The sequence below is a fragment of the Phyllobates terribilis genome, unplaced genomic scaffold (genome assembly GCF_046119375.1).
Source record: "Phyllobates terribilis strain yellow unplaced genomic scaffold, ASM4611937v1 Scaffold_1__5_contigs__length_1240528914, whole genome shotgun sequence".
In the NCBI taxonomy this organism is placed as follows: Eukaryota; Metazoa; Chordata; class Amphibia; order Anura; family Dendrobatidae; genus Phyllobates; species Phyllobates terribilis.
Window position 1 is genome coordinate 425826844 of NW_027362761.1, and position 1153433 is coordinate 426980276.

The 1153433-nt window shown below is 45.8% G+C and overlaps 2 protein-coding genes across 3 annotated transcripts; one reads left to right on the top strand and one right to left on the bottom strand.

The window, feature by feature from the left end:
- Positions 1 to 83397: 83397 nt before the first annotated feature.
- On the bottom strand, positions 83398 to 119136 carry SLC25A46 (solute carrier family 25 member 46). The gene is made up of 8 exons (XM_073677453.1): positions 118737 to 119136; positions 108508 to 108550; positions 106933 to 106990; positions 94849 to 94926; positions 92173 to 92273; positions 88548 to 88604; positions 88393 to 88450; positions 83398 to 87388 (listed from the first exon to the last, which is right to left on the bottom strand). The coding sequence occupies exons 1-8, from the start codon at positions 118999 to 119001 to the stop codon at positions 86804 to 86806; spliced, it is 1245 nt and encodes a 414-aa protein (XP_073533554.1). The 5' UTR covers positions 119002 to 119136; the 3' UTR covers positions 83398 to 86803.
- A 95-nt stretch (positions 119137 to 119231) lies between these two features.
- Positions 119232 to 618438, top strand: TMEM232 (transmembrane protein 232). 2 transcript variants are annotated; one of them, XM_073677464.1, is made up of 14 exons: positions 119232 to 119352; positions 182175 to 182308; positions 186084 to 186195; positions 247123 to 247228; positions 250347 to 250504; positions 252849 to 252948; positions 253158 to 253285; positions 265812 to 265984; positions 280537 to 280660; positions 285995 to 286205; positions 312231 to 312406; positions 372849 to 373093; positions 591101 to 591194; positions 617180 to 618438. In XM_073677464.1, the coding sequence occupies exons 2-14, from the start codon at positions 182187 to 182189 to the stop codon at positions 617336 to 617338; spliced, it is 1908 nt and encodes a 635-aa protein (XP_073533565.1). In that variant the 5' UTR covers positions 119232 to 119352; positions 182175 to 182186; the 3' UTR covers positions 617339 to 618438. The 2 variants fall into 2 exon arrangements, with proteins under 2 accessions (XP_073533565.1, XP_073533575.1); XM_073677474.1 differs by having other exon boundaries at positions 119281 to 119352; positions 182180 to 182308.
- Positions 618439 to 1153433: the final 534995 nt, after the last annotated feature.

The following is a 1153433-nucleotide window of genomic DNA, read 5'->3' on the forward strand; positions in this document are numbered from 1 at the left end:
TACACAATGCATTTGAAAAACGCATGGCAAATCCGCAAGTAAAAACGCTTAAAAAAAACGCTTAAAAAACGCGTGTAAAATCCACATGCATTTTTCTGGCAAGGACATGCAGAAATGCTGCGGAAAATTTCTGCTTCAATTCTGCATCATGGGCACATAGCCTTACACTTGGCCCTACTTGCAACACATCAAGTTTAAGAACGAATTAGTCACTTGCAGGCTAGTATATGATTCCTAAATGGGTACCATTGCCACTCAATATTCAATGTCCCAATGATAAGACTGGTGTCTCTTTATATGGTAGAAGGGTCTGGTCTTTGGGCTCCTCTCAAGCACCGGATGCAGCTAGGTGTTTCATAATGGACGTAAAATACAAATGTGGTTCATGTTACAAAGTAGCTTATTTAGTTTCTGATTAACAATGCGTAGTAACCCTTGAAACGCTTATTTTACAGCCACTTGTCTGTCCTTGAAGACAAACCTTTGCATAAATTCAGAAGGTATGTGTTTCCTGTGTGGTTATTGCACTTTGGCTATCATCACCTTATCACTCCCTCAGAATGCAGGAGATATGACTTCAATCCAAGCTTTCACTTGAAGTGTGCCAGCTGTAACCTTGCATAACATCAGCAATAAAGTGTAGTGAGTAGTTACACTTCGGTGAAGTAATACTATGAAGCAATTCATTATAATACCAATCCTGAAATAGAAAAAGAAAATAGTTTTAATGACAGATATCCTGTCATTTACATTGCATTGCTTAATGTTCATAAACTAGAATTAGAAACCTTGTTTATGTTATCTCAGGTTTTTTTTATTCTTCTACTTACTGTATCTACAGCTACATGTTTTCAATTGTAAACTATTAAGCGAGTCATCAGTTTCAGGCATCTCCCATAGGGTATAATAGTCAGTGCTATGGCTTACACAGCCAGCTCCCTACCAAATGATTGCGAAATTCAAAAATGTAAATGTCTGTCATCACAATTTTTCTGTATATTGTATTTAATATTAAGTGTGCAATAGAAGATGGCGTCATGCATACAGAATTCACAGTGGTGCAAGAGAATCTGCTGTGGAGATGAACACTGCAATAATTTGGTACTATGTCCCTTTGGAGCTCCAGGTGTGAACAGTGGCTAGTGCCCAGGACTTTACATACCAAAGATAATGAAGGCACCAATATAATAAGGTACTGTCACAAGATTGCTCCAGCCACAGCGATCATGTGCCTAACTCACAGAGATCAAGGCTGGTGTCAGCAGAGAATTTTTGGATGTACATTGTGCCCTTTACAACTTCTCACACAGTATGCTACTAAATTCTCCCCATGCGGATCCTCCACTGCCTCAATGGGGGAATAACCCTTGTCTACCTGGACTCAAATCAATCTTTGGGTTATACTTTTTGAAGTTGAGTAATAGCTTTTTTTTCCCACAAACTATTTTCAAATACAAGAACAGTTAAAATAAATCCCAGATCACCCCCTCTAAAAGTTCAGCTGTCAGCCAACCTTCTGGTGTAATTGCACTTTCAGGTAACTTTTAAGATTTAGCAGTGAAGTTGGCCAATTTATCGTCAACATGTGACTTCCATTCTAAATTTTTTGCAGTTTACCTCACTTTATATTCTAGTAACTACAAGTCTTAGCAGTTTCTCTTGTGCCATTTGTCTTTCTCCATTTATCTCCTCCCTTCAAATTTCCATAGACTTCTATAGGCAGGAGTAATTTGTTCAGCTGTCAGCCAACCTTCTGGTATAATTGCACTTTCTTAAGATTTAGCAGTGAAGTTGGCCAATTTATCATCAACATGTGACTTCCATTCTAAATTTTTTGCAGTTTACCCCACTTTATATTCTAGTAACTACAAGTCTTAGCAGTTTCTCTTGCGTCATTTGTCTTTCTCCATTTATCTCCTCCCTTCAAATTTCCATAGACTTCTATAGGCAGGAGTAATTTGTTCAGCTGTCAGCCAACCTTCTGGTGTAATTGCACTTTCTTAAGATTTAGCAGTGAAGTTGGCCAATTTATCGTCAACATGTGACTTCAATTCTAATTTTTTTGCAGTTTACCCCACTTTATATTCTAGTAACTACAAGTCTTAGCAGTTTCTCTTGCGTCATTTGTCTTTCTCCATTTATCTCCTCCCTTCAAATTTCCATAGACTTCTATAGGCAGGAGTAATTTGATCCCTCACTGAAGACAGACCTATAAACAGAGTTTTTTTGTAGCTTTCGTGTATGACTTCTCAGTTCAAGAGAAAAACAACTGATAAATGGGGGATAAGGTTAAGTGCCCACAAAGCAGAAATGCTCCGGATTTTTTCTGCATCTTCCTGGCAGGAAAAACGCATGCGGATTTTACATGCATTTTTCCTGCCAGGTAGAAGCGTTTGTCAAGCGTTTTTGCATGCATTTCTGCATGCGGGTTATCAAGCGCTTTCCAAGCGATTTTAGCATCACTTGGAAAGTGCTTGACAACTTGGTCACACTATATAAATCCATGCAACCGGCATGGATTTATATAGTGTGACCAAGTATTGGTGCTGCAAATGCAGCATCAATGGTAAACAAAAGAATAAAATGGTGAAAAATAAAAATAAAACATTATACTCACCTTCCGATGGCCCCCGGTCTCCTGCTCCGGTGTCTTCGACGGCTTGCGGTGGTGTAAAAGGATCTTCGATGACGTCATTTAGTCATGTGACAGGTCGCTTGACCTGTCACATGACTAAATGATGTAATGGCAGGTCCTTTTACACCACCGCGAGCCGCCGAAGACACCGAACGCACCGTACAGGAGACCGGGGGCCATCAGAAAGTTAGTATTATGTTTTTTTTAAATTTTATTTCTTTTTTAACTACAGGTACTATGGTACCCGGGTCTGGATGAGAGTCTCCTCTTCTCCAGACCCGGGTACCATCGGCGCATTGAATCGCTTAATATCCGCATGTGCACATGTACTCAGTCGGATATTATGTGATTCAATGCTAGTCAATAGTGGCAATTACACCGCATTTCCGCAAAATTAATGGACGTGCTACGGATTTTTCCGCAATGATAATCCGCAGCGGAAATTTCCGCAGCATGTGTACAGCACATGCGGATTATCATTGGGGACCATAGGGCACGTATTACCAACCGTTTTTTAAGCGCTTTCACTGAGGAAATTCCGCGGCGAAAGCGCTTGAAAAACGCATAGTGGGCACGCAGCCTTAGACATTTTTTTTATAATGCAAACTTTCTTATCTTCATATTTACTGTGGATTTATGGGAAATAAATAAACGTGTAATTTTAAGGGTAATAATGTTGTGCTTCATGAAAATGTAAATTAGTTGTTTGAAAAATTGTGATGTATCAATAAGCCTTTAGAAAGTCAAATTAAACCAATTACAATGCTGAATCCCGTAACGTTTAGGGTTTTTTTTTTCAGAGAATGTGACATCATAAGCTATTTTTATATTATTACAGTTTGTTTGGATTTTTATTACTAAAGGTCAGTAAAGTCATTTTTCCTGACGTAGCAATAGGCTTATGTCACTCTACAATGCTAAATCATTCACTACTGAAGCATTTAACAAATTATCCCGTTTTGGCTTTAAGCTTAAACTGATGGCTAGCAATTCCCACACATAGATTTACACTCCTCGTTTCGCTCCATTTCAGGTGTAATCATAAAAAGTGCAGATCATCAGCTATAAAATTTATTGAGCAGAACAAAGGTTAGGTTTCTAGAAATGAGAGCCACTGATATAGCAAAGTGCTGATTCAGCTATATATTTTTAATCTTCTTCTAGGGTATGTGTGAATAGGTCATTTCCTCCATGGATCTACCTCATGAAAAATTCACAGCAAAATCTGCAGGATAAAATAATGCTTCAGATTTAATTGCAGATATGGTGCATATTTCACCCTATGCATTGCATTGGGTGTAATCAACAAAAACTTGCAGCATAAAGTTGACCTGCTGCAGATTTTACATACATATTTTATGCTCCGTATATTCTCTACAGCGTGTGCAAGATCTGATTTCCTAAAATCTTATACAAACCGCTGTTCACGTAATACTCTGTAGATTGTGCAGAATATCTGCATAGAAGATCTGCTGCATATAAACCCCAGATGTACATACTACTACAGCTCTAAAGGTAACAGGTAGAAATGACTTGCGAGACATAGATCAGAGGGTAAAGGATTTGATGACATTCTTCACATTTTACCACGTGCTTGTGTTACACCTCATGGTAAATGCTGTAACAAAATTCTTAAAATAGCAATTCATAGTAGGCTGCCTTGTGAGTCAGTGATGGAAAACACCCACAGGCATTGTCCTCTCGGCAGAAATACCTCATGATGATGTAAGTTATTTCTACAGGAATACTGATTTGAGTGGGAGATGGATTGCGGCATTATCTGCTTTTGTCCTGTATTCTAAAGTAGAAGCACCACATGTTTGCACTTATCAGACGTCCTACCTCTCTGCAGACTCCATGTTTAAGGCCACGTGCACATGTTGAGCATTTGCTGAATTTTTTACATCAGTATTTGTAAGTAGGGTCGGACTGGGGTGTCTGGGGCCCACAGGGAGAACTGACTCTAGGGGCCCACCTACAGCCATATGCAAATATCTGTTATCCGCTATCCCTGTTATAGTGGAGCATTGACTGGCAGCTCCTGCACATCTACTGTGCGACACTAACTGGGATGTACAATTACGGTAGTTTGCATTAAAGGGGTTCTTTGGTTAAAACAAGTTATCACCGATCCATGGGCTCTACAGGATAGGTGATAACTTAATGATCGTTTGGGTCCGAACATTGGAAAACGCACCTATCGGAAGAATGGGGAAGATTTATCCCTGACAGGACACTTATCCCCATTTTAAAATGCAGCGACAGCTGGGACGTCTGACCGCAGCTCCATTCATTCTCTTGGGGGCTTCCAAAAAAGAGCAGCGCTCACAGTCACTGAGGGAATGAATGGATCAGTGGTCGCATCTCACATGCCGCTCCAGTCTAATGGGGAGAAAAGCTCCACATTCTGCCAATTGTGTCCCAGCAGTCAGACCCCTACCAATCAATATTATCACTGATCCTGTGGAGAGGTGATTACTTGTTTTCACCGGAGAACCCCTGTAAGTGCATCTCTGCTGCTCTGGTCCAAGTATTTAATCTCTAAAGCCACGGCCCCACTATCAGTATTTGGTCAGTATCCGGTCAGTATTTTTTTTCAGGAGTGGGAGCCAAAACCAGGTTAGGAACAATCAGAGAAAAGGTAGAATAGAAACAAGTCACCAATCCTGCATTTATCACCCACTACTTGTTTTGGCAGCAACTCCTGAGAAAAAATACTAACCAAATACTAATGGTGGGGCTGTGGCCTAATGGAAAAAAATCTTTTCCTAATTAATATCAGCAAGAACAAAATGACCGCCATACACAACACAGTTAACTATATCAACACCAATAATACCACATACAAAAGGGACAAATATCGCCACACCATGACTAGATCACATATTACCACCACATGGTGACTAAATAATACCACATACAAGGAACAAATACGGCCACACCATGACCAGACCACATATTACCACCCCAAAGTGACCAAATACTACATTACTGATCATGAATACAAACCACAATACTAACAACACTGTTATTACCACCAGCGACATTATACACAGGAGCTCTGTATATAGTGTCAGTGTACAGGTAACACAGTGATCACCAGTGACATTATAAACAGCAGCTCTGTATATAGTGTACAGGTAATACAGTGGTCACCAGTGACATTATACACAGAAGCTCTGTATATAGTATATACAGTACAGACCAAAAGTTTGGACACACCTTCTCATTTAAAGATTTTTCTGTATTTTCATGACTTTGAAAATTGTACATTCACACTGAAGGCATCAAAACTATGAATTAACACATGTGGAATTATATACTTAACTAAAAAGTGTGAAACAACTGAAAATATATCTTATATCCTAGGTTCTTTAAAGTAGCCACCTTTTGCTTTGATGACTGCTGTAGTGCCGGCGTCCCTGCCCTCTGCTAGGCAGGGACGCTGTTCCCCTCACCGCTCTGCTCCGTGCCCGGCGTCCCTCTCCCGCTCTGCTGGCAGCGCGCGCTCCTTCCTCCCTCTTAAAGGGGCCGCGCGCGCCGTCCTAAGGAGTCCCCGGCCAATGGCCGGAGGACTTTAAGATATATAAGGCACCTCCTCCAAAATGGAGGTGCCCGAGCAATGTTGTTGCACCGTTCTACTCTGCTTCAGCCCTCAGGTCCCGTTGCCAGTTACCTGCCAGTTACCTGCCAGATTCCTGCCAGCTTGCTGTCCTAATCCTGCCTGATTTCCTGTTACCTGCCTGCCTGCCTGAGGTCCGACGGTCTGCCTTACAACTCCGGTCAGTCTGTCTAAGGACCAACTTGCCCGCTCACCTGGGAGCGCACATCAGCTACCTGCCTGCTTGCCTGAGGTCCGACGGTCTGCCTTACAACTCCGGTCAGTCTGTCTATGGACCAGCTTGCCCGCTCACCTGGGAGCGCTTCTCCGCTACCTGCCTGCTTGCCTGCCCGGAGGCTCCGCTGTCACGTGCTGTGACCACCAGCTATTCCAGACTCTTGCCCGCTCACCTGGGAGCGCTTCTCCGCTACCTGCCTGCTTGCCTGCCCGGAGGCTCCGCTGTCACGTGCTGTGACCACCAGCTATTCCAGACTCTTGCCCGCTCACCTGGGAGCGCTTCTCCGCTACCTGCCTGCTTGCCTGCCCGGGGGCTCCGCTGTCACGTGCTGGGACCACCAGCTATTCCAGAGACTCTTGCCCGCTCACCTGGGAGCGCTTCTCCGCTACCTGCCTGCTTGCCTACCTGGAGGCTCCGCCGTCACGTGCTGTGACCACCTGCTATTCCAGAGACTCTCGCTTGCTCACCTGGGAGCACACATCCTCCATCTGCCTTGCTAGCCTACCTGGAGGTTCAGCCATCACAGGTCGTACCTACCCTTTACCTAGAGACTGCCCCGGTCACTTGCCGTGACCTCCAGCCCGTTCTTCCAGAGACTGCCCTGATCACTTTCCGTGACCTCCTGCCCGTACACCCAGAGACTGTCCCGGTCACCTGCTGTGACTGCCTGCCTGGTCGCCACCCGCTCCCTTACAAGGACCGCTCCCTTGTATAGTAACCCAGAGGTTCCGCCTCCCAGACCCGTTACAACTGCTTTGCACACTCTTGGCATTCTCTTGATGAGCTTCAAAAGAAATGGTCTTCCAACAATCTTGAAGGAGTTCCCAGAGATGCTTAGCACTTGTTGGCCCTTTTGCCTTCACTCTGTAGTCCACCTCACCCCAAACCATCTCGATTGGGTTCAGGTCTGGTGACTGTGGAGGCCAGGTCATCTGGCGTAGCACCCCATCACTCTCCTCTTTGGTCAAATAGCCCTTACACAGCCTGGAGGTGTGTTTGGGGTCATTGTCCTGTTGAAAAATAAATGATGGTCCAACTAAACGCAAACCGGATGGAATAGCATGCCGTTGCAAGATGCTGTGGTAGCCATGCTGGTTCAGTATGCCTTCAATTTTGAATAAATCCCCAACCGTGTCACCAGCAAAGCACCATCACATCTCCTCCTCCATGCTTCATGGTGGGAACCAGGCATGTAGAGTCCATCCGTTCACCTTCTCTGCGTCGCACAAAGACACTGTGGTTGGAACCAAAGATCTCAAATTTGGACTCATCAGACCAAAGCACAGATTTCCACTGCTCTAATGTCCATTCCTTGTGTTCTTTAGCCCAAACAAGTCTCTTCTGCTTGTTGCCTGTCCTTAGTAGTGGTTTCCTAGCAGCTATTTTATCATGAAGGCCTGCTGCACAAAGTCTCCTCTTAACAGTTATTGTAGAGATGAGTCTGCTGCTAGAACTGTGTGTGGCATTGACCTGGTCTCTAATCTGAGCTGCTATTAACCTGCGATTTCTGAGGCTGGTGACTCGGATAAACTTATCCTCAGAAGTAGAGGTGACTCTTAGTTTTCCTTTCCTGGGGCGGTCCCCATGCGAGCCAGTTTCTTTGTAGTGCTTGATGGTTTTTGCAACAGTACTTGGGGACACATTCAAAGTTTGCCCAATTTTTCACACTGACTGACCTTCATTTCTTAAAGTAATGATGGCCACTCGTTTTTCTTTACTTAGCTGCTTTTTTCTTGCCATAATACAAATTCTAACAGTCTATTCAGTAGGACTATCAGTTGTGTATCCACCTGACTTCTGCACAACACAACTAATGATCCCAACCCCATTTAGAAGGCAAGAAATCCCACTTATTAAACCTGACAGGGCACACCTGTGAAGTGAAAACCATTTCCGGTGGCTATCTCTTGAAGTTCATCAAGAGAATGCCAAGAGTGTGCAAAGCAGTCATCAAAGCAAAAGGTGGCTACTTTGAAGAACCTAGAATATAAGACATATTTTCAGTTGTTTCACACTTTTTTGTTAAGTATATAATTCCACATGTGTTAATTCATAGTTTTGATGCCTTCAGTGTGAATGTACAATTTTCCTAGACATGAAAATGCAGAAAAATCTTTAAATGAGAAGGTGTGTCCAAACTTTTGGTCTGTACCGTACGTAATACAGTGATCACCAGTGACATACACAGGAGCTCTGCATATACTATATACACACGTGGTCAGAATTGTTGGTACCCCTCGTTTAATGAAAGAAAAACCCACAATGGTCACAGAAATAACTTGAATCTGACAAAAGTAATAATAAATTAAAAATCTATGAAAATGAAGAAATGAAAGTCAACCATTGTTTTTCTGCTTCCACAGAATTTAAAAAAAAATTAAACTCATGAAATAGGCCTGGAAAGAAATTATGGTACCCCTGAAAATAATGTGACAAAAGGGACATATTAAATCAAGTTGTGTCCACTAATTAGCATCACAGGTGTCTACAATCTTGTAATCAGTCAGTGGGCCTGTATATAGGGCTACAGATACTCACTGTGAGGTTTGGTGACATGGTGTGTACCACACTCAACATGGACCAGAGGAAGCAAAGGAAAGAGTTGTCTCAGGAGATTAGAAAGAAAATTATAGAAAAGCATGTTAAAGGTAAAGGCTATAAGACCATCTCCAAGCAGCTTTATGTTCCTTTGACTACAGTGTCACATATTATTCATAAACTTAAGATCCATGGGACTGTAGCCAACCTCCCTGGACGTGGCCACAAGAGGAAAATTGATGACAAATCAAAGAGACGGATAATATGAATGGTAACAGAAGAGTCCAGGAAAACTTCTAAAGAGATTAAAGGTGAACTTCAAGCTCAAGGAACATCAGTGTCAGATTGTACTATCCATCATTGTTTGATCCAAAGTGGACTTCATGGGAGACGACCAAGGAGAACACCATTGTTGAAAAAAAAAAAATAATAAAAAAACCAGACTGGAATTTGCCAAACTACATGTTGACAAGCCACAAAGCTTCTGGGAGAATGTACTATGGACAGATGAGACAAAAATGGAAGTTTTTGGCAAGGCACATCAGCTCTATGTTAACAGACGGAAAAATGAAGCATATCAAGAAAAGAACACTGTCCCTACTGTGAAACATGGGGGAGGCTGTTATGTTCTGGGGCTGCTCTGCTGCATCTGGCACAAGGTGTCTTGAATCTGTGCAGGGTACAATGAAATCTCAAGACTATCAAGGGATTCTAGTGAGAAATGTGCAGGCCAGAGTCAGAAAGCTTGGTTTCAGTCGCAGGTCATGGGTCTTGCAACAGGATAATGACCCAAGAATGGCTAAGAGGAAAACATTGGACTATTCTGAAGTGGCCTTCTATGAGCCCTGACCTAAATCCTATTGAGCATCTTTGGAAAGAGCTGAAACATGACGTCTGGAAAAGGCAACCTTCAAACACGAGACAACTGGAGCAGTTTGCTCATGAGGAGTGGGCCAAAATACCTGTTGAGAGGTGCAGAAGTCTCATTGACAGTTACAGGAATCGTTTGATTGCAGTGATTGCCTCAAAAGGTTGTTCAACAAAATATTAAGTAAAGAAGAACCATCATTTCTGTCCAGGCCTATTTCATGAGGTTAATTTTTTTTAAAATTCTGTGTTTTTCTTTCATGAAACAAGGGGTACCAACAATTTTGACCACGTGTGTAGTGTAAGTGTACATGTAATACACTGACTCACTAGTGACGTCTCTAGGTGAAGTCCTTCATCTTCGCTTTTCTTCTTCATCAGGTACAGACGGCCATCACTTCTTCCAACCAGGAATCGTCTCTGCAGAATCGTCTCTGCAGAAAATAACACACAGTTACCAATAACTGATCTCTTCTAGAGAATATTCCCACTCCCCCCCCCGACTTCTACACTATACCAGTTGAAGAAAAAAAGCAACATAGTGCCATCCTGCACAGTAACACGACTCCTCTTTTGTCCCATCCCATGGAAAACAGTTTCCTAAAAAGTAAATTATATTACAGAAGTAATAATATAATAATAATAATTGGAATCTAAAGTAGTAATGTTCCCCACTGGCCACCATAAACTAATAAAGTATGTTCCTCAATCTGGCCCCCAAACAGTAATTAAGTCCCTTGTCCAGCCAGGCACCTCCATATGTCCCTTCTGGCCCCAATATGTCCAGGGTGGCCTCTCCATATATTTATCCTAGCCCACATGTATCGAGCCTGCCCTCCCCCTCATATATCCATCCTAGCCCCCATGTGGCCAGCCTGCCCCTCCCCACATATCCATCCTTGCCTCCATGTTTCCGGCCTGCACCACCCATATATCCATCCTGGACTCCATGTATCCATCCTGACACCCCCCTGCATATATCCCTTCTGGCCCCCATTTGTCCAGTGTGACCCCTCCATATATTTATCCTAGCACACATGTATCGAGCCTGCCCCCTCCCATATACCCATCCTAGCCCCCCATGTGGCCAGCCTGCCCCCCCACATATCCATCCTTGCCTCCATGTGTCCAGCCTCCCCCCCATATATCCATCCTGCCCTTCCCCCCTGCATATATCCATCCTGACACCCCCCCATATATCCATCCTGCCCCCCATATATCCATCCTGGACTCCATGTGTCCAGCCTGCCCCACCCATATATCCATCCTGGCCTCCATGTGTCCAGCCTGCTCCCCCTACATATCCATCCTGGCCTCCATGTGTCCAGTCTGCCCCCCCATATATCCATCCTGGCCTCCATGTGTCCAGCCTGCTTCCCCTACATATCCATCCTGGCCTCCATGTGTCCAGCCTGCCTCCTCATATATGCATCCTGCCCTTACCCCCTGCATATATCCATCCTGACACCCCCCATATATCCAGTGTGCCCCTCCATATATTTATGTTAGCCCACATGTATCGAGCCTGCCCCTCCACATATCCATCCTAGCCCCCCATGTGTCCATCCTGCCTCCCCCCCATATATCCATCCTGGCCTCCATGTGTTCAGCCTGCCCCCCCATATATCCATCCTGGCCTCCATGTGTTCAGCCTGCCCCCCCCATATATCCATCCTGGCCTCCATGTGTTCAGCCTGCACCCCCATAGATCCATCCTGGCCTCCATGTGTCCTGCCTGCCCCTCCCATATATCCATCCTGGCCTCCATGAGTCCAGCCTGCCCCCCCATATATCCATCCTGGCCTCCATGAGTCCAGCCTGCCCCCCCATATATCCATCCTGGCCTCCATGAGTCCAGCTGCCCCACCCATATATCCATCCTGGCCTCCATGTGTCCAGCCTGCCCCCCCATATATCCGTCCTGGCCTCCATGTGTCCAGCATGCCCCCCCATATATCCATCCTGACCTCCATGTGTCCAGCCTGCCCCCTCCATATATCCATCCTGGCCTCCACGTGTCCAGCCTGCCCCCCCATATATCCATCCTGGCCTCCATGTATCCAGCCTGCCCCCCCATATATCCATCCTGGCCTCCATGTGTCCAGCCTGCCCCCCCATATATCCATCCTGTCCTCCATATGTCCAGCCTGCCCCCCATATATCCATCCTGGCCTCCATGAGTCCAGCCTGCCCCCCCCATATAACCATCCTGGCCTCCATGTGTACAGCCTGCCCCCCATATACCCATCCTGCCCACCCCCCTTTGCCTGGGTCCAGCCAGGGTCCCCCCTTGTGTGTCCAGCCAGGGCCCCCCCTTGTGTGTCCAGCCAGGGCTCCCCCTTGTGTGTCCATCTGGGCCCCCCCCTTGTGTGTCCATCCGGGCCCCCCCTAGTGTGTCCAGCCAGGGTTCCCCCTTGCATGCCCAGCCAGGGCCCCCCTTGTGTATCCAGCCAGGGCTCCCCCCTTGTGTGTCCAGCTTGGCCCCCCCTCGTGTGTCCAGCCAGGGTTCCCCCTCGTATGTCCTGCCGGGGTTCCCCCTCCTGTGTCCAGCTGGGCCCCCCCTTGTGTGTCCAGCCAGGGTTCCCCCCTTGTGTGTCCAGACAGGACCCCCATTTTGTGACCAGCTGGGCCCCCCTTGTGTGTCCATCCAGGGTTCCCCCCCTGTGCGTCCACCCAGGACCCCCCCTTTTGTGTCCAGTCGGCTAACCCCTTGTGTGTCCAGCCAGGGGCCCAGACCATTACACACACACACACACACACACACACACAAAACACACACACACACCTCTTACCTTCCTGCGCTCCCGTGCAGTGTCCTCCTTCTCCTGAGTTGCGCGCCTCCTTCACAGCAGGCGCATGACGCTTCAGCTGCTTCACTGGGACGTGCGCCACGGTGGTTCAGGTAATGAACGCTGCGTGCGCGCGTCCCTGCATGCACTGTGCCTGCGCTTTTAAAGGGCCCGTGCCCCTTAAAACCGCAGGATTTATTTTTTTGCTCTCTTCTCCCCCCTCTCCTCTGCAGCAGGGGTGGGGCCCACTGGGAAAATTCCCGGTATCCCGCCAGCCCAGACCGACCCTGTTTGTAAGCCAAAAACAGGAGTGGAACAGTCAGAGGGAAAGTATAAGGCTATGTGCCCACGATGCAGAAATGCGGCGGATTTTTCCTGAGCGTTTCTGCATCTCCCTGGCAGAAAAAAACGCATGCTCATTTTACATGCGTTTTTTCTGCCAGCGTTTGTCAAGCTCTTTTAGCATCATTTGGAAAAGTGCTTGAAAGTTGGTCACACAATATAAATCCATGCAACAGGCATGGATTTATATTGTGTGACCAACATAATGTTAAAAAAAAAGAATTAGAACGTAAAACATAAAAAATAACCTTATACTCACCTTCTGATGGCTCCCGCTCTGCTCCTGGCATCACTGCTGGCTCCGTGTGGGTACCGGTAATGTAAAAGGACCTTGCATGGCATCAGCGATCATGTGACAGGTCACGCGACCACCAACGTCAGCGATCGCGTGACCTGTCACATGACCGCTGATGTCATACAAGGTCCTTTTACATTACCGGTACCCACCACGGAGCCAGCAGCGACGCCGGGAGCAGAGCGGGGGCCATCAGAAGGTGAGTATAAGGTTATTTTTTATTTTAATTCTTTTTTTACTTACAGGTACTATGGTACCCGGGTCTGGAGGAGAGTCTCCTCTTCTCCAGACCCGGGAACCATCCGCGCATTAATCGCATAAGATCCGCATGACTACATGTAGATGGCAGACCTATTACAAGTGATTTTAATGCATTTTCACAGCGTTTTCACAGTGAAAATACGCCGCAAAAACACATTAAAATCACTTTGTGTGCACATAGCCTAAGGCCACGGCCCCACTATCAGTATTTGGTCAGTAATTGGTCAGTATTTTTTTTCAGGAGTGGGAAACAAAACCAGGAGGGGGTGATAAATGCAGAATTGGTGACTTATTTCTATTATAAGGTAAATAAACAAAAAAGCAGCCTCACCGCGTCTTATTTATATGACTCAGTCCGTCTTACAATGTTCTGGGTCTCCAACCAGTAGCCGTGACTTACGGCTTCACATAAGAAAATAATTTTGGTGAGTCCCAAAAATAATTAAAATCCTCAATTTATTACAAAATAATTAAAAGATCATACAGGTTGGGAATACATCTCAACGCGTTTCTGTCAAAATGACGTTATTCACTGAGATACAGATTCCTTATGATACATGGTATAAAAACAAATGGCAACCAACCTTTGATCAATAAACACATATGTTGACAATCAATCACATTTGAGAATAATTAGCATAATCACAAGGCTAAATCACAAGGAAAACCAGAAGGAGAAAAAAAAACACATAGAAAAACAAAAAACAAACAAAAAAAAACAGCATTCAAATCCCTAAGATTTAACATAGGTAAAGAGTATCATTCCTATGGTTCATGCTGTTGGGGTATTTTGTATCAAGTTTAATGATCCAAAATAATTTTCTTAGGAGGAATTTTTTCCTCCTATCCCCTCCTCTAATAGGAATATCCACTTTTTCTAGCTCATAGAATGAAAAATTGTTTAATTAAATAAATATAATAAACAATTCTAGATGTAAATAAACTAGCCAGATTATTGGCAGTAAAAAAGCATTTTTACAATGATCTCAATGTCCCTGGGGAATTGTATAAACAGGAGGATAATTGTGAAACCTTTGCACAATTGATGTTTGATGAACAATGTGTGCAGCTTTCTTTGGAGGATTTAAAAGGTGAATCAGGTGAAGTCGATCTAATAAATGTTGATACAAAGGATTTTCGTATTTTGAATCCATCTTTCTATCCAAAGGATTCTAAGGTTGAATGCATTTCAACTTTTCAGTCTTTAATAGAAAGAGATTTGATAGAACTTTCTCAAAAAAATTAAACAGAGTGTATCAAATAAAAAAAAATAATCTAACTATAGATGAGAAAAAAGCAATCACCAGCTTATCCAAAAGAGATGACCAAGTGATTAAAGGCCCCGTCACACTTAGCGACGCTACAGCGATCCCGACAACGATACGACCTGTCAGGGATCGTTGCTGCGTCGCTATGTGATCGCTGGTGAGCTGTCAAACAGGCAGGCTCACCAACGATCAGGGGAGCAGTGACATCGTGGAAAGAATCTTTCCACGATGTCCTGCTCCTGGTTACCAGTCTGCTGAAGCAGGAGCAGGCTGGTAACCATGATAAACAGCGGGTTACTAGGGGCACACGCGCACTTAGTAACCCGCTGTTTATCATGGTTACCACTCTGCTACGGTGAGCGGGAGGTTACAGCTCACTTTAGCAGGCTCGTAACCATGATAAACATCGGGTTACTAGGTGCGCATGTGCCCCTAGTAACCCGATGTTTATCATGGTTACCAGCCTGATCGCTGGTCCCGCTGGTCACACACAGCGATGTGTGCTGACCAGCGGGAGGGCAAAGACCAAAAAATGGTCCAGGATATTTTGCAGCGATCAGCGACCTCACAGCAGGGGCCTGATTGCTGCAAAGTGTCACACATAGCGACATCGCTGGTGAGGTCGCTGTTGCGTTACCAAAACCGTGACACAGCAGCGATCTCGCTAGCGATCTCGCTATGTGAGACGGGAGCTTAAGAAATCCGACAAAGCAGGCTGCATTGTTCTTATGGATAAGAAACTCTGTGAAAAATGTGTTTATGATATCCTGGATGATAATGAGACATATAAAAGGATACAATTTAATCCTAGGGATTAAATCTCAGGGATTTGAATGCAGGGTTTTTGTTTGTTTTTTTCTGTTTTTTTGTATTTTTTTTCTCTCCTTCTGGTTTTCCTTGTGATTTATCCTTGTGATTATGCTAATTATTCTCAAATGTGATTGATTGTCAACATATGTGTTTATTGATCAACGGTTGGTTACTATTTGTTTTTATACCATTACAAATACTGATTTAAACTACTGACCAAACACTCAACGTGTGCACATGGCCTAAGAGTTTTTGACAACCATGATATGGAAATTAGTTGTTTTTTTTTTACATATATTAGTGTAATGTTTCCTTTTGATAATTGAAGAGAAAGCTGGAAAGCAATTTAAGCGCACAATAGGGTTTTAAATGATAGACACTTGGAATATATAAAAGCGATTCAACGCTCATCTTGTAAAGTTGCAGATTGCAACAATATAAAAGCATATACCGGCCGCTGCAAAACCACATATCAAGCTGACCGAAGATCATGTGAATTCAAAGTGGTTTTCTTTTGTGCCGCTGAAAAGTCCACGTGAAGAGATATATTTGAAATATGAAAGTTCCAATGAAGGATTTTTATTAAAGGTTATAAATCAACGCGTTTCGAAGTTTATCCAACTTCTTCATCAGGACAGGACAAACTCTTTTGGTTATATCCTGTCCTGATGAAGAAATTGGATAAACCATTTTGCTGGAGACATGTTTTTTTTTTTTTGAAAGACCACAATATTAACTGCGCAGGCGCAGTATTTAAAATAGGAGGCCGGTCACTAGAGGTTCAGAGACCTGTCATTTAAGCCCAGAATGATGACAATGAGGCCAGAGCGCCAAAGAAAAGACCCACCCACAGGCCCGTCCTGGAGCACGAGCATCTCATTAACTCAAAACTGGGCACACAGATAAAATACCAACCACAATATGGATTTCTTCAACCCAGGTATAATTCTAATCAGTGTAACAGCACCAACCTGTAGTTTATTTCGCAAAATCCTGATGACAGGTTCCCTTTAAACTATAATCACTTCTATTTTTTAAACCATTCATACTTTTCAACATTTTATCCCCGCCTTCTTAAAACCTTTGTACAGTACTGTATATATCTCAGTTCTATGTTATATGTTATGTTTTTAGTACCATATTACAACTCTTATGAACAAACAGCATATATTTGCTGTAAATTTCTCAGACAACAAAGCAGATTTGCTCTACCCTATGTGTTGCAGAAAATTTGAAACAGATTTTCATTCCATAGATTTCATGTTGGACTTGAATTCTCAGTCTACTTCCTTAGAAAATTTCTCACACTGTCTGTGCCACTTAGCCTAAAGAAACCACTCCTATTTTCTAGAACTACACCTAGATTGTGGAGTTATTTGAAACTAATTATTGAAAAATGTATGCGTGAGAAAATGTTCTCTGATCAGTAATGCAAAGTCTATTTTCTCCTTCTAAGGCCACGTGCCCACGTTGAGTTTTTTACATCAGTATTTCTAAGCCAAAACCAGGAGTGAAACAATCAGTGAAAAGGTATAATAGAAACATGTGCACCCACGTGCATGTGTATTTTTCACCCACTCCTGGTTTTGGCTTACATATACTGAGGTAAAACTCACCAAATAAATACTCAACATGTGCACGTGGCCTTAGGAACACAAGTTGCACAGGTTTTTTTTTCTTATAAATTTTGCGTAGCAACAATAGCTTAATGTATACAATTTTTATGTCTAACCCATGTATTTTTATCTGAAAACATTGTGTATTGGGATATTGTGTCCATTTTGAAAATTTTTTTTTTGGTATGCCATGGTATAATGGGCAAATCTATTGCAGAATTTTCTGCAACTGAGAAGTACTGTATTTTTTGGACTACAAGACGCACTGCAGCCTACATTGTGCCCGTTGCTTAAGAAAATGAATATTCACTGCTCCCCACGCCCATGAGCGTGGAGAGCAGTGAATATTCATTTTCCTTAATAGCGCACATGCTGTACCCGCAGCGCGGCTCCTGCAGCGGCTCGGCTGTCATGTGTGCCCGCTATTAAAGATCATGAATATTAACTATAACCCACTCCCATTGGCGTGGGGTGTAGTGAATATTCATGCTCTTTAATAGTGGGCACACGAGACTGCCGGCCGCTGCAGGAGCCACGCTGTGGGTACAGTGTGCGCGCTATTAAGGAGCATGAATGGTCACTGCTCCCCACATCCATAGTCCCGGAGTGGGGAGCAGTGACTATTTTGGCAGCTCATCTCACAGTGTGAGTGCGCATGGCAGTGACACCATGCGCGGCTCACACAGTGAGACAATGTCGGCAGCAGAGCAGGACGCAGCGCTAGAGAGGAGGTGAGTATAACTGCTTGTTTTTTTGTGCTCAGCGTGATGGGGATCAATGGGTGCCATGCATACCAGGATGGAGGGGTGCCAAGCATACCAGGAAAGGGATGAGGGGTGCCATGCAAACCAGGAAGAGGGATGAGGTGTGCCATGCATACCAGGAAGAGGGATGAAGGGTGCCATGCATACCAGGAAGAGGGATGAGGGGGCTATACATACCAGGAAGAGGGATGAAGGGTGCTATGCTTACTAGGAAGAGAGATGAGGGGGGTCATACATACCAGAAATAGGGATGAAGGGTGCCATGCATACTAGGATGAGAGATAAGGGGTGCCATACATACAAGGAAGAGGTATAAAGGGTGCCATGCATACCAGGATGAGGGATAAGGGTGCCATGCATACCAGGATGAGGGATGAGGGGTGCCATGCATACCAGGATGAGGGATGAGGGGTGCCATACATACCAGGAAAAGGGATGAAGGGTGCCATACATACCAGGATGAGGGATGAAGGGTGCCATACATACCAGGAAGAGGGATGAGGGGGACCATGCATACCAGGTCAGGATGAGGGATGAAGGGTACCATGCATACCAGGAAGAGGGATGAGGGGTGCCATGCATACCAGGATGAGGGATGAGGGGTGCCATGAATACGAAGATGAGGGGGCCATGCATACCAGGATCAGGGATGAGGGGTGGCATGCATACCAGGATGAGGGGTGCCATGCATACCAGGATGAGGGGTGCCTTGCATACCAGGATGGGGATCAGGTGGTGCCATGCATACCAGGATGAGGGATTGGGGTGCCATGCATACCAGGATGAGGGATTGGGGTGCCATGCATACCAGGATGGGGGATTCTGGTGCCATGCATACCAGGATGGGGGATTGGGGTGCCATGCATACCAGGATGGGGGATTAGGGTGCCATGCATACCAGGATGGGGATGAGGAGTGCCATTCATATCAGGATGGGGATGAGGGCCACGTATAACAGGAAGGAGGGGGCCATATATACCAGGATGGTGGATATTAACAGAATTGGGGGACATTACCACTATAACAGTGTCAGCAACAGACCCCCTCCCCCTTAACAGTGCATCATGACCACATTTTTTGCTTAAATGTTTTTTTTTCCATTATCCACCTCTGAAACCTAGGTGCGTTTTATGGTCTGGTGCGTCTTATAGTCCGAAAAATTGTTTTAGTCAGGTGAATGGGGTTTGTTTTGACAGCAAGCCCATTATTTTTTTTAATTACTTTCAGCTGAATGGATGAATTCAGCAGAAAAAAGAAAGTACATATATTTGGTATCGCTATGTCCAGAACGACCCGACCTATAAAACTGTCCCACTAGTTAACCCCTTCAGTGAACACCGTAAAAAAAGGCAAAAAACTATGCTTTTTCATCATACAGCCGAACAAAAAGTGGAATAAAACGCAATAAAAAAGATGAATGTAAATAAAAATGATATATCTGAAAATGTCATCTTGTCCCACAAAAAATAAAGCCACCAAACCGCTCCATCAGTGGAAAAATAAAAAGCTAGAGCTCTCAGAATACAGTGATGCAAAAACAATTATTTTTTCTATAAAATAGTTTTTATTGTGTGAAAGAGCCAAAACATAAAAAAATTATATAAATGTGGCATCGTTGTAATCATACTGACCCGAAAAATTAAACTGCCTTATCAATTTCACCACATGCGGAACGGCAATAAAAAAAAAATTAAAAAAAAACTCCAAAAATACAATTCCTGAATTGCTGGTTTTTGTTCATTCTGCCTCCCAAAAATCAGAAAAGAAAGCAATCAAAAATGTTGTGACCAAAAATGGTACCAATAAAAACGTCAACTCGTCTCACAAAAAACAAGCCCTCACATGACTCTGCCAGCAGAAATATGGAAAAATTATGGCTCTCAAATATGGCTATGCAAAAACTTTTTTTGCAAAACAAAAGCGTCTTTTAGTGTGTGGCAGCAGCCAAACATAAAAAAACTATATAAATATGGTATCACTTTAATCGCACCGACTCGAAAGAATAACGTTGTCTAATCGCTTATACCGCACAAGGAATGGCGTAAAAACTATTTCTTCACCTGCTGTTGATTTGTTCATTCTGCCTCCCAAAGATCGCAGTATGGCTCAGCTCACATTTATCCTGCGCTCTACGCTGAGAACTTTCACCGGGCTTTCCATGTAAATCTCTGAAATACGTGATTCAGACGGAACCCCCAGTGGAAGATTCCCTGTAATGAGGCAGATGGAGGCACTGTGGACTCTGCTTGGCCTATGATCCAGTGGTGTCTATCTTTTTAAGCGTGCATAAAAGCGCAGTTGGCCACAGTTTTGTGCACTTTTGAAAAGAAGGAAAGCGCTAAACAGAGGGCCAGACAAAGTCCATAGTAACTCTACTGACTTATTATAGTTATTGGATTCATTGGGGGTTTCACGTGAATCACGTCACTTGGAGATTTAGATGGAAACCCCAATAATTGCTCAGTGTAGAGCACAGGATAAACATGGTCCAAAATATTCTGTAAAATGTTCCCATTAAAAACTTCAACTTAATCCACAAAAAAGCAAGCCCCCACTCAGGTTTGTCATCTGTCAATAGAAATTTAGGGGTTTCCAGGTTACTGGTAGCACAAAGGCTCTGGAAAAATGCTATGGCTCTTCGCCACCCCACCCCCCTTAAAAAAAAAATCCAGCGAATTCTGCACTCCCAAATCCAAATGCCCCCTCCATTCTGAGCCCCGGTGTGCCTAAACCACATTTAGCATCCACATTTTTGGCATTTCTGTAGCGATGATAGCCCACTTAATTTACAAGATCCATGTCTCCTGAAGCATGAGCTGGGCACAAGGTATGGGCACTACAATGTATACAAAGACTCTGGAAAAGCAAAATGGCTCCTCGCCCCGTAAAAGAAATTCAACAAATTATGCGCTCCCAAATCCAAATGCCCCCCTCCCTTCTGAGCCCCACAGTGTGTCTAAATCACATTTAGCGTCCACATGATTGGCATTTCTGTAGCGATAAGAGCCCACCGAATTTACGGGTGCATGTCTCCAGAAGCACAAACTGGGCACTACAATGTACTGGGCACAACAATATACAGGCACTAGAATGTACGGGCACTATAAGGTTATGTGCACACAGTGCATTTTTTGGTGCGTTTTTCCCGAGCGGAATTGCACCAAAAACGTATTGCATACCTTATCCCATGACTTCCTATGACATTTTGCAAGTTCTGTGTACATGATCAGGAATTTTCCTGACATGATTTCATGTGCGTAAAAAAACGCAGCATGTCCATTCTTTGTGCGTTTTTGCCTGCTTTTTTGCCTATAAAATGCATTGGAAAAAAAGCATGGCAAAAACGCACAAAAAATGCATCAAAAGCACATGAAAACACTGCCAAGAGGTGCAGAAACACTGCAGAAATTTCTGCAAGCAATTCCTGAGCATGCGCACATAGCCTATTAGCAGATTTGCATTTTCACTCACCAACATTCACTACTGTTTGCTTCTGGAAAAACACCCATGGAGTCAAATCATCACTACACCTGTAGATAAATTCCCAAAGGGGTATGATTTCCAAAAAGATGTCACTTGAGGGTGTATTCAGCTCTTCTAGCACTTAGGGGCTCTGTATATGGAGTCTGCAAACTATTCTAAGAAAATATATGCTCCTGGAGGCAAATAGCACTCCGTCCCTCCCGAGTCTCGCCATGTGACTAAGCAGTACAATACAGCCATATATTGGCTATTGTCATGTTCAAAAGAAATTGTGTGACAAATTTTGGTGCCATTCTTACTCGTTTTCCCCCTGTGGAAATGTAAATCTGGGGCTAAAACACATTTCTGGGGGGTAAAAATATAATTTTTTTTCACTGCCCAATGTTATAAAATTCTGTGACACACCCGTAGTGTCAATATAATCACTACACCCTTAGGGCTCTTTCACAGGTCAGTGTGTCCGGTACGTGTGGTGACAGGTTCCACACATACTGGAGAAACTGACACATGCAGACCCATTCAAATCTATGGGTCTGCGACATGTCAGTGTGATCCCATGGACCGTGTGTCCGTATGCTCCATGGGTAGACATGTCTGTTTTTTATACGCTGCAAGGTCCGCGAAATGTCCCACAGTGAACACACACGGATGTCATCAGTGTGACACGTACCAGTGCCTGGGAATCAGTGTACAGTTAGTGCTGTTCCCAAGCACCAGGTGCTGAACGCTGCTTTCATCATTGTTCCTTGCTCGCGCTGTGATCAGCATGAGCAAGGGACAATGTTTAGAGAAGTAGTCAGCTCCTGGAGTGTCCACATGTAAAAATAAGAATACAATAGTAAAATCCTTATACTCACCTGTCCGAAGATGTCCCCCGCTGTAATTCTCTGACTGCTGACGCCGAGGAGCCGGGGAGAATGAGCTGCTCCAGCTGCTAATAAGCTTCTTGTGGTTTTGAGCACCTTGAGGGGTGCATTTTTTAGAATGGTGTCACTTTTGGGTATTTTCTGTCATATATATACGCCCGTCAAAGTCACTTCAAACGTGATGTGGTCCCTAAAAAAAATGGTTTTGTAAATTTTGTTGGAAAAATGAGAAATTAGTGATCAACAGTTAACCCTTCTAACTTCCTAACAAAAAAAAAATGTTTCAAAAATTGTGGTATTGTAAAGTAAACATATGATAAATGTTATTTATTAACTATTTTGTGTGACATAGCTTTCTGGTTTAAAATCATAAAAATTAAAAGTTTGAAAATTGTGAAAATGTCAAAATTTCTCGAAATTTCTGATATTTTTCACAAATAAACGCAAGTCATATCGAACAAATTTTTACCACTATCATGAAGTACAATATGTCACGAAAAAACTTTCTCAGAATCACTGAGATACTTTGAAGTGTTTCAGAGTTATTACCTGATAAAGTGTCACTGGTCACAATTGACAAAATTGGCTTGGTCAGAAAGATGATAACAAGCTGGGGGGTGAAGGCGTTAATATAATTAGAAAGTAATGTGTCATTTCCATTATACTTCACAAATACTTGGTACTTAGTGGTGGTATAATCACATAAATACATGTAAGACTGTTGGTGTAAAGTGAAAAAATTTAGAAAAGTTCACAGGATTTAAATACTTTTTCAAGGCACTGTAATATTTGATGCTTCAATGACATAGGGAGATCCCAGAAAGGCACTGGAGGATGGAAGGCAGGTCTTCAGAAAATGTACTCTCCAGATGTGCATTATTTGCAGAAAATTTGCAGAAAACTTTAGCATATTCAATTTTATACCCTAGTTGAAACCACTCTGAAGGAACCTGAGCAATTAAGCAATATAATCAGAAGGGGAATCTTGCTGTAAACACCTTGACTTATACATTTTCCACATTGTGGAATAGAGTTTGATTGTAGAAGATCTTCTAGCTGCTGTCAGAGTGGATATTACGTCCTCAGACAAGCGTTGCTTTCTGAAGTTCTCCTATTCAGCCTCCAGGCTCTTAGATGCAATTTGCTTAGGTCTGAGTGCTCAAACCTACATTGAGACAATAGATAGCAGTGAGAAGGGAGTTTCCAAAATCTGCTATCCAAACGTTCTAATGCAAGAGGAAATTATGCCCCTAGTGGGGCCAGAACAGGAAAAGCGCTAGGGCTTTTGCTTTTTTAAGTTTGCTTTTGTTCAGTACTCTCACAATTAATGGAACCAGAGAAAATACACAAAGCAACATGCCTTTCAATAAAATATAAAGACTATACAGTCATAACATCTATATCTTGGTATCCCATCTTCTGAATAATGAGAAGAAATATCTTAATTTAAGTCCCATTTGTTTGAATGAATAGAATTCTGTATGCCCTGAGATTCAGAGAGCCCTGAATTTGAACAGGTGTTAGATTCAGAAGACTTTTCTCTGACCACTTGAATATCTGTTGGCATTCTTTGACAATGGACAGACTTTTGGTACCACTCTGGTTATTAATCGTTAATAGAGCAATGTGGGTAGGTTGTCTGACCGGATTAGAACTTTCCACTGGGAAAGACTTAGTTGAAGTTGCAAAAGGGATAGTTTGATGGTTCTTAATTCCCTCAAGTTGAAAGAAAGTACTTTCTCTATTTGGGACCACTTGGCCTGGATCCAGTTTTTGTTAAGGTATGGGCATCCCAGCACGAACTTGAGGCATCCAATGTGAGGACCAGAGGATGATGATGGAGAAGAGATTTACCTTTCATCAGATGACCTAGAGAAAGCCACCACCTCAGGTGTTGCTTCATGGAGAACAGAATGTTGACAGATGAATTCAAAGCATTGGGGTTCTTGTACCAATGTGTTAGAAGCTAGGACAAAAGTGAGCCACTTTGAGAGGTTAAAGTGGCATAATTTTTCTTTAGCAGTGGGCCCACTTTTCTATCCATGAGCTCTCTGAGGAGTGATGCTTCCTCAGAAGGAAATATTACCTTGTTAAAAAGTCTGGCTACTGCTATATTGACTTCGGTTGGCTATGCCCACTTAAGCAATTCTTTTTCTTTAGAATCCACTTTGTATAATGTTTCAAATCTCAGCTGTAGATCAACTTTCTATTCTATTTTTCCCCAGTTCTTTCAGATAGTTTTAAAAGATTAGATGATTTGGGAACGCATTACCTTTTTCTATCAGAAAATAATAAAAAAAAAAGATGTTCTTTCATAGTTTTCTTATGTGTTTTTTTCTTACATATTACAATGCTTTGGCCATTCGTTCGATCAACGGCCAACTCAGTTGACTCTCCCAGATACGAGCGCTCGCTTGACTAAGTGCTCCTGTGTTCGGCCAGCGGCTTATTTTGGGGAGAACAATTCAGTTGGCAGTTCAAAATCAGACATGTACAATTGACATTTCCCCCAACAATCATTTGCCCGGCACCCTCGCACACATTACGCTGTTGGCCAAACCCATTGATACTGGCAGATTCTGAAGAAACTAGTCTATTATAAGGGCCTATAAGGAGCGAGGAAAATGTATCACTATGAAGCAAATATAAATCTTCAGTGTTGAAATCATTTGAGTCATCTGAAGATACATCTCTTGCTGAGCTGTCATATGAGCTGGAGGAGGATAGACACTTTCTTATATATTTTTTTTTCATGTCTTGAATAGTTTCTCAAAATTGACATTTGAACCAATTTAAGAAGGAGTTTACTTCAGGCTAGAGGGAAGGATTAGCCTCAGGAGGAAAGCAGGTAGTACAAATGTCTTCCTCATGATCACCTGGAAGAGGCTGACGGTAGCACAAAATCCCTGTGCCTGGACTTTCTTTCATTTTTTTGCAAGTTTAAATAAGTAAAAAGAAATACATGTATTTAGCATAACTGCTATGACAGAAGAGAAAGACCAGATACCCAGGTAAATACCCCTAAAATTTTTTTGCACTGCAAGCTTCAGTATGTGCCCACAGTGCAAAATGCTCTAATAGCAGAAAGCACACCAAAAAGGCAGGAGGTGACATCAAACTCAGCTGCTGTCACATGAGTAGCATGCACATGCACTCTTAGCAGCATAACCAAGTCACCACTGGTATAGAGTCCATTATACCATTGCAGAGAGGAGGAGCCACACCCTTTGTACTCGTAAATCACCTGGCACTCGTAAATCATCTGCTGCAATAAGCTCTGCTCAGCTCGGGTAATAGAGCGTGCAGAATGTACATTATTGAAAAGTGTAATACAAGTTTGAGTAGACTTACAGTTAAAAACAGATACATAATACCACCATATCTGAAGAGTCCATAAAAGAACAGTGGCAGCAGGACACATAAAGCAGGCTGAAGGACAGTGGTCGCCATTTTAGACAATCAGGCTGAAATAACTGTTAGCATACATGCCATAGCCTACCTGAGGGGTACCCAACCACTTGTAATGAACCAGGTGTAGTGAGGGACACAAGAGCCTCTGTTAACACTGACAGTGACACAAGTTCTGTGAACACACATCCTTTATCCCGAGAAGAAGAAAAAGAAAAAATGTTTGTTCTGTGGATTTCTGATTGCCTTATACAGTCATGGTCGAAAGTGTTTGCAGCCTTGAAATTGTTCCATAAAATGAAGTATTTCTCCCAGAAAATTATTGCAATTAGACATATTTTGTTATACACGTTTATTTCCTTTGCGTGTATTGGAATAACACAAAAAAACAGAGGAAAAGAAGGCAAATTTGACATCATTTCACACAAGACCCCAAAAATGGGCTGGACAAAAATGTTGCCACCCTCAACTGAATATTTGATTGCACACCCTTTGGAATAAATAACTGCAATCAATCACTTCCTATAACCATCAACAAGCTTCTTACACCTCTCAGCAGGAATTTTGGACCACTCTGCTTTTACAAACTGCTCCAGGTCTCTCATATTTGAAGGGTGCCTTCTTCCAGCAACAATTTTAAGATCTCTCTACAGGTTTTCCATTGAATTTAGATCCTGACTCATTGCTGCCACTCCAGAATTCTCCAGCGCTTTGTTGCCATCCATTTCTGGGTGGTTCTTGAAGTATGTTTTGGGTCATTGTCCTGCTGGAAGACCCATGAACTAGGATGCAAACCTAGCTTTCTGACACTGGGCACTACATTGTGACCCAAAATCCTTTGTTAATCTTCAGATTTCATTATGCCTTGAACACCGTCAAGGCATGCAATGCCACAGGCAGCAAAACAACCCCAAAACATCTTTGAACCTCCACCATATTTGGTACTGTAGGTGCTGTGTTTTTTTCTTTGTAGGCCTCATTCCATTTTCAGTAAACAGTAGAATGATGTGCTTTACCAAAAAGCTATATCTTGGTCTCATCTGTCCACAAGATGCATTCCCAGAAGGATTTTGGCTTACTCACGTAAATTTTGGCAAACTGCAGTCTAGATTTTTATGGCTTTGTGTCAGCAGTGGGGTCCTCCTAGTTATCTTGCCATAGCATTTCATTTCATTCAAATGTTGACGGATAGTATATTCGTGCTGACACTGATGCACCCTGAGCCTGCAGGACAACTTGAATTTCTTTGAAACTTGATTGGGGTTGCTTATCCACCATCCAGACTATCCTGCGTTGCAACCTTTCATCAATTTTTCTCTGCCTTCCGGAGATTAGCTAAAGAACATAAAGGTTTTTGGAGATGGACTTGTAACCTTGAGATTGTTGATATTATTCAACAATTTTGGTTCTCAAGTCCTCAGACAGTTCTCTTCTCTTTCTGTTTTCCATGTTTAGTGTGGCACAAAGACACACAATGCAAAGAGTAAGTCAACTTCTCCCCTTTTTATCTGGTTTCCGGTATGATTTTCATATTGCCCACACATGTTACTTGCCACAGGTGAGTTTGAACGAGCATCACATGCTTGAAACTAAGTTTTTTTACACACAATTTTGGAAAGGTGCCAACAATTTTGTTCTGCCCACTTTTGGGCTTTGTGTGAAATTATGTCCAATTTCCATTTTTATCTGTTGTTGTGTTGTTCCAATACACAAAAAGGAAATAAACATGTGCATAACAAAACATGTGTAATTGCAATATTTTTCTGGGAGAAATATTTCATTTTCTGGAACAATTTAAATGGTGCCAACACTTTTGGCCATGACTGTATGTGCACGTTATTGGTTTGTATTTTGCTAAATTACGCTTATTTGTTTAAATGCTTAATAATCTTGTTTTCTATCAAGTAAGGGATCAAGCAATTTTACCCAATGTGTGCTACTCCATGGGACTTACAGGAAAGAGACAATTTTGATCCCATGGTTACCACCCTCCAAACTGATTAAAAATGTTCTTTATGGTAAATAGTACATTACTATCAAGTTTTAGATAGGAGAAGAATTTTGTCTAGTTACTGATCCTTACAACCAGGATGAAAGGATTGTCCACTTTATCTTTAATCTCAATTTAGGTTTGGTGATCTAAGTGGCTTGGGAGTGAAGTGGAAGTTAAAAAACGGGAGTGGTAGCAATTAAATGTGACTCTGTTAACTGGTGGCATAGTGGTGTGCTGCAATTAACAGAGGTCCTTTTTGTTTATACCATTTCACAAAGTTTTGTCCAGTTTGTGGTATAACTACTGACACAATTTAAAACCTATGTTTTTCCTTTGTGTTGTGTATTTATTTAAGTGAAGGAATTCATTGTTCTCAGGTGCTTAAATTAAACCAAAGGTTTCTGTTTAAGCTTGCTCAATCTGACCTTGGTGATCTAAGTGGTTTGGGAACAAAGTGGCGTTAAAAACGGGAATTGAAAGAAGATCGGTGACTGTAAGTATCTAATATTCCCTAGTTTTTATTATTCTTTACAGTTTTTTGCTTGGATAATGGATTGAAGGTTTTCTTCAGTGGACAGGCTGTCATATGTATGCACAACTGGAGCAGAAATTCCATGGTGAATAACACTGTGGCAGATGTGAGCTCTGTGGCAGATGCAAGCTCATATTAGAGATCTGGAAGCGCAAAATGTAACACTGGACAATTGTCAATCTTGAGAGAAGCATTCTTTTCACTGAACAAGCAATTAATGGGGTAGTCATGGAGGGTGGAGAAGAGGGTTAGGATGAGCAGGTAAGTAGCTAGGTTAATGTAGTAAGAGAGAGTGGAAGGAGGTCTAAGAAAAGGAAGGTCACTAGTGTTTCTGTACTTCTAAGAAAAATGACCAAATTGGATGATGATATAAGGCTGTCAATTTAAAAAATAGCCACCCTAGTGGAAACCGCTCTTCCAAACAATCAGAAGAACAGCCCAGCAAGTATCCAGGATAATGGCAACGTAGGTAGAGTAAGACAGTTGGTGGTTGAAGCAGATTCTGTAATCAGGAAGACAGATGGAATCATTTGTTACGTTTTGCTGTCTCCCTGGAGCCAGGGCTCGGCATGTGGTGAAACGGGTTAATAATGTACTGTGGGGAGCTGCTGATGGACCAGCTGTCATCCACATGGAAACAAAGGACAAAATAAGTGGTAGGTGGAGGATTCCTAATAATACAAGCTGAAGGGAAAAACCTCCAATGTTGTAATCCCAGGAATACTGACTGTCATACGCAACACAAGAGAGACAGCAGAAACTTAGGGAGTTAATGCATGGCATAAGTCTTGGTCCAAAGCAGAAGGATTTGGCTTCCCAAAGAACTGGGATTTTTCATTGTAGTGAAATCTGTATTATCCAAATAAATTGCACCTTCATGGAAGAGCGTCTGCTGTGCTGGGGGAGAGAATTGTAGCAGGGAGTGCAGAGTATTTAAACTAGGAAGAATGGGGAGGACAAGGCAGAAAATTACAGGACAGGTGGATTATAGAGGGGAAACATTTTATTGGGTGGTGGAGAAGTGGACTGTGAGGGGATGTTTAGGGCTAAAAATAGGGAAATCCCTGTGTTGCAAACAAACAATGAAGACAAATATGCCCATAAATATTCAGGAATTAGGAAATTAAGTGAAAGGGAAGAAATTAATAGAAACCTAAGGTCCTGTATCAAAATGGAGCATTCCAGAATGTACCACATCTTTATGGAACTAAAGACACTAATGAAGAAACATGCACAATTGGGCATCTACATTTTTTGTTATCCAAATGCAAAAGGTGAATCTAATTCCCAAATGATTGCAAATCCAAATTCTACATACCTACAATACTCATTATGCACAAAACTTTTGTCACAGGACGTCTGAGAGACTAAGGAACCACCTTTTGCACGTTTTCTACAGCATCAAGAGTAAAATGCAAAGGGAATTTGAAACACAGAGGAACAAACTTACAGAAAGCACAAAACAAAAATTACAACAATACTACTACAAACTACGGACCTTACTGATTGATAACAAGGAAAAGAAACGACATAGATTGCGCCTCAATTCAGGACTTGATACAAACCGTTACAAAACAAAGCCAATACCTGACAACTAGGTCAACTACTCCATTCCAGACACAAAAGCATCTAACTGTGTCATCAATCTTTCAGCTTATAAACCCAACACAGTGGAACTTTCTATGCTTTATAGAAGACTCTCATTTTGTCCTACATTGAAAATTAATTCAGGAGACTGCGCCTGAGGAATATTTCAGTGACACAGAAGATTCCAAACCCACCTAGACTGAAGGAAGAGGGATCTTGACAACCAAGAAGAGGTCAGACTGGACACCTCCACCTGGATGCAACCCTTATTTGGATAAATATATAGACTCTGTCAGACATTTGGTAAAATGCACTATCCTAGACACAAACAGGAGACAACCATCCAACATCAGTGCCTATTAGAGAAGGGCCATGCAATCTTTGAAAACCAACAAATAAATAATCATTAAACCTGCAGACAAATGTGGTGCAATAGTTACGATGAACACATCAGACTACATGAAGGAAGCACACAGACAACTGATGGACACACGCTACTACACAAAATTGGAGTCTGCCCCTGCACAGGACTATTACAAGGAACTGAACTAGTTGATTTCTTGTCTGCCTGACGAATCCATGGGATGTGATGACCTGATACCAGACAGTCCAAGAATTGGGACATTCTATATCCTTGCCAAAATCCACAAATTTGGAAATCCAGGAAGACCAATCACTTCATGTTTGGGTCCCCTTACTGAGCAAATTTCTGGATGGGTAGAGGGGGTTCTTAAATCCCTGGTAGAGGATACACACGGCTACATTGAGGACACAACTGACCTATTGAATAAACTAGCAGCAATAGGTCCTCTACCAGAAGGAGCCATCCTGGCCACCATGGATGTGGAATCTTTATACTCTAAAGGGTGGATTAAATGTCAGCAAAGTCTTCATGTCAGCAAATTCTTAAATGTCAGCAAAGTCTTCACCAGAATGGATTAAATGTCAGCAAAGTCTTCATGGAATATTCAGAAATTGATGCTGATTCCGTGGTGACACTTACAAAATCCAGCCTCACCCACAATTACTTTGAATTTCATAACAACAAATATTTACAGGAGAGTGGTACAGCAATGGGAAGTAAAATGGCTCCACAGTATGCAAATCTTTTCATGGCCAAGCTTGAAAATGACTTTCTTTCCTCATGTCCCATCATGTCTCTGGCCTATTACCATTATATTGATGATATTTTAATCATCTGGATGGAGTCTGAGCAACAGCTGAAGATGTTCCATGAACACTTTAATCAGTTTCATCTCACCATCAATTTATCACCCAATTGGACCTGTACTGAAATTAACTTTTTGAACACCATCATCAGGATACAGAACAATAAAATAGAGACGTCCTGGTACCAGAAGCCAATTGACTGTCCAACATACCTTAGATGGGACAGTTTTCATCCAAAACACTTAAAACACTCTATTGTCTACAGTGAAGCCATCAGATACAATTGAATATGTTCCAACCCTACAGATAGAGACAAACACCTTGGTGGCCTCTGAAAGACTTTTTTGAATCAGGGCTACCATCCAAGAACAATTGTGAACCAGAATGCAAGAGCCACCAGAATATCAAGGAATCATCTTCTACATTACAAAACTAAAGAAGAAAGCAACCTCTAGTAGTCACCTACAATCCAAATCTGGAGGTGTTAAGGGGTACTGCATGGAAACTGCAACCTTTATTACAAAAAGATGCCCAATTAAAATCCATATTTCCAGACTTCCCACTTGTAGGGACCAATAAACTTAGGTCCCAGCTTCCAAGAAGGAACTTTCAATCTTATATTCTTGGTAGACAACCACACAAAGTCATTCACATTCAGGTCCGGAACTGGCAAGCGTTTTCTGTCAGCCATACGTTTATACCTGTCACCCATGGTCTTTAAATTACTCAGAACACCCTGCCATACCGAGGAGAGCAACGAAGCAAACTAATCCTCCTCAGGAACTCCAGAAGCTCCACCCCCACTGAAGGTACCAAATTGTGGATGATAACCACATGCACCGAAGAACGGTGACCTGCCAGTGGATTCTTGACGATGATTATTGATGGAAAATTCTGCCAGCAGTAAGTAGGATGCCCAATCCTCCTCATTTTCAGAGACGAAACACCTGAGGTATGTCTCCAAGTTTTGATTGACTCGCTCGGTTTGACCATTCGACTGAGGGTGGAAGCCAGAGGAAAAGGACAGCTGCACCCCCAGTCGAGATCAGAATGCCTTTCAGAACTTGGAAACAAACTGGGTCCCCTGATCAGACACCACATCGGAGGGAACCCAGTGAAGCTTCACAATCTCATTTATAAACACCTGAGCAAGAGTCTTAGCATTGGGAAGTGCAGGTAAAGTGACGAAGTGAACCATTTTACTGAACCTATCTACTACTACCAAAACCACCGCTTTGTCTGCAGAAACCGGTAGGTCAGTAACAAACTCCATGGAAAAGTGTGTCCATGGCCTGGTAGGGATAGGTAGCGGAAGAAGAGTACCAGACGGATGGGTGTGCGAAACCTTTGAACGCGCGCAAATACTACAAGCAGCTATGTGTTCAATTACATCCCGATGCAACCCCAGTCACCAAAAACGACAAGAGAGGAGGTCCGCGGTTGCCTTACTACCTAGATGCCCAGCAAGCACAGAGTTATGATGTTCCTTGATTACTTTACGGTGTAGATCAGGTGGTACAAATAATTTTCCTGAAGGGCAGGTGGCAGGGGCTTCCCCCTGAGCCTCCAGCACCTCACCCTCCAGTTCAGGAAAAAGAGACAAAATAACTACCCCTTTCTGTAATATCGGGGCAGGGTTCTCATGGTCACCACCACCAGGGAAGCTCTGGGACAAAGCATCAGCCTTGACGTTTTTGACCCCTGGATGAAAAGTGACAACAAAATTGTACCTAGTAAAAAACAGGGACCATCTGGCTTGTCTAGGGTTGAGACGTTAAGCTGACTGGAGATATGACAGGTTCTTATGGTCAGTAATAACAGTAATAGGATGGACAGCCCCCTCCAACCAGTGTCGCCATTCCTCGAAAGCCAATTTGATCGCCAAAAGTTACCCACGTCATAATTTCTCTCAGCTGAAAACAATTTTTTAGAAAAGAAGGCGCATGGACGCCATTTACCAGAGGACGAATCCTGAGACAACACAGCCCCAACCCCAACATCCGAAGCATCGACCTCCACAATAAAGGGTTGAGAAACATCAGGTTGACTGAGTATAGGTGCAGTGGTAAAATGATTCTTTAAGGAAGAAAAAGCCTGGATCGAAGCATCCGACCATTTGGAAAAATCAGACCCCTTCTTAGTCATGTCAGTAAGGTGTTTCACTACAACAGAGTGATTTTGGATGAATTTCCTGTAAAAATTTGTAAAACCCAGAAAACGTTGTAGGGCCTTGAGGTTCTCGGGACGTTCCCAGTCAAGGACTGCACGGATCTTCCCTGGATCCATCCAAAAACCTGAAGATGACAACAAGTACCCCAAAAACTGCACCTCCTGAACAGCGAAAATACATTTCTCTAGTTTGGCATAGTTTGTTATCCCTTAGTATCTGGAGCACCTGCTTAACATGCCCACGATGGGTCTCAAAATCAGGTGAAGAAACCAAAATATCGTCCAGATAGATCACCACACACCTCCCCACCAAATTATGAAAAATATCATTTATGAAATGCTTGAATACTGCAGGTGCATTTGTCAAGCCAAAAGGCATAACCAGACTCTTGAAATAACCTTCCGGGATATTGAACGCTGTCTTCCATTCATCCCTTTCTCTGATTCTAACCAGATTGTAGGCTCCCCTTAAATCCAACTTGGAGAAAACCTTAGCTCCCATAACCTGGCTGAACAAATCAGGAATCAGAGGAAGAGGGTATGGATCACATATGGTAATTTGATTTAATTCCCGGAAATCTAAACAGGGACGTAGACCGCCATCTTTTTTCTTCACAAACAAGAACCCTGCCGCCACGGGCGAAGATGAGGGTCTGATATGTCCCTTCTCCAGACTATTCGCTATGAAATTCTTCATGGCTTGTCTCTCAGGGCCACAAAGATTATACAGTCTGAACTTGGGTAGTTTAGCTCCGGGGGTCAGGTTAATAGGACAGTCATAAGCACGATGAGGAGGCAAATCCTGACACCCCTTCTCAGAAAAAACGTCCTCAAAACCAGACAGAAAAGCAGGCAGAAACTCCATAGAGACAGCAGCAATGGAAACATTCAGACAGTTCTCATGGCAGTGATCTCCTCATTCAATAATCTCCCCGGTTTGCCAATCCACCAATGGATTATGTTTAACAAGCCAGGGGATACCTAAAACAATCGGAGTAGGGAGATTCTCCAAAACATAGCAAGGAATGATTTCACAATGAACTGACCCAACCTCAGTTTCACATTATGTACAATCTGAGTAAATGCTTTCTGTGCAAGTGGCGCCGAGTCAATGGCAAAGATGGAAATAGGATCAGCTAAAGCACAGCAAGCAAGACCATGAGTTTTCATAAACTCAGCATCAGCCATGCTGACCCCGGCTCCACTGTCAACAAACACAGAAATTTTTTCGATTTTATTCTCTAGCACCACCTCTGCAGTCAGGACAAAGTGAGAACTGCAGTTTGGCCACAAATGCACCCCTTGTTTATCTAACTCCAGTCTACCGAGAGTTAATCGAGTCTCTTTTTGTTTAGGAATTGAAGGACAGGTCCCAACAAAGTGTCCCTTTTTCCCCACAAAAAAAACATACGCCTTTTTTCTTGTGAATCTCCGGGGAGATGTATGATGTAGAGACACCCCCTAACTGCATAGGTTCCTCCACTTCCCTCAGTACTGGTTCATCCCCAGACCGCTCCCTTGGCAAAGGTACACAACCTTGACAAGAAGGCCCCGGAGAAGGAGGCTGCACCCATCTATCCCGAAGGCGCCTATCCAGAAGTATGGCCAAAGACATGGCAGCCTCCAAGGACTGAGGGGTATTATACACAGCCAAGGCATCTTTAAACCTTTCCGTCAGCCCCTCACAAAATTGACTTTTAAGGGCTGAGTCATTCCATTTGGAATCCGTTGCCCATCTACGGAATTCCGAACTGTATGTTTCCACTGACCGAATCCCCTGCTGAAGGCGACGTAGCTTAGACTCAGCCAAGGCGACTCGGTCAGGGTCATCATAGATGAGGGCAAGAGCTCCAAAAATCCCCTCCACAGATTGGAGACAAACCGAATCCTGCGGTAACGAAAACGCCCATGACTGAGGATTGCCCTGCAGTAGAGAGATCACAATACCATCCCGTTGCTCCTCATTACCGGAGGAGTAGGGACGAAGTTTGAAGTACAATTTGGATGCCTCCTTAAACACAAAAAACTTGTCCCTACCTCCTGAAAAACGGTCCAGGAGGGCAACCTTGGGTTCAGGCTGGACAGGTCTACCTGCAGAGACCCCCCCATTGGCAGCCTGTAACCGCTGCTGAACCTCACAGCGGAGGTCATTCATCTCCATACACAGACACCGGAACTGCTCTGCAAGCTCTGCAACTGATCCCATACTAAAGGGAGTAAGGAAAAAAAAGGTGCACGCTCAAAAACACACAAAGAAAAAAAAATGTCACTCTTGTGTCATTTTTTTTTTTTTTAAAGACGTGCTCGGCCGGTTATAATGTCACGCCAGGTGTGAATGCAATACAGGGGGGAAAGGTAAAGGGAGCCCAGACACTAGGGAAAGGGGAAGTGGTGACCTCCTAAACTGGACTAGCGTCACCCTGTCTTCCCCTACTGTCCCTATACAGCCTCCGCAGCTGTTGGTAATCACGTGCCTCGCCCTACTATTCCTGGCGTAGGCTACAACTGGGGGTGAAAGGAGATAAGCACTAGTCAACCTCCGCTAGCACTCTAAAGACAAAAGGGGATGACAACACAGGGGAATTACAATTTAGCTTTAGAAGAAAATCCAACAGGGCACATGGCCTCAAGACGCCAAAGAGGATGTGATGCTACTTGAGCCAAGCTCCAAGAAGGAATGAGTATAACCTGCAATGCCCACATAGAGATACCAGGTATACATACACCCAGTCCAGAGGGAGGTAGTCACTAGGTCCTAAAGACAACCTCCTACATAGGAAGCTGTCTGCAATGCCAAACGTGGAGATCTCCTACAGGCCACTGCAGGGCGACTGTATGTCACCTCAGACACAACTGTGACACAACCACAGACAAAAGAGAGAGGATCATTATCCTCTTCCTCCTTGTCCTTCTCCATTTGTTCCTCGGCTCCTGTGCCTTCACTAACAGTTTGTCTGGTACCATGTCCCCCCCTCGTTCGCTGTAATCCACTCTCTCATGGCAATCGCCTATGCGATGAAAGTCCGTAACTTAGAGATATTGTTATCCCTTCTGCATCCTCCTCTGCATTCTCCTCTTCCTCTGACACCACCACCTCCTCCCGCAGACTATTCAAAGTGTGTTCCAGCATGTGGATGAGCGGAATAGTAATGCTGATGACGGCATCGTCAGCGCTAACCATCTTAGTAGCCATTTGGAAACTGTGCGGAAAGGCGCAGAGGTCCTTCATCTGTGCCCACTCCACGAGTGTGATTTGCACGACATCCATACTGCATGGCCCAGGCTATGCAAAATGACATGCTGCACCAGGGCTCTTCGCTGCTGCCACAGTCGCTGCATGTGCAGGGTGGAACTTCACCATGTCGGCACATCGTATATCAACCGGGTAACTGGTAGGACGAAAGACCTCTGTAGCAATGCAAGTCGATGACCCACAGGGTGCGAACAGCGGAAGTGAGTACACAATGAACGTGGTTTCTGCAGCAGCGCATCCAGGCTAGTGGCAGAGAAATTGCTGTACCACTAGTTTGAGGACGTGAGCCATGCAAGGCATATGTGTGAGGTTGCCCCGGCATAGGGCCGCCACCAGATTCACACCGTTATCGCACATGGCCTTCTCTGGCTCCAGGTTCAGTGGAGACAGCCATTGCTTTGCTCAAACTCGACTTGGATAGCTATCCACAACTCTTGAGCTGGGTGACTGAGATCTCCAAGAAATATTAATTTTAAGCCTGATTGCGGTGAGCCCTGGCTGCTCAGTACGAAGGTGGTGGGGATTCGCTCTGCACTGTTGGAAGGGGGGGTTGAGGGAGCAGGTGGAGGCTCTAGAGGAGGTGGAAGAGGCAGAAGCAGTGGAGGAAGTGTTAGATACAGAGGTTTGTCTTGCAAGCCTTGGGGATTCCAACACTTGTGGAGCAGCCCCTGCCCCATCTGCCCCCACAGCCACCAGAGTCCAGAGTCACCCAGTGCCCAGTCATCGAGATGTAATGCCCCTGGCCATGACTGCTCATCCAAGTGTCAGTGGTGAAATGCACGCTGTCAGACATAGATTTTTTCAAGTAACGGGTGATGTCTGTGACATGCTAGTATAGCGCAGGCACAGCTTTCTTAGGCGGAAAGGCAGCATTTACGCGGCCACCAGATTGTAGATGGTGGAGTTCAAGCTCTTAGCTCTTACATGTGTTGGAGGAAACAATCTTTTACGTGACCACAACTGCGGGACTGAGGACTGGCTGCTGTGCTAAGAGAGGGTGGAGTAGGGAGAACATGAAAAACTGCTGGACTGTAAGTGAGGTGCAAGCGGAGATGTTATGTTTGATTGAGAAATATGTGGTGTACTCAGTGAAACAAAAACAGCAGGCATGTCCACTTTCAGAACAGCTGACGGGCTCTCACTCACCCCGACTGTAGCGGGTAAATAAGTGGAGGTTCTGCGGCCGGAAACCTGTGTGAGAACACTTGCCACTGTGACGGAGGAGGAAGAAGCAGCAGATGTGGCTGATAGGGTGGCCGGTAGTTGGCGAGGCCCACTTGTCCACATTTTAGCACAGTGAGATTCCTCATTGTCATCCTCTGTTCTCCCACTCCCCGCCCCAAGAGCAGGGCCAGACTGCGTCAAAAAAGCAGACCTGCCACACAAACCCCACCAGCCCACATACTATAAGGGTATGTGCACACGGTCGGTATTGGCAGCTCTTTGAACGCGGCATACTTTATGCTGCGTCCAAAGCGCTGCACGCAGGTGAATCCGCATGTGTTCGTTGAATCCTATACATTGCACTGATATTTCTCTTGTGGAGACTATCGTTTCCGCAAGAGAAATTGACATGCTGTGGTCTGGAAAGATGCGCCACATATCCGTGTCCGTAGGTGAGCCGCAGGTGCACGGAGATGCATAGTGGACATGGGATTTCTACAAATCCCATCCACTATGCTATAACATCTGGCGCTGTGTGCAATCCGCAGCAATTACTGATCGTGTGCACATACCCTAACACTCATTACCCCCGATCAGCGAATTTTGCTTTACTTTGTCGTGCCCCTCACTCTCCTAAAATGAGTTATTTGAAGAGCCGCATGTGAATGGCGTCACAGTGCGTATGAACGGCCACAGCTCCATTTACATGGTGCTCTACAGAGTTCCGATTCTCAGGATCATGGGGGTCCCAACAGTAGGTTCTCCAGCGATTGGACAGTTATCCCCTATACAGAGGAGAGGGGATTACTTGGGATAATCAATTTAAACATGTTTTCCAATATTTATTTTTATTTGGCCATAGTAATATTGAAAATACTAAACCAATGTTGACGCCTCTCCGACGACAGGACTGGAGAAGTGGTACTGTGCAGTGTATATATACAGGACAGAAGGAGTGGTACTGTGCAGTGAACACATACAGGACAGGAGGAGTCATACTGTGCAGTGTATATATACAGGACAGGAGGAGTGGTACTGTGCAGTGTATATATACAGGACAGAAGTGGTACTGTGCAGTGTATATATACAGGACAGGAGAAGTGGTACTGTGCAGTGTATATATACAGGACAGAAGAAGTGGTACTGTGCAGTGCATATATACAGGACAGGAGAAGTGGTACTGTGCAGTGAATATATAGGACCGAAGTGGTACTGTGCAGTGCATATATACAGGACAGGAGAAGTGGCACTGTGCAGTGCATATATACAGGACAGGAGAAGTGGTACTGTGCAGTGTACATATACAGGACAGGAGGATTGTTACTGTGCAGTGTGTATATACAGTACAGGAGAAGTGGTACTGTACAGTGTATATACACAGGACAGGAGAAGTGGTACTGTGCAGTGTATATACACAGGACAGGAGAAGTGGTGCTGTGCAGTGTATACAGTACAGACCAAAAGTTTGGACACACCTTCTCATTTAAAGATTTTTCTGCATTTTCATGACTTTGAAAATTGTACATTCACACTGAAGGCATCAAAACTATGAATTAACATATGTGGAATTATATACTTAACAAAAAAGTGTGAAACAACGGAAAATATGTCTTATATTCTAGGTTCTTCAAAGTAGCCACCTTTTGCTTTGATGACTGCTTTGCACACTCTTGGCTTTCTCTTGATGAGCTTCAAGAGGTAGTCACCGGAAATGGTCTTCCAACAATCTTGAAGGAGTTCCCAGAGATGCTTAGCACTTGTTGGCCCTTTTGCCTTCACGCTGCGGTCCAGCTCACCCCAAACCATCTCGATTGGGTTCAGGTCTGGTGACTGTGGAGGTCAGGTCATCTGGCATAGCACCCCATCACTCTCCTTCTTGGTCAAATAGCCCTTACACAGCCTGGAGGTGTGTTTCGGGTCATTGTCCTGTTGAAAAATAAATGATGGTCCAACTAAACGCAAACCGGATGGAATAGCATGCCGCTGCAAGATGCTGTGGTAGCCATGTTGGTTCAATACGCCTTCAATTTTGAATAAATCCCCAACAGTGTCACCAGCAAAGCACCCCCTCACCATCACACCTCCTCCTCCATGCTTCACGGTGGGAACCAGGCATGTAGAGTCCATCCGTTCACCTTTTCTGCATCGCACAAAGACACGGTGGTTGGAACCAAAGATCTCAAATTTGGACTCATCAGACCAAAGCACAGATTTCCACTGGTCTAATGTCCATTCCTTGTGTTCTTTAGCCCAAACAAGTCTCTTCTGCTTGTTGCCTGTCCTTAGCAGTGGTTTCCTAGCTGCTATTTTACCATGAAGGCTTGCTGCACAAAGTCTCCTCTTAACAGTTGTTGAAGAGATGTGTCTGCTGCTAGAACTCTGTGTGGCATTGACCTGGTCTCTAATCTGAGCTGCTGTTAACCAGCGATTTCCGAGGCTGGTGACTCGGATAAACTTATCCTCAGAAGCAGAGGTGACTCTTGGTCTTCCTTTCCTGGGGCGGTCCTCATGTGAGACAGTTTCTTTGTAGCGCTTGATGGTTTTTGCAACTGCACTTGGGGACACTTTCAAAGTTTCCCAATTTTTCGGACTGACTGACCTTCATTTCATAAAGTAATGATGGCCACTCGTTTTTCTTTACTTAGCTGCTTTTTTCTTGCCATAATACAAATTCTAACAGTCTATTCAGTAGGACTATCAGCTGTGTATCCACCAGACTTCTGCACAACACAACTGATGGTCCCAACCCCATTTATAAGGCAAGAAATCCCACTTATTAAACCAGACAGGTTCTCATGAAGAGAATTCCAAGAGTGTGCAAAGCAGTCATCAAAGCAAAAGGTGGCTACTTTGAAGAACCTAGAATATAAGACATATTTTCAGCTGTTTCACACTTTTTTGTTAAGTATATAATTCCACATGTGTTAATTCATAGTTTTGATGCCTTCAGTGTGAATGTACACAGGACAGGAGAAGTGGTACTGTGCAGTGTATATACACAGGACAGGAGAAGTGGTGCTGTGCAGTGTATACAGTACAGACCAAAAGTTTGGACACACCTTCTCATTTAAAGATTTTTCTGCATTTTCATGACTTTGAAAATTGTACATTCACACTGAAGGCATCAAAACTATGAATTAACATATGTGGAATTATATACTTAACAAAAAAGTGTGAAACAACGGAAAATATGTCTTATATTCTAGGTTCTTCAAAGTAGCCACCTTTTGCTTTGATGACTGCTTTGCACACTCTTGGCTTTCTCTTGATGAGCTTCAAGAGGTAGTCACCGGAAATGGTCTTCCAACAATCTTGAAGGAGTTCCCAGAGATGCTTAGCACTTGTTGGCCCTTTTGCCTTCACGCTGCGGTCCAGCTCACCCCAAACCATCTCGATTGGGTTCAGGTCTGGTGACTGTGGAGGTCAGGTCATCTGGCATAGCACCCCATCACTCTCCTTCTTGGTCAAATAGCCCTTACACAGCCTGGAGGTGTGTTTCGGGTCATTGTCCTGTTGAAAAATAAATGATGGTCCAACTAAACGCAAACCGGATGGAATAGCATGCCGCTGCAAGATGCTGTGGTAGCCATGTTGGTTCAATACGCCTTCAATTTTGAATAAATCCCCAACAGTGTCACCAGCAAAGCACCCCCTCACCATCACACCTCCTCCTCCATGCTTCACGGTGGGAACCAGGCATGTAGAGTCCATCCGTTCACCTTTTCTGCATCGCACAAAGACACGGTGGTTGGAACCAAAGATCTCAAATTTGGACTCATCAGACCAAAGCACAGATTTCCACTGGTCTAATGTCCATTCCTTGTGTTCTTTAGCCCAAACAAGTCTCTTCTGCTTGTTGCCTGTCCTTAGCAGTGGTTTCCTAGCTGCTATTTTACCATGAAGGCTTGCTGCACAAAGTCTCCTCTTAACAGTTGTTGAAGAGATGTGTCTGCTGCTAGAACTCTGTGTGGCATTGACCTGGTCTCTAATCTGAGCTGCTGTTAACCAGCGATTTCCGAGGCTGGTGACTCGGATAAACTTATCCTCAGAAGCAGAGGTGACTCTTGGTCTTCCTTTCCTGGGGCGGTCCTCATGTGAGACAGTTTCTTTGTAGCGCTTGATGGTTTTTGCAACTGCACTTGGGGACACTTTCAAAGTTTCCCAATTTTTCGGACTGACTGACCTTCATTTCATAAAGTAATGATGGCCACTCGTTTTTCTTTACTTAGCTGCTTTTTTCTTGCCATAATACAAATTCTAACAGTCTATTCAGTAGGACTATCAGCTGTGTATCCACCAGACTTCTGCACAACACAACTGATGGTCCCAACCCCATTTATAAGGCAAGAAATCCCACTTATTAAACCAGACAGGTTCTCATGAAGAGAATTCCAAGAGTGTGCAAAGCAGTCATCAAAGCAAAAGGTGGCTACTTTGAAGAACCTAGAATATAAGACATATTTTCAGCTGTTTCACACTTTTTTGTTAAGTATATAATTCCACATGTGTTAATTCATAGTTTTGATGCCTTCAGTGTGAATGTACAATTTTCATAGTCATGAAAATACAGAAAAATATTTAAATGAGAAGGTGTGTCCAAACTTTTGGTCTGTACTGTATATATAGGACAGGAGAAGTGGTACTGTCGGCAGTGTATATATACAGGAGAGGAGAAGTGGTACTGTGCAGTGTGTGTATATACAGATACTTAGATTTGCACGGTCTCAGACCAGCACCTTGTCACTTCTGGAACCCTTGCAACATGCATAACATAGCCCAGCTCTGCTTCATGAACACTGTCATTTTGTAATCACATTAGTATTTTCCCAGTGAATACTGGAGGAATGATACCTGTATGAATGACTATTCTTACAATGACAAACTCTTCAGAGCAAACTCTGTAGTTAGAGGTGACACGCCCCCTGGGCCGTGGGGTACTCTATAGCCGAGCCGGTCAATGCTGGGGGATGTCACGGTGGCAGTGACCCGGTCCATGACCCAGGGCGGTCAATTAAAGGGGAAAGTAAAAGGAGAATAAAGTTTTTAGAGATAATGTTCGTGACGCCACCTGTGGTATGCGGCTATATGGGGCCACCGCTGCGGTGCAGATGGTGACCCAGCAGAGTTGGTTCAGCTCTCCACAAGCAGAGCTTAGCTCCAGGGTAGCGTATGATGATTTTATGAGGTAGATGTTGCTGGTGCTGTGTAGTGCAGGGCTGGTGATGGCGCAGCAATAATTCCAGGACACAGTGGGGAGCAGTCTTCAAGGTTTACTCACAGTTGTTCAAGACTCCAGGTTATCAGGACCAGTGTGTAACCTCCCACGTCGTCCTGTGTTCACCAGGGAAGGGGTTCAGAAACCCTCAAGTCTCTCAGGAGTACTTAAACGGGACCCCGTTCTATGTTCCTTTCACGGTTGTCTTCCCTGCGCTGGCTCTCGCCCTCCTGTCCTGCGCTTCACAATCAGTGTCCCAAGCCGGTAGCCTCGGTTCTTGTCGGGCGACGTGTAGTCCCCTGGACCCTATGCGGCCACCTTTTCGGCGATATAATCATGGTGGTTGGCTACTGCACCTTGCAAATACAGCAGCCTCCGGTTATCTAGCTGAGCCTGATTATTCTCCACTAGTTTAGGGGCTGGTCCCCTCTGCGGCCTGATCCCTCCACGTCCATGTAGATTCGGGCGCACGGGTGGCTTGCTGCACTCACCGTGCCCCTGGGATCCCCTCTGATTCTGGAGCCTTCCCTCTGCTCCCGTCCTCACTCTCCTGGACCTCTCTTACCAGGCCCGCTCTCCTCTCTCTCCTGAGTGGAGCTCCTCCTGAGCTCCCGCTCCCAACTGTCTCTCCTCTGAACTCAATCTCCACTGAACAGCACTCTCTCTAGATGGTTCCCCCTCTTATACCCTTCCTGACGGTGCTCCCCGGAACTGCTTCCTCCACCCATATCCACTACATGGTTCCACCCTCCAGCTAGGGACCAGGGACTGTGCTGTCCCTTAGGAGCAATCTCGCCCTTCCCCACTGGGGTGGAGTGTGTTGAAAGCGGGTGTGTGGATCCCGGGTAGTACTCCCTCCTTACCTAAGAGTGGGGTACCACACCTCTGGGTGAGATGCAGTACTTCTGTGGCGACTGAACCCACAGGGGCGCCACATACCCCCCCTCCTCCATTAAACACAGCGCGTCCGCGGGCTGGAACAGAGTAGAACAAATTTTTAAGACATACAAAATTTTAGATGGATCACATTTAAGAATAACCATAACTCTTTTTCTTCCCTTTATGGGAGGCACTTTCCTTGAACGTTACATGTTATTATATAAAACTTCTTTTTAAATAACATTTTCCTTCACATATATAAAACATTTTTCATATAAAACACATTTTCAGCAAGCTACAGTGAGATCTGTAACCGAGTGTCCATCTCATTGGAGAAGGTACAAAGTGGGGGGACCCGTCCACAACAAACCCCCAACGTAGGCCCTGGGCGTGGCTGCAGGGCATAACTGATCCAGTCGTTGGACCACGTCTTCGGCTACGCCAAACGGGTTTTTGTTATGTGGTCTTGATAAAACCAACAAGAAGCACTTTAAGAAGTGCTAACTATTTACAATGGAAAGTTTTTTGGCTGTTCAACGTCCACAACCTAAGTGTCCTTGTACCTTTACTGGGTACACTAAACAAATGGACAAACTTTTTAAACACTCACACAATAATTACTGCAATACACCTCCGGGTAACTATATACAGTTCTTTTTAAACTTTTTAAATGAACAGTTAAGTCTTAAAAATGGTGTCCCCTCCGGGGAAGTGTTTCAACACTGTATGGCCCCGCCGGGTCACCAGCTTCAGACGGCAGAGGCATGTCCTCCTCTTCCATCACTCTGTGCACGTGGAGGGCGTACTATCCACGCTCTCCCTTTTGCCAGGTATAGGTAACCCTATCGCCAGGGTATAGATCCCGTCCAGGATGTCCTTGTTGTAGGTGGTATTCCACGTCACGCCGGTTGACGAAGAGATCCGTGGCCATTTGCAGCTTCCTGATGAAGCCCCATCCAGCTTCCAGGTCAAATTTGACCACGATCCCCACTGTGAGTGGACTGAGTGTGGCAGGCTTGGTTTTGCGGGCCCGGGTCTTAGCCTGCATATTGTGGGCCTCCATCGCCTCCCAGCACAACCGCCGTTCCCCCACCGCTCCGCCTCTAGCTTGAGGAGTTCCCGCCGGCAATGCTCCTCCTTGCGTGGGGCCTCTGTTTGGGTCTCCCTGGGGAATCCCATCAGGTCACACACTGGGTTGTCCCACCTATACTCCTCTCCTTCCTCTTTGTGGGCAACCGGGGGTGCGGGAGCGGGCAGCAAAGGGAGACTCTGGTCCTCAGTTTTCGCGGACCAATCCCATTCGGTGCGTCCGTACACCCATTCGGTGAGGGGACAGGTGGTTCCTCTAGGGGGCCCAGGAGTGTGTCAGTGCTGTCGGTGCCCGGGGCAGGGGTGCTGTTATTACCTGCTCCTGCGGCCGCTCCGGTACTGCTCGTCGCCTCCAGGTAAAGGATAGGCTCCGCCGGGGCTGGGATGCTGACGGTGGAATGCAGCGTGAACTGCTGCAGGGTCATCAGCTTCTCCAGCAGCTCGTCCTTCCATAGCGTGACGGTGGCCTGCTGGGCCTCTTCCATCCGCCGGCCCAGCCCCTGTACCTCGGTGCAGAGGAAACCAGTATCCTCCAAGGACAGCTTGGTGAGGACCCCCTCCAGGTTGAGGGAAGATTCAGTTGGCTGCAGGCCACGGGTGGGAGTCTGGTGCTTGTCTCCATCCATGTTGCCTGCCGGGTGCGTTCTGTCTCCACTGCCTGTGGCCCCTCCCTGTCTGTAAGGTTTTTCTTCTCCTCTCCCCTTTCTGGTACGGTTCCATGGCAGCTTGCTGTTGGCCACACCAGGAGGCGGCTTCCCCAGACTGATGGACAAGTCTAGGTATATGGCCACAGGTGCATGGGGTGGGCTCCGCTTTTGGCACCATTCTGGAACCCGGCCCATGATGGGAGGTTTCTTGTTGTCCTTAATCACACACATAATGGCGCCCGTTCTTCTGAGGCGGGCGCCGCTTTCAGTATTACACACAGTCTATACGCGCACGGGACCTGTGATAACGGGTCAGTTCATCCTGTTCGTGACGCCAAGTATAACGCGCCCCCTGGGCCGTGGGGTACTCAGTAGCCGGGCCGGTCGATGCTGGGGGATGTCACGATGGCAGTGACCCAGTCCGTGGCCCAGGGCGGTCAATTAAAGGGGAAAGTAAAAGGAGAATAAAGTTTTTAGCGATAATGTTCGTGACGCCACCTGTGGTATGCGGCTATATGGGGCCGCTGCTGCGGTGCAGATCCTCTGGAGCTGATGATGACGCAGCAGAGTTGGTTCGGCTCTCCACAGGCAGAGCTTAGCTCCAGGGCAGCGTATGATGATTTTATGAGGCAGATGTTGCTGGTGCTGTGTAGTGCAGGGCTGGTGATGGCGAAGCAATAATTCTAGGACACAGTGGGGTGCAGTCTTCAAGGTTTACTCACAGTTGTTCAAGACTCCAGGTTACCAGGGCCAGTGTGTAACCTCCCACGTCATCCTGTGTTCACCAGGGAAGGGGTTCAGCAACTCTCAAGTCTCTCAGGAGTACTTAAAACGGGACCCCGTTATATGTTACTTTCACGGTCGTCTTCCCTGCGCTGGCTCTCGCCCTCCTGCCCTGCGCCTCACAATCAGTGTCCCAAGCCGGTAGCCTCGGTTCTTGTCGGGCGACGTGCAGTCCCCTGGACCCTATGCGGCCACCTTTTCGGCGATATAATCGTGATGGTTGGCTACTGCACCTTGCAAATACAACAGCCTCCAGTTATCTAGCTGAGCCTGATTATTCTCCACTAGTTTAGGGGCCGGTCCCCTCTGCGGCCTGATCCCTCCACGTCAGTGTAGATTCGGGCGCACAGGTGGCTTCCTGCACTCACCGTGCCCCTGGTTTCTCCTCTGATTCTGGAGCCTTCCCTCTGCTTCCGTCCTCTCTCTCCTGGGCCTCTCTTACCAGGCCCGCTCTCCTCTCTCTTCTGAGCGGAGCTCCTCCTGAGCTACCGCTCCCAACTGTCTCTCCTCTGAAATCACTCTCCACTGAACAGCACTCTCTCTGGATGGTTCCCCCTCTTATACCCTTCCTGATGGTGCTCCCCGGAACTTCTTCCTCCACCCACACGCACTAAATGGTTCCACCCTCCAGCTAGGGACCAGGGACTGTTCCCTCCCTTAGGAGCAATTTCGCCCTTCCCCACTGGTGTGGAGGGTGTTGGATGTGGGTGTGTGGATCCCGGGTAGTACTCCCTCCTTACCTGAGAGTGGGGTACCACACCTCTGGGTGAGATGCAGTACCTCTGTGGCGACTGAACCCGCAGGGGCGCCACAGAGGCATTAGAAGCTATTAATTAGTGCACAATATACAAGACCAGCTTTTCAAAGTCAAATCTGTGTCTGAATTGCCCATCATAAACTCATAGAGCCCTGAGTTGTCCAGTCATTTGTCTATTTACCTACCATAAAGATAAGTAGATAAGCAGATAACCTCAGACTCCATATGGAATGCATGACTCACTGATACACAATGGTACACTGACAACAGTAGCCAGGCAGCCCATTTTATGACATAATAGACCAGCCCACCGGGCATCTGCCTGATAAGGCAGATTAGCAGTCCGGACCTGCCAGAGAGTCACCCTCTTCCTCTTCCTGCCCTGACAGCACAGTACAGTCCACGTGCAGTCCACAATCACCTACACCCCCAGGGGTTAATGTCTGGTGACGAGGGTCTGGATTCTGCTCGGACCCTACTGAGAAAAATTTTGGGCATCAGTGCAGATGCTTTCCTCCTCTTGTGTCTGTGAATCTTTGGAGCAGACCACTGATGCCCATGGAATAGAATGTGTAAACAGCTCTGCAGACTCGCTCATCTGTGGTTAACCACAGTCAGTTGGGAGGTTGGAGAGTTGTGATGCGGGGGAAAACAAGGGTTATTGTGGTGCCACCTTTGAGGATTGTACTGTGTGTGATGTTAAGGTGGAGGAAGAGGAGGAGAGGCCATTTGATGCAGCGCTTGCAGTCCACTTGAGCACATGCTCTTTCTGGCCCACATCTACACACGTGGTCAAAATTGTTGAGTGTGGTACACACCATGTCACCAAACAGCACAGTGAGTATCTGTAGCCCTATATACAGGCCCACTGACTGATTACAAGATTGTAGACACCTGTGATGCTAATTAGTGGACACAACTTGATTTAACATGTCCCATTTGTCACATTATTTTCAGGGGTACCATCATTTCTGTCCAGGCCTATTTCATGAGTTTCATTTTTTTTTTATTCTGTGGAAGCAGGGTTGAAAAGCAATGACTGACTTTCATTTGTTCATTTTCATAGATTTTTAATTTATTATTATTTTTGTCAGATTCAAGTTATTTCTGTGACCATTGTGGGTTTTTCTTTTATTAAACGAGGGGTGCCAACAATTTTGACCACGTGTGTACAAGGCGTACCACTGTGCGGTTGCCGTTGAAAGGGAGCCCTTCCAATAGCCCGTCCAGTAACAGAAGTTGTCAGTTGTCTTTGGATAGAACGAAACCATGTTTGTTCAGCAGAGATTTCAGTAACATTACCACCTACCCCACGTACACCTTTAACACCAAGCCTATTCCACCACGACCTCGCTTTTTCCCACTCATGATGGATTTGCCCTTCCCCTCTTTTAACCAGCTGTTTCACAACTCTAGGCCCAGACCTGTCAGTCACCTGTCACTAATTTATCAATCAGTATTTATTTGCTGGGATAGTGTGTCTGGACCACACTATTACCAGAAAAGATTTAGATGCTGAAATGTGGTCTGGTGTTTGGACCACACTATTAGCAGAAAGGTTTTAGATTCTGAAATGTGGACTCCTGTTTGTAGCGTCGGCATCCCTGCCTCCTGCTAGGCAGGGACGCTGTTCCCCTCACCTCTCCGCTCCGTGCCCGGCATCTTCCTCCCGCTCTGCTGGCAGCGCGTGCTGCTTCCCGGCCACTGTGCTTAGGGCGCGCGCGCTTCCCCTCTCTTAAAGGGGCCGCGCGCGCCGTCCTAAGGGGTCCCCAGCCAATGGCCGGAGGACCTCACCATATATAAGGCACCTCCTCCAAAATGGAGGTGCCCGTGCAATGTTGTTGCATAGCCTATCACTCTGCTTCAGCCCTCAGGTACCGTTACCAGATACCTGCCAGTTACCTGCCAGATTCCTGCTTGATACCTGCCTGATACTTGTCTATCTACTTGCATTCCTGCGGTCCGACAGTCTGCCTACCAGCCCTGCCAGTCTGTCTATGGATCTGATTGCCCGCTCACCTGGGAGCGCTCATCTGCTACCTGCCTGCTAGCCTACCTGGAGGCTCTGCCGTCACGTGCTGTGACCACCTGCCTGTCCAGAGACTCTTACCCGCTCACCTGGGAGCGTCCATCTGCTACCTGCCTGCTAGCCTACCTGGAGGCTCTGCCGTCACGTGCTGTGACCACCTGCCTGTCCAAAGACTCTTACCCGCTCACCTGGGAGCGTCCGCCTGCTACCTGCCTGCTAGCCTACCTGGAGGCTTAGCCGTCACTTGCCGTGACCACCCGCCTGTCAAGAGACTGTCCCCGTCACTTGCCGAGACCTCCTGCCCTTCTACCCAGAGACTGTCCCCGTCACTTGCCGTGACCTCCTGCCCTTCTACCCAGAGACTGTCCCCGTCACTTGCCGTGACCTCCTGCCCTTCTACCCAGAGACTGTCCCCGTCACTTGCCGTGACCTCCTGCCCTTCTACCCAGAGACTGTCCCCGTCACTTGCCGTGACTACCTGCCCGCCTACCCTGGGAGCCACCCGCTTCCTTACAAGGACAGCCCCTTTGTATCGTTGCTCAGAGGTTCCACCTCCCAGACCAGTTACAGTTTGATCGGGCCATGGAACACGGTGGCACCCAAGCTCCCTCGCTCTCGGACTTATGTCATGAACTTTCCCGTCAGAGGTCCCAACAGGAGTCCATCCTGAGTCACCTGCGTAGTGTTAACTCCCGCCTGGACACATTGTCTACCTCTTCGGGAGCTGCCTCCACACACACACTTACTACCCCGGCACCGCCGCAGCCCATCAACACCATGGCATCTCTTCCTGGTCCCTGCCTCTCCGCTCCTCCTCGTTTTGGCGGAGATCCCAGCCAGGCACGGGGCTTCATTAACCAGTGCACTCTGCACTTCGAACTGTTGGCACACCCGTTTTCCACCGACCGAGCCAAAGTAGCCTTCATCATGTCCAATCTCACGGGAGAGGCACTGGCTTGGCTAAATCCTCTATGGGAGAGATGAGACCCCCTGGTGTCCAACCTGCCAGCCTTTCTCACGGCTTTCCGGAAAGTCTTCGACGAACCAGGACGGAAGACCTCATCCGCATCATCTCTGCTACGCCTCCGTCAAGGAAATCTCACCGTGGGCCAATATGCCATACGGTTCCGTACCCTTGCTTCGGAGCTGGCCTGGGATAACGACGCCCTGGTGTCTGTCTTTTGGGAGGGTCTGTCCGGCCGTATTAAAGATGAACTCGCTGGTCGGGACATTCCCAACACTCTCGACGACTTAATAACTCTTGCCACCAGGATTGACATCCGGTTCCAGGAGCGCGCCAAAGAGGTCACCCGTGAGAGGAGGTTTCCACGTCTAGCCCCTACCTTCCAGAAACTCGTCACTTCTCCCGTTACTCCCCAGGCGCACTCACCCGAGCCTATGCAGGTCGACCAGACCAAGATGGTCAAGACCCGTCAAGAGTTAAGCCGAGCCGAGGGGAGCTGCTTCTACTGTGGCAGTAAGGAGCATCGGATCCGTTCCTGCCCGGAGAGGTCGGGAAACGCCTGTGTCTAGGATCGCTCAGAGAGGTCGTCCTAGATAAGAGTTATCCCTCTCCATCTCTGTTGCTGTCGGTCTCTATCATCTGCGGGGAGAACCGTTATTTTGAACTAGCCCAACTTGACTCTGGAGCTGCCGGAAATCTCATTTCTCAGTCCCTGGTAGAGAAATACCGCATTCCCACCAAACCCCTAGCTGTACCCTTATCTGTCGCTGCCATAGATGGGGGCCTCTTACCACATTCCATCCAACTCATCACCGAATCCATAACCCTGCAGGTGGGAATGCTGCACTCTGAGAGCATCTTCTTTCATGTTCTGCCTGGACTCTCTCACGCCCTCTTGCTAGGCCCACCTTGGCTCCAGAAACATGCACCTGTGCTTGATTGGCAGACCGGAGAAGTCCTTCGCTGGGGCCAGGACTGCCATAAGACTTGTTTAGTTCCCGTCCATCCTGTCCGTCCTTCTCCTACCCCAGCCAATCTACCTGGTCTTCCGGTTCCCTATTGGTCTTATGCGGACGTCTTTAATAAAAAGGAGGCAGAGACATTACCCCCTCATAGACCATACGACTGCCCAATCGACCTGATGCCCAGCGCTACTCCTCCCCGTGGGCGTATTTACCCTTTGTCCGCTGCTGAGACCCGGTCCATGTCTGAATATATTGAGGAGAATCTGGCCCGGGGATTTATCCGGAAATCGACCTCCCCGGCGGGAGCAGGCTTCTTCTTCGTCAAAAAGAAGGACTGCTCACTCCGTCCCTGTATAGACTATAGAGGCCTTAACCAGATCACGGTGAAGAATAAATACCCCCTTCCGCTCATCCCTGAATTATTTGACCGTCTGAGGGGGGCTAGAATCTTCACCAAGCTGGACCTCCGTGGGGCGTATAACCTGGTCCGTATCCGTCAGAGGTATGAATGGAAGACGGCATTCAACACCCGGGACGGCCACTATGAATATCTTGTAATGCCCTTCGGTCTCTGTAACGCTCCCGCCGTCTTTCAAGAGTTGGTCAATGACATCTTCCGGGACCTTCTCTACTCCTGTGTAGTGGTGTACCTGGACGACATCTTGGTCTTCTCTCTGGATCTTCTCACTCACCGGAGGGATGTTCATCAGGTCCTGCTCAGGCTCAGGCAGAACCACCTCTACGCTAAATATGAGAAGTGCCTCTTTGAGCAGACCTCGCTTCCGTTTTTGGGCTACATAATCTCTCAGACCGGCCTACGAATGGATCCTGAGAAACTGTCTGCCATCCAGAAGTGGCCCCGACCAGAGGGGTTGAAGGCTATTCAGTGGTTCCTGGGCTTCGCCAACTACTACCGCCTCTTCATACCGCACTTCTCTTCCCGGACTGCCCCAATCTCTGCGCTCACCTGTAAGGGCACTAATCCCAGAGAATGGCCGCCCGAAGCAGAGGAAGCCTTTCTTTCCTTAAAACAGGCTCTCTCTTCCGCCCCGGTGCTGCATCGTCCGGACGGCAACAAACAATTCTTCCTGGAAGTGGACGCCTCCTCCTCTGGAGCCGGAGCGGTACTTACCCAAAAGTCGTCTTCCGGAAGAATGGTAACTTGCGGCTTCTTCTCCAAACTCTTCTCTCCTTCTGAGCGCAATTATTCTATAGGAGACCGAGAGTTATTGGCCATTAAGCTGGCACTGGAGGAGTATCGTTACCTGCTCGAGGGGGCTCTTCACCCGGTAATTATTTACACGGACCACAAGAACTTGGCTTACCTCCAGAGCGCCCAGAGACTTAACCCGCGCCAAGCCCGGTGGTCCTTGTTTTTTGCCCGCTTTGATTTCGTTCTTCATTTTCGCCCGGCAGACAAAAACATCAAAGCTGACGCCTTGTCCCGATCCTTCCTGGTGTCTGATCTAGAGGAGGAGCCTAAGCACATCATTGATCCCGCCAGAGTAATGCAGGTGGCCCCCGTGAATCTAAATAGTCTCCCTCCCGGTAAGACGTTCGTAACAGTACCTGATCGGAAGAAGGTCCTACACTGAGGTCACTCGTCTAAGCTAGCTGGCCACGCCGGTCAGAAAAAGACCCTCCAGCTTATTGCCCGGCATTACTGGTGGCCTACCCTGCACAAGGACGTAATAGACTTTGTTTCAGCCTGTGTGTCCTGCGCCCGCAACAAGGTTCCGAGACACCTGCCAGCCGGTCGCCTCCTTCCTCTTCCAGTACCTGCTGCCCCGTGGCAGCATATAGCTATGGACTTTATAACGGACTTCCCTGTCTCTGCCGGTTGTACGGTCATTTGGGTGGTCGCTGACCGCTTTTCCAAGATGGCTCACTTCATTCCCCTGCCGGGTCTCCCGTCTGCACCCGAGCTGGCTAAAGACTTTATCCGCCACATCTTCCGTCTCCATGGTCTGCCCCTCCACATCGTGTCGGATCGTGGGGTTCAGTTCACCTCACGCTTCTGGAGAGCCACATGTAAGCTGCTTAACGTCACCCTGGACTTCTCCTCCGCTTACCACCCACAGTCCAATGGTCAAGTGGAGCGGATCAATCAAATCCTGACCAGTTACCTCCGGCACTTCGTTAATGCCCACCATTCGGACTGGGTGGATCTCCTACCATGGGCCGAGTTCTCTTACAATAATCACGAGAGCGAATCTTCCTCCAAATCCCCGTTTTTTGTAGTCTTCGGTCAGCATCCTCGGATCCCATTTCCTGTCTCCACCTCTGTGGACAATCGGCTGCGGAATCTCTCGTTAGCGAATTCTCCTCCATTTGGGAGAGTACCCGATCCGCACTCCTTCAGTCGTCCGAGCGGATGAAAAAACATGCTGACAAAAAACGCCTGGATCCTCCACAATTCCGTCCTGGAGATAAAGTCTGGCTCTCGTCCAAGTATGTCCGGCTCAAGATTCCTTCCTACAAGTTAGGGCCTCGGTTCATCGGCCCACTGGAAGTTATCAAACAAATCAATCCTGTAGCCTATAAATTGAAACTCCCGGCCAACTTGCGGATCCCTAACTCCTTCCATGTATCTCTCCTCAAACCCGTGGTACTTAACTCTTTTTCCAAGTCTACAGGTACGCCTCCGGCTCCGGTTTCCGCTGAAAACGAGTTTGAGGTAGAGAACATTCTGGCCACCAAAAGGGTAAGAGGAAAGACCTTTTTTCTAGTAGATTGGAAGGGGTTTGGTCCTGAGGAGAGAACGTGGGAGCCCCGGGAGAACATCCATGCCCCTCTCATCCTTGATAAATTTCTGTCTGGCCTAAAAAAGGGGGGCCTAAAGGGGGGGTACTGTAGCGTCGGCGTCCCTGCCTCCTGCTAGGCAGGGACGCTGTTCCCCTCACCTCTCCGCTCCGTGCCCGGCATCTTCCTCCCGCTCTGCTGGCAGCGCGCGCTGCTTCCCGGCCACTGTGCTTAGGGCGCACGCGCGCTTCCCCTCTCTTAAAGGGGCCGCGCGCGCCATCCTAAGGGGTCCCCGGCCAATGGCCGGAGGACCTCACCATATATAAGGCACCTCCTCCAAAATGGAGGTGCCCGAGCAATGCTGTTGCATAGCCTATCACTCTGCTTCAGCCCTCAGGTCCCGTTACCTGTCAGATTCCTGCTTGATACCTGCCTGATACTTGTCTATCTACTTGCATTCCTGCGGTCCGACAGTCTGCCTACCAGCCCTGCCAGTCTGTCTATGGATCTGATTGCCCGCTCACCTGGGAGCGCTCATCTGCTACCTGCCTGCTAGCCTACCTGGAGGCTCTGCCGTCACGTGCTGTGACCACCTGCCTGTCCAGAGACTCTTACCCGCTCACCTGGGAGCGTCCATCTGCTACCTGCCTGCTAGCCTACCTGGAGGCTCTGCTGTCACGTGCTGTGACCACCTGCCTGTCCAGAGACTCTTGCCCGCTCACCTTGGAGCGTCCACCTGCTACTTGCCTGCTAGTCTACCTGGAGGCTTAGCCATCACTTGCTGTGACCACCTGCCTGTCCAGAGACTCTTGCCCGCTCACCTGGGAGAGTCTACCTGCTACCCGCCTGCTAGCCTATCTGGAGGCTTAGCCGTCACTTGCCGTGACCACCCGCCTGTCAAGAGACTGTCCCCGTCACTTGCCGTGACCTCCTGCCCTTCTACCCAGAGACTGTCCCCGTCACTTGCCGTGACCTCCTGCCCTTCTACCCAGAGACTGTCCCCGTCACTTGCCGTGACCTCCTGCCCTTCTACCCAGAGACTGTCCCCGTCACTTGCCGTGACCTCCTGCCCTTCTACCCATAGACTCTCCCCGTCACTTGCCGTGACTACCTGCCCGCCTACCCTGGGAGCCACCCGCTTCCTTACAAGGACTGCCCCTTTGTATCGTTGCTCAGAGGTTCCACCTCCCAGACCCGTTACACTGTTACACAAGGTGAGGGAAAGACTAAGTGCACAACGACGGGAAGAGGGGTAGGAAGCCCAAACCCTAGGGAAAGGGGGATTGGAGATCCCTAGGCAGATCTGACAGTCACCCTGACTCCCCTAACATCCCTAAATAGGCTCTGCACCTATCACCAAGCAGGAAACCTAATTCCTGACTGCCCCTAGCGATAGGCCCTAGGTAGGGAGGGGACTGGATGAGCACTAGTCAGTCCTCACTGCAACTAAAGACAAACAGGTAAACAGACAAGGGAAACACTTAGCTTGAGAAGACACCAGAGAGATCATGCCAACTATCCTCCAAGTGAACTCCAAGAAGACACAAGCCGACTACAAGGACTTCAAGCCTGAACAGAGGAAAATAGAGCTATTACCGGCGACTCTCTGGAGAGACTGAAGGTATTTAAACATCCAGCAAGGGTGTGTCAATTAGCAGCAGAAGGTGGAGGTCACTGCTAGGTCCTAGAGGGAGAAAGATAACACTACACTACAGAGATGAAAAGGTCAAGAAGGTGCTTGCAGAGCCAAGCGCAATGGCCTTCTACAGCTGGATCCAGAACGACTGTCTGTCACACCTGACACACCCGTGACAACTCCTGGAACACACTATTAGCAGAAAGAATTTAGATTCTGAAATATGGACTCCTGGCTGGAACACACAATTAGAACAAACAATTTAGATGCTGGAAGGTCGATTTGACATAGGATCCTATCTATCTGAACTAGCTGACTAGAGATGAGCGTTGTTCTACTCGAACTGTTCGCCAATCTCAAATTCGAGCTGTTTTGGGCGGTGTTCGAGCCGTTCGGCGAACACGAACAATTTGAGAAAAATTCGGCAGTTCGAGGTTATGTTCGATAACTGTTCGTGCACCAAAATCATAACTGGATTTTTTCTCAGTAATGATGAAAATTAATGTTAATACGCAGTTTGAGTGTACAGCGGGGTGGGGGGAGGGGCAGGGGATGGATCTCTGCAGGAACAATGAAGATCTCCATTTTTTTTTCTCTTTCCCGCATTTGCAGTGGGGAGGTGCAATCTGTCAGCCTATCAGCAGCGCACACACGGAGCGAAGTGCTTTTTTTCACACAAGCAAGGGCATGTGTCATTGGCAGTGTATGTCACATGTCCTTGCCCTATAAGACCAAGCCATTTTCCCCGTCGCCACCATATTCTCACTGCTGCAGCTGCGTGTTAGACGGCACCGCTGTTGCTGTGTGCGCTATACCTTGTTAATTTCAAGCCAATTTTCGCACAAATGTACAGATAGCTTGGGAGTAGGGAATAGTTGTGATTGCAGTCCTTTTAAGGACTAGGTTACAGCATTTCCTACGACTTTTATCAGGCAGGTCTGTGCTCTTAAATAGATAGATTGTGGGAGTAAAGACTAATTGTAATTGGAGTCCTTTTCAGGACTAGGTTACATCAGTTCCTATCAGTTTTTGCCAGGCAGGTCTGTGCCAGTGCTGTGCAAGTTTTTTTCACAGCATTTGGCTGAATCTAGCAAAGCTAATCCTTTTTGGCCTATTGCAGAGTGTGTTAGTCAGTGGAGTAGCCTATCTGTGTTGCAAGATATACCACCTGTGTATAGAATACCAATTTTTTTACTGCACCCAGTGAAGTAAAATCTTTTGGGCATAGCATCATTCTATTAGTCCATCTATACTGACCTCCATCAGGTTGCAAATTGAATATAATTTTTTTCTGCATCTAGCTCTGAAAAAATATTGGGCTTCTAGCTGTGTGTGGGACTTGTTCTATTAATCCATCTATACAGACCTCCATCAGGTTGCAAACTGAATATATTTTTTTCTGCATCTACATCTGAAAAAATATTGGGCTTCTAGCTGTGTGTGGGACTTGTTCTATTAATCCATCTATACAGACCTCCATCAGATTGCAAACTGAATATATTTTTTTCTGCATCTACCTCTGAAAAAATATTGGGCTTCTAGCTGTGTGTGGGACTTGTTCTATTAATCCATCTATACAGACCTCCATCAGGTTGCAAACTGAATATATTTTTTTCTGCATCTACCTCTGAAAAAATATTGGGCTTCTAGCTGTGTGTGGGACTTGTTGTATTAGTCCATCTATACTGACCTCCATCAGGTTGCAAACTGAATATATTTTTTTCTGCATATACCTCTGAAAAAATATTGGGCTTCTAGCTGTGTGTGGGACTTGTTGTATTAGTCCATCTATACTGACCTCCATCAGGTTGCAAACTGAATATATTTTTTTCTGCATCTACCTCTGAAAAAATATTGGGCTTCTAGCTGTGTGTGGGACTTGTTCTATTAATCCATCTATACAGACCTCCATCAGGTTGCAAACTGAATATATTTTTTTCTGCATCTACCTCTGAAAAAATATTGGGCTTCTAGCTGTGTGTGGGACTTGTTCTATTAATCCATCTATACAGACCTACATCAGGTTGCAAACTGAATATATTTTTTCTGCATCTACCTCTGAAAAAATATTGGGCTTCTAGCTGTGTGTGGGACTTGTTGTATTAGTCCATCTATACTGACCTCCATCAGGTTGCAAACTGAATATATTTTTTTCTGCATCTACCTCTGAAAAAATATTGGGCTTCTAGCTGTGTGTCGGACTTGTTGTATTAGTCCATCTATACTGACCTCCATCAGGTTGCAAACTGAATATATTTTTTTCTGCATCTACCTCTGAAAAAATATTGGGCTTCTAGCTGTGTGTGGGACTTGTTCTATTAATCTATCTATACAGACCTCCATCAGGTTGCAAACTGAATATATTTTTTTCTGCATCTACCTCTGAAAAAATATTGGGCTTCTAGCTGTGTGTGGGACTTGTTGTATTAGTCCATCTATACTGACCTCCATCAGGTTGCAAACTGAATATATTTTTTTCTGCATCTACCTCTGAAAAAATATTGGGCTTCTAGCTGTGTGTGGGACTTGTTCTATTAATCCATCTATACAGACCTCCATCAGGTTGCAAATTGAATATAATTTTTTTCTGCATCTAACCCAGCCTAATACCAGTTTTGGCCTAATACCACAGTTTGGCCACTCAGCTCTGCTCAGTTCCCATCCATTGTTTTTTTGTGCAAACAACTCCAGAGTTGTGAATTAGTTAACCACCAAAATGAGTGGAAAAAGGCCTGCTGCTGGTGGAAAGGGGAATAGGCGTGTTGGGAAGGGGAAAAAAGGTTGTGTCCGTGGGGTAGGTGTTAAAGCAACAGTAACATCTGCAGAAGAAAGACCATCTTCCAGCCAAACTAAAATGTCTACTTCTTTTAGCGGACAATGTAATAAGATCCCTTTCTTACGGCCACGCCAATCGCTACAAATTCCAGATGAGGCACAAAAACAGCAGGTGCTTCAACGGATATCAAGTGCTCCTTTAAGTGGGCTCTCCTCCACATCAACTTCAACATCACAAATACTCCAGTCCTCAAAGGTGTCACCCCAATCGCACTTGCTTCCTCACAGCTCCCAAATCTCCAGCTGCCCGTCTGAGTATGAGGTAGAACAGATGGATGAGTCTGCAGAGCTGTTTACTCATACTATAGCCTGGGAATCAGAGGTCGACTCCAGCGCTTCTGTGAATCCAGACGAGGAAATGATCTGCACTGATGCCCAGAATCTTTATGAGTCGGATCCAGGACCAGACGCAGAAGGTTCTGACCATAATGTAGACCCTCATTCCCAAATTGTAACTCCTGTTGGTGGAGACAATGAGGAAGACGATGATAAGACTCAAATACCTGATTGGAGCGACAACTTTAGTTTTTTGTCAGGGCAGGAACAGGTTGGCTCTGAGGACGACGGGTGTGATAACGCACAGGGTGATGATGATGAGGTTGGAGATCCCACTTACTGTCAACCCACAGTCAGCCAAGAGATGAGGTCAGCAGAGGAGGTGGAGGAAGATGCTAGTGACGACGAGGTCAGGTTGCGCCTTCCTGGACAGAGACGTAGTACTGGAAGCACGTCAATAACTGCATCCTCAAACACAACTCTGCCTCTCACCACAAGTCGTGGTGGCTCTTCAGGTCGCATGGGTGCTAAGCCTTGCATAGCCTGGGCATTTTTTCAGATCGATAAAGATGACCCAACTCGTGTTATCTGTAACATTTGTCAGCAAAAGCTAAGTAGAGGCCAAAAAATACATAGTTTGAGTACTTCATGCATGAACCGGCACATGGACATGAAGCATAAGTTGCAGTGGGAAGCTCAGTGTGCTACAATGCGGCCTAGCCGGCCGGGCCAACCACCGTCTGCCATATCTTGTGCATCCGCGGCCTCTTCATCCTCTGTGACTGGGGGGACAGCAGTCACACCTGTTTTGGGGCGCAGACCTGCCACCTCTTTACCCGCAACAGCCAGCGTGATTGGCAGGTCATCATTTTCTTTGGAGGTGGTAACACCAGCTGGTGTTGAGCGCTGTCCGACATCGATAGCACCACCTTTGGATCAAGGCAACCTAACATGTCCGCCTGCATCTTCCTCACAGACCGGCAGTTTGCCGGGGACACCCTTATCAACCCCGTCTAAGCACAATAGCCAGCCCTCGGTCCCTCAGATGTGGACAAGTAAAAGACCATTTCCTCCTAGCCATGAGAAAGCTAAGAGGTTGAATTTCACCATCTGCAAGTTCTTGGCTACAGAAATGCTGCCTTTCCGCCTGGTGGACACAGAGGATTTTCGAGACCTTATGTCCGTCGCAGTGCCCCAGTACCAGATGCCCAGTCGGCACTACTTCTCAAAGAAAGGTGTGCCTGCGCTCCACCAGCATGTCGCACACAACATCACCGCTTCTTTGAGAAACTCTGTGTGTGACAGGGTGCATTTCACCACAGACACTTGGACGAGTAGGCATGGACAGGGGCGTTACATGTCGCTGACTGGGCACTGGGTAACTATGGTGACAGCAGGACAAGGGGCTGCTGTCCAAGTCTTGCCGTCCCCACGAGTTGAGCGTCAATCCTCTTTATCTCAAAGTTCCTCCACTGCTTCTGCCTCCTCAACCTCCTCTCGGTCCTCCACCTGCACCCAAAGCCTGTCTGGTCATGCCACAAGCTTTCTAACTGCACAGAAGGGATCCTGCACACCTCCTTACTATGCTGGCAGTAGGGCTCAACGTCATCAGGCGGTTTTTACATTGAAATGTCTGGGAAATGTGAGTGACACAGCTGAGGAGTTGTGGTCAGCTCTGGAGAACCAATTTCATGAATGGTTGTCTCCACTGGACCTGAAACCAGGGAAGGCCGTGTGCGACAATGCTGCAAACCTGGGTGCGGCCCTTCGCCGGGGCAATGTCACACACGTGCCTTGTATGGCTCACGTGTTGAACCTGGTTGTCCAGCAATTTTTAGCCCACTATCCCAGACTAGATGGCCTTCTGCAGAGGGCACGGTCGCTGTGTGCTCACTTCCGCCATTCGCATCCCGCAGCTCAGCGACTTACATCTCTACAGAAGTCGTTGGGCCTGCCACTTCACCGGCTAAAATGCGATGTGCCTACCCGGTGGAATTCAACTCTGCACATGTTGCAGCGATTGTGGCAGCACCGACAAGCCCTGGTGCAATACGTTCTGACGTATAGCCTGGGCCAACGAGATTCAGAGGTGGGGAAAATCACGCTGGAGGAGTGGTCTCAGATCAGGGACCTATGCACCCTTCTGCACAGTTTTGAAATGGCGACGAAGATGTTTAGTGCTGACGATGCCATTATCAGCATGACTATTCCGGTGATTTACATGCTGGAGCACATGTTAAACAGAATTCGGAGTCAGGTGGTGGCACAAGAGGAGGTGGAGGAAGTAGAGGAGGAGGAGTTGTATGCGGAAGGGCTAACATCTGCAAGGTCCAGACGGTCAGCAGCACCAAGGCGGCAGGCATGTGAGGGTGGGGGAGATGGTTTTACCAGGGCGCATGGTAGCAGCCAAACTAGTGAGGAAGGTGCAGGAGCCCAGGAAGAAGTGGAGGACGAACTGATGGAAGACTCATCAGATGAGGGAGACCTTGATCACATTTCTGTTGTGCGAGGTTGGGGGGAGAGGACAGAGGAAGGAAGCATGATTGTTACCTCGCCACCAACACAACAGGGACTTGGTGCTCCTGGATGCGTAACACACATGAGTGCCTTCTTGCTGCACTACCTGCAACATGACCCTCGAATTGTGAGAATTAGAAATAATCCTAACTACTGGGTTGCCACACTGTTAGATCCCCGGTACAAAAGTAAATTTGCAGAAATTATTCCTGCCATAGAAAGGGATGCACGCATGCAGGAGTATCAGCAGAGACTGTTGCAGAATCTTACATGTGCTTTTCCACAAAATACCAGTGGTGCACGTAGTGAATCTCACAGTTCCAACTTGCCAACCGTGGGACCGTCAAGTGTTCAGCACTCAAACCGTAACAGAACCACAGTATCTGCTGGTAACATCAATTTTGCGGAATCATTTCACCACTTTTTTAGCCCATCCTTTGCAAGGCCACAGGAGACAAGAAGTCTGACACATAGTCAACGCCTAGAGACGATGGTACAGGAGTATCTCCAAGTAAACATTGAAGCCACGACTGTGTCACTGGACCCTTGCTCTTTTTGGGCTTCCAATCTGGATAAATGGCCGGAGCTAGCCACTTACGCCTTGGAGATCTTGTCATGCCCCGCAGCCAGCGTTCTGTCTGAACGTGTGTTCAGCGCTGCTGGTGGTGTACTGACAGATAAGCGCACGCGGCTCTCCACTGATAATGTAGACAGACTCACGTTCATAAAGATGAACAAATCATGGATCCGAAATGACTTTTCTACCCCTGTGTCATCCTGGGGAGAGTAAAAGCTTGATGATTGGTTAAAATCACCCTACCAACCGTTTTAAGCTTTCAAATTACTAATCATGTTTATCTGTATCTTGGCTGGAAAATAATTTGGGCTTGGTAGCAGTTTGCAGCACTGATCCTATTAGGCCATCTATACTAAAGCTTCACCAGATTTAAAATTAATAATAATTTTTAGCTGCATCTAGCCCGGAAAATAATTTTGGGGCTCCGAGATGCGCAAGACACATAAGTGCCTTCTTGCTGCACTACCTGCAGCATGACCCTCATATTGTCAGAATTCGAAGTAATCATGACTACTGGGTTGCCACACTCTTAGATCCCCCAAACTTTTCGATCAACCTTTTCATTTTAATAAAGACCAAAAAAATGGTCATTTTTGAAATTATAAGCATTAGCAGGTTGTTAGAAACTGAAATCAAACAGTTTTCAACTCAAAACTTTATTCTAGGTGATGTTACATTTTCACATAGGACCCCTTGTTCGAAAGGAGCTTCTGAACTCTCTCGTCCATTGAATTTGTCAGGTTTTGGATGGTTTCTGCTTCAATTGTTTTGCATGAGGACAGAATACCCTCCCAGAGCTGTTGCTTAGATGTGAACTGCCTCCCGCCATCATAGACACTCCTTTTAATGATGCTCCAAAGGTTCTGAATGGGGTACAGGTCAGGGGAGCATGGGGGTCACACCATAAGTTTGTCCCCTTTTATGCCCATATCAGCCAGAGATGCAGATGTTTTATGTGCAGCATGAGATGGTGCATTATCATGCAGAAAAATGATCTTGCTGTGAAATACACGGTTCTTCTTCTTGAACCATGGCAGGAAGTGCTGTTTGAGAAAATCCACATACATTATGGAGTTCATCTTTAGCGCCTTCAGGGATCCTAAAGGGGCCGACAATCTCTCTCCCCATGATTCCAGCCCAAAACATTACTCCACCTCCTCCTTGTTGGCGCTGTAGCCGTGTTTGCGTGGGGTGTCCATCAACCAGCCATCCTCCACTCCATCCATCTGGACCATCGAGCGCTGCACGTCACTCATCCGTGAACAAAACAGTTTTGAAATCAGTCTTCATGTAATGTTTGGCCCACTGGAGCCGTTTCTGCTTGTGTGAACTGGATAGAGGAGGTCGACAGGATGGCGTATGCACAGCTGCAAACCTCTGAAGGACCCTGCATCTTGTTGTTCGGGGGACGTTGGAGGCACAAGCAGCTTCAAAAACTTGTCTGCTGCTATGACAAGGCTTTTTTGCCGCTGCTCTTTCAACCTGACGTAATTGCCTGTAGGAAAGAGTCCTCAATTTGCCCTTATCAGCACGCACACATGTGTACTGTGAATCAGCTACATACTTCTTGATTGCCAAGACACTTCATCCTGATCATCGCACAATGTTGATTGTAGTCATGCCTTGACCTAAACACTCCACAATTTGTTGCTTCTCAGCAGCCGACACATCCTTTTTCTTTCCCATTTTGGCAGAAAATGTAGGCTGCTTAATAATGTGAGACAGCCTTCTTAAGTAGTCTTGCCTTTCATTGGACACACCTGCCAAACTAATTAGCACAGGTGTCTGCAATTGCTTACAGTGATATAAAGAGCCCTGACACACATCACCATCAATGAGTTTAACTGACAAACAAACAAATTCTTCCCTTATCACTCCTAAACACTTTTTGCATAATAATTTGGAACGCAGTGTACATGTGCTTTTCCACAAAACACCAGTGGTTCACGTAGTGAATCTTACAGTTCTAACTTGCCAACCGTGGTCTGTATGGAATTGTTCAATAAAGGGCCCAAAATTAAGATAACATAGATGGGAGAGGTCTCTATGAATAGGAATTCCTAAGTATTTGATACCCTGTGAGGGCCAGGCAAAGGGAAAGTTGGACTGGATGGAATCCTATATGGATTTGGGGAGGGAGACATCGAGGGCCTCAGACTTCGCTGCATTGATTTTAAAATTTGACCATGTAACAAAGTGATCTATTTCAGCCATAACAGCATGGATGGATATATGTGATTGAGTGATATATACTAGGACATCATCAGCAAATAGAGAGCACTTGTACTCGGTGCCTCCCACCTCAATCCACCTAATATTGGGGTAATGGCGAATTGATGAGAGCAGGTGCTCCGTCACTAGGATGTATAAGAGAGGGGACAGAGGACATCCCCGCCTTGTCCCATTGGTGATTGTGAAAGGTGATGAAAATGTTCTGATGCACCCCCTGGGCCTTGGGACACCCGGAGCCGGACCCTTTTTGGTGGATGCTGGTGGTTGTAGTCTTCGTGGCGGCGACCCGGTTCCGTGGCTCAGGGTGGTCAAACCAGTGGCGGAACTATTTATGTGGTTTTGATGTTTAAATGTCCGACTACGCCACCCGTGGATTGCGGTCAGAGTGAACCGCCGCTGCAGGGCAGACCGCTGAGGCTGGTGTTGTGGGTGCAGCAGAGCGTAGCATAACTCCCCACGGGAGGAGTATAGCCTCAGGGCAGTGTATGCGGAGGATGGGGGTGATGGTGCAGGGCAGCAGCAGTAACGACACGGAGTCAGTGATGCAGTCCAGGGCCTTTACTCACAGTTCTTATTATCCAGACCACGTCTGCAGGTAACGGCTGCCCACGTCGTACTGTGCTCACCAGGTGAGGGGCTCAGACAACTCCCAGATAACTTTGGAGCGCTTCACAGGACCCCCTTTGTGTGTCCTTTGTCTGGCCTTTCTTACCAACCCTTCTGTCCGGCTGCCTCGGGCCTCCTTTTGGTAAACTTGGCGCCAGTTTCCCTGACCCTATGTGGTGCCTTCCTAGCGGGTGTAGCGAGGGGCTGCGCCACATAAAATGTCACAGCCTCCGGTTTCTAGCTGAGGGTCGTTTCCTGCCTCCACTAGTTTCGGGGACCGGTCTCCCCCTTTGGCCTGACCCCTCCACGCAGGTGGATTCGGGCGTGCAGTGGCGACTCGCCTGTCCGCACCCCTGGGATCCCTTTATTCCTCGTTCCTGGAGCCTTCTCCGCTCCTCTTCCTTCCTTCTCCCTCTTCCAGGCCTGGGCCTCTGTTACTAGGCCCGCCTCCGGAGCAGAGCTCATGCAGAGCCCCTGCTCCCTGCCACTTCTGCTCAGACTTCTCTGCACTGAACTAAGATGGTGCTCACCTTTTATACTCCCTTCTCAATGAACCCAGGAACTGCTTCCTCCCTGCTCCTGCACTACAGGGTTCCCCTTTCTCAGTGTTCCCTCCCCCCACTCCAGCCAGGGACAGGGACTGTCGTGCCCATCTCAGAGGCATATTGGTCGCCCTGCCCCACGGCAATGTGGTGTAATGCATGCAGGTGTCAGGTCCTGATCCACACTCCATCCTTACCTGAGAGTGAGATATCACACCTCTGGGTGAGGTGCAATACCTCTGTAGCAACCGAGCCCTCAGGGTGCTACAGTTCCATTTATCTTCAGCCTAGGTGACGTATTGTGATACAGGGCCGTGATTTTGGCTATAAAAGGGTCCCCTAGACCCCCACCCCAAGCTTTTTAAGAGAATCATATATGGCGTGCCAGGAGACTCTATGGAATGCTTTCTCAGCATCCAACGAGAGTATCTAATTACAAATTTTTAACTGCATCTAGCCCAGGAAATACTTTGTGCCTAGTAGCAGTGTCTGCTAGTCAGCGGATTATCCCGGCTGTTATGCAAGCTACACCACCTGTAGTTTAGACACTTAATTTTTTCAAAGGAAATGCTTCGGGACCATGGGATACTCAGTGAAGAGCATCAGGAGGCACCCCAAGGCATAGGGGCTGGGACTGGCAGTAGGATGCCTTGCGGTGGACAGCCGAGCTCGATCCTTATAAAAGCTTTTTAACTGCAGCAGCTTTAGTGGACGCTACTGGAGCTGGAATTACGCGGCTGCTGGCATGAGACTTGCCCTCCAATAGATCCTTGTAAATGGTTTAAAAGTGTATTCATTCAAATTAGAGAGACAATTTAAATTAAAAAGCTTAGAGCTGCCTCCACCACAGGGGGGCTCGCTCGACCCACCAGCGGACAGGCACCAGTATTGGGAGAGGGGGGCTGGTCATCAGGGTTCACCGCGGCTCTGGCACAAACCCGGCGACACGGAGGTGGCACGGGCAGGAGCGGACTGGCCGTGTCGGCTTCTCACTTTTTGGATTTTAGAAGGGCATGACATGCCTATATCTGTGTCTCCCCCTCCTTTTACTCCTCCACCTCTTTTATTTTCGCATGACTATATGTACTTGTCACTTTTCCATGTGTTAGTTATGTCTTCTGAGCAGTTTGTCAGCTTTTGGACACCTTTGAAGGTGTTTTCTATGTGTTTCTATGTGTTTTTGTTTGCCTGCCATTGGTTTTAACGGTGTTCGAAGGTGTTCGACGAACAGTTCAGCGAACACACGGGTGTTCGACAAACCGAACCGAACTCGAACACTACGGGGGTGGCTCAACACTATAGCTGACAATAAACTGCCTAGCTAACTGTCTGGCTACTTGCTGCAGCAGGAGCAGCCTCTCTGTGCTGTTACACTAACAAAATGGTGCCAAAAGAACATGTCCACTTTTTAGATGGAGAGGGACAAGTGACTTCGGCCGCCAATGACACAAGCCCTTGTGTCTGGACATTGTGGATGGTTTCTGCGCCCTGATTTGCTGCCGGAATCACCACACATTAAGTTAATAAAAAAAAATAAATAATAAGTCTTCCCCTCCTCTGTCCTCTCCCCACTCCATCCTCTCATCAAACATGTCACCCCCTCACATCATATAGCACCACTATCCTAGCCAAAGTCCTAACAAAAGCATTAGTGGAAACTCGATCATTTACCGAACTTTGGCCGATTTGTGCCGATTTTGAGGAAAATGCTCAGGAATCCGAATACGAATTCGAACGTGCAATGTTCATGCTGATTTTGAGATTGGCGAACATTTTCCAAAGAAGTTTGCTCATCTATAGATGTGAATTCTCATATCTCAATGTATTGTTTCAATCTGTGTTTTTAAGATACAGATCAGTTAGTCGTTTTGTTACTTTAAATATATACCCGTGTGTCCAAAAATTGTAGACTATCACATTTTGTGGTAAATTGTAGTTAAGGAAATATTCCATTAAAACAATCAAGGAATACCCCAAATTCATGTGTGAGAAGAGGCTGGATGAGTGTACCATAATCTTCCTCAAACTGGGCCATAAATATGTCTGCACATGTAGGGACCACATTAGACCCAATTGCAGTTCCCCTACATTGTATACAGAATTTCTCTTTAAATAGAAAGCAATTACAGCTCAGTATGAATTTTAAAGATTATAAAATGAATTGTTCCTGGTCAATATCCAAATGAGAGTATTGCAAAGTTCTACTCACTACCTCCAAGCCTCTCATGGTCAATACTGGTAGAAAGATTACAAATGTCAAAGGACGCCAACAATTGCCACTCCAAAAAGTCTAAACTCCTGAAGCTTAAGGTCAAAATAAGTGCTATCCCTGACATAAGATCATGTTTTAATAGCATTATAATGTCAATATCTTGTCTAAAAAAATATTACCTGGGATGAATCCCGGAAACAATTTGACATCTAGGGGGATTTCTTAGATATTTATGTATCTTGGGCAAAATATACAGTTTCTGTAGTTGTCCACTTACTGTACTTGTTCATTCAATCTTGACCATTTCTGGATACTAACTACGTTTTTTAATTGGTCCACGTATACCTAAATTTTTTTGCCGTTTTCATTGACTTCTATCTGCAAAAACGCGATATTCAGGAGCGTAATGTCCATTGAGTATTTATTGGAGATTTGTTTAAACGTTATACAGAAATTCTTATAGTTCGGAAAAAATGTAGGTCTTAAAGGGAACCTGTCACGTCCTAGTTACTATATACACTACCCCCATTGCTTTGTTAGTGATGCAGTGTGCATCACTAACAAGCTATTTTCATTAAAATTGGTGGTAGTATAATGATTTTATAACATTATATATACTTTGTCCTACCTGCTGTATTCAGTCATAGGGGTGTGATCCTGCTATTCAGTCATGGGCAGCACTGCATTCACTCACTGCTGGTGCCGCCCATGTATTTGAATACTGCTCCCGGCAAGGTTGTGTCTAGATCGGTCGGAGTTGATTTCTTGAGGCCCTCACTCCAGCAACTACAATCTAGTCTCCTCAGTAGTGAAGCGTCTAGATCAGAGTTGATTTTTTTGTTCTCCTCACTTTAGCCACTCCGATCTAGACGCTTCACTGCTGAGGAGACTAGATTGGAGATGCTGGAGTGAGGGTCTCAGTAACCCCCTCCGATGTAGACAGTTCAGCACTGACACCACTAGATCGGAGCTGATTCCAGGATCCTCATACTCACTGCTGTCTAGTTGCCTCTACCGGCTTTTTAAAGATTTTCTTATGCTTTTTTTATGCAATTGCTCATGTTTTTAATGGAGCAAACATCACAAGTCAAAAATGATTTTTTTAGATTGTTATATAATTTATGTATTTTTATACTGTTATATATTTTATGGATTTGGGCAAAATTCTTTTTTTTCCTGATTAATGAAACTTACATTTTTATTGTCGCTTTATGTAACATAAAAAATTCCCCTGATCGCTGATTGTTCAGTTTTGCCAGAATGTGACTCTTCCCATTTGTCCACAGTCCTGTCCGCAGCACCGACATTGTGAAGAGTGGGCGGAGCTCTGCGGGCAGAGGCGTAAAAGAGCGCCCCCGACAGTCACCATAATGTACAACACAGAAGTGACAAATTATTACAGGAATGTCTAAGGTCACTGGAGAACACTGCTGGTAATATATACATATATACAGGCATGTCCAGGGTCACTGGAGAACACTGCTGTTATCATTTCTGCCACTTTTGTGCTGTACATTCTGATGCTTCTGTCGTCTGCGCACCGTCACTGGCTGAGACTTGTGGACTTACAGGAAAATTTGAATTCTATCAAAACTGAACAATCAGAGCTATGTGTAATTTTTAATATTACAGAAAGAGATAATAAAAAAACTCACTTTATTAATTAAAAAATTTTTTTCACAAAGTGTCCGAGCTTTCTCCCTCTCACCCTTCATTAAAGGGGATATCCGTTCCACTCGTTCAGCTGCCTCTGCTGACGTTGCATCGACAGAGCGGAGGCTTCTTTTCCGCTCCATTGTGTTGACAGGGCGAGACTGACAACGTCATTCTGACTGACAGCTGGATTCCCACTGTTATTCCCATTTTCCCACTGACCTCATATCAATTCATCTTTTGGTTTACATAAAAAAGTCTTGACAGATGTGGCCCCATCTAAAATACGTGCAATGTCCTCATAAGAAGAGGTAAATGTACAGTGGGGAAAATAAGCATTTGGTACACTGCCGATTTTGCACGTTTTCTCACCTACAAAGAATGGAGAGGTCTGTAATTTTTATCGTAGGTACAGTTCAACTGTGAGAGACAGAATCTAAAAATAAAAAAAACAGAAAATCACATTGTATGATTTTTAAATAATTAAATAGCATTTTATTGCATGAAATAAATATTTGATCACCTACCAACCAGCAAGAATTCCGTCTCTCACAGACCTGTTAGTTTTTCTTTAAGAAGCCCTCCTACTCTGCACTTTCTGCCTGTATTAATTACACCTGTTTGAACTCATTACCAGTATATAAGACACCTGTCCACACACTCAACCAATCAATCACACTCTAATCTCTCCAAAGACTAAAGCGCTGTCTAAGGACAACAGGGACAAAATTGTAGACTTGCACAAGGCTGGGATGGGGTACAGGACAATAGGCAAGCAGCTTGGTGAGAAGGCAACAACTGTTGGCACAGTTATTAGAAAATTGAAAAAGCACAAGATGACTGTCAATCTTCCTCGGTCTGGGGCTCCATGCAAGGTCTCGCCTCATGGGGTAAGGATGATTCTGAGAAAAGTCAGGAATCAGCACAGAACTACATGGGAGGATCTGGTCAATGACCTGTAGAAATCTACGACAACTATCTCAAACACACTACGCCATCATGAATTAAAATCCTGCAGGGCATTCAAGGTCCCCCTACTCATGCCAGCACATGTCCAGGCCCTTTTGAAGTTCGCCAATGACCATCTGGATGATCCAGAGGAGGCATGGGAGAAGATTATTTGGTCAGATGAAACCAAAATAGAACTTTTTGGTATCAACTCCACTCACTGTATTTGGAGAAAGAAGAAGGATGAGTACAACCCTAAGAACACAGTCCCAAATGTGAAGCATGGTGGGGGAAACATCATAGTTTGGGGGTGGTTTTCTGGAAAGGGAACAGGACGACTACACCGCATTGAAGGGAGGATGGATGGGGTCATGTATTGCGGGATTTTGGCCAACAACTTCCTTGCCTCAGCAAGAGCACTGAAGATGGGTCGTGGCTGGGTCTTCCAGCATGACAATGACACAAAAGACACAGCCAGGGCAACTAAGGAGTGGCTCTGTAAGAAGCATTTCAAGGTCCTGGAGTGGCCTAGCCAGTCTCCAGACCTGAACCCAATAGCAAATCTTTGAAGGGAGCTTAAACTCAATGTTGCCCAGAGACAGCATCGAAACCTGAAAGATGTGGAGAAGATCTGTATGGAGGAGTGGGCCAAAATCCCTGCTACAGTGTGTATGCAAGCTTGGTCAAGAACTACATGAAACGTCTGACCTCTGCAATTGCAAACAAAGGTTTCTTTACCAAATATTAAGTTATTAAGTTCTGTTTTTCTATTGTATCAAATACTTATTCATGCAATAAAATGCTAATTAATTATGTAAAAATCATACAATGTGATTTTCTGGATTTTTTTCTTAAGATTCTGTCTCTCACAGTTGAAATGTACCTACGATAAAAATTATAGACCTCTCCATTCTTTGTAGGTGGGAAAACTTGCAAAATCAGCAGTGTATCAAATATTTATTTTCTCCACTGTATGCGATAGACTCATTTGTGATATACTTATTGCAGGTTCCATGTCGTCTATGGGTACACATCTTCAGGTCATGAATGGAGTAAGACAAAAAAGCAGCACCGCATAATCCCATCCACATGACAGAAGCCAGGCAAAGATCCAAAATGGTGAGTGCACGCAATGTCAAGTTAAAAGAGTGATGAGCAAAAGGGTAACAATGTTTTGAACTTTTGACTTTCAGGCTCTATATCTCACCATCCACCAGTGCTTCAAACGCGAGACTGCCATCATTTAATAGACAATCATTTTCGCTATCTCATACATAAATTTGACTTTCAACTATTTAGCATATGATTAGTAATGCAGATTGTTGTCATGTCACTGCATTGTTACTGTTGTGCTCCTGGTGGTGGTGGAAATTCTTTTCTACCTGTATACTACAAATTACAACCTGTTTTCACATTCCCTATAGCTATGTGTTATTAGGTTGATTCCCAAGCGAAAAGTCATTGATTCAAATCAAATAAGATTTCCCAAGAAAAGAGAAACAGTATCATCCAGCTCATCGATAGCGGTCTCTCGGCCAAGAATATTGCCAAACTGCATCATGTGAGTGCCAAGACAGTTAGAAGAATATGAAATGAAGTCCTTCCATCTATTCAAAAGCCAAGAGGTGAATGTCCAGGCAAAATATCGGCTGATCACAAGGTCTATCAGTTCTGGCGTGACAAAGTCGGCTGTGGAGGTGGCTCGTTTGCTTCGCAATAGTGAGGTCACAAATGTCCATGCAAGCACTGTGTGAAGCACTTTACACAAGTCTGTGGCCCAAAAAAAGGGGAAGAAGTCTCCACTTCAATATCAAAAGAAGCGTTGGCTCAAGTTTGCAAAAAGGTATGATAAATGGACAGTAGAAGATTGGAAAGGGGTGATTTGAAGCGATGAAGCAAAAGTCAAAAGACTAGACTCTGATAGGTGCAAGTGGGTCTGAAAGAAACAGGGGAAAAAGGGGCTAACGGATCGAGAAATTGAAGGAACTGTCAAGTTCAGTGGAGGAAGCCTGAAGATATGGGGTTGTTTCACAACCAAAGGCGTTGGATACTTGACCAGGATCGATAGTGGTCTCAATGCTGAGCTATATGTTTGTATCCTACAAGACGAGTTACTTCATACACTCGAGTACTATGGGTATGAAAAGGTTGACAGTGTTCCAGCAGGACAACGACCCGAAGCATACGTCGAGATTAGCGAAGAATTGGTTCAATGACAATGAAGTAGAGGTGCTGGATTAGCCCCCACAGTTCCCAGACCTCAACCCAATTGAACACTTGTGGGTAGAGTTGAAGAAAAAGCTGTATACATACCCAAGTGAATCAACCAGTATGCACCAACTTTGGGAATGTGCAGAAGACAAGTGGGATCAGATTTTGCTCGAGACATGCTTAAATCTGATCGGAAGTATGCCCAGAAGGATTCAGGCAGTTTTGAAAACCAAAGATGGATTTATATAATACCAACAAAATGATAAAAATAAAAAAATAGATTTTTAGGAGCAAAATAGTGACATGACAAGAATGTGCATAACTAATCATATGCTAAATAGTTGCAAGTCAAATTTATGTATGAGATACCCAAGATGAAGGTCTATAAAATGATGGTAGTCTCACATTCTAAGCAGTAGTGGATGGTGAGATATGGAGCCTGAAAGTCAAAAGTTCAAAACATTGTTACCCTTTTGCTCTTCACTGTAATTGATAGATAATTTGACACTATGTGGTACTATGTACAGTTAGGTCCAGAATAATTTGAACAGTGATCAAATCTTTGTGATATGCCACTATTTTATATTTAAAATGAAACAACTAAGATGCAATTGAAGTGTAAATTTTTAGTTTTAATTAAAGAGGTTGAAAAAAATATCCTGTGAAACTTTTGGAATTGCCACCATTTTCTACAAAGCCTCGTCATTTCAGGGGCTCAAAGTAATTCTACAAAATAACTTTACCATAAATAAAATGTTCATTTTTAATACTTTGTAGAGGATCATTTGCAGGCAATGACTGCCTGAAGTCTGGAAGCCATGGAAATCACCAAACGCTGGGTTTCCTCCTTTGTGATGCTTTGCCGGCTTTTACTGCAACTGTTTCAGTTGTTGCTCGCTTGTGGGTCTTTCTGCCTTTTCTGTTAAGCATGTGAAATACTGCTCGATGGGGTTGAGATCTGGTGACTCGCCCATTGTAGAATATTCCACTTCTTTGCCCTAAAAATCTCCTTGGTTGCTTTCACAGTATATTTTGGGTCATTATCCATCTGGTCTGTGAAGCGCCATCCAATCACCCTTGCTGCATTTGGTTGAATCTGAGCAGAAAGTATCGCCCTGTACACTTCAGAATTCATCCAGCTGCTTCTGTCTTCAGTCACATCATCAATAAACACTAGTGACACAGTACCACTGGAAGCCATGTATGACCATGTCATCACACTGCCTCCACCATGTTTTACACAGTATGTGGTATGCTTTGATTCATGAGCTGTTCCAAGCTTTCTCCATAGTTTCATCTGTCCAAAGAATGCGTTTCCAGAACTGGTCTGGCTTCTTTAGATGTTTTTGACAAAGTTTAATCTGGCCTTTCTATTTTTAAGGCTGATTAATGTTTGTTTGCACCTAGTGCTGAACCCTCTGTATTTGCTCTCATGAAGTATTCTCTTTATGGTGGACTTAGATGCTCAAAAATCTGTTGTGAATTCATTTTTCTTCATCATGGAAAGGATTCTGCGATCATCCACCACTGTTATCTTCCATGGACATCAAGGCCTTTTTGAGTGTAAAGCTCACCAGCGCGCTCTTTTTTTTTGCAGAATGTACCAAACTGTTGATTTGTCCATTCCTAACATTTCTACTATCTCTCTGGTGGATTTATTTTTTTTTCAGCCTAATGATAGTTTATTCTTCTACCATTGAGAGCTTCTTTGACCGCATGTTGTGGGTTCACATCAACAGCATCCAAATGCAAATGTCACATGTAGAATCAACTGCAGACCTTTTTACCTACTTAATTGATGAATTAATTAGGGAATAGGCCATGCAGCCCATTAAAGGGCTTTTGAGAAAATTGTAAAATTACTTTTGGTCCCTTTAAAAAGAGACACCTACATATTCAAGAGTTGTAATTAATAAACCTGTATTCCAATTAGGATGTGAATACTCTCAAATTAAAGCTGAGAGTCTGCACTTTAAGCCCATATTGATTATATAACTACCTTGAATATTTTTTGGTAAGCAGCTAAAATACCAAAACTTCTCACTGTCCAAAAATGTATGGACCTAATTGTATGCATGTTATTTCAGTGTGTATAGCAGTTTCAGAAAAACTCATTTAGAGTTGAAATGCTGCTGTTTTTTTGCGAAGAAAAAAAAAGGATTTACCGACCAACTGGAGTGCTGCGATGTACGCTTTTTCTATACATGAGTTTGGGGCTTATGGTTCTGAGCGGACATTGCGTGCACTCAGCATTTTGGATCTTTAACTGCTTGGCTTCTGTTTATATGGGATTACGTAGTGCTGCTTCTTTAAATTTGTTTACAGCATACAGATATAGTTATTGTTACAAATGGTGCAAAATCAGAGAAGCTGCATTAAAGGTGTGAGTTTGCCTGTAATGTTAACTTAAGCCCATGGTTGGCAAAGTAAGTGAACATAGGGAAAACCTTGCTGTAATAAATATTCCGGACAGCTTTTGGCAGAGGGATCATCACCTCAACAGGCAGTATCTCAGTCAATGTAGGGTCCAAGAGCTATGAACTCTGTCTTATTTTGAAGCCAAGAGTGCAATTAAATTAGTACTAAGAGTATAATTGTAGTCCTGATCTTGGCTGAGATATCAGCCACGAAGTCCATTCCGGGATAGAGAGTTCTGCACTTGTGCCTGCAGCTTTCTTTCACCATTATACTTACAAGGCTGTTATCTCAGCCAATCTCGTGACTCTCTGGGACTCATGACTTCAAAACAGGACCAAAGTCACAGCTCTAGACCCAATACCGATGCCGAGGTTTAAACTTTGTGCCAGTGATATTATCTTGCATGTGTGGCCTCTATCTATAAAATGTTCTTGCTAGTGTTTTGACACTACTGTGATACTGCCCCTCTAGCCCGGTCAAACAGAGACTCAAAAACTAAGGCCACATTCACCTTCACATTTTTTTTTGTCTTTTCACAGGAAAAACAAATCAAAACCAGATGAAGGTTTCTATAGTTTTTACTAGCAATACTCCATGAAAAATACATAGCTTATGGATGCAACTTGGATGGCATCTGTGTGCAGTTTTTTTTCAGAGGACCCATTCACTTGAATGGGGTGAGTTTGGTCTGCTAATCAGACCAAAGAAGGACATCTACCCTTTATGTGGACCATAAGCCACCCCCCCAGGATGAATAATCTTATAGATTATAAAGCATCTGTAATCGATTATTAAAAAACACTAACAGCACACTGTGAAGGAAATATATAATTGTAAGGGAAACTATAATATCAGTAAAATAACTAGTTAAGGCTGCATCCTACTGATTGTATACAGGGCCGCCATCAGGGCATTACTGCCCTTCCTGCGGGGCCCGGTGAGCAGCAGTACAGAGGGGGCCCCCCTCTTGTGCTTCTGCTCACTGGGCCCCACGAGGGAACAAAGTGCTGAGCACCGGGTCGCCGCCTTCGGCAGCGCACACCTCGGCTCTAAGTGCTTTACCAGCGCTCTGCAGCCACGCAGCTCCCTCATACTTCTCTGGACTTCTGGTCAGGTGACAGCGCGTATGTGCCGTCACCTGACTAGAAGTCAGGAAAAGTATGAAGGAGCTGGAGCTGCACGGCTGCGGAGCTCCAGGAAAGCATTTAGCGCCGTTGCCAGGCCAGGACACCACAAGCTGAGCTGCGCCTGCAGGTGATCGTAAGTGAGGTAAGTATGATCAAACTTTTTTTTTTTCCTTTTTTTCTTTCTAAAATTAATTAAATGGGTGAGGGAGGGAGACTGCAAGTGAATGAATGAGGGGAGTAGGCTGCAAATGATGGAGTGAGGGAAGGAGACTGCAAATGATGGAGTGAAGGGAGGCTGTAAATTATGGAGTGAGGGGGGCTGTAAGTGATGGAGTGAGGGCAGGGGGCTGAAAATTATGGAGTGGGGGGCTGCAAATGATGGGGGAAGGGAGATGCAAATGATGGAGTGAGGGGGGACAAGGAACTGGAAATGATGGAGTGAGGGGGGGAATGAGGGACTGCAAATGATGGAGTAAGGGGGAGCATCAAATGATGGAGTGAGGGGGCTGAAAATGATGGAGTAGGGGGGAATGAGGAACTGCAAATGATGGCGTGAGGGGGAGGGTGACTGCAAATGATGAAGTGAGAGGGGGAGGGTAACTGCAAATGATGAAGTGAGAGGGGGAGGGTAACTGCAAATGATGAAGTACAGAATGTGGGCATTGAGGTTGCAGGAGTGTGACTGATTGAATTGGCAGAAAGAGTATGGATGCTAACTAATTTATATATTAGGTGGGGAAACTGGCTATTTATAGTTAGTGGGGGCACAGTGGTGGATTACAATTTATATTTGGAATGGTGGGTTGCATAATAACTAATGATATTATAATTGTGGGTGCACGTCTGTATTCAGCTGAGTAGAAGGGGAAATAGTGGGGAATGTGCTCTAGATAACGGTGTTATTTTATGCAGAGAAGAGTCCTGGCTGGAAGACTTGATGGCGGTTTGCACTGGATGAAAAAGAAAAGCGAAGATGAAGGACTTCTACTAGAGTCACTGGTGAGTCAGTGTTACCTGTAGACTTACACTATATATAGAGCTCCCGTGTATACAACCCCTGGCAAAAATTATGGAATCACCGGGCTCGGAGGATGTTCATTCAGTTATTTAATGTTGAAAAAAGCAGATCACAGACATGGCACAAAACTAAAGTAATTTCAAATGGCAACTTTATGGCTTTAAGAAACACAAAGAAATCAAGATAAAAAATGTGGTACTCAGTAAGGGTAATTTTTTTCAGACCAAGCAGAGGGAAAAAATTATGGAATCAAATGGAATCATGAAAAACAAACACACAAAAGAACACTCCAATACATCACTAGTATTTTGTTGCACCACCTCTGGCTTTAATAACAGCTTGCAGTCTCTGAGGCATGGACTTAATGAGTGACAAACAGTACTCTTCATCAATCTGGCTCCAACTTTCTCTGATTGCTGTTGCCAGATCAGCTTTGCAGGTTAGAGCCTGGTCATGGACTATTTTCTTCAACTTCCACCAAAGATTTTCAATTGGATTGAGATTCGGACTGTTTGCAGGCCATGACATTGACCTTATGTGTCTTCTTTCAAGGAATGTTTTCACAGTTTTTGCTCTATGGCAGGATGCATTATCATCTTGAAAAATGATGTCATCATCCCCAAACATCCTTTCAATTGATGGGATAAGAAAACTGTCCAAAATATCAATGTAAACTTGGGTATTTATTAAAGATGTAATGACAGCCATCTCCCCAGTGCCTTTACCTGACATGCAACCCCATATCATCAATGACTGTAGAAATTTGCATGTTCTCTTCATACAGTCATCTTTATAAATCTCATTGGAATGGCACCAAACAAAAGTTCCAGCATCATCACCTTGCCCAATGCAGATTCGCAATTCATCACTGAATATGACTTTCATCCAGTCATCCACAGTCCACGATTGCGTTTCCTTAGCCCATTGTAACCTTGTTTTTTTTCGTTTAGGTGTTAATAATGGCTTTTGTTTAGCTTTTCTGTATGTACATCCCATTTCCTTTAGGCGGTTTCTTACAGTTCGGTCACAGACATTGACTCCAGTTTCCTCCCATTCGTTCCTCATTAGTTTTGTTGTGCATTTCCAGTTTTGGAGACATATTGCTTTAAGTTTCCGGTCTTGATGCTTTGATGTCATCCTTGGTCTACCAGTATGTTTGCCTTTAACAACCTTCCCATGTTGTTTGTATTTGGTCCAGATTTTAGACACAGCTGACTGTTAACAACCAACATCTTTTGCAACATTGCGTGATGATTTACCTTCTTTTAAGAGTTTGATAATCCTCTCCTTTGTTTCAATTGACATCTCTCGATTTGGAGCCATGATTCAGGTCAGTGCACTTGGTGCAACAGCTCTCCTTGGTGTGATCACTCCTTTTTAGATGATGCAGACTAACGAGCAGATCTAATTTGATGCAGGTGTTAGTTTTGGAAATGAAAATTTACAGGGTGATTCCATAATTTTTTCCTCAGAATTGAGTGATTCCATAATTTTTTCCCTCTGCTTGGTCTGAAAAAATTACCCTTACAGAGTACCACATTTTTTATCTTGATTTCTTTTAGCGTTTTTTAAAGCCCTAAAGTTGCCATTTAAAATGACTTTAGTTTTGTGCCATGTCTGTGATCTGCTTTTTTTCAACAATATTAAACAACTGAATGAACATCTTCCAAGCCCAGTGATTCCATAATTTTTGCCAGGGGTTGCAATGTCACTGGTGATCCCTGTATTACCTGTAAACTGACACTATAGACTATATACTATGTACAGAGCTCCTGTGTATAATATCACTGGCGTTCACGGTATTACCTGTACACTATACACAGAGCTCCTGTGTATAATATCACTAGTGTTCACGGTATTACCTGTACACTATACACAGAGCTCCTGTGTATAATATCACTAGTGTTCACGGTATTACCTGTACACTATACACAGAGCTCCTGTGTATAATATCACTAGTGTTCACGGTATTACCTGTACACTATACACAGAGCTCCTGTGTATAATATCACTAGTGTTCACGGTATTACCTGTACACTATACACAGAGCTCCTGTGTATAATATCACTAGTGTTCACGGTATTACCTGTACACTATACACAGAGCTCCTGTGTATAATATCACTAGTGTTCACGGTATTACCTGTACACTATACACAGAGCTCCTGTGTATAATATCACTAGTGTTCACGGTATTACCTGTACACTTTACACAGAGCTCCTGTGTATAATATCACTAGTGTTCACGGTATTACCTGTACACTATACACAGAGCTCCTGTGCATATCACTAGTGTTCACGGTATTACCTGTACACTATACACAGAGCTCCTGTGCATAATATCACTTGTGTTCACGGTATTACCTGTACACTATACACAGAGCTCCTGTGCATAATATCACTAGTGTTCATGGTATTACCTGTAGTGTTGAGCCACCCCCATAGTGTTCGGGTTTGGTTCGTCGAACACAGGTATATTCGCCGAACTCTTCATCTAATGATTCGTCGAACACCGTTAAAACCAATGGCAGGTAAACAAAAATACATAGAAAACACATAGAAAGCACCTTCAAAAGGTGTCCAAAAGCTGAGAAACTGCTCAGAAGACACAACTAACACATGGAAAAGTGACAAGTACATATAGTCATTCGAAAAGAAAAGAGGTGGGAGGAGTAAAAGGAGGAGGAGACACAGATATAGGCATGTGATGCCCTTCTAAAATCAAGAAAGGCTGCAGTAAAAATCTAAAATCAGCCTACCAACACCCAGACGTCGTGACAAGAAAATTAAAAAAAATAAATATCTTTAGGTAGAGTGGCGGTTCCATTCAGAACACTTTCCTTACAAGACATAGTGGTATCCCCGTTGGGAGTCGTGCCAAAAACGTAACCCAATACATTCTGACTAATCCACCATTTGTCATATCCAAGGGACAGGTCAGTAAACGACAACATAGACGTGGAACCAAGTACAGTAGTATATACTGTATATCCTTTGACAAGGCAATCAGGCGGCTCAAGAAGTTGGGAAGGGGCACACTAATGGGCAAAACAAACATTGAGTGGGTGTTCCGGTTACTTACTACCTGTGCCTCCGAATAGTGTCCGCCTATTGGGCTGCTTCTGGGAAGGAGCATAGATCCTGCTCACTATTTGAGGCGTTTAGTTGCTTCCTCGAATGGGTCGTCATGGACGTTTCTAAGGGGGCACATATCAATTACCTTGACGACTTCTTATGCCTGGGCCCAAAAGATTCACCACAATGTGAATACATGTGGTAGTCCACCTGTGAGAAGGAGAGAGCTGGAGGGACAGCGGACACCACAGAGCCGAGGGGTTAGATGGAGAACGAAAGAAGGAAAGAGGGCGAGGGAGGTAAGGGAGTACGGTGGAAGGCCGACCTGAGCTCCCCCACGTCCCTGCTGGACGGGGAACAGCCCTGGGAAGAAAAGCCGCTTGCGCATTCCTTTGAGGTTACGGGCGCGAGCGGGCAGAGGGACTACGCTGGAGTACGAAGCAGACACGGCCAGGCCGTTCCTGCCCGTGCGACCTCTGCGTCGCCGGGTTTGTGCCAGAGCCGCGGTGGACTCTGACGGCCAGCCCCCCTCTCCAAATACTGGTGCCTGTCCGCTGGTGGGTCGAAATGAGTATTGAATGAGTACACTTTAAATCCTTTTACAAGGATCTATTGGAGGGCAAGTCTGGTGCCAGCAGCCGTGGTAATTCCAGATCCAGTAGCGTCCACTAAAGCTGCTACAGTTAAAAAGCTTTTATAAGGATCGAGCTTGGCGGTCCGCCACAAGGCATGCTACCACCAGTCCCAGCCCCCTTGCCTTGGGGCGCCTCCCCGATGCTCTTCACTGAGTGTCCCGGGGGCCCGAAGCGTTTCCTTTGGAAAAATTAAGTGTCCAAACCACAGGTGGTGTAGCTTGCTTAACAGCTGGGCTACTCCACTGACTAGCAGACACTGCTACTAGGCCCAAAGTATTGGCTGGGCTAGATGCAGTTAAAAATTATTATTAGATACACATGCGGTGTAGCTTGCTTCACAGCTGGGCTATTACGCTGACTAGCAGACACTGAAGCTTTGGAGCAGACCTCTGATTCCCAGGCTATAGTATGAGTAAACATCTCTTCAGACTCAACCATCTGTGTTACCCCAAGGCATAGTCATGTAAAACACAGCAAGGGGACTCCAAAAACAGTCTCCATTTTTTCCAAAAATTGTGGCACAGACACCACTTAAGTGGCATCAATTGCCCCAGAGTTGCTTAAAATGGTTGGTAAGGTGATTTTCCAAAATCCTCAAGCTTTTAATCTCCCCAGGATGACACAGGGGTAGAAAAGTCCTTGCGGATCCATGATTTGTTCATCTTTATGAACGCGAGTCTGTCTACATTGTCAGTGGACAGCCGCGTGCGCTTATCTGTCAACACACCACCAGCAGCGCTGAACACATGTTCAGAGAGAACGCTGGCTGCGGGGCACGACAAGATCTCCAAGGCGTGAGTGGTGAGCTCAGGCCATTTTTCCAGATTGGAAGCCCAAAATGAGCAAGGGTCCAGTGACACAGTCATGGCTTCGATGTTCACTTGGAGATACTCCTGTACCATCCTCTCTAGGCATTGACTATGTGTCAGACTTCTTGTCTCCTGTGGCCTTGCAAAGGATGGTCTGAAAAATTGGTGAAACAATTCCACAAAATTGCTGTTACCAGCAGATACGGTGTTATTGTTACGGTTTGAGTGATGAAGACTCGACAGTCCCACGGTTGGCAAGTTAGAACTGTGAGATTCACTACATGCACCACTGGTGTTTTGTGGAAAAGCACATGTAAGATTTTGTAACAGCCTCTGCTGATACTCCTGCATGCGTGAATCCCTTTCTATGGCAGGAATTATTTCAGCAAATTTACTTTTGTACCGGGGATCTAAGAGTGTGGCAACCCAGTAGTCGGGATTACTTCGAATTCTGACAATCCGAGGGTCATGTTGCAGGTAGTGCAGCAAGAAGGCACTCATGTGTCTTGCGCATCCAGGAGGACTAAGTCCTTGTTGTGTTGGTGGCGAGGTAAGAATCATGCTTCCTTCCTCTGCCCTCTCCCCCCAACCTCGCACAACAGAAATGTGATCAAGGTCTCCCTCATCTGATGAGTCTTCCATGCCCATCGCCAGTTCGTCCTCCACTTCTTCCTCGGCTCCTGCACCTTCCTCAACAGTTTGGCTGCTACCATGCGCCCTGGTTAATCCCTCTCCCCCACCCTCCCATGCCTGCCGCCTTGGTGCTGCCGACCGTCTGGACCTTGGAGACGTTATCCCTTCCGCACACGACTCCTTCTGTACTTCCTCCCCCTCCTCTTGTCCCACCACCTGACTCCGAATTCTGTTTAAAGTGTGCTCCAGCATGTAAATCACCGGAATAGTTATGCCGATAATGGCATCGTCAGCACTAAACATCTTCATTGCCATTTCAAAACTGTGCAGAAGGGTGCATAGGTCCCTGATCTGAGACCACTCCTGCAGCGTGATTTGCTCCACCTCTGGATCTCGCTACTATTGTTACTGTGCTTATATAGGGTATAGCATCTGCTCGTCCCTCACATTTGAGGCACATTGATTTTATTGTTGTAATTTTTAAAATTCTACTAAAATGATATTTGTCGATAACTATTGAAGTGTCCCTGTTGTGATCACCCACCATGGCTCTGGATATAGGGGTATCATTCTTTTAATACAATTTTTTATAGGCTCGTGTGAACCTACCCTTACAGCGAACACTCCCTAAAAACAAATCCCTGTTCCTGCACGTGCACACTGACATTGGAGGAGCAGAGCGGAACGCTAACAGACAGATGCACGTTCAGTGAGAGTGCGGATACATTTTGATCTCTGGTTCTTCTCTGAAACAGCTGGTACGCTACACTTCTGGGTATAGTGAGCAGAGGCCACAAAGTGGTCAAACATGAAATCAGGGCACGCCCGAACCCACATTGAGTGCAAGCCTACCCTGATACCATGACCGCACCACTAGGAGCCTCAACTGTTACTGTGCACACGCAAGAACAGGGATTTGAGTTTAGGGAGCACTCACTGTGAGACAGCCAGTGTTATCAATGAAGATCAGAGACTTTGCTGGATATGCAAATCCAATGTTTAAGAGTGCACCACCGAGCCATTGTCCAAACCAAGGGTTCACCGAAAAGCCCTCAATTGCATATGGAATAAAAGTGAATTTATATGTAACTACAACACTAACATGGATATTACTTGCATGATTTTTATAGTGGCTAAGACCCTTATATAAACATATATGTAGCTGAATTTGAATCTTGGGGGAATCAGATTCCATTTAAAGTCCAGTTGCAGGCATATCAATCGGATACAGAGGTCTTCAGAAGGCTCCTGGCTGCCATGACAGCCCATCAGCAAAGATCCTTAACCATTTTTCCAAGCACGTACTGGTTGGCATACAGAAGTCAAAAAGGATAGAAGAAAAGATAAGATGACGGATAATTTGTGTTTCTCACACTGGTGGTGGTCAGGTTAAACCTTTCAGTCAGAATTGAAAAATGGATTCCTGCACCAGATAATGACCGACATATGTGGTTTCCAAAAGTCCGGCACCATACAAAAGGAGGTACAGGTAATGTTGGGTGAGAGAGTGAATGAATGAATGAATAATCTATTTTAAATTAAATTCATAAATGTCCTATTTGCCATCTCACACTAAACATTTGTATGTTACTTACCATGTCTAACTGTGAAGCTTTCCATTTAGCCATTTGCTTGGAATCTGCTATGAAAATCTAGCAGGGTTTGAGATCTATACATTTTCAGAATATGCCTTACTTGCAGCAGCCAAAGTAATCTCAATAACAGGACATATTATTTATTTTCTTGTCACAGTCCTGAGATGACATTTCTCTACAAAAACAATTATACACGGGGGATGTAGCAGAGTTAAGTGCTTTGACAGTTACAAAAGTACCTTACCGGACGTGGCACTGCCAGATTTATTCCTTCTGCTGAGATTTGTTACATGTCGTCTAAAATGCTGTTATTGGCTCTATTGCATCAGACCTTAAAAAGAAACCCATCACCAGGATTTACCATATAAAGTAGGGCCAGCACCTGTACGCCCTCATATACAGCATTCTAGAATGCTGAATACAAGTGCCCAATGTGCACGGCGTAACACAAAAAAGACCTTTGACTATACTCGCCTATGGGGCGGTCCGGTCCTAATCCGGCGCTTCCTCTCTTCTTTCGATCAGTCCTCCTTCTTGCTTCGTGTGGATAAGGCATCCTACATCATCCACAGTGTCCTCCATCACTCTCCTGCGCAGACGTACTTCTCTCGGTCCTGACGAAGGTAGATCAAAGTACTGTAGTGCGCATGCGCGGGGCAAGGACAAAGAGCACTGGCGCAGGCGCACTACAATTCTGGCAGAGCAGAAACATGTACGCCAGCGCATCAGTGTGATGGAGGACACTGTGTGGATGACAAAGCAAGTAGCACACGAAGCAAGAAGGAGGACGGTGATTGCAAGAAGGGAGGAGATGACATATCTAAATCAGCAACACCAATCAGACCGGACCAGACCGTGCGTAGGGGAGTATAACAATAGCTGTTTTTTGTGTTATGCAGAGCGCATTGGGACATACATACAGCATTCTATAATGCTGTGTATGAGGGCGTTCAGGTGCTGGCCCTACTTTATATGGGAAAAACCTGGTGACAGGTCCCTTTAAACAGCTACTTTATTACAAACAGATTGGCAAAGATTTTTAACTTACTTCCAAATTTTTGCAAGGATGAACGAAAGCAACAAGGAATCCATAGCATCACGCTACATAAAATTGTGCCATTTGCATGACCATTCTAGAAGTTTTACTATGGGTGAAAGTCACAAATGACCATCTTTCCAACCAGGTTAGCTGTGATGACCGCAAGATCAGTGGTGATCTTTTTTTTTTTGGACAAAGAAACATTAAAAAGAATCAGTCTGCAGGTTTTTGCCATTTAGTCTGAAAGCAGCATAATATAGGGCAATAGACCCTTAATCCAGAGATCTGTCAATTACTGGGCTGTATGCTGTAGTTTTAATACAATCAGTGTTTTAACTGTCTGACTAGGTCTCATGTGCAGGTCGGTCAGGCTAATCTTTGTAACCTCATCCCCACTAGTGATTAGCAGCTTGCTGACAATGTACATAGGAAGCTGTTCAACAATACATAGCTGAGCATTCTGACCACTTCATCTAAAGCCAGGAAAACAGGGATTCTATTCAAACTATATCAAGCAGTTCAATAAGTGATGCATCCCTGCAATCAGGGTCTGTTTTCCTACATTATGCTGCTCTCCCATTACATAGCAAAAACCTGCTAACAGATTCCCTTTAAGAGTCAATTCACATAAGCACATGCTATGAAGCCCTGGGCTAAATCACCCACAGGAACTGTCATTTCCATTTCCCAACTCAGAACTGGAGGTAAGTGATAGGGTCAAGATAGTGCATAGTATTGCTTGGTAAATACGATAAATTCAATGTGCATTAACGTTGGACACCATTTTACACCTTATATATAAAATGTACGTATCAATCTGGGGGTAACCTTGTAAATACATTGCACTGCTTTGTCTTGTATGGATCTAGAGTAACATCCTATAGTAATTATACCAACCTACAATTTTCAGTTGCCAAAACATACACAACTCCTGATGAAGGCTGCGAAACGTATGTCAAGATGTTCCCATGGTTATCTTTCCTACCGTTGAATCATATCCAGGCCAGGCATTAAATCGTGATTTATACTATTTGGGCGGTGATGTTCTATTGTAGGATAGGGACTAATTTGCAGCTATATTGAGTTTCTTGACAAATGTACATTCCCAGCTATAAAGAAACTTTTTGCTAGATAGAAGAATCTTGTTGATCCTGTGTAGGTTTGCGCGCCCTATGTCTCTTTTCTGATTTTTCCATTTGTGTTATTACTCTCCTATGTAATAAAGATTGGTGATATTTTACTTAACTGCTTGTGTATATTTTTGGGATCTGGATGTTGTCGGTTGGCAATATTAAATTTTTTTTGCGTTAGGTTACTTTACTGCTTTGGAATAATTGTAGGCCAATAAAGAGCACACCATTCACAGTTCTGCTGGTTGATGTTGGGAACTGTAAGCTAGCTTGTGGTCAGATACTTCCATTAAGGCCACGGCCCCACTATCAGTATTCGGTCAGTATTTTTTCTCAGGAGTGGGAGACAAAACCAGATGAGGAACAATCAGAGAAAAGGTATAATAGAAACAAGTCACCAATTCAGTATTTATCACCCACTCCTGGTTTTAGCTCCCACTCCTGAGAAAAAATACTGACCAAATACTGATAGTGGGGCCGTGGCCTAAATGGTCGCACAGGATTAGAAAAACACAACAGTTTTTGAAAAAGAAATGTTCTCTAAAAAGCAGCACCACGCACATCCATTCATCTTCCCAAAAGAAATTACGGTAAACGTGCATTTTTTAAACCTCGCTCATCCATTCTAACAGTTGACATCTGTTCACAATAGCATTAGAGGCTGAGGTTAACGTTCCATTTGTTGGCACAAATGGAGCAGCATGCATCACTATTTTTGTAGGTAAAATGATGGACAAAGACCAACATGGCAAAGAGCCGTGGTCTTCATTATGAACATAGCTTTAGCTACGCACCTATAATTCAGTAGGAGTTACTATTTCATGCATCACCACTCACAGTCTGGTAGACTGATGAAACTTTGCTGAATGCCAAAATCACCATACCAAGCCATAGATTAAGCAATATTAGGAGATGTAGCCTGCAGAAACGTGAAAGTGGTTCTTGGCTATTATGTGGGTGGAACTTGTAAATAAAAGTTACTCAACTTTCTATGTAGGTTATGTAAATTATTGAGCAAGTGCTTTAGTTGGAATTGCTACTCAATGCCTTGTAATGACACCTGACATTTAATTTCTGAAAAGCAAAAGTATCAGTAATTTCAGGCACAAAGTCAACCTGTAAGTTAATCTGCCGTACACTTAAGGTACTGATAGAAGATCAGCATTGTACACAACATCAAAGACTTCGAACAACAATATATTCATGTTCTCCAAGAGGAAAATTCAATGTTCAGTTTATAAAATCATGATCACATACTGGTAAATCTGGCACAAAGCCTTCTTCTGTACCCTACTGGCGTAAATAACTAGGGTGTAACTTGAAATGAAACATAATGATGTGCCAAAATGGGCGAGTCATGCTCATTGTGCTGGATTTTGCAAAAGTGATGAATAAATAATTTTAGTAATTTGAAGAACAGTAGCATGAAGAGTGTATTGTACCATCACAGCGCCAAAGCCTTTGTAGAAGCCGAGCAAACCTTCCTCTCGCTTTATAGTGTTAATGCAGTCTCTCATTCCCTCATACTGAGTGTTAATAGGCAACACTTCATAGCCAAGGTCTGTATTATCTATTATTGTGCGTGTTCCTTGAATGTGAAGGCGGTGCATGACTGTCTCAAGAGGAAACAGTGCGACGTCGGCACATAGGCTTGCTGCAAAATTAGCAATAAGTTCTGGGAAATAATCTTCCAAAATGTTTTGGGCAGTACTGACTCCTTCGCATGGAATTTGGGCAGGATTCCTCTTCTTCTTTATAAAGAATAAAATAAATTTCTGAACTATAGAGCTGATCATATAATGCAGCACACCATGGAGCACAGTAGGAAATGTCAGAACGAGGAGAGGCAACAAACGTTTGCTGTGAGGCACTCCGAGTCCCATAACTCTTCCAATTCCCTCCTTTAGACAATCCAAGATTCCAGGATTGTCTCGGATGATCTCACTCTGTAAAACATTTAGAACAAAAGCTGCTTTAGTGCCCCTTGTGTTTGCTCATATAAACAATCTTCTATAGAATGTCCCTGGTTAAAACCAAATGATGAAGATACACAAGATTACTGTCAGACGAAGGTTAGGTCAGCAGACTGCGCTCCCTCTCCCGACTCCTCCATACATGAGTGCGTGTTCAATGGAAAGAGGAGAAAGCCGATGCCAAGAACCTTTGGTAGAGGTTTAGCTCCTTGGAAAACAATACGTTCAACTATTAAAACTCCTATGGCCCCCACCCTTCTCTCCTTCAACATCATCTGTCAAAATGAGACTGGTCCACCTGATCCAATCTGAATTGTAACTTCTCTAGCAAAATTCCAATCAATAACACGTCCACTATTAGTTTCCTTTGATGATATATTTTGAATATTTTTGCTGAAACAAGTATGCCCAAAGGTAACCTATTTCAACGGAATTTGGCAATCCAACAGTAGCCGAGATTGGCAGATTGATTTGCAGGACTCTGGTCCATTGGCCAGGTCTGTAGTCCCTGGCCAATGGACAGGAGCTCTGCGAATCTCTTACTTTAGAGCAGTGCTTCCCAAACTCCAGTCCTCACGGACCCCACAGGTCGTGTTTTCAGGATTTCCATAGTATTGCACAGGTGAGAGAATTCCTGATGCCTTGATGATACTTCCATCACCTGTGCAATACTAAGGAAATCCTGAAAACATGACCTGTGGAGTCCGTGAGGACTGGAGTTTGGGAAACACAGCTTTAGAGGATCCCCGGCTTTTGAATGGCCGGGTTAGCGCGATGTCATCAAGAGCCGAGCTGGTAATCCCAGAAGGTAAGAGATTTGCAAGTCTTCTGTCCAGCGGCTAAGGACTACTTAGTCCCATGAATTGATCCATCCATCTCTAAACAGTAGAAGAAGACACAAGGTGTTCTAAGGCTTTATTTTTTTTTTATTAGAGAGCAATTTGAAATGTAGATCTTTTGCTATGTAGCGTGCTTACCTGTACAGTTTCAATCAGGTTTGCTGAATAGAAGGGAGTTGCAATTACATAGACTAAACTGCAAAATATAAGCATTGGGTATGTTAATAAAATAGATGCAAAAAACCAAAACAAAACAAAATGCAGAACTGCTCAGGAAATCTAGAAAGACTTACCCTTTAAGGAGAATATGTCCTCCTATTTGTCTGGGACTCCATTTATGAGTAAGTTCCCTGAAATAGAATAAAGTAAAATAATTTTCTGAGAAATTTTAGTGTATATCCATTGACAAAAAATATGAATCAAGAAAAAAAAAACGTGATTTTGCCTTCAATTCCAAAAATACCAAGTATCCCACCTTTGCACTATAGCACAGCATTTCATTGTAATGTTCTAGGGAGTCAGCAATAAGCAATGTCTTTGTACACCTTACCACACAAAAGACTTATGGATAACATTTACAAAACTATTAAATTGTCTGTTCAATCAGAAAAATACATTCATTTATGAATTATTTTATTAGGCTTTTTAATGTAAACATTTATTTTTTTTTGCTGGTGTATTTTGTTAGGTCATTGAACGCATATAAATAAAAAAACCCATATATATATATGTATATAAAAAAAATAATTTGAGTTGTCACTAATCAATGGGATACAGTAGACTGACATTACTTGTTTCCATTTATTTCTGGAGACTATAATGCAGGGGTGCACAGCCGGTGAGACAGAGGCCACATGTGGCCCAAGATGCCATTATTTGTGGCCCTCAACCATATGGACAGAAACATGCTTTACTGATAGGTTAACTATACGTGGGCAGCCACACAGAAGATTAGTGGCAGCAGCTGAGGTGTAGGGACTGGCAAGTACTAATGGTGTCCTGTGTAGACATCTCTGGATGCCTCATACACCAGGAGAAAGGGGGTCTCTCGACCCATCTGGCTCCAGAAAGTAGTATGTGAATTAGGTGGCCTCAGTGTCTGCAGCTCGCTCCACTGTAGTTTATGGGAGTTCTGAAACATTAGGCAGTAATAAAAAAAACAAAACATGATCTATTGTAGAGAGGCATGTGCATGCATGATTGCTTCCTTTTTAGGACCTATTCACATAGTTTTTTTTTTTTTACAAAGATTTAGAAGTGGATTTACTGAATATCCACTTAAAATGCTTCCCATTAGTTTTCCTGCAAAATACTCAAAATAACGTAAACGTTTTTGATGGGGATTTTAGTAGCAGAATCTATTTCTAAATCCTCATCAAAAAACTGTGTAAACGTACCATTAGAGCGCTGATTTTTGGAGGTAAGAGTCCTGTAAGTAGAATTTGTATCAGGCATTTAAGGTACATACCATATTTTTCGGACTATAAGATGCACCGCAAATTTTGGGGTGGAAAATAGGAAAAAAATAATTTTTTATAAGATGGGGGTCCATCTTATAGTCTGAACAGGTAAGGTATCTTACCTGGGGGGGCTGTGGAGTGGGGGTCAGAGGAGGCAGGGTCCTTCAGGAAGCCGGTGAAAGTGGAGGAATGCTATGGACCCTGGATGTGAGAAGGCGGTGCTCCAGCAGCCGGGAGTTGCGGTTGTGGTGGAGCGGGATTGCAGGGCCCTCCGTTCCCTCCCTCAGGAACCCAGTGGCGGCAGCAGAAGAGGCGAGGTGCTGCGGGGCCAGTGTCTGGCTGTCGCCGGTGAGGCAGAGCGTAGAGTGCAGCTTTCAGGTAGCCGCAGCTATCTTCTTGAAGTCATGATCTACAGGCCACAGAGTTCACAGTCTACACATGCAACGGCTCGGGAGGCCATTTTCCAGTAGATCACGGCTTCAGGAAGATGGCTGCAGCCACGGGAAAGCAGCGCTCGCCGCTTACGTTCGGACCATAAGATGCACCCCCCATTTTCCTACGAAATATGGGGGAAAAAAGTGTGTTTTATGGTCCGAAAAATACGGTACTTTTGAAATGTCACAAAAGGTAATACCCTTTTAATTTTCAGTGCGGCCCCTGTATTGGTTCAGTATGACAATTTGGTCTTTGGACCAAAAAATGTTGTGCTATAAAGCCTCCTTCACACAAGCCAAACCACAAAAAAGGAACAAATCTTGTCATCAGTTTTTATCTCTATAGGTCCCACTCCTGGATTAGCGTATTAGAAATATAGATGCAAAATACTGACTAAAATCTACAAGTCTAAATAAGACTTGACTTTCATGCAGGCTCACAAGCAGAGCATGCATCTTTCCCAACAGATAACAGCTGTTGTATACAGCCATCATCTGCATCTAATAGCTGCGCGTGGAGAGGAGGTCCACTGACTTATGGATGGGAGGCTGGCATTGGGGGCCATCATAATGAGTGAGGGGCTGGCTGTGGGAGCCATCATATAAAGTGGGGGCTGGGATTTGGGGGGCATCATACTGTGGCCATCATACTGAGTAGGGCGTAGGCTGTAGAGGTTATCATACTGAAGGGCAATGATACTGTGTAGGGGACTGTGTGGACCATGATACTGTGTGGGGGGTTATGGAAGCATCATACTGAGATGGCCATCATACGGTGTGTATGTGGGAGGGTTGTGGTGACAATGATACTGTATGGGGGCATCATACTGAGTAATGGCTGTGGGGGCATCATGCTGAAAGGCGTGGGGGGTAGTATAGTGTGTGTGTGCGTGCGCGGAGGGGGGGGCAGGCGTTAAACTTTATAATGGACATGAAAGTGATTTCATGGGTGAGAACACTAATGGGCTTCAATACGGGCATAATTACTGAGCGAGTGGGTCCCAATCATCAATTCTCTCTACGGCCCTGAGCGGGCGATCGAATAACTACAATAAACATGACCCACACCCACTAGGTAAAGGGCATACAACTAGTACTAAATGAAAAGAACCATAGCTCTGGGACCATATTGAGGATTTAAAAGAAAAGAAAGAAAAAAAAATCAGGAATAAAATAGGAGCGAAAAGCAGCCACTTTTAACCTGGTGCCATGTCCACTTTAAATTCATCTTCAGCCCACTCATCACTTGTAGCAAACTTTAAAGTGTTAAACCTTTAGTGTTTTAGACAAGTGTGCTGTTCATTAGACTTTCCATCAAAACCAGGCTCTGGAATGTACAAGGAGAAAAGATCTAGTGGGAAGCTCAGTACTTGGGTAAAATCCATGTCACCGTCAATGTTGCCGTGTTGGATTTTACTTAAAGGCTCACATTCCACCAATAGACTTGTATGCACGGGCGCCGTCCGATATACGCTGCCAATTGCAGCATACAGAGATTTCTGTCATATCGACTCGGTATGAGAAAATAAATGCTAGGCGGCACTGCTCCATAGTATAACATTGTGTTTCGTCCACATATTTTTCATAGGTATGCACACGACTGTGGAAACAGTCAGGATGGATGCCAATGCATCTGTCCACCACAGGGACTCTTTGGAAAGAAATGTATATCGCATGATCTATGTTTTTGCAGTAATTCTGCTGTGCTTTCCTGTATAGTTAAGCAGTGTGCAGGTGCATAGAACACATCTTTGGCCTTTGCCTGGTGAATGGAGTCCCTCTGCAATGTTACGCTATATTTCAGGAAAAAAGCCCAATGCATACTGTAGGCTGTATACTGTAGGCCAGGGGCACAGAATCCGTGTGCTCCTAACCTTACCGGACTGCGCTGAATGGATTGTGTGTGGACAGCAGCTGCCATATTATGACCCCGTACACATTTACACTGCAATATTCACTATCAGGTAGCAATAGTGTTATGAGCGATAACCAGCCAAAACTGACAAAAGCTGTATAACCATTACCTAGGCAGTGGTGTGCACTCACTGATGATTCCTTCTGCTCCAAGGGTTATACCCTGAACAATAAAGGTGCTTCCCATTCCTTTCCAAAGTGCTCTAGGACCCTGCAAATCAACCAGAGGACATGGTAGGAGAGAACAGAGGTAATTATACTAACAAGACAAAAACAATATAGACGCTGCAGGAGCAAGAGAGATACTGTAAGAAAAAAATCAGACAGAATAGTACCAGAGGTCATCCATACATGTATTAATGGGGGGAACATTTAGGAAATGGGACCACACAAATCTGTGCAGTTTTTATGATCTGGGCCATGGATATACAACTGATGGTATTACACAAAAGAAGTCCTGAACATTGCCTTCTGGCCTTGGGCTAAGGCTAGGTAGAGCAATGTATAACGAGCGTCTCCGAGAAGCCCAAGGTCTAAAGAGCGATGGTTCTCTATATGGACGGCATGTGCTCTGGTAACCGATCACAGCATCTCCAGGCACCATCACTAGTCACACGGCGTGGCTATGAGCATCATATCATTCTCAACGGATTATACACAAATCAGCATATTTGTTGACTAATAGGTCAAAGGGCAAGGTCATCAGAAAATTACCTATTGTTTAAATCAAGTTCAAGTTACTTGTATTTTTTTTCATAGCACGATCTTTATTAAAAAAAAAATAAAAAAATTCATGATCTTAAATTTTCACAGTGGCCTCTGGGACTTTCTTACATTCATACTTCCGGTCTTTTCAGGAAGAATTTTCAGCAGACTCCTTATCAGCATAGGCAAGATTACAATAACATGCAACACCTCTATGCAAAGCTGATGGCACAGGATCCACCAATCACAATAGGTAATGGCACAACTGAGCCTGCTCCCCCCCCTCATTAGAAGCTTCAATAGAAAAAAATAGGGAGGGCCCAAGTGAGTCTATTGCAGCTAATGTACATGAGCATTTCAACAAACAGCAACAGTCTACAGAAGCCTCAGTGGCCAATTTTGAAAAAAAAAAGTACATTTTTAATAAAGATATTGCAATAAACATTCCTCCCAAAACATCACCACATCGTGAATTAAATCAGTTTTATTGCTACTACTGTGCACGAGGATGACCCGTGGATGTAAAACTATTTCTAGTGAATATACGCCTCCAGTAGTGACCGTGTGCTTCCATTGTTCATCAAGAGCAAATGATACAGAATATTCACGCACCTCCACGGTTTATGCAATCTTGCTGCTGCATTCAGGTTACTTTTATGAAGTCACCGGCTCGCAGTTATGAAAAACGGCTTAATGCGCTTCAGGTCTTTAGTGTACTTATTGGCATCTTAGGGTGCTTTCAACACAACCAGGACACATTCGTTCCGCTGACACAATTATAGTCTATGGCTCCGACGGGCGCATATGCCCAAATCCAGTTTTGCAGGGGGTTTGGATGTAAGCCCTGGCAGGAGCCACTGAACAGGTGCCCAAATGCAGTGTGAACGCACCCAGAGTGACAAATGTGGCGCAAATGATGCCAGCACACCTTTATGCATGGTAGTACACTTCCAAATTTTCAATAAATGGCAGAGATCAATGTCAACTTTTGCAAAACTTGCAACTTTTTATGCATCTTAATTGGTACAGTTTCAATAATAAACAAAAGCGAAAGATCAATGGGAATGTATAAATGTGCGCAACATGTCTAGAATATGCGAGGTTTATGCAACAATGCAATCAGAAATAACATACTTCATGCCAAACGTTACCCCTTTTCTCGTCATTTTTCAAATGGAATAAAACATTGATAAATTTGGCATGACGGGGTTTTCCGACCTTAGCCTACAATCTGCAGACACCCTATGTGACTGAAGACTTGGGACTTCTCACATAGCGTACAGATTCTCCGATGCTGGTGGTCATGTGACTGAAAGTGTGCGATTTACATACTTCGGCCACATACTGACTAGACAGCGTCCGGCCTCGCTCAATACACTTGCATTGAGTGTTGTCGCGTCCATGTAGTCGGTATGTGACCGCATGTATACAAATCATATACTTGCAGCCATGCGCCCGCCGACAGAGAATCCTCACAGCGGGCAGTGTGCGCGATGTGAGGAATCACTAGTCTGCAATCACACAGTGACTGCAGACTTGTAGCCTGAGGTGGGAAAACCCTCTTAAGCATTTGTAACAATGAAATTCTGCAATTGGTGCAAACACAATGATAGACGTCTCCCACTGTATCAGTGAGTGTATGAAGTAATCTACGCCACATTTATCAGAACTGTCAAACAATGAAAGCCAAGCGCTGGCTGCCATCTCAACTTCCTGCTAGACGATCCTTGTTGCACATAGCAACCAATTAGAGCTCAGATTTCATTTCATAATCTGCTTTGGAAAAATTAAAGCCGAGCTCTGATTGGTTGCTATGTGGCCACTATGAAATGCAGGACTCCGAAGAGTAAATGTGAGAAGAATGGCTTCACAACGTAAAGCCAAAAGTGCAAGGCAGCATTATAGGACTTGTGCTGGGCTAGAGATGGGTCTCAGCAAAGAGCTCCATTAACAAGCAGAATTTAGAATACAGCTCAGCAGGCTGACTACAAGGATGGACAATTTTACATGGTTTTTAATAAAAAAAATTAAAAAGAAAATTGAAAATTAAAAATAGAATTGACAGAAGCTTTCACACGTACCTGTGTCTTGGTAAAATTATACATAATATTCACAATGCTAAATGGAGACAAGTGGTAATTCCTTGCATGGTAGTTAACCTGAAAAGAAACATACAAATCAGAAGTCATCATATATTATTATAAAACCAAATTATTGCAGAAATTTAAAGGGATACTCCCTATGCCATAGGAAGTCCTGCCAATATTCTGATCAGTGGATAAGTGCAGGTCGGACCTCAAACTCCCCCCAATCCTGAGAAAGACGGGCCTGATCTTCATGTTAGGTCACAAGCTAGTCTCAAAGCAGAAACAGAAAAACTGCATCCTTACAGGGTTTATTTTTCATTAAAGTGACCCTCCATCCTGGCACTGAAAGGGACTATACATTTTTCAAGTATACTCACCCTACCTGGTCTTCTCCACTGAGACATACAGTGTCCAAGATGGCGGCCATTGGGAGCAATGGCAAGTTTAAACCAGTCCTCCAGAGCACTGGAATGGCAGGAGAGGCTTGGTGCAAGCTCAACACTGTGCTCAGACACTGCAGCGCTCATCTTGGATACAGCAGGACCAAAACGTCAGTTCTAGTGGAGACAAATGGAGAGCACCCAGTAGGGTGACCATAAATGACAAATGTGTAGTCACTTCTCAGTGCCAGGATGGAGGGCTGCTTTAATTGTTGTTCATTTTTACCAAATGTGGAAAAAAGAGAAATATAACAAGTTAAAAAGTACATAAATTACAAACACCCCAGTGCACTTTCCTCCCAAAGCATCTTATTGGTGAAATAAAAAAAGTTAGAACAAAAGCTAGAACCAAAAAGTACTTAAAGAGCATCTATCAGTAGTATCAACCCTCCTAACCCGTATATATGGGCATGCAGGTTAAAAAGAAAGTTGAACAAAAAGATACCTTGATATTGGTGATCCGATGTTTTACTCCAGAGAAATCTATATTTTTCTTAATATGTAAATGAGCTGGCAAGATCTATGGGTCAGACATAGATCTCCCAGAGAATCTGCCTCTTTTAAATGGAAGGGGGTATTAACAGTATGAGACATGTAATGATTGACAGTTGTAATGATATTTAGAAGAGTTGATCTTTGTCTCATTACAAACACTTTTACAGCTGCAGTTGTCCTCTTTAGTGCTGTCAGCGCTGCGGTAACTAACACTTCTTCAGCTTCTCACAGATAGCCAAGTGGGGGGGGGGGGGGGGGCAATACAACAGAACTTTGTCTTCTTACAAACACATCTGTATCTGTCCTTTCAGTACCCCCCACACTGGCTGTGTAAGATAAAAGCTAAATACGTGTTAGTTGTAGTCAGGCACTGCTCTGCAGCTGAGCTGACCGCTCTATGAGAGGACAGCGGAAGCTGCAGTGGAATGAGAAAGCTCAGCTCTGCTGTACTAGGTTATAATCACACACAGGTCTGCAGTGAGATCAGGAAAGCAGACTGTCAGTCATAACATGTCTGACACTGGTAACGCCTCCTTTCATTTAAAATAAGCTCTAGAGTTAAACTCAGAGAGATCTGTGTCCGACCCAGAGATCATAGCAGCTCATTTACATACTAAGAAAAGTGTGGATTTCTCGGGAATACTACGTCAGATCGCAGATATTAAAGGGGTATTCCCATCTCCAAGATCCTATCCCAATATGTAGTAGGTGTAATAATAATAATATTAGCAAATACCTCCAATTAGAAATGTACTATAGTATTTTTGATTCACTATGCCACTTACCTTATGTGCAGGCATCACAGGACCTTAGGTATCCATGGTTATGACCACTAGCAGCTAGCGAACTGTGACTTTATAAGTGGACGTAACCATGGATACCTAAGGTCCTGCAATGCCTGCACATGAGGAAAGTGGCATAGCAAATCAAAAATACTATACTACATTTCTAATTGGAGGCATTTGCTAATATTATTATTACACCTACTACATAATGGGATGGGATCATGGAGATGGGAATACCCCTTTAAGGTATCATTTTATTCAACTTTCTTTGATCTGCATGCCCTTGTAGACGGCTTCGAAGGTTTGCTCCTATAGACAGATTCCCTTTAAATTTTCCCTAGATTTATGAAATAGAGTATTTTCTCAATAAGCAGAAATCCAGCTTCAGTGGCCACAATACGACTGGTTGTATCAAATCTGATCTCGAATTGGAACAATAAAGACAATAAGTGAACTTTTTTCCCATTAGCCAAATAATCTATGACTGTGCCAAAACACATGCAGTGACACATGCAGTGACACATGCAGTGACACATGCGACCAGATTTAAACAAAGCGGGCAACTAGCGATGTTTCAGAGAACATATAATATGCGAGTATAGTATACAGAATGAAGGATGATCAAGCAAATTGTTCTTGAAGACAAGTTTTTCTTCAATCAAGAAAGTAATGGCGCAGATTAAAAAGCAGATTTCTTCAGCGAGACACTCAAATATTTTAGACTAAATAGAGCACGCACTACAGCATTCTTTTCAGCAAAGGCATTAGTAATACTCCACAAATATAGTCAAAATAGCTCATATGACTGAACTATAGATACCAAAATTCAGATTGATAAATCAACTTCACTTTACAATTTGTTAAAGGGGAATCTGTCAGCAGGATGTCACATCTCAAACTATTTATATGTGCATGTAGCTCTTTCAAAGACAAGTTCAGCAATACCATTCCATGGCCAGTCCATTCCTCCGTTACTGAGAAATCTGCGTTTGAATTGATATACAAATGAAGCCAACAGCTGAAGCCTCTGTCACTCCGGCTCTATTACACACCAAGCGCAGCCTTTTCCTACTTGACTGACGGCTCCTTTGCCTGAGGTCACACAGCATCTTGGCTGTCAGTCAAGTAGGAGGCGTCGCTGGGTGGGGAATAGAGCTGATGTGACAGAGGTTTCAGATCTACCATAGCCTTTAGCATATCAATTCAAACGCTGATTTATCAGTAATGGAGGAAGAGACTTGCCATGTAAAGATATTGCTGGCCTTGTCTTTGAAAGAGCTACAAACACACTATAGCTAGTTTAGGGGGATTGAATCTTGCTAAGGCTGTGTGCCCACGATGCGTTTAAGCGTTTCCGCAGCGGCAATTCCGAGGCAGAAACGCATAAAAAACGCATGGTAGTAGGCCTGCCATGTTCCCCAATGATAATCCGGGTGTGCTGTGCACATGCTGCGGAAATTTCCGCTGCGGATTATCATTGCGGAAAAAAATGCAGCACTACCAATTATTTTGCGGAAGCGCTGCGTTTTCGACGCCATTGACTTGCATTGGAACGCATGGAATCCGCATCACTGTATATGTACATGCGGAATCCAAGCGTTTCAATGTGCGGATGGTACCCGGGTGTGGAGGAGAGGAGACTCTCCTCCAGACCCGGGTACCATAGAACCTGTAAAAAAAAAAGAATAAAATAAAAAGTAAATATGATATTTACCTTCTGATGGCCCCCGGTCTCCTTGTCTTCGCTTGCCGGCAGATCGCGGTGGACTGAAGGACCTGCGCTGACGTCATTTAGTCATGTGACGGCAGGTCCTTCAGTGTACCGCGAGCTGCCGGCAAGCCAGGACGGATCGAATCAAGACTCCGGGGGCCATCAGAAGGTAAGTATAGATTTATTTTTTACCATTATTTCGGTCACACTATATAAATCCATGCCGTTTGCATGGATTTATATAGTGTGACCAAGTTGACAAGCACTTTCCAAGTGATGCTAAAATCGCCTGGAAAGCGCTTGTCAATCCACATGCGGAAATGCATGTGAAGAACGCTCCACATCCGCTTGTCCCTGGCAGGAAAAACGCATGTACATTCCGCATGTACAATCCGCATGTACAATCCGCATGCGTTTTTTTCTGCCAGGGAGATGCAGAAACGCTCAGGAAAAAATCTGGAGCATTTCTGCATCATGGGCACATAGCCTAACAGATTCCCTTTAAACAAACATTTACAGAGTACTTGTCACAAGGACTGTTTTTTTTTTTTTTTTAAATCCGCAATACAGTTCCAGAGAAATGGGCCTTTTCATTTGGTGCCAATTTTTTTATAGTCTTTACCATGGGAACGGTGCTCACAGGGTAATAATTCAGAGCATTCTAAAGGCATGCTCCCAAAAATTCTATGAACCATTGGTAAAGACCAGAAAAATTAGCCCTACTTGAAAAGGCCCATATCTCTGAAACTGTTGACATGAAACAAATGAATACTCAGGGGTACAGTGGGAATAAAATAAAATCTGGTCCCCTTAAACCTGGTAACAGGTCCTCTTTAAATATAATGAGTCATTGTAATATGAAGAACGTTAAATTTCCATTGGTAATTATTATCCCTCAGTCTGATGACCTTTAGAGTTAGTTGCCAAGTAAGCAAAAGTCTATTGTGTTTTTTACCTTATTCTATATTACTTATGTATCCAATGACTACATTTTCCCTATTGGTCTTCTTCAGAAAACCTGCCTCCAAACCAAAAAAAGTATTAAATGAATGGGGGGGTTGGTAATCCTCCTTTGTGAATTGGACTGAGATCCAGACAATAAGGAGTATGACCAGAGCATTGCGTAGGAGACAGGAATTGTAAATCCCAGCTTCAGATGAGCCATTGGCAAGGATAGGCCAGTCTAGGCATGAACCTCCTATATAGAGTGAAACCAAAAATATTCAACATAAAAGCGGTGCCAATAATGTCACAAGTTCTGAATACATGGCAAAGTATGCTCTGCCACACCGTGCAATAGGATCGAAAAATTGTTGAAATTATGCAACTTCTCATGTTTATATTGCCCACGCCATCTCGGAATTAATCATCTGTGTTTGCTGTATTGATTGATGGGCAAGCCCAGTGCATTTTTTCTTGTAAATTCACATTACTTCCGAATGATATGAATATTCTAGATATTTGATACTATTACAGAGGCACTTCATATCCAACCATCGCAAAAATATTTTTTACATGTAGCAACAGCCAGTAAAGTCATAAGTTCTAGGGAACGCTCAGGCCACGTAGATACCGGACAACAAGGTAAATAAAGGAACATAACATTCATAACCACTTACAAGGGATGGTCTGTTTTAATATAATGTAATATTCCAAAAGGTCCGTAAAATCAACATTACTTATTCTCTGCCACTTTATAGAGACGCCTCTGCACTGCTCAGTGCAGGTCTTTTCTGTCAGGTGGACAGCAGCGATGCCACCATGACAGTACATGTCCACTGCAGCCAATCACCTGGTTCAATAGTCCCATGCAGTCTACCTAAGCATCACCACCAAGCAAGTGATTATCAGCATCGGTCCTGTGCTGTAGGTGTGACATCACCTCTGCAGCTGTATTAGCAGCGGTGAAGCGGCAGGCGCGCTCCTTATTTTTAAGGGCGGCAATCCTTTGGGTTGCTTGAGCTGTCACCTTCAGAACGCCAGAACTTAGTCTTCCATCAATGTACAGTGGTGTGATAAAGTGTTTGCCCCCTCCGTGATTTCTTATTCTTTTGCATGTTTCTCACATTTAAATATTTCAGATCACAAAACAAATTTAAATATCAGACAAAGATAACACAAGTAAATACAAAATGCAGTTTTTAAATAAAGGTCTTTATTATTAAGGGAAAAAGAAATCCAAACCTACAGGGCCCTGTGTGAAAAAGTGATTGCCCCCTAAACCTAATAACTGGTTGGGCCACCCTTACAAGCAACAACTGTAATCAAGCATTTGAAATAACTGGCAATGAGTCTTTTACAACGCTCTGGAGGAAGTTGGGCCCAGTCATCTTTGCAAAATTATTGTAATTCATCCACATTGCAGGGTTTCAGAGTATGAACTGCCTTTTTATGGTCATGCCACAGCATCTCAAATCGGATTAAGGTCAGGACTTTGACTAGGCCACTCCAAAGTCTTGATTTTGTTTTTCTTAAGCCATTCAGAGGTGGACTTGCTGGTGTGTTTTGGATCATTGTCCTGCTGCATAACCCTCAGCGCTTCAGCTTGAGGTCATGAACAGATGGCCGGACATTCTAGATGTAATGGGACATACACCATCCAAAATGTTAAACTTTTGTCTCGTCAGTCCACAGAGTATTCTCCCAAAAGTCTTGGCGGTCATCGAGATGTTTTCTGGCAAAATTAAGACGAGCCTTTAATGTTTTTTTTTTTTGCTCAGCAGTGGTTTTCATCTTGGAACTGCCGCTTTTGCCCAGTCTCTTTCTTATGGTGGAGTCATGAACACGGACCTTAACCCCTTTACCACCGAGGGGGGTTTGCACGTTAATGACCAGGACAATTTTTACAATTCTGACCACTGTCACTTTATGAGACAATAACTCTGGAAAGCTTCAACGGATCCCACTAATTCGGAGACCGTTTTCTCGTGACATATTGTACTTCATGATAGTGGTAAAATTTCTTTGATACGAGTTTCACACCACTGTAGATATACGAGTGCTTGCTTTTGCAGTACAACAATCTTAAGCAAACCCAATTTTGAATACATATGTATTAATTCATTTTTGGGGAGTTGATGAAAAACCAATTTAGTTTTAGATTTTTTTACTTTTCTTTCTTCACCAATGGTTTAAGTAAAGTGATAACTTTATTATACAATCTGTTATTATTGTGTTTTGTTTTAACACTTCTGCAATAAAATAAAAAAGGTGTTTTTTTTATTTTTTTTATTTATTTTCACCCTTTTTACTTTTCAGCAATTTTTTTTCATTCCAATAAGATTTTACAATGATCTGCTCACATCTGGTTTGTCCAATGCTGTGGTATCTCAGTATCTCTAACTATTATTGCCTGTAAGCAATTAATTGGCTAGCAATCTGTTAGGATGTGCCTAAGGCCTCATTCAGACGTCAGTTTATATCACGCATGCAATTCATGTCTGTGATTTTCACAGCCCTTTAGACTTGTATGGATGAGTTTCACCCGTGCACTTGATGAAAAAAAATGTTACCAAAAAAATTGGAAAGGTCTCCGTGATTTATTTGCAGATACATGGTAAGCAAAAAACCAAGAACATTTAAACAACTCCATAGAGTATAATACATGTACTATGTTCTATCCGTGAAAACTATGAATAGAAGATGTACCATATTTTTCGAGCTATAAGACGCACCTAGGTTTTAGGAGGAACATAGAAAAAAAATTGAAGGGGGGGGGGGGGGGTAATTCTGCTGCTGACACTGTTATAAGGGTAATGTCCCACAATTCTATATGAATATCCCCCATCCTGGTATGCATGCCCCCCCCCCAGCATCCCCCATCGTGGCATGCATGGGCCCCCCCAGCATCCCCCATCCTGGTACGCATGGGCCCCCACAGTATCCCCCATCCTGGTACGCATGGGCCCCCCTGCATACCCCATCCTGGTACGCATGGGCCCCCCCTGCATACCCCATCCTGGTACGCATGGGCCCCCCCTGCATACCCCATCCTGGTACGCATGGGCCCCCCCTGCATACCCCATCCTGGTACGCATGGGCTCCATCCATATCCTGGTAACCATGGCCCTCCATCACACTACACACAAAAAAAAAATTATACTCCCCTTCCCTTTGCTCCAGTGCTGCGCCCTGTTCTGCTGCCAGCAGCTGATCTCAATGTGTAAGCTGCGCATGACGTCACTGCCATGTGCCCTCACACGGGACTATGGGGGTGAGGAGCAGGGAATATTCATTTTCCTCCAAAATTTTGGAGGAAAAAAGTGTGTCTTATAGTCTGAAAAATATGGTAAGTGAAAAATGAAGTTGTTAATAAAGGCCTAAGGCTGGGATTACATGGGCATATTTTACGGTCCAGACACGGACTACAATGCATGGACTGACTGTGGGTCAGGCACATATGAGGTTATAAAGTTTGCGTTAGAAGACCGGTGGTCATCTTGAGCATGACTGTCTGTATAGGAACTGGGTAGAGGGATCTGCAGCACCACATGGTAAAACATGCCACCAAACGCATATGGTGGGTCACAGTTTTCAGCCTTCTGTCACAAAGTCTATGCAGCCAAAAGTTTGAGGAAGAAGGCAAAAGGTTAAAGCTGAGCTACTTCTACACTGCCAAGTAGCTTCAGGGATTAACCAGAATTGTGCCACCTCTGACTTCAGATCTTGCATCAATCTCAGCATTTTTCCTGTGCCATTACAAATTATACCACCGCATCATGACAGCTGACTCATCGACCAGTCTGGGCATTAATGTTTTTTAAAACTTTTTTTTTTTTTGTTAATGTGTACAGTAGTGCCAAAAATATCACCGGTTCTGACTGCTGTACATTGCCAAGTATGCTCTGCTACAGATAGTCAGCTATAAAGCAGATAAAATATTGCAACACAAAACCTTTGCTGTTAGTTTGTAGATTTTTCATACCCTATTTTACGCATTATTAATCAAGAAATTTCCTTAAGGTTCTTGTAGAAACACGCACAGCATCTACAGTGAATAATTACAGCTACGTAGCAGGAATTCCTTAAAGCCAAATATTGGCAGCTATTCACTACATGACATATGATGCCGGACTATCACAAGCAAAAGCATTACAGGGGATCCCCCTTCCACCTTTTTTTCTTACTCTAAAGGCTTGGTCTGCGCGAAATCAAGGGAATTAGCATTACTTCACTCCTTTTACATTGCCCTACGTTTTTTAACATGTCTGTAGTGTGATGCTGCAACTACAGCATGCAGACCGCTGCAACCAATCACTGGATTCAGTGGTCTCATGCAGTGTGCATGACCGAGCTGAGGGATTTGCTGCAGCGTTCACACGATGTACTCGTGATGTCAGCACTGTGCGGCAGACACAGTGGGTAAGGAATGCTGATTTTTTTATTTTTACAGAGACCAAGCCATTAGAGTGAAAAAGATTTAAAGGGGTATTCCCATCTCCGAGATCCTATTCCAATACGTAGTAGGTGTAATAATAATATTAGCAAATACCTAGACTTAGAAATGTAGTATAGTTCTTCTGATTCGCTATGTCGCTTACCCCATGTGCAGGGCATTGCAGTAGCTTATCCATGATTACGACGACTCATATAGTGACAGTTAGTTTGTTAGTGGTCGTAACCATGGATACCCAAGCTACTGCAATGCCCTGCACATAGCGAATCAGAAGAACTATACTACATTTCTAAGTGGAGGTATTTACTAATATTATTAAACCTACTATACTGCATATTGGGATATAAGTTGGAAATCTCCTTTAATGGTTTTGCTTACCTTATAATGTCGATATGAAACCGTCTAATATCAAACATCACGTAGTGATTAGCGGCCAAAAATGGATTGCTGGAATTCCAGCAATGTACCATACTTATAACTTTAGACCTCTTCACTTTAGCCCCCGAGGATCTTTCTGGAAGTATCTAGAAATATGTCAAGTACTAATTCTTACAATAAGGTGGAAAATTATTAAACTCACAGCAAACATTTGCACAATGTTGGAGTCATTTTGCTCAGAGGTGATGCTGATGTACACGGCACAAGTCCGCTGAGCCCAGTGTTTCGCTGCGGCTTTCTTGCATCACTACTGCAGCCATGACAAAAACCGAGAGGCAGCGCTGGAGCGGAAGGGGATAGGCAACTCTGATTTTAACTATTTTTGTACAGATTAATCCTTGAGAGTAAAAAAAAAAAATAAAGCTAGAAAAGTTCTTTACACTTAAAAGAAAATCTGTCAAGTCCAGAAATGCTATTTACCTGCAGATATAGTTAAAACACAAAATTTGAGCTTGCTATAAGTTGGTATACATGCAGCACATAAATGCATGTTTCACAATGGCCATAAATCAGAAAAACCTACAAGAAGCAAAATGATCAAAAACCCTGCTGTAAATAAATAAAAAGCAAGTGCATTTAAATAAAATAGGGTTCTTAGTAACACTGTTTTTGATCATAAATAGTAGATAAGCCATCCCACCGCGACAATTTGAACCCATTAGGGATAGTCCTACACTGTCTAATATTAAAAACCTTACCATGTGTCAAAGTCGACCTCTGTGTGATTAAGGCCAGACAAAAGGATAGGGTCCCGAACTGCACTTGCTTTTTATTTTTTGTTCATTTTGATTCTTGTAGGTTTTTCTGACTCATGGCCATTGTGAAACATGCATTCATGTGCTGCATGTATACCAACTTAAACCAAGCTCAAATTTTGTGTTTTTTCTTTGGATTTTTGCTAACCTGGGTGTGGCCTCCCTTCCTAGAGCCGGATAATACATTTAAAAAGCTTCCCTTGGCTGGTGTTTACAGTTCTGGACCCGATCCTTTGTCTGCCCTTATTCACACAGAGGTCAACTTTGACACATGGTAAGGTTTTTAATATTAGACAGTGTAGGACTATCCCAAACGGGTTCACCTTGTCACGGTGGGACAAGGTGACAAAAACAGTGTTACTAAGAACCTTATTTTATTTAAATGCACTTATTTTATTTATTTACAGCAGGGTTTTTGTTCATTTTGCTTCTTGTAGGTTTTTCTGTTTTTTTCTGGAGATATAGTTGTAATATCCACTGTACCTGCAGATTACAAGTCTACACACCCCTGTTAAAATAACAGGTTTTGGTCACGAAAAAAATCATGCCAAGAAGAATCATTTCAAAACTTGTTCCACCTTTAATGTCACCTATAATCCATACAAATCCATTGAGAAATAAAATTAAATATTTTTGGGTGTAAAAAGAGAAAAATAAAGACCCAAAATAACATAGTTGCGTAAAAATGAACACCCTTAAAATCAATTGTTGAAGTTCCCTTTGAATTTATGAAAAATTCAGTCTTTTTGGGTAGGAATTTATCAGCATATCACACATCTAGAATTGGCAATCTTTGCCCATTGTTCCTTGCAGTAGCGCTCCAACTCTGTCAGATTGCGAGGACATCTACTGTGTACAGAGCCCTCTTCAGGTAACCCCACAGATTTTAAATTGGATTTAGGTGTGGGCTTTCACTGGGCCATTCAAAAAACCCTAATGTTTAGGCAAGAAATTCTTCTGTTGATTTGGAGGTATGCTTAGGGTTGTTGTCATGCTGAAAGGTGAAACTACTCTTCATCTTCATCTTTTTTAGCAGAGTCTTGAAGGCTTTGATGCAAAATTAACTGATATTTGTAACTGTTCATAATTCCCTCCAACTTTACTAAAGCCCCAGGTCCAGCTGCCAAACCACAGCCCCCATGCTTCACTGTGGGTATGGTGTTTTTTTTAGTGATGCACAGTGTTGGCTTTATTCCAAATATACTTTTTTTTTTTGATTAAGGTAAAAATGTTCAAACTTGGCCTCATCAGATCATACCACTTTTTGCCACATGCTTTTGGCAGACTTTATTTAGGTATTGACAAAACATAGCAGGACTTTATCCGAAGATTGTTGTCACATGCAGTATACAACTAGTACTTGCCAGTAAATCCTGTAGCTCCTTTAATCTTGCTCTAGATTTCTTGGCAGCACAGGACCAATTTTCTTCTAGTCTTTTCATCAATTTTTGAGGGGCTTCCAGTTCTAGGTATTGTCACTGTTGTGCCAAATTTAATCCACTTCTTGATAACAGTCTTCACAGTGTTGCATGGTACATCTATTGCCTTGGAAATTTTGTCATACCCTTCTCCTGACTGACTGATTTCAACAATGAGATCCCTTTGCTGTGTTGCAAGATGTTTACGGACCATGGATTTGCTATAAAATGCAACTAAGAAAAGGTCAGGAAAATCCTACTAGAACTGCTAAACTTTATATGAGGTTAGTCAGAATCATGTTAAATGATGGCAGCTGTGTACTGACTACTACTTAACATGAGTTTAGTGATTGGATTATTCTGAACACAACCACATTAATTTATAAGAGGACATTCACAGTTATGCAACCACAATTATTTTAGCTTTACTTTTATTTCCCCCTTAACATGATTTAATTTTGTTTCTCAATGGATTTGTCCAGATTACGGGTGACAGAGGAGGAAAAAGTTCTAAAATTATTCTTCTTGGTATGGTTTCTTTAAATGAGAAATAACTGGCGATTTAACAGGGGTGTGTAGACTTTTCAGAAATAAGCTGTAACTCTAATCATGCTAATTAGTGAAAAATAAATAACAATTACCTGACATTGCCGGCGCAGGACAATACAGGGGTGAGCCAATACATTTTCTGTAAAGAGACTTGAACAAAGAACAATATATGATTATTTAATAAGCTGACCAAACTATTAGGTATATAGCACAAAAAATGTTCATAACTAAACACAGCCTTAAAGGCAAAAGGAGGTGAAGAGTAAAAATAAAGGGCTATCCCATTAATATTACATTACTAATTATTACATTATTAATATATTACTGAGATAATGACTTTTGTGTCTTCATTGGCTGTAAGCCATAATCATCAACATTAACAGAAATAAACACTTGAAATAGATCACTCTGTTTGTAATGACTCTATATAATATGTGAGTTTCACTTTTTGTATTGAAGAACTGAAATAAATTAACTTTTTGATGATATTCTAATTTAGTGAGATGCACCTGTATGTCCTTACAAAGTCTAATATTATCCAATCAGTGCTGACATGATCAGGCAGTATAGGGTTAAACCGCATTGACAAGAATGGCAAAACCCAGTTGTCAATTAATTCAAACATACTCAGGAAAAATAATCAAGAGAACAAAACAGAGTTATAAGAATAGAAGAATTAGAATTATAGTACTATAGGGAATAGGAGTATGTACTAAAGTCTAAATGTCAGGAAAGGCGACATTCTATTAAAAGGTTGGGATCAAAGGGAGCCTGCAGATATAGGATTAATCTACAGGTTAATAGTGTTATGAACATGCCCATCCACAGTACTGAAAGTGCAGCATCTGGGAGGAAATTAACTATTTCTCTTGGGAGCCGCCGGCTTTCAGTCATGTAGGAGTACCGGCACGTCTTCAGTCCTTACTCACCATACTGTGTGCGGTAGCAGTCAGCCATGTCTCAGATCTTTGACTGACAGCCGTCTCTGCAGTGATGCACTGCAAAGTTGGCTATCAGTCAGTGCCGGGTCGTTGATTACAGCCGCCCACTGTGTACTAAGCGGTGACAGAAGCCGCATTAACATGCCTGCATTACCGAAAGCTGGCGGCTCTCAGGAGACAAAGTTCATTGTCTCCCAGGTGCTGCACTTTCAGTACAGTGGGTAGGCACCTTCATAACACTATTAACCTGCAGATTAACAGCGTTAATGGACATGAGAGGTTCCCTTTTAGTACAAATACATTTACATCTATCTATATTTATACCATGCGCACATTAGGGTCATTCCAGTCTACAAAAGTCATCACTATCCAAATAGGTTATAGTTGTTTTAATTAGCGTGCAACCCTCTACTTTAATCCACACTGATCACACATTAAGGCCCTGAAGTCACTAGAGTCGGAGTCAAATGGCAAGACAGGTTGGGACTTGCCCAGTCATTCAAACTCCCACAACTAATGATTGGAGTGGCAAGGCACATGTCCGAGGGGGCCGCACCATCTGACTCCTCTGAGCTGCGGTCTTGTGAGCAAGGGGGAATGTGAGACACACGTTTTCCATTCTGGAGCAGCAGGGCCCACAATAATCTATCATTCGTCACCTGGAGTACACAGGAATAGCCCTTTAAAACTATTACACATTACATGAAAGGTCCCAAACGGGTATACCTTGCAAGTCCAATGCCAAATCCAGCAAACCGGCTGAGCTGTTCTGAAAGAAGAACAAGAACATGAGAAATACAGCGACAACTGGATCATTGATAAAAGTTTCCTTTTTAACTACAGAACAAGCCATCTGCAAAAATAGAAGTGTATAATCTTAATCATAGCGGGGTTATAGCACGTGGCATTCAGGTGTTAGGACGCCACCGATGTCCATAAGGACCGTTCTCTGGGTATTCATTTTTAATAGTTGATGTATGCTTAGATGTCATTTCAGGTATAGCAAGTTATCACCTAGTCACAAGATCAATAAGGACTACAAGACCAGTGGGGGTCTGATAGCAGAAGCCCCCTCTGATCACCAGAACGCATGGGTGCGGCCACTCCATTTAACCTTCCTGAGACTGCTGGAGATAGATGAGTACTGCAGTCCTGTCAATAGACAATCACTTGTTATCACCAGAATACCCCATTTAAAGGGAAAGTGTGAGGTTCCCTACCTGCCCTAAACCAGCACCATAACGTTATCAAAACTGCAATAAGTATATATAATCTTATAGTGGTGGTTTGGGGCAGTTCGTGATAACGGGCTTACTAACAACAGTGGTAGTTACAGAAACCCTACAATATAAAAGATTTCAAAATGTGACTATTGCCACAATAAAAAAAAAATCTGATTTCAGCACACAGTCAAATAACATTGTGATTGATGAGTGCAGGTGGTCACAAATCCTACACGGTGTTTTTACAGCAGTCAGGCACACTGATATCATATTATTGAGAAAGGACTGACAGCAGTCTAAAACCTTTCTTACCTAGCCACATTCAACTCTGAGATGGACGCGAGCCACAACCAGCCAACCCCACTCTCCAGAATAGTGACAATCAGGATACATTACCGGTGTGATGACTGTCAAAGTTTCACCATAAAACACACACAGACTGAATGCCCCCCTCCCTGGCAGTGTACCTACATCCAAGGGTTCCCATTTTACCCCTTTTTGGTATACCTGTACCAGGCACTGTTCCATCCAGCTTCAAGCACCCTCAGATTAACAGTATCTTCCCATTTCTACCCTGCCAGCATGTGCACATCCATATTTGCCCTTCTGTACAGGGCTGCTTTTAAAAGTCACCATCTGGAGACCTTCTCTTCATGGTTGCTAGACCTGGTGCTAATGCACCAAGCTGGCAGTCACGAGTTTCACATCGTGGTCCATAGGTCAGGACCCCTGGTCTATAACATGAGGAGTGATTAGTCCTGGTTGATGATTTAGTACATGCTTGCCATATCATTCACCTTCAGCAGTCATACCACTTCATGAAATTTGATAGTTACCTGCAATGTTCCGGCACAATAAGAAAACAGAAAAAGTGGTAGGTTAGAAACAAAGTGCCAGCGCCATTTCTTCTCAATAGTAAAGTATGGAAAAATCCGCTCTGCCAATCTTGTCCATTAAAATTAGGAATGAGCAATACAAAGTAATATTTCCCAACATTTTGGGGCTGCTTAAAGCTATGTTCACATTGGAGTTTTTTTTCCCCAGAAGATCTTCTCCAAAATGCTCCTCAAAAACACTTGAAAAACTCTCCCAATTCATTTCTTTAGGAAATCTGCATTTCTGTTCATATGTGATTTTTGAGCTTTAGTTTTCCTGAAGATGTTATGAAAAACTGGTGGAAAAAAGTGCAGATCACTTATTTGTAGCAGATTCTGATGGAAATTTCTCCAAACTAAAGGTTGCAAAGAAACGATTCAGGTTTGGAAACCCTGAAGCAGTTAAAAGAAGAGACAGGATCCTTCTTCGGGTGGCTTCTGCTTCTCTAAAGACGCTTTTACAATGCGTCTTTTTCCCGTGGTCACTTTTAAAAGTAGAAGACACTTCAGGATTCGCTCCATTTCTCTGGAGTTTTGTAAGCCTGAAGTGTCTTTTTTAGCATTCTTTTGGTCATTTCCTGAGCATTTTTTCGAGCCAGCTTTTTTATTGTGTATGTTGAGTTTTTGGGGTGTCTGTATTGTAGTTTCCCAGACTTTTTTTTTTTTTAAATTTCCATTAAACAATGAAGAAGACATTAGCAATTTTTTTAAAGCAAAAATGCCAACAAAAAAAACTCAAAAAGATGCTCGGGCTTCTTTTTAGCTTTCCCACTGACGTTTGTTGTAAAGAATTGACTGTCTTCCTAGTGGGAAAAAGCCAGTGGAATACACGTTAGATCTTTTAAACACTTGGCTTCTTATGAAAACCTCAAAAGCCAGAACATATACTGTAAACAGCTAATTGCTTTTACATACAAATGGTAGATCCATTCTTTTGAGTGTATTTGGAGAAACTTTTTCGCTCCAAAAAAGCCAACGCAGGAAAAAGACTCAGTGTGAACATATCCTACTACTTGACTCTCACAAGCAGTTTGTATAAAAAAAATGCATGTGTGTATTCATACTAAGGGTATTATTTTTGTGGATTTTTTGGATAAAAAATCCAAAGTTAAAAAAGCAATTCTAAAAACTTTAGTTGCATTCTGTTCATGGTTTTTGCTTATGGGACACTCTGCTTCAATCGATGCAGAAATCAAAGGTAGAAAAAAAAACAGCACCGTGTGCTCTGAACTTATTTTCTTACTGGTATGTTTTTTCCATGTGATTTTTTCTTTGTAGAAAAAGCAGCAACATGTCAATTCTTGAAGCACTATAAATGTAACTACTGAGTAGAGATAAGTGAACTGATTCGCAGGTCTATGGTCTAGTGGCCACGACAATATTCCATGGCCGTGGGGCAGGAGACCTGCAAGCCACCTTCTGCTTGGCAGCATCTCCGGTTCCTCGTCCGATTAGTAGACATCATGAGTGCGCCACGTGGCAATCATGACCTTGCAGTGAGCTTACAAGTCAGAAGTGTCACTGAGGATTCAAGCATGCAGGAGACTGATTGCAGGTTTCTCCCCTCATCAAGAAGCCATAAACTAGTGATGTGGCCAATGGACCACAAAAAAAAAAAAAAAAAAAATCCAAAAAGCGATACAAATAATTTATTAATCTATCATTACTGGAGAACCCCTTTAAAGGGGTTGTCCACTACTCAGACAAGCCCTTCTCAATCACTAGTTTCCCCATGTAAAATAGTAACAGTTTACACTCGCTTCCAATGCCGGCGCCATTCCAGCAATGTCGGTGCCTGCTGTCCAGGGGCTCGCGTTACAGTGTTACATAATGAGAGCCCTGCAGTCAGAGACTCTTTTCTTCTCACTTTCTTTGGTTGGAACGGACATCCAGAAGAAAAGTGCAACAGTACGTTCACTTCAGAGGAGATTGACCCCCAGAAGAAGCGCCAAGGAGAACAGGTGCCGACATCACTGGAGGACCAGAGAGACGTATAGATGCTATTATTTTATGTGGGGGGATATGATGATTGAGAAGGGGTTGTCCAAGTAGTAGACATTCATTTCTTGGAGCCATCAGCTCAGCCTCTTGGCACCTGGGTTATTGACCAAGCCTTTCATTGTTGCCCTACGCTTCCTCCATAAGTAGCCCCTGAGTGATGATTGTTGGTCAGACATCCTTACATAACAGTCATACCATTTTACTGTGAGTCAACTGTCCAGCTCATTTCCATAGAAAACTATAGTTTACTGCTACACAGATCTACAATTATGCAAATACCCTCATTTATTTCTACGTACTACATAAAATAATGAATCAGTCAGCAGCCTCTGATGCAAAGTGAATGCAAAAAAATGCTAAATTCAAGGAAAACCTGTACATGTTATTTCCACCGGTGATTCTCAGGCTGTGTTCCCACCTACATTGGGAGCTCAGACAAAGATTCTGCGTGGACAAAAGAGAGCAGCATATGCCGTTATTTTGTCTGGTGAAATGACAAAATTCATAATGCTCAATTGGGTCCATCGTCGCTGATGTCAGGGAGACAGTACTTCTGTTACTTCCGTTGTTCTGTTTCTATGATGGTGCAGAACAATGGAAATAACCAATGCAGATATGAAATAAAAGCCTTAAACGCCCACTGGTCGTTGGCACCACGTGTCTCCACTGGATGCCATAAAACAGAAGATAGGGGAACAACCTGCAGGTGTGAGTCCCAGTTCTGGTGACAAAACCATGCGAGGTCCACATGAGTTAATAGTGCTTCTCCATAGACGCCAGCACTTTACCTTTACTTTTTGGGAATGAGCTATAGCCCAAATCCCATTTTGGAGGAACCCTTGTTTAGCGCCCACTACTTTACCTATCCAGAGGCATTTACAACATGTCCGCATATTATGGCTGCAAGGTTTTACTGGAGAATACATGAAAGGCCCGTTCAATACCTATAAAAAAAAAAGTTTATTACATCCGACGCTCTCACTTATAAAAAAACACTATGGACTTCTCTCCACTCACCTGACCTTTGCCTACAGCAACACAATGTCTTATCAATAGTAGTATGATTACCTACTGAACCCTCTACAGTGTAGAAATTAACAGCAGAGGTTACAAAAACTAAAGATAAGGAATCATGTGAATCTTTGAAGAAAACTCTCCCTTTGAAGTCACACAAGTAGTTTATTAGACAGGAATGGAGATTTCTTCAAACACCATTCAGGTGAAGGGGACAAATGCAGAAATCTGTAATCATCTATGTATACTGTTGGCCTCAAAGAGGACCTGTCACCATGTCGGAGGTGGACAGTTTTTGCGTTTTTTTTTCCTTCTCGCTTCTCCCACAAGTGGTTTTTTTTTTTTTCATTTATTTATTTTTTTAATCCACCATATAGTTCCAGAGATATGGCCTTTTTATTTAGGGCTATTTTTATGGTCTTTACGAGGGTGCATGTCTTCAGGCTGCTCTGCATAATTACTGTGAGACACATCCCTTTGAAAGACCTAAAAAATAAAAATAAAAAAAAGGAGAAGCCTATATCTCTGGAATCATATACAAAATAGAAAAAAAAATTTGCAGCATGGGCTAGTCTAGTCTCCGATCTACAGACCAGACTCGTGCATGAAACAGCAGGTATCGTCTACACAACTATACACAACTATAGTCTGCAGGAGTCACTCCTTTGTGAAGTTCAGTGGCCTTCTGAACTTAAGGGAATCTGTCAGCAGGATTACGCCTCCTACGTCATCAAATGATCATGTAGGTCATAGGAAGCTGAATAAAAAGTTATCTTGACATCTGTGGTCCAATGTCTTATTCCAGAGAAACCCATGTTTTTCTTAATATGTAAATGAGCTGTTAAGATCTATGGGCCGGACATATATCTCCCAGAGAATATACTTATTTTAGATGAAAAGAGGGGAGATACTACCAGTGTGAGACAAGTAGATCAGATTGTCAGTAATTACGTCTCACACTGGTAACTCCCCATTCATTCATTTCTAAAAATCTCTGAAGTCAAGTTCTTAGGGAGATCTTTGTCCGGCCTAGAGATCTTAACAGCTCATTTGCATATTTGAAAAACATGGCTTTCTCTGGAATAAGACATTGGTTGGCAGATATCAAGGTATAGTTTCATTCAGCTTCCTATGACCTACATGCCCATATAGACGGCTTAGGAGGGTTGATCCTACTGTGCATCCCTTCATGCCACCAACACAGCTCTAACCTGTCAATCCAGGGCCTCCATAAGGCCTCTAAATGTGTCATGCTGCTATCACCTATTTCAAACATAGGAGATGGCTTCAACATCAGTGGGGTATCCAACCACTAGGACCCCCACTGATCTAAGAATTATTACCTGTACTTTGAATAGGAAATAAAGGGGTATTCTAGTAAGAGGTTCAAGGGAACCTGACAGCAAATACATTGTGCCCAATCCGTGGGCAGCATGTATCAGACATTGGCTGTTTGACTGTAGCCACGTATGTTCGACACTGAAAAGCAGCGGCGTTTCAGAAAAAAAAAAAAATTAAATCCACGAGGCAACGAGCCACATGGGAGACTAGTCATACAGGTGGGGCCCCAGCAGCTCCTCACCCACTACCAACGACTGTCAGATCTCTCCCTGCGGTTTATAAGGAGAGATCCGAGAGTGACTAAAGGTATTCAAAGGCGTTTCCCCACATTCAGTCCTCAGGGGCATACCGCTCCCTGCTGCCAGGCTTCTTGATTGGTGTGGAGTTAGAAGGGCAACGTGCTACTAAACAATATTTCAGGATTGTGGCCTGGCTGAGAAACCAGACCGAACTGCGCACTCTCTGAATCTGCAAACAGAGGCAGCTGTGAGGAAGAAAAGCAGGGACACAAACTCACCAGATCGAGCAAACTATATAATACACAAAAGCCTCTTGCCTAGGACAACAGTCGCCTCTGAAGTAGCGGTGACAGCAACAAGCCGTACACTACAGAATTCAAAGTCCGTCTGTTTTTTACAATTTAGAGGATTTTCAATAAAAGAGGCAGCCGAGTCACTTGTTTTTATAAACTATTTGCAATGTTATCCCTTGAATAAGAGGATACGACCTCTTTAAAGAACCTGTCAGCTGATAAGACCGCCCACAGATTGTATCGGGCACAGGCTGTACGACACCAGCCAGATACGTTTGACTCTGAAGCACTGCGGCTGGACACTAGTTGGACAGGCAGGTCCCCAGCGGCTTTTCTCCGCCCGCTGCCCTGGATTGACCAGCCTCTGCCTATGTGTGCGGTTACTATGCTTTCTTTCTCAAATGCTGCAGTGTTTGAGCGTCAAACACATCTGGCTGAGTTCATACGGATCATCGTGGACAGAACAACGGAGATCAGCTGTCAGGGTCACCTCAAGCAATATGTTGCGGTGTGAACCTTTGTCTTAAAGCCAACAATAATGATCACAGCGCGAGCAGGGGACAATGATGAGGACAGCGTTCAGCACACGGCGCTGAGGAACAACGCTAACTGTACCGCTGATTCCCATGCGCCGGTACGTCCCACATTGATAACACTCGGATGTCATCAGTGTGCACGTGTGTGGGAAGTTTTGCGGCCCATGCTGTGGGTATAGAACAGACATGTCAACATGTGGAGCACACGGACACACGGTCCATGGAAACACTGACATGTGCGCAGACCCATAGATTTGAACGGGTCTATGTGTGTCAGTGTCTCCGGTACATGTGGAAACGGACACCACACATACTGGAGATACTGACGTGTGAAAGAGCCCTAATGTGGGGTAAATCTGACAGACACTGACGGGTACAGTTGTCTGAAAGTGTGTGGGAGCCCCGGACAATTGATTATTAGGGGGAAACTTGATCGAGTGTGTCTGATCCCGGACTGCCTATCATATTGTCTCCCAGAGAGATGTCACCAGACAGTTCTGAAGACTGCTCCTTCATAGAGAACACAGGAGAGGCGGCTGAGCTATCGCTCGGCTGACAGTCGTCTAATGCGTATGGCGGCCTAAGGAAGGACATGTTCACACGATCAGTATTTGGTCAGTATTTTACCTCAGTATTTGTAAGCCAAAACCAGGAGTGGGTGATAAATCCAGAAGTGGTGACGTGTTTCTATTAGACTTTTCCTCTGATTGTTCCACTCCTGATTTTGTCTTACAAATACTGATGTAAAAAATACTGACCAAATACTGAACGTGGCCTAACAGTTACAGCACATTTCATGGTTCATGGCATTGGACAGAACAGGCTAGCTCAACGTCACACGTGTATCATGGGCTTCAGGGGCCCAAAACCCTGTTCCAAGTACCCACAAGATTTGCTATTTTGAAGATGCTCTGATCCAAAAGTCTAATTATCACAACTTAGCCCTTGTCAAAGTCCCTCCAAGGACAAGTTCCCACCGTGACTTCTTGGTGCATTTTTGATGTTCCAGATTGAAGTTTGCATCTAGCTAATTCAAGGTTACTAGAGTTTTTTACTTTTACTGGGGTTGTCGTCTCTTTTTGGCATTTCAGGTCTTAAATAAAGTAGCTTCTTGTTACCTAGCCTTGATAAAACTTTATTGATAAACTTGTGTGTGGATGACATGCATTTTTATTGCAATTCCACTGTGAACACACAAAAAAACCCCAGATGTGTCGAGCATAAAGAAGAAAGGCGGCGGCACTCATCGATCCACTAAAAATATTTCAGTCCTTTATTCCATATTTCGGGACGTGGACAAGGTGTGCAGGACAGGGGGGAGAAGGAACAAACAGGACGACGGCCGTTTCACCCTCTACGGGTCCAGGCGCTTGTTCAGCGCGAAACAGCCGTCGTCCTGTTTGTTCCCTCTCCCCCTGTCCTGCACACCTTGTCCACGTCCCGAAATATAGAATAAAGCACTGAAATATTTTTAGTGGATCAATGAGTGCCACCTTCTTTCTGCTCGATAATGAATGACTTTTAGCAGAGAACCCAAGTGTTCCTGAGGGTGCTTTCACATTGCGTTGTGTCCCCGTCAGGGCATAAGTCCTAAATTCCCTGTAAAATGAGGTCTGGAAGTATGCTGCGACCGAAAAAAGTGCACGGCAGAGCTCACGTTCGCTCTGCCGTCACCATTTCAATCTATGGCCCCCGTCGCAGCATACGTCCAGACCCTGTTTTGCGGGGAATTTAGGACTTATGCCCCGACGGGGACACAGAACGCAATATCAAAGTCACACTGCAGGTCAGTTTTCACAGGGCGAGTGTGAGATTCCCATCAATCCCATACACACTGCTGGCTCCGCTCACAAGGTGGAGAAAATGTCTACTGTGGCATTCGTTACACATACACAATGAATCTAAAGACCGGGTGAGCAGGTTACTTGTGGATTACATTGCGAATTTTACCCTATTCCACTTATCAGACACTAAAGAGGGTGAAAAAATCGCAATGAAAATGCACATAAGGCCTCGCTCACACCGCCGCATGCATTGGACAAGTGCAATCAGATTTTTTTTATCGGATAGAATGCGGACCAATGTTACTCAGTGGGGCAGAGCTGATGGATCATGCTGCGATTTCAATCTGAAATTGGATGCCACTCACCCTTTCAAGTCTATGGGTCCGAGGAAAACATCCGACCGCACTCGGATGACATCTGAGTGCTGTCCGACTTCCATGGACTAACAGAATGGAAAAGTTTTGTCCTTCATCTTCTCCTCACCTGTGATACGGTTCTATCATCCAAGGGGATCAGATCACACTATGCCGACACTCGGATCAGAGTCTCAGTTGAGCGTCATTAGCATAACCGACCCAATTCTCTCGGATGAGGAAGTCTACGGCCGTCTGACTGCAGCCGGACATCCCTCCATGTTTTCATTTTTGTGCTGATTTTTTTTAAGCAGGTGACTGGGGTTTTGAAAGACCAGTTTACTTGTACTGTAAATTGCTGCAGAATCCGCACCATAAATCCAGTGTGAACATGGCCTAATATGATGCATTTTTGGTGCACAAGACTATGCAGCAGAAAAAAAAACACCAAATGTCCATGGTAGGAACAGAGCCCTCCTGCTGCTGCCCAGATCTCTGCTTGGACATTTGGGCTATATTCTCCTCTCTCGTTGGTGCTCGCATGTAACGACTGGAAGCTGGGTGACAATGGGATGTATCGGGGCCACCAATGACCAGGAGACAGGGCCAGACATGGAAGAGAGGGGGGGCAGGTGGCACTGCACACATCCTGGCACACAGGGAAGAGAGGGGGGGCAGGTGGCACTGCACACATCCTGGCACACAGGGAAGAGAGGGGGGGCAGGTGGCACTGCACACATCCTGGCACACAGGGAAGAGAGGGGGGGCAGGTGGCACTGCACACATCCTGGCACACAGGGAAGAGAGGGGGGGCAGGTGGCACTGCACACAGGGAAGAGAGGGGGGGCAGGTGGCACTGCACACATCCTGGCACACAGGGAAGAGAGGGGGGGCAGGTGGCACTGCGCACATCCTGGCACACAGGGAAGAGAGGGGGGGCAGGTGGCACTGCACACATCCTGGCACACAGGGAAGAGAGGGGGGGCAGGTGGCACTGCACACATCCTGGCACACAGGGAAGAGAGGGGGGGCAGGTGGCACTGCACACATCCTGGCACACAGGGAAGAGAGGGGGGGCAGGTGGCACTGCACACATCCTGGCACACAGGGAAGAGAGGGGGGGCAGGTGGCACTGCACACATCCTGGCACACAGGGGCGCAGGTGGCACTGCACACATCCTGGCAGCAGTCACATGGCAGCACTGGGCGGGTGGAGCCCCGGCCACAGACGGTACACTGCAGAGATCCCCCTCCCCGGTGATGGAGCAGCGCCCCCGGCCGGCACACAGCGCTCACCCCCGCCGCCGCTCTCCTCCCCCAGGCCGGGGGGCGCCTGGTTCCCATCGCCTCCATACTGCGGGGTCTTCTCTCCCCAGTGCAGGTTACGGCTGCCCGGGATGTCGGGCGGGGTGGTCACCCAGTGTTGTGACAGGTCCCCGGAAGAGTTGAATGACCTTGTCGGGAAGCTGTGCTGGTACGGAGGGGGCGCCTCCTCTCCACGGGCCCAGGCAGAGCCCCTATATCCCAGGCCATCGAAACCCTCGGGCCGACGGGGCTGCATGATACCTCTGATATTACAAATGCGACCCGGGTCACAGGACGGAATGACGTCACGCAGACAGGTGCCCAGCCTCCCCTGAACTGTGCAGGAAGAGGGCGGCCCGAGGACGCGATGACGTCATGAGGGAGCGAGGCATGCCGGGACTTGTAGTAAACTCCTCCGCCAATAGTCTCTGCGGATGACTAGCGCTTACAGAAAAGTAGGCGAGTGCCACCCACACGTGGGGGTGTGTACGGGACGCTAGCCGGTGATTGGGTGAGCCGTAAAGGGGCGGGGGTTGTTAGACAGAGGCTGTACATGCGTCCATAGCAACGAGGGAAAGCGGCGTGAGAGGCGGCTGCTCAGCGCGGAGTGAGTATCTGAGTTACATCATCGTTCTGTAGGCTAGTGATGCAATGTCTGTCCTCAGCCGGTATCCAGTGTACACCGGCATCCTGCGTAGGTGCCAGCACAGCGCGCTGCCGGCCGCACAGGGCTTTCCTCTGAACTGAAGGCACCTATGAGGTCACACGTCGTCCGTGAGCCGGTAGTATCTGTACTATTGAGTGCAGTGCTGATGTCACCCTGTGACTTCTGCAATTAGCTGCTTAGGCTGTGTGCCCACGTAGCGTTTTTCAAGCGTATATGCTGCGGAATTTCCGCAGCGTAAACGCTTGAAAAACACATGTATATCCGCACCCCATGGTCCCCAATGGCATTCCGCAATGTCAATGCCCATGCTGTGGATTTTTCCGCAGCGTATATGCTGCGGTCAAAAATCCGCAGCATGTTCATTAATTTTGCGGAAGCGCAGCGGAATCAATGTGCGGATGGTACCCAAGTCTGGATGGGAGGAGACTCTCATCCAGACCTGGGTACCAAAGAACCTGTAAAAAAAAGAATAAAATAAAGTTTATACTTATCTTCTGATGTTTTCCCTCCGTCGCGCTGTTGTCTGAAGGACCTGCCACGTCACTGAGTCATGTGACCCACCACATGACTCAATGACGTCACCGCAGGTCCTGCACACAACAGCGTGAGCCGCTCAAGACTCCGGACGGGGCAGAGAATGCATCGGAAGGTGAGTATAAAGTTTATTTTTTTATTTTTTACCATTCTGAAGTTGTCAAGCACTTTTCCAAGTGATGCTTGGAGAAGTGCTTGATAACCCGCATGCGGAAATGCATGCAAAGATGCCTCACAAACGCTTCTACCTGGCGGGAAAACCGCATGTAATATCCGCATGCGATTTTCCCGCCAGGGAGAAGCGTAAAAAATATGCTTCAGGTCCGCAACGTGGGCACATAGCCTTTCTGCAGGTCATCCCCACCCCCTACTCTGTGCTTGAAGGCCAGGGCCCCCTCACAGCACAGCCCCCCTCACCGCATGGCCGGGGGCAGACTCCAGCCTCTGTATGTCATACACCTGCTGAGACTTGTAGTGCACATACAGCGGCCCCTCTCATGCAGGATGCACTCATTTCCTAGCTTTCATTAATGATCTCTAATAACATTTATTTATTTTACTCACTTATACAGCGCCATTAATTCCACAGCGCTTTCCAGACATTATCGGCACTGTCCCCATTGGGGCTCACAATCTACATTTCCTATCAGTATGTCTCAGAATCCTAGAGTTGGAGGGGACCTCCAGGGTCATCATGTCCACCCCTCTGCTCAATGCAGGATTCACTAGATCATCTCAGACAGATGTCTGTCCAGCCTCTGTTTGAAGACTTCCATTGAAGGAGAACTCACCACCTCTCGTGGAAGTCTGTTCCACTCATTGATCACACTCACTGTCAAAAGGTTTTTTCTAATATCTAATCTGTGTCTCCTCCCTTTCAGTTTCAGCCCATTGCTTCTCGTGTTTCCATGTGCAAATGAGAATAAAGCTGATCCCTCTACACTGTGACATCCCTTTAGATATTTGTAGACAGCTATTAACTCTCCTCTCAGTCTACTGTTTTGCAAGCTAAACATTCCCTGATCCTGTAACCGTTCCTCATAGGACATGGTTTGCAGACCAGTCACCATTCTGGTCGCTCTTCTCTGAACTTGCTCCAGTTTCTCTATGTCTTTTTTAAAATGTGGTGCCCAAAACTGGACACAGTATTCCAGATGAGGTCTGACCAAAGAGGAGTAGAGGGGGATAATTACCATGATCTTCCTCTATGCTTCTCTTAATACATCCCAGAACCGGACACAGTATTCCAGATGAGGTCTGACCACATTCCACATCTTGAAATATTTCGTTACAGTAGTTTACAATTTGTTATCTATCGAAATGTAAAACCTCGCACTTATTATCAACGTATTATCTCAATTCCATTTCCAAAAGATGGTAGTTGGAGTTCCCTTGACCAATTGTGCCTTGCCAGAGGCATAGCTAGTGGTTCGGCTCAGGTGGTGAAGCATCTGAGCCTAACCAAGTAACCCTGATTACAACTATGGTGGCACCCCCTATTTGTGCGTATAGGGGAACCGCAGCAGATGACTGCACTGTCACTGAAAATGAATCTCCAAAGACGAGCACTGATATTACCACCATATGATGATCACATATAGTGGGAGATATCAGTCCTGCAGAACTTATAGGAGATTACAGTAGTTATAGATAGTAACTTACAGCTGCTGTTCTTTTTTCATGGAGTCATTCACATTTTCCATCTGGCCCAGACGGACATGACAACTTCTTCCATCTACGACTCATCTGCAGAGATTACAACAAAGACACATTTGACTTCTCACATTTCCAGCACTGTCCCCATCTATTCCCAACCTGCACAACCTCCCCATCCTACTGTCACGCCAATACAGAGCCCCTGCTGCATATATGTCCCCATTACTGCACCTGCTGTTTGGCACAATAACAGCTCTCCTCTTAGTGCACCACATAATACTGCCACCACTGTGCCCCTTACAAAGTATAATGCTTATTTTATGCCCTCTAGATGGTAAAATTACCCCCTAATAAATCTTAATGCACTGTGCAAGTGCCCTAGAAAATAGTGCCCACATTTTCCCCCTAGAAAGTAATAATGCCCATTGTATGCACCTTTGATGATCACAATACCCTGAGTGCACCTAAAACAATAATGCTTCTTAAGAGCCCACTTACTATTTATTAATGTTCCATAAATCCCCCCACGTACAATAATAATATCCTGTGAATCCCCCCCATGTACAGTATTAATGTCCACCAAGACTCACCATGTACAGCTCCCCTATGCAAAGTGTAATGCCCCCACAGTTTTCCTATACACAGTTTGATGCCCTCACAGCTCCCTTATACACAGTGTGATGCACCCCTATACGCAGAGTGATTCCTCCACAGCTCCCCTATGTAAAGTATAATGCCTCCACAGTTCTCCTATACACAGTATAATGCCACTCAGCTCCCTTATACACAGTGCGATGCACCCCTATACACAGTGTGATGTCCCCACAGCTATTATACTGTATGCTTAGTATACTATGCCTACAGCTCCCCTATACACAGTGTGATGCCCCCACATCTCCCCTGTTATGCCGCACAGCTCATGTATGCAAAGTATAATGCCCTCACAGCTCTCTTATACACAGTATTATGGGCCTACAGCTCTCCTATACACAGTATCCACAGATCCCCTATGCAAACTATAATGCCACCAAAGCTCCCTTATACACAGTATCATGGGCCCACAACTCCTCTATACAAAGTGTGATTCCCCCACAGTTCTTCTACACACAGTATGATGGACCATAGCTCCCTTATACACAGTATGATGGACCCACAACTCCTCTATACACAGAGTGATGGGCCGATACCTTCCCCATAAACAGTATGATGGGTCCACATCTCCTCTATATACAGTACGATGGGCCTCCACACTGCATGATGGCCCCCACACTGCATAATGGCCCCCACAGTAGTTCTCACACTGGATGATGGCCCTCACAGTAGTCATAAACTGTATAATGGCCCCTACACTGTATAATGCCCCCGCAGTTCCCCTACAAGTATTAAAATAAGAAAAAATATATACTCATCTAACCATGAGTCCTGGTGAGTCCGCTGACAGACAGCGGCAAGGTGTAAGCATAGCAACGTATTGCGCATGGGCATGCACAGGAAGTCAGAGTCCTGATTCGCTAGCATCATCATGTTGCTCTCTCCCCACCCAGGATTCACAATGTGCATCACTCTGCCGTTCTGTAGGACGCAGGCCTAAAGTGACCTGTAGCCTACATAACACAGAGCGGTGGTGCAGGGAGAATATGCCTATATGCTCTACCACAGAGCTTAAAGAAGTTGTCCACTACTTGGACAACTCCTTGTCATACTCCACGCTTGGCTCCGATAAAATAAAAAAGCTTATATTCATCTCCCGTGCTAACTCCGTTCCCGTGGTGTCAGCACTCGCTCTCCCCTGCTGGTGTTGTGGCACGTGACGCCGGCGCCCAATCAGCGCTAGAGTCACTATCTTCGCCTCCTGTCAAATTGAGCATGAAGAGGAAGTGAGAGATCAGCTGCAGCCCGGACTTCCTCTTCAAGTTTGATTTGTCTGAAGGTGGGGACAGTGATGCCAGTGCTGATTGGGCACCGGGCTTACGTGTCATAACCGCACAAGGGCCCGGGACCACGAATGCCGACACCGCGGGATCGGCGGCGGCACAGGAGGGGAGTATAAGCTTTTTTATTTTATAGGGGCCAAACATTTCAATCAAGAAGGGGTTGTCCAAGTACTGGACAACCCCTTTAACTGTATTGTATCTGTGCACACCGATTCGGTGAAGTGGATGGCCGCTCCTTGTGGGCCGATATGAAGCCATCATCATGTCACCATTGCAGCCAATCAGTAACTTCAGTAGGCATGCTCTAAACGGAGAGCTGAACACAACACACGTTCCTGGCTTTTCCATTTATTTCTATGTGACCTCCAAAAATGAATTGCAAACTTCTTCTTTACTGTTAATAGCTGCGGCCGCACGGTTTTGCTGAAACCTTGCGACCATTAACGATAAATCAGCAAATTGCAATTAATTTTTAATAATGCGGAGGAGAGACAGTTCAGGAGCCAGTTGCTTCACTTTTAGGAGCCAGTTGCTTCACAGCCGCACCTTGCCCAGACACACACCAACCACTTTGTGGTACCCCAGCCTTGTAGTAAGGCCACAGCCCCACTATCATTATTTCATCAGTATTCGGTCAGTATTTTTTCCAGGAGTGGGAGCCAAAACCAGGAGTGGGTAATAAATGCAGAATTGGTGACTTGTTTCTATTATACCTTTTCTCTGATTGTTCCTCACCTGGTTTTGGCTCCCACTCCTGAGAAAAAATACTGACCGGACACTGACCAAATACTGATAGTGGGACCGTGGCCTTATTGTGATCCTCTCTAACTGATGGGAATCAGCTACAACATAAAACAGTTCCAGTCCATAAACCTTAACGACTAAGAAAAATGCCTGAAAAGTCATAAAATGTTATTTCCATATGTAATAGGTTTACTACAACGAGAGATGCAGTGAAAGTGACATTAGCACTGCAATAAAAAATGACTCTCCGTGATGTCACCCAGGCGCAGCGCTGACAGCGGCAGATGAGTCAGCAGTGCGGCCTGACTGGCATTTAGTTTAGGATGACCCCTCTTATTCACTGTCTTCATTTTCACAAGAAATCAAATAGCACTTTTCTGATGCAATGAGTTTACTTTTTACCTTTTTTATAATTCTAATAATTGGTGGGTGTCGAAGAAGTCACACCCGCAACAAATCTAGTATTTATTACCTATCCAGCGAATAAATACTTTTGACCAGAGTATCTCTTTAATGAAAATCAAACATTCTAAAAAAAATCGCGTTATGATATTTTAAAGTTCATCATAAGTGTAAATTCAGTGAAAATCAAATCGGTAGATTTTTTTTTCTATCTGCAACTTGCAATCTAAAATGTACCACAAGATGGCAGCAAAATACAGTTGCTAAGAAAACTAGGAGAAAGGCGTCTGCTCAAACCAGTCATACACTGAGTGCACAGTTGTTAGACAATTTGTATTATTGATGATTAATTTTATTATTGAACAACTACAGCGCTGTCAGATAACCCAAAAGTTTAATAACCCTGAAACCTGAATATTTAAGAAAGTAAAAGTCAGCTTTTGTCTTTCTTTGGAGCATATCTATGTGTGCAGAATTATTGGGCAACTATTAGTGTGCAGAATTATTATACAGTTAAATGAAAAACATAAATGTTCCTGTCTTAATTATTTATTTTCATCTGTTAAAGTGAGAATAATAACCAAAGAACTCAAAATGCACAAAATACATTTCTGATATTTAAATCTCTTACTATATAAAGAGCTTAATGTTGAGGTGAGTCCAAGATAAACATCAGCTGATGTTGGAGCGATGACTCTGTTGTAGATGACGACGATGAAAGGGAACATTTTCCTATTGAATTTTTAAATAGTTTATCCCCATCAGGCATGCCAAGTCATTGCCTTAGACTTAAGGTGGTCAGCATTATTATGTTGTTGAGAAACTTGAATACAAAACGAGGTCTCTGCAATGGTACACGATTAGTTGTAACATCATTGAATAGAAATGTTCTTGAGGCAGAGATTTTAACAGGATCAGCTGAAGGTGATAAGGCATACAGAGAGATTTCCACGCGATATACCCTGGGCAATTCACTTTTTGAATTGGTAAAACGTCTCTGTAATCTTCTAAATTTTATTTTGTTTTCCGTAATGCCATTTACTAATTTATTAATTATGACAACTTTGTTGTTTATCGTGTAAAAAGTCTGAAGGTAAATAGACATGGGTAATTTGAGTTAGTTTTTATTATCTAGAGCACTCTTTTCTAGCTTCTGAAACTTATTTGTTTTGGATCTCGGGCTGCTAGTATATATACCGTATTTTTTGGACTATAAGACGCACTTTTTTCCTCCAAAATTTTGGAGGAAAGTGGGGGGTGCATCTTATAGTCCGAACTGTGCCCCCTACTATATACCTGTGGTGGGGGTGTGGGGGGAGCGTCAGCAGTGGATGAGCGGGGCACAGGAGGCAGCAGCCGCCTGCTGCAGCCTATGCTCTGCCCGCTACTAAAGAAAATGAATATTCACTGCTCCCCACGCCCATGGGCGTGGAGAGCAATTAATATTCATTTTCCTTATAAGCACACACATTGTGGCCGCAGCGCGGCTCCTGATGCGGCCGGCGGTCTGTTTGCCCGCTATTAAAGACCATGAATATTCACTACAATCCACTCCCATGGGTTGTAGTGAATATTCATGGTCTTTAATAGCGGGCACACAGACCGCCGGCCGCAGCAGGAGCCGTGCTTCGGCTACAATGTGCGCGCTATTAAGGAGAGTGAATTGTCACTGCTCCCCACGCACACAGTCTCAGCGTGGGGAGCAGTGACTATTCCGGCACAACATTTCACACTGTGAGGGCACATGGCAGTAACGCGCTGCTCACACAGTGAGAGTGTCGGCAGCAGAGGGGGACGCAGCGCTGGAGGAGAGAGGAGGGGAGTATAATTGTTTATTTTTATGTGTGCAGCGTGATGAGAATCAGTGGGTGCCATGCATGCCAGGATGGGGATCAGGGGTGCCATGCATACCAGCATGAGGATCATGGGTGCCATGCATACCAGGATGAGGGATAAGGGGTGCCATGCATACCAGGATGAGGGAGGGCATGCATACCAGGATGAGGGAGGGCATGCATACCAGGATGAGGGGTGCCTAGCATACCAGAATGGGGATCAAGGGGTGCCATGCATACCAGGAAGGATGAGGGGGGGCATACATACAAGGATGAGGGGTTCCATGCATACCAGGATGGGGATCATGGGGTGCCATGCATACCATGATGGGGATCAAGGGGTGTCATGCATACCAGGATGGGGGATTGGGGTGCCATGCATACCAGGATGGGAGATTGGATGCCATGCATATCAGGATGGGGATGAGGGGTGCCATGCATATCAGGATGGGGATGGAGGGGTGCCATGCATATCGGGATGGGGATCAAGAGGTGCCATGCATTACCAGGATGAGGGGGGCATGCATACCAGGATGAGGGGTGCCATGCATACCAAAATGGGGATCAAGGGGTGCCATGCATACCAGGATGGGGATCAAGGGGTGCCATGCATACTAGGATGGGGATCAAGGGGTGCCTTGCATACCAGGATGGGGATCAAGGGGTGCCATGCATACCAGGATGGGGATGAGGGGGTGCCATGCATACCAGGATGGGGATCAAGGGGTGCCATGCATACCAAAATGGGGATCATGGTGTGCCTTGCTTACCAAAATGGGGATCAAGGGGTGCCATGCATACCAGGATGGGGATCAAGGGGTGCCATGCATATCAGGATGGGAATGGGGGCCACATATACCAGGATGGGGGATATTAATAGAATTGGGGGACATTACCCCTACAACAGTGTCAGCAGCAGACCCCCTCCCCCTTATCAGGGCATCATGACCACATTTTTTGCGTACATTTTTTTTCTATTTTCGTGCTCTAAAACTTATGGTCCGGTGCCTCTTATAGTCCGACAAATACGGTATATATCAGTGACCAATATAGCACCCCTTTTTTTCAATAACAGTAATAACGCTTTCATCCATGGAGTCTGTCAGTTTCTTCATCTATTGACTATCAACTCTTTGAGTAGCACCAACCACATCCCTCCCAGACAGTTTTCACAGTAGGAGTGCACATGTCACAGAAGTTTGCTACATATAGAAAAACTGACCAGCACCTCCTAGCTAGTGTGTACAGGTGCCAGCAAAGACAACGGTTATAAGAAAAATATTTAGCTGCACTCTAGAATGGTACATTTAGAGAATTAGAAATACATTACTGCCATGAAAAATAGATAAGTGCTACATAATGTAGCTGATCAGTTTTTCTGTTTGTAGTAAACTCCTGTGACATGTGCACTCCTACTCCCATCAGCCATAGGTGGTTTTAATTAGCTGGTTTCTTCCTGCTCCATAAATTGTAGGCTTTTTAGTCCAAGAGAGGTGTCTTATCAGGACAGGGACCCAACAACAAGGTACGCTTTGACGTTGGCTGTTGGGCTCTTACACATTGGCCAATTTATGTACTAAGTGCCTTCTTTCTACTGTAAATTTTTCTAGAGCAATATTGCGGTTCCATTTTTCCAAAATTCCACATGTACATAATGTAGCACTAATTTAGTTTCCATGGCAGTAATGCAGCTCAAATTCTCTAAATTTACCATTCTAGCAACCTACAGTGCAGCTATATATTTTACTATTTGCAACAAAACTTTTGATGGTTCTGTGATCGCTCCTCAATATCTTAACAATTTCTGCTGTAAGGCTTCTGAAATTTTTGACTTTTCAGAGTCGGTTAAATCTCTTTTTTTGGCTCTTTTTGCTTGAGGAAAACAAGCTGCCTAATAATTTTGCACACATTGATAAAAGGTGTTGATATCCTCAGACCTCTTTACGAAAATACACATCACCCAATCTGCTTCATCCAATATGCATTCAAGTTTATATAGTTTGGAGTAGGAAAATACATAAAAATGGTGATATGATCAAAATATTCACTTGCCCAATAATTTTCACACAGTGCACGTTGTGGCAAGCCAGTTAATATAAATGGGTGTCCGGGCAGTAATTATTAACGACTTATCCTTAGGTCATATTGATAGGTCACCATGCATCACCACTGATCACCTGAAAACTGATGCGGCTGCCTCCGGATCTGCTCTGTGTAGGCTCATTCATAGTGTAGTAGCCACTGCTGCAGAATAGCTCCTGTGCTGAAGAATAGGAGTTCTGCAGTGATTGCTACACAATGAATGGAGCTTTGCTGAGCAGCTCTGTTTACTATGTTTATATGTGGAGGCCGCGGATCTGTTTTCTTGTGATCCGCGGTGGTGGTGCGAGGTGTGAAGACCATGCCAGGGATAGGTCATCAGTAATTTCTGCCTGGACAATGCCCATTCATTTATTTTGCAACTTTAAGGCTGGGGCTCTATGGAGATTTTTGGCGCTATCCAAGTCACAATGCCAAAAATCATTCTCTGCCGTGGCTACATTGAATGATGTCTACAGCTATCAAGATACAGTGACCACGACCAACAAGGCAGAGCCAGTGGGAATTTTTCCTTACTTCTCATGGTCGCAGTAAATTGTGAGTCGTAATACAACTCCATTTACTTGCATTGCGCTGGAGCAGCGACTTCTAGAGACCTTTCCACACACAACCTGTGCCGCGGACAAAGTCACCATGAAGCCCCTGCCAAAGGCAAACACATTCTGGTTTTGGAGCAATTATTCTACTATATAACAACCCCCCCAAAATCATAAAGTAGCACATAGTTTTATATAGTTTTTTAATGAAGAAAGCTTCAGAAAGGAGGTCTTTGTAAGAAAAAAATTTGGAATATTGTAGTGGGATCCTACCTGAACTGTGCTTATATTCAGGATAATATTTGTAGTCAGTAGTTAGAAATTGCGTCATCTCAACACAATCACATGTACTATAGCGGAATTTACTAACACTGGCATTTTATAATAAGCCTGTCTTTACCTAAAGGGCTATAAAGTACAATTCACCAATTTATTGGGCAGCACATGCACTTACATTTGGTGCATCTATTGGTTGTCAGCGCTCCAAAAAACCCCAATCTATGCCGGTTATGAACACACAGACATTTACACCATAATTACAATCATAATTCAAGTTCTGATTAATCTGTCATTGTGTTTAGGCTTCGCCCCCTCTGCATTCACTTATCACTTTGCCAATTAGTGGGGGAACATGTAGTTACCTGCCAGCTTAAATCCCTCTATATGACCTTAACCCTTTCAGTTTCCTTTTTTGCATCTTCATTTTTTTCTCACCCTCTTCCAAGAGCCATAACTTTTATTTTTTTTATTTTTCTGTTCGTGAAGGGGTTAACAGATTTGCTTTAATATTGTCAATGCTCCTCACTTTATTAATAAATTAATAATCCATTCACTTACAGTCAGGATGTATTTTCTGTTTGTTAAATGCTTTGTGAATGTGTCTCTAAGGTCACATTCTCACTTTCAGTATTTGTAAAATACTGACCAAATACTGAACATGTGAACGCGGCCTAAATAAAATTATTTCTTTTGTGTCTATTTTGCCCCAAGAGACAAAAATCTTCATTAGGGTTGAGTTTTGTTTCGCAGTAGACATAATGTTATAATTTGGTGCCATCTAGTGGCCATTATGTAACACAGCAGTCATAATGCACTCAAGGGGAGGCACATGTTTAAAAAGATCTGTGGGCAGCATGTATCAGGCCCTGGCTTTACAATCTCAGCAAGGTATGTTTTACTCTGAAATACTGCGGCAGTTCAGAATGAAGTAGGTGTTTCGATATCTAAGTCTACCATAAAGAGAAGACTTAATGAAAGCAAATACAGAGGGTTCTCAACAAGGTGAAAACCATTAATCAGCCTTAAAAACAGAAAGGCCACAGTAGATTTTGCCAAAAAACATCTAAAGAAGCCAGTCCAGTTCTGGAAAAGCATTCATTGGACAGATACAACTAAGATTAAACCTGTACCAGAATGAGGGGAAGAAGAAAGTATGGAGAAGGCTTGGAGCAGCTCATGATCCAAAGCACACCACATCCTCTGTAAAACATGGTGGAGGCAGTGTGATGGCATGGGCATGCATGGCTTCCAATGGCACTGGGTCACTAGTGTTTTTGGATGATGTGACTGAAGACAGAAGCAGCCGGATGAAATGTACAGGGCGATACTTTCTGCTCAGATTCAACCAAATGCAGAAAGGTTTATTGGATTCACAGTACAGATGGACAATGACCCAAAACATACTGCGAAAGCAAAGAAGTGGAATATTCTGCAATGGGCGAGTCAGTCACCAGATCTCAACCCCATCGAGCAGCATCTCACATGCTTAAAACAAAACTTAAGGCAGAAAGACTCCCAAACAAGCAACAACTGAAGTCAATATAACTACATTCACAGGACATTTATATAGTACATTGGTTAGGAGCATGTTGTCAAGTAAAAAACACATGGTCCTTCTATCAAAGTGAGAGAAATGGAACAAAAATGAAAAGCGGATTGCAAATAATATAGAACCTATAGCCCAAAGAGGTCCTATGAGTTTATGGAAGTATGCAATACTGTTAGCCAAAAAAGGAAGCTCCCATTTAACAAAGAAATAATGAAGATATAATAAAAATATAATATTTTATTGAGCATATATTTAAAAGAACAACAATTTAAAACTACGTAAAAAAGGTTAATCCACTGCAAATAAACAAGTAACAGGTAAAAAGAGTTACGCTTCTAATCTATGCCAGATGTGAAAACACATGTAAATCCATGTGGAGAAATATTTATTAAACACAGACTATATGATTACTTTATACATATACCCTACCGTCCAAAAATTTGGGGTCACCCAGACAATGTTGTGTTTTCCATGAAAACTCATACTTTTATTTATCAAATGAGTTGCAAAATGATTAGAAAATATAGTCCCGACATTGACAAGGTTAGAAATAATGATTTTTATTATAAAGAATAATTTTCTCCTTCAAACTTTGCTTTCGTCAAAGAATGTTACTTTGCAGCAATTCCAGCATTGCAGACCTTTGGCATTCTAGCTGTTAATTTGCTGAGGTAATCTTGAGAAATTTCCCCCCATGCTTCCTGAAGCCTCTCCCACAAGTTGGATTGGCTTGATGGGCACTTTTTGCCTACCATACGGTCAAGCTGCTCCCACAACAGCTCAATGGGGTTGAGATCTGGTGACTGCGCTGGCCACTCCATTACAGATAGAATACCAGCTGCCTGCTTCTTCCCCAAATAGTTCATGCATAATTTGGAGGTTTGCTTTGGGTCATGGTCCTGTTGTAGGATGAAATTGGCTCCAATCAAGCGCTGTCCACAGGGTATGGCATGGCGTTGCAAAATGGAGTGATAGCCTTCCTTATTCTAAATCCCATTTACCTTGTACAAATCTCCCACTTTACCAGCACCAAAGCCACCCCAGACCATCACATTACCTCCACCATGCTTGACAGATGGTGTCAGGCACTCTTCCAGCATCTTTTCAGTTGTTCTGCGTCTCACAAATGTTTTTCTGTGTGATCCAAAAATCTCAAACTTTGAATTGTCTGTCCATAAAACTTTTTTCCAATCTTCCTCTGTCCAATGTCTGTGTTCTTTTGCCCATATTAATCTTTTCCTTTTATTAGCCAGTCTCAGATATGGCTTTTTCTTTGCCACATTGCCCTGAAGGCCAGCATCCCGGAGTCGCCTCTTCACTGTAGACGTTGACACTGGCGTTTTGCGTGTACTATTTACTATGTACTATTGCCAGTTGAGGAGCTGTGAGGAGTCGATTTCTCAAACTAGAGACTCTAATGTACTTGTCTTGTTGCTCAGTTGTGCAGCGGGGCCTCCCACTTCTCTTTCTACTCTGGTTATAGCCTGTTTGTGCTCTCCTCTGAAGGGAGTAGTACACACCGTTGTAGGAAATGTTCAATTTCTTGGCAAGTTCTCGCATGGAATAGCCTTCATTTCTAAGAACAAGAATAGACTGTCGAGTTTCACATGAAAGTTCTCCTTTTCTGGCCATTTTGAGAGTTTTATAGAACAAACAAATGTAATGCTCCAGATTCTCAACTGGCTCAAAGGAAGGTCAATTTTATAGCTTCTCAAATCAGCCAAACTGTTTTCAGCTGGGCTAACATACTTGTGCAAGGGTTTTCTAGGGTTTTCTAAACATCCATTAGCCTTCTTACACAGTTAGCAAACACAATTTACCATTAAAACACTGGAGTGGTGGTTGTTGGAAATGGGCCTCTATACACCTATGTAGATATTGCTGTAAAAACAATGTTTGCAGCTAGAATAGTCATTTACCACATTAACAATGTATAGAGTGTATTTCTGATTCATTTAATGTTAGCTTCATTGAAAAAAATGTGCTTTTCTTTCAAAAATAATGAAATTTCTAAATGACCCCACACTTTTGAACGGTAGTGTAAATATAATATAAAGTGCATAGTTCATGTATGAAAAAATCAAGTAGAGTCACAAGTCTGTGAATACCATCAAATCATTAAATAATAACTCCCCCTAGTGGGACCAGATGGAATAACAATTATGATGGTTCAGAATCAACCAGAGTAAGTTGCTGCAACTATGCTGTGCAAATTTGAATTTCTGTATAAGTTGTGCTCTATCAAGGTAAACAAATATATGACGGTACAAAATAAACTCGGATATTTATATAAAGTAAATCCTAAAGAGCCATCATCTGAACATATCCGGCACAGTACACAATTTTTCAACTTCAAAACACATCAGATCAATGAGGCATAATGTGATTACCAGTACTTGTTCCCCCTAACCAGCGTTTTGCGCTGTCGCTTATTCAGAGCTGATCTAAGGGGAAATAATTGAAAGGAATGTGAATACATACAGTGAGGGAAATAATTATTTGATTCTTTGCTGTTTTTGTAAGTTTGCCCACTGACAAAGACATGAACAGTCTATAATTTCAAGGGTAGGTTAATTTTAACATTGAGAGATAGAATATCCAGAAAAAAAATCAAGAAAATCACATTGTATAAATTAGATAATTTTTTTTTGCATTTTGCAGTGAAAAATAAGTATTTGATCCCGTACAAACCATTATGAGTTCTGGCTCCTACAGACCAGTTAGACGCTCCTAATCAACTCGTTACCTGCATTAAAGACAGCTGTCTTACGTAGTCACCTGTATAAAAGACTCCTGTCCACAGACTCAATTAATCAGTCAGACTTTAACCTCTGCAACATGGGCAAGACCAAAGAGCTTTCTAAGGATGTCAGGGACAAGATCATAGACCTGCACAAAGATGGAATGGGCTACAAAACCATAAGCAAGAAGCTGGGTGAGAAGGAGACAACTGTTGGTGCAATAGTAAGAAAATGGAAGAAATACAAAATGACTGTCAATCGACATCGATCTGGGGCACTATGCGAAATCTCACCTCGTGAGGTATCCTTGATCATGAGGAAGGTGAGAGAGCAGCCTAAAACTACACGGGGGGAACTTGTTAATGATGTCAAGGCAGCTGGGACCACAGTCACCAAGAAAACCATTGGTAACACATTACGCCTTAAAGGTTTAAAATCCTGCCGTGCCCGCAAGGTCCCCCTGCTCAAGAAGACACATGTGCAGGCCTGTCTGAAGTTTTCCAATGAACACCTGGATGATTCTGTGAGTTATTGGGAGAAGGTGCTGTGGACAGATGAGACAAAAATTGAGCTCTTTGGCATTAACTCAACTCGCTGTGTTTGGAGGAAGAGAAATGCTGCCTATGACCCAAAGAACACCGTCCCCACTGTCAAGCATGGAGGTATAAACATTGTTTTGGGGGTGTTCTGCTAAGGGCACATGACTACTTCACCGCATCAATGGGAGAATGGATGGAGCCATGTACCCTAAAATCCTGAGTGACAACCTCCTTCCCTCCGCCAGGACATTAAAAATGGGTCGTGGCTGGGTCTTCCAGCAAGACAGTGACCCAAAACATACTGCCAAGGCAACAAAGGAGTGGCTCATGAAGAAGCACATTAAGGTCATGGAGTGGCCTAGCCAGTCTCCAGACCTTAATCCCATAGAAAACTTATGGAGGGAGTTGAAGCTCCGAGTTGCCAAGCGACAGCCTCAAAATCTTAATGACTTAGAATGCCAAGAGGAGTGGACCAGAATTCCTCCTGACATGTGCACAAACCTCATCATCAACTACAAAAAACGTCTGACTGCTGTGCTTGCCAACAAGGGTTTTGCCACAAAGTATTAAGTGTTGTTTGCCAGGGGACTACTTACAGTACAGACCAAAAGTTTGGACACACCTTATTTAAAGATTTTTCTGTATTTTCATGACTACGAAAATTGTACATTCACACTGAAGGCATCAAAACTATGAATTAACACATGTGGAATTATATACTTAACAAAAAAGTGTAAAACAACTGAAAATATGTCATTTTCTAGGTTCTTCAAAGTAGCCACCTTTTGCTTTGATGACTGCTTTGCACACTCTTGGCATTCTCTTGATGAGCTTCAAGAGGTAGTCACCGGAAATGGTCTTCCAACAATCTTGAAGGAGTTGCCAGAGATGCTTAGCACTTGTTGGCCCTTTTGCCTTCACTCTGTGGTCCAGCTCACCCCAAACCATCTCGATTGGGTTCAGGTCTGGTGACTGTGGAGGCCAGGTCATCTGGCGTAGCACCCCATCACTCTCCTTCTTGGTCAAATAGCCCTTACATAGCCTGGAGGTGTGTTTGGGGTCATTGTCCTGTTGAAAAATAAATGATGGTCCAACTAAACGCAAACTGGATGGAATAGCATGCCGCTGCAAGATGCTGTGGTAGCCATGCTCGTTCAGTATGCCTTCAATTTTGAAAAAATTACCAACAGTGTCACCAGCAAAGCACCCCCACACCATCACACCTCCTCCTCCATGCTTCACGGTGGGAACCAGGCATGTAGAGTCCATTCGTTCACCTTTTCTGCGTCGCACAAAGACACGGTGGTTGGAATCAAAGATCTCAAATTTGGACTCATCAGACCAAAGCACAGATTTCCACTGGTGTAATGTCCATTCCTTGTGTTCTTTAGCCCAAACAAGTCTCTTCTGCTTGTTGCCTGTCCTTAGCAGTGGTTTCCTAGCAGCTATTTTACCATGAAGGCCTGCTGCACAAAGTCTCCTCTTAACAGTTGTTGAAGAGATGTGTCTGCTGCTAGAACTCTGTGTGGCATTGACCTGGTCTCTAATCTGAGCTGCTGTTAACCTGCGATCTCTGAGGCTGGTGACTCGGATAAACTTCTCCTCAGAAGCAGAGGTGACTCTTGGTCTTCCTTTCCTGGGGCGGTCCTCATGTGAGCCAGTTTTGTTTGTAGTGCTTGATGGTTTTTGCAACTGCACTTGGGGACACATTCAAAGTTTGCCCAATTTTTCGCACTGACTGACCTTCATTTCTTAAAGTAATGATGGCCACTCGTTTTTCTTTACTTAGAATTTGTATTATGGCAAGAAAAAAGCAGCTAACAGTCTATTCAGTAGGACTATCAGTTGTGTATCCACTTGACTTCTGCACAACACAACTGATGGTCCCAACCCCATTTATAAGGCAAGAAATCCCACTTATTTAAACCTGACAGGGCACACCTGTGAAGTGAAAACCATTTCCGCTGACTACCTCTTGAAGCACATCAAGAGAATGCCAAGAGTGTGCAAAGCAGTCATCAACGCAAAAGGTTGCTACTTTGAAGAACCTAGAATATAAGACATATTTTCAGTTGTTTCACACTTTTTTGTTAAGTATATAATTCCACATGTGTTAATTCATAGTTTTGATGCCTTCAGTGTGAATGTACAATTTTCATAGTCATGAAAATACAGAAAAATCTTTAAATGAGAAGGTGTGTCCAAACTTTTGGTCTGTACTGTATTTCTCACTGCAAAATGCAAAAAAAATTATCTAATTTATACAATGTGATTTTCTTGATTTTTTGGGATAAAATTAACCTACCCTTAAAATTATAGACTGTTCATTAGTGTTGAGCAAGTATGTTCTATTAACCCTTTCGCCGAGTATGCTCGGGCCGAGCTCCGAGTATTTACAGCTGTTCAGTGATATGGTTGAATCGCTGTTTGACAGTTTTATTACTTGTGAGGAATGTCTATTTCTTACGCATTCCTCACATGTAATAAAGCTGTCAAACAGTTGCAAATCATGCACACGGGAGCGATTCAAACATATCACCGAGCAGCTGTAAATACTCGGAGCTCGGCCCGTGCATATTCGGACAGAACATACTCGCTCAACCCTACTGTTCATGTCTTTGTCAGTGGGCAAACTTACAAAAACAGCAAGGGATCAAATAATTATTTCCCTCACTGTATGTGACTACAGAGTATGGGGGACTCACTGGCAAGGAATAAAACTTAACTTTTAGTAAAATCTCCAAATAAAATAGTATAGAAATAGTGCACTAGATATTCAGATCCTGGTGGTTAATCAGGAAATTACTAAAAAACAGAACACCCAACGTACAGGTGCATCTCAGTAAATTAGAATATCATCAAAAAGTTAATTTATATCAGTTCTTCAATACAAAAAGTGAAACTCATATTATATAGAGTCATTACAAACAGAGTGATCTATTTCAAGTGTTCATTTCTGTTAGTGTTGATGATTATGGCTTACAGCCAATGAAGACATAAAAGTCATTATCTCAGTAAATTAGAATAATTAACAAAAAACACTTGCAAAGGCTTCCTAGGCATTCAAAAAGGTCCCTTAGTCTGTTTCAGTAGGCTCCACAATCATGGGGAAGACTACTGACTTGATAGATGTCCAGAAGGCAGTCATTGACACACTCCACAACTTCCCAGAGTTCCAGTTTTCATTTGAAAACCAAGGTCCCAGAGTCTGGAAGAAGAGTGGAGAGGCACACTATTCAAGCTGCTTGATGTCTAGTGTGAAGTTTCCACAATCAGTAATGGTTTGGGGAGCCATGTCATCTGCTGGTGTAGGTCCACTGTGTTTTATCAAGACCAAAGTCAGGGCTGCCATCTACCAGGAAATTTTAGAGCACTTCATGCTTCCCTCTGCCAACTGTCACGCCAGGTGTGAGAAGGAATTAGTGCTACACAAAGGGAAGAGGAAAAGGGAGCCCAGACTCTAGAGAAAGGGGGAAGTGGAGACCTTCTAGTCTGGTGTAGTGTCACCCTGTCTCAACTACTGTCCCTATATTGGCTCCTCGCCAATCGACGCACGCGTGCCTCGCCCTGACTTTCCCTGGCGTATGGCTAAGTCTAGGGAAGGAAGGAGATGAGCACTAGTTGATCTCACTAAACTTTATAGACAACAAGGGAAGAAAAACATTGCTTAGCTTTAGACGAACTCCAGACAAATGCGCACTCAGCCTCAAGCTCCAGAGAGGACGAAGTACTGCTCTTGCTAAGCCTTCACAAGTAGTAAAGAATATAGCTGACACCTACCTTTCAGACACACCAGGTATTTATACACCCAAGCCAGAGAGCTAATTAGCCAGGGGGAGGTAGCCGCTAGGTCCTAGAGACAGCCTCTCATCTAAGAAGATGTCTGTAATGCCAAACGTAGAGATCTCCAGCAACCAACTGCAGGGCGATTGTCACAGTTGATACACCTGTGACAGTACCCCCCCTCTACAAGTGGCCCCGGAAACTCAGGACCGGGTTTCTCCGGAAAAGAAGTGTGAAATGAGCGACCCAATCTGGGAGAGTTCACCTCTGACTCTGAAACCCACATCCTCTCCTCTGGACCTTAGCCTTTCCAGTGCACCAAGTATTGTAGAGAACAACGTTGGAGACGAGAATCTGCAATCCTCGAAATCTGGAACTCCAGATTACCATCAACCATTACTGGGAGTGGTGGTAGAGGTGAGGGCTCAAGAGGTTCCACATACTTTATGAGTAGGGACCTGTGAAACACATTGTGGACCTTAAGGGCCTGAGGAAGTTCAAGATGAAATGCTGCTGGGTTAATGATGGCGGTTATTTTATAGTGATCAATAAACCTAGGTCCCAGCTTCCAAGAAGGAACTTTTAATCTTATATTGCTGGTAGACAACCACACAAAGTCATTCACATTCAGGTCCGGACATGGCAAGCGTTTTCTGTCAGCCATATGTTTATACCTGTCTCGCATGATCTTTAAATTACTCAGAACACCCTGCCATACTGAGAAGAGCGACGAAGCAAACCGTTCCTCCTCAGGAACTCCTGAAGCTCCTCCCCCACTAAAGGTACCAAACTGTGGGTGATAACCGTAAGCACTGAAGAACGGTGACCTGCCAGTGGATTCTTGCCGATGATTATTAATGGCAAATTCTGCCAGCTGTAAGTAGGATGCCCAATCCACCTGATTTTCGGAGATGAAACACCTGAGGTAGGTACCCAAGTTATGATTGACACGCTCTGTCTGACCATTCGACTGAGGGCGGAAGGCAAAGGAAATGGACAGCTGCACCCCCAGTCAAGAACAGAATGCTTTCCAGAATTTGGAAACAAACTAGGTCCCCCGATCTGACACCACATCGGATGGAACCCCGTGAAGCTTCACAATCTCATTTATGAACACCTGAGAAAGTGTCTTGGCATTTGGAAGTGCAGGCAATGCGACGAAGTGAACCATTTTACTGAACTTATCTACTACCACCAAAACCACCATTTTGCCTGCAGAAACTGGTAGGTCAGTAATAAAATCCATGGACAAGTGTGTCCATGGCCTTCTAGGGATAGGTGGCGGAAGAAGAGTACCAGATGGACGGGTATGCGAAACCTCAGAACGCGCGCAAATACTAAAAGCAGCTACGTGTTCAATCACATTCCGATGCAACCCTGGCCATCAAAAACAACGAGAGTGGAGGTCCGCGGTTGCCTTACCACCTGGATGCCCAGCAAGCACAGAGTTATGATGTTCCTTAATTACTTTGCGGCGCAGATCAGATGGTACTGTACAAATAACTTCCCTGAAGGGCAGGAGGCAAGGGCGTCCCCCTGTGCCTTCAACACCTCACCCTCCAGTTCAGAATAAAGTGCCGAAATGACTACCCCTTTCTGTAATATCGGGGCAGGGTTCTCATGTTCACCACCACCAGGGAAGCATCAGCCTTGACATTTTTAACTCCTGGACGTAAAGTGACAACAAAATTGAGCCTAGTAAAAAACAGGGACCATCTGGCTTGCCTAGGTTGAGACGTTTAGCTGACTGGAGATATGACAGGTTCTTATGGTCAGTAATAACACTAATAGGATGGACTGCCCCCTCCAACCAATGTCGCCATTCCTTGAACGTCAATTTGATCGCCAAAAGTTCCCAATTAACCACGTCATAATTTCTCTCAGCCGAAGACAATTTTTAAGAAAAGAAGGCGCATGGATGCCATTTACCACGGAACGATCCCTGAGACAACACAGCCCCAACCCCGACATCTGACGCATCAACCTCCACAATAAAGGGTTGAGAAACATCAGGTTAACTGAGTATCGGTGCAGTGGAAAAATGATTATTTAAAGAAGGAAAAGCCTGGAGGGAAGCATCCGACCATTTGGCAAAATTAGACCCCTCCTTAGTCATGTCAGTAAGGGGTTTCACAATAACAGAGTAATTTTGGATGAATTTCAGGTAAAAAATAGTAAAGCCCAGAAAAAATTGTAGAGCCTTCAGGTTCTCGGGACATTCCCAGTCAAGGACTGCACAGATCTTCTCCTGATCCATCCGAAAACCCGAAGATGACAAGTAGCCCAAAAACTGCACCTCCCAAACAACAAAAAAATTTTTTTTCTAGTTTGGCATAAAGTTTGTTATCCCTTAATATCTGGAGCACCTGCTTAACATGCCCCCAATGAGTCTCAAAATCAGGTGAGTAAACCAAAATATCATCCAGATAGACCACCACAAACCTCCCCACCAAATGATGGAAAATATTTATGAAATGCTGGAATACCGCAGATGCATTCGTCAAACCAAAAGGCATAACCAGACTCTCGAAATGTCCTTCCGGGGTATTGAACGCTGTTTTGCATTTGTCCCCTGCTCTGATTCTAACCAGGTTGTAGGCTCCCCTTAAATCCAACTTGGAGAATACCTTAGCTCCCACTACCTGGCTGAACAAATCAGGAATCAGAGGAAGAGGGTATGGATCACGGATGGTAATTTGATTTAATTCCCAGAAATCTAAACAGGGATGTAGACTGCCATCTTTTTTCTTCACAAAGAAGGACCCTGCCACCACGGGCGAAGATGAGGGTCTGATATGTCCCTTCCCCAGACTTTCCACAATAAAATCCTTCATCAGCGATTCATCCACAATCAGTGATGGTTTGAGGAGCCATGTCATCTGCTGGTGTAGGTCTACTGTGTTTTATCAAGAGCAAAGTCAGCGCAGCCATCTACCAGGAAATTTTAGAGCACTTCATGCTTCCCTCTGCCGACAAGCTTTTTGGAGATGGAAATTTCATTCTCCAGCAGGACTTGGCACCTGTCCACGCTTCCAAAAATACCAATACCTGGTTTAGAAACAACAGTATCACTATGCTTGATTGGCCAGCAAACTCGCCTGACCTTAACCTCATAGAGAATCTATGGGGTGTTGTCAAGAGGAAGATGAGAGACACCAGACCCAACATTGCAGATGAGCTGAAGGCTGCTATCAAAGCAACCTGGGCTTCCATAACACCTCAGCAGTGCCACAGGCTGATCATCTCCATGCCATGTCGCATTGATGCAGTAATTGATGCAAAAGTAGCCCCGACCAAGTATTGAGTGCATTTACTGAACATACATTTCAGCAGGCCAACATTTCGGATTTCAAAAACATTTTTCAAGCTGATGTTATAAAGTATTCTAATTTACTGAGATAATGACTTTTTAGTTTTTATTGGCTGTAAGCCATAATCATCAACATTAACAGAAATAAACACTTGAAATAGATCACTTTTTTTGTAATGACTCATATATTATATAGAGTTTCACTTTTTGTAGAGAAGAACTGAAATAAATTAACTTTTTGATAATATTTGTTACAGATCCGGGTGGTGGAACCTCTGTGCTGTGGAGCAAGGAGGGACCAGAGGGGCGTAACTAGGTATCAACTCGGACTGACCAAGGTCACACGGCGGCTCAATCGACTCCGTGAATCAGGGAAGGACCGAGCAGAGGGACCAGGTGCTACTCTGGGCCTGTGCTTGTATGAGAGCAGGTGACTCCCACGGGTAACTGGCAGGAGCCTCCGGGTAGGCACGGCAGGTAACTGGTACATTCTCCGGGTAGGCAGGCAAGCCAGGCCCATAGACAGACTGTCGGGTATGGATCGTAGGCAGACCGTCGGGCTGGAGAGTACACTTGGCTGGCGGAGACAGGTAGTCAGACTGGCAGACTGGACTGGTAGTCAGGCTGGCGGACTGGACTGGTAGTCGGGCTGGCGGACTGGACTGGTAGTCGGGCTGGCGGACTGGACTGGTAGTCGGGCTGGCGGACTGGACTGGTAGTCGGGCTGGCGGACTGGACTGGTAGTCGGGCTGGTGGACTGGACTGGTAGTCAGACAAGCAGTGGGACCTGTGGGCTGAAGCAGAGTTTAGGACACAAAGCTAGAACCTTGCACGGGCACCTCCATTTTGGAGGAGGTGCCTTTTATATGAGAGGTCCTCCCGCCATTGGCCGGGGACTCCTTAGGACTGCGCCGCTGCCCCTTTAAGAGGGAGGGAGCGCGCGTGCGTGCCCTAAGCACAGTGCCCGGGAAGCTGCGCGCGCCGGCAGTTGCAGCAGCAGGAGAGCCGGAAGACATCTGGCCGGGAGCACGGCGGTAAGAGGGACGGCGTCTTTGCCTGTCAGGGCAGAGACGCCGATACTACATTACCCCCCTCCTTTACACCCCCTCTTTTTTAGGCCGGAAAGAAATTTTTTAAGGAGAAGCGGGGCGTGGATGTTCTCCCTGGGTTCCCAAGTTCTCTCCTCTCGACCAAACCCCTTCCAATCCACCAGAAAAAAGGTTTTTTCTCTTACCCTCTTGGTGGCCAGAATGTTCTCTACCTCATAGACGTCCTCAGTGGAGACCAGAGCTGGGGGGGGGGTTACCTGGATTGTCGGAAAAATAATTAAGCACAACTGGTTTGAGGAGAGATACGTGGAAGGAGTTGGGAATCCGTAAGGTGGCCGGGAGTTTTAACTTGTAGGCTACTGGGTTGATTTGCTTGAGGACTTCAAATGGACCGATGAACCGCGGACCCAACTTATAGGAGGGTATTTTGAGACGAACATGTTTGGAGGAGAGCCAGACCTTGTCTCCCGGACGGAGTTGAGGTGGGTCCAGGCGTCTCTTATCAGCATGTTTCTTCATCCGCTCGGAGGATTGAAGAAGTGTGGACCTAGTGTCCTCCCAAATGGTGGAAAAATCGCTGACCAGAGACTCCGCGGCAGGGTTGTCCACTGAAGCAGAGACGGGAAACAGAATCCGGGGATGTTGACCGTAGACCACAAAGAACGGGACTTGGAAGAAGATTCGCTCTCATGGTTGTTATAGGAGAACTAGGCCCATGGTAGGAGCTCTACCCAATCGGTATGGTGAGCGTTGACGAAGTGCCAGAGGAAGCTGGTAAGGATCTGGTTAATACGTTCCACTTGGCCATTGGACTGCGGATGGTAAGCAGAGGAGAAATCCAGGGTGACATCCAGCAGCTTACACGTAGCTCTCCAGAAGCGCAAAGTAAACTGGACCCCGCGATCAGACACAATGTGGAGGGGTAGGCCGTGGAGACGAAAGATGTGATGGATGAAGTCCTTAGCCAGCACAGATGCTGACGGGAGACCAGGCAGAGGGATGAAGTGGGCCATTTTAGAAAAGCTGTCAGCGACCACCCAAATTACAGTACAACCGGCAGAAGCAGGGAGATCAGTAATAAAGTCCATAGCAATGTGTTGCCACGGGGCAGCAGGTACGGGAAGAGACAGGAGATGGCTGGCTGGAAGATGTCTGGGAACCTTGTTGCGGGCACAGGACGAACAGACCGTGACGAAGTTTACCACATCCTTGCACAGGGTAGGCCACCAGTAATGCCGGCTAATGAGCAGGAAGGTCTTCTTCTGGCCAGCATGGCCGGCTCGTTTGGATGAATGACCCCAGTGAAGAACCTTCTTACGATCCGGAAACCGCTACAAACGTCTTACCGGGTGGGAGACGAGACAGGTCCAAGGGGGCCACAATCATCACTTTGGAGGGATCGATGATATGCATAGGCTCCCCTCTTGATCGGAAGACAGGAAGGATCGGGACAAGGCGTCGGCTTTAACGTTCTTGTCCGCAGGGCGGTAATGTAGGGTAAAGTTGAAGCGGGCGAAGAACAATGACCACCGGGCCTGACGCGGATTGAGTCTTTGGGCATTCTGTAGATATGCCAGGTTTTTGTGGTCAGTGTAGATGACCACCAGGTGCAGAGCCCCCTCAAGCAGGTAGCGCCACTCCTCCAGCGCCAATTTGATGGCTAGCAGTTCTCGGTCTCCTATGGAGTAGTTGCTCTCAGATGAGGAGAAGAGCTTGGAGAAGAAGCCGCAGGTTACCATTCTCCCGGACGGAGATTTCTGGGTGAGCACCGCTCCGTCTCCGGAAGAGGAAGCATCAGCCTCCAGAAAGAACTGTTTGTTGCAATCCGGACGGTGCAGAACTGGGGAAGAAGAGAAGGCTTGTTTTAAGGAAAGGAAGGCCTCCTCTGCTTCGGACGGCCATTCCTTAGGATTTGCTCCCTTACGGGTGAGCGCAGAGATGGGAGCAGTCCGGGAAGAGAAATGTGGGATGAAGAGATGGTAATAGTTGGCGAAGCCCAGGAATCGCTGAATCGCCTTCAACCCTTCCGGACGGGGCCACTTTAAGACAGCAGAGACCGTCTCGGGGTCCATCCGTAGACCAGTCTTAGAGATAATATAGCCCAGGAACGGAAGAGAGGTCTGCTCGAAGAGGCATTTTTCAAATTTAGCGTATATGTGATTCTGCCTGAGCCTAAGCAGGACCTGACGAACAACCTTCGGTGTGTGGGAAGATCCGGAGAGAAGACCAAGATGTCGTCCAGGTACACCACCACGCAAGAATATAAGAGGTCACGGAAGATGTCGTTAACTAATTCTTGGAAGACGGCTGGAGCATTACAGAGGCCGAAGGGCATCACACGGTATTCATAGTGGCCGTCCCGGGTATTGAATGCCGTCTTCCACTCGTCTCCTTGGCGGATCCGGACCCAGTTATACGCCCCACGAAGATCGAGCTTGGTGAAGATCTTCGCGCCTTTAAGGCAGTCGAACAGCTAAGAGATGAGCGGCAGGGGGTACTTGTTTTTGATAGTAATCTGGTTGAGTCCTCTATAATCGATACAGGGGCGTAGTGAACAGTCTTTCTTTTTTACCAAGAAGAATCTGGCTCCAGCCGGGGAGGTAGATTTCTGGATGAATCCCCTAGCCAGATTTTCTTCGATGTACTCCGACATGGCCCGGGTTTCGGCCAACGACAACGGGTAAATACGCCCACGGGGTGGAGTGGCACCGGGTACCTGGTCGATAGGGCAATCATATGGCCTATGAGGTGGCAGTGTCTCTGCTTCCTTCTTGTCGAAGACATCTGCATAGAACCAGTAAGGTGCCGGTAGACCAGGTAAATTAGCCGGAGTAGACGGAGTTCGAGCTGGGCGAACCAGTACCAGACAGGTCTCATGGCAATCGTGCCCCCAACGGAGCACCTCACCGGATTGCCAATTCAGAATGGGTTCATGTCTCTGTAGCCAGGGTAGGCCTAGATAAAGAGAGTGAGAGAGTCTGGAAAGCACATGGATGGAGATCCTCTCTGAGTGCAGCATTCCCACCTGAAGGGTTACGGGCTCAGTGACGAACAAGATGGTCACTGGAAGGAGTCTTCCATCCACCGAAGCGACTACCAATGGTTCAGCCAGAGGTTTGGTAGGAATCAGATACTTCTCTACAAGGGACTGGGAAATGAGATTCCCAGCGGCTCCGGAATCCAGATGGGCGGTTTCAAAGAAGCGGTTCTCTCCACAGGAAATAGAGACGGATAAAGTCAAGAGCGGAGAGGATTTACTCTTGCCTAGGATGACCTCTCCGAGCGGTCCTAGACACTGGAGTTTCCCGGCCTCATCAGACAGGAACGGATCAGGTGCTCCTTACTACCACAGTAGAAACAGCTCCCCTCGGCTCGGCGTGTTTCTTGGCGAGATTTGACCATCTTGGTCTGGTCGATCTGCATAGGTTTGGGCGAGCGTGCCCGGGGAGTTGCTGGTTAGGAGGCAGGTTTCTGGAAAACAGGAGCAAGACGAGGAAATCTTCTCTCCCGGGTAATCTCCTTAGCACGTTCTAGGAAACGGATGTCAATCCGGGTAGCTAGTGACACCAGGTCATTCAGGGTGGTAGAAATATCCCGGCCGGCTAGCTCGTCCTTAATCCGACCGGAAAGACCCTCCCAGAAGGTGGACACCAGGGCCTCGTTGTCCCAGGCAAGCTCAGAAGTGAGGGTACGGAACTGTATAGCATACTGGCCCACGGTGAGACTCCCTTGGCGGAGACGGAGCAATGAGGAGGCAGTAGAAATTCTTCGTCCGGGCTCATCGAAGACCCTCCGGAAGGCAGTGAGGAAAGCCGGAAGATAATACACCAGGGAATCCCCTATCTCCCATAGAGGGTTCAACCATGCCAATGCTTCCCCGGTGAGGTGAAACATGATGAACGCCACTTTGGCCCGGTCGGAGGGAAACTGATGTGCCAGAAGTTCATAAGACGGGGTCACCCCCAAAACGAGGAGGCGCAGAAAGGCAGGGTCCTAGGCTGGATGTCATGGTATTGGTAGGCAGCGGCGCTGCCGGAGCGGGTGTCGCTCGGCTCGAGGCGGGCACAGGTGGGACAGACAGCATGTCCAGGCGAGAGTTGACAGACAGGTCAGGATGGTTTCCTGTTGGGATCTCTGACGAGAAACCTCCTGGTACAGGTCAGCAAGCGAAGGAGCCTGGGGGCCACCGGGTTCCATGGCCCGTGCAAACTGTTACGGATCCGGGGGGTGGAACCTCTGTGCTGTGGAGCAAGGAGGGACCAGAAGGGCGTAACTAGGTATCAACTCGGACTGACCAAGGTCGCACGGCGGCTCAATCGACTCCGTGAACCAGGGAAGGACTGAGCAGAGGGACCAGGTGCTACTCTGGGCCTGTCCTTGAATGAGAGCTGGTGACTCCCACGGGTAACTGGCAGGAGCCTCCGGGTAGGCTGGCTGATAGGCACGGCAGGTAACTGGTACGTTCTCCGGGTAGGCAGGCAAGCCAGGCCCATAGACAGACTGGCGGGTTTGGATCATAGGCAGACCGTCAGGCTGGAGAGTACACTTGGCTGGCGGAGACAGGTAGTCAGACTGGCAGACTTGACTGGTAGTCAGGCAGGCGGATTGGACTGGTAGTCGGGCTGGCGGACTGGACTGGTAGCCGGGCTGGCGGACTGGACTGGTAGTCGGGCTGGCGGACTGGACTGGCAGTCGGGCTGGCGGACTGGACTGGTAGTCAGACTAGCAGCGAGACCTGAGGGCTGAAGCAGAGTTTAGGACACAAAGCTAGAACCTTGCACGGGCACCTCCATTTTGGAGGAGGTGCCTTTTATATGAGAGGTCCTCCCGCCATTGGCCGGGGACTCCTTAGGACTGCGCCGCTGCCCCTTTAAGAGGGAGGGAGCGCGCGTGCGTGCCCTAAGCACAGTGCCCGGGAAGCTGCGCGCGCCGGCAGTTGCAGCAGCAGGAGAGCCCGAAGACTTCGGGCCGGGAGCGCGGCGGTAAGAGGGACGGCGTCTCTGCCTGTCGATACTACAATATTCTAATTTAGTGAGATGCACCTGTATACCCCATGTCTCTGAATATAAAGTTAGGCGTAACCAGCACTCCACATACACCAAGGTCCACTAGTGTGATCTCTAATCATTCGAACCACTTTAGTGATAACTCGGAAGTGCAATAATCACTCCCATCCAACTCAAAAGCATTAATGGACAGATTCTCAAAAATTGCTAATATGACAACAGTACAGACCAAAAGTTTGGACACAACTCATTTAAAGATTTTTCTGTATTTTCATAACTTTGAAAATTGTACATTCACACTGAAGGCATCAAAACTATGAATTAACACATGTGGAATTATATACTTAACAAAAAAGTGTGAAACAACTGAAAATATGTCTTATATTCTAGGTTCTTCAAAGTAGCCAGCTTTTGCTTTGATGACTGCTTTGCACACTCTTGGCACTCTCTTGATGAGCTTCAAGAGGTAGTCACCGGAAATGGTCTTCCAACAATCTTGAAGGAGTTCCCAGAGATGCTTAGCACTTGTTGGCCCTTTTGCCTTCACTCTGCGGTCCAGCTCACCCCAAACCTCTCGATTGGGTTCAGGTCTGGTGACTGTGGAGGCCAGGTCATAGCACCCCATCACTCTCGTTCTTGGTCAAATAGCCCTTACACAGCCTGGAGGTGTGTTTGAGGTCATTGTCCTGTTGAAAAATAAATGATGGTCCAACTAAACGCAAACCGGATGGAATAGCATGCTGCTGCAAGATGCTGTGATAGCCATGCTGGTTCAGTATGCCTTCAATTTTGAATAAATCCCCAACAGAGTCACCAGCAAAGCACCCCCACACCATCACACCTCCTCCTCCATGCTTCACGGTGGGAACCAGGCATGTAGAGTCCATCCGTTCACCTTTTCTGCGTCGCACAAAGACATGGTGGTTGGAACCAAAGATCTCAAATTTGGACTCATCAGACCAAAGCACAGATTTACACTGGTCTAATGTCCATTCCTTGTGTTCTTTACACCAAACAAGTCTCTTCTGCTTGTTGCCTGTCCTTAGCAGTGGTTTCCTAGCAGCTATTTTACCATGAAGGCCTGCTGCACAAAGTCTCTTCTTAACAGTTGTTGTAGAGATGTGTCTGCTGCTAGAACTCTGTGTGGCATTGACCTGATCTCTAATCTGAGCTGCTGTTAACCTGCGATTTCTGAGGCTGGTGACTCGGATAAACTTATCCTCAGAAGCAGAAGTGACTCTTGGTCTTCCTTTCCTGGGGCCGTCTTCATGTGAGCCAGTTTCTTTGTAGCGCTTGATGGTTTTTGCAACTGCACTTGGGGACACATTCAAAGTTTGCCCAATTTTTCGGACTGGCTGACCTTCATTTCTTAAAGTAATTATGGCCACTCGTTTTTCTTTACTTAGCTGCTTTTCTCTTGCCATAATACAAATTCTAACAGTCTATTCAGTAGGACTATCAGCTGTGTATCCACCTGACTTCTGCACAACACAACTGATGGTCCCAACCCCATTTATAAGGCAAGAAATCCCACTTATTTAAACCTGACAGGGCACACCTGTGAAGTGAAAACCATTTCCGGTGACTACCTCTTGAAGCTCATCAAGAGAATGCCAAGAGTGTGCAAAGCAGTCATCAAAGCAAAAGGTGGCTACTTTGAAGAACCTAGAATATAAGACATATTTTCAGTTGTTTCACACTTTTTTGTTAAGTATATAATTCCACATGTGTTAATTCATAGTTTTGATGCCTTCAGTGTGAATGTACAATTTTCATAGTCATGAAAATACAGAAAAATCTTTAAATGAGATTGTGACAATGGCCGTAACCTGGTGGCGGCTCTGAGGCGAGGCGAGAGCACACACGTACCATGCCTGGCTCATGTGCTTAACCTCGTGGTTCAGCGGTTTCTTAAATCGTACCCCGAGTTGCCAGATCTGCTCGTCAAAGTACGCCGTCTATCAGCTCATTTTCGCAAGTCGGCTACAGCTTCTGCCGCCCTTGCTGTGTTGCAGCAGCGTTTGCAGCTTCCATCACACTGACTGGTGTGTGATGTCCCCACACATTGGAACTCTACCCTCCACATGTTGCAAAGGATTTGTGAGCAGAAGAGAGCAGTTGTGGAGTACCAGCTGCAACAAGGCCGTTGATATTCAGGTCAGACTCCACACATAAGACCTCAGGAGTGGACCTGGATGTCTGACATATGTACCATCTTGACAAACTTATAGGAGTCCACCAAGATGCTGAGTGGCAATGACTCCATCATTAGCGTCAGCATTCCACTTGTCTGTCTTTTTCAACACTCTCTGCAGAGAATTAAAGAGGAGGCATTGCAGCCAGAATATGATGAGATGGATCAAGAAGCTGTAGCGGTCGATTACACACAGCCCAGCCTCATCTCATCCCAATGTGCATTGGGGGACAATGAGGGAGAGGAGGAGGAGGAAGAACAGGAGCTGGCATCATGCGCTGTAGACGGTAGTACCTGTACAACTGTCATACCGTCGGTTCAGCGTGGGTGGCCTGAGGACAGGGGGGAGGAGGAGGAGGAGAGCATGGTCAGTCGTCCGTTACTAGTTGGTGACACTTTTAGACCCCCGTTACAAGGAGAACTTTCACTCTCTTATTCCTGAGGTGGAGAGGTCTACAAAAATGGGGCAGTACCAGAAGGCCCTTGCTGCAGAACTGTTAAAAAAATTCCCATCTGAACGCGCTAGCGGCAGAGGTCACAGTTCGTTGCCCAACCAAGGCGTACATGCGAAAGAGACGCAACTCCAATCCAGCAGAGGCAGGGGAACACTGTCAACGTTCTTGGACAGTTTTCTGAGACCCGCCTAGCTTACAGGCCCTGAGGCACGGGGTACTCTCACAAGGAGTGGAAAGTTTCAAAAGATGGTGAGGGAGTACCTTGCCGACCGTACCAGCGTCCTCCGTGATTCCTCTGTGCCTTTTTAATTTTTGTGTATTCAAGCTGGACACTTGGAATGAACTTGCTCTGTACCCCTTGGAGGTCCTGTTATCGGAGCATGTTTTTAGTGCCGCTGGGGGAATTATAACTGATAAGCGCACTCGCCTGTCAACTGACAATGCTGACAAGCTGACCCTTATCAAAATGAACAAGGGCTGGATTGGGCCAGACTTCTCATCACCACCAAATGACAGCTGAGTAACATAATGTCAAATCCACTGTGTTATTTCGGGAGGTGTATTCACATGCACCGCTTCACACCCAGACATGGGTATACGCTTCCTCATTTCGGCTGTTTTGTGCTCTTCTCCTTATCCTCAGCCTCCACCACCACTTTACCACCAGGGTGACCATGGTCCGTGTTGCCATTATTGCAAGTTCCTCCGTCCTTATTTTTGGCAGCTTTTGCTTGGAAGGCCTAAGCAAAGACTATGGGAGACCCACTCCCCAATAATGGGAATAATGTTTGTAATATGCTGTACTGTATGGCTCTTGTAAGGGTCATTAAAACCATCTTGTTAAGCTACTGTGACCTCCACGTCTCTTCCAAGGGGCATTAAAACCGTCTTGTTAAGCTACTGCAACCTCCACGTCTCTTCCAAGGGGCATTAAAACCATCTTGTTAAGCTACTGTGACCTCCACCACTTTTCCAAGCGGCATTAAAACCGACTTGTTAAGCTACTGTGACCTCCACGTCTCTTCCAAGGGGCATTAAAACCGTCTTGTTAAGCTACTGCAACTTCCACGTCTCTTCCAAGGGGCATTAAAACAGTCTTGTTAAGCTACTGTGACCTCCACGTCTCTTCCAAGGGGCATTAAAACTGTCTTGTTAAGCTACTGCGACCTCAACGTCTCTTCCAAGGGGCATTAAAACCGTCTTGTTAAGCTACTGTGACCTCCACCACTTTTCCAAGGGGCATTAAAACCGTCATGTTAAGCTGCTGCGACCTCCACGTCTCTTCTGAGGGGCATTAAAACCGTCTTGTTAAGCTACTGTCACCTCCACCACTTTTCCAAGGGGCATTAAAACCGTCTTGTTAGGCTAGTGCGACCTCCACCACTTTTCCAAGGGGCATTAAAACCGTCTTGTTAAGCTACTGCGACCTCCATGTCTCTTCCAAGGGGCATTAAAACCGTCTTGTTAAGCTACTGCGACCTCCACTTCTCTTCCAAGGGGCATTAAAACTGTCTTGTTAAGCTACTGTGACCTCCACGTCTCTTCCGAGGGGCATTAAAACCGTCTTGTTAAGCTACTGCGACCTCCACGTCTCTTCCGAGGGGCATTAAAACCGTCTTGTTAAGCTACTGAGACCTCCACGTCTCTTCCGAGGGGCATTAAAAGCATCTTGTTAAACCACTCCGAACTCCACAGCTCTTCCAAGGGGCATTGAAATGTTGTTTTTAATTAATTCTAACCTCCACGACTCTTCGAACGGGCATTGCATTTCCTCCTAATTTTTGGCAGCTTTTGCTTGGAAGGCATAAGCAAAGACTATGGGAGACCCACCCCCCAATAATGGGAATAATGTTTGTAATATGCTGTACTGCATGGCTCTTGTAAGGGGCATTGCAAGTTGCTCCGTCCTAATTTTTGGCAGCTTTTGCTTGGAAGGCATAAGCAAAGACTATGGGAGACCCACTCCCCAATAATGGGAATAATGTTTGTAATATGCTGTACTGCATGGCTCTTGTAAGGGGCATTGCAAGTTCCTCCTTCCTAATTTTTGGCAGCTTTTGCTTGGAAGGCATAAGCAAAGACTATGGGAGACCCGCTCCCCAATAATGGGAATAATGTTTGTAATATGCTGTACTGCATGGCTCTTGTAAGGGGCATTGCAAGTTCTTCCGTCCTCATTTTTGGCAGCTTTTGCTTGGAAGGCATAAGCAATGACTATGGGAGACCCACTCCCCAATAATGGGAATAATGTTTTTAAGATGCTGTACTGTATGGCTCTTGTAAGGGGCATTAAAACCGTCTTGTTAAGCTACTGTCACCTCCACCACTTTTCCAAGGGGCATTAAAACCGTCTTGTTAAGCTACTGTGACCTCCACCACTTTTCCAAGAGGCATTAAAACCGTCTTGTTAAGCTAATGCCACCTCCACTTCTCTTCCGAGGGGCATTAAAACCGTCTTGTTAAGCTACTGTGACCTCCAACACTTTTCCAAAGGGCATTAAAACCGTCTTATTAAGCTACTGCGACCTCCACCACTTTTCCAAGGGGCATTAAAACCATCTTGTTAAGCTACTGTGACCACCACTTTTCCAAGGGGCACTAAAACCGTCTTGTTAAGCTACTGTGAACTCCACGTCTCTTCCAAGGGGCATTAAATCCATCTAGTTAAGCTACTGTGACCTCCACGTCTCTTCCAAGGGGCATTAAAACCGTCTTGTTAAGCTACTGTGACCTCCACCACTTTTCCAAGGGGCATTAAAACCGTCTTGTTAAGCTACTGCGACCTCCACCACTTTTCCAAGGGGCATTAAAACCGTCTTGTTAAGCTACTGTGACCTCCACGTCTCTTCCAAGGGGCATTAAAACCGTCTTGTTAAGATACTGTGACCTCCACCACTTTTCCAAGGGGCATTAAAACCGTCTTGTTAAGCTACTGTGACCTCCACGTCTCTTCAAAGGGGCATTAAAACCGTCTTGTTAAACCGCTCTGAACTCCACAGCTCTTCCAAGGGGCATTGAAATGTTGTTTTTAATTACCTCTAACCTCCACGACTCTTCCAACGGGCACTGCATTTCCTCCTAACTTTAGTCATCTTTTGCTTTTCAATGCAAAGGCGAAAACTAAGGGAAACCCCCTCCCCAATAATGGGTAGAAGGTTTTTAGTACGCTGTAATCCACGTCTGTTTCAAGGGGCATTGCAGCTCCTCATAATTTTTGGAAAGCCTTCCATTCACTGCTTAGGCCAACAGTTTACAGTAAACCCAGTTGCTATAAATGGAAAAAACGGTTTAGTTAAGACCCTCTGACCTATATGTCACTTCCAAGGGGCATTGGAGTACCTCGAAATTTTTGGTAGGCATTGCACTCACTGTATGCCCTATAACTGTGTAGCCGAACCTCTCCTTTTGGTATAGAAACATATCCTACAAGACATGTGTGGTTGACTGGCCTGATATTGATGTGAATGGTCCCTGTTCCTCCTGCTCTTTCTCCTTTGACACTACCTCATCCATCATTTATCACCTGAAGCTTTGTTTTAACGGGAGTCATAGAACTGGGATAGTAGCAGAAAAACATCCAGCAATCCTCGGAGGAGGTAGGATATGCGCCAAAACACTGACCACCTCAGGCCTAGCCGCTACTACATACATGCACTTGCATTCCAAGAAAACAAAGCCGATGCTAACTTCTATCATCATCATCATGCTCCTCACCTTGGCACTCGAAAACTCCCCTGATGGAGAAGCCAGGGCCCACCGGAAGAGTCTGTTTCTCTGGTGGGCTCATCCAATGCTGCCCTAAAGCAGGCCAGGCTAAAAAAAGTGTGGGGGAAGTTCCCAGGAGAAATAGGGGTGGCTGGGAACTGTTTATGGACACCCGGCCGCCCCCTGGCGGCTGGGGACTGAGCGTGGACATCCGGCCGCCGGGCGGCTGGGGACTGAGTATGGATACCTCGCTGCCGAAGCAGCCATGAGGTAGTGGCCAGCTTCGGCCTCCTCCAAACTAAAAGGCCCCATTTCAATTGCAAGCTAGCAATATGGTATTGCAGCCTGCGGGTGGGTGGGTGGTTGGCTGCATATTTGCGCTTGCATTGCAAGGAATAGGGGAGGTACAATTGAACACTGCCCTGGGACAAGGACTTGCACGGGGATAGTTGCAAGTCTGCAATGACAGGTGCAGGGTAGGAGGCATCTTCGCATGTGCCATGAACAGGGGGTTGGCATGCACACACTACAGCGGAATAGGCTATCCTTCCCACTAAATGCACTGGGCAGGGCACAGGTAATGTTTTGGTATGCGCTCTTATGTATAAGGCGCACCGGGACAAATAGGGGCGGCTGGGGACCGAGTATGGACACCCGGCCGCCCCCTGGCCACTGGGGACCAAGTGTGGACACCCGGCCGCCAGGGGGCTGGGGACTGAGCATGGATACCAGGTCGCCATCGCAGCCATGACATGGTGGCCGGCGTCTGCCTCCACAAGCCTAAAAGGCCTCATTTCAAGTGCAAGCAAGCTAGCAGTATGGCATTGCAGCCTGGGGGTGGGTGGGTGGCAGGCTGCACACTTACGCTTGCATTCCAAGAAAACAAAGCAGATGCTAACTTCTATCATCATCATCATGCTCCTCACCTTGGCACTCTCAACTCCCCTGATGGAGAAGCCAGGGCCCACCGGAGGAGTCTGGTTCTCTGGTGGGCTCGTCCAATGCTGCTCTAAAACAGGCCAGGCTAAGAAAAGTGTGGGGGAAGGTCACAGGAGAAAGAGGGGCAGCTGGGGACCGTTTATGTACACCTTGCCGCCCCCAGACGGCTGGGGACCGAGCGTGGACACCCAGCCACGGGCCGGCTGGGGACCGAGTGTGGACACCCGGCCACCCCCTGGTGGCTGGGGACCAAGCGTGGACACCGGGCCGCCGGTCGGCTGTGGACTGAGCATGGATACCTCGCTGCCGAAGCAGCCATGAGGTAGTGGCCAGCTTCGGCCTCCTCCAAACTTAAAGGCCCCATTCCAAGTGCAAGCTAGCAGTATGGTATTGCAGCCTGCGGGTGGGTGGATGGTTGGCTGCATATTTGCGCTTGCATTGCAAGGAATGGGGGTGGTACAATTAAACACTGCCCTGGGACAAGGGCTTGCACGGGGATAGTTGCAAGTCCGCATCTTCTGATGAGGCAAGGATCACTTCTGATGGGCACACTTTTAGGCAGTGACCTGGGAGTCAGAGATGCTTCCAGGAATCTTCCCAATGCTGTTCCCATGTCTTTACAGCACTGTATGCATGTGTCAGCACATGGCCAGATAAAGTTGTAAAATGTTAAAATGACATTTCCCGGTGAATGCATTTGTCACAGTTGAAAGCAATACAAAAGTGCAAAAACGCATAAAAAATGCTACTTGTGAACATAGCCCAAGGCGTAGAGGAGTATTTTTGTTTTTGGTTATTTATTTTACCTTATACACAAGTCTTTACCCTGGAAAGGAAATTCCTTAACATATTTCACAGGAAAACCGTTTCAGTTTCGTTTTTGAACATTTTATTGTGAGCCCGTAAAAGTGGCTTAATACCTCTGACCACATTGTTGACAGCAGTGACCTGGGGGTCAGAAATGCTTCCTGGGGCGATCCCCATGCTCTCCCCATGTCATTTGAGCACTGTCACTATAGTTTTGGGCACTTTTTAGGCTTTCTACAGAAATGCTTGGGTCTCACATAGACTAACATTGGGCTCATTGCTCGGGTCGAGCACCCGAGTATCACGGTGAGCTCGGCCCGAGCTTCGAGCACCCGAGCATTTTAGTGCTCGCTCAACACTAGTAGTAACATATATAATTGTAATGCTTGTTTTTTGAGCAAAAAAGCATTTTTGCTTGTCATTATAAACTTAAAGGAAACCTGTCCGCAGATTTTGCTATTTTATCTGAGAGCAGCATTATGTAGGGGCAGAGAGCTTGATTTCAGGGATGTGTCACTTTCTCAGCAGCTTGCTATAGTTTCAATACAATCAGTTTTCATCAGCTGGAGATTATCACTGCAGGGCTAGTGATTGCATGCCAGGCAGTAATTCAACTGAATGCTGACAATGCACAGTATACACATGAAGCTGCGGATCAGTGATGTGGGTGTGGTTATATGCAGCTCCATATTCACAGCACTGCTACATCTTCAGCAGGGAAAACAAGGATTGTATCAAAACTGCACCAAGCAGCCCAGTAAGTGATACATCACTAGAATCAGGGTCACTAGTACTACCCCAATATAATGATGCTCTTGGATTACATAGCAAAAAAACTGCTGACAGATTCCCTTTAACAGGCAGTCTACTAGTCTCAGCCTTTGACACAGCCCAATAGGCATATAACCAAGGCGGGTAACTGGGCCTTTTTTAGACCATGTGTGCACCTCATCACGTTGCAGCCCTTGAGGGGTGATAAAGGGAGACCCTTTATCTGAGTTAATTTAGCAATGCCATACTGCTGAGTCTTTCATGTGAAAGCTGAATTACAGCAATGCTTACAGTGCTCAACAGCCCAGGTGGCACAGAAAATATGACAGGGGACCACTCCATAGATAAATTCAATGTGTGGTCCTCAAGTGATTAAATTGAATATTCTATATTATTATTTATTATTATTATAGCACCATTTATTTCATGGCACTTTACATGAGAGAAGGGGTATACATACAAGAACAATTACAATAATCTTGAGCACAATGTGACGGCGACTGGTACAGGAGGAGCGAGGACCCTGCCCGCGAGGGCTCACAATCTACAAGGGAAGGGTGAGGATATAGTAGGTGAAGGTAGAGCTGGTCGTGCAGCATTATTTGTGGAGTGGTGGTTACTGCAGGTTGTAGGCTTGTCGGAAGAGGTGGGTCTTCAGGCTCTTTTTGAAGGTTTCCACGGTCGATGAGAGTCTGATGTGTTGGGGTAGAGAGTTCCAGAGTAGGGGGGAGGCACGGGAGAAATCTTGTATGTGATTATGGGAGGAGGAGATAAGAGGGGAGTAGAGAAGGAGACCTTGTGAGGATCGGAGGATGCGTGCGGATATGTAGCGGGAGACTAGGTCAGAGATATATGGAGGAGACAGGTTGTGAATGGCTTTGTATGTCATGGTTAGGGTTTTGAACTGGAGTCTCTGGGCAATGGGGAGCCAGTGAAGAGATTGACAGAGAGGAGAGGCCGGGGAATAGCGGGGGGACAGGTGGATTAGTCGGGCAGCAGAGTTTAGGATGGATTGGAGGGGTGCAAGAGTGTTGGAAGGGAGGCCACAGAGCAGTAGATTGCAGTAGTCAAGGCGGGAGATGATGAGGGCGTGCACTAATGTTTTTGCATATTCATGGTTGAGGAATGTATATTGAATCAATTCTATATTGACAAGCTCCTGTATGGATCACCAATGAGTCTTTCATCATCACTGAGAGGCACACTGGAACACAAACTAATACGAAGCATAGAAACTGCCACTAGCACCAGTCTGACATTGTGATTTTCTGATTCTTGCTGCTGACTGTCAGCCTGGTGTCATGCCAGTGTGCATTGATCTTCAACCACTAGATGGCAGTCACTGACCTCGAACACTGCAGATAGTAATAACCTGAGTAGGAGAAATGTGTGTGAGGGAAGTAAAGACATATTGTTTCATTTGTTATCTCTTTGTCAGCACTTGTGCCCTGAAATAAAGCTTTATATTTATGTTATTAATATAACCTATGGGAGCTTTGTCACCATGTGCTTAGACAGTGTAATAAATAACACTATGCCTGTACATTTTACTGTACTGTGTGCATATTATTACAGCACACCATCGTCAGTGGTTTTGCATGGGAATTCAGCAGGGACACAAGTAATAACAGATTATTGACTTCTGTAATAAAGGTATTGTCGGAGCCTGAGAAGTAAATGATCCTTTAGAAGTCGACAGTATATTCCCATGGGCAATTTATTAGAAAATTAACCATGGGAAACATTTTAATCAGGAGACCCAGCCTATATTAATAGATAATTACAGTGATCATTTTTATTTAGAGGTTGCACTTTATACCACATTTATATCGACTTTCAGTTAGGCTATGTTTTCCATTAGAATGAATAGAAACCCTAAGGGAAAGTTTCTATAGCAATTTCCAGTGGTAAATGTGGGCTGTAACGTTGGTTTTCTTCCTTAGTATCAGAGTGGCTTTTCCATGAATTCCTTTCCAAGTTGGCATTAAAGATTCAGAGATGTATTTAAGAGAGTGGCTTATAACATATTGAAGAATATTTGGGTAGGTTCATATTACATTTTTGCCTTCCATTTAACATATACGTAAGGTAAAGCTCCCAATGTGTTTATTAAATGGAGGTTTATAATGCAAATTGCCTCTTTAGAGAGGAAGAGGACTTGAACTCCAGGGCCACCTATTGGAAGTAGCGATCCTAAAAGTCAGCATCAACATGTCTACTTTCCCTGGCATGTCACTCTCCATAAGGAGAGAGGTCACTCTTTAGAACCCAGTCCAAGGCCTCTCATACAGCCAAATCAGATCTTATGCTTTACACTGAGGAGGGGTAACACCCTGAAACATGTGTCTGCAAATTGAGATTCTGGTTTGGCTTTTATCCTAAGTTATGTAGTCATGTAGCAAGGCATGTTAAAGGGTCTATAGTGAATTTTAGGATTGCTACTTCCAGTAGGTGGCGCTAGAGTTCAAGTCCTCTTCTTCTCTGAAGAGGCAAATTGCATATTACATTTCCCAGAAGAGCATTGCATGGCCTATAAGCCTCCTTACACTGGCATATCAGGCTTGTCAGTCTTCAGAAGGAAGTGTGGAATGGAAGTTGTAACAGATGCTTATCATTATTTATAGGCTTATATAGCATCTGTTTAACAGATACATATTTTGAGCTTTTCACTGGCTTTTAATGACTTATTTGGTACATAGATACCATTATAGCCTATGGATGAATGCTATTGTTACACATCCATCCCAGACATCCACCACCCATAGGCTATAATAGCATTCCTTTATGTGATACATCATAAAAAAACTCATGACATGTGCTTAACATATGCCTAAAGAGATGAACTGGAATATAAGTTGGTGTGCATGCAGCATGTATCCACATGTTCACACTGGCCACTAAACAGACAAAACCCAAGATAAAAACAAAATAAGCAAATATCCTGCAGTAAATAAATAATTAGTAATTGTGCATGAAAATAATATAGGGTGCTTAGTTTGCATAACTTTCATTAAAAAAACCCGTAAAAGCCACCCCACCACGTCACGGTGACCCTGTTAAGGACGGTCCTAACCTCTAGTATTAAAACCTTACCATATGTCAAGTGACGTAATGTGAATAAGGGCTGAGATTATGTTAAATAAGCACCCTATATTATTTTCATGCACTATTGCTATTTATTTATTTAGTGCAGGGTGTTCGCTTATTTTATATGTTTAACACATGTCTGTAAAGAATGACGTACTGTGACATCAGTTGCCTATAGGGTACTGTGTTAAAAAAAGTATACTCTGTGTTATATATTTTTTTTCTACTGAACTTTTTTGGGGGGTATACTGACAATACAAAATATATGGAGGCCTAAAGAGCATTCTTTATGGCCCCATCTGCTTAATAGAGCCCCATCGGCATGTTTAGGTGAGAGATCTGTACAGACCCAAGGAAATAAGAGAAGATGACATTAGGAATCACTTACTTATGCAAAGTGAACAGCAAATACCATAGCTTTCAGAATGGCAGGCCATAGTTGTTGCATTGTGAAGGAACAGCAGCTCTTGATTCCAATCGGCTTCTCTAATAAAGAAAGTTATGTGCCATTAGAACAGAATTATTCAGTAGTTTTCTTTTAACAATTGAGAAACATTCCCGTCGTCTTTTACAAACTTTAAGCAAAGATTGTTTTGGAAAAAAAAAGTGTAATTGTTATTTAACTGTCTCCAGTTCAAAAGTGGCCAGTTTTTGCTTTTATTCCCACTACTTTCTTGAAAATGTCGATATATACAGTATATATTTTTTTTCAAATTGACAATACAGGCCTTTTTATTTAGTGATACTTTTACAGTCTTTACCAATGGGGTGTTGCTCACAGGGTAATAATGTAGAGCAGAACCGGACTGAGACCAAATAGCAGCCCTGGCACACAAACCCCACTAGCCCACATTCTATAACACCCATTAGCCCCGATCAGTGAATTTTTACGTTGTTATATCCTCCACCACTCTCTTAAAGGAGTTATTTGAAGAACCACATGTCAATGACGCAGCAGTGCATATGATCGACTACAGCTCTTCAAAGCTACCTTTCTCGTGGTTGTGGGGTCCCAGCTGTCAGATCATCAGAGAACGAAAAGTCATCTCCTATCCAGAAGATAGGTGATACTTTCCAAACTTGGGCTAACCCATTTATTCAGGCTTTTCAAGATTTATTTTTATTTGCCCATAGGAATGTAGGAAATAATAAACCAATAATGACCTTCCCGAAGAGCAATTTTGCCTATCCGACAACAGGAAAGAAGTGGTACTGTGCAGTATGTATATACTGAATTATACAGATACTGAGAGTTACACCCAGTACACAGGACAGGAGAAGTGGTTCTGTGCAATGTATATATACAGAATAATACAGATACTGAGAATTACATCCAGTATACAGGGCAGGAGAAGTGGTGCTGTGCAGTGTATATATACAGAATAATACATGTACTGAGAATTACACCCAGTACACAGGACAGGAAAAGTGGTACCGTGCATTGTATATATACAGAACAATACATGTACTGAGAATTCCACCCAGTATACAGGACAGGAACAGTAGTACTGTGCATTCTATATATAGAGAATACAAATACTGAGAATTACGCCCAATATACAGGACAGGAGAAGAGGTACTGTGCAGCACATATACAGAATAATGCAGCTACTGAGAATTACACCCAGTATACAGGGCAGGAGAAGTGGTATTGTGCAGTGTATATATACAGAATAATAAAGATACTGAGAATTACACCTAGTCTACAGGACAGGAGAAGTGGTATTGTGCAATGTATATATACAGAATAATAAAGATACTGAGAATTACACCCAGTATACAGGACAGGAGAAGAGGTACTGTGCAGCATATATACAGAATAATAGATACTGAGAATTACATCCAGTATACAGGGCAGGAGAAGTGGTGCTGTGCAGTGTATATATACAGAATAATACATGTACTGAGAATTACACCCAGTACACAGGACAGGAAAAGTGGTACCGTGCATTGTATATATACAGAACAATACATGTACTGAGAATTCCACCCAGTATACAGGACAGGAACAGTAGTACTGTGCATTCTATATATAGAGAATACAAATACTGAGAATTACGCCCAATATACAGGACAGGAGAAGAGGTACTGTGCAGCACATATACAGAATAATGCAGCTACTGAGAATTACACCCAGTATACAGGGCAGGAGAAGTGGTATTGTGCAGTGTATATATACAGAATAATAAAGATACTGAGAATTACACCTAGTCTACAGGACAGGAGAAGTGGTATTGTGCAATGTATATATACAGAATAATAAAGATACTGAGAATTACACCCAGTATACAGGACAGGAGAAGAGGTACTGTGCAGCATATATACAGAATAATAGATACTGAGAATTACACCCAGTATACAGGGCAGGAGAAAAGGTACTGTGCAGCACATATACAGAATAACGCAGCTACTGAGAATTACACCCAGTATACAGGACAGGAGAAGTGGTATTGTGCAATTTATATATACAGAATAATAAAGATACTGAGAATTACACCCAGTATACAGGACAGGAGATGTGGTACTGTGCAGTGTGTGTATATAGAATAATACAGGTAGTGAGGATTACACCCAGTATACAGGAGAAGTGGTACTGTGTAGTGTATTGTGGTAGATCAGCTCACTCGGCAACACACGGAGGTAAAACAGAAATGCTGTCTCTTTAAATCTCTTATTGGTTTATTTAATAAACTAATGTAAAGTTCATAAAAGTAAACATGGCCATTCAGGCAAAAATGGCAAAAAATAAGAAAATGTACAGTACAGTCCTTACATCTGCCGGGGTCCGGCCACTCGGTTAGCAGACAAAAAAATACATGGTCCAGGTTAGCACAAACACATGCTCCTCTCTCTGGAGCTAGCTTCTCCATATACGCTGAACACCTCCTGAGTCAAAAGACTGGGGTGGAGATATGGTGAATGACCTCCCACCTGCACTATGGTTATTCACAGAAACCAAGCCATTTAAAAATGGCTAATTAATCCTCTCAGCAAATACCATGCTGACAAAAACTTCCAGGTTTCACATCACTGAAGCTAATAGCCTCAGTGAAACATATCTCCCCTCCAGCACTTTACCAGTGACTTTGTCACAGTATAATCAGAATAATATGGGTACTGAGGATTACACCTAGTATACTGGAAAGGAGAAGTGGTACTGTGCTGCATATATACAGAATAATATAGATACTGAGAATTACACACAGTACACAGGGCAGAAGTGGAACTGTGCAGTGTATATATACAGAATAATACAGATACTGAGAATTGCACCCAGTATACAGAACATGAGAAGTGGTACTGTGCAGTGTGTGGGTATATATACTGAGGATTACATCCAGTATATGGGACAGGAGAAGTGGTACTGGTTAGTCAGTGCCGGACTGGAGCGCATAGCACCCACAGGAGGAATTGATTCCACGGGGCCCACTCTACTGCTACTCTACATAGACATTTTACCTGTTCCTACACCAGCCTCATGCACATGTACGTGAGATACAATACAGTGGGTAAAACCTCTTAGGCCATGTTGAGTATTTGGTGAGTTTTTTTTACCTCAGTATTTGTAAGCCAAAACCAGGAGTGGAACAATCAGAGGAAAAGCATAATAGAAACACGTCACCACTTCTGTATTTTTCACCCACACCTGGTTTTGGCTTACAAATACTGATGTAAAAAACTCACCGAATACTCAATGTGTGCACATGGATTTAATATGGCACATTTTTCAGCTTACATGCACCACCACAAGAAATTGAATACAATCAGTGACTATAACCTATAACCTACATATAACCTATATAGCCCAGTCCCCCCTCCTTCACATATATTCTATATAGCCTAGTCCCCTCCCCCACATATAGCCTTTATAGCCTAGTCCCTCCTCCCCCACATATAGCCTTTATAGCCTAGTCCTCCCCTCTCCCGCATATAGCCTATACAGTATATATCCCTCTCCCCTACATATAACCTATATAGCCCAGTTCCCTCTCCCCCCACATATAGCCTATATAGCCTATTCCCTCTCCCCCACATATAGCCTAGTACCTCCTCCCCCACATATCGCCTATGAAGCCTATCCCCCTCTCCCCAACATATATCATACATAGCCCAGTCCCCCCTCCCCCACATATAGCCTTTACATCCTAGTCCCCCTCCCCACATATAGCCTATTCTGCCTAGTCCTGCCTCCCCCAAATATAGCCTAGTTCCCTCCTTCACATATAGCATACATAGCCAAGTCCTCACTCTCCCAAAATTGATGCATATACAGTGCTGTGCAAATTAATTGGGACAAAGCATTTTTTAAGTAATATTGTAAGTTGGCTACCAGTCAGTGATTCAAACCAGTTTTAACTGCTTTGAACAGGTGTGAGTGTACAACCTTGAGTAACAAAATGTGGTTTGACTGGTTTTAGTCAGAAAATAACAGCTAGCTGCCCCCTCAGCTTCAGTTGAGAGCTTGTTTCTGTGAGGAGTGGTTTAGTGTACTTTTTCTCTCAGTGTGATTCGTGCCTGTAAAAATGGATGTTACTCCACGGAAGAAATCTAGAATTATTACTCTTAATGAACATACAAATCTGACTGTAAGATATTGTTTCCACCGTTGGTATTGGAAAATCTACCGTTTCAAGAATAATTCGCAGACACAATGAAACTGGATCGTTTTCTCCAAAACGAAAAGGGAAATGTGGAAGAAAAAGGAAAACGACACCAAGAACTGATAAAACACTTATCAGAAATAGTAAAATTAATGTAAGAAAAACAAGTAAAGACCTCTAAAGAGACTTGTTCACTGCAGGTATTGATATTAGCGATTCGACTGTACGGCGCAGGCTTCTGGAAGTTGGTCGGAGGGCAACAAAGCCAGTAAAAAAACAACTTCTGACATCTCCAATGAAGGCAAAACGACTTGCATGGGCAAAAAATATAAATCTTGGACAACTAACCAGTGGAAAAAGGTAACTTTCAGTGATGAAACCCATCTTTTTGTTCAAGGGTACAGAGAAAGTGTTGTTAGAAGAAGCAAAAATGAACCATTGCGAGCTGATCATATTCAACAAACTGTAAAACACCCTCAAAAACAGATGTTTTGGGGCTTTTTTACAGCTGATGGTACAGGGAGCTTATTTTCTGTTGATGGTATGATGAATTCATCCAAATACATAGTCGTTTTAAAACGTTTTATTGTGCCATTCATGCGTAAACTTGAAGGGACATTCCAACAAGATTTGGCTCCATGCCACAATTCCAAGTGTGTGAAGAAATTCCTGGAAGAAAATAAAGTAAGCGTGCTGGACTGGCCTGGCAATTCTCCAGACTTAAATCCTATAGAAAATTTGTAAAGCATTGTGAAGAGAAGTCTTGGCAAAATAGACTGTACAACCAAAGAACGCATGATAAACAGTGCCATACAAGTGTGGTTCCATGATGAAGAATTGAAGAATTTATGCAAAAACTTGGTAGAATCAATGCCAAAACTCATTGAAAATCTCATATCTGCTAAAGGAGGACATATTTCTTACTAAAATTAGTGTGTAACAGTGCATTATAACATTTTATTATTAAATATTAAAAAATATGTGTTTTTTTGCTTTGTCCCAATTAATTTGCACAGCACTGTAGATCCACTTTTCTATTACACATATGTTTCACATAAAGTAGTATTTAAGAATGAAAACTGCTTCTCCTACCAGTCTTCTGAGCTCCATGAAGGAGTCTTGTCAATGATAACATTAGCAGGGAGGAGAGGAGGTCTGGGCAGCTGCTGTAATCACCCAGCACCAATCACATCACAGCCTCACCAAACTTCTACTTTGAGGTGCAGAGAGCACTTACACTGTGCAGACTGCCCCAGCATGTGGCTACTAGGAGGCATAATGATTTCCAGAACCTTTGTGTTTGCAGTATCGTGGAAGCACCCTACATTTCCGTTAACAGATGATGGACCTGAGTAGGAACTTGCTTTTTTTTGTGAATTGATTTGAAGCTTTTGTTGGGAACATTTTACATAACATTTTGGATCACATTTATCCAGCGCTCTCTGCTGAGCACTTACTTTGGGGTTTCCATCTAAATGTCCGAGTGATGTGATTCAGTTGAACCCTCGAGGGATCCGTTCAGTATAATAAGGCAGCAGAGTTACTCTGGACTCTGTCTGGCCTCTGTTCAGCGTTGTTTTTCTTTTCAGAGGTGCACAAAACTGAGGCCAACCGCACTTTTATGCACGCTGTAGGGTTTTGTACTCACTCCGCGGCATCATAGGCAGGCACAGGATACTGTTTTTTTAAAAAAACGTCCAAGGCAGGTTTATTATACCTTCATAAACCGCACTTTTAGAAGTAAAAGACAGCCTTGTCCAGCACAGTGTAGTCCATACAATATGGCGGGTTTGCCCGCTCCCGGTCAGTGTCCTTTAGCACAAACACTCTGGAGGTCTCCACACCTCCAGCCACAGACATTGAATGAGACACTCGGTCTCCATTTTATACACACACCCTGGAAAGAGGATATGTGAGCAGCCACTTATGTCTCTTATGACTACTCGTAAAAACCGGCCCTGATACGCCCTATTAACCCTCTCAGCACTATGTGTGCTGGAGCATGCTTTTCCCGGTTTTGCATCATTGAAGCTACCAACCTCAGCTATACATATCTCCCCTCAAGGACATGTCTGACGGCCATCTTACATACCCCCCCTCTGCCAAAAGCTGGGGGGCTTGGCACCTTCTACTAACATACAGTGGACCCTCAACAATGCGTCAGCATTGCCATGCAGTTTCTCAGGCCTATGCTCTACATGGATGTTAAAGTCCTGGAGGGCTAGGAACCACCTGATCACTCGGGCATTGTTCCCCTTCTTCTTGCTCATCCACCTTAGTGGGGCATGGTCTGATACCAGCCTGAATTTTCTGCCTAAGATGTAGTATTTTAGAGTGTCCAACGCCCACCTGATGGCCAAACATTCCTTCTCCATTATGGAGTAATTCTTCTCACATAATGTCCGCTTCCGGCTTAAATGCATTATGGGGTGCTCTTCCCCCGTTCACCTCTTGTGATAGGACAGCCCCCAGTCTGACATCTGACGGGTCTGTCTGGACCACAAACTTCTTTGAGAAATCCGGTGCCACCAGCACTGGCTGTTTACACAGAGCCTGCTTTAGCTCCCGGAAAGCCGTCTCAGCTTCTGGAGACCACTTAGCCACACCCGATTTTGTCCCTTTAAGGAGGTCTGTCAAAGGGGCGGCTATCATGCAAAGTTAGGGATGAACCGGCGGTAGTAGCCCACGATGCCCAGGAAGGCTCTGACCTGTTTTTTTGAGAGAGGTTGTGGCCAACCCTGGATCGCTTCAATTTTATTTATTTGGGACTTTATCACGCATCTGCCTACGACGTAGCCCAAATATCTGGCTTCCTCCATGGCCATGGCACATTTCTTCGGGTTGATGGAAAACCCCGCCTTCTGTAGAGCATTGAATATCGCCTGGACTTTGCTCTGATGGCTTCCCCAATCCTGGCTGTAGATCACGATATCATCCAGGTAGGTCGCTGCTTACTTCTTGTGGGGAGCTAGGATCCGGTCCATGGCTCTTTGGAAGGTAGCTGAAGCTCCTTGCAACCCAAACAGCATCATGGTGTATTGGAAACACCCATCCGGCGTTGCAAAGGCCATCTTCTCCTTGTCCTCTTGGGACATAGGAATTTGTCAATACCCTTTTGTAAGGTCAAGGGTGGTAATGTACCTGGCCGGCCCTAGCCTTTCAATTAGTTCATCTACCCTGGGCATTGGGTACGCATCAAACTTAGAGACCTCATTTCCTATAGTCATTGCAGAACCGCCATTCCCCATCTGGTTTAGGCACCAAGACTATGGGACTGGACCAGCCACTCTTGGACTCTTCAATGACACCTAGACTCAGCATGTGCTTCACCTCCTTCGAGATTACCTCTCGGCGAGCTTCAGGAATCCTATATGGCTTTAGGTTCACTCGGAGGCTCCGTAAGCACCTCATGTTATACGATCTGAGTACACCCTGGTAGACCCAAGAGCAGGTCCTTGTTCCGTTGCATCAACTCTTGGCCTTGTTGCTTCTGGGCACGTGACAGCGATTCTGCCACCTTGGCATCTCCCACATCGGTTTCCGACTTCGGCACCAAACACGGAGCTTCCACGGGCTCCCTATCTCGCCATGGCTTTATTAGCTTGACGTGGTACACCTGGTAGGGCTTTCTTCTCCCAGGTTGATGGACCCTATAGTTGACATTGCAAACCTTTTCAACCACTTCATAGGGGCCCTGCCACTTGGCCAGGAATTTGCTCTCCACTGTAGGTACCAGCACCAGTACTCGATCCCCAGGGTTGATGTGTCTCACCCTCGCCGACCTGTTGTACACCCTCGACTGCGCCTCTTGTGCTTTGAGGAGGTGTTCTTTCACAATGGGCATCACATCTGCAATCCTCTCTTGCATCTGGGCCACACGTTCGATTACACTCCTGTAGGGTGTAGATTCCACCTCCCAGGTCTCCTTTGCCACATCCAGGAGTCCACGAAGGTGTTGGCCATACAACAGCTCGAAAGAGGAGAATCCAGTAGAGGACTGTGGGACTTCTCGAATGGAAAATAGAAAGTATGGCAGTAGACAGTCCCAGTCCCGGCCGTCTTTCTCTACGACCTTCTTCAACATGGCCTTCAAGGTTTTATTAAACCTCTCCACTAAGCCATCTGTCTGTGGGTGGTAGACTGAGGTCCTGAGTTGTGTGATCTGCAGGATCTTGCACAACTCCCTCATTACCTTTGACATAAACTGAATCCCTTGGTCCGTTAGGATCTCTTTAGGCAACGCCATCCTGTAAAAGATATGGACCAGCTCCTGGGCTATACATGTGGAGGAGGAGTTTGGTAGTGCTATGGCCTCCAGATACCATGTAGCATAGTCCTGTACCAGCAGGATGTACTGATAATGTCCTCTGGCAGACTTGACTAGGGATCCCACTAGATCCATGGCGATGCGATCGAACAGGACCTCAATGATAGGCAGAGGCACTAAAGGGCTACGAAAGTGAGTCACCGGGGAGGTCAGTTGACAGGTGGGACAGGACCTACAATAATTCACTATCTGTCGGTGACACCCGGGCCAGTAGAACCTCTGAAGGATCCTTTCTTGGGTTTTTTCTACCCCCAGATGGCCCTGGCACTATAACCACCCCTCTGAGATTGGTGACCCGATATAACAGCTCCTCATTTATGGCAAAGTGTGGATATTGGGTGTCAGCCCCCGGCTCTTGAGCAACACCATTAAGAACAGTAATATTATCAAATGCCCCTTATAGGGTTAAGTCCCTGAGCTAGGCAGTTCAAAAGTTTCCTCCGGACACCTCCAGTTCAGGGATGTTGGCCTTCGGGCATGCTGCCTCATCCTCATCCCCAACCAGCACATAAAAAGGAAACATGTCGGCGACAGCCTGCAATGAGGTTTCTTCAGGAGCAACCTGGTTGTTGTCCAGACATCCTAGCTTCCTCCCTTTCTCTCACAAATCCCAAAACAAGACAATGTCTCGCCCTATTATAACAGGGTGCAACAGGTCCTTGACTACGCCCACCTCATGGGACTCGGCGCCACAGTTTGTGTCTATGACCACTTGGGCCACAGGGTAGTCATTAGCGCCCCCATGGATACAACGGACGCCAACCTTTTTCCCCGAAACTAGCCGATGAGGAATTGTGGCCCTCACTAGGGTTACCAAACTCCTTGAGTCTAACAGAGCAGTCACTTGCACTCCATTCACTGACACGAGGCATGCCTGCTGTCCCTTGCCTGGTTGAGGGACAATACTGCAGGCAGGATATGCAAAATATGAGCAACGCCGTACTGTGCTGCAGTCCAGTGGCTCAGTTGTCATGGGGCAACAGGCGGCTGTGTTACCTGGGGTATGGCATCTTCTACATACTATATTATGGGGCGGGACCTTTGGCAGCAACTCAGATCCCTCATGGGCTCTAGGACGGCCCCAAAATGTGGCTCTAGCTCCCCTCTTTTGGGTGTCCGCTTCCTTTTGGGAACCCCAGTATGGAGACGCTACTACCCCTTGTTTCCCCAAGGAACGCTCAACCTCCTGGTACCTTTCCACCAACCCCACCAAGTCATCAGCATTATGAGGATCTCCCTGGGCAACCCAGGATTGCACCGACCTCGGACGGGAGTGTGTGAACCTGTCCATGACAACTTTCTCAACCATTTGTGCTGAGGAGGAAGATTCAGGTTGCAACAACTTTTGGACCAGGTGTAGGAGGTCGAACATTTGGGACCGGGGAGGTTTGTCATTGCAATAGGCCCAGTGGTGCACCCGTTGCGCCCTGAAAGTCAAAGTCACTCCTAAGCGTGCCAAAATCTCGATTTTCAATTTGGCGTACTCCTTTGTGTCCTGCAAGGCCAAGTCATAATACGCCTTCTGTGGCTACCCTGTTAAATATAGCGCAAGCACCTCCACCCACTGCTCCGGAGGCAATTTCTCCCATTCCGCCACCCTTTCAAATACAGTCAGGAATGCCTCGACATTATCACCCAGGGTCATCTTTTGTAACACTCTCCTTACCGTCTTCCTGACGTGTGAGTCATCACTTGGACTTGTCGGAGCCGTTTCTGTGCCACGGACCGCCTCTGCAAGTAGCTCGATCTGCTGCTGCTGTTGATGATGCTGATCCTGTTTCTGCTGTTTCTGGAGCTGGATCTGCTGCATCAGCAGCTTAGTGGTCTCTTATTGCGCTGTAATAATTGCTGGTGCTGCTGGTGTTGTGCTTGCTGCACCAAATGTTTCAGCAGGTCCTCTATTTTGTTTGGCGTCACTTGCTGGCTTGTGGCAGACTTCACCCAGGACATACAGTCCCACTTGTAGCAGTCACACTGCCCTTTGGGATTTGTGCCCGTGCTTCTAGCACCAATTGTAGGGTTTTGTACTCACTCAGCCGCGTCAGAGGTAGGCACAGGATACTGTTTCTTTAAAAGATGTCCAAGGCAGGTTTATTATACCTTCATAAACAGCACTTTTAGAAGTGAACAAAAGACAGCACAGTGTAACAAAACAGAAAATAAACAGTCCATACAATATGTCAGGTTCGCCCGCTCACAGTTAGTGTCCTTTAGCACAAACACTCTGCAAGTCTCCACGCCTCCAGCCACAGACACTGAATGAGACACTCGGTCTCCATTTTATACACACGCCCTTTGGTGGCGATATGTGAGCAGCTCGTCCCCCCCCCCCGTCTCTTATGACTGCTCGTAAAATCCGGCCCTGATACGCCCTATTAACCCTCTCAGCACTATATGTGCTGGAGCATGCTTTTCCCGGTTTTACATCACTGAAGCTGCCAACCTCAGCTATACATATCTCCCCTCAAGGACATGTGCGGCGGCCATCTTACAACGCTTAAAATAAAGGAACACAGCTGGATTATAGGACAGACGACGTCGACAGTGCTTCTATTTGCCTCATTATAAGGAATCTTCCGCCAGGGGTTCCATCTGAATCAAGTATTTCAGAGATTTACATGGAAATCCTGGTGTAAGAGTTCAATGCAGAGTACAGGATAAATCTGAGCCAAGCTGTCACGGGTGTGTCAGAAGTGACAGACAGTCACCCTGCAGTTGGTTGCAGGAGATCTCTTTGTTTGGCACTACAGACACCTTCTTGAATCTGTCTCTCTAGGACCAAGCGGCTACCTTCCTCTGGCTAATTAACACCCTGCTCTGGGTGTATAAATACCTGCTGTATGTCATAAGAAGGTGCCGGCGATATTCACATGATCCCTTGTGAAGGCTTGAGCAAGAACAGCACTTCTTCCTCTCTGGTGCTAGAGGACATGTGCGCATTTGTCTGGAGTCGTCTAAAGCTAAGCGATTTTCCCTTGTTTGTCCCCCCTTGTTGTCTGTAGCGGTCAGTGGGGATCAACTAGCGCTCATCCCCTCCCTTCCCTAGCTAGGGCCAAACGCCAGGGAAAGACAGGGCGAGGTACGCGTGTGGCTATTGGTGAAGAACCAATATAGGGACGTTAGTGGAGACGGGGTGATATTAGATCTACCTACGAGGTCTCCACTCTCCCCTTTCCTTAGAGTCCGAGCTCCCTTTCCCTCTTCCCTTTGTGTTGCACTAAGTCCTTCCTACACCTTGCGTGTCACCAGCCTTATTGCGATCTTTGGGTGGCAGAATGAACAAATCAGCAGCAGGTGAAGAATTGGTTTTATGTCTTTTTCATGCCGTTCCTCGTGCGGTATAAGTGATTAGATGACTTTAGTCTCCGGGTTGGTTTGATTACAGTGATACCAGATTTATTTCAGTTTTTTTATGCTTGGCTGCTATCACACACTAAAAATCACTTTTTTTCAAAGAAATGTTTTTGCATCGCCATGTTTTGAGAGCTATAATTTTTCTATATTTCTTCTGGAATAGATAAACTACCAATGTGTATTGAACCATTCCAATCCTGAAATTGAGCAATTCAACCTGGTGGTACCGGGTGCTCGCAAAAATACACTGCTCAAAAAAATAAAGGGAACGCCCAAATAACACATCCTAGATCTGAATGAATGAAATATTCTCAATGAATACTTTGTTCTGTACAAAGTTGAATGTGCTGACCACAAAATCACACAAAAATCATCAATGGAAATCAAATTTATTAACCAATGGAGGCCTGGATTTGGACTCACCCCCAAAATTAAAGTGGAAAAACTCACTTTAGGCTGATCCAACTTTGATGTTATGTCCTTAAAACAAGTCAAAATGAGGCTCAGTATTGTGGGCGGCCTCCATGTGCCTGTATGACCTCCCTACAATGCCTGGACATGCTCCTGATGAGGTTGCGGATGGTCTCCTGTGGGATCTCCTCCCAGACCTGGACTAAAGCATCCGCCAACTCCTGGACATTCTGTTGTGCAACATGACGTTGGTGGATGGAGCGAGGTATGATGTCCCAGATGTGCTCAATCGGATTCAGGTGTGGGGAACGGGCGGGCCAGTCCATAGCTTCAATGCCTTCATCTTGCGGGAACTGCTGACACACTCCAGCCACATGAGATCTGGCATTGTCCTGCATTAGGAGGAACACAGGGCCAACCGCACCAGCATATGGTCTCACAAGGGGTCTGAGGATCTCATCTCGGTACCTAATGGCAGTCAGGCTACCTCTGGCGAGCACATGAAGGGCTGTGTGGCCCTCCAAAGTAATGCCACTCCATACCATTACTGACCCAATCCCAAACCGGTCATGCTGAAGGATGTTGCTCTCCATGGCATCTCCAGACTCTGTCACGTTTGTCACATGTGCTCAGTGTGAACCTGCTTTCATCTGTGAAGAGCACAGGGCGCCATTGGTGACTTTTCCAATCCTGGTGTTCTGTGGCAAATGGCAAGCGTCCTGCATGGTGTTGGGCTGTGAGCACAACCCCCATCTATAGACGTCGGGCCCTCATACCACCCTCATGGAGTCGGTTTCTAACCGTTTATGCACACACATGCACATTTGTGGCCTGCTGGAGGTCATTTTGCAAGGCTCTGGCAGTGTTCCTCCTGTTCCTCCTTGCACAAAGGTGGAGATAGCGGTCCTACTGCTGGGTTGTTGCCCTCCTACGGCTCCCTCCACGTCTCCTGATGTACTGACCTGTCTCCTGGTAGCGCCTTCAGCCTCTGGACACTATGCTGACAGACACAGCAAACCTTCTTGCCACAGCTCGCATTGATGTGCCATCCTGGATGAGCTGCACTACCTGAGCAACTTCTGTGGGTTAAACAAACCTATTAATATGACACATAGTCAAATATAATAAGATTATTCATGTTATTGAATAAAGTAAATAAAGTAATGGTGCAGTAAAATACCTGCCAGTCCCACAGAGTCCACAAGGATCCGACGCGCGTTTCTCAGATGGCTTTAAACGCTCGTTGGATCCTTGTGGACTCTGTGGGAATGGCAGGTATTTTACTGCACCATTACTTTATCATGATGACACTTAGATCCATATGATACATCGAGTTACATATGTGGGCTCAGAGTTACCATTGAAATCCTCTTTTTTTTAACTGCGGGGCTCTACATACCTAATCATGTGCTTCACTGTATTCACATAGGCAGTGTATAATAATTTTTTACTTTATTGTCTGCTAGTGTATTTATACCCATTTGGGTCAATATTTATTGCAGTATGCACTTTATCTTATGTACTCTTACATTGAATTTGAGCAATATATGACTGGTGAGCCCTATGGTATATTTTGTAATTTGAGATCAGTGTCTTTTTGTGATTTTATACCTGCTGACCCCCGGATATCCGTTATACCTGGGCATTTTCCTTCCTTAATGTATAATTTCTTTGGTGTTTTTATCTTTCTTCAATAAAATGAATAATCTTATTATATTTGACTATGTGTCATATTCATAGGTTTGTTTAGTTTTGGTGGACACAGAGTTATCCATTACTCTCAATTGTTGGATTGAACTTCTGTGAGTTGTAGAGTCCCTCTCATGCTACCACAAGAGTGAAAGTACAACCAACATTCAAAAGTGACCAAAACATCAGCCAGATAGCATTGGAACTGAGATGTGGTCTGTGGTCCCCACCTGCAGAACCTCTCCTTTATTGAGTGGGTCTTGATAATTGCCAATAATTTCCATCTATTGTCTATTCCATTTGCACAACAGCATGTGAAATTGATTGTCAATCAGTGTTGCTTCCTAAGTGAACAGTTTGATCTCACAGAAGTTTGATTTACTTGGAGTTATATTCTGTTATATAAGTGTTCCCTTTATTTTTTTGAGCAGTGTAGATACATGAATTGAATGAAATAGAGAAAATAGTGGCACTCACCAGACCTTTTAAAATCCAAAGTCTTTATTTAACAACACATTAAAATCGTCTGCAGGGAGGGAGAGAGCATGTCTGGAGGACTCTTTCTCTATTTCATTCTTTTCTATATTTCTGCTGACATACATGAGAGGGCTTTTTTTTTTTTTTGCGGGATGAGTTGATGTTTTTATTGGTACCATTTTTGAGCACATCTCATTAGATCGCTCTCCACTCTGATGTTTAGGAGGCAGAATCAGGCTCACCATCGGGCACCCCAGCACGCTATGGGACCCGTGAGTGGAGGAGAGCGGTGCCAGCGCCCGCCCCCCCTGCCTGCTCAGGGCCCCGGCACAAAACTTACCCCTCCTCGTGCCTCCGCAGCAGCTCTGGTGTCTTCCGTGGCTGCTGCACTGTGACGTCTCAGGTCAGAGACCGTGATGACGTCTTTCCACCGCACCCTCTCCTGAGCAGTTACAGAGGAGAGCGGGAAGATGCTGGCGACGCTGAGGAGTCCGGAACACGCAGCGGCTGCAGGTGAGGAGAAGTGAGGTGAGTATTTGATTTTTTTTTTTTTTTATGTATGGAGGCATGGGGCATTATATGGGGGGTGACATCCTGCATGGGGCATTATATTTGGGGGGGTGACATCCTTCATAGGGCATTATATGGGGGGGTGACATCCTGCATGGGACATTATGTAGGGGGGGTGACATCCTGCATGGGGCATTATATGGGGGGGTGACATCCTGCATGGGACATTATGTGGGGGGTGTGACATCCTGCATCGGGAATTATATGGGGGGTGACATCCTGCATGGGGCATTATATGGGGGGGTGACATCTTGCATGGGGCATTATATAGGGGGGTGACATCTTGCATGGGGCATTATAGGGGGGGACATTCTGCATGGGGCATTATATGGGGGGCTGACATCCTGCATGAGGCATTATATGGGGGGTGACATCCTGCATTGGGCATTATATAGGGGGGTGACATCCTGCATGGGGCATTATATGGGAAGGTGACATCCTGCATGGGGCATTATATGGTGGGGGATATTCTGCATGGGGCATTATGTGGGGGGGACATCCTGCATGGAGCATTATGTGGGGGGGGGGGGGCCTGCATGGGGCATTATGTGGGGGGGGAACAGCCTGCATGGGGCATTATGTGGGGTGAACAGCCTGCATGGGGCATTATGTGGGGGCACAGCATGAATGGAGCATTATATGGGGCCAGTATTCTGTATGGAGCATTATATGGGAACCAGTATCCTGTATGGAGCGTTATATGGGGGCCATTATCCTGTATGAAGTGTTATATGGGGGCCAGTATCCTGTATGGAGCATTATATGGGGGCCAGTATCCTGCATGGAGCATTTTATGGGGGCCAGTATTCTGTATGGAGCGTTATATGGGAACCAGTATTCTGTATGGAGCGTTATATGGGGGCCAGCATTCTGTATGGAGCATTTTATGGGGTCCTTTTATTCTGTATGGAGCAATATATGGGGTCCATTATTCTGTATGGAGCAATATATGGGGCCCATAATACTGTATGGAGGACTATACTGTCCAGTCTGCACTGTGCACTGCGAGGATTCGCCGGTTTCTGAGCTTATTGTAAATTTCTCCCCGTATGTCATCTCTAGGAACCATGGTTCCTAGCGATGACATACAAAAAGAAATCGGGGAAAGAACCTCAGTGTTGCGCATGCCGGAGATCCCTGGAGTGGATGTCACAGTGACTCGCCTGCGCACCAGATCCCGGCAGTACCAAAAAAAAAACAATTCTGGGGTTTTGATTTTTTTCCCCGTTACGCCGTTTACCGATCGGAATAATTATTTTTATTTTTTGATAGGGCGATTCTAAACTCAGCGATACCAAATATATGAATTTTTTTAATTGCTTTATTTTGAATGGGACAAAAGAGGGGTGATTTGAACTTTTATATTTTTTAAATTCCATGGGAGACTAGAAGCTGTGATCTTATGATCGCTTGTGTTACACATAGTAGGTCTGCAGCCCTGCTATGTGTAACAAAAATGCTAATCTGTTATAAGTGCCGACCACCGGGCGGCACTAATAGCAGTGTGGCAATGACAACCACAGTGATCTACTTCGGACCCCAGGTTGTCATGCTAACCCATTGGCGCCCTGCGATCATGTGACAGGGGCGCCGATCTGCGAAGCAAAGATGCATCTGGTTTGAGCCAGTTAAATGCCTCTGTCAGAGTTTGACAGCAGCATTTAACTAGTTAACAGCCACGAGTGGATCACGATTCCACCCTCGGCTGTTTGGGGCACATGACAGCTGATCAGATCAGCTGTCATGTGTCGGAAAAGGGGTGGGCTCATCACCGGAGCCCGTCCCAAAGAGGGGGAGGCGACCTATGATGTGTATACACGTCATTGGTCGTTAAGAGGTTAAACCTGTAAAAAAAATAAAATGTTTCGAATAAGAAACTGCTGTATAAGAAACCAACTTTATCCCCGTTCTCCCACCCTCATTTCATTAATTTTATTTATTATTTTTTCTACTTTTTTAATATCTATTTATCCATACAATCTCCTGTGGCTTCTCTTCTTCTTGAGGCGCATCACAGAAAAGGCAACAGAAGTTCCCTTGGATTTGCAATGCCATTCTGTATTACTGGCAGATGATCTTCAGGGACATACAGTATGCATCGCCAATGGGGGAACACTAAATATTATCTTGAGGGCAATCTGGCTATGGGCCCCCTCGGAGACTCAGGCACCAAGCGGTACACCAGATTACCCTCATTATAATCTGCCTATACATACACATATACTGTACATACACACTAAATATTCACACACTGCACCTATATGCCTTCACCTTTTCTCCCAGAGTATTTTTTAGGGTATTTTGCTTTTTATAACACATGTGGTACAGGGATCAGACATCCAAGCATTTACTATGACTACTGGATACATTATGCGCTTTCTAACAGGTATACGCCCCTGATGGCTTCTTTTCTAGAGCACTGTTCATGCGCCACTCTTCCGGGGTCCATAACCGCTATATTATCCTGGGGTCCACGCTGTGTAAGAGCAGAGCAGCTTTTGAGATACCATGATAATTACCTTTTAACCGACTGTAGCTTTAGACAAAGCATCACTTTAACCCTTAAAACACTGCTGTGGTTCTTCGGCCACATAATAGCGTTTTTCGTTCAGCAGTCTGTTCCAAATGGATAATTTAATGTTTGACTCAGTAGTATTGTGATTTGTACAGTCACTGTCTCCATCAGGGCCGGACTGGGACTAAGGCCACGGCCCCACTATCAGTATTTGGACAGTATTCTGCATTTATCACCCACTCCTGGTTTTGTCTCCCACTCCTGAGCAAAAATACTGACCGAATACTAACTAAATACTGATAGTGGGGCTGTGGCCTTGGGACACAGACCCCACCAGCTCACATACTATAACACCCATCAACCTCTATCAGTGAATTTTGCTTTTACGTTTTCATGTCCCATGTAGAGCAGGGATGGGGAACCTCCAGACCGTGGGCCGCGTGCTATCGTTTCTGTACCTCCCTGGTCAGATTCCCAAACACCGCAGTGCTTGGGCCGGCAGCCGCGTATGCACTGATGGATTTCGTCCTAATGCTGGCCAGTGCTATACTTTGTGGGGGGATATGACTCGTGATTCGCCCCTGTCCCACAGATGAAGAGAGCAGCGACAGCCCCAGCCTCCCCAGTAATGTCTATGCTCCCCAGTAATGTCTATGCTCCACAGTAATGTCTATGTCCCTAGCCTCCCCAGTAATTTCTATGCCCCACAGCCCTCCCCAGTGATGTCTATACCCCAGCCCTCCCCAGTAATGTCTATACCCCAGCCCTTCCCAGTGATGTTTATACTCGAGCCCTTCCCAGTGAAGTCTATGCACCCCAGCCCTTACCAGTGATGTCTATGCCCCCGAGCACCTCCCAGTGATGTCTATGCCCTTCAGCCCTCCCCAGTGATATCTATACCCCCAGTCCACCCCAATGATGTTTATGTCCTGAGCCCTCCCCCGTCATGTATTTGACCCCAGTGTCTCCTGTGATGTATATACTGCAGTCCCAGTGTCTCCTGTGATGTATATGCCCCCAGCGTCTCCTATGTGATGTATATACAGCAGTCCCATCATCTCCTATGTAATGTTTGCTTTAGAATACTTATCATCACAAAGAGTTGACTGCTCTCCAGACCAACGCAAACATAGAAAAGCAGTTGTGAGAAGCAACGTGCTCAATGTCACCTAACATCAGTGCGGCACCAAAGAGAAGCAGCTCCGGCCATCACATTAGGAGTGAGTTACTTAATTGTTTGACCAAATATAGCAGTGTAATTTTCAAATTGATAATTTTGTGCAGCTCCTGAATGATGGTAGAAAGTTCCAAATAGCACTTGGCAGAAACAAAGGTTTCCCACCCCTGATGTAGAGTAGAAAAAAGTACTCTTTTTCATTCTAAAAAAAAAACCTTTGCTTTGAAACTTGGCAAACACATATTATCTTTGAAGTGGATGAATCCTAGACCCCCCCTCCTCTTCTCTCTATACACTGCCCCTATTGGACAGACAATCAGCAGATTTGATTCCACTATAATCTCTATGCTGATGATACCCAATTATACCCCACTTCTCCTGACATCACCCCCACCTTAATATAAAATACCAGGGGTTGTCTGTCTGCTGTAGATCATAGATTGTAAGCGTGAGAGCAGGGCCCTCACTCCTCTTGGTATCTGTTGAATTATGTGTTTTTTCTGTCCACTAATGATTAGATTATTAGAGCCAACAAGATATCCAGTCAACTACTTCAATGTAGGGAAAAATAAGAAATCAATCGATACTAAGAAAAACTGCTAGAAAACGTCATCATGTCCTACACAAGGATGACCGGCTAAAAACAGAATTCAAGTGCACCTAATGTCCTACTAGGGGTCTCTATGTTAGAAAAACAGGACAGGAAAGCAGGGATGAGGTCTCATTGCCACATGATTACAGACAAAAAGACCCATCTACTTGTGGCTAAATATTTATGTGGTCCAGAAATACTCACATATATGCTGACATATCCCCTTGGAGCACAAGCCAGGAATTAGCATACTGGACGTCAAAAGGAAAAAAGGGCATATCTCCAGAATGAAGGACAAAATGAAAACCAAAAAGAGCTACAGATTCAGGGGAGCATGGATATTTTGGCAAAGGGTAACAAACTCATTTTTTTGAATATGTGCTATATCCTCTTTAATGATTTACTCTCCACACTCATTTGCTCATTCTGTTTGTTTTTTAAATGTCCATTTATTACATATACGAAACCAGAAGTTTACATACACTATATAAAAAGACACATATGCATGTTTTTCTCAATATCTGACATGAAATCTTTCCCGTTTTAGGTCAATTAGGATTACTATAATTTTTAATATTTGCCAAATGCCATGCCAACTTCTGGTTTCAACTGTATATATGTGTGTGTGTGTGTGTGTGTGTGTGTGTGTGTGTATATATATATATATATATATATATATATATATATATATATATGTATATATATGTATATATACAGTGGTGGCCAAAAGTATTGGCACCCCTGCAATTCTGTCAGATAATACTCAGTTTCTTCCTGAAAATGATTGCAATCACAAATTCTTTGGTATTATTATCTTCATTTAATTTGTCTTCAATGAAAAAAACACAAAAAGAATTGTCCTAAATCCAAATTGGATATAATTCCACACCAAACCTAAAAAAGGGGGTGGACAAAAGTATTGGCACCCTTTGAAAAATCATGTGATGCTTCTCTAATTCGTGTAATTAACAGCACCTGTAACTCACCTGTGGCACCTAACAGGTGTTGGCAATAACTAAATCACACTTGCAGCCAGTTAACATGGATTAAAGTTGACTCAACCTCTGTCCTGTGTCCTTGTGTGTACCACATTGAGCATGGAGAAAAGAAAGAAGACCAAAGAACTGTCTGAGGACTTGAGAAACCAAATTGTGAGGAAGCATGAGCAATCTCAAGGCTACAAGTCCATCTCCAAAGACCTGAATGTTCCTGTGTCTTCCGTGCGCAGTGTCATCAAGAAGTTTAAAGCCCATGGCACTGTGGCTAACCTCCCTAGACGTGGACGGAGAAGAAAAATTGAAGAGAGATTTCAACGCAAGATTGTGCGGATGGTGGATAAAGAACCTCGACTAACATCCAAACAAGTTCAAGCTGCCCTGCAGTCCGAGGGTACAACAGTGTCAACCCGTACTATCCGTCGGTGTCTGAATGAAAAGGGACTGTATGGTAGGATACCCAGGAAGACCCCACTTCTTACCCCGAGACATAAAAAAGCCAGGCTGGAGTTTGCCAAAACTTACATGAGAAAGCCTAAAACGTTTTGGAAGAATTTTCTCGGGTCAGATGAGACAAAAGTAGAGCTTTTTGGGAAAAAGCATCAACATAGAATATACAGGAAAAAAAAAGAGGCATTCAAAGAAAAGAACACGGTCCTACAGTCAAACATGGCAGAGGTTCCCTGATGTTTTGGGGTTGCTTTGCTGCCTCTGGCACTGGACTGCTTGACCGTGTGCATGGCATTATGAAGTCTGAAGACTACCAACAAATTTTCCCTCAGAGGTCAGACCCTCAGAGGTCATGGGTCTTCCAGCAGGACAATGACCCAAAACACACTTCCAAAAGCACTATAAAATGGTTTGAGAGAAAGCACTGGAGACTTCTAAGGTGGCCAGCAATGAGTCCAGACCTGAATCTCATAGAACACCTGTGGAGAGATCTCAAAATGGCAGTTTGGAGAAGGCACCCTTCAAATATCAGGGACTGGAGCAGTTTGCCAAAGAAGAATGGTCTACAATTCCAGCAGAGCATTGTAAGAAACTCATTGATGGTTACCAGAAGCAGTTATTTTGGCTAAAGGTTGTGCAACCAAGTATTAGGCTGAGGGTGCCAATACTTTTGTCCGGCCCTTTTTTTGGAGTTTTGTGTGAAATGATCAATGATTTGATTTTTGCTTCATTCTCTTTTGTGTTTTTTTTCTTGCAAGCAAATTAAATGAAGAGAATAATACCAAAAAATTTGTGATCGCAATCATTTTCAGGAAGAAACTGAGTATTATCTGACAGAATTGCAGGGGTGCCAATACTTTTGGCCAGCACTGTATATAGTTATATTCAAAATTGTGTCTACTAGAAACGCTATGACTAGCAGTAATTTCCTGCTACGTGATATGTTTCACTAAAATAATTAAGGGACATAAACGTACATAGCCCCCTGTGACAATTGTTTGTATTCTTGTATATATGTACTTTGTTCTATTATTTATTGTTATTTTTTGTACAATTCACACAGTTCTGATGAAGGTCCAACTGTAGGACTGAAAACATTTCACAATTTATGATTGCCTGAATAAACGTCTCTTCTGTTTTACTGCAACCTTCTTTGAGTGCCGAGTTCTTTTCTACATTGCTCACGGGTTGGAAACTCTACTTGAGCACTGCAACTCAAACGTGGAGTGCCGTATATCTACTATTATTAAAATTCTGACTTTGCTGGGACAATAAGTCAAACTGGAGATTTTGATGTTTGAGAGCAGTATAACATCATAGTTGAGGTATAATAACATTTATTTAGGTCACTTTCACACTGCATCATATTGGTCAGTATTTTTTTATTAGTATTTCTTAGCCAAGTTCAGGGAAAAAAACAAAAAGATACAAAAAGTTAAACGATAATTTGTTTTCAGCCTTAAATTTTTTTCTTACTAAAATCAAGGTAAACAATTTTAAATGTTAATCAGTTCTTTCTTCCATCTGAATAATTTTTATTCCTACACAATGACACATCATGTATAATAATAATAGCATGTGTATCCTATTTATAATCATTTATATCATAAAAACCTATAACTGATGATCACATTATTTTCTGTTACTAGTATAGTAGAAGAATGCCAATCGTCAAGATACCTGTCATTCAGAAGTTTGGGATTATCTCAACAAAATATCACAATGAACTACAGAAAAAGTTATTGGAGAAAACAGAAGAACATGTGAAAAACAAATGTAAAAGGTACAATTTTGGTTATAGTTAAATATGATATGAAATTCATTCTCTTTCTATTGTAACATCTTGTCTTACAGCAAATTCAAGGAAAAAAGATATAGGGCGGGAATTTTTTTCCGCTAGTCAAATTTGGACAAAAGTTTGATGACTTTTGGCATTTTTACGCCAGTCATGGCTAGCTTCACCAAAGCATGTGGAGCTGGGGCAGGATGGGTCATGGCGAAAGGTGGTGACGTAAATTTCTGGTGGATTCATTAAGTGGCGAGCATATCCTCTTCCTCTGATTCCTGATTTGTTCAGCCAGGTTGTGGGAGCTAAGTTATTCTCCAAATTGGATTTTAGTGGAGCCTACAATCTGGTTAGAATCAGAGAAGGGGACGAATGGGGGACAGCCTTCAATACCCCAGAAGGACATTTCGAGAGTCTGGTTTTGCCTTTTAGTTTGACCAATGCACCTGCGTTATTCCAGCATTTCATAAATGATATTTTCCATCATGTGGTGGGGAGGTTTGTGGTGGTCTATCTGGACGATATTTTGGTTTACTCACCTGATTTTGAGACTCATTGGGGTGCATGTTAAGCAGGTGCTCCAGATATCAAAGGATGACAAACTTTATGCCAAACTAGAAAAATGTGTTTTCGCTGTTCAGGAGGTGCAGTTTTTGGGGTACTTGTTGTCATCTTCAGGTTTTCGGATGGATCCGGAGAAGATTCGTGCAGTTCTTCACACAATGACACATCATTCACATCTGTGACTGAATTAGGCAAACCTTACTCCAGCTGTCCTGTTCAGTAAGACAGATATTCAAAACACCAGGTTTACTAATTTGGACCCATAGTTTATGTAAGTTGAAATATACAAAGCCAAAAAACAAACAATATACAATGTATCAAAAAAGATTTCTGGTATCAAAACAGAACAGAAAATCATACCTACTTTTTTCCAAAAGTAGCAGCTCTATTATCTACAAGGTTATGTATGGTAGTTCAGCTGCATTCATTTCCAAAGAGCTGAGTTTTATCACCACACATAACCTGTGGATAAGTGGGGTGTTTTTTTTAGCGAAAAAAACAGACATGTTTTTACAATCCTGGATAATCTTTTTAACATAATGCAGAAAAACAAAACTGAATTTACTTATCCTTCATGACACCAGGTCAAAAGTGTCCAGTTTTCGCTCTCATTTTATTCCCGCTGCTCCCCTGAGTTTCTGATTTTTTTTTCAAAGGGATGTGGCTCACAGGTCTCTATGGGGGGTAGAATGTTTTTGAAAGTCTCTGCATTATTACCCTGTGAGCAATACTGTGCCTTTTGTAATGACCATAAAAAATAGCACTGAAAAAAAACAAAAAAAACCAAAACAGAATATTCAGTGGAGCTATGGGAATAAAATTGGAGCAAACACTGGACACTTTTGACCTGGAGACAGGTCCTCATTAAGTATCTATAAACACCAAACTTATGGCAAAATCCCTATTTTTATGAGTTTCAAGATCATCCATATTTCTATTTATTTTACTCACTTATATAGCACCATCATATTCCACAGCGCTTTACAGACATTATGGGCACTGTCCCCATTGGGGCTCATACTCTAGATTCCCTATCAGTATGTCTTTGTAGTGTGGAAGGAAACCGGAGAACCCGGAGGAAGCCCACACAAACACGGGGAGAAAATACAAACTCCTTGCAGATGTTGTCCTTGGTGGGATTTGAACCCAAAGCCCCAACGTTGCAAGGCTTCAGTGCTAACCACTGAGCCACTGTGCTGCCCATATCCTCTTGGATGCATATCATGATCAAGACAGTAGGAATTCTTTTGTCTTTATTTTTGAAGGGAATATGTCAGCAGATTTTTTCTATGTAATCTGAAGACAGCATGCTGTAGTAGTTAAAGGGAATCTGTCACCCCCTGGGACATTTTTACCTATTAATATGGGCATATAGGTAATAGAATGGTTAAACTAGTCCTACCTGTATGCCCATATCTGAGGTCTTGATGTGCAGAAATCGTCTTTCATTCTGCTATGCTAATGATTTCTTCCAGACTCCAGGGCGTGAGGTGCCTGGAAAAACCTCTGCTTACTTCAGTAGAAGTGACTCGCGGTCGCCTGCGCAGAAGAACGATGAAGCCACTGCCCATAGAAGGGAGGAATAGGTAAGTATAATTGCAGGGTGCCGGCGCAGGATTCCGAGGCCAGAAATGTACATCACAGGGCTGTGTGACACTGATGGGAGGGGGTGCTATTCAGATAGAGACAGGAGGCAGAGATTTTTCCAGGCACCTCACGCCCTGGAGTCTGGAAGAAATCATTAGCATAACAGAATGAAAGACGATTTCTGCACATCAAGACCTCAGATATGGGCATACAGGTAGGACTAGTTTAACCATTCTATTACCTGTATGCCAATATTATTAGGTAAAAATGTCCCAGGGGGTGACCGATTCCCTTTAACCACTAGAGTATACTGTCTTCAGATTACATGGAAAAAATCTGCTGACAGATTCCCTTTAAAGCACAGATTACAGTGATGCCTCTCTTATCAAGCTCTGTGCTTTTCTTTACTTGCAATGATTGTTTTAGCATCAGGAGCTTATCATTGCTATGACACAGCAGTGTGAGCCTCCTGTTCCATATCCACCCCCTATTAGCAGCTCACTGTCTATAGACCTTGTATATACAGACCTTGTGTGGGTGGAGGCAGCTTTCTCAGCTCTGCTGCACTGCTAAACCTAAAAACTTTGATTGTACCAGAATGATTGCACCCAGTAAACTAAGTGATACATTGTTGGATTCAGGGTCATTTTGCCTACCTCATTCTCCTCCCAGATGAAGTAGCAAAAACCTGCTGACAGATTCCCTTTAATTGAATAGATGACCCCTTAGAAAGGCACAAAATGTACTTACAACACACATTTACTAATAGTGGTATAGTAGACATATCAAAATTATACTACAATATTTATAGAGATATTTACATTTTATGTTATAATGGGGCAGACATTGTGAAAATGTGACAAAGAGAGGAAGTGCAGCCATATTGGTTGTCAGTTGGTTCTTATTTTCATTATAAAATGCCACTTTGCTATTGATTGAACCGTTTACCGTCAGTGTCTGAGAAGCCTTCAACTAGTATGGATAAGCTTGCTCTTTACCCATTTTAGGGTAGAAAAAAAATGTCAGTAGATAAAACATTATGATTTATATGGCCATATCACTCTTTGCCGGCGGCTTCTCCCAACCCGAGCATGACGGCTCCATGTATTTCTATGCAACTGTCGTGCTCAGGTCGAGAGAGCCGCCGGCCAGTCCGTGCACTGTGTTCTGATCCACGTCCGATTTATACGGCCATCTGACTCTTCCTTATCACTCTCGTATTTCTGTTGATTTATTCTGTTCCCTGAAATGTTCTTATAAGTAGCTTCAGTGCAGATCACCATTGCAGATGGAGGCTTGGGGCAGTATAAAATATTAATAGTTCAGGATGGCTTGTTCTATTACTGCAGCTCTAAGGAAAAAAAAGACATATCTATTAATAAAATACATAAAAGCTAAATGTACATTCAGTTGCAATAAGCCTTTGTTCTGTAAAGAGCACATTATTATAGCAGTGTATGTAATAATCTGATATAAAAATAACACTCACTCTCCTTTGTCTTAGAACTTTCTCAGCATCTCATATTGTTCTTTAACTACTTTTGATGATTCAATAGAGGATTATGTTGCTTGTCAGTAAATGACATTTGAAATCATCACATTCCTTGTGATCTTTATATAGAAAGCCCTTGGAAGTCACAGAGGAATTCATCAAACAGTTTAATGCTGCAGAAGAACTTGTGGATCAAGAGCGCATGCTTGACACCGCTAGGAAAATCCTTCATCGATGCAAGGTAAAGGGGGGTATGAAACTTCTCAACATTAAATTTGAAAATAAATTACCATCTTTTTTGAACTTTTGAACGAGGAGGCACACTTTTCAACAAATAAAAATCTTGTTAAAAAGTACCTGCATCTAAGGCCTCATTCAGACATAGCTGTAGTTTTTTTTTGTTGTTTTTTTGTTTTTTTTGCCCATGAGAAAAACTGTAAAAAGAAAAAAGACCAGCTCACCCTTTCAAGGAACAATCGGTATGGAAGCTCGCAATCGACGCCACTGCTTAGCAGCCAGTAAATGCTGGGGAAGAAAGAAGGATCCAGCTTCCGAGCCAGGTATGTGTAAAACGGATTCCTTTTATTAGCAAAAAGTTTAAATATGTGACAAAAAGAAAAAACAGTGCACACCAACATTCTAAGGTGTGAGGGTAGGACTTGGAGGTCTCATCACCCTGGTTGTTGGTGTGCAGTTATTTTTTCTTTTTGCCACATATTTTAACTTTTTGCTAATAAGGGAATTGGTTTTACACATACCTGGATCAGAAGCTGGATCCTTCTTTCTTCTCCTGCATGTTAAAAACTGACAGATTTTCATAAGTTCTTAGGATCAGATTTTCATGTGTTTGACCTTTAGTGCTTTATAATTTTTTTTCAAATGCAAAAGAAGACTGTTCAGACACCAGCCCGCGGAAAGCTATATAAAGAAAATGAATAGCCAAAAAAAAGGGAAGCAACAACCCTGTTTGTACAAAGTGCATAAAAGTAAGCCAAACAAAATTAGCAAAAACCCTGAGGTAAGTAAACAAATAGTAAGGCTGTGTGCCCACGATGTGGATTTAATGTGTTTCCGCGACGTCATTTCCGCTGCGAAAATGTATTAAAAACGCTTGTTAAATTGTCTGGTATGTTTCCCAATGATAATCCGCATGTGCTGTGCACATGATTCGGAAATTTCCGCTGCGGATTATCATTGCGGTAAAATCCGCAGCACAACCATTTCTTGTGCGTAATTGCAGCAAAATCGCCGCCATTAACTTGCATTGAACCGCATAACATCCGCATGTATACATGTATGCATGCAGATGTTATGCGGTTCAATGCGCGTATGGTACCCAGGTCTGGAGATAAGGAGACTCTCCTCCAGACCCGGGTACCATTAGTAAAAAACTAATTAAAAAATAAAAAAAAAAACATTATGCTTACCTCTCCGGCGGCCCCGGTCTCTTCTCCGGTAGTGTCCTCTGTCCTTGGCGTCCTGCGGTGTTCAGAAAGGACATGCGGTGATGTCATTTAGTCATGTGATGGTCACGCGACTGCTGACGTCAGCGGTCGTGTGACCTGTTAGGACGCCGAGGACAGAGGACGCCACCGGAGAGGAGAACGGAGGCCGCCGGAGAGGTGTCTATAATGTTTTTTTTTTTTTTTTACGTTTTAATTCTCTTTTTTAATATTGATGCTGCATTTAAAGCAGCATAAGTTGGTCACACAATATAAATCCATGCCAGTTGCATGGATTTATATTGTGTGACCAACTTGTCAAGCACTTTTCCAAGTGATGCTCAAAATCGCTTGGAAAGCGGTTGAAAATCCGCATCAATTCAGCATCGTGGGCACATACCCTAATAGTACATGTAAGGGTATGTGCACACGATGCAGAAATGCTCAGGATTTTTTCCTGAGCGTTTCTGCATCTCTCTGGCAGGAAAAAACGCATGCGGATTGTACATGCGGTTTCCTGCCAGGGACATGCGGAAATGAAGCGGTCTTCACTTTCATTTCCGCATGCGGGTTGACAAGCGCTTCCCAAGCGATTTTAGCATCACTTGGAAAGTGCTTGTCAACTTACACTATATAAATCCATGCAACCGGCATGGATTTATATAGTGTGTGATGTCAAAAAATAAAAAATAAATCTATACGTTACCCTCTGATGGCCCCCGGTGTCCGGCTTCATCGGTCCCGGCTGCCGGCAGTGAAGACTGTAGGACCTTCCGACGTCAGCGTCACGTGACCCGTCACACGACTCTGACGTCAGCGAAGGTCCTTCATTCAACCGCGAAGTGCGCGGGAAGCCGGCAGGACGCAGCGCGGGCCGTCAGAAGGTGAGAATATATATATTTTTTATTTTATTCTTTTGTTTTTAATGGTACCTGGGTCTGGATGAGAGTCCTCTCATCCACACCCGGGTACCATCCGCACATTAGACCGCATGAAAAGCGCATCAACATATACAGTGATGCGGATTCCATGCGGTCTAATGCAAGTCAATGGCGGCAAAAGAGCAGCGTTTCCGCAAAATTAATTGACATGCTGCGGATTTTTGACCGCAGCGTTTACGCTGTGGAAAAATCCGCATCATGGGCACAGCACATGCGGATTTCCATTGGGGAACATTGCTGCCCTTCTACCATGCGTTTTTCATGCGTTTCCGCGGCGTTTACGCAACTGCAAAAACGCCGCGGAAACGCATGAAAAACGCATCGTGTGAACTCAGCCTTAATAGCATAGGGTACTTAGTGAACATTGTTTTAATAAAAAAAAAACTTAAACGCCATCCCACCACGACAAGGTGTACTGTTGGTAAACTGGAAAACAAATTCAAGTGTGGTGAAATTGCAATTCCACAATTCTTCTTTTGGTTTTCTTTATACGGCATTTATTGTGCAGTAAAAATGACCAGATCAGTATTATTACGGTGATATCAAATCTGTATAGTATATCTTTTATTTAAGTGGTAAAAAAAAATTTAAATTCGTAAAAAAGAAAATTTGCTTATGTTGCCATTTTCTGAGACTGATAATATTTTCATTTTTACATCAATTGTGCTGTGTGAGGACTTGTTTTTTAACATGCAAGCTGATGTTTTTATTGATACCATTTTGTGGTATATACATTGGGTATGGAAAGTATTCAGACCCCTTTAAATTGTTCACTCTTTGTTTCATTGCAGCCATTTGGTAAATTCTAAAAAGTTATTTTTTTTCTCATTAATGTACACTCTGCACCCCATCTTGACTGAAAAAAAACAGAAATGTAGAATTTTTTGCAAATTTATTAAAAAAGAAAAACTGAAATATCACATCATAAGTAGTGTTGAGCGATACCTTCCGATATCGGGAAATATCGGATCGGATTGGATCGGACCGATACCGGAAAAGTATCGGATATCGCCGATTCCGATACCGGAAACCAATGCAAGTCAATGGGACATAAATATCGGAATTAAAATAAACCCTTTCTTTCCTTGTAGGTTATTTCTACATGAAGGAAAACAACTAAGAATAATGTAGAATGTATTGGGGGAGGTGGGGGAGACAATAAAGGCATAGAGGTTTAGCCCAGTCAAATGGAATAGCAGGAATTAATATTTTTTTATTATGTTCTGAGTTACGGAAATATTAACTATGTTAAGTATTTTTATATTTTGTCAGATATTTATGTTTCACTACTTCCATGCTCTTCACCTTCTTTTTTACTTCTCCCACACTTTCTCCTTCATCATCCTCAGCATCTTTTTCATCCACTTCTTCTTCACCTTCTTCTTCTTCACCTTCTTCGTATTATTCTTTTTTTTACATTCTTCATATTCTACTTCTTCATCTTCTTCATATTCTTCTTCTTCATCATATTCTTATTTGTGACAGGCATTCCTGTAGTTGTTATCTATAAAAGTTTGGACATTACACCTTTCGTTCTGCCCGTCACAAAAGATTTACAACAGGATTTGTCCGCGTTCAGTTTGGCCTGCAGCAGCAGGTCTTTTCCAGGGGCACCACGAGGAGGAACGGACTCACCCCCATACACTGCTTAGTCATCTTCTGCTTATAATTTAGATATTATCTTTTGCTCTGATTTTTAGTCTTATGCTTAATGTTCTTCCGCTTTTTGTTCTGCAGCTTCTTGTATTTCTGCTTCTTGGTTTTCTGTCTCTTGTTTTTCTGTATCTTGGTGCTTGTCTTCTCTTCTTTGTCTTCTTGGTCAACTTCTTCAGGGTCATCTTCTTGGTCTTCTTCGGGGTGGTCTTCAGGGTCGTCGTCTTCGGGGGTCCTCGTCTTCGGGGTCCTCGTCTTCTTCGGGTTGGTCTTCTGGGTCCTCGTCTTCGGGGTCCTCGTCTTCTTCGGGGTGGTCTTCAGGGTCCTCGTCTTCTTCGGGGTGGTCTTCAGGGTCCTCGTCTTCTTCGGGGTGGTCTTCAGGGTCCTCGTCTTCAGGGTCATTGTCTTCGGGGTCCTCGTCTTCTTAGGGTTGGTCTTCAGGGTCCTCGTCTTCAGGGTCCTCGTCAGGGAGATCCAGAGTGATTACCAAGAACCATTTCAAAAAGCTTGAACTTGGAAATGTAGCAGAAGGTACAAGAAAGCTGAGGAACTACCGAGGACCAGCTGACGGTACTGGAACCCGGATGGATAGCAGAAAGTACAAGAGCCAATGGAACTACCGAGGACCAGCTGATGTTACTGGAACTCGGTTACTAAGCAGGAGGTACCTGTGCCAGAAAGCACTACCAAGGACCAGCAGACGTTGGTGGAACTTGGATACCGAGAAGGAGGCACCTAATCCAAAGGCACTGCCGAGAACCAGCTGACGGTACTGGAACCCGGATGGGTAGCAGAAGGTACAAGAGCCAATGGAACTACCGAGGACCAGCTGATGTTACTGGAACCCGGATGGGTAGCAGAAGGTACAAGAGCCAATGGAACTACCGAGGACCAGCTGATGTTACTGGAACTCGGTTACTAAGCAGGAGGTACCTGTGCCAGAAAGCACTACCAAGGACCAGCAGACGTTGGTGGAACTTGGATACCGAGAAGGAGGCACCTAATCCAAAGGCACTGCCGAGAACCAGCTGACGGTACTGGAACCCGGATGGGTAGCAGAAGGTACCCATGTAAAAAAAAAGTTCAAGGCCGCGAGCCGGCCGCAGTTACCAAAACCCACAGTCCTACAGAGGGTGCTTGTCCTATTGGCACTATGGAACCAGCCTTCATTGCCAGATCCCGCAGCCCACATAGGAGTCACCTAAACTGCAGGCACCATAGAGTCGGCTAACCCGACCGCAACACGACAGGACAACGCATTGGAGGCAAAGTGACGTTGACACTACCCGGAAACAGCTGGCGTGCTGGAACCAGGCTGGGCAGGAGGGAGTACCCGTGCCAAAGACACTGCCGAGAACCAGCTGACGGTACTGGAACCCGGATGGGTAGCAGAAGATACAAGAGCAAATGGAACTACCGAGGACCAGCTGACGGTACTGGAACCCGGATGGGTAGCAGAAGGTACAAGAGCCAATGGAACTACCGAGGACCAGCTGATGTTACTGGAACTCGGTTACTAAGCAGGAGGTACCTGTGCCAGAAAGCACTACCAAGGACCAGCAGACGTTGGTGGAACTTGGATACCGAGAAGGAGGCACCTAATCCAAAGGCACTGCCGAGAACCAGCTGACGGTACTGGAACCCGGATGGGTAGCAGAAGGTACCCATGTAAAAAAAAAGTTCAAGGCCGCGAGCCGGCCGCAGTTACCAAAACCCACAGTCCTACAGAGGGTGCTTGTCCTATTGGCACTATGGAACCAGCCTTCATTGCCAGATCCCGCAGCCCACATAGGAGTCACCTAAACTGCAGGCACCATAGAGTCGGCTAACCCGACCGCAACACGACAGGACAACGCATTGGAGGCAAAGTGACGTTGACACTACCCGGAAACAGCTGGCTTGCTGGAACCAGGCTGGGCAGGAGGGAGTACCCGTGCCAAAGACACTGCCGAGAACCAGCTGACGGTACTGGAACCCGGATGGGTAGCAGAAGATACAAGAGCAAATGGAACTACCGAGGACCAGCTGACGGTACTGGAACCCGGATGGGTAGCAGAAGGTACAAGAGCCAATGGAACTACCGAGGACCAGCTGATGTTACTGGAACTCGGTTACTAAGCAGGAGGTACCTGTGCCAGAAAGCACTACCAAGGACCAGCAGACGTTGGTGGAACTTGGATACCGAGAAGGAGGCACCTAATCCAAAGGCACTGCCGAGAACCAGCTGACGGTACTGGAACCCGGATGGGTAGCAGAAGGTACCCATGTAAAAAAAAAGTTCAAGGCCGCGAGCCGGCCGCAGTTACCAAAACCCACAGTCCTACAGAGGGTGCTTGTCCTATTGGCACTATGGAACCAGCCTTCATTGCCAGATCCCGCAGCCCACATAGGAGTCACCTAAACTGCAGGCACCATAGAGTCGGCTAACCCGACCGCAACACGACAGGACAACGCATTGGAGGCAAAGTGACGTTGACACTACCCGGAAACAGCTGGCGTGCTGGAACCAGGCTGGGCAGGAGGGAGTACCCGTGCCAAAGACACTGCCGAGAACCAGCTGACGGTACTGGAACCCGGATGGGTAGCAGAAGATACAAGAGCAAATGGAACTACCGAGGACCAGCTGACGGTACTGGAACCCGGATGGGTAGCAGAAGGTACAAGAGCCAATGGAACTACCGAGGACCAGCTGATGTTACTGGAACTCGGTTACTAAGCAGGAGGTACCTGTGCCAGAAAGCACTACCAAGGACCAGCAGACGTTGGTGGAACTTGGATACCGAGAAGGAGGCACCTAATCCAAAGGCACTGCCGAGAACCAGCTGACGGTACTGGAACCCGGATGGGTAGCAGAAGATACAAGAGCAAATGGAACTACCGAGGACCAGCTGACGGTACTGGAACCCGGATGGGTAGCAGAAGGTACAAGAGCCAATGGAACTACCGAGGACCAGCTGATGTTACTGGAACTCGGTTACTAAGCAGGAGGTACCTGTGCCAGAAAGCACTACCAAGGACCAGCAGACGTTGGTGGAACTTGGATACCGAGAAGGAGGCACCTAATCCAAAGGCACTGCCGAGAACCAGCTGACGGTACTGGAACCCGGATGGGTAGCAGAAGATACAAGAGCAAATGGAACTACCGAGGACCAGCTGACGGTACTGGAACCCGGATGGGTAGCAGAAGGTACAAGAGCCAATGGAACTACCGAGGACCAGCTGATGTTACTGGAACTCGGTTACTAAGCAGGAGGTACCTGTGCCAGAAAGCACTACCAAGGACCAGCAGACGTTGGTGGAACTTGGATACCGAGAAGGAGGCACCTAATCCAAAGGCACTGCCGAGAACCAGCTGACGGTACTGGAACCCGGATGGGTAGCAGAAGATACAAGAGCAAATGGAACTACCGAGGACCAGCTGACGGTACTGGAACCCGGATGGGTAGCAGAAGATACAAGAGCAAATGGAACTACCGAGGACCAGCTGACGGTACTGGAACCCGGATGGGTAGCAGAAGGTACAAGAGCCAATGGAACTACCGAGGACCAGCTGATGTTACTGGAACTCGGTTACTAAGCAGGAGGTACCTGTGCCAGAAAGCACTACCAAGGACCAGCAGACGTTGGTGGAACTTGGATACCGAGAAGGAGGCACCTAATCCAAAGGCACTGCCGAGAACCAGCTGACGGTACTGGAACCCGGATGGGTAGCAGAAGGTACCCATGTAAAAAAAAAGTTCAAGGCCGCGAGCCGGCCGCAGTTACCAAAACCCACAGTCCTACAGAGGGTGCTTGTCCTATTGGCACTATGGAACCAGCCTTCATTGCCAGATCCCGCAGCCCACATAGGAGTCACCTAAACTGCAGGCACCATAGAGTCGGCTAACCCGACCGCAACACGACAGGACAACGCATTGGAGGCAAAGTGACGTTGACACTACCCGGAAACAGCTGGCGTGCTGGAACCAGGCTGGGCAGGAGGGAGTACCCGTGCCAAAGACACTGCCGAGAACCAGCTGACGGTACTGGAACCCGGATGGGTAGCAGAAGGTACAAGAGCCAATGGAACTGCCGAGAACCAGCTGGCGGTGCTGGAGCCCAGGGTAAATACTAAAAACAGAAGAGCCAGAGGTGTATTTGGAGGAGGTTTTAAATCCGTACTACAGTGGATGTGGACAAAGCAGGAGAATTTGCCGGACACACAGCTGGGGATCAGCTGACGTTACTGAATCCCAATAACACTGGAGCAAGCGTTGACTGTGCAGACGGCACTTCTGAGCAGCAACTAGCGGTATTGGAGCCCAGGGTAAATACTAAAAACGGAGGAGCCAGAGGTGTAATTGGAGCAAGTTTTAAATAAGTAGCACAGTGAATATGGACAGAGCAGGAGAAATTGCCGTGAACACAGCAGGGGAACAGCTGACGTTACCGAACCCCAATAACACCGCAGCAAGTGTTGACTGTGCAGACGGCACTTCCGAGCGCCAACTGGCGGTGCTGGAGCCCAGGGATAAGAATGAAAACAGAGGAGCCAGAGGTGTAATTCGAGCAACTTTAAAATGTGTAGTACAGTGGATGTGGACAAAGCAGGAGAAATTGCCGTCCGCACAGCAGGAGAACAGCTGACGTTACTGAACCCCAATAACACGGCAGCAAGTGTTGACTGTGCAGACAGCACTTCCGAGCGCCAACTGGCGGTGTTGGAGCCCAGGGTAAATACTAAAAACGGAGGAGCCAGAGGTGTAATTGGAGCAAGTTTTAAATAAGTAGCACAGTGAATATGGACAGAGCAGGAGAAATTGCCGTGAACACAGCAGGGGAACAGCTGACGTTACTGAACCCCAATAACATGGTAGCAAGTGTTGACTGTGCAGACAGCACTTCCGAGCGCCAACTGGCGGTGCTGGAGCCCAGGGATAAGAATGAAAACAGAGGAGCCAGAGGTGTAATTCGAGCAACTTTAAAATGTGTAGTACAGTGGATGTGGACAAAGCAGGAGAAATTGCCGTCCGCACAGCAGGAGAACAGCTGACGTTACTGAACCCCAATAACACGGCAGCAAGTGTTGACTGTGCAGACAGCACTTCCGAGCGCCAACTGGCGGTGTTGGAGCCCAGGGTAAATACTAAAAACGGAGGAGCCAGAGGTGTAATTGGAGCAAGTTTTAAATAAGTAGCACAGTGAATATGGACAGAGCAGGAGAAATTGCCGTGAACACAGCAGGGGAACAGCTGACGTTACCGAACCCCAATAACACCGCAGCAAGTGTTGACTGTGCAGACGGCACTTCCGAGCGCCAACTGGCGGTGCTGGAGCCCAGGGATAAGAATGAAAACAGAGGAGCCAGAGGTGTAATTCGAGCAACTTTAAAATGTGTAGTACAGTGGATGTGGACAAAGCAGGAGAAATTGCCGTCCGCACAGCAGGAGAACAGCTGACGTTACTGAACCCCAATAACACGGCAGCAAGTGTTGACTGTGCAGACAGCACTTCCGAGCGCCAACTGGCGGTGTTGGAGCCCAGGGTAAATACTAAAAACGGAGGAGCCAGAGGTGTAATTGGAGCAAGTTTTAAATAAGTAGCACAGTGAATATGGACAGAGCAGGAGAAATTGCCGTGAACACAGCAGGGGAACAGCTGACGTTACCGAACCCCAATAACACCGCAGCAAGTGTTGACTGTGCAGACGGCACTTCCGAGCGCCAACTGGCGGTGCTGGAGCCCAGGGATAAGAATGAAAACAGAGGAGCCAGAGGTGTAATTGGAGCAACTTTAAAATCTGTAGTAGTGAGAATGTGGACAGAGCAGGAGAAATTGCCGTCCGCACAGCAGGGGAACAGCTGACGTTACTGAACCCCAATAACATGGTAGCAAGTGTTGACTGTGCAGACAGCACTTCCGAGCGCCAACTGGCGGTGCTGGAGCCCAGGGATAAGAATGAAAACAGAGGAGCCAGAGGTGTAATTGGAGCAACTTTAAAATCTGTAGTAGTGAGAATGTGGACAGAGCAGGAGAAATTGCCGTCCGCACAGCAGGGGAACAGCTGACGTTACTGAACCCCAATAACATGGTAGCAAGTGTTGACTGTGCAGACAGCACTTCCGAGCGCCAACTGGCGGTGCTGGAGCCCAGGGATAAGAATGAAAACAGAGGAGCCAGAGGTGTAATTGGAGCAACTTTAAAATCTGTAGTAGTGAGAATGTGGACAGAGCAGGAGAAATTGCCGTCCGCACAGCAGGGGAACAGCTGACGTTACTGAACCCCAATAACACGGCAGCAAGTGTTGACTGTGCAGACAGCACTTCCGAGCGCCAACTGGCGGTGTTGGAGCCCAGGGTAAATACTAAAAACGGAGGAGCCAGAGGTGTAATTGGAGCAAGTTTTAAATAAGTAGCACAGTGAATATGGACAGAGCAGGAGAAATTGCCGTGAACACAGCAGGGGAACAGCTGACGTTACTGAACCCCAATAACATGGTAGCAAGTGTTGACTGTGCAGACGGCACTTCCGAGCGCCAACTGGCGGTGCTGGAGCCCAGGGATAAGAATGAAAACAGAGGAGCCAGAGGTGTAATTCGAGCAACTTTAAAATGTGTAGTACAGTGGATGTGGACAAAGCAGGAGAAATTGCCGTCCGCACAGCAGGAGAACAGCTGACGTTACTGAACCCCAATAACACGGCAGCAAGTGTTGACTGTGCAGACGGCACTTCCGAGCGCCAACTGGCGGTGCTGGAGCCCAGGGATAAGAATGAAAACAGAGGAGCCAGAGGTGTAATTCGAGCAACTTTAAAATGTGTAGTACAGTGGATTTGGACAAAGCAGGAGAAATTGCCGTCCGCACAGCAGGAGAACAGCTGACGTTACTGAACCCCAATAACACGGCAGCAAGTGTTGACTGTGCAGACGGCACTTCCGTGCGCCAACTGGCGGTGTTGGAGCTCAGGGATAATACTGAAAACAGAGGAGCCAGAGGTGTAATTGGAGCAACTTTAAAATCTGTAGTAGTGAGAATGTGGACAGAGCAGGAGAAATTGCCGTCCGCACAGCAGGGGAACAGCTGACGTTACTGAACCCCAATAACATGGTAGCAAGTGTTGACTGTGCAGACAGCACTTCCGAGCGCCAACTGGCGGTGCTGGAGCCCAGGGATAAGAATGAAAACAGAGGAGCCAGAGGAGTAATTGGAGCAACTTTAAAATGTGTAGTACAGTGGATGTGGACAAATCAGGAGAAATTGCCGTCCGCACAGCAGGAGAACAGCTGACGTTACTGAACCCCAATAACACGGCAGCAAGTGTTGACTGTGCAGACGGCACTTCCGAGCGCCAACTGGCGGTGTTGGAGCTCAGGGATTACAGTTCAGGTGGTAGAAACATGAACAGAACAGGAGACCTGGATACTGTTGCCAACCAATTATTTATTCTGGAAGAGGACTGGCAAATTCATGAGAGATCCAGGCCTTGTTCATTTTGAGAAAAGTAAGCCGGTCAACGTTATCGGAGGATAGTCGCATGCGACGGTCTGTTAGTACACCACCTGCGGCACTAAAGACGCGTTCCGATAATACACTAGCAGCAGGGCAAGCTAGCACCTCCAGTGCATACTGACTAAGCTCTGGCCATGTATCCAGCTTACAGACCCAAAACTTGAAGGGAGAAGAGCCGTCTGGGAGTACACTAAGAGGGCAAGACATGTAGTCTGTCACCATCTGACGGAAACGTTGCCTCCTGCTGACTGGAGCTGTCTGTGATGGTGTAGACATTTGTGGCGGCGGGGACACAAAACTTTGCCACATTTCGGCCATACTGGTCTTGCCTTGTGCTGAGGCGCTGCTTCTGCTCCCTCTTTGTGCAGAGCTTCCTCCACTGCCTCGACGCACTGAGCTGCTTTGTAAAGCACTAGCAGCACTGCTCTCGGTTGGAATGGAGAACATGATGGAATGCACCAGTGCGTCTTGGTACTCCCGCATTTTACGCTCCCGGTTCAATGGTGTTATGAGGCTTTGTAAGTTGTCCCGGTAGCGAGGATCTAGGAGGGTGGACACCCAATAATCAGCCGTGTTGAGAATGTGGGCGATGCGGCGGTCGTTTCTGAGGCACTGCAGCATGAAATCAACCATGTGCTGCAGACTGCCAACTGGCCAAGAAACGCTGTCCCCTGCTTGAGGCGTGATCTCTGCCTGCTCTGCATCACCCCACCCTCGCTCTAGATACTGACTACTAGAGCATTGTGTACCTCCCTCCTCTGGACAGATGTCTTCCTCATCCATTGACTCCTCCTCATCCTCCTCACAAAGTGTCCCCTGCCTAGGCCTTTGTGAGGAACCACGTTGCGCAGACTGTAGAGAAGCAGATGGCATTTGTGACTCCTCATCCTCCACCTCTTCCAAAACCTCGTCCCTTAGTGCTTGCAGTGTTTTTTCAAGCAGGCAGATAAGGGGGATAGTCATGCTGACTAGTGCATCATCTGCACTCGCCATCCGCGTGGAATAATCGAAGGCACGCAAAACGTGGCAAATGTCCTTCATAGAGGCCCACTCAGTGGTGGTGAAGTGTGAACGGCGCGCACTGCGACTTGTTTGCGCCTGCTGCAGCTGGTACTCCATTACTGCTGCCTGCTGCTCACACAACCTCTCCAACATATGTAACGTTGAATTCCACCTGGTGGGTAGGTCACATATGATGCGATGTTCCGGAAGACATAATCGGCGCTGCAGAGCTGCAATGCGTGATCTTGCATTGCTGGAACGCCGCAAGTGAGCGCACTCTATGCGGACCTTGTGAAGCAGTGCATCAAGATCCGGATAGTCCCTCAAAAAACTCTGCACGACCAAGTTGAGCACATGTGCCAGACATGGGATGTGAGTGAGGTTGCCTAGGCCCAGAGCTGCCACCAGATTTCGGCCATTGTCACACACTACCATGCCTGGCTGGAGATTTGCTGGCACAAACCACACGTCACTCTGCTGCTTGATGGCATTCCAGAGCTCCTGCGCTGTGTGGCTTCGATTCCCCAAAGAAATTAATTTTAATACGGCCTGTTGACGTTTGGCCACGGCTGTGCTCATATCGGTCATCATAACAGGTAACCGTTCATGGGTCGATGTGGAGGTAGACCGTGACGGCTCCTGCAGCGCTGATTCAGAGGAACTGGAGTATGAGGAGGAGTCAATGTGTACAGACTGGATTCCTGCAATCCTTGGAGTTGGCAGAACACGTACAGCGCCACTCTCAAGATCTGTACCCGGCTCCACAACATTTACCCAATGGGCAGTGAGGGAAAGGTATCGTCCCTGTCCATGCTTACTGGTCCACGCATCAGTGGTCAGGTGGACCTTGCTACTGACGGCGTTTTGTAGCGCATGTTTAATTTTTCCCTCCACATGATGTTGCAGGGCAGGGACGGCTTGCCTGCTGAAATAAAAGCGGCTGGGCACGTTGTATTGTGGGACTGCCAATGCCATAAAGTTACGGAATGTGTCAGTCTCCACCAGCCTGAATGATAGCATTTCAAGGGCCAGTAGTTTAGCAATGCCAGCATTCAGAGCCTGTGCTCGGGGGTGGTTTGCCGAGTATGGGCGCCTTTTCTCCCATGCCTGTGCTAACGATGGCTGTAGACTGGCCTGGGAGTGTGAGGATGACTGGGAAAGTGGTGCTGTGGGTGGAATTACACTGTGTCTCTGTACAACAGTGCCAGAGATTCTTCCATGGCGATCCTGTGAGGAAGCCGAACCAGCTGTGTGTGAGCTGGAGGAAGAGGCTACAACACGAGCTGAAGAGGTGGTAGGTGGCGCTGTAGGTTGGCCTAGGTCTTCAGTGTGTTTGTGTAACTCCACCACGTGCTTGGTCCGCACATGTTTCCACATATTTGTGGTATTGAGGTTGCTGACACTTTTCCCTCTTTTCACCTTCTGATTACACAGCTTGCATTTGACAAAGCAAATGTCATCTGCAACTGTGTCAAAAAAGGACCAGGCACTGCAAGTCTTGGGAGCGCCCGCTTTGGATTTTGGAAGAGCCATGCTCCTAATGGGTGCCGAAGTGGAGGCTACAGGCAACCAAGTCTGCCCCCTCCCTCTCCCTCCTTTTTGGGCCGTTCGGGGAATCTCTTCCTCAGAGCTGCTCCCACCACCTTCCTGTCCCTCACGCCATGATGGGTCAAGGACCTCATCATCTACACCACCCTCTTCAAACAACTGCTTCTCCTGGGTAGTCTCGACAGCACAGTACGCACCAGAAAGTGGCACCTGAGTCTCATCATCAGATGCGTACTGAGGTGTGCTGCTGACCATAGGCACTGGCCCACCCGCCTCTTCAGATTCAGAGAGACAAAACGGTTGCGCATCACTGCATACTACCTCTTCTTCAAATTCTCGAATTCTGCTTGGCTGGCCCCCTCTTTCCAAGCCAAGAGATTCAGAGAACAGAAGTAGAGATGGCTCCTGTCCAGGGCTCTCTGACTGCCTGGGCAATTTGGCAGGTGGTGAAGAGACAGATGGGTGCTCTTCAGTGCTCAGGACCTGAGAGGATCTGGAACTAATTGAAGTCGATGCGTTAGCTGCCATCAATCCGACAACGGCTTCAATTTGGTCCTCGCGCAGCAGTGGGGTACGGCTAGCTCCTACAAAGCTGCGCATAAAGGACTGTTCCCTGGTAAAACTGGGGGATGCTGAGTCACTGGTGCCCGCAGCAGGCACAGAATCCCCACGTCCTCTCCCTGCAGGCACAGAATCCTCACGTCCTCTCCCTGCAGAAACTCCACGCCCACGCCCACGACCACGACCACATGCCTTACTCCCTGCCTTCTTCATCTTGGTAGACTGATAAAGATAGGCAGAAAAGTACTAAGGGCTTAGTGTGCTTATTCCTGAACAGCTGCTAACAGGTATAAGAAACACTAATTTTATAAAGTGTGGACTAGACTTTAATATGAGCTAATGTGGCCTACACAACTGTAAAGTGGAGTGTTTGGTGAACTTTATTTAGGTTTTTTTTGTCACAAAAAGACACTGGATGTGCCTAAAGATGTAATAACGATAGTATCACAAACTTTTTGTAGCTATTACAATGTAGGAAGGTAACCTACAATGCAATAGATGAGGCTGCAAAAAATAGGCTAATACTAATCTGGCTGGGGCTGCAGGGCCCAATGTTGCAGAAAGGCTCCTCTATCTACTCCTATATAGTGTGTTTGGAATCAATTTAGCTGAATATGGATGGAACCACCACACTAATAGGAGATATCAGGAAAAATTATGAATTGGCAATAAAGGACAATGTATGAGGCAGTGACACACACTGAGTGCACTACAACCAGACGGGGTTGAAGCACACACTACAGGGTGAGCTGCACTCACACACCAGACCTTGCAGACAGCGGTGAACAGTACAGATGCAGAGCACTGTGCACTAGTGCTGCAAGACGGAAAAAAAATTCTCTATCTACTCCTATATAGTGTGTTTGGAACCAATTTAGCTGAATACAGATGGAACCACCACACTAATAGGAGATATCAGGAAAAATTATGAATTGGCAATAAAGGACAATGTATGAGGCAGTGACACACACTGAGTGCACTACAACCAGACGGGGTTGAAGCACACACTACAGGGTGAGCTGCACTCACACACCAGACCTTGCAGACAGCGGTGAACAGTACAGATGCAGAGCACTGTGCACTAGTGCTGCAAGACGGAAAAAAATTTCTCTATCTACTCCTATATAGTGTGTTTGGAACCAATTTAGCTGAATACAGATGGAACCACCACACTAATAGGAGATATCAGGAAAAATTATGAATTGGCAATAAAGGACAATGTATGAGGCAGTGACACACACTGAGTGCACTACAACCAGACGGGGTTGAAGCACACACTACAGGGTGAGCTGCACTCACACACCAGACCTTGCAGACAGCGGTGAACAGTACAGATGCAGAGCACTGTGCACTAGTGCTGCAAGACGGAAAAAAATTTCTCTATCTACTCCTATATAGTGTGTTTGGAACCAATTTAGCTGAATACAGATGGAACCACCACACTAATAGGAGATATCAGGAAAAATTATGAATTGGCAAAAAAGGACAATGTATGAGGCAGTGACACACACTGAGTGCACTACAACCAGACTTGGCTGAAGCACACACTACAGGGTGAGCTGCACTCACACACACAGACCTTGCAGATAGCGGTGAACAGCACAGGGAACTGTGCACTAGCACTGCAAGGCACAGTGATTTAGAAAGTAGCTTGGGTAAAGCAGTATAGAGCAAATAGGTAGCTAAAACTGTCCCTCAGAACAACAGCGTCCTATCCCTAACTGAATTCACAGCAGAGTGAGCTCAAAATGGCGGCGGTGGCTTTTATAGTGCATCATGACATCATTTCAGCAGCCAATCACAGCCATGCCATTAGTTAAGATGCCTACATGCCTAACAGGATGTGCCCACACTTCTTAGGATCCTCATTGGCTGAATAAAATGAAAATGTCTCATTGCATTATGGGAACTTCCGATTCCGGTATACGATATTGCAATAGTATCGGAATTAAGTATCGGAATTCCGATACCGCGAATATCGGCCGATACCCGATATTTCAGTATCGGAATGCTCAACACTAATCATAAGTATTCAGACCCTTTGCTCAGTATTGAGGAGAAGCACCATTTTGAGCTAGTACAGCCATGAGTCTTCTTGGGAATGATGCAACAAGTTTTTCACACCTGGATTTGGGGATCCTCTGCCATTCTTCCTTGCAGATCCTCTCCAGTTCTGTCAGGTTGGATGGTGAACGTTGGTAGACAGCCATTTTCAGGTCTCTCCAGAGATGCTCAATTGGGTTTAGGTCAGGGCTCTGACTGGGCCAGTCAAGAATGGTCAGAGTTGTTCTGAAGCCACTCCTTTGTTATTTTAGCTGTGTGCTTAGGGTCATTATCTTGTTGGGCGGTGAACCATCTGCCAAGTCTGAGGTCCAGAGCACTCTGAAAGAGGTTTTCATCCAGGATATCTTTGTACTTGGCTGCATTCATGTTTCCTTCAATTGCAACCAGTCGTCATGTCCCTGCAGCTGAAAAACACCCCCATAGCATGATGCTTCTATCACCATGTTTCACTGTTGGGACTGTATTGGGCAGGTGATGAGCAGTGCCTGGTTTTCTCCACACATACCGCTTAGAATTATCACCAAAAAGTTCTATCTTCGTCTCATCAGACCAGAGAATCTTATTTCTCATAGTCTGGGAGTCCTTCATGTGTTTTTGAGCAAACTCTATGCGGGCTTTCATATGTCTTGCACTGAGGAGAGGCTTCCGTCAGGCCACTCTGCCATATAGGCCCGACTGGTTGAGGGCTGCAGTGATAGTTGACTTTGTGGAACTTTCTCCCATCTCCCTACTGCATCTCTGGAGCTCAGCCACAGTGATCTTGGGGTTCTTCTTTACCTCTCTCACCCAAGCTCTTCTCCCACGATTGCTCAGTTTGGCTGGACGGCCAGGTCTAGGAAGACTTCTGGTGGTCCCAAATAGTGTTGAGCCACCCCCGTAGTGTTCGAGTTCGGTTCGGTTCGTCGAACACCCGTATGTTCGCCGAACTGTTCATCGAACACCTTCGAACACCGTTAAAACCAATGGCAGGCAAACAAAAACACATAGAAACACATAGAAAACACCTTCAAAGGTGTCCAAAAGCTGACAAACTGCTCAGAAGACACAACTAACACATGGAAAAGTGACAAGTACATATAGTCATGCGAAAAGAACAGAGGTGGAGGAGTAAAAGGAGGGGGGACACAGATATAGGCATATCATGCCCTTCTAAAACCAAAAAAGTGCGAAGCCGACACGGCCAGTCCGTTCCTGCCTGTGCGACCTCCGTGTCGCCGGGTTTGTGTCAGAGCCGCGGTGGACCCTGACGGCCAGCCCCCCTCTCCCAATACTGGTGCCTGTCCGCTGGTGGGTCGAGCACCCCCGCGGTGGGGGGGGAGTAACATCTGCAGAAGAAAGACCATCTTCCAGCCAAACTAAGATGTCTACTTCTTTTCGTGGACAATGTGATACGATCCCTTTCTTACGGACACGCCCATCGCTACAAATTCCAGATGAGGCACAAAAACAGCAGGTGCTTCAACGGATATCAAGTGCTCCTTCAAGTGGGCTCTCCTCCACCTCAACTTCAACATCACAAATACTCCAGTCCTCAGAGGTGTCACCCCAATCGCACTTGCTTCCTCACAGCTCCCAAGTCTCCAGCTGCCCGTCTGAGTATGGGGTAACACAGATGGTTGAGTCTGCACAGCTGTTTTCTCATACTATAGCCTGGGAAACGGAGGTCTGCTCAAGAGCTTCTGTTAATCCAGACGAGGAAATGATCTGCACTGATGCCCAGAATCTTTATAAGTCGGATCCAGTACCAGATGAAGAAAGTTCTGAGCATAATGTAGACCCTCGTTCCCAAACTGTAACTCCTGTTGGTGGAGACAATGATGAAGACGATGATGAGACTCAAATACCTGATTGGAGCGACAACTTGACTTTTCGGTCAGGGCAGGAAGAGGTTGGCTCTGAGGACGACGGGTGTGAGAACACACAGGATGATGATGACGAGGTTGGAGATCCCACTTACTGTCAACCCACAGTCAGCCAGTCGATGAGGTCAGCAGAGGAGGTGGAGGAGGATGTGACTAGCCCAGGGGATGGGGATGACTCGGTACCCGGGCCTTTTCCTGGCCTTGGGGATGTCGCGGTCGTCGGCTCCCTGGCCCGTACTCTGGAGTCACTCTTTAAAAGGGTGGATAATTGTTAATTTTATAAGAGTTCGTGACGCCACCTGTGGTATCTGGTGAGAAGCACCAGCGCTGCAGCAGTCCACTGAGGCCAGTGATAAGGTAGCTCGATGGTATAGCTCCCCACAGGTGGAGCTAGGTCTCAGGGCAGCGTATGCAGGGGGAATGCAGGACAGGCGAGACCCAGCTGGGTCAGAGCAAGAACGGGAACGGACACGGTAGTCACTTCAGTACCTTTTACTGGTGGAAATTCAGGCACATCCCGGAGCACTGTAGGGTGAAGGGTGCATATCAGGATCCTCCCCAATGAGCTGGTGTAGGGCCTCCTGTTTCTTGCCTCTGTGTAGTAAGTTTCTGACCTGCCTGGAGCTAGGCCTAACTTTGTCTCTGTCCTGCGCTGGCTGACCTTGTGGTAGGGACTTCTCTTGGAGTTCACGCTCCCAGTATGCTGGGCCTAAGCGTCTCCTGGCTCAGTTACGTATTAGCACCTTAGCGATCCTGGGACTTGTAGTTCTCCAGGGATTCCGGTTATGCCTTACTGGGTCATAGAGATCCCGGTAAGCTCGGATCCGGTGTCCAGTAATTGATTCGGGGTGAGCTGGTTAAGCTCCTCTGCCCCCTATGTACCAACTCTCCACTCGCCTTCGGCCTACTCGGGCCCTCACTAGGCTATACACACTAACGGCAACTTGCTGCGCTTCACCGATCTTATGGCGCCGGCACACCTTAAGCTCTAACTGGGCTCCCTGAATCTAGCTAACAGGAGCCTCGTGCTCCACTGCTGAACTATTAACTGAGGTCTCTAGACTAAACTGAGCTCCACTGCAGACTGACCTCTCTTAGGCTTCTCTACTGCAGGAACTCTTCAGAGGAACTGAACTGCCTAGCTCCACCTTCCCTATTTATATTCCTAACGGGCTCCCTCTGCTGGTCTGAGGTGGAAGGTGGAGATGTGTGAATGTTTATGGGGGCCTCTTGTGGAGGATTCCATCAATGCACTCTTCTAGGATCTGTGATACCAAGCGCAGCGAGGCGTCACAGATGCTATTGACGATGAGGTTAGGTTGCGCCTTCCTGGACAGAGACGGAGTACTGGAAGCACGTCAACAACTGCATCCTCAACCACAACTCTGCCTCTGACCACAAGTCGTAGTGGCTCTTCAGGTTGCATGGGCTCTAAGCCTTGCATAGCCTGTGCATTTTTTCAGATCGATAAGGATGACCCAACTCGTGTTATCTGTAATATTTGTCACCAAAAGCTAAGTAGAGGCCAAAAAATCCATAGTTTGAGTACTTCATGCATGTACCGTCACATGGATATAAAGCATAAGTTGCAGTGGGAAGCTCACTGTGCTACAATGCGGCCTAGCGGGCCGGGCCAACCACCGTCTGCCCCATCTTGTGCATCCGCAGCCTCTTCATCCTCTGTGACTGGGGGGACAGGAGTCACACATGTTTTTGGACGCAGACCTGCCACCTCTTTACCCGCAACAGCCAGTGTGATTGGCAGGTCGTCAGTTCATTGGGAAGTGGAAACACCTGCTGGTGTTGAGTGCTCTCCGACATCGAGAGCACCACCTTTGGATCAAGGCAACCTAACATGTCCCCCTGCATCTTCCTCACAGACCGACAGTTTGCCGGGGACACCCTACTCATCCCCGTCTAAGCACAACAGCCAGCCCTCGGTCCCTCAGATGTGGAAAAGTAAAAGACCATTTCCTCCTATCCATGACAAAGCTAAGAGGTTGAATTTCACCATCTGCAAGCTGTTGGCTACAGAAATGCTGCCTTTCCGCCTGGAGGACACAGAGGATTTTCAAGACCTTATGTCCGTCACAGTGCCCCAGTACCAGATGCCCAGTCGGCACTACTTCTCAAAGAAAGGTGTGCCTGCACTCCACCAGCATGTCGCACACAACATCACCGCTTCTTTGAGAAACTGTGTGTGACAGGGTGCATTTCACCACAGACACTTGGACGAGTAGGCATGGACAGGGGCGTTACATGTCGCTGACTGGGCACTGGGTAACTATGGTGACAGCAGGACAAGGGGCTGCTGTCCAAGTCTTACCGTCCCCACGAGTTGTGCGTCAATCCTCTTTATCTCGAAGTTCCTCCACTGCTTCTGCCTCCTCAACCTCCTCTCGGTCCTCCACCTGCACCCAAAGCCTGTCTGGTAATGCCACCTGCTTTCTAACTGCGCAGAAGGAATCCTGCACACCTCCTTACTATGCTGGAAGCAGGGCTCAACGGCATCCGTGTTTACTTTGAAATGTCTGGGAAATGTGAGTCACACAGCTGAGGAATTGTAGTCCGCTCTGGAGACCCAGTTTCATGAATGGTTGTCTCCACTGGACCTGCAACCAGGGAAGGCCGTGTGCGACAATGCTGCAAACCTGGGTGCGGCCCTTCGCTGGGGCAATGTCACACACGTGCCTTGTATGGCTCACGTGTTGAACCTGGTTGTCCAGCAATTTTTAGCCCACTATCCCGGACTAGATGGCCTTCTGCAGAGGGCACGGTCGCTGTGTGCTCACTTCCGCCGTTCGCATCCCGCAGCTCAACGACTTACATCTCTACAGAAGTCGTTGGGCCTGCCAGTTCACTGGCTGAAATGCGATGTGCCGACACGGTGGAATTCAACTCTGCACATGTTGCAGCGACTGTGGCAGCACCGACAAGCCCTGGTGCAATACGTTCTGACGTATAGCCTGGGCCAATGAGATCCAGAGGTGGGGCAAATCACGCTGGAGGAGTGGTCTCAGATCAGGGACCTATGAAGTTGACGCGCCCCCTGGGCCGTGGAGTACCCGGACCCGGTCTGGTAGACGCTGGGGGTTGTAGTCACTGTGGCGGTGACTCGGTCCGTGACCCAGGGCGGACAATCCAAGGGTAATTTGTATATATGGGTTTTATAATGTCCGACTACGCCAAAGGGGCCGCCGCTGTGGAACAGTCCTCTGAAGCTGGTGGTTTTGCACCAATGGTATTATTACTCCCCACAGGAAGAGTGTAGCTTCAGGGCAGTGTGGGTGGATGATGGTGGTTGTAGTGCAGGGAGTCAGTAATGAACACAGAGTCCGTGTGATGCAGTCCCAAGATCTTTACTCACAGTTGTTGCAGTCCAGATTACAGGTACCAGAGAAATCTCCCCCGTCGTGCTGTGCGTACTCAGTGAGGGGCTCAGTCCACCCCCAGATATCTCCGGAGTACTTAGCAGGACCCCCTTCTGTGTGTCCTTTCTCTGGCCTTCTCCCTGCACCTCACACCCAGTGACACTTCTATCCGGTATCCTCGGGCCTTGGCGGGCGACGTGTGTTCCGTCCCCTGGGTCCTATGTGGCTACCTTCTTAGTGAGACTGGTGTGGACTTTGGCCTGCAGTACATGAAATGCTGCTGCCTCCGGTTTCTAGTTGAGCCTTGCTGTTTCTCCGCTAGTTGAGGGACCGGTTCCCCTTATCTGGCCTGACCCCTCTACCTCCTGGTAGCAGCGGGAGTACGGGTGGACTTCTGCACGGCCCGTACCCCTAGGGTCCCTTTGGTTCCTGTAGCCTTCCTGCTCCCACTCCTCTCTTCTCTCCTTCAGTCCTGGGCCTCCCAGGCTAGGCCCGCCTCCGGAGCAGAACTCATGCAGAGCCTCTGCTCCTGTCACTTTTCCTCCTCTGACTGGCTTGCTCTTTCTAAGATGGCTAACTATTTATACTCTCCCTGTCATGTGCTCCCCTATGCTGCTCCCCTAAGCACCCACTACATAGGACCCTCCCGCCAGCTAGGGACCTGGGACTGTGCTCTCCCTTAGGAGCAATCTCGCCCTACCCCCACTGTGTTGGATGCAGGTATTAGGGTCCCGAGCCATACGCCTTCCTTACCTGAGGGTGAGATACCACACCTCTGGGTGAGATGCAGTAACTCTGTGGCGACTGAACCCTCAGGGGCGTCACACACCATTCTGTACAGTTTTGAAATGGCGACGAAGATGTTTAGGGCTGACGACGATGCCATTATCAGCATGACTATTCCGGTGATTTACATGCTGGAGCACACAATAAACAGAATTCAGAGTCAGGTGGTGGGACAAGAGGAGGTGGAGGAAGTAGAGGAGGAGTCGTATGCGGAAGGGATAACATCTCCAAGGTCCAGACGGTCGGCAGCACCAAGGCGGCAGGCATGGGAGGGTGGGGGAGAGGGATTAACCAGGGCGCATGGGAGGGTGGGGGAGAGGGATTAACCAGGGCGCATGGTAGCAGCCAAACTGTTGAGGAAGGTGCAGGAGCCGAGGAAAAAGTGGAGGACGAACTGGCGATGGGCATGGAAGACTCATCAGATGAGGGAGACCTTGATCACATTTCTGTTGTGCGAGGTTGGGGGGAGAGGGCAGAGGAAGGAAGCATGATTCTTACCTCGCTACCAACACAACAAGGACTTGGTCCTCCTGGATGCGCAAGACACATGAGTGCCTTCTTGCTGCACTACCTGCAACATGACCCTCGGATTGTCAGAATTCGAAGTAATCCCGACTACTGGGTTGCCACACTCTTAGATCCCCGGTACAAAAGTAAATTTGCCGAAATAATTCCTGCCATAAAAAGGGATTCACGCATGCAGGAGTATCAGCAGAGGCTGTTGCAGAATTTTACATGTGCTTTTCCACAAAACACCAGTGGTGCACGTAGTGAATCTCACAGTTCTAACTTGCCAACCGTGGGACTGTCGAGTCTTCATCACTCAAACCGTAACAGTAACACAGTATCTGCTGGTAACAGCAATTTTGTGGAATTGTTTCACCACTTTTTTAGACCATCCTTTGCAAGGCCACAGGAGACTAGAAGTCTGACATAGTCAACGCCTAGAGAGGATGGTACAGGAGTTTCTTCAAGTGAACATCGAAGCCATGACTGTGTCACTGGACCCTTGCTCATTTTGGGATTCCAATCTGGAAAAATGGCCGGAGCTTACCAGTCACACCTTGGAGATCTTGTCATGCCCTGCAGCCAGCGTTCTCTCTGAACGTGTGTTCAGCGCTGCTGGTGGTGTGCTGACAGATAAGCGCACGCGGCTGTCCACTGAGAATGTAGACAGACTCACGGTCATAAAGATGAACAAATCATGGATTCGCAAGGACTTTTCCACCCCTGTGTCATCCTGGGGAGACTAAAAGCTTGAGGATTTGGTAAAATCACCTCACCAACCGTTTTAAGCAACTGTGGGGCAATTGATGCCACTTAACCCTAGAACGCATGACCATAAAAATCTGCACTTTCACATACCTGGGGCCTTTTAGGCCCGTGTGCAAATAACATGGAATAACTCAAACTCAAATGGCAAACAACTATATACATGAAGAATACCTAGAGTTTCAAAATTCTAACTAAAGTAATCTTGCAGAAAATAGAAAACAATTAACAGGGCGGGACTGCGAGGCCCCAGGTATGCGTTCTAGGGTTAAGTGGTGTCTGTGCCACAATTTTGGGAAAAAATGGAAACTCTTTTTGGAGTCCCCTTGCTGTGTCTTACGTGACGTTGGCATCGTCAATTCCAGGTGGGTTGGGTCGCCCCCCCCCCCCCCTTTTAACTGTAAGAAACTACATACACTATGGCTTGGGGTAACACAGATGATTGAGTCTGAAGAGCTGTTTACTCAGAGGTCTGCTCCAAATCTTCAGTGTCTGCTAGTCAGCGTAGAATTTTTAACTGCATCTAGCCTAGGCAATACTTTGGGCGTAGTAGCCCAGCTGCGAAGCAAGCTGCACCGCCTGTGTATCTAATAAGAATTTTTAAATGCATCTAGCCTAGGCAGACTGTGGGGACCCCCAACCAAACCCAGACGCTCAGCCCCCCTACCGCCCCCCTTTCCTTGACAATACAATAATGTAACTCTTACAACTGGATGGGTGAGGATTGGTCACAGCTTTATTAACTCTTTATACTCATTCCATTAGAAAGGCATTTTATTTCTAAAATAATTCAGCTTGTTGTAGCATGCCCTGGGTCTCCACTCTGGCAAGTTGGCCAACAAGTGTAACTCTCCAACATGTCCTTTCTATTTCCAGGCCGCGGAGGATTCTGCGTACTCGTATGCAGGACTGTGACCCCCACCCATCACTCTTAACGCTTGTTCCACTCCGTCCTGGAGTCCTGACAGGAATATGTCCAGTCCAATATCCATTAAGTGAACACCGTCGGGCTGTATGAGGCCTGCTTTATCTCCTTCCAGTTGTCGGTGTCGTATCACTACACCGCCTCTGTCTCTTCTAAATTTTGCCATCCGAATATTTATTACCCGCCTTGTCCGTTCGATGGCCGTGATGTCTCGCGCACCTTGCCATAACGCTATCGGCACAATCTCTGACCATACTATAGCTAGTTTTGTGAAAAATTCTTTGAAGCGCTCAGTGTCTAGTTTCATTATTGCCATTAGTTATGCTCTCTTGTGATGACCTAAGTTGTTTCCCCCGGCCTGTATAACTAAGATGACCAGACCTCTTGCCTCTCTCCCTACCTTGATTACATCCATTAGTACCTGTGGCCATAGCAGGCCTCTAATACCTCTCCAGTTGAAATATGTGTTATGAAACTCTAATATCCTCCCGCCTGGGTGGACTTTCGCCCTTTTTTCTGCCCAATATATATACGAGTGGCCTATCACCCACACTGTTGGCTTAGCGTCACCTGTAAAAGAAACAAACCACGTTAGGATAACAAGTCCGGTCTTATGTATCTCGCCAAACACGTGGATCGCCATCTCCCTATCCTCTGAACTTCCGTTTCTGACAGTCCTGCTCTTGCTGCTTCCGTGGCCGCGCCTATGCGGAATGAGTGTGTCCCGTAATCTTTGGGGTGGTTCCCGGCCGATGTTATGCATTTATTAAATATAGCTTGGAACTGGTATCTTGACAATGGCGTTCCATCAATGTGTGATAGGAAGAAATTACTTTGTGATCTGATGGTTAGATATGTTTTTACTGTTGTTACCCGACTCAGTGTACCGTTTGTGGGTTGTAGAAGTACCCAAGTGCCCCTGCCCGCTGGAACCGTTTTCGATTGGCGTATGCGTAGCCGTATTGCATTATTGGCTATGACTACGTCCTGGTGTACTAAGCCTCCACTTGTGGTAATTTTGGATTGAGGGACTAATTCGCTTATGCATAGCACCCCGAAGAAGGCGATCACAAATGCAGTAGACAGTAGTGTTGCTTCAAATTGTGAGTGTCATGTTAATGGTGTTAGGGATATGATGTGATAAATCAGTTTTAGTGACACGGGACGGGACGTCTACACTCCTGACTTGGCTGACCCCTTTTCCACCCTTTTATGGATTGTCTGATGATGAATCTTTGTCACATCTCCCCAATTCAGTAGTTGGAAGTGAAATGCTACTCCGGCCAGACACCGCTGCGCTGACGCCCCTGATATGCCCCTCATCATTAGCTGGTGGAGAAATTCTGTGGTGACTTGTGATCTGGCTTGTTCACATTGGTCAACCCGTCTGCCTGCTACTAGTCGTGTCCACTCTTCCCATGCCTTACCGTATGCTTGCCACGTTGATGGGGCAACTGACGCTCTGATTAATGGCATCAACTATTCGCCACTAGATCCCATAGGGAGGGTGGGCAACTGTTGCCCGATGGGTGGGCGTTGAGGAAGAGCTCTGTGAAAATCTGCCAATTGAATTGTTATAAAGCGTTAGCAGCAGCTTTAGACCCCTCAGCATAGTGGCTAGCGCGGACCCATACATTGTGTTTTAGGCACAGGAATGCTAACCGGCGTAGTAGGCCTAGCACTGGGAGAGACGATGATGCCATCTTATTAATGCAATGCTCTAGGCTGGTATTTTTTGTTATGAAGCGTATATTTTTGTTAGCCAGGCGCGCGCCCCATATTTCTATTGCTACCACTATTGGGAAGAAAAATTATTTTCAGGGCTAGATGCAGCTAAAAATTATTATTAATTTCAAAGCTGGTGGAGCTTGGTATAGATGGCCTAATACATTGAGCACCACACACTGCTACAAGCCCAAATATTTTTTCAGAGCTTGATGCAGATAAAAATTATTTTTAATTTGCAACCTGGTGGAGGTTAGTATAGATGGACTAATAGACCAAGTCCCACACACTGCTAGAAGCCTAAATATTTTTTCACAGCTAGATGCAGAAAAAAATTATATTGAATTTGCAACCTGATGGAGGTCAGTATAGATGGACTAATAGAACAAGTCCCACACACTGCTAGAAGCTGAAATATTTTTTCAGAGCTAGATGCAGAAAAAAATTATATTGAATTTGCAACCTGATGGAGGTCAATATAGATGGACTAATAGAACAAGTCCCACACACTGCTAGAAGCCTAAATATATTTTCAGAGCTAGATCCAGAAAAAAATTATATTGAATTTGCAACCTGATGGAGGTCAGTATAGATGGACTAATAGAACAAGTCCCACACACTGCTAGAAGCCTAAATATTTTTTCAGAGCTAGATGCAGAAAAAAATGATATTGAATTTGCAACCTGATGGAGGTCAGTATAGATGGACTAATAGAACAAGTCCCACACACTGCTAGAAGCCTAAATATTTTTTCAGAGCTAGATGCAGAAAAAAATGATATTGAATTTGCAACCTGATGGTGGACAGTATAGATGGACTAATAGAACAAGTCCCACACACTGCTAGAAGCCTAAATATTTTTACAGAGCTAGATGCAGATAAAAATTATTTTTAATTTGCATCCTGGTGGAGGTTAGTATAGATGGACTAATAGACCAAGTCCCACACACTGCTAGAAGCCTAAATATTTTTTTAGAGCTAGATGCAGAAAAAAATTATATTGAATTTGCAACCTGATGGAGGTCAGTATAGATGGACTAATAGAACAAGTCCCACACTCCTAGAAGCTGAAATATTTTTTCAGAGCTAGATGCAGAAAAATATTATATTGAATTTGCAACCTGGTGGAGGTTAGTATAGATGGACTAATAGAATGATGCTATGCCCAAAAGGTTTTACTTCACTAGGTGCAGTAAAAAAATTTGTATTCTATACACAGGTGGTGTAGCTTGCAACACAGATAGGCTACTCCACTGACTAACACACTCTGCAATAGGCCAAAAAGGATTTGCTTTGCTAGATTTAGCCAAATGCTGTGAAAAAACTTGCACAGCACTGGCACAGTCCTGCCTGGCAAAAAGTGATAGAAACCGATGTAACCTAGCCCTGAAAAGGACTGCAATTACAATTAGTCTTTTCTCCCAACCTATCTATTTAAGAGCACAGACCTGCCTTATAAAAGTCGTATGAAATGATGTAACCTAGTCCTTAAAAGGACTGCAATCACAACTCTTCCCTACTCCCAAGCTATCTGTAGATTTGTGCGAAAATTGGCTTGAAATTAACAAAGTATAGCGCACACAGCAACAGCGGTGCCATCTAACACGCAGCTGCAGCAGTGAGAAAATGGTGGCGACGGGGAAAATGGCTGGGTCTTATAGGGCAAGGACATGTGACATACACTGCCAATGACACATGCCCTTGCTTGTGTGAAAAAAAGCAGTTTGATCCGCGTGTGCGCTGCTGATAGGCTGACAGATTGCACCTCCCCACTGTAAATGCGGGAAAGAGAAAAAAAAATGGAGATCTTCATTATTCCTGCAGAGATCCATCCCCTGCCCCTCCCCCCGCCCCGCTGTACACTCAAACTGCGTATTAACATTAATTTTCAGCATTACTGAGAAAAATCCAGTTATGATTTTGGTGCACGAACAGTTATCGAACATAACCTCGAACAGCCAAATTTTTTTAAAATCGTTCGTGTTCGCCGAACAGCTCGAACACCGCCCAAAACAGCTCGAATTTGAGATTGGCGAACAGTTCGAGTCGAACACCGCTCATCTCTAGTCCCAAACTTCTTCCATTTAAGGATTATGGAGGCCACTGTGCTCTTAGGAACCTTGAGTAATGCAGAAATTCTTTTGTAACCTTGGCCAGATCTGTGCCTTGTCACAATTCTGTCTCTGAGCTCCTTGGGCAGTTCCTTTGAGCTCATGATTCTCATCTGGTCTGACATGCACTGTGAGCTGTGAGGTCTTATATAGACAGGTGTGTGCCTTTCCAAATCAAGTCCTATCAGTTTAATTAAACACAGCTGGACTCCAATGAAGTAGTAGAACCATCTCAAGGAGGATCACAAGGAAATGGACAGCATGTGACTTAAATATGAGTGTCTGAGCAAAAGGTCTGAATACTTATGACCATGTGATATTTCAGTTTTTCTTTTTTAATAAATTTGCAACAATTTCTACATTTCTGTTTTTTTTTCAGTCAAGATGGGGTGCAGAGTGTTCTTTAATGAGAAAAAAAATGAACCTTTTAGAATTGACCAAATGGCTGCCAGGAAACAAAGAGTGAAAAATTTAAAGGGGTCTGAATACTTTCCGTACCCACTGTACAATGTCTTGATCACTTCTTACTTTTTTCTTTTTTCAAAATAAAAAAAACAACAATTCTGGTGTTTCAAATTTTTTTCTCTATATTATTGGGTTAAATCATTGTATATGTTGAGAGATCAGACTTTTAGAGACTCATCAGTACTACATATGTTTGTTTTTAACATTTCTATTATATTTCATTTTTGGGGAAAAGTGGGTCATTCACATTTTTTTTCTATATTTTCATATTTTTCTTTGCATTATATTTTAGTCCTCTTAGGGGACTTGAACCGAAGATTGTACGATCGCATGTACTGTATACTGCTATATTATTATATTGCAGTGTATAGTAAAAATCATGTTCCCCTAAAAATGCTAGCCTTCATGGGTGTATTGTAATGACAGGCACGAGGGTCTTCAGCAGACCACCAGCTGCCATAATAACACCTGCTGCTTCGCGGGGGCTAAGGGGCTAGTGGAATGGACACTGGTATTTAAAGTAAACCTGTCAGCAAGATTTTGTAATGTAAAGTAAAGACATGGCTGTAATGGTGCTGTAATACAGATTAGATTGATACCTTTGGTGAAGAAACAGAGAAGGCTGGTTATTCAAAGCCCAGAGACAGCAGAGGGGCCAGGAATCACAGACAGGGAGGAGAAGACCCAGTGTACAGTCCTGCCCCTGTGCACCAAAATCTAATTAGGAGAAAACTTCAAATGGTGATTACAGAAGAACCACAAAAGTGGATTTCTTCACCAAAGGTATCAATTTAATCTGTATTACAGTCTCATTACAGCCATTTCTTTACTTTACATTAAAAAATTGTGCTGACATGTTCTTTTTAAGAGCTGAACAGCACCATCAGAAGACAAAGTAAAGCTCCAACCGCTACTGTTGCATATTCTTAGCTGAATAACACAGCCAGTGTCTGTCGGCAATGATGCCGGCTGAATTTATTAGTTAGCAGCAAATAAATGGACTCAAAATATGACATAAATGTATGTCATATGTCGGCAAGGGGTTAAAGGGAATCTATCAACAAATTTTTGTTATGCAATCTAACAGCAGCATGATGTAGGGACATATACACTGATTCCATTTAAGGTGATTGAATTGCAACAATTTATAAGAAATGCTCCTGTTTTTTTTTATGAAGAATGATACTTTCCCTTTAAGGTTTTTTTTCATTTAAAAAATGTAGTTGAATGTTGAACCTGTCATTATGATTTTGCATGCTAAATTAAAGGCATGGCCATAATGGTGTTGTTATACAGGTTAAAAAGATACCTTTAGTGAAGAAATCTGCATCTTGGTTGTTCATTAATTTTCATTTGAAGTGTGGCTGTTATAAGTTTTCAGTGCAGTGAGGCGAGACTGTGGGTAAGGCCTTCGGCTCCTGCCCCAGCCCCTCCGCCTGCCTCTAAACTTTAAATGCGGATTAAAGAACAACCAGGATGCGGATTTCTTTACTAAAGATAGTCATTGAATATGCATAACAGCGCCATTATGGCTGTGTCTTTACTTTAACATGCAAAATCGTAATGACGGGTTCTCTTTAAATTAGTAAGGTATTAGTAAGGTATGCAACTTGTTAATAATACATCTTAAATATTCCTGATCTCCAGCTATAAACTCTGATCCTTTTCTGGTGTGTATCTGATACAGCACAGTGTTTCCTGTGTCAGCATGGGACTAGTGCTGTATTTAAAAGGATCTGTCTGTATTTAAAAGGAGCTTAGTCGGAGCTCCTCTCTGTCAAAGCCGATGAATAGACATAGAAGGGCACTGGCTAAGCTGTTAAAATAAACAGCCAGACCCCTAACCCCTTAACGACACGGATGTGCCTTTTAACGGCAGCTATTAAAGGGCCTGATTTCTCAGTGACGCTTTTTCACGGGAAATAATTGAATAGCGTCCCCCAGCTGACACCCTATGGCATTGGCCGTGACTGGTTTTGGAACTGATCGGAGCCGATTAATCCCTTAAATACCGATTTCAGTTGCGACATCAGTATCGAAATGATTAAAGGGGGTTAAGAGGCCCTCTTAGACAGGATCAACCTACCCCCGCAATTGTAATCATGGTTGCCAATCATTGCCATGGTACCCTGAGGTCATCTGATGACCCCAGGGTATGTTGGCCTGTTAGATCCTGCTATAAGCAGGGTCTAACAGGCAGAGTCAGCGAGACACTGACGGTCCATTGCACTGCAGTACTTGTGCACTGTCGTATATGAGACCTAACGATCAAAGTAAAAAATATTTATGTCCTGGAAGATGGGGTACTCGGAGCAGGGTCCTGTATGGTAGATGGGGTGCAGCCGTGGCCCAGACCCGCTCCGTTCCCAGGGCCGTCACATTAAAAAGGATGTAATGGGCTATCAGGGTTGAGTGGTTGCTATCGACTACGCCACCTGTGGTACCTGGTGAAGGCCACCAGCACTGCTGCAGTCCTCTGAGGCGGGATGTTGTGGCAGCCGACGTTGTTACTACTCCCCACAGGCGGAGCAGGGCCTCAGGGCAGAGAGGCAGGATGGAGGGGGTAGTAGTCTAGGAGGTCTGGTGCTGCGTAGTGCGGTGTAGTGCAGAAAAAGAGTCCGGAGGCCATAGGGGTTAATTTCCAGGGTTTTTACTCACGGTGAAGAGTACAGCTGCAAGGCTTCTCCCTGCTCCTCTCGGAGTTCTGCGGTCACCAGGGACGAGGGTCCATCAACCTCCGAGTAAGTTGAGTGTTCAATCAGGACCCCGCACCAGAGTGTTCCTAGACTTCAGACCGGGTCCTTTCCTGTCTGTGTGTGTAGATAGGCCGGGTCTCCCTCTGAACTTCACTCAGAAAAAGGGTACGGGTGGCAGCTCCGCTTCTTCTGTTACCCGGTGGGATCCTCAGGGCCTACCGGGTGTAGCGCCGGCGTCCCTGCCTCCTGCTAGGCAGGGACGCTGTTCCCATCACCTCTCCGCTCCGTGCCCGGTGTCCTCCTCCCGCTCTGCTGGCAGCGCGCGCTTCTTCCCGGCCACTGTGCTTAGGGCGCGCGCGCGCGCTCCCCCTCTCTTAAAGGGGCTGCGCGCGCCGTCCTAAGGAGTCCCCGGCCAATGGCCGGAGGACCTCACCATATATAAGGCACCTCCTCCAAAATGGAGGTGCCCGAGCAATGTTGTTGCAAAGCCTTCACTCTGCTTCAGCCCTCAGGTCCCGTTACCAGTTACCTGCCAGTCACCTGCCAGATTCCTGCTTGTTACCTGCCAGTCACCTGCCAGATTCCTGCTTGTTACCTGCCAGTCACCTGCCAGATTCCTGCTGGATACCTGCCTGATATCCGCTTACCTGCTTGCAAGCCTGCGGTCCGACGGTCTGCCTTCCGACACCTGTCAGTCTGTCTATGGACCAGCCTGCCCGCTCACCTGGGAGCGCTCACCTGCTACCTGCCTGCTTGCCTACCTGGAGGCTCTGCCGTCACTTGCCGTGACCACCTGCCTGTCCAGAGACTCTTGCCCGCTCACCTGGGAGCGCACACCTGCTACCTGCCTGCTAGCCTACCTGGAGGCTCTGCCGTCACTTGCCGTGACCACCTGCCCGTCCAGAGACTCCTGCCCGCTCACCTGGGAGCGTCCACCTGCTACCTGCCTGCTAGCCTACCTGGAGGCTCTGCCGTCACCTGCCGTGACCACCTGCCTGTCCAGAGACTCTTGCCCGCTCACCTGGGAGCGCACACCTGCTACCTGCCTGCTAGCCTACCTGGAGGCTCTGCCGTCACTTTCCGTGACCACCTGCCCATCTAGAGACTCTTGCCCGCTCTCCTGGGAGCGTCCACCTGCTACCTGTCTGCTAGTCTACCGAGAGACTGTCCCTGTCACTTGCCGTAACTACCTGCCCTTCTACCCAGAGACTGTCCCTGTCACTTGCCGTGATTTCCTGCCCCTCTACCCAGAGACTGTCCCTGTCACTTGCCGTGACTACCTGCCCGTCTTCCCTGGGAGCCACCCGCTTCCTTACAAGGACCGCCCCCTTGTATAGTTGCTCAGAGGTTCCGCCTCCCAGACCCGTTACAGTTTGCTCGGGCCCAGGCAGAACCACCTCTACGCTAAATATGAGGAGTGCCTCTTTGAGCAGACCTCGCTTCCATTTTTGGGCTACATAATTTCTCAGACCGGCCTACGAATGGATCCTGAGAAACTGTCTGCCATCGAGAAGTGGCCTCGACCAGAGGGGTTGAAGGCTATTCAGCGGTTCCTGGGCTTCGCCAACTACTACCGTCTTTTCATACCGCACTTCTCTTCCCGGACTGCCCCAATCTCTGCGCTCACCCGTAAGGGCACTAATCCCAGAGAATGGCCGCCTGAAGCAGAGGAAGCCTTTCTTTCCTTAAAACAGGCTTTCTCTTCCACCCCGGTGCTGCATCGCCCGGACGGCAACAAGCAATTCTTCCTGGAAGTTGACGCCTCCTCCTCTGGAGCCGGAGCGGTACTTACCCAAAAATCGTCTTCCGGGAGAATGGTAACTTGCGGCTTCTTCTCCAAACTCTTCTCCTCTTCCGAGCGCAACTATTCTATAGGAGACCGAGAGTTATTGGCCATTAAGCTGGCATTGGAGGAGTGGCGTTACCTGCTCGAGGGGGCTCTTCACCCGGTAGTAATTTACACGGACCACAAGAACTTGGCTTACCTCCAGAGCGCCCAGAGACTTAACCCGCGCCAAGCCCGGTGGTCCTTGTTTTTTGCTCGCTTTGATTTTGTTCTTCATTTTCGCCCGGCTGACAAAAACATTAAAGCTGACGCCTTGTCCCGATCCTTCCTGGTGTCTGATCTTGAGGAGGAACCTAAACACATCATCGATCCCGCCAGAGTAATGCAGGTGGCCCCCATGAGTCTAAATAGTCTCCCTCCCGGTAAGACGTTCGTAACGGTACCTGATCGGGAGAAGATCCTACACTGGGGTCACTCGTCTAAGCTTGCTGGCCACGCCGGTCAGAAAAAGACCCTCCAGCTTATCACCCGGCACTACTGGTGGCCTACCCTGCACAAGGACGTAATAGACTTTGTTTCTGCCTGTGTGTCCTGCGCCCGCAACAAGGTTCCGAGACACCTGCCAGCCGGTCGCCTCCTTCCTCTTCCAGTACCTGCTGCCCCCTGGCAGCACATAGCAATGGACTTCATAACAGATTTCCCTGTCTCTGCCGGTTGTACGGTCATTTGGGTGGTCGCTGACCGCTTTTCCAAAATGGCTCATTTTATTCCCCTGCCAGGCCTCCCTTCTGCACCCGAGCTGGCTAAAGACTTTATCCGCCACATCTTCCGTCTCCATGGCCTGCCCCTCCACATCGTGTCGGATCGTGGGGTTCAGTTCACCTCACGCTTCTGGAGAGCCACATGTAAGCTGCTAGACGTCACCCTGGACTTCTCCTCCGCATACCACCCACAGTCCAATGGTCAAGTGGAGCGGATCAATCAGATCCTGACCAGTTACCTCCGGCACTTCATTAATGCCCACCATTCAGACTGGGTGGATCTCCTGCCTTGGGCCGAATTCTCTTACAATAATCACGAGAGCGAATCTTCCTCCAAATCCCCGTTTTTTGTAGTCTTCGGTCAGCATCCTCGGATCCCATTTCCCGTCTCCACCTCGGTGGACAATCCGGCTGCGGAATCTCTCGATAGCAAATTTTCCTCCATTTGGGAGAGTACCCGATCCGCACTCCTTCAGTCGTCCGAGCGGATGAAAAAACACGCTGACAAAAAACGCCTGGATCCTCCACTATTCCGTCCTGGAGATAAAGTCTGGCTCTCGTCCAAGTATGTCCGGCTCAAGATTCCTTCCTACAAGTTAGGGCCTCGGTTCATCGGCCCACTGGAAGTTATCAAACAAATCAACCCAGTGGCCTATAAATTGAAACTCCCGGCCAACTTGCGGATCCCTAACTCCTTCCATGTATCTCTCCTCAAACCCGTGGTACTTAACTCTTTTTCCAAGTCTACAGGTACGCCTCCTGCTCCGGTTTCCGCTGAAAACGAGTTTGAGGTAGAGAACATTCTGGCCACCAAAAGGGTAAGAGGAAAAACCTTTTTTCTGGTAGATTGGAAGGGGTTTGGTCCTGAGGAGAGAACTTGGGAGCCCCGGGAGAACATCCATGCCCCTCTCATCCTTGATAAATTTCTGTCTGGCCTAAAAAAGGGAGGGCCTAAAGGGGGGGGTACTGTAGCGTCGGCGTCCCTGCCTCCTGCTAGGCAGGGACGCTGTTCCCCTCACCTCTCCGCTCCGTGCCCGGCGTCCTCCTCCCGCTCTGCTGGCAGCGCACGCTGCTTTCCGGCCACTGTGCTTAGGGCGCGCGCGCGCTCCCCCTCTCTTAAAGGGGCCGCGCGCGCCGTCCTAATGAGTCCCCGGCCAATGGCCGGAGGACCTCACCATATATAAGGCACCTCCTCCAAAATGGAGGTGCCCGAGCAATGTTGTTGCAAAGCCTTCACTCTGCTTCAGCCCTCAGGTCCCGTTACCAGTTACCTGCCAGTCACCTGCCAGATTCCTGCTTGTTACCTGCCAGTCACCTGCCAGATTCCTGCTTGTTACCTGCCAGTCACCTGCCAGATTCCTGCTGGATACCTGCCTGATATCCGCTTACCTGCTTGCAAGCCTGCGGTCCGACGGTCTGCCTTCCGACACCTGTCAGTCTGTCTATGGACCAGCCTGCCCGCTCACCTGGGAGCGCTCACCTGCTACCTGCCTGCTTGCCTACCTGGAGGCTCTGCCGTCACTTGCCGTGACCACCTGCCTGTCCAGAGACTCTTGCCCGCTCACCTGGGAGCGCTCACCTGCTACCTGCCTGCTAGCCTACCTGGAGGCTCTGCCATCACCTGCCGTGACCACCTGCCTGTCCAGAGACTCTTGCCCGCTCACCTGGGAGCGCACACCTGCTACCTGCCTGCTAGCCTACCTGGAGGCTCTGCCGTCACTTGCCGTGACCACCTGCCCGTCCAGAGACTCCTGCCCGCTCACCTGGGAGCGTCCACCTGCTACCTGCCTGCTAGCCTACCTGGAGGCTCTGCCGTCACCTGCCGTGACCACCTGCCTGTCCAGAGACTCTTGCCCGCTCACCTGGGAGCGCACACCTGCTACCTGCCTGCTAGCCTACATGGAGGCTCTGCCGTCACTTGCCGTGACCACCTGCCCGTCTAGAGACTCTTGCCCGCTCTCCTGGGAGCGTCCACCTGCTACCTGTCTGCTAGTCTACCCAGAGACTGTCCCTGTCACTTGCCGTGACTACCTGCCCTTCTACCCAGAGACTGTCCCTGTCACTTGCCGTGATTTCCTGCCCTTCTACCCAGAGACTGTCCCTGTCACTTGCCGTGACTACCTGCCCGTCTTCCCTGGGAGCCACCCGCTTCCTTACAAGGACCGCCCCCTTGTATAGTTGCTCAGAGGTTCCGCCTCCCAGACCCGTTACACCGGGCTTCCCTGACCAGGACGTAGAATAGGAAGGTCAGGTGTCGGGGGCCGGTACCCCTCTTGCAGCCGGAATCCCTCTGAATAGATCAGGTAGGTGAGGACAGGTGGCGTATACCGCTCCGTCTGCATCCTCCCCGGGATTTATTTGCGGTGGAGCTACACTCCCAAGCTCCGGGCCTTCTTGGTCATGGTCCTTGACTGGGCTGAGACATACATCGTCTGCAGCCTGCCCCTCGACCCAAGGCCGGGGCACGAGGGCCGTGACTCCATCCTCTGCAGGTCCACACAGGACCCACGCTCAGGGAGGTAGGTCACAATAAAGAACAGTCAAAGAACCATCAAAAGAACAGAACCATGAGCCAAGATGGCTGTGTATTAAATATGACATTTTAAGTGTCACTAAAATGTGAGTCCTCCACCCTCACCCACTATTTGGTTCCCCTATTTCTTGGTTCCCCAATCTCCCAACTTCCAGTAGGGGCAGCACCTAGTGCCTTCTAGCCCCCCTCTGGTGGGAGAAGTGTGGTGTTGGATGTGGAGGTAGGGTTCTGACCATCACACTGTTCTTACCTCAGAGGAGGAACACTACACCCCATTAGAGAAGTGCAGCATCCCTGTGGCGGTCGAACCCTCGGGGGCGCCACAGTCCCACAATGGGACTAAGTAAATAAAGTTCAAAAAAAGTTAAATAAAATGTGTAAAAAAACAACAAAAAAAAACAGCATTCGTGCTAAAACAAAAATAAACAAAAAGAGTACACATAATTGGTATCGTCGTGTCCAGGATGTAACATCCCTGGCGGCGTGCTGGCATGGGTTACCACCTCCCACCATGCAAGACTGCCATCTTACCTATCAGTCCAGGCTGCACACTTTGCTCCAGTACCTGCTGTGTGCATGTCTCTTGTCTGATTTCTTAGGGCAGCGGTGCGGTTACTGCCTGATTCTTATAATTACTGTGTGCGCACTCCTAATGCATCCCCAGCCTATTGTTGTGAGTCACTGGATACTTAAAACCCCTCCACCCAGTAGGAGGGGGCTGAGCTACACTTTCTTTCAGTGTGTTCTCTGCAACTGAGTTGCCAGGTCCTGTTCTGCATCTTGTCTGTTTCCACCACCCTGGGGGCTGAGTACCCAGGCCTGTTACCTGTATCTGTGACTTCTAGCCTGTTCCGCCACCCTGGGGGCTGTATACCCAGGCCCGTTGCCTGTATCTGTGACTTCTAGTCTGTTTCCGCCACCCTGGGGGCTGTATACCCTGGCCCGTTGCCTGTATCTGTGACTTCTAGTCTGTTCCGCCACCCTGGGGGCTGTATACCCAGGCCCGTTGCCTGTATCTGTGACTTCTAGTCTGTTTCCGCCAGCCTGGGGGCTGAGTTCCCAGGCTCGTTCCTGTATCTTGTTCCAGGTTCAGTTCCTGTCTGTACAGTGTCCTAGCCCGTTACTTGTTTGTCTCTATGTTCGTATCATTCCTTTTTCTGCAGTGTCTGAACCTGCACCTAACTCCAACTCGTTGTCTCTGTACTTCTGTTTGTGAGTTTAGTGTCCACTCGCTACTTCATTGTAAGTACCTTGTGTGTATCTGATCTGCTTGTCTACCGCACCTGCGGGTTTCACTCTGCTCTGCTTGTCTACCGCACCAGCGAGTTTTGCTCTGCTCTGCTTGTCTACTACACCTGCGGGTTTTGCTCTGCTCTGCTGTCTACCGCAACTGCGGGTTTTGCTCTGCTCTGCTTGTCTACCGCACCTGCGGGTTTTGCTCTACTCTGCTTGTCTACCACACCTGTGGGTTTTGCTCTGCTCTGCTTGTCTACCGCACCTGTGGGTTTTGCTCTGCTCTGCTTGTCTACTGCACCTGTGGGTTTTGCTCTGCTCTGCTTGTCTACCGAACCTGCGGGTTTTGCGCAGTTCTGCTTGTCTACCGCACCTGCTTGTTTTGCTCTGCTCTGCTTGTCTACCGCACCTGCTGGTTTTGCTCTGCTTTGCTTGTCTACCGCACCTGCGGGTTTTGCTCTGCTCTGCTTGTCTACCACACTTGCGGGTTTTGCTCTGCCCTGCTCATCTACCGCACCTGTGGGTTTTGCTCTGTTCAGCTTGTCTGCCTCACTTGCGGCTCTGTTCCTGTATCCCAGTCTGTACTGGTCCCTATCCTGCCTGCGTTCTTACCTGCCAGTACTCACCTGTCTGTATACCAGCCGTGCCTGCTAGTATCCACCAGTCTGCATATCAGCCGTGCCTGCCAGTACCCACCTGTCTGCATATCCGCCGTGCCTGCCAGTACCCACCTGTCAGTATGCCAGCCTAACCTGACTTGTCCGGCATTCCCCGGTGTAGGTCAACAGCTGTGACCAGGGTCTGACCTGGAGTAGCACCTGGTCCCTCTGCTCGGTTCCTCCCTGGTTCATGGAGGCAATTGAGCTGCCGTGCTACCTTGGTCGGAACGAGTTGATACTTAGTCATGCCCCTCCAGGCACTCCTCGGTTCATGGTCTAGTGGGATCACTAACCATGCTCACGCCAGTCAGTCCTGGCGTGTGCGTAACACAGGACAACCCAAAGTATAAAATTGTCACCTTACTTATTCTGTTCAGTAAACACCATAAAAAAATAATGAAAAGCACGCCAAAAATTTAGCTTTTTCATCATACTCACGCAAAAAATTGAAAAAAAAGTCATATGTGAAAAATGGTATAAATGATAATGTCAAACCCTGTAGCAAAAAGCAAGCCCTAATATGGCTCATTCGGCAAAAACTTTAAAAAGTTACTGCTTTCAGAATATGGTGATGCAAAAAACAAATACATTTTGGTAAAATATCGTTTTTAGTGTGAAAAAGTAGCAAAGCATAAAAGAATGATATAAATCTGGAATCGTTGCAATCGTACTGACCCGAAGAAAAAATCGGTCTTATCAATTTTACTGGACGGTAATCCGCGCAAACAAAATATACAAACAATAATTGAATTGCTGTTTCTTGTTCGTTCTGCATCTGAAAAATCTAAATAAAAAGCGATCCCTAGATGGTACCACAAAAATCTCCAACTTGTCGCGCAAAACATAACCCCTTAAATAACACTGTTTGCCAAAAAATAAGAAAGTTACAGCTCTCAGAATATGGTGATGAAATAACTATTTTTATATACAGGCATTTTTACTGTGTGATAGCAGCAAAACATAAAAATCTGTAATCGCACCAACCCGAAGAATAAAGCTGTCATTTCACTGATACCACACTGTGAACCACCCAAAAATAACAAAAATAACTACTCTTGTTCTGCTGTCTATTTGTTCATTCTATCTCCTAAAAATCAGAATAAGGCTCGGTTCACATTTATCCTGTTCTCTCCTCTCCGTCCTTACTTCGGAGATTCCGTTTAAATCACAAAAAATGTGATTCAGACAAAACCCCTGACTGAATCACTCACTTATGATTCACATGGAGTCACTTTGGACTTTGTCTGGTCTCTCTTCTAGTGGTGTCCCATCATTTTAGGCGTCCTTTTTTAGTGCACAGTTCCCTGCACGCGTAAAAAGATGGATAGCACCAGAACAGACGTCAGAGTCCAAAGTGTGTCCATGTGCCTTATTATAGTGAGTGGGTCCATTGGGGGATTCGTCTGAATCGCATAAAATTGTTGTGGGATTTACACAGAAACCCTAGCTTAAGAACATAGGAATGAGAGCCCAACCTTATACTGAAGGCAACCAAAAGATGTTATGTACTCCAAAATGTTGCCAATAAAAACTGTAACTTATCCTCAAACAAAACCCGACCCCACTCAGGTCTGTCATCTGTCACTGGAAATAAAGAGGGTTCCCAGGTTACTGTTAGAATAAAGACTCCGGAAAAGCGACTTGGCTCCCTCAGATAAAACCAAGTGAAATCTGTGCTCCCAAATCCAAATGACCCCATCTTTCTGAGCCCCACTGTGCCTAAACTGCAGTAAGGGCCACATGTTTGGCATTATTGTAGCCGGAAGATCCCAATTAACAATTTACGGGGTGCATATCGCCATAAGCACAAGCTGGGAACATTGTATGTGGGTGCTGCTATATATATTGGATCTCTGCTGTATGGGGGCACAATGTATGGGGGTGCTACTATATATGAGGCTCTATACTACATGGGGGTACAATGTATGGACACTAAACTGGCATAGTTGCAATTCTCCAGAATAAAGCACGACGTGGATGTTATAAAATGTTCACTGCAGCTGTAGATGAATTAATTGAAAGGTGTAATTTCTACATTGGGGTCCTTTTTGGGGTTTCTCTGCTGTTCTGGCACTTTAGGGACTCTGCAAGTGTTGCCCACAAACTATACTAGGAAAATCTGTGTTGTAAAAGCCAAATAACGCTCCTTCCTTCTCAGCCATGATGTGTGGCCTAACAATAATTTCTGAGGACATCATCGCATTTGGGAGAAATTGTGCAATAAATTGTGTGGTCCAGTTTAACCTATTAATCCTTGTGTTACATGATAAATTTGCAGAAAATAAAAAAAATAGATTTTTACCACTAAACTGTTAAATTTTTTACTTCCCAATGTTATAAAATTCTGTGATGCACCGTGGGTTCAAAATACTCACTACACCCATAGATGAAATTCCAGAGCAGTGAAGTTTCCAATATGGGTCACCTGGGGGGTTTTCTGCTTATCTGTCACCTCAGAGGCTCGGCTAATGGAGCCCACAATCTATTCAAATGGAATCTGCCTTCTAAAAGCCAAGTAGCACTCCTTCCCATCCGATCCCTGCCGTGTGCTCAAACAGTAGTGTACAACCACATATGGGATACTGCCACATTTGGTAAAAATTGCATAATAATTATAGGGTTCATTTTCTCCTATTACCCCTCTTGTAAGTTATAAATTTGGTGCTAAAACAGATTTTAGTGGAGAAAATGTATTTTTTTGTTTTTACATGTGAATATTATAAAGTTTTGGGTATCATCTATAGGTTAAAAATACCCAGTACACCCCTAGATGAATTCCTTGAGGGGTCCAGTTTTCAAAATGGGGTCACTTGTGGGAGTTACTGCTGTTTTGGCATGTCAGGGGCCCTGCAAATGTGACATGGCATTCCCAATCAATTCCAGATAAATTTATGCTCCAAAAATAAAATGGCGCTCGTTCCTTAGCGAGGTCTGCCATGTGCCCAAATAGCAGTTTTTGACCACATATGGGGCATCATCGGGCTCAGAAAACATTGTGTAATAAATTATGAGGTCCATTTTATTCTATTTATCCTATTAGCCATTGTGAAAATTAAAAATGTGGGGCTAAAACGGCTAAAATAACATTTTAGCTGAAAAAACTTTTGGTTTTCACATCCACATTTTAAAAAGGTCTATGAAGCAACATGCTCACAGCCCTAGATGAATTCCTTGATGGGTCTAGTTTCCAAAATGGGGTCACTTGTGGGGGGTTTCTGCTGTTTTGGTACATCAGAGGCTCTGCAAATGAGACATGGTGTCAGCAATCTATTCCAGGCAAATTTACACTCTAAATACCAAATATTGCTTCTTCCCTTCCAAGACCTGCCATGTGTTCAAACAGAACTTTTTGACCACACATTGAGTATAGCTGGACTCGTGGGTAACAAACTGTGGGGTCCACTTTTTCATGTTACCTCTTGCAAAAGTGAAAAATTTGGGGCTAAAGCAACATTTTCATGAAAAAAATGACATTTTCAATATGATGACCTAATATTATCAAATTGTGTGTAGTACCTGTGAGTTCACAATGCTTGCTACATCCCTGAATAAAATCCTTGAGGGGTGTAGTTTCCAAAATGGGGTAACTTGTGAGGCGTTTCTGCTGTTTAGGCACCTTTGATGCCCTGCAAAAGCAACAATGGGCCCACAATTTATTTCAACCAAATTTGTGTTCCAAAATTCAAATGGTGCTCTTTCCCTTCCGAGCCCTTCCGTTTTTTCCAAACAGAGGTTTCTGACCACATGTGGGGTGTCAGCACGTTCAGAAGAAACTGGGTAACAAATTGTGAAGTCCATTTTTTCGTGCTATTCTTTGTAAAGAAGAAAAAGTTGAGGCTAAAGTAACATTTTAGAGGAAAAATTACAGTTTATTTTGTTTTAATTCCACTTTGCATTAATTCCTTTGTAGCACCTGAAGGGATAAAAAAAAATTCCTGGCAGCAGTTTTGAAGTATTTGAGGAGTGCGGTTATTAAAATGGTATCACTTTTGGGAAGTTTCCAATATATAAGCCCCTCAGAGTCCATTTAAATCTGAATAGGTCCCTAAAGATACAGGTTTGAGAAATTGCTGCTAAACTTTTAACCCTTCTAACATCCTAACAAAATAAAATTACTTATGAAAAATGATTCAGATGCAAAGTAAGCATACGGTAAATGTTATTTATTAATTGTGTACAGTCACTAACTGGTTTACTGGTATAAAAATTGCGAATTTTTCAGAATTCTCACCAAAATTCTGATATTTTTGCAAATAAATGCATAATATATCAACCTAAATTTACCACTAACATAGAGTACAATGTGTCATGAAAAAAACAGTCGAAGAATCACTGAGATGCGCTGAAGCATTCCAGAGTTATTAGCACATGAATTGACACTGGTCAGATTAAAAAATTTGGCTAGGTCAGGAAGGTCAAAATTGCCTCTGATTACATGCTAAGGTAGAAAATCTTGTCCTGTGTTGGATACAAACCAGAAGAAGACATATCGACAACCCGGGAGTAAAACTTGTAGCTGAAGATCGGGCACCTTTCAGACATGATGTACAGTATATTAGTTGTATTATTAATTTAAGCACATTTAAACATTTTTTTTACTTGACCATCCCCTTTAACTATAGTGCTAGATCTGTATATTTGAAAACTCATCTAAAGCAAAAATGTATTTATTGTTTTGCCAAACTATATCATGGTGAAATATATTTTACTTGGTCCTAATAAAAGAAAAACCTACAAGAAGAAAAATGAACCTAAACCCAGCTGTAAATAAGTAAAAAGCAAGAGTCCTTCACCCTTATTCACACACTGAAGTCAACTTTGACACATGGTTTTTAATATTAGACAGTGTTGGACTGGCCCGAATGGGTTTGTAGCATCAGCGTCTCTGCCTCCTGCCCGGCAGAGACGCCGTCCCCCTTACCGCCGTGGTCCTGCTCCGGGGTCTTCTGGCCTCCCTGCAGCTGCTGCTGGTGCACGCAGCTTCCATGGCTCTGTGCTTAGGGCGCACGCGCGCTCCCTTCCTCTTAAGGGAGCCGCGCGAGCCGTCCTAAAAAGTCCCTGGCCAATGGCCGGAGGACTTCCCCTATAAAAGGCACCTCCTCCAATATGGAGGTGCCCGTGCAAGGTTGTAGCTTTGTGTGTTAAACTCTGCTTCAGCCCTCAGGTCCTGCTGCTAGCCTGACTACAAGTCCTGCCTGCCCGCCAGCCTGACTACCAGTCCTGTCCGCCAGCTTGACTACCAGTCCTGTCCGCCAGCTTGTCTACTCTGCAGCCCGCCAGTCTGCCTACGGTCCAGTCCGCCAGTCTGTCTATGGTCTCAACCCGCCTGCTTGCCTGGAAGCATCTGCCTGTTACCTGCCGTGCCTACTAGCCAGTCTACCTGGAGGCTCCTGCTTGTTACCTGCCGTGCCTACCAGCCAGCCTACCTGGAGGCTCCTGCTTGTTACCTGCCGTGCCTACCTGTCAGCCTACCTGGAGGCTCCTGCTTGTTACCTGCCGTGCCTGCCTGTCCGTCTGCCCGGATCACCCGTCAGCCTGCCTGCCGCGCTCATCTGCTGTACCGGTCAGTCCCTGCTTTCTGACCCGTGGGAGTCACCTGCTCTCATACAAGGTCGGTCCCCAGAGTAGCACCTGGTCCCTCTGCTCGGTCCTTCCCTGGTCACGGAGTCGATTGAGCCGCCGTACGACCTTGGTCGGTCCGAGTTGATACCTAGTTACGCCCCTCTGGTCCCTCCTTGCACCGCAGCACAGAGGATCCGTAACAGTTTGCACGGGCCATGGAACCCGGTGGTCCCCCAGGCCCCTTCGCTAGCTGACCTGTACCAGGAGGTTTCTCGTCAGAGATCCCAGCAGGAAACCATCCTGACCTACCTGCGGTCTGTCAACTCTCGCCTGGACACGCTGTCTGTTCCACCTGTGTCCGCCTGTAGTCGAGCGACACAACCGCTTTGGCAGCGCCGCTGCCTACCAATACCACGGCATCCAGCCTAGGACCCCGGCTTTCTACGCCTCCTCGTTTTGGAGGTGACCCCGTCCTATGTCGAGGCTTTCTGAATCAGTGCACGCTGCACTTTGAACTTCTGGCACATCAGTTTCCCTCCGACCGGGCCAAGGTGGCATTCATCATGTCTCACCTCTCTGGAGAAGCATTGGCATGGCTAAACCCCTTATGGGAGATAGGGGATCCCCTGGTGTTCGATCTTCCAGCTTTCCTTACTACTTTCCGGAGGGTCTTTGACGAGCCCGGACGAAGGATTTCCACTGCCTCCTCATTGCTCCGTCTCCGCCAAGGGAGTCTCACCGTGGGCCAGTATGCCATACAGTTCCGTACCCTCGCTTCAGAGCTTGCTTGGGGCAACGAGGCCCTGGTGTCCACCTTCTGGGAGGGTCTTTCCGGTCGGATTAAGGACGAGTTAGCCGGCCGGGACATTCCTACCACCCTGGATGACCTGGTGTCACTAGCTACCCGGATTGACATCCGTTTCCTAGAACGTGCTTAGGAGTCTACCCGGGAGAGATGATTTCCTTGTCTCACTCCTGTTTTCCAGAAACCTGCTTCCCAACCTGCTACTCCCCAGGCACGCTCGCCCGAACCTATGCAGATCGACCAGACCAAGATGGTCAAATCTCGCCAAGAGACACGCCGAGCCGAGGGGAGCTGTTTCTACTGTGGTAGTAAGGAGCACCTGATTCGTTCCTACCCGGTGAAGCCGGGAAACTCCAGTGTCTAGGACCACTCGGAGAGGTCGTCCAAAAGTAAAACCTCTCCGTTCTTGACTTTATCCATCTCTATTTCCTGTGGAGAGAACCGCATCTTTGAAACCGCACATCTGGATTCCGGAGCCGCTGGGAATCTCATATCCCAATCCCTTGTAGAGAAGTATCAGATTCCTACCAAGCCTCTGGTTGAACTATTGGCAGTCGCTTCCATGGATGGAAGACTCCTTCCGGTGACCATCTTGCTCGTCACAGAGCCCGTAACCCTGCAGGTGGGAATGCTGCACTCAGAGAGGATTTCCTTCCATGTGCTTTCCGGACTCTCTCACTCCCTTTTGCTAGGTCTACCCTGGCTACAGAAACATGAACCCGTTCTGAATTGGCAATCCGGTGAGGTGTTCCGTTGGGGGCAGGATTGCCATGAGACCTGCCTGGTTCCGGTTCACCCTGCTCGACCTCCATCTACTCCGACTAATTTACCCAGTCTACCGGCACCCTACTGGTCCTATGCAGATGTCTTCAACAAGAAGGAGGCAGAGACTCTGCCACCTCATAGGCCATATGATTGCCCTATCGACCTGATACCCGGTGCTCCACCACGTGGGCGTATTTACCCGTTGTGGTTTGCCGAAACCCGGGCCATGTCGGAGTACATCGAAGAAAATCTGGCTAGGGGATTCATCCGGAAATCTTCCTCCCCGGCTGGAGCCGGATTCTTCTTCATTAAAAAGAAAGACGGTTCACTACGTCCATGTCTCGATTATAGAGGACTCAACCAAATCACCGTCAAAAATAAATACTCCCTGCCGCTCATCTCTAAGCTGTTCGACCGCCTTAAAGGCGCGAAGATCTTCACCAAGCTCGATCTTCGGGGAGCGTATAACTTGGTCCGGATCCGCCAAGGAGACGAGTGGAAGACGGCATTCAATACCCGGGACGGTCACTATGAATACCGTGTGATGCCCTTTGGTCTCTATAATGCTCCCTCCGTCTTCCAAGAATTAGTTAATGACATCTTCCGTGACCTCTTATATTCTTGCGTGGTGGTGTACCTGGATGACATCTTGGTCTTCTCTCTGGATCTTCCCTCACACCGGAGGGATGTTCGTCAGGTCCTGCTTAGGCTCAGGCAGAATCACCTATATGCAAAATTTGAGAAATGCCTCTTCGAGCAGTCCTCTCTTCCGTTCCTGGGCTTTATTATCTCTAAGACAGGTCTACGGATGGACCCCGAGAAGGTCTCTGCCGTATTAAAGTGGCCCCGTCCGGAGGGGTTGAAGGCGATTCAGCGATTCCTGGGCTTCGCCAACTATTACTGTCTCTTCATCCCACATTTCTCTTCCCGGACTGCTCCCATCTCTGCGCTCACCCGAAAGGGAGCTAATCCTAAGGAATGGCCGTCCGAAGCGGAGGAGGCCTTCCTCTCCTTAAAACAAGCCTTCTCTTCTGCCCCTGTGCTGCACCGTCCAGATAACAACAAACAGTTCTTTCTGGAGGTTGATGCTTCTTCTTCCGGAGCAGGAGCGGTGCTCACCCAGAAATCTCTATCCGGCTTCTTCTCCAAGTTCTTCTCCTCGTCTGAGTGCAACTACTTCATAGGAGACCGAGAACTGCTAGCCATCAAATTGGCGCTGGAGGAGTGGCGTTACCTGCTCGAGGGGACTCTGCACCCGTTGGTCATCTATACTGACCATAAAAACCTGGCATATCTACAGAATGCCCAAAGACTCAATCCGCATCAGGTCCGGTGGTCTTTGTTTTTCGCCCGCTTCAACTTTACCCTACATTACCGCCCGGCGGACAAGAACGTTAAAGCAGACGCCTTGTCCCGATCCTTCCTGTCTTCCGATCAAGAGGAGGAGCTTATGCATATCATCGATCCATCCAAAGTGATGAATGTGGCCCCCTGGGATCTGTCTCGTCTCCCACGCGGTAAGATTTTTTTAGCGGTTCCGGAACGTAAGAAGGTTCTTCACTGGGGTCATTCATCCAAACTAGCCGGCCATGCTGGCCAGAAGAAGACCTTCCAGCTCATTACCCGGCATTACTGGTGGCTTACCCTGCTCCAGGATGTGGTAGACTTCGTCACGGCCTGTTCGTCCTGTGCCCGCAACAAGGTTCCCAGACATCTTCCTGCCGGCCATCTCCTGCCTCTTCCCGTACCTGCTGCCCCGTGGCAACACATTGCTATGGACTTTATTACGGATCTCCCTGTTTCTGCCGGTTGTACGATCATTTGGGTGGTCGCTGACCACTTTTCTAAAATGGCCCACTTCATCCCTCTGCCTGGTCTCCCGTCTGCATCTGTGCTGGCTAAGGACTTCATCCATCACATCTTTCGTCTCCACGGCCTACCCCTCCACATTATGTCTGATCGAGGGGTCCAGTTCACTTCGTGCTTCTGGAGAGCTACTTGTAAGCTGCTGGATGTCACCCTGGATTTCTCCTCTGCTTACTATCCGCAGTCCAAAGGTCAAGTGGAACTTATCAACCAGATCCTTACCAGCTACCTCCGGCACTTCGTCAACGCTCACCATACCAATTGGGTGGAGCTCCTACCATGGACCGAGTTCTCCTACAACAACCATGAGAGCGAATCTTCTTCCAAGTCCCCGTTCTTTGTGGTCTACGGTCAACATCCCCGGATTCCGTTTCCCGTTTCCGCTTCAGTGGACAACCTGGCCGAGGAGTCTCTGGTCAGCGAATTTTCCACTATTTGGGAGGACACTAGATCCGCACTTCTTAAATCCTCCGAGCGGATGAAGAAACATGCTGATAAGAGACGTCTGGATCCACCTCAATTCCGTCCGGGAGACAAGGTTTGGCTCTCCTCCAAACATGTTCGTCTCAAAATACCCTCCTATAAGTTGGGTCCACCGTTCATCGGCCCATTTGAAGTCCTCAAGCAAATCAACCCAGTAGCCTACAAGTTAAAACTCCCGGCTACCTTACAGATGTGCTTAATTATTTTTCTGTCAATCCAGGTACCCCCCCAGCTCTTGTCTCCGCTGAGGACGTCTTTGAGGTAGAGAACATTCTGGCCACCAAGAGGGTAAGAGGAAACACCTTTTTTCTGGTGGATTGGAAGGGGTTTGGCCCAGAGGAGAGAACTTGGGAACCCAGGGAGAACATCCACGCCCCTCTTCTCCTTAAAAAATTTCTTGCTAGCCTGAAAAAGAGGGGGCATAAATGGGGGGTACTGTAGCATCGGCGTCTTTGCCTCCTGCCCGACAGAGACGCCGTCCCCCTTACTGCCGCGGTCCTACTCCGGCGTCTTCTGGCCTCCCTGCAGCTGCTGCTGGTGCACGCAGCTTCCTCGGCTCTGTGCTTAGGGCGCACGCACGCTCCCTTCCTCTTAAAGGGGCCACGTGCGCCATCCTAAAAAGTCCCCGGCCAATGGCCGGAGGACTTCCCCTATAACAGGCACCTCCTCCAATATGGAGGTGCCCGTGCAATGTTGTAGCTTTGTGTGTTAAACTCTGCTTCAGCCCTCAGGTCCCGCTGCTAGCCTGACTACAAGTCCTGCCTGCCCGCCAGCCTGACTACCAGTCCTGTCCGCTAGCTTGACTACCAGTCCTGTCCGCCAGCCTGACTACCTGTCCTGTCTGCCAGCCTGACTACCAGTCCTGTCCGCCAGCCTGACTACCAGTCCTGTCCGCCAGCCTGACTACCAGTCCAGTCCGCCAGCCTGACTACCAGTCCAGTCCGCCAGCCTGACTACCAGTCCTGTCCGCCAGCTTGTCTACTCTCCGGCCCGACAGTCTGCCTACGGTCCAGTCCGCCAGTCTGTCTATGGGCTCAACCCGCCTGCTTGCCTGGAAGCATCTGCCTGTTACCTGCCGTGCCTACTAGCCAGTCTACCTGGAGGCTCCTACTTGTTACCTACCGTGCCTACCAGCCCGCCTACCTGGAGGCTCCTGCTTGTTACCTGCCGTGCCTACCTGTCAGCCTACCTGGAGGCTCCTGCTTGTTACCTGCCGTGCCTGCCTGTCCGTCTGCCCGGATCACCCGTCAGCCTGCCTGCCGTGCTCATCTGCTGTACCGGTCAGTCCCTGCCTTTTGACCCGTGAGAGTCACCTGCTCTCATACAAGGTCGGTCCCCAGAGTAGCACCTGGTCCTTCTGCTCGGTCCTTCCCTGGTCACGGAGTCGATTGAGCCGCCGTACGACCTTGGTCGGTCCTAGTTGATACCTAGTTACGCCCCTCTGGTCCCTCCTTGCACCGCAGCACAGAGGTTCCACCACCCAGATCCGTAACAGGGTTCACCTTGTCGATGGTGGGATGGCTTATATACTATTTTTGATCAAAAACAGTGTTACTAAGAACCCTATTTTATTTAAATGCACTTGCTTTTTATTTATTTACAGCAGGGTTTATGTTCATTCTGCTTCTTGTAGGTTTTTCTGATTCATGGCCATTGTGAAACATGCATTTATGTGCTGCATGTATACCAACTTATACCAAGGTCAAATTTTGTGTTTTTTCTTTGTATTTTTTGCATTCTGTGCAAACCTGGGTGTGGCCTCCCTTCCTAGAGCTGAATAATACATTTAAAGTTTCCCTAGGCTGGTGTTCACAATTTGGAACTCAGTTCTTTGTCTGCCCTTATTAACACATTGAGGTCAACTTTGACACATGGTAAGGTTTTTAATATTAGCCAGTGTAGGACGGTCCTGAACTGCATGTATACCATATTAAACCAAGCTCAAATTTTGTGTTTTTTCTTGGACCTAATATAGTAGTAATCCTGGGATGCCAATTATTTCCATGTAGAAGTGGTACTCGCATTTGAGTTCTTTCTAAGGTTGTACAACCATAATGCAATATGATAATTTCTAGGCCATTTAGGAAACACAGATTGCATAAGTACTACAGTTGTGGGTTTAAAATCCACATCATAAAGAAAATAACTAGTGATTTATTCTAATAAGCAATTTTAATATAGTGGGAGTACAATAGAAGCACATGCGGAATAGATGCCGGGATAAGGCGTTAATAACAGAAATGCAGAAATGGACATAAAGGAGAAGATTTAGAACCAGGTTACTGACGTGAAGTATAGTGCAGGATAATTGTGTCCGCTAATGGCTGTTTAGCACCTACTAAGAATAAGACCTTATGCAACATTTGCCACAAATGGCTTAATGCCTGCGCTCATTGTTATAGTAATAATATTCCAGCTGGAAAGATAAAGGCATGTTTGTTCAGGTTTTATTTTAGTGTGTTCAGCATTAGTAGACTCATGATATTTAGTCTGAATCCTGATTGTGTCCTCTGTCTGCTGAGAAATCTGACTTCTTAATGTGTCAAGCCACATTAACTCCTCGATGTATCAAATGATATGAACACAATCTAGTTATGCTAATTGAACTACTTGACGCTATATGCATGTCCTTTTGGAAAGAGTTGACGTTAGCCAAAGCCAATGGAGTGAATTCTTTCTTAAAGGGAACTTGTCACCAGAAAAAACTTTATTAACTTGCGGATTTGGGGTTAATCTAGTGTTATTAACCTGCCTGGCGCTCGCAAGTCTCTGAAGAGACTTACAAATCACCAAAGTTAATCTACAATTCCAAATTTAGCTATAAAACAGATAAATTTAAAGGGAACCTGTAAGATAATAGCGGTATTAATCTGCCCGGCACCCGCATATAGCCGAATGCTGTGGCAAGAAAATGACAGCATTCCGGATTCAGTCATGGGGACTGTGCCGGCGTGGGCTCAGTTACTGATCTGAATATACAGAAAGCTGCCGCTGTGATCACGCCACCGGCCCAGACTGACAGCCGGCACTAATGCAGTGTCAGTCAGGATCGGGGGTGCGGTTACAGCTATAAAATTATGTCTGAGCCCACGCCGACACCGCCCCTTGACTGAAACCAGAGTGCTGCCAGGCGGGAATAAAGTTCATTTTCTCCCCACAGCATTCTGCTACGCACTGATGCCGGGCAGGTTAATACCACTATTTTCCTGGTGACAGGTTCCCTTTAAATTGATCTGTTTTACAGCTACATTTGCAATTGTAGATTAACTTTGGTAATTGGTAAATCTCTTCAGAGACTTGGACATTCATTGCCTTCATGTCCACTCCGTTCTAATGAGACTGCAACAAAATCACCTCTAGGCCAAGTTGGGGAAATGTCTATTTGAGCGACAAGAATTGCCATTCCTCGGATACATCATCTCTTCTGGTGGTCTTCGTATTGACCCAGAGAAAATGTCCTCCACAGTCAGTCGGTCTCATGGCTCTCCAAAGATTCCTTGGCTTTGCTAATTAATACTAGCAATTCATTAAGTGATTACTCTGCTGACAGCTCTAATTTGGAAGGGCGCTAATTCCAGAAATGGGTTGAAACTGCTGTTAGAGCATTTCAAGAACTCAAGTCTTATTTCTCTACTGCTCCTGTTCTTCACCATCCTGATCTGAACAGCCGTTCTTCCTTGAGGTGGATGCCTTCGCTATTGGTGTAGGAGCAGTTCTCTCTCACAATTCCTCTAGAGGAAGAAATCATCCCTGCGGATTCTTGTCGAAGAAATTTTCTCCAGCAGAGCAGAATTATTCCATTGGTGACCGTCAGCGCTTAGCCTTTAAAATGGGCCTTAAGGAATGATGACATCTTCTTGAAGGAGCTATGTTCCCAGTGACTATTTATACTGACCACAAAATCCTGAAGTATCTTCAGTATGCTCACAGGCTGAATCCTCACCAAGCTCGATAGTCGCTCTTTTTCTCACTCTTTGATATCATTCTCACCTATCTCCCAGATGAGAAAATCCACAGGTTCTTTGATCTTTCTAAGTCCATTGATCTGTCTGATGCTGCAGGTGATCTGTCTTCACATGTGATTGAACTGGAGCTTATTGTTGCTGCCAACTCTCCTTCCTCCAGTTCACCACCTAAGGGATGCTCTCTGGTGTCGAAGACACTCCGCCGGAAGGTCTTTTCCTGGGCTCATTCATCTCTACTCTCCGGTCATATGGAAGTTAAATATACCACTGAACATCTCTCCCACTTCTATTGGTAACCCACGTGGACACAAGACATCAAAGAGTTCATAGCATCTGCCCTCAGTGTGCGCAATTCAAACCCTCTCGTCAAGCACCTCTCGGTCCTCTTCAGCCTCTTCCAATTCCACAAGAGCCTTGTGCTGAGATCTCTATGGACTTTGTTACTGATCTTCCTGAAGCGCAGGGGTCCACTACTATCTGGATTGTTGTGGATCGATTCTTCAAAATGTCTCCTTTTGCGCCCCTACCAGGTTTTTCATCTGCTCCACAGTTGTCTGAAACATTTTTCAAAGAAACGTTCCAGTTCCATGGCCTTTCAGTTCATATAGTCTCTGACCGTGGTGTACAATTTTCTTGTTATGGAGGCCACTCTTCAAGAACTTAAAAATTTACCTGGATTTCTCTTCAGCATATCACCTCCAAAGTAATGTATAGACCGAATGAATCCGTCCATGGAGCAGTATTGCAGTTTTTATGAATATTCTCCAATTCTCACCAAGAAAAACTGGCCAGTTCTGCTTCCTTGGGCTGAGTTCGCACATAACAATTCTGTTTCAGGAACTTTTGGGAGATCACCATTTGTTACAGCCGAAAACATCATCTCCCTCTGCCTGTTCCAGCTAAAAGCCTATTTCTACCAGGACATCCATGTCATCTGGAATGAGGTATAAACTAATTTTATTGCAGTTACAGCAAGAGCTAAGGAGAGTGCTGACAGACACCATGGACCTGTTCCCAATATCATTTCCGGAGATAAAGGTACAGCGTTCCACAAAAAACATCCAATTTAGGACTCGTTGCAAAAAACTGGCACCCAAGTTCATTGGTCCTCAATAGGTTCTCTCCTATGGTCAAGAGTGTCTCTGCTCCTGCTTCTGATTCCGACTCGGAGTATGAGGTCAACTAGATTTTGGACTGCAAGGAAGTTTGTGGTAATTTCCTCTACTTGATTGACTGGAAGGGATACGGTCCTGAGGAGAGATGGGTGATAAAATAGGACTTAAATGCTCCAATGTTACTTAGAAAATTTCATGCCAAGCATCTGCTTTCTTCCATTACAGATTCATCTGGGAGGGGCCATAAGGGGGGTACTGTTAAGCACCTGTCCTGGATCCATACTTTGCTTCCCTCTCCCTGGTCCGCTAAACTCTGTTGTGCTCCACATCAGGCTTTGCAGATCGCCCGGCGTGATCCCATGTGATTATCTGCCCAGGCCTAGATAAGGCTCACCAAAACACACACCTGTGTCTTGGTATTAAGACTTCATTGTTCCTAAGACTTTTAGTTAGTCTGTGCACAGCTATCTGTCTGCTTGCAGCTTCCAGTGTCTCAGTTACCTGTCTGCCTGTGACTTCCAGTGCCTCAGCTACCTATCTGTCTCTGGCTTCCAGTATCTCAGCTACCTGTCTGTCTGCAGCTTCCAGTTCTTCTGCCATCTGTCTGCAGACTCCAGTACCTCTGCTATCTGTGTCCTGCGTGCCTCACCCATCTGCTGCATTGATGCCCATGGCCTGTATGACCTCCCGGACCTTGGGCTTGAAGGATCCACCTCACCAGGTGATCCTAACATTACAGTTACAGTTATATGAAAAAGTTTGGACACCCCTATTAATCTTAAGCTTATTGTTTTATAAAAATTGGTGTTTTTGCAACAGCTATTTCAGTTTGATATATGTAATAACTGTTTGACACAGTAATGTTTCTGCCTTGAAATGAGGTTTATTGTACTAACAGAAAATGTGCAATCTGCATTCAAACTAAATTTTACAGGTGCATAAGTATGGGCACCTCACCAGAAAAGTGACATTAATATTTAGTAGATCCTCCTTTTGCAAAAATAACTGCCTCTAGTCGCTTCCTGTAGCTTTTAATGAGTTCCTGGATCCTGGATGAAGGTATTTTTGACCATTCTTCTTTACAAAACAATTCCAGTTCAGTTAAGTTTGATGGTCGCAGAGCATGGACAGCCCTCTTCAAATGATCCCACAGATGTTCAATGATATTCAGGTCTGGGGACTGGGATGGCCATTCCAGAACATTGTAATTGTTCCTCTGCATGAATGCCTGAGTAAATTTGGAGCGGTGTTTTGGATCATTGTCTTGCTGAAAGATCCATCCCCTGCGTAACTTCAACTTTATCACTGATTCTTGAACATTATTGTCAAGAATCTGCAGATACTGAGTGGAATCCATGCGTCCCTCTACTTTAACAAGATTCCCGGTGCCGGCATTGGCCACACAGCCCCAAAGCATGATGGAACCTCCACCAAATTTTACTGTGGGTAGCAAGTGTTTTTCTTGGAATGCTGTGTTTTTTTGCCGCCATGCATAACGTCTTTTTGTATGACCAAACAACTCAATCTTGGTTTCATCAGTCCACAGGACCTTCTTCCAAAAAGAAATTGGCTTCTCCAAATGTGCTTTTGCATACCTCAGCCGACTCTGTTTGTGGCGTGCTTGCAGAACCGGCTTCTTTTGCATCACTCTCCCATACAGCTTCTCCTTGTGCAAAGTGCGTTGTATAGTTGACCGATGCACAGTGACACCATCTGCAGCAAGTTGATGCTGCAGCTTTCTGGAGGTGGTCTGAGGATTGTCCTTGACTGATCTCACCATTCTTCTTCTCTGCCTTTCTGATGTTTTTCTTGGCCTGCCACTTCTGGCCTTAACAAGAACTGTCCCTGTGTTCTTCCATTTCCTTACTATGTTCCTCACAGTGGAAACTGACAGGTTAAATCTCTGAGACAGCTTTTTGTATCCTTCCCCTGAACAACTATGTTGAATAATCTTTGTTTTCAGATCATTTGACAGTTGTTTTGAGGAGCCCATGATGCCACTCTTCAGAGGAGATTCAAACAGGAAAACAACTTGCAAGTGGCCACTTTAAGTAGCTTTTCTCATGATTGCATACACCTGGCTATGAAGTTCAAAGCTCAATGAGGTTACAAAATCAAAAAAGTGCTTTAGTAAGTCAGTAAAAAGTAGGTAGGAGTAATGATAAGGGTGCCCATACTTATGCACCTGTCAAATTTTGTTTGAATGCAGATTGCACATTTTCTGTTAGTACAATAAACCTCATTTCAAGGCAGAAACATTACTGTGTCCAACAGTTATTACATATATCAAACTGAAATAGCTGTTGCAAAAACACCAATTTTTATAAAACATTAAGCTTAAGATTAATAGGGGTGCCCAAACTTTTTCATATAACTGTATATAATAAGGATATTATTATATGTTAATATATATCAAAAGGTTGGTCCGAAACCTAAAATGTATTTTTAAAATATCTATCTTTACACTCTAACCAGTTTTGTAATTTGCTTTATTACACAATACTCTACACTTTACCTGATCTAGTTAATCCATAAATGTGTTTTTTTTACTGTACTTCCTGTGACATTTTGTTTGAAAGAAGTCTCAAACGTGACGTCACAGGAGGCTGGGCCTGCACTCGCTTTCCGTAATGTCCATGCTGACGCACGTGCATCGAAATGTGCATCGGGATCTGCTCCATGTGTGAGGTCTGTATGGATATACTAATTGCTCTGCATTCATCTGTTAGAGTTTAATAATATATTGATTGCACCTTATACACACTCTCTATGTTTCTGTTGGCTATTTATTATTCACTAATGGCACTTTATACAATTGTTATCATGTCAGCACAAATTTATTTATAACAATCATGAGAGATATCAGGAAAAGAATCTTGCACTTTATAATTATATTCATTGCCTGTTGAAGCCTGCATCAATATTATACAACATGCTTTGCATTAATATATTCGGATGAATGATTTGTATGATTAAATGTAATACTGTACCTCCCACTTATTGATATTTTAACTCAGTGTGTGATATCCCCCTTTTCTCTTAATTGTCTGTATATATTTATTTAATAAAGAATAATATTCATTTTGAATAGCTTTGGTGTTATACCTTTTTGTAGGATATGAGATTTGTTTTGGGTACATAACCACTCTATATACGTATGTCATTTTATATGTTGTTTTGCTAATAATATGAGACTAGTTAAAAGGGTTGTCCGGTCTAAATCGATAAGTCTGCAGTCACTCTGTCTAGTGGGTGTGACCTTGCTCCATACACTTGTATTGAGCGAGGCTGCGCCCATCCAGTGACAGGGATGTCAAGTGGGTGGGGCCAACTAGAAGACACTGCCTCGCCCCATACAATTGTATGGAAGCGAGGCCGCACCCACTGGCCGGGAGTTTGTATAACTCATACATACCCTCCTGTCCTGGGTCAGAAACTGGCAAATCCCCACAGTGCTCAATGCGTGTGCTGGGGGGACTTATAAGTCTGCAGTCACACAGAGTGACTGCAGAATTATCGATTTGGACCGGACAACACCTTTAAAATTAAACAAAATATAGAACTGAAAAAAATGTGAAGTCTCCTATATCAGTTGTGACAGGGGATGACTTCTCTATTAAAATAAAAATCTGCCAGACCCTTTGACACACAGCTTCATGTGTGAAATGCAAACTGAAAGAGGTCCTGCCTGGGCTCTGGTTAAAAACCTTGAAGCTTGTATTGGGGCAGCTTTTACACCTGAAGTATGTAAGAACATTGCATAATTTACTAATTTTTAACCCCTTTAAAGCCCATGACGTATTAATACGCATCTGCGCCCTGGGACTTAAGAGCCTGACCCATATTAGTACGTCATATCTTTAATGCGGCACCGCAACCGAAGTCGCGGTGATCGCATTAAATTTCCAGCTCCATCTTACCTCTGGGTAGATGGCGCCGTCATCCCGGGGGGTGTCGCCGCCCCCCCACACCAGCAATCGCTGTGATTGGCTGTTCAAATCTGAACAGCCAATCACAGCATTTCTCACTGTTTCCGGCAATGTGATTGCCAGAAACAGTGATCTGCTGCCTAGGATCGGTGCTCCTAAGAGCACCAATCCTAGGCTGTTGCTAGGACACCCCAGCCCTAGCCCCAGACTGCTATGATCGGTGCGATCGCCGATCACATCGATCGCACCGATCGTAGCGCAACCGAGCGGTGACAGGGCGGTCATGGGGCGGTGACCGGCTTATGACCTGCCTGTCACCGCCCCATGACTCCCTGTAATGTGATCCAAGCCCCCAGACTGCTGTGATTGGAGCGATCGATGATGACATCGATTGCTCCAATCAGAGTACCTGAATACAGGTGACTGGGCGGTCACAGGGAGGTGTCTAATTCGTGCAATCAATGTCACCAATCAGATGGCTGGGGCACAGCATGCACCACAGGGGATCACAGGGAGGTGACACCTCCCTGTGACCGCCCGGTCACCTGTATTCAGGTACTCTGATTGGACCAATCGATGTCATCAATGATTGCTCCAATCAGATTACCTGACCGGGAGGTGACTGGGTGGTGACCTCCACCTGTCACCACCCTATCATCACCCTGTGACTGCCCTGCAGACCCTCACACTTGGTGAGGATTTCTACAGAGCGGTCACATCTGATGTGTCTGTGCTGGGCCTTGTAGTGCCACAGAATATTCTGTGACACCACAAGACCATCTACTCACCTGCTCCAGTCGCTGCTGCTGCTCCTGGATCTTCTGCTCCAGCGTCCTGGGTATCCTGCTCCTGACCTGCTGTGGTTCCTGCTCCAGAGCCTGCTGCTGATCCTGCAGAGAAGACTTTGGTAAGTCTGTTCTCCCCTCATCCACCCCAATCCCTCCTCCCCCCTCTTTTTACCCCCCCCCTTACCACCATTTTTTTTCTGCGTCCTGCAGTGGTCTCCAACTCCTGTCCCGGTCTCCAGCTCCGCTCCCGGTCACCAGCGCCGGGCTCCTGCTCCGGGCTCCCAGTCACCAGTGCCGGGCTCTCGCTCCGGGCTCCCGGTCACCAGCGTCGGGCTCCCGGTCACTAGCGTCGGGCTCCCGGTCACCAGCGTCGGGCTCCCGGTCACCAGCGCCAGGCTCCCGGTCACCAGCGCTGGGTTCCTGTTCCGGGCTCCCGGTCACCAGCACCAGGCTCCCGGTCACCAGCGCCATACATGGTGATGGCAGCACCCTCAGCACTGTACGAGGTTCCACTACACAGGTCGCCAAACCAGACTGTGTAGTGGGGTACAACAAGTACATGGGGGGAGTTGATCTCTCTGATCAAGTCCTCCAGCCGTACAGTGCTTTGAGAAAGGCCAAGGTATGGTATAAGAAGCTGGCAGTGCACATTGTACAGATGGCAATGCACAACGCTTTCCTTCTGTCACAATGTGCAGGCCAGACTTCTACGTCCTATCTTCACTTCCAGGAGACAGTTATCAAAGCCCTGATATTTGGCAGCGGTGACGGAGCAGGCCCCAGTACTTCTGGAACTGAAGGACCTCGAATTGTACCAGGCCAGCATTTCCCAGGGGAGATCCCTCACAGCGGAAAAAAGGGAAAGTCACAAAAGAGGTGCCGAGTGTGTTATAAAAGGGGAATACGCAAGTACACCATTTATCAATGTGACACCTGCCCTGACAAACCTGGCCTGTGTATGAAAGACTGCTTCAAAAGGTACTATACTTCCATGGACTATTAAATTAATTTCTGACGTATGACAACCTGACGAACACTACACAGCTGACGTAGTGTTCGTCAGGTTGTCATACGTCAGTTGTGTAGTGTTCGTCAGGTTGTCCTACACAACTGACGTATGACACTACATTATAAGATTCAAAAATCAGCTACCACTTCCAAAAAGGGGGCACTTGTTGGGCATTTCCACTGTTTAGGCACATCAGGGGCTCTGAGAATGTGACATGACGCCCGCAGACCATTCCATCAAAGTCTGCATTCCAAAGCGTCACTCCTTCCCTTCCGAGCCCTGACATGCGCCCAAACAGTAGTTTTCTCCAACACATGGGGTATCTGCATACTCAGGAGAAATTGCACAACAACTTATGGGGTGCAATTTCTCCTGGTACCCTTGTGAAAATATTTTTTTTTGCATTTTTGTGGAAAAAATGTTTTTTTTTTATTTTCACAAGTCAACATTATAATTTTCTGTGAAGCACCTGGGGGTTCAATGGGCTCACCACACATCTAGATAAATTCATTGGGGGTCTAGTTTCCAAAAAGGGGGCACTTGTTGGGCATTTCCACTGTTTAGGCACATCAGGGGTTCTGAGAACGTGACATGACGCCCGCAGACCATTCCATCAAAGTCTGCATTCCAAAGCGTCACTCCTTCCCTTCCGAGCCCTGACATGCGCCCAAACAGTAGTTTTCTCCAACACATGGGGTATCTGCATACTCAGGAGAAATTGCACAACAACTTATGGGGTGCAATTTCTCCTGGTACCCTTGTGAAAATATTTTTTTTTTGCATTTTTGTGGAAAAAATGTTTTTTTTTTATTTTCACAAGTCAACATTATAATTTTCTGTGAAGCACCTGGGGGTTCAATGGGCTCACCACACATCTAGATAAATTCATTGGGGGTCTAGTTTCCAAAAAGGGGGCACTTGTTGGGCATTTCCACTGTTTAGGCACATCAGGGGTTCTGAGAACGTGACATGACGCCCGCAGACCATTCCATCAAAGTCTGCATTCAAAAGCGTCACTCCTTCCCTTCCGAGCCCTGACATGCGCCCAAACAGTAGTTTTCTCCAACACATGGTGTATCTGTGTACTTAGGAGAAATTGCACAACAACTTTTGGTGTCCAATTTCTCCTAGTACCCTCGTGAAAATAAAAATATTGCGGCTAAAAGATCGTTTTTGTGGAAAAAAAAATGTTTGTTTTTTTTCACGGCTCTACGTCATAAACCTTTGCAAAACACTTGGGGTTCAAAGTGCTCACCACACATTTAAATAAGTTCCCTGAGGGGTCTAGTTTCCAAAATGGGGTCACTTGTGGGGGGTTTCCACTGTTTAGGCACATCAGGGGCTCTCCAAATGCGACATGGGGTCCGCTGTCAATTCCAGCGAGTTTTGCATTGAAAACGTCAAATAACACCATTAATTTTACCATTCAATGTACTGGAGAATTGTAAAAAAAATTTGAAGTGTGGTGAAATTGCATAAAAAACACAATTCCACAGTTTTTTATTGGGTTTTATTTTTACACCGTTCATTGTGCAGTAAAAAATGATCTGCTAATATGATTCTCCACATATACACAATACTATCGGATTCCAGTATATAGTAAAAATTATTGACAGTGTGCAATGTATACACAGTTACGATTCCACAGTATTTGCTGTGCAAGTGGGTGATCATATGACCATATCTATTGATAGCAAGAATAGTTGGCATGTGACTGCCAGTATGTAAGTCAAGTGACTGCCCACTCACGCAGCGAATACAATGGAATTGTGACAGTGTGCTCAGTGTAAATTGCATACACACAATCACATGAAAGCCCACTCGCACAGCGAATATGTCCACATTGCACAATGTCATGATTTAGCAGAGTGATTTTTTTTTTCAGCCCAGAAATCCGCATCCGCTTTAAGCCAATAAAGAATCTTGTCAGTAAAAAATATAATAATATTGAAATATATTACTTCTAAATAATTATAATTCCTCTGCTATCATTTTCAGAGACGAAGTGGATTTAATTTAAAAGGCTCTGGTCATTGTGGAAACCTTCAGCATTCATGGACTGAATTAATTTTAATGGTTCAATGTACTGGAAAAATTGAAGAAGGTAAACAATTGTTTCATCCTAAATTATATATTAACTATTATGATGGCTATGATGTTCATTATTAGTACTCCATAACTAATTTCCTTAAAAAGTACCTCTCTTATCCATGGAGCTGTGCCTGGTAGTTCATTGAATGGGGCTCAGCTTTCATAGCTGATAGTTCACATAGAAGCATGGCACCCTCCATTTTATTTGCTGCTGAATTGGGACCAGACAGCAAGAAATAATAGCTGATGGGAGCACAGAGCTTTCAGCATTGAAACTCCCATACATATTAGACTGACATCATCCAAACCCAACGGATTAAAGTGTGTAGGGTGTGCAGTTTTTAAATTAAGGTCTTTATTATTAAGGGAAAAAGAAATCCAAACTACAGGGCCCTGTGTGGAAAAAGTGATTTCCCCCTAAACTTAATAACTGATTGGGCCACCCTTAGCAGCAATAACTGCAATCAAGCGTTTGCGATAACTGCCAATGAGTCTTTTACAATGCTTTGGAGGAATTTTGGCTCACTCATCTTTGCAAAATTGTTGTAATTCAGCCAAATTGGACGGTTCTGAGTGTGAACCACCTTTTTAGGTCATGCTACTGCATCTCAATCGGATTAAGGTCAGGACTTTCACTAAGCCAGTCCAAAGTCTTAATTTTGTCTTTCTTAAGCCATTCAGAGCTTGGACTTGCTGGTGTGTTTTGTATCATTGTCCTGCTGCATAACCCAAGTGCACTTCAGCTTGAGGTCACGAACAGGGATGGACGTACATTCTCCTTCAGGATTTTTTGGTAGATAGCAGAATTCATGGTTCCATTTACCACAGCAAGTCTTCCAGATCCTGAAGCAGCAAAACAGCCCCAGACTATCACCCTACCACAACATATTTTACTGTTAGTATGATGTTCCTTTTCTGAAATGCTGTGTTACTTCTATGCCAGATGTAATGGGACATACACCTTCCAAAAAGTTCAACTTTTGTTTCGTCAGTCCACTGAGTATTCTCCTAAAAGTCTTTGTGATCATTAAGATGTTTTCTGACAAAAATGAGACGAGCCTTTGTGTTCTTTTTGCTCAGCAGTGGTTTTCGTCTTGGAACTCTGCCATGCATGACATTTTTGCCCAGTCTCTTTCTTATAGTAGAGTCATGAACACTGACCTTAACTGAGGCAAGTGAGGCCTGCAGTTGTTTGGATGTTGTTGTGGGGTCTTTTGTGACATCTTGGATGAATTGTCGCTGTGCTCTTGGGGTAATTTTGGTTGACCGGCCACTCCTGGGAAGGTTCAAGACTGTTCGATATTTTTGCCAATTGTAGATAATAGCTCTCACTGTGGTTCACTGGAGTCCCAAAGTTTTAGAAATGGCTTTATGACCTTTTCCAGACTGACAGATCTCAATTACTTTGTTTGTCATTTGTTCCTGAATTTCTTTGGATTGCAGCTTTTGAGGATATTTTGGTCTATTTCACTTTGTCAGGCAGGTCCTATTTAAGTGATTTCTTGATTGAGAACAGGTGTGGCAGTAATCAGGCCTGTGTGTGGCTAGGGAAATTGAACTCAGCTTCCCAAATATGTGATAAACCACAGTTAATTTACGTTTTAAGTAGGGGGGGGGTGGAATCACTTTTTAACACAGGGCCCTGTAGGTTCTGGTTTATTTTTCCCTTAATAATAAAAACCTTCATTTAAAAACTGCATTTTGTGTTTACTTGTGTTATCTTTATCTAATATTTAAATTTGTTTTGTGATCTGAAATATTTAAGTGTGACAAACGTGCAAAAGAATAAGAAATCAGGAAGGGGGCAGACACTTTTTCACATCACTGTAGTTTCTATAGGGCCCCTAACAGTGTTACTTGCAAAGCACATGCAGTCATAGGACAGAACAGAAGGAAGTCTGTAAGGTGAGCCTTAAACAAATCACTGCAGAGCACTGAGTGATGTCAGAGGGGGGCATAGCTTTGGCCACTTCTGCTAAACAGGCCATTAACAAGCAGCAGTAGTTGCTATTGTATGTGGTACTAGAAGCACATAGCACAATGAAAACTTGCATTCTATGGATTAGAGTATGCTACAATAAAGTAAATAAAGGTTCTGGCTAGACATCTGTGGAGAATCGACTTTGAGTGGAATTTCCTAAAATTCGCAGGTCACTAAGCTTCACCCACCTGATAGCTGAATATCACAGTCATCTTCTTCCAGGAAAGATGCAGACTCGGTTTGTTAGCCCACATCAAAGTCAGGGAGCCGCAATAGGATTTACCTGTATGCCCTATTGTAGCAAGGGGTTAATGTTCAGCGGATGTGAAGCGTACTACCATCACGGTACACAAACATCAAACAGCTCCCAAAATATGGATAATTTTATGAAAGACTTGTTAACAAACCATTTTTCTTCTTTTTGAAAACAGCTGACCTGTTCCTACTTGCTAAAAAAATATAATAATTTTTGTGTGGCTTGATAAAAACCCTTTGTCATTGTTTAATCTAACCAGTTGTGAATCGCAAAAAGGAATCTTTTTTTTTGCTCGTAGTTGAAAAGCCATTAGTTCTTCATGTTCAAACATACACTTCTATTGTGTCCATAAATATAGGGATAATTTTTGGACAGATTGTCAAAAAGCTATCACTTCTTCATTTAACAAAAAAACAGTTTTGCGCTCCCCATTTACACCGCCTTTGTATAATCACCATGAGAGCAGGCATACCGCCCCCCCCATAGCTATAGATTTTGGACTGTTTATACAATTTAGATGGCCTACAAAGTCTGAAACTGCATTGTGTTTTTAAATATGCCGCTGGTTACACCAGTTACTATTCGTCTTCCCCTAGACAGACAGTTTGTGGTCACTTAGATATTAACAAGGCTGTATGCATTACAAGTCTCAAAATGGGTTCACTACACATCTAGGAGACCTTAAAGTATTATACATGTATTTTCTGGGCAGTTAAAGACTTCTCATTTTGCGACTCAGATTTGGGGGAAAATTTAAATTTCAAATGATATCCTAATTTTTAGTCCTGGCATGTTTTATGATCTAAATAAGTGAAATCTGTTAATGAGGAAAATGTGCTCTGAGATGTACTATAACTCACAATAACCAGCATAAACCATTTTATCTTCTTTCAGAGGCCTTGGATATACTGATTCTGTCAATTGATCAAGCTGAATTGAATCCTGAACATATCTCTGTGCTGTTTTTTATTGCTGAGTCCGTTCTTTATAGAATCTGTTGTGACGTAGCTCAGAAACCATACCTACTTACTAGTGAAGTCAAGCTTGTAAAGGTGGAGTATAGCTTTATTTTATTGTACGTTGGGGTACCCACATTGAACTGTAGCATTTTGGACCTGTGAAGTGGTTCATATTCAGTCCAAAAATTATTAAAAAGAGAGAATTGCTCTGATAGCAGTAACATACCAAGTGATCAAATAAATCGACATATCCGACAACTACAGCTAGTAGATTTTTTGTTCATAATGTTGCATAAAAGTCTATGTTCATATTGCTTGTAGATTTTGTGTTCGGCACATATTTCAGGAAATCTTCTGGCATATGTGACGAATATAAAACCCCAAAAATTTGAGGCAGAGCACATGTTGGTGTAAGTGCAGTGCATAGGTGTGAATTCACACTGTGGCCATTTAACAAGCTGAACCTAAGACAAAAACAAAATGAGCAAATACCCTGTAGTAAGTAAATAAATAGTAATATTACATGTAAATAACATATGATACATAGTTAACATTGTTTCGATAAAAAAAATGTAAATGCCATCCCACCACGACAAGGTGTACTGAATCGGGACGGAACTGAACTTTTGTAGTCCAACTCACTTTGTGTCAGCAGATGTAAAAATAGAGACGGGCAGAGTAGGACCTGGGTCCCCACTTTTCAGACACTTGCTTGTGGAAAACTATATAAGCAAAATGTACAGCCCCCCAAAATCGGGAGTGATGCTTCAATTTGTACAAAGCACAAAAAGCGAAACTAAACCTCAAAAAATTGAGCCAGAGCACATGTTGGTGCAAGTGCAATGCATAGATGTGCACTTACACTGTGGCCATTTAACAAGCAAAACCTAAGATAAAAATGAGCAAATACTCTGCAATAAGTAAACAAATAGTAATAGTACATGTAGATAATATATGGTAGTTAGTTAAAGAAGCACTCCTCCTCCCATCAAAGTTTTGATCCTCTTAATATATTGCAATCATCATATTATATAGCACTATGTACTTACAATTGCTCATTTTGCCTTTCTACCCAGTTAATTCTTCTCATTTCCATTAGGTCAATGACATCACGTGATTAAAAACTGACTAGGTGAATCCTTCTAAGCTCTATGTAGAAACAGGAGGTCAATTTTGTCTGCACAAGTCATGGATCACTGCAAAAGTCTATGGCAAGGGGGAGGAGGTAGCCGCTGGGTCAGGAGTTGAAGAGGGGGATGATAAATGCAGGAACAAGAAGCTTCCCGTTTCTATTTACAGCAGAGAAAAGAGAATAATTAACTGGGTAGAAAGGCAAAATTAGCAATTGTAAGTTCGCAATGCTATATAATATGATGATTTCAATATATAAAAAGGATAAAAACTTTGTTGTGCTTATTTAAGTTATGTGACACTACCTGGTATAAATTTATTTGCAGGATGCCTCACTACTCAGTTGAAACAAATTTTTATGTAACATATTCCTTGAATTTATACCAAAAGGACAATGTTTTGGCACACGTCAGATAAATAGCGCTGCCCATATACTTTTTGAATTTGTGCCAGAAGCACTCCTTGCATGTTTGCGGAATGTAGAGTAAAAATACTTTCTAATCGTAGTCTTACAGTATCATTTCACCTTTTAGCCTTTTAGAAAATTCTTATCACCAAGTGCACAAGTAGTTTGCAATTTATTGATGTAGCAAATTCTTTACTCTTGTACAGTGCATGTTTAGATCCCTCTGAAGAAGGAGAAAAGTCAAAGAAATCTTCACTTCTTAAATAATAAATCTATCAAACAAATACTAACTGTATAACTTTTTTTGATGACTGTCACTAACATAATTTTTTGCCATTGGCAGTTACCTTACTTTCGACAGTAAGAAAAGCTTAGCGTGAAGCAATAGCCTTCACACGTACTTTGGTGCTACCCTGAAGGACCCCATTTTGATTTAAGACGGACCCAGCACAACAGTGCAGCCACTGTTATATATAAAAGCAATAACATAGATGTGAACAGATAATGACACTGCAATTTCACTCCGAATATTACAATTAGTCCACACCTGAAATTGTGAACCATGGAACTGTAAATTCACACTCTTCTCCCCAAAGCATATCCTGCTTTTATACTGATGTTTGTAACCATTTGGAATAAATAACAGGTTGAAATATAAAATATTATTTTTGCTCAAATCAACTGTAATTGTTTCATAATAACAGTGATTGCCCCCATTGGTTGGTTCATAGTTGAAATGTTCTTGTTTTCCATATTGAACTGTAATTCGCACTAGTTGCTATAATAGAGGACTAAAATTAAGACACATACAAAATTGAACCCAATATTGCCCTAATTAATACTAAGCCTGTCACACTATTTATACAGATAAGAAATAAATCTTTGTAATTACTTCAACAGCTTGGATTTTTGACATTTCTAAGACTTTACACCTTTTATCTCCTTGGGCATCTACAACATTTTGAGGAAGAAAAAAGCAGACTTTCTACTTACATAAAAGGTTAGTTTTCAAATATTTTTAGAATGATACATTTGTATTTCATTGTGTAGATGTACATGTAAACTGTATGGCAGCTGGAGCAGGTCCTCCATGTAATTTATAGACCAATGTAGTCCAATAGTGGTTGAATGTTTTGCAGCCTCCAGATCTATACCTGCTTCTCGTCTGTACTGTTTTTTAAAACACTTTCTGATTTTATTCCAATGCAGCCTTGCCGGCATGTGAAACACCTTATCAGCCATATCCAAATGTTCTTTCATCTATACATATAATGTTGAAAGTTGGAGAAATCATATGTGATGTGGACTCTCCCCAAGAAACAAATAACTTATTACAGGTGAGTGTTTTTTTTTTTTTATTAAGAAAATGTTTCACGTACTAGAATGTCTACTTGGGTTGACCTGGAGAGTGGAGAGATGGTTTCACTAAGCCACAGATCAATGTAAACACACAGACTGAAGGTAATAGCACAGCGGGTTAGGGTTGCCAGATGACATATGGAACAAACTGTATCTATCTGTCTCCAGGTACGTCATCTTACCCCATCTGCAAACCCCACGCTGCATATCTGACCATCTTTTGCAAACTGTATCTATCTGTCTCCCGGTACGTCATCTGACCCCATCTGCAAACCCCACGCTGCATATCTGACCGTCTTTTCCAAACTGTATCTATCTGTCTCCCGGTACGTCATCTGACCCCATCTGCAAACCCCACGCTGCATATCTGACTGTCTTTTCCAAACTATATCTATCTGTCTCCCGGTACGTCACCTGACCCCTTCTGCAAACCCCATGCTGCATATCTACCTGCTCATCCTCTACCCTCCCTTATTCTCCCTTCTTTTGAAGTCCACTCTGTCCCCATCTACTCTCCCTCCAACCTCCAAGTGGCTATCATATACCAATCGGTCACTGCCTTTATTGACCATTTCTCCACCTGGCTTCTTTACTTTCTCTCTGCTGACATTCCCGCAATCATCATGGGCGATTTCAACATCCCCACTGACACTCGCCAGTCAACAACATCCAAACTCCTGTCGCTTACTTCATCCTTTGGACTTACTCAGTTGTCCTCCTCAGCCACCCACACAGACGGACACACACTAGACCTCATCTTCATCCGACTCTGCTCCCTATCTAACCTCACAACCTCCCCCCTATCTGACCACCATCTACTCACTTTCTCATCCCTGTCCTCCTCACCTGTCACCCATGTCCAGCAACTAGCACACCCCTGCTGACACCTTGCACATCTAGACACCCACACTGTCTCTGACTCTGTTCTACCACTGACATCCATATCTTCACTCTACGACATAGACAGCACCACTGCTTTCTACAATGCCACTCTCACATCAGCTATTGACTCAGTCGTCCCTCTTATGCATGGCAGAGCACGACGAGTCAATAGGCAACCCTGGCACAACAACCTCAACAACTAAACAGCTTCGACAAGCGTCCAGGGTTGCAGAAACATCTTATGAGCATGTACAAAGCTCACTGTGAAGATAGCGGGGGGAGGGTCAGCAGTGACCTCATCGATTGTGATTGGTGGATCTTAAAGGGAGCCTGTCATGTCTTTTCTACTATCTGCACTGCCCCATTGCGTTGTTAGTGATGCAATGTGCATCACTAACAAGTTTTTTCATTAAAATTGGTGGTAATATAATGGTTCTATAATATTTTATATACTTATATCCTACCTGCTCGTTTTAGTCATAGGGGCGTGATCCTCATATTCATTCAGTGCTGGCGCCGCCCACGTATTTGAATTTTACTCCCGGTGAGTGCTGATATTAGTGGGGCGCATGCGCAGTTTTACACGGCCAGTCTCAGGCCCACTTGCTTGCGCAGTGAAGCTGTGTAGTTTCCAGCTTCACTGCGCATGCACTGTGACGAGTGGCTCTGGCCGCACCCAGTGAAGCTGGAAACGTCACTGCACATTCACCGGGAGCAGCTCGTCACAGCACATGCGCAGTGAAGCTGGGAACTACACAGCCTCATTGCACACACTCAGGGACCTGAGACTGGCCGTGTAAAACTGTGCATGCGCCCCACTAATATCAGCGCACGCCGGGAGCAAAATTCAAATACATGGGCGGCGCCAGCACTGACTGAATGTGGTGCCGCCCATTACTGAATACGAGGATCACACCCCTATGACTGAAAACGAGCAGGTAGGATATAAGTACATAAAATGTTATAAATTCATTATAACACCACCAATTTTAATGAAAAAAACTTGTTAGTGATGCACATTGCAGCACTAACAACGCTATGGGGCAGTGTAGATAGTAGATAGGATGTGACAGGTTCCCTTTAAGTTATCAGCTGTGTACAGAGGTGTTACCTGACCTGGAATCCTGTAAAAACTTATTGAAAGTACAGAATGTATGAGTCTAAAATAGCTGTAGTAGGCATGGTAAACATTTTAAGATTTCTAATTTTAGTTTTAAACACAGAATATGATTGAATATGAAAAAAAGAATAAAAACATTAAAAAAAATACATGTAAGGCAGAAATCTAATTTAAATTTAGGTCATTTTGTAAAGATACATTCCCCTTAGGTAATGTACAACTGTTTAGTATGTCTGTGTAGATATGTAGACAGTTTCATAGATTCACTAACTTAGTCTAGGCCAGGGATGTCAAACTCAAACACACAGGGGGCCAAAATGAAAAACTTACGGGCCAACCAGTAAAAGGTATAATGGATCCCACACAGTCCTCCATACATAATAATGGGCCCCACATAGTCTTCCAAACAGTGTAATGGCCCCACATTGTCCTCCATACAGATAATGACCCCACATGGCTTTCCATACAGTATAATGGCCCCACATAGTGCTCCATACAGTATAATGGGACCACATAGTGTTCCATACAGTATAATGGGCTACACATAGTTCTCCATACAGTATAATGGGCCCCACATAGTGCTCAATACAGTATAATGGGCCCCACATAGTGCTCCATACACTATAATGGCCCCACATAGTGCTCCATACAGAATAATGGCCCCACATAGTGCTCCATACAGTATAATGGCCCCACATCATGCTCGATACAGTATAATGGCCCCACATAGTGCTCCATACAGTATAATGGCCCCACATAGTCCTCCATACAGTATAATGGGCCCACATAGTGCTCCATACAGTATAATGGCCCCACATAGTGCTCCATACAGTATAATGGCCCCACATAGTGCTCTATACAGTATAATGGCCCCACATAGTGCTCTATACAGTATAATGGCCCCACATAGTCCTCCATACAGTATAATGGCCCCACATAGTCTAAAAAAGTTTACACCTAAATTTTGGGGCAAAATCAGAAGACAGGAACAGCATCGTTAGAAAATATGGACCAGGCTTTATATCAATAGCTTATGGCGTAAAGAAAATTTATCAGTGCATTAATCAACACAAACTGTGCACATTATCAAATAGATCTTTTAGACCTGATGAAACATGTCGACCTATTTTGAAGATCTGTCGGACCTGCAGAGTAGAAACTCATCAAATGCTCATTTTAATATCAGCAGGAAAACTTTCAAACAGGATAATACATACTGTTATGCACACGCCCGGACTGACTGGCGTGTGCGGGTGTTGTGGTTCCACTGGACCATGGACCGGAGAGTGCCTGGAGGGGCGTGACTAAGTATCTGGCCGATCCGACCAAGGTGGCACGACGGCATACGACGCCAGTGCACCAGGGAGAAACCGGGCAGAGGGACCAGGTGCTACTCCAGGTCAAACTCCGGACACGGGGGTTGACCCACACTGGGATTACTGGAACAGGCAGGTTAGGCTGGCACAGACTGGTGGATGTAAGCAAACACGGCAGGTATGCAGATGGGTGGATACAGGCGAGTATGCAGGCAGGGAGGTACTGGCCGAAAGGACGGGCTGGAGCACAGAAAGGTTAAGACCCAGTACAGACTGGGTCACAGAACCGCAGATGCGGTAGACAACCACAGCAGAGAGGGAACGCCCGAAGCGGTGGGCAAGAACAGAGCAGGACGGGGCTGCAGGAGCAGCGGGCACAAGCAGGGCAGGACAGGACTGCCGGAGCAGCGGGCAGAAGCAGGGCAGGACAGGACTGCCGGAGCAGCGGGCAGAAGCAGGACAGGACTGCCGGAGCAGCGGGCAGAAGCAGGGCAGGACAGGACTGCCGGAGCAGCGGGCAGAAGCAGGGCAGGACAGGACTGCCGGAGCAGCGGGCAGAAGCAGGGCAGTACAGGACTGCCGGAGCAGCGGGCAGAAGCAGGGCAGGACAGGACTGCCGGAGCAGCGGGCAGAAGCAGGGCAGGACAGGACTGCCGGAGCAGCGGGCAGAAGCAAGGCAGGACAGGACTGCCGGAGCAGTGAGCAAAAGGGTCAGAGCGGAGCAAGGCTGCCGGAGCAGTGAGCAAAAGGGTCAGAGCGGAGCAAGGCTGCGGAGCAGTGAGCAAGGAGTCAGAGCAGGCTAGAACCGCCGGAGCGGTGAGCAAAGGAGTCAGAGCAGGCTAGAACCGCCGGAGCGGTGAGCAAAGGAGTCAGAGCAGGCTAGAACCGCCGGAGCGGTGAGCAAAGGAGTCAGAGCAGGCTAGAACCGCCGGAGCGGTGAGCAAAGGAGTCAGAGCAGGCTAGAACCGCCGGAGCAGTGAGCAAAGGAGTCAGAGCAGGCTAGAACCGCCGGAGCGGTAAGCAAAGGAGTCAGAGCAGGCTAGAACCGCCGGAGCGGTGGGCAAAGGAGTCAGAGCAGGCTAGAACCGCCGGAGCGGTGAGCAAAGGAGTCAGAGCAGGCTAGAACCGCCGGAGCAGTGAGCAAAGGAGTCAGAGCAGGCAAGGCTGAGTAGGGGGGACAGGGCTCTGTTCACACGGAACAGACAGGAAGGGAAAGGCAGAGCCAGACACCCACAGGGTACTTGCAGAGAAGTAGCGAGTGGACCACAAACTCACAAACGGGAGTACAGAGACAACAAGCAGGAGTTAGGTACGAGTTCAGACTCTGCAGAAAAAGGAAGGGAACGGACATAGAGGCAAAACAGGTAAAGGATAGGAGAGAGTTCAGACTGGAACTGAGTGTACGGAGGAGACCGACACTGCAGCGGAATACAGGAGCGGGTCTGGGAATACGGCCCCCAGAGAGGCAGGACGAACAGGCAAGGAGCGTGTTCAGACAGGACAGACAAGATACAGGAGCGGGTCTAGGTAATCGGCCCCTAGAAGGCGGGAGGAACAGGCTAGGAGCGTGTTCAGACAGGTCAGACAAGATACAGGAACGGGTCTAGGTAATCGGCCCCTAGAAGGCAGGAGGAACAGGCTAGGAGCGTGTTCAGACAGGCCTGGAAATACAGCCTCCAGGATCGGCAGACAAGAGAACACAGAACGGGACCTGGCACCTTCAGAGTGCAAGCACACACTGAATGAAACACTATGCTCAGGCAGAAATAGATGGGAGCAGCTGAGCTATATACCAGGTGACAGACAGCAATAGGCTGAGGACGCACAAGGGGTGTGACCCACAGCAGGTACAAAAAGCAGGAAGTGATCGGGCGCCGCCCTTAAGCAGCAGAAACAGACACAAACAGACAGCATGGAGGGAAGCCAGAGAGACATTCTGGACTGGAGATCAAGTGCGCGCTCTTGCACAGTGGGAGATGGACCACCATGCAAGGACGCCGCCAGGTATGTTACAGTACCCCCCCCCTTACGCCCCCTCTTCTTCAGGCCTGCCAGAATCTTCCGCAGGGAATTTGAGGACCAGTCGTTCACTTCAAGGAGATCACTTCCACTGTCCACAGGAAAAACTGATCTCATCTGGTTAGCTAGGATGCTACCTCCTATCCAGCCATCCTCAGCAACAGACAAAACGGGTGGAGTACCAGGAACAGCACACAAGGAAGTCTCTCTCCACATATTTTCAGGTGGCACCCCAGAGGGTACAGGAGACAACTGGAAGTCCTTCACCGGGTTGGAGGGGGACAGAGACTTGGGGGTAATCTCTGCTTCGAGGTACATCTTGTCAAGCTCACAGGAAGAAATAGACGGGTTATCAGGTACATAATGAGGAAAAGTCACTGTCTCTTTGTTATCTGGTGGTACCCCGGAGGATTCAGGAAACAACTGGAGGTCCTCCGCCGGGTCAGAAGAGTGCAGAGGCTCAGAGAAAACATCTGCTTCAGAGTACACTAGGTCGGACTCACTGGACGAAGCAGGCGAGGTATCGGGTACCGAGTATAGGAAAGTCTCTGTCCATTCACCACCAGGTGGCACCCCGAAGGGTTCTGGAGACAACTGGCGGTCCTCCGCCTGGTCAGAAGGGTGTAGAGACTCACGGGTAACCTCTGCTTCAGAGTACACTAGGTTGGACTCACTGGACGAAGCGAGCGAGGTATCAGGTACAGAGTAAAGGAGAGTCTCTGTCCTTTCGCTACCAGGTAGCACCCCGAAGGGTTCAGGAGACAACTGGAGGTCCTCCGCCTGGTCGGAGGGGTGTAGAGACTCGGGGGTAACTACCACTTTGGGGTACCGATTGTCAGGCTCACAGGACGAAGCGGACAAAGTATCGAGTACCGAGTGTAGAGAAGTCTCTCTCCATTTGTCATCGAGTGGTATCCCGGAGGATTCAGGAGGCAACAGGGGGTCCTCCGCCAGGTAGTAGAGGTGCACAGACTCAGAGGTAACCACAGCTTTGGAGCATCCTTGGACATGCACACCAGTTAAAGTGGGTGAAGCATCTGATGCCGGGTGCAGGAAGTTCTCCTGTGTGGAGTCTGGATGGGCAGAAGTCTCTTCGGGCAGGAGAACCGGAGCACTACCCACGCACATTACCCGTTGGGGCTTCTCCGGGATACAGGGAGATGAAGCTTCAGTAGGGACTTCAAGGTTGGGGTCAGGAGGTCTCAGGGAGGACAGACCCTGGCGTGACGGCTTGCCTCTACGTCTAGCACGTCTGGACTGCCTCTTGAGGTTGGGAGATGTATTCCGGAAAGCGTAGTCACCCTGTGAAGATTCTGGGTGGACAGTAGTCTCATTGGGTTGGAGGACTATTGCGCTACCCACACACATTATCCATCGGGGCTGCTCCGGGATATTGGGAGGTGAAGCTTCAGCAGGAGCCTCCGGGTTAGGATCATCGAAGACCATTAGAAAGGCCACCAGGAAGGCCATTAGGTCCAGGAGGATCGGATCCTGTGTTTCATATAGGGGGTTGATCCATTCCAAGGCATCACCCGCCAGGTAAGACATAATGAATGCCACCTTAACCCGATCGGTGGGAAAACATAGAGGGTAGAACTTGAAGTGTAGCATGCATTGCTCCACAAATGCACGACTTTGTCTTGGATCCCCATAGTAACGTGGCGGATCCGCAGGAACGAGAGCAGATAGATCCATCTGGACGGGTGCGTAATTCGCCTGGAACTCAGCTGAGAAAAAAAAATAAATTTTATTTATTTATTTTTAATGCATGTATTCGCTGGAAAACTTCTCAGAGAGCGAAGGCCGTGGGGCTCAACGGGAACCATGGCCTGAGCATGCTGTTATGCACACGCCCGGACTGACTGGCGTGTGCGGGTGTTGTGGTTCCACTGGACCATGGACCGGAGAGTGCCTGGAGGGGCGTGACTAAGTATCTGGCCGATCCGACCAAGGTGGCACGACGGCATACGACGCCAGTGCACCAGGGAGAAACCAGGCAGAGGGACCAGGTGCTACTCCAGGTCAAACTCCGGACACGGGGGTTGACCCACACTGGGATTACTGGAACAGGCAGGTTAGGCTGGCACAGACTGGTGGATGTAAGCAAACACGGCAGGTATGCAGATGGGTGGATACAGGCGAGTATGCAGGCAGGGAGGTACTGGCCGAAAGGACGGGCTGGAGCACAGAAAGGTTAAGACCCAGTACAGACTGGGTCACAGAACCGCAGATGCGGTAGACAACCACAGCAGAGAGGGAACGCCCGAAGCGGTGGGCAAGAACAGAGCAGGACGGGGCTGCAGGAGCAGCGGGCACAAGCAGGGCAGGACAGGACTGCCGGAGCAGCGGGCAGAAGCAGGGCAGGACAGAACTGCCGGAGCAGCGGGCAGAAGCAGGGCAGGACAGGACTGCCGGAGCAGCGGGCAGAAGCAGGGCAGGACAGGACTGCCGGAGCAGCGGGCAGAAGCAGGGCAGGACAGGACTGCCGGAGCAGCGGGCAGAAGCAGGGCAGGACAGGACTGCCGGAGCAGCGGGCAGAAGCAGGGCAGGACAGGACTGCCGGAGCAGCGGGCAGAAGCAGGGCAGGACAGGACTGCCGGAGCAGCGGGCAGAAGCAAGGCAGGACAGGACTGCCGGAGCAGTGAGCAAAAGGGTCAGAGCGGAGCAAGGCTGCCGGAGCAGTGAGCAAAAGGGTCAGAGCGGAGCAAGGCTGCGGAGCAGTGAGCAAGGAGTCAGAGCAGGCTAGAACCGCCGGAGCGGTGAGCAACGGAGTCAGAGCAGGCTAGAACCGCCGGAGCGGTGAGCAAAGGAGTCAGAGCAGGCTAGAACCGCCGGAGCGGTGAGCAAAGGAGTCAGAGCAGGCTAGAACCGCCGGAGCGGTGAGCAAAGGAGTCAGAGCAGGCTAGAACCGCCGGAGCGGTGAGCAAAGGAGTCAGAGCAGGCTAGAACCGCCGGAGCGGTGAGCAAAGGAGTCAGAGCAGGCTAGAACCGCCGGAGCGGTAAGCAAAGGAGTCAGAGCAGGCTAGAACCGCCGGAGCGGTGGGCAAAGGAGTCAGAGCAGGCTAGAACCGCCGGAGCGGTGAGCAAAGGAGTCAGAGCAGGCTAGAACCGCCGGAGCAGTGAGCAAAGGAGTCAGAGCAGGCAAGGCTGAGTAGGGGGGACAGGGCTCTGTTCACACGGAACAGACAGGAAGGGAAAGGCAGAGCCAGACACCCACAGGGTACTTGCAGAGAAGTAGCGAGTGGACCACAAACTCACAAACGGGAGTACAGAGACAACAAGCAGGAGTTAGGTACGAGTTCAGACTCTGCAGAAAAAGGAAGGGAACGGACATAGAGGCAAAACAGGTAAAGGATAGGAGAGAGTTCAGACTGGAACTGAGTGTACGGAGGAGACCGACACTGCAGCGGAATACAGGAGCGGGTCTGGGAATACGGCCCCCAGAGAGGCAGGACGAACAGGCAAGGAGCGTGTTCAGACAGGACAGACAAGATACAGGAGCGGGTCTAGGTAATCGGCCCCTAGAAGGCGGGAGGAACAGACTAGGAGCGTGTTCAGACAGGTCAGACAAGATACAGGAACGGGTCTAGGTAATCGGCCCCTAGAAGGCAGGAGGAACAGGCTAGGAGCGTGTTCAGACAGGCCTGGAAATACAGCCTCCAGGATAGGCAGACAAGAGAACACAGAACGGGACCTGGCACCTTCAGAGTGCAAGCACACACTGAATGAAACACTATGCTCAGGCAGGAATAGATGGGAGCAGCTGAGCTATATACCAGGTGACAGACAGCAATAGGCTGAGGACGCACAAGGGGTGTGACCCACAGCGGGTACAAAAAGCAGGAAGTGATCGGGCGCCGCCCTTAAGCAGCAGAAACAGACACAAACAGACAGCATGGAGGGAAGCCAGAGAGACATTCTGGACTGGAGATCAAGTGCGCGCTCTTGCACAGTGGGAGATGGACCACCATGCAAGGACGCCGCCAGGTATGTTACACATACATACCTTCTGACATGGAATTCCAAAGTAAACATTACTGCCTCATCAGGTCTAAGAAATCTATTTAATAATTTAAGCAGCTTTAAAAAAAATCTGTTAACAGATGTTATATTGAGGATTCATTTGTTAATGTAATTTTAATTGTTGCCTAGATTGCCCCAGAAGCAATCATGGCACAATACCAGTGTGGCATCACTGGAACATTACCTAAGGTCTGCTGGCATAAGCAGAAGTGTTGTGTAGCAAAATGCTGTTGTGGTTTTATAGTAAAGACCCAAGTGAGAAATAATAAACTGCTTAATAAACTGTGAAATTGTAAATGGAGAAAGCTTAGAAGCAGCAGTGAAGTTAATGCCGGTGCAAAGCCCAACTATTAAAGTATTAATATTATTTACTAGACAGAAGGACCACAAGGGACATTACTTTCTCTTATGGAAAAAAAGTTTATGGCTACATATATAAAGTACATACATATATTGCCTAAAGGGGACTTTAACCTCTTTTGAAAATTGTTCAGAAGGGAAGAATCATTAAAAATAAAAAACTCCAAGCTCCAACATGCTGTCCATACAGTCACCTAACCACTGGGACCACTGTTCAGGTGACTGATGAATAGGACGTCGTCCCCCTGGAAGTGATGAAGGCTGAAATCATACATTTGATGAATTTCTTGAGCCAAACCAGTCTGCTCCTAACTTTAGCTTAAAAAACTGCATAAAAATCTCCTGTTTTTATTCTAAGAGGGTTTGTCTGTATGATAGTAAATAAAGGTATATTAGATCACATTAGTCAAAATGTAGAACTTACTGTTGCTGATTTCAGCTTTCAGCAGAATCGTCAGTACTTAAACATTGTGGGGAAATGGACATGCAGGAAAAATAATCGAACTTACTCAACAAACAATACAGTTTAGAGAGGAACTGCACACATATCAACAAGCTGTAACACTTAAGGGGCTTACCCGGAACCAAATATTTTTTTTACAATGATCCAAAAAACTAATAGGCAGATAGTTCTATCCGGTGCTGGTACAGAGCGATCACTGACCGCTCTTGCTGGCGATTCAGCAGCTCCACATCAACAGAAGCAGCTCCTTGTCTTCCCGGCTGCTCTGTCAATGGGGCGTGACTGCTGATGTCATGTTGATTGACAGCCAGCTACCCGCTGCTTTATTGTGAGATGCCGTCTGTCAATCAGCATGACACCAGCAGTCACACCCCATCAACAAAGTAAAGCGGAAGGGAAATCGCTGCTTTATCGACGAGACATCAGCAGAATCCGCAGAATCGCTTGCAGGAGCGGTTTGTCACCACTCTGTGTTGGCAGAGATCGGCGCCAACCAGAACAGGCAGATAGTTACTAACTACCTGCCTGTTAGTTCATAGGCCTATAGTAAAAAAATAATATAGTCCTTGATCACTCCTATAACACAGCACCATCTGCAATCTGATGAACTCTGTCCCTGCAGCATAGCCCTGTAGATGTTGTGTATTCCAACACTTACTGATGTATATTTTAAAGAATGAAAGCCATGATGTATTTCCTGTTGCTTATATAACACCAACATATTCCACAGCACTGTACAGAGATTGTCATCACTCATCAACCCGTGAAAGACAATCTAATTTCCGAGTCCCATTGCTGCGAGACAACAATGCCACTGAACCCCCAAGTAACAATATATATAATAATGCTTGATCATAGGGGAAGATACGAAAGCATCGGATAGATTTCTCTGTCACTTTCACAATGATTCTCGGCTCATATAAATGTGCCATTATGTATTTCTCACTTATAACATTGCTCAGACTCTGCTGTAATGGGGAAATAATTCTCTTTCCATTGAACCTGATTTTCAGGAAAAGTTATCAATATCCAACGTAGCATTTACCATGGACTTGGAGATTGGGAAAACATGTAAAGATGTTCTTAAAGGCATTGGAAACAAATTATCACCTATCCACAGGATAGATGACAACTTGTTGATCAATGGGTGTTCGACAGCTGGGACTTGCATCAATTGGCAGAACAGGGAACTTATTTTGTAAAATGGATAAAAATTCCCCGGTGCCAATAATCGGTGAAGATCCCAGAGGTGGGTCCCCTATAGATCAGCAAGTTATCACCTATCCACAGGCGAGATAGCCGTCAGACGAACTATTGTACGGCTGACCGCTATCTAATGTGTTTGAGGGCCTTTAGATTCAATTTATGCTTGGAAGCATTGTTACAAGATAAAGTAATATTTCACGGCATAAAGAGCGAGGTTTATCTATACCTATGCACTATAAATTTGAGTTACTGCTAATTACGTACTCCTCCTTGGATAAAAATTCTCCTCAAAATTATTTAAATAAAACATATGGTAGTGGTTGTGTGTGGTATTGCAGCTTAGTCCTATCCACTTGCAGCCTCAATGTCAGGCACTTCCACTACAAAATGTACAGAACTGTCCCTGGTAAACCACGAAGGACACACAACACTTGCCAAGGAGCTGCAGCCTTTTCGATCAGCTCATTGGTCAGGGTGCCGAAGGTCAGACCTAAGAATAGGCCATAAATATCAAACTCCTGGGAAACTTCTTTAAAGGGGTTGTCTAGTAATTTTAACATTGATGGCCTATCCTTAGGATAGGTTATCAGTGTCTGATCAGTGGGGGTGTGACACCCGGCACCCCCACCAATCAGCTGTTCCTGGTGTCGTCGGTTGCCAGAACTGCTCAGTTATAGAGCTGCACAGTGCAGATCTGTCTACTGTATAATGTTCCTGGCCAGGTACTGCAATCTGCCCCCTATTAGAATCAATAAGAGGTGGATGTGCAGTATCCATCCGCATCCATTATTCCTTAGACGGAGCTGTGCAGCTTCACCACTAAGCAGTTTTGGCGAATATCGGGAACAGCTGATCGGCGGGTGTGCCGTGTGTCGCACCCCCACCAATCAGACACTGATAACCTATTCAAAAAAACTATGATCACGTGAATAAACAGGTTATAATTTTTGTTGCTTTCTTTAACAAACTATTGTACAATGTCCTTCAACATGAAATATCTGCTTTCTGTGGAAATACATAAAAGGCCGAGCTTCACTCTGTGATAAGACATAATATACAGCAGCGTCGTGTTTACTTGGCAGCGTTATTCAGGTATTTCTACTCATGTCTTACAGGAACAACCAAATCTCAAAAACAAATTGAGTTTAGATTCAAGAACAGCTGAAACAGACACATTTCTTTGGCACGCGCTTCGGATTTGGCAGCACACTCAAAATAATAGTACAAATTTACATGATGTTAGCAAGCATCTTTTCCTCGTAAAGGAACATCTACATCAAGAAAACGGGTTTGTATCAAACAGACTTTATTTCATTGCCTGCAGAACATTACTGAAAATTTACATAGTAATTTCATTTGGCATTTTCAAAAAATATCTCCTTTATATTGTGAACCTTTCTTCGCTTCCCCATAAAGTTAGTTTTTTTATCATAATTTTTGCAGTTTAACTCTTTCAAAGGGTTGCTTTTCAATTGGGTGATTTCCTTTGGGACATTTATGGCAGATGAATAAGATATTCCATAGATGTCTGACAGATGTGGGACCCTGTGCTGTCAGCCTTGTTTATCTCACTTAGCAATTTTCAGAGCTTCCATAGAAATTAATGAAGAGACCACTGTATGCATGGCCACCTCTCTATTCCAGTGCATGATAGATACACTTCCTCAGCACTGAATTCAGGTTTTTAACTGCACCATTGCCAAAATTAAGTCCTAGCCATACAGTATGTACTAACATTTGTGAAACAGTGGGTTGTTCTAATGATGTCACTGAACTTGAGCATGGCCCTGTAATGGGATGTTATGTTGCTACCAGCTGTGATCCCCTGCTGTAATGTCTGTATTGTCTTTTGCTTCCTCCCCTTCCCAGGAGCTGGGGTATGATCAGACTGTGTTGTGTACACGATCAGACACAGCCATTGATTAAAGTGAATTTTTGTTCGTGGGAAAACCCCTTTAAAATCAGCACAACAACTGTGCAATGAGCTTCATTATATGGGTTTTCCTGGGTGAGCAGTGATTGCAAGCCTTACATCACCAAGTGCAATGCTAAAAGATGGATGATGTGGTGTAAAGCTCGCCACCAGTGTGCTCTGGAGCTTTGGAAATGCGTTCTATGGAGTGATTAGTTATTCTTTTTATTTGGCAATCTGATAAACGAGTCTGAGTTTGGTGAATACCAGGAGAATGTTACCTGCACTGCATTGGGCCCACAGGGTGTAGTTGTTATCTTAGGAGTTGACATAAGCCCCTTAGTTCCACTGAAGGGAAATGGTAATGCTTCAAGACTTTATTGAAAATCATATGCGTCCAACTTTATGGCAACAGTTAGAGAAAAACCCTGTTTGGCATGACCATGCCCCAGTTAACAAAATAAGGTCCAAATGTAGTATCGGCGTCTCTGCCCCCTGACAGGTAGAGACGCCGTCCCTCTTACCGCCGCGCTCCCCGCTCGGCATCCCCCGGCGCTCCTGCTGCTGCACAGCTTCCCGCGCACTGTGCTTAGGGCGCACGCACTCCCTCCCTCTTAAAGGGGCCGCGCGCGCCGTCCTAAGGAGTCCCCGGCCAATGGCCGGAGGACCTCCCATATAAAAGGCACCTCCTCCAAAATGGAGGTGCCCGTGCAAGGTTGTAGCTTTGTGTCCTAAATTCTGCTTCAGCCCTCAGGTCCCGCTGCTAGTCTGACTACCAGTCCAGTCCGCCAGCCTGACTACCAGTCCAGTCCGCCAGCCTGACTACCAGTCCAGTCCGCCAGCCTGACTACCAGTCCAGTCTGCCAGCCTGACTACCAGTCCAGTCCGCCAGCCTGACTACCAGTCCTGTCCGCCAGCTTGTCTACTCTCCAGCCCGACAGTCTGTCTACAGTCCAGTCCGCCAGTCTGTCTATGGGCTCTGCCTGCCTGCTTACCTGGAAGCAACTGCCTGTTACCTGCCGTGCCAACCAGCCAGCCTACCTGGAGTCTCCTGCTTGTTACCTGCCGTGTCTGCCAGTCCATCTACCCGGAGACTCCTGCCAGTTACCCGTGGTGTCTGCCAGTCCGTCTACTCGGATCACCCGTCAGCCTGCCTACCGTGCTCATCTGCTGTACCGGTCAGTCCCTACCTTCTGACCCATGGGAGTCACCTGCTCTCATACAAGGTCTGGCCCAGAGTAGCACCTGGTCCCTCTGCTTGGTCCTTCCCTGGTCACGGAGTCGATTGAGCCACCGTACGACCTTGGTCAGTCCGAGTTGATACCTAGTTACGCCCCTCTGGTCCCTCCTTGCACCGCAGCACAAAGGTTCCACCACCCGGATCCGTAACAGTTTGCACGGGCCATGGAACCTGGTGGCCCCCAGGCCCCTTCGCTTGCTGACCTGTACCAGGAGGTTTCTCGTCAGAGATCCCAACAGGAAACCATCCTGACCTACCTGTGGTCTGTCAACTCTCGTCTGGACACGCTGTCTGTCCCACCTGTGTCCGCCTCGAGCCGAGCGACACCCGCTCCGGCGGCGCCGCTGCCTACCAGTACCATGTTATCCAGCCTAGGACCCCGGCTTTCTGCGCCTCCTCGTTTTGGAGGTGACCCCGTCTTATGTCGGGGTTTTATGAACCAGTGCACGCTGCACTTTGAACTTCTGGCACATCAGTTTCCCTCCAACCGGGCCAAGGTGGCGTTCATCATGTCTCACCTCACCGGGGAAGCATTGGCATGACTAAACCCTCTATGGGAGAGAGGGGATTCCCTGGTGTCCGATCTTTCAGCTTTCCTCACTGTCTTCCGGAGGGTCTTCGATGAACCCGGATGAAGCGAAGGATTTCTACTGCCTCCTCATTGCTCCGTCTCCGCCAAGGGAGTCTCACCGTGGGCCAGTATGCCATACAGTTCCGTACCCTCGCTTCTGAGCTTGCCTGGGGCAACGAGGCCCTGGTGTCCACTTTCTGGGAGGGTCTTTCCGGTCGGATTAAGGATGAGTTAGCCGGCCGGGACATTCCTACCACCCTGGATGACCTGTTGTCTCTAGCTTCCCGGATTGACATCCGTTTCCTAGAACATGCTAAGGAGACTACTCGGGAGAGAAGATTTTCTCATCTTGCTCCTGTTTTCCAGAGACCTGCTTCCCAACCAGCAACTCCCCGGGCACCCTCGCCCGAACCTATGCAGATCGACCAAACCAAGATGGTCAAGTCTCGCCAAAAAACACGCCGAACCGAGGGGAGCTGTTTCTACTGTGGTAGTAAGGAGCACCTTATCCGTTCCTGCCCGGTGAAGCCGGGAAACTCTAGTGTCTAGGACCACTCGGAGAGGTCGTCCTAGGGAAGAGTAAATCCTCTCCGTCCTTGACTTTATCCATCTCTATCTCCTGTGGAGAGAACCGCTTCTTCAAAACCGCACATCTGAATTCTGGAGCCGCTGGGAATCTCATTTCCCAGTCCCTTGTAGAGAAGTACCAGATTCCTACCTAACCTCTGGCTGAACTATTGGCAGTCGCTTCCATGGATGGAAGACTCCTTCCGGTGACCATCTTGCTCGTCACAGAGCCTGTAGCCCTGCAGGTGGGAATGCTGCACTCAGAGAAGATCTCCTTCCATGTGCTTTCCGGACTCTCTCACTCCCTTTTGCTAGGGCTACCCTGGCTACAGAGACATGAACCCTTTCTGAATTGGCAATCCGATGAGGTGCTCCATTGCGGGCAGGATTGCCATGTGATCTCCCTGGTTCCGGTTCGCCCGGTTCGACCTCCATTTACTCTGGCTAATTTACCTGGTCTACCGGCACCTTACTGGTCCTATGCAGATGTCTTCGACAAGAAGCAGGCAGAGACACTGCCACCTCATAGGCCATATGATTGCCCTATCGACCTGGTACCCGGTGCCACTCCACCCCGTGGGCGTATTTACCCGTTGTCGTTGGCCGAAACCTGGTCCATGTCGGAGTACATCGAAGAAAATATGGCTAGGGGATTCATCCGGAGATCTACCTCCCCGGCTGGAGCCGGATTCTTCTTCGTAAAAAAGAAAGATGGTTCACTACGTCCATGTATCGATTATAGAGGACTCAATCAAATTACTATCAAAAACAAATACCCCATGCCGCTCATCTCTGAGCTGTTCGACCACCTTTAAGGCACGAAGATCTTCACCAAGCTCGATCTTCGTGGGGCGTATAACTTGGTCCGGATCCGCCAATGAGACGAGTGGAAGACGGCATTCAATACCCGGGACGGTCACTATGAATTCCGTGTGATGCCCTTATGTCTCTGTAATGCTCCCGCCATATTCCAAGAATTAGTTAACGACATCTTCCGTGACCTCTTAAATTCTTGCGTGGGGGTGTACCTGGACGACATCTTGGTCTTCTCTTCGGATCTTCCCACACACCGGAGGGATGTTCGTCAGGTCCTGCTTAGGCTCAGGCTGAATCACCTATATGCAAAATTTGAGAAATGCCTTTTTGAACAGACCTCTCTTCCGTTCCTGGGCTATATTATCTCTAAGGCTGATCTACGGATGGACCCCGAGAAGGTCTCTGCTGTCCTAAAGTGGCCCCGTACGGAGGGTTTGAAGGCGATTCAGTGATTCCTGGGCTTCGCCAACTATTACCATCTCTTCATCCCACATTTTTCTTCCCGGACTGCTCCCATCTCTGCGCTCACCCTAAAGGGAGCTAATCCTAAGGAATGGCCGTCCAAAGCGGAGGAGGAGTTCCTCTCCTTAAAACAAGCCTTCTCTTCTGCCCCAGTGCTGCACTGTCCGGATAGCAACAAACAGTTCTTTCTGGAGGTTGATGCTTTCTCTTCCGGAGCCGGAATGGTGCTCACCCAGAAATCTCCATCCGTGAGAATGGTAACCTGCAGCTTCTTCTCCAAGCTCTTCTCCTCGTGTGAGCGCAACTACTCCATAGGAGACCGAGGACTGCTAGCCATCAAATTGGCGCTGGAGGAGTAGCGTTACCTGCTCGAGGGGCTCTGCACCTGGTGGTCATCTATACTGACCACAAAAATCTGGCATATCTACAGAATGCCCAAAGACTCAATCCGCATCAGGCCCGGTGGTCTTTGTTCTTCTCCCGCTTCAACTTTACCCTACATTACCGCCCGGCGGACAAGAACGTTAAAGCCGATGCCTTGTCCCGATCCTTCCTCAAGAGGAGGAGCTTATGCATATCATCGATCCCTCCAAAGTGATGAATGTGGCCCCCTTAGACCTGTCTCGTTTCCCACCCGGTAAGACGTTTGTAGCGGTTCCGGATCGTAAGAAGGTTCTTCACTGGAGTAATTCATCCAAACTAGCTGGCCATGCTGGCCAGAAGAAGACCTTCCTGCTCATTACCCAGCATTACTGGTGGCCTCCCCTGTGCAAGGATGTGGTAGACTTCGTCACGGCTTGTTCGTCCTGTGCCCGCAACAAGGTTCCCAGACATCTTCCAGCCCGCCGTCTCCTGCCTCTTCCCGTACCTGCTGCCCCATGGCAACACATTGCTATGGACTTTATTACTGATCTACCTGTTTCTGCCGGTTGTACGGTCATTTGGGTGGTCACTGACTGCTTTTCTAAAATGGCTCACTTCATCCCTCTGCCTGGTCTCCCGTCTGCATCTGTGCTGGCTAAAGACTTCATCCATCACATCTTTCGTCTCCACGGCCTACCCCTCCACATTGTGTCTGATCGAGGGGTCTAGTTCACTTCGCACTTCTGGAGAGCTACATGTAAGCTGCTAGACATCACCCTGGATTTCTCCTCTGCTTACCATCCGCAGTCCAATGGCCAAGTGGAACATATCAACCAGATCCTTACCAGCTTCCTCCGGCACTTCGTCAACGCTCACCATACTGATTGGGTGGAGCTCCTACCATGGGCCGAGTTCTCTATAACAACCATGAGAGCGAATTTTCTTCCAAGTCCCCGTTCTTTGTTGTCTACGGTCAACATCCCCGGGTTCCGTTTCCCGTTTCCGCTTCAGTGGACAACCCTGCCGCGGAGTCTCTGGTCAGCGAATTTTCCACCATTTGGGAGGACACTAGGTCTGCACTTCTTCAATCCTCCGAGCGGATGAAGAAACATGCTGATAAGAGACATCTGGATCCGCCTCAGTTCCGTCCGGGAGACAAGGTTTGGCTCTCCTCCAAACATGTTCATCTCAAAATACCCTCCTATAAGTTGGGTCCACTGTTCATCGGTCCATTTGAGGTCCTCAAGCAAATTAACCCAGTAGCCTACAAGTTAAATCTCCTGCCTACCTTACGGAATCCCAACTCCTTCCACATATCTCTCCTCAAACCAGTTGTGCTTAATTCTTTTTCCGACAATCCAGGTACCTCCCCTGCTCCGGTCTCCGCTGAGGACGTCTATGAGGTAGAGAACATTCTGGCCACCAAGAGGGTAAGAGGAAAACCCTTTTTCTGGTGGATTGGAAGGGGTTTGGCCCAGAGGAGAGGACTTGGAAACCCAGGGAGAACATCCGCGCCCCGCTTCTCCTTAAAAAATTTCTTTCAGGCCTAAAAAAGAGGGGGCGTAAAAGGGGGAGGTACTGTAGTATCGGCATCTCTGCCCCCTGACAGGCAGAGACGCCGTCCCTCTTACTGCCGCGCTCCCCGCTCGGCGTCCCCCGGTACTCCTGCTGCTGCTGCCCGCGCACAGCTTCCTGGGCACTGTGCTTAGGGCACGCGTGCGCTCCCTCCCTCTTAAAGGGGCCGCGCGCGCCGTCCTAAGGAGTCCCCGGCCAATGGCCGGAGGACCTCCCATATAAAAGGCACCTCCTCCAAAATGGAGGTGCCCGCGCAAGGTTGTAGCTTTGTGTCCTAAACTCTGCTTCAGCCCTCAGGTCCCGCTGCTAGTCTGACTACCAGTCCAGTCCGCCAGCCTGACTACCAGTCCAGTCCGCCAGCCTGACTACCAGTCCAGTCCGCCAGCCTGACTACCAGTCCAGTCCGCCAGCCTGACTACCAGTCCAGTCTGTCAGCCTGACTACCAGTCCAGTCCGCCAGCCTGACTACCAGTCCGCCAGCCTGACTACCAGTCCTGTCTGCCAGCTTGTCTACTCTCCAGCCCGATAGTCTGTCTACAGTCCAGTCCGCCAGTCTGTCTATGGGCTCTGCCCGCCTGCTTACCTGGAAGCACCTGCCTGTTACCTGCCGTGCCTACCAGCCAGCCTACCTGGAGGCTCCTGCTTGTTACCTGCCGTGTCTGCCAGTCCGTCTACCCGGAGGCTCCTGCCAGTTACCCGTGGTGTCTGCCAGTCCGTCTACCCGGATCACCCGTCAGCCTGCCTACCGTGCTCATCTGCTGTACCGGTCTGTCCCTGCCTTCTGACCCATGGGAGTCACCTTCTCTCATACAAGGTCTGGCCCAGAGTAGCACCTGGTCCCTCTGCTTGGTCCTTCCCTGGTCACGGAGTCGATTGAGCCGCCGTACGACCTTGGTCAGTCCGAGTTGATACCTAGTTACGCCCCTCTGGTCCCTCCTTACACCGCAGCACAGAGGTTCTACCACCCGGATCTGTAACACCAAAAAGGCATAGTTTGGGTAGTTTAGTGTGGTAGAACTTTACTGCCTATCACAGAGCCCTGACTTGAACCTCATCAAACTAGATGAACTAGAATGGAGATTGTGAGCCAGGGCCTTTCGTCCTACACCAGTATATAACTTCTGATATGCCACAGATTCACTGCTAAATCTTTTAGAGAGCCTTCCAAGAAGAGTGGAAGCTTTTGTAGCTGAAGAGGCAGAGGGAGGGTTAACGCCGCATTAAGGCCTATGGATTTAGAAAGGTATGTCTTAAAAATTCCTTTGGCCTAATGTGTAGGTGTGCCAAAACTTTTGTCCATATAGTCCATATACTAGCTGATGTTGCTAGGGTAAGCCCTGTCTGGCAAATTAGTCCACTATAGTGGCCTCTGCAGGTCTACCAGAGCAGGAGTTTCATGTACAAAGCAGCTCTTGGTTCAGGCTCAGAGAGGGGTTATCGAGCCAAATTCCTTTAAAAAACATTAACTCGATTTATCAAAGCTTTCACATTGGTATTCTGGCATAAAAAACTTTGAAAGGTTGCACAGTTTTGGAGCAACTCGAGGCAGGACAGGGGCACGTTGGCTGTCAAATTCATGACGAGCCAAAAATCCTACACCAGCAGAGATTGGAATAAGTTTTCTGGTGAGGCGCAGTCACTTAATGAATCAAGAGCATCTGACTCCAGCATGCCGGTCTTAATGAATCGGGCCCCATGAGTTAAATGCCGTGTCATCTACAATAGTAAAAAGATAATTTCCACTTGCTGGAACCACAGGAAGACATGTAACATGGAGAGATGAGTTCCAGCAAACTAATATCTGCAAAGCTGCAATTATTGCAAATGGATAATTCTTTGATGAATGAAAAGTTTGAATAAAGGAATATACAGTTGTGCTCAAAAGTTTACATACCCCGGCAGAATTTTTCCTTTCTTGGCCTTTTTTCAGAGAATATGAATGATAACAAGAAACTTTTTCTCCCCTCATGGTTATTGGTTGAGTGAAGCCATTTATTGTCAAACTACTGTATTTTCTCTTTTTAAATCTTAATGACTACCAAAAACATCCAAATGACCCTGATTAAAAGTTCACATACCCCAGTTCTTAATACTGTGTATTGCCCCCTCTAACATCAATGACTGCTTGAAGTCTTTTGTGGTAGTTGTGGATGAGGTTCTTTATTTTCTCAGATGGTAAAGCTGCCCATTCTTCTTGGCAAAAAGCCTCCTGTTCCTGTAAATTCCTGGGCTGTCTAGCATGAACTACGCGCTTGAGATCTCCCCAGAGTGGCTCAATGATACTGAGGTCAGGAGACTGAGATGACCACTCCAGAACCTTCACTTTGTTCTGCTGTAGCCAATGACAGGTCGACTTAGCCTTGTGTTTTGGATCGTTGTCATGTTGGAACATCCAATTACGTCCCATACGCAGCTTCCAGGCTGATGAGTGCAAATTTGCCTCCAGTATTTGCTGATAAAGTGTTGCATTCATCTTTCCTTCAACTGTTACCAGGTTTCTTGTGCCTTTGTAGCTCACACATCCCCAAAACATCAGCGATCCACCTCTGTGCTTTACTGTAGGAATGGTGTTCCTTTCATCATAGGCTTTGTTGACCTCTCTCCAAATGTATCATTTATGGTTGTGGCCAAAAAGTTACATTTTGGTCTCATCACTCCAAATAACCTTGTTCCAGAAGTTTTGAGGCTTGACTCTGTGCTGTTTAGGGTATTGTAGGCGAGATACTTTGTGGCATTTGCGCAGTAATCCCTTTCTTCTGGTGGCTTGACCATGCAGCCCATTTTTCTTCAAGTGCTTCCTTATTGTACATCTTGAAATTGCCACACCGCTAGTTTTTAGAGAGTCCTGAATTTCAGCTGATGTTATTTGTGCGTTTTTATTTGCATCCCGAACAATTTTCCTGGCAGTTGTGGCCGAAATTTTTGTTGGTCTTCCTGACCGTGGTTTGGTTTTTACAGAGCCCCTGATTTTCCATTTGTTTATCACAGTTTGAACGCTGCTGACTGGCATTATCAATTCCTTGGATATTTTTTTGTATCCCATTCCTGTGTTATACAGTTCAACTACCTTTTCCTGTAGATTCGTTGACAATTCTTTTGCTTTCCCCATGACTCACAATCCAGAAACGTCAGAGACTGGATGAAAGATGCAAGAGTCTGTCTGGATCCCAGAAACTCACTCAGCTTTTACGCACACACACTTATTACAAGCAAACAGGTCACAGATGAGGATGTTACCTTTAGGAGCCATTCAAACCCATTTGTGTCAAATTCTGTGCATGTTATCAGGCCAAAATCACCAGGGTATGCGAACTTTTGATCAGGATCATTTGGATGTTTTTGGTTGTCATTAAGATTTAAAAAGAGAAAACACAGTAGTTTGACAATAAATGGTTTCACCCAACCAATAACCATGAGTGGAGAAAAAGTTTCTTGTTATCATTCATATTCTCTGAAATAAGGCCAAGAAAGGAAAAATTCTGCCGGGGTATGTAAATTTTTGAGAACAACTGTAATACATTTCATAAATTCTGACATTGATTTTACTTATTGCACTGTGAATAATCTCAAAATTTTTGTGTCTCAAAACTCTTGAAATGATACTTTTCTTAAGACCTGTACGTAGGTTGCTATCTTGACAAGTAAGTATAAGACAGTAAGCTTTGCACCGTGACTAAAATTGTATAATCATTTAACCTGATTTTCTGCTATGAACAAATCTTTTCCAGCCGGCTGCCTTGATTATGTATATCAAACGTGATTAAGCCTACCATAACAGCTATATTTCTTCAGCTTCTTTTGTTTCCATTTCTATTTGTTATTCTTTAACCATAATATTAACTTTTTAAATGGCACATGTAGAAATCTGACCATTCCTTCTCAAGAACTCTCATTTATTAGAAAACAGAGCTACATGATATGCATTTATGACAACGCTACATAATACATTAAGATATGCCAACAAAGCCAATCTATGTCCAGCACACAGTGACTCACCTTCCTTATGTAATTTCATTTACCTGTTATTAATTTGTCTAAATTGTCCATTGTGTGAATCGATTAATTATCCCCAGTTAACGATAATTGTAAATTAAGTGGAAAATTTAATGCGAGCACATTCTGTACTTGTACAAAGATAGGTCTGCAATGTGCAACAGCAATTGTAAGAATTTAATTGACTATGTTTTAATTAGGGTTTTATGATATTTTTACACTTTGCTCCATAGACGTCAGAAAAGCCTTGTTAAAGTTATCAGATTTCACAAGGCAAACTGCATTCATTATTAAAAAGATCTCAAAGACCTGAAGAAGACCTTGAATATCCATGTGAAAATGGCTTGTTGAAGTGTCAAAGAGCTCACGAGTCCAAATGTCTTCAAACTTCGCCTATCTAGTCTTGACTGACAGCTGCAGCTTGTCCTATGCCGTGTGAGAGTTCAGCAGCAGCAGTGGCCGGATGTAAACAATGTACAGAGTGGAATAGCACAGCTCCATCATACTGTTTAGTGGTCACTCTTGGGTACTGCAGATTATGATTATTTGCATTCATTTGAATAGCAGCTGATCTGCAATTCTTTGACAGCGGCCACTAAACAGCGTGACGGAGGTGTGGTGTTCAGCACGGCCACACTGTTTACATCTGGCTGGTGCTAGAGCTGCTAGCAGCAGATCAGTGGGGGTGCTGGGTTTTGGCCCCTCACCTATCTGATTTTGAGAACCTATCTCCAAGATACGTGATCAATATCAATGTAGTAGAAACATCTTTAGTGTAAGTACACCAGCCTCATCAGACCTATAGAATAATGTATGCAGTTTGACATTCTGAATTTGCAACAAATTAACACAAAAATATGTAAAACCCACGTATATGTATGAATGCGATGTTACTAAAAAGAACTGATCAATTTTCAGAGAGTGGTTGTCTCTTTTTAAAGAAAAAGAGGTGTAATCTTATGCACAATTAGGCATATCTACATCTCAGGTAAAAAAAAAAAAAAAAAGCATTGAATATTTATTCATTGCACTGATGCACTAGGTGCTAAAATGCCACAAACAATACTCATAGCTGCCCAATCAGTGCTGCCAGTGTCAGTGTACAGGGACACACCCAGTGGTGTAACCTGAGGCTTATGGGCCCCCAATTATTTCAAGTCTTTAATAACACAGGAAATAGAAGAAAAGATGGTCCAGAACTTAAGATTTTATGGTACCAAAGCCTTTCCTGCATTAGTAGCTGATTTGTACTTTGGCAAATGTATATCCCCCCAACATCCTAAGAGACACAAACAAGATGAAATGTGAAAAGCACAACTTAGCTTAAGATCTCATGCACATGAATGTATTATGGATCCCCAGTGTTATTATAATCTGATTCTATGTAACTCCATGTAGTGCAGTAAAATAAAAGCCTGAAAAATAACAGAAAAGTTGAATTTGTGTATAGTTTTCCTGTGTATACAAGTCTGTGGCTTTCATACAAGTGCCAATAGAGAATCATTTTTTCTGCTAAAATTAAGAGAATCTGTCACCAGGTTTCATAATACAAACAATGACAACATACATTATTAAATGAATTACTTGGAGTTGATGAAGCTGGTATGCTTATTTTAAAAATTCATGTCAGAATGATTGGTATACTCCTTCTTCAAAGTTTACACTCAAGCTCTGCTGACCTACTCTGATTATCAGCTCCTCAGGGTCCTTCCTACTGCTGAGATCTCACACTGCTCAGTACAAGCTGCAGCTGGCAGGGTGGGCAGATGAAGTTTGTTAAATACACTTGGACTCATGATTTCTCTCACTCTTTAGGTAAGGTTGTGAAATTTTCGTTTGATATCAGGATTATAAAGCCATTCTGACAGTAATTTTCAAAGTAAGAACACCAACCTCATTAAGTTTAGTAGACCCATGCATGCAGATTGTTGTGAAATTTGGTGACTTCTATTTTAAAGCTTCATCAATGGGTGAGACAGCTTGAAAAAGCGTGGAAACATTAAGAAAAAAATAATAGTCTCCACCTTAATGATGCAGTTTGAGCATCGTATGGCAGGATATGGCTCTGCATTTTTTATGTGGTCGCTTGCTTAAGATCTAATATCATTACAGAATTGAAATCTGTATACCTTACATTGGAAATTTGTAGACAGTTGATTTCTAACACACGTCTTTTTCAGGAGGATTCCGCCTGAAAAACCTATTAGAAAATGTTGAAAAGAATGAACATAAGCAATTTTATGTAAAAACAACTTGCTGTACATATGTTCAGGATTTTTAACATCTTTTAACCTCTTCACGTTTTTAAAAACGCCAAATGTTTGAAAGAAGTGACATGACCATTCTTCCGGCGTTACCCTCTTGGAAGAACCTCTGTATTTTACAATACAAATCACTGAGAAATCTCAAAAGACGTCTTCTGGAGCGTTTTACCATACTTTTTGCTTAAAAAAATTGCTAATAGTCTCTCGATTATTCAATGTAGTGAAAAAAATGACCAGAAAATGAGAGTAAAAAAGGAATCTGTCTTTTCCTCAACCCTCAATCTACTAAACTGCTTGTGCATGCCCTCATCATCAACCGCCTCGACTACTGCAACATCCTCCTCTGTGGCCTACCTGCTAACTTTCTCGCACCCCTCCAGTTCATCCTTAACTCTGCTTCGCGACTAGTTCATCTCTCGCCTTGCTACTCCTCTGCTACCCCCCTTTGCAAATCCCTTTACTGGCTCCCAATTGCCCAGCGTATCCAGTTCAAATTACTAACACTGACCTACAAAGCCATCCATAACCTTTCTCCTCCATACTGCTCTGAACTAATCTCCCGATACATTCCCTTACATAATCTCCGGTCCTCCCAAGACCTCCTTCTCTCCTCCACATTTATTCGTTCCTCACCCAGTCGCCTCCAAGATTTCTCCCGAATATCCCCCATTCTTTGGAATTCTGTGCCTCAACACGTCCGATTATTCACCACACTTGGATCCTTCAGACGAAACCTGAAAACCCATCTCTTCAAACAAGCCTACAGCCTGCCATGACCTTGCTTGCTGCCACCTCAACAACACCAGAGCTACTGCAACCCTCAACCTACTGTCTCCTTCCCCATTCCTGTAGAATGTAAGCCCGCAAGGGCCGGGTCCTCCTCCCTCCGTACCGTTCTATCATTGTCAGTTTGTTTACTGTAAGTGATATCTGTATTTGGTATGTTACCCCTTCTTATGTACAGCACCATGGAATCAATGACGCTATATAAATAAATAATAATAATAACTTAAAAAAAAAAAACATGGGAAAACCCTCCAAAAAGAGCAGAAGGCCAAAACACTCAGAAAACGACCGAAAAAAGGTCACAAAGGACGCTTCGGGAAAAAAAAACTCCAGAGTTTCTTGAAGCATATTCTGCTTAAAGCGGTTGTCCACTATTCGGACAACCTCTTCTGAATCTCCATGTTTTCCCCTGGAAAAATAATACACACCTATACTGACCTCTGGTGCCAGTGCCATTCCAGCGGTGTCAGCATTGTCTTTCTCAGGGATTGCGTGACATTATGTCACGCAATTCCTGCAGCCAATCAGCAGTCACTTCACTTTCCCCTCCTTCTGACAAATCAAGACATCTGGAGGAAGTGAGAGGGCAGCAACAGCTCTCAATTCCTCGGGATGTTAATTACATCCATAGAAAAGGAGAGTGAGGCCAGCACTGATTGGCTGCATGGATTGCGTGACCTAAGAATGTCAAGTGATCCCCGGGAGAGCCAGTGCCGACACCGTTGGAATGGCATTAGCACCGGAGATATAAGTATAGGTGTTATTATTTCACTAAAAGGATTCAGAAGATGTCCGAATAGTGGACAACCCCTTTAAAGACTCGACTGGTTCACCTAAGTTTAAAAGATGTCATGTGCGCTAAGCCTAAATGATCTATCCTTAGTTTCCTTATTTTTGTACTGTAAGCTTCATAATTCATCAAGTTTGTAAGTAAAGGAAAATTAAGTTTGACAATCTTTTAGGAAATAAACACAAAGGGGTTTAGCGCTTAATGTGCCATCTGTGTTTTGTAGCAGGAATGAATTCTGAATAATTGAAAAAACTTTATATTGAAAAATGAAAATTGTGATTAATTAAACTAATTGAACAAGTGAGATGTCTCATCTTTCAGACATATTTCCTGTTCTTAAACTTACTGTGGTATAGATTTAGGATGTCTCTAAAGCTTCTCCAATTTAAAATCATCAGAACATGAGGTGACATTTTCTATTCTGAATGAGATAATACTTTTTTATTTACTACTTTAATCTTTTGATTTTATTTTCACAATTGTCTTATTGCTTTCGCACAGGTTGGATTTACTTCTTGCCTTATTCATCTTGGGAGACGCTGCAAAAAAAAATATTTTCTGTTTAAGAGCATTTGTAGAAATTGGTTCTGACTTTATATCTACTATTTCACAATTTCAAGGACAGGTAAATATAAATAGCTGCAGTCAGGATAAAAGTCAGTAGGTATCTATTGTTCTGGCTTGAGATATGCCTTTATGAAAGCAGGGATGAGAAAAGCCTCTGTGCGGCTAATTGCTCAGTAGTCGCTAAGGTCCAGCAGTGTTTGTGAGGCAAGAGAGAAAGGGTCTGATTTATCATTGTATTTTTTCAATTTTTCAGCGTTAATAACTTAATCATTGACTTTTTGATTTGCCACAAATTCATCAAAGAATTTGAGCATTGTCAGACTGGCCCAGCACAGCATCGGAGAATCCTCCAGTGGGCCCTCCCCTTGCTCCTGTATGTTTGGAGTAGAGACACTTTGGCTTAAGTCTGAAGCATCATCTAAGGTTGTGTACTGGCATCTATATTGAGTTCTGCAGCACTTCCTTAATAAAACTCCCTTTGCCACCTTAACACCTTCCTTCCTTCCTTCCCCCTCACACACAAACCTCTGTCTTTTTTGCTGTAAGGCCTGTAAGGCGGCGGTGTTCACACCGTGCAGTAACTGAGGCAGTGACCCAAGCAAGTCCAACATAAGCAGCTTTTATTCAGCGGACTCATGGGTAAACAGAAAAGTCATCAGGTTCGCAGCCGGGTTAACACAAGTCCATAACAACGGTTGCCGGGGCCGCTCAGAGCCTGACGGGTGCAGAGCCTTCCCAGGCGTGGGTTCAGCTACTCACAGGCCCGCCGAGCTTTCCTGCTATGCTCCTAGCAGGTCCCAACTCTGAACAGCACTAGTCCTTAATGCAGGGTTTTTAAAGGACCTGTGGCAAGAGCCACTAGAAAACCCGGGTTGGAGGGAGGAGGCCGCCCCACTGCCTTCCTGTAGCTTCCTCCAAGAAATGAAGGCCCTGCCGGGTTTTACTTAATCTGCCTTAGCCAGATAGCCTGACCAGCTCAATGCTCACCTTCATTCCTGCATTGCAGCCGCAGCTCTGTCTGTCACTGTAATGCACTCCAACAGGTTTAATATGTCTCTGTACACATTCTGGGGGATATATAACGTCCCTCGTATACGATCCCGGTCACTGCCTCACAGGCCAGAGAGAGGGAAATACCTTTTTACCTCCACACAGCAACTCCGCTGTAAAGTAAGGTTTTCTGTGTTTATATTTATTGTGGTGACGAGAAAAAAGCCCACAGCCATGAACGCCCACAGGAAAGTTGCCCACACAGAAAATTGACCATATGCACAAAATAACAACAATTATCACCTTCCCTCGACCTGTAATATGTTATATTGCTCCGGAGCCTGTGTACAGTGTGACCTTGCCCGTACCGATATAACATTATCACCTTCCCCCCGACCTGTAATAAGTCTACACTGGATTTGATGGTCTTCATTGGATCAGCATGGCATCCATGTCTTTAATAAAATGGTGAAAGGGGAGTGCTTCCAGAAATCTTTTTTTAATAAAGTATTTTTATTTTTAACACTTTATTACAGTATTAGCATTGTATCTGACAATTTTCCACTGCTATTACTGGGACTTGGTATCAGCCACTGTCGTGTTTTGTCACCCAAGAGCTGTTCCCCCTACTTTTTATTATTTTTACAATGTTCCTAAGAGCTAACAGGCAGGTAGTTGAAAAAACTACCTGCCTGTTGTGCCCAGTGCCGATCTCTGCCAGATGTCATGTCGACGGAGCAGCTCTTTCTCTTCCACTCTGCTCTGGCATTGGGCCTGACTGCTGACATCATGCTGATCGCCTAACCTAACTGCAGTAAGTTGGTTGTCTTTCAGCATGACACTAGAAGTCACATCCCATCAACAGAGCAGAGTGGAAGAGGAAGAGCTGCTCTGTTGACTTCTCAGTGACCATTTTCAGATAGAACAGGCAGGTAGTTAACAAATACCTGCCTGTTAATTTTTAGGCTCATAGTAAAAATAAAAATCTTGGATAACCTCTTTAACTACAGAAACACAGGGGTATTGAGAAGAGCCTGGAAACCCTCAGAATTGAACCATTCAATGTGACAGGTCACCTCTTTGGTGACTGCTGGCTGGTGTTTTTAGGGTTTGAAGGGATCAATATCCATGATCCTTCCCATCCCATAGTGTCAGTTTGCCATTGTCATTTTTACCTGTTTTAATTATGTAGAATAAGAGTATCCACTATACTAGGTCATTTATTTCTGTTTCTTTTGAATAGAAGCAGGTCATTTTTGCCTTCTTGAGTCTTTGGTTACATTTTCAAGCTAACACAGGATAATATGTGGAACAACCTAATTTATTTATTTACTAATTTTTTTATGTGGGTCTGCACATCTTCATAACCAGTCAACGCAAAGCCAACACCAGCAAACTGATACTCTTGGAATGGGAAGATCCTTAAATACTGGTTACTTCCTAATCTAAAAAAATAGCTTGCAGCCATGCCCGGCACAAACTATCACATTGGATAGTCTGTTTTGGGGGGCAACCAACTCCTTCACAATTTTCCTGGTGCATTAGGCCGTGTGTTAATATTGAGGGGTGGTGTCAATGTTTGAAGGAACACAACAACGCTGGCTGACACTAAGCTGCATAGAAAATAATTTAAAGCTGTCTGTCAGATGCTTCCATTACTAATGCCATAATAAAGTGTTTAAAAAATACTTTATTAAAAAACAAACAAAACCACTTACCTACACCATTCCCCTTCGATCATTTTATTAACCATTTAGATCCCATAATGGTCCAACGTAGTCCATCAAATCCAATGTATTCCAATGTAGTCCATATAGTGATATACAAAAAAATGAAAGAAATCTCTGATATTTAGTCTCACATGCTTTATCTTAATGTATACAGCGCTGTCCTCCTTTTTTTGCACAGTTTAAGCTTCCTTATTTGTATAGTAAATGGATGGTGGGCTGCAAGAATAATGTTCTTTGGTGGGCCCTGTGTTCTACAATCCAACAATGGATTTGAGCATGTTTTCAAGTTGTCTTTTGTTGTTTAGTTAATTTTCTGATTTTTACATCAGTGTAGCTTTCCCTGGTGTTTTAGACTGATCCATCAAGTGCAATTTTTTAAAAAGCCACAACATTTTTGCTCAAATGAAACTCCAGTCCCAACCTTGAGTGATGTTTTGCAAAACACACAACTTTTTACACACACAACTAAAGAGATGCAAAAAACTGTTATATACAAAAATAGATCATTTTTCAATTTATGCAAAATTCATGAACCACGTGACACATTTTGAAGAATTTAGTGCATAAATGGCAACCAATATCACAAGACAAAAAAGAAATGTCACAAAAAAATGTAAATGATGAGTAGGTGGAAAAGAGTTCAATGCAAATAGTATTTGCTCTGCTCCAAATGATATCAGTGTGTTCTATGGTTACAAGTACATTTAGGATATCTTCACACAGAAACTATTTCATGAAACTGTCTTGTTTTGGGGAGTTTTTCATTTCCAAAATGGCTTTGAAGAGGTGTTGAACAGTTTTGGAAGAGTTTTGCCTGAAATATTTGCAACCTTTTTCACTGGACAATGCCTACTTTGGAGAGGTTTCCATTAGGATCTACTTAAACTACATGACATGCACTTTCTTTTTTCTTACCAAGTTTTCTTCAAAATTTCTTCAGAAAAAAAAACATAAAAAAACTCCTCATGTGAATAGCAAAGTCAAAGAATTGAATTGGAAGAGTTTTCCAGGCGTTTTTTAAGAGGATTTTGAAGAGGATCCTGTCCAAAAGCTCCTAAAAAAACCCTCAGTGTGAACATAGCCATAGTCACGCTGGTAAATCGCACACCCTATCAGCACCGTGGTACTTACTGCGGTCACCGCTCTGCTTCTCTTCATGTCAGGATGTCTCCCTGAGTTTGTTTCTTGCAGCACTCCCCAGCACTGTTGCAGATTTTACTCATGAATTGTCAATGAAGGATCAGTCCAGGAAGAGAAATGAGCAAATTTCTCAGATATGATATAATGCAAAGTTGCTTATTTTCATGTATATTACTGATTTCTGAAATAAAAATTATAACAATAGCCAAAACTGCCTCTGGACTGCCCATAGACTTTAAATGTGTGGAAAATCCACTCCTATCTTTGCACTGACATTCTAAAATGTCAATGCAGTCTAATTAGCTTTCAGGATCATAAAGCTGTGGGAGGGAGGCTGTTGGCACACACAGCCAGACTTTCCACAGAGAAAATAAAGATGGTTTATTACCATGTTTATTTACTTTCTTGATCTCCATACACAGCAAAGAACTAGCGCTTGTTTAGCAAGCACTGATGCTGCTTTCTCCTTGGACCCAGAGAACATGTAATCACTTGTTGTAGGGAGGTTAACATGGGCTGGTAAGTCATAGAAAACCTAGACAGCTCTGCAGCTTCAAGGCTGATATTCCATTGTAGCAGGGGCTAATACACCAGCCCTGTTTACAAGGGAAATCGTCTAAAAAAAAGTTATAGATATGTTAAAATGCCCAGCCCACCACTAACCCCCCCCCCCACACACACACACACACACATACTATAAAGGTCTTCTAAAACCTTATGAAGGGTCTAATATATAAAATAAATAAAAAAGTAAATAAAAATAAAATAGAAAAAAGGATAAATGTAATGAAAAAAACAAAAAAAGAGACAGTGCTAGTGTATATCGCTGTTTAAAGCCCCGCGCTCGTTAAAAATATGTTTAATATATAAAAATAATTTTTACAGAAAGGGGAACACAATTTAAAATGTTTTAGCAGTACTTTGTGGTTGTAAAAGAAAAGCTGAAACAAAAATGTGAAACATATTTCCTATTTTTCTTCACATGTTCCCCTTTTATCAGCAAAAAAAAAAGGGAATATAAAAACTTCATAAAAATGAAACCCCATGTGACGAGAAAAAGAGGTAAAAATTATGTGAATGAATAAAAATTATGTTTAGGAAGAGGGAGGGGTAAATGGCCCGATCATGAACTGGTTAAGTAACATTTCTGTTGGTGAAATATGTGACCTAAACTCTTTCTTCTTAAAATATTGTTGCATGGTACAAAAGATTTCCACATGGCTTAGTCTTGTATAATGTACAGTCGCATGTAAAACTTTGAGCACCCGTGGTCAAATTTACATCATTGAAAACTTTAGGCCTTTTAGAGGTCATTTAATCTTCAACTTGCTTAACTGTTCACAATAACAGTAATTTTGACCAGGGGTGCCCAAACTTTTACATGACACTGTATTGATGACATAATCCTTACTGTAGCTATTTGCAACTCCTAAGAAATGCTTTTTTTTTTATATAAAATTCATATATTTTTTTAAGTGAAACCAGTATTGTAATGTCTCACAGATGTGTCGTTATTTGCTCTCTCTTTCCAGCCCTCAACACTAAGTACATCTTCATGGCCTCTGGAAATTGTTTATGTTTATACTGTAGTGCTAGCGGATATTTGCTTGCACGGAACCACATCTGAGATACAAAAACATGCATTTATTGGATTTCAGAGTGAAAACACATGGAATGTGGAAATCACAGAAGCCTGTTTAAATGGTTTATTGCATTTTAATCCTCCAAATAAACCAGATTCCAGTAAGTAAATTTAAGTAATCTAGATCCAATTAGTAAGGACCTTTTCGAACAAAGGGCCGATATATCAAGAGTGGTGATGTGCTGGAGCATTGTCAGACGTTCACTTCTGTATGCACCACGCCACAAATCCTACTCCAGTCCCTCTTGGAGTAAGATTGGTGGGGTAGTGAATGCCACCACTCATCATACCGCCATCCAAACCCAGCTCCTGCTGCTTTGTTGAAGATGGGCTTGAGAACACCAAAAGTTGTATAATGTTAGCGCAGCCTAGAGTTGAACCAAAATTATACAACTTTTCAAAGCTTTTTACCCCGGAATACAGGAGTAAAAGCTTTGATGAATCAAGCTCAAAGTCTTCACAAACGTTTTTTCTACTGTAACGTATGTGGTAGTGGAACCACTGTGCCATGGACCAAGGAGAGCCTGAAGGGGCGTGACTAGGTGAACACTTAACTCTTCACTAGAGCCCCTGATTGTGTGGTTAGACTTGGCTCCAGATGGACTCCAGGTGCTACTCCAGGACTGACCTCTGACACATGGCAGCTGACCCCCAAAGGGGCAGGAATGGGTGTCTGGTACAGTAAGGCATGGCAGGTATACAAGAACAGCAGGTACTGGCAGGCATGGCTCATATACAGGGAGACAAGGCAGGTGCAGCTGGGTTCAGCTGGTATACAGTATGGCGCAGCAGGTGCTGGCAGGCATGGCTAGGATACAGGCAGGTGCTGTATGTCATCACAACAGTAGAGTGTATTAGGAGGCCACAATCCATGGACTGTGAGACAAGAAGTAATATAAAAGGAGGGCATCAAATAGGAAAATGGCTAAAATTATATTTCACAGCATGATATATTTGTTATATAAATCACGTTTGTAATTGAACTTAAGATTTAAGACTGCCTTCCTCATTAAACCATGGTTTCTCGTCAATATCCCCGATTTATAAAGAATGGCAGTTTTAACACTAGTCTTGAAGAGAGGGCATGGTGGAGCCAGACACTCCTGATTTATTAAGTGCTGCACATCTCTTAATGAATCATTGGCGTCTGACAAGTGGCGTGCCCCTCATTACGAATCTTGCTCCTTGCTCACTCACTGAGTAGAGTAAGACTTCTGGCATAAGGAACGTTATAGCGCGTCATTAATTAGATGAACTGTGGGGTCCCATCCCACCTAATTTCTTCCTATTTTGGGTGAAGCTGGGAGAAACTAGCATGAAAATGCCAAGAGTTGCAAAAGTTTTGTGCATTTCCATGTTGTGCAAGAATTATGTAACTTTCAAAACCGTTTACGGCAGAATTAAGGTGAAATTTTTGATGAATCGGGCACCATAGTTTCTTATTTGGTTTTCATAAAATTTTAACATTTTTTCCAGGCCTAAGCATTGTTTCCATTTATCTACTCTCAATTTAGTGGCTATTCTGTCTTGATCTCAAGATCTGAATAATCTAACATAATCTGGGTACTAGGTTTAAGCTATGTTCACACATTGTTTTTGCTGCGTTTTTTTCCTGCACCGAAAACCTGTTTTCTTGGCAGTAAAAAAGCTCCAGCCAAAACACAGGTTTTACTGCATTTTTTTGTTGCTTTTCTTGCTGCGTTTTTCAGGATCCCAAAATTCAGCTTTGCTTCCACAATGCAAGCATAAACAATGCAAGGTGTTATGCCACCAATGCAAGATGTATGTGAAACCATAAAACATTTTTGGAAAAAAGAGAAATTTTATCAAATTATTTTAGAGAAAAGGTTTTTTTTTGCCTGAAAAAATAGTGACTATTCTGAAGAAAAAAGCTGGATTCATATATGAAGTGCAGCTGTTAATTAAAATTACAAGAGTTCATGAACAAATACCCAATTGCAAACATATAAACCATGGGGGAAGTAGAATTGGTAGGGCATTGTTTACTTAGCACATTAGTAGGGTATTGAGCAGGTCAGGCATTGTTTACTTTAACTCATATCACTAATTTAATAATACTGTGTTTGGAGTCAGGAGGAACAAAAAGATTGCTTTAGAAAGAGATTGCTCACGTGAGACATTATTGTTTATACTTGGAAAAAAATCACAAAAACAAATGAGTTCCACATCTTCCTGTAACTGCTTTCTTTTCACCAAAAAATGCAGCAAAAAATGATGATGCCATTTTTGCTGCAATTTTGCACTTATTGTTTTCTATGGGTGAAAAAAACCCTACAAAATTGCTGAAAGAATTGACATGTTACAGTTTTCAAAAACACAGCGGTTTTCCAATTCAGTCAGGAAAAAAAAAATCAAGCGTGTGCATGAGATGTCTGAAATCTCATAGCTTTTGCTGGTACTGTAAAAAGCAGTTTTAATTTGCATAAAAAACACAGCAAAAACTCAACATGTAGCTGTTTAGTGCAAAGCTGTAGAGAAGGCATAAAGATCTCAACAGTCATCCAACTAGGCTGACGCAAGCGTCATCTTTTTGCCAAACTCATTTTCAGTAGTAAAAAAAAAAATCCGTCTTTGAACTGAAATGTGGAGGCACAAAGTTAAAGGGAATCTGTCACAACGTTTTTGCTGTACTGGTTGCTGCATTTTATATTAAAAACTCTTTTATCTGCTGCAGATCTACCAGTTCTCTGAATGCTGAGCTCTGAATCTTGGAAAACAGAAAACAGGAAGGCTACGGAGTAGTGCACACCACTAATTGGCAGCTTTCTGCCAATGTACAGTGTACACAGAAAGCTGCATCAGTGATGGGGGTGGGGTTATACAGAGCTCATGAACATGGAGGAGTATATGGCAGCAGGGTTACTAGTCCTCTAGTGATCATCAAAACTGCACCAAGCAGATCAGTAAGTGGTACATTGCTGGAATCAGGTTCTCTGTCTCTCCATTATGCTGCTCTCAGATTAAGTGGCAAAAACCTGGTGACAGATTCCCTTTAAATTGTGGAGACATCGCCATTAAGCCTATGTTAATTGTTGGTGGTGCTTGTCTAGGTCTTTGAGTAGCAAGAGGATTTTACTTTTGTAACCATGCCTCTGTTCATACCATGGCATCCATTCCATGTTTCCTGCCCCTTGAATATTCATTTGGAAACCACGAGAAACCTACTGGGAGTTTTTGGGAGACTTGAGCGTGTCCCTGGAAGATTTGCTATCTGTTCCGGTAGACCATGAGGTTTTCCCTTTTTCTATAAGCCTCCCAGACATTTTGGAATAGTTTATAGTGACGCTTTAAGCTATTTCCATTTTACAACAAGATACAAAACTTTAATAGAACCGGAACTATTTGCATGAACAAATAATGATCATAGAGTTAAAGCAATTAAATAGAACAAATAAGAAGGATATTGGAACAATAAATCCTACATTTTTCTTACAATATTACAATGAAATTTATTGTTCTATTAGGAGATGAATAGAATATATTAAATTCTATACATCATTTCACACTACTAATATATACAATTTAACTCTTTTGTTGTGTTATATAGGGAATGTTATTGTTGAAATGTTAAAATGGCAGGAGAATAAAAACAAAAATCTAGAATATATTATACTAGAAGTTTACACCAGCAGAACCTCAAGAGGATAAAAATGGGAAAATAGGAAATAAACTTGCGATATCAAACGGCTAAATATGTGTTAGTACACTTACAATAAATTAATACATGAATTCCATTATTGCTACAAATGTTAAAAACATAAGGTCATTGGTTAACATTTTTTGATTAAACAGTGCAAAAGCCATCCAACCACATCAAGTGTTACCTTTTATATGGATGGTTGCTATCACTTGGTACTCACCTCTCTGTGCTAAGTCAGGCCTCATCTGAACTGGAGAAGTGGAAGGAAACCAGGCATAACTCACGATTAAAACCTTGTTTGGGAAAGATGGGTGATAAGGGTGGTCATTATTTGACTTTGCCTGTTAGGCTAAGTGCCCACAATGCGGATTTTTCCTGAGATTTCTGCATCTCCCTGGCAGAAAAAACGCATGCGGATTGTACATGCGTTTTTACTGCCAGGGACAAGCGTTTGTGAAGTGTTTTTAACATGCGATTTCGCATGCGGGTTGTCAAGCGCTTTTCCAAGCGATTTTAGCATCACTTGGAAAAGTGCTTGACAACTTGGTCACACTATGTAAATCCATGGCCCCCGATCTCCACTACTGTGCGTCTGGTGTCTTTAGCGGCTCACGGTGCTCTAAAAAGGTCGCGTGACCTGTCACATGACTAAATTACGTCATGGGAGGTCCTTTTACACCACCGCGAGCAGCTGAAGAGCCAGCAGCGCCGCCAGGAGCAGACAGGGGCCATCAGAAGGCAAGTACAGTACAGACCTAAAGTTTGGACACACCTTCTCATTTAAAGATTTTTCTGTATTTTCATGACTATGAAAATTGTACATTCACACTGAAGGCATCAAACCTATGAATTAACACATGTGGAATTATATACTTAACAAAAAAGTGTGAAACAACTGAAAATATGTTTTATATTCTAGGTTCTTCAAAGTAGCCACCTTTTGCTTTGATGACTGCTTTGCACACTCTTGGCATTCTCTTGATGAGCTTCAAGAGGTAGTCACTGGAAATGGTCTTCCAACAATCTTGAAGGAGTTCCCAGAGATGCTTAGCACTTGTTGGCCCTTTTGTCTTCACTCTGCGGTCCAGCTCACCCCAAACCATCTCGATTGGGTTCAGGTCTGGTGACTGTGGAGGCCAGGTCATCTGGCGTAGCACTCCATCACTCTCTTTCTTGGTCAAATAGCCCTTACACAGCCTGGAGGTGTGTTTGGGGTCATTGTCCTGTTGAAAAATAAATGATGGTCCAAGTAAACGCAAATCGGATGGAATAGCATTCCGCTGCAAGATGCTGTGATAGCCATGCTGGTTCAGTATGCCTTCAATTTTGAATAAATCCCAACAGTGTCACCAGCAAAGCACCCCCACACCATCACACCTCCTCCTCCATGCTTCACGGTGGGAACCAGGCATGTAGAGTCCATCCGTTCACCTTTTCTGCGTCGCACAAAGACACGGTGGTTGGAACCAAAGATCTAAAATTTGGACTCATCAGACCAAAGCACAGATTTCCACTGGTCTAATGTCCATTCCTTGTGTTCTTTAGCCCAAACAAGTCTCTTCTGCTTGTTGCCTGTCCTTAGCAGTGGTTTCCTAGCAGCTATTTTACCATGAAGGCCTGCTGCACAAAGTCTCCTCTTAACAGTTGTTGTAGAGATGTGTCTGTGTGATGCCTCATGCTCAAAAAAGCCCTTTTAGTTTACCCTGGGTGATGGGGGACTCGGAGTTGGTTCCTGTGATGGAGAGATGGGGTGCAGCCGTGGCCCGGACCCGACCCGTGCTCAGGGCCATCACATTAAAAGAGATGGTGTGGGCTCATCCGGGTTGAGTGGCTGATTTAACGACTACGTCACCTGTGGCACCTAGTGAAGGCCACCAGCGCCGCTGCAGTCCGCTGAGGCATGGTGGTACGGTGGCCATAGTTATTATTACTGCCCACAGGCGGAGCAAGGCCTCAGGGCAGAGGGACAGGATGGAGGGGGTAGTAGTTGAGGAGAACAGATGCCGCGTCTTGCAGTGTGGCGCGGAAATAACAGTCCGGAGGCCATAGGGGTGAACTTCCAAGGCTTTACTCACTTTAAAGATGGAAGAAGGAAGGCGACTCCCTGCTTCCTGCGGAGTCCTGCGGTCACCAGGGACGGGGGTCCGACAACCTCCGAGTAAGTCCAGCATTCAGTCGGGACCCTACACCAGAGTGTTCCTGATCTACAGACCGAATCCTTTCCTGTCCGTGTGTGTGCCAAATAGGCCGGGTCTCCCTCTGAGCTCCTCTCAGAACAAGGGCACGGGTGGCAGCTCCGCTCCGTCCGATACCCGGTGGGATCCTCTGGGCCTACCGGACTTTCCCGTCCAGGACATAGAGTAGCAAGGTCGGGTGTCGGGGGCCGGTACCCCTCTTGCAGCCGGAGTCCCTCTGAATATATCATCATGGCGAGGACAGGTGGCGTACACCGCTCCGTCTGCATCCTGCCTGGGATCCATTTGCTTGTGGATCCACACTCTTAAGCTCCGGGCCTTCTTGATCCTGGTCCTTGGCCGGGTTGAGACATTCTTTGTCTGCAACCTACCGCTCGCCCCAAGGCCAGGGAACAAGGGCTGTGTCCCTTGCCGGTGCAGGCCCACATAGGATCTGCGCTCCGGGAGGGAGGTCACATTACACACAGTATTTGACAGCACAGAGAACAGCCGACAGGCTAGCAAAGGCTAGACAAAGGACCAAGACCAAAGATAGTTTTTTATTAAATATGAAATTTAAAGTGTAACTAACTTGTAAGTCCTCCACCCTCACCCACTAACTGGTTCCCCTAACTCTTGGTTCCCCAGTTTCCCTGTAACCAGGGGAGCAGCACCTAGTGCATACTAGCTCCCTCTGGTGGAGAAATGTGGTGTTGGATGCAAATGTTGGGTCACGACTATCACACTGTTCTTACCTCAGAGTAGGAACACTACACTCCATTAGAGAAGTGCAGCATCCCTGTGGCGGTCGAACCCTCAGGGGCGCCACATCTGCTGCTGGAACTCTGTGTGGCATTGACCTGGTCTCTAATCTGAGCTGCTGTTAACCTGCGATTTCTGAGGCTGGTGACTCGGATAAACTTATCCTCAGAAGCAAAGGTGACTCTTGGTCTTCCTTTCCTGGGGCGGTCCTCATGTGAGCCCCTTTCTTTGTAGCGCTTGGTGTTTTTGCAACTGCACTTGGGGACACTTTCAAACTTTTTTGGACTGACTGACCTTCATTTCTTAAAGTAATGATGGCCACTCATTTTTCTTTACTTAGCTGCTTTTTTCTTGCCGTGATACAAATTCTAACAGTCTATTCAGTAGGACTATCAGCTGTGTATGCACCTGACTTCTGCACAACACAACTGATGGTCCCAACCCCATTTATAAGGCAAGAAATCCCACTTATTAAACCTGACAGGCCACACCTGTGAAGTGAAAACCATTTCCGGTGACTACCTCTTGAAGCTTATCAGGAAAATGTGCAATGCAGTCATCAAAGCAAAAGGTGGCTACTTTGAAGAACCTAGAATATAAGACATATTTTCAGTTGTTTCACACTTTTTTGTTAAGTATATAATTCCACATGTGTTAATTCATAGTTTTGATGCCTTCAGTGTGAATGTACAATTTTCAAAGTCATGAAAATACAGAAAAATCTTTAAATGAGAAGGTGTGTCCAAACTTTTGGTCTGTACTGTATGTTTTTTTTTAATTTTAATTATTTTTTAACTACAGGTACTATGGTACCCGGGTGTGGAGGAGAGTCTCCTGTTCTCCAGGCCCGGGTACAATCCGCGCATTGAATCGCATAATATCCGCATGTGTACGTGTAGTCATGCGGATGTTATGCTGTCCAATGCAAGTCAATGGCGGTGATTTCGCCGCGATTCCGCAAAATTAATGGTTGTGATGCGAATTTTTCCGCAATGATAATCCGCAGCGGAAATTTTCGCAGCATGTGGACAGCACATGCGGGTTATCATTGGAAAACATGTCAAACAACCTTAGCAAGCGTTTTTAATGCATTTTCGCGTGGAAATGGCGCCACGGAAACGCATTAAATTTGCATCATGGGCACGCAGCCTTAGCGCGTTTTTTTTCCTGGGAAATTCGATTCGCAGAGAAGTTATTCTCCACAAATGTACAGCGGCGTGTAAAAGACAGAATACCCATAGTCAAAATGACAGTTATTGTGAACAGTTAAGTAAGTTGAAGATGACATGATCTCTAAAAGGCCTAAAGGTAAAGATGACACATTTCCTTTGTATTTTAGACAAAAAAAATATATATATACCGTATTTTTCGGACCATAAGACACACTTTTTTTCCCCCCAAATTTAGGAGGAAAATGGGGGGTGCGTGTTATGGTCCGAACCTTATCACATACTTGCGACGGTGGGTGCGGCGGCGAGACAGAGCGGCTGTGCGGCGGCGAGGCAGAGTGGATGTGCAGCGCTGCAGCGGTGAGGCAGAGCAGCGGTGGGTGCACAGTGATCTACAGGAAAATGGCCGCTCGGGCGGTCATTTTTCTGTGGATCCCAGCTTCATGAAGATGGCCGCGGCTACCAAAAAGCCGCACCGCAGCACCCACCACCGCTCTGCCGCACCGCTGCACAGCCGCAGCCACCGGACAGCAGTTCACGCCACTCACAGGCCCAGGACCCGGCCCCATCCAGACCACAGGCCCCAGCCAGGCTCCAGCCCCAGCACAGGCCCCAGCCCCAGCACAGGCCCCAGTACAGGCCCAGGCCCCAGCACAGGCCCAGGCCCCACCACAGGCCCCAGAACAGGCCCCACCACAGGCCCAGGCCCCAGGACCCAGCCCAGGCACCACCACAGGCCCCACCACAGGCCCAGGCCCCACCACAGGCCCAAGCTCCATGCCCCACCACAGGCCCCAGGCCCCACCACAGGCCTAGGCCCCACTTCCGCTGGCTTCCTGAAGGACCCTGCCTCCTGTGACCCTCGCTCCAACACCTCCCAGGTAAAATACCTATTCAGACTATAAGACGGACCCCCATCTTATAAAAAATATTTTTTTTCCTATTTTCCACCCCAAAATTTGGCGTGCGTCTTATGGTCCGGTGAGTCTTATAGTCCGAAAAATACGGTATATATTTTTTTCATCTTTAACATTTTAAAAAATTTAAAAAAAGGAAAATGGGCTGATGCAAGAATTTGGGCACCATGCATGGTTAGCACCTAGTAGAATCCCCTTTTGAAAGTATCACAGCTTGTAAATACTTTTGTAGCTAGACAAGAGTCTTTCAATTATTGTTTGAGGGATTTTCATCCATTCTTCCTTGGAATATTCTTCCAGTTCTGTGAGATTCCAGAGTCGTCTTGCATGCACTGCTATTTTGAGGTCTAGCCACAGATTTTCAATGATGTTTATATCAGGGGACTGCGAGGGCCATTGTAAAACCTGCCTTTTGAGGTAGTCTATTGTGGATTTTGATGTGTGTTTAGGATCATTATCCATTTGTAGAAGTCATCCTCTTTTCAATTTCAGCTTTTTTACATATGGTGTGTGCATCAAGAATTTGTTGAAATTTCATTGAATCCATTCTTCCTTCTACATGTGAAATGTTCCCCGTGCCATTGCCTGCAACACAACCCCAAAGCATGATTAATTTATCCCCATTCTTAATGTTTGGCAAGATGTTCTTTTCCTGAAATTCTGTGCCCTTTTTTCTTATGGTGAGGACGCAGGAGAGGTTTTCTTCTGATGACTCTTCCATGAAGGCCATATTTGTGCTGGTGTCTGTGAACAGTAGAACAATTTTCCACAACTCCATAGTCTGCTAAATCTTTGTGAAGGTCTTTTACAGTCAAGCTGGGGGTTCTGATTTGCCTTTCTAGCAATCCTGCGAGCAGCTCCCACTGAAACTTAGCTTGGTCTTCCAGACCTTATCTTGACCTCCACTGTTCCTGTTAACTGACATTTCTTAATTACATTTCGAACTGAGGAAAAGGCAACACTTTGCTATCTTCTTATAGCCTTCTCCTACTTTGTGGCCCTCCATCATTTTCAGACCTCAGATGCACGGGAGCTGACTCCTGAGGGACAGGAAGCTGGAACGGCCAAGAAGGGAAAGTTCAGCTGGTATAGGCAGGCACTACACGAACCTAGGAGCGGCAGGTTCTGGCAGACACGGCTGGTGAAAGCACGCACGGCTGGTATGTAGGTGGGCACAGGCAAGTGCAGCTGGTATACAGGTGGGCACAGGCAGGTGTAGGCGATAACGGCTGTGTGACGATATAGCCTAAAATCTTAATAAGCCAGACGTTTTTGTGTATTTGTGTCTGGTCAATAAGAACAGACCAGTATTTGTATAACCCTGAATGCTGAATTCTATTCCTTCAAGGAGAGTCAGAAAGACTTTACAAAGAGAATGAGAGACATCCTTCAGGACAGCAGATGAAGTGCATGGCATTACCCAAAGAGACACAGATTTGAATTCTATTTGATTCTAGCCTAAGGGTACAGCCCTGACTGGAAAGATACGGATCTGATCCATTAACCATCAGAGAGACCATGGATACATTTCGGAGAGACCAGGTTGGGACGAGGAAGTAGCCTGGCCCCATGAATATGTTGTTTGGGGTTGCCAGGAGGGACCCAACGATCTCCTGGAAATCATGGAGACATTCGGAGAAGCCAGATTTTGACCCACCGGTCATCTGGCCCCATGAAAACTCTCGGAGAGGCCAGGGTGGGACCCTCGTGTCTCCTGGCCTTGTACCTCGATGGACTGCTAGCTTCCAAAGCTTACAGCTACATCCTTTCTGTGGAGGCCCGCCAGAAGCGGGGGGGCCACTGGTTGAGATAGTCAGCCCTGGAAGTCTCCAAAGTTGCTGCTGTTCTATCCCAGGCACGTGGAGAAGGAAGGGTGAGACTGTGTAATGTTGTACCATCTTAGGTATTTGCTGGGACTTTTCTGTTTGTTTATTGCCCTCTTTGTGGTTCAATAAAGTATTGCCACACTGTTTTACTCTCACCCTGTGTTGTTTGAGTAGTGTTACACCCACGGAAGACCCCGGATCTTCACAGGCTGGTGTACAGGTGGGCACAGACAGGTGCAGGTGGGTACGGCTGGAATACAGGTGGGCACTGGCAGGTGCAGCTTGTATAGAAGTGGGCACAGGCAAGTGCAGTTGGTTACGGCTGTAATACAGGTGGGAACGGGCAGGTGCAGTCAGATATGGCTGTTATACAGTTGGCACAGCTGATGCAGGCAGGTACGCTGGTAGGCAAAAGCAAGTGCACGGGGATTTGCGAACATTGCGCAGACCCTTGGTAGCAGCAGCAGGAGGAGGAGCGGGATGGAGGCCGCGGAGTGTAAGTCAGCGTCTCTGCGGGGGGTGTGGGGAACATGTAGAGATGCCACCGCTACATATATACATACATATATATATATATTTTGGGGCTGGAAAAGGGAGGTCATTAAATTTTTTTATCAAAACTGTATTCCAGTATATGGTAAAAATCACAGTCCCCTATAATGCTCCCCAAAGCCTGGGTTTCAACGTAGCATTGTAATGGCAGGTATGATGGTCTTCAGCAGGCCACTAGCTGCCATGACAAGCCATCGGCGCAGCCAATGGCCACACACTGCTAATGCTAATTGACAGTGAAATTTAAGAGTTAAGAGCTTAATAGCATTGGGCAGATGATGCCTGAAAATCACAGCCATCGTTTGCCAAGAATAGTTTGGGCTTAGTTTCTGAGCCTGCTCCATACACCCTTCACCGACTTTTGTGTGTCTTCTCCACTAAAAGGTCCCTGACGCTATCTAGTAGATTGCCACCAAGTATAGTTATTAGTTATTTCTCTTGGTAAACTTGGAAATCCCATAAAGGTTTGTAGTAGCTGTAGTTATTCATGCTTTAAATATAAAACAAAACAATAAAAGATAAAACTAACAACAAGCTGCTTAATTATATTAGGTCGTATGTGGAATATTCAAAACAATGCACCGTTTGTAAATTATGCTGCACAAAATCAACTTGAAAGTAGAACAGAAAACTCCCTTCAAAACGCATTTTCCGTGGCAACCAGCTGATAAACCCTTGTCCCTCTCCCAAGAACAGCTGATTTCTCAAGGAGAAGAAATTTTCACTGCATACTGGGAAATACAGGGGCGGACATATCATTGGTGCAACCTGTGTAACTGTACTGGGGCCATAAAGATAAGGGGGCCCATTTCCACCTCCAGAAAAGGTGAAATTGTGCATTATGATGAGCTATTGGACTGCAAATGGTCTATATACTGTTCTTGCACAGGGGCCCTTTTCTGTCTGTGTGGGAAAAAGCAGTATTAACATGGCATCGATATATTTGATCTGTTCTTGCACAACTGAAGTCACTACTGTAGAATGGCCATCACTTTTAGTGCTTCAGTTCTTTGAGGAGATCACTTAGTGAAATAGAAAATTTTCTTGAGAAGGCCAATGCAACACACAACTCTGCCTTCGCCTAGGGCTTGTGTGATGCACAATAGGGTTCCCACTTGGGTATCACTGGTTTAGACAATTGAACTTAGCTGCAGTCACTTTTAGCTGTTCTCTAAAAAAAAAAACGCGTGAAAAATCAGTCACCAGCAAAAAATTAACATACAATAAACAGTAAGTAAACATTACCCATTGGAGTACTGGGCAATATATACCATCAGTTTCTGTTTTCTGCAGGCCTGAAGTATTATTTTTCTAATTTATTTGTTCAGCTTCTTGATATATAAAAATCTACCCAAGTAAATTTCATTTGTATGAATATTTCAGGCATTAATGTTGGAACAGTATTAGACTTAGCATCACACGTCCCATAGTATAGTATAAAATGTATATTTTATTTTTGATATATAAATAATACAGGAGGTATGTTATTGAAATATTCTGACATATATGAGAAAATATTCAGCTTTCATAGCCCCCAGCATCCTGAACATGCACAATATGCTGCTCTATGATATTGGATTGAAACTGGCAAACTATAATTGTGCAAGGCAATAGATGCTGAGAAAATATTTGTTTTTAGATTCAATTTTATATGATACAATTCAAACTGTATTAGTCTTCGCTAGTGATGAGCAAGCATGCTTGCTACTGCTCGGTGCTCGCCTGAGCATCTCACTACTCTAGATGCTCAGCACTCGCCGAGTATTTCCGGGTTGCTCGGGCGGGAACTTGGGTCCCCTCCCTGCATGTTTGGCGCTCTTTAGAGAGTCAATGAACATGCAGGGATTGCCTTCCATGCACTGTAATGCCGTAGCCATGTTGGTTGTGGGCATTACAGTGATTGGCTGGCCGCACAGCGTCATCAGGTCTATATCAGACCTGGCACCGCCATGCTCGTCAGTCACTCCGGATCAGACAGTGTAGGGAGAGCTGCTGCTGTGTCAGGGAGAGATTTTATTGTGTATTAGGTAGTGTAGGGAGAAAAAACGTACATTACACATATCCATCTTAACAAACAGTCCTTCAGTGGTTTCTCAAATACTACCCGGAGCTGCCGGATCTGCTTGTTCAAGTACGCCGCCTGTGTGCCCATTTTAGAAAGTCAGCTACAGCTTCCACCACCCTTGCAGTGTTTCAGCAGCGTTTGCAGCTTCCGGCTCACAGACTGGTGTGTGATGTCCCCACGCGTTGGAACTCTACACTGCAGATGTTGGGAAGGATTTGTGAGCAGAAGAGGGCAGTTGTTGAGTATCAGCATCAACAAGGCCGTCGGTATTCAGTTCAGACTCCACACCTAAGACCTTAGGAGTGGACATGGATGTCAGACATATGTACCATCCTCCAAAACTTTGAGGACTCCACCAAGATGGTGAGCGGTGATGACGCCATAATTAGCGTCACCATCCCGCTTCTCTGTCTTCTGAAACACTCTCTGCTCATGATCAAAGAGGATGCATTGCAGGTGGAGCACGATGAGATGGAGCAAGAAACCATACAGGGTGATTACACACAGCCAAGCCTCATCTCATCCCAACGTGGATTGGGTGACAGTGAGGAAGAGGAGGAGGAGGAGGAAGGACAGGAGTTAGTTTCATGCACTATAGACGGTACGACCTGCACAGCTGTCATACTGTCTGTTCAGCATGGATGGCCAGAGGAAAGCGAGGAGGAGGAGGAGAGCATGGTCAGTCATCCTCTTGGTGAGGACTCTGAAGTCTTGCCTGTTAATAGTCTGGCACGCATGGCTGAGTTTATGTTACGCTGCCTTTCCCATGACCCTCGCGTTCTCAAAATTTTGGGTGACAGTCATTACTGGTTGGTGACACTTCTAGACCCATGCTACAAGGAGAACTTTATATCTCTTATTCCTGAGGCGGACAGGTCTACAAAAATGGGGCAGTACCAGAAGGCCCTTGTTGCGGAACTATTAAAAAAATTCCCATCTGAAAACGCTGGCGGCAGAGGGCACACTTCATTGGACAACCAAGGAGTACAGGCGAGAGAGACACAACTTTAATCCAGCAGAGGCAGGGGAACACTGTCAAAGCTCTGGGAGAGTTTTCTCAGACCCTCCCATCGCACAGGCCCTGAGGCGCCGGGTACTCTCACAAGGAGTGCAAAGTTTGGGAAGATGCTAAGGGAGTACCTTGCCGACCGTACCAACGTCCTCCGTGATTCCTCTGTGCCTTATAATTATTGTGTTTCCAAGCTGGATACGTGAAATGAACTGGCTCTCTATGCCTTGGAGGTCCTGGCCTACCCTGCCGCCAGTGTTTTATCAGAGCGGGTTTTTAGTGCCGCTAGTGGAATTATAACTGATAAGCGCATCCGCCTGTCAACTGAAAATGCTGACAGGCTGACTCTTATAAAAATGAACAAGGGCTGGATTGGGCCAGACTTCTCAACCCCACCGAATGATAGCAGCGTAACATAAACTCAAATCCAGTGTCTTTTCTTGGGAGGTGTATTCCCATGCACCTTTGCACACCCACACATGGGTATACGCTTCCTGATTTTGTCTATTTGCTCTTGTCCTCCTCCTTCTCCTCATCCTCCACCACCATATCACTAGGGTGACCGTGGTCCGTGATGCAACACCCACATAATTTTTTTAAAGGGTGTCTGATGCCCGTGAAAATTTTTTTTTATACAGTATGTTCATGTATACCCCCCAGGGGTAAATGTTTGTCAGCCCATACACTTAGTGCATGGGCATTACAAGTATAGGAGGCCCGCTCCTTTCTAATAGGAACATTTTTTTATGAGGCCCTCCTCCGTGTCTCTTCCAAGGGGCATTGAAGTGCCTCCAAATTTTTGGCAGCCCTTGCATTCACTGCATAGGCCAACACTATGGGCGACTCTCTCCTTTCTAATGGGAATTTGTCGTTACTGTGGCCCTGCTCGGTGTGTCTTTAAATTCTTAGTGGGCTTTTTCCTAAAATTAGTCAGCCGTTGGACTCACTGCATACCCTATAACTGTATAGCAGACTCTCTCCTTTCTAATGGTAACATGTCATACTTGTTACTGTGGCCCTGCTCTATGTGTCTTTAAATTCTTAGTGGGGTTTTTCCTAAAATTGGTCAGCCGTTGGACTCACTGCATACCCTATAACTTCATAGCAGACTCTCTCCTTTCTAATGGGAACATGTCATACTTGTTACTGTGGCCCTGCTCTATGTGTCTTTAAATTCTTAGTGGGGTTTTTCCTAAAATTGGTCAGCCGTTGGACTCACTGCATACCCTATAACTGTGAAAAACAAATGGACCGAACACCATAGTACATAATAATAGTCAATAGAAAAGGGTACTCCTTAATCAAATATAGAGCCTAGAAAAATTGGAGTGGGACACCCAACATATCAAAAAACAGCAAGATTGTTGTATGATTTAAAAAGGTCACTTTTATTAGGTAGAAACATTAAAAAAATGTATGTATATATAAAGATAGTGAACAAGGTCATACAGGGTAGGAAATACATGAACAGCAATGGCGGCAATAAATGTGTGGGTCCCCCGAGGACAAGGTACAAAAAAATCCCATCAATGGATTCATAAATCATGGAGCAATTAGGATCCCCCGAATGGTCTGCCAGTGGCTGTTGTACGTCGATATGAATCTTAATGGAGGATCTTTGTCATGTACTCTACCAACATTGGTCAGGAGGAGATCGCGCGGAGTCCCCTTAGCACGTCTGTAACCTCTCTTAATACTACGTGCACTGTAGCCCCGTTCCTGAAATCTTTGACGCAGGTCACGAGACTGAGCTTCAAACGCCATATCGGTAGAGCAAATGCGTTTAGCTCTGAGATACTCGTTTGCCCTCATCCGTCATGGCTGCAGCTGAGCCGCGCATGCGCAGTGCCGTCCTCTCCTTTGCGGCGCCCCGTCGGGCTTCCGTACGTGGGAATTGTGGGTAGTGACATTAGCGTTGCGCGTCACTGTCCGCGTTCCCCCCGGAAACTGGCCGGACGTGACGCGGTGCGGGGGGACGCTGTCACTCCGCATGCGCTGCACTCATCAGCGATGCATCCAGGAGGGTATTTAACTGGTGCCCACCCCATCCACAACCACAGCCCCCTGAGGAAGCCACGCGAAACGCGCGTTGGGGCTACAGCACGGCTACGTGGTTACCCCAGTCCCCATGGGTGAGTTACCTACTTTGAACTGCTTCTCGACTCTGGCCATTTCCTCTCTTATTCTGAGCAGTGGCCATTCTTTTCTTCATCTCTAGATTCTAAGCTTGCAGAAATGCCTTACATTGGTATATACTGTGGATATATTATCCTAATTGCTCCATGATTTATGAATCCATTGATGGGATTTTTTTGTACCTTGTCCTCGGGGGACCCACACATTTATTGCCGCCATTGCTGTTCATGTATTTCCTACCCTGTATGACCTTGTTCACTATCTTTATATATACATACATTTTTTTAATGTTTCTACCTAATAAAAGTGACCTTTTTAAATCATACAACAATCTTGTTGTTTTTTGATATGTTGGGTGTCCCACTCCAATTTTTCTAGGCTCTATACCCTATAACTGTATAGCAGACCCTTTCCTTTCTTATGGGAACATGTCGTACTTGTTACTGTGGCCCTGCTCTATGTGTCTTTAAATTCTTAGTGGGGTTTTCCTAAAATTGGTCAGCCGTTGGACTCACTGCATACCCTATAACTGTATAGCAAACCCTCTTCTTTCTAATGGGAACATGTCGTACCTTGTTACTGTGGCCCTGCTCTATGTGTCTTTAAATTTTTAGTGGGGTTTATCCTAAAATTGGTCAGCCGTTGGACTCACTGCATACCCTATAACTGTATAGCAGACTCTCTCCTTTCTAATTTGAACATGTCGTACCTTGTTACTGTGGCCCTGCTCTATGTGTCTTTAAATTCTTAGTGGGGTTTTTCCTAAAATTGGTCAGCCGTTGGATTTACTGCATACCCTATAACTGTATAGCAGACCCTCTCCTTTCTAATGGGAACATGTCGTACTTGTTACTGTGGCCCTGCTCTGTGTGTCTTTAAATTCTTAGTGGGTTTTTTCCTAAAATTGGTCAGCCGTTGGACTCACTGCATACCCTATAACTGTATAGCAGACCCTCTCCTTTCTTATGGGAACATGTCGTACCTTGTTACTGTGGCCCTGCTCTGTGTGTCTTTAAATTCTTAGTGGGGTTTTTCCCGAATTATGGCCGCCCTTGCAGTCACAGCATGAGCATTACCACTATAGGAGACCCACTCCTTTATAATGGGAACATTTTTTTTACTGAGACCCTCCTCTATGTCTCTTCAAAGGGGTATTGGGTTGCGTCCAAATTTTTGGCAGCCCTTGCAGTCACTGGATACGCAGTAACAGTATAGGAGACCCACTTGTTAATAATGGGAACAACAAAGCATAGCCGGCTGATGGCTCTCTAACAATAGCTACGGCCGACTGATGGCCTTTTAAGAATTGTAAGGGCCGTCTGATGTCCCTATAATAATAGGCTTTATGACTTTCAGAGTCCCTCCATCATAAATAAAAAAGGACGTGCCTGATGATGTGTCACACACCACATTGCCAGATAAGGTTGTAAAATGTTAAAATGACATTTCCCGGTGAATGCATTTGTCTTAAAAAATAACGGAAAAAAAAACAAAACAATAGGATCTTCCTTTAGTATAAAAAACAGTGTCACCAATTTAACCTCAATGTAATCACATTGTTCAGCTCATGCACCTCCTCCTCCATCTCCAAAATTATCACATCAGTCACAAGCTGACAGCACTGTAGCACTGCCTTGGCCAAGCGTCAACTGGCTGTGTTGAAGATAACATGCTTAATGCTTAATTGACAAACAGCCCAGCGCTGCAGAGTTGTTGAAAGCTGTAACACAGCAGCCTGATCTGTGGCTCTCACCGCTGAACATACAGCAAGGCATGGTCGTGTGTGACAATGGGCGGAACCTGGTGACGGAGAAATGACAGCCGGGGTAGATACAGTTTCCCTCTATGCCAGTCCTTTCACTGAGCTAAAGAATATGGCTGTGGAGAAATACAACTCCCACTGAGAAGCTGTTTCAGATTGAAAAACATTGTGCCCACCAGAGGATTTGATTCTGTGGGCTAACCTTTCTCACCCGCTCAAGAGCCCCATAGCAGCTGCAAAGTTAGCGCTATCATGAACTCTCCTGAGGTAGAAGTCTAGGCACACCAGAGGTTTCTCTGGTGGGACCGTCCAACCCTGCTGAGTAGCAGTCCTGGCTAAGAAAAGTGTGTGGGAAGGTTCCCGGACACTCTATGGCTGCTTTTTTACTGAGGAGGAAACACACGCAAACACGGGGAGAACATACAAAGTCCTTGCAGATGTTGTCCTTGCTGGGATTTGAACCCAGGATCCCAGCGCTGCAAGGCTTCAGCGCTAACCACTGATCCAATGTGCTGCCGTTCGCCCTCTAATATCTAACAGGCTGTAGAAATTTGCACCTACTGCCACTCTATCTTCAGCACCTTTGTGAGAAAATGTATTTGGGCAGCCACTCAGTCTACCAAATAAAATTCCTGAGAAGGAAATTGGGGATGACTTCGCTACTGGTACTGGAGGCAGTGCTAATACCATGGCATCGTACCATAGCTTGCTGGAAATATTCCAGGCTGGTAGGAAGCAAGCAAATTCCCACAGAAAAGTACCAGCAGTAATGTTCAGGCCACATTTCAAGTGCAAGCAGCTTTAGAGGACTTCCTGGGAGAAATGACACGCAGGGTAGATACGGTTTCCCTCTATGCCAGTCCTTTCACCGAGCTAAATACAACTCTTAGCAAAAAAAGTTGTGGACTGGCTAAAAAAAGTGTGGGGGAAGGTTCCCGGACACTCTATGGCTGCTTATGCATGTTATTTCTCAAAACGCATTACAGATCAGGCCATTGTCCAACTCTGTATTCAAGAAATTAAATGCACAAAGAAAGATGTGTGTGTGTGTGTGTGTGTGTGTGTGTCAAAGCACCACCGACAAGTGCGAGTTGATGTTGGATGGGCTGCCATTGCTTCTGCAATAAGCTCAATTACAGGACTTCATGGGGGAAATGACACGCAGGGTACATACGGTTTCCCTCATTGCCAGTCCTTTCACCGAGGTAAATACAGCTCTTAGCAAAAAAAGTTGTGGACTGGCTCCGTACCGTCCCTGGCCACATTCACCTGCCCACGTGTTTGTGGTTAGGCGGTCCTTCCTAGTAAGTGCACTGGGGAAGACACGGGTAATGTGGGACCCGTGCTTGTGGAAGGCGGAGGCGATACCGGGAAATATAGTGGCGGCTGGGGACCGAGTATGGACACCCGGCCGCCGCCGGCATGAGGTTGTGAAAAGCTTCCGCCTTCACGAGCTTAAAAGGCCATATTTCAAGTGAAAAGAGCTGCCCAGAAATCTGACAGTTTAGTGTTGCGGCCTGTGGGTGGGTGGGTGGGTGGCTGGCTGCATACTTGCACTTGCATTCCAAGTAACAGAAAACTAAGCAGATGGTGGCCTCTATCATCATCATGGCCTCACCTCATCACTATAAACTCTCCTGAAGGAGAAGCCAGGGCCCGCCGGAGGAGTCTCCGGTTCTCTGATGGGCCCGTCCAACCCTGCCGAAAAGCAGCCCTGGCTACGAAAAGTGTGGGGGAAGGTTCCCGGACACTCTATGGCTGCTTTTTTAATGTGGATCGGCCATGCTTATGCATGTTATTTCTCAAAACGCATTACAGATCAGGCCATTGTCCAACTCTGTATTCAAGAAATTAAATGCACAAAGAAAAATGTGTGTGTGTGTGTCAAAGCACCACCGACAAGTGCGAGTTGATGTTGGATGAGCTGCCTTTGCTTTTGAAACAAGCTCAATTACAGGATTTCCTGAGAAATGACACGCAGGGTAGATACAGTTTCCCTCTATGCCAGTCCTTTCACCGAGCTAAATACAACTCTTTGCAAAAAAAGTTGTGGACTGCCTCTGTACCGTCCCTGGCCACATTCACCTGTCCACGTGTTTGTGGTTAGGTGGTCCTTCCCAGTAAGTGCACTGGGGAGGGCACGGGTAATGTGGTACCTGTGCTTGTGGAAGGCAGAGGCGATACCGGGAAATATAGTGGCGGCTGGGGACCGAGTATGGACACTTGGCCTCCGCCGGCATGAGGTTGTGAAAAGCTTCCGCCTCCACGAGCCTTAAAGGCCACATTTCAAGTTCAAGCAGCTGTTAAAAATTTGGCAGTATAGTATTGCAGCCAGTGGGTGGGTGGGTGGCTGCCTGCATACTTGCGCTTGCATTCCAAGGAATGGGGTAGGGACAACTGAACACTGCAATGGGACAAGGACGTGGACGGTGATTGTTGCAAGTCTGCAACGACAAGTGCATGGCGGGAGGCATCTTCGCATGCACCAAGGATCACTTATGATGGGCACACTTTTAGGCAGTGACCTGGGCAGGGGTGGATTAAGAGTAGCCATGGCCCCGGGCATTTTAGAAGGTGTGCTTCCTCCCCGCTGACAGAAATAGCGGTGAGCGTATTGCAGAGCGCACATTATTCCCTTATGTACAGAACTATATGTAACATAGCGCCATACATAATAGGGCAGGGGTGGGAGATTAATTTTCAGACGGGGCCACATGAGAGACCGTGACTGTTGTGGAGGCCGAACAATAGGCTGAAATTAATTCTGCTCAATATTAACATATTATAATTATTTTTAATACTATTTGTATCACTTAATATTGAGCAAAATTAATATGCTGACATACACTTTATACAGTACGAGCCCCCACATAGCCCCCTCAATCAACAACCAAAGCAATCAACCTATGGGGCCTTCATACATTTAAACCATAAAAAAAACAAAAAAAAACCCTAAAAAAATTCTCTTTATTTTAAAAACTCAATTCATAAAGACATTAGTGATGAGCGAACGTGCTCAGATAACTTGTTATCCCTGCACGCTCGGGTGTTATCCGAGTACCTTGTAGTGCTCGGATAATATATTCGAGTCCCTGCGGCTGCACATTTTGCTTTTGTCTGTTAGACAACCACAACACTTAATAAACAGGCAATCCCTGCATGTGTTGCATCTGTCTAACAGCAGATGCAACACTATTTAAATATAGACCCTATATGGCCTGAACAGTTGTGCACTTAGCTTAATGGCGTCTTTTTCCGACGCTTTTTCCCCTCCTTTGGTCATTCAGGGATTTGTCAGGGAATTCCTTCAATCCGGACAAGAAAAGGAGACTACAAGCCGAACTGCAATGAGAATAACAGCTCACAGGTCCAGGCAATATGCCCCCACAAAGTCTCTACATACAATATGAGCCCCCACACAGCCCCCCTTATACAGTAGGAGCCCACACACAGCCCCCTACATACAGTATGAGCCCCCCCATAGCCCTGTACATACAGTAGGAGTCCACACAAAGCCCCCTTCATACAGTATGAGCCCCTACATAGCTACCTAGATACGGTAAGAACTCTCACACAGCCCCATAGACACAGTATGAGCTCCCACATAACTCCCTCTATACAGTATAAATCCACACATAGCCCCCTATATACAATATGACACCACACTGTCCCCCAATATACAATATGAACCTCCACGTAGCCTCCTATATACAGTATTAGCTCCCACATACAGTATGAGTCCACACACAGCACCCAATATACAGTATGAGCCCTCACATAGCCCCCAATATACAGTATGAGCCCCTACATAACTACGGTAAGAACCCTCACACTGCCCCATAGATACAGTATGAGCGCCTACATAACTCCCTTTATACAGTATGAATCCACACAAAGTCCGCTACATACAATGACACCACACAGTCCCCCAATATACAGTATGAGCCCCCAACATAGCCCCTCTACATACAGTGTGAGTCCCCTACATACAACATGAGCCCCCACACAGCCATATGCATACAGTATGAGTCCTCACATAGCTCCCAATATATAGTATGAGCCCCCACATAGCTCCTTGCAGCCCCCAAACCCACAGGATAACATTAATCTGTAGCCCCCAAGATAATATACTATGCAGCAATTAGCATCCCCCATGGTCACATACCCTGCAGCCCCCCATGGTCACATGCTCTGCAGCTCCCCCATGGTCACATACCCTGCAGGCCCCCCATGGTCACATACCCTGTGGCCCCCCCATGATCACTTACCCTTCTGCCCCCAATGGTCACATATTCTGTGCCCCCCCTTGGTCACATGCCCTGCGACCCCCCCATGGTCACATACCCTGCAACCCCCCCACATGGTCACATACCCTGTGGCCCCCATGGTCACATGCCCTGTGCTTCCCCCATGATCATATACGTTGCTGCCCCCCCATGGTCACTTACCCTGTGGCCCACAGGGTGACATGCCCAAGTCACTCTCTCACAGAACAAGATGGAGCTATTTGCTTCTTAACATCACCAGGAGTCGCCAGCAGAAGGGAACAGGAAGCAAGGCAGCAGAATACGAGCAGAGAGGCGGAGCCAGTACTGAGCACCACAGGGAGCTGCAGTTCAGGAGCTGACAACCGGGAATCCCAGGGGCTCTGCACGTGAGTACAGCAGACGTGGGCACGCAGAGCGCACTGCGGCAAGCGCACATAACATTATAATGAGGGCAATCTGGCCATGGGCCCCCTGGAGCTTTGCGCCCCGGGCGGTAGCCCAGATTGCCCTCATTATAATCCGCCTATGGACCTCGGAGTCAGAGATGCTTCCAGAGGCCTTCCTCATGCTGTTCCCATGTCTTTTCCGCACTGTATGCATGTGTCTGATGATGTGTCACACAGCACATGGCCAGATAAGGTTGTAAAATGTTAAAATTACATTTCCTGGTAAATGCATTTGTCTCGGTTGAAAGCAATTCCAAAGTGCAAAAACGCATCAAAAAAGTTGTGGGGGAGTATTTTTGTTTTTGGTAATTTATTTTGCCTTATATACAAGTCATTACCCTGGAAAGGATGTTCCTTAACATATTTCACAGGAAAATCCATTTTGGTTTCGTTTTTGTATGTTTTATTGTGAGTCCGTAAAAGTGGTGTAATACTCTGACCAAGTTGCTGACAGTAGTGATCTGGGAGTCAGAGATGCTTCCAGGGGTTTTCCCCATGCTGTTCCCATGTCATTTGAGCACTATTTCCATCGATTTGGGCAATTTTTAGGCCCTCTGCAGACCGCCGGGGGGAGCCGCCTGAAAAATGCTCGAGTTTCCCATAGACTTACATTGGGCTCGTTGCTCGGGTTGAGCACCCGAATATTCCAATTTGCTCGACCCGAGCAACGAGCTGTAAGGGGCCCAATAAGTGACAAAAAAAAGCATTTAGAGAACTAAACCAAGTAGGTAGTGATGAGGCATTAAATAAACACAGAAAATTAAATAAATTCTGTAAAAAACAAATCAAGGCAGCAAAGATTGAGACAGAGAGACTCATTGCCAGAGAAAGTAAAAATAATCCCAAAATATTCTTTAACTACATAAATAGTAAAAAACTAAAAAATGATAGTGTTGGCCCCCTTAAAAATAGTCTGGGTGAAATGGTGGATGAGGATGAGGAAAAAGCCAATATGTTAAATGATTTTTTTTTAACAGTATTTACACAAGAAAATCACATGACAGAAAACATGATTAGTGATGACAAAAATTCCCCATTAAATGTCACTTGCTTAACCCAGCAGGAAGTACGGCGGCGTCTAAAAATCACTAAAGTTGACAAATCCCCGGGCCCGGATGGGATACACCCGCGAGTACTGCAGGAATTAAGTAACGTCATAGATAGACCATTATTATTAGTCTTTAAAGATTCCATAATAACAGGGTCAGTACCACAAGACTGGCGTATAGCAAGTGTGGTGTCAATATTCAAAAAGGGGACAAAAACTGAACTTGGAAATTATAGGCCAGTAAGCTTAACCTCTACTGTGGGTAAAATCCTGGAGGGTTTCCTAAGAGATGCTATAATAGAGTATCTGAAGAAGAATAACCTCATGACCCAATATCAACATGGGTTTACGAGGGACCGTTCCTGTCAAACTAATCTGATCAGTTTTTATGAGGAGGCAAGTTCCAGACTGGACCAAGGAAATGCAGTGGATATTGTGTATATAGACTTTTCTAAAGCTTTTGATACGGTTCCACACTAAAGGTTGATACATAAAATGAGAACAATGGGGATAGGGGAAAATGTATGTATGTGGATTAAGAACTGGCTCAGTGATAGGAAACAAAGGGTGGTTATTAATGGAAAACATTCAGACTGGGTCTCAGTTAACAGTGGGGTACCACAGGGGTCAGTATTGGGCCCCCTTCTTTTTAACATATTTATTAATGACCTTGTAGGGGGCATACAGAGTAATATTTCAATATTTGCAGATGACACTAAACTCTGCAGGGTAATCAATACAGAGGAGGACAATTTTATATTACAGGAGGATCTATGTAAACTAGAAGCGTGGGCTAATAAATGGCAAATGAGCTTTAATGGGGATAAATGTAAGGTAATGCACTTGGGTAGAGTAAATAAAATGTATAATTATATGCTTAATTGTAAAACACTGGGCAAAACTGTCACTGAAAAAGACCTGGGTGTATTGGTGGACGACAAGTTTACGTTTGGTGGCCAGTGTCAGGCAGCTGCTGCAAAGGCAAATAAAATAATGGGATGCATTAAAAGAGGCATAGATGCTCATGAGGAGAACATAATTTTACCTCTATACAAGTGACTAGTGCGACCACACTTAGAATACTGTGTACAGTTCTGGTCTCCGGTGTATAAGAAAGACATAGCTGAACTAGAGCGGGTGCAGAGAAGAGCGACCAAGGTTATTAGAGGACTGGGGGGTCTGCAATACCAAGACAGGTTATTACACTTGGGGTTATTTGGAAAAACGAAGGCTTAGAGGTGATCATATTACTATGTACAAGTATATGAGGGGACAGTACAAAGACCTTTCTACTGATCTTTTTACTCTGAGGCCTGAGACGGGGACAAGGGGGCATCTTCTACGTCTGGAGGAAAGAAGATTTAATAATAATCACAGACGGGGATTCTTTACTGTAAGAGCAGTGAGACTATGGAACTCTCTGCCGCATGATGTTGTAATGAGTGATTCACTACTAAAATTTAAGAAGGGCATGGATGCCTTTCTTGAAAAGCATAATGTTACAGGTTATAAATACTAGATTCCTTGATAGGGCATTGATCCAGGGAACTAGTCTGATTGTCGTCTGGAGTCGGGAAGGAATTTTTTTCCCCAATGTTGAGCTTAGTGTTTGCCACATGTTTTTTTTTTGCCTTCCTCTGGATCAACATGTTAGGCTATGGGTTGAACAAGATGGACTTAGTTTTTAAGGTTGAAGGAAGACTATGTTACTATGTTACATTGTATAGAACTGTGATGCTCCTGCTTTGTACAATGTATACATCATCAGGCCATCTCAGGAGCAGTAATCATCTGATCATCTGTTATCTGAGCATTATGGTCACTTGTACTCCTAGCCAATGCAATATTATCTCATAGGTATGACTAGGAGTTAAGGTGCCATTTGAGGGCAGAGCTTCTTTGTTAAAGGGTTACTTCCATTGTGTGAATTACTAGTATATTGCTAGGATCTGCTATTATCGTAGAGTGACTGCCATCATGTTGGCAACTACTATATGGATACACAACCCACGTTACAATACGCAATGTTAGGGGGCATATATGTATATCATTGTAGTACAAGTTGACCATCAACTATGTACATAGATTTTAGTGAGAAATGGTTGACAACTTGTTAGAGGAAACAGTAAATTTTCTTGCATAACTCCACCTTCTAGTCTGTCCCTGTAAATAATGCAGGCACAGACAGTACTGCCTCCTTGTATCTTCCTGTATGGGAGTCATGCTGCAACCTCTGATCCATTCACACTGCACTAAACAGTGAATCAGATAATTTCCTTTTGGTGTACTTAAATTTTGAGTTGATTGTGCCAATGTGTTTTTTTTGGACAGAAACATTCAAGTGGATTATCCATTACTGCACAGTTTACAACCTGGTTATAATATGTCATGAGCTCCAGTGGGATGACTGTAGAGGCGGTCTAAGAAATGCAATATGTAAAGCACTGGACACATGGAAAAATGTGCAAAGTGACACTCGAGTCCTAGACGCTGAGAAAGTAGCAGAGGTTTGTATAGAACAGAAAGGCACCAATTAAATGAGACAGACTTTATGAACTGTAGATGATGTGGAAAATGTGAACATTGCCTTTAAATGTCTGCACTAAAATAATGTAGTCTATAGGGAACTGAAATGAAAAGTGGAGCTTAAAAAACAAACTGTCACTAGGCCAAGAGTGCAATTTTTGCTGTTATTTTATTCCCACTGCCCCCTTGAGTTTTCTGTTTTTTTTTTAAATCTGCCATATGGTTCAAGAGATATTGGTGTTTTTATTTGGTCTTATTTTTCTGGTCTTTACCAAGGGGGCGTGGCTCACAAGATTCTCTGGGGGCGTATCTTTAGGCTCCTCTGCATTCTTACCCTGTGACCAATGCCCCCTTGGTAGAGACCATAAAAAGCAGCACTAAAAAAAAACAAAACATATCTCTGAAATCATATATCGAATTTAAAAAGAAACCAACCAAACAAAAAAGACAGCATACTTTGCAGAGCAGCGGGAATAAAATAAGAGCAATAACTGGCCAATTTTGACTTGAAGCCAGGTCCTCTTGAAATTTGTCATTGCTGTGTAAAAATAAGTGCATGAAGCTAAGAGAAATTGTGGCTATCTATTATCCAGGAACCTGTACACAGGTCTACCCCTATTTGCATGTCACCTCTTTACCATTGGGCTTTGCTGTGTCATAGCTTCTCCCACACGTTTCTATAATCCTTTTTTTCCATAGAGACACAGTTGTGCTCAAAAGTTTACATACCCCGGCAGAATTTTTGCTTTCTTGGCCTTGTTTCAGAGAATATGAATGATAACAAAAAAAACTTTTTCTCCACTCATGTTTATAGGTTGGGTGAAGCCATTTATTGTCAAACTACTGTGTTTTCTCTTTTTAAGTCTTAATGACAACCAAAAATATGCAAATGACCATGATCAAAAGTTCACATACCCTGGTGATTTTGGCCTGATAACTAGTATTGAGCGAATTTGTTTGGCGAATGTTCGAAAGTTTCAAATTCGGCACGAATATGGCACATTTAGATTTGTGATTGCAAAGGCGAGCAAATTTTCTTAAAATCGGAAAAGTTTGATGAATATGCGCGGGACCGCGAATACAGGACAACCACGGCGTTTTGAACAGTTTTATTAGCATAGTGCAAGTGTATGATGAGCGGTGACATGTGCCAGGTGAGTGTGGGGGCTGTGGAGAGCATAGAACAGGTCAGATCAGCGGCGCACTGTTTTTTTTTTCCTGTGGGCGGTAACTTTAACTGAGGAAAGCGCGGGCAGCCAATCATAGTGCAGGAAGCATCTACACTGTCCTGACATAAGGACTTCTGTAATTGGCTGCAGAAGTCACATGTCCTCTCAATATAAAAAGCAGCCATGTTCCCTCAGCGCCATTATATCCATGTGACTGCTGGAGACAGACGCAGCTCAGTGTTCTCCTGTGTAATGAGAGATATTAGCTAGATAGATGGACGCTTGTGTGGTAGTCAGATAGTGTAGATAATTCCTGGCCTGTGTACCTCTGCTACCGCTGGTGCAGCACATTTTTGGTGTTCTTGTGCAAATACTGAGATTCTGACAGAAACAGAGGGCCCATGCCATACAATAGTGCTGTGCACCGCTGGTATAGAGCTCCATGTCTCAGTATACCTTGAATCTTTTTTTACACTTGCTAATGTGATCAAGTAAGCCCAGTGCACCATTTCATTTAGTGGGGTTGAAATTGTGCTCTGCACAGTCTGCAGAGATTCTTATTGCAGAGCACAAAATCTGTTTTTTTTCTGTTGCTATTGTGATATTGAAAGCTGAGTGCACTAAAGTTTTTTTTAGTGTCAGATACTATTTTAGTGGAGTTGAATTTCAGGTGGTTTCAGAGTAAAAAAATAAATTTTTTTCTCTTGCTACGCCCGGTCCAAAAAATATTTTTTTCATGTGCCAAAAGTCATACAGTGCTATAAGCCAGCTACTACGTCAGTGGCGGTCAAATTCAGCTTGTACAGACAGTCAAACTTATATATATTTTTGGTTGTCGCGCAGAGTCCACGAAAGGTTTTTTACTCTGGCAAAGTTGATCCAGTCTGCTAAAAGGCAGATCCTATTTTAGTGGCGTTGAACTTGTCCTGATTTCACAGTAAAAAAAACCCTTCTCTTTCTAGGCCCAGTCCAAAAAATATTTTTTCTTGTGCCAAAAGTCATAAGCTGGCTACTACGTCCGTGGCGGTCAAAGTCAGCTGGACGCAGAGCTTATGCAGAGTAACCCAAAAATATTTTTTGCTCTGATACAGCTGGCAAGATCTGAGTTTGAAATATTTTGGAGCATATATTCTATGTCATACTGGCCTCATCCACATTAAAAAAAAATGTATTCTGTTCCTAAAGTAATACAGCAGGGGACATCTCAGTTTGAAATTGTTTGGAGAATATCTCGTAGGTTTTATCGGCCTCCTGCACACTAACAAATTTCTTTTGTCTGTTAGTAACGTTGTACGGCAGGCCATATCTTACCTTGACATTTAGTGTCGCTGAAATTCAGGTGTGTGCTGAGCTATTGCATAGGAAAAAAAACATATTTTTCTTTAGTTAATTGCGTGCTCCAACACTGTATCTAACCAACATGAGTGGGAAAAAGAGAGGGCGTGGTGGAAGGGGGAATAGGCTTGGTGTTCAAGGTGTACGTGGGGTACGTGGTAATGTTAGTGAAAGCACTAGTGAACAAACACAAACAGGTCCTATCCAAAGACAACTGACAACTTATGTTAGTGGATGGCCTACTGCAGTCCCTTCCTTTGGCAGCCGCACAGCGATACGCCTTGCTGATAATGCCCAGAAAGAGCAGGTGCTCCAGTGGATGGCCTCTCCTCTTTTTCCTCCATCTCAATATCACACGCAGTTCAGTCCACAGAGGTGGCACCCCAATTACCCATGCTCCCCCCCACGTCACAACTGGCCAATTGCCCAACTGACTGTAGCGAACCACAGATGGGCGAGTCTGCAGAACTCTTCACTTATTCTACACCATGGGCCTCAGAAATGTACTCCAAACCGTCACAGTCAAGGGAAGGAAAGCATCTGCACCGATGCCCAAAATTTTTTTTAGCTTGGATTTGGGGCAGGATGAAGTAAGGTCCGAGCAGGTTCCTGACCCTCGTCACCAGACGTTAACTGCAGGGGAGAGAGGTGATCCCTATGAGACTCAGATACATGAGGCTCATGCGGACTGTTCTGTGCTGTCAGGGCAACAAGAGGAGAGGGGTCACTCTGAGGTCGAGGAATGGGATAACACATTGGATCATGACGAGGTTGAAGATCCTACTTGGTGTGAACCCAGAGTCATGCAGACGAGTAGCTCATCTGAGGAGGTGGAGGAGGAAGACGAGGTTACATCTCGCCCTACAGCGCAGACACGGAGTGATGCAAGCACGTGGAGCACTGCATCCTTAGCCACAACTGTGGCTGTGGCCAGCAGCGGTCACGGGTCTGCAGCTCGCAGGAGCAGCGAGGGTTGCCTAGCATGGGCCTTTTTTTAACTGCAAAGGATGAGCCAACTCACATTATCTGCAAACTTTGCGATAAAAAACTCAGTAGAAAGAAAAACTGCAATAATTTGACTACTACATGCATGAACATTCACATGCTCAAACAACATTCTTTACGATGGGAATCTTACCGCGCTGAAATGCAGACCAGAGTACCTCAACAACCATCAGCTGCCCCATCAAACACATCCGCTGCTTCTTCCTCCTCCTCTGTTACCGTGCCAAGTATTGTCATGCAGGTTTCCCATCACAGAAACTCCTGTTCTTTACCCACTCCAGTCAGGCTGAGTGACAGCCCGTTGGCTGTAACGGAAGCGGACATGCCTGCTGTGTTTGTTTCACCAAGCACACTGCATGTTTCTCAATCCACCTTAACATCTGCACCTCACTCACGCTCCACCAGTTTTTCCGGTTCACCATACTCGGCCCTCTCTCAGCACCTTAGCCAGCCTTCGATCCCGCAGTTGTGGTCACGTAAAAGATTGTTTCATCCTACACATGACAAAGCTAAGAGGTTGAACTCCACCATCGTCAATCTGTTTGGACTGCCTCTTGAGGTTGGGAAGAGAAGTATTCTGTGGAGCATTGCCATCCTGTGTGGATTCTGTGTGGGCAGCTGTCTCTTCAGGATGGAGAGCTGGTGGGCTACCTACACGCATCACCCATCGGGACAGCTCCAGGATATTGGGAAGGGAAGCTTTAGCAGAAGCCTCAGGGTTAGGGTCATTGAAGACCATTAGAAAGGCCACCAGGAAGGCCTGCAGGTCAGAGACGATAGGATCCCATGCTTCCCATAGGGGAGTGATTGAATTCAAGGCATCACCCGCTAAGTAGGACATCATAAATGCTACTTTAACCCGATCAGTCGGAAAATAGTGAGCATAGAATTTGAATTGCAGCATGCATTGCTCCACAAATGCACGGCTTTGTTTTGGATCCCCATAGTACCGTGGTGGATGCGCAGGAACGAGTGCTGATAGTTCCATTTGGACTGATGTGTAAATCTCCTGGACTTCAGCTTGAGAAAATTTTTTTCCTTGGTGCACGTGACGCGCCCCCTGGGCCGTGGGGGTACCCGGAGCCGGGCCTGTAAATGCTGGGGGTTGTAGTCACCGTGGCGGTGGCCCTGTCCGTACCCAGGGCGGTCAAACCAGGGTAGTCTATGGGTGTCTGTTATAAATAGTCCGACTACGCCACCTGTGGGATGCGGTTATTGGGAACCGCCGCTGCGGAGCAGTTCACTGAAGCTGATGGTGTGTGCAGTTGGTGGAATTTATTGGGATATGATTGTAGAGGTCCACCAGGTCTGGCAACTTTTCTGGCCACAGACTGCGTTCCTCCAGGGGCAATGTCTTCAGTAGGTCTATCACCACCTGGTTCATCTTTTCACACATCCCATTGGTCTGGGGATGATAAGGCGTTGTACGGATCTTCTTGCAGCCGTACAGGTTGCAGAATTCCTGGAATACTTCTGCCTCGAAGGCCGGACCTTGGTCAGTTAACACACGTTCTGGGTAACCATGTGGGTGGCAGAAGTGCTGTTGGAATGCTCTGGCTGCTGTCTGAGCCGTCTGGTCCTTTACTGGCACTACTACCAGGAACCGGGAGTAGTGGTCTACGATGGTGAAAGCGTAGACATAGCCTGACCTGCTCGGGGATAGCTTCACATGGTCCAGGGCTACCAGTTCGAGTGGCTGCTTGGTGATGATGGGCTGCAGGGGAGCCCTCTGGCTGTCACGGTCTTTTCTTCTCAGGTTGCATGGTCAGCATTCTCGACACCAACTCTCGACTGCTTTCCTCATGCCAACCCAATAGAACCGTTCACGTAGCAGGACTTCCAGCTTCTTCCATCCAAAATGTCCCGCTCCATCGTGGTACACTTCCAGGACCATAGACGCATCTCACCTCGGGACTACCACCTGCCAGACCAGCTCATGCGTCCGGGAGTTGACAGTTCTTCGATACAGCTTCCCTTCATAGATGAACAGCTTGCTCTTTTCTTTCCACACCTGTTTGGTCTCTTCTGGAGCATCTGAATCAGGGTATGAGTCAGCTTGTGTCAGCAACTCTTTGACTAGGCGAACAGCCGGGTCACTGTCTTGTGTTTCTGCCCATCCATGGTGGGGCAATGGATTGAACGTGGCTTCTCTGTTGGCAGAGCACCTGTTCTTCACACAATTGGAGCACTGCTTTATCCCATGGCGGTTGAACGCCTGGATTTCTATCTCTTCCAGCTCCTCTGGGTCTTCTCCCCCATCTGGCAAGTTAGGCATTCTGGACAGCGCATCTACGTTTGCGTTCTTGTGCCCAGCCTGGTACTTGATGGTGAATTCGTAATTAGACAGTCGGGCCATCCATCTTTGTTCCAGGGCACCAAGTTTTGCAGTGTCCAGGTGTGTCAGCGGGTTATTATCCGTGTACACAGTGAATTTGGATGAGGCGAGATAATGTTTGAAGCACTCAGTCACAGCCCAGACGATGGCAAGGAACTCCAACTTGAAGGAGCTGTAGTTCTCTGGGTTTCTTTCTGTGGGCCGGAGCTTCCTGCTGGCGTAGGCTATCACCCTTTCTCTGCCTTGCTGGATCTGGGACAGCACCGCTCCTAGTCCCATGTTGCTCTCGTCCGTGTGAAGGATGAAGGGCTGTCCATAATCAGGGTAGGCCAGGACCTCGTCTCCTGTGAGAGCCATCTTCAGCCTGGTGAAGGACTCATTTTCCAGCTTGTCCCATTTGAAAGGTGGTTTCTGGTTCTTGGCCTTTCTGGACTGGCCTATCAGCGGGTCCTGCATGGGTGCCGCCATCTTGGTGAAGCCTGGTATAAACCTTCAGTAGTAGCCTACCAACCCAAGGACCTGCCGCACTTCTTTGATGGTGGAAGGTCTCGGCCAGTCCTTGATTACGGTGATCTTGTCGTGGTCTGGTGCTACACCGTCAGTGCTTACCACATGTCCTAAGTACTGTACTTTGGGCTTCAGCAGGTGGAACTTTGATGGTTTCACCTTCAGGCCAAAGCCAGCCAGGGCTTCAAACACTTCCGCCAGGTGCTTCAGATGATCCTCATATGTCTTGGAGTATACTATGACGTCATCCAGGTACAGGAGGACTGTCTCGAAATTCTTATGTCCTAGACAGCACTCCATCAACCGCTGGAAAGTTCCTGGGGCGTTGCAGAGCCGAATGGCATGCAGTTGAACTCGCTGAGGCCCATCGGGGTGGTGAATGCGGTCTTTCCCTTATCCGCCAGCTAGTGACTCCTCTATCCTGGGTAGCGGGTATGCATCTTTATGAGTTATGCGGTTAATTTGCCTGTAGTCTACACACATTCTCATTGCGCCATCCTTTTTCTTTACAAAAACCAATGGAGCTGCCCAAGGGCTACAACTGTCTCTTATTACCCCAGCCTCCTTCATCTCTCGTAACATCCCTTTGGCATTTTGGTAGTGTGCTGGTGGTACAGGCCGCTACCTTTCTTTAATGGGTGGATGGTCTCCCGTGGGGATATGGTGTTGAACCCCCTTTACCAGCCCAAAGTCGAGTGGGTGTTTACTGAAGACCCTTTCATACTCCTGGACCACCCGGTATACTCCATGTTTTTGATGTGGAGGGGTGGAGTCAGTGCCCACATGCAGCTTCAGGCACCACTCCTCCATCTGTCCCTTGGAGCCATTATCCTCCACCTGTTTGGATGAAGGCAAGGGTTCCACTGTCTTTATAGAATTTTGATTGACAGTGAATAGCTTGGCTAGGGTGGCATACCGGGGCAAATGGACTTTTTTTCCCCAATGTTAAGGATGTGGACTGGCACTCTCCCATGGCGGACATCAACCACCCCCCTGGCTGTCAAAATGGTGAGCCTACTGTCAGAGTAGACGGGCTCTACCTGGGCCTGGTAATCTCTACCCCTCAGACCGATGGCTGCCCGGCACCATATCAGCATTTCACTTCTTGGGGGCATGGCAATAGGGAATGGGTCACTCATCCTAACACTGCCAATCTCACCACTAGACAGTTCTACCTGTTGTCTTTTCATCAGGGCTCTGATCTCTCTTTGTAGAACCCGCTGCTGGCTGGAACTGGCGGTCTCCGCAACCTGCTGTAACAAGACAATTATTTCTGCAAGACAATTTTCAATGACATTAGTGCCTAAGGTTATCATAGGATGACTTTCTCGGCGATCAATGTCGACAATAATCAGTCCTTGTGCTGGCAGTTCGACTTTGCCAACCTTTATGGTCACTTCTTTGAACCCCACCTGAGGTACGGGTTGACCATTGCTGGCATAAATGCTCAAATGTTCATCTGGACGGCGGGTGATATCAGAGTCAGTCCAGTACCATTTGAAAAGAACGTAGGGGATGGTGGTCACCTGGGATCCAGTGTCCAGCAACACACTCATTGGAAAGCCGTCCAGCACGACAGGTAGGACCGGTCGTCCTCCCACATATTTATCTTGCCAGCTTGATGGGCCTGGTGGTCTTATGCCTGTGGGTTGGCCCTCTGCCCCAGGTTTCGCTCGTTTAAATGACAGTACCTTGCATAATGTCCTGGCTGGTTGCCGCGGCGGCAGATGGGTTGTCCGTCCTGGTCGCAGCGGTCGCTGTTCCTCCCTCTGGATGGTGGAATCCTCTTCTGTCGGCGCCACGGGACATCCTCCGGACTGGAAGCCAGCTGGATCTTTTCTTTGGGAGACACCTGCAAGGACTGCACAGTTTTGGTTAGTGCAGCTACACTTTTAGTTAGCTCTTGGACCTGATGGTGCAGGTCTGTTGACGGGGCACTGTCCAGAGTCTGTGCATCCGCTCCTACAGGCTCCGGAGAAAAGGGTGCCACCTCCTGGTGGTAGGTGATAGCTGGGCGGCGGTGAGCTGTAGCGCCACCTGGTGCTGGTTCTCATAGCACCCGGATGGCCCTGTCCTTAAACTGAGCAAAGTCCAAGTCAGGATTTTGCAGAGCCATTATGCGCAGCTGGGTTCGGTGGGCACTGGACAGTAAACCCTCAATAAATTGCTCAGTTAACAGTCTGTTTTCATCACGCACACTGTCAGGGTCTACCTGTTTGATGGCCCTCAGCGCCTCCTGCAGGTTTAAAGCATAGTCCCGTACACTGTCCTGTGCCCGTTGTTTGCATCCATAAAACTTCATCTTTATCTCTGCTGTAGTACGGGTGTCAAAAGTGTCCTTTAGGCGGGCCAGTATCTCTTTTACAGTCCCTTTTTCCCTGGTTGACCAGGGCTTTACTTCTCTCTGGTCTGCACCAATCAACTGGCCTATAAGGATGCTCACTTTCTGCTCCTCGGACAGGGGGTATACTTTAAATAAACTGCTTAGTCTTTCCTTGAAGTCACTCAGGGTGTGCGATTCTCCTGAGTACTGGAGCAACCACGCCACCCCCGGTATATATGGCATGGTGAATGGCATTATCGCGGCAGCGGCCGCGCCGGTGGTTGAAGTTCCCTCCATATCAGGCGTCTTCCTCCCCCCTAGTGAACCGTGGCCTACCTTCCTTCTTTTTCCTTGCATAGGCCGCAGTTTCGCAGGCGATGGTCTCCGTCGAGGACCTGGCGTCGCACGCGTCTGACGTCAGTGTTCGCTGTGGCTCCTTCCAGGACCTGGCGCTGCGTCAGTGCGTGGTACAGGGCTTTGGACTTCGTGCGTTTTCAGCGATCACGCCCCTTTTCTTCCCTCGCGGCGACCCGAAAATGGTGGACAATGGCGGGAAAAACGGCAGCAGATGGCGGGAAATCTTCACTACGGTATGCGACACAGTCTGTGAAGGCGCGCAGTACCCGGAGGTAGCGGGCACGCAATCCTGCCGACTACGCCAAAATTGACGCTCCCCCCTGTAGATGTTGTAGTCACCGTGGCGGTGACCCGGTCCATGACCCAGGTGGTCAATCCAAGGGTAGTATATGTATAGTCCGACTACGCCACCTGTGGGATGCGGTTATTGGGAACCGCCGCTGCGGAGCAGTCCACTGAAGCTGATGGTGTGTGCAGCAAGGTGATGTGACTCCCCACAGGAAGAGTGGAGCTTCAGGGCAGCGTGTATGGATGATGGTGGTGATAGTGCCGGGATCAGTAATGGTAACACGGAGTCTTTGCAGTGCAGTCCTAGGGTCTCTACTGGTGGCAATTATATAGGCCCCAACGGGAGTACTTGCTAGGGATGAGGGCCTGGTCAGTCTGGGAGCAATCCTAGAATCCCCCTGGCCAGGTGGAGTTGTAGGCCTGCCGTTCTGACTTTACTCTTTGGCTATCCCGTTTATAGTCGTGTTGTAGCCCACGTCCCAGAGTGTGACGTGCTGTGCTCACCCATATGTCTGGCGACTCGGATCCCGTGTATTCCTCGCTCCTCTGTGGCGGTACTGGTCCTTTCGTGTGGCTGATCCTCCGGGCTTCTGTTGGGCCAGGAGACCTGCAATCCCCTGCCCTGCGGTATCTGCTGCTGGGCCTGAAGGGTCCCACAGCCTCGGACTCCGGTGTCCGGTCCTCTGTGTATACTATCCAGGACGAGCTAACTCCAGCTCCAGTCCCTGGCTCCTTGCTCCTTCGTGTCCTATCTGACTCCTGACACTCACTGAACTCACTAACCCCGCCTCCAGACCCAGTTATAAAGGGCAGGATCCTCCCCTTTCTGGTCTGGAGCACGAGGTGTTGCATGTAATGTGTTCCTGGCCAGGAAACTCCTGTTTTGCTCCCAGAGATGGTATTACTACCACTGTGGCAACCAGACCCTCTGGGGTGCCACACACGTTTTCGCCAGATAAGGATTCAAATGTCTCAGAGAGCGAAGGGCCATGGGGCTCAACGGGGACCATGGCCTGAGCAAACTGTTACGCACACGCCCGGACTGACTGGTGTGAGCTTGGTTAGTGATCCCTTGAACCGAGGAATGCCTGGAAGGGGCTTAACTAAGTATCAACTCGGTCCGACCAAGGTCGCACAGCGGTTCAGTCGACTCCGTAAACCAGGGAGGAACCGAGCAGAGGGACCAGGTGCTACTCCAGGTCAGACCCCGGTCACAGCTGTTCACCCACACTGGGGAATGCAGGAACGGGCAGGCACGGCTGGTATGCAGACAGGCGGGTACTGGCAGGCACAGCTTGTATGCAGACAGGCGGGTATTGGCAGGGACAGCTAGTATGCAGAAAGGCAGAAACTGGCAGATAGGAATGCAGGCTGGATAGGGACCAGTACAGACAGGTATACAGGAACACAGCCGCAGGTGTGGTGGACAAGCAAAGCAGAGCGAAACTGCAGGTGCGGTGGACAAGCAGAGCAGAGCGAAACCGCAGGTGCAGTGGACAAGCAGAGCAGAGTGAAACCGCAGGTGCGGTGGACAAGCAGAGCGAAACCGCAGGTGCGGTGGACAAGCAGAGCAGAGCGAAACCGCAGGTGCGGTGAACAAGCAGAGCAGAGCGAAACTGCAGGTGCGGTGGACAAGCAGGGCTGAGCGAAACCGCAGGTGCGGTGGACAAGCAGAGCAGAGCGAAACCGCAGGTGCGGTGGACAAGCAGAGCAGAGCGAAACCGCAGATGCGGTAGACAAGCAGAGCAGAGTGAAACCGCAGGTGCGGTGGACAAGCAGAGCAGAGCGAAACCGTTGGTGTGGTGGACAAGCAGAGCAGAGCGAAACTGCAGTTGTGGTGTACAAGCAGAGCAGAGCGAAACTGCAGGTGCGATGAACAAGCAGAGCAGAGCAAACCCGCAGGTGCGGTGAACAAGCAGAGCAGAGCGAAACCCGCAGGTGCGGTAGACAAATAGAGCAGAGAAAAACCCGCAGGTGCGGTAGACAAACAGAGCAGAGCAAAACCCGCAGATGCGGTAGACAAGCAGGGCAGAGCAAAACCGCAGGTGCGGTAGACAAACAGAGCAGATGCACACAACGTACTTACAATGAAGTAGCGAGTGGACACAAAACTCACAAACAGAAGTACAGAGACAACGAGTTGGAGTTAGGTGCAGTTTCAGACACTGCAGGAAAAGGGAAGGTTCGGACATAGAGACAAAACTGGTAACAGGCTAGGACACAGTTCAGACAGGAACAGAACCAGGAACAAGATACAGGAACGAGCCTGGGAACTCAGCCCCCAGGGTGGCGGAAACAGACTAGAAGTCACAGATACAGGTAACAGGCCTGGGTATACAGCCCCCAGGGTGGCGGAGCAGACTAGAAGTCACAGATACAGATAACAGGCCTGGGTATGCAGCCCCCAGGGTGGCGGAGCAGACTAGAAGTCACAGATACAGGTAACAGGCCTGTGTATACAGCCCCCAGGGTGGCGGAGCAGACTAGAAGTCACAGATACAGGTAACAGGCCTGGGTATACAGCCCCCAAGGTGGCGGAAACAGACAACATACAGGACAGGACCTGGCAACTCAGTTGCCCAGAACACACAGAAAGAAAGTGTTGCTCAGGCACCTCCTACTGGGTGGAGGGGGTTTAAGTATCCAGTGACTCACGACAATAGACTGAGGACGCATTAGGAGTGTACACACAGTAGCTATAAGAATCAGGCAGTAACCGTGCCGCCACCCTAAGCAATCAGACAAGAGACATGCAAACAGTAGGTACTGGAGCAAAGTGTGCAGCCTGGACTGATAGGTAAGATGGCGGTCTTGCATGGTGGGAGGTGGAAAGACATGCCAGCACGCCGCCAGGGATGTTACAGTTAGCGCTGACGATGCCCTTATTAGCATCACTATTCCGGTCATATACATGCTGGAGCAAAGTTTGAATAACCTGCGGCAGGAGGTGGTGGCCCCAGAAGAAGAGCAGGATGCGGAAGGGATACCAATGTTTCAAATTTCCAGACTGTCGTCACTCATGCGAATGCCAAGTGACGGTGGATTACAGTGATCGAGGGGGTTTGGTGATACCAGGCAAACTGTTAGTGAAGGTGCAAGAGCCGAGGAACTAATGGAGGAAGAGGTGATGGGCGAGCAGCTGTCAGAGGATGAAGAGGATAATCATCCCCTGAAGTTTGAACGTGGTTGGCAGGAGGGGACAGAGAAAACAAGCATCAGTGTTATGCAGCCCACAATATAGCCTGGCTTTGGACCTCTTGGAAGAGCCTGACATCTGCAACATGATCCCCATATAGCTAGGATTCGAAATAATGCTGACTACTGGGTTGCCTCTCTGTTAGATCCACGTTATAAGTAGAGATGAGCGTTGTTCTACTCGAACTGTTCGCCAATCTCAAATTCGAGCTGTTTTGGGCGATGTTCGAGCCGTTCGGCGAACACGAACAATTTGAGAAAATTTCGGCTGTTCGAGGTTATGTTCGATAACTGTTCGTGCACCAAAATCATAACTGGATTTTTTCTCAGTAATGATGAAAATTAATGTTAATACGCAGTTTGAGTGTACAGCGGGGTGGGGGGAGGGGGAGGGGATGGATCTCTGCAGGAACAATGAAGATCTCCATTTTTTTTCTCTTTCCCGCATTTGCAGTGGGGAGGTGCAATCTGTCAGCCTATCAGCAGCGCACACACGGAGCGAAGTGCTTTTTTTCACACAAACAAGGGCATGTGTCATTGGCAGTGTATGTCACATGTCCTTGCCCTATAAGACCAAGCCATTTTCCCCGTCGCCACCATTTTCTCACTGCTGCAGCTGCGTGTTAGACGGCACCGCTGTTGCTGTGTGCGCTATACCTTGTTAATTTCAAGCCAATTTTCGCACAAATCTACAGATAGCTTGGGAGTAGGGAATAGTTGTGATTGCAGTCCTTTTAAGGACTAGGTTACAGCATTTCCTACGACTTTTATCAGGCAGGTCTGTGCTCTTAAATAGATAGATTGTGGGAGTAAAGACTAATTGTAATTGGAGTCCTTTTCAGGACTAGGTTACATCAGTTCCTATCAGTTTTTGCCAGGCAGGTCTGTGCCAGTGCTGTGCAAGTTTTTTTCACAGCATTTGGCTGAATCTAGCAAAGCTAATCCTTTTTGGCCTATTGCAGAGTGTGTTAGTCAGTGGAGTAGCCTATCTGTGTTGCAAGATATACCACCTGTGTACAGAATACCAATTTTTTTACTGCACCTAGTGAAGTAAAATCTTTTGGGCATAGCATCATTCTATTAGTCCATCTATACTGACCTCCATCAGGTTGCAAATTGAATATAATTTTTTTCTGCATCTAGCTCTGAAAAAATATTGGGCTTCTAGCTGTGTGTGGGACTTGTTCTATTAATCCATCTATACAGACCTCCATCAGGTTGCAAACTGAATATATTTTTTTTCTGCATCTACCTCTGAAAAAATATTGGGCTTCTAGCTGTGCGTGGGACTTGCTCTATTAATCCATCTATACAGACCTCCATCAGGTTGCAAACTGAATATATTTTTTTCTGCATCTACCTCTGAAAAAATATTGGGCTTCTAGCTGTGTGTGGGACTTGTTCTATTAATCCATCTATACAGACCTCCATCAGGTTGCAAACTGAATATATTTTTTTCTGCATCTACCTCTGAAAAAATATTGGGCTTCTAGCTGTGTGTGGGACTTGTTCTATTAATCCATCTATACAGACCTCCATCAGGTTGCAAACTGAATGTAATTTTTTTCTGCATCTACCTCTGAAAAAATATTTGGGCTTCTAGCTGTGTGTGGGACTTGTTCTATTAGTCCATCTATATTGACCTCCATAAGGTTGCAAACTGAATATAATTTTTTTCTGCATCTACCTCTGAAAAAATATTTGGCCTTATAGCAGTGTGTGGGACTTGTTCTATTAGTCCATCTATACTGACCTCCATCAGGTTGCAAACTGAATATAATTTTTTTCTGCATCTACCTCTGAAAAAATATTTGGGCTTCTAGCTGTGTGTGGGACTTGTTCTACTAGTCCATCTATACTGACCTCCATCAGGTTGCAAATTGAATATAATATTTTTCTGCATCTAGCTCTGAAAAAATGTTTGGCCTTCTAGCAGTGTGTGGGACTTGTTCTATTAGTCCATCTATACTGACCTCCATCAGGTTGCAAACTGAATATATTTTTTTCTGCATCTACCTCTGAAAAAATATTGGGCTTCTAGCTGTGTGTGGGACTTGTTCTATTAATCCATCTATACAGACCTCCATCAGGTTGCAAACTGAATATATTTTTTTCTGCATCTACCTCTGAAAAAATATTGGGCTTCTAGCTGTGTGTGGGACTTGTTCTATTAATCCATCTATACAGACCTCCATCAGGTTGCAAACTGAATATAATTTTTTTCTGCATCTACCTCTGAAAAAATATTTGGGCTTCTAGCTGTGTGTGGGACTTGTTCTATTAGTCCATCTATACTGACCTCCATAAGGTTGCAAACTGAATATAATTTTTTTCTGCATCTAGCACTGAAAAAATATTTGGCCTTCTAGCAGTGTGTGGGACTTGTTCTATTAGTCCATCTATACTGACCTCCATCAGGTTGCAAACTGAATATAATTTTTTTCTGCATCTAACTCTGAAAAAATATTTGGCCTTCTAGCAGTGTGTGGGTCTCATTGTATTAGGCCATCTATACCAAGCTCCACCAGCTTTTCAATTAATAATAATTTTTCGCTGCATCTAGCCCTGAAAATAATTTTTCTTCCCAATAGTGGTAGCAATAGAAATATGGGGCGCGCTCCTGGCTTACAAAAATATACGCTTCATAACAAAAAACACCAGCTTAGCGCACTGCATTAATAAGATGGCATCATCGTCTCTCCCAGTGCTAGGCCTACTACCCAGGCTAGCATTCCTGTGCCTAAAACACAATGTATGGGTCCGCGCTAGCCACTATGCTGAGGGGTCTAAAGCTGCTGCTAACGCTTTATAACAATTCAATTGGCAGATTTTCACAGAGCTCTTCCACAATGCCCACCCATCGGGACAACAGTTGCCCACCTTCCCTATGGGATCTAGTGGCGAATAGTTGATGCCATTAATCAGAGCGTCAGTTGCCCCGTCGACGTGGCAAGCATACGGTAAGGCATGGGAAGAGTGGACACGACTAGTAGCAGGCAGACGGGTTGACCAATGTGAACAAGCCAGATCACAAGTCACCATAGAATTTCTCCACCAGCTAATGATGAGGGGCATATCAGGGGCGTCAGCGCAGCGGTGTCTGACCGGAGTAGCATTTCACTTCCAACTACTGAATTGGGGAGATGTGACAAAGATTCATCATCAGACAATCCATAAAAGGGTGGAAAAGGGGTCAGCCAAGTCAGGAGTGTAGACGTCCCGTCCCGTGTCACTAAAACTGATTTCTCACATCATATCCCTAACACCATTAACATGACACTCACAATTTGAAGCAACACTACTGTCTACTGCATTTGTGATCGCCTTCTTCGGGGCGCTATGCATAAGCGAATTAGTCCCTCAATCCAAAATTAGCACCAGTGGAGGCTTATTACACCAGGACGTAGTCATAGGCAATAATGCAATATGTCTGCGCATACACAAATCGAAAATGGTTCCAGCAGGCAGGGGCACTTGGGTACTTCTACAACCCACAAACGGTACACTGAGTCGGGTAACAATAGTAAAACCATATCTAACCATCAGATCACAAAGTAATTTGTTCCTATCACACATTGATGGGACGCCATTATCAAGATACCAGTTCCAAGCTATATTTAATAAATGCATAACATCGGCAGGGAACCACCCCAAAGATTACGGGACACACTCATTCCGCATAGGCGCGGCCACAGAAGCAGCAAGAGCAGGACTGTCAGAAACGGAAGTTCAGAGGATAGAGAGATGGTGATCCACGTGTTTGGCAAGATACATAAGACCGGACTTGTTATCCTAACGTGGTTTGTTTCTTTTACAGGTGACGCTAAGCCAACAGTGTGGGTGATAGGCCACTCGTATATATATTGGGCAGATTAAAGGGCGAAAGTCCGCCCAGGCGGGAGGAAATTAGAGTTTCATAACACATATTTCAACTGGAGAGGTATTAGAGGCCTGCTATGGCCACAGGTACTAATGGAGGTAATCAAGGTAGGGAGAGAGGCAAGATGTCTGGTCATCTTAGTTATACAGGCCGGGGGAAACAACCTAGGTCATCACAAGAGCGCATAACTAATGGCAATAATGAAACTAGACACTGAGCGCTTCAGAGAATTTTTCACAAAACTAGCTATAGTATGGTCAGAGATTGTGCCGATAGCGGTATGGCAAGGTGCGCGAGACATCACGGCCATCGAACGGACAAGGCGGGTAATAAATATTCGGATGGCAAAATTTAGAAGAGACAGAGGCGGTGTAGTGGTACGACACCGACAACTGGAAGGAGATAAAGCAGGCCTCATACGGCCCGACGGTGTTCACTTAATGGATATTGGACTGGACATATTCCTGTCAGGACTCCAGGACAGAGTGGAACAAGCGTTAAGAGTGATGGGTGGGGGTCAGAGTCCTGCATACGAGTACGCAGGATCCTCCGTGGCCTGGAAATAGAAAGGACATGTTGGAGAGTTACACTTGTTGGCCAAGTTGCCGGAGTGGAGACCCAGGGCATGCTGCAACAAGCTGAATTATTTTAGAAATAAAATGTCTTTCTAATGGAATGAGTATAAAGAGTTAATAAAGCTGTGACCGATCCTCACCCATCCAGTTGTAAGAGTTACATTATTGTATTGTCAAGGAAAGGGGGGCGGTAGGGGGGCTGAGCGTCTGGGTTTGGTTGGGGGTCCCCACAGTCTGCCTAGGCTAGATGCATTTAAAAATTCTTATTAGATACACAGGCGGTGCAGCTTGCTTCGCAGCTGGGCTACTACGCCCAAAGTATTGCCTAGGCTAGATGCAGTTAAAAATTCTACGCTGACTAGCAGACACTGAAGATTTGGAGCAGACCTCTGAGTAAACAGCTCTTCAGACTCAACCATCTGTGTTACCCCAAGCCATAGTGTATGTAGTTTCTTACAGTTAAAAGGGGGGGGGAGCGACCCAACCCCCCTGGAATTGACGATGCCAACGTCACGTAAGACACAGCAAGGGGACTCCAAAAAGAGTTTCCATTTTTTCCCAAAATTGTGGCACAGACACCACTTAACCCTAGAACGCACACCTGGGGCCTCGCAGTCCCGCCCTGTTAATTGTTTTCTATTTTCTGCAAGATTACTTTAGTTAGAATTTTGAAACTCTAGGTATTCTTCATGTATATAGTTGTTTGTCATTTGAGTTTGAGTTATTCAATGTTATTTGCACACGGGCCTAAAAGGCCCCAGGTATATGAAAGTGTAGATTTTTATGGTCATGCGTTCTAGGGTTAAGTGGCATCAATTGCCCCACAGTTGCTTAAAACGGTTGGTGAGGTGATATTACCAAATCCTCAAGCTTTTAGCCTCCCAAGGATAACACAGGATTAGAAAAGTCCTTGCGAATCCATGATTTGTTCATCTTTATGAACGTGAGTCTGTCTACATTCTCAGTGGACAGCCGCGTGCGCTTATCTGTCAGCACACCATCAGCAGCGCTGAACACACGTTCAGAGAGAACACTGGCTGCAGGGCATGACAAGATCTCCAAGGCGTGAGTGGCGAGCTCCGGCCATTTTTCCAGATTGGAATACCAAAATGAGCAAGGGTCCAGTGACACAGTCATGGCTTCAATGTTCACTTGGAGATACTCCTGCACCATCCTCTCTAGGCATTGACTATGTGTCAGACTTCTTGTCTCCTGTGGCCTTGCAAAGGATGGTCTAAAAAAGTGGTGAAACGATTTCACAAAATTGCTGTTACCATTAGATACTGTGTTACTGTTACGGTTTGAGTGATGAAGACTCGACAGTCCCGCGGTTGGCAAGTTAGAACTGTGAGATTCACTTCATGCACCACTGGTGTTTTGTGGAAAAGCACATGTAAGATTCTGCAACAGCGTCTGCTGATACTCCTGCATGCGTGAATCCCTTTTTATGGCAGGAATTATTTCGGCAAATTTACTTTTGTACCGGGGATCTAAGAGTGTGGCAACCCAGTAGTCGGGATTACTTCGAATTCTGACAATCCGAGGGTCATGTTGCAGGTAGTGCAGCAAGAAGGCACTCATGTGTCTTGCGCATCCAGGAGGACCAAGTCCTTGTTGTGTTGGTAGCGAGGTAAGAATCATGCTTCTTTCCTCTGCCCTCTCCCCCCAACCTCGCACAACAGAAATGTGATCAAGGTCTCCCTCATCTGATGAGTCTTCCATGCCCATCGCCAGTTCATCCTCCACTTCTTCCTCGGCTCCTGCACCTTCCTCAACAGTTTGGCTGCTACCATGCGCCCTGTTTAATCCCTCTCCCCCACCCTCCCATGCCTGCCTCCTTGGTGCTGCCAACCGTCTGGACCTTGGAGATGTTATCCCTTCCGCATACGACTCCTCCTCTACTTCCTCCACCTCCTCTTGTCCGACCACCTGACTCTGAATTCTGTTTAATGTGTGCTCCAGCATGTAAATCACCGGAATAGTTATGCTGATAATGGCATCGTCGTCAGCACTAAACATCTTCGTCGCCATTTCAAAACTGTGCAGAAAGGTGTGTGGCGCCCCTGAGGGTGCAGTCACCACAGAGTTACTGCATCTCACCCAGAGGTGTGGTATCTCACCCTCAGGTAAGGAAGGTGTATGGCTCGGGACCCTAACACCTGCATCCAACACATACCCGCAGTGGGGTTAGGGCGAGATTGCTCCTAAGGGAGAGCACAGTCCCAGGTCCCTAGCTGGTGGGAGGATCCTATGTAGTGGGTGCTTAGGGGAGCAGCTTAGGGGAGCACATGACAGGGAGAGTATAAATAGGAAGCCATCTTAGAAAGAGCAAGCCAGTCAGAGGAGGAAAAGTGACAGGAGCAGAGGCTCGGCATGAGCTCTGCTCCGGAGGCGGGCCTAGCCTGGGAGGCCCAGGACTGAAGGAGAGAAGAGAGGAGTGGGAGCAGGAAGGCTCCAGGAACCGAAGGGACCCTAGGGCTACGGGCCGTGCAGAAGGCCACCTGTACTCCCGCTGCTACCAGGAGGTAGAGGGGTCAGACCAGATAAGGGGAACCGGTCCCTCAACTAGAGGAGAAACAGCAAGGCTCAACTAGAAACCGGAGGCTGCAGCATTTCACGTACTGCAGGCAAAAGTCCACACCAGTCTCACTAAGAAGGTAGCCACATAGGACCCAGGGGACGGAACACAAGTCGCCCGCCAAGGCCCGAGGATACCGGATAGAAGTGTCACTGGGTGTGAGGTGCAGGGAGAAGGCCAGAGAAAGGACACACAGAAGGGGGTCCTGCTAAGTACTCCGGAGCTATCTGGGGGTGGACTGAGCCCCTCACTGAGTACGCACAGCACGACGGGTGAGATAGCTCTGGTACCTGTAATCTGGACTGCAACAACTGTGAGTAAAGATCTTGGGACTGCATCACACGGACTCTGTGTTCATTACTGACTCCCTGCACTACAACCACCATCATCCACCCACACTGCCCTGAAGCTACACTCTTCCTGTGGGGAGTAATAATACCATTGCAGCAAAACCACCAGCTTCAGAGGACTGTTCCGCAGCGGCGGCCCCTTTGGCCGCACTCCACAGGTGGCGTAGTCGGACATTATAAAATCCATATATACAAATTACCGTTGGATTGACCGCCCTGGGTCATGGACCGGGTCACCACCACAGTGACTACAACCCCCAGCGTCTACCGGCCCGGCTCCGGGTACCCCACGGCCCAGGGGGCGCGTCAACTTCATAGGTCCCTGATCTGAGACCACTCCTGCTGTGTGATTTGCCCCACCTCTGGATCTCGTTGCCCCAGGCTATACGTCAGAAACTATTGCACCAGGGCTTGTCGGTGCTGCCACAGTCGCTGCAACATGTGCAGAGTTGAATTCCACCGTGTCGGCACATCGCATTTCAGCCGGTGAACTGGCAGGCCCAACGACTTCTGTAGAGATGTAAGTCGTTGAGCTGCGGGATGCGAACGGCGGAAGTGAGCACACAGTGACCGTGCCCTCTGCAGAAGGCCATCTAGTCCGGGATAGTGGGCTAAAAATTTATGGACAACTAGGTTCAACACGTGAGCCATACAAGGCACGTGTGTAACATTGCCCCGGCGAAGGGCCGCACCCAGGTTTGCAGCATTGTTGCACACGGCCTTCCCTGGTTGCAGGTCCAGTGGAGACAACCATTCATGAAACTGGGTCTCCAGAGCTGACCACAAGTCCTCAGCTGTGTGACTCACATTTCCCAGACATTTCAAAGTAAACACTGATGCCGTTGAGCCCTGCTGCCGGCATAGGAGGTGCGCATTTAGAAAGCAGGTGGCATTACCAGACAGGCTTTGGGTGCAGGTGGAGGACCGAGAGGAGGTTGAGGAGGCAGAAGCAGTGGAGGAACTTCTAGATAAAGAGGATTGACGTACAACTCGCGGGGACGGCAAGACTTGGACAGCAGCCCCTTGTCCTGCTGTCACCATAGTTACCCAGTGCCCTGTCAGCGACATGTAACGCCCCTGTCCATGCCTACTCGTCCAAGTGTCTGTGGTGAAATGCACCCTGTCACACACAGAGTTTCTCAAAGAAGTGGTGATGTTGTGTGCGACATGCTGGTGGAGCGCAGGCACACCTTTCTTTGAGAAGTAGTGCCGACTGGGCATCTGGTACTGGGGCACTGCGACGGACATAAGGTCTCAAAAATCCACTGTATCCTCCAGGCGGAAAGGCAGCATTTCTGTAGCCAACAGCTTGCAGATGGTGAAATTCAACCTCTTAGCTTTCTCATGGCTAGGAGGAAATGGTCTTTTACTTGTCCACATCTGAGGGACCGAGGGCTGGCTGTTGTGCTTTGACGGGGTTGAGTAGGATGTCCCTGGCAAACTGCCGGTCTGTGAGGAAGATGCAGGCGGACATGTTAGGTTGCCTTGATCCAAAGGTGGTGCTCTCGATGTCAGAGAGCTCTCAACACCAGCAGGTGTTTCCACTTCCCAATGAACTGACGACCTGCCAATCACACTGGCTGTTGCAGGTAAAGAGGTGGCAGGTCTGCGTCCAAAAACATGTGTGACTGCTGTCCCCCCAGTCACAGAGGATGAAGAGGCCGCGGATGCACAAGATGGGGCAGACGGTGGTTGGCCCAGCCTGCTAGGCCGCATTGTAGCACAGTGAGCTTCCCACTGCAACTTATGCTTCATATCCATGTGACGGTACATGCATGAAGTACTCAAACTATGGATTTTTTGGCCTCTACTTAGCTTTTGGTGACAAATATTACAGATAACACGAGTTGGGTCATCCTTATCGATCTGAATAAATGCCCAGGCTATGCAAGGCTTAGAGCCCATGCGACCTGAAGAGCCACTACGACTTGTGGTCAGAGGCGGTGTTGTGGTTGAGGATGCAGTTGTTGACGTGCTTCCAGTACTCCGTCTCTGTCCAGGAAGGCGCAACCTAACCTCGTCGTCAATAGCATCTGTGACGCCCCGCTGCGCTTGGTATCACAGATCCTAGAAGAGTGTATTGATGGAATCCTCCACAAGAGGCCCCCATAAACATTCACACATCTCCACCTTCCACCTCAGACCAGCAGAGGGAGCCCGTTAGGGATATAAATAGGGAAGGTGGAGCTAGGCAGTTCAGTTCCTCTGAAGAGTTCCTGCAGTAGAGAAGCCTAAGAGAGGTCAGTCTGCAGTGGAGCTCAGTCTAGTCTAGAGAACTCAGTTAATAGTTCAGCAGTGGAGCACGAGGCTCCTGCTAGCTAGATTCAGGGAGCCCAGATAGAGCTTAAGGTGTGCCGGCGTCATAAGATCGGTGAAGCGCGGCAAGCTGCCGTTAGTGTGTATAGCCTATTGAGGGCCCGAGTAGGCCGATGGCGAGTGGCGAGTTAGTACATAAGGGGCAGAGGAGCTTAACCAGCTCACCCCGAAGCATTTACCGGACACCGGATCCGAGCTTACCGGGATCTCTATGACCCAGTAAGGCATAACCGGAATCCCTGGAGAACTACAAGTCCCAGGATCGCTAAGGTGCTGATACGTAACAGAGCCAGGAGATGCTTAGGCCCCGCATACTGGGAGCGTGAACTTCAAGAGAAGGCCCTACCACAAGGTCAGCCAGCGCAGGACAGAGACAAAGTTAGGCCTAGCTCCAGGCAGGTCAGAAACTTACTGCGCAGAGGCAAGAAACAGGAGGCCCTACACCCGCTCATTGGGGAGGATCCTGATATGCACCCTTCACCCTACAGTGCTCCAGGATGTGCCTGAATTTCCTCCAGTAAAAGGTACTGAAGTGACTACCGTGTCCATTTCCGTTCTTGCTCTGACCCAGCTGGGTCTCGCCTGTCCTGCATTCCCCCTGCATACGCTGCCCTAAGACCTAGCTCCACCTGTGGGGAGCTATACCATCGAGCTGCCTTATCACGGGCCTCAGTGGACTGCTGCAGCGCTGGTGCTTCTCACCAGATACCACAGGTGGTGTCACAAACTCTTATAAAATTAACAATTATCCACCCTTTTAAAGAGTGACCCCAGGGTACGGGCCAGGGAGCCGACCACCGCGACATCCCAAAGGCCAGGCAAAGGCCCGGGTGACCTCATCGACTGGCTGACTGTGGGTTGGCAGTAAGTGGGATCTCCAACCTTGTCATCATCACCCTGTGTGTTATCACACCCGTCGTCCTCAAAGCCAACCTCTTCCTGCCCTGACCGAAAAGTCAAGTTGTCGCTCCAATCAGGTATTTGAGTCTCATCATCGTCTTCATCATTGTCTCCACCAACAGGAGTTACAGTTTGGGAACGAGGGTCTACATTATGCTCAGAACCTTCTTCATCTGGTCCTGGATCCGACTTATAAAGATTCTGGGCATCAGTGCAGATCATTTCCTCGTCTGGATTAACAGAAGCTCTGGAGCAGACCTCCGTTTCCCAGGCTATAGTATGAGTAAACAGCTGTGCAGACTCAACCATCTGTGTTACCCCATACTCAGACGGGCAGCTGGAGACTTGGGAGCTGTGAGGAAGCAAGTGCGATTGGGGTGACACCTCTGAGGACTGGAGTATTTGTGATGTTGAAGTTGAGGTGGAGGAGAGCCCACTTGAAGGAGCACTTGATATCCGCTGAAGCACCTGCTGTTTTTGTGCCTCATCTGGAATTTGCAGCGATGGGCGTGTCCGTAACAAAGGGATCGTATCACATTGTCCACGAAAAGAAGTCGACATGTTAGTTTGGCTGGAAGATGGTCTTTCTTCTGCAGATGTTACTCCCCCCCCACTGCGGGGGGCTCGACCCACCAGCGGACAGGCACCAGTATTAGGAGAGGGGGGCTGGCCGTCAGGGTCCACCGCGGCTCTGACACAAACCCGGCGACACGGAGGTGGCACGGGCAGGAACGGACTGGCCGTGTCGGCTTCTCACTTTTTGGATTTTAGAAGGGCATGACATGCCTATATCTGTGTCTCCCCCTCCTTTTACTCCTCCACCTCTTTTATTTTCGCATGACTATATGTACTTGTCACTTTTCCATGTGTTAGTTATGTCTTCTGAGCAGTTTGTCAGCTTTTGGACACCTTTGAAGGTGTTTTCTATGTGTTTCTATGTGTTTTTGTTTGCCTGCCATTGGTTTTAACGGTGTTCGAAGGTGTTCGACGAACACTTCGGCGAACACACGGGTGTTCGACGAACCGAACCGAACTCGAACACTACGGGGGTGGCTCAACACTAGTTATAAGAGTCAATTTTGCCGGATGCTTACTGCCCTGGAAAGGGACCCGCTTATGTTGGAGTATCGAAACAAGCTTTTAAGCAACCTTAATAGAGGTTTTCCCCAAGATAACAGTGAGACACACAGTGTGCATCGCAGCTGTAGTCTTTCAACCTCCGGCACGTCAGTTCGTGAATGCCAAAACATTGGCAGCAGAGCAAGAGGCAGAAGCAATTTCTGGGACTCCTTTCACACATTTTTTGCACCAGCTCGTGCACCAGCACAACAGAGTACAAGTCTGACAGGTGGTGAATGACTGGAGAGGATGGTGGAGGAGTATCTAGAGCTTAATATGAATACCATCAGGGAGGGTTTGGACCCTTTTACATTTTGGTCTTCAAAAATGGATGAATGGCCTGAGCTCGCCTCTCACGCCTTGGAGGTTTTATCATGCCCAGCAGCCAGCGTTCTCTCTGAACGTGTCTTCAGCGCTGCTGGCAGTGTCTTGGCGGATAAGCGCACCCGGCTGTCCCCTGAAAGTGTAGACCACATAACTTTCATCAAGATGAACAAGTCATGGATCTCCAAGGACTTTTGCACCCCAATTGCAGACTGTACAGAGTAGGCGATGTTGTCATTTTGAGTGTGCTGCATTGATCTCTTGAAATTGCAGTCTGTGATATGGCTTCTGTGCCTGCTCTTGCTGCGGCTGCAGATTTTAGGCCCTAATTTTGGGAAATGTGGAGAATTCTGATTGTGTCAACATCCATTGGGTTGGCTGTAAGTGGGACAGGTTTGGGTCTGCGTTAAACTACTTGTAGTCTGATGACATTGATGCCACTTTGGTGGTGTTAGGCCCTCATTTATGGCAATGTGAATATTCCTGCTTAGGTCTCCAACTCCTGGGTTGGCTGTACTGGAAGAGGTGTGGGTCTTATTTGCACTATTTCTACTGTAGTGAAATTGATTAGACATTGCTAGTGTCTGCCACTAATTTTTTGAAAGGTAGAGAATCATGATTGGGTCTCCATCTATTGGGTTGGCTGTAGAGGAACTGGTTTTGGCCTCCTTTGCAATACTTATACTTTAGTGAAATTGATTCCACTTCGGTGGTGTTAGGCCCTCATTTAGGGCAATGTGAACACTCCTGGTTAAGTCTCTATATCTTGGGTTGTCTGTACTGGAAGAGATGTGGGTCTCATTTACACTATTTCTACTGTAGTGAAATTGATTACACTTTGCTGGCGTCTGCCGCTAATTTTTGGAAATGTGGGGAATCCTGAATGGGTCTCCATCCTTTGGGTTGAATGTAGTGGAAGAGGTTTTGGTCTCCATGCATTTCTATAGTTATACTGTAGTGAAATTGAGCATTTGGTGCAGATATTGCTCACACCAAACGGGTACGCAAACGTGATAAACTCTAAATTGATTTTCAATAAACAACCATCAGCCGCCCCATCAAACACTTCTGCTGCTTCTTCCTCCTCCTCTGTTACCGTGACAAGTTGTGTCACGCAGGTGTCCAACAGAACCAGCTAAATACCCGCTGCAGTTAGGCTGAGTGACAGCCCTTCAGCTGTAAGTGAAGCGGACATGCCTGCTGTGTTTGTTTCTCTGAGCACACCACACGTTTCTCAATCCACTGTAACATCTCCGCCTGCACCTCACTCACGGTCTATCGATTTGCCCGTTTCACCATACTCTGCCCACTCTCAGCACTTCAGCTAGCCCTCAATCCTGCTGTTGTGGTCACATAAAAGATTGTTTCATCCTACACATGACAAAGCTAATAGGTTGAACTCCACCATCTCCAATCTGTTGGCCACGGAAATGGTGGTCTTCCGATTGAGTCTGCATCTCCTGGGTTGGCTGTAGTGGGACAGGTATGGGTCTGCGTTAAACTACTTGTAGTCTGATGACATTGATGCCACCTTAGTGGTGTTAGGCCCTCATTTAGGGCAATGTGAACACTCCTGGTTTGGTCTCCATCTCCTGGGTTGACTGTACTGAAAGAGGTGTGGGTCTTATTTACACTATTTCTACTGTAGTGAAATTGATTAGACATTGCTAGTGTCTGCCACTAATTTTTTTAAATGTGGTTAATCCTGATTGGGTTTCCCATCTATTGGGTTGGCTGTAGTGGAACCTTCCTGTTCTGCAGTAAGTTGTGTAAGGTTGCGTACCTGTCCTTGCTGCACTCCTGATACAGACTCTGCCTGCTGCACTCCTGATACAGACTCTGCCTGCTGCATTCTGATACAGACTCTGCCTGCTGCACTCCTGTTACAGGCTCTGCCTGCTGCACTCTGATACAGACTCTGCCTGCTGCACCATCTAGTTTGTCCTACTGGGTCCCGCTGCTGCGCGTTCATTGGTCTGTCCTGGAGTGGCACCTGGCGTTCATCAGTAGCCAAGTCTAACCTCACCATCAGAGGCTCTAGTGAACAGTCTGGTGCCCGCTTAGTTACGTCCCTCCAGGCTCTCCGGGGTCCGTGGCACAGTGGTTCCACAAACCACATCCGTGACAGTGCGCCCTCGCAGGCAGGGTCCTCTCTCCTGTTGTACCAGTCGGTGACCCCTATTGACATGTAAAGCGCAACTGAATAAATGTCACTGTCACAGTAATAATAATTATAGTACTTGTACTCTGGGTCAATTGATGGCACTTCCCTGGTGTCTACACCTAATTTGATGTGTTTTGGCAGCTTTTGATCCAGTTTCTAGGTGTTGCCTATGCATTTTTTTGGTCCCCCCCATTGACTCCTATGGGATTCGGAAATGTTCGATGAACATTCGGCAAACAAATTCGGCGAATATCAATTTGTTCGGCGAACTTTTCCGAACTGAACATTGAAATGTTCGCTTATACCTACTGATAACATGCACAGAAATTGACACAAATGGGTTTGAATGGCTACTAAAGATAACATCCTCACCTGTGACTTGTTAGCTTTTATGCAGACACACTGATTACAAGCAGAGTGAGTTTCTGGGATCCAGACAGACTCTTGCATCTTTCATCCAGCCACTGATGTTTCTGGATTGTGAGTCATGGGGAAAGCAAAAAGAATTGTCATTGGATCTACAGGAAAAGGTAGTTGAACTGTATAACACAGGAAAGGGATACAAAAAAATATCCAAGGAATTGATAATGCTAGTCAGCAGTGTTCAAACTGTGATTAACAAATGGAAAATCAACTGCCAGGAAAATTGTTCGGGATGCAAAGAAAAACCCACAAATAACATCAGCTGAAATTCAGGGCTCTCTGAAAACTAGCGGTGTGGCTGTTTCAAGATGCGCATTAAGGAGGCACTTGAAGAAAAATGGTCTGCATGGTCGAGTCACCAAAAGCCATTACTGCTCAAATGCCACAAAGTATCTCACCTACAATACGCCAAACTGCGCAGAGACAAGCCTCAAAACTTCTGGAAAAGGTAATTTGGAGTGATGAGACCAAAATTTTACTTTTTGGCCACAACCATAAACGTTACATTTGGAGAGAGGTCAACAAGGCCTATGAATGATGAAAGGAACACCATTCCTACAGTAAAGCACGGAGGTGGATCGCTGACGTTTTGGGTATGTGTGAGCTACAAAGGCACAGGTAAAAGTTGAAGGAAAGATGAATGCAGCACTTTATCAGCAAATACTGGAGGCAAATTTGCACTCATCAGCCTGGAAGCTGCGCATGGGCAGTACTTGAACGTTCCAACATGACAACGATCCAAAACACAAGGCCAAATTGACCTGTCATTGGCTACAGCAGAACAAAGTGAAGGTTGTGGAGTGGCCATCTCAGTCTCCTGACATCAATATCATTGAGCCACTTTGGAGAAACCTTAAGCGCGCAGTTCACGCTAGACAGCCTAGGAATTTACAGGAACTGGAGGCTTTTTGCCAAGAAGAATGGGCTGCTTTACCATCTGATAAATTAAAGAACCTCATCCACAACTACCACAAAAGACTTCAAGCTGTCATTGATGTTAGATGGGGGCAATACACGGTATTAAGAAATGGGGTAAGTGAACTTTTGATGAGGGTCATTTGGATGCTTTTGGTTGTCATTAAGATTTAAAAAGAGAAAACATAGTAGTTTGACAATAAATGGCTTCACCCAACCAATAACCATGAGTGGAGAAATTTTTTTTTTGTTATTATTAATATTCTCTGAAATAAGGCCAAGAAAGGAAAAATTCTGCCAGGGGATGTAAACTTTTGAGCACAACTGTATATTGAGGTTGATAATCGCTTCATTCACTGTTCATGGGGGCAGTAAACACATACTTCTGCTCCCATAGATGTGTACAGTGAATGGAGCAGTAGTCACACGTGCGCTACTGTTCAGAAAGATCACGGAACCTTTGGTCTAGAGCTAATACACCTTGGGCCAAAATTAAAAACTTGGACAAAGTTGCGGGCCAACCTTGATATTTATTTAAAAAAATGTGTACAATTGAGAAAGCTTTTCCTTATCATCTCATATGGAAACAAACTTGAAGGGGTTGTCCCACAAACAAAGTACATTTTAATCAATAAATCTTAAGAGACAGACCATACGACCAGAGCATTTGGTATTTCTTCGTGGGCAGGGGTGCACAAAGAAATCATAGCATCCCATAGCAGAAGTTCTAATTGGACCCCGCCCCCCTCCAAAAAAAACCCTTAATATTTGATGGGGTCACAGAAGAGCAAATTTCACTACTTTGCAGCCCTTACAAAGTAATTTTCTCCTATTGAATCCCCTATATTGCCCTTTCATTGCCCCCATAAAGTATGATGGCAACAAAAGTGTCCCCAAACACCGTATGATACCCCCTCAGTGAATTCCTCCACAGTATACTCCATAGGCAAGATATGATTAGAGATGAGCGGTGTTCGACTAGAACTGTTCGCCAATCTCAAATTCGAGCTATTTTGGGCGGTGTTCGAGTTGTTCGACGAACCCGAACGATTTGCAAAAAATTCGGCTGTCCGAGGTTATGTTCGATAACTGTTCGTGCACCAAAAGCGTGTCCTGCATGTCTGGCGCTATTTAGAGCACCAATCATGCAGGGATTGTCTGCCACTCACTGTAATGCCACAGCCATGGTGGTTGTGGCATTACAGTGATTGCCCAAATCGATGGGAACAGTGCCAACAGTGAAACATGAAAAGCCGGCAATTCAGCAGCGGCATACACCTGTACCCGACAATTTAGAACCGAAAGAATAGAGCTTCACACATAGATTAGATAGATATAAACATGTCAGCCACATATATATGAAGTACAGTGACAGTGTTGCTTACTGTACTTGTCATTTAGCGTAAAGGATTTATCAAAAAAAATAATAGTGTTTTCATGCACCGTCTCTTTAAAAAAGCCGGCCGGCAATTCAGCAGCGGTACCCGACAATTTAGAATAGAAAGAATAGAGAATCACACATAGATTAGATAGATAGAAACATGTCAGTCACATATATATGAAGTACAGTGACAGTGCTGCTTACTGTACTTGTCATTTAGCGTAAAGGATTTATCAAAAAAAATAATAGTGTTTTCATGCACCGTCTCTTTAAAAAAGCCGGCCGGCAATTAAGCAGCGGTACCCGACAATTTATAACAGACAGAATAGAGCTCCACACATAGATTAGATAGATAGAAACATGTCAGTCACATATATATGAAGTACAGTGATAGTGTTGGTTACTGTACTTGTCATTTAGTATTAAAATAAAGGATTTATTATTAAAAAAATTGGCGTGGGGTTCCCCTTAATTTTAGGCTCTAGCGGAGGTTAAGCAGACGGCTGGGGCAGATGTTTGAAGCCTGGGAAGGGGGTAATACCCACGGAGCTTCCCAGGCTACTAATATCAGCCCCCAGCTGAATACATAGCCTTTACTAGCTATTAAAATGGGGGACCCCCCAAAAAAAATGACGTGGGGTCCCCCCTAATTTAATAGCTAGCAAAGGCTAGGCAGACAGCTGGGGGCTGATATTAATAGCCCAGGAAGGGAGCCATGAATATTGGCCCCCTCCCAGGCTAGAAACACCAGCCGTCAGCCGCCCCAGAAATGGCGCATTCATAGGATGCGCCAATTCTGGCACTTAGCCTCGCTCTTCCACGCTGCCCTGGTGCGGTGGCAGGGGGTAATAGGGTTGGGGTTGATGTCAGCTTATAATGCCAGCTGACATCAAGCCCAGGTTAGTAATGGAGAGGCGTCTATAAGACACCCCCATTACTAACCCCATAGTCAAAGTTAAAAAAAACACAAACACCCAGAATAAAGTCCTTTAATTGAAATAAAGACACAATCCTTTATTGTTCTAAATTAAACCATACTTACCGTCACGCCCATTCCAGCTGAAGCCAACGATCTCCTGAAATAAAAGAAAAATAATAAAGCAACCTTATCCTTACCTTTCCATGGTTCCCACGACAGCTTCAGCTCTGCTACATCGAGATGACAGGCTGGACCGCAGCAGAACGCTGCCATCCAGCCTCTCATCCCGCAGACACTGAGAAGCGCAGGCTTGCTTGCGCTGCTCAGCGTCTCTCTGTGACGACATCCAGATGAGCCGAGTTCATGTCCAATGAACTCGGCTCACCTCATGCACGTCACTGACAGCGTGGGAAAATTCTCACGCTGAAGTGCTGAGTGCAGGAGAATTCTCCCACGCTGTCAGTGACGTGCATAAGGTGAGCTCATGTCCAATGAACTCAGCTCACCTCCTGCACGTCACTGACAGCGTGGGAGAATTCTCCTGCACTCAGCGCTTCAGCGTGAGAATTTTCCCACGCTGTCAGTGACGTGCATGAGGTGAGCCGAGTTCATTGGACATGAACTCGGCTCCTCTGGATGTCGTCACAGAGAGACGCTGAGCAGCGCAAGCAAGCCTGCGCTTCTCAGTGTCTGCGGGATGACAGGCTGGATGGCAGCGTTCTGCTGCGGTCCAGCCTGTCATCTCGATGTAGCAGAGCTGAAGCTGTCGTGGGAACCATGGAAAGGTAAGGATGAGGTTGCTTTATTATTTTTCTTTTATTGCAGGAGATCGTTGGCTTCAGCTGGAATGGGCGTGATGGTAAGTATGGTTTAATTTAGAACAATAAAGGATTGTGTCTTTATTTCAATTAAAGGACTTTATTCTGGGTGTTTGTGTTTTTTTTAACTTTGACTATGGGGTTAGTAATGGGGGTGTCTTATAGACGCCTCTCCATTACTAACCTGGGCTTGATGTCAGCTGGCATTATAAGCTGACATCAACCCCAACCCTATTACCCCCTGCCACCGCACCAGGGCAGCGTGGAAGAGCGAGGCTAAGTGCCAGAATTGGCGCATCCTATGAATGCGCCATTTCTGGGGCGGCTGACGGCTGGTGTTTCTAGCCTGGGAGGGGGCCAATATTCATGGCTCCCTTCCTGGGCTATTAATATCAGCCCCCAGCTGTCTGCCTAGCCTTTGCTAGCTATTAAATTAGGGGGGACCCCACGTCATTTTTTTTGGGGGGTCCCCCATTTTAATAGCTAGTAAAGGCTATGTATTCAGCTGGGGGCTGATATTAGTAGCCTGGGAAGCTCCGTGGGTATTACCCCCTTCCCAGGCTTCAAACATCTGCCCCAGCCGTCTGCTTAACCTCCGCTAGAGCCTAAAATTAAGGGGAACCCCACGCCAATTTTTTTAATAATAAATCCTTTATTTTAATACTAAATGACAAGTACAGTAACCAACACTATCACTGTACTTCATATATATGTGACTGACATGTTTCTATCTATCTAATCTATGTGTGATGCTCTATCTTTCTGTTCTAAATTGTCGGGTACCGCTGCTGAATTGCCGGCCGGCTTTTTTAAAGAGACAGTGCATGAAAACACTATTATTTTTTTAAATAAATCCTTTACACTAAATGACAAGTACAGTAAGCAACACTATCACTGTACTTATTATATATGTGACTGACATGTTTCTATCTATCTAATCTATGTGTGAAGCTCTATTCTTTCTGTTCTAAATTGTCGGGTACAGATGCTGAATTGCCGGCCGGCTTTTTTAAAGAGACGGTGCATGAAAACACTAATATTTTTTTTAATAAATCCTTTACACTAAATGACAAGTGCAGTAACCAACACTGTCACTGTGCTTCTTATATGTGTGACTGACATGTTTCTATCTATCTAATCTATGTGTGATGCTCTATTCCTTCTTGTCTAAATTGTCGGGTACCGGTGTATGCCGCTGCTGAATTTGCCGGCCGGCTTTTTTAAAGAGAGTGTCTTCTGAGCAGTTTGTCAGCTTTTGGACACCTTTGCAGGTGTTTTCTATGTGTTTCTATGTGTTTTTGTTTGCCTGCCATTGGTTTTAACGGTGTTCGACGGTGTTCTAAGGTGTTCGACGAACAGTTCGACGAACAGTTCCTCGAACATCCCGGTGTTCGACGAACCGAACCCGAACACTACGGGGGTGGCTCAACACTAGATATGATGACCCTACTGTACCCCCTTAAATCCCCTGGCATAGTATGGCGACCCCAACACAGTATGATGCCCTAACTGTGATCCCCATATAGCCCTCCACACATTATAATGGGCCCCACATAGTCCTCCATTCAATATAATGGGCCCCACGTAGTCCTTCATTCAGAATAATAGCCCCACGTAGTCCTCCATATGGTGTCATAGGCCAAATATAATCACCCTGTAGGCCAAAATTGGCCCGTGGGACAGAGTTTGACATGTATGGCCTGGATTGGTGGAGGACTCAGGTGGGACTCCCACTGATATTACGTTGATCTCATTCTGAGGATAGGTAATAAATGTTATTCATGGGAAATCCACTAGAAGTCTTAGGCCAAGGTCATAAGACCGTAGATTCTCTCACCCGAGAGAATCAAGTTGATTATGCTAATGACACTCTGAATTTGATCGAGTATCAGAGTATTGTGATCTGATGCCCTCGGATGAGAGAATCGTAGCACACTGTGAGGAGCAGATGGAGAACAAAATTTCTCCTTCTTTTCCATTGTGAGTCTACGGAAATTGGACTGCACTCAGATGTTATCTGAGTGAAGTCCAATGGCTTCCACACACCCATAGACTTGAATGGGGGACTAACACCCGATTTCAGAGTGAAATCGCAGAATGCTGCAATTTTTTACTGACAGATTCAGTCAGTGGAAAAATCATATGTCTGACTCACATGTCATTCTATAATGAGAGGCGGTGTGCCCCCCCATGTCTAGAAGTGGTGTGATCCTGATGAATGACAGCTTAGACCAGCAGAATGGCTGGGCTGCTGTCCAATACTGAATGTAAAGGCAGGTTTTCCTCTGCATCATCGGAGGAGCACAGGAATACTGAAGCTGCAGTGCTTGCAAGCTCTATAACAAAGAGCTTGTACATGATATGATCATTGCCTTGCATTTGAAAGATTGAAACCAAGGCAACAAGCAGTAAACAATACAATAGAAATTCCCACGGTTCTTGAGAATGGGGAGGACTTTTAATCAGAGGTAAATTGTACAGTAGCTTATTTTTTTCAAATGCTTTGGAATTTTACCAATTTAAGAAGCTGAGACAACCCCTTTAATGTCAAACCGACACTTTATGTGATTATTACATTTATACAATGCATTGTGCTGCACATACAATAGATGTGACAAAATAGTGCAGAATTGCACAATATTACAGTCTAATCCTATCACGCTTGCCTGAAAATGATATTAATTCTTCTGACAGATAAAAATAAATAGGAAAAAAGTATGACATTTCTCTGAGTCATAAAAGTTTATGGAAAATAGTATATGATAGCGAAAATGATGCACAATAATCTGAACTAGACTTCTTTGTTTAATCAATTAAACAGCATATGTTGGCAAAACTCTGTACTTCCACCGAATATTACCACTCTCTGCCATCTGCTGCTGTATCTAAATAATTTATATGTAGCATTAATCAGATTGTATTTTTAGACACCACAGATGCTATGAATGTAACTTTGTTAATTTAGAAAAATACTTGGCTTCTGGGAGACATTAACAAAATATTGAATTACTTAGCCTTTTATGTTGCATAAATTTTCTCATTTTCATGTATAAATAGTTCAGATTGACAAGACGATCCAAATTAATAACTGGGTACATTAGTACCGGCTGACAATTAAGGTATTAGAAACAATGAATTAATTTGACAATTTTTTTATATTATATTATAATGAAAAATGCATCTATTCTCATACGAAGTTGTGACTGCTGTATTAACACTTTTCTAGAGTCTTGTAGCAAAGGAAAAAAAAAGAAAAAACTATGGTAATGCTACATTCACAAGCAGTAGTTTTGCAGTGTTTTTTTTTCTGTGGTCAAAACTTGATCTCTTGGCAGGAAATTTGCTACATTCAAAATGCAGGCTTTGCTGTGTTTTTGCTGCTTTCTTTGGCGCTTTTTTATGCTGCATTTCTATTTTGCATATTACTAGTGATGAGCGAGCACTAAAATGCTCGGGTGCTCGTTGCTCGGGATCGAGCACATTGGAATACTCGGGTGCTCGACCCGAGCAACGAGCCCAATGTAAGTCTATGGGAAACTCGAGCATTTTTCCCGCGACTCCCCCCGGCGGTCTGCAGAGGGCCTAAAAATTGCCCAAATCGATGGGAACAGTGTTCAAATGACATGGGAACAGCATGGGAAGACCCCTGGAAGAATTTCTGACTCCCAAGTCACTGCTGTCAACAATGTTGTCAGAGCTATTACGCCACTTTTACGGACAAAAAAACATACAAAAACAAAACCAAAATGGATTTTCCTTCTGGGAAATATGTTAAGAAACATCCTTTCCAGGGTAATTACTTGTATATAAGGCAAAATAAATAACCAAAAACAAAAATACTCATCTTGGGCTATGTTCACATGTAGCGTTTTTGATGCATTTTTGCACTTTTGCATTGCTTTCAACCAAGACAAATGCATTCACCAGGAAATGTCATTTTAACATTTCACAACCTCATCAGGCCATGTGGTGTGTGACACATCATCAGACACATACTGTTTCATTTATGATGGAGGGACTCTGAAAGTCACAAAGCCTATTTTTATAGGGCCATCAGGCGGCCCTTGGTATTCTTAAAGGGCCAGCAGTTGGCCCTCGCTATTGTTAGAGAGCCATTAGCTGGCTATGCTTTGTTATTCCCATTATTAACGAGAGGGTGTCCTATACTATTATTACATATGCAGTGACTGCAAGGGCTGCCAAAAATTTGGAGGAGCTCCAATGCCCCTTGCAAGAGACGTAGAGGTCAGAGAGCCTCCTAAAAACAATGTTCCCATTATTAGGAAGTGGGTCTCCCATAGTGTTTGCCTATGCAATGAATGCAAAAGCTGCCAAAAATTTGGAGGCACTCCAGTGCCCCTTAGAAGAGACGTAGGAGGCCTCATGAAAAAATGTTCCTATTATTAGGAGTGGGTCTCCCATAGTGTTTGCCTAGGAAGTGAATGCAAAAGCTGCCAAAAATTTGGAGGCACTCCTATGCCTCTTGCAAGAGACGTAGAGGTCAGAAAGCCTCCTAAAAACAATGTTCCCATTATTAGGAAGTGGGTCTCCCATAGTATTTGCCTATGCAGTGAATGCAAAAGCCGCCAAAAATTTGGAGGCACTCCAATGCCCCTTGGAAGACACGTAGAGGAGGCGATATGGTAGATGTGGTGGTGAATGATATGGTGATGGAGGATGAGGAGAAGGAGGGCAAGAGCAAATAGACAAAATCAGGAAGCGTATATGACGCGCCCCTGGGCATGCTGTGTCGTGCGGCATCGCGCGCACGGGGGCTTACCCGGAGCCGGATCAGATGGGGGTAGTAGTCTCGTGGCGGTGACCCGGTCCGTGCCCAGGGAGTCAAACTGGACGGCAGTATATTTAACAGTAGATGTTGTACGACTACGCCACCCGTTGAATGCAGCGAAGGAGCTGCCGCTGCAGGGCAGACCGCTGAGGCCGGTGGTAGGATTGTGCAGCGTGATAGTATCACCCCCAACGGGAGGGGTATGGCCTCAGGGCAGCCGACGTGGATGATGGGGGTAGCAGGAATCACTCAGAGACGATGCGGTGTAGTTCAGGGTCTTTACTGGTGATAAAGATAGACCCTCCCGGAGTACTGGCTAGCGATCGGGGCCTGGTCAGTCCTTGAGCAGATGGGATCTCCCCTGGCCAGACGGAGTTGTAGGCCTCCCAAACTAATCGTACTCTTCTGGCTACCTTGCTAGAGGCGGGTATAAGTAGCCCACGTCCCTGAGTGTACCGTGTGGTGCTCACCCGTATGGCCGGTGACTCGGGGCCTTCTAGTGGCGTCCGCTCCACGACGGCGGTGCTGGTCCCACGCGTGTGACCGTGCCTTCGGGTTTCTTGGCCAGAGGACCTGAAATCCCCTGCCGGGCGGTTTCTGCTGCTGGGTAAAGATTAGTCCCCACAGCCTCGGACTCCGGGTCCGGTGATAGCTTCTCAGTCAGGGCGAGCTCTGCAGCTGCCAGCCCCTGACTCCTTATAGCACTGCTCCCACAGAGCTCCTGATGTTCTTTTCCTATATCTGCTTCTCTTCTCTACTTCTTCTCTACTCACTAACCCTGCCTCAGCCCTAGGTTTATATAGGGGAAGTTCTTCCCCTCCCAGGACTGGGCAGGAGGTGTGGCATGCATAGGATCCCTGACCAAGAGACCTCCCACCTGCTCTCAGACATAACATTGCTGTTACTGTGGAAACCAGACCCCTGGGGTGCCACATTCCCCCCTAGTGAAATTTAGTACTCCGGGACTAAACATATTTTTAGAAAAACATAACAAGGTATAAACAATAATAATACAATAAGAAAAACACATAAAGATGGTTACGGCGTGTCCGCAACCGTGTGCAATTTTGAAGAAAAGCAAGGTGTCCATTTCACCACAACAGGGAGACGTAACCAGGTAGGGGTCTGTCCTGCCCCTTGTCCTTAACAGTCTTTAGTCCATTCCTAGGTTACGCTCCAACCAATTGTACAAGGATTCCCGGTAAACCCACCAAGGACTCCTAAAAATAACTAGAAACACATAATTATTTACAAGTAACAGACAGGTGACCTCAATAAAACAATTTAAACACTTCAAATCCTCCAACGTGCGGGTAACTGGCCTCTAGTGGCCCTAGTGGACCTACGGAGCTGACTGTCTGGCCCTGAACTACAGGGTGTAGGAGCTGTCAAGGGTAAACTGGGCAGCTGTTTACGGGCTCTTTGGCTCACTAGGGGTACGGCAGGCTCACTATGAGCAGAGGGTTGATCCTCCTGTTCTGCTTGTGTGGAGTCTGCTGCCTCCTGGACCGGCTGCTCTTCCAGCTCTACCTGTTGCTCCGTAGGCACTTGGGATGCTGGTTGGAGGAACGTGAGGACGGGTACCACAACTGCACCATTGACTTGAGTCCAGGACCGAGGGAAGTCTCCGAGCACAGTACTAACCATATCTTCCCTTTCCTCTACGGGTCGAGGGTCTTCTTGCTCTCCTTCTGGGTTCCGTAGCTGTTCGGGACACTTCTTCAGGTGATCCCGGGATACAATGGCTGTGGTTTCCCCTCCGTCTTTACTGATGGTACAAACCTTCGGGTTGTCGTGGCTTGAGGGCAGTACGGTGTACGGGTCCTTCTCCCACTGGTCGTCCAACTTGTGGAGCCGTCTCTTCCTCTTCAAGACCTGCTCTCCGGGTACCAGGGGAACAGCGGGAGCATACTGGTTGTAAGTTTTCTCTTGTCTTTCCCTAGCGAGACAGAGACTTCGCTCCACGCTCTCCTGTACTTTCCGGTACTGCTGCTGCCTCTCTGTGTCCCAGTCTGCTTCCGGTGAAGTGTCCTCGGGTGTCAGGACTCCCATCTCCAGGTCAACAGGTAGCTTACCAGGCCTTGCCCTCATTAGGTAAGCCGGGGTACAGTTGGTGGAACCTACAGGGATGTAGTTGTATAGGTCCACCAGGTCGGTCAGCTTCTCAGGCCACAGACAGCGTTCTTCCAGGGGCAACGTTTTCAGAAGATCCATTACCACCTGGTTCATTTTCTCACAAAGTCCATTAGTTTGCGGATGATAGGGTGTCGTCCTTATCTTCCGGCAGCCATACAGATTGCAGAATTCCTGGAAGACCTCCGCTTCAAAGGCAGGTCCCTGATCCGTCAGCACTTGGTCCGGGTACCCGTGTGGACGGCAGAAATGCTGCTGGAAGGCTCTAGCTGCCGTTTGAGCTGTTAAGTCCTTAACGGGGACGACAACCAAGAACCGGGAGTAATGATCCACAATGGTTAACGCGTAGACGTAGCCACTTCTGCTTGGGGTCAGTTTTACATGATCCAAGGCTACCAGTTCCAACGGCTGCTTGGTGACGATGGACTGAAGGGGGGTCTTCTGGCTGGCACGGTCCTTCCTTCTTAGGTTGCACGGGCTACAGTCTCTGCACCACCTCTCGATGGTTCCCCTCATGCCTACCCAGTGGAACCGCCCGCGCAGCAGGAACTCCAACTTCTTCCATCCGAAGTGTCCAGCCCCGTCGTGGTATGCCTCCATCACCATGGCTGCATCTCTTCGTGGCACCACTACTTGCCAGATTAGTTCATGCGTCCGGGAGTTAACCATTCTGCGGCACAACTTCCCCTTGTAAAGGAACAGTCGACTCTTCTCAGCCCACAGTTGTTTGGCTTCCTCCGGGGCGTCTGGGTCAAGGCGAGCCTCTGGCCGAGTCAGCATCTCCTTCACCAGTCGGACGGCAGGGTCACTGTCTTGCGTTTCCTCCCAGTTGTAGTGAGGCAAGGGGTTAAACGTAGCGGCTTGCTTACTCCTTACCCGATGGGAATACTGGATAGTCCCATGACGGTGGAACGCGGGGAGTTCGACTTCTTCCAGCCCCTCTGAATCTTCTCCTACGTCCGGTAGGTTTGGCATCCTGGACAGGGCGTCCGCGTTGGTATTGGAGCGTCCTGCCCGGTATTTTATTGTGAACTCGTAGTTGGACAGACGGGCCATCCATCTCTGCTCTAAGGCACCGAGTCTTGCCGTGTCCAGGTGTGTCAACGGGTTGTTATCCGTGTACACGGTGAACCGGGAAGAAGCGAGGTAGTGCTTAAAGCGTTCGGTGACTGCCCACACCACTGCCAGGAACTCTAGCTTAAATGAGCTGTAATTCTCAGGGTTTCTTTCGGTGGGTCGCAGTTTTCGACTGGCGTAAGCGATTACTCGTTCTTTCCCCTGCTGGATCTGGGACAGTACGGCTCCTAGCCCGATGTTACTTGCGTCGGTGTAGAGGATAAAGGGCTGGCTGTAATCAGGGTACGCCAGGATTTCATCCCCCGTGAGGGCCATCTTCAGCTGGCGGAAGGACTCTTCTTCTAACTTCTCCCATTTGAAGGGCGGCTTCTGGTTCTTGGCCTTCCGGGACTGGCCTATCAGGAGGTCCTGCATAGGAGCTGCCTTTTTGGTGAAACCGGGGATGAATCTGCGGTAATAGCCTACCAACCCGAGGAACTGCCGCACTTCCTTTACACTGGAGGGACTTGGCCATTCCTTAATTGCGGTGATCTTATCAGGGTCGGGAGCCACTCCGTCAGCGCTCACCATGTGTCCCAGGTACTGCACCTTTGGTTTTAGGAGGTGACACTTGGAGGGTTTTACCTTTAGGCCGTAGTTTGCCAGAGCTTCGAACACTTCTGCCAAGTGTTTCAGGTGGTCCTCATAAGTCTTGGAATATACGATGACATCGTCCAGGTACAACAGGACCGTCTCGAAGTTTTTGTGGCCCAGACAGCACTCCATTAATCGTTGAAAGGTTCCTGGTGCGTTACAGAGTCCGAACGGCATGCAGGTAAACTCGCTAAGTCCCATCGGGGTGGTGAATGCGGTCTTCTCCCGGTCCGCCTCTGCTACAGGAACCTGCCAGTACCCACTAGTGAGATCCAAGGTAGAGAAGAAGTTAGCAGATCTTAAAGCAGCCAAAGACTCCTCTATCCTTGGTAAGGGGTACGCATCCTTGTGTGTGATACGGTTGATTTTCCGGTAATCTACACACATCCTCATGGTGTTGTCTTTCTTTTTGACTAAGACTAGTGGAGCTGCCCAGGGGCTACAGCTATCCCTGATCACCCCAGCCTCCTTCATGTACCTAAGCATCCCCTTGACGTGTTGGTAGTGTGCAGGGGGTACGGGTCGATACCTCTCTTTTATGGGAAGATGGTCTCCCATGGGGATGCGGTGTTCTACCCCCTTGACTCGCCCGAAGTCTAACGGGTGTTTACTAAACACTCTCTCGTACTCTTGAACCACCCGATAGACTCCCTGTCTCTGGTGTGAGGGAGTGGAGTCAGTACCCAAATGTAGTTGCTGACACCAGTCCTCCATTGTTTCCTTAGAGCCGTTACCTTCCTCCGGGGAAGATGGAGGCAAGGGTTCTACGGACTGTATGGAATTTTGATTGATGGTATACAATTTGGCTAGCGTGGCATACCGGGGCAGGTGCACTTCCCTCTTCCCGATATTTATTATGCGAACGGGCACCCTCCCATGGCGTACATTGACCACCCCCCGTGCTGTCAAAATGGTGGGCCTACTGTCTGAGTAAACTGGTTCTACCATTGCCTGGTAATCTCTACCTCTCAGACCAATAGCTGCCCGGCACCAAATCATCATTTCACTTTTTGGGGGCATGGCAATAGGGAAAGGGTCACACATTCTTACGCTACCAATCTCACCACCGGAGAGTTCTATCTGTTGCCGTCGCATCAGTGCCCGGATCTCTTTCTGGAGCACTCGCTGCTGGCCGGAGCTGGCGTTCTTGGCAACCTGCTGTAAAAGGAAAATCACCTCTGCAAGACAATTTTCAATTACATTAGTTCCTAGAGTTATCTTTGGGTGACTCTCGTGCTTGTCAATGTCTACAATGATCAGTCCCTGTGCCGCCAGTTCAACTCTACCGATTTTAATGGTCACCTCTTTAAATCCAATCTGTGGCACGGGCTGACCATTGCTGGCGATGATACTCAAATCGTCGTCAGGGTAGCGGGTGATATCCGAGTCATTCCAGTACTGCTTGAAGAGCACGTACGGGATAGTGGTAACCTGTGACCCGGTGTCCAGTAGGGCACTCGCAGGGATGCCATCCAGTACCACAGGCAAGACTGGACGTCCTCCCACATATCTGTCGCGCCAGTTCGATGGGCCTGATGATCTTTTTCCTGGGGTTTGGCCCTCTACCCCAGGTTGTGCCAGTTTAAAGGACAGTACCTTGCCATATGTCCGGGTTGATTGCAGCGGCGGCAGACGGGTTGTCCGTCCTCGTTGTATCGGTCGCTGGGTCTTCCTCTGGCCGGTGGGGTCCTCCTTGGTCGACGCCACGGGATGTCCTCCGGTCCGGATGCCAGCTGGATCTTCCCTGGAGTGGAAACCTGTAAAGACTGCACAGTTCGGGTTAGCGCAGCAACGCTTTTAGCTAGCTCTTGGACCTGATGGTGCAGGTCTGGAGCCGGGTCATTGTTCAAAGCCTGCGCATCAGCTCCCACAGGCCCTGCCGACAAGGGCGCCGCCTCCTGGTGGTAAGTGGTAGTGGGGCGTCTGTGGGTCACAACGCCACCTGGTGCCGGTTCTCGGAGCACCCGGATGGCTCTGTCCTTGAACTGTGCAAATCCCAGATGAGGGTCCTGTAAGGCCATTGCCCGCAACTGGGTTCGGTGGGCATTGCAATATAGTCCCTCTATAAATTGTTCAGTCAACAGCCTGTCCTCGTTTCCCACGCCGTCAGGGTCGGTCTGCTTAATGGCTCTCAGGGCCTCTTGTAGGTTCAGGGCATAGTCCCTTATACTCTCGTGTGCTCGCTGCTTGCACCCGTAGAATCTAAGCTTGATCTCGGCTGAGGTGCGGGTATCAAAGGTGTCCCTCAGCCGGGTTAGTATCCCTGCAACAGTCCTCCCCCCAGGTGGCCAGGACTTTACCTCCCTTTGGGCTGCCCTGGTTAATTGGGCCACCAGGATGCTCACTTTTTGCTCTTCTGTGAGGGGATACACCTGGAAGAGGCTATCCAGCTTTTCTCTAAAGTCATGCAGGGTATGTGACTCCCCTGAGTACTGGGGTAGCCAGGCCGCTCCCGGGATATAGGGCATGGTGAAAGGCATGACTGCAGCAGCGGTGGCGCTGGCGGGGGTTGAGGCAGTGAAGCTCTCCTCCGTATCCGACATCTTCCTCCCCCCTAGTGGACCATGGCCTACCTTGCGATGATCCTCTTCCGTAGGCCGCGGCTCCGCAGTGGATCGTCAGGGTTGAGGACCTTCCGTCGAGCTCCTGTGACGTCGGCGTCTGCTGGGCTCCTTCCAGGACCTTACGCAACGTCCGGACGTGAGGCGGGGCTTCAGTTCTCGCGCGCTTTCGGAGTCCACGCCCCTCTTCTTCCCGCGCGGCGTCCTCAAGATGGCGTCCAACGGCGGGAAAACTCCACGGATGGCGGGAAGAAGGCAGAAGATGGCGCCGGATGGCGGGAAAACTTCGCGGATGGCGTGAAGAAGGTAGAAGATGGTGCCGGATGGCGGGAAACCTCCACGGATGGCGGGAATCTTCACCACAGGTAAGTTTGAACAGTCTTTTTCAGGCACGCAGTACCCGGTCGTTGCGGGCACGAAATCCTGCCGACTACGCCAAAAGTTGACGCGCCCCTGGGCCTGCTGTGTCGTGCGGCATCGCGCGCACGGGGGCTTACCCGGAGCCGGATCAGATGGGGGTAGTAGTCTCGTGGCGGTGACCCGGTCCGTGCCCAGGGAGTCAAACTGGACGGCAGTATATTTAACAGTAGATGTTGTACGACTACGCCACCCGTTGAATGCAGCGAAGTAGCTGCCGCTGCAGGGCAGACCGCTGAGGCCAGTGGTAGGATTGTGCAGCGTGATAGTATCACCCCCAACGGGAGGGGTATGGCCTCAGGGCAGCCGACGTGGATGATGGGGGTAGCAGGAATCACTCAGAGACGATGCGGTGTAGTTCAGGGTCTTTACTGGTGATAAAGATAGACCCTCCCGGAGTACTGGCTAGCGATCGGGGCCTGGTCAGTCCTTGAGCAGATGGGATCTCCCCTGGCCAGACGGAGTTGTAGGCCTCCCAAACTAATCGTACTCTTCTGGCTACCTTGCTAGAGGCGGGTATAAGTAGCCCACGTCCCTGAGTGTACCGTGTGGTGCTCACCCGTATGGCCGGTGACTCGGGGCCTTCTAGTGGCTTCCGCTCCACGACGGCGGTGCTGGTCCCACGCGTGTGACCGTGCCTTCGGGTTTCTTCGCCAGAGGACCTGAAATCCCCTGCCGGGCGGTTTCTGCTGCTGGGTAAAGATTAGTCCTCACAGCCTCGGACTCCGGGTCCGGTGATAGCTTCTCAGTCAGGGCGAGCTCTGCAGCTGCCAGCCCCTGACTCCTTATAGCACTGCTCCCACAGAGCTCCCGATGTTCTTTTCCTATATCTGCTTCTCTTCTCTACTTCTTCTCTACTCACTAACCCTGCCTCAGCCCTAGGTTTATATAGGGGAAGTTCTTCCCCTCCCAGGACTGGGCAGGAGGTGTGGCATGCATAGGATCCCTGACCAAGAGACCTCCCACCTGCTCTCAGACATAACATTGCTGTTACTGTGGAAACCAGACCCCTGGGGTTCCACATATACCCATGTGTAGGTGTGAAGAGGTGCATGGGAATAGACCTCCCAAAAAAGACACTGGATTTGAGTTTATGTTACGCTGCTATCATTCGGTGGTCTTGAGAAGTCTGGCCCAATCCAGCCCTTGTTCATTTTTATAAGAAACAGCATGTCAGCATTTTCAGTTGACAGGTAGATGCACTTATCAGTTATAATTTCACCAGCGGTACTAAAAACCCGCTCAGACAAAACACTAGCGACAGGGCAGGCCAGGACCTCCAAGGCGTTGAGAGACAGTTCATGCCATGTGTCCAGCTTGGATACCCAATTATTATAAGGCACAGAGGAATCACGGAGGACGTTGGTACGGCCGGCAAGGTACTCCCTCAGCATCTTCCCAAACTTTGCACTCCTTGTGAGAGTACCCCGTGCCTCAGGGCCTGTAAGATGGGAGGGTCTGAGAAAACTGTCCCAGAACTTTGACAGTGTTCCCCTGCCTCTGCTGGATTGGAGTTGTGTCTCTCTCGCCTGTACTCCTTAGTTGTCCATCGAACTCTGACCTCTGTCGCCAGCATTTTCAGATGGGAATTTTTTTTAATAATTCTGCAACAAGGACCTTCAAGTACTGCCCCATTTTAGTAGACCTGTCCGCCTCAGGAATAAGAGATAGAAAGTTCTCCTTGTAGCGTGGGTCTAGACGTGTCACCAACCAGTAATGACTGTCACCCAAAATTTGGAGAACGTGAGGGTCACGGTTAAAGGCAGCATAACATAAACTCAGCCATGCATGCCAGACTGCTAACAAACAGGACATCCGTGTCCTCACCAAGAGGATGACTGACCATGCTCTCCTCCTCCTCCTCTCTGTCTTCAGGCCATCCACGCTGAACAGACGGTATGACAATTGTGCAGGTAGTACCGTCTATAGCGCATAAAACTAGCTCCTCCTCCTCTTTCTCATTGTCACCCAATACACGTTGGGATGAGATAAGGCTGGACTGTGTATAATCACCCTGTATGGTTCCTTGCTCCATCTCATCATGCTCCGCCTGCAATGCATCCTCTCTGATTGTGAGCAGAGAGCGTTTCAGAAGACAGAGAAGCGGGATGGTGATGGTAATCATGGCATCATCGCCGCTCACCATCTTGGTGGAGTCGTCAAAGTTTTGGAGGATGGTACATATGTTTGACATCCATGTCCACTCCTGAGGTCTTATGTGTGGAGTCTGAACTGAATATCGACCGCCTTGTTGATTCTGATAGTCAGCAACTGCTCTCTTCTGCTCACAAATCCTTCCCAACATCTGCAGTGTGGAGTTCCAATGCGTGGGGACATCAGTCGGTGAGCCGGAAGCTGCAAACGCTGCTGAAACATGGCAAGGGCGGCGGAACCTGTAGCTGCCTCTCTAAAATGGGTACACAGGCGGCGTACTTTGACATGCAGATCCGGCAGCTCCAGGTAGGTTTTGAGAAACCGCTGAACCACGAGGTTAAGCACATGGACCAGGCATGGTACGTGTGTGAGCTCGCCTCGACTCAAAGCCGCCACCAGGTTCCAGCCATTGTTACACACAACCATGCCTGGCTGTAGGTTCAGCGGTGTGAGCCACAGATCTGCCTGCTCTTTCAGAGCTATCCATAACTCTTCAGCGTTGTGTGGTTTATCACCTAAGCATATTGTAACATCCCTGGCGGCGTGCTGGCATTTCTTACCACCTCCCACCATGCAAGACTGCCATCTTACCTATCAGTCCAGACTGCACACTTTGCTCCAGTACCTGCTGTGTGCATGTCTCTTGTCTGATTGCTTAGGGCGGCGGCGCGGTTACTGCCTGATTCTTATAGTTTCTGTGTGCGCATTCCTAATGCGTACCCAGCATATTGTTGTGAGTCACTGGATACTTAAACCCCCTCCACCCAGTAGGAGGTGCCTGAGCAACACTTTCTTTCAGTGTGTTCTGTGCTACTGAGTTGCCAGGTCCTGTCCTGTATCTAGTCTGTTCCGCCACCCTGGGGGCTGTATACCCAGGCCCGTTATCTTTATCTGTGACTTCTAGTCTGTTTCCGCCACCCTGGGGGCTGAGTTCCCAGGCTCGTTCCTGTATCTTGTTCAGTTCCTATCTGAACTGTGTCCTAGCCCGTTACCTGTTTGTCTCTATGTCCGTACCTGCCCTTTTCCTGCAGTGTCTGAACCTGCACCTAACTCCAACTCGTTGTCTCTGTACTTCTGTTTGTGAGTTTTGTGTCCACTCGCTACTTCATTGTAAGTACCTTGTGTGTATCTGCTTCTGCTTGTCCCGTTTCCCTGCGTCCGTATCTACCTCCTGTGTTCTAACTATCGTCCTGTGTTTTCCAGTCTGTTCCATGTGAACAGAGCCCTTTCCTGTCTGCTCTGTTCTGCTCTGCTTGCCCACCGCACCTGCGGTTTCGCTCTGCTCTGCTTGCCCACTGCACCTGCGGTTTCGCTCTGCTTGTCCATCGCACCTGCGGTTTCGCTCTGCTCTGCTTATCCACCGCACCTGCGGTTTCGCTCTGCTCTGCTTGTCCACCGTACCAGCGGTTTTGCTCTGCTCTGCTTGTCCACTGCACCTGCGGTTTCGTTTTGCTCTGCTGTGCTAGTCCACCACACCCGCGGCTCTGTTCCTGTATCCCTGGTTCCTATCCAACCTGCGTTCCTACCTGCCAGTATCTGCCAGTCTGCATACCAGCCTTGCCTGCCACTACCCGCCTGTCTGCATACCAGCCGTGCTTGCCTGTACCCGCCTGTCTGCATTCCAGCCGTGCCTGCCAGTACCCGCCTGTCGGCATACCAGCTGTGCCTGCTCGTTCCTGCATTCCTCGGTGCGGTGTGGGTCAACAGCTGTGACCGGGGTCTGACCTGGAGTAGCACCTGGTCCCTCTGCTCGGTTCCTCCCTGGTTCACAGAGTCGACTGAGCCGCCGTGCGACCTTGGTCGGACCGGGTTGATACTTAGTCACGCCCCTCTAGGCACTCCTAGGTTCATGGTCCAGTGGGATCACTAACCACGCTCGCGCCCATCAGTCCAGGCGTGTGCGTAACACATATTAGCTTCAGCACAGCCTGTTGCCTCTTGGCCGAGGCAGTGCTGCAGTGCTTCCAGCTTGTGACTGATGTGGTTATTTCGGAGATGGATGCTGAAGAGGAGGAGGAGGTGCAGGAGCTGTAGAATGTGGGGGCAACCCTGATTGACCCAGGGCCCGCAATCTTCAGCGTCAGAAGGACGTGTTCCGTCCCAAGGTCCGACTGGGTCCTGGCTTCCACTATGTTAACCCAGTGTGCCGTCAGAGAGATGTACTGTCCCTGCCCACAAGCACTTGTCCACGTGTCCATGGTTAGGTGGACTTTCCCAGTAACTGCGTTGTTGAAGGCACGGCTAATGTTGTAGGACACGTGCTCGTGTAATGCGGGGACGGCACACCGGGAGAAATAGTGGCGGCTGGGGACCGAGTACCCAGGGACGGTCGCCGCCATTAGGTTGCGGAAAGCTTCCGTCTTTACGTGCCTAAATGGCAACATTTCTAGCGCAAGCAGTCGCAAAATGTGTGAATTTAGTTGTGCGGCCTGTGTGGGGCGTTGGCTGCGTATTTGCGCTTGCGTTCCAAGGACTGGGGTTGGGACAACTGAACGCTGCACTGGGACAAGGACGTGAACGTGCTTGATGATGGTGCTGGGTGAGAGTGTGCAACGACAGGTGCACGGCTGGAGGCATCTTCGCATGTGACATGGACAGAGGATTGGTTTGCACGCACAACAGTGAAAGGAGCAGTGGTGTCACCCGCGGACACTTGTTCCTGGACCCCGGGATTCGGCCCACTTAGTTGGGTGCTTTGCTGCCATATGCCTGATCATGCTGGTGTTGATCAGGCTGCTAGTTTTGCTACCCCTGCTGATGCTGGCCTGGCAGGTGGTGCAAATGTCTTTTTTTGGGGTTATCGGCAGAGTCTTTAAAAAACAACCAGACTCGGGAAGACCTAACAGTTGTACTGGCAACTTCCGTCGGGTTGATGTTACGGGGAACGGTTGCCCGCCTTCTGTCTGCGGCTACCACACTGCTTCTTCCTGCCTGTTGTGGTGTTACGCCTCCCTCCCTCTGTGTACTGTTGTCCTCGCTCTGTATGTCCTCCTGCTAGGTTGAGTCAGTTACTGTTTCATCCACCACCTCGTCTTCCACTTCTGCACCCTGGTCCTCCTGACTTTCTGGCAATTGTGTTTCATCATCGTCCACCTCTTGTGACACTTTCCCACCATCGCCTTCGTGTGACCGTGGCTGCTCAAATATTTGGGCATCGCTACATGCGATCTCCCCTTGCTCCGCTTCAAGTAGACCATGCGAGAGGCCCGAATCTATAAATGGAAACGTGAACAGCTCTTCGGAGTGTCCAAGTGTAGGATCACTTGTCTCTGGGCACTCGGCATGGTGGGAGGAAGGAGGATCAGGGTGAGGAATATGCGGTCCAGACTCACGGCTACTGAGACTTGACCATGTGGAAGACAGGGTGGTGGTGGTGGCTAGGTGACTGGAAGCATTATCTGCTATCCAACCAATAACCTTTTCACATTGCTCTGTGTTCTGTAGTCGTGTTCTATGGTCCCCTATTAATTGAGGCAGGAAGGTCAAGCGAGAAGATGTGGGTGTTTGTTGTGGCACGATTTCAGCTAGCCCACGGCCTCGTCCTCTGCATGCACCATCATCACCATCACGTCCACTTCCCCATCCCTTGCCATGTGCCATGCCCATTTTAAATGGAGAACAATATTTTCCATGTTCAGTACAAATGGCTGGAATTTGAACCGCAGTGATATGTGATGCGTGTGACGGAAAACCACAGTTTTAAATAGCTGGCCTGTAGGTAACTATTTTTAACAGCGACCTCGTGTCAATAACTTCACTGACACACTGCAACAAAATTTCAATGGAGGCCAGAAATGGCATAATTTTCAGTCATTTATATGTGATCCGTGTGAAGGACAAACCACGGTTTTAAATAGCTGGCCTGTAGTTAGGTATTTTTTAACAGCGAACTGGTGTCAATAACTTCGCTAACACACTGCAACAAAATTTCAATGGAGGCCAAAAATGGCAGAATTTTCAGTGCACTTACAGTGGGGGAAAAAAGTATTTAGTCAGCCACCAATTGTGCAAGTTCTGCCACTTAAAAAGATGATAGAGGCCTGTAATTGACATCATAGGTAGACCTCAACTATGAGAGACAAAATGAGAAAACAAATCCTGAAAAACACATTGTCTGATTTGGAAAGAAATTTTTGTTCAAATTTTGGTGGAAATTAAGTATTTGGTCAATTACAAAAGTTCATCTCAATACTTTATTATATATCCTTTGTTGGCAATGACAGAGGTCAAACTTTTTCTGTAAGTCTTCACAAGGTTGGCACACACTGTTGCTGGTATGTTGGCCCATTCCTCCATGCAGATCTCCTCTTGAGCAGTGATGTTTTGGGGCTGTCGCTGGACAGCACGGACTTTCAACTCCCTCCAAAGATTTTCTATAGGGTTTCGATATGGAGACTGGCTAGGCCACTCCAGGACCTTGAAATGCTTCTTACGAAGCCACTCTTTTGTTGCCCGTGTGGTGTGCTTGGGATCATTGTCATGCTGAAAGACCCAGCCAAGTTTCATCTTCAATGCCCTTGCTGATGGAAGGGGGTTTGCACTCAAAATCTCACTATACATGGTCCCATTCATTCTTTCATGTACACGGAGTAGTCGTCCTGGCCCCTTGACAGAGAAACAGCCCCAAAGTATGATGTTGCCACCCTCATGCTTCACAGTAGGTATGGTGTTCTTTGGATGCAACTCAGCATTCTTTCTCCTACAAACACGAACATTTCTACTTTGGTTTCATCTGACCATATAACATTCTCCCAATACTCTTCTGGATCATCCAAATGCTCTCTAGCAAACTTCAGTCGGGCCCGGACATGTAATTGCTTAAGCAAAGGGGCAACGTCTGGCACTGCAGGATCTGAGTCCCTGGCGGCATAGTGTGTTACTGATTTTAGCCTGTGTAATGTTGATCCCAGATCTCTTCAGGTCATTCACTAGGTCCCCCCATGTGGTTCTGGGGTTTTTGCTCACCGTTCTTGAGATCATTTTGACCCCACGAGGTGAGATCTTGTGTGGAGCCCCAGATCGAGGGAGATTATCAGTGGTCTTGTATGTCTTCCATTTTCTAATTATTGCTCCCACAGTTGATTTTTTCACACCAAGCTGCTTGCCTATTGCAGATTCAGTCTTCCCAACCTGGTGCAGGGCTACAATTTTGTTTCTGGTGTCCTTTGACAGCTCTTTGGTCTTCACCATAGCGGAGTTTGGAGTGTGACTGTTTGAGGTTGCGGACAGGTGTCTTTTATACTGATCATAAGTTCAATCAGGTGCCAGTACTACAGGAAATGAGTGGAGGACAGAGGAGCCTCTTAAAGAAGAAGTTACTGGTCTGTAAGAGCCAGAAATCTTGCTTGTTTCTAATTGACCAAATCCTTATTTTCCACCATATTTGAAAAAAAATTCTTTCCAAAGCAGACAATGTGGTTTTCAGGATTTGTTTTCTCATTTTGTCTCTCATAGTTGAGGTCTACCTATGATGTCAATTACTGGCCTCTCTCATCTTTTTAAGTGGCAGAACTTGCACAATTGGTGGCTGACTAAATACTTTTTTTCCCTACTGTATATGTGATCCGTGTGACGGACAAACCACAGTTTTAAATAGCTCGCCTGTAGGTAACTATTTTTAACAGCAAACTGGTGTCAATAACTTCACTGACACACTGAAACAAAATTTTAATGGAGGCCAGAAATGGCAGAATTTTGAGTACACTTATATGTGATCCGTGTGATGGACAAACCACAGTTTTAAAGAGATGGATTTTTAGCGCTGTAATATGGAAAGGATCTGGCTGTATTCTGCAGTGCCAACACGCAAATGGAGCAGAAAAATGGTATTCTCTGGATTGCTCTTTAAACTAATAATCAGGATTAAGATCCAAAAAAAAATATTCCTGACCCCTGATACCTGGGGCTATTTCTAGCAATATCTGTAAAAGCACCAGCAGCAGACAGAACTGGAATGGACCGTCTTGCTATATGCACTGCAGTCTGCCACATACACTGCCTGCCTGCCTAGCACTGACATCTATGCAGCTGGATTAGTCCTCAGAAGGACTGTTAGTTGAAATGGATATGTGTATAATATATGGTGGTATACCTACACTAACTAAGAAACAAGAAAATCTTTCCCTAGCTCAGCAGCAGCTGCCTGATTCTGGAGTAGACTTTGACGAGCATGGCGGTTCCAGGTCTGATATAGACCTGATGAGGCTGTGCGGCCAGCCAATCACAACCAACATGACTGTGGCATTACAGTGTGTGGCCGACAATCCCTGCAGGTTCATTGGCTCTCTAAAGAGCGCCAAACATACAGGTAGGGGACCCGAGCTCCTGCCGACCAACCCCGGAAATACTCGGCGAGCGCCGAGCATGTCGAGCAGTGAGATGCTTGGGCGAGTACCGAGCAGTAGCGAGCATGCTAGCTCATCACTACATATTACATATGTGATTTGTCTATTGTACATGATTAATAAAATTACCTTTTTTACCAAAAATGCTGCAAAAAACGCTTTTATTGCAACGCTGCAAAAATTGTGTGTATGAATATAGCCTAAGGCTGCGTGCACACGATGCATTTTTCATGCGTTTATGCTGCGGAATTTCCGCAGCGGAAACGCTTCAAAAACGCATGGTAATCCACACCCCATGGTCCCCAATGGCATTCCGCAATGACAATGCACATGCTGCGGATTTTTCCGCAGCGTTTCTGCAGCGCAAATAAATTCCCAGCATGTTCATTAATTTTGCGGAAGCGCCGCCATTGACTTGCATTGAGACGCATAATATCCGTGTCTGTACATTTGTACAAGCGGATTTTATGCGTCTCTATGTGCGGATGGTACCTAGTTCTGGAGGAGAGGAGACTCTCATCCAGACCTGGGTACCATTGTACCTGTGAAAAAAGAATAAAATAAAAAATAAAGTTATATTCACCTGTCCGGCGGCTTCTCTCTGCTTGCCGGCAGCGCTTCTCCTTCCATGACCTGAAATGACGTCGCGGTCCTTCCATGACCTGAGATGACGACCGCAGACTGTCTCGCGATGTGCCGGCAACCCGGAAGAAGCCAGGACGAGCGCTGCAGCACACGCGGCGGCATCGGGGGTGAGTATAGCTTTATTTTTTTTGTTTTTACGGTCACACTGTATAAATCCATGCCGTTTGCATGGATTTATATAGTGTGACCTAGTTGTCAAGCACTTTCCAAGTGATGCTATCGCCTGGAAAGTGCTTGTCAGTCCGCATGCGGAAACACATGCGTTAACGCATGTGGATACGCATGTGAATCCGCATGTATTCTGCAGGAAAAACGCATGCACAATCTGCATGCGTTTTTTCTGCCAGGGAGATGCAGAAATGCTGCAGAAATTTTCTGCTTCATTTCTGCATCGTGGGCACATAGCCTTACAATAAAAAAGTAATTTTCCAATTATAGCTCGTCCATCAGTCATTTTAAGGATGAAAGGTGTTGGGCTAAGTGATAAAACTGGAATTAGTGCAAGAAATAGAAAGAGAAATAATACTGCTGTGTGTGTCCATACAAACTTATAATAAATTATTTTCTACAGTACAAGCAGGGTCAGAATATCTGAAAGGATAAAGAGTGAATTGATCAGGAACCTCCAATTTCCTTAAAGGGAAACCTGACTGGTCCGCCATGCCCCTCAAACCACCAGCATTTGTATTTTCCTGTGTAAATTCCCTGCCTAAAAGTCCCTTTATTATGTTTGACACATAAACAGATCTTTAGCAAAAGTATTTCTAAAGTCCACTTATAATATTCAAATACATTTTTTGACTAGTCGATGGGACTTTTGTTTCCCCAGAGTAGTTGTCCCACTCAGGATTTTATCACACCCCTGTGGGCACGATAACATGGTTTCCAGGAGCCGGCGTCAGCGCCAGTTCTATGGAAAACTTGCACATGTGCACGACTTTCTTCTTGCAAATTTTGCAGAAAGCTGGCGATGATGCCGGCTCTTGCAAATCATCTTAGTACCCCACAGGAGTGTGATAAAATGCTGAGTGGGATGACTAGTCTGAGGAAACAAATGCCCCATCAAGTAGTCAAAATATAAATTTGCATATGATTAACAGACTTTAGAAATATTTTTTTTAAAGATCTGTTTATGTATCAAACATAATTAAACGCCGATAGGCAAAGAATTTATACAGGAAGATACAAATGCTGGTGGTTTGGGGGGACTGGGGGGCCTATCAGGTTTTCTTTAATTGCTCAGTTACTCAATACATCAAGACTTAAAGGGCATCTGTCTGTAGGATCCACCCTCCTAATCTGTCTACATGGATATGTAGGTCACAGGAAGATACATTTAATGATACCTTGATATCTGTGATCCGATGTCTTATTCTAGAGTAATTCACATTTTTATTAATATGTAAATGAGCTGTTAAGATCTATGGACCAGACATAGATCTTCCTGAGAATCTGCCTCCAGAGCTTATTTTAAATGAAAGAGGTGTTACCAGTGTGAGACATGTAATGACTGACAGTCTGCTCTTGTGATCTAAATGTCTCACATTGGTAAAAGTGGCTGTTCATGTTTTTTGCCATAGGCCCTAGGTACAAGGGTAAAACCTAAGATAAAAAAACAATGAGCATATACCCTGCAGTAAGTAAATAAATAGTAATAGTACATGTAAATAACACAGGGTACTTAGTTGACACTCTTTTGATTAAAAAAAGCGTAAAAACCATCCCACCGTGACAAGGTGAACCCAATCGTGATGATCTAATCTCTAATATTAAACCTCACAATGTGTCAATATAGATGAAGACAGAGCAGGACCTTGTATTTTGTATAAACAGGGGCATTGCTTCCTCCCTCCAGTTTTTGGGCTGGGCATCTGGTCTATATAACTTTTCATGTCCAGGTGTCTGAACAGTTAGGTCCGGGTCCTGCTCTGTCCCCATCTACATTGAGGTCTGCTAACTCATGGTGAGGTTTAATATTAGAGATAGGAACATCCCGATTGAGTACAACCTGTCGCTATGGGATGGCTCTTACACTTTCTTTTGATGAAAACAGTGTCAACTAAGTACCTAAGTGATTTACTACTACTCCTTATTTATTTACTTACTGCAGAGTATTTGCTTATTTTGTTTTTATCTTTTGTCTATTAGGTGCCCACAGTGTGAACCTATACCTACATGTTGCACTTCTGCCAACATAAATTCTGGCATATGTCTTAGGTGGAGGGGTGCCTGGCGGACACTTCCTGCTTCCCTTACCATTTGGTAAGCAAATTATGTTAAAGGGAAGGTACCATAAAAAAAGTCAACAATTGAAAAAATGTAAAGTATTAATGTTTAACTTTTTTTAAAAAATTACCATTTTTTTAATGAAGTAAAATATGAAAAATAATTTAAAAAGGTTTGGTGTTTCCACTTTTAAACACTAGGAGAGCAGCTGCTGAAATTTGCCATGAAAACCTAGTGTAAAACTAGGTCACACACAAGTGTTGCTCAGAAACCCCCCAAATGAAAATGGCAGCCCCCAGTGGCTAAAGTAAAAATTAATAAATAAAAAAATATTAAAGTTGTACATTTAATTTTGTATTAAAAATAATTGATGTTATAATCAATAACTATTAATACAAAATAAGATATTGTGGCTCCTTCCCTTTAAAATACAATATACCAGTCTGAAGATATTGGTAAACAGATGCCATGACTGCATATAAGTCCTCATGTTGACATCCATGTGTCACGTATGTGTTTTATTCATATTTTTCACAGATAGAACATGAACCCATTTTTGTCTATGGGGCTGTTCACGTGTCCTTTTTTCTTAGCTCAAACTTGTTAATATAAGTCTATGGGTCCTTGAAAAAATTGGAGAGCACTCGAATGTCATCCTAGTTGCATCTAAATGCTGTCCTCTTTTCATGTTTGTGTGGCAGGAGATGCTTGAGGAACACTGATGGAAAGACCTGACATCCTCTTTTCATGTTTGTGTGGCAGGAGATGCTTGAGGAACACTGATGGAAAGACCTGACACACTGACCAAACACTGATGAAAATCTGACCCAAAACAGGGAAAATTGATCCTTTTTTTGCATATGAAAAAAATCACTAATGTCTGAATGACTCCTCTTTACTGAGAAAATGATACCCACCAAAATTATGTCCAGTGGCCTTCACTGATGGTCCAGCACTAAGTACTGTTTGAATCAGGCATTAGGGAATCTGCTAACACCTGGAGAGCATTCATGACGGTCACAAGATTTTGTATTTATTTAAAAGGTTTGTTAATTAACGCTAACATTGTTTACTTTTATTAAATGGGTTGTCTTGGCAAAATAAATGTTTTTAACAAAATGATCAGCTTGATTTAAAAAAACAAGAGATGGGCAGGTCGATCCGCAGAGAATTGACTTGGAGTCAAATTTCCCCATTCACAGGCCCTCGAGAATTCAGTCAGTTTGTGTTTCAGTTTGTGAGGATTAAAATAAATGCCGGGTGCCATTTCTAACACTGCTGAAGAATCACAGAGATGGCTAATGACGTCTGGCACAGCCGAACAGGCATCCCCCATAATGCCTTGTAGCTATCACATCATATGGTCTATCAGCCAATCAGGGAGGCTATTGCAGCCAGTATAAAAAATGAGTGCTGGCCAATTCGACCATTTTATGCTTTTACAGCCAAATCAAAGGAGGTCAGAGCAAACAACTCATTCCACATAGGAAAAGAAAAAGGTCTATATTGGATTGTGTTGTACTAGTGCACTGGTGCTGAAACACATTGTGGTAGTCAGTCTGTGAATAATAATCTGAAGATTCAAGTGAGAGGTGCTGAACCTGCAGAGTCAGTGTAACTGTGAATTAATTGGTCTGTGATATACCGCAATAATAGCATGGCACCTTAATAAGAGCATTTTTTTAACTTTCACATTATACATCTACTTTCAGGCCAACTAGAGGCATTGAAGTAGTGAGATTCGCTGAAAATGTATTCATTGCAAATCAATTTTTTGGGAAAAATCTGAAAAAATAGGAAGGAAAACCAGCTCACCGTATCATAGAGTCCAGTGTGCAGGGAACAACGGTCTGACAAGTGTGAAAATCATGAAAAAAACAGAGATTCCAGCTTCTAGTAAGAAGATAAAATTTACAAATTTATTCAAACATTACATTTTTTAAAAAAATAATGAACGAGAACAGGGAAAAACATGGGGACGCGTTTCAAACGCAAACCAGCATTCTTCGGCCAACATGCCAGGGAGTTAGAAATGCATCACCATGTGTTTGTTTGCCTGTTCCCCGCTCATTATTTTGTAATATTTTTAATGTTTGAATAAATTTGGAAATTTTATCATCTTACCAGAAGTTGGAATTTTCATTGTTTTTTTTTCAAAAATCAGCAAAGCCTGAGAATTAGAATTTCAAAAGATTTGATCATCTCTACAACGGTCTCCAACGTTTTGCCACTGCTCAGTGCCTCTTCAATCTCTAATTTCTACTACAGTAATGACATCCCATCACAGAGACATATGACTGTGATATGCAGGCTTTATTAGTAAATGACTATAGAATCTTCCTATGCATTCGTTGTTCAGAGTTGAAAACGAAAACTTTTCATTTTGCCTATTCAACTTGAAAATGTACCTGTGGATACATACTGTATGTGTCGTATAGAGAATAGCTTGCTCTTATTAATAATACATTCCCATTCATATATTGATTGCTAATACCAATTCTAAGTAACTCCTTTACTCTCTCTGTCCCTCACACTCTCACTCTCTATCTATCTATAAATATATACAGTACAGACCAAAAGTTTGGACACACCTTCTCATTTAAAGATTTTTCTGTATTTTCATGACTATGAAAATTGTACATTCACACTGAAGGCATCAAAACTATGAATTAACACATGTGGAATTATATACTTAACAAAAAAGTGTGAAACAACTGAAAATATGTCTTATATTCTAGGTTCTTCAAAGTAGCCACCTTTTGCTTTGATGACTGCTTTGCACACTCTTGGCATTCTCTTGATGAGCTTCAAGAGGTAGTCACCAGAAATGGTTTTCACTTCACAGGTGTGCCCTGTCAGGTTTAATAAGTGGGATTTCTTACCTTATAAATACCTTATAAATGGGGTTGGGGCCATCAGTTGTGTTGTGCAGAAGTTGGTGGATACACAGCTGATAGTCCTACGGAATAGACTGTTAGTTGCTTTTTTCTTGCCATAATACAAATTCTAAGTAAAGAAAAACGAGTGGCCATCATTACTTTAAGAAATGAAGGTCAGTCAGTGCAAAAAATTGGAAAAACTTTGAAAGTGTCCCCAAGTGCAGTTGCAAAAGCCATCAAGCGCTACAAAGAAACTGGCTCACATGAGAACCGCCCCAGGAAAGGAAGACCAAGAGTCACCTCTGCTTCTGAGGATAAGTTTATCCGAGTCACCAGCCTCAGAAATTGCAGGTTAACAGCAGCTCAGATTAGAGACCAGGTCAATGCCACACAGAGTTCTAGCAGCAGACACATCTCTACAACAACTGTTAAGAGGACACTTTGTGCAGCAGGCCTTCATGGTAAAATAGCTGCTAGGAAACCACTGCAAAGGACAGGCAACAAGCAGAAGAGACTTGTTTGGGCTAAAGAACAAAAGGAATGGACATTAGACCAGTGGAAATCTGTGCTTTGGTCTGAGGAGTCCAAATTTGAGATCTTTGGTTCCAACCACCGTGTCTTTGTGCGACCATGAAAAGGGGAACGGATGGACTCTACTTGCCTGGTTCCCACCGTGAAGCATGGAGGAGGAGGTGTGATGGTGTGGGGGTGCTTTGCTGGTGACACTGTTGGGGATTTATTCAAAATTGAAGGCATACTGAACCAGCATGGCTACCACAGCATCTTGCAGCGGCATGCTATTCCATCCGGTTTGCATTTAGTTGGACCATCATTTATTTTTCAACAGGACAATGACTCCAAACACACCTCCAGGCTGTGTAATGGCTATTTGAATAAGAAGGAGAGTGATGGGGTGCTATGCCAGATGACCTGGCCTCCACAGTCACCAGACCTGAACCCAATCGAGATGGTTTGGGGTGAGCTGGACCGCAGAGTGAAGGCAAAAGGGCCAACAAGTGCTAAGCATCTCTGGGAACTCCTTCAAGATTGTTGGAAGACCATTTCCGGTGACTACCTCTTGAAGCTCATCAAGAGAATGCCAAGAGTGTGCAAAGCAATCATCCAAGCAAAAGGAGGCTACTTTGAAGAACCTAGAATATAAGACATATTTTCAGTCGTTTCACACTTTTTTGTTAAGTATATAGTTCCACATGTGTTAATTCATAGTTTTGATGCCTTCAGCGTGAATGTACAATTTTCATAGTCATGAAAATACAGAAAAATCTTTAAATGAGAAGGTGTGTCCAAACTTTTGGTCTGTACTGTATATATATATATATATATATATATATATATATATATATATATCAGTGCCAGATGTTTTGGAAAATTGCAACTTAAATATGTTTTTCACCCCAATAAAAATATAAAAACCCCACAAGCCCACACAACATTTTTTATTTTCCCATTGGCAAGGCCAAAGTTACAGCTTTGAAGAAGGAGAGGGAAAAATGAAAGAGCAGAGATAACAAAAAAATAGCATTGCATGATTGCATACTTAAGGGGTTAAAAGGTTGGCCATGGCAGGTAGAGGCCATTGTGTTTCACTCAGTGCTGCTGACTTATTATACGGTTATTTTACATATACCTGTATCTGGCCTCAGATTTCTATTATTACATTCCCACTGTAAAGCAACAGTAACTACAGAAAACAATGACAGGTAGAAATCCTCCTCCTTTTATTTACCCAAGATCTGCCTCACCTCACTGCAGTGACTCTGCCTGAGCCTCATATACTGCAGCTGCCAACACCATCACCCACCACTATCTAATCTCCTGACTGCTGAAATAAACTGTGACGTGAATGTGAATGAACAGCTCAGGGACTCACCCTCCTGTTTATAGCCAAGCCATTAGGATCTGCGATCATGTGTGCAGTCACTGCACTAAGCAGCCAATCACAATAAATAGATATGTTCAATTGTGCTCATGTGGGAGGAGCCCAGTCACAAAGCATTATGTGCTTGTAAACACGGCTCTGAGTCTCCTCCTCGACTCCTCCCAGTCCACAGTCAGGCTGGAAGAAGCTAAGCTGAAAAGCAATTAAAGCAGGGAAAAAAAAATCTGGCTCTGTTGCTCAGCTCCCAGTGTTGAGCCGGCTCCCGTCGTTCACATCAAAGAGCCGACTCTTTGTCTCGGATCGTTCGCGAACGACACATCACTAGCTGTAAGATGCTGTGGTAGCCATGCTGGTTCAGTATGCCTTCAATTTTGAATAAATCCCCAACAGTGTAACCAGCAAAGCACCCCCACACCATCATACCTCCTCCTCCATGCTTCACGGTGGGAACCAGGCATGTAGAGTCCATCCGTTCACCTTTTCTGCGTCGCACAAAGACACGGTGGTTGGAACCAAAGATCTCAAATTTGGACTCATCAGACCAAAGCACAGATTTCCACTGGTCTAATGTCCATTCCTTGTGTTCTTCAGCCCAAACAATTCTCTTCTGCTTGTTGCCTGTCCTTAGCAGTGCTTTCCTAGAAGCTATTTTACCATGAAGGCCAGCTGCACAAAGTCTCCTCTTAACAGTTGTTGAAGAGATGTGTCTACTTCTAGAACTCTGTGTGGCATTGACCTGGTCTCTAATCTGAGCTGCTGTTAACCTGCGATTTCAGAGGCTGGTGACTCGGATAAACTTATCCTCAGAAGCAGAGGTGACTCTTGGTCTTCCTTTCCTGGGGCGGTCCTCATGTGAGCCAGTTTCTTTGTAGCGCTTGATGGTTTTTGCAACTGCACTTGGGGACACTTTCAAAGTTTTCCCAATTTTTCGGACTGACTGACCTTCATTTCTTAAAGTAATGATGGCCACTCGTTTTTCTTTACTTAGCTGCTTTTTTCTTGCCATAATACAAATTCTAACAGTCTATTCAGTAGGACTATCAGCTGTGTATCCACCTGACTTCTGCACAATCCAACTGATGGTCCCAACCCCATTTATAAGGCAAGAAATCCCACTTATTAAACCTGACAGGGCACACCTGTGAAGTGAAAACCATTTCCGGTGACTACCTCTTGAAGCTCATCAAGAGAATGCCAAGAGTGTGCAAAGCAGTCATCAAAGCAAAAGGTGGCTACTTTGAAGAACCTAGAATATAAGACATATTTTCAGTTGTTTCACACTTTTTTGTTAAGTATATAATTCCGCATGTGTTAATTCATAGTTTTGATGCCTTCAGTGTGAATGTACAGTTTTCATAGTTATGAAAATACAGAAAAATCTTTAAATGAGAAAGTGTGTCCAAACTTTTGGTCTGTACTGTATATACACACATACTATAAATGGCTAAGGCTGCTTTTTATGTTTTTCTTGATTTTCTCTTTTCAAAAGGCGGAAGTGAATGGTCCAACGAACCCCTTTATTAGTACAAATGCTAAGACTGCAGCCCCTGAGAGCCTGGCCATTTTTCAGCATGTGGGATACAGATTTGCAAGTGCACTTTCCCAGCAGTTCGTACCACCTGCGGTCCCCTACATCCCTACACCAAGAAAACCCTTTCAGAGACAGGTGCCTAGAAAAGTTCCTGATACAAGAGAACACAGCGTGAAGAAGAAAACATCACGGCTCTCTTTAAGGTACAGCATTCATTTCATTTTTTTCTTTGGAAAATACTTTAGTACAATATGTGTAAATGGGATAAATGGGTCCTTAAATATGTTTCCTATAATAGAACAGTGGTGTTCTCATTACGCGTGTAAGTCCTTGACTCACGATATGCCTTCTCACAGTACAGTAAATGTTTCTTATACAGTAGGCATGCATTTTACACTAATGAGCTTCAAACAAAATACTGTTTACTGTTTTCAGATTTACTGTATATCTACATTCAAGAAATGGAAGGATGCACAGTACTATCAAGTTATTCAGTACTTATGTGTGTTCATATGTTTATAATACAAGCCTTTTACTTAAAAAAATGTTATCTGTAGGCTTACAACACTCTTTTAAGGTTTTATTCTGGTTTTCACTCTGTATTACCTGCAGGTTTGTGAGGTAGAGGGGGACATCTGGTTGAAGAGAGAACAGAAAAGCTTGCATCAATTTCCAATAGCTCTCAATAATTGCTCCTTTCTATATCCCTGAAGTTATCAAAGTTTTACAGAAGGTGCTGGGGTGAGCTCCATGGACCACATGTAAAAATATAGAGCCCATCCATTTTACATAAGGAGCAGGCCCAGGTGGTAATGTAAAACTATATACATTTTTCCATTTGGGGTCCTGCAAGGATGAAACAAAGGTAATGGAGAACCACTCCGACTAGACACATCATCTTGATAACTTGTCACAGCAGAATGTCCCACTTAAAAGAATTAAAAGAACTTAACATTGGACAAGCTAAGGGTGTACAGAAAATTATGGGACCCCATAGATAAGTCCTAGTTTGGACCCTAAACATCACTCTAAAAAAAACACTGTTTTGCAAAGTAGCAAGGGTCATGGTACATATGTGCAGTCTCAGAAGGACATACCTTCCAAGTTTTATAGACAGAGAGAAGGACATGTATTGCAGTATGTATACAGTAATTGTGCACCTACTAAAGCCACGTAGTTTTTTCACCCATTAACCTACCCCTATCATGGTCCTTATAGGGTATGATGCCTCTCATATAGAAAATGACACCCTCACAGTAATTTGCTCTCACAGTACCACTCACAAGCACAGTATAATGATCTCTATTGACCCCAGTAAAATATGAAGTCCCAGAACAGTATGATATCTTTACAGTATCCCCACACAGTATGATGTTCCCATAGCGGGCCCTCCCACAGTATGATGTCACCAGTCACCAACCATAAACTATGATTCCTACTTGCCCCCCTCTCACCAATGTGATGGCTTCCACTGTCCCCCACAGACAGTCTGATGGCCCAACAATCCCCCTATATCAGTATGTTTGCCTCACATTCCCTCTTTATACAGTATGATGACCCGAGAGTCGCAATAATGTAGTATGATGGCCCCATAGTCCCCCTTAATACAGTACAATAGCCCCACAGCTTCCCTATATATTGTATGATGGACACATATATCTCCTATACAGATTATGATGGCTCCATAGCGCTATGTACATGTTATGAGGCTCCCACAGATTCCAGAACAACTGGCTAGCAAAGTAATTATAAAAAACATCTACTCACCCAGCCACATTCCCCCAATGCGCTGCTCCATTCTGTACATCATGTGGTCCGAGTCTCCGCACAGCAAGTACTAACTAGTGACTTCATCATGCTGCTACCTGTAGCCTCAGATGCACAGGTTGATTGGCCAAGGAGGGTGCTGTTGGCTCTCTACCATAGTATTCAACTGTATCTGCATCCACAATTATGTTAAATACTTTGATGCTTATGCTCAAGTGCACCTGGCCTCTGTAATGGAGTATATCAATGTAGAGATCATATTATTGGCTGGGTGTAATGTCCCCTAAACAGAACAGGTTCTCAATTATACCTGACATCTAGCACTGTCAATGCATTTGGTGTTACAGATAAGTAAACAGTCCCTTTAGAACATCTTCTCTTGAGTCGTATATAAATATGTTGCTGCGTCAATCTGTAGAAATATGACTGTAATTTTCTTGCTGTACAGGACAATGGCCAGTAGTGAAGAGTAATACCGCTGGTACATAAAAGACAGCAGGCAGGCATAGGGAGCATGTATAACAGTGAAAGTATCCAATTAATAACCAAACTTTATGCTGACACTGTTATAGTGAAGTAATGCGGCTGTCACTAACATGTACAGTATCAGCATTCAGCATCTCATAATTCATGTCAATAGTTTTCTGAACGTGCGTTACACATCATAAAGATCATTTAATTGTGATATGCCAGAAGTCTTCATCTCTGGGATTCCAGGTTATGAAACCACTGTAATTACTAAAGTGAAAAAGTAGAAGTGCACTTCTCTGAGACTGAAGACTTGCTATTGAGTCTAGCATACACTTTCACACTCTGTCAGTTAGTGGTTGTGGTTGACTGTATTATTCTTTCTTCATTGGAAATCGCTTACTAATATTCTTAAGCTGTCATGTCCGAAAAGCTAAGAGAAGAGATCATTGACTTCTACTAACAAGGAAAATGATCCAAAAAAAACCACAAAGGCATTGAATGTTCCTAGAGATACAGTTGACAGCAGGGTTTGTAAGTTAAAAATTAATGACACACTGGCTATACTGCCTGGACATGGCAGAAAGGGGAAACTGTCACCAGCTGCCAACAGATTTCTGTTGAGGCTGGTGGTCAAAAACCCTTGACTGATTGCAAATGACCTGTATCAGGATTTGGCGGAAGAAGGCACTGAGGTTTCAGTTTGCACTGTGGTGTTTTCAATGATCCAAAGTCCTCCAAAGCTTGGTTTCAGAAGAAGTCCTGGAGATTCTTAAGTGGCCATCACAGTTGATGAGCCCTATAGATAATCTTTGGTGGGATTTGAAGAAGTTAGTTGTAGCACGCAAATCAAAGAATAGTAGTGACCTGGTGGCCATTGTCCATGAGGAGTGGGCTAAGATTCTTCCTGAACACTGCCAGGAACTGTTTGGCTATGCATCACATTTACAGCAGTTCATAACAGCCAAAGGAGCTCAACTAAATATTAGAGATGTCAAAGTTTATTGAATATATACAATGCAAATTGACTAGCTAAAAAACTAATAGTTTCATATAAGACCTCCTGACTAAACTGCAGGTGGCGGTGAAACGCGCATCGAGGTGTTCCACTTCCCAATATTGTCTACTACTATGGCTAAAGGTAATTATAAGCACTAGTATTTGATCCTAGGTGGCTTTAATTTGGATTTGCAATTCCTTATTAGTACCATGCACAACCACTCTGTGACTGTAATTTATATATTATACTGAACTCCCTATCGTAGTTTTTTCCATGCATTAGTCATTGCACTAATATGTGAGACTTTAATATATTATTGCATATTTATTTCTTATTGTCTCTTATGGATAGGTTGGTTTAATGTCATATTTATAGGTTTATGTGATCTGATGGTAATTACCAATGCTGGGAGACTATGTATATTTTAAGGGCATTGAGCAAGTTTGCTTCTCTATTGAGTCTGTGCCATGTTTTATGACTTTGTGGAAATCCATCTATTACTCTTTCTGTCTTGTATGAAACTATTAATTTTAGCTATTTATATTGTATATATTCAATAAACTTTGACATTTTTTTTTACTATTTTGATCAGTTGTACTCTCTCTATATCGATGTAGGTAGGAATATACTCTCAGGAGGGGATCTATAATTACCTTTTTTCTTGTTGTTTGTAAGTATTAGAGATGCTTGTTATGAAGGGGTTGAATAATTCTGAGACTGCTGTGTTAACCCCTTCACAAGATATGCCGTACTATTATGTCATATGTCGGGTCCCTGTCTTTGATGAAAGGATAAACTACAAATTGTCCTACTAAAAACAACCCTCATACAGCTATGTCAATGGAAAAATAAAAATAAAAGATTATGGCTCTTGGAAGAGGGGGAAGAAAAAAGGAAAGCGCAAGATCAATAAATTGCCAGGTTGGCAAAGCATTAAAAGTTGCATTTTGTGTTGCATTTAAGAAACCACTTATTATATTGTGTTGAGCTATTTAAATTGTTCGTTATTGCAGACAGCAGAAAGTTTATACATTTTTCTAATAAACCTTGTTTGCAATGGGGGTGGAATAATTTTGGCTGCAATTGTAGGTTTTAGACGTAGTATTACAACACTTGCTGCTACGTGTCTTTAGCACACTATTTTTTTTTCCTTCTGTGTCTGCTTTCTACGAAAATCGGCAATCTTGATGTATCAAATTGGTGATATCAACCTTGGAATAAATGTCAAGTTTACATGATGAACCTCAGCATTGCAGGACATCATTTACTGCGAACTTTGAAATGACCATTTAGTCTAGTATATGAAACTCTGAACCTCTTTAAAGGGAACCTGTCAGCAGGTTTTGTACCACAAACCAAACACATCTATGTTAAATTGCTGTAATCCAGATTAAATCCATACCTTCTTAGCTTTACAAAGTAATCCACTAGTCAATTTTTATGCTAATGAGCCATAAGTGCAGGGGGCTTGGCCCTGCACCTACAACTCTCTTTCCCCTTTTCAATTCTCCCCACACTCTGCCATCTTTTTCTCCCTGATTGACTGGTCACTCTTACCTGATAGACCTTTTTCCCCTCCAGAAGTGGGGCATGCTATGAATCTGTTCATGCGCCGCTCCCTCTGAGAATACATCCCGCATGGGGAGTGACGACGCTCATAGAACCAATGATGGAAGCAGGCAGAGAAATTTGGAAACAGGATGGAGAGCTGTAAGTATACAACCAAGCCCCCTGAACTTGCAGCTCATTGGCATGAAAAGTTGAATAGAGGATTACTTTAAAAACGTAAAGATGGATTACACAGAAATAAAGGATTCTGGATTATAGTGACCTGACAAAGATGTGTTTGGTTTGTGACAGTAAAACCTGCTGCCAGTTTCTTTTAAAGTTTATATATTACGTGGAGGATTTTAACTTTTTTTAACAAAAGTCTAAAAAATTATAAACTAAATGTTTCTAGACATTTTTAAAAAATTAAATAAATGGCTATTTAGACATAAATTAGCATTTAAGTAATTACAATCTCTACAAATAATATATTGCAGCCAGTGTACAAAGGGTATCTCATTCCCTTTTTATTACATTCATCTTTCACTTTCTACACTTCATTAGAGAAAGTAAAATGAAAGTTCATTTTCCAATCATGAATTATTTAGACCATTTTAAATATCATTGCGCCTTGAAGTTGATAGCCTCTTTATATTATGTGATAGGGGTCTACTTGGCAAAAGAGAAACTTTCTATTGTAGAACAAAAAAAGTATACATTACTTTCTGAGCTGTCCGGCAAAGATTAGATTGGTAGAATATGTTTTTTATTCCTTTTTTACTTAATTCACATCTGTGTTTAGGAAACTGTATTTAGTCTTGTAAATTTTTAATAACTGATGCTGTATAAAAATTGATTGCACACAGACTACATAACGAAGACTAATGAGAGAAAAATCATCCGTGCCTGAGTTTCATTCAAGATTTTTTTATACGCTTGTGTGAACTTAGCCTTAGAGTGAAATGTAAGGCTCCACTACACTATTTATTTAATGATATTTGTAGTGGTAAATATTGAAAAAGGTTTACAGCGAAGATACTAAACAGCAGTCAAAAAGTTATATGTACCACCAAAATAGTGTGACAAGCAGAAGTAGTGCTATTGCTTCAAAAGCATTCAGCAACTAGAAGAGTTAACACAATCACAGGAGACAGGAAGGGGTTTACTTCAGAAGCATCCAGCAATTAGAGGGGTCAATGTGGCGCCCTGCTGCGCATTGGTGCCACAGATCCCAGAGGGGTGCATGGACAGATTCCTCCACAAGAGGCCCTCGTAACATTCACACACCTCCACCTTCCACCTCAGACCAGCAGAGGGAGCCCGGATAGGGATATAAAAGGGGAAGGTGGAGCTAGGCAGTGCAGTCTAGTCTGAAGTCTGAAGCCTGGAGCCACAGTCTAGAGTCAGTCTGCTGCAGCCAGAGAGGTTGTCAGGTCAGTACAGACTCAGCGAGCTCAGTTAGTGAGACTAAGGCATTCCGACGCCGTAAGAGCGGTGAAGAGTAGCGAGGCCTACTGCCCATGTGAAGCCTAGCGAGGGCCCCGAGCGTTGCCGAAGGCAAGTGGAGTAAGCCAGCTACATAGGGGGCAGAGGAGCTTAGCCAGCTCACCCCTAAGCCATTTACCGGACACCGGGTCCGCGTCTGCAGGGATCTCTACGCCCAGCAGAAACAACCGGAACCCCTGGCGAACTATATGTCCCAGGAACACCAAAAGCTGACTGTTATACCAGGGTCAGGAGTCACAGAGACTCAAGAGACCGGGGAGTGTGATCTCCAACAGAAGGCCCTACCACCAGGTCAGCAGGTGCAAGACAGAGACCAAGTTAGGCCTAGCTCCAGGCAGGTCATAAACTTATCAGGAAAAGGTAAGAAACAGGAGGCCCCACACCCGCTCACTGGGGAGAGTCCTGATATGCACCCTTCACCCTACAGTGCCCTGGATCGTGCCTGAAACACCACCAGTAAAGGTACTGAAGTGAACTCCGGTGTGTGTGCCTATTCTTCTACCCTTCCTCTGACCCGGCTGGGTCCCCTCTGTCCTGCATCCCTTCTCCTTCGCTGCCCTGAGGCCCCGCTCCACCTGTGGGGAGCCACACCAACTAAGCTGCCTGAACACCGGCCTCAGAGGACTGTCACAGCGCTGGTGATCCTCACCAGACTCCACGGGTGGCGTCACAAACTTTCCCCTTTCCCATACACCTTTCCCCCAATTCCTTGCTTTTAAGAGTGACCCCAGGGTACGGGCCCGGGAGCCGGCCACCGCGACATCCCCCAAAACTAACAGCAAGGCCCGGGCGCCGAGTCGTCCCCATCCCCGGGGCGCATCATTAACACAGTCACAAGAGACAGGGAGTGGTTAGCAGAGCCCTAGGGGAATTGTGGGGAAGTTGTTTAGGAGCAGCCTGAAAGGATCAGTCCTGTGTTATCTGTACCTCACAGAAATCCAGGCAAGTGAACTGTAGTGAACAAGATTCAAGTAGAGGATGAAGCTGGGCTAAGGTCAGAGACCCTGCACTGCTAGTTGAGGAATCCCATCATTTGACAGGAAGATAAGAGCTTGGAAGGAATTGTCTCCCAGGAATCATCTACTTCACCAAAACCCTCCCCACCTCCATCTCACTGCAGGATAAGAGTGCTGCGTAATTTTGTGCCTCTGTGAAGAGAAAGCCTGTTGTTGTTTATAGAAAGCCTGTTGCTTCAAAGAACTGATGTTTTGTGCTGGCCGCACATCTGCATTAACTACTATTGTTGAACTGTTCCTAAGGACTCTGTCTGTGCCAGAAAGTCAATACATCTTATGACTGAGAAAACTACAATAGTCACCCCGAGTAACAGTTCCCCCAGGATTCCAAGAATTTATGGAACCTGTATAGTTCCTATCTAAATGTAGCAGCATACTTGTAACAACGGTACCAATAAAATCCTTGAAAAAAATCATTTTATGGTTTTCCAAGAGTTTTTAGGGAGTCTACTTTCATTAGAACCAGTACAGACTTGACTAGTGGTAGCCTACTTATGGATGACTTATTGAATGCAAATTCTAACAAACTTGGCAAGATCGTCTATTTTTTATTATAAGGACCCTTATAAGAAAGTCATTTCTGTTCTATGTATTCAGTTCTCTGTGAGTTATTAAAAAGCAGTGTGTCCTGCTGTGCAATGGCATCTTTATTTTAAAAAGAAAAATAAGATGATTTTAAGAAACTGGAACAGAAACTCTAATTATGACAATGAGAAAGGAATCCAATTTGCACCAAAGAGTGAAGGCTCCACTGTGCAAATAAGACTTCAGAGCTGCTTATTTTAACTAATTTGCAGAGTATTATTGCTCCAGGGGTTACCTTCCTGGGGCAGCTGTTCATGAAGATAAACCTTGATACTTAATATTATTTTGAGATCTTTTTTAAATTGAACTCAAATAATATAAATAGAACGAAAAGAGTTAGCACAAAATTCTTATATAAGAAACATCACTACTTTTCATGAATTTGAGAGGTGGGCACAGCCACACCCCATCCCGCCATAGCTCCTTTCTAACTCGATTTTGGTGGAGCTGATTGAAACTGGCATAAAAGCTCTGCATTGCACAACACTTTTGCAACTATTCAAAGTATTTAATGCCAGCTTTCTGGCATAAACACTTTGATCTATCAGCCCCATTGTATTGAGTCTAAGAGAATATACAATATCTCATCAAAGTGAGTACACCCCTCACATTTTTGTAAATATTCTTTTCATGGGATAACACTGAAGATATGGCACTTTGATACAATGTAAAGTAGTCAATGTACAGCTTGTACAACAGGGTAAATTTGGTGTGCCCTCAAAATAACTCAACACACAGCCATTAATGTCTAAACTGCTGACAACAAAAGTGAGTACACCCCTAAATGAAAGCGGCCAAATTGTGCCGAAAGTGTCAATATTTTGTTTGGCCACCAATATTTTCAAGCACTGCCTTAACTCTCTTTGGCATGGAGTTCACTAGAGCTTCACAAGTTGCCACTGGAATCCTTGTCCACTCCTCTGACATCAGCTGTTCGATGTTAGAGACATTGGGCTCTTCCACCTTCCATTTGAGGATGCTTCACAGATGCTCAATAGGGTTTAGGTCTTGAGACATTTCTTTAGCAAGGCAGCGGTCATCTTGGAGGTGTGTTTGGGGTCATCATAATGTTGAAATACTGCCCTGTGGCCCATTTTTCAAAGGAAAGGGATCATGCTCTGCTTCAGTATGTCACAGTACAGGTTAGCATTCATGGTTCACTCAATGAACTGTAGCTCCCCACAGCTGGCAGCACTCATGCAGCCCCAAACCATGACACTACCACCACCATACTTGACCGTAGTCAAGATACACTTTTCTTTGTACTCCTCACCTGGTTTGCCGCCACACATTCTTGATATCCTCTGAACCAAATAAGTTTATCTTGGTTTCATCAGAGCACAGGACATGGTTCCAATAATCCATGCCCTTTGTCTGCAGCAAACTGTTTACAGGCTTTCTTGTTCATCTTCTTTAGTACAGGCTTCCTTCTGGGATAAGTGCCATGCAGAACAATTTGATGCCGTGTGCGGTGGTGTATGGTCTGACCACTGACTGGCTGACCCACCACCCCTTTAACCTCTGCAGCAATGCTGGCAGCACTCATATGGATATTTTGAAAAGAAAACCTCTAGATATGATGCTGAGCACATGTACTCAGCTTCTTTGGTCGACCATGGCGAGGCCAGTTCTGAGTGGTACCTGTCTTGTTAAACCATTGTATGGTCTTGCCCATCGTGCTGCAGCTCAGTTTCAGGGTGTTGGCGATCTTCTTATAGCATTGGCCATCTTTATGTACAGCACCAATTTTTATTTTCTGATCCTCAGAGAATTCTTTACCATGTGGTGCCATGTTGAACTTCCCGTGACCAGTATGAGAGAGTGTGAGAGCAATAACACTAAATTTAACATACCTGCTCCCCATTCACACCTGAGACCTTGTAACACTGAATCACATGACACTGGGGTAGGGGAAATGGCTAATTGGGTTATTATTATCACAATTCGGCCATTTTCAGTTAGGGGTGTACTCACTTTTGTTGCCAGCGGTTTAGACATTAATAGCTGTGCATTCAGTTATTTACAGGGCACACCCAATTTACACTGTTATTCAACCTATACACTGTCTACTTTACATTGTATCAAAGTGTCATATCTTCAGTATTGTCCCATGAAAAGATATAATAAGATATTTACAAAAATGTGAGGGTGTACTCACTTTTGTGAGATACTGTATACGCTTCAAATTTCATATTTCTTGCTTGTTTATAAAAAAAAAGTTTATATGTTTTATGGTTATTTATTATTTAAAAAAAACTAAAACCAATGTCTTATGTATGACAAGTGCACTATTTTTGTTAGCACATGGCTGATCAGTTATTAGGACTTCTGTCAGCAATGTTACTTAACCCTTTTGAGAACTTGTCCTTCAGATTCCTGTATGCCCATGGTCTATTTTTGGGGAGAAGAACAAATTGGGTTTTAATGTGATACCAAGATAGAATCAGTATTTTTTTTTATTTTAGAAGGTTTTTGAAGGAAAAATGGAAAAAAAAGTGCAAATTTTCTTCTAATTTTTTTTTTTAATTTAATGCAATTAAACTACACATTTTTGGCATAAAATAATCACAGCACTCTTATATGTAGAGCAATACCAAATATGTGTACTTTGCCCCACCTTCGTCATTGCAGATGAACCTGGGAAGAAAAGTCATAACTTTTGCTAGCTCCTCCTGTCTTCAGGTGGCATGTGGAATTTGTAAATGAGCATACTAAAGATGAGCAGATCGTTTGAAATTCAAATTCGCTAGCTTAACTAAATTTCTCCAAAAACTTCGATTTGCAGCAAATTTAGTTAATACTACCATACCTCTAATTGCCCAGAAAATGGGTGTACTGCATAAAACTCAAAGGGCTATATTGAATATACATTCAAACCTAAAAAAGACACCACAGAAATCACACAGATTATCTGTACCTTTGATAATCAAAATCAACAGATGCTGTCTTTACTGAGGAAGCATTGGGACATACTTCGGACAGACCCCAACCTGAGGAACTTAATTTCTGACAGACCCCCCAATAACCTTTAGAAAAGGTAGCTCCCTGGGAGATCGTCCAATGACCAGCTTATACCAACCCATGGCACAAACAAGAACTTGGCTGGACAGGAAACTCCTAGGAGTCTACAGATGTGGCCATTGCAAATTCTGCAAGTGGATACATACAGCAAAAACTGTGAGTAGTGCCACCACTATGAAGAACTACACCATTAGAGTGTATCTATGTAAACACATGTGCCTGTCCATTCAACTATATTGTCAAAACCAAAAGAGAGCTCCAAAGATGTATAGGGGAACACCTGAGGGATGTAAGGAACAGCAGAGATACCCCCTAGGTAGGCATATTTCATGATCTCAATAGCATGTAATTTAAGGTAATCAAAGTTTTTATACCAAACCCTAGTTGAGGGGATTGGAATGGTGTCCTCTTACAAAAAGAGAGCCAATGGATCTTTCTTTATGAATCAATCCAACCCAAATGCTTAAACGAACAGCTTACATTTGGATGTTTCATTTAGCTATTTTTGTCTCTGTGGCCTCCGCTACCTCCCTTCACGTACCTTCCCACCTTCCTCTCCTCCTCACCCCCCCTCCTCAACCTTCATATCCCTTCCCCATCCTGTTTCTCTTCCTATCCCCACCATACCATTGACCGTTCCCATACTTGTTGTTAAATACGGTCATCAATATAGGTTATTTCCTGCTTTAATATTAACCCATTAGAGGAGTCTGTTTTCTTTTATTGAAGAAATATTGATTTATTATTGTGATATTACATCTCATGTACACACCTTTCATATCCTAGTCCCATACTCTCATTGTATGTGTCGCATCCTATATATCACTATTTTTATGGTAGGGATTATCCTTCTACAGTCATTAGGATCTAATAATATTTCATCATACACTTCAGATAATATTTTTTATTATACATCTTTCATCCTATTTTTACTATAGGATGATATAAATGTCGAATTTATAGATTCCTACTTAAACCGAATACATTGTCAAAAGAAAATGCATTGCCTGATGATTTGACAACTAATTTCTGTTATGCCCAACGGTGACACACGTGAATTTGTGGACCCACTATGCCACAAGGCTGGGCCTGCCTAAGAAGGGGCGTACCTACCTGGTGTTCACTGGAGCTCCTCATGGTGGAGACAGACTGGGCTGCAGGTAGCAGCCAGGTGCCACTCCTAGGCAGATCCCTGTACTGCAGCTGCTGACCCAAGGGGTCAGGTTCGCTGACAAAGAATCGGTCTCCGTTCAGACTAAAAGGTTCAGCATCACTGCAGAACAGTTACTGACATGGAGACTCAGATGGGTAAATCGGAGACTTGTTGTAGCAGTCCGGATACACGGAATCCTCGGATAGGTTCCCGTTCAGACTCACAGGTCTCATATACTGATTATGGGGATGGCCACACACGGACCCGGGAACAATGTTCAGGCAGTAGCTGCACTTGGACCAGGAACTTCTGATTCAGCACTGGGCGCACCAGAACCAAGGGACAACATTCAGGCACTGGCCGCAGTGGGACCGGGGGACAAGGTTCAGGCTCCGGCCGCACAAGGACCGGGGGAGCGCGTTCAGGTCCTGGCCGCACCGGGACCAGGGGTTTGGGTTCAGGAGTCTGGCCACGCAAGGACCAGGGGAACTAACCACTCACTAGTAGGGGAAACTACACACTAATGAATGTTGTTACTTCGGCGAGGGAGAGAGAGTTTTTTGTACAGGATGACTCCCAGCAATTGGCTGGGAACCATCTTGCAGTTGGACACCATTATACTAAATGCCTCTCAGCAACAGGCTGAGGGCATTTACTATATGCGAGCTGACCCCTTAAGAGCAGGGGAGCGTGCGTGCACTAGACGCATTGCCGGTAGCTGCAGGAAGGAAGCAGGGTGGTGAGCAAGCTGGCATCCCTGCATGGAGGGTGAAGGGGACACCATGCAAGGGCACCGACCATAGAGCTACAATTTTCCTATTCAAGACCTGGGTTTTACTGTATACTTACAATGCTAATCTCATATTAAAATAGGTGAAACGCATTTGCGTTCCTCTATGAAACAGGAAATGTCATGGCCGCACTTTTATCTAGCAATTTTTCACATATCATCCAGCAGGACACTATGAATTCATTGGTGGAACGAACGCACATTGCGTTCCAACCACACAGGAGCCAGAAGATATGTGGAACCGGATGTGACATAGAGGGCATATAGAACGCAATATGCGTTCCAACTTCTTACACACCAGAAGAGGGTGATGTGCTTCCGGTGGGATTATTGAAATAACCAGTGGTGTCATTATTTTTTTGCCGTCACTACCCTTGGACCAGCAGGGTGAACGATTGTGCAAGTACTTGAATCTCGTCCCCTGAGGATCCCTTATATCCTAAAAAGGGGGAAACGCATCGGGACTACTACCCCAGATCTGGATGGACTGAGACCACTTGGAGGGGGAATTATCGATCCCCATATCACCCCAGCGGCTATGTGTGAAGCAGGAAGTAAAGCTAAGTAATTGCATTGTCTTAGCTATATTAAGAGTTTTCTCCTCTACAACCCCTGGCAAAAATTATGGAATCACCGGGCTCGGAGGATGTTCATTCAGTTGTTTATTGTTGTTGAAAAAAAGCAGACATGGCACAAAACTAAAGTCATTTCAAATGGCAACTTTATGGCTTTAAGAAACACTAAAATAAATCAAGATAAAAATGTGGTACGCAGTAAGGGCAATTTTTTTCAGACCAAGCTGAGGGAAAAAATAATGGAATCACTCAATTCTGAGGAAAAAATTATGGAATCATGAAAAACAAACACACAAAAGAACACTCCAATACATCACTAGTATTTTGTTGTAGCACCTCTGGCTTTAATAACAGCTTGCAGTCTCTGAGGCATGGACTTAATGAGTGACAAACAGTACTCTTCATCAATCTGGCTCCAACATTCTCTGATTGCTGTTTCCAGATCAGCTTTGCTGGTTGGAGCCTTGTCATGGAACATTTTCTTCAACTTCCACCAAAGATTTTCAATTGGATTGAGATCCGGACTATTTGCAGGCCATGACATTGACCTTATGTGTCTTCTTTCAAGGAATGTTTTCACAGTTTTTGCTCTATGGCAGGATGCATTATCATCTTGAAAAATGATGACATCGTCCCCAAACATCCTTTCAATTGATGGGATAAAAAAACTGTCCAAAATATCAATGTAAACTTGGGAATTTATTGAATATGTAATGACAGCCATCTCCCCAGTGCCTTTACCTGACATGCAGCCCCATATCATCAATGACTGTGGAAATTTGCATGTTCTCTTCATGCAATCATCTTTCTAAATCTCATTGGAACGGCACCAAACAAAAGTTCCAGCTTCATCACCTTGCCCAATGCAGATTCGCGATTCATCACTGAATATGACTTTCATCCAGTCATCCACAGTCCACGATTGCTTTTCCTTAGCCCATTGTAACCTTGCTTTTTTCTGTTTAGGTGTTAATGATGGCTTTGGTTTAGCTTTTATGTATGTAAATCCCATTTCCTTTAGGCGGTTTCTTACAGTTCGGTCACAGACATTGACTCCAGTTTCCTCCCATTTGTTCCTCATTTGTTTTGTTGTGCATTTCCTGTTTTGGAGACATATTGCTTTAAGTTTCCGGTCTTGACGCTTTGATGTCTTCCTTGGTCTACCAGTATGTTTGCCTTTAACAACCTTTCCATGTTGTTTTTTTTTATTTGGTCCAGATTTTAGACACAGCTGACTGTGAACAACCAACATCTTTTGCAATATTGCGTGATGATTTACCTTCTTTTAAGAGTTTGATAATCCTCTCCTTTATTTCAATTGACATCTCTCGTGTTGGAGCCATGATTCATGTCAGTCCACTTGGTGCAACAGCTCTCTAAGGTGTGATCACTCCTTTTTAGGTGCAGACTAACAAGCAGATTTAATTTGATGCAGGTGTTAGTTTTGGAAATGAAAATTTACAGGGTGATTCCATAATTTTTTCCTCAGAATTGAGTGATTCCATAATTTTTTCCCTCTGCTTGGTCTGAAAAAACTTACCCTTACGGAGTACCACATTTTTTATCTTGATTTCTTTTAGTGTTTCTTAAAGCCATAAAGTTGCCATTTGAAATGACTTTAGTTTTGTGCCATGTCTGTGATCTGCTTTTTTTTCAACAACATTAAACAACTGAATGAACATCCTCCGAGCCTGATGATTCCATAATTTTTGCCAGGGGTTGTAAAATGAAAAGTCTGCAGTCACTCTGTGTGACTGCAGACTTTTGAATCCCCCCAGCACACACACTGTGCATTCTGAGAATTCGCCAGTTTCTGAGCCAGGAACAGTGGTGAAGTATGCGATATGCATACACCTGGGCAGAAGCTGTCTAGTGGGTTCAGTTTCACTCCATACAAGTGTATGAAGTGAGGGCGTGGACATCTAGTGGGCACAGCTGTCCAGTGGGCATGGCCATCTAGTGGATATGGCCTTGCTCAATACAATTGTATGGAGCGAGGTCACGTCCACTGGATGGCTTCTGCCTGGGAGTATGCATATCACATATATCACAACCGTTCCCGGCTCAGAAGCCATTTAATCCTCACAGTGCACAGTGTGTGCGCTGGGTGGATTCAAAGGTCTGCAGTCAAACACAGTGACGGCAGACTTTTCATTTTAGACTTGACAACCCCTTTAATATTATATGACCCTTCCTACTGATTAAGTCTTATTTATGAAGTCTTATTATTTAAGGGATACTATTGGGATTGTCTTGAGGTTGTGCCACTGGTGAGCAGGGGTGCCATTAAGTCATCTTTCCACCATCTCACTTAACCCCCCCCCATCTGACCTTTCCATCATAGTCAATGGCTGCCTACTCTCCCCAGTCCCGCAAGCTCACTGTCTTGGAGTAACCCTGGACTCTAATCTCTGCTTCAAACCTTTCCACTTCCTGCCAACTCCAACTGAAAAATATCTCCCAGATCCGCCCATTCCTCAATCACGAATCTGCAAAAACACTAGTGCACCCTCTCATCATCTCCAGCCTCGACTACTGCAACCTCCTGCTCTGTGGCCTCCCCTCTAACACTCTCGCACCCTCCAATCTATCATAAACTCTGCTGCTCGACTAATTCTCCTGTCCCCCTGCTATTCCCCGGCCTCTCGTCTCTGTCAATCCCCTCACTGGCTCCCCATTACCCAGAGACTCCAGTTCAAAACCTTAACCATGACATACAAAGCCATCCACAACCTGTCTCCTCCATACATCTGTGACCTAGTCTCCCAGTACTTGCCTGCACGCAACCTCTGATCCTCACAAGATCTCTTTCTCTACTCCTCTTTTATCTCCTCTTCCCACAATCGCATACAAGATTTCTCCTATGCATCCCCCCTACTTTTTAACTCTACCCCAACACATCAGACTCTAGCCTACCATGAAAACCTTCAAAAGGAACCTGAAGACCCACCTCTTCCAACAAGCCTACAAGCTGCAGTAACCCTCACTCCACCACACCGCTGCGCAACCAGCTCTACCTTCATCTACTGTATCCTCACCCATCCCTTTTAGGTTGTTAGCCCTCGCGGGCAGGGTCCTCTCTCCTCCTGTACCAGTCGCTGCCGTGTATTGTTCAAGATTATTGTAATTGTATTTGTTTTCGCTATGTATACCCCTTCACATGCAAAGTGCAATGGAATAAATGGCGTTATAGTAGTAAATAATAATAATTAGGGAGCCAACCTACACAGAGAGGCAGGGGAAAGGTTCCCAAACAGTGCTTTATTAGGGATATTTTATAACCAGTCCCTTTTATATTTTCTGGCTGATTGATTCTCATTGGTGCCCTCTCTACTAATTATAGTTGGGATGTCCCACTTTCCTGTATTCGTATTATGCACTTTATTGGTATCTTTATGATCCCACAAGAATTGCCTGTTATTTATTTCCTATTTTATTTTACTTATTTCTATATGGAGTATGTTTTGTTGTATACTAATAAAGATTTTATACTTTTTAGAGGGGTATTTTCTGTCATCTAATTCGCCACAAATTGAGTCAGGAATCACAATACTGCCAAACCTCTAATTGTCCGGAAAATAGGTGTATAATACTTGGAGGGCTCCTAGGACTGCAGTGAACACCTGTTGAGCTCTTTAATGCAAAAACAGCTGTCCAAGTGACCACAACTTATTTGCAAAGAGAAAATAGTTTGTAACTGGTTGTAGCTAAAATTAATATTTGGATGATGTGTATGGATCTAATATTGGACTATTACAACTAGGAAATGTGCAAAAAAATAGATATGCACAGTGTAAGGCAGCGGCATTCATTTCCATGCAGTAATGAGCCAGTGACCCAAGAAAGTTCAACTTAAATGTCTTTATTTGCCAACTATTCAAAATGAATCCAAACATTATCATTCAGTTCACAGCCAGAACATCCGTATCAATCTGTTGCCATTGGCGACTGCACCACCATATATCTCATGAGTGCGATAATAGCTTTGCTCTAGTCTCTGGCTGTGGTCTGTGTTCAGCCTCGCACAGACAGGCATATACAGAGCCTCATGCTCTGCTGCTTGCAAACCAATACTGACACACCCATTCCTTACCGGAAAGTTTAAAAGGGAATCATGGACATGGGCCATTTTCAAGACCCGGACTGGAGAGAGAGATCCGCCCCGGTACCTTTCTACAGATCTCTCCAAAAATAAAAGTCCATGTCTGGTTTTCCTTAATCTGACTTGGTCAAATAGTTTGACCAAGTCCACACTTACTTTTATTTTGTGTTGTAACCATAGCTGTGGCTGTGATTACAACGCCCTCCAGTGGGTTCAGTATGATTCTATGTACATCCTGAGGGACATGTAACGACCATCGTATATGATTTTCTTCACTGCCTCACAACAGCAAATCATTTTTACATAGAAATGAATATGTTCATTATTTTTATTATTTTTGATAGGTTTTTCAGGCAGTTTCTATGGTGGACCCCACCTGAAAAAGACATTGTGTGCAGATGCCCAGGGGCGGACATACCATTGGTTGCAACCTGTGCAGCCGCAAGAGGCCCGAAAATTGAGGGGGACCATTTCCATCACCAAAACAAATGGAATTGTGCATTATGATGAGCTATTGGACTGCAAAGAGACCATTGATTGTTCTTGCATAGTGACCCTTTGGTCTTTTTCTATCCCTGTGTGTAATGAACTGTGAACTCTGACCTCCTATCCCTAGACTGTAAAATCCTACACTGGTGCTGCTTGCCTGGCCATCATCTTTTATAGTGGCTGTGCTAAACCATGTGATCTGATACCTGCAAGTCATTATGGGTAAGCCATGGCTGTTCCTGATGTCATTAGCCATTCTATAGCTGCTGCAATGTTCAGCAGTGTGTGAAGTGACATTAGTCTTTTTTTTTTAAAGTTAATCCGCGACAAATTGATCAGATCATCTCTAGTGCACACAACACCCGTGTGCAGAAAATTTTATTGTAGGCATAAAAACAGATATGCCTGGCAGAGGGTGTTGAAAACTAGTGAGAGGTAATAATAATTATACACATTTCAAATTTTCATGTAAAATGAATGCATGTCACAGAAAATAGTGATGTTGTGAATTAATTGGGGGGAAAGGTGGTGGGGGTGTTTTTTATATTTGATAGTTTTTTTCATTATTTTTATTTGCCTTTGTTTTTTATTTACTAATTAATTTTTAACTTTAACGTGGATTGTCTTCTTTATTCATTTATGTCTTTTGGGAACAACTGGAGGTAACATGTCTGTGGAATACTGGCAGTAATCTGTATGCATATCTGACTGAGATACTAGTGATGCAATGCTTTGTGGATTTTGCTTCTTATGGGGCCAGACACTGTAGAACGTACAGACTTGAAAACCAGGGGAGGAGTCCTGAGGAGATAATTTGCATATTCCCACTGCATTTTGGGGTAAGTGAAGAGTCTCTGCGAGCTCAAAGAACACTGGATTTTGTCTGTTGGAGCTGAAAAGAGGACATCGGTAAACCAGGGGAGGAGTCCTGAGGAGATAATTTGCATATTCCCTACCGGCGCGCGCATTTTGAAGCTTTTTTTTTAAGCTTTTTTCGCTGTTTTCAGAACATTAACAGTAAGAACATGGAAGAGTCCAGGAGCCATTTGGTGAGCTGCATATCCTGCTACATGTTCACAGACTTGCCAGTGGAAAAGCCAAACTTCACATGCCAGAAATGCAAGCTTGTGTCCCTGTTGGAGGAAAAGTTGCGAAATCTAGAAGAGAGGTTAACTACCTTGAAAATCATTAAGGAAGGTGAAGAGTTCTTAGACAGAGCAGAATTATCTCTTCATGATTCAGAAAGAGAAGAAATTCGAACTGCACCTGACGAAACAGAGGAATGGAAGCATGTGACCCACAGAAGCAGGAGGATCGAGAGGCAGTCAGCACCCATACTGCTCAGGAACCAGTACCAGGCTCTCACGCAGGAGAACCATGAAGAAATACAGCAAAATAAGACTTTGCCAGCAATGAATAACCTTGTAAGCCCTCAGAATCCTCCTGGATGGAGAAAGAAGAATGTTGTGAAGAAAAAACGGAGAGTGGTGGTCATGGGGGATTCCCTGTTAAGAGGAACAGAGGCCGCTATCTGAAGACCAGACATAACCTCAAGAGAAATGTGCTGTCTTCCAGGAGCAAAAATTAAAGATGTGTCTGACAGGATATCAAGAATTTTCAGACGTACAGATCACTACCCATTCCTGCTAATACATGTGGGGACAAATGACACCGCAAGAAAGGACCTGGAAACCATCTGCAGTGACTTTGAAGACTTAGGCAAGAAAGTGAAAGAATTGGGAGCGCAGGTGGTCTTCTCATCCATCCTCCCAGTGGATGGCCATGGAACAATGAGGTGGAATAAGATTCTACAGGTGAACAACTGGCTACGTCGATGGTGCCGTCAACAAGGATTTGGATTTCTGGATCACGGAATGAATTACCTATACGATGGACTACTTGCTAGAGATGGGGTGCACCTTACGAAGACTGGAAAACATGTATTTGGAAGTCGCCTTGCTACACTCATCAGAAGAGCTTTAAACTAGAACAATGTGGGAAGGGAAGCAAAAGGCCAGAAAAAGCCATACAGCTGACAAATACTATTGAGATCTCTGCTACTGGAAGTGGAAAAGAAGAACAAAGACAAAACAATTTAAATAATAAAAATATGGGAGGAAGAGAAACCAATCACAAACTAAAATGTTTTTATACAAATGCACAAAGCATGGGCAACAAACAAGGAGAATTGGAACTACTAATGCAGGAAAAGGAATATGATGTCATTGGAATCACTGAAACTTGGTGGGACGATATACATGATTGGAATAAAAGGCTAAAAGGATACAACTTATTTGCAAGAAACAGACTTGATAAACGAGGAGGAGGTGTTGCATTGTATGTTAGAAAAGCGTATATCTGCACAGACATTGAAGCTTCAGAGACTGGGAGTTCTGTGGAAACTGTTTGGGTAAGAATACAAGGAGAGAACAACGGAAAGGACACCATTGTAGGCATTTACTACAGGCCACCTGGGCAAGCTGAAGATATGGATGAACTCTTTATGTATCAAATGACCAAGTTCTCCAAAAAATATGACGTAGTGGTCATGGGAGATTTCAACTATACAGACATTTGTTGGGAATCTCTCTCAAGTAAAACTAACAGGTCAAGCAAATTCTTATCCTCTCTTGCTGACATCTTTATCTTCCAAAAGGTAGGGGAGAAAACAAGGGGATCTGCTACTTTGGATCTAATCCTTATAAACAGGGAGGAAATGGTTGAGGAGGTAAAGGTGGCTGGGACCCTAGGAGGCAGCGATCATGCTATTATAGAATTTTGGATAACTAGAGGAGGAAGACATGTGAAGACTCAAACTTCAAGGTTAGATTTTAGAAAGGCAGATTTTAAGAGACTCAGAAAGAGAATAGGAGGGATCCAATGGCTGGATGTCCTTAAGGACAAAAATGTCCAGGAAGGATGGGAAATTTTTAAAAATGAGATTCTCAAAGCACAATCGTTAACAATCCCGAAAAGTAGGAAGAATGGGAAGCATTTAAGGAAACCAGGATGGATGAACACAGAACTTAAACACATGCTAAAAAGAAAGAAAGAAATGTTTATTAAATGGAAAGAGGGAGGCATATCTAAAGAAGATTATAATGCAGACTGCAGATCCTGCAGGGCACGTATCAGGTTAGCTAAAGCTGACAATGAATTAAGGCTTGCAAGAGATGTCAAAAGCAATAAAAAAGGATTTTGGGGGTATGTCAAAAGTAAAAGAAAAGTCAAAGATGCTATAGGATTTTTACAGGATGAAAATGGAGAAATGGTAAGAGAGGATGTTGAGAAGGCCGAACTTTTTAATTCCTATTTTGCATCTGTTTTCTCTCAGAAAGAAAATGTAACATCAACTGATCTTCACTGTCCTTTTAAAGGAATAGAGGAATCCAAGTTATCTGTAAACAGAAAGATTGTGAGGGAATATTTAGCTAACATAAATGAGTTCAAGTCTCCAGGTCCAGATGAATTACACCCCAGAGTACTGAAGGAGATCGTAGAAGAAATTTTAGAACCACTCTCCATAATCTTTGAAAATTCTTGGAGAACAGGAGAAGTCCCAGAAGACTGGAGAAGAGCAAATGTTGTTCCTATCTTCAAAAAGAGGAAGAAGGTGGACCCAGGGAACTATAGGCCGGTGAGTCTGACTTCTATACCAGGAAAGATCTTTGAACAAATTATTAAACAACATGTATGTAAGTACATGGATAAGAATGAAGTGATTAACCAGAGTCAGCATGGGTTTGTAACTAACAAGTCATGTCAGACTAACTTAATTTCCTTCTATGACAGAATCACTGACTGGGTGGATCAGGGAAATGCTGTAGATATAGTATATCTTGACTTCAGCAAAGCATTTGACAAAGTATCTCACACCATCCTTATTGAAAAAATGACCAAGTATGCAATGGACCAGGCAACTGTTAGGTGGATTCATAACTGGCTTAGTGATCGGACTCAAAGGGTGGTTGTAAATGGCTTCACATCCAGCTGGATGAATGTCTCAAGTGGGGTACCACAGGGCTCCGTCCTGGGACCTGTATTGTTCAACATCTTTATCAATGATTTAGATGAAGGAATTGAGGGTAAACTGATTAAATTTGCTGATGACACAAAGCTAGGAGGGATAGCTAATACTAGAGAAGAGAGAGAGAGGATTCAAAAAGACCTAAATAAACTGGAGCAGTGGGCAGCAACCAACAGAATGGTTTTTAACAGGGAAAAATGCAAAGTACTACATCTGGGCAATAAAAATGAAAAAAGCATATACAGAATGGGAGGAATAGAGCTAAGCAACAGTACATGTGAAAAAGACTTAGGTATATTAATAGATCATAGACTGAACATGAGTCAACAGTGTGATGCCGCAGCAAAAAAAGCAAATACAATTCTGGGATGTATTAACAGAAGCATACAGTCTAGATCACGTGAAGTCATTATCGGTCTTTACTCCTCTTTGGTCAGACCTCATCTGGAATACTGTGTACAGTTTTGGGCACCACATTTTAAAAAAGACATAGACAAACTCGAGCAAGTTCAGAGAAGAGCGACCAGAATGGTGACTGGTCTGCAAACAATGTCCTATGAGGAACGGTTGCAGGATTTGGGAATGTTTAGCTTGCAAAAAAGAAGACTGAGAGGAGACTTAATAGCTGTCTACAAATATGTCAAGGGCTGTCACATTGTAGAAGGATCATCTTTATTCTCATTTGCACAAGGAAAGACTAGAAGCAATGGGATGAAACTAAATGGGAGGAGACACAGATTAGATATTAGAAAAAACTTTTTGACAGTTAGGGTGATTAATGAGTGGAACAGGCTGCCACGAGAGGTGGTGAGTTCCCCTTCAATGGACGTCTTCAAACAGAGGCTGGACAGACATCTGTCTGAGATGATCTAGTGAATCCTGCTTTGAGCAGGGGGTTGGACCAGATGACCCAGGAGGTCCCTTCCAACTCTACCATTCTATGATTCTATGACTTTTTTTTTTCTTTAGAAGGAAAGCAGTTTGAGCCTTAGCATTGAAAAAAACCTTTATTTTCTCAAACTTGTGTTTCTCATACAAAAGTTTTACAGTAAAATGTGAATCATTGCGGTGTCATCCGGATGTGTCACTTGGTTATTGTTTTCAAGAGCAACAATTTTTCTGAGCTGTTCAGTTCCTTTTTAAGTGCATTTACTAACTCTTATTTATCGTGACATTGTGCTCTGCTTGGAAGTGATTCAATGCTCTTACTTTTACTTCAGTATTTTTTTTTTCACTTTTCTTTAAGAAGCATAATTTTCTTAAATGAGGCATTAGTTTAGCTTTTACTTTTAAACTTTGACAAGGGAATTTACGTTGAACAACTTTGCATATCCTGTTGTTTCAACATTTTAATGGAAATATAATGGTCGATGAGTATAATACTTCCTTCTCTTTTCGGTGTTACAGATTAATGATCCTATTTAGAAGAAATACGTAGTGTTAGTGAGTATTACAAGGAATAATGCAAAAATGAATAGTGTATTTCTGTACTCCCAACTATGCTATGAAAATAATATTTCAATTGCATTAGTCTTTAACCCATTATTGGTACGTCATATGCGGCTCCCTGATTTTGATGCAGGCTTGCAAGCCAAGCCTGCATCTTTGCTGGCAGATGATGGTGGTGATATTCAACCATCATCTGCCTCTACCAGCTCCACCCATGAATCAGGGCTGCAGTGTCTCTGGAAAAGAAGCAGACCCATTCGTAGACCAACTCTTAGGGTGCGTGCCCACGGTCGCTGCTTGTTTATGCGGCATCAAACCTGCAGTATCCTGATGTTACAGCATAGTGGACGAGATTTCTAGAAATCCCATGGCCACTATGCATCTCTGTACATCTGCGGATCACCCATGGAAAATGACATGCAACATTTCTTTCAGCATGTTAATTTCTCTTGCGGGTCCGCTAGTGGACTTTCCCCATAGATTAACATCTGTGAGGAAAGTCCGCATGTGAAAAAAAAAAAAAAATCACACCGCTTGGTTCCTGACTGTGGGAACATACTCCTAAAAGTTTACTTCCCCCACTATGATAAAAAAAATCAGCTTTTAAAGGGAACCTGTCAGTAGAAAATGTTTTTAATCTGCAGATATGGTGTTAATCTGCAGATTAATAGCGTTATTAACCTGCCCAGTGCCTGCATGCAGCCAAACGTTGTCGGGAGAAATTGAACTTTGTACCCCTGCAGCGTTCGGCTTCCAGTCATAGAAGCGGCTCCAGAGTAGGCTCAGTCACTTGTTACGGGTGTGTCAGATGTGGCAGACAGTCGCCCTGCAGTTGGTTGCAGAAGATCTCTTTGGCATTACAGACACCTTCCTAAATCTGTCTCACGCTAGGAACCAGCGGCTACCTCTCTCCTGGTCTAATTGACACCCAGGTCTGGGTGTATAAATAGTTTCACTTTGCAGCAGGAAGGGGCCGGTGATACTCACATGTTCCCATGTGAATGCTTAGAGGTCTCAGACTGCTAACTTCCTCTGTGGTGCTAGGAGGACGTTTGGAGTTATCTTTCTGAAGTCGGCTAAAGCTAAGTTACTTTTCCCCGTGTTTGTCTCCCTTGTTGTCTTTAGTTGTTAGTGAGGATAGACTAGTGATCACCCCCCCTTCCCTATCCAGGGCTAAGCGCTAGGGAAATACAGAGTCTAGGTTCCTGTGCGGCGATTGGTGAGGAACCAATATAGAGACTGTCACGGGAGACAGGTTGATGTCAGATCAGCCTAGGAGGTCTCCCCTCCCCCTTTTCCCTAGAGTCTGGACTCCCTTCCCCCTTCGCTTGCGTTGCGCTTAGTCTTTTCTACACCTTGCATGACACCACCCTGAGTATGCAGTGACTGACACTGGCTCTGCATTAGGGTTAATAGGGTTTTTTCTAGCATTTTTTTCTGGTGTCAGGTTCCCTTTAAATAAGCTTGCTGACATCAGTGAAAAACCTACAGTAGTGTTTAAAATAATAGCAGTCCAATATGACTAAACAGATTAATCACTGTTTTTGGTATAAATTATATTACCACATGTCAAGCAATTTACCAAGGTGGTGCAGTAGATTCTAAGAAAACCAACAGACTCAGCATTCATGATCTGCATGTTTTTGAGTCTGTGTATTTGAATAATTAATTGAAAAGGGGGTGTGTTCAACATAATAGCCGTGTGGAGTTCAATTATTTAGGTCAATCATTCTGTGAAGAAACAGGTGTAAATCAGGTGGCCCTTATTTAAGGGTGAAACCAGAACATGTTGTGCATGTATTTCTCCTTGAAAGTCTGAGAAATATGGGTCGTTCAAGACATTGTTCAGAAAAACGCGTACTTTGTATAAAAGTTGATTGGAGAGGGTAAAGCTTACAAAGAAGTGCAGACAATGATTGGCTGTTCAGCTAAAATGATCTCCAATGCTTTAAAATGGAAAGCAAAACCAGAAAGACATGGAAGAAAATGGAAGACTACCATTCTAATGGATCGAAGAATAGCCAGAATGGCAAAGGCTCAGCCAATGATCAGCTCCAGGATGATCAAAGACCGTCTCAGCTACCTGTGAGTACTGTGACAGTTAGAAGATGACTGTGTGAAGCTAATCTCTTAGCACGAAGTCCCGCAAAGTCCCACTGTTAAAAAAAAGACATGTACTGACGCAGGTACAACTTGCCAAAGAACACATCAACTGGCCAAAAGAGAAATAGAGAAATATTTTGTGGACTGATGAAAGTAAAATTGTTCTTTTAGTATCCAATGGCCGCAGACAATTCGTCAGACGACTCCCAAACATGGGCATGTTTCTCTTACTTTGGTGCCAGACCTACATACTGAATACCAGGGATCATGGACCAGTTTGCATATATTAAAATACTTGAAGAGGTCATGTTGCCTTACACTGAAGAGGATTTGCCCTTGAAATGGGTGTTTTAATAAGACAACGACGCTAAACACCAGTAAACGAGCAAAATCTTGGTTCCAGTCCAACAAAATTGAGGTTATGGAGTGGCCAGCCCAATACCAGGACCTTAATCCGATAGAGCACTTGTGCGATGACATAAAAAATGTCGTTTATGAGCAAAGCCAACAAATGCCAAAAAATTGTGGGATGTAGTCAAAGCATCCTGGGCTGGAATAACAGTTGACAGGTGCCAGAATTTGGTTGACTCTATGCAACATAGATGTGAAGCAGCTCTAAAAAACTGTGGGTGTACAACTAAATATTAGGTTAGTGATTCACAGGAATGCTAAATCCTCAAAAAAAAGAGTACATAATGTGAGTTTGTAAAGACAGATTTAGACACTACTATTTTTTAGAACAGCCCAATGCTAATTTTTTGTTATTTTCTGTAAAGTAGTTAAAATTATATACATTTCTCTTCATGTTTTCAATTAGAAAACAGTGTGCAATGTTCCCAATGCATGGAAATAAAATCTAGTATAAAGATTTTGTGCTTAACTCATGTTTTTGAACACACTGCTATTATTTTGAACACTACTGTATAACAGTGCTCATATCTACCATATGCCACATATCATACTGTGATTCCTGTGGCAAAGGGTCCTTAGGCACCAGGGTATGGGTGTGATTACTTGCTCTGTACTATGTTTTTTTTATAAACCTACTAAACATTTTAGCAGTTTAACAGCATGCATTCATGCATGCATGCTCTAGGAGTTCAGCCTACAATGTACTTTAAAAAAATACAACAAAATCCAGTGATTAAAGTGAGATTGTCAGCTGTTTTGACCCATAAAAACCTAATATAGGAGATGTATGACCAATGTAAATATGCTTGGAGTATTGTTACAGCATTTAATTGAGATCCTGCTAAAACAATCAGAGAGTGGTGAATAGATGCTTGGGAGCATTTAGCAGAGAGAGCCTTGGGCAGGAGCCACCTCCTGGGCAATTTGTAATAGTGGCGCCAGGAACATTACTCCATTCACCTCACCTCCGTTCACCTCACTGACATCACCGCGAGCATGAGAAAGTTCTCACGCTCACGGTGCCATCAGGAAGGTCAACTGAGTTCAGAGCCAATAAACTCCGTTTACCTCAATGACATCAGCTTGAGCACCATGGGACAGTTCTCAGAGAACTCGTGCTGACATCATTGAGGTGAACAGAGTTCATTGGCTCTGAACTCTGCTGACCTTTCTGACGTCACCGTGAGGAACTTTCTAACGCTCGCGGTGATGTCAGTGAGCTGAACGGGGTTCATTGTGTATTCATGGCAGACATGGGCTTCAATGGTTTGGGCGTTATGGTAAGTATAAGGCTTTTTGGTGAATGTAGATTCAATAAAGGAGTCTGTGTCATTATTTCAAATAAAATACTTTATTCTGGGTGTGCGTATTTTATTTAACAATTTGACTATGGGTTTAGAGATGGAAGCGTCTTATAGCCCCCTCTCCATTACTAACCCCTGGGCTTGATGTCAGCTTGTAATACAAGTGTGGCGCCCCTGAGGGTTCGACCGCCACAGGAATGCTGCACTTCTTTAATGGAGTGTGGTGTTCCTCCTCTGAGGTAAGCCAGTGTGATGGTAGTGACCTAGCCTTTTGCATCCAACACCACATTTCCACCAGAGGGAGCTATTTTTCACTAGGTGCGGCTCCCCTGGTTACAGGGAGACTGGGAAACACAAAGTGGTAGGAACCAGTTAGTGGGTGTGGGTGGAGGAACAGTTAGTTAGTACACTTCAAATTTCATATTGAATAGTATGCCATCTTTGATCTTGGTTGGTTCGTTCGTTCTTTGGCGGTTCTTGGGCTGTCAAGCGGTCTAAACTACTGGGTGTAATGTGACTTCCCTCCGGGAGCGCAGATCCTGTGTGGGCCTGCACCGGCAAGGGACACAGCCCTCGTACCCCGACCTTTGGGACGAGAGGAAGGTTGCAGACAAGGAATGTCTCAACTCGGCCAAGGACCAGGATCAAGAAGGCCCCGGGAGCTTTAGAGTGTGGGGAGGATGCAGACGGAGCGGAGCACGCCACCTGTCCTCGCCTACCTGATCTATTCAGAGGGATTCCGACTGCAAGAGGGGTACCAGCCCCCGACACCCGACCTTGTACTCTACGTCCAGGACGGGAAAGCCCGGTTAGGCCCTGAGGATCCCGCATGGCTTCGGATGGAGAGGAATTGCCACCTGAGCCCTACACCTGAGAGGAGCTCAGAGGGAGACCCGGCCTATTTACACACGCACAGACGGGAAAGGGTAAAGTCTGTAGTGCAGGAACACTCTGGTGTAGGGATGCTACCTCACACTGGACTTCCTTGGAGGTAGTCGGACCCCCGTCCCTGGTGGCCGCAGGACTCCGCGAGGAGCAGGGAGAAGCCTTGCGCTGCTTGAGAGAACTGTGAGTAAAGCCTTGGAAGTTCATCCCTATGGCCTCCAGACTGCTCATTACGCGCCATACCACGCGACGCGTTGCCCGTACTCCCCGCACTACTAACCCCCCTCCATCCTGCTTTGCCTGCCCTGAGGCCACGCTCCGCCTGTGGGGAGCAGCGAGAACTTTAGCCGCCATGACACCGGGCCTCAGCGGACTGCTAGTGGCGCTGGTGGCCCTTCACCAGACACCACAGGTAGCGTAGTCGACAATTACCACTCAACCCGGAAAGCCCTAACATCATTTTTAATGTGACGGCCCTCCAAAGAAATGCCACCCCACAACATTACTGACCCACTGCCAAACCGGTCATGCTGAAGGATGTTGCAGGCAGCAGATCGCTCTCCATGGCATCTCCAGACTCTGTCACGTCTGTCACATGTGCTCAGTGTGAACCTGCTTTCATCTGTGAAGAGCACAGGGCGCCAGTGGCAACTTTGCCAATCCTGGTGTTCTGTGGCAAATGCCAAGAGTCCTGCACAGTGTTGGGCTGTGAGCACAACCCCCATCTGTGGACGTCGGGCCCTCATACGACCCTCATGGAGTCGGTTTCTAACCGTTTGTGCAGACACATGCACATTTGTGGCCTGCTGGAGATCATTTTGCAGGGCTCTGGCAGTGCTTCTCCTGTTCCTCCTTGCACAAAGGAGGAAGTAATGGTCCTGCTGCTGGGTTGTTGCCCTCCTATGGCTCCCTCCACATTTCCTGGTATCTGCTCCATGCTCTGGACACTGTGCTGACAGACACAGCTACCCTTCTTGCCACAGCTCGCACTGATGTGCCATCATGGATGAACTGCACTACCTGAGCAACTTCTGTGGGTTGTACTGTAGACACCGACTCATGCTACTGTACCTCTAGGGGTGAGAGCAATGGCAAAATGAAAAAGTGACTAAAACAACAGCCAAAAAGGATGAGAACAGAGAAATGGTCTGTGGTCACCACCCGCAGAACCACTCCTTTATAGGGGGTATCTTGCTAATTGCCTATCATTTCTACCAGTTGTCTGTTCCATTTGCACAACAGCAGGAGAAATTGATTCACAATCAGTGTTGCTTCATAACTGGACAGGTAAATTTCACAGAAGTGTTATTGACTTGGAGTTACACTGAGTTGTTTAAGTTTTCCCTTTATTTTTTTGAGCAGTATATATATATATATATATATATATATATATTGTATGTGATGAAGAATATTTCCTTGGAAAACTGTGTGCAAATGACAGAGAATTTCTCTATATAAAAGCCTATGTTAAAATTGCATTGCAATCGGAGTGTCTCGCATGGCCGTCCGATTTTTTAATCGCACACATTGACTTACATTGGCAAGTCTCGTCCGAGACACGAGGACAATCGCAGCATGCTATGATTTTTTTCTCAGTCCAATTTCAGCTGAGAAAAAAAACGGAGATGAGCAGAGACTCACAGATTAACATTGGTCAGAGTTTTTACTTGTACTTTTTTCATGCAGATGAGTATGAGCCCTTAAAGAAATAAACTTAAAACAGAAATAGCATAGAACCACCAAATAGAGAGTGGATGGAATACCTATTGGGAATTAAATAGAACCTGTCACAATGTTAAATGTGGCCAGATTTTGCTCTTATTTGACTCACTTTGCTCGCCTGAGTATTACATTTTTACAGGGAAAGAACCTTATCTTTATTTGAAGAAAAAGAGTGCTTTGTATGCACCTAGAGGGTTCCTAGACAGTAAGGGCTAATCTCAATATTGCAAGCTTTCTTAACCCCTACACCTCCCAAGCCTGTTTTCACCTTCATGACCAGGCCAAATTTTACAATTCTGACTACTGTCACTTTATGAAGTAATAACTCTGGAACGCTTCAACGGGTCCCACTGATTCCGAGATTGTTTTTTCATGGCATATTGTATTTCATGGTAGTGGTAAAAATTTCTTCAATATGACTTGCGTTTATTTGTGAAAAAAATTGGAAATTTGGCAACATTTTTTAAAATTTCGCAATTTTCAAACAGTCTCAGCGCAGTGTTCAGTTGTCAATACCTCAGTCCTTGGAATGCAAGTGCAAGTACGCAGCCACCCACAGGCCACAATACTAAACTGCCACATTTATAGACTGCTTGCACTGGAAATATTGTCTATTAGGCTTGTGGGGACAGAAGCTTTCAGCAACCTCATGGCGGCGAATGTCTCTCGGTACTCAGTCCCCAGCCGCCACTATTTCACTCGGTGTGCTGTCCCTTACCATACACAAGCACGTATCCCTGAACATTACCGGAGCCCTCACCAACGCAGTTACTGGGAAGGTCCACCTAACCACAGACATGTGGACAAGTGCTTGTGGCCAAGAACAGTACATTTCACTAACGGCACACTGGGTAAATTTTGTGGAAGCCCAAACCCAGTTGGACACTAGGACGGAACATGTCCTACCAACTCTGAGGATTGCGGGCCATGGGTCAATCAGGGTTGCCTCCACATTCTACAGCAGCTCCTTCACCTCCTGCTCCTCCTCTTCAGCCTCCATCTCTGAAACGACCACATCAGTCACAAGCTAGAAGCACTGCAGCACTGCCTCGGCCAAGCGGCAACAGGCTGTGCTGAAGCTAATCTGCTTAGATGACAAACCACACACTGCAGAATTGTTGAAAGCTGTAACATAGCAGGCAGATATGTGGCTCTCACTGCTGAACCTACAACCAGGCATGGTCGTGTGTGACAATGGCCAGAACCTGGTGGCGGCTCTGAAGCTTGGCAACTTCGCACACTGACTATGCCTGACCCATGTGCTCAATTTATTGGTTCAGCAGTTTCTCAAAACTTACCCTGATCAGCCTGAGTACATTGCGTGTGTGCCCATTTCCAAAAGTCAGCTACAGCTTCGCTGCCCTGGCAGTACTTCAGCAGCTGTCACGGGTGTGTCAGAAGTGACAGACAGTCATCCTGCAGTTCATTGCAGGAGATGTCTTTGGCATTACAAACAACTTCTTAGAAGCTATCTCTCTAGGACCAGTGGCTACCTTCCTCTTTCTAATTAACACCCTGGTCTGGGTATATAAATACCTGCTGTTTGCTAGAGGGAGGTGCCAGTGATACTCACATGACCCCTTGTGAAGGCTTGGAGCTAGTGCAGTACTTCTTCCTCTCTGGTGCTAAGAGGACATGTGTTCTCTTTGAAGTCGACTGGAGCTGGGCTGTCTTCCCTTGTTTGTTCCCCCTTGTTGTCTTTGTTTGTCAGTGGGGATGGACTGGCACTCATCCCCTACCTTCCCTGGCCGGGGCCAGGCGCCAGGCAGAGACGGGGCCGGGTTCCTGTGCTGCGATTGGTGCGGAGCCGGTGTGGGGACGTTAGGGGAGATGGGGTGGTGTGGGTCGGCCTGGGAGGTCTCCACTACCCCCTTTCACTGTAGTCTGAGCCCCCTTTTCCCCCTTCCCTTTGTGTTGCACTTGGTCTTTCCTACACCTTGCGTGACATTATCGCCGGCCGTGCATATTTTGAAAAAGAAAAAAAAACCTGACACTTTGGTTTTGTTTTTTTGTGTTTTTTGGACCTGGATTTTTTTCTTTTCTTCCTACGCAGTCTGTCTCTCTAGGTGAATGACCTCCGCTGTGAGGTTCAGTAACAATATCAGCGACTACAGGTCGCTAATGTGGGGGTCTCTGCAGGTAAGCCTGTCCAGCCTGAACCCAAGTTTGTCCTCCCGGACAGGTTTTCAGGAGGTAGGGACAAGTTTTTTGTATTCAAGGAAGCATGCAAACTGTATTTTAAACATCGTCCTTACTTCTCCGGAAATGAGCAACGGGTTGGAATTGTGATCTTTCTACTGCAGGGAGATCCTCAGTCGTGGGCGTTTTCTTTACCATAGGATTTGGTTTGTCTCCAGTCTGTGGAGGGGTTTTTCGGTGCTCTGGCCCTCATCTATGATGACCCTGACCGAGTCCCCTTTTCTGAGTCTAGCCTACATCGCCTTCAGCAGGGGAATCAGTCAGTGAAGACGTACAGTTCTGAATTCCCTAGATGGGCAACGGATTCTAAATGGAATGGCTCAGCCCTTAGAAGCCAATTTTGTGAGGGTCTTACTGAAAGGTTGGAAGATGCCTTGGCAGTATATGAAACCCCTCAGTCCTTGGAGGCTGCCATGTCTTGACAGATGCCTTTGAGATAGACGTGTGAGACCACTTTTTCCGGGGCCTCCTTCTCAGGGTTATGTACCTCTGCCGGGGGAGCGGTATGGCGGTGAACTAGTTCGGTGGGAGGTGGAGGAACCCATGCAGTTAGGGGGGCCTTTACATCATACATTTCCACGGAGATTCACCAGAAAAAAAGGTGTATGTTTTTTGGGGGGGGGAAAGGGACATTTTGTTGGGACCTGTCCTTCAATTCATAAACAAAAGGAGACTCGATTAACTCTTGGTAGTCTGGAGTTGGATAAGCAAGGGGTGCATTTGTTGCCAACCTGCTTTTCCCAGTTTGTCCTGACAGCAGAGGTGGTGCTACAGAGAAAAACCGAGAAAATTTCTGTGTTGTTGACAGTGGAGTCGGAGTCAGCATGGTTGATGCTGAGTTTGTGAAAACTCATGGACTTGCTTGCTGTACTTTCCCTAAACCTATTTCCATCTTCGCCATTGACATTGCGCCACTTGCACAGAAAGCATTTACTTAGATTGTACATAATGTAAAACTGAGGATGGGGTTGGATCATTGTGAAATAATCTCTTGCTATGTCTTGGACAGTCTTCCCACCCCAATCGTTTTGGCTCTCCCCTGGCTGGTGAAACATAGTCCGTTGGTGGATTGGCAAGCCATGGAGATCATTGAATGGGGAGAGTACTGCCATGAGAACTGTTTAGATATTTTCCTTGCTACTGTCTCTACGGAAATATTACCTGCTTTTATGTCTGGTTTTGAGGACGTTTTTTATGAGAGGGGGTGTCAGGAATTTCCTCCTCTTCGTACATATGACTGTCTTATTAACCTGACCCCCAGAGCTAAACTACCAAAGTCCAGACTGTATAATCTTTCTGGCCCTGAGAGACAAGCCATGAAGGATTTCATTGAGGAAAGTCTGGAGAAGGGACACATTAGGCCCTCATCTTCGCATGTGGTGGCAGGGTTCTTTTTTGTGAAGAAAAAAGATGTCGGTCTACGTCCCTGCTTAGATTTTCAGGACTTAAGTCAAATTGCCATCTGAGATCCATACCCTCTTCCTCTGATTCCTTATTTGTTCAGGCAGGTTGTAGGAGCTAAGGTATTCTCCAAGTTGGATTTAAGGGGAGCCTACAATCTGGCTAGAATCAGAGAAGGGGACAAATGGAAAACAGCATTCAATACCCCTGATGGGCATTTTGAGAGTCTGGTTATGCCTTTCGGTTTGACCAATGCACCTGCAGTATTCCAGCATTTCATAAATTATATTTTTCATCATTTGGTGGGGAGTTTTATGGTGGTCTATCTGGAAGATAATTTTGGTTTACTCACCTGATTTTTAGACACATCGGTGGCATGTTAAACAGGTGCTCCAGATAATAAGGGATAACAAACTCTATGCCAAACTGGAAAAATGTGTTTTCGCCGTTGAGGAGGTGCAGTTTTTGGGGTATATTTTGTCATCGTCAGATTTTCAAATGGATCCGAAGAAGATCCTTGCAGTCCTTAATTGGGACCACCCCAAGAACCTGAAGTCTCTACAACGTTTTCTGGGCTTTACTAATTTTTACCGGAAATTCATCCAAAATGACTCAGTAATTGTGAAACCCTTTACTGACATGACTAAGAAGGGGTCTGATTTTTCCAAATGGTCGGAGGCCTCCCTCCAGGCTTTTTCTTCCTTAAAGAATTAATTTGCCACTGCACCTATACTCAGTCTACCCGATGTTTCCCAGCCCTTTATTGTGGAAGTTGATGCGTTGAATGTGGGGGTTGGGGCTGTGTTGTCTCAGGGTCTGTCCCCTGGTAAATGGCATCCATGCACCTTCTTTTCTAAAAAATTGTCTTCGGGTGAGAGAAATTATGACATGGGTAATAGGGAACTCTTGGCGATCAAATTGTCATTCGAAGAATGGCAACATTGGTTGAAGGGGGCTGTCCATCCTATTACTGTTATTACTGACCATAAGTCAGTAATAATGAACCTGTCATATCTCCAGTCAGCTACATGTCTCAACCCTAGGCAAGCCAGATGGTCCCTGTTTTTTGCTAGGTTCAATTTTGTTGTCACTTTTCGTCCAGGGGTCAAAAATGTCAAGGCTGATGCTTTGTCCCGGAGCTTCCCTAGTAGTCATTTCAGCATTATATCCTGAACTGAAGGGTGAGGTGTTGGAGGCTCAGGGGGACTCCCCTGCCTTCTTCCCTCCAGGAAGTTTATTTGTACCATTCAATCTGTGCCGTAAGGTTATTAAAGAACATCATACCTCTGTGCTTACTGGTCATCCAGATGGTAAGGCAACCGTGGACCTCCTTTCTCGTCGTTTTTGGTGTCTGGGGTTGCATTGGGATGTGATTGAACACGTAGCTGCTTGTAGTATTTGCACGTGTTCTAAGGTTTTGCATAGCCGTCCGTCTGGTACTCTTCTTCTGCTACCTATCCCTACTAGGCCATGGACACACTTGTCCATGGATTTTATTACTGACCTAACGATTTCTGCAGGCAAAACGGTGATTTTGGTCATTGTAGATAGATTCAGTAAAATGGTTCACTTTGTCGCTGTACCTGCACTTCCAAATGCCAAGACACTTGCTCAGGTGTTCATAAATGAGATTGTGAAGCTTCACGGGGTTCCCTCCGATGTGGTGTCAGATTGGGGGACCCAATTTGTTTCCAAGTTCTGGAAGGCATTCTGTTCTCAACTGGGGGTGCAGCTGTCCTTTTACTCTGCCTTCCACCCTCAGTCAAATGGACAGATCGAGCGTGTCAATCAGGATTTTGGAGACATACCTCAGGTGTTTCGTCTCTGAAAATCAGGAGGATTGGGCATCCTACTTACCGCTGGCAGAATTTGCCATTAATATTCATCGATAAGAATCCACTGGCAGGTCACCGTTCTTCGGTGCATACGGTTTCCAGCCACAGCTCGATATCTTTAGGTGGGAGGAGCTTCGGGAGTTCCTGAGGAGGAACGGTTTGCTTCGTCGCTCTCCTCAGTATGGCTGGGTGTTCTGAGTAATTTAAAGATCATGGGAGACAGGTATAAACGTACGGCTGACAGAAAATGCTTGCCAGGTCCGGACCTGAATGTGAATGACTTTGTGTGGTTTTCTACCAAGAATATAAGATTGAAAGTTCCTTCTTGGAACCTGGGATCTAGGTTTACTACCAAGAATATAAGATTGAAAGTTTCTTCTTGGAAGCAGGGACCTAGGTTTATTGGTCCCTATAAAATAACCGCCTTCATTAACCCAGCAGCCTTCCGCCTTGAACTTACTCAGGCCCTTAAGGTTCACAACGTGTTCCACAGGTCCTTACTCAAGAAGTATGTGGAACCTCTTGCGCCCTCACCTCTACCACTGCCCCCAGTAATGGTTGATGGTAATCTGGAGTTCCAGATTTCGAGGATTGTAGATTCTCGTCTCCAACGTCGTTTTTTACAATACTTGGTGCACTGGAAGGGTTATGGTTCAGAGGTGAGGATGTGGGTTTCAGTCTCAGAGGTGAATGCTCCCAGGTTGTTTTGTTCATTCCACACCTCTTGTCCTTAGAAACGCAGTCCTGAATGTCCGGAGGCCACTCCTACGGGGGGGTACGGTCAGGGTGTGTCAGAAGTGACAGACAGTCGCCCTGCAGTTGGTTGCAGGAGATCTCTTCGTTTGACATTACAGACACCTTCTTAGAAGCTGTCTCTCTAGGACTCAGCGGCTACCTTCCTCTTGCTAATTAACACCCTGGCCTTGGTGTATAAATACCTGCTGTTTGCTAGAGGGAGGTGCCAGTGATACTCACATGACCCCTTGTGAAGGCTTGGAGCTAGTGCAGTACTTTTTCCTCTCTGGTGCTAAGAGGACATGTGTTCGTCTCTCTGAAGTCAACTGGAGCTGGGCTGTCTTCCCTTGCTTGTTCCCTCTTGTTGTCTTTGGTTGTGAGAGGGGATTGACTGGCGCTCATCCCCTCCCTTCCCTGGCCGGGGCAAGACGGGGTGGGGTTCTTGTGCTGCGATTGGTGCGAAGCCGGTATTGGGACATTAGGGGAGACGGGGTGGTGTGGGTCAGCCTGGGAGGTCTCCACTAACCTCTTTCCCTGGAGTCTGTGTCCACTTTTCCCCCTTCCCTTTGTGTTGCACTTGGTCTTTCCGAAACCTTGCGTGACAGCAGTGTTTACAGCTTCCAGCTCACCGACTGGTGTGCGATGTCACCACACGTTGGAACTCAACGTTACATATGTTGGAAAGGATTTGTGAGCAGCAGAGGGCAGTTGTTGAGTACCAGCTTCAACACGCCCGTTGGTATTCCAGGCAGCCTCCGCACATAAGAACTGATGAGTGGGCAAGGATGTCTGACATTTCTCCAAAACTTTGAGGACTCGACCAAGTTGGTGAGCGGTGATGATGACATAATTAGCATCACCATCCCACTTCTCTGCCTACTGAAATGATCGCTGCTCACAATTAAACTGGAGGCTTTGCAGGCGGAACACGATGAGACGGAGCAAGGAACTATACAGGGTGATGCAACACAGCCCAGCCTCATCTCATCTCAATGCGGATTGGGTGATAATGAGGAGAAGGAGGAACAGGAGCTGTTTTTCTTGCGCTACAGACGGTACTACCCACACCGTCAGTTCAGTGTGGATGGCCTGAAGAGGGGAAAGAGGGAAGACAAGGAGGAGGACCAGGAGGAAGATGAGGACGAGAATATGGACAATCGTCCTCTTGGTGGGGACAGGGAAGTCTTGGCTTCTGGCAGTCTGGCTGAGTTTATGTTCCGCTGCCTTTTCCTGTGACCATCGCATTGTATGCATTTTGGACAACAGTAATTACTGGTTGGTCACTCTTCTAGGCCCATGCTACAAAGAGAACTTTCTATCTCTCCTTCCCATGGTGGAAAGGTCTAATAAAATGTTGCAGTACGAGAAGGCCCTTTTGAAGAATTATAAAAAAATTCCCATCTGACAACCCTGGCATCAGAGATTACAGTTTCTTGGATAACCAAGGAGTACAGGCGAGGGAGACACGAGTGGGTTTTTAGTGCCGCGGGGGGGGGGGGATTTTAACTGATAGGAGCATCCGCCTGTCAACTGAAAATGCTGACAGGTTGACTCTTTTCAAAATGAACAAGGGCTGGATTGGGCCAGACTTCTCAACACCACTGCATGATAGCAGCGGAACATAAACTCAAATCCATTTTTTTTTGAGGGGTCTATTCTCATGCACTCCTTCACACCCAGACATGAGTATATGCTTCAGGATTTTGTCTATTTTATGTCATCCTCCTCCTTCTCCTCATCTTCCACCACCATATTACCAGGGTGCAACACCCACATAATTTTTTAAGGGTGTTTATGATGCCCTTAGGAGCTATTTTTAGAGGCCTACCTCTAACATTCTATAAAATATATATGTATAACCCCAGGGGTAAATGTTTTTAGCCCATGCACTCAGTGTATGGGCATTACCAGTCTAGGAAACCCATTACTTAATAATGGGAAAAAAAATTTTGACTGAGGCCCTCCACTATGTCTTTTCATAGGGGTATTGGAGTGCGTCCTAATTTTTGGCAGCCCTTGCACTTACTGCATACGCAATAACAGTATAGGAGACCCACTCCTTAATAATTTTTAATACAATTTTTCTGAGGCCCTTCACTACGTCTCTTCAAAGTGGAATGAACATAAACCCTACTGTAAATAAATAAAAAGCAAAAGTGCATTTAAATAAAATAGGGTTCTTAGTAACACTATTTTTAATCAAAAATAGCATTAAAGCTATCCCACCATGGCAAGGTGAACACATTTGGGATAGTCATACTCTGTCTAATATTAAAAACCTTATCATGTGTCAAAGTTGACCTCAGTGTGTGAATAAGGGCAGACAAAGAACTCGGTCCCGAAATGTGGACACCAGCTAAGGGAAGCTTTTTAATATTAGATAGAGTAGGACTATCCCGAATGGGTTCACCTTGCCATGGTGGGATAGTTTTCATGCTGTATTTGATCAAAAACAGTGTTACTAAGAACCCTATTTTATTTAAATGCACTTTTGCTTTGTTGTTTATGTTCATTTTGCTTCTTGTAGTTTTTTTCTGATTTATGGCCATTGAGAACATGCATTTATGTGCTGCATGTACAGTACAGACCAAAAGTTTGGACACACCTTCTCATTTAAAGATTTTTCTGTATTTTCATCACTTTGAAAATTGTACATTCACACTGAAGGCATCAAAACTATGAATTAACACATGTGGAATTATATACTTAAAAAAAGTGTAAACCAACTGAAAATATGTCTTATATTCTAGGTTCTTCAAAGTAGCCACCTTTTGCTTTGATGACGGCTTTGCACACTCTTGGCATTCTCTTGATGTGCTTCAAGAGGTAGTCACCCTAAATGGTTTTCACTTCACAGGTGTGCCCTGTCAGGTTTATTAAGTGGGATTTCTTGCCTTATAAATGGGGTTGGGACCATCAGTTGTGTTGTGCAGAAGTCAGGTGGATACACAACTGATAGTCCTACTGAATAGACTGTTAGAATTTGCATTATGGCAAGAAAAAAGCAACTAAGTAAAGAAAAATGAGTGGCCATTATTACTTTAAGAAATGAAGGTCAGTCAGTCAAAAAAATTGGGCAAACTTTGAAAGTGTCCCCAAGTGCAGTTGCAAAAACCATCAAGCGCTACAAAGAAACTGGCTCACATGAGGACCGCCCCAGGAAAGGAAGACCAAGAGTCACCTCTGCTTCTGAGGATAAGTTTATCTGAGTCACCAGCCTCACAATTCGCAGGTTAACAGCAGCTCGGATTAGAGACCAGGTCAATGCCACACAGAGTTCTAGCAGCAGACACATCTCTACAACAACTGTTAAGAGGAGACTTTGTGCAGCAGGCCTTCATGGTAAAATAGCTGCTAGGAAACCACTGCTAAGGACAGGCAACAAGCAGAAGAGACTTGTTTGGACTAAACAACACAAGGAATGGACATAAGACCAGTGGAAATCTGTGCTTTGGTCTGATGAGTCCAAATTTGAGATCTTTGGTTACAAACACTGTGTCTTTGTGCGACCCAGAAAAGGTGAACGGATGGACTCTACATGCCTGGTTCCCACCGTGAAGCATGGAGGAGGAGGTGTGATGGTGTGGGAGAGCTTTGCTGGTGACACTGTTGGGGATTTATTCAAAATTGAAGGCATACTGAACCAGCATGGCTACCACAGCATCTTGCAGCGGCATGCTATTCCATCCGGTTTGTGTTTAGTTGGACCATCATTTATTTTTCAACAGAACAATGACCCCAAACACACCTCCAGGCTGTGTAAGGGCTATTTGACCAAGAAGGAGAGTGATGGGGTGCTACGCCAGATGACCTGGCCTCCCCAGTCACCAGACCTGAACCCAATCGAGATGGTTTGGGGTGAGCTGGACCGCAGAGTGAAGTCAAAAGGGCCAACAAGTACTAAGCATCTCTGGGAACTCCTTCAAGATTGTTGGAAGACCATTTCCGGTGACTACCTCTTGAAGCTCATCAAGAGAATGCCAAGAGTGTGCAAAGCAGTCATCAAAGCAAAAGGTGGCTACTTTGAAGAACCTAGAATATTAGACATATTTTCAGTTGTTTCACACTTTTTTGTTAAGTATATAATTCCACATGTGTTAATTCATAGTTTTGATGCTTTCAGTGTGAATGTACAATTTTCAAAGTGATGAAAATACAGAAAAATCTTTAAATGAGGTGTATCCAAACTTTTGGTCTGTACTATATACCAACTTAAACCAAGCTCAAAATTTGTGTCTTGTCTCTTCAAAATGGTATTGGAGTGTTTCCTAATTTTTGGCAGCCCTTGAACTTACTGCATATGCAATAACAGTTTGGAGACCACTCCTTAATAATGGAAAGACCAATTCAAATCGATTTTTTTTTTCTACATGGATAGCGTATTACACGCATCCAGATAGGGATTATTGCCTTATACTCCTGGCTGCTACAACCAAACAAATAAAATCTATTCTATTCCCTATTGATACCGCTGTTGGCTGCATTTAGAATAGGGCCAGGTGCTAGGTGGTAACATCTGCTGGAAATGAGTGTTCATTCTGATCACATACATCTCTTCCACAATCCATAACTTGATTGCTTTTTTCAAAAAATCATTGACAGATTCATGTTTTTTAATAAAGTCAGCGCTCAGAAATTCATCAAAGCAGGCAGGGTTGCTTGCATCCCTCCATAGTTTTGTGCTGCCACTTACCCCCCCCAAAAAATTTTTTGGAGCCGGTTAACCCCTTAAGGACCTTGGGATTTTCCGTTTTTGCGTTTTCGTTTTTTGCTCCCCTTCTTCCCAGAGCCATAGCCTTTTTATTTTTTGGTCAATATGGCCATATGAGGGCTTATTTTTTGTGGGATGAGTTGTACTTTTAAACGCCATCACTGGTTTTACCATATCGTGTACTGCAAAACGGGAAAAAAATTCGAAGTGCGGTGAAATTGCAAAAAAAATGCAATTCCTCAGTTTTTTTTTTTTTTTTTACCACGTTCGCTGAATGCTAAAACTGACCTGCCATTATTATTCTCCAGGTCATTACGAGTTCATAGACCCCAAACATGTATAGGTTATTTTTTATTTAAGTGGTGAAAAAAATCCAAAGTTTGCTAAAAAAAAAAAAAAAATGGCGGCATTTTCCGAGACCCATAGCATCTCCATTTTTCGTGATCTGGGGCCGGTTCAGGGCTTATTTTTTGCATGCCGAGCTGACATTTTCATTGATACCATTTTGGGATAAATCCGATGTTTTGATCGCCCGTTATTGCATTTTATTGCAATGTTGCGATGACCAATAAAACGTAATTCTGGCATTTAGAATTTTTTTCTTGTTACGCCGTTTACTGATCAGATTAATTATTTTTTTATATTGATAGACAAGGGCGATTCTGAACGTGGTGATACCAAATATGTGTATGTGGGAATTTTTTTTTATTATTTTATTTTGAATGGGGCGAAAAGGGGGTGATTTCAACTTTTATATATTTTTTATATTTTTTAAACCATTTTTTTTACACTTTCTGCATGCTTCAATAGTCTCCATAGGATACTAGAAGCTGCAGTCTTCTGATTGCTTCTACTGCATACAGGCGACGAGCAGATTGCCTGTATGCAGGAGAAATGCTCCTGTGCTATGAGCACCGACCACTAGGTGGCTCTCATAGCTAGCGAGACATGACAACCACAGGGGTCTGCTGCAGACCTCGGGTTGCCATGCTCACCATCAGTGAACCAAAATCACATGACGGGGTCACTGATGGGCAGGGCTAAGACCGCGCTTCTGGTGTGGCGCTGTTAAATGCCACTAGCAGAGATTGACAGCGGCGTTTAACTGGTTAACAGCCGCGGGTGGATCGAGATTCCACCCGCGGCTGTTGCAGGCACATGTCAGCTGTAAGAATCAGCTGACATATGCCCGGTTCAGTGCGGTCTCAACGCCGGAGCCCTCACTGAACCGGGGGTGATGGCCTGAGGCGTACTAATACCCCCAAGGCTTCAAAGGGGTTAAATTCTAAAAAATGTTTTATTCTACAATATTATCTCTCGTATCTGAAATTCGTGTACGGGTGAGCTATCGCAGTGTGGATAGCATATTACATGGCTCCAGACAGGGATTATTGCGTTATACTGCGTGCTGCTGCAAAAAATCTATTCTATTCCCTATTGATACAGCTATTAGGTGCTTTTATATTAGGGACAAGTGCTAGGTATCATCAGCTGGAAATGAGTGTTCATTCTGGTCGCGTACATCTCTGGCACTGTCAATAACTTGATTGCTTTTTTCCAAAAATCACTGACAGATTCATGTTTTTTAATGCAATCTGCACTCAAAAATTCATCAAAGCAGGCAGGGTTGCTGCGTTCCTCCACAGTTTAGTGCTACAACGTACCAAAAAAAAACCTTTCAGAGCCGGTTAAAATCTATTTTTTATTCTACAATATTACCTCTCTTATCTGAAATTTGTGTACGGGTGAGCTCTTGCACTATGGATAGCGTATTACACGGATCCAGCCAGGGATTATTTCCTTATACTGCGTGCTGCTGCTGCAAAAAAAAACTATTCTATTCATTGATACCACTGTTAGCTGCATTTACAATACCAACAGGTGATAACATCTGCTGGAAATGAGTGTTGATTCTGATCACATACCTCTCTTCCACAGTTCATAAATAGATTGATTCTTTTCATACACTCATTGACTGATTCATAATTTTTACGGTGATCTGTACTCAGAAATTAATCAAAGTTGACAGAAATTTAGCATAGTTGACAGAAATTCACCGCAGTTGGCAGAAATTTTCCAAATTTGACAGAAATTAATCAAAGTTAACAAATTGTACTAATTTAATGTGTCCATTCGCAGTTTCTCTGTAGCTTTGGTATGTAAGAGGTAGTGGTGGGAGACTTGATGCTACTGGAGCTAGAATTACCACTTCAGAACTCTCCAGTGCTTTGTTTCCATCCATTTCTGGGTGCTTCTTGATGTATATTTGGGGTCATTGTCCTGCTGGAAGACCAATGACCTAGGATGCAAACCCAGTTTTCTGACACTGAGCACTACATTACAAACCAAAATCCTTTGGGAATCTTCACATTTCATGATTCTTTGCACACAGTCAAGACACCCTGTGCCAGAGGCAGCAAAATAGCCCATAAATATCTTTGAACCTCCACCATGTTTGACTGTAATTACTGTTTTCTTTTATTTGCAGGCCTCATTCCACTTCTGACCCCAAGACGCCTGCTGGCCCTCTACAAAAAGTGGAGGCTGCCTGCTGGCACTCTATAAATTGTGAGGGCTGCCTGTTGGACATCCAGTAAATTGTGAGGGCTGCCTGCTGGACATCCAAATTTCAAACTTTACAGAATATATATGAAAATGAAAATTTGACCACCTCAGATGGATATGTTATATTGCAGTAGCAATATACGGCTATTCAAAGCATAGCTGGCTGATGGCCCTCTAACAATAGTGAGGGCCGACTGCTGGCCCTCTAACAATAGTAAGGGCTGCCTGATGGCCCTCTAAAAATAGGCTTTTTAACTTTCAGAGTTCCTCCTTCATAAATGAAACAGGATGTGTCAGATCATGTCTCACACACCACATGGCCAGATAAGGTGGTAAAATGTTAAGGAGGCTTATATTTCTATAGGCCTCCACAAATGGTGTCATAAGTAATTACAACTTCCTCTAGATCTTGAAAATTAGAGCCAATCAGCAAATTTAAGTATCATATTTGTTTTCAGCACCATAAAATTAGTTACGTTTAACTGTTTTCATCTCTGAATGAATTTGGCTGTAGAACAGTGAATCAGGGGTTTACCTATAGTAGGAGCAGAGACAACACTCGCACTGGTGTCAGGAGGGGACAAAGGACATAAAGCACATGATAAGGTGAAAAGTGGTATTACAGATTTTGCATTAGGAACCAGAAACTATACTTTATTTTATGTTTAATGAATCATTATACATGATCCTATGCTACATATATCACAATACTTGCATGAAAAAAGAGAATCCAACAAATTATGTCACTCTATTACATTAATTATGGACAAAATATTTGCAAAGTAAGTAATGATAAGACAGACTACGGCTTCACCATGACAAATTGTGATATTTCTGGCCCTTTAAGATACGGGACTTTGGAAAGTCTACTTCTTATTTTATTTCAGTAACTCTTTACCTGTTAGTTTCTTTTACACATAAACATTTCACAGCAATTTCAAAAATTTTCTTTACATTTTCTAGAATGCACTTTAATTTTAATCAGACTACTTTCTACTTTGAAAAGATGTCTGTAAAATAATTTGGAATCCAATAGAAACCATCAATAAAATATACAATCCCATCAACTCCATTAGGCGGCCTGCCAAAAGTATTTTGTCACTCTGCTGTCACCTTTACCAGCAATTGATTACACTCTAAACAAAGTGGGTGATTTCATTCCTTTTTAAGGAAAGTGAGTCCTGCCTTCTGTATGTCTTTGCTTTGCCATTGATAGAATTAACAAACAAAAGGGGAAAACTATTGATTAATAATTAATTATAGCACACATTGTTACAACTGTTAAGATACATATTTTTTTCCTTAGGGCTCGTTCAGACGAGCGCATTTTCTGGACATGTGTTGTCTAAGTAGATATTGAACAGCACACTGACCAATACAATACCAATACAAAACATTAGGGATTGTAATTAGTGATGATCGAGCATGCTCGTTGCTCGAGATTCACAAGCATGCTCGGGTGAGTACCTATTATCTTCAGCGTGCTCGGGGGTTAAGTTTTCGTCCCTCCGTGAACATGATTTGCGACTGTTTGACAGCTTTAATACATGTGAGGAATGCCTGTTTTTCCAGCATTCCTCACATGTATTAAAGCTGTCAAACAGTGGCAAATCATGCTCACGGAGCGACAAAAACTTAACCCCCGAGCACGCTGAAGATAATAGGTGCTCGCCAGAGCATGCTCGTAAATCTCGAGCAACGAGCATGCTCGATCATCACTAATTGTAATACATTAGGGATTTTCAGGTTTTCACAGAGTGTCCATGTGAAAAAAGTCACAGAGTGCACTATTCTTTTCCATATCTCAGATGAGATGCTTCCATTCAGGTCTAAATAAAATTTGGAATCGCATATGGATCATCCTTCTAGCATCTGATTTTTGTACATTGCCTTTATTAACCTAGTAAACTGGTCATGTGCATTTTGAAATGTTGATGAATAAATATGGATGGAATGCGGATGTCACACGGATGTAAAATACGGACACAAGTTTACTGCATGAAAATCAGATGTTTATTCATATGCAAGTCTGACCCCGGCATTAAGGTTACAATATTATTTAAGACATTATAATTGCTGAAATTTTAAGAAGTTATCTGATTAGAGAAGACAATTTCAAATCTCCTATTATAAAATTCTGAGTAAATAGACAAGGCTTTACAGTTAAGGTCTTTCATCTATTTCTCATAGCAATGAAAGGCTACAAACAGTTTCTTTTGCTTTGGAGAACCCAGCACAACCTCCCTGCCATTCCTGGATATAGTGATCAACAAGGGTTTGAATGGGGAACTAATTACATCTACCTTTCGAAAACCCACAGCTACTAATTCCTTACTTAAGTGGGATAGCAGTAACCCAATGCATCTAAAAAGAGGTATCCCCAAGGGAATATACCATTCATGCTAACAGATTGTCCTCTTCTACGGCCAATAACCCTGTACATATTTATTATTTTATATCTGCTGCCCTTATCAAGGTTTAGCATTTCTTGCATTGCGTCTTATTTATATCTATGTACAGCCCGCTGTATTAAAGCTCAGCCTCATTGGTTCCTTTCATTCTCCCCCCACAACCTCGCCTCCTCCTATGTGTTCTCCCTGGTTACTTAGCAACAAAAGAAGGCCGAAATCGATACTCCGGTTAATGCGGAAACTAGATAATTCGATGTGTCCTAGACACCATGATGCCACTGTCTCTTGAAGTGTTTGTAATGAACAATTAACATATCCATTAATAGGAGGTTACACTATAGAGGAACAGTAATGTGGTCCATAAGTTAACACTGACACTGCTTGCATTCTAATTTCGAGTCCTGACAGTAGTGCCCTCCTTCCAGGATGGCTTCTGGACATCTCAAGAGCTGGTTTCCCTGGATGCCTCTGATGAAAGAATCTTGCAAGCCTTGGTGCATGAATGTTGCACTCCAGCTCTCTTCCTTTCCGTAACCCTTTCATTGCACTACTGTAGCTATTGTAATCTCCCTCTAAATCTTCTATAGTCCAGAATTTTATCAACAAATTGGGAAAGAAAAAAGGAGGAAAGCATGTGAATAAAAAGTAACTTTTATTAATTATAATTAAAAATATCTACAGTGCTGGCCAAAAGTATTGGCACCCCTGCAGTTCTGTCAGATAATGCTCAGTTTCTTCCTGAAAATGATTGCAATCACAAATTCTTTAGTATTATTCTCTTCATTTAATTTGTCTTCAATGAGAAAAGCACAAAAAGAATTGTCCTAAAGCCAAATTGGATATAATTCCACACCAAACCTAAAAAAGGGGGTGGACAAAAGTATTGGCACCCTTTGAAAAATCATGTGATGCTTCTCTAATTCGTGTAATTAACAGCACCTGTAACTTACCTGTGGCACCTAACAGGTGTTGGCAATAACTAAATCACACTTGCAGCCAGTTAATATGGATTAAAGTTGACTCAACCTCTGTCCTGTGTCCTTGTGTGTACCACATTGAGCATGGAGAAAAGAAAGAAGACCAAAGAACTGTCTGAGGACTTGAGAAACCAAATTGTGAGGAAGCATAAGCAATCTCAAGGCTACAAGTCCATCTCCAAAGACCTGAATGTTCCTGTGTCTTCCATGCGCAGTGTCATCAAGAAGTTTAAAGCCCATGGCACTGTGGCTAACCTCCTTAGATGTGGACGGAAAAGAAAAACTGACGAGAGATTTCAACGCAAGATTGTGCGGATGGTGGATAAAGAACCTCGACTAACATCCAAACAAGTTCAAGCTGCCCTGCAGTCCAAGGGTACAACAGTGTCAACCCGTACTATCCGTCGGCGTCTGAATGAAAAGGGACTGTATGGTAGGATACCCAGGAAGACCCCACTTCTTACCCCGAGACATAAAAAAGCCAGGCTGGAGTTTGCCAAAACTTACCTGAGAAAGCCTAAAACGTTTTGGAAGAATGTTCTCTGGTCAGATGAGACTAAAGTAGAGCTTTTTGGGAAAAAGCATCAACATAGACTGTACAGGAAAAAAAAGAGGCATTCAAAGAAAAGAACACGGTCCCTACAGTCAAACATGGCTGAAGTTCCCTGATGTTTTGGGGTTGCTTTGCTGCCTCTGGCACTGGACTGCTTGACCGTGTGCATGGCATTATGAAGTCTGAAGACTACCAACAAATTTTGCAGCATAATGTAGGGCCCAGTGTGAGAAAGCTGGGTCTCCCTCAGAGGTCATGGGTCTTCCAGCAGGACAATGACCCAAAACACACTTCCAAAAGCACTATAAAATGGTTTGAGAGAAAGCACTGGAGACTTCTAAGGTGGCCAGCAATGAGTCCAGACCTGAATCCCATAGAACACCTGTGGAGAGATCTCAAAATGGCAGCTTGGAGAAGGCACCCTTCAAATATCAGGGACCTGGAGCAGTTTGCCAAAGAAGAATGGTCTACAATTCCAGCAGAGCATTGTAAGAAACTCATTGATGGTTACCGGAAGCGGTTGTTCACAGTTATTTTGCCTAAAGGTTGTGCAACCAAGTATTAGGCTGAGGGTGCCAATACTTTTGTCCGGCCCTTTTTTGGAGTTTTGTGTGAAATGATCAATGATTTGATTTTTGTTTCATTCTCTTTTGTGTTTTTTCCTTGCAAGCAAATTAAATGAAGATAATAATACCAAAGAATTTGTGATTGCAATCATTTTCAGGAAGAAACTGAGTATTATCTGACAGAATTGCAGGGGTGCCAATACTTTTGGCCAGCACTGTAATTGTACATGCATCCAAGTGAGGAAGTATATTGAGTCACGGCTTCTTCTATTGTATAGCTGTGACCCACTAGATCCTGATAGATAATGGACTGCACAAAATTAAATGGATCCCTAACCAGTGTCCCTATAAATTATGGTTGGGTTCTATTGTAGAGGATCACAATTTAATGCCCATCCTATATTGGATATTGTTATATCAATTTTTTGCACTGAAATAGGTCATAAGGCCCTTAGAAAAAGCTGTTACCCCCCAGTGAGTTCTTCCTGGAAAGGGATTTTCATTGAATGGTTTGAGCAAGGATACATGAAATACCGGATGGATTTCCAGACTGTTAGGGAGATTTAAACGGGAGGCAACTTGGTTAATTTGTGCGGAAATTTGAAAAGATCCTACAAAGTTTTGACCCCAATTTAGCAGATGGTACATGCGTTTTCAGATTTTCAGCGGACAGCCAAATCTTGTCACCATCCTGAAGACGCTTTACGCTGTTTATCTGCTGCTTCATTATAATCTTCTTGGGCCTTTTGTAACATCTCTATTAGTTCTCTCTAGGATTTCTGCATCTTTGTGAGCCTGTCAGCAACAGCCAGAATAGAGATATTAAATGGAAGATTAGGAATAAATACTGGATGCAAGTCATAGTTAGCATAAAATGGACTCTGGGATGTCGAACTGTGCTTGGAGCTGTTATAGGCAAATTCCGCTGTTGGTAAATAGTCCACCCAATCATTGTGAAGGTAGGAAATAAAACAGCGGAGGTATTGTTCGAGAGTCTGGTTAGTCTTTTCAGTTTGGCCATTGAGTTGATGATAGGAGGCGGTAGACAGATTAACAGTGACTCCTAAAGCTGTACTGAAACTTTTCCAAAATCTTGATGTAAACTGAACACCTATCAGAAACGACATTGTCAGGAATTCCATGCAGACTAAATATCTCTTTGAACATTAATTCTGTGGTTTTGTAACAGTAGGAATCCCTTTGGTTGGAATGAAATGGGCCATTTTTGTGAGTTGGTCCACCACGACAAAGATCACAGTCATCTATTTAGAAGGAGGTAGGCCCATGATAAAATCCATTGAGATTGATCCCCAGGGCCTGGATGGAACTGGATTAGGTTGAAGGACTCAAAAGGAGAAGATCTTGGTGCTTTGTTTCGTGCACATGTTAAACAGGAGGAAACATATTTTCTCACATCATTCCTACAATTAGGCCACCAAAATGAAAGAAGCAGAAGTTCTTGAGTTTTCATACCTCCAGGATGTCCTGCAAGTTTAGAATCGTGGACCAGTTTGAGGACTTCAAGTTAAGCAGATTCAGGGACATATACGCCATGCTTCTGCATCCAAAACCCCTCCTTAGCCCCATCACTCCCCAGCCGGTTTTCACCTTCCTGACCAGGCCAATTCTTTCAATTCTGACGAGTGTCAATTTATGAGGTAATAACTCTAGTGGTAAATTTTGGTCAATATGATTTGCGTTTATGAAAATATCAAATATTTGAAATTTATTTTGAAATTTTCAAACTTTTAACTTTTATGCCCTTAAACCAGATAGTTATATCACACAAAATAGTTAATAAATAACATTTACCACAAGTCTACTTCACATTAGCATTGGTAAGGATTACGCACTAAAATACTCGAGTGCTCCGTACTTGAATCGAGCAGGTTGGACGCTCGGATGGGCTTGACTCGAGTCCCGAGTATAGCGGAAGTCAATAGGAAACTCAAGCATTTTTCCAGAAGACTCTAACAGGAGGGCTGGGGAGGCAGTAAAATGGATGGAAACGGTGCTCAAATAGAATGGGAACAGCATGGGGAAGATACCTGGACTAGGGACGTACATAGAAATCATGGAGCCCCATAGGCAAAGTTCCAATCGCCCGCCCCACCCCCAAAAAAAATATATATATAAGTTTGCAGCCTTTAGAAAGTAATTTTCCTCCTACTGAAGTCCTAGATTCCTCTTTCATTGCCCCCATAAAGTATGATGCCAACAAAGACAATTAGTCTCCACAGGCACAGTGTAATGACCCTACTGTACCCCACCTCAACTCCCAAGGCAAAGTATGGTGACCCCAACACAGTATGATCCCCCAACTGTGACCCCCCACACAGCTCTCCATGCAGTATAATGGGCCTACATTCAGTATAATGGTCACACATCTCTCCACACTGTATAATGGCCCGCACTAGCCTTCCATGCAATATAATGGCCCCCACACAGTACAATGGACCCCACACAAACCTTCACACTGTATAATTGCTTGCATACAGTTTAATGGCTCCCACATAGCTCTCCAAATATTATAATGGCCCCCACATATCCCTCCAAATATTATAATGGCTCCCCCCTTAGCCCTTCATATAGTATAATGTACCCCCCATAATCCTCCATATAGTATAATGCACTCCCCATAGTCCTCCATATAGTATTATGCACTCCTATAGTCCTCCATAGAATATAATGCACACCCCATGGCCGTCCATAGAATATAATGCACTACTCATGGCTGTCTATAGAATATAATTCACTCCACATGGTCCTTCATAGAATATAATGCACTCCCCATGGTCCCCCATAGAATATAATACACTCCCAATGGTCCTCCATAGAATATAATGCACTTCCAATGGCCCTCCAGAGAATATAATGCATTTCCTATGGTCCGCCATAGAATATAATGCACTCCCCATGGTCCTCCATAGAATATAATGCACTCCCCAACGTCCTCCATATAATATAATGCATTCCCCATGATCCTCCATATAATATAATGCTCTCCCCATGGTCCTCCATATAATATAATGCACTCCTCATGGTCCTCCATATAAAATAATGCACTCTCATAGTCTTCCATAGAATATAATGGACTCCCCTTGATCCTACATAGAATATAATGCACTCCCCATGGTCCTCCATAGACTATAATGCAGGAAGAAGGACTCCAATACACCCTGTATTTGACATAAAGGAGGGCCTCATACACTGTGTCTGTCATGCAAGGTGTGGGAAAGACTTACTGCAACACAAAGGGAAGAGGGAAACGGAGACCAGACACTAGGGAAAGGGGTGAATGGAGACCTCCTAGTCTGGTCTAGTGTCACCCTGTCTCAACTACTGTCCCTATGTCGGATTGGATCGGACCGATACCCAAAAAGTATCGGATATCGCCGATTCCGATACCGGAAACCAATGTAAGTCAATGGGACAGAAATATCGGAATGAAAATAAACCCTTTCTTTCCTTGTAGGTTAATTCTACATGAAGGAAAACAACTAAGAATAATGTAGAATGTATTGGGGGAGGTGGGGGAGACAATAAAGGCATAGAGGTTTAGCCCAATCAAATGGAATAGCAGGGATTAATATTTTTTTAAGACGTTCGGAGTTACAGAAATATTGACTATGTTAAGTATTTTTATATTTTGCCAGATATTTATGTTTCACTACTTCCATGCTCTTCACCTTCTTTTTTACTTCTCCCACTCTTTCCCCTTCATCATCCTCAGCATCAGCATCTTTTTCATCAACTTCTTCTTCACCTTCTTCATCTTCTTCTTCTTCACCTTCTTCGCATTATTCTTTTTTTTACATTCTTCATATTCTTCTTATTCAACTATTATTCTTCTTCATATTCTACTTCATCTTCTTCATATTCTTCTTCTTCATCATATTCTTATTTGTGACAGGCATTCCTGTAGTTGTTATCTATAAAAGTTTGAACATTACACCTTTTGTTCTGCCCGTCACAAAAGATATACAACAGGATTTGTCCGCGTTCAGTTTGGCCTGCAGCAGCAGGTCTTTTCCAGGGGCACCACGAGGAGGAACGGACTCACCCCCATACACTGCTTAGTCATCTTCTGCTTATAATTTAGATATTATCTTTTGCTCTGATTTTTAGTCTTATGCTTAATGTTCTTCCGCTTTTTGTTCTGCAGCTTCTTGTACTTCTGCTTCTTGGTTTTCTGTCTCTTGTTCTTTTCTATCTTGGTGGTTGTCTTCTTCTTCTTTGTCCTCTTGGTCAACTTCTTCAGGGTCATCTTCTTGGTCTTCTTCGGGGTGGTCTTCAGGGTCGTCGTCTTCGGGGTCCTCGTCTTCTTCGGGGTGGTCTTCAGGGTCCGCGTGTTCAGGGTCGTCGTCTTCGGGGTCCTCGTCTTCTTCGGGGTCGTCTTCAGGGTCCTTGTCTTCAGGGTCCTCGTCTTCGGGGTCCTCGTCTTCTTCGGGTTGGTCTTCAGGGTCCTCGTCATCAGGGTCCTCGTCTTCGGGGTCCTCGTCTTCTTCGGGGTGGTCTTCAGGGTCCTCGTCTTCAGGGTCCTCGTCAGGGAGATCCAGAGTGATTACCAAGAAACATTTCAAAAAGCTTGAACTTGGAAATGTAGCAGAAGGTACAAGAAGGCTGAAGAACTGCCGAGAACCAGCTGATGGTACTGGAACCCGGATGGGTAGCAGAAGGTACAAAAGCCAATGGAACTACCGAGGACCAGCTGACGGTACTGGAACGCGGTTACTAAGCAGGAGGTACCTGTGCCAGAAAGCACTACCAAGGACCAGCAGACGTTGGTGGAACTTGGATACCGAGAAGGAGGCACCTAAGCCAAAGGCACTGCCGAGAACCAGCTGACGGTACTGGAACCCGGATGGGTAGCAGAAGGTACCCATGTAAAAAAAAAGTTGCAAGGCCGCGAGCCGGCCACAGTTACCAAAACCCACAGTCCTACAGGGGGTGCTTGTCCTATTGGCACTATGGAACCAGCCTTCATTTCCAGATCCCGCAGCCCACATAGGAGTCACCTAAACTGCAGGCACCATAGAGTCGGCTAACCCGACCGCAACACGACAGGACAACGCATTGGAGGCAAAGTGACGTTGACACTACCCGGAAACAGCTGGCGTGCTGGAACCAGGCTGTGCAGGAGGGAGTACCTGTGCCAAAGACACTGCCGAGAACCAGCTGACGGTACTGGAACCCGGATGGGTAGCAGAAGGTACAAGAGCAAATGGAACTACCGAGAACCAGCTGACGGTACTGGAACCCGGATGGGTAGCAGAAGGTACAAGAGCCAATGGAACTACCGAAGAGCAGCTGACGGTACTGGAACTCAATTACTAAGCAGGAGGTACCTGTGCCAGAAAGCACTACCAAGGACCAGCAGACGTTGGTGGAACTTGGATACCGAGAAGGAGGCACCTAAGCCAAAGGCACTCCCGAGAACCAGCTGACGGTACTGGAACCCGGATGGGTAGTAGAAGGTACAAGAGCAAATGGAACTTCCGAGGACCAGCTGACGGTACTGGAACCCGGATGGGTAGCAGAAGGTACAAGAGCCAATGGAACTACCGAAGAGCAGCTGACGGTACTGGAACTCGGTTACTAAGCAGGAGGTACCTGTGCCAGAAAGCACTACCAAGGACCAGCAGACGTTGGTGGAACTTGGATACCGAGAAGGAGGCACCTAAGCCAAAGGCACTGCCGAGAACCAGCTGACGGTACTGGAACCCGGATGGCTAGCAGAAGGTACCCATGTAAAAAAAAGTTGCAAGGCCGTGAGCCGGCCGCAGTTACCAAAACCCACAGTCCTACAGGGGGTGCTTGTCCTATTGGCACTATGGAACCAGCCTTCATTGCCTGATCCCGCAGCCCACATAGGAGTCACCTAAACTGCAGGCACCATAGAGTCGGCTAACCCGACCGCAACACGACAGGACAACGCATTGGAGGCAAAGTGACGTTGACACTACCCGGAAACAGCTGGCGTGCTGGAACCAGGCTGGGCAGGAGGGAGTACCCGTGCCAAAGACACTGCCGAGAACCAGCTGACGGTACTGGAACCCGGATGGGTAGCAGAAGGTACAAGAGCAAATGGAACTACCGAGGAAAAGCTGACGGTACTGGATCCCGGATGGGTAGCAGAAGGTACAAGAGCCAATGGAACTATCGAAGACCAGCTGACGGTACTGGAACTCGGTTACTAAGCAGGAGGTACCTGTGCCAGAAAGCACTACCAAGGACCAGCAGACATTGGTGGAACTTGGATACCGAGAAGGAGGCACCTAAGCCAAAGGAACTGCCGAGAACCAGCTGACGGTACTGGAACCCGGATGGGTAGCAGAAGGTACCCATGTAAAAAAAAAGTTGCAAGGCCGCGAGCTGGCTGCAGTTACCAAAACCCACAGTCCTACAGGGGGTGCTTGTCCTATTGGCACTATGGAACCAGCCTTCATTGCCAGATCCCGCAGCCCACATAGGAGTCACCTAAACTGCAGGCACCATAGAGTCGGCTAACCCGACCGCAACATGACAGGACAACGCATTGGAGGCAAAGTGACGTTGACACTACCCGGAAACAGCTGACGTGCTGGAACCAGGCTGGGCAGGAGGGAGTACCCGTGCCAAAGACACTGCTGGGAAACAGCTGGCGGTGCTGGAACCCAGGGTAAATACTAAAAACAGAGTGGAGCCAGAGGCGTAATTGGAGCAACTTTAAAATCTGTAGTAGTGTGAATGTGGACAGAGCAGGAGAATTTGCCGGACACACAGCTGGGGATCAGCTGACGTTACTGAACCCCAATAACACTGGAGCAAGCGTTGACTGTGCAGACGGCACTTCTGAGCAGCAACTAGCGGTATTGGAGCCCAGGGTAAATACTAAAAACAGAGGAGCCAGAGGTGTTATTGGTGCAAGTTTTAAATTAGTAGTACAGTGAATGTGGACAAAGCTGGAGAATTTGCCAGACACACAGCTTTGGATCAGCTGACGTTACTGAACCCCAATAACACTGGAGCAAGCGTTGACTGTGCAGGCGGCACTTCTGAGCAGCAACTAGCGGTATTGGAGCCCAGGGTAAATACTAAAAACAGAGGAGCCAGAGGTGTAATTGGAGGAAGTTTTAAATCAGTAGTACAGTGGATGTGGACAGAGCAGGAGAATTTGCTGGACACACAGCTGGGGATCTGCTGACGTTACTGAACCCCAATAACACTGGAGCAAGCGTTGACTGTGCAGACGGCACTTCTGAGCAGCAACTGGCGGTATTGGAGCCCAGGGTAAATACTAAAAACAGAGGAGCCAGAGGTGTAATTGGAGCAACTTTAAAATCTGTAGTAATGTGAATGAGGACAGAGCAGGAGAAATTGCCGTCCGCACAGCAGGGGAACAGCTGACGTTACTGAACCCCAATAACACTGGAGCAAGCGTTGACTGTGCAGACGGCACTTCCGAGCACCAACTGGCAGTGTTGGAGGTCAGGGATAATACTGAAAACAGAGGAGCCAGAGGTGTAATTGGAACAACTTTAAAATATGTGGTAGTGTGAATGAGGACAGAGCAGGAGAAATTGCCATCCGCACAGCAGGGGAACAGCTGACGTTACTGAACCCCAATAACACGGCAGCAAGTGTTGACTGTGCAGACAGCACTTCTGAGCGCCATCTGGCGGTGTTGGAGCTCAGGGATAATACTGAAAACAGATGAGCCAGAGGTGTATTTGGAGCAACTTTAAAATCTGTAGTAGTGTGAATGAGGACAGAGCAGGAGAAATTGCCGTCCGCACAGCAGGGGAACAGCTGACGTTACTGAACCCCAATAACACGGCAGCAAGTGTTGACTGTGCAGACAGCACTTCTGAGCGCCAACTGGCGGTGTTGGAGCTCAGGGATAATACTGAAAACAGAGGAGCCAGAGGTGTAATTGGAGCAACTTTAAAATCTGTAGTAGTGAGAATGTGGACCGAGCAGGAGAAATTGCCGTCCGCACAGCAGGGGAACAGCTGACGTTACTGAACCCCAATAACACTGGAGCAAGTGTTGACTGTGCAGACAGCACTTCCGAGTGCCAACAGGCGGTGTTGGAGCTCAGGGATAATACTGAAAACAGAGGAGCCAGAGGTGTAATTTGAGCAACTTTAAAATCTGTAGTAGTGTGAATGAGGACAGAGCAGGAGAAATTGCCGTCCGCACAGCAGGTGAACAGCTGACGTTACTGATCCCCAATAACACGGCAGCAAGTGTTGACTGTGCAGACAGCACTTCCGAGCGCCAACTGGCGGTGTTGAAGCTCAGGGATAATACTAAAAACAGAGGAGCCAGAGGTGTAATTGGAGCAACTTTAAAATCTGTAGTAGTGAGAATGTGGACAGAGCAGGAGAAATTGCCGTCCGCACAGCAGGGGAACAGCTGACGTTATTGAACCACAATAACACTGGAGCAAGTGTTGACTGTGCAGACAGCACTTCCGAGCGCCAACAGGCGGTGTTGGAGCTCAGGGATAATACTGAAAACAGAGGAGCCAGAGGTGTAATTTGAGCAACTTTAAAATCTGTAGTAGGGTGAATGTGGACAGAGCAGGAGAATTTGCCGTCCGCACAGCAGGGGAACAGCTGACGTTACTGAACCCCAATAACACGGCAGCAAGTGTTGACTGTGCAAACGGCACTTCCGAGCACCAACTGGCGGTGTTGGAGCTCAGGGATAATACTGAAAACAGAGGAGCCAGAGGTGTAATTGGAGCAACTTTAAAATCTGTAGTAGTGTGAATGAGGAAAGAGCAGGAGAAATTGCCGTCCGCACAGCAGAGGAACAGCTGACGTTACTGAACCCCAATAACACGGCAGCAAGTGCTGACTGTGCAGACAGCACTTCCGAGCGCCAACTGGCGGTGTTGGAGCTCAGGGGTAATACTAAAAACAGAGGAGCCAGAAGTGTAATTGGAGCAACTTTAAAATCTGTAGTAGTGAGAATGTGGACCGAGCAGGAGAAATTGCCGTCCGCACAGCAGGGGAACAGCTGATGTTACTGAACCCCAATAACACGGCAGCAAGTGTTGACTGTGCAGACAGCACTTCCGAGCGCCAACTGGCGGTGTTGGAGCTCAGGGATAATACTGAAAACAGAGGAGCCAGAGGTGTATTTGGAGCAACTTTAAAATCTGTAGTAGTGTGAATGCGGACAGAGCAGGAGAAATTGCCGTCCGCACAGCAGGGGAACAGCTGATGTTACTGAACCCCAATAACACGGCAGCAAGTGTTGACTGTGCAGACAGCACTTCCGAGCGCCAACTGGCGGTGTTGGAGCTCAGGGATTACAGTTCAGGTGGTAGAAACATGAACACAACAGGAGACCTGGATACTGTTGCCAACCAATTATTTATTCTGGAAGAGGACTGGCAAATTCATGAGAGATCCAGGCCTTGTTCATTTTGAGAAAAGTAAGCCGGTCAACATTATCGGGGGATAGTCGCATGCGACGGTCTGTTAGTACACCACCTGTGGCACTAAAGACGCGTTCCGATAATACACTAGCAGCAGGGCAAGCTAGCACCTCCAATGCATACTGACTAAGCTCTGGCCATATATCCAGCTTACAAACCCAAAACTTGAAGGGAGAAGAGCCGTCTGGGAGTACACTGAGAGGGCAAGACATGTAGTCTGTCACCATCTGACGGAAACGTTGCCTCCTGCTGACTGGAGCCGTCTGTGATGGTGTAGACATTTGTGGCGGCGGGGACACAAAACTTTGCCACATTTCGTCCATACTGGTCTTGCCTTGTGCTGAGGCGCTGCTTCTGCTCCCTCTTTGTGCAGAGCTTCCTCCACCGCCTCGAAGCACTGAGCTGCTTTGTAAAGCACTAGCAGCACTGCTCTCAGTTGGAATGGAGAACATGATGGAATTCACCAGTGCGTATTGGTACTCCCGCATTTTACGCTCCCGGTTCAATGGTGTTATGTGGCTTTGTAAGTTGTCCCGGTAGCGAGGATCTAGGAGGGTGGACACCCAATAATCAGCCGTGTTGAGAATGTGGGCGATGCGGCGGTCGTTTCTCAGGCACTGCAGCATGAAATCAACCATGTGCTGCAAACTGCCAACTGGCCAAGAAACGCTGTCCCCTGCTTGAGGCATGATCTCTGCCTGCTCTGCATCACCCCACCCTCGCTCTAGATACTGACTACTAGAGCATTGTGTACCTCCCTCCTCTGGACAGCTGTCTTCCTCATACATTGACTCCTCCTCATCCTCCTCACAAAGTGTCCCCTGCCTAGGCCTTTGTGAGGAACCACGTTGCGCAGACTGTAGAGAAGCAGATGGCATTTGTGACTCCTCATCCTCCACCTCTTCCAAAACCTCGTCCCTTTGTGCTTGCAGTCTTTTTTCAAGCAGGCAGATAAGGGGGATAGTCATGCTGACTAGTGCATCATCTGCACTCGCCATCCGCGTGGAATAATCGAAGGCACGCAAAACGTGGCAAATGTCCTTCATAGAGGCCCACTCAGTGGTGGTGAAGTGTGAACGGCGCGCACTACGACTTGTTTGCGCCTGCTGCAGCTGGTACTCCATTAGTGCTGCCTGCTGCTCACACAACCTCTCCAACATATGTAACGTTGAATTCCACCTGGTGGGTAGGTCACATATGATGCGATGTTCCGGAAGATGTAATCGGCGCTGGAACGCCGCAAGTGAGCGCACTCTATGCGGACCTTGTGAAGCAGTGCATCAAGATCCGGATAGTCCCTCAAAAAACTCTGCACGACCAAGTTGAGCACATGTGCCAGACATGGGATGTGAGTGAGGTTGCCTAGGCCCAGAGCTGCCACCAGATTTCGGCCATTGTCACACACTACCATGCCTGGCTGGAGATTCACTGGCACAAACCACACGTCGCTCTGCTGCTTGATGGCATTCCAGAGCTCCTGCGCTGTGTGGCTTCGATTCCCCAAAGAAATTAATTTTTAATACGGCCTGTTGACGTTTGGCCACGGCTGTGCTCATATCGGACAACATAACAGGTAACCGTTCACGGGTCCATGTGGAGGTAGACCGTGACGGCTCCTGCAGCGCTGATTCAGAGGAACTGGAGTATGAGGAGGAGTCAATGTGTACAGACTGGATTCCTGCAATCCTTGGAGTTGGCAGAACACGTACAGCGCCTCTCTCAAGATCTGTACCCGGCTCCACAACATTTACCCAATGGGCAGTGAGGGAAAGGTATCGTCCCTGTCCATGCTTACTGGTCCACGCATCGGTGGTCAGGTGGACCTTGCTACTGATGGCGTTTTGTAGCGCATGTTTAATTTTTCCCTCCACATGCTGTTGCAGGGCAGGGACGGCTTGCCTGCTGAAATAAAAGCGGCTGGGCACGTTGTATTGTGGGACTGCCAATGCCATAAAGTTACGGAAGGTGTCAGTCTCCACCAGCCTGAATGATAGCATTTCAAGGGCCAGTAGTTTTGCAATGCCAGCATTCAGAGCCTGTGCTCGGGGGTGGTTTGCCGAGTATGGGCGCCTTTTCTCCCATGCCTGTGCTAACGATGGCTGTAGACTGGCCTGGGAGTGTGAGGATGACAGGGAAAGTGGTGCTGTGGGTGGAATTACACTGTGTCTCTGTACAACAGTGCCAGAGATTCTTCCATGGCGATCCTGTGAGGAAGCCGAACCAGCTGTGTGTGAGCTGGAGGAAGAGGCTACAACTCGAGCTGAAGAGGTGGTAGGTGGTGCTGTAGGTTGGCCTAGGTCTTCAGTGTGTTTTTGTAACTCCACCACGTGCTTGGTCCTGCTTGGTCCGCACATGTTTCCACATATTTGTGGTATTGAGGTTGCTGACACTTTTCCCTCTTTTCATCTTCTGATTACACTGCTTGCATTTGACAAAGCAAATGTCATCTGCAACTGTGTCAAAAAAGGACCAGGCACTGCAAGTCTTGGGAGTGCCCGCTTTGGATTTTGGAAGAGCCATGCTCCTAATGGGTGCCGAAGTGGAGGCTACAGGCAACCATGTCTGCCCCCTCCCTCTCCCTCCTTTTTGGGCCGTTCGGGCAATCTCTTCCTCAGAGCTGCTCCCACCACCTTCCTGTCCCTCACGCCATGATGGGTCAAGGACCTCATCATCTACACCACCCTCTTCGAACAACTGCTTCTCCTGGGTAGTCTCGATAGCACAGTACGCACCAGAAAGTGGCACCTGAGTCTCATCATCAGATGCGTACTGAGGTGTGCTGCTGACCATAGGCACTGGCCCACCCGCCTCTTCAGATTCAGAGAGACAAAATGGTTGCGCATCACTGCATACTACCTCTTCTTCAAATTCTCGAATTCTGCTTGGCAGGCCCCCTCTTTCCAAGCCAAGAGATTCAGAGAACAGAAGTAGAGATGGCTCCTGTCCAGGGCTCTCTGACTGCCTGGGCAATTTGGCAGGTGGTGAAGAGACAGATGGGTGCTCTTCAGTGCTCAGGACCTGAGAGGATCTGGAACTAATTGAAGTCGATGCGTTAGCTGCCATCCATCCGACAACGGCTTCAATTTGGTCCTCCCGCAGCCGTGGGGTACGGCTAGCTCCTACAAAGCTGCGCATAAAGGACTGTTTCCTGGTAAAACTGGGGGATGCTGAGTCACTGGTGCCCGCAGCAGGCACAGAACCCCCACGTCCTCTCCCTGCAGGCACAGAATCCTCACGTCCTCTCCCTGCAGAAACTCCACGCCCACGACCACGACCACATGCCTTACTCCCTGCCTTCTTCATCTTGGTAGACTGATAAAGATAGGCAGAAAAGTACTAAGGGCTTAGTGTGCTTATTCCTGAACAGCTGCTAACAGGTATAAGAAACACTAATTTTATAAAGTGTGGACTAGACTTTAATATGAGCTAATGTGGCCTACACAACTTTAAAGTGGAGTGTTTGGTGAACTTTATTTAGGTTTTTTTTGTCACAAAAAGACACTGGATGTGCCCAAAGATGTAATACCGATAGTATCACAAACTTTTTGTAGCTATTACAATGTAGGAATGTAACCTACAATGCAATAGATGAGGCTACAAAAAATAGGCTAATACTAATCTGGCTGGGGCTGCAGGGCACAATGCTGCAGAAAGGCTCCTCTAACTACTCCTATATAGTGTGTTTGGAACCAATTTAGCTGAATACGGATGGAACCATCACACTAATAGGAGAAATCAGGAAAAATTATGAACTGGCAAAAAAGGACAATGTATGAGGCAGTGACACACACTGAGTGCACTACAACCAGACATGGCTGAAGCACACACTACAGGGTGAGCTGCACTCACACACACAGACCTTGCAGACAGCGGTGAACAGTGCAGATGCAGAGCACTGTGCACTAGTGCTGGAAGACCAAAAAAAATTCTCTATCTACTCCTATATAGTGTGTTTGGAACCAATTTAGCTGAATACGGATGGATCCACCACACTAATAGGAGATAGCAGGAAAAATTATGAATTGGCAAAAAAGGACAATGTATGAGGCAGTGACACACACTGAGTGCACTACAACCAGACGTGGCTGAAGCACACACTACAGGGTGAGCTGCACTCACACACACAGACCTTGCAGACCGCGGTGAACAGCACAGAGAACTGAGCACTAGCGCTGCAAGGCACAGCGATTTATAAAGTAGCTTGGGTAAAGCAGAATAGACAAAATAGGTAGCTAAAACTGTCCCTCAGAAAAATAGCGTCCTATCCCTAACTGAATTCACAGCAGAGTGAGCTGAAAATGGCGGCGGCGGCTTTTATAGTGCATAATGACATCATTTCAGCAGCCAATCACAGCCATGCCATTAGTTAAGATGCCTACATGCCTAACAGGATGTGCCCACACTTCTTAGGATCCTCATTGGCTGAATAAAATGAAACTGGCTCATTGCATTATGGGAACTTCCGATTCCGGTATACGATATTGCAAAAGTATCGGAATTAAGTATCGGAATTCCGATACCGCGAATATCGGCCGATACCCGATATTTGAGTATCGGAATGCTCAACACTACTCTTCACCAATCGCCGCTCGCATGCCTCGCCCTGACTTTCCCTGGTGTATGGCTAAGGCTAGGGAAGGAAGGAGATGAGCACTAGTCGATCTACACTAAACTCTATAGACAAGAATTGTAGACAAACAGGAGGGAATTGCTTAGCTTTAGACGACTCCAAACAAATGTGCACACGGCCTCAAGCTCCAGAGAGGACGAAGTACTGCTCTTGCTAAAGCCTCACAAGTAGTAATGAATAGACCAGGGAGCTAATTAGCCAGAGGGAGGTAGCCGCTGGGTCCTAGAGACAGCCAGCCTCTAAGAAGATGTTTGTAATGCCCAACGTAGAGATCTCCTGCAACCAACTGCATGGCGACTGTCTGTCACCTCTGACACAGCCGTGACAGTGTCTCATCATCATTTTCCTCTTGAGACATTAATTGCCATAACTTACCGTCATCTTCTTCTGACCATGGCTTCTCAAATATTTTGGCACCACTACACACAATCTCTTCATGTCCCTCTTGAAACATGCAGGGCAAGAGGCCAGAATCAATAAATGTAAATGTAAATAGCTCTTTGGAGAGTCTAAGTGTGGGATCACTTGTCTCCTGGGACTTGCCATGGTGGGAGGAAGGAGGATAAAGGTGAGGATTATATGGTCCAGACTTTTGGCTAGTGAGACTGGACCATGTGGAAGACAGGGTGGTGAGCATGATTGTTGTGCTGCCATAGCAGGCACAGTTTCACCTGGCCCACAGAACTATCAGCAGCACGTCCACTTCCCGGTCCCTTACCACACGCCTTGCGCATTTTAAATTAGGTGTATATTATATGTCTGCAAACTTTCCGGTATTAATAGGGTGAAGAAAATATGTAGCCCTGAAAAGGACTTTTGTTTTTTAGGTTGCAGCAGCAGTATACCTGTAGAAGGACTGTAAGGCAATAAACCCTGCCTATATGCCTCTAATCCAAAATTATCCCTCCTACACCAGTTATCCCTACACTGAATTCAGGTATCAGCAGTTTTACTAGAGAAAAGACAGTATGTAGCCCTGAAAAGGACTTTTATTTTAAGGGTGTAACAAGTACTGCAATAGCAATTAAACACTGCCTATATGCCTGCTCTAATCTTAGCTCTCCCTCCTAGATCATATCATCTCTCCCTGAACAGCTTCCAGAGGAGAGTGTGCCGAGCATCGCGTCACTGGGTCTTAGTGTACATTCCCACAATCTGTGTTTGTTCAGGCTTTCATGCTGCTGAATTTCTGTATGAATCCTGTATCTCAGCTCACTTGTGTTTTTCCTTGCATTTTTGCATGCGTTTTTGTCGCATGCATTTTCGTCTCTCTTTGGTATGATGTGCAAAGATATAGATAGATATGCGATAGATATGGGGTAGGTAGGTAGATCGATCGATATTGGCTAGATAGATAGAAAAATATTTATGGATATATAATTAGTGCCACGCGTGTGTAATTTACTGTACATGGATTAACCTAATAAATAAAAAAATAAAAAACAACATGGGGTTCACCCTATTTTTTGATAACCATCCAAGGTGAAGCAGACAGTGGTGGGCTTACATTATCAGGCTGTGAAGATTAGTGTTGAGCCACCCCCGTAGTGTTCGAGTTCGGTTCGGTTCGTCGAACACCCGTGTGTTCGCCGAACTGTTCGTCGAACTGTTCGTCGAACACCTTCGAACACCGTTAAAACCAATGGCAGGCAAACAAAAACACATAGAAACACATAGAAAACACCTTCAAAGGTGTCCAAAAGCTGACAAACTGCTCAGAAGACATAACTAACACATGGAAAAGTGACAAGTACATATAGTCATGTGAAAATAAAAGAGGTGGAGGAGTAAAAGGAGGGGGAGACACAGATATAGGCATGTCATGCCCTTCTAAAATCCAAAAAGTGAGAAGCCGACACGGCCAGTCCGCTCCTGCCCGTGCCACCTCCGTGTCGCCGGGTTTGTGCCAGAGCCGCGGTGAACCCTGACGGCCAGCCCCCCTCTCCCAATACTGGTGCCTGTCCGCTGGTGGGTCGAGCGAGCCCCCCTGTGGTGGAGGCAGCTCTAAGCTTTTTAATTTAAATTGTCTCTCTAATTTGAATGAATACACTTTAAATCCATTTACAAGGATCTATTGGAGGGCAAGTCTCATGCCAGCAGCCGCGGTAATTCCAGCTCCAGTAGCGTCCACTAAAGCTGCTGCAGTTAAAAAGCTGTTATAAGGATCGAGCTCGGCTGTCCACCGCAAGGCATCCTACTGCCAGTCCCAGCCCCTATGCCTTGGGGTGCCTCCTGATGCTCTTCACTAAGTATCCCATGGTCCCGAAGCATTTCCTTTGAAAAAATTAAGTGTCTAAACTACAGGTGGTGCAGCTTGCTTAACAGCCGGGATAATCCGCTCACTAGCAGACACTGCTACTAGGCACAAAGTATTTCCTGGGCTAGATGCAGTTAAAAATTTGTAATTAGATACTCTCGTTGGATGCTGAGAAAGCATTCCATAGAGTCTCCTGGCACGCCATATATGATTCTCTTAAAAAGCTTGGGGTAGGGGTCTAGGGGACCCTTTTATAGCCAAAATCACGGCCCTGTATCGCAATACGTCACCTAGGCTGAAGATAAATGGAACTGTAGCACCCTGAGGGCTCGGTTGCTACAGACGTATTGCACCTCACCCAGAGGTGTGATATCTCACTCTCAGGTAAGGATGGAGTGTGGATCAGGACCCGACACCTGCATGCATTACACCACATTGCCGTGGGGCAGGGCGACCAATATGCCCCTGAGATGGGCACGACAGTCCCTGTCCCTGGCTGGATTGGGGGGAGGGAACACTGAGGAAGGGGAACCCTGTAGTGCAGGAGCAGGGAGGAAGCAGTTCCTGGGTGCATTGAGAAGGGAGTATAAAAGGTGGGCACCATCTTAGTTCAGTGCAGAGAAGTCTGAGCAGAAGTGGCAGGGAGCAGGGGCTCTGCATGAGCTCTGCTCCGGAGGCGGGCCTAGTAACAGAGGCCCAGGCCTGGAAGAGGGAGAAGGAAGGAAGAGGAGCGGAGAAGGCTCCAGGAACGAGGAATGAAGGGATCCCAGGGGTGCGGACGGGCGAGTCGCCACCGCACGCCCGAATCCACCTGCGTGGAGGGGTCAGGCCAAAGGGGGAGACCGGTCCCCGAACTAGTGGAGGCAGGAAACGACCCTCAGCTAGAAACCGGAGGCTCTGACATTTTATGTGGCGCAGCCCCTCGCTACACCCGCTAGGAAGGCACCACATAGGGTCAGGGAAACTGGCGCCAAGTTTACCAAGAGGAGGCCCGAGGCAGCCGGACAGAAGTGTTGGTAAGAAAGGCCAGACAAAGGACACACAAAGGGTGGTCCTGTGAAGTGCTCCAAAGTTATCTGGGAGTTGTCTGAGCCCCTCACCTGGTGAGCACAGTACGACGTGGGCAGCCGTTACCTGCAGACGTGGTCTGGATAATAAGAACTGTGAGTAAAGGCCCTGAACTGCATCACTGACTCCGTGTCGTTACTGCTGCTGCCCTGCACCATCACCCCCATCCTCCGCATACACTGCCCTGAGGCTATACTCCTCCCGTGGGGAGTTATGCTACGCTCTGCTGCACCCACAACACCAGCCTCAGTGGTCTGCCCTGTAGCGGCGGTTCACTCTGACCGCAATCCACGGGTGGCGTAGTCGGACATTTAAACATGAAAACCACATAAATAGTTCCGCCACTGGTTTGACCGCCCTGAGCCACGGAACTGGGTCGCCGCCACGAAGACTACAACCACCAGCATCCACCAAAAAGGGTCCGGCTCCGGGTGTCCCAAGGCCCAGGGGGTGCGTCAGAACATTTTCATCACCTTTCACAATCACCAATGGGACAAGGCAGTGATGTCCTCTGTCCCCTCTCTTATACATCCTAGTGACGGAGCACCTGCTCTCATCAATTCGCCATAACCCCAATATTAGGTGGATTGAGGTGGGAGGCACCGAGTACAAGTGCTCTCTATTTGCTGATGATGTCCTAGTATATATCACTCAATCACATATATCCATCCATGCTGTTATGGCTGAAATAGATCACTTTGTTACATGGTAAAATTTTAAAATCAATGCAGCGAAGTCTGAGGCCCTCGATGTCTCCCTCCCCAAATCCATATAGGATTCCATCCAGTCCAACTTTCCCTTTGCCTGGCCCTCACAGGGTATCAAATACTTAGGAATTCCTATTCATAGAGACCTCTCCCATCTATGTTATCTTAATTTTGGGCCCTTTATTGAACAACTCCATACAAACCACGGTTGGCAAGTTAGAACTGTAAGATTCACTACGTGAACCACTGGTGTTTTGTGGAAAAGCACATGTACACTGCGTTCCAAATTATTATACAAAAAGTGTTTAGGAGTGATAAGGGAAGAATTTGTTTGTTTGTCAGTTAAACTCATTGATGGTGATGTGTGTCAGGGCTCTTTATATCACTGTAAGCAATTGCAGACACCTGTGCTAATTAGTTTGGCAGGTGTGTCCAATGAAAGGCAAGACTACTTAAGAAGGCTCTCTCACATTATTAAGCAGCCTACATTTTCTGCCAAAATGGGAAAGAAAAAGGATGTGTCGGCTGCTGAGAAGCAACAAATTGTGGAGTGTTTAGGTCAAGGCATGACTACAATCAACATTGTGCGATGATCAGGATGAAGTGTCTTGGCAATCAAGAAGTATGTAGCTGATTCACAGTACACACGTGTGCGTGCTGATAAGGGCAAATTGAGGACTCTTTCCTACAGGCAATTACGTCAGGTTGAAAGAGCAGCGGCAAAAAAGCCTTGTCATAGCAGCAGACAAGTTTTTGAAGCTGCTTGTGCCTCCAACGTCCCCCGAACAACAAGATGCAGGGTCCTTCAGAGGTTTGCAGCTGTGCATGCGCCATCCTGTCGACCTCCTCTATCCACTTCACACAAGCAGAAACGGCTCCAGTGGGCCAAACATTACATGAAGACTGATTTCAAAACTGTTTTGTTCACGGATGAGTGCCGTGCAGCGCTCGATGGTCCAGATGGATGGAGTGGAGGATGGCTGGTTGATGGACACCCCACGCAAACACGGCTACAGCGCCAACAAGGAGGAGGTGGAGTAATGTTTTGGGCTGGAATCATGGGGAGAGAGATTGTCGGCCCCTTTAGGATCCCTGAAGGCGCTAAAGATGAACCTCATAATGTATGTGGATTTTCTCAAACAGCACTTCCTGCCATGGTTCAAGAAGAAGAACCGTGTATTTCACAGCAAGATCATTTTTCTGCATGATAATGCACCATCTCATGCTGCACATAAAACATCTGCATCTCTGGCTGATATGGGCATAAAAGGGGACAAACTTATGGTGTGACCCCCATGCTCCCCTGACCTCTACCCCATTCAGAACCTTTGGAGTATCATTAAAAGGAGTGTCTATGATGGCGGGAGGCAGTTCACATCTAAGCAACAGCTCTGGGAGGGTATTCTGTCCTCATGCAAAACAATTGAAGCAGAAACCATCCAAAACCTGACAAATTCAATGGACGAGAGAGTTCAGAAGCTCCTTTCGAACAAGGGGTCCTATGTGAAAATGTAACATCACCTAGAATAAAGTTTTGAGTTGAAAACTGTTTGATTTCAGTTTCTAACAACCTGCTAATGCTTATAATTTCAAAAATGACCATTTTTTTGGTCTTTATTAAAATGAAAAGGTTGATCGAAAAGTTTGGGGGATCTAAGAGTGTGGCAACCCAGTAGTCATGATTACTTCGAATTCTGACAATATGAGGGTCATGCTGCAGGTAGTGCAGCAAGAAGGCACTTATGTGCCTTGCGCATCTCGGAGCCCCAAAATTATTTTCCGGGCTAGATGCAGCTAAAAATTATTTTTAATTTTAAATCTGGTGAAGCTTTAGTATAGATGGCCTAATAGGATCAGTGCTGCACACTGCTACAAAGCCCAAATTATTTTCCAGTCAAGATACAGATAAACATGATTAGTAATTTGAAAGCTTAAAACGGTTGGTAGGGTGATTTTAACCAATCATCAAGCTTTTACTCTCCCCAGGATGACACAGGGGTAGAAAAGTCATTTCGGATCCATGATTTGTTCATCTTTATGAACGTGAGTCTGTCTACATTATCAGTGGAGAGCCGCGTGCGCTTATCTGTCAGCACACCACCAGCAGCGCTGAACACAGCAGACAGAACGCTGGCTGCGGGGCATGACAAGATCTCCAAGGCGTAAGTGGCTAGCTCCGGCCATTTATCCAGATTGGAAGCCCAAAAAGAGCAAGGGTCCAGTGACACAGTCGTGGCTTCAATGTTTACTTGGAGATACTCCTGTACCATCGTCTCTAGGCGTTGACTATGTGTCAGACTTCTTGTCTCCTGTGGCCTTGCAAAGGATGGGCTAAAAAAGTGGTGAAATGATTCCGCAAAATTGATGTTACCAGCAGATACTGTGGTTCTGTTACGGTTTGAGTGCTGAACACTTGACGGTCCCACGGTTGGCAAGTTGGAACTGTGAGATTCACTACGTGCACCACTGGTATTTTGTGGAAAAGCACATGTAAGATTCTGCAACAGTCTCTGCTGATACTCCTGCATGCGTGCATCCCTTTCTATGGCAGGAATAATTTCTGCAAATTTACTTTTGTACCGGGGATCTAACAGTGTGGCAACCCAGTAGTCAGGATTATTTCTAATTCTCACAATTCGAGGGTCATGTTGCAGGTAGTGCAGCAAGAAGGCACTCATGTGTGTTGCGCATCCAGGAGCACCAAGTCCCTGTTGTGTTGGTGGCGAGGTAACAATCATGCTTCCTTCCTCTGTCCTCTCCCCCCAACCTCGCACAACAGAAATGTGATCAAGGTCTCCCTCATCTGATGAGTCTTCCATCAGTTCGTCCTCCACTTCTTCCTGGGCTCCTGCACCTTCCTCACTAGTTTGGCTGCTACCATGCGCCCTGGTAAAACCATCTCCCCCACCCTCACATGCCTGCCGCCTTGGTGCTGCCGACCGTCTGGACCTTGCAGATGTTAGCCCTTCCGCATAGAACTCCTCCTCCTCTACTTCCTCCACCTCCTCTTGTGCCACCACCTGACTCCGAATTCTGTTTAACATGTGCTCCAGCATGTAAATCACCGGAATAGTCATGCTGATAATGGCATCGTCAGCACTAAACATCTTCGTCGCCATTTCAAAACTGTGCAGAAGGGTGCATAGGTCCCTGATCTGAGACCACTCCTCCAGCGTGATTTGCCCCACCTCTGAATCTCGTTGGCCCAGGCTATACGTCAGAACGTATTGCACCAGGGCTTGTCGGTGCTGCCACAGTCGCTGCAACATGTGCAGAGTTGAATTCCACCGGGTAGGCACATCGCATTTTAGCCGGTGAAGTGGCAGGCCCAACGACTTCTGTAGAGATGTAAGTCGCTGAGCTGCGGGATGCGAACGGCGGAAGTGAGCACACAGCGACCGTGCCCTCTGCAGAAGGCCATCTAGTCTGGGATAGTGGGCTAAAAATTGCTGGACAACCAGGTTCAACACGTGAGCCATACAAGGCACGTGTGTGACATTGCCCCGGCGAAGGGCCGCACCCAGGTTTGCAGCATTGTCGCACACGGCCTTCCCTGGTTTCAGATCCAGTGGAGACAACCATTCATGAAATTGGTTCTCCAGAGCTGACCACAACTCCTCAGCTGTGTGACTCACATTTCCCAGACATTTCAATGTAAAAACCGCCTGATGACGTTGAGCCCTACTGCCAGCATAGTAAGGAGGTGTGCAGGATCCCTTCTGCGCAGTTAGAAAGCTTGTGGCATGACCAGACAGGCTTTGGGTGCAGGTGGAAGACCGAGAGGAGGTTGAGGAGGCAGAAGCAGTGGAGGAACTTTGACATAAAGAGGATTGACGCACAACTCGTGGGGACGGCAAGACTTGGACAGCAGCCCCTTGTCCTGCTGTCACCATAGTTACCCAGTGCCCAGTCAGCGACATGTAACGCCCCTGTCCATGCCTACTCGTCCAAGTGTCTGTGGTGAAATGCACCCTGTCACACACAGAGTTTCTCAAAGAAGCGGTGATGTTGTGTGCGACATGCTGGTTGAGCGCAGGCACACCTTTCTTTGAGAAGTAGTGCCGACTGGGCATCTGGTACTGGGGCACTGCGACGGACATAAGGTCTCGAAAATCCTCTGTGTCCACCAGGCGGAAAGGCAGCATTTCTGTAGCCAAGAGCTTGCAGATGGTGAAATTCAACCTCTTAGCTTTCTCATGGCTAGGAGGAAATGGTCTTTTACTTGTCCACATCTGAGGGACCGAGGGCTGGCTATTGTGCTTAGACGGGGTTGATAAGGGTGTCCCCGGCAAACTGCCGGTCTGTGAGGAAGATGCAGGCGGACATGTTAGGTTGCCTTGATCCAAAGGTGGTGCTATCGATGTCGGACAGCGCTCAACACCAGCTGGTGTTACCACCTCCAAAGAAAATGATGACCTGCCAATCACGCTGGCTGTTGCGGGTAAAGAGGTGGCAGGTCTGCGCCCCAAAACAGGTGTGACTGCTGTCCCCCCAGTCACAGAGGATGAAGAGGCCGCGGATGCACAAGATATGGCAGACGGTGATTGGCCCGGCCGGCTAGGCCGCATTGTAGCACACTGAGCTTCCCACTGCAACTTATGCTTCATGTCCATGTGCCGGTTCATGCATGAAGTACTCAAACTATGTATTTTTTGGCCTCTACTTAGCTTTTGCTGACAAATGTTACAGATAACACGAGTTGGGTCATCTTTATCGATCTGAAAAAATGCCCAGGCTATGCAAGGCTTAGCACCCATGCGACCTGAAGAGCCACCACGACTTGTGGTGAGAGGCAGAGTTGTGTTTGAGGATGCAGTTGTTGACGTGCTTCCAGTACTACGTCTCTGTCCAGGAAGGCGCAACCTGACCTCGTCGTCACTAGCATCTTCCTCCACCTCCTCTGCTGACCTCATCTCTTGGCTGACTGTGGGTTGACAGTAAGTGGGATCTCCGACCTCATCATCATCACCCTGTGCGTTATCACACCCGTCGTCCTCAGAGCCAACCTGTTCCTGCCCTGACAAAAAACTAAAGTTGTCGCTCCAATCAGGTATTTGAGTCTTATCATCGTCTTCCTCATTGTCTCCACCAACAGGAGTTACAGTATGGGAATGAGGGTCTACATTATGGTCAGAACCTTCTGCGTCTGGTCCTGGATCCGACTCATAAAGATTCTGGGCATCAGTGCAGATCATTTCCTCGTCTGGATTCACAGAAGCGCTGGAGTCGACCTCTGATTCCCAGGCTATAGTATGAGTAAACAGCTCTGCAGACTCAACCATCTGTTCTACCTCATACTCAGACGGGCAGCTGGAGATTTGGGAGCTGTGAGGAAGCAAGTGCGATTTGGGTGACACCTTTGAGGACTGGAGTATTTGTGATGTTGAAGTTGATGTGGAGGAGAGCCCACTTAAAGGAGCACTTGATATCCGTTGAAGCACCTGCTGTTTTTGTGCCTCATCTGGAATTTGTAGCGATTGGCGTGGCCGTAAGAAAGGGATCTTATCACATTGTCCGCTAAAAGAAGTAGACATTTTAGTTTGGCTGGAAGATGGTCTTTCTTCTGCAGATGTTACTGTTGCTTTAACACCTACCCCACGGACACAACCTTTTTTCCCCTTCCCAACACGCCTATTCCCCTTTCCACCAGCAGCAGGCCTTTTTCCACTCATTTTGGTGGTTAACTAATTCACAACTCTGGAGTTGTTTGCACAAAAAAACAATGGATGGTAACCGAGCAGAGCTGAGTGGCCAAACTGTGGTATTAGGCCAAAACTATTGGCTGGGTTAGATGCAGAAAAAAATTATTTTGAATTTGCAACCTGATGGAGGTCAGTATAGATGGACTAATACAAATAGTCCCACACACTGCTAGAAGCCCAAATATTTTTTCAGAGGTACTGTAGATGCAGATAAAAATTATTTTTAATTTGCAACCTGATGGAGGTCAGTATAGATGGACTAATAGACCAAGTCCCACACACTGCTAGAAGCCCAAATATTTTTTCAGAGCTAGATGCAGAAAAAAATTATTTTTAATTTGCAACCTGATGGAGGTCAGTATAGATGGACTAATAGACCAAGTCCCACACACCGCTAGAAGCCCAACTATTTTTTCAGAGCTAGATGCAGAAAAAAATTATATTCAATTTGCAACCTGCTGGAGGTCAGTATAGAAGGACTAATAGAACAAGTCCCACACACTGCTAGAAGCCCAAATATTTTTTCAGAGCTAAATGAAGAAAAAAATTATTTTTAATTTGCAACCTGATGGAGGTCAGTATAGATGGACTAATAGACCAAGTCCCACACACCGCTAGAAGCCCAAATATTTTTTCAGAGCTAGATGCAGAAAAAAATTATTTTTTATTTGCAACCTGATGGAGGTCAGTATAGATGGACTAATAGACCAAGTCCCACACACTGCTAGAAGCCCAAATATTTTTTCAGAGCTAGATGCAGAAAAAAATTATTTTTAATTTGCAACCTGATGGAGGTCAGTATAGATGGACTAATAGACCAAGTCCCACACACCGCTAGAAGCCCAACTATTTTTTCAGAGCTAGATGCAGAAAAAAATTATATTCAATTTGCAACCTACTGGAGGTCAGTATAGAAGGACTAATAGAACAAGTCCCACACACTGCTAGAAGCCCAAATATTTTTTCAGAGCTAAATGAAGAAAAAAATTATTTTTAATTTGCAACCTGATGGAGGTCAGTATAGATGGACTAATAGACCAAGTCCCACACACTGCTAGAAGCCCAAATATTTTTTCAGAGCTAGATGCAGAAAAAAAATTATTTTTAATTTGCAACCTGATGGAGGTCAGTATAGATGGACTAATAGACCAAGTCCCACACACTGCTAGAAGCCCAAATATTTTTTCAGAGCTAGATGCAGAAAAAAATTATTTTTAATTTGCAACCTGATGGAGAGGAGTATAGATGGACTAATAGACCAAGTCCCACACACTGCTAGAAGCCCAAATATTTTTTCAGAGCTAGATGCAGAAAAAAATTATTTTTAATTTGCAACCTGATGGAGGTCCGTATAGATGGACTAATAGACCAAGTCCCACACACCGCTAGAAGCCCAACTATTTTTTCAGAGCTAGATGCAGAAAAAAATTATATTCAATTTGCAACCTGCTGGAGGTCAGTATAGAAGGACTAATAGAACAAGTCCCACACACTGCTAGAAGCCCAAATATTTTTTCAGAGCTAAATGAAGAAAAAAATTATTTTTAATTTGCAACCTGATGGAGGTCAGTATAGATGGACTAATAGACCAAGTCCCACACACTGCTAGAAGCCCAAATATTTTTTCAGAGCTAGATGCAGAAAAAAATTATATTCAGTTTGCAACCTGATGGAGGTCAGTATAGATGGACTAATAGAATGATGCTATGCCCAAAAGATTTTACTTCACTAGGTGCAGTAAAAAAATTGGTATTCTATACACAGGTGTTATATCTTGCAACACAGATAGGCTACTCCACTGACTAACACACTCTGCAATAGGCCAAAAAGGATTAGCTTTGCTAGATTCAGCCAAATGCTGTGAAAAAAACTTGCACAGACCTGCCTGGCAAAAACTGATAGGAACTCATGTAACCTAGTCCTGAAAAGGACTCCAATTACAATTAGTCTTTACTCCCACAACCTATCTATTTAAGAGCACAGACCTCCCTGATAAAAGTCGTAGGAAATGCTGTAACCTAGTCCTTAAAAGGACTGCAATCACAACTATTCCCTACTCCCAAGCTATCTGTATATTTGTGCGAAAATTGGCTTGAAATTAACAAGGTATAGCGCACACAGCAACAGCGGTGCTGTCTAACACGCAGCTGCAGCAGTGAGAAAATGGTGGCGACGGGGAAAATGGCTTGGTCTTATAGGGCAAGGACATGTGACATACACTGCCAATGACACATGCCCTTGCTTGTGTGAAAAAAAGCACTTCGCTCTGTGTGTGCGCTGCTGATAGGCTGACAGATTGCACCTCCCCACTGCAAATGCGGGAAAGAGAAAAAAAAATGGAGATCTTCATTGTTCCTGCTGAGATCCATCCCCTGCCCCTCCCCCCACCCCGCTGTACACTCAAACTGCGTATTAACATTAATTTTCATCATTACTGAGAAAAAATCCAGTTATGATTTTGGTGCACGAACAGTTATCGAACATAACCTCGAACAGCCGAATTTTTCTCAAATTGTTCGTGTTCGCCGAACGGCTCGAACACCGCCCAAAACAGCTCGAATTTGAGATTGGCGAACAGTTCGAGTAGAACAACGCTCATCTCTAGTGAAGATCCATGGTTATTTTGGCCCTTCCCAGCCTAAAAATACAATCCGCAGCCAACCCATCATATTTAATGTGCCAGTTATGGTGCTTTGCCTGGCTCTTCCCGATTGCCCTGGAACGGTGGCAGTTGGGGTAATGGTAGTTGGGGTTGATGACAGCTGTCATTTGTCAAAAATCACAGCTGACATTAACCCCTGGGGTTAGTAATAGAGAGGTGTCTATCCGACACCCCCATTGGTAACCTGGTAATAAAAAATAAAAACACACACAGAAAAAAAAAACTTTATTTAATGAATAAAGATTCCTCCACACTATCCCTTGTTCACCAATTTATTAAAAAAAGGTAAAAAAAAATCCCATGCAGGTCCGCAGTAATCCGCCGAATCCTAAGTAGTCCAAAAAAGAATACCTGAAAGACATAAAAAGGCAGAAATAAAGACATTAGACACTTCTTCATTCACCAATTCATTACCCAAAATTTTGCCAGACAGGTCTGATGTAGCTCATGTTCCTTGAATATGTTTCCGGCATCTGTGAATAGTAAGTTACCGCTATTCACATACGCTGGGTAGTGACATCAACGTGGCCGGGTTTCGCTTTACCTTTCCCCACAAAAATATTGCTTTAACCCCAAATTTTGCATTTTCAAAAGGGAAATAGGAGAAAATGAACCATAAAATTTGTTGAACAGTTTCTCCTGCGTACACTGGTACCCTATATGTAGTTTAAAACTTCTGTTTGGGCACACTGCTGGTTTTGGAAGGAGCACCATTCAACTTTTGGAGTACAAAATTGGCCATGTCGTGTTTGCAAGGCCCCTGATGGGCCTAAACAGGGGAATCCCCCAGCAGGTGACCTACTTTGGAAACTGCAATCCTCAAGGAACTTATCTAGAGGTGTAGTAAGCACTTAGAATTCACAGGTGCTTAACAGAATTTTATAACATTGAGCCGTAAAAATGAAAAAATACATTTTTCCCGCAAAAATTTCCAGCAAATATCCAGGAGAGAGCATTAGATTTGCCGTTTCATGAGCCAGGCTGATAGGAAATTGGGAAAATCTGGGGAAAAACAAGGCTGATCGTGCTTGGTTTGCAGAAATCTCTTGGCTGTACAGATGAATTCTACATTTTTATGGTCAATAAGAACAGTCACCGGATGATTGGCACATTCAATAGATGTCTCCATTTGGAGACCTTTACTTTAATAGCTAAAAGTTCTTTATTTCCAATGTCATAGTTCTTTTCCTCATATGACATGGTATGAGAAAGGAATGCACATGGATGAAGCTGCATCTTGTCTCCAACTCACTAAGACAAAATGACATGGTATGGGAAAGGAATGCATATGGATGAAGCTGCATCTTGTCTCCAACTCACTAAGACAAAATGGCTCCCACTGCAGAGTCTGAAGCGTCAACTTCAACAAGAAACGGCAGTGCGGGATTTGGACGAATTAGTAATGGTGCAGAAGTAAAAAAGAGTCTTTCGTTTGTCATAAGACACTTGTGCATCAGGAGACCAGAAAAGCGCTTTGGTTTTCTTTGTGAGCGAAGTGATTGGTAAGATGATCTTCAAAAAAATTTTATGAATGTTTTTGTAGAAATTGGCAAAGCCTATAAAGCACTGGACATCTTTTAAATTTTTTGGAGAATGCCATTCAACCACAGTTTTGATTTTTCTAGAATCCATGCGTAGACCTTCTGGAGAGATGATATGCCCAAGAAATTGAATCCTGGTTTGTTCAAACTCACATTTTTCGAGTTTAATATAGACATGATTCTTACATGGCAGAGGATTTGTATTTTTTGGCTTCCAATTATGACCTGTATAGGAATGACAAAATGAGAAGACGTTGAAAGTATTTTGTCTTTATCCTGCATTACAGATGAGATGGTGTGCATCACAGGATCTGCTGAATTAGAAAGGTCAAGATTGCTTGCAGTCTTAGCACTTGTGAAGGCTATAGTCCTTTTATTAGGACAGTTAATAGCAAAATTGTTCAGAGCCCTCAAAATAGAGGAATATATTTTCTGTACGTCACCTCTCCTTTGCTACTGCAGGGAAAGGTTTTTGGATGACATCAATTTGCATAGGTTAAGGCACACTTTCCATCATTTGTTGGATGTCCGTTGTGATAGATTAAAGGAGTAGACAGGGTTACTTACAAATACTCACAGTCTTTCCTTTCTTCATTCTGTAACTTTCTCATCAATTCGGATGCACAATAAAGTCCTCCAAATTATCAGGTGTCTCAACCCTGGCTAGCTCGTCCTTTACTAGTTATGTTAATCCTCATCAAAATTTACTTCTCTGGGCAGCTAAATTCCATGTGGTGTTAGCCACTCACCTACAGAATTCTGATGTATATTCAGCGACAGAGCGCTGTCCTTGATGTAAGTTATGCAAAACTTGATCCATACAGTTAGGCCCATATATATTTGGACAGAGACAATATTTTTCTAAATTTGGTTCTAGACATTACCACAGTGAATTTTAAACAAAACAATTCAGATACAGTTGAAGTTCAGACTTTCAGCTTTCATTTGAGGGTATCCACATTAAAATTGGATGAAAGGTTTAGGAGTTTCAGCTCCTTAACATGTGCCACCCTGTTTTTAAAGGGACCAAAAGTAATTGGACAATTGACTCCAAGGCTATTTCATGGACAGGTGTGTGCAATCCCTTCGTTATGTCATTCTCAATTAAGCAGATAAAAGGCATGGAGTTGATTTGAGGTGTGGTGCTTGCATTTGGAAGGTTTTGCTGTGAAGTAAACATGCGGTCAAAGGAGCTCTCCATGCAGGTGAAACAAGCCATCCTTAAGCTGCAAAAACAGAAAAAGCCCATCCGAGAAATTGCTACAATATTAGGAGGGGCAAAATCTACAGTTTGGTACATCCTGAGAAAGAATGAAAGCACTGGTGAACTCATCAATGCAAAAAGACCTGGGCGCCCACGGAAGACAACAGTGGCACTGGGTCACTAGTGTTTATTGATGATGTGACACAGGACAGAAGCAGCCAAATGAATTCTGATGTATTCAGAGCCATACTGTGTGCTCAGATCCAGCCAAATGCAGCCAAACTGATTGGTCGTCGTTTCATACTACAGATGGACAATGACCCAAAACATAAAGCCAAAGCAACCCAGGAGTTTATTAAAGCAAAGAAGTGGAATATTCTTGAATGGCCAAGTCAGTCACCTGATCTCAACCCAATTGAGCATGCATTTCACTTGTTAGAGACTAAACTTCAGACAGAAAGGCCCACAAACAAACAGCAACTGAAAACCACCGCAGTGAAGGCCTGGCAGAGCATCAAAAAGGAGGAAACACAGCGTCTGGTGATGTCCATGAGTTCAAGACTTCAGGCAGTCATTGCCAGCAAAGGGTTTTCAACCAATTACTAGAAATGAACATTTTATTTACAATTATTTAATCTGTCCAATTACTTTTGGTCCCTTTAAAAACAGGTTGGCACATGTTAAGGAGCTGAAACTCCTAAACCCTTCATCCAATTTTAATGTGGATACCCTCAAATGAAAGCTGAAAGTCTGAACTTCAACTGCATCTGAATTGTTTTGTTTAAAATTCATTGTGGTAATGTCTAGAACCAAAATTAGAAAAATGTTGTCTCTGTCCAAATATATATGGACCTAACTGTAGCTGTGATGAAGGAATCAAAGTCATTGAGGAGATTACAGTTCTTTATCACATAAGGCAAGTCCCATGTAAGAGCCTCATCAATCAGGAGATTAATGATGAAGAGTACCTTTTTCCTTTCACTGGTAAATGGAGCAGGTTGCATTTGGAAGTAGATACATCATTGGTTAAGGAATCCTCTGTAATGGTGACGATCCCCACTGTTAGGCCTCAGTCTGTTGCTGGATTCAAAATGGGTCCAGAACCTTCTGTGGTCTCCCATTTTGGTCCAGCCAGGGCTGATGCTGCACAGCATCATCATCAGCCCCAACGCCTAGCTGGTCCACGAGATGTACAGATTGTCTCCTGGGTATTTGTGCCTAGCAATGTTAAGCATAGGTTGCGGAGGGAGACAGGGCTTTTGGAGTCTAAGTCCAGGATTCGCCGCACTGAGCATGCCCGTGACCTGGCGGATCATGATTGGTGGTTTGGCACCCACCTGATCCGGTGACCTGGCACCGCCTGATTGGTCCACGGGTGGCGTCACCAATGGCGCGTCGGTGAGCAGGGCTTAGTCTTTAAAAGGCCCGCCCACAAACATGGCGGCGCGCTCTGATCATTGAGCAAGTGTTGCTGTGTGTGGACGACTGTGATCCACGTAGTTTCTGCAGGCAGGATTAGTGAAAGTAAGCAGGCTAGTGAAAGTAGGCAGGTAGCTCCGTCTAGCAGTCTGGCTCTGCCAAAGGGGTCGCCTAACACCCCGAGCAGCCTGCAGACGTCCTGTCCACGGTTTCGCCTGCCAGCCACGTGGAGTAGTACCCGTCAGTCCGGTAGCACGCCGGCTGGAGGCACGTGTACCCGTCAGCGTAGTCTCACACGCATCCTAGCGCCGCCACTGTAGTCCCTGTGCTGTAACAGGACTACAGATAGTTTTTTCTCCGCCTATCTCTCGTGCTGCTACCGGAGATAGAGCGAACCGCTATACCCGTTCCTGTGTGCAGTAACATGGAGGGGTTTATCATTTAAGTTGGTTGCTTTACTTTCTACCCGGAAAGTGTTTGGCAGCAGTCCTCCAGGCTGCATCGCGGACCCTGGGGTCGGTTGCATTCCATTATAATAAAGTTGTCTGCAACCGCCCTCCTAACACCCACTGAACTTTGTGGGCCGCGGCATGCTTGCGTTTGGCTCTGAGCCTGAGTTGCACAAATACAGAAGTTGCCTTTGAAACTCGATTATTTATTTTTGTTGATCCAGTACCAGGGTTTGCAAATTTTCTTGGTAGGGGCACCAAAATCTTGAAATTTAGAAACTTGTTGCCTCAAGACAGTTTCAATGGACTCCATTTTGCGCAAGATTATTCTGTTATGATCCAGTCTGGAATGGAGGCTTTACTATTGCAACCACTAAGGGGAGAAGAGGCTGGTAACTTTTTCAAAGGAATCCAGAGGTCAGTACACAGGAATGGCAGTAAGATATTGAGGATTAGCAGGTTGCGTAGTCAGTAGGGAGGCCAGAGGTCAGTACACAGAAGTGGTAGTACGGTATTGAAGAATTAGCAGGTCATGTAGTCAGTTGGGAAGCCAGAGGTCGGTGCACAGGATGACAGCAGTATGCTATGGAGCAGCAGCAGGTGAGAAAGCTAGACTAAAGGCTGGAAGCTCAATGATCTCGCAGGGAAAGAGGTGCAAGGCCAGGTTTATATAGACTGTTCAATCAGGAATTTACAGAATGAAGCCAATCAAGAACAACACAGGTACTGGTATCTGGATTAGCAAGAAACTGTCCAGAGAGCTGAACGGCTCAAGTGGAAGAGCTTCAACCTTGTGCACAGGAGTCGCTGGGATCAAGTCCTGACAAAGACACTTTTGATCATCTTATTATCAGGGGACCCATTCAACAAAATGACATTTTTTTTAAACAGACAACCATTTCAAGGGAAACCTGTCAGAAGGTTTTTACTTTCAAATTTCCAGTAGTATCTGTGTGTTCTCATTATTTACTCTCCACGGATGTCTTTCTTGGCCCAGAAGATACCTTAATATGATATAAAACTAACTTTAATGTCTGTGCATGCCATATGCTAATGAGCTCTTTGGAGTCAAGAAGGCAGAGACTGATCTGAGAGGAGTCAAGATTTCCACACCCTAATCCAACCTAATCTTGTTTGATTGAAGTCCCTAAAGACATGGTACAGCATCAGAAGCCCAGTTAAAATTTTATACATGCACAGTGATTTTGTATGTAATTGTCTAATCTTCATTGTGCAAAAATCCTCATCGCACACATGTAAAATTTTGGACAGGCTCGTGATTTTGTTCCCTGTCCTCCGGGACATATATCAAGTTGGATCAAGGACATCTTGACTCCTCCCACAATAGTCTCCAAGCGCTCTGTCTTTAATAAGCTAATTAGTTTACAGCATGTACAAGCTTTAAAGTTAGGTTTTATTTTTAATAATAGCATCTACTTTGGCAAATAAGGACACCACTGATGAGTTCAGGAACAGAACAGTCAGATACTGGTGGTGGTTTAGAGAGCAAAAACACTCTTATATACTCCTTTAAATTGGTCATCCCTTGCCTATATGTGTTCTGATTGTAAAAATTATTACTACAAATAGAGAAGATGGATGTACAGTAATATCTCAGCTTGATGGCATATAAGATTTTATAATTGCATAAATGGAGCAGAACAATGCAGTCCATAAAAATAAGCTTAGTCATTTTGATTATTACCTTTATAGAAAGGCTATCACAATTTACAATGTTCAGCGGTCCTCACGTGTGACCAACAGGAGACTTAGTAAAAATTTAAATCAATCATTATATAGACTGAAGTGATTTATAAGAATTAATCTGACATTTTACTGATATACTGTGTAATTTAAGGACAAAATAAGATGTAATTCATTATGTAAGTTGTAATGAAAATTGTAATGCATTTGTTATATAATTATCATAGGAGATATAAATGTAGGTCAAATAAATAAGTGATCTGTCCTCATTTATTATTGGTTTAATTAGCTTGCATATTGCTGGACTATTGTCCTGTTAATTTCCTGCCTCTACTCTCCAAATGTCTTTTGGGATAACATGAATGGACCTCCATTGATCAGACATTGAGGACTTATCATATCAATATAACATTAATGACTGTACTGAATAAAGTTCTTTAAAGTTCTTTAAAGTTAAATAAGCTGTCTTATGAAGATTTTTTTTTAAATGCATCTGTGTATATGTGAATGTAGTGCAGTGAGTGTGTCACCTACCGCCGCCTTCTCCAGGATGCAGCGCCGTTCTTCTCCTCTTCTGAGTGACGTCACCGCTCTTCAGACTCTTCGGGTCACACTGCGCTCTGCATGACCCAGAAGTGGCTTTTACCATGTAAGTATATTTAGCATCAGAAAGAGCCTCCATAGATTTACATTGTAAAAGAGACTTCCAGCTCATGCATAGGACATAGAGTGAGCAAGATAATCTGAAGAGAGGTGATGTCACTGAGAAGAGGAGCAGAATGGCACTGGATACTAGACGATTCGGCGGTAGGTGAGTATATTAACACGTAAGCACTATATTACATATTACATGCACATATGCATGTATTTAGCAGAAAAATATCTTTGTGGGAGTACTTCTTTCAGAAGAGACCTGAGTTTCCATTTTGAACTATTGAATAATAACGTAGAACTCTAATTGAAAAGAGTGATGTTGTATTGTACATAAGCAACTTCTTCCTCCTAATTTAATACAACCCTACGAAAGGTCTTTTCCCACCATCAGAAGTATTAACTTATCTCTCAGATATGCAATTGTGGCGCCCCTGAGGGTTCAGTCGCCATAGGGGTACTGCACCTCAGCTTGAGGTGTGGTATCTCCTCTTCCAGGTAAGGATGGAGCACTTCTCGGGACCCTACTTCACCACTCAACACTACACCACTCCTGTCCTGTAGGGGGGCCTAAATGCACCAGGGTGTTGCCCCGGCCCAGGATATAGGAGATGGGGGGAGCCAAAGATAGGGGGAACCATGTAGTGGGTGAGGGTGGAGGACACACTTTTAGGGTACACTTACTAATTCATATTTAATCTACAGCCATCTTAGATTCAAGGTCTTTGATTGTGATCTTCATCAGTGATCGTGGTCTCCGTCTCTGATTGTGGTCACCCACCAGAGTTCCGTGATAGGCCTCATCCAACTGAAGATACACGATCCTCGTCCTCTGGCCTTGAGGCGATGAGCGGGTCAGAGTTAACCACTGCCTCTACCCGGTCAAGGTCCCTACCTAAGAAGGCCTGGAGGGGAGCAGAGGAGACAAGCTCCACAGGCAAAAGGATCCCAGGGGGATACAGATGGAGCGGCATACGCCACCTGTATTTCTTTTTCTGGCCTAGTCAGAGGGACTCCTGCTGCAAGAGGGGTGACCAGCCCCCGACATCTGACTCTGTTACTTCACGTCTCAGTCAGAAAAGCCCGGAGGCTTAGTGGATTCCAGGAGAGATACGGACGGAGCGGCATACGCCACCTGTAACTCTCTACCTGTGTTTATCCAGTGGGACCCGGCCTTACACCTAGGTCTAACCACACATACAGTCAGGATAAGACTTAGTGGGAGAACTCACCAAGGAGAGGAACACACACCAGAGGGGTCCCGACAGGTGCTCCTGATCTACCTGGAAAGTGCTGGACCCCCTTCCCGGTGGCCGCAGTACGCCGCGAGGAGCAGAGGGAAGCTTTGCGGCTAAAGTTCATCTGAATGTGAGTAAAAACCCTGGATGACTTCACACCCCGCTTCAGCCTGTTATTTCCTGCGTGGCACTGCACCCACCATTCCTCATCACACTGCCCTGAGGCCTACTCCACCTGCGGGGAGCTGTCCCATCTAAGCTGCCTTTAAACACCTGCCTCAGTGGACTGAAGCAGCGCTGGTGTCTATCACCGGAAACCGTAGGTGGCGTAGTCGGAAAATACCACTCAACCCTGAAAGCCCATTAAATCTTTTATGTGACCGCCCTGGGCACGGACCGGGTCCGGGCCACGACTGCAACCCCGAGACACCCATACTCACCCGGCTCCGAGTAACCCCATTTCTCAGGGAAGGCCTCACAACTTGGCATAGTCGGCAGGATAGCGTGCCCGCAGCAACGGAAAAGAAAATCCCCATTGCCGCTGGGTACTGTGTGCCTTTCCACTAAAAGACTGTTGTTTTACACTTATCGTGGCGCCGCCCAAGAAGAACGGACGCCATTATGTGCCAAAACAACAGCGACCAAAGTCCTCCCATCGTGGGCCTGGCTCCCTAAAGACGCCAAAAAGTGCAGACCGCCCCCTCCGGCAGAGACAGTCCGCGTAGTGGTGTCCGTCAAAACGGATGGGACGTCCCTGGGAGTGCCCGTCAGCCAGCCGCCCTAAAAGAAGGAGGAGAAAAAGAACACACCTTGCAGCCAAGATGGATGCAGCAAAAGAGAAGTCCTCTGAGGCCTCCGACGCTGTTCCACGAGCTGCCACCTTCCTCGGCATGAAGGGTATACACTTGACCCCGGAGGAGGCCAAGTTTCTCCGAGGAGAAACCGAGGACCTGACCCGGAGGGTTGAAGAGGCCCAGCGATTGGTCGCTGCAGAGTGGAGAGAGGCGGTGCTGCAGAGGATTCAGTCCCGCCACCAGAGCTCGTCATGTCGGTCCATGGAGGCAGCAGCCCAGGCGGAGGAAGCCCCGGAGGCCGTGCGCAACCCAGGAGCGGATAAGGCGGAAACCCTTATCCCGGGCGCGGGACGCACTGTACCGCTCCTAAGTATCCTGCCGCCACCCCTGTCCCCGGGTGCCATCATATGGGAGCAGCTATCGGCTCTGGAGGCTGAGGCCCAAGCCACCGCCATCACCGGAGACCTGTTATGCCTCCCGGCTCCTGGCCCAGAAAGTCCCGCTTTTCATGGGGAATCCACCTGCCCCAACCCGGACTGGTCCGCATCAGTAGGGAGTCTGCAGCAGCTTCCGCTTTTGCCGCTCCCTGCACCTCCAGTCACCTGCCCGCCGGCAGACGAATATGTCTGGGACAACCAGGGGGGCGACCTGATGGGCTTCCCCCAGGAGACCCGGGCTGAAGCGCGGAGGAGGGAGGAGACGTGTCGTGAGCAACTCCTCCAATTTGACAAGGAGCGACGCCAGAAGGTCCGCTGCGAGCGCCTGGAGGTGCGTACCAAGGCCGCAAAGTCGCGGGCCCGCCAGTCAGAGGCCACCCGTCCAAGCCCCTGGGAAGAGGGCCTAATTGTGCGATTCCACCAGGAGGCCGGATGGGGCTTCATTTGCAGCCCACAATTCCATCAAGATGTCTTTGTGAACTGGCGGGACGTAAAGCCGTGGCTGGAGCAAGGCCACCCTGACCGTAACCTCTACCCGGACGACTTGGTGTCCTACACCCGCCACCACGGGGAGCGTGAGTGGTACGCCCTGGACGTCCACAGGGTGTTCAAAGGGGATGCCCCCACTCATCTGCCCACAGAGGACCGGTCAGGCTCAGTTGGCAAAAATGAGCCTTTTCCCCGGTGGGGATACCGCTTTTGAGCAGGCCCGGGAGATGCATCTCCCTGTTGTGTGAACAGTTGAGTGAACTGTTTTTGGTTTTCTTTTATACACCCGGATTTAAGTTGGAAGAGACATTTGTCCCTGCGGACACTAGCAGTGGACAGACTCCCAATTGTATATAGTTTTGCATCTATTTAGGTGCTCCTTATTGGTTTTATGCAAAAACCGCTTCTACTTCTACCTCAGACCTCAGAAGCAAAACCTGTCTGGAGTGGCTCTAATGGAGGTCCAACTCGGGATCTCCATGCCCTGCAGCCAGCCCAGGACCTACGTTGAGGGTTTGGTACAGGTCCCTCATGCTGCTGAACAGACACTTTTCTACAATGTTTTCTACTGATCTGACTACATGCATAATGTCTCTTTACTGTTTTTCTACATTAATATTATATTTATATATATATACCATGCAACGTTAAAGTGTCCTTACCTCCCATAAAGGGAAGATTGTTAATGTTATACAAAAATTTGAAATGTCTGTACCACTTTTTACTCTTTTACAGCCCACGGACATGCTGTGTTTCACCAGGGGGGAATGTGGCGCCCCTGAGGGTTCAGTCGCCATAGGGGTACTGCACCTCAGCTTGAGGTGTGGTATCTCCTCTTCCAGGTAAGGATGGAGCACTTCTCGGGACCCTACTTCACCACCCAACACTACACCACTCCTGTCCTGTAGGGGGCCTAAATGCACCAGGGTGCTGCCCCGGCCCAGGATATAGGAGATGGGGGGAACCAAAGATAGGGGGAACCATGTAGTGGGTACACTTACTAATTCATATTTAATCTACAGCCATCTTAGGTTCAAGGTCTTTGATTGTGATCTTCATCAGTGATCGTGGTCTCCGTCTCTGATTGTGGTCACCCACCAGAGTTCCGTGATAGGCCTCATCCGACTGAAGATACACGATCCTCGTCCTCTGGCCTTGAGGTGAGGAGTGGGTCAGAGTTAACCACTGCCTCTACCCGGTCAAGGTCCCTACCTAAGAACGCCTGGAGGGGAGCAGAGGAGACAAGCTTCATAGGCAAAAGGATCCCAGGGGGATACGGATGGAGCGGCATACGCCACCTGTATTTCTTACTCTGGCCTAGTCAGAGGGACTCCTGCTGCAAGAGGGGTGACCGGCCCCCGACATCTGACTCTGTTACTTCGCGTCTCAGTCAGAAAAGCCCGGAGGCTTAGTGGATCCCAGGAGGGATACGGACGGAGCAGCATACGCCACCGGTAACTCTCTACCTGCGTTTATCCAGTGGGACCCGGCCTTACACCTAATTCTAACCACACATACAGTCAGGATAAGACTTAGTGGGAGAACTCACCAAGGAAAGGAACACACACCAGAGGGGTCCCGACAGGTGCTCCTGATCTACCTGGAAAGTGCTGGACCACCTTCCCGGTGGCCGCTGTACGCCGCAAGGAGCAGAGGGAAGCTTTGCAGCTAAAGTTCTTCTGAATGTGAGTAAAAACCCTGGATGACTTCACACCCCGCTTCAGCCTGTTATTTCCTGCGCGGCACTGCACCCACCATTCCTCATCACACTGCCCTGATGCCTGCTCCGCCTGCGGGGAGCTGTCCCATCTAAGCTGCCTTTAAACACCGGCCTCAGTGGACTGAAGCAGCGCTGGTGTCTATCACCGGAAACCGTAGGTGGCGTAGTCGGAAAATACCACTCAACCCTGAAAGCCCATTAAATCTTTTATGTGACCACCCTGGGCACGGACCGGGTCCGGGTCATGACTGCAACCCGAGACACCCACGCTGACCCGGCTCCGAGTAACCCCATTTCTCAGGTAAGGCCTCACACAATCACTTACTGCCAGTATCTTCAGAATGTAGAAGTTACAGTCCTACTTAAAGGGGTATTTTCAAATTTGGAAGTTATCACCTATTCATGGGTTAGGGAATAACTTCCTGATCGGTGGGTATCTGACTGATGGGACTCCCACCGATCCCGAGAATGTGCACTGCAACCCCATTCATTGTTATGGGAGTGCCAAAGACCAGCCAAGTGCAGCACTCACCTATCGCTGTGGGTCCCATTAAATATGAATCGAGCAGGAATGCAAATAATCGACCAGCGCTCCATTCCCCTAGTTCTCTGGATTGTTGGTGGTTCCAGTATTCAGACCCGCACCAATTGGGACATTATCCACTATCCTATAGATGGATTGTAGATAGCTTTCAAACTTTAGAATCCCAATTTCAGGTGTTTGAAGGTAAATGTAGCTAGTTAACACCTATCCAAAGAATAGGTGATAAGTTGTTGGTCGCTGGGGGTCTCATTGTTGAGACTCCAACCATTTCCTTGGGCAGGGGCTCAGGAGATATTTCAAGAGAAAACATACATTGTGTTCAGGCATTTCAAGTAAAATTCATGCTTTATTTATTATTTCATAAGACAAGGTTCCAAGACAATAAAAACAGTAAAATAGCTAGGACAATGTGTTCCCTGCAAATTGGAGTCCCCCCATTGGACTTCCCTGACTTTGCGTTATAACTATAAGGAACATATCAGCAAGATTGTTTCTTGTACATTCACACTGAAGGCATCAAAACTATGAATTAACACATGTGGAATTATATACTTAACAAAAAAGTGTGAAACAACTGAAAATATGTCTTATATTCTAGGTTCTTCAAAGTAGCCACCTTTTGCTTTGATGACTGCTTTGCACACTCTTGGCATTCTCTTGATGAGCTTCAAGAGGTAGTCACCGGAAATGGTTTTCACTTCACAGGTGTGCCCTGTCAGGTTTAATAAGTGGGATTTCTTGCCTTATAAATGGGGTTGGGACCATCAGTTGTGTTGTGCAGAAGTCAGGTGGATACACAGCTGATAGTCCTACTGAATAGACTGTTAGAATTTGTATTATGACAAGAAAAAAGCAGCTAAATATTGTTAAGTATATTATTCCACATGTGTTAATTCATAGTTTTGATGCCTTCAGTGTGAATGTACAATTTTCAAAGTCATGAAAATACAGAAAAATCTTTAAATGAGAAGGTGTGTCCAAACTTTTGGTCTGTACTGTATATTTCAACACCCGAGATATTCCACACAGATTTAATTAAATTGGCCAAGTAATGTGAAGTAATCTTCTACTCCTTATTCGAGAGCCTTTTGATAAACGACATTCTTAGTTCTTCCTTCAGGTGCAAACACGAACAGATTTTTGGCTGTTCCAACTCTTGAAAAGGCCACATAAAGCTGACCATGAGAAAAGCATGGAGATTGTAAATCGATTCCAACTACTTTCAAGGACTGTCCCTGAGCCTTGTTGATGGACATAGCAAATGTCAGTCGAACAGGAAACTGGAGGCGTTTAAAATCAAAAGGCAAATCAGATGGAATGAGAGGAATTGTTGGAATGAAAACATCTTCTCCTGTGGCACATCCTGTCAAAATGGTTGCCTCAATTACTTGTGGAAACAGGTTCTTAATCAAGAGTCTTGTTCCATTACACAGCTTTGGTGGATCAAAATTTCTCAATAGCAGAATAGGTGCTCCAGGTTTTAGAAAGAGGTTGTGAGGAGGAAGTCCTTGTGGCTCCAAGGAATTGAGGAACTCAGTAGGATAAAATAATGCTTGAGCAGGGTCTATTACTGTATCCACTGACTTGTAGGTTGTGCACACACCTGGAAGGAGATTTGAAGATTGATCTTGTTGACACTGTCATTTTTGGGAGCTAGAATAGCCCTTTCACACAGCCAGCCAGAATTTTTGAAGTGGAGTTGAATGTTTGGTAAAACCTTTGCTTTCAACTCCTCAATGGAAGTCACAATGCAACAAAAGTTGCTTGGGAAGGTGATCTGTCCAGTGGTTGAGTTTACTGGTTCCTTGCCATCTCCAATAGTCAACAGCTGGCTTGAAAACAGTCCAGCAGAAACATCGCCTGTCATGTAGACCCTCATGTTTGTGTTCAGTGACATTTTCTTTACTTTTCTCCAAAGGTACGATGCTTTGAGACAGGCATTCAGTTTTGTCTGCAGGGGTTGATCTTGGAATAACAGGTAATGTTTGGCAGAAGTCACCTGCCAAAACAACAACTACTCCTCCCATGATATATTTGTTTCTACGCAGGTCTTGCAGCAGTCTGTCCACTGCTTCCAGAGCCCTTTTGTGTGACATGGTGCATTAATCCCAAATGATGGCACTGCATTTTTGAAGCAATTTGGCCAGTCCTGATCCCTTGGCAATATTACCCACGGGGCTGTCACTATGAGACAGGTTAAGTGGTAGTTTGAATGTCGAATGTGCTGTCCTGCCACCTTTTAAAAGCATAGCTGCAATTCCAGAAGATGCCACTGCAAGTGCAATTTTTTTTTGTTGTCGAAATTTTGCCAGGAGCAAGTTGATTACAGATGTCTTAACTGTTCCACCTGGAGCATCAAGGAAGACAATCCCACCTTTGTTGGTTTCACTGAAACTTAAAATGTAGTTAGGCGTCCCTTTCATCTGGTACCAATATTGGCTCGTTCTATGACACAAATGCTGTCAGTTCATCAATATTGTAGTTTGTTTCTAGGAAAATCTCCCTACACATTTGGATGCCTTCAGGATTTCTTATTGAAGCAGGCAAACCAAGCAACTGTAAGGCTTTTCCTGACATTGCTATGCACTGATCTGAAGGAGCATTAAAGTTTCATTGAACATTTCCTCATTGAAGTTGATGAGTTGCTGAGGATTTTCCCTTCTAATCTGCATGAGGATGTCCTCACTGAGATCAGTTTTGTACTTTGTCCAAATCTCAAGAGGATTTGAAATGCTACAGGTTGTTAGAATAATAGCAAAGAGGTGTCTTAGTCGCTTTGGGGTTTGTGTCGCTGCTGCTTCACTGAGGGTCATGTCCCAGTGTCCATTATTTTCCAAAAGTCCTTTTCTTTGGCAAGCTTCCCTGAATGTTTCACACACATGGCCTCCGACAGTCTTCAGGTCAGAAAATGATGTAGGGCCTTTGACAACATGAAGTAACATGTGCAGGTAGAAGCACTCTGCATTTGACGGATGAACAGTGTAGACGCGACCAAGAATATCAGTTGCTTTCACCCCTGGATAGCCTTCAATATCAAGCCCTCGTTTCCTCCGTTCCAGTGTTTTTCTGGAGGTATTCCAAGTGTAGTACTTTGGTAAATCACAGTAGAGAATTGTTTTTGCAAAAGGGTATTGATGACACAGCTCAAAAAATTCCAAGAGGGTGGTCTTAAGTGGTGTTAGGAGCTGCTGCTGCAAGTTTGCTGGGTTAAAGTAAATTCTCTGTCCATTTTCCAAGTGCACACTCAGATGCACAACTGGTGGGTAGCGCTCATGAATGGAGAATCCTAGTATTCTCCAAACAGCTTCATTGCTGCTTATGTACCTGCCCATCTGGAATGCCTCCACTTCATCAATAATAGGTCCATTTTTCTGGAGTTCAAAAACTGCTTGATCACTTCCTTTGTGGACATATTTGCAGATATACTTGATTGATTTCACAGAGTGGCAAGATTCGACATTTATGAGGGCCTGGAAGATTTTTGAGAGCAAAGGGTTGTAAGGTACCCACCTGTTGTCAATTTCTATCTCTTGGAGTGATGATCCAACACGCATTCTGAGATTTGCTATGAAACCACCATCCCCTGGCTTTCTTCTTCGGTAGACTGGATATCCATCTTGTCCTGTTTGGGTTTCTTGGACCAGGGATCGTGGGTAATGCTTTGAACACCTGCCATCAATCATACAGGGAGAATTTTTGTTCAGACTCCCACACGGAGCATGGATCCTTTTTTTTGTGATGGTGTCAAACAGCAATAGGTCAATCTGAGGGTCTGGCAATTCGGCACTGATGATATTGTCAATTTCGGTAGGCTGTATTTTTTGCTTCAGCCAAATCAAGATGTGGGCGTGAGGAAGGCCTCTTTTATGCCATTCAACTGAATACATCCAGCACTGCGTCTCACCATAAATATGTGATTTTGTGATGAGATTAGTCATTTTTGAAATGTTTCTGTTTGAAAACCCGAGCAATAAGGTAATGGCGATTCACTGTTTTTTGGCCCGGCAACAGGTGGCCTCCAATTTCCTCCCAGGCAGGATTGCAAGTAAAGGTGATGAAGAGATCTGGACGGCCATACTTTCTCACATAAGTCATTGCATCCTGTGTGTATTCATGCATGTGTCGTGGGCTTCCAGTGACAGTTGATGGAAGAATAACCATTTTCCCCAACTCTTTTGGATCAGCATCATTTCCTCTGCCCTGAGCTTCTTTTGATTCTGCATTTTCTATAAAGAAGAGTTGAAGAAATCGAGGTTCTTCTCCTTGTAATGGAAGCAGTGAGCCAATTGAGTGGTAAACCTGTCCTTGAACTTTAAATGTCGGCATAAATCCTGTTGCAAACATTTCTTTTGTTGCACCAAATGATGTCATTTGGAAGCAGGAGTTGTACTTCCTAATGTTGTCCAAGAAATTCTTTGATATTGTACTGGTACCTGTCATCAGAGACTTTAGGGGATCTAGCGGTGACAGGAGAGGTGGAAGTTTTATCTTGCCATTTGCACAGCATAAACCTGGCGGTTCATCTTTCCATTTCAGGGCACTGTAGTACATGCAGACCATATTCATTTTTCCTATCTGAACTTTAGGATTATCCTGATAGTTTATGTCTGACTGGTAACAAAAGGCAGCATGTTTCAAATCTCCAACCTTTTCCTGTGCCCTGGTGGAAGATATAGCAATTCTCTTAGTGGCAAGTCGGCCTTCTGTCTGCTGAGGTGACTCATTGGCCCTTGAGGAAGCAGCTCTTCTTCTCTTATCTGCAAGCCTCGCTTCCCTCTCCTCAGAAAGTTCATTGGCCCTTGAGGAAGCAGCTCTTATTTTCATGTCTGCAAGCCTCGCTTCCCTCTCCTCAGAAAGTTCATTGGATCTTGAGGAAGCAGCTCTTGTTTTCATGTCTGCAAGCCTCGCTTCCCTCTCCTCAGAAAGTTCATTGGCCCTTGAGGAAGCAGCTCTTGTTTTCATGTCTGCAAGCCTTGCTTCCCTCTCCTCAGAAAGTTCATTGGCTCTTGAAGAAGCAGCTCTTGTTTTCATGTCTGCAAGCCTCGCTTACCTATCCTCAGAAAGTTCATTGGCTCTTGAGGAAGCAGCTCTTGTTTTCATTTCATGTCTGCAAGCCTCGCTTCCCTCTCCTCAGAAAGTTCATTGGCCCTTGAGGAAGCAGCTCTTGTTCTCTTGTCTGCAAGCCTCGCTTCCCTCTGCTCAGAAAGTTCATTGGCTCTTGAGGAAGCAGCTGCTGTTCTCATGTGTGTCAGCCTTGTTTCTCGGTCTTCACATTTTTCATTGGCCCGTAATGCAGCTTTTCTTTTCGCTGACATTCGTGCTATGAAATTCCTTTTCTTATGAGGCATTATTGTGGTAAAAATAGTCTGTAACTGGCAGTTTCTAAATCCTCTCACATAGAAGTAATGTGACTGACGTCAGCCTTTCCACCAACACACCCTAACTGACATCTTATTACCTTACACAAGCTTTGTTATACTGAGAATGTCCTATGTTGCCTATGTTAACCAATCACAGCTCAGATTAATTAACTGTAGCAAAATAGAAGCTGAGCTGTGATTGGTTGCTATTGGCAGCCTGATAAATCTTTGTGAGATGAGTTTTGTGTGTGCTGAGGGTGGTATATGTGTTCAAGCACGTGGTAGTGTGTGGCACATTTTGTTTGTGTGTTCATATCCCCGTGTGTGGTGAGTATGAGTATCCCATGTCGGGGCCCCACCTTAGCAACTGTACGGTATATACTCTTTGGCGCCATCGCTCTCATTCTTTAATTCTCCCTTGTTCACATGTGGCAGCTGTCAATTTGCCTCCAACACTTTTCCTTTCACTTTTCCCCATTATGTAGATTACAGTACAGTTACAGACTTACAGCTGGTGTTCTTTCTGATGGTGTCACTCACTTTTCTATCTTTTCCATCTGGCCGAGACCGACATGACGACTTCTCCAGCCACAACTCGTCTGCAGAGATTACAGCAAAGACACATTTGACTTCTCACATTTCCAGCACCATCCTCATGTATTCCCAACCTGCACAAACTCCTCATCCTACTAATACCCCAATACTAGGTCACTGCTGCTGTGTCTCTATTACTGCACCTGCTGTGTGGTACAAAAACAATGATCCTCTTGGTTCCTCACATAATAATGCCACAACTGTTCCATTTACAAAGTAAAATGCCTTCTTTGTTCCCTCTAGATGGTAAAATAGACCTCTAGAATAAATTAATTCCCTATGCAAGTTCCCTAGAAAACAGTGGCAACATTTTGCCCCCTTGAAAGTAATAATGTTCCCAGTGTGCCACTTTGACAGTCACAATACCCTTAGTGCCCCTTGTGGTAAAGCAGCTTGCTCGGCTGTATGCGGAGGTAGACAAGGCACACTGTCTCTTTAAATTTTGGGTTGATTTATTAAATATCATAAATCGACCTGAAGTCCATATAGTAAACACGGCCCAGTCGGCATAACGGCAAAACAAAATGCAAAGATGCAGCACAGTCCGTATATCGGCCAGGGTATGACCACTCATATGGTTCAGCACAACGCATGCAAGCTCCTCTCTGGAACAGGTTTCTCCAGACACTGAACACACCTGAGTGTAAAGGCTGGCTATTTAAAGCCCAGACTACTCCCTGGATTGGAGATATAGTGGATGGCATCCCACCCTGCACTTCGCAATCAGCTAAAAAACATGCCCTTGTAAACCTGGGCCGTTAACCCTCTCTACACCTACTGAGCAGGAAAAACTTCCATGTTTCACATCACTGAGGCTAACATATCTCCCTTCCGACACACTGCCAGTAGCCCCCGCACTATTATGGCCTCATTAGTAGTAGCTCCCACATTATTATGGCCCCCTTAGTAGCCCCCATACACAATGACACAATCTTAAAATAAAAAAATAAACATCATCATACTCACCTAAACTTGACGAGTCCAGCAGACAGCGGCAGGGCAGGTCCCAGGCAGTCCAACGAGGTGAGGTCATTGCGTCACTCTGCCCTGGACTTACCCTTCTGTAGGCTTCAGGCCTATTGCGACTTGTGGCCTACAGAATGGAGAGCAGCAGTGCAAAGAGAACATTTCTCCCTGCTCTGTCTCAAAGTTTAACTGTATCAGCACACGGTGCAGGCCGATACAGTTAATGGTAGCGGTAGCTCAGGGTGGGCCCCTCCAGGTCAGGGGCCCGAGGCAACCACCTCCTCTGCCCCTTGGTAGCTACACTGCTGATCTACACTGATACATTGTAACACATTGGAGCTGTTTGCCTGTAAAATTAGGTTGCATCTGGAAGTATAGAGTTTGAAAATGGCTTGGAAGTAGAACACAAATCTATTAGAAAATTGCATCATTTGATGATAAAAATAGAAAATATAAGGTGGGTTGATTAAAAGTAATGTGTTTTGTAACCAGTAACATATGAGAGCAGATGTTAAACCATGATGCATCAGTGGGTGGTCAGAAATCTGCAGATATATCGCTTGAAGGACATGGTTGGAGAACATCTCAAGGACCATGGTATGTTCAGGTCACCAGTGAGTATTGACTATGACATATTATCTGTGTTTATTATTATCCTAGTCCTTCAAATGCAGATGGAAGTAGCGGCTAGGTGAAATTGTATACTGTCTGCATTTTAAAGGATTCAATTAAGAAAAAAGCTTTTAAAGCTCATTACAGAGACCACAAATGCCTTGGTGACAGTTCCATGACTTATGCAATTAGCCTCTTCAGAGAGGAAGAGGACATGAACTCCAGTGCAACCTATTGGAGTAGCAATCCTAAAAGTCAATATTGACCTCTGCTACATGACTTAGGATAAGGAGCCAAACCAAACATTCCATTTGTAGACATGGGTTTCAGGGTGTTTGCTCCTCATCAGTGCACAATGCTCCTCTGGGAATTTAAAGATGCAAATAGCCTCTTCTGAGAAGAAGATGACTTGAAATTTAGTGCCATCTAGTGGCTTGTTAAAGGTTCAATATCGACCATTTAACAAGCCTTGCCACATAACGTAGGATAAGACTGGGGATTTTGCCAGACTAGTCTCATCTCTGGCTATGATCCCCCTCCAGATCGTCAAAATATATTTTTTTCTGAAATGCTGAGGTATAATCTACCTCAGAGCCAGACTTAGATTCATGCTGACCATCATTGTGACAGGTTCCCTTTAAGGACCTTTGCCCTCTGTGACATGATATTGAAGATATACTTCTTTAGCCAGAAGGATGCCATTACCTTTAAATTAAAAACACCTCTCTTTCTTCTGAACTGGTAATTTCTAAGCAATAAGTTGTAGACCAAAATGCAACCTGCATCAGCCTTGTGTAATCTAGTCTAAATAAATCTCCATAATTTCTAGTTATTTTAACACTTAATAAAACCTAATAAAATTTGCATCAGTCCTAATACTGTGCTGGCCGCAATGTATTCTGGGTTCGGGACACATATGCTGTAATGACAGCCAAGCACAGTGGTTAGAGCAGCTTCACTTTTCAGCTTGCTGTACATTTACATCTCAGCAGATGGCAGCCTGAATCTATTCGCAGTGTCATCGAGAAGCTTTCAAAAAATCCTAAAATTCTGCAAATGTCATACTGTGATAGTGAATTAATCATGTTGTTTATGAAAGTAATTAGTTTAGTGTTGTTTGTTAATTGGGATGGATTAGCATTTACATTGCAAAGATGCTCACATAGTTTTCATTAATGTTGTATTTTTATTTCTAATTCACAATTTTAATTAGAAGAGTTACTGTATATTTCAGGGAATTTGACAGACTTCCCTTGTGCTCTATAACAGGGCCTGATTTATGTGATTTAAATCCTAATGAGGATTTTTTTTTTTAATAGAGATATGATGTTCAACACAGATTAATAATTTATCAGGACAATTTTCTATTCCCCAATATTGTGTGGAATTAAACATATTTATGCTGGATGTTCACTTGATGTTTAAGAGATCCGTATATGCTAATGTAAGCCAGTTTGGAATAGGAAAAGTCAATATAAGTATCTATGCCTTTGAATTTTAAAGGGGAATTGTAGTTATTCTTTAGAAAGTCCCTTCGTGCATTAGTTCACATAAATTTCCCCATTTCTTAAAGATATTGCTTGCATGTCTCTACTTACATATAAAGTGCTCACCTAGTGATGGCAACATGCACTTAACAATTTACCAAAAGTATTTATGCACTGTTTCCAATCCCATTTCCAATCCCATTATAAAAAAAATAAAATAGTAAACAAATTATCTCTCTCTTAAAATGAAAAAAACATATACACGTGGTCAAAATTGTTGGTACCCCTCATTTAATGAAAGAAAAACCCACAATGGTCACAGAAATAACTTGAATCTGACAAAAATAATAATAAATTAAAAATCTATGAAAATGAACAAATGAAAGTCAGACATTGCTTTTCTGCTTCCACAGAGTTTTAAAAAAAATTAAACTCATGAAATAGGCCTGGACAGAAATGATGGTACTCTTAACTTAATATTTTGTTGAACAACCTTTTGAGACAAATAATCACACTGCCTAAGTCACTTCAAACTACAGAGATCGGGAGAAACCAAAAATGTCCAACACGTTTTAGAAAAAAGCATTTTCCTTTGTCAGGGATGTCACAGGTAGTACATGGTATGAGGAGCAAATTCCATATATGACCACCCTTTAAAATCGTCAGACACCTTTGATACAACTGGTGGACCTATCATCTTCTCTTTTCCAGACTGTGCCAGATGTACCAGTCAGTCTAGCAGGATACCCTTGAGAACTATTAGCTTGTATCCATATATATTTTCTTGGAATATCACTGGAGCAGTGATATAGAGGGATGGATTACCTGATATATTGTGTAGAGCGTGGGGTACACACGGAGTCATTGTAGACCTTTATACTATTCATAATGTATAGAAGATGTGCAGAGTGTGTCAGACAATCAGGTGGGGGTTGCGGGAGCGAAAATACAAATTTGTTGGACTACTTCTCTAAGAAGAACCTCTTCCCCAAAGCTTCCTTTTGTGAAACAATTGAAATCTTGGGGTCCATTGGGTATTGGATTATAAAACCGCATTCTATACCAAGGAAAATAAGAATATTAACTAACAATTATAATGAGAACATAGTCCAAATGTTATACAATTATTTTACTTATTGTTTAGCCATACATCAAATAATATCTTGTCACCTTCTAGGTAGAGATTAACAGATCTTTTGAAATTCAAATTCAACGACTTCGATGAATTTCCCCCTAAATTAGATTTTTGGAGAATAAATTTGAGCATATCTCAATACTATAAAGGTTGTAATTACTTAGAAAATGCACACGGGGGAGAGGAAAGAGAGAGAGAGATTACCCTGCTAACCATAAGAGCTTATACTCTACAGGAGAGAGACTTACCAAGTGACATTGGAAATCAAGAACAACTCTGCCATACATGCAAACTGTAATGGAGTAGGTACTGACCACCACTGTGCAAGGCATGATAATCCGCTAGATGTCATAGCTGCAGGGCATTATAGGTGTCGACGCAAAATGACGTTAGCCAGCACTCTGATGCTTCAGCCGTGTGGGAAATGGTTGAGGGCATGTTTTTTTTTTTTGCAAACTGCAAATCAAATCTAAAAGATAATAATCATTTTTATTTCTATCGCGCCAACATATTCCGCAGCACTATACATGTTCAAATTTGTGTAAAACAACAAATTTCAAGAAATTTTACTTGAACTCTTGCTCCGCTCATCTCTGCGTCTAGGTTTCCCTGAATATTGCATATTTGTTGCACTGAATGTTTTTGATGTTTAAATAAAATATGATTATGTGGGCAGCACGGTGGCTCAGTGGTTAGCACTGCAGCCTTACAACGCTGGGGTCCTGGGTTCAAATCCCACCAAGGACAACATCTTCAAGGAGTTTGTATGTTCTCTCCGTGTTTGTGTGGGTTTCCTCCCACACTCCAAAGACATACTGAATGGGAAAGTAGATTGTGAGCCCCAATGGGGACAGTGATTATTATATCTGTAAAGCACTGTGGAATTAATGGCACTATATAAGAGAGTATAATAAATAAATATATACAAATGTAAGTGGGATTACTCCCAAAAGCTATGTCAAATATTACTGTTTTTTAGCTAACGCAGAACTCTACGCACATTGTGCTAATGAGTAAAACTGTTATATTTATGTTATTAAATATAATTAGCTTATTACTGACAGCCTGATACCCAAATGTAAGTTTTCATGGTGCTCCGTCACCAAAGGTCCAGGGCTCAACATGCAATAACAAGTAATGCTTCATGGTACTGCAATGTACTGAAACAGTGGCCAAAATGACCACATCCCTGACACTAGTCGTTGCTCTACAGTATTTGGCTAGAGCTGCACCACTCTGACATGAACATTATACCATCATCTGTATAAAATGCTGAAAGCTCTCTGCTGCTTTTCAGATAATTTCTACGTTCTGGTCCAAATGTATAAAGAAGCAGCTGAAAAGGTGTAACAGACTCATAGTATCAGCCTTTGAGCAGCCCAGGCCTCAGGCTATACATAACCCCAGCATAAACTTTGTAAATTCAGTTTAAGAGTTTTCGCATGTATTGCAAATCCAATTGTACAATTCTCTTAGTCACTTAGTTTGTATATTACAAAGAGTTAGCATTTCATATAGTGACAAATTCTAACATACATTTATATTTATACAGAAGCCCTGTAATTATCTTACACGTCCAATACACCAGATGTTGTCTTGGAAACCTAGCAAAAAATCTATTTTTTTCCCCTTTATCTTTCACTATATAACTTTTTAGATCAGCTTTTAAAAATTGCATGACAGAATTTTGATTCTAGTTATTGTTTTTAAAGTGTCTGCTACTTATAATTAGTTTAAAAATGGGTCCTGACATTAAAACCTCAAACTTTCTGCTGCTCCTCCATACTGATGCCAATGTCCCCCCTTCTTCCTCTTAAAGTAAAGACTTTGGGTAATCCTAATAGTCAATCAGTGGCCACTGATTGGCTGCAGCGGTCACATTGTGTGTGAGCTAGAAGAAACAATCTCTTAGCTTTTTTTTCTAGCTTGGATGGAACAGCTACAAGCTCTTCTGTCTACAAGCTCAGAGAGGTAGCTTGTAGTTAGAGTAGTTTATTACAGTGAGTAAAGTTATAGGTGTTGTCTGGCCTTAGGCTACAAGTCTGCAGTCATCATATGTGACTGCAGACTTGTAAATCTTCACATCATGCAAACTGCGCACTGTGAGGATTCTCCAGCACTGGGAGCGGCAGGCACGTAACCGCAAGTATGTGATTTGCATACATGCAGTCACTTATCGACTAGACGGGTGCAGCCTCACTCAATGCCAGTGTATTGCATGAGGCCAGACGCATCTAGTCAAAATGTGGCCAGAAGAATGCAAATGGAATATGCAAATGGATACTTGAGGACACATGACAACTCATTCCCGGCATCGGAGAATCCTCAAAGCACACAGTGTGCGCAATGTAAGGATTCACTAGTCTGCAGTCACACAGAATGATAGCAGACTTGCAGCCTAAGGCCAGAAAACCCCTTTGCATTTGCGATTTATACAACTTGCCTTGATTGAAAATATGAATTAGCGGTACCTCACATATTAAGACTTTGTCTTCAATGGGGGCACTTGATTCACCCTCTGTTGCTGTACATATTGCAAACCCCTAGGGCCACTCTGGTCTATAAGGAGCCATTTCACATGACAACTTGCTTTCAGTATAGAGGTTACTATATCTCTTGTTAATCTACACTTGCAAATGCCATTCTGTATGTGAGATCTCCAGAACTGGACAAGGTACATATAGGTAATAATAACTTTATGCCTTGCAGATTGTAATTGGCAAAGTGCCATTCATTCCATATTGTCAAGTTAGATTTCTAAATTGTGTATTCATTATTTTGCACTTTATTAAATTAAATTCAGAATCATAACAGTTTATCATTGCTGATTAAATCTACTCCTCTAAATTACCTGAAGTATCAAGGTAATATGTGAAAACGTCTGCCCTTCTAAGGGAGCTAACGAGACCACATCTTAGTAATGGAAACATATAGTTGGGGAAAGTGAAATTAAAGTTTAAATGATGCCGCTATTTGCTGATGCACATTTAGCTTGCAACTATTCAATGTGTCTACATGTGAACTTGCCTGACAAGGAGACCCAGATTCTTTCATTTGTACTTGGTTCATTTAAGTAAAAAGGTTTTTCCTGTTCTTATCAGTTGTTAACACAATAAAACCATCAGCTGCTCCTAATGGAAAATGGCTTCAAACAATCGCTATTCCTTACTGAGCTTCTGTGCCCCCTTTATCTCAATATCCCCCATGAATTCAAGATTGTGTGGCCCATCTCCAAACAAATCTTTCTCCATCTCTCTAAAAAACTAATTAACAAATTAGGAGTTTTTGTACTAAATAAAATGCACAATTAACCTTAAGCAAAATGTCTTAGCTTAATGTGCTGGGAATACAAATTAAATTATGAAAATAAGTCAATTTCTGCAGTATTTTTATTTTATAACATGAATAGAAGCTGAGCTGCAGTACTCAAGAATGGCCTCTATATAATGTACAGAACTATAATTTTCATGCTCCATACACTGTGCACTTCCAGTGGCCACAGCACTAGGCATCAGCTGATAAATGGGGGTGTTGGGCTGTTGCTGGATTTGAAATGAGTCCAGAACCTTCTGTGGTCTCCCATTCTGGTCCAGCCAGGGCTGATGCTGCTCAGCATCATCATCAGCCCCAACACCAAGCTGGTCCACGAGATGGGTATTTGTGCCTAGCAATGTTAAACATAGGTTGCGGAGGGAGACAGGGCTCTTGGAGTCTAAGTCCAGGATTCGCCGCACTGAGCATGCCCGTGACCTGGCGGACCGTGATTGGTGGTTTGGAAACCACCTGACCTGGTGACCTGGCACCGTCTGATTGGTCCACGGGTGGCGTCACCAATGGTGCGACGGTGGGCAGGGCTTAGTCTTTAAAAGGCCCGCCCACAAACATGGCGGCGCGCTCTGATCATTGAGCATGTGATGCTGTTGTGTGGACGACTGTGTTCCACATAGTTTCCATAGGCAGGTGTAGTGGAAATAGGCAGGCTAGTGGAAATAGGCAGGTAGCTTCGTCTTGCTGCCTGGCTCTGCCAAAGGGGTTGCCTAACACCTCGAGCAGCCTGCAGACGTCCTATCCATGGCTATCGCCTGTCAGCCACGTGGAATAGTACCCTTCAGTCCGGTAGCACGCCGGCTGGAGGCACGTGTACCCGTCAGCGTAGTCAGACACGCATCCTAGCGCCGCCAGTGTAGTCCCTGTGCAGTAACAGGACAACAGATAGTTTTACTCCGCACATCTCTCGTGCTGCTAACGGAGATAGTGCGAATTGCTATACCCGTTCCAGTGTGCAGTAACACGGAAGGGTTTATCATTTAAGTTGGTTGCTTTCCTTTTCACCCGGAAAGTGTTTGGCAGCAGTCCACCAGGGTGCATCGCAGACCCCGGGGTCGGTTGCGTTCCATTATAATAAAGTTGTTTGCAACCGCCCTCCTAACATTGGGTGTCCGACCCCTACCAATCTGCTATTGATGACCTATCCTAAAAATAAATCATCAGTTGTGAACAACCCCTTTAAAATATATTTTGCTTATGCACCATCACTTCCTCTTCCCCTTCCCCTTCCCCCAATTTAAGTAAATGTACTACAAAGCTGCTTCTCTACATTTAAACTGCAACAAAATGCCTTATTACCTTTTTCTTGAGAAGTGCTACACCTCTGACCTCTGAACAATACTGACAAATCTGTAGAGATCTGGACCCTTTGGGATTCATATAGCATCAGAACTCATCATTAGTTGCTCCTGGACTGCCCATAGACTATAAATGTCTGGGCGGTCCACTTTCTACTCTGTAGTGATGTTCTTAAATGGCACTGCATTGTAGAGCAGCTGCACAACACCATGCAGCTGGGGGAGCTGGGAGCCAGCCACAGCAGGATTCCCCAAAGAGAAGGCAGAGATGGTTTGTTACCGTCTCTGCCTTAGCAATTGCTGTATACATGGCACCAAACAAGCCCTATTTATACAGAGTGGGAAACACTAATGGTTCTCATCCTCTGGACCCAAAGGTCATGTAATTGCAGTGTATAGGAAGGGAACAGCAGGAGCTATTGGGACCCAATCAGCTCTGCTATGCAGCCAGGCAGCTGAATTTCCACTATAACTTGGGCTAATATACCAGCCTCAGTTTCAAAAATAAGATTAAAAAAAATATTTAAATATTGAAATCCCCTCAAGAGGTCTTTTATGACCTTATGGTGGGCACAATATCTGAAGTAAATGAAAAATAAATATATAAATAAATAATTCAATAAATAACAAAAATCTGCTGCCAATCAAAATCGCTGTTAATAGTCCTGCCCCATCCAAACAAATGTGTCTGATATGTAAAAATAATTGTTACAGAAAGTGGAACACATTTCAAAATATATTTTAGTGGTCTTTTGTGGCCATGAAATAAAATGTAAAAAACTATTTCGCCATTGGCAAAAAGATGAACAAAGAGTATGAAACTTAACTAGTGATGTGGATGATGTCCATATGGACTTTTCAAAGGAGTTTGATATGGTGCCACACAAAGGTTAGTACCTAAAATGAGAGTAATGGGACTAAGGGATAATATGTGTTACTGTTAACAACTGGCTCAGTGATAGGAAACCAAAAGTGTTTATTAATAGAACAAACTCAGATTGGGTCATAGTTAACAGTGGGGTACCACAGGTGTCAGAATTGGGCCCACTTCTTATTAACATATTATTAATGACCTTGTAAAGTAGAATTTCAATATTTGCAGATGATACTAAACTCTGCAAGATAATCAACACAGAGGAGAATAATTTAATATTGCAGAGAGATTTATGTAAGCTGGAGCATGGACTGAGAAATGGCAATTAAAGTTTAATGTAGATAAATGTAATGTCATGCACTAAGACAGTGGACATGAAATGTATAATTATGTTCTAAATGGTAAAACAATGTGTAAAACTGTCACTGAAAAAGACTTAGGGGTATGGGTGGATGGCAAACCAAATTTTAGTAACCAGTGCCAGGTAGCTGCTGCCAAGGCAAATAAAATAAATAATGGGATGCATTAAAAGAGGCATAGATGCTCATGATAATAACATAGTTTTGCCTTTATACAAGTTACTAGTGTAGCCACACTTAGAATACTGTGTACAATTTTGGTCTCCGATATACAGTACAGACCAAAAGTTTGGACACACCTTCTCATTTAAAGATTTTTTTCTGTATTTTCATGACTATGAAAATTGTACATTCACAATAATAATAAGTGGGATTTCTTACCTTATAAATGGGGTTGGGACCTTCAGTTGTGTTGTGCAGATATCTGGTGGATACACAGCTGATAGTCCTACTAAATAGACTGTATTATGGCAAGGAAAAAGCAGCTAAGTGCTACAAAGAAACTGGCTCACATGAGGACCGCCCCAGGAAAGGAAGACCAAGAGTCACCTCTGCTTCTGAGGATAAGTTTATCCGAGTCACCAGCCTCAGAAATTACAGGTTAACAGCAGCTCAGATTAGAGACCAGGTCAATGCCACACAGAGTTCTAGCAGTAGACACATCTCTTCAACAACTGTTAAGAGGAGACTTTGTGCAGCAGGCCTTCATGGTAAAATAGCTGCTAGGAAACCACTGCTAAGGACAGGCAACAAGCAGAAGAGACTTGTTTGGGCTAAAGAACACAAGGAATGGACATTAGACCAGTGGAAATCTGTGCTTTGGTCTGATGAGTAGAGATGAGCGGTGTTCGACTCGAACTGTTCGCCAATCTGAAATTCGAGCTGTTTTGGGCGGTGTTCGAGCCGTTCGGCGAACACGAACAATTTGAAAAAAATTCGGCTGTTCGAGGTTATGTTCGATAACTATTCGTGCACCAAAATCATAACTGGATTTTTTCTCAGTAATGCTGAAAATTAATGTTAATACGCAGATTGAGTCTACAGCGGGGCGGGGGGAGGGGCAGGGTATGGATCTCTGCAGAAATAATGAAGATCTCCATTTTTTTTTCTCTTTCCCGCATTTACAGTGGGGAGGTGCAATCTGTCAGCCTATCAGCAGCGCACACACGGAGCGAACTGATTTTTTTCACACAAGCAAGGGCATGTGTCATTGGCAGTGTATGTCACATGTCCTTGCCCTATAAGACCCAGCCATTTTCCCCGTCGCCACCATTTTCTCACTGCTGCAGCTGCGTGTTAGACGGCACCGCTGTTGCTGTGTGCACTATACTTTGTTAATTTCAAGCCAATTTTCGCACAAATCTACAGATAGCTTGGGAGTAGGGAATAGTTGTGATTGCAGTCCTTTTGAGGACTAGGTTACATCATTTCCTACGACTTTTATCAGGCAGGTCTGTGCTCTAAAATAGATAGGTTGGGAGTAAAGACTAATTGTAATTGCAGTCCTTTTGAGGGCTAGGTTACATCACTTCCTATCACTTTTTGCTAGGCAGGTCTGTGCCAGTGCTGTGCAAGTTTTTTTCACAGCATTTGGCTAAATCTAGCAAAGCAAATCCTTTTTGGCCTCTTGCAGTGTGTGTTAGTCAGTGGCGTAGCCTATCTGTGTTGCAAGCTACACCACCTGTGTATAGAATACTAATTTTTTTACTGCACCTAGTGAAGTAAAACCTTTTGGGCATAGCATCATTCTATTAGTCCATCTATACTAACCTCCACCAGGTTGCAAATTCAATATAATTTTTATCTGCATCTAGCTCTGAAAAAATATTTCGGCTTGTAGCAGTGTGTGGGACTTGTTCTATTAGTCCATCTATACTATCCTCCACCAGGTTGAAAATTCAATATAATTTTTATCTGCATCTAGCTCTGAAAAAATATTTTGGCTTGAAGCAGTGTGTGGGACTTGATCTATTAGTCCATCTATACTAACCTCCACCAGGTTGCAAATTCAATATAATTTTTATCTGCATCTAGCTCTGAAAAAATATTTCGGCTTGTAGCAGTGTGTAGGACTTGTTCTATTAGTCCATCTATACTAACCTCCACCAGGTTGCAAATTCAATATAATTCTTTTCTGCATCTAGCTCTGAAAAAATATTTCGGCTTGTAGCAGTGTGTGGGACTTGTTCTATTAGTCCATCTATACTAACCTCCACCAGGTTGCAAATTCAATATAATTTTTTTCTGCATCTAGCTCTGAAAAAATATTTCGGCTTGTAGCAGTGTGTGGGACTTGTTCTATTAGTCCTTCTATACTAACCTCCACCAAGTTGCAAATTCAAAATAATTTTTATCTGCATCTAGCTCTGAAAAAATATTTCGGCTTGTAGCAGTGTGTGGGACTTGTTCTATTAGTCCATCTATACTAACCTCCACCAGGTTGCAAATTCAATATAATTTTTATCTGCATCTAGCTCTGAAAAAATATTTCGGTTTCTAGCAGTGTGTGGGACTTGTTCTATTAGTCCATCTATACTAACCTCACTAGGTTGCAAATTCAATATAAATTTTTTCTGCATCTAGCTCTGAAAAAATATTTCGGATTGTAGCAGTGTGTGGAACTTGTTCTATTAGTCCATCTATACTAACCTCCACCAGGTTGCAAATTCAATATAATTTTTATCTGCATCTAGCTCTGAAAAAATATTTCGGCTTGTAGCAGTGTGTGGGACTTGTTCTATTAGTCCATCTATACTAACCTCCGCCAGGTTGCAAATTCAATATAATTTTTATCTGCATCTAACCCAGCCAATACTTTTGGACTAATACCACAGCTTGGCCACTCAGCTCTGCTCGGTTCCCATCCATTGTTTTTTGTGCAAACAACTCCAGAGTTGTCAATTAGTTAACCACCAAAATGAGTGGGAAAAGGCCTGATGCTGGTGGAAAGGGGAATAGGCGTGTTGGGAAGGGAAAAAAAGGTTGTGTCCATGGGGTAGGTTTTAAAGCAACAGTAACATCTGCAGAAGAAAGACCATCTTCCAGCCAAACTAAGATATCTACTTCTTTTAGCGGACAATGTGATAAGATCCCTTTCTTACGGCCAAGCCAATCGCTACAAATTCCAGATGAGGCACAAAAACAGCAGGTGCTTCAATGGATATCAAGTGTTCCTTTAAGTGGGCTCTCCTCCACCTCAACTTCAACATCACAAATACTCCAGTCCTCAAAGGTGTCATCCCAATCGCACTTGCTTCCTCACAGCTCCCAAGTCTCCAGCTGCCCGTCTGAGTATGGGGTAGAACAGATGGTTGAGTCTGCAGAGCTGTTTGCTCATACTATAGCCTGGGAATCAGAGGTCGGCTCCAGAGCTTCTGTGAATCCAGACGAGGAAATGATCTGCACTGATGCCCAGAATCTTTATGAGTCGGATCCAGGATCAGACGCTGAATGTTCTGACCATAATGTATACCCTCATTCCCAAACTGTAACTCCTGTTGGTGGAGACAATGAGGAAGACGATGATGAGACTCAAATACCTGATTGGAGCGACAACTTTAGTTTTTTGTCAGGGCAGGAAGAGGTTGGCTCTGAGGACAATGGGTGTGATAACACACAGGGTGATGATGACGAGGTTGGAGATCCCACTTACTGTCAACCCACAGTCAGCCAGTCGATGAGGTCAGCAGAGGAGGTGGAGGCGGATGCTAGTGACGATGAGGTCAGGTTGCGCCTTCCTGGACAGAGACGAAGTACTGGAAGCACGTCAACAACTGCATCCTCAAACACAACTCTGCCTCTGACCACAAGTCGTGGTGGCTCTTCAGGTCGCATGGGTGCTAAGCCTCGCATAGCCTGGGCATTTTTTCAGATCGATAAGGATGACCCAACTCGTGTTATCTGTAACATTTGTCAGCAAAAGCTAAGTAGAGGCCAAAAAATACATAGTTTGAGTACTTCATGCATGAACCGGCACATGGATATGAAGCATAAGTTGCAGTGGGAAGCTCACTGTGCTACAAAGCGGCCTAGCCAGCCGGGCCAACCGCCGTCTGCCACATCTTGTGCATCTGCGGCCTCTTCATCCTCTGTGACTGGGGGGACAGCAGTCACACCTGTTTTGGGATGCAGACCTGCCACCTCTTTACCAGCAACAGCCAGCGTGATTGGCAGGTCATCATTTTCTTTGGAGGTGGAAACAACAGCTGGTGTTCAGCGCTGTCCGACATCGATAGCACCACCTTTGGATCAAGGCAACCTAACATGTCCGCCTGCATCTTCCTCACACATCGGCAGTTTGCCGGGGACACCCTTCTCAACCCCGTCTAAGCACAACAGCCAGCCCTCGGTCCTTCAGATGTGGACAAGTAAAAGACCATTTCCTACTAGCCATGAGAAAGCTAAGAGGTTGAATTTCACCATCTGCAAGCTCTTGGCTACAGAAATCCTGCCTTTCCTCCTGGTGGACACAGAGGATTTTCGAGACCTTATGTCCGTCGCAGTGCCCCAGTACCAGATGCCAAGTCGGCACTACTTCTCAAAGAAAGGTGTGCCTGCGCTCCACCAGCATGTCGCACACAACATCACCGCTTCTTTGAGAAACTCTGTGTGTGACAGGGTGCATTTCACCACAGACACTTGGACGAGTAGGCATGGACAGGGGCGTTACATGTCGCTGACTGGGCACTGGGTAACTATGGTGACAGCAGGACAAGGGGCTGCTGTCCAAGTCTTGCCATCCCTACGAGTTGTGCGTCAATCCTCTTTATCTCGAAGTTCCTCCACTGCTTCTGCCTCCTCAACCTCCTCTCGGTCCTCCACCTGCACCCAAAGCCTGTGTGGTCATGCCACAAGCTTTCTAACTGCGCAGAAGGGATCCTGCACACCTCCTTACTATGCTGGCAGCAGGGATCAACGTCATCAGGCGGTTTTTACTTTCAAATGTCTGGGAAATGTGAGTCACACAGCTGAGGAGTTGTGGTCAGCTCTGGAGAACCAGTTTCATGAATGGCTGTCTCCACTGGACCTGAAACCAGGGAAGGCCGTGTGCGACAAAGCTGCAAACCTGGGTGTGGCCCTTCGCCGGGGCAATGTCACACACGCGCCTTGTATGGCTCACGTGTTGAACCTGGTTGTCCAGCAATTTTTAGCCCACTATCCCGGACTAGATGGCCTTCTGCAGAGGGCACGGTCGCTGTGTGCTCACTTCCGCCGTTCGCATCCCGCAGCTCAGCGACTTACATCTCTACAGAAGTCGTTGGGCCTGCCACTTCACCGGCTAAAATGCGATGTGCCTACCCGGTGGAATTGGACTCTGCACATGTTGCAGCGACTGTGGCAGCACCGACAAGCCCTGGTGCAATACGTTCTGACGTATAGCCTGGGCCAACGAGATCCAGAGGTGGGGCAAATCACGCTGGAGAAGTGGTCTCAGATCAGGGACCTATGCATCCTTGTGCACAGTTTTGAAATGGCGACGAAGATGTTTAGTGCTGACGATGCCATTATCAGCATGACTATTCCGGTGATTTACATGCTGGAGCACATGTTAAACAGAATTCGGAGTCAGGTGGTGGCACAAGAGGAGGTGGAGGAAGTAGAGGAGGAGGAGTTGTATGTGGAAGGGCTAACATCTGCAAGGTCCAGATGGTCGGCAGCACCAAGGCGGCAGGCATGTGAGGGTGGGGGAGATGGATTTACCAGGGCGCATGGTAGCAGCCAAACTAGTGAGGAAGGTGCAGGAGCCCAGGAAGAAGTGGAGGACGAACTGATGGAAGACTCATCAGATGTGGGAGACCTTGATCACATTTCTGTTGTGCGAGGTTGGGTGGAGAGGGCAGAGGAAGGAAGCATGATTGTTACCTCGCCACCCACACAACAGGGACTTGGTGCTCCTGGATGCGCAAGACACATGAGTGCCTTCTTGCTGCACTACTTGCAACATGACCCTCGAATTGTGAGAATTAGAAATAATCCTGACTACTGGGTTGCCACACTGTTAGATCCCCGGTACAAAAGTAAATTTGCAGAAATTATTCCTGCCATAGAAAGAGATGCACGCATGCAGGAGTATCAGCAGAGACTGTTGCAGAATCTTACTTGTGCTTTTCCCCAAAACACTAGTGGTGCACGTAGTGAATCTCACAGTTCCAACTTGCCAACCGTGGGACCGTCGAGTGTTCAGCACTCAAAACGTAACAGAAACTCTGTATCTGCTGGTAGCATCAATTTTGCGGAATCATTTCACCACTTTTTTAGCCCATCCTTTGCAAGGCCAGAAGTCTGACACATAGTCAACGCCTAGAGACGATGGTACAGGAGTATCTCCAAGTAAACATTGAAGCCATGACTGTGTCACTGGACCCTTGCTCTTTTTGGGCTTCCAATCTGGATAAATGGCCTGAGCTCGCCACTTACGCCTTGGAGATCTTGTCATGCCCCGCAGCCAGCGTTCTGTCTGAACGTGTGTTCAGCACTGCTGGTGTTGTGCTGACAGATAAGCGCACGCGGCTCTCCACTGATAATGTAGACAGACTCACTTTCATAAAGATGAACAAATCATGGATCTGAAATGACTTTTCTACCCCTGTGTCATCCTAGGGAGAGTAAAAGCTTGATGATTTGTTAAAATCACCTCACCAACCGTTTTAAGCTTTTAAATTACTAATCATGTTTATCTGTATCTTGGCTGGAAATTAATTTGGGCCTGGTAGCAGTTTGCAGTACTGATTCTATTAGGCCATCTATACTAAACTCCACCAGATTTAAAATTACTAATCATGTTTATCTGTATCTTGGCTGGAAAATAATTTGGGTCTTGTAGCAGTTTGCAGTACTGATTATATTAGGCCATCTATACTAAACTCCACCAGATTTCAAATTAATAATAATTTTTAGCTGCATCTAGCCCGGAAAATAATTTTGGGGCTCCTAGATGCGCAAGACACATGAGTGCCTTCTTGCTGCACTACCTGCAGCATGACCCTGAGATTGTCAGAATTCGAAATAATCCTGACTACAGAATTGCCACACTCTTAGATCCCCCACACTCTTCGATCAACCTTTTCATTTTAATAAAGAACAAAAAAATGGTCATTTTTGAAATTATAAGCATTAGCAGGTTATTAGAAACTGAAATCAAACAGTTTTCAACTCAAAACTTTATTCTAGGTGATGTTACATTTGCACATAGGACCCCTTGTTCGAAAGGAGCTTCTGAACTCTCTCGTCCATTGAATTTGTCAGGTTTTGGATGGTTTCTGCTTCAATTGTTTTGCATGAGGACAGAATACCCTCCCAGAGCTGTTGCTTAGATGTGAACTGCCTCCCGCCATCATAGACACTCCTTTTGATGATGCTCCAGAGGTTCTCAATGGGGTTGAGGTCAGGGGAGCATGGGGGTCACACCATAAGTTTGTCCCCTTTTATGTCCATATCAGCCAGAGATGCAGATGTGTTATGTGCAGCATGAGATGGTGCATTATCATGCATGAAAATGATCTTGCTGCGGAATACACGGTTCTTCTTCTTGAACCATGGCAGAAAGTGCTGTTTGAGAAGCTCCACATACATTATGGAGTTCATCTTTACCCCTTCAGGGATCCTAAAGGGGCCGACAATCTCTCTCCCCATGATTCCAGCCCAAAACATTACTCCACCTACTCCTTGCTGGCGCCGTAGCCGTGTTTGCATGGAGTGTCCATCAACCAGCCATCCTCCACTCCATCCATCTGGACCATCGAGTGTTGCACGGCACTCATCGGTGAACAAAACAGTTTTGAAGTCAGTCTTCATGTATTGTTTGGCCCACTGGAGCCATTTCTGCTTGTGTACAGTGGATAGAGAAGGTCGACAGGATGGCTTACGCACAGCTGCAAACCTCTGAAGGACCCTGCATCTTGTTGTTTGGGGGACGTTGGAGGCACCAGCAGCTTCAAAAACTTGTCTGCTGCTATGACAAGGCTTTTTTGCCACTGCTCTTTTAACCTGACGTAATTGCCTGTAGGAAAGAGTCCTCAATTTTCCCTTATCAGCACGCACTCGTGTGTACTGTGAATCAACTACATACTTCTTGATTGTGCGATGATCAGGATGAAGTGTCTTGGCAATGTTGATTGTAGTCATGCCTTGACCTAAACACTCCACAATTTGTTGCTTCTCAGCAGCCGACACATCCTTTTTCTTTCCCATTTTGGCAGAAAATGTAGGCTGCTTAATAATGTGCGACAGCATTCTTAAGTAGTCTTGCCTTTCATTGGACACACCTGCCAAACTAATTAGCACAGGTGTCTGCAATTGCTTACAGTGATATAAAGAGCCCTGACACACATCACCATCAATGAGTTTAACTGACAAACAAAAAAATTCTTACCTTATCACTCCTAAACACTTTTTGCATAATAATTTGGAACACAGTGTACATGTGCTTTTCCACAAAAGACCTGTGGTTCACGTAGTGAATCTTACAGTTCTAACTTGCCAACCATGGTCTGTATGGAGTTGTTCAATAAAGGGCCCAAAATTAAGATAACATAGACGGGAGAGGTCTCTATGAATACGAATTCCTAAGTATTTGATACCCTGTGAGGGCCAGGCATAGGGAAAGTTGGACTGGATGGAATCCTGTATGGATTAGGGGAGGGAGACATCGAAGGCCTCAGACTTCGCTGCATTGATTTTAAAATTTGACCATGTAACAAAGTGATCTATTTCAGCCATAACAGCAGGGATGGAAATATGTGATTGAGTGATATATACTAGGACATCATCAGCAAATGCAGAGCACTTGTACTCGGTGCCTCCCACCTCAATCCACCTAATATTGGGGTTATGGCGAATTGATGAGAGCAGGTGCTCCCTCGCTTGGATGTATAAGAGAGGGGACAGAGGAAATCCCTGCCTTGTCCCATTGGTGATTATGAAAGGTGATGAAAATGTTCCATTTATCTTCAGCCTAGGCGACTTATTGCGATACAGGGCCGTGATTTTGCCTATAAAAGGGTCCCCTAGACCCCTACCCCAAGCTTTTTAAGAGAATTATATATGGCGTGCCAGGAGACTCTATGGAATGCTTTCTCAGCATCCAACAAGAGTATCTAATTACAAATTTTTAACTGCATCTAGCCCAGGAAATACTTTGTGCCTAGTAGCAGTGTCTGCTAGTCAGCGGATTATCCCAGCTGTTAAGCAAGCTACACCACCTGTAGTTTGGACACTTAATATTTTCAAAGGAAATGGTTCGGGCCCCCGGGACACTCAGTGAAGAGCATCAGGGAGGCACCCCAAGGCACAGGGGCTGGGACTGGCGGTAGGACGCCTTGCGGTGGGCCGCCAAGCTCAATCCTTATAAGAGCTTTTTAACTGCAGCAGCTTTAGTGGACGCTACTGGAGCTGGAATTACTCGGTTGCTGGCATGAGACTTGCCCTCCAATAGATCCTTGTAAAAGGATTTAAAGTGTACTTGTCACGGGTGTGTCGCCACGAAGATCGTCACGATTACACAGCCTGACTTCTCGCAGCTGACTTTTTGGTGCTTTGTGTTTTTCGGCAGTGAGGGAGTTAATTCTCTCTCTCTCTGTGCTAGACGAGGTCCAGCCTCGCCCAGCTGCAATCAATGCTGCTGTAGTGAGACTCCTTCAAATGCCTGCTGGTCTGTTAGGGAAGTGTCGGTGAAAGCATTTCATGCAGACTAACAGAGCGGATCGTGGTATTTGGAGTTTCAGAGATAAGTGTATTCGGAGAGTTTTTTCCCTTCCTCGCTTTATCATTTATCTCCTTTCCCGTTGGTGTTCCCTCTGTTGTAGTTGTGTAGTTTTTGTATGCAAGGTGGTTTTGGTTTTTCCCTTGTACTGTCTCGTTCGTCTAAGTACTGTGTGTGGGCATATTATTACTTGTCCCCTTTTGTTGTGATCGGGGTCCTTCTCAGGACTAGATTACTTAGGTGCAGGGATCCTCAGGAGGTAGGGGTTACGCTGGCGGCCTGGACCTCTGTACCTTTAACAGTACCTCCTGGTTGAGGGATTAGTCAGGGCCCCAGCTTAGGGTCAGCTTAGGCCCCCTACCTCCAGTATACAGAGACAGCGTGACATTTTCACCGACCACTTAGTTTTTCTCCAGCTACCATGGATCCAGTAGCCGGTCTAGCTCGGCAGTTGCAGAGTTTGTCCATGGAGCTGGCGGACGTTAGGTCCAAGGTTTTGTATCCTCAGGAGCAAGCCGGACCAGAACCTAAAGTAGCTCTCCCTGACAGGTTCACTGGGGGGCGGGACAAGTTTTTTGTTTTCCGGGAGGCATGCAAGTTGTACTTTCGGCTGCGGCCTCGGTCATCGGGGAGTGAAGAACAAAGGGTGGGAATTGTCATCTCGCTCCTACAAGGGGACCCACAATCTTGGGCGTTCTCTCTTCCCCCGGGCTCCCCGGCTCTCCAGTCAGTGGATAGGTTTTTCGCTGCTCTGGGACTCGTATATGATGACCCAGATCGGATCTCCCTTGCTGAGTCTAAGTTACGAAGGATCCAGCAGGGAGATCGTCCGGTGGAGGAATTCTGTTCGGAGTTCCGTAGGTGGGCCACGGACACCCAGTGGAATGACCCGGCTCTTAGGAGCCAGTTTTGTCAAGGTTTATCTGACAAATTACAGGATGTGTTGGCACAGTATGACTCTCCCGCGTCACTGGAAGCCGCTATGGCCCTTGCTATTCGCGTTGACAGACGGCTTCGGGAGAGGTGCGGGATAACTCTACCCCCTGTGATGACTCCACCTCCTACAAGGTCCCCTCATATGGTGGTTCCCCTGGTCAGTCCAGAGGAGCCTATGCAATTAGGAGGGACATCATTTCGGGGGAGGGGACCGGTGGTGCGCCATAAGACAGGAAGGTGTTTCTTCTGCGGGAGAAAGGGACATTTTATTGGGGGGTGTCCATCCCGTCCCTTGCAGAGTGAAGAGTCGTCGGAAAACTGTTTATCCCAGGTTGTGTGGTGGACGGCAATCTGGGAGTAGGTATTTCGTCCCTAGGTTCGTCTCAGTTTCTCGTACCGGCGGAGGTGGTGGTGGGTACGAGAACTGAGAGGATATCTGTTCTTCTGGATAGTGGGGCCGGGGCTAATCTGGTTGATGCTCGGTTTGCCCGGGTTCAAGGTATGCGATTGAGTGAGTTGGCTAAACCCATCCCCATATTCTCGATCGATGCCAGGCCTCTCGGTCAGGGAAGTTTTTTGCAAGCTGTGCATGACATAAAACTTCAAGTGGGGGCGATACATAAAGAACTGTTGTCTTGCTACGTGTTGGAGGGTCTTCCCACTCCTATAGTGTTGGGCCTTCCTTGGTTAACTAAGCATAACCCGGTTATTAATTGGCAAACCAGAGAGATAAGCCAATGGAGTAAATTCTGTAATAAAAACTGCATGAACACGGTCATCGGTGCGGTTACTCCTTGGGTCTTACCTCCATTTCTGGTGGACTTTGAGGATGTATTCTCGGAGAAAGGGTGTCAGGAACTACCTCCTCATCGCGAGTATGACTGTTCTGTAAAACTGCTCCCTGAGGCCAAGTTACCTAAAGCTAGGTTGTATAACCTTTCTGGTCCTGAGAGGCAGGCCATGAAGGATTATATTTCAGAAAGTCTGGCTAAGGGGCATATTAGACCTTCATCTTCACCGGTGGCTGCAGGGTTCTTCTTTGTTAAGAAGAAAGATGGAGGCCTACGCCCTTGCCTGGATTTCCGTGAACTTAATCGGATTACGGTCCGAGATCCGTATCCGCTCCCACTTATTCCCGATCTCTTTAATCAGATCGTGGGCGCCAAATGGTTCTCTAAGTTGGATCTCAGGGGGGCGTACAATCTGATTAGGATGAAGGAGGGGGATGAGTGGAAGACGGCGTTTAACACTCCGGAGGGGCATTATGAGAACCTTGTCATGCCATTCGGTCTGACTAATGCCCCGGCGGTGTTCCAACACTTTGTTAATGACATTTTTCGCCGCCTGGTGGGACAGTTTGTTGTCATATATCTGGATGATATCTTAATTTACTCGCCGGATCTGGTGTCTCATGAGGAGCACGTTAGGCAGGTGTTACAGATCTTGCGGGATAATAAACTGTATGCCAAATGGGAAAAGTGTGTGTTCGCCGTACAGGAACTCCAGTTTTTAGGCTTCCTGGTTTCAGCGTCCGGTTTTCGTATGGACCCTGGGAAAGTGCGGGCAGTTCTTGAGTGGAATCGGCCAGAGAATCTTAAGGCACTACAACGTTTCCTGGGGTTTGCTAATTATTACCGGAAGTTCATTCGTAATTTCTCGTCCATGGTTAAGCCTCTCACAGACATGACTAAAAAGGGGACGGATTTTTCTAGGTGGTCTGACAAGGCTTGTCAAGCATTCTCCTCCTTGAAAAAATGTTTTGCCTCGGCACCCATACTCATTCAACCGGATGCGTCACAGCCATTCATTGTAGAGGTAGACGCTTCCGAGGTAGGGGTGGGAGCAGTATTGTCACAAGGTTCGTCCCCTGGTAAGTGGCACCCGTGCGCCTTTTTCTCTAAAAAATTGTCGTCCGCTGAGAGGAATTACGATGTCGGCAATAGGGAACTCTTGGCCATTAAGTTAGCTTTTGAGGAGTGGCGCCATTTTTTGGAGGGGGCAGTCCATCCGGTCACCGTCATCACCGATCACAAGAACCTGCTATATCTGGAGTCCGCGAAACGTCTGAATCCCAGACAAGCTAGGTGGTCATTGTTTTTTACCAGGTTTAATTTTGTCGTTACATATCGTCCTGGGTCAAAAAATGTAAAGGCGGATGCCTTATCTCGTAGTTTCCCTGGGGCCGGGAATATGGACGACCCGATTCCTATCCTTCAGGAGTGGGTGGTGGTTTCGGCAGTATGCTCTGAGCTGGAGGAGGAGGTATTGGAGGCTCAGGGGGACGCCCCTGTTGGACCTCCGGGGAGACTGTTTGTTCCAGATCAGTTGCGACAAAAGGTGATCGAGGCACACCATAACTCAGTTTTTGCAGGACACCCGGGGAGTAGAGCAACTGTGGATCTCCTCTCGCGTCGGTTTTGGTGGCCTAACTTACATAAGGAGGTGGTAACTTTTGTCGCGTCCTGTGGGGTTTGTGCGCGCTCTAAGACCTCACATACCCGTCCGTCTGGGGCCCTCTTACCTTTGAAGATCCCGGAGCGTCCTTGGACTCATCTGTCTATGGACTTTATTACGGACCTCCCTCCGTCTTCGGGTAAAACGGTCATACTCGTTGTAGTGGACAGGTTCAGCAAGATGGCACATTTTATCGCTCTTCCGGCTCTCCCTAATGCTAAAACTCTTGCGCAGGTGTTCATTGGGGAGATTGTGAGGCTTCACGGGGTACCCTCCGAGGTGGTGTCTGATCGGGGGTCTCAGTTTGTGTCCAAGTTCTGGAAGGCGTTTTGTGCACGGCGGGGTATGCATTTGTCGTTTTCATCGGCTTTTCATCCTCAGACCAATGGTCAGACGGAACGTATGAACCAGAGCTTGGAGACATATCTCCGGTGTTTTGTGTCAGAGAACCAGGAGGACTGGGCTTCTTTCTTACCTCTGGCAGAGTTTGCTCTTAATAATAGGCGGAGCGAGTCCACTGGTAAGTCCCCGTTTTTTGAGGCATATGGTTTTCACCCCCAGTTTTGTACTTTCAGTAGGGGGGGCTCTTCGGGGGTTCCTGAGGAGGAACGATTTTCCTCATCACTCGCTTCAGTATGGAGAGGGGTGCTGAAGAATCTGAATACTATGGGGAACCGATACAAACGTATGGCTGATAGGAGGAGAGTGTCTGGTCCGGACCTAAGTGTGAACGATCGGGTATGGTTGTCTACCAGGAATATAAAACTTAAGGTTCCCTCCTGGAAACTGGGTCCCAGGTTCATCGGGCCGTACAGAATCAGTTCTATTATTAATCCGGTGGCATTCCGTCTTGACCTCCCCCCTACGTTTAAAATTCACAACGTGTTCCACAGATCGTTGCTTAAGAGGTATGTGGCGCCGGTGGTACCGTCACCTTTACCTCCCCCTCCAGTGGTGGTCAGGGGTAACTTGGAGTTCCAGGTATCGAGGGTCATCGATTCACGCTTTAATCGCCGGTCCCTTCAGTACCTGGTTCATTGGAAAGGGTATGGTCCTGAGGAGAGGATGTGGGTTCCTGCGTCGGATATTAACGCAGACCGATTAGTTCGGGCCTTCCACACGACTCACCCGGATAAACCTGGCCCTGAGGGTCCGGAGGCCCCTCGTAGAAGGGGGGGTACTGTCACGGGTGTGTCGCCACGAAGATCGTCACGATTACACAGCCTGACTTCTCGCAGCTGACTTTTTGGTGCTTTGTGTTTTTCGGCAGTGAGGGAGTTAATTCTCTCTCTCTCTGTGCTAGACGAGGTCCAGCCTCGCCCAGCTGCAATCAATGCTGCTGTAGTGAGACTCCTTCAAATGCCTGCTGGTCTGTTAGGGAAGTGTCGGTGAAAGCATTTCATGCAGACTAACAGAGCGGATCGTGGTATTTGGAGTTTCAGAGATAAGTGTATTCGGAGAGTTTTTTCCCTTCCTCGCTTTATCATTTATCTCCTTTCCCGTTGGTGTTCCCTCTGTTGTAGTTGTGTAGTTTTTGTATGCAAGGTGGTTTTGGTTTTTCCCTTGTACTGTCTCGTTCGTCTAAGTACTGTTTGTGGGCATATTATTACTTGTCCCCTTTTGTTGTGATCGGGGTCCTTCTCAGGACTAGATTACTTAGGTGCAGGGATCCTCAGGAGGTAGGGGTTACGCTGGCGGCCTGGACCTCTGTACCTTTAACAGTACCTCCTGGTTGAGGGATTAGTCAGGGCCCCAGCTTAGGGTCAGCTTAGGCCCCCTACCTCCAGTATACAGAGACAGCGTGACAGTACTCATTCAAATTAGAGAGACAATTTAAATTAAAAAGATTAGACATGCCTCCACCGCAGGGGGGCTCGCTCGACCCACCAGCGGACAGGCACCAGTATTGGGAGAGGGGGGCTGGCCGTCAGGATCCACCGCGGCTCTGGCACAAACCCGGCGACACGGAGGTCGTACAGGCAGGAACGGATTGGCCGTGTCGGCTTCGCACTTTTTTGGTTTTAGAAGGGCATGACATGCCTATATCTGTGTCTCCCCCTCCTTTTACTCCTCCACCTCTTTTTTTTTCGCATGACTATATGTACTTGTCACTTTTCCATGTGTTAGTTGTGTCTTCTGAGCAGTTTGTCAGGTTTTGGACACCTTTGAAGGTGTTTTCTATGTGTTTCTATGTGTTTTTGTTTGCCTGCCATTGGTTTTAACGGTGTTCGAAGGTGTTCGACGAACAGTTCAACGAACAGTTCGGCAAACATACGGGTGTTCGACGAACTGAACCGAACTCGAACACTACGGGGGTGGCTCAACACTACTGATGAGTCCAAATTTGAGATCTTTGGTTCCAACCACCGTGTCTTTGTGCGACGCAGAAAAGGTGAACGGATGGACTCTACATGCCTGGTTCCCACCGTGAAGCATGGAGGAGGAGGTGTGATTGTGTGGGGGTGCTTTGGTGGTGACACTGTTGGGGATTTATTCAAAATTGAAGGCATATTGAACCAGCATGGATACCACAGCATCTTGCAGCGGCATGCTATTCCATCCGGTTTGCGTTTAGTTGGACCATCATTTATTTTTCAACAGGACAATGACCCCAAACACACCTCCAGGCTGTGTAAGGGCTATTTGACCAAAGCGGAGAGTGATGGGGTGCTACGCCAGATGACCTGGCCTCCACAGTCACCAGACCTGAACCCAATCGAGATGGTTTGGGGTGAGCTGGACCGCAGAGTGAAGGCAAAAGGGCCAACAAGTGCTAAGCATCTCTGGGAACTACTTCAAGATTGTTGGAAGACCATTTCCGGTGACTACCTCTTGAAGCTCATCAAGAGAATGCCAAGAGTGTGCAAAGCAGTCATCAAAGCAAAAGGTGGCTACTTTGAAGAACCTAGAATATAAGACATATTTTCAGTTGTTTCACACTTTTTTGTTAAGTATATAATTCCACATGTGTTAATTCATAGTTTTGATGCCTTCAGTGTGAATGTACAATTTTCATAGTCAAGAAAATAAAGAAAAATCTTTAAATGAGAAGGTGTGTCCAAACTTTTGGTCTGTACTGTATAACAAGGATATAGTTTAACTTGAGCTGGTGCAGAAAAGAGCAACCAAGGTTATTAAAGGAAAGGGTGGACTGCAGTATCAAAACAGGTTATCAAACTTGGGGTTATTCAGTTTGGAAAAGTGAAGGCTTAGTTCACATCTTATTACAATGTACAAATATATGAGGGAACAGTACAGAGATTTTTCTAATTATCTTTTTCCTAGTCTAGAGGAAGGAAAGTTTAATCATATGCAAAGACGTCTATTCTTTACTGTAAGAGCAGAGAGTCTATGGAGCTCTCTGCTACATGATGTTGTAAGGGTTGATTTACTACAAAAGTTCAAGGAAGGTCTGGATGCCTTTCTTGAAAAATAAAATATTACAGATTATGGGTATTAAATTCTGTGATGGGACATCGATCCAGGGAACTAGTCTGACTGCAGTAAATAGAGTTGGGAAGGATTTTTTTCCCTAATATGGGGCAATTAGCATCTGCCTTATGGGGTTTTTACCTTGCTCTGGACCAATACAGTTGTGCTCAAAAGTTTACATACCCCGGCAGAATTTTAGCTTTCTTGACCTTGTTTCAGAGAATATGAATGATAACAAAAAAACTTTTTCTCCACTCATGGTTATTGGTTGGGTGAAGTCATTTATTGTCAAACTACTGTGTTTTCTCTTTTTAAATCTTAATGACAATCAAAAACATCCAAATGACCCTGATCAAAAGTTTGCATACCCTGGTGATTTTGGCCTGATAACGTGCACAGAATTTGACACAAATGGGTTTGAATGGCTACTAAAGGTAACATCCCCCCATCTGACCTGTTTGCTTTAATCAGTGTGTGTGCATAAAAGCTGAGTGAGTTTCTGGGATCCAGACAGACTCTTGCATCTTTCATCCAGCCACTGACGTTTCTCGATTGTGAGTCATGAGGTAAGCAAAAGAATTGTCAACGGATCTACGGGAAAAGGTAGTTGAACTGTAGAACACAGGAAAGGGATATAAAAAGATATCCAAGGAAATAATAATGTCAGTCAGCGGCGTTCAAACTGTGATTAACAAATGGAAAATCAGGGGCTCTGTAAACACCAAGCCATGGTCAGGTAGACCAACAAAAATTTCGGCCACAACTGCCAGGAAAATTGTTCGGGATGCAAAGAAAAACCCACAAATAACATCAGCTGAAATTCAGGACTCTCTGAAAGCTAGCGGTGTGGCTGTTTCAAGATGCACAATAAGGAGGCACTTGAAGAAAAAATGGGTGTATGGTCGAGTCGCCAGAAGAAAGCCAATACTGCGCAAATGCCACAAAGTATCTCGCCAACAATACGCCAAACAGCACAGTGACAAGCCTCAAGACTTCTTGAACAAGATAATTTGGACTGACGAGACCAAAATTGTACTTTTTGACCACAACCATAAACGTTACATTTGGAGAGAGGTCAACAAGGCCTATAATGAAAGGAACACCATTCTTACTGTAAAGCACAGAGGTGGATCGCTGATGTTTGGGGATGTGTGAGCTACAAAGGCACAGGAAACCTGGTAACAGTTGAAGGAAAGATGAATGCAGAACGTTATCAGCAAATACTGGAGGCAAATTTGCACTCATCAGCCCGGAAGCAGCGCATGGGGCGTACTTGGATGTTCCAACATGACAACGATCCAAAACACAAGGCCATGTCGGCCTGTCATTGGCTACAACAGAACAAAGTGAAGATTCTGGAGTGGCCATCTCAGTCTCCTGACCTCAATATCATTGAGTCACTCTGGGGAGATCTCAAGCGCGCAATTCATGCTAGACAGCCCTGGAATTTACAGGAACTGGAGGCTTTTTACCAAGAAGAATGGGTAGCTTTACCATCTGAGAAAATAAAGAACCTTATCCACCACTACCACAAAAGACTTCAAGCTGTCATTGATGTTAGAGGGGACAATACACTGTATTAAGAACTGGGGTATGTGAACTTTTGATCAGGGTCATTTGCATATTTTTGGTTATCATTAAGATTTAAAAAGAGAAAACACAGTAGTTCGACAATAAATGGCTTCAACCAACCAATAACCATGAGTGGAGAAAAAGTTTTTTTGTTATCATTCATATTCTCTGAAACAAGGCCAAGAAAGCAAAAATTCTGTCGTGGTATGTAAACTTTTGAGCACAACTGTATGTTAGGTTATAGATTGGACTCAATGGACTTAACTCTACCTTCATCCTTAAAAAAAAAAACTATAAAAATTAGGTCCAAAGTATCCCAAAAAGAAGATACAAAAACTATTTGAACGAAATAAACTTTTACAGCTCTTTAAACTTTATGTATGAAACAAAAATGACAATTTGCCAGTTAATATTTATCCTTTTCTTCCTCATTTTTCTAGTTATAATATTGGCTGCAGTATGAGTTTCTTTCCTTATTTTATGTCACTTTATACTCTTTCTGCTCTCTTCTACAGGAAAATGTAAGTAGTAAATAGTTTTTCAGATGCACTGGGAGTACCTCCAATTATGTCTGCATTAATGCTCCTTTCTCTTTTTTTTCTTTTCTTTATCCTTTATGCCTCATTCAGATATCCATGATTTTTCTGGTGCATAAAAATACAGACAGTTTTCATCAGTGTTTTGGATCATATTTTTGCCAGTAATTGGTCAATGTTTCAGTTTTTACCATCAATGTTTCGGCAGTGATTTTTTACATTTGAAATAAAAAAAAAGAAACCACGAAAACTGCAAAGCTTCTCCTATCCATTACAATGTTTATCATGGACAGCACACACACTGCACACTAATGACATTGGCCCCTAGACTTGTATGAGTAGTCTTAATCTGTGACCCAGATCAAAAACGAACATTTTTCTGTAATTTTTTTGAAGAAGCATCACCCGTAAAAAAACAGCTCACATGTGATTAGCACCATAGAGTTTAATAGGTACATGTTATATCCATGAAAAACAGAGAGAGTTAGAAAACATATGTGATTCTTGGACATCTGAATGAGGCCTTATATTGTTAAAATGTATCTATCCATCCATCGATCTATAGCTGAAAAAAAGTATACCCAATGATAAGCAAAGCCATTTGTTAACAGAAGGAAGTCACAAATTACTCATCTTGGGCATTTGTCTGATTCCTGGCTTTTACAATCACTTTTTAGTAGCTGTCATTTCATTCTCCTAAAATATATTTCAGAAATGTAACTTGTCTGTCATGGACCCTACAGCATCAGTGAACAGTCTGTATGAGCAGTAAATCAATACACATACTTTGTTTCACAGACAGTGGTAGCAATCGACAGTAGTCTACCATGGCTCCTGACTCATAAACATCAGATGCTCAGACAGAAACATAGAAAACCGTCTGTTCTGAGTCCAAATGCAAACAGCTGTCTGGTAAAATATTAACGAGGACTTCATTAGTAAGTAGAAATTGTAAGAATGTAACAGGTGCATATTAAGTAGATATTCAAGATATGAAAGCGGATTAAACGGGGTTGAAAAAATGTTAAAGTATGGTTTATTATTAAATCTTTTGAAATTTATAAAGCAATATTGTACATTTCTTTACATACAGCATTAACCCCTTCACGTCCTTGGGCGTATCCATACATCCTGGCTGGGAAGGAGTTTCCGACCTTGAACGTATGGATGGTGTCCTCCCCGAGATGACCTAAACATTGACCGACTTTTCAAAGTTCGGTCGGTCATTGATGACTTCAGCAACAAGTTTGCTGAGGTGTACATTCCCCAAAGGGACATCTGCGCTGATGAGTCCCTAATACATTTCAAGGGGAGGCTCAAATTCAGACAATACCTGCCCAGTAAGAGGGCCAGGTACAGAATTAAACTGTACAAGCTGTGTGAGAGTACCTCAGGGTACACTGACAGATTTAGGGTTTATGAAGGGAAAGACACCTGGATTCAACCCCTGTCTGAATGTCCCCCTGTCCTGTGGCGGAGAAGGAAAATGGTGTTGGATTTGGTGCACCCACTGCTGGATCAAGGTTATGACCTCTACGTAGCTAACTTTTATACCAGCTTCTCACTCTTCAAGTCCTTCTCTGCCAGAGCTACCACAGCATGTGGTACTGTGCGCAAAAATCAGAGAGGACTCCTTAGGTCACTAATTGGGCAGCTGCTCAGAAAGGGTGAGAGCAGAGCCCAATGTAGGGACAACATGCTGGTGGTCAACTACAAGGACAATAGGGATGTCCTTTTCTTGACCACCATACATGGCAATGGCAGCACATCCACCGCTACATGAGGTACCTATACACAGGTCCACAAACCAGACTGTGCCCTGGGCTGCAATAAAAATATGGGGAGAGTTGATCTCTGATCAAGTCCTCCAGCTGTACAGTGCAATGTGGAAACCTAAGGTGTGATACAAGATGCTGGCACATCGTACAGATGTCATTGTATAACTCTTTCGTGCTATCACGATGTGCAGGCCAAACCACCACATTCCTTCAGTTCCAGGAGGTAGTGATCAAGGCCCTAATATTTGGAAGTTAGAAAAGAGCAGGCTCCAGTACTTTTGAAACTGAAGGTGCCCGTATCGTACCAGGGCAACATTTCCCTGGTGAGGCCCCTCAAGTTTCAGAGAAAGAAAGGTGACGAGTATGTTACAGAAGAGGGATAAGAAAAGATGCCACTTATCAATGCGACACCTGCCTTGACAAACCTGGCCGGTGTATAAAAGAATGTTTCAAACTGTACCACTCATCCATGGACTACTAAATTTATTTCTGACTTATACAACTCGCATATGCCAACCTGATGCACTCTACACAACTTACGAATGCCAATCTGATGCACTCTATCCAACTCACATACGCCAAGCTGACGCACTCTACCCACTCACATATGCCAACATGATGCACTCTACAAAACTTACATATGCCAACCTGATGCACTCTTCACAATTCATGTGTGCATGTGCCAACCTGATGCACTCTGCACAACTTACGTATGCCAACCTGATGCACTCTACATAGCTTACATATGCCAACCTAATGCACTCTACATAACGCACATATGCCAACCTGGTGCACTCTACCCAACTTGCGTTTGCCTCCACATTATAAATTCACATATCAGGAATACAATAGATCAGCTCCAATATAGAATCACTTTTGTTTTTTTTTTCACTGTTTAGGCATATCAGGGGGTCTCCAAATGCGACATGTTGCCTACAGACCATTCCATCAAAGGCTGTATTCCAAAAGTCACTTCTTCCTTTCCCAGCCCTGGCCCCAAACAATAGTTTGTGGGGGTATCGGCGTACTCAGGAGAAACTGCGCAAGAAATTTTGGATCCATTTTCTCCTGCTATCGTTGTGAAAATTAAAAAATAGGACGCTAAAACAACATTTTTTGTGGGAAAAATCAATTTTTTTCATTTTCACAGTTCAACACTGTAACATTTTGTAAAGCACCTGTGGGTTCAAGGTGCTCAGAACACGTCTAGATAAGTTTCTTGTGAGGTTTAGTTTCAAAATGGGTTCACTTGTGGTAGGTTTCCACTGTTTAGGCACATCGGAGGCTCTGCAAATGCAACATGGTGTCTACTCCCGATTCCAGACAATTTTGGGTTCAAAAAGCCAAATGGTGCTCCTTCCCTTGCAAACCCTGCCGTGCGCCCAAACAGTAGTTTTCCCCCACATATGGGGTATTGGCATACTCAGGTGAAATTGCACAACAAAGTTTGGGGTCCATTTTCTCCTGTTACCTTTGTGAAAATAAAAAATTGGGCGATAGTAACATTTTCGTGAAAAAAGTAAAATGTTAATTTTTTTCTTCCATATTGCTGTAATTCCTGTGAAACACCTGAAGGGTTAATAAACTTCTTGAATGTGTTTTTTTGAGCACTTTGAGCAGTGCAGTTTTTAGAACAGTGTCACTTTTGGGTATTTTCTTTCGTATAGGCCCCTCAAAGTCACTTCAAATATGATCCCTGAAAAAATAATTTTGTAAATTTTATTGGAAAAATGAGAAATTGCTGATCAACTTTTAACCCTTCTAACTTCCTAACAAACAAAAAATGTTTCAGAAATTATGCAGATATAAATTAATCATGTGGTAAATGTTAGTTATTAACTATTTTGTGTGACATAACTCTCTGATTTAAAGGCATAAGAATTAAAAGTTTAAGAATTGCGAAATTTTCTAAATTTTCACCAAATTTCCGATATTTTCACAAATAAATGCAAGTCATACCAAACAAATTTAACCACATTCATGAAGTGCAATATGTCACTAAAAACAATTGCAGAATCACTGGGGTCCGTTGAAGCGTTCCATAGTTATTACCCCATAAATTGACACTGGTCAGAATTGTAAAATTTGGCCTGATCATGAAGGTGAAAACAGACTAGGGGTGAAAGGGGTTAAAAGGGTTTTCCAGGCTAAAAGGGAATCTGTCACCACATTTGACCTATTTAAACTATTAATATGGGCATACAGGTTATAAACTGCTGAAAAAAGTCCTACCTGTATGCCTCATATCAGGTCCCTTGTTGCTAAGAAATCATCTTTTATCACTTTATGTAAATTACCTCTTCCAGACTATGGGGAGGACGCTGCCTGGAAGATAACTCTGCATCCAGAGCTTGTTTTACATGAAGGGGGAGTTACCAGTGTGAGACAAGTAACTAACACAGAACAGGAGACATGACATTTGTCTTCTTGTAAACACATTTAGCAGCTCTTGAGCTCTGCTGTATGTGACAACATTGCAGCCCTGTCTGCCTGTGAGATGGAGGCTGAAGCTGAGAGGAACCTGCAGATGTGTCAGGTATAATCACACACAGCTCTGCAGTGAGATCAGGAGAGCAGGGAGTGGTCATTACATATCACACTGGGAACACTTCCTTCTATGTAAAATAATCTCTGGAGGCAGAGTTATCTCCCATGCAGCGTCCTCCCCATAGCCTGGAAGAGGTCATTTATATAAAGTGATAAAAGATAATTTATCAACAACAAAGCATCTAATATGAGGCATACAGTTATCAATTTTTTCAGCAGTCTATAATCTGTATGCCCATATTAATATATAGTATATGTATAAAGGGAAGAACAGCACTCCGATATAATAGCTGCACAGATAGGGTCCCACTCCTCAAACTTCAAATAAAAATGGAGTCTGGCACTCTTTGCATGATTTTATTCAGATTCTAGTAGTGTGTACAGATAAAAATAATGTTTCGGTCAAGTTGACCTTCTTCAGATTGTACACTAGTGATCTATATACACATATGTGGAATAGGGATTCCAGCTGTTTCAGAATTCAAAAAGCAGTCCACTGGTTCCAGGATACAGGGGTATAGTTTCAGGTGCTGCTGCGCAGCTATTATGAGGAGTACGGTACGTACTTGTTCCCTGTGTGGTCCCTGGCGTCTGTGCTGTGGAGTGACCTCAGTTACTATGAATGTCCACGTGGATGCTGTTTTATTTGCCCATATTAATAGTTTAGGTAGGTCAAATCTGGTGACAGATTCGCTTTAAACTGCAAGTCTGCCGTCACCCTATGTGACTGCAGACTTGTTAATCCTCACATCACCTGCGCGCTGTGAGGATTCTCCAGTGCATACTCTCAGCCACATTCCAACTAGATGGGCTCAAAACACTTGCATTGAGTGAGGCCTGAAACAGTCTAGTCGTAATGTGGCCGTGAGCATGCATATCGTATACTTGAGGTCACAGCTCCCAGCGTCTGCACCAGAGAATCCTCACAGCACGCAGTGAGCGTGTTCTACAGAATAAATGAATTCCAATTTGTTGACCCACAAGTTCATGGTATTGGAGCTCTGGGCATCTGCTGGAGAAAGGATACAGTGCAGGTAATACTGAACCTGGCTGTTTAGACAATGCAACTCTGCTGATGTGCATCACTTTTGTTGCATTTGCAGATACACCATCTTGTCCATTAAGTCATCATGTCATATATACTGCAACTGGTGCTGCTGCTTCTTTGGTTACTTGAACAATTGTTACTTTTATGAAAGTAAATTGGACTCATGGAAGTGAAATAATTTTGGTTTTATAATTTCATACAATTTAGTTCTTTGTTGATTCTGCAGGGAGGGCATAGCGATTATCTGGTCACACATGCGTTCGGAAGCCATCTGCTGTGCAAAAGATTCACTGATTAAGAAACACACATTCTCCTGGTGATATGGCTATTCCCCCACCCTAAAAATATCTTAACAATTTTGGGAAAAAGTGATAATTTTTGTAAAGAAAATTTCACGTAAGGAGGAATTCAAAGAATTTTGGTTTGATAATTTTAAACAATATTGTGATTTCTCACTGTTGTGAGTAGGGCACTAACAAGAAAATTCACCCCAGATGCAGTCACAATAAAATTTAGTTTCACCCAAAATTAGAAAAAAAATGAATTAGTTGTACATTGTATTGAAAACGTGATACACGTATCATGATAAATTGTATGATTGAAAAAAATTTTGCATTTTCTGTCCAAACCTAGCAGGGACTGCATTGTAGTGCAATAAATAATAGCCCTTAGGTATCTTCCATTAAGCCTGTACACAGGTGCTTCTTATGTAAGAGGCAGTACAATCCTGATGGTATGGCATCAATTGTTTTCATTTGGACATGTGGGAGTACAATTTCCATGTAATTGGACAACTGAACTTTGAATTGTTTTTTTTATGCACACTGACAATGCAGTGGAAGTAGAGAAGGAAGTGTATGTAAAGTAGTAGGTGAGAATGATTATGGTGCTGATGACAACAACAAGGCACTACATGCGGAAGCAGACGAGTTACCAGAAAGATGATCATGAGAAGAGGAAGGAGGACAGCTTGAACCTTTCTTATTTTGCTTATCAGTTTTATTTCCCCACATGGACAGTTGATGCCGTTTCATGTACTGACGCACAAGATACATGCACATAGGACTCGCTACCACTACAACCCCCACCACTGCTTTCAGGCACTGCTCATCTTCCTACATATACAATGTCACGACATCACCTGCTCTAGACCTGATTTTGGCCCCAGACTCTTTTTTTTGCCACACATCTCCTGTGCTGTATATCTCTTAGACAAATAACTTCCTCCTCTGATAATATTACCTTGCTTTTACTCCTGTCTGGTTCCCAGATCTTCATCCCCGATTTGACTGACAGTTGTGTGGGAAATAGCCTGAGTTCCTTGCCCCCCCATCTGATTCTCACCTTGAGATTTGCCCAGAAGACTACTACCACTGCAAGTGCTCCTATCACCACAGCTCGCAGAGCCAGCAACAAAGCTTGGCATTAAAATTGTGTTCTCCATCAACTTTGGTCACATGTACATAAAAAACAAAGTCCGACTGCGAATCACTTCCAATAAATTAACTGTAAGAAGTTGTTCTAGTGTAATTTGTTCCTTATTTAGTGAGGTGCCATGGGTTAGAGGAGTATGTCTCAAAAGACTAAAGTAGACAAATGGCATGGCATACAGCCCCAAATACTGCAGGAATTAAGTACCTTAATACAGTGGTCCCCAACCTTTTTTGCACCAGGGACCGGCTTGAAGCAAGATCATTTTTCCATGGCCCAGCAAGGAGGGGGTGGGGTGGGCGGGGCTTTGGTCATATGGGGGCGGGGTAATGGAGGGATTTGGAGTTTAGTGCATACTTATCATATAGTGTAGACCAGGTCCCCGCCAGGAGCTATGCCAGGAGCCCCACATAATGTGCTGTGCCAGGAGCCGCATCACTGAGGCCCCATCACGCCCTGCAGCAGGACAGGGCAGCTGTCCTGACAGCTGCTGTTCAGCTGCATTTACTTCATCCCAGGGGTGGACACAGACTGTAGTGGGCCCCTGTGCAAGAAATTTTTGGGGGCCCCCCCCGCCCTTCATAAGGCAACAAAGTTATGTAAACATAACCCCCCCATGTGCATCTCTCACCCCCCCATGTGCAGCTCACCCCCGTGCATCTCTCATCCCCCTCCGTGCATCTCTCATCCCCCTCCGTGCATCTCTCATCCCCCTCCGTGCATCTCTCATCCACCCCCCGTGCATCTCTCATCCCCTCCGTGCATCTCTCATCCCCCCGTGCATCTCTCATCCCCCCGTGCATCTCTCATCCCCCCCGTGCATCTCTCACCCCCCCGTGCATCTCTCACCCCCCCGTGCATCTCTCATCCACCCCCCGTGCATCTCTCACCCCCCCATGCATCTCTCACCCCCCCGTGCATCTCTCATCTCTCCCCTCCCTCCCATGTGCATCTCTCATCTCTCCCCTCCCCCATGTGCATCTCCCCTCCCCCCATGTGCATCTCTCATCTCTCCCCTCCCCCCCATGTGGATCTCTCATCTCTCCCCTCCCCCATGTGCATCTCTCATCTCTCCCCTCCCCCCCATGTGGATCTCTCATCTCTCCCCTCCCCCATGTGCATCTCTCATCTCTCCCCTCCCCCCCATGTGGATCTCTCATCTCTCCCCTCCCCCCCATGTGCATCTCTCATCTCTCCCCTCCCCCCATGTGCATCTCCCATTCCCCCCACTCCTAGTTAATTGTATTTAAAAAAAAATAAAACTTGTTATACTTACCCCCATGCGATCCCTGCAGAATCCTGGCGCTCGTCCAAATCGCTGACACCAGGTTCTCCTGACTTCCGGCCATGTGACGGCGCCGTCACATGACCGGAAGTCAGGGGAATCATGAAGGTGCTGCCGCAGCAGCGCAGCGCTAAGATGTCCCGGACCCGGCGCTTAGCATGCGGCCGGGGGCCCCATGAGGAGAGAGACGCACAAGAGGGGGGCTCCTACCGGCCGGGCCCCATACTGGAGTCAGGGCAGTCATGCCCTGATGGCGGCCCTGCTGGAGGCTGGAGGGGCCCACTCTCCCCGCGGACCGGCTGAAAAACCCCAACGGCCCGGTCCTGGTCCGCGGACCGGCGGTTGGGGACCTCTGCCTTAATAGATAGATCATTTTAATATTCAAAAATTATATAAAAACAGGGACTGTACCACAGAACTAGCGCACAGCAAATGTTCTGGCAATGTTCAAAAAAGGAACAAAATCTGGGCCTGGAAATGATAGGCCAGTAAGTTTATCCTTTGCTTTGAGTAAAATCCTTAAAGGCCCCGTCACACTTAGTGACGCTGCTACGATCCCGACAACGATACGACCTGTCAGGGATCGTTGCTGCGTCGCTATGTGGTCGCTGGTGAGCTGTCAAACAGGCAGGCTCACCAACGATCAGGGGAGCAGTGACATCGTGGAAAGAATCTTTCCATTATGTCCTGCTCCTGGTTACGAGCCTGCTGAAGCAGGAGCAGGCTGGTAACTATGGTAAACATCGGGTTACTAGGGGCACACGTGCTCCTAGTAACCCGTTGTTTATCATGGTTACCACTCTGCTACAGTGAGCGGGAGGTTACCGCTCACTTTAGCAGGCTCGTAACCATGATAAACAGTGGGTTACTAAGTGCGCGTGTGCCCCTAGTAACCCGATGTTTACCATAGTTACCAGCCTGATCGCTGCTCCCGCTGGTCACACACAGCGATGTGTGCTGACCAGCGGGAGAGCAACGACCAAAAAATGGTCCAGGACACTTTGCAGCGATCAGCGACCTCACAGCAGGGGCCTGATCGTTTATAAGTGTCACACATAGCGACATCGCTGGTGAGGTCGCTGTTGCGTCACCAAAACCGTGACACAGCAGCGATCTCGCTAGCGATCTCGCTATGTGAGACGGGGGCTTAAGGGTTTTCTAAGAGATACTATCCTGGAGTATCTCAATCAGAATAACCTCATAACCATACATCAACATGGGTTTAATCTGGTCCTCGCTCCTCCTGTACCAGTCGCTGACTCGTTTTGTTACGATTATGTAAATGCTTTCGTTATGTATATCCCTATCACATGTAAAGCGCCATGGAATAAATGGCGCTATAATAATAAATAATAATAAAATAATAATAATAATCTGATCAGCTTCTATGAGAAGGTCAATTCCAGACTAGACCAGGTAGTATGTTAAATGTTGTCCTTCTGGACTTTTCAAAGGCATTTAATACAGTGCCACATAAAAGGTTGGTGCATAAAATGAGAGTAATAAGACTGCGAGAAATTATATGTAACTGGGTTAACAACGGGCTTGATGATAGGAAAAAAGGGTGATACTTAATGGAATACACTTTGATTGGGTCACCGTTAATAGTGGGGTACCACAGGGGCCAGTATTGGGCCCTTTTCTTTTTAACATTTATTAATGACCTTGTTGGGGGTATACAGAGTAGAATTTTTAATTATTTGCAGATGATTCTAAACACTGCAAGGTAATCAACATAGAGGAAGATAATTTAATATTACAGAGGGATTTATTACAGAGGTTTGCACTGAGAAATAGCAATTCAAGTTTATTGTAGATAAATGTAAGGTTACACACTTAGGCAGTGGAAATGAAATGTATAATGATGTACTGAATAGTAAAACAATGTGTACAATTGAGACTAAAAAAAGACTTGGGAGTATGGGTGAATGGCAAACTAAATTTTAGTGACCATTGCCAGACAGCTGCTGCCAAGGCAAATAAAATTATGTGATGCATGAAAAGAGTCATAGATGCTCATGACAAGAACATAGTTTTACTTTTATACAAGTCAATAGTGTGGTCATACTTAGAACATGGAGTACAATTTTTGGCTTCAATGTTGATGGACCTAGGTCTTTTTTCAACCGATGTAACTATGTAACCAGGAAAGGAACGTAGCGCGCTTGTCTGAGGCACAGGTGCATGGATCCGTGCAGCATTACTGACAGCAGAATAAAAGAAAGAAAATCCAGCACTCTTCAAGTGGATGAAATATCCAAAAAATAATCCAGCGCAAAAAAATGCTAATCTATGTAATTATGTATAGGAGGAGGAGAACACTGAGATTAAAGCTAATAAAACCATAATTTTTATCTAATTAATTTTAAAATATTGCATACATAATACAAGTCACATAGTGTTAGGTGAAATGATAAAGTAACCCAGTGCGAGGCTGGAGCACCCATCTACAATGCACACAGATATATCTCTGAAATCAGCTAGGTAGGTTACAAATGATTCATAGAGGAGTAGATGGCAGCATGAAGTAACGTAACAGTAGAATAACGCCATAAATAGTAGTCAATTTCATAGTAAACCCATCCAACACAAATCCTATAATACCCCTATTGAATCCAAGCCTCCATAAAAAAGCATAAAACGCGCGCTTTCGCCGTAAAGCTTCCTCAGGGGGTGGAAGCTGAGGAAGCTTTACGGCGAAAGCGCGCGTTTGGGACTTGGCTGGGGACCGACTACAGCACTACAATATGGGTATGGATGGCCTCTTTACTTCATCTGCCTCTCACTAATAATAGAGTAGGTTTTTCTACATGTGGTATTTACCATCAGTGTGACGAGTCCACATGCTTTTTTATGGAGGCTTGGATTCAATAGGGGTATTATAGGATTTGTGTTGGGTGGGGTTACTATGAAATTGACTAGTATTTATGGTGTTATTCTACTGTCACATTACTTCCTGCTGCCATCTACTCCTCTATGAATCATTTGTAACCTACCTAGCTGATTTCAGAGATATATCTGTGTGCATTGTAGACGGGTGCTCCAGTCTCGCACTGGGTTACTTTATCATTTCCCCTAACACTATGTGACTTGTATTATGTATGCAATATTTTAAAATTAATTAGATAAAAATTATGGTTTTATTAGCTTTAAACTCAGTGCTCTCCTCCTCCTTTACAAATTTCTCATGAGTTGTATAGCTCTGATACAGGGCACTTGCCCCTTTTTTGAATATAGAATTAGGGATGTTCTTCTGGAATGTATATGGATGTCTATGTAATTATGTATGTATAAGAAGGATGTTACGGGTCCAGGTGGTGGAACCTCTGTGCTTCGGTGCAAGGAGGGACCAGAGGGTTGTAACTAAGTACCTACTCTGCCTGACCAAGGTCGCACGGTGGCTCAATCGACTCCCTGAACCAGGGAAGGACCGAGCAGGGGGACCAGGTGTCACTCTGGGACCGACCTTGTGTGAGAGCACGTGACTCCCACGGGTCAGATGGCAGGAACTGACCGGTACAGCGGATGAGCACGGCTGGAAGGCTGACGGGTGGTCCAGATAGACAACCTAGCGGGCATGACTGGTAACAGGCAGGTGCTCCAGGTAGGCAGGCAGGCAGGCACAACAGGTAACAGGCAGGTGCTTCCAGGTAAGCAGGCTGGCGAGCACAACAGGTAACATGGAGGTGCTTCCAGGTAAGCAGGCTGGCGGGCACAACAGGTAACAGGCAGGTGCTTCCAGGTAAGCAGGCTTGTGAGCATGCAGGTAACTTGCAGGCAGACTGGTGAGCAGGACTGACAGGTAGACAGGCGGGTGTAACATCGGCGTCTCTGCCCCCTGACAGGCAGAGACGCCGTCCCCCTTACCGCCGCGATCCTGTCCTGGCGTCTTCCTGCTCCCCTGCTGCTGCTGCGGGCGCGCGCAGCTTCCCGGGCACTGTGCTTAGGGCGCGCGCACTCCCTCCCTCTTAAAGGGGCCATGCGCGCCGTCCTAAGGAGTCCCTGGCCAATGGCCGGAGGACTTCTCATATAAAAGGCACCTCCTCCAAAATGGAGGTGCCTGTGCAAGGTTGTAGCTCTGTATTCTAAACTCTGCTTCAGCCCTCAGGTCCCGCTGCTAGTCTGACTACCAGTCCAGTCCGCCAGCCTGACTACCAGTCCAGTCCGCCAGCCTGACTACCAGTCCGGTCCGCCAGCCTGACTACTAGTCCGGTCCGCCAGCCTGACTACCAGTCCAGTCCTCCAGGCAGCCTACCTGGAGGCTCCTGCTTGTTACCTGCCGTCCCTACTAGAGATGAGCGTTGTTCTACTCGAACTGTTCGCCAATCTCAAATTCGAGCTGTTTTGGGCGGTGTTCGAGCCGTTCGGCGAACACGAACAATTTGAGAAAAATTCGGCTGTTCGAGGTTATGTTCGATAACTGTTCGTGCACCAAAATCATAACTGGATTTTTTCTCAGTAATGATGAAAATTAATATTAATACGCAGTTTGAGTGTACAGCGGGGTGGGGGGAGGGGCAGGGGATGGATCTCTGCAGGAACAATGAAGATCTCCATTTTTTTTTCTCTTTCCCGCATTTGCAGTGGGGAGGTGCAATCTGTCAGCCTATCAGCAGCGCACACACGGAGCGAAGTGCTTTTTTTCACACAAGCAAGGGCATGTGTCATTGGCAGTGTATGTCACATGTCCTTGCCCTATAAGACCAAGCCATTTTCCCCGTCGCCACCATTTTCTCACTGCTGCAGCTGCGTGTTAGACGGCACCGCTGTTGCTGTGTGCGCTATACCTTGTTAATTTCAAGCCAATTTTCGCACAAATATACAGATAGCTTGGGAGTAGGGAATAGTTGTGATTGCAGTCCTTTTAAGGACTAGGTTACAGCATTTCCTACGACTTTTATCAGGGAGGTCTGTGCTCTTAAATAGATAGGTTGTGGGAGTAAAGACTAATTGTAATTGGAGTCCTTTTCAGGACTAGGTTACATGAGTTCCTATCAGTTTTTGCCAGGCAGGTCTGTGCCAGTGCTGTGCAAGTTTTTTTCACAGCATTTGGCTGAATCTAGCAAAGCTAATCCTTTTTGGCCTATTGCAGAGTGTGTTAGTCAGTGGAGTAGCCTATCTGTGTTGCAAGATATAACACCTGTGTATAGAATACCAATTTTTTTACTGCACCTAGTGAAGTAAAATCTTTTGGGCATAGCATCATTCTATTAGTCCATCTATACTGACCTCCATCAGGTTGCAAACTGAATATAATTTTTTTCTGCATCTAGCTCTGAAAAAATATTTGGGCTTCTAGCAGTGTGTGGGACTTGGTCTATTAGTCCATCTATACTGACCTCCATCAGGTTGCAAATTAAAAAAAATTTTTTTCTTCATTTAGCTCTGAAAAAATATTTGGGCTTCTAGCAGTGTGTGGGACTTGTTCTATTAGTCCTTCTATACTGACCTCCAGCAGGTTGCAAATTGAATATAATTTTTTTCTGCATCTAGCTCTGAAAAAATAGTTGGGCTTCTAGCGGTGTGTGGGACTTGGTCTATTAGTCCATCTATACTGACCTCCATCAGGTTGCAAATTAAAAATAATTTTTTTCTGCATCTAGCTCTGAAAAAATATTTGGGCTTCTAGCAGTGTGTGGGACTTGGTCTATTAGTCCATCTATACTGACCTCTATCAGGTTGCAAATTAAAAATAATTTTTTTCTGCATCTAGCTCTGAAAAAATATTTGGGCTTCTAGCAGTGCGTGGGACTTGGTCTATTAGTCCATCTATACTGACCTCCATCAGGTTGCAAATTAAAAATAATTTTTTTCTGCATCTAGCTCTGAAAAAATATTTGGGCTTCTAGCAGTGTGTGGGACTTGGTCTATTAGTCCATCTATACTGACCTCCATCAGGTTGCAAATTAAAAATAATTTTTTTCTTCATTTAGCTCTGAAAAAATATTTGGGCTTCTAGCAGTGTGTGGGACTTGTTCTATTAGTCCTTCTATACTGACCTCCAGCAGGTTGCAAATTGAATATAATTTTTTTCTGCATCTAGCTCTGAAAAAATAGTTGGGCTTCTAGCGGTGTGTGGGACTTGGTCTATTAGTCCATCTATACTGACCTCCATCAGGTTGCAAATTAAAAATAATTTTTTTCTGCATCTAGCTCTGAAAAAATATTTGGGCTTCTAGCAGTGTGTGGGACTTGGTCTATTAGTCCATCTATACTGACCTCCATCAGGTTGCAAATTAAAAATAATTTTTTTCTGCATCTAGCTCTGAAAGAATATTTGGGCTTCTAGCGGTGTGTGGGACTTGGTCTATTAGTCCATCTATACTGACCTCCATCAGGTTGCAAATTAAAAATAATTTTTTTCTGCATCTAGCTCTGAAAAAATATTTGGGCTTCTAGCAGTGTGTGGGACTTGGTCTATTAGTCCATCTATACTGACCTCCATCAGGTTGCAAATTAAAAATAATTTTTTTCTGCATCTAGCTCTGAAAAAATATTTGGGCTTCTAGCGGTGTGTGGGACTTGGTCTATTAGTCCATCTATACTGACCTCCATCAGGTTGCAAATTAAAAATAATTTTTTTCTGCATCTAGCTCTGAAAAAATATTTGGGCTTCTAGCAGTGTGTGGGACTTGGTCTATTAGTCCATCTATACTGACCTCCATCAGGTTGCAAATTAAAAATAATTTTTTTCTTCATTTAGCTCTGAAAAAATATTTGGGCTTCTAGCAGTGTGTGGGACTATTTGTATTAGTCCATCTATACTGACCTCCATCAGGTTGCAAATTCAAAATAATTTTTTTCTGCATCTAACCCAGCCAATAGTTTTGGCCTAATACCACAGTTTGGCCACTCAGCTCTGCTCGGTTACCATCCATTGTTTTTTTGTGCAAACAACTCCAGAGTTGTGAATTAGTTAACCACCAAAATGAGTGGAAAAAGGCCTGCTGCTGGTGGAAAGGGGAATAGGCGTGTTGGGAAGGGGAAAAAAGGTTGTGTCCGTGGGGTAGGTGTTAAAGCAACAGTAACATCTGCAGAAGAAAGACCATCTTCCAGCCAAACTAAAATGTCTACTTCTTTTAGCGGACAATGTGATAAGATCCCTTTCTTACGGCCACGCCAATCGTTACAAATTCCAGATGAGGCACAAAAACAGCAGGTGCTTCAACGGATATCAAGTGCTCCTTTAAGTGGGCTCTCCTCCACATCAACTTCAACATCACAAATACTCCAGTCCTCAAAGGTGTCACCCAAATCGCACTTGCTTCCTCACAGCTCCCAAATCTCCAGCTGCCCGTCTGAGTATGAGGTAGAACAGATGGTTGAGTCTGCAGAGCTGTTTACTCATACTATAGCCTGGGAATCAGAGGTCGACTCCAGCGCTTCTGTGAATCCAGACGAGGAAATGATCTGCACTGATGCCCAGAATCTTTGAGTCGGATCCAGGACCAGACGCAGAAGGTTCTGACCATAATGTAGACCCTCATTCCCAAACTGTAACTCCTGTTGGTGGAGACAATGAGGAAGACGATGATAAGACTCAAATACCTGATTGGAGCGACAACTTTAGTTTTTTGTCAGGGCAGGAACAGGTTGGCTCTGAGGACGACGGGTGTGATAACGCACAGGGTGATGATGATGAGGTCGGAGATCCCACTTACTGTCAACCCACAGTCAGCCAAGAGATGAGGTCAGCAGAGGAGGTGGAGGAAGATGCTAGTGACGACGAGGTCAGGTTGCGCCTTCCTGGACAGAGACGTAGTACTGAAAGCACGTCAACAACTGCATCCTCAAACACAACTCTGCCTCTCACCACAAGTCGTGGTGGCTCTTCAGGTCGCATGGGTGCTAAACCTTGCATAGCCTGGGCATTTTTTCAGATCGATAAAGATGACCCAACTCGTGTTATCTGTAACATTTGTCAGCAAAAGCTAAGTAGAGGCCAAAAAATACATAGTTTGAGTACTTCATGCATGAACCGGCACATGGACATGAAGCATAAGTTGCAGTGGGAAGCTCAGTGTGCTACAATGCGGCCTAGCCGGCCGGGCCAATCACCGTCTGCCATATCTTGTGCATCCGCGGCCTCTTCATCCTCTGTGACTGGGGGGACAGCAGTCACACCTGTTTTGGGGCGCAGACCTGCCACCTCTTTACCCGCAACAGCCAGCGTGATTGGCAGGTCATCATTTTCTTTGGAGGTGGTAACACCAGGTGGTGTTGAGCGCTGTCCGACATCGATAGCACCACCTTTGGATCAAGGCAACCTAACATGTCCGCCTGCATCTTCCTCACAGACCGGCAGTTTGCCGGGGACACCCTTATCAACCCCGTCTAAGCACAATAGCCAGCCCTCGGTCCCTCAGATGTGGACAAGTAAAAGACCATTTCCTCCTAGCCATGAGAAAGCTAAGCGGTTGAATTTCACCATCTGCAAGCTCTTGGCTACAGAAATGCTGCCTTTCCGCCTGGTGGACACAGAGGATTTTCGAGACCTTATGTCCGTCGCAGTGCCCCAGTACCAGATGCCCAGTCGGCACTACTTCTCAAAGAAAGGTGTGCCTGCGCTCCACCAGCATGTCGCACACAACGTCACCGCTTCTTTGAGAAACTCTGTGTGTGACAGGGTGCATTTCACCACAGACACTTGGACGAGTAGGCATGGACAGGGGCGTTACATGTCGCTGACTGGGCACTGGGTAACTATGGTGACAGCAGGACAAGGGGCTGCTGTCCAAGTCTTGCCATCCCCACGAGTTGTGCGTCAATCCTCTTTATGTCAAAGTTCCTCCACTGCTTCTGCCTCCTCAACCTCCTCTCGGTCTTCCACCTGCACCCAAAGCCTGTCTGGTCATGCCACAAGCTTTCTAACTGCGCAGAAGGGATCCTGCACACCTCCTTACTATGCTGGCAGTAGGGCTCAACGTCATCAGGCGGTTTTTACATTGAAATGTCTGGGAAATGTGAGTCACACAGCTGAGGAGTTGTGGTCAGCTCTGGAGAACCAATTTCATGAATGGTTGTCTCCACTGGACCTGAAACTAGGGAAGGCCGTGTGCGACAATGCTGCAAACCTGGGTGCGGCCCTTCGCCGGGGCAATGTCACACACGTGCCTTGTATGGCTCACGTGTTGAACCTGGTTGTCCAGCAATTTTTAGCCCACTATCCCAGACTAGATGGCCTTCTGCAGAGGGCACGGTCGCTGTGTGCTCACTTCCGCCGTTCGCATCCCGCAGCTCAGCGACTTACATCTCTACAGAAGTCGTTGGGCCTGCCACTTCACCGGCTAAAATGCGATGTGCCTACCCGGTGGAATTCAACTCTGCACATGTTGCAGCGACTGTGGCAGCACCGACAAGTCCTGGTGCAATACGTTCTGACGTATAGCCTGGGCCAACGAGATTCAGAGGTGGGGCAAATCACGCTGGAGGAGTGGTCTCAGATCAGGGACCTATGCACCCTTCTGCACAGTTTTGAAATGGCGACGAAGATGTTTAGTGCTGACGATGCCATTATCAGCATGACTATTCCGGTGATTTACATGCTGGAGCACATGTTAAACAGAATTCGGAGTCAGGTGGTGGCACAAGAGGAGGTGGAGGAAGTAGAGGAGGAGGAGTTCTATGCGGAAGGGCTAACATCTGCAAGGTCCAGACGGTCGGCAGCACCAAGGCGGCAGGCATGTGAGGGTGGGGGAGATGGTTTTACCAGGGCGCATGGTAGCAGCCAAACTAGTGAGGAAGGTGCAGGAGCCCAGGAAGAAGTGGAGGACGAACTGATGGAAGACTCATCAGATGAGGGAGACCTTGATCACATTTCTGTTGTGCGAGGTTGGGGGGAGAGGACAGAGGAAGGAAGCATGATTGTTACCTCGCCACCAACACAACAGGGACTTGGTGCTCCTGGATGCGCAACACACATGAGTGCCTTCTTGCTGCACTACCTGCAACATGACCCTCGAATTGTGAGAATTAGAAATAATCCTGACTACTGGGTTGCCACACTGTTAGATCCCCGGTACAAAAGTAAATTTGCAGAAATTATTCCTGCCATAGAAAGGGATGCACGCATGCAGGAGTATCAGCAGAGACTGTTGCAGAATCTTACATGTGCTTTTCCACAAAATACCAGTGGTGCACGTAGTGAATCTCACAGTTCCAACTTGCCAACCGTGGGACCGTCAAGTGTTCAGCACTCAAACCGTAACAGAACCACAGTATCTGCTGGTAACATCAATTTTGCGGAATCATTTCACCACTTTTTTAGCCCATCCTTTGCAAGGCCACAGGAGACAAGAAGTCTGACACATAGTCAACGCCTAGAGACGATGGTACAGGAGTATCTCCAAGTAAACATTGAAGCCACGACTGTGTCACTGGACCCTTGCTCTTTTTGGGCTTCCAATCTGGATAAATGGCCGGAGCTAGCCACTTACGCCTTGGAGATCTTGTCATGCCCCGCAGCCAGCGTTCTGTCTGAACGTGTGTTCAGCGCTGCTGGTGGTGTGCTGACAGATAAGCGCACGCGGCTCTCCACTGATAATGTAGACAGACTCACGTTCATAAAGATGAACAAATCATGGATCCGAAACGACTTTTCTACCCCTGTGTCATCCTGGGGAGAGTAAAAGCTTGTTGATTGGTTAAAATCACCCTACCAACCGTTTTAAGCTTTCAAATTACTAATCATGTTTATCTGTATCTTGACTGGAAAATAATTTGGGCTTTGTAGCAGTGTGCAGCACTGATCCTATTAGGCCATCTATACTAAAGCTTCACCAGATTTAAAATTAAAAATAATTTTTAGCTGCATCTAGCCCGGAAAATAATTTTGGGGCTCCGAGATGCGCAAGGCACATAAGTGCCTTCTTGCTGCACTACCTGCAGCATGACCCTCATATTGTCAGAATTCGAAGTAATCATGACTACTGGGTTGCCACACTCTTAGATCCCCCAAACTTTTCGATCAACCTTTTCATTTTAATAAAGACCAAAAAAATGGTCATTTTTGAAATTATAAGCATTAGCAGGTTGTTAGAAACTGAAATCAAACAGTTTTCAACTCAAAACTTTATTCTAGGTGATGTTACATTTTCACATAGGACCCCTTGTTCGAAAGGAGCTTCTGAACTCTCTCGTCCATTGAATTTGTCAGGTTTTGGATGGTTTCTGCTTCAATTGTTTTGCATGAGGACAGAATACCCTCCCAGAGCTGTTGCTTAGATGTGAACTGCCACCCGCCATCATAGACACTCCTTTTAATGATGCTCCAAAGGTTCTGAATGGGGTAGAGGTCAGGGGAGCATGGGGGTCACACCATAAGTTTGTCCCCTTTTATGCCCATATCAGCCAGAGATGCAGATGTTTTATGTGCAGCATGAGATGGTGCATTATCATGCAGAAAAATGATCTTGCTGTGAAATACACGGTTCTTCTTCTTGAACCATGGCAGGAAGTGCTGTTTGAGAAAATCCACATACATTATGGAGTTCATCTTTAGCGCCTTCAGGGATCCTAAAGGGGCCGACAATCTCTCTCCCCATGATTCCAGCCCAAAACATTACTCCACCTCCTCCTTGTTGGCGCTGTAGCCGTGTTTGCGTGGGGTGTCCATCAACCAGCCATCCTCCACTCCATCCATCTGGACCATCGAGCGCTGCACGGCACTCATCCGTGAACAAAACAGTTTTGAAATCAGTCTTCATGTAATGTTTGGCCCACTGGAGCCGTTTCTGCTTGTGTGAAGTGGATAGAGGAGGTCGACAGGATGGCGCATGCACAGCTGCAAACCTCTGAAGGACCCTGCATCTTGTTGTTCGGGGGACGTTGGAGGCACAAGCAGCTTCAAAAACTTGTCTGCTGCTATGACAAGGCTTTTTTGCCGCTGCTCTTTCAACCTGACGTAATTGCCTGTAGGAAAGAGTCCTCAATTTGCCCTTATCAGCACGCACACGTGTGTACTGTGAATCAGCTACATACTTCTTGATTGCCAAGACACTTCATCCTGATCATCGCACAATGTTGATTGTAGTCATGCCTTGACCTAAACACTCCACAATTTGTTGCTTCTCAGCAGCCGACACATCCTTTTTCTTTCCCATTTTGGCAGAAAATGTAGGCTGCTTAATAATGTGAGAGAGCCTTCTTAAGTAGTCTTGCCTTTCATTGGACACACCTGCCAAACTAATTAGCACAGGTGTCTGCAATTGCTTACAGTGATATAAAGAGCCCTGACACACATCACCATCAATGAGTTTAACTGACAAACAAACAAATTCTTCCCTTATCACTCCTAAACACTTTTTGTATAATAATTTGGAACGCAGTGTACATGTGCTTTTCCACAAAACACCAGTGGTTCACGTAGTGAATCTTACAGTTCTAACTTGCCAACCGTGGTCTGTATGGAGTTGTTCAATAAAGGGCCCAAAATTAAGATAACATAGATGGGAGAGGTCTCTATGAATAGGAATTCCTAAGTATTTGATACCTTGTGAGGGCCAGGCAAAGGGAAAGTTGGACTGGATGGAATCCTATATGGATTTGGGGAGGGAGACATCGAGGGCCTCAGACTTCGCTGCATTGATTTTAAAATTTTACCATGTAACAAAGTGATCTATTTCAGCCATAACAGCATGGATGGATATATGTGATTGAGTGATATATACTAGGACATCATCAGCAAATAGAGAGCACTTGTACTCGGTGCCTCCCACCTCAATCCACCTAATATTGGGGTTATGGCGAATTGATGAGAGCAGGTGCTCCGTCACTAGGATGTATAAGAGAGGGGACAGAGGACATCACTGCCTTGTCCCATTGGTGATTGTGAAAGGTGATGAAAATGTTCTGACGCACCCCCTGGGCCTTTGGACACCCGGAGCCGGACCCTTTTTGGTGGATGCTGGTGGTTGTAGTCTTCGTGGCGGCGACCCAGTTCCGTGGCTCAGGGCGGTCAAACCAGTGGCGGAACTATTTATGTGGTTTTCATGTTTAAATGTCCGACTACGCCACCCGTGGATTGCGGTCAGAGTGAACCGCCGCTACAGGGCAGACCACTGAGGCTGGTGTTGTGGGTGCAGCAGAGCGTAGCATAACTCCCCACGGGAGGAGTATAGCCTCAGGGCAGTGTATGCGGAGGATGGGGGTGATGGTGCAGGGCAGCAGCAGTAATGACACGGAGTCAGTGATGCAGTTCAGGGCCTTTACTCACAGTTCTTATTATCCAGACCACGTCTGCAGGTAACGGCTGCCCACGTCGTACTGTGCTCACCAGGTGAGGGGCTCAGACAACTCCCAGATAACTTTGGAGCACTTCACAGGACCCCCTTTGTGTGTCCTTTGTCTGGCCTTTCTTACCAACACTTCTGTCCGGCTGCCTCGGGCCTCCTCTTGGTAAACTTGGCGCCAGTTTCCCTGACCCTATGTGGTGCCTTCCTAGCGGGTGTAGCGAGGGGCTGCGCCACATAAAATGTCAGAGCCTCCGGTTTCTAGCTGAGGGTCGTTTCCTGCCTCCACTAGTTCGGGGACCGGTCTCCCCCTTTGGCCTGACCCCTCCACGCAGGTGGATTCGGGCGTGCGGTGGCGACTCGCCCGTCCGCACCCCTGGGATCCCTTCATTCCTCGTTCCTGGAGCCTTCTCCGCTCCTCTTCCTTCCTTCTCCCTCTTCCAGGCCTGGGCCTCTGTTACTAGGCCCGCCTCCGGAGCAGAGCTCAAGCAGAGCCCCTGCTCCCTGCCACTTCTGCTCAGACTTCTCTGCACTGAACTAAGATGGTGCCCACCTTTTATACTCCCTTCTCAATGCACCCAGGAACTGCTTCCTCCCTGCTCCTGCACTACAGGGTTCCCCTTCCTCAGTGTTCCCTCCCCCCACTCCAGCCAGGGACAGGGACTGTCGTGCCCATCTCAGGGGCATATTGGTCGCCCTGCCCCACGGCAATGTGGTGTAATGCATGCAGGTGTCGGGTCCTGATCCACACTCCATCCTTACCTGAGAGTGAGATATCACACCTCTGGGTGAGGTGCAATACGTCTGTAGCAACCGAGCCCTCAGGGTGCTACAGTTCCATTTATCTTCAGCCTAGGTGACGTATTGCGATACAGGGCCGTGATTTTGGCTATAAAAGGGTCCCCTAGACCCCTACCCCAAGCTTTTTAAGAGAATCATATATGGGGTGCCAGGAGACTCTATGGAATGCTTTCTCAGCATCCAACGAGAGTATCTAATTACAAATTTTTAACTGCATCTAGCCCAGGAAATACTTTGTGCCTAGTAGCAGTGTCTGCTAGTGAGCGGATTATCCCGGCTGTTAAGCAAGCTGCACCACCTGTAGTTTAGACACTTAATTTTTTCAAAGGAAATGCTTCGGGACCATGGGATACTTAGTGAAGAGCATCAGGAGGCACCCCAAGGCATAGGGGCTGGGACTGGCAGTAGGATGCCTTGCGGTGGACAGCCGAGCTCGATCCTTATAAAAGCTTTTTAACTGCAGCAGCTTTAGTGGATGCTACTGGAGCTGGAATTACCGCGGCTGCTGGCATGAGACTTGCCCTCCAATAGATCCTTGTAAATGGATTTAAAGTGTATTCATTCAAATTAGAGAGACAATTTAAATTAAAAAGCTTAGAGCTGCCTCCACCACAGGGGGGCTCGCTCGACCCACCAGCGGACAGGCACCAGTATTGGGAGAGGGGGGCTGGCCGTCAGGGTTCACCGCGGCTCTGGCACAAACCCGGCGACACGGAGGTGGCACGGGCAGGAGCGGACTGGCCGTGTCGGCTTCTCACTTTTTGGATTTTAGAAGGGCATGACATGCCTATATCTGTGTCTCCATCTCCTTTTACTCCTCCACCTCTTTTATTTTCGCATGACTATATGTACTTGTCACTTTTCCATGTGTTAGTTATGTCTTCTGAGCAGTTTGTCAGCTTTTGGACACCTTTGAAGGTGTTTTCTATGTGTTTCTATGTGTTTTTGTTTGCCTGCCATTGGTTTTAACGGTGTTCGAAGGTGTTCGACGAACAGTTCGACGAACAGTTCGGCGAACACACGGGTGTTCGACGAACCGAACCGAACTCGAACACTACGGGGGTGGCTCAACACTAGTCCCTACCAGCCTGCCTACCTGGAGGCTCCTGCCAGTTACCCGTGGTGTCTGCCAGTCCGTCTACCCGGATCACCCGTCAGCCTGCCTGCCGTGCTCATCTGCTGTACCGGTCAGTCCCTCCCTTCTGACCCGTGGGAGTCACCTGCTTTCATACAAGGACTGGCCCAGAGTAGCACCTGGTCCCTCTGCTCGGTCCTTCCCTGGTTCACAGAGTCGATTGAGCCGCTGTGCGACCTTGGTCAGTCCGAGTTGATACCTAGTTACACCCCTCTGGTCCCTCCTTGCACCACAGCACAGAGGTCCCCACACCCGGATCCGCAACAGCGGGCAGGACTGACAGGCAGACTGGTGAGCAGGACTGACAGGCTGAGTGGCAGGCAGGACTGACAGGCAGCGGGACCTGAGGGCTGAAGCAAATGTTAGCACACGGAACAACAACCATTGCACAGGCACCTCTATATTGGAGGAGGTGCTTTAGACAGGGGAAGTGGTCCGGCCATTGGCCGGCGACTTTTTAGGACGGCGCGCGCCCTGAGCACAGCGCCCGGGAAGCTGCCCGCAGTGCGCGCCACAGAAGCTGCAGGATGGGAGCCAGATGACGCCGGACCAGGGCCATGGCGGTGAGGGGAACGGCGTCTCTGCCCGGCAGGAGCCGATGCTACAAAGGACATATCTAAACTAGAACTGGTGCAGAGAAGAGCAACCAAGGCTAATAAGGGAATGGGTGAACCAAGATTAGTTATCAAGCAAGAGGTTATTTAGTTTGGAAAAGCAAAGGTTTAGTGGCAATTTTATTACAATGTACAAACATATGAACACACAGTACAGAGATCTGCATAATGATCTTTTTTACACGTAAGCCTGCAATGATGACAAGGGAGCATCCTCTACATCTAGAGGAAAGAAGGTTTAATCATAATCACAGAAGGTGATTATTTATTGTAAGAGCAGTGACACTATGGAGCTCTTCCATATGATGCTGTAGTTGTTGATTCACTACAAAAGTTAAGGAGGGTCTGGATGCCTTTTTGAAAAATATAATATTACAGGTTATGGGCACTAGAGTCTGTGATGGGACATTGATCCATGGAACTAGTTTAATTGCTGTATGTGGAGTCAGGAAGGAATTTTTCCCCTACTATGGGGCAATTAGCATCTGCCTCAATGGGTTTTTGCCTTCTTTTGGATCAACATGTTAGGCTATAGGTTGAAGTCAATCAACTTATGTCTACCTTCAACATTAAAAACTATAAAACTAATTTAATGAAACAAAAAATGCTAGTGACGTGCCCCCTGGGCCATGGAGTACTCAGTGCCGGCCCGGTCGTTGCTAGGGGAGATGTCACAGTAGCGGTGACCCAGTCCGTGACCCAGGGCGGTCAATCAAAAGGGGAATATTTACAAGGGATTTATAGTTCTTTATATAAAGTTCATGACGCCACCTGTGGTATGCGGCTATGTGGAGCTGCCGCTGCGGAGCAGGTCCTCTGGAGCTGATGTAAATGCAGCAGGGTTGGTTTAGCTCTCCACAGGTAGAGCTTAGCTCCAGGGCAGTGTAGATGTTGCTGGGCGTTGTAGTGCAGTGTAGTGCAGGGAGTGATGGCGCAGCAGTAATTCACAAAGACAGTGGGGTGCAGTCTTCAGAGTTTACTCACAGTTGTTAAGTTCCTCAGGTTGCACTGTACAGATTACAGCCTCCCACGTCGTGCTGCGTTCACCTGGCAGGGGTTCAGCAATCCCTAAGGAAATTCCAGAGCACCTAACAAGACCCCTTTCTATGTGCCTTTCTCAGTCGTCTTCCTGCGCTGGCTCTCACCCTCCTGCCCTGCGCCTCACAATCAGTGTCCCAGTCCGGTAGCCTCGGGTCTTGTCGGGCGACCTGCAGTCCCCTGGACCTTCTGTGACCACCTTTTCGGCGATATAATTGTGGCTGTGACAACTGCACCCTAAAAGTACAGGAGCCTCCGGTTTCTAGCTCAGCCTTCTAGCTCCACTAGTTTAGGGGCCGGTCCCCTCCGCGGCTTGATCCTTCCACACCAAGTAGATTCAGGCGTACGGGTGGCCTCCAGCACTGCGCGTACCCCTAGGATCTCCTCGTTCCTCCTGGAGCCTTCCTTCCTGCTCCTCTATCCTTCTCAGTCTTGGGCCTTGGGTCTTGGGCCTCTGTGCTAGGCCCACTCTGGGGCAGAGCTCGTGCAGAGCCCCTGCTCCCCTCACTTCTCCTCTCAGATTGGCTTGTCTTTCTCTGCTAGGCCCACTCTGGGGCAGAGCTCGTGCAGAGCCCCTGCTCCCCTCACTTCTCCTGTCTGACTGGCTTGTCTTTCCAAGATGGCTTCCCATTTTATACAACTCCTTCACAATTGCTCCCCTGATCTGCTTCCTCCACCCACACCCACAACACGGTTCCCCCTCACTTGGTTCCCCTCCACTCCAGCCAGGGACCAGGGACTGTGCTCTCCCTTAGGAGCAATCTCGCTCTGCCCTACTGAAGTGGATGTGTTGGATGCAGGTATTAGGGTCCCGGGCAGCACTCTATCCTTACCTGAGAGTGGGATACCACACCTCTGGGTGAGATGCAGTACCTTTGTGGCGACTGAACTCTCCGGGGCGCCACATACCCCCTTGGTAAAACACAGCACGTCCGCGGGCTGGAACAGAGTAAAACACAAAATATTTTTAAAGACATGCAAGTTTTAGATGCATCACATATAAGATCATAAACATAACATTTCTTCCCTTTATGGGAGGCACTTTTCCTTGAACGTTACTGGTTACATTTTTATCAAAACATTTTAAGACTTTTTAAAGAGCATTTTTCTTTTTTACACTCATAAAACATTTCTCACATAAAACATTTTTAGCATGTTACAGTACGAGCTGCAACCGGGTGTCCATTCTCTACAACAAGGTGCAAGCTAGCAAACAGGAGCATGAGGGACCCATCCAAAAACCCTCAACATAGGCCCTGGGCGTGGCTGCAGGGCATAGGTGATCCAGGTGTTGGACCACGTCTTCGGCCACGCCAAACGGGTTTTTGTTCTGAGGTCATTCGTTGCATAAATCCAATAAGGGGCACTTTAAGAAGTGCAAATTATATACATGTAAAAGTTTTTAGGGAGATCACCGTCCTCTACCTCAATGTCTCTATACCCTTACTGGGTACACTTACAAAACCTGTAAAGGCACACGAAAACAAATAAACTTTTGCAGTTCACTTTGAAAACGCAACTTTTCTGTTTTACCTCAACGGGTAATTATATACAGTTTTTGTAACTTAGCCAGTTCAACAGTGGGGTTCCCTCCAGGGAGGAAACTCCTGGTTCCTACAGGCTGACCCAGCTGGGTCCTCAGCCCTGGACTGCGGGGTCATGTCTCTCTTCTTTGCTACTTGGTACACCTGGAGGGCATACCACCCGCGCTCACCCTTGTGGCAAATGTGTAAATGTGACATAGTCGCCTAGGTATAGGTCTCGGCCGGGATGCCCCTGTTGGAGGTGGGGTTCTACATCCTGCCGGTTGACGAAAATGTCCCGATCAGTGTGGGGCTCTCTCACAAAGCCCCACCCAGCATCTAAATCAAATTTAACTACTATCCCCTCCAGACAGGGAACTCGGTCTGGTGGACTTTGCCTGGCGGGCCCGGGCCTTGGCCGCCATGTTTCGATCCTCTATATGTTCCCATCGCACATGCCGGTCATGACACTCCTTCTCCAACTGCAGGAGCTCCCTCCTGCAGTGCTCTTCCCTCCGGAGGGCCTGGGACTGCGTCTCCCACGGGAACCCCATGAGGTCCCCTTCCTGGTTGTCCCACCGAAACTCCTCTCCTCCTGGGCAGGTAACCGGGGGTGCAGGTGTGGGCATCAGAGGGAGTCCCTGCTTGTCTTCATTCCTGGCGGACCAGTCATAAGTGGGGCCTCCATATGCCCACTCAGGTGAGGGAGCAAGTGGCTCTGGTAGGGGGCCCGGGAGCAGGTCAGCCGAGCAGGCGCCCGGGTATGGAGATTCCACCAGAGAATCAAGGAACTGGTCGGCATAGCATGCGCCCGGTGTAGGAGACTCTGGGCCTTGGAGCAAGTCTGGGGCGTGCGCACCCAGGTACGGAGGCTTCGCCAGGGGGCTCACGAGCAGGTCAGCGCTGTCTGCGCCCGGGACAGGGAAACTCTTCCTTACCTGCTCCCTCGGCCGCTCCTGTGCTGCTCTCTGCCTCCTGGTCCTGGTTAGGCTCCGCCGGGGCTGGGGCGCTGCCGGTGGAATCCGGTGCTTACTGCCATCTGGTCCTCATCTTCTCCAGCACCTCCTTCTTCCAGCCGGCGATGGCTGCTTGCTGGGCCTCTCCCACCCGCCGACTTAGCTCACACATCTCGGCGTGGAGGAACTCCACAACCTCCAGGGATAGCTTGTAGACCACCTCCTCCAGGGTAAGAGGTGTCTCGATCTGCTGCAGGCCGCAGGCTGGAGTACCAGGCTCACCTCCCTCCATCTTGCCTGCCGGGTGCGGTCTGTCTGGTCTGCTGGTGACCACACCCTGTCTCCACTGTTTCTTCTCTCCCCTTTCGGGGGCGGTTCCATGGCAACTTGCTGTCGGCCACACCTTAGGGTGCCCCCCCCAGCTTGATGGACACATCCACATACATGGTCACTGTTGCTCGGGGCGGGCCTCGCTTTTGGCGCCATTCTGGAACCCGGCCCACGATGGGAGGCTGTTTCTTGTTGTCTTTTGGCTTGCACATAATGGCGCCCGTTCTTCTGGGGCGGGCGCCACATTCAGTATACAATACAGTCTCTAGGCGCACTATACCCGGTGATAACAGGTGGGTACATATCCTGTTCGTGACGCCAAAGATGACGCGCCCCTTGGGCCGTGGGGTACTCGGTGCCGGGCCGGTCGTTGCTAGGGGAGATGTCACAGTGGCGGTGACCCGGTCCGTGACCCAGGGCAGTCAATCAACAAGGGAATATTTACAGGGGATTTATAGTTCTTTATATAAAGTTTGTGACGCCACCTGTGGTATGCGGCTATGTGGAGCCGCCGCTGCGGAGCAGGTCCTCTGGAGCTGATGTAAATGCAGCAGGGTTGGTTTAGCTCTCCACAGGTAGAGCTTAGCTCCAGGGCAGTGTAGATGTTGTAGATGTTGCTGGGCGTTGTAGTGCAGTGTAGTGCAGGGAGTGATGGCGCAGCAGTAATTCACAGACAGTGGGGTGCAGTCCTCAGAGTTTACTCACAGTTGTTAAGTTCCTCAGGTTGCACTGTACAGATTACAGTCTCCCACGTCGCGCTGCATTCACCAGGCAGGGGTTCAGCTATCCCTCAGGTAATTCCAGAGAACCTAACGAGACCCCTTTCTATGTGCCTTTCTCAGTCGTCTTCCTGCGCTGGCTCTCACCCTCCTGCCCCGCGCCTCACAATTAGTGTCCCAATCCGGTAGCCTCGGGTCTTGTCGGGCGACCTGCAGACCCCTGCAACCTCTGTGACCACCTTTTCGGTGATATAATTGTGGCTGTGGCAACTGCATCCTAAAAGTACAGGAGCCTCCGGTTTCTAGCTGAGCCTTGTAGTTCTCCACTAGTTTAGGGGCCGGTCCCCTCCGCGGCTTGATCCTTCCACACCAAGTAGATTCGGCGTACGGGTGGCCTCCAGCACTGCCCGTACCCCTAGGATCCCCTCGTTTCTCCTGGAGCCTTCCTTCCTGCTCCTCTCTCCTTCTCAGTCTTGGGCCTCTCTGCTAGGCCCACTCTGGGGCAGAGCTCGTGCAGAGCCCCTGCTCCCCTCACTTCTCCTCTCAGACTGGCTTGTCTTTCCAAGATGGCTTCCCATTTTATACAACTCCTTCACAATTGCTCCCCTGATCTGCTTCCTTCTCCCACACCCACTACATGGTTCCCCCTCACTTGGTTCCCCTCCACTCCAGCCAGGGACCAGGGACTGTGCTCTCCCTTAGGAGCAATCTCGCCCTGCCCTACTGAAGTGGATGTGTTGGATGCAGGTGTTAGGGTCCCGGGCAGCACTTTATCCTTACCTGAGAGTGGGATACCACACCTCTGGGTGAGATGCAGTACCTCTGTGGCGACTGAACCCTCAGGGGCACCACACTAGGTTGGGAAGTTGCTACACGTAGGTTCACGTCCGGTAATTAGCATGCTGTAACCATGAGTAGTATGGTCGTGGGGTCTACATTATCCAAAGTAGACAATAAAAACAAGTATTCAAAAAATAATAAGGAACCTTTCATATCAAAGGTGAAAAAGTTAAAACACTGCCATGTGCCTTTACAACATAGGATAGGACCTGAAAATCTAGCTAAAATCCTGTCCCAAAAGCAAGCACCTGTAACTGGCCACTTTATTCTGGTGGCGTGTACAGTGCAGACCAAAAGTTTGGACACACCTTCTCATTTAAAGATTTTTCTGTATTTTCATGACTTTGAAAATTGTACAATCACACTGAAGGCATAAAAACTATGAATTAACACATGTGGAATTATATAGCTAACAAAAAAGTGTGAAACAACTGAAAATATGTCTTATATTCTAGGTTCTTCAAAGTAGCCACCTTTTGCTTTGATGACTGCTTTGCACACTCTTGGCATTCTCTTGATGAAAGTCTTCCAACAATCTTGGAGGAGTTCCCAGAGATGCTTAGCACTTGTTGGCCCTTTTACCTTCACTCTGCGGTCCAGCTCACCCCAAACCATCTCGATTGGGTTCAGGTCTGGTGACTGTGGAGGCCAGGTCATCTGGCATAGCACCCCATCACTCTCCTTCTGGGTCAAATAGCCCTTACACAGCCTGGAGGTGTGTTTGGGGTCATTGTCCTGTTGAAAAATAAATGATGGTCCAACTAAACGCAAACCGGATGGAATAGCATGCCGCTGCAAGATGCTGTGGTAGCCATGCTGGTTCAGTATGCCTTCAATTTTGAGTAAATCCCCAACAGTGTCACCAGCAAAACACCCCCACACCATCACACCTCCTCCTCCATGCTTCATGGTGGGAACCAGGCATGTAGAGTCCATCCATTCACCTTTTCTGCATCGCACAAAGACACGGTGGTTGGAACAAAAGATCTCAAATTTGGACTCATCAGACCAAAGCACAGATTTCCACTGGTCTAATGTCCATTCCTTGTGTTCTTTAGCCCAAACAAGTCTCTTCTGCTTGTTGCCTGTCCTTAGCAGTGGTTTCCTAGCAGCTATTTTACCATGAAGGCCTGCTGCACAAAGTCTCCTCTTAACAGTTGTTGAAGAGATGTGTCTGCTGCTAGAACTCTGTGTGGCATTGACCTGGTCTCTAATCTGAGCTGCTGTTAACTTGCGATTTCTGAGGCTGGTGATTCGGATAAACTTATCCTCAGAAGCAGAGGTGACTCTTGGTCTTCCTTTCCTGGGACCGTCCTCATGTGAGCCAGTTTCTTTGTAGCGCTTGATGGTTTTTACAACTGCACTTGGGGACACTTTCAAAGTTTTCCCAATTTTTCGGACTGACTGACCTTCCTTTCTTAAAGTAATGATGGCCACTCATTTTTCTTTACTTAGCTGCTTTTTCCTTGCCATAATACAGTCTATTCAGTAGGACTATCAGCTGTGTATCCACCAGACTTCTGCACAACACAACTGATGGTCCCAACCTCACTTAAGAGGCAAGAAATCCCACTTATTAAACCTGAGAGGGCACACCTGTGAAGCGAAAACCATTTCCGGTGACTACCTCTTGAAGCTCATAAAGAGAATGCCAAGCGTGTGCAAAGCAGTCATCAAAGCAAAAGGTGGCTACTTTGAAGAACCTAGAATATAAGACATATTTTCAGTTGTTTCACACTTTTTTGTTAAGTATATAATTCCACATGTGTTAATTCATAGTTTTGATGCCTTCAGTGTGAATGAACAATTTTCATAATCATGAAAATACAGAAAAATCTTTAAATGAGAAGGTGTGTCCAAACTTTTGGTCTGTACTGTATATGCCTTATATTACATTAGAGCAGGGTTGGGCAATTAAGTTTTTCAAGGAGCCACAAGACAGACCATGACTGTTGCTGAGGGCCAAACCAATATGTTTAAATGAATTCTGTTCAATATTAGCATATTAATATTATTATTATTTTATATTAATTTTATTTCTTATTTATTGAGCAGATCAAAACCATATAATTTACAATTTTTTTTATAGTTGATAAAAAACAGTAGATAATACTGCTTTTGTTATTGAGCCCTTGTACTATGATCAACAGCTCCCCACAAAACAGTATCATGTCCCGACAGCCCCCACACACAGTATTATGGTCCACAGCTCTTTACATAGTATTATGTCATTAACAGCCTCCCCAACACAGTATGATGATCCCCACAGCCCCCCAAAAAGTATGATACCAGAAACCAGAATGATGACACCCACGCAGAATGATGATCCCCTACAGCTCCCTATATACAGAATGATGACTCTTATAGTATGATCCTATATTGGCTCAACCTATTATGATGACCACCACAGCCCCCAAACAGTATGATAGCCTTCAAAGCCCTCTATACACATTATTATGGTCCCTACAGTCCCCTGCACAGTATAATCCCCCACACAGCCCTCAAACACAGAATGATGACCCCTACAGCCCGCAACACAATATAATGACACACTCAACACAAGATGATCCCTTAGAACCCCAAACACAGAATGATGAGCTCCACAGCATTATCTCCCACATCCCCAAAATGCAGAATAATGACTCCCACAGTCCTTGAAACACAGGACTATCCCTCACAGCCCCAAAATTCAGAATGATGACCATCACAGTATAATCTCCCAGAACACCAAACACAGAATAATGACACTCACAGTATGATCCCCACAGCCAACACAGTGTTATTACCCCCACACATTATGATGGCCCCCACAAACCTCCAACTCAGTATCTTGGCTCCCATGCCCCCCCCCAACACAGTATGTCCCCTACTGCCCCAACACAAAATAACATCCCCACAGTATGATTCCTCACTGCTCCCCAACACATTGATGTCTCCCATATAGTAATTTCCCCACTGCCTCAATACAGAATGATGTCCCCCACAGTATGATTCCTCACAGCCCCCAATACTCGATGTCTCCCATACAGGATGACTGCCCACAGCCCCAAACACAGAACGAACAAAGGCTACTCACCTCGCCCCCATACCTCCAGCACATTGCTCTGGTTATTGCGTTGCATACTCAGGCTCAACAGGAGGTGCAATCTAATGACATCAGCGCACCTGCTACACTGAAACATTAAGTTGCACAGGTTGAATGGTTGAGGACAGAGCCAACGGCTCCATCCTCCACCTTTGCATTCACCAGTTTCCTTGGCATGCTGCAATCGGGACAGAGGTGGTGAGGGCAGTGTGCGGCCCGTAGGGCCATGCTTCCAGCACTTTTGCTGTCCCAGTCCAGCCAAAGGGTTGGATGTGGCCCGTGAGCTGTAGTTTGCCCAGGCCTGAATTAGAGCAATCAGGTTAGCTAAAAAAGTATTTTAACCAACACTCATACTGTGGTAGGTAAAATGTTGTTTTTAAGTTTCAGGATTGTGGATATCTCACTTTTAAAAGTGAAAAAAAAAATGGATTGCATGTCTCAAAATGCAGGAATCACAATTTCAGTGATACTCACATTTAAAATTCATATTTTGGTCTTAGTTGACCCTTCTTGCTTGCAGTGTGTGAAAGAAATGCAGCTATTAAGGTGCAGTTAGAGCAGTGTATCAGAGATCAATCAATTCCTAGTCACGCGGAGTAACTATATACAGTTATATGAAAAAGTTTGGGCACCCCTATTAATCTTAAGCTTAATGTTTTTTAAAAATTGGTGTTTTTGCAACAGCTATTTCAGTTTGATATATGTAATAACTGTTGGACACAGTAATGTTTGTGCCTTGAAATGAGGTTTATTGTACTAACAGAAAATGTGCAATCTGCATTCAAACAAAATTTGACAGGTGCATAAGTATGGGCACCCTTATCATTTTCTTGTTTTAAATACTCCTACCTACTTTTTACTGACTTACTAAAGCACTTTTTTTGGTTTTGTAACCTCATTGAGCTTTGAACTTCATAGCCAGGTGTATGCAATCATGAGAAAAGCTACTTAAAGTGGCCACTTGCAAGTTGTTCTCCTGTTTGAATCTCCTTTGAAGAGTGGCATCATGGGCTCCTCAAAACAACTGTCAAATGATCTGAAAACAAAGATTATTCAACATAGTTGCTCAGGGGAAGGATACAAAAAGCTGTCTCAGAGATTTAACCTGTCAGTTTCCACTGTGAGGAACATAGTAAGGAAATGGAAGAACACAGGGACAGTTCTTGTTATGTAGTGTTGAGCCACCCCCGTAGTGTTCGAGTTCGGTTCGGTTCGTCGAACACCTTCGAACACCGTTAAAACCTATGGCAGGCAAACAAAAACACATAGAAACACATAGAAAACACCTTCAAAGGTGTCCAAAAGCTGACAAACTGATCAGAAGACATAACTAACACATGGAAAAGTGAAAAGTACATATAGTCATGCGAAAAGAAAAGAGGTGGAGGAGTAAAAGGAGGGGGAGACACAGATATAGGCATGTCATGCCCTTCTAAAATCCAAAAAGTGAGAAGCAGACATGGCCAGTCCGTTCCTGCCCGTGCCACCTCCGTGTTGCCGGGTTTGTGCCAGAGCCGCGGTGGACCCTGACGGCCATCCCCCCTCTCCTAATACTGGTGCCTGTCCGCTGGTGGGTCGAGCGAGCCCCCTGTGGTGGAGGCAGGTCTAAGCTTTTTAATTTAAATTGTCTCTCTAATTTGAATGAATGCACTTTAAATCCTTTTACAAGGATCTATTGGAGGGCAAGTCTCATGCCAGCAGCCGCGTAATTCCAGATCCAGTAGCGTCCACTAAAGCTGCTGCAGTTAAAAAGCTTTTATAAGGATCGAGCTCGGCGGTCCACCGCAAGGCGTCCTACCGCCAGTCCCAGCCCCTATGCCTTGGGGTGCCTCCTGATGCTCTTCACTGAGTATCCCGGGGTCCCGAAGCATTTCCTTTGAAAAAATTAAGTGTCCAAACTACAGGTGGTGTAGCTTGCTTAACAGCTGGGATAATCCGCTGACTAGCAGACACTGCTACTAGGCACAATGTATTTCCTAGGCTAGATGCAGTTAAAAATTTGTAATTAGATACTCTCGTTGGATGCTGAGAAAGCATTCCATAGAGTCTCCTGGCACGCCATATATTATTCTCTTAAAAAGCTTGGGGTAGGGGTCTAGGGGACCCTTTTATAGCCAAAATCACGGCCCTGTATCGCAATACGTCACCCAGGCTGAAGATAAATGGAACTGTAGCACCCCGAGGGCTTGATTGCTACAGAGGTATTGCACCTCACCCAGAGGTGTGATATTTCACTCTCAGGTAAGGATGGAGTGTGGATCAGGACCCCGACACCTGCATGCATTACACCACATTGCCGTGGGGCAGGGCGACCAATATGCCTCTGAGATGGGCACGACAGTCCCTGTCCCTGGCTGGAGTGGGGGGAGGGAACACTGAGTACGGGGAACCCTGTAGTGCAGGAGCAGGGAGGAAGCAGTTCCTGGGTGCATTGAGAAGGAAGTATAAAAGGTGGGCACCATCTTAGTTCAGTGCAGAGAAGTCTGAGCAGAAGTGACAGGGAGCAGGGGCTCTGCATGAGCTCTGCTCCGGAGGCGGGCCTAGTAACAGAGGCCCAGGCCTGGAAGAGGGAGAAGGAAGGAAGAGGAGCGGAGAAGGCTCCAGGAACGAGGAACGAAGGGATCCCAGGGGTGCGGACGGGCGAGTCGCCACCGCACGCCCGAATCCACCTGCGTGGAGGGGTCAGGCCAAAGGGGGAGACCGGTCCCCGAAACTAGTGGAGGCGGGAAACGACCCTCAGCTGGAAACCGGAGGCTGTGACATTTTATGTGGCGCAGCCCCTCGCTACACCCGCTAGGAAGGCACCACATAGGGTCAGGGAAACTGGCGCCAAGTTTACCAAGAGGAGGCCCGAGAAGTGCTCTCTATTTGCTGATGATGTCCTAGTATATATCACTCAATCACATATATCCATCCCTGTTGTTATGGCTGAAATAGATCACTTTGTTACATGGTCAAATTTTAAAATCATTGCAGCGAAGTCTGAGGCCCTCGATGTCTCCCTCCCAAAATCCATACAGGATTCCATCCAGTCCAACTTTCCCTTTGCCTGGCCCTCACAGGGTATCAAATACTTAGAAATTCCTATTCATAGAGACCTCTCCCATCTATGTTATCTTAATTTTGGGCCCTTTATTGAACAACTCCATACAGACCACGGTTGGCAAGTTAGAACTGTAAGATTCACTACTTGAACCCCTGGTGTTTTGTGGAAAAGCACATGTACACTGTGTTCCAAATTATTATGCAAAAAGTGTTTAAGTGATAAGGGAAGAATTTGTTTGTTTGTCAGTTAAACTCATTGATGGTGATGTGTGTCAGGGCGCTTTATATCACTGTAAGCAATTGCAGACACCTGTGCTAATTAGTTTGGCAGGTGTGTCCAATGAAAGGCAAGACTACTTAAGAAGGCTGTCCCACATTATTAAGCAGCCTACATTTTCTGCCAAAATGGGAAAGAAAAAGGATGTGTCGGCTGCTGAGAAGCAACAAATTGTGGAGTGTTTAGGTCAAGGAATGACTACAATCAACATTGTGCGATGATCAGGATGAAGTGTCTTGGCAATCAAGAAGTATGTAGCTGATTCACAGTACACATGTGTGCGTGCTGATAAGGGCAAATTGAGGACTCTTTCCTACAGGCAATTACGTCAGGTTAAAAGAGCAGCGGCAAAAAAGCCTTGTCATAGCAGCAGACAAGTTTTTGAAGCTGCTGGTGCCTCCAACGTCCCCCGAACAACAAGATGCAGGGTCCTTCAGAGGTTTGCAGCTGTGCGTACGCCATCCTGTCGACCTCCACTATCCACTTCACACAAGCAGAAACGGCTCCAGTGGGCCAAACATTACATGAAGACTGATTTCAAAACTGTTTTGTTCACGGATGAGTGCCGTGCAACGCTTGATGGTCCAGATGGATGGAGTGGAGGATGGCTGGTTGATGGACACCCCACGCAAACACGGCTACAGCGCCAACAAGGAGAAGGTGGAGTAATGTTTTGGGCTGGAATCATGTGGAGAGAGATTGTCAGCCCCTTTAGGATCCCTGAAGGGGTAAAGATGAACTCCATAATGTATGTGGAGTTTCTCAAACAGCACTTCCTGCCATGGTTCAAGAAGAACCGTGTATTCCTCAGCAAGATCATTTTTATGCATGATAATGCGCCGTCTCATGCTGCACATAACACATCTGCATCTCTGGCTGATATGGGCATAAAAGGGGACAAACTTATGCTGTGACCCCCATGCTCCCCTGACCTCTACCCCATTCAGAACCTCTGGAGCATCATCAAAAGGAGTGTCTATGATGGCGGGAGGCAGTTCACATCTAAGCAACAGCTCTGGGAGGATATTCTGTCCTCATGCAAAACAATTGAAGCAGAAACCATCCAAAACCTGACAAATTCAATGGACGAGAGAGTTCAGAAGCTCCTTTCGAACAAGGGGTCCTATGTGCAAATGTAACATCACCTAGAATAAAGTTTTGAGTTGAAAACTGTTTGATTTCAGTTTCTAATAACCTGCTAATGCTTATAATTTCAAAAATGACAATTTTTTTGGTCTTTATTAAAATGAAAAGGTTGATCGAAGAGTGTGGGGGATCTAAGAGTGTGGCAACCCAGTAGTCAGAATTACTTCGAAATCTGACAATCTGAGGGTCATGTTGCAGGTAGTGCAGCAAGAAGGCACTTATGTGTCTTGCGCATCTCGGAGCCCCAAAATTATTTTCCGGGCTAGATGCAGCTAAAAATTATTATTAATTTGAAATCTGGTGGAGCTTAGTATAGATGGCCTAATAGAATCAGTACTGCACACTGCTACAAAGCCCAAATTATTTTCCAGTCAAGATACAGATAAACATGATTAGTAATTTTAAATCTGGTGGAGCTTAGTATAGATGGCCTATTAGAATCAGTGCTGCACACTGCTACAAAGCCCAAATTATTCTTCAGCCAAGATACAGATAAACATGATTAGTAATTTGAAAGCTTAAAACAGTTGGTGAGGTGATTTTAACCAATCATCAAGCTTTTACTCTCCCCAGGATGACACAGGGGTAGAAAAGTCGTTTCGGATCCATGATTTGTTCATCTTTATGAACGTGAGTCTGTCTGCATTATCAGTGGAGAGCCGCGTGCGCTTATCTGTCAGCACACCACCAGCAGCGCTGACACACGTTCAGACAGAACGCTGGCTGCGGGGCATGACAAGATCTCCAAGGCGTAAGTGGCTAGCTCCGGCCATTTATCCAGATTGGAAGCCCAAACAGAGCAAGGGTCCAGTGACACAGTCATGGCTTCAATGTTTACTAGGAGATACTCCTGTACCATCGTCTCTAGGCGTTGACTATGTGTCAGACTTCTTGTCTCCTGTGGCCTTGCAAAGGATGGGCTAAAAAAGTGGTGAAATGATTCCGCAAAATTGATGTTACCAGCAGATACTGTGTTTCTGTTATGATTTGAGTGCTGAACACTCGACGGTCCCACGGTTGGCAAGTTGGAACTGTGAGATTCACTACGTGCACCACAGGTGTTTTGTGGAAAAGCACATGTAAGATTCTGCAACAGTCTCTGCTGATACTCCTGCATGCGTGCATCCCTTTCTATGGCAGGAATAATTTCTGCAAATTTACTTTTGTACCGGGGATCTAACAGTGTGGCAACCCAGTAGTCAGGATTATTTCTAATTCTCACAATTCGAGGGTCATGTTGCAGGTAGTGCAGCAAGAAGGCACTCATGTGTCTTGCGCATCCAGGAGCACCAAGTCCCTGTTGTGTTGGTGGCGAGGTAACAATCATGCTTCCTTCCTCTGTCCTCTCCCCCCAACCTCGCACAACAGAAATGTGATCAAGGTCTCCCTCATCTGATGAGTTTTCCATCAGTTCGTCCTCCACTTCTTCCTGGGCTCCTGCACCTTCCTCACTAGTTTGGCTGCTACCATGCGCCCTGGTAAAACCATCTCCCCCACCCTCACATGCCTGCCGCCTTGGTGCTGCCGACCGTCTGGACCTTGCAGATGTTAGCCCTTCCGCATACAACTCCTCCTCCTCTACTTCCTCCACCTCCTCTTGTGCCACCACCTGACTCCGAATTCTGTTTAACATGTGCTCCAGCATGTAAATCACCGGAATAGTCATGCTGATAATGGCATCGTCAGCACTAAACATCTTCGTCGCCATTTCAAAACTGTGCACAAGGATGCATAGGTCCCTGATCTGAGACCACTTCTCCAGCGTGATTTGCCCCACCTCTGGATCTCGTTTGCCCAGGCTATACGTCAGAACGTATTGCACCAGGGCTTGTCGGTGCTGCCACAGTCGCTGCAACATGTGCAGAGTTGAATTCCACCGGGTAGGCACATCGCATTTTAGCCGGTGAAGTGGCAAGCCCAACGACTTCTGTAGAGATGTAAGTCGCTGAGCTGCGGGATGCGAACGGCGGAAGTGAGCACACAGTGACCGTGCCCTCTGCAGAAGGCCATCTAGTCCGGAATAGTGGGCTAAAAATTGCTGGACAACCAGGTTCAACACGTGAGCCATACAAGGCACGTGTGTGACATTGCCCCGGCGAAGGGCCGCACCCAGGTTTGCAGCATTGTCGCACACGGCCTTCCCTGGTTTCAGGTCCAGTGGAGACAACCATTCATGAAATTTGTTCTCCAGAGCTGACCACAACTCCTCAGCTGTGTGACTCACATTTCCCAGACATTTCAAAGTAAAAACCGCCTGATGACGTTGGGAACTACTGCCAGCATAGTAAGGAGGTGTGCAGGATCCCTTCTGAGCAGTTAGAAAGCTTGTGGCATGACCAGATAGGCTTTGGGTGCAGGTGGAGCGCAGGCACACCTTTCTTTGAGAAGTAGTGCCGACTGGACATCTGGTACTGGGGCACTGCGACAGACATAAGGTCTCGAAAATCCTCTGTGTCCAGCAGGCGGAAAGGCAGCATTTCTGTATCCAAGAGCTTGCAGATGGTGAAATTCAACCTCTTGGCTTTCTCATGGCTAGGAGGAAATGGTATTTTACTTGTCCACATCTGAGGGACCGAGGGCTGGCTATTGTGCTTAGACGGGGTTGATAAGGGTGTCCCCGGCAAACTGCCAGTCTGTGAGGAAGATGCAGGCGGACATGTTAGGTTGCCTTGATCCAAAGGTGGTGCTATCGATGTCAGACAGCGCTCAACACCAGCTGGTGTTGCCACCTCCAAAGAAAATGATGACCTGCCAATCACGCTGGCTGTTGCGGGTAAAGAGGTGGCAGGTCTGCGTCCCAAAACAGGTGTGACTGCTGTCCCCCCAGTCACAGAGGATGAAGAGGCCGCGGATGCACAAGATATGGCAGACTGTCGTTGGCCCGGCCGGCTAGGCTGCATTGTAGCACAGTGAGCTTCCCACTGCAACTTATGCTTCATGTCCATGTGCCGGTTCATGCATGAAGTACTCAAACTATGTATTTTTTGGCCTCTACTTAGCTTTTGCTGACAAATGTTACAGATAACACGAGTTGGGTCATCTTTATCGATCTGAAAAAATGCCCAGGCTATGCAAGGCTTAGCACCCATGCGACCTGAAGATCCACCACGACTTGTGGTGAGAGGCAGAGTTGTGTTTGAGGATGCAGTTGTTGACGTGCTTCCAGTACTACGTCTCTGTCCAGGAAGGCGCAACCTGACCTCGTCGTCACTAGCATTCTCCTCCACCTCCTCTGCTGACCTCATCTCTTGGCTGACTGTGGGTTGACAGTAAGTGGGATCTCCAACCTCATCATCATCACCCTGTGCGTTATCACACCCGTCGTCCTTAGAGCCAACCTGTTCCTGTCCTGACAAAAAACTAAAGTTGTCGCTCCAATCAGGTATTTGAGTCTCATCATCGTCTTCCTCATTGTCTCCACCAACATGAGTTACAGTTTGGGAATGAGGGTCTACATTATGGTCAGAACCTTCAGCGTCTGGTCCTGGATCCGACTCATAAAGATTCTGGGCATCAGTGCAGATCATTTCCTCGTCTGGATTCACAGAAGCGCTGGAGCCGACCACTGATTCCCAGGCTATAGTATGAGTAAACAGCTCTGCAGACTCAACCATCTGTTCTACCTCATACTCAGACTGACAGCTGGAGATTTGGGAGCTGTGAGGAAGCAAGTGCGATTGGGGTGACACCTTTGAGGACTGGAGTATTTGTGATGTTGAAGTTGATGTGGAGGAGAGCCCACTTAAAGGAGCACTTGATATCCGTTGAAGCACCTGCTGTTTTTTTGCCTCATCTGGAATTTGTAGCGATTGGCGTGGCCGTAAGAAAGGGATCTTATCACATTGTCCGCTAAAAGAAGTAGACATTTTAGTTTGGCTGGAAGATGGTCTTTCTTCTGCAGATGTTACTGTTGCTTTAACACCTACCCCACGGACACAACCTTTTTTCCCCTTCCCAACACGTCTATTCCCCTTTCCACCAGCAGCAGGCCTTTTTCCACTCATTTTGGTGGTTAACTAATTCACAACTCTGGAGTTGTTTGCACAAAAAAACAATGGATGGGAACCGAGCAGAGCTGAGTGGCCAAACTGTGGTATTAGGCCAAAACTATTGGCTGGGTTAGATGCAAAAAAAAATTATATTCAATTTGCAACCTGATGGAGGTCAGTATAGATGGACTAATAGACCAAGTCCCCACACACTGCTAGAAGCCCAAATATTTTTTCAGAGCTAGGTGCAGAAAAAAATTATATTCAATTTGCAACCTGATGGAGGTCAGTATAGATGGACTAATAGACAAAGTCCCACACACTGGTAGAAGCCCAAATATTTTTTCAGAGCTAGATGCAGAAAAAAATGATATTCAATTTGCAACCTGATGGAGGTCAGTATAGATGGACTAATAGAACAAGTCCCACACACTGCTAGAAGCCCAAATATTTTTTCAGGGCTAGATGCAGAAAAAAATTATATTGAATTTGCAACCTGATGGAGGTCAGTATAGATGGACTAACAGACCAAGTCCCACACACTGCTAGAAGCCCAAATATTTTTTCAGAGCTAGATGCAGAAAAAAAATATTTTTAATTTGCAACCTGATAGAGGTCAGTATAGATGGACTAATAGACCAAGTCCCACACACTGCTAGAAGCCCAAATATTTTTTCAGAGCTAGATGCAGAAAAAAAATATTTTTCATTTGCAACCTGATGGAGGTCAGTATAGATGGACTAATAGACCAAATCCCACACACTGCTAGAAGCCCAAATATTTTTTCAGAGCTAGATGCAGAAAAAAATTATATCCAGTTTGCAACCTGATGGAGGTCAGTATAGATGGACTAATAGAACAAGTCGCACACACTGCTAGAAGCCCAAATATTTTTTCAGAGCTAGATGCAGAAAAAAAATATTTTTAATTTGCAACCTGATAGAGGTCAGTATAGATGGACTAATAGACCAAGTCCCACACACTGCTAGAAGCCCAAATATTTTTTCAGAGCTAGATGCAGAAAAAAAATATTTTTAATTTGCAACCTGATGGAGGTCAGTATAGATGGACTAATAGACCAAGTCCCACACACTGCTAGAAGCCCAAATATTTTTTCAGAGCTAGATGCAGAAAAAAATTATATTCAGTTTGCAACCTGATGGAGGTCAGTATAGATGGACTAATAGAACAAGTCGCACACACTGCTAGAAGCCCAAATATTTTTTCAGAGCTAGATGCAGAAAAAAATTATATTCAGTTTGCAACCTGATGGAGGTCAGTATAGATGGACTAATAGAACAAGTCGCACACACTGCTAGAAGCCCAAATATTTTTTCAGAGCTAGATGCAGAAAAAAAATATTTTTAATTTGCAACCTGATAGAGGTCAGTATAGATGGACTAATAGACCAAGTCCCACACACTGCTAGAAGCCCAAATATTTTTTCAGAGCTAGATGCAGAAAAAAAATATTTTTAATTTGCAACCTGATGGAGGTCAGTATAGATGGACTAATAGACCAAGTCCCACACACTGCTAGAAGCCCAAATATTTTTTCAGAGCTAGATGCAGAAAAAAATTATATTCAGTTTGCAACCTGATGGAGGTCAGTATAGATGGACTAATATAACAAGTCGCACACACTGCTAGAAGCCCAAATATTTTTTCAGAGCTAGATGCAGAAAAAAATTATTTTTAATTTGCAACCTGATGGAGGTCAGTATAGATGGACTAATAGACCAAGTCCCACACACTGCTAGAAGCCCAAATATTGTTTCAGAATTAGATGCAGAAAAAAAATATATTCAATTTGCAACCTGATGGAGGTCAGTATAGATGGACTAATAGACCAAGTCCCACACACTGCTAGAAGCCCAAATATTTTTTCAGAGCTAGATGTAGAAAAAAATTCTATTCAATTTGCAACCTGATGGAGGTCAGTATAGATGGACTAATAGACCAAGTCCCACGCACTGCTAGAAGCCCAAATATTTTTTCAGAGCTAGATGCAGAAAAAAATTATATTGAATTTGCAACCTGATGGAGATCAGTATAGATGGACTAATAGACCAAGTCCCACACACTGCTAGAAGCCCAAATATTTTTTCAGAGCTAGATGCAGAAAAAAAATATTTTTAATTTGCAACCTGATGGAGGTCAGTATAGATGGACTAATAGACCAAGTCCCACACACTGCTAGAAGCCCAAATATTTTTTCAGAGCTAGATGCAGAAAAAAAATATTTTTAATTTGCAACCTGATGGAGGTCAGTATAGATGGACTAATAGACCAAGTCCCACACACTGCTAGAAGCCCAAATATTTTTTCAGAGCTAGATGCAGAAAAAAATTATATTCAATTTGCAACCTTATGGGGGTCAGTATAGATGAACTAATAGAATGATGCTATGCCCAAAAGGTTTTACTTCACTAGGTGCAGTAAAAAAATTGGTATTCTATACACAGGTGGTGTAGCTTGCAACACAAATAGGCTACTCCACTGACTAACACACTCTGCAATAGGCCAATCTTTGCTAGATTTTGCCAAATGCTGTGAAAAAAACTTGCACAGCACTGGCACAGACCTGCCTGGCAAAAACTGATAGGAACTGATGTAACTTAGTCCTGAAAAGGACTGCAATTACAATTAGTCTTTACTCCCAACCTATCTGTTTAAGAGCACAGACCTGCCTGATAAAAGTCGTAGGAAATGCTGTAACCTAGTCCTTAAAAGGACTGCAATCACAACTCTTCCCTACTCCCAAGCTATCTGTAGATTTGTGCGAAAATTGGCTTTAAATTAACAAGGTATAGCGCACACAGCAACAGCGGTGCCGTCTAACATGCAGTTGCAGCAGTGAGAAAATGGTGGCGACGGGGAAAATGTCTTATAGGGCAAGGACATGTGACATACACTGCCAATGACAAATGCCCTTGCTTGTGTGAAAAAAAGCAGTTCGCTCCGTGTGTGCTCTGCTGATAGGCTGACAGATTGCACCTCCCCACTGTAAATGCGGGAAAGAGAAAAAAAAATGGAGATCTTCATTATTCCTGCAGAGATCCATCCCCTGCCCCTCCCCCCGCCCCGCTGAACACTCAAACTGCGTATTAACATTAATTTTCAGCATTACTGAGAAAAAATCCAGTTATGATTTTGGTACACGAACAGTTATCGAACATAACCTCGAACAGCCAAATTTTTTTCAAATTGTTCGTGTTCGCCGAACGGCTCGAACACCGCCCAAAACAGCTTGAATTTGAGATTGGCGAACAGTTCGAGTCGAACAACGCTCATCTCTATTGTTAAGGCCAGAAGTGGCAGGCCAAGAAAAACATCAGAAAGGCAGAGAAGAGGAATGGTGAGATCAGTCAAGGACAATCCTCAGACCACCTCCAGAGAACTGCAGCATCAACTTGCTGCAGATGGTGTCACTGTGCATCGGTCAACTATACAACGCACTTTGCACAAGGAGAAGCTGTATGGGAGAGTGATGCGAAAGAAGCCGTTTCCGCAAGCATGCCACAAACAGAGTCGGCTGAGGTATGCTAAAGCACATTTGGAGAAGCCAATTTCTTTTTGGAAGAAGGTCCTGTGGACTGATGAAACCAAGATTGAGTTGTTTGGTCATACAAAAAGACGTTATGCATGGCGGCAAAAAAACACAGCATTCCAAGAAAAACACTTGCTACCCACAGTAAAATTTGGTGGAGGTTCCATCATGCTTTGGGGCTATGTGGCCAATGCCGGCACCGGGAATCTTGTTAAAGTTGAGGGGCGCGTGGATTCCACTCAGTATCAGCAGATTCTTGACAATAATGTTCAAGAATCAGTGACAAAGTTGAAGTTACGCAGGGGATGGATCTTTCAGCAAGACAATGATCCAAAACACCGCTCCAAATCTACTCAGGCATTCATGCAGAGGAACAATTACAATGTTCTGGAATGGCAATCCCAGTCCCCAGACCTGAATATCATTGAACATCTGTGGGATCATTTGAAGAGGGCTGTCCATGCTCGGCGACCATCAAACTTAACTGAACTGGAATTGTTTTGTAAAGAGGAATGGTCAAAAATACCTTCATCCGGGTTCCAGGAAATCATTAAAAGCTACAGGAAGCGACTAGAGGCTATTATTTTTGCAAAAGGAGGATCTACTAAATATTAATGTCACTTTTCTGGTGAGATGCCCATACTTATGCACCTGTCAAATTTTTTTTGAATGCAGATTGCACATTTTCTGTTAGTACAATAAACCTCATTTCAAGGCAGAAACATTACTGTGTCCAACAGTTATTACATATATCAAACTGAAATAGCTGTTGCAAAAACACCAATTTTTATAAAACATTAAGCTTAAGATTAATAGGGGTGCCCAAACTTTTTCATATAACTGTAGCTACAGCAGTTGCCTATATAACACTGGAATCTTTGGATTAGTATTGATAGACTGAGATTATCACTATCACTACCATTTTCAATATGGTACATCAGCACTGGAGTAGTACATCACAATCACATTAGCCCTTTTTCTATCCCTATGCTTTCTTTTTTGATGGTCCTCACAAATCGAATCGCAGAGTATTTTAATTTGCATGGAACCATGAATTTCATGAAATTTGAATTAAACTCGATCGTCCGCAGATTGAGTAGCTTATCACAGTTATTAATACTTTACACTTCCCAACAATTATAACTCAAATTTTCCAAGACTGACAATAATGGCTATTTTTATCACTGTCATTAGCACACCTTAATGATCCAAGATGTACCATTACATCATTCTACTGATGTTGGCACTGGTGTTCACGTAACGTTGTTATGTTACGTGAGACCTGCAGCCAATCAGTGGCTGCTAATGGGCCGCTTCACTTTCACTTCCTTTAGGTGTAACTGACATTCAAAGGCAGTCAAAAAGCAGGAGCACCTCTAACTTCTTCCAGATGTCAGTTTTGTCCAACAGAAGTTCTTTATGACATGACTAACAGATGTGATCTAGGAAGTGGTCCAAAGTAAAATGGACTAATTACTTCTGAACCAAAAGTTACTTCCATATCCTTGTTACATGGCAGAATTATAGGATCTTTCTTGTCTGTTCCCCAAAATGTTTTTTGCTGCTTTGATCCAGCAAAAAATGGAGAAGATATTGCAAGGCTGGAGGGTGGTCAAGCATTTAGTATTAAATGAAGTATGTCATGATGCAGGATTTCAGAATAATCCACAGAGCAATAAATTACTTTAACTTGCCACTAACTCCAATCAAAAATGATATAATCACTCATTGACCTAAGTGAGCAGAATATAAAACTGATGTTTTCATGCATAGTTGAGTTGCTTGGCATCACTTGTATGTCGAAAGTATGGCTTTTTGGTCACAATTCTTCCATGAAGACTAATTTCTGGCCAGACTTTTCCGAACAGTAGATAGGTGTAGTTGGATTGTTGTAACACGGGGTGGAAAACAAGGGTAATTGGGATGCCAACTCTGAGGTCTGTACTGTGTGTGATGTTAAGGTGGAGAAAGAGGTGGGGAGGCCGCTTGGTGCAGCACTTTCCATCCACTGGAGCCCATGCTGTTTCTGGCACTCATCTACAAGGCGTACTGCTGTGTGGCTGCCAAAGAAAGGGAGTGGAGTAGCCCGTCCAGTTACTGAAGTTGTCAAAATGCTGCGCAATTACTCACTGCAGCAAAATAAACCTACTTCTCATCTTTCATATCATCCCTGTCTCACAACCCTAAACAGCTATTCAGTACTTTCAATTCTCTCCTCCGTCCCCCAGCTACCCCTCCCTCTCCTCTCATCTCAGCTGAAGAGTTTGCCTCATTCTTCAAGCAGAAGATTGACAACGTAAAGCAAAGCCTTTGTTTAAAGTCCCCACAGCTCCTCCTCATAACTACTCAACTCTCCTCCTCCAAAACCAGCTTTTCCGCCATCACGGAAGATCACCTTTATTCTCCAAATCACATATCACCACCTGTGTACTTGACCCAATCCCATCCCACCTCATTCCAAACCTTACCACAGTCTTCATCCCAACCCTAACCCACCTCTTTAACCTGTCATTTACAAGTGGTGTCTTCCCCTCATGCTTCAAACATACTGTAAAGTGTAGAATTCAGTGTATATGGAGTCTTGGCATGAGTGCAAGGAAGTACAAGAAACACAGGTCTTGATAAAGTAATATTCTTGTATTACGTCATACAAGCAGATGCACAGTAATATACAAGTCTCTGAGCAAAAGGGAACACCTCCTGGTGTAACTGGATTAACCCCGGATTCCCCGGAGTTGCAAAAGGCACAACAACAAAAGACAGTCTTTAAGCAATAAGCAAAGTCTCTCTTACGGGTGCTGAGAAGTCCTTTGAGTAAAGCAGTAGTCCAGTGATCCAGCAGGTAAGAAGACTCAGATCCATAAATGGGAACTTCAGACAGGCAGGTAAACTATGAGGATTCCTCAGAGAGTGAAGCTGACTTGAAGAGCTTAGTCCAGAGGCTTCAGGAAGCAATGTTACAGACTGGCTGCAGACAGGATTCAGAAGCACTGAACTAACAGCTGAGGCTGCTTAAGTGCAAATGGCAGAAAAACAGGGTGGAGACATAGAGGCTGAAGACTCCATTACAACTGAGGGCAAAATGGATGCACAAAATAGAAAGCAAGATGGCTGCAGGGAAAAAACAAGATCTAAGCACAACATGAAAAAACCATGATAGAAAGTCTCAGAACCTCACATTACTCCCCCCTTGAGGACGGCCTCCGGACGGCTCCGAACCAGGTTTGTCTGGGTACCTCTGATGGAACTGGCGGAGTAAACGGGGGGCATTGATGTTGTCAACTGGTTCCCAAGAGTTATCTTCCACTGAGTAGCCCTGCCATTTGATCAAGTATTGGAGACGATTTCTGTGCAGCCTAGAGTCCAGAATCTTTTCCACCACAAATTCTTCCTGTCCATCGATCAACACTGGATCAGGAGGGGAAGGAGACCGTCCAAGAAATATATTAGGAACTGCTGCCTTAAGTAAAGACACGTGAAACACTGGGTGAATTCTCATAGATTTAGGAAGTTGAAGACGATAAGCCACTGCACTTATAATCTTGTTAATCTTATAAGGACCCACGTACTTTTGTCCAAGTTTAGATGATGGAATTCTTAAGTTCAAATTCTTGGTTGACAACCAGACTAAATCTCCTACCTTGAAGTCTGGTGCTGGCTTTCGAAATTTATCGGCTGCTTTTTTATACCTTTCCCGAGCTGATTCCAGATTCTCCTTTAACACCTCCAGATTTTGTTGCAGGGAAGAAATTCTGTCGGCCACAGCTGGTAGAGGCGTATCTATGGGAAACCGAGGAAGAATGTTAGGATGATAGCCTAAATTGGCAAAAAATGGAGATTGCTTTGTGGAAGCGCTCTGTGAGTTATTATATGAAAACTCAGCCAATGGGAGAAGATCCACCCAATCATCCTGCAGATGGCAAATAAAGCAGCGGAGATATTGCTCCAGGGTCTGATTGGTGCGTTCAGTTTGTCCATTTGTCTGGGGGTGAAATGCAGAAGAGAGATTAACTTTAATGTCTAAAGCAGCGCAGAAACTCTGCCAAAATTTTGAAGTGAATTGCATCCCCCGATCAGAAATGACTTCATCTGGTACTCCATGTAGGCGAAACACATTTTGAACGATTAAGTCTGATGTCTGTTTGGCAGAAGGTAAACCGGTACAAGCAATAAAGTGAGCTGCCTTTGTCAAACGATCCACCACCACCAAAATGGAGTTTTTCCCCTGAGAGTTTGGCAACTCCACAATGAAATCCATAGAAATTGAGCCCCAAGGGCGGGATGGGATGGGCAAGGGCTGCAAAAGACCTGTAGGTGAGGAACGTGGTGTCTTGAATCTGGCGCAGACTTCACAAGAAGCAACATAATTTAGGACATCCTTCCTGTAGGTGGGCCACCAAAAGAAACGGGATAGAAACTCCTGAGTCTTTAGACTTCCTCTGTGACCCGCCATCTTAGAGTCATGAACTAAATGCAGTACTCTCAATCTGACAGTCTCAGGTATATACAAGCGTTGTCCCTGCATCCACACACCATTCTTATAAGTCAGACTTACCTCGTTAGAAGGTTGTTCTAACAAGGAATCCAGTTGATAAGCTTCCTTAATGTCGTTTAATAAATCTTGATTATGGATCACCCCCAGGACCTTGGAATCAGGAAGAATGGTCTTAGGTGTCATGATTGGAGTGGTCTCAATTGAGTGGATCCTAGATAATGCATCGGCCTTTCCATTGCGGGAACCAGGCCTATAGGAAATTACGAAATTAAATTGATTTAGAAAAAGACTCCAGCGGGCCTGACGAGGGGTCAGGCACTTGGCCGACCTAATGAATTCCAGATTGCGGTGGTCCGTCAGTACAACTATCTGCTGAGATGCTCCTTGGAGCTGATGTCTCCATTCCTTGAAGGCGGCAATAATGGCCAGCAGTTCTCTGTTCCCTACGTCATAATTCTTTTCTGCTGACGACAATCGCTGAGAAAAGAAAGCACAAGGATGTAAAATACTGTTCTCACCTATCCTTTGGGAGAGTATAGCTCCAATGGCACAGTCCGAAGCATCCACCTCTATTATGAAAGCGAGTTCAGGATCTGGGTACACCAAGATGGGTGCCGTCGTGAATCTGGTCTTAAGACGGGAGAACGCTTCTTGGGCTTGAGAGGTCCAGGCAAAGGTAGACTTCTTACGGGTCAGCTGTGTGATGGGTGACACTATTTCAGAAAAGTTCCTGATAAAACGCCTGTAAAAATTTGCAAACCCGATGAAGCGCTGAACCTCTTTCACATTCCTGGGCACTGGCCAGTCCTGAATAGCCTGAGTCTTCCTCACATCCATGGTTATTCCCTGTGAAGAAATTACGTACCACAAAAACTGGATCTTAGTTACATGAAACTCGCATTTCTCAGGCTTGATATAGAGGCGGTGCATTCTTAGACGTCCCAAGACCGTCCTCACATGTTCATGATGTTCATCTATGGAATTAGAGAAAATTAAAATATCGTCCAAATAAATCACCACAAATGTATCCAAAAGATCCCTGAAGATGTCATTGGCTAAATGTTGAAATGTTGCTGGCGCATTGCATAAGCCGAACGGCATGACTTGATATTCAAAATGTCCGTAACGTGACCTGAAAGCTGTCTTCCACTCATCACCTGGCCTAATGCGGACCAGATTGTAGGCCCCACGAAGATCTAATTTAGTAAAAATCTTAGCCTGTCGTACCCTCTCCAACAATTCGGGGATCAAGGGTAGTGGGTAGCGATTCCTGATGGTGACCTTATTAAGCTCCCGATAATCTATACAGGGTCTAAGAGATCCGTCCTTTTTCTTTACAAAAAAGATGGGTGCACCTGCAGGGGAAGAAGAGGGACGTATAAAGCCTTTAGCTAGATTTTCATCGATATAGTCTTTCAACGCCTTTAGTTCTGGGCCTGCCAGAGGGTAAATATTACCAAAGGGTATTGCTGCACCTGGTAATAGTTCAATTGGGCAGTCATAGGGACGGTGGGGAGGAAGCTGGTCAGCATTCTTCTTATCACAGATGTCAGCATACTCACTATACATGGGCGGCAGCTTGAAGACTGATGGTGTGGAAATTACCGGAGTGGAGCAAATCATAACCCCGGGAATTGTCTTCTTCTCCGGGAAATGCAGCTCCTTGGTTTCCCAATTTATTGTAGGGTTCTGAATCTGCAACCAAGGTAATCCTAAAATAATGGGGAAATGTGGAGAAGTGATGAGCATAAATGACAGTCTCTCTAGATGACCTTTCCCCATGAAAACCTTGACGGGTACCGTCTCCTGATCCACGGGTCCTGAACTTAACAGAGAGCCATCCACTGTCTCCATCTGTACAGGGGTTGTCCTCTTCACAGAACGTATTCCGTGTCTTTGGGCAAAGGAAATGTCCATAAAATTGCCGCTAGCTCCAGAATCAATCATAGCTGAAGTGGACACCCAAACAGCATTAATCCAGAGTTTAATAGAAAGAAGACAATGAGAACTGTTCTTGTTGCAGTTCGGACGAGACACAGCAGAGGAAACCGGAAAAATTGCAGCATTGATATGTGAATCAGGCTCAGATGTGACAGAGTTTAAGTCTGAATAGTCAATATCTATAGGTGCAGCCGGGTCAGACAAGAGTTCCCGAGCCGCCATCACAGACCCCTTTTCACAGCATTCACAGTGTATAACTGCAGCAGTAGCCTTACGGGAATGGCTGGGACAGTTTATAATGAAGTGCCCAGACTTACCGCAGTAGAAACATAGATTCTCCTTCAACCGATGCTCCTTACGTGCGTCACTGACCCGTTTCTGTAGAGAGTCCACTTGCATGGGTTCAGGTTCAGCTTCTCGAGGAGTCAGAGGAACAAAGTCTCTAGTTGGAGAGGGAGGAAGGTATCTGTTAACACGATTAATTGCCGACCATCTCTCCTGTCTACGTTCCGTAAGCCGGGCATCGATCCGGATGCAGAAATTGATGAAATCTCCCAAAGCAGTGGGAGGGTCAGCACGGGCGAGCTCATCTTTAACTTCAGAAGACAACCCCTTCCGGAAAATGGATTTCTTGGCGGAGCTATTCCAAGTAGTGTCGAGGGCCCATCTCCTAAAATCCAGCGCATATTCTGCTACTGAGCGTTTACCTTGACGCAAGGTTAGCATGGCAGCTTCTGCTGTAGCACTGCGATTGGGATCATCAAACATTTGCCCCAGGGCCAATATGAAAGTATTTAGATCGTCCAGACATGCATCATTAGTCTCAATCAAAGGGTTCGCCCATGCTAGGGCCTTGTCAGTGAGAAGCATGATTATTGTTAGTACCTTAGATCGGTCAGTAGGGTATTGTGATGCCTGGGTGGCAAAAAACAGTTTGCATTGATTGAGGAATCCCCTGAATTTTTCTCGTTCTCCGCCAAAGCGAAAAGGTGGTAACTTGGGGAGGCCCGATACCGGGGTAGGAACTGGTGCACGAACTAACTCCTCCAAAGCTTCAGTCCGGGTGCAGAAATCTCGAAAATTTTGACCAAGCACCTGTAGGCTGTGATCGCTACGATCCTGCAGACCTGCAAAGTTCGCCTTTAAAGTCTGCAAATCAGTGAGGATTGAGTTAGTCACCTCATACAATTTCTTAATGCGGGCATCAATACTCCCAGACCCAGCTGACTCCATCTTGTGGCTTCTGAATCTTGTAAAGTGTAGAATTCAGTGTATATGGAGTCTTGGCATGAGTGCAAGGAAGTACAAGAAACACAGGTCTTGATAAAGTAATATTCTTGTATTACGTCATACAAGCAGATGCACAGTAATATACAAGTCTCTGAGCAAAAGGGAACACCTCCTGGTGTAACTGGATTAACCCCGGATTCCCCGGAGTTGCAAAAGGCACAACAACAAAAGACAGTCTTTAAGCAATAAGCAAAGTCTCTCTTACGGGTGCTGAGAAGTCCTTTGAGTAAAGCAGTAGTCCAGTGATCCAGCAGGTAAGAAGACTCAGATCCATAAATGGGAACTTCAGACAGGCAGGTAAACTATGAGGATTCCTCAGAGAGTGAAGCTGACTTGAAGAGCTTAGTCCAGAGGCTTCAGGAAGCAATGTTACAGACTGGCTGCAGACAGGATTCAGAAGCACTGAACTAACAGCTGAGGCTGCTTAAGTGCAAATGGCAGAAAAACAGGGTGGAGACATAGAGGCTGAAGACTCCATTACAACTGAGGGCAAAATGGATGCACAAAACAGAAAGCAAGATGGCTGCAGGGAAAAAACAAGATCTAAGCACAACATGAAAAAACCATGATAGAAAGTCTCAGAACCTCACACATACCTTGATTACACCCATACTCAAAAAGCCCTACCCTGACCATCCTCTGTGTCTAGCTATCGCCCCATTTCACTTCCCCCCTATGCCTCAAAACTACTGAAACAACATGTCCATTTTGAACTGTCCTCCCGCCTCTCCTCCTGCTCCCTCTTTGACCGCTTGCAATCTGGCTTCCGACTGCACCATTCCACTGAAACTGCCCTAACTAAAGTCACTAATGACCTACTAACCACCAAATCCAAGTGACACTAGTTTGTCCTCCTCCTCCTGTAGCTGGCATCTGCTTTCAACACAGTGGACCATTCCCTCTTACTACAGACTCTCTGATCTCATGGCATTGTAGACTTGGCCTTATCTTGGATCTCCTCATTCCTAACAGACAGGACATTCAGTGTCTCCCACTCACACACCACCTCCACATCTCGCCACCTATCTGTCGGTGTTCACAAGGTTCAGTTCTAGGACCCCTGCTCTTCTCCATCTACACCTTTGGCCTGGGAGAGCTCATAGTCTCACAGTTCTCAGTATCACCTCTATGCTGATGACACACAGATATACCTCTCTGGTCTTGATATCACCTCCTTACGAACCAGAATCCCACAATGTATGTCTGCTATTGCATCTTTCTTCTCTGCTAGATTTCTAAAACTTTACATGGATACAGCCAAATTCATCATCTTTCCCCCATATCATTCAACCCCCCCAACTTACCTATCCATCAAAGTCAATGGCTGCACACTCTCCCCAGTCCCGCAAGCTTGACTCTGATCTCTCCTTAAGCCTGAGATCCAAACACTGTTCACTTCCTGCCGACACCAACTCAAAATGTCTCCCAGATCCACACATTCCTCAACCATGAATCTGCAAAAACACTAGTACATGCCCTCATCACCTCCTTCCTCGACTACTGAAAACTCCTGCTCTGTGGCCTCCCTTCTAATACTCCCGCACCACTCTAATCTATCCTAAACTCTATTGGCCGACTAATCCACCTGTCACCCCGCTATTCCCCGGCTTCTCCATTCTGTCAATCCCTGCATTGGCTCACCGTTGCCCAGAGACTCCAGTTCAAAACTCTAACTTTGGCATACAAAGCCATACAAAACCTGTCTCCTCCATACATCTGTGACCTAGACTCCCAGTACTTACCTGCACGCAACCTCCAATCCTCACAAGATCTCCTTCTCTACTTCTCTCTTCTTCCCACAATCACATACAAGATATCTTACATCCTTCCCCCCTAGTCTGGAACTCTCTACCCCAAGATATCAGACTCTCACCTGATATGTTGAAACATTCAAAAAGAACCTGAAGACCTACCTCTTCCGACAAGAGTACAACCTGCAGTAACCCTCTCTCCACCATATCACTGCACGACCAGCTCTACCCTCACCTACTTAGAAAAAGCCGGTACCCCCAGCGAAACGCGCATCATAGACGATCTGTCCTGTGTATACATGTTACAGCACATTTAGGCTCTCTCAGCCCTGTCCTAATGTGCCGTTCGTGTCCCCATCATACCTACTGACATGAACGGCCGATTGCCATAGTGTCTCCTCAGAGCCCGCCTGTCTCCAGTCATACAGACTTCGTGCATAACACGTGCACGCGATCTGTTTGAGGGATCGCACTGCTCCCTGTATGGTGCATTGTTTTGCGGATGGGTGTCTCATTCATTCATCCATCCGCAGGGTGCCACACATTGCTCCAGGTGCTTCCTGCGGTGATAGAGACTCCCATCCTGACTCAACCTATGTATGTGATCGCACCACACAGGTGCGATCTCTATCAGCAGAGTGTCAGCTCCTCATTTTAATACTGAAACCATCTACAGTAACCCTATGGGCAGAGATTTCTGTCCTGGTAAGACAGACATATGTGACCGTACAAATACAGGTGTGATTTTTACCAGAAGAGTGTCAGCTCCGTATTATAAAACTGACATAAATAATATTTACCCTATGGGCGAGCAGATGTTATATAGAAATCCACAGGGATTTTGACCTGTATAGTAGGATTGCAGCGGGTGCTGTTATTACATTCAGTTCCCCCGTGGTGTTGGTGTACATGCCAGCTCCAACTCCTACTTAATCTTTAGGATAGGTATAATTTGAGATTGCCAGTTCGGATACATTACCCAACCATTTAATTGTAGGGACACTGGTTGTGGAACCACACAATTTTAGAGCTGCCCTGTATACTCCAGGATTTACAGGATCACAACTATTCAATTTAATACTAGCAGTGACACTACAGACATCCCGACAGGATGTATGGTTCAATCTACTGAATATTTTATAGAGATTTTATATAATCAATAAAAGTTAATTTTTATTCACATTCCTTTTTTTCCCCTTCCTTTTCTATTGAGTATTTAACTGGTGGTGTTTACCTTTGTGAATATTGTCCTTTTTATCTGACTATTTATTATTCTCACCTACTGTATCCTCCCCCATCCCTTGTAGATTGTGAGCCCTCGCGGGCAGGATCCTCTCTCCTCCTGTACCAGTCGGTGACTCATTTTTGTTCAAGTTTATTGTACTTGTTGTTTACTATGTATACCCCTTTTCACATGTAAAGCGCCATGGAATAAATGGCGCTATTAATAAATAATAATAATAATTATACTATTTGTACTCTGGCTCAATTGATGCCACTCTTCCTGGTGTCTGCCCCTAATTTGAGCTGTTTTGGCATCTTCTAGACCCCTTTGAAGTTGTTGTCTATGTGTTTGGTTTTGCCTCCCATTGAAAGCAATGGGATTCGTCGAACTGTTCAGCATTAGAGATGAGCGTTGTTCTACTCGAACTGTTCGCCAATCTCAAATTCGAGCTGTTTTGGGCGGTGTTCGAGCCGTTCGGCGAACACGAACAATTTGAGAAAAATTCGGCTGTTCGAGGTTATGTTCGATAACTGTTCGTGCACCAAAATCATAACTGGATTTTTTCTCAGTAATGATGAAAATTAATGTTAATACGCAGTTTGAGTGTACAGCGGGGTGGGGGGAGGGGCAGGGGATGGATCTCTGCAGGAACAATGAAGATCTCCATTTTTTTTTTCTCTTTCCCGCATTTACAGTGGGGAGGTGCAATCTGTCAGCCTATCAGCAGCGCACACACGGAGCGAAGTGCTTTTTTTCACACAAGCAAGGGCATGTGTCATTGGCAGTGTATGTCACATGTCCTTGCCCTATAAGACCAAGCCATTTTCCCCGTCGCCACCATTTTCTCACTGCTGCAGCTGCGTGTTAGACGGCACCGTTGTTGCTGTGTGCACTATACCTTGTTAATTTCAAGCCAATTTTCGCACAAATCTACAGATAGCTTGGGAGTAGGGAATAGTTGTGATTGCAGTCCTTTTAAGGACTAGGTTACAGCATTTCCTATGACTTTTATCAGGCAGGTCTGTGCTCTTAAATAGATAGGTTGTGGGAGTAAAGACTAATTGTAATTGCAGTCCTTTTCAGGACTAGGTTACATCAGTTCCTATCAGTTTTTGCCAGGCAGGTCTGTGCAAGTGCTGTGCAAGTTTTTTTCAAAGCATTTGGCTGAATCTAGCAAAGCTAATCCTTTTTGGCCTATTGCAGAGTGTGTTAGTCAGTGGAGTAGCCTATCTGTGTTGCAAGATATACCACCTGTGTATAGAATACCAATTTTTTTACTGCACCTAGTGAAGTAAAATCTTTTGGGCATAGCATCATTCTATTAGTCCATCTATACTGACCTCCATCAGGTTGCAAATTGAATATAATTTTTTTCTGCATCTAGCTCTGAAAAAATATTGGGCTTCTAGCTGTGTGTGGGACTTGTTGCATTAGTCCATCTATACTGACCTCCATCAGGTTGCAAATTCAAAATAATTTTTTGTCTGCATCTAGCTCTGAAAAAATATTGGGCTTCTAGCTGTGTGTGGGACTTGTTGTATTAGTCCATCTATACTGACCTCCATCAGGTTGCAAACTGAATATATTTTTTTCTGCATCTACCTCTGAAAAAATATTGGGCTTCTAGCTGTGTGTGGAACTTGTTCTATTAATCCATCTATACAGACGTCCATCAGGTTGCAAACTGAATATATTTTTTTCTGCATCTACCTCTGAAAAAATATTGCGCTTCTAGCTGTGTGTGGGACTTGTTCTATTAATCCATCTATACAGACCTCCATCAGGTTGCAAACTGAATATATTTTTTTCTGCATCTACCTCTGAAAAAATATTGGGCTTCTAGCTGTGTGTGGGACTTGTTCTATTAATCCATCTATACAGACCTCCATCAGGTTGCAAACTGAATATATTTTTTTCTGCATCTACCTCTGAAAAAATATTGGGCTTCTAGCTGTGTGTGGGACTTGTTGTATTAGTCCATCTATACTGACCTCCATCAGGTTGCAAACTGAATATATTTTTTTCTGCATCTACCTCTGAAAAAATATTGGGCCTTCTAGCAGTGTGTGGGACTTTCTCTATTAGTCCATCTATACTGACCTCCATCAGGTTGCAAATTCAAAATAATTTTTTGTCTGCATCTAGCTCTGAAAAAATATTGGGCTTCTAGCTGTGTGTGGGACTTGTTGTATTAGTCCATCTATACTGACCTCCATCAGGTTGCAAATTAAAAATAATTTTTATCTGCATCTACAGTACCTCTGAAAAAATATTTGGGCTTCTAGCTATGTGTGGGACTTGTTCTATTAGTCCATCTATACTGACCTCCATCAGGTTGCAAATTGAATATAATTTTTATCTGCATCTAGCTCTGAAAAAATATTTGGCCTTCTAGCAGTGTGTGGGACTTTCTCTATTAGTCCATCTATACTGACCTCCATCAGGTTGCAAATTGAATATAATTTTTATCTGCATCTAGCTCTGAAAAAATATTTGGCCTTCTAGCAGTGTGTGGGACTTTCTCTATTAGTCCATCTATACTGACCTCCATCAGGTTGCAAATTAAAAATAATTTTTATCTGCATCTACCTCTGAAAAAATATTTGGGCTTCTAGCAGTGTGTGGGACTCATTGTATTAGGCCATCTATACCAAGCTCCACCAGCTTTGAAATTAATAATAATTTTTAGCTGCATCTAGCCCTGAAAATAATTTTTCCCAATAGTGGTAGCAATAGAAATATGGGGCGCGCGCCTGGCTAACAAAAATATACGCTTCATAACACAAAACACCAGCCTAGCGCACTGCATTAATAAGATGGCATCATCGTCTCTCCCAGTGCTAGGCCTACTACGCAGGCTAGTATTCCTGTGCCTAAAACACAATGTATGGGTCCGCGCTAGCCACTATGCTGAGGGGTATAAAGCTGCTGCTAACGCTTTATAACAATTCAATTGGCAGATTTTCACAGAGCTCTTCCACAACGCCCACCCATCGGGCAACAGTTGCCCACCCTCCCTATGGGATCTAGTGGCGAATAGTTGATGCCATTAATCAGAGCGTCAGTTGCCCCGTCAACGTGGCAAGCATACGGTAAGGCATGGGAAGAGTGGACACGACTAGTAGCAGGCAGACGGGTTGACCAATGTGAACAAGCCAGATCACAAGTCACCATAGAATTTCTCCACCAACTAATGATGAGGGGCATATCAGGGGCGTCAGCGCAGCGGTGTGTGACCGGAGTAGCATTTCACTTCCAACTACTGAATTGGGGAGATGTGACAAAGATTCATCATCAGACAATCCATAAAAGGGTGGAAAAGGGGTCAGCCAAGTCAGGAATGTAGACGTCCCGTCCCGTGTCACTAAAACTGATTTCTCACATCTTATCCCTAACACCATTAACATGACACTCACAATTTGAAGCAACACTAATGTCTACTGCATTTGTGATCGCCTTCTTCGGGGCGCTATGTATAAGCGAATTAGTCCCTCAATCCAAAATTACCACCAGTGGACGCTTATTACACCAGGAAGTAGTCATAGCCAATAATGCAATACGTGTATGCATACACCAATCGAAAACGGTTCCAGCGGGCAGGGGTACTTGGGTACTTCTACAACCCACAAACGGTACACTGAGTCGGGTAACAATAGTAAAAACATATCTAACCATCAGATCACAAAGTAATTTCTTCGTATCACACATTGATGGAACGCCATTATCAAGATACCTGTTCCAAGCTATATTTAATAAATGCATAACATCGGCAGGGAACCACCCCAAAGATTACGGGACACACTCATTCCGCATAGGTGCGGCCACGGAAGCAGCAAGAGCAGGACTGTCAGAAACGGAAGTTCAGAGGATAGGGAGATGGCGATCCACGTGTTTGGCGAGATACATAAGACCGGACTTGTTATCCTAACGTGGTTTGTTTCTTTTACAGGTGACGCTAAGCCAACAGTGTGAGTGATAGGCCACTCGTATATATATTGGGCACAAAAAAGGGCGAAAGTCCGCCCAGGCGGGAGGAAATTAGAGTTTCATAACACATATTTCAACTGGAGAGGTATTAGAGGCCTGCTATGGCCACAGGTACTAATGGAGGTAATCAAGGTAGGAAGAGAGGCAAGAGGTCCGGTCATCTTAGTTATACAGGCCGGGGGAAACAACCTAGGTCATCACAAGAGCGCATAACTAATGGCAATAATGAAACTAGACACTGAGCGCTTCAGAGAATTTTTCACAAAATTAGCTATAGTATGGTCAGAGATTGTGCCGATAGCGGTATGGCAAGGTGCGCGAGACATCACGGCCATCGAATGGACAAGGTGGGTAATAAATATTTGGATGGCAAAATTTAGAAGAGACAGAGGCGGTGTAGTGATGCGACACCGACAACTGGAAGGAGATAAAGCAGGCCTCATACGGCCCGACGGTGTTCACTTAATAGATATTGGACTGGACATATTCCTGTCAGGACTCCAGGACGGAGTGGAACAAGCGTTAAGAGTGATGGGTGGGGGTCAGAGTCTTGCATACGAGTACGCTGGATCCTCCGTGGCCTGGAAATAGAAAGGACATGTTGGAGAGTTACACTTGTTGGCCAACTTGCCGGAGTGGGGACCCAGGGCATGCTGCAACAAGCTGAATTATTTTAGAAATAAAATGCCTTTCTAATGGAATGAGTATAAAGAGTTAATAAAGCTGTGACCGATCCTCACCCATCCAGTTGTAAGAGTTACATTATTGGGTTGTCCATGAAAGGGGGGCGGTAGGGGGGCTGAGCATCTGGGTTTGGTATGGGGTCCCCACAGTCTGCCTAGGCTAGATTAATTTAAAAATTCTTATTAGATACACAGGCGGTGCAGCTTGCTTCGCAGCTGGGCTACTATGCCCAAAGTATTGCCTAGGCTAGATGCAGTTAAAAATTCTACGCTGACTAGCAGACACTGAAGATTTGGAGCAGACCTCTGAGTAAACAGCTCTTCAGACTCAACCATCTGTGTTACCCCAAGCCATAGTGTATGTAGTTTCTTACAGTTAAAAGGGGGGGGTGCGACCCAACCCACCTGGAATTGACGATGCCAACGTCACGTAAGACACAGCAAGGGGACTCCCAAAATTGTGGCACAGACACCACTTAACCCTAGAACGCATACCTGTGGCCTTGCAGGCCCGCCCAGTTAATTGTTTTCTATTTTCTGCAAGATTGCTTTAGTTAGAATTTTGAAACTCTAGGTATTCTTCATGTATATAGTTGTTTGTCATTTGAGTTTGAGTTATTCCATGTTATTTGCACACGGGCCTAAAGGGCCCCAGGTATGTGAAAGTGTAGATTTTTATGGTCATGCGTTCTAGGGTTAAGTGGCATCAATTGCCCCACTGTTGCTTAAAACGGTTGGTGAGGTGATTTTACCAAATCCCCAAGCTTTTAGTCTCCCAAGGATGACACAGGGGTAGAAATGTCCTTGCGCATCCATGATTTGATCATCTTTATGAACGTGAGTCTGTCTACATTCTCAGTGGACAGCCGCGTGCGCTTATCTGTCAGCACACCACCAGCAGCGCTGAACACACGTTCAGAGAGAACGCTGGCTGCATGGCATGACAAGATCTCCAAGGCGTAAGTGGCGAGCTCCGGCGATTTTTCAAGATTGGAATACCAAAATGAGCAAGGGTCCAGTGACACAGTCATGGCTTCGAGGTTCACTTGGAGATTCTCCTGTACCATCCTCTCTAGGCATTGACTATGTGTCAGACTTCTTGTCTCCTATGGCCTTGCAAAGGATGGTCTAAAAAAGTGGTGAAACGATTCCACAAAATTGCTGTTACCAGCAGATACTGTGTTACTGTTACTGTTTGAGTGATGAAGACTCGACAGTCCCACCGTTGGCAAGTTAGAACTGTGAGATTCACTACGTGCACCACTGGTGTTTTGTGGAAAAGCACATGTAAGATTCTGCAACAGATACTCCTGCATTCGTCAATACCTTTTTATGGCAGGAATTATTTCGGCAAATATTCTTTTGTACCGGGGATCTAAGAGTGTAGCAACCCAGTAGTCGGGATTACTTCGAATTCTGACAATCCGGGGGTCATGTTGCAGGTAGTGCAGCAAGAAGGCACTCATGTGTCTTGCGCATCCAGAAGGACCAAGTCCTTGTTGTGTTGGTAGCGAGGTAAGAATCATGCTTCCTTTCTCTGCCCTCTCCCTCCAACCTCTCACAACAGAAATGTGATCAAGGTCTCCCTCATCTGATGAGTCTTCCATGCCCATTGCCAGTTCGTCCTCCACTTCTTCCTCGGCTCCTGCACCTTCCTCAACAGTTTGGCTGCTACCATGCGCCCTGGTTAATCCCTCTCCCCCACCCTCCCATGCCTGCCGCCTTGGTGCTGCCAACCGTCTGGACCTTGGAGATGTTATTCCTTCCGCATACGACTCCTCCTCTACTTCCTCCACCTCCTCTTGTCCCACCACCTGACTCCGAATTCTGTTTAACATGTGCTCCAGCATATAAATCACCGTAATAGTCATGCTGATAATGCCATCGTCAGCACTAAACATCTTCGTCGCCATTTCAAGACTGTGCAGAAGGGTGCATAGGTCCCTGATCTGAGACCACTCCTCCAGCGTGATTTGCCCCACCTCTGGATCTCGTTGGCCCAGGCTATACGTCAGAACGTATTGCACCAGGGCTTGTCGGTGCTGCCACAGTCGCTGCAACATGTGCAGAGTTGAATTCCACCGTCTCGGCACATCGCATTTCAGTCGGTGAACTGGCAGGCCCAACGACTTCTGTAGAGATGTAAGTCGTTGAACTGCGGGATGCGAACGGCGGAAGTGAGCACACAGCGACCGTGCACTCTGCAGAAGGCCATCTAGTCCGGGATAGTGGGCTAAAAATTGCTGGACAACCAGGTTCAACACGTGAGCCATACAAGGCACGTGTGTGACATTGCCCCGGCGAAGTTCCGCACCCAGGTTTGCAGCATTGTCGCACATGGCCTTCCGTGGTTGCAGGTCCAGTGGAGACAACCTTTCATGAAACTGGGTCTCCAGAGCTGACCAAAACTCCTCAGCTGTGTGACTCACATTTCCCAGACATTTCAAAGTAAACACTGATGCGTTGAGCCCTGCTGCCAGCATAGTAAGGAGGTGTGCAGGATTCCTTCTGCGCAGTTAGAAAGCAGGTGGCATTACCAGACAGGCTTTGGGTGCAGGTGGAGGACCGAGAGGAGGTTGAGGAGGCAGAAGCAGTGGAGGAAGTTCGAGATAAAGAGGATTAACACACAACTCGTGGGGACGGTAAGACTTGGACAGCAGCCCCTTGTCCTGCTGTCACCATAGTTACCCAGTGCCCAGTCAGCGACATGTAACGCCCCTGTCCATGCCTTCTCGTCCAAGTGTCTGTGGTGAAGTGCACCCTGTCACACACAGAGTTTCTCAAAGAAGCGGTGATGTTGTGTGCGACATGCTAGTGGAGCGCAGGCACACCTTTCTTTGAGAAGTAGTGCCGACTGGGCATCTGGTACTGGGGCACTGTGACGGACATAAGGTCTTGAAAATCCTCTGTGTCCTCCAGGTGGAAAGGCAGCATTTCTGTAGCCAACAGCTTGCAGATGGTGAAATTCAACCTCTTAGCTTTCTCATGGCTAGGAGGAAATGGTCTTTTACTTTTCCACATCTGAGGGACCGAGGGCTGGCTGTTGTGCTTAGACGGTGTTGAGTAGGGTGTCCCCGGCAACTGCCGGTCTGTGAGGAAGATGCAGGCGGACATGTTAGGTTGCCTTGATCCAAAGGTGGTGCTCTCGATGTCGGAGAGCGCTCAACACTAGCAGGTGTTTCCACTTCCCAATGAACTGACGACCTGCCAATCACACTGGCTGTTGCGGGTAAAGAGGTGGCAGGTCTGCATCCAAAAACATGTGTGACTGCTGTCCCCCCAGTCACAGAGGATGAAGAGGCTGCGGATGCACAAGATGGGGCAGACGGTGGTTGGCCCAGCCGGCTAGGCCGCATTGTAGCACAGTGAGCTTCCCACTGCAACTTATGCTTCATATCCATGTGACGGTACATGCATGAAGTACTCAAACTATGTATTTTTTGGCCTCTACTTAGCTTTTGCTGACAAATATTACAGATAACACGAGTTGGGTCATCCTTATCGATCTGAATAAATGCCCAGGCTATGCAAGGCTTAGAGCCCATGTGACCTGAAGAGCCACTACGACTTGTGGTCAGAGGCAGAGTTGTGGTTGAGGATGCAGTTGTTGACGTGCTTCCAGTACTCCGTCTCTTTTCAGGAAGGCGCAACCTAACCTCGTCGTCAATAGCATCTGTGATGCCCCGCTGCGCTTGGTATCACAGATCCTACAAGAGTGCATTGATGGAATCCTCCACAAGAGGCCCCCATAAACATTCACACATCTCCACCTTCCACCTCAGACCAGCAGAGGGAGCCCGTTAGGGATATAAATAGGGAAGGTGGAGCTAGGCAGTTCAGTTCCTCTGAAGAGTTCCTGCAGTAGAGAAGCCTAAGAGAGGTCAGTCTGCAGTGGAGCTCAGTCTAGTCTAGAGAACGCAGTTAATAGTTCAGCAGTGGAGCACGAGGCTCCTGCTTGCTAGATTCAGGGAGCCCAGATAGAGCTTAAGGTGTGCCGGTGCCGTAAGATCAGTGAAGCGCGGCAAGCTGCCGTTAGTGTGTATAGCCTAGTGAGGGCCCGAGTAGGCCGAAGGAGAGTGGCGAGTTAGTACATAAGGGGCAGAGGAGCTTAACCAGCTCACCCCGAAGCATTTACCGGACACAGGATCCGAGCTTACCGGGATCTCTATGACCCAGTAAGGCATAACCGGAATCCCTGGAGAACTACAAGTCCCAGGATCGCTAAGGTGCTGATATGTAACAGAGCCAGGAGACGCTTAGGCCCCGCATACTGGGAGCGTGAACTCCAAGAGAAGGCCCTACCACAAGGTCAGCCAGCGCAGGACAGAGACAAAGTTAGGCCTAGCTCCAGGCAGGTCAGAAACTTACTACGCAGAGGCAAGAAACAGGAGGCCCTACACCCGCTCATTGGGGAGGTTCCTGATATGCACCCTTCACCCTACAGTGCTCCGGGATGTGCCTGAATTTCCACCAGTAAAAGGTACTGAAGTGACTACCGTGTCCGTTCCCGTTCTTGCTCTGACCCAGCTGGGTCTCGCCTGTCCTGCATTCCCCCTGCATACGCTGCCCTGAGACCTAGCTCCACCTGTGGGGAGCTATACCATCGAGCTGCCTTATCACCGGCCTCAGTGGACTGCTGCAGCGCTGGTGCTTGTCACCAGATACCACAGGTGGCGTCATGAACTCTTATAAAATTAACAATTATCCACCCTTTTAAAGAGAGACCCCAGGGTACGGGCCAGGGAGCCGACCACCGCGACATCCCCAAGGCCAGGCAAATGCCCGGGTACCGAGTCATCCCCATCCCCAGGGCTAGTCACATCCTCCTCCACCTCCTCTGCTGACCTCATCGACTGTCTGACTGTGGGTTGACAGTAAGTGGGATCTCCAACCTCGTCATCATCACCCTGTGTGTTATCACACCCGTTGCCCTCAGAGCCAACCTCTTCCTGCCCTGACCGAAAAGTCAAGTTGTCGCTCCAATCAGGTATTTGAGTCTCATCATCGTCTTCATCATTGTCTCCACCAACAGGAGTTACAGTTTGGGAACAAGGGTCTACATTATGCTCAGAACCTTCTTCATCTGGTCCTGGATCCAACTTATAAAGATTCTGGGCATCGGATCAGATCATTTCCTCATCTGGATTAACAGAAGCTCTGGAGCAGACCTCCGTTTCCCAGGCTATAGTATGAGTAAACAGCTGGGCAGACTCAGCCATCTGTGTTACCCCATACTCAGACGGGCAGCTGGAGACTTGGGAGCTGTGAGGAAGCAAGTGCGATTGGGGTGACACCTCTGAGGACTGGAGTATTTGTGATGTTGAAATTGAGGTGATGGAGAGCCCACTTGAAGGAGCACTTGATATCCGTTGAAGCACCTGCTGTTTTTGTGCCTCATCTAGAATTTGTAGCGATGGGCGTGTCCGTAAGAATGGGATCGTATCACATTGTCCACGAAAAGAAGTCGACATCTTAGTTTGGCTGGAAGATGGTCTTTCTTCTGCAGATGTTACTCCCCCCCCCCCACCGTGGGGGGCCTCGACCCACCGGCGGACAGGCACCAGTATTGGGATAGGGGGGCTGGCCGTCAGGGTCCACCGCGGCTCTGGCACAAACCCGGCGACACAGAGGTGGCACAGGCAGGAACGGACTGGCCGTGTCAGCTTCTCACTTTTTGGATTTTAGAAGGGCATGACATGCCTATATCTGTGTCTCCCCCTCCTTTTACTCCTCCACCTCTTTTCTTTTCGCATGACTATATGTACTTGTCACTTTTCCATGTGTTAGTTGTGTCTTCTGAGCAGTTTGTCAGCTTTTGGACACCTTTGAAGGTGTTTTCTATGTGTTTCTATGTGTTTTTGTTTGCCTGCCATTGGTTTTAACGGTGTTCGAAGGTGTTCGACGAACAGTTCGACGAACAGTTCGGCGAACACACGGGTGTTCGACGAACCGAACTCGAACACTACGGGGGTGGCTCAACACTATTCAGCATCCATTAGGAAATTTGTCGATATAAACCAAATCATACCTTGAAAGGTTCGCTCATCTCTACTCAGAATATAGCAATGCAAAAACAATTCAGAATCTCACAGTAGTATTGAATACAATAGATGGAGCCAGGATTTTTTTCTTCAGCAAGGGCTGTAATGCACTATCCTTTCACCACCAGCTTTCCCTACACTAAATAGCACAGCTCAAAGCAGTATTGAATACAATAGATGGAGCCCTGATAAGTACTGTTGGTTTTAGTTTTTTTTCAGCAAGGCCCATAACGCTCACTTTCCCTTCTGCAGTGACTCTCCCTACTCTGCTTCTGAGAACAGTGTGGTGAGCATCACATCACCGGGTCTTATATAAACCCAATGACATGATGCTGCCAGACAATCACAATAATGCCAGTAGCCATTGGCAGACAATCCCTGCATGTCTAGTGTCTGAAAATCTGCCACAAAATATGTGTGGCGGGGAATCGAGCATGGCGCCCGAGTACCCAGATACTCTATCACGTACCGAGCATCTCGATCATCAGGATGCTCGATCTGGTACCGAGCAGTGCCAAGCACGCTCGCCCATCCCTAATAGTAGACAAACATTAAAAAACAGGTATAAATCTGGTATCGCTGTAATCGCAACGACTTGAAGAATAAAGTCGTCTAAAAGTAAATAAAACCAATTCTTAACCTGCTGTTGATTTGTTTATTCTGCCTTCCAACGATTGCAGTAGGGCTCGGCTCACATTTATCTTGCACTCTACGATGAGCGCTTACAAAGAGGTTTCCATGTAAATCTCTGAAATACGTGATTAAGACCGAACCCCGGATGGAATATTCCCTATAATGAGGCAGATGGAGAAACTGTGGATGCTGTCTGACCTATGATCTGGCGGTGTCTATCTTTATAAGCATGCATAAAAGCGCGGTTGGCCACAGTTTTGTGCAACTCTGAAAAAAAGGACACCGCTGAACAGTGGCCACATGGAGTCCAGAGTTTCTCTGCTGCCTCATTATAGTGATTGGATCCCTCAGAGGTTTCATCAGAATCATGTCAATCGGAGATTTAGACGACGGAAATCCTGATGCAAGTGCTCAGCGTAGAACGCAGGATAAATGTGATCCAAACTGTTATGTAAAATGTTCCAAGTTAAAGCTTCAACTAATTTCACAAAAAAGCAAGTCCCCGCACCGGTTCATCTTCTGTCAATGTAAATATAGGGGACTTCCATGTTACTGGTAGCACAAAGGCTCTGGAAAAGTGCTATGGCCTCTCAAAAGAAGTCCAGTGAATTTTGGACTCCCAAATCCAAATATCCCTCTCCCTTCTAAGTCCCAGTGTGCTTAAACCATATTTAGCGTCCACATGTTTGGCATTTCTGTAGCGATGAGAGCCTGCTTTATTTACAGGGTCCATGTCTCTATAAGCATGAGCTGGGAACAGTGTATGGGCACAACAATGTACAGGCACTACAATGGCAGATTTTTTTTGCAAAATGTGTACTACAATATGGCGCTCCTTCTCTTCTGAGCTTTCCACTGTGTCTGAAAAGTAGTTCCCAATTACATGTACGGTATTGGCACACTCAGGAGAAATTCCACAACAAACTATGTGGTCCATTTTTTCTATTAGCCTTTATAAATATTAAAAACTTGGGGCTAAACAACATTTTATAGGTAAAAATGTAATTATTCTTTCTTCATCACCCACCACCTATAGAACTTTCGCCGCCCAATGGTATAAAATTCTGTGAGGCATATGGGGTGTCAATATACTCACTGCACCTCTATGAATTCATTGAGAGGTGTAGTTTGTAAAATGGGGTCACTTATGGAGAGGTTCTGCTTTTCTGGCACCTCAGTGACTCTGCCAATGTGACATGGCACCCTCAAATCATTCCAGCAAAATCTGAACTCTAATATGGCTCTCCATCTGAGCTATGCACTGTGCCTCAAAAGTAGTTTTCAATCATGTATGGCGTATTGGCATACACAGGAGAAATTGCATAACAAATTGTACCATTCATTTTATTCCTTTTGAAAATTGAAAACTTGGGGCCAAAGCAAGATTTTTGTGGAAAAATTGGTAATTTTTCATTGACTCAGCCCATTGTTATATAATTCTGTGAATCGCCTGATGGGTAAAAATGCTCACTAACCATCTAGATGAATTCCTCAAGAATTGTAGTTTCCAAAATGGGGTCAGTTGTGGGGGTTTCTTCTGTTTTGGCATGTTTCCGCAATCTATACCAACTAAAATTGCGCTCCAGAATTCAATTTGCGCTCTTTCCCTTTAAAGCCCTGCCATATGCTTATGCAGTAGTTTTCCACCACATATGGGGAATCAATGTACTCAGGAGAAATCGCACAACAGATTTTGGGGTCCATTTTCTGATGTTACTCTTCTGAAAAATTTGAGGCTAAAGCAACATTTTTGCGTGAAAAATATATTTTTTCATTTTCATGGCTCAATGTTACAAAATTCTGTGAAACACCAGTGGGTTCAAGGTGATCACCACACCGGTAGATAAGTTCCTTGAGGGGTGTAGTTTCCAAAATGCGGCCACTTTTTGGGGTTTCCACTGTTTAGGCACATCAGGGGCTCTGCAAATGCGACATGGCATCCACTATCTATTCCAACCAATTTTGCATCCAAAAGTTGAATGGTGCTCCTTCTCTTCTGATCCCTGCTGTGCTCCCAAACAGTAGTTTACCACTACATATGGGGTATCAGTGTACTCAGGAGAAGCTGAACAACAAATTGTGTGGTACATTTTCTCTGGTTACCCTTTTGAAAATGCTAAATTTGGGGCTAAAGCAATATTTTGTTTTGAAAAAGTACAATTTTCATTATTTCCTTCCACATTGCTGTAATTCCGGTGAAGCCCCAAGGGTTAACAAACTTCTTGAATGTGGTTTTGAGCACTTTAAGGGGCGTAGTTTTTAAAATAATCTCACTTTTCAGTATTTTCTGTCACATAGGCCCCTCAAATACCCTTCAAATGGAATGTGGTCCCTAAAAAAAAATGTTTTGTAAATTTTGTTGTAAAATTAAAAAATTGCTGATAAACCTTTAACCCTTCTAACTTCCTAACAAAAAAAAAATTATGTTTAAAAAATTATGCTGATGTGAAGTAGACATGTGGTAATTGTTATTCATTAACTATTTTGTGTGGTATAACCATCTTGTTTAATGGCATAAAAATTAAAAGTTTGAAAATTGAAAAATGTTCTAATTTTTTGGAAAATGTTTAATATTTTCATAAATAAAACACAAATCATGTCAACTAAAATTTACCCTTAACATGAAGTACAACATGTCATGAAAGTTTGGGGCTAAAAATCATTTTTGCAAATTGGTTTCAATATAAATTTTGTACCATTTACCTTCTATATCTTCTGAATTACACTCTCTATGGCTGGCTGCAGAATGTGATAACAGGGTTAGCCACATGATCTTTATTTTAGAAGATGAGTTGGGGACATGATCATGTGGCACTGAATATTATACAGGTATGACAGGTTCTTATCCTGCTCTTGTTAGTGCAGCTTTCCTCACAGACTGCAAAGATCTCCAGTTCATAAAATTGCTGCTGGTGGAGGAGCATGTGACCAGACCTGTCCATCAGTCTCCTCCAATAGAAAAGCAGTTTTCTTATGCGTGGTTTTCAATTGGACAAGTCTGATGGACAGGCCCAGTCACATGTTCTGCCACTAACAGCCATTTTATGGACTGGAGAGCTGTTCAGTCTTTGCAGTTGCAAAAATAAGTTTTAGCCCCAATTGCATGCATTTAAGATAGAAGAAATTATCTCCAAAGGTGTACAACCCCTTTAATGCCTTTGTTTCAACGTATGTATATGAAAATGATGATCATTACAAAATCCTTGACTTTGCACAAATGTACCTAGTATACAGGTGCATCTCACAAAATTAGAATATCATCAAAAAGTTAATTTATTTCAGTTGTTCAATACAAAAAGTGAAACTCATATATTATATAGAGTCATTACAAACAGAGTGATCTATTTCAAGTGTTTATTTCTGCTAATGTTGATAATTATGGCTTACAGTCAATAAAAACACAAAAGTCATTATCTCAGTAAATTAAAATAATTAACAAAAAACACATGAAAAGGCTTCTTAGTCTGTTTCAGTAGGCTCCACAATCATGGGCAAGATTGCTGACTTGACAGATGTCCAGAAGGCAGTCATTGACACACTCCACAAGGTCCCAGAGTTGCAATTTTCATTTGGAAATCAAGGTCCCAGAGAAGTTTCCACAATCAGTGATGGTTTGGGGAGCCATGTCATGTGCTGGTGTAGGTCCACTGAGTTTTATCAAGACCAAAGTCAGCGCAGCCGTCTACCAGGAAATTTTAGAGCACCTCTTGCTTCCTTCTGCCGACAAGATTTTTGGAGATGGAAATTTCATTCTCCAGCAGGACTTGGTACCTGTCCACACTGCCAAAAGTACCAATACCTGGTTTAAAAACAACAGTATCACTGTGCTTGATTGGCCAGTAAACTCGCCTGACCTTAATCCCACAGAGAATCTATGGAGTATTGTCAAGAGGAAGATGAGAGACACCAGACCCAGCAATGCAGACGAGCTGAAGGCTGCTATCAAAGCAACCTGGGCTTCCATAACACCTCAGCAGTGCCACAGGCTGATCGCCTCCATGCCACGTCGCATTGATGCAGCAATTGATGCAAAAGGAGCCCCAAGCAAGTATTGAGTGCATTTACAGAACAACATTTCGGATTTTAAAATCATTTTTCAAGCTGTTATTATAAATTATTCTAATTTACTGAGATAATGACTTTTGTGTTTTCATTGGCTGTAAGCCATAATCATCAACATTAACAGAAACAAACACTTGAAATAGATCGCTCTGTTTGTAATGACTCTATATAATATATGAGTTTCGCTTTTTGTATTGAAGAACTGAAATAAATTAAATTTTTAGTGATATTCTAATTTTGTGAGATACACCTGTAATTGAAGCTATTTTGAAGGCACAGGATGGTGTAGGCAAGCAGCTGACACACACCTCCCATCCAGGATTCTATCACCAAGGTGATAAGCCTCTAGAATATGGAAATTGTTAAACATGCTCCACCACTGATGCTGGAGAGGGTTGTTAGGACCAGTATGGGTTCAGGTTTTTAGGAATGACTAGAAGAGATTACTGAGATAGTAGATGACAGTTGCTACAGATAAGATTCTATGTATTTGTAAGGAGGGAGGAGCTAGAGACAGAGCTCCTGTCTCCACACTCCCCTCTTATCTACATAGGAGATGGCAGCTGCTACTGATAAGATTCTATCTGAGTAATGGGAAAGTCTGCCTTCACTGATTAAAGGTTTTACCTCAGAATTGAAAATGTGCAAATTGTCTCTTCAGAAAGGAAGAGGATTTGAACTTTAGTGCCACCTATTGGAAGTAGCGATCCTACTAGTCAATATCGACCTTTTAACAAGCCTTGCAGTCCTCTTCTTCTCTGAAGAAACAATTTGCATATTTACATTTCTAGGGGAGCATGCAAGGCATTTAAGTCTCTTCATACTGGCATGCCAGACCTGACACGTTACTCTCCACAAGACAAGGAGAAACCTTACCCTTTACATCCCAGTCTTAGCCTCTCACCTAGCCAAACCAGATCTCATACTTTGCACTTATGAGGGGCAATACCTCAAAACACCGTGTCTGCAAATTGAAATTCTGGTTTGGCTTTTATCCGAAGTCATATTGCAAGGCTTGTTAAAGGGTCGGTATTGACTTGTAGGATTGCTACTTCCAATAGGTAGCACTTGAGTTTAAGTCCTCTTCCTCTCTGAAGAGACAAATTGCATATTCAATTTCCCAGGGGAGCATGCAAGGCATTTAAGTCTTCTCATACTGGCATGCCAGACCTGACATGTCACTCTCCCCAAGGAGAAACCTAACCCCTTGGACCTCAGAATTAAAATTTTTTATAATGACTGTTCAATTTTGGTAGAGAAATATGCAAATTTTTCTGAAAAGCTATATTACAAAGTTTCTTATTTTCACGTGTACTATTGTTTATTGAAATTAAAATTAAAATGACGGTTTTGCTTTAAGTGAATATCGGAGTATCCTGCTTGAATTCCTAATGGACATTCCTGATTTTGACCTTGACTCATTTTTTGACTACTCTCCTGCCTTACAATTTTGTCCCGGCACCGAACTCATTGTCCTGACCCAGCTATCCACCAATCTTCTTGCCAGCTCACATCATAGAATAGCAGCTAACTCGGTGGCTCCAGTCTTGGTCCCTGTGTAATTCCAGATCCCTGTATAGGTATTAAAGGGTGAAGGTCAGGGCAATGCCTTAGATCTGGAAAGCAGAGTAGCTAGCCAGTTTGTGGTAGCCATCTTTAGAGCGGCCTTAATGCCTACAGTACAGATAGTATACATTTAGAAATTTGGTTAAATTGCGGACACTTGGATTATGAATCAAAACTCGGTGAGGAAATGGTAAATTTATAGTTTTAAATCTTGTAGCTAGGGGAAGTAAATGTCAGATTTACTAGTGCTGCTTGTCTATCAACAAGTACTGCTATTTCTGTGTTAATGAAACAATTGGGATAAGTCTCTTCCAGATAAAGTGATGTGCAGATCAATCATACAGATTATTATGGATACATAAGAAGTAGAATTGCAGAATTATTATGTTAAGCATTTAGTACAGTATAAAGAAGACATCTGTTTCTGTATCAGAGCGTATTTGAAAATTACCTGTCATGAACGATGCCTAGGGGAGGATGATTTACTGCTTCTTTATTAGTATCCATTCTATCTTATGTACTATTATATTATTCACTGTTGCTTTAACTATTTCATAATGTGTAGTTTGTTTACTAAAGTTGAATTTTCTATTCCGCACTGATTCTCCAAAATATAAATCACACTAAATTACTGCAGATCACTTCTATAGTCTATAACCCCTATTAAGTGCCAATAATGGATTGCAGAGGCATACAGTACATAGGAAAAAGGGGCCCAATAGCAAAAGAGATGTAGTGTTTCTTCCCCCTCCAATCTCTTTAATCTCTTCTCATTACTCCTGGGCTAATTCAGCACCCCATTGTTTGAAAAGTAGATAATGACTAGTGTTGAGCGAGCATGCTCGACACTACTCGGTACACGCCCGAGCATCTCACTACTTCGGATGTTCGGCTAGCACCGAGCATTTCCGGGTTACTCGGGCGGGAGCTCAGGTCTCCGCCCTGCATGTTTGGCGCTCTTTACAGAGCCAATGAACATGCAGGGATTGCCAGCCAGTCACTGTAATGCCGCAGCCATGTTGGTTGTGGGCATTACAGTGAATGGCTGGCCGCACAGCGTCACCTCGAGTATTTAAAACCGGGCGCCGCCATCTTGGACACAGTCGCTCCGGATCAGACGGTGTAGGGTTAGTGCTGCTGAGCTAGGGAGAGAGAGATTTATACTGCGAAATAGGTAGTGTAGGGTCTCTAAAGCCTGCAAAATCAAACAAACAGTCCTTCTCAGGACTAATATCCATCCCAGATATCAGGCAGGCAGGCTGTATTGGAGACGCAGTGGTTATACCAACAAACATTGCATTACAGTCCTGTGAGCTGCTTTTCAAATTGCTAGACTTAGCACTAGGTCTCAGGGGCCAGGAAAAATCCTTTTTTTTTCATCTAAATCCTCTTTATTTTTTTTCTCAGTCAGACTGTACAAATACCTGTCTTATTAACCTTTTAGTATCCCCCCCCCCAAAAAAAAAAAAAATTGAGTGTGTCTGTGAGTGTTCAGACACAAATATATCTGTTTAAAAGAGTCTGGTGTAGGCCAGATAACTAGAACTGTGGTTTTGCAGTTCCACGATTCAAATCTGGGTGTAATCCACCTTTTTGCATAAAAAAAAAACAGTTTCAGTGTCTCGCTGACTGTTCAGACACAAATATATCTGTTTAAAAGAGTCTGATGTAGGTCAGATAACTAGAACTGTGGTTTTGCAGTTCCATGGTTCAAATCTCTGTATTATCCACTTTTTTGCCTTTTTTCCATAAAAAAAAACATTTTGAGTGTCTTGCTGACTGTTCAGACACAAATATATCTGTTTCAAAGATTCTGGTGTAAGCCAGAGAACTAGAACTGTGGTTTTCCTCTTCCACGGTTCTAATCTCCTTTTTATTACCCTTTTGTCATTGATAGTGCGAGTATAAGCTGTTTTACTTCATTTACAATGGGCAAGGCGCGTGGCAAGGGATGTGGAACTGGACGTTCTGGTGATGGTGCGTGCAGAGGACGGGGCCGTGGCCAAGGTGAAAATGTGCCACAACCAACAGCCACATCTTCTCGCTTCCACTTCTTGACCGAATTACTAGGGAAGCACAGAACAACACCACTATTGCGAACTGATCAGTGTGAACAGGTTATTAATTGTATAGCAGATAATACTTCCAGTCACCTGGGCACTACCACCTCCAGTCTGTCTTCCACACGGTCAAGTCTTAGTAGCCTTGAGTCTCGACCGCATACTCCTCCTCACCCTGATGCTCCTTCCTCCCACCATGCCGAGTGTCGTCAGACAGCAACTGATCCCACAGTTGGACACTCTGAAGAGCTGTTCACTGGTCCATTTCCATATTTGGGCCCCTCGTCTGCTCCGCTTGAAGTGGTGGAAGAGGAGATCCCATGTAGCGATGGCCAAATATTTGAACAGCCACGGCCACAGGAAGGCGACACTGGCAATTTGTCACAAGAGGTGGACGATGACGAGACACAATTGCCACGAAGTGAGGAGGAGGACCGTGGTGCGGAAGTGGAAGAGGAGGAGGTGGTGGATGATCTAGTAACTGACCCAACATGGCAGGAGGACACGCAGAGCGAGGCCAGCAGCACACAGGGGGAGGGAGTCAGAGTACCGCAACAGGCAGGAAGAAGCAGTGTGGGGGCCGCAGACAGAAGGCGGGCAACCGTTCCCCGTAATTCCAACACGAGGGACGTTGCCAGTACAACCGGTAGGTCTTCCAGAGTCTGGAATTTTTTTAAAGACTCTGCTGATAACCCCAATAAGGCCATTTGTACCACCTGCCAGGCCAGCATCAGCAAGGGTGACTAAACTACCAGCCTGACCACCACCAGCATGATCAGGCACATGTCAGCAAAGCACCCGACTTTGTGGGGCGAACCTCAGTGTCCACGACCAGTGTCAGCGGGTGTCACCACTGCTTCTTCCGCTGTTGTGCATGTAAGAGAACCCCCTGTTGTGCGTGCAAGGCAATCCCCTGTCCATACTGCATGCAAAGATGCCCCCTTCTCTCAGTCTTCACTTGTTATGGCAGTTTCTCAAGAAACAGCATCAACTTCCACGTCCCAACGCAGCGTTCAGTTGTCCATATCTTAGACCTTTGAACGAAAGCGCAAATTCGCAGCCAACGCCCCACAGGCCACAGTCCTAAATTCGCACATTTCACGACTGCTTGCGTTGGAAATGCTGCCTTTTAGGCTGGTGGAGAGGGAATCCTTCCGCAACCTTATGGCGGTGGCCATCCCTCGGTACTCGGTCCCCAGCCGACACTATTTTGCCGGGTGTGCCATCCCCGCACTACACAAGCACGTGTCCCAAAACATCTGCCATGCCCTCAACAACGCAGTTACTGGGAGAGTCCACCTGACAACGGACATGTGGACAAGTGCTTGTGGCCAGGGATGGTACATCTCCCTGACGGCACACTGGGTAAACATAGTGGAAGCCGGGACCCAGTCGGACCTTGAGATGGAACACATTCTCCCCACACCAAGGATTGCGGGCCCTATGTCAGTCAGAGTTGCCCCCACAGTGTACAGCTCCTGCGCATCATCCTCCTCCTCCTCCTCCTCATGTTCAGCCTCCATCTCAGATATCACCACTTCAGTTACAAGCTGGTAGCACTGCAGTACTGCCTCAGCCAAGCGGCAACAGGCTTTGCTGAAACTCATAAGCTTAGGTGATAAACCTCACACTGCATGTAAGTTGTGAACAGCTGTGAAAGAGCAGGCAGATCTGTGGCTGAGACCACTGAACCTACATCCAGGCATGGTCGTGTGTGACAATGGCCGTAACCGGGTGGCGGCTCTGAGGCGAGGCAAGATCACACACGTACCATGCCTGGCTCATGTGCTTAACCTCGTGGTTCAGCGGTTTCTTAAATCGTACCCAGAGTTGCCAGATCTGCTCGTCAAAGTACGCCGCCTGTCAGCTCATTTTCGGAAGTTGGCTACAGCTTCCGCTGCCCTTGCTGTGTTGCAGCAGCGTTTGCAGCTTCCGGCACACCGACTGGTGTGTGATGTCCCCACACGTTGGAACGCTACCCTCCATATGTTGCAAATGATTTGTGAGCAGAAGAGAGCAGTTGTGGAGTGCCAGCTGCAACAAGGCCGTCAATATTCAGGTCAGACTCCACACATAAGACCTCAGGAGTAGACCTGGATGTCTGACATATGTACCATCCTGACAAACTTTGAGGAGTCCACCAAGATGGTGAGTGGCGATGACGCCATCATTAGCGTCAGCATCCCACTTGTCTGTCTTTTGCAACGCTCTCTGCAGAGAATTAAAGAGGAGGCATTGCAGCCAGAGTATAATGAGATGGATCAAGAAGCCGTAGCGGGCGATTACACACAGCCCAGCCTCATCTCATCCCAACGTGCATTGGGGGACAATGAGGGAGAGGAGGAGGAGGAAGAACAGGAGCTGGTATCATGCGCTGTAGACGGTAGTACCTGTACAACTGTCATACCGTCGGTTCAGTGTGGGTGGCCTGAGGACAGGGGGGAGGAGGAGGAGGAGGAGGAGGAGAGCATGGTCAGTTGTCATCTTGGTGAGGACACGGAAGTCTTGCCCGCTACCAGTCTGGCACGCATGGCTGACTTTATGTTACGCTGCCTTAACCGTGACCCTCGCATTGTCAAAATGTTCGGTGACAGTCATTACTGGTTGGTGACACTTTTAGACTCCCGCTACAAGGAAAACTTTCCCTCTCTTATTCCTGAGGTGGAGAGGTCTACAAAAATGGGGCAGTACCAGAAGGCCCTTGCTGCAGAACTGTTAAAAAAATTCCCATCTGAACACGCTAGCGGAAGAGGTCACAGTTCGTTGCCTAACCAAGGCGTACAGGCAAGAGAGACGCAACTCCAATCCAGCAGAGGCAGGGGAACACTGTCAACCTTCTGGGACAGTTTTCTGAGACCCGCCCAGCTTACAGGCCCTGAGGCGCAGGGTACTCTCACAAGGAGTGGAAAGTTTCAAAAGATGGTGAGGGAGTACCTTGCCGACCGTACCAGCATCCTCCGTGATTCCTCTGTGCCTTTTAATTATTGGGGATCCAAGCTGGACACTTGGAATGAACTCGCTCTGTATGCCTTGGAGGTCTTGGCCTGCCCTGCCGCTAGCGTGTTATCGGAGTGTGTTTTTAGTGCCGCTGGGGGAATTATAACTGATAAGCGCACTCGCCTGTCAACTGACAATGCTGACAAGCTGACCCTTATCAAAATGAACAATGGCTGGATTGGGCCAGACTTCTCATCACCACCAAATGACGGCAAAGTAACGTAAAGTCGAATCCACTGTGTTATTTCGGGAAATGTATTCCCATGCACCGCTTCACACCCACACATGGGTATACCCTTCCTCATTTCGGCTGTTTTTTGCTCTTCTCCTTATCCTCAGCCTCCACCACCACTATACCACCAGGGTGACCATGGTCCGTGTTGCCAGCATTGCAAGTTCCTCTGTCCTAATTTTTGGCAGCTTTTGCTTGGAAGGCATAGGCAAAGACTATGGGAGACCCACTCCCTAATAATGGGAATAATGTTTTTAATATGCTGTACTGCATGGCTCTTGTAAGGGGCATTGCAAGTTCCTCCGTCCTAATTTTTGGCAGCTTTTTCTAGGAAGGCATAGGCAAAGACTATGGAAGACCCACTCCCCAATAATGGGAATAATGTTATTAATATGCTGTACTGCATGGCTCTTGTAAGGGGCATTGCAAGTTCCTCCATCCTAATTTTTGGCAGCTTTTTCTTCGAAGGCATAGGCAAAGACTATGAGAGACCCACTCCCCAATAATGGGAATAATGTTTTTAATATGCTGTACTGCATGGCTCTTGTAAGGGGCATTGCAAGTTCCTCCGTCCTAATTTTTGGCAGCTTTTGCTTGGAAGGCATAGCCAAAGACTATGGGAGACCCACTCCCCAATAATGGGAATAATGTTTTTAATATGCTGTACTGCATGGCTCTTGTAAGGGGCATTGCAAGTTCCTCCGTTCTAATTTTTGGCAGCTTTTGCTTGGAAGGCATAGGCAAAGACTATGGGAGACCCACTCCCCAATAATGGGAATAATGTTTTTAATATGCTGTGCTGCATGGCTCTTGTAAGGGGCATTAAAATCGTCTTGTTAAGCTATTGTGACCTCCACATCTCTTCCAAGGGTCATTTATATTGTCTTTTTATTCCACTGGGACCTCCACGTCTCTTCCAAGGGGCATTGATATTGTCTTTTTATTCCACTGTGACCTCCACGTCTCTTCCAAGGGGCATTAAAACCGTCTTGTTAAGCTACTGTGACCTCCACTTCTCTTCCAAGGGGCATTAAAACCGTCTTATTAAACCTCTTTGAACTCCACATCTCCTCAAAGGGTCATTAAAATCGTCTTGTTAAGCTACTGTGACCTCCACGTCTCTTCCAAGGGTCATTGATATCGTCTTTTTATTCCTGTTAGAACCCTCCTGTTAGTTTTTTCTATTTTGCTGGTCACATGACTTTTTGCCTATTTAATCCAGCTCCACACGCCTGGCCTTGCTGGACTTCAGTGTTACTTTTACTCTTAAGCTAGCCAGGTGCCTTGTACCTTACTCTGTAGTTTGCTTGGTCTTTTGACCACTAGTACTTCTGTTTGTTAGTTTGTCTTTTCTCTGCTACAATTTCTGCTAGGAGGTGTCCAACTATATCCCAGTCCTTAGTTCTTGTAGGGACCCCTCCCTTATTTCTATAGGTCTGCGTTCAGACTAGCCGAGGACTTAGGCGGGTCTGTTCACAAGGAACAGGTCCCCCGCTGCATTGTAGGGAATTAGCTTAGTTCTATTGTAGGGACAGTTTTCCTATCTTTCCTTAGCGTTTGTAGCAGTTCATAACAGTAAATCCAGCCCAAAAATAAAACACTCTAAGGAAAGAAATCCTGATTTCAGCATGGTGTCGGTTCAGGAGTTGGCTCAACGCCTACAGGGACTGTCTTTGGAGGTGGCCGAGCCCCAGCAACACGTGAGTAGCTGTTCTGGAGCGCATTTTGTCGAACCGAAGGTAGGACTTCCAGATTTTTTTTTATGGTAAACGGCAAGATTTTCTTTCCTTTAAAAACGCTTGTTTATTATATTTTCGTTTAAGACCTAGATCCTCTGGGAATTAATCACAGCGCATTGGGTTTATAATGTCACTTTTGCACAAAGAACCACAGGGATGGGCCTTTTCTCTACAACCTAATGATCCGTGTTTTAGATCTGTGGAAGATTTTTTTTTCTGCTATGGGGTTGTTGTATGATGATCCTGATCGAGTCTCATCTGCTGAAACTGAATTATGACGTTTGAAGCAGGGATCAGGTGATGTGGAAAATTATTGTACATACTTCAGAAGATGGTCGGCTGAAGTGGAATGGAATGACTCAGCATTAAAATGTTTGTTTCTTGATGGTCTAGGTGAAAGGGTTAAGGATCTGCTGATTGCCTTCCCAAAACCTGGAACCTTGCAGGAGGCAATGCAATTAGCCATACGTGTGGACAGGAGACTGCGTGCTAGGAGTAATGAAGAGAAATCTACTGCTATGGCAGCTCCTAGTTTTCAGAGGGTCTGTTCGGAGGGTGGAGAACCGATGGAGATTGGGGCGATGTCACCCCACTCTCAGGAAAAAGACCGCAGGTTTGCTAAAGGATTGTGTTTTTATTGCGGTAAATCTGACCACTTTATTAAGAACTGTGTGCTTCATTTGAACAAAGAAAAAAAAAAAGAGGTCAGTTACGCCCGCATAGCTTGTTTAAACTCAAAAGGAGTATTTCTTTCTGGTAGCACCTCATTCCAGGAGGAGTTGATTGAATTTAGGGTATTTGTGGATTGTGGTTCTACACTCAATGTGATTGATGAGGGTTTTTTAGAAAAATTTAAATTAGAATCCAAACTTTTGTCATCTCCTATTTCTGTGGTTGCTGTTGATGGCTCTCCCTTGAAAAGTATTACTCACAAGGTTTTTGAATTTCCCCTCACCATTAATGGTATCCACCAAGAGAATTTGGATTTGGCGGTATTAAATAATTTGCCTGCTCCAGTGGTTTTGGGGTTACCTTGGTTAAAATTGCACAGTCCTGTACTGGACGGGTCTACCAAAGAAATTAAGTCTTGGAGTCCTAAGTGTTATGATAGATGTTGCAACGGTCGCATTGCTGCTGTGGAAAGAGGGGAATTACCTGTACCTATTCAGGATTTCTGGAAGGTTTTTTCTGAGGAGGAGTCGCAAGTTTTGCCTCCTCATAGGGACTATGATTGTACTATTGAGTTTGTCCCTGGAGCAACTCTTCCCAAGAGTTTCTTATTTAATCTTACTATTCCTGAGAGAAAGGCCTTGGAGGAATACATACAGACAAGCTTGGCCGCCGGTCACATTGGACCTTCTAAGTCACCTGTGGCTGTTGGATTCTTTTTTGTAAAAAAAAAGGACGGCGGTTTATGTCCATGTCTGGACTTTCGCGAAATTAATAAAATTACAGTACGCAATTCCTACCCACTGCCATTAATTCCTGACTTGTTCAACCAGTTAGTGGGGGCCAAGTGGTTCTCTAAGATTGATCTCCGGGGGGCATACAATTTGTTACGTATGAAGGAGGGTGATGAGTGGAAAACTGCTTTTAACACTCCAGTGGGTCATTTTGAGAATCTGGTTATGCCCTTTGGTCTTACCAACGCACCAGCGTTTTTTCAGAACCTTATTAATGACATCCTAAGACCGTTGATCGGTAAGAATGTGGTGGTGTATTTGGATGACATTTTGATTTTTGCGCCGGATCTGGAGTCTCATTGGCAGAGCGTACGTGAGGTATTGCAGTTGTTAAGTGACAATTCACTTTTTGCTAAGCTGGAGAAATGTGAGTTCGCTGTGCAGAGAATTAGTTTTTTGGGCTACATTATCTCCAGCGAGGGCTTTGAGATGGACCCGGTGAAGGTTCAGGCGGTTCAGGAATGGCCTAGGCCTATTGGTTTGAAACCAATACAGAGATTTTTGGATTTCGCCAATTATTACAGAAAATTCATTAAGAATTTTTCTATAATTGTTAAGCCGCTGACCGATCTCACTAGGAAAGGTGCGAATACGGTCCAGTGGACTACTGAGGCCAATGAAGCTTTTGTGTATGTCAAGGAGAGGTTCAGTTCTGCCCCCATCCTTATGCAGCCTGATGAGACCAAGCCTTTTTTGGTCGAGGTTGATGCTTCTTCGGTGGGGGTCGGTGCTGTTTTGTCTCAGGAAAACAAGGATGGAGTACATCCCTGTGCTTTTTTTTCCAAAAAAATTTCTGAGACCGAACTAAATTACGATGTCGGGAATTGCTGGCGATTAAACTCGCATTTGAACATTAGCGTCATCTCTTGGAAGGTGCTAAATTTCCCATTCAGGTTTTTACTGATCATAAGAATCTGATCTATCTTGATGCTGCCAAGCGCTTGAATGCCCGTCAAGCTAGGTGGGCACTTTTTTTTCCGCGGTTTAATTTTTCTGTTACTTACATTCCGGGTACCAAGAATGTTAAAGCTGATGCTTTATCTCGCAGTTTTTCTCCCATGGTTGGTACCGAGGAGGAGGAGAGCATTTTACAGGAAGGTGTTGTGATAGCAGCATTGGACTCCGTTTTGGAAGATGGGATTCTGAAAGCCCAGGAGGATGCCCCATCTAACACTCCCCATGGGAGGTTGTTTGTGCCTAGGAACTTTAGGAGAGATTTGTTTGTGGAGTGTCATGAGTCTCGGTTGGCAGGGCATCCAGGAATTTCGGAGACTAAGAGACTTGTAGGTCGCAGTTTTTGGTGGCCTGGGTGGCAGAAGGAAGTCATTAAGTGGGTGCGTCAATGTACTGTGTGTGCTGGATCTAAGTCTTCACAGGCTCCTGCTGCGGGGTTGCTTTGCCCTCTGGAGGTTCCTAGTGCTCCTTGGACGCATCTTGCTATGGATTTTATTACTGACCTTCCTGCCTCTGAGGGTTTCACTGTTATCTGGGTGGTCGTGGACCGTTTTAGCAAGATGTGTCACTTGGTTCCCTTCATTAAACTGCCCTGCGCCAAGACACTCGCTAAGGCTTTTGTTAAAGAAATTGTCAGGCTCCATGGCGTTCCTACCGACATTGTTTCCGATAGGGGACCTCAGTTCGTGGCTCGTTTTTGGCGTGCCTTTTGTGACAGGTTGGGAGTCCATTTGTCATTTTCATCTGGTTATCATCCTGAGTCTAATGGACAGACAGAAAGAAAGAACCAGGATGTTGAACAGTTTTTGCGTTGTTTTGTGGCAGACAATCAAGAGGGGTGGTCTGAGTTTCTGCCACTGGCTGAATTTGCTCTTAACAATCATACATCCTCTTCTGCTGGGTGTTCTCCTTTTTTTTGTTGTACTGGGAGACATCCGTCGTTTGGGTCATTCTCCAAATTGGTATCGGCTGTGCCGGAGGAGGAGAATTTTTCCAGTGATTTGGAGAGAGTTTGGACTGATGTACGTCGTAACCTTCAAGAGGCTAACAAAAAATCCAAGAGGTACTTTGACAGGAAACGTCAAGAGGTTTTGTTTACTGTTGGTGACATGGTTTTCCTTCTAAGAAATTGGGCCCGAAGTTTGTGGGTCTGTTTAAGGTGCTTCAGGTAGTTAACCAATCTGCTGTTAGGTTGGAGGTTCCTACCTCCTGGAAGATTAATCCGGTGTTTCATGTTTCCTTATTGAAAAAAGCTGATCTCTGTCTCTGTTCCTCCTGTGGAGGAAGATGGTGAATATGAAATTTCTCGCATTCTTAATTCTAGATGGCATAGAGGGAGATTGCAGTATCTCGTCGCTTGGAAAGGTTTCGGTCCCGAGGATAACTCCTGGGTAAGGGCGGATGATTTCTCTGCTCCTAGACTTGTCGGAGCATTTCGCAGGAGGTTTCCGGATAGACCTGGGCCTGGAGGATCCAGAGGATCCTCATAGAAGAGGGAGTACTGTTAGAACCCTCCTGTTAGTTTTTTCTATTTTGCTGTTCACATGACTTTTTGCCTATTTAATCCAGCTCCGCCCTCCTGGCCTTGCTGGACTTCAGTGTTACTTTTACTCTTAAGCTAGCCAGGTGCCTTGTACCTTATTCTGTAGTTTGCTTGGTCTTTTGACCACTAGTACTTCTGTTTGTTAGTTTGTCTTTTCTCTGCTACAATTTCTGCTAGGAGGTGTCCAACTATATCCCAGTCCTTAGTTCTTGTAGGGACCCCTCCCTTATTTCTATAGGTCTGCGTTCAGACTAGCCGAGGACTTAGGCGGGTCTGTTCACAAGGAACAGGTCCCCCGCTGCATCGTAGAGAATCAACTTAGTTCTATTGTAGGGACAGTTTTCCTATCTTTCCTTAGCGCTTGTAGCAGTTCATAACAATTTCACTGCGACCTCCACCACTCTTCCAAGGGGCATTGATATTGTCTTCTTATTCCACTGGGACCTCCTCGTCTCTTCCAAGGGGCATTAAAACCGTCTTGTTAAACCACTCTGAACTCCACGTCTCTTCCAAGGGGCATTAAAACCATCTTGTTAAACCACTCTGAACTCCACAGCTCTTCCAAGGTGCATTGAAATGTTGTTTTTAATTACCTCTAAACTCCACGACTCTTGCATTTCCTCCTAATTTTAGTCAGCTTTTGCTTTTCAATGCATAGGCGAACACTAAGGGAGACCCACTCCCCAATAATAGGTAGAAAGTTTTTAGTACGCTGTAATCCACGTCTGTTTCAAGGGGAATTGCAGTTCCTCATAATTTTTGGAAAGCCTTCCATTCACTGCTTAAGCCGACAGTGTACAGGAGACCCAGTTGCTATAAATGGAAAAAACGGTTTAGTTAAGGCCATCTGACCTCCATGTCTCTTCCAAGGGGCATTGGAGTACCTCAAAATGTTTGGTAGGCATTGCACTCACTGTATGCCCTATAACTGTGTAGACGAACCGCTCCTTTTGGTACAGAAACATATCCTACAAGACGTGTGGTTGGCTGGCCTGATATTGAGTTGAAGCTTGATTGACCCAGAACCCGCAATCCTCTATGTCTGGAGGATGTGTTGCATCCCAGTGTCCAACTGTGTCCCGGCTTCCACAATATTAACCCAGTGTGAAGGCGTCAGTGAGATGGACCATCCCTGGCCCCATTCACTTGTCCAAGTGTTTGTGGTTAGGCTGTCCTTCCCACTAAATGCACTTGGGAGGGCACAGGTAATGTTTTGGTATGCACGCTTGTGTATAAGGCGCACCGGGACAAATAGGGGCGGCTGGGGAACGTTTATGGACACCCGGCCGCCCCCAGGCGGCTGTGGACCGTGTGTGGGCACCCGGCCACGGGGCGGCTGGGGACCGAGTATGGACACCCGGCCGCACCCTGGTGGCTGGGGACCAAGCGTGGACACCAGGCCGCCGGGCGGCTGGGGACTGAGTATGGATACCAGGCCGCCGATGCAGCCATGACGTGGTGGCCAGATTCCGCCTCCACATGCCTAAAAGGCCCAATTTCAATTGCAAGAAAGCAAGCAGTATGGTATTGCTGCCGGGGGGTGGGTGGGTGGCAGGCTGCATACTTGTGCTTGCATTGCAAGGAATGGGGGAGGTACAATTGAACACTGCCCTGGGACAAGGACTTGAACGGGGATAGTTGCAAGTCTGCAACGACAGGTGCAGGACGGGAGGCATCTTTGCATGTGCCATGAACAGGGGGTTGGTGTGCACACACTACAGCGGAATAGGCTGTCCTTCCCACTAAATGCACTGGGGAGGGCACAGGTAATGTTTTGGTATGCGGACTTGTGTATAAGGCGCACCCGGACAAATAGGGGTGGCTGGGGACTGAGTATGGACACCCGGCCGCCCCCTGGTGGCTGGGGACCGAGTGTGGACACCCGGCCACCGGGCGGCTGGGGACTGAGTATGGATACCAGGCCGCCGACGCAGCCATGACATGGTGGCTGGCGTCTGCCCCCACAAGCCTAAAAGGCCTCATTTCAAGTGCAAGCAAGCTAGCAGTATGGCATTGCAGCCTGGGGGTGGGTGGGTGGCAGGCTGAACACTTACGCTTGCATTCCAAGAAAACAAAGCAGATGCTAACTTCTATCATCATCATCATGCTGTTCACCTTGGCACTCTCAACTCCCCTGATGGAGAAGCCAGGGCCCACCGGAGTAGTCTGGTTATCTGGTGGGCTCGTCCAATGCTGCCCTAAAGCATGCCAGGCTAAGAAAAGTGTGGGGAAGGTTACCGGGACAAATAGCGGCGGCTGGGGACTGAGTATGGAGACCTCGCTGCCGAAGCAGCTATGAGGTAGTGGCCAGTTTCGGCCTCCTCCAAACTAAAAGGCCCCATTTCAAGTGCAAGCTAGCAGTATGGTATTGCAGCCTGGGGGTGAGTGGGTGGCAGGCTGCACACTTACGCTTGCTTTCCAAGAAAACAAACCAGATGCTAACTTCTATCGTCATCATCATGCTCCTCACCTTGGCACTCTGAACTCCCCTGATGGAGAAGCCAGGGCCCACCGGAGGAGTCTCTGGTTGTCTGGTGGGCTCGTCCAAAGCTGCCCTAAAGCAGGCCAGGCTAAGAAAAGTGTGGGGAAGGTTCCCGGGACAAATAGTGGTGGCTGGGGACTGAGTATGGAGACCTCGCCGCCGATGCAGCCATGAGGTAGTGGGCAGCTTCGGCCTCCTCAAAAGTAAAAGGCCCCATTTCAAGTGCAAGCTAGCAGTATAGTATTGCAGCCTGCGGGTGGGTTGGTGGTTGGCTGCACATTTGCGCTTGCATTGCAAGGAATGGGGGAGGTAAAATTGAACACTGCCCTGGGACAAGGAATGGGGGAGGTAAAATTGAACACTGCCCTGGGACAAGGACTTGCACGGGGATAGTTGCAAGTCTGCATCTTCTGATGCGGCAAGAATCACTTCTGATGGGCACACTTTTAGGCAGTGACCTGGGAGTCAGAGATGCTTCCAGGGGTCTTCCCCATGCTGTTCCCATGTCTTGTATGCATGTGTCACACAGCATATGGCCAGATAAGGTTGTAAAATGTTAAAATGACATTTCCCGGTGAATGCATTTGTCACAGTTGAAAGCAATACAAAAATGCAAAAACGCATAAAAAATGCTACTTGTGAACATAGCCCAAGGCGTGGAGGAGTATTTTTGTTTTTGGTTATTTATGTTACCTTATACACAAGTCTTTATCCTGGAAAGGATGTTCCTTAACATATTTCACAGGAAAACAGTTTCAGTTTCGTTTTTGAACGTTTTATTGCGAGCCCGTAAAAGTGGCTTAATACCTCTGACCACGTTGTTGACAGCAGTGACCTGGGGGTCAGAAATACTTCCTGGGGCGATCCCCATGCTGTCCCCATGTCATTTGAGCACTGTCACTATCGTTTTGGGCACTTTTTAGGCTTTCTACAGACTGCCGGGTGTGCCGCCGCAAAAATGATCGGGTCTCCCATAGACTAACATTGGGCTCGTTGCTCGGGTCGAGCACCCGAGTATCACGGTGAGCTCGGCCCGAGCTTCGAGCACCCGAGCATTTTAGTGCTCGCTCAACACTAATAAACACCCTTTAAAAAAATTATGTGGGTGTTTCATCACGGACCACGGTCACCCTGGTGATACTTGTGATATGGTGGTGGAGGATGAGGAGAAGGAGGAGGACAAGAGCAAATAGCCAAAATCAGGAAGCGTATACCCATGTGTGGGTGTGAAAAGGTGCATGGGAATACACCTCCCAAGAAAAGACACTGGATTTGAGTTTGTTACGCTGCTATCATTCGGTGGTGTTGAGAAGTCTGGCCCAATCCTGCCCTTGTTCATTTTTATAAGAGTCAGCCTGTCAGCATTTTCAGTTGACAGGCGGATGCACTTATCAGTTATAATTCCACCAGTGGCACCAAAAACCCGCTCTGATAAAATGCTGGCGGCAGGGCAGGCCAGGACCTCCAAGGTGTAGAGAGCCAGTTCATTCCACGTATCCACCTTGGATACCCAATAATTATAAGGCACAGAGGAATCACGGAGGATGTACTCCCTCAGCATCTGCCCAAACTTTGTACTCCTTGTGAGAGTACCCCGCGCCTCAGGGCTTGTGCGATGGGAGGGGCTGAGAAAATTCTCCCAGAACTTTGATAGTGTTCCCCTGCCTCTGCTGGATTGGAGTTGTGTCTCTCTCGCCTGTAGTCCTTGGTTGTCCAATGAACTATGACCTCTGCCGCCAGCATTTTCAAATGCAAATTTTTTTAATAGTTCCGCAACTGCCCCATTTTTGTAGACCTGTCCACCTCAGGAATAAGAGATATAAAGTTCTCCTTGTAGAGTGGGTCTAGAAGTGTCACCAACCAGTAATGACTGTCTTCCAAAATTTTGAGAACGCGAGGGTCATGGGAAAGGCAGCGTAACATAAACTCAGCCATGCATGCCAGACTGCTAACAGGCAAGATATCCGTGTCCTCACCATGAGGACGAGTGACAATGCTCTCCTCCTCCTCCTCTCTGTCCTCAGGCCATCCACGCTGAACAGACAGTATGACAGTTGTGCAGGTAGTACCGTCTATAGCGCATGAAACTAGCTCTTGTTCTTCCTCCTCCTCCTCTTCCTCATTGTCACCCAATCCACTTTGGGGTGAGGTGAGGCTGGGCTGTGTGTAATCACCCTGTATGGTTCCTTGCTCCATCTCATCGTGCTCCGCCTGCAATGCATCCTCTTTGATCGTGGGCAGAGAGCGTTTCATTAGACAGAGAAGCAGGATGGTGACGCTAATTATGGCGTCATCGCCGCTCACCATCTTGGTGGAGTCCTCAAAGTTTTGGAGGATGGTACATATGTCTGACATCCACGTCCACTCCTGAGGTCTTATGTGTGGAGTCTGAACTGAATACCGACAGCCTTGTTGATGCTGGTACTCAACAACTGCCCTCTTCTGCTTACAAATCCTTCCCAACATCTGCAGTGTAGAGTTCCAATGCGTGGGGACATCACACACTAGTCTGTGAGCCGGAAGCTGCAAACGCTGCTGAAGCATGGCAAGGGCGGCGGAAGCTGTAGCTGACTGTCTAAAATGGGCACACAGGCGGCGTACTTTGACAAGTAGATCTGGCAGCTCCGGGTAGGATTTTAGAAATCGCTGAACCACGAGGTTAAGCACATGGGCCAGGCATGGTACGTGTGTGAGCTCGCCTTGCCTGAGAGCCGCCACCAGGTTCCAGCCATTGTCACACACGACCATGCCTGGCTGTAAGTTCAGCGGTGTGCGCCACAGATCTGCCTGCTCTTTCAGAGCTGTCCACAACTCTTCAGCATTGTGCGGTTTGTCACCTAAGCATATTAGCTTCAACACTGCCTGCTGCCGCTTGGCCGAGGCAGTGCTGCAGTGCTTACAGCTTGTGACTGATGTGGTCCTTTCGGAAATGGAGGCTGAAGAGGAGAGGTGGAGGCTGAGGAGGATGAGGTGTTCCGTCCCAAGGTCTGACTGGGTTCCGGCTTCCACTATGTTAACCCAGTGTGCCGTCAGCGAGATGTACCGGCCCAACCCACAAGTACTTGTCCACGTGTCCGTGGTTAGGTGGACTTTCCCGGTAACTGCGTTGTTGAGGGCACGGCTAATGTTTTGGGACTCGTGCTTGTGTAATGCGGGGACGCCACACTGGGAGAAATAGTGGCGGCTGGGGACCGAGTACCGAGGAATGGCCGCCGCCATCAGGTTGCGGAATGCTTCCATCTCCATGAGCCTAAAAAGCAACAGTCTAGCGCAAGCAGTTGCAAAATGTGGGAATTTAGTAGTGAGGCCTGTGGGGCATTGGCTGCATATTTACACTTGCGTTCCAAGGACTGAGGTATGGACAACTGAACAAGGGGACAAGCTGGGACAAGGACATGGACGTCCTTCTTGATGCTGCTACTTGAGAGTGTGTTATGACAGGTGCAGGTCAGGAGGCATCTTCGCATGCACCATGGACAGGGGTTTGGCTTGCATGCACAACAGCGGAAGAACAGTTGTGCCACCCGCAGACACTGTTCCTGGACCCTGGGGTTCAGCCCACAAAGTCGGGTGCTTTGCTGCCATGTGCCTGATCATGCTGGTGGTGGTCAGGCTGGTAGTTTTGCCACCCCTGCTGATGCTGGCCTGGCAGGTGGTGCAAATGGCCTTTTTGGGGTTATCGGCAGAGTCTTTTAAAAACAACCAGACTCGGGAAGACCTTACAGTTGTACTGGCAACTTCCTTTGTGTTGGTGTTACGGGGAACGGTTGCTTGCCTGTTGGGGTGCTCTGCCTCCCTCCCTCTGTGTGCTGCTCTGACAGGTTGGGTCAGTTACTATATCATCCACCACCTCCTCTTCCACTTCCGCACTCTGCCAGAAATGGCAGTATTTTCTGAAAACGTGTATGTGATCCGTGTGATGAAGAAAACACAGTTTTAAATAGCTGGCCTGTAGGTAACTATTTTGAACAGCAAACTGGTGTCAATTGCTTCACTGACACACTGAAATTTTTTTTTAATGGAGGCCAGAAATGGCAGTATTTTCTGACACCGTATATGTGATCCGTGTAACGGAGAAAACACAGTTTTAAATAGCTGGCCTGTAGTTAACTATTTTGAACAGCAAACTGGTGTCAATTGCTTCACTGACACACTGAATTTTTTTTTTAATGGAGGCCTGAAATGGCAGTATTTTCTGAAAACATATATGTGATCCGTGTGACGGAGAAAACACAGTTTTAAATACCTGTCCTGTAGGTAACTATTTTGAACAGCAAACTGGTGTCAATTGCTTCAGTGACACACTGAAAATTTTTTTTAATGGAGGCCAGAAATGGCAGTATTTTCTGAAAACGTATATGTGATCCGTGTTACGGAGAAAACACAGTTTTAAATAGTTGGCCTGTAGGTAACTATTTTGAACAGCAAACTGGTGTCAATTGCTTCACTGACACACTGAAAACATGTTTAATGGAGGCCAGAAATGGCAGTATTTTCTAAAAACGTATATGTGATCCGTGTGACGGAAAAAACGCAGTATTAAATACCTGGCCTATAGGTAACTATTTTGAACAGTAAACTGGTGTCAATTGCTTTACTGATACACTGAAACAAATTTTAATGGAGGCCAAAAATGGCAGTATTTTCAGCGCCATTATATGTGATCCGTGTGACGTAGAAAACACAGTTTTAAATAGCTGGATTTTTAGCGCTGTAATATGGAAAGGACCTGGCTGTATTCTACAGTGCCAACAAGCAAATGGTGCAGAACAACGGTGTTCTCTGGATTGCTTTTTAAGCAAATAATGAGGATTAAGATAAAAAAAAATAATTATTCCTGGCCCCTGAGACCTCAGCCTATTTCTAGAAATATCTAACAGCAGCAGCAGACAAAACTGGAATGAAGCCTCTTGTGCTATGTGCGCTGCAGTCTGCTATATACCCTGCCTGCCTGCCTAAATACACTGCCTGCCTGATATCTCTGCAGATGGATTAGTGCTCAGAAGGACAGTTTGTTGAGATGGAAATGTGTCTCTAATATAGTTTGGTATACCTACACTAACTAGAAACAAGCAAATCTCTCCCTAGCTCAGCAGCATCTCTTCCTACACTATTTGATTCTGGAGTGACTGTGATGACCATGGCGGTGCCAGGTCTGATATAGACCTGATGACGCTGTGCGGCCAGCCAATCACTGTAATGCCACAAACAACATGGCTACGGCATTACAGTGAGTGGCAGGCAATCCCTGCATGTTCATTGGCTCTGTAAAGAGGGCCAGTCATGCAGGGAGGAGACCCGAGCTCCCGCCGAGCAACCCTGGAAATTCTCAGCAAGCGCCGAGCATCTCGAGCAGTGAGATGCTCGGGCGAGCACCGAGCAGTAGCGAGCATGCTTGCTCATCACTATGAAACACCATCACCTGTGTCTCATCGTCATCTACCTCTTGAGACACTAATTGCCAATACCCACCATCATTTTCTTCTGACCGTTGCTGCTCAAATATTTGGGCATCACTACACACAATATCCTCTTGTCCCTCTTGAAAATTGCAAGGAGAGAGGCCAGAATCAATAAATGGAAATGTAAAGAGCTACTCGGAGTGTCTGAGTGTAGGATCAATTATCTCCTGGGACTCGCCATTGTGGGAAGAAGGAGGATCAGGGTGAGGATTATGTGGTGCAGACTCTTGTCTAGTGAGACAGGACCGTGTGGAAGACAGGGTGGTGGTGGGAAACATACTGGAAGCATTATCTGCCATCTAGCTGACCACCTGTTCGCACTCTTCTGGCTTCAAGAGTAGTGTCCGTGGCCCCCCCCACAAAGTGGGTCAGGAAGCTAGGTCTCGTGGATGATCGTGTTTACTGTGCTCCCACAGCAGGTACAGTTTCACCTGGCCCAAGGCCTTGGCCTCTGCAAGCTTCATCAGCAGCATGTCCACTTCCCCATTTTACCACACACCTTGCGCATTTTAAATTAGGTATATTTGTTTGCAAACTTTCTGGTATTAATAGGGAAAAGAAAATATGTAGCCCTGAAAAGGACTTTTCTTTTAATGGTGCAGCAGTGGTATACATGGACTGCAATAGCAATAATATACCCTGCCTATATGCCTCTAATCCAAAACTATCCCTCTTCCACCAGCTTTCCTTACACTGAATGCAGGTAACAGCACTTTTACTAGAGAAAGGACAGTATGTAGCCCTGAAAAGGTTTTTTATTTTAATGGTGCAGCAGCAGAATACTAGTACTGCAATAGCAATATTAAACCTTGCCTATATGCCTGCTCTAAAATATGCTCTCCCTCCTATAACAACTTTCCCTGAACTGCTTTCAGAGGAGAGTGTGCTGAGCATCACGTCCCTGGGTCTTATATAAGACCCTATGATGCAGTGCAGCCAGCCAATCCCAGTAACGCCAGTAGCCAACATACCTACGGCATTATTGTGTATGGTGGGCAATCCTCACATGTTCATTGGCTGTCTAACAGGCACGAAACATGCAGGTGGGGATTCAAGCATGGCTTTCTAGCACCCGCGATACTCGATTGAGTAATGAGCGTACCCGAGCACCCCAATGCTTTATCGAGTATCGAGCAATGGCAAGCACGCTCGCACATCAGTGCTTCTCACAGTTTTTTGCCGCAAGGGTAACCAATGAAGGTTACACATGCAACAAGAAACTTTGGCCTTCATTTTCTGAAATCAAGAAAAAGCTGAAAGGTGAAGCAAACCTAAAGCACATTAACAATACACATTATGGTAATTAAAATTGACACTACCATACCATAAATTCTTCAACGGCATAAAAGAATTGGAATTTATCTGACAAAGAAATATATTTGGTGGGTATTATTTAATATATCTAGTACATTATTTCTCCAATAAATACTGTGTGCACAATTATTAGTCAATTTGTATTTTTGATAATTAATTTTATTATTGGACAACAACAGCCCTGTCGGTCAATTAAAAAATGTTAATAAACCTGAATATTTGAAGTAAAAATATGAGGAACTTCAAGTAGCATCTCACAGAATTCATAAATAAAGCATAAAATCTTTCATCAGCTCATAATTGCTGTCTCAGGCTGACTCTGTGCTAGCCCCTCCAAGCAGGAGATCCAAGAAGAACCCAAGTCTTCACCTTTTAATCCCTACACAGGGATCTGGACCAGGGATAGAATCAGAATGGAATACTATAGTCAAAAGAATAGAGTCGGATGCCATTAGGTTAGTCGAAAGCAAAAGTCAGACAGGCTAAGGTCAGATCAGGTGGTGACAAATCGTGGTGACAAATCTAGTCAAGGTTGCAGGCCAGGTTAAGAATAGAATGAGTACAAGAGAAGACTAGCAACAGAGTACAGGTAGTAAACCAAGCACATTAACTGACAATTACCTGCAGTAATCTGGCATTTTAAGTAGGGGGTGGTACTGCACCATTTGCAACAGCAAGATTGCAGATTACACCAGCTGAGCTGCTGGGCAGCATACACACCCATTCTGGCTGGCTGGGTGGCACCATAGGTCCCAGCAGCCCCACCAGTTTCCCTTGTAGTACAGCGCCTGCACCATCCAGTGATATTAACAATAACATCTCGTCAGTCACCAGCTCTGCAGCCAAAGTGAATACAATGGCACATGGTGACAAAAACAGACAATGCTGGGGCAGGTCCAGTTAGGGATGTAACATTGGAGTTAGAAGCAGGTGATTGTTTTTTGTTTTTTTTTATAATGGTGGGGGGCCCTTGCTTCTGTTTCCGAAATGTTTTGGTTCATGCCATATTCAGAGGAAAAAACAATCAGCATGGCACATTTTACTTGTATTTTCCTTTAGAAACTTTGTTTCACTAAGTTTGTACAGTGTCAGCTCTCCTGGATAAGGTGAAGCACAGGAGAAACCAGAATACAAGGAAAAAAAATTAGATACTAAGAAGGGAGCTTGATTGAATTTCTTATTTGAACAAGAGCCATTATGTTCTTCTAGTTGTCACAATGCATTTTACACATTCATGTCAGAATTCTGCATTGTTAGTGGGAATTAGCATAATTGCTCATTAATATAATATTATAATGAACCTGAATGTGATCCCAGAAAATGTGCAGATTTGTGCCTTGTCTTAGTGGCAGGCTACTGTTGTAGTGATTCTTTATAGGCTATCAATTGTGAACATTTGTTCTACTATTTCAATTGTAACCTCTGTATTTGCTTGTATATACACAGTAAATCTGTTCAAACTGTGCCCTAAATATGCATAAAAATGTCCTTTAATGAGTAAGCTAAATTAGACTCGATTCCCCCATTTTCAGGTAGCCACTCCGTCCTTGATCTTGGCAGCTTGACTTCTGGTCTTGTCCTGTATCGTTGGCACAAGACCAGAGCAACGTGTGAAGGTGACCTGCTGACTGATCATTTGTGTACCTGAGCTAGCCCCCATATCATTTATGTTTTCTTTGAGTGTTAATAATTGATATTATCAAGTACATTAACAGTGTCATCTCCAGATGCCCGCATACAGTACCTGCTATAAATACCGTAATATTAAAGGGGAACTCACATAGAAGATATAGGCAATAGAAGACAATAATGAATCATGTTTCTCCCCGGATCAGCTGCTTTCTGCTTTGATGTCCTGATGCATTTGCTATGGCAGTAGTTGCACCTATGGTTTTCCCTATGACATGCTTGTTTATAAAAACTCTGATAATGTGAGCTGGAAAACTGCTGCATGTAATAAAAGCATAACATTTTATTTAGCTTGCACAAGATAAACTGTACTGGGAAAATCTAGTATTTTTATTCAAATTAAATATCATATTTTCCTTATTACTAAACATTACATGGCTACTGCATTTACATTAAATATGCATCAAATCATTAAATGACTATAATGAATAGAACTGTGTACTTCTGTCTTACATATACAATAATATCTCATTCAGCTGGAAAGCGGGCATATTTTTGTCAGTATCTGTGGTTTGTACTGATTTCTCCAGGGAAATTATATTTTTGTTTTCTCCTTGGTCATAGCTACTATGATCTTACATTAACTGTACACTGCATTATGCATGCAAGAAAAGGACAAGAAACTGCTTGTTATGCCAGACATTGACGAGAACTATTAGATGTGGAGTCGCTTCACAAGTTGGTGACAACCAGCAAACGAGAACAGCAGAACCGCAATTAAACATGATCTTGTCGACAGACAGTAAACTGATTTACCAGTTCATGGGTTTTATAAGTGTCATCTCTATCTTATCAAAGACTGTCATGTAATGGCATTCAAAGTTTTTCAAGAATAACATTAAATAAAGTAAATTGATCTAATACCTATTTGATTAAATGACTAGTCTAATAAAAATAATCCATCTGTGCCTAATAGGACACAAAAAAATAACTCCCATTGGCATCCCCATTTAATTAGGATTGGTTTTAGGACAGGGATGTCAAACTCAAATACACCTTGAGCCAAAATTAAAAACTTGGACAAAGTCGCTGGTCAACTTGATATTTAATTAAAAAAAAGTCTAGAATTGAGGAAGTTTTTCTTGAAATATAATAATGAACGTTTTCACATGGAAACATACATAAAGGTGTTGTTCGCCGAACAAAGTACATTTTAATTAATAGAATAAAATATTGGAATAATATAATATGTTATATGAGAGCAGTAAAAAGATTTTGGCCCAATGGCCTAAATTAAATATGTAATAACAAAGGATAAAAACCTTGAATAGTACAGATAAAGAATTATGCCAACAAAGGTGCCCCCAAACACAGTATGATTCCCCACCAGTGAATTCCTCCACAGTACCCTCCACACACACGATATGATGACTCTACTTTACTCCCCACAAAGTGCTCCATACAGTATAATGGGCCCCACATAGTCCTTCTTCATACAGTATAATGGGACCCTACAATGCATTCCATACAGTATAATGGCCCCACATAGTGCTCCATACAGTATAATGGCCCCACATAGTGCTCCGTTCAGTATAATGGGCACAATATAGTTCTCCATATAGTATAATGCAGGGTTCCCCAACTCCAGTCCTCAAGGCCCACCAACAGGTCATGTTTTCAGGATTTCCTTAGTATTGCACAGGTGATGGAATTATTGGCTGTGCAGGTGATGCAATTATCACCTGTGTAATACTAAGGAAATCCTGAAAACATGACCTGTTGGTGGGCCTTGAGGACTGGAGTTGGGGAACCCTGGTATAATGCACCCCACATAGAGCTCCATACAGTATAATAGGCACCACATAAAAAAATACTCACCTCTGCCCATTCCCTGCTGCTCCGGTCTCTTCTTGTGTTTTCAGATCCTCTGCACAGCAGGCGAATGGAATTACATTATCACGCTCGCTACGCTCAGACACAGAGGGGGAATGATGGGAGCGGGAGTGTCTGCTGACGCTTCCTCCTCCATCATTGCTTTCAACTGTATTGGCATCTAGGTCAAAACATATTATCGTGGGCTAAATATACAGGAGGGAAGCGTCTGGCGTCGCGGACCAAATATACTTGCCCCGCGGGCCAGAGTTTGATATATGTGTTTTAGGCTCTGTTCACACTAGCATTATGGGCTCTTGCATGTTTATTACTTTTTAAAGCCATGAAAGCTTTGAGGGAGATCCTAAAAAATTATGATGGATCCTACTGACTTATAGGGCTGGTGCAGACGAGTGTATTTTCGGTCCAAGTGCTATCCAACAAAACATCTAATCACACGCGGACCAATATTAGCCTTTGGCGTCGTGCACATGTCTGATTTTTTTTCCTGCATGCCTGAGTTTGATCCTATATATGGATCACACTCAGCCATGCAAGTCAATGAGTCCGTGGAAATCTTCAGACTGCAGTCGGATGACATCTGATTTCCACACACTTAGAGAATGGAGAAGCTGGAGGAATGTTTTCTCCATATTCTCCTCATCTGAGAGAATTGATCACACTGTGATCACACTCTGCATAATCGACCCGATTCTCTAGGCTGAGAAAATCTACTGCCGGTCTGCCCCTGCCCATAGTAGAGTCTATTAAGCTTTGATCCTTTTGTGTTGCAACTTACTTGATGTCAAAACTCAATGGAGACCCGAAAGAATGAAGATAAATGATAGTCTGAACAGAGCCTAATCAGACTTTTACGTGGCGGTTTTTGCTTGCCGTACATAAAGGAGGAAGAAAAAAAATTGAATAATAGCAATAGTCTTTTGACAGGAAGCCGTCCAACATGGCTAACGATCTCTTCTTACTGATGCTTAGTTCCTTTTTCAGTTGAGTGTGCACTTTTTTGACAGCAAAAACAGCACGGTCTGCAGCTTTCTTCTTGTCAAAACGCCAGAAACAAAAAAGAAACCTGACAAGCCCAATTGTACATAAGTTTGAAAAGAGACAGACGACATTACTATGAACAGAGCCTAAAAAGCAAACAGATAATATTTTCCTTTCTATTGTGCTAAAAAAATAATATGCGGAAATGCAGTACATCTGTAGCTAATGAATTATTGTGAAAATGCATATTTCAACAGGCAAGAACTTCTAAGTGAAGGGTCAACTCTCACTCCTCCGTTACATTTTTTCACACGGACAAGCATGGAGTTGCAAAAAGTTGTGGAAGATCAGGTAATATGATTTTTTATAATGTATTGCATATATAATGATCTTGCAAAATTCTTTGTGGGGCAAAAATGTTTAAAGGGTTATCCTCAAAATCATAATTGGTTAAAATTGCAAAGTTCTTGTAAAAATGAGCAACTTTGCAATTTACTCACGAATGCAGTCTGCCAGTGGTGGCTGGTCTCTTATGCAAGGAGCACAACGCTTACAGGCTCTTTCTAATAGAGCTTGTAAGCGTCGCTCTGAAGCTGGCTGGATCCAGTCAGCTTCACTGTCCCTGTGCTCCTCCGATTCTGCAAAGTTAAAATTGCCTCTGCTGCATCGGAGAGCTCACCCTTTGGGCCAGCAGTGCGAAAATGTTGCTGGTCTAACCTGTTGGTTAAGCCAAGAGTGCACAACTCCTGCCACCCCACCACTGGCAAGCAATAATTCAGGAGGCACAAGAGATCTTGAAAATTGATGGTGAGAAAACCCCAATGCATGGGCTTTGTCTGGTAATGCTGCTCAGCTCCAGTCAAGTGGCTATAGACGTATAATTTATTGGCTATATACAGTATGACCCATTGGATGTCCAGCTGGATGGTTGAATGATAGTTGTAATTTTTGATAATGCTATGTCCAGACAAAAATTAAGATACAATGAAAAAAGAAAAAATCCACAATTTTGGCCATCATTTCTGTTGCCAGATTTATTTGCAATAATATAATTATAATCTAAGTAGGACAGAATCTAAAGCATTGCTAAACCTAGCTCAGTTTTCAAGGATGCTTGAGAAGCCATCCTTCAGACCTAAGTGCACTTAGAGTGTATTTAATTTATTTAGAGCAAACAAAATTCCCTTTCTGCACAAGACAGTAGCAGAATATGTTACCTCCTGTTCTTTGACTGAAGAGACGCTGGGTTACACTGAGAAGTGCTGATTTCATCTGACAGAAACTTGATATCTCAATGTTCAGAAATGATCTTTTGCATTGTGTATGCAGAGCAGCTACAAAGAAATACAATGGCTCATCTGTATGTAAGCAGAACTGCCACTTTACAGGCCTCAAAGAATTTTAGAGTCTGAATGACATACACTGCACAACATATTCATCATGAAGAACATTGCTTTTGTTCTATACATCCCTATAGAATTTAAAGTGCATCATTACAATTAACTTTTCAAAATAAGCTTTCATATGTCTGTACATGAGGAACAATACCATTTCTGGCCATTATATGACTTCCCTCATGCCGTTTTCCCCAGTTTTCCTCTTTGTAGACCCTGTCTCTAAGTTTCTATCTTCTCTGATCTAGTGAAAGGAGACTAGCTGCTATGATGTCTCCTATAGACAGTACAAAGGAACAAAAGGGATTCCTGATCTTTTTTCTCTGTAAAGCATATAGTCAGAACTAGTAGCAGCATAGAAGATGATATATAATAGCATAGAGGATATTATACACCAGTACTAAGCTGTGTGGCTGTGAATCCAAAACTTTTTTGAGGCGTAACATTTTCTTAAAGCTGCAGCACAAGTCGGTGCCTCATTGTGCGGAGAGCAGCTTGGTACTTCTTCACCCTTCCATCTACAGAATATAATAGGAAGTGTAACCTGACACCTCACTGTGGTGGCAGTCTACCTTGCTTTGACTTAGATGTATTGGAGCTGTTTTCCAAAGTGGTCAGGTAGTTCAAATGGCAGGGGAAGGTGGATAAGTGGCTCATTAGTGGAGAAAGAAGCAGATTTGTTTTTTAAGGTATATTACAAAGTTTCTTATATTTTTGCCTGATCTTTTAATTTACACAGAGATCTCCTGGACTTAGCATCCTCATCCACTCATCTTTCCCAGACAGGTTTTAATTAGACCTGAGCCAGATCTTATTTCTTTTACAGATTATTTTTAGCTAGGTTGGCACATGAAGATGTGAATTCAGATATCATGGGTCCATCTTTTAGGTACACCTTAGTGTGGTTAGATCACTTATACCCTTTTCAATCAAAAATTGTTTACTTAATACCTCACATTTTTTACGTATATGTATGTATGTATGTTTGTATATTGGCCACAGCACATTTGTGCACCAGCATATTAATTTAATATATTAATTTAATATAATTAAATTAGGCTGAGTTCACACGATGCGTTTTTCATGCGTTTCCGCGGCGTTTTTGCAGTTGCGTAAATGCCGCGGAAACGCATGAAAAACGCATGGTAGAAGGGCAGCAATGTTCCCCAATTGAAATCCGCATGTGCTGTGCCCATGATGCGGATTTTTCCGCAGCGTAAACGCTGCGCTCAAAAATCCGCAGCATGTCAATTAATTTTGCGGAAACGCTGCTCTTTTGCCGCCATTGACTTGCGTTAGACCGCATGGAATCCGCATCACTGTATATGTTGATGCGCTTTTCATGCGGTCTAATGTGCAGATGGTACCCGGGTGTGGAGGAGAGGAGAGTCTCATCCAGACCCAGGTACCATAAAAAAAAAAAGAATAAAATAAAAAATATATATATTCTCACCTTCTGACGGCCCGCGCAGTGCTCCTGCTTGATTCCCCGCACTTCGCGGTTGAATGAAGAAGGACCTTCGCTGTCATGTGACGGGTCACGTGACGCTGACGTCGGAAGGTCCTAAAGTCTTCACTGCCGGCAGCCGGGACCGAGCGAAGCCGGACACCGGGGGCCATCAGAGGGTAAAGTATATATTTATTTTTTATTTTTTGACATTCACACACTATATAAATCCATGCCGGTTGCATGGATTTATATAGTGTGAAGTTGACAAGCACTTTCCAAGTGATGCTAAAATCGCTTGGGAAGCGCTTGTCAACCCACATGCGGAAATGAAAGTGAAGACCGCTTCATTTCCGCATGTCCCTGGCAGGAAACCGCATGTACAATCCGCATGCGTTTTTTCCTGCCAGAGAGATGCAGAAACGCTCAGGAAAATATCCTGAGCATTTCTGCATCGTGTGCACATACCCTTACACACATTTTCTTTATTTATATATGTATATATATATATAAATAAATATATAAATTATATATATATATATAGTACAGACCAAAAGTTTGGACACACCTTCTCATTTAAAGATTTTTCTATATTTTCATGACTATGAAAATTGTACATTCACACTGAAGGCAACAAAGCTATGAATTAACACAGGTGGAATTATATAGTTACATAGTTTATAAGGCCGAAAAAAGACAAGCGTCCATCCAGTTCAGCCTATTTCTTGTGCACTGCAGCTATTCCGCAGCGTTGATCCAGGGGAAGGCAACAAAAAACCATGCGGTATAGGCCAATTTACATCATTGAGGAAAAATTCACTTCCCGACACCAATCTGGCAGTCAGATTAAATCCCTGGATTAATTAACTAAGCATAAGATGTAATTTTATTGTTCTCAAGAAAGGCGTCCAGGCCTCTCTTGAACTCATTAAGTGAGTTGGACATCACCACTTCCTCTCCCAGAGAGTTCCAGAGTCTCACGGCTCTGACCGTAAAGAATCCCCTTCTATGCTGGTGCAGGAACCTCCTTTCCTCCAGACGCATAGTGTGCCCCCTCGTCTTTGTCACCATCCTTGGTATAAACAGGTCTTGGGAGAGATCTCTGTACTGCCCCCTGATGTATTTATACATGTTTATGAGGTCTCCCCTAAGCCTTCTCTTTTCCAATGTAAATAGGCCTAATTTTGACAACCTCTCTGGGTATTCTAGTCCCTCCATTCCCTTTATTACCTTAGTCGCCCTCCTTTGTACCCTCTCTAGCTCCAATATGTCTTTCCTGAGCACCGGAGCCCAGAACTGTGCACAATATTCTAAGTGCTTCCTTACCAGCGCTTTATACAGAGGAAGGACAATGTTCTCATCATATGCCCCTATTCCTCTTCTGATGCATGCCATGACTCTATTTGCCTTCGCAGCTGCAACCTGACACTGGGCACTCCAATTTAATTTGCTATTAACCAAGACGCCCAGGTCCTTCTCCGTGTCAGATTTCCCCAACGGTTTCCCATTTAATATGTATGGGTGACTGCTGTTTGTCTTTCCCATGTGCATGACCTTACATTTATCGTCATTGAACCCCATTTGCCATTTTTTGGCCCAACTCCCCAATTTATCTAAATCCTCCTGCAGCTGTGCCCTATCCTCATCTGTATTAACTACTTTACAAAGTTTAGTATCATCTGCAAATATAGCTATTTTACTATGCAACCCTTCCACTAGATCATTAATAAATATATTAAATAATATAGGGCCCAAGACAGACCCTTGAGGCACCCCGCTAGTAACCCTGACACACCCTGAGCTTACTCCATTGATAACCACCCTCTGCTTTCTATCACTCAGCCAGCTATTTACCCACTTGCACACATTATCCCCCAGACCAAGCATTCTCATTTTATATACCAACCTTTTGTGTGGCACGGTATCAAACGCTTTGGAGAAGTCAAGGTATACAACATCCACTGACTCTCCCCGGTCCAGCTGTGAGCTCACCTCCTCGTAGAAGGCGATCAGGTTTGTTTGGCAGGAGCGATCCCTCATGAATCCATGTTGATATGGAGTTAGACAGTTATTATCATTAAGATATTCTACAATAGCATCTCTAAGAAATCCTTCAAACAATTTACCCACAACAGACATTAAGCTTACTGGTCTATAGTTCCCAGGGTCACTTTTAGACCCCTTTTTGAATATTGGTACCACATTTGCTTGGCGCCAGTCTAGTGGGACTGTCCCTGTCCATAATGAGTGCTTGAATATAAGATACAGCGGCCTGTCTATCACATTACTTAATTATTTTAGTACCCGGGGGTGTATGCCATCTGGGCCTGGTGACTTGTCTATTTTGATATTATTTAGGCGTTTCTGAACTTCCTCCTGGGTTAGGTGGGTGATATTTAGCGGAGGGTTTACTTTATCACTCTGCATTTCCTCCGATAAATTGTTTTCTTTTGTGAAAACAGTGGAGAAGAAGCTATTGAGTAGGTTTGCTTTACCCTCATCGCCCTCTATGATTTTACCCAGGTTATTTTTCAATGGGCCAACTCCATCAGTTTTAATCCTTTTACTGTTTATATAGTTAAAGAACAGTTTGGGATTCGTTTTACTTTCCTTGGCAATTAGTCTCTCTGTCTCCTCTTTGGTATTCTTATTTGTTTCTTACAGATTTTGTTTTTTTCCCTATAAGATATTAGCGCTTCCTCGCTGCCTTCTTGTTTAAGTTTACCGAAAGCCCTTTTTTTGTTTTTCATTGCCCTCTCGACTTCCTTATTTAGCCACATTGGCTTCCTCCTATTCCTAGCCCTTTTATTCCCATAAGGTATGTACCTTCTACAGTGACTATGTAGGACTGTTTTGAAAATTTCCCATTTTCTATCCGTGCTCCTATTACTAAAGATACTATCCCAGTCTATAAGGTGAAGGGCATCTCTTAGCTGATCAAACTTTGCCCTCCTGAAGTTCAGTGTTTTTGTGACTCCCTTGCTGGGCACCCTACTGAAGCACATGTGGAATTGTATAATGTTGTGGTCACTATTTCCCAGGTGCCCCCCGACCTGCACCTCAGTTATTCTGTCTGGCCTGTTAGTTAATATTAAGTCTAAAAGGGCCGTCCCTCTAGTTGGTTCCTGCACAAGTTGTGACAAATAATTGTCTTTGATAATTGACAGAAACCTGTTTCCTTTCTAAGATCTACAGCTTTCGGTTTCCCAGTCTATATCGGGGTAGTTGAAGTCCCCCATAATAATCACCTCGTTATTTTTTGCTACTTCGTCTATTTGTCTCATTAATAGACTTTCCGTGGCTTCTGCTATATTTGGTGGTTTATAACAGACTCCTATGATAATTTTATTATTGTTTTTTGCCCCATGTATCTCCACCCATAAGGACTCGACCTCCTCATTTCCCTCCCATACATCCTCCCGTATTGTAGGCTTTAGACACGTCTTTACATATAGACAGACTCCACCCCCTTTCCGACTTCTTCGATCCCTTCTAAACAGACTGTAACCCTGTAAGTTAACTGCCCAGTCATAGCTTTCATCTAACCATGTCTCGGTTATTCCCACTATGTCATAGTTACCTGTAGATATTTCTGCTTCCAGTTCATCCATCTTGTTTGTCAGGCTCCTGGCATTTGCTAGCACGCAGTTTACACAATTTTGTTTTGTTCCAATCTTCTCCCTGTGGATTGTATTGGAAATTTTCTTACCTCCCTTCCAAGTATCTTGTCTTGGACCTTCTTTGTCGCACTTCATATCTTTCATTAGTATGTTCTCTGGTTGCATGTTCGTGTCCGGCGTTTTTCTTCCCATCCCCTCTTCTTCTAGTTTAACGCCCTCCTTAACAAAAAAGTGTGAAACAGCTGAAAATATGTCTTATATTCTAAGTTCTTCAAAGTAGCCACCTTTTGCTTTGATGACTGCTTAACACACTCTTGGCATTCTCTTGATGAGCTTCAAGAGGTAGTCACCGGAAATGACAGAGTAGTCTTTGGCGTCCCCATGTGGCCCTTATCAGAGTCACCAAACTACCCGAGTCCAAGAGTTCTGCCACCAGTACCCAATTCATGGTCACGGGACATGACTGTGGCCCCTCACCGGGCTGATATTATGCCTACCCCGCCTGCAGTGTGGACTAAGAACAGGGGCGTCCCAGGCTACAGTCCATTTTCTCGGAGGTCAAGGGGCATCGGGTGGCTATATGGCATGGGCCTTGACATTTCCAACATCTAATATCTCCCGCAGGGACTATTTGCATTACCTCCCCTACCCCTTTGGACCTTGGATGCACTACCCCCTTTTGGGCCTCCGCCTTCCCCGGTTGGGACCCCCAGTATAGAGTAGACTGCTTTCCCAAGGAACCCTTGACCCACTGATACCTCTCGACCAGTCTGACCACTTCATCGGCGTTCCGGGGATCACTCTGGGCAACGCAAGTCTGTATCAGCCTTGGAAGGGGATGCACAAATTGGTCCATCACCATTCGTTCTACCATCTGCACAGGTGTAGAGGACTCTGGCTGCAATTATTTTTGGACCAGGTGCAGTAGGTCAAACATTTGGGAGTGAGGGGGTTTCTCTCGGTGATACACCCAGCGGTGGACCCGCTGCGCCCTAACAATCATCGTCACCCCCAAGCGCTCCAAGACTTCCATTTTTAACTTTCCATACTCCTTGGCGTCTTGCAAGGCCAAGTCATAGTAAGCCTTCTGGGGCTCCCCCATGAAATATGGCGCCAGCACCTTTGCCCATTGCTCTGGCGGAAGTCTCTCCCTCTCAGTGACCCTCTCAAATACCATCAGAATGGCCTCTGTCGTCACTCGGGGTCATTTTCTGCAGAGCTTTCCTTACTGCCTTCAGGATGGATAAATCGTCCACTGACCTTGTTGTTGGAGCTGTCGCCATGCCACAGGTTGTCTCGGTGAGCAAATCAATTTGCTGCTGCTATTGTTGGCGCTGGTCCTTTTGCTGCTGCTGCTGAAGCTGCTGCTGGAGCTGCTGCTTAACCCTAGAATGCATGACCATAAAAGTCTACTTTTTCACATACCTGGGGCCTTTTAGGCCCGTGTGCAAATAACATGGAATAACTCAAACAAAAATGACAAACAACTATATACCTGAGGAATACCTAGAGTTTCAAAATTCTAACTAAAGTAATCTAGCAGAAAATAGAAAACAATTAACAGGGTGGGCCTGCGAGGCCCCAGGTATGCGTTCTAGGGATAAGCAGCTTAGTGGTCAACTGTTGCGCCATCTGTTGCTGCTGCCCCCTGTGCTTCAGTAGCTGCTGCTAGTGCTGCTGCTGGTGCTGCTGCTGGAGCTGCTGCTGTAGCTGCTGCTGGTGCTGCTGCTGTGCTTGCACCAGATGCTTAATTAGGTCCTACATTTTGTCTGACGTTGTATACTGGCTTATGGCAGACTTCACCCAGAGCATGCAGCACCTCTTTTAACAGTCATACATGTTTGCTGGGAATGTTGCCTTCACTTCTAACATCACCTGTGGTAGAGTGGCTCACACTGCTGCACTCAGAGGTAGACATGGAACACTGTCTTTTTAAAATTCTTGGTGATTTATTTAAAATGGCATAAACCACGGCAAAGTTCATAACATAAACACCGCCCTCCTGGCATAACAGTAAAGAAAAAGGTACGGAACAGTCCTTACATCGGCCAGGGTCTGGCCACTCAGGGTTAACAATAACACACGGTCCAGGTTAGCGCAAAAACACAAGCTCCTCTCTCTCAGGAGCAAGCTTCTCCATACACTGAACAACATCTGAGACAAAAGGCTGGCTATTTATAGCCCAGACCACACCCTGGGGAGGAGATATGGTGAATGGCCTCCCACCTGCACTAAGTCCATTCACAAAAAACCAAGCCCTTTTAAAATGGGGATTTAACCCCCAGCACATAACATGCTGGAGAAAACTTCAGGCTTTCAATTCACTGAAGCTAACAGCCCCAGTGAAACATATCTGCCCTCCAGTACTCTGCCAGTGACTTTGTCACAGTATCCTAGCATCTAAGGTGAAGGGGGCTCACTCACTAAACTTACCTGACACGCATTTCACAAACCTTTAACCTCACTTTTGCAATACAAGTTATTTATTATTTTGATTATTTTTTCCCTGTCCTGCACTTTGACATTATTGGTCTCTTCTGTTTGCTACTTCTATTTGGGACTCACTACTCCTCTCTGAGTTATGGTTTCGGTTCATATCTTATGCAGTTAAAGATGGCAGCTGTGTAGAGACGACTATTTAACACACGAGTTTAAATATGATTGGCTATTTCTGAACACATCCATATTACTAATTATAAGTGGGTGTTCACACTTATGCAACAACATTATGTTTGTTTTGTTATTTTGATTTTCCCCCTCAAAATTATTTCAATTTGTTTCTCAACAGATTTGTATAGATTATGGTTGACATTATAGGTAGAAAAAGTTCAAAAGTGATTCTTTCTGATTATTTTACATGAGAAAATCCTGACACTTTAACAGGAATAAAACCGAAAAAGAGGCACACCTATTGGCATAAGTACAATGTGTAGGTGCATATTCATATTGTGGCCATTAAAAAACAAAACCTAGGATAAATATAGTGTGCACATATCCTGCAATAATTAAATGTACAGGCCCAGGAGGGTATGGAGCCGGTGGTCGGTGTGGCAGCTGATCGGGAAAACCATCCGTTATACACCTCCTAGAACAGTGTGCTTATTCAGTACAGCTCCTGCCCGGTGTGGGTGGGGAGCTGACGGTTGGTGTTGCAGCTGAGCAGAACAATTCTTCATTTTGTACCCTATAGCAATGATGTGCCTGTCCAGCACAAGTGAAGGTGAGCAATTCTTTCTTGGACCTTGTCCTATGCGGTTGCTGATTCACACACAGAGCGCTTTTTATCTTTTTTTTCTTTCAAAATAGATGGGAGCATTTGTAATGACCCCCTATCCCTAGCCTGTAAAATCCTAAAATGACACTGCTTGGCTTGCCCTAATCTTTTTTAGTGGCTGTGATAGTCCCCATGCACTAGACCATGTGTTGTTATAGCTGCATGGCATTTTATGGAAGCCCACATGCCATACCTGACATGTTTAGCCCGCTCCCTGACAACTGCAGTATTCTGCAATGTGTAAAATGGTGCCATTTTTTGTATTTATTTTGTGCTATATGCTCAAATCAAATTGCCAATTTTTTGAATTTGCTGGTATCTGCGAATTAGAGGAAATTTGACTTGAGGTCGATCCATAGTGGATCAATCCTCTCATCTCTATTGTTAGCTGAAGTGACCATTTTGCATTTGCAGGAGTGTATTCTACAGCTGAATAATTTCCATCCATTTCTAAATCTGCATTGCACTCTAATCCCCTAACTGCTCGCTGGTCAGCATGCTGAGATTGCCGCCAATAATTCCCAAGACAAAGGATTGTATGGGTATAAAATAAATCTATTATTTCCCTTATATTTATTATGCAAAATGATATTTAGGATTCAGCAGAATTTTTTCTAGTATTTTTTCTGTACATCATCAAACATGTATTTAGTGGAGTTCTTCAAGGAAAGGTTGCAGAATAGTAGAACAGAAACACGGTTTTCGGTTTTCGCTCATTCTTCTTCATCGTAAAAATTAATTAATTGAAACCTTATAAATCTTGCAAGGCTAATTATGCATATTTTACAGCTATGCATTTCTTTTACTAACAAGATACTTAATTGTATAGAATTATTTTCAATTTATCAAGCATATATTAAGTTTTGTTCTTTTGTGACTTCCTTTAATTAAGTATCTCTCAAACAAACACTTTATTTCTCAGTATATTAAATATTAAAAGTCAGGAGCTAATTAATGAATTATTATTCTGTTCAGAATCTTTATTAAATATAACAAACTGCAAGATAGCAACTTAAAGCCCATAATGCCATAACAATCAATTAAATGCAGTTTACCTTCAGATCTTGTATGTTGCATTTAAGAAGACTACAGTAACCATAACAATAATTCTAAGTATGCGCACTTACTTCACAATGGAGAATATTATATTACCCCCGGGAAGAGTATGGCACTTTTTATAAAGTAATCTACATTCAATTTGTATATGTAATCTATGTTGAACAGATAGTTTAACATCAATTTAATATTAATGCCTTATGCACATGGCAGAAGGAAAGCACACAGAATCCCCATGACTCTGTACTGCAGAGATTAGGGGCTCTGTACTTCAGAGATTAGGGGCTCTGTACTGCAGAGTATAGGTGCTCTGTACTGCAGAGTTTAGGTGCTCTGTACTGCAGAGTATAGGTGCTCTGTACTGCAGAGATTAGGTGCTCTGTACTGCAGAGATTAGGTGCTCTGTACTGCAGAGATTAGGTGCTCTGTACTGCAGAGATTAGGTGCTCTGTACTGCAGAGATTAGGTGCTCTGTACTGCAGAGATTAGGAGCTCTGTACTGCAGAGATTAGGTGCTCTGTACTGCAGAGATTAGGAGCTCTGTAGTGCAGAGTTTAGGTGCTCTGTACTGCAGAGTTTAGGTGCTCTGTACTGCAGAGTTTAGGTGCTCTGTACTGCAGAGTATAGGTGCTCTGTACTGCAGAGATTAGGTGCTCTGTACTGCAGAGTGTAGGTGCTCTGTACTGCAGAAATTAGGGGCTCTGTACTGCAGAGTATAGGTGCTCTGTACTGCAGAGATTAGGTGCTCTGTACTGCAGAGTATAGGTGCTCTGTACTGCAGAGTATAGGTGCTCTGTACTGCAGAGTATAGGTGCTCTGTACTGCAGAGTATAGGTGTTCTGTACTGCAGAGTTTAGGTGCTCTGTACTGGAGAGTATAGGTGCTCTGTACTGCAGAGATTAGGTGCTCTGTACTGCAGAGTGTAGGTGCTCTGTACTGCAGAAATTAGGGGCTCTGTACTGCAGAGTATAGGTGCTCTGTACTGCAGAGATTAGGTGCTCTGTACTGCAGAGATTAGGGGTTCTGTACTGCAGAGTATAGTTGCTCTGTACTGCAGAGATTAGGAGCTCTGTATTGCAGAGATTAGGTGCTCCATACTGCAGAGTATAGGTGCTCTGTACTGCAGAGATCAGGAGCTCTGTACTGCAGAGTTTAGCTGCTCTGAACTGCAGAGTATAGGAGCTCTGTACTGCAGAGTGTAGGTGCTCTGTACTGCAGAGTGTAGGTGCTCTGTACTGCAGAGTGTAGGTGCTCTGTACTGCAGAGTATAGGTGCTCTGTACTGCAGAGTATAGGTGCTCTGTACTGCAGAGTATAGGTGCTCTGTACTGCAGAGTATAGGTGCTCTGTACTGCAGAGTATAGGTGCTCCGTACTGTGCCATAACAGTTATTTATGGGATGTTAAGTAGTTGCAGTCATGATACTTTTGATGACTGAATCTCAATACCATGCTAGAATTTGTAAAATTGTCACATTCATTTTTCATTAATAGGGAAACATTGAGGTTGCATGGAAGTCACTGGAAATGGCCTCACCAAAATCAGCCATGAAAATGTCAGTAGAACAATTAGAATTTCTTTAAAGGACCACTCCAGCAGTTCTTTTACTTTGTTTCAGAGCTGGAGTGGTGGCGCTAATGTAAGTTCCCTGCCCCTAGTATTATACGTACCAATTGGCGTCTTCATTTGTTCTCGGCAGTTGACTTCTGCAGTTTGTGACTTGCCAGTAGTGTTGAGCCACCCCCGTAGTGTTCGAGTTCAGTTCGGTTCGTCGAACACCCGTGTGTTCGCCGAACTGTTCGTCGAACTGTTCGTCGAACACCTTCGAACACCGTTAAAACCAATGGCAGGCAAACAAAAACACATAGAAACACATAGAAAACACCTTCAAAGGTGTCCAAAAGCTGACAAACTGCTCTGAAGACACAACTAACACATGGAAAAGTGACAAGTACATATAGTCATGCGAAAAGAAAAGAGGTGGAGGAGTAAAAGGAGGGGGAGACACAGATATAGGCATGTCATGCCCTTCTAAAATCCAAAAAGTGAGAAGCTGACACGTTCAGTCCGCTCCTGCCCGTGCCACCTCCGTGTCGCCGGGTTTGTGCCAGAGCCGCGGTGAACCCTGACGGCCAGCCCCCCTCTCCCAATACTGGTGCCTGTCCGCTGGTGGGTCGAGCGAGCCCCCCTGTGGTGGAGGCAGCTCTAAGCTTTTTAATTTAAATTGTCTCTCTAATTTGAATGAATACACTTTAAATCCATTTACAAGGATCTATTGAAGGGCAAGTCTCATGCCAGCAGCCGCGTAATTCCAGCTCCAGTAGCGTCCACTAAAGCTGCTGCAGTTAAAAAGCTTTTATAAGGATCGAGCTCGGCTGTCCACCGCAAGGCATCCTACTGCCAGTCCCAGCCCCTATGCCTTGGGGTGCCTCCTGATGCTCTTCACTGAGTATCCCGTGGTCCCGAAGCATTTCCTTTGAAAAAATTAAGTGTCAAAACTACAGGTGGTGTAGCTTGCTTAACAGCCGGGATAATCCGCTGACGAGCAGACACTGCTACTAGGCACAAAGTATTTCCTGGGCTAGATGCAGTTAAAAATTTGTAATTAGATACTCTCGTTGGATGCTGAGAAAGCATTCCATAGAGTCTCCTGGCACGCCATATATGATTCTCTTAAAAAGCTTGGGGTAGGGGTCTAGGGGACCCTTTTATAGCCAAAATCACGGCCCTGTATCGCAATACGTCACCTAGGCTGAAGATAAATGGAACTGTATTACCCTGAGGGCTCGGTTGCTACAGAGGTATTGCACCTCACCCAGAGGTGTGATATCTCACTCTCAGGTAAGGATGGAGTGTGGATCAGGATCCGACACCTGCATGCATTACACCACATTGCCGTGGGGCAGGGCGACCAATATGCCCCTGAGATGGGCACGACAGTCCCTGTCCCTGGCTGGAGTGGGGGGAGGGAACACTGAGGAAGGGGAACCCTGTAGTGCAGGAGCAGGGAGGAAGCAGTTCCTGGGTGCATTGAGAAGGGAGTATAAAAGGTGGGCACCATCTTAGTTCAGTGCAGAGAAGTCTGAGCAGAAGTGGCAGGGAGCAGGGGCTCTGCATGAGCTCTGCTCCGGAGGCGGGCCTAGTAACAGAGGCCCAGGCCTGGAAGAGGGAGAAGGAAGGAAGAGGAGCGGAGAAGGCTCCAGGAATGAGGAATGAAGGGATCCCAGGGGTGCGGACGGGCGAGTCGCCACCGCACGCCCGAATCCACCTGCGTGGAGTGGTCAGGCCAAAGGGGGAGACCGGTCCCCGAAACTAGTGGAGGCAGGAAACGACCCTCAGCTAGAAACCGGAGGCTGTGACATTTTATGTGGCGCAGCCCCTCGCTACACCCGCTTGGAAGGCACCACATAGGGTCAGGGAAACTGGCGCCAAGTTTACCAAGAGGAGGCCCGAGGCAGCCGGACAGAAGGGTTGGTAAGAAAGGCCAGACAAAGGACACACAAAGGGGGTCCTGTGAAGCGCTCCAAAGTTATCTGGGAGTTTTCTGAGCCCCTCACCTGGTGAGCACAGTACGACGTGGGCAGCCGTTACCTGCAGACGTGGTCTGGATAATAAGAACTGTGAGTAAAGGCCCTGGACTGCATCACTGACTCCGTGTCGTTACTGCTGCTGCCCTGCACCATCACCCCCATCCTCCGCATACACTGCCCTGAGGCTATACTCCTCCCGTGGGGAGTTATGCTACGCTCTGCTGCACCCACAACACCAGCCTCAGCGGTCTGCCCTGGAGTGGCGGTTCACTCTGACCGCAATCCACGGGTGGCGTAGTCGGACATTTAAACATCAAAACCACATAAATAGTTCCGCCACTGGTTTGACCGCCCTGAGCCACGGAACCGGGTCGCCGCCATGGAGACTACAACCACCAGCATCCACCAAAAAGGGTCCGGCTCCGGGTGTCCCAAGGCCCAGGGGGCAAGTTAGAACTGTAAGATTCACTACGTGAACCACTGGTGTTTTGTGGAAAAGCACATGTACACTGTGTTCCAAATTATTATGCAAAAAGTGTTTAGGAGTGATAAGGGAAGAATTTGTTTGTCAGTTAAACTCATTGATGGTGATGTGTGTCAGGGCTCTTTATATCACTGTAAGCAATTGCAGACACCTGTGTTAATTAGTTTGGCAGGTGTGTCCAATGAAAGGCAAGACTACTTAAGAAGGCTGTCTCACATTATTAAGCAGCCTACATTTTCTGCCAAAATGGGAAAGAAAAAGGATGTGTCGGCTGCTGAGAAGCAACAAATTGTGGAGTGTTTAGGTCAAGGCATGACTACAATCAACATTGTGCGATGATCAGGATGAAGTGTCTTGGCAATCAAGAAGTATGTAGCTGATTCACAGTACACACGTGTGCGTGCTGATAAGGGCAAATTGAGGACTCTTTCCTACAAGCAATTACGTCAGGTTAAAAGAGCAGTGGCAAAAAAGCCTTGTCATAGCAGCAGACAAGTTTTTGAAGCTGCTGGTGCCTCCAACGTCCCCCGAACAACAAGATGCAGGGTCCTTCAGAGGTTTGCAGCTGTGCATACGCCATCCTGTCGACCTCCACTATCCACTTCACACAAGCAGAAACGGCTCCAGTGGGCCAAACATTACATGAAGACTGATTTCAAAACTGTTTTGTTCACGGATGAGTGCCGTGCAGCGCTCGATGGTCCAGATGGATGGAGTGGAGGATGGCTGGTTGATGGACACCCCACGCAAACACGGCTACAGCACCAACAAGGAGGAGGTGGAGTAATGTTTTGGGCTGGAATCATGGGGAGAGAGATTGTCGGCCCCTTTAGGATCCCTGAAGGCGCTAAAGATGAACTCCATAATGTATGTGGATTTTCTCAAACAGCACTTCCTGCCATGGTTCAAGAAGAAGAACCGTGTATTTCACAGCAAGATCATTTTTTTGCATGATAATGTACCGTCTCATGCTGCACATAAAACATCTGCATCTCTGGCTGATATAGGCATAAAAGGGGACAAACTTATGGTGTGACCCCCATGCTCCCCTGACCTCTACCCCATTCAGAACCTCTGGAGCATAATCAAAGGAGTGTCTATGATGGCGGGAGGCAGTTCACATCTAAGCAACAGCTCTGGGAGGGTATTCTGTCCTCATGCAAAACAATTGAAGCAGAAACCATCCAAAACCTGACAAATTCAATGGACGAGAGAGTTCAGAAGCTCCTTTCGAACAAGGGGTCCTATGTGAAAATGTAACATCACCTAGAATAAAGTTTTGAGTTGAAAACTGTTTGATTTCAGTTTCTAATAACGTGCTAATGCTTGTAATTTCAAAAATGACCATTTTTTTGGTCTTTATTAAAATGAAAAGGTTGATCGAAAAGTTTGGGGGATCTAAGAGTGTGGCAACCCAGTAGTCATGATTACTTCGAATTCTGACAATATGAGGGTCATGTTGCAGGTAGTGCAGCAAGAAGGCACTTATGTGTCTTGCTCATCTCGGAGCCCCAAAATTATTTTCCGGGCTAGATGCAGCTAAAAATTATTATTAATTTTAAATCTGGTGGAGCTTAGTATAGATGGCCTAATAGGATCAGTGCTGCACACTGCTACAAAGCCCAAATTATTTTCCAGCCAAGATACAGATAAACATGATTAGTAATTTTAAATCTGGTGGAGCTTATTATAGATGGCCTAATAGAATCAGTGCTGCACACTGCTACAAAGCCCAAATTATTTTCCAGCCAAGATACAGATAAACATGATTAGTAATTTGAAAGCTTAACACGGTTGGTAGGGTGATTTTAACCAATCATCCATCTTTTACTCTCCCCAGGATGACACAGGGGTAGAAAAGTCGTTTTGGATCCATGATTTGTTCATCTTTATGAACGTGAGTCTGTCTACATTATCAGTGGAGAGCCGCGTGCGCTTATCTGTCAGCACACCACCAGCAGCGCTGAACACACGTTCAGACAGAACGCTGGCTGCGGGGAATGACAAGATCTCCAAGGTGTAAGTGGCTAGCTCCGGCCATTTATCCAGATTGGAAGCCCAAAAAGAGCAAGGGTCCAGTGACACAGTCATGGCTTCAATGTTTACTTGGAGATACTCCTGTACCATCGTCTCTAGGCGTCAGACTTCTTGTCTCCTGTGGCCTTGCAAAGGATGGGCTAAAAAAGTGGTGAAATGATTGAGCAAAATTGATGTTACCAGCAGATACTGTGGTTCTGTTATGGTTTGAGTGCTGAACACTTGACGGTCCCACGGTTGGCAAGTTGGAACTGTGAGATTCACTACGTGCACCACAGGTGTTTTGTGGAAAAGCACATGTAAGTGTTATGCACACGCCCGGACTGACTGGCGTGTGCGGGTGTTGTGGTTCCACTGGACCATGGACCGGAGAGTGCCTGGAGGGGCGTGACTAAGTATCTGGCCGATCCGACCAAGGTGGCACGACGGCATACGACGCCAGTGCACCAGGGAGAAACCGGGCAGAGGGACCAGGTGCTACTCCAGGTCAAACTCCGGACACGGGGGTTGACCCACACTGGGATTACTGGAACAGGCAGGTTAGGCTGGCACAGACTGGTGGATGTAAGCAAACACGGCAGGTATGCAGATGGGTGGATACAGGCGAGTATGCAGGCGGGGAGGTACTGGCCGAAAGGACGGGTTGGAGCACAGAAAGGTTAAGACCCAGTACAGACTGGGTCACAGAACCGCAGATGCGGTAGACAACCACAGCAGAGAGGGAACGCCCGAAGCGGTGGGCAAGAACAGAGCAGGACGGGGCTGCAGGAGCAGCGAGCACAAGCAGGGCAGGACAGGACTGCCGGAGCAGCGGGCAGAAGCAGGGCAGGACAGGACTGCCGGAGCAGCGGGCAGAAGCAGGGCAGGACAGGACTGCCGGAGCAGCGGGCAGAAGCAGGGCAGGACAGGACTGCCGGAGCAGCGGGCAGAAGCAGGGCAGGACAGGACTGCCGGAGCAGCGGGCAGAAGCAGGGCAGGACAGGACTGCCGGAGCAGCGGGCAGAAGCAGGGCAGGACAGGACTGCCGGAGCAGCGGGCAGAAGCAGGGCAGGACAGGACTGCCGGAGCAGCGAGCAGAAGCAGGGCAGGACAGGACTGCCGGAGCAGCGAGCAGAAGCAGGGCAGGACAGGACTGCCGGAGCAGCGAGCAGAAGCAGGGCAGGACAGGACTGCCGGAGCAGCGAGCAGAAGCAGGGCAGGACAGGACTGCCGGAGCAGCGAGCAGAAGCAGGGCAGGACAGGACTGCCGGAGCAGAGAGCAAAAGGGTCAGAGCGGAGCAAGGCTGCCGGAGCAGTGAGCAAGGAGTCAGAGCAGGACGGACAGGGCTCTGTTCACACGGAACAGACAGGAAGGGAAAGGCAGAGCCAGATACCCACAGGGTACTTGCAGTGAAGTAGCACGTGGACCACAAACTCACAAACGGGAGTACAGAGACAACAAGCAGGAGTTAGGTACGAGTACAGACTCTGCAGAAAAAGGAAAGGAACGGACATAGAGGCAAAACAGGTAAAGGATAGGAGAGAGTTCAGACTGGAACTGAGTGTACGGAAGAGACCGACACTGCAGCGGGATACAGGAGCGGGTCTGGGAATACGGCTCCCAGAGAGGCGGAACGAACAGGCAAGGAGCGTGTTCAGACAGGACAGACAAGATACAGGAACGGATCTAGGTAATCGGCCCCTAGAAGGCGGGAGGAACAGGCTAGGAGCGTGTTCAGACAGGCCTGGAAATACAGCCTCCAGGAAAGGCAGCAGGCAAGAGTACACAGACAGGACTCAGTTCAGACACGGGAACTGATACCGCAAAGCAGGAGACATAGACAGGACTAAGTTCAGACAGGAACAGATACCGCAAGGCAGGGACACAAACAGGACTCTGTTCAGACGGGAACAGATACCGCAAGGCAGGGACACAAACAGGACTCTGTTCAGACGGGAACAGATACCGAAAGGCAGAGACACAAACAGGACTCTGTTCAGACGGGAACAGATACCGAAAGGCAGAGACACAAACAGGACTCTGTTCAGACGGGAACAGATACCGCAAGGCACAGACAGGCAGATCTAGGAATACAGCCCCTAGAAGGCGAAAGAACAGGCAAGAAGCGTGTTCACAAGAACAGACCACAGTTCAGACACAGAACTGGAAAACAGGCAGGAAAACAGGATAGGACCTGGCATATCAGAGACAAAAAGCCGACTGACAGGACACAATGCTCAGGCGCCATCTTGAGGAAGAAGGTGGTATAAATACCCAAAGATGGACAGCAATAGGCTGAAGGTGCAACAGGGGCGTGTCCGCAGCAGGTACAAGAAACAGGAAGTTCAGCGGGCGTCGCCCTATGCAGCCAAAACAGACAAACAGACAGCAAGGAGGGAAGCCAGAGAGACATTCTGGACTGGAGATCAAGTGCGCGCTCTTGCACAGTGGGAGATGGACCACCATGCAAGGACGCCGCCAGGTATGTTACAGTAAGATTCTGCAACAGTCTCTGATACTCCTGCATGCGTGCATCCCTTTCTATGGCAGGAATAATTTCTGCAAATTTACTTTTGTACCGGGGATCTAACAGTGTGGCAACCCAGTAGTCAGGATTATTTCTAATTCTCCCAATTCGAGGGTCATGTTGCAGGTAGTGCAGCAAGATGGCACTCATGTGTGTTGCGCATCCAGGAGCACCAAGTCCCTGTTGTGTTGGTGGCGAGGTAACAATCATGCTTCCTTCCTCTGTCCTCTCCCCCCAACCTCGCACAACAGAAATGTGATCAAGGTCTCCCTCATCTGATGAGTCTTCCATCAGTTCGTCCTCCACTTCTTCCTGGGCTCCTGCACCTTCCTCACTAGTTTGGCTGCTACCATGCGCCCTGGTAAAACCATCTCCCCCACCCTCACATGCCTGCCGCCTTCGTGCTGCCGACCGTCTGGACCTTGCAGATGTTAGCCCTTCCGCATACAACTCCTCCTCCTCTACTTCCTCCACCTCCTCTTGTGCCACCACCTGACTCCGAATTCTGTTTAACATGTGCTCCAGCATGTAAATCACCGGAATAGTCATGCTGATAATGGCATCGTCAGCACTAAACATCTTCGTCGCCATTTCAAAACTGTGCAGAAGGGTGCATAGGTCCCTGATCTGAGACCACTCCTCCAGTGTGATTTGCCCCACGTCTGGATCTCGTTGGCCCAGGCTATACGTCAGAACGTATTGCACCAGGGCTTGTCGGTGCTGCCACAGTCGCTGCAACATGTGCAGAGTTGAATTCCACCGGGTAGGCACATCGCATTTTAGCCGGTGAAGTGGCAGGCCCAACGACTTCTGTAGAGATGTAAGTCGCTGAGCTGCGGGATGCGAACGGCGAAAGTGAGCACACAGCGACCGTGCCCTCTGCAGAAGGCCATCTAGTCTGGGATAGTAGGCTAAAAATTGCTGGACAACCAGGTTCAACACGTGAGCCATACAAGGCACGTGTGTGACATTGCCCCGGCGAAGGGCCGCACCCAGGTTTGCAGCATTGTCGCACACGGCCTTCCCTGGTTTCAGGTCCAGTGGAGACAACCATTCATGAAATTTGTTCTCCAGAGCTGACCACAACTCCTCAGCTGTGTGACTCACATTTCCCAGACATTTCAAAGTAAAAACCGCCTGATGACGTTGAGCCCTACTGCCAGCATAGTAAGGAGGTGTGCAGGATCCCTTCTGCGCAGTTAGAAAGCTTGTGGCATGACCAGACAGGCTTTGGGTGCAGGTGGAAGACAGAGGAGGTTGAGGAGGCAGAAGCAGTGGAGGAACTTTGACATAAAGAGGATTGACGCACAACTCGTGGGGACGGCAAGACTTGGACAGCAGCCCCTTGTCCTGCTGTCACCATAGTTACCCAGTGCCCAGTCAGCGACATGTAACGCCCCTGTCCATGCCTACTCGTTCAAGTGTCTGTGGTGAAATGCACCCTGTCACACACAGAGATTCTCAAAGAAGCGGTGATGTTGTGTGCGACATGCTGGTGGAGCGCAGGCACACCTTTCTTTGAGAAGTAGTGCCGACTGGGCATCTGGTACTGGGGCACTGCGACGGACATAAGGTCTCGAAAATCCTCTGTGTCCACCAGGCGGAAAGGCAGCATTTCTGTAGCCAAGAGCTTGCAGATGGTGAACTTCAACCTCTTAGCTTTCTCATGGCTAGGAGGAAATGGTCTTTTACTTGTCCACATCTGAGGGACCGAGGGCTGGCTATTGTGCTTAGACGGGGTTGATAAGGGTGTCCCCGGCAAACTGCCGGTCTGTGAGGAAGATGCAGGCGGACATGTTAGGTTGCCTTGATCCAAAGGTGGTGCTATCGATGTTGGACAGCGCTCAACACCAGCTGGTGTTACCACCTCCAAAGAAAATGATGACCTGCCAATCACGCTGGCTGTTGCGGGTAAAGAGGTGGCAGGTCTGCGCCCCAAAACAGGTGTGACTGCTGTCCCCCCAGTCACAGAGGATGAAGAGGCCGCGGATGCACAAGATATGGCAGACGGTGGTTGGCCCGGCCGGCTAGGCCGCATTGTAGCACACTGAGCTTCCCACTGCAACTTATGCTTCATGTCCATATGCCGGTTCATGTATGAAGTACTCAAACTATGTATTTTTTGGCCTCTACTTAGCTTTTGCTGACAAATGTTACAGATAACACGAGTTGGGTCATCTTTATCGATCTGAAAAAATGCCCAGGCTATGCAAGGCTTAGCACCCATGCGACCTGAAGAGCCACCACGACTTGTGGTGAGAGGCAGAGTTGTGTTTGAGGATGCAGTTGTTGACGTGCTTCCAGTACTACGTCTCTGTCCAGGAAGGCGCAACCTGACCTCGTCGTCACTAGCATCTTCCTCCACCTCCTCTGCTGACCTCATCTCTTGGCTGACTGTGGGTTGACAGTAAGTGGGATCTCCAACCTCATCATCATCACCCTGTGCGTTATCACACCCGTCGTCCTCAGAGCCAACCTGTTCCTGCCCTGACAAAAAACGAAAGTTGTCGATCCAATCAGGTATTTGAGTCTCATCATCGTCTTCCTCATTGTCTCCACCAACAGAAGTTACAGTTTGGGAATGAGGGTCTACATTATGGTCAGAACCTTCTGCGTCTGGTCCTGGATCCGACTCATAAAGATTCTGGGCATCAGTGCAGATCATTTCCTCGTCTGGATTCACAGAAGCGCTGAAGTCGACCTCTGATTCCCAGGCTATAGTATGAGTAAACAGCTCTGCAGACTCAACCATCTGTTCTACCTCATACTCAGACGGGCAGCTGGAGATTTGGGAGCTGTGAGGAAGCAAGTGCGATTGGGGTGACACCTTTGAGGACTGGAGTATTTGTGATGTTGAAGTTGATGTGGAGGAGAGCCCACTTAAAGGAGCACTTGATATCCGTTGAAGCACCTGCTGTTTTTGTGCCTCATCTGGAATTTGTAGCGATTGGCGTGGCCGTAAGAAAGGGATCTTATCACATTGTCCGCTAAAAGAAGTAGACATTTTAGTTTGGCTGGAAAATGGTCTTTCTTCTGCAGATGTTACTGTTGCTTTAACACCTACCCCACGGACACAACCTTTTTTCCCCTTCCCAACACGCCTATTCCCCTTTCCACCAGCAGCAGGCCTTTTTCCACTCATTTTGGTGGTTAACTAATTCACAACTCTGGAGTTGTTTGCACAAAAAAACAATGGATGGGAACCGAGCAGAGCTGAGTGGCCAAACTGTGGTATTAGGCCAAAACTATTGGCTGGGTTAGATGCAGAAAAAAATTATATTCAATTTGCAACCTGATGGAGGTCAGTATAGATGGACTAATAGAACAAGTCCCACACACAGCTAGAAGCCCAAATATTTTTTCAGAGGTAGATGCAGAAAAAAAAATATTCAGTTTGCAACCTGATGGAGGTCAGTATAGATGGACTAATAGAGAAAGTCCCACACACTGCTAGAAGGCCAAATATTTTTTCAGAGCTAGATGCAGACAAAAAATTATTTTGAATTTGCAACCTGATGGAGGTCAGTATAGGTGGACTAATAGAACAAGTCCCACACACTGCTAGAAGGCCAAATATTTTTTCAGAGCTAGATGCAGAAAAAAATTATATTCAGTTTGCAACCTGATGGAGGTCAGTATAGATGGACTAATAGAGAAAGTCCCACACACTGCTAGAAGGCCAAATATTTTTTCAGAGCTAGATGCAGAAAAAAATTATATTCAGTTTGCAACCTGATGGAGGTCAGTATAGATGGACTAATACATCAAGTCCCACACACAGCTAGAAGCCCAATATTTTTTCAGAGCTAGATGCAGAAAAAAATTATATTCAATTTGCAACCTGATGGAGGTCAGTATAGATGGAGTAATAGAACAAGTCCCACACACAGCTAGAAGCCCAAATATTTTTTCAGAGCTAGATGCAGATAAAAATTATTTTTAATTTGCAACCTGATGGAGGTCAGTATAGATGGACTAATAGAGAAAGTCCCACACACTGCTAGAAGGCCAAATATTTTTTCAGAGCTAGATGCAGAAAAAAATTATATTCAGTTTGCAACCTGATGGAGGTCAGTATAGATGGACTAATAGAGAAAGTCCCACACACTGCTAGAATGCCAAATATTTTTTCAGAGCTAGATGCAGAAAAAAATTATATTCAGTTTGCAACCTGATGGAGGTCAGTATAGATGGACTAATAGAGAAAGTCCCACACACTGCTAGAAGGCCAAATATTTTTTCAGAGCTAGATGCAGAAAAAAATTATATTCAGTTTGCAACCTGATGGAGGTCTGTATAGATGGATTAATAGAACAAGTCCCACACACAGCTAGAAGCCCAATATTTTTTCAGAGGTAGATGCAGAAAAAAATATATTCAGTTTGCAACCTGATGGAGATCAGTATAGATGGACTAATACAACAAGTCCCACACACAGCTAGAAGCCCAATATTTTTTCAGAGCTAGATGCAGAAAAAAATTATATTCAATTTGCAACCTGATGGAGGTCAGTATAGATGGAGTAATAGAAAAAGTCCCACACACAGCTAGAAGCCCAATATTTTTTCAGAGCTAGATGCAGAAAAAAATTATATTCAGTTTGCAACCTGATGGAGGTCTGTATAGATGGATTAATAGAACAAGTCCCACACACAGCTAGAAGCCCAATATTTTTTCAGAGGTAGATGCAGAAAAAAATATATTCAGTTTGCAACCTGATGGAGATCAGTATAGATGGACTAATACAACAAGTCCCACACACAGCTAGAAGCCCAATATTTTTTCAGAGCTAGATGCAGATAAAAATTATTTTTAATTTGCAACCTGATGGAGGTCAGTATAGATGGACTAATAGAGAAAGTCCCACACACTGCTAGAAGGCCAAATATTTTTTCAGAGCTAGATGCAGAAAAAAATTATATTCAATTTGCAACCTGATGGAGGTCAGTATAGATGAACTAATAGAATGATGCTATGCCCAAAAGATTTTACTTCACTAGGTGCAGTAAAAAAATTGGTATTCTATACACAGGTGGTATATCTTGCAACACAGATAGGCTACTCCACTGACTAACACACTCTGCAATAGGCCAAAAAGGATTAGCTTTGCTAGATTCAGCCAAATGCTGTGAAAAAAACTTGCACAGCACTGGCACAGACCTGCCTGGCAAAAACTGATAGGAACTGATGTAACCTAGTCCTGAAAAGGACTCCAATTACAATTAGTCTTTACTCCCACAACCTATCTATTTAAGAGCACAGACCTGCCTGATAAAAGTCGTAGGAAATGCTGTAACCTAGTCCTTAAAAGGACAGCAATCACAACTATTCCCTACTCCCAAGCTATCTGTAGATTTGTGCGAAAATTGGCTTGAAATTAACAAGGTATAGCGCACACAGCAACAGCGGTGCCGTCTAACACGCAGCTGCAGCAGCGAGAAAATGGTGGCGACGGGGAAAATGGCTTGGTCTTATAGGGCAAGGACATGTGACATACACTGCCAATGACACATGCCCTTGCTTGTGTGAAAAAAAGCACTTCGCTCCGTGTGTGCGCTGCTGATAGGCTGACAGATTGCACCTCCCCACTGTAAATGCGGGAAAGAGAAAAAAAAATGGAGATCTTCATTATTCCTGCAGAGATCCATCCCCTGCCCCTCCCCCCACCCCGCTGTACACTCAAACTGCGTATTAACATTAATTTTCATCATTACTGAGAAAAAATCCAGTTATGATTTTGGTGCACGAACAGTTATCGAACATAACCTCGAACAGCCGAATTTTTCTCAAATCGTTCGTGTTCGCCTAACGGCTCGAACACCGCCCAAAACAGCTCGAATTTGAGATTGGCGAACAGTTCGAGTAGAACAACGCTCATCTCTACTTGCCAGATCACTCCACTGTTTGCTGGGCGAGCCAGAGGTTACTTTTCAATGTAAGTGTATGAGAGCCAGAACGAGATCTGAATGAGGCTCTCATAGTTTTACGTTGAGAGCTTGTGACCTTTACCTCTGACTTGCAGTCACAAGATGGCGGATCTTTAATCCACCGCACGTACAGCACTTCCTGATGAGCGTAGACTGTAAAAGAGATGAAAGTAGTCCAGCCAGTGCAGATAAAAAAAATCACTATTATTTTTATTTCACCAGCAGTTTAAGATCCAGATCATAGTCCACATAGAAAAACTATTACAGAAACATTCACCACATTAACCCACCTGTTTCAGACACACACTTGTCCTTAAGGGGGTTATTCGGGACTATTTTGTTTTTTTTTACTATGGACCTAAGAACTAGCAGGCAGGTAGTTGGTAACTACCAGTCTGTTCTGCCAACTGCTGATCTCTGCTTGCTCAGAGAGGTCACAGACCGCTCCTGCCAGCGATTCTATAGCTTCCACTGATGTAACGTTCGCTAGGTACAATTGCAAAGTGCTTGTAAAAACATGCAACTTTGCAATTTACCTCTTATAAAAAATCCTCTCCATTCTCAACATTAAAGGGATTTTTTTATTCTATTATATTGAGCTCATTGCCCAGGTTATCGGCCATCTCTGTAGCATTGGTGGCCAGTTACCTAGGCAATGTGTGTACCACTGTCAGGCTCTATCCATCGATTTGCCCAGCTTCAATGCCGCTGCGCTCCTTCCATGCTACCGAGACAAACCTGCATTTACTAATAAAATGGGTGAGTGTAGAGTTTAGGCTAGAAACGCGATCATGCCTCTGTTCAGAACTGTCAATCTTCAGGAGAGCACCACCCTCCAGCATATAAGAAGCTGAGGAGATCAGGGGAGTGGTGCTTTCTTGAAGAAAAAAGATGAGAACAACCATTCAAGATGGATTTTTCCTCTGCTTGTCACCCTTTGGGGCATATTGGTCTATATTCATTAACACTTTAACTATATTATGTTTATTTTTAGAATTATATATATAATAAATAATTTCTATTATCAATAATAACATTACTTTATATTACTTTATCTAAAGTGGGCAAAAGAACTGGACATTAGATTTAAGGAAGAAGAAGAAGAGATGAAAAAAGAAGAACAAGAAAAACAAAGAATGGAAGAAGAAAAATTTCAAGAAATAATGAGAAAAAGAGAACAGAAACTAAAGAAAACTAGCAAACCTTATGAGCTCCCATGATCTATGGAGTCAATTATACATGATGAAAATGAATTGCAATGAATAACCAACAAAAAAGGTCAATCCACCTGAAAAATGCTAAACAGCCTCACTGACAACTTCAAGAGAACGACTCTAAAGATTATGGCCGCAAGTTTAGGACTCTCCATCAGGAATCCATGTCTAAATGCAATCTGCTGACATTCCACCAATAATGCATTTAATATACCATTTACACACTGCAGAAATAGGCAGTCCACAATAACAGCCATTCTAAATTTCACCCCACAACACCAACTCTGATTTTAATTTTTTTTCCTGTTATTTGAAGAAAAACTTTCCTTTACTTGTGATATGTGTTATGGAGCTCTTATAGCAGTTTGGTAAATTGGCATTTAAAGACATTTCTAAAACAAATAAGGGATGGTGGTTATACACAAAATTCTGAAAATTATTGTAATAGGCATTGTTTTATTGTGTTACATAAAGTTATAATATGACAGGGTACTTCTACTAATGTACAGATTGAATACATAACACAGCTAACACAATGACAAGTGTCATTCATAATTCCATCTAAAGGGATTATGCCAAATCAATAGGAGATTAACAACTCTATTTTTGTTGAACCAAATAACATTTCAAGGTTGCTCTAGTGTTTTAAACACTTCCTAAAGTGACTGATCTTTTGTATTATTTTTATTATATAGCACTAACATATTGCAGAACACCGAACTATGCAACATCAGACAATAATACAAAGCAAGCTGAAAATACGAAGTACATAAATAGATACAAAATGTCTTCTTTTTCAGGATATTCATGGGGGCAGCATGGGAAGTAGTCTTGAGGCACTGGGATATACGTGAACTGAATGACCATCAACGTTTAAACATCCTCAAAATACACACTGATTTTCTACTTAAAGACGTTGTCCACTAGAACACATAATGCCCCCATCGATTTAAACGGTGTAAAGAAGTGTTTTTGTAATTGACCTGAATTGTCATTGTTGCCTGTGAGTGGTGCTATTGCTGACTGCTCACAGGCATCACGTGACCCTCACGTGAACCTCGCCCTCAGCTCATCAATCAGGGGGAGAGCGTCACTGGGTCATCCCTGGCTGCAGTCGGAACTTGACGTGAAATCAGCGGATGCCAGAGCCGGCTGCAGCTGGGGTCACGTGATGCCTAGTGAGCGGTCAGCGATAGCGCCGCTCACAGGCAACAATGACAATTCAAGGTCATTACAAAAACACTTCTTTACACCATTTAAATTGATGGGGGCATTATATGTTGTAGTGGACAACCTCTTTAAAGTTAAAAGGGTTTCTCATCTTTTTTCTTTGGGCATGCACAGCCTCCCGGCTTCCGGTCTGCCGAGTGTATGTGCATGCCTAAAGAGAAACAGATTGAACTGTGCAAAGGCTAAATTCTGCACTTCTCTATGCCACTTTGCCTCCACATCATGGAGTTAGAGCAGTGGTTGCAAGCTCTAAAGCAAAGATCTTGTAAGTGCTGTGCTCCTTGCCTCGGAATCCTCCTTGAGAATGGAGGGGATTTTTAATTGGAGTTAAATCGCAAAGTTTCTGATTTTTACCTTTGCAATTTTACCTATTTGACAAAATTAGATAATTCCTTTGAAGTTCTTTGTATCATGTACCCAGGAGCGCCCTGACCATTTCACTGTGTGGGGCCCACCTAAATATTTCAGATGGTGACTGCCCTAATTCTATTGCCATTTTTCTACAACAATTCAAAATGTCAGTGGTAATAATGAAAAAAAAGTATTTTTAATAGTTAGAATTTCCTTAGTTGCAATGAAGCAGAAAGACCAGATATTGTGGGATACTGCGTAAGTATGGAGCATTTACTTTTACATTATATATGACATTTTCCAAAGTATTAAGAAGGACTAGGTTTACAGCCCAGACAGAGGAGAAATGAAACAATTTGTTCCCAATCCAGAGTTAGAAATCCTTATTTAATTAAAGAAAATCCAAGTTGAAACCTAACAAGATTTATGAGGGACAAAGGACGTTAACATTTATTACATTTATTTTATGTTACTTCCACAAGCTGGTGTAGCTTGATCTTAACGGTAATCCTTGGCACGTCTGACCCTTCTTTCTCATGATGAGACAGTCACATTCTAAATGTTAATACCCGTTTATTGTCCATTACTTTTATGTTTTGCCATCTAAGTCCTGTCTAAGAAATGAAAAAGTATTTCTTTATAAACCACAGTGCCCGAAAAAAAGTCTTCATGCTTTCATTCATTAGAACAATGCAACCACATATTGTCATTTATCCATTAACCTAATAACAATCTCATTGTACAGCTGCCACAAATAAATCAAACTCTACTAATTAATTGATGGGGTTATGTAACGCAGATGACCCTACTCTAAAAAGTGAAATAATTATTTTTTGAATGTTTTGACCAGTGGATTGACAATTGGGATCAGGAGGGAAAGATTAGATCCTTTGAGCCGGACTGGATCATGTATTATGGTTGTACATATACCCCTTCCTTTTATCCTTCCTCATCCCTTATTTGAACTTGATGGAGAGTTGTCTTTTTTCAACCATATAAACTATGTAGTAAGTTGATGTTGGCAAAGCTACTTCAAAAGGAAATATAATATAATATGATGACTATTTAACAAATAAGTAACCATGTAATATTCTATATGTTTGTCCAAGTCTAACAGACCAGGAGAAGCTCCTACATAGTGATGTGGGAGGGTGAGCCCATGCTCATCTCAATAGGGTATATGGTTAGGAATTATATTAAAGAAGAGAATTTTGCATTACTATGAGCTTTAGTATGTCCATTCCCTCAATAGTGTATGATGCCTATCACCTTTAGAATTATAGGGTTATTCTCAAGTTCTTAAATGGGTAAAATTGCTATGAAATTTTAAGGATAATATTTCTACTTGCGGAGAGTGACGTGTTAAGCATGTCAGGTGAGGAGACTTTTAAAGCCGCAATGCTCCTCTGGGAAATATGCAAATTGTTTCTTCAGAGAGGAAGAGGACTAGAACTCTGAAATTTTAATAACAGACGACTTTCCAATGTACCTGTTCTTGAAAATCCTCTCTGTTTTCCAAGAAAAGAAGCAACTTTGCAATTTACACAAGAACGTTGGGATTTTTAATTCTATTGTTTACTGCTGGTTGCCTAGGTTACCAGCCACCACTGCAGTCAATCAGTGGTGGCCGATCTCCTGGGCAAAGCAATAAGGCAAGGAGCGAAGTGCTATAGAACTTGTAAGCACTATTCTGAAGTTGGCTGGATTGCTGAATTTAGGAAGCTTCAGTGGCCCTGCACCCTACCAGCTGAAGCGGAAGTCAAGACTGTGTGCAGCATAGTGATATTTCATGCTCATGCAGGCAAAGATTCTTTACATTTTGATAAGTCGGACTTTTACGCACACAATACCAAATATTTCTAGTTTTTTAATGTGTTTATTTTTAAATGGGGAAAAGCAGTGTGATTCAAATTTTTATATTTTTGTGCCCTTACGTGCCTTGTTATAAATGCAGCCCTATTAACATCATGTCTGTAGAGCATGAGACCACTGCAGCTAATCACTGAGCTCTGTAGTCTGGCCTTTGAATTACCTTCCTCTTCTGTTTGAAAGAAATAGAAACAGAAAGCAGGTCAAACTATACCACCCCAGATCTCACTAGTGGATTAGCTCACCTGGGTATGTTGTGCAGTCCTGGCACAACACTGAGAAGAGTATGGGAAATTATCTGATGGCTGCTGCTCCACCTGCTGGATCCCGGCAAGAGACCCAGATGAAGGAGCTAGATGATCTGTTTGGCTGAACCATAATGTCATGCAAGGTGTGGGAAAGACTCAGTGCAAGACGAAGGGAAGAGGAGAAGGAAGCCCAAACACTAGGGAAAGGGGAAGTGGCGACCTCTAGTCAGATCTAATAACACCCTGCCTACCCTACCATCCCTATATTTTTTCCACACCAATCGCCGAGCAGGAAACTTAAGCCCTGTATATCCCTAGAGCAAGGCCCTACATAGGGAGGTGAGGGGTGAGCACTGGTCAGGCCCCACTACAAACTAAAGACAACAAGGAAGACAAACAAAGGGGATAACTTAGCTAGAGCAGACATCAGAGGGGAAACGCCAACTGTCCTCCAAGAGCACCAGAGAAGAAGCCAGCCGACTGCCAGCTCTCCAAGCTCCACGGAACATAGAAATATCACCAGCGGTTCCCTGCAGCAAACTGAGGGGTTTTAACTCCCCTGCAAGGGTGTGTCAATTAACAGCAGGAGAGAGGTTGCCCCTGGGTCTTAAAGTGAGAAGGATTTAGAAGACGTCTGCAATGGCAAATGCAGTGACCTTCTACAGCCAGAAACAGAGTGACTGTCTTTAACACCTGACACACCCGTGACACATAAAGAGTCAGGTAAACAGTTAAAAAAACAATACCTCACTGCTCACGTGTCCCACTGCTTCCGCAGCGTGCTGTCTGGTCCTCCATGCCTCTTCTTTTCCCCTTCCCCTATTGCACACATTTTGTTTGGCATGTTCCCTCCAGGCTATGACTTTCTGCTTGACTAGACCTCATACATCATGGTTTGCAGTGAAGAAGCCAATGAAAATGTGCATGACAGAAAAGGGGAAAAGAAGAGTGCAGAACCGCACAGCTCACTGCGAGGACAAATCTTCATTGTAAAGCCTCATTCTGATGTCTATGCTACAGGGATTTCTGAATGGGGCTTTACTGCTACTTCTGCAAAGCCCCACAGATGAGGTGACCTTGTCACTTGTTACTTCGCTCTGCATATTGAAGTTGAATGTGCAGAGCACACTGTAACCCGTAACATCTCAGTATAGCCTCATTCAGACATCCGTGTATCACAAACAGAACTGCAGCCTGATGATTACACTGTTGAGCTCTGAATATTGTAGCAGTGTCAGCGGCGGTGAGAATTCAGTGATAAGAGCAGGGCTGCTGCAGTGACTTTTTCCAGTGGTGAGAACAGGTCGATAGCCTTACATTACTAATGTCAGGCTGTTCATACACATTCCTAGAACTTCTGTCATCACTCTCCGCTGTAAGTACAGTTAGGTCCATATATATTTGGACAGAGACAACATTTTTCTAATTTTGGTTCTAGACATTGCCGCAATGAATTTTAAACAAAACAATTCAGATGCAGTTGAAGTTCAGACTTTCAGCTTTTATTTGAGGGTATCCACATTAAAATTGGATGAAGGGTTTAGGAGTTTCAGCTCCTTAACATGTGCCACCCTGTTTTTAAAGGGACCAAAAGTAATTGGACAATTGACTCCAAGGCTATTTCATGGACAGGTGTGGGCAATCCCTTCATTATGTCATTCTCAATTAAGCAGATAAAAGGCCTGGAGTTGATTTGAGGTGTGGTGCTTGCATTTGGAAGGTTTTGCTGTGAAGTAAACATGCAGTCAAAGGAGCTCTCCATGCAGGTGAAACAAGCCATCCTTAAGCTGCAAAAACAGAAAATACCCATACGAGAAATTGCTACAATATTAGGAGTGGCAAAATCTACAGTTTGGTACATCCTGAGAAAGAAAGAAAGCACTGGTGAACTCATCAATGCAAAAAGACCTGGGCGCCCACCGAAGGTGGATGATCGCAGAATAATGTCCATGGTGAAGAGAAACCCCTTCACAACAACCAACCAAGTGAACAACACTCTCCAGGAGGTAGGCGTATCAATATCCAAATCTACCATAAAGAGAAGACTGCATGAAAGTAAATACAGAGGGTTTACTGCACGGTGCAAGCCACTCATAAGCATCAAGAATAAAAAGGCTAGACTGGACTTTGCTAAAAAACATCTAAAAAAGCCAGCACAGTTCTGGAAGAACATTCTTTGGACAGACGAAACCAAGATGGAAAGAGAAAAGTATGGCGAAGGCGTGGTGCAGCTCATGATCCAAAGCATACCACATCATCTGTAAAACACGGCGGAGGCAGTATGATGGCTTGGGCATGCATGGCTGGCAGTGGGTCACTAGTGTTTATTGATGATGTGACACAGGACAGAAGCAGCCGAATGAATTCTGATGTATTCAGAACCATACTGTGTGCTCAGACCCAGCCAAATGCAGCCAAACTGATTGGTCGTCGTTTCATACTACAGATGGACAATGACCCAAAACATAAAGCCAAAGCAACCCAGGAGTTTATTAAAGCAAAGAAGTGGAATATTCTTGAATGGCCAAGTCAGTCACCTGATCTCAACCCAATTGAGCATGCATTTCACTTGTTAAAGACTAAACTTCAGACAGAAAGGCCCACAAACAAACAGCAACTGAAAACCACCGTAGTGAAGGCCTTGCAGAGCATCAAAAAGGAGGAAACACAGCGTCTGGTGATGTCCATGAGTTCAAGACTTCAGGCAGTCATTGCCAACAAAGGGTTTTCAACCAAGTACTAGAAATGAACATTTTATTTACAATTATTTAATCTGTCCAATTACTTTTGGTCCCTTTAAAAACAGGGTGGCACATGTTAAGGAGCTGAAACTTCTAAACCCTTCATCCAGTTTTAATGTGGATACCCTCAAATGAAAGCTGAAAGTCTGAACTTCAACGGCATCTGAATTGTTTTGTTTAAAATTCATTGTGGTAATGTCTAGAACCAAAATTAGAAACATGATGTCTCTGTCCAAATATATATGGACCTAACTGTAGTGGTGACAGAGGGTAATTTCAGCTCACTGTACAGTGCTGGCCTGCAATACAATGGCACCTGTTGTGCTCTAACACTTACATCCTAGTAAATAAAAATGGCAGCTCCATTGGATAAAGAAAAAAATTAATAGAAATAAACACAGTAAACTTTATATTGTTTTAAAAATAAATGCTTACATATTCATTATTAATAAAATAATATATTTTTTTACACATTACCATTAATGTAGTTTTTGTTCTCCTTGTGGCACAAGCTGGGTGTGACATCTTCCTTATAATTTCACCCATTCATGTTACATCTATAATATAACGTGAGATGCGTGTCTCTGTCTGAAGCCTTTATAGACTGCGCATGCGTAACGCGCAGTCTGGCTTCAGACAGAAGACCGCATCCAGCCGTTACAGGTAAGAGGAGTGTATGGTGCCAGAGATCACGGTATGTGTAGACACTGAACGCATACCGCGATCTCCGGTGCCTTACTTACCTGACCGGGAGGAGCGTTGCCGCGGAGCCTCTCTTCGCCAGAGACCGGGGCAGGAGTGAGGCGTCGGATCGGCGCATGCACATAGCGCTATCAGGCACCATTTCACTGAAGACACATTTGGGGACAGCTCCTCCCCCAGCCTCTGGCAGAACAGGACATAGCAGCGCTGGAGCACAGGGAAGAAAAGTGAGTATAAGTGTTTATTTTTTTGTATGTGTGTACAGCGTGAAAGGGATGAGGGGTGCCATACATACCAGGATTGGGGGTTGAGGGGGCCACACATACCAGGATTGGGTGGTGAGGGGTCTACACATACCAGGATTTGGGGGATGAGGGGTACCAAGCATACCAGGATTGTGGGGTGAGGGGACCATACATACAAGGATTGGGGGGTGAGGGGACTATGCATACCAGGATTGGAGGGTGAGGGGATCATGCATACCAGGATGAGGGGTACCACACATACCAGGATTGGGGGGTGAGGGGACCATGCATACCAGGATTGGGGGTGAGGGGACCATGCATACCAGGATTGGGGGGTGAGGGGTACCACACATACCAGGATTGGGGGGTGAGGGGACCATGCATACCAGGATGAGGGGTACCACACATACCATTATTGGGGGGTGAGGGGACCATGCATACCAGGATTGGGGGGTGAGGGGTACCACACATACTAGGATTGGGGAGTGAGGGGACCATGCATACCAGGATGATCGGTACCACACATACCATTATTGGGGGGTGAGGGGACCATGCATACCAGGATTGGGGGGTGAGGGGACCATGCATGCCCGGATTGGGGGGTGAGGGGACCATGCATACCAGGATTGGGGGGTGAGGGGTGCCATGCATACCAGAATAGGGATGAGGGGTACCATACATACCAGGATAGGAATGCGGGGTGCCATGCATACCAGGATGAGGGATGGGGTGCCATGCATACCAGGATGAGGAATATCATGCATACCAGAATAGGGATTAGGGGTACCATGCATACTAGGATGAGGGATTGGGTGCCATACATACCAGGATGAGGGGTACCAAACATACCAGGATAGGGATGAGGGGTACCATGTATACCAGGATTGGGGATGAGGGGCCCATGCATACCAGGATAGGGATGAGGAGTGCCATGCATACCAGGATTGGGGATGATGGAGCCATGCATACCAGGATTGGGGAGTGAGGGGTGCCATGCATACCAGGATTGGGGGGTGAGGGGACCATGCATACCAGAATTGGGGGGTGAGGGGACCATGCATATCAGGATTGGGGGGTGAGGGGTGCCATGCATACCAGAATAGGGATGAGGGGTACCATACATACCAGGATAGGAATGCGGGGTGCCATGCATACCAGGATGAGGGATGGGGTGTCATGCATACCAGGATGAGGGGTACCATGCATACCAGAATAGGGATTAGGGGTACCATGTATACCAGGATTGGGGATGAGGGGCCCATGCATACCAGGATAGGGACGAGGAGTGCCATGCATACCAGGATTGGGGATGACGGAGCCACGCATACCAGGATTGGGGGGTGAGGGGTGCCATGCATACCAGGATTGGGGATGAAGGGTGCCATGCATACCAGGATTGGGGATGAGGGGTGCCATGCATACCAGGATTGGGGATGAGGGGTGTCATGCATGCCAGGATTGGGGATGCGGGGTGCCATGCATACCAGGATTGGGGATGAGGTGTGCCATGCATACCAGGATTCGGATGAGGGGCCATGCATACCAGGATAAGGATGAGGAGTGCCATGCATACCAGGATGTGGGTGAGGGGTGCCATGCATACCAGGATGAGGGATACCATACATACAAGGATAGAGATGAGGGATGGGGTACCATGCATACCAGGATAGGGATGAGGAGTACCACACATACCAAGATTGGGGAGGAGGGGTGCCATGCATACCAGGATTGGGGATGAGGGGTGCCATGCCTTCCAGGATTGTGGTTGAGGGGTGCTATGCATACCAGGATTGGGGGTGAGGGGTGCCATGCATACCAGGATTGGGGGTGAGGGGTGCAATGCATTTCAGGATTGGGGGTGAAGGGTGCCATGCATTACAGGATAGGGATGAGGGGTGCTATGCATACCAGAATAGGGATGAGGGGTGCCATGCATTACAGGATAGGGATGAGGGGTGCCATGCATACCAAGATAGGGATGAGGGGTGCCATGCATACCAGGATAGGATGGTGGGCACAGGATGGGGGCAGCACAAATACCAGGAGGGGGGCAGCACATACCAGCATGGGAGACCATATACCAATAAAAATGCTCACCACTCGGGCATAGAATGGGTTCAGCAACTAGTATAAATATAACTAGAGCTGTCATCCAAGTGGAAACCATTTCTATGACCCATATTCTTGGTCACCACCATTCATCCATAGCTCGCCTTCACCCCCTCCTCATCTCACCCATGCACCATGAATGGGAGTTTGACCATCTCCTAGCACGCCTGAAACCTACTTTCCTGGAGATTTTGGAACGCTTAATCTCAGGAGATTTGTCAGCTCCTCCGGAAGTCCATCTCTTCTTTTTCCAATCAGACATTTTGGGACAATTGGCAAGGATGACGTTACATACTTCCATACACACGGACATTCATATTAGTGACCTATAGTTGTTACTTTATATTTTTATTATTTTAGTCATTATTGTTTCATGTGAACTGCATTGTGTCAATATAAAAAAGAGAAAATTAAAACTAGGTTTAACAATTGTGTTGCAAAAAGATAATAATGTAATTTCTGCTACACGCTGATCATGGAAGTGGTCTTAGAAGACCAGGAGCTGTTTACCCATTTAATAGCATACAGTTCTGAGGATGGTTGGACATTAATTTAATAGGTGCCCCATGCCTGAGATATAAATTAATATGAATCATGAAACATGCGATAGAACATATTGTGCCGTTGGTTTACTGTGCGGTTCTTTATGAGCTTCTCTCCCTTGTGAAGGTACAAGGAATAAATAAGAGATGACATTCAATATCATTTCTCATGGAGTAGTGACAGACACACATGACTGATGATTCTGAAATAAGGAACAACATGTTATGTGCACTAAAAGACATTTGGTAATTTCTCAATCCATCAAAATAATGGTTTCGGCGATGAATGAGGCAACTTTGCTCTGTGGTATTTCATAAAGAAGTTCTGATTATGAAGGAGTAGCCACAGTTTACTTAACCCTTGGTAGGGATTTCACGTTGCTATGTATTTTCTGATTATAAATGCATGAGAAATAATATGTATTCGACATTATGGAAAAAATATCAGTTAGGGCTCATGCACACAGGCAAATTATGGATCTATTTTGTATGGAGTTATAATAGGGCTTCCATATACAGTTGAAACCAGAAGTTTACATACACTATATAAAAAGACACATATGCATGTTTTTTTCAATATCTGACATGAAATCAGAAAAAAACTTTCCTGTTTTAAGTCAATTAGGATTACCATAATTTGTAATATTTGCTAAATGGCAGAATAATAAGAGAGAGAAAATGTTTTTAGGCATTTTTATTACTTACTGCAATGTCAAAAGTTTACATACACTAAGATTACTATGCCTTTAAACAATTCTGGACTGCCCATATGATGATGTCATGTGTTTGGAAGCTTCTGTTTTTTTTTGGCAACATCTGAGTTAATTAGAGACACACCTGTGGATGTATTTTAATGCACACCTGAAACACACTGCTTCTTTGTGTAGCATCATGAGAAAGTCTAAAGAAATCAGCCTGTAGCATCGGCGTCCCTGCCTCCTGCTAGGCAGAGACGCCGTTCCCCTCACCTCCCTGCTCCGTCCTTGGCGTCCTCCTCCCGCGCTGCTGGCAGCGCTCGCTGCTTCCCGGGCACTGTGCTTAGGGCGCGCGCGCGCTCCCTCTCTCTTAAAGGGGCCGCACGCGCCGTCCTAAGGAGTCCCCGGCCAATTGCCGGTGGAGCTCCCATATATAAGGCACCTCCTCCAAAATGGAGGTGCCCGAGCAAAGTTGTTGCAAGCCTTTCACCTCTGCTTCAGCCCTCAGGTCCCGTTGCCAGTCTGTTTTCCAGCTCTGTCTACCTGCTTGCATTCCCTGCAGTCCGACAGTCTGTCTACCAGCATCCGCCAGTCTGTCTATGGACCAGTCCGCTTGTGGATCAGGAGGCACCTGCCTGATACCTGCCTGATACCTGCCTGATACCTGCCGTCACTCACCGTGACCACCTGCCAGCCAGCCGAGAGACTCTTACCCGCTCACCTGGGAGCGCTCACCTGCTATCCGCCTGCTAGCCTACCTGGAGCCTCTGCCGTCACTTGCCGTGACCACCTGCCAGCCAGCCGAGAGACTCTTACCCGCTCACCTGCTACCCGCCTGCTAGCCTACCTGGAGGCTTTGCCGTCAGTTGCCGTGACCACCTGTCTGTCTAGAGACTCTTACCCTGCTGTCACTTGCTGTGACCACCCGCCTGTCAAGAGACTTTCCCCGTCACTTGCCGTGACCACCTGCCATTCTACCCAGAGACTGTTCCTGTCACTTGCTGTGTCTACCTGCCCGCCTTCCCTGGGAGCCACCCGCTTCCTTACAAGGACTGCCCCTTTGTAAAGGAGCTCAGAGGTTCCACCTCCCAGACCCGTTACACAGCCAATATGTCAGGGAGAGAATTGTGGACTTGAACAAGTCTGGCTCATTCTTGGGTACAATTTCAAGATACTTGAAAGTGCCTCGTTCATCTGTACAAACAATTATACGCAAGTACAATCAAGATGGGAATGTCCAGCCATCATATCATTCAGGAAAGGGATGATTTCTATGTCCCAGAGATGAACGTGCTTTGGTCTGACACGTGCATATCAAACCAAGGACAAATGCAGAAGACCTTGTGAAGATGATGGCGGAAGCTGGTAAGATTGAGTCAATATCCACAGTGAAACGAGTACTGTATCAACATGGGTTGAAAGGCCACTCTGCCAGGAAGAAGCCATTACTCCAAAAGAAACATAAAAAAGGCAGATTAATGTTTGCAAATGCACACAGGAACAAAGACCTTCATTTTTGGAGACATGTCCTGTGGTCTGATGAAGCTAAAATTTAACTTTTTGGGCATAATGACCATCGTTATGTTTGGAGGAAAAAGGGAGAAGCTGGGAAGCCTAAGAAAACCAACTGTGAAATACGGGGGTGGCAGCATCATGTTGTGAGGTTTGTTTTGCTGCAGGAGCGACTGGTGCACTTCAGAAAATAGATGGCATCATGAGATAAGAAGATTATGTGGCAATACTGAAGCAACATCTCAAGACATCAGCCACGAAGTTAAAGCTTTAGGGAAATGGGTCTTCCAAATGGACAATGACCCGAAGCATACTGTCAAAATGATAACAAAGTGGCTTAAGGATAACAAAGTCAATGTTTTGGAGTGGCCATTACAAAGCCCTGATCTCAATCCTATTGTAAATTTATGGGCAAAGCTGAAAAGGCAGGTGCGAGGAAGGCGACCTACAAGCATGGATCAGTTACACCAGTTTTGTCAGGAGGAATGGGCCCAAATTCTGACCAACTATTGTGAGAAGCTTGTGGAAGGATATCCCAAATGTTTGACCCAAGTCATTCAGTTTAAAGGCAATGGTACTGACTCGCCCCTGGGCCCCGTGTACACGTGTAGTGGGTTACCCGGAACCAGGTCTCTGGGAGATGCTGGGGTTTGTAGTCTCCATGGCGGCGACCTGGTCCCGTGGCTCAGGGTGGTCAGGCCAATGGCGGTATTTTGTGGGGGTTTTAAGTTAATTGTCCGACTACGCCACCCGTGGATTGCGGTCAGCGCGGACCGCCGCTGCAAGGCAGACCGCTGGGGCTGATGGTGTGTGCAGCTGAGGTAGTGTGACTCCCCACGGGAAGAGTGGAGCCCCAGGGCAGTGTAGTTGATGGTGAGGGTGGTAGTGCACGGGAGTCCCAGCACTAGTAGTGCTGGTGCGGCGATGAAGCAGGAACGACTCAGAGTATTTGCAGTGCAATTCAGGGTCTTTACTGGTGATGTTAAGGCAGACCCTCCCGGGAGTACTGGCTAACATAAGGGGCCTGGTCAGTCTGCGAGCAAACAGGAGTTCCCCTGGCTAGGTGGAGTTGTAGACCTCCCCGTTTATCTGCACTCTTTCTGGCTACCTTGCTGTAAGCGTGTAGAAGTAGCCCACGTCCCTGAGTATACCGTGTGGTGCTCACCCGTATGGCTGGTGACTTGGGGCCTTCTGTTAGCCTCCGCTCCTGGATGGCGGTGCTGGTCCCTTCCTTGTGACTGAGCCTCCGGGATTCTATGGCCAGAGGACCTGGAATCCCCTGCTGGCTGGTTTCTGCTGCTGGGTGGATATCAGTCCCCACAGCCTCGGACTCCAGTGTCCGGTATTTGGTTTCTTCTGCCAGGGCGAGCTCTGCTCAGCTTCCAGCCCCTGGTCTTCTGCTCCTAGCTCCTACAGAGCTCCTGCTGTAACTTTCCCTCTCCAGGCTCTGACTCTCTAATCCCGCCCCAGACCCAGTTTATAAGGGCAGATTCCTCCCCTCCCAGGTCTGGGCGGGCGGTGTTGCATGCTTAGGGCTCCCGACCAGAGAAACCTCCCACTTGCTCTCAGACATAATATTCCTATTACTGTGGCAACCAGACCCCTGGGGTGCCACATTCCCCCCTAGTGAATTTTAGTACTCCGGGACTAAAAACATTTTTAAGAAAACACAAATACAGGGTTAAACAATAATACAACATATATACAAGAAGCTTTAGTCTTTAGAGGTCACGGCATGTCCGTAACCGGGTGTCCATATCACCCAACAAAGTGAAGTCTTGGCACAGAGTAGGGGACCTGTCCAAAGCAAACCCCAACCGTTGGCCCTGGGCATTGCTGCAAGGCTGAGACTAGCTACTTTGGGCCACAAGGAGGCCACGCCAGACAGGTTTTCTCTTCTGCGGCCATCTTCGCAAGAGGCACCAAGGTGCAACTATCTACATGTAGTTCCGGTTATTCAGTGTCCATAACCTGTCAGTCCAAATAAACCTGAAGGGTAACTAGAGAAACATAATTAGTACCCAGGTAACAAAACATAAACCATTTTCAACATTTACGCATGTACAGGTAAATATATATTACAGTTTAGATTCTCCAGCGAGCGGGCATTTGTCCTCTAGTGCTCCTGGTGGACCTACGTAACCCACTATTTGGTTCTGCACTACAGGGTTTAGGAGGTGTTGCGGGTAGGTCTGGCAGCTTTCTGCGTACTCTTTGGCTTACTAGGGGCACGGCAGGCTCACTACTAGCAGAGGTTTGATTCTCCTGGGCTGCTGGTATGGGTTCTTCTGCCTCCTGGGCCGGCTGCTCTTCTGACACTACCTGTTCTTCTGTATGCTCTTCTGGGGCTGGCTGGAGAAAGGTGAGGACGGGTACCATGACTGCGTTGTTAATCTGAGTCCAGGACCGGGGAAAGTCTCCGAGTACGGTACTGATCATTTCTCCCCTTTCCTCTGCGGGTTGAGGGTTTTCTTGATCTTCTTCAGGGCTTTGCAGCTGCTCGGGACACTTCTTCTGGTGGTCTCTGGAGACAATGGCTGTGGTCTCTCCTCCGTCCTTACTGATGATACATACTTTTGGGTTTGAAAAATATATAAGACCCAGCACCACCTTATAATAAGACATACACCTGTGCCAAAGTCCCTGAGAAATAAATGAGAGAGAAAAAGCAAAGGGTAGAGTAGGCACCAAGCATAGTAAATAATCAAATATAGAGGCAGTGTATTGAAAACATTGTAGAAATTTTATTATAGAAAAGACATACAGCACCACTTAGTTAAAAAGTACAATTAAAAATATATAAGACAAGAAAAAACGCATGCACAAAAATAACCCTCTAGAAAGTTCTAACATGTGAATCCAATATAATGTGCATACAGATATATACATCAGAGAATATATGACACAAATATAATGTGAGATCCAATGATCCTGGTAGTACAAACAAACTGCTATAATAAGCCCTCTGGATGATCTGTATGACGTAGGTATAGTATAATATAAGATTCAATGCGAACAGATTACTATGATGAGCCCTCTAAATAATGAATAGAAATGTCACTATAATAATGAATTCTAACCTCAGGGAAGAATATACCCTCCCAAAAATAAGTGCATATCTATCAGAAAAAAAATCTAACAGAGAGGCTACATGAATCAATCAAAAAGTATGATACTAACCATGTGGGTTCACACTGGAATACAGGGGATGTCGCCGATGTCTTATATGTTTTTTAATTGTACTTTTTAACTAAGTGGTGCTGTATGTCTTTTCTATAATAAAATTTCTACAATGTTTTCAATACACTGCCTCTATATTTGATTATTTACTATGCTTGGTGCCTGCTCTACCCTTTGCTTTTTCTCTCTCACATACTTTTGGGTTCTCATGAGTTGAGGGCAGAATGGTGTACGGGTCCTTCTCCCACTGGTCGTCCAACTTGTGGAGCCGCCTCTTTCTCTTCAAGACCTGCTCTCCAGGCACCAGGGGAACAGCGGGAGCATACTGGTTATAAGCCTTCTCTTGCCTTTCTCTTGCTTGAGACAGACTCCGCTCGACGCTCTCCTGTACTTTCTGATACTGCTGCTGCCGTTCTGTATCCCAGTCTGCCTCTGGCGAGGTGTCCTCAGGTGTCAGGACTCCCATATACAGGTCAATAGGCAGCTTACCAGGTCTTGCTCTCATTAGGTAAGCCGGGGTACAGTTGGTGGAGCCTACGGGGATGTGATTGTACAAGTCCACCAAATCAGGCAGTTTTTCAGGCCACAGACTGCGCTCTTCCAGGGGCAATGTTTTTAGCAAGTCTATCACCACCTGGTTCATTTTCTCACAAAGTCCGTTGGTCTGAGGGTGATAGGGCGTTGTTCTTATCTTCTTGCAGCCATAAAGATTGCAGAACTCTTGGAAGACCTCCGCTTCGAAGGCTGGCCCTTTGTCAGTCAACACTTGCTCCGGATACCCGTGTGGACGGCAGAAGTGCTGCTGGAAGGCTCTAGCTGCTGTTTGAGCCGTTAAGTCCTTGACAGGGACCACCACCAGGAACCGGGAGTAGTGATCTACGATGGTGAGGGCGTAGACGTACCCAGATCTGCTTGGAGCCAGTTTCACATGGTCCAGGGCTACAAGTTCCAGTGGCTGCCTGGTGATGATGGACTGCAGGGGAGTCTTCTGGCTGGCATGGTCCTTTCTTCTTAGGTTGCACGGGCCACAGTCTCTGCACCACCTCTCGATGGCTCCTCTCATGCCTATCCAGTAGAACCGTTCACGCAACAAGAACTCCAGCTTTTTCCATCCGAAGTGTCCTGCTCCGTTGTGGTATGCCTCCAGAACCATAGCCGCGTCTCGTCTTGGGACCACTACCTGCCAGGTCAGCTCATGTGTTCGAGAGTTGACCATTCTCCAGCACAGCTTCTCCCTGTAGAGAAACAGCTTACTTTTCTCCTTCCACAGTTGCTTGGTCTCAAGACGGGCATCAGCCTGTGTCAGCATTTCCTTCACCAGACGGACTGCGGGATCACTGTCTTGTGTCTCCGCCCAGCTGTAGTGGGGTAAGGGATTGAACGTAGCAGAGCACCTGTCTTTCACACGGTGGGAATACAGGGTAATCCCATGAGAGTGGAATGCAGGGAGTTCCACTTCTTCCAGATCTTCTGGATCTTCCCCTACGTCCGGTAAGTTTGGCATTCTGGACAGGGCATCCGCGTTGGCATTTGAGCGTCCCGTCCGGTATTTGATGGTGAATTCATAGTTGGACAGGCGGGCCATCCATCTCTGCTCCAGGGCACCAAGTTTTGCAGTGTCCAGGTGTGTCAACGGGTTGTTATCCGTGTACACGGTGAACTTGGAAGAGGCAAGGTAATGCTTGAAACGTTGGGTCACTGCCCACACCACTGCCAGGAACTCTAGCTTGAATGAGCTAGAATTCTCAGGGTTTCTTTCTGTCGGCCGTAGTTTTTCGGCTGGCGTAAGCAATTACACGTTCTTTCCCCTGCTGGATCTGGGACAGTACGGCTCCTAGCCTGATGTTGCTCGCGTCCGTGTGGAGGATAAAGGGCTGGCTGTAGTCAGGGTACGCCAGGATTTCATCCCCCGTGAGGGCCATCTTCAGCAGGCAGAAGGACTCCTCTTCCAGCTTTTCCCATCTGAAGGGCGGCTTATGGTTTTTGGCCTTTCTGGATTGGCCTATCAGGAGGTCCTGCATAGGGACTGCCATTTTGGTGAAACCGGGAATGAATCTTCGGTAGTAGCCTACCAACCCGAGGAACTGCCACACTTCCTTTATGCTGGAGGGTCTTGACCAGTCCTTAATCACGGTGATCTTATCGGGGTCGGGAGCCACTCCGTCAGCACTCACCACGTGTCCCAGGTACTGCACCTTTGGTTTCAGCAGGTGACACTAGGATGGTTTCACCTTTAGGCCGTAGCTTGCCAGGGCGTCAAACACTTCTGCCAGGTGTCTCAGATGGTCCTCGTAGGTTTTGGAATAAATGATGACATCGTTCAGGTATAACAGGACCGTCTGGAAGTTCCGGTGTCCCAGACAGCATTCCATCAACCGCTGGAAGGTTCCTGGTGCGTTGCAGAGCCCGAACGGCATACAAGTGAATTCGCTGAGACCCATCGGGGTGGTGAATGCGGTCTTCTCCTTGTCTGCCTCTGCTACAGGAACCTGCCAGTACCCGCTAGTAAGATCCAAAGTGGAGAAGAAGTTAGCAGATTTTAATGCAGCTAAAGATTCTTCTATTCTAGGTAACGGGTACGCATCTTTGTGTGTGATACGGTTGACCTTTCTGTAGTCTACACACATTCTCATTGTGTTGTCCTTCTTTTTCACTAGAACTAGTGGAGCTGCCCAGGGGCTACAGCTGTCCCTGATTACCCTAGCCTCCTTCATGTCCCGCAACATCCCCTTTGCATGCTGATAGTGTGCAGGGGGTACAGGTCGGTATCTTTCCTTTATGGGTGGATGGTCTCCTGTTGGGATGTGATGTTCTACCCCCTTTACTCGCCCGAAGTCTAGCGGGTGTTTACTAAAGACCCTCTCGTACTCCTGAACCACCCGGTAGACTCCCTGTTTTTGGTGTGAGGGAGTGGAGTCAGTACCCAAATGCAGTTGCTGACACCAGTCCTCCATTGGTTTCTTAGAGCCGTTACCTTCCTCTGGTTGAGATGGAGCAAGGGTTCCACGGCCCTTACAGAATTTTGGTTTATGGTGAACAATTTGGCTAGCGTGGCTTACCGGGGCAGGTATACTTCTCTCTCCCCGATATTTATGATGCGGACGGGCACCCTCCCATGGCGTACATCGACCACCCCCCGTGCTGTCAAAATGGTGGGCCTACTGTCTGAGTAGACAAGTTCTACCATTGCTTGGTAGTCTCTACCTCTTAGACCAATAGCTGCCCGGCACCAGATCATCATCTCACTTTTCGGGGGCATGGCAATAGGGAACGGGTCACACATTCTCACGATACCTATCTCACCACCAGATAGTTCCACTTGTTGCCGCTTCATCAGTGCCCGGATCTCTTTTTGGAGCACACGCTGCTGGCTGGAACTGGCGTTCTTGGCAACCTGCTGTAAAATGAGAATCACCTCTGCAAGACAATTTTCAATCACGTTAGTTCCCAAGGTTATTCTAGGGTGACTTTCATGACGGTCAATGTCCACAATAATCAGTCCTTGTGCCGCCAGTTCGACTTTACCGACTTTAATGGTCACCTCCTTGAATCCCACCTGCGGGACGGGCTGACCATTGCTGGCGATGATACTCAGGTCGTCATCTGGGTAGCGGGTTATGTCCGAGTCATTCCAGTACCGCTTAAAGAGCATGTACGGGATGGTGGTCACCTGTGACCCAGTGTCCAGTAGGGCACTCATAGGAATGCCATCCAGTACCACAGGCAAGACCCCTACATATTTATCACGCCAGTTCGATGGGCCTGATGATCTTATGCCTGGGGGTTGGCCCTCTACCCCAGGTTGTGCCCGTTTAAATGACAATACCTTGCCATGTGTCCGGGTTGATTGCAGCGGCGGCAGATGGGTTGTCGGTCCTCGTTGTATCTGTCGCTGGGTCTTCCTCTGGACGATGGGATCCTCCTCTGTCGGTGCCACGGGATGTCCTACGGACTGGTGGCCTGCTTGATCCTTCCTGGAGGAGAAACCTGTAAAGACTGCACAGTTCTGGTTAGCGCGGCTACACTTTTGGATAGCTCTTGGACCTGATGGTGCAGGTCGGTAGCCGGGTTGGTATCCAAAGCCTGCGCACCAGCTCCTACAGACTCTGTAGACAAGGGCGCCGCCTCCTGGTGATAGGTAATAGCTGGGCGCCGGTGGGTTACAGCGCTACCTGGTGCCGGTTCTCGGAGCACCCGGATGGCCCTGTCTTTGAACTTTGCAAAGTCCAAACCAGGGTTCTGCAAGGCCATTGCACGTAACTGGGTTCGGTGGGCATTGGACAGCAGACCTTCAATGAATTGCTCAGTTAACAGTTCATCTGCATTCCGCACACTGTCAGGGTCTGCCTGTTTAATGGCTCCCAGGGCCTCTTGCAAGTTCAAAGCATAGTCTCTTATACTGTCTTGGGCCCGCTGCTTGCACCCATAAAATTTCATTTTGATCTCTGCTGAGGTATGGGTATCAAAAGTGTCCCTCAGACGGGTTAAGATTTCTTTTACAGTCTCCTTGTCCCGGACTGACCAGGACTTTACTTCACGTTGGGCTACCCTGGTTAGCTGGCCTACCAATATGCTCACTTTTTGTCCTTCTGTCAGGGGGTATACCTTAAACAGGCTGTACAGTCTCTCTTTAAAGTCGCTTAGGGTATGCGACTCCCATGAGTACTGGGGCAGCCAGGCCGCTCCGGGGATATAGGGCATTGTAAATGGCATTACTGTGGCAGCGGCCGCGCTGGTGGTAGAGGGTCCCTCCGTATCCGTCATCTTCCTCCCCCCTAGTTAAGTGTGGCCTACCTTCTGTTGCTTCTTCTCCGTAGGCCGCGGCTCCGCAGATGATCGTCAGGGTGGAGGACCTTGCGTCGCGCTCTGGTGACGTCAGCGTCGCTTTCTCTCCCTTCCAGGACCTTGCACAGCGTCGGTGCATGGGGCGGAGCTTCGGGTCTCGCGCGCTTTCGGCGTCCACGCCCCTCTTCTTCCCGCGCGCCGTCCCGAAGATGGCGTCCGATGGCGGGAAAACGACTGCGGATGGCGGGAAAACAGCTGCGGATGGCGGGAAACTTTCTGAAGATGGCGGGAGTCGACTGAAGATGGCGGGAAACGGCTCCGTATGGCAGGAAAACTCTTTTTTCAGGTAAGTGCAAAGTCTCTTTCAGGCAAGCAATACCCGTTTGTGGCGGGTTGGTTTAAATCCTGCCGACTACGCCAAAGCTGACTCGCCCCTGGGCCCCGCGTACACGTGTAGGGGGTTACCTGGAACCAGGTCTCTGGGGGATGCTGGGGTTTGTAGTCTCCATGGCGGCGACCCGGTCCCGTGGCTCAGGGTGGTCAGGCCAATGGCGGTATTTTGTGGGGGTTTTAAGTTAATTGTCCGACTACGCCACCCGTGGATTGCGGTCAGCGCGGACCGCCGCTGCAAGGCAGACCGCTGGGGCTGATGGCGTGTGCAGCTGAGGTAGTGTGACTCCCCATGGGAAGAGTGGAGCCCCAGGGCAGTGTAGTTGATGGTGAGGGTGGTAGTGCACGGGAGTCCCAGCACTAGTAATGCTGGTGCGGCGATGAAGCAGGAATGACTCAGAGTCTTTGCAGTGCAATTCAGGGTCTTTACTGGTGATGCTAAGGCAGACCCTCCCGGGAGTACTGGCTAACATAAGGGGCCTGGTCAGTCTGCGAGCAAACAGGAGTTCCCCTGGCCAGGTGGAGTTGTAGGCCTCCCCGTCTATCTGCACTCTTTCTGGCTACCTTGCTGTAAGCGTGTAGAAGTAGCCCAGGTCCCTGAGTATACCGTGTGGTGCTCACCCGTATGGCTGGTGACTTGGGGCCTTCTGTTAGTCTCCGCTCCTGGATGGCGGTGCTGGTCCCTTCCTTGTGACTGAGCCTCTGGGCTTCTATGGCCAGAGGACCTGGAATCCCCTGCTGGCTGGTTTCTGCTGCTGGGTGGATATCAGTCCCCACAGCCTCGGACTCCGGTGTCCGGTATTTGGTTTCTTCTGCCAGGGCGAGCTCTGCTCAGCTTCCAGCCCCTGGTCTTCTGCTCCTAGCTCCTACAGAGCTCCTGCTGTAACTTTCCCTCTCCAGGCTCTGACTCTCTAATCCCGCCCCAGACCCAGTTTATAAGGGCAGATTCCTCCCCTCCCAGGTCTGGGCGGGCAGTGTTGCATGCTTAGGGCTCCTGACCAGAGAAACCTCCCACTTGCTCTCAGACGTAATATTCCTATTACTGTGGCAACCAGACCCCTGGGGTGCCACAGTACCAAATGCTAATGAAATGTATGTCAACTTTTGACTTAGAAGTAAGTAATAAAAATGCCATAAAACATTTTCTCTCTCAGTATTCTGGCATTTGGCAAATATTAAAAATTATGGTAATCCTAATTGACCTAAAACGGTAAAGGTTTATTCTGATTTCATGTCAAATATTGAGAAAAACATGCATATGTGTATTTTTATATAGAGTATGTAAACTTCTGGTTTCAACTTTAGCTGTAAGAGATCTATATTATGCAGACAGAGGGTTTTTTTCCTTGTATTTTATATGAATTTGACAGGTACTGCTTGTGGCGTGCTCAATTGGACTCCATATTTACCGAGATGTATATCGACAGAACCATTACTTCTTGGAAATAATATGCATATACAGTGGGGGTAATAAGTATTTGATCCCTTACTGTTTCTGTCAGTTACCCATTGACAAAGACATGAACAGTCTATAATTTTAAGAGTAGGTTAATTTTAACATTGAGAGATAGAATATCCAAAAAAAAATCAAGAAAATCACATTGTATAAATTAGATACATTTTTTAGCATTTTGCAGTGAGAAATAAGTATTTGATCCCCTACAAACCATCATGAGTTCTGGCTCTTACAGATCAGTTAGACTGCTCCTAATCAACTCGTTACCTGCATTAAAGACATCTGTCTTACATAGTCACCTGTATAAAAAACTCCTGTCCACAGACTCAATTAATCAGTCAGACTCTAACCTCTACAACATGGGCAAGACCAAAGCTTTCTAAGGATGTCAGGGATAAGATCATAGACCTGCACAAAGCTGGAATGGGCTACAAAACCAAGATTAAGACGCTGGGTGAGAAGGAGACAACTGTTGGTGCAATAGTAGGAAAATGGAAGAAATACAAAATGTCTGTCAATCGACATCGATCTGTGGCACCATGCAAAATCTCACCTCGTGGGGTATTCTTGATCATGAGGAAGGTGAGAGATCAGCCTAAAACTACATGGGGGGAACTTGTTAATGATCTCAAGGCAGGTGGGACCACAGTCACCTAGAAAACCATTGGTAACACATTACGCCTTAAAGGATTAAAATCCTGCAGTGCCCACAAGGTCACCCTGCTCAAGAAGACACATGTGCAGGCCCATCTGAAGTTTGCCAGTGAACACCTGGATGATTCTGGGAGAAGGTGCTGTGGTCAGATGAGACAAAAATTGAGCTCTTTGGCATTAACTCAACTCGCCGTGTTTAGAGGAAGAAGAAGGATGAGGACAACCCTAAGAACATCATCCCAACTGTGAAGCATGGTGGGGGAAACAATTTTTTGGGGGTGTTTTTCCGCAAAGGGGACATGACGACTGCCCCGTACTGAAAGGAAGATGGATGGGGTCATGTATCGTGAGATTTTGGCCAACAACCTCCTTCCCTCAGTAAGAGCATTGAAGATGGGTCGTGGCTGGGTCTTCCAGCAAGACAATGACCCAAAACATACAGCCAAGAAAACAAAGGAGTTGCTCAAAAATAAGCACAGTAAGGTCATGGAGTGGCCTAGCCAGTCTCCAGACCTTAATCCCATAGTAAACTTATGGATGGAGTTAAAGCTCCGAGTTGACAAGCGACAGCCTCAAAATCTTAATGATTTAGAGATGATCTGCAAAGAGGAGTGGACCAAAATTCCTTCTGACATGTGTACAAACCTCATCATCAACTACAAAAAAGTCTGACTGCTGTTCTTGCTAACAAGGGTTTTGCCACCAAGTATTAAGCGTTGTTCACAAGAGGGATCAATACTTATTTCTCACTGCAAAATGCAAATGAATTTATCTAATTTATACAATGTGATTTTCTTGATTTTTTTTGGATATTCTATCTCTCAATGATAAAAATAGCCTACCCTTAAAATTATAGACTGTTCGTGTCTTCATCAGTGGGCAAACTGACAAAAACAACAAAGGATCAAATACTTTTTTCCCCCACTGTACATGGTGGTGGTGAGGACAGTGCACAAATACTATACAACGGTCATAAAGGACTGTCATACAGACTTCCTGACAGTGTGAATTACCCCTTAAAGACCTCTGTGACAAAATATAGCTCCAAATCTGCTACAAATATCAGCCTCAAATTTCCATCAATAATAAGGCAGCTAAATGTTTCGCCGATGAAAGGTAACTAAACAGAAGTCAGTGTCTAAACTACGATTTGCTATGACCTTAGCATTAACATTGAGATGCAAACTACCACTGACCACCAGGCTGCACGTGCCAATTTTTCTCTACAAGCAAACAGGCAATCCCTGCATGTGTCATAGGTGTTTAACAGATGTGACATATGCTGCCGTGGCGACAATTATATCGATGCCGAGCACACCGCAAATACTCGGCGAGCACCCGAGCGTGCTTGTCGTAAGGGTTAAAAATTCATACTCCCCAGCTTTTTTCTTTATTGAGGCTAAGGACGTGTTCATACAGTCACACAGGAAAGACTGAAGAAAATAAAAAGAACCAAACAACAAACAGAATACAAGTGCTTCTCACTAAATTAGAATATCATCAAAAAGTTAATTTATTTCAGTTCTTCAATACAAAAAGTGAAACTCATATATTATATAGAGTCAATACAAACAGAGTGAGCTATTTCAAGTGTTTATTTCTGCTAATGTTGATGATTCTGGCTTACAGCCAATGAAAACACAAAAGTCTCAGTAAATTAGAATACTTTAAAACAACAGCTGGAAAAATTATTTTAGAATCCAAAATGTTGGCCTACTGAAATGTATGTTCAGTAAATGCACTCAATACTTGGTCAAGCTCCTTTTGCATCAATTACTGCATCAATGCGGCGTGGCATGGAGGCGATCAGCCTGTGGCACTGCTGAGGTGTTATAGAAGCCCAGGTTGCTTTGATAGCAGCCCAGCTCGTCTGCATTTTTTGAGTCTGGTGTCTCTCATCTTCCTCTTAACAATACCCTATAGATTCTCTATGGGGTTAAGGTCAGGCGAGTTTGCAGGCCAATCAAGCACAGTGATACTGTTGTTTTTAAACCAGATATTGGTACTTTTGGCAGTGTAGACAGGTGGCAAGTCCTGCTGGAGAATTAAATTTCCATCTCCACAAAGCTTGTCGGCAGAGGGAAGCATGAAGTGCTCTAAAATTTCCTGGTAGACGGCTGCGCTGACTTTGGTTTTGATAAAACACAGTGGACCTACACCAGCAGATGACATGGCTCCCCAAACCAACACGGATTGTGGAAACTTCACACTAGACCTCAAGCAGCTTTGATTGTGTGCCTTTCCACTCTTCCTCCAGACTCTGGGACCTTGACTTCCAAATGCAAAATTTACTTTCATCTGAAAACAACACCTTGGACCACTGAGCAACAGTCCAGGTCTTTTTCTCCTTGGCCCAGGTAATACGCTTCTCGCGTTGTCTATTGGTCATGAGTGGCTTGACACAAGGAATACGACACTTGTAGCCCATGCCCTGGATACATACGTCTGTTTGTGGTGGCTCTTGAAGCAATGACTCCAGCAGCAGTCCACTCCTTGTGAATCTCCCCCAAATTTTTTAATTTCCTTTTCTTAACAATCCTTTCAAGGCTGCGGTTATCCTGGTTGCTTGTGCACCTTTTTTTAGTACACTTTTTCCTTCCACTTAACTTTCCATTAACCTGGCCTCCACAGTCACCAGACCTAAACCCAATCGAGATGGTTTGGGGTGAGCTGGACCGCAGAGTGAAGGCAAAAGGGCCAACAAGTGCTAAGCATCTCTGGGAACTCCTTCAAGATTGTTGGAAGACCATTTCCGGTGACTACCTCTTGAAGCTCATCAAGAGAATGCCAAGAGTGTGCAAAGCAGGCATCAAAGCAAAAGGTGGCTACTTTGAAGAACCTAGAATATAAGACATATTTTCAGTTATTTCACACTTTTTTGTTAAGTATATAATTCCACATGTGTTAATTCATAGTTTTGATGCCTTCAGTGTGAATGTACAATTTTCAAAGTCATGAAAATACAGAAAAATCTTTAAATGAGAAGGTGTGTCCAAACTTTTGGTCTGTACTGTATATTTCTCCAAAACTAGACCGCACAACAAATTCAATTGCAAAAAAAAGTGAAGTTATTTGGCAAATGTAGCAACATTTCGTTACAATCGAGTTGGGCCTTTCTCAAGCTTAAGAAAAGTTTTATTATACTGCTCTACTGCACTGAGCTGAAATTATTTTTTTTTTGCATTTGAATTTAGTGTGCCGTCCTGTTTTTGGAAGATTAGATATATATTAGTTAGATTTTAGATAGAAAGATATTAGATAGGTATTAGATAGATAGATAGATAGATAGATAGATAGATATTAGATTGAAATATCTTAGATAGAAAGAAATTAGAAAGATATTAGATAGAATGTGGCAATTGAATATTCATGATTTTAAACTGCTATTGTTTTCAGTGATGGAAGCCTTCAATATATTGAGCAATCTCTTTCTATACAGTAAGTTTTAATTATACTCGGTTGGGTTATATAAAATATTTTATGGTGTTAAATTTTATCATTAAAAGTAAATAGCTAGAAAATGTTTCCATTTCTACTTTAAAAAATCTATGTGGGAGCAAAAGCATCCGCAAGTAATTTATCTCAATAAATATCAAGATTACTTTCGTGAATGTTGATGAATGGGTGTCTCAAGTGTACTTCTTGTGCTGAGCACTTAGCTTGGCATATTGTACTGTAAATCACTATGTTATGCAAATATTGACTTTGATATGGATTCTTAATATACAGTGTTAGTACAGGAAAAATTACAAATGGCTACAATGAATAATGCACAGTTAACACAGTCAAAATAATAATAGCATATGTCTAAAAGTTTTGTCCAGCTACACCAGGGCTTCTCAATCATTTAGTAAATGCTGCGGGTTTCACGCTGTGTGTTTATGCAGCGTGAAACCCACAGCGTCCAGATGTTACAGCATAGTGGATGGTATTTCTACAACCCCTGGCAAAAATTATGGAATCACCGGGCTCGGAGGATGTTCATTCAGTTGTTTAATGTTGTTGAAAAAAAGCAGATCACAGACATAGCACAAAACTAGAGTCATTTCAAATGCAACTTTATGGCTTTAAGAAACAATAAAAGAAATCAAGATAAAAAATGTGGTACTTAGTTAGGGTAATTTTTTTCAGACCAAGCAGAGGGAAAAAATTATGGAATCACTCAATTCTGAGGAAAAAAATATGGAATCACCCTGTAAATTTTCATTTCCAAAACTAACACCTGCATCAAATTAGATCTGCTCGTTAGTCTGCATCTAAAAAGGAGTGATCACACCTTGGAGAGCTGTTGCACCAAGTGGACTGACATGAATCATGGCTCCAACACGAGAGATGTCAATTGAAACAAACGAGAGGATTATCAAACGCTTAAAAGAAGGTAAATCATCATGCAATGTTGCAAAAGATGTTGGTTGTTCACAGTCAGCTGTGTCTAAAATCTGGACCAAATACAAACAACATGGGAAAGTTGTTAAAAGCAAACATACTGGTAGACCAAGGAAGACATCAAAGAATCAACCCGGAAACTTAAAGCAATATGTCTCCAAAACAGGAAATGCACAAAAAACAAATGAGGAGCGAATGGGAGGAAACTGGAGTCAATATCTGTGACCGAACTGTAAGAAATCGCCTAAAGGAAATGGGATTTAAATACAGAAAAGCTAAACAAAATCCATCATTAACACCTAAACAGAAAAAAACAAGGTTACATTGGGCTAAGGAAAAGCAATCGTGGACTGTGGATGAATGGATGAAAGTCATATTCAGTGATGAATCGCGAATCTGCATTGGGTAAGGTGATGATGCTGGAACTTTTGTTTGGTGCTGTTCCAATGAGATTTATAAATATGACTGCATGAAGAGAACATGCAAATTTCCACAGTCATTGATGATATGGGGCTACATGTCAGGTAAAGGCACTGGGGAGATGGCTGTCATTACATCTTCAATAAATGCCCAAGTTTACATTGATATTTTGGACATTTTTCTTATCCCATCAATTGAAGGGATGTTTGGGGATGATGACATTATTTTTCAAGATGATAATGCATCCTGCCATAGAGCAAAAACTGTGAAAACATTCCTTGAAAGAAGACACATAAGGTCAATGTCATGGATCTCAATCCAATTGAAAATCTTTGGTGGAAGTTGAAGAAAATGGTCCATGACAAGGCTCCAACCTGCAAAGCTGATCTGGCAACAGCAATCAGAGAAAGTTGAAGCCAGATTGATGAAGAGTACTGTTTGTCACTCATTAAGTCCATGCTTCAGAGACTGCAAGCTGTTATTAAAGCCAGAGGTGGTGCAACAAAATACTAGTGATGTATTGGAGTGTTCTTTTGTGTTTGTTTTTCATGATTCCATAATTTTTTCCTCAGAATTGAGTGATTCCATAATTTTTTCCCTCTGCTTGGTCTGAAAAAAATTACCCTTACTGAGTACCACATTTTTTATCTTGATTTCTTTTAGTTGCCATTTGAAATTACTTTAGTTTTGTGCCATGTCTGTGATCTGCTTTTTTTCAACAACATTAAACAACTGAATATACATTCTCTGAGCCCTGTGATTCCATAATTTTTGCCAGGGGTTGTAGAAATCCCATGTCCAATATGCATTCATCTGAGGCTGCGGATCACCCGCGGACACTGACATGCGGTGCGTCTTTCAGGACCGCAGCTTGTCAAATTCTCTTCCAGAGTTGCTAGTCTCCACAACAGAAATTTGACCACTAGAATGTATTGAATGCGGTAAATCCACATGGTTCAGAGAACACATGCGGATTTACCTGCGTTCAATAGAACACAGCAAAAATATGCTGCGTCCAAAGCGCTGCTACGTCCGGATCATGGGCACATACCCTTATGACTAATGCCTTGTTTGCCAGAATATTTTTGAGGCCTAGACTTCAGAATCTGAGTTTGAAATGTATGGTTACGGAGGCGACTCTGGTCGTATCATCTGTGGACTCTCCGACACCGGCGCAGGAAGAGAGGTAAAAATAAGTGACATTCTCACTAAACATCAGCGGCAGGAGGCTCGGAAATTAGTGCAGCAGAATGGGGACGTATTCTCTGAACTGCCAGGCCGTACTTCTGTCATCCAACATGACATTGTCACCGACCCTCGGGTGAGGGTGCGAATGAAACCGTACCGTGTACCCGAAGCCCGGAGGCAAGCCATTGCAGCAGAAGTAAAACAAATGCTCAAACTAGGGGTAATCGAGGAATCCAGGAGTGAGTGGGCTAGCCCCATTGTGCTGATTCCGAAGCCGGACGGATCGTTGCGGTTTTGTAACAACTTCCGAAAATTGAATGAGGGGTCAAAATTTGACCTTTATCCAATGCCCCGGGAGGACGAGTTGATTGAGAGAGCGGGGCAGGCCCAGTACTTCACCACGCTCGATCTGACCAAGGGTTACTGGCAGGTGCCTCTGACAGAATCGGCAAAGGAGAAGACCGCCTTTATAACACCGGAGGGCCTCTATCACTATGTCGTCTTGCCTTTTGGGTTACATGGGGCCCCGGCTACATTCCAGAGGCTGATGGACATAGTTTTGTAGCCCCATCAGAATTACGCATCCGCATATTTGGATGATATAATCATCTTTAGTACTGATTGGCAGACCCACTTGTCCCAGGTACAAGCAGTAGTGGATTCGCTTAGAGTAGTGGGCCTGACAGCGAACCCAAAAAAATATGCAATAGGCCTCAAGGAAGCCCGGTACTTGGGGTAAGTGATTGGCCGTGGGGTTACCAAACCCCAAATAAGCAAGATCAAGGCCATTCAAAACTGGCCCAAGCCTGTGAGTACTAAACAAGTGAGAGCATTCCTCGGCACCGTTGGGTACTACCGACGATTTATACCTAACTTTGCTGGGAGAATGGCGGCCCTGACCGATCTGTTAAAAGGTAAGAAGTTGGTAATGGTTCGGTGGAACCCTCAAGCAGAGGAAGCGTTCCAGTCCATGAAGTTGGCGTTGTGTGGACAGCCAGTCCTCATCAGCCCCAACTTCAAGAAAACCTTCATTGTGCAAACTGATGCCTCAGAGGTAGTCCTAGGTGCGGTACTGTCGCAAGAGGAGAACGGAGAAGAACATCCGGTCACCTACTTGAACAGGAAACTTACCCCGGCAGAAAAAAATTATAGCGTAGTGGAGAAGGAGTGCTTGGCTATTAAGTGGGCCTTGGAGTTCCTACGCTATTATTTGCTCGGGTGACAGTTTCGCTTAGTTACGGACCATTCGCCCCTCGTCTGTATGAGAAACGCAAAGGAGAGGAATACTCAGGTCTCCAGATGGTTCCTGTCCCTGCAAAATTTTAGTTTTTCGGTGGAACATCGGGCTGGGCAGTCGCAGGGAAATGCAGATGTCCTGTCACAGGCACCCTGTATGGTGACAAGTGTTCAACCGCACAAGTTTGAACAGAGGGGGGGGGATATGTGAGGCAGTGACGGAAATCATATGTGAGGCACGGTATGTTTCTCCTAGAATGTGCATAGAGGCATATTAAACCCGCTGGAATGCATTGCAGTCACAGAGATAGGTGTGATTGCAATGCAGAATGAAAGTAAGTTTGAACTTGGTCAAACTAGTTGTCCAAGGCAGATTTGGTAAAACCCAGCATGGACTTTAATTCTTGGAGTGGACTACAGGAATGGCAGTGGGGTGGTCCACTCCCTCCAGCCCGGATCTTACAGGTGGCTCATGGCCACAGATTCCTGTTTAAAACCTGCAGCAAAGGTTTGGGTGTGTCAGTGTTTTGTCTACAAGCTGCAGAGCAGGTGGCTCTGCAGCACAGGCCTGTGTGAACCTGAACACAGAGCCAAGGGAAGCAAAACTCCTGGCGCACCTCAGCATTACACGGTGGTGCCGTCGCCCTCGGTAACGAGTTGGAAAAGGACTGTGTTTTGTCCCGGCTGCGATCCGGAGGATATTGTTTACCTTTACTTTGTGAGTTTTTGCTGAATAAAGCTGTTTAAGTTGGACTTTCCTTGGGTCACTGCCTCATAACAGCACAGTGTGAACACCGCCGCACTACAATATATATACAGGGTGGTCCAAAAGTAGGTGGACAGAAAATAATAACATTTATTTTGATTTATATATAAAATTATATTTACCTACACAAGCATAACATTGACAATTAAATTTTATTCTGAACAATAATACAAAAGCCCTTAAATTTTATCAACGCAGGTGCTCAAACTGTTTTCCATTACAATTTGCACAGCTTTGAAGTCTGCCTCTTACGCTTCGACAAACTTTTTTGCATAAGTCTCTTTGGGTATTAATTTCTTGAAATGCATCTCTTATGTAATTTTTCAAATCACTGACACTTTTTGATTTTCGACTATAAACTTTGTCCTTGAGTACTCCCCAAAAGAATAAATCCATTGGGGTCAAGTCTGGTGAACGTGCCGGCCAATCAAGTGGGCCTCTTCGGCCAATCCATTTATTAGGAAATGTTTCATCAAGATACTCGCGGACTACTCTTGAATAATGTGGAAGGGCCCCATCTAGTTGGAAATAAAGGTCATTTGAATTAGGCTGTTGCTGTAACTGGGGAACAACTTGATTCATCAGAATTTCGAGATACTTATCTCCTGTGACTGTTCCATCAAAAAATATTGGTCCTAAAACACCAAAACTTGAAATACCACCCCAAACATTGACACCAGGTTCATTTAGTTGCTGCTCTAATGTTAAATGCATGTTCTCATTATACCAGTAAATACAACTATGTCTGTTAATATGGCCGGATAATTTGAAAGAAGCTTCATCATTCCACATAATGTTGTCTAAAATTACTGGATTTTCTTCAATTTCGTTAAGCATAATCTCACCAAATTGCAGCCGCCTGTCTGGATCATCCTCCAATAAACCATGAATTAGACGTGGACGATAAGCTTTCCATCCAATAGATTTCAGGAATCGCATGATAGAAGCTCATGAAATTCCCAATTCCAAAGAGGCTCTTCTGGTGGACTTTTTTGGACTCTGAACAAATGTTTCAGCAACAAGTTGTTTATTATCTTCTGTACAGACTGTTTTGGGTCGACCAGTTTTTAGAGCATTAAGGATTGAGCCAGTGGCATTGAATTTGTCACGAATGCGGTAAATGGTTTGTCTCTTTGGGGCTTGAGTACCAAATGTTTCAACGCAATTTGCTCTAACGGTTTCAGCATTTTGAGATTTCCAATACTCTGTTAAAATCCATTTTCTTTGATCTGTATTTAAATTATTTGCTTATGTGTTATCTGAATTATCTGAAAAGAAAACAGATTTGGAGGAGATCTATCTGTGAAAACTAGATCTGTGAAACTGGCTCAGTTGCCCTTAGCAACCAATCAGATTCCACCTTTCATTTTCCAAAGAGTCTGTGAGGAATGAAAAGCGGAATCTGATTGGTTGCTAAGGGCAACTGAGCCAGTTTCACATTACACCATGTTTGATAAATCTCCCCCTTCATAACCTTATAACACTTTCTGTCCACCTACTTTTGGACCACCCTGTATATATATATATATATATATATATATATATGTATATATATATATATATATATATATATATATATATACAGTGGTGGCCAAAAGTATTGGCACCCCTGCAATTCTGTCAGATAATACTCAGTTTCTTCCTGAAAATGATTGCATTCACAAATTCTTTGGTATTATTATCTTCATTTAATTTGCTTGCAAGGAAAAAACACAAAAGAGAATGAAGCAAAAATCAAATCATTGATCATTTCACACAAAACTCCAAAAATGGGCCAGACAAAAGTATTGGCACCCTCAGCCTAATACTTGGTTGCACAATCTTTAGCCAAAATAACTGCGAACAACCGCTTCCGGTAACCATCAATGAGTTTCTTACAATGCTCTGCTGGAATTGTAGACCATTCTTCTTTGGCAAACTGCTCCAGGTCCCTGATATTTGAAAGGTGCCTTCTCCAAACTGCCATTTTGAGATCTCTCCACAGGTGTTCTATGGGATTCAGGTCTGGATTCATTGCTGGCCACATAAGAAGTCTCCAGTGCTTTCTCTCAAACCATTTTATAGTGCTTTTGGAAGTGTGTTTTGGGTCATTGTCCTGCTGGAAGACCCATGACCTCTGAGGGAGACCCAGCTTTCTCACACTGGGCCCTACATTATGCTGCAAAATTTGTTGGTAGTCTTCAGACTTCATAATGCTATGCACACGGTCAAGCAGTCCAGTGCCAGAGGCAGCAAAGCAACCCCAAAACATCAGGGAAACTCCACCATGTTTGACTGTAGGGACCATGTTATTTTCTTTGAATGCCTCTTTTTTTTTTCTGTATACTCTATGTTGATGCGTTTTCCCAAAAAGCTCTACTTTTGTCTCATCTGACCAGAGAACATTCTTCCAAAACGTTTTAGGCTTTCTCAGGTAAGTTTTGGCAAACTCCAGCCTGGCTTTTTATGTCTCGGGGTAAGAAGTGGGGTCTTCCTGGGTATCCTACCATACAGTCCCTTTTCATTTAGACGCCGACGGATAGTACGGGTTAACACTGTTGTACCCTCGGACTGCAGGGCAGCTTGAACTTGTTTGGATGTTAGTCGAGGTTCTTTATCCACCATCCGCACAATCTTGCGTTGAAATCTCTCGTCAATTTTTCTTTTCCGTCCACATCTAGGGAGGTTAGCCACAGTACCATGGGCTTTAAACTTCTTGATGACACTGCGCACGGAAGACACTGGAAAATTCAGGTCTTTGGAGATGGACTTGTAGCCTTGAGATTGCTCATGCTTCCTTACAATTTGGTTTCTCAAGTCCTCAGACAGTTCTTTGGTCTTCTTTCTTTTCTCCATGCTCAATGTGGTACACACAAGGACACAGGACAGAGGTTGAGTCAACTTTAATCCATGTTAACTGGCTGCAAGTGTGATTTAGTTACTGCCAACACCTGTTAGGTGCCACAGGAAAGTTACAGGTGCTGTTAATTACACGAATTAGAGAAGCATCACATGATTTTTCAAACAGTGCCAATACTTTTGTCTACCCCCTTTTTTAGGTTTGGTGTGGAATTATATCCAATTTGGCTTTAGGACAATTCTTTTTGTGTTTTTTCATTGAAGACAAATTAAATGAAGAGAATAATACCACAGAATTTGTGATTGCAATCATTTTCAGGAAGAAACTGATTATTATCTGACAGAATTGCAGGGGTGCCAATACTTTTGGCCACCACTGTATATATATATATACACACACATACACACATATATACATATACATACATATATATATATATATATAATATACCCCATCCTGGTATATATGTACCTTATACTGCACACACACACACACACACACACCAGGATGGGGCCCAGGATAAGTGACATATATATATATATATATATATATACACAGTTGAAACCAGAAGTTTACATACACTATATAAAAAGACACATGCATGTTTTTCTCAATATCTGACATGAAATCAGAATAAACCTTTCCCGTTTTAGGTCAATTAGGATTACCATAATTTTTAATATTTGTCAAATGTCAGAATAAGAGAGAGAGAATGTTTTAAGCCATTTTTTATTACTTACTGCAAAGTCAAAAGTTTACATACACTAAGATTACTATGCCTTTAAACAATTCTGGACTGCCCATATGAAGATGTCATCTGTTTGGAAGCTTCTGATAGGTTTTTTGGCAATATCTAAGTTAATTAGAAACACACCTGTGGATGAATTGTAATGCACACCTGAAACATACTGCTTCTTTGTGTAGCATCATGAGAAGGTCTAAAGAAATCAGCCAAGATATCAGGAAGAGAATTGTGGACTTGCACAAGTCGGGTACAATTTCAAGATACCTGAAGGTGCCTCGTTCATCTGTACACGCAATTATACGCAAGTACAAACAAGATGGGAATGTCCAGCCATCATACCGCTCAGGAAAGAGGCGGGTTCTGTGTTCCAGAGATGAACGTGCTTTGGTCCGACATGTGCATATCAACCCAAGGACAAAAGCAAAAGACCTTGTGAAGATGATGGCGGAAGCTGGTAAGATTGTGTCAATATCCACAGTGAAATGAGTACTGTATCAACATGGGCTGAAATGCCACTCTGCCAGGAAGAAGTCATTATTCCAAAAGAAACATAAAAAAGCCAGATTAATGTTTGCAAATGCACACAGGAACAGAGACGTCAATTTTTGGAGACATGTCCTGTGGTCTGATGAAACTAAAATTGAACTTTTTGGGCATAATGACTAGTGTTGAGCCAACCCCGTAGTGTTCGAGTTCGGTTTGGTTCGTCGAACACCCGTATGTTCGCCGAACTGTTCGTCGAACTGTTGGTCGAACACCGTCGAACACCGTTAAAACCAATGGCAGGCAAACAAAAACACATAGAAACACATAGAAAACACATAGAAAACACTTCAAAGGTGTCCAAAAGCTGACAAACTGCTCAGAAGACACAACTAACACATGGAAAAGTGACAAGTACATATAGTCATGCGAAAAGAAAAGAGGTGGAGGAGTAAAAGGAGGGGGAGACACAGATATAGGCATGTCATGCCCTTCTAAAACCAAAAAAGTGCGAAGCCGACACGGCCAGTCCGTTCCTGCCCGTGCGACCTCCGTGTCGTCGGGTTTGTGCCAGAGCCGCGGTGGACCCTGACGGCCAGCCCCCCTCTCCCAATACTTATGCCTGTCCGCTGGTGGGTCGAGCGAGCCCCCCTGCGGTGGAGGCTGGTCTAATCTTTTTAGTTTAAATTGTCTCTCTAATTTGAATGAGTACACTTTAAATCCTTTTACAAGGATCTATTGAAGGGCAAGTCTCATGCCAGCAGCCGCGGTAATTTCAACTCCAGTAGCGTCCACTGAAGCTGCTGCAGTTAAAAAGCTTTTATAAGGATCGAGCTTGGCGGTCCACCACAAGGCGTCCTACCGCCAGTCCCAGCCCCTGTGCCTTGGGGTGCCTCCCCGATGCTCTTCACTGAGTGTCCCGGGGGCCCGAACCATTTCCTTTGAAAAAATTAAGTGTCCAAACTACAGGTGGTGTAGCTTGCTTAACAGCTGGGATAATCCGCTGACTAGCAGACACTGCTACTAGGCACAATGTATTTCCTAGGCTAGATGCAGTTAAAAATTTGTAATTAGATACTCTCGTTGGATGCTGAGAAAGCATTCCATAGAGTCTCCTGGCACGCCATATATGATTCTCTTAAAAAGCTTGGGGTAGGGGTCTAGGGGACCCTTTTATAGGCAAAATCACGGCCCTGTATCGCAATACGTCACCTAGGCTGAAGATAAATAGAACATTTTCATCACCTTTCATAATCACCAATGGGACAAGGCAGGGATGTCCTCTGTCCCCTCTCTTATATATCCTAGTGACGGAGCACCTGCTCTCATCAATTCGCCATAACCCCAATATTAGGTGGATTGAGGTGGGAGGCACCGAGTACAAGTGCTCTGCATTTGCTGGTGATGTCCTGGTATATATCACTCAATCACATATATCCATCCCTGCTGTTGTGGCTGAAATAGATCACTTTGTTACATGGTCAAATTTTAAAATCAATGCAGCGAAGTCTGAGGCCCTCGATGTTTCCCTCCCCAAATCCATACAGGATTCCATCCAGTCCAACTTTCCCTTTGCCTGGCCCTCACAGGGTATCAAATACTTAGGAATTCCTATTCATAGAGACCTCTCCCGTCTATGTTATCTTAATTTTGGGCCCTTTATTGAACAACTCCATACAGACCACGGTTGGCAAGTTAGAACTGTAAGATTCACTACGTGAACCACTGGTGTTTTGTGGAAAAGCACATGTACACTGTGTTCCAAATTATTATGCAAAAAGTGTTTAGGAGTGATAGGGTAAGAATTTTTTTGTTGTCAGTTAAACTCATTGATGGTGATGTGTGTCAGGGCTCTTTATATCACTGTAAGCAATTGCAGACACCTGTGCTAATTAGTTTGGCAGGTGTATCCAATGAAAGGCAAGACTACTTAAGAAAGCTGTCCCACATTATTAAGCAGCCTACATTTTCTGCCAAAATGGGAAAGAAAAAGGATGTGTCGGCTGCTGAGAAGCAACAAATTGTGGAGTGTTTAGGTCAAGGCATGACTACAATCAACATTGCCAAGACACTTCATCCTGATCATCGCACAATCAAGAAGTATGTAGCTGATTCACAGTACACACGTGTGCGTGCTGATAAGGGAAAATTGAGGACTATTTCCTGCAGGCAATTATGTCAGGTTAAAAGAGCAGCGGCAAAAAAGCCTTGTCATAGCAGCAGACAAGTTTTTGAAGCTGCTGGTGCCTCCAACGTCCCCCGAACAACAAGATGCAGGGTCCTTCAGAGGTTTGCAGCTGTGCGTAAGCCATCCTGTCGACCTCCTCTATCCACTGTACACAAGCAGAAACGGCTCCAGTGGACCAAACAATACATGAAGACTGACTTCAAAACTGTTTTGTTCACCGATGAGTGCCGTGCAACGCTCGATGGTCCAGATGGATGGAGTGGAGGATGGCTGGTTGATGGACACCCCATGCAAACACGGCTACGGCGCCAACAAGGAGGAGGTGGAGTAATGTTTTGGGCTGGAATCATGGGGAGAGAGGTTGTCACCCCCTTTAGGATCCCTGAAGGGGTAAAGATGAACTCCATAATGTATGTGGAGTTTCTCAAACAGCACTTCCTACCATGGTTCAAGAAGAAGAACCGTGTATTCCGCAGCAAGATCATTTTCATGCATGATAATGCACCGTCTCATGCTGCACATAACACATCTGCATCTCTGGCTGATATGGGCATAAAAGGGGACAAATTTATGGTGTGACCCCCATGCTTCCCTGACCTCAACCCCATTGAGAACCTCTGGAGCATCATCAAAAGGAGTGTCTATGATGGCGGGAGGCAGTTCACATCTAAGCAACAGCTCTGGGAGGGTATTCTGTCCTCATGCAAAACAATTGAAGCAGAAACCATCCAAAACCTGACAAATTCAATGGATGAGAGAGTTCAGAAGCTCCTTTCGAACAAGGGGTTCTATGTGCAAATATAACATCACCTAGAATAAAGTTTTGAGTTGAAAACTGTTTGATTTCAGTTTCTAATAACCTGCTAATGCTTATAATTTCAAAAATGACCTTTTTTTGCTCTTTATTAAAATGAAAAGGTTGATCGAAGAGTGTGGGGGATCTAAGAGTGTGGCAACCCAGTAGTCAGGATTATTTCGAATTCTGACAATCTGAGGGTCATGTTACAGGTAGTGCAGCAAGAAGGCACTCATGTGTCTTGCGCATCTAGGAGCCCCAAAATTATTTTCCGGGCTAGATGCAGATAAAAATTATTATTAATTTGAAAGCTAGTGGAGCTTAGTATAGATGGCCTAATAGAATCAGTACTGCAAACTGCTACAAGGCCCAAATTATTTTCCAGCTAAGATACAGATAAACATGATTAGTAATTTTAAATCTGGTGGAGTTTAGTATAGATGGCCTAATATAATCAGTACTGCACACTGCTACAAGGCCCAAATTATTTTCCAGGCAAGATACAGATAAACATGATTAGTAATTTGAAAGCTTAAAATGGTTGGTGAGGTGATTTTAACAAATCATCAAGCTTTTACTTTCCCCAGGATGACACAGGGGTAGAAAAGTCCTTTCGGATCCATGATTTGTTCATCGTTATGATCGTGAGTCTGTCTACATTATAAGTGGAGAGCCACGTGCGCTTATCTGTCAGCACACCACCAGCAGCGCTGAACACACGTTCAGACAGAACACAGGCTGCGGGGCATGACAATATTTCCAAGGCGTGAGTGGTGAGCTCCGGCCATTTATCCTGATTGGAAGCCCAAAAAGAGCAAGGGTCCAGTGACACAGTCATGGCTTCAATGTTTACTTGGAGATACTCCTGTACCATCGTCTCTAGGCGTTGACTATGTGTCAGACTTCTTGTCTCCTGTGGCCTTGCAAAGGATGGGCTAAAAAAGTGTTGAAATGATTCCGCAAAATTGATGTGTCCAGCAGATACTGTGTTTCTGTTACTTTTTGAGTGTTGAACACTCGACCGTCCCACGGTTGGCAAGTTGGAACTGTAAGATTCACTACGTGCACCACTGGTGTTTTGTGGAAAAGCACATGTAAGATTCTGCAACAGTCTCTGCTGATACTCCTGCATGCGTGCATCCCTTTCTATGGCAGGAATAATTTCTGCAAATTTACTTTTGTACCGGGAATCTAACAGTGTGGCAACCCAGTAGTAAGGATTATTTCTAATTCTCACAATTCGAGGGTCATGTTGCAGGTAGTGCAGCAAGAAGGCACTCATGTGTGTTGCGCATCCAGGAGCACCAAGTCCCTGTTGTGTTGGTGGCGAGGTAACAATCATGCTTCCTTCCTCTGCCCTCTCCCCCCAACCTCGCACAACAGAAATGTGATCAAGGTCTCGCTCATCTGATGAGTCTTCCATCAGTTCGTCCTCCACTTCTTCCTGGGCTCCTGCACCTTCCTCACTAGTTTGGCTGCTACCATGCGCCCTGGTAAAACCATCTCCCCCACCCTCACATGCCTGCCGACTTGATGCTGCCGACCGCCTGGACCTTGCAGATGTTAGCGCTTCCGCATACAACTCCTCCTCCTCTACTTCCTCCACCTCCTCTTGTGCCACCAACTGACTTCGAATTCTGTTTAACATGTGCTCCAGCATGTAAATCACCGGAATAGTCATGCTGATAATGGCATCGTCAGCACTAAACATCTTCGTCGCCATTTCAAAACTGGGCAGAAGGATGCATAGGTCCCTGATCTGAGACCACTCCTCCAGCGTGATTTGCCCCACCTCTGGATCTCGTTGGTCCAGGCTATACGTCAGAACATATTGCACCAGGGCTTGTCGGTGCGGCCACAGTCGCTGCAACATGAGTTGAATTCCAACGGGTAGGCACATCGCATTTTAGCCGGTGAAGTGGTAGGCCCAACGACTTCTGTAGAGATGTAAGTCGCTGAGCTGCATGATGCGAACGGCAGAAGTGAGCACACAGCGACCGTGCACTCTGCAGAAGGCCATCTAGTCCGGGATAGTGGGCTAAAAATTGCTGGACAACCAGGTTCAACACGTGAGCCATACAAGGCACGTGTGTGACATTGCCCCGGCGAAGGGCGGCACCGAGGTTTGCTGCATTGTCGCACACGGCCTTCCCTGGTTTCAGGTCCAGTGGAGACAACCATTCATGAAACTGGTTCTCTAGAGCTGACCACAACTCCTCAGCTGTGTGACTCACATTTCCCAGACATTTCAAAGTAAAAACCGCCTGATGATGTTGAACCCTGCTGCCAGCATAGTAAGGAGGTGTGGTGTGCAGGATCCCTTCTGCGCAGTTAGAAAGCTTGTGGCATGACCAGACAGGCTTTGGGTGCAGGTGGAGGACCGAGAGGAGGTTGAGGAGGCAGAAGCAGTGGAGGAACTTCGAGATAAAGAGGATTGTCGCACAACTCGTGGGGACGGCAAGACTTGGACAGCAGCCCCTTGTCCTGCTGTCACCATAGTTACCCAGTGTCCAGTCAGCGACATGTAACGCCCCTGTCCATGCCTACTCGTCCAAGTGTCTGTGGTGAAATGCACCCTGTCACACACAGAGTTTCTCAAAGAAGCGGTGATGTTGTGTGCGACATGCTGGTGGAGCGCAGGCACACCTTTCTTTGAGAAGTAGTGCCGACTGGGCATCTGGTACTGGGGCACTGCGACGGACATAAGGTCTCAAAAATCCTCTGTGTCCACCTGGCGGAAAGGAAGCATTTCTGTAGCCAAGAGCTTGCAGATGGTGAAATTCAACGTCTTAGCTTTCTCATGGCTAGGAGGAAATGGTCTTTTACTTGTCCACATCTGAGGGACCGAGGGCTGGCTGTTGTGCTTAGACGGGGTTGAGTAGGGTGTCCCCGGCAAACTGACGGTCTGTGAGGAAGATGCAGGCGGAAAAGTTAGGTTGCCTTGATCCAAAGGTGGTGCTATCGATGTCGGACAGCGTTCAATACCAGCTGGTGTTACCACCTCCAAAGAAAATGATGACGCTGGCTTTTGCAAGAGGTGGCAGGTCTGCGTCCCAAAACAGGTGTGACTGCTGTCCGCCCAGTCACAGAGGATGAAGAGGCCGCGGATGCACAAGATGTGGCAGATGGTGGTTGGCCCAGCGGGCTAGGCCGCATTGTAGCACAGTGAGCTTCCCACTGCAACTTATGCTTCATATCCATGTGCCGGTTCATGCATGAAGTACTCAAACTATGTATTTTTTGGCCTCTGCTTAGCTTTTGCTGACAAATGTTACAGATAACACGAGTTGGGTCATCCTTATGGATCTGAAAAAATGCCCAGGCTATGCAAGGCTTAGCACCCATGCGACCTGAAGAGCCACCACAACTTGTGGTCAGAGGCAGAGTTGTGTTTGAGGAAGCAGTTGTTGACGTGCTTCCAGTACTAAGTCTCTATCAAGGAAGGCGCAACCTGACCTCGTCGTCACTAGCATCCTCCTCCACCTCCTCTGCTGACCTCATCGACTGGCTGACTGTGGGTTGACTGTAAGTGGGATCTCCAACCTCGCCATCATCACCCTGTGTGTTATCACACCCGTCGTCCTCAGAGCCAACCTCTTCCAGCCCTGACAAAAAACTCAAGTTGTCGCTCCAATCAAGTATTTGAGTCTCATCATCGTCTTCCTCATTGTATCCACCAACAGGAGTTACAGTTTGGGAACGAGGGTCTACATTATGGTCAGAACCTTCTGCGTCTGTTCCTGGATCCGACTCATAAAGATTCTGGGCATCAGTGCAGATCATTTCCTCGTCTGGATTCACAGAAGCTCTGGAGCTGACCTCTGATTCCCAGGCTATAGTATGAGTAAACAGTTCTGCAGGCTCAACCATCTGTTCTACCCCACACTCAGACGGGCAGCTGGATACTTGGGAGCTGTGAGGAAGCAAGTGCGATTGGGGTGACACCTCTGAGGACTGGAGTATTTGTGATGTTGAAGTTGAGGTGGAGGAGAGCCCACTTAAAGGAGCACTTGATATCCTTTGAAGCACCTGCTGTTTTTGTGCCTCATCTGGAATTTGTAGCGATTGGCGTGGCCGTAAGAAAGGGATCTTATCACATTGTCCGCTAAAAGAAGTAGACATCTTAGTTTGGCTGGAAGATGGTCTTTCTTCTGCACATGTTACTGTTGCTTTAACACCTACCCCACGGACACAACATTTTTTTCCCTTCCCAACACGCCTATTCCCCTTTCCACCAGCAGCAGGCCTTTTTCCACTCATTTTGGTGGTTAACTAATTGACAACTCTGGAGTTGTTTGCACAAAAAACAATGGATGGGAACCGAGCAGAGCTGAGTGGCCAAACTGTGGTATTAGCCCAAAAGTATTGGCTGGGTTAGATGCAGTAAAACAATTTTATTACATACACAGGTGGTGGAGGTTATTATAGATAGACTAATAGAACAAGTCCCACACACTGCTACAAGCCCAAATATTTTTTCAGAGCTAGATGCAGATAAAAATTAGATTGAATTTGCAACCTGGTGGAGGTTAGTATAGATGGACTAACAGAACAAGTCCCACACACTGCTACAAGCCCAAATATTTTTTCAGAGCTAGATGCAGATAAAAATTAGATTGAATTTGCAACTTGGTGGAGGTTAGTATAGATGGACTAATAGAACAAGTCCCACACACTGCTACAAGCCCAAATATTTTTTCAGAGCTAGATGCAGATAAAAATTATTTTGAATTTGCAACGTGGTGGAGGTTCGTATAGATGGACTAATAGAACAAGTCCCACACACTGCTACAAGCCCAAATATTTTTTCAGAGCTAGATGCAGATAAAAATTATTTTGAATTTGCAACGTGGTGGAGGTTAGTATAGATGGACTAATAGAACAAGTCCCACACACTGCTACAAGCCCAAATATTTTTTCAGAGCTAGATGCAGATAAAAATTATTTTGAAATTGCAACCTGGTGGAGGGTAGTATAGATGGACTAACAGAACAAGTCCCACACACTGCTACAAGCCCAAATATTTTTTCAGAGCTAGATGCAGATAAAAATTATTTTGAATTTGCAACCTGGTGGAGGTTAGTATAGATGGACTAATAGAACAAGTCCCACACACTGCTACAAACCCAAATATTTTTTCAGAGCTAGATGCAGATAAAAATTATTTTGAATTTGCAACCTGGTGGAGATTAGTATAGATGGACTAATAGAACAAGTTCCACACACTGCTACAAGCCCATATATTTTTTCAGAGCTAGATGCAGATAAAAATTATTTTGAATTTGCAATCTGGTGGAGGTTAGTATAGATGGACTAATAGAACAAGTCCCACACACTGCTACAAGCCCAAATATTTTTTCAGAGCTAGATGCAGATAAAAATTATTTTGAATTTGCAACCTGGTGGATATTAGTATAGATGTACTAATATAACAAGTCCCACACACTGCTACAAGTCCAAATATTTTTTCAGAGCTAGATGCAGATAAAAATTATTTTGAATTTTCAACCTGGTGGAGGTTAGTATAGATGGACTAATAGAGCAAGTCCGACACACTGCTACAAGCCCAAATATTTTTTCAGAGCTAGATGCAGATAAAAATTATTTTGAATTTGCAACTTGGTGGAGGTTAGTATAGATGAACTAATAGAACAAGTCCCACACACTGCTACAAGCCCAAATATTTTTTCAGAGCTAGATGCTGATAAAAATTATTTTGAATATGCAACCTGGTGGAGGTTAGTATAGATGGACTAATAGAACAAGTCCCACACACTGCTACAAGCCCAAATATTGTTTCAGAGCTAGATGCAGATAAAAATTATTTTGAATTTGCAACCTGGTGGAGGTTAGTATAGATGGTATAATAGAACAAGTCCCACACACTGCTACAAGCCCAAATATTTTTTCAGAGCTAGATGCAGATAAAAATTATTTTGAATTTGCAACCTGGTGGAGGTTAGTATAGATGGACTAATAGAACAAGTCCCACACACTGCTACAAGCCCAAATATTTTTTCAGAGCTAGATGCAGATAAAAATTATTTTGAATTTGCAACCTGGTGGAGGTTAGTATAGATGGACTAATAGAACAAGTCCCACACACTGCTACTAGCCCAAATATTTTTTCAGAGCTAGATGCAGATAAAAATTATTTTGAATTTGCAACCTGGTGGAGGTTACTATAGATGGACTAATAGAGAACAAGTCCCACACACTGCTACAAGCCCAAATATTTTTCCAGAGCTAAATGCAGATAAAAAATATTTTAAATTTGTAACCTGGTGGAGGTTAGTATAGATGGACTAATAGAACAAGTTCCACACACTGCTACAAGCCCAAATATTGTTTCAGAGGTAGATGCAGATAAAAATTATTTTGAATTTGCAACCTGGTGGAGGTTAGTATAGATGGACTAATAGAACAAGTCCCACACACTGCCACAAGCCCAAATATTTTTTCAGAGCTAGATGCAGATAAAAATTATTTTGAATTTGCAACCTGGTGGAGGTTAGTATAGATGTACTAATAGAACAAGTCCCACACACTGCTACAAGTCCAAATATTTTTTCAGAGCTAGATGCAGATAAAAATTATTTTGAATTTGCAACCTGGTGGAGGTTAGTATAGATGGACTAATAGAACAAGTCCCACACACTGCTACAAGCCCAAATATTTTTTTCAGAGCTAGATGCAGATAAAAATTATTTTGAATTTGCAACCTGGTGGAGGTTAGTATAGATGGACTAATAGAACAAGTCCCACACACTGCTACAAGCCCAAATATTTTTTCAGAGCTAGATGCAGATAAAAATTATTTTGAATTTGCAACCTGGTGGAGGTTAGTATAGATGAACTAATAGAATATGTCCCACACACTGCTACAAGCCCAAATATTTTTTCAGAGCTAGATGCAGAAAAAATTATTTTGAATTTGCAACCTGGTGGAGGTTAGTATAGATGGTCTAATAGAACAAGTCCCACACACTGCTACAAGCCCAAATATTTTTTCAGAGCTAGATGCAGATAAAAATTATTTTGAATTTTCAACGTGGTGGAGGTTAGTATAGATGGACTAATAGAACAAGTCCCACACACTGCTAGAAGCCCAAATATTTTTTCAGAGCTAGATGCAGATAAAAATTATTTTGAATTTGCAACCTGGTGGAGGTTAGTATAGATGGACTAATAGAATGATGCTATGCCCAAAAGGTTTTACTTGCCTAGGTGCAGTAAAAAAATTTGTATTCTATGCAGAGGTGGTGTAGCTTGCAACACAGATAGGCTACTCCACTGACTAACACACACTGCAAGAGGCCAAAAAGGATTTACTTAGCTAGATTTAGCCAAATGCTGTGAAAAAAACTTGCACAGCACTGGCACAGACCTGCCTGGCAAAAAGTGATAGGAACTGATGTAACCTAGCCCTCAAAAGGACTGCAATTACAATTAGTCTTTACTCCCAACCTATCTATTTAAGAGCACAGACCTGCCTGATAAAAGTCGTAGGAAATGATGTAACCTAGTCCTCAAAAGGGCTGCAATCACAACTATTCCCTACTCCCAAGCTATCTGTAGATTTGTGCGAAAATTGGCTTGAAATTAACACTCAAAGTATAGCGCACACAGCAACAGCGGTGCCGTCTAACCCGCAGCTGCAGCAGTGAGAAAATGGTGGCTACGTGGAAAATGGCTGGGTCTTGTAGGGCAAGGACGTGTGACATACACTGCCAATGACACATGCCCTTGATTGTGTGAAAAAAAAGCAGTTCGCTCCGTGTGTGCGCTGCTGATAGGCTGACAGATTGCACCTCCCCACTGTAAATGCGGGAAAGAAAAAAAAAATGGTGATCTTCATTATTTATGCAGAGATCCATCCCCTGCCCCTCCCCCGCCCCGCTGTACACTCAAACTGCGTATTAATATTAATTTTCAGCATTACTGAGAAAAAATCCAGTTATGATTTTGGTGCACGAACAGTTATCGAACATAACCTCGAACAGCCAAATTTTTTTCAAATTGTTCGTGTTCGCCGAACGGCTCGAACACCGCCCAAAACAGCTCGAATTTGAGATTGGCGAATAGTTCGAGTCGAACAACGCTCATCTCTAATAATGACCATCGTTATGTTTGGAGGAAAAAAGGAGAAGTTTGGAAGCCTAAGAACACTAACTGTGAAATACGGGGGTGGCAGCATCATGTTGTGGGGTTTGTTTTGCTGCATGAGCGACTGGTGCACTTCAGAAAATAGATGGCATCATGACAAAAGAAGATTATGGGGCAATACTGAAGCAGCATCTCAGGACATCAGCCACGAAGTTAAAGCTTTAGGGAAATGGGTCTTGCAAATGGACAATGACAAGAAGCATACTGACAAAATGGTAACAAAGTGGCTTAAGGATAACAAAGTCAATGTTTTGGAGTGGCATCACAAAGCCCTGAACTCAATCCTATTGAAAATTTATGGGCAAAGCTGAAAAGGCAGGTGCGAGCAAGGAGACCTGCAAACATGGATCAGTTACACCAGTTTTGTCAGGAGGAATGGGCCCAAATTCAGACCAACTATTATGAGAAGCTTGTGGAAGGATATTCCACATGTTTGACCCAAATCATTCAGTTTAAGGGCAATGGTACGAAATACTAATGACATTTATGTAAACTTTTGACTTTGCAGTAAGTAACAAAATGCCTTAAAACATTCTCTCTCTTTCATTATTCTGTCATTTGGCAAATATTAAAAATTATAGTACTCCTAACTGACCTAAAACAGGAAAGTTTTTTTCTGATTTCATGTCAGATATTGAGAAAAACATGCATATGTGTCTTCTTTTATAGTGTATGTAAACTTCTGGTTTCAACTGTACATATTGACCTTTTTGTGTAAATAATCACTGTGAGTAGTCACAACCTGCAGTTATACAGCATGTAATGCTCTTCCAGCTACAGTCTGTAGGTTTACAAGACAATGAGGCACAAGGAGTGGAGTAGCAATATGGCACCTGATGAACTTGCATGATACATCATCACATAATACATGATTTTCTTCTCAAGTGTTCCATATGAATCTGATATATAGCTATATATATAGATATAGATATATATCTATATATATATAAAAGGGTTTTTTTTATTAGTGCATTACTCTGTTGCTAAGATTTGTAACTCAAGGACAAATTGGCAAAGCATACAAGGGTCAAAGATGCCAGCAGTATCCTAATCAGTTTGGTCCACATTTTCCTGCTATATTAATTAGGGGTTTGTAAGGATAAATAGAAGTAGAGGGCCTCTTTAATAAAAAGAGATAACATAAGCGAAGAATGCGTTAACAGCATACCAGGATCAGTACTGCCAGGAAATTAAGTAGCTATTAGCATGAACTATTTTGATGGACGTTTACAACTTTCATTTTAAAATGCAGTTTAGGAAATTTAGCATAACAATTACCATAGAAAACTGATTGATGCATGATAATAGAAGGGCATTGTGCTCTATTTAAAGTCCCATGGAATGCTCCTGCGTGCAAAGTTCATACATAATCCAGGAGTTGGAAATGTTAATGAGTCGTATAAATGTGGGGACCATTAAATAAATATAGGCAGATTGTCATGAGAGCACATGTCTTTTAATGCACCAGTGTCATTTACTTGGACTTTTAAATGATCATAATTAACATGAGAAAAATTTTGCAGCATTAATGTATAATGACTGCGGGCAAAACTAAACTTTGTAATGTGTTTTTCTTTCCCCGGCCAAGCTAAACATGTATCTATAAGTTAAGTGATTACCATAACCTTACAATGAAAAGTAGGTACAATCTAAACTGTCACAACTAATATGACAGCCTACTGATTTAGGATTATTAGCCCTATTTAAAGAGTACTTATCTCTCCCTTTTTAAAACCACATTAGTGTAACATATAAATATGTCTAGCAAGGTGTTAAAGCATAAAAAAGCATCATAAAGCTCAGGGGGGGAATGAATGGCAATATATTATTTATTATAACAGCCGAGGGAGCAGGTAAAGTTATACATTTGGAGGACAAACTAGCAGTAGAGATAAGGAGAGACAGTAGAATAGATGATCTGCCATTTTTGTAAAGAAGTGGATGTTTTAATAGGTGTTCTACTGAAAGTTCAGCAGGAATGAGCAGGATCCTTGCAACCCTAGAAAAGAGAGTATAAGAAAATGCTAGGTGGTTTCTGAAAAAAAGAACTGTTGAAAAAATGTTTACACATCTAGGCAAACAGTTCCCTGCAGCTATGTGACCTGAGATCAGCACAAACACACACTAATTAGGCCGCATTCACACATTACTATTTGGTCGGTGTTTTACATCAGTATTTGTAAGCTAACATCAGAAGTGGAAAACTGGAGTGCACTCACATTGTTCTCTGGAGATGCTAGTGAATGGGAGCGGAGTCCCAACATCCATGCGAAAAATATTCACTGCACACTCTGTTTTCCAGCAAAAGTGAAGAGTTTATTTAAGTTAATGGTACCTTAAGTAGAAATTCAGTTCAGACAGTGCGTCTTGATTGCAATAAATGGTGCAGGTCAGCACCCAATAGAACCACAAGCTCACTCCTCTGCAGTGCAGCAACAGCTTGAGAAAGATTCGGAGAATCGAAACATCACTACTATTGGTCGCAATCAAGATGCACTGTCTGAATTTCTACTTAAAATCATGATATAGGAAAAATATATCTTTGTACCATATTAGCCAGTATATAGAAAAATCAAAAAATGTGAGAGTCCTCAGTGATTGATATCATCTTTTTCAGTAAGCCATTAAAAGATATCATCCACTGAGAACTCTCAATTTTTAATATGTTTCTTCTTAAAATCATTAGTGGAACAATCAGAGGAAAAGTATAATAGAAACACATGCACCACTTCAGCATTTTTTGCCACCTCCTGGTTTTGGCTTACAAATACTAAGGTGAATTACTGACTACACTACACACTATAGTGTGCCTGCGTTATTAAGACTGGCATTGTGAACAGCAGCCCTAAAGAGGGCACCTCTGTAGTAAGATTCTCCTAATTCATTAAGAAGTGCACACCACTTAATGAATTAGGCACATCTTACAATAGGCATGTACCTCCACCAGAAATGTTGCTCCAGTCAAATACTGGAGTTACATATCTAGCAAAATTGATGTCATTGTAGTGGCATTAAGGTTGATGGAATAGACAGACGGCTTCACTATGCCTCATGTGGCCCATACTCTGCCTATTTGGTCAAAGCTGGCTAGGACTGGTGTAAAACCCGCCATATTTGAAAGTGATTTATGCCAGAAAACTGGCAAATGTTTAGATGAAAACTGGAATGACAATAAGCGCAATAGAATCTTATCCAGATTACATAGGAAAGAATAAAACGGGATTTGCTTTATTAGCTTTTAAGTAAAGACGGCTGCTGAAGATCCTCCAAACAGATTGTAAGCAAACTTGGAGATGAAAGTGGATATAAAACCCGCCCTGCCAAGGAACCAATATACGATAGGAGACCAGACGCGGTATGGATGTGGTTTGATTTGTCAACACGTTTCGAGGTGAACATACCTCTTCATCAGGACAAACCACAATGATCATTGGTCATCTGGTCTCCTCTCGTATATTGGATCCTCAGCAGTGCTGGTTTTATATCTAATTTCATCTCCAAGTTGGCTTAGAAAACTGGCAAAACATCTTCAAAAATCTAGCCCTCAAGGAACTCTTATGTTAAAAAAGCCATCCCATGAAGTTTTTTGTTTATACTAAACCTGTGTATATAGGGTAGTGTGTGCTAATATACTCACCTACCACAGTTTTATTCGGTATTTAGCACTGTTCTGCTCCTCTTTTCAGTGACATCATTGCTCTACAGACTCTTCAGGTCACACTGCACTCTGTGTGACCAGTAAGTGACTTTTACAATGTTTGAAGAGTAAATGAGATCTGAAGAGTATATATTCCGAAGAGCAGTATCACCACTGAGAAAAGGACGAAGGCATAACGAAGCTGGATCTCAGAGAAGGCAACCTTAGGTGAATATATTAACACACCCAAAATCCTATATGCACATATGCACAGATTTAGTAAAAACAAATACTTCATGGGAGGGTTTCTTTAAGCAAGAGGCGCACAACCGGTGGTCCTACTCCTAGTTTGCGGTCCGCGTAGTGCTGACCAGAAATAGCTGATTGCAAACCCATGTAATCAGTTGTGTCTATGTCACTGTCCGAAGAATGCTGCAGGCCATCAGCTACTGTGCTGCTCAGTAACCAATCAGCCCTTTCCTTCACTGCAGAGGGGAGTGCTCAGCTGCTACCGCTGAAGAGAAGGTCGGACATTTCTCCGCTGCTTGAATGCTGTTGTGCTTATATCATGTTGGACATAGTGAAAGTTGTTTCTTTTGTTTCCCCCCATCCGTTCGAAAGAAGACACAGCTTAATGGACAGTTGGGCAGATTCTGTGAAGCTGTATGTGCCCAACCTGCAAGAGAAGTCAGGTAACTATTACACCGTAACTAAGGGCCTATTTACACTGGTGACCACGGCTCATGATTTGCGACTGTTTGACAGCTTTAATACATGTGAGGAATGCCTAAGAAACAGGCATTCCTCACATGTATTAAAGCTGTCAAACAGTCGCAAATCATGCGCATGGAGTGACTGAAACATAACACCCGAGCACGCTGAAGATACTCGGAAAACACCCAAGCATGCTCGTAAATCTCAAATAACGAGCATGCTCGCTCATCACTATCCGTGATGTGAAACCTAGAAGTTTCTCTCCAACATGTTATGTGCGGAGGGGTTAATCGGCCATGACAGGGTTGGATTTTTTGTGTGGTTGTAACAGATGGGCGGGACGGCCACTCACCATATCTCCACCTCAAGTGTGTGGTTGGGGCAGTTAAATGTCCAGCTATTGAGTTGAGTTTTTTCTCTGTTGTGTGTTTGGAGACAAGGAAGTCTCCAGTCGGGTGGTCAAGTGTGAGCTGAATGGTGTTATTTTCCACAAGGCCGAGGCCGAAGTGGAAAAGACTTTCTAGGTGCTGTTGATATTTCGCTTATGTCAAAAAAGGGCCAGTTTGTGTTACTATTTTGTTTTCTGGTTTATGAAATAATAAACCATCCACGGACTTTAACCCAGGTGTTCCTGTGTCTACCTCTGAGAGCAGCTGAGTGAGTCGCATTACCACAATACATACAGTATATAGTAATTTTGTATGTATATTACATTGAAATGTTATATCATTATACTTTCCTGGATTGCCAAAACAAATCAACCTGAACTTTTTTAATTCTAATTTTGGAGTGCCAAATGCTTTTATATTTTTATTCTAACTGAATGAAACCCTTGTTGAGCACTCCCACTTAGGAGTGCCGTATGTCTACAACATTTATGTATGTATGTATGTATGTAGAGATGTATGTGTGTTTATGTATGTGCATATGCACACAAAAAAAAATATTTCACTACAAAATTACATATTTTAAAGTAATGTAGCAAAATATTTTCTTATTATATACATATTATTCTTGCTTGTGTGGAATATTTTTTTTTCACATGCATATTTTTGACAGAAAAAGACCAAAATGAAAAAAAATAGTAAATATAACTGTTTTCCTGATGCACATTAAAATCCTGCTAATGCTATTACCATTCAGTGCATGTTTTCTCCTGTCTCTTTTAATTGTGCCCTTTGGAACTTAAGGTCAGTGTGTAGTGAACTCCCCTACATTCACAACTTCTTCCTTTGCAATTCCCTTAACCTTCTAGCTCTTACTGAAACCACCGGAGCAGCTGCACTCTTGTTTGATGGGCTACAATTTGCACATACTCCTAAAGATCAGAGCAGACAAGGTGGAGGTGTTGGTCTTCTTCTTTCATCAGAATTTGCTTTCCAGATTATCTTCCCAGTACACTCCCTTATGTTTCCTTCCTTCGAGGTCCATACTATTAGATTCTTCGAATCTTTCTTCCTGTGAGTGGTGGTTGTCTATTATCCTTGAGGAAAAACCAAGCAGTTCCTGGACTACTTTGCTACCTGGCTTCCACACACTGTGCAGTGCTGGCATTAGGTGTCTGAGTCAGACTGGCATTTGTGCAGGAGAGGTGTCACTGACAATAACACCTCTCCAGCACAGGTGTCAGTCTGACTCCAACACCTAGTGCCAGCACAGCAGGGGAAGGAGGGAGTGTGCCACTATGGATGGGGATTAGCAGAGCAGTGCATAGCTAATGAGTGTGCTAATTGACACCTTTCTTCCAGAGGTGTCTGTCTGACCAGCTTCAAGTGCCCCTCACCTACCCAGCATAATGAGATCTTGTGGCTGGGGCTGGTAGAGGTTACCACAGCAGTAGGCCCCCTCACTCCTCTCTTGCACCTCAGAGTAGGAACTTGGTGAGGCTGTGCTGCGATTGGTGCTGCCTTTTTACCCAGCATGCAGCAGCTGCCAGATCTTCTCCCTCTTCAACTGCAAATGCAATCATCAACAAGACTCTTGTGAGCGGAGAGGATTGTGAGTGGAGCAGTTTACATTAGTAAATATTATTTTATGTGATATTAATATGTGTAATAGAATAATGGATCTATATGTATTAATTTTGGTGGAGGAAGTCTTGGCTATATACTGTATGCTATATGTGGGGGAGGGTGACTTGGCTGTATATGCTATATGTGGGGGAGTGGGACTTGGCTATATATGTTATGTGTGGGGGAGGGGGTCTTGTCTATATACTGTATACTATGTGTGGGGGAGGGTTACTTAGCAGTGTTGTGCGAGTATGTTCTGTTAAGCCTTTCGGCGAGTATGCTCGGGCCGAGCTCCGAGTATTTACAGCAGCTCGGTGTTATGTTTGAATCGCTCCCGTGTGCATGATTTGCGACTGTTTGACAGCTTTATTACATGTGAGGAATGTCTATTTCTTACACATTCCTCACATGTAAGTTCATTGTCCTCAAAATGGAGTCTCTTGGAGATGTGATATCCCCAGTTGTCCTTTAAATTTATATAACAACACATGAATATATGATATCCCCAAATGCCCATTTATTTTGTATAAAAGCTCATGAATCCATGTGATACATTTAATCCTGTTTTGAATGTGTCAAAGGTTGTTATCAGTTTGTATTCCCAAATTCTTCTCTCTCTCCGAGATTTGAAGTTGCTTTTTAAGATGAGCAGATTCATATCTGTTAAACTGTGGTCAGGGCTGGAAAAGTGCTTTGCTACAGGTAGGTGCATACGCTTTTCTTTTATTGTGTGGCGATGAGAATTCATTCTTGTTCTGAATTTCTGCCCAGTCTCCCCTATGTACATGCCACCTGTTGGACATTTGGTATATATAATTAAATACACCACATTGCTTGTGATGCAACTGAAGTTACCTGGGATCTTGTAGTCCAGATCTGTCCCAGGAATCTTTATCTTGTCCGTTGTCATTATAGATGGACAGGTTTTGCACCTGTTCTGGTTGCAGGGAAAGGTTCCTGTAACTGCTGGAGGGGACAGGGCGCTTCTGACAATGATGCTTTTTAGATTCGGAGGTTGTCTAAAACACGAGAGTGGGGGATCCGGAAATATTGATTTTAGTCGGGCATCTTTTTGTAGGAGTGGTTGCAGTTTCCGTGCAGCTCCTCTTAGCACCTCCAGACTAGGGTTGTAGGTGACTACGAGAGGAACCCGGTTGTTGTCTTCTCTAGTTTTGTAAAGTAGGAGATGATTCCTTGATATTCTGGAGGCTCTTGTAATCTGGTTCTCAATTGTCCTTGGATGGTAGCCCTGGTTCAAAAGAGTCTTTCTGAGGTCCTCAAGGTAATTGTCTCTATCTGTAGGGTTGGAACATATCCGATTGTATCTGATAGTCTGCCTATACACAATAGAGTTTTTTATGTGCTTTGGATGGAAACTGTCCCTTCGGAGGTATGTTGGACGGTCAATTGGTTTCCGGTACAGAGTTGTCTCTATGTCATTGTTTCGTAGCTTGATGATGGTATCTAGAAAGCTGATTTCAGTGCGTGAGTAGTTGAGTGTTAAGTTGATGGTGGGATGAAACTGATTAAAGTGTTCATGGAACGTCTTCAGCTGCTGCTCAGACTCCGTCCAGATAATTAAAATGTCATCGATATAGCGGTAGTAGGCCTGAGGTCTGATAGGACAAGAGGATAAAAAGTCACCTTCAAGCTTGGCCATGAAAAGATTTGCATATTGTGGTGCCATTTTGCTTCCCATTGCTGTGCTGGTCTCCTGTAGATATATGTTGTCATCAAACGTGAAGTAGTTGTGGGTAAGGATGAATTTAGTAAGTTTCACCACAGAGTCAGCATCAATTCTTGTGTTTTCCAGGAAGGTTTTGCAGGCATTCAATCCATCCTCGTGTGGGATGTTATTGTACAGAGATTCCACATCCATGGTGGCGAGGATGGTTCCTTCTGGTAGAGGACCTATTTCTGACAGTTTATTCAATAGGTCAGTTGTGTCCTGAATGTAGCTGGGTGTCTCTTTTACCAGGGGTTTGAGAGCACCCATCCAGAAATTTGTTCGGTGAGGGTGCCCACACATGAAATGATTGGTCTTCCTGGATTTCCTGATTTGTGGATTTTGGGAAGCATGTAAAACGTGCCTGTTCTTGGACTTTCTGGTATCAGGTCACCAGCTTTTAAGGATATGTCAGGTAGACAAGAAACCAGCTTGTTTAGTTCCTTGTGATAGTCCTGTGTGGGGTCAGACTCCAATCTCTTGTAGTAGTGTGTGTCCATCAGTTGTCTGTTTGCTTCCTTCAGGTAGTCTGATTTGTTCATCATGACTATTGCACCACCCTTGTCTGCAGGTTTAATGATGATTTATTTGTTGGTTTTCAAAGATTGTATGGCCCTTCTCTCCTGGACATTGATGTTGTATGGTTGACTCTGGTGTTTATCTAAAATGGTGGATTTTACCAAATGTCTGAAAGTGTCTATATAGTTATCCAAATGGGAGTTACGATTAGGATCAGGTGTAAAGTCTGACCTTTTCTTGGTTGCCAGGATCTTTCTTTCTTCGGCCCAGTTGGTTTCGGAATTCTCTCTGGCGCTGAAAAATTCCCTTAGGCGTAGTCTCCTGAAGTAATCCTCCATGTCACTGCACAGTTCGATTTTATCCAGAGCTTTAGTAGGACAAAATGAGAGTCGAGCTTTTATACAAAATAAATGGGCATTTGGCGATATCATATATTCATGTGTTGTTATATAAATTTAAAGGACAACTGGGGATGTCACATCTCCAAGAGACTCCATTTTGAGGACAATGAACTTTTGACATGTATGTGAACTCTCTTGCTTTGATTTATCGCTTTCCACAACTCACTTAAGTATTTTCAGATCTCCACAGGTTACTAACCATATACCAATAATACAATTTGTTCCGCCTATCTTAGAATCTTGCTTAAACTTTCCCAGCTCCTCTCCCCCTCCCTAGTCTGACTCTGCTTTACGTCACCTGTCGTATTTACGACAGCACATAGCACTGATTTTTTTTTTTCTTTTTTTTTTTCTTTCTTTTGCCTATGTACATATGTATGTGTTTTCAGATTTGGTGTCATTATTAGCCTGAAGAAGAGACCTGAGTTGTCTCGAAAGCTTGCTATGTTTACCATCTTTTCAGTTAGCCATTAAAAGGTATCAACCACTGAGGACTCTCAGATTCCAATATTGTCCTATGTATTGTATGCAATTTGTGGGGAGCTTGACTACTTTATAGATCGCAGAGACATTATATGTGTTGATCAGGAGCCTTTCTGTAAATGCTATGTATGTCGTGAGAGCTGCACTATTGCTAGATCATTTTTGTGGGGTGAAGGTCTCATTCAGACATCTGTTTCCATCCGGGTTACATCTGTGTTGTTGACAGATAGAATATGCACCCTTTATCATATATGGGGCAGTTCACATATCCATATTTTTATTTTGTTTTTGCATATAATAACAAACATTGAGAAAATTCTGATCCATCCCTTTGATGAAAATCAGTTTTGCTTTTTAATGTACCAGAAAACCACAGATGTCTGAATGAGGCCTAAGGATCTGTTCAAATGTAGAAGATTTTTTGTGGAGAATTTCCACAACAGCAAATTTGCATTGCATTACAGCCGCATACTGCAGTGCTACTATGACACAGTGCTGGTTTAGTTACAGGACCTGTGCCTGCACTCTCACTTGCTGGGAGTTGTAGTCTCTCACCACATATTGCAGTGCTATTATGATGCAGTGGTGGTTTAGTTACAGGACCTGTGCCTGCACTGTCACTTGCTGGGAGTTGTAGTCTCTCACCACATACTGCAGTGCTATTATGACACAGTGGTGGTTTAGTTACAGGTCCTATGCCTGCACTGTCACTTGCTGGGAGTTGTAGTCTCTCACCACATACCACAGTGCTATTATGATGCAGTGGTGGTTTAGTTACAGGTCCTATGCCTGCACTGTCACTTGCTGGGAGTTGTAGTCTCTCACCACATACCACAGTGCTATTATGATGCAGTGGTGGTTTAGTTACAGGTCCTATGCCTGCACTGTCACTTGCTGAGAGTTGTAGTCTCTCACCACATACTGCAGTGCTATTATGATGCAGTGGTGGTTTAGTTACAGGACCTGCACCTTCACTGTCACTTGCTGGGAGTTGTAGTCTCTCACCACATACTGCAGTGCTATTATGATGCAGTGGTGGTTTAGTTACAGGACCTGTGCCAGCACTGTCACTTGCTGGGAGTTGTAGTCTCTCAACACATACTGCAGTGCTATTATGCCGCAGATAGTTGTAATAAACAGCTGCACTCGAAAATACTGATCCAGACAGACCCTCTTGTGGACGTGATCACCAGCCTCTGCAACATTACCAGGACTAGCGTCAGTATACAGGTAGCAGGAGACCAAATAAAAGACTCTGATCTGTCCCTTAAAAAAGCGTTTTTAACATTATTTGCTCCACAAAAGTAGTGAAAATACAACCGAAATGTCAGCCGATCACTGACTGTAGGACATTTCTTGTGTTGGGGCATGCAAGGTGAAAAATGTGCCAAATTCATTAGGAGGCACACACTTTTTTACACACTGTACTGTGATGTGCCTCACGTACATGTGCATGAGGCTGAAGTATGAAGTGGTATAATGTCTACCTAGAGTATCAGTAGGGAGGGCCCTGTGGAATCAATTCCCCCTGTGGGCCCTAGGCATTCCAGGACAACCCTATTTAAACAGTAACTATTTTCTTTCTTTTACTCATTGATCAGTCTTTGCAAAGTTATGAATCTATGTAATGCACTCTATTACATTATCTTACTTCTTGTTCTCTCAAACGCCACCCTGAAAGGGCTTTTTAAACTGACTTAATCATGGCCCTAGAGTAGCTGTTCTGAACTGTTGGTCTAGCAAATATCCATACCACATTGTGTGTATCTCTGTTCCCCTTCCCCATGCTCAGAAACTACAAACTCTCTCTCTGAGCCTGAGGAAAAGGAGCAGAGAAGCTCACACAGGAGTACGGATATTTTCTAGATTTCCAATTCAAACTATTTGCTCTAAGGCCAAGAATAAGGCAGCTGAAGAGCACTTTCAAGATACAGTTTGAAAAAGAAGGAAGTAAGATAAGGTAATATAGTATATTACAAAGATTCATAACTTTGCAAAGACTGATCAATAAGGTTGTCCGGTAGGTCTAAAACTACAAGTCTGCAGTCACTATGTGACTGGAGACTTGTGAATCTTCAAATCGTGCGCACTGCACACTGAGGATTCTCCGCTTTAAGTGCTGGGAATGGTAGTCATGTGATCACAGGTATACAATATGCATACTCCAGCCAAAATCCAACTAAATGGCCACGGCCTCACTCAATGCAAGTGTATTGAGTGAGGCTGGAAACAGTCTAGTTTTATAGTGGCGGGGAGTATGCATAACACATACTTGCAGTCACATGCACGCCTTTCCCAATACTGACACTGGAGAAACCTCACAACAGACAAACCCTTTAAATAAAAGATAAAAGTAGTTTTTTTATAGTCATGCTGTAAGGAAAATAATCTCAGCATGCTTTGACTTCATGGTAAGCTTCTGTTGGGATTGTGCTTAAAGAGGTTGTCCACTACATTACATGTGCTGCAATTCAGTTGAAATCACTAAAACAAGCACTTCTTTAAATACCTTCTGTTGTCATCTCAGCCACTGAGGGGCGCTATCCCTGCACTCTGTGCTGATCACATGACCTTGGATGCCTCCCGTGCTGATATCCTGTGATGTCTCGTCAACTTCCGGGCTCTGGAGGTTGACGTTGCATCACAAATTTGTGACCCAGCCTCCCTGAGACTCACCCTGATTGACTAGGCTGTGGGCGGTGCTTCACTGCATGTCACAGCCCAGTGCTAGTGTGTGCTGGGATAGGTAGAGAGTTTGCATCAAGTGGAGTTGCTCTTGTGAGGGGATGATGTCACAGGAGGTGGCGGGGCGTCTGTCCAGTGCAGACCCCATACCAGGAAGTAGCCTTGTGCTATGGCTGATGGAGAGGACAGGGGGCTGAATAGAGCTGTTGGAAGATGGGAATGAGGTTTCTTTCTTTTTTGACATAGGACTAAGTGTGAGGCCACGTTCACATGTTCAGTATTTGCTCAGTATTTTACATCAGTATTTGTAAGCCAAAACCAGGAGTGGGTGATAAATACACAAGTGGTGACGTGTTTCTATTATACTTTTCCTCTGATTGTTCCACTCCTGATTTTGGATTACAAATACTGATGTAAAATACTGACTAAATACTCAATATGTGCATGTGGCCTGCGTGGCCTGAGGATGTATTTTGGGGGCAAAGAAACATGGATGATGTTACTACATGGGGGCTGAATGTTGTAGGGTTGCACAGGGAAGGGGGTTGCTGCTACTTGTATGTGGTTTCTGCTACTTTTTTGAAGCTGCTTATTGGGGTAGGGAACTTGCACAGGAAAGCGGTTTATATTACTTGAGAGGGTTTGCATGCTTGGGGTCTGTGTGGAGAATGGGATGATGCTGCATGCTGGGAGGGCTGTGAATGGAGTGATGTTCCTTGCATGGGGCTGCGTGCTGTGAGGCTGCACAGGGAAGAGGATGAAGATGATTCATGCTGGAGGGCTGTGCGAGGGAGGGGTTGATGTTCCTTGCTGGGGGCTGCACAGGGAATTGGATGATGATCATGGTGATGATGTATGCTGGGGGAGCTGGGCGGAAAATTAGGTGATGTTCCTTGCATAAGGTTGCGTTCTGGGGGCTGTACAGGGAAGGGGCAGATGATGCATGCTGGGGGCTGTGCGGGGAAGGCGTTGATGTTCCTTGCATAGGGTTGCATGCTGGGGGCTGTAAAGGGAAGGGGATGATGATGCATGCTGGGGGGCTGTATGGGGAAGCAGGTAATGTTCGATGTGTGGGGCTCCGTGCTGGGTGGCTGCATGGACAGGGGAGAATGATTATGATGAATGCTGCAAGATGGGGTGCTTCATGCAGGGGGTCTGCGCAGGGCAGGGGGTTATGTATGGGAATTCTACATATTGATGTGTAAAGTTTAGTGATGAGCGAGCATACTCTCGCCCAATCATCTCAGTACTCCATTCCAGTTCTGTTTGCTGCTGCTGTTAGACATTTCTAGACATAGGCCCAGGTCTCAGGGGCCAGGAATAATTTTTTTTGGATCTTAATCCTCATTATTTGCTTAAAAAGCAATGCAGAGAACACGTTTTTTCTGCGCCATTTGCTTGTTACCAGTGCAGAATACAGCCAGGTCCTTTCCATATTACAGCGCTAATACGTTTCACATATATGTTTTCAGAAAATACTGCCATTTCTGGCCTCCATTAAAAATTTGTTTCAGTGTGTCAGCGAAGTTTTTGACACCAGTTTGCTGTTCAAAATAGTTACCTACAGGCCAGGTATTTAAAACTGTGGTTTGTCTGTCACATGGATCACATATAGGTTTTCAGAAAATACTGCCATTTCTGGCCTCCATTAAAAATTTGTTTCAGTGTGTCAGCGAAGTTTTTGACACCGGTTTGCTGTTTAAAATAGTTACCCACAGGCCAGGTATTTAAACCTGTGGTTTCTCCATCACATGGATCACATATAGGTTTTCAGAAAATACTGCCATTTCTGGGCTCCATTAAAAATTTGTTTCAGTGTGTCAGTGAAGTTTTTGACACCGGTTTGCTGTTCAAAATAGTTACCTACAGGCCAGGTATTTAAAACTGTGGTTTCTCCGTCATACGGATCACATATAAGTTCGCTCCAAATTCAGCCATTTGCAGTGAGCGTGGAAGATATTGTCCTCCATTTGAAATGGGCAAGGGACGGGGAACTGGACGTGATGGTGATGGTGCATGCGGAGGCTGAGGCCATGGGCAAGCTGAAATTGTGCCACAACAAACACCCACACCTTCTCTCCCGACCTTCCTGTCCTAATTCGTAGGGGACCGCAGCACACCACTATTCAAACGCAGTGTCAGAAGGTTGTTGGTTGGATAGCGAATAATGCTTCCAGTCAGTTTGCCACCACCACCACCCTGTCTTCCATACGGTCAAGTCTCAATAGCCGTGAGTCTAGACTGCATATTCCTCATCCTGATCGTCCTTCCTCCCACCATGCCGAGTGCCCGGAGACAACTGATCCCACACTTGGACACTCTGAAGAGCTGTTCACTTTTCCATTTATAGATTCGGGCCTCTCGCCCTGTCCACTTGAAGCGGGGCAAGAGGAGATCGCATGTTGCGATGCCCAAATATTTGAGCAGCCACGGTCACACGAAGGCAACGGTGGGAAAGTGTCACAAGAGGTGGACGATGATTAGACACAATTGCCAGAAAGTCAGGAGGAGGACCAGGGTGTGGAAGTGGAAGACGAGCTGGTGGATGATATAGTAACTGACCCAACCTGGCAGGAGGACATGCAGAGCGAGGACAGCAGCACACAGGGGGAGGGAGGCAGAGCACCCCAACAGGCAGGAAGAAGCAGTGTGGTGGCCGCAGACAGAAAGCAGGCAACCGTTTCCCGTAACACCAACACAAAGTAAGTTGCCAGTACAACTGTTAGGTCTTCCCGAGTCTGGTTGCTTTTTAAAGACTCTGCCGATAACCCCAAAAAGGCCATTTGCACCACCTGCCAGGCCAGCATCAGCAGGGGTGGCAAAACTACAAGCCTGACCACCACCAGCATGATCAGGCACATGGCAGCAAAGCACCTGACTTTGTGGGCCGAAACCCAGGGTCCAGGAACAGTGTCTGCGGGTGGCACCACTGCTTCTTTCGCTGTTCATGCAAGCCAATCCCCTCTCCATGGTGCATGCGAAGATGCCTCCTGCCCTGCACCTGTCATTGCACACTCTCAAGTAGCAGCATCAGGAAGCACGTCCTTGTCCCAGCGCAGCGTTCAGTTGTCCATACCCCAGTCCTTGGAACGCAAGCGGAAATACGCAGCCAACGCCCCACAGGCCACACTACTAAATTCCCACATTTCGCGACTGCTTGTGCTCGAAATGTTGCCTTTTAGGCTCGTGAAGACGGAAGCATTCCACAACCTGATGGCGGCGGCCGTCCCTCAGTACTCGGTCTCACTATTTCTCCCCGTGTACCGTCCCCACATTACAATCAACAATGCAGTTACCGGGAAAGTCCACCTAACCACGAACACGTGGACAAGTGCTTGTGGGCAGGGATGGCACATGTTGCTGACGCCACACTGGGTTAACATAGTGGAAGCCGGGACCCAGTCGGACCTTGGGACGGAACACGTCCTCCCGACGTCAAGGATTGCGGGCCCTAGGTCAATCAGGGTTGCCCTCACAGTCTACAGCTCCTGCACCTCATCCTCCTCAGCCTCCTCCTCCTCTTCAGCCTCCATCTCCAAAATGACCACATCAGTCACAAGCTGGAAGCACTGCAGCACTGCCTCGGCTAAGGGGCAACAGGCTGTGCTGAAGCTAATATGCTTAGGTGACAAACCGCACAATGCTGAAGAGTTGTGGACAGCTCTGTAAGAGCAGGCAGCTCTGTGGCTCACACCGCTGAACCTACAGCCAGGAATGGTCGTGTGCGACAATGGCCGGAACCTGGTGGCGGCTCTGAGGCGAGGCGAGCTTACACATGTACCATGCCTGGCCCATGTGCTTAACCTCGTGGTTCAGCGGTTTCTCAAATCCTACCTGGAGCTGCTGGATCTCCTTGTTAAAGTATGCCGCCTGTGTGCCCATTTTAGAAAGTCACCTACAGCTTCCGCCGCCCTTGTCGTGTTTCAGCAGCGTTTGCAGCTTCCGGCTCACAGACTGGTGTGTGATGTCCCCATGCGTTAGAGCTCTACACTGTACATGTTGGGAAGGATTTGTGAGCAGAAGAGGGCAGTTGTTGAGTACCAGCATCGGTATTCAGTTCAGACTCTACACATAAGACCTCAGGAGTGGACATGGATGTCAGACATATGTACCATCCTCCAAAACTTTGAGGACTCCACCAAGATGGTGAGTGGCGATGATGCCATAATTAGCGTCACCATCCCGCTTCTCTGTCTCTGAAACGCTCTCTGCTCACAATCAAAGAGGATGCATTGCAGGCGGAGCACGAAGAGATGGAACAAGGAACAGTGCAGGGTGATTACACACAGCCCAGCCTCATCTCATCCCAACGTGGATTAGATGACAATGAGGAAGAGGAGGAGGAAGAGGAAGAACAGGAGCTAGTTTCATGCGCTATAGATGGTTCTACCTGCACAACTGTCATACCATCTGTTCAGCGTGGATGGCCTAAGGACAGGAAGGAGGAGGAGGAGAGCATGGTCAGTCGTCTTCTTGGTGAGGACACAGAAGTCTTGCCTGTTAGCAGTCTGGCATGTATGGCTGAGTTTATGTTATGCTGCCTTGCCCATGACCCTTGCATTCTCAAAATTTTGGGTGACAGTCATTACTGGTTGGTGACACTTCTAGACCCACGCTACAAGGAGATCTTTATATCTCTTATTCCTGAGGTAGACAAGTGTATAAAAATGGGGCATTACAAGAAGGCCCTTGTTGCGGAACTATAAAAAAAATTCCCATCTGAAAACGCTGGTGGCAGCCGTCACAGTTCGTTGGACAACTAAGGACTACAGGCGAGAGAGACACAACTCCAATCCAGCAGAGGCAGGGGAACACTGTCAAAGTTCTGGGAGAATTTTCTCAGCCCCTCCCATCGCTCAGGCCCTGAGGCGCGGGGTACTCTCACAAGGAGTGCAAAGTTTGGGAAGATGCTGAGGGAGTACCTTGCCGACCGTACCAATGTCCTCCGTGATTCCTCTGTGCCTTATAATTATTGGGTATCCAGGCTGGATACGTGGAATGAACTGGCTCTCTACGCCTTGAAGGTCCTGGCCTGCCCTGCCGCTTGCATTATATCAAAGTGGGTTTTTAGTGCCGCTGGTGGAATTATAACTGATAAGCGCATCTGCCTGAAAATGCTGACAGGCTGACTCTTATAAAAATGTATAAGGGCTGGATTGGGCCTGACTTCTCAACACCACCGAATGATAGCAGGGTAAGATAAACTCAAATCCAGTGTCTTTATTTGGGAGGTGTATTCCCATGCACCTATTCACACCCACACATGGGTATATGCTTCCTGATTTTGGCTATTTGTTCTTGTCCTCCCTCCTCCTTCTCTTCATCCTCTGGTCTTCCTCCTTTTCCTCATCCTCCACCACCATATCACCAGGGTGACCGTGGTCCGTGATGCAACACCCACATACATTTTTAAAAGGGTGTTTATGATTCCCATAAAAAATTTTTTTTTATACAGTATGTTCATGTATACATAGAGGTAAATGTTTGTCAGCCCATACACTTAGTGCATGAGCATTACAAGTATAGGATACCCGTTCTTTTCTAATGGGAACATTTTTTTTATGAGGCCCTCCCCCACGTCTCTTCCAAGGGGCATTGGAGTGCCTCCCAATTTTTGGCAGCCCTTGCATTCACTGCATAGGCCAACACTATGGGAGACCAACTTCCTAATAATGGAAACATTTTTTCATGAGGCCCTCTACGTCTCTTCCAAGGAGCATTGGAGTGCCTCCCAATTTTTTGCAGCCCTTGCATTCACTGCATAGGCAAACAGTATGGGAGACCCACTTCCTAATAATGGGAACAGTATAGGAAACACACTCTTTAGTTATGGGAACAACAAAGCATAGCTGGCTGATGGCTCTCTAAGAATAGTGTGGGCAGACTGCTGGCCCTTTAAGAATAATAAAGGCCGCCTGATGGCCCAATAAAAATAGGCTTTGTGACTTTCAGAGTCCCTCCTTCATAAATGAAACAGGATGTGTCTGATCATGTGTCACACACCACATGGCCAGATAAGGTTGTAAAATGTTAAAATGACATTTCCCGGTGAATGCATTTGTCACGGTTGAAAGCAATACAAAAGTGCAAAAACCGCATCAAAAACGCTACGTATGAACATAGCCCAAGTTGTATTTTTGTTTTTGGTTATTTATTTTGCCTTATATACAAGCCATTACCCTGGAAAGGATGTTCCTTAACATATTTCCGGGGAAAATCCATTTTGGTTTTGTTTTTGTATGTTTTATTGTGAGTCCGTAAAAGTGGCATAATACCTCCCAGGGGTCTTCCACATGCTGTTATCTGGACAGTCATTAAAAAACAACCAAACTCGGGAAGACCTAACAGGTGTACTGGCAACTTCTGTGGCACATTTTTGTGAGCAGTGTATATATGTATATATATATATATATATATATATATATATATATATAGTACAGACCAAAAGTTTGGACACACCTTTTCATTTAAAGATTTTTCTGAATTTTCATAACTTTGAAAATTGTACATTCACATTGAAGGCATCAAAACTATGAATTAACACATGTGGAATTATGTACTTAACAAAAAAGTGTGAAACAACTGAAAATATGTCTTATATTCTAGGTTCTTCAAAGTAGCCACCTTTGGCTTTGATGACTGCTTTGCACACTGTTGGCATTCTCTTGATGAGCTTCAAGAGGTAGTCACCGGACATGGTCTTCCAACAATCTTGAAGGCCCTTTTGCCTTCACTCTGCGGTCCAGCTCACCCCAAACCATCTCGATTGGGTTCAGGTGTGGTGATTGTGGAGGCCAGGTCATCTGGCGTAGCACCCCATCTCTCTCCTTCTTGGTCAAATAGCCCTTACACAGCCTGGAGGTGTGTTTGGGGTCATTGTCCTGTTGAAAAATAAATGATGGTCCAACTAAACGCAAACTGGATGGAATAGCATGCCGCTGCAAGATGTTGTGGTAGCCATACTGGTTCAGTATGCCTTCAATTTTGAATAAATCCCCAACAGTGTCACCAGTAAAGCACCCCCACACCATCACACCTCCTCCTCCATGCTTCACGGTGGGAACCAGTCATGTAGAGTCCATCCGTTCACCTTTTCTGCGTCGCACAAAGGTACGGTGGTTGGAACCAAAGATCTCAAATTTGGACTTATCAGACCAACGCACAGATTTCCACTGGTCTAATGTCCATTCCTTGAGTTCTTTAGCCCAAACAAGTCTCTTCTGCTTGTTGCCTGTCCTTAGCAGTGGTTTCCTAGCAGTTATTTTACCATGAAGGCCTGCTGCACAAAGTCTCCTCTTAACAGTTGTTGTAGAGAAGTGTCTGCTGCTAGAACTCTGTGTGGCATTGACCTGGTCTCTAATCTGAGCTGCTGTTAACCTGCAATTTCTGAGGCTGGTGACTCAGATAAACTTATCCTCAGAAGCAGATGTGACTCCTGATCTTCCTTTCCTGGGGCGGTCCTCATGTGAGCCAGTTTCTTTGTAGCGCTTGATGGTTTTTGCAACCGCACTTGGGGACACATTCAAAGTTTGCACAATTTTTCACACTGACTGACCTTCATTTCCTAAAGTAATGATGGCCACTCGTTTTTCTTTGCTTAGCTGCTTTTTTCTTGCCATTATACAAATTCTAACAGTCTATTCAGTAGGACTATCAGCTGTGTATCCACCTGACTTCTGCACAACACAACTGATGGTCCCAACCCCATTTATAAGGCAAGAAATCCCACTTATTAAACCTGACAGGGCACACCTGTGAAGTGAAAACCATTTCCGGTGACTGCCTCTTGAAGCTCATCAAGAGAATGCCCAGAGTGTGCAAAGCAGTCATCAAAGCAAAAGGTTGCTACTTTGAAGAACCTAGAATATAAGACATATTTTCAGATGTTACACACTTTTTTGTTAAGTACAGTGGTAGCCAAAAGTATTGGCACCCCTGCAATTCTGTCAGATAATACTCAGTTTCTTCCTGAAAATGATTGCAATCACAAATTCTTTGGTCTTATTATCTTCATTTAATTTGCTTGCAAGAAAAAAACTCAAAAGAGAATGAAGCAAAAATCAAATCATTGATCATTTCACGCAAAACTCCAAAAATGGGCCAGACAAAAGTATTGGCACCCTCAGCCTAATACTTGGTTGCACAACCTTTAGCTAATATAACTGCGAACAACCGCTTCCAGTAACCATCAATGAGTTTCTTACAATGCTCTGCTGGAATTGTAGACCATTCTTCTTTGGCAAACTGCTCCAGGTCCCTGATATTTGAAGGGTGCCTTCTCCAAACTGCCATTTTGAGATCTCTCCACAGGTGTTCTGTACCATTCAGGTCTGGACTCATTGCTGGCTACCTTAGAAGTCTCCAGTGCTTTCTCTCAAACCATTTTATAGTGCTTTTGGAAGTGTGTTTTGGGTCATTGTCCTGCTGGAAGACCCAAGACCTCTGAGGGAGACCCAGCTTTCTCACACTGGGCCCTACATTATGCTGCAAAATTTGTTGGTAGTCTTCAGACTTCATAATGCCATGCACACGGTCAAGCAGTCCAGTGCCAGAGGCAGCAAAGCAACCCCAAAACATCAGGGAACCTCCGCTATGTTTGACTGTAGGGACCGTGTTCTATTCTTTGAATGCCTCTTTTTTTTTCCTGTACACTCTATGTTGATGCTTTTTGCCAAAAAGCTCTACTTTTGTCTCATCTGACCAGAGAACATTCTTCCAAAACGTTTTTGGCTTTCTCAGGTAAGTTTTGGCAAACTCCAGCCTGGCTTTTTTATGTCTCGGGGTAAGAAGTGGGGTCTTCCTGGGTATCCTACCATACAGTCCCTTTTCATTCAGACGCCGGCGGATAGTACGGGTTGACACTGTTGTACCCTCGGACTGCAGGGCACCTTGAACTTGTTGGATGTTAGTCGAGGTTCTTTATCCACCATCCGCACAATCTTGAGTTGAAATCTCTCGTCAATTTTTCTTTTCCGTCCACATTTAGGGAGGTTAGCCACAGTGCCATGGGCTTTAAACTTCATGATGACACTGCGCACGGAAGACACAAGAACATTCAGGTCTTTGGAGATGGACTTGTAGCCTTGAGATTGCTCATGCTTCCTCACAATTGGTTTCTCAAGTCCTCAGACAGTTCTTTGGTCTTCTTTCTTTTCTCCATGCTCAATGTGGTACACACAAGGACACAGGACAGAGGTTGAGTCAACTTTAATCCATGTTAACTGGCTGCAAGTGTGATTTAGTTATTGCCAACACCTGTTAGGTGCCACAGGTGAGTTACAGGTGCTGATAATTACACGAATTAGAGAAGCATCACATGATTTCTCAAACATTGCCAATACTTTTGTCCTCCCCCTTTTTTAGGTTTGGTGTGGAATTATATCCAATTTGGCTTTAGGACAATTTTTTTTGTGTTTTTTCATTGAAGACAAATTAAATGAAGATAATAATACCAAAGAATTTGTGATTGCAATCATTTTCAGGAAGAAACTGAGTATTATCTGACAGAATTGCAGGGGTGCCAATACTTTTGGCCACCACTGTATTTAATTCCACATGTGTTAATTCATAGTTTTGATGCCTTCAGTGTGAATGTACAATTTTCAAAGTCATGAAAATACAAAAAAATCTTTAAATGAGGTGTGTCCAAACTTTTGGTCTGTACTGTATATATATACACTGCTCAAGAAAATAAAGGGAACGCTCAAATAACACATCCTAGATCTGAATGAATGAAATATTCTCATTGAATACTTTGTTCTGTACAAAGTTGAATGTGCTGACAACAAAATCACACAAAAATCATCAATGGAAATCAAATGTATTAACCAATGGAGGCCTGGATTTGCAGTCGCCCCCAAAATTAAAGTGGAAAAACACACTACAGGCTGATCCAACTTTGATGTAATGTCTAGTGTTGAGCCACCCCCGTAGTGTTCGGGTTCGGTTCGTCGAACACCGGGATGTTCGAGGAACTGTTCGTCGTAAAACCTTAGAACACCGTCGAACAAGCAAACAAAAACACATAGAAACACATAGAAAACACATTCAAAGGTGTCCAAAAGCTGACAAACTGCTCAGAAGACACTCTTTAAAAAAGCCGGCCGGCAATTCAGCAGCGGCATACACCGGTACCCGACAATTTAGACAAGAAGGAATAGAGCATCACACATAGATTAGATAGATAGAAACATGTCAGTCACATATATAAGAAGTACAGTGACAGTGTTGGTTACTGTACTTGTCATTTAGTGTAAAGGATTTATTAAAAAAAATATTAGTGTTTTCATGCACCGTCTCTTTAAAAAAGCCGGCCGGCAATTCAGCAATGGTACCCGACAATTTATAACAGAAAGAATAGAGCATCACACATATATTAGATAGATAGAAACATGTCAGTCACATATATAAGAAGTACAGTGATAGTGTTGATTACTGTACTTGTCATTGTTAAAATAAAGGATTTATTAAAAAAAAAATTGGCGTGGGGTTCCCCGTAAGACACAGCAAACCTTCTTGCCACAGCTCGTATTGATGTCCCATCCTGGATGAGCTGCACTACCTGAGCAACTTCTGTGGGTTGTAGAGTCTGTCTCATGCTATCACGAGTGTGAAAGCACAACCAACATTCAAAAGTGACCAAAACATCAGCCAGAAAGCATTGGTACTGAGATGTGGTCTGTGGTCCCCACCTGCAGAACCACACCTTTGTTGAGGGTGTCTTGATAATTGCCCATAATTTCCATCTATTGTCTATTCCATTTGCACAACAGCATGTGAAATTGATTGTCAATCAGTGTTGCTTCCTAAGTGGACAGTTTGATTTCACAGAAGTTAGATGTACTCTTAGTCATATTCTGTTGTTTAAGTGTTCCCTTTATTTTTTTGAGCAGTGTATATATATATATATATATATATATATATATAACTAATAAACAAGCAAATCTCTCCCTCACTCAGCAGTAGCTCTCCCTACTCTGCCTGTTTCCGGGGTACACTGTGACGAGTATAGGGTCACCGGGTCTTATATAGACCTGTTGTCGCTATGCGGCCAGCTAATCACTGTAATGCCACAACCAACATGACTACAGCATTACAGTGAGTGGTAGGCAATCCCTGCATGTTCATTGGATCTATAAAGAGCGCCAAACATGCAGGGAGGGGACCCAAGCTCCCGCTCGAGAATCCCGGAAATACTCGTGGAGCGCCGAGCAGTGAGATGCTCAGGCGAGTACCGAGCAGTGACGAGCACGCTTGGTCATCACTAATCAGCATTCAAAAATGGTCCAGATGTTTATCTAATAACCAACCATTGTAGGTTATCACTCAATTGCAATAGATAATGTGTAATTGGTTGAGAAAAGGCACCTTTTTTTAACCTAAGTAACTGTGTAGCTATGTAACTATATACATATTGTATAAACCTTCCCTTGGTTACATTATTGAGTTATTAAAAGACTGTATAACATAATTATAGCTAACTATATTATAGTTGTGATGTCCTGTATCCAGTTAAGAGGAAGAACAGCTCTTTATAAATGAAATATTCAGAGAGAACAGGAATATTCATGAACACATATACACATTTTATTATTTTGTGAGGAGATGTGGTTTCACTGATTTGAAGAAGTCTTCTGATGTTTCCCAGCACTGCAATGACTCTTGCTAGCACTGATTGATTGAAATTCTTGAGAATTATTATTAGAAACAACATTACATTGCATTTGGATTATTATTCAGACTATGAGGACGCTTAGGGGCTCAACATTTGTATCCCAAATCACCCACATTTATCTTGCATTGAAATAGGGCTGCACTGAAAGAAGGAAAAAAAACAAGCGAAAAAATGTTAATAATGGAAGATTGTTACACTATTTTGCAATGAGTGAAATGGCAGAAAATGCACGAAATTTATCAAAATGCTGCACAACTATTAAGGCTGCAACAGGTCGCTCTTATCTGCCTGAATCTTGACTACTACACAGATGTGGCAGATGTACACAAAAGGAGTAGGACATATCGCCCATGACTCGTTGCAGGATTCAGTGCAGGAATGGCTGCTGGACAGTTGCCAAAAAGAGAAATGATTCCTGGACACATGCGGACATATTTTACTGTTTCCTGCCATACCCTGGTAGCCAAAAATGTACTGGGCTGCTCCTTGGCTCCATTATACCCCTGGATCTAGCCTAAGGATAGGCTATTGGTATGTTACTCCACAAAAACTATATTAAAAAATGTCTTTTTTAGGCACTTCCCTAAATGTTCTAATAGGCTTCGGAAGGGTAAACCCACACTTTACAGTAGCGTGCTGAATGCTTATTATATGCAATAAATACCTTGTAAACTCTGGACAGAAGGTGCAAACCCTGGCGGCATTACTGATTCATTATGCAGGCTTTTTTTGAGTGCAGGAGATTATTCGTTTTGCTTATGCAGACATTACACATTGCAGTCCATCAATTTTAATTGTAGACTTAATCTATGTTAATTGCAGGATTTGATTAGAACTCGTTTCCTATAAAATGAGTACATTAATTAGAATCAATTTACTTATCAGAAATGAACATGTTTTACAGTGCGCAAAAGTTCTCAAACTGAAAATCACCTACATCGTCTGTCAAAGTATTACTTTGAGCTTCCTAGACGATTTTATTCATAGAATTGCTATTTCTGTCAGTGTATTCCCCAGAGAAGGCAGAGATGGGCAATCTTCTACAAAATACTTCTACTGGACTGATGACCTTCCTCCAATTCAGTGTAACAGTGTGCTGCTGTAAACGGCAATTACAAATGTACTCAGTCTATCGCCGCACTTAACCCTTTGGGAGGATAAGCATTGTGCAATGCATTTCAATGTTATACTTAGACACCTGTAGGTTACATATATGACATCTCGTACACTGCACAATGGAGAATAAGGTTCAATCTGTTTGCTTTTTTGTATAAACTTGCAAAAGTTTTAAAACTATGATCAAGCACATATTATACAGATGTATCAGTGCTACATATGTCCATTAAAGAGGTATTCATAAATATTTATGGCATCTGTAGGAAACACCATAATTGTCAGATAGTTGGGGTCTTATCTATTGGGAGAATAAACTTCCCCTGACAGTAAAAAAAGAACAAGAAAATCAGAAGCCTCTTCTCCCAACTTGCACTACCTATAGAGATTACAGTAAGGGCAGAGTCTGACGTCCATATAAATCAGAGCTAGCTTGGAACACGCTCAGGTTGGGAGAGTCCATGCACTGCGTTCTGATCTCGCTCCGATTTATACGGCCATCTGAATGCATCCCAAGGGAAGGTTCACACGACTGATTTCTCTATATCCGAGAACAATGGTCCAATTATTCTGATCAAAATTTGATCAGAGTGGCATCAATTTTGCTCGGACATGGAGAGAAAAAAATTAAAAGGTTCTCCACCTTCTCCATTCTGTCAGTCTGAGTGTGGTCCGATTTTTTTTCACGACCCCATTGACTTGCATTGTCGATTTTGACCTGACACTCGAATCAGAATCTGATTTTTTTCCACAGACCTCTTGGTTCAAGGAAAAAAATAAATCGGACATGTGCACAGCCCCATAGAATATTATAGGTATGAGTGCTATTCATGAAAGTCACGGTTAGCACTCGTCCAAGAAGTTTGGTCCGGTGGACAAGCCCTAATTTCTATAGGTAGGATATGTATGGTTAGCTATCTTGTAAGTCAATGAATATCCACAGAAAAGCCTTGAAACAGAACTAGGAATTTTAGCCAAGTCAAGCCTCCGCCAAAATTAGTAGACATCCTTCTATTAATTGCACTTTTGGAATTCTTGCCAGTTCATGAGTACAGAGTAGGGTGCTGGCTGGCTGAAAACACTCAGCAGGCATACACTCTTACAGGCTATGCTCCATGGGAAAAACTATGCAAATTAACTTTCCTCCAGAAGGAAGAAAACTCTGGCTTTTGCCACCTATTGGCGGTAACAACAAATACCGTAAGTGACAAGGGATATGGGTAATAAAAAAAGGACCAATGCTTTATTGACAGATAGACTGCTGTTTTGGGGTTCTTGCCCCTCATCAGTACAGAACAGGGCGCTGGCTATGTCTGTGGACCTTTATCTGTCTCTCTGGGGTTATTGTCTCTTATTGAAGAGATTTCACACAGGACTCAAAGGGAAAACATATGCAAATTAGCTCTCCTCCCCAAAAAATATAATCGCCTGTATGATTGCAACAGGAAGGCAGTGAAATATCAGAAAATTGCAAAATATGTGATTAGATGTAACTCCATACCAGAGGTATACTGTAAATAGCACATCATTTTAGGGTATATACACACTGTACCTCTTGCCAATCACTTAGTATTTTAAATATTTATTTATTAAGAAATTGTGTTGCTTAGCAGCACTGAAGAAACAGGTCTCTGGGCTCTATATGTCTTAAGATTTCTACTAGTTCCTTCATCTAGTGTCTGCAGGGGAGGTGGATAATAGGAGCCTTGGCTTGACAACACCAATTGGTGCTGGTCCACATGATATGCATATCTGTCAATTTAATGATCTTCTACAATGAGGTTTTTGTGATAAGCTTAGCAGCATGTAAAGTGCCACCAGGTACAAATTAGCATGTCACAACAAAAAGCTTCTACTGAGTACCAGCCTATTGCAAATATCATTTTAATAGCAGGGAATCAGCAAAATGAACATGCCACAAGGGAAAAGTATGTAATATACTGGAAATAACAATGTTTTATATTTGCTACTAGATTAAACAATTGCAGGGAACATGTTCAGCTTCTTATACTCGTGGCTCCTTCTACATACTGCAAAATCTCTCTCTAACGCTCTCTCTCGCTCTCTCTCACTCTCTCTCGCTTCTCTCTCTCTCTCCTCTCTCTCTCTCTCTCCTCTCTCTCTCCTCTCTCTCTCCTCTCTCTCCTCTCTCTCTCCTCTCTCTCTCCTCTCTCTCTCTCTCCTCTCTCTCTCTCCTCTCTCCTCTCCCATCTCTCCTCTCTCTCTCCTCTCTCTCTCCTCTCTCTCCTCTCTCTCTCTCCTCTCTCTCTCTCCACTCTCTCTCTCTCTCTTTTTTAGAAGATTCAGGTTACACCTCTGCTGAGGCACCATACAAGGAAGCACAAAATAAGAGACTTTTTGGAGTTTATATACTGCCATATCAGTGTAGCTCCAGCAACAAAGATAGTAACTTTTTTTCTGAAACATCTCAATGAATGATAATATCAAATTAAGCAGATTCTTTCAAACAAATTTCAAGAAAATGCTGTGGTGCCCCTGCGGGTCCAGTTGCCACAGAGGTGCTGCATCTAATCCAGAGGTGTGGTACCCCACTTTCAGGTAAGGAGGGAGCACTACCCGGGACCCACACACTCACATCCAACACTACACCACTTCATAAGGGAAGGTCCAGATAACTCTTAAGGGAGAGCACAGGCCTGGTCCCTGTTAGGAAGGTGGAACTAAGTAGAGGATGTGGGTGGAGGAAGTAGTTTAGGGGAGCACTGACAGAAGAGTATAAAAGCAAGGGTAAAAACATCTAGAAAAGTTCGAGTTCCAGAGGAGTTGAGTGAGGAGTAGGGCCCAGTCAGAGAGGCCCTGAGGAGTAGGGCCCAGTCAGAGAGGCCCAGGAGGAGAGTGAGGAGAGAACACCGGAGCAGTGAGAGGGGCTCCAGAGACAGAAGGGATCCTAGGGGCATGGCGAGTGCGGGATGACACCCGTGCGCCCACGTTCACGCTGATCGTGGAGGGATCAAGGCCTCAGGAGGGGACCAGCCCCAGACTAGTGGAGTACTTTAAGGCTCAGCTAGCAAACCGGAGGTTGTGGTATCTTTATGTGCCATAGCCACAGTCCACACACAATCACTGAGAAGGTGGCCATATAGGACAAAGGGGACAGACCGGACGTCGCTCAACAAGGCCCGCCGCCACTGGCTCGGGACACTGTGTGTGAGGTGCAGGGCAGAGGGCGAGAGCCGGCGCAGGGCAGAGGGCGAGAGCCAGCGCAGAGAGAGAGACGACCTGGGAAGGTACATAAGAAGGGGGTCCCGTTCAAGTGCACCCAAGTTATCTGAGAGTTGGCTGGATCACTTCCCCGGAGGACACAGGACGACGTGGGTGGTTGTAACCTGTAGCATCTTGGCAACTGTCAGTAAATACTTGAAGACTGCACCCCACTGTGTCCTTGACTAATTGCTGCGCCACCTGCCTTGCACTACACTAGCAACATCTACCTCATCAATCACCATATACTGCCCTGGAGCTTAGCTCTGCCCGTTTAGAGCTGAACCATCTTTGCTGCGTCACCAACAGCCCCGTGGATCTGAATAGCAGCGGCGGCCACATATAGCCGCATACCACAGGTGGCGTCACGAAACCTTATCTCCAAACACTTTATTTCCCCAATTGACTTTTCACTTTATTGACCGCCCTGGGCCACGGACCGGGTCACTGCCGCTGTGACTACCCCAAATAGAACCTGTAAGGGTACATGCACTTGGTGTCTTTATGATGCCATCTTATTCGCATCATTTTTGAAGCAAAAGACACTTAAGGAAAACACCTCCAGTGTTTTTCCTGAAGTATCTTCTTTGCCATCTTCTTAATTTTTGTGGCCAAGTCTTTTTTTTAAAATGTTCTATACAAGACCATTGTGGCTCCAATCAAAAGCTGCTTTAATGGCTGGGTAACTTACTTTAAGCCACTTCACGGCTTTCGAAGCATGTAAAAGCAGTTAAAAAAAGAAGGCACATGTGCATAGCAAGTTGTTTTTACATTTCTGTACATATATTCATTTTTTTTGCTGTGTTTTAACTCTTTTCAGGTGAGTTCCAGGCGGAATACACCTGAAAAAGATGCCGCATGCACATACCCTTAGATTATATTCATACTCAGTTTTTTAGGATTTTTTTTGTAGCAGACCCTCCCCAAAGTGCTCAAAAACTTTTTCAAAATAAATTGGAAAACTTTTTCTATTCATTTCTACATGAAATCCACTTTGCTTTTCAAATGAGGAGATTTTTAAACTCTTTGTTTCCCTAAAGAGATTTTGAAAAACACTGCATGGAAATCAGAAAGTGCCTGCCACTACTTTGTAGTGGATCCAGAAGGAAAGCTGTCCAAACTAAGCGCTGTCACGTCAAAAGGCTGCAAAAATGGTTCATGGAAAAAAACTCCTCTAAAAGTCTTCAAAACCGCTTCAGGAAAAGAAAAACTCTTCAGAAAAATCCCCCAGAATGAATGTTTCCCCTTGAAAAACTCATTCGGTTTTGAATGCCTCAAAAAACTAAGTGTGAACATTACCTTACCATTTACAATCATGCTTTCTAATCAAACTTCTGTTTTGGATTAGATTTTGTATTGCAGCTAGAAGAATAGGAATTAGTGATGACTGAGCGAGCATGTTCGCTACTGCTCGGTGCTCGCCTGAGCATCTCACTGCTCGACAAGCTCGGCGCTCGCCGAGTTTTTCCGGTGTTGCTCGGCTGGAGCTCGGGTCTCCTCCCTGCATGTTTGGCGCTCTTTAGAGTGCTAATGAACATGCAGGAATTGCCTGCCACTCACTAATGCCGTAGCCATGTTGGTTGTGGCATTACAGTAATTGGCTGGCCGCACAGTGTCATCAGGTCTATATCAGACCTGGCGCCGCCATGCTCGTCACAGTCACTCCGGAATCAGACAGTGTAGGAAGAGCTGCTGCTGAGCTAAGGAGAGATTTGCTTGTTTCTAGTTAGTGTAGGTGTGCCAAACTATATTAGAGACACATATCCATCTCAACAAGCAGTCCTTCTGAGGACTAATCCATCTGCAGAGATATTAGGCAGACAGTGTATATAGGCAGGCAGGCAGTGTATATAGGCAGGCAGGCAGTGCATATAGCACAAGAGGCTCCATTCCAGTTTTGTCTGCTGCTGCTGTTATATTTCTAGAAATAGGCCCAGGTCTCAGGGGCCAGGAACATTTTTTTTTGGATCTTAATCCTCATTATTTGCTTAAAAAGTAATCCAGAGAACACAGTTTTTCTGCGCCATTTGCTTGTTGGCCCTGCAGAATACAGCCAAGTCCTTTCCATATTACAGCGCTAAAAATATAGCTATTTTCTCCGTCACACGGATCACATATACATTTTCAGAAAATACTGCCATTTCTGGCCTACATTCAGTGTGTCAGTGAAGCAATTGACACCAGTTTGCTATTCAAAATAGTTACCTACAGATCAGGTATTTAAAACTGTGGTTTGTCCGTCACACGGATCACATATAAGTTCGCTCCAAATTCAGTCATTTGTTGTGAATGTGGAAAATATTGTCTTCCATTTAAAATGAGCAAGGCACGGGGCAAGGGACGGGGAACTGGACGTCATGGTGATGATGGTGCATGCAGAGGCCGAGGCTGTGGGCAAGCTGAAATTGTGCCACAACAAACACCCACATCTTCTCACTCGACCTTCCTGTCCCAATTAATAGGGGACCGCCAAACACAACTATTGAACACAGAGCAGTGTGAAAAGGTTATTGGTTGGATAGCAGATAATGATTTCAGTCACTTAGCCACCAGCACCACCACCATGTCTTCCACACGGTCAAGTCTCAGTAGCCATGAGTCTGGACCGCATATTCCTCACCCTGAACCTCCTTCCTCCCACCATTCCAAGTGCCCAGAGACAACTGATCCGACACTTGGACACTCCGAAGAGCTGTTCACTTTCCCATTTATAGATTTGGGCCTCTCGCCCGGTCCACTTGAAGCAGGGCAAGAAGAGATCGCATGTAGTGATGCCTAAATAATTGAGCAGCCATGGTCATACGAAGGCTATGTTGGGAAAGTGTCACAAGAGGTGGACGATGATGAGACACGATTGCCAGAAAGTCAGGAGGAGGACCAGGGTGCAGAAGTGGAAGACGAGGTGGTGGATGATATAGTAACTGACCCAACCTGGCAGGAGGACATGCAGAGTGAGGACAGCAGCACACAGGGGGAGGGTGGCAGAGCACCCCAACAGGCAGGAAGAAGCAGTGTGGTGGCCGCAGAAAGAAGGCAGGCAACCGTTCCCCGTAACACCAACACGAAGGAAGTTGCCAGTACAACTGTTAGGTCTTCCCGAGTCTGGTTGTTTTTTAAAAACTATGCCAATAACCCCAAAAAGGCCATTTGCACCACCTGCCAGGCCAGCATCAGCAGGGGTGGCAAAACGACCAGCCTGACCACCACCAGCATGATCAGGCACATGGCAGCAAAGCACCCAACTTTGTGGGCCGAAACCCCAGGGTCCAGGAACAGTGTCTGCGGGTGGCACCATTGCTTCTTCCGCTGTTATGCATGCAAGCCAATCCCCTGTCCATGGTGCATGCGAAGATGCCTCCTGCCCTGCACCTGTCGTTGCACACTCTCAATAAGCAGCATCAGGAAGCACGTCCACGTCCTTGTCCCAGCGCAGCGTTCAGTTGTCCATACCCCAGTCCTTGGAATGCAAGCGAAAATACGCAGCCAACGCCCCACAGGCCACACTACTAAATTCCCATACTTTATGACTGTTGCCTTTTAGGCTTCAGTAGACAGAATCATTCCGCAACCTGATGGGGGACCCAGTCGGACCTTGGGATGGAACACGTCCTCCCGACGCCGAGGATTGCGGGCCGTAGGTCAATCAGGGTTGCCCCCACAGTCTACAGCTCCTGCACCTCATCCTCCTTAGCCTCCTCCTCCTCTTCAGCCTCCATCTCCGAAATGACCACATCAGTCACAAGCTGGAAGCACTGCAGCACTGCGATGGCTAAGCGGCAAAAGGCTGTGCTGAAGCTACTATGCTTAGGTGACAAACCGCACAATGCTGAAGAGTTGTGGACAGCTCTGAAAGAGCAGGCAGATCTGTGGCTCACACCGCTGAACCTACAGCCAAGCATGGTCGTGTGTGACAATGGCCAGAACCTGGTGGCGGCTCTGAGGCGAGGCGAGGCGAGCTCACACACATACCATGCCTGGCACATGTGCTTAACCTCGTGGTTCAGCGGTTTCTCAAATCCTACCCGAAGCTGCCGGATCTGCTTGTTAAAGTATGCCACCTCTGTGCCCATTTTAGAAAGTCACCTACAGTGTTCGCCACCCTTGCCGTGTTTCAGCAGAGTTTGCAGCTTCCAGCTCTCAGACTGGTATGTGATATCCTCACGCATTGGAACTCTACACTGCAGATGTTGGGAAGGATTTGTGAGCAGAAGAGGGCAGTTGTTGAGTACCAGCGTCAACAAGGCCGTCAGTATTCAGTTCAGACTCCACACATAAGACCTCAGGAGTGGACATGGATGTCAGACATATGTACCATCCTCCAAAACTTTGAGGACTCCACCAAGATGGTGAGCGGCGATGACGCCATAATTAGCGTCACCATCCCGATTCTCTGTCTTCTGAAATGCTCTCTGCTCACAATCAAAGAGGATGCATTGCAGGTGGAGCACAATGAGATGGAGCAAGGAACCATACAGGGTAATTACACACAGCCCAGCCTCATCTCAACCCAACGTGGATTGGGTGACAATGAGGAAGAGGAGGAAAAACAGGAGCTAGTTTCATGTGCTATAGACGGTACTACCTGCACAACTGTCCTACCGTCTGTTCAGCGTGGATGGCCAGAGGACAGAGAGGAGGAGGAGGAGATCATGGTCAGTCATCCTCTTGGTGAGGACACGGATATCTTGCCTGTTAGTAGTCTGGCACGCATGGCTGAGTTTATGTTACGCTGCCTTTCCCATGACCCTCGCGTTCTCAAAATTTTGGATGACAGTCATTACTGGATGGTGACACTTCTAGACCCATGCTACAAGGAGAACTTTATATCTCTTATTCCTGAGGCGGACAGGTCTACAAAAATGGGGCAGTACCAGAAGGCCCTTGTTGCGGAACTATTAAAAAAATTCCCATCTGAAAACGCTGGCGGCAGAGGTCACAGTTCGTTGGACAACCAAGGAGTACAGGTGAGAGAGACACTAATGCAATCCAGCAGAGGCAGGGGAACACTGTCAAAGTTCTGGGACAGTTTTTTAGACCCTCCCATCGCACAGGCCCTGAGGTTCGGGGTACTCTCACAAGGAGTGCAAAGTTTGGGAAGATGCTGAGAGAGTACTTTGCTGACCGTACCAACGTCCTCAGTGATTCCTCTGTGTCTTTTACTTATTGGGTATCCAAGCTGGATACCTGGAATGAACTGGCTCTCTACATCTTGGAGGTCCTGGGCTTCCCTGCCGCCAGCGTTTTATCAGAGCGGGTTTTTAGTGCCGCTGGTGGAATTATAACTGATAAGCGCATCTGCCTGTCAACTGAAAATGCTGACAGGCTGACTCTTATCAAAATGAACAAGGGCTGGTTTGGGCCAGACTTCTCAACACCACTGAATGATAGCAGCGTAAGATAAACTCAAATCCAGTGTCTTTATTTGGGAGGTGTATTCCCATGCACCTTTTCACACCCACACGTGTATACGCTTCCTGATTTTGGCTATTTGTTCTTGTCCTCCTCCTTCTCTTCAGCCTCATCCTCCACCACCATATCACTAGGGTGACCGTGGTCCATGATGCAACACCCACATCATTTTTTTAAAAGGTGTTTATGATGCCATTAAAAAAATAATAATTATATAGTATGTTCATGTATACCTCCCAGGGGTAAATGTTTGTCAGCCCATACACTTAGTGAATGTCCATTACAAGTATAGGAGACCCGCTCCTTTCTAATGGGAACATTTTTTTGTGAGGCCCTCTAAGTCTCTTCCAAGGGGCATTGGAGTGCCTCCCAATTTTTGGCAGCCCTTGCATTCACTGCATAGGCCAACACTATGGGAGACCCTCTCCTTTCTAATGAGAATTTGTCGTTACTGTGGCCCTGCTCTATGTGTCTTTAAATTCTTAGTGGGGTTTTTCCTAAATTTGGTCAGCCGTTGGACTCACTGCATACCCTATAACTGCATAGCGGACCCTCTCCTTTCTAATGGGAATTTGTCGCTACTGTGGCCCTGCTCTATGTGTCTATAAATTCTTAGTGGGGTTTTTTCTAAATTTGGTCAGCCGTTGGACTCACTGCATACCCTATAACTGTACAGCAGGCTCTCTCCTTTCTAATGGGAATTTATTGTTACTGTGGCCCTGCTCTATGTGTCTTTAAATTCTTAGTGGGGTTTTTCCTAAAATTGGTCAGCCATTGAACTCACTGCATACCCTATAACTGTATAGCAGACCCTCTCCTTTCTAATGGGAATTTGTAATTACTGTGGCCCTGCTCTATGTGTCTATAAATTCTTAGTGGGGTTTTTCCTAAAATTGGTCAGCCGTTGGACTCACTGCATACCCTATAACTGTATAGCAGACCCTCTCCTTTCTAATGGGAACATGTCGTATTTGTTACTGTGGCCTGCTCTATGTGTCTTTAAATTCTTAGTGGGGTTTTTCCTAAATTTTGTCAGCCGTTGGACTCACTGCATACCCTATAACTGTATAGCAGACCCTCTCCTTTCTAATGGGAATTTGTCATTACTGTGGACCTGCTCTATGTGTCTTTAAATTCTTAGTGGGGTTTTTCCTAAAATTGGTCACCGTTTGACTCACTGCATACCCTATAACTGTATAGCAGACCCTCTCCTTTCTAATGGGAACATGTACTTGTTACTGTGGCCCTGCTCTATGTGTCTTTAAATTCTTAGTGGGGTTTTTCCTAAATTTGGTCAACCGTTGGACTCACTGCATACCCTATAACTGTATAGCAGACTTTCTCCTTTCTAATGGGATTTTGTTGTTACTGTGGCCCTGCTGTATGTGTCTTTAAATTCTTAGTGGGGTTTTTCCTAAAATTGGTCAGCCGTTGGACTCACTGCATACCCTATAACTGTATAGCAGACCCTCTCCTTTCTAATGGGATCATGGCATATTTGTTACTATGGCCCTGCTCTATGTGTCTTTAAATTCTTAGTGGGGTTTTTCCCAAATTTTGGCAGCCCTTCCAGTCACAGCATGGGCATTACCACTATAGGAGACCCGCTCCTTTATAATGGGAAAAAATTTTTATTGAGACCCTCCTCTATGTCTCTTCAAAGGGGTATTTGGCCCTATAAAAATAGGCTTTATGACTTTCAGAGTCCCTCCATCATAAATAAAACAGAATGTGTCTGATGATGTGTCACACACCACATTGCCATATAAGGTTAAAATGACATTTCCCGGTGAATGCATTTGTCTTAAAAAATAACGTAAAAAACCCCAAAACAATAGGATCTTTCTTTAGTATAAAAAACAGTGTCACCTATTTAACCTCAAAGTAATCACATTGTTCAGCTCCTGCACCTCCTCCTCCATCTCCGAAATGACCACATCAGTCACAAGCTGATAGCACTTCCGCACTGCCTTGGCAGTGCTTAATGCTTAATGCTTAAGTGACAAGTCGCCCTGCGCTGCAGAGTTGTTGAAAGCTGTAACACAGCAGCCTGATCTGTGGCTCTCACCGCTGAACATACAGCCAGGCATGGTCATGTGTGACAATGGGCGGAACCTGGTGACGGAGAAATGACAGCCGGAGTAGATACGGTTTAACTCTATGCCAGTCCTTTCTCCGAGCTAAAGAATATGGCTGTGGTGAAATACAACTCCCACTGAGAAGCTGTTTCAGATTGAAAAACATTGTGCCCACCAGAGGATTTGATTCTGAGGGCTCACCTTTCTCCCCTGCTCAAGAACCCCATAGCAGCTGCACAGTTAGCGCTATCATGAACTCTCCTGAAGTAGAAGCCAGGGCACACCAGAGGATTCTCTGGTGGGACCGTCCAACCCTGCCGAGAAGCAGCAGTCCTGGTTAAGAAAAGTGTGGGCGAAGGTTCCCGGATACTCTAAGGCTGCTTTTTTAATGTGGATCGGACGTGCTTATGCATGTTATTTCTCAAACCGCATTGCAGATCAGGCCATTGCCCAACTCTGTAGTCATGAAATTAAATGCGCAAAGAAAGATGTTTGTGTGTCAATGCACCAACGACAAGTGCGAGTTGATGAACGGGCTGCCATTGCTTCTGCAACAAGCTGCATTAGAGGACTTCCTGGGAGAAATGACACCCAGAGTAGATACGGTTTCCCTCTATGCCAGTCCTTTCACCAAGCTAAATACAACTCAGCAAAAAAAGCTGTGGACTGGCTCCATACTGTCTCTGGCCACATTCTCCTGTCCACGTGTTTGTAAGTGCACTGGGGAAGGCACAGGTAATGTTGTGGGACCCATGCTTGTGGAAGGCGGAGACGATACCATGAGAAATAGTGGCGGCTGGGGACCAAGTATGGACACCCGGCCGCCGCCGGCATGAGGTTATGAAAAGCTTTTGCCTCCATGAGCCTAAAAGGCCACATTTCAAGTGAAAGCAGCTTTAGAGGAGTTCCTGGGAGAAATGACAGCTGGGTAGATATGGTTTCTCAAGTCCTTTCACCAAGCTAAAGAATATGGCTGTGGTGAAATACAACTCAGCAAAATAAGCTGTGGACTGGCATCGTACCGTCCCTGGCCACATTCACCTGTCCACGTGTTTGTGGTTAGGCGGTCCTTCACAGTAAGTGCACTGGGGAGGGTGCGGGTAATGTTGTGGGACCCGTGCTTGTGGAAGGCGGAGACGATACTTGGAAAAATAGTGGCGGCTGGGTACCGAGTATGGATACCCGGTTGCCGCCGCCATAAGATTGTGGACAGCTTCCGCCTCCACTAGCCTAAAAGGCCACATTTCAAGTACAAGCAGCTGCCCAGAAATCTGGCAGTTTAGTATTGTGGCCTGTGGGTGGGCGGGTGGGTGGCTGGCTGCATACTTGTGCTTGCATTGCAAGTAACAGAAAACTAAGCAGATGGTGGTCTCTATCATCATCATGGCCTCACCTCGGCGCTATGAACTTTCCTGAAGGAGAAGCCAGGGCCCATCGGAGGAGTCTCCGGTTTTCTGGTGGGTCCGTCCATCCCTGCTGAGAAGCAGCCCTGGCTAAGAAAAGTGTGGGGGAAGGTTCCCGAACACTCTATGGCTGCTTTTTTAATGTGTTTTGGACGTGCTTATGCATGTTATTTCTCAAACCGCATTGCAGATCAGGCTATTGCCCAACTCTGTAGTCATGAAATTAAATGCGGAAAGAAAGATGTTTGTGTGTCAAAGCACCACCGACAAGTGCAAGTTGACGTTGGACGGGCTGCCGTTGCTTCTGCAACAAACTGCATTAGAGGACTTCCTGGGAGAAATGACACCCAGAGTAGATACGGTTTCCCTTTATGCCAGTCATTTCACCAATCTAAATACAACTCAGCAAAAAAAAGCTGTGGACTGGCTCCGTACCGTCCTTGGCCACATTCACCAGTCCACGTGTTTGTGGTTAGGCGGTCCTTCCCAGTAAGTGCACTGGGGAGGGCACGGGTAATGTTGTGGGACCCGTGCTTGTGGAAGGCGGAGACGATACCGGGAAAAATAGTGGCAGCTGGGGACCGAGTATGGATACCAGGTTGCCGCCGCCATAAGATTGTGGACAGCTTCCGCCTCCACGAGCCTAAAAGGCCACATTTCAAGTGCAAGCAGCTGTCAAAAATTTGGCAGTATAGTATTGCAGCCTGTGGGAGGGTGGGTGGCTGGCTGCATACTTGCGCTTGCATTCCAAGGAATGGGGTAGGGACAACTGAATGCTGCACTTGGGACGAGGACGTGGACGGTGATTGTTGCAAGACTGCAACGACAGGTGCATGGTGGGAGGCATCTTTGCATGCGCCAAGGATCACTTATGATGGGCACACTTTTAGGCAGTGACCTGGGAGTCAGAAATGCTTCCAGAGGTCTTCCCCATGCTGTTCCCATGTCTTTTCAGCACTGTATGCATGTGTCTGATGATGTGCCACACACCACATGGCCAGATAAGGTTGTAAAATGTTAAAATTACATTTCCTGGTGAATGCATTTGTCTTGGTTGAAAGCAATGCAAAAGTACAAAAATGCATCAAAAATGCTACATGTGAACATAGCCCAAGGTGTGGAGGAGTATTTTTGGTTTTGGCTATTTATTTTGTCTTATATACAAGTCATTACCCTGGAAAGGATGTTCCTTAACATATTTCCCAGGAAAATCCATTTTGGTTTCGTTTTTGTATGTTTTATTGTGAGTCCACAAAAGTGACATAATACTCTGACAACATTGTTGACTGCAGTGGCCTGGGAGTCAGAAATGCTTCCAGGGGTCTTCCCCATGCTGTTCCCATGTCATTTGAGCACTGTTCCCGTCGATTTGGGCAATTTTTAGGCGCTCTGCAGACCTCCTGGGGGAACCGCCTGAAAAATACTCAAGTTTCCCATAGACTTACATTGGGCTCATTGCTCGGGTCGAGCACCCGAGTATTCCAATTTGCTCAACCCGAGCAACGAGTACCCGAGCATTTTAGTGCTCGCTCATCACTAATAGGAATCATTGTAAAACAGCAACAACCATGCAGTGTACAGAAGATGTTATAAGAAGCACAGAGCATAGAAAAAGAAAATTAAAGTAAAAGTAAGGAAAACTCAAGGAGTGGAAAGCCTTGAAAGAGAGGACAGGTCTTACTCTTAATTAATAAGAAACTGAGCAATAAGAAAGCAGACAGGCCCAGAACAAGTGTAGAAAATGACACAATCTGAATCAATAAATCTTTCTTTCATCATTTGGGACAAAACCTAGGTAAAAGTAGGAAATATCACATTTTAATCACTAAAGCTTCATTTTAAATCAACAAAATGTAATAGGAAGAAAACTTAAAGCAGCCAAGAGACTGTATTCATCCTGCTGAAATGGTGCAAAGAAGCAGATCATTAATCTTCCATGAATGTCAGCTTTCGTTCCAGGCTGCTTCTAGTTATCAACTGGAGAAATCTGCAGAGCAGCAGCATGGTCCACAATTCATACTTTTAGTAGACATTTCACCTGTATAGTGTAAGTCTTAATTCCCCTACAGAGATACAGACTTTTCTTGGATTACTGCCTTTTCTTCAACTTATGGATAAGGCACTATAGAGTTAGACTTTGATGGTAACGCTATAAATCGGAACCTAAACTCACATTTCTGCATCTACTGACTACTACTAATTATCGTTTTATCTGTCTTTCTTTTGCCAAATGTTAAAGGGAGTCTGCTACCTGCAAAGCTCAGATTAAACCATTTATACATTTACATAAGGGATTTAGCACCTATAAAAAATCATATCTACACAACATATTTTGATAACATTCGCTTATAAGGTATTCTTGGTGCCCCCATGGAAAAGGGCTCAGTGGTCTTCTCTTCCCCTTTAATTAAAATCCTCTGCACTGACCTTTATGTTAATTGATAGTGCTGAATATCTGAATTGAATATCCCTGCATGAACTGACCCTGTAAGAGCAGAGAGCACACACAATGTCAGTGCAGGTGTGCTCTGATCCCTCTCTCCTGTCTGCAGCAACCACTCTCTGTACACACTATCACACAATAGCTGGGAAATGAAAGCGATAGGAGAGGGAGATGAGAACGTGCCTGCTCTGACACTTCAGGGGCCGACCACATGCACAGAGTGTGCTTGCTCTCATCCCCGTCTCCTGTCAGCAGCTGCCCACTCCTGTGTGATCATGTGTGCAGTGAGTGGACATTGCAGACAGGAGAGAAGGACCAGAGCATGCCTGAACTGACACCGAGGATCAACAGAAAGCAGAATTAGTAAATGTGTGCTTTAGCTCTGTATGTACCAAAGAAGAGAGAGCGGTGGATGTGGCCAATCCCAGTGCACTTAATGTGACATTTAGTATTTTCCATTGGTTAAATGAAGATACAGTCCAAGCTAAGTTCTATAAAATCAATGGAAGCAAGGCCCCAGATCTAGGTGGGCTGCATCCAGGGGTTCTTAACCCTAGAACGCATACCTGGGGCCTCGCAGGCCCGCCCTGTTAATTGTTTTCTATTGTCTGCAAGATTACTTTAGTTAGAATTTTGAAACTCTAGGTATTCCTCAGGTATATAGTTGTTTGTCATTTTTGTTTGATTTATTCCATGTTATTTGCACACGGGCCTAAAAGGCCCCAGGTATGTGAAAGTGTAGATTTTTATGGTCATGCGTTCAAAGGGTTAAAGGGCTTCAAAATTTATCTCCGGAGAATCTGGAGCCTCCTGCCGGGCAGAGACACCAGTCCCCTCACCACCGCGGTCCCTGTCTGGCATCCTCCGGCTCCTCTGCTGCATCTGACCGGGGTGCGCGCACCACGCGCAGTTCCCCGGGCACTGTACTTAGGGTGCGTGCACTCCCTCCCTCTTAAAGGGGCCACGCGCGCCGTCCTAAAGAGTCCCCGGCCAATGGCCGGAGGACTGCCCTTATATAAGGCACCTCCTCCAAAATGGAGGTGCCTGTGCAAGGTTTTTGTTTGTGTGCTAACACTTTCTTCAGCCCTCAGGTTCCAGTGCCCGCCTGCCTGTCTATCAGCTGTGCCCGCCTGCCTGTCTATCAACTGTGCCCGCCTGCCTGTCTATCAGCCGTGCTCGCCTGCCTGTCCATCAGTCGTGTCCACCTGCCTGTCTAGCAGCCGTGCCTGCCTGTCTGTCTATCAGCCGTGTCGACCTGCCCATCAGCCGTGCCCGCCTGCCTGTCTATCAGCCGTGCCCACCTGCACCTCTATCAGCCGTGCCCACCTGCGTGTCTATCAGCTGTGCCCACCTACATGTCTATCTGCCTTGCCCAACTACATGTCTATCTGCCGTGCCCACTGCTTGTCTACCCGCATCACCTGCCTGTCTTCCAGCCGTGCTCATCTGCTGTAACCTGTCGGCTACGGCCATCAGTCCCGTGGGAGTCTCCTGCTCTCACACAAGTTCGGTCCCAGAGTGGCACCTGGTTCACCTTCCCGGTCCCTCCTTGGTTCACGGAGTCGACTAAGCCGCCGTGTGGCCAGGGTCGGTCCGGGTAGGCATTTAGTTACTCTCCTCTGGTCCCTCCTTGTATCACAGCACAGAGGTTCCACCACCCAGATCCCTAACAGTTTGCACAGGCCATGGAATCCGGTGGCTCCCAGGCTCCTTTGCTCTCAGACCTGTACCAAGAGGTCTCTCGCCGGAGATCCCAAGTGGATACTATCCTGTCCTATCTGTGGACAGTCAATTCCCGCTTGGACGCGCTGTCCACTCCGACTGTGTCTGCCTCTAACCAAGCGGCACCTGCTCCGGCGGCACCTCTACCCAGTGGCGCTGTGGCATCCGGCTTAGGACCCCGGCTATCTGCTCCTTCACGTTTTGGTGGTGACCCTTCCCTATGTCGGGGCTTTATTAATTAGTGCACGTTGCACTTTGAGCTCCTGGCACACCAGTTCGCCTCCAACCGGGCCAAGGTGGCATTCATCATGTCTCACCTCACCGGAGAGGCGTTGGCGTGGCTTAACCCTCTGTGGGAGAGAGGGGATCCTCTGGTGTCCGACCTCCAGGCTTTCCTTGCGGCTTTCCAGAAGGTGTTCGATGAGCCCGGACGAAAATCTTCGACTGCCTCCTCTCTTCTCCGACACCGCCAAGGGAGTCTCTCTGTGGGACAGTATGCCGTGCGTTTCCGCACCCTCTCATCTGAACTTGCCTGGAACAATGAGGCTCTGGTGTCCACCTTTTGGGAGGGCCTTTCAGGATGGATCAAGGATGAGCTAGCCGGTCGTGACATACCTCCCTCTCTGGACGATTTGGTGTCATTAGCTACACTGATTGACATCCGTTTTCAGGAGCGTTCTAAGGAGGCGACCCGTGAGAGAAGATCCCTGCGCCTCGCACCAGCCTTCCAAAGGCCAGTCTCACAAACAGCATCCCCTCCGGTGTCTTCTCCAGAGTCTATGCAAATAGACCAAGTTAAGATGGTCAAGTCTCACCAGGAGGCCCGCAGCGCCGAGGGGAGTTGCTTCTACTGTGGCAGTATAGAGCATCTAATCCGCTCCTGTCCGGTGAGACCGGGAAACTCCAGTGTCTAGGACCACTCAGAGAGGTCGCCCTAGGCAAAAGTTGTTCCTCTCCGCCTTTGACTCTGTCCGTTTCGGTTACCAATGATAAGATCCGCTTCTTCGAGACTGCCTATCTGGATTCCGGAGCCTCTGGGAACCTCATTCAACAGGCCATTGTGGAGCAATATCAGATTCCTACCATACGTCTGGCTGATCCTTTAGCAGTTTCCTCCGTGGATGGAAAGCTTCTCTCTGAGACCATCTTGTTTGTCTCTGAGCCTGTAACTCTTCAGGTGGGAATGCTACATTTGGAGAGGATCTCCTTCTACATGCTGTCCGGTCTCTCTCATTCCCTCTTGTTTGGCCTGCCTTGGTTACAGAGACATGAGCCCATCCTGAATTGGAGCTCGGGTGAGGTGCTCTGTTGGGGTCAGGAATGTCATAAGTCCTGTCTGGTTACGGTTCGTCCTGCTCGACCTCCGTCTACTCCAGCTAACCTACCTGGCCTGCCATCACCCTACTGGTCATATGCGGACGTCTTTGATAAAAAGGAGGCAGAGACACTACCACCTCATAGGTCATATGATTGCCCCATCAACCTAATACCTGGTGCTTCACCTCCTCGCGGGCGAATCTACCCCTTGTCGCTGGCCGAGACCCCTGCTATGTCTGAGTACATAGAAGAGAATCTTGCTAGGGGATTTATCCAGAAATCCACCTCTCCGGCTGGAGCAGGATTCTTCTTCGTAAAAAAGAAAGACGGCTCTATTCGTCCATGTATCGACTATCGGGGCCTAAACCAGATTACCATCAAAAATAAGTACCCCCTGCCTCCCATCTCGGAGCTGTTTGACCGCCTAAAGGGTGCAAAGATCTTCACTAAGCTCGATCTTCGTGGGGCGTACAATCTGGTTTGGATCTGTCAGGGAGACGAGTGGAAGACAGCATTCAACACTCGGGATGGTCACTATGAGTTCCGCGTGATGCCCTTCGGTCTCTGTAATGCTCCAGCCGTCTTCCAGGAGTTAGTGAACGACATCTTCCGAGATCTCCTGTATTCCTGCGTGGTGGTGTACCTGGATGATATCTTGGTGTTCTCCCCTGATCTACCCTCTCATCGGAGGGATGTTCATCAGGTACTGCTGAGACTCTAGAAGAATCGCCTGTATGCAAAGTACAAGCAATGCCTCCCTACCATTTTTGGGGTATGTCATATCTAGAGATGAGCGTTGTTCTACTCAAACTGTTCGCCAATCTCAAATTCGAGCTGTTTTGGGCGGTGTTCGAGCCGTTCGGCGAACACGAACAATTTGAGAAAAATTCGGCTGTTCAAGGTTATGTTCGATAACTGTTCGTGCACCAAAATCATAACTGGATTTTTTCTCAGTAATGATGAAAATTAATGTTAATACGCAGTTTGAGTGTACAGCGGGGTGGGGGGAGGGGCAGGGGATGGATCTCTGCAGGAACAATGAAGATCTCCATTTTTTTTTCTCTTTCCCGCATTTGCAGTGGGGAGGTGCAATCTGTCAGCCTATCAGCAGCGCACACACGGAGCGAAGTGCTTTTTTTCACACAAGCAAGGGCATGTGTCATTGGCAGTGTATGTCACATGTCCTTGCCCTATAAGACCAAGCCATTTTCCCCGTCGCCACCATTTTCTCACTGATGAAGCTGCGTGTTAGACGGCACCGCTGTTGCTGTGTGCGCTATACCTTGTTAATTTCAAGCCAATTCTCGCACAAATCTACAGATAGCTTGGGAGTAGGGAATAGTTGTGATTGCAGTCCTTTTAAGGACTAGGTTACAGCATTTCCTACGACTTTTATCAGGCAGGTCTGTGCTCTTAAATAGATAGATTGTGGGAGTAAAGACTAATTGTAATTGGAGTCCTTTTCAGGACTAGGTTACATCAGTTCCTATTAGTTTTTGCCAGGCAGGTCTGTGCCAGTGCTGTGCAAGTTTTTTTCACAGCATTTGGCTGAATCTAGCAAAGCTAATGCTTTTTGGCCTATTGCAGAGTGTGTTAGTCAGTGGAGTAGCCTATCTGTGTTGCAAGATATACCACCTGTGTATAGAATACCAATTTTTTTACTGCACCTACTGAAGTAAAATCTTTTGGGCATAGCATTATTCTTTTAGTCCATCTATACTGACCTCCATCAGGTTGCAAATTGAATATAATTTTTTTCTGCATCTAGCTCTGAAAAAATATTGGGCTTCTAGCTGTGTGTGGGACTTGTTCTATTAATCCATCTATACAGACCTCCATCAGGTTGCAAACTGAATATATTTTTTTCTGCATCTACCTCTGAAAAAATATTGGGCTTCTAGCTGTGTGTGGGACTTGTTCTATTAATCCATCTATACAGACCTCCATCAGGTTGCAAACTGAATATATTTTTTTCTGCATCTACCTCTGAAAAAATATTGGGCTTCTAGCTGTGTGTGGGACTTGTTGTATTAGTCCATCTATACTGACCTCAATCAGGTTGCAAACTGAATATATTTTTTTCTGCATCTACCTCTGAAAAAATATTGGGCTTCTAGCTGTGTGTGGGACTTGTTGTATTAGTCCATCTATACTGACCTCCATCAGGTTGCAAACTGAATATATTTTTTTCTGCATCTACCTCTGAAAAAATATTGGGCTTCTAGCTGTGTGCGGGACTTGTTCTATTAATCCATCTATACAGACCTCCATCAGGTTGCAAACTGAATATATTTTTTTCTGCATCTACCTCTGAAAAAATATTGGGCTTCTAGCTGTGTGTGGGACTTGTTCTATTAATCCATCTATACAGACCTTCATCAGGTTGCAAACTGAATATATTTTTTTCTGCATCTAGCTCTGAAAAAATATTGGGCTTCTAGCTGTGTGTGGGACTTGTTCTATTAATCCATCTATACAGACCTCCATCAGGTTGTAAACTGAATAGATTTTTTTTCTGCATCTACCTCTGAAAAATATTGGGCTTCTAGCTGTGTGTGGGACTTGTTGTATTAGTCCATCTATACTGACCTCCATCAGGTTGCAAACTGAATATATTTTTTTCTGCATCTACCTCTGAAAAAATATTGGGCTTCTAGCTGTGTGTGGGACTTGTTCTATTAATCCATCTATACAGACCTCCATCAGGTTGCAAACTGAATATATTTTTTTCTGCATCTACCTCTGAAAAAATATTGGGCTTCTAGCTGTGTGTGGGACTTGTTCTATTAATCCATCTATACAGACCTCCATCAGGTTGCAAACTGAATATATTTTTTTCTGCATCTACCTCTGAAAAAATATTGGGCTTCTAGCTGTGTGTGGGATTTGTTCTATTAATCCATCTATACAGACCTCCATCAGGTTGCAAACTGAATATATTTTTTTCTGCATCTACCTCTGAAAAAATATTGGGCTTCTAGCTGTGTGTGAGACTTGTTCTATTAATCCATCTATACAGACCTCCATCAGGTTGCAAACTGAATATATTTTTTTCTGCATCTACCTCTGAAAAAATATTGGGCTTCTAGCTGTGTGTGGGACTTGTTGTATTAGTCCATCTATACTGACCTCCATCAGGTTGCAAACTGAATATATTTTTTTCTGCATCTACCTCTGAAAAATATTGGGCTTCTAGCTGTGTGTGGGACTTGTTCTATTAATCCATCTATACAGACCTCCATCAGGTTGCAAACTGAATATATTTTTTTCTGCATCTACCTCTGAAAAAATATTGGGCTTCTAGCTGTGTGTGGGACTTGTTCTATTAATCCATCTATACAGACCTCCATCAGGTTGCAAACTGAATATATTTTTTTCTGCATCTACCTCTGAAAAAATATTGGGCTTCTAGCTGTGTGTGGGACTTGTTCTATTAATCCATCTATACAGACCTCCATCAGGTTGCAAACTGAATATATTTTTTTCTGCATCTAGCTCTGAAAAAATATTGGGCTTCTAGCTGTGTGTGGGACTTGTTCTATTAATCCATCTATACAGACCTCCATCAGGTTGCAAACTGAATATATTTTTTTTCTGCATCTACCTCTGAAAAAATATTGGGCTTCTAGCTGTGTGTGGGACTTGTTGTATTAGTCCATCTATACTGACCTCCATCAGGTTGCAAACTGAATATATTTTTTTCTGCATCTACATCTGAAAAAATATTGGGCTTCTAGCTGTGTGTGGGACTTGTTCTATTAATCCATCTATACAGACCTCCATCAGGTTGCAAAATAATATATATTTTTGTGCTTCTACCTCTGAAAAAATATTGGGCTTCTAGCTGTGTGTGGGACTTGTTCTATTAATCCATCTATACAGACCTCCATCAGGTTGCAAACTGAATATATTTTTTTCTGCATCTACCTCTGAAAAAATATTGGGCTTCTAGCTGTGTGTGGGACTTGTTCTATTAATCCATCTATACAGACCTCCATCAGGTTGCAAACTGAATATATTTTTTTCTGCATCTACCTCTGAAAAAATATTGGGCTTCTAGCTGTGTGTGGGATTTGTTCTATTAATCCATCTATACAGACCTCCATCAGGTTGCAAACTGAATATATTTTTTTCTGCATCTACCTCTGAAAAAATATTGGGCTTCTAGCTGTGTGTGGGACTTGTTCTATTAATCCATCTATACAGACCTCCATCAGGTTGCAAACTGAATATATTTTTTTCTGCATCTACCTCTGAAAAAATATTGGGCTTCTAGCTGTGTGTGGGACTTGTTGTATTAGTCCATCTATACTGACCTCCATCAGGTTGCAAACTGAATATATTTTTTTCTGCATCTACCTCTGAAAAAATATTGGGCTTCTAGCTGTGTGTGGGACTTGTTCTATTAATCCATCTATACAGACCTCCATCAGGTTGCAAATTGAATATAATTTTTTTCTGCATCTAACCCAGCCAATAGTTTTGGCCTAATACCACAGTTTGGCCACTCAGCTCTGCTCGGTTCCCATCCATTGTTTTTTTGTGCAAACAACTCCAGAGTTGTGAATTAGTTAACCACCAAAATGAGTGGAAAAAGGCCTGCTGCTGGTGGAAAGGGGAATAGGCGTGTTGGGAAGGGGAAAAAAGGTTGTGTCCGTGGGGTAGGTGTTAAAGCAACAGTAACATCTGCAGAAGAAAGACCATCTTCCAGCCAAACTAAAATGTCTACTTCTTTTAGCGGACAATGTGATAAGATCCCTTTCTTACGGCCACGCCAATCGCTACAAATTCCAGATGAGGCACAAAAACAGCAGGTGCTTCAACGGATATCAAGTGCTCCTTTAAGTGGGCTCTCCTCCACATCAACTTCAACATCACAAATACTCCAGTCCTCAAAGGTGTCACCCCAATCGCACTTGCTTCCTCACAGCTCCCAAATCTCCAGCTGCCCGTCTGAGTATGAGGTAGAACAGATGGTTGAGTCTGCAGAGCTGTTTACTCATACTATAGCCTGGGAATCAGAGGTCGACTCCAGCGCTTCTGTGAATCCAGACGAGGAAATGATCTGCACTGATGCCCAGAATCTTTATGAGTCGGATCCAGGACCAGACGCAGAAGGTTCTGACCATAATGTAGACCCTCATTCCCAAACTGTAACTCCTGTTGGTGGAGACAATGAGGAAGACGATGATAAGACTCAAATACCTGATTGGAGCGACAACTTTAGTTTTTTGTCAGGGCAGGAACAGGTTGGCTCTGAGGATGACGGGTGTGATAACGCACAGGGTGATGATGATGAGGTTGGAGATCCCACTTACTGTCAACCCACAGTCAGCCAAGAGATGAGGTCAGCAGAGGAAGTGGAGGAAGATGCTAGTGACGACGAGGTCAGGTTGCGCCTTCCTGGACAGAGACGTAGTACTGGAAGCACGTCAATAACTGCATCCTCAAACACAACTCTGCCTGTCACCAGAAGTCGTGGTGGCTCTTCAGGTCACATGGGTGCTAAGCCTTGCATAGCCTGGGCATTTTTTCAGATCGATAAAGATGACCCAACTCGTGTTATCTGTAACATTTGTCAGCAAAAGCTAAGTAGAGGCCAAAAAATACATAGTTTGAGTACTTCATGCATGAACCGGCACATGGACATGAAGCATAAATTGCAGTGGGAAGCTCAGTGTGCTACAATGCGGCCTAGCCGGCCGGGCCAACCACCGTCTGCCATATCTTGTGCATCCGCGGCCTCTTCATCCTCTGTGACTGGGGGGACAGCAGTCACACCTGTTTTGGGGCGCAGACCTGCCACCTCTTTACCCGCAACAGCCAGCGTGATTGGCAGGTCATCATTTTCTTTGGAGGTGGTAACACCAGCTGGTCCGACATCGATAGCACCACCTTTGGATCAAGGCAACCTAACATGTCCGCCTGCATCTTCCTCACAGACCGGCAGTTTGCCGGGGACACCCTTATCAACCCCGTCTAAGCACAATAGCCAGCCCTCGGTCCCTCAGATGTGGACAAGTAAAAGACTATTTCCTCCTAGCCATGAGAAAGCTAAGAGGTTGAATTTCACCATCTGCAAGCTCTTGGCTACAGAAATGCTGCCTTTCCGCCTGGTGGACACAGAGGATTTTCGAGACCTTATGTCCGTCGCAGTGCCCCAGTACCAGATGCCCAGTCGGCACTACTTCTCAAAGAAAGGTGTGCCTGCGCTCCACCAGCATGTCGCACACGACATCACCGCTTCTTTGAGAAACTCTGTGTGTGACAGGGTGCATTTCACCACAGACACTTGGACGAGTAGGCATGGACAGGGGCGTTACATGTCGCTGACTGGGCACTGGGTAACTATGGTGACAGCAGGACAAGGGGCTGCTGTCCAAGTCTTGCCGTCCCCATGAGTTGTGCGTCAATCCTCTTTATGTCAAAGTTCCTCCACTGCTTCTGCCTCCTCAACCTCCTCTCGGTCTTCCACCTGCACCCAAAGCCTGTCTGGTCATGCCACAAGCTTTCTAACTGCGCAGAAGGGATCCTGCACACCTCCTTACTATGCTGGCAGTAGGGCTCAACGTCATCAGGCGGTTTTTACATTGAAATGTCAGGGAAATGTGAGTCACACAGCTGAGGAGTTGTGGTCAGCTCTGGAGAACCAATTTCATGAATGGTTGTCTCCACTGGACCTGAAACCAGGGAAGGCCGTGTGCGACAATGCTGCAAACCTGGGTGCGGCCCTTCGCCGGGGCAATGTCACACACGTGCCTTGTATGGCTCACGTGTTGAACCTGGTTGTCCAGCAATTTTTAGCCCACTATCCCAGACTAGATGGCCTTCTGCAGAGGGCACGGTCGCTGTGTGCTCACTTCCGCCGTTCGCATCCCGCAGCTCAGCGACTTACATCTCTACAGAAGTCGTTGGGCCTGCCACTTCACCGGCTAAAATGCGATGTGCCTACCCGGTGGAATTCAACTCTGCACATGTTGCAGCGACTGTGGCAGCACCGACAAGCCCTGGTGCAATACGTTCTGACGTATAGCCTGGGCCAACGAGATTCAGAGGTGGGGCAAATCACGCTGGAGGAGTGGTCTCAGATCAGGGACCTATGCACCCTTCTGCACAGTTTTGAAATGGCGACGAAGATGTTTAGTGCTGACGATGCCATTATCAGCATGACTATTCCGGTGGTTTACATGCTGGCGCACATGTTAAACAGAATTCGGAGTCAGGTGGTGGCACAAGAGGAGGTGGAGGAAGTAGAGGAGGAGGAGTTGTATGCGGAAGGGCTAACATCTGCAAGGTCCAGACGGTCGGCAGCACCAAGGCGGCAGGCATGTGAGGGTGGGGGAGATGGTTTTACCAGGGCGCATGGTAGCAGCCTAACTAGTGAGTAAGGTGCAGGAGCCCAGGAAGAAGTGGAGGACGAACTGATGGAAGACTCATCAGATGAGGGAGACCTTGATCACATTTCTGTTGTGCGAGGTTGGGGGGAGAGGACAGAGGAAGGAAGCATGATTGTTACCTCGCCACCAACACAACAGGGACTTGGTGCTCCTGGATGCGCAACACACATGAGTGCCTTCTTGCTGCACTACCTGCAACATGACCCTCGAATTGTGAGAATTAGAAATAATCCTGACTACTGGGTTGCCACACTGTTAGATCCCCGGTACAAAAGTAAATTTGCAGAAATTATTCCTGCCATAGAAAGGGATGCACGCATGCAGGAGTATCAGCAGAGACTGTTGCAGAATCTTACATGTGCTTTTCCACAAAATACCAGTGGTGCACGTAGTGAATCTCACAGTTCCAACTTGCCAACCGTGGGACCGTCAAGTGTTCAGCACTCAAACCGTAACAGAACCACAGTATCTGCTGGTAACATCAATTTTGCGGAATCATTTCACCACTTTTTTAGCCCATCCTTTGCAAGGCCACAGGAGACAAGAAGTCTGACACATAGTCAACGCCTAGAGACGATGGTACAGGAGTATCTCCAAGTAAACATTGAAGCCACGACTGTGTCACTGGACCCTTGCTCTTTTTGGGCTTCCAATCTGGATAAATGGCCGGAGCTAGCCACTTACGCCTTGGAGATCTTGTCATGCTCCGCAGCCAGCGTTCTGTCTGAACGTGTGTTCAGCGCTGCTGGTGGTGTGCTGACAGATAAGCGCACGCGGCTCTCCACTGATAATGTAGACAGACTCACGTTCATAAAGATGAACAAATCATGGATCCGAAACGACTTTTCTACCCCTGTGTCATCCTGGGGAGAGTAAAAGCTTGATGATTGGTTAAAATCACCCTACCAACCGTTTTAAGCTTTCAAATTACTAATCATGTTTATCTGTATCTTGGCTGGAAAATAATTTGGGCTTTGTAGCAGTGTACAGCACTGATTCTATTAGGCCATCTATAATAAGCTCCACCAGATTTAAAATTACTAATCATGTTTATCTGTATCTTGACTGGAAAATAATTTGGGCTTTGTAGCAGTGTGCAGCACTGATCCTATTAGGCCATCTATACTAAAGCTTCACCAGATTTAAAATTAATAATAATTTTTAGCTGCATCTAGCCCGGAAAATAATTTTGGGGCTCCGAGATGCGCAAGACACATAAGTGCCTTCTTGCTGCACTACCTGCAGCATGACGCTCATATTGTCAGAATTCGAAGTAATCATGACTACTGGGTTGCCACACTCTTAGATCCCCCAAACTTTTCGATCAACCTTTTCATTTTAATAAAGACCAAAAAAATGGTCATTTTTGAAATTATAAGCATTAGCAGGTTGTTAGAAACTGAAATCAAACAGTTTTCAACTCAAAACTTTATTCTAGGTGATGTTACATTTTCACATAGGACCCCTTGTTCGAAAAGAGCTTCTGAACTCTCTCGTCCATTGAATTTGTCAGGTTTTGGATGGTTTCTGCTTCAATTGTTTTGCATGAGGACAGAATACCCTCCCAGAGCTGTTGCTTAGATGTGAACTGCCTCCCGCCATCATAGACACTCCTTTTAATGATGCTCCAAAGGTTCTGAATGGGGTACAGGTCAGGGGAGCATGGGGGTCACACCATAAGTTTGTCCCCTTTTATGCCCATATCAGCCAGAGATGCAGATGTTTTATGTGCAGCATGAGATGGTGCATTATCATGCAGAAAAATGATCTTGCTGTGAAATACACGGTTCTTCTTCTTGAACCATGGCAGGAAGTGCTGTTTGAGAAAATCCACATACATTATGGAGTTCATCTTTAGCGCCTTCAGGGATCCTAAAGGGGCCGACAATCTCTCTCCCCATGATTCCAGCCCAAAACATTACTCCACCTCCTCCTTGTTGGCGCTGTAGCCGTGTTTGCGTGGGGTGTCCATCAACCAGCCATCCTCCACTCCATCCATCTGGACCATCGAGCGCTGCACGGCACTCATCCGTGAACAAAACAGTTTTGAAATCAGTCTTCATGTAATGTTTGGCCCACTGGAGCCGTTTCTGCTTGTGTGAAGTGGATAGAGGAGGTCGACAGGATGGCATATGCACAGCTGCAAACCTCTGAAGGACCCTGCATCTTGTTGTTCGGGGGACGTTGGAGGCACAAGCAGCTTCAAAAACTTGTCTGCTGCTATGACAAGGCTTTTTTGCCGCTGCTCTTTCAACCTGACGTAATTGCCTGTAGGAAAGAGTCCTCAATTTGCCCTTATCAGCACGCACACGTGTGTACTGTGAATCAGCTACATACTTCTTGATTGCCAAGACACTTCATCCTGATCATCGCACAATGTTGATTGTAGTCATGCCTTGACCTAAACACTCCACAATTTGTTGCTTCTCAGCAGCCGACACATCCTTTTTCTTTCCCATTTTGGAAGAAAATGTAGGCTGCTTAATAATGTGAGACAACCTTCTTAAGTAGTCTTGCCTTTCATTGGACACACCTGCCAAACTAATTAGCACAGGTGTCTGCAATTGCTTACAGTGATATAAAGAGCCCTGACACACATCACCATCAATGAGTTTAACTGACAAACAAACAAATTCTTCCCTTATCACTCCTAAACACTTTTTGCATAATAATTTGGAACGCAGTGTACATGTGCTTTTCCACAAAACACCAGTGGTTCACGTAGTGAATCTTACAGTTCTAACTTGCCAACCGTGGTCTGTATGGAGTTGTTCAATAAAGGGCCCAAAATTAAGATAACATAGATGGGAGAGGTCTCTATGAATAGGAATTCCTAAGTATTTGATACCCTGTGAGGGCCAGGCAAAGGGAAAGTTGGACTGGATGGAATCCTATATGGATTTGGGGAGGGAGACATCAAGGGCCTCAGACTTCGCTGCATTGATTTTAAAATTTGACCATGTAACAAAGTGGTCTATTTCAGCCATAACAGCATGGATGGATATATGTGATTGAGTGATATATACTAGGACATCATCAGCAAATAGAGAGCACTTGTACTCGGTGCCTCCCACCTCAATCCACCTAATATTGGGGTTATGGCGAATTGATGAGAGCAGGTGCTCCGTCACTAGGATGTATAAGAGAGGGGACAGAGGACATCCCTGCCTTGTCCCATTGGTGATTGTGAAAGGTGATGAAAATGTTCTGATGCACCCCCTGGGCCTTGGGACACCCGGAGCCGGACCCTTTTTGGTGGATGCTGGTGGTTGTAGTCTTCGTGGCGGCAACCCGGTTCCGTGGCTCAGGGTGGTCAAACCAGTGGCGGAACTATTTATGTGGTTTTGATGTTTAAATGTCCGACTACGCCACCCGTGGATTGCGGTCAGAGTGAACCGCCGCTGCAGGGCAGACCGCTGAGGCTGGTGTTGTAGGTGCAGCAGAGCGTAGCATAACTCCCCACGGGAGGAGTATAGCCTCAGGGCAATGTATGCGGAGGATGGGGGTGATGGTGCAGGGCAGCAGCAGTAACGACACGGAGTCAGTGATGCAGTCCAGGGCCTTTACTCACAGTTCTTATTATCCAGACCACGTCTGCAGGTAACGGCTGCCCACTTTGTACTGTGCTCACCAGGTGAGGGGCTCAGACAACTCCCAGATAACTTTGGAGCGCTTCACAGGACCCCCTTTGTGTGTCCTTTGTCTGGCCTTTCTTACCAACCCTTCTGTCCGGCTGCCTCGGGCCTCCTCTTGGTAAACTTGGCGCCAGTTTCCCTGACCCTATGTGGTGCCTTCCTAGCGGGTGTAGCGAGGGGCTGCGCCACATAAAATGTCACAGCCTCCGGTTTCTAGCTGAGGGTCGTTTCCTGCCTCCACTAGTTTCGGGGACCGGTCTCCCCCTTTGGCCTGACCCCTCCACGCAGGTGGATTCGGGCGTGCGGTGGCGACTCGCCTGTCCGCACCCCTGGGATCCCTTCATTCCTCGTTCCTGGAGCCTTCTCCACTCCTCTTCCTTCCTTCTCCCTCTTCCAGGCCTGGGCCTCTGTTACTAGGCCCGCCTCTGGAGCAGAGCTCATGCAGAGCCCCTGCTCCCTGCCACTTCTGCTCAGACTTCTCTGCACTGAACTAAGATGGTGCCCACCTTTTATACTCCCTTCTCAATGCACCCAGGAACTGCTTCCTCCCTGCTCCTGCACTACAGTGTTCCCCTTCCTCAGTGTTCCCTCTCCCCACTCCAGCCAGGGACAGGGACTGTCGTGCCCATCTCAGAGGCATATTGGTCGCCCTGCCCCACGGCAATGTGGTGTAATGCATGCAGGTGTCGGGTCCTGATCCACACTCCATCCTTACCTGAGAGTGAGATATCACACCTCTGGGTGAGGTGCAATACCTCTGTAGCAACCGAGCCCTCAGGGTGCTACAGTTCCATTTATCTTCAGCCTAGGTGACGTATTGTGATACAGGGCCGTGATTTTGGCTATAAAAGGGTCCCCTAGACCCCTACCCCAAGCTTTTTAAGAGAATCATATATGGCGTGCCAGGAGACTCTATGGAATGCTTTCTCAGCATCCAACGAGAGTATCTAATTACAAATTTTTAACTGCATCTAGCCCAGGAAATACTTTGTGCCTAGAAGCAGTGTCTGCTAGTCAGCGAATTATCCCGGCTGTTAAGCAAGCTACACCACCTGTAGTTTAGACACTTAATTTTTTCAAAGGAAATGCTTCGGGACCATGGGATACTCAGTGAAGAGCATCAGGAGGCACCCCAAGGCATAGGGGCTGGGACTGGCAGTAGGATGCCTTGCGGTGGACAGCCGAGCTCGATCCTTATAAAAGCTTTTTAACTGCAGCAGCTTTAGTGGACGCTACTGGAGCTGGAATTACGTGGCTGCTGGCATGAGACTTGCCCTCCAATAGATCCTTGTAAATGGATTTAAAGTGTATTCATTCAAATTAGAGAGACAATTTAAATTAAAAAGCTTAGAGCTGCCTCCACCACAGGGGGGCTCGCTCGACCCACCAGCGGACAGGCACCAGTATTGGGAGAGGGGGGCTGGCCATCAGGGTTCACCGCGGCTCTGGCACAAACCCAGCGACACGGAGGTGGCACGGGCAGGAGCGGACTGGCCGTGTCGGCTTCTCATTTTTTGTATTTTAGAAGGGCATGACATGCCTATATCTGTGTCTCCCCCTCCTTTTACTCCTCCACCTCTTTTATTTTCGCATGACTATATGTACTTATCACTTTTCCATGTGTTAGTTATGTCTTCTGAGCAGTTTGTCAGCTTTTGGACACCTTTGAAGGTGTTTTCTATGTGTTTCTATGTGTTTTTGTTTGCCTGCCATTGGTTTTAACGGTGTTCGAAGGTGTTCGACGAACAGTTCGACGAACAGTTCGGCGAACACACGGGTGTTCGACGAACCGAACCGAACTCGAACACTACGGGGGTGGCTCAACACTAGTCATATCTGAGACTGGACTGCAGATGGATCCCGAGAAGGTGTCTGCTGTCTTAAAGTGGCCCCGACCTGAGGGGTTGAAGGCTATTCAGCGGTTTCTGGGATTCACTAACTATTACCGCCTCTTCATTCCTCATTTCTCCTCCCGGACTTCTCCCATCTCTGCTCTCACCCATAAAGGGGCAAATCCCAGGGAATGGACTTCCGAGGCGGAAAGTGCCTTTGTCTCTCTTAAGCAAGCCTTCTCCTCCGCTCCAGTGCTACATCGTCCAGATTGAAATAAACAGTTCTTCCTGGAGGTTGATGCCTCTTCCTCCGGTGCTGGAGCAGTGCTCACCCAGAAATCCTCGTCCGGGCGAATGGTGACCTGCTTCTTCTCCAAACTCTTCTCTCCGTCCAAACGCAATTACTCCATAGGTGATCGAGAACTGCTGGCCATCAAATTAGCGCTGGAGGAGTGGCGCCACTTGCTTGAGGGAGCTCTGCACTCGGTGGTCATCTACACTGACCATAAAAACCTTGCTTACTTGCAGATCACCGAAAGACTAAATCCACATCAGGCCGATGGTCTTTGTTCTTTGCTCGTTTCAGCTTTACTCTCCATTACCGCCCGGCAGACAAGAATATTAAAGCTGATGCTCTATCTCGCTCTTTCCTGTCTACCAACCAAGAGGAGGAGCCTCTACACATCATTGACCCGTCCAGAATAATGACTGTTGCTCCGCTTGACCTGTCTCATCTACTTCCTGGTAAGACCCTTGTAGCGGCTCAGGACTGGAATAGGGTCTTACTCTGGGGTCATTCATCCAAACTGGCTGGTCATGCCGGCCAGAGGAAGACGCTTCTGCTCATTGCCCGACATTATTGGTGGCCCACCCTGAGCAAGGATGTTGCGGATTTTGCCCCGGCTTGTTCCTCCTGTGCCCGTAACAAGATACCTAGGCACCTCCCAGCTAGTCGTCTTCTTCCTCTCCCCGTGCCTTCTGTTCCTTGGCAACACAATGCCATGGACTTCATCACTGATCTTCCAGTATTTGCCGCTTCTATATGGGTGGTCGATGACCGCTTCTCCAAGATGGCTCACTGCATTCCTTTGCCTGGTCTTCCGTCTGCACCTGTGCTAGCTAAGGACTTCATCCGTCACATCTTTCGTCTAAACGGCTTACCCCTCCACATTGTCTCAGACAGAGGAGTTCAGGTTACTTCTCGCTTCTGGAGAGCCACGTGCAAGCTGCTGGATGTCACTTTGGACTTTTCTTCGGCCTATCATCCTCAGTCCATTGGTCAGGTGGAACGTATTAATAAGATCCTTACCAGTTTTCTTCGGCACTTTGTCAACGTTAACCACAGCGATTGGGTAGAACTTCTGCCTTGGGCCGAGTTTTCTTATAACAACCATGTGAGTGAGTCCTCTGCTAAGTCTCCGTTTTTTGTGGTTTATGGTAAACACCCCCAAATTCCGTTTACCGTCTCTTCTTCAGTGGACAATCCTGCCGCGGAGTCTCTCGTCAGTGACTTTTCGGTGATTTGGGAAGACACTAGATCTGCGCTTCTTCAGTCCTCCGAGGGGATGAAGAAGCATGCTGATAAGAGATGTCTGGATCCGCCCCTATTTCGTCCCGAAGACAAGGTCTGGCTTTCCTCCAGATATGTCCGTCTCAAGATACCATCATACAAGTTGGGCCCACTGTTCATCGGTCCGTCCGAGATTCTGAACCAAATTAATCCAGTGGCGTACAAGCTGAAACTCCCTGCCTCCTTACAGATTCCCAATTCCTTTCTTGTGTCTCTCCTCAAGCCTGTTGTCCTTAATCCTTTCTCTGACGATCCAGGTACCACTCCAGCTCCAGTCTTCGCAGAGGACGTCTTTGAGGTAGAGAATACTTTGGCCTTCAAGAGGGTAAGAGGAAAGACTTTCTTTCTTGTGGATTGGAAGGGGTTTGGTCCTGAGGAGAAGTCTTGGGAGCCCAGGGAGAACATTCATGCTCCTCGTCTTCTAGAAAAATTTCTTGCAGGCTTAAAGAAGAGGGGGCGTAAAGGGGGGGGTACTGTAGCATCGGCGTCTCTGCCTCCTGCCGGGCAGAGACGCCGATCCCCTCACCACCGCGGTCCCGGTCTGGCATCCTCCAGCTCCTCTGCTGCATCTGCTCGGGGTGCGCGCACCACGCGCCATTCCCCAGGCACTGTACTTAGGGCGCGCGCGCCCGCGCACCCTCTGTCTTAAAGGTGCCGCACGCACCGTCCTAAAGAGTTCCCGGCCAGTGGCCGGAGGACTGTCCTTATATAAGGCATCTCCTCCACAATGGAGGTGCCTGTGCAAGGTTATTGTTTGTGTGCTAACACTCTCTCCAGCCCTCAGGTTCCAGTGCCCGCCTGCCTGTCTATCAGCTGTGCCCTCCTGCCTGTCTATCAGCCGTGCCCGCCTGCTTGTCTATCAGCCGTGCCCTGTCTATCAGCATGTTATATGAGGAGGATATTTTTATACATTTCTCTAAGTAACATGACATTCATAAAATTCCTCTTCAGGTTTTTTCATCGCACATCAATAAAAAAAAATCCTAAAAAATTATATCAATTATTATTCTGCCATTTCTTCACTATAAAATATAAACAGAAAGACTATTTCTTATAGAAAACAACGTGTATTTATGTATATTTATGTAGCAGCTGGAAAACAGAAGGAAGCTCACATTCTTTGGCTGGAATCCAAAGACACATCTGTGAAAGTGACAGAACCAGTTAGTGCATCTCTCTACCAAGATCCATGCTGCTAATAGCTCTCTAGTGCTGCAGCTTCTATCACAAAACTGTAGAACAAATATGGTTATAAAGACGGAGATCTAATTTTGGCTTCTCATCCTCCATTTACAACAGAATGACAATGGGTGCGTTTCAGGTGCCCTTATTACTAGCACACTTAGGGCTCTTTCACATGTCAGTATCTCCAGTGTGAGTGGTGACAGTTTCCACATGTACTGGAGACACTGACACACGCAGACCCATTCAAATTAACGGGTCTGTGCACATCTCAGTGTGTTTTCACGGACTGTGTGTCCGTGTGCTCCACACAGAGACAAGTCCTTTTTTTTGCGGATACACGGTACGCAAAAGTGCCTCACGCTGAAACACACAGATGATATCCATGTGTCATCAGTGTGACATGGACCAGCGCCTGGGAATCAGCACTACAGGTAGCGCTGTTCCCAAGTGGCGGGTGCTGAATACTGCCCTCATCATGGTTCCTGCCGGCGCTGCGATCTGCACCAGCGAGTGACAGGACACTTCTCCTGAGCTGCAGCTCCGGAGCAGCTCATTCTCCCTGCTCCACTGCAGCAGCGGTAATATGGATTACAGCGGGGGACACCTAGGAGAGGTGAGTACGTGGATTTTATTATATTATTCTTATTTTTACTGGTGGGGAGACTGCGGGATCAGAGTCCTACTACCCACATGATGGTCCCTGCTGGTGCCGATCGCAGCACTGGCAGGGAACCATGATGAGGGCAGTGTACAGCACCCAGCGCTTGGGAACAGTGCTACCTATACACTGATTCCCAGGCGCCGTCCATGTGATCCTGATGCGGCACACAGTTGCCACACGTGTAACACACATGGGACACGGATATCTCCGGTACCGGTTTTTCCGTCCTTATGAAGTAAGAATATTGAGTAAAATATAATGTCGTCTAATGCTCAATACACTGTGTGCAGAATTATTAGGCAAGTTGTATTTTAGAGGATTATTTTTATTATTGATCAACAACTATGTTCTCAATCAACCCAAAAGACTCATAAATATCGAAGCTTCATATTTTTGGAAGTTGGAGTGGGTTTTTTTAGATTTAGCTATCTTCGGAGGATATCTGTTTGTGCAGGTAACTATTCCTGTGCAGAATTATTAGGCAACTTAATAAAAACCAAATATAATCCCATCTCACTTATTTTCACCAGGTAAACCAATATCAGTGCTCAAAATTTAGAAATAAACATTTCTGACATGCAAAAACAAAACCCCAAAAAATTAGTGATCAATATAGCCACCTTTCTTTATGATGACACTCAACAGCCTTCCATCCATAGATTCTGTCAGTTGCTTGATCTGTTTTCGATCAACATTGTGTGCAGCAGCCACCACAGCCTCCCAGACACTGTTCCGAGAGGTGTACTGTAATGTTGAGCGAACATGCTCGACACTGCTCGGTACTCGCCCGAGCATCACACTACTCGGGATGTTCGGCGAGCACCGAGCATTTCCAGGTTACTTGGGCGGGAGCTCGGGTCTCCGCCCTGCATGTTTGGCGCTCTTTACAGAGCCAATTAACATGCAGGGATTGCCAGCCAGTCACTGTAATGCCGCAGCCATGTTGTTTGTGGGCATTACAGTGATTGGCTGGCCGCACAGCGTCACCTCGAGTATTTAAAACCGGGCGCCGCCATCTTGGACACAGTCGCTCCGGATCAGACAGTGTAGGGACAGCGCTGCTGATTTAGGGAGAGATATATCCTGCAAAATAGTTAGTGTAGGGTCTGTAAAGGCTGCCAGAACAAACAAACAGTCCTTCTCAGGACTAATATCCATCCCAGGTATATCAGGCAGGCAGGCAGGCTGTATAGGAGACGCAGTGGTTATACCAGCAAACGCTGCATTACAGTCCTGTGTGCTGCTCCTGTTGCTGAAATTGCTGGACTTAGCTCCAGGTCCCGGGGGCCAGGAAAAATCCTTTTTTTTTATCAAAATCCTCTTTTTTTTTCCTCCTTCACAATGTACAAATACCCATCTTATTAACCTTTTGGTGTCCCCCCCCCCCAAAAAAAAAAAGTGTGCCTCTGATTTTTCAGACACAAATATATCTGTTGAAAATAGTCTGGTGTAGGCCAGAGAAATAGAAGTGTGGTTTTGCAGTTGTATGGGCCATTTGTATCTAAAAAAAACAGTTTGAGTGTGTCGCTCACTGTTCAGCCGCAAATATATATATTTAAAAAAGTCTGGTATACACCAGTAAATTATTACTGTGGTTTTGCTGTTCCACGGTAAAACATCTCTATTATCCTGTTTTTGGCATTTTTTGCTGTATAAAAATAATAATAGTGTTTCCCTGATTTTTCAGACACAAATATGTCTGTTGAAAATAGTCTGGTGTAGGCCAGAGAGACAGAAGTGTGCTTTTGCTGTTCCACGGTAAAAAATCTCTATTATCCTGCTTGTTGCATTTTTTGGTGTAAAAAAAAAATAATAGTGTCTCCCTGATTTTTCAGACACAAATATATCTGTTGAAAATAGTCTGGTGTAGGCCCGAGAAATACAAGTGTGGTTTTGCAGTTCCACGGTACAAACCTCTGTATTATCCACTTTTGGGCCATTTGTATCTAAAAAAAACAGGTTGAGTGTATCGCTCACTGTTCAGCCGCAAATATATATATATTTTAAGAAGCCTGGTATACACCAGTAAATTATAACTGTGGTTTTGCTGTTCCACAGTAAAAAATCTCTATTATCCTGCTTTTGGCATTTTTTGGCGTAAAAAATAAATAGTGTCTCCTGATTGTTCAGACACAAATATATCTGTTGAAAATAGTCTGGTGTAGGCCCGAGAAATACAAGTGTGGTTTTGCAGTTCCACGGTTCAAACCTCTGTATTATCCACTTTTGGGCCATTTGTATAAAAAAAAAACAGTTTGAGTGTGTCGCTCACTGTTCAGCCGCAAATATATATATATTCAAAAAAGTCTGGTATACACCAGTAAATTATAACTGTGGTTTTGCCATCCCACGGTAAAAAATCTCTATTATTCAGGTTTTGGTAGTTTTTTCCGTAAAGAAAAACAGTAGTGTCTCCTGACTGTTGTGACACAAAAATATATCTGTTGAAAATAGTCTTGTGTAGGCCCGACATCCCAGTGTGGTTTCGCAGTTCCACGGGTCAAATCGCTGTACTATCCAGTTTTGGGCCTTTGGTATCTAAAAAAAAAGCAGTTTGAGTGTGTCGTGTCGCTCACTGTTCAGCCGCAAATATCTCTATTTTAAAAAGTGTGGTATACCCCAGTAAACAATAACTGTGGTTTTGCCATCCCACGGTAAAAAATCTCTATTATTCAGGTTTTGGTAGTTTTTTCCGTAAAGAAAAACAGTAGTGTCTCCTGACTGTTGTGACACAAAAATATATCTGTTGAAAATAGTCTTGTGTAGGCCCGACATCCCAGTGTGGTTTCGCAGTTCCACGGGTCAAATTGCTGTACTGTCCAGTTTTGGGCCTTTGGTTTCTAAAAAAAAAGCAGTTTGAGTGTGTCGCTCACTGTTCAGCCGCAAATATCTCTATTTAAAAAAGTGTGGTATACCCCAGTAAACAATAACTGTGGTTTTCCTCTTCCACGGTTCTAATCTACTCTTTATTACCCTTTTTCCATTGATAGTGCAAGTGTAAGCTATTTTACTTCATTTACAATGGGCAAGGCGCGTGGCAAGGGACGTGGAAGTGGACGTTCTGGTGATGGTTCGTGCAGAGGACGGGGCCGTGGCCAAGGTGAAAATGTGCCACAACCAACAGCCACATCTTCTCGCTCCCACTTCTTGACCGAATTACTAGGGAAGCACAGAACAACACCAGTATTGAGAACTGATCAGTGTGAACAGGTTATTAATTGGATAGCAGACAATACTTCCAGTTACCTGGGCACCACCACCTCCGGTCTGTCTTCCACACGTTCAACTCTTAGTAGCCGTGAGTCTCGACCGCATACTCCTCCTCACCCTGATGCACCTTCCTCCCACCATGCCGAGCGTCGTCAGACAGCAAGTGATCCCACACTTGGACACTCTGAAGAGCTGTTCACTGGTCCATTTCCATATTTGGGCCCCTCGCCTGATACGCTTGAAGTGGTGGAAGAGGAGATCCCATGTTGCGATGCCCAAATATTTGAACAGCCACGGCCACAGGAAGTCGACGTTGGCAATCTGTCACAAGAAGTGGACGATGACGAGACACAATTGCCAGGAAGTGAGGAGGAGGGTCGTGGTGCGCAAGTGGAAGAGGAGGAGGTGGTGGATGATCTAGTAACTGACCCAACGTGGAAGGAGGACATGCAGAGTGAGGCCAGCAGCACACAGGGGGAGGGAGGCAGAGTACCCCAACAGGCAGGAAGAAGCAGTGTGGTGGCCGCAGACAGAAGGCAGGCAACCGTTCCCCGTAACACCAACACGAGGGACATTGCCAGTACAAGCGGTAGGTCTTCCAGAGTCTGGAATTTTTTTAAAGACTCTGCTGATAACCCCAAAAAGGCCATATGTTCCACCTGCCATGCCAGCATCAGCAGGGGTGACAAAACTACCAGCCTGACCACCACCAGCATGATCAGGCACATGGCAGCAAAGCACCCGACTTTGTGGGGCGAAACCCAGGGTCCACGACCAGTGTCAGCGGGTGTCACCACTGCTTCTTCCACTGTTGTGCGTGCATTAGAACCCCCTGTTGTGTGTGCAAGGCAATCCCCTGTCCATACTGCATGTAAAGATGCCCCCTCCTCTCAGTCTTCACTTGTTATGGCAGTTTCTCAAGAAACAGCATCAACGTCCACGTCCACGTCCCACCGCAGCATTCAATTGTCCATATCCCAGACCTTTGAACGAAAGCGGAAATTCGCAGCTAACGCCCCACAGGCCACAGTCCTAAATTCACACATTTCACGACTGCTTGCATTGGAAATGCTGCCTTTTAGGCAATCTTATGGCGGTGGCCGTCCCTCGGTACTCGGTCCCCGGCCAACACTATTTTGCCCGGTGTGCCATCCCCGCACTACACAAGCACGTGTCCCAAAGCATCTGCCGTGCCCTCAACAGCGCAGTTACTGGGAGAGTCCACCTGACAACGGACACGTGGACAAGTGCTTGTGGCCAGGGACGGTACATGTCTCTGACGGCACACTGGGTAAACATAGTGGATGCCGGGACCCATTCGGACCTTGGGACGGAACACATCCTCCCCACACCGAGGATTGCGGGCCCTATGTCAGTCAGAGTTGCCCCCACAGTGTACAGCTCCTGCGCATCCTCCTCGTCCTCCCCCTCCTCATGTTCAGCCTCCATCTCAGATATCACCACATCAGTTACAAGCTGGAAGCATTGCAGTACTGCCTCCGCCAAGCGGCAACAGGCTGTGCTGAAACTCATAAGCTTAGGTGATAAACCTCACACTGCTTGTGTGTTGTGGACAGCTGTGAAAGAGCAGGAAGATCTGTGGCTGAGACCGCTGAACCTACATCCCGGCATGGTCGTGTGTGACAATGGCCGTAACCTGGTGGCGGCTCTGAGGCGAGGTGAGATCACACACGTACCATGCCTGGCTCATGTGCTTAACCTCGTGGTTCAGCAGTTTCTTAAATCGTACCCCGAGTTGCCAGATCTGCTCGTGAAAGTACGCCGCCTGTCAGCTCATTTTCGTAAGTCGGCTACAGCTTCCGCCGCCCTTGCTGTGTTGCAGCAGCGTTTGCAGTTTCCGGCACACCGACTGGTGTGTGATGTCCCCACACGTTGGAACTCTACCCTCCACATGTTGCAAAGGATTTGTGAGCAGAAGAGAGCAGTTGTGGAGTACCAGCTGCAACAAGGCTGTCGATATTCAGGTCAGACTCCACACATAAGACCTCAGGAGTGGACCTGGATGTCTGACATATGTACCATCCTGACAAACATTGAGGAGGCTACCAAGATGGTGAGTGGCGATGACGCCATCATTAGTGTCAGCATCCCACTTGTCTGTCTTTTGCAACGCTCTCTGCAGAGAATTAAAGAGGAGGCATTGCAGCCAGAGTATGATAAGATTGATCAAGAAGCCGTAGCGGGCGATTACACACAGCCCAGCCTCATCTCATCCCAACGTGCATTGGGGGACAATGAGGGAGAGGAGGAGGAGGAAGAACAGGAGCTGCTATCATGCATTGTAGACGGTAGTACCTGTACAAGTGTCATACCGTCGGTTCAGCGTGGGTGGCCTGAGGACAGGGGGGAGGAGGAAGAGGAGGAGGAGGAGGAGGAGAGCATGGTCAGTGGTCATCTTGGTGAGGACACGGAAATCTTGCCCGTTACCAGTCTGGCACGCATGGCTGACTTTATGTTACGCTGCCTTAACCGTGACCCTTGCGTTGTCAAAATGTTGGGTGACAGTCATTACTGGTTGGTGACACTTGTAGACCCCCGCTACAAGGAGAACTTTCACTCTCTTATTCCTGAGGTGGAGAGGTCTACAAAAATGGGGCAATACCAGAAGGCCCTTGCTGCAGAACTCTTAAAAAAATTCCCATCTGAACACGCTAGCGGCAGAGGTCACAGTTCGTTGCCCAACCAAGGCGTACAGGCGAGAGAGATGCAACTCCAATCCAGCAGAGGCAGGGGAACACTGTCAACGTTCTGGGACAGTTTTCTGACACCCGCCCAGCTTACAGGCCCTGAGGCGCGGGGTACTCTCACAAGGAGTGGAAAGTTTCAAAAGATGGTGAGGGAGTACCTTGCCGATCGTACCAGCGTCCTCCGTGATTCCTCTGTGCCTTTTAATTATTGGGTATCCAAGCTGGACCCTTGGAATGAACTCGCTCTGTACGGCTTGGAGGTCCTGGCCTGCCCTGCCGCTAGCATGTTATCGGAGCGTGTTTTTAGTGCCGCTGGGGGAATTATAACTGATAAGTGCACTCGCCTGTCAACTGACAATGCTGACAAGCTGACCCTTATCAAAATGAACAAGGGCTGGATTGGGCCAGACTTCTCATCACCACCAAATGACAGCAGAGTAACATAAAGTCAAATCCACTGTGTTATTTCGGGAGGTGTATTCACATGCACCGCTTCACACCCACACATGGGTATACGCTTCCTCGTTTCGGCTGTTTAATCTTCTTCTCCTTATCCTCAGCCTCCACCACCACTATACCACCAGGGTGCCAGCATTGCAAGTTCCTCCGTCCTAATTTTTGGCAGCTTTTGCTGGGAAAGCATAAGCAAATACCATGGGACACCCACTCCCCAATAATGGGACTTATGTTTGTAATATGCTGTACTGCATGGCTCTTGTAAGGGGCATTGCAAGTTGCTCCATCCTAATTTTTGGCAGCTTTTGCTTGCAAGGCATAAGCAAATAATATGGGAGACCCACTCCCCAATAATGGGACTTATGTTTATAATATGCTGTACTGCATGGCTCTTGTAAGGGGCATTGCAAGTTGCTCCATCCTAATTTTTGGCAGATTTTGCTTGCAAGGCATAAGCAAATACTATGGGACACCCACTCCCCAATAATGGGACTTATGTTTGTAATATGCTGTACTGCATGGCTCTTGTAAGGGGCATTGCAAGTTGCTCCGTCCTAATTTTTGGCAGCTTTTGCTGGGAAAGCATAAGCAAATACTATGGGAGACCCACTCCCCAATAATGGGACTTATGTTTGTAATATGCTGTACTGCATGGCTCTTGTAAGGGGCATTGCAAGTTGCTCCGTCCTAATTTTTGGCAGCTTTTGCTTGCAAGGCATAAGCAAATACTATGGGACACCCACTCCCCAATAATGGGACTTATGTTTGTAATATGCTGTACTGCATGTGACGCGCCCCCTGGGCCGTGTGTACACATGTGTGGGATACCCGGTGCCGGGTCTCTGGGGTCTGTAGTCTCCGTGGCGGTGACCCGGTCCCGTGGCTCAGGCTGGTCAAACCAGTGGCAGTCTTTCTTAGGTTTTGAGGTTAATTGTCCGACTGCGCCACCCGTGGATTGCGGTCAGGGAGTACCACCGCTGCGAGGCAGACCGCTGAGGCTGGTGTTGTGTGCGCAGCATAGAATGGGATAACTCCCCTCGGGAGGAGTATAGCCTCAGGGCAGTGAGTGTGGATGATGGGGGTGATGGTGCACGAGCGCAGCAGGAATGACTCAGAGTCTTTGCAGTGCAGTTCAGGGTCTTTACTGATGATTATAAGGTAGACCCTCCTGGGAGTACTGGCTAGCATAAGAGGCCTGGTCAGTCTGTGAGGAAGCAGGAGTTCCCCTGGCCAGGTGGAGTTGTAGGCCTCCCCGTCTGTCTGCACTCTTCCTGGCTAACTTGCTGTAAGCGGGTAGAAGTAGCTCACGTCCCTGAGTGTACAGTGTAGTGCTCACCCGTATGGCTGGTGACTTGGGGCCTTCTGTTAGCCTCCGCTCCACGACGGCGGTGCTGGTCCCTTGCTTGTGACTGAGCCTCCGTGCTTCTATGGCCAGAGGACCTGAAATCCCCTGCCTGCTGGTTTCTGCTGCTGGATATATAAGTCCTCACAGCTTCGGACTCCTGTGTCCGGTTCCTATTGTCTTCTGCCCGGGCGAGCTCTGCTCAGCTTCCAGCCCCTGGTCTTTAGCTCCTAGCTCCTACAGAGCTCCTTGCTGTTATTTTCCCTTGCTCTCACTCTGACTCTGACTGTTCTCTGACTCACTCAACCCCGCCCCAGATCCAGTTTATAAGGGCAGAATTCTCCCCTCCCAGGACTGGGGCAGGAGGATGTTGCATGTTTAAGGGATCCTGACCAGGAAACCTCCCACTTGCTCTCCGACGTAATATCTTTATTACTGTGGTGACCAGACCCCTGGGGTGCCACACATGGCTCTTGTAAGGGGCATTGCAGTTCCTCATAATTTTTGGAAAGCCTTCCATTCACTGCTTAGGCCAACAGTGCACGGGAGACCCAGTTGCTATAAATCGAAAAAAAGGTTTAGTTAATGCTCTCTGACCTCCATGTCATTTCCAAGGGGCTTTGGAGTGGCTCGAAATTTTTGGTAGGCATTGCACTCACTGTATGCCCTATAACTGTGTAGCCGAACCGCTCCTTTTGTTACAGAAACATATCCTACAAGACATATCTGGTTGACTTGCCTGATATTGATGTGAATGGTCCCTGTTCCTCCTGCTCTTTCTCCTTTGCCACCACCTCATCCATCATTTATCACCTGAAGCTTTGTTTAATGGGAGTCATAGAACTGGGATAGTAGCAGGAAAACATCCAGCAATCCTCGGAGGAGGTAGGATATGCGCCAAAACGCGGACCACCTCAGGCCTAGCCGCTACTACATACATGCGCTTACATTCCAAGAAAACAAAGCAGATGCTAACTTCTATCATCATCATCATGCTCCTCACCTAGGCACTCTCAACTCCCCTGATGGAGAAGCCAGGGCCCACCGGAGGAGTCTGGTTCTCTGGTGGGCTCGTCCAATGCTGCCCTAAAGCAGGCCAGGCTAAGAAAAGTGTGGGGGAAGGTGACAGGAGAAGTCAGGGCGGCTGGGGACCGAGTATGGACACCTGGCTGCCACCTGGCGGCTGGGGACCGAGCGTGGACACCCGGCCGCCGGGCGGCTGGGGACAGAGTATGGATACCTCGCTGCCGAAGCGGCCATGAGGTAGTGGCCAGCTTCGGCCTCCTCCAAACTAAAAGGCCCCATTTCAAGTGAAAGCTAGCAGTATGGTATTGCAGCCTGCGGGTGGGTGGGTGGTTGGCTGCATATTTTCACTTGCATTGCAAGGAATGGGGGAGGTACAATTGAACACTGCCCTGGGACAAGGACTTGCACGGGGATAGTTGCAAGTCTGCATCTTCTGATGCAGCAAGGATCACTTCTGATGGGCACACTTTTAGACAGTGACCTGGGGGTCAGAGATGCTTCCAGGGGTCTTCCCCATGCTGATCCCTTGTGTTTTCAGCACTGTATGCATGTGTCACACAGCACATGGCCAGATAAGGTTGTAAAATGTTAAAATGACATTTCCCGGTGAACGCATTTGTCACGGTTGAAAGCAATACAAAAGTGCAAAAACGCATGAAAAATGCTACTTGTGAACATAGCCCAAGGTGTGGAGGAGTATTTTTGTTTTTGGTTATTTATTTTACCTTATACACAAGTTTTTACCCTGGAAAGGAAATTCCTTAACATATTTCACAGGAAAACCGTTTCAGTTTCGTTTTTGAACGTTTTATTGTGAACCCGCAAAAGTGGCTTAATGCCTCTGACCACGTTGTTGACAACAGTGACCTGGGAGTCAGAAATACTTCCAGGGGCGATCCCCTTGCTGCCCCCATGTCTTTTGAGTACTGTCACTATCGTTTTGGGCATTTTTTAGGCTTTCTACAGACTGCCGGGGGTGCTGCCGCAAAAATGCTCGGGTCTCTCATAGACTAACATTGGGCTCGTTGCTCGGGTCGAGCACCCGAGTATCACGGTAAGCTCGGCCCGAGCTTCGAGCACCCGAGCATTTTAGTGATCGCTCAACACTATCAGTCGTCATCTTGGTGAGGACACGGAAGTCTTGCCCGTTACCAGTCTGGCACCCATGGCTGACTTTATGTTACGCTGCCTTAACCGTGACCCTCGCATTGTCAAAATGTTGGGTGACAGTCATTAATGGTTGATGACACTTTTAGACCCACTCTACAAGAAGAACTTTCACTCTCTTATTCCTGAGTTGGAGAGGTCTACAAAAATGTGGCAGTACCAGAAGGTCCTTGCTGCAGAACTATTAAAAAAATTCCCATCTGAACACGGTAGCGGCAGAGGTCACAGTTCGCTGCCCAACTAAGGCATACAGGCGAGAGAGACGCAACTCCAATCCAGCAGAGGCAGGGGAACACTGTCAATGTTCTAGGACAGTTTTCTGAGACCTGCCCAGCTTACAGGCCCTGAGGTGCAGGGTACTCTCGCAAGGAGTGGAAAGTTTCAAAAGATGGTGAGGGAGTACCAGCGTCCTCCGTGATTCCTCTGTGCCTTTTAATTATTGGGTATCCAAGCTGGACACTTGGAATGAACTCACTCTGTATGCCTTGGAGGTCCTGGCCTGCCCTGCCGCTAGCGTGTTATCGGAGCGTGTTTTTAGTGCCTCTGGGGGAATTATAACTGATAAGCGCACTCGCCTGTCAACTGACAATGCTGAAAAGCTGACTCTTATCAAAATGAACAAGGGCTGGATTGGGCCAGACTTCTCATCACCACCAAATGACAGCAGAGTAACATAAAGTCAAATCCACTGTGTTATTTCGGGAGGTGTATTCCCATGCATCGCTTCACACCCACACATGGGTATACGCTTCCTCATTTCGGCTGTTTTTTGCTCTTCTCCTTATCCTCAGCCTCCACGACCACTATACCACCAGGGTGACCGTGGTCCATGTTGCCAGCATTGCAAGTTCCTCTGTCCTAATTTTTGGCAGCTTTTGCTTGGAAGGCATAGGCAAAGACTATGGGAGACCCACTCCCCAATAATGGGAATAATGTTTTTAATATGCTGTACTGCATGGCTCTTGTAAGGGACATTGCAAGTTCCCCCTTCCTAATTTTTGGCAGCTTTTGCTTGGAAGGCATAGGCAAAGACTATGGGAGACCCACTCCCCAATAATGGGAATAATGTTTTTAATATGCTGTACTGCATGGCTCTTGTAAGGGGCATTAAAATCATCTTGTTAAGCTACTGTGACCTCCACGTCTCTTCCAAGGGTTGTTAATATTGTCTTTTTATTCCACTGCCACCTCCACCACTCTTCCAAGGGGCATTAAAAGCGTCTTGTTAAGCTACTGTGACCTCCACGTCTATTCCACAGGGCGTTGATATTGTCTTTTTATTCCACTGTAACCTCCACCACTCTTCCAAGGGGCATTGATATTGTCTTTTTATTCCACTGCGACCTCCACCACTCTTCCAAGGGGCATTAAAACCGTCTTTGTTAAGCTACTGTGACCTCCACGTCTCTTCCACGGTGCATTGATATTGTCTTTTTATTCCACTGTAACCTCCACCACTCTTCCAAGGGGCATTAAAACTGTCTTGTTAAACCACTCTGAACTCCACGTCTCTTCCAAGGGGCATTAAAACCATCTTGTTAAGCTACTGTGACCTCCACATCTCTTCCAAGGGGCATTAAAACTGTCTTGTTAAACCACTCTGAACTCCACGTCTCTTCTAAGGGGCACTAAAACCGTCTCGTTAAACCACTCTGAACTCCACAGCTCTTCCAAGGGGCATTGACATGTTGTTTTTAATTACCTCTAACCTCCACGACTCTTGCAACGGGCATTGCATTTCCTCCTAATTTTTGTCAGCTTTTGCTTTTCAATGCATAGGCGAACACTAAGGGAGACCCACTCCCCAATAATGGGTAGAAGGTTTTTAATACGCTGTAATCCACATCTGTTTCAAGGGGCATTGCAGTGCCTAATAATTTTTGGAAAGCCTTCCATTCCCTGCTTATGCCACTAGTGTACAGGAGACCCAGTTGCTATAAATGGAAAAAACGGTTTAGTTAAGGCCCTCTGACCTCCATGTCACTTCCAAGGGGCATTGGAGTGCCTCGAAATTTTTGGTAGGCATTGCATTCACTGTATGCCTTATAACTGTGTAGCTGAACCGCTCCTTTTGGTACAGAAACATATCCTACAAGACATGTGTGGTTGGCTGGCCTGATATTTATGTGAATGGTCCCTGTTCCTCCTGCTCTTTCTCCTTTGCCACCACCTCATCCATCATTCATCACCTGAAGCTTTGTTTTAACGGGAGTCATAGAACTGGGATAGTAGCAGGAAAACATCCAGCAATCCTCGAAGGAGGTAGAATATGCGCCAAAACCCTGACCACCTCAGGCCTAGCTGCTACTACATACATGCACTTGCATTCCAAGGAACAGAAAGCTAAGGAGGTGGATGGCCTCATGATCATGAATAATTTACTCGTTGTGTAGGAGGCCGACCACTGCTGCTGTCTACCTTCTGAACTTTGTGTTGAAGCCTGTTTGACCCAGGACCCGCAATCCTCTATGTCTGGAGGACGTGTTGCATCCCAGTGTCCAACTGTGTCCCAGCTTCCACAATATTAACCCAGTGTGAAGGCGTCAGTGAGATGGACCATTCCTGGCCACATTCACTTGTCCACAAGTTTGTGGTTAGGCTGTCCTTCCCACTAAATGCACTGGGGAGGGCACAGGTAATGTTTTGGTATGCGCGCTTGTGTATAAGGCTCACCGGGACAAATAGGGGCGGCTGGGGACCGTTTATGGACACCCGGCCACCCCCACGCGGCTGGGGACTGTGTGTGGGCACCCGGCCACGGGGCGGCTGGGGACTGAGTATGGACAACCGGCCGCCCCCTGGCAGCTGGGGACCAAGCGTGGACACCCGACCGCCGGGCGGCTGGGGACTGAGTATGAATACCAGGCTACCGACGCAGCCATGACGTGGTGGCCAGATTCCACCTCCACATGCCTAAAAGGCCCAATTTCAAGTGCAAGCAAGCTAGCAGTAAGGTATTGCAGCCTGGGGGTGGGTGGGTGGCAGGCTGCATACTTGCGCTTGTATTGCAAGTTATGGGGGAGGTACAATTGAACACTGCCCTGGGACAAGGACTTGCACGGGGATAGTTGCAAGTCTGCATCTTCTGATGCGGCAAGGATCACTTCTGATGGGCACACTTTTAGGCAGTGACCTGGGTGTCAGAGATGCTTCCAGGGGTCTTCCCCATGCTGTTCCCATGTCTTTTTAGCACTGTATGCATGTGTCACACAGCACATGGCCAGATAAGGTTGTAAAATGTTAAAATGACATTTCCCGGTGAATGCATTTGTCACGGTTGAAAGCAATACAAACGTGCAAAAACGCATAAAAAATGCTACTTGTGAACATAGCCCAAGGTGTGGAGGAGTATTTTTGTTTTTGGTTATTTATTTTACCTTATACACAAGTCTTTACCCTGGAAAGGATGTTCCTTAACCCCTTTCCGACCTGGTCAGTAATAGTACGCACCAGGTCGGGAAGGCCGGTTCAGCGGGGGCTCCGGCAGTGAGCCCGCACTGAAACGAGCACATGTCAGCTGATTATTGGAATCGCAATCCACCCGCGGCTGTTAACATGTTAAATCTCTGACAGTAGCATTTAACTCGCGCTTCCGGGAGTCCTAAGCCCCGCCCATCAGTGATCCCGTCACGTGATCGCGGGTCACCAATGGGTGGGCATGACAACTCAGGGTCTGCAGCAGACGCCTGTGGTTGTCATGTCTCAATTGCTATGAGCGCCACCTAGTGGTCAGCGCTTATAGCAAGTGAGCATTTCTCCTGCATACAAGCGATCTGCTCATCGCTTGTATGCAGTAGAAGCAATCAGACAACTGCTGCTTCTAGTCTCCTCTGGAGACTATAGAAGCAAGCAGAAAGTGTAAAAAAAAAGTTTTTAAAAAAATAAAAAATATATAAAAGTTTAAGTCACCCCCCTTTCGCCCCATTCAAAATAAAATATATATATATATAAAAAAAACCACATACACATATTTGGTATCGCCGCGTTCAGAATCGCCCGATCTATCAATATAAAAGAAGAATTAATACAATCAGTAAACGGCGTAACGAGAAAAAAATTTTAAACGCCAGAATTAAGTTTTTTTGGTCGCTACAACTTTGCAATAAAATGCAATAACGGGCGATCAAAACATCGGATCTACCCCAAAATGGTATCAATAAAAACATCAGCCCGGCACGCAAAAAATAAGCCCTCACCTGGCCCCAGATCCCGAAAAATTGAGAAGCTAAGGGTCATGGAAAATGGCATCATTTTTTTTGTTTTTTTTTAGCAAGCTTTGGATTTTCTTTTCACCACTTAAATAAAAAAGAACCTATACATGTTTGGTGTCTATGAACTCGTAACGACCTGGAAAATAATGATGGCAGGTCAGTTTTAGCAATCTGTGAACGTGGTAAAAAATGACCCAAAAAACAACTGTGGAATTGCATTTTTTTTGCAGTTTCACTGCACTTGGAATTTTTTTCCCATTTTCCAGCACACGATATGGTAAAACCAGTGATGGTGTTTAAAATTACAACTCGTCCCGCAAAAAATAAGCCCTCACATGGCCATATTGAACGAAAATTAAAAAAGTTCTGGCTCTGGGAAGAAGGGGAGCAAAAAAGGAAAACACAAAAACAGAAAGACCCATGGTCGTTAAGGGGTTAACATATTTCACAGGAAAGCACTTTCACTTTCGTTTTTGAACGTTTTATTGTGAGCCTGTAAATGTGGCTTAATATCTCTGACCACGTTGTTGACAGCAGTGACCTGGGGGTCAGAAATGCTTCCAGGGGCGATCCCCATGCTGTCCCCATGTCATTTGAGCACTGTCACTATCGTTTTGGGCACTTTTTAGGCTTTCTACAGACTGCCGGGGGAGCCGCCGCAAAAATGTTCGGGTCTCCCATAGACTAACATTGGGCTCGTTGCTCGGGTCGAGCACCCGAGTATCACAGTGAGCTCGGCCCGAGCTTCGAGCACCCGAGCATTTTAGTGCTCGCTCAACACTAGTGTACTGTTTTCCCTCCCTGTAGATCTTACATTTTATGATGGACCACAGGTTCTCTATGGAGTTCAGAACCGGTGAACAAGGGGGCCATGTCATTATTTTTTCTTCTTTTAGACCTTTACTGGTCAGTCACGCTGTGGAGTAGTTGGATGCATGTGATGGAGCATTGTCCTGCATGAAAATCATGTTTTTCTTGAATGATACTGATTTCTTCCTGTACCACTGCTTGAAGAAGTTGTCTTCCAGAAACTGGCAGTAGGTCTGGGAGTTGAGCTTCACTCCATCCTCAACCTGAAAAGGTCCCACAAGTTCATCTTTGATGATACCAGCCCATACCAGTTCCCCACCTCCACCTTGCTGGCGTCTGAGTCAGAGTGGAGCTCTCTGCCCTTTACTGATCCAGCCTCTGGCCCATCAATCTGGCCCATCAAGAGTCACTCTTATTTCTTCAGTCCATGAAACCTTTGAAAAATCAGTCTTAAGATATTTCTTGGCCTATTCTTGACGTTTTATCTTAAGTTTCTTGTTCAAAGGTGGTCGTTTTTCAGCCTTCCTTACCTTGGCCATGTCCCTGAGTATCGCACACCATGTGTTTTTTGATACTTCAGTAAGGTTGCAGCTCTGAAATATGGCAAAACTGGTGGCGAATGGCATCTTGTCAGCTTCACACTTGATTTTCCTCAATTCATGGGCAGTTATTTTGCGCCTTTTTTGGCCAACACGCTTCTTGCGACCCTGTTGGTTATTTGCCATGAAACGCTTGATTGTTCGGTGATCACACTTCAAAAGTTTGGAAATTTCAAGACTGCTGCATCCCTCTGCAAGACATCTCACAATTTTGGACTTTTCAGAGCCCGTCAAATCTCTCTTTTTACCCATTTTGCCAAAGGAAAAGAAGTTGCCTAATAGTTAAGCACACCTTATATAGAGTGTTGATGTCATTAGTCAACACCCCTCCTCATTACAGAGATGCACATCACCAGATTTACTTAATTGGTAGTTGGCTCTCAAGCCTATGCAGCTTGGAGTAGGACAACATGTATAAAAAGTATCATGTGATCAAAATACTCATTTGCCTAATAATTCTGCACACAGTGTACATTGGGACAAAGGTGACCTACACATAATAGAAATTATTGAATATTATTATATGAAAGCCACTCCTAATGCTAGATTCACACTTAGGCCTAATTCACATGTCCGTGTTTAAACAAGTACGTGAAAAAAAGTACCGGTGTCATCAGTGGTGTGCATCAGTGAGTCATCCGTGTTTCCGTTTTTACCATCAAGGTGACATCTGTGTGTCCGTTTTTACCATCATAGTGTCATCAGTGTGTCCTTTTTTACCATTAGGTTGTCATCAGTGTGTCCGTTTTTACCATCAGTGTGTCCGTTTTTACCACAAGTGTGTCATCAATGTGTCTGTTTTTACCATCAGTATGTCATCTGTGTGTCCATTTTGACCATCATAGTGTCATCAGTGTCTCCGTTTTAACCATCCGTGTGTCCGTTTTAACCATCTGGGTGTCATCCTTGTTTCCGTTTTTACCTTCAGTGTGGCATCCGTGTGTCTGTTTTTATCATCATAGTTGGATCAGTGTGTCCGTTTTTACCATCAGGGTGTCATCCGTGTGTCCTTTTTTACCATCAGGGTGTCATCAGTGTGTCCATTTTTACCATCAAGGTGTCATCCATGTGTCCATTTTTACCATCAGTGTGTCATCAATGTGTCCGTTTTTACCATCAGGGTGTCATCCGTGTCTCCATTTTTACGACCAGTGTGTCATCAGTGTGTCCATTTTTACCATCAGTGTGTCATCAGTTTGTCTGTTTTTACCATCAGGGTGTCATCTGTGTGTCCGTTTTTACCATCAGTGCGTCCATTTTTTACCATCAGTGTGTCAGTGTGTCCGTTTTTACCATCAGTGTGTCCATTTTTACCATCAGTGTGTCCGTTTTTACCATCAGGGTGTCATCCGTGAGTCCGTTTTTACCATCAGGGTGTCATCGTGTGTCCGTTTTTACTATCAGTGTGTCATCTGTGTATCCGTTTTTGCCATCAGTGTGTCATATCTTACCATCAGTGTACTTGTTTTTACTATCAGGGTATCACCTGTGTGTCAATTTCTACCATCCGTGTGTCATCAGTGTTTTTCATGGATGGATAAACAAGTAAGTACATTACAAAGCTTCTCCTATACTTTACAATGTTAAACACGGACAGTACACTGATGACATCCGTGAGCTGTGCGTGTTTTTCACGAAATTGTATTAACCCTTGTCATCCGTGCTGTTGTAAAAAAAACAGACCTGTCTCCCTTTGTTTTATGGTCCATGAAAAAGACAGGCAATGTAAACAGCACCGTAGATTATAATGGTACGTGTAATGTGTATGCCTGTACTGCAAAAAAAAACAGTTTTCAGACGTATATATGACAACATAGCCATAGATTAAAATAGGCAGGATGTAGTAAAGAAAAAATATTTTCTTTTGCCAGGTATATGTCATATTGCGTTTTTTTGGCCTTACAAAAATCGTGGTCTCAGAATAAAATGTATGAAAGACGTATACATTTTTCTTAAAGGGAGAAGTTTTGAAACATATAGCAGTCTGCTTCTCTACATCTAAAAAGTATACATTTTACTGTCTGTACTGTTAAAAGCTAGGTGAGGAAAGAATAAAAATAAAGTATGTTATAAAAGAAAACCCAAAAAACCCACGTGTGATAGATAGATGTGCACACTGAAATTCAGATGGCGGATGTTCGATGGATGGCACATACCTGCATATATTTGTGACACATACATCATACATCTACAGACCTACAAATGTGAACCTCGCCTTACCTGCTGGACCATTCCAGTTGCACCTTATGAGAATGTAAATGATCAGTTCTTACACAAGTTTCAGACAGAGGCGGATTAAAACACATAGCAGCCCTGAACGTAATTATTAGAGCTCCCCTGGTAGATCCAGTGATATTAGCGATACATTTTATTCCGCGCTTCCTTCCCACCTGGTTCAGTAGACTGTCTAGTCTGTATTTGCCGTTTTACCGAATGTGTTAAATCAATCTTTATCCAATCACTTGATTGTCGTGTTGAGGGTGTGTAGCATCTGAAGTGTTAGAAATTGCCTGTCAGCCACCATCTGGAGCCGTAAGGGAAATTAGGCTATGATCACTCACCATTGATGAATTCGCTTGCGTTAAGGTGGGATATTTTTAGGAACATTTCAGGAAATTTATTGCAGAGGAAGTACAATGTCTGTCTCATTGCCTGCTAGAAATGGGAACTGTCTTGATCCTTCGAGCTTCAAGTGTTACTAATAAGGGAGGGTTTTTTGGAGCATATACAATTTGTATATTGGTTATTGCTAACAAGAATGAGACTCCAATTAAATAAGCTATAATAAGCCAAATTTATTGAACAAGTATTTCAAGTAATTAAAAATCATAAAAACACTTCTTAAAATGGTGTAATATATTAACTCATTCGTTACTAGGCCTGAATGGGCCTTATAGACCAGTCAATATTTAGCGTTTTTGCCTCTCTTCATTTCATCGACCATATTTGTTTTTATGTTTTTTTTGTCCATTAATGAGGCTTTGTTTTGAGTGAGACATGTTGTATTATTTGTTACTCTTTTTGGGGTACATATGAATTATTTTCTATTTACCAGTACATTTTTTTTCTTGCATTACAAATATAGAAAAAAAAAATTTTGGTTAGGTATTTTTTTGTTTATATTTTTTAATTTTTAAGTTTCTCCAAAAATAACACATTAAATTAATTCTACAGGTTATTGTGGTCATCTACATACTTAATATGTGAATTTTTTTTTCTTTTTTTATATGTATGTAATAAATTTTATTTTACATAAAAATATATATCTTGTAATTTTTGTCTTGGGGACCTTTTGTTTTCTACTGGTACTTTTTTTTTTTTAATCTTTTGCAGATGTTTTATATGTGTTGTTATGTGTTCTTTTGTACATAATTTGTCTTCCCGAAGAAATCATAAAAGAGCTCTGAGCAATATTTTTCTTTCTTTTATTGTTCATTTTTCTCACTGTACCTTGGGCATCCATAGAAGCCCCAGTTACAGGGGAAAAAGTCTCTGCTGATATGGGTCTGCTATGATCCAGCATCTCTGCTATGCTGGATGACACCCGGCAATCATGTGATCGCTTGGTCCTATAGAACAGGGTTCCCCAACTCCAGTCCTCAAGGCCCGCCAACAGGCCATGTTTTCAGGATCTCCTTAGTATTGCTCAGGAGATAATTGCATCACCTGCACAGGCAATAATTCCATCACCTTTGCAATACTAAGGAAATCCTGAAAACATGATCTGTTGGTGAGCCTTGAGGACTATAGTTGGGGAACACTGCTATAGAAGCATCAGCAGTGCCTATGCTTTTGTACGGTATATAGCTCTTACTGAGCACTATGGCAGAAATGGTAATAACACTCTCCTGTCCTAGGATTCATGGCTGACTGCCAGAGACCGGACCTGCTCCTGCTAGATTGCAGAAGGAGGAGGTTTAACCCCATAAAGTAATTTTATAATGGTGCTTACATTGCTTGGAAGTTATCTGATTAAAAGAAAATTAACCCATTCACTCCATTTTTTTTATCTGATTAAAAGAAAATTAACCTATTCACTCCATTTTTTTGTTTTTGCTTCATCCTCCTCTTCTTACAAGAGCCATAACTTTTTTTTTATATTTGCGTCAATATAGCTGTAATGCACACGCCCGGGCTGAGCGGCGTGTGTGTGTGATTCCACTGGACCGTGCCGGAGAGTGAATGCCTGGAGAGGCGTAACTAGGTATTCACCCGATCCGACCAGGGTCGCACGACGGCATACGACGCCAGTGCACCAAGGAGGAACCGAGCAGAGGGACCAGGTGCTACTCCAGGACAGACCCTGGACACGACTGTTGACCCAGACAGGGGAATACAGGAACAGACTGGTTAGGCTGGCACACAGACTGGTGGGAATAGGCAGGCACGACTGGTATGCAGGCAGGCGGGTATGCAGGCAGGGGGGTACAGGCAAGCACGGCTAGAGTGCAGACAGGGAGGCACTAGCAGGTAGGAACACAGGCGGGATAGGACCCAGTACACACTGGGACTCAGGAACAGAACCACAGATGTGGCGGACAAACACAGCAGAGTGAGGCCGCCCAGAGAGGTGAGCGAGAGCAGGGCAGGACGAGACCGCCTGGAGCGGTGAGCAAGAGTAGAGCAGGACGAGGCCGCCTGGAGCGGTGAGCAAGAGTAGAGCAGGACGAGGCCGCCTGGAGCGGTGAGCAAGAGTAGAGCAGGACGAGGCCGCCTGGAGCGGTGAGCAAGAGTAGAGCAGGACGAGGCCGCCTGGAGCGGTAAGCAAAGGGTCAGAGCTGAGCGAGACTGCCGGGGCAGTGAGCAAAGGAGTCAGAGCAGAGCGAGACTGCCGGAGCAGTGAGCAAAGGAGTCAGAGCAGAGCGAGACTGCCGGAGCAGTGAGCAAAGGAGTCAGAGCAGAGCGAGACTGCCGGAGCAGTGAGCAAAGGAGTCAGAGCAGAGCGAGACTGCTGGAGCAGTGAGCAACGGAGTCAGAGCAGAGCGAGACTGCCGGAGCAGTGAGCAAAGGAGTCAAAGCAGAGCGAGACAGCCGGAGCAGTGAGCAAAGGAGTCAGAGCAGAGCGAGACTGCCGGAGCAGTGAGCAAAGGAGTCAGAGCAGAGCGAGACTGCCGGAGCAGTGAGCAAAGGACTCAGAGCAGAGTGAGACTGCCGGAGCAGTGAGCAAAGGAGTCAGAGCAGAGCGAGACTGCCGGAGCAGTGAGCAAAGGAGTCAGAGCAGAGCGAGACTGCCGGAGCAGTGAGCAAAGGCAGAGCAGGCTTGAACCGCCGGAGCGGTGAGCAAAGGCAGAGCAGGCTAGAACCGCCGGAGCGGTGAGCAAAGGCAGAGCAGGCTAGAACCGCCAGAGCGGTGAGCAAAGGCAGAGCAGGCTAGAACCGCCGGAGCGGTGAGCAAAGGCAGAGCAGGCTAGAACCGCCGGAGCGGTGAGCAAAGGCAGAGCAGGCTAGAACCGCCGGAGCGGTGAGCAAAGGCAGAGCAGGGGGGACAGGGCTCTGTTCACACGACACAGACAGGAAGGGAAAGGCAGAACCAGATACCCACAGGGTACTTGCAGTGAAGTAGCGAGTGGACCACAAACTCACAAACGGGAGTACAGTGACAACAAGCAGGAGTTAGGTACGAGTTCAAACTATGCAGAAAAAGGAAAGGTATGGACATAGAGAAACACGGGAAACAGGTTAGAAGAGAATACAGACAAGAACAGACACAGTAGCAAGAGACAGGAGAGGGTCTAGGTAGCAGCCCCTAGAAGGCGGGAGGAACAGGCTAGGAGCGTGTTCAGACAGGACAGACAAGATACAGGAGCGGGTCTAGGTAATCGGCCCCTAGAAGGCGGGAGGAACAGGCTAGGAGCGTGTTCAGACAGGCCTGGAAATACAGCCTCCAGGATAGGCAGACAAGAAAACACAGAAGGGACCTGGCATATTCAGAGTGCAAGAGCACACTAAATGAAACACAATGCTCAGGCAGGGATTGATTGGAGCAGCTGGGTTAAATACCAGGTGACAGACAGCAATAGGCTGAGGACGCACAAGGGGTGTGCCTGCAGCAGGTACAAAAAGCAGGAAGTGATCGGGCGCCGCCCTTAAGCAGCAGAAACAGACACAGACAGCATGGAGGGAAGCCAGAGAGACATTCTGGACTGGAGATCAAGTGCGCGCTCTTGCACAGTGGGAGATGGACCACTATGCAAGGACGCCGCCAGGTATGTTACAGTAACCCCCCTTACGTCCCCTCTTCTTCAGGCCTGCCAGAATGTTCCGCAGGGAATTCGAGGGCCAATCCTTCACTTCAAGGAGATCACTTCCACTGTCCACCGGAAAAACTGGTCTCCTCTGGGTAGCTAGGATGCTACCTCCTATCCAGCCATCCTCAGCAACAGACGAAATGGGTGGAGTACCAGGAACAGCACACAAGGAAGTCTCTCTCCATATATTTTCAGTTGGCACCCCAGAGGGTACAGGAGACAACTGGAAGTCCTCCACCGGGTTGGAGGGGAGCAGAGACTTGGGGGTAATCTCTGCTTCGAGGTTCATCTTGTCAAACTCACAGGAAGAAATAGACGCGTTATCAGGTACAGGGTGAGGAAAAGTCACTGTCTCTTTGTTATCTGGTGGTACCCCGGAAGATTCAGGAAACAACTGGAGGTCCTCCGCCGGGTCAGAAGAGTGAAGAGGCTCTGGAATAACCTCTGCTTCAGAGTACACTAGGTTAGACTCACTGGATGAAGCAGGCGAGGTATCGGGTGCCAAATATAGGAAAGTCTCTGTCCATTCACCACCAGGTGGCACCCCGAAGGGTTCTGGAGACAACTGGAGGTCCTCCGGCTGGTTGGAGGGGTGTAGAGATTCATGGGTAACCTCTGCTTTGGAGTACACTAGGTTGGACTCACTGGACGAAGCGAGCAAGGTATCAGGTACAGAGTATAGGAGAGTCTCTGTCCTTTCGCTACCAGGTAGCACCCAGAAGGGCTCAGGAGACAACTGGAGGTCCTCCGCCAGGTCGGAGGGGTGAAGAGACTCATGGGTAACCTCTGCTTCGGAGTACACTAGGTCGGACTCACTGGATGAAGCAGCCGAGGTATCAGGTACCGAGTATAGGAAAGTCTCTGTCCATTCGCTACCAGGTAGCACCCCGAAGGGTTCAGGAGACAACTGGAGATCCTCCGCCTGATCGGAGGGGTGTAGAGACTCGGGGGTAACCTCTGCTTCGGGGAACACTAGGTCGGACTCACTGGACGAAGCGGGCGAGGTATCAGGTACAGAGTATAGGGAAGTCTCTCTCCAATTGTCATCAAGTGGTATCCCGGGGGATTCAGGAGGCAACAGGGGGTCCTCCGGTGTGGATTCTGGGTGGGCAGCAGTCTCTTCGGGCAGGAGAACTGGTGCACTACCCACGTACATTACCCGTTGGGGCTTCTCCGGGATACAGGGAGATGAAGCTTCAGTAGGGACTTCAAGGTTGGGGTCAGGAGGTCTCAGGGAGGACAGACCCTGATGTGACGGCTTGCCTCTACGTCTAGCACGTCTGGACTGCCTCTTGAGGTTGGGAGAAGTATTCCGGAGAGCGTAGTCACCCTGTGAGGATTCTGGGTGGACAGTAGTCTCATTGGGCTGGAGGACTATTGCGCTACCCACACACATTACCCATCGGGGCTGCTCCGGGATATTGGGAAGTGAAGCTTCAGCAGGAGCCTCCGGGTTAGGATCATCGAAGACCATTAGAAAGGCCACCAGGAAGGCCATTATGTCCAGGACGATAGGATCCTGTGCGTCCCATAGGGAGGTGATCCAATTCAAGGCATCACCCGCTAGGTAAGACATCATGAATCCCACCTTAGCCCGATCTGTGGGAAAACATAGAGGGTAGAACTTGAAGTGTAGCATGCATTGCTCCACAAATGCACGACTCTGTCTTGGATCCCCATAGTAACGTGGCGGATCCGCAGGAACGAGAGCTGATAGATCCATCTGGACGGGTGTGTAATTCGCCTGGAACTCAGCTAAGGAAAAATTTTTTTAATTTATTTATTTTTAATGCATGTATTCGCTGGAAAACGCCTCAGAGAGCGAAGGCCGTGGGGCTCAATGGGAACCATGGCCTGAGCATGCTGTAATGCACACGCCCGGGCTGAGCGGCGTGTGCGTGTGATTCCACTGGACCGTGCCGGAGAGTGAATGCCTGGAGGGGCGTAACTAGGTATTCACCCAATCCGACCAGGGTCGCACGACGGCATACGACGCCAGTGCACCAAGGAGGAACCGAGCAGAGGGACCAGGTGCTACTCCAGGACAGACCCTGGACACAGCTGTTGACCCAGACAGGGGAATACAGGAACAGACTGGTTAGGTTGGCACACAGACTGGTGGGAATAGGCAGGCACGACTGGTATGCAGGCAGGTGGGTATGCAGGCAGGGGGGTACAGGCAAGCACGGCTAGAGTGCAGACAGGGAGGCACTAGCAGGTAGGAACACAGGCGGGATAGGACCCAGTACACACTGGGACTCAGGAACAGAACCACAGATGTGGCGGACAAACACAGCAGAGTGAGGCCGCCCAGAGAGGTGAGCGAGAGCAGGGCAGGACGAGACCGCCTGGAGCGGTGAGCAAGAGTAGAGCAGGACGAGGCCGCCTGGAGCGGTGAGCAAGAGTAGAGCAGGACGAGGCCGCCTGGAGCGGTGAGCAAGAGTAGAGCAGGACGAGGCCGCCTGGAGCGGTGAGCAAGAGTAGAGCAGGACAAGGCCGCCTGGAGCGGTGAGCAAAGGGTCAGAGCTGAGCGAGACTGCCGGAGCAGTGAGCAAGGAGTCAGAGCAGAGCGAGACAGCCGGGGCAGTGAGCAAAGGAGTCAGAGCAGAGCGAGACTGCCGGGGCAGTGAGCAAAGGAGTCAGAGCAGAGCGAGACGGCCGGGGCAGTGAGCAAAGGAGTCAGAGCAGAGTGAGACTGCCGGAGCAGTGAGCAAAGGACTCAGAGCAGAGCGAGACTGCCGGAGCAGTGAGCAAAGCACTCAGAGCATGCTAGAACCGCCGGAGCGGTGAGCAAAGGCAGAGCAGGCTAGAACCGCCGGAGCGGTGAGAAAAGGCAGAGCAGGCTAGAACCGCCGGAGCGGTGAGCAAAGGCAGAGCAGGCTAGAACTGCCGGAGCGGTGAGCAAAGGCAGAGCAGGCTAGAACCGCCGGAGCGGTGAGGAAAGGCAGAGCAGGCTAGAACCGCCGGAGCGGTGAGCAAAGGCAGAGCAGGCTAGAACCGCCGGAACGGTGAGCAAAGGCAGAGCAGGCTAGAACCGCCGGAGCGGTGAGCAAAGGCAGAGCAGGCTAGAACCGCCGGAGCGGTGAGCAAAGGCAGAGCAGGCTAGAACCGCCGGAGCGGTGAGCAAAGGCAGAGCAGGCTAGAACCGCCGGAGCGGTGAGCAAAGGCAGAGCAGGGGGGACAGGGCTCTGTTCACACGGCACAGACAGGAAGGGAAAGGCAGAACCAGATACCCACAGGGTACTTGCAGTGAAGTAGCGAGTGGACCACAAACTCACAAACGGGAGTACAGTGACAACAAGCAGGAGTTAGGTACGAGTTCAGACTCTGCAGAAAAAGGAAAGGTATGGACATAGAGAAACACGGGAAACAGGTTAGAAGAGAATACAGACAAGAACAGACACAGTAGCAAGATACAGGAGCGGGTCTAGGTAGCAGCCCCTAGAAGGCGGGAGGAACAGGCTAGGAGCGTGTTCAGACAGGACAGACAAGATACAGGAGCGGGTCTAGGTAATCGGCCCCTAGAAGGCGGGAGGAACAGGCTAGGAGCGTGTTCAGACAGGCCTGGAAATACAGCCTCCAGGATAGGCAGACAAGAGAACACAGAAGGGACCTGGCACATTCAGAGTGCAAGAGCACACTAAATGAAACACAATGCTCAGGCAGGGATTGATTGGAGCAGCTGGGTTAAATACCAGGTGACAGACAGCAATAGGCTGAGGACGCACAAGGGGTGTGCCTGCAGCAGGTACAAAAAGCAGGAAGTGATCGGGCGCCGCCCTTAAGCAGCAGAAACAGACACAAACAGACAGCATGGAGGGAAGCCAGAGAGACATTCTGGACTGGGTATCAAGTGCGCGCTCTTGCACAGTGGGAGATGGACCACTATGCAAGGACGCCGCCAGGTATGTTACAATAGCCATATGAGGGCTTGTTTTTTGCAGGATGAGTTGTACTTTTGAATGACACTATTGATTTTACCATATAGTGTACTGGAAAACAGGAAAAAAATTCCAAGTGGGGTGAAATTGCAAAAAAAGTGCAATTCCACAATTATTTTGTTGGGTTTTATTTACCATGTTCACTACATGGTAAAACTGACCTGCCAAAATGATTCTCCAGATTAGTATGAGTATGCAGATAACAAACAGATGTAGTTTATTTTTTATTTAACCCCTTTAAAGTCCATGACGTATTAATACGTGTCAGTGCCCTGGGCTTTAAGAGCCTGACCCGTATTAGTACGTCATGGCGATCGCGCGCACACACAGGCTGTGCGTGCGCGATCGCCGCCGGGTGTCAGCTGATTGTCACAGCTGACACCCTGTGCTATGTGCAGGGAGCGGTCCCGCACCGCTCCCGGCACATTAACCCCCGCAATGCTGCGATAGAAGTCGATCGCAGCATCGCGGTGGCTAAGGAGAGGTGATCGGTATACTCACCCCCTCTTCCGGCCTCCAGCGCTGTCTGCCGCGGTTTCCCGGATGTTGCCATGATGACCCGATGTCATCATGACAACATCCGGGTCACCAGACAGCCGGAAGATTTTTTGGTCATGCGCAGTACATGACCAAACTATCTTCTCACTGTGCAGGACTGACAGCCTGCATAGCACAGGGATGGTGCTCCATCCCTATGCTATGCAGGCGATCAGAATAAAAAAAGTGCAAGTCCCATAGTGGGACAAAGTAAACAAATAAAAAAACTGTCAGAAAGTGAAAAAAAAAAAAAAACATTTTTGTAAAAATATATAAAAAAAAATAATCCACCAAAAATAAAAATATAATGTACCCATCAATAAATATTATGAAAAAAACAAAAACAAACAATAAAAGTACACATATTTGGTATCGCCGCGTCCGGAACGACCTGACCTATAAAATTGTCCCACTAGTTAACCCCTTCAGTGAACACGGTAAAAAATAAAGATAAAAAGCGAAGCAAAAAACAATGCTTTATCATCATACCGCCAAACAAAAAAATGGAATAACACGCGATCAAAAAGACGAATATAAATAAAAATGGTACCACGAAAACGTCATCTTGTCCTGCAAAAAACAAGCCACCATACAGCTCCATCATCCAAAAAATCAAAAAGTTATAGCTCTCAGAATAAAGCGATGCAAAAAAATTATTTTTTCTGTTAAATAGCTTTTATTGTCTAAAAGCGCCAAAACATAGAAAAACGATATAAATGTGGTACCGCTGTAAACGTACTGACTCTAAGAATAAAGCTACCTTATCAATTTTACCACACGTGGAGTAGAATTAATAAATAAAAAAAAAACAATTCCTGAATTGTTGTTTTTTGTTTATTCTGCCTCCCAAAAGCTGGAATAGAAAGCGATCAAAAAATGTCACATGCCTGAAAATGGCACCAATAAAAACGTCAACTCATTCCGCAAAAAATAAGCTGTCACATGACTCTGTTGGCCAAAATATGGAAAAATTATAGCTCTTAAAATATGGCGATGCAAAAACTAGATTTTACAAAATATGTGTCTTTTAGTGTCTGACAGCTGTCAATCATAAAAACCCGATATGATTCTGGTATCTCTGTAGTCGCACCGACCCGAAGAATAAAGTCGTCTAATCACTTATACCGCACTAGGAACAGCGTAAAAAATAAACGCTAGGGCTGGGGTTAGGGGTTTTTTTTTTTCAAAAGTAAAAAAAAAAAAAAAAAAAAGATGACGATATGGCAACTAGTGATGAACGCAAGTGCTCGCTACTTGAGTTTGCATCGGGTTCTCGGGTATGCATTGAGTATCGCGGGTGCTCGAGTCTCCGACCCATATGCTTCGCGGCCAAAAAAACTTTGCGGGGATCGCCTGCCATGCACGAGCGATCCCCGCATGTTTTTTTTGGGGTGTCTAATAACCGTGAAACATGCGGGCGGGGGCTCGAGCATGTCACTCGAGCACGCGCAATACATGGTGCATACCTGAGTACCCGATGCAAACTCAAGTAGTGAGCACTTGCGCTCAAGACTAATGACAACTTATTCAATATGATGACCTAATGTTATCAAATTCTGTGTCGTACCTCTGGGTTCAAAATGTTAACTATACCCCTTGATAAAATCCTTGAGGGGTGTAGTTTCCAAAATGGGGTCACTTGTGGGGGGTTTCCACTATTTAGGCACATCAGGTGCTCTCCAAACGCGACATGGCGTCCGCTCTCGATTCCAGCCGATTTTGCGTTCAAAAAGTCACACAGTGCTCCTTCCCTTCTGAACTCTGCCGTGCGCCCAAACACTGTATTTTCCCCACATATGGGGTATTGGCGTACTCAGGAGAAATTGCACAAAAGTTTTTGGGGTCTATTTTCTCCTCTTACCCTTGTGAAAATAAAAAAATTGGGGCTAAAATATCATTTTTGTGGAAAAAGTTTGATTTTTTTATTTTCACTGCTCCATGTTATAAACTTCTGTAAAAGATTTGGGGGTTCAAGGTGCTCACCACACATCTAGATAAGTTCCCTGAGGGGTCTAGTTTCCAAAATGGTGTCACTTGTGGGGGGTTTCCACTGTTTAGGCACATCATGGGCTCCCCAAATGCAACATGGCGTCCGCTAATTATTCAAGCAAATTTTACATTAAAAAAGTCAAATGGGCGCTCCTTCCCTTCTGAACCCTGCCGTGCGCCCAAACAGTGGTTTTTCCCCACATATGGGGTATCTGCATGCCCAGGGAAAATTGCACAACAAATTTTGGGGTACATTTTTTCCTGTTACCCCTGCAAAAATAAAAAAACTTGGGTCTAAAGTAACATTTTTGTGAAAAAAGTTAAATGTTAATTTTTTTCTTCCACATTCCAAAAATTCCTGTGAAGCACCTGAAGGGTTAATAAAGTTCTTGAATGTGGTTTTGAGCACCTTGAGGGGTGCAGTTTTTAGAATGGTGTCACTTTTGGGTATTTTCTGTCATAAAGACCCCTCCAAGTGACTTCAAATATGATGTGGTCCCTAAAAAAATGGTTTTGTAAATTTTGTTGGAAAAATGAGAAATCGCTGGTCAACTTTTAACCCTTATAGCTCCCTAATAAAAAAAAATTTTGGTTCCAAAATTGTGCTGATGTAAAGTAAACATGTGGGAAATGTTATTTATTAACTATTTTGTGTGACATATCTCTCTGAATTAAGGGGATAAAAATTCAAATTTTGAAAATTGCAAAATTTTCAAAATTTTCACCAAATTTCAGTTTTTTTCACAAATAAACGCAGGTTATATTGAAGAAATTTTACCACAATCATGAAGTACAATATGTCAAAAAAAAACATTCTCAGAATCAGGGGGATCCGTTGAAGCTTTAAAGAGTAATTACCTCATAAAGTGACAGTGGTCAGAATTGTAAAAATTGGTCATTAACATGCAAACCACCTTGGGTTGTAAAGGGGTTAAATGGTGAAAAAAAATCCTAAATTTGTATAAAAAAATGCTCTTGTGTTAAATTGTCACCATTTTCCAAGACATGTAACGTTTTCATTTTTCAGGATCTGGGGCTGGATGGTGGCTTTTTTTGTGCCCTGAGCGGACATTGTTATTGACACCATTTTAGGGTAGATACGATGTTTTGATCACCTTTTATTGCAATTTGTGGCTGCCAAAATCCTGTAATTCTGGAGTTTTGATTTTTTTTCTATTTGCGCTGTTTACCGATCATATTAATTTACTTTATATTTTAATAGAGCAGACATTTCTGAAAGCAGCGATACCAAATATGTGTATTTTTTTTTAATTGCTTTATTTTCAATGTGCTGATTTGAACTTTTGTGTGTTTTTTTTTTTTTTTTCATATTTTTAAAAACTTTTTTTTCACTTTTTACTTTATTTAATAGGAGACTTGAAGCTGTGATCGTTCGATCGTTTGTGCTACACATAGCAGTGCTTCAGCCCTGCTATGTATAGCAGAAATGACGATCTCCTATGAATGCTGGCCACGAGTCGGCGATCACAGGAGTTGTAATGGGAGGCACGGGGGTTTTCAACAGATCCCTGGCTGTCATGACAACCCATCGGCGCATGACAAGGCTGCCAATGGGTGGGATTTTTCATGCGCTTCCGGCTGGCGCGTGTTGAATCCCACTGTCAGAAATTGAAACTCTATGGGTCCATATGCTGTCTGTTTAAAAAAGGAACATCGAACGAGCAAGAATAACGAATATAAGAATAAATCCTAATTGTTTGTTTTTTATGTTTTATGATTTTATGTACTGATGAAAATTCGTCATTTTTTTCTGGATGTAAAACAGACAATTTTGCATATACTCATGTAAACTCCGCCTTATAATGGGCGAGTCTGATCTGGAATATGGATCACAATAGCGCATGTTGCGATTTTTTTACATGCAGACCATCGGTCCTTGTGTAAAAACATTAATATCAATGACCACATTGACTTGCATTGTTCAGCATGCTTTCGGTATACTGTCTATTTTGCATACCGACAGCACATGCACAGTCTGTACGCTCGTCTGAACAAGCGCTAACCTAGTTTCCAGAGTTTTTTTTTTGTTTTTTTTTTACACAAACCAAAGAGACTATGTAGACAAACTTCACTATCCCAGTAAAGGATTTGTAATAACACCTTTTTAAATGTATCTCTTTTAGCTATTAAAATGCAAAGTATTCAACACCAAATAATGAAAATCACTAAGAAGGTTTAAAAATATCTTAACGATGTGTGTCCTGATTTTAATACCTTCCTTTTAAAGCATTTGTCAGGGGAAACAGGCTTCACGTTACAGTAGATTAAAATGAGGCAGATGTGATTGCGCCTTCGGTGCATGTGCGAATCATAATTTCAAATGAAATCAAACTCTTCTGTCAGCGCGTTTCACAACCGTATCGTAGCCAAGCACAGACCCAGACCTCAGGACTCTCATGCTTCCCAATAAAAAAAGGATTCATTTTATTTTTTAGTTTTCTTCAAAAGAAAAACATTTAAGGAAAGTTTCAGACGTTCAAGTAGGCACATGCATTCCACCTACTCTAATTACATGGTAATACTGTCTCTTGTAATCAAATCTGCTGATTTCCTCTATGCTGCAGATATTTTTTTCCGACAACCTCTATTGTTAAAAAAGGTCCAAAACTATGCAAAACTCCTCCTTGAATAAGAAATGTAAAATGCAGTTCGAAAATAGAAACCATTAGTTCTGAAAAGTACCAAAATCCCACAACATGGAGGATTGAGCATTAGACTAAGCCTTTACTTTCCACTTAAAATTGAGGTCATCAGTAATAGATTAGGGCTAAATAAATACATTTTATGAAAGTACTGTAAAACAAATTTCCAATTGAAATGTAAGCTTTTCACCTAGTTTTAAAGTCTTTTCTTTCACGTTTATCTGTTAAAGGTAAAAGTAATTTGCTTCTATACCATTTGCTGAATTGCACACACTATTAAGCTAATAGCATTCCACAATGGAGGCAGAAAAAATACATCACAGCATTAAATTGTATCAAAGGACGCATGCAAACCATTGCATAATGAACTTGTTGCACCACAATATAGTCTATGTTCTCATGCAGTCCTAGAGTTTACATAAAATAGATCACAAATCTTCTTTTTTTGCTTTGTGTTTTGGGTACTTGACATAAATTTAAGGCTAAGCTTACGTCAGCATCTAAATAATCATTCAATTTTCATACAAAAAAAACAAACAATTTTTTTACTTTATTGCCATCCATATGACATCGATCTTTATACATCAGCAGTGAATAAAATTTATAGGACCAAAAATTGTTTCCTATGTTAATAATAGCAATATGTCAAAAATTGGATACCATATGGTTGATTCATATGGGATCTGATTTATTTTGTGCTCCCATAGACTTGAATAGGTGAGTCTCATCCAAAATACACAAGAGAAGAGTGCTTCCTGCTATTATTTTCTCTACAACATTCTATCTGTGTAAGAAAAAAAAACAGTCCTTGTTGAAGAACAACTTTTTTAAAATGGACAGCACTTGGCCTGAAAATACAGTCGTGTGAATGTAATCCAATGAAAGTGAGGCCCGTTGACAATGTACCAGCGTCCTGCCCTTATTTGTTGGATTATAGTCATGTTCCAAAGTTCAAGGACCCACTTAATGAATTTCTATTCTTCTCTATTATTTTCTGATAAGATGTATTTATCCTGCCATCAATTAAGACTAATGTTTACACACCTTCAAATAGCACAGATGGTGATGTGCTTCTCTTATCAAGTCTTGAAAATTCTTCTGCAGACATAGCTGTGAAGGCACACCAGGTGAGGTGGATCCAAAAGCTTTAGGTCCGGGTGGGCACACGGAGCCCCGGTGTTCATGCAGCAAGCAGGAAGGCACAAGGGCAGCGAAGACTGTAAATGCTCACCAGGAATCTCAGGATGAGCAGTACGGATGAAATGGAACCCAGCAGGAATAAATGCAAGCACAAACATAGAACACGAACAGCACAGATGGTGAAGCTCAACATCATAGGACTAGGAGTCTTAACCCCAAGACACAGGTGTGTGTGTCAATGGGCCATAAATAGGTCTAGGGAGATGATGTCATTGACCCACATGGGACAACTAGCAAAACCTGATGTGGAGCACAACAGAAGGCAGCAGACCCAGGGGAAAGAAGCAGAGACCAGGATACTCGGGACAAGATGGTGTTCCAGTGTTCCAGAAGTTTTAAGGATTCTCATGGTGCTGTTTGCATATATTAAGTAGGCTATTTTGTGACCTTAGGGCTACCATGACTTTTTTTCTGCCAGCTCTACCGTTAAACCATTGTGCTTTTTCTTTGCATTGCAACAAATATTTTTCCAACCAAAATCTTTCTTGGTCGACTTTAACATGACTTGGTGTTGAAAGGGTTGTCCCAAATGGACAGAAGATGGATGTAACTCAGATGACATCCTTGTTGACATGAAAATCTGTTTTCTAAGCAAAATGTCCATCTTCACTGCTAATTTGAATAAAAGGAAAATGTATTTAGAAAAAAGCCACAATTAAAAGATAAGATATAAAAAGTGCATGCGGGAAACCTATGAATATGGTAGAGGTTTCTACACTGTTCCAGAAGAGTGAAGTATTTAAATCTAAATTGTGATTCAAAAGTAATATAACATATTGGCAAGTTATGGAATATAATAGCTGTATTGATTATTTTCTTTATCATTGTGCTATCCATTTGAAATGGTGACCTATTCATTTGAATGAGCGAGTTTGGTCTGCAAATAGGAACAATTAAAATATATATTTTTTTGAAGCCATGTAAAAAGAGCCAAAGGATGTAATTAGAGATGATAAAATCTGCAAAGATTCGAATTAGTCAAATCAGTTTGATTTTACAGGAAAATTTGATTTGCAGTGAAGTTATTTGATGCAAAATGAATTATTATTATTAATGGCACTTACATGGCACTTTACATGTCAAAAGGGATACACATAAAAAAAAAACAAGTACAGTAATCTTGAACAAAACACATCACCTACTGGTACAGGGGGAGAGAGGACTCTGCCCACGAGGGCTCAAAGTCTACAAGGAATGGGTGAGGATTAGCGATGAAAGAAATGTTTTCTGTTAACCCTTTCGGCAAGAATGCTCGGGTGCTCGCTGAGTATTTGCGGCGTGCTCGAATGTTATGTTTAAGTCACTCCGTGTGCATGATTTGCGACTGTTTGACAGCTTTAATACATGTGAGAAATGCCTAACAAACATGCATTCCTCACATGTATTAAAGCTGTCAAACAGTCGCAAATCATGCACATGGAGTGAATTAAACATAACAGTCGAGCACGAGGAAGATGCTCGGAAAACATCCGAGCATGCTCGTAAATCTCGAGTAACGAGCATGCTCGCTCATCACTAGTGAGAATACAGTAGGTGAGGGTACAGCTGGTCATGCAGCAGTATGGTGAATGAAAATGAGTGTTCCTTATTATGACCCCAGATCTAAATAAACATAGGATGTAAAAAAGAAAAATTAATACTCACCACTCACCTGTCCTACCACCCCTGCTGTACTGTCGCCGTGGTTCTTCTTTTCCCCTTGACCCTCGAGTACATCCTATTAAGCCTATTCCCTCCATCCCATGTCTTCTGGGGGCGACTAGGCCTCTGACATTAGATGCTTGTCAATGATGGAAGACACGGCCAGAAAAGAAGCGACCAAAGAGGATGCAAGTGAGAGGGGGAAGGAAAAAAGAAGACACGTGGAGAACCGGATGACTGGCTATCAAGGAGACAGGGCAGGTGAACAGCGAAGTAAGTATTATTATAACTTTTCTACTGTTCAGCAAAATAGCAGGAGCAGATGGCTGTTATTTTGCTGAATTTGCATTGACCAAATTTAATATCTTTCCAATAAATTTGCTATCTCTAAATATTACATGCCCTTGTGCAGTCTGTTTACAAAACAGCAAACTTACAGTAAAAACCGATGTGCGAATATGACGTTATAGTTGTGTGAAATACAAGTATGTATAGGATCGATGCAGAAAATAACTGTCCTCAGTGTGATGCTAGCATGCACATGACATTGCCACAGATTACATGGTCTTCCCATCCTAAAAGCAGCAGCTGATGAAGAGGAATGTGTAGCGCTGGCGTCCCTGCCCTCTGCTAGGCAGGGACGCTGCTCCTCTCACCGCTCTGTTCCGTGCCCGGCGTCCTCTCCCCGCTCTGCTGTCAGCGCGCGCTCCTTCCCGGCGTCCTCCTCCCGCTCTGCTGTCAGCGCGCGCTCCTTCCCGGCGTCCTCCTCCCGTTCTGCTCTCAGCGCGCGCTCCTTCCCGGCCCCTGTGCTTAGGGCGCGCGCGCGCGCTCCCCTCCTCTTAAAGGGGCCGCGCGCGCCGTCCTAAGGAGTCCCCGGCCAATGGCCGGAGGACTTCATCATATATAAGGCACCTCCTCCAAAATGGAGGTGCCCGAGCAATGTTGTTTGCACCTGTGTCTCACCTGTGCTTCAGCCCTCAGGTCCCGTTGCCAGTTACCTGCCAGTTACCTGCCAGTTTCCTGCCAGTTTCCTGCTAGTTACCTGCCTGATTCCTGCCTGAATACTCGTTACCTGCCTGCCTGCCTGAGGTCCGACGGTCTGCCTTACAACTCCGGTCAGTCTGTCTAAGGACCAACTTGTCCGCTCACCTGGGAGCGCACATCAGCTACCTGCCTGCTTGCCTGAGGTCCGACGGTCTGCCTTACAACTCCGGTCAGTCTGTCTATGGACCAGCTTGCCCGCTCACCTGGGAGCGCTTCTCCGCTACCTGCCTGCTTGCCAGCCTGGAGGCTTCGTTGTCACGTGCTGTGACCACCAGCTATCTCAGAGACTCTTGCCCGCTCACCTGGGAGCGCTTCTCCGTTACCTACCTGCCTGCCAGCCCAGAGGTTCCGCCGTCACGTGCCGTGACCACCTGCTATTCCAGAGACTCTCGCTTGCTCACCTGGGAGCACACGTCTACCATCTGCCTGCTAGCCTACCCGGAGGTTCTGCCATCACAGGTCGTACCTACCCCTTACCCAGAGACTGCCCTGATCACTTGCCGTAACTCCCTGTCCGTTCACCCGGAGACTGCCACCCGCTCCCGTACAAGGGCCGCCCCCTTGTATAGTAGCTCAGAGGTTCCGCCTCCCGGACCCGTTACAGTTTGCTCGGGCCCTGGAACCCGGTGGCACCCAAGCTCCCTCGCTCTCGGACCTCTGTCTTGAACTGTCCCGTCAGAGGTCCCAACAGGAGGCCATCCTGGGTCACCTGCGGAATGTTAATACTCGCCTGAACACTCTGTCTGATCCACCAACAACCTCCGCCAGTGCCATATCTTGCAAACCGGCAGCTCCGCTGCCCACTAATACTATGGTATCCTACCCCGGACCCCGGCTCTCTGCACCTCCTCGCTTCGGAGGCGACCCCGTCCAGGCTCGGGGCTTCATAAATCAGTGCACCCTGCACTTTGAACTTTTGTCCCATCAGTTTAATTCCGACCGGGCCAAAATTGCCTTTATCATGTCCCATCTCACCGGGGAGGCCCTGGCCTGGCTAAATCCTCTATGGGAGAGAGGAGACCCCCTGGTGTCCAACTTGCCTGCTTTTCTCTCGGCTTTCCGGAAAGTCTTCGACGAACCCGGACGGAAGACCTCATCCGCATCCTCTCTGCTACGCCTCCGTCAGGAGGGTCTCACCGTGGGCCAATATGCCATACGGTTCCGCACCCTTGCCTCGGAGCTGGCCTGGGATAACGACGCTCTGGTATCCGTCTTCTGGGAGGGTCTGTCCGGTCGTATTAAAGATGAACTTGCTGGTCGGGACATTCCTACCTCTCTCGATGATCTAATAACCCTTGCCACCCGGATTGACCTACGGTTCCAGGAGCGTGCCAAAGAGGTCACCCGTGAGAGAAGGATTCCACGTTTAGCTCCTACTCTCCAGAAACCCGTCATTCCCTCCATCTCTCCCCAGGTACACTCTCCTGAGCCTATGCAGGTCGACCAGACCAAGATGGTCAAAACCCGTCAGGACTCACGCCGTGCCGAGGGGAGCTGCTTCTACTGTGGCAGTAAGGAGCACCGGATCCGTGCCTGCCCGGAGAGGTCGGGAAACGCCTGTGTCTAGGTTCGCTCAGAGAGGTCCACCTAGACAAGAATAAATCCTCTCCATCCCTGCTGTTGTCAGTTTCGATCATCTACGGGGAGAACCGTTATTTCGAACTAGCCCAACTTGACTCTGGAGCAGCCGGGAACCTTATTTCACAGTCCCTGGTTGAGAAATACCGCATCCCTACCAAACCTCTGGCTGTACCCTTGTCTGTCGCTGCCGTGGGTGGGGGCCTCTTACCTCGCCCCATTCAACTCATCACCGAATCCATTACCCTGCAGGTGGGAATGCTGCATTCTGAAAGTATCTCCTTTCATGTTCTGCCTGGACTCTCTCACGCCCTCTTGCTAGGTCTGCCCTGGCTCCAGAGACATGCACCCGTGCTAGACTGGCAAACCGGAGAGGTCCTTCGCTGGGGACAAGACTGTCATAAAACCTGCCTGGTTCCCGTCCATCCCGTCCGTCCCTCTCCTACCCCAGCTAATCTACCTGGACTTCCGATTCCTTATTGGTCTTATGCAGATGTCTTTAATAAAAAGGAGGCAGAGACATTACCACCACATAGACCATACGACTGTCCCATCGATCTGCTACCCGGTACTACTCCTCCCCGTGGGCGTATCTATCCTTTATCCGCTGCTGAGACCCGGTCAATGTCCGAATATATTGAGGAGAATCTGGCCAGAGGATTCATCCGGAAATCTACCTCCCCGGCGGGAGCAGGCTTCTTTTTCGTTAAAAAGAAGGACGGCTCTCTCCGTCCCTGTATAGACTATAGAGGCCTAAACCTGATCACGGTGAAGAATAAGTACCCCCTTCCGCTCATTCCAGAATTATTTGATCGCCTGAGGGGGGCTAGGATCTTCACCAAACTGGACCTTCGTGGGGCGTACAACCTGGTTCGTATTCGTCAGGGGGATGAATGGAAGACGGCATTCAACACCCGGGACGGCCACTATGAATACCTGGTAATGCCCTTTGGTCTCTGTAACGCTCCTGCCGTCTTTCAAGAGTTGGTCAATGACATCTTCCGGGACCTTCTCTACTCCTGCGTAGTAGTGTACCTGGACGACATCTTGGTCTTCTCTCCGGATCTCCAGACTCACCGGAGGGACGTTCGTCAGGTCCTGCTCAGGCTAAGGCAGAACCATCTCTACGCTAAATTTGAGAAGTGCCTCTTTGAGCAGACCTCGCTTCCGTTTCTGGGCTACATTATCTCTCAGACCGGCCTACAAATGGATCCTGAGAAACTGTCTGCCATCGAGAAATGGCCCCGACCGGAGGGGTTGAAGGCCATTCAGCGATTCCTGGGCTTCGCCAACTACTACCGCCTCTTCATACCACACTTCTCTTCCCGGACGGCTCCAATTTCTGTGCTCACCCGTAAAGGTACTAATCCCAAAGAGTGGCCACCCGAAGCAGAGGAGGCCTTTCTTTCCCTTAAACAGGCCTTCTCTTCCGCCTCGGTTTTGCATCGCCCAGATGGCAACAAACAGTTCTTCCTGGAGGTTGACGCCTCCTCCTCTGGAGCCGGAGCGGTACTTACTCAAAAATCATCTTCCGGGAGGATGGTAACTTGTGGCTTCTTCTCTAAACTTTTCTCCTCCTCTGAGCGCAACTATTCCATAGGAGACCGAGAGTTATTGGCCATCAAACTGGCATTGGAGGAGTGGCGTTATCTGCTCGAGGGGGCTCTTCACCCGGTAATAATTTACACTGACCACAAGAACTTGGCTTACCTCCAGCATGCCCAGAGACTTAACCCGCGCCAAGCCCGGTGGTCCTTGTTTTTTGCTCGTTTTGATTTTGTCCTTCATTTTCGCCCGGCTGACAAAAACGTCAAGGCGGACGCCTTGTCTCGGTCCTTTCTGGTGTCTGATCTCGAGGAGGATCCGAAACATATCATCGATCCCGCCAGAGTAATGCAGGTGGCTCCCGTGAGTCTAAATCGTCTTCCTCCTGGTAAGACGTTCGTACCTGTACCTGATCGGGAGAAGATCCTACACTGGGGTCATTCGTCTAAACTAGCTGGCCACGCCGGTCAGAAAAAGACCCTCCAGCTTATTACCCGGCACTACTGGTGGCCTAACCTGCACAAGGATGTAATAGACTTTGTTTCTGCCTGTGTGTCCTGCGCCCGCAACAAAGTTCCGAGACACCTGCCGGCCGGCCGCCTCCTACCTCTGCCAGTACCTGCTGCCCCCTGGCAGCATATAGCGATGGACTTCATTACTGATCTACCCGTCTCTGCCGGTTGTACGGTCATTTGGGTGGTCGCTGACCGCTTCTCCAAGATGGCTCACTTCATTCCACTGCCAGGTCTTCCGTCTGCACCCGAGCTGGCTAAAGACTTTATCCGCCACATCTTCCGTCTTCATGGCCTGCCCCGTCACATCGTGTCGGATCGTGGGGTACAGTTCACTTCCCGTTTCTGGAGAGCCACTTGTAAATTGCTGGACGTCACCCTGGACTTCTCCTCCGCTTACCACCCACAGTCTAATGGTCAAGTGGAGCGGATCAATCAGAACCTGACCAGTTACCTTCGGCACTTCGTTAATGCCCACCATTCTGACTGGGTGGATCTCCTGCCATGGGCCGAATTCTCGTACAACAATCACGAGAGCGAGTCTTCCTCCAAATCCCCGTTTTTTGTAGTCTACGGTCAGCATCCTCGGATCCCGTTTCCCGTCTCCACCTCGGCGGACAATCCGGCTGCGGAATCTCTTGTTAACAAATTTTCCTCCATATGGGAGAGTACCCGGTCCGCACTCCTTCTGTCTTCCGAGCGTATGAAAAGACACGCTGACAAAAAACGTCTGGACCCTCCTCAATTCCGCCCTGGGGATAAAGTCTGGCTCTCGTCCAAATATGTCCGGCTCAAGATCCCTTCCTATAAGTTAGGGCCTCGGTTCATCGGCCCACTGGAGGTCATCAGTCAGATCAACCCGGTGGCCTATAAATTGAAACTCCCGGCCAACTTACGGATCCCTAACTCCTTCCATGTGTCTCTCCTCAAACCTGTGGTGCTTAACTCTTTTTCCAAGTCTACAGGTACGCCTCCTGCTCCGGTTTCTGCTGAGGACGAGTTTGAGGTAGAGAACATTCTTGCCACCAAAAGGGTAAGAGGAAAGACCTTTTTTCTAGTAGATTGGAAGGGGTTTGGTCCTGAGGAGAGAACGTGGGAGCCCCGGGAGAACATCCATGCCCCTCTCATCCTAGCTAAATTTCTGTCTGGCCTAAAAAAGGGGGGGCCTAAAGGGGGGGGTACTGTAGCGCTGGCGTCCCTGCCCTCTGCTAGGCAGGGACGCTGCTCCTCTCACCGCTCTGTTCCGTGCCCGGCGTCCTCTCCCCGCTCTGCTGTCAGCGCGCGCTCCTTCCCGGCGTCCTCCTCCCGCTCTGCTGTCAGCGCGCGCTCCTTCCCGGCGTCCTCCTCCCGTTCTGCTCTCAGCGCGCGCTCCTTCCCGGCCCCTGTGCTTAGGGCGCGCGCGCGCTCCCCTCCTCTTAAAGGGGCCGCGCGCGCCGTCCTAAGGAGTCCCCGGCCAATGGCCGGAGGACTTCATCATATATAAGGCACCTCCTCCAAAATGGAGGTGCCCGAGCAATGTTGTTTGCACCTGTGTCTCACCTGTGCTTCAGCCCTCAGGTCCCGTTGCCAGTTACCTGCCAGTTACCTGCCAGTTTCCTGCCAGTTTCCTGCTAGTTACCTGCCTGATTCCTGCCTGAATACTCGTTACCTGCCTGCCTGCCTGAGGTCCGACGGTCTGCCTTACAACTCCGGTCAGTCTGTCTAAGGACCAACTTGTCCGCTCACCTGGGAGCGCACATCAGCTACCTGCCTGCTTGCCTGAGGTCCGACGGTCTGCCTTACAACTCCGGTCAGTCTGTCTATGGACCAGCTTGCCCGCTCACCTGGGAGCGCTTCTCCGCTACCTGCCTGCTTGCCAGCCTGGAGGCTCCGTTGTCACGTGCTGTGACCACCAGCTATCTCAGAGACTCTTGCCCGCTCACCTGGGAGCGCTTCTCCGTTACCTACCTGCCTGCCAGCCCGGAGGTTCCGCCGTCACGTGCCGTGACCACCTGCTATTCCAGAGACTCTCGCTTGCTCACCTGGGAGCACACGTCTACCATCTGCCTGCTAGCCTACCCGGAGGTTCTGCCATCACAGGTCGTACCTACCCCTTACCCAGAGACTGCCCTGATCACTTGCCGTAACTCCCTGTCCGTTCACCCGGAGACTGCCACCCGCTCCCGTACAAGGGCCGCCCCCTTGTATAGTAGCTCAGAGGTTCCGCCTCCCGGACCCGTTACAGAATGGATCAGATCCCTCTGAGACTGCCTACACAAAGACACAATGTGCATTGCGCATGCTCTAGATTCTCCTTCATAGTTTTTTTATAAGGAGTACTTGTGGACATGTGGGGTCACATGCTCTTAAAGAATATTAGCGGCCATGCTTAGAACCAGAGCACCATGCCGTCTGTGTAGAACACTGTACTACAAGGAATTTTACTTATGAAGAAATCAGTGGGAATATTGGTAACATCATTTTTTTTAACTTTTCCTGTAGCTACTGTAATTTTTCAATAACTAGACAGCCGCTTAAACAGAACCCATGTTTTCCCACTTCTTGATCAGCTTGAACAGAACTGATTAGCTAATTAGCACTTTCAAATGTTTGGATATCTCATAATGTCTTTTTCCTAATTTATAAAAGTTCAACTACTTTGCTTGCAGATACTTTTTGTTGCTTTCCTCATGGCCATGGTTGTATTTATAGTTAGTGCTGCCCTAGGCACCGAGATCTTCTCTTTCACTGGGACTCCCCTATGTATTTTGAGAGAATTGGCAAGTATAGTATTAATTTAAAGGGGTTTTCCACTACTGGGATGACCTCGTCTCAATCAATATGTTTTCCCCACATAAATAAATACCACCTATACTCACCTATGGTGGCAGTGCTGTTCCGGTGGCACCTGGTCTCCCATTATGTCACGTGAGCCCTGCAGACTATCAGTGGCCTCTTCTCTGTCGCTTACTTTGGAAATAACTGACACCCAGAGTGTTCACTTCTCCCGGGTATCCGTTAAGTCCAAAGGAAGTGAGAAGGAAGAAGCCACTGATTAGCTACAGGGCTCACTTGACATAACGTCACTTAACCCCTGGGAAACCAGGTGCCAATGCCACAGGAATCGCCCTGCCACCAGAGGTGAGTATAGGTGTTATTATTTTATATGGGGAAAACATATTGATTCAGAAGGGGTTGTTCCAGTAGTGGAAAACCCCTTTAGTGCTTTTGTCTTGGATTTCATTTTTTTCAGACAGAAAGGAATGATATGTATATGAAATAACTGTGAATTATCTTGATGACCCAACACCACCAATACAGCGATCCTAGCTGGTCATTGCTAGCTTTGTTGCAATGATCATGTGCAATAGAGATGAACAAAAACATCCGCAGAACCCTGGTCCAGTGACCATGTTGGTGGTCTATTATCACCAGACTAGAGCCCTGTGATCCTCCTCATACCTGTTGGCATCTGTGACGATACATGGTAAAATCTTAATTATGCCAGACATATTTTCTGATGGAAAGAGCAGTATACCTTTATTTTTATATTGACTTTTTAACCTGTGTTCTTTTTTAGTTGATTAACACAGACCAGTATTTGTATAACCCTGAATGTTGAATTATATTCGTTTGGAAACAATCATGTTTATATTATGCTAATGACAAATTGTACTAAAAGTCAGCTAGATGTTTATTTACAAGAGCCCCTGTGATACCAACTATGTAAATTGATTAGCTCAAACAATGAGAGCTGAGCCATGTGAGTAATGCTCTCCCTAACCCCAACCTGTGACTGATGACCTTACACAGATGTAAATATAAACAGGGATGTCAAGAGAATCAAGGAGGATCTGAAAGACTTTACAAGGAGAATGAGAGACATCCTTCAGGAAAGTAGATGGATAGCATGGCATCCAAAGAGACACAGATTTGGATTTTACATGATTCTAGCCTAAGGGAATCGGCCCTGACTGGAAAGATTCGGATCTGCTCCATTGACCATCACAGAGACTGGGATACATTTTGGGGAGACCAGGGTGGGACGAGGAAGTCACTTGGCTCCATGGATAAGTTGTTTGGGGTTGCCAGGAGGGATCCACCGGTCGCCTGGAACCCATGGAGACATTTGGAGAAGCCAGGTTGGCCATGTACCTCGATGGACTGCGAGCTTCCTAAGCTTGCCGCTACCTTCTCTCTGTGGGGGCCCGCCAGAAGCGGGGGGTCACTGGTTGAGGTAGTCGGCTCTGGAAATCTCTAAAAGTCACAGGTGGTCTATCCCAGGCGGGTGGAGAAGGAAGGGTGAGACTGTGTAATTTTGTACCATCTTTGGCATTTGCTGGGACTGTGCTATGTGTTTATTGTCCACTTTGTGGTTCAATAAAGTATTGCTACGCTGTTTTACCATCACCCTGTGTTGTCTGAGTAGTGTTACGCACCTTAGCACCTTTTCTGATTAGTAAGCCTGGCACAATGTCATATGGACATTGCGCTGGAACAATGCAGTCGCAGAGCCTATTAATCAGAAAAGGTGTCCAGGATTCCTTCAGGTAGGAAGGGGATTGCAAGGCTCTGGTCCAACGGCTATGGACTACAGATGTGGCAGCTGGGCCAGAATTTTGTGAATCATCTTACTCCGCTCTAACATGCCATACATCCATTTGTCCACTGAAGCCAATCACTGGCCTCAGAAGTGATGCTTGTACGTACAACTGGCTGTAGTGGTCATATGGATGTAAGTGGCATCTTTGCTAGTATAGCAGTGCTAGAATAGCAGGAATTAGGCAGATAAGTATTGAATTTTTTTTTTTTTTTTTAAACCTTTTCCTTTTGTGTGTGTGTGTTTTTTTTTATTTACCAATGGACAACCTCTTTAATAAATGCCTCCTGCAGTACACACATAGAAACAAATGTACTAAATATATATGCACATATATACTGTAAGGTTGCAGCTGGACAGGTTGTGGGCGGGAGGTATGTGTCCCCGAGGTGCCAAGCTTCAGTGATGTAGGACTCTGAGAAGCAGACTCCAGCACACATAGTGCTGAAGGTAATTAATGGGCCCGGATTAAAGGGCCGGGTTTTACGAGCAGCTAAAAGAGCTGGGGGGGGGGATCAGCTGCTCACTTACCTCCAGTCCAGGTCTTGGAAGGCTTGATTTAAGACAGCTGCGCCTGTCTCAGTCTGTCTGTGTGTTGTGCAAGGTGAGCAGGGCCTTGCATGTGCTGCTCAGACTCTGCTGGAGGAAGAGAAAAGCACTTCATTTAAACAGCTGAGGCCATGCTGTATGGACTTGTTATTTTGAGTTTCATTCTGTTATACCTTTTTGTGCCAGAAAGAGACTGTTATGTTTTGTTTTTCCTGGCGGGTTTATGGACATTTAATAAACCACCAGTTTGTTTTAGAACCTGCGGACTGCATTCCTGTGTGAACCTATGTCTACCTGAGATCTGATCCTGAACAAACTGGTGCTAGAAGTGCGGGCATAAATCCCAAGGGGTAGTGCTGCTGCTACTGGAAACCGTACATGTCCTGGGTGAAGGCTGCCAGCCAGCAAGGTTCATCCGGCAGCATGGAGGAGCTTATTAAGCAACTGGTGCAGGCAAATATGCATCAGCAGCAAGCTCAACTATTCCAGCTTCAACAGCAACAGATGCAGCAGCAGCGACAGCAGCAGGAACAGATGATGCTCCTGGCGGAAGCCGTCTGTGTCAGGGAAGCCGCACCACCTCCAGGCCGAAGCAAAGAGACCCAGGTGAGGAAAACTGCGAGAGGGGCGTTGCAAAAGATGACTCTGGGGAATGATGTTGAGGCGTTCCTGGCCGTGTTTGAGAGGGTGGCGGACCGTGAGAGACTAGCACCGGAGCACTGGGCAGAGGTTCTAGCGCCATATTTGACCGGGGAACGCAGAAGGCGTACTTTGATTTGGTCCTGAAAGACTCGAAAGAGTATAGCAAACTTAAGGCTGAGATCCTGGTGCGGCTGGGCGTAACCCTGGAAGTCAGGGCACAACGAGTCCACCTCTGGGACTTCCACAAGGACAAACCTCCCTGGTCGCAAATGTTTGACCTTTTGCACCTAGTTCAGTAGTGGCTGCAGCCAGAGACTTGTTCCCCAGCCCCGATGGTCGAGAGAGTGGCCATGGATCGGTTTATCCACTCTCTGCCGAAGCCGATTCAGTCCTGGGTTGCCCAGTGAGATCCCCAAAATGCGGACGAGCTGGTGGGCCTAGTGGAGAGGTAAAGGGCGGTAGAGGGTTCCCTGAATTGTCAAGCAGGGGTTAGGTCACCTTTCTGGGGTTCCCAAAGGGGCGATGGATCCCAGGAGGCCGCTGAATGGCAGTTGGGTAACCAGTCCCTTTCCATCCTCTGTTGGAGGAGTCATGCCCCTGTCCATATAGCCGCCTGGTGTCCCATGAACTCTGAATCAATGGACTGCAACATAGGCCGGCATTGCTCCTATTTTGCCTAACCCGTCTGCAGCGCGGTTCCTCAACATGGCGAGGGCCCTCAGGCATACTCAGTGTCCGTAAATGTTACGAGTGACTGGACTGTTGGACTCAGGAAGTCTGGTGACCCTGATAAGTGCCACACTTCCTCATCTTCTAGTCCCTAGAAAAGTGGTAGGCATCCGATGTATTCATGGGGACGCTGAGAACTATTCTGTGGCCCAGGTGAATGTAAGCACGGACTGTGGCACCGCTTCTCATGAAGTGGGGTTCGTCAAAGACTTTTTGCACCCCCATAATAATTGGCCGGGACTTTGTGTTGTTTTGAGACATGTGGAGGAAAGGGAGGATGCCTGGTTGCTCGGACGACAGCCAGATCGCCCCTACAGAAACCTCTCTGCAGACCTTAGTGAATGAGTTTCCCATGTGTGTGCTTGTTGGCGATAAGGATGAGGTAGCATCCCCTGAGATCAATATCCCTGAGCTGGAGGTGTCCGAGGGAAAGTTTCGAACTGCCCAACTCAGGAACTTAACACTTAAAGGGGCGTTTGAAAATGTTACAGTGTTAAATGGGGTGCCTCAGGAGCCTGGACCAACAGTCAGTTACTCTATACAGCAAATCCTAATTCACAGCAAAATGAGGGAGCCAAGCCAAGGGTGAGGTAATAGAGCCATTACTGGTGCCAGGACCCTATAGACGCAGGGTACTAGACTTGGCTCATTCCCATGTCTTGGGTGGTCACCTGGGGGCAGATAAGACACAGGAACGGATCCTCCAGAGATTCTACTGGCCAGGGTGCTACAGAGAAATATTGAGATATTGTTGATCCTGTCCCACATGCCAGCTAACCTCCCCGGTGGCCCACTTCCACAGTCCCTAGTACCGCTACCTGCCATTGAAGTCCCCTTTGAACGCATAGCGATGGATTTAGTGGGGCCCCTGGTCAAGTCCGTCCGAGGGCATCAGTATATCCTGGTGGTATTAGATTATGCTACACGGTATCCAGAGGCCGTACCACTACGAAACTCCTCCGCCAGGTGTACAGCTCGGGAGCTGGTCCATATGTTTTCTAGAATGGGGTTCCCTAAAGAAATTCTAATCAACCAAGGGACTCCATTTATGTTGAAGATCATGAGGGAATTGTGCAAGACACTGCAGATTGCACAACTGAGAACCTCAGTGTACCATCCCCAGACGGAAGGACTGTTGGAGAGGTTTAACAAAACCTTGAAGGCAATGTTGAGGAAAGCAGTGGAGAAGGATGGCCGAGACTGGGACTGTCTGCTTCCCTATCTGTTGTTCTCCATCAGGGAAGTTCCCCAAGCTTCCACAGGCTTCTCCCCGTTTGAACTACTCTATGGCCGACACCCTCGAGGACTCCTGGATGTGGCGAAAGAGTCCTGGGAAGCTGAGACCACTCCCTATAGGAGCAGGATTGCCGATGCGATGCCCATTATGAAGGAGCACCTCCTCAAGGCACAAGAGGCACAGTCCCGGGTGTATAATAGGTCAGCCAAGTTGAGACAGTTCAACCCAGGAGATTGAGTACTTGTGCTAGTGCCCACAGTGGAGAGCAAGTTCATGGCCAAGTGGCAGGGCCCCTATGAGGTGGTAGAGAAAGTTGGGGAAGTCAACTATAAAATCCACCAACCGGGGAAGAGGAAGCCCTACCAAATTTACCATGTTAACCTGATTAAATCATTGCAGGACAGAGAACCCGTGGAAGCTCCTTGTCTGTTGGCAATAAAGTGAGCAAAAAAAAGGCATTGTTTATGAGATGCACACTTTTTAAGACAGAGTTAAATAATTTATTTTCTTTCAGCAATATTGGTGTGTTGCTTCTGCACATGCAAAAAAAAAAATTAACTGCAGCAGCATTATAACTATGCTTACTATGTGAGAGGCAGCTGTTAACTATGTGGGCTTATATACTTGATTTCCTCTCCTGTATATTTCCTTATCAATTTCCTAATCGTCTTTCCTGCTGTGCTGTCACACACTATCTGTACAGTTTCTTCATTGTTTGGTGGCTTTCTCTCCCTATCTCTACAGCTAAGCTGTGAGCTGTGATACCTTCTCACTATCCAGGTTCACCCCAAAATAGTTGCAAACATTTCCTGCTTTATACAGGCTATAGTAGTCGAATCGATTTCCTCACTTCTAATTAGAGAAATGGGTACTGTAGATTAAAAAGATATATAGATGTAGATGAGATGGCTAATGTAGCTAATAAAAAGTCCAAAAAAGGCAAAATAAAACTGGACTTTAGGCTGCGTGCACACGATGCGTTTTTCATGCGTTTATGCTGCGGAATTTCCGCAGCGGAAACTCATCAAAAACGCATGGTAATTCGCACCCCATGGTCCCCAATGGCATTCCGCAATGTCAATGCACATGCTGCGGATTTTTCCGCAGCGTTTCTGCAGCGCTCATAAATCCACAGCATGTTCATTAATTTTGCGGAAGCGCAGCCGAAGCGCCGCCATTGACTTGCATTGAGACGCATAGAATCCGTGTCTGTACATTTGCGGATGGTACCCAGTTCTGGAGTAGAGGAGACTCTCATCCAGACCTGGGTACCATTGTACCTGTGAAAAAAAGAATAAAATAAAAAATAAAGTTTATATTCACCTGTCCGGCGGCCCCTGCAGTGCTTCTCCTTCCAGGACCTGAGATGATGTCGCGGTCATGTGACCGCAGGCTGTATCGCGAGATGCCGGCAAGCCAGGAAGGAACCAGGAAGGAGCGCGACGGCACACGCGGCGGCATCGGAGATAAGTATAGCTTTTATTTTTTTATTTTTACGATCACACTGTATAAATCCATGCTGTTTGCATGGATTTATACAGTGTGACCTAGTTGTCAAGCACTTTCCAAGTGATGATATCGCCTGGAAAGTGCTTGTCAGTCCGCATGCGGAAACACATGCGTTAACGCATGTGGATACGCATGTGAATCCGCATGTATTCCGCATGTATTCTGCAGGAAAAACGCATGTACAATCTGCCAGGGAGATGCAGAAATGCTGCAGAAATTTTCTGCTTCATTTCTGCATCGTGGGCACATAGCCTTATTATCCCATTTTTCTTTTTGAACTACTTTGGATTTCTGTCTCTTTTATAGTTTGTATACTGGCGTTTGAGGTATGCACAATGTAGGAAGTTTGTTGTAGTAACGCTTTGTACTGCTGTAGATAGATAGATAGATAGATAGATAGATACAGTGGGTACGGAAAGTATTCAGACCCCTTTAAATTTTTCACTGTTTGTGTCATTGCAGCCATTTGGTAAATTCTAAAAAGTCCATTTTTTTCTCAAGAAAGTATACTCTGCACCCCTTCTTGACTGAAAAAAACCCAGAAATGTAGAAATTTTTTGCAAATGTATTAAAAAATAAAAACTGAAATATCACAAGTTCATAAGTATTCAGACCCTTTCCTCAATATTGAGTAGAAGCACCCTTTTGAGCTAGTACAGCCATGTGTCTTCTTGGGAATGATGCAGCAAGTTTTTAACACCTGGATTTGGGGATCGTCTGCCATTCTTCCTTGCAGATCCTCTCAAGTTCGGTCAGGTTGGATGGTGAACGTTGGTGGACAGCCATTTTCAGGTCTCTCCAGAGAAGATCAATTGGGTTTAGGTCAGGGCTCTGGCTGGGCCAGTCAAGAATAGTCACAGAGTTGTTCTGAAGCCACTCTTTTGTTATTTTAGCTGTATGCTTACGGTCATTGTCTTGTTTGAAGGTGAACCTTCGGCCAAGTCTGAGGTCCAGAGCACTCTGAAGAAGTTTTCATCCAGGATATCTCTGTACTTGGCCACATTCACGTTTCCTTCAATTGCAACCAGTCGTCCTGTCCCTGCAGCTGAAAAACACCCCCATAGCATGATGCTGCCACCACCATGTTTCACTGTTGGGATTGTATTGGGCAGGTGATGAGCAGTGCCTGGTTTTCTCCACACATACCGCTTAGAATTGTCACCAAAAAGTTCTATCTTTGTCCCATCAGACCAGAGAATCTTATTCTCATACTTTGGGAGTCCTTCAAGTGTTTTTGAGCAAACTCTATGCGGGCTTTCATATGTCTTGCACTGAGGAGAGGCTTCCGTCGGGCCACTCTGCCATAAAGGCCCTACTGGTTGAGGGCTGCAGTGATAGTTGACTTTGTGGAACTTTCTCCCATCTCCCTAGTGCATCTCTGGAGCTCAGCCACAGTGATCTTGGGGTTCTTCTTTACCTCTCTCACTGAGGCTCTTCTCCCACGATTGCTCAGTTTGGCTGGACGGCCAGGTCTAGGAAGACTTCTGGTGGTCCCAAACTTCTTCCATTTAAGGATTATGGAGGCCACTGTGCTCTTAGGAACCTTGAGTAATGCAGAAATTCTTTCGTAACCTTGGCCAGATCTGTGCCTTGCCACAATTCTGTCTCTGAGCTCCTTGGGCAGTTCCTTTGAGCTCATGATTCTCATTTGGTCTGACATGCACGGTGAACTGTGAGGTCTTATATAGACAGGTGTGTGCCTTTCCAAATCAAGTTCTATCAGTTTAATTAAATACTGCTGGACTCCAATGAAGGAGTAGAACCATCTCAAGGAGGATCACAAGGAAATGGACAGCATGTGACTTAAATATGAGTGTATGAGCAAAGGGTCTGAATACTTATGACCATGTGATATTTCAGTTTTTCTTTTTTAATAAATTTGCAAAAATGTATACATTTCTGTTTTTTTTTCAGTCAAGATGGGGTGCAGAGTGTACTTTAATGAGCAAAAAAATGAACTTTTTAGAATTTACCAAATGGCTGCAATGAAACAAAGAGTGAAAAATTTAAAGGGGTCTGAATACTTTCCGTAGCCGCTGTAGATAGACAGATATGAGATAGAGATAGAAAATAGAGATTTATGGGCTAAATAAACATCCATGTTATTTTCTCTGGATTTGGTAGTCTGGAATGCTGCCTTTTTAGACTGTACTATAAGGTTTTATGGAAAGAAGCCCGGAGGGCTGCATTCTCCATCTATAGGTATATGTGCTGCCTTTAATTTTTGGATAGGTGACAGAGAGATAGATATTGATTAAAATATTAAAATATATTGATAGATTTTATTTCAAGAACTCCTTAGAGAATCCAGAAAAGTTTATGGTTTTTAGGTGTTCTATCCTGCCACTGTTACTGTTAAAAACATTTAACTGTCATTTAAAAAATTAAGGTGCAAGTGGAATTTTTTTAGTTTTGTAAAGAATTTAAATAGACAAAACAAATTACATATTTATACACTGCAAAATTATGAGTTTCTAGTCTTCAATTTTGAGTAATTTATTTAAGATTAAAAAATAACTCAAAAACGCACACTGTGCATGTTGGATATGTAAAACTGGCCTTAAAGGGGTTGTATACTACTTTATATCCCCCCCAATGTATCCCCCCGGGGCCCCTAAGGATTTTTGTAATTACCTTATGTTGCAGATACTGCCTGTGAGCTGTGCTATCACTGGCCACTCACAGGCATCACGTGACCCCAGGCAGCAGCCGGCTCTGACATCCGCTGATGTCACGACAAGTGCTGGCAGCAGCCGGGGGTCTTTGTCTTCCGCGTTTCACGGTGGATGCTAGGCTGTGGGCAGGGTTACCCACCCGCATCACACCCGGCATCTACCGCGCGCTCTGCCTCTCCTCATTCATTGGGAAAGCGCGCTGTGGATGCTGGGTGTGACGCGGGGGGTAACCCCACCCTCAACCTAGCAGCCACTGCTTTACTTGTCGTGACGTCAGCGCGGGGTCACGTGATGCCTGTGAGCAGCCACCGATAGCGCCGCTCACAGGCATTATCGGCAACGTAAGGTATTTACAAAAAGTCTTGGGGGCCCTGGGGGTATACATTGGGGGGGGGGGGTAATATAAAGTAGTGTACAACTTCTTTAAGAAAATTAAGATAATCTAACATTATCGTTACAAGGGAACAAATTGGACATGTGTCCTCATTGAATAACATGGGGATGAGTGCTATCTGTCTAAATGATGGCTAGCACTTGTCCAATTACTACGGTCGTGTGCATGAGCACTTAGTGTAAATAATGCACTGTAACAACAGGGTCTCGACCTAGTATGATATATAGTACAAGGAAATGTCATATTTATATGTTTTCAAGGTGCTGAAATTGCTGACATTACATATTTTGTTACATGTTTTTTCTTGAGTTCTCAATGGTATATGAAAACCAGATAGTATTAAGCCTAACTTTTACTTTGCTGTGCAAACAGTAGTTCAGAGCTTTGCTTTATGTTACACACATAGACTTAAAAAAAGTAGCAATTCACCATTAAAGGGAACCTGTCACCAGCAAATAAGCTATTAACCTGCAAATATAGGCTTAATCTGCAGGTTAAAAGCGTTACTTACCTGCACCTAATAGCCTGCAAGTAGCCGAATGCTGCGGGGAGAAAACTAACTTTATTCTCCCACACCAGCATTCACCGTTCGGCTGCTGTAACTGCGCCCCGGCCCTGACTTACACATGCTCTGCATTGGGGACAGCTGTCAGTCATGGCCATGGGCTCAGTTACAGCGGCGACTCTGTATACTCATAGTGGTGACTGAACCTGTTCCGGCGTCGCCCCCATGACTGAGACCGAATGCTGCTGGGGAGAATAAAGTTAATTTTCTCCCCGCAGCTTTCGGCTACATGCAGGCGCCAGGCAGGTTAATAACGCTATTAACCTGCAGATTAACCCCTTATCTGCAGGTTAATAGCATTTTTGGTAATGACAGGTTCCCTTTAAGGGAGAGTTTTCAAGGCATGCTTTGTGATCTATGCAGTTGTCATTGTGAAGTGACCGCGGGCAAGGCCGCGCGTTGATATCCATGATCTGGCCCAGCAAGATCCCCACACACAGACTCTACCTTGATAACCGTATCTTTACTTGTATACATTTTTAACACAGCAGAACACAATAAATGACAACCGTAAATGTTCACAGCAATAACGTGTACTTATAAGCTGACCCTCACTGTCCCTACTCACACGTTACCCGTCCTTTACTCCAGAAGGATGTGTCCCCCGTCACAGGCCTGTCTGTCTTTGCAGGAAGGTGTCCCAGCTGAAGAAAACAGGAACAGCAGACTTCCTCAGACTCTTCGCGCGCTTTGCTTTCTTTTTCACTTTGCTCACGTGACTCTCCAGGGAGGGACCCAGGAGACTCAGCCTTTTTCTCTGTCATCACATCCTGCACAGGTGCAACCTCTGGCCACAAGGTGGCAACACCATCCTGCGTTATCATTTCTGTCACAGGCTCTATCTCAATTATCACAGAACAGCCAGAGCCTGCCAGCTCACTACACGCCCCCCGCTCAAAGGTTGGCAGTCCCTGCCAACGACCGGCTCCAGGGCGGCGATGGCTGTGGATGCTACAGGGGGCGGCTGGGAAGAGGGCCACACATATTGGTCTCTGTAGGACTGTCCTGGAGGTACCCCTGCAGTGGTCCTCGTTGTCCGCCTAACGGGTTGGATCCCCTCTCTCCTATCAGTCACCCCACTCTCTTTCCCAGTCGACATGTCAGTAGAGGAGGTAATCAGTTCAAGTGCATCAGTCAGACGGACAGGGTTAGGCATACATTCAATCTCTACATCCCCGGGGTCAGTGTCTCCGACAGTATTAGTGATATCCATCTCTCTAGGTATCACAGTAGGGGAGTCAGGCTGGGAGCGACAGGGGCGCAACATATTACGGTGCAAAGTACGGATGCTGCCGCTGTCTTCGCCCTGCACTCGATAGATGGGGCCACCGGGGTACGGGTGTCCAATTGCTCGATAGACTTCGGTCTCCCACTTGGGCCAGAGTTTCCCTTGCGGTTTCTTTATACGGACTAGGACCAGTTGACCTACATTCAGTGAGTCCTCTTGTACCGGAAGTCGGTCAGCGTGCACTTGATCCTGGATTTGTCGGCCTACTAGCCGGTAGACAGTCTCCATTCTCTGGCGGTGTGTTTGTAGCCAGGAAGGATAGGTACCACAGGTATCATCTTCGGAGTTAGACAGTTGCAACTCATGGATGTCTTTGCCTGGACGGCCAAAGAGAAGGGTGTATGGGGTGTATCCGGTGACGGAATGGACTTGATTATTATAGGCCCACAGCAGTTCTGGGAGGAATCGAGGCCAGTCGGGCTTTTTGTCTTCAGCCAGTGTCCGGATCAGTTGTAAGAGGGTCCGGTTAAAGCGTTCACACGCGCCATTCCCTTGTGGATGGTAAGGGGTGGTCCTGGACTTCTTGATTCCATACATCTGTTGGAGTTCTTCAATGACTCACCTTTCGAAACAAGCCCCCTGATCAGAGTGCAGCCGCTCCGGACATCCGTAGACCCGAACGAACTGTTGACAGATGGCCTGTGCAGCTGATTCGGCAGTCTGATCCTTGGTAGCAACAGCGACGGCGAATTTCGTGAAGTGGTCCACCATCACCAGACAGTACTGGTAGCCACTATTCGCCACTCCGATCAACAGATAGTCCACCATCAACAGCTCGAGGGGCCTCGACGTCCTAATATTCTGGACGGGTGCACGCTGTTCAGCGGACTTGTGGAATTCACAGGTACGGCATTCTTGACAGACGTTTTCAACCAGCTTACGGAGCCCCGGACAAAAAATGAACTGCTGGGTCCACCGGAGGGTCTTGTCTGTGCCGAAGTGGCCGTTCCTCCTGTGAGCTTCGCCCACCATCTCATGGGCCAACTGCACTGGGACGACAATCTGCAAACACTCCTCCAGCATATGGGATAAAAGGGCCCTGCGATACAGGACTCCATCTTTCACGATCAGCCGATCCCATTGGGCAAGCAGAGTCAAGGCTCCGGTCGATAGTCGGGCTCTCACTTCGGAGGGCAGTTTCTCTTGTTTATTCACATACCGTTTCAGTAAGACGTGCTCGGGATCTCGATCTTGAAGCTTGGCCCATTCTTGCTGGGATAGGGGAGATCCCACTACGGCTTCAATCCCTCCTACAGCATACTGGCGGCGATCTTCTATTTGCTTTGCGAGCCGGGCAAAGTCAGGCATCTCATCTTCCTCCAACTCTTCATCCCGGTCCCCCACTGGCGGGGATGATGTCACTCTAGAAAGGCTGTCAGCATTCTGATTCTCATTCCCCGCCCTGTATTTAATTTTGTACTGGAATCTAGAGAGCCTGGCCATCCAGCGCTGTTCCATTGCCCCTAGTTTGGCATTCTCTAGGTGGGCGAGAGGATTGTTGTCCGTCATGACCAGCACCTCCACTCCTGTCAGATAGCCAGCAAATTTCTCCATCATAGCCCAAGTCAGAGCCAAGAGTTCCAAGCGGAAGGAGCTGTAGTTGACGGGATTCTTTTCGGTGTCACGGAGAGACCTACTGGCATAGGCTATTACGCGTTCTTTATTATCTTGAGCTTGAGAGAGGACCGCCCCTAGACCTTGAAGGCTGGCGTCGATGTGCAACTGGAACGGTAATGTGTAATCTGCATACGCCAGAACAGGGGGTGATGTTAGAGCAGCCTTAAGTGCCTGAAAGGATTTTTCTTGGTCAGGCCCCCAACTGATGCGTCATCCTCTGGGACTGTTCGCAGTCCCTCGGAGAACCTCATGCAGTGGTTCAGCAAGCCGAGCAAAGTCCTTGACAAACTGACGGTAGTAGCCTGCCAGCCCCAGAAAAGCCCGGACTTCTTTGACGGTAGTTGGCTGCGGCCACTCTTGAATGGCTGCTATCTTCTCCGGAGAGGGCTGGACAGCTTCGGCCGAGATCCGGTGACCCAAGTAGTCGATTTCCTGCTGGAACAGACGGCACTTGCTAGGCTTCAACTTCAAGCCGTGTCCCCTCAAGCGCTGGAACACTTGGCCAAGCTTGTGAAGATGATCCTCAAAGGTGGCGGAGTATACCACGATGTCGTCAAGGTATATCAGCATAAACTCAAAGTTGAAGTCTCCCAGACAGCGTTCCATCAGTCTCTGAAAGGTCCCTGGTGCGTTATTCAAGCCGAACGGCATCCGGTCGAACTCATACAGGCCCATGGGAAGGATGAAGGCGGTCTTTTCCCTGTCCTTCTCACTCATTGGAACCTGCCAATATCCACTGGCCAGGTCTAGGGACGAAAAATATTTGGCCTTCTTCAGGGCGGTCAGTGACTCTTCGATCCGGGGAAGTGGATATGAGTCCCGGATAGTGCAAGCGTTCAGCCTACGGTAGTCTACGCAAAATCTCAGGGAACCATCTTTCTTTTTGACTATCACCACGGGTGCAGCCCACGGGCTCTGGCTTTCACGTACCACTCCGGCGTGTAGAATGGATTCTAATAGGCTTTTCACCTCCTGGTATTGTTGAGGTGGTATCTGCCGGTACCTCTCGCGGATAGGGGGGGTATCGCCCGTGGATATCTTGTGCTGGATACTGGTGGTACACCCAAAGTCTGTGTCATGCTTTGCAAAGGAGTCTTGGTGTTCCCATAGGAGTTCCTCCACTTGAGACACTTCTTGTTTGGTGTATTGAGACGTGTCTAGCTGTACTTTTTCCCGTAGTTTTCGCCCAATGTCTTCATCGTCTACTTGAGCGTTTATGGCTGAGACGGTTACCGTCCAGTCGCCTTCTGTAGACGGGGTGAATTTTAGAGGTCCAATGGGATTCACTTCCGTGGGTAGAGCATATACCTGGGCAAGTTGAGTGCCGGCTTCAAGGGCTAGGCCTACGTCTGCGGTGTTGTTTAGCCTGACAGGGACTCTCCCATTCCTCACGACGGCCAGAGTGCGAGCAACTAGTGGGTTTAGCTTACCCCCACTTGGGGTCCTCGGCTCGATCAACACTTCAACCCCCTCAAGTTGTCGGTGGGTGTTAAGGGGTAAGGAAAGGACTGTCTCTTTTTCAGCGGGCAAAGTAATCCGGGTACGGTGTGGCACCGTAATGGCAGCTAGGGGTAGTTGTTCCTCTGCCATCTGTTGAAGTCCAACGGTCCGGATTACGCGCTGGAACGCCAGACGAGTCGGCTTATGTTTGGTGACTTTCTGACAGTATTTGGGCCCTTTTCTTGTCAACAGCATAAGATCCAGGTCTCTCAAGAAGTTCATTCCAACTATCACTGGGGTCTCGGAGCCGAAACCTTCTTTGACGATGATGATCCCTCGTTTCCCTAAGTCCTGTCCGCAGGCCTTTGTGTCCATCCAAGCAACTCCGGTCACTGGAATGGGTAGATTAATAATCTTAATGGCGGTGTCTGGGTCACAAGCAGTTCTTGGTTTGAGGTAATTTTCGTAAAACTGTTCAGAGATCGTGGTCACTTGTGACCCAGTGTCCATCAGTCCCTGTACGGTAATTCCTTCCAGGACAACTTCAAGTGTCAGGCTACTCGAGGCAAGAGCACTCCGCCATCGGCTCTGTTTTTCCACACCCCTCTCTTTGGCCTCCCCTGTTGTGCGAGCCTCAACTGCAGGGGTGTCTAGTTTAACGGCGGCCATTGTGGTGAGGCCCGGCGTGGTAGCTCTGCTTGTGGATATGGCTGGGGTTCCATTCGCTGGTCTGATCGAAATTCCCTTCGCTGGGGTGACTGAGGGTTTGTTCGTTGGTGCTACGGAGGTTTTTGCGGAGGGAAGTGTTGAGGACAACGATTTGCCCTATGACGAGGATCACCGCATGACCAACACCGTCCCACGGGACGGCTAGGCTGTCTTCGCTGGTCTCCCTGTCGGTCTAATGTTAACTGTAATATCTGTTTCTGTAAGTCTGCTATCATCTGTTTCAGGTCTTCCGTGTCTCTGTTCGGATTTTTAATGTCAGATATGGATCTGCACGCAGCACCTTGAATCCCCACATCCATGACGGGTCCCCTTGAATGTTCTATGGCTTCCTGTTTGACTTCAGCAAAAGTAAGAGTCGGCATCATCCGGATCAAGTCCTGTAACGTGCGGTTAAGATACTGGTCTCTCAGTCCTATTACAAATTGGTCTCTCAGTACCAGGTCATGAGGAGCCATACCAGCTAGTTGTTCCCCTTTTCCACAGGCTTGTTCAAGGAGTACCTGAAGGACGTTCGCATATTGGGGAATATCCTCCCATTCAAGCTGCGTCCGTCTAAAGAACATGTGTCGCAGTGTTCCCGGGTATGTGGTCGGCCCATAGGTGTTCTCCAGCACCCGCACCAAATCATCCACTGTACGCTGGCCCCTGACCGTCTCCAGTCTGACTGTCGTCCATGCCTCCCCTTCTAGCGTCAGTACCTCCATTTCTGCCAAGGTCTTAGGGTCAATATTATACATTTCCCCCAGTATCCGGACTTGTTCCGCCCACTCTGGTACAGGGTAGTTTCGTCCGCCAAATTTCCTGACCTGATTCACAATAGACACCGGCGGGGCTTTTTGACTGTACACGTGACCTGAGTGGGAATCTTGCTGGTCACAGATCCTGCCGACCTCGCCAGATGAAGTGACCGCGGGCAAGGCCGCGCGTTGATATCCATGATCTGGCCCAGCAAGATCCCCACACACAGACTCTACCTTGATAACCGTATCTTTACTTGTATACATTTTTAACACAGCAGAACACAATAAATGACAACCGTAAATGTTCACAGCAATAACGTGTACTTATAAGCTGACCCTCACTGTCCCTACTCACACGTTACCAGTCCTTTACTCCAGAAGGATGTGTCCCCCGTCGCAGGCCTGTCTGTCTTTGCAGGAAGGCGTCACAGCCGAAGAAAACAGGAACAGCAGACTTCGCTGAAAGGAAGGAATGCTTCGGCCTCTCGCCAGAGGTCCCGCTTACAGTCTCTCTGATCCGGGTAGTAGCTCTTGTGGATTCCCTTATGTGGTTCACACTCCAGTAGCGGGGAGTGTAACAGCTGAATCCTTCAGCAGTGCGGAAGCTGGGGAAAACTCTGAGGATAAGGTGTCAGATAACAGAAACCACGTTGAGAGTATCCTCTATGGCACACACGAGGACCTGCACACCGTCCTGGTTCCTTTCACAGACCACCTCAGACTCTTCGCGCGCTTTGCTTTCTTTTTCACTTTGCTCACGTGACTCTCCAGGGAGGGACCCAGGAGACTCAGTCTTTTTCTCTGTCATCACATCCTGCGCAGGTGTAACCTCTGGCCACAAGGTGGCAACACCATCCTGCGTTATCATTTCTGTCACAGGCTCTATCTCAATTATCACAGAACAGCCAGAGCCTGCCAGCTCACTACAATTGTGTGTGTAGAATTATCACATGCCTTAATAAACTTTTATGGTGTTTTCCTTTTTGTTCTCCTTAATTCCTTTCATGCAATGTTTTTTCTTCAGCAAACATGTCGGTTTTGCAGCGTAACCCATGTTAAAAACAAACAACTGTTCTTTCAGCCTCCTTCCTGCTGCACGCATCTCTCTGTACTTTTCTACAGCTAATAATTGGAGCAAACTATAAGCAAACTAATGGCTAAACCAGACTAAGAGCTAACTAATAAATATGAATGATCTTCTGTTTTAAAATGTTTAATTGGTGGTTCTGGTGGATGATTTTCTGAGCATAGTTGACTGCAACTGTCAAACAGCACAGCACACAATTAAGGGGAGTGCCTTATAGAACTCCAGCATAGAGACTTGGTCGTACTCACTATGCAAGCTTGTCCTTTGCAGGGAGAATAGAGGAACCTGGCGAGTGATATTTCTCTGTACAGTGAGAGCAAGGCTAGAGGGTCCAAACTATATTTCCCACAACCTCCATGACTGTCTTGGGTTCAGAGGGAGTAAATATGGACCTGCCAAGTGAGGAGTGACAGGTTTAAAATGTTAAAAAATAAACTAATACCTAACTCTGCTCACCTGTCTGAGTTTGCCTACTACTCATTGCCTACTAATCAGTCCTCCGTGCCTCTTCATTACATGCCGCATCTCCGGCTCCTCAATCTAGGCTGGGACTTTCGGTTGTGACCAGGCATGAAACATACCTGCACATCGTAAGGTTGCAATACAGTGGGGAAAAAAGGTATTTAGTCAGCCACCAATTGTGCAAGTTCTCGCACTTAAAAAGATGAGAGAGGCCTGTGTAGCACCGGCGTCTCTGCCTCCTGCCCGGCAGAGACGCCGTCCCCCTTACCGCCATGGTCCTGCTCCGGCGTCTTCTGGCCTCCCTGCAACTGCTGCTGGTGCACGCAGCTTCCCCGACTCTGTGCTTAGGGGGCGCGCTCCCTCCCTCTTAAAGGGGCAGTGCGCGTCGTCCTAAAAAGTCCCCGGCCAATGGCCGGAGGACTTCCCCTATAAAAGGCACCTCCTCCAATATGGAGGTGCCCGTGCAAGGTTGTAGCTTTGTGTTTGATACTCTGCTTCAGCCCACAGGTCCCGCTGCTAGCCAGACTACCAGTTCAGTCCGCCAGCCAGACTACCAGTCCAGCCCGCCAGCCTGACTACCAGTCCAGCCAGCCTGTCTACAAGTCCAGTCCGCTAACCTGACTACTAGTCCAGTCCGCCTGCTTGTCTACTCTCCAGCCCGACAGTCTGTCTACAGTCCAGTCCGCCAATCTGTCTATGGGCTCGGTCCGCCTGCTTACCTGCCGTGCCTACCATCCAGCCTACCTGGAGACTCCTGCCTGTTACCTGCTGTGCCTACCAGCCAGCCTACCTGGAGGCTCCTTCCTGTTACCTGCCGTGTCTGCCAGCCCACTTACCTAGAAGCACCTGCCTGTTGCCAGCCATGCCTACCAGCCCGCCTACCTGGAGGCTCCTGCTTCCGTGTCTGCCAGTCCGTCTGCCCGGATCACCCGTCAGCCTGCCTGCCGTGCTCATCTGCTGTACCGGTCAGTCCCTGCCTTCTGAACTGTTGGAGTCACCTGCTCTCATACAAGGTCGGTCCCCAGAGTAGCACCTGGTCCCTCTGCTCTGCCCTTCCCTGGTCACGGAGTCGATTGAGCCACCATACGGCCTTGGTCGGTCCGAGTTGATACCTATTACGCCCCTCTGGTCCCTCCTTGCACCGCAGCACAGAGGTTCCACCACCCAGATCCATAACAGTTTGCACGGGCCATAGAACCCAGTGGCTCCCAGGCCCCTTTGCTTGCTGACCTGTACCAGGAGGTTTCTCATCAGAGATCCCAACAGGAAACCATCCTGACCTACCTGAGGTCTGTCAACTCTCGCCTGGACATGCTGTCTGTCCCACCTGTGTCCGCCGCAAGTCGAGCGACACCCACTCCGGCAGCGCTGCTACCTACCAATACCACTGCATCCAACCTAGGACCCCGGCTTTCTGCGCCTCCTCGTTTTGGAGGTGACCCCGTCCTATGTCGGGGCTTTCTGAACCAGTGCACGCTGCACTTTGAGCTTCTACCACATCAGTTTCCCTCCGACCGGGCCAAGGTGGCGTTCATCATGTCTCACCTCACCGGGGAAGCATTGGCATGGCTTAACCCTCTATGGGAGAGAGGGGATTCCCTGGTGTCCGATCTTCCGGCTTTCCTCACTGCCTTCCGGAAGGTCTTCGATGAACCCGGTTGAAGGATCTCTACTGCCTCCTCATTGCTCCGTCTCCGCCAAGGGAGACTCACCGTGGCCCAGTATGCCATATGGTTCCGTACCCTCGCTTCTGAGCTTGCCTGGGACAACGAGGCCCTGGTGTCCACCTTCTGAGAGGGCCTTTCCGGTTGGATTAAGGATGAGTTAGCCTGTCGGGACGTTCCTACCACCCTGGATGACCTGGTGTCACTAGCTACCCGGATTTACATCCGTTTCCTAGAACGTGCTAAGGAGACTACCCGGGAGAGAAGATTTCCTCGTCTTGCTCCTGCTTTCTAGAGACCTGCTTCCCAACCTGCAACTCCCCGGGCATGCTCGCCCGAACCTATGCAGATCGACCAGACCAAGATGGTCAAATCTCATCAAGAGACACGCCGATCCGAGGGGAGATGTTTCTACTGTGGTAGTAAGGAGTACCTGATTCGTTCGTGCCCGGTGAAGCCGGGAAACTCCAGTGTCTAGGACCGCTTGGAGAGGTCGTCCTAGGCAACAGTAAATCCGCTCCGTTCTTGACTTTATCCATCTCTATTTCCTGAGGAGAGAACCGCTTCTTTGAAACCTCACATCTGGATTCCGGAGCCGCTGGGAATCTCATATCCCAGTCACTTGTAGAGAAGTATCTGATTCCTACCAAACCTCTGACCGAACCATTGGCAGTCACTTCCGTGGATGGAAGACTCCTTCCGGTGACCATCTTGCTTGTCACAGAGCCCGTAACGCTGCAGGTGGGAATGCTGCACTCTAAGACGATCTCCTTCCATGAGCTTTCCAGTCTCTCTCACTCCCTATTGCTAGGTCTACCCTGGCTACAGAAACATGAACCCGTTCTGAATTGGCAATCCGGTGAGGTGCTCCGTTGGGGGCAGGATTGCCATGAGACCTGCCTGGTTCCGGTTCGCCTGTCTACTCCGACTAATTTACCCGGTATACCAGCACCCTACTGGTCCTATGCTGATGTCTTCGACAAGAAGGAGGCAGAGACTCTGTCACCCCATAGGCCATATGATTGCCCTATCGGCCTGATACCCGGTGCAACTCCACCCCGTGGGCGTATCTACCCATTGTCGTTGGCCGAAACCCGGGCCATGTCGGAGTCCATCGAAGAAAATCTGGCTAGGGGATTCATCCGGAAATCTTCCTCCCCGGCTGGAGCTGGATTCTTCTTCGTCAAAAAGAAAGACGGTTCACTACGCCCATGTATCGATTATACTCAACCAAATCACTGTCAAAAACAAATACCCCCTGCCGCTCATCTCTGAGCTGTTCGATCGCCTTAAAGGCACGAAGATCTTCACCAAGCTCGATCTTAGTGGGGCGTATAACCTGGTCCGGATCCGCCATGGAGACGAGTGGAAGACGGCATTCAATACACGGGACGGTCACTATGAATACCGTGTGATGCCCTTGGGTCTCTGTAATGCTGCCGCCATCTTCCAAGAATTTGTTAATATCATCTTCTGTGACCTCTTATATTCCTGCATGGTGGTGTACCTGGAATACATCTTGGTCTTCTCTCCGGATCTTCCCTCTCATCGGAGGGATGTTCGTCAGGTCCTGCTTAGGATCAGGCAGAATCACCTATATGTAGAATTTGAGAAATGCCTCTTCGAGCAGTCCTCTCTTCCGTTCCTGGGCTATATTATCTCTAAGACAGGTCTACGGATGGACCCCGAGAAGGTCTCTGCCGTCTTAAAGTGGCCCCGTCCGGATGGGTTGAAGGCGATTCAGCGATTCCTGGGCTTCGCCAACTATTACCGTCTCTTCATCCCACACTTCTCTTCCCAGACTGCTCCCATCTCTGCGTTCACCCGAAAGGGAGCAAATCCTAAGGAATGGCCGTCCGAAGCTGAGGAGGCTTTCCTCTCTTTAAAACAAGCCTTCTCTTCTGCCCCTGTGCTGCACCGTCTGGATAACAACAAACAATTCTTTCTGGAGGTTGATGCTTCCTCTTCCGGAGCCGGAGCGGTGCTCACCCAGAAATCTCCATCCGGGAGAATGGTAACCTGGGGCTTCTTCTCCAAGCTCTTCTCCTCGTCTGAGCGCAACTACTCCATAGGAGACTGAGAACTGCTTGCCATCAAATTGGCACTGGAGGAGTGGCGTTACCTGCTCGAGGGGACTCTGCACCCGGTGGTCATCTATACTGACCACAAAAACTGGGCTTATCTGCAGAACGCCCAAAGACTCAATCCGTGTCAGGCCCGGTGGTCTTTGTTCTTCGCCCACTTTAACTTTACCCTACATTACCGCCCGGCGGACAAGAACGTTAAAGCAGACACCTTGTCCCGATCCTTCCAGTCTTCCGATCAAGAGGAGGAGCCTATGCATATCATCGATCCCTCCAAAGTGATGAGTGTGGCCACCTTGGATCTGTCTCGTCTCCCACCCGGTAAGACGTTTGTAGCGGTTCCGGATTGTAAGAAGGTTCTTCGCTGGGGTCATTCATCCAAACTAGCCGGCCATGCTGGCCAGAAGAAGACCTTCCTGCTCATTACCCGGCATTACTGGTGGCCTACCCTGCGCCAGGATGTGGTAGACTTCATCACGGCCTGTTCATCCTGTGCCCGCAACAAGGTTCCCAGACATCTTCCTGCCGGCCGTCTCCTGCCTCTTCCCGTACCTGCTGCCCCATGGTAACACATTGCCATGGACTTTATTACTGATCTCCCTGTTTCTGCCGGTTGTACGATCATTTGGGTGGTCGCTGAATGCTTTTCTAAAATGGCTCACTTCATCCCTCTGACTGGTCCCCCGTCTGCATCTGTGCTGGCTAAGGACTTCATCCATCACATCTTTCGTCTCCACGGCCTACCCCTCCACATTGTGTCTGATCGAGGGGTCCAGTTCACTTTGCACTTCTGGAGCTGCTGGATGTCACCCTGGATTTCTCCTCTGTTTACCATCCGCAGTCCAATGGCCAAGTGGAGCGTATCAACCAGATCCTTACCAGCTACCTCCGGCACTTTGTCAACGCTCACCATACCGATTGGGTGGAGCTCCTACCATGGGCCGAGTTCTCCTACAACAACCATGAGAGCGAATCTTCTTCCAAGTCCCCGTTCTTTGTGGTCTATGGTCAACATCCCCGGATTCCTTTTCCCGTTTCCGCTTCAGTGGACAACCCGGCCGCGGAGTCTCTGATCAGCGAATTTTCCACTATTTGGGAGGACACTAGATCCGCACTTCTTCAATCCCCCCAGCGGATGAAGAAGCATGCTGATAAGAGATGTCTGGATCCACCTCAATTCCGTCCGGGAGACAAGGTTTGGCTCTCCTCCAAACATGATCGTCTCAAAATACCCTCCTATAAGTTGGGCCCACGGTTCATTGGCCCTTTTGAAGTCCTCAAGCAAATCAACCCGGTAGCCTACAAGGTAAAACTCCCGGCCACCTTACGGATTCCCAACTCCTTCCACATATCTCTCCTCAAACCAGTTGTGCTTAATTATTTTTCCGACAATCCAGGTACCTCCCCAGCTCCGGTCTCCGCTGAGGACGTCTATGAGGTAGAGAACATTCTGGCCACCAAGAGGGTAAGAGGTAAAACCTTTTTACTGGTGGATTGGAAGGGATTCTGCCCAGAGGAGAGAACTTGGGAACCCAGGGAGACAATCCAAGCCCCGCTTCTCCTTAAAAAATTTCTTGCTGGCCTGAAAAAGAGGGGGCGTAAAGGGGGTGGGTACTGCAGCATCGGCGTCTCTGCCCCCTGCCTGGCAGAGACGCCGTCCCCCTTACCGCTGCGGTCCTGCTCTGGCATCTTCTGGCCTCCCTGCAGCTGCTGCTGGTGCACGCAGCTTCCCAAGCTCTGTGCTTAGGGCACGCGCGCTCCCTTCCTATTAAAGGGGCCGCGCGCGTCGTCCTAAAAAGTCCCCGGCCAATGACCGGAGGACTTCCCCTAAAAAGACACCTCCTCCAATATGGAGGTGCCCGTGCAAGGTTGTAGCTTTGTGTTTGATACTCTGCTTCAGCCCTCAGGTCCCGCTGCTAGCCAGACAACCAGTCCAGTCCGCCAGCCAGACTACAAGTCCTGCCCGCCAGCCTGACTACCAGTCCTGCCCGCCAGCCAGCCACACTGCAAGTCCAGCCCGCCAGCCTGTCTACAAATCCAGTCCACTAACCTGACTACTAGTCCTGTCCGCCTGCTTGTCTACTCTCCAGCCCGACAGTCTGTCTACAGTTTAGTCCGCCAGTCTGTCTATGGGCTCGGTCCGCCTGCTTACCTGGAAGCACCTGCCTGTTACCTGCCGTGCCTACCAGCCAGCCTACCTGGAGGCTCCTGCCTGTTACCTGCCGTGCCTACCAGCCAGCCTACCTGGAGGCTCCTGCCTGTTACCTGCTGTGTCTGCCAGCCCGCTTACCTAGAAGCACCTGCCTGTTACCTGCTGTGCCCACCAGCCCGCCTACCTGGAGGCTCCTGCTTGTTACCTGCCGTGGCTGCCAGTCCGTCTGCCCAGATCACCCGTCAGCCTGCCTGCCGTGCTCATCTGCTGTACCGGTCAGTCCCTGCCTTCTGACCCATGGGAGTCACCTGCTCTCATACAAGGTCGGTCCCCAGAGTAGCACCTGGTCCCTCTGCTCGGTCCTTCCATGGTCACGGAGTCGATTGAGCCGCCGTACTGCCTTGGTCTGTCCGAGTTGATACCTATTACGCCCCTCTGGTCCCTCCTTGCACCGCAGCACAGAGGTTCCACCACCCGGATCCGTAACAGCCTGCAATTGACATCTAAGGTAGACCTCAATTATGAGAGACAAAATGAGAAAACAAATCCTGAAAATCACATTGTTTGATTTGGAAAGAATTTTTTTTTTCCAATTTTGGTGGAAAATAAGTATTTGGTCAATTACAAAAGATCATCTCAATTCTATGTTATATATCCTTTGTTGGCAATGACAGAGGTCATACATTTTCTGTAAGTCTTCACAAGGTTGGCACACACTGTTGCTGGTATGTTGGCCCATTCCTCCATGCAGATCTCCTCTAGAGCAGTGATGTTTTGGGGCTATCGCTGGGCAACGCGGACTTTCAACTCCCTCCAAAGGTTTTCTATAGGGTTTAGATCTGGAGACTGGCTAGGCCACTCCAGGACCTTGAAATACTTCTTACGAAGCTACTGCCCTGGCGGTGTGCTTGGGATCATTATCATGCTGAAAGACCCAGCCACGTTTCATCTTCAATGCCCTTGCTGATAAAAGGAGGTTTGCACTCAAAATCTCACGATACATGGCCCCAGTTATTCTTTCATGTACACGGATCAGTCGTCCTAGTCCCTTGGCAGAGAAACAGCCCCAAAGCATGCTTCACAGTAGGTATGGTGTTCTTTGGATGCAACTAAGCATTCTTTCCCCTCCAAACATGACGAGTTGTGTTTCTAACAAACTGTTCTACTTTGGTTTCATCTGACAATATGACATTCTCCCAATACTCTTCTGGATCATCCAAATGCTCTCTAGCAAACTTCAGATGGGCCAGGACATGTAATGGCTTAAGCAGGGGGACACATCTGGCACTGCAGGATCTTAGTCCCTGGCGGTGTAGTGTGTTACTGATGGTAGCCTGTGTAACGTTGGTCCCAGCTCTCTGCAGGTCATTCACTAGGTCCCCCCGTGTGGTTCTGGGATTTTTGCCCACCATTCTTGAGATCATTTTGACCCCACTGGCTGAGATTTTGTGTGGAGCCCCAGATCGAGGGAGATTATAATTGGTTATGTATGTCTTCCATTTTCTAATTATTGCTCCCACAGTTGATTTCTTCACACCAAGCTGCTTGCCTATTGCAGATTCAGTCTTCCCAGCCTGGTGCAGGGCTACAATTTTGTTTCTGGTGTCCTTCAACAGCTCTTTGGTCTTCACCATAGTGGAGTTTGGAGTGTGACTGTTTGAGGTTGCTGACAGGTGTCTTTTATACTGATAACAAGTTCAAACAGGTGCCAGTACTACAGGTATTGAGTGGAGGACAGAGGAGCCTCTTAAAGAAGAAGTTACAGGTCTGTGAGAGCCAGAAATCTTGCTTGTTTGTAATTGACCAAATACTTATTTTCCACCAAAATTTTACCAAAATTTCTTTCCAAATCAGTCAATGTGATTTTCAGGATTTGTTTTCTCATTTTGTCTCTCATATTTGAGGTCTACCTGTGATGTCAATTACAGGTCTCTCTCATCTTTTTAAGTGGGAGAACTTGCACAATTGGTGGGTGACTAAATACTTTTTTCCCCACTGTATACGTTGTAACATCGTGATGTCACAACTTGATTGAGGGAAGAAGCAGGGCATTGGACTGGACAGCGGGAAGTGAGCAACAGGGGTTGACGAACAGGTGAGAATTCGTCTTTCTTTCATCTGATATATTTATTCTCTGGGGTCTGAAAAGATCCCAAAGCATAATAAGGAATATTCAATTCACAGCAAATAACTTCTCTGTCAATTGAATTTCTCAGTAAAATTTGCGTGATTTGGCAAATTATTATAATCTCACTAGATCCGCTGATCTCTACAGGATACCATGAAGCATAAGGTATGTGCGCACAAATTTAGACAATATTATTAAATAATCTGTATTCTTTAAATGCAGAAATCCAATTGCACCCACACAGATAACTGTATACAAATGAGCATATTTTTAACAAAACATCAGTGCTATTTTGATTGATCCTTTAAAAAGCAAACTGGCTTCCTTTTTTAAATAAAAGCTTTGCACTGAAAGGTAGCAAACATCAGTTATCTACTGAAAAATAAAACTTCTTTTCAAACTTTTTCTTTTCTTCATTCCATAACAAAGCATATCAATACAATCGGTAAAGTGTTGAGAATTTTTCTGTGCCAGATAAGATCATTGCACAAACTAAAACTCAGCACCCTGCTGAGAAAATGTCAAGAAAATAACTAAAGTCAGTCTAAAACTCTTTCTGTGAAAAAACTCTATTCCAACTTTACAATGAAATCAGATATGAAAGCTGCATAGTGGAATTATATGAAGGATATCAAAAGATGGAAAAACCCTTTTTTAACAAAAAGTCTAGACTTGATAGAATCCAGGAAAAAAAGTTTTCAAAGTCAGTTATTTCCCTTAACATAAGAAAAACACCTGAAAGATCCCATGTGAACTATTCCAGTAACAGTTTAAAAGTGGCAAAAATGGCGACAGTATTCTACATATAGCTTCTAAAGGAAAGATTCAACTAATTTCCTTAACTTTTGCTACACTAGAAGAGCACAAAGGTGATCTCTATGTTAGTGAAATGCTAACCATACATTGGACTGGTGTTCTCATGGTCAACTTCTAATAGCTGGACACTCACTTTAAAACCTTAGCAAGATCTGTGGTGCTGGAGTAAGGAGATGTACATATTGCCCACGTTCCTGTTATGCGCTTTTGCAGAGGGACCCAGCAAGACTGGCACCAAACCAGCAAAGGTGCAGCCACAGACACACTTGGCACAAGTTGTCTAGCTAGGCGAGCCCTTGAGGGCCGGGAATACTCTTCACCCAGCTCCCAGTAAATGGAAGGGGGACTTTGGCAGAACCCTTCCCAGGCCCACTGTCGCCAGACAGCTGGCATCTAGTGATGCAACTGGTGCTTACTCATGAACTAGATGAGTACCTCTTCAAAAACCCCAGGAAGTGAAACCAGAAGAGAAAATTAGAAAAAACCCTGAAAAGATAACAACACTAATTCTAGCACCACTCACCACCACTGCACATAGGAACTGCAATAAACTGCAAAGCACTGAGCAGGAAGCAGGATTAAATAGCAAGCCTAATGATCAGGTGTTGAATACCTCCCAATCACCCCCAGTTAGCCACTCACTGCTAGCTTGCACAGCAGAATGAACATAATTCCACCACTGCTTAGTGCCAGACAAAGCAGCATCCAGCGTTGCCTGTCAACTGGGGAAATCAGTGGGATACACGGCATCCCGGGTCCTCACACATCCTACAACATCAGAACGAGATGCTCCACAAGATTGGGACAGTCTCTGTGCATGTGCAGTAGCTCCATCTCCAGGGTCAGGACAATGGAAGCGCCAGCGACTGGAGTAGCATAGCTCCGGACCTGCTCCATTCCCAGGTGGGAGCACAGAATCACGATGCCTAACAGTTCCCACTTGAAGAAACAAGTGTTATTGTAATATGTAATGTGAACGGTGATGTGTGTTAATGTTGTTGATATCGTGAATTGCTGAGAGTAGGGATAGCAAGTGTTAATGTTTGGAACTAGCCCAAAGTGGGAGGCGATAAGCTGAAAGGAAAGAGACAGCTTCTTGTTGAGATGTCAGATAGGGCCCGAAGTGCATAGAGGAGAGACCTAAGATCTGGTGTGAGCAGTGACACATTTCTTTGGTGTCCCTAGAAGTTAGAGGAGACCGGGAGAAAGATAGCATTATCTGGAGCAGAAACGAAGAGTGACAGAGAGAAAAAGTGATTTATTGGTGACAGGTCCTGGGAAAGGATGCCTACCAGTAAGGCACAGAGTTTATGACACCTAAAGGTAAAGGGCACAGACAGGATGGAGAATACAAGACGAAAAGAGCACCTCGGGTGGGAGTCCCAGACTGTTAGCATCTGAGAAAATAAGTACCTGTCATATTGGTAAAGTAGCTCCCCCAAGGGGAAAGAAGATGCGGAATCACGTGTTGAGTAAAGGACTCTAGCTGAACTGTAGTATCGAGCTGGGTTGTGGTGAAGTAGTGAGGAATAGTGAAGACAGAGGACAAGTAAAGAGAAAGAAGAGAAAAGGATTCAGTTTGTGTGAGGAGAATGTTACTTATTGTCAAGGAAACATTTGAGAAGATATGTACCCGCTATTTACTGTATATAACTCTCCCCAAGTTAATGTTCAGTAAAAAGTTTATTTTAAACTAGTGGTCTCCCTCCTTGAACAGTAAAACATCTGGTCCTGGCCAGCCAGCAACATCAGTTACATGCGGCCTGCACTTCCGTAGCACCCTCACAGCAAAAGTTCTCACATCCAGCCTGGACCCCCACCTTCATGTGACGGGCCAGGTTGCAACAGATGAGTACCTCGCCCACCGCTACCACCGAAATCCACATTACACTGGCACTATGTAGTTAGTCTTCTACAACAATCACCATTCCAATTCTGATTGAATGTCCCCTCAGATGCTGTGGTTAATAGTGACTTTGTCATGTAAGTTCATAGACACAGGGACATCATCCATGGTGATTGTGCCACTGCCAATTAGTTGTCTCACAGGGCTTACATGCACCAAACAATTACATGGTCTAAACAAAATCTGAATAAAGAAAATGTTAAAAGAAAAAATAACCCTTGAAAGATTGTTCATTATGAAGAAAAAGTAAAAAAAATAACATTGCTACAACTGAAATTACCTGAATTGCAAAATTAACAAATATTTGTCCTGCAATTTGAACAATCTTAAAAAAATGATGCTAATATCCTAGTTTTTAGTCATCCCAATTCACAAAAACAAGAATAAAAAAGTAGACATAAAGTCGTACGCAATGGGACCACTGACAATTACAACTCATCCAACAAAAATAGGTCCTCACGACGATCCATTGAATGTAAACAAAAAAGTAATCTCTTTAAAAATGTGGCAGCATAAAAATTATTTTTACTTTACTATTTTGAAAAACATTTTTAATGTGCATACAAGTATAACATAATACACATTTAAATCTGTATTATCATAATCAAGGTATTAATTTTTGTACTATACTTCATTAGTTTATTTTGCCTCATATTCTAAACATTATGCTGAAAGTATTATTTAAACTGCTTAGTTTAATCTCCCAAATACATTTTCTACTGCTGCTTAGCAATATAATCATGTAAATTTCAAAATATACAGCTTTTAAAAGGCTGATCAATAGTTAAATAAAAAAAGTTAACTCACTTCAGGAGGAATGCTGTAAGAACTAAATCCAAAATCCAAAACTGAAATTGGTTGTTATTTTCTAGCCGCTACCTAAAATATCAAGGGTTATACACAGTGTATCCAAAATTGTGCTTCATAACTAGTCTATAAAAAAAACTCTTAAGGTTGTCAGAAAAATGAAAAAGTTTCATCTCTCGGAATATAGTGATAAAAAAATGAAGAAATGCTGCATCCTTGTGGCCCGAAATAGATAAGCCCTTAGGGGATTAATCTCCAAAGCAATCTTTGTGGTTTTCGCTAAACATGCTGGAAATGCCAACAATGAGAAATAGATTATAAAAAAGGAGACCTGGACTGCATATCCAAATATTATGCATTGATCTATTGTGACAAAGCAAAATTTTAAAAGCTGAACATGAGGTATAAGTCCGCAGCCACATCACATATTCCTCTGTAATGAGTTCCATGTCTACTAGGTATAGGGTAGCATAGCGACCCCTCTATTTTCAATAAAAAATTACACATCCGCGCCCATCGTTGGGACTGTTAAACATATAAAGCATTAACCAATTATACTCCCATAGTCCCCTCTTACTGGGATCCCGAGTGGTCGCTCCTGTCACGTCTGGAGCCCAAGGTTCTAGTGTAAAGGCTGCTGGACACATAGTGTCCTCTGGCGTACAGCGGAAGATGGACAGGGATCCGCATAGACAGAAGGTGATGGTCGGTCCTGGGTGCAATGCTGAAGGAGACAGAAAATACCTGAGCCTGATAGAGTCAGTGGGCTTGGGGATAGTCCAGGATGAATGGGTGACAGGGCTGAAGAGGTACTGTACTAAGGAAGGAAGAAAAGTGAAATGCTGTGCCCTCACCCACTTGTCACCACCTGATGAACTTGAACTGACCAGTAAATGTTTGCCTGTTGTAAAGAACTTAGCGTCCCCTGAATTGTGTGCGACGGCCCCTAAGGACGGAAGCCTGGAGGCAGCACAGGCCTGCGGCCTACAAGTGATTGTGATGTACCCCACAGCCTACAGAACACTGGGACACCGTTTGCCTGTAAAGTGCCAGAGCGAAACCGGACAGCAACTTGGTCATGAGTACCGCTCTGCAGCACTTTACACTTGAAAAGAGAGGCATCACTGAAATCTGTGTTTTAACCCCAACAGCATGCTGTCGTCAGATTACATAGCAGAAACCCGTTGACAGATTCCCTTTAATGACTATGGATTTAAATTACATAAATGTTTGAAAAAATGATGTGTAACTATAAGACTAGAAATATTGAGAGCTACATGGAGTTACACATAATCTGTTCTTTTATCTGAAGTAGAGATATGTCCACCATTATCTTTTCTTGAATTTTGTTAAAATAATTCTACATGTATATATTTTTTTATTTTATAGGCATCATCTTATTAAAAATGGCAAAATGACCCGTACTTGCACCATGCCACTCTCGCACTGTCTCTCGGCCGCTGCCCTGGTCTTTGTTGACACAGATACAGTGGTAATAGCACTAGTACAGTAAATGTCCACCACAGCCAACCATTAGAATAAGTGGTCTCATGCTGACTATATCGACCTGACTGTTAAGCGAAGTGATTGGCTGTAGCGGTCACATGCTGCATTTGTGACCCTCCAATTTCTCACAAAATAAAATCAGTATAATATCACTAGATGATGGCAACACTCTTGTCAGCTACATTTCCCATTACAAATATTTGGAGACCACACGTAGAAACAAATAGCATAGGCAAATCATTATAGTGTGTCGCTATATCGTGTTGTCTTGAAAAGTTGGTAACCTTGAAATCCTCAGACAATAGGCAAGAGAAAAGTAAGGAAGCACGCATCAGTTTTCATACAGAATCTGAAAAAAAACCTTTCAAAATCCTTCACATACCACTCTACAAAATTGGAAGCATGGAGGTAGAGTAGGGATCCATAGATGTCTATACATGCCCTATTATGGCTCTACATAGAACAATAATAAAGCCATGAGCATAAGGCCTTATGTTTCTATTATTGGTAGGTCTATTCTAAGGGCGGGTGCAGACAGCGATAGATTCTCTCATTAGAGAGAATTGGGCCGATTATGCCAATTAAACTCTGATCAAACTCTTATCTGCGTTTGATCAGTGTCAGCATAGTGTGATCCGATTCTCTTAGATATGGAGAAGATGAAGAAAAAATGACCATTCTGTGAGGCTGCAGAAATCAGATTGCTCTCAGATGTCATCTGACTGCAGTCTGATCTGTCTCATGTATTCATTGACTTGCATGGCCGTGTGTGATCCGAATATCAGATCAAACTCGGGCATGCAGCAATTTTTTTCCTTGGACAGTGTCTCTCCAAGGAAAAAATTGAACATGTGAACTGCCCCATAGCATAACATAACATGATTTTGTTGTCGGATTGCACTCGGACCGAAAACATGCTCGTATGCACCTGCCATAATAGTATCAAACAGGATTAAAGGGTCAGAACTAGTGATGAGCTAGGACTAAATGCTTGGGTACTCCTTGCTTGGGTCAAGCAAATTGGAATGCTCAAGTGCTCGGTCCAAGTAACGAGTCCAATGTAAGTCTATGGAAAACTCGAGCATTTTTCCAGCGCCCGACCCCCCTTCCCCTGGAGGTCTGCAGAGGGCCTAAAAATTGCCCAAATCGATGGGAACAGTGCTCAAATGACATGGGAACAGCATTGGGAAGACCCCTGGAAGCATCTCTGACTCCCAGGTGACTGCTGTCAACAACGCTGTCAGAGGTATTACGCCGCTTTTACGGACTCAAAATAAAACATACAAAAACGAAACCAAAATAGATTTTCCTGGCAAAAATGTTAAGGAACATCCTTTCCAGGGTAATGACTTGTATATAAGGCAAAAGAAATAACCAAAAACAAAAATGCTTTTCCACCTCCAAACCTTGGGCTATGTTCACAAGTAGCGTTTTTGATGCGTTTTTGCATTTTTGCACTGCTTTCAATGGTGAAAAATGCATTCACCGGGAAATGTCATTTTAACATTTTTCTACCTTATCTGGCCATGTGGTGTGTGACACATCATCAGACACATCCTGTTTCATTTATGAAGGAGGGACTCCGAAAGTCACAAACACTATTTTTATAGGCCTTACTATTCTTAAAGGGAAGTAGATTAGAAAAACTCAACACCTTCTCCGTATCCATTACAAGAAATGTAAAGTTAAAACGTCCATTTTATTAGTTCCATTAAAAAAGCACCATATGTAAGGCAGACCTTACGTGTTTCGAACCAAACAGGGGTTCTTTATCATAGGTTACATTGCTATGGTTAAAAGACATATGTATACATATGGACTGAAAACAAAAGAGAAAATAGGGTGGAGACAACAAACAGGAAGTTCAGTGCGGTTGTCCCATGGGTGCGTCTTTTTCCCCATCATTAGCTAATTTATATGTAGCTTGGTGGGAATTATTTCATATTCACACTCATAGGCGGATTATAATGAGGACGATCTGGGCTACCGCCCGGGGCCCCGAGCCTCCAGGGGGCCCGGGGCTCTGGGTTGTCTATGGCCAGATTGTCCTCATTATATGTGCGGCGCCACGGCACATACCGGCAGAGGGTGGCGGGGGGGGGGCCCCGGACCACGCCCCCAGCAGTAGCACATGGCCGCTGCTTCTTCTTCGGCCGGGCCAGCACTGCAGCAGTTAAATTCCCTGTGCTGGCCCAGCCGCGCCACTGCTAGAAGACACGGCCCTGTGCGCGGCCGTGTCTCCTAGCTGTGATGTCACGCAGTGCGCACCCGGCCTGCAGTGCTGCACCGGAAAGGAGCAGGACCACTGGAGCCGGGAGCAGGACCACTGGAGCCGAGCCGGGGGATGGTGAGTGTGTGTGTGTGCAGGCAGATATCATTGTGTGATGTCTGTTTATATGTATTTTGTGTTTCAAATGTATTTATGCGTGTATGTATATGTCGGTATATGTTTGTGTGCATGCGTGACTGCGTGCGGCCTCCTGCTGAGTATAGATGGCGCCGTGTGGCCTCCTGCTGTCTCTGGGGGGGGGCCGTGTGGCCTCCTGCTGTGTATAGATGGCACCGTGCAGCCTCCCGCTGTGTATAGATGGCGCCGTGCAGCCTCCCGCTGTGTATAGATGGCGCCGTGCGGCCTCCAGCTGTGTATAGATGGCTACGTGCGGCCTCCCGCTGTGTATAGATGGCTACGTGCGGCCTCGCGCTGTGTATATATGGCTACGTCCGGCCTCCCGCTGTGTATAGATGGCTACGTGCGGCCTCCTGCTGTGTATAGATTGCTACGTGTGCTCAATATTGAGTCATACAATTAATGTAAGGCTATGTGCCCACAATGCAGAAATGCTCCGGATTTTTTTTGAGCGTTTCTGCATCTCCCTGGCAGAAAAAACGCATGCGGATTGTACATGCGGATTGTACATGCATTTTTCCTGACAGGGACATGCTGATGTGAAGCGTTCTTCACATGCATTTCCTCATGCGGGTTGACAAGCGCTTTCCAAGCAATTTTAGCATCACTTGGAAAGTGCTTGACAACTTGATCACACTATAATAAATAAATACATATTTACCTTCTGATGGCCTGCCAACGTCAGCGGACGCGTGACCCGTCACATGACTAAATGACGTCACGGCAGGTCCTTTTCAGACCATCGCGAGCTGCCGGCAAGCCAGGATGCATCGGATAAAGACACCGGGGGCCATCAGAAGGTAAGTATAATATTTATTTTTTATGTTATTCTTTTTTTACAGGTTCTATGGTACCCGGGTCCGGAGGAGAGTCTCCTCTTCTCCAAACCCGGGTACCATCCGCACATTGAAACGCATGGATTCTGCATGTACAGATGCAGTGATGCGGATTCCATGTGTTCCAATGCAAGTCAATGGCGGCGAAAGCGCCGCGCTTCCGCAAAATAATTGGTAGTGCTGCGGATTTTTCCGCAATGATAATCCGCAGCGGAAATTTCCACAGCATGTGCACAGCACATGTGGATTATCATTGGGGAACATTGCAGACCTTCTACCTAGTGTTTTTAAGCGTTTCTGCAGCGGAATTGCCGCTGCGGAAACGCTTAAAAAACGCATAGTGGGCACACAGTATCATATCATGTGACATGTCACGTGTTACATCAGGTGTGTGTGTGTGTGTGTGTGGGGGGGGCGCGCCTTCTAAACTGCCCAGGGCCCTTGCTACTCTTAATCCACCCCTGTTCACACTCTTGACAATCCTTTTTTGCCTTACATCATGTGGTACGCCAGATACATTGATGATGTCATCATCATCTGGCGTACCCCTGATGATGAGGCACTTTATATGCTATCCACGTTTCTACAGTTTTTAAATGACAATACATTTAATTTACAATTTACCATTAACATCTGTCAAAATGAGACCGCCTTTTTGGATGTATATTTAACTGGAGACAGCAGCAATAACTGCATCCACACATGTCTGTACAGAAAACCAACCAGTGGCAATGCGACGTTGATGGCAAACAGCACATACAGTACTATTAAAAACCTACCACTAGGTGAACACATTAGAGCCAGACGTCTATGCTCTACGGATGAGAGCTATTTTCATGAATGTGACATATTGAAGCGCACATATTTGCAGAGCCCATAATATAGCCTTTCACAAAACACAGACATCTTTTCTGGAGAATAACACAGTATGTAAGAGAAATAAACAAGTTACTTTCTCCACAGCTTATAGTACAGACTATCAGGCTATTACTGATTTAATTCGGAAATATGCTTGCATATTACATCAGGACAAAGCACTTCAGAGTAGTGTTGAGTAGTGTTGAGCCACCCCCGTAGTGTTCGAGTTCGGTTCGGTTCGTCGAACACCCGTGTGTTCGCCGAACTGTTCGTCGAACTGTTCGTCGAACACCTTCGAACACCGTTAAAACCAATGGCAGGCAAACAAAAACACATAAAAACACATAGAAAACACCTTCAAAGGTGTCCAAAAGCTGACAAACTGCTCAGAAGACACAACTAACACATGGAAAAGTGACAAGTACATATAGTCATGCGAAAATAAAAGAGGTGGAGGAGTAAAAGGAGGGGGAGACACAGATATAGGCATGTCATGCCCTTCTAAAATCCAAAAAGTGAGAAGCCGACACGGCCAGTCCGCTCCTGCCCGTGCCACCTCCGTGTCGCCGGGTTTGTGCCAGAGCCGCGGTGAACCCTGATGGCCAGCCCCCCTCTCCCAATACTGGTGCCTGTCCGCTGGTGGGTCGAGCGAGCCCCCCTGTGGTGGAGGCAGCTCTAAGCTTTTTAATTTAAATTGTCTCTCTAATTTGAATGAATACACTTTAAATCCATTTACAAGGATCTATTGGAGGGCAAGTCTCATGCCAGCAGCCGCGTAATTCCAGCTCCAGTAGCGTCCACTAAAGCTGCTGCAGTTAAAAAGCTTTTATAAGGATCGAGCTCGGCTGTCCACTGCAAGGCATCCTACTGCCAGTCCCAGCCCCTATGCCTTGGGGTGCCTCCTGATGCTCTTCACTGAGTATCCCATGGTCCCGAAGCATTTCCTTTGAAAAAATTAAGTGTCTAAACTACAGGTGGTGTAGCTTGCTTAACAGCCGGGATAATCCGCTGACTAGCAGACACTGCTACTAGGCACAAAGTATTTCCTGGGCTAGATGCAGTTAAAAATTTGTAATTAGATACTCTCGTTGGATGCTGAGAAAGCATTCCATAGAGTCTCCTGGCACGCCATATATGATTCTCTTAAAAAGCTTGGGGTAGGGGTCTAGGGGACCCTTTTATAGCCAAAATCACGGCCCTGTATCGCAATACGTCACCTAGGCTGAAGATAAATGGAACTGTAGCACCCTGAGGGCTCGGTTGCTACAGACGTATTGCACCTCACCCAGAGGTGTGATATCTCACTCTCAGGTAAGGATGGAGTGTGGATCAGGACCCGACACCTGCATGCATTACACCACATTGCCGTGGGGCAGGGCGACCAATATGCCCCTGAGATGGGCACGACAGTCCCTGTCCCTGGCTGGAGTGGGGGGAGGGAACACTGAGGAAGGGGAACCCTGTAGTGCAGGAGCAGGGAGGAAGCAGTTCCTGGGTGCATTGAGAAGGGAGTATAAAAGGTGGGCACCATCTTAGTTCAGTGCAGAGAAGTCTGAGCAGAAGTGGCAGGGAGCAGGGGCTCTGCATGAGCTCTGTTCCGGAGGCGGGCCTAGTAACAGAGGCCCAGGCCTGGAAGAGGGAGAAGGAAGGAAGAGGAGCGGAGAAGGCTCCAGGAACGAGGAATGAAGGGATCCCAGGGGTGCGGACGGGCGAGTCGCCACCGCACGCCCGAAATCCACCTGCGTGGAGGGGTCAGGCCAAAGGGGGAGACCGGTCCCCGAACTAGTGGAGGCAGGAAACGACCCTCAGCTAGAAACCGGAGGCTCTGACATTTTATGTGGCGCAGCCCCTCGCTACACCCGCTAGGAAGGCACCACATAGGGTCAGGGAAACTGGCGCCAAGTTTACCAAGAGGGGGCCCGAGGCAGCCGGACAGAAGTGTTGGTAAGAAAGGCCAGACAAAGGACACACAAAGGGGGTCCTGTGAAGTGCTCCAAAGTTATCTGGGAGTTGTCTGAGCCCCTCACCTGGTGAGCACAGTACGACGTGGGCAGCCGTTACCTGCAGACGTGGTCTGGATAATAAGAACTGTGAGTAAAGGCCCTGGACTGCATCACTGACTCCGTGTCGTTACTGCTGCTGCCCTGCACCATCACCCCCATCCTCCGCATACACTGCCCTGAGGCTATACTCCTCCCGTGGGGAGTTATGCTACGCTCTGCTGCACCCACAACACCAGCCTCAGCGGTCTGCCCTGTAGCGGCGGTTCACTCTGACCGCAATCCACGGGTGGCGTAGTCGGACATTTAAACATCAAAACCACATAAATAGTTCCGCCACTGGTTTGACCGCCCTGAGCCATGGAACCGGGTCGCCGCCACGAAGACTACAACCACCAGCATCCACCAAAAAGGGTCCGGCTCCGGGTGTCCCAAGGCCCAGGGGGTGCGTCAGAACATTTTCATCACCTTTCACAATCACCAATGGGATAAGGCAGGGATGTCCTCTGTCCCCTCTCTTATACATCCTAGTGACGGAGCACCTGCTCTCATCAATTCGCCATAACCCCAATATTAGGTGGATTGAGGTGGGAGGCACCGAGTACAAGTGCTCTCTATTTGCTGATGATGTCCTAGTATATATCACTCAATCACATATATCCATCCATGCTGTTATGGCTGAAATAGATCACTTTGTTACATGGTAAAATTTTAAAATCAATGCAGCGAAGTCTGAGGCCCTCGATGTCTCCCTCCCCAAATCCATATAGGATTCCATCCAGTCCAACTTTCCCTTTGCCTGGCCCTCACAGGGTATCAAATACTTAGGAATTCCTATTCATAGAGACCTCTCCCATCTATGTTATCTTAATTTTGGGCCCTTTATTGAACAATTCCATACAGACCACGGTTGGCAAGTTAGAACTGTAAGATTCACTACGTGAACCACTGGTGTTTTGTGGAAAAGCACATGTACACCGCGTTCCAAATTATTATGCAAAAAGTGTTTAGGAGTGATAAGGGAAGAATTTGTTTGTTTGTCAGTTAAACTCATTGATGGTGATGTGTGTCAGGGCTCTTTATATCACTGTAAGCAATTGCAGACACCTGTGCTAATTAGTTTGGCAGGTGTGTCCAATGAAAGGCAAGACTACTTAAGAAGGCTCTCTCACATTATTAAGCAGCCTACATTTTCTGCCAAAATGGGAAAGAAAAAGGATGTGTCGGCTGCTGAGAAGCAACAAATTGTGGAGTGTTTAGGTCAAGGCATGACTACAATCAACATTGTGCGATGATCAGGATGAAGTGTCTTGGCAATCAAGAAGTATGTAGCTGATTCACAGTACACACGTGTGCGTGCTGATATGGGCAAATTGAGGACTCTTTCCTACAGGCAATTACGTCAGGTTGAAAGAGCAGCGGCAAAAAAGCCTTGTCAAAGCAGCAGACAAGTTTTTGAAGCTGCTTGTGCCTCCAACGTCCCCCGAACAACAAGATGCAGGGTCCTTCAGAGGTTTGCAGCTGTGCATACGCCATCCTGTCGACCTCCTCTATCCACTTCACACAAGCAGAAACGGCTCCAGTGGGCCAAACATTACATGAAGACTGATTTCAAAACTGTTTTGTTCACGGATGAGTGCCGTGCAGCGCTCGATGGTCCAGATGGATGGAGTGGAGGATGGCTGGTTGATGGACACCCCACGCAAACACGGCTACAGCGCCAACAAGGAGGAGGTGGAGTAATGTTTTGGGCTGGAATCATGGGGAGAGAGATTGTCGGCCCCTTTAGGATCCCTGAAGGCGCTAAAGATGAACTCCATAATGTATGTGGATTTTCTCAAACAGCACTTCCTGCCATGGTTCAAGAAGAAGAACCGTGTATTTCACAGCAAGATCATTTTTCTGCATGATAATGCACCATCTCATGCTGCACATAAAACATCTGCATCTCTGGCTGATATGGGCATAAAAGGGTACAAACTTATGGTGTGACCCCCATGCTCCCCTGACCTCTACCCCATTCAGAACCTTTGGAGCATCATTAAAAGGAGTGTCTATGATGGCGGGAGGCAGTTCACATCTAAGCAACAGCTCTGGGAGGGTATTCTGTCCTCATGCAAAACAATTGAAGCAGAAACCATCCAAAACCTGACAAATTCAATGGACGAGAGAGTTCAGAAGCTCCTTTCGAACAAGGGGTCCTATGTGAAAATGTAACATCACCTAGAATAAAGTTTTGAGTTGAAAACTGTTTGATTTCAGTTTCTAACAACCTGCTAATGCTTATAATTTCAAAAATGACCATTTTTTTGGTCTTTATTAAAATGAAAAGGTTGATCGAAAAGTTTGGGGGATCTAAGAGTGTGGCAACCCAGTAGTCATGATTACTTCGAATTCTGACAATATGAGGGTCATGCTGCAGGTAGTGCAGCAAGAAGGCACTTATGTGTCTTGCGCATCTCGGAGCCCCAAAATTATTTTCCGGGCTAGATGCAGCTAAAAATTATTTTTAATTTTAAATCTGGTGGAGCTTATTATAGATGGCCTAATAGGATCAGTGCTGCACACTGCTACAAAGCCCAAATTATTTTCCAGTCAAGATACAGATAAACATGATTAGTAATTTGAAAGCTTAAAACGTTTGGTAGGGTGATTTTAACCAATCATCAAGCTTTTACTCTCCCCAGGATGACACAGGGGTAGAAAAGTCGTTTCGGATCCATGATTTGTTCATCTTTATGAACGTGAGTCTGTCTACATTATCAGTGGAGAGCCGCGTGCGCTTATCTGTCAGCACACCACCAGCAGCGCTGAACACACGTTCAGACAGAACGCTGGCTGCGGGGCATGACAAGATCTCCAAGGCGTAAGTGGCTAGCTCCGGCCATTTATCCAGATTGGAAGCCCAAAAAGAGCAAGGGTCCAGTGACACAGTCGTGGCTTCAATGTTTACTTGGAGATACTCCTGTACCATCGTCTCTAGGCGTTGACTATGTGTCAGACTTCTTGTCTCCTGTGGCCTTGCAAAGGATGGGCTAAAAAAGTGGTGAAATGATTCCGCAAAATTGATGTTACCAGCAGATACTGTGGTTCTGTTACGGTTTGAGTGCTGAACACTTGACGGTCCCACGGTTGGCAAGTTGGAACTGTGAGATTCACTACGTGCACCACTGGTATTTTGTGGAAAACCACATGTAAGATTCTGCAACAGTCTCTGCTGATACTCCTGCATGCGTGCATCCCTTTCTATGGCAGGAATAATTTCTGCAAATTTACTTTTGTACCGGGGATCTAACAGTGTGGCAACCCAGTAGTCAGGATTATTTCTAATTCTCACAATTCGAGGGTCATGTTGCAGGTAGTGCAGCAAGAAGGCACTCATGTGTGTTGCGCATCCAGGAGCACCAAGTCCCTGTTCTGTTGGTGGCGAGGTAACAATCATGCTTCCTTCCTCTGTCCTCTCCCCCCAACCTCGCACAACAGAAATGTGATCAAGGTCTCCCTCATCTGATGAGTCTTCCATCAGTTCGTCCTCCACTTCTTCCTGGGCTCCTGCACCTTCCTCACTAGTTTGGCTGCTACCATGCGCCCTGGTAAAACCATCTCCCCCACCCTCACATGCCTGCCGCCTTGGTGCTGCCGACCTTCTGGACCTTGCAGATGTTAGCCCTTCCGCATACAACTCCTCCTCCTCTACTTCCTCCACCTCCTCTTGTGCCACCACCTGACTCCGAATTCTGTTTAACATGTGCTCCAGCATGTAAATCACCGGAATAGTCATGCTGATAATGGCATCGTCAGCACTAAACATCTTCGTCGCCATTTCAAAACTGTGCAGAAGGGTGCATAGGTCCCTGATCTGAGACCACTCCTCCAGCGTGATTTGCCCCACCTCTGAATCTCGTTGGCCCAGGCTGTACGTCAGAACGTATTGCACCAGGGCTTGTCGTGCTGCCACAGTCGCTGCAACATGTGCAGAGTTGAATTCCACCGGGTAGGCACATCGCATTTTAGCCGGTGAAGTGGCAGGCCCAACGACTTCTGTAGAGATGTAAGTCGCTGAGCTGCGGGATGCGAACGGCGGAAGTGAGCACACAGCGACCGTGCCCTCTGCAGAAGGCCATCTAGTCTGGAATAGTGGGCTAAAAATTGCTGGACAACGAGGTTCAACACGTGAGCCATACAAGGCACGTGTGTGACATTGCCCCGGCGAAGGGCCGCACCCAGGTTTGCAGCATTGTCGCACACGGCCTTCCCTGGCTTCAGGTCCAGTGGAGACAACCATTCATGAAATTGGTTCTCCAGAGCTGACCACAACTCCTCAGCTGTGTGACTCACATTTCCCAGACATTTCAATGTAAAAACCGCCTGATGACGTTGAGCCCTACTGCCAGCATAGTAAGGAGGTGTGCAGGATCCCTTCTGCGCAGTTAGAAAGCTTGTGGCATGACCAGACAGGCTTTGGGTGCAGGTGGAAGACCGAGAGGAGGTTGAGGAGGCAGAAGCAGTGGAGGAACTTTGACATAAAGAGGATTGACGCACAACTCGTGGGGACAGCAAGACTTGGACAGCAGCCCCTTGTCCTGCTGTCACCATAGTTACCCAGTGCCCAGTCAGCGACATGTAACGCCCCTGTCCATGCCTACTCGTCCAAGTGTCTGTGGTGAAATGCACCCTGTCACACACAGAGTTTCTCAAAGAAGCGGTGATGTTGTGTGCGACATGCTGGTGGAGCGCAGGCACACCTTTCTTTGAGAAGTAGTGCCGACTGGGCATCTGGTACTGGGGCACTGCGACGGACATAAGGTCTCGAAAATCCTCTGTGTCCACCAGGCGGAAAGGCAGCATTTCTGTAGCCAAGAGCTTGCAGATGGTGAAATTCAACCTCTTAGCTTTCTCATGGCTAGGAGGAAATGGTCTTTTACTTGTCCACATCTGAGGGACCGAGGGCTGGCTATTGTGCTTAGACGGGGTTGATAAGGGTGTCCCCGGCAAACTGCCGGTCTGTGAGGAAGATGCAGGCGGACATGTTAGGTTGCCTTCATCCAAAGGTGGTGCTATCGATGTCGGACAGCGCTCAACACCAGCTGGTGTTACCACCTCCAAAGAAAATGATGACCTGCCAATCACGCTGGCTGTTGCGGGTAAAGAGGTGGCAGGTCTGCGCCCCAAAACAGGTGTGACTGCTGTCCCCCCAGTCACAGAGGATGAAGAGGCCGCGGATGCACAAGATATGGCAGACGGTGGTTGGCCCGGCCGGCTAGGCCGCATTGTAGCACACTGAGCTTCCCACTGCAACTTATGCTTCATGTCCATGTGCCGGTTCATGCATGAAGTACTGAAACTATGTATTTTTTGGCCTCTACTTAGCTTTTGCTGACAAATGTTACAGATAACACGAGTTGGGTCATCTTTATCGATCTGAAAAAATGCCCAGGCTATGCAAGGCTTAGCACCCATGCGACCTGAAGAGCCACCACGACTTGTGGTGAGAGGCAGAGTTGTGTTTGAGGATGCAGTTGTTGACGTGCTTCCAGTACTACGTCTCTGTCCAGGAAGGCGCAACCTGACCTCGTCGTCACTAGCATCTTCCTCCACCTCCTCTGCTGTCCTCATCTCTTGGCTGACTGTGGGTTGACAGTAAGTGGGATCTCCGACCTCATCATCATCACCCTGTGCGTTATCACACCCGTCGTCCTCAGAGCCAACCTGTTCCTGCCCTGACAAAAAACTAAAGTTGTCGCTCCAATCAGGTATTTGAGTCTTATCATCGTCTTCCTCATTGTCTCCACCAACAGGAGTTACAGTTTGGGAATGAGGGTCTACATTATGGTCAGAACCTTCTGCGTCTGGTCCTGGATCCGACTCATAAAGATTCTGGGCATCAGTGCAGATCATTTCCTCGTCTGGATTCACAGAAGCGCTGGAGTCGACCTCTGATTCCCAGGCTATAGTATGAGTAAACAGCTCTGCAGACTCAACCATCTGTTCTACCTCATACTCAGACGGGCAGCTGGAGATTTGGGAGCTGTGAGGAAGCAAGTGCGATTTGGGTGACACCTTTGAGGACTGGAGTATTTGTGATGTTGAAGTTGATGTGGAGGAGAGCCCACTTAAAGGAGCACTTGATATCCGTTGAAGCACCTGCTGTTTTTGTGCCTCATCTGGAATTTGTAGCGATTGGCGTGGCCGTAAGAAAGGGATCTTATCACATTGTCCGCTAAAAGAAGTAGACATTTTAGTTTGGCTGGAAGATGGTCTTTCTTCTGCAGATGTTACTGTTGCTTTAACACCTACCCCACGGACACAACCTTTTTTCCCCTTCCCAACACACCTATTCCCCTTTCCACCAGCAGCAGGCCTTTTTCCACTCATTTTGGTGGTTAACTAATTCACAACTCTGGAGTTGTTTGCACAAAAAAACAATGGATGGTAACCGAGCAGAGCTGAGTGGCCAAACTGTGGTATTAGGCCAAAACTATTGGCTGGGTTAGATGCAGAAAAAAATTATTTTGAATTTGCAACCTGATGGAGGTCAGTATAGATGGACTAATAGAGAAAGTCCGACACACTACTAGAAGGCCAAATATTTTTTCAGAGGTAGATGCAGAAAAAAATATATTCAGTTTGCAACCTGATGGAGGTCAGTATAGATGGATTAATAGAACAAGACCCACACACAGCTAGAAGCCCAATATTTTTTCAGAGGTAGATGCAGAAAAAAATATATTCAGTTTGCAACCTGATGGAGGTCAGTATAGATGGACTAATAGAACAAGTCTCACACACTGCTAGAAGCCCAAATATTTTTTCAGAGGTACTGTAGATGCAGATAAAAATTAGTTTTAATTTGCAACCTGATGGAGGTCAGTATAGATGGACTAATAGAGAAAGTCCGACACACTACTAGAAGGCCAAATATTTTTTCAGAGGTAGATGCAGAAAAAAATATATTCAGTTTGCAACCTGATGGAGGTCAGTATAGATGGACTAATACAACAAGTCCCGCACACAGCTAGAAGCCCAAATATTTTTTCAGAGGTACTGTAGATGCAGATAAAAATTAGTTTTAATTTGCAACCTGATGGAGGTCAGTATAGATGGACTAATAGAGAAAGTCCGACACACTACTAGAAGGCCAAATATTTTTTCAGAGGTAGATGCAGAAAAAAATATATTCAGTTTGCAACCTGATGGAGGTCAGTATAGATGGACTAATACAACAAGTCCCGCACACAGCTAGAAGCCCAAATATTTTTTCAGAGGTACTGTAGATGCAGATAAAAATTAGTTTTAATTTGCAACCTGATGGAGGTCAGTATAGATGGACTAATAGAGAAAGTCCGACACACTACTAGAAGGCCAAATATTTTTTCAGAGGTAGATGCAGAAAAAAATATATTCAGTTTGCAACCTGATGGAGGTCAGTATAGATGGATTAATAGAACAAGACCCACACACAGCTAGAAGCCCAATATTTTTTCAGAGGTAGATGCAGAAAAAAATATATTCAGTTTGCAACCTGATGGAGGTCAGTATAGATGGACTAATAGAACAAGTCCCACACACTGCTAGAAGCCCAAATATTTTTTCAGAGGTACTGTAGATGCAGATAAAAATTAGTTTTAATTTGCAACCTGATGGAGGTCAGTATAGATGGACTAATAGAGAAAGTCCGACACACTACTAGAAGGCCAAATATTTTTTCAGAGGTAGATGCAGAAAAAAATATATTCAGTTTGCAACCTGATGGAGGTCAGTATAGATGGACTAATACAACAAGTCCCGCACACAGCTAGAAGCCCAAATATTTTTTCAGTGGTACTGTAGATGCAGATAAAAATTATTTTTAATTTGCAACCTGATGGAGGTCAGTATAGATGGACTAATAGAGAAAGTCAGACACACTACTAGAAGGCCAAATATTTTTTCAGAGCTAGATGCAGAAAAAAATTATATTCAGTTTGCAACCTGATGGAGGTCAGTATAGATGGACTAATAGAGAAAGTCCGACACACTACTAGAAGGCCAAATATTTTTTCAGAGGTAGATGCAGAAAAAAATATATTCAGTTTGCAACCTGATGGAGGTCAGTATAGATGGATTAATAGAACAAGACCCACACACAGCTAGAAGCCCAATATTTTTTCAGAGGTAGATGCAGAAAAAACTATATTCAGTTTGCAACCTGATGGAGGTCAGTATAGATGGACTAATAGAACAAGTCCCACACACTGCTAGAAACCCAAACATTTTTTCAGAGGTACTGTAGATGCAGATAAAAATTAGTTTTAATTTGCAACCTGATGGAGGTCAGTATAGATGGACTAATAGAGAAAGTCCGACACACTACTAGAAGGCCAAATATTTTTTCAGAGGTAGATGCAGAAAAAAATATATTCAGTTTGCAACCTGATGGAGGTCAGTATAGATGGATTAATAGAACAAGACCCACACACAGCTAGAAGCCCAATATTTTTTCAGAGGTAGATGCAGAAAAAACTATATTCAGTTTGCAACCTGATGGAGGTCAGTATAGATGGACTAATAGAACAAGTCCCACACACTGCTAGAAGCCCAAATATTTTTTCAGAGGTACTGTAGATGCAGATAAAAATTAGTTTTAATTTGCAACCTGATGGAGGTCAGTATAGATGGACTAATAGAGAAAGTCCGACACACTACTAGAAGGCCAAATATTTTTTCAGAGGTAGATGCAGAAAAAAATATATTCAGTTTGCAACCTGATGGAGGTCAGTATAGATGGATTAATAGAACAAGACCAACACACAGCTAGAAGCCCAATATTTTTTCAGAGGTAGATGCAGAAAAAAATATATTCAGTTTGCAACCTGATGGAGGTCAGTATAGATGGACTAATAGAACAAGTCCCACACAATGCTAGAAGCCCAAATATTTTTTCAGAGGTACTGTAGATGCAGATAAAAATTAGTTTTAATTTGCAACCTGATGGAGGTCAGTATAGATGGACTAATAGAGAAAGTCCGACACACTACTAGAAGGCCAAATATTTTTTCAGAGGTAGATGCAGAAAAAAATATATTCAGTTTGCAACCTGATGGAGGTCAGTATAGATGGATTAATAGAACAAGACCCACACACAGCTAGAAGCCCAATATTTTTTCAGAGGTAGATGCAGAAAAAATATATTCAGTTTGCAACCTGATGGAGGTCAGTATAGATGGACTAATAGAACAAGTCCCACACACTGCTAGAAGCCCAAATATTTTTTCAGAGGTACTGTAGATGCAGATAAAAATTAGTTTTAATTTGCAACCTGATGGAGGTCAGTATAGATGGACTAATAGAGAAAGTCCGACACACTACTAGAAGGCCAAATATTTTTTCAGAGGTAGATGCAGAAAAAAATATATTCAGTTTGCAACCTGATGGAGGTCAGTATAGATGGACTAATACAACAAGTCCCGCACACAGCTAGAAGCCCAAATATTTTTTCAGTGGTACTGTAGATGCAGATAAAAATTATTTTTAATTTGCAACCTGATGGAGGTCAGTATAGATGGACTAATAGAGAAAGTCCGACACACTACTAGAAGGCCAAATATTTTTTCAGAGCTAGATGCAGAAAAAAATTATATTCAGTTTGCAACCTGATGGAGGTCAGTATAGATGGACTAATAGAGAAAGTCCGACACACTACTAGAAGGCCAAATATTTTTTCAGAGGTAGATGCAGAAAAAAATATATTCAGTTTGCAACCTGATGGAGGTCAGTATAGATGGATTAATAGAACAAGACCCACACACAGCTAGAAGCCCAATATTTTTTCAGAGGTAGATGCAGAAAAAACTATATTCAGTTTGCAACCTGATGGAGGTCAGTATAGATGGACTAATAGAACAAGTCCCACACACTGCTAGAAACCCAAATATTTTTTCAGAGGTACTGTAGATGCAGATAAAAATTAGTTTTAATTTGCAACCTGATGGAGGTCAGTATAGATGGACTAATAGAGAAAGTCCGACACACTACTAGAAGGCCAAATATTTTTTCAGAGGTAGATGCAGAAAAAAATATATTCAGTTTGCAACCTGATGGAGGTCAGTATAGATGGATTAATAGAACAAGACCCACACACAGCTAGAAGCCCAATATTTTTTCAGAGATAGATGCAGAAAAAACTATATTCAGTTTGCAACCTGATGGAGGTCAGTATAGATGGACTAATAGAACAAGTCCCACACACTGCTAGAAGCCCAAATATTTTTTCAGAGGTACTGTAGATGCAGATAAAAATTAGTTTTAATTTGCAACCTGATGGAGGTCAGTATAGATGGACTAATAGAGAAAGTCCGACACACTACTAGAAGGCCAAATATTTTTTCAGAGGTAGATGCAGAAAAAAATATATTCAGTTTGCAACCTGATGGAGGTCAGTATAGATGGATTAATAGAACAAGACCCACACACAGCTAGAAGCCCAATATTTTTTCAGAGGTAGATGCAGAAAAAAATATATTCAGTTTGCAACCTGATGGAGGTCAGTATAGATGGACTAATAGAACAAGTCCCACACACTGCTAGAAGCCCAAATATTTTTTCAGAGGTACTGTAGATGCAGATAAAAATTAGTTTTAATTTGCAACCTGATGGAGGTCAGTATAGATGGACTAATAGAGAAAGTCCGACACACTACTAGAAGGCCAAATATTTTTTCAGAGGTAGATGCAGAAAAAAATATATTCAGTTTGCAACCTGATGGAGGTCAGTATAGATGGATTAATAGAACAAGACCCACACACAGCTAGAAGCCCAATATTTTTTCAGAGGTAGATGCAGAAAAAAATATATTCAGTTTGCAACCTGATGGAGGTCAGTATAGATGGACTAATAGAACAAGTCCCACACACTGCTAGAAGCCCAAATATTTTTTCAGAGGTACTGTAGATGCAGATAAAAATTAGTTTTAATTTGCAACCTGATGGAGGTCAGTATAGATGGACTAATAGAATGATGCTATGCCCAAAAGATTTTACTTCACTAGGTGCAGTAAAAAAATTGGTATTCTATACACAGGTGGTATATCTTGCAACACAGATAGGCTACTCCACTGACTAACACACTCTGCAATAGGCCAAAAAGGATTAGCTTTGCTAGATTCAGCCAAATGCTGTGAAAAAAACTTGCACAGCACTGGCACAGACCTGCCTGGCAAAAACTGATAGGAACTCATGTAACCTAGTCCTGAAAAGCACTCCAATTACAATTAGTCTTTACTCCCACAACCGATCTATTTAAGAGCACAGACCTCCCTGATAAAAGTCGTAGGAAATGCTGTAACCTAGTCCTTAAAAGGACTGCAATCACAACTATTCCCTACTCCCAAGCTATCTGTATATTTGTGCGAAAATTGGCTTGAAATTAACAAGGTATAGCGCACACAGCAACAGCGGTGCAGTCTAACACGCAGCTACAGCAGTGAGAAAATGGTGGCGACGGGGAAAATGGCTTGGTCTTATAGGGCAAGGACATGTGACATACACTGCCAATGACACATGCCCTTGCTTGTGTGAAAAAAAGCACTTCGCTCCGTGTGTGCGCTGCTGATAGACTGACAGATTGCACCTCCCCACTGTAAATGCGGGAAAGAGAAAAAAAAATGGAGATCTTCATTATTCCTGCAGAGATCCATCCCCTGCCCCTCCCCCCACCCCGCTGTACACTCAAACTGCGTATTAACATTAATTTTCATCATTACTGAGAAAAAATCCAGTTATGATTTTGGTGCACGAACAGTTATCGAACATAACCTCGAACAGCCGAATTTTTCTCAAATTGTTCGTGTTCGCCGAACGGCTCGAACACCGCCCAAAACAGCTCGAATTTGAGATTGGCGAACAGTTCGAGTAGAACAACGCTCATCCCTAGTGTTGAGCCACCCCCGTAGTGTTCGAGTTCGGTTTGGTTCGTCGAACACCCGTGTGTTCGCCGAACTGTTCGTCGAACTGTTCGTCGAACACCTTCGAACACCGTTAAAACTAATGGCAGGCAAACAAAAACACATAGAAACACATAGAAAACACCTTCAAAGGTGTCCAAAAGCTGACAAACTGCTCAGAAGACACAACTAACACATGGAAAAGTGACAAGTACATATAGTCATGCGAAAAGAAAAGAGGTGGAGGAGTAAAAGGAGGGGGAGACACAGATATAGGCATGTCATGCCCTTCTAAAATCCAAAAAGTGAGAAGCCAACACGGCCAGTCCGTTCCTGCCTGTGCCACCTCTGTGTCGCCGGGTTTGTGCCAGAGCCGCGGTGGACCCTGACGGCCAGCCCCCCTATCCCAATACTGGTGCCTGTCCACCGGTGGGTCGAGGCCCCCCACGGTGGGGGGGGGAGTAACATCTGCAGAAGAAAGACCATCTTCCAGCCAAACTAAGATGTCGACTTCTTTTCGTGGACAATGTGATACGATCCCATTCTTACGGACACGCCCATCGCTACAAATTCTAGATGAGGCACAAAAACAGCAGGTGCTTCAACGGATATCAAGTGCTCCTTCAAGTGGGCTCTCCATCACCTCAATTTCAACATCACAAATACTCCAGTCCTCAGAGGTGTCACCCCAATCGCACTTGCTTCCTCACAGCTCCCAAGTCTCCAGCTGCCCGTCTGAGTATGGGGTAACACAGATGGCTGAGTCTGCCCAGCTGTTTACTCATACTATAGCCTGGGAAACGGAGGTCTGCTCCAGAGCTTCTGTTAATCCAGATGAGGAAATGATCTGATCCGATGCCCAGAATCTTTATAAGTTGGATCCAGGACCAGATGAAGAAGGTTCTGAGCATAATGTAGACCCTTGTTCCCAAACTGTAACTCCTGTTGGTGGAGACAATGATGAAGACGATGATGAGACTCAAATACCTGATTGGAGCGACAACTTGACTTTTCGGTCAGGGCAGGAAGAGGTTGGCTCTGAGGGCGACGGGTGTGATAACACACAGGGTGATGATGACGAGGTTGGAGATCCCACTTACTGTCAACCCACAGTCAGACAGTCGATGAGGTCAGCAGAGGAGGTGGAGGAGGATGTGACTAGCCCTGGGGATGGGGATGACTCGGTACCCGGGCATTTGCCTGGCCTTGGGGATGTCGCGGTGGTCGGCTCCCTGGCCCGTACCCTGGGGTCTCTCTTTAAAAGGGTGGATAATTGTTAATTTTATAAGAGTTCATGACGCCACCTGTGGTATCTGGTGACAAGCACCAGCGCTGCAGCAGTCCACTGAGGCCGGTGATAAGGCAGCTCGATGGTATAGCTCCCCACAGGTGGAGCTAGGTCTCAGGGCAGCGTATGCAGGGGGAATGCAGGACAGGCGAGACCCAGCTGGGTCAGAGCAAGAACGGGAACGGACACGGTAGTCACTTCAGTACCTTTTACTGGTGGAAATTCAGGCACATCCCGGAGCACTGTAGGGTGAAGGGTGCATATCAGGATCCTCCCCAATGAGCGGGTGTAGGGCCTCCTGTTTCTTGCCTCTGCGTAGTAAGTTTCTGACCTGCCTGGAGCTAGGCCTAACTTTGTCTCTGTCCTGCGCTGGCTGACCTTGTGGTAGGGCCTTCTCTTGGAGTTCACACTCCCAGTATGTGGGGCCTAAGCGTCTCCTGGCTCTGTTACATATCAGCACCTTAGCGATCCTGGGACTTGTAGTTCTCCAGGGATTCCGGTTATGCCTTACTGGGTCATAGAGATACCGGTAAGCTCGGATCCTGTGTCCGGTAAATGCTTCGGGGTGAGCTAGTTAAGCTCCTCTGCCCCTTATGTACTAACTCGCCACTCGCCTTCGGCCTACTCGGGCCCTCACTAGGCTATACACACTAACGGCAGCTTGCCGCGCTTCACTGATCTTACGGCACACCTTAAGCTCTATCTGGGCTCCCTGAATCTAGCAAGCAGGAGCCTCGTGCTCCACTGCTGAACTATTAACTGCGTTCTCTAGACTAGACTGAGCTCCACTGCAGACTGACCTCTCTTAGGCTTCTCTACTGCAGGAACTCTTCAGAGGAACTGAACTGCCTAGCTCCACCTTCCCTATTTATATCCCTAACGGGCTCCCTCTGCTGGTCTGAGGTGGAAGGTGGAGATGTGTGAATGTTTATGGGGGCCTCTTGTGGAGGATTCCATCAATGCACTCTTGTAGGATCTGTGATACCAAGCGCAGCGGGGCATCACAGATGCTATTGACGACGAGGTTAGGTTGCGCCTTCCTGAACAGAGACGGAGTACTGGAAGCACGTCAACAACATCCTCAACCACAACTCTGCCTCTGACCACAAGTCGTAGTGGCTCTTCAGGTCACATGGGCTCTAAGCCTTGCATAGCCTGTGCATTTATTCAGATCGATAAGGATGACCCAACTCGTGTTATCTGTAATATTTGTCAGCAAAAGCTAAGTAGAGGCCAAAAAATACATAGTTTGAGTACTTCATGCATGTACCGTCACATGGATATGAAGCATAAGTTGCAGTGGGAAGCTCACTGTGCTACAATGCGGCCTAGCCGGCTGGGCCAACCACCGTCTGCCCCATCTTGTGCATCCGCAGCCTCTTCATCCTCTGTGACTGGGGGGACAGCAGTCACACATGTTTTTGGACGCAGACCTGCCACCTCTTTACCCGCAACAGCCAGTGTGATTGGCAGGTCGTCAGTTCATTGGGAAGTGGAAACACCTGCTAGTGTTGAGCGCTCTCCGACATCGAGAGCACCACCTTTGGATCAAGGCAACCTAACATGTCCGCCTGCATCTTCCTCACAGACCGGCAGTTGCCGGGGACACCCTACTCAACACCGTCTAAGCACAACAGCCAGCCCTCGGTCCCTCAGATGTGGAAAAGTGAAAGACCATTTCCTCCTAGCCATGAGAAAGCTAAGAGTTTGAATTTCACCATCTGCAAGCTGTTGGCTACAGAAATGCTGCCTTTCCACCTGGAGGACACAGAGGATTTTCAAGACCTTATGTCCGTCACAGTGCCCCAGTACCAGATGCCCAGTCGGCACTACTTCTCAAAGAAAGGTGTGCCTGCGCTCCACTAGCATGTCGCACACAACATCACCGCTTCTTTGAGAAACTCTGTGTGTGACAGGGTGCACTTCACCACAGACACTTGGACGAGAAGGCATGGACAGGGGCGTTACATGTCGCTGACTGGGCACTGGGTAACTATGGTGACAGCAGGACAAGGGGCTGCTGTCCAAGTCTTACCGTCCCCACGAGTTGTGTGTTAATCCTCTTTATCTCGAACTTCCTCCACTGCTTCTGCCTCCTCAACCTCCTCTCGGTCCTCCACCTGCACCCAAAGCCTGTCTGGTAATGGCACCTGCTTTCTAACTGCGCAGAAGGAATCCTGCACACCTCCTTACTATGCTGGCAGCAGGGCTCAACGCATCAGTGTTTACTTTGAAATGTCTGGGAAATGTGAGTCACACAGCTGAGGAGTTTTGGTCAGCTCTGGAGACCCAGTTTCATGAAAGGTTGTCTCCACTGGACCTGCAACCAGGGAAGGCCATGTGCGACAATGCTGCAAACCTGGGTGCGGCACTTCGCCGGGGCAATGTCACACACGTGCCTTGTATGGCTCACGTGTTGAACCTGGTTGTCCAGCAATTTTTAGCCCACTATCCCGGACTAGATGGCCTTCTGCAGAGTGCACGGTCGCTGTGTGCTCACTTCCGCCGTTCGCATCCCGCAGTTCAACGACTTACATCTCTACAGAAGTCGTTGGGCCTGCCAGTTCACCGGCTGAAATGCGATGTGCCGACATGGTGGAATTCAACTCTGCACATGTTGCAGCGACTGTGGCAGCACCGACAAGCCCTGGTGCAATACGTTCTGATGTATAGCCTGGGCCAACGAGATCCAGAGGTGGGGCAAATCACGCTGGAGGAGTGGTCTCAGATCAGGGACCTATGCACCCTTCTGCACAGTCTTGAAATGGCGACAAAGATGTTTAGTGCTGACGATGCCATTATCAGCATGACTATTACGGTGATTTACATGCTGGAGCACATGTTAAACAGAATTCGGAGTCAGGTGGTGGGACAAGAGGAGGTGGAGGAAGTAGAGGAGGAGTCGTATGCGGAAGGGATAACATCTCCAAGGTCCAGACGGTTGGCAGCACCAAGGCGGCAGGCATGGGAGGGTGGGGGAGAGGGATTAACCAGGGCGCATGGTAGCAGCCAAACTGTTGTGGAAGGTGCAGGAGCCGAGGAAGAAGTGGAGGACGAACTGGCAATGGGCATGGAAGACTCATCAGATGAGGGAGACCTTGATCACATTTCTGTTGTGCGAGGTTGGAGGGAGAGGGCAGAGGAAGGAAGCATGATTCTTACCTCGCTACCAACACAACAAGGACTTGGTCCTTCTGGATGCGCAAGACACATGAGTGCCTTCTTGCTGCACTACCTGCAACATGACCCCCGGATTGTCAGAATTCGAAGTAATCCCGACTACTGGGTTGCCACACTCTTAGATCCCCGGTACAAAAGTATATTTGCCGAAATAATTCCTGCCATAAAAAGGTATTGACGAATGCAGGAGTATCTGTTGCAGAATCTTACATGTGCTTTTACACAAAACACCAGTCGTGCACGTAGTGAATCTCACAGTTCTAACTTGCCAGCCGTGGGACTGTCGAGTCTTCATCACTCAAACAGTAACAGTAACACAGTATCTGCTGGTAACAGCAATTTTGTGGAATCGTTTCACCACTTTTTTAAACCATCCTTTGCAAGGCCACAGGAGATAAGAAGTCTGACACATAGTCAATGCCTAGAGAGGATGGTACAGGAGAATCTCCAAGTGAACATCGAAGCCATGACTGTGTCACTGGACCCTTGCTCATTTTGGTATTCCAATCTTGAAAATTCGCCGGAGCTCGCCACTCACGCCTTGGAGATCTTGTCATGCCATGCAGCCAGCGTTCTCTCTGAACGTGTGTTCAGCGCTGCTGGTGGTGTGCTGACAGATAAGCGCACGCGGCTGTCCACTGAGAATGTAGACAGACTCATGTTCATAAAGATGATCAAATCATGGATTCGCAAGGACATTTCTACCCCTGTGTCATCCTTGGGAGACTAAAAGCTTGGGGATTTGGTAAAATCACCTCACCAACCGTTTTAAGCAACAGTGGGGCAATTGATGCCACTTAACCCTAGAACGCATGACCATAAAAATCTACACTTTCACATACCTGGGGCCCTTTAGGCCCGTGTGCAAATAACATGGAATAACTCAAACTCAAATGACAAACAACTATATACATGAAGAATACCTAGAGTTTCAAAATTCTAACTAAAGCAATCTTGCAGAAAATAGAAAACAATTAACTGGGCGGGCCTGCAAGGCCACAGGTATGCGCTCTAGGGTTAAGTGGTGTCTGTGCCACAATTTTGGGAGTCCCCTTGCTGTGTCTTACATGACGTTGGCATCGTCAATTCCAGGTGGGTTGGGTCGCACCCCCCCCTTTTAACTGTAAGAAACTACATACACTATGGCTTGGGGTAACACAGATGGTTGAGTCTGAAGAGCTGTTTACTCAGAGGTCTGCTCCAAATCTTCAGTGTCTGCTAGTCAGCGTAGAATTTTTAACTACATCTAGCCTAGGCAATACTTTGGCGTAGTAGCCCAGCTGCGAAGCAAGCTGCACTGCTTGTGTATCTAATAAGAATTTTTAAATTAATCTAGCCTAGGCAGACTGTGGGGACCCCCAACCAAACCCAGATGCTCAGCCCCCCTACCGCCCCCCTTTCATGGACAACCCAATAATGTAACTCTTACAACTGGATGGGTGAGGATCGGTCACAGCTTTATTAACTCTTTATACTCATTCCATTAGAAAGGCATTTTATCTCTAAAATAATTCAGCTTGTTGCAGCATGCCCTGGGTCCCCACTCCGGCAAGTTGGCCAACAAGTGTAACTCTCCAACATGTCCTTTCTATTTCCAGGCCACGGAGGATCCAGCGTACTCGTATGCAGGACTCTGACCCCCACCCATCACTGTTAACGCTTGTTCCACTCCGTCCTGGAGTCCTGACAGGAATATGTCCAGTCCAATATCTATTAAGTGAACACCGTCGGGCCGTATGAGGCCTGCTTTATCTCCTTCCAGTTGTCGGTGTCGTATCACTACACCGCCTCTGTCTCTTCTAAATTTTGCCATCCGAATATTTATTACCCGCCTTGTCCATTCGATGGCCGTGATGTCTCGCGCACCTTGCCATACCGCTATCGGCACAATCTCTGACCATACTATAGCTAATTTTGTGAAAAATTCTCTGAAGCGCTCAGTGTCTAGTTTCATTATTGCCATTAGTTATGCGCTCTTGTGATGACCTAGGTTGTTTCCCCCGGCCTGTATAACTAAGATGACCGGACCTCTTGCCTCTCTCCCTACCTTCATTACCTCCATTAGTACCTGTGGCCATAGCAGGCCTCTAATACCTCTCCAGTTGAAATATGTGTTATGAAACTCTAATTTCCTCCCGCCTGGGCGGACTTTCGCCCTTTTTTGTACCCAATATATATACGAGTGGCCTATCACTCACACTGTTGGCTTAGCGTCACCTGTAAAAGAAACAAACCACGTTAGGATAACAAGTCCGGTCTTATGTATCTCGCCAAACACGTGGATCGCCATCTCCCTATCCTCTGAACTTCCGTTTCTGACAGTCCTGCTCTTGCTGCTTCCGTGGCCGCACCTATGCCGAATGAGTGTGTCCCGTAATCTTTGGGGTGGTTCCCTGCCGATGTTATGCATTTATTAAATATAGCTTGGAACAGGTATCTTGATAATGGCGTTCCATCAATGTGTGATACGAAGAAATTACTTTGTGATCTGATGGTTAGATATGTTTTTACTATTGTTACCCGACTCAGTGTACCGTTTGTGGGTTGTAGAAGTACCCAAGTACCCCTGCCCGCTGGAACCGTTTTCGATTGGTGTATGCGTACACGTATTGCATTATTGGCTATGACTACTTCCTGGTGTAATAAGCGTCCACTGGTGGTAATTTTGGATTGAGGGACTAATTCGCTTATACATAGCGCCCCGAAGAAGGCGATCACAAATGCAGTAGACATTAGTGTTGCTTCAAATTGTGAGTGTCATGTTAATGGTGTTAGGGATAAGATGTGAGAAATCAGTTTTAGTGACACGGGACGGGACGTCTACATTCCTGACTTGGCTGACCCCTTTTCCACCCTTTTATGGATTGTCTGATGATGAATCTTTGTCACATCTCCCCAATTCAGTAGTTGGAAGTGAAATGCTACTCCGGTCAGACACCGCTGCGCTGACGCCCCTGATATGCCCCTCATCATTAGCTGGTGGAGAAATTCTATGGTGACTTGTGATCTGGCTTGTTCACATTGGTCAACCCGTCTGCCTGCTACTAGTCGTGTCCACTCTTCCCATGCCTTACCGTATGCTTGCCACGTTGACGGGGCAACTGACGCTCTGATTAATGGCATAAACTATTCGCCACTAGATCCCATAGGGAGGGTGGGCAACTGTTGCCCGATGGGTGGGCGTTGTGGAAGAGCTCTGTGAAAATCTGCCAATTGAATTGTTATAAAGCGTTAGCAGCAGCTTTATACCCCTCAGCATAGTGGCTAGCGCGGACCCATACATTGTGTTTTAGGCACAGGAATACTAGCCTGCATAGTAGGCCTAGCACTGGGAGAGACGATGATGCCATCTTATTAATGCAGTGCGCTAGGCTGGTGTTTTGTGTTATGAAGCGTATATTTTTGTTAGCCAGGCGCGCGCCCCATATTTCTATTGCTACCACTATTGGGAAAAAATATTTTCAGGGCTAGATGCAGCTAAAAATTATTATTAATTTCAAAGCTGGTGGAGCTTGGTATAGATGGCCTAATACAATGAGTCCCACACACTGCTAGAAGCCCAAATATTTTTTCAGATGTAGATGCAGATAAAAATTATTTTTAATTTGCAACCTGATGGAGGTCAGTATAGATGGACTAATAGAGAAAGTCCCACACACTGCTAGAAGGCCAAATATTTTTTCAGAGCTAGATGCAGAAAAAAATTATATTCAGTTTGCAACCTGATGGAGGTCAGTATAGATGGACTAATAGAGAAAGTCCCACACACTGCTAGAAGGCCACATATTTTTTCAGAGGTAGATGCAGAAAAAAATATATTCAGTTTGCAACCTGATGGAGGTCTGTATAGATGGATTAATAGAACAAGTCCCACACACAGCTAGAAGCCCAATATTTTTTCAGAGGTAGATGCAGAAAAAAATATATTCAGTTTGCAACCTGATGGAGGTCAGTATAGATGGACTAATACAACAAGTCCCACACACAGCTAGAAGCCCAATATTTTTTCAGAGGTAGATGCAGAAAAAAATATATTCAGTTTGCAACCTGATGGAGGTCTGTATAGATGGATTAATAGAACAAGTCCCACACACAGCTAGAAGCCCAAATATTTTTTCAGAGGTAGATGCAGATAAAAATTATTTTTAATTTGCAACCTGATGGAGGTCAGTATAGATGGACTAATAGAGAAAGTCCCACACACTGCTAGAAGGCCAAATATTTTTTCAGAGCTAGATGCAGATAAAAATTATATTTAATTTGCAACCTGATGGAGGTCAGTATAGATGGACTAATAGAACAAGTCCCACACACAGCTAGAAGCCCAAATATTTTTTCAGAGGTACTGTAGATGCAGATAAAAATTATTTTTAATTTGCAACCTGATGGAGGTCAGTATAGATGGACTAATACAACAAGTCCCACACACAGCTAGAAGCCCAATATTTTTTCAGAGGTAGATGCAGAAAAAAATATATTCAGTTTGCAACCTGATGGAGGTCTGTATAGATGGATTAATAGAACAAGTCCCACACACAGCTAGAAGCCCAATATTTTTTCAGAGGTAGATGCAGAAAAAAATATATTCAGTTTGCAACCTGATGGAGGTCACTATAGATAGACTAATACAACAAGTCCCACACACAGCTAGAAGCCCAATATTTTTTGCAGAGCTAGATGCAGAAAAAAATTATATTCAATTTGCAACCTGATGGAGGTCAGTATAGATGGACTAATAGAATGATGCTATGCCCAAAAGATTTTACTTCACTAGGTGCAGTAAAAAAATTGGCATTCTATACACAGGTGGTATATCTTGCAACACAGATAGGCTACTCCACTGACTAACACACTCTGCAATAGGCCAAAAAGGATTAGCTTTGCTAGATTCAGCCAAATGCTGTGAAAAAAACTTGCACAGCACTGGCACAGACCTGCCTGGCAAAAACTGATAGGAACTGATGTAACCTAGTCCTGAAAAGGACTCCAATTACAATTAGTCTTTACTCCCACAACCTATCTATTTAAGAGCACAGACCTGCCTGATAAAAGTCATAGGAAATGCTGTAACCTAGTCCTTAAAAGGACTGCAATCACAACTATTCCCTACTCCCAAGCTATCTGTAGATTTGTGCGAAAATTGGCTTGAAATTAACAAGGTATAGCGCACACAGCAACAGCGGTGCCATCTAACACGCAGCTGCAGCAGTGAGAAAATGGTGGCGACGGGGAAAATGGCTTGGTCTTATAGGGCAAGGACATGTGACATACACTGCCAATGACACATGCCCTTGCTTGTGTGAAAAAAAGCACTTCGCTCCGTGTGTGCGCTGCTGATAGGCTGACAGATTGCACCTTCCTGCAGAGATCCATCCCCTGCCCCTCCCCCCACCCCGCTGTACACTCAAACTGCGTATTAACATTAATTTTCATCATTACTGAGAAAAAATCCAGTTATGATTTTGGTGCACGAACAGTTATCGAACATAACCTCGAACAGCCGAATTTTTCTCAAATTGTTCGTGTTCGCCGAACGGCTCGAACACCGCCCAAAACAGCTCGAATTTGTGATTGGCGAACAGTTCGAGTAGAACAACGCTCATCTCTACTTCAGAGCATCCTTAAGGAAGGAATTAATTTTGTTGCTAAAAAATCCCCCAATATAGGAAATTTATTATCTCCAAGTTTTTTGTCTACCAAAAGCCCATGGTCAGACACATGGCTTCATATTAATGGATCCTATAAATGTGGAGGCACCAAGTGTAATATTTGCTAATTTATGTTTAAGACCCAGACATTTACTGACAGTGCAGGCAAAATATATAATATTAAGCACTTTATTAATTGCTCTAGTACATATGTCATTTATCAAGCACTGTGCACATCTTGCAAAAATTTTTATGTGGGTTGCACTAGCTGCATCACAGAGCATGTTGCTGGAGCAACTCCGAATCCTAATGCACTGAGTCGCTCCATGTCAGGGCTCAGCAAACATTTTGCTGATTTTCACTGTGGTCATCTTTCCACACTTAAGCTGTGTGCCCACGATGCGTTTTTTAAGCGTTTCTGCAGCGGCAAAAACGCTGCAGAAACGCTTAAAAAACGCTTGGTAGAAGGTCTGCCATGGTCCCCAATGATAATCCGCATGTGCTGTGCACATGCTGCGGAAATTTCCGCTGCGGATTATCATTGTGGAAAAAACGCAGCACTACCAATTATTTTGCAGAAGTGCTGTGTTTTCGCCGCCATTGACTTGCATTGAATCGCTTGGATTGTGCATCACTGTATATGTAGATGCGCATTCCATGCATTTCAATGCACGGATGGTACCCAGGTCTAGAGGAGAAGAGACTCTTCTCCTGACCCGGGTACCATAGAACCTGTAAAAAAAAGAATAAAATAAAAAATAAATATTATACTTACCTTCTGATGGCCCCCGGTGTCCTTGTCTTCCCTTGACGGCAGCTTGCGATGGATTGAAGGACCTGCGCTAACATCATAGTCATGTGACGGCAGGTCTTCAGTGTAGTGTACCGCAAGCTGCGGCAAGCCAGGACGGAGTGAAGCAAGACTTCGGGGGCCAACGGAAGGTAAGTATAGATTTATTTTTTGATTTTTTACCATTCTTTCGGTCACACTATATAAATCCATGCCGGTTGCATGGATTTATATAGTGTGACCAAGTTGTCAAGCACTTTCCAAGTGATGCTAAAATCTCTTGGAAAGCGCTGGACAACCCGCATGCGGAAATGCATGTGAAGAACGCTTCACTTCCGCTTGTCCCTGGCAGGAAAAACGCATGTACAATCCGCATGTACAATCCGCATGCGTTTTTTCTGCCAGGAAGATGCAGAAACGCTCAGGAAAAAATCCTGAGCATTTCTGCATCGTGGGCACATAGCCTTAAGGTTATTGGTATAGACAAGGTGCAAAGACAAATACGTGGAGGAGATAGAGGCAAGCTTCTCCTAGCCAGAGAAGCCTCATGGATTCTTAAACTTAACTCTCGCATTCCAAATGGTCTCAATTTTCGCAATGATCTAATGTACATTTTTTTGATACTTTTTTCTAATGGTGTACTTAATTTGCCAGCATACCATGCACATAAGTTTAATTTATGTATATTACTGAGCAATTTTCCTCAGGAGGATTTTCAGTCACTAATGAACTTTCTGTTCTTTGTTGTCTCCACCCTATTTTCTCTTTTGTTTTCAGTCCATATGTATATATATGTCTTTTAAGCATAGCAATGTAACCCATGATTAAGAACCCCTGTTTGGTTCGAAACGCGTAAGGTCTGCCTTACATATGGTGCTTTTTTAATGGAACTAATAAAATGGACATTTTAACTTTACATTCCATGTGATGTATACGAAGGCGGTGCAAGAATTATTCTAATCTACTTCCTACTGCTTCTCATCCCTGGATTTGCTACCAAGGATTTCCATACACCAGTGGACCCTTATGGCACATGCATGTTAGGCTGAAATTTTCCCCTTTTTTTCCTTATATACCTGAATTCTTAAAGTCGGCTATGCTTTATTGTTCCCATTATTAAAGAGTGGGTTTCCTATACTGTTATTGTGTATACAGTGACTGCAATGGCTGCCAAAAATTTGGATGCACCCCAATACCCCTTTGAAGAGACATAGAGGAAGGCCTCAGTAAAAAAAATGTTCCCATTGTAAAGGAGTGGGTCTTTTGTAGTGGTAATGCCCATGCAGTGACTGCAAGGGCTGCCAAAATTTGGGAAAAATCCCAATACCAATTTAAAGACAAATAGAGCTGGGCCACAGTAATGACATGTTCCCATTAGAAAGGAGCAGGTCGGCTATCCAGTTATAGGGTATGCAGTGAGTCCAACGGCTGGCAAAATTTAGGAAATGCCCCAATAATAATTTAAAGACACATAGAGCTGGGCCACAGTAATGACATGTTCCCATTAGAAAAGAGTGGTTCTCCGATACTGTTTGCCTATGCAGTGAATGCAACAGCTGCCAAAAATTTGGAGGAACTCCAATGTCCCTTGCAAGAGACGTAGAGGTCGGAGGGCCTCCTGAAAACAATGTTCCCATTATTATGAAGTGGATCTCCCATATTGTTTGCCTACGCAGTGAATGCAACAGCTGCCAAAAATTTGGAAGAACTCTAATGTTGTCTAAAATTTGGACAACGCGAGGGTCACGAGAATGGCAGCGTAACATAAACTCAGCCATGTGTGCCAGACTGCAAATAGGCAAGACTTCCGTGTCCTCACCAAGAGGATGATTGACCATGCTCTCATCCTCCTCATCCTCCTCTTCCTCCTCCCTGTCCTCGGGCCATCTATGCTGAACAGATGGTATGACAGTTGTGCAGGTAGTACTGTCTATAGCGCAGGAAACTAGCTCCTGTCTTTCTCATCCTCATTGTCACCCAATCCACTTTGGGATGAGATGAGGCTTGGCTGTGTGGAATCACCCTGTACGGTTCCTTGCTCCATCTCATCGTGCTCCACCTGAAATGTATTCTCTTAAATTGTGAGCTGAGAGCATTTCAGAACACAGAGAAGCGGGATGGTGATGCTAATTATGGCGTCATCGCCGCTTACCATCTTGGTGGACTCCTCAAAGTTTTGGAGGATGGTACAGATGTCTGACATCTATGTCCACTCCTGAGGTCTTATGTGTGGAGTCTGACCTGAATACCAACGGTCGTGTTAATGCTGGTAGTCAACAACTGCCCTCTTCTGCTCACAAATCCTTCCCAACATCTGCAATGTAGAGTTCCAACCCGTGGGGACATCGCATACCAGTCGGTGAGCTGGAAGCTGCAAACGCTGCAGAAGCACGGCAAGGGCGGCGGAAACTGTAGCTGACTTTCTAAAATGGGCATACATGGCGTACTTTGACAAGCAGATGCATCAGATCTGGGTAGGTTTTGAGAAGCATTCCTCACATGTATTAAAGCTGTCAAACAGTCGCAAATCATGTTCACAGAGTGACGAAAACTTAACGCCAGAGCACACTGAAGATAATAGGTGCCCGCCCGAGCATGCTCGTAAATCTTGAGCAACGAGCATGCTCGATCATCACTACTCACCTCGCTTCACCTCACCTCGCTTCAGAGCCACCACCAGGTTCCAGCCATTGTGACACACGACCATGCCTGGCTGTAGGTTCAGCGGTGTCAGCCACAAATCTGCGTGCTCTTTCAGAGCTGTCCACAACTTATCAGCGTTGTGCGGTTTGTCACCTAAGCATATTAGCTTCAGCAAAGCCTGTTGCTGCTTGGCTGAGGCAGTGCTGTAGTGCTTCCAGTTTGCGACTGATGTGGTCATTTCGGAGATATAGGCTGAAGATGAGGAGGAGGTGGCATAGTGACTGGAAGCATTATCTGCTATCCAACCAACAACCTTTTGACATTGCTCTGTGTTCAATAGTGGTGTCATGCAGTCCCATAGCAATTGGGACAGGAAGTTCGGGCGTCAAGATATCTTTGCTGTGGCACAATTTCAGCTTGCCCACGGCCTCGGCTTCTGCATGCATCATCACCATCACATCCACTTCCCTGTCCCTTGCCACGCACCTTGCACATTTTAATTGCAGGACAATATTTTCCATGTTCACTAGAAATGGCTGATTTTGGAACACAGTTATATGTGATACGTCTGACAGAGAACCACGGTTTTAAATAGCAGGCCTGTAATTTACTAATACTATTCTTCACAGAGACCTAGTGTGAATAGCTTGACCGACACTGCAACAAAATGAAAATGTAAGCCATTATTTTCCACCTTCAGTTCAAATCTCTGGATTTTTATCGCTGTAATATGGAAAAGATCTGGCTGTATTCTGCAGTGCTAACCAGCTAATGAAGCAGGAAAAATGTGTACTCTGGATTAATTTTTAAGCAAATAATGAGGATTAAGATAAAAAAAAAAATTGGCCCTGGCCTCTGATATATGGGGCTATGTCTACAAATATCTGTAAGAACAGCAGCATCAGGAATGTGCTATTGACCCTCTTGCACTATATGCACTGCAGTCTGTCTCATACACTGCCTAGATTATATGCACCTGGATTAGTCCTCAAAAGGACTGTTAGTTCAGATGGATATATATATATATATATATATATATATATAGTACAGACCAAAAGTTTGGACACACCTTCTCATTTAAAGATTTTTCTGTATTTTCATGACTATGAAAATTGTACATTCACACTGAAGGCATCAAAACTATGAATTAACACATGTGGAATTATATACTTAACAAAAAAGTGTGAAACAACTGAAAATATGTCTTATATTCTAGGTTCTTCAAAGTAGCCACCTTTTGCTTTGATGACTGCTTTGCACACTCTTGGCATTCTCTTGATGAGCTTCAAGAGGTAGTCACCGGAAATGGTCTTCCAACAATCTTGAAGGAGTTCCCAGAGATGCTTAGCAGTTGTTGGCCCTTTTGCCTTCACTCTGCGGTCCAGCTCACCCCAAACCATCTCGATTGGGTTCAGGTCTGGTGACTGAGGAGGCCAGGTCATCTGGCGTAGCACCCCATCACTCTCCTTCTTGGTCAAATAGCCCTTACACAGCCTGGAGGTGTGTTTGGGGTCATTGTCCTGTTGAAAAATAAATGATGGTCCAACTAAACGTAAACCGGATGGAATAGCATGCCGCTGCAAGATGCTGTGGTAGCCTTGCTGGTTCACTATGCCTTCAATTTTGAATAAATCCCCAACAGTGTCACCAGCAAAGCACCCCCACACCATCACACCTCCTCCTCCATGCTTCACGGTGGGAACCAGGCATGTAGAGTCCATCCGTTCACCTTTTCTGCGTCGCACAAAGACACAGTTGGAACCAAAGATCTCAAATTTGGACTCATCAGACCAAAGCACAGATTTCCACTGTATGAAAATACAGAAAAATATTTAAATTAGAAGGTGTGTCCAAACTTTTGTTCTGTACTGTATATATATATATATATATATATATATATATATATATATATATGCTGTGGAATACCTATACTAACTATAAACAAGCAAATCTCTCCCTGACTCAGCAGCAGCTCTCCCTACTCTGCCTGATTCCGGGTAGACTGGGACGAGCATAGCGGCGCCAGGTCTTATATAGACCTGATGATGCTGTGCGGCCAGCCAAACAAGTTAATTCCCACAACCAACATGGCTACGGCATTACAGTGATTGGCTGGCCGCACACACGTCATCAGGTGTATATCAGACCCGGTGCTGCCGTGCTCTTCACAGTGACTACGGAATCAGACAGTGTAGGGAGAGGTGCTGCTGAGCTAGGGAGAGATTTGCTTGTTTATTAAGTGGGTAAAACAGAAGTATATTACACATATGCATCCTAACAAACAGTCCTTCTGAGGACTAATCCATCTGCAGAGATATCAGGCAGGCAGTGTATATAGGCAGGCAGGCATTGTATATAGCAGACTGCAGTGCATATAGCACAAGAGGCTCCATTCCAGTTTTGTTTGCTGCTGCTTTTACATATTTCAAGACATGGGCCCAGGTCTCAGGGGCCAGGAATAATCTTTTTTTTATCTTAATCCTGATTATTTGTTTAAAAAGCAATCCAGAGAACATAGTTTTTCTGCGCCATTTGCTTGTTGGCACTGCAGAATACAGCCAGGTCCTTTCCATATTACAGCGCTAAAAATCCAGCTATTTAAAACTGTGGTTTGTCCGTCACACGAATCACATATAATTGCGCTGAAAATATTGCCATTTCTAGCCTCCATTGAAATTTTGTTACAGTGTGTCAGTGAACTTATTGACTCGAGGTCGGCGCTGGTAAAAATAGTTACCTACAGGCCAGCTATTTAAAACTGTGGTTTGTCCGTCACATGGATCACATATAATTGCGCTGAAAATATTGACATTTCTGGCCTCCATTGAAGTTTTGTTTCAGTGTGTCAGTGAAGCTATTGACACCAGTTTTCTGTTAAAAATAGTTACCTACAGGCCAGCTATTTAAAACTGTATTTTCACACGGATCACATATACATTTTCAGGAAATACTGCCATTTCTGGCCTCCAGTAAAAATTGGTTTCAGTGTGTCAGCGAAGTTTTTGACACCGATTTGCTGATAAAAATAGTTACCTACAGGTCAGCTATTTAAAACTGTGTTTTCTCCGTCAAACAGATCACATATACGTTTTCAGAAATACCGCCATTTCTGGTCTCCATAAAAATTTTGTTTCAGTGTGTCAGTGAAGCTATTGACACCACTTTGCTGTTCAAAATAGTTACCTACAGGCCAGGTATTTAAAACTATGGTTTGTCCGTCACACGGATCACATATACGAGAAGTTCGCTCCAAATTCAGCCATTTGTAGTGAGCGTGGAAGATCTTGTCCTCCATTTAAAATGGGCAAGGCACGTGGTAAGAGATGGGGAACTGGACGTGATGGTGCATGCAGAGGCCGAGGCCGTGGGCAAGCTGAAATTGTGCCACAACAAACACCCACAACTTCTCGCTGGACCTTCCTGTCCCAATTAATAGGGGACCGCAGAACACCACTATTGAACACAGAGCAGTGTCAAAAGGTTATTGGTTGGATAGCAGATAATGCCTCCAGTCACTTAGCCACCACCACCACCCTGTCCTACACATGGTCAAGTTTCAGTAGCCGTGAGTCTGGACCGCATATTCCTCACCCTGAACTTCCTTTTTTCCACCATGCCGAGTGCCCAGAAACAACTGATCCCACACTTGGACACTCCAAAGAGTTGTTCACTTTTCAATTTATAGATTCGGGCCTCTCGCCCTGTCCACTTGAAGCAGGGCAAGAAGAGATCACATGTAGCGATGCCCAAATATTCGAGCAGCCACGGTCACACGATGGTGACGGTGGGAAAATGTCACAAGAGGTGGACAATGATGAGACACAATTGCCAGAAAGTCAGGAGTAAGAACAGGGTGTGGAAGTGGAAGATGAGTTGGTGGATGATATAGTAACTGACCCAACCTGGCAGGAGGACATGCAGAGTGAGAAAAGCAGCCCACAGGGGGAGGGAGGCAGAGCCCCCCAACAGGCAGGAAGAAGCAGTGTGGTGGCCGCAGACAGTAGGCAGACAACCATTCCCCGTAACACCAACACGAAGGAAGTTGCCAGTACAACTGTTAGGTCTGGTTATTTTGTAAAGACTCTGACGATAACCCCAAAAAGGCCATTTGCACCACCAGGCCAGCATCAGCAGGGGTGGCAAAACTACCAGCCTGACCACCACCAGCATGATCAGGCACATGGCAGCAAAGCACCCAACTTTGTGGGCCGAACCCCAGGGTCCAGTAACAGTGTCTGCGGGTGGCACCATTGCTTCTTCCACTGTTGTGCATGCAAGCCAATCCCCTGTCCATGGTGCATGCGAAGATGCCTCCTGCCCTGCACCTGTCATTGCGCACTCTCAAGTGGCAGCATCAGGAAGCACGTCCACATCCTTATCCCAGAGCAGTGTTCAGTTCTCCATACCTAGTCCTTGGAACGCAAGCACAAAGACGCAGCCAACGCCCCACACGCCACACTACTAAATTTCCATTTTTCGCGACTGCTTGCGCTCAAAATGTTGCCTTTTAGGCTCGTGGAGAGTGAAGCATTCCGAAGCCTGATGGCGGTGGCCGTCCCTCGGTACTCAGTCCCCAGCCGCCACTGTTCCTCCCGGTGTACCGTACCTGCATTACACAAGCACGTGTCCCAAAACATTAGCTGTGTCCTCAACAACGCAGTTACCGGGGAAGTCCACCTAACCACGGACACGTGGACAAGTGCTTGTGGGCAGGAACGGTACATTTCGCTGACGGCACACTGGGTTAACATAGTGGAAGGCGGGACCCTGTTGAACCTTGGGACAGAACACGTCCTCCTGACGCCAAGGATTGCGGGCCCTATGTCAATCAGGGTTGTCCGCACAATCTACAGCTCCTGCACCTCATCCTCCTCAGCCTCCTCTTCCTCTTCAGCCTCCATCTCCAAAATGACCACATCAGTCACAAGCTGGAATCACTGCAGCACTGCCTCGGCCAAGCGACAAAAGGCTGTGCTGAAGCTAATATGCTTAGGTGACAAACCGCACAATGCTGAAGAGTTGTGGACAGCTCTGAAAGAGCAGGCAGATCTGTGGCTCACACCGTTGAACCTACAGCCAGGCATGGTTGTGTGTGACAATGGCCGGAACATGGTGGCGGCTCTGAGGCGAGGCGAGATCACACACGTACCATGCCTGGCCCATGTGCTTAACCTCGTGGTTCATCAGTTTCTCAAATCCTACCTGGAGCTTCCGGATCTGCATATTAAGGTACGCCGCCTGTGTGCCTATTTTAGAAAGTCACCTACAGCTTCTGCTGCCCTTGCCATGTTTCAGCAGCATTTGCTGCTTCCGACTCACAGACTGGTGTGTGATGTCCCAACGTGTTGGAACTCTACACTGCAGATGTTGGGAAGGATTTGTGAGCAGAAGAGGGCAGTTGTTGAGTACCAGCATCAACAAGGCGATTGGTATTCAGTTCAGACTCCATACATAAGACCTCTTTGAGGACTCCACCAAGATGGTGAGTAGCGATGATGTCATAATTAGCATCACCATCCCGCTTCTCTGTCTTCTGAAAAGCTCTCTGCTCACAATCAGAGGATGCATTGCAGGCAGAGCATGATGAGATGGAGATGGAGCAAGGAACCATACAGGGTGATTACACACAGCCAAACCTCATCTTATCCCAATGTGGATTGGGTGACAATGAGGAAGAGGAGGAGGAGAAGGAAGAACAGAAGCTGGTTTCATGTGCTATAGACGGTACTACCTGCACAACTTTCATACCGTCTGTTCAGCGTAGATGGACGGAGGACAAAGAGGAGGAGGAGAGCATGGTCACTCGTCCTCTTGGTGAGGACACGGAAGTCTTGCCTGTTAGCAGTCTGGCACGCATGGCTGAGTTTATGTTACGCTACCTTTCCCATGTCCCTCGTGTTCTCAAAATTTTGGGTGACAGTCATTACTGGTTGGTGACACTTCGAGACCCACGCTACAAGGAGAACTTTCTATCTCTTATTTCTGAGGCAGACAGGTCTACAAAAATAGAGCAGTATCAGAAGGCCCTTGTTACCGAACTATTAAAAAAATCTGAAAAATCTGAAAATGCTGGTGGCAGAGGTCACAGTTAACATAGTAACATAGTAACATAGTTTTTAAGGTTGAAGGAAGACTAAGTTCATCTAGTTCAACCCATAGCCTAACATGTTGATCCAGAGAAAGGCAGAAAAACCCCATGTGGCAAACACTAAGCTCCATATTGGGGAAAAAAAATCCTTCCCGACTCAATACGATGATCAGACTAGTTCCCTGGATCAACGCCCTATCAAGGAATCTAGTATATATAACCTGTAATATTATACTTTTCAAGAAAGGCATCCATGCCCTTCTTAAATTTTAATAGAGAATCACTCATTACAACATCATGCGGCAGAGAGTTCCATAGTCTCACAGCTCTTACAGTAAAGAATCCCGTCTGTGATTATGATTAAACCTTCTTTTCTCCAGACGTAGAAGATGCCCCCTTGTCCCCATCTCTGGCCTCAGAGTAAAAAGATCAGTAGACAGGTCTTTGTACTGTCCCCTCATATACTTGTACATAGTAATAAGATCACCCCTAATCCTTTGTTTTTCCACAGTAAATAACCCCAAGTGTAATAACCTGTCTTGGTATTGCAGACCCCCCAGTCCTCTAATAACCTTGGTCGCTCTTCTCTGCACCCTCTCTAGTTCAGCTATGTCTTTCTTATACACCGGACACCAGAACTGTAGACAGTATTCTAAGTGTGGTCGCACTAGTGACTTGTATAGAGGTAAAATTATGTTCTACTCATGAGCATGTATGCCTCTTTTAATGCATCCCATTATTTTATTTGCCTTTGCAGCAGCCCGACACTGGCCACTAAACGTGAGCTTGTCGTCCACCAATACACCCAGGTCTTTTTCAGTTACAGCTTTGCCCAGTGTTTTACAATTAAGCATATAATTATACATTTTATTTCCTCTGCCCAAGTGCATTACCTTACATTTATCCCTATTAAAGCTCATTTGCCATTTATTAGCCCAAGATTCTAGTTTACATAGATCCTCCTGTAATATAAAATTATCCTCCTCTGTATTGATTACCCTGCAGAGTTTAGTGTCATCTGCAAATATTGAAATATTACTCTGTATGCCCCCTACAAGGTCATTAATAAATATGTTTAAAAAAAGGGGGCCCAATACTGACCCCTGTGGTACCCCACTGTTAACTGAGACCCAGTCTGAGTGTTTTCCATTAATAACCACCCTTTGTTTCCTATCACTGAGCCAATTCTTATTCCACATACATATATTTTCCCCTATCCCCATTGTTCTCATTTTATGTATCAACCTTTTGTGTGGAACCGTATCAAAAGCTTTTGAAAAGTCCATATACACAACATCCACTGCATTTCCTTGGTCCAGTCCGGAACTTGCCGCCTCAAAAAAACTGATCAGATTAGTTTGACAGGAACGGCCCCTCGTAAACCCATGTTGATATTGGGTCATGAGGTTATTCTTCTTCAGATACTCCAGTATAGCATCTCTTAGGAAACCCTCCAGGATTTTACCCAGAGTAGAGGTTAAGCTTACTGGCCTATAATTTCCAAGTTCAGTTTTTGTCCCCTTTTGCTATACGCCAGTCCTGTGGTACAGACCCTGTTATTATGGAATGTTTAAAGATTAAAAATAATGGTCTATCTATGACGTTACTTAGTTCCTGCAGTACTCGCGGGTGTATCCCATCCGGGCCCGAGGATTTGCCAATTTTAGCGATTTTTAGACGCAGCCGTACTTCCTGCTGGGTTAAGCAAGTGACATTTAATGAATAATTTTTGTTATCACTAATCATGTTTTCTATCATGTGATTTTCTTGTGTAAATACTGTTGAAAAAAAAATCATTTAGCATATTGGCTTTTTCCACATCTTCATCCACCTTTTCACCCAGACTATTTTTAAGGAGGCCAATACTATCATTTTTTAGTTTTTTACTATTTATATAGTTAATGAATATTTTGGGGTTATTTTTACTTTCTCTGGCAATGATTCTCTCTGCCTCAATCTTTGCTGCCTTGATTTCGTTTTTACAGAATTTATTTAATTTTCTATATTTATTTAATGCCTAATCACTACCTACTTGCTTTAGTTGTCTAAATGCTTTCTTTTTTGTCACATTGCGCCTCTTACAGCTTTATTTAGCCATAGTGGTTTCCTCCTATTTCTAGCATGTTTATTCCCATAGGGTATATATTGTGCACAGGTCTTATTCAGGATGCTAATAAATGTCTCCCATTTGCTTTGTGTAGCTTTATGTCTCAGGATATCGTCCCAGTTTATTGCACTAACATCATCTCTCAACCGTTGGAAATTTGCCTTCCTGAAGTTTAGTGTCCTTGTAACCCCTCTACTACACATCTTATCAAAGGTTACATGAAAATGTATTATTTTGTGATCACTATTACCCAAGTGACCCCCAACTCGTATATTTGATATGCGGTCTGGCCTATTGGTTAATATTAGGTCTAGCAGTGCCACCGTTCTTGTTGGCTCCTGAACCAGTTGTGAAAGGTAATTGTCTCTCATAGTTGTCAAAAACCTATTACCTTTGCTTGAACTACAGGTTTCTGTCCCCCAATGTATTTCAGGGTAGTTGAAGTCCCCCATAATATTGACTTCTCCTTGAGTCGCTGCTTCATCTATTTGCTTTACGAGGATATTCTCCACTGCTTCCATTATTTTTGGAGACTTATAACAAACTCCTATCAGTAATTTATTATTTTTTCCCCCTCCCCTTATCTCCACCCACAGGGACTCTACATTTCCATTAGATTCACCTATATCCTCCCGCAAGATGGGTTTTAACACTAGAACTACTGATGGAGTAATTTTGACTCCTTTCGTTTTTTATTTCTCTTCTGTGACTACATTTTTCAGAATTCCGGCTTGAAACTCGGTGACTTTTCCTCAAATATGATGTGAAAAAAGATTTTGTGAGAATAAATAATTTTGGTGAAAAATTTGCGCGTTTTTTTCAAAATTTACCAAGAACTACTGAAGGGAGTCATTTTGACTCCCTACTATATTTTGAGGTCCTTTTGTCACTAAATGTTGCTAGAAAGTTTTGTGCATAATTTTTTCACTCTGTCTTATTTACCCTGATGTTCATATAGATGTAGTTCAATTTACATGTCAACTTTTCACATTTTCCTTGTGTTTTACCTGCTTGTATTACTGTGTAATGCTGAACAAAATAGCTTGTTTACTCTAGGCTCTTATCTTATGCTAATGAAGGGTGGTGTTTTTCTAAGGTCCTAGCAGGAGACAGTATTCTGGATAGTAACTTTACTTTCAGTTCAGCTGAAGAGACAAAGAGAACAGACGCAGACATACGAGCTCTGAAGACTCATACAGGTATGAATTGTTATGAAATAGTTTAGCTGTCTGTCAACTGATTCAGCCCACCTACTTTTGAAGGTGGCAGAACAGTTATTATTTCTTTTAGTTTTCATTTCATTTCTATTTTTCAGCAGGGAACTATATAGAATTATGGAATTTGTGAGGAATATGGAGAGAAGACGTTTGATAAAGCCTCAGGATATTCTGGCTACTTTGCAATCCATACCGGAGGATGAATCGAAATCCGAATTGCAGGAACATGTATTTGATTCTGACAGTGATGAAGATTTCATTCCTCAGAACATATCAAGTGAATCTGAAGACTCAGAAGGAACAAATCCAGAAGGTAAGTAGTTATGTGTATTTATTTGTTCTTCCACACACTGAGTTAGGGCCTGTGCACACTAGCAGAATTCTGGCTGAATAGCCATCTGGATATTCTTGCCGCAATACAGGCCGTACCTGCCCGCTCATGCCTGAAGCTCCGCTCCGAACCCCGGGCTGGAGCCGCTGTCAGGGACAGAGCAGCGCTTGCTTACGCGCGAGCACGGCTCCGTCCCAGACAGCGGCTCCAGCCCGGGGTTCGGAGCGGAGCTTCAGGTATGAAACTCCGCTCTGTACCTGAGCGGGCAGGTACGGGCCGGATTGTGGTGAGAATATCCGGTCGGATATTCCGCCGCTAATCCAGCCAGTGTGCACGGACCCTTACAAAACAAAAATTCTAAATATTCATCAACTTTTTTACAGATATTCCAAGCACATCAACTGGGGATCGGGCTCATGCAGTTATGTTGCCTCGTGACCATCCTCCTGGTCGTGGACAGAAAAAATCAGCAAAACGTCCCAGAAATGAAAGAACAACAGATAACGATGGCGGCGAAGGTAATGCAACAACAAACACCAGAGAAGGCGAATCTGAAGGAATACTAGTTTCAGCGGATGGTATTCAATGGAAACCTGTTGAAATTGGAGAACACTTGCCTGGTAGGCGTGACAGCCAAAATATTCTTCGAGAAGCACCTGGCCCTACAGGATACGCCAGAAGAAATGTCATTATCGATAGTCCTTTGAGCGCATGGCGTTTATTTTTTGATTCATATATATTGACACATATAAAGAACTGTACGCTTGCAGAAGCATGCAGGAACAATAATTTACAGTTTACTCTATCTGATGAGGAGCTAGATGCATTCATTGCGATATTCTATGCTCGTGGAATATCTGGCACGAACCGTCACTCGATTAGCAGTATTTGGTGTTATGACTGGGGAATACCGTTTTGCAAAGCGACAATGTCTAGGGACCGCTTTGTTGAAATTATGAGGTTTCTCAGATTTGATGAGAAATCTACTCGATCGGAGAGACTGCAAACGGACAAGTTTGCTCTATTTTCTACTGTGTGGGACAGGTTTATTGAAAATTGTATTGCGTGTTACAAACCTGGCCCATACATAACGGTGGATGAGCAACTTTTCCCAAGCAAAACTAGGTGTCCATTCACGCAGTACATGCCTTCCAAACCAGATAAATATGGCCACAAATATTGGCTAGCTGTTGATAAGAGGAGCAAATATCTGGCAAATGGCTTCCCTTATCTAGGCAAAGATGACACACGCCGTGCTGAGGACCGTTTAGCTGACCATGTGGTAATGAAGTTATTGGACCCGTTTTTGAAAAAAGGTCGCAATGTTACAACCGATAATTATTTTACTTCAGTAAAATTAGCTAAACAGCTAAAAAGCAAAGGAACAACCATCGTGGGAACACTGAACAAGATAAGGCGAGAAGTGCCTAAAGAAATAAAATCCATGAAAGAGGAATTGTACAACACTAAAGTGTTTAGAAATGAAGACAATTTTACACTTACAGTATATCAAGGAAAGCCCAACAAAAATGTTGTCATTTTGAGTTCCGTCCATCCAGATGTTGTTGTTGCGTCTGATTCCGCTAAAAAAACTCCAGAAACGGTAAAGTTTTACAATGAAACAAAATATGGAGTAGATGTAGTGGATCAGATGGCACGAAAATATACCACACGAACATGCACAAGGAGATGGCCTGTTCATGCATTTGAAAATGCCTTAGACTTTGCGGGTATAAATGCATGGATAATATTCAAGGAGATTACCCACCAAAAAATGTCACGCAAGGCATTTTTGCAAACGCTTGTGAGAGAGTTGAGTGGTCCTTATGTCACAGATAGGGAAAAGGGTTCCACGTCCCAAGTTTCTACATGCTCAGAAGTGATGGTTTAAACAAAATTTTGCCAGATCAAAGAAAAGTGCAAGAAAAATAGATCTGTCGGAAATTGTAAGACTTGTGGTAAGTAGTGTTGAGCCACCCCCGTAGTGTTCGGGTTCGGTTCGGTTCGTCGAACACCGGGATGTTCGAGGAACTGTTCGTCGAACTGTTCGTCGAACACCTTAGAACACCGTCGAACACCGTTAAAACCAATGGCAGGCAAACAAAAACACATAGAAACACATAGAAAACACCTGCAAAGGTGTCCAAAAGCTGACAAACTGCTCAGAAGACACTCTCTTTAAAAAAGCCGGCCGGCAAATTCAGCAGCGGCATACACCGGTACCCGACAATTTAGACAAGAAGGAATAGAGCATCACACATAGATTAGATAGATAGAAACATGTCAGTCACACATATAAGAAGCACAGTGACAGTGTTGGTTACTGCACTTGTCATTTAGTGTAAAGGATTTATTAAAAAAAATATTAGTGTTTTCATGCACCGTCTCTTTAAAAAAGCCGGCCGGCAATTCAGCATCTGTACCCGAAAATTTAGAACAGAAAGAATAGAGCTTCACACATAGATTAGATAGATAGAAACATGTCAGTCACATATATAATAAGTACAGTGATAGTGTTGCTTACTGTACTTGTCATTTAGTGTAAAGGATTTATTTAAAAAAATAATAGTGTTTTCATGCACTGTCTCTTTAAAAAAGCCGGCCGGCAATTCAGCAGCGGTACCCGACAATTTAGAACAGAAAGATAGAGCATCACACATAGATTAGATAGATAGAAACATGTCAGTCACATATATATGAAGTACAGTGATAGTGTTGGTTACTGTACTTGTCATTTAGTATTAAAATAAAGGATTTATTATTAAAAAAATTGGCGTGGGGTTCCCCTTAATTTTAGGCTCTAGCGGAGGTTAAGCAGACGGCTGGGGCAGATGTTTGAAGCCTGGGAAAGGGGTAATACCCACGGAGCTTCCCAGGCTACTAATATCAGCCCCCAGCTGAATACATAGCCTTTACTAGCTATTAAAATGGGGGACCCCCCCAAAAAAATGACGTGGGGTCCCCCCTAATTTAATAGCTAGCAAAGGCTAGGCAGACAGCTGGGGGCTGATATTAATAGCCCAGGAAGGGAGCCATGAATATTGGCCCCCTCCCAGGCTAGAAACACCAGCCGTCAGCCGCCCCAGAAATGGCGCATTCATAGGATGCGCCAATTCTGGCACTTAGCCTCGCTCTTCCACGCTGCCCTGGTGCGGTGGCAGGGGGTAATAGGGTTGGGGTTGATGTCAGCTTATAATGCCAGCTGACATCAAGCCCAGGTTAGTAATGGAGAGGCGACTATAAGACACCCCCATTACTAACCCCATAGTCAAAGTTAAAAAAAACACAAACACCCAGAATAAAGTCCTTTAATTGAAATAAAGACACAATCCTTTATTGTTCTAAATTAAACTCTACTTACCATCACGCCCATTCCAGCTGAAGCCAACGATCTCCTGCAATAAAAGAAAAATAATAAAGCAATCTCATCCTTACCTTTCCATGGTTCCCACGACAGCTTCAGCTCTGCTACATCGAGATGACAGGCTGGACCGCAGCAGAACGCTGCCATCCAGCCTGTCATCCCGCAGACACTGAGAAGCGCAGGCTTGCTTGCGCTGCTCAGCGTCTCTTTGTGACGACATCCAGATGAGCCGAGTTCATGTCCAATGAACTCGGCTCACCTCATGCACGTCACTGACAGCGTGGGAAAATTCTCACGCTGAAGCGCTGATTGCAGGAGAATTTTCCCACGCTGTCAGTGACGTGCAGGAGGTGAGCTGAGTTCATTGGACATGAGCTCACCTCATGCACATCACTGACAGCGTGGGAGAATTCTCCTGCACTCAGCACTTCAGCGTGAGAATTTTCCCACGCTGTCAGTGACGTGCATGAGGTGAGCCGAGTTCATTGGACATGACCTCGGCTCATCTGGATGCCGTCACAGCGAGACAGTGAGGAGCGCAAGCATGCCTGCGCTTCTCAGTGTCTGCGGGATGACAGACTGGATGGCAGCGTTCTGCTGCGGTCCAGCCAGTCATCTCGATGTAGCAGAGCTGAAGCTGTCGTGGGAACCATGGAAAGGTAAGGATGAGGTTGGTTTATTATTTTTCTTTTATTGCAGGAGATCGTTGGCTTCAGCTGGAATGGGTGTGATGGTAAGTATGGTTTAATTTAGAACAATAAAGAATTGTGTCTTTATTTCAATTAAAGGACTTTATTCTGGGTGTTGTGTTTTTTTTAAATACTTTACTAGAAATTCATGGCGGTCATGTCTAATACTGGCGTGACCCCATGAATTTTGGGCTTGGGGCCAGCTGATAATACCAAGCTGGCCCTAACCCCTTTATTACCCAGTGAGCCACCGCACCAGGGCCCTGGATGAGTTGGGTACAGCGCCAGAAGATGGCGCTTCTATGAACGCGCCATTTTCCGGGGTGGCTGCGGACTGCAATTTGTAGCGGGGGGGGGCCCAGAAAGCTTGGGCCTCCCTGCGCTGCAGATTCCAGCCCCCAGCTGCCTAGTTGTACCTGGCTGGACACAAAAATAGGGCGAAGCCCCACGTACTTTTTTTTTAATTATTTCATGAAATTCATGAAATAATTAAGAAAAAAAGGGCTTCCCTATATTGTTGTGTCCGGCCAGGTACAAATAGGCAGCTGGTGGATGGGGGCAGCCCGTTCCTGCCTGCTGTACCTGGCTGGACACAAATATAGTGCGAAGCCCCACTTCAATTTTTTTAAATTATTTCAGGAAATTCATGAAATAATTTAAAAAAAATTGACGTGGGGCTTCGCACTATATTTGTGTCCAGCCAGGTACAGCAGGCAGGAACGGGCTGCCCCCAACCACCAGCTGCCTATTTGTACCTGGCCGGACACAACAATATAGGGAAGCCCTTTTTTTCTTAATTATTTCATGAAATAATTTAAAGAAAATTGACGTGGGGCTTCGCCCTGTTTTTGTGTCCAGCCAGGTACAACTAGGCAGCTGGGGGCTGGAATCCGCAGCGCAGGGAGGCCCAAGCTTTCTGGGCCCCACCCGCTGCAAATTGCAGTCCGCAGCCACCCCGGAAAATGGCGCGTTCATAGAAGCGCCATCTTCTGGCGCTGTACCCAACTCATCCAGGGCCCTGATGCGGTGGCTCACTGGGTAATAAAGGGGTTAGGGCCAGCTTGGCATTATCAGCTGGCCCTAAGCTCGAAATTCATGGGGTCACGCCAATATTAGACATGACCACCATGAATTTCTAGTAAAGTATTTAAAAAAAACACAACACCCAGAAAAAAGTCCTTTAATTGAAATAAACACACAATTCTTTATTGTTCTAAATTAAACCATACTTACCATCACGCCCATTCCAGCTGAAGCCAACGATCTCCTGAAATAAAAGAAAAATAATAAAGCAACATCATCCTTACCTTTCCATGGTTCCCATGACAGCTTCAGCTCTGCTACATCGAGATGACAGGCTGGACCGCAGCAGAACGCTGCCATCCAGCCTGTCATCCCGCAGACACTGAGAAGCGCAGGCTTGCTTGCGCTCCACAGTGTCTCTCTGTGAGGGCATCCAGATGAGCCGAGTTAATGTCCAATGAACTCGGCTCACCTCATGCACGTCACTGACAGCGTGGGAAAATTCTCCTGCACTCAGCGCTTCAGCGTGGGAGAATTCTCACACTGAAGCTCTGAGTGCAGGAGAATTCTCCCACGCTGTCAGTGACGTGCAGGAGGTGAGCTGAGTTCATTGGACATGAGCTCACCTTATGCACGTCACTGACAGCGTGGGAAAATTCTCCTGCACTCAGCGCTTCAGCGTGGGAGAATTCTCACGCTGAAGCGCTGAGTGCAGGAGAATTCTCCCACGCTGTCAGTGACGTGCAGGAGGTGAGCTGAGTTCATTGGACATGAGCTCACCTTATGCACGTCACTGACAGCGTGGGAGAATTCTCCTGCACTCACCGCTTCAGCGTGAGAATTTTCTCACGCTGTCAGTGACGTGCATGAGGTGAGCCGAGTTCATTGGACATGAACTCGGCTCATCTGGATGTCGTCACAGAGAGACGCTGAGCAGCGCAAGCATGCCTGCGCTTCTCAGTGTCTGCGGGATGAGAGGCTGGATGGCAGCGTTCTGCTGCGGTCCAGCCTGTCATCTCGATGTAGCAGAGCTGAAGCTGTCGTGGGAACCATGGAAAGGTAAGGATGAGGTTGCTTTATTATTTTTCTTTTATTGCAGGAGATCGTTGGCTTCAGCTGGAATGGGCGTGACGGTAAGTATGGTTTAATTTAGAACAATAAAGGATTGTGTCTTTATTTCAATTAAAGGACTTTATTCTGGGTGTTTGTGTTTTTTTTAACTTTGACTATGGGGTTAGTAATGGGGGTGTCTTATAGACGCCTCTCCATTACTAACCTGGGCTTGATGTCAGCTGGCATTATAAGCTGACATCAACCCCAACCCTATTACCCCCTGCCACCGCACCAGGGCAGCGTGGAAGAGCGAGGCTAAGTGCCAGAATTGGCGCATCCTATGAATGCGCCATTTCTGGGGCGGCTGACGGCTGGTGTTTCTAGCCTGGGAGGGGGCCAATATTCATGGCTCCCTTCCTGGGCTATTAATATCAGCCCCCAGCTGTCTGCCTAGCCTTTGCTAGCTATTAAATTAGGGGGGACCCCACGTCATTTTTTTTGGGGGGTCCCCCATTTTAATAGCTAGTAAAGGCTATGTATTCAGCTGGGGGCTGATATTAGTAGCCTGGGAAGCTCCGTGGGTATTACCCCCTTCCCAGGCTTCAAACATCTGCCCCAGCTGTCTGCTTAACCTCCGCTAGAGCCTAAAATTAAGGGGAACCCCACGCCAATTTTTTTAATAATAAATCCTTTGTTTTAATACTAAATGACAAGTACAGTAACCAACACTATCACTGTACTTCATATATATGTGACTGACATGTTTCTATCTATCTAATCTATGTGTGAAGCTCTATTCTGTCTGTTATAAATTGTCGGGTACCGCTGCTGAATTGCCGGCCGGCTTTTTTAAAGAGACGGTGCATGAAAACACTAATATTTTTTTTAATAAATCCTTTACACTAAATGACAAGTACAGTAAGCAGCACTTTCACTGTACTTCGTATATATGTGGCTGACATGTTTATATCTATCTAATCTATGTGTGATGCTCTATTCTTTCGGTTCTAAATTGTCGGGTACAGGTGTACGCCGCTGCTGAATTGCCGGCTTTTCATGTTTCACTGTGAGCACTGTTCCCATCGATTTGGGCAATCACTGTAATGCCACAACCACCATGGCTGTGGCATTACAGTGAGTGGCAGACAATCCCTGCATGATTGGTGCTCTAAATAGCGCCAGACATGCAGGACACGCTTTTGGTGCACGAACAGTTATCGAACATAACCTCGAACAGCCGAATTTTTTGCAAATCGTTCGGGTTCGTCGAACAACTCGAACACCGCCCAAAACAGCTCGAATTTGAGATTGGCGAACAGTTCTAGTCGAACACCGCTCATCTCTAGTGGTAAGTCTTTGTGTGGGCAATGTACTGCCATAAATCAAAGGCAATGCCTAAAATGCGAAACACCAAATGTTTAGAAGGTGAATTCTGCGCCATATTTTCATTTTTATGCTCCTCCACCTACATTTTCTCTGCTTTTTGTTCTTCAGTTGTTGTTTATATGTGTGCAGTTGAATAAAAAAAAAAGTTTGAAAAACGTCTATTATAATTATTGTTATTTTCTGTAGAAAAATAAGAAAAGCAGAAAAAAAACAATCAAAAGCATTACTGTTGGATCTCACAATAATAATACATTACAAAAAATATAATTATTAATAAATAACCACAAATGAAACTCTAAAAATAAACGAAAACAAGCAAGGAGTCAAAATGACTCCTTTCAGTAGTTCTAGGCGGGGTCACGAGTCCAGTAGTCCTAGTGTTAAGGATGATTTTACATATAAACACACCCCCCCCCTCGCTTGTTTGTACAGTCATTTCTGAACAGACTATAGCCCTGTAAATTAACTGCCCAGTCATGGCTCTCGTCCAGCCATGTCTCAGATATCCCCACCAGGTCATAATTATTTTCCAACAAAATTAATTCTAATTCCTCCATTTTGTAGGTGAGGCTTCTGCCATTAGTGTACATGCATTTTATGTATCTCTCTGTACTTCTATTCCTTCTTACTTTATTGACTGTTCTAACTCCACCCCCAATTTCTTTATTTGTGCCCAGGTCACTATCTGCACCATCTTCCCCATCTATAAAATGAATACCCTCACCCTCAATCCCTAGTTTAAACACTCCTCCAACCTTCTAGCCATTTTCTCCCCCAGCACAGCTGCACCCTCCCCATTAAGGTGCAGCCGGTCCCTAGCGTAGAGTCTGTAGCCAACTGAGAAGTCGGCCCAGTTCTCCAGGAACCCAAATCCCTCCTTCCTACACCAGTTCTTGAGCCACTTATTTATCTCCCTAATCTCCCGTTGCCTCTCTGGCGTGGCACGTGGTACATGTAGTATTTCAGAGAATATCACCTTGGAGGTCCTTGCTTTAAGCTTGCAGCCTAATTCCCTGAAATCATCTTTAAGGACCTTCCACCTACCTCTAACTTTGTCATTTGTGCCAATGTGCACCATGACCGCTGGGTCCTCACCAGCCCCTCCCAGATAGGCAGCACACTGTTCGATGATCCCTGTCTTTGTGACAGATTGCCCTCTCTGTTCCCCTAATAATTGAGTCTCCCACTACCAGCACCTGCCTGGCCTGCCCTGCTCTCCTATTTCCCCCCTTACTGGAGCTGACACTCCTCCGGCTTACAGGGGACATGCCTTGCTGCAGCAGTGCTACCCCTGTACCGTCACCCCCCTCATCTGCATACTTTGCAATCTTATTGGGGTGTGCCAGATCAGGACTAGCCTCCCTGGCACTCTTCCCTCTACCTCCCCTTCTAACTGTCACCCAGCCAGCTGCCTCGCTATCCTGCAGCTCCCTACTACCACCCTTCCCCACATCTACCCCAGTGAGCAGCTGCTCAGTGAGCAGCAGACTCCTTTCCATATTGTCAATGGATCTCAGTGTTGCCAGCTGCTCATTTAGATCCAGTACCTGGGCTTCCAACCGCACAACGTGCACACATCTCATGCAGCAGTATGCAACCCCAACCGGCTGTTCAAGGATTGCATACATGTGGCAAGACGTACACTGGATAGCATTGCCATTAATGGAGCTCATTTCCTAATGGGGATTGCACTAGACAGAAATGTTAAGTAATAAGAAATGTAAAGAATTAATAAAATACAGAAAGCAATTCAGTCCAAATTCCTCCCTTCCAAACTCCCTGAATCCAAGTTACTGAAAAACAAGTCACACACTTACTTCCATTTGCACTTACGCTCCGGTCACACTCAGCTCGTTCACACTCGCTAAGGAAGAAGATTTAAACAGGTTTTTTTTTTCCCTTTTGCAGCAATGCACCTTACAGCTCAATGCACTTCCAAAGGACTGGATGCCCCAACCAGCTGCCCCTTATAAACCCTTAATTATGACCCCTCCCCCTTAATTAACCCCTTGTGAGTATAGCTACACCTCAGGATTTTTGTGCAATGTAGTTAACCCTTAAATACACAGGTAGTAAACTGAGAAACTGTAAAACTGTAGTGAGAAAATAGGTTTTAAAAAGCCCAATAAAATGAAAAACAGGTAGATAAGCACTCAGCAGGTCACAATTCAGAAACTCACCGCAATTCACACAGGTAATTTCTGCAGGATTCCCCAATACCTCTTCACTGAAAAACAAGTCACACACTTACTTCCGTTTGCACTTAAGCTCCGGTCACACTCAGCTCGTTCACACTCGCTAAGGAAGAAGATTTAAAGACGTTTTTTTTTTCTTTTTCCCTTTTCCCTTTTTTCATTGGACATGCACCTTTTCACACCCACACATGGGTATACGCTTCCTGATTTTGGCTATTTGCTCTTGTCCTTCTTCTCCTCATCCTCCACCACCATAACATTTTTTTAGGAGGCCCTCCTCCACGTCTCTTCCAATAAGCATTGGAGTGCCTCCCAATTTTTGGCAGCCCTTGAATTCACTGCATAAGCCAGCACTATGGGAGACCCACTTCCTAATAATGGAAACATTTTTTTCATGAGGACCTCTACGTCTGTTCCCAGGGGCATTGGAGTGCCTCCCAATTTTTGGCAGCCCATGCATTCACTGCATAGGCCAACACTATGGGAGACCCGTTTCCTAATAATGAGAACATTGTTTTTAGGAGGCTCTCTGACCTCTATGTCTCTTGCAAGGGGCATTGGAGCTTCTCCAAATTTTTGGCAGCCGTTGCTTCACTGCATAGGCAAACAGTATGGGATACCCTCTCATTTCTAATGGGAATTTGTCATTACTGTGGCCCTGCTCTATGTGTCTTTAAATTGTTAGTGGGGTTTTTGTCACATTTTGACAGCCCTTGCAGTCACAGCATGGGCAATACCACTATAGGAGACCCGCTCCTTTATAATGGGAACATTTTTTTTACTGAGACCCTCCTCTATGTCTCTTCAAATTGGTATTGGGAGGGTTGAATCCGAAATTTTGGCAGCCCTTGCAGTCACTGCATACGCAATAACAGTATAGGAGACCCACTCGTTAATAATGGGAACAACAAAGCATAGCCGGCTGATGGCTCTCTAACAATAGTAAGGGCCAACTGTTGGCCCTTTAAGAATAGTAAGGGCTGCCTGATGGCCCTATAAAAATAGGCTTTGTGACTTTCAGAGTCCCTCCATCTTAAATGAAACAGGATGTGTCTGATGCTGTGTCACAAACCACATGGCCAGATAAGGTTGTAAAATGTTAAAATGACATTTAACGGTGAATGCATTTTTCTTAAAAAATAACATAAAAACAAACAAACAGCAGGATCTTTCTTTAGTATAAAAATAGAGTCGCCAATGTAACCTCAATGTAATCACTTTGTCCAGCTCCTGCACCTCCTCCTCCATCTCCAAATTGACCACATCAGTCACAAGCTGAAAGCACTGCAGCACTACCTTGGCCAAGCAGCAACAGGCTGCGCTGAAGATAACATGCTTAATGCTTAGGTGACAAACCGCCCAGTGCTGCAGAGTTGTTGAAAGATGTAACACAGCAGCCTGATCTGTGGCTCTCACCGCTAAACATACAGCCAGATATGGTCATGTGTGACAATGGGCGGAACCCGGTGAGGGAGAAATGACAGCCGGAGAAGATACGGTTTCCCTCTATGCCAGTCCTTTCACCAAGCTAAAGTATATGGCTGTGGTGAAATACAACTCCTACTGAGAAGCAGTTTCAAACTGAAAAGCATTGGGCCCACCAGAGGATTTGATTCTGAGGGCTCACCTTTCTCCCCCTCTCAAGAGCCCCATAGCTGCTGCAAAGTTTGCACTATCATGAACTCTCCTGACGGAGAAGCCAGGGCCCACCCGAGGACTCTCTGGTGGGACTGTCCAACCCTGCCGAGAAGCAGTCCTGGCTAAGAAAGGTGTGTGGGAAGGTTCCCAGACACCCTATGGCTCATTTTTTACTGAGGTGGAAACCCACGTAAACATGGGGAGAACATAAAAAATCCTTGCAGATGTTGTCCTTGCTGGGATTTGAACCCAGGATCCCAGTGCTGCAAGGCTTCAGTGCTAACCACTGAGCTAATGTGCTGCCATTGAACCTGTGATATCTAACAGGCTGGAGAAACTAGCACCTACTGCCACTCTATTTTCAGCTCCTTTGTGAGAAATGAATGTATTTGGGCAGCCACTCACCAAATAGAATTCCTGAGAAAGAAATTGGGGATGGTTTCGCTACTGGTACTCGGGGAAATGCTAATACCATGGCGTTGTACCATACTTCACTGGAAATATTACAGGCTTGTAGGAGGCAATCAGATTCCCACAGAAAAGTACCAGCAGTAATGTTCAGGGACCCTTGCTTGTGGAAGGCAGAGACAATACCAGGTGGAAATAGTGTTGGCTGGGGACAGAGTATGGACACCCAGCCACCGTTGGCATGAGGTTGTGGACAGCTTCCACCTCCATGAGCCTAAAAGGCCACATTTCAAGTGCAAGCAGCTTTAGAGGACTTCCTGGGAGAAATGACAGTTGGAGTAGATACAGTTTCCCAAGTCCTTTCACCGAGCTAAAAAATATGGCGGTGGTGAAATACAACTCACAGACAAGCTGTGGACTGGCTCCATACTGTCCCTAGCCACATTCACTTGTCCACATGTTTGTGGTTAGGTGGTCCTTCCCAGTAAGTAAACTGGGGAGGACACGGGTAATATTGTAGGACCCGTGCTTGTGGAAGGCGGAGACGACACCCGGACAAATAGTGGCAGCTGGGGACCGAGTATGGACACCCGGCCGCCGCTTTCTTGAGGTTGTGGACAGCTTCCGCCTCCACATGCCTAAAAGGCCACATTTCAAGTGCAAGCAGCTTTAGAGGACTTCCTGGGAGAAATGACAGTTGGAGTAGATATGGTTTCCCAAGTCCTTTGACCAAGCTAAAAAATGCGGCTGTGGTGAAATACAACTCACCGACAAGCTGTGGACTGGCTCCATACCGTCCCTGGCCATATTCACTTGACCACGTGTTTGTGGTTAGGTGGTCCTTCCCAGCCAGTGCATTGGGGAGGGCATGGGTGATATTGTGGGACCCGTGCTTGCGGAAGGAGGAGATGACACCAGGAGAAATAGTGGCGTCTGGGGACCAAGTACGGACACTTGGCCGCCGCCGGCATGAGATTATGAAAAGCTTCTGACTCCACGAGCCTAAAAGGCTACATTTCAAGTGCAAGCAGCTTTAGAGGACTTCCTGGGAGAAATGACAGCTGGAGTAGATACGGTTTCCCAAAAGTTAGTCCTTTCACCAAGCTAAAAAATATGGCTGTGGTGAAATATAACTTACTGACAAGCTGTGGACTGGCTCCGTACCGTCCCTGGCCACATTCACTTTTCCACGTGTTTGTGGTTAGGCGGTCCATCCCAGTAACTAAACTGCGGAGGGCACGGGTCATGTTGTAGGACCCGTGCTTGTGGAAGGCAGAGACAGCATACTTGCGCTTGCATTCCAAGGAATGGTGTAGGGACAACTGAACGCTGCACTGGCACAAGGACGTGGACGGTGATTGTTGCAAGTCTGCAACGACAGGTGCATGGCGGGAGGCATCTTCGCATGCGCCAAGGATCACTTATGATGGGCACACTTTTAGGCAGTGACCTGGGAATCAGAGATGCTTCCAGGGGTCTTCCCCATGCTGTTCCCATGTCTTTTCAGCACTGTATGCATGTGTCTGATGATGTGTCACACACCACATGGCCAGATAAGGTTGTAAAATGCTAAAATGAAATTTCCCAGTGAATGCATTTGTCTTGATTGAAAGCAATGCAAAAGTGCAAAAACACATCAAAACGCTACATGTGAACATAGCCCAAGGTGCAGAGGAGCATTTTTGTTTTTGTATAATTATTTTGCCTTATATACAAATCATTTCCCTGGAAAGGATGTTCCATAACATATTTCCCAGGAAAATCCATTTTGGCTTCGTTTTTGTATGTTTTATTGTGAGTCTGTGAAAGTAGCGTAATACCTCTGACAACGTTGTTGACAGCACTGACCTTGGAGTCAGAAATGCTTCCAGGGGTCTTCCCCATGCTGTTCCCATGTCATTTAAGCAATGTTCCCATCGATTTGGGCAATTTTTAGGCCCTCTGCAGACCGCCGGGGGGAGCCGCCTGAAAAATGCTTGAGTTTTCCATAGACTTACATTGGGCTCATTGCTCAGGTCAAGCACACAAGCATTCCAATGTGCTCGACCCGAGCAACGAGTACCCGAGCATTTTAGTGCTTGCCCATCACCACTCATCACTAGTCAGAACTAACAGAACACATGCTACAATACATTCTGCTTTCCTCAGAGCAGATGCAGCCAAATGTGTTGATGCTTTAATTACTTTTGTAACTTTCATTTAAAGATTTTAATACGAGCCACATAACTGAATTGCTTTAAACAATATGTCTACTTGGCATTTTGCAATGTATTTATGAAAGTTGTATTTTAGGACTGGATTGTTGCTTTCTTGTCAGGGTTGCAATATAATAAATTAGCGATGAGGATATAATAGGCAGATATTGATTTCATGCCGTGCTAACGAATCCAAAGGGAAAGTAATTATTAAATATGATGAGTTTCGATTCTTTATTAGTTGGCAATCAGAGTTCTTGTTGACAGGGTACAAAGTGACGAACCAAAGCAACAAAAGTGTCAGCTCAGCACCTAAGCATGAAAACAAATTACATTTCATTTTTCTGTACTAGCAACTATGGGTTTGTTAGTGAACTGAAAAAGCAATGCTGAACTTTTACATTTCAATTATGGAAGAACAATCTAACAATATATTTCTGGGTGAGAAGGTTTAAAATACTGAGTGATAAAAGTGCAAGCAGAGTTCTGTTTTTCCTCCAAAAGTAATAATATATTAGAAATTTCTAGTCATGGGAATTCAAAAGTGGAGATCCTATATTTATAGATGTTTGTACTGAGAAATTTATAATATTTGGCTGTAAAGATTTCTACAAGTGTCTGAGAATTATATTGGCCCAAGTCTGCCAAATAAAGGATTTGGTCAGAGGGTAATTCACAGAAGGTTCATTTCAGCGAATAGGGCAGTTGAACAGAGGTTCTTCAGATAGGACACCCATTTAAAATTAGTGGGTCCAAATCCAAATGTAATTTTTAATAGACGTATACTTAGTGTTATTACCATTCTGAAGATCTATGCATGATGTCAATGAATGGGCATATATTTGTATATATTCTCAGGCGAAAAATCTACTCTGACCTACCATAGACCCATTTTCAGCAAGGTCCTGTTAGAACAAGTAATCCTCAGTGGGCTTAACAGTGTTAACACAAATCTCTTACTTGTTTTTACGAGAGTACCGGGGAGTCATACAAGAGCCTATTATTAAAGAAATGATCTTTTTCTATATATCTATCGATCTATATTATGATATGTTTATGCATCTTTGAATCTCCAAAAGAAGTCAGTGAGTCAGATACTATCTATAGTTCATGGTTGCCACCCGCTCAGAAATTCCAAGACAGTCCATAAAAATAGAGCAATTTTTGCCCAGTCCGTAAAAAAAAGTTTGAGGAGTCTGTAATTTTTTAATGCTAAAGAAACTTATACAGATTATTTTGACTGTAATTATCATCATTTTACTGCTCACACTGAATGCAGTCAATGTTTTCATATCAAAATTATGGGCTCTTTACGGTATCACTCAATCTTACTGATTTATTATGGTTTTTCCAATGTGTCCGTAAAATATATTTTCTGTCTGTGATTTTTTGATATCCAGAAAAAATAAAAATTAAAGTTGACAACCCTGCTATTGCTGTCTTTGGTCAATGTGGCTACTATAAAGTACAGTATATCTCCAAAAAGCTCTTAACAAAAGCTGAGCCATAGTTTGATACATAAAATAAAATAAAAAACCTACCCTAAAAAATAAAAATACATTGGAAAAAAGCTGATTTTATTTATGAAAAAATAATATAGGTGATTCATTCCCTTTAAAATGGCATTAAAATAAGTAACTTTTTGCCGTTGCAAATGTTCTCCGTACAGACTAGAAAGACACAACTTATTATGCGCTTAATAGTTTAAATGAATCATTCATTCTCTTTCTAGGCAAGTCTTCATCTCCTTATCCATCGTCTCGGGAGGAATGATTTGTAATACTAGAGGGCTTCTCGACAAAGAACGCTGCAGCTGCCTTAAGTTCAGATTCTGAACACATCTGTGAATGAGCCAGGCCATTCACTAGCTGATCTCATTGACCTTATTGTTGACTGGAACTGAGATGATTTCTGCAGAAAAAGAGGAAGTTGCTCACTCCAGCAGCATTAGCAGTCAGGTCTGAGTGGATGAAAAGACAAAAGAGATGAAGTGCATACAGCTCAGTCTGATGCCAACTTCCTTTCATTTCCATGGAGCTACTTAATGAGATTTTTCATGCATAAAATTAAATTTTGTCCTATTCTGTTGGCTTCCAGTTCTAAAAGGATTTACTTACAAATTTGTCAGCTTTTATTTATTCTCAATATAAATGGATCTAAGTCGTAATGAAGCCTTTTATTGATAATGACTTTCAATACAAAAGGATATGCAGGCGGGGTGGCTGACTCTTGCTTGCGGTAAACTATAATACATTTCAACATTAGTAGACACCATTCAAGAAAAAAAAAAAAAAGCAATTTCCAAGATACATGATTTTTTTTTTCTTTTAAATATGATTTAAATTATTGTGACTGCAAAAGACTGGAGTCAAACATCTCAAGTGTCAGAGAAGATTTATGAGAGAGAAACCATGAAGTGAATGGTTTATAGACCAATAAAATGCATCTAGTTTATAAAGTATCATGCACTGATCACTAGTTGCTTCTGTAAATGAGGAATATTAAATATTTCAGTTCTTAAGACACCAAATGGACAATATGGAGAGTTATCATAATGAAGGGTGGGATCAAATTTTTAACAGGTTCCCTCTTTGTGCCATCTCTCAGGCCACACCCCTATCTTTAGACCAGACCCACTTACAGACTCCTCTGTCTCCCATAAAATCAAAGTAATGGTAACAAAAATTAAAAGCACATTTTCCTGCAGGTATTGGAGAAGATGTTTCCTCTAGTCCTATGAAAAAGCACAAATAACAAACAGTAATGTCTTTTTGAGTACAGGTTATGTAGTAACTGTTATACCATCATTAGTACATTAATACAGCACCACAGCCATTATCAGTACACGAATACATCACCAGAACCAATATAAGTACAGGAATACAGCATAAAACTTAGTTTACAGTAGTTATCATTTCTAATGTCAGGTCAGCCTCCTCCATAAACACTTGTCTCACATGAACCTACAACTCCTAGTATAACCTTAACAATAGGAGATACTCAGAATTGTTTTTACCAACCAGCATTAGGCTAACCATAGCACTGAACAGATGCAGATGATTTGAGTTGTTCTTTCTTCTCTTCTTCATCTGGTCCAGATGAAATGATGACTTTTTCACATCCCTAACTTGTTTCTACAGATGTCGCTTTTTCCACCCTTCTACAACACATTCAGACACAGTGATCTTAAAAATAACAGGGTCATTATTAGTGTTGAGCCACCCCCGTAGTGTTCGAGTTTGGTTCGGTTCGTCGAACACCTGTATGTTCGCCGAACTGTTCGTCGAACTGTTTGTCGAACACCTTCGAACACCGTTAAAACCAATGGCAGGCAAACAAAAACACATAGGAACACATAGAAAACACATAGAAAACACTTCAAAGGTGTCCAAAAGCGACAAACTGCTCAGATGACACAACTACCACATGAAAAAGTAACAAGTACATATAGTCATGCGAAAAGAAAAGAGATGGAGGAGTAAAAGGAGGGGTAGACACAGATATAGCCATGTCATGCCCTTCTAAAACCAAAAAAGTGAAAAGCCGACACGGCCAGTCCGTTCCTGCCCATGCGACCTCTATTGCAGGGCAAGTCTGATGCCAGCATCCGCGGGAATTCCAGCTCCAGTAGCGTCCACTAAAGCTGCTGCAGTTAAAAAGCTTTTATAAGGATCGAGCTTGGCGGTCCACCGCAAGGAGTCCTACCACCAGTCCCAGCCCCTGTGCCTTGGGGTGCCTCCTGATGCTCTTCACTGAGTGTCCCGGGGGCCCAAAGCATTTCCTTTGAAATAATTAAGTGTCCAAACTACAGGTGGTGTAGCTTGCTTAACAGCTGGGATAATCCGCTGACTAGCAGACACTGCTACTAGGCACAAAGTATTTCCTGGGCTAGATGCAGTTAAAAATTTGTAATTAGATACTCTCGTTGGATGCTGAGAAAGAATTCCATAGAGTCTCCTGGCACGCCATATATTATTCTCTTAAAAAGCTTGGGGTAGGGGTCTAGGGGACCCTTTTATAGCCAAAATCACGGCCCTGTATCGGAAAACGTCACCTAGGCTGAAGATAAATGGAACATTTTCATCACCTTTCATAATCACCAATGGGACAAGGCAGGGATGTCCTAGTGACATCCTAGTGACGGAGCACCTGCTCTCATCAATTCGCCATAACCCCAATATTAGGTGGATTGAGGTGGGAGGCACCGAGTACAAGTTCTCTGCATTTGCTAATGATGTCCTAGTATATATCACTCAATCACATATATCCATCCCTGCTGTTATGGCTGAAATAGATCACTTTGTTACATGGTCAAATTTTAAAATCAATGCAGCGAAGTCTGAGGCCCTCGATGTCTCCCTCCCCAAATTCATACAGGATTCCATCCAGTCCAACTTTCCCTTTGCCTGGCCTTCACAGGGTATCAAATACTTAGGAATTCGTATTCATAGAGACCTCTCCCGTCTATGTTATCTTAATTTTGGGCCCTTTATTGAACAACTCCATACAGACCACGGTTGGAAAGTTAGAACTGTAAGATTCACTACGTGAACCACTGGTGTTTTGTGGAAAAGCACATGTACACTGTGTTCCAAATTATTATGCAAAAAGTGTTTAGGAGTGATAAGGGAAGAATTTGTTTGTTTGTCAGTTAAACTCATTGATGGTGATGTGTGTCAGGGCTCTTTATATCACTGTAAGCAATTGCAGACACCTGTGCTAATTAGTTTGGCAGGTGTGTCCAATGAAAGGCAAGACTACTTAAGAAGGCTGTCCCACATTATTAAGCAGCCTACATTTTCTGCCAAAAAGGGAAAGAAAAATGATGTGTCGGCTGCTGAGAAGCAACAAATTGTGGAGTGTTTAGGTCAAGGCATGACTACAATCAACATTGCCAAGACACTTCATCCTGATTATCGCACAATCAAGAAGTATGTAGCTGATTCACAGTACACACGTGTGCGTGCTGATAAGGGAAAATTGAGGACCCTTTCCTACAGGCAATTACGTCAGGTTAAAATAGCAGCGGCAAAAATGCCTTGTCATAACAGCAGACAAGTTTTTGAAGCTGCTGGTGCCTCCAACGTCCCCCGAACAACAAGATGCAGGGTCCTTCAGAGGTTTGCAGCTGTGCGTAAGCCATCCTGTCGACCTCCTCTATCCACTGTACACAAGCAGAAACGGCTCCAGTGGGCCAAACAATACATGAAGACTGACTTCAAAACTGTTTTGTTCACGGATGAGTGCCGTGCAACGCTCGATGGTCCAGATGGATGGTCCAGATGGATGGAGTGGAGGATGGTTGGTTGATGGACACCTCATGCAAACACGGCTATGGCGCTAACAAGGAGGAGGTGGAGTAATGTTTTGGGCTGGAATCATGGGGAGAGAGATTGCCGGCTCCTTTGAGAAACTCCACATAATGTATGTGGAGTTTCTCAAACAGCACTTCCTGCCATGGTTCAAGAAGAAGAACCATGTATTCCGCAGCAAGATCATTTTCATGCATGATAATGCACCGTCTCATGCTGCACATAACACATCTGCATCTCTGGCTGATATGGGCATAAAAGGGGACAAACTTATGGTGTGACCCCCATGCTCCCCTGACCTCAACCCCATTGAGAACCTCTGGAGCATCATCAAAAGGAGTGTCTATGATGGCGTGAGGCAGTTCACATCTAAACAACAGCTCTGGGAGGGTATTCTGTCCTCATGCAAAACAATTGAAGCAGAAACCATCCAAAACCTGACAAATTCAATGGACGAGAAAGTTCAGAAGCTCCTTTCGAACAAGGGGTCCTATGTGCAAATGTAACATCACCTAGAATAAAGTTTTGAGTTGACAACTGTTTGATTTCAGTTTCTAATAACCTGCTAATGCTTATAATTTCAAAAATGACCATTTTTTTGTTCTTTATTAAAATGAAAAGGTTGATCAAAGAGTGTGGGGGATCTAAGAGTGTGGCAACCCAGTAGACAGGATTATTTTGAATTCTGACAATCTGACGGTCATGTTGCAGGTAGTGCAGCAAGAAGGCACTCATGTGTCTTGCGCATCTAGGAGCCCCAAAATTATTTTCCGGGCTAGATGCAGCTAAAAATTATTATTAATTTGAAATCTGGTGGAGCTTAGTATAGATGGCCTAATAGAATCAGTACTGCAAACTGCTACAAGGCCAAAATTATTTTACAGGCAAGATACAGATAAACATGATTTTTATTAATAACACTGGTGTACAAAAAAAATAAAAAAATTTCTGGCATGGACTTTAAGAACAGTTTTAGACTAATTTGAGGGTGCTGAATTCAAATCTGATCTTATAATTTCTCTATCACATCACGTTTTTGCGCTATAGGTATATAGCCCATTTTCAATAATTCCAAGAAAAATATAAGTAGTGTATGAAAAGTGCCAGTTTATACGGTTCACTAAGGTAAATTTAGTTTTCATTTAGTCTCCCAATAAATGTGAGAATATCTTTGTTTTCTTTGAACATGCATAATTCCCATTTGTTATGATAAGAAAGTAAAAAAACAGTTTTCAAACACCCTTGTTTTCTGTGCTACTGGGACAGTAGAGCTACAGCAGAGCATTGGGTGAAAACTGAATGGCCTCAGCGACAGAGTTTGGCATCTGGTGATAAGAATGTCATCCATGATCCTCTAGTGAATAGGAAGAACATTGTCTTTCCTCCCTTGCACCTAAAATTTGGATTGATGAAGCAGTTCGTCAAAGCTCTCAATCACAGTGGAGAATGCTTTAACTATATATGTTCAACTTTTCCTGGTCTTAGTGAAGAGAAGAAAAAGGCTGGAATATTTGATGTACCTCAAATAGGAACACTTATGAGAGACCCAAACTTTATCACATCAATGAATGAGACAGAAGAAAGAGCTTGGAATGCATTTTGTAATGTGGTGCAGAATTTTCTAGGGAATAAGAAAGCAGACAACTATGAAGAGATTGTGGAAGAGCTACCAATGAGTCTGCAAAATCTTGGATGTAGAATGAGTATCAAGATTCACTATTTACACAGCCATTTGGACTTTTTTCCAGAGAACCTTGGGGATGTGAGCGAGGAACAAGGGGAGCGTTTTCATCAGGACATTAAAACAATGGAAGAACGGTATCAAGACCGGTGGGACTCACATATGATGGCTGACTATTGCTGGAGCTAGATGAGAGACAACCCAGAAGCTGTACATCACAGATCAGCCAAGCAAAGAAAGTTCAAATAACTGCCATTTGCCATTCATCTGTGTGCCATATATATGTGTTTTTATATTTTGTAGTTTAATTTTGTAAGTATACTTGATTTGCTGTACACAGACTTTGTAATTTTTGTTATTCCTTGATTAAAAATATACAAAATGTAGTAACGAAAATCATGAGGTTTTTATCAAAAAACATTCGATAGGAGTAATTTCCATAAAAAATATCTCGAAATCCTGATGTGATAGCCAAAAACGGAGTTCGTATTAGTAATCAGCAGCCAAAATTGACTTAAAATATGTTTTAAAACCTTTTGACAGAAAAATTGCGTTGACCAGTGTAATATTAAATCTGGTGGAGCTTAGTATAGATGGCCTAATAGAATCAGTACTGCAAACTGCTACAAGGCCCAAATTTTTTTCCAGCCAAGATACAGATAAACATGATTAGTAATTTTAAATCTGGTGGAGTTTAGTATAGATGGCCTAATAGAATCAGTACTGCAAACTGCTACAAGGCCCAAATTATTTTCTAGCCAAGATACAGATAAACAAGATTAGTAATTTTAATTCTGGTGGAGTTTAGTATAGATGGCCTAATAGAATCAGTACTGCAAACTGCTACAAGGCCCAAATTATTTTCCAGCCAAGATACAGATAAACATGATTAGTAATTTGAAAGCTTAAAATGGTTGGTGAGGTGATTTTAACAAATCTTCAAGCTTTTACTCTCCCAAGGATGACACAGGGGTAGAAAAGTCCTTTCGGATCCATGATTTGTTCATCTTTATGAACGTGAGTCTGTCTACATTATCAGTGGAGAGCCACGTGCGCTTATCTGTCAGCACACCACCAGCAGCGCTGAACACACGTTCAGACAGCACGCTGGCTGCGGGGCATGACAAGATCTCCAAGGCGTAAGTGGCCAGCTCCGGCCATTTATCCAGATTGGAAGCCCAAAAAGAGCAAGGGTCCAGTGACACAGTCATGGCTTCAATGTTTACTTGGAGATACTCCTGTACCATCATCTCTAGGTGTTGACTATGTGTCAGACTTCTTGTCTCCTGTGGCATTGCAAAGGATGGGCTGAAAAAGTGGTGAAATGATTCCGCAAAATTGATGTTACCAGCAGATACTGTGTTTCTGTTACGTTTTGAGTGCTGAACACTCGACGGTCCCACGGTTGGCAAGTTGGAACTGTGAGATTCACTAAGTGCACCACTGGTGTTTTGTGGAAAAGCACATGTAAGATTCTGCAACAGTCTCTGCTGATACTCCTGCATGCGTGCATCCCTTTCTATGGCAGGAATAATTTCTGCAAATTTACTTTTGTACCGGGGATCTAACAGTGTGGCAATCCAGCAGCCAGGATTATTTCTAATTCCCACAATTCGAGGGTTATGTTGCAGGTAGTGCAGCAAGAAGGCACTCATGTGTCTTGCGCATCCAGGAGCACCAAGTCCCTGTTGTGTTGGTGGCGAGGTAACAATCATGCTTCCTTCCTCTGCCCTCTCCCCCCAACCTCACACAACAGAAATGTGATCAAGGTCTCCCTCATCTGATGAGTCTTCCATCAGTTCGTCCTCCACTTCTTCCTGGGCTCCTGCACCTTCCTCACTAGTTTGGCTGCTACCATGCGCCCTGGTAAAACCATCTGCCCCACCCTCACATGCCTGCCGCCTTGGTGCTGCTGACCGTCTGGACCTTGCAGATGTTAGCCCTTCCGCATACAACTCCTCCTCCTCTACTTCCTCCACCTCCTCTTGTGCCACCACCTGACTCCAAATTCTGTTTAACATGTGCTCCAGCATGTAAATCACCAGAATAGTCATGCTGATAATGGCATCGTCAGCACTAAACATCTTCGTCGCCATTTCAAAACTGGGCAGAAGGGTGCATAGGTCCCTGATCTGAGACCACTCCTCCATCGTGATTTGCCCCACCTCTGGATCTCGTTGGCCCAGGCTATACGTCAGAACATATTGCACCAGGGCTTGTCGGTGCTGCCACAGTCGCTGCAAAATGTGCAGAGTTGAATTCCACCGGGTAGGCACATAGCATTTTAGCCGGTGAAGTGGCAGGCCCAACGACTTCTGTAGAGATGTAAGTCGCTGAGCTGCGGGATGCGAACGGCGGAAGTGAGCAAACAGCGACTGTGCCCTCTGCATCTGCAGAAGGCCATCTAGTCCGGGATAGTAGGCTAAAAATTGCTGGACAACCAGGTTCAACACGTGAGCCATACAAGGCAAGTGTGTGATATTGCCCCGGCGAAGGGCCGCATCGAGGTTTGCTGCATTGTCGCACACGGCCTTCCCTGGTTTCAGGTCCAGTGGAGACAACCATTCATGAAACTGGTTCTCCAGAGCTGACCACAACTCCTCAGCTGTGTGACTCACATTTCCCAGACATTTCAAAGTAAAAAACGCCTGATGACGTTGAGCCCTGCTGCCCCCAGAGTAAGGAGGTGTGCAGGATCCCTTCTGCGCAGTTAGAAAGCTTGTGGCATGACCAGACAGGCTTTGGGTGCAGGTGAAGGACCGAGAGGAGGTTGAGGAGGCAGAAGCAGTGGAGGAACTTCGAGATAAAGAGGATTAACGCACAACTCGTGGGGACCGAAAGACTTGGACAGCAGCCCCTTGTCCTACTGTCACCATAGTTACCCAGTGCCCAGTCAGCGACATGTAACGCCCCTGTCCATGCCTACTCATCCAAGTGTCTATGGTGAAATGCACCCTGTCACACGCAGAGTTTCTCAAAGAAGCGGTGATGTTGTGTGCGACATGCTGGTGGAGCGCAGGCACACCTTTCTTTGAGAAGTAGTGCCGACTGGGCATCTGGTGCTGGGGCACTGCGATGGACATAAGGTCTCGAAAATCTTCTGTGTCCACCAGGCGGAAAGCCAGCATTTCTGTAGCCAAAAGCTTGCAGATGGTGAAATTCAACCTCTTAGCTTTCTCATGGCTAGGAGGAAATGGTCTTTTACTCGTCCACATCTGAGGGACCGAGGGCTGGCTGTTGTGCTTAGACGGGGTTGAGAAGGGTGTCCCCGGCAAACTGCCGGTCTGTGAGGAAGATGCAGGCGGACATGTTAGGTTGCCTTGATCCAAAGGTGGTGCTATCGATGTCGGACAGCGCTTAACACCAGCTGGTGTTTCCACTTCCAAAGAAAATGATGACCTGCCAACCACGCTGGCTGTTGCTGGTAAAGAGGTGGCAGGTCTGCATCCCAAAACAGGTGTGACTGCTGTCCCCCCAGTCACAGAGGATGAAGAGGCCACGGATGCACAAGATGTGGCAGACGGTGGTTGGCCCGGCCGGCTAGGCCGCATTGTAGCACAGTGAGCTTCTCACTGCAACTTATGCTTCATATCCATGTGCCGGTTCATGCATGAAGTACTCAAACTATGTATTTTTTGGCCTCTACTTAGCTTTTGCTGACAAATGTTACAGATAACACGAGTTGGGTCATCCTTATCGATCTGAAAAAATGCCGAGGCTATGCAAGGCTTAGCACCCATGCGACCTGAAAAGCCACCACGACTTGTGGTCAGAGGCAGAGTTGTGTTTGAGGATGCAGTTGTTTACGTGCTTCCAGTACTACGTCTCTGTCCAGGAAGGCGCAACCTGACCTCGTCGTCACTAGCATCCTCCTTCACCTCTTCTGCTGACCTCATTGACTGGCTGACTGTGGGTTGACAGTAAGTGCGATCTCCAACCTCGTCATCATCACCCTGTGTGTTTTCACACCCGTTGTTCTCAGAGCCAACCTCTTCCTGCCCTGACAAAAAACTCAAGTTGTCGCTCCAATCAGATATTTGAGTCTCATCATCGTCGTCCTCATTGTCTCCACCAACAGGAGTTACAGTTTGGGAACGAGGGTCTACATTATGGTCAGAACCTTCTGCGTCTGTTCCTGGATCTGACTCATAAAGATTCTGGGCATCAGTGCAGATCATTTCCTCATCTGGATTCACAGAAGCTCTGGAGCCGACCTCTGATTCCCATGCTATAGTATGAGTAAACAGCTCTGCAGACTCAACCATCTGTTCTACCTCATACTCAGACGGGCAGCTGGAGACTTGGGAGCTGTGAGGAAGCAAGTGCGATTGGGGTAACACCTCTGAGGACTGGAGTATTTGTGATGTTGAAGTTGAGGTGGAAGAGAGCCCACTTAAAGGAGCACTTGATATCCATTGAAGCACCTGCTATTTTTGTGCCTCATCTGGAATTTGTAGCGATTGGCGTGGCCGTAAGAAAGGGATCTTATCACATTGTCCGCTAAAAGAAGTAGACATCTTAGTTTGGCTGGAAAATGGTCTTTCTTCTACAGATGTTACTATTGCTTTAACACCTACCCCACGGACACAACCTTTTTTTCCCTTCCCAACACGCCTATTCCCCTTTCCACCAGCAGCAGGCCTTTTTCCTCTCATTTTGGTGGTTAACTAATTGACAACTCTGGAGTTGTTTGCACAAAAAACAATGGATGGGAACCAAGCAGAGCTGAGTGGTCAAACTGTGGTATTAGCCCAAAAGTATTGGCTGGGATAGATGCAGTAAAAAATTTTATTACATACACAGGTGGTGGAGGTTAGTATAGATGGACTAATAGAACAAGTCCCACACACTGCTACAAGCCCAATTTTTTTTTCAGAGCTAGATGCAGATAAAAATTATTTTTAATTTGCAACCTGGTGGAGGTTAGTATAGATGGACTAATAGAACAAGTCCCACGCACTGCTACAAGCCCAAATATTTTTTTAGAGCTAGATGCAGATAAAAATTATTTTTAATTTGCAACTTGGTGGAGGTTAGTATAGATGGACTAATAGAACAAGTCCCACACACTGCTACAAGCCCAAATATTTTTTCAGAGCTATATGCAGATAAAAATTATTTTTAATTTGCAACCTGGTGGAGGTTAGTATAGATGGACTAATAAAACAAGTCCCACACACTGCTACAAGCCCAAATATTTTTTCAGAGCTAGATGCAGATAAAAATTATTTTTAATTTGCAACCTGGTGGAGGTTAGTATAGATGGACTAATAGAACAAGTCCCACACACTGCTACAAGCCCAAATATTTTTTCAGAGCTAGATGCAGATAAAAATTATTTTTAATATGCAACCTGGTGGAGGTTAGTATAGATGGACTAATAGAACAAATCCCACACACTGCTTCAAGCCCAAATATTTTTTCAGAGCTTGATGCAGATAAAAATTATTTTTAATTTGCAACCTGGTAGAGGTTAGTATAGATGGACTAATAGAACAAGTCCCACACACTGCTACAAGCCCAAATATTTTTTCAGAGCAAGATGCAGATAAAAATTATTTTAAATTTGCAACCTGGTGGAGGTTAGTATAGATGGACTAATAGAACAAGTCCCACACACTGCTACAAGCCCAAATTTTTTTTCAGAGCTAGATGCTAATAAAAATTATTTTTAATTTGCAACCTGGTGGAGGTTAGTATAGATGGACTAATAAAACAAGTCCCACACACTGCTACAAGCCCAAATATTTTTTCAGAGCTAGATGCAGATAAAAATTATTTTTAATTTGCAACCTGGTGGAGGTTAGTACAGATGGACTAATAGAACAAGTCCCACACACTGCTACAAGCCCAAATATTTTTTCAGAGCTAGATGCAGATAAAAATTATTTTTAATTTGCAACCTGGTGGAGGTTAGTATAGATGGACTAATAAAACAAGTCCCACACACTGCTACAAGCCCAAATATTTTTTCAGAGCTAGATGCAGATAAAAATTATTTTTAATTTGCAACCTGGTGGAGGTTAGTATAGATGGACTAATAGAACAAGTCCCACACACTGCTACAAGCCCAAATATTTTTTCAGAGCTAGATGCATATAAAAATAATTTTTAATTTGCAACCTGGTGGAGGTTAGTATAGATGGACTAATAGAATAAGTCTCACACACTGCTACAAGCCCAAATTTTTTTTCAGAGCTAGATGCAGATAAAAATTATTTTTAATTTGCAACCTGGTGGAGGTTAGTATAGATGGACTAATAAAACAAGTCCCACACACTGCTACAAGCCCAAATATTTTTTCAGAGCTAGATGCAGATAAAAATTATTTTTAATTTGCAACCTGGTGGAGGTTAGTATAGATGGACTAATAGAACAAGTCCCACACACTGCTACAAGCCCAAATATTTTTTCAGAGCTAGATGCAGATAAAAATTATTTTTAATTTGCAACCTGGTGGAGGTTAGTATAGATGGACTAATAGAACAAATCCCACACACTGCTTCAAGCCCAAATATTTTTTCAGAGCTTGATGCAGATAAAAATTATTTTTAATTTGCAACCTGGTAGAGGTTAGTATAGATGGACTAATAGAACAAGTCCCACACACTGCTACAAGCCCAAATATTTTTTCAGAGCAAGATGCAGATAAAAATTATTTTAAATTTGCAACCTGGTGGAGGTTAGTATAGATGGACTAATAGAACAAGTCCCACACACTGCTACAAGCCCAAATTTTTTTTCAGAGCTAGATGCTAATAAAAATTATTTTTAATTTGCAACCTGGTGGAGGTTAGTATAGATGGACTAATAAAACAAGTCCCACACACTGCTACAAGCCCAAATATTTTTTCAGAGCTAGATGCAGATAAAAATTATGTTTAATTTGCAACCTGGTGGAGGTTAGTACAGATGGACTAATAGAACAAGTCCCACACACTGCTACAAGCCCAAATATTTTTTCAGAGCTAGATGCAGATAAAAATTATTTTTAATTTGCAACCTGGTGGAGGTTAGTATAGATGGACTAATAAAACAAGTCCCACACACTGCTACAATCCCAAATATTTTTTCAGAGCTAGATGCAGATAAAAATTATTTTTAATTTGCAACCTGGTGGAGGTTAGTATAGATGGACTAATAGAACAAGTCCCACACACTGCTACAAGCCCAAATATTTTTTCAGAGCTAGATGCATATAAAAATAATTTTTAATTTGCAACCTGGTGGAGGTTAGTATAGATGGACTAATAGAATAAGTCTCACACACTGCTACAAGCCCAAATTTTTTTTCAGAGCTAGATGCAGATAAAAATTATTTTAAAATTGCAACCTCGTGGAGGTTAGTATAGATGGACTAATAGAACAAGTTCCACACACTGCTACAAGCCCAAATTTTTTTTCAGAGCTAGATGCAGATAAAAATTATTTTTAATTTGCAACCTGGTGGAGGTTAGTGTAGATGGACTAATAGAATGATTGTATGCCCAAAAGGTTTTACTTGGCTAGGTTCAGTAAAAAAATTTGTATTCTATACACAGGTGGTGTAGCTTGGAACACAGATAGGCTACTCCACTGACTAACACACACTGCAAGAGGCCAAAAAGGATTTGCTTAGCTAGATTTAGCCAAATGCTGTGAAAAAAACTTGCACAGCACTGGCACAGAGCTGCCTGGCAAAAAGTGATAGGAACTGATGTAACCTAGCCCTCAAAAGGACTGCAATTACAATTAGTCCCTACTCCCAACCTATCTATTTAAGAGCACAGACCTGCCTGATAAAAGTCGTAGGAAATGATGTAACCTAGTCCTCAAAAGGACTGCAATCACAACTATTCCCTACTCTCAAGGGCAAGGACATATCACATACACTGCCAATGACACATGCCCTTACTGTGTGAAAAAAAGCAGTTCGCTCCGTGTGTGCGTTGCTGATAGGCTGACAGATTGCACCTCCCCACTGTAAATGCGGGAAAGTGAAAAAAAAAATGGAGATCTTCATTATTTCTGCAGAGATCCATCCCTTCCCCCCGCCCCGCTGTACACTCAAACTGCGTATTAACATTAATTTTCAGCATTACTGAGAAAAAATCCAGTTATGATTTTGGTGCACGAACAGTTATCGAACATAACCTCGAACAGCCGGATTTTTTTCAAAACGTTCGTGTTCGCCGAAAGGCTCGAACACCGCCCAAAACAGCTCGAATTTGAGATTGGCGAACAGTTCGAGTCGAACACCGCTCATCTCTAGTCATTATAATACCCCTCAAATAAAACTGTCAACCCATTCCATGTCTTTGAATAAATAATTGCCTCTCATTGTGTTTCCAGCAACAATATGAAACACATACTGTCACTCCTATGATACTTTGCCTACAAACTATTCACCTTTGTGAACTATGATCACCACTTAACCCTCATTCATGAATTAAGACTGCCACACAGTCTGCCTTTATGAACTATGTTCTCTACTCTGCCCTGCAGTTATGGATATGTACTCAATAGCATCCCATCTCCTTATTTTCCACCAACACTATCTCCTTACCACTGTCTCCACCATGATGTTCCGTTTCCACAGTGTTCCCCCTCCACTCTGTCCCATATCCTTATTGTCTCCCCCAATGCTGCCTCCTTCAATCTGCCACTTCTTCCCACAAAAATCTAAACAGCAAAAAACATGGAACTATGCTCTGCTCCAATAGGGAGCGCTTACCTTCACAGGAGTCCTTGCTGATTTGTGCTCTAGGACCCAGCAACACAACTCCAGCATGATGACATCTAATTATTAATTAATTAATTAATTAATTATTATGTTATTATGACTTCATAATGCCACTGCTGCACTTTTATGCATATTGCAGAAAACCGCATCAAGACACTTCTTCTCCCTGGATCGCTGAACTGGCTGAATCCAACCCCTGATTCTAATAAATGTATGTTACTACATATTTATCTTGCTGAGGTGAACATAACCTGAGCATGTGTTAAATAGTCAGCTGTTAATTTGTATGACACCATGTTTGGCTGGAGCTTGCCCTGGCATAAATGAAATGTATACACTGGGAAATTCACCCACAGACGATTATAGGCCAAATGTTTATTAAAGAGTAAAGTATCCTTTTAGCATATTTTTTACAGTATATGTTAGTACACCATTGTCTAAATTATGTTAAAAATCTTTGTCAATTATACTTTTCCATATAATTGTATGCAAAAAAAGCTATAGCACATGATTTACCATATAATTATATTTTTTGCAGACCCATGTAGTTGTGCATGTCTTGAGTAAACATTATGAGGAACATTTAAAATATTTACTCAATTGGAGTGCCCTAATTATTTAGGGCACTCCAATTGAATCTAAATTACCTGCACAATGTACGAAAACAGCAGCTTAGTATAATTGAAAACATTCATACTAAAAGTATTTGCAAAAATCTAGAACATGATTGATGAAATACAGTATGTCAGTATGATTTAAGAACATTTTTTACACCTCTAACTTTAAAGCCTCTTTCAGTTGTCCATTTGTCAGGTGCGTGTTTTATCTGTGATTTTCGCACATACCCATAATCTATGGCACTAGTCACAAATCCGTGTTTTTTGTGGACCATGTATGCATTAAAAAATCAGAGATAGGTATGTTTTTTAAATCAAAATTACCATACAAGTTTATGGACACTGAAAATCACAGCTCACAGATGATATTGCAATGGATGGGAGAAATTGTGCAATTTATTTTTTCACACGAGAAAAATCACTGATTAAACATTAATGGTAAAAACTGTCACACTGACCAAACACGGATAAAACGTGGATAAAAAGCACTTATGAAAATTGGATCATTTTTTGAATATCAGAAAAATTACTGAATTGTGAAGAAAATCTATATTTGTTACGAAACTGCAACTCAACACTAGGGCAAAAGAGGGAAAAGCTGTCCCTGCACTATGACTAGACTGAAGCCCTACGTTGGAGTGGGCAACCTATTCCTAGTGAATAGACCCACCGGCGTTTCCTAGACTACACTCAAAAGAAGACCTAAAGGAAGAGGGAAAGGAGACCCTGAAAGAACTAAGGACTGCGAAAAAACAAACAGGTGACCTCCTAGCAGGAAACTAGAGGAAGCTGTAGAAACGAAAAAGGAATACAGGAATCTCAGCAGGCCGAACTAGAGGATCCAAGAACTGCACAAAACTAAACACAGAAAGTACTACTACCAAACCTCCAAGCCAGAACTCTAGCGGATTAACACTGTTGTCCGGCAAGGACTAGGAGGCAGGTGCTGGGTAATAAAGGGTGATACAATCACCTGACCTTAGTCAAAACCAACACCAGGGGAAAAAGACCAACAGCCAGAAAACAACAACAAAATGGTGGATGGTCCCAAAGAAACAGATTCTAACAGTACCTCCCCTTTTATGAGGATCCTCCGGATCCTCTCGGCCAAGCCTTATTTGGGAATCTCCTGTGAAAAGCTTTAATCAGCCTTGAGGCCGAGATGTCCTCAGCTTTCACCCAAGAATTATCCTCGGGACTGAATCCTTTCCAGGACACAAGATACTGTAACCCTCCTCTGAGCCACCTAGAATCTAAAATGCGTGAAATTTCAAATTCGCCGTCCTCATCAACTGGAGGGACAGTTGGCATCGCTTCCTTATCTGGCGTGTCCGCTTTGTTCAGTAACTATACATGAAAAACTGAATTAATTCTCCAGGATGAGGGAATGTCTAATCTCACCGCTGCCGAGTTGACCACCTGAACCACTTTGAAGGGTCCGACAAACTTAGGCCCCAGTTTTTTAGAAGGGATCTTCAAACGCAGGTTCTTAGAGGACAAGCAGACCATGTCCCCAACTGCAAACAATGTCTCCCTTCTTTTCTTGTCAAAATATTTTTTGGACCCCCTAGTCGCCTCTTTAAGATTATGGCGTACCCTGGTCCAAACCCTTTCCAAATTTTCCGAGAAACTCTCCTCCTCAGGCACCGCCGCCCTAATTTTAGAAAATGGGCCGAAAGAGTGATGCCTCCCTGTACAGCAAAAAAAAGGATAACACCCAGGCGAGGAAGACGTATGGTTATTAAGAGCAAACTCAGCTAGTGGTAGATATTCCCACCACATCTCCTGATTATCTGCTACAAAACATCTTAAAAACTGCTCTACGTCTTGGTTCTTCCTTTCGGTCTGTCCATTGGACTCCGGATGATACCCAGACGAGAATGACATATGAACCTTTAATCTGTCACAGAAAGCACGCCAAAAGTGAGCCCCAAACTGAGGTCCTCTATTGGAAACAATGTCCGTGGGAACACCATGGAGCCTGACAATCTCTTTCCCAAGCGCCTTAGCTAGAGTCTTGGCGCAGGGTAGTTTATTGAACGGGACCAGATGGCACATCTTACTAAACCGATACACAACAACCCAGATGACAGAAAAACCCTCAGAGAATGGCAGATCGGTAATAAAATCCATAGCAAGATGTGTCCATGGCGAACTAGGGACCTCCAAAGGGCACAGCAACCCCGCAGCCGGGGCATGTGAGGCCTTCGACCTAGCGCACACAGTACACTGACGCACCCACTTGACGATTTCTCTTTGCCACCCTGGCCACCAGAAACTTCGACCAATCGACCTTCTAGTTTCTGAAATCCCTGGATGACCCACCAACCGAGACTCATCACATTCAGCAAACAAAGCTCTCCTCAAGGCTCTAGGGACAAATAATTTACCATACGGAGTGTTTGTTGGTGCAGCATTCTGGGCCCCCAGGATGCTATTCTCCAACTCAGAACCCAATGCTGTTACCACCACCCCCCTCTGCAAAATACATTCCTCCTTCTTCATATTAACTTTTGGAGTGAATCTACGAGACAGGGTATCCGCTTTAACATTATTTGTCCCAGTGTTACGGATCCGGGTGGTGGAACCTCTGTGCTGCGGTGCAAGGAGGGACCAGAGGGGCGTGACTAAGTATCTACTTGGCCTGACCAAGGTCGCACGGCGGCTCAGTCGACTCCATGAACCAGGGAGGGACCGAGCAGAGGGACCAGGTGCCACTCTGAGACCGACCTTGTATGAGAGCATGTGACTCCCACGGGTCAGAAGGCAGGAACTGACCGGTACAGCAGAAGAGCACAGCAGGCAGGCAGACGGGTGGTCCAGGTAGTCAGGCAGGCTGATTCGGCTGATAGCCAGACAGGTGCTCCGGGTAGGCAAGCTGGTGGGCACAACAGATAACAGACAGGTGCTTCCAGGTATTAGGCAGGCGGGCACGGCAGGCAAGTGGGCACGGCAGGTAACATGCAGGAGCTTCCAGGTAAGCAGGCTAGCGGGCACGGCAGGTAACAGGCAGGTGCTTCCAGGTAAGCAGGCGGGCAGAGCCCATAGACAGACTGGCGGGCTGGACTGTAGGTAGACTGCCTGGGGAATTGCTGGTTGGGAGGCAGGTTTCTGGAAAACAGGAGCGAGACGAGGAAAACTTCTCTCCCGGGTAGTCTCCTTAACTCGCTCCAAGAAACGCATGTCAATCCGGGTAGCTAGTGACATCAGGTCGTCCAGGGTGGAAGGGATGTCACGACCGACTAGCTCATCCTTGATTCGTCCGCAAAGACCCTCCCAGAAGGTGGACACCAGGGCCTCGTTGTTCCAGGCAAGCTCATATGCGAGGGTACGGAACTGTATGGCATACTGGCCCACAGTGAGACTCCCTTGGCGGAGATGGAGCAGTGAGGAGGCAGTAGAAGTCTTCCATCCAGGCTCATCGAAGACCTTCCGGAAGGCCGTGAGAAAAGCCGGACACCAAAGGATCTCCTCTCTCCCATAGAGGGTTTAGCCATGCCAATGCTTCCCCGGTGAGGTGAGACATGATGAACGCTACCTTGGCCCGGTCTGAGGGAAACTGATGTGCCAGGAGTTCAAAGTGCAGCGTGCACCGGTTTAGAAAACCTCGACATAAGACGTGGAGGTGCAGAGAGCCGGGGTGCAGAGCTGGATGCCAAGGCACTAGTAGGCTGAGGCGCCGCCAGAGCGGGTGCCGCTCGGCTCGAGACAGACACAGGTGGGATGGACAGCATGTCCAGGCGGGAGTTGACTGACCGTAGGTAGGTTAGGATAGTTTCCTGTTGGGATCTATAACGAGAAACCTCCTGGTACAGGTCAGAAAGCGAGGGAGCCTGGGAGGCACCGGATTCCATGGGCCGTGCAAACTGTTACGTATCGGGTGGTGGAACCTCTGTGCTGCGGTGCAAGGAGGGACCAGAGGGGCATGACTAAGTATCTACTCGGCCTGACCAAGGTCGCGCCGCAGCTCAGTCGACTCCGTGAACCAGAGAGGGACCGAGCAGAGGGACCAGGTGCCACTCTGGGACCGACCTTGTATGAGAGCATGTGACTCCCACGGGTCAGAAGGCAGGAACTGACCGGTACAGCGGAAGAGCACGGCAAGCAGGCTGACGGGTGGTCCAGGTAGTCAGGCAGGCTGATTCGGCTGATAGCCAGATAGGTGCTCCGGGTAGGCAAGCTGGTGGGCACAACAGATAACAGGCAGTTGCTTCCAGGTAAGAAGGCAGGCGGGCACGGCAGGTAAAGGCAGGCAAGTGGGCACGGCAGGTAACAAGCAGGTGATTCCAGGTAAGCAGGCTGGCGGGCACGGCAGGTAACAGGCAGGTGCTTCCAGGTAAGCAGGCGGGCAGAGACCATAGACAAACTGGCGGACTGGACTGTAGGCAGACTGTCTGGCTGGAAAGTAGTCAGACTGGTGGACTGGACTGAAGATCAGACTGGTGGATAGGACTGACTTGCAGAGGACCTGAGGGCTGAAGCAAAGTAAGTATCACAGAGCACCAACCTTGCACGGGCACCTCCATATTGGAGGAGGTGCCTTATATAGGGAAAGTCCTCTGGCCATTGGCTGGGGACATTTTAGGATGGCGTGCGTGACCCGTTTAAGAGGGAGGGAGCGTGCGCGCCCTATGCAAAGAGCCAGGAAAGCTGCGTGCACCAACAGCAGCTGCAGGGAGGCCGGAAGACGCCGGAGCAGGACCGCGACGGTAAGGGGGGCGGCGTCTCTGCCTGGCAGGGGGCAGAGACGCAGATGCTACAGTAAACCCCCTTTACGCCCCCCCCTTCTTCAGGCCAGCTAGAAATTCTTTAAGGAAAAGAGGGGCATGGATGTTCTCCCTGGGTTCCCAAGACCTCTCCTCCAGGCCAAACCCCTTCCAATCCACCAGAAAAAAGGTTTTCCCTCTTACCCTTTTGGTGGCCAAAATGTTCTCTACCTCAGACGTCCTCAGCGGAGACTGGAGCTGGAGTGGTACCTGGATTGTCAGAAAAATAATTAAGAACAATTGGTTTGAGGAGAGATACGTGGAAGGAGTTGGGAATCCGTAAGGTGGCCGTGAGTTTTAGCTTGTAGGCCACGGGATTGATTTGCTTGAGAACCTCAAACGGGCCCATGAACCACGGACCCAGCTTATACGATGGTATTTTGAGCCGAACATGTTTGGATGAGAGCCAGAACCTGTCTCCCGGACGGAATAGAGGTGGATCCAGACGTCTCTTATCGGCATGTTTCTTCATCCGTTCAGAGGACAGAAGAAGTGCGGATCTAGTGTCTTCCCAAATAGTAGAAAATTCGCTGACCAGAGACTCCGCGGCAGGATTGTCCACAGAAGCGGAGACGGGAAACAGGATCCGGGGGTGTTGACCGTAGACCACAAAGAATGGGGATTTGGAAGAAGACTCACTCTCATGGTTGTTATAGGAGAACTCAGCCCATGGTAGGAGCTCAACCTAATTATTATGGTGAGCATTGACGAAATGCCGGAGAAAGCTGGTAAGGACCTGGTTGATACGTTCCACTTGACCATTGGACTGAGGATGATAAGCAGAGGAGAAATCCAGGGTGACATCCAGCAGCTTACACGTAGCTCTCCAGAAGTGCAAAGTGAACTGGACCCTGCGATCAGACACAATGTAGAGGGGTAGGCCGTGGAGACGAAAGATGTGAAGGATGAAGTCCTTAGCCAGCACAGATGCGGACGGGAGACCAGGCAAAGGGATGAAGTGGGCCATTTTAGAAAAGCGGTCAGCGACCACCCAAATGACAGTACAACCGGCAGAAACAGGGAGATCCGTAATAAAGTCCATAGCAATGTGTTGCCATGGAGCGGATAGAGGCAAGAGACGGCCAGCGGAAGATGCCTGGGAACTTTGTTACGGGCACAGGAGGAACAAGCCGAGAAGAAATCTGCAACATCCTTGTGTATCGAAGGACACCAGTAATGCCGGGCGATGAGCAGGAAGGTCTTCCTCTGGCCAGCATGGCCGGCTAGTTTGGACGAATGGCCCCAGAGAAGAACCTTCTTTTGATCCGGAACAGCTACAAAAGTCTTACCGGGTGGAAGACGAAACAGGTCAAACGGGGCCACAGTCATTACTCTGGAGGGGTCGATGATATGCAGAGGCTCATCCTCTTGGTTGGAGGACAGGAATGAGCGGGATAGGGCGTTGGCTTTAACCTTCTTGTCCGCAGGGCGGTAATGTAGAGAAAAGCAGAATCGGGCAAAGAACAGACACCACTGGGCCTGACGCGGATTGAGTCTCTGGGCGTTTTGGAGATAGGCCAGGTTTTTGTGATCTGTGTAGATGATCACCGGGTGCAGAGCCCCTTCCAGCAGGTAGCGCCACTCCTCCAGCGCCAATTTGATGGCAAGCAGCTCACGATCTCCTATGAAGTAGTTGCGCTCAGACGAGGAGAAGAGCTTGGAGAAGAAGCTGCAGGTTACCATTCTCCCCGACGGGGATTTCTGGGTGAGCACCTCTCCGGCTCCAGAGAAGGAAGCATCAACCTCCAGGAAGATCTGCTTGTTGCAATCCGGACGGTTCAGAACAAGGGTGGAAGAGAAGGCTAGTTTTAGGGAGATGAAGGCCTCCTCCGCTTCGGAAGTCCATTCCTTGGGATTTGCTCCCTTACGGGTGAGCGTGAAGATGGGGGCGGTCCGGGAGGAGAAATGAGGAATGAAGAGGCGGTAATAATTTGCGAAGCCCAGGAATCGCTGAATCGCCTTCAACCCCTCCGGTCGGGGCCATTTTAAGACGGCAGAAACCTTCTAGGGATCCATCCGAAGACCAGTCTCAGAGATAATATATCCCAGGAACGGAAGGGAAGTCTGCTCGAAGAGACATTTTTCAAATTTTGCGTAGAGACGATTCTGCCGGAGCCTTAGCAGAACCTGAAGAACATTCCTTCGGTGTGAGGGCAGATCCGGAGAGAAGACCAAGATATTGTCCAGGTACACCACTACGCAAGAATACAAGAGGTCACGGAAAATGTCGCTAACTAGCTTCTGGAAGATGGCTGGGGCATTACAGAAATCAAAGGGCATCACGCGGTATTCATAGTGACCGTCCCGGGTGTTGAATGCCGTCTTCCAGTCGTCTCCCTGGCGGATCCGGACCAAATTGTACGCCCACGTAGATCGAGCTTGGTGAAGACCCTCGCGCCTTTAAGGCGGTCGAACAGCTCCGAGATGAGAGTCAGGGGGTACTTATTCTTGATGGTTATTTGGTTAAGCCCCCTGTTATCGATACACGGCCGTAGCGAGCCGTCCTTCTTTTTAACGAAGAAAAATCCCGCTCCAGCCGGGGAAGTAGATTTCTGAATGAATCTCCTAGCAACATTCTCCTCGATGTACTCAGACATGGCCCGGGTCTCAGCCAGCGACAAGGGGTAGATACGCCCACGGGGAGGTGAAGCGCCAGGTACCAGGTCGATGGGGCAATCATACGGCCTATGAGGTAGAAGTGTCTCGGCTTCCTTCTTGTTGAAGACGTCTGCATAGGACCAGTAGGGTGCCGGCAGACCAGGTAGATTAGCCGGAGTAGACGGAGGACGAGCAGGGCGAACCGGAACCAGGCAGGTCTCATGGCAATCCTGCCCCCAATGGAGCACCTCTCCAGGTCGCCAATTCAGGACCGGTTCATGTTTCTGTAGCCAGGGTAGACCTAGCAAAAGGGAGTGAGAGAGTCCGGATAGCACATGGAAGGAGATCCTCTCCGAGTGCAGCATTCCCACCTGAAGGGTTACAGGCTCTGTGACGAGCAAGATGGTCACTGGAAGGCGTCTCCCATCCACGGAAGCGACTGCCAATGGTTCGGCCAGACCTTTGGTGGGAATCTGATACTGCTCACAAGGGACTGAGAAATGAAATTCCCAGCGGCTCCGGACTCCCGGTGGGCGGTCTCAAAGAAGTGGGTCTCACCACTGGAAATAGAAACGGATAGAGTCAAGGACAGAGAGGATTTACTCTTGCCTAGGACAACCTCTCTGAGCGGTCCTAGACACTGAAGTTTCCCGGCTTCACCGGACAGGAACGGATCAGATGCTCCTTATTGCCACAGTAGAAACAGCTCCCCTCGGCTTGGCGCGTTTCTTGGCGAGACTTGACCATCTTGGTCTGGTCAATCTGCATGGGTTTGGGCGAGCATGCCTGGGGAATTGCTGGTTGGGAGGCAGGTTTCTGGAAAACAGGAGCGAGACGAGGAAAACTTCTCTCCCGGGTAGTCTCCTTAACTCGCTCCAAGAAACGCATGTCAATCCGGGTAGCTAGTGACATCAGGTCGTCCAGGGTGGAAGGGATGTCACGACCGACTAGCTCATCCTTGATTCGTCCGCAAAGACCCTCCCAGAAGGTGGACACCAGGGCCTCGTTGTTCCAGGCAAGCTCATATGCGAGGGTACGGAACTGTATGGCATACTGGCCCACAGTGAGACTCCCTTGGCGGAGATGGAGCAGTGAGGAGGCAGTAGAAGTCTTCCATCCAGGCTCATCGAAGACCTTCCGGAAGGCCGTGAGAAAAGCCGGACACCAAAGGATCTCCTCTCTCCCATAGAGGGTTTAGCCATGCCAATGCTTCCCCGGTGAGGTGAGACATGATGAACGCTACCTTGGCCCGGTCTGAGGGAAACTGATGTGCCAGGAGTTCAAAGTGCAGCGTGCACCGGTTTAGAAAACCTCGACATAAGACGTGGAGGTGCAGAGAGCCGGGGTGCAGAGCTGGATGCCAAGGCACTAGTAGGCTGAGGCGCCGCCAGAGCGGGTGCCGCTCGGCTCGAGACAGACACAGGTGGGATGGACAGCATGTCCAGGCGGGAGTTGACTGACCGTAGGTAGGTTAGGATAGTTTCCTGTTGGGATCTATAACGAGAAACCTCCTGGTACAGGTCAGAAAGCGAGGGAGCCTGGGAGGCACCGGATTCCATGGGCCGTGCAAACTGTTACGTATCGGGTGGTGGAACCTCTGTGCTGCGGTGCAAGGAGGGACCAGAGGGGCATGACTAAGTATCTACTCGGCCTGACCAAGGTCGCGCCGCAGCTCAGTCGACTCCGTGAACCAGAGAGGGACCGAGCAGAGGGACCAGGTGCCACTCTGGGACCGACCTTGTATGAGAGCATGTGACTCCCACGGGTCAGAAGGCAGGAACTGACCGGTACAGCGGAAGAGCACGGCAAGCAGGCTGACGGGTGGTCCAGGTAGTCAGGCAGGCTGATTCGGCTGATAGCCAGACAGGTGCTCCGGGTAGGCAAGCTGGTGGGCACAACAGATAACAGGCAGGTGCTTCCAGGTATTAGGCAGGCGGGCACGGCAGGTAAAGGCAGGCAAGTGGGCACGGCAGGTAACATGCAGGAGCTTCCAGGTAAGCAGGCTAGCGGGCACGGCAGGTAACAGGCAGGTGCTTCCAGGTAAGCAGGCGGGCAGAGCCCATAGACAGACTGGCGGGCTGGACTGTAGGCAGACTGTCTGGCTGGAAAGTAGTCAGACTGGTGGACTGGACTGAAGATCAGACTGGCGGATAGGACTGACTTGCAGAGGACCTGAGGGCTGAAGCAAAGTAAGTACCACAGAGCAACAACCTTGCACGGGCACCTCCATATTGGATGAGGTGCCTTATATAGGGAAAGTCCTCCGGCCATTAGCTGGGGACTTTTTAGGATGGCGTGCGTGGCCCCTTTAAGAGGGAGGGAGCGTGCGCGCCCTAAGCAAAGAGCCAGTGAAGCTGCGTGCACCAGCAGCAGCTGCAGGGAGGCCGGAAGACGCCGGAGCAGGACCGCTGTGGTAAGGGGGATGGCGTCTCTGCCTGGCAGGGGGCAGAGACGCCGATGCAACACCCAGGAATATATGTTACGGAGAAATGGAACCGGGCAAAAAACAGTGCCCACCTAGCTTGACAGGCATTCAAACGTTTAGCAGCATCCAGATATATCAGATTTTTATGATCAGTAAAAACCTGTATCGGATGTCTAACCCCCTCCAAAAAATGTCGCCAATGCTCGAACACGAGTTTAATTGCCAACAGTTCTCGTTTCCCTGCATCATAGTTGAGCTCCATCTCTGAGAATTTTTTAGAAATTTTTTAGAAAAGAAAGCACAGGGATGCACCCCATCCTTTCCCTCCTGGGACAGAACTGCCCCCACCCCTACTGATGAGGCATCAACCTCTACCAGAAATGGCTTAGTCTCATCAGGCTAGATCAAAACAGGGGCAGAGCTAAACCTCTCTTTGAGATGCTCAAAAGCCTTAACTGCCTCAGTGGACCATTGGACCGTATTAGCACCCTTCTTGGTGAGATCAGTTATAGGTTTAGCGATAACAGAAAAATTCTTTATGAACTTTCTGTAATAATTAGCAAACCCTAAAAATCTCTGAATGGACTTTAAACATTCAGGCCTAGGCCACTCCAGTACTGCCTGAACCTTCACGGTGTCCATCTCAAACCCATCACCGGAGACAAAGTACCCCAAAAAACAAATTTTCTGTATTGCAAACTCACACTTCTCTAGCTTAGCAAAGAGAGTGTTTTCACTCAAAATCTGTAGAACTTCGCGGACTCTCTGCCAATGCGACACCAGATCAGGTGATTAGATCAAAATATCATCCAAATAAACAATAACGCTCCTACCGATCAACGGCCTCAGAATGTCATTAATGAAATTTTGAAAAAACGCAAGTGCAATAGTAAGGCCAAAAGGCATCACCAGACATTCAAGATGACCCTCCGGGGTATTAAAAGCCGTCTTCCATTCATCGCCCTCCTTCACCCGCAACAAATTATATGCCCCTCGAAGGTCAATCCTAGAAAACCACTTTGCTCCGGTTAGTTGATTAAACAAATCCGGAATCAGCGGCATCGGGTAAGGATTGCGCACAGTGATCTATTATTAATCTCCCGAAAATCCAAACACGGCCTAAGACCCCCATCTTTCTTTTTAACAAAAAATAATCCTACAGCCACAGGGGACTTAGAGGGTCTTATATGACTTGCAGCTAAACTAGTCTGTAGGTACTCCTTTAAAGCCTCCCTCTCGGGAATCATCAGATTAAATAAACGACTCTTAGGGAGTGTAGTACCTGGGATGAACTCAATAGCGCAATCGTACACTCTCTATGGGGCGGTAGAGCTTGCGACTCAACATCCAAAAATGCCCTCCAGAAATCCTGAATGGCTTCAGGTAGCTCCCTCTTCAAAACTGCAGCAATGTGAACATTACAGCATTTACCATAACACCCCTGACACCAGGACCTTATAGTACTAGACAACCAGTCCAACAATGGATTGTGCACCTGTAGCCAGGGTAAACCCAGGACCACTGGAGCAGGCAAATTAGCAAGTACAAATAAGTCTATATGTTCTTTATGTTCCATATTCATAATTAGTGGGAACCCGGTGACCTTCCGAGAAATGCGCCCATGCTCCAGGGGAGTGTTATCAACCGCCACAACAGGGAAAGGAGACGACAAAGGTTCCAGAAACAAACTTAAACTTGACTAGAAATCGTTGATCAATCAAATTAAGAGCAGCGCCACAATCAACCATTACCTGAAAATCAATAGAATGACCATGATAGGTGGTATTACCAGATAAAAACACTCCTGCGGAACATAAAAATGCTCCTGCTGATCCTTTTTTTTTTTTTTTTCCTTCCTTATGCGAGCCTCACATTGCTTAATAAAATGGTCAGCCTTACCACAATACAAACTTAGCCTCCCAGAGAACCTCCTCTCCCTCTCCTGGGAACGGGAGGACATCACCTCAACTTGCATCGGTTCCCCGCTGACGGCGTGACTAGCCTGAGAGATGGGGTCCAACATTAAAAGAGCCTTTTCTTCACTCTGCCTGGCTCTCAATCTTCTATCCATACGGATAGCTACCTGCATAGCTGTTTCCAAAGTGGCAGGTGCAGGATATGCAATGAGCAAATCTTTAACGCTTTCATTCAAACCTGCCAGAAACTGACTCTTGAGTGCTGGGTCATTCCATCTGACCTCTGCGGACCATCGTCTGAACAGGGTGCAATACTTCGCAGCCTCACCAGAACCCTGTTTAAGCTGTCTGGGCTCTGCCTCAGCAGATGTGACCCGACCAGGATCATCATATAACAACCCCAATGCAGTAAAAAATGCTTCTACTGACGTCAAACAAGAATCATTAGGATGTAAAGAAAATGCCCAGATTTGGGGTTCGCCTCGCAATAAAGACATAATAATCCCCACATGCTGTAATTCACTCCCTGAGGACCCAGGTCTAAGCCGAAAATATAGTAAACATGCATTTTTAAACGTAAAAAATTCCTGCCGTTTACCAGAAAAAACTCAGGTAATCCTACCTTCGGTTCATCAGGGCGTGCTCCAGGGCAATTACTCACGTGCTTTTGCAGACTGGCTACTTCCAGAGTTAACCCTTGAAGGCACTGAGCTAGCTAAAGGACGCTGTTCATACTGAAGGAATCCGGATGAGGATTTTTTTTTATATCGGCCAGACAAACTGTTACGAAACTGCAACTCAACACTAGGGCAAAAGAGGGAAAAGCTGTCCCTGCACTAGGACTAGACTGAAGCCCTACGTTGGAGTGGGCAACCTATTCCTAGTGAATAGACCCACCGACGTTTCCTAGACTAAACTCAAAAGAAGACCTAAAGGAAGAGGGAAAGGAGACCCTGAAAGAACTAAGGACTGTGAAAAAACAAACAGGTGACCTCCTAGCAGGAAACTAGAGGAAGCTGTAGAAATGAAAAAGGAATACAGGAATCTCAGCAGGCTGAGCTAGAGGATCCAAGAACTGCACAAAACTAAACACAGAAAGTACTACTACCAAACCTCCTAGCGAGAACTCTAGCGGATTAACACTGTTGTCCGGCAAGGACTAGGAGGCAGGTGCTGGGTAATAAAGGGTGATACAATCACCTGACCTTAGTCAAAACTAACACCAGGGGAAAAAGACCAACAGCCAGAAAACAGCAACAAAATGGTGGATGTTCCCAAAGAAACAGAATCTAACAATATTATTGATAGTGTTATACAAAAATATGGATATTTAGTTATTAAAAAATTATTGTTATGCTATATTTTTGACCTAATAACAATATAATTGCTAATATAATTTACCTAATTCTATTATTTTGTGTAATTTATAGAGAAGAGTTTTCACAGCTTAATGAATGGCTACTCAGACAAAACAGAGATTCTTGGATTTTAAGATGCTATCTAAAAATCTATGCATGAATGTGTTCAGATAGAAAATGTGTTGACTTCCTTCAGGATATGAAGAGTATTTAGATATAATGTCATTAGTTATGGTAATTAATGTCTGATGTCAGAAGTAGATAGTGTTTAATACTGGAATCATATTTTCCCAGTGACTTAAAACTGACTATTCAGAAGTCAGAAAAGAAATTGTCTTGTTTGAAGAGTGTGAGTTTAGATATCAGAGCTCTACAGGAGCTGTTCGAATGGCCTTCATCACATCTGAAGCTGCATCTACCTCTACCGCTGGCTCCTCTTCTTCAGGAGTGCTATTATTTCCCTCTTTCTCTACAAGGAGTGAGCACCCTGACAATTCTGCATTTTTTACTTTTCAAACCACACAGTTTTGTTGTCAGACATTTTGCCATTTAATATAATCACAATAGTAACTAAACATTTTTGTCTTTGTGAATATTATGCTTTTTTCTTTTCATATCAGTTTCATGTTATTTCATGTTGATTCTTGATTCATATACACAGAAACATTTTATACATATTCTAAATACTGTTGCTCATTTGGTCCAAACAGCTTTATATTTTCAAAAATTCTCAAGTTTTTATGTGATCTTAAGCTGGAATAATGTAATGCCATTCAACAGCATGCTCCCAAAGCTTAGGCAGAATGCATGACACACATATACAGCTGTATATATTATGCAAGTATCATGTTCCAAACTAGTATGCAAATTGGATTTAGGTGTCATAGATTTTTTAGTTTTTTATTTATTTATTTTTTATTTATTTTACTCACTTATATAGCTCCATTAATTCCACAGCGCTTTTTACAGACATTATGGCCACTGTCCCCATTGGGGCTCACAATCTAAATTCCCTATCAGTATGTTTTTGGAATGTGGGGGGAAACCAGAGTACCCGGAGGAAACCCACACAAACCCTTTGTCTCAGGGTTCTTTGGATCAGTGAAATCAATCTCAAACACCTGTGATAATTAGTTTACCAGGTGAGCCCAATCAAAGGAAAACTATGTTTGAAAGACGTTCCACATTATTAAGCAGGCCACAGGTTTCAAGCAATATTGGAAAGATAACGGATTTCTCTGCTGCTGAAAAGCGTCAAATAGTGCAAGACCTTGGACAAGGCAGCAAACCATTAGATATTTCATGAAAACGTAGGCGTGATCATCATACTGTGAAAAGATTTATGGCTGATAAAGAGCACAGATTGGTTTGTGCAGAGAAAGGCACAATGTGGAATGTTTCTGCCAGAGAAATTAATCGAAATAAGAGAGCAGCTGCTAAAATTCCATTACAAAACAGCAAACAGGTATTTGAATCTGCTGGTGCCTCTGGAGCCCTGCGGACCTCAAGTTGTAGGATCCTCCAGAGGCTTGCAGTTGTCCATAAACTTACTATTTGGCCACCCCTAAACAGTGCTCACAAGTAGAATTGGTTGGAGTGGGCCCAGACCAGGGCCAAAGTGTGACAAAAAAGCAGCACTGGCACACAAACCCCACCAGCCCACATACTATAACATCCACCACTCCAGATCAGTAAATTGTGCTTTAACTTTATCATAGACCTCACCACTCTCTTAAAGGAATTATTTGAATAGCCACATGTGAATGAGTGCATATGATCGACCACAGTTCCATTTACATGGTGCTCCTCAGAGCACCATTTCTCGAGATCATAGGGTCCCAGCAGTCAGACCCCCAGTGAATAGAAAGTCATCTCTATCTCAGGAGATCAGGGATAACTTCTAAACTTAGGATAACCTATTTAAACAGGCTTTTCAAGATGTATTTTTATTTGCCCATAGGAATGCAGAAAATCATAAACCAATAATGACAATCGTGAAGTCCAAAGCCACCTCTCCGACAACAGGACAGAACTGGTAATGTGCAGTGTATATATTGTATATATATTGTAAGTGTTACGGATCCGGGTGGTGGAACTTCTGTCCTATGATGCAAGGAGGGATCAGAGTGGCGTAACTAAGTGCCTACCCGGACCAACCTGGCCACACGGCGGCTTAGTCGACTCCGTGAACCAAGGAGTGACCGGGAAGGTGAACCAGGTGCCAATCTGGGACAGACCTTGTGAGAGCAGGCGACTCCCACGGGACTGATGGCAGAAGCTGACAGGCACAGCAGATGAGCACGGCCGGTAGACAGACAGGTGATGCGGGTAGGCAAGCAGGTGGGCGCGGCAGGTAGACAGGCTGGAGGGCACAGCTAATAAACAGGCTGGAGGGCACGGCTGATAGGCAGGCGGGCACGGCTGATAGTCAGGCTGGCAGGCACGGCTGATAGTCAGGCAGACGGGCATGGCTGATAGATAGGCAGGCGGGCACGGCTGATAGACAGGCAGGCGGGCACTGGGACCTGAGGACTGAGGAGAGTGTTAGCACACAAACAACAATCTTGCAGAGGCACCTCCATTTTAGAGGAGGTGCCTTATATAGGGGAAGTCCTCCCGCCATTGGCCGGGGACTCTTTAGGACGGTGCGCATGGCCCCTTTAAGAGGGAGGGAGCGCACCCCGGGCAAACGCAGGAAGGGAGCCGGAGGACACCGGACAGGGACCGCGGCGGTGAGGGGATCGGCGTCTCTGCCCGGCAGGAGGCAGAGACGCCGATGCTACAGTAAGGTTGCTAACGGACACATAGCTGATGGGAGGTATGTATCACAAAGATTGCTGTCCTCTGTGATGTAACCCGGAGTGTTGCTCTAGTGCACATAAGCACTAAGAGGACTGTTTGTTGCACCTGGGACTGGGTTACGGATAGTTTGAGAGATGTGCAGGTCTTGCTACCCACATACCTCACCTCTGGGTGTGGTTAAGGTATAAAATGGAGGCCGTTGTTTGGCACATGGTCTGTGTATTTGGAGGGAGAAGGTCTCCTGTGTGTTGTTGTCTCCAGAACGAGCCAGTGTACTGGACGCTATCCAGCCTGTGTGTCCACAGGACTGGCTAACCAGAGATGTTGCTTAAAGGACTCTTTACTTGTTTTTTGCCCACACAAAAGGCTATTTGTTTTCCTTTTGCTTTTGCCGGGTTTATGAAGTAATAAACCGACAGAGACATTTAAATGAAAACGCTTCCTGTTTGCCTCCCGATGCACCCAAGTGAGTTGAAACCATACAATATGTACAGAAAAATCCAGGCTTACTGGGCAGGCTTATATACAGATGCAGACATATAGGCAGGCTTACATACAGACACAGACATATAGGTGGGTTTACATACAGTCGCAGACATATAGGCGGGTTTATATACAGCTTCAGAAATTTAGGCAGGCTTATATAGAGAAGCAGACATATAGGTAGGCTTACATACAGAGACAGGTAAGCACAAGCACTTACATACACACAGATTCAAATATGTATATTTACCTTCCAGCCAGTGGAGCCTGAAAAAACATAGGAGAGCCCGGCTTCAGCGGAAAGCAGTAACAGAAAGTCAGAAGGAATCAGTAATTCCTTTGCATTTCAGTGCAGCTCCAGGGAAACCATCACTGAGGGACTCCGGAGTCCCGCATCCAAGTCTTCTCCGGGTGAATGCGGCCTTTCACTGCTCACTGCTTGCAGCTGCAGGCCGCCTGTCATTGCAAGAAAACAAGTGAGTGGTTTGGGTGGCCATAAACCCTCCGGGAGCTTTGGGCCCATGCAGCTGTCCAAACCACTTACTGTATATCATTCAGGCTAAAGACCAATGGAGGGACCAGTCCAGGGAGAAAATCCCCTCTGGCCCAGCCGCACCCACTGGCCAGCGTCAGACATAGTGACAGAACTGTGTTGTGTGCCAATGCGGCACACACACGTGCACACATGTAGAAGATTTAAAGGGCCAGCGACACACTTTGTAATTTAATGCTGCTGCCCAGTGGGAATTTTCCCGGCTTGGCAGATTGCCAATCTGGACCTGGTCTAGACATACATGAAGACTAATGTTAAAACAGTCTTATTTACTCATGAGTGTTATACAACCTTGGATGGTCCATATGGATGGAGTAGTGGATGGTTGGTGGAAGGCAACCATGTCCCAACAAAGCTGCAACTTCAGCAAGGAGGCGACAGAGTCATGTTTTGGACCAGAATCATGAGGAGAGAGCTAGTAGGTAGAGATGAGCGGTGTTCGACTAGAACTGTTCGCCAATCTCAAATTCGAGCTGTTTTGGGCGGTGTTCGAGTTGTTCGACGAACCCGAACGATTTGCAAAAAATTCGGCTGTTCGAGGTTATGTTCGATAACTGTTCGTGCACCAAAAGCGTGTCCTGCATGTCTGGCGCTATTTAGAGCACCAATCATGCAGGGATTGTCTGCCACTCACTGTAATGCCACAGCCATGGTGGTTGTGGCATTACAGTGATTGCCCAAATCGATGGGAACAGTGCTCACAGTGAAACATGAAAAGCCGGCAATTCAGCAGCGGCATACACCGGTACCCGACAATTTAGAACCGAAAGAATAGAGCTTCACACATAGATTAGATAGATAGAAACATGTCAGTCACACATATAAGAAGCACAGTGACAGTGTTGCTTACTGTACTTGTCATTTAGTGTAAAGGATTTATCAAAAAAAATAATAGTGTTTTCATGCACCGTCTCTTTAAAAAAGCCGGCTGGCAATTCAGCATCTGTACCCGACAATTTAGAATAGAAGGAATAGAGAATCACACATAGATTAGATAGATAGAAACATGTCAGCCACATATATACGAAGTACAGTGACAGTGTTGCTTACTGTACTTGTCATTTAGTGTAAAGGATTTATTAAAAAATATAATAGTGTTTTCGTGCACCGTCTCTTTAAAAAAGCCGGCCGGCAATTCAGCAGCGGTACCCGACAATTTATAACAGACAGAATAGAGCTTCACACATAGATTAGATAGATAGAAACATGTCAGTCACATATATATGAAGTACTGTGACAGTGTTGCTTACTGTACTTGTCATTTACTGCAAAGGATTTATTAAAAAAAATAATAGTGTTTTCATGCACCGTCTCTTTAAAAAAGCCGGCCGGCAATTCAGCATCTGTACCCGACAATTTATAACAGAAAGAATAGAGAATCACACATAGATTAGGTAGATAGAAACATGTCAGTCACATATATATGAAGTACTGTGACAGTGTTGCTTACTGTACTTGTCATTTACTGCAAAGGATTTATTAAAAAAAATAATAGTGTTTTCATGCACCGTCTCTTTAAAAAAGCCGGCCGGCAATTCAGCATCTGTACCCGACAATTTATAACAGACAGAATAGAGCTTCACACATAGATTAGATAGATAGAAACATGTCAGTCACATATATAATAAGTACAGTGACAGTGTTGGTTACTGTACTTGTCATTTAGTATTAAAATAAAGGATTTATTATTAAAAAAAATTGGCGTGGGGTTCCCCGTAATTTTAGTCTCTAGCGGAGGTTAAGCAGACAGCTGGGGCAGATGTTTGAAGCCTGGGAAGGGGGTAATACCCACGGAGCTTCCCAGGCTACTAATATCAGCCCCCAGCTGAATACCTAGCCTTTACTAGCTATTAAAATGGGGGACCCCCCCCAAAAAAATGACGTGGGGTCCCCCCTAATTTAATAGCTAGCAAAGGCTAGGCAGACAGCTGGGGGCTGATATTAATAGCCCAGGAAGGGAGCCATGAATATTGGCCCCCTCCCAGGCTAGAAACACCAGCCGTCAGCCGCCCCAGAAATGGCGCATCCATAGGATGCGCCAATTCTGGCACTTAGCCTCGCTCTTCCACGCTGCCCTGGTGCAGTGGCAGGGGGTAATAGGGTTGGGGTTGATGTCAGCTTATAATGCCAGCTGACATCAAGCCCAGGTTAGTAATGGAGAGGCGTCTATAAGACACCCCCATTACTAACCCCATAGTCAAAGTTAAAAAAAAAACACAAACACCCAGAATAAAGTCCTTTAATTGAAATAAAGACACAATTCTTTATTGTTCTAAATTAAACCATACTTACCATCACGCCCATTCCAGCTGAAGCCAACGATCTCCTGCAATAAAAGAAAAATAATAAAGCAACCTCATCCTTACCTTTCCATGTTTCCCAGGACAGCTTCAGCTCTGCTACATCGAAATGACAGGCTGGACCGCAGCAGAACGCTGCCATCCAGCCTGTCATCCCGCAGACACTGAGAAGCGCAGGCATGCTTGCGCTCTGCAGTGTCTGGCTGTGACGGCATAAAGATGAGACGAGTTCATGTCCAATGAACTCGGCGCACCTCATGCACGTCATTGACAGGACTTTATTCTGGGTGTTGTGTTTTTTTAAATACTTTACTAGAAATTCATGGTGGTCATGTCTAATATTGGCGTGACCCCATGAATTTCGGGCTTAGGGCCAGCTGATAATGCCAAGCTGGCCTTAACCCCTTTATTACCCAGTGAGCCACCGCACCAGGGCCCTGGATGAGTTGGGTACAGCGCCAGAAGATGGCGCTTCTATGAACGCGCCATTTTCTGGGGCGGCTGCGGACTGCAATTTGCAGCGGGTGGGGCCCAGAAAGCTTGGGCCTCCCTGCGCTGCGGATTCCAGCTACCAGCTGCCTAGTTGTACCTGGCTGGGCACAAAAATAGGGCGAAGCCCCACGCATTTTTTTTTAAAATTATTTCATGAAATTCATGGAATAATTAAGAAAAAAAGGGCTTCTCTATATTGTTGTGTCCAACCAGGTACAAATAGGCAGCTGGTGGTTGGGGGCAGCCCGTCCCTGCCTGCTGTACCTGGCTGGACACAAATATAGTGCGAAGCCCCACGTCAATTTTTTTTTAATTATTTCATGAAATAATTTTTTTAAAAAAGGGCTTCCCTATATTGTTGTGTCTGGCCAGGTACAAATAGGCAGCTGGTGGTTGGGGGCAGCCCGTTCCTGCCTGCTGTACCTGACTGGACACAAATATAGGGCGAAGCCCCACGTCAATTTTTTTTAAATTATTTCAGGAAATTCATGAAATAATGAAAAAAAAATTGATGTGGGGCTTCGCCCTATATTTGTGTCCAGTCAGGTACAGCAGGCAGGAACGGGCTGCTCCCAACCACCAGCTGCCTATTTGTACCTAGCCGGACACAACAATATAGGGAAGCCCTTTTTTTCTTAATTATTCCATGAATTTCATGAATTTAAAAGAAAAATACGTGGAGCTTCGCCCTAATTTTGTGTCCAGCCAGGTACAACTAGGCAGCTGGGGGCTGGAATCTGCAGCGCAGGGAGGCCCAAGCTTTCTGGGCCCCACCCGCTGCAAATTGCAGTCCGCAGCCGCCCCGGAAAATGGCGCGTTCATAGAAGCGCCATCTTCTGGCGCTGTACCCAACTCATCCAGGGCCCTGGTGCGGTGGCTCACTGGGTAATAAAGGGGTTAAGGCCAGCTTGGCATTATCAGCTGGCCCTAAGCCCGAAATTCATGGGGTCACGCCAATATTAGACATGACCACCATGAATTTCTAGTAAAGTATTTAAAAAAAACACAAACACCCAGAAAAAAGTCCTTTAATTGAAATAAACACACAATTCTTTATTGTTCTAAATTAAACCATACTTACTGCCACGCCCATTCCAGCTGAAGCCAACGATCTCCTGCAATAAAAGTAAAATAATAAAGCAACATCATCCTTACCTTTCCATGGCTCCCACGACAGCTTCAGCTCTGCTACATCGAGATGACAGGCTGGACCGCAGCAGAACGCTGCCATCCAGCCTGTCATCCCGCAGACACTGAGAAGCGCAGGCTTGCTTGCGCTACTCAGTGTCTGGCTGTGACGGCATCCAGATGAGCCGAGGTCATGTCCAATGAACTCGGCTCACCTCATGAACGTCACTGACAGCGTGGGAAAATTCTCACGCTGAAGCGCTGAGTGCAGGAGAATTTTCCCACGCTGTCAGTGACGTACATGAGGTGAGCCGAGTTCATTGTCGGCTCATCTGGATGCCGTCACAGTCAGACACTGAGGAGCGCAAGCATGCCTGCGCTTCTCAGTGTCTGCGGGATGACAGGCTGGATGGCAGCGTTCTGCTGCGGTCCAGCCTGTCATCTCGATGTAGCAGAGCTGAAGCTGTCCTGGGAACCATGGAAAGGTAAGGATGAGGTTGCTTTATTATTTTTCTTTTATTGCAGATCGTTGGCTTCAGCTGGAATGGGCGTGATGGTAAGTATGGTTTAATTTAGAACAATAAAGAATTGTGTCTTTATTTCAATTAAAGGACTTTATTCTGGGTGTTTGTGTTTTTTTTTTAACTTTGACTATGGGGTTAGTAATGGGGGTGTCTTATAGACGCCTCTCCATTACTAACCTGGGCTTGATGTCAGCTGGCATCAACCCCAACCCTATTACCCCCTGCCACCGTACCAGGGCAGCGTGGAAGAGCGAGGCTAAGTGCCAGAATTGGCGCATCCTATGGATGCGCCATTTCTGGGGCGGCTGACGGCTGGTGTTTCTAGCCTGGGAGGGGGCCAATATTCATGGCTCCCTTCCTGGGCTATTAATATCAGCCCCCAGCTGTCTGCCTAGCCTTTGCTAGCTATTAAATTAGGGGGGACCCCACGTCATTTTTTTGGGGGGGGTCCTCCATTTTAATAGCTAGTAAAGGCTAGGTATTCAGCTGGGGGCTGATATTAGTAGCCTGGGAAGCTCCGTGGGTATTACCCCCTTCCCAGGCTTCAAACATCTGCCCCAGCTGTCTGCTTAACCTCCGCTAGAGACTAAAATTACGGGGAACCCCACGCCAATTTTTTTTAATAATAAATCCTTTATTTTAATACTAAATGACAAGTACAGTAACCAACACTGTCACTGTACTTATTATATATGTGACTGACATGTTTCTATCTATCTAATCTATGTGTGAAGCTCTATTCTGTCTGTTATAAATTGTCGGGTACAGATGCTGAATTGCCGGCCGGCTTTTTTAAAGAGACGGTGCATGAAAACACTATTATTTTTTTTAATAAATCCTTTGCAGTAAATGACAAGTACAGTAAGCAACACTGTCACTGTGCTTCTTATATGTGTGACTGACATGTTTCTATCTATCTAATCTATGTGTGAAGCTCTATTCTGTCTGTTATAAATTGTCGGGTACCGCTGCTGAATTGCCGGCCGGCTTTTTTAAAGAGACGGTGTACGAAAACACTATTATATTTTTTAATAAATCCTTTACACTAAATGACAAGTACAGTAAGCAACACTGTCACTGTACTTCGTATATATGTGGCTGACATGTTTCTATCTATCTAATCTATGTGTGATGCTCTATTCCTTCATGTCTAAATTTTCGGGTACCGGTGTATGCCGCTGCTGAATTTCCGGCCGGCTTTTTTAAAGAAAGCGTCTTCTGAGCAGTTTGTCAGCTTTTGGACACCTTTGAAGGTGTTTTCTATGTGTTCCTATGTGTTTTTGTTTGCCTGCCATTGGTTTTAACGGTGTTCGACGGTGTTCTAAGGTGTTCGACGAACAGTTCTATGAACAGTTCCTCGAACATCCCGGTGTTCGACGAACCGAACCGAACCCGAACACTACGGGGGTGGCTCAACACTACTAGTAGGCCCTTTAGGATTACTGAAGATGAGAAAATTACCTTGGCAAAAGTATATAGCGTTTCTGACTGATCACTTTCTTCTATGGTACAAAAAGAAGAACTGTGCCGTCCGTAGCAAAATCAAAATCATGAGCAAATACCCTGCAATAAATAAATAGCAACAGTGCATGAAAATAATATAGGGTACTTGATTAACATATTGTTGATTAAAAAAATGTAAAAGCCATCCCACCACATCACGGTGACTCTATTCAGGATGGTCCTAACCTCTAGTAGTAAAACCTTACCATGTCTCTAATGACATTTGTGTGAATAAGGGCTGAGAAAGACCTAAATGACACAAACATCAATAGACACATGATAAGGTTCTAACCACTTCGCACCAGAACATGTTTTTGCCTTCGTGACCGGGCCAATTTTTTCATTTCTGACCACTGTCAATTTATGAAGTAATTACTCTGGAACGCTTCAACGGATCCCCCTGATTCTGAGACTGTTTTTTCGAGACATATTGTACTTCATGATAGTGGTAACATTTCTTCGATATCACTTGTGTTTATTTGTGAAAAAATTGGAAATTTGGCAAAAATTTTGAAAATTTTGCAATTTTCAAACTTTGAATTTTCATGCCCTTAAATCAGAGAGATATGTCACACAAAATAGTTAATAAATAACATTTACCACATGTCTACTTTACATCAGCACAATTTTGGAACCAACATTTTTTTTTGTTAGGGAGCTATAAGGGTTAAAAGTTGACCAGCGATTTCTCATTTTTCCAGCAAAATTTACAAAAACATTTTTTTAGGGACCACATCATATTTGAAGTCACTTTGAGGGGTCTTTATGACAGAAAATACCCAAAAGTGACACCATTCTAAAAACTGCACCCCTCAAGGTGCTCAAAACCACATTCAAGAACTTTATTAACCCTTCAGGTGCTTCACAGGAATTTTTGGAATGTGGAAGAAAAAAATTAACATTTAACTTTTTTCACAAAAATGTTACTTTAGACCCAATTTTTTTTATTTTCGCAGGGGTAACAGGAAAAAATTGACCCCAAATTTTTTTGTGCAATTTCTCTTGAACGCGCTGATACCCCATATGTGGAGGCAAACCACTGTTTGGGCGCACGGCAGGGTTTGAAAGGGAAGGAGCGCCATTTGACTTTTTGAATGTAACATTTGTTTGAATAATTAGCAGACGCCATGTTGCGTTTGGAGAGCCCCTGACGTTCCTAAACAGTGGAAACCCCCCACAAATGACACCATTTTGGAAACTAGACCTCTTAGGGAACTTATCTAGATGTGTGGTGAGCACCTTGCACCCACAGCTGCTTCACAGAAGTTTATAATTTTGAGCAATAAAAATAAAATTTTCACATTTTTCCCACAAAAAATGTTTTTCATTCCCTAATTTTGCATTATCATAAGGGTAACAGGAGAAATTGCACCATGAAATTTGTTGTGCAATTTCTCCTGAACACGCCGATACCCCATATGTGGGGGAAAACCACTGCTTTGGTGTACGGCAGGGTTCGGAAGAGAAAGGAGCGCTATGTTGGCTGGGATAGGTTGCAGACACCATGTCACATTTGAAGAGTCGCTGACATGCCGAAACAGCAGAAACCCCCACAAGTGACCCCATTTTGTAAACTACACCTCTCAAGGGAAGTAGTGAGTATTTTTTAATTTTTAAATTTATACCATTGGGCAGTGAAAAAAGCATAATTATATTTTTACCACAAAAAAATGTTTTACCCTCAGATTTTACATTTTCACACAGGGCAATGGGTAAAAATGGTGCCGAAATGTGTCACACAATTTCTTCTAAAAGTGTCAATACCCCATATGTGGCTGTATCGTACCGCTCAGCCATACGGCGAGATCTGGGGGGGACGGAGGGCTATTTGACAATTGGAGAACAAATTATTGTAGAATAGGCATTTGGATTTGGGAGCACAAAATTTTCTGAATTTCTTTTGGGGGGCAAGGGCCATTTCGCTTTTCCAGAGCCTTTCTGCTACCAGTAACTTGGAAGTGCCTTATATTTTTAACAAATGACGGACCTGAGTGGGGACTAGTGTTGAGCCACCCCCGTAGTGTTCGAGTTCGGTTCGGTTCGTCGAACACCCGTGTGTTCGCCGAACTGTTCGTCGAACTGTTCGTCGAACACCTTCGAACACCGTTAAAACCAATGGCAGGCAAACAAAAACACATAGAAACACATAGAAAACACCTTCAAAGGTGTCCAAAAGCTGACAAACTGCTCAGAAGACATAACTAACACATGGAAAAGTGACAAGTACATATAGTCATGCGAAAATAAAAGAGGTGGAGGAGTAAAAGGAGGGGGAGACACAGATATAGGCATGTCATGCCCTTCTAAAATCCAAAAAGTGAGAAGCCGACACGGCCAGTCCGCTCCTGCCCGTGCCACCTCCGTGTCGCCGGGTTTGTGCCAGAGCCGCGGTGAACCCTGATGGCCAGCCCCCCTCTCCCAATACTGGTGCCTGTCCGCTGGTGGGTCGAGCGAGCCCCCCTGTGGTGGAGGCAGCTCTAAGCTTTTTAATTTAAATTGTCTCTCTAATTTGAATGAATACACTTTAAATCCATTTACAAGGATCTATTGGAGGGCAAGTCTCATGCCAGCAGCCGCGTAATTCCAGCTCCAGTAGCGTCCACTAAAGCTGCTGCAGTTAAAAAGCTTTTATAAGGATCGAGCTCGGCTGTCCACCGCAAGGCATCCTACTGCCAGTCCCAGCCCCTATGCCTTGGGGTGCCTCCTGATGCTCTTCACTGAGTATCCCGTGGTCCCGAAGCATTTCCTTTGAAAAAATGAAGTGTCCAAACTACAGGTGGTGTAGCTTGCTTAACAGCCGGGATAATCCGCTGACTAGCAAACCCTGCTACTAGGCACAAAGTATTTCCTGGGCTAGATGCAGTTAAAAATTTGTAATTAGATACTCTCGTTGGATGCTGAGAAAGCATTCCATAGAGTCTCCTGGCACGCCATATATGATTCTCTTAAAAAGCTTGGGGTAGGGGTCTAGGGGACCCTTTTATAGCCAAAATATATCGCAATACGTCACCTAGGCTGAAGATAAATGGAACTGTAGCACCCTGAGGGCTCGGTTGCTACAGAGGTATTGCACCTCACCCAGAGGTGTGATATCTCACTCTCAGGTAAGGATGTAGTGTGGATCAGGACCCGACACCTGCATGCATTACACCACATTGCCGTGGGGCAGGGCGACCAATATGCCCCTGAGATGGGCATGACAGTCCCTGTCCCTGGCTGGAGTGGGGGGAGGGAACACTGAGGAAGGGGAACCCTGTAGTGCAGGAGCAGGGAGGAAGCAGTTCCTGGGTGCATTGAGAAGGGAGTATAAAAGGTGGGCACCATCTTAGTTCAGTGCAGAGAAGTCTGAGCAGAAGTGGCAGGGAGCAGGGGCTCTGCATGAGCTCTGCTCCGGAGGCGGGCCTAGTAACAGAGGCCCAGGCCTGGAAGAGGGAGAAGGAAGGAAGAGGAGCGGAGAAGGCTCCAGGAACGAGGAACGAAGGGATCTCAGGGGTGCGGATGGGCGAGTCGCCACCGCACGCCAGAATCCACCTGCGTGGAGGGGTCAGGCCAAAGGGGGAGACCGGTCCCCGAAACTAGTGGAGGCAGGAAACGACCCTCAGCTAGAAACAGGAGGCTGTGACATTTTAAGTGGCGCAGCCCCTCGCTACACCCGCTAGGAAGGCACCACATAGGGTCAGGGAAACTGGCGCCAAGTTTACCAAGAGGAGGCCCGAGGCAGCCGGACAGAAGGGTTGGTAAGAAAGGCCAGACAAAGGACACACAAAGGGGGTCCTGTGAAGCACTCCAAAGTTATCTGGGAGTTGTCTGAGCCCCTCACCTGGTGAGCACAGTACGACGTGGGCAGCCGTTACCTGCAGACGTGGTCTGGATAATAAGAACTGTGAGTAAAGGCCCTGGACTGCATCACTGACTCCGTGTCATTACTGCTGCTGCCCTGCACCATCACCCCCATCCTCCGCATACACTGCCCTGAGGCTATACTCCTCCCGTGGGGAGTTATGCTACGCTCTGCTGCACCCACAACACCAGCCTCAGCGGTCTGCCCTGGAGCGGCCGGTCACTCTGACCGCAATCCACTTGTGGCATAGTCGGACAATTAAACATCAAAACCACATAAATAGTTCCCCCACTGGTTTGACCGCCCTGAGCCACGGAACCGGGTTGCCGCCACGGAGACTACAACCACCAGCATCCACCAAAAAGGGTCCGGCTCCGGGTGTCCCAAGGCCCAGGGGGCGCGTCAGAACATTTTCATCACCTTTCACAATCACCAATGGGACAAGGCAGGGATGTTCTCTGTCCCCTCTCTTATACATCCTAGTGACGGAGCACCTGCTCTCATCAATTCGCCATAACCCCAATATTAGGTGGATTGAGGTGGGAGGCACCGAGTACAAGTGCTCTCTATTTGCTGATGATGTCCTAGTATATATCACTCAATCACATATATCCATCCATGCTGTTATGGCTGAAATAGATCACTTTGTTACATGGTCAAATTTTAAAATCAATGCAGCGAAGTCTGAGGCCCTCGATGTCTCCCTCCCCAAATCCATATAGGATTCCATCCAGTCCAACTTTCCCTTTGCCTGGCCCTCACAGGGTATCAAATACTTAGGAATTCCTATTCATAGAGACCTCTCCCATCTATGTTATCTTAATTTTGGGCCCTTTATTGAACAACTCCATACAGACCACGGTTGGCAAGTTAGAACTGTAAGATTCACTACGTGAACCACTGGTGTTTTGTGGAAAAGCACATGTACACTGTGTTCCAAATTATTATGCAAAAAGTGTTTAGGAGTGATAAGGGAAGAATTTGTTTGTTTGTCAGTTAAACTCATTGATGGCGATGTGTGTCAGGGCTCTTTATATCACTGTAAGCAATTGCAGACACCAGTGCTAATTAGTTTGGCAGGTGTGTCCAATGAAAGGCAAGACTACTTAAGAAGGCTCTCTCACATTATTCAGCAGCCTACATTTTCTGCCAAAATGGGAAAGAAAAAGGATGTGTCGGCTGCTGAGAAGCAACAAATTGTGGAGTGTTTAGGTCAAGGCATGACTACAATCAACATTGTGCGATGATCAGGATGAAGTGTCTTGGCAATCAAGAAGTATGTAGCTGATTCACAGTACACACGGGTGCGTGCTGATAAGGGCAAATTGAGGACTCTTTCCTACAGGCAATTACGTCAGGTTGAAAGAGCAGCGGCAAAAAAGCCTTGTCATAGCAGCAGACAAGTTTTTGAAGCTGCTTGTGCCCCCAACGTCCCCCGAACAACAAGATGCAGGGTCCTTCAGAGGTTTGCAGCTGTGCATACGCCATCCTGTCGACCTCCTCTATCCACTTCACACAAGCAGAAACGGCTCCAGTGGGCCAAACATTACATAAAGACTGATTTCAAAACTGTTTTGTTCACGGATGAGTGCCATGCAGCGCTCGATGGTCCAGATGGATGGAGTGGAGGATGGCTGGTTGATGGACACCCCACGCAAACACGGCTACAGCGCCAACAAGGAGGAGGTGGAGTAATGTTTTGGGCTGGAATCATGGGGAGAGAGATTGTCGGCCCCTTTAGGATCCCTGAAGGCGCTAAAGATGAACTCCATAATGTATGTGGGTTTTCTCAAACAGCACTTCCTGCCATGGTTCAAGAAGAAGAACCATGTATTTCACAGCAAGATCATTTTTCTGCATGATAATGCACCATCTCATGCTGCACATAAAACATCTGCATCTCTGGCTGATATGGGCATAAAAGGGGACAAACTTATGGTGTGACCCCCATGCTCCCCTGACCTCTACCCCATTCAGAAGCTTTGGAGCATCATTAAAAGGAGTGTCTATGATGGCGGGAGGCAATTCACATCTAAGCAACAGCTCTGGGAGGGTATTCTGTCCTCATGCAAAACAATTGAAGCAGAAACCATCCAAAACCTGACAAATTCAATGGACGAGAGAGTTCAGAAGCTCCTTTCGAACAAGGGGTCCTATGTGAAAATGTAACATCACCTAGAATAAAGTTTTGAGTTGAAAACTGTTTGATTTCAGTTTCTAACAACCTGCTAATGCTTATAATTTCAAAAATGACCATTTTTTTGGTCTTTATTAAAATGAAAAGGTTGATCGAAAAGTTTGGGGGATCTAAGAGTGTGGCAACCCAGTAGTCATGATTACTTCGAATTCTGACAATATGAGGGTCATGCTGCAGGTAGTGCAGCAAGAAGGCACTTATGTGTCTTGTGCATCTCGGAGCCCCAAAATTATTTTCCGGGCTAGATGCAGCTAAAAATTATTTTTAATTTTAAATCTGGTGAAGCTTTAGTATAGATGGCCTAATAGGATCAGTGCTGCACACTGCTACAAAGCCCAAATTATTTTCCAGTCAAGATACAGATAAACATGATTAGTAATTTGAAAGCTTAAAACGGTTGGTAGGGTGATTTTAACTAATCATCAAGCTTTTACTCTCCCCAGGATGACACAGGGGTAGAAAAGTCGTTTTGGATCCATGATTTGTTCATCTTTATGAACGTGAGTCTGTCTACATTATCAGTGGAGAGCCGCGTGCGCTTATCTGTCAGCACACCACCAGCAGCGCTGAACACACGTTCAGACAGAACGCTGGCTGCGGGGCATGACAAGATCTCCAAGGCGTAAGTGGCTAGCTCCGGCCATTTATCCAGATTGGAAGCCCAAAAAGAGCAAGGGTCCAGTGACACAGTCGTGGCTTCAATGTTTACTTGGAGATACTCCTGTACCATCGTCTCTAGGCGTTGACTATGTGTCAGACTTCTTGTCTCCTGTGGCCTTGCAAAGGATGGGCTAAAAAAGTGGTGAAATGATTCCGCAAAATTGATGTTACCAGCAGATACTGTGGTTCTGTTACGGTTTGAGTGCTGAACACTTGACGGTCCCACGGTTGGCAAGTTGGAACTGTGAGATTCACTACGTGCACCACTGGTATTTTGTGGAAAAGCACATGTAAGATTCTGCAACAGTCTCTGCTGATACTCCTGCATGCGTGCATCCCTTTCTATGGCAGGAATAATTTCTGCAAATTTACTTTTGTACCGGGGATCTAACAGTGTGGCAACCCAGTAGTCAGGATTATTTCTAATTCTCACAATTCGAGGGTCATGTTGCAGGTAGTGCAGCAAGAAGGCACTCATGTGTGTTGCGCATCCAGGAGCACCAAGTCCCTGTTGTGTTGGTGGCGAGGTAACAATCATGCTTCCTTCCTCTGTCCTCTCCCCCCAACCTCGCACAACAGAAATGTGATCAAGGTCTCCCTCATCTGATGAGTCTTCCATCAGTTCGTCCTCCACTTCTTCCTGGGCTCCTGCACCTTCCTCATTAGTTTGGCTGCTACCATGCGCCCTGGTAAAACCATCTCCCCCACCCTCACATGCCTGCCGCCTTGGTGTTGCCGACCGTCTGGACCTTGCAGATGTTAGCCCTTCCGCATACAACTCCTCCTCCTCTACTTCCTCCACCTCCTCTTGTGCCACCACCTGACTCCGAATTCTGTTTAACATGTGCTCCAGCATGTAAATCACCGGAATAGTCATGCTGATAATGGCATCGTCAGCACTAAACATCTTCGTCGCCATTTCAAAACTGTGCAGAAGGGTGCATAGGTCCCTGATCTGAGACCACTCCTCCAGCGTGATTTGCCCCACCTCTGAATCTTGTTGGCCCAGGCTATACGTCAGAACGTATTGCACCAGGGCTTGTCGGTGCTGCCACAGTCACTGCAACATGTGCAGAGTTGAATTCCACCGGGTAGGCACATCGCATTTTAGCCGGTGAAGTGGCAGGCCCAACGACTTCTGTAGAGATGTAAGTCGCTGAGCTGCGGGATGCGAACGGCGGAAGGGAGCACACAGCGACCGTGCCCTCTGCAGAAGGCCATCTAGTCTGGGATAGTGGGCTAAAAATTGCTGGACAACCAGGTTCAACACGTGAGCCATACAAGGCACGTGTGTGACATTGCCCCGGCGAAGGGCCGCACCCAGGTTTGCAGCATTGTCGCACACGGCCTTCCCTGGTTTCAGGTCCAGTGGAGACAACCATTCATGAAATTGGTTCTCCAGAGCTGACCACAACTCCTCAGCTGTGTGACTCACATTTCCCAGACATTTCAATGTAAAAACCGCCTGATGACGTTGAGCCCTACTGCCAGCATAGTAAGGAGGTGTGCAGGATCCCTTCTGCGCAGGTAGAAAGCTTGTGGCATGACCAGACAGGCTTTGGGTGCAGGTGGAAGACCGAGAGGAGGTTGAGGAGGCAGAAGCAGTGGAGGAACTTTGACATAAAGAGGATTGACGCACAACTCGTGGGGACGGCAAGACTTGGACAGCAGCCCCTTGTCCTGCTGTCACCATAGTTACCCAGTGCCCAGTCAGCGACATGTAACGCCCCTGTCCATGCCTACTCATCCAAGTGTCTGTGGTGAAATGCACCCTGTCACACACAGAGTTTCTCAAAGAAGCGGTGATGTTGTGTGCGACATGCTGGTGGAGCGCAGGCACACCTTTCTTTGAGAAGTAGTGCCGACTGGGCATCTGGTACTGGGGCACTGCGACGGACATAAGGTCTCGAAAATCCTCTGTTTCCACCAGGCGGAAAGGCAGCATTTCTGTAGCCAAGAGCTTGCAGATGGTGAAATTCAACCTCTTAGCTTTCTCATGGCTAGGAGGAAATGGTCTTTTACTTGACCACATCTGAGGGACCGAGGGCTGGCTATTGTGCTTAGACGGGGTTGATAAGGGTGTCCCGGGCAAACTGCCGGTCTGTGAGGAAGATGCAGGCGGACATGTTAGGTTGCCTTGATCCAAAGGTGGTGCTATCGATGTCGGACAGCGCTCAACACCAGCTGCTGTTACCACCTCCAAAGAAAATGATGACCTGCCAATCACGCTGGCTGTTGCGGGTAAAGAGGTGGCAGGTCTGCGCCCCAAAACTGGTGTGACTGCTGTCCCCCCAGTCACAGAGGATGAAGAGGCCGCGGATGCACAAGATATGGCAGACGGTGGTTGGCCCGGCCGGCTAGGCCGCATTGTAGCACACTGAGCTTCCCACTGCAACTTATGCTTCATGTCCATGTGCCGGTTCATGCATGAAGTACTCAAACTATGTATTTTTTGGCCTCTACTTAGCTTTTGCTGACAAATGTTACAGATAACACGAGTTGGGTCATCTTTATCGATCTGAAAAAATGCCCAGGCTATGCAAGGCTTAGCACCCATGCGACCTGAAGAGCCACCACGACTTGTGGTGAGAGGCAGAGTTGTGTTTGAGGATGCAGTTGTTGACGTGCTTCCAGTACTACGTCTCTGTCCAGGAAGGCGCAACCTGACCTCGTCGTCACTAGCATCTTCCTCCACCTCCTCTGCTGACCTCATCTCTTGGCTGACTGTGGGTTGACAGTAAGTGGGATCTCCAACCTCATCATCATCACCCTGTGTGTTATCACACCCGTCGTCCTCAGAGCCAACCTGTTCCTGCCCTGACAAAAAACTAAAGTTGTCGCTCCAATCAGGTATTTGAGTCTTATCATCGTCTTCCTCATTGTCTCCACCAACAGGAGTTACAGTTTGGGAATGAGGGTCTACATTATGGTCAGAACCTTCTGCGTCTGGTCCTGGATCCGACTCATAAAGATTCTGGGCATCAGTGCAGATCATTTCCTCGTCTGGAATCACAGAAGCGCTGGAGTCGACCTCTGATTCCCAGGCTATAGTATGAGTAAACAGCTCTGCAGACTCAACCATCTGTTCTACCTCATACTCAGATGGGCAGCTGGAGATTTGGGAGCTGTGAGGAAGCAAGTGCGATTTGGGTGACACCTTTGAGGACTGGAGTATTTGTGATGTTGAAGTTGATGTGGAGGAGAGCCCACTTAAAGGAGCACTTGATATCCGTTGAAGCACCTGCTGTTTTTGTGCCTCATCTGGAATTTGTAGCGATTGGCGTGGCCGTAAGAAAGGGATCTTATCACATTGTCCGCTAAAAGAAGTAGACATTTTAGTTTGGCTGGAAGATGGTCTTTCTTCTGCAGATGTTACTGTTGCTTTAACACCTACCCCACGGACACAACCTTTTTTCCCCTTCCCAACACGCCTATTCCCCTTTCCACCAGCAGCAGGCCTTTTTCCACTCATTTTGGTAGTTAACTAATTCACAACTCTGGAGTTGTTTGCACAAAAAAACAATGGATGGTAACCGAGCAGAGCTGAGTGGCCAAACTGTGGTATTAGGCCAAAACTATTGGCTGGGTTAGATGCAGAAAAAAATATATTCAGTTTGCAACCTGATGGAGGTCAGTATAGATGGACTAATACAACAAGTCCCACACACAGCTAGAAGCCCAATATTTTTTCAGAGGTAGATGCAGAAAAAAATATATTCAGTTTGCAACCTGATGGAGGTCAGTATAGATGGACTAATACAACAAGTCCCACACACAGCTAGAAGCCCAATATTTTTTCAGAGGTAGATGCAGAAAAAAATATATTCAGTTTGCAACCTGATGGAGGTCAGTATAGATGGACTAATACAACAAGTCCCACACACAGCTAGAAGCCCAAATATTTTTTCAGAGGTAAATGCAGAAAAAAATATATTCAGTTTGCAACCTGATGGAGGTCAGTATTGATGGACTAATACAACAAGTCCCACACACAGCTAGAAGCCCAAATATTTTTTCAGAGGTACTGTAGATGCAGATAAAAATTATTTTTAATTTGCAACCTGATGGAGGTCAGTATAGATGGACTAATACAACAAGTCCCACACACAGCTAGAAGCCCAAATATTTTTTCAGAGGTACTGTAGATGCAGATAAAAATTAGTTTTAATTTGCAACCTGATGGAGGTCAGTATAGATGGACTAATAGAGAAAGTCCGACACACTGCTAGAAGGCCAAATATTTTTTCAGAGCTAGATGCAGAAAAAAATTATATTCAGTTTGTAACTTGATGGAGGTCAGTATAGATGGATTAATAGAACAAGACCCACACACAGCTAGAAGCCCAATATTTTTTCAGAGGTAGATGCAGAAAAAAATATATTCAGTTTGCAACCTGATGGAGGTCAGTATAGATGGACTAATACAACAAGTCCCACACACAGCTAGAAGCCCAAATATTTTTTCAGAGGTAGATGCAGAAAAAAATATATTCAGTTTGCAACCTGATGGAGGTCAGTATAGATGGACTAATACAACAAGTCCCACACACAGCTAGAAGCCCAAATATTTTTTCAGAGGTACCGTAGATGCAGATAAAAATTAGTTTTAATTTGCAACCTGATGGAGGTCAGTATAGATGGACTAATAGAGAAAGTCCGACACACTGCTAGAAGGCCAAATATTTTTTCAGAGCTAGATGCAGAAAAAAATTATATTCAGTTTGCAACCTGATGGAGGTCAGTATAGATGGATTAATAGAACAAGACCCACACACAGCTAGAAGCCCAATATTTTTTCAGAGGTAGATGCAGAAAAAAATATATTCAGTTTGCAACCTGATGGAGGTCAGTATAGATGGACTAATACAAGTCCCACACACAGCTAGAAGCCCAAATATTTTTTCCGAGGTACTGTAGATGCAGATAAAAATTAGTTTTAATTTGCAACCTGATGGAGGTCAGTATAGATGGACTAATACAACAAGTCCCACACACAGCTAGAAGCCCAAATATTTTTTCAGAGGTACTGTAGATGCAGATAAAAATTAGTTTTAATTTGCAACCTGATGGAGGTCAGTATAGATGGACTAATAGAGAAAGTCCGACACACTGCTAGAAGGCCAAATATTTTTTCAGAGCTAGATGCAGAAAAAAATTATATTCAGTTTGCAACCTGATGGAGGTCAGTATAGATGGATTAATAGAACAAGACCCACACACAGCTAGAAGCCCAATATTTTTTCAGAGGTAGATGCAGAAAAAAATATATTCAGTTTGCAACCTGATGGAGGTCAGTATAGATGGACTAATACAACAAGTCCCACACACAGCTAGAAGCCCAAATATTTTTTCAGAGGTACTGTAGATGCAGATAAAAATTAGTTTTAATTTGCAACCTGATGGAGGTCAGTATAGATGGACTAATACAACAAGTCCCACACACAGCTAGAAGCCCAAATATTTTTTCAGAGGTACTGTAGATGCAGATAAAAATTAGTTTTAATTTGCAACCTGATGGAGGTCAGTATAGATGGACTAATAGAGAAAGTCCGACACACTGCTAGAAGGCCAAATATTTTTTCAGAGCTAGATGCAGAAAAAAATTATATTCAGTTTGCAACCTGATGGAGGTCAGTATAGATGGATTAATAGAACAAGACCCACACACAGCTAGAAGCCCAATATTTTTTCAGAGGTAGATGCAGAAAAAAATATATTCAGTTTGCAACCTGATGGAGGTCAGTATAGATGGACTAATACAACAAGTCCCACACACAGCTAGAAGCCCAAATATTTTTTCAGAGGTAGATGCAGAAAAAAATATATTCAGTTTGCAACCTGATGGAGGTCAGTATAGATGGACTAATACAACAAGTCCCACACACAGCTAGAAGCCCAAATATTTTTTCAGAGGTACTGTAGATGCAGATAAAAATTAGTTTTAATTTGCAACCTGATGGAGGTCAGTATAGATGGACTAATACAACAAGCCCCACACACATCTAGAAGCCCAAATATTTTTTCAGAGGTACTGTAGATGCAGATAAAAATTAGTTTTAATTTGCAACCTGATGGAGGTCAGTATAGATGGACTAATAGAGAAAGTCCGACACACTGCTAGAAGGCCAAATATTTTTTCAGAGCTAGATGCAGAAAAAAATTATATTCAGTTTGCAACCTGATGGAGGTCAGTATAGATGGATTAATAGAACAAGACCCACACACAGCTAGAAGCCCAATATTTTTTCAGAGGTAGATGCAGAAAAAAATATATTCAGTTTGCAACCTGATGGAGGTCAGTATAGATGGACTAATACAACAAGTCCCACACACAGCTAGAAGCCCAAATATTTTTTCAGAGGTACTGTAGATGCAGATAAAAATTATTTTTAATTTGCAACCTGATGGAGGTCAGTATAGATGGACTAATAGAATGATGCTATGCCCAAAAGATTTTACTTCACTAGGTGCAGTAAAAAAATTGGTATTCTATACACAGGTGGTATATCTTGCAACACAGATAGGCTACTCCACTGACTAACACACTCTGCAATAGGCCAAAAAGGATTAGCTTTGCTAGATTCAGCCAAATGCTGTGAAAAAAACTTGCACAGCACTGGCACAGACCTGCCTGGCAAAAACTGATAGGAACTGATGTAACCTAGTCCTGAAAAGGACTCCAATTACAATTAGTCTTTACTCCCACAACCTATCTATTTAAGAGCACAGACCTCCCTGATAAAAGTCGTAGGAAATGCTGTAACCTAGTCCTTAAAAGGACTGCAATCACAACTATTCCCTACTCCCAAGCTATCTGTATATTTGTGCGAAAATTGGCTTGAAATTAACAAGGTATAGCGCACACAGCAACAGCGGTGCCGTCTAACACGCAGCTGCAGCAGTGAGAAAATGGTGGCGACGGGGAAAATGGCTTGGTCTTATAGGGCAAGGACATGTGACATACACTGCCAATGACACATGCCCTTGCTTGTGTGAAAAAAAGCACTTCGCTCCTTGTGTGCGCTGCTGATAGGCTGACAGATTGCACCTCCCCACTGCAAATGCGGGAAAGAGAAAAAAAAATGGAGATCTTCATTGTTCCTGCAGAGATCCATCCCCTGCCCCTCCCCCCACCCCGCTGTACACTCAAACTGCGTATTAACATTAATTTTCATCATTACTGAGAAAAAATCCAGTTATGATTTTGGTGCACGAACAGTTATCGAACATAACCTCGAACAGCCGAATTTTTATCAAATTGTTCGTGTTCGCCGAACGGCTCGAACACCGCCCAAAACAGCTCGAATTTGAGATTGGCGAACAGTTCGAGTAGAACAACGCTCATCTCTAGTGGGGACTAGCTTTTTTTGAGGACTGAGTTGAAGCTTTTATTGGGAACATTTTACGTAACATTTATCCGGCGCTCTAGGCTGAGCACTTACATCGGGGTTTCCATCTAAATTTTCAAGTGATGTAATTCAGATGAAACCCCTGCGGGATCCATTCACTGTAATGAGGCAGCAGAGTTACTCTGGACTCTGTCTGGCCTCTGTTTAGCGGTGTCCTTTTTTTCAGAACTGCACAAAACTGTGGCCAACCGCACTTTTATGCACGCCTAAAACAAATGACACCGTGGGATCACAGGCCAGACGGCATCCACAGTGGCCTATATCTGCCTCATTACAGGGAATCTTCCGTCATGGGTTCCGTCTGAATCACGTATTTCAGAGATTTACACGGAAACTCTGGTGTAAGCGCTTAGCGCAGAGCGCAGGATAAATGTGAGCAGAGCCTTACTGCGATCTTTGGGAGACATAATAAACAAATCAGTAGCAATTGAAGAATTGGTTTTATTTATTTTTTACGCCTTTCCTCGTGCGGTATAAGTGATGAGATTACTTTATTCTTCGAGTCGGTGCGATTACAGAGATACCAGATTTATATCGGGTTTTTATGACTGACAGCTGTCACACACTAAGAGACGCTTTTTTTTGCAAAATCTAGTTTTTGCATTGCCATATTTTGAGAGCTATAATTTTTCCATATTTCGGCCGACAGAGTCATGTGATGGCTTGTTTTTTCGGGACGAGTTGACATTTTTATTAGTACCATTTTTGGGTACGTGACATTTTTTGATCGCTTTCTATTCCGTTTTTTGGGAGGTGAAATTAACAAAAACCAACAATTCAGGAATTGTTTTTTGAGTTTTTTTTTATGCCGTTCTGCGTGTGGCAAAAGTGATCAGGCAGCGTTATTCTTTGGGTCAGTACGTTTACAGCGATACTACACTTACTGTATTTTTTTTTATGTTTTGGCGCTTTTACACAATAAAACAATTTTATAGAAAAAATATTTTTTTGCATTGCTTTATTCTGAGCGCTATAACTTTTTTATATTTCGGCTGATGGAGCTGTATTGAGACGTTTTTTTACGGAACAAGATGACGTTTTCAGCGGTACCATTTTTATTTCCATTTTGCTTTTTGATCGCATTTTTTTCCACTTTTTGTTTGGCGATATGATGAAAAAGCATATTTTTTTGCTCCGTTTTTTATTTATTTTTATTACAGTGTGTATAGAAGGAGCTAATTAGTGTGACAATTTTATAGATCGGGTTGTTTCGGACGCGGCGATACCAAATTTGTGTACTTTTTTTGTTTTTGCATAAATATACGGATTTATTGGTTTAATATTTTATTTATTTATTTTTATTTATTTTGTGATTTTTTTTTAACAGTATAAAAACATTTTTTTTTACTTTTTTTTACATTTTTACTTAGTCCCTGTATGGGACATTAATTTTTATTTTTCTGATCACTGATCTCATGTAATGTAATAGACATGTATTACATTACATGAGATCTTCGCTGACTGTTTCACAGTCAGAGTCTCCTGCCAGGCTTCAGCTGCAGGCTGAGCCAGGCAGGACACCATATATGGCAGAGCTGGAGGCGGTCATGTGACCTCCAGCTGCCATAGCAACGTCAGGTCCTGGAAGGTATCAGGGGTCTTCGGAGAGGTAAGACGACCCCCTCTCCTCTGTCTATCTTCTATATGCCGCGATCACTATAGATCGCGGCATATAGAACATAGCAAAGGGTTAACATCATTGGGACCTGATCCAATCAGGTCCCGATTATGTCCCCTGTCAGAGCTATCGCTCTGCACCGCAAACGCAGCGCTTGCAGGACCCTGGGGGTCCTGAGCGCTGCGAGACCACCCACCGTTTTTAAACATCAGCGCTGCACAGAGCCCAGCAAGCGCCGACGTTTATCTACAGTGGGCCGTCGCGAAGCGGTTAATACTAGAGGTTAGGACCATCCCAAATAGGGTCTCCGTGATGTGATGGGATGGTTTTTATGTTTTTTTGATCAAACATATGTTAACCAAGTACCTTATATTATTTTCAGGCTCTGTAGCTATTTATTTACTGTAGGGTACTGTAGGGTTTGCTCATTTTGTTTTTCTCTTGGTCTGTTTAGTGGCCAGTTTGAACATGCACTCATATGCTACATGCACACCAACTTACATTCCAGTTCATTGCTTTTGCTTTCTGTTTGTCTATGCATCCTGTGAAGATAGGGATGTGGGTTCCATTTTCTTTGAGCTGGGCATTACATTTAAAAAGCTCCCGACTGCTGGGTTTCCATAAGTCGGGCCTTGGTCCTTTCTAGCCCTTATTCACACAAACATTATTAGACACATGGTAAGGTTTTAATACTAGAGGTTAGGACCGTACAAATTAGAAAATAGCAAAAAAGGCAATGATAGTTACCAGCCAAAATGTCAAGGAAAATGCACAACAGGATGCAGCAAGCCCCCTTTTGTTAGAAGAGGCAAATAAAGGTGCAGAATGCTGATGAACAATCACTCTCAACCTCTCACTCCATGGAGGGGGTAATTGCCTAGCACTAACACTGTACACAGATGAAGCTTGCAATTGGGCTCGAGTCACACACATACGGCACCGTGCCTAGCCAGCAACCTATTACACGCCCCTATTATTCGATTAGACGGGATGCCCGTCACCCTATTCATGCATCACAGAGGTGCAAGCCACTAATTCCAAGGTCACAATTGATGGGCCTGGCTGTACCCTGTCAGATAAAAAAGTGCAAAAATATATTAGGAGATATTTGTTAATATTTTGGCCAAAATACGTAAGCTCACAACCCACGCCAATGGTCCTCACCTTTTTGCGAGTCCCTATTCTATATTTAAAAACAAACAGTACAGCCAAAGCAAAAAATTAAATTTTTTAAAAAAGTCCAAAATTCAATTAGAAAATAGCAAAAAAGGCAATGATAGTTACCAGCCAAAATGTCAAGGAAAATGCACAACAGGATGCAGCAAGCCCCCTTTTGTTAGAAGGAGGCAACATAGGCGCAGAATGCTGATGAACAATCACTCTCAACCTCTCACTCCATGGAAGGGGTGATTGCCTAGCACTAAAATTGCACACAGATGAAGCTTGCAATAGGGCGCAAGTCACACACATGCGGCACTATGCCTAGCCAGCAACCTATTACACGCCCCTATTATTCGATTAGGCGGGATGCCCAGGACTCTATCCGTGCAAGCCCCTAATTCACAAGGTCACCATGGATGGGCCTGGCTGCACCCTGTCAGATAAAAAATTGCAAAAATATATTAGGAGGTATTAGTTAATATTTTGGCCAAAATACATAAGCTCACAACCCACGCCAAGGGTCCTTGGACTGTACCAAATAGGGTCACCGTGACATGATGGGATGCCTGCCATGCACTGTAATGCCGTAGCCATGTTGGTCGTGGCATTACAGTGATTGGCTGGTCGCACAGCATCATCAGGTCTACAGTGGGTATGGATTTTTCACTCTTTGTTTCATTGCAGCCATTTGGTAAATTCTAAAAAATTCATTTTTTTTCTCATTAAACCTTTTAAAGCCCAGGGCGTACTAATACGTATCTGCGCCCTGGGACTTAAGAGCCTGATATGTATTAGTACGCCCTGTCTTTAATGCGGCACCGTGATCGCATTAAATTTCCGGCGCCATCTTACCTCTGGGTAGATGGCGCCATCATCCTGGGGGTTTTGCCGCCCCCCGCACCAGCGATCGCTGTGATTGGCTGTTCAAATCTGAACAGCCAATCACAGCATTTGTCACTGTTTCTGGCAATCTGATTGCAGAAACAGTGATCTGCAGCCTAGAATCGGTGCTCCTAAGAGCACTGATACTAGGCTGTTGCTAGGAGACCCCAACCCTGGCCCCAAAGCGCTAAGATCAAATCGATCGCACCAATCGTAGCGAGACCGCGATGTGACAGGGCGGTCATGGGGCGGTGACCGGTTTGTGACCTGCCTGTCACCGCCCCATTGATCGTAACAATCAGACATGGCTGGGGCCGAGCATGCAACACAGGGGGTCACAGGGAGGTGACACCTCCCTGTGACCGCCCGGTCACCTTTATTCAGGTACTCTGATTGGAGCAATCAATGTCATCATCGATCGCTCCAATCAGATTACCTGACCGGGAGGTGACTGGGTGGTGACCGGCCTGTCACCACCCTATCACCCCCCTGTGACCGCCCTGCAGACCCTCACACTTGGTGAGGATTTCTACAGAGTGGTTACGTCTGATCTGTCTGTCGCTGGGCCTTGTAGTGCCACAGAATATTCTGTGACACCACAAGACCATCTTCTCACCTGCTCCAGTTGCTGCTGCTCCTGGATCTTCTGCTCCAGACCTGCTGTGGTTCCTGCTCCAGAGCCTGCTGCTGATCCTGCTGAAGAATAGAGAAGACTTTGGTAAGTCCATCTCGGTTCTCCCCTCATCCACCCAATCCCCCCTCCCCACCATTTTTTTGTGCGTCCTGCAGCAGTCTCCAGCTCCGCTCCCGGTCTCCAGTGCCAGGCTCCGGTCTTCTGCTCCAGGCTCCCGGTCTCCTGCTCCAGGCTCCTGTCTGGGTCTTCTGTTCCGATCCTGCTGCTGATCCTGCTGATCCTTTGTTAAGTCCATCTCTGATCTCCCCTCATCCACCCCAATCCCCCACTCCCCCATCTTTTTACCCCCCTTTCCACCCCAATCTCCCTCACCCCAGTGTCCCTGTTAATTCTCTCGGTTCTGGTCTCCAGATCCAGTACCAGTCTCCTGCTCTGGGCTCCCGGTCTCCTGTCTGGGTCTTCTGTTCCGGTCCTGCTGCTGATCGTGCTGATCCTTAGGTATGTCCCTCTCTGATCTCCCCTCATCCACCCCAATTCCCCTCTCCCCACTCCCCCCATCTTTTTAGCCCCCTTCCCACCCCAATCCCCCTCACCCCAGTGTCCCTGTTAATTCTCTCGGTTCTGGTCTCCAGCTCCAGTACCGGTCTCCTGCTCCGGGCTCCCAGTCTCCTGCTCTGTGCTCCGTCTCCTGCTCCGGGCTCCCGGTCTCCTGCCATGGCTCCGTCTCCTGCTCCGGGCTCCTTCTCCTGCTCCGGGCTCCCGGTCTCCTGCTCCCGGTCTCCTGCTCCCGGTCTCCTGCTCCGGGTTCCCGGTCTTCTGTTCCTGCTCCGGGCTCCCGGTCTCCTGCTGTGGGCTCCGTCTCCTGCTCCGGGCTCCTTCTCCTGCTCTGGGCTCCCGGTCTCCTGCTCCCGATCTCCTGCTCCTGCTCCGGGCTCCCGGTCTCCTGCTCTGGTCCTGCTGCTGATCCTGCTCCAGAGCCTGCTGCTGAAAGAAGAACAGAGAAAACTTTGGTAAGTCCATCTCTGATCTTCCCACTCCCCACACATCCGTGCACACATTCAGCAGCCGCCGAGTGTTGATCGGTGACATAGTTCACCAATCCACACTCGTGCTCGCTGTTTGCACCACATACAGTATTTACTTTTTCCACACACTCTAAATAAAGTACTGACACACATGCACCACATACATAAGAAAAAATGTCCCGCTCATCCCAAACTCGCTATTCAGTGGAGGAGGCATTTTCTTGCCTCCGACACTGACAGCAAGGGCGAGGATCCCACATTTCTTTATTTTTCCGACTCCTCGTCATCTTCCTCCTCTTCCTCTTCTTCCTCCACTTCCTCTTCCTCCTCAAGTGCTGCTGGACCGCCCCGCAGTCGTCCCAGGAGAGAAGATGATTGAGCGCCCCCCCACTACTGATCCCATATGGACCTTGTCCCCTGAAAATTATGAGCCACTGATTTCTGATTTTGTGGTGGAATCAGGAATCAAGTTTGACACTACCGGCCTCACAGAAATAGACTTTTTCAAAGTCTTTTTCTCTGAGGATTTCGTAAACCTCATGGTGGGCCAAACCTAATTTATACGCTCATCAAATTTTTGGAACAAAACCTCTCTTCATCATTTTCTAACTGGTCTCCTGTAGACTCAGTAAAAATGATGAAGTTTTGGGGCCTGGTCCTTCATATGGGGATCCTGAAGAAGCCAGAAATTCGGCAATACTGGAGTGTTGACGTTTTGTATAACACTCCAGTGTTACGAATGGTCATGATCCGGAAACGTTTTCAGGCCTTCCACAAGTTCTTGCATTACCAAGATAATGCAAGGTGTCCTGCATGCAATGACTCGAGGCTTGATCGTCTTTTCAAAGTTCGGCCGGTCATCGAACACTTCAATAACAAGTTTGCTGAAGTGTACATGCCCCAAAGGGACATCTGCGTGGATGAATCCTTAAATGCATTTAAGGGGTGGCTTGGATTCCGGCAGTACCTGCCCAGTAAGAGAGCCAGGTACGGAATCAAGATGTATAAACTGTGTGACAATACCTCAGGGTACACTCCCAAGTTTAGAGTTTACGAAGGGAAGGACTCCCGGATTGAAACCCCTGAATGCTCCTTTGTTCTGGGAGTGAGTGGGAAAATTGTGTGGGACTTGGTGCACCCACTACTGGTGCACCAGTGTCCTTCTCTTCAAGTCCCTCTCTGGGCGATGTACCGCAGCCTGCGGTACTGTCCGCAAAAATCAGAGAGGCCTCCCAAAGACGCTAATTGGGCAGCTGCTCAGAAGGGGTGAGAGCAGAGCCCAATGTAGGGACCACCTGCTGTTGGTCAAGTACAAGGACAAGAGGGATGTCCTTTTCTTGACCACCATGCATGGTGATGGCAGCATCCTCAGCACTGTATGAAGTTCCACTACACAGGTTGCCAAACCAGACTGTGTATTGGGGTACAACAAGTACATGGGGGAGTTGATCTCTCTGATCAAGTCCTCCAGCTGTACAGTGCTTTGAGAAAGGCCAGAGTATGGTATAAGAAGCTGGCCATGCACATCGTTCAGATAGCAATGCACAACGCTTTCCTTCTGTCACAATGTGCAGGCCAGACTTCTACATCATATCTTCACTTCCAGGAGACAGTTATCAAGGCCCTGATATTTGGCAGTGGTGATGGAGTGGGCCCCAGTTCCTCCGGAACTGAAGGACCTCGAATTGTACCAGGCCAGCATTTCCCGGTGCAGATCCCTCACAGCGGAAAAAAAGGTAAGTCACAAAAGAAGTGCCGAGTGGGTTATAAAAGGGGAATAAGCAAGGACACCATTCATCAATGTGACACCTGCCCTGACAAACCTGGCCTGTGCATGAAAGACTGCTTCAAAAGGTACCATACTTTCATGGACTACTAAATTAATTTCTGACGTATGACAACCTGATGAACACTACATAACTGACGTAGTGTTCGTCAGGTTGTCTTACGTCAGTTGTGTAGTGTTCGACAGGTTGTCCTACACAACTGACGTATGACGCTACATTATAAAATTCAAAAATCAGCTATCACTTCCAAAAAGGGGGCACTTGTTGGGCATTTCCACTGTTTAGGCATAACAGGGGCGCTGAGAACATGACGTGATGCCTGCAGACCGTTCCATCAAAGTCTGCATTCCAAAGCATCACTCCTTCCCTTCTGAGCCCTGACATGCACCCAAACAGTAGTTTTCTCCAACACATGGGGTACCAGCGTACTCAGGAGAAATTGCACAACAACTTTTGGGGTTCAATTTCTCCTAGTACCCTTGTGAAAATAAAAATATTGCGGCTAAAAGATCGTTTTTGTGGAATTTTTTTTATTTTTTTCACTGCTCTACATCATAAACTTTGCAAAACACTTAGGGGTTCAAAGTGCTCAGCACACATCTAAATAAGTTCCCTGAGGGGTCTGGTTTCCAAAATGGTGTCACTTGTGGGGGGTTTCCACTGTTTAGGCACATCAGGGGCTCTCCAAACGCGACATGGGGTCCGCTGTCAATTCCAGCGAGTTTTGCATTGAAAACATCAAATGGCGCTCCTTCTCTTCCGAGCCCTGCTGTGCGCCCAAACAATGGCTTTCCCCCACATATGAGGTATCGGCGTACTCAGTAGAAATTGCACAACTTTTGGGGTCCAATTTCTCCTGGTACCCTTGTGAAAATAAAAAATTGGGATCTAAAATAAAATTTTAGTGAAAAAAAGTTAAATGTTCATTTTTTCCTTTCTCGTTCAATTAATTTGTGTGAAGCACATGAAGGGTTAAGAAACTTCTTGAATGTGGTTTTGAGCACCTTAAGGGGTGCAGTTTTTTGAATGGTGTCACTTTTGGGTATTTTCTGTCATAAAGGCCCCTCAAAGTCACTTCAAATGTGATGTGGTCCCTAAAAAAATGGTTTTGTAAATTTTGTTGTAAAAATTAGAAATCGCTGGTCAACTTTTAACCTTTATAGCTCCCTAACAAAAAAAATGTTGGTTCCAAAATTGTGCAGATGTAAAGTAAACATGAGGGAAATGTTATTTATTAACTATTTTGTGTGACATATCTCTCTGATTTAAGGGCATGAAAATTCAAAGTTTGAAAATTGTGAAATTTTCTAAATTTTCACCAAATTTCCTTTTTTTTCCACAAATAAACGCAAGTGATATCGAAGAAATTTTACCACAATCATGAAGTACAATATGTCACAAATAAACATTCTCAGAATCAGGGGGATCCGTTGAAGCGTTCCAGAGTAATTACCTCATAAATTGACAGTGGTCAGAATTGTAAAAATTGGCCCTGTCAGTAATGTGCAAACCACCTTGGGGGGGGGGGGGGTTAAAGTACACTCTGCACCCCATCTTGACTGAAAAAAACAGAACTGTAGAAATTTTTGCAAATTTATTTAAAAAGAAAAAACTGAAATGTCACATGGTCATAAGTATTCAGACCCTTTGCTCAGTATTGAGTAGAAGCACCCTTTTGAGCTAGTACAGCCATTAGTCTTCTTGGGAAACATGCAATGAGTTTTTTACACCTGTATTTGGGGATCCTCTGCCTTTCTTCCTTGCAGATCCTCTCCAGTTCCATCATGGAGAACGTTGGTGGACAGCCATTTTCAGGTCTCTCTAGAGATGCTCAATTGGGTTTAGGTCAGGGCTCTGGCTGGGCCAGTCAAGAATGGTCACAGAGTTGTTCTGAAGCCACTTCTTTGTTATTTTAGCTGTGTGCTTAGGGTCATTGTCTTGTTTGAAGGTGAATCTTCAGCCAAGTCTGAGGTCCAGAGCACTCTGGAAAAGGTTTTCATCCAAGATATCTCTGTACTTGGCCGCATTCATGTTTCCTTCAATTGCAACCAGTCGTCCTGTCCCTGCAGCTGAAAAACACCCCCAAAGCATGATGCTGCCACCACCATGTTTCACTGTTGGGATTGTATTGGGCAGGTGATGAGCAGTGCCTGGTTTTCTCCACACATACCGCTTGGAATTATCACCAAAAAAGTTCCATCTTCGTCTCATCAGACCAGAGAATCTTATTTCTCATATTCTGGGAGTCCTTCATGTGTTTTTGAGCAAACTCTATGCGGGCTTTCATATGTCTTGCACTGAGGAGAGGCTTCCGTCGGGCCACTCTGCCATAAAGGCCCGACGGGTTGAGGGCTGCAGTGATAGTTGACTTTGTGGAACTTTCTCCCTACTGCATCTCTGGAGCTCAGCCACAGTGATATTGGGGTTCTTCTTTACCTCTCTCATCAAGGTTCTTCTCCCACGATTGCTCAGTTTGGCTGGACAGCCAGGTCTGGGAAGACTTCTGGTGGTCCCAAACTTCTTCCATTTAAGGATTATAGAGGCCACTGTGCTCTTAGGAACCTTGAGTAATGCAGAAATTATTTTGTAACCTTGGCAAGATCTGTGCCTTGCCACAATTCTGTCTCTGAGCTCCTTGGGCAGTTCCTTTGAGCTCATGATTCTCATTTGGTCTGACATGCACTGTAAGCTGTGAGGTCTTATATAGACAGGTGTGTGCCTTTCCAAATCAAGTCCTATCAGATGAATTAAATACTGCTGGACTTCAATGAAGGAGTAGAACCATCTCAAGGAGAATTACAAGGAAATGCACAGCATGTGACTTAAATATGAGTGTCTGAGCAAAGGGTCTGAATACTTATGACCATGTGATATTTCAGTTTTTGTTTTTTAATAAATTTGCAAAAATTTCTACATTTCTGTTTTTTTTCAGTCAAGATGGGTTGCAGAGTGTACTTTAATGAGAAAAAAATGAACTTTTTAGAATTTACCAAATGGTTGCAATGAAACACAGAGTGAAAAAATTAAAGGGTTCTGAATACTTTCAGTACCCACTGTATATAAGTCCTGGAGCCGCTGTGCTCGTCACAGTCTACCCCAGAAAAAGGCAGAGTAGGGAGAGGTGCTGCTGAGTCAGGGAGAGATTTGCTTGTTTATAGTTAGTATAGGTATTCCACAACATATTTATACACCGCGTGCAGAATTATTAGGCAAATGCGTATTTTGATCACTTTGATACTTTTTATACATATTGTCCTACTCCAAGCTGCATAGGCTTGAGAGCCAACTACCAATTAAGTAAATCTGGTGATGTGCATCTCTGTAATGAGGAGGGGTGTTGACTAATGATATCAATACCCTATATAAGGTGTGCTTAATTATTAGGCAACTTCCTTTCCTTTGGCAAAATGGGTCAGAAGAGAGATTTGACGGGCTCTGAAAAGTCCAAAATTGTGAGATGTCTTGCAGAGGGATGCAGCAGTCTTGAAATTTCCAAACTTTTGAAGCGTGATCACTGAACAATCAAGCGTTTCATGGCAAATAGACAACAGGGTTGCAAGAAGCATGTTGGCCAAAAAAGGCGCAAAATAACTGCCCATGAATTGAGGAAAATCAAGTGTGAAGCTGCCAAGATGCCATTCGCCACCAGTTTTGCCACATTTCAGAGCTGCAACGTTACTGGAGTATCAAAAAGTACAAGGTGTGCAATACTCAGGGACATGGCCAAGGTAAGGAAGGCTGAAAAACAACCACCTTTGAGCAAGAAACATAAGATAAAACGTCAAGAATAGGACAAGAAATATCTTAAGACTGATTTTTCAAAGGTTTTATGGACTGATGAAATGAGAGTGACTCTTGATGGGCCAGATGGATGGGCCAGAGGCTGGATCTGTAAAGGGCAGAGACCTCCACTTCGACTCAGACGCCAGCAAGGTGGAGGTGGAGTACTGTTTTGGGCTGGTATCATCAAAGATGAACTTGTGGGACCTTTTCGGGTTGAGGATGGAGTGAAGCTCAACTCCCAGACATACTGCCAGTTTCTGGAAGACAACTTCTTCAAGCAGTGGTACAGGAAGAAGTCGGCATCGTTCAAGAAAAACATGATTTTCATGCAGGACAATGCTCCATCACATGCATCCAACTACTCCACACCGTGGCTGGCCAGTAAAGGTCTAAAAGAAGAAAAAATAATGACATGGCTCCCTTGTTCACCTGATCTGAACCCCATAGAGAACCTGTGGTCCATCATAAAATGTGAGATCTACAGGGAGGGAAAACAGTACACCTCTCGGAACAGTGCCTGGGAAGCTGTGGTGACTGCTGCACGCAATGTTGATTGAAAACAGATCAAGCAACTGACAGAATCTATGGATGGAAGGCTGTTGAGTGTCATCATAAAGAAAGGTGGCTATATTGATCACTCATTTTTTTTGTTTTTATTTTTGCATGTCAGAAATGTTTATTTCTAAATTTTGTGCACTGATATTGGTTTACCTGGTGAAAATAAAAAAGTGAGATGGGATTATATTTGTTTTTTATTAAGTTGCCTAATAATTCTGCACAGTAATAGTTACCTACACAAACAGATATCCTCCTAAGATAGCCAAATCGAAAAAAAGCCCACTCCAATTTCCAAAAATATTAAGCTTGGATATTTATGAGTCTTTTGGGTTGATTGAGAACATAGTTGTTGATCAATAATAAAAATAATACTCTAAAATTCAACTTGCCTAATAATTCTGCACACAGTGTATATCCATCTGAACTAACAGTCCTTCTGAGGATTAATCCAGCTACATATATTCAGTGGTGATAGCAGGAGTTAGGCAGACAGGCAGTTTATGTGGCAGACTGCAGTGCATATAGCAAGAGGGTCATTTGAACGTCCTGTTGGTATAGGTATTCCACAACAAATATATATATCCATCTGAACGTACCGTCCTTCTGAGGACTAATCCTGCTGAATATAATCAGTGCTAGGCAAGCAGGCAATGTATGTGGCAGACTGCAGTGCATGATACAGCACAAGAGGGTCCATTGAACGTCCTGTCTGCTGCTGCTGTAATAATTCCAGATATTTGTAGACATAGCCTCAGATATCAGGGGCCAGGGCAATTTTTTTTTATCTTATTCCTGGTTATTTGCTTAAAAAGCAATCCAGAGTACACTATTTTTCTGCTTCATTTGCTTGTTCACACTGCAGAATAAAGCCAGATCTGTTCCATATTTCAGCGATAAAAAATTCAGAAATTTGAACTGAATGTGAAAAATATTGGCCTCCTTATCTATTCTGTTACAGAGTATTTGTCAAGCTATTCACACTAGGTGTCTCTGAAGAATAGTATTAGTAAATTACAGGCCTGCTATTTAAAACCATGGTTCTCTGTCAGACATATCACATATAAGAGTGTTCCAAAATCAGACATTTCTTCCATTTCCATTCTGTTGCAGTGTGTCAGTCAAGCTACACACACTAGGTGTCTGTGAAGAATAGTATTAGTAAATTACAGGCCTGCTATTTAAAACCGTGGTTCTCTGTCAGACATATCACCAATAACACTGTTCCAAAATCAGACATTGCTTCCATTTTTATTCTGTTGTGTTACGGGTCCAGGTGGTGGAACCTCTGTGCTGCGGTGCAAGGAGGGACCAGAGGGGCGTAACTAGGTATCAACTTGGACCGACCAAGGTCGTACGGTGGCTCAATCGACTCCGTGACCAGGGAAGGACCGAGCAGAGGGACCAGGTGCTACTCTGGGGACCGACCTTGTATGAGAGCAGGTGACTCCCACAGGTCAGAAGGTAGGGACTGACCGGTGCAGCAGATGGGCACGGCAGGCAGGCTGACGGGTGATCCGGGCAGACGGACTGACAGGCACGGCAGGTACCAAGCAGGAGTCTCCAGCTAGGCGGGCTGGTGGGCACGGCTGGTAACAGGCAGGTGCTTCTAGGTAAGCGGGCTGGCAGGCACGGCAGGTAACAGGCAGGAGCCTCCCGGTAGGCTGGCTAATAGGCACAGCAGGTAACAGGCAGGTGCTTCTAGGTAAGCGAGCTGGCAGGCACGGCAGGTAACAGGCAGGAGCCTCCCGGTAGGCTGGCTAATAGGCACAGCAGGTAACAGGCAGGTGCTTCTAGGTAAGCGAGCTGGCAGGCACGGCAGGTAACAGGCAGGAGCCTCCAGCTAGGCGGACTGGTGGGCACGGCTGGTAACAGGCAGGAGCCTCCAGGTAGGCTGGCTGGTAGGCACAGCAGGTAACAGGCAGATGCTTCCAGGTAAGCAGGCGGACAGAGCCCATAGACAGACTGGCGGACTGGACTGTAGACAGACTGTCGGGCTGGAGAGTCGACAAGCAGGCGGACTGGACTAGTAGTCAGGCTGGCGGGCTGGACTTGTAGTCAGGCTGGCGGGCTGGACTTGTAGTCTGGCTGGCGGGCTGGACTTGTAGTCTGGCTGGCGGGCTGGACTTGTAGTCTGGCTGGCAGCGGGACCCGAGGGCTGAAGCAGAGTATCACACACAAAGCTACAACCTTGCACGGGCACCTCCATATTGGAGGAGGTGCCTTTTATAGGGGAAGTCCTCCGGCCCCTGGCCGCGGACTTTTTACGATGGCGCGCGCGGCCCCTTTAAGAGGGAGGGAGCACGCGCTCGCCCTAAGCACAGAGCCAGGGATGCTGCGTGCACCAGCAGCAGCTGCAGGGAGGCCAGAAGACGCCGGAGCATGACCGCAGCGGTAAAGGGGACAGCGTCTCTGCCAGGCAGGAGGCAGAGATTCCGATGCTGCAGTACCCCCCCCTTTACGCCCCCTCTTTTTCAGGCCAGCAAGAAATTTTTTAAGGAGAAGCGGGGAGTGAATGTTCTCCCTGGGTTCCCAAGATCTCTCCTCTGGGCCAAACCCCTTCCAATCCACCAGAAAAAAGGTTTTTCCTCTTACCCTCTTGGTGGCCAGAATGTTCTCTACCTCATAGACGTCCTCAGCAGAGACCGGAGCTGGGGAGGTACCTGGATTGTCGGAAAAAGAATTAAGCACAACTGGTTTGAGGAGAGATACGTGGAAGGAGTTGGGAATCCGTAAGGTGGCCGGGAGTTTTAACTTGTAGGCTACTGGGTTGATTTGAATGAGGACTTCAAATGGGCCGATGAACCGTGGACCCAACTTATAGGAGGGTATTTTGAGACGAACATATTTGGAGGAGAGCCAAACCTTGTCTCCCGGACGGAATTGAGGTGGATCCAGACGTCTCTTATCAGCAGGCTTCTTAATCCGCTCGGAGGATTGAAGAAGTGCGGATCTAGCGTCCTCCCAAATAGTGGAAAATTCGCTGACCAGAGACTCCGCGGCCGGGTTGTCCACTGAAGCGGAAACGGGAAACGGAATCCGGGGATGTTGACCGTAGACCACAAAGAACGGGGACTTGGAAGAAGATTCGCTCTCATGGTTGTTGTAGGAGAACTCGGCCCATGGTAGGAACTCTACCCAATCGGTATGGTGAGCGTTGACAAAGTGCCAGAGGTAGCTGGTAAGGATCTGGTTGATACGCTCCACTTGACCATTGGACTGTGGATGGTAAGTGGAGGAGAAATCTAGGGTGACATCCGGCAGCTTACACGTAGCTCTCCAGACGCGTGAAGTGAACTGGACCCCTCGATCAGACACAATGTGGAGGGGTAGGCCGTGGAGACGAAAGATGTGATGGATGAAATCCTTAGCCAGCACAGATGCAGACGGGAGACCAGGCAGAGGGATGAAGTGAGCCATTTTAGAAAAGCGATCAGCAACCACCCAAATGACCGTACAACCGTCAGAAACAGGGAGATCCGAAATAAAGTCCATAGCAATGTGTTGCCACGGGGCAGCAGGTACGGGAAGAGGCAGGAGGCGGCCGGCAGGAAGATGTCTGGGAACTTTATTGCGAGCACAGGACGAACAGGCCGTGACCAAGTCTACCACATCCTGGCGCAGGGTAGGCCACCAGTAATTCCGGGTAATGAGCAGAAAGGTCTTCTTCTGGCCAGCATGGCGAGCTAGTTTGGATGAATGACCCCAGTGAAGAACCTTCTTACAATCCGAAACTGCTACAAACGTCTTACCGGGTGGGAGACGAGACAGATCCAAGGGGGCCACATTCATCACTTTGGAGGGATCGATGATATGCATAGGCTCCTCCTCTTGATCAGAAGACAGGAAGGATCGGGACAAGGCGTCTGCTTTAACGTTCTTGTCCGCCCGGCGGTAATGTAGGGTAAAGTTAAAGTGGGCGAAGAACAAAGACCACCGGGCCTGACGCGGATTGAGTCTTTGGGCATTCTGAAGATAAGCCAAGTTTTTGTGGTCAGTATAGATGACCACCGGGTGCAGAGTCCCCTCGATCAGGTAACGCCACTCCTCCTGCGCCAATCTGATGGCTAGCAGTTCTCGGTCTCCTATGGAGTAGTTGTGCTCAGACGAGGAGAAGAGCTTGGAGAAGAAGCCGCAGGTTACCATTCTCCCGGATGGAGATTTCTGGGTGAGCTCCGCAAGAGGAAGCATCAACCTCCAGAAAGAATTATTTGTTGTTATCCGGACGGTGCAGCACAGGGGCAGAAGAGAAGGCTTGTTTTAAAGAGAGGAAGACCTTCTCCACTTCGGACGGCCATTCCTTAGGATTTGCTCCCTTTCAGGTGAGCGCAGAGATGGGAGCAGTCCGGGAAGAGAAATGTGGGATGAAGAGACGGTAATAGTTGGCGAAGCCCAGGAATCGCTGAATCGCCTTCAACCCCTCCGGACGGGGCCACTTTAAGACGGCAGAGACCTTCTCGGGGTCCATCTGTAGACCTGTCTTAGAGATGATATAGCCCAGGAACGGAAGAGAGGACTGCTCGAAGAGGTATTTCTCAAATTTTGCATATAGGTGATTCTGCCTGAGCCTAAGCAGGACCTAACGAACATCCCTCGGAGGAGAGGGAAGATCCGGAGAGAAGACCAAAATGTCGTCCAGGTACACCATGTAGCGCCGGCGTCCCTGCCCTCTGCTAGGCAGGGACGCTGTTCCCCTCACCTCTCTGCTCCGTGCCCGGCGTCCTCCTCCCGCTCTGCTGGCAGCGCGCGCTCCTTCCCGGCCACTGTGCTTAGGGCGCGCGCGCGCGCTCTCCCTCCCTCTTAAAGGGGCCGCGCGCGCCGTCCTAAGGAGTCCCCGGCCAATGGCCGGAGGACTTCACCATATATAAGGCACCTCCTCCAAAATGGAGGTGCCCGAGCAATGTTGTTGCACTGTTCACTACTCTGCTTCAGCCCTCAGGTCCCGTTGCCAGTTACCTGCCAGATACCTGCCAGATTCCTGCCAGCTTGCTGTCTTATTCCTGCCTGATTATCTGCTACCTGCCTGCTAGTCTGAGGTCCGACGGTCTGCCTTACTACTCCTGTCAGTCTGTCTAAGGACCAGCCTGTCCGCTCACCTGGGAGCGCACTTCAGCCACCTGCCTGCTTGCCTGAGGTCCGACGGTCTGCCTTCCAACTCCTGTCAGTCTGTCTATGGACCAGCTTGCCTGCTCACCTGGGAGCACACATCTGCTACCTGCCTGCTAGCCTACCTGGAGGCTCCGCCGTCACGTGCTGTGACCACCTGCCTGTCCAGTGACTCCTGCCCGCTCACCTGGGAGCGCTCATCTGCTGCCTGTCTGCTAGCCTACCTGGAGGCTCTGCCGTCACATGCTGTGACCACGCGCCTGTCCAGAGACTTCTGCCCGCTCACCTGGGAGCGCTCATCTGCCGCCTGTCTGTTGGTCTTCCTGGAGGCTCCGCCGTCACATGCTGTGACCACCCGTTCATCCAGAGACTCTCGCCTGCTCACCTGGGAGCTCACGTCTATCATCAGCCGCCACAGGTCGTACCAACCCTTTACCCAGAGACTGCCCCGGTCACTTGCCGTGACCATCTGCCCGTTCATCCAGAGACTGCCCCGGTCACTTGCCGTGACCATCTGCCCGTGCATTCAGAAACTGCCCCGGTCACTTGCCGTGACCATCTGCCCGTTCATCCAGAGACTGCCCCGATCACTTGCCGTGACCTCCAGCCCGTTCACTCAGAGACTGTCCCGGTCACCTGCTGTGACTTCCTGCCCGTCTTCCCTGGTCGCCACCCGCTCCCTTACAAGGACCGCCCCCTTGTATAGTAGCTCAGAGGTTCCGCCTCCCAGACCCGTTACAGTTTGCTCGGGCCATGGAACCCGGTGGCACCCAAGCTCCCTCGCTCTCGGACCTGTGTCATGAACTGTCCCGTCAAAGGTCCCAACAGGAGTCCATCCTGGGTCACCTGCGGAATGTCAATACTCGCCTGGACACTCTGACTGCTCCACCAGCAACCTCCGCCAGTGCCATGTCTCGCAATCCGGCAGCTCCGCTGCCCACTAATACCATGGTATCCTACCCCGGACCCCGGCTTTCTGCACCTCCTCGCTTCGGAGGCGACTCCGCCCAGGCTCGGGGCTTCATAAATCAGTGCACCCTGCACTTTGAACTATTGTCCCACCAGTTTAACTCCGACCGAGCCAAAATTGCATTCATCATGTCCCATCTCACCGGGGAGGCCCTGGCCTGGCTAAATCCTCTATGGGAGAGAGGAGACCCCCTGGTGTCCAACTTGCCTGCTTTTCTCACGGCTTTCCGGAAAGTCTTCGACGAACCCGGACGGAAGACCTCATCCGCATCATCACTGCTACGCCTCCGTCAGGGAAGTCTCACCGTGGGCCAATATGCCATACGGTTCCGTACCCTTGCCTCGGAGCTGGCCTGGGATAACGACGCTCTGGTATCCGTCTTCTGGGAGGGTCTGTCTGGCCGTATTAAAGATGAACTTGCCGGTCGGGACATCCCTACCACTCTCGATGACCTAATAACTCTTGCCACCCTGATTGACCTACGGTTCCAGGAGCGTGCCAAAGAGGTCACCCGTGAGAGGAGGTTACCACGTCTAGCTCCTACTTTTCAGAAACCCGTCACTCCCTCCGTCTCTACCCAGGTACAATCTCCTGAGCCTATGCAGGTCGACCAGACCAAGATGGTAAAAACCCGTCAGGACTTACGCCGTGCCGAGGGGATCTGCTTCTACTGTGGCAGTAAGGAGCACCGGATCCGTACCTGCCCGGAGAGGTCGGGAAACGCCTGTGTCTAGGTTCGCTCAGAGAGGTCGACCTAGACAAGAATAAATCCTCTCCATCTCTGCTGTTGTCAGTCTCAATCGTCTGCGGGGAGAACCGTTATTTCGAACTAGCCCAACTTGACCCTGGAGCAGCCGGGAATCTTATTTCACAGTCCCTGGTAGAGAAATACCGCATCCCCACCAAACCTCTGGCTGTACCCTTGTCTGTTGCTGCCGTGGATGGGGGTCTCTTACCACGCCCCATCCAACTCATCACCGAATCCATTACTCTGCAGGTGGGAATGCTGCATTCTGAGAGTATCTCCTTTCATGTTCTGCCTGGACTCTCCCACGCCCTCTTGCTAGGCCTACCTTGGCTCCAGAGACATGCACCCGTGCTTGACTGGCAGACCGGAGAAGTCCTTCGCTGGGGACAGGACTGCCATAAGACCTGTCTGGTTCCCGTCCATCCCGTCCGTCCTTCTCCTACCCCAGCCAATCTACCTGGACTTCCGATTCCTTATTGGTCTTATGCTGATGTCTTTAATAAAAAGGAAGCAGAGACACTACCCCCTCATAGACCATACGACTGCCCTATCGACCTGTTACCTGGTACTACTCCTCCCCGTGGGCGTATTTATCCATTATCCGCTGCTGAGACCCGGTCGATGTCCGAATATATTGAGGAGAATCTGGCCAGGGGATTCATCCGGAAATCTACCTCCCCGGCGGGAGCAGGCTTCTTTTTCGTCAAAAAGAAGGACGGCTCTCTCCGTCCCTGTATAGACTATAGAGGCCTTAACCAGATCACGGTGAAGAATAAGTACCCCCTTCCGCTCATTTCGGAGTTATTTGATCGTCTGAGGGGGGCTAGAATCTTCACCAAACTGGACCTCCGTGGGGCGTACAACCTGGTTCGTATCCGTCAGGGGGATGAATGGAAGACGGCATTCAACACCCGGGACGGCCACTATGAATATCTGGTAATGCCCTTTGGTCTCTGTAACGCTCCTGCCATCTTTCAAGAGTTGGTCAATGACATCTTCCGGGACCTTCTCTACTCCTGCGTAGTGGTGTACCTGGACGACATCTTGGTCTTCTCTCCGGATCTCCAGACTCACCGGAGGGACGTTCGTCAGGTCCTGCTCAGGCTCAGGCAGAATCACCTCTTCGCTAAATACGAGAAGTGCCTCTTTGAGCAGACCTCGCTTCCGTTTTTGGGCTACATTATTTCTCAGACCAGCCTACGAATGGATCCAGAGAAACTGTCTGCCATCGAGAAATGGCCTCGACCGGAGGGGTTGAAGGCCATTCAGCGATTCCTGGGCTTCGCTAACTACTACCGCCTCTTCATACCACACTTCTCTTCCCGGACTGCCCCAATTTCCGCGCTCACCCGTAAGGGTACTAATCCCAAAGAGTGGCCGCCCGAAGCAGAGGAGGCCTTTCTTTCCCTAAAACAGGCCTTCTCTTCCGCCCCGGTGCTGCATCGCCCGGACGGCAACAAGCAGTTCTTCCTGGAAGTTGACGCCTCCTCCTCTGGAGCCGGAGCGGTACTTACTCAAAAATCATCTTCCGGGAGAATGGTAACTTGTGGCTTCTTCTCCAAACTCTTCTCCTCTTCTGAGCGCAACTATTCCATAGGAGACCGAGAGTTATTGGCCATCAAGCTGGCGTTGGAGGAGTGGCGTTACCTACTCGAGGGGGCTCTTCACCCGGTAATAATTTACACTGACCACAAGAACTTGGCTTACCTCCAGCATGCCCAGAGACTTAACCCGCGCCAAGCCCGGTGGTCCTTGTTTTTTGCTCGCTTTGATTTTGTTCTTCATTTTCGCCCGGCTGACAAAAACGTCAAAGCAGACGCCTTGTCCCGATCCTTTCTGGTGTCCGATCTCGAGGAAGAACCTAAACATATCATCGATCCCGCCAGAGTAATGCAGGTGGCTCCCGTGAGTCTAAATCGTCTCCCTCCCGGTAAGACGTTTGTTTCAGTACCTGATCGGAAGAAGATCCTACACTGGGGCCATTCGTCTAAACTAGCTGGCCACGCCGGTCAGAAAAAGACCCTCCAGCTTATTGCCCGGCACTACTGGTGGCCTACCCTGCACAAGGATGTAATAGACTTTGTTTCTGCCTGTGTGTCCTGCGCCCGCAACAAAGTCCCGAGACACCTGCCAGCCGGTCGCCTCCTTCCGCTTCCTGTGCCTGCTGCCCCCTGGCAGCATATTGCTATGGACTTCATAACTGATCTCTCCGTCTCCGCCGGTTGTACGGTCATTTGGGTGGTCGCTGATCGCTTTTCCAAGATGGCTCACTTTATTCCCCTGCCAGCCCTCCAGTCTGCACCCGAGCTGGCTAAAGACTTTATCCGCCACATCTTCCGTCTTCATGGTCTGCCCCTCCACATCGTGTCGGATCGAGGGGTACAGTTCACCTCACGTTTCTGGAGAGCCACTTGTAAACTGCTAGACGTCACCCTGGACTTCTCTTCCGCTTACCACCCACAGTCCAATGGTCAAGTGGAGCGGATCAATCAGAACCTGACCAGTTACCTCCGGCACTTCGTTAATGCCCATCATTCAGACTGGGTGGATCTCCTACCATGGGCCGAGTTCTCTTATAACAATCACGAGAGCGAATCCTCCTCCAAATCCCCGTTTTTTGTAGTCTTCGGTCAGCATCCTCGGATTCCTTTTCCTGTCTCCACCTCTGTGGACAACCCGGCTGCGGAATCTCTCGTTAGCAAATTTTCCTCCATTTGGGAGAGTACCCGATCCGCACTCCTTCAGTCGTCCGAACGGATGAAAAGACACGCTGACAAAAAACGCCTGGATCCTCCACAATTTCGTCCTGGAGATAAAGTCTGGCTCTCATCTAAATATGTCCGACTCAAGATACCTTCTTACAAGTTAGGGCCTCGGTTCATCGGTCCTCTGGAGGTCATCAGTCAGATCAACCCGGTGGCCTATAAATTGAAACTCCCGGCCAACTTACGGATCCCTAACTCCTTCCATGTATCTCTCCTCAAACCTGTGGTACTTAACTCTTTTTCCAAGTCTACAGGTACGCCTCCTGCTCAGGTTTCTGCTGAGGACGAGTTTGAGGTAGAGAACATTCTTGCCACCAAAAGGGTAAGAGGAAAGACCTTTTTTCTAGTAGATTGGAAGGGGTTTGGTCCTGAGGAGAGAACGTGGGAGCCCCGGGAGAACATCCATGCCCCTCTTATCCTAGCTAAATTTCTGTCTGGCCTAAAAAAGGGGGGCCTAAAGGGGGGGGTACTGTAGCGCCGGCGTCCCTGCCCTCTGCTAGGCAGGGACGCTGTTCCCCTCACCTCTCTGCTCCGTGCCCGGCGTCCTCCTCCCGCTCTGCTGGCAGCGCGCGCTCCTTCCCGGCCACTGTGCTTAGGGCGCGCGCGCTCTCCCTCCCTCTTAAAGGGGCCGCGCGCGCCGTCCTAAGGAGTCCCCAGCCAATGGCCGGAGGACTTCACCATATATAAGGCACCTCCTCCAAAATGGAGGTGCCCGAGCAATGTTGTTGCACTGTTCACTACTCTGCTTCAGCCCTCAGGTCCCGTTGCCAGTTACCTGCCAGATACCTGCCAGATTCCTGCCAGCTTGCTGTCTTATTCCTGCCTGATTATCTGCTACCTGCCTGCTAGTCTGAGGTCCGACGGTCTGCCTTACTACTCCTGTCAGTCTGTCTAAGGACCAGCCTGTCCCCTCACCTGGGAGCGCACTTCAGCCACCTGCCTGCTTGCCTGAGGTCCGACGGTCTGCCTTCCAACTCCTGTCAGTCTGTCTATGGACCAGCTTGCCTGCTCACCTGGGAGCGCTCATCTGCTGCCTGTCTGCTAGCCTACCTGGAGGCTCTGCTGTCACGTGCTGTGACCACCTGCCTGTCCAGTGACTCCTGCCCGCTCACCTGGGAGCGCTCATCTGCTGCCTGTCTGCTAGCCTACCTGGAGGCTCTGCTGTCACGTGCTGTGACCACCCGCCTGTCCAGAGACTTCTGCCCGCTCACCTGGGAGCGCTCATCTGCCGCCTGTCTGTTGGTCTTCCTGGAGGCTCCGCCGTCACATGCTGTGACCACCCGTTCAGCTCAGAGACTCTCGCCTGCTCATCTGGGAGCTCACGTCTATCATCAGCCGCCACAGGTCGTACCAACCCTTTACCCAGAGACTGCCCCGGTCACTTGCCGTGACCATCTGCCCGTTCATCCAGAGACTGCCCCGGTCACTTGCCGTGACCATCTGCCCGTGCATTCAGAAACTGCCCCGGTCACTTGCCGTGACCATCTGCCCGTTCATCCAGAGACTGCCCCGGTCACTTGCCGTGACCTCCAGCCCGTTCACTCAGAGACTGTTCCGGTCACCTGCTGTGACTTCCTGCCCGTCTTCCCTGGTCGCCACCCGCTCCCTTACAAGGACCGCCCCCTTGTATAGTAGCTCAGAGGTTCCGCCTCCCAGACCCGTTACACACCACCACACAAGAATATAAGAGGTCACGAAAGATGTCATTAACAAATTCTTGGAACACGGCGGGAGTATTACAGAGACCGAAGGGCATCACACGGTATTAGTAGTGACCGTCCCGGGTATTGAATGCCGTCTTCCACTCGTCTCCTTGGTGGATCCGGACCAGGTTATACGCCCCACGAAGATCGAGCTTGGTGAAGATCTTTGCGCCTTTAAGGCGGTCAAACAGCTCAGAGATGAGCGGTAGGGGGTATTTGTTTTTGACAGTGATTTGATTGAGTCCTCTATAATCGATACATGGACGTAGCGAACCATCTTTTTTTAACGAAGAAGAATCCGGCTCCAGCCGGGGAGGAAGATTTCCGGTTGAATCCCCTAGCCAGACTTTCTTCGATGTACTCCGACATGGCCCGGGTTTCGGCCAACGACAACGGGTAGATACGCCCACGGGGTGGAGTGGCACTGGGTATCAGGTCGATAGGGCAATCATATGGCCTATGGGGTGGCAGAGTCTCTGCCTCCTTCTTGTCGAAGACATCAGCATAGGACAAGTAGGGTGCTGGTAGACCGGGTAAATTAGTCGGAGTAGATGGGGGTCGAGCCGGGCGAATCGGAACCAGGCAGGTCTCATGGCAATCTTGCCCCCAACGGAGCACCTCACCGGATTCCCAATTCAGAACGGGTTCATGTTTCTGTAGCCAGGGTAGACCAAGCATAAGGGGGTTAGAGAGTCCGGAAAGCACATGGAAGGAAATCCTCTCTGAGTGCAGTATTCCCACCTGCAGGGTTACGGACTCCGTGACAAGCAAGATGGTCACCGGAAGGAGTCTTCCATCCACGGAAGCGACTGCCAATGGTTCGGCCAGAGATTTGGTAGGAATCTGATACTTCTCTACAAGGGACTGGGATATGAGATTCCCAGCGGCTCTGGAATCCAGATGTGCGGTTTCAAAGAAGCGGTTCTCTCCATAGGAAATAGAGACGGATGAAGTCAAGAACGGAGAGGACTTACTTTTGCCTAGGACGACCTCTCCGAGTGGTCATAGACACTGGAGTTTCCCGGCTTCACCGGGCTGGAACGAATCAGGTGCTCCTTACTACCACAGTAGAAACAGCTCCCCTCGGCTCGGCGTGTCTCTTGGCGAGATTTGACCATCTTGGTCTGGTCTATCTGCATAGGTTCGGGTGAGTGTGCCCAGGGAGTTGCAGGTTGGGAAGCAGGTTTCTGGAAAGCAGGAGCAAGACGAGGAAATCTTCTCTCCCGGGTAGTCTCCTTAGCACGTCCTAGGAAACGGATGTCAATCCGGGTTGCTAGTGACACCAGGTCATCCAGGGTGGTAGGAACGCCCTGGCCGGCTAACTCATCCTTAATCCTACCGGAAAGGCCCTCCCAGAAGGTGGACACCAGGTCCTCATTGTTCCAGCCAAGCTCAGAAGCGAGGGTACGGAACCGTATGGCCTACTGGGCCACGGTGAGACTCCCTTGGCGGAGACGGAGCAAAGAGGAGGCAGTAGAGATCCTTCATCCGGGTTCATCGAAGACCTTCCGGAAGGCAGTGAGGAAAGCTGGAAGATCGGACACCAGGGAATCCCCTCTCTTCCATAGAGGGTTAAGCCATGCCAATGCTTCACTGGTGAGGTGAGACATGATGAACGCCACCTTGGCCCGATCGGAGGGAAACTGATGTGGCAGAAGTTCAAAGTGCAGCGTGCATTGATTCAGAAAGCCCCGACATAGGACGGGGTCACCTCCAAAATGAGGAGGCACAGAAAGCTGGGGTCCTAGGCTGGATGCCGTGGTATTGGTAGGTAGCGGCGCTGCTGGAGCGGGTGTCGCTCGACTTGAGGCAGACACAGGTGGGACAGACAGTGTGTCCAGGCGAGAGTTGACAGACCGCAGGTAGGTCGGGATGGTTTCCTGTTGGGATCTCTGATGAGAAACCTCCTGGTACAGGTCAGCAAGCGAAGGGGCCTGGGGGCAACCGAGTTCGTTGGCCCGTGCAAACTGTTACATGTCCGGGTGGTGGAACCTCTGTGCTGCGGTGCAAAGAGGGACCAGAGGGGCGTAACTAGGTATCAACTCGGACCGACCAAGGCCGTACGGCGGCTCAATCAACACCGTGACCAGGGAAGGACCGAGCAGAGGGACCAGGTGTTACTCTGGGGACCGACCTTGTATGAGAGCAGGTGACTCCCACGGGTCAGAAGGTAGGGATTGACCGGTACAGCAGATGGTCACGGCAGACAGGCTGACGGGTGATCCGGACAGATGAACTGGCAGGCACGGCAGGTACCAAGCAGGAGCCTCCAGGTAGGCTGGCTGGTGGGCACGGCTGGTAACAGGCAGGTGCTTCTAGGTAAGCAGGCTGGAAGGCACAGCGGGTAACAGGCAGGAGCCTCCCAGTAGGCTGGCTAGTAGGCACAGCAGGTAACAGGCATGTGCTTCTAGGTAAGCGAGCTGGCAGACACAGCAGGTAACAGGCAGGAGCCTCCAGCTAGGCGGACTAGTGGGCACGGCTGGTAACAGGCAGGAGCCTTCAGGTAGGCTGGATGGTAGGCACGGCAGGTAACAGGCAGGAGCCTCCAGGTAGGCTGGCTGGTAGGCACAGCAGGTAACAGGCAGGTGCTTCCAGCTAAGCAGGCGGACAGAGCCCATAGACAGACTGGCGGACTGGACTGTAGACAGACTGTCGGGCTGGAGAGTCGACAAGCAGGCGGACTGGACTAGTAGTCAGGCTGGCGGAGTGGACTTGTAGTCAGGCTGGCGGGCTGGACTTGTAGTCAGGCTGGCGGGCTGGACTTGTAGTCAGGCTGGCCTTATAGTCTGGCTAGCAGCGGGACCTGAGGGCTCAAGCAGAGTATCACACACAAAGCTACAACCTTGCACGGGCACCTCCATATTGGAGGAGGTGCCTTTTATAGGGGAAGTCCTCTGGCCATTGGCCGGGGACTTTTTAGGACGCAGCCCCTTTAAGAGGGAGGGAGTGCGCGCGCGCCCTAAGCACAGAGCCGGGGAAGCTGCGTGCACCAGCAGCAGCTGCAGGGAGGCCAGAAGACGACGGAGCAGGACCGCGGCGGTAAGGGGGACGGCGTCTCTGCCGGGCAGGAGGCAGAGACGCCGATGCTACATATTGCAGTGTGTAGTTCAAGCTATTCACACTAGGTGTCTGTGAAGAATAGTATTAGTAAATTACCGGTCTGCTCTTTAAACAGTGGTTCTCGGTCAGACATATCACCTATAAGACTGTTCCAAAATCATACATTTGTACCATTTTCATTCCGTTGCAGTGTGTCGGTCAAGCTATTCACTCTAGGTGTCTGTGAAGAATAGTATTAGTAAATTACAGACCTGCTATTTAAAACCGTGGTTCTCTATCAGACATAACAACTATAAGAGTGTTCCAAAATCAGACATTTCTTCCATTTCCATTCTGTTGCAGTGTGTCGGTCAAGCTATTCACACTAGGTGTCTGTGAAGAATAGTATTAGTAAATTACAGGCCTGCTATTTAAAACCGTGGTTCTATGTCAGACACATCACCTATAACACAAAATGGCCAAAATACGTAAGCTCGCAACCCACACCAATGGTGTTCACCGTTTTGTGAGTCCTTACTCTATATTTAAAACAAACAGTACAAAGCAAAAAACTGAATTTTTTAAAAAATTCCAAAATTCAATTATAAAATAGCAAAAAAGGCAATGATAGGTACCAGCCAAAATGTCAAGGAAAATGCACAACAGGATGCAGCAAACCCCCTTTTGTTGATGCAGCAAGCCTCCCCAGAACTAGGCAACACAGGTGCAGAATGCTGATGAACAATCAGTCTCAACCTCTCACTCCATGGAGGGGGTGATTGCTTAGCACTTAAACTGCATACAGATGAAGCTTGTGTCAAACAGGAGAAACAAAGGAGTAGCTTTAAAACACAAGTTCATTTTTATTGAAAAAATTGATGTAAAAAAACACACTGAAGTAAATATGATGGACAGAATAGCAATACAAAAACGGTCCGGGTACAGGCCCAAATGACCAAAAGTTTGGTCACCAGATGATCGACAAGTCTGAAATAGGGAACAATATAACGCAAGTAGGAATTTGTATAATAAATATTAGTCATTTGTCTATTATCTAGATATGAAAGTTTCGACCTAAATATTGCTGAGATGCTCAAAAATAATTGACCTTACCCATTGTGTCAAGGGAAGTCTAGCCTGGCCCGGAGTGTAAAGGCTAGACTTCAAGTACAGATGAAGCTTGCAGTAGGGCGCAAGTCACACACATGCGGCACTGTGCTTAGTCAGCAACCTATTACACGTCCCTATTATTCGATTAGGTGGGATGCCCAGCACCCTATCCATGCATCACAGAGGTGTAAGCCCCTAATTCACAAGGTCACCATTGATGGGCCTGGCTGCACCCTGTCAGATAAAAAATTGCAAAAATATATTAGGAGGTTAATATTTTGGCCAAATTACGTAAGCTTGCAACCCCCGCCAAGGGTCCTTGGACCATACCAAATAGGGTCACCGTGACGTGATGGGATGTCTTTTACGTATTATTGGTTAAAAATGTGTTAACCAAGTGCCCTATATTATTTTTTCAGGCACTGTTGCTATTTCATTATTTACTGCAGGTATTTGCTGATTTTGTTTTTCTCTTGGGTTTTGTCAGTTTAGAGGCTAGTGTGAACATGCTACATGGACACCAAGTTACACTCCAGTTCATTGCTTTTGCTTTCTATACAGCCCAAACATATATAAAAATAAAATGTAAAAATAGCTTAAAGGGATTTTCTGGGACTAGGGGTCATGTGCTAAAATTTTAATTCCATCATTTATAGACTTTTTAAAATGTATTTAATGATTCACAGGCATTTTGTGGCTACAGAATCACAGCCTGATGCTCCAATCCCACATTGTGTTTTGTACTTCCAAATCTTATAATTCTGGCTAATGCTGGGATTTGCACATCACAGGTCATGTTTACATTTTCCTTTACAAAAGAAGGTCCAGGCTAGCTCAACATTAGTGCAGAAGTTTATCTTAGGGGGCGTTACTGCCCGGCACTGTGATACAGACCTCAGTGTTCACAAGGGTCATGTGTACATGAACAATGATAGTGGCATTGCATGAATGGGATGACTAGGAAAGAATAGTCAATAAAAGCTCTGAAAGCTCTTTTACATGTTACCCTCTCCACTGATCTGTACAGGACAGGCCTCTACAGCGCCTGGAGTCTCAAGGAGGCTATTATGAGCATGTGGTGTGTGTGAACTAGGAATGTAGAAATTATTATTATTATTAGTGATCTTGGAGGGAGTGATGGGTGGGCATTACATTCCGGAGCTGGGCGGAACACTAACAATATTACCTGTGAAATGAGTATTATGAATCATGGGAAACATAGTTTTCAGTATTTTGTATCAACAAAATTGGTGTGTGGTAGTGGCTTCAGGAAGCCAAGAGGAGACTGGACAACTGCCTGAAAGTGTAGAAACATAACAAAAGGGTTCCTATGTTGATTTCATAATGAAAATGAGCTCGGAAAACACTTTCATGTCTACAGTTGGAAAATAACCAATATTCAGAATGTCAGTTCAGGTGTCATCTCAAATGCTTCTGACTGTACAGTTTGGAGGAAGAAGATGTTACAGCTGTCACAAGCGATTTAGCTTCATTCTAATATGGAGTTAAACAGCACTTTTTAGAATATTGCACCATTGGCATAAAACTGAGACTGCAGAGACCTCCAACAAACCATCACATACTGTAACATTGTAACAATTCCTGCACACTAATAAAAAATTCACATAAGAACTATATTTTGATGGGTGAGGGGTGATCACAGACTTAATGATGGAAGTCAATTTCATAAAAAATGTACTTTAATAGTGCAAAAGCTAAAACACAAGGCACAGAATGTGTTGCGGCATATATGTTAGCCCCCTGTGCTGCTCATCTTCAAATCATTATACTACACTGCCAGCTGCCAGGTGATATAAAAGAAAAAGCACCATAATCAAAGCAAAGCAATAAATCATCAGAGACAGATGGTGGGGCACTCACGTCACCTCCAGGTATTAGAAGGAGATGAGTAAGTGTGGGAGGGAACACTTTATAAAGGTAATGAGTATTTATCAAGACAGGAAGTAAGCCCCTAATTGACCACATGCAGGAAAAAAATCAAGATTCCCACTCTTTTTTCACCTAGCTCGGCTACAGTGCCAGCCTCTTTTTTGTCCTTCCCTTAGTGGCTGACCCTCTCTGCTCCTGTGCATACTGAGTAATTTTTGTAACTTAGCACGCACCTCTAAGGCCTAATAAGCTAGCTCAGATGATGGAAAGGTGCCTGAGTATTCAGGTATTTGGTATACTGGCCATTACTTAGTATACTATAGAACATTAAGTGTGCCTCCTCACATAAACTCTGCTGCACAGCTAGGCTCTACTATATCACCACAAATGTGTTATCTGACATACCCAGCACTGCTGGGCTGGTGGTCTTTGCATGAGGGTGGTGGGCTTTGCTGGTTGGCTTACATCCCCAAAATTGTGTCTTCTGACATGCAAGAGAATCATCTGACATAGCGCTTTTATGCTGATGATTTCTGCTTTATCACCACAAAATGTTATATGGCATATCTAGCCATGTTGTGCTCGTGGGATTTGCATGGGGATGGTGGGCTTTGCTGGTGGGTTTACATCATCAAAATTGTGTCTTATGACATATAAGAGAATTGTCTGACATACTCAACTCTTCTGTGCTGCTGGTCTTTGCTATATTGCCACAAATATGTCATATGACATACCCAGCCCTGTTGTGCTGGTGGGATTTGCATTGGGATGGTGGGCTTTGCTGGTGTGGTTACATCAGCACCATTGTGTCTTCTGACATACAGAGAGTCTTCTGACATACTCAGCTCTTCTGTGCTGCTGGTCTCTTCTATGTCACGACTAGGGAGTCTTCAAACCTACTGAGCTCTTTTACATCTACAAAACTACTCCACTATGCAGAACATCTCTACTTGACTTTATTGGTCTCCCTACACTGAGTCTCTGACTTCCCTGTACTCTACTATTTAACTCTGTCAGTTGCTATCCCGCCATTAATGCCTGCATTGTTCCAGCCTGTCCACCTCACTGCACAAACACCATCTGTCCATGCTGCTCAACCAGACCAAGGGCTTGCATATCCACATCACAAGGCAAGACAAAACACCCACAAAGACAAGGGTAAACAGGAAAAGGATTCCACCAAACTGGAGGCACTGGATTTGTTAACAGTTAAAGGGGATATCGGGGACTTTACAAAAAAGGCATCTCATTGCTAACAGAGCCAACTACCTGTCTCTTGCACCTGTCGCTGGTCATTGACCGCTCCTGCCAGAGATTCAGCTACTGCCTGTCAACAGAGCAGCAGTTTCTCTTTCTGTTGACAGGGCGGAACTACTGGTGTCATACTGATTGACAGCCGGCTCTCCCTTGACTAATTGGGAGAAGCCAGCTGTCAATCAGCATGACATCAGTAGTCCCTCCCTGTCAACAGAAAGAGAAACTGCTGCTCTGTTGACTGTCAGTAGCTGAATCTCTGGCAGGAGCGGTCAATGACAGGCGCTGAGTACAAAAAACAGGTAGTATCTCTGTTAGAAACTACATGCCTTTTTTTCCTAAAGTCCCGGATTTCCCCTTTAATAGTTATAAAGGACGAAGTTTAAAGCAGTCAGGGGGCCACTCACGATAAACTCTGTGCCCACCATTATGGACCTCAGTTGCTTTAACGACCTATGAACAGATGTAATGACGCGCCCCTGGGCCTGTGTCGCGCTGCGTTGCGCACGCGGGAGCTTACCCGGAGCCGGATCTGTTGAGGGTTGTAGTCTCGTGGCGGTGACCCGGTCCGTACCCAGGGAGTCAAACTGAGCGCGATGTATCAGCGGTAGATGTTGGACGACTACGCCACCCATTGAGTACAGCTAAGGAGCTGCTGCTGCAGGGCAGACCGCTGAGGCCGGTGGTAGGATTGTGCAGCGTGATAGTATAACCCCCAACGGGAGGGGTATGGCCTCAGGGCAGCCGACGTGGATGATGGGGGTAGCAGGAACCACTCGGAGACGGTACGGTGTAGTTCAGGGTCTTTACTGGTGACAAAGATAGACCCTCCCGGAGTACTGGCTAGTGATTGGGGCCTGGTCAGTCCTTGAGCAGATGGGATCTCCCCTGGCCAGGCGGAGTTGTAGGCCTCCCAAACTAACTGTACTCTTCTGGCTACCTTGCTAGAGGCGGGTATAAGTAGCCCACGTCCCTGAGTGTACCGTGTGGTGCTCACCCGTATGGCCGGTGACTCGGGTTTCTTGGCCAGAGGACCTGGAATCCCCTGCCTGACGGATTCTGCTGCTGGGTAGGAGTTAGTCCCCACAGCCTCGGACTCCGGGTCCGGTAAGAAATCTTCTCAGTCAGGGCGAGCTCTGCAGCTGCCAGCCCCTGACTCCTTGTAACACTGCTCCCACAGAGCTCCTGATGTTCTGTTCCTATATTTGCTTCTTTTCTCTGTCTCTACTTCTTCTCTACTCACTAACCCTGCCTCAGCCCTAGGTTTATATAGGGGAAGTTCTTCCCCTCCCAGGACTGGGCAGGAGGTGTGGCATGCATAGGATTCCTGACCAAGAGACCTCCCACCTGCTCTCAGACGTAATATTTCTATCACTGTGGCAACCAGACCCCTGGGGTGTCACATTCCCCCCTAGTGAAATTTAGTACTCCGGGACTAAACATATTTTAGAAAAACATAACAAGATATAACAATAACAATACAATAAAGAAACACATAAAGGTGGTCACGGCATGTCCGTAACCGGGTGCAGTCTTTGAAGAAAGCAAGGTGTCCATTTCACCAAAACAGGGAGACGTAACCAGGTAGGGGTCTGTCCTGCCCCGAGTCCTTAACAGTCTTTAGTCCGTCCTGGGTTACGCTCCAACTATGTACACAGGATTCCCGGTAAATCCACCAAAGACTCCTATAAACAACTAGAAACACATAATTATACACAAGCAACAAGAAAAACAGGTAACCACAAATAAAACAATTTATACACTTCAAATCCTCCAACGTGCGGGTAACTGGCCTCTAGTGGCCCTAGTGGACCTACGGAGCTGACTGTCTGGCCCTGAACTACAGGGTGTAGGAGCTGTCAAGGGTAAATTGGGCAGCTGTCTACGGGCCCTTTGGCTCACTAGGGATATGGCAGGCTCACTGCAAGCAGAGGGTTGATCCTCCTGATCTGCTGGTGTGGGATCTTCTGCCTCCTGGACCGGCTGTTCTTCCAGCTCTACCTGTTGCTCCGTAGGTGCTTGGGATGCTGGTTGGAGGAAGGTGAGTACGGGTACCACAACTGCACCATTGACTTGAGTCCAAGACCGAGGGAAGTCTCCGAGCACAGTACTAACCATACCTTCCCTTTCCTCTACGGGTCGATGGTCTTCTTGTTCCTCTTCAGGGTTCCGTAGCTGTTCAGGACACTTCTTCAGGTGATCCCGGGATACAATGGCTGTGGTCTCCCCTCCGTCTTTACTGATGGTACAGACCTTCGGGTTCTCGTGGCTTGAGGGCAGTACGGTGTACGGGTCCTTCTCCCACTGGTCATCCAACTTGTGGAGCCGTCTTTTCCTCTTCAAGACCTGCTCTCCGGGCACCAGGGGAACAGTGGGAGCATACTGGTTGTAAGTTTTCTCTTGTCTCTCCCTAGCCTGACAGAGACTTCGCTCCACGCTCTCCTGTACTTTCCGGTACTGCTGCTGCCTCTCTGTGTCCCAGTCTGCTTCTGGTGAAGTGTCCTCGGGTGTCAGGACTCCCATTTCCAGGTCAACAGGTAACTTACCAGGTCTCGCCCTCATTAGGTAAGCCGGGGTACAGTTGGTGGAACCTACCGGGATGTGGTTGTATAGGTCCACCAGATCGGGCAGCTTCTCAGGCCACAGACTGCGTTCTTCCAGGGGCAACGTTTTCAGAAGATCCATTACCACCTGGTTCATTTTCTCACAAAGTCCATTAGTTTGCGGATGATAGGGTGTCGTCCTTATCTTCCGGCAGCCATACAGATTGCAGAATTCCTGGAAGACCTCCGCTTCAAAGGCAGGTCCCTGGTCCGTCAGCACTTGGTCCGGGTACCCGTGTGGACGGCAGAAGTGCTGCTGGAAGGCTCTAGCTGCTGTTTGAGCCGTTAAGTCCTTGACGGGGACGACAACCAAGAACCGGGAGTAATGATCCACGATGGTTAACGCGTAGACGTAGCCACTTCTGCTTGGGGTCAGTTTTACATGATCCAAGGCTACCAGTTCCAACGGCTGCCGGGTGATGATGGACTGCAGGGGAGTCTTCTGGCTGGCACGGTCCTTCCTCCTCAGGTTGCACGGGCCACAGTCTCTGCACCACCTCTCGATGGTTCCCCTCATGCCTACCCAATGGAACCGCCCGCGCAGCAGGAACTCCAGCTTCTTCCATCCGAAATGCCCAGCTCCATCGTGGTATGCCTCCATCACCATGGCTGCGTCTCGTCGTGGCACCACTACTTGCCAGATTAGTTCATGCGTCCGGGAGTTAACCATCCTGCGGCACAACTTCCCCTTGTAAAGGAACAGTCTACTCTTTTCTGCCCACAGTTGCTTGGCTTCCTCCGGAGCGTCTGGGTCAAGGCGAGCCTCCGGCCGAGTCAGCATCTCCTTCACCAGCCGGACGGCAGGGTCACTGTCTTGCGTTTCCGCCCAGTTGTAGTGAGGTAAGGGGTTAAGCGTAGCGCCTTGCTTACTCCTTACCCGATGGGAATACTGGATAGTCCCATGACGGTGAAACGCGGGGAGTTCGACTTCTTCCAGTCCCTCTGGATCTTCTCCTACGTCCGGTAGGTTTGGCATCCTGGACAGGGCGTCCGCGTTGGTATTGGAGCGTCCTGCCCGGTATTTGATGGTGAACTCGTAGTTGGACAGGCGGGCCATCCATCTCTGCTCTAGGGCACCGAGTCTTGCCGTGTCCAGGTGTGTCAACGGGTTGTTATCCGTGTACACGACGAACCGGGAAGAAGCGAGGTAGTGCTTAAAGCGTTCGGTGACTGCCCACACCACTGCCAGGAACTCTAGCTTAAATGAGCTGTAATTCTCAGGGTTTCTTTCGGTGGGTCGCAGTTTTCGGCTGGCGTAAGCGATTACTCGCTCTTTCCCCTGCTGGATCTGGGACAGCACGGCTCCTAGCCCGATGTTACTTGCGTCGGTGTAGAGGATAAAGGGCTGGCTGTAATCCGGGTACGCCAGGATTTCATCCCCCGTGAGGGCCATCTTCAGCTGGGGAAGGACTCTTCTTCCAACTTCTCCCATCTGAAGGGCGGCTTCTGGTTCTTGGCCTTCCGGGACTGGCCTATCAGGAGGTCCTGCATAGGAGCTGCCTTTTTGGTGAAACCGGGGATGAACCTGCGGTAGTAGCCTACCAACCCGAGGAACTGCCGCACTTCCTTTACACTGGAGGGACTTGGCCATTCCTTAATTGCGGTGATCTTATCAGGGTCGGGAGCCACTCCGTCAGCGCTCACCACGTGTCCCAGGTACTGCACCTTTGGTTTCAGGAGGTGACACTTGGAGGGTTTCACCTTTAGGCCGTAGCTTGCCAGAGCTTCGAACACTTCCGCCAGGTGTTTCAGGTGGTCCTCATAAGTCTTAGAATATACGATGACATCGTCCAGGTACAACAGGACCGTCTCGAAGTTTCTGTGGCCCAGACAGCACTCCATTAATCGTTGGAAGGTTCCTGGTGCGTTGCAGAGTCCGAACGGCATACAGGTAAACTCGCTAAGTCCCATCGGGGTGGTGAATGCGGTCTTCTCCTGGTCCGCCTCTGCTACAGGAACCTGCCAGTACCCACTGGTGAGATCCAAGGTAGAGAAGAAGTTAGCAGATCTTAAAGCAGCCAAAGACTCCTCTATCCTTGGTAAGGGGTACGCATCCTTGTGTGTGATACGGTTGATTTTCCGGTAATCTACACACATCCTCATGGTGTTGTCTTTCTTTTTGACTAAGACTAGTGGAGCTGCCCAGGGGCTACAGCTATCCCTGATCACCCCAGCCTCCTTCATGTCTCTAAGCATCCCCTTGGCGTGTTGGTAGTGTGCAGGGGGTACGGGTCGATACCTCTCTTTTATGGGAGGATGGTCTCCCGTGGGGATGTGGTGTTCTACCCCCTTGACTCGCCCGAAGTCTAACGGGTGTTTACTAAACACTCTCTCGTACTCTTGAACCACCCGATAGACTCCCTGTTTCTGGTGTGAGGGAGTGGAGTCAGTACCCAAATGTAGTTGCTGACACCAGTCCTCCATTGTTTTCTTAGAGCCGTTACCTTCCTCCGGGTGAGATGGAGGCAAGGGTTCCACAGATTGTATAGCATTTTGGTTAATGGTATATAATTTGGCTAGCGTGGCATACCGGGGCAGGTACACTTCCCTCTTCCCGATATTGATTATGCGAACGGGCACCCTCCCATGGCGTACATTAACCACCCCCCGTGCTGTCAAGATGGTGGGCCTACTGTCTGAGTAAACTGGTTCTACCATTGCCTGGTAATCTCTACCTCTCAGACCAATAGCTGCCCGGCACCAAATCATCATTTCACTTTTTGGGGGCATGGCAATAGGGAAAGGGTCACACATTCTCACGCTACCAATCTCACCGCCGGAGAGTTCCACCTGTTGCCGTCGCATCAGTGCCCGGATCTCTTTTTGGAGCACTCGCTGCTCGCCGGAGCTGGCGTTCTTGGCAACCTGCTGTAAAAGGAAAATCACCTCTGCAAGACAATTTTCAATTACATTAGTTCCTAGAGTTATCTTTGGGTGACTCTTGTGTTTGTCAACGTCTACAATGATCAGTCCCTGTGCTGCCAGTTCAACTCTACCAATTTTAATGGTCACCTCTTTAAATCCGATCTGTGGCACGGGCTGACCATTGCTGGCGATGATACTCAAGTCGTCGTCAGGGTAGCGGGTAATATCCGAGTCATTCCAGTACTGCTTGAAGAGCACGTACGGGATGGTGGTGACCTGTGACCCGGTGTCCAGTAGGGCACTCATAGGAATGCCATCCAGTACCACAGGCAAGACTGGACGTCCTCCCACATATTTGTCGCGCCAGTTCGATGGGCCTGATGATCTTTTTCCTAGGGGTTGGCCCTCTACCCTAGGTTGTGCCAGTTTAAAGGACAGTACCTTGCCATATGTCCGGGTTGATTACAGCGGCGGCAGATGGGTCGTCCGTCCTCGTTGTATCGGTCGCTGGGTCTTCCTCTGGCCGGTGGGGTCCTCCTTGGTCGACGCCACGGGATGTCCTCCGGTCCGGATGCCAGCTGGATCTTCCCTGGAGTAGAAACCTGTAAAGACTGCACAGTTCGGGTTAGCGCAGCAACGCTTTTAGCTAGCTCTTGGACCTGATGGTGCAGGTCTGGAGCCGGGTCATTGTTCAAAGCCTGCGCATCAGCTCCCACAGGCCCTGCCGACAAGGGCGCCGCCTCCTGGTGGTAAGTGGTAGTGGGGCGTCTGGGGGTCACAACGCCACTTGGTGCCGGTTCTCGAAGCACCCGGATGGCTCTGTCCTTGAACTGTGCAAATCCCAGATGAGGGTCCTGTAAGGCCATTGCCCGCAACTGGGTTCGGTGGGCATTGCAATATAAACCCTCTATAAATTGTTCAGTCAACAGCCTGTCCTCGTCTCCCACGCCGTCAGGGTCGGTCTGCTTAATGGCTCTCAGGGCCTCTTGTAGGTTCAGGGCATAGTCCCTTATACTCTCATGTGCCCGCTGTTTGCACCCGTAGAATCTAAGCTTGATCTCGGCTGAGGTGCGGGTATCAAAGGTGTCCCTCAGCCGGGTTAGTATCCCTGCGACAGTCCTCCCCCCAGGTGGCCAGGACTTTACCTCCCTTCGGGCTGCCCCAGTTAATTGGGCCACCAGGATGCTCACTTTTTGCTCTTCTGTGAGGGGGTACACCTGGAAGAGGCTATCCAGCTTTTCTCTAAAGTCATGCAGGGTATGTGACTCCCCTGAGTACTGGGGTAGCCAGGCCGCTCCCGGGATATAGGGCATGGTGAAAGGCATGACTGCAGCAGCGGTGGCGCTGGCGGGGGTTGAGGCAGTGAAGCTCTCCTCCATATCCGACATCCTCCTCCCCCCTAGTGGACCGTGGCCTACCTTGCGATGATCCTCTTCCGTAGGCCGCGGCTCCACAGTAGATCGTCAGGGTTGAGGACCTTCCGTCGCGCTCCTGTGACGTCGGCGTCTGCTGGGCTCCTTCCAGGACCTTACGCGACGTCCGGACGTGAGGCGGGGCTTCAGTTCTCGCGCGCTTTCGGAGTCCACGCCCCTCTTCTTCCCGCGCGACGTCTTCAAGATGGCGTCCAACGGCGGGAAAACTCCACGGAAGGCGGGAAGAAGGCTGGAAATGGCGCCGGATGGCGGGAATCTTCACCGATGGCGGGAAGAAGGCTGAAGATGGCGCCGGATGGCGGGAATCTTCACCACAGGTAAGTCTGAACAGTCTTTTTCAGGCACGCAGTACCCGGTGGTTGCGGGCACGAGATCCTGCCGACTACGCCAAAAGTTGACGCGCCCCTGGGCCTGTGTCGCGCTGCGTTGCGCACGCGGGAGCTTACCCGGAGCCGGATCTGTTGAGGGTTGTAGTCTCGTGGCGGTGACCCGGTCCGTGCCCAGGGAGTCAAACTGAGCGGCGATGTATCAGCGGTAGATGTTGGACGACTACGCCACCCGTTGAGTACAGCTAAGGAGCTGCTGCTGCAGGGCAGACCGCTGAGGCCGGTGGTAGGATTGTGCAGCGTGATAGTATAACCCCCAACGGGAGGGGTATGGCCTCAGGGCAGCCGACGTGGATGATGGGGGTAGCAGGAACCACTCGGAGACGGTACGGTGTAGTTCAGGGTCTTTACTGGTGACAAAGATAGACCCTCCCGGAGTACTGGCTAGCGATTGGGGCCTGGTCAGTCCTTGAGCAGATGGGATCTCCCCTGGCCAGGCGGAGTTGTAGGCCTCCCAAACTAACTGTACTCTTCTGGCTACCTTGCTAGAGGCGGGTATAAGTAGCCCACGTCCCTGAGTGTACCGTGTGGTGCTCACCCGTATGGCCGGTGACTCGGGTTTCTTGGCCAGAGGACCTGGAATCCCCTGCCTGACGGATTCTGCTGCTGGGTAGGAGTTAGTCCCCACAGCCTTGGACTCCGGGTCCGGTAAGAAATCTTCTCAGTCAGGGCGAGCTCTGCAGCTGCCAGCCCCTGACTCCTTGTAACACTGCTCCCACAGAGCTCCTGATGTTCTGTTCCTATATTTGCTTCTTTTCTCTGTCTCTACTTCTTCTCTACTCACTAATCCTGCCTCAGCCCTAGGTTTATATAGGGGAAGTTCTTCCCCTCCCAGGACTGGGCAGGAGGTGTGGCATGCATAGGATTCCTGACCAAGAGACCTCCCACCTGCTCTCAGACGTAATATCTCTATCACTGTGGCAACCAGACCCCTGGGGTGTCACAGTAACTTCATGCTGAACTGTAATGTACATGTTATACATCAAACGTTATATTAAATATAGAAATGAATGAATAAGGAGAACCTTCCCCCCCACAATACCTCAACATGACCTTTTACATTCACTATCTTATAGATTAAATGTTTCTGTATAAGTTGTGACATGTAGAGAAGAGAACCTTCCACATGGCTGCCTGAATTAATAATGAAGCAGATGTACCTCGTAGTAATAGTATTGCAAGCCATTAGTAGATAGATAAGCATCTTCCTGTCTTAATTATGATTTTCTTTGAAATAACAGCTAAAGCCCACTGTCTAATAAAGGGCATAATTAAGCAGAACGCCACTCCATAATGACATTTCTTAGATGAGGCGGCTGGAACATATTTATCCTAGTTATAAAAATGATTTGTAATGTAAAGGAAAGCGTGTCAACAACAGGCATCCTCCAAGTGACAATACAGGCACCACATACGTCTCCGTGATTGCTGGGGGATTTATTACTTCAGTCACTTATTGTAATGGGATTGTCTAAGGTGATGACCACAGGAAATTATACATTTTAACCATTGCTGGAAATAGCCAGCTTTATAAAATATAGAATAAATCAGGAGGAGTGACAGAGTATGTTTGCCTCTACATAGACAGTGGAGCTACGCACCCCACAATATGTTTATAGCTAAACAGGATAATTGTAATTTATCAAGATTTAAAATTGTATAAATTGTAAAAGAAGCAGTGACACAATAAATAAAGCCATATATAAGATGCCACTGAAAAATTAGAAAAGCCAAAATAGATTCATTCTCTCTGAAAAGGACAAGGAGGAAAGCCTTGTCAGTCAGTGACTCTTCTATGTTAAGCATAGCGGTAAGACCAATTGGAATAAGGCCTCCTGAACAGCTCCCGGCACTCTGATTGGATTGTACAGTGAACAAGGTGCTCCTAAATTTCTTATGCCGGTATGTAAAGAGGTTGTCCACCCTGAAAATTTGTGTAACGGGTCTGGGAGGCGGAACCTCTGAGCTACTATACAAGGGGGCGGTCCTTGTAAGGGAGCGGGTGGCGACCAGGGAAGACGGGCAGGCAGTCACAGCAGGTGACCGGGACAGTCTCTGAGTGAACGGGCTGGAGGTCACGGCAAGTGACCGGGGCAGTCTCTGGATGAACAGGCAGGAGGTCACGGCAAGTGACCGGGGCAGTCTCTGGATGAACGGGCAGGAGATCACGGCAAGTGACCGGGGCAGTCTCTGGATGAACGGGCAGGAGGTCACGGCAAGTGACCGGGGCAGTCTCTGGGTAAAGGGTAGGTACGACCTGTGATGGCAGAGCCTCCAGGTAGGCTAGCAGGCAGATGGTAGATGTGAGCTCCCAGGTGAGCAAGCGAGAGTCTCTGGAATGGCAGGTGGTCACAGCACGTGACGGCGGAGCCTCCAGGTAGGCTAGCAGGCAGGTAACAGGTGTGCGCTCCCAGGTGAGCGGGCAGGAGTCTCTGGAATGGCAGGTGGTCACAGCACGTGACGGCGGAGCCTCCAGGTAGGCTAGCAGGCAGGTAGCAGATGTGCGCTCCCAGGTGAGCGGGCAAGCTGGTCCATAGACAGACTGACAGGAGTTGGAGGGCAGACCGTCGGACCTCAGGCTAGCAGGCAGGTAGCAGAGGAGCGCTCCCAGGTGAGCGGGCAAGCTGGTCCATAGACAGACTGACAGGAGTTGGTAGGCAGACCGTCGGACCTCAGGCTAGCAGGCAGGTAAGCAGAATATCAGGCAGGAATCAGACAGCAAACTGGCAGGAATCTGGCAGGTAACTGGCAACGGGACCTGAGGGCTGAAGCAGAGTAGTGAACAGTGCAACAACATTGCTCGGGCACCTCCATTTTGGAGGAGGTGCCTTATATATGGTGAAGTCCTCCGGCCATTGGCCGGGGACTCCTTAGGACGGCGCGCGCTGCCCCTTTAAGAGGGAGGGAGCGCGCGCGCGCACGCCCTAAGCACAGTGGCCGGGAAGGAGCGCGCGCTGCCAGCAGAGCGAGAGGAGGACGCCGGGAACGGAGCAGAGGGGTGAGGGGAACAGCGTCCCTGCCTAGCAGAGGGCAGGGACGCCGGCGCTACAGTACCCCCCCCTTCAGGTCCCCCCTTTTTTAGGCCAGAGAGAAATTTAGCTAGGATGAGAGGGGCATGGATGTTCTCCCGGGGCTCCCACGTTCTCTCTTCAGGACCAAACCAATTCCAATCTACTAGAAAAAAGGTCCTCCCTCTTACCCTTTTGGTGGCCAGAATGTTCTCTACCTCAAATTCGTTTTCAGCGGAAACCGGAGCAGGAGGCGTACCTGTAGACTTGGAAAAAGAGTTAAGTACCACAGGTTTGAGGAGAGATACATGGAAGGAGTTAGGGATCCGCAAATTGGCCGGGAGTTTCAACTTATAGGCCACCGGGTTGATCTGACTGATGACCTCCAGAGGACCGATGAACCGAGGCCCTAACTTATAGGAAGGAATCTTGAGCCGGACATACTTGGATGAGAGCCAGACCTTATCCCCTGGACGGAATTGAGGAGGATCCAGGCGTTTTTTGTCAGCATGTCTTTTCATACGCTCGGATGACAGAAGGAGTGCGGATCGGGTACTCTCCCATATGGAGGAAAATTTGTTAACAAGAGATTCCGCAGCCGGATTGTCCACCGAGGTGGAGACGGGAAATGGGATCCGAGGATGCTGACCGAAGACAACAAAAAACGGGGATTTGGAGGAAGATTCGCTCTCGTGATTGTTGTAAGAAAATTCGGCCCATGGCAAGAGATCCACCCAGTCTGAATGGTGGGCATTAACGAAGTGCCGGAGGTAACTGGTCAGGTTCTGATTGATCCGCTCCACTTGACCATTAGACTGTGGGTGGTAAGCGGAGGAGAAGTCCAGGGTGACGTCTAGCAGTTTACAAGTGGCTCTCCAGAAGCGTGAGGTGAACTGTACCCCACGATCCGACACGATGTGGAGGGGCAGGCCATGAAGACGGAAGATGTGGCGGATAAAGTCTTTAGCCAGCTCTGGTGCAGACGGGAGGCCTGGCAGGGGAACGAAATGAGCCATCTTGGAAAAGCGGTCAGCGACCACCCAAATGACCGTACAACCGGCAGAGACGGGGAGATCAGTTATAAAGTCCATTGCTATATGCTGCCAGGGGGCAGCAGGTACTGGGAGCGGAAGGAGGCGACCGGCTGGCAGATGTCTCGGAACCTTGTTGCGGGCGCAGGACACACAGGCAGAAACAAAGTCTATTACGTCCTTGTGCAGGGTAGGCCACCAGTAGTGCCGGGTAATAAGCTGGAGGGTCTTTTTCTGACCGGCGTGGCCAGCTAGTTTAGACAAGTGACCCCAGTGTAGGATCTTCTCCCGATCAGGTACTGATACGAACGTCTTACCGGGAGGGAGACGATTTAGACTCACGGGAGCCACCTGCATTACTCTGGCGGGATCGATGATGTGTTTCGGTTCCTCCTCGAGATCAGACACCAGAAAGGATCGGGACAAGGCGTCCGCCTTGAGGTTTTTGTCAGCCGGGCGGAAATGAAGAATAAAATCAAAGCGAGCAAAAAAGAAGGACCACCGAGCTTGGCGCGGGTTAAGTCTCTGGGCATGCTGGAGGTAAGCCAAGTTCTTGTGGTCAGTGTAAATTATTACCGGGTGAAGAGCCCCTTCGAGCAGGTAACGCCACTCCTCCAATGCCAGCTTGATGGCCAATAACTCTCGATCTCCTATGGAATAGTTGCGCTCAGAAGAGGAGAAGAGTTTGGAGAAGAAGCCACAAGTTACCATTCTCCCGGAAGATGATTTTTGGGTAAGTACCGCTCCGGCTCCAGAGGAGGAGGCGTCAACCTCCAGGAAGAATTGCTTGTTGCCATCTGGGCGATGCAGCACCGGGGCGGAAGAGAAGGCCTGTTTTAAGGAAAGAAAGGCCTCCTCTGCTTCGGGTGGCCACTCTCTGGGATTAGTGCCTTACAGGTGAGCGCAGAAATTGGGGCAGTCCGGGAAGAGAAGTGCGGTATGAAGAGGCGGTAGTAGTTGGCGAAGCCCAGGAACCGCTGAATGGCCTTCAACCCCTCCGGTCGGGGCCATTTCTCGATGGCAGACAGTTTCTCTGGATCCATTCGAAGGCCGGTCTGAGAAATAATGTAGCCCAAAAACGGAAGCGAGGTCTGCTCAAAGAGGCACTTCTCATATTTAGCGAAGAGGTGATTCTGCCTGAGCCTGAGCAGGACCTGACGAACGTCTCTCCGGTGAGTCTGGAGATCCGGAGAGAAGACCAAGATGTCGTCCAGGTACACCACTACACAGGAGTAGAGAAGATCCCGGAAGATGTCATTGACCAACTCTTGAAAGACGGCAGGAGCGTTACAGAGACCAAAGGGCATTACCAGATATTCATAGTGGCCGTCCCGGGTGTTGAATGCAGTCTTCCATTCATCCCCTTGACGGATACGGACCAGGTTGTACGCCCCATGGAGGTCCAGTTTGGTGAAGATTCTAGCCCCCGTCAGACGATCAAATAATTCTGGAATGAGCGGAAGGGGGTACTTATACTTCACCGTGATCTGGTTAAGGCCTCTATAGTCTATACAGGGACGGAGAGAGCCGTCCTTCTTTTTTACGAAAAAGAAGCCTGCTCCCGCCGGGGAGGTAGATTTCCAGATGAATCCCCTGGCCAAATTTTCCTCAATATATTCGGACATCGACCGGGTCTCAGCAGCGGACAATGGGTAAATACGCCCACGGGGAGGCGTAGAACCGGGTAACAGGTCGATAGGACAGTCGTATGGTCTATGAGGGGGTAATGTCTCTGCCTCCTTTTTATTAAAGACATCAGCAAATGACCAATAGGGAATCGGAAGTCCAGGTAGATTAGTTGGGGTAGAAGAAGGACGGGCGGGATGAACAGGAACCAAACAAGTCTTATGACAGTCCTGTCCCCAGCGAAGGACTTCTCCGGTCTGCCAGTCAAGCACGGGTGCATGTCTCTGGAGCCAAGGTAGACCTAGTAAGAGGGCGTGAGAGAGTCCAGGCAGAACATGAAAAGAGATGCTCTCAGAATGCAGCATTCCCACCTGCAGAGTTACGGATTCGGTGATGAGTTGGATGGGACGTGGTAAGAGGCCCCCATCCACAGCAGCGACAGATAATGGTATAGCCAGAGGTTTGGTGGGAATGCGGTATTTTTCTACCAGGGCCTGTGAAATAAGCTTCCCGGCCGCTCCAGAGTCAAGTTTGGCTAGTTCGAAATAATGATTCTCCCCGCAGATAATTGAGACTGACAGCAGCAGAGATGGAGAGGATTTATTCTTGTCTAGGTCGACCTCTCTGAGCGAACCTAGACACAGGCGTTTCCCGACCTCTCCGGGCAGGTACGGATCCGGTGCTCCTTACTGCCACAGTGGAAGCAGCTCCCCTCGGCACGGCGTAAGTCCTGACGGGTTTTGACCATCTTGGTCTGGTCGACCTGCATAGGCTCAGGAGAGTGTACCTGGGGAGAAACGGAGGGAGTGACGGATTTCTGAAAAGTAGGAGCTAGACGTGGAAACCTCCTCTCACGGGTGACTTCTTTGGCACGCTCCTGGAACCGTAGGTCAATCCGGGTGGCTAGAGTTATTAGGTCATCGAGAGTGGTAGGAATGTCTCGACCGGCAAGTTCATTTTTGATACGGCCGGACAGACCCTCCCAGAAGACAGATACCAGAGCGTCGTTATCCCAGGCCAGCTCCGAGGCAAGGGTACGGAACAGTATGGCATATTGGCCCACGGTGAGACTTCCCTGACGGAGGCGTAGCAGAGATGATGCGGATGAGGTCTTCCGTCCAGGTTCATCGAAGACTTTCCGGAAAGCCGTGAGAAAGGCAGGCAAGTCGGACACCAGGGGGTCTCCTCTCTCCCATAGAGGATTTAGCCAGGCCAGGGCCTCCCCGGTGAGATGGGACATGATGAAGGCAATTTTGGCCCGGTCGGAGTTAAACTGGTGGGACAGGAGTTCAAAGTGCAGGGTGCACTGATTTATAAAGCCCCGAGCCTGAGCGGAGTCGCCTCCGAAGCGAGGAGGTGCAGAAAGCCGGGGTCCGGGGTAGGATACCGTAGTATTGGTGGGCAGCGGAGCTGCCGGATTGCGAGTCATGGCTCTGGCGGTGGTTGCTGGTGGAGCAGTCAGAGTGTCCAGGCGAGAATTGACATTCCGCAGGTGACCCAGGATGGACTCCTGTTGGGACCTCTGACGGGACAGTTCATGACACAGGTCCGAGAGTGAGGGAGCTTGGGTGCCACCGGGTTCCATGGCCCGAGCAAACTGTAACGGGTCTGGGAGGCGGAACCTCTGAGCTACTATACAAGGGGGCGGTCCTTGTAAGGGAGCGGGTGGCGACCAGGGAAGACGGGCAGGCAGTCACAGCAGGTGACCGGGACAGTCTCTGAGTGAACGGGCTGGAGGTCACGGCAAGTGACCGGGGCAGTCTCTGGATGAACCGGGCAGGAGGTCACGGCAAGTGACCGGGGCAGTGTCTGGATGAACGGGCAGGAGATCACGGCAAGTGACCGGGGCAGTCTCTGGATGAACGGGCAGGAGGTCACGGCAAGTGACCGGAGCAGTCTCTGGGTAAAGGGTAGGTACGACCTGTGATGGCAGAGCCTCCAGGTAGGCTAGCAGGCAGATGGTAGATGTGAGCTCCCAGGTGAGCAAGCGAGAGTCTCTGGAATGGCAGGTGGTCACAGCACGTGACGGCGGAGCCTCCAGGTAGACTAGCAGGCAGGTAACAGGTGTGCGCTCCCAGGTGAGCGGGCAGGAGTCTCTGGAATGGCAGGTGGTCACAGCATGTGACGGCGGAGCCTCCAGGTAGGCTAGCAGGCAGGTAGCAGATGTGCGCTCCCAGGTGAGCGGGCAAGCTGGTCCATAGACAGACTGACAGGAGTTGGAGGGCAGACCGTCGGACCTCAGGCTAGCAGGCAGGTAGCAGAGGAGCGCTCCCAGGTGAGCGGGCAAGCTGGTCCATAGACAGACTGACAGGAGTTGGTAGGCAGACCGTCGGACCTCAGGCTAGCAGGCAGGTAAGCAGAATATCAGGCAGGAATCAGACAGCAAACTGGCAGGAATCTGGCAGGTAACTGGCAACGGGACCTGAGGGCTGAAGCAGAGTAGTGAACAGTGCAACAACATTGCTCGGGCACCTCCATTTTGGAGGAGGTGCCTTATATATGGTGAAGTCCTCTGGCCATTGGCCGGGGACTCCTTAGGACGGCGCGCACGGCCCCTTTAAGAGGGAGGGAGCGCGCGCGCGCCCTAAGCAAAGTGGCCGGGAAGGAGCGCGCCCTGCCAGCAGAGCGAGAGGAGGACGCCGGGCTCGGAGCAGAGGGGTGAGGGGAACAGCGTCCCTGCCTAGCAGAGGGCAGGGACGCCGGCGCTACAATTTGTTTAGAAACACTACAGAATTCTGTAACACAATATAATAAAAGTTTATTCACCTTATATATCTCCCTGACTCTCCACTTCTTAAGCCGCCTTCGCCAGCCTCCATACTTCCTTTTTCATCCAGACAATTATTTTATGGTTGCAGCAGGGACTGCTGTGGTCAATCATCTGCTGCAGTGGTCATATTTCTGCCTAGCAAGAAGAGGATGTATAAAGACTGACTCTATTCTCTGCTTAATCTGGACATGTGGCCATATCTGACATCATATGTTGGTTACCACAGTGGTCAGTGGTTGTCTTCATTGGTCACATTTTTTTAAGAGAAAGTATGTAGACTGTAGCCTTGAAAGAAGCCTTGAAAGATGGAGGTAAGCATCATGTATTATATTTTCTTCTTTTGCAACATTTTGGATGGATTCCAAAAAGATAAAACAATGTTGAAGGTTGCACAATGCCTATACAGTGTCAAATTCCTGATTTTTACATTGCTGTGGTGCTGTAAAGATGTTACTCTCTTTGCACCTTTACTATCACATCTAAATGTACACCAGTAACTTAAGAGGAACCTGTCAGGTTGATGTTCCTACTGAAAATAAAATGATACTAGTCTTGTAGTACAGCGTGAGCCATTTACAGTTAGGTCCATATATATTTGAACAGAGACAACATTTTTCTAATTTTCGTTCTAGACATTACCACAATGAATTTTAAACAAAACAATTCAGATGCAGTTGAAGTTCATACTTTCAGCTTTCATTTGAGGGTATCCACATTAAAATTGGATGAAGGGTTTAGGAGTTTTAGCTCCTTAACATGTGCCACCCTGTTTTTAAAGGGACCAAAAGTAATTGGACAGATTAAATAATTGTAAATAAAATGTTATTTCCTAGTACTTGGTTGAAAACCTTTTGTTGGCAATGACTGCCTAAAGTCTTGAACTCATGAACATCACCAGATGGTGTTTCCTCCTTTTTGATGCTCTGCCAGGCCTTCACTGCGGTGGTTTTCAGTTTCTGTTTGTTTGTGGGCCTTTCTGTCTGAAATTTAGTCTTTAACAAGTGAAATGCAGGCTCGATTGGGTTGAGATCAGGTGACTGACTTGGCCATTCAAGAATATTCCACTTCTTTGCTTTAATAAACTCCTGGGTTGCTTTGGCTTTATGTTTTGGGTCATTGTCCATCTGTAGTATGAAACGACGACCAATCAGTTTGGCTGCATTTGGCTGGATCTGAGCACACAGTTTGGCTCTGAATACATCAGAATTCATTCTGCTGCTTCTGTCCTGTGTCACATCATCAATAAACACTAGTGACCCAGTGCCACTGGCAGCCATGCATGCCCAAGCCATCACACTGCCTCCGCCGTGTTTTACAGATGATGTGGTATGCTTTGGATCATGAGCTGTACCATGCCTTTGCCATATGTTTCTCTTTCCATCATTCTGGTAGAGGTTGATCTTGGTTTCATCTGTCCAAAGAATGTTCTTCCAGAACTGTGCTGGCATTTTTCGATGATTTTTAGCAATGTCCAGTCTAGCCTTTCTATTCTTGATGCTTATGAGGCTTTCACCGTGCAGTGAACCCTCTGTATTTACTTTCATGCTGTCTTCTCTTTATGGTAGATTTGGATATTGATACGCCTACCTCCTGGAGAGTGTTGTTTACTTGGTTGGCTGTTGTGAAGGGGTTTCTCTTCACCATGGAGAATATTCTGCGATCATCCACCACTGTTGTCTTCCATGGGCGCCGAGATCTTTTTGCATTGATGAGTTCACCGGTGCTTTCTTTCTTTCTCAGGATGTACCAAACTGTAGATTTTGCCACTCCTAATATTGTAGCAATTTCTCGGATGGGTTTTTTCTGTTCTTGCAGCTTAAGGATGGCTTGTTTCACCTGCATGGAGAGCTCCTTTGACCGCATGTTTACTTCACAGCAAAACCTTCCAAATGCAAGCACCACACCTCAAATCAACTCCAGGCCTTTTATCTGCTTAATTGAGAATGACATAATGAAGGACTTGCCCACACCTGTACATGAAATAGCCTTGGAGTCAATTGTCCAATTACTTTTGGTCCCTTTAAAAACAGGGTGGCACATGTTAAGGAGCTGAAACTCCTAAACCCTTCATCCAATTTTAATGTGGATACCCTTAAATGAAAGCTGAAAGTCTGAACTTCAACTGCATCTGAATTATTTTGTTTAAAATTCATTGTGGTAATGTCTAGAATGAAAATTAGAAAAATGTTGTCTCTGTCCAAATATATATGTACCTAACTGTATATGGATCCACCTAAATAAAATGGGAATGGTTGGTGATATCAACTTCCTGTTTGTGGCACATTAGTATATGGGAGGAGAAAAGCTTTTCCAGATGGGTGGTTACCATGTCGGACATTTTGAAGTCGGACATTTTGAATCTAACTTTATTTTTTCAATGGGAAGAGGGTCATGTGACACATCAAACTAATGGAGAATTTCATAAGAAAAACAATGGTGTGCTTGGTTTTAACGTAACTTTATTCTTTCATGAGTTATTTACAAGTTTATGACCACTTATAAAATGTGTTCAAATTGCTGCCCATTGTATTGGATTGTCAATGCAACCCTCTTCTCCCACTCTTGACACACTGATAACAACACCGCAGAAGAAATGCTAGCACAGGCTTCCAGTATCCGTTGTTTCAGATGCTGCACATCTCGTATCTTCACAGCATAGACAATTGCCTTCAGATGACCCCAAAGATAAAAGTCTAAGGGGGTCAGATCGGGAGACCTTGGTGACCATTCAACTGGCCCACGACGACCAATCATCTTTTCAGGAAACTGTTTCCAGGAAACTGAGTTTTTCCAACAAGATGGTGCACCGCCACATCATGTGTGTCAGGTCCGAGCATTCCCACATGAACATGAAAATCCAAAATGGCCAACTTCAAAATAGCCGCCATGGTCACCACCCATCTGGAAAAGTTTTCCCTCTCCCATATACTAATGTGCAACAAACAGGAAGTTGATATCACCAACCATTCCCATTTTATTTAGGTGTATCCATATAAATGGCCCACCCTGTAAATCAAGATGCCAATGCTGAGAAATCAAGCTTTGAAGCCAAATTAACCCTGAAGTGCACTGGGGACATATCAATGTAATCAGTCAAGCTCATTTGCATGTTGCTTCTAAGTTTGATTTGATAGCGCTAGTACATCTGATTGATTCAAGGCAAGTTTCCATTTTATTGTTGTACTAGGATTTATACAGCTATACCAGTAATTTCAGTAGGAAAATCATCCAGACAGTTTCCCTTTAATGTAGTTGGCCATTTTGAAAATATTTTAAAACAGACTTCAGTAATTATATTCAAGGCCAATATAAAAGAAAATAATAATGATGACACTAACAATAACAAATGCTGCAAACTTAAGGGGTTTTGCTATAATTCACTTTTATGACTTGTCAGCCAGAACCAGACATTTCAGAAAAATGTAATTGCTGAGGGTCTCTACAAAGCGTAACACTTATGTGAAGATACAAACGTTTCTCAGATGAAGAATGGAACAAAGGAATCTAGAACCTTTGAATTCTTCTGAAAAAAAAAATTAAAAAATAGATTACGTTCACAATTACAGTAACTGTGGTGTTAGAATTCAGTCCTGCGAGTAACTTCATACTTCTTTTGACAAATGATGCACTCACATATCCTCAAAAGAAATCGGTGTCATTGACAAGACGTTTGATGATGAGTCATCTTGGAGGAACTTAAAATAGCAAGAGATATTTCTCCTATTGCCTCTTATTAAAATTTAAACAGTTATAACAATTGAGAATGCAAAATTAAAACTCCATGAATATTTCATTATTGTTTTGCAACATGTTAATGTATTATTTATTAGTAACTACATTAATATACTGTTTTATTCAACAGTCAAGGTGTATAACTGAAAGAAGTAGAGAGATAGGGGTGCAAATTGCGCTCTTATCCAACAACAACCATGTAGGTAAAAGAAATAATGCTCATCTTTATGAGTTGTGTAATGCACAACTCATGTAAAAATATGTAGCGAAGGGCTGCAACCAGCACAGTATCCCAGAGGATCTTGTAGAATTACTAGTAGTAAGATGAAGATGGTGCCGGACCAGGACCGCGCACCTCCGTGATGAAGAATAGTGCCGAGAGATTGTATGATATTAACAATCTTTTGTTTATTACTTAGGTCAGGTATATGACCTTCTGACGAATTGGTCTACATCAGCTATGTACCTGAGGAAGTTAATGGGACGTCCACGAAACGTGTAATAATTGTAGCTTTAAGTAATAAACAAAAGATTGTTAATATCATACAATCTCTCGGCACTATTCTTCATCACGGAGGAGCGCGGTCCTGATCCGGCACCTTCTTCATCTTACTAAAGATATATAACTGACATCGAGACCCATTGTACAGTACAGACCAAAAGTTTGGACACACCTTCCCATTTAAAGATTTCTCTGTATTTTCATGACTATGAAAATTGTCCATTCACACTGAAGGCATCAAAACTATGAATTAACACATGTGGAATTATATACTTAACAAAAAAGTGTGAAACAACTGAAAATATATCTTATATTCTAGGTTCTTCAAAGTAGCCACCTTTTGCTTTGATGACATTATTACAAACATGTGGATTTAGAAAAGAAGAAAACGTAATATATGGAAAATCACATCAGGCTACGTTCCCACAATGAGCGTTCGGTGAGTTTTTGATGTTGCAGATTTTCTGAAGCATTTATGCACTTATTAAGTAAATTAGGTTACTTATATATATTCATTGTGTTTTTGAATGTGTTTTTTACATGCATTTTTATCAAATTTTGGCACTGGACCCTGGGGTTGGGAATGAGTACCTGAAGAGTTTGCTATTTTATGTACTTTTCACACTTTGGGGATTGTGGGAAAGTCTGTATTGTGTCCACAGTTTTTCAAATGAGTGCTAGTAATGGCCTAGAATGCAGTTTGCATGACATCAGAGTGCTATCCATTTTAATACTGACCCATTATTGTGAATGGGTGAGTTTGATATGTAAATAGGATCCAAATATCTGTTTTTTTAAGGACCAATGGTTCAAGAAAAAGAATGAACATATGACATTAGACTATGATTTGTATGTGTTTTATTCTTGAACAATATGGATAGACCATGTACGTAAATCACAGATGTGAGACTGGGGCCTAAAGCTATTTGTTTATTTATCAGTTGTGAATATGCAAAAAATAAGAAGAGAGTGCATGTGGAGGACCATCTACTATAGGTAAAAGCAGTATGAAATAATGTGAAGCATTGCATAAGCACAATACTCATGGATGCATAGCAGCTGGTTGCTGCCGTGTGTTTCGCTCTGTTTAAAATGAAGATTAAATGAAGATAAGATAAAGAGGAGACTCTAGGACACTATATGAGCTGCCAGCAAGCTTGATACTTGTAGTACTTCAAAGTTTTTAAACTGTGTAAAACAAGTTTTCAAATCTGAGCTGGATTATTCTTCAACACAGAAGGACATACTATAGTTGTTGATATAAGCATACAGATATATAAAGAGGAGAAAGGAACCAAACAACTCAGCAGGCCTACATCAGGGTCAGAGAGTAGGAAAGGTAACTAAAGAATGAATGCATAAAGTAAATACAGATAATATTATTATTAATAAGATAATAATTGCACCAAACATAATTGGCAATTATTAGTGATGAGCGAGCATGCTCGCTACTGCTCGGTGCTCGCCCGAGCATCTCACTGCTCGAGATGCTCGGCGCTCGCCGAGTATTCCCGGGTTGCTCGGGCGGGAACTTGGGTGCCCTCCCTGAATGTTTGGTGCTCTTTAGAGAGCCAATGAACATGCAGGGATTGCCTGCCATGCACTGTAATGCCGTAGCCATGTTGGTTGTGGGCATTACAGTGATTGGCTGGCCGCACAGCATCATCAGGTCTATATCAGACATGGCGCCGCAATGCTCATCACTCCGTATCAGACAGTGTAGGGAGAACTGCTGCTGCGTTAGGGAGAGATATGATTGTGTATTAGGTAGTGTAGGGAGAAAAAACGTACATTACACATATCCATCTTAACAAACAGTCCTTCTGAGGACTAATCCATCTGCAGAGATATCAGGCAGGCAGGGTGTATAGGCAGGCAGTGCATATAGCAGACTGCAGTGCATATATATCACAAGAGGCTCCATTCCAATTCTGCCTTCTGCTGCTGTTAGATATTTCTATACAAAGGTCCAGGTCTCAGGGGCCAGGAATACTTTTCCTTGGATCTTAATCCTCATTATTTGCTTAAAAAGCAATCCGGAGAACACCGTTTTTCTATGCCATTTGCTCATTGGCACTGCAGAATACAGCCAGGTCCTTTCCATATTACAGCGCTAGAAATCCAGTTATTTAAAACGGTGTTTTCTCCGTCAAACGGATCACATATACGTTGTCAAAAAATACTGCCATTTCTGGCCTCCATTAAAAATTTCCTTTAGTGTGTCAGTGAAGCAATTCACAGCAGTTTGCTGTTCAAACTATTTACCTACAGGCCAGGTATTTAAAACTCTGTTTTCTCCGTCACACGGATCACATATAAGTTTGCTCCAAACTCAGTCATTTGTAGTGAGCGTGGACGATACTGTCCTCCATTTAAAATGGGCAAGGCACGTGGCAAGGGACATGGAACTGGACGTGATGGAAATTTTGCATGCAGAGGCCGAGGACAAGGCCGTGGTCAAGCCAAAATTGTGCCACAACAAACACCCACATCTTCTCGCCTGACCTTCCTGTCCCAATTTCTAGGGGACCGCAGAACACCACTATTGAACCCAAAGCAGTGTCAAAAGGTAGTTGGTTGGATAGTGGAAAATGCTTCCAGTCACTTAGCCACCACCACCACCACCCTGTCTTCCACACGGTCAAGTCTCAGTAGCCGTGAGTCTGGACCGCATATTCCTCACCCTGATCCTCCTTCCTCCCGCCATGCCGAGTACCCAGAGACAACTGATCCCACAATTGGACACTCTGAAGAGCTGTTCACTTTTCCATTTATAGATTCGGGCCTCTTGCCCGGTCCACTTGAAGTGGGGCAAGAGGGGATCATGTGTAGCGATGCCCATATATTTGAGCAGCCACGGTCACACAAAGGCGACGGTGGAAAAGTGTTACAAGAGGTGGACGATGATGAGACACAATTGCCAGAAAGTCAGGAGGAGGACCAGGGTGCGGAAGAGGAAGACGAAGTGGTGGATGACATAGTAACTGACCCAACCTGGCAGAAGGACATGCAGAGCGAGGACAGCAGCACACAGGGGGAGGGAGGCAGAGCACCCCAATAGGCAGGAAGAAGCAGTATGGTGGCCGCAGACAGAAGGCAGGCAACCGTTCCCCGTAACACCAACATGAAGGAAGTTGCCAGTACAACTGTTAGGTCTTCTCGAGTCTGGTTGTTTTTTAAAGACTCTGCCAATAACCCCAAAAAGGCCATTTGCACCACCTGCCAGGCCAGCATCAGCAGGGTTGGCAAAACGACCAGCCTGACCACCACCAGCATGATTAGGCACATGGCAGCAAAGCACCCGACTTTGTGGGCCGAACCCCAGGGTCCAGGAACAGTGTCTGCGGGTGGCACCATTGCTTCTTCCACTGTTGTGCATGCAAGCCAATCCCCTGTCCATGGTGCATGCGAAGACGCCTCCTGCCCTGCACCTGTCGTTGCACACTCTCAAGTAGCAGCATCAGAAAGCACATCCATGTCCTTGTCCCAGTGCAGCGTTCAGTTGTCCATACCCCAGTCCTTGGAACGCAAGCGCAAATATGCAGCCAACACCCCACAGGCCACACTACTAAATTCTCACATTTCACGACTACTTGCACTCGAAATGTTGCCTTTTAGGCTTGTGGAGACGGAAGTGTGGTGCCCCTCAGGGTTCGACCGCCACAGGGATGCTGCACTTCTCTATTGGAGTGTAGTTGTTCCTCCTCTGAGGTAAGAACACCGTGATGGTCAGGACCCAACCTTTGCATCCAACACCACATTTCTCCACCAGAGGGGGCTAGAATGCACTAGGTGCTGCCCTCCTGGTTACAGGGAGACTGGGGAACCAAGAGTTAGGGGAACCAGTTAGTGGGTGAGGGTGGAGGACTCACAATTTAGTGACACTGTAAATTTCATATTTAATAAAAAGCCATCTTGGTTCGTGGTCTTTCGCTGGTCCTGGTAGTTTAGTTCTTTGACGGTCCTGGTAGTTAACTTGCCTGGCTGTCTTGTACTGTGATCTCCTACCCTGAAAGTGGATCCTGTGTGGACTTGTAGCGCATGGGGACACAGCCCTCGTACCCCGGCCTTGGGACGACGGGAAGTTTGTAGGCAAGGAATGTCTCAACCCGGTCAAGGACCACAACCAAGAAGGCCCGGAGCTTAAGAGTGTGGCTCCATAGCAAATGGATCCCTGGGAGGATGCAGATGGAGCGGTGTACGCCACCTGTCCTCGCCAACCTGATATATTCAGGAGTCCGGCTGCAAGAGGGGTAGCGGCCCCCGACAACCGACCTTGCTACTCCACGTCCTGGCCGGGAAAGCCCGGTAGGCCCTGAGGATCCCACTGGGTATCGAACGGAGTGGAGCTGCCACCCATGCCCTTGTTCTGAGAGGAGCTCAGAGGGAGACCAGGCCTATCTACACACACAGACAGGAAAGGATACGGTCTGTAGTTCAGGAACACTCTGGTGCGGGGTCCTGATTGAATGCTGGACTTCCTCGGAGGTAGTCGGACCCCCGTACCTGGTGACCACAGGACTCCACGGGGAGCAGGGAGTCGCCTTCCTTCTGCCATCTCTAATGTGAGTAAAGCCTTGGAAGTTCACCCCTATGGCCTCCGGACTGTTTATTCTGCACTACACCGCACAACGCGGCGCCCGTACTCCTCTACTACTACCCCTGTCATCCTGTCTCTCTGCCCTGAGGCCTTGCTCCACCTGAGGGGAGTAGTAACAACGTTGGCCGCTATACCACCATGCCTCAGCGGACTGCAGCAGCGCTGGTGGCCTTCACCAGGTGCCACAGGTGGTGTAGTCGGAATCAGCCACTCAACCCGGATAAGCCCACACCATCCTTTTAATTGTGAAGGCCCTGAGCATGGGTCGGGTCCGGGTCACGGCTGCACCCCATCTCTCCATCATTGGACCCGACTCAGAGTCCCCCATCTCCCAGGGTAAAGAAAAGGGCTTTCGAGTAGAGGCGTCACAGAAGCATTCCGAACCTGATGGCAGTGGCCGTTCCTCGATACTCGGTCCCCAGCCGCCACTATTTCTCCCGGTGTGCCATCCCCGCATTACACAAGCACGTGTCCCAAAACATTACTGGTGACTGCGTTGTTGAGAGCACGGCTAAAGTCCACCTAACCATGGACACGTGGACAAGTGCTTGTGGGCAGGGACGGTACATCTCGCTGACGGCACACTGGGTTAACATAGTGGAAGCCGGGACCCAGTCAGACCTTGGGACGGAACATGTTCTCCCGATGTCAAGGATTGCGGGCCCTACGTCAATCAGGGTTTCCCCCATGGTCTACAGCTCCTGCACCTCATCCTCCTCAGCCTCCTCCTCCTCTTCAGCCTCCATCTCCAAAATGACTACATCAGTCACAAGCTGGAAGCACTCTCGGCCAAGCTGCAACAGGCTTTGCTGAAGCTAATATGCTTAGGTGAAAAAGCGCACAAAGCTGAAGAGTTGTGGACAGCTCTGAAAGAGCAGGCAGATCTGTGTCTCACACAGCTGAACCTACAGCCAGGCATGGTCGTGTGTGACAATGGCCGGAACCTATGGTGGCTCTGGGGCGAGACGAGCTCACACACGTACCATGCCTGGCCTATGTGCTTAACCTCGTGGTTCAGCAGTTTCTCAAATCCTACAGGGAGCTGCCAGATCTGCTTGTTAAAGTACGGCGCCTGTGTGCCCATTTTAGAAAGTCAGCTACAGCTTCCGCCGTCCTTGCACTGTTTCAGCAGCGTTTGCGGCTTCCGGCTCACAGACTGGTGTGTGATGTCCCCACGCATTGGAACTCTACACTGCAGATGTTGGGAATTATTTGTGAGCAGAAGAAGGCAGTTGTTGAGTACCAGCATCAACAAGGCCGTCGGTATTCAGTTCAGACTCCACACATAAGACCTCAGGTGTGGACATGGATGTCAGACATATGTACCATCCTCCAACACTTTGAGGACTCCACCAAGATGGTGAGCGGCGATGACACCATAATTAGCGTCACCATCCCGCTTCTCTTTCTTCTGAAATGCTCTCTGCTCACAATCAAAGAAGATGCATTGCAGGCGGAGCATGATGAGATGGAGCAAGGAACCATACAGGGTGATTACACACAGCCAAGCCTCATCTCATCCCAACGTGGATTGGGTGACAATGAGGAAGAGGAGGAGGAAGGACAGGAGCTAGTTTCATGAACTATAGATGGTACTACCTGCACAGTTGTCATACCGTCTGTTCAGTGTGGATGGCCAGAGAACAGAGAGGAGGAGGAGGAGAGCATGGTCAGTCATCCTCTTGGTGAGGACACGGAAGTGTTGCCTGTTAGTAGTCTGGCACGCATGGCTGAGTTTATGTTACGCTGCCTTTCCCATGACCCTCGCGTTCTCAAAATTTTAGGTGACAGTCATTACTGGTTGGTGACACTTCTAGACCCACGCTACAAGGAGAACTTTATATATCTTATTCCTGAGGCGGACAGGTCTACAAAAATGGGGCTGTACCAGAAGGCCCTTCTTGCGGAACTATTAAAAAAAAATTCCCATCTGAAAACGCTGGCGGCAGAGGGCACACTTCGTTGGACAACCAAGGAGTACAGGCGAGAGAGACACAACTTCAATCCAGCAGAGGCAGGGGAACACTGTCAAAGTTCTGGGAGAATTTTCTCAGACCCTCCCATCGCACAGGCCCTGAGGTGCGGGGTACTCTCACAAGGAGTGCAAAGTTTGGGAAGATGCTGAAGGTACGAACGTCCTCCGTGATTCCGCTGTGCCTTATAATTATTGGATATCCAAGCTGGATATGTGGAATGAACTGGCTCTCTATGTCTCGGAGGTCCTTGCCTTCCCTGCCGCCAGCGTTTTATCAGAGCGGGTTTTTAGTGCCACTGGTGAAATTATAACTGATAAGCGCATCCGCCTGTCAACTGAAAATGCTGACAGGCTGACTCTTATAAAAATGAACAAGGGCTGGATTGGGCCAGACTTCTCAACACCACCAAATGATAGCAGCGTAACATAAACTCAAATCCAGTGTCTTTTCTTGGGAGGTGTATTCTCATGCATCTTTTCACACCAACACGTGGGTATACGCTTCCTGATTTTGGCAATTTGCTCTTGTCCTACTCCTTCTCCTCATCCTCCACCACCACATCACCAGGGTGACTGTGGTCCGTGATGCAACACCCACATAATTTTTTTAAAGGGTGTTTATGATGCCCGTAAAAATTTTTTTTTTAGACAGTATGTTCATGTATACCCCCCAGGGGTAAATGTTTGTCAGCCCATACACTTAGTGCATGGGCATTATAAGTATACGAGGCCCGCTCCTTTCTAATGGGAACATTTTTTTTATGAGGCCCTCCTCCACGTCTCTTCCAAGGGTCATTGAAGTGCCTCCAAATTTTTGGCAGCCCTTGCATTCACTGCATAGGCCAACACTATGGGAGACTCTCTCCTTTCTAATGGGAATTTGTCATTACTGTGGCCCTGCTCTATGTGTCTTTATATTCTTAGTGGAGTTTTTCCTAAAATTGGTCAGTCGATGGACTCACAGCATACCCTATAACTGTATAGCAGACTCTCTCCTTTCTAATGGGAATTTGTCGTTACTGTGGCCCTGCTCTTTGTGTCTTTAATTTCTTATTGGGGTTTTTCCTAAATTTGGTCAGCCGTTGGACTCACTGCATACCCTATAACTGTATAGCAGACCCTCTCCTTTCTAATGGGAACATGTCATACTTGTTACTGTGGCCTTTAAATTCTTAGTGGGGTTTTTCCCAAATTTTGGCAGCCCTTGCCGTCACAGCATGGGCATTACCACTATAGGAGACCCGCTCCTTTATAATGGGAACATTTTTTTTACTGAGACCCTCCTCTATGTCTCTTCAAAGGGGTATTGGGTTGCGTCCAAATTTTTGGCAGCCCTTGCAGTCACTGGATACGCAATAACAGTATAGGAGACCCACTTCTTAATAATAAGAACAACAAAGCATAGCCGGCTGATGGCTCTCTAACAATAGCTTGGGCCGACTGCTGGCCTTTTAAGAATAGTATAAAAAAAGGCTTTATGACTAGTGTTGAGCCACCCCCGTAGTGTTCGAGTTCGGTTCGGTTCGTCGAACACCCGTGTGTTCGCCGAACTGTTCGTCGAACTGTTCGTCGAACACCTTCGAACACCGTTAAAACCAATGGCAGGCAAACAAAAACACATAGAAACACATAGAAAACACCTTCAAAGGTGTCCAAAAGCTGACAAACTGCTCAGAAGACACAACTAACACATGGAAAAGTGACAAGTACATATAGTCATGCGAAAAGAAAAGAGGTGGAGGAGTAAAAGGAGGGGGAGACACAGATATAGGCATGTCATGCCCTTCTAAAATCCAAAAAGTGAGAAGCCGAGACGGCCAGTCCGCTCCTGCCCGTGCCACCTCCGTGTCGCCGGGTTTGTGCCAGAGCCGCGGTGAACCCTGACGGCCAGCCCCCCTCTCCCAATACTGGTGCCTGTCCGCTGGTGGGTCGAGAGAGCCCCCCTGTGGTGGAGGCAGCTCTAAGCTTTTTAATTTAAATTGTCCCTCTAATTTGAATGAATACACTTTAAATCCATTTACAAGGATCTATTGGAGGGCAAGTCTCATGCCAGCAGCCGCGTAATTCCAGCTCCAGTAGCGTCCACTAAAGCTGCTGCAGTTAAAAAGCTTTTATAAGGATCGAGCTCGGCTGTCCACCGCAAGGCATCCTAGTGCCAGTCCCAGCCCCTATGCCTTGGGGTGCCTCCTGATGCTCTTCACTAAGTATCCCGTGGTCCCGAAGCATTTCCTTTGAAAAAATTAAGTGTCCAAACTACAGGTGGTGTAGCTTGCTTAACAGCCGGGATAATCCGCTGACTAGCAGACACTGCTACTAGGCACAAAGTATTTCCTGGGCTAGATGCAGTTAAAAATTTGTAAGTAGATACTCTCGTTGGATGCTGAGAAAGCATTCCATAGAGTCTCCTGGCACGCCATATATGATTCTCTTAAAAAGCTTGGGGTAGGGGTCTAGGGGACCCTTTTATAGCCAAAATCACGGCCCTGTATCACAATACGTCACCTAGGCTGAAGATAAATGGAACTGTAGCACCGAGGGCTCGGTTGCTACAGACGTATTGCACCTCACCCAGAGGTGTGATATCTCACTCTCAGATAAGGATGGAGTGTGGATCAGGACCCGACACCTGCATGCATTACACCACATTGCCGTGGGGCAGGGCGACCAATATGCCCCTGAGATGGGCACGACAGTCCCTGTCCCTGGCTGGAGTGGGGGGAGGGAACACTGAGGAAGGGGAACCCTGCAGTGCAGGAGCAGGGAGGAAGCAGTTCCTGGGTGCATTGAGAAGGGAGTATAAAAGGTGGGCACCATCTTAGTTCAGTGCAGAGAAGTCTGAGCAGAAGTGGCAGGGAGCAGGGGCTCTGCATGAGCTCTGCTCCGGAGGCGGGCCTAGTAACAGAGGCCCAGGCCTGCAAGAGGGAGAAGGAAGGAAGAGGAGCGGAGAAGGCTCCAGGAACGAGGAATGAAGGGATCCCAGGGGTGCGGACGGGCGAGTCGCCACCGCACGCCCGAATCCACCTGCGTGGAGGGGTCAGGCCAAAGGGGGAGACCGGTCCCCGAACTAGTGGAGGCAGGAAACGACCCTCAGCTAGAAACCGGAGGCTCTGACATTTTATGTGGCGCAGCCCCTTGCTCCACCCGCTAGGAAGGCACCACATAGGGTCAGGGAAACTGGCGCCAAGTTTACCAAGAGGAGGCCCGAGGCAGCCGGACAGAAGTGTTGGTAAGAAAGGCCAGACAAAGGACACACAAAGGGGGTCCTGTGAAGCGCTCCAAAGTTATCTGGGAGTTGTCTGAGCCCCTCACCTGGTGAGCACAGTATGACGTGGGCAGCCGTTACCTGCAGACGTGGTCTGGATAATAAGAACTGTGAGTAAAGGCCCTGAACTGCATCACTGACTCCGTGTCGTTACTGCTGCTGCCCTGCACCATCACCCCCATCCTCCGCATACACTGCCCTGAGGCTATACTCCTCCCGTGGGGAGTTATGCTACGCTCTGCTGCACCCACAACACCAGCCTTAGCGGTCTGCCCTGTAGCGGCGGTTCACTCTGACCGCAATCCACGGGTGGCGTAGTCGGACATTTAAACATCAAAACCACATAAATAGTTCCGCCACTGGTTTGACCGCCCTGAGGCACGGAACCGGATCGCCGCCACGAAGACTACAACCACCAGCATCCACCAAAAAGGGTCCGGCTCCGGGTGTCCCAAGGCCCAGGGGGTGCGTCAGAACATTTTCATCACCTTTCACAGTCACCAATGGGACAAGGCAGGGATGTCCTCTGTCCCCTCTCTTATACATCCTAGTGACGGAGCACCTGCTCTCATCAATTCGCCATAACCCCAATATTAGGTGGATTGAGGTGGGAGGCACCGAGTACAAGTGCTCTCTATTTGCTGATGATGTCCTAGTATATATCACTCAATCACATATATCCATCCCTGCTGTTATGGCTTAAATAGATCACTTTGTTACATGGTAAAATTTTAAAATCAATGCAGCGAAGTCTGAGGCCCTCGATGTCTCCCTCCCTAAATCCATATAGGATTCCATCCAGTCCAACTTTCCCTTTGCCTGGCCCTCACAGGGTATCAAATACTTAGGAATTCCTATTCATAGAGACCTCTCCCATCTATGTTATCTTAATTTTTGGCCCTTTATTGAACAATTCCATACAGACCACGGTTGGCAAGTTAGAACTGTAAGATTCACTACGAGAACCACTGGTGTTTTGTGGAAAAGCACATGTACACCGCGTTCCAAATTATTATGCAAAAAGTGTTTAGGAGTGATAAGGGAAGAATTTGTTTGTTTGTCAGTTAAACTCATTGATGGTGATGTGTGTCAGGGCTCTTTATATCACTGTAAGCAATTGCAGACACCTGTGCTAATTAGTTTGGCAGGTGTGTCCAATGAAAGGCAAGACTACTTAAGAAGGCTCTCTCACATTATTAAGCAGCCTACATTTTCTGCCAAAATGGGAAAGAAAAAGGATGTGTCGGCTGCTGAGAAGCAACAAATTGTGGAGTGTTTAGGTCAAGGCATGACTACAATCAACATTGTGCGATGATCAGGATGAAGTGTCTTGGCAATCAAGAAGTATGTAGCAGATTCACAGTACACACTTGTGCGTGCTGATAAGGGCAAATTGAGGACTCTTTCCTACAGGCAATTACGTCAGGTTGAAACAGCAGCGGCAAAAAAGCCTTGCCATAGCAGCAGACAAGTTTTTGAAGCTGCTTGTGCCTCCAACGTCCCCCGAACAACAAGATGCAGGGTCCTTCAGAGGTTTGCAGCTGTGCATATGCCATCCTGTCGACCTCCTCTATCCACTTCACACAAGCAGAAACGGCTCCAGTGGGCCAAACATTACATGAAGACTGATTTCAAAACTGTTTTGTTCACGGATGAGTGCCGGGCAGCGCTCGATGGTCCAGATGAATGGAGTGGAGGATGGCTGGTTGATGGACACCCCACGCAAACATGGCTACAGCGCCAACAAGGAGGAGGTGGAGTAATGTTTTGGGCTGGAATCATGGGGAGAGAGATTGTCGGCCCCTTTAGGATCCCTGAAGGCGCTAAAGATGAACTCCATAATGTATGTGGATTTTCTCAAACAGCACTTCCTGCCATGGTTCAAGAAGAAGAACCGTGTATTTCACAGCAAGATCATTTTTCTGCATGATAATGCACCATCTCATGCTGCACATAAAACATCTGCATCTCTGGCTGATATGGGCATAAAAGGGGACAAACTTATGGTGTGACCCCCATGCTCCCCTGACCTCTACCCCATTCAGAACCTTTGGAGCATCATTAAAAGGAGTGTCTATGATGGCGGGAGGCAGTTCACATCTAAGCAACAGCTCTGGGAGGGTATTCTGTCCTCATGCAAAACAATTGAAGCAGAAACCATCCAAAACCTGACAAATTCAATGGACGAGAGAGTTCAGAAGCTCCTTTCGAACAAGGGGTCCTATGTGAAAATGTAACATCACCTAGAATAAAGTTTTGAGTTGAAAACTGTTTGATTTCAGTTTCTAACAACCTGCTAATGCTTATAATTTCAAAAATGACCATTTTTTTGGTCTTTATTAAAATGAAAAGGTTGATCGAAAAGTTTGGGGGATCTAAGAGTGTGGCAACCCAGTAGTCATGATTACTTCGAATTCTGACAATATGAGGGTCATGCTGCAGGTAGTGCAGCAAGAAGGCACTTATGTGTCTTGCGCATCTCGGAGCCCCAAAATTATTTTCCGGGCTAGATGCAGCTAAAAATTATTTTTAATTTTAAATCTGGTGAAGCTTATTATAGATGGCCTAATAGGATCAGTGCTGCACACTGCTACAAAGCCCAAATTATTTTCCAGTCAAGATACAGATAAACATGATTAGTAATTTGAAAGCTTAAAACGGTTGGTAGGGTGATTTTAACCAATCATCAAGCTTTTACTCTCCCCAGGATGACACAGGGGTAGAAAAGTCGTTTCGGATCCATGATTTGTTCATCTTTATGAACGTGAGTCTGTCTACATTATCAGTGGAGAGCCGCGTGCGCTTATCTGTCAGCACACCACCAGCAGCGCTGAACACACGTTCAGACAGAACGCTGGCTGCGGGGCATGACAAGATCTCCAAGGCGTAAGTGGCTAGCTCCGGCCATTTATCCAGATTGGAAGCCCAAAAAGAGCAAGGGTCCAGTGACACAGTCGTGGCTTCAATGTTTACTTGGAGATACTCCTGTACCATCGTCTCTAGGCGTTGACTATGTGTCAGACTTCTTGTCTCCTGTGGCCTTGCAAAGGATGGGCTAAAAAAGTGGTGAAATGATTCCGCAAAATTGATGTTACCAGCAGATACTGTGGTTCTGTTACGGTTTGAGTGCTGAACACTTGACGGTCCCACGGTTGGCAAGTTGGAACTGTGAGATTCACTACGTGCACCACTGGTATTTTGTGGAAAAGCACATGTAAGATTCTGCAACAGTCTCTGCTGATACTCCTGCATGCGTGCATCCCTTTCTATGGCAGGAATAATTTCTGCAAATTTACTTTTGTACCGGGGATCTAACAGTGTGGCAACCCAGTAGTCAGGATTATTTCTAATTCTCACAATTCGAGGGTCATGTTGCAGGTAGTGCAGCAAGAAGGCACTCATGTGTGTTGCGCATCCAGGAGCACCAAGTCCCTGTTGTGTTGGTGGCGAGGTAGCAATCATGCTTCCTTCCTCTGTCCTCTCCCCCCAACCTCGCACAACAGAAATGTGATCAAGGTCTCCCTCATCTGATGAGTCTTCCATCAGTTCGTCCTCCACTTCTTCCTGGGCTCCTGCACCTTCCTCACTAGTTTGGCTGCTACCATGCACCCTGGTAAAATCATCTCCCCCACCCTCACATGCCTGCCGCCTTGGTGCTGCCGACCGTCTGGACCTTGCAGATGTTAGCCCTTCCGCATACAACTCCTCCTCCTCTACTTCCTCCACCTCCTCTTGTGCCACCACCTGACTCCGAATTCTGTTTAACATGTGCTCCAGCATGTAAATCACCGGAATAGTCATGCTGATAATGGCATCGTCAGCACTAAACATCTTCGTCGCCATTTCAAAACTGTGCAGAAGGGTGCATAGGTCCCTGATCTGAGACCACTCCTCCAGCGTGATTTGCCCCACCTCTGAATCTCGTTGGCCCAGGCTATACGTCAGAACGTATTGCACCAGGGCTTGTCGGTGCTGCCACAGTCGCTGCAACATGTGCAGAGTTGAATTCCACCGGGTAGGCACATCGCATTTTAGCCGGTGAAGTGGCAGGCCCAACGACTTCTGTAGAGATGTAAGTCGCTGAGCTGCGGGATGCGAACGGCGGAAGTGAGCACACAGCGACCGTGCCCTCTGCAGAAGGCCATCTAGTCTGGGATAGTGGGCTAAAAATTACTGGACAACCAGGTTCAACACGTGAGCCATACAAGGCACGTGTGTGACATTGCCCCGGCGAAGGGCCGCACCCAGGTTTGCAGCATTGTCGCACACGGCCTTCCCTGGTTTCAGGTCCAGTGGAGACAACCATTCATGAAATTGGTTCTCCAGAGCTGACCACAACTCCTCAGCTGTGTGACTCACATTTCCCAGACATTTCAATGTAAAAACCGCCTGATGACGTTGAGCCCTACTGCCAGCATAGTAAGGAGGTGTGCAGGATCCCTTCTGCGCAGTTAGAAAGCTTGTGGCATGACCAGACAGGCTTTGGGTGCAGGTGGAAGACCGAGAGGAGGTTGAGGAGGCAGAAGCAGTGGAGGAAAAATGACATAAAGAGGATTGACGCACAACTCGTGGGGACGGCAAGACTTGGACAGCAGCCCCTTGTCCTGCTGTCACCATAGTTACCCAGTGCCCAGTCAGCGACATGTAACGCCCCTGTCCATGCCTACTCGTCCAAGTGTCTGTGGTGAAATGCACCCTGTCACACACAGAGTTTCTCAAAGAAGCGGTGATGTTGTGTGCGACATGCTGGTGGAGCGCAGGCACACCTTTCTTTGAGAAGTAGTGCCGACTGGGCATCTGGTACTGGGGCACTGCGACGGACATAAGGTCTCGAAAATCCTCTGTGTCCACCAGGCGGAAAGGCAGCATTTCTGTAGCCAAGAGCTTGCAGATGGTGAAATTCAACCTCTTAGCTTTCTCATGGCTAGGAGGAAATGGTCTTTTACTTGTCCACATCTGAGGGACCGAGGGCTGGCTATTGTGCTTAGACGGGGTTGATAAGGGTGTCCCCGGCAAACTGCCGGTCTGTGAGGAAGATGCAGGCGGACATGTTAGGTTGCCTTGATCCAAAGGTGGTGCTATCGATGTCGGACAGCGCTCAAGACCAGCTGGTGTTACCACCTCCAAAGAAAATGATGACCTGCCAATCACGCTGGCTGTTGCGGGTAAAGAGGTGGCAGGTCTGCGCCCCAAAACAGGTGTGACTGCTGTCCCCCCAGTCACAGAGGATGAAGAGGCCGCGGATGCACAAGATATGGCAGACGGTGGTTGGCCCGGCCGGCTAGACCGCATTGTAGCACACTGAGCTTCCCACTTCAACTTATGCTTCATGTCCATGTGCCGGTTCATGCATGAAGTACTCAAACTATGTATTTTTTGGCCTCTACTTAGCTTTTGCTGACAAATGTTACAGATAACACGAGTTGGGTCATCTTTATCGATCTGAAAAAATGCCCAGGCTATGCAAGGCTTAGCACCCATGCGACCTGAAGAGCCACCACGACTTGTGGTGAGAGGCAGAGTTGTGTTTGAGGATGCAGTTGTTGACGTGCTTCCAGTACTACGTCTCTGTCCAGGAAGGCGCAACCTGACCTCGTCGTCACTAGCATCTTCCTCCACCTCCTCTGCTGACCTCATCTCTTGGCTGACTGTGGGTTGACAGTAAGTGGGATCTCCGACCTCATCATCATCACCCTGTGCGTTATCACACCCGTCGTCCTCAGAGCCAACCTGTTCCTGCCCTGACAAAAAACTAAAGTTGTCGCTCCAATCAGGTATTTGAGTCTTATCATCGTCTTCCTCATTGTCTCCACCAACAGGAGTTACAGTTTGGGAATGAGGGTCTACATTATGGTCAGAACCTTCTGCGTCTGGTCCTGGATCCGACTCATAAAGATTCTGGGCATCAGTGCAGATCATTTCCTCGTCTGGATTCACAGAAGCGCTGGAGTCGACCTCTGATTCCCAGGCTATAGTATGAGTAAACAGCTCTGCAGACTCAACCATCTGTTCTACCTCATACTCAGACGGGCAGCTGGAGATTTGGGAGCTGTGAGGAAGCAAGTGCGATTTGGGTGACACCTTTGAGGACTGGAGTATTTGTGATGTTGAAGTTGATGTGGAAGAGAGCCCACTTAAAGGAGCACTTGATATCCGTTGAAGCACCTGCTGTTTTTGTGCCTCATCTGGAATTTGTAGCGATTGGCGTGGCCGTAAGAAAGGGATCTTATCACATTGTCCGCTAAAAGAAGTAGACATTTTAGTTTGGCTGGAAGATGGTCTTTCTTCTGCACCTACCCCACGGACACAACCTTTTTTCCCCTTCCCAACACGCCTGTTCCCCTTTCCACCAGCAGCAGGCCTTTTTTCACTCATTTTGGTGGTTAACTAATTCACAACTCTGCAGTTGTTTGCACAAAAAAACAATGGATGGTAACCGAGCAGAGCTGAGTGGCCAAACTGTGGTATTAGGCCAAAACTATTGGCTGGGTTAGATGCAGAAAAAAATTATTTTTAATTTGCAACCTGATGGAGGTCAGTATAGATGGACTAATAGACCAAGTCCCACACACCGCTAGAAGCCCAAATATTTTTTCAGAGCTAGATGCAGAAAATTTTTTTATTCAATTTGCAACCTGATGGAGGTCAGTATAGATGGACTAATAGACCAAGTCCCACACACTGCTAGAAGCCCAAATATTTTTTCAGAGCTAGATGCAGAAAAAAATTATTTTTAATTTGCAACCTGATGGAGGTCAGTATAGATGGACTAATAGACCAAGTCCCACACACTGCTAGAAGCCCAAATATTTTTTCAGAGCTAGATGCAGAAAAAAATTATTTTTAATTTGCAACCTGATGGAGGTCAGTATAGATGGACTAATAGACCAAGTCCCACTCACCGCTAGAAGCCCAAATATTTTTTCAGAGCTAGATGCAGAAAAAAATTATATTCAATTTGCAACCTGCTGGACGTCAGTATAGAAGGACTAATAGAACAAGTCCCACACACTGCTAGAAGCCCAAATATTTTTTCAGAGCTAAATGAAGAAAAAAATTATTTTTAATTTGCAACCTGATGGAGGTCAGTATAGATGGACTAATAGACCAATCCCACACACTGCTAGAAGCCCAAATATTTTTTCAGAGCTAGATGCAGAAAAAAATTATTTTTAATTTGCAACCTGATGGAGGTCAGTATAGATGGACTAATAGACCAAGTCCCACACACCGCTAGAAGCCCAAATATTTTTTCAGAGCTAGATGCAGAAATTTTTTTTATTCAATTTGCAACCTGATGGAGGTCAGTATAGATGGACTAATAGACCAAGTCCCACACACTGCTAGAAGCCCAAATATTTTTTCAGAGCTAGATGCAGAAAAAAAATATTTTTAATTTGCAACCTGATGGAGGTCAGTATAGATGGACTAATAGACCAAGTCCCACACACTGCTAGAAGCCCAAATATTTTTTCAGAGCTAGATGCAGAAAAAAATTATTTTTAATTTGCAACCTGATGGAGGTCAGTATAGATGGACTAATAGAACAAGTCCCACACGCTGCTAGAAGCCCAAATATTTTTTCAGAGATAAATGAAGAAAAAAATTATTTTTAATTTGCAACCTGATGGAGGTCAGTATAGATGGACTAATAGACCAAGTCCCACACACTGCTAGAAGCCCAAATATTTTTTCAGAGCTAGATGCAGAAAAAAATTATTTTTAATTTGCAACCTGATGGAGGTCAGTATAGATGGACTAATAGACCAAGTCCCACACACCGCTAGAAGCCCAAATATTTTTTCAGAGCTAGATGCAGAAAAAAATTATATTCAATTTGCAACCTGCTGGAGGTCAGTATAGAAGGACTAATAGAACAAGTCCCACACACTGCTAGAAGCCCAAATATTTTTTCAGAGCTAAATGAAGAAAAAAAATATTTTTAATTTGCAACCTGATGGAGGTCAGTATAGATGGACTAATAGACCAAGTCCCACACACTGCTAGAAGCCCAAATATTTTTTCAGAGCTAGATGCAGAAAAAAATTATATTCAGTTTGCAACCTGATGGAGGTCAGTATAGATGGACTAATAGAATGATGCTATGCCCAAAAGATTTTACTTCACTAGGTGCAGTAAAAAAATTGGTATTCTATACACAGGTGGTATATCTTGCAACACAGATAGGCTACTCCACTGACTAACACACTCTGCAATAGGCCAAAAAGGATTAGCTTTGCTAGATTCAGCCAAATGCTGTGAAAAAAACTTGCACAGCACTGGCACAGATCTGCCTGGCAAAAACTGATAGGAACTGATGTAACCTAGTCCTGAAAAGGACTCCAATTACAATTAGTCTTTACTCCCACAATCTATCTATTTAAGAGCACAGACCTGCCTGATAAAAGTCGTAGGAAATGCTGTAACCTAGTCCTTAAAAGGACTGCAATCACAACTATTCCCTACTCCCAAGCTATCTGTATATTTGTGCGAAAATTGGCTTGAAATTAACAAGGTATAGCGCACACAGCAACAGCGGTGCCGTCTAACACGCAGCTGCAGCAGTGAGAAAATGGTGGCGACGGGGAAAATGGCTTGGTCTTATAGGGCAAGGACATGTGACATACACTGCCAATCACACATGCCCTTGCTTGTGTGAAAAAAAGCACTTCGCTCCGTGTGTGCGCTGCTGATAGGCTGACAGATTGCACCTCCCCACTGCAAATGCGGGAAAGAGAAAAAAAAATGGAGATCTTGATTGTTCCTGCAGAGATCCATCCCCTGCCCCTCCCCCCGCCCCGCTGTACACTCAAACTGCGTATTAACATTAATTTTCATCATTACTGAGAAAAAATCCAGTTATGATTTTGGTGCACGAACAGTTATCGAACATAACCTCGAACAGCCGAATTTTTCTCAAATTGTTCGTGTTCGCCGACCGGCTCGAACACCGCCCAAAACAGCTCGAATTTGAGATTGGCGAACAGTTCGAGTAGAACAACGCTCATCTCTATTTATGACTTTCAGAGTCCCTCCATTATAAATAAAACAGGATGTGTCTGATAATGTGTCACACACCACATTGCCAGATAAGGGTGTAAAATGTTAAAATGACATTTACCGGTGAATGCATTTGTCTTAAAAAATAACGTAAAATAAACAAAACAATAGGATCTTTCTTTAGTATAAAAAACAGCGTCACCAATTTAACCTCAATGTAATCACATTGTTCAGTTCATGCACCTCCTCCTCCATCTCCGAAATGACTACATTAGTCACAAGCTGACAGCACTGCAGCACTGCCTTGGCCAAGCGGCAAAAGGCTGTGCTGAAGATAACATGCTTAATGCTTAATTGACAAACCAGCCAGCGCTGCAGAGTTGTTGAAAGCTGTAACACAGCAGCCTGATCTGTGGCTCTCACCGCTGAACATACAGCCAGGCATTGTCGTGTGTGACAATGGGCAGAACCTGGTGACGGAGAAATGACAGCCGGGGTAGATACGGTTTCCCTCTATGCCAGTCCTTTCACCGAGCTAAAGAATATGGCTGTGGTGAAATACAACTCCCACTGAGAAGCTGTGTCAGATTGAAAAACATTTTGCCCACCAGAGGATTTGATTCTGAGAGATATTCTTTCTCATCTGCTCAAGAGCTCCATAGCAGCTGCAAAGTTAGCGCTATCATGAACTCTCCTGAGGTATAAGCCAAGGAACACCAGAGGATTCTCTGGTGGGACCGTTAAACCCTGCCGAGAAGCAGTCCTTGCTAAGAAAAGTGTGTGGGAAGGTTCCCGGACACTCTATTTTTACTGAGGAGGAAACACACGCAAACATGGGGAGAACATACAAAGTCTTTGCAGATGTTGTCCTTGCTGGGATTTGAACCCAGGATCCCAGCGCTGCAAGGCTTCAGTGCTAACCACTGATCCAATGTGCTGCCGTTCACCCTCTAATATCTAACAGGCTGGAGAAACTTGCACCTACTGCCACTCTATCTTCAGCTCCTTTGTGAGAAAATGTATTTGGGCAGCCACTCAGTCTACCAAATAAAATTCCTGAGAAGGAAATTGGGGATGGCTTCGCTACTGGTACTGGGGGCAGTGCTAATACCATGGCGTCGTACCATAGTTTGCTGGAAATATTCCAGGCTGGTAGGAGGCAAGCAAATTCCCACAGAAAAGTACCAGCAGTAATGTTCAGGCCACATTTCAAGTGCCAAATTATGCGCAAAAAACCTTCATTTTTCAAAGTGACATTAGTCTAGATACAATATTTCTTATATTTTCATGTATGGAGTGCCGAAGTTCTTTTTGCAATTGAGATTACTCTTTTCTTCAGAGCACCCGAATAGACCAGTGAGCGACCCCTCTCTTTTTTTGTATTAAACATTTGTGGGATCCCGCTCCTGGAGCATTGCAGTAGGTACGTGTTCATACTATTAGAAGTTTGACAGCCTTTTTTCTGACCATGTGTCCCTCCCATTCAGTCACAGGTGGTTTTAACTAGCTCTACCAGCCCATACATTGTAGGTTAAAAGCCCAAGCAAAGACATATTGTCCATACAGGCTTACAGCCCAAAAGTGGCATATCCAGTGGTAGCGTAGCGTAGTTTCCCATCATATGAAGGTGACCTTGTCGTGGTTGATGGGCACACATAAATTGGCCAAATTATGCGCAAAAAACCTTCATTTTTCAAAGTGACATTAGTCTAGATACAATATTTCTTATATTTTCATGTATGGAGTGCCGAAGTTCTTTTTGCAATTGACATTTCAAGTGCAAGCAGCTTTAGAGGACTTCCTGGGAGAAATGACACACGGGGCAGATACGGTTTCCCTCTATGCCAGTCCTTTCACCGAGCTAAATACAATTCTCAGCAAAAAAAGTTGTGGACTGGCTCCGTACCGTCCCTGGCCACATTCTCCTGTCCACGTGTTTGTGGTTAGGCAGTCCTTCCCAGTAAGTGCACTAGGGAGAGCACGGGTAATGTTGTGGGACCCATGCTTGTGGAAGGCGGAGGCGGAGGCGATACCGGGAAATATAGTGGCGGCTGGGGACAGAGTATGGACACCCAGCCGCCGCTGGCATGAGGTTGTGAAAAGCTTCTGCCTCCACGAGCTTAAAAGGCCTTATTTTAAGTTCAAAAAGCTGCCCAGAAATCTGGCAGCTTAGTGTTGCGGTCTTTGGGTGGGTGGGTGGCTGGCTGCATACTTGCACTTGCATTCCAAGTGACAGAAAACAAAGCAGTTGGTGGCCTCTATTATCATCATGGCCTCACCTCAGCACTATGAACTCTCCTGAAGGAGAAGCTAGGCCCGCCGGAGGAGTCTCCGGTTCTCTGGTGGTCCCCTCCAACCCTGCCGAAAAGCAGCCCTGGCTAAGAAAAGTGTGGGGGAAGGTTCCCGGACACTCTATGGCTTCTTTTTTAATGTGGATTGGCCATGCTTATGCATGTTATTTCTCAAAACGCTTTACAGATCAGGCCATTGTCCAACTCTGTATTCAAGAAATTAAATGCGCAATATGTGTGGGTGTGTCAAAGCACCACCGACAAGTGCGAGTTGATGTTGGACGGGCTGCCATTGCTTCTGCAACAAGCTCAATTACTAGACTTCCTGGGAGAAATGACACGCAGGGTAGATACGGTTTCCCTCTATGCCAGTTCTTTCACCAAGCTAAATACAACTCTCAGCAAAAAAAGCTGTGGACTGGCTCCGTAGCGTCCCTGGCCACATTCACCTGTCCACGTGTTTGTGGTTAGGCGGTCCTTCCCAGTAAGTGCACTGGGGAGGGCACGGGTAATGTTGTGGGACCAGTGCTTGTGGAAGGCGGAGGCGATACCGGGAAATATAGTGGCGGCTGGGGATCGAATATGGGCACCCAGCCGCCGCCGGCATGAGGTTATGAAAAGCTTCCGCCTGCAAGAGCATAAAAGGCCACATTTCAAGTGCAAGCAGCTGTCAAAAATTTGGCAGTATACTATTGCGGCCTTTGGGTGGGTGGGTGGATGGGTGGCTGGCTGCATACTTGCACTTGCATTCCACGGAATGGGGTAGGTATTACTGAACGCTGCACTGGGACAAGGACGTGGACGGTGATTGTTGCAAGTCTGCAATGACAGGTGCATGGCGGGAGGCATCTTCTCATGCGCCAAAGATCACTTATGATAGGCACACTTTTAGGCAGTGACCTAGTAGTCAGAGATGCTTCCTGAGGTCTTCCCCATGCTGTTCCCATGTCTTTTCAGCACTGTATGCATGTGTCTGATGATGTGTCACACACCACATGGCCAGATAAGGTTGTAAAATGTTAAAATGACATTTCCTGGTGAATGCATTTGTCTTGGTTGAAAGCAATGCAAAAGTGCAAAAACGCATCAAAAACGCTACGTGTGGACATAGCCCAAGTTGTGGAGGAGTATTTTTGTTTATGGTTATTTATTGTGCCTTATATACAAGTCATTACCCTGGAAAGGATGTTCCTTAACATATTTCTCAGGAAAATCCATTTTGGTTTAGTTTTTGTTTTATTGTGAGTCCGTAAAAGTGGCGTAATACTCTGACCACGTTGTTGACAGCAGTGATCTGGGAGTCAGAGATGCTTCCAGGGGTCTTCCCCTCGCTGTTCCCATGTCATTTGAGCACTGTTCCCATCGATTTGGGCAATTTTTAGGCCCCCTGCAGACCGCCGGGGGGAGCCGCCTGAAAAATGCTCGAGTTTCCCATAGACTAATATTGGGCTCGTTGCTCAGGTCGAGCACCCGATTATTCCAATTTGCTCGACCCGAGCAACGAGTACCTGAGCATTTTAGTGCTCGCTCATCACTAGCAATTATACAACATAACAGAATTAATAAAAGTGTGTTTGTGATTGAGGGTCTTTGGGAATGCTGACAGACTTTTAAAACTATGGTTAAATTGCAAAATTCATTTGTATAAAATAATGAAACATTTAATTACGCTAAGTATGATAGAAAAGTATCATTGGCTCTGCTCTTTCTGTACCACAATGGAAACTGCTGAAAGTGATATGTATTAACGCCATGCAGGTACTAACCCTATTGAAGATAGGAAGAGCCTCTCAGGCAGTGAGTGGATGATGACTTTGACAAAAAACATCTAAAGAAGGCAGTCCAATTCTGGAAAAAAATTTTTTGGACAGATGAAACTAAGATCATTGTGTACCAGAATGATGGGAAGAAGAACATATTAGGAAGGCTTAGTACGGTTCATAATCCAAAGCTCACCATATCCTCTGTAACACATGGTGGAGGCAGTGTGATGACATGGGCATGCATGGCTTGCAATAGTACTGCGTCACTAGTGTTTATTGATGATGTGACTGAAGACAGAAGCAGACGGATGAATTCTGAAGTGTACAGGGCGATACCTTCTGCTCAGATTCAACCACATGCAGGTTGATTGTCCATCTGTACTGTAAAGTGCCATACAATGACCCAAAACATACTGCGAAAGCAACCCAGGAGTTTTTTATGGCAAAGAAGTGGAATATTCGGCAATTGTCAAATCAATCAACAAATCTCAACCCATCGAGCAGTATTTCACATGCTTAAGACAAAACTTAAGGCAGAAAGACTCACAAACAAGCAACAACTGAAGTCAGTTGCAGTAAAGACCTGGCAAAGCTTCACAAAGGAGAAAACTCAGTGTCTAGTGACGTCCATGGCTTCCAGGCTTCAGGCAGTCATTGCCTGCAAAGGATTCTCTACAAAGTGTTAAAAATGAAATTTTATTTATAGTAAAGTTAATTTGTCCAATTACTTTTGAGTAGTGTTGAGCCACCCCCATAGTGTTCGGGTTCGGTTCGTCGAACTCCGGTATGTTTGCCGAACTGTTCGTCGAACACCGTTAAAACCAATGGCAGGCAAACAAAAACACATAGAAACACATAGAAAACACCTTCAAAGGTGTCCAAAAGCTGACAAACTGCTCAGAAGACATAACTAACACATGGAAAAGTGACAAGTACATATAGTCATGCGAAAAGAAAAGAGGTGGAGGAGTAAAAGGAGGAGGAGACACAGATATAGGCATGTGATGCCCTTCTAAAATCAAGAAAGGCTGGAGTAAAAATCTAAAATCAGCCTACCAACACCCAGACGTAGTGACAAGAAAATTAAAAAAAGAAATATCTTTAGGTAGAATGGCGGTTCCATTCAGAACACTTTCCTTACAAGATGTAGTGGTATCCCCGTTGGGAGTCATGCCAAAAACGGAACCCAATACATTTGGACTAATCCACCATTTGTCATATCCAAGGGGCAGGTCAGTAAACGACAACATCGACGCGGAACCAAGTACAGTAGTATATACTGTACATCCTTTGTCAAGGCAATCAGGCGGGTCAAGAAGTTGGGAAGGGGCACCCTAATGGCCAAAACAGACATTGAGTGGGTGTTCTGGTTACTTGCTACCTGTGCCTCTGAATAGTGTCCGCCTATTGGGCTGCTTCTGGGAAGGAGCATACTATATAGATCGCTGTTTGCCCATGGGGTGGTCCAGATCCTGCTCACTATTTGAGGCATTTAGTTGCTTCCTCGAATGGGTCGTCATGGACGTTTCTAAGGGGGCACATATTATCCATTACCTCGACGACTTCTTATGCCTGGGCCCAAAAGATTCGCCACAGTGTGAATACATGCGGTAGTCCACCTGTGAGAAGGATAGAGCTGGAGGGAGAGCAGACACCACAGAGCCGAGGGGTTAGATGGAGAACGGAAGAAGGAAAGAGGGCGAGGAAGGTAAGGGAGTACAGTGGAAGGCCGACCTGAGCTCCCACACGTTCCTGCTGGGCAGGGAACAGCCCTGGGAAGAAAAGCCACTTGCGCATTCCTTTGAGGTTACGGGCGCAACTGGGCAGAGGGACTACGCTGGAGTGCGAAGCCGACATGGCCAGGCCGTTCCTGCCCGTGCAACCTCCGTGTCGCCGGGTTTGTGCCAGAGCCGCGGTGGACCCTGACGGCCAGCCCCCCTCTCCCAATACTGGTGCCTGTCCGCTGGTGGGTCGAGACCCCCCCGTGGAGGAGGCAGGTCTAAGCTCTGTAATTTGAATGAGTACACTTTAAATCCTTTTACAAGGATCTATTGGAGGGAAAGCCTGGTGCCAGCGGCCGCGGAGATTCCAGCTCCAGAAGCGTCCACTAAAGCTGCTACAGTTAAAAATCTTTTATAAGGATTGAGCATGGTTGTCCGCCGCAAGGCGTGCTACCACCAGTCTCAGCCCCCTTGCCTTGGGGCGCCTCCCCGATTCTCTTCACTGAGCGTCCCGGGGGCCCGAAGCGTTTACTTTGAAAAAATTAAGTGTCCAAACCACCGGTAGTGTAGCTTGCTTAACAGCTGGGCTACTCCACTGACTAGCAGACACTGCTACTAGGCCCAAAGTATTGCCTGGGCTGGATGCAGTTAAAAATTTGTAATTAGATCTACAGGCGGTGTAGCTTGCAAAACAGCTGGGCTATTCCGCTGACTAGCAGACACTGCTACTAGGCCCAAAGTATTGCCTGGGCTAGATGCAGTTAAAAATTGTTATTAGATACACAGGCGGTGTAGCTTGCTTCACAGCTGGGCTACTACGCTGACTAGCAGACACTGAAGCTTTGGAGCAGACCTCTGATTCCCAGGCTATACACTGTGTTCCAAATTATTATGCAAATAATATTTTCTCAGATTTTCCCAAATTACCTATATGAATTGCAGTCATTGTAATTTTCCAGTCAAATAACTATTAGAGTACAATTGAAAGGTTTTTGTGCAAACTGCCTATGATAACAGTATATTTTTAAAAAAATAAAAAACTCAAACTGCACTCAAAATGCATGTTCCAAATTATTATGCACAGCAGAGTTTTCAACCTTTTCATTTTAATAAAGAACAAAAAATGGTCATTTTTGAAATTATAAGCATTAGCAGGTTATTACAAACTGAAATCAAACAGTTTTCAACTCAAAACTTTATTCTAGGTGATGTTACATTTGCACATAGGACCCCTTGTTCGAAAGGAGCTTCTGAACTCTCTCGTCCATTGAATTTGTCAGGTTTTGGATGGTTTCTGCTTCAATTGTTTTGCATGAGGACAGAATACCCTCCCAGAGCTGTTGCTTAGATATGAACTTCCTCCCGCCATCATAGACACTCCTTTTGATGATGCTCCAGAGGTTCTCAATGGAGTTAAGGTCAGGGGAGCATGGGTGCCACACCATAAGTTTGTCCCCTTTTATGCCCATATCAGCCAGAGATGCAGATGTGTTATGTGCAGCATGAGACGGGGCATAATAATTTGGAACACAGTGTAGTATGAGTAAACAGCTCTTCAGACTCAACCATCTGTGTTACCCCAAGCCATAGTGTATGTAGTTTCTTATGGTTAAAAGGGGGGGGGGGGAGCGACCCGACCCACCTGGAATTGACGATGCCAACGTCATGTAAAATACAGCAAGGGGACTCCAAAAAGAGTCTCCATTTTTTCCAAAAATTGTGGCACAGACACCACTTAAGTGGCATCAATTGCCCCAGAGTTGTTTAAAATGGTTGGTGAGGTGATTTTACAGAATCCTCAAGCTTTTAGTCTTCCCAGGATGACACAGGGGAAGAAAAGTCCTTACGGATCCATGATTTGTTCATCTTTATGAACGTGAGTCTGTCTACATTGTCAGTGGACAGCCACGTGCGCTTATCTGTCAGCACACCACCAGCAGCGCTGAACACACGTTCAGAGAGAACGCTGGCTGCGGGGCACGACAAGATCTCCAAGGCATGAGTGGAGAGCTCAGGCCTTTTTTCCAGATTGGAAGCCCAAAATGAGCAAGGGTCCAGTGACACAGTCATGGCTTCGATGTTCACTTGGAGATACTCCTGTACCATCCTCTCTAGGCGTTGACTACGAGTCAGACTTCTTGTCTCCTGTGGCCTTGCAAAGGATGGTCTAAAAAATTGGTGAAACGATTCCACAAAATTGCTGTTACCAGCAGATACGGTGTTATGTGTTACGGTTTGAGTGATGAAGACTCGACAGTCCCACGGTTGGCAAGTTAGAACTGTGAGATTCACTACATGCACCACTGGTGTTTTGTGGAAAAGCACATGTAAGATTTTGTAACAGCCTCTGCTGATATTCCTGCATGCATGAATCCCTTTCTATGGCAGGAATTATTTCGGCAATTTACTTTTGTACCAGGGATCTAAGAGTGTGATAACCCAGTAGTCGGCATTACTTCAAATTCTGACAATCCGAGGGTCATGTTGCAGGTAGTGCAGCAAGAAGGCACTCATGTGTCTTGTGCATCCAGGAGGATCAAGTCCTTGTTGTGTTGGTGGCGAGGTAAGAATCATACTTCCTTCCTCTGCCCTCTCCCCCCAACCTCGCACAACAGAAATTTGATCAAGGTCTCCCTCATCTGATGAGTCTTCCATGCCCATTTCCAGTTCGTCCTCCACTTCTTCCTTGGCTCCTGCACCTTCCTCAACAGTTTGGCTGCTACCATGCGCCCTCGTTAATCCCTCTACCCCACCCTCCCATGCCTGCCGCCTTGGTGCTGCCGACAGTCTGGACCTTGGAGATGTTATCCCTTCCGCATACGACTCCTCCTGTATTTCCTCCCCCTCCTCTTGTCCCACCACCTGACTCCGAATTCTGTTTAAAGTGTGCTCCAGCATGTAAATGACCGGAATAGTCATGCTGATAATGGCATCGTCAGCACTAAACATCTTCATCGCCATTTCAAAACTGTGCAGAAGGGTGCATAGGTCCCTGATCTGAGACCACTCCTGCAGCGTGATTTGCCCCACCTCTGGATCTCGTTGGCCCAGGCTATATGTCAGAACGTATTGCACCAGGGCTCGTCGGTGCTGCCACAGTCGCTGCAACATGTGCAGAGTTGAATTCCACCGTGTCGGCACATCGCATTTCAGCCGGTGAACTGGCAGGACCAACGACTTCTGTAGAGATGTAAGTCGTTGAGCTGCGGGATGCTAACTGCGGAAGTGAGCACACAGTGACCGCGCCCTCTGCAGAAGGCCATCTAGTCCGGGATAGTGGGCTAAAAATTGCTGGACAACCAGGTTCAACACGTGAGCCATACAAGGCATGTGTGTGACATTGCCCCGGCAAAGGGCCGCACCCAGGTTTGCAGCCTTCCCTAGCTGCAGGTTCATTGGAGACAACCATTCATGAAACTCAGTCTCCAGAGCTGACCACAGCTCCTCAGCTGTGTGACTCACATTTCCCAGACATTTCAAAGTAAACACCGCCTGATGCCGTTGAGCCCTGCTGCCAGCATAGTAAGGTGGTGTGCAGCATTCCTTCTGCGCAGTTAGAACGCGGTGGCATTACCAGACAGGCTTTTGGTGCAGGTGGAGGACCGAGAGGAGGTTGAGGAGGCAGAAGCAGTGGAGGAACTTCTAGATAAAGAGGATTGACGCACAACTCGTGGGGACAGCAGCCCCTTGTCCTGCTGACACCATAGTCACCCAGTGCCCAGTCTACGACATATAATGCCCCTGTCCATGCCTACTCATCCAAGTGTCTGTGGTGAAATGCACCCTGTCACACACAGAGTTTCTCAAGGAAGCGGTGATGTTGTGTGCGACATGCTGGTGTAGCGAAGGCACACCTTTCTTTGAGAAGTAGTGGCGACTGGGCATCTGGTACTAGGGCACTGCGACGGACATAAGGTCTCGAAAATCCTCTGTGTCCACCAGGCGGAAAGGCAGCATTTCTGTAGCCAACAGCTTGCAGATGGTGAAATTCAACCTCTTAGCTTTGTCATGGCTAGGAGGAAGTGGTCTTTTATTTGTCCACATCTGAGGGACCGAGGGCTGGCTGTTGTGCTTAGATGGGGTTGAGTAGGGTATCCCTGTCAAACTGCTGGTCTGTGAGGAAGATGCAGGCGGACATGTTATGTTGCCTTGATCCAAAGGTGGTGCTCTCGATGTTGGAGAGCGCTCAACACCAGCAGGTGTTTCCACTTCCAAATGAACTGACGACCTGCCAATCACACTGGCTGTTGCGGGTAAAGAGGTGGCAGGTCTGCATCCAAAAACATGTGTGACTGCTGTCCCTCCAGTCACAGAGGATGAAGAGGCCGTGGATGCACAAGATGGGGCAGACGGTGGTTGGCCCGGCCCGCTAGGCCACATTGTAGCACAGTGAGCTTCCCACTGCAACTTATGCTTCATATCCATGTGGCGGTTCATGCATGAAGTACTCAAACTATGGATTTTTTGGCCTCTACTTACCTTTTGGTGACAAATGTTACAGATAACATGAGTTGGGTCATCCTTATCGATCTCAAAAAATGTCCAGGCCATGCAAGGCTTAGAGCCCATGCGACCTGAAGAGCCACCATGACTTGTGGTCAGAGGCAGAGTTGTGGTTGAGGATGCAGTTGTTGACGTGTTTCCAGTACTCCGTCTCTGTCCAGGAAGGCGCAACCTAACCTCGTCGTCATTAGCATCCTTCTCCACTGACCTCATCTCTTGGCTGACTGTGGGTTGACAGTAAGTGGGATCTCCAACCTCGTCATCATCACCTTGTGTGTTCTCACACCCGTCGTCCTCAGAGCCAACCTCTTCCTGCCCTGACCGAAAAGTCAAGTTGTCGCTCCAATCAGGTATCTGAGACTCATCATCGTCTTCCTCATTGTCTCCACCAACAGGAGACCTTCTTCATCTGGGCCTGGATCCGACTCATAAACATTCTGGGCATCAGTGCAGATCATTTCCTCATCTGGATTCACAGAAGCTCTGGAGCAGACCTCTGATTCCAGGCTATAGTATGAGTAAACAGCTCTGCAGACTCAACCATCTGTGTTACCCCATACTCAGGCGGGCAGCTGGAGATTTGGGAGCTGTGAGGAAGCAAGTGCGATTGGGGTGACACCTCTGAGAACTGGAGTATTTGTGATGTTGAAGTTGAGGTGGAGGAGAGCCCACTTGAAGGAGCACTTGATATCCGTTTTTGCCTCATCTGGAATTTGTAGCGATGGGCATGTCCATAAGAAAGGGATCATATCACATTGTCCACGAAAAGAAGACATCTTAGTTTGGCTGGAAGATGGTCTTTCTTCTGCAGGTGTTACTGGTCCTTTACCACCTACCCCACGGACACAACCTTTTATTCCCTTTCCAACACGCCTATTCCCCTTTCCACCAGCAGCAGGCCTTTTGCCACTCATTTTGGTGGTTAACTAATTGGCAACTCTGTAGTTGTTTGCACAAAAAAACGATGGATGGAAACCGAGCAGAGCTGAGTGGCCAAACTGTGGTACTAGCCCAAAAGGATTGGCGGGGTTAGAAGCAGTAAAACAATTTTATTAGATACACAGGCGGTATAGCTTGCTTCACAGCTGGGCTACTCCAATGACTACGAGACACTGCTACTAGGCCCAAAAGGATTTCCTGGGTTAGATGCAGTAAAAAATTAGAATTAGATACACAGGCGGTGTAGCTTCCTTCACAGGTGGGCTACTCCGCTGACTACCAGACACTGTTACTAGGCCCAAAAAGATTTCCTGGGTTAGATGCAGTAAAAATTTAGAATTAGATACACAGGCGGTGTAGCTTTCTTCACAGGTGGGCTACTCTGTCGACTACCAAACACTGCCACTAGGCCCAAAAAGATTTCCTGGGTTAGATGCAGTAAAAAATTAGAATTAGATACACAGGCGGTGTAGCTTCCTTCACAGGTGGGCTACTCCGCTGACTACCAGACACTGCTACTAGGCCCAAAAAGATTTCCTGGGTTAGATGCAGTAAAAAAATAGAATTAGATAAACAGGAGGTGTAGCTTCCTTCACAGGTGGGCTACTCTGCTGACTATGAGACACTGCTACTATGCCCAAAAGGATTTACTGGGTTAGATGCAGTAAAAAATTGTTATTAGATACACAGGTGGTGTAGCTTGCTTCAGATGGGCTACTCCACTGACTACCAGACACTGCTACAGGCCCAAAAGGATTGGCTGGCTTAGATGCAGTAAAACAATTGGTATTAGATACACAGGTAGTGTAGCTTGCAACACAGATAGGCTACTCCAATGACTAACAGACACTGCTACAGGCCCAAAAGGATTGGCTGAGCTACATTTCGCCAAATGCTGTGAAAAACACTTGCACAGCACTGGCACAGACCTGCCTGGCAAAAAGTGCTATGAACTGCTGTAACCTAGCCCTCAAAAGGGCTGCAATTTGAACTAGTGCCTACTCCCTAAACCTATCTCTCTATGTAACTGGAAATTCGCTTGCAATTCACACAGTTATACTGTATAGCGCCCACAGCAGCAGCGGTGCCGTCTAACACTCAGCTGCAGCAGTGAGAAAATGGTGGCAATGGGGAAAATGGCTGGGTCTTATAGGGCAAGGACATGTGACATACACAGCCAATGACACATGCCCTTGCTTGTGTGAAAAAAAAGCACTTTGCTGCGTGTGTGTGCTGCTGATAGGCTGACAGACTGCACCGCTCCACTGTAAATGCGGGAAAGAAAAAAAAAATGGAGATCGGCATTATTTCTGCAGAGATCCCTGCCCTTCCCCCCGCCCACTCTACGCTGAAACTGTCTATTAACATTGATTAACGTAGTGTTGAGCGAGTATGTTCTCTTCTGAGTATGCTCGGGCCGAGCTCCGAGTATTTACAGCTGCTCGGTGATATGTTTGAATCGCTCCCGTGTGCATGATTTGCAACTGTTTGACAGATTTATTACATGTGAGGAATGTGTAAGAAATAGACATTCCTCACATGTAATAAAACTGTCAAACAGTCGCAAATCATGCACACGGGAGCGATTCAAACATATCACCGAGCAGCTGTAAATACGCAGAGCTCGGCCCGAGCATACTCGGCGAAAGGGTTAACAGAACATACTCGCTCAACATTAATTAACAGTATTACTGTGAAAAAATTCAGTTACGCTTTTGGTGCACGAACAGTTATCGAACATAACCTCGAACAGCCGAATTTTTTGCAAATCATTCGAGTTCGTCGAACGACTCGAACACCGCCCAAAACAGCTCGAATTTGAGATTGGCGAACAGTTCGAGTCGAACACCGCTCATCTCTACTTTTGAGCTCCTCAAATGAGGAGGCTTTGTAGAAAAATGGTTGCAATTCCTAAACATGTCACACAATATTTTTGTTCAGCCTCTTTAATTAAACCAGAAAGTTTACACTTCAATTACATCTCAGTTGTTGCATTTTAAATAAAAAATAGTGGCGTGTAGAGCTTAAATCTCGAAGATTCGGTCACTGTCCAAATATTTTGGGACCTAACTGTACATGTTCCAGCTCGTTATTCTTTAACTTCTCTTTGTTACTCTTCTCAGGATCTAAGAAGTTTTATTATTGTAATGTTTTTGCTTTTTTGATGGCCCCGCTAATTAATTCTTGTGGGTATCCTTTTTCTTGGAAGTGCTTTTTAAGAATTTCTGCTTGTTTATTAAAAGTAACCTCTGAACAATTTTTCCTTATTCTCTAGAATTTGCTTAATAGGATGCATAATAGGAATTTATGGAAATGATTGCTTCTAAAACCCAGAAAGCTGTTCACATCCGCAGTTTTAGAATGAAAGTATTTCTTTTGAATATTTTCCCATTATTTGATATAAGAAGATTCAGGAATTAAATTTAGAATTTATTGAAGTTGGAAGTGAATTTCTTACCTCAATTATTCTTACTTAGTGCTTTACAAAACTCCATTGCTGAATCTTCATTGACATCCCATATAAAAAAAAAAATAATAATTATCAATGTAGCATTTATATAGCACTATGTTCTTTTGATATGCAGATGTCATTATGTAGGAATATTTGAAGACCGCTATGAACAAATTGACATGGGATTGTGCAATTTCATACCCATATTAGTGTAGCAGCACCGATGATGTATAAGTTCGCATTATTTGAAAAAAATATTGATTGAACAAATAATCTGTGATTGACATGAATTGACCATGTATGTGAAGCACGGATGTGTGACTAGGGACTAGTTCTATCTATCTCTCTATCTATCTATCTATCCATCTATCTAATACAAGCAAACGGATGCAACCGCACTTTGAGCTTGCTAAGGTATATGCAAACACTGAATGAATAAATATGAACAGTGTTACTACTATATGGACTTTGTTTAAAAATTTGAGATTCTTAGTGCACAATTTGATGAAATTGTATGAGTCTATGTGCCAGCTACACGATGACATCTTTACACAGGAACCAACATTAATAAAGTTAACTGTCCTGTAGTTAAAGGGGTTTTTCTGCGAACAAAATTTCATTTAATTAATAGATCTTGAAATAATAATAACTTCCACATTTGGATGTGTTTAAATAAAATGTCCCTGTGCTGAAATAATCTTATAAATGTACTCCTGCTGTGTACTGTGTAATGGCTGTCTCTGACCGTAATGGGACATGGTCTGATCATACCACAGCTCCTGGGTAGGGAAGGGGGGAGGGGGAGAAGTATACAGACATTACAGCAGGGGATCACAAACAATTCTTTCTTTGAAGTAAAACATTGTTTATAAACAGGTATGAAATGTTTTGCCTCACAGAAAGAATCAGCAGTGATCCCATGTTGTAATGTCTGTATGCTCTTTTGCTTCCTCCCCTGCCCAGGAGCTGTGGTATGATCAGACCATGTTCCTGTATGGTCAGACACAGCTATTACACAGTAGACAGCAGGGGAACATTTATAAGATTATCTCAGCACAGGAACATTTTAATTAAACACATCTAATTGTGTAAGTTATTATTATTTGAAGATCTATTGATTAAAATGAAATTTTGTTTGTGGGAAAACCTCTTTAAGCCTACAAACTTATAAGGCATGTTGGATCCAGTTTTAATTAAAAACAGCCATGGACAGATGGGAGGAGTGCTCAATCAAAAATGAGGTGTCATATGCCACCAAATGTGCACCACGAAGAAACAAATTAACATGGTACAGGTTGCTGTGACTGCATTTCACCTCAACAAACCATCTAAAAATGAGTTATGCTTGATAGTTACCATCCTAGGACGTCACCAACATATTCTTATGGATTGCTCATATACATGTTTGTAATTTAAAATTTGTAGACATATATGAAAATAATTTCATACAACATTAACCCAAAGTCATTTGTATGAAGTTAAGTGACTATTACTTTATAAATAAATTGATTGCTATAATGGGTAATGAGTGCCATTGAAATTTGCTTTATTGCCATTTAATTCTTTTTGGTTGAGTAACTTAGAAGTAGCAAATTGTAAAAGGTGATAGAGCTATTACTTTTTAGCACAAGCTTATAAAAGGAAATAAAAACTTAGAGCGTTATCTCTGTGAAATTAAAGTCAAAGTTATCAGAGAGGTTAATATAGTATGATAATAAAGTGAAAGTTTACTAGTGATTGTAAGTTCATATTCCTGGTATCAATCAATTTGATAGTGCAATCTACTGCTAAAAATACAGGGAAAAAACTGCTAACTAGCTATATCACTGGCATACAGTATAATAATAACAAGGAGAAGGACAAATGTAAACTGCTATTGTAAATGCATAGTAGAAAAGCAGCAGGACATATGGAAAGTTTAGATGTGCAGTGTAGGAAACTTTCATGTAAAACTCTTTTGAAATTTTCAGCAGAGTCAATCATATCCCAATTTTGTGATTACCCTTTAGCTAATACCCTATCGAATAATATATGTATGGGTTCTGTGTGATTATAAATCCAGTTTAAGGAAACTATAGAACTATAGCTCTATCCTAACTAGCATTATCTCTAGTGTTGAGCCACCCCGTAGTGTTCTGGTTTGGTTCGGTTCGTCGAACACCGGGATGTTCGTGGAACTGTTCGTTGAACACCTTCGAACACCGTCGAACACAATCGAACACCGTTAAAACCAATGGCAGGCAAACAAAAACACATAGAAACACATAGAAAACACCTTCAAAGGTGTCCAAAAGCTGACAAACTGCTCAGAAGACACTCTCTTTAAAAAAGCCGGCGGCAATTCAGGAGCGGCATACACCGGTACCCGACAATTTAGAACAGAAAGAATAGAGCATCACACATAGATTAGATAGATAGAAACATGTCAGTCACATATATACGAAGTACAGTGACAGTGTTGCTTACTGTACTTGTCATTTAGTGTTAAAGGATTTATTAAAAAAAATAATAGTGTTTTCATGCACCGTCTCATTAAAAAAGCCGCCCGGCAATTCAGCATCGGTACCCGACAATTTATAACAGAAAGAATAGAGCATCACACATAGATTAGATAGATAGATAGAAACATGTCAGTCACATATATAAGAAGTACAGTGATAGTGTTGATTACTGTACTTGTCATTTAGTGTTAAAATAAAGGATTTATTAAAAAAAAAAATTGGCGTGGGGTTCCCCGTAATTTTAGTCTCTAGCGGAGGTTAAGCAGATGGCTGGGGCAGAAGTTTGAAGCCTGGGAAAGGGGTAAAACCCACGGAGCTTCCCAGGCTACTAATATCAGCCCCCAGCTGAATACCTAGCCTTTACTAGCTATTAAAATGGGGGACCCCCCAAAAAAATGACGTGGGGTCCCCCCTATTTTAATAGCTAGCAAAGGCTAGGCAGACAGCTGGGGGCTGATATTAATAGCCCAGGAAGGGTGCCATGAATATTGGCCCCCTCCCAGGCTAGAAACACCAGCCGTCAGCCGCCCCAGAAATGGTGCATTCACAGGATGCACCAATTCTGGCACTCAGCCTCGCTCTTCCCACTGCCCTGTAGCGGTGGCAGTGGGGTAATAGGGCTGGGATTGATGTCAGCTTATAATGCCAGCTGACCTCAAGCCCAGGTTAGTAATGAAGAGGCGTCTATAAGACACCCCCATTACTAACCCCATAGTCAAAGTTAAAAAAAACACAAACACCCAGAATAAAGTCCTTTAATTGAAATAAACACACAATTCTTTATTGTTCTAAATTAAACCATACTTACCATCACGCCCATTCCAGCTGAAGCCAATGTCTTCTGCAATAAAAGTAAAATAATAAAGCAACATCATCCTTACCTTTCCATGGTTCCCACGACAGCTTCAGCTCTGCTACATTCACATGACAGGCTGGATTGCAGCCGAAAGCTGCCATCCAGCTTGCCATGCCGCAGACACTGAGAAGCGCAGGCATGCTTGTGCTCCTCAGTGTCTCGCTGTGACGGCATAAAGATGAGCCGAGGTCATGTCCAATGAACTCAGCTCACCTCATGCACGTCACTGACAGCGTGGGAAAATTCTCCTACACTTGCAGTCTGCGTGGGAGAATTCTCCTGCTGAAGCGCTGAACGCAGGAGAATTTTCCCACGCTGTCAGTGACGTGCATGAGGTGAGCTCATGTCCAATGAACTCAGCTCACCTCATGCACGTCACTGACAGCGTGGGAGTATTGCCTGCGCTCTGCAGTGTCTATGAAGGATGGCATGCTGGATGGCAGTGCTCAGCTGCCATCCAGCCGGTCATCTCAATGCCATCCAAGCGTGGGAGAATTCTCCTGCTTAAGCGCTGAGCGTGGGAGAATTTTCCCACGCTGTCAGTGACGTGCATGAGGTGAGCTGAGTTCATTGGACATGACCTCGGCTCATCTGGATGCCGTCACAGCGAGACACTGAGGAGCGCAAGCATGCCTGCGCTTCTCAGTGTCTGTGGCGTGGCAAGCTGCATGGCAGCTTTCGGCTGCGATCCAGCCTGTCATGTCAATGTAGCAGAGCTGAAGCTGTCGTGGGAACCATGGAAAGGTAAGGATGAGGTTGCTTTATTATTTTACTTTTATTGCAGGAGATCGTTGGCTTCAGCTGGAATGGGCGTGCTGGTAAGTATTGATTAATTTAGAACATTAAAAAATTGAGTGTTTATTTCAATTAAAGGACTTTATTCTGGGTGTTGTGTTTTTTTAAATTCTTTACTAGGAATTCATGGCGGTCATGTCTAATATTGGCGCGACCCCATGAATTTCGGGCTTAGGGCCAGCTTGGCATTATCAGCTGGCCCTAACCCCTTTATTACCCAGTGAGCCACCGCACCAGGGCCCTGGATGAGTTGGGTACAGCGCCAGAAGATGGCGCTTCTATGAACGCGCCATTTTCTGGGGTGGCTGCGGACTGCAATTTTGCAGCGGGGAGGGCTCAGAAAGCTTGGGTCTCCCTGCGCTGCGGATTCCAGCCCCCAGCTGCTTAGATTTACCTGGCTGGACACAAAAATAGGGCGAAGCCCCACGGCAATTTTTTTAAAATTATTTCATGAAATTCATGAAATAATTAAAAAAAGGGCTTCCCTGTATTTTTGTTTCCAGCCAGGTACAAATAGGCACCTGGGGGTTGGGGGCAGCCCGTTCCTGCCTGCTGCAGCTGGCTGGACACAAAAATATGGTGAAGGCCACGTCAAAGTTTTGGTGAAAAAATCAATATATTTAAAAAAACAGTAACACATTTAGGGACTGCATCTTTATTAACCCATCCACGTGAGGGGTTAATAAAGATGCGGTCCCTAAATTATTATTTTTTTTATTATTTTTTAATTAATTTTTCCCCAAAAATTTGACGTGGTCTTCGCCATATTTTTGTATGCCAGCCAGGTACAGCATCCAGGAACGGGCTGCCCCCAACCACCAGATGCCTATTTGTACCTGGACGGACACAACAATATAGGTAACCCTTTTTTTTATTATTATTATTTCATGAATTTCATGAAATAATTTAAAAAAAAATACGTGGGGCTTCGCCCTATTTTTGTGTCCAGCCAGGTACAACTAGGCAACTGGGGGCTGGAATCCGCAGCGAACGGAGGCCCAAGCTTTCTGGGGCCCCCCCGCTGCAAATTGCAGTCCGCAGCCACCCCAGAAAATGGCGCGTTCATAGAAGCGCCATCTTCTGGCGCTGTACGCAACTTATCCAGGGTCCTGGTGCTGTGGCTCACTGGGTAATAAAGGGGTTAGGGCCAGGTAGGCATTATCAGCTGGCCCTAAGCCCGAAATTCATGGGGTCACGCCAATATTAGACATGACCGCCATGAATTTCTAGTAAAGTATTTAAAAAAACACAACACCTAGAATAAAGTCCTTTAATTGAAATAAACACACAATTTTTTAATGTTCTAAATTAAACCATACTTACCATAACCCCCATTCCAGCTGAAGCCAATGTCTTCTGCAATAAAAGTAAAATAATAAAGCAACATCATCCTTACCTTTCCATGGTTCCCACGACAGCTTCAGCTCTGCTACATTCACATGACAGGCTGGATCGCAGCCGAAAGCTGCCATCCAGCTTGCCACGCCACAGACACTGAGAAGCGCAGGCATGCTTGCGCTCCTCAGTGTCTCGCTGTGACGGCATGCAGATGAGCCGAGGTCATGTCCAATGAACTCAGCTCACCTCATGCACGTCACTGACTGCGTGGGAAAATTCTCCTGCTCTCAGCGCTTGAGCAGGAGAATTCTCCCACGCTGGGATGGCATTGGGATGACAGGCTGGATGGCAGCTGAGCACTGCCATCCAGCATGCCATCCTTCATAGACACTGCAGAGTGCAGGCAATTCTCCCACGCTGTCAGTGACGTGCATGAGGTGAGCTGAGTTCATTGGACATCAGCTCACCTCATGCACATCACAGACAGCGTGGGAAAATTCTCCTGCGCTCAGCGCTTCAGCAGGAGAATTCTCACATGCTGGGATGGCATTGAGATGACAAACTGGATGGCAGCTGAGCGCTGCCATCCAGCATGCCATCCTTCACAGACACTGCAGAGCGCAGGCATGCTTGCGCTCTGCAGTGTCTCTGAAGGATGACAAGCTGGATGGCAGCGCTCAGCTGTGATCCAGCCTGTCATCTCAATGCCATCCCAGCGTGGGAGAATTCTCCTGCTCAAGCTCTGAGCGCAGGAGAATTTTCCCACGCTGTCAGTGACGTGTATGAGGTGAGCTGAGTTCATTGGACATGACCTCGGCTCATCTTTATGCCGTCACAGCGAGACACTGAGGAGCACAAGCATGCCTGCGCTTCTCAGTGTCTGCGGCTTGGCAAGCTGGATGGCAGCTTTCGGCTGCGATCCAGCCTGTCATGTGAATGTAGCAGAGCTGAAGCTGTCGTGGGAACCATGGAAAGGTAAGGATGATGTTGCGTTATTATTTTACTTTTATTGCAGAAGACATTGGCTTCAGCTGGAATGGGCGTGATGGTAAGTATGGTTTAATTTAGAACAATAAAGAATTGTGTGTTTATTTCAATTAAAGGACTTTATTCTGGGTGTTTGTGTTTTTTTTAACTTTGACTATGGGGTTAGTAATGGGGGTGTCTTATAGACGCCTCTCCATTACTAACCTGGGCTTGAGGTCAGCTGGCATTATAAGCTGACATCAACCCCAGCCCTATTACCCCACTGCCACCGCTACAGGGCAGTGGGAAGAGCGAGGCTAAGTGCCAGAATTGGCGCATCCTATGGATGCGCCATTTCTGGGGGGGCTGACGGCTGGTGCTTCTAGCCTGGGAGGGGGCTAATATTCATGGCACCCTTCCTGGGCTATTAATATTAGCCCCCAGCTGTCTGTCTAGCCTTTGCTAGCTATTAAAATAGGGGGGACCCCACGTCATTTTTTGGGGGGTCCCCCATTTTAATAGCTAGTAAAGGCTAGGTATTCAGCTGGGGGCTGATATTAGTAGCCTGGGAAGCTCCGTGGGTATTACCCCCTTCCCAGGCTTCAAACTTCTGCCCCAGCCATCTGCTTAACCTCCGCTAGAGACTAAAATTACGGGGAACCCCACGCCAATTTTTTATTTAATAAATCCTTTATTTTAACACTAAATGACAAGTACAGTAATCAACACTATCACTGTACTTCTTATATATGTGACTGACATGTTTCTATCTATCTAATCTATGTGTGATGTTCTATTCTTTCTGTTATAAATTGTGAGGTACCGATGCTGAATTGCCAGCTAGCTTTTTCAAAGAGACGGTGCATGAAAACACTAATATTTTTTTTAATAAATCCTTTAACACTAAATGACAAGTACAGTAAGCAACACTGTCACTGTACTTCTTATATATGTGACTGACATGTTTCTATCTATCTAATCTATGTGTGATACTCTATTCTTTCTGTTCTAAATTGTCGGGTACCTGTGTATGCCGCTGCTGATTTGCCGGCTTTTCATGTTTCACTGTGAGCACTGTTCCCATCGATTTGGGCAACCACTGTAATGCCACAACCACCATGGCTGTGGCATTACATTGAGTGGCAGACAATCCCTGCATGATTGGTGCTCTAAATAGCGCCAAACATGCAGGACACGCTTTTGGTGCATGAACAGTTATCAAACATAACCTCGAACAGCCAAATTTTTTGCAAATCGTTCGCGTTCGTCGAACGACTCGAACAACGCCCAAAACAGCTCGAATTTGAGATTGGCGACAGTTCTAGTCGAACACCGCTCATCTCTAATTATCTCTTGTTCATAATGACAGCCATGACACTGTGATAGAATTATTGTCTGACTTGAAAATGTTCTTACTCTTGAACAATCCCCCATCAGAGCAGTACAATGATTACCTTCCACAATATGAAGGATCTGTTATAGATATAAAGTTACTTTACATTTTACAATTAAGAGGTTGCCTCAATAAAACAAACCCTTTTCATATTCTCGATAGGACATATGGTCATCCTATTAATTTATTACATAGTCTGCTGCTCATTTCAATAACCTTGATCTAATGCAAGATTTCACCTGTGATGGCCACTGTAGAGAAATTGTTTGATTAATTGGTTCCTACCCTAGCAGTATCAGAGGTGCCAGATCGGCATTTATCAGCTGATTTCAAAAAAGTATTGTCTTGATTGGAAAACATTAGTGTTGCGCAAATGTGCTAGGATAAGGGGTTATCCGAGCATGCCCGAGTCCTAACCAAGTATCTTTGGCGTGCTCAGAAAATATGTTTGTTTCGTCATGTGTGATGGTGTAACTCAGGTGGTGATAAAAGATCAAGGCACATTATGATCTTTGTTCCTGTAGAGAGATACACATCTTGTATGCATGAATCCCGTTCACTGACTGTCCTCAATCAAAGTGCTCTCCTTCGGCTAAGTTCACTCATATCTCTGAGTGACTAGCCCAGGGGGATGGGGACGACTCGGTGCCCGGGCCTTTGCCTGGCCTTGGGGATGTCGCGGCGGTCAGCTCCCGGGCCTTTACCCTGCGGTCAGCTTTTAAAATGGGATTATTGGTTAACTCTATGAAAGTTTGTGACGCCACCTGTGGTTTCTGGTGAGAATCACCAGCGCTGCGGCAGTCCACTGAGGCCTGTGATAAGGCAGCTCGATGGTATAGCTCCCCACAGGTGGAGCTAGGCCTCAGGGCAGCATACGGAGAGGGGGATGCAGGACAGGCGAGACCCAGCCGGGTCAGAGCAAGAACAGGGACATACACGATAGTCACTTCAGTACCTTTTACTGATGGAAATTCAGGCACGTCCCGGAGCACTGTAGGGTGAAGGGTGCATATCAGGATCCTCCCCAATGAGCGGGTGTAGGGCCTCCTGTTTCTTGCCTCTGCGTAGTAAGTTTATGACCTGCCTGGAGCAAGGCCTAACTTTATCTCTGTCCTGCACCGGCTGATGCTGTGGTAGGGCCTATGTGTCTCCTGGCTCTGTTACATATCAGCTCTCTGGTGAACCTGGGACCTGTAGTACTCCAGGGATTCCGGTTATGCCTTACTGGGTCGTAGAGATCCCGGTAAGCTTGGACCCGGTGTCCGGTATATGTTTTGGGGTGAGCTGGGTAAGCTCCTCTGACCCCACTGCTACTCACTTTCCACTCGCCTTCGGCCACGCTCGGGCCCTCACTAGGCTACTCACACTAACGGCAGCTTGCCGCGCTTCACCGATCTTATGGCGCAGGCACACCTTAAGCTCACTATTCTGAGCTACAACTGCGTCTGGACTAGGCTCTACTGTAGGCTGACCTCTCCAAACTAGACTGAGCTCCACTGCAGACTGACCTATCTCAGGCTTCTCTACTGCAGGAACTCTCCACAGGAACTGAACTGCCTAGCTCCACCTTCCCTATTTATATCCCTAACGGGCTCCCTCTGCTGGTCTGAGGTGGAAGGTGGAGATGTGTGAATGTTTATGGGTGCCTCTTGTGGAGGAATCCATTAATGCATCCTTCTAGGATCTGTGGAACCAAGCGCAGCTGGGCGCCACATTCCCCCCTAGCAAAGCTCAGCACTCCCGGGCTGAAGTACATTTTAAAGCAACAATAGAAACATTAACAATGCAATAACTCTTCTCTTTATGGGAGGCACATTTCTTAAACGTTGCATAACAATATAAACAAATACAAAGCATCCTCAGAATTCAAGTCTCTTATGGTTAGGTTTCCAGACAGGATGTCGATCTCACAAGGTAGAGCACTTGGTGGTTTGAGGGACCTGTCCCAAACCCTCAACGTAGGCCCTGGGGTGGCTGCAGGGCATGAAGATCCCGAGTTGGACCTCCAGTAGAGCCACTCCAGACAGGTTTTTCTTCTGAGGTCACCTAAAGGGGCACTCCTGGGAGCACAATTATATACAATAAATAGTTTTTGGGCTGCACACAGTCCTCAGCCACGGAGTTCTTAGATAAATAAGGAAGTCATTAGGCAAAGTGTCTATATAACTTGAACTGTTCAGTAATAAAGCCATGCACAAAATAATATACTTATGCATGAAAATACACCATATAATTCAATGCTATATAATACCCCAGGGGTAACTATCTACATTTGTCAGAGTTTAGCTATCTTACTCAGTGTATCTGACAGGGGGTCGACCTCTCGTAGTATGTGTAGATCTGCGTAGTGCGGGGGTCTGGGTGGTATCAATGTCTGCATTGTCAGTTACCTTACCAGTTCTACGTGTGACTAAGTTGTAAAACTGCCTTAACCTCTCTCTGGGACTGGCAAGTGTACCATTGGCTGGGCCCTCTTGCTCTGCTCCTACCGGGGATACTTCTTCCGGGGATACTTCTTGAGCTGGCTCTTCTTCAGCACTAGGCTCTTCTGCAGCACTTACAGGTTCAACTTGCTGTGGAGGGTCTTCTGGCTGTTCGAAGAATTGGAGTACAGGGATGATTACTGCTCCTCCTAGTTGGGGCCAATCTGCTGGGAAATCTCCTAAGTCAGTATGTATCACTGCTTCTTTAGGCTCCTCCGGGATAACGAGAGGCACTTCTTCTTGGGGTTTCAGTAGATCTGGACGCAACTTTAGATGGTCCCTGGACACTGTTGCAGATGTTTTCCCTCCATCTCTACTAATTAGGCAGGTCTTCCTATTATCAAATCTTGACACAGTGTAGGGTTCCTTTTCCCACAGGTCATCAAGTTTATGATTTCGTCTTTTCCTTTTTAATACTACTTCGCCAAGTGTGAAGGGTTCTGCTTGGACACCTCTGTTGTATTGAGCTTCCTGCTTGTCCCTCACCCGAGTGAGACTATCTTCAACACAGGCTTGTACTCTTCTGTACTGCTCCTGTCTGGCCGTGTCCCAGTCCTCAGTGGTCATATCAGCTTCAGGCTCAACAACACCAAGCTCCAGATCCATGGGCAGCTTTCCTGGCCTTGCTTGCATGAGTTATGCCGGAGTACAGTTGGTGGAACTTACTGGTATGTGATTGTACAGATCTACTAGGTCAGGTAGTAGGTCTGGCCACTGATTTCTCTCCTCAAGTGGTATGGTCTTTAGCAGGTCGATGATGATGTTATTCATCTTCTCACAGAGACCATTGGTTTGTGGGAGGTATGGTGTAGTTCTTATCTTCTTACACCCGTAGAGATGGCAGAACTCCTTGAACAACTCAGCCTCAAAGGCCGGGCCTTGGTCCGTCAGCACCTGCTCAGGATAACCATGGGGTCTACAGAAATACGCTTGGAATGTCTTTGCTGCTGTCTCGGCCGTCAGGTCTTTGACGGGGGCGACCACCAGGAAACATGAGTAGTGATCCACCATGGTCAGAGCATAAGAGTACCCTGACCTGCTGGGGGACAGCTTGACATGGTCCAAGGCCACAATCTCCAGGGGTCGAGTCGTCTTGATGGGTTGCAGGTGTGCCTTCTGGCTGCTGTAGTCTTTTCTTCTAAGGCCACAGGATCCACAGTCCCGGCACCGCCGCTCAATGGAGCTACGCATTCCTACCCAGTAGAATCGACACTTCAGCCGTGTCTCTAGCTTTTTCCAGCCAAAGTGCCCCGCCTGATCGTGGCAGGCCTCCAACACCATTTGGATGTCTGTCTTGGGGACCACTATCTGCCATACCATCTCATGGGTTTTTGGATTGACGTACCTCCGGCACAGCTTCTCACGGTAGATGAACAGCCGGCTTCTCTCGTTCCACAGCTGCTTTGCTTGCGGAGACGCTTCTTTTTCCAGGGAGGAACCTTCTCGGGTTATCAGCTACTTGATGCGGCTGACAACCGGGTTACTGTCCTGGGTCTCTTCCCAGCTGTGGTGAGGCAGGGGGTTTAACGTCTTTCCACGCTACCTCCTGGAGGCTCGTTGCTCGTGGATCATCCCATTCCGGTGAAAGGCAGGTAGCTCAATCTCTTCCAGGTCATCCACTTCTTCTTCTGTGTCTGACTGGTGAGGCATCCTGGACAGGGCATCGGCGTTCTTGCGGCCCGCCTGGTATTTAATTGTGAATTGATAATTTGACAGCTGAGCCATCCATCGTTGTTCCAGTGCTCCTAGCTAGGCTGTTTCAAGATGGGTCAAGGGGTTGTTATCAGTGAAGGCAGTGAACTTACTGGAGGCTAGATAGTGCTTGAACCTTTCAGTGATGGCCCAGACCAAGGCCAGGAACTCCAACTTAAAGCTGCTATAGTTCTCTGGGTTCCTCTCGGTCGGGCGGAGCTTCCTACTTGCGTATGAGATCACTTTCTCTTGGCCATTTTGCTTCTGACTTAGGACATCTCCCAGTCCTTCGTTGCTGGCATCAGTATACAGCAGGAACGGTTGGCTGTAGTCAGGGTAGGCTAGGATCTCATCACTGTCAGGATCTTCTTCATCTCCTGAAACGACTCGGCTTGCTCCTTACCCCAATGGAATGGGGGATTTCTGCCTTTGGGGGATTCTCCTACCAGGAGGTCTTGCAGAGGAGCTGCTTTCTTGGTGTAGTCTTTTACAAACCTCCGGTAGTATCCTACTAGTCCCAAGAACTGACGCACCTCTTTGAGGTTCTTCGGCTCCAGCCACTTCTGGATGGCAGTGATCTTCTCCGGGTCTGGTGCTACCCCGTCTGGACTGACAATGTGCCCCAGGTACTGTACCTTTCTCTTGAGCAGGTGGCACTTTGAGGGTTTCAACTTCATCCCGTACCTGGACAGTGACTCAAATACCTCCGCCAGGTGCTTCAAGTGGTACTCATAAGTTTTGGAGTACACTATCACGTCATCCAGGTATAGTAACACAGTCTCGAAGTTGCGGTGTCCCAGGCAGCACTCCATCAATCTCTGGAACGTTCCAGGGGCATTGCAGAGTCCAAACGGCATACTGTTGAACTCGCAGAGTCCCATTGGAGTAGTGAAGGCCATCTTCTCCCGATCCTCCTCAGCCACAGCTACTTGCCAGTACCCATTAGTGAGGTCAAGGGTGGAAAAGTAATTTGCAGACTTTAAGGCAGCTAGGGACTCCTCTATGCGTGGTAAAGGGCATGCATCTTTATGTGTAATGCGATTTACTTGTCGGTAATCTACACACATTCTCATGCTCCCATCCTTTTTCCTAACTAGCACTAGGGGAGCGGCCCAGGGACTACAACTATCCCTTATTACACCCGCCTTTCTCATGTCGTGCAACATTTCCATAGCCTTATGGTAGTGCGCTGGTGGTATAGGCCTGTAACGTTCTTTGATGGGTGGATGGTCACCTGTGGGGATATGATGTTGAACCCCCTTAATCTTCCCGAAGTCAAGTGGATGTTTACTGAACACCTGCGCATATTCTTGAACCACCTGGTGTACACCCTGTTTCTGATGGGCAGGAGTGGTGTCTGTCCCAACATGGAGCTGTTGACACCAATCCTCCACCTGGGTTGCAGGGTCATCATCCTCCACTTCGTCTGGTGAGGTTAATGACTCTGCCTTGTGAATGCAGTTGTCATTTACAGCATGTAATTTGGCAACTGTGGCATAACGTGGCAATCTGACCTCATCTTCCCCACAGTTGAGAAGACGGACGGGCACCCTCCCATTGCGTACACCTACCACTCCTCTGGCGGTTAAGAGCGTGGGTCTGTGCTCGGAGCAAAGGGGTTCTACTACCGCCTGGTAGCTCTGTCCTCTAAGACCTATAGCAGCTCTACACCAGATAAGCATTTCACTCATTGGGGGGATCACAATGGGTATGGGGTCTGTTACCCACACATTACCAATCTCACCATCTGTTAACCTTACTTGCTGTTGGTACATCAGGACTTCGATCTCCTTCTGCAGTGCCCTCCTCTGTCCTGGTCTGGCAGTGTCAGCTATCTGTTGGAGCAAGAACACAACTTCTCCCAAACAGTTACCAACAATGTTAGTGCCTAGTACCATATACGGATTGGTATCATCAGGATTAGTCTCTACTACAATTAGTCCCTGGTCCTTCAGCTCTCCCCACCTTTACTGTCACATTCTTAACCCCGATTAGGTTAAGGGGGAGTACATTTGAGGCATAAACAGAAAAATTTGGAGCTGGCGGACGTAGGTCGTCCATGGACCAGAACCTCTTGCAGAGGACGTCAGGCATTATGGTTACCTGCGATCCTGTGTCCAGCAGAGCGTGCATCGGGATGCCGTCCAGCACAATGGACAGGAAAGGTCTTCCTCCGACGAACCTGTTGTACCAGTCTGATGGGCCTGGGGTGTTTACTCCTGGGTGTCGGCCCTCGGCCCCAGGGTTTTCTTGTTTAAAGGACAATTCTGGGCGGTGTGTCCAGTCTTGCGGCAGCGGTAGCGGGTAGGGTCCTTCTGTGGACGGCGCTGGTCACTGATCCTCGTAGAGGGTGGTGTTGTCCTCCTCCTCCTCCTCCTTCGCATCCAGGGGACATCCTCAGGGCTATCGGCTAACAGGATTTTTCCTCCTTACTCGGGCTCCGTCCTCAGCTGCAGAGCACTCAGCACAGTAGTCAGGGTTTTGCTCAACTGGCGCACTTCAGAGCGCAGACTGTCCAGCTCTCTAGGGGACGTTGCTGGAACCTTGGCTTCAGCAGCCACTGGGGAAAAGGTGGGTGTAACAGGCACTGGGGTAGCCCCACCCTGGTAACATTGAATGGCATTTGTTTCCAGGGACTGCAGTCCTTTTATAGCCATGTCCTTAAGATTATCAAAGGTAGCATCTGGATGATCTAAGGACCACCAACGCACAGTCCTGCTCTCCTCTGGAGACCTCAGTCCCCGGACAAACTGTTCCTTCAGCAGTTTGTTTTCATTTTCGATGCTGGTCGGACTAACCTGTTTCAGAGCCCGCAGGGCCCCTTGTAGACGCCAGGCATAGTCCCGAACATTGTCCTCCGGCTGTTGGGAACAGTTGTAGTACCTCATTCGGAGGTCCGCCTCAGTATGATCCTCAAAAATCTTCTGTAGCTTTTTAAAGATTGCGGACACTGACTCCTGGTCTGCGGCCGACCATGTTTCCACGTCCCGTTCCGCAGCACCAGTCAGTTGTCCTAATACAACAGCGGCCCTTTGCTTACCTGTCATAAAGTACATGACCAAGATACCGCATATCTTCCATTTGAATCCAGACAGGGTATCTGGTTTGCCGTTGTACTGGGGGTGCCACTTTGCTCCAGGAATGTACGGTAGAGTTATGGGGATGACAGGAGTTACAGGTGCTGCTGGTGGAGCGGCCGCCTTGGCCTGCCCGGCGTCGGGCGCGGGTTGAACATCAGGGCCGTTAACCGGTATTCCGGCGTCGTGCTGTTCCTCGGACATTCTGGCGCCCCCCTAGCGAACCGTGGCCTACCTTCTTTTCTTTTCTTCCGGTAGGCCGCAGCTCCGCAGGTGACGGTCGTCTTCAGGACCTTGCGTCGCTTGCGTCCTACGTCAGACCATTCAGCGACGCTCCTTCCAGGACCTGACGCTCCCTGGTTTGACGTCGAGGCGTGGGGCGTGTCCGGGGCTTCGAGCGCTTTTGCAGGTACGCCCCTCAGTTTCCCGCGGTTACACCCTTCTTCTCGCCCGGCGACCTAACAATGGCGACATAACACTCCGTCGTTGCAGCGGGCACGCGATCCTATTCGTGACGCCAGGCAAGATGACTAGCCCAGGGGGATGGGGACAACTCGGTGCCCGGGCCTTTGCCTGGCCTTGGGGATGTCGCGGTGGTCGGCTCCCGGGCCCGTACCCTGGGGTCAGCTTTTAAAAGGGGATTATTGGTTAACTCTATGAAAGTTCGTGACGCCACCTGTGGTTTCTGGTGAGAATCACCAGCGCTGCGGCAGTCCACTGAGGCCGGTGACTAGGCAGCTCGATGGTATAGCTCCCACAGGTGGAGCTAGGCCTCAGGGCAGCATACGGAGAGGGGGATGCAGGACAGGCGAGACCCAGCCGGGTCAGAGCAAGAACAGGGACAGACACGATAGTCACTTCAGTACCTTTTACTGATGGAAATTCAGGCACGTCCCGGAGCACTGTAGGGTAAAGGGTGCATATCAGGATCCTCCCCAATGAGCGGGTGTAGGGCCTCCTGTTTCTTGCCTCTGCGTAGTAAGTTTATGACCTGCCTGGAGCTAGGCCTAACTTTATCTCTGTCCTGCACCAGCTGACGTTGTGGTAGGGCCTTCTCTTGAAGTGCACGCTCCCAGCTTACGGGGCCTATGTGTCTCCTTGCTCTGTTACGTATCAGCTCTCTGGTGAACCTGGGACCTGTAGTACTCCAGGGATTCCGGTTATGCCTTACTGGGTCGTAGAGATCCCGGTAAGCTCGGACCCGGTGTCCGGTATATGTTTTGGGGTGAGCTGGGTAAGCTCCTCTGACCCCACTGCTACTCACTTTCCACTCGCCTTCGGCCACGCTCGGGCCCTCACTAGGCTGCTCACACTAACGACTGCATGCCGCGCTTCATCGACCTTATGGCGCCGGCAGACCTTAAGCTCACTATTCTGAGCTACAACTGCATTTGCACTAGGCTCCACTGTAGGCTGACCTCTCCAAACTAGACTGAGCTCCACTGCAGACTGACTTCTCTCAGGCTTCTCTACTGCAGGAACTCTCCACAGGAACTGAACTGCCTAGCTCCACCTTCCCTATTTATATCCCTAACGGGCTCCCTCTGCTGGTCTGAGGTGGAAGGTGGAGATGTGTGAATGTTTATGGGGGCCTCTTGTGGAGGAATCCATCAATGCATCCTTCTAGGACCTGTGGAACCAAGCACAGCTGAGTGCCACATGAGCATCTTAGTAAGTTACTTTTGTTATTCCTTTTTATTTTATGTAACTGTGTATGCTGTATTGTTTTTGTCCCCTTTGTAAAATCGTTTGTATATTTTTTATAAACACTGCCTCATTTTAGATTAAAACTAACATTTAATACTTCTGTTCCTTTTGTTCTGTAAACTGTGCCCCAAAACCATACGCTACTAGAAACCAGGCCTCCAGTCAGCCTGTATAAAACACGATTGGTGGTGGCAGCGAGTAGTACTTGGGCTATCGTGGAGCTAGCCGTGACTTTACCGGGTGTATATACACATGGTCCATGCTTTGGAGTCAGAGGTGTATATACCATACACTTACTGTTAGTTTCTCGATAACAGACCTATTAGTGGAAATAGCCTGCGGCCTCCTCCAATCGTCGGTCAATTGCGTAATTCTCTGGACGATCGGGGGCAGCAGAGGGCTGTTTGCTCCAAAAGATCACAGTGGGTGGGTTCAGGTATGACCCCCCTAACCGCGATCTTTGACACCTTACCTTTATTGCTGTCATTGAGTTGGAAGCTCAAAACAGAAAATCATTTTATACCAGAGTATTAAGATTTCTGTTCAACAGAACTAAAAGGACAATCTCAAAACCATTAAATGACATGGAATAGTTGCATGCAAGACAGATAAGCTGCTGTATATATTTCCATATCAATGTGACACTCCTTATAGGTAAAAGTACATCCACCATCATGTTCTCTTGCAGGATGTTTTTATGAAAAATTCTCATGATGTTAATATATCATCTTAATTTTTATTATGGGACAAACTACTACCAAAAATCAATGTATGGGCATGCATTAAAGGGGTTTTCCAGTTTCGGAAAACCCCTGTCCGCTAGCAACAACTTCCTTTTTTCACATTCCCCAGGTCCAGTGCTGAATATCTGTGCTGCTCCGTGTCAGTGGCTTTGAGTGGCTCATGCTGTCAACTCAGGCAGATCCACCAAGCTCAGTTATTGGCTGCAGTGCTATTGATGTAACATCAGCGCTGCAGACAATAACAGACACCAGGAACAGTGCCAGAGATTCAGTACTATACCCAGGGAGGGTGAGTAAAGAACAGATTGTTTGTTTTAAATGCAAATTTCCGACAAGGAAAAGGGGTTTTCTGTAACTGGGAAGCCCCTTTATCTGTGATGACTTTTGAAGTCATTATAAACATCATGAAATACTGTATGACACATTCTTCTGGTAATGCTTATCTATGAGATTGAATACACTGTGTGCATAATTATTAGACAAATGAGTATTTTGACCATATCATTATCTTTTATGTATATTTTCCAACTCCAAGCTGTATAAACCTGAATTCTTATTGGATGAAGCAAATCAGGTGATGTGTATTTGTGTAATGTAATAAAGGTGTGCAGAATTATTAAGCTACTTGTTTTCCTCAGGCACAATTTGCAAAAAATGATTTAACTGAAAAGTCAAACATTGTTAGAAGTCTTAAAGAGAAATGCAGCACTTGAAATTGCAAACATATTGGGGCTTGATCACTGAACCATCAAAAATTTTGTTGCCAATAGCCACCAAGATTGCAAAAAAAAGTGTTGAGAAAAAAGACGCACATTACCTGCCAAAGTTTTGAGAAGAATCAAACATGAAGCAACCAGGAAACCCATTGTCCTCCAGTGATGTCATATATGTACAAGGTGTTCATTGCTCTGTGACAAGGTAACAAAAGCAAAAACGTGACCACCACTGAACAAGACGCATAATTGGAAAGGTTTTATTTAATGAGATGAGGGTGACTCTTGACGGACCAGATGGATGGGCCCATGGCTGGATCAGTATCAGGTGTAGACCTCCACTTCAACTCAGAAGCCAGCAAGTTGGAGGTGGGGTACTGGTATTGGCTGGTCTTATTAAACATGAGCTAGTTGGACCATTTCAGGTTGAAAACGGACACAAAATGAACTCCGAAACCTACTGTGTTTAGCAGATATTTCTTTAAGCAGTGGTACAGTCAAAAGTCTGCATCTTTAAAGAAAACCATACCATGATTTTTATGCAGAATAATGCTTCATTGCAGCATCAAAGTCCTCCACTGCTTGGCCAGCAGCAAAGACCTTAAAGATGAAAGAAAAATGACATGGCTCCTACCCACCTGACCAAAACCCTATTGAAAACTTGTAGGGCCTTCTTAATTGGAAATTTACTGTGAAAGAAAACAGTACACCAGTCTGAAGAGTGTCTGGGGGGCTGTGGTTGGAGCTGCCCAAAAAGATGATTGACAACAGAAACTGACAGACTCCATGGATGGAAGTGTGGCACCCCAGGGGTGCGGTGGCCACAGTGGCATTGCCTCCCTCACAAGAGGTGATGCCATGCCTGGAAGCAAGCAGGGCTCCCCTAGTCAGGTATACTAGCATGCAACAGTTTCCTGGCTCCAGACCAGAAAGGGCAGCTCCTCCCCTTAGCAACTTGAATCTGGAGGCGGGGTTAGTTAGAGTTAGTGAGAGGAGTTGAAGTCAAGACAGCGAAGAGGAATGACCTGGGGAGTGGAGCTGCACGGCAGTTCACCCTAGAGTTGAGCATAGAAGAACCAGACCCCGGAGTCCAAGGTCGTGGGGCACTGAAGGCCCAGCAGCAGTATCCGGAGGGCAGGAGACTGCAGGTCTCCTGGCCCCATCAGACGCCCGGAGGCTCAGCAGCACCACACGACCCAGCACCGCCACGTGGGAGCGACACTCCAGGAAGGCCCGAGCTGCCTGTCATACGGGTGAGCACAAAGACGTTTTACTCAGGGATGAGGGCCGCAGCACAGCTATAAGCAGCAGGGTCAAAGAGATTAGTGCAAAGGGAAGGCCTACAACTTCACATGGCAAGGTGGATTCCCAACTTGCTTCCAGGCCGCCTGGACCACCGCAAGTAAAGATAAGAGGAAACCGCCATTAAGTTGTGGACTGGTCATTATCTGTGTCATCCCCTGCACTACACTGCATAGCAACATCTATAACATCACCACTTCCTGCCCTGTAGCTAAGCTCTGCCTGTGGAGAGCTGAACCAACTCTGCTGCATCATCATCAGCTCCAGAGGATCTGCACCGCAGCGATGGCCCATTATAGCCGCATACCACAGGTGGCGTCACAAATATTATATATATAAAACTTTAATTCCCCTTTTCTTTATTCCCCTGTTATTGACCACCCTGGGTCACGGACCGGGTCACCGCCACTGTGACATCCCCCAGCATCGACCGGCCCGGCAACCGAGTACCCCACGGCCCAGGGGGCGCGTCAGAAAGCTTATTCCTATCATTGAAAAGATGGGCGGCTATATTGGTCACTGATATTTTTTTTGAAATATCAAAAGTATATTTTGCACATTTCAGTTGTTTGGTTATTATTCTCACTTTAACAAAGCAAAATAAATAATTGAAATGGGAAAATTGATGTTTTTCATTTAGTTGTATAATAATTCTGCACACCGATAGTTGTCTAATAATTCTGCACTAGTGTTGAGCCACCCCCGTAGTGTTCGAGTTCGGTTTGGTTCGTCGAACACCTTCGAACACCGTTAAAACCAATGGCAGGCAAACAAAAACACATAGAAACACAAAGAAAACACCTTCAAAAGGTGTCCAAAAGCTGACAAACTGCTCAGAAGACACAACTAACACATGGAAAAGTGACAAGTACATATAGTCATGCGAAAAGAAAAGAGGTGGAGGAGTAAAAGGAGGGGGAGACACAGATATAGGCATGTCATGCCCTTCTAAAATCCAAAAAGTGAGAAGCCGACACGGCCAGTCCGTTCCTGCCCGTGCCACCTCCGTTTGTGCCAGAGCCGCTGTGGACCCTGACGGCCAGCCCCCCTCTCCCAATACTGGTGCCTGTCCGCTGGTGGGTCGAGCGAGCCCCCCTGTCGTGGAGGCAGCTCTAAGCTTTTTAATTTAAATTGTCTCTCTAATTTGAATGAATACACTTTAAATCTTTTTACAAGGATCTATTGAAGGGCAAGTCCCATGCCAGCAGCCGCGTAATTCCAGCTCCAGTAGCGTCCACTAAAGCTGCTGCAGTTAAAAAGCTTTTATACGGATCGAGCTCGGCTGTCCACCGCAAGGTGTCCTACCGCCAATCCCAGCCCCTATGCCTTGGGGTGCCTCCTGATGCTCTTCACTGAGTATCCCGTGGTCCCGAAGCATTTCCTTTGAAAAAATTAAGAGTCCAAACTACAGGTGGTGTAGCTGGCTTAACAGCCGGGATAATCCGCTGACTAGCAGACACTGCTACTAGGCACAAAGTATTTCCTGGGCTAGATGCAGTTAAAAATTTGTAATTAGATACTCTCGTTGGATGCTGAGAAAGCATTCCATAGAGTCTCCTGGCACGCCATATATTATTCTCTTAAAAAGCTTGGGGTAGGGGTCTAGGGGACCCTTTTATAGCCAAAATCACGGCCCTGTATCGCAATGCGTCACCTAGGCTGAAGATAAATGGAACTGTAGCACCCCGAGGGCTCGGTTGCTGCAGAGGTATTGCACCTCACCCAGAGGTGTGATATCTCACTCTCAGGTAAGGATGGAGTGTGGATCAGGACCCCGACACCTGCATGCATTACACCACATTGCCATGGGGCAGGGCGACCAATATGCCCCTGAGATGGGCACGACAGTCCCTGTCCCTGGCTGGAGTGGGGGGAGGGAACACCGAGGAAGGGGAACCCTGTAGTGCAGGAGCAGGGAGGAAGCAGTTCCTGGGTGCATTGAGAAGGGAGTATAAAAGGTGGGCACCATCTTAGTTCAGTGCAGAGAAGTCTGAGCAGAAGTGACAGGGAGCAGGGGCTCTGCATGAGCTCTGCTCCAGAGGCGGGCCTAGTAATAGAGGCCCAGGCCTGGAAGAGGGAGAAGGAAGGAAGAGGAGCGGAGAAGGCTCCAGGAACGAGGAACGAAGGGATCTCAGGGGTATGGACGGGCGAGTCGCCACCGCACGCCCGAATCCACTTGCGTGGAGGGGTCAGGCCAAAGGGGGAGACCGGTCCCCGAAACTAGTGGAGGCGGGAAACGACCCTCAGCTAGAAACCGGAGGCTGTGACATTTTATGTGGCGCAGCCCCTCGCTACACCCGCTAGGAGGGCAGCACATAGGGTCAGGGAAACTGGCGCCAAGTTTACCAAGAGGAGGCCCGGGGCAGCCGGACAGAAGGGTTGGTAAGAAAGGCTAGACAAAGGACACACAAAGGGGGTCCTGTAAAGCGCTCCAAAGTTATCTGGGAGTTGTCTGAGCCCCTCACCTGGTGAGCACAGTACTACGTGGGCAGCCGTTACCTGCAGAAGTGGTCTGGATAATAAGAACTGTGAGTAAAGGCCCTGGACTGCATGACTGACTCCGTGTCGTTACTGCTGCTGCCCTGCACCATCACCCCCATCCTCCGCATACACTGCCCTGAGGCTATACTCCTCCCGTGGGGAGTTATGCTACGCTCTGCTGCACCCACAACACCAGCCTCAGCGGTCTGCCCTGCAGCGGCGGTTCACTCTGACCGCAATCCACGGGTAGCATAGTCGGACATTTAAACATCAAAACCACATAAATAGTTCCGCCACTGGTTTGACCGCCCTGAGCCACGGAACCGGGTCGCCGCCACGGAGACTACAACCACCAGCATCCACCAAAAAGGGTCCGGCTCCGTATGTCCCAAGGCCCAGGGGGCACGTCAGAACATTTCCATCACCTTTCATAATCACCAATGGGACAAGGCAGGGATGTCCTCTGTCCCCTCTCTTATACATCCTAGTGACGGAGCACCTGCTCTCATCAATTCGCCATAACCCCAATATTAGGTGGATTGAGGTGGGAGGCACCGAGTACAAGTGCTCTGCATTTGCTGATGATGTCAATCACATATATCCATCAGCAGGCTGTTATGGCTGAAAGAGATCACTTTGTTACATGGTCAAATTTTAAAATCAATACAGCGAAGTCTGAGGCCCTCGTTGTCTCCCTCCCAAAATCCATACAGGATTCCATCCAGTCCAACTTTCCCTTTGCCTGGCCCTCACAGGGTATCAAATTCTTAGGAATTCCTATTCATAGAGACCTCTCCCGTCTATGTTATCTTAATTTTGGACCCTTTATTGAACAACTCCATACAGACCACGGTTGGCAAGTTAGAACTGTAAGATTCACTACGTGAACCACTGGTGTTTTGTGGAAAAGCACATGTACACTGTGCTCCAAATTATTATGCAAAAAGTGTTTAGGAGTGATAAGGGAAGAATTTGTTTGTTTGTCAGCTAAACTCATTGATGGTGATGTGTGTCAGGGCTCTTTATATCACTGTAAGCAATTGCAGACACCTGTGCTAATTAGTTTGGCAGGTGTGTCCAATGAACGGCAAGACTACTTAAGAAGGCTGTCCCACATTATTAAGCAGCCTACATTTTCTGCCAAAATGGGAAAGAAAAATGATGTGTCGGCTGCTGAGAAGCAACAAATTGTGGAGTGTTTAGGTCAAGGCATGACTACAATCAACATTATGCGATGATCAGGATGAAGTGTCTTGGCAATCAAGAAGTATGTAGCTGATTCACAGTACACACGTGTGCGTGCTGATAAGGGCAAATTGAGGACTCTTTCCTACAGGCAATTACGTCAGGTTAAAAGAGCAGCGGCAAAAAAGCCTTGTCATAGCAGCAGACAAGTTTTTGAAGCTGCTGGTGCCTCCAACGTCCCCCGAACAACAAGATGCAGGGTCCTTCAGAGGTTTGCAGCTGTGCGTACGCCATCCTGTCGACCTCCTCTATCCACTGCACACAAGCAGAAACGGCTCCAGTGGGCCAAACATTACATGAAGACTGATTTCAAAACTGTTTTCTTCACGGATGAGTGCCGTGCAACGCTCGATGGTCCAGATGGATGAAGTGGAGGATGGCTGGTTGATGGACACCCCACGCAAACACGGCTACAGCGCCAACAAGGAGGAGGTGGAGTAATGTTTTGGGCTGGAATCATGGGGAGAGAGATTGTCAGCCCCTTTAGGATCCCTGAAGGGGTAAAGATGAACTCCATAATGTATGTGGAGTTTCTCAAACAGCACTTCTTGCCATGGTTCAAGAAGAAGAACCGTGTATTCCACAGCAAGATCATTTTCATGCATGATAATGCACCGTCTCATGCTGCACATAACACATCTGCATCTCTGGCTGATATGGGCATAAAAGGGGACAAACTTATGGTGTGACCCCCATGCTCCCCTGACCTCTACCCCATTCAGAACCTCTGGAGCATCATCAAAAGGAGTGTCTATGATGGCGCGAGGCAGTTCACATCTAAGCAACAGCTCTGGGAGGGTATTCTGTCCTCATGCAAAACAATTGAAGCAGAAACCATCCAAAACCTGACAAATTCAATGGACGAGAGAGTTCAGAAGCTCCTTTCGAACAAGGGGTCCTATGTGCAAATGTAACATCACCTAGAATAAAGTTTTGAGTTGAAAACTGTTTGATTTCAGTTTCTAATAACCTGCTAATGCTTATAATTTCAAAAATGACCATTTTTTTGGTCTTTGTTAAAATGAAAAGGTTGATCGAAGAGTGTGGGGGATCTAAGAGTGTGGCAACCCAGTAGTCAGGATAACTTCGAATTCTGACAATCTGAGGGTCATGTTGCAGGTAGTGCAGCAAGAAGGCACTTATGTGTCTTGCGCATCTCGGAGCCCCAAAATTATTTTCCGGGCTAAAAATTATTATTAATTTTAAATCTGGTGGTGCTTAGTATAGATGGCCTAATAGAATCAGTACTGCACACTGCTACAAAGCCCAAATAATTTTCCAGCCAAGATACAGATAAACATGATTAGTAATTTTAAATCTGGTGGAGCTTAGTATAGATGGCCTAATAGAATCATTACTGCACACTGCTACAAAGCCCAAATAATTTTCCAGCCAAGATACAGATAAACATGATTAGTAATTTTAAATCTGGTGGAGCTTAGTATAGATTGTAACGGGTCTGGGAGGCGGAACCTCTGAGCTACTATACAAGGGGGCGGTCCTTGTAAGGGAGCGGGTGGTGACCAGGCAGGCAGTCACAGCAGGTGACCGGGACAGTCTCTGAAAGAAGGGGCAGGAGGTCACGGCAAGTGACCGGGGCAGTCTCTGGATAAACGGGCAGATGGTCACGGCAAGTGACCGGGGCAGTCTCTGGATGAACGGGCAGATGGTCACGGCAAGTGACCGGGGCAGTCTCTGGGTAAAGGGTTGGTACGACCTGTGGTGGCTGATGGTAGACGTGAGCTCCCAGGTGAGCAGGCAGAAGTCTCTGGACAGGCAGGTGGTCACAGCACATGACGGCAGAGCCTCCAGGTAGGCTAGCGGACAGGCAGCAGATGAGCGCTCCCAGGTGAGCGGGCAGGAGTCACTGGACAGGCAGGTGGTCACAGCACGTGACGGCGGAGCCTCCAGGTAGGCTAGCAGGCAGGTAGCAGATGTGCGCTCCCAGGTGAGCGGGAAAGCTGGTCCATAGACAGACTGACAGGAGTTGGAAGGCAGACCGTCGGACCTCAGGCAAGCAGGCAGGTAGCTGATGTGCGCTCCCAGGTGAGCGGGCAAGCTGGTCCTTAGACAGACTGACAGGAGTTGTAAGGCAGACCGTTCGACCTCAGGCTAGCAGGCAGGTAGCAGAAAATCAGGCAGGAATAAGACAGCGAGCTGGCAGGAATCTGGCAGGTATCTGGCAGGTAACTGGCAACGGGACCTGAGGGCTGAAGCAGAGTAGAGAACAGTGCAACAACATTGCTCGGGCACCTCCATTTTGGAGGAGGTGCCTTATATATGGTGAAGTCCTCCGGCCATTGGCCGGGGACTCCTTAGGACGGCGCTCGTGGCCCCTTTAAGAGGGAGGGAGAGCGCGCGCGCGCGCCCTAAGCACAGTGGCCGGGAAGGAGCGCGCGCTGCCAGCAGAGCGGGAGGAGGACGCCGGGCACGGAGCAGAGAGGTGAGGGGAACAGCGTCCCTGCCTAGCAGAGGGCAGGGACGCCGGCGCTACATAGATGGCCTAATAGAATCATTACTGCACACTGCTACAAAGCCCAAATAATTTTCCAGCCAAGATACAGATAAACATGATTAGTAATTTTAAATCTGGTGGAGCTTAGTATAGATGGCCTAATAGAATCATTACTGCACACTGCTACAAAGCCCAAATAATTTTCCAGCCAAGATACAGATAAACATGATTAGTAATTTTAAATCTGGTGGAGCTTAGTATAGATGGCCTATTAGAATCATTACTGCACACTGCTACAAAGCCCAAATAATTTTCCAGCCAAGATACAGATAAACATGATTAGTAATTTGAAAGCTTAAAACGGTTGGTGAGGTGATTTTAACCAATCATCAACTTTTATTCTCCCCAGGATGACACAGGGGTAGAAAAGTCGTTTCGGATCCATGATTTGTTCATCTTTATGAACGTGAGTCTGTCTACATTATCAGTGGAGAGCCGCGTGCGCTTATCTGTGAGCACACCACCAGCAGCGCTGAACACACGTTCAGACAGAACGCTGGCTGCGGGGCATGACAAGATCTCCAAGGCGTAAGTGGCGAGCTCCGGCCATTTATCCAGATTGGAAGCCCAAAAAGAGCAAGGGTCCAGTGACACAGTCATGGCTTCAATGTTTACTTGGAGATACTCCTGTACTATCGTCTCTAGGCGTTGACTATGTGTCAGACTTCTTGTCTCCTGTGGCCTTGCAAAAGGATGAGCTAAAAAAGTGGTGAAATGATTCCGCAAAATTGATGTTACCAGTAGATACTGTGTTTCTGTTACGGTTTGAGTGCTGAAAACTCGACGGTCCCATGGTTGGCAAGTTGGAACTGTGAGATTCACTACGTGCACCACTGGTGTTTTGTGGAAAAGCACATGTAAGATTCTGCAACAGTCTCTGCTGATACTCCTGCATGCGTGCATCCCTTTCTATGGCAGGAATTATTTCTGCAAATTTACTTTTGTACCGGGGATCTAACAGTGTGGCAACCCAGTAGTCAGGATTATTTCTAATTCTCCCAATTCGAGGGTCATGTTGCAGGTAGTGCAGCAAGAAAGCACTCATGTGTCTTGCGCATCCAGGAGCACCAAGTCCCTGTTGTGTTGGTGGCGAGGTAACAATCATGCTTCCTTCCTCTGTCCTCTCCCCCCAACCTCGCACAACAGAAATGTGATCAAGGTCTCCCTCATCTGATGAGTCTTCCATCAGTTCGTCCTCCACTTCTTCCTGGGCTCCTGCACCTTCCTCACTAGTTTGGTTGCTACCATGCGCCCTGGTAAAACCATCTCCCCCACCCTCACATGCCTGCCGCCTTGGTGCTGCCGACCGTCTGGACCTTGCAGATGTTAGCCCTTCCGCATACAACTCCTCCTCCTCTTCTTCCTCCACCTCCTCTTGTGCCACCACCTGACTCCGAATTCTGTTTAACATGTGCTCCAGCATGTAAAGCACCAGAATAGTCATGCTGATAATGGCATCGTCAGCACTAAACATCTTCGTCGCCATTTCAAAACTGTGCAGAAGGGTGCATAGGTCCCTGATCTGAGAGCACTCCTCCAGCGTGATTTGCCCCACCTCTGGATCCCGTTGGCCCAGGCTATACGTCAGAACGTATTGCACCAGGGCTTGTCGGTGCTGCCACAGTCGCTGCAACATGTGCAGAGTTGAATTCCACCGGGTAGGCACATCGCATTTTAGCCGGTGAAGTGGCAGGCCCAACGACTTCTGTAGAGATGTAAGTCGCTGAGCTGCGGGATGCGAACGGCGGAAGTGAGCACACAGCAACCGTGCCCTCTGCAGAAGGCCATCTAGTCCGGGATAGTGGGCTAAAAATTGCTGGACAACCAGGTTCAACACGTGAGCCATACAAGGCACGTGTGTGACATTGCCCCGGCGAAGGGCCGCACCCAGGTATGCAGCATTGTCGCACACGGCCTTCCCTGGTTTCAGGTCCAGTGGAGACAACCATTCATGAAATTGGTTCTCCAGAGCTGACCACAACTCCTCAGCTGTGTGACTCACATTTCCCAGACATTTCGAAGTAAAAACCGCCTGATGACGTTGAGCCCTACTGCCAGCATAGTAAGGAGGTGTGCAGGATCCCTTCGGCACAGTTAGAAAGCTTGTGGCATGACCAGACAGGCTTTGGGTGCAGGTGGAGGACCGAGAGGAGGTTGAGGAGGCAGAAGCAGTGGAGGAACTTTGACATAAAGAGGATTGACGCACAAATCGTCCTGCTGTCACCATAGTTAACCAGTGCCCAGTCAGCGATATATAACGCCCCTGTCCATGCCTACTCGTCCAAGTGTCTGTGGTGAAATGCACCCTGTCACACACAGAGTTTCTCAAAGAAGCGGTGATGTTGTGTGCGACATGCTGGTGGAGCGCAGGCACACCTTTCTTTGAGAAGTAGTGCCGACTGGGCATCTGGTACTGGGGCACTGCGACGGACATAAGGTCTCGAAAATCCTCTGTGTCCACCAGGCGGAAAGCAGCATTTCTGTAGCCAAGAGCTTGCAGATGGTGAAATTCAACCTCTTAGCTTTCTCATGGCTAGGAGGAAATGGTCTTTTACTTGTCCACATCTGAGGGACTGAGGGCTGGCTGTTGTGCTTAGACGGGGTTGATAAGGGTGTCCCCGGCAAACTGCCGGTCTGTGAGGAAGATGCAGGCGGACACGTTAGGTCGCCTTGATGCAAAGGTGGTGCTATCGATGTCGGACAGCGCACAACACCAGCTGGTGTTACCACCTCCAAAGAAAATGATGACCTGCCAATCACGCTGGCTGTTGCGGGTAAAGAGGTGGCAGGTCTGCGTCCCAAAACAGGTGTGACTGCTGTCCCCCCAGTCACAGAGGATGAAGAGGCCGCAGATGCACAAGATGAGGCAGACGGCGGTTGGCCCGGCCGACTAGGCCGCATTGTAGCACAGTGAGTTTCCCACTGCAACTTATGCTTCATGTCCATGTGCCGGTTCATGCATGAAGTACTCAAACTATGTATTTTTTGGCCTCTACTTAGCTATTGTTGACAAATGTTACAGATAACATGAGTTGGGTCATCTTTATCGATCTGAAAAAATGCCCAGGCTATGCAAGGCTTAGCACCCATGCGACCTGAAGAGCCACCACGACTTGTGGTCAGAGGCAGAGTTGTGTTTGAGGATGCAGTTGTTGATGTGCTTCCAGTACTACGTCTCTGTCCAGGAAGGCGCGACCTGACCTCGTCGTCACTAGCATCCTCCTCCACCTCCTCTGCTGACCTCATCTCTTAGCTGACTGTGGGTTGACAGTAAGTGGGATCTCCAACCTCATCATCATCACCCTGTGTGTTATCACACCCGTCGTCCTCAGAGCCAACCTGTTCCTGCCCTGACAAAAAACTAAAGTTGTCGCTCAAATCAGGTATTTGAGTCTCATCATCGTCTTCCTCATTGTCTCCACCAACAGGAGTTACAGTTTGGGAATGAGGGTCTACATTATGGTCAGAACCTTCCGCGTCTGGTCCTGGATCCGACTCATAAAGATTCTGGGCATCAGTGCAGATCATTTCCTCGTCTGGATTCACAGAAGCGCTGGAGCCGACCTCTGATTCCCAGGCTATAGTATGAGTAAACAGCTCTGCAGACTCAACCATCTGTTCTACCTCATACTCAGACGGGCAGCTGGAGATTTGAGAGCTGGGAGAAAGCAAGTGCGATTGGGGTGACACCTCTGAGGACTGGAGTATTTGTGATGTTGAAGTTGATGTGGAGGAGAGCCCACTTAAAGGAGCACTTGATATCCGTTGAAGCACCTGCTGTTTTTGTGCCTCATCTGGAATTTGTAGCGATTGGCGAGGCCGTAAGAAAGGGATCTTATCACATTGTCCGCTAAAAGAAGTAGACATTTTAGTTTTGCTGGAAGATGGTCTTTCGTCTGCAGATGTTACTGTGGCTTTAACACCTACTCCATGGACACAACCTTTTTTCCCCTTCCTAACACGCCTATTCCCCTTTCCACCAGCAGCAGGCCTTTTTCCACCCATTTTGGTGGTTAACTAATTCACAACTCTGGAGTTGTTTGCACAAAAAAACAATGGATGGGAACCGAGCAGAGCTGAGTGGCCAAACTGTGGTATTAGGACAAAACTATTGTCTGGGTTAGATGCAGAAAAAAAATATATTCAGTTTGCAACCTGATGGAGGTCAGTATAGATGGACTAATAGAACAAGTCCCACACACAGCTAGAAGCCCAAATATTTTTTCAGAAGTAGATGCAGAAAAAAATTATATTCAGTTTGCAACCTGATGGAGGTCAGTATAGATGGACTAATAGAACAAGTCCCACACACTGCTAGAAGCCCAAATATTTTTTCAGAGCTAGATGCAGAAAAATATTATATTCAATTTGCAACCTGATGGAGATCAGTATAGATGGACTAATAGAACAAGTCCCACACACTGCTAGAAGGCCAAATATTTTTTCAGAGCTAGATGCAGAAAAAAATTATATTCAATTTGCAACCTGATGGAGGTCAGTGTAGATGGACTAATAGAACAAGTCCCACACACTGCTAGAAGGCCAAATATTTTTTCAGAGCTAGATGCAGAAAAAAATTATATTCAGTTTGCAACCTGATGGAGGTCAGTATAGATTGACTAATAGAACAAGTCCCACACACTGCTAGAAGGCCAAATATTTTTTCAGAGCTAGATGCAGAAAAATATTATATTCAATTTGCAACCTGATGGAGGTCAGTATAGGTGGACTAATAGAACAAGTCCCACACACAGCTAGAAGCCCAAATATTTTTTCAGAGGTAGATGCAGAAAAAAAATATATTCAGTTTGCAACCTGATGGAGGTCAGTATAGATGGACTAATAGAACAAGTCCCACACACTGCTAGAAGCCCAAATATTTTTTCAGAGGTAGATGCAGAAAAAAATTATATTCAGTTTGCAACCTGATGGAGGTCAGTATAGATGGACTAATAGAACAAGTCCCACACACACCTAGAAGCCCAAATATTTTTTCAGAGCTAGATGCAGAAAAAATTATATTCAATTTGCAACCTTATGGAGGTCAGTATAGATGGACTAATAGAATTATGCTATGCCCAAAAGGTTTTACTTCACTAGGTGCAGTAAAAAAATTTGTATTCTATACACAGGTGGTGTAGCTTGCAACACAGATTGGCTACTCCACTGACTAACACACTCTGCAATAGGCCAAAAAGGATTAGGTTTGCTAGATTTAGCCAAATGCTGTGAAAAAAACTTGCACAGCACTGGCACAGACCTGCCTGGCAAAAACTGATAGGAACTGATGTAACTTAGTCCTGAAAAGGACTGCAATTACAATTAGTCTTTATTCCCAACCTATCTATTTAAGAGCACAGATCTGCCTGATAAAAGTCGTAGGAAATGCTGTAACCTAGTCCTTAAAAGGACTGCAATCGCAACTATTCCCTACTCCCAAGCTATCTGTAGATTTGTGCGAAAATTGGCTTGAAATTAACAAGGTATAGCGCACACAGCAACAGCGGTGCCGTCTAACACTCAGCTGCAGCAGTGAGAAAATGGTGGCGACGGGGAAAATGGCTGGGTCTTATAGGGCAAGGACATGTGACATACACTGCCAATGACACATGCCCTTGCTTGTGTGAAAAAAAGCACTTCGCTCCGTGTGTGCGCTGCTGATAGGCTGACAGATAGCACCTCCCCACTGTAAATACGGGAAAGAGAAAAAAAAAATGGAGATCTTCATTATTCCTGCAGAGATCCATCCCCTGCCCCTCCCCCCGCCCCGCTGTACACTCAAACTGCGTATTAACATTAATTTTCATCATTACTGAGAAAAAATCCAGTTATGATTTTGGTGCACGAACAGTTATCGAACATAACCTCGAATAGCCGAATTTTTTTCAAATCGTTCTTGTTCGCCGAACGGCTCGAACACCGCCCAAAACAGCTCGAATTTGAGATTGGCGAACAGTTTGAGTCGAACAACGCTCATCTCTATTCTGCACACATATTCTGCTAAGAGACAAAAACTCACTTTTACTTTCTAAAATATTCAGGATTTTTAACCTTTTGGGTTGACCAACAGCACTGTTGTTAAAAATAAAATCAATCATCAAAAATACAAATTGCCTAATAATTGTGCACGCTACATAGTGGTGTGGGCTCAAAATGTGCTTGCACAGTTAAATTATACAGGCCACTCTGTTTAGCAGAATTTTAGGTTCTCCCCGGTTCTCAACTTTTCTTAATGGGCTCCAAGGATTTTCTGCAGAATAGTTGCTGACTGGTGCAGCAAGCCAAATAACTCAGGGTCAGAATCAGTAAATTACTAGTCTGACAATATTGGAGTCCAGGAGCAAAGTTGGGGAAAGCTGCATCAGAATCTAAGAGAAGCTAGTTTAAAAATAAGACAAACCGTGGGTCAAACAGTCCAAGGTCAAAACCAGAGCAAAAGTCAAATAAATTAACCAAACAATAATAAGCTGATACCACAGCATAACAACAAAACTAAGCATACCAGGCAGTATGTAAAATATAAAAAGAAAAGCCACAATAAGAAGAATTAAAATTCTCACAAAATTCAAGAAAAAAATACAGCAAAAAAAAAGCAGCAGTATTTACCTGCTCAGATCTTCAGACCCAATGCACTACCAGGATGCAGCAGACTCATATAACAAAGATGGCGGCTATACAGGTGCAAAATACTGATGAGACAATCACTCACAACCTACCATTTGATGGATGGTGAGATTGCTTAGTATTAAGATTGCGCACAAAGAGGCTTGTATAGGGTGCTGTTCACACCTGGGTAGTGAACAGCATCTGGCTTACAGCTTAGTAGGTAAACACCCATACTATTAGATTAGGCGGGCTGTCTAGTGCTATCCAAGTGCACACCACGAGAACAGACACCCTATTTTACAATTCCAGCACTGATGGGCCTGGCTGCACCCTGGAATAAAAAAGTGCAAAAATGCATATACAGTATATATAATATATGAGGTATTAGTCGATATTTTGGCCAACATACGCAAGCTCGTAACCCAGGTCCTCATGCTTATTAGTGCCCTACACTAAATACAAAAAGCAAAGTCACAATAAGAAGAATTAAAATTCCCCCAAAATTCAAGAAAAAAACACCTTCACCTGTTCACACCTTGTTAGTGCACAGCAGCGGGCTTACAGCCTGGCTTACAGCCTATTAGTTACGCCCATACTTTTAGATTAGGCGGGCTGTCCAGGGGTTTTTATTCCAGGGTACAGCCAGGCATCTGAGCAGGTAAACACTGCTGCTTTTTTTTTGCTGTGTTTTTTTCTTGAATTTTGGGGGAATTTTAATTCTTCTTATTGTGGCTTTGCATTTTGTATTTAGTGTAGGGGCTCGTAAGCATGAGGACCCTTGATGTGGGTTACGAGCTTGCGTATTTTGGCCAAAATATTGACTAATATCTCATATATTATATATATATATATATATATATATATATATATATATATATATATGCATTTTTGCACTTTTTTATTCCAAGGTGCAGCCAGGCCCATCAGTGCTGGCATTGTAAACTAGGGTGTCTGTTCTCGTGGGGTGCACTTGGATAGCATTGGACAGCCCGCCAAATCTAATAGTATGGGTGTAACTAATAGGCTGTAAGCCAGATGCTGTGCACTACCCAGGCGTGAAGTTAATACTAAGCAATTACCCCCTCCATGAAATGGTAGTTTGTGAGTCATTGTCTCATCAGTATTTTGCACTTGTATAGTCATCATCTTTGTTATATGGGTCTGCTGCATCCTGGTAGTGCATTAGGTCTGAAGATCTGAGTAGTATGTAAAATACCATAACTGGCACTGGGTAAAGAACAGTGCAAACTTAAAAAGAAAAAATGCAGCGGACCACTGATTGGCTACCAAGCCTGTTCTCCAGTATCCTGCCTGAAGTCGCTGGCTGACCAATGATACAATCTGATTGGCTGGGGGAAGAAGTAATCAGCCCATATGGGAGGCCAGGCACATTCCACTCAGCACCCAACATCTACATCAGTGCTGCTGAGATTACCAGAATGAAAAATGTCAAAGAAGAACATTGCAAGAATGAGGCAATTGTATAGTGTATACTGCAATTGTATAGTCAGTTTACTATGAACCTAACATCAGATGTGGTTTCAGATGATTTAGAAGAGGTTAACAAATAATTTCGGAATATAGAATCATGAGAAATTCTAAGTAGACCCTCTCTGAATTCTATGGTTTGATATAATAAAACATAATAAAAAAATTGGTCTTTAGAAGGATTATAATTATTACGTAAATACAATCTCAGATGAATAACACATGACAAATTGTAAAGTTTTTAAGAGAGTAAGTAGTAACCAGCTTCTGCTCAAAATGCCCTTGATCCATTGTTCATTACCAAGTGTGACCACCTCTGAAAAAACACAGAAGATTTGTCAGTTTGCTAGTCTGGATTATTCAGACGTGTTAACACAATGCTGAGGAGGAAAGACATCAACAATCATGTAAGACAGGGATGTCAAACTCAAACACACACACAGAGGAGCAAAATGAAAAACTTGGACAAAGTCACGGGCCACCGAATATACAGTATAATGGGCCGCACAAAGTCCTCCATACAGAATAATGGGCCCCACATAGTTCTCCATACAGAATAATGGGCCGCGCAAAGTCCTCCATACAGAATAATGGGCCCCACGTAGTGCTCCATACAGTATAATGGGTCCCACATAGTTCTCTCTACAGTATAATGGGCCCCACATAGTCCTCCATACAGAATAATGAACCCCACATAGTCCTCCGTACAGTATAAAGGGCCCCACATAGTTCTGCATACAGAATAATGGGCCCCACATAGTCCTCCATACAAAATAATGTGCTCCACGTAATCCTTCGTACAGTATTATGGGCTCCACATAGTCCTCCATACAGTATAATGGGTCCCACATAGTCCTCCATACAGTATAATGGCCCCACGTAGTCCTCCATACAGTATAATGGCCCCACATAGTGCTCCATACAGTATAATGGGCCCTCATAGTCCTCCATACAGTATAATGGCCCCACATAGTGCTCCATGCAGTATAATGGGCCCTCATAGTCCTCCATACAGTATAATGGGCCCCACATAGTCCTCCATACAGTATAATGGCCCCACATAGTGCTCCATACAGTATAAAAGGTCCCACATAGTGCTCCATACAAAATAATGACCCCACATAGTCCTCTAAACAGAATAATGGGCCCCACATAGTCCTCCATACAGTATAATGGGCCCCACATATTCCTCCATTCAGAATAATGGCCCCACATAGGGGTGGTGGTTCTGCTGTCGCCAGCCAAATAAAACCACCCTGCAGTCCAGATTTGGCCCATGGGCCAGAGTTTGACATGTAAAAGAAGCAATTGTTGCTGCTCATCATTCTGGATTATGCGGCCATTTACAAACAATTTAAACCCTTCCCGAAGCGGCCCATTTCCGTTTTTGCGTTTTCATTTTTTCTTCCTCTTCTTCCCAGAGCCATAACTTTTTTATTTTTGTGTGAGAACTTATTTTTTTGTGGGGCGAGATGTAGTTTTTATTGAGACTATTTAGAGATCGATATGACATTTTGATTACTTGCTAGGGAAGAGATGGAAGCATGTGAACTGAGTGAAAGGTTCAAGAAACGAGGATATCCCTCATATGATGTGGAGCAGGCATACCATCATGGAAAGGCAGCTAACAGGACATCCTTATTGGTCCCCAAAGCGAGAAATGAGGATAATGGTTTAGTATGTATAATAGGGACCTTTGACGACAAATATAAGAAAGTAATGAATGTCCTTCGTACTTTCTGGGATGTTTTGAATTTGGATCCGGACCTTAGGGGTGTTATCACCCCTCACCCTTCAGTGACATATCGTAGGGGACGAAATTTAAAAGATCGTCTGGTTCATAGCCATCCACAACCAGATAAAGCTGATCCTACCTGGCTAAATCGTACAAACTTGGTCGGTACGTTTAGATGTGGGGCTTTCTAAAGCCTGTGATTTTATAGTGAAGAAAACATCATTCACGAGCGACATTACTGGTAAAATCTACCAGAACAGAGAGTTTATTAACTGCCGAACGGAGGGCATTGTATATCTGGCAAAGTGTGACTGCCCCAAAACATATGTAGGGAAAACCATCAGACAATTTAGTATTAGAATTCTCGAACACTTGGGGGATATTCGGAGGAAAGAGGACACACCTATCTCCAGGCACATATGGGAAGTACAGTACAGACCAAAAGTTTGGACACACCTTCTCATTTAAAGATTTTTCTGTATTTTCATGACTAAGAAAATTGTACATTCACACTGAAGGCATCAAAACTATGAATTAACACATGTGGAAATATAAACTTAACAAAAAAGTGTGAAACAACTGAAAATATGTCTTATATTCTAGGTTCTTCAAAGTAGCCACCTTTTGATTTGATGACTGCTTTGCACACTCTTGTCATTCTCTTGATGAGCTTCAAGAGGTAGTCACCGGACATGGTCTTCCAACAATCTTGAAGGAGTTCCCAGAGATGCTTAGCACTTGTTGGCCCTTTTGCCTTCACTCTGCGGTCCAGCTCACCCCAAACCATCTCGATTGGGTTCAGGTCTGGTGACTGTGGAGGCCAGGTCATCTGGCGTAGCACCCCATCACTCTCCTTCTTGGTCAAATAGCCCTTACACAGCCTGGAGGTGTGTTTGGGGTCATTGTCCTGTTGAAAAATAAATGATGGTCCAACTAAATGCAAACCGGATGGAATAGCATGCCGCTGCAAGATGCTGTGGTAGCCATGCTGGTTCAGTATGCCTTCAATTTTGAATAAATCCCCAACAGTGTCACCAGCAAAGCACTCCCACACCATCACACCTCCTCCTCCATGCTTCACGGTGGGAACCAGGCATGTAGAGTCCATCCGTTCACCTTTTCTGCGTTGCACAAAGACATGGTGGTTGGAACCAAAGATCTCAAATTTGGATTCATCAGACCAAAGCATAGATTTCCACTGGTCTAATGTCCATTCCTTGTGTTCTTTAGCCCAAACAAGTCTCTTCTGCTTGTTGCCTGTCCTTAGCAGTAGTTTCCTAGCAGCTATTTTACCATGAAGGCATGCTGCACAAAGTCTCCTCTTAACAGTTGGTGTAGAGATGTGTCTGCTGCTAGAACTCTGTGTGGCATTGACCTGGTCTGTAATCTGAGCTGCTGTTAACTTGTGATTTCTCAGGCTGGTGACTCGGATTAACCTATCCTCAGAAGCAGAGGTGACTCTTGGTCTTCCTTTCCTGGGGCGGTCCTCATGTGAGCCTGTTTCTTTGTAGTGCTTGATGGTTTTTGCAACTGCACTTGGGGACACTTTCAAAGTTTACCCAATTTTTCGCACTGACTGACCTTCATTTCTTAAAGTAATGATGGCCACTCGTTTTTCTTTACTTAGCTGCTTTTTTCTTGCCATAATATAAATTCTAACAGTCTATTCAGTAGGACTATCAGCTGTGTATCCACCAGACTTCTGCACAACACAACTGATGGTCCCAACCCCATTTATAAGGCAAGAAATCCCACTTATTAAACCTGACAGGGCACATCTGTGAAGTGAAAACCATTTCTGGTGACTACCTCTAGAAGTTCATCAAGAGAATGCCAAGAGTGTGCAAAGCAGTCATCAAAGCAAAAGGTGACTACTTTGAAGAACCTAGAATATAAGACATATTTTCAGTTGTTTCACACTTTTTTGTTAAGTATATATTCCTCATGTGTTAATTCATAGTTTTGATGCCTTCAGTGTGAATGTACAATTTTCTTAGTCATGAAAATACAGAAAAATCTTTAAATGAGAAGGTGTGTCCAAACTTTTGGTCTGTACTGTACATGATGGTGACATGAAGGCTATAGGTTTTCAGGGTATTGAAAAGATTAGAACATCTCAAAGGGGGGGTGATCATGACAATAAAATTCAAAGGAAAGAAACCCAGTGGATCCACAGATTAAAAACTGTAGCTCCAATGGGTTTAAATGAATCTATGTCCTTTACTCCATTCATACAATAATTGTGGAGGTTTAGGAGTGTATAGTTGGTAGTGTTGTCTAAGAGCAATGATCATCTGTATATATAGCATCAGCATCTTTATACTTTTTGAATGATTCACCATACTTATTAAAATTGACATCCTTTGGTCTCCCTAATCCTGGTGAATCTTATTTGAAAAGGTGCTATATTGTTTCTATTGGATAGTCTGGCTTTCTGATGTATTTATGTCAATAGCGGGTTAAAAGTTTATGTTAACAGCTGACGTCAGGATGCAGTCTGCCCATCTGTGTTGTGGTACCCATGATGACTCCGCTCCCCCCGTGACGCGTGTATCCTTGCAGGTGAGGTGGCAACTCCTTATTGGCTCCAAGGTATGGGGCTTGCGAGTAGCCCGTGCTTGGCCGCGTCAATGGAAGGGGGAGGAGTATCATCTATAAGAGTTCGGCGTCCTTGCCGCCGCATGCGGCTCTCACAATAGCCGGGAGCAGAGACTCCTGCAAATGTATTAGCAAGGAACATAGTGCTTTAGCCTCCTGATGTGCCCATAAAAATATCATATGGGTGAAACGCGTAGAGGCGTACATGTATGTTTTAGGGCATGTATGTGGATATAGGGACGCACATGCCAAGATGCTGATGTGACACCCTGAGCTATAAATAAAGGGGCAGCAATTCTTAAAGGAACAGCGTAATGACGGATGATTTATCGGGTCTGTATGTGATAAAATAAGAGCTGTGCCCTATGTAGATGTAGAGCTGCCATTGAGTCATCTGTGATTCAGCAGAAATTAACAGGCAGTAAATTTATATCACATGCCAATTGCTTTAAGATTAGATAGGAGTATAGCATAGATAGAACCGTGTTATCTGTATCCTCTATTAGTGGATTGGAGTTTTTAAAAAGGATTAGGAGAAAAAAATCTCTCCTTTTTCGCATTTCCCCGATTGTATATGAGAAGGGGTCCGCAGTCTGATATTTTGCAGAGGGCAAAGTGCAATAATAATTATATGCTGCCCCTGTGGGAATAATTGATATCTGCCTAAGAGTTGGTAATCAAGGATACAGATATATTGAGAGTAGTCTAGACATCAGGTATTACACATTGGGTGATTGGTTTTAGCCAATATTAGTATTCTAAGTATGACCCATGTGACAAAATAGTGGGGCATAAAGGATAGACTGCATATAGTACGGTGGTTTTGTTTATAGGATTTTAACATTTACAATAAACTATCGTTTTTTTTTAAATATTGCTATTCCACCTCAGTCAGTGATTTTTGTCTATTTTGGTGGTTTAAATACATTTTTAGTTGTTGGTCCTCAGTAGTGTTGAGCCACCCCCGTAGTGTTCGAGTTCAGTTCGGTTCGTCGAACACCCGTGTGTTCGCCGAACTGTTCGTCGAACTGTTCATCGAACACCTTCGAACACCGTTAAAACCAATGGCAGGCAAACAAAAACACATAGAAACACATAGAAAACACCTTCAAAGTTGTCCAAAAGCTGACAAACTGCTCAGAAGACACAACTAACACATGGAAAAGTGACAAGTACATATAGTCATGCGAAAAGAAAAGAGGTGGAGGAGTAAAAGGAGGGGGAGACACAGATATAGGCATGTCATGCCCTTCTAAAATCCAAAAAGTGAGAAGCCGACACGTTCAGTCCGCTCCTGCCCGTGCCACCTCCGTGTCGCCGGGTTTGTGCCAGAGCTGCGGTGAACCCTGACGGCCAGCCCCCCTCTCCCAATACTGGTGCCTGTCCGCTGGTGGGTCGAGCGAGCCCCCCTGTGGTGGAGGCAGCTCTAAGCTTTTTAATTTAAATTGTCTCTCTAATTTGAATGAATACACTTTAAATCCATTTACAAGGATCTATTGGAGGGCAAGTCTCATGCCAGCAGCCGCGTAATTCCAGCTCCAGTAGCGTCCACTAAAGCTGCTGCAGTTAAAAAGCTTTTATAAGGATCGAGCTCGGCTGTCCACCGCAAGGCATCCTACTGCCAGTCCCAGCCCCTATGCCTTGGGGTGCCTCCTGATGCTCTTCACTGAGTATCCCGTGGTCCCGAAGCATTTCCTTTGAAAAAATTAAGTGTCCAAACTACAGGTGGTGTAGCTTGCTTAACAGCCGGGATAATCCGCTGACTAGCAGACACTGCTAATAGGCACAAAGTATTTCCTGGGCTAGATGCAGTTAAAAATTTGTAATTAGATACTCTCGTTGGATGCTGAGAAAGCATTCCATAGAGTCTCCTGGCACGCCATATATGATTCTCTTAAAAAGCTTGGGGTAGGGGTCTAGGGGACCCTTTTATAGCCAAAATCACGGCCCTGTATCACAATACGTCACCTAGGCTGAAGATAAATGGAACTGTAGCACCCTGAGGGCTCGGTTGATACAGAGGTATTGCACCTCACCCAGAGGTGTGATATCTCACTCTCAGGTAAGGATGGAGTGTGGATCAGGACCCGACACCTGCATGCATTACACCACATTGCCGTGGGGCAGGGCGACCAATATGCCTCTGAGATGGGCACGACAGTCCCTGTCCCTGGCTGGAGTGGGGGGAGGGAACACTGAGGAAGGGGAACCCTGTAGTGCAGGAGCAGGGAGGAAGCAGTTCCTGGGTACATTGAGAAGGGAGTATAAAAGGTGGGCACCATCTTAGTTCAGTGCAGAGAAGTCTGAGCAGAAGTGGCAGGGAGCAGAGGCTCTGCATGAGCTCTGCTCCGGAGGCGGGCCTAGTAACAGAGGCCCAGGCCTGGAAGAGGGAGAAGGAAGGAAGAGGAGCGGAGAAGGCTCCAGGAACGAGGAATGAAGGGATCCCAGGGGTGCGGACGGGCGAGTCGCCACCGCACGCCCGAATCCACCTGCGTGGAGGGGTCAGGCCAAAGGGGGATACCGGTCCCCGAAACTAGTGGAGGCAGGAAACGACCATCAGCTAGAAACCGGAGGCTGTGACATTTTATGTGGCGCAGCCCCTCGCTACACCCGCTAGGAAGGCACCACATAGGGTCAGGGAAACTGGCGCCAAGTTTACCAAGAGGAGGCCCGAGGCAGCCGGACAGAAGGGTTGGTAAGAAAGGCCAGACAAAGGACACACAAAGGGGGTCCTGTGAAGCGCTCCAAAGTTATCTGGGAGTTGTCTGAGCACCTCACCTGGTGAGCACAGTACGACGTGGGCAGCCGTTACCTGCAGACGTGGTCTGGATAATAAGAACTGTGAGTAAAGGCCCTGGACTGCATCACTGACTCTGTGTCGTTACTGCTGCTGCCCTGCACCATCACCCCCATCCTCCGCATACACTGCCCTGAGGCTATACTCCTCCCGTGGGGAGTTATGCTACGCTCTGCTGCACCCACAACACCAGCCTCAGCGGTCTGCCCTGCAGCGGCGGTTCACTCTGACCGCAATCCACGGGTGGCGTAGTCGGACATTTAAACATGAAAACCACATAAATAGTTCCGCCACTGGTTTGACCACCCTGAGCCACGGAACCGGGTCGCCGCCACGAAGACTACAACCACCAGCATCCACCAAAAAGGGTCCGGCTCCGGGTGTCCCAAGGCCCAGGGGGTGCATCAGAACATTTTCATCACCTTTCACAATCACCAATGGGACAAGGCAGGGATGTCCTCTGTCCCCTCTCTTATACATCCTAGTGACGGAGCACCTGCTCTCATCAATTCGCCATAACCCCAATATTAGGTGGATTGAGGTGGGAGGCACCGAGTACAAGTGCTCTCTATTTGCTGATGATGTCCTAGTATATATCACTCAATCACATATATCCATCCATGCTGTTATGGCTGAAATAGATCACTTTGTTACATGGTCAAATTTTAAAATCAATGCAGCGGAGTCCGAGGCCCTCGATGTCTCCCTCCCCAAATCCATATAGGATTCCATCCAGTCCAACTTTCCCTTTGCCTGGCCCTCACAGGGTATTAAATACTTAGGAATTCCTATTCATAGAGACCTCTCCCATCTATGTTATCTTAATTTTGGGCCCTTTATTGAACAACTCCATACAGACCACGGTTGGCAAGTTAGAACTGTAAGATTCACTACGTGAACCACTGGTGTTTTGTGGAAAAGCACATGTACACTGTGTTCCAAATTATTATGCAAAAAGTGTTTAGGAGTGATAAGGGAAGAATTTGTTTGTTTGTCAGTTAAACTCATTGATGGTGATGTGTGTCAGGGCTCTTTATATCACTGTAAGCAATTGCAGACACCTGTGCTAATTAGTTTGGCAGGTGTGTCCAATGAAAGGCAAGACTACTTAAGAAGGCTGTCTCACATTATTAAGCAGCCTACATTTTCTGCCAAAATGGGAAAGAAAAAGGACGTGTCGGCTGCTGCGAAGCAACAAATTGTGGAGTGTTTAGGTCAAGGCATGACTACAATCAACATTGTGCGATGATCAGGATGAAGTGTCTTGGCAATCAAGAAGTATGTAGCTGATTCACAGTACACACGTGTGCGTGCTGATAAGGGCAAATTGAGGACTCTTTCCTACAGGCAATTACGTCAGGTTAAAAGACCAGCGGCAAAAAAGCCTTGTCATAGCAGCAGACAAGTTTTTGAAGCTGCTGGTGCCTCCAACGTCCCCCGAACAACAAGATGCAGGGTTCTTCAGAGGTTTGCAGCTGTGCATACGCCATCCTGTCGACCTCCTCTATCCACTTCACACAAGCAGAAACGGCTCCAGTGGGCTAAACATTACATGAAGACTGATTTCAAAACTGTTTTGTTCACGGATGAGTGCCGTGCAGCGCTCGATGGTCCAGATGGATGGAGTGGAGGATGGCTGGTTGATGGACACCCCACGCAAACACGGCTACAGCGCCAACAAGGAGGAGGTGGAGTAATGTTTTGGGCTGGAATCATGGGGAGAGAGATTGTCGGCCCCTTTAGGATCCCTGAAGGCGCTAAAGATGAACTCCATAATGTATGTGGATTTTCTCAAACAGCACTTCCTGCCATGGTTCAAGAAGAAGAACCGTGTATTTCACAGCAAGATCATTTTTTTGCATGATAATGCACCATCTCATGCTGCACATAAAACATCTGCATCTCTGGCTGATATGGGCATAAAAGAGGACAAACTTATGGTGTGACCCCCATGCTCCCCTGACCTCTACCCCATTCAGAACCTCTGGAGCATCATCAAAAGGAGTGTCTATGATGGCGGGAGGCAGTTCACATCTAAGCAACAGCTCTGGGAGGGTATTCTGTCCTCATGCAAAACAATTGAAGCAGAAACCATCCAAAACCTGACAAATTCAATGGACGAGAGAGTTCAGAAGCTCCTTTCGAACAAGGGGTCCTATGTGAAAATGTAACATCACCTAGAATAAAGTTTTGAGTTGAAAACTGTTTGATTTCAGTTTCTAATAACCTGCTAATGCTTATAATTTCAAAAATGACAATTTTTTTGGTCTTTATTAAAATGAAAAGGTTGATCGAAAAGTTTGGAGGATCTAAGAGTGTGGCAACCCAGTAGTCATGATTACTTCGAATTCTGACAATATGAGGGTCATGTTGCAGGTAGTGCAGCAAGAAGGCACTTATGTGTCTTGCGCATCTCGGAGCCCCAAAATTATTTTCCGGGCTAGATGCAGCTAAAAATTATTATTAATTTTAAATCTGGTGGAGCTTAGTATAGATGGCCTAATAGGATCAGTGCTGCACACTGCTACAAAGCCCAAATTATTTTCCAGCCAAGATACAGATAAACATGATTAGTAATTTTAAATCTGGTGGAGCTTATTATAGATGGCCTAATAGAATCAGTGCTGCACACTGCTACAAAGCCGAAATTATTTTCCAGCCAAGATACAGATAAACATGATTAGTAATTTGAAAGCTTAAAACGGTTGGTAGGGTGATTTTAACCAATCATCAAGCTTTTACTCTCCCCAGGATGACTCAGGGGTAGAAAAGTCGTTTCAGATCCATGATTTGTTCATCTTTATGAACGTGAGTCTGTCTACATTATCAGTGGAGAGCCACGTGCGCTTATCTGTCAGCACACCACCAGCAGCGCTGAACACACGTTCAGACAGAACGCTGGCTGCGGGGCATGACAAGATCTCCAAGACGTAAGTGGCTAGCTCCGGCCATTTATCCAGATTGGAAGCCCAAAAAGAGCAAGGGTCCAGTGACACAGTCATGGCTTCAATGTTTACCTGTACCATCGTCTCTAGGCGTTGACTATGTGTCAGACTTCTTGTCTCCTCTGGCCTTTCAAAGGATGGGCTAAAAAAGTGGTGAAATGATTCCGCAAAATTGATGTTACCAGCAGATGCTGTGCTTCTGTTACGGTTTGAGTGCTGAACACTTGACGGTCCCACGGTTGGCAAGTTGGAACTGTGAGATTCACTACGTGCACCACTGGTGTTTTGTGGAAAAGCACATGTAAGATTCTGCAACAGTCTCTGCTGATACTCCTGCATGCGTGCGTCCCTTTCTATGGCAGGAATAATTTCTGCAAATTTACTTTTGTACCGGGGATCTAACAGTGTGGCAACCCAGTAGTCAGGATTATTTCTAATTCTCACAATTCGAGGGTCATGTTGCAGGTAGTGCAGCAAGAAGGCACTCATGTGTGTTACGCATCCAGGAGCACCAAGTACCTGTTGTGTTGGTGGCAAGGTAACAATCATGCTTCCTTCCTCTGTCCTCTCCCCCCAACCTCGCACAACAGAAATGTGATCAAGGTCTCCCTCATCTGATGAGTCTTCCATCAGTTCGTCCTCCACTTCTTCCTGGGCTCCTGCACCTTCCTCACTAGATTGGCTGCTACCATGCGCCCTGGTAAAACCATCTCCCCCACCCTCACATGCCTGCCGCCTTGGTGCTGCCGACCGTCTGGACCTTGCAGATGTTAGCCCTTCCGCATACAACTCCTCCTCCTCTACTTCCTCCACCTCCTCTTGTGCCACCACCTGACTCCGAATTCTGTTTAACATGTGCTCCAGCATGTAAATCACCAGAATAGTCATGCTGATAATGGCATCGTCAGCACTAAACATCTTCGTCGCCATTTCAAAACTGTGCAGAAGGGTGCATAGGTCCCTGATCTGAGACCACTCCTCCAGCGTGATTTGCCCCACCTCTGGATCTCGTTGGCCCAGGCTATACGTCAGAACGTATTGCACCAGGGCTTGTCGGTGCTGCCACAGTCGCTGAAACATGTGCAGAGTTGAATTCCACCGGGTAGGCACATCGCATTTTAGCCGGTGAAGTGGCAGGCCCAACGACTTCTGTAGAGATGTAAGTCGCTGAGCTGCGGGATACGAACGGCGGAAGTGAGCACACAGCGACCATGCCCTCTGCAGAAGGCCATCTAGTCTGGGATAGTGGGCTAAAAATTGCTGGACAACCAGGTTCAACACGTGAGCCATACAAGGCACGTGTGTGACATTTCCCCGGCGAAGGGCCGCACCCAGGTTTGCAGCATTGTCGCACACGGCCTTCCCTGGTTTCAGGTCCAGTGGAGACAACCATTCATGAAATTGGTTCTCCAGAGCTGACCACAACTCCTCAGCTGTGTGACTCACATTTCCCAGACATGTCAAAGTAAAAACCGCCTGATGACGTTGAGCCCTACTGCCAGCATAGTAAGGAGGTGTGCAGGATCCCTTCTGCTTGTGGCATGACCAGACAGGCTTTGGGTGCAGGTGGAAGACTGAGAGGAGGTTGAGGAGGCAGAAGCAGTGGAGGAACTTTGACATAAAGAGGATTGACGCACAACTCGTGGGGACGGCAAGACTTGGACAGCAGCCCCTTGTCCTGCTGTCACCATAGTTACCCAGTGCCCAGTCAGCGACATGTAACGCCCCTGTCCATGCCTACTCATCCAAGTGTCTGTGGTGAAATGCACCCTGTCACACACAGAGTTTCTCAAAGAAGCGGTGATGTTGTGTGCGACATGCTGGTGGAGCGCAGGCACACCTTTCTTTGAGAAGTAGTGCCGACTGGGCATCTGGTACTGGGGCACTGCGACGGACATAAGATCTCGAAAATCCTCTGTGTCCACCAGGCGGAAAGGCAGCATTTCTGTAGCCAAGAGCTTGCAGATGGTGAAATTCAACCTCTTAGCTTTCTCAAGGCTTGGAGGAAATGATCTTTTACTTGTCCACATCTGAGGGACCGAGGGCTGGCTATTGTGCTTAGACGGGGTTGATAAGGGTGTCCCCGGCAAACTGCCGGTCTGTGAGGAAGATGCAGGCGGACATGTTAGGTTGCCTTGATCCAAAGGTGGTGCTATCGATGTCGGACAGCGCTCAACACCAGCTGGTGTTACCACCTCCAAAGAAAATGATGACCTGCCAATCACGCTGGCTGTTCCGGGTAAGGAGGTGGCAGGTCTGCGCCCCAAAACAGGTGTGACTGCTGTCCCCCCAGTCACAGAGGATGAAGAGGCCGCGGATGCACAAGATATGGCAGACGGTGGTTGGCCCGGCCGGCAAGGCCGCATTGTAGCACACTGAGCTTCCCACTGCAACTTATGCTTCATGTCCATGTGCCGGTTCATGCATGAAGTACTCAAACTATGTATTTTTTGGCCTCTACTTAGCTTTTGCTGACAAATGTTACAGATAACACGAGTTGGGTCATCTTTATCGATCTGAAAAAATGCCCAGGCTATGCAAGGCTTAGCACCCATGCGACCTGAAGAGCCACCACGACTTGTGGTGAGAGGCAGAGTTGTGTTTGAGGATGCAGTTGTTGACGTGCTTCCAGTACTACGTCTCTGTCCAGGAAGGCGCAACCTGACCTCGTCGTCACTAGCATCTTCCTCCACCTCCTATGCTGACCTCATCTCTTGGCTGACTGTGGGTTGACAGTTAGTGGGATCTCCAACCTCATCATCATCACCCTGTGCGTTATCACACCCGTCGTCCTCAGAGCCAACCTGTTCCTGCCCTGACAAAAAACTAAAGTTGTCGCTCCAATCAGGTATTTGAGTCTCATCATCATCTTCCTCATTGTCTCCACCAACAGGAGTTACAGTTTGGGAATGAGGGTCTACATTATGGTCAGAACCTTCTGCGTCTGGTCCTGGATCCGACTCATAAAGATTCTGGGCATCAGTGCAGATCATTTCCTCGTCTGGATTCACAGAAGCGCTGGAGTCGATCTCTGATTCCCAGGCTATAGTATGAGTAAACAGCTCTGCAGACTCAACCATCTGTTCTACCTCATACTCAGACGGGCAGCTGGAGATTTGGAAGCTGTGAGGAAGCAAGTGCGATTGGGGTGACACCTTTGAGGACTGGAGTATTTGTGATGTTGAAGTTGATGTGGAGGAGAGCCCACTTAAAGGAGCACTTGATATCCGTTGAAGCACCTGCTGTTTTTGTGCCTCATCTGGAATTTGTAGCGATTGGCGTGGCCGTAAGAAAGGGATCTTATCACATTGTCCGCTAAAAGAAGTAGACATTTTAGTTTGGCTGGAAGATGGTCTTTCTTCTGCAGATGTTACTGTTGCTTTAACACCTACCCCACGGACACAACCTTTTTTCCCCTTCCCAACACGCCTATTCCCCTTTCCACCAGCAGCAGGCCTTTTTCCACTCATTTTGGTGGTTAACTAATTCACAACTCTGGAGTTGTTTGCACAAAAAAACAATGGATGGGAACCGAGCAGAGCTGAGTGGCCAAACTGTGGTATTAGGCCAAAACTATTGCTGGGTTAGATGCAGAAAAAAATTATATTCAATTTGCAACCTGATGGAGGTCAGTATATATGAACTAATACAACAAGTCCCACACACAGCTAGAAGCCCAAATATTTTTTCAGAGGTAGATGCAGAAAAAAAATATATTAAGTTTGCAACCTGATGGAGGTCAGTATAGATGGACTAAAAGAGAAAGTCCCACACACTGCTAGAAGGCCAAATATTTTATCAGAGCTAGATGCAGACAAAAAATTATTTTGAATTTGCAACCTGATGGAGGTCAGTATAGATGGACTAATAGAACAAGTCCCACACACTGCTAGAAGGCCAAATATTTTTTCAGAGCTAGATGCAGAAAAAAATTATATTCAGTTTGCAACCTGATGGAGGTCAGTATAGATGGACTAATAGAACAAGTCCCACACACAGCTAGAAGCCCAAATATTGTTTCAGAGGTAGATGCAGATAAAAATTATTTTTAATTTGCAACCTGATGGAGGTCAGTATAGATGGACTAATAGAGAAAGTCCCACACACTGCTAGAAGGCCAAATATTTTTTCAGAGCTAGATGCAGAAAAAAATTATATTCAGTTTGCAACCTGATGGAGGTCAGTATAGATGGACTAATAGAACAAGTCCCACACACAGCTAGAAGCCCAAATATTTTTTCAGAGCTAGATGCAGATAAAAATTATTTTTAATTTGCAACCTGATGGAGGTCAGTATAGATGGACTAATAGAGAAAGTCCCACACACTGCTAGAAGGCCAAATATTTTTTCAGAGCTAGATGCAGAAAAAAATTATATTCAGTTTGCAACCTGATGGAGGTCAGTATAGATGGACTAATAGAACAAGTCCCACACACAGCTAGAAGCCCAAATATTTTTTCAGAGGTAGATGCAGATAAAAATTATTTTTAATTTGCAACCTGATGGAGGTCAGTATAGATGGACTAATAGAGAAAGTCCCACACACTGCTAGAAGGCAAAATATTTTTTCAGAGCTAGATGCAGAAAAAAATTATATTCAGTTTGCAACCTGATGGAGGTCAGTATAGATGGACTAATAGAACAAGTCCCACACACCGCTAGAAGCCCAAATATTTTTTCAGAGCTAGATGCAGAAAAAAATTATATTCAATTTGCAACCTGATGGAGGTCAGTATAGATGGACTAATAGAATGATGCTATGCCCAAAAGATTTTACTTCACTAGGTGCAGTAAAAAAATTGGTATTCTATACACAGGTGGTATATCTTGCAACACAGATAGGCTACTCCACTGACTAACACACTCTGCAATAGGCCAAAAAGGATTAGCTTTGCTAGATTCAGCCAAATGCTGTGAAAAAAACTTGCACAGCACTGGCACAGACCTGCCTGGCAAAAACTGATAGGAACTGATGTAACCTAGTCCTGAAAAGGACTGCAATTACAATTAGTCTTTACTCCCACAATCTATCTATTTAAGAGCACAGACCTGCCTGATAAAAGTCGTAGGAAATGCTGTAACCTAGTCCTTAAAAGGACTGCAATCACAACTATTCCCTACTCCCAAGCTATCTGTAGATTTGTGCGAAAATTGGCTTGAAATTAACAAGGTATAGCGCACACAGCAACAGCGGTGCCGTCTAACACGCAACTGCAGCAGTGAGAAAATGGTGGCGACGGGGAAAATGGCTTGGTCTTATAGGGCAAGGACATGTGACATACACTGCCAATGACACATGCCCTTGCTTGTGTGAAAAACAGCAGTTCACTCCGTGTGTGCGCTGCTGATAGGCTGACAGACTGCACCTCCCCACTGCAAATGCGGGAAAGAGAAAAAAAAATGGAGTTCTTCATTATTCCTGCAGAGATCCATCCCCTGCCCCTCCCCCCACCCCACTGTACACTCAAACTGCGTATTAACATTAATTTTCATCATTACTGAGAAAAAATCCAGTTATGATTTTGGTGCACGAACAGTTATCGAACATAACCTCGAACAGCCGAATTTTTCTCAAATCGTTCGTGTTCGCCGAACGGCTCGAACACCGCCCAAAACAGCTCGAATTTCAGATTGGCGAACAGTTCGAGTAGAACAACGCTCATCTCTAGTCCTCAGTCAGTGAATCCAGAAGTAGATGTACCAAGAAATTGACTCCAATGTCATTCTTTGAGTGCATTTGTTGGAGCATCCAAATGTAAAAAATCCAAGAGCTACTTCTATGACTTCATCATATTATTTGTTCATGTTCATGACAGTACAATTAGAAAAAGACCGAACAAGGGTTGAAAGGGTTGATAGACAAAAGTCTGCTCTTTCCAAAAAGAACATGGTAACAAATCTAAAGCTTGCAAAGTTACATCTGAACAATCTAGAAGACTTCTGGAACAATGGGCCTAATTCATGAATTATAGCATTGTTGAGGTTCGAAATGTGCTGGAGTCACATGCTCCTGATTCATGAAAAGTCATACGAAATCATGAATCGGAAGCATTGGATGAGTGGCGTACACCTTTGTGTGTGACTCGCCACAAATCCTACTCCAGTCCCTCCAGGAGTAAAATTTATGATGTAGAGAATGCCCCCACCACTCCCATAACCCACACAGCTCCAGCCAATTTGTGGAACTGGGCAAAAATGGTGATGAATGCCAAATGCCTAAAAAAAATTTTGGCAAGCTTTGAGATGCACCAAAATTATGCAAATTTTCATAGCTTTTTATGTAAGAATACTGGCATAAAAGGTTTGATGAATCGGGTTCAATGTCTTTTTATACAGATGAGACCAAGGTAGAGATGTTTGGGCATAATAACATGCACCATATATGATGAAAACCAAAACAGCATATCAGCACAAACACCTTATACCAACAGTGAAATCATCGGTGGTGAGATGATGATTTAGCTGGTTTTACATCCACAGGACCTGGACAACTTGCAGTCTTTGAGTCAATCATGAACTCCTCTGTATAGTAAAATATTCTAGAGTTAAATTAGAGACCACCTATCCAAAAGCTAAAGCTTGGCCAAAACTGGGTCATGCAATAGCACAATGATCCCAAGCACACCAGCAAATCTACATCAGATTGGCTGAAAACGAAATGAATCAAGATGTTAAAATAATCCAAAGTCCAGACCTCAACCCAATTGAGGTGTGAATTAATTAAATCTGGATATACAAGAAAGAGAAAACAGTACCAGCTCACCCCGGCTAATGGCGCCTGAAGCAGGGATTCCAAGGGACCAAGTGTTAGAACTCTCCTGTTAGTTTTTTTTTAGTTTGCTGGTCACATGACCATTTTTGCCTATTTAATCCGGCTCCGCCCTCCTGGCCTTGCTGGACTTCATTGTATTTACTACTCTTGAGCTAGCTTGGTGCTCTGTTGCCGTTCTCTGCTAGTTTTGCTAGGTCTTCTGACCTCTATGCTTTTTGTTGTGTGTTTGTCTTTGACTGCTACTATTTCTGCTAGGAGGTGTCCAACTTATCCCAGTCCCTAGTTCTTGTAGGGATCCCTCCCTCACATCTATAGGTCTTCGTACAGACTAGCCTAGGACTTTAGCGGGTCTGATCGCAGGATCAGGTTCCCCGTTACATCGCAGGGATCTAGTTTAGTTCTATTGTAGGGACAGATCTCCTATATTTCCTTAGTCCCTGTAGCAGATCATAACAGTAAGTCCAGCCCTAAAAAAAAAAAAAAAAAAAATTTCTCTAAGGAAAGACCTCCAGTTTTCCATCATGGTCTCGGTTCAAGATTTGGCTCAACGCTTGCAGGGACTCTCTCTGGAGGTGGCCAAGCTCCAACAACACGTGAGTAGCTGTTCTGGAGCACATTTTGTAGAACCAAAGGTACGTCTGCCTGATTTATTTTTTGGCGAACAACAAGATTTTTTTTCTTTTAAAAATGCTTGTTTATTGTATTTTCGTTTGAGACCCGGATCCTCTGGTGATGAATCACAGCACATAGGGTTCATAATGTCACTTTTGCGCAAAGATCCTCAGGGATGGGCCTTCTCTCTCCAACCAAGTGATCCGTGCTTTAGATCAGTGGATAGTTTTTTTTCTGCTTTGGGTTTGTTGTACGATGATCCTGATCGTGTCTCATCTGCTGAGTCTGAATTGAGACGTTTGAGGCAGGGATCAGGTAATGTGGAAAAATATTGTTCTCACTTCCGTCGGTGGTCTGCCCAGGTGGGGTGGAACGATTCAGCTTTGAAAAGCTTGTTTCTTGTAGGGCTAGGTGAAAGGGTTAAGGATTTACTGATTGCTTATCCCACACCTGGAAACTTGCAGGAGGCAATGCAATTAGCTATACGGGTGGACAGAAGACTGCGTGCAAGGGTTAATGAGAGCAAATCCTCTGCTATGTCAGCTCCGAGTCCTGAGAGGGTCTGTGCTGACAATGGAGAGCCGATGGAGATTGGGGCGATGGCACCCCGCTCTCAGGAAAAAGACCGCAGGCTTTCTGAAGGCTTGTGCTTCTATTGCGGAAATTCTGGTCATTTTATTAAGAACTGTGTGCTTCGTATGAAGAAAGAAAAAAAATGGTCAGTCATGCTCGTATTGCCTGTTTAAATTCTAAGGGAGTATTCCTATCTGCTACTACTGCTGCTCAGGATGAATTAATTGAATTTCGGGTATTTGTGGATTGTGGTTCTACTCTGAATGTGATTGATGGGGGATTCTTGGAAAAACTTAGATTAGAACCTAAAACTTTGTCATCCCCTATTGCTGTGGTTTCTGTTGACTGCTCTCCCTTGAAGAGTGTTACTCATAAGGTCTGTGAATTTCCCCTCACTATTAATGGTATTCATCAAGAGAATTTGGATTTGGTGGTATTGGATAATTTGCCTTCTCCAGTAATATTGGGGTTACCCTGGTTAAAATTGCACAATCCTGTACTGGATTGGTCTACCAATGAAATTAAGTCCTGGAGCCCTAAGTGTTATGACAAGTGTTGTAACGGACATATTGCTGCGGTAGAAAAAGGGGAATTACCTTTACCTATTCAGGATTTTTGGAGAGTTTTTTCTGAGGAGGAGTCACAAATTTTGCCTCCCCATAGAGACTATGATTGTACCATTGAATTTGTCCCTGGAGCGACTCTTCCTAAAAGTCGTTTATTTAATCTTACTATTCCTGAGAGAAAGGCTTTGGAGGAATACATACAGACAAGCTTGGCCGCCGGTCACATTAGGCCTTCCAAGTCTCCTGTGGCTGTTGGATTTTTTTGTGTAAAAAAAAAAAGATGGCGGTTTACGTCCTTGTCTGGACTTTCGTGAGATTAATAAAATTACTGTACGCAATCCTTACCCACTGCCATTGATTCCTGATTTATTTAACCAGTTAGTGGGGGCCAAGTGGTTCTCTAAAATTGATCTCCGGGGAGCATACAATTTGTTGCGCATGAAGGAGGGTGATGAATGGAAGACTGCTTTTAACACTCCTGTGGGTCATTTTGAGAATCTGGTGATGCCTTTTGGTCTTACCAATGCTCCAGCATTTTTTCAGAATCTTATTAATGACATCCTTAGACCTTTAATCGGCAAAAATGTGGTTGTGTATTTGGATGACATTCTGATTTATTCGCCTGATCTGGAGTCTCATTGGCGGAGCGTGCGTGAGGTATTACAGTTATTAATGGACAATTCGCTTTTTGCTAAGCTGGAGAAATGTGAGTTCGCTGTACAGAGAATTAGTTTTTTGGGCTACATTATCTCCAGTGAAGGTTTTGAGATGGACCCGGTTAAAGTTCAAGCTGTGCAGGAATGGCCTAGGCCTATTGGTTTGAAATCGATACAGAGGTTTTTGGGTTTCGCCAATTATTACAGAAAATTCATAAAAACTTTTTCTATTATTGTCAAACCGCTGACCGATCTCACCAGGAAAGGTGCTAATGCGGTTCAGTGGACTTCTGAGGCCATTGAAGCTTTTGTGTTTCTAAAGGAGAGGTTCATTTCTGCTCCCATCCTTATGCAGCCTGATGTGACTAAGCCGTTTTTTGTTGAGGTTGATGCTTCTTCGGTGGGGGTCGGTGCGGTGTTGTCTCAGGAAAACAAGGATGGAGTACATCCCTGTGCCTTTTTTTCAAAAAATTTTTCTGAGACTGAACTTAATTACGATATTGGTAATCGGGAATTGCTGGCGATTAAACTCGCATTTGAACACTGGCGTCACCTCTTGGAAGGTGCTGAATTTCCCATTCAGGTTTTCACTGATCATAAAAATCTGATCTATCTTGATGCTTCCAAGCGCTTGAATGCCCGTCAGGCTAGGTGGGCACTTTTTTTCTCGCGGTTTAATTTTTCCGTTACTTACATCCCGGGTACCAAGAATGTTAAAGCGGATGCTTTGTCTCGCAGCTTTTCTCCCATGGTCGGTGTTGAGGAGGAAGAGGAGAGCATTTTACAAGAAGGTGTTGTGATTGCTGCTTTGGACTCCGTTTTGGAGGATGAGATTCTTAAAGCTCAGGAGAATGCCCCATCTAACACTCCCCATGGGAGGTTGTTTGTGCCTAGGACCTTTAGGAGAGATTTGTTTGTTGAGTGTCATGAGTCTCGGTTGGCAGGTCATCCAGGAATTTCTGAGACCAAGAGACTTGTGGGTCGCAGTTCTTGGTGGCCTGGATGGCAGAAGGAAGTCGTTAAGTGGGTGCGCCAATGTACTGTGTGTGCTAGATCCAAGTCTTCGCATGCTCCTGCTGCGGGGTTTCTTTGCCCTCTGGAGGTTCCTAGTGCACCTTGGACACATCTGGCTATGGACTTTATTACTGACCTTCCCCCCTCTGAAGGTTTCACGGTCATCTGGGTGGTCGTGGACCGTTTTAGCAAGATGTGTCACTTGGTTCCCTTCATCAAACTGCCTTGCGCTAAGACACTCGCTAAGGCCTTTGTCAAGGAAATTGTCAGACTACATGGTGTTCCTACTGACATTGTTTCTGATAGGGGACCTCAGTTCGTGGCTCGTTTTTGGCGTGCCTTTTGTGACAGGTTGGGAGTTCATTTGTTGTTTTCATCCGGATATCATCCTGACTCTAATGGCCAGATAGAAAGGAAGAACCAGGATGTTGAGCAGTTCTTGCGTTGTTTTGTGGCAGACAATCAAGAGGGGTGGTCTGAGTTTCTGCCACTTGCTGAATTTGCTCTTAACAACCATACATCCTCTTCTGCTGGGTGTTCGCCTTTTTTTTGTTGTTCTGGGAGACATCCGTCTTTTGGGTCATTCTCCAAATTGGTTTCGGCTGTGCCTGAGGAGGAGAGTTTTTCCGGTGATTTTGAGAGAGTTTGGACGGATGTGCGTGGTAATCTTCAGGAGGCTAACAAAAAATCTAAGAGGTACTTTGATAGGAAACGGCAAGAGGTTTTGTTTGCTGTTGGTGACATGGTTTGGTTGTCCTCTAAGAATCTGCAATTGAGGATTCCTTCTAAAAAATTGGGTCCCAAGTTCGTAGGGCCCTTTAAGGTGCTTCAGATAATTAACCAATCTGCTGTTAGGTTGGAGGTTCCTACGTCCTGGAAGATTAACCCGGTGTTTCATGTTTCTCTGTTGAAAAATGCTGATGTGTCGGATGGTGACGCCTCTGCCACTGTTCCTCCGGTGGTGGAGGACGGGGAATATGAAATTTCCTGCATCCTAAATTGCAGACGGTATAGAGGGAGTTTGCAGTATCTCGTCGCTTGGAAGGGTTTCGGACCTGAGGATAACTCATGGGTGAGGGCAGATGATGTTTCTGCTTCCAGACTTGTCAGAGCTTTTCACAGGAGGTTTCCTGGTAAGCCTGGGCCTAGGGGATCCGGAGGATCCTCTTAGAAGAGGGAGTACTGTTAGAACTCTCCTGTTAGTTTTTTTTTAGTTTGCTGGTCACATGACCATTTTTGCCTATTTAATCCGGCTCCGCCCTCCTGGCCTTGCTGGACTTCATTGTATTTACTACTCTTGAGCTAGCTTGGTGCTCTGTTGCCGTTCTCTGTTAGTTTTGCTAGGTCTTCTGACCTCTATGCTTTTTGTTGTGTGTTTGTCTTTGACTGCTACTATTTCTGCTAGGAGGTGTCCAACTTATCCCAGTCCCTAGTTCTTGTAGGGATCCCTCCCTCACATCTATAGGTCTTCGTACAGACTAGCCGAGGACTTTAGCGGGTCTGATCGCAGGATCAGGTTCCCCGTTGCATCGTAGGGATCTAGTTGAGTTCTATTGTAGGGACAGATCTCCTGTCTTTCCTTAGTCCCTGTAGCAGATCATAACACCAAGAAATGTTGGAAAAAAAAATCCAGCTTCATAAAAAGTCCAAGATTTATTTCCAAAGCAGCTTAAAAATTGTAAAACTCCATCATAGGTACAGCAAACGCGTTTCAAACGCTCATGGCGTTCTTTTTCAGAGCTCTGAAAAAAAATGCTGTGAGCGTTCAAAACGCATTTGCTGTACCTAACTAACCTTAATGTACTTAAAGGGAATCTGTCACCAGGTTTTGTTTTGTAATCCAAGAGCAGCACGATGAAGGGGAAGAGACCTTTATTGGGCTGCATGTTATCATTTTGGTAAAACCACTGTTTTCTCTATCTACCCGTTCTCTGAATTCTGAGCCCTGTAAAATCCAGCCCACACCACTGATTAGCAGCTTTTTATGAATGTACAGTGAACACAGAAAGCTGACAATCAGTGGTGGGTGTGGGGATACATGCGGCAGAAGGACATCATGGTAGGCGACAACTAGTCCTCCAGTGATAATCTGCTGATAAAACAATGGTTTTATTGAAACTGCAGCAAGCAACCCAGTAAGTGGAATTAGGGTCTCTGACCTTATATAGTGCTGCTCTCAAATTAAATAGCGAAAACCTAACAGCCTGTAATGCAGAAGGTTGTCAATAGCAAGACGCAGCTACAGTGGTTCAAAAGGGTTAAATGAAATAGATAGCAAAAGTATTCAGTACAGATATTATCGTTCTTCTGAACTTCACAGAAAATGAGAAGAGTTGTGAATAAAAGATAATAAGAACTGTAAGATGTCTTGAGTTTCCTTATCCACATAAAAGTCAAGAAATGAAGCGTACATCAGTGAATGACACACTGTAGCAGTGCCTTATCCATATTCAAGGTGTAAATGAAGCAATAATGAAGTAAAATTACTTTAATTGTCAACATGGAGTATAAATGAGTTCTTTATATGTACGAATTCCTTCTAATCTTCTGACAGGTAATAAAGATTTAACAAATCCTTTGTAGCGACAAAACATTAGTTTAAGCATTGTTATTTTTTCATTTTTTCCCCAAATGTGCATGTTTTATTAATAACCTTTTTCCACTTCATAACAGTTTTCCTAATAATCTAACAGGATCTTTAACTGTTCTGGGAGTTGGACTAATGAGCCGTCTGCTCGAAATGCATGCAAGTGCTTCTCTATATAATTAGGTCAAGTTGCTTCTAAGAAGCAATGCCTCCTCTTCAAGCATTGGTGATTCATGTACACGCTAGCATGAATCACTTCCCTTGCTGCATACCTAAAAACTGTGAAATTAAGTCTTGAAGTGCTAACTATATTATTATTAATATAGTGAAAAAAAGTGAATGCAATTGCATTTTTATTGCCATAGCACATGAGTTAAAGGGAGCTAGTCAGCAATGTAGAACAATTGTATGTTGCCCTATCACAGCTAAACCAAAAAGATCAGCGTCATACAGTACATATCATGTAGAGGTGGCTACTATGGGGGCCAGATAATGCTTAGTCAAGGCTGCATGGAAATGTAATATGTTACTTCTCTCAGCTTAGTGGTTGTGAGGGAGAACAAATGGAAAGCAGTTATGTTATTGGGTATTTTAGAGCTTTTTGATTGTTTTTTAGTGGAGATGAATGATTCTTTTGAAATTCGACTTCGCCAAAAATTTAATTTACGACAAATAAATTTGTGCAAATTTCAATGCTTGTAAAATACACATTGGGGAGAGGAGAGAGTACCTTGATAATAAGAACTTACACTTCACAGATGAGAAAGAGAGGTGCCTGCTGGCCATAAGAACTTACATTTTACAGGTGAGAGAGAGGAACCAGGTGACCATAAAAGCTTACACTCTACAGGAGAGAGTGATTTAGACTTTACATGTGTGAGAGAGAACCCTGCTGGCCATAAGAGCTTACACTCTACAGGAGACAGAAACTTAACCAGTGACTCTGGGGATAGAAAATGACTCTGCTGTACAAACTGTTGTCCACTGGGAACCACTGATCTGTGATGGCCTAGGTACAGATCATCAATGTACAACGTATTATAATCTGTTCCACAAGGTCTGAGTATGGCTAATGTCTGGGACAAAAAGGAAGTGACTCAAAAAATAAAATGTTAACATATCATTTTTATTAGAAGATAATAAAATCCATTAAAAACAAAGGTGCCTCACTTCCGATGAAGTGTTTACCATTAGTGTGCGACTATTGCCAAAGGTGTTATCCGGTAATACCCTATATTCATACTGTTATTTGTGCTTGTCAGTATGCTATTATATGTAATACATAGTATATGACTGACTATGCATCGGAATGGGCTTATTAGGCACTTGTCCATAGGCTCTCGTTAATATCATACTAGGTCTAGTCTATTATATTATTTAGTATTTTTCCCAAACTGTCCTGCGTCCCCAGTCAGTGAGGCACCTTTGTTTTTAATGGATTTTATTATCATCTAATAAAAGTTACGTTTTGATGTTTAGGTTTTTGAGTCTCTTCCTTTTTGTTCTGGGCAATACCCATGCTCAGCTCATGTGGAATAATTTGTATTTTGAAGTACTACCCCTCAGGTTTTTTTTTCTCACTTCTGTAGAGTGTAAGCTCTTATGCTCAGCAGGGTCTTCTCTTTCCTGTAAAGTGAAAGCTCTTATGGTCAAGAGGATCCTCTCTTTCTCGCCCATGAAGTGTAAGCTCTTGTGATCAGCAAGGTTCTCTCTCCTCTTCCCTACGTGTATTTTACAAAGAGTTACAAGCTTTCCAGAATTGATATTGAATTGATATTCACGCTAATTTAATTTATTCACTGCAAATCTAATTTTTTTGGGAAAATTTGCCAAAATTGACTAATTGAAATTTTGAAAGATTCGCTCATCTCTACTGCAGAGCACTATGGAGACACCCGCTGGCAATGCAAAATTACTTTTGCCTGCTCTATGATGCTTCAGCAGTGTTGGAACTGGTGCTGGGCAAATTCTTTTTTGTGAGCTGCAAATCGAATCTCAAAATGTTCAAATTCGCATGAAACCGTGAATTTCAGGAAATTCGAATTGAACTCGATCCTCAGTGAATCAATCCACTCATCTCTTGTTTGTAGGTTTATGATTAGTACTCATTTTTTATTTATTTATTTTACTCACTTGTATAGCACCATTCATTTCACAGCACTTTATGGGCACTGTCCCCATTGGGGCTCACTCATCTAAACTCCCTATCAGTATGTCTTTGGAGTGTGGAAGGAAACTGGAGACCCCAGAGGAAACACACACAAACACGGGGAGAACATACAAACTCTTTGCAGATGTTGTCCTTGGTGGGATTTGAACCCAGGACCCCAGCGCTGCAAGGCTGCAGTGTTAACCACTGAGCCACTGTGCTGTTAATGTTAAGGTTAATTTGCCACCTAACACTTTAGGATATCATAATGTAGCAAACAATCCAATGGCATATGCTGTGTTACAAGTCTAGTTAATGTTTTTTGCATGATGACAATTTTTTCAGAATTTTATGTACAGTAACATATTATTCGTCAAGTTAATATTTGCTACATCTATAGTTGAAAAAATATCTTGTTCAATGTTACTAGATCAGGGTTGGGCAATTAATTTTATCGAGGGGCCACGTGAGAGGCCATGACTTTTGTGGAGGGCCGAACCAATAGGCTGAAATTAATTCTGCTCAATAGTAATATTAACATATTCATTGTAATTATTATTTTGTATTAATATTAATTGTATCACTTAATATTGAGTAGAATTAAGTATGCTAACACCATCCTATATTCCGTATGAGCCCACACACAACCCTTATATAGAGTATGAGCCCAAAAGAAATCCAGCAATATTTGGGCCTCCCAAATCCAAATGACCCATCCGTTCTGAGCCCCACAATGTGCCTAAACAAGACTTAGTGTTCATGTTTGGTATTACTACAGCAAGAAGAGTCAAAAGCTGGGCACACTGTATTGAGCGCTAAGTTGGCATATGTGCAATTTTCACTCTACAACACCAACTGCTTACTTATTTCTGAAAACAGTTGTGAACAGTCACTGCACCCACTGCCCCCATTTTCTTCTGTGACCCTTGTGAACTTGAAAAATTTGCAACTAAAGAAACATTTTCATGGAAAAATAAAAATATGTCTATTTTTGTGTTCCAATGTTACAAACTTTTGTGAAGCACCTGTAAGTAAAAATGACTACACCCCTAAATGACTTCTATAGTTTGTGAAATGGGGTCACTTGTCAGGACATTTTCCTGTTTTGACCCCTTAAGGGGCTCTTCAAATGCAACCTTGCGTCCGCAGTCTACTCCAGCCAAAATTACCTCCAAAAGTCAAATAGCGCTCAATCACCTCCGAGTCCTATCATGTGCCCATAGAGGAGGTTGTGAACAAATAGGAATAATAAACAGACTCAGGAGAAATGGCACAACAAATTGTGGAGTCTATTCTACCCTGTTACCATTGTGTAAATGAAAAATGTGGAGCTAAAGTAACATTTTTGTGGCAAAAAATTTTATTATTCATTTTTTTATTCTACTTTGCATGAACCCAAAAGGGTTAGCTTCCAAATGTGGTTTTAAATACTTAAAGTAGTGTTGATTTTAAAATCGGGTCTTGCTTGGGTAGTTCAGTCAAAAAGTGATTGCCCCCTAAACCCTAAACCCGCCCCGATGCACCAAGAGGTGATTGCACCAAAACGTCTAAGTTGAATTAAACAAGAACCAGGTTACTTTTTTTTTTAGTACAGGTATCCATTAAATTAGTATAACAGGGCAATTATGGCCATATCGTGATGACAGGTTTTCTTTAATGTAGTTTTGAAGTTTATTAAAGTAGTTGCTATATTTTTTAAGATGGAAGTCAAGAGCATAAATTGCAATTTTATGTGAGATTGACGTATATTACGAGGTGACATCGCACCCCAGCCACAAAAATTTACAGGACCAAGTTATATACTTTGTAATTTCAATAACATCACCAGTGTCTTTGAGGAATCCAGGAATCCCCTGAACGAGAGGGTGAAGGAGACGGTCGAACCACTCCCCCAGTCTCTCACCCAGAAAGCCGATGCCAGATCCAGGTGTTTTTGTGCCTTTTTTGGCAAGGCATACATAATAGGCATTACAGGATCAACTATCTTAAGATATTCAGCCTCCTTAGTGGAAAAGAGACCATCAGCTTGTGAAGAGACCTATTGCATGAATCGGTGGGATTCCTATCCAATTGGTTGTAAATAGTATTATCTGACAATATATTTTTAACCTATTCAATATAGTTATCAGTGTCCATAACAACAAAAGAGCCTCCCTTATCATATATTTTTTTAATAATGTTTTATAATAGTGTTATTGTTATTTTTTAGCCGAAATGTAAGGCATCATGAAGGGAAGATGTTATGTTGTCAATATGGACACTGTGTTTGAGGACATCTTCAGATAATATTCTGAGATCATTTTCCATTTTATTTTGGAAGGTATCCATTACATGCCTGTACTGGATAAAAATATGGGATAGGAACTCTGAAGTTGGTTTTGACAGAGCTCACGGAGTTAGAAATATTCACTTTTTCAGATTGAAGATCATTCAGACATGCAAGAGATAATTGCTCCAAAAATAAGAACGATTTAAAGTCATTGTCTGATTATAATTCAGATGAATCACCAATTGTGGACTCAGAATCAACAAAATACTTTCTTAATGTCAGATTATGTATAAACTTATTGTCACAGATGTAAGAAAATAGATTAAAGTTTTTGGTAGGCATAAAGTTTAAACCCCTCCATAATAACACATACTGGTCTTCTGTAAGTTCAATGGACGACAGGTTGATTAAATAATTCACTTCTGATTCCTCAGAACGTATCTTGTTGTATTCCTGTCGAACTTGGTGTTATCTCTCCCCTCTGTGCGTGCATTTCCTATTGTAGATTTTTGATGCTTGTGTTTTTTGTTTTTAGTCGTTTTTTGAAGTCTGCGGTCCATCAGAATCAGATTCGTTCGTGAAACCTCTAGAAGTGTCCAGGGGTACAACAAGAATGTGCATATGCAAAAAATGTAAAGCATTTAGCTACTCCACGGATGATACACACTTGCAAATCAAATCATTTTTGAATTGTCATTCAACATTTGTGGTTTATATCATAGAATCCTCACAATGTAACCTGAAATATGTAGGCTGCACTACACGTCAATTAACAATTCACTTCAGAGAGCATCTGTATATCAATAACGACAAAAATACCAATAAAAAAATCTTGAAAGCTTCAAAACATTTTATTAATCAGCATAACAGCAATACATTGTTTATGAAATTATATGCAATAGAACAAATTCTGACACGTAGTAGAGGGGGTAACAAGGAGTTAATATTAAAAAATCGAGAAGCATGGTGGATCTTTAAATTGAATACCATCAAGGTTAAATTTGCGAAAGGACATAATGTTACATTACTAAAAGCATGTTTTACTAACTTTTGTTACATTACCCTATTTCATTATGTCCATGAAATTACTTCTGTTTTCATTAATGCCTTGTCCTATCCTAGGTTAATCCCTGTTTACATTGGGCTAGGAATCCCTCGGTTTAGTATTTTTAACATTGCTTTGTTATTTATATTTGGTTTGACACTTAGTACTGTGTACATAGTTTCACAGCAGTATGTACAACATTTACTTGATTAATGATATGCCCTGACATCTTCTCCAGCCAGGGTTGCAGTGGCATGTTTATGAAGCTGGTCCTCTCCCTCTTTTCCTTGTATTTACTGAGTCTAGGCATAGATTCCTCCATTGCTCCGAACTGCTTGAGATCATATGCGGGTGAGATGAACATTTTCTCTTTTTCATTGACTTTAAATAGTGTCTTAGGCAAAAGAAAATTTCCCTTCAGAACTATGAGCCAATAGGAACTTTAGGGGCGTGAATAGAAATGTGAAACTTTCCTGCCCATCAGTGACCACCGTTACAAGATAAGATGGATACCATAGTCACAAATCTGTTCTCTAATATGTATGAGAGCCTCAATTTGGCTCTAATAGACTTATGTTGAGAAGTGCAGTGAAGAATTCACAGTAGTGATGAACGAGTATGCCTCATTAACTCTGTTCGCCAGGCTATCTCTGAGTGTGTCACAGCAGTCTAACAGCCGTGACAGTTGCAGGCGCGGCAACAATGAATGAAATGCCAAGCATGCCAAAATACTAGGCAAGCACCCTCGCCAAAAGGGTTAATGAGGCATACTCGATCATCACTAATTCCCAGCACTCACAGGTATCGTTAATCTCGTTTCTTAAAGAATCAAGATTAACGATACCTGTGAGTGCTGGGAATTTTCAGTTACATTTAACTGACTACCACATGCACCAAAAGGAGTGGAGAGCTGATCGTTATTTGAATTTTTTTACATTTCAGAAGTGACCTCCAGCTCGCTTTGTAGACACTAGAGTGATCCAACAGGTCACAAACTACAGAAGATGACTGAAGCAGCGCCAAAAACAAAAGGGAAGGCCGAGAACTAGAGACACCACTCCAGCTTTGAAATAAAAAAAAAACAAAGCAAAACTGGAGTTGTATTTTAATCATCATCATTATCATCATCCGGGATTATGCTGACAGTTGTGTCAGTGTGAAAAGTGGCATGAGCTTTTCGCCCCTTTCACCCTTCTCTGTCTGATTCCCACCCCCTATCAGCAACATAGCTTAGCACTAGAATTGGAACCTTTATCTTATTTGGCCTTGTCTTGAGTTCGGCTTACTTCGAAATCATTCTTTAGTTGCTAGTATGTGGACCCATCTAGTTATAGGGAGCACTGTTCCACAGTGGCAGTGCAATTTAGTTGAATATTCCAGAGAGCAAAAGAGAAATGTCATCCGCAAATAGAGAACCGGCTGGTAGTATGGCTGTCAAACAGAATAATCAAGGGAGCATATGACGTCACAGCTTGTTGAACATTGGCCCCTGGTGACCGGAGTTCGGAATTGCTCCTACGCATATTGAAAAATAAACTATGTATTTTACGAAACACATAGGACAACTGTAATTGTAGTATATATTTGGAGGATTATGACTATATTTGGACCCCAAGGCATGGAATATATATAGTGGTTACTTTTTAGTAGTCTTAGAGGTGTCTGTTGTAGATGTAGCAATGATTGTACCTTGTTGAGTCGCCAGTGTATTTGTAACATACTGTAAATAATAATAATGTCTATTGCTGAAAATGATATATTGTATTATCAATTTATTTAAAAGGTATAAATAAAGAATTGTATTCCCTCCATTAGTTAAGCTGAGGAGTTTAGTGTGTGGACGCTTTTGCAAAATTTCCAAGTACTATTCACAGTTTACCCGATAGCATATTTTCATCTGCATATTCCTCCATTAGTCAGTGCTCAAAATACTGTAAAACAGTTGGATCCTCAGAACAGGTCTAAGTAAAGAGAGTAGAGCAGGGGCGTACATAGGAATCATGGGGCCCCATAGCAGAAGCTCTAATTGGGCCCCCCCCCCCAAAAGAAAATGTAAATAATAGTCGGGGTCACCAAAGATCAGATCTCACAACTTTCCATCCTTTACATAGTAATTTTCCTCCTGCTGAAGTCCTAGATCTCTCTTTCATTGCCCCATAAAGTGTGATGCCAATAAAAGGGCCCCCCCAAACACAGTATGATACCCCCATGGTGAATTCCTCCACATACGCAGTGTAATGACCCGACTATACCCCACCTCAACTCCCAGGGCAAAGTATGCTGACGCCAACACAGTATGATCCCCCAACTGTGAGCCCCTAGAGCTAGAGAGGATGGTACATAATAAGAGAGGGTGTTATACATAATAAAAGAGGAAACTATATAACTAAGGATGGCGCTATACATAATAAGTGAGTACACTATATACTAAGGGACTGTGCTATACATAATACGGCTCCATTCCTGCACCTGTGTGCAGTGTCAGTCTGCTGCCCTGTTTTACCGACGTATTGAGCATGTCCTATTCTAATCCTCAAAATCGGATCAGAACAGAACATTCTCTGACCCTCTTAGATCTCATTCTTAGATCCGTGATTTTCATGGATGTGTGAATGGATCTATAAAACTGTACGAGTCCGTAGACCATCCTATAAAAAAATCTGGCAGCACACGGACATTTCACACAAATGTGAGAATGCAGCCTAAGGGATTTTACAGATAACATTATCACTCCAAGTCACACAGTGCAGATACATAATAATATTTACATCCAGGCACTTACCGCTGATGTGTCATCTGATCAGAGCCGGTTTCTGCTGCTTCTTCTCCATCTGGTCCGACCTTCATGTCGACATCTCTACGACTCGTCTTGTCACGATGATCTCCAGCCTAGAAAATAACAAGGTCACATATTGTATGCATACATGTGTCTTCCCCACTCTGCGTCCTCGAATACAGATATGTACCCCCCCATTAATATACTATTAACCACTTAGTAATCAAAATATAAAGTGATAAGCAGCACTGTGCCCCCCATTAACTATAATCTCCACCAGCCAATAATATAAATGATTCAGTCTCTGTGACTTTCCCCAATTAACTGTAAGGCTATGTGCACACGGAAAACATACAAGGCTTCACAGTACAAGCAAAGTGAAACCCCCATAATTTCTCTCTCCCAGCACCCCCATCATTGCTCTCTCCCACCACCTCCATCATTGCTCTCCCACCACCTCCATCATTGCTCTCTCCCAGCAGCCCCGTCACTGCTCTGTCCCAGCACCCCCATCATTGCTCTGTCCCTGCACCCCCGTCATTGCTCTGTCCCTGCACCCCGTCATTGCTCTCTACCAGCACCCCCGTCATTGCTCTCTCTCAGCACCCCATCATTGCTCTCTCCCAGCCCCCCATCATTGCTCTGTCCCTGCAACCCCATCATTGCTCTGTCCCAGCACCCCCATCATTGCTCTCTCCCAGCACCCCTATTATTGCTCTCTCCCAGCATCCCCATCATTGCTCTCTCCCAGCAACCCCATCATTGCTCTGTCCCAGCACCTCCATCATAGCTCTCTCCCACCACCCCATCATTGCTCTCTCCCAGCACCCCCGTCATTGCTCTCTCCCAGCAACACGTCATTGCTCTCCCCTTCCCCACCATCCCCATCATTGCTCTCCCCAGCGCTATCAGCCCCATTATTGCTCTTCCCAGCCCCATCATTCCTCTCCCCAGCCCCATCATTGCTCTCCCCAGCCCCATCAGCCCCATTGCTCTTCCCAGACCCATCAACCCCATCATTCCTCTCCCCAGCTCCATCATTGCTCTCCCAAGCCCCATCAGCCCTATCATTGCTCTCCCCAGCACCATCATTTCTCTCCCCAGCTCCATCTGCCCCATTATAGCTCTTCCCAGCCCCATCAGCCCTATTATTGCTCTCCCCTGCCCCATCAGCCCCATCATTCCTCTTCCGGCCCCATCAGCCCCATTATTGCTCTCCCCGGCCCCATCCGCCCCATCATGCCTCTTCCTGGCTCTATCAGCCCCATCATTCCTCTCCCCGATCCCATCAGCCCCATTATTGCTCGCCCCAGCCCCATCATTGCTCTCCCCAGCCCCATCAGCCCCATTATTGCTCTCCCCAGCCCCACCATCCCATTATTCCTCTAACCAACCCCCTCAGCCCCATTATTGCTCTTCCGGCCCCATCAGCCCCATCATTCCTCTTCCTGGCCCTATCAGCCCCATCATTCCTCTCCCTGGCCCCATCAGCCCCATTATTGCTCTCCCAGCCCCATCATTCCTCTCCCCAGCCCATCAGCCCCATTATTCCTCTCCCCAGGCCCATCATCCCATCATTCCTCTCTCCAGCCCCATCAACTCCATTATTCCTCTACCCAGCACCATTATTGCTCACCCCAGCCCCACCATCCCATCATTGCTCTCCCCAGCCCCACCATCCCCATCATTGCTCTCCTCAGCCCCACCATCCCATTATTCCTCTCCCCAGCCCCATCAACCCTATTATTCCTCTCCCCCAGCCCCACCATTCCTCTCCCCAGCCCCATTATTGCTCTTCCCAGCCCCATTATTCCTCTCCCCAGCCCTATCATTCCTCTCCCCAGCCCCATCATTCCTCTCCCCAGCCCCATTATTGCTCTCCCCAGCCCCATCAGCCCCATTATTGCTCTTCCCAACCCCATCGCTACTCTCCCCAGCCCTATCACTCCTTTCTCCAGCACAATCAGCCCCATTATTACTCGCCCCAGCCCCATCATTGCTCTTCCCAGCCCCATCAGCCCCATTATTGCTCTCCCCAGCCCCACCATCCCATTATTCCTCTAACCAACCCCCTCAGCCCCATTATTGCTCTTACGGCCCCATCAGCCTCATCATTCCTATTCCCAGCCCTATCAGCCCCATCATTCCTCTCCCTTGCCCCATCAGCCCCATTATTCCTCTCCCCAGCCCCATCATCCCATCATTCCTCTCCCCAGCCCCATCAACTCCATTATTCCTCTCCCCAGCCCCATTATTCCTCACCCCAGCTCCACCATCCCATCATTGCTCTCCCCAGCCCCCCCATCCCCATCATTGCTCTCCCCAGCCCCCGTCATTCCACTCCCGAGCCCCATCATTGTTCTCCCCAGCCCCACCATCCCATTATTCCTCACACCAGCCCCATCAACCCCATTATCCCTCTCCCCAGCCCCATCATTCCTCTCCCCAGCCCCATCAGCCCCAATATTGCTCTCCCCAGCCCAACAACCCCATTATTTCTCTCCCCAGCCCCATCAACCCCATTATTGCTCTTCCCAGCCCCATCACTCCTCTCCCCAGCCCCATCATTCCTCTCCCCAGCCCCATCAGCCCAATTATTGCTCTTCCCAGCCACATCATTCCTCTCCCCAGCCCCACCATCCCACCATTGCTCTCCCCCCACCTCCTCTCCCCTGCATTTCAGTAAAAAAAAGCAAAAAAAAACAACTTACCTCAGCTCGCTCCCCTGCAGCATACTCCTGGTTGCCGGAAGCTTTCTTCCTGACCCAGATGTGCTCTGCATGATGACATCATCAAGCTGCGTGGGGGAGGAAGCAGAGGACAAACCCTTCAGCTCTGCTGCTATTCTCCTCCTGACTGCAGCAGAGCTGCAGGGGTCGCTCACTGACCGCCACGTGCAGGGACCAGCTGCACCTTGCGGGCCACTTGGTGCAGCTGCATGATGAGGACCCGGTGCAGCTGCATCGGCGGCGGTATGTCCACCCCTGGACTGCTATGGGGCCCCCCCGGCTCACGGGCCCCATAGCAGTCGCGTGGTCTGCCGCCATTGGCGGTACGCCACTGGAGTAGAGCAAACATGGTAAAATGAGTTGGTTACATTATCTTTATTTTAACATATGTGTTGGGGACATGATTTTGTGTAAATCTAGTTTCTAGTTAATAGTTTTCATCACAGAATGTACAGCTCTCCTTTCCATAAAATGAGTGCTGGTGGAGAAGCATGTGACATCATTAGCACATCAATCTTCTCCAATTCAAAAAATGTTTCACATCAGAAAACAGCTTTTCAATTATATTTTTCAATCAATTATTATTATAATAATAAATTTACACAAAGTTGTGATACAGTTGAGAACCCCTTTAACTCTGTCTTCTCTTCAGAAAAAAATAAGCATAACTATATAAAATTTATGAAAACAAGAAACACAACAGAAAGTAGTCAATAGTTTTCCTAATTTTTAACTAAAGTTTAAGTCCTCTTCGCATGTGAAGAGGCAATTTTCAGTCTGGACTTTGTCTTTTATAGAAGAGGTAAACTGCATATCTTTATATATATTACCCTTAGATACACATGTGCCACCGGTTAAAAAGCCAGGCTCTAAGATATGGTCATGTGATGTCACAGAGCTTCTTCTTAGAAGGCACTGTTGTTTTATTGACCAACAGAAAAATATTTCCTACAAATGAGCATTTTCATTTTTCCTATAAGTTTTAATAATATCTTCTGCATAAAAATCATTAACCAAAAATCCCAATAGTCTATAAATAAAATAAAGAGTAATATTCCTGGAGCATTCTCTATTTGAGACCTATATCAAATTTATTATTTGAAAATGTTAATAAAATATGAACAAATATACTGTATATCAATAAAAAAACATTCTTACTTATATACAGCAAAGATCTATTTAACACAATATCATTTTATGGTTCTACACTTACATTTGTACAGTCATTATTGATGAGCGAGCACTAAAATGCTCTGGTGCTCGTTGCTGAGGTCGAAAGAATTGGAATACTCGGGTGCTCGACCCGAGCAACGAGCCCAATGTAAGTCTATGGGAAACTCGGGCATTTTTCCGGCAGTTCCCTCCGGCGGTCTGCATAGGGCCTAAAAATTGCCCAAATCGATGGGAACTGTGCTCAAATTACATGGGAACAGCATGGGGAAGACCCCTGGAACCATCTCTGACTCCCAGGTCACTGCTGTCAACAGCATTGTCAGAGGTATTACGCCACTTTTACGGACAATAAAACATACAAAAACGAAACCAAAATGGATTTTCCTGGGAAATATCTTTAAGGAACATCCTTTCCAGGGTAATGAATTGTATATAAGGCAAAATACATAACCAAAACCAAAAATACTCCTCCACACCCTGAGCTATGTTCACATGTAGCGTTTTTGATGTGTTTTTGCACTTTTGCATTGCTTTCAACCAAGACAAATGTATTCACCGGGAACTGTCATTTTAACATTTTAAAATCTTATCTGGACTTGTGGTGTGTGACACATCATCAGACACATCCTGTTTCATTTATGAAGGAGGGGTTGTGAAAGTTACAAACACTATTTCTACAGCCTTACTATTCTTAAAGGGTCAGCAGTCGGCTATGCTTTGTTGTTCCCATTATTTACCCCTTAATGGCTAGTACGACCTAAGCCATCACCCCCAGTTCAGCACGGGCTCCGGCGCTGAGCTAGTGCTGAACCGGGCACATGTCAGCTGATTCTTACAGCTGACATGTGCCCGCAACAGCCACAGGTGTAATTATCACATGATCGCGGGTCACTGATGGGTGGACATGACAACCCGGGGTCTGCAGCAGACCCCTGTGGTTGTCATGTCTCACTTGCTATGAGCGCTATGCTTGCATTTCAAGGACTGTGGTAGGGACAACTGAACGCTGTGCTGTGACAAGGACGTGAAAGTGCTTGCTGAAGGTGCTAGTTGAGAGTGTGCAAAGACACGTGCAGGGCGGGAGGCATCTTGGAATGTGCAATGGACAGGGGATTGACATGCACGCACAACAGCGGAAGAAGCAGTGGTGTCATCCGCAGACACTGTTTCTGGACCCCGGGGATCAGCCCACTTAGTCGGGTGCTTTGGTGCCATGTGCCTGATCATGCTGGGGGTAGTCAGGCTGCTAGTTTTGCTACCCCTGCTGATGCTGACCTGGCAAGTGGTGCAAATGGCCTTTTTGGGGTTATCTGCAGAGTCTTTAAAAAACAACCAGACTCAGGAGGACCTAACAGTTGTACTGGCAACTTCCGTCGTGTTGACGAAGGAACGCTTTCCCGCCTTTGAGTCTGCGGCCACCACATTGCTTCTTCCTGCCTGCTGAGGTGCTATGTCTCCCTCACCCTGTGTGCTGCTGTCTTTGCTCTGTATGTCCCCCTGCCAGGTTGGGTCAGTTACTATATCATCCACCAATTTGTCTTCCACTTCTGCACCCTGGTCCTCTTCCTGACTTTCTGGCAATTGTGTCTCATCATCATCATCCACCTCTTGCGACAGTAATTGCACTTTCCCACCGTTGCCTTCGTGTGACCGTGGCTGCTCCAATATTTGGGTATCACTACACGCTTTCTCCTCTTGACTCACTTGAAGCTGGCCGGGCGAGAGGCCCGAATCTACAACTGGAAAAGTGAACAGCTCTTCTGAGTGTCCAAATGTGGGATCAGTTGTCTCCGGGCACTCCGCATGGTGGGTGGAGGGAGAATCAGGGTGAGGAATATGTGGTCCAGACTCACGGCTACTGAGACTTGACCATGTGGAAGACAGGGTGGTAGTGGTGGCAAAGTGACTGGAAGCATTATCTGCTCTCCAACCAACAACCTTTTGACACTGCTCTGGGCTCAATAGTGGTGTATTGCAGTCCCCTAGTAATTGGGACAGGATGGTCGAGCGACAAGATGTGGGTGTTTGTTGTGGCACAATTTCAACTTGCCCACGGCCACGTCCTCGGCCTCTGCATGCACCATTACCATCACGTCCACTTCCCCGTCCCTTGCCACGCACCTTGCCCATTTTAAATGGAGGACAATATTTTACACGTTCATGAGAAATGGCTGATTTTGGAACGCAGTTATATTTGATACATCTGACAGAGAGCCATAGTTTTAAATAGTAGGCCTGTAATTTACTAATATTATTCTACATAGAGACCAAGTGTGAACAGCTTGACCGACACACTGCAACGAAATGAAAATGGAAGAAATGGCTGATTTTGGAATACTGTTATAGGTGATATGTCTGACAGAGAACCACGGTTTTAAATAGCAGCCCTGTAATTTACTAATATTATTCTACACAGAGACCTAGTGTGAATAGGTTGACTGACACACTGCAACAGAATGGAAAACGAGGCCAATATTTTCCACGTTCAGTTCAAATTTCTGGATTAGAAAAATGGTGTACTCTGGATAGATTTTTAAGCAAATAGCCAGGATTAAGATAAAAAAAAATTGCCCTGGTCCATGATATTTGAGGCTACGTCTACAAATATCTGTAATTATTACAGCAGCAGCAGACAGGACGTTCAATGGACCCTCTTGCACTATATACACTGCAGTCTGCCACATACACTGCCTACCTGCCTAACTCATACCTAGCACTGATTATATGCAGCTGGATTAGTCCTCAGAAGGACTGTTAGTTCAGTTGGATATATATATATATATATATATATATATATATATATATATATATATGTTGTGGAATACCTATACTAACTATAAACAAGCAAATCTCTCCCAGACTCAGCAGCACCTCTCCCTACTCTGCCTGTTTCCGGGGTAGACTGTGACGAGCATAGCGGCCCCAGGTCTTATATAGACTTATAGACCTGAAGACACTGTGCAGCCAGGGAATCTCTGTAATGCCACAACCAACATGGCTATGGCATTACAGGAAATGTTTGCAAAAAAACAATCTGGCTACAGAACCAACTCTGCAATTCATCAGGTTTGTGCTCCATCACAATTATTTCTCCTTTGGGAACAATTTATACCAACAATGTATGGGCAGCGCCATGGGAAGCAAAATGTCTCCACAATATGCTAACCTATTTATGGCTAAACTAGAGGAGGAGTTTCTGTCATCTTGCTCTATTAAACCCCTAGCATTCTTCCGCTACATTGATGATCTGCTAATAATCTGGACAGGCTCAAAAGATGATCTGCTCACCTTCCACGATAACTTCAACAGGTTCCACCCAACCATCAAGCTCACCCTCAACTTCTCAAAATTCCAAATACATTTTCTGGACAAGACCATATACATCAAAGACAGCACCATACAAACATCAATTTACCATAAGCCCATAGGACATCCAGCATATCTTAGATGGAGCAGCTTTCATCCAAGACACACAAAAAAAATCCATCATCTACAGTCAAGCTCTGAGGTACATTTGAATCTGTTCAGACAGCAAGGACAGAAAACTGCAGCTACTATCACTGAGGAATACATTCCTACAACAAGGATACCATCCACTGGTAATAGATGAACAAATTCACAGAGCTACAAGGATACCAAGAAGTAGCCTCCTGGATTACAAACAAAGGGAGGACAACAACAGGGTACCTCTTGTGGTCACATACAACCCCCACATGAACATCCTAAGAAAAATTGGTGCTGATCTCCAACCCATATTCCACAGAGACCACAAACTGAAAGAAATATTCCCAGAACTACCACTTCTCTCCTACAAACAGCCCCCTAACTTAACCCTAGAACGCATGACCATAAAAATCGACACTTTCACATACCTGGGGCCTTTTAGGCCCGTGTGCAAATAACATGGAATAACTCAAACAAAAATGACAAAGAACTATATACCTGAGGAATACCTAGAGTTTCAAAATTCTAACTAAAGTAATCTTGCAGAAAATAGAAAACAATTAACAGGGCGGGCCTGCGAGGCCCCAGGTATGCGTTCTAGGGTTAAGGAATCTCCTTTTCAGAAGTGTCCTCTCATCACCATCAATGACGAGCACATTCCCATGTAAAAACAAAAAATGCAAAACTTGTACCCACATATTACCATCAAATACAGTCTGCATACCCAACACAAATCAGGACTACAAAATCCTGGATGTCTTTTCATGTACATCCTCCAATGTGGTGTACATGATACAATGTACAAGGTGCCCAGAAGGAGTTTATATTGGAGAAACTATGCAAAGGCTGCAAACGAGAATGAATTTACACAGACACACAATTAAGAATGAACTGGATACACCTGTGGGAAAACATTTCTCTGTCCGGGGACACTTTATGAAAGATCTAAAAGTTTCAATACTAAAAGGTCACTTCAAGGGCAACAGAGAAAGAAAAATTTGGGAATTCAAATTGATAAGGATGTTCAATTCACTGACAACAGGACTAAATATAACACATGGCTTTATGACTCACTACATGGATACAATTCACACCTCCAGATAAATAAACATTCCCAAGGCCTCTCATTTTGCAACAAAAAAACCTAATTTGCTCTCCCTAACTTATCTGTAGGAGGCATCACAACTTACACCTCATGAACAAATGTCTTGTTGTAACATCTCTCAAATGCTGTGCCTTTTGTCTTATGAATTAATTTGTAATCTTGCCTGAAGAAGGAGCCTCTGTGCTCTGAAAGCTTGCATATATATATATATTTTCTTGTTAGGCAATAAAGGTATCACCCCAAGAATACTTTTGTCATTTTTGGCATACAAGTATTTACATCAAATACATTTTTATAAGCCAAACCTATGTAAATGTGTGTGTAATGCAGTTTTAAGCCACGTTCACACGTTCAGCATTTGGTCAGCATTTTACATCAGTATTTGTAAGCTAAAACCAGGAGTGGGTGAAAAATGCAGAATTGGGGACGTGTTTCTATTATACTTTTCTATGGAGCCTAGTTCTGAGCACAGTAAGCCAGAATAAAAGTCACATTAATCAGAAGAGGACCAGAGCAATGGGAGCCACAGCAGACAGCGATTGGTAAGTACTGTATATTTTCACACTAATGCCACGTTCACACATTCAGTATTTGGTCAGTATTTTTCATCAGAGGAAAAGTATAATAGAAACACGTCACCACTTCTGTATTTCACACCCACTCCTGGTTTTGGCTTACAAATACTGATGTAAAATACTGACCAAAATACGAAACGTATGCAACTGGCCTTACAATACAATACACACAGATTAAGGGCTCTTTCACACGTCTGTGTGTCCGGTACATCTGGTGACAGTTTCTACACGTACCGGAGACACTGATACACGTAAACCCATTCAAATGAATGGGTCTGCACACATGTCAGTGTGTTTCCACAGACCGTGTGTCTGTGTGATCCACACATAGACATGTCCATTTTTGGCCGGCAGCACTCAAGTCAATGTGTCTGTGTAAACATGAACCGCAGACAGATGCCATCCGTGTGACACGTACCGGTGCCTGGGAATCAGCGTTACAGTTAGCGCTGTTCCCAGGCGCCGGGTGCTGAACGCTGTCCTCATCATTGTCCTCTGCAGGGACAATGATGAGGGTAGTAGTGTCTGCTCCCGCTGTCTCCACCTTTAAAAATAAGAATGAAATAAAAATATCCATATACTAACCTGTCCTAAGTGTCCCCCGCTCTAATCCATGCGACCGATCATGCCGAGGAGCCAGGGAGAATGACTCCTGCAGTAAATGGCCCCGGAGCTGCGCTCAGTGGACATTGTCCTGTCCCTCACTGGGCTCAGCGGAGGTCTGGGGCCCGCTCGCTGCAGGAGTCATTTTCCCTGGTTCCTCGGAGTGAGCAGTCACATGGATTACAGTGGGGGACACTTAGGACAGGTGAGTAAAAGGATTGTTTTATTTTATTCTTACTTTTACAGGTGGACACACAGTGAGCAGACTGCTACTCTCATCATTAACCCCTGCTGGTGCTGATCACAGCTCCTGAAGGGGACTATGATGAGGGCAGCGTTCAGCAGCCGGCGCTTGGGAACAGTGCTAAATGTACACTGATTCCCAAGCGCTAGTATGTGTGGTCCTAATGTGGCACACGGGCGACACACGTGTGCCACACAGATGCACACGGACATTTCCGGTACGGGTTTTTCCGATACCGGAAATATCTGGATGTGTGAACCTGCGTTACACAGGGTTAGCTAATACAAACAATTATTGGGAATGCTTCTTTAATGCATAAACAGCCTTAACAATGTCAAAGTGACCCCAACATATAATAAGTGCATATTGGTAAACAGATTGTAACCAGTGACAACAAATACCCAGTACAATAACACAGTGCACTGACAGACGTTTTATGGCTATTACAATGTAAAAATGGTCCAAAGAAATATTCAGTGTGTAGAAATGAGGCCAAAGCTTTTTTGACAAGCAGCGGAATATGAAGAAGCAAAAGGCTTTTTAACAATTCTTCCAAATATCCCTATATAGTTTTGGGATCAGCAACAGGTTTGCGGCTTAGGAAATTAAAAATTAATGGATTTTTAGCAACCCATGCAAAAAATATTCCTTTTTTTTAATAGCAGCAACTGGTTTACTGTTTTCAAAGTGAAGGAACAATGGTTTTTAAAAAGACATGCAAAAATATTCCTTTTTCGAGCACTTTCAGGTTTATTTAACTTGTACAGGTTTAAGAAGCTTTTGTCGTCTTAATATATTGCAATCATGTTATTATATAGCACTGTGCACTTACAATTGCTAATTTTGCCTTTTCATTTAATCCTTCTCTTTTCCATTAGGTCGATGATATCACATGATTAAAAAATGACTAGCTGAATCCTTCTAAGCTCTATATAGAAACAGGGGGTGGATTTTCCCTGTATGAGTCATGAGTCATCACTGCAAAAGTCCCTGACAGGGGGAAGGAGTGAAGCAGCTGGGTCAGGAGTTGAAGAGGGGAATGATTTTTGCAGGGAAAAGAGATGTCCTGTTTCTACTAAGAGCAGAGAAAAGAGAAGAATGAGCTGGGTAGAAAGGCAAAATGAGCAATTGTAAGTACAAAGTGCTATATAATATGATGACTGCAATATATTAAAAGGATAAAAACTTTGATGGGAGTGCTTCTTTATAGTTCCAAGGATATGTGCAGTGTAGCTATAGAACACAAAGGAAGGCAGTATCACAGTATAGAATATGATATACACACAAGAAACTAATGAAGGTTTATGGACATCTTTAGACTACATTTATACCACATTTATATACACTTAAAGGGGTTTTCCCATGAACAAAAGTTAATTTTAATCAATAGATTTTGGAATGATAATAAGTTCCACAACTGAAAGTATTTAAATAAAATGTCCCTGTGCTGAAATAATCTTATAAATGTGCCCCTGCTGTGGACTGTGTAATGGCTGTGTCTGACCGTGCAGGAACATGGTCTGATCATACCACATCTCCTGGGCAGGGAAGGAAGCAAAAGTGTATACAGACATTTCAGCAGGTGATTGCAGCTGATTCTTTCTTTGAAGTAAAAACAGGCAGTGAAATGTTTTACCTCACAAAAAGAATCAGCTGTGAACCCGTGCTGTAATGTCTGTATACTCTTTTGCGTCCTGCCCTGCCCAGGAGCTGTGGTATGATCAGACCATGTTCCATACATCGTCAGACACATCCATTACACAGGGGAACATTTATAAGATTATCTCAGCACAGGAACATTTTATTTAAACACATCCAATTATTATTCCAAGATTTATTGATTAAAATTAACTTTTGTTCATGGGAAAACCCCTTTAAAGAATTAATAGCCTGAAATGTGTCTAGTATGCCAAAAAATTGTAATACTGAATATGTAAAACAATGAGGGTAAATACATGGTTGATGATTAGTATGTTGTGGTGCACAGTGATAACATGAATTAACTAACATATGAGGGGTTCTATTATTCTTTTAGGTCCCTCTCTTAATGGTAATTCAAAAATGGTAATACAGTTATATGAAAAAGTTTGGGCACCCCTATTAATCTTAAGCTTAATGTTTTTTAAAAATTGGTGTTTTTGCAACAGCTATTTCAGTTTCATATATGTAATAACTGTTGGACACAGTAATGTTTCTGCCTTGAAATGAGGTTAATTGTACTAGCAGAAAATGTGCAATCTGCATTCAAACAAAATTTGACAGGTGCATAAGTATGGGCACCTCACCAGAAAAGTGACATTAATATTTAGTAGATCCTCCTTTTGCAAAAATAACAGCCTCTAGTCGCTTCCTGTAGCTTTTAATGAGTTCCTGGATAGAGATGAGCGTTGTTCTACTCGAACTGTTCGCCAATCTCAAATTCGAGCTGTTTTGGGCGGTGTTCGAGCCGTTCGGCGAACACGAACAATTTGAGAAAAATTCGGCTGTTCGAGGTTATGTTCGATAACTGTTCGTGCACCAAAATCATAACTGGATTTTTTCTCAGTAACGATGAAAATTAATGTTAATACGCAGTTTGAGTGTACAGCGGGGTGGGGGGAGGGGCAGGGGATGGATCTCTGCAGGAACAATGAAGATCTCCATTTTTTTTTCTCTTTCCCGCATTTGCAGTGGGGAGGTGCAATCTGTCAGCCTATCAGCAGCGCACACACAGAGCGAAGTGCTTTTTTTCACACAAGCAAGGGCATGTGTCATTGGCAGTGTATGTCACATGTCCTTGCCCTATAAGACCAAGCCATTTTCCCCGTCGCCACCATTTTCTCACTGCTGCAGCTGCGTGTTAGACGGCACCGCTGTTGCTGTGTGCGCTATACCTTGTTAATTTCAAGCCAATTTTCGCACAAATATACAGATAGCTTGGGAGTAGGGAATAGTTGTGATTGCAGTCCTTTTAAGGACTAGGTTACAGCATTTCCTACGACTTTTATCAGGGAGGTCTGTGCTCTTAAATAGATAGGTTGTGGGAGTAAAGACTAATTGTAATTGGAGTCCTTTCCAGGACTAGGTTACATGAGTTCCTATCAGTTTTTGCCAGGCAGGTCTGTGCCAGTGCTGTGCAAGTTTTTTTCACAGCATTTGGCTGAATCTAGCAAAGCTAATCCTTTTTGGCCTATTGCAGAGTGTGTTAGTCAGTGGAGTAGCCTATCTGTGTTGCAAGATATAACACCTGTGTATAGAATACCAATTTTTTTACTGCACCTAGTGAAGTAAAATCTTTTGGGCATAGCATCATTCTATTAGTCCATCTATACTGACCTCCATCAGGTTGCAAACTGAATATAATTTTTTTCTGCATCTAGCTCTGAAAAAATATTTGGGCTTCTAGCAGTGTGTGGGACTTGGTCTATTAGTCCATCTATACTGACCTCCATCAGGTTGCAAATTAAAAATAATTTTTTTCTGCATCTAGCTCTGAAAAAATATTTGGGCTTCTAGCAGTGTGTGGGACTTGGTCTATTAGTCCATCTATACTGACCTCCATCAGGTTGCAAATTAAAAATAATTTTTTTCTGCATCTAGCTCTGAAAAAATATTTGGGCTTCTAGCAGTGTGTGGGACTTGGTCTATTAGTCCATCTATACTGACCTCCATCAGGTTGCAAATTAAAAATAATTTTTTTCTGCATCTAGCTCTGAAAAAATATTTGGGCTTCTAGCAGTGTGTGGGACTTGGTCTATTAGTCCATCTATACTGACCTCCATCAGGTTGCAAATTAAAAATAATTTTTTTCTGCATCTAGCTCTGAAAAAATATTTGGGCTTCTAGCAGTGTGTGGGACTTGGTCTATTAGTCCATCTATACTGACCTCCATCAGGTTGCAAATTAAAAATAATTTTTTTCTTCATTTAGCTCTGAAAAAATATTTTGGCTTCTAGCAGTGTGTGGGACTTGTTCTATTAGTCCTTCTATACTGACCTCCAGCAGGTTGCAAATTGAATATAATTTTTTTCTGCATCTAGCTCTGAAAAAATAGTTGGGCTTCTAGCGGTGTGTGGGACTTGGTCTATTAGTCCATCTATACTGACCTCCATCAGGTTGCAAATTAAAAATAATTTTTTTCTGCATCTAGCTCTGAAAAAATATTTGGGCTTCTAGCAGTGTGTGGGACTTGGTCTATTAGTCCATCTATACTGACCTCCATCAGGTTGCAAATTAAAAATAATTTTTTTCTGCATCTAGCTTTGAAAAAATATTTGGGCTTCTAGCGGTGTGTGGGACTTGGTCTATTAGTCCATCTATACTGACCTCCATCAGGTTGCAAATTAAAAATAATTTTTTTCTGCATCGAGCTCTGAAAAAATATTTGGGCTTCTAGCAGTGTGTGGGACTTGGTCTATTAGTCCATCTATACTGACCTCCATCAGGTTGCAAATTAAAAATAATTTTTTTCTGCATCTAGCTCTGAAAAAATATTTGGGCTTCTAGCAGTGTGTGGGACTTGGTCTATTAGTCCATCTATACTGACCTCCATCAGGTTGCAAATTAAAAATATTTTTTTTCTTCATTTAGCTCTGAAAAAATATTTGGGCTTCTAGCAGTGGGTGGGACTTGTTCTATTAGTCCTTCTATACTGACCTCCAGCAGGTTGCAAATTGAATATAATTTTTTTCTGCATCTAGCTCTGAAAAAATAGTTGGGCTTCTAGCGGTGTGTGGGACTTGGTCTATTAGTCCATCTATACTGACCTCCATCAGGTTGCAAATTAAAAATAATTTTTTTCTGCATCTAGCTCTGAAAAAATATTTGGGCTTCTAGCAGTGTGTGGGACTTGGTCTATTAGTCCATCTATACTGACCTCCATCAGGTTGCAAATTAAAAATAATTTTTTTCTGCATCTAGCTCTGAAAAAATATTTGGGCTTCTAGCGGTGTGTGGGACTTGGTCTATTAGTCCATCTATACTGACCTCCATCAGGTTGCAAATTAAAAATAATTTTTTTCTGCATCTAGCTCTGAAAAAATATTTGGGCTTCTAGCAGTGTGTGGGACTTGGTCTATTAGTCCATCTATACTGACCTCCATCAGGTTGCAAATTAAAAATAATTTTTTTCTGCATCTAGCTCTGAAAAAATATTTGGGCTTCTAGCGGTGTGTGGGACTTGGTCTATTAGTCCATCTATACTGACCTCCATCAGGTTGCAAATTAAAAATAATTTTTTTCTGCATCTAGCTCTGAAAAAATATTTGGGCTTCTAGCAGTGTGTGGGACTTGGTCTATTAGTCCATCTATACTGACCTCCATCAGGTTGCAAATTAAAAATAATTTTTTTCTTCATTTAGCTCTGAAAAATATTTGGGCTTCTAGCAGTGTGTGGGACTTGTTCTATTAGTCCTTCTATACTGACCTCCATCAGGTTGCAAATTAAAAATAATTTTTTTCTGCATCTAGCTCTGAAAAAATATTTGGGCTTCTAGCAGTGTGTGGGACTTGGTCTATTAGTCCATCTATACTGACCTCCATCAGGTTGCAAATTAAAAATAATTTTTATCTGCATCTACAGTACCTCTGAAAAAATATTTGGGCTTCTAGCAGTGTGTGGGTCTATACTGACCTCCATCAGGTTGCAAATTCAAAATAATTTTTTTCTGCATCTAACCCAGCCAATAGTTTTGGCCTAATACCACAGTTTGGCCACTCAGCTCTGCTCGGTTACCATCCATTGTTTTTTTGTGCAAACAACTCCAGAGTTGTGAATTAGTTAACCACCAAAATGAGTGGAAAAAGGCCTGCTGCTGGTGGAAAGGGGAATAGGCGTGTTGGGAAGGGGAAAAAAGGTTGTGTCCGTGGGGTAGGTGTTAAAGCAACAGTAACATCTGCAGAAGAAAGACCATCTTCCAGCCAAACTAAAATGTCTACTTCTTTTAGCGGACAATGTGATAAGATCCCTTTCTTACGGCCACGCCAATCGCTACAAATTCCAGATGAGGCACAAAAACAGCAGGTGCTTCAACGGATATCAAGTGCTCCTTTAAGTGGGCTCTCCTCCACATCAACTTCAACATCACAAATACTCCAGTCCTCAAAGGTGTCACCCAAATCGCACTTGCTTCCTCACAGCTCCCAAATCTCCAGCTGCCCATCTGAGTATGAGGTAGAACAGATGGTTGAGTCTGCAGAGCTGTTTACTCATACTATAGCCTGGGAATCAGAGGTCGACTCCAGCGCTTCTGTGAATCCAGACGAGGAAATGATCTGCACTGATGCCCAGAATCTTTATGAGTCGGATCCAGGACCAGACGCAGAAGGTTCTGACCATAATGTAGACCCTCATTCCCAAACTGTAACTCCTGTTGGTGGAGATAATGAGGAAGACGATGATAAGACTCAAATACCTGATTGGAGCGACAACTTTCGTTTTTTGTCAGGGCAGGAACAGGTTGGCTCTGAGGACGACGGGTGTGATAACGCACAGGGTGATGATGATGAGGTCGGAGATCCCACTTACTGTCAACCCACAGTCAGCCAAGAGATGAGGTCAGCAGAGGAGGTGGAGGAAGATGCTAGTGACGACGAGGTCAGGTTGCGCCTTCCTGGACAGAGACGTAGTACTGGAAGCACGTCAACAACTGCATCCTCAAACACAACTCTGCCTCTCACCACAAGTCGTGGTGGCTCTTCAGGTCGCATGGGTGCTAAGCCTTGCATAGCCTGGGCATTTTTTCAGATCGATAAAGATGACCCAACTCGTGTTATCTGTAACATTTGTCAGCAAAAGCTAAGTAGAGGCCAAAAAATACATAGTTTGAGTACTTCATGCATGAACCGGCACATGGACATGAAGCATAAGTTGCAGTGGGAAGCTCAGTGTGCTACAATGCGGCCTAGCCGGCCGGGCCAACCACCGTCTGCCATATCTTGTGCATCCGTGGCCTCTTCATCCTCTGTGACTGGGGGGACAGCAGTCACACCTGTTTTGGGGCGCAGACCTGCCACCTCTTTACCCGCAACAGCCAGCGTGATTGGCAGGTCATCATTTTCTTTGGAGGTGGCAACACCAGCTGGTGTTGAGCGCTGTCCGACATCGATAGCACCACCTTTGGATCAAGGCAACCTAACATGTCCGCCTGCATCTTCCTCACAGACCGGCAGTTTGCAGGGGACACCCTTATCAACCCCGTCTAAGCACAATAGCCAGCCCTCGGTCCCTCAGATGTGGACAAGTAGAAGACCATTTCCTCCTAGCCATGAGAAAGCTAAGAGGTTGAATTTCACCATCTGCAAGCTCTTGGCTACAGAAATGCTGCCTTTCCGCCTGGTGGACACAGAGGATTTTCGAGACCTTATGTCCGTCGCAGTGCCCCAGTACCAGATGCCCAGTCGGCACTACTTCTCAAAGAAAGGTGTGCCTGCGCTCCACCAGCATGTCGCACACAACATCACCGCTTCTTTGAGAAACTCTGTGTGTGACAGGGTGCATTTCACCACAGACACTTGGACGAGTAGGCATGGACAGGGGCGTTACATGTCGCTGACTGGGCACTGGGTAACTATGGTGACAGCAGGACAAGGGGCTGCTGTCCAAGTCTTGCCGTCCCCACGAGTTGTGCGTCAATCCTCTTTATGTCAAAGTTCCTCCACTGCTTCTGCCTCCTCAACCTCCTCTCGGTCTTCCACCTGCACCCAAAGCCTGTCTGGTCATGCCACAAGCTTTCTAACTGCGCAGAAGGGATCCTGCACACCTCCTTACTATGCTGGCAGTAGGGCTCAACGTCATCAGGCGGTTTTTACATTGAAATGTCTGGGAAATGTGAGTCACACAGCTGAGGAGTTGTGGTCAGCTCTGGAGAACCAATTTCATGAATGGTTGTCTCCACTGGACCTGAAACCAGGGAAGGCCGTGTGCGACAATGCTGCAAACCTGGGTGCGGCCCTTCGCCGGGGCAATGTCACACACGTGCCTTGTATGGCTCACTTGTTGAACCTGGTTGTCCAGCAATTTTTAGCCCACTATCCCAGACTAGATGGCCTTCTGCAGAGGGCACGGTCGCTGTGTGCTCACTTCCGCCATTCGCATCCCGCAGCTCAGCGACTTACATCTCTACAGAAGTCGTTGGGCCTGCCACTTCACCGGCTAAAATGCGATGTGCCTACCCGGTGGAATTCAACTCTGCACATGTTGCAGCGACTGTGGCAGCACCGACAAGCCCTGATGCAATACGTTCTGACGTATAGCCTGGGCCAACGAGATTCAGAGGTGGGGCAAATCACGCTGGAGGAGTGGTCTCAGATCAGGGACCTATGCACCCTTCTGCACAGTTTTGAAATGGCGACGAAGATGTTTAGTGCTGACGATGCCATTATCAGCATGACTATTCCGGTGATTTACATGCTGGAGCACATGTTAAACAGAATTCGGAGTCAGGTGGTGGCACAAGAGGAGGTGGAGGAAGTAGAGGAGGAGGAGTTGTATGCAGAAGGGCTAACATCTGCAAGGTCCAGACGGTCGGCAGCACCAAGTCGGCAGGCATGTGTGGGTGGGGGAGATGGTTTTACCAGGGCGCATGGTAGCAGCCAAACTAGTGAGGAAGGTGCAGGAGCCCAGGAAGAAGTGGAGGACGAACTGATGGAAGACTCATCAGATGAGGGAGACCTTGATCACATTTCTGTTGTGCGAGGTTGGGGGGAGAGGACAGAGGAAGGAAGCATGATTGTTACCTCGCCACCAACACAACAGGGACTTGGTGCTCCTGGATGCGCAACACACATGAGTGCCTTCTTGCTGCACTACCTGCAACATGACCCTCGAATTGTGAGAATTAGAAATAATCCTGACTACTGGGTTGCCACACTGTTAGATCCCCGGTACAAAAGTAAATTTGCAGAAATTATTCCTGCCATAGAGAGGGATGCACGCATGCAGGAGTATCAGCAGAGAATGTTGCAGAATCTTACATGTGCTTTTCGACAAAATACCAGTGGTGCACGTAGTGAATCTCACAGTTCCAACTTGCCAACCGTGGGACCGTCAAGTGTTCAGCACTCAAACCGTAACAGAACCACAGTATCTGCTGGTAACATCAATTTTGCGGAATCATTTCACCACTTTTTTAGCCCATCCTTTGCAAGGCCACAGGAGACAAGAAGTCTGACACATAGTCAACGCCTAGAGACGATGGTACAGGAGTATCTCCAAGTAAACATTGAAGCCACGACTGTGTCACTGGACCCTTGCTCTTTTTGGGCTTCCAATCTGGATAAATGGCCGGAGCTAGCCACTTATGCCTTGGAGATCTTGTCATGCCCCGCAGCCAGCGTTCTGTCTGAACGTGTGTTCAGCGCTGCTGGTGGTGTGCTGACAGATAAGCGCACGCGGCTCTCCACTGATAATGTAGACAGACTCACGTTCATAAAGATGAACAAATCATGGATCCGAAACGACTTTTCTACCCCTGTGTCATCCTGGGGAGAGTAAAAGCTTGATGATTGGTTAAAATCACCCTACCAACCGTTTTAAGCTTTCAAATTACTAATCATGTTTATCTGTATCTTGACTGGAAAATAATTTGGGCTTTGTAGCAGTGTGCAGCACTGATCCTATTAGGCCATCTATACTAAAGCTTCACCAGATTTAAAATTAAAAATAATTTTTAGCTGCATCTAGCCCGGAAAATAATTTTGGGGCTCCGAGATGCGCAAGGCACATAAGTGCCTTCTTGCTGCACTACCTGCAGCATGACCCTCATATTGTCAGAATTCGAAGTAATCATGACTACTGGGTTGCCACACTCTTAGATCCCCCAAACTTTTCGATCAACCTTTTCATTTTAATAAAGACCAAAAAAATGGTCATTTTTGAAATTATAAGCATTAGCAGGTTGTTAGAAACTGAAATCAAACAGTTTTCAACTCAAAACTTTATTCTAGGTGATGTTACATTTTCACATAGGACCCCTTGTTCGAAAGGAGCTTCTGAACTCTCTCGTCCATTGAATTTGTCAGGTTTTGGATGGTTTCTGCTTCAATTGTTTTGCATGAGGACAGAATACCCTCCCAGAGCTGTTGCTTAGATGTGAACTGCCTCCCGCCATCATAGACACTCCTTTTAATGATGCTCCAAAGGTTCTGAATGGGGTAGAGGTCAGGGGAGCATAGGGGTCACACCATAAGTTTGTCCCCTTTTATGCCCATATCAGCCAGAGATGCAGATGTTTTATGTGCAGCATGAGATGTGTAACATACCTGGCGGCGTCCTTGCATAGTGGTCCATCTCCCACTGTGCAAGAGCGCGCACTTGATCTCCTGTCCAGAATGTCTCTCTGGCTTCCCTCCATGCTGTCTGTTTGTGTCTGTTTCTGCTGCTTAAGGGCGGCGCCCGATCACTTCCTGCTTTTTGTACCTGCTGTGGGTCACACCCCTTGTGCGTCCTCAGCCTATTGCTGTCTGTCACCTGGTATATAGCTCAGCTGCTCCCATCTATCCCTGCCTGAGCATAGTGTTTCAGTCAGTGTGTGCTTGCACTCTGAAGGTGCCAGGTCCCGTTCTGTGTTCTCTTGTCTGCCTATCCTGGAGGCTGTATTTCCAGGCCTGTCTGAACACGCTCCTAGCCTGTTCCTCCTGCCTTCTAGGGGCCGATTACCTAGACCCGTTCCTGTATCTTGTCTGACTTGTCTGAACACGCTCCTAGCCTGTTCCTCCTGCCTTCTAGGGGCCGATTACCTAGACCTGCTCCTGTATCTTGTCTGTCCTGTCTGAACACGCACCTTGCCTGTTCGTCCTGCCTCTCTGGGGGCCGTATTCCCAGACCCGCTCCTGTATTCCGCTGCAGTGTCGGTCTCCTCCGTACACTCAGTTCCAGTCTGAACTCTCTCCTATCCTTTACCTGTTTTGCCTCTATGTCCGTTCACTTCCTTTTTCTGCAGAGTCTGAACTCGTACCTAACTCCTGCTTGTTGTCTCTGTACTCCCGTTTGTGAGTTTGTGGTCCACTCGCTACTTCTCTGCTAGTACCCTGTGGGTGTCTGGCTCTGCCTTTCCCTTCCTGTCTGTTCGTGTGAACAGAGCCCTGTCCCCCCTACTCAGCCTAGCCTGCTCTGACTCCTTTGCTCACCGCTCCGGTGGTTCTAGCCTGCTCTGACTCCTTTGCTCACCGCTCCGGCGGTTCTAGTCTGCTCTGACTCCTTTGCTTACCGCTCCGGCGGTTCTAGCCTGCCCTGCTTCTGCCCACTGCTCCGGCAGTCCTGTCCTGCCCTGCTTCTGCCCACTGCTCCGGCAGTCCTGTCCTGCCCTGCTTCTGCCCGCTGCTCCGGCAGTCCTGTCCTGCCCTGCTTCTGCCCGCTGCTCCGGCAGTCCTGTCCTGCCCTGCTTCTGCCCGCTGCTCCAGCAGTCCTGTCCTGCCCTGCTTCTGCCCGCTGCTCCGGCAGTCCTGTCCTGCCCTGCTTCTGCCCGCTGCTCCGGCAGTCCTGTCCTGCCCTGCTTCTGCCTGCTGCTCCGGCAGTCCTGTCCTGCCCTGCTTCTGCCCGCTGCTCCGGCAGTCCTGTCCTGCCCTGCTTCTGCCCGCTGCTCCGGCAGTCCTGTCCTGCCCTGCTTGTGCTCGCTGCTCCTGCAGCCCCGTCCTGCTCTGTTCTTGCCCACCGCTTCGGGCGTTCCCTCTCTGCTGTGGTTGTCTACCGCATCTGCGGTTCTGTGACCCAGTCTGTACTGGGTCTTAACCTTTCTGTGCTCCAGCCCATCCTTTCGGCCAGTACCTCCCTGCCTGCATACTCGCCTGTATCCACCCATCTGCATACCTGCCGTGTTTGCTTATATCCACCAGTCTGTGCCAGCCTAACCTGCCTGTTCCTGAGTCCCAGTGTGTACTGGGTCCTATCCCGCCTGTGTTCCTACCTGCTAGTGCCTCCCTGTCTGCACTCTAGCTGTGCTTGCCTGTACCCCTCTACCTGTATTGTTCCTGAGTCCCAGTGTGTACTGGGTCCTATCCCGCCTGGTTCCTACCTGCTAGTGCCTCCCTGTCTGCACTCTAGCTGCGCTTGCCTTTACCCGCCTGCCTGCATACCAGTCGTGCCTGCCTATACGCTCCAGTCTGTGCGCCAGCCTAACCAGCCTGATCCAGTAATCCCTGTGTGGGTCAACCCCCGTGTCCGGAGTTTGACCTGGAGTAGCACCTGGTCCCTCTGCCCGGTTTCTCCCTGGTGCACTGGCGTCGTATGCCGTCGTGCCATCTTGGTCGGATCGGCCAGATACTTAGTCACGCCCCTCCAGGCACTCTCCGGTTCATGGTCCAGTGGAATCACTACAATCACACGCACACGCCGCTCAGCCCGGGCGTGTGCATAACAGCATGCTCAGGCCATGGTTCCCGTTGAGCCCCACGGCCTTCGCTCTCTGAGAAGTTTTCCAGCGAATACATGCATTAAAATAAATAAATAAATATTTTTTTTTTCCTTTAGCTGAGTTCCAGGCGAATTACGCACCCGTCCAGATGGATCTATCTGCTCTCGTTCCCGCGGATCCGCTACGTTATTATGGGGATCCTAGACAAAGTCGTGCATTTGTGGAGCAATGCATGCTACACTTCAAGTTCTACCCTCTATGTTTTCCCACCGATCGGGTTAAGGTGGCATTCATTATGTCTTACCTGGCGGGTGATGCCTTGGAATGGATCAACCCCCTATATGAAACACAGGATCCGATCCTCCTGGACCTAATGGCCTTCCTGGTGGCCTTTCTAATGGTCTTCGATGATCCTAACCCGGAGGCTCCTGCTGAAGCTTCACTTCCCAATATCCCGGAGCAGCCCCAATGGGTAATGTGTGTGGGTAGCCCAATAGTCCTCCAGCCCAATGAGACTACTGCCCACCCAGAATCCTCACAGGGTGACTACGCTTTCCGGAATACTTCTCCCAACCTCAAGAGGCAGTCCAGACGTGCTAGACGTAGAGGCAAGCCGTCACGCCAGGGTCTGTCCTCCCTGAGACCTCCTGACCCCAACCTTGAAGTCCCTACTGAAGCTTCATCTCCCTGTATCCCGGAGAAGCCCCAACGGGTAATGTGCGTGGGTAGTGCACCAGTTCTCCTGCCCGAAGAGACTTCTGCCCATCCAGACTCCACACAGGAGAACTTCCTGCACCCGGCATCAGATGCTTCACCCACTTTAACCGGTGTGCATGTCCAAGGATGCTCCAAAGCTGTGGTTACCTCAGAGTCTGTGCACCTCTACTACCTGGCGGAGGACCCCCTGTTGCCTCCTGAATCCTCCGGGATACCACTCGATGACAAATGGAGAGAGAATTCTCTACACCCGGTACTCGATACTTTGTCCGCTTCGTCCTGTGAGCCTGACAATGGGTACCCCAAAGTGGTAGTTACCCCCGAGTCTCTACACCCCTCCGACCAGGCGGAGGACCTCCAGTTGTCTCCTGAACCCTTCGGGGTGCTACCTGGTAGCGAAAGGACAGAGACTCTCCTATACTCTGTACCTGATACCTCGCTCGCTTTGTCCAGTGAGTCCAACCTAGTGTACTCTGAAGCAGTGGTTACTCCCGAGTCTCTACACTCCTCTGACCAGGCGGAGGACCTCCAGTTGTCTCCAGAACCCTTCGGGGTGCCACCTGGTGGTAAATGGACAGAGACTTTCCTATATCCTGGATCTGATACCTCGCTTGCTTCGTCCAGTGAGTCCGACCTAGTGTACTCTGAAGCAGAGGTTACCCGTGAGTCTCTACACCCCTCTGACCAGGCGGAGGACCGCCAGTTGTCTCCAGAACCCTTCGGGGTGCCACCTGGTGGAGAATGGACAGAGACTTTCCTATACTCGGTACCCGATACCTCGCCTGCTTCGTCCAGTGAGTCCGACCTAGTGTACTCTGAAGCAGATGTTTTCTCTGAGCCTCTGCACTCTTCTGACCCGGCGGAGGACCTCCAGTTGTTTCCTGAATCCTCCGGGGTACCACCAGAAAACAAAGAGACAGTGACTTTTCCTCATTATGTACCTGATAACCCGTCTATTTCTTCCTGTGAGCTTGACAAGATGTACCTCGAAGCAGAGATTACCCCCAAGTCTCTGTCCCCCTCCAACCCGGTGGAGGACTTCCAGTTGTCTCCTGTACCCTCTGGGGTGCCACCTGAAAATATGTGGAGAGAGACTTCCTTGTGTGCTGTTCCTGGTACTCCACCCGTTTCGTCTGTTGCTAAGGGTGGCTGGATGGGAGGTAGCATCCTAGCTACCCAGAGGAGACCAGTTTTTCCGGTGGACAGGGGAAGTGATCTCTTCGAAGTGAAGAATTGGCCCTCGAATTCCCTGCGGAAGATTCTGGCAGGCCTGAAGAAGAGGGGGCGTAAGGGGGGGGGTACTGTAACATACCTGGCGGCGTCCTTGCATAGTGGTCCATCTCCCACTGTGCAAGAGCGCGCACTTGATCTCCTGTCCAGAATGTCTCTCTGGCTTCCCTCCATGCTGTCTGTTTGTGTCTGTTTCTGCTGCTTAAGGGCGGCGCCCGATCACTTCCTGCTTTTTGTACCTGCTGTGGGTCACACCCCTTGTGCGTCCTCAGCCTATTGCTGTCTGTCACCTGGTATATAGCTCAGCTGCTCCCATCTATCCCTGCCTGAGCATAGTGTTTCAGTCAGTGTGTGCTTGCACTCTGAAGGTGCCAGGTCCCGTTCTGTGTTCTCTTGTCTGCCTATCCTGGAGGCTGTATTTCCAGGCCTGTCTGAACACGCTCCTAGCCTGTTCCTCCTGCCTTCTAGGGGCCGATTACCTAGACCCGTTCCTGTATCTTGTCTGACCTGTCTGAACACGCTCCTAGCCTGTTCCTCCTGCCTTCTAGGGGCCGATTACCTAGACCTGCTCCTGTATCTTGTCTGTCCTGTCTGAACACGCACCTTGCCTGTTCGTCCTGCCTCTCTGGGGGCCGTATTCCCAGACCCGCTCCTGTATTCCGCTGCAGTGTCGGTCTCCTCCGTACACTCAGTTCCAGTCTGAACTCTCTCCTATCCTTTACCTGTTTTGCCTCTATGTCCGTTCCCTTCCTTTTTCTGCAGAGTCTGAACTCGTACCTAACTCCTGCTTGTTGTCTCTGTACTCCCGTTTGTGAGTTTGTGGTCCACTCGCTACTTCTCTGCTAGTACCCTGTGGGTGTCTGGCTCTGCCTTTCCCTTCCTGTCTGTTCCGTGTGAACAGAGCCCTGTCCCCCCTACTCAGCCTAGCCTGCTCTGACTCCTTTGCTCACCGCTCTGGTGGTTCTAGCCTGCTCTGACTCCTTTGCTCACCGCTCCGGCGGTTCTAGTCTGCTCTGACTCCTTTGCTTACCGCTCCGGCGGTTCTAGCCTGCCCTGCTTCTGCCCACTGCTCCGGCAGTCCTGTCCTGCCCTGCTTCTGCCCACTGCTCCGGCAGTCCTGTCCTGCCCTGCTTCTGCCCGCTGCTCCGGCAGTCCTGTCCTGCCCTGCTTCTGCCCGCTGCTCCGGCAGTCCTGTCCTGCCCTGCTTCTGCCCGCTGCTCCAGCAGTCCTGTCCTGCCCTGCTTCTGCCCGCTGCTCCGGCAGTCCTGTCCTGCCCTGCTTCTGCCCGCTGCTCCGGCAGTCCTGTCCTGCCCTGCTTCTGCCTGCTGCTCCGGCAGTCCTGTCCTGCCCTGCTTCTGCCCGCTGCTCCGGCAGTCCTGTCCTGCCCTGCTTCTGCCCGCTGCTCCGGCAGTCCTGTCCTGCCCTGCTTGTGCTCGCTGCTCCTGCAGCCCCGTCCTGCTCTGTTCTTGCCCACCGCTTCGGGCGTTCCCTCTCTGCTGTGGTTGTCTACCGCATCTGCGGTTCTGTGACCCAGTCTGTACTGGGTCTTAACCTTTCTGTGCTCCAGCCCGTACTTTCGGCCAGTACCTCCCTGCCTGCATACTCGCCTGTATCCACCCATCTGTATACCTGCCGTGTTTGCTTATATCCACCAGTCTGTGTCAGCCTAACCTGCCTGTTCCTGAGTCCCAGTGTGTACTGGGTCCTATCCCGCCTGTGTTCCTACCTGCTAGTGCCTCCCTGTCTGCACTCTAGCTGTGCTTGCCTGTACCCCTCTACCTGTATTGTTCCTGAGTCCCAGTGTGTACTGGGTCCTATCCCGCCTGTGTTCCTACCTGCTAGTGCCTCCCCGTCTGCACTCTAGCTGCGCTTGCCTTTACCCGCCTGCCTGCATACCAGTCGTGCCTGCCTATACCCTCCAGTCTGTGCGCCAGCCTAACCAGCCTGATCCAGTAATCCTTGTGTGGGTCAACCCCCGTGTCCGGAGTTTGACCTGGAGTAGCACCTGGTCCCTCTGCCCGGTTTCTCCCTGGTGCACTGGCGTCGTATGCCGTCGTGCCATCTTGGTCGGATCGGCCAGATACTTAGTCACGCCCCTCCAGGCACTCTCCGGTTCATGGTCCAGTGGAATCACTACAATCACACGCACACGCCGCTCAGCCCGGGCGTGTGCATAACAAGATGGTGCATTATCATGCAGAAAAATGATCTTGCTGTGAAATACACGGTTCTTCTTCTTGAACCATGGCAGGAAGTGCTGTTTGAGAAAATCCACATACATTATGGAGTTCATCTTTAGCGCCTTCAGGGATCCTAAAGGGGCCGACAATCTCTCTCCCCATGATTCCAGCCCAAAATATTACTCCACCTCCTCCTTGTTGGCGCTGTAGCCGTGTTTGCGTGGGGTGTCCATCAACCAGCCATCCTCCACTCCATCCATCTGGACCATCGAGCGCTGCACGGCACTCATCCGTGAACAAAACAGTTTTGAAATCAGTCTTCATGTAATGTTTGGCCCACTGGAGCCGTTTCTGCTTGTGTGAAGTGGATAGAGGAGGTCGACAGGATGGCGCATGCACAGCTGCAAACCTCTGAAGGACCCTGCATCTTGTTGTTCGGGGAACGTTGGAGGCACAAGCAGCTTCAAAAACTTGTCTGCTGCTATGACAAGGCTTTTTTGCCGCTGCTCTTTCAACCTGACGTAATTGCCTGTAGGAAAGAGTCCTCAATTTGCCCTTATCAGCACGCACACGTGTGTACTGTGAATCAGCTACATACTTCTTGATTGCCAAGACACTTCATCCTGATCATCGCACAATGTTGATTGTAGTCATGCCTTGACCTAAACACTCCACAATTTGTTGCTTCTCAGCAGCCGACACATCCTTTTTCTTTCCCATTTTGGCAGAAAATGTAGGCTGCTTAATAATGTGAGAGAGCCTTCTTAAGTAGTCTTGCCTTTCATTGGACACACCTGCCAAACTAATTAGCACAGGTGTCTGCAATTGCTTACAGTGATATAAAGAGCCCTGACACACATCACCATCAATGAGTTTAACTGACAAACAAACAAATTCTTCCCTTATCACTCCTAAACACTTTTTGTATAATAATTTGGAACGCAGTGTACATGTGCTTTTCCACAAAACACCAGTGGTTCACGTAGTGAATCTTACAGTTCTAACTTGCCAACCGTGGTCTGTATGGAGTTGTTCAATAAAGGGCCCAAAATTAAGATAACATAGATGGGAGAGGTCTCTATGAATAGGAATTCCTAAGTATTTGATACCCTGTGAGGGCCAGGCAAAGGGAAAGTTGGACTGGATGGAATCCTATATGGATTTGGGGAGGGAGACATCGAGGGCCTCAGACTTCGCTGCATTGATTTTAAAATTTTACCATGTAACAAAGTGATCTATTTCAGCCATAACAGCATGGATGGATATATGTGATTGAGTGATATATACTAGGACATCATCAGCAAATAGAGAGCACTTGTACTCGGTGCCTCCCACCTCAATCCACCTAATATTGGGGTTATGGCGAATTGATGAGAGCAGGTGCTCCGTCACTAGGATGTATAAGAGAGGGGACAGAGGACATCACTGCCTTGTCCCATTGGTGATTGTGAAAGGTGATGAAAATGTTCTGACGCACCCCCTGGGCCTTGGGACACCCGGAGCCGGACCCTTTTTGGTGGATGCTGGTGGTTGTAGTCTTAGTGGCGGCGACCCAGTTCCGTGGCCCAGGGCGGTCAAACCAGTGGCGGAACTATTTATGTGGTTTTCATGTTTAAATGTCCGACTACGCCACCCGTGGATTGCGGTCAGAGTGAACCGCCGCTACAGGGCAGACCACTGAGGCTGGTGTTGTGGGTGCAGCAGAGCGTAGCATAACTCCCCAAGGGAGGAGTATAGCCTCAGGGCAGTGTATGCGGAGGATGGGGGTGATGGTGCAGGGCAGCAGCAGTAACGACACGGAGTCAGTGATGCAGTTCAGGGCCTTTACTCACAGTTCTTATTATCCAGACCACGTCTGCAGGTAACGGCTGCCCACGTCGTACTGTGCTCACCAGGTGAGGGGCTCAGACAACTCCCAGATAACTTTGGAGCACTTCACAGGACCCCCTTTGTGTGTCCTTTGTCTGGCCTTTCTTACCAACACTTCTGTCCGGCTGCCTCGGACCTCCTCTTGGTAAACTTGGCGCCAGTTTCCCTGACCCTATGTGGTGCCTTCCTAGCGGGTGTAGCGAGGGGCTGCGCCACATAAAATGTCAGAGCCTCCGGTTTCTAGCTGAGGGTCGTTTCCTGCCTCCACTAGTTCGGGGACCGGTCTCCCCCTTTGGCCTGACCCCTCCACGCAGGTGGATTCGGGCGTGCGGTGGCGACTCGCCCGTCCGCACCCCTGGGATCCCTTCATTCCTCGTTCCTGGAGCCTTCTCCGCTCCTCTTCCTTCCTTCTCCCTCTTCCAGGCCTGGGCCTCTGTTACTAGGCCCGCCTCCGGAGCAGAGCTCATGCAGAGCCCCTGCTCCCTGCCACTTCTGCTCAGACTTCTCTGCACTGAACTAAGATGGTGCCCACCTTTTATACTCCCTTCTCAATGCACCCAGGAACTGCTTCCTCCCTGCTCCTGCACTACAGGGTTCCCCTTCCTCAGTGTTCCCTCCCCCCACTCCAGCCAGGGACAGGGACTGTCGTGCCCATCTCAGGGGCATATTGGTCGCCCTGCCCCACGGCAATGTGGTGTAATGCATGCAGGTGTCGGGTCCTGATCCACACTCCATCCTTACCTGAGAGTGAGATATCACACCTCTGGGTGAGGTGCAATACGTCTGTAGCAACCGAGCCCTCAGGGTGCTACAGTTCCATTTATCTTCAGCCTAGGTGACGTATTGCGATACAGGGCCGTGATTTTGGCTATAAAAGGGTCCCCTAGACCCCTACCCCAAGCTTTTTAAGAAAATCATATATGGCGTGCCAGGAGACTCTATGGAATGCTTTCTCAGCATCCAACGAGAGTATCTAATTACAAATTTTTAACTGCATCTAGCCCAGGAAATACTTTGTGCCTAGTAGCAGTGTCTGCTAGTGAGCGGATTATCCCGGCTGTTAAGCAAGCTGCACCACCTGTAGTTTAGACACTTAATTTTTTCAAAGGAAATGCTTCGGGACCATGGGATACTTAGTGAAGAGCATCAGGAGGCACCCCAAGGCATAGGGGCTGGGACTGGCAGTAGGATGCCTTGCGGTGGACAGCCGAGCTCGATCCTTATAAAAGCTTTTTAACTGCAGCAGCTTTAGTGGACGCTACTGGAGCTGGAATTACCGCGGCTGCTGGCATGAGACTTGCCCTCCAATAGATCCTTGTAAATGGATTTAAAGTGTATTCATTCAAATTAGAGAGACAATTTAAATTAAAAAGCTTAGAGCTGCCTCCACCACAGGGGGGCTCGCTCGACCCACCAGCGGACAGGCACCAGTATTGGGAGAGGGGGGCTGGCCGTCAGGGTTCACCGCGGCTCTGGCACAAACCCGGCGACACGGAGGTGGCACGGGCAGGAGCGGACTGGCCGTGTCGGCTTCTCACTTTTTGGATTTTAGAAGGGCATGACATGCCTATATCTGTGTCTCCCCCTCCTTTTACTCCTCCACCTCTTTTATTTTCGCATGACTATATGTACTTGTCACTTTTCCAGTTTGTCAGCTTTTGGACACCTTTGAAGGTGTTTTCTATGTGTTTCTATGTGTTTTTGTTTGCCTGCCATTGGTTTTAACGGTGTTCGAAGGTGTTCGACGAACAGTTCGACGAACAGTTCGGCGAACACACGGGTGTTCGACGAACCGAACCGAACTCGAACACTACGGGGGTGGCTCAACACTATTCCTGGATCCTGGATGAAGGTATTTTTGACCATTCCTCTTTACAAAACAATTCCAGTTTAGTTAAGTTTGATGGTGGCCGAGCATGGACAGCCCTCTTCAAATGATCCCACAGATCTTCAATGTTATTCAGGTCTGGGGACTGGGATGGCCATTCCAGAACTTTGTAATTGTTCCTCTGCATGAATGCCTGAGTAGATTTGGAGCGGTGTTTTGGATCATTGTCTTGCTGAAAGATCCATCCCCTGCGTAACTTCAACTTTGTCACTGATTCTTGAACATTATTGTCAAGAATCTGCTGATACTGAGTGGAATCCATGCGTCCCTCAACTTTAACAAGATTCCCGGTGCCGACATTGGCCACACAGCCCTAAAGCATGATTGAACCTCCACCAAATTTTACTGTGGGTAGCAAGTGTTTTTCTTGGAATGCTGTGTTTTTTTGCCGCCATGCATAACGCCTTTCTGTATGACCAAACAACTCAATTTTGGTTTCATCAGTCCACAGGACCTTCTTCCAAAAAGAAATTGGCTTCTCCAAATGTGCTTTTGCATACCTCAGCCGACTCTGTTTGTGGCGTGCTTGCAGAAACGGCTTCTTTCGCATCACTCTCCCATACAGCTTCTCCTTGTGCAAAGTGCGTTGTATAGTTGACCGATGCACAGTGACACCATCTGCAGCAAGTTGATGCTGCTGCTCTCTGGAGGTGGTCTGAGGATTGTCCTTGACTGATATCACCATTCTTCTTCTCAGCCTTTCTGATGTTTTTCTTGGCCTGCCACTTCTGGCCTTAACAAGAACTGTCCCTGTGTTCTTCCATTTCCTTACTATGTTGCTCACAGTGGAAACTGACAGGTTAAATCTCGGAGACAGCTTTTTGTATCCTTCCCCTGAACAACTATGTTGAATAATATATGTTTTCAGATCATTTGACAGTTGTTTTGAGGAGCCCATGATGCCACTCTTCAGAGGAGATTCAAACAGGAGAACAACTTGCAAGTGCCACTTTAAGTAGCTTTTCTCATGATTGCATACACCTGGCTATGAAGTTCAAAGCTCAATGAGGTTACAAAACCAAAAAAAGTGCTTTAGTAAGTCAGTATAAAGTAGGTAGGATTATTTAAAACAAGAAAATGATAAGGGTGCCCATACTTATGCACCTGTCAAATTTTGTTTGAACGCAGATTGCACATTTTCTGTTATTACAATAAACCTCATTTCAAGGCAGAAACATTACTGTGTCCAACAGTTATTACATATATCAAACTGAAATAGCTGTTGCAAAAACACCAATTTTTATAAAACATTAAGCTTAAGATTAATTGGGGTGCCCAAACTTTTTCATATAACTGTATATGGATGGATGGCAGAACTGTTGGATTTGAATGAACTTGTACTTTGATCAAACTAGTTTATATAGCTGTACATCTTTTTAATGGACCGAAAGAATGGAGTATTTTCTTGGAGTTTTTTAAATTCTTATTTTGCACTCAGAAATTTATGAAACTGATTTTTTCGTAATATGACTTTGGATAAATAAATAGAATTGCTACTTATTTCACAAATTCCACCTTTTTGGATTTCTTTTTCTGCAAATCAGAAACCTGTCAATGAACATGGATATTCTTATGGGATTCATATAGTGCTAAAATGAATACGATCTTTTCTTCAAATTCTTTTATATCATCATAATTAGGAATTTCCACTGCGGAGAAAACATTGAGATCCACATAACAAGCATAACACAGCTTCTTTGAATATATCCCCTCACCCATCCAACTGCATGCAAATTACTCTTATTGCAAAAAAAACATTATAATAGTTTAATTTACCTGACTTCCCCATTAATTTACAGTATGCTGTGATGAAATGGAAATTGAGAGCTTACAATAAATATTTATCAAGTGTCACATAGGCAATGCATTTTCTAACAATGTCTGTTTGCATTCTGCCTTTTGGATTCGAGCAGAACTCTCCAGACAAAAGTACATTGTGAATGCAAGACAATGATCACAGCTCTTGTGACGGATTATAAATCCCTTCTTGATGGTATAAATGCACTCGAACTGAAAAAAGAGGCAGTAAATTGCTGCCTAAGGTTCCATTAAGCAGATATTGAAATAAATGAGCTGATTTTATGATAGTTTACATAAAACAGGATTAGACTGCAAAATAGGGTTTTCTCGAGTTATTTATTTATTTAATTTACATTATGACAAACATTATCTTTCTCAAGGAAAACTGGAAGTTTTAGACACTTGAAATCAATGCTGCCCAAATACTTTCACAAGGAAGAAAGGTTCTATTGTTCAGACAATGTATCAAAAAAGTATTTATTATTTTCTAGGAAGCTGTTAAAAAACACAATTACTATGATTATAAAGTAAGTTTGGTCAGTTCACAAGTCCATATGGTAACCTCTATTATCTTAAAGCCAACCTGTCACCTGCTAAAAAAAAATAAAAATTCTGCTCTTTTTTAGTGATGAGCGAGCATGCTCACTACTGCTCGGTGCTCGCCCGAGCATCTCACTGCTCGAGTTGCTCAGCGCTTGCCGAGTATTTCCGGGTTGTTTGGGCGGGAACTCGGGTCCCCTCCCTGCATGTTTGGCGCTCTTTAGAGAGCCAGTGAACATGCAGGGATTGCCTGCCACTCACTGTAATGCTGTAGCCATGTTGGTTGTGGGTATTACAGTGATTGGCTGGCCGCACAGCGTCATCGGGTCTATATCAGACCTGGCGCCACCATGCTCGTCATAGTCACTCCGGATCAGACAGTGTAGGGAGAGGTGCTGCGGCGTCAGGGAGAGATTTGATTGTGTATTAGGTAGTGTAGGGAGAAAAACTGTACATTACACATATCCATCTTAACAAACAGTCCTTCTGAGGACTAATCCATCTGCAGAGATATCAGGCAGGCAGGGTGTATAGGCAGGCAGTGTATATAGCAGACTGCAGTGCATATAGCACAAGAGGCTCTATTCCAGTTCTGCCTTCTGCTGCTGTTAGATATTTCTATACAAAGGCCCAGGTCTCAGGGGGCAGGAATACTTTTCTTTGGTTCTTAATCCTCATTATTTGCTTAAAAAGCAATCCAGAGAACACCATTTTTTCTGCGCCATTTGCTTGTTGGCACTGCAGAATACAGCCAGGTCCTTTCCATATTACAGCGCTAAAAATCCGGCTATTTAAAACTGTGTTTTCTCCGTCACACGGATCACAAATACGTTGTAAGAAAATACTGCCATTTCTGGCCTCCATTAAAAATTTCCTTTAGTGTGTCAGTGAAGTAATTCACAGCAATTTGCTGTTCAAACTACTTCCCTACTGGCCAGGTATTTAAAACTCTGTTTTCTCCATCACATGCATCACATATACATTGTCAGAAAATACTGCCATTTCTGGCCTCCATTAAAAATTTCATTCAGTGTGTCAGTGAAGCAATTCACAGCAGTTTGCTGGTCAAACTACTTACCTACAGGCCAGGTATTTAGAACTAGTGTTGAGCCACCCCCGTAGTGTTCGGGTTCGGTTCGGTTCGTCGAACACCGGGATGTTCATGGAACTGTTCGTCAAACACCTTAGAACACCGTCGAACACCGTTAAAACCAATGGCAGGCAAACAAAAACACATAGAAACACATAGAAAACACCTTCAAAAGGTGTCCAAAAGCTGACAAACTGCTCAGAAGACACTCTCTTTAAAAAAGCCGGCCGGCAATTCAGCAGCGGCATACGCCGGTACCCGACAATTTAGAACAGAAAGAATAAAGCATCACACATAGATTAGATAGATAGAAACATGTCGGTCACATATATAATAAGTACAGTGACAGTGTTGCTTACTGTACTTGTCATTTAGTGTTAAAGGATTTATTAAAAAAAATAATAGTGTTTTCATGCACCGTCTCTTTAAAAAAGCCGGCCGGCAATTCTGCATCGGTGCCCGACAATTTATAACAGAAAGAATAGAGCATCACACATAGATTAGATAGATAGATATAGATATAGATATGTCAGTCACATATAAAAGAAGTACAGTGATAGTGTTGATTACTGTACTTGTCATTTAGTGTTAAAATAAAGGATTTATTTTAAAAAAAATTGGTGTGGGGTTCCCCGTAATTTTAGTCTCTAGCGGAGGTTAAGCAGACGGCTGGGGCAGATGTTTGAAGCCTGGGAAGGGGGTAATACCCACGGAGCTTCCCAGTCTACTAATATCAGCCCCCAGCTGAATACCTAGCCTTTACTAACTATTAAAATGGGGGACCCCCAAAAAAATGACGTGCGGTCCACCCTATTTTAATAGCTAGCAAAGGCTAGGCAGACAGGTGGGGGCTGATTTTAATAGCCCAGGAAGGGTGCCATGAATATTGGCCCCCTCCCAGGCTAGAAACACCAGCTGTCAGCCGCCTCAGAAATGGCGCATCCATAGGATGCGCCAATTCTGGCACTTAGCCTCGCTCTTCCCACTGCCCTGTAGCGGTGGCAGTGGAGTAATAGGGCTAGGGTTGATGTCAGCTTATAATGCCAGCTGACATCAAGCCCAGGTTAGTAATGGAGAGGCGTCTATAAGACACCCCCATTACTAACCCCATAGTCAAAGTTAAAAAAAACACAACACCCAGAATAAAGTCCTTTAATTGAAATAAATTAATAAATTAAACCATACTTACCATCACGCCCATTCCAGCTGAAGCCAATGTCTTCTGCAATAAAAGTAAAATAATAAAGCAACATCATCCTTACCTTTCCATGGTTCCCACGACAGCTTCAGCTCTGCTACATTCCCATGACAGGCTGGATCGCAGCCAAAAGCTGCCATCCAGCTTGCCATGCCGCAGACACTGAGAAGCGCAGGCATGCTTGTGCTCCTCAGTGTCTCGCTGTGATGGCACAAAGATGAGCCAAGGTCATGTCCAATGAACTCAGCTCACCCCATGCACGTCACTGATAGCGTGGGAAAATTCTCCTGCGCTTGCAGCCAGCGTGAGAGAATTCTCCTGCTGAAGCGCTGAGCGCAGGAGAATTTTCCCACGCTGTCAGTGACGAGCATAAGGTGAGCTCATGTCCAATGAACTCAGCTCACCTCATGCACGTCACTGACAGCGTGGGAGAATTCTCCTCCACTCAATGCTTGAGCAGGAGAATTCTCCCACGCTGGGATGGCATTGAGATGACAGGCTGGATCACAGCAGAGTGCTGCCATCCAGCTTGTCATCCTTCAGAGACACTGCAGAGCACAACCATGCCTGCGCTCTGCAGTGTCTATGAAGGATGGCATGCTGGATGGCGGCGCTCAGCTGCCATCCAGCCTGTCATCTCAATGCCATCCCAGTGTGGGAGAATTCTCCTGCTGAAGCGCTGAGCGCAGGAAAATTTCCCACGCTGTCAGTGACATGCATGAGGTGAGCCGAGTTCATTGGACATGACCTCGGCTCATCTGGATGCCGTCACAGCGACACTGAGGAGCGCAAGCATGCCTGCGCTTCTCAGTGTCTGTGGCGTGGCAAGCTGGATGGCAGCTTTCGGCTGCGATCCAGCCTGTCATGTCAATGTAGCAGAGCTGAAGCTGTCGTGAGAACCATGGAAAGGTAAGGATGAGGTTGCTTTATTATTTTACTTTTATTGCAGGAGATCATTGGCTTCAGCTGGAATGGGCGTGATGGTAAGTATGGTTTAATTTAGAACATTAAAAAATTGTGTGTTTATTTCAATTAAAGGACTTTATTCTGGGTGTTGTGTTTTTTTAAATACTTTACTAGAAATTCATGGTGGTCATGTCTAATATTGGCGTGACCCCATGAATTTCGGGCTTAGGGCCAGCTGATAATGCCAAGCTGGCCCTAACCCCTTTATTACTCAGTGAGCCACCGCACCAGGGCCCTGGATGAGTTGGGTACAGCGCCAGAAGATGGCGCTTCTATGAACGCAACATTTTCTGGGGTGGCTGCGGACTGCAATTTGCAGCGAGGGGGCACAGACAGCTTGGGCCTCCCTGCGCTGCGGATTCCAGCCCCCAGCTGCCTAGATGTACCTGGCTGGACACAAAAATAGGGTGAAGCCCCACGTATTTTTTTTTTAAATTATTTCATGAAATTCATGAAATAATTTAAAAAAAAAGGGCTTCCCTATATTGTTGTGTCCGGCCAGGTACAAATAGGCAGCTGGTGGTTGGGGGCAGCCCGTTCCTGCCTGCTGTACCTGGTTGGACACATAAATAGGGCGAAGCCCCACTGCAATTTTTTTTTAATTATTTAATGAAATTCATGAAATAATTAAAAAAAGGGCTTCCCTGTATTTTTGTTTCCAGCCAGGTGCAAATAGGCATCTGGGGGTTGGGGGCAGCCCGTTACTGCCTGCTGTACCTGGCTGGACACAAAAATATGGCGAAGGCCACGTCAAATTTTTGGTGAAAAATTAAATAAATTTTTTTTAAAAAAACACATTTAGGGACTGCATCTTTATTAACCCCTCCACGTGAGGGCTTAATAAAGATGCAGTCCCTAAATTATTATTTTTTAAATTATTTTTTAATTAATTTTTCCCAAAAATTTTGACGTGGGCTTCGCCATATTTTTGTATGCCAGCCAGGTACAGCATCCAGGAACGGGCTGCCCCCAACCACCAGCTGCCTATTTGTACCTGGCCAGACACAACAATATAGGGAAGCCCTTTTTTTTAAATTATTTCATGAATTTCATGAAATAATTAAAAAAAAAATACGTGGGGCTTCGCTCTATTTATGTGTCCAGCCAGGTACAGCAGGCAGGAACGGGCTGCCCCCAACCACCAGCTGCCTATTTGTACCTGACTGGACACAACAATATAGGGAAGCCCTTTTTTTTTAAATTATTTCATGAATTTCATGAAATAATTAAAAAAAAAAATACGTGGGGCTTCTCCCTATTTTTGAGTCCAGCCAGGTACAACTAGGCAGCTGGGGGCTGGAATCCGCAGCGCAGGGAGGCCCAAGCTTTCTGGCCACCCCCCCCCCGCTGCAAATTGCAGTCCGCAGCCACCCCAGAAAATGGCGCGTTCATAGAAGCTGTACCCAACTCATCCAGGGCCCTGGTGCGGTGGCTCACTGGGTAATAAAGGGGTTAGGGACAGCTAGGCATTATCAGCTGGCCCTAAGCCCGAAATTCATGGGGTCACGCCAATATTAGACATGACCGCTATGAATTTCTAGTAAAGTATTTATAAAAACACAACACCCAGAATAAAGTCCTTTAATTGAAATAAACACACAATTTTTTAATGTTATAAATTAAACCATACTTACCATCACGCCCATTCCAACTGAAGCCAATGTCTTCTGCAATATAAGTAAAATAATAAAGCAACATCATCCTTACCTTTCCATGGTTCCCACGACAGTTTCAGCTCTGCTACATTGACATGACAGGCAGGATCGCAGCCGAAAGCTGTCATCCAGCTTGCCATGCCGCAGACACTGAGAAGCGCTGGCTTGCTTGCGCTCCTCAGTGTCTGGCTATGACGGCATCCAGATGAGACGAGGTCATGTCCAATGAACTCGGCTCACCTCATGCACGTCACTGACAGCGTGGGAAAATTCTCCTGCGCTCAGCACTTGAGCAGGAGAATTATCCCACGCTGGGATGGCATTGAGATGACATGCCATCCTTCATAGACACTGCCATGCGCAGGCAATTCTCCCACGCTGTCAGTGACGTGCATGGGGTGAGCTGAGTTTATTGGACATGAACTCACCTCATGCACGTCACTAACAGCGTGGGAAAATTCTCCTGCGCTCAGCGCTTCAGCAGGAGAATTATCCTACGCTGGGATGGCATTGAGATGACAGGCTGGATGGTAGCTGAGCGCTGCCATCCAGCATGCCATCCTTCATAGACACTGCAGAGCGCAGGCATGCTTGTGCTCTGCAGTGTCTCTGAAGGATGACAAGCTGGATGGCAGCGCTCAGCTGTGATCCAGCCTGTCATCTCAATGCCATCCCAGTGTGGGAGAATTCTCCTGCTGAAGCGCTGAGCGCAGGAGAATTCTCCCACGCTGTCAGTGACGTGCATGAGGTGAGCTGAGTTCATTGGTCATGAGCTCACCTCATGCACGTCACTGACAGCGTGGGAAAATTCTCCTGCGCTCAGCGCTTCAGTAGGAGAATTCTCTCACGCTGACTGCAAGCGCAGGAGAATTTTCCCACGCTGTCAGTGACGTGCATGAGGTGAGCTGAGTTCATTGGTCATGATCTCGGCTCATCTTTATGCCGTCACAGCGAGACACTGAGGAGCACAAGCATGCCTGCGCTTCTCAGTGTCTGCAGCATGGCTAGCTGGATGGCAGCTTTCGGCTGCGATCCAGCCTGTCATGGGTGTGTAGCAGAGCTGAAGCTGTCGTGTGAACCATGGAAAGGTAAGGATGATGTTGCTTTATTATTTTACTTTTATTGCAGAAGACATTGGCTTCAGCTGGAATGGGCGTGATGGTAAGTATGGTTTAATTTAGAACAATAAAGAATTGTGTGTTTATTTCAATTAAAGGACTTCATTCTGGGTGTTTGTGTTTTTTTTTTAACTTTGACTATGGGGTTAGTAATGGGGGTGTCTTATAGACGCCTCTCCATTACTAACCTGGGCTTGATGTCAGCTGGCATTATAAGCTGACATCAACCCCAGCCCTATTACCCCACTGCCACCGCTACAGGGCAGTGGGAAGAGGGAGGCTAAGTGCCAGAATTGGCGCATCCTATGGATGCGCGATTTCTGCGGTGGGTGATGGCTTGTGTTTCTAGCCTGGGAGGGGGCCAATATTCATGGCACCCTTCCTGGGCTATTAATATCAGCCCCCAGCTGTCTGTCTAGCCTTTGCTAGCTATTAAAATAGGGGACCCCACGTCATTTTTTTGGGGGTCCCCCATTTTAATAGCTAGTAAAGGCTAGGTATTCAGCTGGGGGCTGATATTAGTAGCCTGGGAAGCTCCGTGGGTATTACCCCCTTCCCAGGCTTCAAATTACTGCCCCAGCCGTCTGCTTAACCTCCGCTAGAGACTAAAATTACGGGGAACCACAGGCCAATTTTTTTTTTAATAAATCCTTTATTTTAACACTAAATGACAAGTACAGTAATCAACACTGTCTCTGTACTTCTTATATATATGACTGACATGTTTCTATGTATCTAATCTATGTGTGATGCTCTATTCTTTCTGTTATAAATTGTCGGGTACCGATGCTGAATTGCCGGCCGGCTTTTTTAAAGAGACGGTGCATGAAAACACTATTATTTTTTTTAATAAATCCTTTAACACTAAATGACAAGTACAGTAACCAACACTGTCACTGTACTTCTTATATATGGTATAGGTATACTAATAGATCATAGACTAAACATGAGTCAACAGTGTGATGCAGCAGCAAAAAAGGCAAATACAATTCTGGGATGTATTAACAGAAGCATACAGTCTAGATCACGTGAAGTCATTATCGGTCTTTACTCCTCTTTGGTCAGACCTCATCTGGAATACTGTGTACAGTTTTGGGCACCACATTTTAAAAAAGACATAGACAAACTGGAGCAAGTTCAGAGAAGAGCGACCAGAATGGTGACTGGTCTGCAAACCCTGTCCTATGAGGAACGGTTGCAGGATTTGGGAATGTTTAGCTTGCAAAAAAGAAGACTGAGAGGAGACTTAATAGCTGTCTACAAATATGTCAAGGGCTGTCACATTGTAGAAGGATCATCTTTATTCTCATTTGCACAAGGAAAGACTAGAAGCAATGGGATGAAACTAAATGGGAGGAGACACAGATTAGATATTAGAAAAAACTTTTTGACAGGGTGATTAATGAGTGGAACAGGCTGCCACGAGAGGTGGTGAGTTCCCCTTCAATGAACGTCTTCAAACAGAGGCTGGACAGACATGATTTAGTGAATCCTGCTTTGAGCAGGGGGTTGGACCAGATGACCCAGGAGGTCCCCTCCAACTCTACCATTCTATGATTCTATGTGACTGACATGTTTCTATCTATCTAATCTATGTGTGATACTCTATTCTTTCTGTTCTAAATTGTCGGGTACAGGTGTATGCTGCTGCTGAATTGCCGGCTTTTCATGTTTCACTGTAAGCACTGTTCCCATCGATTTGGGCAACCACTGTAATGGCACAACCACCATGGCTGTGACATTACAGTGAGTGGCAGACAATCCCTGCATGATTGGTGCTTTAAATAGCGCCAGACATGCAGGACACGCTTTTGGTGCACGAACAGTTATCGAACATAACCTCGAACAGCCGAATTTTTGCAAATAGTTCACGTTCGTCGAATGGCTCGAACACCGCCCAAAACAGCTCGAATTTGAGATTGTCGAACACCGCTCATCTCTATTTAGAACTGTTTTCTCCATCACACGGATCACGTATAGAGTCATGGCCAAAAGTTTTGAGAATGACGCCAAAATTATATTTTCACATGATCTGCTGGCCTCTGGTTTTTATTAGTGTTTGTCTGATGTTTATATCACATGCAGAAATATAATTGCAATCATATTATGAGTACCAATAGGTTATATTGACAGTTAGAATGAGTTAATGCAGCAAGTCAATATTTGCAGTGTTGCCCCTTCTTCTTCAAGACCTCTGTAATTCTCCCTGGTATGCTCTCAATCAACTTTTGGACCAAATCCTGACTGATAGCAGTCCATTCTTGCATAATCAATGCTTGCATTTTGCCAGAATTTGTTGGTTTTTGTTTGTCCACCCGTCTCTTGATGATTGACCACAAGTTCTCAATGGGATTAAGATCTGGGGAGTTTCCAGGCCATGGACCCAAAATCTCTATGTTTTGTTCCATGAGCCATTTAGTTATCACCTTTGCTTTATGGCAAGGTGCTCCATCATGCTGGAAAAGGCATTGTTGGGCGCCAAACTGCTCTTGGACGGTTGGGAGAAGTTGCTCTTGGAGGACATTCTGGTACCATTCTTTATTCATGGCTGTGTTTTTAGGCAAGATTGTGAGTGAGCCGATTCCCTTGGCAGAGAAGCAACCCCACACATGAATGGTTTCAGGATGCCTTACAGTTGGCATGAGACAAGACTGGTGGTAGCGCTCACCTCTTCTTCTCCGAATAAGCTGTTTTCCAGATGTCCCAAACAATCGAAAAGGGGATTCATCAGAGAAAATGACTTTGCCCCAGTCCTCAGCAGTCCACTCCCTGTACCTTTTGCAGAATATCAGTCGGTCCCTGATGTTTTTTCTGGAGAGAAGTGGCTTCTTTGCTGCCCTCCTTGAAACCAGCCCTTGCTCAAAGAGTCTCCGCCTCGCAGTGCGTGCAGAAGCACTCACACCAGCCTGCTGCCATTCCTGAGCAAGCTCGGCACTGCTAGTAGTCCAATCCCGCAGCTGAAACAGTTTTAAGATATGGTCCTGGCACTTGCTGGTCTTTCTTGGGCGCCCTTGAGCCTTTTTGACAACAATGGAAGCTCTCTCCTTGAAGTTCATGATGATGTGATAGATTGTTGACTGAGGTGCAATCTTTGCAGCTGCGATACTCTTCCCTGTTAGGCCATTTTTGTGCAGTGCAATGATGGCTGCACGTGTTTCTTTAGAGATAACCATGGTTAACTGAAGAGAAACAATGATACCAAGAACCAGCCTCCTTTTAAAGTGTCCAGTGATGTCATTCTTACTTAATCATGACTGATTGATCGCCAGCCCTGTCCTCATCAACACCCACCCTTGTGTTAATGGATCAATCACTAAAACGATGTTAGCTGCTCCTTTTAAGGCAGGACTGCAATGATGTTGAAATGTGTTTTGGGGGTTAAAGTTCATTTTCTGGGCAAATATTGACTTTGCAAGTACAGTAATTGCTGTTAAGCTGATCACTCTTTGACATTCAGGAGTATATGCAAATTGCCATTACAAAAAATGAAGCAGTAAACTTTGGAAAAATGACTATTTGTCTCATTCTCAATACTTTTGGCCATGACTGTAAGTTCGCTCCAAACTAAGTCATTTGTACTGAGCGTGGAAGATACTGTCCTCCATTTAAAATGGGCAAGGAACGTGGCAGGGGACGGGCAACTGAACGTAATGGTAATGGTGCATGCAGAGGCCGAGAACAAGGCCGTGGGCAAGCTGAAATTGTGCCACAACAAACACCCACATCTTCTCGCCTGACCTTCCTGTCCAAATTTCTAGGGGACCGCAGCACACCACTATTGAACCCAGAGCAGTGTCAAAAGGTTGTTGGTTGGATAGCGGATAATGCTTCCAGTCACTTAGCCACCACCACCACCACCCTGTCTTCCACATGGTCAAGTCTCAGTAGCCATGAGTCTGGGCCGCATATTCCTCACCCTGATCCTCCTTCCTCCCAACATGCCGAGTACCCAGAGACAACTGTTCCCACACTTGGACACTCTGAAGAGCTGTTCACTTTTCCATTTATAGATTCACACAGGGGGAGGGAGGCAGAGCACCCTAACAGGCAGGAAGAAGCAGTGTGGTGGCCGCAGACAGAAGGCAGGCAATCGTTCCCTGTAACACCAACACAAAGGAAGTTGCCAGTAGAACTGTTAGGTCTTCCCGAGTCTGGTTGTTTTTAAAGACTCTGCCGATAACCCCAAAAAGGCCATTTGCACCACCTGCCAGGCCAGCATCAGCAGGGGTGGCAAAACGACCAGCCTGACCACCACCAGCATGATCAGGCACATGGCAGTAAAGCACCCGACTTTGTGGGCCGAACCCCAGGGTCCAGGAAAAGTGTTTGCGAGTGGCACCATTGCTTCTTCCGCTGTTGTGCATGCAAGCCAATCCCCTGTCCATGGTGCATGCGAAGACGTCTCCTGCCTTGTACATGTCGCTGCACACTCTCAAATATCAGCATCAGGAAGCAAGTCCATGTCCTTGTCCCAGTGTAGCGTTCAGTTGTCCATACCCCAGTCCTTGGAACGCAAGCACAAATATGCAGCCAACTCTCCATAGGCCACACTACTAAATTCTCACATTTCACGACTACTTGCGCTCGAAATGTTGCCTTTTGCGTTCGTGGAGACGGAAGCATTCCGCAACCTGATGGCGGCGGCTGTCCCTCAGTACTCGGTCCCCTGCCACCACTGTTTCTCCCGGTGTGCCATCCTCGCATTACACAAGCATGTGTCCCAAAACATTAGCCGTGCTCTCAACAACGCAGTTACCGGTAAAGTCCACCTAACCACAGACACGTAGACAAGTGCTTGTGGGCAGGGATGGTACATCTTGCTGACGGCACACTGGGTTAACATAGTGGAAGCCGGGACCCAGTCGGACCTTGGGACGGAACACGTCCTCCCGACGCCAAGGATTGCGGGCCCTAGGTCAATCAGGGTTGCCCCCATGGTCTACAGCTCCTGCACCTCATCCTCCTCAGCCTCCTCCTCCTCTTCAGCCTCCATCTCCGAAATGACCACATCAGTCACAAGCTGGAAGCACTGCAGCACTGCCTCGGCCAAGCGGCAACAAGCTGTGCTAAAGCTAATATGCTTAGGTGAAAAACCGCACAATGCTGAAGAGTTGTGTACAGCTCTGAAAGAGCAGGCAGATCTGTGGCTCACACTACTGAGCCTACAGCCAGGCATGGTCGTGTGTGACAATGGCCGGAGCCTGGTGGCGGCTCTAAGGTGAGGCGAGCTCACACATATACCATGCCTGGCCCATGTGCTTAACCTCGTGGTTCAGCGCATTCTTAAATCCTACCCGGAGCTTCCGTATCTGCTTGTTAAAGTATGCCGCCTGTGTGCCCATTTTAGAAAGTCAGCTACAGCTTCCGCTGCCCTTGCTGTGTTTCAGCAGCGTTTGCAGCTTCCGGCTCACAGACTGGTGTGTGATGTCCCCACGCATTGAAACGCTACACTGCAGATGTTGGGAAGGATTTGTGAGCAAAAGAGGGCAGTTGTTGAGTACCAGCATTAATAAGGCCATCGGTATTCAGTTCAGACTCCACACATAAAACCTCAGGAGTGGACATGGATGTTAGACATATGTACCATCCTCCAAAACTTTGAGGACTCCACCAAGCTGGTGAGCGGCGATGACGCCATAATTAGCATCACCATACCAATTCTTAGTCTTCTGAAACGCTCTCTGCTCACAATCAAAGAAGATGCAATGAAGGCGGAGCACGATGAGATGGAGCAAGGAACCATACAGGGTGATTACACACATCCAAGCCTCATCTCATCCCAACGTGGATTGGGTGACAATGAGGAAGAGGAGGAGGAGGAAGGACAGGAGCCAGTTTCATGCACTATAGATGGTACTACCTGCACAGCTGTCATACCGTCTGTTCAGCGTGGATGGCTAAAGAACAGTGAGGAGGAGGAGGAGAGCATGGTCGGTCATCCTCTTAGTGAGGACACGGAAGTCTTGCCTGTTAGTAGTCTGGCACGCATGGTGGAGTTTATGTTACACTGCCTTTCCCATGACCCTCGCGTTCTCAAAATTTTGGGTGACAGTCATTAGTGGTTGGTGACACTTCCAGACCCACGCTACAAGGAGAACTTTCTATCTCTTATCCCTGAGGCGGACAGGTCTACAAAAATGGGGCTGTACCAGAAGGCCCTTGTTGAGGAACTATTAATGAAATTCCCATCTGAAAACGCTGGCGTCAGAGGGCACACTTCGTTGGACAACCAAGAAGTACAGGTGAGAGAAAAACAGCTTCAATCCAGCAGATGAATGGGAACACTGTCAAAGTTCTGGGAGAGTTTTCTCAGACCCTCCCATCGCACAGGCCCTGAGGTGCGGGGTACTCTCACAAGGAGTGCAAAGTTTGGGAAGATGCTGAGGGAGTACCTTGCTGACCGTACCAACGTCCTCCGTGATTCCGCTGAGCCTTATAATTATTGGGTATCCAAGCTGGATACGTGGAATGAACTGGCTCTCTATGCCTTGGAGGTGCTGGCCTGCCCTGCCGCCAGAGTTTTATCAGAGCGGGTTTTTAGAGCCACTGGTGGAATTATAACTGATAAGCGCATCCGCCTGTCAACTGAAAATGCTGACAGGCTGACTATTATAATAATGAGCAAGGGCTGGATTGGGCCAGACTTCCCAACACCACCGAATGACAGTGTGGCCCCCAGGGGTCTGGTTGCCACAGTAATAGAAATATTACGTCTGAGAGCAAGTGGGAGGTTTCTCTGGTCAGGAACCCTTAAGCATGCAGCACCTCCTGCCCAGATCTGGGAGGGGAGGAATCTGCCCTTATAAACTGGGTCTGGGGCAGGATTAGTGAGTCAGAGCTTGGAGAACAAGCAGACACAGGGAAAGTAACAGCAGGAGCTCTGTAGGAGCAGTAGCTGAAGACCAGGGGCTGGAGCTGAGCAGAGCTCGCCCTGGCAGAAGAATCTGATAACCGGACACCGGAGTCCGAGGCTGTGGGGACTGATATTCACCCAGCAGCAGAAACCAGCTGGCAGGGGATTCCAGGTCCTCTGGCCATAGAAGCCCGGAGGCTCAGTCACAAGGAAGGGACCAGCACCGCCATCCAGGAGCGGAGGCTAACAGAAGGCCCCAAGTCACCAGCCATATGGGTGAGCACCACACGGTATACTCAGGGACGTGGGCTACTTCTACCCGCTTACAGCTAGGTAGCCAGAAAGAGTGCAGATAGACGGGGAGGCCTACAACTCCACCTGGCCAGGGGAACTCCTGTTTGCTCACAGACTGACCAGGCCCCTTATGTTAGCCAGTACTCTCGGGAGGGTCGGCCTTAATATCACCAGTAAAGACCCTGAACTGCACTGCAAAGACTCTGAGTCGTTCCTGCTTCATCGCCGCACCAGCACTACTAGTGCTGGGACTCCCGTGCACTATCACCCTCACCATCAAGTACACTGCCCTGGGGCTCCACTCTTCCCGTGGAGAGTCACACTACCTCAGCTGCACACATCATCAGCCCCAGCGGTCTGCCTTGCAGCGGCGGTCTGCGCTGACCGCAATCAGCGGGTGGGGTAGTCGGACAATTAACCAAAAACCCCCACAAAATACCGCCATTGGCCTCACCGCCCTGAGCCACGGGACCGGGTCACCGCCACAGATTCTACAACCCCCAGAGACCCGGCTCCGGGTATCCCACACACGTCCACACTAGGCCCAGGGGGCGAGTCAGTAGCAGCGTAACATAAACTCAAATCCAGTGTCTTTTCTTGGGAGGTGTATTCCCATGCACCCTTTCATACCCACACATGGATATACGCCTCCTGATTTTGGCTATTTGCTCTTTTCCTCCTCCTTCTCCACATCCTCCACCACCATATCACCAGGGTGACCGTGGTCCGTGATGCAACACCCACATAATTTTTTTAAAGGGTGTTTATGATGCCCGTAAAAAATTTTTTTTATACAGTATGTTCATGTATACCCCCCAGGGGTAAATGTTTATCAGCCCATACACTTAGTGCATGGGCATTACAAGTACTCGAGGCCCACTCCTTTCTAATGGGATCATTTTTTATGAGGCCCTCCTCCACGTCTCTTCCAAGGGTCATTGAAATGCCTCCAAATTTTTGGCAGCCCTTGCATTCACTGCATAGGCCAACACTATGGGAGACTCTCTCCTTTCTAATGGGAATTTGTCGTTACTGTGGCCCTGCTCTATGTGTCTTTAAATTCTTAGTGGAGTTTTTCCTAAAATTGGTCAGCCGTTGTACTCACTGCATACCCTATAACTGTATAGCAGACCCTCTCCTTTCTAATGGGAACATGTCGTACCTTGTTACTGTGACCCTGCTCTATGTGTCATTAAATTCTTAGTGGGGTTTTTCCTAAAATTGGTCACCCATTGGAATCACTGCATTCCCTATAACTGTATAGCACACCCTTTCCTTTCTAATGGAAACATGTCGTACTTGTTACTGTGGCCCTGCTCTGTGTGTCTTTAGATTCTTAGTGGGGTTTTTCCCAAATTTTGGCAGCCCTTGCAGTCACAGCATGGGCATTGCCACTATAGGAGACCCGCTCCTTTATAATGGGAACATTATTTTTACTGAGACACTCCTCTATGTCTCTTCAAAGGGGTATTGCAGCCCTTGCAGTCACTGGATACACAATAACAGTATAGGAGACCCACTTGTTAATAATGGGAACAACAAAGCATAGCCGGCTGATGGCTCACTAACAATACCGAGGGCCGACTGCTGGCCTTTTAAGAATAGTAAGGGCCGTCTGATGGCCCTATAAAAATAGGCTTTATGACTGTCTGATGATGTGTCACACACCACATTGCCAGATAAGGTTGTAAAATGTTAAAATGACATTTCCCGGTGAATGCATTTGTCTTAAAAAATAACCTAAAAAAAGTAGGATATTTTTTTAGTATAAAAACCAGAGTCGCCAATATAACCTCAATGTAATCACATTGTTCAGCTCCTGCACCTCCTCCTCCAGTTCGACCTCCATCGCCAAAATGACCACATCAGTCACAAGCTGAAAGCACTGCAGCACTGCCTTGGCCAAGCGGCAACAGGCTGTGCTGAAGATAAAATGCTTAATGCTTAGGTGACAAACCGTTCAGAGCTGCAGAGTTGATGAAAGCTGTAACACCGCAGCCTGATCTGTGGCTCTCACCGCTGAACATACAGCCAAGCATGGTAGTGTGGTGACAGAGAAATGACAGCCGGAGTAGATACGGTTTCCCAAAAGTCAGTCCTTTCACCGAGCTAAAAAATATTGCTGTGGTGAAATACAACTCACTGACAAGCTGTGGACTGGCTCCGTATCATCCCTGGCGGTTTCAGGCGGCTCTACCCCGGCGGTCTGCAGAGGGCCTAAAAATTGCCCAAATCGATGGGAATACTGCTCAAATGACATGTGAACAGCATGGGGAAGACCCCTGGATGAATTTCTGACTCCCAGGTCACTACTGTGAACAACGTTGTCAGAGGTATTACACCACTTTTACGGACTCATAATAAAACATACAAAAACAAAGCCAAAATGGATTTTCCTGGGAAATATGTTAAGGAACATCCTTTCCAGGGTAATGACTTGTATATAAAGCAAAATAAATAACCAAAAACAAAAATACTCCTCCACACCTTGGGTTATGTTCACACTTAGCGGTTTTGATGCGTTTTTGCACTTTTGCATTGCTTTCAACCGTGACAAATTCACTCACCGGGAAATGTCATCTTAGCATTTTACAACCTTATCTGGCCATGTGGTGTGTGACACATCATCAGACACATGCATATGGTGCTGAAAAGACATGGGAACAGCATGGGGAAGACCAGTGGAAGCATCTCTGACTCCCAGGTCACTACCTAAAAGTGTGCCCATCACTAGTAATCCATGGCACACGTGAAGATGCCCACTTTTGCATTGCTTTCAACCTTAACAAATTCATTTACCGGGAAATGTCATTTTAACATTTTACAACCTTATCTGGCCATGTGGTGTGTGAGATCTCATCAGACACATCATGTTTCATTTATGAAGGAGGGACTCTGAAAGTCACAAAGCCAATTTTTATAGGGCCATCAGGCAGCCATTACTATTCTTTAAGGGCCACCCTCACTATTCTTAGAGAGCCATCAGCCGGCTATACTTTATTGTTCCCATTGCTAAAGAGTGGGTCTCCTATACTGTTATTGCATATGCAGTGAGTGGCAGGGCTGCACAAAATTTGGATGAATTGGATGAAAACAATGTTTCCATTATTAGGAAGTGGGTCTCCCATACTGTTGCCTATGCAGTGAATGCAACGATTGGCAAAAATTTGGAGGCACTCCAATGCTCCTTGGAAGAGACATAGAGGGCCTCCTGAAAAAATGTTCCCATTATTAGGAAGTGGGTCTCCCATAGTGTTGGCTTATGCAGTGAATGCAAGGGCTGCCAAAAACTTGGAGGCACTCCAATGCCCCTTGGAAGAGATGTGGAGGAGGGCCTTATAAAAAATGTTCCCATTAGAAAGGAGCGGGTCTCCTATCCTTGTAATGCCCATGCACTAAGTGTATGGGCTGACAAACATTTACCTCTCGGGGGGTATACAAGAACAAACTGTATAAAAAATTTTTTTTACGAGCCTCATAAACACCCTTTAAAAAAATTATGTGGGTGTTGCATCACGGACCACAGTCACACTGGTGACATGGTGGTGGAGGATGTGAAGAAGGAGAAGACTAAGAACAAAGAGACAAAATCAGGAAGCTTATACCCATGTGTGAGTGTGAAAAGGTGCATGTGAATACATCTCCCAAAAAAAGACACTGGATTTGAGTTTATGTTACACTGCTATCATTCAGTGGTGTTGAGAAGTCTGGCCCAATCCAGCTCTTGTTCATTTTTATAAGAGTCCGCCTGTCATCTTTTCAGTTGACAAGTGGATGCATTTATCAGTTATAATTCCACCAGCGGTACTAAAAAACCTGCTCTGATAAAACGCTAGTGGCAGGGCAGGCCAGGACCTCCAAGGCGTAGAAAGCCAGTTCATTCCATATATTCAGCTTGCATACCCAATAAGAGCCTGTGCAATGGGAGGGGCTCAGAAAATTCTCCCAGAACTTTGACAGTGTTCTCCTGCTGGATTGGAGTTGTGTCTCACTATCCTGCACTCCTTGGTTGTCCAACGAACTGTGACCTCTGCCGCCAGCGTTTTCAGATGGGAACTTTTTTAATAGTTCCGCAACAAGGGCCTCCTGGTACTGCCCATTTTTGTAGACCTGTCTGCCTCAGGAAAAAGAGATAGAAAGTTCTCCTTGTAGCGTGGGTCTAGAAGTGTCACCAACCAGTAATGACTGTCACCAAAAATTTTGAGAACGCGAGGGTCATGGGAAAGGTAGTGTAACATAAACTCAGCCATGCGTGCCAGACTGCTAACCGGAAAGACTTCCGTGTCCTCACCAAGAGGACTACTGACCATTCTCTCCTCCTCATCCTCATCTCTGTCCTCAGGCCATCCATGCTGAACAGACGGTATGACAGTTGTGCAGGTAGTACCATCTATAGCGCTTAAAACTAGCTCCTGTTCTTCCTCCTCCTCTTCTCCCTCATTGTCCCCCAATGCACGTTGGGATGAGATGAGGCTGGGCTGTGTGTAATCACCCTGTATGGTTCCTTGCTCCATCGCATCATGCTCCGCCTGCAATGCATTCTCTTTGATTGTGAGCAGAGAGCGTTTCAGAAGACAGAGAAGCATGATGATGATGCTAATTATAGCATCATCGCTTCTCACCATCTTGTGGAGTCCTCAAAGTTTTGGAGTATTATACATGTCTGACATCCATGTCCACTCCTGAGGTCTTATGTGTGAAGTCTGAACTGAATACCGATGACCTTGTTAATGCTGGTACTCAACAGCTGCCCTCTTCTGCTCACAAATCCTTCCCAACATCTGCAGTGTAGCGTTCCAACATGAGGGGACAGTGCGGCGGAAGCTGTAGGTGACTTTCTAAAAGGGGCACAGAGGTGCCGTACTTTAACAAGCAGATCCGGCAGCTCTGGGTATGATTTGAGAAACCGCTGAACCTCGAAAGTTAAGCACATGGGCCAGGCAAGGTATGTGTTAGTCATCGGTCTGTTGCTGGATTTGAAATGGGTCCAGAACCTTCTGTGGTCTCCCATTTCCATCCAGCCAGGGATGATGCTGCTCAGCATCATCATCAGCCCCAACGCCTAGCTGGTCCACGAGACGTACAGATTGTCTCCCGTGTATTTGTACCTAGCAATGTTAAGCATAGGTTGCAGAGGGAGACAGGGCATTTGGAGTCTAAGTCCAGGATTCGTCGCACTGAGCATGCCCGTGACCTGGCGGATCGTGATTGGTGGTTTGGCACCCACCTGACCCGGTGACCTGGCACCGCCTGATTGGTCCACGGGTGGCGTCACCAATGCCGCGTCAGTGGGCAGGGCTTAGTCTTTAAAAGGCCCACCCACAAACATGGCGGCGCGCTCTGATCATTGAGCAGTGATGCGGTTGTGTGGACGACTGAGTTCCATGAGTAGTTTATGTCAGGCAGGCTAGTTCCATAGAGGCAGGTAGCTTTGTCTAGCAGTCTGGCTCAGCCAACGGGGTCGCCTAACACCCAGAGCAGCCTGCAGACGTCCTATCCACGGCTATCGCCTGTCAGCCACGTGGAGTAGTACCCTTCAGTCGGGTAGCACGCCGGCTGGAGGCACGTGTACCCGTCGGCGTAGTCACACACGCATCCTAGCACCGCCAGAGTAGTCCCTGTGCAGTAACAGGGTACCGATAGTTTTCCGGTCGCACATCTCCCATGCTGTCAATGGAGATTGAGCGAACCTCTATACCCATTCCTGTGTGCAGTAACACGGAAGGGTTTATCATTTAAGTTGGTTGCTTTCCTTCTCACCCGGAAAGTGTTCAGCAGCAGTCCACCAGGCTGCATCGTGGACCCCACGGTCGGTTGCGTTCCATTATATTAAAGTTGTTTGCAACCGCCCTCCTAACAGTATGCGTGTGATCTCGCCTCGCCTCAAAGCAGCCAACAGGTTCCGGCCATTGTCAAACATGACCATGCCTGGCTGTAGGTTCAGCAGTGTGAACCACAGATCTGCCTGCTCTTTCAGAGCAGTCCACAACTCTTCAGCATTGTGTGGTTTGTCACCTAAGCATATTAGCTTCAACACAGCCTGCTGCCGCTTGGCCGAGGCAGTGCTGCAGTCCTTTCAGCTTGCGACTGATGAGGTCAAATTTGGAGATGGAGGCTGAAGAGGAGGAGGAGACTGAGGAGGATGAGGTGCAGGAGCTGTAGACTGTGGGGGAAAGCCTGATTTACCTACGATCTGCAATTCTTGACGTCGGGAGAACGTGTTCCGTCCCAAGGTCCAACTGGGCCCCGGCTTCCACTATGTTAACCCAGTGTGCCCTCAGCGAGATGTACCATCCCTGCCCACAAGCATTTGTCCACGTGTCCGTGGTTAGGTGGACTTTCCCAGTAAATGCATTGTTGAGGGCACGGCTAATGTTTTGGGACACGTGTTTGAGTAATGCGGGGACGGCATACTGGGAAAAATAGTGGCGGCTGGTGACCGAGTACCAAGGGATGGTTGCCGCCATCAGGTTGCGGAATGCTTCCATCTCCATGAGCCTAAAAGGCAACATTTCGAGCGCAAGCAGTCGTGAAATGTGTGAATTTAGTAGTATAGCCTGTGGGGCGTTGGCTGCGTATTTGCGCTTGCATTCCAAGGACTGGGGTATGGACAACTGAACGCTACGCTGGGACAAGGACGTGGACTTGCTTCCTGATGCTGCTACTTGAGAGTGTGCAACAACAGGTGCAGGGCAGGAGGCATCTTCGCATGCAACATGGACAGGGGATTGGCTTGCATGCACAACGGCGGAAGAAGCAGTGGTGCCACCCACAGTCACTGTTCCTGGACACTGGGATTTGGCCCACAGAGTCAGGTGCTTTGCTGCCATCTGCTTGATCATGCTGGTGGTGGTCAGGCTGGTTGCTTTGCCACCCCTGCTGATGCTGGCCTGGCAGGTGGTGCAAATGGCTTTTTTGGGGTTATTGGCAGAGTTTTTAAAAAACAACCAGACTCGGGAAGACCTAACAGTTGTCCTGGCAACTTCCTTCGTGTTGGTGTTACGGGGAACGGTTGCCTGCCTTCTGTCTGCGGCCACCACACTGCTTCTTCCTGCCTGTTGGGGTGCTCTGCCTCCCTCCTCCTTTGTGCTGCTCTCCTCCATCTGCATGTCCTCCTGCCAGGTTGGTCAGTAACTATATCATCCACCACCTCATCTTCCACTTCTGCACCCTGGTCCTCCTCCTGACTTTCTGGCAATTGTGTTTCATCATCGTCCACCTCTTGTGTCACTTTCCCACCGTTGCCTTCTTGTGACCGTGGCTCCTCAAATATTTGGGCATCGCTACATGCAATCTCCCCTTGCCCCGCTTCAAGTGGACCAGGTGAGAGGCCTGAATTTATAAATGGAAAAGTGAACAGCTCTTCGGAGTGTCCAAGTGTGGGATCAGTTGTCTCTGGGCACTCGGCATGGTGGGAGGAAGGAGGATCAAGGTGAAGAATATGCAGTCCAGTCTCACAGCTACTGAGATTTGACCATGTGGAAAACAGGGTGGTGGTGGTGGCAAAGTGACAAGAAGTATTATCCGCTATCCAACCAACAACCTTTTGACACTGATCTTGGTTCAATAGTGGTGTGCTGCGGTCTTCTAGGAATTTGGACAGGAAGGTCGGGCGAGAAGATGTGGGTGTTTATTGTGGCACAATTTCAGCTTGTCCACGGCCTTGGCATGCACCATCACTATCACCATCACGTCCAGTTCCCAGTCCCTTGCCACGCGCCTTGCCCATTTTAAATGGAGAACAATATCTTCCATGCGCACTACAAATGGCTGAATTTGGAGCAAAGTTATATGTAATCCATGTGACAGAGAAACCACAGTTTTAAATACCTGGCGTGTAGGTAACTATTTTGAACAGCAAATTGATGTAAAAAACTTTGCTGACACAATGAAAAAAAATTAGAATGGAGGCCAGAAATGGCAGAATTTTCAGAAAACGTATATGTGATCCGTGTGACAGACAAACCACAGTTTTAAATACCTGGCCTGTAGATAACTATTTTGAACAGCAAACCGGTGTCAAAAACTTTGCTGACACACTGAAAAAATGTTGCATGGAGTCCAGAAATGGTAGTATTTTCAGCGCAATTATATGTGATCCATGTGACGGAAAAACCACAGTTTTAAATATCTGGATTTTTAGTGCTGTAATATATAAAGGACCTCGCTGTATTCTGCAGTGCCAACAATCAAATGGCGCAGAAAAACGGTGTTCTCTGAATTGCTTTTTAAGCAATTAATGAGGATTAAGATCCAAAAAAAAATTATTCCTGGCCCCTGAAACCTGGGCCTTTGTATAGAAATGTCTAACAGCAGCAGAAGGCAGAACTGGAATGGAGCCTCTTGTGCTATATGCACTGCAGTCTGCTATATACACTGTCTGCCTGCCTGCCTATATACACTGCCTGCCTGATATCTCTGCAGATGGATTAGTCCTCAGAAGGACTGTTTGTTGAGATGGATATGTGTAATGTACTTGTTTTCTCCCTACACTACCTAATACACAACCAAATCTCTCCCTAGCTCAGCAGCACCTCTCCCTATACTGCCTGATTGCACAGTAGACTGACGAACACAGCAGTGCCAGGTCTGATATAGACCTGATGACGCTGTGCATCCAGTCAATCACTGTAATGCCACAACCAACATGGCAGCGGCATTACAGTGAGTCCCGAGCATCTCGCAAGTACTCGGCAAGCTCCGAGTATCTCGAGTACTGAGATGCTCGGGCGAGTCCCGAGTACTTGTGAGTATGCTCACTCATCACTATATGTGTCATGAGAATGTAGTGTACAAGCAATATGCAAATCAGGTTGGAAGTGCACTGGGGCCAAAGCACTTGGACTGCTTCTTTCATGTGCACTGACAAACCTCAGGCGGCCTCTATATACTTGGTAGAACATAGGATAAAAACAAAATGAGCAAATACCCTACAGTAAGTTAATAAGTAAATAGTAATAGTACATATAAATAACATAAGGTACTTAGTTGACACTATTTTAACAAAAAAATGTAAAAGCCATCCCACTGCGACAAGGTGTACCCAATCAGGATGGTCCTATTTCTATAGTATTTAACCTCTCTATGTGTTAGCACTTAGCAGTCCTCAAAAGATGGAGGAATAGCAAGACCCAGACCTGACTGTTTGGCACCTAAATATGGAAAGCTATATAGACAAGATGAAAAGCCCAAAAAGGGGAGAGCCACGCCCCTGTAAGTACAAAGTGAACTACAATAGTTAGGGACCATCCTAATTGTGTACACCTTATCACAGTGGGATGGCTTTTACCCTCTATTGATATCAAAATAGGAATAGGTTTAAATAAGTACCTTATGTTATTTACATGTACTTTTTATTTATTTATTATTTACTGCAGGGTATTTTCTCACTGTTTTTATCCTAGGTTCTGTCTGTTAAATGGCCAGAGTGTGAATGTGCACCTACACATTGCACGTATACCAATATGTGTTCGGGCTCATTTCTTTGGTTTTGCATCTATGTATATTTATAGATTGCTGAGCATTTTCTTTTTCATTGTCACAGACTTAAAATTTAAATGAAGTGTCAGGGTGCTGCAGTTTAAGTATTGAATATGTAATAATGGGTTTCTGTAGGAAAACCCCTTTAATTCTTGTTGTGCATTTTGAAAACAAAAAAATTTCGTTTTGAAACTAATTCTACGGCATACATGCGAGAGAGAGGACCACAGCACAATATACAGTACAGACCAAAAGTTTGGACACATCTCATTTAAAGATTTTTCTGTATTTTCATGACTAAGAAAATTGTACATTCACACTGAAGGCATCAAAACTATGAATTAACACATGTGGAATTATATACTTAACAAAAAAGTGGGAAACAACTGAAAATATGTCTTATATTCTAGGTTCTTCAAAGTAGCCATCTTTTGCTTTGATGACTGCTTTGCACACTCTTGGCATTCTCTTAATGAGCTTCAAGAGGTAGTCACTGGAAATGGTTTTCACTTCATAGGTGTGCCCTGTCAGGTTTAATAAGTGGGATTTCTTGCCTTATAAATGGGGTTGGGACCATAAGTTGTGTTGTGCAGAAGTCAGGTGGATACACAGCTGATTGTCCTACTGAATAGACTGTTAGAATTTGTATTATGGGAAGAAAAAAGCAGCTAAGTAAAGAAAAACGAGTGGCCATCATTACTTTAAGACATGAAGGTCAGTCAGTCCGAAAAATTGGGCAAACTTTGAAAGTGTCCCCAAGTGCAGTTGCAAAAACCATCAAGCGCCACAAAGAAACTGGCACACATGAGGACCGCACCAGGAAAGGAAGACCAAGAGTGACCTCTGCTTCTGAGGATAAGTTTATCCAAGTCACCAGCCTCAGAAATCACAGGTTAACAGCAGCTCAGATTAGAGACCAGGTCAATGCCACACAGAGTTCTAGTAGCAGACACATCTCTACTACAACTGTTAAGAGGAGACTTTGTGCAGCAGGCCTTCATGGTAAAATTGCTGCTAGGAAACCACTGCTAAGGACAAGCAACAAGCAGAATAGACTTGTTTGGGCTAAAGAACACAAGGAATGGACATTAGACCAGTGGAAATCTGTGCTTTGGTCTGATGAGTCCAAATTTGAGATCTTTGGTTCCAACCACCGTGTCTTTGTGCAACGCAGAAAAGGTGAACGGATGGACTCTACATGCCTGGTTCCCACCGTGAAGCATGGAGGAGGAGGTGTGATTGTGTGGGGGTGCTTTGCTGGTGACACTGTTGGGGATTTATTCAAAATTGAAGGCATACTGAACCAGCATGGCTACCACAGCATCTTGCAGCGGCATGGAACTCCTTCAAGATTGTTGGAAGACCATTTCCGGTGACTACCTCTTGAAGCTCATCAAGAGAATGCCAAGAGTGTGCAAAGCAGTCATCAAAGCAAAAGATGGCTACTTTGAAGAACCTAGAATATAAGACATATTTTCAGTTGTTTCACACTTTTTAGTTAAGTATATAATTCCACATGTGTTAATTCATAGTTTTGATGCCTTCAGTGTGAATGTACAATTTTCAAAGTCATGAAAATACAGAAAAATCTTTAAATGAGGTGTGTCCAAACTTTTGGTCTGTACTGTAAAACAAGACCCTCTCATCATGATGCCAAAGTTTGCCCACAGGGCAGGAGGGCATGGTGTTTGTTTGTACATCCTCACTTCTTCCATGATCCTTGGACCAATTCTCCACCATTAAGTTTGCAACCATGGCAGTTCCAATGGAGAAGGCAATCTTACACAGGTTCTCACCATAAAATGGAAAAGCTAATAAAGCCGACCTCACGGTCTGCATCAATGCTATTTTTTGACCTTCAAGTAAAGTAATTCACCCTCTACATTAATAACAACATCTCTATATTCACCCTGGATACAGTATTACATTGGTAAACTGTGTACTTTCACTATGCATAATGTTTACCTGAAAGTATTCATTTTCTCTGCACAGGCTAATTAGTTTACAAGCCAAAAATGCTGAGTAGTAAACAGACTGACACCAGAATATTAACATTTATATAACATCAGATAGCAATAATACACCAGAGGAGAATCATTTGTTAAAATCACGTACTGTGCATTTAAAATACCCACTTCCTTGGAGATTTTTTTTCCTGGGAATCAATGTAATATTTTACATTAACTTGATTTACTGCTGCTGTGAAGCTGAAATTAATAACACTTGGAAATAGAGTTCTCCAGACAGATATTTATTGCTGTTTAAGGTATTGTCGATATCTGTAAAAATGTTTCTGTGAGTTCTACAAGAATGAAGGGCTGCAGTATGATACTGTTGGGATCTATTCCTTGCAGGGTTACCAATCGACCAGCAATTCGTGGACAATCCATAAAAATATAGCACTTTTTTGCCTTGTCCGTAAAAAATATTTCAGGCACCCGTGATTTTTTTTTGAACATGAATCTTATACAAATTATCTTTAATGTAGTTAACATCATTTTATAATTTATGATGTCTTCATATTGAAATTCTGGGCTGTAGACATGTATCACTTATAATAATAGTGATTTATTATAGTTTTTCAATGTGTCCGTAAAAAATATTATCTGTTTGTGATTTTTTGATAAACTGTCCAGAGGAAAAAAAAAAGTCAAGTTGGCAACTCTGATTCCTTATACTTATTTACAAATGTATTTGGAACATTTTGAAGGGAACCTTACAGCTGATACATGCTTCCTGATCCAAGGGCACCATGTATCAGACACTGGCTGTATGATCTCATCCAGGTATGTCTGATTCTGAAATGCTGTGGCATTTCAGAGGAGTTTGAGCAGTGCTATTTTCAGAGGGTTATTGTTGTGTTACATGACCGCTGCAGCCAATCAGTCACCAATGGTCGGCTTCAGCTTTAATATTCTGTCAGAGCAGTTGTGGACAAGACCTTTAATGTCACGTTTTCAATGCAAATTTAAATTATCCATTTTCAAATGAACAGTCAGATTCTGGCAGACCTTGTCTTAAATGAAGATCTACTAGATTTTCAGTAGCATTCCAGTATTTTGATCAAGAACAGTATGTACTGTAGGCCCTTTGCAGTTCAATAGCTCAGTTCCATCTGCTTTAGAGATAGAAGTGGCCTCTTTAACTCTTGGGTCCCAGTGCAGCCACACAGGTTGCACTAAGGCTATGTGCCCACGATGCAGAATTGAAGCCGAAAATTTCTGCAGCATTTCTGCATCTCCCTGGCAGAAAAAACGCATGCAGATTGTGCATGCATTTTTCCTGCAGAATACATGCGGAATACATGCGGATTCACATGTGTTTCCGCATGCAGATTGACAAGCGCTTTCCAGGCGATTAGCATCACTTGGAAAGTGCTAGACAACTAGGTCACACTATATAAATCCATGCAAACAGCATGCATTTATATAGTGTGACCGTAAAACAATGCTTAAAATAAAGCTATACTTACCCCCAATGCCCCGCCGTGAGCTGCAGCGCTCGTTCCTGTCTGGTTCCCGGCTGCCGGCATATCGCGAGACACAGCAGTGAAGGGCCTGCGGTCACATGACTGTGACGTCACCGAAGGTCCTTCAGCGCTGCAGACATGCCGAGAGAAGCCGTTGGACAGGTGAGTATAAACTTTATTTTTTATTTTATTCTTTTTTTTACAGGTACAATGGTACCCAGGTCTGGATGAGAGTCTTCTCTCCTCCAGAACTGGGTACCATCCGCACATAGAGACGCATAGAATCCGCTTGTACAAATGTACTGACGCGAATTCTATGCGTCTCAATGCAAGTCAATGGCGGCGCTTCCGCAAAATTAATGAACATGCTGCGGATTTATGAGCGCTGCAGAAACGCTGCGGAAAAATCCGCAGCATGTGCATTGACATTGCGGAATGCCATTGGGGACCATGGGGTGCGGATTACCATGCGTTTTTGATGTGTTTCCGCTGCGGAAATTCCGCAGCATAAACGCCTGAAAAACGTATCGTGTGCACGCAGCCTAATGGTGCGGTATGTCAGCCTCAAAATGCACCTCATTCAGCTGTGCTATATCTGTTATACTAGACATATAACATTGCCTACGCTATATCAGTTATACTATACATATAACAGTGCCTGTTTGACTGACATAATATATACTAGTTAATAACATCCAACAGCCGGTAATTAAAACATGACATTATTAATCAGCTACAAATATAAAAAGACTTATTAATATTTTACAATATGTGAATAACGCCTTGCCCACCACCATCACTATTTAGTCAGTTGACTAAATTATTTCAGTGTTGCTCTTTTAATAAAGGACCTCCAGCTACCTGCCTCGGTCATTGTGAATGCATAATTGTCGCTGAGGGATATTTAATCCATGCTATGCGTTAAACACACTGTAAATATCTTGTGGCTATTTCTGTTCAGTATTAAAATTCAATAATACCATTCAGGTTTGTACAATAATTTCCCTACCATCTGTTATACCTCAAAGCCGAATATACTGTATTTTATGTTGTAAAAATGGGGTATAAATATAATCTAATTTAAAATAAAAAATAAATACATTTTAAATAAAAGAGTTGTCCCAGAGTATAAGTAATGTTAAAAGTAAATATAGAGGAAAGTTTAAAAATAAAAAAAAAAATTATTTGCGTGCTTATCCTCCTCTACTCTAGTACCAATATTCTGGGTTCCCTACCAGTTTTTTTTTCCCCTCAGTTTGTTGTAGTGATAATGTGTTGTACTTACATGTGACCGCTGCAGCTGATGACTGACAGAAGCAGTGATGCAAGCATGTATGACACTTGAGATGATTGGCTACAGCAGTCTTGTCAATATACTCCACATCATTCCATAACATTTCCTGGTGTCAGCATTATTTCTTACATTTTCAGACCACTCCTTTAATTTTTTACAACAGAGCATGGTTTCTGGAGTTCTAATTTTTAACTAACTAATGAGCTTTGCTATCACAGAAAGTGGTGGCACATTGATATGTTATGCCATCACTTCTGAACTGTGTAGGTTAGCAGCTAGAATTGTCCCCAGTTTGAGAATAAAGGGGCTACAATGTTAAGTCAATGCTGTGGTTCCTTTAAAGCTCTTTCATACATGGCAGTGCACCTGGCCACTTACAGCGCTGACTGACAGCCGGCTTATCATTAGAGCTGGCTGTCAGTCAGTGCAGGGGGCGCCTCTCTCTATGCACAGAGTGGTGACTTAAACAGTGCCGGCATCACCCCTATGACTGAAAGAGCAAGCCTGCCGGTGAAATAAAGAAATTTCCTCCCAGAAACGGGGCTCTCCGTGCGGCGGCTGCACAGTGTCAGAATGTAATTAACCTGCAGATTAACCCCATATCTGCCTGGTATTAGCATTATTTTACATGACAGGTTCCCTTTAATGTTTAAATAGCCTAAAAGGTTTTAGTCACTTTACCTTTACTTCAACAGATGCGTTGGGGACATGCTTTCATGTCACTTTCTAATTATTACAGGTTCTCCTCCTGCTCTTGTTTGTGTCACCATAAAAAGCATAGCTCTCCATTTTGTGGACAAGAGCTCTTTACAATCTGTGAGAAAGGCAACTCGAACTAGGGCAGGAGAAGAACCTGTAATGCTTATGTATTAGTACGTGTCACAAAATCATGCCCTGAATATATCTGTTAAAATAAAAATAAAGAGGATAACCCCTTTATGTGTGAAATTACAAGCTCATCTCTGCTAAACTAGTGAAAATTATATCACACACTAAATCCAGGTGACGGCAGATGGATTTCTCACTGTATACTTTTGCTCCTACAAAAATATTTACACTGATAGAGTAACAGGGGGCATTTATATCATCTTCTTCACAGAAAAGTAATTTCTTTTTATTTGCATTGTTCAGAAGTAACATAGACTTGAAAGATGGAACCGTTTCTTCTGTCTTTCTTCTCTTTCATTTTACTCTTGTACATGTATTAAACAGCAGGAAACAGGCCTGACAATTACACCTAGACGTCCATCTCCACATAAAATAGAGGCCATGGGTGAGCTCTGCATTGGATAGAGTACCACAGGAGGTGTATTTAGCAATTCAATAAAAAAAATAAATGGTTGGAAGAATGTACAGTTAAGCAACATGATCAAAAAAACCTTCATTCATTGAATCAATAGCTCGGGAGACAATCCTCTTAGATCCTCAGGTGTCAGAAAGCTTTGACCTGCCTCCAAGGGCTATAGGAAGAGCTTATGAAGAGTAATCTTACATCTCTAATGGAACAGGTTTGTTTTATCAAAATGACACATTCAGGACACGCTTTACATTGCCTGTCTACACTGGCCAAACCTAGTATGCTCATTTCCATTGCTGCTCATCTCGCCTACGGACATGATTTATATTGACTTCTGGGGTGCGTGCACACTGCCATTATTTATTTCTTTTTTACTATTCTGTCATTACCAGAACCAAGAACAGTACAGACCATAAGGAAAAATATCAACTATAGGACAATCACATCAACTTCCACCCTTTTATATTAATACCCCAGCACCACATTGTCATATTGTTCTAGGGTAGTCAATTGTTCTCTCAGTGACCTGTCTTCCCCATGCAGGCGACGTCATTGCCTGGGGCTGTTTCAACAGAAGTGAGCGCCTAATGATGTTGTGAGATCAATGTACCAGTTTCCGCAATATAATTAGAAGCTCACTGCGCAGGTGCTGTCATTGCTCTGTTTCTTTGCAATGATGGTGCCTGCGCAGTGAGCTCCTAGTGATCTTGTGGGAGCAGGTACATTTATCTTGCAACATCATCAGGAGCACACTGCACAGGCACTGCTACTTCTGATTAAATGAACCAGGCTCGGGCAATGACGGCGCAGAGGAGACAGGTAACTGAGGGAAGAATGACAGTGGGTGGCGAAGTATAGCAGAGTTGGTGAGCTTAATGCCCGCCCTGATGCACTTAAGAATAAAACTTCAAAAAAAGATTTCTCAAAAATGCCCCAACAAAATTCTACTACTTTTGTATTTTATCACACTTTCTAACGGCACACACTCTTCTTGTTGGGGGTACATAAGGAACAGGTAAATAATATAAATAAATATTTAAAAGTGTTATCTAGAATATACATTTTTTTATTTAGCCTTCTTATTCTTGAAGAGTAGGTTGGCCTCTCCATCATGTGATCATGGTGGGTGTGGACCCACTGCGCCACAGGCTGGGCTTACCCTGGAGCGGCGCAGCTAAGTGACTACCTGGTTTTCACTAGAGCCTCTGATGGTGAGGATAGGTTTGGCCACAGGTAGTCACCAGGTGTTACTCCAGAGCAGTCCCAGGACCTGCAGCAGCTGACCCAGGGGTCAAAGCAGGAAAGTGGAGTACAGAGGGGAGAAGACAGAAACATAGTTAGTCAGAGGTAAGGGCAAGCAGCACGGGTTCACAATTCAAAGCTGGGGTCAGGAGCGGAGAGGTCAGACAGAACAGGTAAACCAGTGTGGTCAGTATCAGGAGTGACGAGACAAAATCGCACTTAAACTGATTGCTGGAGACAGACAAGAACAAGGAATCTAATTTCAGGCAGAGAATAGGGGGAGGAGTTGCATAATGTATCCCCTGCTGGCAGGGAATAGGCTAGGGAAAACAAACCCTGCAGGACACAGCAGGGTTAAAGGGGTTAAATTCCTGCAGGCAGTGGCGTACCGCCTGTAATGACCGGAGGTCCGAGAGAGATCCAGTGAGTCACAAACTGAGGCAGAGACAGAAATAAACAACACTTTCTTTACTAAAACAGGGATTAGACTAAAATTCAGTATTGCATGAATCAGTCTCAGGTTATACCTGGGACACTGTCTCTACTAAATACACACAATCAGCAAAACCTGAAATCAATGTGTCAATCTCAAGGTTTCCAGTTTATGTGAATTATTCTAAAGATCTGGAACAATTTTACCTAAACACAGTGACAGTCTAGTGAGGGCTGTCTATAGGGACCCCTGAGATGGCACACAATCCTACCACTATTAACAATAACAATGGATGAAACTATACCAATTGCTCTTATACCCCTAGTATAGGGATACCTGGGTATCTTAAAGTTACGGTACCGTTAACCTCAGATGTGGTCTATCACAGGCCTGAGAATCGCGGTGGCTGCAGCTAGTCCCGGAAAACTTTGGCGCCAAATAAAAACAAAGTTCACAAAAACAGCAAAGGTTCCTTGCCCTGTCGGCCGATGTTGAGCCCACATGCTGGGGACTTTAGTCCTGTAGCATCAGGTTAAGGTCTGGGAATAACTCTTCACAAGGCTTGTCAGTATCCTCTCAATGTGAATGGCATCGGACCCCTTCTCTCCTCTCGCATTCACTCACTGTTTTCCAGACCACCGACCACGTGCTCCGTCACAGAGATGGAATCCTGAGTCTCTTTCCCTCTCACACGACACTTGGCTCCTCCAGCACAAAGTCTCTAGTCACTCAGCATGGACTCCCACAAAACTCCAAGGAGCCACGCAGCTTTCCCCAGCTCAGCACTCGTTCTTAAGCAGGGACACAGCTTCACCAGAGCCAGGGGTTAACAATCTCCACAGGAGAGCTTGTAGAGAGAGCGTCTAGTTGCAGTTCAATTCTGACAGACTTCCTGTTTAGCGTCTCACACAGCAGACACCCTCAGAACACACAGGGTCTCCTGCTCTGCCCCTGCTCTGAGCTCAGCCAGGCAAAACTCACAGGGTCCTAATGCTTTCCTGCTGCTATCACTGTTCACACTCTCACATGCCACCCCACTAGGGGTTGGCATCCTCGACACACCTCCCCACTCAAAGTCGTCTTGTGCATAGCGCTGTGGGGGTATACCCGCCGTAGCTCGAGTAGTTCTCCTGGGACCCACCCTAACAGGCTTGGCCCCCGAGGGGGCCGAAGTCTCTTCAGCAGGAGCCAATGAGGCTGCTCCCTCCTGAGGTGTGGCGCCCTGTGCCACATCATACGGGTCAGGTAACTGACCTGATTCCCTGTTTTCTGAAGGACATACCACATTCTCAACACTCTCTCCACATGGGGACAGATTGATTGCAGGGGGCAAGTAAGCAGGCGCGGAGGCAGACCCATCATCAAATTCAAGAGCATTAGGAATGTCCACCCCTCGGGACACGGCCTGTGGTTCCGTGGAAACGGGGACGGCATCTTTAAACCAGCACCGTTGTAGCATGTTGCGATGAAGATTACGGGTTGATCCCCCTGTCCCCACCGGCTCGACCTCGTAGACTGGAATCTCAGGGCTCACCCATTTTTTTACCAGGTATGGAGTCGCCTCCCACCGTTCACTCAGCTTTCCGAACCGTGTTTGATTCTCACCAACACTCTATCCTCCGGGGAGAAAGACTCGGCTTGCATGGGACGCGCGTCCCTATGGGTCACCTGACTGAGTCGATCACCCACCACCTGATGCACCACCCTCAATCGCCGCCGGTGTTCTCTAACCCATTCTGATGCGGTCCAAGGGGGATTGGAGGAGGGATCTGGCATGCTGAAATCCTGAATGGCCTGTCCTGGCCTCCCGAACATCAACATGAGTGGTGAGTAGCCAGTAGTGCTGTGCACTCTATTATTGTAGGCCCACATCAATTCGGGGAGATACTCAGGCCAGCATACCTGTTGTTTACCCTCTAACGTCCTCAACATCTGCAACAGAGTCCGATTAAAGAGCTAACAAGCTCCGTTACCTTGGGGATGGTAAGGTGTCGTTCTCGACTGTGCGATACCATAAAGCTCCTTCATCAATGCCCCCTGAAAAGATGCCCCTTGATACGAGTGTATTCTTTGCGGACACCCAAACACCTGGATGAAATGTCGACACACGGCTTCAGCCGCCGACTCCGCCGTCTGATCTCTTGTCGGCACTGCTACAACATACTTGGTGAAGTGGTCTGTCATTTCCAAGCAATAGGAATACCCAGACGTTGAGTGTCCTATCAAGACATAGTCAATCATGAGCAGCTCTAAGGGAGTGGAAGTCTTAATAGATTGCGTGGGCGCTCGCTGCTCAGGGCTCTTACTGAGCCCACAGATCCGACACTGCTGACACGCCTCTGTCACCATCCCCCCCAATTCAGGACAATAGAGTACTTGCTGTAGCCACTGGAGTGTCTTTTCACTCCCAAAGTGGGCCCCCTTCTCATGCGCCTCACGAGTGACCACTGGACCCATCCCCATAGGGATTACTAGCTGGTGCCGGTGCTGCTGCTCAGATGGCAGGTACACCTTACGGTACAAAAGGCCCTGTTCCACACACAACTTATCCCACTGTCGAAGTAGTTTCATTCCTTCTGCAGACAGCTGGGCCTTTTCCTCTGCACGCGGCCAGACCCCTTTTTGTACCCAATTGCGCACTAATGCAATGTCAGGGCAATCCTTCTGGTCTATCGCCCAATCCGAGGGTGTTTTTCTCAGAACACACAGCATCCCTGACGCCACCCCACTTGAACATACCACACTTCGGAAGATAGGTACCTGCCCCAAGTCAGGGGTTTCAGTGTCCTTAAGCTGGTCATCAACATTTTCCCCCGAGGACCCAAGGGGCACCCTTGAGAGTGCATCCGCATTTCCGTTTTCCCGCCCAGAGCGAAACTTAATTCGATAGTTAAACTTAGCAAGGCGAATGACCCACCGCTGCTCCAATGCTCCCAGTTTTGCGATTTCTAGGTGAGCCAGAGGGTTATTATCAGTCATGACTAGCACCTCAGCTCCCATTAAATACTCGGCAAAGCGTTCTGTCATCGCCCACACCAGGGCCAGTAGCTCTAGGCGAAACGAGCTGTAGCGAGCTGGGTTGCGTTCAGTGTCTCTTAAAGACCTGCTGCCATAGGCGATTACTCGCTCCTGACCATTCTGCACTTGTGCTAGTACCGCCCCCTGCCCATGCAGACTGCCATCGGTGTATAACAGGAAAGGGGAATCAAACCGGGCATACGCCAACAACGGAGCACTCGTTAGGGCGGCCTTCACCTCCTCAAATGCCTTTTGCTGCTGGGGTCCCCATGGGATGGGGCGATTTTGAGGGCCTTGTGCCGTCCCTCTTAAAAGCTCATTCAGGGCACTCACTACTTGTGAAAACTTAGGTACAAATCGCCGATAGTACCCCGCTAAACCTAAGAAGGCCCGAACCTTTCGCAGGGTGCGGGGAGGTGGCCACTCCTGCACGACCATGACCTTACTGGTCGTGGGCAGAACCCCGTCCGGAGTCACCACGTGACCTAAATACTCAATCTGACTCTGTAACAGTTGGCACTTCTTTGGTTTTATTTTTATTCCATAACAACTGAGCCGCCGGAGAACTTGACGTAACTTCTCAAGATGGTCTTCAATGAGGTCTCGAACACCACAATGTCATCTAGATATATCAGGACTGATTCAAAATTCAGATCGCCTAAGCAATGTTCCATCAGGCGTTGAAAAGTTTCCGGGGCATTAGTGAGCCCGAAGGGCATCCGGTTGAATTCATAAAGCCCCATTGGTAGGACAAACGCCGTCTTGGCCCGATCTTTTTCGGCCATCGGTACCTGCCAATAGCCACTTGCTAAATCCAAACGTCGAGAAATATTTGGCCCGACCCAATGCCAACAGAGACTCTTCTATGCGAGGTAATGGATATGCGTCCCGCACCGTGTGAGCATTCAATTTGCGATAGTCCACACAAAACCGAAGGGTCCCATCCTTCTTCCGCACCAAGACCACAGGGGCTCTGCCTCTCTCGGATCACTTGGTTGTCAAGCATACTGGCCACCATGTGCTTCACCTCTTGATAGAGGGTTGGGGGAATTTGATGATAACGTTCCCTAATAGGAGGGGTATCCCCCGTGGGAATCTCATGCTCAATCGTCCGGGAACAACCAAAATCCTCCGCATGTCGCGAAAAGGTCTCTTGATGTTCCCACAAGACCTTCTCCAGCTGCTCCAATTACACGGGGGTCAGTTCCTCCCGATCCAATCCCATCTGGTCCATGATCAGACGACCATTTTATTCTTCGGTAGGAGGTTCGGTCCGGCCTACTCCGACCGCGTATGTCCAGGAAGACTGTTCATCTGGGCGAAGTTCGAACACTGCCTTGTCAGGCACCTTCCCTGCTGGCACAAACAGTTCAGCCAGAATGGTCCCAGCAGGAATTGTAACAGCCTCATCTAGAACGTTGATACATCTGACTGGCACCCGTCCATTCTTCACAATCACCAAAGACCGGGCCACACGCGCCTTGGCGAACGAGGACTTACCTGGGGCTAGCTCGATTAGTACTTCAAGCCAATTCAGTCTCTGCACAGCCCCCACTGGTAGCATTAAGAGTTCTCCATGCCGGGGCGCTAGCAAGATCGTGGTCCGCGATGGCACTCGGACCAGGCCCACCCGACCCCCAGGGACCGCACTCTTCAGGAGATCGCAGCTCAGCACTAGACGGTGAAACATTCTCTGGGTGGGTCGATGGTGGGTAGCACGCGCCCAGTATCGGGGTCCCTCACTGGCATACATCTGATGATTTAAATCTCACAGAACGTTCATTCCGAGCGTCACCTCCATCCATCTTCTAGGAGGGTGGTCCACCAGCACTATCCCTTTCAGACCCAGCTCTTGACCAAACATTTTCAGTTGCATCTAAACGATCCCCTTCATCATCAGTTGACCATTGTTAGCGGCTGTAAGCCTTATCACTCGGCCATCCTCTGGAACCACGAGTTCACTGAAGTGCCTTTCGTACACCTCTAAGGGCATTATGGTACATTCGGATCCTGTGTCAACCAAGCATCTCATCTTCCCCCCCTTCAAACTCTGCTTCCAGCACTGGACTGCATGCGAACAAATCTTGTTCTTCCCGTCGAGGGCTTTGTGGGGGGTGGGCCGCTGCTGCTCGCCCTCTCATGGCAGCGGCTGGGAGTTTAACGCCAGCGAAGGAGGCTCCGGGGCTGCGGACATCCGGCAGTATCGGGAGATGTGTCCCCGACGCCCACACCTCCAGCAGGTGACTGCTCCTTGTGGATGAGAACTTGAATCATTCGAGGAGGGCGACCTTGCAGACTGTGGAACCACCATTCCACAGGACGGGGTGGGTGGCCCTTCTGTGGGAGTAGGGACCGGCCCAGCTCTGAGTTTAGACACCTCCAGCTTTAGCTCCTTCAGTTCGGCACGCAGAGCCTGTACAAGGTTTACCAGTCCTCCCCCTCCTGAAACTGGCCCCTGACCTCCCTCCAGCTGTGCACTGTCAACTGCCCCCTCGGCCACGAGAGTAGACTCCTCCTCCCTTTCCACTGCGGCCCGATAAATTTGCCAGAAGGATAATTCCGGAGTAGCTCGGGACATCTCCATCAGTTTGTATCGAAGGAGTCTATTGGCTAACGCCGTCATGAATTGATCCCGGAGCAAGCAGTCTACCTCTCGGAATGCCCCCATGGCCCCTGGGTCTAGTCGCTGCACCTCATTCAACGTTTCCTGTAAAGTATTCGAGTACTGCATCAAGTCTCACATTCCCTTTGGGGCCGATTGAAAAACAAGGAACAAAGCTGGGCCACACGAGCCTGGCCTCCTGAACTCCCCTCTAAAAGCTCCAAGATTTTCTCTAACGTGCTCCTCTCTGACTCTGGACATACCATCACCATCCGCTTAGTGTTGCACTCTAGAGCATTTAATGCCAGCTCTGCTCGTAATGCGGGGGCCAGATTACACATCCGCAGAACACTCTGGACCCTCTCAGCCCAATCCTGCAACGGCATGTTACGCCCGTCGTATTTCGGCATGTGCTGGAGTAAAGCTCCTACCGGCAAATATTCTCCCACAGTCGCCGCAGCTGCCAGGGGTTCCGCTACCAGCGGGGGGGGGGCTGCTGGTGCGGCAGAGTCATTTCTTCCCTCGCCTCCGTCCATGACAAGCAATGGATCTCTCCGACTACGCCAAAAATTTAATGACCGGAGGTCCGAGAGAGATCCAGTGAGTCACAAACTGAGGCAGAGACAGAAATAAAAAACACTTTATTCACTAAAACAGGGATTAGACTAAAATTCAGTATTGCATTAATCAGTCTCAGGTTCTACCTGGGACACTGTCTCTACTAAATACACACAATCAGCAAAAGCTGAAATCAATGTGTCAATCTCAAGGTTTCCAGTTTATGTGAATTATTCTAAAGATCTGGAACAATTTACCTAAACACAGTGACAGTCTAGTGAGGGCGGTCTATAGGGACCCCTGAGATGGCACAGTGAGTACAATCCTACCACTATTAACAATAACAATGCATGAAACTATACTTATAACCCTATTATAGGGATACCCGGGTATCTTAAAGTTACGGTACCGTTAACCTCAGATGTGGTCTATCACAGGCCTGTGAATCGCAGAGGCTGCAGCTAGTCCCGGAAAACTTTGGCGCCAAATAAAAACAAAGTTCACAAAAACAGCAAAGGTTCCTTGTCTTGTCAGCCGATGCCGAGCCCACACGCTGGGGACTTTAGTCCTGTAGCCTCTGGTTAAGGTCTGGGAATAACTCTTCACAAGGCTTGTCAGTATCATCTCAATGTGAATAGCACCGGACCCTTTCTCTCCTCTCGCAGTCATTCACTGTTTTCCAGACCACCGACCATGTGCTCCATCACAGAGATGGAATCCTGAGTCTCTTTCCCTCTCACACGACACTTGGCTCCTCCAGCACATTATGCTATTATACTGTGTGGATGGCTAGTAGGGACAATTATACAGTGTGGTGAAATGTGGGGCCATTATATTATATGTAATCCCATTATACTGCATGGCGGACTGTGTGGGGGTCACAGTTGGGGGATCATACTGTGTTAAGGTCACCATAATTTGCCAAGGGAGTTGAGGTGGGGTATAGTAGGATCATCATTCTGTCCATATGGAGGGTATTGTGAAGGAATTCACTGTGGGAGTATCATACAATGTTTGTGTGGCACTTTTGTTGGCTTCATACTTTATGGATGCAATGAAAGGGGAATCTAGAGCTTCAATAGGAAAAAAGTTACTTTGTAAAAGCTGCAAAATTGTGACATATGGTCTTCTGTGACGATGCCAAATATTTTTTTTTTGTTGGGTGGGAAGGGGGGCTAATTATAATCTCTGTTATGGGGCCCCATGATTTCTATGCATGCACCTGCCTGCAAGATCTGGCCACGCCTCCCTATGATGAAGTGGAGACAGCAGGATGATGCAGCAGAGCTGGGAGAGCCACATGAGGCAACACAGCATGGCTGCCTGACACGGAGAGGAGTAGAGCGGCGAATGTAGTGAGTAGCACGGCACACAGAACGTGTGTGAGTTACCATGCTAACATTTGCTGAGAGTTGTATTTAGCTCAGTGAAAGGACTGCATAAAGGGAAACCGTATCTACCCTGCGTGTCATTTTTCCCAGGAAGTCCTCTAAAGCTGCTTCACTTGAAATGTGGCCTGAACATTACTGCTGGTACTTTTCGGTGGGAATTTGCTTGCCTCCTACCAGCCTGGAATATTTCCAGCAAACTATGGTACAACGCCATGGTATTAGCACTGCCCCCAGTACCAGTAGCGAAGCCATCCCCAATTTCCTTCTTAGGAATTTTATTTGATAGACTGAGTGGCTGCCCAAATACATTTTCTCACAAAGAAGCTGAAGATAGAATGGCAGTAGGTGCAAATTTCTCCAGCCTGTTAGATATTATAGGGATACCCGGGTATCTTAAAGTTACGGTACCGTTAACCTCAGATGTGGTCTATCACAGGCCTGTGAATCGCGGAGGCTGCAGCTAGTCCCGGAAAACTTTGGCGCCAAATAGAAACAAAGTTCACAAAAACAGCAAAGGTTCCTTGTCTTGTCCGCCGATGCCGAGCCCACACGCTGGGGACTTTAGTCCTGTAGCCTCAGGTTAAGGTCTGGGAATAACTCTTCACAAGGCTTGTCAGTATCTTCTCAATGTGAATGGCACCGGACCCCTTCTCTCCTCTCGCAGTCATTCACTGTTTTCCAGACCACCGACCACGTGCTCCATCACAGAGATGGAATCCTGAGTCTCTTTCCCTCTCACACGACACTTAGCTCCTCCAGCACAAAGTCTCTAGTCACTCAGCATGGACTCCCACAAAACTCCAAGGAGCCACACAGCTTTCCTCAGCTCAGCACTCGTTCTTAAGCAGGGACACAGCTTCACTAGAGCCAGGGGTTAACAATCTCCACAGGAGAGCTTGTAGAGAGAGTGTCTTGTTGCAGTTCAATTCTGACAGACTTATTGTCTAGCGTCTCACACAGCAAACACCCTCAGAACACACAGGGTCTCCTGCTCTGCCCCTGCTCTGAGCTCAGCCAGGCAAAACTCACAGGGTCCTAATGCTCTCCTGCTGCTATTACAGTTCACACTCTCACACCGCCAATGACAGCAGGCTCCGGAACTGCTATGGGGCCCATGAGCTGTGGGGCCCTCCCTCCCATCATCGCACATTCAACTTGAAGGTAACAATGAAAGAGAGAGCATCAGCTAATGCTCGCTTCCTCCATCATTCTTCCTCTGCGTCTGACGTCTTAGTGCAGCGGGTGCAATGACGCCACTACATGGCACCTGCTACGCTGAGATGTGATTCACTACAGAATGCTCACTACAGAGACCTGAGCAGCTGGAGAACAAGGAGAAGAGGTGAGTATTGTTTTTTTTTATGCAGTGAGTACATTATGTTGGCCATAATGCTGCATGGAGGACTATGGGGAGTGCATTATACTATATGAAGGACTATTCAAATTGCATTATATTGTATGGAGGACTGTGGGGATGCATGATACTGTATGAAGAACTATGAGGAGTGCATTATACTATATGAAGGACTATGAGATCATTATATTATATGGAGGACTATGAAGTGTATTATACTATACGGAGGACTATGAAGAGTGCATTATACTGCATGGAGGACTATGGGGGTGCATTAAACTATATGCAGGATTATGGGGAGAGCATTATACTATATGGAGGACTATGGGGATGCATTGCACTATATGGAGGACTATACAGAGTGCATTATGTTGTATGGAGGACTATGGGGAGTGCATTATACTGTATTGAGGACTATGGGGACTGCATTATATTGTATGGAGGACTATGGGAAGTGCAGTATATTATATGGAGGACTATGGGGGTGCATTATACTATGTGGAGAACTATGGGGGTGAATTATACTATATGGAGGACTATGGGGAGTGCATTATACTATATGGAGGACTATGGGGAGTGCAATATACTATATGGAGGACTATGGGGAGTGCATTATACTATATGGAGGACTATGATGAGTGCGTTATACTATACAGAGGACTATAGGTTGCTGTCTTATGGGGTGCTGTATACTATATGGAAGACTATGGGGCCCATTATACTATGCAAGCAATTGTACAAAGTGAAGGTTTGTGTGTGGTCCATAATACAGTATGGAGGGCTTTATGGGTCATTATGCTATTATACTGTGTGGATGGCTAGTAGGGACAATTATACAGTGGGGTGAGATGTGGGGCCATTATATTGTATGTAATCCCATTATACTGCATGGCGGACTGTGTGGGGGTCACAGTTGGGGGATCATACTGTGTTAAGGTCACCATAATTTGCCAAGGGAGTTGAGGTGGGGTATAGTAGGATCATCATTCTGTCCATATGGAGGGTATTGTGAAGGAATTCACTGTGGGAGTATCATACAATGTTTGTGTGGCACTTTTGTTGGCTTCATACTTTATGGGTGCAATGAAAGGGGAATCTAGAGCTTCAGTAGGAAAAAAGTTACTTTGTAAAGGCTGCAAAATTGTGACATATGGTCTTCTGTGACGATGCCGAATATTTTTTTTTTGTTGGGTGGGGGGGGCTAATTATAATCTCTGTTATGGGGCCCCATGATTTCTATGCATGCACCTGCCTGCAAGATCTGGCCGCGCCTCCCTATGATGAAGTGGAGACAGCAGGATGATGCAGCAGAGCTGGGAGAGCCACATGAGGCAACTCAGCATGGCTGCCTGACACGGAGAGGAGTAGAGCGGCGAATGTAGTGAGCAGCACGGCACAGAGAACGTGTGTGAGTTACCACTGTGACACATCACATGCTTTTTAAAAAATGATTTCCATGTGGCATGCTAACATTGGAGTGGAGCTGAATTCCACATGTAGTCAACCCCTCTAGCCCCAGTCTGTGCACAGTAAAGGGCACCTACAGTGACGAAAATAAGTGTTTGATACATTGACGATTTTGCACGTTTTTCCACCTACAAAGAATGGAGAGGTCTGTAATTTTTATCGTAGGAACACTTCAACTGTGAGAGACAGAATCTAAAAATAAAAAAACAGAAAATCACATTGTATGATTTTTAAATGATTAAATTGCATTTTATTGCATGAAGTAAGTAGTTGATCACCTACCAACCAGCAAGAATTCTGGCTCTCACAGACCTGTTAGTCTTTCCTACTCTGCACTCATTAGCTGTATTAAGTGCACCTGTTTGAACTCGTTACCTGTATAAAAGACACCTATCCACACACAGTCAATCACACTCCAACATCTCCACCATGGCCAAGACCAAAGAGCTGTCTGAGGACAGCAGGGACAAAATTGTAGATCTGCACAAGGCTGGAGCTTAGCAGCTTAGTGAGTAGGCAACAACTGTTGACACAATTATTAGAAAATGTAAGAAACACAAGATGACTTTCAATCTTCCTCAGTCTGGGACTCTATGCAAGATCTCGCCTCATGGGGTAATGATTAGTGATGAGCGAGCATTAAATTGCTCGGGCACTCGTTGCTCTGGTCGAGCAAATTGGAATACTTGTGTGCTCGACCCGAGCAACGAGCCCAATGTAAGTCTATGGGAAACTCGAGTATTTTTCAGGCGGCTGCCCCGGTGGTCTGCAGAGGGCCTAAAAATTGCCCAAATCGATGGGAACAGTGCTCAAATGACATGGGAACAGCATGGGGAAGACCGCTGGAAGCATCTCTGACTCCCAGATCACTGCAGTCAACAATGTGGTCAGAGTATTATGCCACTTTTACGGACTCAAAATAAAACATACAAAAACTAAACCAAAATGGATTTTCCTGGGAAATATGTTAAGGAACATCCTTTCCAGGGTAATGACTTGTATATAAGGCAAAATAAATAACCAAAAACAAAAATACTCCTCCACACCTTGGGCTATGTTCACTTGTAGCGTTTTTGATGAGCTTTTGCACTTTTGCATTGCTTTCAACCAAGACAAATATATTCACCAGCAAATGTGATTTTAACATTTTACAACCTTATCTGGCCATGTGGTGTGTGACACATCATCAGACACATGCATACAGTGCTAAAAAGACATGGGAACAGCATGGGAAAACCTCTGGAAGCATCTCTGACTCCCAGGTCACTGCATAAAAGTGTGCCCATCATAAGTGATCCTTGGCGCATGCGAAGATGCCTCCCGCCATGCACCTGTCGTTGCAGACTTGCAACAATCACCGTCCACGTTCTTGTCTCACTGCAGCGTTCAGTTGTCCCTACCCCATTCCTTGGAATGCAAGTGCAAGTATACAGGCAGCCAACCACCCACACACCCACACGCTGCAATACTATACTGCCAAATTTTGACAGCTGCTTGCACTTGAAATGTGGCCTTTTAGGCTCGTGGAGGCGGAAGCTATTCATAACCTTATGCCGGCGGCGGCCAGGTGTCCATACTCGGTCCCCAGTCGCCACTATATTTCCCGGTATCGCCTCCGCCTTCCATAAGCTCGGGTCCCATAACATTACCCGTGCCCTCCCCAGTGCACTTACTGGGAAGGACCGCCTAACCACAAACATGTGGACAGGTGAATGTGGCCAGGGATGGTACAGAGCCAGTCCACAACTTTTTTTGCTAAGAGTTGTATTTAGCTCAGTGAAAGGACTGGCATAGAGGGAAACCGTATCTACCCTGCGTGTCATTTCTCCCAGGAAGTCCAGTAATTGAGCTTGTTGCAGAAGCAATGGCAGCCTGTCCAACATCAACTCGCACTTGTCGGTGGTGCTTTGACACACAAACATCTTTCTTTGCGCATTTAATTTCTTGAATACAGAGTTGGACAATGGCCTGATCTGTAATGCGTTTTGAGAAATAACATGCATAAGCATGGCCGATCCACATTAAAAAAGCAGCAATAGAGTGTCCGGGAACCTTCCCCCACACTTTTCTTAGCCAGGGCTGCTTTTCGGCATGGTCGGACGGGCCCACCAGAGAACCGGAGACTCCTCCGGCGGGCCCTGGCTTCTCCTTCAGGAGAGTTCATAGTGCCGAGGTGAGGCGATGATGATGATAGAGGCCACAATCTGCTTAGTTTTCTGTTACTTGGAATGCAAGTGCAAGTATGCAGCCAGCCACCCACCGACCCACAGACCGCAACACTAAACTGCCAGATTTCTGGGCAGCTCTTTGCACTTGAAATATGGCCTCTTAAGCTCATGGAGGTGGAAGCTTTTCACAATCTCATGCCGGCGGCGACCGGGTATCCATACTCGGTCCCCAGCCGCCATTATTTTTCCCGGTATCGTCTCTGCCTTCCACAAGCACGGGTCCCACAACATTACCCGTGCCCTCCCCAGTGCACTTGCTGGGAAGGACCGCCTAACCACAAACACGTAGACAGGTGAATGTGGCCAGGGACGGTATGGAGCCAGTCCACAACTTTTTTTGCTGAGAGTTGTATTTAGCTCAGTGAAAGGACTGCATAGAGGGAAACCGTATCTACCCTGCGTGTCATTTTTCCCAGGAAGTCCTCTAAAGCTGCTTCACTTCAAATGTGGCCTGAACATTACTGCTGGTACTTTTCTGTGGGAATTTGCTTGCCTCCTACCAGCCTGGAATATTTCCAGCAAACTATGGTACAACGCCATGGTATTAGCACTGCCCCCAGTACCAGCAGTGAAGCCATCCCCAATTTCCTTCTTAGGAATTTTATTTGATAGACTGAGTGGCTGCCCAAATACATTTTCTCACAAAGGAGCTGAAGATAGAATGGCAGTAGGTGCAAATTTCTCCAGCCTGTTAGATATTAGAGGGTGAACAGAAGAACATTGGATCAGTGGTTAGCACTGAAGCCTTGCAGCGCTGGGATCCTGGATAGTGTTGAGCCACCCCCATAGTGTTCGAGTTCGGTTCGTCGAACACCCGTATGTTCGCCGAACTGTTCGTCGAACACCTTCGAACACCATTAAAACCAATGGCAGGCAAACAAAAACACATAGAAACACATAGAAAACACCTTCAAAGGTGTCCAAAAGCTGACAAACTGCTCAGAAGACACAACTAACACATGGAAAAGTGACAAGTACATATAGTCATGAGAAATGAAAAGAGGTGGAGGACTAAAACGAGGGGGAGACACAGATATAGGCATGTCATGCCCTTCTAAAACCGAAAAAGTGCGAAGCTGACACGGCCAGTCCGTTCCTGCCCGTGCGACCTCCGTGTCGCCGGGTTTGTGCCAGAGCTGCGGTGGACCCTGATGGCCAACACCCCTCTCCCAATACCGGTGCCCGTCCGCTGGTGGGTGGAGCGAGCCCCCCTGTGGTGGAGGCAGGTCTAAGCTTTTTAATTTAAATTGTCTCTCTACTTTGAATGAATACACTTTAAATCCTTTTACAAGGATCTATTGGAGGGCAAGTCTCATGCCAGCAGCCGCGTAATTCCAGCTCCAGTAGCGTCCACTAAAGCTGCTGCAGTTAAAAGCTTTTATAAGGATCGAACTCGGCGGTCCACCGCAAGGCGTCCTACCGCAAGTCCCAGCCCCTATGCCTTGGGGTGCCTCCTGATGCCCTTCACTGAGTATCCCGGGGTCCCGAAGCATTTCCTTTGAAAAAATGAAGTGTCCAAACTATAGGTGGTGTAGCTTGCTTAACAGCTGGGATAATCCGCTGACTAGCAGACACTGCTACTAGGCACAAAGTATTTCCTGGGCTAGATGCAGTTAAAAATTTTTAATTAGATACTCTCATTGGATGCTGAGAAAGCATTCCATAGAGTCTCCTGGCACGCCATATATTATTCTCTTAAAAAGCTTGGGGTAGGGGTCTAGGGGACCCTTTTATAGCCAAAATCATGGCCCTGTATCGCAATACATCAACTAGGCTGAAGATAAATGGAACTGGAACCGAGGGCTTGGTTACTACAGAGGTATTGCACCTCACCCAGAGGTGTGATATCTCACTCTCAGGTAAGGATGGAGTGTGGATCAGGACCCCGACACCTGCATGCATTACACCACATTGCCGTGGGGCAGGGTGACCAATATGTCCCTGAGATGGGCACGACAGTCCCTGTCCCTGGCTGGAGTGGGGGGAGGGAACACCGAGGAAGGGGAACCCTGTAGTGCAGGAGCAGGAAGGAAGCAGTTCCTGGGTACATTGAGAAGGGAGTATAAAAGGTGGGCACCATCTTAGTTCAGTGCAGAGAAGTCTGAGTAGAAGTGACAGGGAGCAGGGGCTCTGCATGAGCTCTGCTCCGGAGGCGGGCCTAGTAACAGAGGCCCAGGCCTGGAAGAGGGAGAAGGAAGGAAGAGGAGCGGAGAAGGCTCCAGGAACGGGGAACGAAGGGATCCCAGGGGTGCGGACGGGTGAGTCGCCACCGCACGCCCGAATCCAACTGCGCGGAGGGATCAGGCCAAAGGGGGAGACTGGTCCCCGAAACTAGTGGAGGCGGGAAACGACCCTCAGCTAGAAACCGGAGGCTGTGACATTTTATGTGGTGCAGCCCCTCGCTACACCCGCTAGGAAGGCACCACATAGGGTCAGGGAAACTGGCGCCAAGTGTGCCAAGAGGAGGCCCGAGGCCGCTGGACAGAAGCGTTGGTAAGAAAGACCAGACAAAGGACACACAAAGGGGGTCCTGTGAAGCGCTCCAAAGTTATCTGGGAGTTGTCTGTTCCCTTCACCTGGTGAGCACAGTACGACGTGGGCAGCCGTTACCTGCAGAAGTGGTCTGGATAATAAGAACTGTGAGTAAAGGCCCTGGACTGCATCACTGATTCCGTGTCGTTACTGCTGCTGCCCTGCACCATCACCCCCATCCTCCGCATACACTGCCCTGAGGCTATACTCCTCCCGTGGGCAGTTATAATACGCTCTGCTGCACCCACAACACCAGCCTCAGTGGTCTGCCCTGCAGCGGCGGTTCACTCTGACCGCAATCCACGGGTGGCATAGTCGGACATTTAAACATCAAAACCACATAAATATTTCCGCCACTGGTTTGACCGCCCTGAGCCATGGAACCGGGTCGCCACCACGGAGACTACAACCACCAGCATCCACCAAAAAGGGTCCGGCTCCGGGTGTCCCAAGGCCCAGGGGGCGCGTCAGAACATTTTCATCACCTTTCATAATCACCAATGGGACAAGGCAGGGATGTCCTCTGTTCCCTCTCTTATACATCCTAGTGACAGAGCACCTGCTCTCATCAATTCGCCATAACCCCAATATTAGGTGGATTGAGGTGGGAGGCACCGAATACAAGTGCTCTGCATTTGCTGATGATGTCCTAGTATATATCACTCAATCACATATATCCATCCCTGCTGTTATGGCTGAAATAGATCACTTTGTTACATGGTCAAATTTTAAAATCAGTGCAGCGAAGTCTGAGGCCCTCAATGTCTCCCTCCCCAAATCCATACAGGATTCCATCCAGTCCAACTTTCCCTTTGCCTGGCCCTCAAAGGGTATCAAATACTTAGGAATTCCTATTCATGGAGACCTCTCCCGTCTATGTTATCTAAATTTTGGGCCCTTTATTGAACAACTCCATACAGACCACGGTTGGCAAGTTAGAACTGTAAGATTCACTACGTGAACCACTGGTGTTTTGTGCAAAAGCATATGTAAGATTCTGCAACAGTCTCTGCTGATACTCCTGCATGCGTGCATCCCTTTCTATGGCAGGAATAATTTCTGCAAATTTACTTTTGTACCGGGGATCTAACAGTGTGGCAACCCAGTAGTCAGGATTATTTCTAATTCTCACAATTCGAGGGTCATGTTGCAGGTAGTGCAGCAAGAAGGCACTCATGTGTCTTGCGTATCCAGGAGCACCAAGTCCCTGTTGTGTTGGTGGCGAGGTAACAATCATGCTTCCTTCCTCTGTCCTCTCCCCCCAACCTCGCACAACAGAAATGTGATCAAGGTCTCCCTCATCTGATGAGTCTTCCATCAGTTCGTCCTCCACTTCTTCCTGGGCTCCTGCACCTTCCTCACTAGTTTGGCAGCTACCATGCGCCCTGGTAAAACCATCTCCCTCACATTCCTGCCGCCTTGGTGCTGCCGACCGTCTGGACCTTGCAGATGTTAGCCCTTCCGCATACAACTCTTCCTCCTCTACTTCCTCCACCTCCTCTTGTGCCACCACCTGACTCCGAATTCTGTTTAACATGTGCTCCAGCATGTAAATCACCGGAATAGTCATGCTGATAATGGCATCGTCAGCACTAAACATCTTCGTCGCCATTTCAAAACTGTGCAGAAGGGTGCATAGGTCCCTGATCTGAGACCACTCCTCCAGAGTGATTTGCCCCACCTCTGGATCTCGTTGGCCCAGGCTATACGTCAGAACGTATTGCACCAGGGCTTGTCGGTGCTGCCACAGTGGCTGCAACATGTGCAGAGTTGAATTCCACCGGGTAGGCACATCGTATTTTAGCCGGTGAAGTGGCAGGCCCAACGACTTCTGTAGAGATGTAAGTCACTGAGCTGCGGGATGCGAACGGCGGAAGTGAGCACACAGCGACCGTGCCCTCTGCAGAAGGCCATCTAGTCCGGGATAGTGGGCTAAAAATTGCTGGACAACCAGGTTCAACACGTGAGCCATACAAGGCACGTGTGTGACATTGCCCCGGCGAAGGGCCGCACCCAGGTTTGCAGCATTGTCGCACATGGCCTTCCCTGGTTTCAGGTCCAGTGGCGACAACCATTCATGAAACTGGTTCTCCAGAGCTGACCACAACTCCTCAGCTGTGTGACTCACATTTCCCAGACATTTCAAAGTAAAAACTGCCTAATGACGTTGAGCCCTGCTGCCAGCATAGTAAGGAGGTGTGCAGGATCCCTTCTGCGCTGTTAGAAAGCTTGTGGCATGACCAGACAGGCTTTGGGTGCAGGTGGAGGACCGAGAGGAGGTTGAGGAGGCAGAAGCAGTGGAGGAACTTTGAGATAAAGAGAATTGACGCAAAAATCGTGGGGACGGCAAGACTTGTACGGCAGCCCCTTGTTCTGCTGTCACCATAGTTACCCAGTGCCCAGTCAGTGACATGCAACGCCCCTGTTCATGCCTACTCGTCCAAGTGTCTGTGGTGAAATGCACCCTGTCACACACAGAGTTTCTCAAAGAAGCGATGATGTTGTGTGCGACATGCTGGTGGAGCGCAGGCACACCTTTCTTTGAGAAGTAGTGCCGACTGGGCATCTGGTACTGGGGCACTGCGACGGTCATAAGGTCTCGAAAATCCTCTGTGTCCACCAGGCGGAAAGGAAGCATTTCTGTAGCCAAGAGCTTGCAGATGGTGAAATTCAACCTCTTAGCTTTCTCATGGCTAGGAGGAAATGGTCTTTTACTTGTCCACATCTGAGGGTCCGAGGTCTGGCTGTTGTGCTTAGACGGGGTTGAGAAGGGTGTCCCCAGCAAACTGCCGGTCTGTGAGGAAGATGCAGGCAGACATGTTAGGTTGCCTTGATCCAAAGATGGTGCTATCGATGTCGGACAGCGCTCAACACCAGCTGGTGTTACCACCTCCAAAGAAAATGATGACCTGCGAATCACGCTGGCTGTTGCGGGTAAAGAGGTGGCAGGTCTGCGTCCCAAAACAGGTGTGACTGCTGTCCACCCAGTCATAGAGGAAGAAGAGGCCGCGGATGCACAAGATGTGGCAGACGGTGGTTGGCCCGGCCGGCTAGGCCGCATTGTAGCACAGTGAGCTTCCCACTGCAACTTATGCTTCATGTCCATGTGCCGGTTCATGCATGAAGTACTCAAACTATGTATTTTTTGGCCTCTACTTAGCTTTTGATGACAATGTTACAGATAACACGAGTTGGGTCATCTTTATCGATCTGAAAAAATGCCCAGGCTATGCAAGGCTTAGCACCCATGCGATCTGAAGAGCCACCACGACTTGTGGTGAGAGGCAGAGTTGTGTTTGAGGATGCAGTTGTTGACGTGCTTCCAGTATTACCTCTCTGTCCAGGAAGGAGCAACCTGCCCTCATCGTCACTAGCATCCTCCTCCACCTCCTCAGATGAGCTCATCTCTTGGCTGACTGTGGGTTGACAGTAAGTGGGATCTCCAACCTCATCATCATCACCCTGTGTGTTATCACACCCGTCGTCCTCAGAGCCAATCTGTTCCTGCCCTGACAAAAAGCTAAAGTTGTTGCTCCAATCAGGTATTTGAGTCTCATCATTGTCTTCCTCATTGTCTACACCAACAGGAGTTACAGTTTGGGAACGAGGGTCTACACTATGGTCAGAACTTTCTGCGTCTGGCCTTGTATCCGACTCATAAAGATTCTGGGCATAAGTGCAGATCATTTCCTCGTCTGGATTCACAGAAGCTCTGGAGCCGACCTCTGATTCCCAGGCTATAGTATGAGTAAACAGCTCTGCAGACTCAACCATCAGTTCTACCCCATACTCAGACGGGCAGCTGGAGACTTGGGAGCTGTGAGGAAGCAAGTGCGATTGGGGTGACACCTCTGAGGACTGGAGTATTTGTGATGTTGAAGTTGAGGTGGAGGAGAGCTCACTTAAAGGAGCACTTGATATCCGTTGAAGCACCTGCTGTTTTTGTGCCTCATCTGGAATTTGTAGCGATTGGCGTGGCCGTAAGAAAGGGATCTTATCACATAGTCCGCTAAAAGAAGTAGACATTTTAGTTTGGCTGGAAGATGGTCTTTCTTCTGCAGATGTTACTGTTACTTTAACACCTACCCCACGGACACAACCTTTTTTCCCCTTCCCAACACGCCTATTCCCCTTTCCACCAGCAGCAGGCCATTTTCCACTCATTTTGGTGGTTAACTAATTCACAACTCTGGAGTTGTTTGCACAAAAAAACAATGGATGGGAACCGAGCAGAGCTGAGTGGCCAAACTGTGGTATTAGGCCAAAAGTATTGGCTGGGTTAGATGCAGATAAAAATTATATTGAATTTGCAACTTGGTGGAGGTTAGTATAGATGGACTAATAGACAAAGTCCCACACACTGCTAGAAGCCTAAATATTTTTTCAGAGCTAGATGCAGAAAAAAATTATATTGAATTTGCAACCTGATGGAGGTTAGTATAGATGGACTAATAGACCAAGTCCCACACACTGCTTGAAGCCTAAATATTTTTTCAGCGCTAGATGCAGAAAAAAATTCTATTGAATTTGCAACTTGATGGAGGTTAGTATAGATGGACTAATAGACCAGGTCCCACACACTGCTAGAAGCCTAAATATTTTTTCAGAGCTAGATGCAGAAAAAATTATATTGAATTTGAAACCTGATGGAGGTCAGTATAGATGGACTAATAGAACAAGTCCCACACACTGCTAGAAGCTGAAATATTTTTTCAGAGCTAGATGCAGATAAAAATTATATTGAATTTGCAACCTGATGGAGGTCAGTATAGATGGACTAATAGAACAAGTCCCACAAACTGCTACAAGCTGAACTATTTTTTCAGAGCTAGATGCAGAAAAATATTATATTGAATTTGCAACCTGATGGTGGTCAGTATAGATGGACTAATAGAACAAGTCCCAAACACTGCTAGAAGCTGAAATATTTTTTCAAAGCTAAATGCAGAAAAAAATTATATTGAATTTGCAACCTGATGGAGGTCAGTATAGATGGACTAATAGAACAAGTCCCACACACTGCTAGAAGCTGAAATATTTTTTCAGAGCTAGATGCAGAAAAAAATTATATTGAATTTGCAACCTGATGGAGGTCAGTATAGATGGACAAATAGAACAAGTCCCACACACTGCTAGAAGCCTAAATATTTTTTCAGAGCTAGATGCAGATAAAAATTATTTTTAATTTGCAACCTGGTGGAGGTTAGTATATATGGACTAATAGACCAAGTCCCACACACTGCTAAAAGCCTAAATATTTTTTCAGAGCAAGATGCAGAAAAAAATTATATTGAATTTGCAACCTGATGGAGGTCAGTATAGATGGACTTATAGACCAAGTCCCACACACTGCTAGAAGCCTAAATATTTTTTCAGAGCTAGATGCAGAAAAAAATTAAATTGAATTTGCAACCTGATGGAGGTCAGTATAGATGGACTAATAGAACAAGTCCCACACACTGCTAGAAGCTGAAATATTTTTTCAGAGCTAGATGTAGAAAAAAATTATATTGAATTTGCAACCTGATGGAGGTCAGAATAGATGGACTAATAGAACAAGTCCCACATACTGCTAGAAGCCTAAATATTTTTTCAGAGCTAGATGCAGATAAAAAATATTTTTAATTTGCAACCTAGTGGAGGTTAGTATAGATGGACTAATAGACCAAGTCCCACACACTGCTAGAAGCCTAAATATTTTTTCAGAGCTAGATGCAGAAAAAAATTATATTGAATTTGCAACCTGGTGGAGGTTAGTATAGATGGACTAATTGAACAAGTCCCACACACTGCTACAAGCCGAAATATTTTTTCAAAGCTAGATGAAGATAAAAATTATTTTGAATTTGCAACCTGGTGGAGGTTAGTATAGATGGACTAATATACCAAGTCCCACACACTGCTAGAAGCCTAAATATTTTTTCAGAGCTAGATGCAGAAAAAAATTATATTGAATTTGCAACCTGATGGAGGTCAGTATAGATGGACTAATAGAACAATTCCCACACACTGCTAGAAGCCTAAATATTTTTTCAGAGCTAGATGCGGAAAACAATTATATTGAATTTGCAACCTGATGGAGGTCAGTATAGATGGACTAATAGAACAAGTCCCACACACTGCTAAAAGCTGAAATATTTTTTCAGAGCTAGATGCAGAAAAAAATGATATTGAATTTGCAACCTGATGGAGGTCAGTATAGATGGACTAATAGAACAAGTCCCACACACTGCTAGAAGCTGAAATATTTTTTCAGAGCTAGATGCAGAAAAAATGATTTTGAATTTGCAACCTGATTGAGGTTAATATAGATGGACTACTAGAACAAGTTCCACACACTGCTAGAAGCCTAAATATTTTTTCAGAGCTAGATGCAGAAAAAAATTATATTGAATTTGCAACCTGATGGAGGTCAGTATAAATGGACTAATAGAACAAGTCCCACACACTGCTAGAAGCCTAAATATTTTTTCAGAGCTAGATGCAGAAAAAAATTATATTGAATTTGCAACCTGATGGAGGTCAGTATAGATGGACTAATAGAACAAGTCCCACACACTGCTAAAAGATTAAATATTTTTTCAGAGCTAGATGCAGAAAAAAATTATATTGAATTTGCAACCTGATGGAGGTCAGTATAGATGGACTAATAGAACAAGTCCCACACACTGCTAGAAGCGGAAATATTTTTTCAGAGCTAGATGCAGAAAAAAATTATATTGAATTTGCAACCTGATGGAAGTTAGTATAGATGGACTAATAGAACTAGTCCCACACACTGCTAGAAGCCTAAATATTTTTTCAGTGCTCGATGCAGAAAAATACTATATTGAATTTGCAACCTGGTGGAGGTTAGTATAGATGGACTAATAGAATGATGCTGTGCCCAAAAGGTTTTACTTCACTAGGTGCAGTAAAAAAATTTGTATTCTATACACAGGTGGTGTAGCTTGCAACACAGATAGGCTACTCCACTGACTAACACACTCTGCAATAGGCCAAAAAGGATTTGCTTTGCTAGATTTAGCCAAATGCTGTGAAAAAAACTTGCACAGCACTGGCACAGACCTGCCTGGCAAAACGTGATAGGAACTGATGTAACCTAGCCCTGAAAAGGACTGAAATTACAATTAGTCTTTACTCCCAACCTATCTATTTAAGAGCACAGACCTGCCTGATAAAAGTGATAGGAACTGATGTAACCTAGCCCTGAAAAGGACTGCAATTACAATTAATCTTTACTCCCACAACCTATCTATTTAAGAGCACAGACTTGCCTGATAAAAGTCGTAGGAAATGATGTAACCTAGTCCTTAAAAGGACTGCAATCACAACTCTTCCCTACTCCCAAGCTATCTGTAGATTTGTGCGAAAATTGGCTTGAAATTAACAAAGTATAGCGCACACAGCAACAGCGGTGCCGACTAACACGCAGCTGCAGCAGTGAGAAAATGGTGGCGACGGGGAAAATGGCTGGGTCTTATAGGGCAAGGACATGTGACATACACTGCCAATGACACATGCCCTTGCTTATGTGAAAAAAAACAGTTCGCTCCGTGTGTGCGCTGCTGATAGGCTGACAGACTGCACCTCCCCACTGTAAATGCGGGAAAGAGAAAAAAAAATGGAGATCTTCATTATTCCTGCAGAGATCCATCCCCTGCCCCTCCTCCCGCCACGCTGTACACTCAAACTGCATATTAACATTAATTTTCAGCATTACTGATAAAAAATCCAGTTATGATTTTGGTGCACGAACAGTTATCGAACATAACCTCGAACAGCCAAATTTTTTTCAAATCGTTCGTGTTCGCCGAACGGCTCGAACACCGCCCAAAACAGCTCGAATTTGAGATTGGCGAACAGTTCGAGTCGAACACCACTCATCTCTAATCCTGGATTCAAATCCCAGCAAGGACAACATCTGCAAGGACTTTGTATGTTCTCCCCGTGTTTGCATGTATTTCCTCCAAAGTTAAAAAGCAGCCACAGAGTGTCCGGGAACCTTCTCACACACTTTTCTTAGCCAGGACTGCTTCTCGGCAGGGTTGGACGGTCCCTCCAGAGAATCCTCTGGTGTGCCTTGGCTTCTACCTCAGGAGAGTTCATGATAACGCTAACTTTGCAGCTGCTATGGGGCTCTTGAGCGGGTGAGAAAGGTTATCCCTCAGAATCAAATCCTCTGGTGGGCACAATGTTTTTCAATCTGAAACAGCTTCTCAGTGGGAGTTGTATTTCACCACAACCATATTCTTTAGCTCAGTGAAAGGACTGGCATAGAGGGAAACCGTATCTACCTCCGGCTGTCATTTCTCCATCACCAGGTTCCGCCCATTGTCAAACATGGCCATGATTGGCTGTATGTTCAGCGGTGAGAGCCACAGATCAGGCTGCTGTGTTACAGCTTTCAACAACTCTGCAGCGCTGGGCGGTTTGTCAATTAAGCATTAAGCATGTTATCTTCAGCACAGCCTGTTGTCGCTTGGCCAAGGCAGTGCTGCAGTGCTTTCAGCTTGTGACTGATGTGGTAATTTTGGAGATGGAGGAGGAGGTGCATGAGCTGAACAATGTGATTACATTGAGGTTAAATTGGTGACAATGTTTTTTATACCAAAGAAAGATCCTATAGTTTTGGGGTTTTTACGTTATTTTTTTAAGACAAATGCATCCTCAGGGAAATGTCATTTTAACGTTTTACAACCTTATCTGGCAATGTGGTGTGTGACACATCATCAGACACATCTTGTCTTATTTATGATGGAGGGACTCTGAAAGTCATAAAGCCTATTTTTATAGGGACATCAGACGGCCCTTACTATTCTTAAAAGGTCAACTGTCGGCCCTCGGTATTGTTAGAGAGCCATCAGCCGGCTATGCTTTGTTTTTCCCATTATTAACAAGCGGGTCTCCTATACTGTTATTGCATATCCAGTGACTGCAAGGGCTGCCAAAAATTTGGACGCAACCCAATACCCCTTTGAAGAGACATAGAAGAGGGTCTCAGTAAAAAAAAGTTCCCATTATAAAGGAGCGGATCTCTTATAGTGTTAATGCCCATACTGTGACTGCAAGGGCTGCCAAAATTTGGGAAAAACCCCACTAAGAATTTAAAGACACATAGAGCAGGGCCACAGTAACAAGGTACGATATGTTCCCATTAGAAAGGAGAGGGTCTGCTATACAATTATAGGGTATGCAGTGAGTCCAACGGCTGACCAATTTTAGGAAAAACCCCACTAAGAATTTAAAGACACACAGAGCAGGGCCACAGTAACAAGGTACGACATGTTCCCATCAGAAAGGAGAGGGTCTGCTATACAGTTATAGGGTATGCAGTGAGTCCAATGGCTGACCAATTTTAGGAAAAACCCCACTAAGAATTTAAAGACACACCGAACAGGGCCACATTAACAAGTTATGACATGTTCCCATTAGAAAGGAGAGAGTCTGCAATACAGTTATAGGGTATGCAGTTAGTCCAACGGCTGACCAATTTTAGGAAAAACCCCACTAAGAAACTAAGAATTTAAAGACACACAGAGCAGGGCCACAGTAACAATGTACGACATGTTCCCATTAAAAAGGAGAGGGTCTGCTATACAGTTATAGGGTATGCAGTGAGTCCAACGGCTGACCAATTTTAGGAAAAACCCCATTAAGAATTTAAAGACACACAGGGCAGGGCCACAGTAACAAGTACGACATGTTCCCATTAGAAAGGAGAGAGTCTGCTATACAGTTGTAAGGTATGCAGTGAGTCCAACGGCTGACCAATTTTAGGAAAAACCCTACTAAGAATTTAAAGACACAGAGCAGGGCCACAGTAACAAGGTATGACATGTTCCCATTAGAAAGGAGAGGGTCAGCTATACAGTCATATGGTATGCAGTGAGTCCAACGGCTGACCAATTTTAGGAAAAACCCCACTAAGAATTTAAAGACACACAGAGCAGGGCCACAGTAACAATGTACGACATGTTCCCATTAAAAAGGAGAGGGTCTGCTATACAGTTATAGGGTATGCTGTGAGTCCAACGGCTGACCAATTTTAGGAAAAACCCCACTAAGAATTTAAAGACACACAGAGCAGGGCCACAGTAACAAGGTATGACATGTTCCCATTAGAAAGGAGAGGGTCAGCTATACAGTCATATGGTATGCAGTGAGTCCAACGGCTGACCAATTTTAGGAAAAACCCCACTAAGAATTTAAAGACACACAGAGCAGGGCCACAGTAACAATGTACGACATGTTCCCATTAAAAAGGAGAGGGTCTGCTATACAGTTATAGGGTATGCTGTGAGTCCAACGGCTGACCAATTTTAGGAAAAACCCCACTAAGAATTTAAAGACACACAGAGCAGGGCCACAGTAACAAGGTATGACATGTTCCCATTAGAAAGGAGAGGGTCAGCTATACAGTCATATGGTATGCAGTGAGTCCAACGGCTGACCAATTTTAGGAAAAACCCCATTAAGAATTTAAAGACACACAGGGCAGGGCCACAGTAACAAGTACGACATGTTCCCATTAGAAAGGAGAGAGTCTGCTATACAGTTGTAAGGTATGCAGTGAGTCCAACGGCTGACCAATTTTAGGAAAAACCCTACTAAGAATTTAAAGACACAGAGCAGGGCCACAGTAACAAGGTATGACATGTTCCCATTAGAAAGGAGAGGGTCAGCTATACAGTCATATGGTATGCAGTGAGTCCAACGGCTGACCAATTTTAGGAAAAACCCCACTAAGAATTTAAAGACACACAGAGCAGGGCCACAGTAACAATGTACGACATGTTCCCATTAAAAAGGAGAGGGTCTGCTATACAGTTATAGGGTATGCTGTGAGTCCAACGGCTGACCAATTTTAGGAAAAACCCCACTAAGAATTTAAAGACACACAGAGCAGGGCCACAGTAACAAGGTATGACATGTTCCCATTAGAAAGGAGAGGGTCAGCTATACAGTCATATGGTATGCAGTGAGTCCAACGGCTGACCAATTTTAGGAAAAACCCCACTAAGAATTTAAAGACACATGGAGCAGGGCCATAGTAACAAGGTACGACATGTTCCCATTAGAAAGGAGAGAGTCTGCTATACAGTTATAGGGTATGCAGTGAGTCCAACGGCTGACCAATTTTAGGAAAAACCCCACTAAGAATTTAAAGACACATAGAGCAGGGCCACAGTAACAAGGTACGACATGTTCCCATTAGAAAGGAGAAGGTCTGCTATACAGTTATAGGGTATGCAGTGAGTCCAACGGCTCACCAATTTTAGGAAAAACCCCACTAAGAATTTAAAGACACACAGAGCAGGGCCACAGTAACAAGTTATGACATGTTCCCATTAGAAAGGAGAGAGTCTGCAATACAGTTATAGGGTATGCAGTCAGTCCAACGGCTGACCAATTTTAGGAAAAACCCCACTAAGAATTTAAAGACACACAGAGCAGGGCCACAGTAACAAGGTATGACATGTTTCCATTAAAGAGGAAAGGGTCTGCTATACAGTTATAGGGTATGCAGTGAGTCCAACGGCTGACCAATTTTAGGAAAAACCCCACTAAGAATTTAAAGATAGATGGAGCAGGGCCACAGTAACGACAAATTCCCATTAGAAAGGAGAGAGTCTCCCATAGTGTTGGCCTATGCAGTGAATGCAAGGGCTGCCAAAAATTTGGAGGCACTTCAATGACCCTTGGAAGAGACGTGGAGGAGGGCCTCTTAAAAAAATGTTCCCATTAGAAAGGAGCGGGCCTCCTATACTTGTAATGCCCATGCACTAAGTGTATGGGCTGACAAACATTTACCCCTGGGTGGTTATACATGAACATACTGTATGAAAAATTTTTTTTGCGGGCATCATAAACACCCTTTAAAAAATTATGTGGGTGTTGCATCACGGACCACGGTCACCCTGGTGATATAGTGGTGGAGGATGAGGAGAAGGAGCAGGACAAGAGCAAATAGCCAAAATCAGGAAGCGTGTACCCATGTGTGGGTGTGAAAAAGTGCATGGGAATACACCTCCCAAGAAAAGACACTGGATTTGAGTTTATGTTACGCTGCTATCATTCGGTGATGTTGAGAAGTCTGGCCCAATCCAGCCCTTGTTCATTTTTATAATAGTCAGCCTGTCAGCATTTTCAGTTGACAGGGGGATGCGCTCATCAGTTATTTTTCCACCAGCGGCACTAAAAACCCGCTCTGATAAAACGCTGGCGGCAGGGCCGGCCAGGACCTCCAAGGCATAGAGAGCCAGTTTATTCCACGTATCCAGCTTGGATACCCAGTAATTATAAGGCACAGAGGAGTCGCGGAGGACATTGGTACGGTCAGCAAGGTACTCCCTCAGCATCTTACCAAACCTTGCACTCCTTGTGAGAGTGCCTCAGGACCTGTGCGATGGGAGGGTCTGAGAAAACTCTCCCAGAACTTTGACCGTGTTCCCCTGCCTCTGCTGAATTGAAGTTGTGTCTCTCTCGCCTGTACTCCTTGGTTGTCCAACGAAGTGTGCCCTCTGCCGCCAGCGTTTTCAGATGGGAATTTTTTAATAGTTCCGCAACAAGGGCTTTCTGGTACAGCTCTATATTTGTAGATCTGTCCGTCTCAGGAATAAGAGTTATAAAATTCTGCTTGTAGCGTGGGTCTAGAAGTGTCACTAACCAGTAATGACTGTCACCCAAAATTTTGAGAACGCGAGGGTCATGGAAAAGGCAGCGTAACAAACTCAGCCATGCATGCCAGACCACTAACAGGCAAGACTTCCGTGTCCTCACCAAGAGGATGACTGACCATGCTCTTCTTCTCCTCCTCCTCCTCTCTGTCCTCTGGCCATCCACACTGAACAGACGGTATGACAGCTGTGCAGGTAGTACCGTCTATAGCGCATGAAACTAGCTCCTGTCCTTCCTCCTCCTCCTCTTCCTCATTGTCACCCAATCCACGTTGGGATGAGATGAGGCTTGGCTGTGTGTAATCACCATGTATGGTTCCTTGCTCCATCTCATCGTGCTCCGCCTGAAATGCATCCTCTTTGATTGTGAGCAGAGAGCGTTTCAGAAGACAGAGAAGCGGGATGGTGAAGCTAATTACGGCATCATCGCCGCTCACCATCTTGGTAGAGTCCTCGAAGTTTTGGAGGATGGTACCTATGTTTTCACAGACTAATCCAATTGGAGTAATATCAAAAATTAACTTTTATTTGTGTTGTTTAAAATCTCGTGTTTTTAAAAATGTTAAATCTGAATGTCTCTATTTTGGACTGCAATCCAAAGTTTTTTATTTATTTATTCGTACTATTTGCACTGCGTTGTTCTCCCACAGTGCGATTTAGATTATTTCTAGTTAGAATTTATTTAGCCTTAGCCATTAGGGATCGTCAATGCCCGCGGTTATTAGTAATATCTCTTTTTCTTATGAATTCCGTTAGGTTCAATAGTCTTTAGGTCCTTAAATTGTGGATCTCTGTTCCTATGTCAGTCCTATAAGTGTTGTTTCTGATGGTAGGAAGCTTGTTTGCCGCCTCACACAGGTGCATTAGTTTTACACTCTGCTATTGGGGTTTTATCCCCCTACAATGGCACGGCTTTCTTTGTTTTTCAGTCCAATAAACTGTCTGTTAGCCCAAAGTTTTTTATTTATTTATTTGTACTATTCGCACTGCGTTGTTCTCCCACAGTGCGATTTACAGTATTTCTAGTTAGAATTCATTTAGCCTTAGCCATTAGGGATCGTCAATGCCTGCGGCTATTAGTAATATCTCTTTTTCTTATGAATTGCGTTAGGTTCAACCCTGCCGATAAGTTTATCTGAAACATATCGTGGTATCACATATACTAAAAACATCATAGACTGCGAGCCCCTGATGATCATGGCAGTCTGACAAATTAATGATGAAACGCGTAGGGCTAACAGACAGCTTATTGGACTGAAAACCAAAGAAAGCCATGCCATTGTAGGGGGATAAAACCCAAAAAGCAGAGTGTAAAACTAATGCACCTGTGTGAGGCGGCAAACAAGCTTCCTACCATCAGAAACAACACTTATAAGACTGACATAGGAACAGAGATCCACAATTTAAGGACCTAAAGACTACTGAACCTAACGCAATTCATAAGAAAAATAGATATTACTAATAGCAGCGGGCATTGACGATCCCTAATGGCTAAGGCTAAATGACTTCGAACTAGAAATAATCTAAATCGCACTGTGGGACAATAACGCAGTGCGAATAGTACAAATAAATAAATAAAAAACTTTGGATTGCAGTCCAAAATAGAGACATTCAGATTTAACATTTTTAAAAACACAAGATTTTAAACAACACAAATAAAAGTTAATTTTTGATATTACTCCAATTGGATAAGTCTGTGAAAACTTTGAAATTACCCCAGAGTATAGCCACAGAATAGTAATAAGCAGTGAAGTGGATGGTACATATGTCTGACATCCATGTCCACTCCTGAGGTCTTATGTGTGGAGTTTGAACTGAATACCGACGGCCTTGTTGATGCTGGTACTCAACAACTGCCCTCTTCTGCTCACAAATCCTTCCCAACATCTGCAGTGTGGAGTTCCAACGCGTGGGGACATCACACACCAGCCTGTGAGCCAGTAGCTGCAAACGCTGCTGAAACACTGCGAGGGCGGCGGAAGCTGTAGCTGACTTTCTAAAATGGGCACACAGGCGGCGTACTTTAACAAGCAGATCCGGCAGCTCTGGGTAGGATATGAGAAACCGCTGAACCACGAGGTTAAGCACATGGGCCAGGCATGGTACGTGTGTGAGCTCACCTCGCCTCAGAGCCACCACCAGGTTCCGGCCATTGACACGCATGACCATGCCTGGCTGTAGGTTCAGTGGTGTGAGCCACAGATCTGCCTGCTCTTTCAGAGCTGTCCACAACTCTTCAGCATTGTGCGGTTTTTCACCTAAGCATATTAGCCTTAGCACAGCCTGTTGCCGCTTGGCTGAGGCAGTGCTGCAGTGCTTCCAGCTTGTGACTGATGTGGTCATTTCAGAGATGGAGGCTGAAGAGGATGAGGTGCAGGAGCTGTAGACTGTGGGGCCAACCCTGATTGACCTAGGGCCCGCAATCCTTGGCATTGGGAGGATGTGTTCCATCCCAAGGTCCGACTGGGTCCCGGCTTCCACTATGTTAACACAGTGTGCCGTCAGCGAGATGTACCATCCCTGCCCACAAGCACTTGTCCACGTGTCTGTGGTTAGGTGGACTTTACCGGTAACTGCGTTGTTGAGAGCATGGCTAATGTTTTGGGACACGTGCTTGTGTAATGCGGGGACCGCACACTGGGAGAAATAGAGGCGGCTGGGGACCGAGTACCGAGGGACAGCCTCCGCCATCAGTTTGTGGAATGCTTACGTCTCCACGAGCCTAAAAGGCAAAATTTCGAACGCAAGCAGTCGTGAAATGTGAGAATTTAGTAGTGTGGCCTGTGGGGCGTTGGCTGCATATTTGCGCTTGCGTTCCAAGGACTGGGGTATGGACAACTGAACGCTGCGCTGGGACAAGGACATGGACTTGCTTCCTGATGCTGCCACTTGAGAGTGTGCAACGACAGGTGCAGGTCAGGAGGCATCTTCGCATGCCCTATGGACAGAGGATTGGCTTGCATGCACAACAGCGGAAGAAGCAATGGTGCCACTCGCAGACACTGTTCCTGGACCCTGGGGTTCGGCCCACAAAGTCGGGTGCTTTGCTGCCTTGTGCCTGATCATGCTGGTGGTGGTCAGGCTGGTCGTTTTGCCACCCCTGCTGATGCTGGCCTGGCACGTGTTGCAAATGGCCTTTTTGGGGTTATCGGCAGACTCTTTAAAAAACAACCAGACTGGGGAAGACCTAACAGTTGTAATGGCAACTTCCTTCGAGTTGGTGTTACGGGGAACGGTTGCCTGCCTTCTGTCTGCGGCCACTACACTGCTTCTTCCGGCCTGTTTGGGTGCTCTGCTTCCCTCCCCCTGTGTGTTGCTGTCCTCGCTCTGCATGTCCTCCTGCCAGGTAGGGTCAGTTACTATATCATCCACCACCTTGTCTTCCACTTCGGCACCCTGGTCCTCCTCCTGACTTTCTGCAATTGTGTCTCATCATCGTCCACCTCTTGTGATACTTTCCCACTGTCGCCTTCGTGTGACCATGGCTGCTCAAATATTTGGGCATCGCTACACGCAATCTCCTCTTGCCCCGCTTCAAGTGGACCGGGCGAGAGGCCCGAATCTATAAATGGAAAAGTAAACAGCTCTTCAGAGTGTCCAAGTGTGGGATCAGTTGTCTCTGGGTACTCGGCATGGTGGGAATAAGGAGGATCAGGGTCAGGAATATGCGGTCCAGACTCATGGCTACTGAGACTTGACCGTGTGGAAGACAGGGTGGTGGTGGTGGTGCCTAAGAGACTGGAAGCATTATCCGCTATCCAACCAACAACCTTTTGACACTGCTCTGGGCTCAATAGTGGTGTGCTGTGGTCCCCTAGAAATTGGGACAGGAAGGTCAGGCGAGAAGATGTGGGTGTTTGTTGTGGCACAATTTCGGCTTGCCCATGGCCTTGTCCTCAGCCTCTGCATGCACTAGTTCTCCGTCCCTTGCCACGTGCCTTGCCCATTTTAAACGGAGGACAGTATCTTCCACACTCACTACAAATGACTGAGTTTGGAGCAAACTTATATGTGATCGTTGTGATGGAGAAAACATAGTTTTAAATGCCTGGCCTGTAGGTAAGTAGTTTGAACAGCAAACTGCGGTGAATTGCTTCACTGACACACTAAAGGAAATTTTTAATGAAGGCCAGAAATGGCAGTATTTTCTGACAACATATATGTGATCTGTATGATGGAGAAAACAGAGTTTTAAATACCTGGCTTGTAGGTAAGTAGTTTGAACAGCAAACTGCTGTGAATTGCTTCACTGACACACTAAAGGAAATTTTTAATGGAGGCCAGAAATGGCAGTATTTTCTGACAACGTATATGTGATCCGTTTGACGGAGAAAACACAGTTTTAAATAGCTGGATTTCGAGCGGTCTAATATGGAAAGGAACTGGCTGTATCCTGCAGTGCCAACAAGCAAATAGCGCAGAAAAAACTGTGTTCTCTGGATTGCTTTTTAAGCAAATAATGAGGATTAAGATCCAAAGAAAAGTATTCCTGGCCCCTGAGACCTGGGCCTTTGTATAGAAATATCTAACAGCAGCAGAAGGCAGAATTGGAATGTAGCCTCTTGTGCTATATGCACTGCAGTCTGCTATATACACTGCCTGCCTATACACCCTGCCTTCCTGATATCTCTGCAGATGGATTAGTCCTCAGAAGGACTGTTTGTTAAGATGGATATTTGTAATGTACGGTTTTTCTCCCAACACTACCTAATACACAATCAAATCTCTCCCTAACGCAGCAGCAGCTCTCCCTACACTGTCTGATCCGGAGTGACTGTGACGAGCATGGCGGCGCCAGATCTGATAAAGACCTCATGATGCTGTGTGGCCAGACAATCACTGTAATGCCCACAACCAACATGGCTACGGCATTACAGTGCATGGCAGGCAATCCCTGCATGTTCATTGGCTCTCTAAAGAGCACCAAACATACAGGGAGGGGACCTGAGTTCCCGCCCGAGTAACCCGGAAATACTCAGCGAGCGTCGAGCATCTCGAGCAGTGAGGTGCTCGGGTGAGCACCGAGCAGTAGCGAGCATGCTCGCTCATCTCTAGTAATGATTATTCTGAGAAAGGTCAGAAATCAGCCCAGAACTGGAGGGAGAACCTGTTCAATGACCTGAAGAGAGCTGGGACCACAGTCTCAAACATTACCATTAGTAACACACTACGCCTTCATGGATTAAAATTCTGCAGGGCACGCAAGGTCTGCCTGCTCATGCCAGTACGTGTCCATGCCCGTTTGAAGTTCGCCAATGACCACCTGGATGATCCAGAGGAGGCATGGGAGAATGTCATGTGGTCAGATGAGAACAAAATTGAACTTTTTGGTATCAATGCCACTCGCCTTGTTTGGAGGAAGAAGAATGAGTACAACCCAAGAAAACATCCCAACCATGAAGTATGAAACACCATACTTTGAGGGTGCTTTTCTGCAAAGGGGTCAAGACTGCTGCACCATATTGAAGGGAGGATGGATGGGGTCATGTATTGTGAGATTTTGACAATCAACCTCCTTTCTTCTGTAAGAGCATTGCAGATGGGTCGTGGCTGGGTCTCCAGCATGACAATGACCCGAAACACAAAACCAGGACAACTAGGACGATGCGGTGGCTCAGGGGTTAGCACTGCAGCCTTGCAGCGCTGGGGTCATGGGTTCAAATCCCACCAAGGACAACATCTGCAAGGAGTTTGTATGTTCTCCCCATGTTTGTGTGGGTTTCCTCCGGGTTCTCCGGTTTCCTCCCACACTCCAAAGACATACTGCTAGGGAATGTAGATTGTGAGCCCTAATGGGGACAGTGTTGATAATGTCTGTAAATTGTCTCAATTCTGAAGTGCTGTGGAATATGTTGGCGCTATATAAATAAAAAGCATATTATTATTATTATAACTAAGAAGTGGCTCCGTAAGAAGCATTTCAAGGTCCTGGAGTGGCCTAGCCAGGTTCCAGACCTGAACCGAATAGAAAATCTTTGGAGGGAGCTGAAACTCAATGTTGCCCAGTGACAGCCCTGAAACCTGAAAGATCTGGAGGAGATCTGTATGGAGGAGTTGGCCAAACTGCTGCAGTGTGTGCAAACTTGGTCAAGAACTACAGGAAACGTTTGGCCTCTGTAATTGCAAACAATTGTTTCTGTATCAAATATTAAGTTCTGTTTTTCTCTTGTATCAAATACTTATTTCATGCAATAATATGCAAATTAATTATGTAAAAATCATACAATGTGATTTTCTGGAGTCTTTTAAATTCTGCCTCTCCCAGTTGAAGTGTACCTACTATAAAAATTACAGACCTCTCCATTCTTTGCAGGTAGGAAAACTTGCAAAATCGGCAGTGTATCAAATACTAATTTTCCTCACTGTATTTATTAACAAAATGACTCTTTCACCACTGTGACCAAGGCTTTCCTTCTGCAGACATATCAACGTATGGTGATACATTACAATTACCCCTTATAGTGACCCATCATTTTGAATTTTTTGCATCTCAGACTTTTATACTTACATTAATTGTATATTATAGATAGTGATGAGCGAGCATACTCACAAGTAGTGTTGAGCGAGCACTAAAATGCTCGGGTGCTCGAAGCTCGGCCCGAGCTCGCCGTGATACTCGGATGCTGTACCCAAGCAACGAGCCCAATGTTAGTCTATGGGAGACCCGAGCATTTTTGCGGCGGCACCCCCGGCGGTCTGTAGAAAGCCTAAAAAGTGGCCAAAACGAGAGTGACAGTGCTCAAAAGACATGGGGACAGCATGGGCATCGCCCCAGGAAGCATTTCTGACCCCCAGGTCACTGTTGTCAACAACGTGTTCAGAGGTATTAAGCCACTTTTACAGGCTCATAATAAAACGTTCAAAAACGAAAGTGAAACTTTTTTCCTGTGAAATGTGTGAAGGAATTTCTTTTCCAGAGTAAAGACTTGTGTATAAGGTAAAATAAATAACCAAAAACAAAAATACTCCTCCACACCTTGGGCTATGTTCACAAGTAGCATTTTTTATGCATTTTTGCACTTTTGTATAGCTTTCAACTGTGACAAATGCATTCACCGGGAAATGTGATTTTAACATTTTACAACCTTATCTGGCCATGTGCTGTGTGACACATGCATACAGTGCTGAAAAAACATGGGGACAACATGGGGAAGACCCCTGGAAGCATCTCTGACTCCCAGGTCACTGCCTAAAAGTGTGTCCATCAGAAGTGATCCTTGCCGCATCAGAAGATGCAGACTTGCAACTATCCCCATGCAAGTCCTTGTCCCAGGGCAGTGTTCAATTGTACCTCCCCCATTCCTTGCAATGCAAGCGCAAATATGCAGTCAACCACCCACCCACCCGCAGGCTGCAATACCATACTGCTAGCTTTCACTTGACATGGGGCCGTTTAGTTTTGAGGAGGCCGAAGCTGGCCACTACCTCATGGCTGCTTCGGCAGTGAGGTATCCATACTCAGTCCCCAGCCGCCCGGCGGCCAGGTGTCCACGCTCAGTACCCAGCCGCCAGGGGGCGGCCGGGTGTCTATAAACGGTCCCCAGCCACCCCTATTTCTCCGCGGAACATCCACACAGACTTTTCTTAGACTGGCCTGCTTTAGGGCAGCATTGGACGAGCCCACCAGAGAACCAGACTCCTCCGGTGGGCCCTGGCTTCTCCATCAGGGGAGCTGTTTGTGCCAAGGTGAGGAGCATGATGATGATAGAAGTTAGCAACTGCTTTGTTTTCTTGGAATGCAAGCATAAGTGTGCAACCTGCCACCCACCCACCCCCAGGCTGCAATACCATACTGCTAGCTTGCTTGCACTTGAAATTGGGCCTTTTAGGCATGTGGAGGCAGACGCCGGCCCCCATGTCATGGCTGTGTCGGCGGCTCTTTTATCCATGCTCAGTCCCCAGCTGCCCGGCGGACGGGTGTCCACGCTCGGTCCACAGCCGCCCCGGGGCCGGGTGTCCACACACGGTCCCAAGCCGCCAGGGGGCGGCCGGGTGTCCACACTCGGTCCCCAGCCGCCTGGGGGCGGCCGGGTGTCCATAAATGGTCCCCAGCCGCCCCGATTTCTCCGTGGAACATCCCCACACACTTTTCTTAGACTGGCCTGCTTTTGGGCTGCATTGGACGAGCCCACCAGAGAACCCGACTCCTCCGGTGGGCCCTGGCTTCTCCATCAGGGGAGTTGAGAGTGCCAAGGTGAGGAGCATGATGAGGATGATAGAAGTTAGCATCTGCTTTGTTTTCAAGGAATGCAAGCGCATGTATGTAGTAGTGGCTAGGCCTGAGGTGGTCAGCGTTTTGGCGCATATCCTACCTCCTCGGAGGATTGCTGGATGTTTTCCTGCTACTATCCAAGTTCTATGAATCCCGTTAAAACAAAGTTTCAGGTGATAAATGATGGATGAGGTAGTGTCAAAGGAGAAAGAGCAGGAGGAACAGGGACCATTCACATCAATATCAGGCCAGTCAACCACATATGTCTTGTAGGATATGTTTCTGTAACAAAAGGAGCGGTTTGGCTACACAGTTATAGGGCATACAGTGAGTGCAATGCCTACCAAAAATTTTGAGGCACTCCAATGCCCCTTGGAAATGACATGGAGGTCAGAGGGCCTTAACTAAACCGTTTTTTCCATTTATAGCAACTGGGTCTCCTGTACACTGTCGGCTTAAGCAGTGAATGGAAGGCTTTCCAAAAATTATGAGGAACTGCAATGCCCCATGAAACACACGTGGAATACAGCGTACTAAAAACCTTCTACCCATTATTGGGGAGTGTGTCTCCCTTAGTTTTCACCTTTGCATTGAAAAGCAAAAGCTGACTAAAATTACGAGAAAATGCAATGCCCGTTGGAAGAGTCATGGAGATTAGAGGTAAGGTAATTTAAAACAACATTTCAATGCCCCTTGGAAGAGACGTGGAGGTCACAGTAGCTTAACAAGACGGTTTTAATGCCCCTTGGAAGAGTGGTGGAAGTTACAGTGGAATAAAAAGACAATATCAATGCCCCGTGGAATAGACGTTGAGGTCACAGTAGCTTAACAAGACGGTTTTAATGCCCCTTGGAAGAGACGTGGAGGTCACAGTAGCTTAACAAGACGGTTTAATGCCCCTTGGAAGAGTGGTGGAAGTAACAGTGGAATAAAAAGACAATATCAATGCCCCGTGGAATAGACGTTGAGGTCACAGTAGCTTAACAAGATGGTTTTAATGCCCCTTGGAAGAGTGGTGGAAGTTACAGTGGAATAAAAAGACAATATCAATGCCCCGTGGAATAGACGTTGAGGTCACAGTAGCTTAACAAGACGTTTTTAATGCCACTTACAAGAGCCATGCAGTACAGCATATTACAAACATTAGTCCCATTATTGGGGAGTGGGTCTCCCATAGCATTTGCTTATGCCTTCCAAGCAAAAGCTTCCAAAAATTAGGACGGAGCAACTTGCAATGCCTCTTACAAGAGCCATGCCGTACAGCATATTACAAACATTAGTCCCATTATTGGGGAGTGGGTCTCCCATAGTATTTGCTTATGCCTTCCAAGCAAAAGCTTCCAAAAATTAGGACGGAGCAACTTGCAATGCCTCTTACAAGAGCCATGCAGTACAGCATATTACAAACATTAGTCCCATTATTGGGGAGTGGGTCTCCCATAGTATTTGATTATGCCTTCCAAGCAAAAGCTTCCAAAAATTTTGAGGAAATGCAATGCCCGTTCGAAGAGTCCTGGAGGTCCCAGTAGCTTAACAAGACGCTTTTAATGCCCCTTACAAGAGACGTGGAGGTCAGAGTGGTATAACAAGTTGCTTTAAATGCCCCTTACAAGAGACGTGGAGGTCAGAGTGGTATAACAAGACGCTTTTAATGCCCCTTTTCAAGAGACGTGGAGGTCAGAGTGTTATAACAAGACGCTTTTAATGCCCATCAGAAAGATGTGGTGGTCAGAGTGGTATAACAAGATGCTTTTAATGCCCCTTACAAGAGACGTGGAGGTCAGAGTGTTATAACAAGATGCTTTTAATGCCCCTCAGAAGAGAAGTGGAGGTCAGAGTGGTATAACAAGACGCTTTTAATAGCCCTTACAAGAGACGTGGAGGTCAGAGTGTTATAACAAGATGCTTTTAATGCCCCTCAGAAGAGACATGGAGGTCAGAGTGGTATAACAAGACGCTTTTAATGCCCCTCAGAAGAGACGTGGAGGTCAGAGTGGTATAACAAGACGCTTTTAATGAACCTTACAAAAGACGTGGAGGTCAGAGTGGTATAACAAGATGCTTTTAATGCCCCTTACAAGAGACGTGGAGGTCAGAGTTGTATAACAAGACGCTTTTAATGCCCCTTTACAAGAGACATAGAGGTCAAAGTGGTATAACAAGAACGTTTTAATGCCCCTTACAAGAGACGTGGAGGCCAGAGTGTTATAACAAGACACTTTTAATGCCCCTCAGAAGAGACGCGGAGGTCAGAGTGGTATAACAAGACGCTTTTAATGCCCTTTACAAGAGACGTGGAGGTCAGAGTGGTATAACAAGACGCTTTTAATGCCACTCAGAAGAGACGTGGAGGTCAGAGTGGTATAACAAGATATTTTTAATGCCCCTTACAAGAGACGTGGAGGTCAGAGTGTTATAACAAGATGCTTTTAATGCCCCTCAGAAGAGACGTGGAGGTCAGAGTGGTATAACAAGACGCTTTTAATGCCCCTTACAAGAGACATGGATGTCAGAGTGGTATAACAAGACGCTTTTAATGCCCCTCAGAAGAGACGTGGAGGTCAGAGTGTTATAACAAGACGCTTTTAATGCCGCTCAGAAGAGACGTGGAGGTCAGAGTGGTATAACAAGATGCTTTTAATGCCCCTTACAAGAGCCGTGGAGGTCAGAGTGGTATAACAAGATGCTTTTAATGCCCCTTACAAGAGATGTGGAGGTCAGAGTGGTATAACAAGACGCTTTTAATGCCCCTTTACAAGAGACGAAGAAGTCAGAGTGGTATAACAAGACGCTTTTAATGCCCCTCAGAAGAGACGTGGAGGTCAGAGTGGTATAGCAAGACGGTTTTAATGCCCCTTACAAGAGACATGGAGGTCAGAGTGGTATAACAAGACGCTTTTAATGCCCCTTACAAGAGACATGGAGGTCAGAGTGTTTTAACAAGATGCTTTTAATGCCCCTCAGAAGAGACGTGGAGGTCAGAGTGGTATAACAAGATGCTTTTAATGCCCTTCAGAAGAGACGTGGAGGTCAGAGTGTTATAACAAGACGCTTTTAATGCCCCTCAGATGAGACGTGGAGGTCAGAGTGGTATAACGAGACGCTTTTAATGCCCCTTACAAGAGACGTGGAGGTCAGAGTGGTATAACAAGACTAGAGATGAGCGTTGTTCGACTCGAACTGTTCGCCAATCTCAAATTCGAGCTGTTTTGGGCGGTGTTCGAGCCGTTCAGCGAACACGAACAATTTGAAAAAAATTCGGCTGTTCGAGGTTATGTTCGATAACTGTTCGTGCACCAAAATCATAACTGGATTTTTTCTCAGTAATGCTGAAAATTAATGTTAATACGCAGTTTGAGTGTTCAGCGGGGCGGGGGGAGGGGCAGGGGATGGATCTCTGCAGGAATAAGGAAGATCTACATTTTATTTTCTCTTTCCCGCATTTACAGTGGGGAGGTGCAATCTGTCAGCCTATCAGCAGAGCACACACGGAGCGAACTGTTTTTTTCACACAAGCAAGGGCATGTGTCATTGGCAGTGTATGTCACATGTCCTTGCCCAATAAGACCCAGCCATTTTCCCCGTCGCCACCATTTTCTCACTGCTGCAGCTGCGAGTTAGATGGCACCGCTGTTGCTGTGTGCGCTATACCTTGCTAATTTAAAGCCAATTTTCGCACAAATCTACAGATAACTTGCGAGTAGGGAAAAGTTGTGATTGCAGTCCTTTTCAGGGCTAGGCTACATCAGTTCCTATCACTTTTACCAGGCAGGTCTGTGCTCTTAAATAGATAGGTTGGGAGTAAAGACTAATTGTAATAGCAGTCCTTTTCAGGACTAAGTTACATCAGTTCCTATCAGTTTTTGCCAGGCATGTCTGTGCCAGTGCTGTGCAAGTTTTTTTCACAGCATTTGGCTAAATCTAGCAAAGCTAATCCTTTTTGGCCTATTGCAGAGTGTGTTAGTCAGTGGAGTAGCCTATCTGTGTTGCAAGCTACACCACGTGTGTATAGAATACCAATTTTTTTACTGCACCTAGTGAAGTAAAACCTTTTGGGCAAAGCATCATTCTATTAGTCCATCTATACTGACCTCCATAAGGTTGCAAATTAAAAATATTTTTTTTCTGCAACTAGCTCTGAAAAAATATTTGGGATTCTAGCAGTGTGTGGGACTTGTTCTATTAGTCCATCTATACTGACCTCCATCGGGTTGAAAATTGAATATAATTTTTTTCTGCATCTAGCTCTGAAAAAATATTTGGGCTTCTAGCAGTGTGTGGTACTTGGCTATTAGTCCATCTATACTGACCTCCATCAGGTTGCAAATTCAATATAATTTTTTTCTGCACCTAGCTCTGAAAAAAAATTTGGGCTTCTAGCAGTGTGTGGGACTTGGTCTATTAGTCCATCTATACTGACCTCCATCAGGTTGCAAATTGAATATATATTTTTTCTGCATCTAGCTCTGGAAAAATATTTGGGCTTCTAGCAGTGTGTGGGACTTGGTCTATTAGTCCATCTATACTGACCTCCATCAGGTTGCAAATTCAATATAATTTTTTTCTGCATCTAGCTCTGAAAAAATATTTGGGCTTCTAGCAGTGTGTGGGACTTCGTCTATTAGTCCATCTATACTGACCTCCATCAGGTTGCAAATTAAAAATATTTTTTTTCTGCATCTAGCTCTGAAAAAATATTTGGGCTTCTAGCAG

What these genes read in the sequence shown, in the direction of transcription:
- SLC25A46 (XM_073677453.1), bottom strand. Translation starts at nt 119,001, where the DNA reads ATGCAGCCCCGTCGGCCCGAGGGTTTCGATGGCCTGGGATATAGGGGC. An exon ending in GGAGGAGAGCGGCGGCGGGG is followed by an intron (nt 108,551 to 118,736) that starts GTGAGCGCTGTG and finishes TTCTTCTTTCAG; the next exon opens with AACAGCTCAGCCGGTTTGCT. An exon ending in TTTGGCATTGGACTTGCAAG is followed by an intron (nt 106,991 to 108,507) that starts GTATACCCGTTT and finishes TCTTTGTTCAAG; the next exon opens with TCTCTTTACAGAAAATGTAT.
- TMEM232 (XM_073677464.1), top strand. Translation starts at nt 182,187, where the DNA reads ATGCCAATCGTCAAGATACCTGTCATTCAGAAGTTTGGGATTATCTCA. An exon ending in AAACAAATAACTTATTACAG is followed by an intron (nt 253,286 to 265,811) that starts GTGAGTGTTTTT and finishes CATGTCTTACAG; the next exon opens with GAACAACCAAATCTCAAAAA. An exon ending in ACATCACGGCTCTCTTTAAG is followed by an intron (nt 373,094 to 591,100) that starts GTACAGCATTCA and finishes ATATTTCAACAG; the next exon opens with GCAAGAACTTCTAAGTGAAG.